We start from the raw sequence: 941,118 nt of genomic DNA, 5'->3' as shown, positions 1-941,118 counted from the left end.
AATCTCCTCTGGGTCCTGTTTATGCAGAGACTGCAGGAGAGGTGGTTGCTCAGCTCAGGAGAGAACAGCTCCCAGCCCAGGCCATGAAGCAAAAACCCAATCAGCGGCGTAGGTTATGCCTACACAATAGCAAAACAGTGTGTTGAAAAGTGCAACATTCACTCGTCTTGAATGCCCACTTGTTCTAAGCACATGTGGCTCAGCCCACCTGACAGACCCTTTTATGGAATTGATGATACATCACTTACTAACCAGCACAGGAGTACGCTGTCGCCACAACTCACATTGACAGCATCTTTTAATCCACCGTCCTATTTCCCACATCCTGACAATAACCCCATGAGGATACGATGAATTCTCCATTTGACAGCTGAGAAACATTGAGGCTCAGAGAGGTTGGATGGCTTGCCCAAAGCCACACAGCAAGTAAACAGCAGAACCGGATAGGCAGGTCTTCTGACCAGAGTTGCTTGAGCACAGCTACTTGGGAAGGTGCCCTGTCCTGCCCCTGCCCTCTCCGGTGAGTTCTTAGCAGGCTCATCGCCATGCCTCCCAAAGGCTCTGCTTGGAACTTCTTACCCCACCTCTCCCAGGCCAGCTCCCAGCGTCCCTGCAATGTCTCCCAGCCTCCCAAATTGGAGGCCCAGGTGGAAGATGTCTTGATTGGTTGGAACAGTGAGTCAGCAAGAGGCAAGAAGAGCATGTTTTCACTTCGTTTTTAGTTTTGTTTTTGTGTTATTTTTTCCTTCCCTCTTCAAGTCAAACATAGGAACTCATCCTGGGTAACTTTTCAACTGAATGAATTCTGAACAGTTGGGAAAAGCAGCCGCGCTTTTCTTAATAGACATCCCTAGAAATCTTAAAAACTCCATGTGACAAGATTTTAGACCTTAACATTGAAAAGCTCAACTAGAACAAAGACCCTAGAAATGGACTCAGAGTGGTGTCACCTCTGGAATTGACGGGTTCATCTCTCTGGGATGGCAGAGAGCAGGATGGTGTGACCCAGAGGGAGAATGTACCCAAGGGATGGACTTTGGTCATTGAATGTGACTGCAACTCTGTTCTGTGAGTGCTCATTAAAGATCATCTTCCAAGTTGCATGCTGGAAAATGGTCTGTCTTTAAAGAAAATACCTGCTTTGCAAGAATATTCCATCTCATCTCTTGCAACTTTTTCTCAAAAACATCCTTTATTTCTGAAGGGATGAAGGTTGGGGGCCACACACGACTTCCCCACCCATTGGCTGGTTGCCCTCTAGCAATGGAACTTAGTAAGGCCTCTTCCCTTGAGACTAGACACCCCACCAGGCCAGTGAAAGCACAGGACACAGGTGCCCAGACTCGGCCAGCGGCAAAGTACAGATGGAGTGATATTAACCCAGTATCACTGTCTAGCCCAGGCACATAGATTCCAGATTCTGTCTGGGGGGTATTCAGGAGGTGTCTAACACATCATCAAGAGCCTGTGTGTTTTCAGGATGCTCTGCAGAATCTTCTGCCCTCACACCTTCATCAGTGTCCTCTGCCCGAGGAGTTCCTTAAAAATCTTCAGCATCACTGCTCCTGCCAGTGCCCCGTTCAGTGAGGGCCTGAGCGATGGTGCCCAGGGTTCTGTCTTCTAGCATCTGCGGCCCCTAGCCTCAGAACCCTGCAGCCAAGTGGGATACATGCTGCCCTCCCCATTCTGCACAGCACCTCGGCCCTGAGGCAGCCTGCCTGTGCCTCGCATCACCCAGCATCCCTGGAACAAGCATCTGTTTTCCGTAGTCCTTCTCTACATAGGGCTGGACAAGAAACAGGCCTATGAAGTCCTTGGGATTCCCTGATTCCGGAATCCAACACTAAGGACCTGCTCCATGCAAAAGGCAATGGTGAGGCTGTCTCACCAAGACAGCCACCCAAACAGCCCCTGGTCTCCCATCAAAACCAGCACCCTCCACAACAGCCAAAAGGTGGAAGAAACCCAGGTGTCTGAATAGATGAACAAAATGCGATCCAATAAACACAGGGAATATTATTCTGCCTTGAAAAAGGAAGGACATTCTGACACATGCTACAACATGCATGAAGCTTGAGGACATTATGCTAAGTGAAGTAAGCAAGTCACAAAGGGACGGATACTGTATGAGTGCACTTACAGGAGGCACCTAGAGCAGTCAAATTCATAGAAACAGAGAGAAGAATGGTGGCTGCCAAGCAGAGGAGGAAGGGCAATGGGAGTTGTGTGATGGGTACAGATGATGAAAGATGAAAAGAATTCTGGAGGTGGATGGTGGTGATGGTTGCACAACACTGTGAGCGTAGTTAATGCCACTAAACTTTGCACTTAAAAATGGTTGAGATGCCAGCCTGACCAACATGGTGAAACCCCGCCTCTACTAAAAACACAAAAATTAGCCAGGTGTGGTGATGTGCGCCTGTAATCCCAGCTACTCTAGAGGGTGAGGCAGGAGAATCAGGAGAATCACTTGAACCCGGGAGGCGGAGGTTGCAGTGAGCCGAGATTATGCCACTGCACCCCAGCCTGGGCGACGGAGCGAGACTCCATATCAAAAAAAAAAAAAAAAAGATTGAGATGGCCAAGTGTGTTGGCTCATGCCGGTAATCCTACACTCTGGGAGGCCGAGGCAGGTGGATCACCTGAGGTCAGGAGTTTGAGAACAGCCTGGCCAACATGGTGAAACCCCATCTCTACTAAAAATACAAAAATTAGCCGGGCATGGTGGCGGGCACCTGTAATCCCAACTACTTGGGAGGCTGAGGTAGAAGAATCACTTGAACCCAGGAAGTGGAGGTTGCAGTGAGCCAAGACGGTGCCACTGCACTCCAGCCTGGGCGACAGAGTGAAACTCTGTCTCAAAAAAAGAAAAAAAAAAGGTTGAGATGGTTAATTTCATGTTATGTGTGTTTTACCACAATTTAAAAACAATGCCCTCTGGCTGGGCGCGGTGGCTCACGCCTGTAGTCCCAGCACTTTGGGAGGCCGAGACAGGTGGATCACGAGGTCAGGAGATCGAGACCATCCTGGGCATCATGGTGAAACTTTCTCTCCACTAAAATACAAAAAATTATCCCAGCATGGTGGCATGCACCTGTGGTCCCAGCTACTTAGCAGGCTGAGGCAGTGGAATCGGTTGAACCCAGGAGGCAGAGGTTGAGGTGAGCCAAGATCATGCCACTGCACTCCAGCCTGGGCAACAAGAGAGAAACTCCATCTCAAAAAAACAAACAAAGAAAAAAAAAAAAAAACAATGCCCTCCCGCACACCTGCCTCCTGGGGAGAATGGCAGGGCCAGCACCCTTGACAGGAACGTGCCCCAGCTCTGTGCCTCTGGATGTGGTGTGGCAGCACATGCAATTCCCCAGGGGGACGTGAGAGGAGGCTGTGTGAGGATGCCAGATGGCAGAGCTGAGGGGCAGGTACCGTGACGAGGCAGGAGGAGGGGGCCCCACAGCTCATCCTGCCCCACGCACCTCACTCAGCCATGGACAGAGCCAAGCAGCAGCAGGCGCTGCTCCTCCTCCCCATCTGCCTCGCCCTCACCTTCTCCCTCACCGCCGTGGTCAGCAGCCACTGGTGTGAGGGGACCCGACGGGTGGTGAAGCCACTGTGCCAGGACCAGCCGGGAGGGCAGCACTGCATTCACTTCAAACGGGACAACAGCAGCAATGGCAGGATGGACAACAATAGCCAGGCTGTCCTGTACATTTGGGAGCTGGGTGATGACAAGTTCATTCAGCGGGGGTTCCATGTGGGGCTCTGGCAGTCCTGCGAGGAGAGCCTCAACGGTGAAGGTGAGCAAAGACTGTAGATTCTGGGGAAGACAGGTGCGGGATGGGGCAGGGGCTCTGGAGCCAGGCTGTCTGGGTTTGAATCCTGCAGATTCTGGGGGTAACAGGTGCGGGATGATGCAGGGGCTCTGGAGCCAGGCTGTCTGGGTTTGAATCCTTCATCTCCACTGATTGTCTAGGTATCCTTGAATAAGTCCCTTCACCTCTCTGAGCCTCAGTTTTCTCATCTGTAAAATGGGAATGATAGCAGTACTTACCTCCAAGAGTGATTGTAAAGATGAAATGACCAGATTCACATACAGAGCTTGCAACAGGGCCTGACACATTGCAAGTGTTTATTAAAATTAGTTTTTCTCGTTTGTTCTTGTCACTGAATCCCTGGTATTTAAAATCCTTTGGGAATGAAAGTTGGCCCTGACCCAACTCGAAGGTGCATCCCTGTTATTTCTCCTGCACTTGGAATGATCTTGGAGTGAATCTTTAAAAACAGAAGTGTTTTTACCTCTCAAAGAATTGAGGAGGGAGGAATTTGACTCTTCCATATTAGGCAGCCTGGCTGTAAGCCCACGTTCAGGGACAGAGTACTCTTCCCTTTCTGCTTGGGACGCAAAACCTCCAAGGCGGAAAAAGGAGGAATCCTCCCATCCCCATTTCTCTCCTGACCTCAGCTTATTACAGTCAATTTCTTGCACAGTTTTTTAACTTTTTCCAGAGTTTCTAATTGCCTTTCCTTTTTCCATTCTCATAGCATTTGATTTTTGTTCCTGAGGCCTAAGTAAAAGGCAACAAGAATGAATCCCCTGAGGCCCAGCCTGGTGGCTCATTCCTGTAATCCTAGCACTTTGGGAAGCTGAGACAGGAGAATCACTTGAGACCAGGAGTTAGAGACCAGCCTGGCAACATAGGCAACATAGTGAGACCTCTCTTTACAAAAGGGTTTTTAAAAAAATTAGCTGGGCATGGTGGGGTGTGCCTGTGGTCCCAGCTACTCTGGGAGGATCACTTGAGCCTGGGAGATTGAGGCTGCAGTGAGTCATCATCGTGTGACTGCCCTCCAGCCTGAATGATAGAGCGAGACCTGTCTCAAAGTAAAAAAAAAAAAAAAAAAAAGGAACACTCAGAGGTGCTGTATGTCCCTCCCCACCACCCTCTCTCCCAGTGGTGGCCACTGTGGGGCAGTACCCAGCCTGACTGACCCTCCCATGTCTCCAGGCCAGTGCCTGTGTCTTGTGCTTTAAGTGTGGTACAGACACTGCAATAGTGCCTGGAGCTAAGGCTATTTAGGGACCTCCCCAGTTCCTCGCTTCTCAGGGAGTGCTATCTTCCTATGAGTCTCTTCCCCACCTTCATGGACAGAGGCAAAAGTCTCAGGACCCTGCATCCTGGAGGATTTCCAAAACACTTCCAGAATTTTGGTTTGGAAACTGTATTCACCATACTTATAGGCAAATCGCTTGGGAAATTCCATCTCCTTTCCAAGTTCTCATATGAGGACTGCCTATAGTACTTCTGTTTCCACAGCTCTATATAGGCGTCACACCAGTTATCAAATGTATCACCCGAGGAACTTGTAAAAGAAATAGCCAGGTGCCCAGTCCTGGAGGTTCTAATTTAAGAGATCCGGGGTGGAGTCTAGAGGTCTGTATTCTTATTTTATTTTATTTTTTATTTTGAGACGGAATTTCCCTCTTGTTGCCCAGGCTGGATTGCAATGGCGCAATCTCAGCTCACTGCAACTTCCACCTCCTGGGTTTTAAGTGATTATCCTGCCTCAGCTTCCCCAGTAGCTGGGATTACAGGCATGAGCCACTGTGCCTGGCCAAAATTTTTTTTTAAAGAAAAAGAATACAGGCCAGGCGTGGTGGCTCACACCTGTAATCCCAGCATTTTGGAAGGCTGAGGCGGGCAGATCACCTGAGGTCAGGAGTTGGTGAAATACCATCTCTACTAAAAATACAAAAAAATAGCTGGGCATGGTGATGTGTGCCTGTAATCCCAGCTACTAGGGAGGCTGAGGCAGGAGAATCGCCTGATCCCGGGAGGCAGAGGTTGCAGTGAGCCGAGATGGTACCATTGCACTCCAGCCTGGGCAGCAAGAGCAAAACTCTGTCTCAAAAAACAAGCAAACAAAAAAAAGTTTTAACCAAGGTGATATTTACTCATAGACAAGAGATGAACTCATTTTGAAAAGCTACTAAGAAAAATCAACACTCCCTTGCCCCTTTCTTCTCCATAACTTAGTCCCACCCTTCAGGAGAAACCACAGTTAACTTAATTGTTTCTTCTAGTATTTTCTTCCATGTTCTCAAAAACTATGGTTACATAGCCATGGCTTCATCTTAGACATTACCTATTAACTTCCTGTTATAATAAATAGGATTTAACTCTCTCACACCACAACATCCCAGATACCCTCTGTCATCTTCCTAATAAAGTTATATCGCTGCCTTATTGAAATCAGTAAGCCAATAATATATTTTGACTCTATCAATATTGTTCATTATAGCATCAAAGTAGGTGCTGTGGTGATGTTTATTGCTGTGTTCAGCTTTTTGCTTTTTCTGGAGTTGCCCATTGCCTCTTCATTTCTGATTCTTATGGCACTGGTGTTTTATTCCACTCAACTCTATTTTATCTGGTGTTATTCATGTTTCTAATAAGCCCCCCTGGTGATTATGACACACACTAGAGTCAGAGGAGCCCACCTCAGTGTACATCAAAGACCTCTGGAAAGAAGGGAGTCAGCACAGTGCAGAGTGAATTCACTGACAGTCATTTCCTTGTCAGGCACAAGGCCAGGAGGATGGGAGGAGAGAAAGGTGAGTAAGCCCCAGTGCTGAGAGCAAGGATCCAGTGGGAGAGACCCACCTAAGGTACAAACGAACAAGGAAAAATATAATGGTTATAACAAGGATGCACCTATGATATGGAAATGGAAACGGGGGTGATAGAGTTTGGATAAAAAGTCATCCCCATTGTTAGAGGTGGAGGCTGGTGGGAGGTGATTGGATTGTGGAGGTGGATTTACCACGAATAGTTTAGCCCTGTTCTTTCGGTGCTGTCCTTGCAATAGTGAATGATTTCTCGTGGGATCTGGTCGTTGGAAAGGGCGTGGTGGCTCACACCTGTAATCCCAGCACTTTGGGAGGCCAAGGTGGGTGGATTGCCTGAGGTCAGGAGTTCGAGACCAGCCTGGCCAACCCGGTGAAACCCTGTCTCTACTAAAATACAAAAAAAAAAAAAAAATTTAGCTGTGTGTGGTGGTGTGCACCTGTAAACCCAGCTACTCGGAAGGCTGAGGCAGGAGAATCGCTAGAACTCAGGAGGCGGAGGTTGCAGTGAGCCGAGATCGCACCATTACACTCCAGCTTGGGCAACAAGAGCGAAACTCCATCTCAAAAACAAAACAAAACAAAACTAAAACTAAAACAAGAAAAGTGTGTGCCACCTTCCCCCTTCTTCTCTCTTGCTCCCACTCCCACTGTGTGATTGGCAGATTCCCCCTCTGCCCTCTGCTATGATTGGAAGTTTCCCCAGGCCTCACCAGAAGCTGAGCAGATGCCAGTGCTATGCTTCCCGAACAGCCTGCAGAACGGTGAGCCAATTAAAAGTTTTTTCTTTATAAACTACCCAGCCTCAGGTATTCCTTTATAGCAATGCAAGAACTGAGTTACACAGAAGGAGAGGTTATTTATAGCTCTAGGCATAGGGAGGACCTCATAAAGGAGGTGGCCACTGTGCCAGGCCCATAAGGCTATGATTTTAATAGATGGAGATTGGGGATGAGAACGTTCCAGGCAGGCAGAACTGAGTGAGCCAATGTCTGAGGCAGCATAACCCAGGTATTTGCATCAGAACACAAGGCAGGGGAGAGAAGGAATCCTTAAGTTCTTACAGAAGAACTTAGCTCACATGGCTTTTCCATGTCACCTGAGACAGCTTCTCCTTCCCTGCAACATAAGGTCTCTGTCACCCAAGCAGGAGGAACTGAGCAGACATTTCCTAAACAGAAAAGGCCTCATTGGGCCAGGTATGGTGGCTCACGCCTGTAATCTCAGCACTTTGTGAGGCTAAGGAGGGCAGGTCACTTGAGGTCGGGAGTTCAAGACCGGCCTGGCCAACATGGTGAAACCCCATGTCTACTAAAAATACAAAAATTAGCCGAGTGTGGTGGTGGGTGCCTGTAATTCCAGCTACTCAGGAGGCTGAGGCAGCAGACTCGCTTGAACCTGGGAGGCGGGGGTTGCAGTGATCCAAGATCGCACCACTGTACTCCAGCCTGGGCGACAGAGTGAGACTTCGAGGAAAAAAAAAAAAAAAGCCTCGTTGGAGAGAACTGGAAGCTTGCTAGTCATGATGTCAGGAGGAGCTAGGGCCAGAGTAGAACCTGAACTTGAAGACAGAGTTGGAAAATTAGACCAATGGGAGGGAGCTGCTTCATCAGTAACCAGGCAGCTGGCAGGGAAAATCCGCATGGGCTGGGCTTGAGGAAAGTGAGGAACTGGATATTCCGGCAGGAGTGGGAGCAGCTGCAACCTGGCTACCTGCATATGGCATGAGCCGTAGTCACACAAACACTACACAGGTAGATGGTAAAAATGTCCCAAGATTTCTGATAAAAAATTGTCACTCAGTTCGCGTGTGTACGTGTGTGTGTGTAACTCAGCGTGTGTGTGGTGGTGGTGGTGGCATCTTCTCAGCCTAAAACGAGCTGAAAGCGGGAGTGAGAGATGTGTGAGGCTCTTTCAGGTTCCTTCCTCTAGAGGAAGTCCCCTTGGCACTTCTGCAAACCCATAGAGTGTTTACTTCACACACACACACACAGAGACACACACACAGAGACACACACACAGATACACACACACAGATACACACACAGAGACACACACACACAGAGACACACACACAGATACACACACACACAGAGACACACACACAGATACACACACACACAGATACACACACAGATACACACAGACACACACACAGATACACACAGATACACACACACAGAGACACACACAGATACACACACACAGAGACACACACAGATACACACACACAGAGACACACACAGAGACACACACAGATACACACACACAGAGACACACACAGAGACACACACAGATACACACACACAGAGACACACACAGAGACACACACAGATACACACACAGAGACACACAGATACACACACACAGAGACACACACACAGATACACACACAGATACACACACAGAGACACACACAGAGACACACACAGATACACACACACATACACACACAGAGACACACACAGATACACACACACAGATACACACACACAGAGACACACAGAGACACACACACACAGAGACACACACACAGAGACACACACACAGAGACACACACAGAGACACACAGATACACACACAGACACACACAGATACACACACAGAGACACACACACAGAGACACACAGATACACACACAGACACACACAGATACACACACAGAGACACACACAGAGACACACAGATACACACACACAGATACACACACACAGATACACACACAGATACACACACACAGACACACACAGAGAGACACACACAGATACACACACACAGAGACACACACAGAGACACACACAGAGACACACAGATACACACACAGACACACACAGATACACACACAGAGACACACACACAGAGACACACAGATACACACACACAGATACACACACACAGATACACACACAGATACACACACACAGACACACACAGAGAGACACACACAGATACACACACACAGAGACACACACACAGATGCACACACAGACACACACAGAGACACACAGATACACACACAGATACACACACAGAGACACACACACAGATACACACAGAGACACACACACAGATACACAGACACACAGACACACATACACAGATACGCACACACACAGACACACACGCACACACACAGATACACACGCACACAGATACACACACAGACACACAGACACACACAGATACACAGACACACACACAGATACACACAGGCACACATACACAGATACGCACACACAGACACACACGCACACACAGACAGATACACACGCACACACACAGACACAGATACACACAGACACACATGCACACATACACAGACACGCACACACACACGCACCCACAGACACACACAGACACGCACACACAGACATGCAAAACAGACACACACAGACACACAGACACGCACACACACAGACACACACAGACACACAGACACGCACACACAGACACAGACATGCATGCACACACAGACACACACACGTGCACACAGAGACACGCACACACAAACACACAGACATGCACACACAGACAGGCACACACACAGACACACGCACACACACACATGCACATGCACACACACAGACACGGACGCAGACACAGACACACACGCACACAGAGACACATGCACACACACAGACACACACGCACACACACACAGACACAGACACACACGCACACACACACAGACACACACGCTTACGCGTGCACGTGCACATTTTTCTGGATCACACCACGGAAGGGTTTTTCCCATACTGTCAGGAGCACACACTGAATATAAAGAGAGTTAGTGTTCTCCATGATTCATGGACAACAGCAAGGAGAAACAAAGGATGTATTTCTTGACTTCTGTCGTTGTCCATTCTCTGTTGCTTAAAACAGAATACCAGAAACTAGGTAATTTATAAAGAAAAGAACTGTATTACTTACCATTACGGAGGCTGGGAAATCCACGGTCGAGGGAGCACATCTGGTGAGAGGCTTCTGGCTGGGGAGGACTCTTCACAGAGCCCCAGGGAGGTGCAGGGCAGCCCATGGCTGAGGGTGCTGAGCGTGCTAACATTCTAGCTCGGCCCTGTCCTCCTCTTCCTACAAAACCACTAGTCCAACTCCCCACGAGAACCCATTAATTCATGAATGGATTAATCCATTCACGAGAGCACAGCCTTCATGACTCGAGCATCTCTTAAAGCTCCCACCTCTCAATTCTGCCTCACTAGGGATTAAATTTCAACATGAGTTTGGGAGGGGACATTCAAACCATAGCAACCTCTTTCTGACTTCTATGCAACTATATTCTTGTATCAGGACAGAAAGAGCTCTTAATAAGTACCTCACTGGATGTCCTCAAATATTACTCCTCAGAGATGCCTTTTGAGATGCTCTTTGTAAAAGTAAAGAAAAAGTATCTTGAAGTCCAACAAACTGGAAAAGATTCCGTAATATGTTACACTTTCTTCTTAAAAATTAACAACGCACATTAGCACATCAAAATCTCTAAGAAGTCCCCCGATACAGGAATTTGTTTAACATTACATAGTCCAGTGTTTCCCCAAATTTATGGAGCATAGAAGAGATTTTTTTAATAAGGATTAATATTCTATAAGACTATTGTTTGGTGGAACGTGCTTTGGGAAAGGCTGACCTAGAACAATAGAGACATTTTACAGACGAGAAAACTGAGTTCCAGAGATGTAAGTGACCCATGACCCATGGAATCTCGCCTCACTGCAACCCCTGCCTCCGGGGTTCAAGCGATTCTCCTGCCTCAGCCTCCTGAGTAGTTGGGATTACAGGCGCATGCCACCACACCCAGCTATTTTTTTCTGTATTTTTAGTAGAGACGGGGTCTCACCATGTTGGCCAAGTATGGTCTCGATCTCCTGACTTCGTGATCCGCCCACCTCGGCCTCCCAAAGTGCTGGGATTACAGGCGCGAGCCACCGCACCCAGCCACCTGAAGTGCTATTTTAAGACATCCTCTGCCCAAGCCACCTCCAAGAACTCTATCCTTTCTCCCCAGTGCCTAGGATGTCTTTAAAGGGAACCCACACCTTTGATCCCACAATCTGAAATGACAGTTCCTGGCCCAGGCAGCACTTACACGAAATGTTCTTTTCCTTAGGTGAGTTTGTGAATCCACAAAATGTGTGGATTTTAGATTCTATGCTGTTCTGCTAAACTAAAAAAGTTCAGGACAGAGGGACCCAGGCACCCCATAAAGGATAGGGGCGGAGTGGGGGCCGGTGGAGAACAAAATGACAGAGGATGTCAGAGTCAGGCACGGAGGGATCGGACGCCACTTCCTCGGGCTGGCTTGCTGTCCTGCTTGGCTGCTGAAGCACACACGCTATGTAACACCTGCCTCCTTGGCTTCATGGGATTTATAAAGATTTTTTCTTTTAATCCTTCTGGCTTTATTCAAAAGGAACACCATTTCTAAGGATTCGTATTCATCAAAGGGGTCACTAGGCTCTGACTCTGGGCCCAAGCTGAACTCACCCGTCTAAGCTATTCTGAATTCTCTTAATCTCCTTGGCTGGCCTCCACCTTCTCTTTGCCCAGCCCTGGCTCTGTGCTGGCCTCATCTCTATTCCTGGTGGGAAAGGCAGTTCTCTTTAGAAGACAAGTTAGACCTTCACTTCTCCGTGCATTAGGTAGAAAGACAAGAAGCGATTCAGAAAAGGCCTCTGAGTCTTAGGTAAGAAACTCCGGTTTTTAATTCTTGACTCTACCAATTCATGTGAGCCTGGTCTCCTCCAGGTCCGTAAAATTGAGATCATTGTACTTGTCTTTATTAATAACTCAACACTCAAAACAGTGGAAAGGCCAGGCGTGGTGTCTCACGCTTGTAATCCCAGCACTTTGGGAGGCCGAGGCGGGCAGATCACGAGGTCAGGAGTTTGAGATCAGCCTGGCCAACATGGTGAAACCCTGTCTCTACTAAAAATACAAAAATTAGCTGGGCATAGTGGCGGGTGCCTGTAATCCCAGCTACTCGGGAGGCTGAGGCAGGAGAATCGCTTGAACCCGGGAGGCAGAGGTTGCAGTGAGCCAAGATCATGCCGTTGCACTCCAGCCCTGGTGACAGAGCGAGTCTCCGTCAAAAAAAAAGAAAACACTGTGGAATGCAGTTCACAAAATACTTTCACAACTTTCTCACTGGAGACTTTTCATTAGACCCATTTTGCAGATGAGGAAAGTGAGGCTCAGAGAGGCCAGGAAACTTGCGATGATGACTGACCGTGGCAGAAACAGGCAGAGATGCCAGGCGTTGTGGATGTAAATGCCACACATTGCCCATGGTATTCATCTGCTGCCAACATGCTGGCCTGACTCGCCAGGGTATGGTTGGGATCGGATGAGGCGACGTGAGAGAAGGCTCTGCATCAGCCCCCAAGTTCTCCGAGAGAGAGCAGGGTGTGAGGACTGAGGTGTTTCCAGTGCTTTGGGGACATCCTTGGTAGAACCGGCGAGGCTCAGATGAATTGTTTCCTCTGTGACCGTGATACTGCTGCTGACATCAGGAGAAGTGTCCAATCACATTAATCCAAAGTGACTTAATTCAAAGGCTGCAGAGGCCGCTGTGGCTGCCCATGGACTGACAGGTCCCTGATCCTGTTGCCCTCAGCCCCAGGCTGTGTAAATATTCTCCTTCGGGCCCTCTGAGATGGACAATCATGTGACGCACGAATCCCTGGCTGCGCATTCGAGTCAGAAAACTTCCCAGTGGAGAAGCTCCAGGAAATGGTTACATCATCACCCCAACCTGAGTTTCTCTTCTCCCTATAGCTCAGTAGAGGGGTGATGCAGAAGTGTGAAGGAATGAGGCCCACGGGCACTTGGAATTTCACGAGGATGGGCATGGCAAATGTTAAGGTTTATAAGCATTAGACATGCACTGCCAGAAGCGTATGCTTGCACACATATCATCCTTCCCATGTGCTGTGACTGGATATTTGTGTCCCCTCCCCAGGTTCATATGCTGAAACCCTAACCCCAGTGTAATGGTATTAGGAGGTGGGGGCCTTTGCGTGGTGATTAGGTCATGAGGGTGGAGCCCTCACGTATGGAATTAGTGCCCTTATAAGAAGAGGCTAGAGACCAAGCCAGATCTCTTTCTGCCGTGCGAGGTTACTACAAAAAGCTGTCTGCTGGCCAGGCATGGTGGCCCATGCCTCTTATCCTAACACTTTGGGAGGCTGAGGTGGGCAGATTGCTTGAGCCCAGGAGTTATAGTGAGACTCCACCTCTACCAAAAAAAAAAAAAAAGTTAGCCAGGTGTGGTGGCGTGCACCTCTAGTCCCAGCTACTTGGGAAATTGAGATGGGAGGATCACTTGAGCCCAGGAGATTTTGGCTGCAGTGAGCCGTGATCCACTGCACTCCAGCCTGGGTGACAGAGCAAGACCCTGTCTCAAAAAATAAAAAAAATAAAAGAAGCTCTCTGCACCTGGAAGAGGGCCCTCACCAGAACCCCACCATGCAGGCATCTCAGACTTCCAGGCTCCAGATCTGAAAAGCTGTTCCTGTTGTTGATAAACCACCCCATCTATGGTAATTTGTTACAGAAGTCTACAGATGCTCCCTAAACTCCCTCTGTTCCTGGAATCTTCCAGCAATGGTAGGTGGCATGAACCTTGCCCTTGGGGTTGCTTAGAGTCTGGAAATAAATAATAGTTCATGCTAACCACTGCAAAAATGCTCTAATAGAACTCATTATATTCTAATAAGATTTAAATGTGTATGAACTGTGATAGAAGTTTCCTAAGTATTGTTTCATGTAATCTTCAAAGCAAGGCTAAGGTGGGGACTATTGGATAAGTGATAAGTGATAAGTGATAAGTGACTATTGGATGGTGATAAGAATGCCATTCCTTTGAAGAGTCAATGGGAAAAAAACATGCTCTGCTTCAGCTCCCACCAGGATCAGACTGGGGGCGGCTCCCTTGTCTCAGGCATCTTTGCACCCCCGGCACCTTTCCTTGATTGCATTAAGTCAGTGATGTAGCGGGACAGCGCTGGGCCCGGGTTCTGCAGCCCTGAGCTCTAACACGGAAACTGCCTCTACCTACGCTGTCTTGAGCAAGTCACTTTCCCTCAGAGGCCCTTGAACGCACTCCTGTAAACTGCGTGGGGATGAACCAGATGATTTCCCAGGCTCCTCCCACTCGACAGTCTATGATTCTATTTTGGGCTGACGTGTTAGTAGAGAGAGTGCAGGACACTCAGCTGGGACAGGACCCCAGAGGGTGACTTGCCATTGTCTCAATCTTCCATCTGTCACCCACTAAACCAGAATTTGGTTACATCTTCACACCAAGTGGATATCCATGGACTTAGAATTTTAAATGGAACTGCATATGTAAGGCTGTGGCTCAAGATTTTTCACCTGATGTGTGCAACCTGACAGATGACACTCACATACAAAGAGTATCTATCCCCCTGGAGCACATAAATGAGTCTGGTGGCGGCTTCTGCCCAATACCTGGTACACACACAACGATTCCTCCCTTTCATAGTCAAGAAATCATGATGGAATGCAAGCGAATGCGTGACTCACCTGCTGAGTCTTAGTAACAGACATGGCTCTGAATCTGCTCTCACTCATTTAAAAATAAATTGCGAACTTTGATCATTTCCCTTCAACAAGAAGCCAATTATTTTAGATTCATACCATAATGAATGCTATTTCCAAAGCTGAGAATCCCTGGTCTAAGACTTGCAGTATTAGTCCAGATAGGATAGGTTAGGCTGCAATAACAAACAACCCCCCAAATTCCAGTGCTTTAAACCGACACATTTATTTTTAGCTCATTCTGTATAGACTTTTCAGGTTGGCAAGGGGTCTGTCCTCATTGTAGCTATTCAGGGACCCAGGCTGATGGAGACTCCCTCTTGACATGGGCCTCTGGGATTACAGAGCAAGGGAACAAGAACCAAGGGAAAAGACACTGGCTCTTAAAGCTGCTCAGATCCATCTCATTTTTGCTCCCAGTTCATTGGTCAAAGAGTGTTACGTGGCCAAGCCAGAGTCCAATAGGGTGGATTATATCAGGCTCCCACACAGAGGAGCAGCTCATGTCCCTGAGCAGTAAAGCAGTCTGCACACTCCCCATTCCTCATCCAGTTAAGGGGCTAGAAATTCACCATTTGCCCTCTGGTTGTGAAGTGTAACCCACTTCTGGATGCATTCTCTTTATCTTTCAGATGAAAAGTGTAGGAGTTTCTGGAGTGTAGTGCCAGCTGAAGAACAAGGTAAATACCTTACTCACACTCTGCCCACTAGCACTCCTCATAGCTTGGACTATTTTTATAGTTTTATTGGAAATAGGGGAAATGATGAGGGAGTCATTGATGATTTTTCCATGAAGTCCAGCCCAAAAGCTAGAACCACAGGCTCTCTTCCTGTGCCCTATAGCCAGTGGTGTGCTGGCAAATGTTTAACAGCCAACTTTGTAGGGTGGATGGGAAGCCCTGATTGGCAGCACTGGCCGGGTTCCATGGTGTAAATATTCCCACCATAGCCAATTTCAATTGCAAGATGAATGCAGCTCTCAGTTGCAAGATGAACACAGAGCTGTGAGATAAGCTTCAGCACACCACTGCCTAGAGCAGTTTTTTCTTCTCTCTAAAGCTCCCTAACACTCAGTATCTTTGTAATTACTTTCTTAGTGTCTGTTCTCCCAGCTGGAGTAGAGGTTTTGTGAAGGCATGGATCATGTCTATTCATTGCTGTGTCTCCATTACCTAACTTGCCTTAGAGGAGTCCTTTCGCAAAGATGAATTTCCTTTTCTGTCCCTTTTCTCCATTGCTCTCCACTGGCAACAGAGTTCCTTGAAGCCACAGGTGGGATCCTCTCCAGGAAGTAAACAAGTGGCTTCCACAGAAACAAATGAGGTTTTGGTACCTGCAGACAGGACTCTCCAACTCACAGACCCTCCACCCCCATGTTTGTGTAACTTTTTCTTGCAAAAGGCAAAGATGATATCTTCTGGTAAAATCAAAACATCATGGTGAGAGGCGAGGCTAGCTGGACTTCCTGGGTCAAGTGGGGAGTTGGGGAACTTTTCTGTCTTACAAGAGGTTTGTAAAACGCACCAATCAGGAACTTTTCTGTCTTAAAGAGGTTTGTAAAACACACCAATCAGCACTCTGTAAAGCGCGCCAATCAGCGCTCTGTAAAACGCACCAATCAGCACTCTGTAAAATGCACCAATCAGCAGAATTCTAAAAGTAGCCAATAGCAGGGAGGATTGGAAAAAGGGCACTCTGATAGGACAGAAACGGAACATGGGAGGGGCCAATAAGGGGATAAAAGCTGGCCACCCCAGCCCGCCACAGCCACCCTCTCAGGTCCCCTTCCGTGGTTTGGAGGCTTCGTCCTTTCGCTCTTCACAATAAAGCTTGCTACCACTCGCTCTTTGGGTCTGTGCCACTTTTAAGAGCTGTAACACTCACCACGAAGGTCTGTGGCTTGGTTCTTGAAGTCAGCCAGACCATGAACCCACCAGCAGGAACCAACTCCAGACACAATGGTAGTTTTTGAGCTAGGGCATGGAGACCCCCAGCACCACTCATATCCTCACAGCAGGGTTTTGCTTAGTTTCCCCACCCCCACCCCACCGCCCGTTCAGCTACGGGCAATCCCTACGACCGTCTCTTTCAGCCCTGAGGAGTGCCTTTCCATTGCCAGCTAAGATTCATCAGAGGCATCTGTGATTTTCACTCCAGCGTGTCTGTTTTTCATGTTTTGTTTAGAAGTGAACTAAATCAAAGGATTGAACATTTTAGTATTTCTGAATTAGAAATGTCCAGCGTTTCCAACATCCTGTTCTTTGGCAGGTGTTTTGTGGCTGTCCATCGGGGGCGAGGTCCTGGATATCGTTCTGATACTGACAAGCGCCATCCTCCTGGGCTCCAGAGTGAGTTGTCGCAGCCCTGGGTTCGACTGGCTCAGGGTAGATGCCTTGGTAGCCATCTTCATGGTGCTGGCAGGTACTTTCCAACAGCATCCTTGGAACAGGCTGCCCCAGAGGGAAAGCAGAGTGTCAGACTGGACATGCTCATTACCAAAGAACAGGCTGGCTCTTTCCCATCAATGGCCATTTGAGCAGGGCAGGTGGTCCCCTGGATAAGTCACCAATGAATTCCATTGGCTGGAGACAATATTCTTAGGGTGACAGATGAAAAGGAGCTAGGCACAGATAGAAAGTGAAATGTATCCGTTTGTATTTGTCACAACCAGGGAAGAGGGTGCCCTGGCTCTGACAGCTGACATCACTTCACTGAAAGCAGTACTTAGGCATGAGTCTGTGGAGGGATCCTGCTCAGGTGCAGACGTCTCCTTAATGGGTGTATGACCTCAGGCAAGTTACTGCTCTAAGACAGAACACTATAATGTATCTCAAGACACTTTGGCGATGACTAAATAAGAGTGCACCTAGTATAGAAGAAGTAATACATGGTAGTTTTAAAAAAAGTATCAACATTTGGTACAAATATTCCATAAAAATAAAGAACTCCTTTTTTTTTAGATCTACTTCTGTGTTCTCCAAGCAACTTTTAAAGCCACTTAATCGGGTCTCCTAAGTGGGCCTTTCCAGGGAGAAAGAACCCTGAACAAATGACTTCCTTTAGTCCTCAAACTGGATATGAAAAGTTACTCATGTTAAGTTCATCATGTAGCAGGCCAATTTGTACATCATTGTTGTGCTTGATAAGTGTAATGCATCTTTCCTAAGTCCTTTTTTTAAAGTCCCTTTTAATTATTTTATTTTACTTATTTTGGGACGTATTTATTTACTTGGAACCTCTCAATCAGAGGTCCCCCCAGGGTGGTCTCAAACCCCTGAGCTTAAGCAATCCTCCCTCCTCAGCCTCCCGAGTACCTGGGATTACAGGTGCATGCCACCATGCCTACCTCCCTCAAGTCTTATCCTCAGTGAATGGGATGATAAAATCCAATTTCTGATCTTCTTAGGAAGGAACCAGGCCATGGAGACTCCTACCCAGGTTCTGACAGGTCCTCCCTGATTGTGTCTTTCCGGATGTCTCTTCAGTTTCAATTGTGGGAAAGAGATGTCCGGCGGAATGTTTAAGGATGAATACATGCAGATACATCAAAAGGACTTTATGAATGCTAGAGAGCTCCTTACAGCCAACTCACACCGCGTAGAGTTCTTCCATCATGTGTCTTCTTAGCTGTGACTCACAGAGCTTTCCTTGCGCAGGGCTTCTAGGCATGGTGGCCCACATGATGTACACAACCATTTTTCAAATCACTGTGAACCTTGGACCAGAAGATTGGAAGCCTCAGACCTGGGACTATGGCTGGTCATATTGGTAAGTTGCTTGGTCATGGTGCTGAAGTCCTGGAGGATCAGGAGAGATGCACATAAACATACACATGTTTTGTAGGATGACCAACCTTGGTCATAGTGCTGGCATCTACCAGTATTGTGACTTTGGGTTAATTCTGTGACCCATCTGTAGCCCAATTCCCTCATCGATAAAGTGAGGATACCTGCCTCAAATGTTTGTATAGGGATTTAAAGAGATTATGTTTATAAAACTCTTTGCACATAGTAAAGTCCCCGAGAAATTGAGACATTGTTGATGATCAGTTCTTAAACACAGTGTGGGAGGAAGTGTCTTGATCTATAACTCCTAATAAATACTTCAACTGGGGGAGACCCAGCCCCTGTTTCTAATGCAAAGACAAGGTCATGACATGGGAGTTCTGTCTCTAACTGACTCCACCATATTATCCAAGACCACAGGGGTTCTCTTTGATGTGGACCTCTGAAGCATATCGTATCTTAAAAATAGATATACATAACTTACATTTTCATCTTATATAACAACCTCTTATGTTACTTTCCTCTTTGTAAAACACATAACACGTTCAGGGCTCACTCCCTCATCCTACTATTCTAGGATTCAGTGAACGCATGTGTGTTACTGTGAGCCATATGCTTCGTGAGTTGTTAGAGTCTGAACTTTTCTTAGTCTTCGTCTTCCCAGTCTGAAGATGTTAATTTTTACAAATGTTTCTCTGGGCACCTGTCCCTCCACCTGATTGTCACTTAGCTACCCCCCTTTGAATTAGTGCTATTGGTTCTGAGGGGCTATCACTGGCACCTTACACAGTTGAGAGTGTAGTTGCAGCAGGGCTCAGATGAATTGTAGGTGGGTTCTCAACCGTGGCCAATTTGTACTGCCCTCCTTTTGCTATGGATAGAAGCAAATTCCAAACACTAAAGGAGCCTGAAGAATGGTCTGTTTGTTTCCAATATCATTTTGTTTTGTTTTTGTTTTCTATGACTTTCAATTACTTAATTTTTAGCAAAAGAAGTATATGTAAACGGTTGTTAAAAATCAAATAGTACTAAGCGTAACAATCTATCAATTCCATTCTCTCCCTGTGCCACCCTTCTGATACCCACCAAGTTCATTCTGTTTGTGCTTAGTAAACCGGTTACTGTGATGATGGGTCTTACAAAAGATTTATTCACAGGGCAGATAAAACATTTATTCACAGGGCAGCCCAATAAGGAGGTGGGAGAACAGCTCTCAAAGCCTGCCTGAAGATAAGACTTAGGGATATTTATGGGTTAGAGAAGCAGGGTGCTCTAAGGCAAGAGGAAAGGTGATTGGCAATGGGGAAAAATAAAGTCACTAGTGATCTGTGCAAGCATAGTCAGGGTTCATGGCTCTTCACAGGATGCATATTCAGAAAATGGTAGCATTAGCATGTTCTAAGGGTAGAGTTTTTGGCTTTCTGACATCAAAAGGCCACCTCTCAGGCACTTGCACAGGATCAGCTGAAGGATCAGTGGTCTCAACCAGTTTGAACTGGATAGGAGCTGCCCCAAGTTCCTGAAAAACAAGCAGCCATTACCATGGTGACGTGTACATCAGAAATGTCATCTGTAAGGAAGCCAGGAGTTTAGTGGCGTGGCTTTTAGCTATATGGGGACGAAAGAAAGCAAGCAACCAAAAGCAAGCAGGGCAGGTTAGGTTTGGTGGACCTAACCAGATTAGCTTCTCAGTTTCACTTCCAAACCCCCAAAGCCCTCGGTCTTCCTGCCCTGTTCCAGGCTCGTTGCAGTCTAGAGCTATCATCATGAGACTTCCCTGAGCCACTCCCTTATCCTGGAATGCTATTTCTTAGGTCCCATTGAATTATCTTATTTAGTTTACCTTTTCTGGGAGTACATCCTTCAGCAGCTTCCTAAGAAAGGATCCAATGAGAGATAAATTATTTTACTCCTTTCATGCCTGGAAATTCAATACTCCATACTTGATCGATCGTTTGGCACAGTGCAGAATTCTCTGCCGGAAATCATTTTCCCAAAGAATTTTGATGGCTGTACTCCATCCTCTTCCAGCATTCATAGTTTCTGTCAAGAGTCCAGCACGATTCTGATTCATGTGCCTTTGTAGGTGGCCTGTTATTTTCTTCTCTTTATGACCAATGTTCTGAAATGCCATAATGATGTCCTTTGGCGAGGATCCTCTTTTCTCCACATTCATCCTTCATCTATGTGCTTGGGGTGGGGGTGGGGAGCCTTTAATCTGAATATTCATGTCCTGGAATTATGGTGATTTTTGTATTTGTATTATTTCTTTGATTATTTCCTTTTGTCAGTTTTTTGTTCTCCTTTTAGAAAACACTTGTTAGTTAGATATTAGGTCTTTTGGGTTTATTATTCAAGGATCTTATTACTTTCTTTATATTTTGTTTCCCTTTTTATTATATTTTCTGAAAATTTTTCTCTACTTGTCTTCCAGCCTTTCTACTGAATTCTTATTTTGGACTTATTTTAATTTTCCAAGCTCTTCCTTGTTTTCCAGCTGTTCCTTTTTCATAATATCCTGATCTTGCTTTATTGATACAGCATCTTCTTTTCTCATATTCCTCTGAGGATATTAATCGAAGGGTTTGGTTTTTGTTGCTGTTTTCTTTTGTTCCTTGTGTTATCTCTTTCCTTTAGAATTCTTTCCCCTCCCTGCTTTGTTGTTGGACCTTTCCCCCAAACGTTGGCATCTTTGATTGTCAAGGATAATTGGAAGCTCTGGAGCAGGGTTGGTATTTATCTACTGGTAGGCTCTTTTGTTGTTGTTTTGGCATGTGATTGGGTATGGCACCATCTATTTTATCTTGGAATTCCACTCCACAAAAACACACACAAATATCGGTTTGTAGAGGTTCTTTCCACAACCTGTCAGTGTCTTCAGAAGGGAATCATCCAATATCCGCAGGAAGTGGAGTTAAGCTCACATGCCTGGCTGATAATTTCTGAGGTTAGGCATAGGAAAGGGCTGGACAGCTTCCCACTCCTGTGTAGATTTCCATACAATCCCATTTTCAGACCAGCCCCCTTCCCTGCCTTCCAGTGGGCCTGCTGTCTCTGAATCCGGAGCCTTTCCTTCCGTTCACCTTCTCCAGAGAATAAAACTTTGCTCTTCTGGGGGAAAGGGAGGTGGGATGGAGTGTTTGTGGTAAGGAGGAGACTGGGGAAAGGGCTGCATTTTTTGTGCCGTATTTGTGCCTCAAGGTTCTGCACCTCTCAAGGATTCAGCAGTGCTGATATAACAGGCATCCTTCTTGTCTTGTGGGTGGCCCTCATTGCAGACACTTTCTGTGTCGCATCCCTCACTCCATAAATTAGTCATCCCTCTCCCAGCCGTTTCCGTACTCTCATGTCTCCTCTCCAATTCTCCTTGTCCTTGTGTGTTCACACTAGTACACATCCCTTTACTCTCGTTTCAGTGGGGGTGTGGAGAGATGCAATGAGTTTCTGCCCTCATTTAAACCAAAATAATCACCTACTTAATGAAAACACGAAGCAAGACCAGGCCCAATCCAGAACCTTGACATGTGTCCTTGGTTAACCGAGTCCACAGCATCAGGAGGCAGCAAAGTATCGCAAGTCAGCCAGCAGTACCTGGACTCACAGGGTTTGCAGCCGCATCCAGGATGTCCCACTTTCTAAATGGTGGTCGTGGACAAGTTGCTTAACTTCTGTGTCTCAGTTTCCTCATCTGTAAAATGGAGATAATTATAGTGCCTCCATCAGGGGGTCGCTGTGAGGTGTTCAGTTAGATAATCTGGTGCCCATCACAGCACGTGGCATACATACAAGACTGTTTATTATTGTTAATCTTATTATTATCCATTGGGAAGTGTCTCTGGTTAACCCTACATTTTGCTTTTCTTCTCTAGGTTGTTCTTTGTCCACCACACAGCCCTTCTCTTTATCTCATAATAATGCAAACATTTGAACACCCTTTGGTATAAAGCAGATGCTAATTACCATATTCCCAACACAGTGCTGGGTTCTGTGAAGGATGAAAAGTGTAGCCCATCATCTCAGTATGCAACAGGCTTACAGCCTGGGTGGGGATATAAGAATAATGATGCTGGCCGGGCGCGGTGGCTCATGTCTGTGATCCCAGCACTGTGGAAGGCCAAGGCGGGCGGATCACCTGAGGTCAGGAGGTCAAGACCAGCCTGGCCAACATGGTGAAGCCCTGTCTCTACTAAAAATACAAAAATTAGCCGGGTGTGGTAGCGCATGCCTGTGGTCCCAGCTACTTGGGAGGCTGAGGCAGGAGAATTGCTTGAACCGGGAGGCAGAGGTTGCAGTGAGCCAAGATCATGCCATTGCACTCCACCCTGGGTGACAGAGAGGGACTCTGTCTCAAAAAAAAAAAAAAAAAAAAGTAATGACACCAATGCCACTGTCCTGGGTTAGAGCCAACAGCAGCAATAATCTGTAAACTTCTATGCAGCAGATGCTATACTAAGTATTAATACTTCCCACACATTCACTCATTGAATTCCTCACAGCCACCCTGGTGGCAGCATTAATATTATTCCAGCTTTGCAGATGAGGGAACTGATTCAAAGAGGTAAAGCAACCAGCTCAAGGTCACATGGTTAATACAAGGTGGGGCCACGATGCAAAGCCAGCACAGTGACTCCAGAATCCATTCTCTTAACCCTTGGGCTAAACAATACGTTGACTAGACTCTGGGATTTGTGATCCAAAATGCAGGTCCAAATTGAGTAGAACGAGGAGCTGTTGTTTTCTCCAGATTGACCCCCAATCTGGAGAAAACAGGAAGTCCTGGAATCACAGCCCTCAGCCCTTTCCTAATGGTGCCTTCTGTTGACAGCCTTGCCTGGGGTTCTTTCGCCCTCTGCCTGGCTGTGTCGGTCACGGCCATGAGCAGGTTCACGGCAGCCCGCCTGGAATTCACCGAGAAGCAGCAGGCACAGAACGGCAGTCGGCACTCTCAACACAGCTTCCTGGAACCCGAGGCTTCGGAGAGCATTTGGAAAACAGGAGCTGCTCCTTGCCCTGCTGAACAAGCCTTCAGGAATGTTTCTGGACACCTCCCACCAGGCGCCCCAGGCAAGGTGTCCATATGCTAGCCAGTGTCCATGGCTGCCACATCTGCACAGGCAAACAAGCCAGGCACTGACACTCACAATGTACACCCTGCCTCTGGGTTGGACTTCAGGAGATTGTTGTCCAGGGAAAGCTTCCATCCCCACCCCTCCACATCTCACTTTTTACTAAACACCTTTGGCTTTAGCCTTTGATTCCTGTTAAAATGCCAGTACCTTGAAGTGAGATAATGCTTACTGAAGATATCAACCATTGACACTCTAGTATGAAAGAGAGCTTCTTAATGACAGTGAATTTGATAAGGATACCAAAGAAACAGGGAGGATGCCAGTACTAAGTGAAGAGAAGTTGAAGAAAGAGGAAAGCAAGTCTTTTTAACTACAAGGTAGGCAAAACGTGTTGTCCGCATAGGTTTGTTGACAGAAAAATCCGGAAAATGTTTTCTCCTAATTGACACACACAATAAAGTATGTGTGGCTACGTCATACTTTCTTTTTCATTTGAATCAAGAAGACAGAAATTTCAAAATATGTTTCCTGTTATTTTTTAAAATATTTTTTCTTGGAAATTTTGTGTTTCTACTCATAGTAAAATCAGTTTGGAAGGACGGTCGAATGATAGAAATGAAAACACAGTCAAATGGAATGACATCTTATCTTAGTTTAAGTGGAACACATGTTTGAGTTGTTCTGCTTAAATTAAATCGCCAGCCACTTTTACTTCTAAAAATAAACGTTACCAAACATGCAGGTCTTGTTGGAGGCAGTGGTGGACTGCAGGATTCCTAATACAGTCATCTGCAATATTGTATCAATTCATCCCATGTCCAGCTACCGTGTTATTCAGGCCACAGGTTGTTCCACACATAATTTGATTTTTTGAAAAAAGAAAGGGGGTGGGCGTAGTGGCTCATGCCTGTAATCCCAGCACTTTGTGAGGCCGAGGTAGACAGATCACTTGAGGTCGGGAGTTCGAGACCAGCCTGGCCAACATGGTGAAACCCTGTCTCTACTAAAAAAAAAAAAAACATCAAAAATAGCCAAGCATGGTGGCATATGTCTGTAATCCCAGCTACTCAGGAGGCTGAGGCAGGGAAATCGCTTGAACCTGGGAGGTGGAGGTTGCAGTGAGCAGAGATCGCGCCATTGCACTCCAGCCTGGGCAATAGAGTGAGACCCTGTCTCAAAAAAAAGAAAAAGAAAAAGAAAAGAAAGGGACTGCAAACTCTAACAACCTTCAATATGTCCTTGCTCAGATCCATTTTAAAAATTATATTCATGTGTTTTGTAAACATGTCATTTCTGGGAAAAAATCCAATAAAAATCTGTTTATGCTGAACTGTAACACTTATACTGTCATAAAAAAAATGAAAAACAAAATGCAGCTACCTTCGTGTTTGCGGCTCAAGGTGAGCACCTGCCTGACAAACGCTGCTTCTGGAATTTTGTGTTTCATTGCGCTAAGCATATATGAAGAGATAGACAATGGATTCTTGCTGGAATAAGCCCAACCCAGAGAATGTCTGCTGGGGTTCCCTGGACCATGTGCTCACCTAGAGCAGAAGAGTTTGTACCCACAAGCCTCTGCCCTTTGCAGTGTGCAGGTTCTTTCATGTGGTTTTTCATCCCAATGTATTCATGTAGGCAGGTCCTGTGTGACTGTCACAATATCAAGTCAAAGTCTCATCTTACAGGGAATGAAATACACTGGAGAGAGACTTCACTGAATTCGCTGTTGTGAAAAACACCTGTGAACACTGTGGCTGAGGATGCCAAGGAAGAAATAAACTTTTAAAAACTATTTGGACAGGTTTTTACTTTTATTTATTTATTTTCTTTATCAATTTTTATTTTAGGTTCAGAGTGGGGGTACATGTGCAGGTTTGTTACATGGGTAAATAAATAAATTTTTTGCTGGGCATTGTGGCTCACACCTGTAGTCGCAGCACTTTGGGAGGCCCAGGCAGGTGGATCACTCGAGGTCAGGAGTTCGAGACCAGCCTGGCCAACATGGTGAAACCCCATCTCTACTAAAAATACAAAAAATCAGCCAGGTGTGGTGGCAGATACCTGTAATTCCACCTACTCGGGAGGCTGAGGCAGGAGAATAGGTTAAACCCGGGAGGCGGAGGTTGCATGGAGTCAAGATCGCGCCCCTGCACTCTAGCCTAGGCAACAAAAGGAAAACTGTGGAAAAAAAAAAAAGAGAGGGAGAGAGGAAGGAAGGAAGGATGGAAGGAAGGAAGGAAGGAAAGAAAAGGAATTTTTGGAGCCATGTGAGGGCAGCTGGCATCATCAGATGATACACTTGGCCTCTGGAGAAGAAAGCCAGTGGTCAGTCAGACACCAGGGCAGGACAGAAGGCAACTGGTCACTGAGGCTCAAGTCAAAAACCATTCTTTGCTACATCCTCTGAGCTCACAAGGCACTTTGCTTCCTTATAAATGTTTTAAATGTCAATTTTATCGAAGTATAACACACGGAGAGAAAAGTACACAAATCACAAGTGTACAGCTTCATAAATGTTTAGAAAGTGAACACGCCCAGGTATCCGCGCTCCACCTCAAGAAACAGAAGCAAGGCGCCTCATTTCATCTATCTGTGCTGCAATACACACCCAGTTGGATCTTCATCTGGTATAATGAAATCATCTCTTTTCATCTTTCTCCCCCTCATACATGCTACATTTTTCTATGCAAGAACTGTTCTCTGTACCCTCAGCATCTAGAACAACGGTTGGCAAATGGAAAATGTTATATTTGTATATACTCATATGTATATGTAAACATATGAATATGCATGTGTGTATACACACACACACACAGACACTGTCAAATAGACTCCTTTTTAGCTTTCTATGGGAAGTAATATAGCTCATGATTGAGAGCATGGACTCTGGAGTCAGACAATCTGCATATACATCCTGGTTCCTCACTTTGACCTTGAGCAAGCCACTGAATCTCTCTACACCTCAGTTTTGTTACCTGTAAAAACAATCCTCCTATTTTTTTTTGTTTTTCTGAGATGGAGTCTCGCTCTGTTGCCCAGGCTGGAGTGCAGTGGTGTGACCTCGGCTCACCGCAACCTCCATCTCCCAGGTTCAAGTGATTCTCCTGCCTCAGCCTCCTGAGTAGCTAGGATTACAGGTGCCTGCCACCACATCCAGCTAATTTTTGTATTTTTAGTAAAAATGGGGTTTCACCATGTTGGCCAGGTTTGTCTTGAACTCCTGACCTCAGGTGATCTGCCTGCCTCAGCCTCCCAAAGTGCTGGGATTACAGGTGTAAGCCACTCCACCTGGCCCTCCTTCCTATTTTGAGAGCTGTGAGGACTAAGTGTGTTAGTGTATGTGAAGATCTGAGAACGATGCCTGGCACTTAGCACAATGGAAAGATTCACTGCTAGCATCTGCCGAGTGCAAGCCCTGTTAGGTCCTGTGGGTGACAAAGAGATGCTGCGGAGATGAGTCTTTGTCAATGAGTTGGGGAAGCACTGGTGAAAGGTTCAGTGACCGTGTCTGAGAGAAAGGCAGGATCAAGTGAATGCAAACCCGCCAATCATTTTTAGCCTGAAAGTCATCAGTCCTTAGATAATCAGCCAGTGAATTTTATCAGGTGTTTACAATGTTCTGGGAACTGTGCCATTTCTCCTGGAAGGAAGGAATCAAAACTCCTTTCATTTCTGGGAAAGAGAATGCCCGTTGAGGTCAGTTGTCCAGGTCTACTGTCTACTTAATACGCCCACAGACAAGGCAGTCTCCTGGGGGTCCATTGTTCTAAACAACAAACCCATCATTAAATGGAGCCAGCGCTGGTCCTGAGAGATCTTCCCCAGCCAGGTTTGGGGAACTCAGGAGCAAGAGTCCATGTTCCCTCTTACGAGGCAGCAAAGAAAGATGGCCGCTGACTCAAGGTGGTTGGGCAGGAATTGAACAAGGTGTTTACAGAGGAAGAACTGAGAATGCGGTAGTCTGACTCCAGGAAGCCAACTATTTTTCCAGAATTCGTGAATTCAGCCCTAAACTTATTAGACTGGCCCAGAGTCTGCATGACACTGACAGCTTAACTGCCTTTCTGGTGAACCCCCTTGGAACCATCTGGGCTGATAGGGACTTCTCCGAAGACCAGGAAAACATCAGTTGGCCTATTTAATGAGACAGGAATTAGGTTTGCTCATGTAAATATTTTTGACTCATTAAACGTCTCTGAAGAATATGTGTATATAAAGCATGGTGTGGGAGGCATGGGAGACACAAGGCTCTGCCCTGCCCTAAAGGGGTCAGCTATAGAAACAAGTTAGTGTTGTGTGGCAGGTGGAGTGAGGTGGAGGGTTGTGGGAAGATTGGAAAATTGCTAAATTATCTGAAGGTTAAAGGACATTTCAATCATGTAGATGCTGACCAATATCGCCAGTTACTCGTGTTAAGTCTGCATTGCATCTGAAAGACAGAATATAAAAGTGGGGCATGAGGAACTCAGGGTTTTTGAGTTGCCACGTGACACAAGAGTGAGACAACATCTGCACAATGAAAATTTGGGAGAAAAGAAAAAGAGCAATTTGACTGATCAACTTGGTGAAACCCCATCTCTACTAAAAATACAAAAATTAGCTAGGCGTGGTGGCCCACGCCTATAATCCCAGCACTTTTGGAGGCTGAGGCAGGCAGAACACCTGAGGTCAGGAGTTCAAGACCAGCCTGGCCAACATGGTGAAACCCAGTCTCTACTAAAAATACAAACATTAGCCGAGCATGGTGGCACGCGCCCATAGTCCCAGCTACTCAGGAGGCTGAGGCAGGAGAATCACTTGAACCCGGCAAGCGGAGGTTGCAGTGAGCCGAGATCGTGCCACTGCACTCCAACCTGGGCAATAGAGCAAGACTATGTCTCAAAAAAAAAAAAAAAAAGAAAAAAGAAAAAAAAAGAGCAATTTAAAAACATGAGCATTTGGGAGGACAGGTAAGTAGGAAGAATGCCAGGATCCATCTGTTTCTAATTTTCTCTCCCTATTTTAAGTTTTCTTTTCAATTATGAAATATTTCAATATATAGAAAACTATTTAATATAAGGAAACTATGACAGAAGTAAATACTGTCATCGTTGCCGCAGATCTCTCTTTTTAAAAAGAAAAGAGACCAGGTGCAGTGGCTCACGCCTATAATCCCAGCATTTCGGGAGGATGCAGTGGGAGAATGCCTTGAACCCAGGAGTTCACGACCAGCCTGGGCAACACAGGGAGACCCCCCTCTCTACAAAAAATAGGGAGTTGAACAATGAGAACACATGGACACAGGGAGGGGAACATCACACACCAGGGCCAGTCGCAGGGTGGAGGGCAAGGAGAGGGAGAGCATTAGGACAAATACCTAATGCATGAGGGGCTTAAAACCTAGATGACGGGTCGATAGGTGCAGCAAACCACCATGGCACACGTATATATACCTATGTAACAAACCTGCACATTCTGCACATGTATCCCAGAACTTAAAGTAAAATAAATAAATAGATAAATAAATAAATAAGAAAAAAAGAAAAGGAGAGAAATGTATGAAATAGCACTAATGCCTCACATAAGTCCTCCTCACCGTCCCTTCCTCCTCACTCTCTTCCAGGAAGTAACCACCATCCAGGAATTGTGTGCACCATTCCTTTGCATAGTTGTACATATTTGTTAAATGTAGATGTAGACATTAACTACATATGAAGTTGTCTTGTATGATTTCAATTTGAATCACGTGGACAGCATCGTCTTATACCGGGATTGTCTCTTCAAAGGAGGTAAGACCGTCTTTTCCATTTTTTTTAATTGTAGTAAAATACACAAAACATAAAATTTACCACCTTAATCATTTTTGTGCAACCATCACCATCATCCATCCACAAAACTTCTCATCTTGCAAAACTGAAACTCCATACGAATTTCACATCCTTCCTTCCTTCAGCACCTGGCACCCACCATTCTACTTTCTGTCTCTATGGTTGTGACTACTCTGGGTACCTCGCAGAAGTAGATTCATAGAGTGCTTGTCTTTTTGTGGCTGGCTTATTTCACTCAGCATAATGTCCTCAAGGTTCATCCATGCTGTAGTGTATGTCAGAATCTCCTTCTTTTCAAGGCTAAATAATATCTGAGACACATCAGACACATATTTTTTTTTGAGACGGATTCTTGCTGTGTCACCCAGGCTGGAGAGCAGTGGCGCAATCTCAGCTCACTGCAACCTCCACCTCCTGGGTTCAAATGATTCTCCTGCCTCAGCCCCCTGAGTAGCTGGAACTGCAGGCGCGTGCCACCACATCTGGCTAATTTTTTGTATTTTTAGTAGAGACGGGGTTTCACCATTTTAGCCAGGATGGTCTCGATCTCCTGACCTCGTGATCTGCCCACCTCAGCCTCCCAAAGTGCCAAGATTACAAGCGTGAGCCACCGCTCCTGGCCCTCAGACATGTTTTTAAGAAGTCAGGCTAGTCCAACAACCCACCATCTCATGTCATCCTCACTTCCTCCTCTACAAGCCCCCTGCCACCTATACACAAACACCGTCAAAGATGGAGAGTGCCCACTCTTCCAAAAGGAGGTAAGGAGTAGAAGCAGCTTCATGCAGCAAAGCAAGTGCTGGTCCTGATGGAAAGAAGACACCGCTAACAGGACCTGCATTTCACCTGGGGAACATGCAGGGTGGAGACAAGGGATGATACTGACCCAACGATTTACTGTTTATAAAAGCATGTGTAGGGTCGGGCACGGTGGCTCATATCTGTCTGTAATCTGAGTACTTTAAGAGGCTGAAGTAGGAGGATCCCTTGAGCCCAGGAGCTCCAGACCAGCCTGGGCAACAATGCAAAACACTGTATCTACAAAAAATAAAAATAAAAACACCAGGGGCCAGGTGCTGTGGCTCATACCTCTAATCCCAGCACTTTGGGAGGCCGAGGCAGATGGATCATTTGAGGTCAGGAGTTCAAGACCAGCCTGCCCAACATGGTAAAACTCCATGTCTACTAAAAAATAAAAAATAATAAAAAATAAAAAACACAAAGGTTAGCCAGTCATGGTGGCGCATGCGTGTAATCCCAGCTACTCAGGAGGCTGAGGCAGGAGAATCACTTGAACCTGGGAGGAGGAGGTTGCAGTGAGCCAAGATCGTGCCATTGCACCCCAGCCTGGGCCACAGAGTGAGATGCCATCTCATAAAATAAAATAAAATCAGCAGCCAGGTGTGGTGGCATCCCTGTAGTCTCAGCTACTCTGGAGGCTGAGGTGGGAGGATCGCTTAAGTCCATGAAGTCGAGGCTGCAGTGAGCTATGATTGTACCACTGCACTCTAGCCTAGGCACAGAGTGAGACCCCATCTCTAAAAGAAGAAAAAGCATGTGCACACATTACCTTATTTAGCCCTTGCATCCTTTACCTACGCATTCCAGGAATATTACTGCACCTCGAAGACCCCCAGGGGATGGTATAGTGATGTCATTTTTCTATATTCTGTGAGAGTAGCCTCCAAAACTGTTGACCAATCCTTCCCCAAACCTGTCTGGTGTCCTAAGGAGTGGAGCTTGACTTTCAATAAGGAAAGGCAATGAGAAGAACCAACACAGACTAGGAATAAAAGGGCCAGGAAGAAAGAAGAAACAGAAGCTATCAGCCCCAGCAATGGGCCAGGCCTACGCAGGGTGATGTACACATCACCTGTTACATTCTTTTTTTTTTTTTTTTTTTTTGAGACGGAGTCTTGCTTTGTCCCCCAGGCTGGAGTGCAGTGGCACGATCTCGGCTCACTGCAAGCTCCACCTCCCGGGTTCACGCCATTCTCCTGCCTCAGCCTCCCGAGTAGCTGGGACTACAGGCGCCCACTACCACGCCCGGCTAATTTTTTGTATTTTTAGTAGAGACAGGGTTTCACCGTGTTAGCCAGGATGGTCTCGATCTCCTGACCTCATGATCCACCCGCCTTGGCCTCCCAAAGTGCTGGGATTACAGGCGTGAGCCACCGCGCCCGGCCCACCTGTTACATTCTAATTCTACACAGTGGTGTGAGGAGGGTAATAATATGAGTGTTCCCACTTCCATTCAATGGCCATCAGATTCAGAAGGTTTAGGTGCATGCCTGAGGCCACACACAAGTCAGAAGCAGCACTGAGATTCAGAATCAGGGCCATCCAACTCCAGACTTTCAAAGCATAAAGTCTAGGGAATTTGGGTGGGTCATAAAGTCTAGGGAGTTTGAGTGGGTCAGGAAACACCTTGCAGGGTTGGCTCATGACACAGCCACATTTGTCAGAGTGGGAGACAAATCTTTCCCCCCTCTCCTCCCTAGGTGAAGCTGTCACAGGGCAGGGGCCTGGGGCATTTTATGGGGAGAAGGAAAGCTGGAAAGAGTCCATTGAGGGTGGATTTTTCTCTGATGCAGAGATGAGCATGTGCCGAGCCTTCAAGATCTGCAATTTGAAGCTAGGAGTGGTTCTGCTTGGGACCAAGGAGATTGAAGAGGCCCCAGAGGAGAAGATGGGCTGGGACTAACTCTGATCTAGAGTTCAGCTTTCACATCCCAGGGTTTCTAGGATGGCCTCCAACTCCAAATATGCATTCATCCTGGTCAGTCTTAGCTCTCAATTCTTGAATTAGAAAATACTGTAATTTGGCCGGGCACAGTGGTTCACACCTGTAATCCCAGCACTTTGGGAGACCGAGGTGGGTGGATCACGACGTCAAGAGTTCGAGACCAGCCTGGCCAAGATGGTGAAACCCCCGTCTCTACTAAAAATACAAAAATTAGCCGGGCGTGGTGGGGGGAGCCTGTAATCCCAGCTACTCAGAAGGCTGAGGCAAGAGAATCGCTTGAACCCAGGAGGCGGAGGTTGCAGTGAGCCGAGATCGCACTCTAGCCTGGGCAATGAGAGTGAAACTCCGTCTCAAAAAAAAAAAAAAAAAGAAAAGAAAAGTAAAAAGAAAGAGAGAAAGGAAGAGAAGAAAGAAAGCAAAGAAAAGAAAGAAAAGAAGAAAGAAAATACCATAATTTCAGAGTTAGGCAAAACTTCAGGATTCTTTCCTACATAGAATAGTAAAGCAGACAGGTATTTGGAGAAAGAATCTCTTTGTGGACGACAAAGTATGTTTTGGTTGGAATATTCCTTATCTGCCCTGTGGCAATTCAATTGAAAAAAAAAGAAAAATCTAAAGCCTCATGCCCCTGAGTAGATCTGAGTTTTCATTAGCTCAACTAAAGCTCCCAGGGAACTTTGTCCAAATTCAAACATAATTCCATGACAAAGAACCCACCATCCTGTCCTGCCTCTTCTCCATCATCAGGGACATGAGGCAAAATCGAAGTTGTCTAGTGTTATTCAACCAAGTTCTGAGGAACTTGTAGGCTAAAAACTTGCAGCATCTTTTAGGCTTGTCGAGACCATCATCCAAATAGCCAGGTAGGCAGATGCTTTCAAAGCATCAAGTCCAGGGGGTTTGGATGAGTCAGGAACCATCTTGCAGGGTTGGCTCATGACAGAGCCAGTGACAGTAAGTCTGAGGGAGAGCAGAAACCACACAATAGTCCTCACACAGAGGTGCCCGTCAATGTCACCAATGACTCCACATCACTAAAGCTGACGGACACTTCTCAGACCCTACGTTACTTGACCAATCAGCAGCATTGAACACAGATAATAATTTATTAAAAAAAAAACTTGGCCGGGCACGGTGGCTCATGCCTGTAATTCCAGCACTTTGGGAGGCCAAGGTGGCCGGATCACAAGGTCAGGAGATTGAGACCATCCTGGCCAATATGGTGAAACCTCGTCTCTACTAAAATACAAAAATTAGCCAGGCGTGGTGGTGGGGGCTTGTAGTCCCAGGTACTCGGGGGGCTGAGGCAGGGGAATTGCTTGAACCCAGGAGCTGGAGGTTGCGGTGAGTTGAGATCGTGCCACTGCACCTCAGCCTGGTGACAGAGCAAGACTCTGTCTCAAAAAAAAAAAAAAAGAAAAACTTTAGACAAGAGTTTGTTTGAGCAAAGAAAATACACATACAGGTAAAACTGTATATACGCTTTTAAAAGTTAGGAAGTAGCTACCCTCAGGGCTGGAGAGAGACATGATGAGGCATGTTGGCAATGTTTTGTTTCTTGATCTGCATGCTGGTCACGTGAATATGTTCAGTCTATGAAGATTCATCAAGCTCTACATTTACGTGTGTGTTTCTAATATGTACATTAAATGTCAATAAAATTATGGGACTTTTTTAATCTTCCTTGTTATTTCTAATTTCCAAGAAAGAAATACAGTCTTCTTTACCCCCCCACACACGCACACACACACACGTGCACACACACAGGTGTGCACACACACATGCACGCACACACGCACACACACATGCACACACGCGCGTGCACACACATGCACAGACATGCACACACACATGCACACACACATGCACAGACATGCACACACACATGCGCGCACACACATGCACACACACACACATGCACACACACACACATGCACACACACTGCTCTTAGTTCTACTCCTGATTGGCTCAATGCTGTTTACCGCACAAATTAGGACCTGATTGTGATTGGCCTTCTGGTTTGGGATGGCTCCAGTACTTGAACTGGGTTTCTGTCTCTCCAGTTCTAATCCTACTGAGTTTCCTTATGTAATGAAAATATTTCACATTTGGGATAAATTCTTAGTATCCTTAACCACTAAAGATAACAGTAGTTACCTTCCTACGGCCCGGGATCTATGCTAGGCCAACACTATGCAGTATGGTTTGTCCTCCCATTGGTCCTGCCCATTTTACAGACAGGGAAGCTAAGGCTCAGAGAGGTGAGAAACACTCTCAAAAGTGTGCTCTTTCTGATATTTCCTGTCGCACCTCCAAGTGGCTCTTTCTGCAGAAGGCTTCATTCTGTTTAGCAGTTTTCTATGCTTTTCATCTCCAATTAGAAAGCAAAGGCCAGATGGTCTTCTGCCACATGCATCCAAACTACCTGGAAGCTACCTGATTACGAGGGTTACCGGAAGTGAGGGCAAGGATGTTTGTGCTGAAAATCCCAGGTTTGGATCCCTCGTGCTCAGTCCCAAACCGCAGAGGAAACCTGTAATACTCAGGCAAGCCAGGAGAGCTTTGGCAAGAGCCCTGAAATCAGACCCGGCCAGCATGTGTTCCTGAATATCAGAATAGACACTATATTTACCCTGACAGCCTTTTAGTGCAACTGAAAGCTATAAATAACCATTAGGGCCCAAGCAAGTGGCCTTAACACATGGATTTTCTTCCAAAAATGCAGACCCATTTTAATTAAGTTTGTAATTAACCACTGGGGAGGGCAGGCCCCCTGGATGCGGTCTGCTTTCCGAGACACTGTGAGTAATTTCCTATTTGTTGAACATTTGGGGATTAGCACGCCCACTGGGTGTTCAGCTTGGAGGCTTGCACAGAGCTGAGCTCCCTGCAGCCTTGGGCCTCCCCCTGCCCTGGGAGTCCTGATCAGCGTCTCTTTGCAAAGCCAATCCCCTTTTACTCCGTTGTCCCCCAGAACAAGATGGGAGTCATGGCCATGCTGATGCTCCCCCTGCTGCTGCTGGGAATCAGCGGCCTCCTCTTCATTTACCAAGAGGTGTCCAGGCTGTGGTCAAAGTCAGCTGTGCAGAACAAAGTGGTGGTGATCACCGATGCCATCTCAGGACTGGGCAAGGGTAAGCTGGCTTTGCTCCCACCTGTGCCCATTTCTGCCCCCAGGGACTGGCAGGATGGCAGGGTGGCAGGGCGGCAGGGCGCTGTGTGGGCAAACCTGCTCGGTGGGAGGGGATCGATCCTGTGTTCTCTCCCAGCTTCTATCATTAACCAGCAAGTTTCCCATCTTTTGGAGGCTGCAGATTCCTGATAAATGAGGGTGGTGGAATATCTAGGGTTGCAAACTCACAGCCTAAGGGCTAAAATTGGTCTGCAGATGTGATTTGTTTTGCCTTCATGGGGTTTCCAGAAATTTTGAAAATGCAAAGCCTTTAGCTGGGGCAATGTACTGGTTGTGAGCCCAGACTCAGGAGTTGGGTTCAGTTCCTGGCTCCAGCAATGACTAGCTGGTTACTTCACTTCTCTGCCTTAAACTTCTCATCTGTAAGGCGAGGATAACAGCAGTCTCTACCTCATGCTGCCATTGTGAGGAATAAACGAGTTCATAGATGGATAGCACTTAGAACAGTACCTGGAGCTACAGTGGATATCACTCAAGGGTTAGTAATGATGATCATGAACACATATAGGCAAAACATGCCCACGCTAGTGGGCCACACACCCCACCCAACCCTATTGCATCACACTTGGCCTGATTCTTTCAATCATTACACTTTCTGGCATTGAAGGCATTTGCATTTGCAACCCCTGAATTATATCACCTCAGAGAGGCCCTTCTGCTGGTAACATCTATGACATGAGGGGCCGTAATTGTCCTTAAGTTTTGCAAGATTCTGACTCTATCCTTCCAGACAATGGTAGTACAACTTTATATGTTACATAGTTAGTGCAACTTTTGCTGTTGTTTTTATTATTTTTAATAGAGCATAGATCCCACAGAGCCAAACATTCATTAGAAACTCAGTAAGTGTCCACTGAGTCCACTATGTCCTGAGCATTGCCCCGAGAGTCCCTCTGGGGGGCTGGGCACTTACTCTCATAGTGCTGCCATCGTGAGAACGTTTGTAACCTCCCTGAGAATTTTCTCAGAGCCTGCTGCTTAGCCTCTTCGGCATCCCAATGGGAGCCAATCCGCACGCTTTGAGGATGGCTTAGTTTTCAGTGGGTGATCGACCCAGGTCCATCTTGTAAGATAAAAAACAAAGCATAAGGCAGATAGACTAGGCTCTCTAAGTGGCCCCTAGATGAGTCTCACAAACAATTCCCAGAGAGGATATCCTGTATCAAAAGGGAGCGAGGTACACAAACTCAAACTCCTTCTTCAAGGGCAAGCCAGGGCACACACATCTGTCAGTCAGACCAGACAAAAGACAACAGGGAGTGTGCCGCCCTGGAGAGCTGGAAAAGAGATGCCCACCTAAAGCTATTCAGAATAGAAGGCTTTGCGAAAAATTTGCTCTCCAAATAGTGCACCTTTGTCTGGCATTGCACCAGGCTGCTAATATGCGATCCCTGATACGGCCTCTACCCTGGAGCCTGTCCTGACACCTTAATTGCTCCTTCCTCTTGAATGGTCCTTGTGGACCAGCTTCTTAACTGGCCCCTTGTAAGTGCATACCACATTAGTGTATTTCTCATGCTGTATCTGTGTGTTTCTCAGTGGGTCCACTAGATACAGGCTTCCTGGTGCTGGAGCCTGTGTTTTGTTCACCCAGGCAGCCTCAGCACCTAGCTCAATGCTTGGTTGACATACTCAGAAAATGTGTATTTAATGAATAACCTCTAAAAGTGACATGTGATCAGGGAAGGCCCTCATCTGGATAAGTGTGTTCTTGCAAATTTGTTTTATTGCTTTCCAGCTTGATTCCAACGTGGTTGGAGAATACGCTCTGTATGATTTCAATTCTTTGAAATGTGCTGAGGTTTGTCTCATGACCTATCTCGATATGGGTTCTGCGAGTGCTTGACAAGAATGTACGTTCTGCCGTTGTCCTACAAATGTGGATTCGATCCTGTTTGTTGGGGAGGTTGCTCAGTTCTTCTGTAGCCTTGCTAGTTTTGTGTCTTATTAGGTACAAATACAGTTTTACTGATCGTTGAGAGATGTGTATTTGTTTTAATCATCTCATTCATTTTTAAAACACCTCATTCAGTTGTAGTCACACGTGATGCAAATCAGGCACCCAGGAAATAAATCTCATGAGGGAAACAGCCTTTGCAGGACCTCATGGCCTAGCTTGTCATGTCTACTGTCACAGTTCTTTTTTTACTATATCTCATTGACCCACCCTGGAAAGAAATGCAAAGAAGAAAAAAATAAAGTCCCAGTACTTAGCAGTAACTTGAGATGCTGGACGTGTGTGACCTTAAATAAATGCCTAGCTCCCCACGCTGCTGACGGCAGTGATTCCAGGCTCCCATTGCTGCATGTCTCAAGTCCAGGGCACCGAGTGGATGATGCAGGCTGTGCACAGCCACTGCACACCCTGGTGCCATGGAACCTGCACGAACCCCATGGGTGCCATCGGGAGCAGCAGGGAGTGCCGCACCAAGTTGTTTACTAGGGAAATCAAACAGACAGACAAAGACTGGGGCATCTAGCCCTCGCTCCAAACCTCCAGGATTTGGCCAAGCGGGGAATCCTGTCACCTTGTACCCACTGTGTCTGCAGCAAGAGTGACAATCAAGGCCAGGCACGGTGGCTCACGCCTGTAATCCCAGCACTTTGGGAGGCTGAGGCGGGTGGATCACTTGAGGTCAGGAGTTCGAGACCAGCCTGGCCAACATGGTAAAACCCTGTCTCTACTGAAAATACAAAAATTAGCTGGGCGTGGGGGCTCTTGCCTGTAATCCCAGCTACTTGGGAGGCTGAGGCAGGAGGATTGCTTGAACCCAAAAGGTGGAGGTTGCAGTGAGCCGAGATCATGCCACTGCACTCTAGCCTGGGTGGCAGAGTGAGAATCCATCTCAAAAAATTAATTAATTTATTTATTTTAAAAAAAGAATGGCTATCAGAATAGCCAACCCCTGCACTTGAGCTGCTTCAGAGGATACAGCTGAACGTCAGCCCTGCCTGTGTGTTATCACCTCAAAGGTGCAGTTTCTGTCCTTTAAACATTTCTGAAATCAGACTGATTGTCTTTCCATCCATAGCATCTTACAATCCCCATAGGCCACCCCTTAAAATGTCGCTGTGGCTGACGCCTGTAATCCCAACACTTTTGGTAGGCCGAGGTAGGTGAATCGCTTGAACTCAGGAGTTCGAGACCAGCCTGGGCAACATAGTAAGACCCCCGTATATCTACAGAAAATGTAAAACTTAGCCGGGTGTGGTGGCATGTGCCTGCATTCCCAGCTACTCAGGAGGCTGAGGTGGGAGGATCGTTTGAGCCCGGGAGGCGGAGGTTGCAGGGAGCTGAAATCACACCACTGCACTCCAGTCTGGGCGACAGAGTGAGACCCTGTCCCAAAAAAATTAAAATTAAAAGTCATTTATTATCTCTGAAATCAGGCAACAGCTCATCATCGATGGCATCTTACATTGATGAAATACAGAAAGAAGGGCTAATTTATGCTTATTGAATGAAAAAGAAAAGCCTGGTACCAAAGTGCTCGCTGCGAGATACCTGCCGAGCTGATAAAAGAATAGAAATAAGGACACCTGGGTATACCAAAGGCCTGGTTTCAGCAGAAATGACTTCTTCAGGAGCAGCCCCTCTAGGCTTGGCTGCAGTAGCACCGAGGCACTGAGCACGCCACTGGGCTCCAGCCTCCAGGCACACCTGGGCAAGGCAAGGTGTCAGTGGAGAAGGGAAATGGAGTGATGGGGAAGAATGCTCCTAGCTGTCTGTTCTAACAAGGCCAAGGCCAGAGGTTTGATCTGGCTCCTGCTCACAGGCCGCTCACCTACTCCAGTGCCCTGCTGCAAATAGATGCTCTGGCCAGGTGCAGTGGCTCATGCCTGTAATCCCAGCACTTTGGGAGACCGAAGTAGGGGGATGACCTGAGGTCAGGAGTACGAGACTACCCTGGCCAACATGGTGAAACCCCGTCTCTACTAAAAATACAAAAATTAGCTGGGCATGATGGTGGATGCCTGTAATCCCAGCTACTTGGGAGGCTGAGGCGGGAGAATCACTTGAACCTGGGAGGCAGAGATTGCAGTGAGCTGAGATCACGCCACTGCACTCCAGCCTGGGCAACAAGAATGAAACTCCATCTCAAAAAAAAATAGGTGCTCATCATCAAGAGAGGGAGGGAGCGAGGAGTGAAAATGCACCCTCAACGTGTCCCTTTCTCAGCAGTGGGCATTGGCCAAGGGGAGCCTAGTGTGGAGAATGCGTTACTCCCCATCTGGATGTCAGACTCCTGGGGTTCACATCCTGGCTTCCCCGCTGGCCAGGTGTGGGACTCCGGGTGATTCATTTCAACCCACTGAACCTCACTTCTCTCATTTATAATATCCAACCATCATTCTGCTCCAGAATGACAGCTGAAATGCAGAAAGACTAGACTTTCTGCTGCCCACGGAAGTTTCTTTTAGTGAATTCTGTTATAAAAGCCATATATATTTAAAAGAATTTTTTTTAAGTAAAAAGAACACAAAACACACCTAGAACCCCACGTGCTTGGGGACATCCTGTGTGAACACATCCTTCATTTCCTTTCAGGGGGATGCTTATGTGAGTAACCAGTCATGAGCGAGCATGAATCAAGGGTGTTGTGAGACAGTACACCTCAAATTTATTCAGAGGGGAGAGTCCTTCCTCTGAAGCTTGAGAAAAAAAAAAAAACAGGCGGTTCCTGACTTTTCTGATTAATTATTATTATTATTATTATTATTTGAGACGGAGTTTTGCTCTTGTTGCCCAAGCTGGAGTGCAGTGGCACGATCTCAGCTCACTGCAACCTCAGCCTCCCGGGTTCAAGCGATTCCCCTGCCTCAGCCTCCGGAATAGCTGGGATTACAGGCACCTGCCACCATGCCCGGCTAATATTTTTTTGTATTTTTAGTAGAAACGGGGTTTCACCATGTTAGCCAGGGTGGTCTCAAACTCCTAACCTCAGGTAATCCACTCGCCTCGGCCTCCCAAAGTGCTGGGATTACAGGCGTGAGCCACCGCACCCGGCCTCTGATTACTATTAGATTATGCAAAATCCTTCCGTCACGGTGGGTCCTGAAACCGAGCATTGATTCTGGAATTGGGATGCCCAGTCTAATACCTGATAACATGTCCATTTTCATTAATTCGAACTTTCTTTCCCCCTCTCTGCTCCTCCCCACAGCTAGTGCAAGTTGGAGGGAAGCTTCCTGCTGTTTCTGAGGCTTCTAGGGCCTCAGGGACTGGAAGGAGACAAGATAGGAGAGCGAGAAAAACTCTCACCCGACTGACAGTGCTATAAGATGGCTTCAAGGTCCATGGGCCTGGCACATGTCTAAAACTCGGTCTGAATCTTTCTCTCGTGGGCACTTTCATGTGCCTTTCAGAGGCCTCCCTAGGATTATTCATTTCTGTGAAATGGGAGATGTGGGTTTTTTCTCCACTCACTCAATCCCTCCTTAGCCCCTGGTTCCCGGGCAGTCTACTCCCCACCAACCCTGTCCTTTGGAGTTCCACTGCCCTTCTGAGAGGTCCTCTTGGGCAGTCTTCAGACGAGCTCTCAACCAACTCATGACCTACCTTGGCCATTGGTGGCTGTGACTTCTTTGGCTCTGCAGGCCACCCCCAATGAAGAGATCCCAGTTTTCCTTTTCTCTGCCCTCAGGGCATTGGCTGAGCCCAGGATCTTGCCCGTAAGACACGAAGCTGGGCTCCTGGCTGCGGGGAACTGTGCTGTTCTGTTGATTCCTCCTGTGCCCTTCATTCTGGGATGGAGGCAATGGAAAACAATCCCAGTCTGGGCCCATGGGCGAAAACTCACCTAACATTCTTTCCAGGCGATCCTCCTTCGAAGTCCCCGCTATTCCTCCTCTTCTTTGATTCATTCGTGTCCTATTTGTGGGTAAAGGGAACTGAACTTCATATGACATGTTTTTAAAATTTCCTTTGAAAGTCAGCATCTTGGACTGGCATCTAACTTAGGAATTTATATCTATTTGATCTCAGTGCCTCACTTAAACTTCTAATGTAATCTATTTTTACATATAGATATGTAGATTTATTATTCTATTACATACATAAACACACAACCCAGCGTTATGGCATCGTATTCAACACACTGTTTTGAATCTTTTTTAAAATTATTTTTAAACTTACTCTATTGCGAACTTCGTTCCATGTCAACAGACCAATTTCTGCAACATCAATTGTTAGGGCTTCAAAATTGTTATTCACAGTGGCCAAGAATGTGGCCAAGACTATTTCCAATTTTGTTTTTGATTATCTGATAGATTAAAATTAGCCCCATGTTTTAGTTTGCACTTATGTATTACTGGTATTGACTCATCTTCTGTATCTTGATACTTTTTTTGTGAGTTGCTTACTCATCTCCTTAACCAATTTCTTTATTAGCAACTTTATCTTTTTTCTAATTGATTTGTAAGAGTTCTTCACATATCAAATTAACCCTTTTCTGACATATAGATTATAAACACTTTTTCTAAATTTGTCTTGTCCTTTACTTATGGGTGTTTTTTGTTTTCGTTTTTGTTTTGCTGTAAGATTTTTTGTTTTGTTTTGTTTTGTTTTTTTGAGATGGAGTCTCACTCTGTTCCCCAGGCTGGAGTGCAGTGGCGCAATCTCAGCTCACTGCAAGCTCCGCCTCCTGGGTTCACGCCATTCTCCTGCCTCAGCCTCACAAGTAGCTGGGACTACAGTCACCTGCCACCATGCCTGGCTAATTTTTTTTAGTTTTAGTAGAGACGGGGTTTCACCGTGTTAGCCAGGATGTTCTTGATCTCCTGACCTCGTGATCCACCCACCGTGGCCTCCCAAAGCGCTGGGATTACAGGTGTGAGCCACCACACCCAGCCAAGAAGGTTTTTTTTTTAAAGGGTAAAATCTATAAATCATTTCTATTAGGATTTTTTTTCTTTCAATGGATGCTCAGGAGTCCTCCCCAATGCAAGGGTATATATTCATCTCTATCTTCTTCTATTTCTGTTTTGGTTATGTTTTTATATTTCACTATTTAGTATATTTTGGTGTAACGCATCCAGCTTTTTTTCCCTCCCAGATAGGTATTCAAATACCATTTAAAAAAAAAAAAACAGAGTCTCACTCTGTTGCCCAGGCTGGAGTGCAGTGGCATGATCTCCACTTACTGCAGTCTCCATCTCCTGAGTTCAAGAGATTCTTCTTCCTCAGCCACCCAAGCAGCTGGGATTAAATTTTTGAATTTTTAGTAGAGACGGGGTTTCATCATGTTGGCCAGGCTGGTCTCCAACTCCTGACCTCAAGTGATCTGCTCACCTTGGCCTCCCAAAGTGCTGGAATTGCAGGCATGAGCCACCGCGCCTGGCTCCCACTTTTTACGTAATACATTCTTTTCCCATTGGCTCAACATGTTAACTTTATCACACACTAAATTCTCCTCAATACCTGACTCTATTTATTATCAATATTTCTATCTAGACTTGAACTGCTAACTCTTTAATTTCTGTAGTTTTACAATATATTTTAACAACTGTTTTTCAACATGTTCTTTGCTTTCCTTCATATTGAGTATTCCAATTAAAGTGTGCAAAATATGCCATATAAAGTGTAGGATCTTTCTGTCATTTCCCAAGACCCGTTGGGATCCTGATTTACTGGATCAATTTAACTTGGAGACAAATTGACATCTTTATTGAATTTTGTCATCCAGACTCATCACAGACAGCCTCTTTCTCAATAAAACACTTGCATTGAGAGGAATCTTCCCTTCTCTGCAGCCCTAACAATTCAAGGTGACATTGTTAACCCAGTTACTTCTGGATTCGGGTTTCCCTCTGTCAGCAGACTGAGCTCTCCTGGAGCCCTCCTCCCAGCTCTCTCAGGGATGCCCAGTACACCTGTTTTCAGGCCTCATGGAGACCTCTTATCCCCACAACTCTCTGCTTGGGTCCTCTCTTGGCTTCTTCTGCCTTCACTCCTGCTCCCACCTGATTTAGACTTCATAGTCCAGCATCTCAATTCCTCCATCTCTCCAATACCACAGTTTCCCTGTCCATGATGCCCACTTACCAAACCCCGGCCAACTGTCCTGTGCAGCAGGTCCCTTCTCTCCACCTGCAGCAGGCTTCTTGGCCCTGCTGGAGAAAATCACACAACCCTGAGTTCACTTGGAGGCCACAACACTCGGGATATTCAGCCTCCACTGGGCACCAGGCGGCCAGGCTGTCCTTCCGTGTTCCCAGCCAGTCTGAGTCCACTACTTCATGGTGTAAATGAGACAATGATAGGTTCTTCCCTGCAGTAGGTGCTGTTGGTGCCTCTTCCAGATCCCTGTATTTGGTCAGTTCATCCATTTCCCAGGCACTGTAAGAGTTGGCTGCAAATGGCATGCAGATTGCAAATGGCGTGCAGATGCCTCCTTTCCCAAAGACTTGTCCTCTGCCAGTGGACACTGCCCTACCTAGGAGTTACACAGCCTATGCACGCACCCCCAGAGAGGGCAGCCCACATCAGTGACTGATTGACACTGGTGTACAAAGGCCGATCCTCTTGCCTCCAGCTCTGCAATGGAGTTTAGACTCCAGAGTCTTTCCTGGATCAAACCAAAGCTAGACTTTCCTGAGACCACATCCTCTCCTGGCCCCTATTCCATGACCTCACTCCCCGATAGGCTGTCTCTGAAGAGCAAGCCCTCAGTAAATCCTGGCCACCCGAATCCTTGTCTCAGAGTCTGCTTCCTAGGAACCCAACCTAAAGATACTGTCTCATAAGTTTATTGTGAGTATTAAATGAACTAGAGAGATATGTAAGAGATATGTACATATCTTTCAACAGTTCCTACAGCAAGCAAACTCTCCAAATCTGTGAGCTTCTATTGCTTTTAAGTATCATCGGTATTGCTACACAAGAATTCTGTATGTCTACCAGGTAACGCTTAGTTGAGAAAATGCTATATTGGGTGAGTCAGGAATCAGTCCAGAGGAAAATTAATTAGACAGAAAGTAGGTTTACTTTTTAAATAAAAAGAACCCTGGCTGAGGTGTCTATCCCCAGAGAAAATGTGGAGGAAACTGGTGACATTTGATTTGAAAAAACATGGTGGTTTGTCTCCATTATCTTTAGATTGAGATATCTCTAGGGCTGCGGTCCTGGGGGACCAGGTGGGCAGGTTCATCCTTCTGTTCACTGTAAGGAAGAATTTCCAATAATCAGAACTTTCTAACAAAGGAGGAGTCGTCTCACTCCACTATGAGCTCACTTTCACGGAAGCAACTAAGCGGAGGCTGGAAATGACAAAAATTCCAGCCCGGGGAGGGAGTTCAATGAAGTGACCCCTAAAGGACCTCGTGGTGCTAAGACTTCTGAGTTTTTTGAATTCATGAGTTCCCAAGAGAGGGGGTTCACTGTCAGTGGCTCCGTCCACACAGTGTGCCCTGCCCTGTTTCCTTCTTCCCCACAGAGTGTGCTCGGGTGTTCCACACAGGTGGGGCAAGGCTGGTGCTGTGTGGAAAGAACTGGGAGAGGCTAGAGAACCTATATGATGCCTTGATCAGCGTGGCTGACCCCAGCAAGGTAAGGTCTTCTAGCAGTAGGCGTGGGTAACTCCTGGGAACTCCCAGCCTCCATTGATCGTTCAGGACCAGCTCTTGGACCAAGTGGAGGAAACTTGGTGATTGCTCTGGGGAATGTGAGGCAATGAACCCAATGACCTTGACATAGGCATGTTTGCCATTCATAAAGGGTTGACTTGTTTTGACCATCCACCATGACAAAATCGTGTTCTGTAGCCACAGCTCCTTGCCCTGACCCTATGTAACTCAAACTCAACAAGGATCCAGAAGACAGAGGATGTTACAGGTATGGACTGTGATTACAAACACAGTCATTTTTTTTTAATACCTGAACTGATATCTCCATCAAAGAAACCAGATAAATGAGATCCGTTCCCAAGAACTCTCCCAGGAAGTGAACACTTATTTCAAAAAGGCTGCAGTTTCCAAAGGTTTTTCTGGAGCACTGGTCAGGGGACTGTCTTTGGAGCTCCCTTCAGGATATATTTTTCTAATCTTTATCTTTGAGGTTGCATTTGCTGGCTCAAAGTAATTCGGAGGTAAGTCTAATATTTGATGAGATGAATCAAACAGGAAAACACAGAATGCCCCAAAGTGTGTTTCTAGGGATGTGATTAGGCACTGGGTAAAAGCAAGGGTTTGCGGTCAGTTGTGTGAGAAACACTGAGTTAAGCTAAGCTTGTCCAGTTTCTTCACTGCAGGACTTTTCAGAGCCTTTAATATGCCAATGTGCACTGTGTATCTCCAAGAAGAACTTGGAGAACAGCCTATGTTTCCCAAACAAATTTGACTATGGAACCCTCTCTTCAAGGGCATATCTCAGGACTAGTCTTTGTCAAACACTGGGATTGCATTTACCCCTTGGTGTCAACAATTTTCCCATCCATCCACCCTCCTACACATCCCTAGATCAATAGAGTCTTGATGCAGCAAGTATCTGGCTAAACACAGTGCCTGGCACATAGTAGGTGCTTCAGAAATATTGTGTTGAGTGTATGATTTTAGTTTTTTAAAATATGGCTATTAAGTACTGTGATAGATTTTTTTTTTTTTTTTCAACTTGCAAGCCAGGTTGAAAAGCAATTTCCACAAAGGAGCTCAGAAATGTTAAAAGTAATGATGTCACCACCGGATTCAGTGCAATCCTGCAAAGGGACTGCTGTGAAGGGCAATATTCATTTATCATTTCTGGAACCCTGGCCAAGAGTTTAGACTTATCGCTGCATATTTATGTCAAGATTTGTTGTTGTTTTTGCCCTGGTCCCCAAGTATGAATTATCTGGCAATATCCTCCATCCCAGAATCATCTCTGCTTCTTTGTCTTTTTTTTTTTTCGTTTCAGTCATTTCATTATCTTTGAATTTCAAAATGGGTGGCTTTTAGATCGAGGGCTCCCAAGGTCTGCAAGAGGGTGGAGATCTCACACATACCCTGACTCTCTCATTGGTTCAGCAGACATTCACCCCAAAGCTGGTCCTGTTGGACCTCTCAGACATCAGCTGTGTCCCAGATGTGGCAAAAGAAGTCCTGGATTGCTATGGCTGTGTGGACATCCTCATCAACAATGCCAGTGTGAAGGTGAAGGGGCCTGCCCATAAGATTTCTCTGGAGCTCGACAAAAAGATCATGGATGCCAATTACTTTGGCCCCATCACATTGACGAAAGGTCTCGTGAGTTTGACTTTCCCATGGGTATCTGGGCCACCAGATTCTACAGAGGGCTCTGTTAATTAGCCAGACAGTCATCCTATTCTATATGGAATTCCCCATTCCCCTCAGAAAATTCCCTACCTATTGGGTGAAAGCTTTCACCATTCCCATTGTAAGTGTTTATGAAGGAAAAGGAACTCAGGAAGTATCTGATTGGTATATTTCAACCACCATCTCTGTGAAACCCCTCTCCCCACCCAAGCTTTGCCCTTTTACTTCTCTCTCCTTACATCCATGGCTTCCCTCCAATTCGACGTCTCTGAAAAATTGTCTCATCCTCCAACAATTGTCTCAACAATCGTGTACATTCTGCTATATCAACCTTGTGGTTGATCTGCTTCTAACCATTACAGTTGGTCAAAGGTAAAGATTCTGTCCTCAGAAATGAAGAAGAAAAAGGGCTTATCACCAGACTACAAGAGACCCAGTATTCTGTCAACCCCTTCAGAGAAACAGGGAAGACAGGAGGCTGTCTCCCTTTAATGAGTAAGATGGTGATTCCTATGTGAACCTGTCTGAGGGGCCTAGGAGATACCCAGGTGCAGATTTCTCACCATCAAGTTCAAACGCAGGTCTGAAGCCTGGGAAGTGGGGCTGGAAATGACCATAGAGTAGAATGGAAAGTTGACAGATCATGAAGGCAGGAGTTCGAGACCAGCCTGGCCAACATGGTGAAACCCCGTCTCTACTAAAAATACGAAACTTAGCCAGGCATAGTGGTGGGTGCCTGTAATCCCAGCTACTCAGGAGGCTGAGGCGGGAGGATCGTCTGAACCCAGGAGGCTGATGTTGCAGTGAGCCGAGATCGCACCATTGCACTCCAGCTTTAGACAGGGCGAGACTGTCTAAAAAAAAGAAAAGTTAAAGCCCCTGCTCTCCAAAAAAATAAAAGTTTATCAAAGCAGAAGCTCAGGGGGAATGTAATGTGGAGAACGCCTCCATTTAGGGAGTGGGGTGTCCTGGCAAGGTCTGAGATCTAGCCTGATCTTGCAACTACCTTCTCTACAACCAGCTCCCATGCTGGGTACCTCTAACAATAGGATTCTGAGTACTAAGACAGATGAAGAGAAAGACGTATTTGGGGCAGAAAGATGACTTTCCAGAGCTTCTAGGATGGTGTCCCAGAGATAACAGCTTCCTCCAGTCCAGTCCCTGTGGACACAGCAAACAGGCCAGCACCGGTGTGTCAGCTACCAACCTTTAACGGAGACTTCACTGGCATCAAAGCAACGAACCAAGAAAGTGGAGTGGAACTGGGCCAGAACTGGTTTCTCCTCCTGGTTAGCCCTCTAACTCACTAAGGACCCTGGGTCTAGTCCCTAGCGCTGGACTTCAGTTTGTCCATCTTGGTTTTTTTCCTTTCTTTCTTTCTATTTTTTTTTTTGAGACGGAGTCTCGCCTCTATTGCCCAGGTTGGAATGCAGTGGTGCTATCTTGGCTCACTGCAACCTCCACCTCCCAGGTTCAAGCAATTCTCCTGCCTCAGCCTCCTGAGTAGCTGGGACTACAGGCGCCCGCCACCAAGCCCGGGTAATTTTTTGTATTTTTTTAGTAGAGACAGGGTTTCACCGTGTTAGCCAGGATGGTCTCGATCTCCTGACCTCGTTATCCACCCGCCTCGGCCTCCCAAAGTGCTGGGATTACAGGCATGAGCCACTGCACCCGGCTCAGTTTGTCCATTTTAACATGGAGGTGTTGGGTTTCCCAGATCATTCTGAAAGTTGACCCTTTGAGTATTGTCTTTTCATTTTTTGCCATATCCCCATTCCGCCTATACTATTATTAATTTAATACCTTTCTCTGAATTTTCTCATTTTTAAATTAAATTCACTTTAGGAGGAAATCTGTATAAAACCAACATAAATTTAAAAACTCTTTCATTCTCAGTAAATAAAGGGCAACCTGAAAATTAAGCAAATTAAGTTCTCCCAAGGTAGCCTGAGAACGTCAGAATCTTCCCTCTCTTTGTTAAAAGATTAGCATATGCAAGAGAGGCGTTAAAGACACACTAGAACCATTGTGAGACTTCCTTCTTCCTTCCATACTAGGAGAATTGAAACGGGAATGACGTTCTTACTACCGAGATGAGCGTCTGTTCTATTCTACTGGGTACCGTACTCACTACTTGAGTGCAATATGCCCATGTAACAAATCTGCACGTGTTCCCCCTGCATCTAAACAAAATTTGAGAGGAAAGTAAAATAAATATAAATATGCATTTAAAAAAAAAAAAGAAATCAGTGTCACTAAATGCACATTGGTGAGAAAGCACCAATTTAAAATCACCCAGCAATTCGCCGGCCCACGCTTTGGGAACACTGGATAAATGATTGCAGGACTCATTCCATCTCTGCCCTGCTGCAATCTAATTACTGCGGAGGTAGCGGAGCCCTGTGATTGAGGGTACCAGGGGCAGGGGTCTGCCTGCTGCTGCCTAACTCAGTCTCAAAGTTTTAACCATGATGCATTGTCCTGTGTTTTCCAGCCCTGCTTCCCAACATGATCTCCCGGAGAACAGGCCAAATCGTGTTAGTGAATAATATCCAAGGGAAGTTTGGAATCCCATTCCGTACGACTTGTAAGTTGCTAAGATAAAAATATGATATCTTCTGTTGTATGTCTTATGGTATAAGGCAGGAGCTGTTATGTCTAAGACTAGGCAGATGGTCACAGGGGAAAGGGTCCAAGGATGACACCATCTGCTGGATTTTCTTTCATCCCTATGGTTCCTATTTTTTTGAGCACCTACAGCATGCAAGTGGCTATGGGAGATGCTGAGATATTAAAGATAAGCTCCTTCTGTCCGCGAAGCTCACAGTCTCCCATGGGGGCAGGACATGCACTAGGCGAACCTGACAATGCCAGGTGAAGGTCACGCTCCTGACAAAGATGCACAGTCGTAGCTCCAATGCCCCTTCCTCCACAAAGATGCCCTTGAAAGTCAAGGAAGGTTACCATTGGGAAAGAGAAGGGTGGGTGCACATCACAAAATGGGAGGGCAGCGGAGACCTTCTGAGGAAGAAACCAGGAAAAACAGAAAGGGGCAGAATTCAGGATGGGGGCAGCTCCAAATATGAGCGTCCTTTCAAAAGTTCAAGGGGGAGAAGGACTCCTAGGTGTATGTTCCTGGGATCTAGCTGGAAAAATTCTGGAGCCATTTCCACATCTGATGAGCTAGTTCTAAGAGGTGGGGAACATGCCATATACATTTATTCATGGCCCACACTACCATGTGCAAATTAGGGGCTCAGTAAATGTTTGATGGGTACAAGGGTGGAAGGGAAGAAGGGAGGGAAAAAAATAGTAGGTTCCTATATGAATTTGCTCAGGCTGCCGTACCAAAATACCAAGGCTGGGGCTTACACAACAGAAATTTGTTTTTTTTATTCTGGAGGCTGGAAGTCCATGATCAAAGTGTCGGCAGGGCTGGTTTCCTCTGGGACCCCTCTCCCTGGCTTGCAGACAGCTGCCTTCTTGCTGTGTCCCCACACAGTCTTTCCTCTGTGCACGTGCATGTCTGTTGCCTCCCTATATGTCCAAATTTCCTCTTCTTTTCTTTTTCTTTTTTTGAGACAGAATCTCACTCTGTTGCCCAGGCTGGAGTGCAACGGCAAGGTCTTGGCTCACTGCAACCTCCACCTCCCAGGATCAAGAGATTCTCCTGCCTCAGCCTCCTGAGTAGCTGGGACTACAGGCACACGCCACCACACCCAGCTAATTTTTGTATTTTTTAGTAGGGACGGGGTTTCACCATATTGGCCAGGCTGATCTCGAACTCCTGACCTCTGGTGATTCACCTGCCTTGACCTCCCAAAGTGCTGGGATTACAGGCGTGAGCCACCACGCCCGGCCCCAAATTTCCTCTTCTTACAATAGCACCAGTCAGATTAGAGTAGGAGCCAGCCTGATGCCCTCATTTTATATTAATCACCTCTTTTAATATCTCTAAATACCGTCACATTCTGAGTACTGGGTATTGGGTTTCAGCATATAAATTTTTGGAGGCTGATAACAGAATTCAGCCCATAACACTCCCTCTAGTAGTGTTTTACCTTCCTTTTTCCATATGCCTTAGTTAGTTTAAGCCTGTGGTGCCGTGAGCCTGTGATGTGGGAAAACTTGATTACTCCTCCATGTAGTAACCTTCAATGGGAATGGCTCAGGCAAGCAGGTGCCACCATGCCACAGGGTCACTGAGGGGCCCAGGGTCATGCTAAGTCATTCCATCAACAACATCTTCCGTGTGGTCACCACTGGTTCCCTGCTGGCAAGAAGAGGAAAGAGACTGTGGAGGAGCCGTGCTCAATGTCCAAAGCCCCAGGCTGGCATTGGACATCCCATTGTCCCCAGGCTGGCATCACCGCTGCTCACATCCTATTGGGAGAACTCAGTCGCACCTAAGTGCAAGGGACGCTGGGAAGTGCAGTCCACCTGGGGGCCCAGGAAGAAGGGCAGAGTGAATGGGCCACATACAGCAGTCTTTGCCACATCCTGCCTTTTCCTCTCTTCCCCAGTCCACTTAGGAATCTCCCCACTGCTCCTTGTATTTTTAAACTTTCTGTCTGTTATTTTCAGCAGCTGGGTGACTTTTCATCTTCCTTGCTTCATGCCTTCATTCATTCAACAAAGTGTTTGAATGCCTAAAGCCAAGTGATGGGAACACAGAGGTGACATAATATAATGAGGCACGGGCATGACAATGGGCGCTTTGGCCACTGACCCGTATAGGACGAATGCACGGGTTTCCTGGGAACATTTGCAAAACACAGTATTGGGGACTCAGAATTCTCTCAAGGCTGTCTCCACCCCCATTAGTCATGGTCTGGCTTCTCTGCAGCTGAGGAATTGAGGGGCACAGAGTTTCCCATGTAAATGTCAGAACTGAAGCCATGCCACCCTGGACTGGCCCCAAATTATCTTCTTCCTCTGAATCCGGCTTTGGAAAGACACAAGGAGCTGGCGTGGGAGTGACCTGGGGTCTGCCGACTCAGAGGTTTCTTTTGACCACCCAAAAGGAATTCAGTGTCCCTGAGCACCCCAGCACAGTTCCCTTACCATCCACCCAGGCAAGGAGATGGGGGCTCTGAGGCTCAGAACCTGGCACACAGACTTGAAAGGGAAGGCAGCCTGCCATGTGTCCCTCCTGCTGCAGGCACACACCTCTCTCCTGCATTAACCATGCCACATGGGGCCGGGCACAGTGGCTCATACCTGCAATCCCAGCACTTTGGAAGGCCGAGGTGGGTAGATCACTTGAGGTCAGGAGTTTGAGACCAGCCTGGCCAACATGGTGAAACCCATCTCTACTAAAAATACAAAAATTAGCCAGGCATGATGGTGTGTACCCATAATCTCAGTTACTCGGGAGGCTAAGGCAGGAGAATTGCTTGAGCCTGGGAGGCAGAGATTGCAGTGAGCTGAGATTGAGCCACTGTACTCCAGCCCGGACAACAGAGCAAGACTCCCTCTCAAAACGAAACAAAAAACACCACATGGAAAGTTACCTGTCCACGTGTCTGCCCCACTGATGAACTGAGGACTCCATGAGGCCAGAGCTACCTCTGTTCACCTCTGGGTCCCCAGCTTCTCACCCACCAGAGCAGGGACTTCACTGTTGAATGACTGAAGGAATCAAGGAGATGGTGGATGAATGAAAAACAAGCTGGTAGACCTTTTTTTGGTAACACTTGTATTGGCTGTGTAATTCACATACCGCACAATGTATCCATTTAAAGTGCATGGTTTTGCTGGGCGTGGTGGCTCACGCCTGTAATCCCAGCACTTTGGGAGGCCAAGACGGGCAGATCACCTGAGGTCAGGAGTTCGAGACCAGCCTGGCCAACGTGGTGAAGCCCCATTTCTACTAAAAATACAAAAATTGGCTGGGCATGGTGGCGTGCCTGTAAACCCAGCTACTCAGGAGTCTGAGGCAGGAGAACTGCTTGAAACTGGGAGGTGGAGCTTGCAGTGAGCCGAGATCGCACCACTGCACTCCAGCCTGGGCAACAGAGTGAGACCCTGTCTCAAAAAAAAAAAAAAAAAAAAAGGCCTCATTGGAGAGAACTAGAAGCTTGCTAGTCATGATGTCAGGGGAACCAGGAAAGGGTTCTGGTTGAAGGCATCTGGGCACAGTGGCAGGAACCACAGTACATCCACCTTCTGCCCCTTCTGCCTCTAACTGACACCCCTAAAATGTGAAGTTGGGGTGCATCACACCCCAGATGTGGCTCTAACTTCCCAAAGCTCTAAGCAATGTCCACTCTATTCTTTTTGGAGCTCCTGGAATGATCCTTTTTTCCCCAACCCATGGCTTCTACGATTTGAACTGGATTTGGTGAGTGGATTACCTGGACGGGCTCTCCGAGGAAAAGGGAAACAGGAAGGGAGAGGGGATATCTGTGATTCAGGCTCACTGCAGCCACCAGCTGGCCCCAGACCTTGGACAAGTTTCTTAGGCATCAGCCTTCCCAGGAAGGAAGGGGAATTCATGTTTTTGCCAGCATTCTGTATGTTTTCTCATTTGATCTTCACAGTAATTTGCCAAGGGAAATAGCGCCCCCATTTTAAAGATAAGAAAACTGAGCCTCAGAGAGGCAAAGTGATTTGCCCACAATCACATCACACCACCAGCAAGTGGCTAAGCTGCATTCAGTTCCAGCTCTATGTCCACCACTCCCGAGGGCTCTCTGTCCTCATTTGTAAAGTGAGGGGCAGATTCTTGAGGATCTTCCCAGCTCTGCGCCTGTAGGAAATGTGTCTGTCGGCCCTCCTGCCTCCAATGCGCCCACCAGGAAGCAGGGCCGGGAGTGTCCTGCGCCCACCTCCGGATGGTTTGTCTCGCAGACGCTGCCTCCAAGCACGCAGCCCTGGGCTTCTTTGACTGCCTCCGAGCCGAAGTGGAGGAATACGATGTTGTCATCAGCACCGTGAGCCCGACTTTCATCCGGTCGTACCACGTGTATCCAGAGCAAGGAAACTGGGAAGCTTCCATTTGGAAATGTGAGACTTCAGAGGGAAGCTGGGGCCCCTGGGGGCCTCGGGAACAGTCCGGTGTCACTGGGGGGAATGAATGACCTTCAGATGGGTACTCCTGAAACATGAGTCTGGGGATGGGGGTGGAGGAGGCTCAGCAACCCCCAACAGCAGGGTGGGGTCCCCAAACCTTTAGGCCTGAGGCACCCGGTAGACAGAATCCTCACTGCAGCCTACAGCCCATGCGCCCGCTAAGCTCAGCCACTCAGCTTCCTCTGCCACCTCGGCAAGCAACTGCCTATCTCTGGGCCTGTTTCCCAGATGTCATGGCCTGGATTCAGGGTTAAAGAACTTTCCCGCTCCCCTTTTCCCTTGCACAGAGTGGAGGCCGAGAGTCTAAAGCCAGGCCACCTGCACTGGAAGCCGGCCTCTGCCATGTATTTGAGGGTTGGATATGAGCAAATCCCTTAATCACTTCGTGCCTCCCTAAGAGATAGGTATTGCTATTATTATTATTTTCATTTTAGAAAATGAGGGATAATAGCAATACCTATCTCTTAGGGTTGTTGGAAGGACTGAAGGTTCTGGAATAGCAACCAGCCCCTCTATCAATCAGTGCACCTTATTATGGCCACTGCTCTAGGATGCTCTAAGCGTAGAGGTGCTACACCTTGCCCAAGGCTCTAGGCCCACCTTGAGGAACCGAGATGATCCAAGATGGGGGGCAGACCAGGGGTTCCAGGATGCTCCTGACAAGCACAGCTGCACGACAGCTACAAACAACAGTCCCTTAATCCACCTGGCACCTTCTTAGATCCTAACCTCTTTTGCATCCCTTCCCCCACACGTAACCGCCCTCCGAAATTATCAGGGCAGGAAACCAGGTCCATCCTATAGACGAAGACGCAGAAGGAAGCGCAGAGAGTGGAGTGTCTCCTGCTGGTCGCCGCGGTCCGCGGGTGGCCGAGGGGGCCTGGAACCTGTGACTCCGGGGACAGCCCACGCTTCCCGCCCCTCAGCCTTTGTGCACGTGCAGGGCTCTGACCAGCCGGGTCCCCACCGAGGTCATAACCCCCGCCCCCAACTGGGGCCTTTCAGTCTTTTTCAGGAAGCTGACCTACGGCGTGCACCCAGTGGAGGTGGCGGAGGAGGTGATGCGCACCGTGCGGAGGAAGAAGCAAGAGGTGTTCATGGCCAACCCCATCCCCAAGGCCGCCGTGTACGTCCGCACCTTCTTCCCGGAGTTCTTTTTCGCCGTGGTGGCCTGTGGGGTGAAGGAGAAGCTCAATGTCCCGGAGGAGGGGTAACTGCAGGAGGCCAAATGGGCCACCCCTTGGAAATAAAGGTTTTTCTGGCAGGTGCTGGCGCTTCTGTCCTATGCTCCACACTGGGGCGCCCTGCAGCCACACCCCTCACCTGTCTGAGGTCTTCCCGTGACAGTGAGGATAGCCTGGAGCCAGCCCAGAAGCTACGGAGCCTGGGGTTCTCCACATTCCCAGGACACACTTCCAGAAGCTTCCCTGCTCTGTAGGGTGACTACTCAGCAGGAAACAGGAGCTGCAATGCCTCTAACCCCCACATACACACACTCACACTGTATGCATATGTGCTCAGGAACTCAGTCTGAAAACCACCTCCACTGTATACAAGGGTGATCTGGCCACGTCACCTCCACCCACGAGAGCAGGACTTGACGACCCTTTAGAACAGTGCTGCAAGGATGGAAATATTCTATAATATGCATTGTCCAACATGGCAGCACTGGCCACATGTGGCTGCCGGGCACTTGAAACACGGCCCCCTGTGTCTGAGACACTGAATTTTTAATGCTATTTAATTATAATTAATTTAAATTTAAACAGCCATGTGTGGCTAGCAGCTCTAGAGTAGGGAGTGTGTGAGAATCAGCCCGTCTTCCAGACTGATTTCATTGGCCTCAGACCCCTCCCAACCCCACCCCCAGCTCTCCCCTGCACCTCCACCCCCACCATCCCCACCCACACAGCTAAGCTGGAATTTTAGCTTCCACGTTGCTTCTAACAAATGCTGAGAACCTCTGCCCAAGTATCCACGTCATTTCAGCCTTTCCTTCAATTCTCAAAGCAAAAAGCATTTAAAACGCCATCCTCTCCTTGGAGGTGGGCACTTCGTGTAGTCTCCTTTTTCTTATACAAAACAGTAAATGAGGCCGGGTGCGGTGGCTCACGCCTGTAACCCCAGCACTTTGGGAGGCCAAGACGAGCAGATCACCTGAGGTCAGGGGTTCGAGACCAGCCTGGCCAACATAAGGAAACCCCGTCTCTACTAAAAATACAAAAATTCACTGAGTGTGGTGGCATGCACCTATAATCCCAGTTACTCGGGAGGCTGAGGCAGGAGAATCTCTTGAACCTAGGAGGTGGAGGTTGCAGTGAGCCAGGATCACACCACTGCCACTGCACTGCAGCCTGGGCGACGGAGCGAGACTCTGTCTCAAAAAAAGAAAAAACAAACAACAAACAAAAAACAGTAAATGAATCTTGGGCACTCAGAAAGCGTAGGGTACCTTTTTGCACTAATATTGTAACCACTCAAGCTTTTCTAATATTTATAGATGAAAGAGGGCAAAAATTTCTTCCCTGAATCTAAATCATTTACAAAATGACATATATAGGGTACACATATGCACATCTATAAATCTTTTTTTTTAGACGGAGTCTCCCTCTGTCCCCCAGGCTGGAGTGCAGTGGCGCGGTCTCGGCTCACTGCAACCTCCGCCTCCTGGGTTCACGCCATTCTTCTACCTCAGACTCCCAAGTAGCTGGGACTACAGGTGCCCGCCACCACGCCTGGCTAATTTTTGTATTTTTAGTAGAGACAGGGTTTCACCATGTTGGCCAGGATGATCTCGATCTCTTGACCTCACGATCCGCCTGCCTCAGCCTCCCAAAGTGCTGGGATTACAGGCATGATCCACTGCGCCTGGCCTGCACATCTATAAATCTTAATTTAAAAAGAAAAATGTCCAGGGTCACTGATCACCTGGAGCTCAGCCTACTCCAGGACCAGGCTGGTGGTCCCGTCCTGCTACTGTGGAGGCAGGATGTCGGGTCAGAACTTAGGGGCTCACCGAAGCAGCAGGCAAGGCAGGCCTGGAGCCTGCAAGGGAACTGTCTTGTGAGAGGTTGTTGTTAGTGGGGGGAGGGCATACTGGGGTGCTCAGGCTGAAGCCAACAGAGGGTGGGTAGGAGCCGCAATTGCGAAGGGAGAGGGCTGAAACTTGACTGGTGACCAGAGAGTAGGGATGGCAGCTTGGGGACAGGAGCAGCTGGAGCCAAGGTCACAGCAGCCAATCCTGGGACCCACCAAGGGTGGGCTGCCAGCAGAATGTGGCCACGACCCAGATCCACGCTGTAGGGTCCTTACCTGTTCCCTTTAGGGCTCTGCCTGGTCACAGGTGAGTTCCAGGCCAAGAACCCCCCAAGGGGATGGGGGGCAGGAAGGGATTGTGTCTGGAATCGTCCACACTGGCGCTGAGAGCCACATTCTGGGAGAGTGAGGACTCTGAGGCAGGGTGACAGCAGACACCTGAGATTCCCCAAAAGAAGCCACGTGGAGCAACGGCCCACGAAGGACTCTCCGGTTTAAGTGGCTCTGCTCCACTGTTCCCCTGCCAACTGGCGGAGCATACCCCAGAGCAGAGGGAGGTCAGAGACTTGCGGGTGGACCTGGCCAGTCTACCTGGTGGGCAGCTTAAGTGCCCTGCCATGAAATTTCCCGTCCATGGGCCTTGGCCTCCCTCTGACTAAATGCTCCCTAGTGATTTCAGATGTCCCTGTGCCCACTCAGGCCCTGACGTGCTCTCAGGATGGGGTGTCTCATTGGCCTATGAATGAAAACCCACAATGTTTATCTTGAAACATAGTAGGGGTAAAAATAAATAAATAAATAAATAAATAAATAAATAAATAAATAAATAAATAAATAAGTGTCATGCAATATGAAAAATAGCCACAAGGGGGCACTGTATCTCCAAACCAATTTTATAGCTCATCTCTCCAGGAAACCCTTCGCGCAGCAGTAGTAACTCACCTAATTATATTCACAATTTCCAATGGGCCTCCCGTTGCGAGATTCCATTAGATCTTCACATCAGCCTTAATTCATTGGAAGGGCTGACAGACCCATTTCACAGATGAGAAAACTGAAGGTGATTATGTTCTATGAGCCACAGCTGCTCTGGGCAGAACAAAGGCAGTTAGCTCCTGGGACGCAGGAGGAGTGGCATCTAGGCCCCAGTAACTGCCCCAGACCTCAAAGGGACAGCCCCAAGACACTGCAAGGCGTGAAGCAGTCCTCACACTCCACATAGAGAGAAATACAGGTGGTTTTCTCCTCCCACCCCCAACCACACGTATCTACAAAATGTTTAAAATTAAAAAATGTGGGTAACCTAAAGAAGCAGAGAGACAAAGCAATTAGACGCCCTGACAACCACTGTTAACATCTGGGCTCTTCTCTGAGGAGACCACAACTTTTTTTTTTTTTTTTTTTTTTTTTGAGACAGAGTTTCACTCTTGTTGCCCAGGCTGGAGTGCAGTGGCACGATCTCGGCTCACTGCAACCTCTGCCTCCTGGGTTCAAGTGATTGTCCTGCCTCAGCCTCCCAAGTAGCTGGGATTACAGGTGCCCACCACCACACCCGGCTAATTTTTTTTATTTAGTTGAGACGGGGTTTCTCCATGTTGGCCAGGCTGGTCTCAATCTCCTGGCCTCAGGTGATCCACCCGCCTCGGCCTCCCAAAGTGCTGGGATTACAGTCATGAGCCACTGCCCCCGGCTGGATACCAGAATCTTTACAGAGAGAACACTTCTTGGAGCCTCAGGGGCCATCCTAGGTGTGGTTGCAAGAAGACCACACAGATAAAGACACACAGCTGGGCATAGCCACAGCCAGCGCCTGGGACAGTCTCTGCCCCTCCAGATGCTGTGAGTGCTCCATCTCAGTGCTGGCACTTGTGGCTGCTGCAATAGGTGCCCTTGTCTGTTGGCTGCTGACTGGGCTCAGCCACTGGGGACTGGCTGGCAGGGAGAGACTGAAGTTACAGTGTTTAGCACCCCAGCTGTCTCCTGCCAGGCTGCAGTGTCTTGATTGCAACCTGCCACTGAACCACTGGTTACCCTCGGGAGCCAATCCTGCCCTTTGCCCCTTGGAGCCTAGGTGCATTCATCGCTCCTGGCTGCTGCTGGACCTGGGAGCTTCTTCGTCCTTTGTTGGAATTCTTAAATCCTGACCACACCTCTGTGATGTCCCTTCATTAAATGATCCCTAATCACCTCATGTTATAGGTTGAATTCTGTCTCTCCTATAAAAAGTATGATTTTCTAACCCCCAGTACCTTAGAATGTGACCTTATCTGGAAATAGGGTCTTTGCAGATGTAACTAGTTAACATGGGGCAATACTGGAGTAAGGTACATCCCTATAAGAAGGTGGCTGTGTGGAGACAGAGTCACCCAGGGAATGTGTCCTGTGATGATGGAGGCAGAGATAGGAGTGATGCAGCTGTGACCTCAGGAACACCAAAGCCTGCCGGGAAAACACCAGGCACTGGGAAGGAAGGGGTCAGGAAGTGATCTTCCTACAGGTTCCAGAGGGGGGCCCTGCTGACATCTGGATTTCAGACTTCCAGCCTCCAGGGCTGTGAGGCAATAGGTTTCTGTTATTTCAAGCAACCCAATTTGTGGCAATTTGTTACAGTAGCCCTAGAACACTAATAGACGCCATCAAATTCTAGCCTGGGCCTTGACTGACACAGCTAATCCCCAGAATAAATTTGTGAGACTCCCTTGGGGAAACTCAGGAACCACAGGAAATGACCCATTCCTTCAAGGAGGCATAAGCATCATTCAGCGTGCTCTTAGCCCAGAGAAATGACTGGCTCTGTAAGTTATCAGGGAACTGAGCAGCTCTAATTGAAGGACCTTACTGTTCTCAAATTGCTAGTAGGAATTTCAGGCACCAAAATGGAACCCCCCCACCAGGGTTAAACTATTATCTCCAGAATATTCCAAGCACCTCTGTGCAGGGACGTGTGTCTGACAACACATGAGCAGAAGATTTGGCTCTCAGGGCAGGGCTCACGGGACAAAAACGTTTTCTGCAGTAAAAGGGTCAGACACTCCAAGAGCCTGGTATACTGAGGGAGAATAGTCTAATCAGTGTGGTGGACCAGACCCGTGCAGGAAAATGGACCCTGAACCCAGTGGCCCAGCACCAACTGCCCAGCTAAGAAAGATCCCACCAACGCATGCCTGTAATCCCAGCTACTAGGGAAGCTGAGGCAGGAGAATCACTTGAACCCAGGAGGCAGAGTTTGCAGTGAGCTGAGATCGTCCCACTGCACTCCAGCCTGGATGACAGAGTGAGACTCTGTCAAAAGAAAGAAAGAAAGAGAGAGAGAGAGGGAGGAAGGAAGGAAGGAAGGAAGGAAAAAAGGAAGGAAGGAAGGAAGGCCCCATCAACTGCCAACCCTACCTCCCCACCCCTTCCTGGAAGTGGCTGGTCTTCCCTGACTTGGGATCCCTTCCAAGAGGAAATCAATAGGTTGGTGGAAACACACCAAGACCCAACAGAAGTGGACTGTGGGCCACCTGCTTGTCCCTGGCCTCACACTTGCTACCTCCCCAGCTCCTGCAGCTGAGCATATAGTCCTCAGAAAGTCAAATGCTATATCGGCTATGACTTTGGAGGTTATAGGCAACAGAAACCCAACTCAAGCATTTATTCACCCAAGTAACCAGAAATTCTTATTTTGGTCAGAGTCAGGCCTCCAAGAGGTGCCACGAGGATTCGGTCATTTTTTGCCATCTTTCAGCAATATATTCCACCACGTGGGCTTCACGCTCAGCAGATATTTCCATCATCATGATGAGATGGACTGCACAGCTCCAGGTGCATGTTCCAGCTACTTAGAAGCTACGTAGAAAGAGATTTCTCTTTCCCAATAGTTTATACTAAAGTCCTGACACCTTTGGGTATGTGGCCCTTTTTAAACAACCACCACGTGTCTGATTGCCCAGGTGCTCCACTCCTAGGGAAGGAGGGGTGGGGCAGCCACGTCTGAACAAGAACAGAGTGGAGAAGTGGTGGTTTCCCAAGAGAAAATGAAGATGCTCTTCCAAGAAGAAAAGGAGAGCATATATTTTGCAGGCAAAGCAATCTTTCTTCCAAAATGCATATCCCTGGAGAAGGCAAGAGCTAACACACACTGATACAACCCATCTGCTCCCTTACTAGAGTCTCTCACTCATTGCCTTATGCAAGGCTCCCAGCAAGCCTCCAAGATAAATATGAGCTCCATTTCTACCTATCAGGAAAACAGAGGCAAAGAAAGCTGAGTAGGTCATTCAAACTGCATAGCTGGTCAAGCGCAGAGCTGAGACTTGTGGGTGGTAATGGCTGGACCACTTGCAGACAGAGAAGATCAATAACCTGCCAGTGTTTTCCATGTTAGAACTGGGTGGGGTTTCCAAGGGTAGGGTCAGATCAGGCATCCCCTTCCTGGTGTGCCCTGGTTGACAGTGGTAACTGGGGAAGCCTTAGGTTGCTTAAAGTTAACATTAGTTGCAAAAATAAGTCAAGGAGCTTCCATCAGGAAGGCTGAGCTGGGGCAGGTGAGTTTGGTCTGGACTAGAGAGTGTTCTGTTGGCATCAAGGGGAATGCCCAGGTATATAAACAATAGAGGAGTCTGTAAGACTTTGCAGATGCTTTTGGTGCCTGGTGATACAATCCCCTCTCCATTCACAATTTCAGCTGCAGTGATGGTGGAAGGAAGGCTCCCATGCATGCTGACAGCATTCTACCTCATCTCCCCACTTTTCTGTCTTGGGGCTTTCTCTAAAGCAGGAGAATGCCTGCAGTCCTTACAGGTGCCGTCCAACGTTGCAGAACAGTTCACATCCCCAGGGACTACCTTCAACCAACAAGGGACAGAAGTTGGTAGACAATGCCCAACCCTCCCACCCTTTAAAAGGACAAGTCTGAGCCACATTCAATATGGCACCTCAAGGGTCTGCAGCAGCTTTGAGCCCAGCTGGGTGACCAGCCCACTAAAGCACACTTGATTGGCTTTTTTCCTTCCCTGCCTCATTCTTCCAGCTCCCTTGCTTCTCTTTCCTGGACGCCACCTTCCCCATAACTACCTCCTCCCAGTCCTTGTCTCAGGTTCTGCTTTCAGGGAACCCCCAACTAAGATTGAAGACTTTTTGGAGGTGGCCTCATTTGAGATGGACGAGCAGCATGTTAGGGATCCATAGTTTGCAAGAAACAGAAATTTATTCAAACTCATTAATGTAAAAAGGTAGTTTGTTAAAAGAATGAAGGAAAGTATCTCAAAAAATAAAGCATTGGGGTTCCTGGAAATTGGAATATTTTGGGGGAGCACTTCTCCATCCTCCCCGCTTCTCTCTCACCTTCTACAGGGTCCGTTTTCTGATTCTCTACATATCTGCTTCATTTTTCTCTTCCCTTTGCAGGCTGTCATTCTTAGTTTACTCAGGATTTCTGTCCCCAAACAGCTACGGCTTGCACATGGCCTTGACTTGCTGAGATGTCAAGTCTAACCCTAAGTCTATGGAATCTCAGAGCTTGATTCCCAGAGCAAGCTTGCTCAGTCTCTCAAATGGCCCTCCTCAACCCCAACCCATTCCAAATTTCTGGGGCGGGGGGGGAAGTGGCCCAATTTGAATTAAAGTTCCTCTCCCCCCACCAGTTCAATCACCTCTCAGGCTGCCCCCTTTTGAGTCATGTGGGTGAGGCTGGACCCCTAAGGGCTGAAAGGAGAGAAAACAATGAATAGCCAAGGAAGTGGACAGAGCCAAGCTTCGGAGACTCACGTGTGTGAGAGCAATCAGAAGGGCAAGAGCTGAGCTGAGAGAGGTGTCAGGAGGCTGTTGCAAAATAATTCAGGCGACTGACAGAGCATCAAGTGGAGCGAAAGGGAGAGACAGATGGAAGTGACGCAGGGAGAGTGTAACCGACAAGATTTGGCAACTGATAGGAGTGAGGAGTCAGAAAGAAAGGTCAGAGATGACTGGAAGGTTTTACTGGGAAGATGAGAGGGTCAGCCATGGAGGAGAAGATGCAGAAGTTTGTGATACACTGAGTTTGAGGCAGGCTATCAAAACACTCTGTGTTCACCTGAATCAAATCCATCTGCATCGCTAGGTGAAAGATGTTTGGGTCATTCTTTTGTTCTGCATAATGAGGCATGGTTGTTTATCTGGGATTAAATTTGGATCAAATTGAATTGAATTTCACATCCAAATTTACCTAGGCATCTAAGGCTTTGTAGAAGCAAAGTGAAATGTAACAATAGACTGCAGTGATGACAAAAGACAATTTAATTAAACAGAAAATTATCTCCAGCTTAGCTGTAGCCATTCATAAAGGAAAGGAGAATAGATTAATAACTCTTGGACACAAATAAATGGCCCCAAATTAAAACTTGCAAAATTAAAGATACAGACAGAACAGAGCAAATTTAAAGTATGTGAGGTTCAAAAATAAGCACATTTAATCAATATACTATTTTGGGATAAACAGATATGTGATGAAACTCTAAAGAAAAACAAGAGAGGGATTAACAGAAACCAGGAAAACGGTTACCTCTGTGATGGACGGGAGTGGGGAGGTGACTGAGGAGAGCCACTGGCTCTGGGTCTTGTTAAGTGGGTAAAATTGGTGTTTGCCTTTGGGAGGCCGACGGGGGCGGATCACGAAGTCAAGAGATTGAGACTGGCCAACATGGTGAAACCCCGTCTCTATTAAAAATACAAAAATTAGCTGGGTGTGGTGGCGTGCCCCTGTAGTCCCAGCTTCCCAGGAGGCTGAGGCAGGAGAATTGTTTGAACCCGGGAGGCGGAGGTTGCAGTGAGCTGAGATCACACCACTGCACTCCAGCCTGGTGACAGAGCAAGACTCTGTCTCAAAACACAACAACAACAACAACAACAACAACAACAACAACAAAAACCTGGTATTCCTTTAGTAGTGGGTTCACAAGTGATCTTTCATTATTCTTTAAGCCATTTGCACACATGATGTACACTTTCATATTTATGACATATTTATAATTTCCTAGGGGCTCCATCAGGTCTGCCTCATCCTATGTATCTTCAGTAAGGACATGCTCATTTTAGATATTGATATATTTCAAGGGGTTACCTACGAAATAACCTGAGGTGTGCATAAATATCCTCCACCTTTGATCTGTCTACAATGTAGACCGTTTAGTCATGCCAGGCCAGCTACGTGTTCTTGCTCCACTGAGACTGTTTCAAAAGCTTTGAAAGAAAGCTGTTAAAAAACTTGATTTGGCTAAAAATTTACACTAATCTCTAGCAACTAAAAGGCCATGCCTCCCTACAGGTTCTAGAACCTTCTTTCAGATCAGCCACAAAATTTCACCCTTTCTCCCTTCAGAGTCAGCTCTTCACCCACCAGTTCTGTCTACTAAGTCCTTCCTGCTTCTCTGAACTCCCCAGAGACTCAACACGTTCCTGGAAATTTAAACTGAAGGCCAGTAAGGCAAAATCTAGCCACTCATGTGTCACATCCTGAGTGCACACGGACTGTTTTAAGGGCTTGGTCTGTATTTTCAGCATTTTCTGGAGGAAATGGAAAGTGAAGGGCAGGGTGGTCTGTGCCAACGTCCCCACTGGCCTCTCCTCGGTCAGAACTCCTGCTGCCATGCTTCTGCGACACCCCAGAATGACATGCTCAACTCTCCTTGACTCCTTCCATGAAAATATAAAAACTGTCCACCTAGGAAAATTATGCCTTTCCATTTCTCTGCTGTATATAATAGGACTCTCTCTCTCTACATTATATATATATATGTGTGTGTATGTGTATATATACTTACTTAATAAAGAATATATTATATATAAAATATATAAATATAATATATAAGCATATCTATATATTATTTAATTAATATTATTTTTATATTAAGTAAATAAATAATATAAATATATTATATAAAAATATATATTATATATAATATAAATAAATGCATATTATTTAAAATATATATTATATAATATGTAAATATATTGATATATTATATACTTATATATAATATATCGATATATTATATACTTATATATAATATATCGATATATTATATACTTATATATAATATATCGATATATTATATATTTATGTATAATATACAAATATGTTGATATATTATATATTTATGTATAATATACAAATATGTTGATATATTATATATTTATGTATAATATATAAATATATTGATATATTATATATTTATGTATAATATATAAATATATTGATATATATTTATGTATAATATACAAATATATTGATATATGTTTATGTATAATATACAAATATATTGATATATGTTTATGTATAATATACAAATATATTGATATATATTTATGTATAATATACAAATATATTGATATATATTTATGTATAATATACAAATATATTGATATATATTTATGTATAATATACAAATATATTGATATATTATATATTTATGTATAATATATAAATATATTTATATATTATATATTTATGTATAATATACAAATATATTGATATATTATATTTATGTATAATATATAAATATATTTATATATTATATATTTATGTAAAATATATTTAATTAATATTAAATATATAAATGTGTATATAAATAAATAAATATAGATATAGATATTTGATGACTTCAAAACTTTTAGATCACATCTTGCCAAAGTCTTCCAGGGTCCCTAGGCTCTGCTTCCACATCTCAGCGCTTCTGCAGAGGTGTGCTCACCCACCAGAAAGCCAGGGTCCCAGCTGTCTTCCTCCAGACCCCAGGGTAGGTGCTCCCCAAAGGAGACCTGACTCCTCTCATGTCCAGCTCTGCAACTCATGGTATGTATTCTGCAGCTTCCTGAGACCATTCAGGTTCCTTCCCTGTTGACAAACTTTCCAGCATCCATAGAGGCAACTGAGGACACTGAGGGGCCTTCCTTCCAGCTTGGGAAAAAGGAGGAGGAGTAAATAACAGACATCACATCAGGGGGAAAAATGCCATCGTTGGTATTTTTTTAAATTGAGCTATTTCTTATATACAGTAAAGCGCACAAACTGTACATATAGAGCTCAGTGGAATTGTACATGTGTATGCACCCATGTAACCACCATGCAGATCAAGTGATGGAACTTTCTGCCACCTCAGAATGTTTCCTCATACCTAGTCAACCTCTACCCTCAGAAGTAACCACCAGTTTGACATCAATCACCCATAGGTCATTTTTAGCTGTTCTTGGATTTTGTGTAAGTGGAATCATAGAGTACATGCTTTTTTAGTGCTTGGCTTTTGTCACTTACCCAATTTCTACATGAGTCATTCAGGTTGTACCAATGGTTTGTATTTTTTTGTTTTTTGTTTTTCTGAGAGGTATTCCATGATATGAATATTTCACAACTTGTTTACTTCTAGGGATATTTTCTATTGACCTGTAGTTGTATTCATTCATCGTGTCTTCTGCCGTGTCCATTCTACTGTTAAAAACTATCTCCTCAGTTCCTTAATGTTTTTTTTTTTTTGAGATGGGGTCTCGCTCTGTCGCCCAGGCTGCAGTGCAATGGAGCAATCTCAGCTCACTGCAACCTCTGCCTCCTGGGTTCAAGCCACCACACCCAGCTAATTTTTTTTGTATTTTTAGTAGAGACGGGGTTTCACCGTGTTAGCCAGGATGGTCTCGATCTCCTGACCTTGTGATCTGCACGCCTCAGCCTCCCAAAGTCCTGGGATTACAGGCGTGAGCCACCGCGCCCGGCCCATCTTCGTAGAAATTTCTAATAGTCAGTGCTGGTCTAGACTGAAGGAAAAATAATCAAAACTAAAATGATCATTGTTACATCACCCTAAGGGTAGACTAGGTTGGTTTGCTACCTTAATCTGACAAATGTTAGCCCCTTTGATAGATGCAGCAATCACTTATTTTTAAAACACAAACTTTTGTATTATATAAGTAATATGTGGCTCAATATAGAATCATATGAAAAAGCGAGAAAGCATAAAGAAGAAAAAAATTCCCTTAGCCTGCCTACCCATTCTTAACATTTTTTAGTCAATCCTTCCAATCTGGTCTTTCAAAAAATTTATATTTCAATAATAATAGAAATCATATTCTACCTACTATTTTGTAACCTGCTTTTGTTTACCTGAAATTATATCATAAACATTTTTCCAATTATTAGCTCATCACTGTCCTAGATGAATTCCTAGATGTATAAATTCTGGGCCATGAATATATTAAAGCCTTTTGCCACATAATACAAATTTATTGTATAGCAAAATTCATTTATTTTCACTCCCACTAGTAAATGTATTAAAACGCTGGTCATGCCCTGAACTTTCCCAGCGTTAGATAATTTCATTACTTTTAAGCTTAACCAGTTTGAAATGTTATCACTCATTCTGAACTTTTTTGTGGGCTGGGCGCGGTGGCTCACGCCTATAATCCCAACAGTTTGGGAGGCTGAGGCGGGCAGATGACTTGAAATCAGAAGTTCGAGACCAGCCTGGGCAATATGGTGAAACCCCGTCTCCACTAAAAATACAAAAATTAGCCGGGTGTGGTGGCTCATGCTTGTAACCCCAGCTACTTGAGAGGCTGAGGCGGGAGAATCGCTTGAACCCAGGAGGCAGAGGTTGCAGTGAGCCAAGATCGCACCACTGCACTCCAGTCTGGGCAACAGAGAGAAACTCTTTCTTAAAAAAAAGAAAACTTTTTTGTGTTTCTGCTGTTTATATTTCTTCTATGAATTTTCTGTTCATGCTCTTTTCTATTTTACTATTTACCTTTTATCTGTAAACTACAGTTCATACGTTAAGTGCTTATTAGCTATATATGTCATAAATATCTTCCTTAGCTTGCTTCTGATGTAGAGAAAATTTAAAATTTGTATGCAATCCAAACTTGGCTGTTCTTATTATAGTTCTTCCTTTGCTTTTTTTTTTTTTGAGACAGAGTCTCGCTTTGTCGACCAGGCTGGACTGCAGTGGCGAGATCTCGGCTCACTGCAAGCTCTGCCTCCTGGGTTCATACCATTCTCTTGCCTCAGCCTCCCGAGTAGCTGGGACTACAGGCGTCCACCACCACGCCCGGCTAATTTTTTTGTATTTTTAGTGGAGACGAGGTTTCACCGTGTTAGCCAGGATGGTCTCCATCTCCTGACCTCGTGATCCGCCCACCTCGGCCTCCCAAAGTGCTGGGATTACAGGCGTGAGCCACCGCGCCCAGCTGCTTTTTCTGTTAAAAAGACTTCCCCAGTTATTTAAGTCACTATATTTTTTGCAGTTCTTTTATGATTTCAATTTTTAGAAACAATTATTTTGACATAAGTTATTTGGTCTCCAATCTATCTTAGCATGTTTTTGAAGATGAATTAATTTGAGAAAATCTCATTAAAACATTATTTGTCCAAGTAGAGTCTTCTTACCACCTAATTAGCGCTCCTTTGATGGGCAATTCATGTGCAAATAAAAGCATGTCTGTAATTTCGGGCTGTAGGCTAGCAAGGCAGCTACTGAGGATTAGAAGAGATTAAATAAAGAAATTATAAGAGGCAGACCACAATGGCTGGGTGCAGTGGCTCATGCATGTAATCCCAGCACTTTGGGAGGCCGAGGTGGGTGGACCACCTGAGGTCAGGAGTTTGAGACTAGCCTGGCCAACATGGTGAAACCCCATCTCTACTAAAAATACAACAAGTTAGACGGGTGTGGTGGCACCCGCCTGTCATCCCAGCTGCTGGGGAGGCTGAAACAGGAGAATCACTAGAAAGCAGGAGGCGGAGATTGCAGTGAGCTGACATCGCGCCACTGCAATCCAGCCTGGGCGACAGAGCAAGACTCCATCTCAAAAAAAAAAAAAAAAAATGCAGATCACAAAAGCAGTAAGAATTACTGCAAATGTTTCATTAGCCCTTTCTTCTGGTATATGTTGTATATATGATATATGCTGGATGCTAAAATGTTACATACCCCTTCTCTCTGCTGAAGCTCCTACCTTCCTTCTGTAGGGCATCACAAAAAGTAAGACCCCAATATGCCTCAGGCACTCTCCAAAGATGAGTGAGAAGTGGAGGCAGCTAGCTGGCCAATGAGGTTCTGATGGGAGGCGCTGTTAATAATCAGCCCTTTGACCGGGCGTGGTGGCTTACGCCTGTAATCTCAGCACTTTGGGAGGCCGAGGTGGGCGAATCACGAGATCAGGAGTTTGAGATCAGCCTGACCAACATGGTGAAAACCCATCTCTATTAAAAATACCAAAAAATTAGCTGGGCATGGTGGCGGGCGCCTGTAATCCCAACTACCTGGGAGGCTGAGGCAGGAGAATCTCTTGAACCTCGGAGGCAGAGGTTGTAGTGAGCTGAGATCGCGCCACTGCACTCCAGCCCAGGCGACAGTGCGAGACTCCATCTCAAAAATAAAACAAAATAAAATAAAATAAATAATCGGCCCTTTGATTCTGGAACAAGAAAAGATGCAAAGCTATGACTCAGTTAAAGAAAATAACATACACCACATGGCATCCTTATCTCTGAGCACCTTCAGAGAAAGCAAAGACCACATAGTCTCCCAAATGGTCATGGTCCTATAGAGGTGGGGACTCGGCTGGGCGCAGTGGCTCATGCCTGTAATTCCAGCACTTTGGGAGGCCAAGGCGGGCAGATCACCTGAGGTCAGGAGTTTGAGACTTGCCTGGCCAACATGACCAAACTCTGTCTCTACTAAAAATACAAAAAAATTAGCCGGACATGGTGGGTGCCTGTAATTCCAGCTAGTAGGAAGGCTGAGGCAGGAGAATTGCTTGAACCCACGAGGTGGAGGTTGCAGTGAGTCGAGATCACACCACTGCACCCCAGCCTGGGTGACACAGTGAGACACTCCGTCAAAAAAATAAAAAATAAAAAAATAAGGGGTGGAGACTCAAGCTCAGCCCTGACATAGATCTTTTCATCCAAGTTCCAGCCAAGTTCCTATGGCTAGAATTGTATGTCACATCATTTGTTTGTATTACAAATATAATTGAGAGATTATTTCAGTATGAAATATTCATCATCTCTTATGCTGATAAAGAACCTCATTCTTTTGGAAAGATTTTATACACACTGTGAGAAGACCACTGAACTAGCTAAATGTCCAGAAGTCTGAAGCTGGGGCTATCGAGCTATTGCTGGAGGAGACTGTAGGAGATCATTTAATTCCTATCTCCTAGTCCCTTTTATGCCACAGCATGCTGCCTGAACATAAGTCACTCCGTGCTCTGGGCCGCAGTCTACCCATCTATCTGTGTTATAGTGCTATGCCCCCTTTTATTCTCCCTTCACTTCTCCCATGCCCGTCATTATTACCACTTGGTTTGAAGAGGATCGCATCTGCTGAGAGCACAAAGGTGGAAACTCAAACCACCCAATATGACAATTGCGGTACTGGAAGTATGGATCCCCCAACGCAGGGGCACTGCTGAGTCTATGTCAAGGTCTAGGGAGGCAAACACAGAGGATGAAGCAGTGAAGGATGAGCAAATACACTTCAAAGAGTACCAGATATCAAAATAACAGAGTACTTGGTTCCGTGTAGAATAAGGAAGTGGTGGCCCGGTGCGGTGGCTCATGCCTGTAATCCCAGCACTTTGGAAGGCTGAGGAGGGAGGATCACGAGGTCAGGAGTTCGAGACCGGCCTGACCAACACGGTGAAACCCCATCTCTACTAAAAAAATACAAAAATTCCCTGGGTGTGGTGGCAGGCCCCTGTAGTCCCAGCTACTCAGGAGGCTAAGGCAGGAGAATCACTTGAACCTGGGACACAGAGGTTGCAGTGAGCCAAGATCGCACCACCGCACTCCAGCCTAGGCAACAGAGTGAGATACCGTCTCAAAAAAAAAAAAAGGAATAAGGAAGTGACTGAAAGATGATTATGTTCTCCACATTTAGACAGATCTAGTCCAGTTTAGAGGGTGTCTCAAATGAGAGCCTATTTTCACAGGAAATGAGGACATGAATAGCGAAAGAAAAAGTTGTAGAGAGATGATGTGTTTGACTTTTGCTGGGGTTTTTAAAACACATATTTGGAGATCATTATAAACAGGAGAGGTATGGACGGCAGATAAATAATTCTCAAATCATATGAAACTTGCTTAAGTAACTAATTTACAACACTGAGAAAGGCTTAGTCATCCACTTAAAAAATTAATTAAGTTAATCAGTGAGCACATATCCTGGACTTGGCAGGCCAAGCTTTGTTCAAAGGCAACTAATGGCACAGAGAGCACCTGAAGTCCAAATGAGTACAAGCTGCAGGAGAGCATTTACGAGGTGTTATGGATTAAATGGTGTTTCCCTACAATGTTTATATGTTGAAGGCATAAGCCCTAGTTCCTCAGAATGTGATCTATTTGGAGATACGGCCTTTAAAGAGATGAGTAATTTAAAATGCAGTCACTAGGGTGGGCTCTAATCCAACCTGACTGGTGTCCTATAAGAAGAGGAGGAAACAGCAAGGATGAGCGAGCACAGAGGAAAGGCCACATAAGGACATAGCAAGAAGGCTGCCATCTGCAAGCCAAGGAGAGAGGCCTCCAGAGAAGCTGAACCTGCTGACACCTTGATCTTGGACTTCCAGCCTCCAGAACTGTGAGAAAAATTCATTTCTGTTGCTTAAGCCACTCCAGTCTGTGGCATTTTGCTATGGCAGCCCTAGCACACTAATGCAGAGGGTAGAACTGACCCGGGCTTGGAGCATCCTGAGAAGAGACCATCCAGCTAAAACCACTCGGATAAAGGTGTTGGTTAAGAAGTCCAGTAGCTATTCAACCCTTGCTTTATTTGGTGTTCTTTATGAAAGGTTTAATTTTTTAAAGTGGATGACTAAGCCTTTCTCAGCATTGTAAATTAGTTACTTAAGCAAGTTTCGTATGATTTAAGAATTGTTTATCTGCCATCCATACATCTCCTGTTTATAATGATCTCCAAATATTTAATTCTTTTAATTCATTTATCTTTGTTAAGGGGTGTGTGTGTGTGTGTGTGTGTGTGTGTGTGTTTAACAATCAGAATTCTGACTCAAAGGACTGTGGAGCTTGTCCGTAAGCATCCACCATAGTTTTGTTGTCATAAAATGTCAGGTAAGGCAAGAACCTTGTGAGGAAATAAAAAGCTTCTTTAGAACTGGTCTGATGCTTAAGAACGTAAAATTTATAACCCAACAATACATTCTCACATCTTGATGCTAACGGTAACTCTGCAATTGTGTTTCTCTCACCCTGAAGAATTTTCGACAGCATTTGTGTTAACAAAATAAAACATTCTTCCATCTCTATCCTTTCCCACTCCTTAATGGATGGATGGATGGATGGATGGATGGATGGATGGATGGATGGATGGATAGATAGGCAGATAGACAGATATACAGGTGGATGGATGGATAGATAGATAGATAGATAGATAGATAGATAGATAGATAGATAGATAGATGTTAGATAGATGATAGGTAGAACCCAGGTCCTCTCTTGTCCTCGCGTCCATATCTTTGGGTAAAAGCACCTGTTTTTTGCCGAATGAGTCCTGGATGCCAAAGTGGGTGTTGTTCAGAATGTTTCCACTTACCTTTCCCTTAGGCCCAGTAAGAATCTTCAGTCTAAAGAATGAAAAGAAAAGACCCATAAGAACAGGTCTTCCAAGGAAACGAGGCAGCTCTGGGAACACCTTTTCTCTCAGGATCCTAAGGCAAGACCTATTCAGCCCTCAGCAAGCCTGTCTACCTCTAGCTCTCCGTCTGCAAAAATGCCCCCTGCCCCTGAGCTATGAGAGAAAGGACTCCTTCAAGATGTTGTTGAGAGGGGAGGGCAGGGATATGGAACTGGGACGGATTCCACATGCAGATGTGCTGGGAAAGACAGCAGATCCAGTTGCTTCAGGAAGAAAATCAAGACTTTGTCCAGGTGCCCCTTGGCCAAGACAGAAACTCCCCTCAATCAGGGGACCCACTTACCTCCAAGGAATGGTGAGGCCATTCCTGTCCCCTGAGTCAAACCTGTATTGCCTCTCCACTGGACAATCCAAAAACAAGAAACAAACAGACAAATTCATCCCTGTGCGCTCTCTGAAAGAAGAAATATGAGCCCAGAGGAGGGTAAAAATAAATACCCACTTGAGGAAAATATTCCCTAAATTCGAGCATTCAGAAGCATGCCCCAAACACTGGGACGCCTAAGGTAAACTTACTTAAAACAGAATGTTAGTGACTTTTTAAAATAAAATGTGCAATACGCTTTTCTTCAAACTTCAAGTATCTTTCTAGCTAAATGAGGTAACTCTATGTTTAAAGTCAGGAGGGGCATCTGTTAAGACACTACTGACTGTTACCGAAGGAAAAGTTCTGTATTTTATTATACTCGTGTGTATATTTATTATCTATTTTTTAAATTTTTTTATTATACTTTAAGTTCTAGGGTACATGTTCACAATGTGCAGGTTTGTTACATATGCATACATGTGCCATGTTGGTGTGCTGCACCCATCAACTTGACATTTTAAATAATACTTGATTATATATTTATTACTTTTTTTTTTTTTTGAGACAGAGTGTGGCTCTGTCACCCAGGCTGGAGTGCAGCTGCACGATCTTGGCTCACTGCAACCTCTGCCTCCAAGGTTCAAGCAATTCTCCTGCATCAGCCTCCCTAGTAACTGGGGCTACAGGCGCCCACCACCAAGCCCAGCTAATTTTTTGGTATTTTTAGTAGAGATGTGGTTTCACCGTGTTAGCCAGGATGGTCTCGATCTCCTGACCTCGTGATCCACCCACCTCAGCCTCCCTAAGTGCTAGGATTACAGGCGTGAGCCATCGTGCCTGGCCATATAGTTATTACTTTTATGAAGAGTCCTGTATTTATTGTACTGTTTCCATATTAATAATTGGACCCTTTGATGGTCTAATGAGATCGTCATGACCTTCACCTTTACCCGAACCCTTATCCTGCTTAATTATTCACCTCCTGACATAATCAAATGTGAAGAGGTTTGGCAAGGCATGTGACAATATATAAGCAAGATTCATAATTCCATTAATGGTTCTTACTACCGTAGCAGTGATGCCAGCTACATACAACTGTTCAGGAGCACTGATGGGGATGATGCACCTGCAAGAATTTGCATAGAGATGAGGCCCTTCCATGCAGGAGGAAGTATATGGGGGCAGCCACCAACAAGGGCAGTCTTGCTCATGGGCACCTGTGAGGCCTCTCCCTAGAGACCACCAGAAATACTTTAGAAGCACACTGTAGAAATTTTCAGCATTGTGAGAGCCGCTGGAATTTGGGTGATTTTCATTGATGTTGCATTTCTGCCCACAGGTCAGTAAGGCCTTGAGAAGGTTGAGTTATGCTATCAATTCATTTTTACTTCTGTTACTGTGGAGCTATATCATCCATGCCTTTAATGTGTACACATAAAATTTATGAGAAATCAATTATAGTGGATTGGCAAAATATATCATAAAATGATAAAACAATGGGTGTGTGCTGATAAAGCCTGTCGGAATACTTTGTGGGATATTTGAAGGGTTTTCCAACTTTGAGAAAGAACCAAAAGACGTTTTTCATGTGGCCGAACTCATAGGTAATACTAGCTAAAAAGATATCCTTACAGGTGAAATGGAATTAAATAAAGGCTGTTGAGAAACTCTGACTAAAGATGCCTTAGAGGAACGAATATAAGCATCTTAGTTTTGGATGGAACACATTTAATGTTCCATAGTAACACAACATAGGGTATCCTGCCCTTCATGTGTGATCTAAAGTCACTTCCAGGGCAGTTTTGACTGATTTGCAAACATAATCCCCATATAACATGCAATGCCGGCTGGGCACGGTGGCTCATGCCTGTAATCCCAGCACTTTGGGAGGCTGAGGCGGGCAGGTCATGCGTTCAGGAGATCGAGACCATCCTGGCCAACGTGGTGAAACCAGGTCTCTACTAAAAATACAAAAATTCGCCAGGCGTGGTGGCACATGCCTGTAATCCCAACTACTCGGGAGGCTGAGGCAGGAGAATCGCTTGAACCCGGGAGGCAGAAGTTGCAGTGAGCCGGGATCACGCCACCACATTCCAGCCTGGGCGACAGAGCGAGACTCCGTCTCAAAAAAAAAAAAAGAATAGCTCTGAGAGCTCTGGCTGTACTTTACTCCCTGATTCCACTTGGCACTCAAACATGGTGCCCATTATGAATCTAATAAGCTTGTTGCCCTGCCTCACACTGATACAGGACTTCTCATATGAAAAGGTAGATTGGTCTATTTTCACATTCACTTCTCTGCATCATGGGGAGGCAAAGAAATCAAACATTAATCCAGCCTAAAGAGTTTAAAAGTCACTTAACTAGTAAATAGCCCACTCAAGAGCTCTGATTTCTAATCTAGGCTCTCTTCTCCCCAATTAATACACTGTCTATATAGAAAATTCCAATAAGCATACTTTTCATGGCACCGTGATAATTTAGCCCATGTTGATGAGGAGCTTACAGTCCAAGGTTAAAACAAGTTAGATAAACATCTCAATATATTTTAACTGTACGAGGCTGCATGCTGGATATACCAGATATACATAGAAACCTAAATGTATAACAGTATGTAGGCTTTCACCAGTTAAAAGGAAATGACCAGAAGGGGACTTGGTTAGGTCATGGAAGAAGATCAGAAGGGGTGGGAGAGATGGATGGGGCACTGGAGGATTCAGAGAACAGTAGAACTGGAAGGGAATGTAGCAAGAGGGCAGTTCTGTTTTATAGATGAACAACTCAAGGGCTAAAGAGGAAAAAAATGACATGCTGAGCTAAATCTGTCGAGTAGATGAAAGGGAAGTGGTTGGGCTGGAAAAAGCAGGATGCAAGCCATCGAATGAATGGTTCTGTCTAAACCCGCGTGGGAAACAAGGAGGACTAGAGAAAAAAATGAGTCTAGAAGTGAATGAGATAAGGGGGGATGGGTGGGAAAATGGCAGACTCACTGAGGGTGATGGTCACTGTTTCTGTGTTGATGGCTGCCAGCAACTGTGTCCTTCCACGGGAGTCAGGAGCATCCAGTGGACATCTGTTTCTGGCGTGACCTCTGGAACCAGAGTCTTCTCCTCCTCCGCTGTCTGACAGTCCCCAGTTTCTGCTTCCTGTCCACTCCTTTGATTGAGTTGTTTTTATCCTGACCCCCATTAATCAGCCTGTTGCCTTGGATCCTTCCCTTGCGTATCCTATCTTTATCGTTTGTCTTTCCTTCCTGCCTGAAAAGCCTGGAGGAGTCGAAACTTATAAAAAAAATTTGAATTAGAGGCTCTTCATGGTTGCCAAATAAGGTCCCAATGCCTTAGCTAAGCGCTTGGCCATTCACTGGCCCAAATACACCAGCTTTGTTCCATTCCACTGCCCAGTACATATTCTACACCCTTATCAAAAGACACGATTTCCCCTAAACAATCCCACCCTTTCATAGCTTCATGTCTTCACTCCACCCAGAGTGTCCTCTGCTATAATCCTCATCTGTTGGAATCCAGGATTTTAGAGATAAGCACAAATAGTAGATATCCATTTTGCTCTTGCCTGCCCAGCATTCATTTCCCTCTGACTTTTCTACAGGAAACACATCTTTCTTCCTCTTAGTTATATTGTCTGCATGTCACTGATCCTACTCCTAAATCCAGTAGTGAACCCATCACTCAGACCCAGCATTTCAGCATATTACTCTTGGTCACAGTGTTGAAAACAAAAAGGGGGGGTGGGGGTCATAGGAACTGTCTCAGGCTCATCAATGCCAATCTCAGGACTTTGACTAAAATTTTAAGAAAAATAACCACAACTTTTTCCTTTGGGGTGGCTAATTTGGCAGGAGTAAGTCTAAGCAAAAGGAGAAATTTAAAGATGTAACTAGGGCATTGGACTTGCTTTTGCCCTGAGAATATGTGCTGATCCTAGGTCTTCAGTTTTCATGACTTTCGGAGCATGAGAAGCAGAAAACAAACCCCAGAAACCCCCAAATAGGCAGGCATATTGTGGTAGACTAGACTATGCAGTCATATTGTGATAGACTAAATTATTATTCACAAACATTAACTTTCTCCCTGTAGTAGTGTTGTAAATCCATGCCCTTTGCCGTGGAACTTTGGGATGCCATCTAGTAAATGAATGGGGGTAAACAACTCTGTCTTTCTGATTTGAGCTTTGGGCAACTGATTTGCTTGGATCAATGTCCGGTGCAGCCTGCTGTGGCTGACCTGTAGATCCATGAACAAGAAATAAATGACAACTTCACAATCAAAAATAAGCCCACAATAAAAAATATAACAAGTCATGGTAAGTGAGAAACAATAGACAATAGAAACACAAAGTAGAAAACAATGGTGCTTAGTATGTTTTAAAAAGTAAAAGATAAGTCTAACAATGTCTTTAGTGGATAATAAACTATAAGTGACTATTATAACTAAAAAACAAAAACTTCTAGTAATAAAATAAAACAACAAAGAAAACCCACAATAGGCTTAAGCAGAAAATATTACATAGCTAATTAGCAGACTATTAGATAGGTTATAAGAAATTATCCAGAAAATAGCCCAGAAAGGCAAGGAGATGGAAAATATAAAAGAGAATTTAAGAGGCATTGTGTAAGTTCCAACATATTTCTTTCTTTCTTTTTTTTTTTTAGATGGAGTCTAGGTCTGTCGCCCAGCCTGAAGTGCAGTGGCATGATCTCAGCTCACTGCAACCTCTGCCTCCCAGGTTCAAGCAGTTCTCCTGCCACAGCCTCCCGAGTAGCTGGGATTACAGGCATGCACCATCATGCCCGGCTGATTTTTGTATTTTTAGTAAAGATGGGGTTTCACCATGTTGGCCAGGCTGGTATCGAACTCCTGACCTTGCGTTATCTGCCTACCTCAGCCTCCCAAATTGCTGGGATTACAGATGTGAGCCACCACACCTAGCCTCCAAAATATTTCTAATTGGCGTTCCAAAAAAGAGAATAGATAGACACAATGGGGCAGAGGCAATATTGGAAAACGTAAATCCTGAAGAATGAGCAATTCTAGATGTTCCATCAAATAGCAAATAACTAAGAATAAACACAATAAAATAAAAGGGCTCTATACAGTAAACTACAAATGTTATTGAGAGAAATTTTTAAAGACCTAAATAGCTGGAAGGCTATGTTTGTGGATTAGAAGACTGAATATTATAATGATGTCAACTCTCCCCAAACCAATCTATAGATCAAATAAAATCCCAATCAATATCCTAGCAAGTGTACGTGTATGTGTGTATAAATTAACTAACTAATTCTAAAATGTATTTAGAATTAGAAAGATCCAGGAGTAGCCAAAATAATTTTTTTACAAAAGGAAGTAGTTTGTTAAGATTTGTGTCCTGCACCAGTTAAATCTAACCTCTGATAGAAAAATATAATATGTAAAATAAAATGTTAAAGTAAACACTAGGATATAAATAAGACATAAATTTTTAAACTATTATTGAAGAAAAAACAAAGGAAATTTGATCTGATCAATAATAAAAGCAGAAAGGAGCAAAAATAAGTCCAAATTATCAGTAATCACAATAAATGAGATGGCGTTAAATTTCCCATTAAAAGATGGAGATCATCTGATTTACGTTTAAGAAAAAATTCATCTGTATGGTATCTACAAAAGACACACCTTAAAAAATGGAATATTGAAAGATACGCTTGTCAAATGCTAACAAGAAGAACACAGATGTAACAAAATAATGAGCAAAATAAAAATTTAAGTAAAATGAAGATATTTTATAGTGACAAAATACAAACAAAATAGACAAATCAGGCATCTGATAGTGTTTTTAAACATATAAAGCAAAAACATAACGAAATACAGTGGAGAAATCATAATAATATAGAATAATAGTCTTCTCAAAAATCAATAGATCAAGTAAAAAATAGTAAAGTGTTATGAGTTTTTGATTAATCAATAAATTTGATCTAATAGTTATTTATAAAACTTGTGCCCACAGAATACACATTTAAACATACTTTAAACATAAAAAATAACATGATCATTTCATTATAAAAAAATGGAAAAATTAACATTTATTCCTAATTTAAGAAAATATTAGCCAAAGGTCTCAATTTCTTAAAGGAACATAAAGGAAGGATATTTACAACAAATATCATTCCTAAAAGGTAAAACACTAAAGTCACAAACTAGACATGGATGTTAGCTTTCATCACCACAAATGAGTCAATACTCTTGGTCATAACTAGTGTAGAGAAACAAGAAAATTAGAAGTACGGTCACTTAAAAGGAAGAGACAAAGTTAGTATTAATAAGAGAATCAATTATTTCTAAAAAATGAATAACAAAGTCAAGTTGACCAGACACAAGATCCAATTAAAACAACAACAACAATAAAAAACAGCCGGACATGGTGACTCACACCTGTAATCCCAGCACTTTGGGAGGCCAAGGCAGGTGGATCACTTGAGCTCTGGAGTTTGAGACCAGCCTGGGCAACATGGGGAAACCCCATCTCTATGAAAAATACAAAAATTAGCCAGGTGTGGTGGCTCATGACTGTAGTCCCAGCTACATGGGAGACTGAGGTAGGAAAATCGCTTGAGCCCAGGAGTGGGAGGTTGCAGTGAGCCAAGATCGTGCCACCGCATTCCAGCCTGGGAGACAGAGTGAGACTCTGTCACGCACATACAAAAAAAGCCATTTGAAAATGTAATAGAGAAAAAGATTCCATTTCCAATGGCAATGAAAACTATCAAATATGTGGGAATAAATAATAAAAGTCATGTGCAAGACCTAGGTGAAGAAAAGAAATACAGAAGGACATAAATAATTTGCTCATTCATGAAAACTTGAATTAAAGAAGAGCAGAACCATTTCTGTTGCTCTCATGTTCAAAACCAAAAAATGGGATAAAATGAAATGCCCATCAATGGGGTTAAGTAATCCTTGCTACCTGTAGTACTATAGAATACGAAGCATCAGTTTTTCTTAAAATTTTAAAGTCCAAGATTGGCACTGATGAACCTGAGACAATTCCGATGACCTCCCACCTCCCCCCACTGTTTTTTTCAACACTGTGGCCAAGAGCAATATACTGAAATGCTGGGTCTGAGTGATGGGTTCACTGCTGGATTCAGGAGTAGCATCAGTGACATGCAGACATATGACTAAAAGGAAGAAAGATGTGCTTCCTGTAGAAATATCAGAGGGAAAAGGATGAGGTATATCCATAAAAGACTATATGAAAACATCTCCAAGTTATAAAAGCAAATTGTAAAAAAAAATGCATCATGTTCTCATTTATGTATAAACATACATACAAATGAAAATTACATTTTTCTTTATTCAAGAGGAATGCACAAAGAAAATATGGAAATTTGGAAGGAAACACTCCAAACTGGTAATAGTGACTTCTGGGAAGGGTATTGGGATTCTGACTATATTGTGCACATGGCATTATTTCTTCTTTCAACTCTTCCATATATTTGAAATTTTTTACTATGGTCATACATTGGTTAATAGTTAATAAAAAGCAGTAAACATTTCATATAGAATATAGGGCATTTTCTCTTCTTTTGCAAGGATATTCACTTGTTTAGGAAACCAAGAGGACATTTCAGACTCAAAATTTATCTGGTCTATGAGGAAAATACTAAGAGGTGGTCCCGTTTGTTTTTGTGTTTACAAAACCACATCATGACTTTGCATACCAACATGTAAGATATTCTTTCCCCCATCTCTGTGTCTATGTTCGTTTTCTTTGTTGCCCACTACTTCTGAGTCAACTTTCAGCCAATATGGCAGCCTGAATTCAATTAAAGGACTTCTTCCTCTGATTCCAGAAATAAAATAAAACAACAAAATTTTTAAGATATAGGAAAGCTCAAAATTAAGAAAGGGATCTCTTCAGGTGTCAGTAAAAAAGGAGAATTTCAGTCAGACCAGTGAACAGATGCCAAACAGCACAAAGGACTATTGGAACTGTACACTGGTTGGGCGTTTGGTCCCTGCAGAGTTAAAGGAGTATTATCTCTGGAAGACTGGAGGACGGGGCACAGAAGTTGAGCTACCTACAGAAAGATGAGACCCCGTAAGAGATGCCCATTCATCTACAAAGTAAGAATGAGAAAAATTTACTTGTGCCAGGTATCAATGTATTGCCTTCTAATTTATGCTTCACTGTCGGCTCTATGAAAATTGATCTGGGCCCTGGCCGGGCTTGGTGGCTCACGCCTGTAATCCCAGCACTTTGGGAGGCCGAGGTGGGCGGATCACAGGGTCAGGAGTTCAAGACCAGCCTGGCCAACATAGTGAAACCCCATCTCTACTAAAAAAAATACAAAAAATAAACCAGGCGTGGTGGCGGGTGCCTGTAATCACAGCTACTTGGGAGGCTGAGGCAGGAGAATCGCTTGAACTCGGGAGGTGGAGGTTGCAGTGAGCCAAGATTATGCCATTGCACTCCAGCCCAGGCAATAGTGTGAGACTCTGTCAAAAAAAAAAAAAAAGAAAAGAAAAGAAAATTGATCTGAGCCCTTTAGATATTTTTCCATTTCCAGATAGTATGATGTCAAGTTTTGTCAGTAGAGGGCGCCGGAGAGGGATTTCAGCCTGGGTGCTGGGGTGCTTCTCTCAGCAAGCCCCTGCCGCACAGACAGGGCTTCCCCAGTGCCCAGCTCCTGCAGCAGAGGCAGCATGTCCAACAGCAGGCTCCCTTAATGCAGTGGCTTTTCCAATATCCAGCTTGTGCGGTGCATAGCAGCCAGCAGCTTCCCCAGCAACCCCCTTGGAGTACTGTATTGGAGTGCCTCCTGGGAGAAACCTCCTTTGAATAGCTTCCCCTACAACATCCTGGAAGGCAGATTTCCCGCCTTCCAGGGTGCAGTACCACTCAACTCGTCTCCAACCAGTGGACCATAGATTGGCACCCCAGTCGTGGGGATGTAGGGTCTCATCCCTGAATACTCTATCTGAGCCCCTAGAGGTATATCTGCTATTCCCACGTTCTTTTTTTTTTTTTTTTTAAGAGATGGAGTTTCACTCTTTTCGCCCTGGCTGGAGTGCAATGGTGCAATCTCGGCTCACTGCAACCTCCACCTCCAGGGTTCAAGTGATTCTCCTGCCTCAGCCTCCCGAGTAGCTGGGATTACAGGTGCGTGCCACTACTACGGGGTTTTACCATGTTGGCCAGGCTGATCTTGAACGCCTGACCTCAAATGATCCACCCACCTCAGCCTCCCAAAGTGCTGGGATTACAAGTGTGTGCCACTGCCTCCGACCCTCCCACATTGTTTAGAATTCTCTTTACTTATTATGAGCCAATTCCTCAATAATCTGTTATAGTGTTGTTATGCTGTAACATCTTGTAATTAATCAGGTATATTTATATTAAGCTTTTCAAATTACTGTGTGATTTCTGTCTCCTAATTGGACTCTGACTGCTACTTATAGCACCAAGATCAGGGACTGAGTAAAGGAGTGGAAAGAAAACAGTCTCACCTTCCTCTGTGCCAGTCTGGTTCCCAGCAGAAAATCCAACATCCACACAAACAGGAGAAAGTCAAAGAGTGTTCTTCTTTCCTTCCTCTTTGAGATCCAGGGTCCTGGCAAGGAAAACACATCATAGCTGAATTGAAGAGCTCTCTGGGTTTTAAGATAAAATTAAGTTCTTCCCAAGTTCTGCTCATCATAGAAGAATTTCCTCTGCAGGTGCCTTATGTCCCAACCGAAACACTCACTTTTGTTCTACATTCTTCCTGAGTCTTCCCTTAAGATTTACAATGCTCTCTTTGATTAGAAGGTTATAGACATAATAAAAATGAACATTTATTGAACATTTTTATACGTTTGGCACTATTGTGAATATTCCCAATGAGTGTAATCCTCATCACAGTTCAGCGAGGTAGGTTGCCTCATCAAGCTCATTTTATTGATGAGCAATTTTCCAAATCCTGCATTTAGTAAACAGTGGATCTTGTCATCAAATCCAGCAAGTGTGACTCCAGAGCCTTAACCACTTCCCAATACAATCAAACAATTGTCCGAGCTAGAAGATCCTCTTTCTACATATGCCATGTAATGAAAATAAGACACAGGGGGATGAGGTGACTTGCTCAAAGTCACTGCAATGAGCACGTGTCTGGGACAAAAACTCACCTCCCAGTCCTTGGTTGATCTCTCTCGAGTAGCCGCCCAGTCCCCTCAGTGCTGTTCTAAGCCCTGTAACTTTGTTTAACCTCTCACATGAGGTTATCATAAGCCCTTTACCTAATAGAAGCCCTACTCCGAGATTCCTTATCTTTAGAAGAATCCTGAAGGAATGCTTCTTGTGTTTCATGGGGCTTTCGTCAGGAGGCGGCTTGCCCTGTTTCAGGTGTGGATGCGGATGTCTGGTTTTCCCCCAGGCTGGTGAAGAGCCTTGTGTTGACGGTGTCTTGCCCAGCGTCCTCAGTCCCTGAAAGGAAAATGAAGATACCAGGTCACCTATAAGAGATTGTCAGCCGGGCGTGGTGGCTCATGCCTGTAATCCTAGCACTTTGGGAGGCCAAGGTGGGCGGATCACAAGGTCAGGAGTTTGAGACCAGCCTGGCCAATATGGTGAAACCCCATCTCTACTAAAAATACAAAAACTAGCCGGGCGTGGTGGCACGTGCCTGTAATCTCAGCTACTCTGGAGGCTGAGGCAGGAGAATCACTTGAACCTGGGAGGTGGAGTTTGCAGTGAGCCGAGATTGCGCCATTCCACTCCAGCCTGGGCAACAGAGCGAGACTCCATCTCAAAAAAAAAAAAAAAAAGGTTAACGTGGAGAATATGTTGTCTAAGGGACAGCACATGAGAGAATGGGGATGTCAAACCCAAGGAGACACATGCCATTCTGAAAACGTTATCATTGACACTCAGCTCAAGTGGTTCATTCATGGCAAACATTGGAGAAAATTACAAGGCTAATAACACACTCCAGTAGTCGGCATCTGCAAAAGGGCAGGCCACATCCTGAGGAAGCTCCCTCTACATTCGCCCACTAGCCACTCTCTTTCTCCAATAAAAGATATCTTTAAATATGTAAATTCCTTCACACCAGAACATAATTTAATGTAACAAGACAAAGTTTTTCTCCTAGAAGATATATAAAGAATGATGTTCAGGACACTGTTTCTTTTTAGGACATTTTTGTTTTCAATGGCAAAAGCTTAGAAACAATCTATGGCCAGGCACAGTGACTCACGCCTGTAATCCCAGCATTTTGGAAGGCCAAAGTGAGAGGATCCCTTGAGACCTGGGGTTCAAGACCAGCCTGGGCAACAAAGTGAGACCCCCCATCCCTACAAAAATTTTTTTTTTAATTAGCCAGGTATGGTGGTGCATGCCTATAGTCTCAGCTACTCAGGAGGCTGAAGTGGGAGGATTGCTTGAGCCTGGGACGTCAAGGTTGCAATGAGTCGAGATCATGCCACCGCACTCCAGCCTGGGCAACAGAGTTCAACCCTGTGTCCGAAAAAAAAAAAATCTACATGCTCCTGAATTGGGGGATAAACTATGGTTCATTTGCATTAAGAAGTTATAAACAACATTTGAAAAGAATCTATAGGGCCGATCTATAGAGATCTGAGAAAAGCTCCAAAATTTTAAGTTGGAAAAGAAAGCAAGTAGCAAAACAATAACTTTAGTAACCAATTAGGCCAGGCGCGGTGGCTCACACCTGTAATCCCAGCACTTTGGGAAGCCAAGGAGTTCAAGGAAGGTCAGGAGATCGAGACCATCCTGGCTAACACGGTGAAACCCCGTCTCTACTAAAAATACAAAAAATTAGCCGGGCGTGGTAGTGGGCGCCTGTAGTCCCAGCTACTCGGGAGGCTGAGGCAGGAGAATGGCGTGAACCCGGGAGGTGGAGCTTGCGGTGAGCCGAGATCGCGCCACTGCACTCCAGCCTGGGCGACAAAGCAAGACTCCGTCTCAAAAAAAAAAAAAAAAAAAAAAAAAAAAAGAAAAGAAAACAGAAATTTCTTAAAATGGGGAAATTTTTTCAGGGGATGAATTTTTTGAGTAGTCAGCCAAGACAGACAAAATATAATTTGGGATATGACTCAATGTATTAATATGAATACATTCACCTACAGATCTAGTTTGAAAATCAGCCTACTATGATTCTAAGGGCTTGCTGGTCTGGCTAACACAATTCAGACCTAATTGTGGCCATAAAGAAATGAAATCAAAAGACACCAATTAAAAGGCAGGAATTCAAAAGCTTCAGCAGGCAGGGAGGGTGGTGTGGCTTTCCCTTGTGTTGTGCCCCCCCACCCCCCACCACTTCTCACATCCCCCAGTGCTTCATCCTTGCCAGGAGTGACAGATAAAATGAAGTAAGCAAAGAGGTCCTTAAAAAGTACTTCATGGGCTGGGCACAGTGGCTCACATCTGTCATCCCAGCACTTTGGGAGGCCAAGGCAGGTGGATTGCTTGAGCTCAGGAGTTCAAGACCAGCCTAGGCAACATGGGGAGACCCAGTGTCTACAAAAATACCAAAAAATTAACTGGGTACAGTGGTGTGTGCCTGTAGTCCCAGCTACTTGGGAGGTTGAGGTGGGCAGATTGCTTGAGCCCAGGAGGTTGATGTTGCAGTGAGCTATGGTTGCACCACTGCACTCTCTAGCCTGGGTGACAACGGAGCAAGACCCTGTCTCTAAATAAATAAATAAATAAATAAATAAATATATAGCTCTTCATGTCTGTACTCAAGTTAAATAGGAATTCTGCTGGATAGGGATGCTGTTCAAATAGGGTCTTGATCTTGGGAGCAACAGGAGAAGCCCAAAGTAGCCAAGCCCAGATCATGGCAATTAACCATTAGAGGTAAGGTGGACAGTCATGGAATTAGATCTCCAGGGATGGTATGACATGCAGAGAATGCTGGCGGTGACTTGGTGCTCCAGAAGTTAAATTCACAGCCAGGCTACTCAGTTCTTTTTTTTTTTTTTTTTTTTTTTTGATACAGAGTTTTGCTCTTGTTGCCCAGGCTGGAATGCAATGGAGCCATCTCAGCTCACCACAACCTCTGCCTCCCAAGTTCAAGCGATTCTCCTGCCTTAGCCTCCCAAGTGGCTGGGATTACAGGGATGTGCCACCACGCCCAGCTAATTTTTGTATTTTTAGTGGAGACGGTGTTTCTCCATGTTGATCAGGCTGGTCTTGAACTCCTGACCTCAGGTGATCCCCCTACCTTGGCCTCCCAAAGTTCTGGGATTACAGGCATGAGTCACCACACCCAGCTGCTACTCAGTTCTTAATTATTTCAAAGCAAAAATGCTCACGCATAGAAAACTAGATATCTAACCTGCGTTGAAGAGTCTTAACTTTTCATCTAATTCCCTGACCTGATTCAGTTCATGAATCCAGACTCCCTTAAATGACAGGATGGCTGGGTACTATCGAGGAAGAATTCTCTGTGACTCCACATCTGCCCCATAAAGCTTTCTCCCAGCCATTCCCAAAAGAAATGACAGCCATTTGCTTGTACTGACACTAAGCCCCAGGAAGGCAGAACACCACCGAGTTTTGTTAGTCTCAACAGGTGCTTATGGTGGCCAGGTGATAAATGGATTCCTAACCTAAGTTTGCATCTTGGCAGGCCCGGTGGAAACGAGGCTCTTTCTTAGGATATTTCAATATTCTGAGTGTTTAGTTGACTGATCTCAGCAAGTAACCAAATGCCCACATTGGTTTCCCCAATGTGGCCATTCCCCAATGTGGCCAAGTTGCATGTGATCCCATTAAATTTCATAATACTTATAGTACCTAAAATTACCTTAGTTATGTTTACTGTTTCTTTGTCTCTTCCAACTAGAATAGAAATTGATTTAGGCCGGGCACGGTGGCTCACGCCTGTAATCCCAGCACTTTGGGAGGCCAAGGCAAGAGGATCATGAGGTCAGGAGATCGAGACCTTACTGGCCAACACGGTGAAACCCCATCTCTACTGAAAATACAAAAAAAAAAAAATTAGCCGGGCGTGGTGGCGGGCACCTGTAGTCCCAGCTACTCAGGAGGCTGAGGCAGGAGAATGGCGTGAACCCGGGAGGCGGAGCTTGCAGTGAGCCGAGATTGTGCCACTGCATTCCAGCCTGGGTGACAGAGTAAGACTCTGTCTCAAAAAAAAAAAAAAAAAAAAAAGATAGAAATTGCTTTAAAGGCAAGGACCATTTCTCTAATTTACTACTACATTCCCAGAGCCTAATAGTGAACTCTCAAATGTTTATAGAATAAATTATGCTAGGACCAAGCCCATGTCACTGGAGAAATCTTTCCCAATCACTGAAGTGAATCAAAAGCAAAGTGCACCCTTAGAAAAATCAGCAATCAGCTCACAAAGACTTAAAACCTGCTGTGTCCTGATTCCTATCACATCTCTACCCAGCTCACCCATTTGGTACAAAAGGTTAATGGGACTTAGAGAATAACTGTATCTATCAAAGACTTAATCAAGTAGTGGGACCGGATGTGGTCTCCTTGCTGGAATTAGTAAATACAGCTCCTGGCATTTGAGAATAAGCTATTGATCTGGAAAATGCATCTTTCTCCATGTTGATAAACAGAGAATACCAGAAGCAACTTGGTTTAACTGACAGAGTTAGTAGTACACCTTCAGAGGGGCAGCATGGTTTTTTCCAGTAATTCAGAGAAGGAACTCCAGAGCCAGGATTACCCGGGTTCAAGTCCTGGCTCTGCTACTAACTAGTTGTGTGACCTTTGGCAGATTGATCTCTCTGTGCCTCAGTTTCTTCACCTGTAAAACAGAGATAATAGTACCTGCCTCAAAAGTTTATTATGAATTAAATGAGTTAATATTGTAAAGTGCTTAGAAGAGTGTCTTGCCCACAGTTAAGTACTGTATAAATGCTCATCAGTGGTAATTATTTTTTATTTTATTTTATTATTATTAAAGTTTTAGGGTACATGTGCACAATGTGCAGGTTAGTTACATATGTATACATGTGCCATGCTGGTGTGCTACACCCATTAACTCATCATTTAGCATTAGGTATATCTCCTAATGCTGTCCCTCCCCCCCTCCCCCCACCCCACAACAGTCCCCAGAGTGTGATGTTCCCCTTCCTGTGTCCATGTGTTCTCATTGTTCAATTCCCACCTATGAGTGAGAACATGCAGTGTTTGGTTTTTTGTCCTTGCGATAGTTTACTGAGAATGATGATTTCCAATTTCATCCATGTCCCTACAAAGGACATGAGCTCATCATTTTTTATGGCTGCATAGTATTCCATGGTGTATATGTGCCACATTTTCTTAATCCAGTCTATCATTGTTGGACATTTGGGTTGGTTCCAGGTCTTTGCTATTGTGAATAGTGCCGCAGTAAACATACGTGTGCATGTGTCTTTATAGCGCACATCATTGTTAACTGCGATCTCTGCAGCTCTAGGATGAAATCAAGTCAGCACATGCTTGATTAGCTCACCATTCCTCAGGACATCATGCTGGTGCTGCCTCACTGCAGATGATATCCTACCGATAAGATGTAGCTAGAACTGTAATTATATACTCCTATGGGCTATGGCCTCTCCTCCTCTAGACTTCCTGGCTTTCTTCTCTGATCCTGTGGGCCCTTGGAGCTTTTGGCGCTACCTGTATGACTGCCCAGCCCGACTCTGGACTTGCAAGACCTTCCTTCCACTAGTGGAAAAGAGCAGGAGTGGAGGATAAAGGAGGGGGGGGCCTCAAACCTGGGAGACTCTTTAGGAGTCAGGAATGGGCTGTGACCATCAGACCAGTGACCAAGTGTAGGAGATCGGGCAGGGTGATGGGAAAAATGGTAGAAAGATGCAAACCTTCTTGGAAGGCCGAGAGGTTTTGCAAAGCTTCAGAAAAGGATTTGGCTGAAAGCAGCCAGATTCTCTTATCTGGTGCCTGAAAGCTTAGGTTAGATAACAAGGGGATGTAAAGAAACTGATCTAGGTAAGTCCATTTACTTAGGCCTTGGAACCTGGCCTTTTAAAAATTTTATTATTATTCTTTAAGTTCTAGGGTACATGCACACAGTGTGCAGGTTTGTTACATAGGTATACATGTGCCATGTTGGTTTGCTGCACCCGTCATTTACATTAGGTATTTCTTCTAACGCTATCCCTCTTCCAGGCCCCCACCCCCCAACAGGTCCCAGTGTGTGATATTCTCCTCCCTGTGTCCATGTATTCTCATTGTTCAACTCCCACTTATGAGTGAGAACTTGCAGTGTTTGGTTTTCTGTCACAAGGAACCTGGCCTTTAGTCATCCGCACAGGACTGCTCTCTCTGGGGAGGGCGACCATGCTGATTACCCACAAGTGTGTTGACTCAAAGCCTTTGTCATTAAACCTGTGCTGAATAAATGCCTACAGGGCTGGCTTGTTGAGGCCGCGGCTGCTGACTCTTCACAGCACCCTCCTCGGGGTCTGTAAGTGGCCCATCACCTAGCCTGCTCTTTCACTGGATACCTGTGTCTGAGTGCCTTCCTTCATCTGTCATTCAGCCAGGGTCTGCAGGTTGGACCTGGCAACCAAGCCTCGGACAGCAGGAACAGATCCAGGCAGAGGATCTGAGCTTCCAGAGGAAGAATGGGAGGCCCCTTTGGCCATCCTGAGCCAGCTCCATCTCTGGCTATGCTCCTCTCTGGCTCAGTGGCTTTCAACTCTTCTCTAACACCCAGGATCTTTGTGGTAGGAAAAAAGCATCCAATGGTTCTCTTATGCTTTCTCCTCAAGGATCACTTGACCAGAAGCCTGCAGCCTATCATCAGATGCATGGCCAAGGTTGGAACCATGACCCTATTGCCTCCATTCCAGGCAGAAATTGGACTCAACCATTTCCCATGCTCTGTTCTCACAGCCTTCTACTGGGTCCTTCTAGAGGGAGAAGCGACCTCAGGGAAGGGGATGCAAGGGTGCCTCAGGCATCCTTGTTGCCGACCCCAGATGGATATATATCCACCAGGGGTCAAGTGTAATTGCCTCTTCCTGAACCTCCACAGTTCAGAGCCTGGAGTAAATGTGTTACAGAGAACACTGCTAAGGCCTGGGACCCTCTCATGATATCCCAACAACCCAAGAGTATTCTAAAGGTTGAGTCCTTAGAAGAGAGAAGCCAGGGAGGTGCATGTCTGAGTTCCAACCCAATCTCTTGGAGGAGGAAGAAAGGGAGACTGAGCTTAGGAAGAGCATGGAAACTAAATGTGACAAATTCCTCTGAAGAGTCAACAGAGGAGAAAGAACTTGATAAAGCAGGAAGACTTCTAGACTCCTATTTACCCAAGAGGACTTGGACAACCATGTCTTCCACAGTGCCTAAGCATACATCAGTGTAAGACTTGAAGAGAACATGGACTTCTTTTGCAATGCAAACACACAGGTTTACTGGTATACACATTGTCCTCTGGGGTCAGGTGGCTGGGTCTTCCTCCTTTCTCTGTTATCTCAGTTCTACCTTCTAACTGTTGCTCTGATCAAAGGCAAGTCGTCTTTTTCACTGGGGTAAAAAATGGACTCCATTCCTCCTTTTTTTTTTTTTTTTTTTTTTTGAGATGGAATCTCGGTCTGTCGCCCAGGCTGGAGTGCAATGGCTCGATCTTGGCTTGCTGCAACCTCCACTTCCTGGGTTCAAGCAATTCTGCTGCCTCAGCCTCCCGAGTAGCTGAGATTACAGGTGCACACCACCACATCCAGCTAATTTTTGTTATTTTTAGTAGAGCAGGGTTTCGCCATGTTGGCCAGGCTGGTCTCAAACTCCTGACCTCAGGTGATCTGCCTTCCTCCGCCTGCCAAAGTGCTAGGATTACAGGCATGAGCCACCATGCCCAGCCCATTCTCCTTCTTAAGAGAAAAAAAAATGTAGCAGAGACATGTCAATGAGTCATGCTATATGTATGAAGGAAGACTTAATTCTTGGGATCAGGTGTCTTTTTTTTTTTTTCTTTTTTTTTTTTTTTTTGAGAACAAATGTTTCCCGTCAAAAAAGGAAGTATTTGCAGAAGAAGGACTGTTTAAGTACAGGTGACCTCAACTGTTGAGCCCCAGGCCTGGGGTCAGGCTTAGCAGCTTCTAAGTAAGAAATGATAGGATATTTGTAAGAGTCGCTACTGAAGAGTGTGCAGAGCTTTAGGAAACGGGACAGTCAACTAAGAGTCTGTCAGGCAGATGTGGAACTCACGTCTTTTCAAGTACAAGCCCTCCGGAGAGTGGCCTGAGGAGGTTTCCACTTCTTTAGAAAACAGCAAGTCGTTGGAACGAAAAGCACTTTTAGATTTTAGAAAGAACTCAAGTAACTACTTTCTGATAGCAATAGCAACGAACCAAGTTTACTCAGCAGAAATGAAACAAGGTCATTTATCAGACTTGAATAATTCAGACAGCCATGCGTGTTTCATGGACAGGATTTTATTAAAATTGTACATAGATCTCATATTTAAATTAAAAAATGGACTTTTTTTCTAGTATCAAAATAGTTATTTTTAAAATACCTTGAAAAACTTTAATACAATTTTTAATATATTAAATATTCACCTGAACTCTCAGCCATTTAACTCCCATCTCTCTTTGCTAGAATCTTGCCTTACCGTCACTATCATTCTTTTGGTTTTTTTTTTCTTTTTGGCATCTTTAATGCTTATCCCAGAAAAGCATTAAAAATAAAATATTTTTCTTTAAGTCCACAATTTAAAAAAAAAAAGAAAGAAAAAGGAAAAGCCAATGACAGTATTTGACATGACATTGAAGATTCTTATTAACCAGCCTCATCTTGTTTGCCCACATCCAAAACTCTAGTAAATATCAGTTCTTGCCCTGAAACTGGTAATACTGACCCAATAGCATCCTCTAGTGGCCAAACTGTAGCAAAGCACCCAATGATGCAGGAAGGTTTTCCACCTTGGGTTATGTGGACCTTGGGTGTTGGAAGTCTAGATATGGAGACCCCCCACCACAAAAAAAAAATTTTTTTTTTTTTTTTTGTTAGAGATTACAAGACAACGGGTTTCCTGGAAACCCATTCTCAACACGAGCTGCCTACAGTTGCTTGGCAAAGTCCCAAGAATGCCAGCGTCACACAATACTGACACGCTCCATCAAAAGCTGGACTCCGGTAAGGTTTTCTTTCGACCTAAAGAAAGAGTGTGATATTTGACCCTCTGAAAGGTGCCATAAGAAGCCTGCTCCCCTGGAACAGTCCTTTGTGACATGCCCAGTGCACTGCCTCTCGGGGCCCTGCTGGCTTTACGAGGGAGGCGGAGAGAGCTGGGGGCTGACCAGACATCCCTCTCGAGCCGGCTGCCCAGGCCCCTGGCCAGGCCCTCTGGGATCCTGAGGGCAGGAGGTGAGCCTGGAGCCTGCCCGTCCATGGCAGGGCTCAGCCCGCCACTCACCAGGGAGACGGGGGGCACCTGTGGAGAGACCTCTGCCCTCTCATTCCTCCTGTTCTCCTTCTTCCGAAACACGGACCTCAGAAGGGTGAGTGTCCCCTGCAGGGGTCTGTCTAGCTCAGAGGTGCCTCGGCGACTGTCTTTGCTGTTTCCAGAGAATCCCATATAGGGGGAGGGTGGGCTGCTTTTGCTTCCCATCTGGAAGCTCTCCTTCCAGTTCATGGCCTTCTGGCCCTCCGGTCGAGCTGGTTTCTCATGCTCCACTGAAGGCATCACAGTGAGAGGCAGGTCAAACTTTCTGGGAAGCTTGATGTCCTGCCCTGCATTTTCCTTGAGTTTCCTTGCTGTGTTTGGACCATCTGAGTTTCCAGGGGCCAGACAGTGGTTGGGTTGAGCCGAGGGACAGGGCACCCCGGCTGGACCTCTTTCAATGGCCCGCCCACCATCTTCACTGTTAGCAGGAAGGGCGACGTGGGACCTCGGCGATGCTGACTTCTCATCCTCACCCGCAGTGCCCGTCAACAGCGACACAATGGACTGGCTCGTGGACCGAGGTCTTCGTCTGGATTCCAAGTACTCCACCAACTCGACGGAGGCACCTGGTGGTTTCTCCTTGGATCCAAAGGACCACCGCAGAGGCATGGTCTTGAATGGTCCCTGCTTGGCTCGGGAAGTGGTGGGTGCCTTCATGCTAATGCTTCTGCCTTTCACGCCCCGTACCAAACGCCTGGGCTCCAACCCTCCTGAAAGGGACAGAGAGACTGTCAGTGTACAAGCCACCCTACAGCTGAAATGCCAGTCATCTAACATTCACTGAGAACCTCTGATGTGGGAGGCACCGTGCTGGGCACTGGAGACACAGCAGTGAAGAAGCCACATAGGGTTCCTGCCTTTGGGGAACAGCAATGGTTTCACCCACTCTTCCTCAATATCCACTTACACGTTTGAAGCCACAGGGTAAGCCAGTGCCAAAGAAGGTATCTACATGCTGGGCAGCACAGACACCTGGCAAAGCTCAGTCTCACGGGCATCTAGCCCTAAGAATGAACATCAGTTTCATCTATCTTTAAATATTCCTATGAAACGGAATGCCCAGCAAAAGTTCCTGCTTTTCTAGGTCGTATTAGGTCCTTGTACCTTTCAAATGCAAGAATCTCAGATATCCTACCCTGGGCTAAAAAAGAAAAAAAAAATGGAATTAAAAAAAATGGTGAAAACCACAATTACTTTTGCACCAACCTATACAACTTGTAAAAATATATACACGTGCATGTATTATGCATGCATGTGAAAACATACAAATAAGAATAGAGAAATAGATGCCAAAAACAAGGTGTGGATAGGGCCATGGCAGTGCTGTTTGTGATGGATTTTTTTTCTTAATTCTTTCCTATATCTCAACATTTCTAAAAGGAACATATGTACAACCAAGGTTGTGTATTTTTGCTTAAGAAATTCTCAGTCTTGGGAGGCTGAGGCAGGTGGGTCACAAGGTCAGGAGTTTGAGACCAGCCTGACCAACATGGTGAAACCCCATCTCTACTAAAATACAAAAATTAGCTGGGCGTGGTGGCACATGCCTATAATCCCAGCTACTCAGGAGGCTGAGGCAGGAGAATCACTTGAACCCGGGAGGTGGAGGTGGAGGTTGCAGTGAGCTGAGATCATGCCACTGCACTCCAGCCTGGGTGACAGAGCAAGACTCCGTCTCCAAAAAAAAAAAGAAAGAAATTCTCAGTCATCAGTCACTGTACCATTAAAATGCCTTGTTTTACATGATGTCTGCAATCATTGAGAAAGAAATCTTCAGCTAAAACACACAATCCACCTGGCGCAACTGAAACACACAACCTACATGGCGCAAGGACAGTCACACACATTTGGAGAAAGGTTGCAGGGTGACCTCTGAAGTCTGCCCCACGGGTGGCCACTCTCACTGTGTCACTTCATCATAGTGTTTGAGGGTGCTATGGACTGAAGGTTTGTGTCCCCTGAGATTCATACATTGAAGCTCTAGTCCCCAAGGTGATGGTATAAGGGGGTGATGCCGCTGGGTGGTAATTCGGTCTTGAGGGTAGAGCCCTCGTGAATGGGATTAGTGCCCTTCTAAGAAGAGGTTGAAGAGCTACCCAGCTCTCTTCCTGCCATGTGAGGACACATGAAGCTGTCTGCAGCCGGGAAGAACCTCTCCAGGGCCCCATCATGCTGGCACCCTGATCTCAGACTTCCAGCCTGCAGGACTGTGGGGAAGAAATGTCTGTTGTGGATAAGCTGCCCAGGCGTGGTATTCTGTTCTAACAGCCTGAACGAACAATGAAACAGAGAAGCTCCAAAAGGGAGCAGAACTCCTGCCATAAAAAGCCCCCTGTCAGCGGCACAGCCAACACGATGTGTGACACAGAGAAGGGCCAGAGATTGTCAGGCGCACGGGTGAGAGCTCAGGAAAGGCAAAGGAATGAGGTGCAGGGGAGTGAATGCTGCAGGAACGCGGGGGAGGCAAGGTGCACATCGACCAAGCACCCCTGGAGAAATGGCTGGAGCAGGAAGAAGCAGAAAGCCCATGACCTCCAAAAGGAGTTAGAAAGCATCTCAAGGATGTGACTTTCCAGGTTTCTCATAAAGAATGTTTGATTTTTTCTTTCCTCAAAGCATTTCTTTAGATTAGCCAGTCATAGACACAATTTTACCCAAAATACTCTGTAATTTTGGTTTAGATTGACCTTATTAAATTCCCAGCCCTCGGGGGGTGGGGAAGAAATGTTCTGAGGTCTGAGATGTGTGTGAAGTTTATTTCTTTTTTTCTCTTCCACAGCCCTGGGAAGGGCAGAAAGGGATGCTTTGTATTAGTAGGACAAAGCTGTGACTTTTAGCCTTTCAAAATGAGAGCATGTTGCCTGGAGCCCCGGCAGGTGGCGAGAGGAGTTGGCAGCTGCCCGAAATAGCAGTTCTTCCTTTCTTCCTGGTAGGAAAGGCTCTGAGGTCAGAGCTGACATCAACGCCTGAGCTACATTTCATGGGAACCACAGATGCCCACGGAACTCGTGTCTCCTCTTTCTCGAGACGGCAGTAAAAAAGCACCCCTGTTATCTTTATTCTCCTTCCACTTATTGGGCTAGGATAACAGGATCTGAGACAGTGATGGCTTTAATAAAATTGAGAAATAAACAGCATAAGAACAGAAGGGAATAAGAGGCCCCCACGCTCACATCACACTTCCTCTCTACTAAGTCACTTCCCGTCTAGGGTGGGTGCAAGTCCTGGTACCCCTCCCCCGGGGAGATGGACGAACCTTCTGGGATGCTGGGAGACAGATGCTGAACACAGTGGTGTTCAGAGACCCCTGGGCACTAACTCTGGTTCAACTCCCACCCCACCCCACCCCAAGAGGATTCTGTTTCCAGCCAGTCTGAGCCTAGAGCCTTACACTGCATTAAAGACACAGGCCGTTAGGTTCTTCCTGAAGGTTATATAAGCCCCACAGCATTCATAATGTGCTTTTTGGACCCCACAAGAGCCCCCTCCATGCAGATGGCACCAGTGCAGCTGACAGGCTCAGTCCCCTGACACCCCCTCCACACCGCAGCTCTGGAGCCAGCAGATGCTGCTTTGAGAACGGCCACATCTGTTCCTGTCCCTGTGTGGCCACCTTGATTTCTACATGACTTTTTTATTTTTGGCCAATGAAATATGCATCAATCCATACTCAGGTGTTTTGTGAACAGGGCTGGGGACCTCTTGGTGCCATGCTTAGTGCCCCCCCGCCCCCCGCCACAGAATAAGACTTTTCCTAGTTGAGCACCTTCTGTCTCTTCAAGGGCTTCCATCATGCTTCATACATCTACCCGCTTACTCCTTCAAAAAATATTTAATAAGCACATATCATGTGCCAAGGACTGTCTTCAACGCTTGGGATACAGTTGAAGGAAAAAGAATATGGTGCACCTGTCTTTATGAGGTTTGGCAAAAGCAAGAATACATGATACCATACAATGCTTCTTTTCTTTCTTTCTTGAGACAGAGTCTCGCTCTTGTCCCCCAGGCTGCAGTCCAGTGATGTGATCTTGGCTCACTGCAACCTCCACCTCCCGGGTTCAAGTGATTCTCCTGCCTCAGCCTCCCCAGTAGCTGGGATTACAGGCGTCCACCACCACGCCCAGCTAATTTTTGTATTTTTAGCAGAGACTGGGTTTCACCACGTTGGCCAGACTGGTCTTGAACTCCTGACCTCAGGTGATCCACCCGCCTCGACCTCCCAAAGTGCTGGGATTACAGGCGTGAGCCACCATGCTGGGCCCCATATGATGTTTCTTGAGCCGTGTACAATTACTTCACAGCCTGATGACCATTTCTGCGTGGAGGTCAGAGTGCAGCCTGGGACAAGCCTACCCCCCAACTTTCCTCTGGTCCCCGTTAAGGTAAGAAAAAGTTACACCGATGAGTTGAAGCTTCTCCATCTCCAAGACTGAACCAGCAGGACGAAGCGGGGAAGAAAAAGGCTGGCTGTCACACCACCAGCCCCTGGGAGCCAAAGCTGCCGCCCTTTTCATCACTCCAAGAGCCACTGCCATACAAGAGAGGGTGGGACAGAAAAGAAAACAGCAACACGCATGAGGGGGTCTGGCGGTCAGAGAAGAAGAATCACCAGAACCATCAGAGCAGGCTGCTGATGAAACAGATGAAACGTGACAGCTTAAAATGATCAACAAACTTGCATCTCAAGGAAGATAATGAAAAAACAGGGACTGAAAAACGTGACTGACCAAGAGATAGAAACTATAAGGGAGGCCGGGCGCGGTGGCTCATGCCTGTAATCCCAGCACTTTGGGAGGCCGAGGCGGGCAGATCACGAGGTCAGGAGTTCAAGACCAGCCTGACCAACATGGTGAAACCCCATCTCTACTAAAAATATAAAACCCCGTCTCTACTAAAAATACAAAAATTAGCCAGGTGTGGTGGTGTGCACCTGTAATCCCAGCTATTCATGAGGCTGAGGCAGGAAAATCAACCCGGGAAGGGGAGGTTGCAGTGAGCCAAGATCGTATCACTGCACTCCAGCCTGGGCCACAGAGCAAAACTCCATCTCAAAAAAAAAAAAAAAGAAAAGAAAAGAAAGAGAGGGAGGGAAGGGAAGGGAAGGGAAGGGAAGGGAAGGGAAGGGAAAAGAGAAGAGAAAGAAACTACAAGGGAAAAGGCAGGAGACTCAGAAGATAGATCCAGGAGACTCAACGGCAAATCACAAAAACGTCAAAAGCAGGAGAGACAATCATTAAACAAAAACCAAAAGACATATCTCTAAAGACAGGCCTGAGTCTGTAGAACAAAAGGCACCCCCAAGTTCTAGGTAAGGTTGAAGAACAAAAACCCGCACCTAGGCATATTCTGGGAGAATTTCTAAACTCCAAGGTCAAGGGGAGCATCTTAAAAGCTTCCCACCAGAAAAAAACAAGTGACTCTCCTGTAAACAAAAAAAGCCTGGGCTTCTCACCTGCAACCCTGGGGCCTGGGAGGCTGTGGGAAAACAGCTTCAGATGCCTGAGAGAAAAGGACTGCGACTCAAGAGTCGTGCAACCAGCCAAGCTGCCATTCACTCCCAAGTGAAAGGAAATATTTGTGGCTAGGCAAAGATTTTGAGAACATATCACACACACTCGAATGAACCAGACCCACCACCTCAAGATGAGGGGTGACAAAGAGGAGAAAAATAGTGGTGCACAGTGGACACTGCAATCCATGTACTGTCCACCACCCTACATGCAGGACAGACGGCTCAGAATGTGTCACATAAAGCTAAGTGCTGCGAGGGGAATTTTGATAAGTCTGGAATAGAAAGTACTAGGCCCTGTCAGCAAAATCTAAGAATTTGCAAAAGAGACCAGAAGGGGCACATGAAAGTCTTTCAAAGCTCTCATTTTGGGGGGAATGACAGGGAAAACAGTGACAACAGATGTGTTATATATTTCTCATCTGATCGGGGGAAGGAGAGAAGACAGTGGTGAAAGACAGCACCTTGCAGGAAGTAACTGGCTTCTAAATACTGGGATAGAGAAAGTAGCAATTAACAAATTGCTACTTTGTGACCTGGGCGGCAAAACTTCCCAATGAACCAGGAAACAAAGCGCGACTCGCTCGCATCAGCAACGATAAGGAAAGGAAAAGAAGAAACAGTCACATAAAATCTTTAAAAACGAAATGAACAAAATCAAGTTTCGCAGCTGTTACATTAAGTCGGTATGGACTGAAGGCTCCAATTATAAGACGGCCTCTGAATTTTTGGTAAAAAGAAAACAAAAAACCCAACACCAGGCTGTTTACCAGAAACCACTTAAAACTAACTCAAAAGGAAAGGTTCCTAAAGCCCAAGAGAGGGGCAAAACGATAGCAGGCAAATGCGAAAGAGAGAAGGCAAAAAGAAAGAAGAAAAGGGTGGGATTATTAAACTTGGACAAAGTAGAATTTAAGGCTGAAAACATTAAGCAGGGATAAAGAGCCACATTATAATAATAAAAAGCACAATTTATAAAACAGATCTAACAGTCATAAACCCGTAGACACCTAGTAACAAAGCAGCTAACAAGATAAAGCGAAAATTATTAAAATGCAAGGATTACTTGATTAAAGATACAGCTAGACTGGGCGCAGTGGCTCACGCCTGTAATCCCAGCACTGTGGGAGGCCGAGGCAGGTGGATCACCTGAGGTCAGGAGTTTGAGACCAGCTTGGCCAACATGGTGAAACCCTATCTGTACTAAAAATACAAAAAAAAAAAAAAAAAAAAAAAAAAAAAAAATTAGCTGGGTGTGGTGGCGGGCACCTGTAATCCCAGCTACTGGGGAGGCTGAGGCAGGACAATCGCTTGAACCTGGGAGGTGGAGATTGCAGCGAGCCGAGATCGCACCATTGCACTCCAGCCTGGGCAACAAGAGCGAAACTCGGTCTCAAAAAAAAAAAAAAAAAAAAAAGATACGGCTATACAGGAAGGTTTCATTATATTTCCTTCCTACCAGGAGTCCCAGAGAAGGTACATTTAAAGACATAGGGGACTTGAATAGCCAATGAACTCACCTAATTTAATAGTTATGATATAAAGCTCACATCCCTCAAATAGACAATATACATTAGTTTATACATGCACAGAGCATTTACAAAATAGTAATCATGTACTTGACCACAAAAAGGGACTAATGTGTGACCTTGTGGTGCAATGGTAGCACGTCTGACTCCATAAAGGGAATAATTTTTGAAAACCACATTCTTGGATCACAATCCACAAAAATCAAAGAAGAAAGTTGACCAAAATAATCCGAAAGAGTTGAGACTTCCAGATAACTTCTAGATCAAAGAAGAAATCAAAACCAAAATGAAATACTACCTGGAAAGTGCTAAAAAAGAGAAAAACAAAACCTTTGAGGCCCAATAAAAGCCATAGAGGAAACTTATCATCAGAAGCGCCCATACTGAGAAGCTGTGAAAGCTTAACTTTCAGGGCACCTTATTACCAAGGGGTCTCTGGGAAGGACTCCTAGCCATTTTTTTTCACATGGTCATGGTTGTATAAAAATTGCAAAAGTAAGATGTTTTAAGATTCTTTTTCTTCTGGAACCTTCCCCCACACCCAACTCAATTATATAACTTGCAGTCTCCAAAACACTTGATTCCGTTCATTTTGGTTTAAGATTCCTTCATTATTATGATGATCATAACCAGGGCTACCAGAAAGCTGGTGTTGTCAAGCTGTCAGCATTTCTATACAGAGAGCTGCTGGCGCTTTGCAGTGGTGACTTTTTACTGAGCGGGACTGCTCCTGGGCATTGCAGGACACTTAGCATCCTTGCGCCCCACCCGGGGAATAAATGCCAGTAGTCACCTCTATTAATTTTGACAGTCAAAAAAACCCGGCTGGGCGTGGTGGCTCACACCTGTAATCCCAGCACTGTGGGAGGCCGAGGTGGGCAGATCACCTGAGGTTGGGAGTTCAAGACCAGCCTGACCAACACAGAGAAACCCTGTCTCTACTAAAAATACAAAATTAGCCGGGCGTGGTGGTGCATGCCTGTAATCCCAGCTACTTCGAAGGCTGAGGCAGGAGAATTGCTTGAACCTGGGAGGCAGAGGTTGCAGTGAGCAGAGATTGCACCACTGCACTTCAGCCTGGGCAACAAGAGTGAAACACCATCTCAAAAAACAAAAAACACCCTCTCCTACGTATTTGCAAACTCATGATAGTGGGAAGGAGAGGTGGTACCAACCACTATTTGAAAACTGATATGCTAGATTTTCATCTTGCCCAGGTTTAGTAAGAATTAAAAAAAAAAAAAAAAAAAAAAAAAAGCTGGATTTTTCTTTTCTTTCTTTTTTTTTTTTTTTTTTTTTGAGATGGAGTCTCTGTCGCCCAGGCTGGAGTGCAGTGGCGCAATCTCGGCTCACTGCAACCTCCACCTTGCAGGTTTAAGTGATTCTCCTGCCTCAGCCTCCCAGGTAGCTGGGACTACAGGCACACACCACCATGCCCAGCTAATTTATATTTTTAGTAGAGACGGGGTTTCACCACATTGGCCAAGCTATTGAGAAACTCCTGACCTCAAGTGATCTGCCTGCCTTGGCTTCCTAGTCTTTCTTTTTTTTGAGACAGGGTCTCACTCTGTCACCCAGGCTAGAGCACAGTGGTGCGATCAAGGCTCAGTGCAACCTCCACTTCTTGGGCTCAAGTGATTCTCCAGCCTCAGCCTCCTGAGTAGCTGGGATCACAGTCATGTCCCATCATGCCCAGCTAATTTTTGTATTTTTAGTAGAGACAGGGTTTTGCCATGTGGACCAGGCTGGTCTCGAACTCCTAGCCTCAGGTGATCCACCTGCCTCGGCCTCCCAAAGTGCTGGGATTACAGGCATGAGCCACCACGTCCAGCAAACGCTGGATTTTTCAACCGTCTCAGAACTTCTAAAACAGCTTTCAAAATCTGTCACTATTTTAGTCAAACCCCAAGAGGGAAAGCTCCCTTAGGAAGCAAGGCTCTTGCAGTCTCTCTCCATGTGAAAGCGACTCTAATCTGGAATGTATGTCTACAGAGCCTGAGAGCCAAGACCTGGCACCCAGAGGGAACGGGTCTATTTCAGCCCCACCACTTTCTAGGGGTGAGCTTTACAACTAGGTGTGACTGGTTGCTTCACACCGAATCTCAGATATCCCCTTGGTAGGGCTATAAGGTCACCTCTCCCAAGGGTTTTGAGGACTGAATTAGAGAATGTGAGTAAAATGCCTGCAAGGGTCTGCAGGACAGTTATCATCCCTCCCCCAGCCCTCTCAGGGGTCTCTGAGGAGTTTTTCTAGAGCTGTGCCTCACATCTGTCTGAATACCATGTGAAAAACTTGGGCCATCCTTTGAAATCGCCTCCTCCTGGGAGGATATCAAGCACATTTCTCCTTGGGAGAACTGAGAAATGGCCTGCGGTACTTTGCTGTTAAACAGAGCTGGGATGAACTTTTGAGCTTATCATAGGCAATGCTGACAGGGATGAATGAGCTTGAGAAAGAACATCTTTTTTGTTGTAGAGACTTTCTTTTGGACACGGAGTTTCACTCTTGTTGCCCAGGCTGGAGCGCAATGGTGCGATCTCAGCTTACTGCAACCTCCACCTACTGGGTTCAAGTGATTCTCCTGCCTCAGCCTCCTGAGTAGCTGGGATTACAGGCATGAGCCACGGTGCCCGGCCATAGACACTATTTTAAATGTGCAATCATGAAAATATAAGGGGAAAAGAAATGTCCAGCCAAGACAAGTCAAAACATACTGCATGAAATAGTATGCCTGCACAGAAATGGATTCTTTTTTTCTTTTTCTTTTTTTTTTTGAGATGGAGTTTTGCTCTTGTTGCCCAGACTGGAGTGCAATGGCACGATCTCAGCTCACCACAACCTCCATCTCCCGGGTTCAAGCAATTCTCCTGCCTCAGCCTCCTGAGTAGCTGGGATTACAGGCATGCACCACCATGCCCAGCTAATTTTGTATTTTTAGTAGAGATGGAGTTTCTCTATGTTGGTCAGGCTTGTCTCGAACTCCTGACCTCAGATGATCTGCCCACCTTGGCCTCCCAAAGTGCTGGGATTACAGGCATGAGCCACTGCTCCCGGCCCAGAAACGTATTCTAAGGAAATCAGACAACTCCAAGATGCACAGACATGCTATGAGTGTCATGTCTACTCATGAAATTTTGGCAGCCCAAATGCCACACGCTGGGGAAGGAATTAACTGAACTCTGACACATAAATCACTGTAAACCAGAGGGGTGGACTCAACGAGAATCTAAAACCACTTGTAGCTTTAAGATCCTATCATCGTCTCTATTCACTCACAAATATGTAACCAGAGTCTGGTACATGCCTGGTATAGTAAGTCTTTGCAGCATCACAGATAGGCTCTTAATAACCTGAACTTGAACTTGAAGCAAAACAACATATAACTAAACCAATTTTCCCACAGACTAATTGATATAAATAATAGTTAAGCTCCCACAGCATATTTCTCGTCCCAAAAGCATCGCCAAACTTCTAAATAAAGACCCAAACACTTCTACTATTAAACATTAAAATAAATGTGAGCTACAGCTGGGCACGGTGGCTCACACCTGTAATCCCAGCACTTTGGGAGGCCGAGGTGGGCAGATCACGAGATGAAGAGATCGAGACCATCCTGGCCAACATGGTGAAACCCCCATCTCTACTAAAAATACAAAAATTAGCTGGGTGTGGTGGTGCGCGCCTGTAGTCCCAGCTACTCGGGAGTCTGAGGCAGGAGAATCGCTTGAACCCGGAGGCGGAGGTTGCAGTGAGCTGAGATCGCGCCATTGCACTTCAGCCTGGCAACAGAACAAGACTCCGCCTCAAAAAAAAAAAAAATGTGAGCTATACATACATTTAACAAAAGTAACGAGTAAGATAATTATTTGCCCACTTATTCCAGCTCAGGATCATGAATGGCAGGAACCAGCCCTGGATAGGCCCCCTCCCATTTCAGGGAGACTCGCACTCACACTGAGACCGTGCAGACAATCAGATCACCTAATGGTATATCTTTAGGATGTGGGAGGAAACTGGAGCACCCGGAGAAAACCCACGCAGACATGAGGAGAATGAGAAAACTGCATTCTCCAGTAGTCCCAGCCAGGAATCAACTATTTTTTCTCATCAACATTATAGCAAAATGACCGCTGAACAAAATGACATTTTTAAAGGCCTGCTATATTGCATTGGGTACTTGGATACAAATGATGACATAAAGTATAAAGAAATAAGCAGCTGATGAATACACACACACACACACACACACACACTGTGCCCAAGCAATTCCACTCCTAGGTATACACCCAACAGAAATGCAGACGTGCGGACACCAAGGACAGGATCAAAAATGTTCATAACAGGATTACTGGTAATGGCTGCAAACCAGAAACAACTCTGAAACTGAACCGCAATACAAAATGTAAACATGTAAACTATTCTGACAATGTAAGGACTTTTTTTTTTTTTTTTTTTGAGAGGGAGTCTCGCTCTGTTGCCCAGGCTGGAGTGCAGTGGCACCATCTTAGCTCATTGCAACCTCCACCTCCTGGGTTCAAGTGATTCTCCTGCCTCAGCCTCCTGAGTAGCTCAGATTACAGGTGCCTGCCACCATGTCCAGCTAATTTTTGTATTTTTAGTAGAGACGGGGTTTCACCATGTTGGTCAGGCTGGTCTCAAACTCCTGACCTCAGGTGATCCGCCCACCTCAGCCTCCCAAAGTGCTGGGATTACAGGCGTGTGCCACCGCACCTGGCTCAATGTAAGAAATTTTAATAAGGGAAATGGAGAGATTTGTCAAGTAGCAGACATTGCAGACAGCTTCATGACAAAACTTGCATTGGATTTTTGGAGAATCCATAAATAACTCAAGAAACCATAAATCTGTAACAACTCAGGGTGCTCCCCTTGATGACCAGGCCAGATTTCTCCAGGTCAGACCACAAGGCTAGCCTCCGCAACAGATTCCAGCCCATGAATGAACCTGCAGAAAAGAAGAGGTAGTTCCCCCACCTCACCCTGCACCCCCTCTTCTTCAAACCCCTGTGTTTGCTTTTTTATTGACAATTGTCAACAGACAACAGTTCGCTCTCTCTCTCATAAGTAAATTTCTGTGCAGAGAACTATGTATCTCCAAGCTGTTTTTTATTTAAAACAGTCATGATTGAGAGAGATACAAGGGAGCAGGGTGCTAGAATATTCTATTTTTTAATCTGGTATATGAGGATGTTCATTTTATGAAAATTTATCAGCTGTATACTTAATATACTTTAAGTATTTAAGGATTAATATACTTTACTTACATATACTTATATATATATAATTGTATGCAATATGTAAAGTATAGTAGTCACAAGTATATATAATATTTCTATTAAAATTGTATTTAAAAAACTAAGTTAGGACCTAACAAGAAATAAGGAACTAAAAAAATAATTTGAACATGTTACCACTTTCTGGCTGAAGGAACACAAAGGCTAAATAAAGATCACACACTCACACAAAGACACACAGAAACACACACACAGACATACAGGCACAAACAATACACACACAAGCACACTCATACACACATACACACTCTCACATACACAGACACATACACACACAGACATACACACAGATACACAAACACAGACACACACACATATACACAGATACATACACATAGACACACAGAAACACACACACAGACACATATACACAGATACATATACATAGACACACAGAGACACACACACAGATACACAGAGACACACACAGACACATATACACAGATACATACACACAGACACAGACACACAGATACACAGACACACACACACAGAGACACACACATAGACACAAACACGCAGACACATACCTACACAGAGACACACACACACACACATACACACAGAGACACACACAGACACACACATACATACAGACACACACACAGGCACATACACATAGAGACACACACACAAGAAACACACACACAGACATACACAGAGACACTCACAGAGACACACACACAAAGACACACACAGACACACACACAGAGACACACACACACAAAGACACAGACACACACACAGACATACACACAGGCACAAACACACATACACAGACATACAGTTCTTACATAGTAATGCTGGTTTTTTTGTTTGTTTTTTTGAGACAAGGTCTCACTCTGTCACCCAGGCCAGAGTGCAGTGGTGTGCTCACAGCTCACTGCAGCCCTAACTTCCCAAGCTCAAGAGATCCTCCCACCTCAGCCTCTTGAGTAGCTGGGACAAGAGGCACCATGCCTGGCTAATTTTTTATAGAGATGGGGTCTCACTATGTTGCCAGGGCTAGTCTTAACTTCTTGGACTCACGCGATCCTCCCACCTTGGCCTCCCAAAATGCTAGGGTTCCAGGTGTGATCTGACAACGCTCAGCCTTAAGGACTTTGTTTCTGGTTACCCCCTTGTTCCCAGCACTGTCATCAACATCTCCCTGTAGACCTGATCATCTGAATGCGTCTCTACTATCTCCTACTTAGCTGTCAACCCACCTTGACACCTTCAGTCACCTTGCCTGGTGGAGTGTGTACACACTGCCACTTCCTCCACCCCAGCCTCTGGTCCACCTGCTGCAGGCAGGCCTCCCTTCTCTCCAGCCATGGCAGATGCTCCTGGCAAGTCACCAGTGGCCTTCCAGCCTGATGGAATCTACCCATCCTCACCTTACTCAGCCTCTCAGCAGCATCCAGTACAGTTGGCTGCTTCCTTAAGATTCTCTTTTTTTATCTGTCAACCACACTCACCTGGTTTTCTTCCCCTCACTGGCTGCTCCTTCTCAGTTCTTTTCTTGGCCTCTCCACCTTTGCTCAACCCTTAGATGTTGGAGAACCCCCAGGTTTGGTCTCGGGTCTTCATTTTTTTTTTTTTTTGAGATGGAGTCTTGCTCTGTTGCCCAGGCTGGAGTGCAGTGGTGTGATCTAAGCTCACTGCAACCTCCAACTCCCAGGTTCAAGCGATTCCCCTGCCTCAGCCTCCTGAGTAGCTGGGATTACAGGCATGTGCCACCATACCCAGCTAATTTTTTTGTATTTTTAGTAGAGACGGGGTTTCACCATGTTGGTCAGGCTGGTCTTGAACTCCTGACCCCATGATCTGCCCACCTCGGCCTCCCAAAGTGCTGGGATTACAGGCGTGAGCCACTGTGCCCAGCCTTCATTCTTTTTCATCTGTACTATTTCCCCAGGGGAGCTCAGCCAGCACTATTCCATCCATGTGCTGATGACTCTCAAATATTTATCTCCACTCCCCAGTTATCACATTGATGTGATGTCTTAGCAGGGTCCCCCAACCCCTGGGCTGTGGACAAGCACTGATCCACGGCCTGTTAGGAATTGGGCCACAGAGCAGGAAGTGAGTGGTGGGCAAGTGAGCGAAGCTTCATCTGTATTTACAGCTGCTCCCCATCACTCGCATTACCGCCTGAGCTCCGCTTCCTGTCAGATCAGCAGGTGTATTAGATTCTCATAGGAACACAAAGCCTACTGTGAACTCTGCACGTGAGGGATGTAGGTTGCATGCTCCTTATGAGAATCTCATGCCTGATGATCTGAGGTGGAACAGTTTCATCCCAAACCATCCTCATCCCAAGTGTGTGTAAAAATTGTCTTCCATGAAACTGGTCCCTGGTGCCAAAAAGGCTGGGGACTGGTGTCTTACAGGATTTTCAAAATTACTGTGTCAAAAAATTCTTGACTTCCCTCCAGAATGGACTGTTCCTACCCAACTTTCTCCCACCTCATTAACTGTGCAGCTCTTCCCCTCGTTATTTAGACCTTAAGCAAGGAGTTATCCTTGACTATTCTCTTTCCTTCACACTGCACACCCCACATCAGCAAATCTTAGCAGCTCTATCTTCAGTATACATCCAGTTTGACCATCTCTTATCTAACATGCTAGTTCAAACCACCACTCTCTCCCACCTGGATATAACCATGTTAGTCTCCTGAATGATCTTCCTACGTCCCCACTCTTGCCCCCTGTGATGTCTTCTCCACACAGTAGGCAGAGTAGACTGTCTAAAAACTATAAATCAGATCAACCACTTCCCTGCTCAAAACTCTAAGCTAAAAAAGTTGATTTTATGGAGGTAGGGAGTAGAATGATGGTTGCCAGAGGCTGGGAATGGGGGCAGATGAAGAGAGGTGGGTTGATAGCTACAAATAGGCCAGGTGCGGTGGCTCATGCCTGTAATCCCAGCACTTTCGGAGGCCGAGGCAGGCAGATCACATGAGGTCAGGAGTTTGAGATCAGCCTGACCAACATGATGAAACCCTGTCTCTACGAAAAGTACAAAAATTAGCCAGGCGTAGTGGCAGGTGCCTGTAATCCCAGCTACTCTAGAGGCTGAGGCAGGAGTATTGCTCGAACCCGGGAGGCAGAGGTTGCAGTGAGCCGAGATCGTGCCACTGGACTCCAGCCTGTGACAGAGTGAGACTCTGTCTCAAAAAAAAAGTACAAATATACAGTTAGATAAAATAAGTTCTCATGTTTAATAGCACAGGAAGGTGACTACAGTTACCAACAATATATTGTATATTTCAAAACAGCTAGAGAGATTTGAAATGTTCCCGTCACAAAGAAATGATAAATGTTTGAGGTGATGGATATTCTAAATACCCTAGTTTGTATGTAATGAACACATTGTACACATGTATCAAACTATCATATGTACCCCAAATATATGTACAATTATTACGTGTCAATTTTTTAAAAACAATGATTAAAGCAGAAGCATTAAAAAACAAACAAACAAACAAACAAAAACACCTCTCCACTCGCTATCCACTACACTTAGAATAGAGTCCAAACTTTATACCTCTAGCTCAGAAAGGTAGGTTCTAACATGGCCCCTGTCCACTCCTGCTCTCTCTACTCCTGGGTGTCTCTGCTCCGGCCACAGCTCTGGTTTCTTCTGCCCCTCACACATCCAATGCTCACTCCCAGCCTTCACCCTGGAGGGCTCCTCTCCTGGAACATAGCCCTATGCTTCTACACAAGTCACTCTCTCTCACTCAGAGCTCTGCTCAGTGTCACCCCCTAGAAAGATGTTTCCCGCCCGTCCTATCTCCCGGGCCCTGTGCACCCTCCCTCCTCCACCCCGGGCCTGAATACCCTCTTCCCTGATTCTCTTTGCCATTCTCCCTTCTTTAAGTACCATGTTCCCAGGTTTACTTGCTTATGACAATAAGCTACATGGGGGCAGAGAAAAGGTACCTGTGGCTGGAGGGTAGAGGATGGGGAGAAGCGGGCAAGGAAGGGCAGGTCATAGAAGAACCCATTTAAGAGATGAACAAACCTCTCGTAATGATGGACCCTTTCCATTCAAGGCTACGAAGTGACAGCGCTTTCATACTGAGCAATAACAACAGACATTACAGACAATGAAAATCAACCAAGCACATTTAACCAACATACCCTTTTCCTGACTGCAGAGGCTGTTGGTGAAGATGGGAGAGTCAGGAACCTGGGGCAGGGAGGGGCAGGGGGCAGAGCTCCAGGACAGCAGGCTTCCCCTTGTGCTGCCAGCGTGGCTCCCGAGCCGTAGGAGCCAGTGATCAGACAGGGAGGAGCTGGTAGAGCCTGTGGAGGAAACACAGAGAGGGAGGCTGAGCCCAACCCCAGCACTTCAGAGTCCAAGCGGAGCATCTCACAACCAGATCCCCATTCCGGCCCCATCCTTCAGCCCCGGAACTACAGAACCAGAGCAGAACTGCAGAAACCTGTCAACGAGGAGAGGGGAAACCTGTGATCGGGTTTCCCATGTGACTAAGCTTAAAAGTGTAGGGAGAGGCATTTGAGCACACAAAGGAAAGCATGGGCTGGGCGCGGTGGCTCACGCCTGTAATCCCAGCACTTACGGAGGCCGAGGCGAGTGGATCACCTGAGGTCAGGAGTTCAAGACCAGCCTGACCAACATGGTGAAATCCCATCTCTACTAAAAATACAAAAAATTAGCTGGGCGTGGTGGTGGGCGCCTGTAAATCCTAGTTACTCAGGAGGCTGAGGCAGGAGAATTGTGTGAACCTGGGAGGTGCAGGTTGCAGTGAGCCGAAATCGCGCTACTGTACTCCAGCCGGGGCAACAAGAGCGAAACTCCGTCTCAAAAAATAAAAAACAAAACAACAACAACAACAACAAAGGAAAGTATGTTGACAAGTTTTGAAATGCTTTCCATGAAATTACTTGTCACCAGCTTTGGCATTCTAAATATGTTTTTTGTTTCTTTTTCCAGAGCCAAAGGACTGTATTACTCAGAGCTGTAGTCAGAGGCAGAGTAACAGTATTTTATTACCAGTACCAGGGCCCCAGCACGCACAGTTCAACAGGTAATAAGCCATGTTACAGGAGTGTATCCCAAGTTTAGGGAAACCAAATCTTTTACAGTGGGCATTAAGGATGCCTACACTTTGCACCATAAAGATACATTATCTTTATTATACTGGACAGTAAGAAAAACTTCTTTTCTCTAATAGGACAGGTTTTTCATTCTTTTTTCAACATCTTCTTCTATAAATGGAAGCTAGACTTATGTTAGGATTGGTTTAGACCTGCTGAGGACTCTTGGATTTATTTGGCTATTTTCTGATAACTGTTAGGAGAAAATCTGCTTAATTTTTTTTTTAATGCTCTCTTGTCCCAAAGATAAGGACAGTTGGTTTGCAGCATGAAACAAATCACGTGAAAGGGTCAGCTTTGGCACTTTCTTTCTTTAGACTTCCAAGCAAGTTTGAGGCTAATAAATGAATTGCTTGAGTGCCGCAGTGTTTAAACAGCTACCTTAGAGAGGCTGAGATGGGTGGAGAGAGGTCAAGAGATCGAGACCATCCTCCTGGCCAACATGGTGAAACCCCGTCTCTGCTAAAAATACAAAAATTAGCTGGGCATGGTGGTGGCACGTGCCTGTAGTCCCAGCTACTCGGGAGGCTGAGTCAGGAGAATCGCTTGAACCCAAGAGGCAGAGGTTGCAGTGAGCCAAGATCATGCCACTGCACTCCAGCCTGGTGACAGAGCGAGACTCCATCTAGAAAAGTCCTGCATCCTTTATAACTGCCCTGCCTTTCCAACAGGACTGACATCAGTTTATATTACATACACCTCAAAAAACCTGCTGTGATATGAGTGAGACTAGGAATATGGAATTCCACACTGCCAAGCATCGCCTGCCCTGAATACAAACAATTATTCTTTTCCCCTTTCCTGAATTATAATCCATCCATCCCACACCCTGGTAAATGAGCAACCAGTCTATGCTGCTCAGGTTTCTACGGCAGCATCCCAGGCTTCCTCTTTCAGATCCTTGCCAACCTCTCCTGGTCCTCGATGTTCAACTGAGCCTCTTCCCAGTTCTTAAAGTGACTTCCCCACACCCCCCTCCTGTCATGGGCAGCAGCACCTACCTCTCATGGAGCTGCTGGCTGACCAGGGAGGGATGCTGTTCCGCTTCTGATAGAACAGGATATAAGCCCCTCTGGTGTTGACCTCATCTTCTCGAAGCGGTTCCACCGTGCTGTCATCATAACTGTACCACTGGCCATCCAGAGAGTTCCGGCAGTAGGCTGCAAAGGTCCCATCCCCAAGTCTGAGTTATTGGAGCCCCAAAAGGTAGGAAGACATTTCCCACTGGCATAGCTGAAAAAGCGGTATGTTTAAACCAGAATGAGAAAAAAACAGTCCATTTTTGGCCAGAAATGAATTTTTTTTGGAATCAGAAAAGATCGGTAAGTTATACCCTCGGATTCTTACTATAACAAGTGCTGTTATTATTTTTATTTTTATTTATTTATTTATTTATTTATTTATTTTTGAGACAGAGTTTCGCTCTGTCACCCAGGCTGGAGTGAAGTGGCGCGATCTCGGCTCACCGCAACCTCCACCCCCCGGGTTCCAGTGATTCTCCTGCCTCAGCCTCCTGGGTAGCTAGGATTACAGTTGCCTGCCACCACACCCGGCTAATATTTATATTTTTATTAGAGATGGGGTTTCACCATGTTGACCAGGCTGGTCTCGAACTCCTGACCTAAGATGATCCACCCACCTCGGCTTCCCAAAGTGCTGGGATTACAGGGGTGAGCCACCATGCCCAGCCAAGAGTGCTGTTATTTTAAGTTGAATATTCTACCCCTTCCTCAGGCAAAATCTCAAATAAAAGGGAGCTCCCAAGTTAGGTAGCCAAACAATAATGTCAGCGTTCACCCCATTTCTTCTGAGAAGCTTCAAAATGCATATCTCTGATTAAGCATGCAATAAAAGTGAAGATGAGAATCACAATTGGGCTTACGGCATACCTCTTTCTAAGAACTGAAGTCAAACGTCTAAGGAAAATTCATAAATATTCTCACCATTTCTCAAGTAACGACAACAAAATATCCGTTTCCTTGCCCTCTACGTGTCAGCAAATGACAGCATAACCCAGTAATCTGGAAGTTTGCAAACTTTTCCCATAAGGGACCAGATGACAAATATTGAGACTTTGCAGGTCACATATGGCCACATATGTTCTCTGTCACATATTCTGCGTGTCTTTCTCCCACTTTTAAAATTGTAAAAACCATTTTTAACCCATAGATTATTAATAAACGGGGGAAAAAAACAGGCTGGGCGTGGTGGTTCACGCCTTTAATCCCAGCACTTTGGAAGGCCGAGATGGGCAAATCACAAGGTCAGGAGTTCGAGACCAACCTGGCCAACATGGTGAAACCCCGTCTCTACTAAAAATACAAAAAATTAGCTGGGCGTAGTGGTGCACGCCTGTAATCCCAGCTACTTGGGAGGCTGAGGCAGGATAATCGCTTGAACCCGGGAGGCAGAGGTTGCAGCGAGCCGGGATCACGCCACTGCACTCCAACCCGGGCAACAGAGTGAGACTCCGTCTCAAAAAACAACAACAACAACAACAAAAACCAGGCCCTAGATTGGATCCGGCCCGTGGGCCACAGTTTGCTGACCTCCACACTAATCCAAGCCAGCCACCTGGGAGTTCATCTTTGCTCTTGCTTTTCCGTTCCGCCCCACACCTAATCCAAAAGCCAGACCTACTGATTCTACTTCCAAACTATGTCTCGAATATCTTGATTGTCAACACCAACATCTCAGCCAGTGGTGCCTCTCACTCGGCCCCTGAAGCACCCTCCTAACTGGAATTCCAACTTCCACTCTAGATCCCTTCTACACATTCTCCATACAGCAGAGCAACTAGTTTGATTTGTACACTAGATTATGTCTTCACTCCTCTGCTTAGAACCTTTAAATGATTTATCACCCCTTTGGAAAAAATGCAAACTCCCATCCGTGGCCTAGAGTGTCCTGCCCACTTCTCCAGCCCCACCCTTCATCAATTACCCCTGAACGGCTGCACTTCATCCAGGCTGTCATCATGTCTTAAACACACCGAATGCTTTCTGCCTCGGGGCCTTTGCACATGCTACGAGCTCTGCTCATAATGCAATTCGTCCCATTATTCACATAGCTAGTTCTATCTCATCCTCAGCTCTGAGCCTACATGTGACATCCTTGCAGAGGCCTTATGTCTATCACAGACACAGTCAATCAGTCGCCCTTTCAAAATGTCAGGTAGTGAAAGTGCTAAAATGATAAGCACATTTTATTGTCTGTCTCCAAAGTGAGACTGAAGTCCCATGAGGGCAGGCCTTGTATGTGTCTTGTTCATCACTGAAGCTCCAGGACCTGGCATAGAACAGGTACTTAATATACATTTGTGCAATGAATTAATGAGCAAAGATCCTGGGTTTCTATATAGTTCGGTGTCTTCCAAATTGCCAGTCATCAGCCCATCGGGACACTGGTAATCAGTGCATTAAAAAAAAAGTTTAATAAATAAAAAATGAAATATTTTAAAGCTTTTTTTTTTTTTTTTTTTTGAGACAGAGTCTCGGTCTGTCGCCCAGGCTGGAGTACAGTGGCATGATCTCGGCTCATTGCAAGCTCCACCTCCTGGGTTCACGCCATTCTCCTGCCTCAGCCTCCCGAGTAGTTGGGACTACAGGCGCCTGCCACCACACCCGGCTAATTGTTTTGTATTTTTATTAGAGACGGGGTTTCACCATGTTAGCCAGGATGGACTTGATCTCCTGACCTTGTGGTCCGCCCACCTCGGCCTCCCAAAGTGCTGGGATTACAGGCGTGAGCCACCGCGCCTGGCCAAAGCATTTTTAAAATTAAGTAATATGTTACTCTGGAATAGAATGGACCAAGGTATATCACATGTAGTAAATTTAATTATTGACTCATGAAATTCTGTTTAGTCTTAATCTATGTATGTACACATAAACACACATATGCGCGTATGTAAATGGATGCGCACATCAGGAGGTCATGATGGAACCCAGGGTTTCATTTTGCCATTTAGTCAAGTGCCTCATCATCATGTTTTATTTCATTTAACATCTTTTAAGTTTATTTTGATATGTAAAATGGCAAACAAAAATCCACTAAAAACAAAAAATACATCTATGGTATGATAGCATTTACGTAAAAGTATATGGCAGCTTGAAAGCTACCAATTGTTGGGGCCTACAATATGAGAAGCATCTTACATATGTTAGTTCTAGTCATAAAAATCCCAGGCTGGGCACGGAGACTCACGCCTGTAATCCCAGCACTTTGGGAGGCTGAGGCAGGCAGATCATGAGGTCAGGAGTTCAAGACCAGCCTGGCTAACACGGTGAAACCCCGTCTCTACTAAAAATACAAAAAATTAGCTGGGTGTGGTGGCACCTGCCTGTAGTCCCAGCTACTCAGGAGGCTGAGGCAGGAGAAACACTAGAACCCAGGAGGCAGAGGTTGCAGTGAGCCGATATCGTGCAATTGCACTCCAGCCTGGGCCACAGAGCGAGACTCTGTCTCAAAATAAAAAATAAAAAAAAATTAATATCTGATAGGGCAGATGGCATCTCAAGGAACAAGACTGGCTTTTCCATTAGTAGTGATCTCGGGACAAATTGGCAACTCCCGGAGGATAAAGTTGGATCTCTTTCTCTCAAGAACATTAAGAAACTCCAAATCAAGGATTTAAATGTGATAAGCTAAAACCAAGTAGAAAACTCAAGAAAAACACTTTTTAATCTTAGAGTGAAAAAGGCTTTCTAATCGTGACTCAAAATCCAGAAGACTTAAAAGAAATGATTGATAATTTTACCTAGAAAAGCAAAAATAAAAACTTTCTGCATGGCAAAAAATTTCCACAGGAAGAGCCAACTGACAGATGTTACACAGGGAACACATACTTGCAATTTATATTACAGAAAAGAGGTGAATCTCACAGTACATTAAGAATTAGAGCATCTAGAAATTGATGGGAAAAAGACTAATAATTCATTTGAAAAACAGTCAAGGATATGGATAGACAGTTCACAGGAAAGGAACCATAATGGCTCAAACATGCGAAAAGATGCTCAAGCTCACACTATTAAGAAGCTAAATATTCAACTTACACTGAGATACCATTTTCCTACTATTAGATGGGCAAAAATCCAAAAGTGTGATCACACACTCTACTGGAGAGGCTATAGAGAACCAGGTGTTCTCTTGCTCTTAACAGAGTGCAAACTGCTATGACCCTTTGTGCAGGACATCTTGTTTGTGCTTATTACAACACAGACACAGCTATTCCAATTCTGAGAATTTATCCTGCCAGTAAACTTCCATATGTAGAAAATGACATACCTAAAGGGTTATGACAGCAATATTTGTGTTTTTTTGTTTTTGTTTTTTTGCCATTTTTTGTGTTTTTGTTTCTGTTTTTGTTTTTGTTTTTGTTTTGAGACAGAGTCTCACTCTGTCACCCAGGCTGGAGTGCAGTGGTGTGATCTCGGCTCACTGTAATCTCTACCTCTGGGTTCAAGCAGTTCTCCTGCCTCAGCCCCCTGAGTAGCTGGAACTACAGGCACACGCCACCACGCCTGGCTGATTTTTGTATTTTTAGTAGAGACAGGGTTTCACCATGTTGGCCAGGCTGGTCTTGAACTCCTAACCTCAAGTGATCTGCCTGCCTCAGCCTCCCAAAGTGCTGGGATTACAGGCGTGAGCCACCACGCCCGGCCGACAGCAACATTTGTAATAGTAAAAGAATGAGTCAGTCCAATGTCCATCTACAGAGTATTTAATAAATTGTTATATTTAGTGCATTTACATTTATAAAAGAAGATGGAGAAGCTGTCTAGAAATGAGGACATGAAAAGATTTCCAAGACAGATTTTCAGAGAGAAAAAAAAAAAAAAGCCAGGTGCAACACAGTAAATAGTACTTTTACTTAAACTAGGGGGTGGGAAGGAAATACATAAAATCAACACATATATATGTATATAGAAAAATATACTCACAATTGCTTGTATTTACATAAAGAAATTGTGGAAGAATAGTACACAAGAAACTACTAAAAATGGTTACCTAGAAATGAGGAGGGGGTAGATGAGGAACAAACATAGAATCAAGACTTGTCACTGTCCATCTTTTTTAGGCTGTGTGAATTTTGAAATATAGGCATGCATTACCTATATTTAAAATGAAATTTTACCACATTACCACATTTAAAATGAAACAAAAGGCATTTGAGATTTCTAAAAATCTGAAATGTGGTAGAATTATCACACTTCCAAGAAGCAAATAACTAAAAAGGAATAAATATGTCAAAAGACGTGAGATACAAAGCAACAGCTCAGCTTTGAGGGCCCAGCAAGCAGATGGAGCGGAGGTCACACACTCGCCTCTGCAAGGAAGGGGTTCAACACAGAGTGCCTGGGGGAGGTGGGGAGGTTGCAGGGGGGTAGGAAGAGGGCCACCCACCAGCTACAGCCCCAGAGGCTCAGTACTGGGCGTGTCAGAAACCACAAGAAGCCAAGCCAGGTGAGGACCCAAAACAAAACCAGGATGATCTGAAAAAGAAACCTAAGACTAGGCCAGGCGCAGTGGCTCACGCCTGTAATCCCAGCACTTTGGGAGGCCATGGAAGGCAGATCATTTGAGGCCAGGAGTTCAAGACCAGCCTGTCCAACATGGTGAAACCCTGTCTCTACTAAAAAATACAAAAATTAGCCAGGCGTGGTGGCGAGCACCACCGTGGCCAGCCCTGAGTCCCAAGTACTCAGGAGGCTGGGGCAGGAGAATCACTTGAACCCAGGAGGCAGAGATTGCAGTGAGCTGAGATCACACCACTGCACTCTAGCCTGGGTGACAGAGCGAAATTCCATCTCACAAACAAAACAAAAAAAAGCACAAAGATATTTCCCAGACCTGAAGATCACATGTCTGCAGACACACAGGTCCCCTGAATGCAGGTCCCAATACAAGCAATGAAAAAGACCTACAGGTAAGCACACTCTATGAAATTCCAGAGCACCTGTGAAAAAGAACCTGAAAGCTTCCAGAGAGAAAAATATATCCTATCCTAGACAAAGGAACAGAAATCAAACTGGCCTGACCCATTCTCAACAGCAAAACCCTACTCCAGACCCCATTCCACATGGAGCAACATTGCTGATTTTCAATCAAGGACTTTATGTCCCACCAGGCTATCAATCAGGTGTGGAAATAAAGGCATTTCCTGACACGTAAGCACTCCAAAGTTCAAGCTCCCATCACCCTTTCCTAGGAAGCCACCGAAGGTGTGCTTCACCTAAACGAGGGAGTTGACACTCATCTACAATACCCTACATGGCTTGGGGACTTGTTCATATCAGGAATCACTCATCTCGGCAGGGCAGAAGCTACTGACCCTGGAGCCAGGGTGGCCCAGGTTTGAAGCCCAGACTCTGCCATTTAACGGGCAGCGCAAATTGTTTTCAGGGAAAAGATTGTGTATGTTGGCACTGATGAGAGCAAGTGGCCCAGGTCTTACCCAGGGCTGTGTTGGCTGCACACACTGCCCTGCCTACCGCCTCGCCAGTCCCCTCTTCCCCTTGGGCTCCTCTCCCTTTGCTTTTAGTATTAAACAGGCTCTTTCCTGGCAGGTGGTGGCACACTGTGTGTGCAAACACAGACCCAGGAGATCTCTGCAAGGGGAACCTTCCAGGAACTGCATCCCTTCTGCTGCCATACCACCACCTCCCAAATCTGGCATTCTGCTCTTTAATGTTCACCCCAGGAGGGGTCTGGATCTCGCTTTTGATAAGGCAGATGCCAACGCTTCTCACGCCTATGCTACTTCTAACTCCCTGCTGTGGTTTTACATCACTGCCCTTAATTTATGTGGGGCCACCCTGTGAGTTTATAGCTGGGGAGGCAGCACGTTCAGCATGGGAAATGACAAGGCCCAGGTTCCAGCTGTCCTTATTTTCACCACTCATGTGTGCACGGGGACTCATTCAGCCATAACGCTCTTAGTAAAAAAAAAAAAAATCTGAGTAACAAAGATGCCTCCCAAGATATATATGGGCCTCAAGGGATTCCTGCTGAGCTATTTTAGGCCCAGAGAAGTGAGACAGGGGAAGTGGCTGGACAGAATGGTCCCAGCAGTTACAAAGGTGGCAAGCCCTCATCTGGAGCAGGACAGCTGTGGAAGAACAGGCTGGCACCGCACAGCAGCATAAGGCGGCCACTGTCAGCTGAAAGCGGCTTTGGTGGCTCCCATAACCTTCACCGTGACCAGCCTAGGCTGGCCCAGTGTAACCCCACCACCCAGCGCATCCTCCGTCCACTCAGGTGGTCCCCAGCCTGTAACTGCATCCTCATTTCTCTTTCTCTATGGGGGCCTGTTCCATCCATTCTCCGATGGCGGAAATCATGCCCTAAACCCCCTGGACTCCTAAGGCTCACCCCGATGACCCTCCACACTATCCGCACAGTGGAGACACTCAATTGCTGCAGCTACCAATAGGCTTCTCACCGTCACTGAGAGGCCCTGGTGGGGGAGAAGCAAACAACGACATAATCGAGAAAAATCATCCCTCATGACACTCTCTGAAAACACTCAAAGGGATGATTATGAACGATTGAGAAAATCTGGCCATTTGTTTCTGCCCTTCCCTTCATCCACTGCTCTGAAATTCCCCAGAGGAATAAACATGAAAAGTACCCAATAGAATAAAAGGATACCAAATCCGATAAGTAAGATTCCTCATGCTGAATCACAGATGAGAATGAATGTCACTCTCTCGGTTCCAATAATGACCTCCCGTATTTAATATGGTTGAAAATTTGGGCAGTAACTAACCTCTGTTTGTTGGTTTATTTGTTTTGGAGACACGGTCTCGCTCTGTTGCCCAGGCTGGAGTACAGTGGTGCAATCATGGTTCACCACGGCCTCAGCCTCCTATCTCAGCCTCCTGAGCAACTAGGACTACAAGTGTAAGCTACAATGCCTAGCTCTTTTTTTTTTTTTTCATTTTTTTTTTTTGTAGAGACGGGGGTCTCACTTTGTTGCCTAGGCTGGTCTTGAACCCCTGGCCTCAAGTGATTCTTCCACCTCAGCCTCCCAAAGTGCTGGGATTACAGGCATGAGCTACTGCATCAGGCCTAACTTTACATATTCCAACCTCCAACCTAACTCAACGTCAGCTCTATAGCTGGGACAAGGTCCCTTCTGCTCTCGCACATGGTGCGAGACAGCCACACTACCGTGCCCTGCCTATGGGTTCCTGGAGAGCTGCAGGCATCCTTCTGACTCAGCACTATATTTTACTGGAATTCTCTCTCCCCCACCAGCTCCTACAGGGCAGGTCCTTGGCTTATTCATCTTTGTTTTCCTCATCCTCATCTCCCTGGTGTGCGGTGGGTGAGGGGTCGGATCTCAATAAGTGCCCCAGGGAGCTCAGCATCTGAGCAACACCCATTCCAGGGACATCTGGAGGCTGTGGCCACAGCTGCATTTGCAGAAAGGCAAGGCAAGGCTCACCTGTGTAATGCCCACCTTGCAGGTTGCCGTGGTGGTTGCAGACGGCATACAGGTCGTACAGGAAGTCCAGCGGGTAACTGGTGGGCAGACAGTCCGGCTGCTTCCAGGAAGGCCAGGGGCCCAGTCCTGCCTCGGGGCTGGTGCTTCTCTGGGCCACATGGGGAGCCATGTTGAGTCCAGAGAGCGGAAATTTCACCAGCGTGGAGAGCTTGTTTCTTCTCTCGCCCACCTGGCAGAACCTTTTGAGGTGGATGATGAGGATGTCAGGCAGCGTCCACAAACTCAGCTTCACCATCCCCTGCTGCAGGACTTGGCAGTGAGGACACTTCCAGGCATCATCCTGGGCCAGCTGGAAAGCAAACCACCCGGACTGTGAGGCCCCCGCAGCACGTGGCCAACCCACCAAAGGCAGCCAGCCCCCTTCCCGGCCGGGGCATGGACCCCCAGGGCGGGACCTGCTCCTCCTTGGTGTAGAACTGAAAACATTCATCCAAGGTACAGCTGTGCTGCTGATGCGCCTGCTGCTGCTGCCACACACTGTCGGCATCCTGCGCTCGCTCCTCCTGGAGGCTCCCGAACAGGCTGCACGGAGAGGACACCCACGGCATTCAGGACTTTCCTGCTCCCAGACAGGTTTCGTCTATGTCTCTACTCACAGCAAAGCCGTCAGCAGACATTGGCCAGGCCACACTACCGTGCCCTGCCTATGGGTTCCTGGAGAGCTGCAGGCATCCTTCTGACTCAGCACTGTATTTTACTGGAATTCTCTCTCCCCCACCAGCTCCTACAGGGCAGGTCCTTGGCTTATTCATCTTTGTTTTCCTCATCCTAGCACAGGGCCTGGCACCTAGAAGTTGATCAATAAATACTTGCTGGACTGAACGACATCCTTTCTTAAAGTAAGGCTGATGCCCTCAGTGTTACAGAGGTAGCCAAGTATGGTGATGAGGAGCATGGACTCCAGTCAGAGGGTCTGGGTTCAAATCCCAGCTCTGCCAATGTACAAGCTGTGTGCCCTCCAGCAACTGCTTACCCTCTCTGTGCCTCAGTTTCCACCTCTGAGAAATGTGGATTACAGGAGTATCCACCCCAGACCACCCACACATACGGTGTGATTAAGATTAAATAAATCCCCTATACACACAGGAAGTGTGCAGAGCAGTGACTGGCACGGGGTGAGTGGGTGGGTGCTACGTAACCGTCTACTATGACTGCAGTGACTACTTCTGACATCACCCACCACCACCACCATCACTCCATTCCTCCATTCCTGTCACTGTTATTTACATACAGAAAATTCTCACTCAGGCATCTCGCAGGAACGGGTTACACTGGCTCAAAGATGTGTGCACACTTCCTGCAGCCATGCTGGGGGAAGCTGCGTCCAGGGAAACCTGGGCACACACAGGCCCTGTCTCAGCTCTGCAGGTGGCAAATTCCCTTGAACTCACCGCTCCTTGACAGAGCTATCCCACTCCACCGCCAGCTTGACATGTGGAGGGCCTCCTGGCCTCCTGAGATGCAAAACCCTGAGAAGAGAACAAGGGAGCCCATCAGAAAACACGGGGCCTCCTTCCCACAGCTCTTCAGGGCTCAGCAGTCTCCCCCACAACCCAAGGACTGATGTTCCAAACAGAAATACCCAAAACTGCCGGTAAGCCAAGGTCAGCTATCCTCGGAGGCTGCTAAGTCTGCTGAAGGCTCCGTCTCAGACCTCCAGACCTACCTCACAGTGCCTCCCCTCATTCCCATGGGAGCTTGTGAGCTCTGTAGATTTGGGGTTACTTTGAGGAAATAGATCAGCTGTTCCATTGCAGCCCCAGCTACCATCTCAATGTCTATAGGGCACTTCCACTTGACCATCCTACACAAATACCCAATACTGATGATGCCCAAAGAGAGCTGCTACCTTTCCCCCCACTGCAATGCAGAAGGAGCACCTTTAAGCCCCCTCCACAACCTAAGAAGTCTTCTCCTTCCACAACCTCCAGTGCATAGAAAATCCCAGTGCCTGTCAACCTGTAGCTCTTTCCAACTACTTGGGCCCAGCCCATTTCAGAAAAGGTGGATCAGCCTCAATACAGAAGAGATGGGAAGAGAGCAAAGTGGAGCACATGAGGTTTTATCCTGAAATCAATAGGAACAGATACAAGTGATGGCAACGTCCACACCCAAAGGAGTGTTTCAAATGTGTTGCAAGAAAAGGGGGGATGTCAGATGAGTCCCAAACTATCACTAAGATGATCTGATAAAAGGTTTTGAGCTCATGGAAGGCACAAAGTCCTGTGGCTGAGCATGGACAGGTCTGAGCTGGAGTTGTGGCTCCTTCCTGCATGAGCCAGGAGGGAGTGAGGAACAAGGCGTGTCTGGGAGAAGTTCTCCCAGCCCAGGGAGCCCTGATGCATTGGGAAAAACACTGATTGCCCCCTCAATTTCCTGTAGACGGGGAGAACCATGCTGCCTCCTTATCCTCACTCCTTCCAAAGGAGGAGAAGCGCCTTATCTGATTGGTGGGATTGTAGAAGAAGGTGGGCTCTACTTCCTGTCATTAGGCCTACCTATGTCCTACAAGCTAGCCACCTGCCATTCTCCCCCACCCATGCCTTGCGTTTCCTGGAAGCAGCTCTGCCTTGTAGGTGGAAGACTGGAAGTATGTGACAAATATTCTATTCTGAGGAGACAGACTGAGGACCCCTAGATCTAAGCTTCTTTCTTTAGGTCCCCCAAATTCTCCATTTCCACAATGAGGGAGACCTGCCATTGGGGAGATCTGCCTTGGCAGAGGTCCGCGGGTGCGTAATTTAATTCTGGGGAAACACATTTGAAAGCCCAAATTGGACTCACATCTAAGCTGCATCCTTAATCAGTCTTATGAATCAACCTAAAATTTACATCTCTTTCTGCCTCAATCCACAGTCTACTTTTCAACTGGAATTTAAACATGGGAGTGGAAAATGAAAACTGGTACCTTCATGCTCCAAGTTTATTGTACAAAACTCCTTAGGTCCCAGAAAGAAAGAGGTGTGGCTGTCACCCAACTTCCTTCTTTACATGGAAATCAGATTGTCACTAGACGGTGAGATTATCTGCCCAGACCACAGCTCTGATACAAAAAGAAAGAGGGCCTTATTCAATGTTTATGGAGCGATGCTACTCCAAGAAATGTATGTACCTAACAATCCCCACCCTTAAGGGACTGATAGGCTAATGGGAGGAGCATACAAAGAGATCATTCTGATGCACTCAGGTGTCTGGGGACACACACCCCAGGATGCTCTGGAGGACAGATGGGGCAGGACTTGGCCAGAGGAATGACTGAGACCTCGAAAGCAAATGCAACATAAATAAACATTGAAAAATGGGACTTAATTAAACTAAAGAGGTCTGCACAGCAAAAGAAGCTATCAACAGAATAAAGAGGCAGCCTACAGGATGGGAGAAAATTTTTGCAAACTATGCATCTGACAAAGGACTAATATCCAGAATATATAAGGAACTTAGGTCAACAAAAACAAATAATCCTATTAAAAAGTGGGCAAAGACATGAAAGACATCTCTCCAAAGAAGACATACAAGTGGCCAACAAACATATTAAAAACTGCTCAACAGCACTAATCATCAGAGAAATGCAAATTAAAGCCACAGTGAAATACCATCTCACATCAGCAGATGGCTATTATTAGAAGGTCAGAAAATAACAGATATTGGCAAGGATGAAGAGAAAAGAGAATGCTTAGACACTGTTGGTTGGAATGTAAATTAGTTCAACTCCTATGGAAAAAAGTATGACGATTTCTCAAAGAACTAAAAATAGAACTACCATTCAACTCAGCAATTCTGCTCCTGGGTATCAACCCAAAGGAAAATAAATCATTGTATCAAAAAGACACCTGCACTCACACGTTTGTCACATCACTAGTCATAATAGTAAGGCCATGGAGTCAACCCGGGTATCCATCAATGGTGGATTGGATAAAGAAAATGCAGTACATGTACACCACAGAACACTACACAGCCAAAAAAAAAAAAAAAGAATTCCTGTTTCTTTGCAGCAACATGGATGAAAATGGAGGCCATTATCCTAAGTGAATGAATGCAGAAACAGAAAATCAAATACCACATGTCCTCATTTATAAGTGAGAGCTAAACCGTGGGTACACATGGACATAAAGACGGGAACAATAGACATTGAGCACTGCAAAACGGGGGAGGGAAGAAGGGAGAGAGGGTTGAAAAGCTACTTATTGAGTACTATGCTCACTATTTGAGTGCTGGGTTATATAGAAACGCAAACTCCAGCGTTACATAATATATCCATGTAAAAACCTGCACTTGTACCCATGAATCTTAAAAAAAAATTATATAAGTGAGAAGACAACATTCACCCAAGAAAGTTATAGAAATAAAAATAAATGAATAATAAACAAAACTTTAAGAAATTTTTATCTTTTTTTATTTTATTTATTTATTTATTTATTTTTGAGACAAAGTCTCGCTCTGTTGCCCAGGCTGGAGTGCAGTGGAACAATCTCAGCTCACTGCAAGCTCCACATTCTGGGTTCAAGCGATTCTCCTGCTTCAGCCTCCCAAGTAGCTGGGATTACAGGTGTGCGCCACCATGCCTGGCTAATTTTTGTATTTTCAGTAGAAATGCGGTTTCACCATGTTGGCCAGGCTGGGCCTGAACTTTTGGCCTCAAGTGATCCACCCGCCTTGGCCTCCCGAAGTGCTGGGATTATAGGCGTGAGCCACCGTGCCTGGCCCAAAAATTTAATGAATTTTTTTAAAAAGTCAGCCAGGGGAACCAGAGGGGAAAGGGACACACAGGTAGAGGGCTCAGCAGTAGAGGGCAGGGTGTGCCCCCTCTAATGGAAAGTCCCAGCACAGTGAGGGAGGGGCCACATGGGAGAGGCAGGGCCTTGTAGGCCACCTTCACAAGTGTGGACTTTATCCCGCGGGCACTGGGAGGCCACCCAGTGGTTTATAACACGTAGCAGATTAGATGGGGTCAGGGATGATGCCAGGTTCCTAGCTTGAGGTCCTGAGTAGATGGTGGTGTCACCATTTAAACACAAAGATGGGAAATGAAAAGCTTTAAGCAAGAAGAGTTCAGACTGGCAAGTGCTTAGTTACCAGTGTCTATGAGGCATTTAAGTAGGACAGGCAGGTCTGCAATCCAGAGAAAAATCTGGGCAGGAGATATGGATCTAGGAGACTTTGGCCTAAAGGCAGTAGACAGAACCAAGAGTAGGATCACCCAGGGATGGGGCCAGGCACGGTGGCTCACGCCTGTAATCCCAGCACTTTGGGAGGCAGAGGCAGGCGGATTGCCTGAGCTCAGGAGTTCACAACCAGCCTGGGCAACACGGTGAAACCCCGTTTATACTAAAATACAAGAAATTAGCCAGGGGTGGCAGTGTGCACCTGTAGTCCCAGCTGCTCGGGAGGCTGAGGCAGGAGAATTTCTTGAATCCGGGAGGCGGGGGTTGCAGTGAGCCGAGATTGTGCCACTGCACTCCAGTCTGGGCGACAGAGTGAGACTCTGTCTAAAAAAAAAACAAAACAAAACATAAAAAACACCCATAAATGGAACCCAGAGGGCCAGGGGTTGAATGCTGAGACCCAATAATATTTGAGCATCCCAGAGAGGGAGAGGAAGATTTCAAGCAGACAAAAAAAATTCTAGGAGATATATTTCTAAGTGGTGTATACATACAATGGAATATTATTCAGCCTTCAAAAGAAAGGAAATTCTAATGCGTGCTACAACATGGGTGAACCTTCAAAACATGGTGCTTAGTGAATTAAGCCAAACACAAAAGGATAAACACTATGATTCCTGTTACCTGAGGCATCTACAGTTGTCAAATTCACAGTGACAGACAGTGGAGTGGTGGTTTCCAGAGACTGAGGAAGAGGAAGGGGAGGGATATTGTGTGATGGGTACGGAGTTTCCATTTTGCAAGAAGAAAGATTTTTGGAGATGGATGGTGGCAATGGATGTATAACAAGGTAATGTAACAATTCCACTGAACTGTACACTTTCAAGTGGTTAAAATGTAATTTTGGCCCTAAGTGGTGGCTCATGCCTGTAATCCCAGCACTTTGGGAGGCTGAGGTGGGTGGATCACGAGCTCAGGAGATCAAGCCCATCCTGGCTAACATGGTGAAACCCTGTCTCTACTAAAAATAAAAAAAATTAGCTGGGCCTGGTGGCACGCACCTGTAGTACCATATACTTGGAAGGCTGAGGCAGGAGAATTGCTTGAACCCAGGAGGCGGAGGTTGCAGTGAGCCAAGATTGCACCATTGCACTCCAGCCTAGGTAACAGAGTGAGACTCCATCTCAAAAAAAAGTAATTTTATGTTCTATGTATTTTACCAAAAAGAAAAAAAAGAATTTCCTATAGAACAAGGAGATGTTGGGATAGGCATGGAAGAGGCAGGGCAAGGGCTAAATAGAGAGCCCTGTGAAAGAGGTAAGGTCACATTAGATGCCAGAGAGAGCTGTACCAGCAGGGCTGGGACTGGGATTGTGGGGTGGGGTGGGGATGGGAGTGGGGTGAACAGGGGCCAGACTGAGGTAAGATGTCCAGTGAATGGAAGGTGCGGGCCAGGAGGGGTGTGACCTCAAGAGAATATCCTTTAGGATGGTCAGCTTACTGTAGAACTCTACTCAATTCTAGCGCTTCTCAAACTACCTATGGTAAAAGACCAGTTTGATGGTTTGTTTCCAAACCACTGCAGACCAATACTTTTATAAAAGAAATAATACGCCGGGTGCGGTGGCTCACACCTGTAATCCCACCACTTTGGGAGGCAGAGGCAGGTGGATCACTTGAGGTCAGGAGTTCGAGACCAGCCTGACCAACATGATGAAACCCTGTCTCTACTAAAAATACAAAAATTAGCCAGGCGTGATGGCGTGTGCCTATAATCCCAGCTACTTGGGAGGCTGAGGCAGGAAAATCGCTCGAACCCAGAAAGGCAGAGGGTGCAGGGAGCCGAGATGACGCCACTGCACTTGAGCCTGGAAGACAAAGCGAGACTCCATCTCAAAAATGAATAAATAAATAAATAATAAATAATAAAAAAGTAATGGGGGGTGAGGAAAGACATATAAAATATAAGTTCCATTTTTAAAAGAAATTATCATATCCATCATATTATAGATTGCTCTGTCATATTGCTTTAACATTCGTAAGTGCTTCCTCTCAAGTTCTTGTCACGGGCTGGTGACAATTAGCTCACAGGCTGGCAGTCTACAGAACCACTTTGGGTTATCTCCAAGACTGAGTGTGGGAAGGGGCTTCCTCTCCCTGGGAGACCCAAGCAGGCCCTTGATGACCCTTCTCCTGCCTTCCTAACTCTGTAAAGCAAAAGCATCTGCCAGCCAAGGAGGATATGGATGGGGTGTAGGTCACAGAACCTTCTGGCTCACCTGCTACCCTGGTTCCTGGTCTCTTTACAAGGGGAAAGGCCCATCTCAGTCAGGCTGAATTTGGCTGACCAAGTCAGGAAATCAGAGGACCTTACTGAGAACCTGGGGGTCTATGGGAAAATAAAGAGAAGTGCCAGACAGTTCGTTTATAGAGTAGAACTGCCCCATAGATGTTGCAATGACCTGGGGATTGCTTTGCAAGGGCACACGCACCAGAAGGCTATCAAGGTAGCTACCAGAGACACAGCCACACTGGCTTTAAGCCTCAGGCACAGTCCACAATCTCTTACAGTTTTGGACCAATGAATCAGCTGTAGAATCTTCACATACTCTAGGGAGATATTCCTGTTGAATTCAGGAGCATGACCTAATTGAACGAATTTCGTGTTTTGGTTTGTTTTTGTTTTTTGAGATGGAGTCTTGCTCTGTCGCCCAGGCTGGAGTGCAGTGGCACGATCTCGGCTCACTGCAACCTCCATCTCCTTGGTTCAAGCAATTCCCCTGCCTCAGCCTCCTGAGTAGCTAGGATTATAGGCGCGTGCTACCACGACGGGCTAATTTTTTTGTATTTTTAGTAGAGATAGGGTTTCACCATGTTGGCCAGACTGGTCTCAAAATCCTGACCCCAGGCAATCCACCCACCTCAGCCTCCAAAAGTGCTGGGATTACAGGCGTGAACCACCATGCCTGGCTGAATTTGGGTTTTAGTTAGATCAATCTGGGTTCAAATTTAGGCTTGCCTATTAACTAGCTTTTTAAGTGTGATCAAGTTAACTAACCTCTGAGAACATTGGTGTCCCCCCATCTTTGAAGAGGACATAATAGTGCCTCTCCAGACATATGGGTTCAAAGCACAGAACATGCCCAATGATCTAACATAGCGGCTGGTACTGGAGAGGTAAGTGATCAAGAATAACAAATACTATGAGCAATCTCATTGACATATACCCTCAAAGGACTCTGGTAAAATAAGAAAGGGTTCATTAACTGACTGAACCTGGACCTTCCCCCTTACCTGTCAACTGCCCAGTGACAGAGGGGCCGACTGTCCTTCGGAGACAAATAGCTGCAGGCCACAGAGAGTCCCACAACACGGATGGAGAATAGAGATCCCAGATTCTGCGAAGACAAAAACAGACATGGATCATTATGTAGCCCCTATATTGATTTAAATTAGACTCTAAAGTGGCGCATACATTAAAAAATATAATCATTATTTTCCATAGTGTATTTTGAATATTCCCGTAATAATTAGAATTCAAAATTAAGAGACAACCAACTTCATTTTTTTCAGATTCACACTATACCCTGTAATGCAGTGATCTAATACTGTGTTTAATATGTTACATCTTCCCCCCAAAAATGAACACAGTGTGTTTAAATAGTAAATGCTTAACTGGAGCAGATACTGGTACATGTAATGGAACATAAATCTATCATGTTAATTAATTTTTAATAGGTAACTTAACCTACTTTATTAAGATGATTATCATCCCCACAATGAGGCAATTTTCTAAAAGCCAGTTCATGTATATTTTACAGACATAGTAAATATTTATACATTTTAAAATAAGCCACATAAAGAGATAGCACATTAGTTATTATTCTAAGATATGTGTTTATTATATTCTAACTTTTCTGAAATTGAAATGAGGCTTACAATGACATATTTAACGCAAGATGCCTCTTAAAAATTCAATGGAATGAACAACTCAATTAAAAAATGGGCAAACATTTGTGTAGGTATTTCTCCAAAGATGTACAGATGGCCAAGAAGCCCATGAAAAGATCAGCAACATCATTAGTCGTTAGAGAAATGCAAATCAGGACAACGCTGAGGTACCACTTCACACCCACTGGGATGGCTATAATTAAATTTTTTTTTGAGATGACAAAGTCTCACTCTGTCGCCCAGGCTGAAGTGCAGTGGCACAATCTCGGCTCACTACAACCTCCGCCTCCTGAGTTCAGGTGATTCTCCTGCCTCAGCCTCCTCAGTAGTTGGAATTACAGGTGCCTGCCACCACACCTGGCTAATTTTTGTATTTTTAGTAGAGATGGGGTTTCACCATGTTGGCCAGGCTGCTCTTGAACTCCTGACCTCACGTGATCCGCCCACATCGGCCTCCCAAAATGCTGGGATTACAGGCATGAGCCACCACGTCCAGCCTACAATTAAATTTGTTTTAATTTTCTTTTTTTTCGAGATGGAGTCTCGTTCTGTCACCCACGCTGGAGTGCAGTTGTGCGATCTCAGCTCACTGCAAGCTCTGCCTCCCGGGTTCATGCCATTCTCTGCCTCGGCCTCCTGAGTAGCTGGGACTACAGGTGCCCGCCACCACACCCGGCTAATTTTTTTTGTATTTTTAGTAAAGACGGGGTTTCACCATGTTAGCCAGGATGGTCTCGATCTCCTGACCTCATCCGCCTTGGCCTCCCAAAGTGCTGGGATTACAGGCATGAGCCACCGCACCTGGCCTAATTTTTTTTTTAATGGAAAATAACAAGCATTGGCAAGAATTTGGAGAAACTGGAACCCTTATGCATTGCTGGTGGGAACATAAAATGGATGGTACAGCTGCTTTAGAAAACAGTTCAGCAGTTTCTCAAAAGGTTAAATATTGAACTACCATATAACCTTTAATTCTCTTAGGTGTATATCTAAGAGTCACAAGGAGGGGCTTGAACAGATATTTATACACCAATGTTCACGGCAGCATGGTTCACAAGTCAAAAGAAAGAAACAACCTGAGTGTCCACCAGCAATGGATAAACAAAATGTGGGATATATACACAACAGAATAATATTTAGCCTTAAAAATGAAGGCAGCCCAGCGCGGTGGCTCACGCCTGTAATCCCAGCACTCTGGGAGGCTGAGGCAGGTGGATCACCTGAGGTCAGGAGTTCAAGATCAGCCTGACCAACATGGAGAAGCTCCGTCTCTACTAAAAATACAAAAAAATTAGCCGGGTGTGGTGGCGGGTGCCTGTAATCCCAGCTACTCGGGAGGCTGAGGCAGGAGAATCAGTTGAATCTGGGAGGTGGAGGTTGCAGTGAGCTGAGATCATGCCATTGCACTCTAGCCTGGGCAACAAGAGTGAAGCTCCATCTCAAAAAAAGAAAAAAAAAAAAAATGAAGGAAATTCTGAGATATGCTACAACACAGATGACCCTTGAAAACATGAAATTGAGTGAAATAAGCCAGATGTAAAAAGATAAATATTATATTATTCTAGTTATATAAGGTACCTAAAACAGGAAAATTCATACAGATAGAAAGTAGAATGGTAGCTACAAGGAGCTAGGCAGAGGAGAAAACGTGGAATTGTTGTTTAATAGGTATAGTTTGTTAGTTTGTTTGTTTGTTTGAGACAGTCTTGCTCTGTCACCCAGGCTGGAATGCAGTGGTGCGATCTCGGCTCACTACAAACTCCTCCTCTCCAGTTCAAGCGATTCTCTTGCCTCAGCCTCCCGAGTAGCTGGGATTACAGGCGCCTGCCACCACACCTGGCTAATTTTTGTATTTTTAGTAAAGATGGGGTTTCACCATGTTGGCCAGGTTGGTCTTGAGCTCCTGACCTCAGGTGATCCACCTGCCTCGACCTCCCAAAGTGCTGGGAGTACAGGCGTGAGCCACCACGTCTGGCAACATTTTAGTTTTTTAATAGGTATAAGGTTTTTGTTTTAATCAGTATAATGTTTAATAAAGTTTTTGTTGATGATGAAAAAATCGGGAGTATACATAGTAGTGATGGTGATACAACATTGTAAATGTAATTAATATACACTTATGAGTGGTTAAAATAAATAAATGTATAGATCTTTTACCAAAATTTTTTAAAAAATCAATGGGGTCTTCATTCAAATAAAAGAAATAGGTGGTTAAATTTGTCACTGATGATCTTGACAACCAGAAATAAAATAAAATTTTCTTCCAAACTCTGACAAAGGTAAAAGGCAGACATGTTTTCTTAAAAACCATGGAGGAAATCTAGGTTGAATTATGAGAGGAAAACAAGAGAAAAGCATCATAATTCCAGGAAAGAGGAATGACACATGGTAGGACAGAATGACCCGAAACAGATGCAGAGAGTTGTGAGCCGACCCCTTTGGCTGTGGGAGCTGACATGTGCAGGGAGCATCGGCCACAAGGCTGGTGGGTAAACTGGAACTGGGCTGCAGGGGGTCTTGAGTGTGAAGGGCAGGGAGCTCATACGTCTAGCCAGACTCTAACCACGTTCCAGTTCGTCTACGGCTTCAACAAAGACGAAATCAACGTCTGGAAGTAAGATGACTTCAGGGGCTTTGATTGAGGGTTGGCCACGGAAGGGTATTCTCCCTAAGGAGAATGTTAACTTAAATCTGGGGGGAGAAAAGTCTTTTTCCTCCGCCCCTAATGGAGCCTTGTTGTTTGGACAGCAAAAGTCAGCCATCATTACGGCACCAACATCTGCACAGAGGCAGCCTACTCTGCCTGCACACAAATAGTGCTGGCCTCACACACCCCCGTTTACAAAATACCATAAAAGTGTTTGGGTAGCCAGGCATGGTGGCTCATGCCTGTAATCCCAGCACTTTGGGAGGCCAATGTGGGAGGACTTCTTGAGGCCAGGAGTTCAAGACCAACCTGGGCAACACAGTGAGACCCTATCACTGCAAAAAATTTAAAATAATTAACCAGGCATGATGGCAGGTGCTTGTAGTCCCAGCTACTTGGAAGGATGAGGTGGGAGGATCACTTGAGCCCAGGAGTTCAAGGCTGCAGTGAGCTATGATCACGCCACCACACTCCAGCCTGGCCAACAGAGTGGGACTCTATCTCTTTAAAAAAAAAAAAAATTGGCAATGATAGCTTTTATTTTTTTCATAATACATGCAAATTAATCTTATCCAGTAAACTGGTCATTTTTGTAAGAAACTTTCCTGTTCTCAATTCTTGGCTAGGGAAGTTCATGTCCAAACCTTCAATACAATATGTTTAATCTCTTCAGTTCAATGTTGAGACTCCTGAATATATTCTCTTCAAATGACTATATTTGAACCAGTATTTAATATAGTATTAAAAGAATTATGGGTTAAATGGGTGGGCTAGCCTGGAAGCCTCACAACCATCTAGAACACATCACTCCTACAGAAAAGCATGTCTGACCATACGTTCACCCGTGAATCTGTGGAAAAGCATCTGTGGCTGAGTCAAAGGTTGCCCGTATTAGTATTTTGCTGGCCCCATTGATTGCTTGATCCATTTCTAAAATTGAAATTGGGCTGGGCACGGTGGCTCACACCTGTAATCCCAACACTTTGGGAGGCTGAGGCAGATGGATCAACTGAGCCTGGGCGTTCAAGATCACTCTAGGCAAAATGGTGAAACTGTCTCTAACAAACAAACAAAAAAAAGTTAGCTGGGTACGGTACCATACACCTGCAGTCCCAGCTACTCAGGAGGCGGAGGCAGGAGGATCACTTGAGCCTGGGAGGTCAAAGATGCAGTGAGCTATTACCGCACCACGGCACTCCAGCCTGGGTGTCAGAGTGAGACCCTGCCTCGAAAATAAAATAAAGCTAAAATGACTGCAAAGGTAGGGAGGCGAAAGTACAGGTGTGGCTGGGTGCGGTGGCTCACGCCTGTAATCCCAGCACTTTGGGAGGTTGAAGTGGGAGGATCATGAGGCCAAGAGATTGAGACCATCCTGGCCAACATGGTGAAACCCCGTGTCTACTAAATATACAAAAATTAGCTGGGTGTGGTGGCGCTCGCCTGTAGTCCTAGCTACTTGGGAGGCTGAGGCAGGAGAATCGCTTGAACCTGGGAGGTGAAGGTTGCAGTAAGCCGAGATCACGCCACTGCACTCCAGCCTGGTGACAGAGCGAGACTCCATCTCAAAAAAAAAAACAGGACAGGAGTGTGAGCAGGTAAGAGTAAGGATGGCTGAGTTAAATGCTCACATGAAATTAGTTTCATCTGGCCGGGCACGGTGGCTCACACCTGTAATCCCAGCACTCTGGGAGGCTGAGGCCGGTGGATCACGAGGTCAAGAGATCGAGACCATCCTGGCTAACACAGTGAAACCCCGTCTCTACTAAAAAATACAAAAAAGTTAGCTGGGCGTAGTGGCGGGCGCCTGTAGTCCCAGCTACTTGGGAGGCTGAGGCAGGAGAATGGCGTGAACCCGGGAGGCGGAGCTTGCAGTGAGCTGAGATTGTGCCACTGCACTCCAGCCTGGGCGACAGAGTGAGACTCCGTCTCAAAAAACAAACAAACAAACAAACAAAAAAGCATAGTTTCATCCATTGCGATAATCAGTAGCTCAAGGTTTGGGAGAAGGCAAAACTCTCACCGGATAGACTGACCTACTTGCAGAGGAGTTTCTAATTTGGGCACTTTGGTGGATCTGATCTACAGTACATTGAACAAAATCCTTTAGAGATAAAAGTTGGGACAAATGTAGTGAAGGTTTTTAACAAAATGTTATTTGGTATAAATCCTAAATCAAACATATGGTTTTTGCTGAGCAGGAAGGAACATGAATTATGAGGAATTATCTCTGAGATAAGATCTGTGTGTGCCCCAAATAAAAAGCGTTTACTATGGGAATAGTTAGGGGACAACAGGAATCTGACACAACTGACCTGTCCCTAAAAATTTCAACATCTTCTGTGTCAAGCAACCATCAGAATAGTTTCTGATATTATAGGAGCTAAAAACAAAAAATCAATAGTTTTTAAACATGCTGTTTTTGTTTGGAAACTACCAATCTGAGAATAAATAAATAAGGCAAATGTTGTTTTCCTTTGAGTTATCTTAGTTTTTAAAAAACTGGACAAACTTATTTTAACATTTAGATTTTCATATTTGGACATAATCATCCATTTTAATTTTCCACAGAAATTCTATCTCAAGTCCCTTGAAATTGTTGATTTAAACATAAAAGTTACAATTTATTATAATATGCTATCTTCTAGGAAAAACTATGGTAAGCCATAAACATACAAAATTGGGAATAATAATGTAAATGCTTAGGGAGTGATGGAAAATGTGAAAAAAAAAATTTCGTTTTAATGTAAATGCCATTTTCCCAATGGTGTTTTGAAAGAGTTAATAAGAAAAAGCTCTGTCCATGAAAGGTATTTCGTAATGGCACAAAAGTAAAACACTACAGACTATAAGATGGTTACTTCCTTGCAAATAAATCTAAGTCATTTTATAAAACAGTATGAGCACTCTTTAACAGCAAATTCTCCTCTCCTGGGCTACCCTAAATTCCACCCTTCCCAATACACACACCCACACACACGCATGCACATGTGTGTGCACGCACACACACACACACACACGCATGCACACCACTGACCTGTACAGGGGCCTCACTCTTCATAAGATGGCGGACCTTGCTGAGGATAGACTGCTGGAGCTGGGCCCAGGAAACAGCTCTGTCTTCCCTTATCAGGAAGGGTGGCCCAAACCTGAAAATCCAAGGAAATTGGGTTATCCCAGCAAAGGAAAAACCAGCAACATCCACCAGTCATGAGTGGTTGTTCTAACCCTGGCTTCCTGTCAATAGGATAAGTGACAAGAGCTAAGCACAAAAACTCAACAGCAAAAAAAAACCAAAGAATCCCATTTAAAAATGGGCAAAGGGTCTGAACAGACATTCCTCAAAAAGACACACGTAGCCAACAGGCATATGAAAAAATGCCCAACATCACCAATTATCAGGGAAATGCAAGTCAAAACCCCAATGAAATATCATCTTACCCCAGTTAGGATGGCTATTATCAAAAAGACAAGAAATAACAAATGCTGGTGAGGATATGGAGAAAAGGGAACTCTTATACACTGTTGGTGAGAATGGAGACACCGTAGAGAAAAGCATGGAGGTTCTTCAAAAAACTAAAAATAGAACCACCATGTGACCCAGCCATCCCACTACTGGGTATTTATCCAAAGGAAAGATCATCATGTCAAACAGATCTCTGCACTCCTGTGTTTATTGCAGGACTATTCACAATAGCCAAGATTCCAAATCAACCTAAGTGTACATCGGTGGATGAATGGAAAAGAAATGAAAAAGAAAATGTGGTCTATATACACAATGGAATACTATGCACCCATAAAAAAGAAATGAAATCCTGTTGTTTGCGGCAAGATGGATGAGGCTGGAGGACATTATGTTAAGTGAAATAAGTCAGGCACAGAAAGATAAATACTGCATGTACTCCCTCATGTGGAATCTAAAAAAGTTAATGTCACAGAAGTAGAATAGAATAGTGGTTCTACTAGAGGCTGGGAGGGGCCGGTGGGGGCTAGGAAAAGGTTAGGTAATGAATAAAAATTATAGCTAGATAGGAGAAATAAGCTCTAGTGTTCTACAGCAATATAGAGTGACTATTGTTAACAATAATTTATTGTATGCTTTCAATAGCTAGAGGATAGGATTTTGAATCTTCCCAGCCCAAAGAAATGATAAATGTTTGAGGTGACGGTTATGCCAATTACCCTGATTTGATCATTACACACTATGTACATGCATCAAAATATCACTCCGTACCCCATAAATATGTACAATTATGTGTCGATTAAAAATAATGTAAATGCTTTTTAAAGCCAAACACAATACAAAATTGCCCATCAGAGAACCTTGTAACAAATGGAGACACTGCAATGTAAGCAGAGGCCCAGTGACACAAAGCCAGGTAGATGCTGCTGTGTAAACAGATGACTCCAAATGACCAGCTAGCTGGCAAAATCTCTTACCCACAGCAGGGAATAGAGTAAGACAAGCTTGGAGCCAGGGGAAGGGAAGGCAGAGACATAAATCCAGATGACACAACTTTGGTTGGGGTATCGAGAATATTCTCATCACTGGGGATGGTATCCATGTCCCAACATAGTAAGTGCACAGCAGTGAGCTCATGGTGTACAGAATGCTGGGTGAGCCTGCGCCTATGGGCCCTAACTCTGCCATGGGTACTCCTGGACAAATCACTAGCGACTCACTGCTTCCTGGCCTCGCTGCAGCCTGTGTGAAGACCCAGTGAGGTAAGAATGTGAAATTGTTGAATAAAATTGGCTAAAGCAGAACACAAATATGAGGTGATCTGTCTGGACAGGCAAGGGCACTGTGCGTCCATTGTTGTATGGACAGATCGGTTTACTTAATCCATCCTGTACTGTGAGGCATTCCAAGTTTTTATTTAAACAATGCTTGCTTATCGCAGGAACTAGATATAACCTTGGACATAACCTTTGAGCACACAATTATTCCCTTAGGGTAAAGTTCCAGAAGTAGAAAGGCAAGACTAAAGCTCTTTCTTCCCAAACTGTCCTCCAAAAAAGCCATACCAATTTACCTGATTCCCCGGACTCTGGCCCAGAATGAGTATTATCAATTTCTAAAAATCATTTAACAATCTAAGAGGTTAAGAATAGTATCTTGCAATTGCAACCAGAATTTCTCCCACTACAAATGATGCTGATTTTTTTTTTTTTTTTTTTTCTGAGATGGAGTTTCACTCTTGTTGCCCAGGCTGGAGTGCAGTGGCACAATCTCGGCTCACCGCAACCTCCGCCTCCCGGGTTCAAGCAGTTCTCCTGCCTCAGCCTCCCGAGTAGCTGGGATTACAGGCATGAGCCACCATGCCCGGCTACTTTTGTATTTTTAGTAGGGATGGGGTTTCTCCATTTTGGTCAGGCTGGTCTCAAACTCCTGAACTCAGGTGATCCGCCCGCCTCGGCCTCTCAAAGTGCTGGGATTACAGGCGTGAGCCACCGTGCCGAGCTGATGCTGAATATTTTAACCTATGCTTGTATTTCTTCTGTGAACTAATGTTCATCTCTGTGGGTTCATTTCACCAACGGTATTTATCTCCTTAGTTTTCAAGAGCTGGAAAATTCGAGGATGGACATAAATCCTTCACCTCTCACATGGCATAAATATCTTTCCTCATTTGCCCTTTGCCTTTCAAATTTGCTTTTAGTTTAAATTCTTAAATATATTTAAAACATCAGCCTTTTCCTTTACAGCCTCCTGACTTTGATGTTAAACTAGCCCCCACCCAAGGACATAAATATTCTCCCATGTTGTCTTTATTAATTTATTTTTTATTTTTTATTTATTAATTTTTTTTTGAGACAGTCTCGATCTGTCGCCCAGGCTGGAGTGCAGTGGTGCAATCTCGGCCGACTGCAACATTTGCCTCCTGGGTTCAAGCGATTCTCCTGTCATAGCCTCCCAAGTAGCTGGAACTACAGGTGCGTGCCACCACACCTGGATAGTTTTTTGTACTTTTAGTAGAGATGGGGTTTCACCGTTTTAGCCAGGATGGTCTCGAACTCCTGACCTCATGATCCACCCACCTCGGCCATCTTTAAGTTATTTCATGGCTTCCTTTTCTATAGTTACCTCTCTAGTCAACCTGAAATTTATACGTGTGAATTCATAGCAGGAGTAAAAAGTTGACTATTTAAAATAAAAAGCAACAAAGAAATCAATTAGCCCAGCCTTACTTTTGAACAATTCACTCACTCTGTAGTAATATGAAATATACCATAATTCTGAAATTATTAAAATATTGTAATACAGGCAGAAGAATATGCAATTAAATCAAACAAAATAGACCAACTATCTGTAAGTATTTATTATATGATAAAAATGATGTATTTCATATTACTAAGAGTTAATGAATTATTCAATAAGTAAGGCTGGGCTAATTGATTTTTAAAAGCTGAGCTAATTAATAATAGTTTAATTATTATTAAATAATCTCTTTTTGTTTTTACCAGTTTATTATTCAAGATACATTTTTAGAAACATTTTATCCATCTAAATATATCTTAATGTAATTCTGTCTTTTAAACACTTTATTTGGGCTATATAAGAAAGCTATCTGTTTTTGTATATTTGTTATATAACCCATCAATTTCCTGAACCCTTTCCTTACTGCCAATCACTTTCCAGTTCTTGGTTTTCTGGACAGACAACCAAATTATCACCTCTTTTCTTATAGCCAGTTTCTTTTAGCACTGCACTGCCTAGGTTTTACAATATAAAATAACAGTGGTGAGGGCAGTAAAAATTGTTCCTCCGATTAATAGGAAGGCCTCTCATGTCTGATGGTTAGGAATGATGACGTTAGCCAAATGCTTAAGGCAGATATTTCTAATCCTCTTAATCAGAAAGGACCCTACTTCTGGCTCCTAGTTTATTAACCTTGGGAATAAATGTTTAATTTTACTCTAGACAGGCTCCCACATACAGGTCTACAAATCCCAGACACCACATGAAAAAAGAATAAAGTGAAACATACCTGCTAGCCTGCTGCCCTGACCCCACCAAGTTACAGAAGAGGATTAGCACCTTGCTCTCACTGTGGAGAGAGAGGGAGAATCGCTGGCCCTCACGGGCTGCCAGGCGTGGGGAGGCCGACAGACCCAGTGGATGAGCTAGAAGGGAGAGAATGACATTTGTTCATATTCCTAAAGGAGCTGCTTTCCTGGGTCAGAGCCTTAGCTTCTCTAGTCCCTCTTTCTCTTTGAGCATCTATTAACCACCAATGGGGGACCACTAGAGGGCTTTAGGGGAGGAGATAATGAGGTTCATGGCATTTGTGCCATCTGACGCCTGGCATACGAACATCAAGAATATGGTAGTGAATTTGCAATTGTGTTCACCCAATAGGTTTTTGTTTGTTTAAGACAGAGTCTCGCTCTGTCCCCCAGGCTGGATGGAGTACAGTGGCACAATCTTGGCTCACTGCAAACTCTACCTTCCAGGTTCAAATGATTCTCCTGTCTCAGCCTCTCCAGTAGCTGGGATTGTGGATGTGCACCACCACGCCCAGCTAATTTTTTTGTATTTTTAGTAGAGATGGGGTTTCACCATGTTGGCCAAGCTGGTCTTGAACTCCTGACCTCAAGTGATCCTCCTGCCTTGGCCTCCCAAAGTGTTGGGATTTCAGGCGTGAGCCACTGCACCTGGCCATCACCCTATAGTTTTAAAACAGGAACAAGAATTTAACTAATATATTTCAAGTCACCTGAAAAATACTCCAAAATAATTTTGGTTGCTTTTATGACTTCATTACAGAGTCCCCAGTTTATCTACTCTCTTAGAAAGCCAACATAAGAAGTATACAGAGATGGGTGAGAATCTTTACCAGTGAGGAAGTAGAGGAATTGGACTAGCCTCCATTTGCAATCAGTTCTGAAATGTTGACTTTCAAGGAAAAGATGTGTCCACCATGATTGAATTTGAAAGGAGAACTTGTTTCACTGGGTTGTAATATAGTCAGTGTCAGTTAATGTCTTGTTCTAGATTCCAATGCCCAGCATCTCCCTGTCAACTCAGAGAACTGCAAACATCCAGTTCCCATAGCCTGCTACCTAGGCTGGCCAAAATGTGGGGCCAGGGCATAGGAATCATCTGTGGTATAAAGTAACACTGGCACAGGGTCCTTTAAATATGAGCCTTCTGGCCGGGTGTGGCGGCTCACACCTGTAATCCCAGGACTTTCGGAGGCTGAGGCAGGTGGATCACCTGAGGTTAGGAGTTCGAGACCAGCCTGGCCAACATGGTGAAGCCCCATCTCTACTAAAAATACAAAAACTAGCCAAGTGTGGTGGCAGACACCTGTAGTCCCAGCTACTTGGGAGGCTGAGGCAGGAGAATCACTTGAACCCAGGAGGCGGAGGTTGCAGTGAGCCAAGATCGCGCCACTGCACTCCAGCCTGGGTGACAGAGCGAGAAACCATCTCAAATATATATATATATATATAATATATTATATATATTTATCTATATATATTTATTATATATATTTATCTATATATATTTATTATATATACATTTATCTATATATAATATATTATGTATATAATATATTATATAGATATTTATCTATATAATATATTATATAGATACTATCTATATAATATATTATATAGATAAATATCTATATAACATATTATATAGATAGTATCTATATATTATATATTTATCTATATATAATATATTATATATATTTATCTATATATAATATATTATATATATTATATATAATATATTATATATATTATATATAATATATTATATATATTTATCTATATAATATATTATATATTTATCTATATAATATATAATATATTATATTATATAATTATTAAATATATATTAAATATATTAAATAATACATATTAAATATATATTAAATATATTAAATAATACATATTAAATATATATTATATAATATATATTATATAGTATATATTATATATAATATATAGTATATGTCATATAGTATATATTATATATGACATATAATATACATTTTTATATATTATATATTATATGTAATAGATAACATATATTTTATATATTACATATAATATATAATATATAATATATATATGGGTCTTCTTCACTAACTTGGCCAAAATGTATCCTGACCTACAAATAAAAAGGACTGTTAGAAATTGACCATGTTAGCCAGTCTATGGAATAGGAAAAGCAAGCATTAAGAAGTGGAACTATTTTGTTAAAAAGTCATTTAATAAACCTTTAACCATGTACTGCTCAAATTTGTAGACATTTTACTTCACACACAAATCTTGACCCATAGGAATCCTGATGGCAAAGATGACTCCAGCATCTATACCAAATAGTGGTTCTCAAAGTGTGGTTCCTGGACCAGCAGCATCGGCATCACCTGGGAACTTGGTTAGATGTGCAAACTCTTAGGCCCCACCCCAGGCCACCCAAATCATAAACTCTGTGGGTAGGGTCCAGAAATCTGCTTTCACATGCCCTCCAGGTGATTCTAATATTCACTAAGCTTAGTTTTGAGAATACCTGTATTAGGTGAATAATTTTTAATATCAACCATCTGCACACAACGAATGCCAGGGATAATAAGTCTGACTGTTCCAAGTGCTAAAACTGGATGTTTTATGCCTTTGCACCCAAGGAGTATCCTCTGAAACCTGTAACTCATCATAGCCAAATAAAATTGTGCAAAGCACCTGTTATACCTGAGAGAGTCCCCTGGCTGGGTGAGGGAGGAACTTGAAAGGCATACACATTATCTCCCTCTGCGATAGTATTCAGGTCCTCTTCATCAAAGAAAGACCGCTGGAATCCACTGGGATACAGTTCAACCAAGATCACCTGAAATGAGAAAGATCATTTCCCCTCTTGATTTCTGAAAGAGAAATCAACAGATAAGAAATCTAAAAGTGACTGATAGTCAACACCCATTTTTCACCCTTTCCTTCCTTCTAATTGGCTACTTATTTTTAGTAATAAGGCAGCATAGTAGATATAAGAATTAGATTGTCCTCAGACATCTCAAGTGCAACAAAAAAAGAAATTGAAAAAAAAAAAAAAATCTAAGTTTTATACCCAGCTAAACAAGCATAGAAAAATGACAACAAAATAAAGCCCTCTTCATGTGAACAAAAAGTGAGTGTTTACTACAGAGTGAAAGAATTTCTGAATAGGTTTACTAACCTTTTTCACGTGATTGCATACATTAAAAAAATTTTTACCAAACATTGAAGTAAATAGGAGATGGTTTTGTAGCAGAGTAGAGGGGTGACTAGTGTGGGGGCCCTGACTGCCCTAGACCCAACTCTGTTACCCTGATGCTGAAGAAATCAATATCTCAGCACACATAACCTATTCAAGGTACACTGCCTGGGAAGTTCTCGTTAAAAAGATGCATTTCGGGTGCCTGTAGTCCCAGCTACTACGGAGGCTGAGGCAGGAGAATGGTGTGAACCTGGGAGGCGGAGCTTGCAGTGAGCTGAGATCATGCCACTGCACTCCAGCCTGGGCGACAGAGCGAGACTCCGTCATAAAAAAAAAAAAAAAAAAAAAAAGATGCATTTCAGGGCTGGGCACCGTGGCTCATGCCTATAATCCCAACACTTTGGGAGGCTGAGGAGGGAGGGTCACTTGAGCCCAGGAGTTCAAGACCAGCCCGAACAATACAGCAAGACCACATCTCTACACAATTTTTTTTAAAAATTAGCCAGGCATGGTGGCATGAGCCTGTAGTCCCAGCTACTCAGGAGGCTGAGGTGGGAGGATCCCTTGAGCCCAGGAGTTCAAGGCTGCAGTAAGCTATGATCACACCCCTGCACTCCAGCCTGGGCAACAGAGGAAAACCCTGTCATTCATTCATTCATTCATTCATAAATACATAGATTTCAGGATTTAAAAACCTGAATCAAAGAGAAAACTTGAGTTGTAGGAAGAAATGATGAACCAAAGAAAATGGTAAACATTGGCAAAGGTAAATATTATCGACTATATAAAGCTAAAATAATAACTATTATTACTATTACAGTTGGAGGTGGAGAAGGGATTAAAATACTGGACAATAATATCTAAATCAAAAAGGTATAAGGGGATTTAATGCATACCAAGATCCTTGTGTTACATGGGAAGATTGGCTTTAGACTCGTAATTATGCAAGTTGACATTTTAGTAACCACTGAAAGAATGGAAATATAATGTATATATTATATTTACATATACATATTGACATGTACATGAAGTACATCTTCTGGATGTACTTCATCCCAGAAAAGATGAAATAAAGAAAAATTGCTCAATCTAAAAGAATCATCTTCTAAAAGAAAAAGACTGTTCAATCTAAAAATTGGGGGGGGGAGGGGCGGTACAAAATAGGAAAACAGGGTAAATAGCATAAGATGACATAAATAAATAAGATGACATAAATAAATCCAAATACAGGCCAGGTGCGGTGGCTCACGCCTGTAATCCCAACCCTTTGGGAAGTTGAGGCGGGCAGATCACAAGGTCAAGAGATCGAGATCATCCTGGCCAACATGGTGAAACCCCGTCTCTACTAAAAATACAAAAAATTAGCTGGGTGTGGTGATGCATACTCAGGAGGATGAGGCAGGAGAATCGCTTGAACCTGGGAGGCGGAGGTTGCAGTGAGCCGAGATCATGCCACTGCACTCCAGCCTGGCGACAGAGGGAGACTCTGTCAAAAAATAAATAAATAAAATAGAAAAATAAATCCAAGTACATATATCTATGATTTTAGATAATATAAATATAATACACTTGCCAGTTAAAGAAAACAAAGCATCAAAATAGATGACTTTCAGTTTCAGTGGAAATGCCGGTCCCACACTGGCATCCCCAACTGACTCCCATCTCCCTGAACCAACACATCACACCTCTCAAATTCCTGCCAGATTTTTCACACTCTTAATTATTCAAACGCTCCCTCTCATAGACTTCTCCCTTTTGATCTTTTCTTACTGTCACTTTCTCCCCAGGACTCTCACCCACTGTCCCCCTCTCTCTCCATCTCTTTCAGTAACTCCCCATAGTGCACTTTAGAGTTTACAAAGCAAGATACACACATTTCCCCTGCTATTTGAGAGAGTCATAAATATTCTATGAGGTAGCGATAGAGGTCAGAGGGATTGATTGGGCAGGGGCAGAAAGGAGCCCACTGGGGTGGTGGGGAGGCTCTGGAAGCGTGGAGGTTATAGGACTGTAGCTATGAACGTAGAGAAAGCCAGCAAACCACAATCTTCAGATAGGTAGACGTTATTGTATGTGTGGCATGCCTTTCCAACAAGGCTAAAAATATTTTTTGATTTGAAAAAATCCCATGAGATAGTCAGGGAAATGTCAATTTCCATGTCACAGTTAAGGACACAGAGCCAATCACATACTGTGTCCAGGGTCAGAAACCTAGGGAGCTACTGAATCACCCTGAGGGCCGCTCCCATCCTGCCATGTGGCTTGGCGCCACCACGGCCTCCTCCCTATTCCTCATGAGGGCCCCTCCAGGCACTGTGAATCCAATCGCTTTACCAAGACTCGTTTGAAAAGAAAACAGGTAGAACACAGCCATCCCAGTTTCCCCCAGATGTTCTCTCTCATGTTATACAACCTCAGTTCTCTCAGCAGGTCCTCCTGCTTCATTTACTCTTCCTTTACTGTCCTGGTTTATATTGCCAAGACTGAAAATATACAATGGTGACTTGGGCTATGAAGTCAAACCATCGAAATCCAAATCCTGGCTCAGCCACTTACTAGCTAGTGACGTTGGGCAAGTCACTTAACCTCTCAGGGCTTCTTTATTCCCCATTAGTAAGATGAGGATAATTGTAATGTCTACTTCACAGGACACCTGTGATTAAATCAGGCATGAATAGAAAGTTCACAGAATAGTGCCTCACACTTAGTAAGCACTACCTAGGGGTAGCTATTGCTGGAATTATTATGATCATAATTGTCATTGCCTTCTTGGAAGGCAAAGGTGTTCTTTTCTCGTCATTCTGTGTCAATGCAGGGAAAAGTCAAGGCCCAGTCATCCCAGACAGCAGGCACTAGTAATCAACCAGAAACCCATGAGTCATGCTGGAGTCACCTGGGAACCACAAATTGGCCTAAACAGCCTAGACAGCTGGCTCAGTTAGCATTCTGTCATCCAATGACCAGGCCCCAGTGCAATTCTATCACACCTCATCTGCAGGGACGCCTCCTTCCTCTGCAACCATCTTCCTCAGGGCTGCCACTGTGCTGAGGATCGGCACGGCCAGGCCAACCCGCAGGAACCGCTGGCTCTTAGAGGGGAAGACCAAGGTGACACTCAAGAACCTGGAAAATAGGAAGGGGCAACACCCTTAAAGGACTGACATGAACTGTGAATGAATGACATTGTTGATAATGGATCAAGGCCAGGCGCAGTGGCTCACACCTGTAATCCTAGCATTTTGAGAGGCCGAAGGAGGTGGATCACCTGCAGTCAAGAGTTCGAGACTAGCCTGGCCAGCATGGTGAAACCCCATCTCTACTAAAAGTACAAAAAAATTAGCTGAGTGTGGTGGCGGATGCCTGTAATCCCAGCTACTTGGGAGGCTGAGGCAGGAGAATTGCTTGAACCTGAGAGGCGGAGCTTGCAGTGAGCAGAGATGGCACCACTGCACTCCAGCCTGGGTGACACAGGGAGACTCCATCTCAAAAAGAAAGAAAGAAAGAAAGATAATGGATCAAGTTCAGCACATAGTTAATCTCCGCTTCCTGGTTGTGTCCCTATACTTGGTACATTGTCACCAGGTGGCAGGGTAGAGCCAAATCTTCTAAATTACTTTTCCAGAGAATTGGGGGGAAAAGTATTTGATTAAGAATCACCATAGAGATGTCCGATCTCAAGGCTGTAGTTGTTAAATAGATAAGCTTAAACAAAAACAAACTCCAAAGTTTGAAAATTACAGCAGTCAAGGTGTTTTTTTCAGTACAAATCAACATTACTGATGACATTCTCCTTAATGAGAGTCTCCTTTGGAAATCTCTGCTTCCCCTTCCCACCAGCATATGAAGGCCTACTCTTGCAGCTACTGTTTCTCTTGATCTGTACTCCAACAACTGCCCAAGTCACACAGATAATTAATTAATAGAGCTGGGATTCGAACCTGGGCCGTCTGGCTCCAGAGTCAGTGGTCTTGACCACTGTGCTGTGCTGTGTCAGGCTGGGAGTCTTAGATCATCACATCTATAAGCTGACATTATCTGATGGTGTCACTGATGATAGACAGCATAAGCCATGTTATAGCATAAGCCAGTAGTTATATTTGTAGTGCAGAAGATCAGCAGCACACAATTTTAGAGCAGAAAGGGAGATTGAGTTGCCAAGCAAGGCCTTCTGAAGATGTTATGTCTTCAGCTGCATCCTAAAGGCAGGGGATGTCAATAGGAAGAGGGTAAGAGAAATGGCACTTAAGGAGGTGGGGAACATAAAGAGGAAATACCTCTCTTCCAATGCCAGAGAAGACACCCCACATAGGAGCTCACCCACATACCAGGACACTGACATTGGCCATTTGCCTTCCTGGTCACTGCTAAGATTTGGGCTCATTTTTATAGAACTCGGACCATGGTGCCTGTTACCCAGCCCTACCTCCACTTTTCTTTTTTTTTCTCATCTTCCCCAAACAACCCTTTTCCTCTTTCTTTGCTCCTTAAAGAAATCTTTTTCCTGCACCTTCTCAAAGAAGAAAATAGATTTTTGAAATTGAAATAAAGCTGGGGAAAAAAAAGCAGGTGGCCACGGATTTTCTCTAGTTTGCCCCTGTCTCACTAAGTGAGACCAATGGGTCCATGCCAGCTTCTGAATGGGCCACAGATCTAAGTCTGGCAATTGTGCCAAACATTCATAATTCCTTCCTCAGCTTGAGAAGGAACACAGTAACCTTTCACTCTGTCAATTTCAATAGTTGAATGTCATCCAGCTATAAGGCTGGTTTCCAGAGAAATGCTGGCTGAGAAGCAAAGGAGAGAAAATGGCAGGTGTGAGGCCAGAAGGTTCCCCGTAATGAGTAAGGATGGAAGTCAAGTTCACCGGGCAAGCCACGACACTCACGTACCTCGTCTGGCGCAAGGGGATAGGTAGGGACACACACAGGAAAGGATCAAAGGTGTTGCTCTGTTTCAGGCAGTGGGGACAAGTCAAGGAAGATCTGTGAGGGTGAAGAACAGAGGTGAACGTTTAATCACACATAAACAATTTGGTGGTAAAATTCAATACAGAATTATCCTTGCATTTCCACTCCCTGTGATTCCACTCATAGGTACATACCCAGAAGAATTGAAAACAGGTGTTCAAATACTTGTACACAAGTGTTCATAGCTGCTCTATTCACAATAGTTAAGGTGGGAACAACCCAACCGTCCATCAACAGACAAATGGGTAAACAGAATATGATACATCCACATAGTAGAGTACAACTCAGCCATAGAAAGGAATGAACCCCTGGTCCATACTACAACATGGATGAACCTTGAAAACAGCACGCTAAGTGAAAGAAGCCAGACATGAAAGCCCACATATTGTAGGATCCTGTTTATATGAAGTATCCAGAACAGGTAATGCCAGAGACACAGAAAGCAAATTGGTGGTTGCCAGGAGCTGAGGGAAGGGAGGATGAGGCTGACTGCTTACTGGGTACCAGGTTTTATTTTGGGGTGATGAAATGTTTAGGAACTAGGAGGTGGTAGCTGCACAACACTGTGAGTGTACATGTCACTGAATTGTATGCTTTAGAATGCTTAACTTTATGTTACAGGACTTTCACCTCCGTTTTTTTAAAAGGGAAAAGAATGTTTAGTGACACATATAAATGCACTGAGTATGAGAAGGGAAGCTATAACCCGCCCCTGCCATACAAACCCAGCATGCCAACTTCCAAGCTGAAGGGATCTCAGGACCATCTCTTCCCCTGCTTCTCAGCCTCACTGTGCCCCAGAACCACAGGAAGGCTTTTTTACAAATTCCAATGTCCAGGCCCCACTCCCAGAGATTCTGTTTCAAGATGGGTAGAGAGGGGTACAGACATCAAAATCTTTCTAAAATCCTGAGCTTTTAAGCTCCCCAGATGACCCTAGTGTTCACCCATAGTAGAGAATTACTGACACTGCCCACCCTTCTTATTGTACAGAAGAAGAAACAATAAGAAATAGCTCCTTAAAGTAATAACTAACATGGAAATAGCACGTACTAAGAACCAAGCATCATTCTGAGCACTTAGCATAGATGAACCCATTTACCACCCATAGCAACTGATATTATACACATTTTACGGAAGAGACATCTGAAGCACACAGAGGTTAAGCAATTTGCTGAAGAACACACAGCTCTTAAGTAAGAAAGCTAGGCTCAGTTTCCAGACTCCGTGCTCATATCATTCCTGCGTTCTTTAGTAGAAGTCGGTGAGGTGTCAATTGGTTCAGAGTAGATATATATAATGTTCATTTATATTCTTTCAACTCTTTTAAACTTAATACTCCTTTACTTTAGAATGGATCTCTGAAAGTGAAATGCAACTTTTTTTTTTTGTTTTTGGAGACGGAGTCTCGCACTGTCACCCGGACTAGAGTGCAATGGCGCGATCTCGACTCACTGCAACCTCTGCCTCCCAGATTCAAGCGATTCTCCTGCCTCAGCCTCCTGAGTAGCTGGAATTACAGGTGCCTGCCACCACGCCCGGCTAATTTTTGTATTTTTTTCAGTAGAGACGGGCGATTCACTATGTTGGCCAGGCTGGTCTCGAACTCCTGACCTTGTGATCCACCCACTTCGGCCTCCCAAAGTGTTGGGATTACAGGCGTGAGTCACTGCGCCCGGCTGAAATGCAACTTTTATATTCCACATGTACATACCAATTTTCTTTCTCTTATCATATAATGCACCATATTCTTCCAAGACACAAGGGATTTCTGCATGCTATGTTACTAATCCTAAAATCTACATTAACTTCGCTGAGGACACAGAACAAGACCGCCCAGGCAGTCTGACTCTGAAGTCCATACTCTTAGCACTGTATGACATTACCGGGATAAGTCAGCAAGTAAGCCAAAGCTGGTATCAGAACAGGTTTCCTGAGTCCTTGTGGAAAGTGCCCGTCTCGTTTGATTGGTTTTCCACTGAGCAGACAAATAGGAAAATTCAGGGACAAACAGGAACATAAACAGGAGAGTGTCGCCCGAGGCAGTCCTGGGTGATCTGCCCATTTAAGTCAGTTATCTTGGATACAACTTATCAGACCATCAACCTGATTATAGGAAACAGGCCCCAGTACTGGACATTCCATCACTCCTGCTGCCTCAGGTCATTTCCCGTTGGGAGACCCATGGTAGTGTTTCTGTTGAAAGCATTGTATCAGACAGTGAGCACCAGCCAGCCAGAAATCCAACATTTCTGGGGTCTCCTCTGCCACTGCGTCTCTCCTCCAATCCTTCTCCACCTCTGTCCACCACGTACCTAGGCAAAAAATTGGCCTGAAGGATATACTTGGGTCATTGGGAAATTCCCAAATTCCCATTTCACAAGTATATAAACCAATGAGAGAGAATGTTTTTCATTGACGTCTTCATGCTTTTCAGCCTACCAAAACTATGCTGGGTTGCATTTTTCTTGAAGCATTGCAACATATTAAACTGGTTCAGGAATATGACTTTTACATTGAGCCACCAACTCCTATCAGCTAGCAAGCGATGAATGGTTTGTAGAAAAAAAATAGAATGGGCAAATTTTATATTGAAAGAATGAAAATGAAGGCCAGGCGCAGTGGTTCACGCCTGTAATTCCAGCATTTCGGGAGGCCGAGGTGGGCAATCACCTGAGGTCAGAAGTTCGAGACCAACCTGGTCAACATGGTGAAACCCCATCTCTACTAAAAATACAAAAATTAGCCGGGCGTGGTGGCAGGTGCCTGTAATCCCAGCTACTTGGGAAGCTGAGGCAGAAGAATCGCTTGCACCCGGGAGGCGGAGGTTGCAGTGAGCTGAGATCGCGCCATTGCACTCCAGCATGGGTGACGAGCAAAACTCCATCTCAAAAAAATAAAAATAAATTAAAGAATGAAAAAGTATAATGTTTTCATAATAAACTATAGGAAAAATGTCAAATACATCCATGTGTCAAAGGTTCAGAAATCAGGACAGACTGATGTGACAAACAGATCTGAAGAAGATGGAGAGGCAGCTTCACTTTTACAAAAAGTTCTGGCCATGTTACCAGGCTAGAGCAATACCCCTATGTGGCCTGATGGATGCCTCCATTCTCCCCATTCCCTCCAGGACATTCACAGTCCTGCCCTGTTGTCTCACAAGTGCACTCAAGGGGAAAAGGAACAGAAAATCACCCCACTGCCTTTCAATGTTCACAGGCCCATTTCCCTAAGGTATTCATTCTCCTTGTCAAATTGCTTCTGTTAACAAAGCTAATCCCGTCAGTGCTATTAAAACTCAGGGCTGCGGTTTGCTTTTCCACCTGCTACAAACGCCCACCAAAGAGCCCCAGGCTTTGCCCCTGAATTTCTTGTCACTCTGCCCTTTAACTGCTGCCAAATACACACACAGCTTTCACCTCAAATCCAGTCCACTTTACCTGCTCACTGAACAGTGGATCTGACGTCTATGCAAACAACAGTAATTATGCCAATACGTAAGCAAGATCTCACCTTTCCAAGATCTGTTCTGAGGAAGCCTTCAAAAACATCCTTAGACTTTCTGTGGATAAAGGCTATGAAGGAAATGAAGAATTTGTGTGCGCACACACACACACACACACACACACACACACACTCCCTCCTCCAGCCAAAACTCCAACATAGCCACAATCGTTGGTCGTTAGACTTGCAGACATTTTTAGACTGTGATGATAATCACATAGAATAACTAAATATCTTTGCTATAGTCCAGGATCTTCGGTACTCTAGTACTGGAGGTTCCTTTTCTCTCCCCCAGCCAAAGTCAAAAACTCAGCCCCTTAAAAGGGGTTTAAGGGAAGATGCCTCTGAATTAATCCATAATAACATCCATCTCTCAATTACATCAAGAAGGCTGATGCCATCCCAGGCAAGCCCTCCCCAGGGAGAGGAAGCCAGGAGAGAGTCAGGGACAGCAGGAGATGCCAGCCGGGCACTTCCCCCACTGACCACTGCAGAAAACCACCCCTCAGACCTCAAGGCATCCCTGACGACACCTTGTCTTTATCAGCAGGCACAAAGCTGGCATTTTTAGCCATTGCCAGTTCATCCTTAGCGTGAACGCCTCACCTCTTACTCATCATGCTATAGGAAAAAATACCCAAAGGGCATTGATGGTCCTTAATATCCAATCAGCTCAAATGTCACTTCCTCGGAAGTCCTCCCCACCCCCGATTCATCCCACGCCAAGTCAGGCATGTACTTCAGAGCACCCTCGATTTTTCCTCCAAAGCACTCACCAGTTATAATCATAGAAAAACCCAAGAGTCACCCTAGAGTCTCACCTCTCCCTTAGTTCCTCTACCCCTCACCCTGTTAGCAAGACTGGGGTGAGGGTTGTGGGGTGGAAGGACTAATGGAAAGATGCTGACTCTCCATCCAAAAACATACTCCAAACCCCTCCACTTCCCTCCATCTCTACTGCCACGTCTGCAGTTCCAACCACCATTGCTCTCCCAGTGGGACCACAGTGGCACCAACTGTTGCTCCTGCCTCCTCTCGCCTCCCTGCATTGCTCATAAAAAGCAGTTGCCTCTGGGCCGGGTGCAGTGGCTCACGCCTGTAATCCCAACACTTTGGGAGGCCGAGGCAGGTGGATCACTAGAGGTCAGGAGTTCAAGACCAGCCTGGCCAGCATGATGAAACCCCATCTCTACTAAAAATACAAAAATTTGCTGGGCATGGTGGCGCACGCCTGTAGTCCCAGCTACTTGGGAGGCCAAGGCAGGAGAATGGCTTGAACCTGGGAAGCAGAGGTTGCAGTGAGCCGAGATCGCACCACTGCACTCCAGCCTGGGTGATAGCATGAGACTCCGTCTCAAAAAAAAAAAAAAAAAAAAAAAAGCAGTCACCTCTGAAACTAATGAACTAGATCACTCCCTCCTTTAACTCTGCAGTGTCTTCCTGTGCCCTTGAGACTAAAACCCGCACACTTGGACTGAAAACCTGCCCTACCAGGTCCCCACCCACCTCTCCAGCCATCTCCAGCGCATGCCTGTAATCCCAGCTGCTCTACTCACTCCTTGGCAGCTACCTTGGGCTTTCCATTCCTTGAACCTGCCAGGATTATTCCCACTTCTGGCCCTTTGCCTGTGCTGTGTCCTCTGCCTGGAATACTCTGTGCCCAGTTATTAAAATGGCAGACTCCTTGTCACTCTGTTTTCAGCTCCGAAAAGAAGCCTAGTCCCTGCCCGCCTTATGGAATGTGGGCCACTTCCCCGCCTCCCAAGTGCTTCCTTATCTTTCTGCTGATGGCTATCACAGGTTGTTGTTTACTTGTACATTATCTAGCATTCCCCCAGGTAGAATGTGAGCTCCCTGAGAACAGGGGCTGAGTCTTGTTCACAGCACCTACAAGACAACCCAGCACGCAGTAGGGCATGAATGAAATATCTAAAGAATCAACAAGGATTCAGCCAGGAGTTCTACTCCTCATGGTAACTATTGGACCAAGCACATTAGCAGGCACTTGAATATTTGAAAGAAGGAAGAAGAGTATGTGGACGAGAGGGGAAATGAATAGAGAAATAGGTGAATTAATTGTACAAGGACACAGATGAATTCGACCTGCTGGCGATGATCAGTGATTTCTCCCCTCTCTCTAACATGCCTTCACCTTGTACTCCCCTTTCCCTTGTTCTAAATGTTCTTCTTTCTCTTTCTCTATGCTTTTCCTCTGTCTCCTTATTTTTGGTTCTAGCACCCTCTGCGTTGGGCACCTGAAGAGGAGACAGATGCCCGGCCGGGTGTGGTGGCTCAGGTCTGTAATCCCAACACTTTGGGAGGCCGAGGCAGGTGGATCACAAGATCCACCTGGATCTTGTGATCCAGGAGTTCGAGACCAGCCTGACCAACATGGCAAAACCCCGTCTCTACTAAAAATTAAAAAAAAAAAAAAAAAAAATTAGCCAGGCATGGTGGCACGCACCTGTAATCCCAGCTACTTAGGAGGCTGAGGCAGGAAAATCACTTGAACCCGGGAAGTGGAGGTTGCAGTGAACCAAGATCGTGCCATTGCACTCTAGCCTGGGCAACAGAGGGAGACTCTGTCTCAATAAATAAATAAATAAATAAATAAGACAGATGCCCTACAAGCGGCTTTCATGGCCAGTAGCTTTCAAGGCTGGTGACCACAAAATCTAGGTTTCCTCTCTGCATACCTCCTGGAGAGTTACCACATCCCTCAGGAAACGAGCAAGGCTTTCTTCAGGCATGACAGAGAAATCTGAGCTCATAGAGGTGAGATCCTCTTCACCCTGTATACTAAACAACCTCAAGCAAGCAGGAATGAAGAGCCCACAGTCATCCCGGCTGTTTCTTCAGGGTCCCTGTCCCTGGTGAGGCAGAGCGTGAGAGAACTTGTCAAGTGCTGTAGATTTTTCTTCACCAGTGGAAAGCAGCTTAGTTTCAAAGACTATTTGGTCTTCCTAAATAAACAATCAGCCTCTAAAGACAGTAATTATATCCTATTTATCTTTTCAGTGGTTATTGAATATAACACGAATCCTAAATCAGGATAGTTTCCGGGCAGTTTTAAGTGACCTCTTGCTGTGCAAACACAAAGAATACAAATCCCCAAAAAGTATGGAAGTAAATGGCTATAAGCAAGGAAATTCTAGAAGACTGAATAATTATTTCCTTGTTTGAAGAGAAGTCAATAAGAGAAGAAAACCACCTGGAGACCTCCAAAAAACCACTGCAGAGAAATGCAAAGGAAATATTATCCAGACGACTCGGAGAAAAGCATGGCTTTGAAATGATTTAGTGCAACATCCAGAAGAAAAATACAAAAAACTTGTTTTGGTATCCATAATAGAGAACAGAGTTTCTGTGAAATTGAAGGAGCAGCAGAGAATCACAATGAATGAACAAGGTTAGCTGGAAAAACAACAGAAAAATTGCAAAGAAAGCAAAAAGGCAGGACTTGTGCTTTAGACATATTTCAGGGGACAAATCCTGGTTCTGCCACTTATCATGTGTCCGTAGAAAAAGCCCAACTTCCCAAATTTTAATACTCATCCCCTGAGACTTTTGTAAGGCTTAAAATATATATAGACACACGCACACATATAAACGCATGAATATATATATTGGCAACACACAGACACACGCGCACACGTGCACGCACACATGCACACACACATATACACACACAGGCAAGCATCTTAGAGGAGGCTCTCTGTAACCAATGGCTTCCTCATCTAAATCCTGACCACTGTGCTCATTCCCACCTTTAAGCTTGCATTTGTTCTTGTTGACTATCTTCCTACCCATTCGTACTTCTATTCATCCTGCAGAGGCCAACAAAAGGCACACTTCCTCTGAGAAGCCCATGGGGTTTTCTCCCCTCTCTGACCTTTCACTGCTGTCAGTGCTTTCACTGAACATTATAATATTGAAACAATTCTGCCTTGTATGAATCTCTGCACTTTCACATATAAAAGCTCAAAGAGAACACATACTTTCTGAAGTCAAAGGCTGTATAACTTTTTTTAGTGTTTGTTTATTTATTTATTTACTTCTTTTTTGAGATAGGGTTTCACTCTGTTGCCCAGGCTGGAGTACAGTGGTGCGATCACGGCTCACTGTATGCCAGCCTCGATCACAGCCTTGACCTCCTGGGCCCAAGCAATCCTCCTATCTCAGCCTCCCGAGTAGCTGGGACCACAGGCACGTGCCACACCCGGCTAGGTTTTGTTTTGTTTTGTTTTTTTTTGGTACAGAAGGGGTCTCCCTATGTTGCCCAGGCTGTACATACATTTTTATATCCTCCATAATGCTTGGAACTCTTGAGCTCAGAATGACTTGTTAAGTTGGGCTCTCTGGAGAGAGAACAAACAGGAAGGGTCTCTCCAACTTCAGAGTGACTGCTTGCTAGTGAGATCCCACCTCACATTTACCTTCTGTGGAATCAACGTCTTATCACCCCTCCTTCAAGTAAGGTGGAGAGCTCAGAAGCCAAGAAGAAGGAAAAGAAGGAATACTAAAGGTCAGAGACAACAGGAGTGTGTGCTTAATCAGGATTTATAATGGGAGAGAGAAGGGTGTTTGTGGTTTTGTTGTTTTGAAATCTCAGGGTAAATCTGGCAATGGGAGACTGGTTACCAGGAATTGAGTCTGTGGAGCCCTCGGGTGATACATTCTCAACACATCCCCATCTTACCTATATTGTGCTTGAAAGTGGCTTTGCACAAAGCTTTGACCTAGAGGAAGCTGAGCTGATGGTGACAGGCAGTTCTCAGAGGTTTTAGTGGCTTCAGGCGGAAGCTGCAAAGAAATGAGGAAAGGAAGCCAGATTAGATACACCTCTCATCACTCAACTGCTTCCAGACCACCGAGCCCATGCTTCCTCCTGGGCCCGCATCATCCCTTTCTGGGCCTCTGTAGAGTCTCAACCTTCAGTGCTGCCTTTACCATAACTCAAGGCTCTTTCAATCCCCTGACCTCCCAAATTCTCTGCGACAAGAAGTGTGTGTGCATTAAAAGAGCAAACCTGAGCCTGAACCTTGGCGGATGCTCGCTCATTCTCACCAGCCTCACCCGTTCCCCCTGGATGGACGGCCCAGTGCGTTATTTCTGTCCCACTCGGCTTCAATGTCTAGATGCCTCTTGTATATTTATTGGGTGGGCTTGCCATCACCTCAAACGCATCCACACCAAATCTCTCCACCTTCCACCTGCCTGCTAAATCACTCCTGTCCACATTTTCTCAGGAGTCAGTTTCACATGAGTATTCTCTTTTGCAGGCAAATGAGGCTTTTCATTTTTCAATTTGGTACACAAGCTTCCTTCACTCCGTCCATCAGTCCTGCTGTCCTTTGCATTCCCCTTGCATTTCCTCTTTTCCTGTGGCTGTGACAGCAAATTATCACAAACTGGGGGCTGTAAACAATAGCTTACTCTCTCACAGTTCTCACGAGCAGACATCCAAAATCAGCATCACTGCACTGAAATCAAGGTGTTGGCAGGGCCGCACTCCCTCCGGAGGCTCTAGATGAGAGTCTGTTCCTTGACTCTTTCAACTCTGGTGGCTGCCGGCATTCCTTGACTTGTGACCACATCACTCCAGTTTTCAAGCCTAGCATCTTTAACTCTCTCTCTGCTCTGTCTTCACATAGCTTTCTCCTGTGTGTGTCTCAAATCTCCCCCAGCTTCTCTTTCACAAGAACACTGGTAGTGCATTTAGGGCCCACTGGGATAATCCAGGTTAATGACCCCATCTCAAGATTCTTAATCACATCTCCAAAGTCTTTACCATAGAAGGTAATGATATAATTTGGCTGTGTCCCTACCCAAATCTCATCTTCAATTGTAATCCCCACAATCCCCACATGTCTAGAGAGAGACCTGGTGGGAGGTGATTGGATCATGGGGGCGGTTCCCCCATGCTGTTCTCGTGTTAGTGAGTGAGTTCTCATGAGATCTGATGGTTTTATAAGGGGTGCTTCCCCCTTTGCTGCTCACTCCTCTCTCTCCTGACACCTTGTGAAGATGGTGCCTGCTTCCCCTTCCACCATGACTGTAAGTTTCCTGAGGCCTCCCCAGTCATGTGGAACTGTGAGTCAATTAAACCTCTTTCTTTTGTAAGTTACCCAGTCTCAGGTATTCCTTTATAGCAGTGTGAAAACAGACTAATAGAGACAACATCTACAAGATGCAGCAATTAGGACCTCATATCTTTGGGGGTCATTTTTTAGCCTATCTCACCTCAGGGCTTCTCTGTGCCCTGATGCCACCAACCTCCTCTGGACCCCTACCCCTTCCAAAATGAGTTATATGACCTTTCTAGTTTCCCTAAATTTATTCTTCACCCTCTGCCCATTCCCTACCACACATGGGACACAATATTTTGATTAAGGCCCTGTTATGCCAAAATTTCTGCCCTGGAAGAGGTCTGTCCCTAAGGGCAATACCAGAATCAAAGCCACTCATAATATAACGCTATTTAGTAAAATATAAACGTACCTATATAAATATTGACTGGGCGGGTGCGGTGGCTCACGCCTGTAATCCCAGCACTTTGGGAGGCCGAGGCGGGCGGATCACGAGGTCAGGAGATCAAGACCATCCTGGCTAACACAGTGAAACCCCACCTCTACTAAAAATATAAAAAATCAGCTGGGTGTGGTGGCGGGCACCTGTAGTCCCAGCTACTCGGGAGGCTGAGGCAGGAGAATGACGTGACCCTGGGAGGCGGAGCTTGCAGTGAGCCGAGATCGCGCCACTGCACTCCAGCCTGGGTGACAGAGTGAGACTCCGTCTCAAAAAAAAAAAAAAATCTATGCAAGGCCCCACATAAAATATGCCCTAGAGCAGCACCTCTCAACTTTTTCATCATCACTCCCCCCATGGAGTCTTTTTAGACAATTTTTCCTGACATTTCCACCATGAAACTTGAATACCATAGATACATCGTGCATGTGTCTATATATACCTTTAGAAGAACAGGCAGGCAGTGAGGTGTACGTAAAGACCTGGGTGACATTAGAGGTAAATGTTGAAGGATTTTAGAAAGCAGACGACAGAACCAGGCAAAAGGAACATATGTGAAGCGTCTGGGGTAAGGTGTGCAATTTACTTCAAAGTACATCCAAAAAAATAAGATGAGGGGAAAAAAAGATATGAGTAATGAGTGGATAGAGAGACAGATGGGTAAATGTGTGATAAAGCAAATTTAGTACAACGTAAGTTGTAGAATCTAGGTGATGGGGAGGAGTGTTTACTGCATAATTAATTCAACTTTTCCATATGTTTGAAATTTTTCATAATAAAATATTGAGACAAGTTATGAGTGCTCAAAATGGTCATTCTTATATGTCCTAATATTTTATGACACCCAGTTTCCCTAGAATACAGGAAGTGCAAAGGGAAGTAGAAAACAGGGCTGGAAAGTGAGTCTGGTGCCACAGTGCGTGGGGGCTTCTATGTCCTAAGAGAGACTACCTGGCTCAGTGAACAGCATGGTACCTGGATCAAGAATGTCCAAATCAGGCTGGGCACAGTGGCTGACACCTCTAATCCCAGCACTTTTGGAGGCCGAGGTGGGTGGATCACCTGAGGTCAGAAGTTCAAGACCAACCTGGCCAACATGGCGAAACCGCGTCTCTACCAAAAATACAAAAAATTAGCCAAGCGTGATGGCAGGCACCTGTAATCCCACATACTCAGGAGGCTGAGGCAGGAGAATCACTTGAACCCTGGAGGCAGAAGTTGCAGTGAGCCGAGATTGCGACACTATACTCCAGCCTGGGCAACAAGAGCAAAACTCCATCTCAAAAATACAAACAAACAAAAACAAACAAACAAAAAGAATGTCTGGGCGGGCGCAGTGGCTCACGCCTGTAATTCCAGCACTTCAGGAGGCTGAGGCGGGTGGATCACCTGAGGTCAGGAGTTCAAGACCAGCCCGGCCAACATGGTGAAACCCTGTCTCTACCAAAAATACATAAATTAGCCAGGCATGGTGGCGCATATCTGTAATCCCAGCTACTTGGGAGGCTGAGACAGGAGAATCGCTTTAACCTGGGAGGCAGAGTTTTCAGTGAGCTGAGATCACACCACTGCATTCCAGCCTGGGTGACAGAGCAAGACTCCATCTCAAAAAAAAAAAAAAAAAAAAAAAAAAAAGAACATCCAAATCCCCACACCGGTACTTGACTACAAGTTACTCGACTGCTCTGATCCAGCTAAAAAAAGGTACTTAATCTCTTTGCTCCATGATTTCTCAACTATAATAAAGGGATAATGACAGTACCTGTCTTATAGGGATGCTCTGAGTATTTAAAGAGTTTATATATATAAAACACAAGGCTGGATACGGTGGCTCACGCCTGTAATCTCAGCACTTTGGGAGGCCAAGGTGAGTGGATTACTTGAGGTCAGGAGTTCAAGACCAGCCTGGCCAACATGGCAAAATCCCATCTCTACTAAAAATACAAAAATTAGCCGGGTGTGGTGGTGCACACCTGTAATCCCAGCTACTCAGGAAGCTGAGGCAGGAGAATTGCTTGAGCCCAGGAGGCGGAGGTTGCAGTGAGCTGAGATCGCACCACTGCACTCCAGCCTGGGCAACAGATCAAGATTCTGCCTCAAAACAAAAAAAAAGAGATCATATATACAAAACACTTAGAACCATGTCTGGTACAAAGCACAGTGTAGGTGGCAGTTGTTATTACACAAGGAGGAGTACCTGATGAGTTTTGAACTCAGATGGTAGCAACATGCTCGGAGAGATGCTTTAACTTGGCAGCTACTGACTCCCAGATGAGGAAGCATAAGTTTGGAGGTTAGGACACAGATTAGGAGGCTCAAGGGTTCAGGAAACAACAGGATAAGGTAGAACAGGAGACATGAAGATGAAAAGCAGGGATGGATTCAGGACACCTGTGGACGTAGCTCACCACTCAGCCCCTGACTGTGGGAGTGGAGGAACATGATCAACTCCAAGGATCCAGTCTGGTGCCTGGAGAACCCCTGTTCCATTCACAGAGAGGTAAAGTCAAAAGGAGACGTGGGTTTGGGATGGGCATGCTGGGTTTGAGGTGACTCAATATCCAGGCAGAGACATTCATGACAAATAGGGGAAGGGCACTTGGAGGAGGTAACTTGGATGCATAGCGGACCCTAGCATATTTTGACTGCCCCGTATCTACTACTCCTCCTTTGGTAGTAGCAACCCCTGTTTTGGAACCCTGAATCCAGTCCATGCATGGGGAGGGCTCTTTAATCAGGGGTCCTGCCCTCACCTACCAAGGGATAGGCCCATGACCCAAGCAAGCCACACTGAGATGTTCCTACTCTGAACGTGAATCATGAACAGAGTGGCCAAAGGCTGAAAACATTTTTGTGGGCTGTGCTGTCCAGGGAAGAGAATGGAGCAGTTCCTGCTGCTGAGATACCCTCACAGCTGCCTGATTCTTGACAGTTCCAAGCTGGTCCTTCAGCTTTCCCTGTCATTGAGCGTGGGGCTCCTTGGCCTTCTCCTAAGTTCCCTTCTTGTTTGAGTCAGCTCAGGTCGGTTGCTGTTGCTTGCAACCCAAGAATTCAATGGGTTCAATGACACTGAACAGCTCTGGGAGAGGCTATGGACAGGATCACCCAGGGAAGGGCATGGAGAAAGAAAATCCTGAAAGAGGCTGGAGTGAGGGGCAGCAGGGGGTCATTCACAAAGCATGGACAACGAGGTCAAACACGCTGGCTCTGCTCTGTTAGCTGAATGACAGCCTCTCTCTCTGAGTCTCACTCTACATCTAACACATCAATTTCATGGAACTACCATTAAAATCACAAAGGATGACCTGCACGGTGGCTCACACCTGTAATCCCAGCACTTTGGGAGGCCAAGGTGGGAGGATTGCTTGAATCCAGGAGTTTGAAACCAGCCTGGACAACATAGTGAGACCTTGTCTCCACAAAACTAAAAAATTAACCAGGTGTGGTGGTGCAATCCTGTAGTTACAGCTACTTAGTTGGGGGCTGAGGCAGGAGGATTGCTGGAGCCCAGGAGGTCAAGACTGCAGTGAGCTATGATCACTCCACTGCACTCCAGCCTGGGCAACAGAGTGAGGCCCTGTCTCAAAAAAATAAATAAATAAAAATAAACAAAATCCCAAGAGATGACATGTATTGTGTATCTTCCCTGCACATAGTCAGTGTTTAATATATGTCAACTTCCTTATCTTCTCCCCAGCCTCATCCCCTACTTAATTCTGCAAAAGCGGCATTTTCTGGAAAGCCAACTGACAAAAAGATTGTGTTAGGGTTTCTAACAGGGTAATAAAAATGTGCCCTCTTTGCAGGATGAAAACATTTGAGGATCAGTAAATTAACAGAAAAGAAAGCGGCCCTTATGGTTTTTATTCCAGTTTCAAATAAATCTAGCTACATAGCTTTCCTATGTCTTAAAAACAGAAATAACCTCAAAGAGAAAAAAAATCAGAGTTTCACAGAGGACAGTGGCTTTCCTTCTAGGAAAGGGAAAATGAAGTTTCACGCCGGATAATCCCAACAGCTCTGTTCTCTACCTTCAAGCGTACACAGCCGGGCCTCTGCAGGCAGCCCAATTTTCTGAGAGCAAATTTGAGGAGAGGCTTTGACCCCAGACAGAGAAAGATATCTTTTCTGGTTTCAATCAGGTCAAACCAAGGGCGGGGTAAGCTTCTCTCTCTAGCCAATAGCCACCCCCTGGTCTTGCCTGGCTGGTCTACTCCTAACATGCCTGGCCCCTTAAGGAACAGGAAGCAGCTAGAGAGATCAAGGCCAGGGAGCGAGGGGCGGAGGGGTCTGGAATCAGGCTGGGCCCTGTCAGTCACACAGGAGTCTGAATTTTGTTCTACGTGCTATTGGAATCCAGTGGGGGAATTTAAACAGAAGAGGGACAAGCTCTTATTTCCTTTCTATCTAGTGGTGGTGTGGAGTATATTGCAATGGGACATATTCAAAATTGGAAAACCAATTATGGCTGCTCTTACTTGTGTCTTGAAGTTGTTAAAAAGAATTATTGGTCGGGCATGGTGGCTACGCTTGTAATCTCAGCACTTTGGGAGGCCAAGGCAGGCGGATCACAAGGTCAGGAGTTCGAGGCCAGCCTGGCCAACATAGCAAAACCCTGTCTCTACTAAAAATACAAAAATTAGCCAGGCATGGTGGCACACGCCTGTAGTTCCAGCTACTCAGGAGGCTGAGGCAGGAGAATCTCTTGAACTCGGGAGGTGGAAGCTGTGGTGAGCCAAGATCACGCCACTGCACTCCAACCTGGGCAACAGAGCAAGACTCCATCTCAAAAAAAAAGAATTATTGCCAGGCCTTCTTGGCTTAAATAAACACAATATTATCTTAAAGAAAGGTCTGGGGGTGGTGCACCACAGCTAGAAACAAAGGTTCTAGAACAGTAGCTCTCAACTGGGTTAGGGGAATGGTGATTTTGTCACCATCCCCATTCCCATCCCAGGGGACATTTGGTAATCTCTGAAGACATTTTTGGCTATCACAAATAGTCAAATGCCTAGTCTAGATGCCTACTAGACTGGCATCTAGACTGGCATCTACTAATGCTACCATGAACAGGACAGCCGTTCTCAGAAAAGAATCAAAAGGCCACAAACATCCAACAGTGTTGAAGTTAAGGAACCCTGTTACAGAGTTGAGTTTGCTGGATTTGGGTCCTAGTTCTCTCACTTAATAACTGTGTGACTTGGGGCAAGTTACTTAACTTCTCTGGGATCTTCTCCACCCTTAAGCCCAATCAATGCCTTTTCCTGCTACCAAGAGATAGAAAAGGAAAATTGAAAGGCTATCTATCCCACCTACCTTACAAGTAGGAAGACCTGCCTGGTACAGCCACGGAGAGGAGAGGGTAAAAAAACAGGATAAGAGGGCTTTTCCTATGCAGCCAGCAGAAAGAGGCACCACCTATTTCTAAGTCTCCTCTCTCCCGCCATGGGAAATTGAGAAAGCATGAGGAAAGCTTTAGGAAAAGGAATCCAGCACCCTGGCTTTGAAATAGACAGAGCCAGGTTCAATTCTATCTCCACCAAGTAGAAGTTGAGTGACCTTGAGCAACTTAACCTAAATTTCCATTAACTGTAAAATAGGAGTTATCCTTATAATAGTAAAGCATGATAACTAATTTAGTCAATCACTTCAAGAGTTTATTGTCTACTCTGTGTCAGGTAGAGAAATAAATTGTGCAAAGCATCAAGTTACACCCCTGGCACATAACAAACATTCGACAAACAGTATCTTTTTAAAAAATATATCCTTCTGATTTCAAAATGTGTTCACTATAAACTTGTGGAATACACAGTATAGTAGACATATGTTTATCTGCTCAGCATTCCTTTCTTTGGGGAAGCAAACTGTTCCATTTCTATAAAAGCTCTCCTTGGCCCACGTTCACCCCCACAGGCATGCAACCCAGCTGCACCCAATTAGAATATTCCATTCTTCTGGCCACATGCCCAGGAATGGACATGTGAACCAAGCTGAGACAATCGGACTCTTCCCTGGGCTTTTTCTGGAATCCCAAGCTCTAAAGACTACATGAGCATTGCAGAAGGCCATCTTGTTACCATCTGGGCAGAGACAGTCTGAAAATGGAGCCAGAGACAAGGGATAGAGACATAGTCAAAGACCTGTTGACGTGATCTGAGTCCCTGGATCCAGCCCTACCTGAAGCTGGTTTGACCCTTGGACTCACAAGTTATAAAAGTCAATAAATGCCCTTTCCTTAAGGGAGACTAAGTTAAATTTCTGTCACAACGAAAAGGGGTCAGAATAAGATAAACAGGAAATCATGGTAAGTAAAAGAAATCACCCCTAATCTCAAAACCCAGAGAAACCACCATGACTTTTGAATGTGTGGTCCTCCCAGGTTTTACTGTGGTGATTGTTTGCTTCATTTCATTTGTATGTTTTGGGAATGACTGGGGTGATTATTTTTAAAATATGAAAATAGGTTTTCAAACCAGACCCCCCTGGGCTTGAATCCTGAGTCTGTCCTTTACTTAGCTGTGCGGCTTTAGAAGGTTACCCAATCTCTCTGATACATGGAACATATATAGTTATGTTCTCCTTTTCTTAAAGTTGTAAGTTGACATTTTAAGTGAGAAAAAAATAGAAAGGTAACAGTTGGAAAACATAAAGGAAACAGACAAATTTAAGGAAAAAAAAGACTAAGCTTCCTGCACCGTTCATTCTTTATTACGCTAGAATGACGGGCTCCAAGCAAACACTTGAAGGGATGGGAAGGTGATGGTTGAAAGATCTAAGCACTTTCCAAGGGTTTTTTTATTTGATTAATGAAAAGGATGAGAATAATGTTTCCAGATTTAAAACAAAACCAAAAAACTGGTATAACAGTTCTCACGGCTGCAACTGGATCAGCCATGTGATACATCAAAAGGTATGTGTTATTGATTAATTATCAAAGCTCATGAAACTTTATTTCTATTACAGCAGATTATTCGTGGATGTTGTTAAAATAACTTTGCTTACTCATCGATATGGAATTATCAAAGGTCATGAAACTTTTCTTCTATTACAGCAGATTATTTGTGGATGTTGTTAAAATAACTTTGCTCACTCATTGATATGGAATTATCAAAGCTCATGAAACTTCTCTTCTATTACAGCAGATTATTCACAGATGTTATTAAAATAACTTTGCTCACTCATTGACATGGTTTGGCTCTGTGTCCCCACCCAAATCTCATCTCAAATTATAATCCCCATAATCCCCACATGTGGAGGGAGGGCCTGGTGGGAGGTGATAGGATCATGGAGGCAGTTTTCCCCATGCTGTTCTTATGATTGTGAGTGAGTTCTCCTGAGATCTGATGGTTTTATAAGGGCTGTTCCCCCTCACTCTCTCTCTTTCCTGCCACCTTGTGAAGGAGGTACGTACTTCTCCTTCCACCATGATTGTAAGTTTCCTGAGGCCTCCCCAGCCATGTGGAACTGTAAGTCAATTAAATCTCTTTCCTTTATAAATTACCCAGTCTCAGGTATGTCTCCTTTTTTTTGCTTTTCTTTTTTTTTTGAGACAGAGTTTCACTATGTCACCCAGGCTGGAGTGCAACGGTGCGTTCTCAGCTCACTCCACCTCCCACATTCAAAGGATTCTCCTGCCTCAGCCTCCCGAGTAGCTGAGATTACAGGAGCATGCCACCACACCTGGCTCATTTTTATATTATTAATAGAGATGGGGTTTCGCCATCTTTGCCAGGCTGGTCTTGAACTCCTGACCTCAAGTGATCTACCTGCCTCAGCCTCCCAAAGTGCTGGGATTACAGGCGTGAGTCACCGCACCCGGCCTCAGGTATTTCTTTATAGCAGTGTGAGAATGGATGAATACTTTCATAATATAGTAACTTCATTCACTTTCACTTTCTTAAGTACAAGATAAAGGACTAGCATTAGAGCATAAGCCATCATTGAGCAAAGTCCATAAAGACTGCACCTGATGTATCAATTAGCTGTGCTTATGACAAATGATTGTAGTGCTTTCCTCCTCTGAAAGGTTTGGGGTTCCATCAAAACCTGGGGATGCTAAATGCACATGTGTAAAAATCATCCATCCTGTGTCGTGAGAGGAAAAGTTTAACAGTTGGTACTCTGTAGAATACATAACTGAGAAAGCAATGGTAGAGTTCAAATGGTACCATCTGCAAATAATAACGAACGGTACTCATGGCCTTGGATGACCACACTAATGTACGGAATACAAACCAAAGAAAAGACTTTTCTTATTTTGAGCCAAAATGAAACTCTATTCATTATATCACTGGGACAAAGAGAATGAGAAATACTGGAATGGAAGGAAACGCCTTGTGTAAAACAAACACAGCTAAGAGAAGGAAGCAGGGAACAGACTGTGGATATAGTAGCCAGACTACATAGGAATCTAAGAATCTCAATTTCAAGATTCAGTTTTGAGGAGCTGAGTCAATATTTAAAAGAAAAAAAGAAAACCCAGTACATTGTGTTGTTTTGAGAGTGACCGACCTTCTCCGACACCGGCCCTCGGGATGAACCCTCCAGGTCCTCATGTACACGATCCAGCAACCAGAGCAGGAATTCCAGGGCGTCGTGCTGGGAATTGCCTTGGAACTGAGAGCCGTACTTGGAAACTGCATTCTGAAAGGAAAAAAGGAAATCCAGAGGTGAATTTGGCCCCTTATACAACCAAATGAAGGCTCTATGAGCACCAGGTCTACCAAGTGGTCATTATTCAGCCCTGACCTGGGATGACAGCACACAAACAGCCGGGGTAGAAATGTTCTTTCACGCCAAAGCCCGTCCTTTTGGGGCAATGTCCCCAAATGGTATGAGGGTCTCTGTATATGGGAGAAGACATTTTCTTCCCAGAGGACTGCTGATGTGTATCCTATCATTTGAAAACCCACAGAGTGGTCTCTGTTGAATATTTTGATACTGCTGACCATCTGACCCACCGAAGCTCTCTTCCTGTGACTGCTGGGGTATGATGCTCCACTAATCTTCCCTCCATTGGTCTATTCTCATGCCGTCTCTCTCTGTTCACCTAGACGGTGAACAGCCTTCTAGCCCTACTTGCTCTCCCTCGCTGATTTCATTCATTCTCATAGCTTCAACTCTTTCTTCTTTCAGAATACCCACATTTGTAGTGAAGTTGATTTCCTTAAACACCATGCATGTAGCTCCTCTACTGCCTCTTTCTAATATGTATGAAATTTAAGGATACAAACTTGTTTCTGTGGTTAGGGCATCAAATGGCTGAGCCAGCCCTTCACTCCTTTGATAAATATGCATTGAGTGCCAACCACACGCCAGGCACTATTCTAGGGACCGGGGATACAACGGTGAACAAAACGGATGAAGACTCACTGCCCTCGTTGTGTTTGCATTCCTGGTACCCCTTGCGCTGTCCTTCTATTAAATTGTGTAGCACCTTTGTCATTTTCTGCATAAATGCACATTCCAACTTTTTAAAAGTTTATTGCAAAGAGTAATATATGCACATACTAAAAAACAATAATTCAATAAAAAAGGATGTTAATGAAGTCTTCCTTCTACCTGGCCTTCATCCCATGGTACCCCTTCTCAGGGGACAGCCACTTTTAGCAGTTCCTTCAGCATCTTTCCAGGGACTTTTGCTATACATGTGTGAGCATGTGGGCATCTGGGTGTAAGCAAATCACTTGTCTGTGTGTCCACACATGCACATGCACACAGCACGTGATGGCTGTGGGACCCACTCTTAGACTGCAGAGCCAAGCCTCCAGTCTCGTCCCACACAGGTCTGTTCTCTGTTCACGCCTGCCAAAGGGACTGGTCTTAATAAGACTGAGGACCAGGACAATCCTTACCACTGCCAATCAAATCAGGCAGTCTGGGCTTTTTTTTTTTTTTTTTCCTTTCTTTCTTTTAATTTTCCCTTGAGATTTAAAGGAGACTTTAGAGGCCAGGTGCAGTGGCTCATGCCTGTAATCCCAACAACTTGGGAGGCCGAGGCGGATGGATCACTTTAAGTCAGGAGTTCGACACCAGCCAAGCCAATATAGTGAAACCCTATCTATACTACAAATACAAAAATTAGCTGGGCGTGGTGGTGCACATCTGAAACCCCAGCTACTTGGGAGACTGAGGCAGGAGAATCACTTGAACCCGGGAGGTAGAGGTTGCAGTGAGGAGAGATTGCACCACTGTACTCCAGCCTGGGTGACACAGTGAGACTCTGTCTCAAAAAAATAAAACTAAAAATAAAGGAGATTTTAGGATGAGACAAAGCAAAAATGTACGATTTAATTAACTGAAATGCTGGTTCTGAGTCTTTTTTTTTTTTTTTAAGACAGTGTTTCACTCTTGTTGCCCAGGCTAGAGTGCAATGGCACGATCTCAGCTCACTGCAACCTCCACCTATGGGTTCAAGTGATTCTCCTGCCTCAGCCTCCCAAGTAGCTGGGATTACAGGCACCTGCCACCACACCCAGCTAATGTTTGTATTTTCAGTAGAGATGAGGTTTCACCATGTTGTCCAGGCTGATCTCGAACTCCTGATTTCAGGTGGTCCCACCCGCCTCGGCCTCCCCAAGTGTGGCTCTGAGTCTTTACGTCAATCACATTAGTTTGGATTCTTCCCCCAGGCTTCTCTGCATGTTGATTCCCAAGTAGGGCTACCAGATTTAGTAAATAAAAATACAAGATGCTCAGATAGATTTGAATTTCACATAAACAATGAATATGTTTTTAGTAGAAATATGTCCCATGCAATATTTGGGACGTATTTACACTAAAAAGTTATTCATTTTTTATCTGCAATTAAAAGTCAGCTGGGCATGGTAAATATTTTTCATCTGGCAACCCTACCCCCAAACAACCCTCAAACCTATCTTCTTGTACCAACATTCTCTTCTGGGTGAGCAGCCGGCCCTTCCAACTCAAAATCTCTAAAACCAGCTCATCCTTTTAATGTAGGTGTCATCTTTCAGGTTCTCCTTCATATCGGTCAGCTGTTAAGCATTCTGGATGCTGGTTCCCAAATGTCTCCACCCTTCCCCTATAGAAGAGTCTCATTCCAACTGTTGACTTTCACCTACAGCTGACCCGGACAACAATATCTACCTAAGGAGGGACCCAGCCCCTAGGTTCTCCCCTTGCCAACCCACTGCCTTCATGGTAGACCAGACCAATTTTCCTATAGCTCAGCTGAATATTGTCATGCTCTGACTCCAAATCGTTCCTTACTCTCCTGCTCACCACCAAATAGTCCAAGCACTCTCTGTCGTTCAGCCCCAAACCATATCATTCCATGTTTCAAAGCTCCTGGTAAGTAATCCACCTGGCTGCCCCAAACACGCTTTCCTACTTCTACAGTCTAGACCTTTACTTTTTTGTTTTTTCTTTTTTTGAAATGGAGTTTTGCTCTTGTTGCCCAGCTGGAGTGCAATGGCACGACATTGGCTCACTGCAACCTTGGTCTCCTGGGTTCAAACGATTCTCCTGCCTCAGCCCCCTGAGTAGCTGGGATTACAGGGGCCTGCCACCACACCTGGCTAATTTTTGAATTTTTAGTAAAGATGGGGTTTCGCCACTTTGGCCAGGCTGGTCTTGAACTCCTGACCTCAGGTGATCCACCCGCCTCGGCCTCCCAAATTGCTGGGATTACAGGTGTAAGCCACTGCACTTGGCTTAGACCTTTGCTTTTGTTCTTCCTTCCATGTGAAATCCATTCCTCTCCAGTTAATCATGATGATCTTTTAAGCCTGACACTCTTCATCTTAGCCTGGCTATAGTACCTGACAACCTTTTCAGAAAGGAGGTGACAACTTCAAGAAGCAAGACAAGATAGGGCCTTAAAAATGTCCCTCTCCATAAACAGCAATTCCACTGTTGGCGATTTTGCCTTAGGAAATGAGAGATACAAGCAGAGATGTCTGTATATATCAAAGTTATCTGGGTGAAAACTTATGACATACTCAGATGGCCTTAAAATTTATGACGGATGAAATACAAATGATAAAGAAAACAATAATCTGGTCATAGAAGAAAAAATGCAAAAATACATATTTGAGATTGTTTTATGTATATATTTATAGATAGAAAAATAAAAGAGCAGAAAATACATGGCAAAATAGTAGCAAATGGTTATCATAGAATAATGGGATCATGAGCAATTGTTTTATTTTTATTTGTAAATGACAGTTTTTAAACAGTGAACATTGTTCTTTGTCTTTTTCCAGTTATAAAGTATTTGGCAGGTATTTCTCGGAATTTTTTTTTAATAACCTATTGATGAATACAGAAGACATTCCCCTAGAAAGTCTATGGAAACAGGCCAGGGGTGGTGGCTCACACCTATAATCCCAGCATTGTGGGGAGCCAAGGCAGGCAGGAAACGAGGTCAGGAGATTGAACCCATCCTGGCTACCAAGGTGAAACCCTGTCTCTACTAAAAATACAAAAAATTAGCCGGGCGTGGTGGCAGGCACCTGTAGTCCCATCTACTCGGGAGGCTGAGGCAGGAGAATCACTTGAACCCGGGAGGTGGAGCTTGCAGTGAGCCGAGATCGTGCCACTGCACTCCAGCCTGGGCAACAGAGCTAGACTCCATCTCAAAAATAGAAGGAAAAAAAAAAAAAGAAAGTCTATGGAAACGTAACTAGAACTGCACAAAGCAGTTCCCAAACAGTTAACTAGCTTGGGAGGAATGAACTGCAATATTTGGTTACTTATCTCACTTCTTTTTTTTCTTTCTTTTCTTTTCTTTTCTTTTTTTTTTTTTTTTTGCGCTAAGGGCTTGCTGTGTTGACCAGGCTGGTCTTGAACTGGCCTCAAGCGGTCCTCCCATCTCGGCCTCTCAAAGTGCTAGGATTACAGGCATGAGCCACTGTGCTCAGCCCTAGATTTGGTTATTTCTCTCCTTCAACATGGCATAACTCTATCTGTATGTATGTTTTATTTCCCAAACATTGATAATTTTTAACATTTCTTATTAAAATTATTCCTAGTTATTTCATATTTCTGGCTGTTTTCTGAATACAAATCTAATTTTATATGTTCTAAATGATTATTCCTTTGATTTTCTACCTTCTATCTGGTATCATTAATGACAGTAATAAAGCTAAAATAAGGATTTCTAGCATATTTTAGCAATTTTCTTTCTAATATTTTTTACTCCATTTCCATTTTATGTCTTACTATTTTGTCCAGAACTTCCAAAACACAAGAGTGGTGAAGAAGGCATCCTTGTTTTTAAAAAGCCATGTCTCCAGTATATCACTATAGATCTAAAATTGATGCTTAAGCACATAAGCTAATATAAATTCCAGATGGCTAAAATTTTTAATATAACCATAGAAAAGCTGGTACACAAAATCAAATATTTATCATAATGTCTGATATAAATAAATCTAAATCTTCCAATATTGGGGTGGGAGAAGGAGACAGTTTTGAGAAAATATTTGTAGCAAATATGACAAGAACTAAGGAACTTACAGAAACATAAAAACATTGAGACCAAAGCAGAATAGATAGATGCATAAGAACATTGAGCAGATGGGCTGGGTAAAGTGGCTCACAGGTCAGGAGTTCAAGACAAGCCTGGCCAACATGGTGAAACCCTGTCTCTACTACAAATACAAAAATCAGCCAGGCATGGTGGCGCACGCCTGTAGTCCCAGCTACTCGGAAGGCTGAGACAGGAGAATTGCTTGAACTCGGGAGGCAGAGGTTGCAGTGAGCCAAGATTGCACCACTGCCACACTCCAGCCTGGGTGACAGACTGAGACTCTGTCTCAAATAAAAAACAAAAAAAACAAAAAAAACAAACAAAAAAAACATTGAACAGCTGATTCCAAGAGGAGACTTGCAACTAGTAAAGAAACATGGAAAAATCGTCCACCTCGCTCCTAATCAAAGAAATAAAAATAAAAAACTATTTTTAGAAGTTTAGAAGATGATGTTATTTCTTAGGATGCAAAGGCACAAGAGCAATATAATGAACTTTGGTGACTCGAGGGGAAGGATAGGAGACGGGTGAAGGATGAAAGACTGCACACTGGGTCCAGTGTCCATTGCTCGGGTGCACCAAAGTCTCTGAAATCACCACTAAAGAACTTATCCATGTAACCAAATACTGCCTGTTCCCCAAAAACCTATTAAAATTTTTAAAAATATGATATTTCTTTTTGTTCAATAAATTAATAATAAGGGATGAAGATTTATTATACAGCCTGGTGATTACAGTTAATATATTATATACTTGAAAATTGCCAAGGGAATAGATCGTAAATGTTCTAACCACAAAAACGTAGGTATGTTGGCCGGGCGTGGTGGCTCATACCTGTAATGAGAGGCCGAGGCAGGTGGATCACTTGGGGTCAGGAGTTTGAGACCAGCATGGCCAACATGGAGAAACCCCATGTCTACTAAAAATACAAAAAATAGCTGGGCATGGTGGTGCATGTCTGTAATCCCAGCTACTTGGGAGGCTGAGGCAGGAGAATCGCCTGAACCCAGAAAGTGGAGGTTGCAGTGAGCCGAGATAGCGCCCCTGCACTCCAGCCTGGGTGACAGAGTGAGACTCTGTCTCAACCACAACAGCAACAACAAAAACTCAATATTTAAAAGTAAGATGGTGACTACACAGGTTCACACATTTGTTAAAACTTCCTAAATTTTATGCTTATAATGGGTACATTTCACTGTATATAGTTTAGACCTCAATAAAGTTTATTTAAAAAGTAAAAATAGAAAGATAATAAAACAGTCATACTTTTGCTTTGACTATGTAATTCCATTTGTAGGAATTAAGCTTATGGGAATAATCACAGCTGAGGACAATGATTTAAATACAAGAAACTTCAATACAGTATAATACTGAAAACTGGAAACTCCATTTCCATTTTATGTCTTACTGTTTTGTCCAGAACTTACAAAACACAAGAGTGGTGAAGAAGGCATCCTTGTTTTTCAAAAGCCATGTCTCCAGTATATCACTGTAGATCTAAAATTGATGCTTAAGCACATAAGCTAATATAAATTCCGGATGGCTAAAATGTTTAATATAACCATAGATCTCCATAAAGAATTGGTTAATTTAATAATATATTAATTGTTAAAGACTTAATTATTAATGATTGTTGTGTATTATTAAGACTAGGAAAATGTCTTGTAACAATGCTTAAATGAGAAAAGCAGGATATAAAACTAAAATTTTCAATTGTTTGTATATACCTTGAAACATATCAGTATATTTACAATGGTTATCTCTAGGGGTTAAAATTACAGATCTCTTTTTTTTTCTACATTTTAACTTTTTTTTTTTTTTACAATGTACAACATTTAATTACATCATTAGAAAAGCATAGAAAATCAAATATTGCATATTCTCACTTATAAGCAGGAGCTAAATCTTGGGTACACATGGACATAAGGAAGGGAACAATAGACACTGAGGACTGCAAAAGGAAGGAGGGAGGCAGGGGGACAAGGGCTGAAAAACTTCCTGTTGAGCACTATGTTCACTATCTGGGTGACAGGGTCAAGAGAAGCTCAAACCTCAGAACACACAATACACCCTTATAACAAACCTGCACATGTACCCACTGAATCTAAAATAAAAATATAAAATTTAAAAAAAGAAAGAGAAGAAAAGAATTCTAGATAATACCACGGACAGGACTTTTCTTTCTGTTTTTCAGAGGGAGTCTCGCTCTGTCACCCAGGCCAGAGTACAGTGGCACAATCGGCTCACTGCAACCTCCGCCTCCCAGGTTCAAGCAATTCGCCTGTCTCAGCCTCCTGAGTAGCTGGGACTACAGGCACACGCCACCACGCCCGGCTAATTTTTGTATTTTTAGTAGAGACAGGGTTTCACCATATTGGTCAGAAGGCTGAGGTAGGAGGATTGCTTGAGCCCAGGAATTGAAAACTGTAGTGAGCTATGATGACACCACTATACTCCAGCCTGGGTGACAGAGTGACTCTCTCTCTTAAAGAGAGAGAGAGGGCAAGGAAGGAAGGAAGGAAAGAAGGGAGGGAGGCAGAGAGAGAGAAAGAGAGGGAGAGAGAGAGAAAGAGTGGGAGAGAGAGAGAGAAAGAAAAAGAAAGAAAGAGGAAGGAAGAAAGGAAAAGAGAGAGAGAAAGAGAAAGGAAAATACAAGACAAGACTCCTTAAGAAAACCTTGTGTGGTGTGTCTGCAACTAATTCTCCAGCCTTTCCTCCCCAGCCAAGTGGGCTTTTATTCATTTATTGAACTGAAGGTCTCTCGGCCCCACCTCCTTCCCTGGTTGGCATTCCAGTTCCCAGGTCCTGGAACGCACTCTCCCATCTTCCCAAGCCCTTCATTGACACCTAATCCTTCAAAATTCAACTCGGCGGTTGGTTACCTCTCCAGGGAAGCTTTCCCTGCCTACCCCACAGGATCTCCCCCAATCCAATCACATTTTCCTGCTGTAACTGTCATAGCACCTTGTATTTGTCCTTTCTAACATGTTTCTGTTCCAATCATGTGCCTGTGTGATTATTTCATTAACATCCATTTCTACCTCTAGACCATAAGCTCCTGGAGAGCAGCCCCAGGATCTGGGTTTGTACTCATCACTCACCATGCATTCCATGCATTCCTAGTCTACTCTCTGGACATTCAAATAATATTTGTTGAACGAATGTTTCCCCATCTGTAAAATAAGAAGAGCTCACCTAGATTTCAATCCATAATATTTAAAGCCTGGATTCTGGGATCCTCCACTCCTCCCTCCAAAGCTGACTACCCAAAAATCCCAGGAAATTCCAGATTGTATCTCCCTCATTAACATATTACAAACTTGATTATCCTTCAATTCCCTGAGGCTTACTGGGAGCTCCCAGGCCCTGGGGATTTGACAGCGGGAGAGAGATAGGAAATTCTGGTGAGTCATTGAGGGTGATTACTAATTTCGGAGTTTTTTGTTTTGTTTTGTTTTGCTTTTTTGAGACGGAGTCTCGCTCTGTTGCCCAGGCTGGAGTGCAGTGGCGCAATCTCGGCTCACTGCAAGCTCCGCCTCCCGGGTTCACGCCATTCTCCTGCCCCAGCCTCCCCAATAACTGGGACTACAGGCGCCCGCCACCACGCCCAGCTAATTTTTTTTTTTTTTTGTATTTTTAGTAAAGACGGGGTTTCACCGTGTTAGCCAGGATGGTCTCGATCTCCTGACCTCGTGATCCACCCGCCTCGGCCTCCCAAAGTGCTGGGATTAAAGGCGTGAGCCACCGCGCACGGCCAATTTCGAAGTGTTTTCAAACTACTGCAGCCCTCTCCCATTGCTGTGGTAACTGGATGGAAATGCATCTAGCAAGAGAAAATGTACATAAAGATTACCTCCCTCCCTCCTCTAGGTTTCTGCAGGTGAGAAGGTGTCGTGATAGAATAATGAACATTTCCTGTGGGGCTGGCACTGTGTTCTACATAGAACTCATTTAATACAACAACCCTATAACGAGGTAAGTACCATTATGGTTCTATATTAAAGATGAAGAAAGTTGCGGCACAGAGAGATCTGGTAACTTGCTCAAGGTCACAAAACTCCAGAGACCTTGCTCTTAACCACTATACTATACTGCCTCTTTCTTAAAAAGCAAATGTCACCAAAAAGAGACATTTAGTGACAACCATTTGACCCACTGGCTGCTGCAGAACAGTGCTTCACTAATGGAGGCAGGAGGGAGGAAGGTGGGGGTTGGCATCTCATGGGTCACATGGCAAACACTGCTTTCTCGGGCTGAAACTCAAGAGCGGTGATGCTTGTGGAATGAACACTGACAGGTTTCCCCCTCCCCCAAGAACAACAATCACTAGTCTGTAGGGAGCTTCAGTTCTCTGCCCAGAGCTGCGGGTTTCTTCTTCTTTTTTTTCTTTTTTTTTTTTGCAGGAAGCAAGCCATGTGCATCAATTATCAGGAACGCTTTAATCCAACTGGGACCCCAAACAAACACCCCGTTTTAATCCCGGGTGAAGTGATACAAACAATTTACAAAGCCTCACGACCCGGCAGCAACCCGAGTAAGTAGACCGTGATCTTGCAGACAATAAAATGCAAGCCCGTGCTCATACATTGTAGGGGATTGAATGCGCCTTAAACAAAAGGATGCTATCTCCAAAATAGCACGCTCACTGCCTTTGCTGGGCACTCAGCACGGTACCTGGCCTGTAGGTTGTCAGATTCCACTGGGCTTAGAATAAAATCCAAACTCTTTACCGTTGCCTCCTAGGTCTTACGTGATCTGGCGAAACTCATCTGCCTCCTAAGCTCCAACGCCACTGGTTTTCTTTCCATGTCTCCAGTACTCAGCTCCTTCGGGTCTATGGCAATTGTACTTGCTGTTCTCCCTGCCTGGATTAGTCCTACAGCTTTCCCTGACTGCATCCTTCTCATCATTCAGATCTCAACGCAAGCATCACCTCCTTCCTCTGAGGCCTTGGCCTTCAACATCCCATTCCCTACCCCACATCATTCCAGACTGGAAGCTCTAGAGCTGGCATTAGAACACTGTCTGGCCCACAAGCCTTCAATACTTCAACAAATGCTTGTTGAATCCAAAAACGCTGATTACCCTTCAATCTGCCAGCTCACCCCACTCCCTCTCAAAATACCTAGGAGAATTAATTTATAAAGAAAACATAAGCAAGCGACAGCGTAACACATCGACTCAAAACAAAGCCGGTAATCCGGGGCTGAACTGGTCAACGGCATTTAAAGAAGGCCCCAAGAAAACCCTTTCCTGATCGTGCACACACTTTTAAGAGGCGAAACCAGGGGGACAGGGCGGTCGGCGGCGCAGCGCTGCCTACCTTGAACTCCGCGGAAAGTTGGGGCGTGTATTCGCGAGTCCAGAGCGCGCGCACCAGCGCCGCCAGCTGCTCGGTGACCTCGGCGCGGCCCGGCGCCGCCCGGTAGCGCCCCAGCGCCAGGAACTCGGCCAGCAGGTCGGTGTTGCTGAGACACTGCACCACCGCGTTCATGAAACAGGTGTTGCCGTGGTTCTTCAAGCCCTGAGCGCCCGGCGGCCGCGCCCCATCGCCGGCGGGGAGCTGGGGCTGGGGTCCGGGCGGGCGTTCCTCCCCGGGGCTCCCGGGGGCCGCTGGAACTGGGCCCGGGGCGCAGGCGAAGCCCCCCTCACCGTCGCCATCACAGTGTCCCGGCTGGGGCCGGGGCGGTGAGTCCCCGGGGCGTGAGCGGCTGCCCAGCGCCAGCAGGAAGCGGCTGAACAGGCGGCGCAGGGAGCGGCGGCGGCGGGGCCGGGGCGCGAGCGGTCCCCCTCCTGCCGCGTCCCCGGGGCCCAGGTCCATGGCTGCCGCCGGCGCAGCTCCAGGCGCGGAGCCCCCGGGCCCGAGGCGGACGAGCGGCCAGCAGGCCCTACAGCTTCTCTAAGGCTCCTGGTGCCGGCTACCTGCGGGCCAGGTGTGCGGGGACGGGGCGGAGGCGGAGCCAAGGGCGGGGCAGCCCCGCCCCGCGCGGGAATCTGGCGGCACGACCAGCCCCCTCCAGGGCAGCGCCGGGCCACCCCTACCCGTGCCTGGTGCCGCCCCCGCGGCGCTGACTGGGAGTCTTCGTGGTCGGATTCCCCACCCTTCCTTACCTCGTAAACCGACAGACCTGGGTTTCGCCGCTGCTCCTGTTCCTCGAGCAGCCTTCAAGCAGTAGAAATTACGGAGAAATGAACATTCTGAAAGCGCCTAGTAAGTGGCAAAGGCCTGGCTACTGCAGGAAGAAAAGGGCAAGGCAGGCATCTCCAGAGCACAGCCTCGGGCGTGGTGAGAGGCGCGCGCTGGGTGCTGTGTGGGGGTGGGGAGCGCTTTTGTGCACCGCTGGTTCCTCCGCAGGCTCAGGTGTGTGCAGACAGGTGTCGCCACCTCCTTCCAGACCGTCTGCCCCTTGGGGGAGGCAGAGCCTGTGCCTGCACCCGCCAACCCGGGACCTGAACTGGGAGCCACGTGTTGCCCTGTGAAAAAAGCCCCCGAGTGGTTGTGGTTTGCTTTTTTACACCACAGATTGGGTTAGAATCATTTTCCAAAAACTTGCAAGACTTGATCACCCTTGCTTTAATCGGCAAGGAAGGGGGCTCAGAGAGGTTATCGCAACGTAGGGAGGCCGCCCGATCCGTAAGCAGGGAAACCGGAATTCGACCTGGATCTATGGACTGCCAAGTTCAGGCCCTTTCCAACCTCAGTATTTGCTAACCAGGAAGTTTTCAGGCTCTCAGGCGCGCCCCCTACGCGGTTTCTGGTTCACTCCTTAACGCACGATCCTTGTTGAATGATTGCCCAATCAGAATTAGTTTGGCCTTGCCCCGCCCTTGATTCCCTGGGTAACCCTGGGCCCCTCCCCCACCCCTCACTTTATCCCATGCAACTGTCAGGTTTATAATTAATCAGGCAAGGTCTTGCAAAATGAGTTTCTCGTCAATTTCTAGCTCAGAAAGAGATCAGCACCATGTGAGATGCAGTATTCTAACGCTCTGAAATGTTACTTGTTGTTTAATAAGTGATCATCATTTATTAAATATTCTTGATCCTGGCCGGGCGCGGTGGCTCACGCCTGTAATCCCAGCACCTTGGGAGGCCGAGACGGGCGGATCACCTGAGGTCAGGAGTTCAAGACCAGCCTGGCCAACATGGTGAAACCCCGTCTCGACTAAAAATACAAAATTAGCCAGGCGTGGTGGCTCATGCCTGTAATCCTAGCTACTCAGGAGGCTGAGGCAGGAGAATCGCTTGATTCAGTGAGCCGAGATCGCGCCATTGCACTCCAGTCGGGCGACAAGAGCTAAATTCCGTCTCAAAAAACAAACAAACAAACAAAAAACTTGATCTTTCAAACCGGGTTGCAGCAGTTACCTCATGCAAAAAAGCAGCCTTACTTAAAGGATAAATAACATGCTTAAAACATCAGACGGTACTCTGAATCGGAGACTTGTGTTGTGGAAAATGCCATTATTTACCCCTCTCTGGAAAAAGATACCCGGTTGGGTGATTAATACACAAGGACACAAGGTCCATTTCATCATCCTTCTGGTGGAAAGCACAGAAGAAAGATGTAATGGCCAACTCCAATAAAGCATCTCTGAAATTTCATCTTTCTTTGGTAATTGTCCTGAGATCCCCAACACCACACATTTTCTTTGAGAAAGCATGCATATTTCTCTCTACCCTGTCAGGAATTCTGCCGATGCTTTAGTACGTTAGTCACTTAATTCTCACAATAACCTTTTGAGCAGGAACTTACTCTTGCTTGACAAAAGAGAAAATTGTGGCTCAGAGAATTTTTAAGAAGCCTGCCCAAGATCTGGATTTAAATCTGAGTCTAGTCCCATATAGCTTGACCAATGAAATGGCAATTAAGAAGGAAATTCACCTCACCTTATTTTTAGAGGATAATAGCAATGCTGTCTGTGCACAGATCATGAGGAAGGTCTGTGGGTTTTGCAGAGTTGCAGAAAACAAATTATAACAGAAAACCTACAACTAAGAATTTATTCAAAATGTAAAAAGTTCTAATTAGAGTCTGCACAAATTATTCTTGAACATACTTCAATTTTAATATGCAATTTAAGAATATAAAATGCATTCTATAAAGAAAAAGAAAAAAATTGACTCGAACAAAAACAGAGCTGTGAGAAATGAAGACTAGTGTTGGAGTTATCTCAACTCAGTCTTCAACAGGACTGTGTGCAACACCAAGGCTCAGAGACATCTCAGCTTCAGGAGGTATATGGGTACTTCCATCGCAAAATGGCTCCATCGGCACTTACACTAACAATATATTGATTTCCTGGACTTATGCGGATGCGTGTGATGTTGCCACTGTGTCCCACCCCAACGTGAGTCACTTCACACTCATTATAATCCCAAACTTTGACCAGATGGTCATTTCCACCTGAAAAAGATAAACACGTATATGGCATTGCTGCAATAGGAGAGAGAGAAACAGCCCTGATTTCAAATAACTGGATCATTTTCAACATGGTCCCCATGTATCTGTCTTTATAATGACACTTTTACTTGATTATAAAAATCTATCTGTTGCAGTAAATTTGAAGAGGAGGGGGAAATACAAAGAGGTAAAATCACATTTCATCCCACTACCCAGAAATAACCACTAGTAATATCTTGGCTTAGTTCCTTCCAGTCTTTTCTCTATAAGTATACTGGTATACATATACATCATATATATGATTGGGATCACACTGTGTCTAGTTTGATATCTGCTTTATAGTCAATGTACTTGTGAAACTTAATTCATTTCATGCATGTATTTATTTTTTACTTATTTATTTATTGAGACGGACTGTCTGTCACTCAGGCTAGAGTGGAGTGGCATGATCTCAGCTCACTGCAGCCTCCGCCTCCCAGGCTCAAGCAATTCTCCTGTCTCAGCCTCCCAAGTAGCTGGGATTATAGGCGCGCACCACCATGCCCGGCTAATTTTTGTGTTTTTAGTAGACACAGGGTTTCACCATGTTGGCCAGGCTGGTCTCGAACTCCTGACCCCAGGTGATCCACCTGCCTTGGCCTCCCAAAGTGCTAGGATTACAGGCATGAGCCACCACACCTGGCCGCATTTATTTGTTAATATCCTGATGAATCAAAGCGCTTGGCAGGAAATGATAATGATGTTCCAAGCGGCATGTTGTGTGGTAAATGCCCCTTTGAAATATTGGTTAATTCATTTGTTTTGGTGGGAAGGGCATAGCATCATGCAATAATAAAGTGGAATTAAAAGACTGGCTTTTAAGACTTTAGAAGTATGCTGGACAGCCCAGGCCATTTAAAGGCCCCATTTCTATTATCAATGCCCACCAAAAAAAGCAAGCCTAGCAATCTAAGTCTTGGCTTTTATTTGTGCTCTTAAGGCTCTTGTGCAAATGTTTCCTCTCATTGAAATGTGACTTCTGGATTTTTCTTTCTCAGCCACATTGGCTGCAGTATTGGTTGGAATCTGATTCTAACCAAGTTGCCTTGAGACCCTTTTGTTGTCTTTTCCAATTGCCTCTAGCCTGGGAGTTCCTTCCATGTCCTCGTCTAAATAAGCCAGGCTTGGCTTTTTCCTATCCCAGGACTAACCTGTGACAAAGTGCACCCCTTCCTGTGTGATATCCATGCCATTTATCGACCCAGACAGGGAACCTTCCAATTCTCTGATTACTGTCCCATCAAATACTTCCCAGTAAGCAATCTGGAATTCAGGAAAGAAGCATTAAGCAGGACTCAGCTCAGGAGAGTCATCCATGCACATGCTAACAAAAGATGGCTCTACTTTATATAGAAGGGAGCAAAAATACACCACGGGATGATACTGGCTGAAATTATAAATAGGCTACAGCAGGGGGTGGCAAAACCATTTTAATATTTTTAGTATTGGTTTTAAATTTGCATTCTATTTAAAGAGATGTTGATGTGCTGATAAACCTGGATTAAGACAGAAAGGGCTTTTGATAAGACTAAGAAGATTCAGCCTGAAGCAAGCTGTAAAAGAAAGAACAGCCTCTGCATCCACAGCTAAGCTTCAGGCCTGGAGGGAGGAAAAGCATTTTCTTCCTTCTCACTGGGGGATGAGCACTCCCCACTCCCCAGAGTTTTAGAGACTGGGCTGTACAGGCACCCTCCCACTGGGACTGCGCCCTCCCTTTTCCTCACCCCACCCTTATTCCCAACTTTCCCTTCTGCTCCAAAGCACTGAAATATTCCACAGGATAGAGTTTAAAGAGGAACTGGTAACCTTGGTTCCCTGTTGGGGAGCAGAACTACCTTAGGGATGGAGAGACAGGTGCCTAAAGGAGGGTGATTTTTTTCCTGAATATACTGCCTTTGTACCTTAAACTTTGTGAATGCACAATCTATTCAAAATTTAAATTTCCTTCTTAGGAAAGAATGCTTCTGTTTATGATAGCAAAGACAGGGAATCAACCTAAATGCCCATCAATGATAGACTGCATAAAGAAAATGTGATACGGCCAGCTGGGTGCAGCGGCTCACACCTATAATCCCAGCACTTTGGGAAGCCGAGTTGGGCCCATTGCTTGAGGTCAGGAATGCGAGACCAGCCTGGGCAATATGGTGAAACCCTGTCTGTACTAAAAATACAAAAATTAGCTGGATGTGGTGGCACACACCTGTAGTGCCAGCTACTTGGGAGGGTGAGTCATGAGAATCACTTGTACCCAGGAGGTGAAAGTTGTAGGAGGTTGCAGTGAGCTGAGATTGTGCCACTGCACTCCAGGCTGGGTGACAAAGTGAGACTCTGTCTCCAAAAAAAAACAGAATAAACTTAAGAAAATGGGGCAGATATATACCACGGAATACTATGCAGCCATGAAAAGGAACAAGATCATGTCCTTTGCCGGGACATGGATGGAGTTGGGAGCCATTATCCTCAGCAAACTAACGCAGGAACAGAAAACCAAACACCACATGTTCTCACTTACAAGTGGAAGCTGAAGGATGAAAAGAGATGGACACATGTGGGGAAACAACACACTCTGGGCACCTGTCGGGGGGTGATGGGTGCGGGGAGGAAGAGCATCAGGAAGAATAGCTAATGCATGCAGGGCTTAATACCGAGGTGATGGGATGATCCGTACAGCAAACCACCACGGCACATGTTTACCTATGGAACAAACCTGCACATCCTGCACATGTACCCCTGAACTTAAAATAAAGTTGAAGAAAAAAAAAAAGAGTGCTTGACCAGGAATCAGGAGTGCAAACCTGCACGTGCATTTCATTTGTTTCTCATTGTTTCATGTCGGAAACGTGCTGTGTTCCAGTCACTATGCCAGGAGTCTGTATTCCTCTGAATCTAGCTAGACATTATGCATACTATTTCTTGTTAACTTTTTTCTTTTGCTTTGTAATGTCTGTTGATGCTTGATCATGTTAACAAAAAAGTTCTGATTTCATAGTAAACGCCTAAAGAGATAGAAAACCATGCCAGAACCCATGTTTCTCAGGAATCACACCCACAGAAGTAGTTGGAACTTGACTGCCTGCCTTCCCAGCCAAAGAAGCCAAACTGACACTCTCCTGGGCAGCCCCAGTAGGGCTCCATCTTACTGGAGTGTCCTCTGCCAGAGATGCCCTTCCTTGAGGTCTAGGCATTGACTGAGTCCTTCTGTCATTCAGGCCTCACTCAGATGCTGCTCCTTAAGGAGGCCTTCACCCACCACCCCAGCTGAAGGAGCTTTCCCCCGCCCGCCAGTATCATGTCACCTGTTCTATCTCCTTTCTCATTCCTTTCACCATCTCATCTCTTGTTCACTTGTTATTCATTGTCCATTCATGGATTGGTTCATGTGTGTATTAGCCAATTCCATCCCCTCCTACCCAAAATAAATTAGGGAAGTAAGGTTCATGAGAGCAGGGACCCCTTGCTTGCTCCAAGGGTGAACATTCCCCCAAACAGAAGGATGAACCTTCACCTTCCTCTTTAGCTGGGAAATCTGTACCATATGTAGAATTTTTTTTTTTTTTTTAAGAGAGAGTCTTGCTCTGTCACCCAGACTGGAGTGCAGTGGTGCAATCTTGGCTCGCCGCAACCTCCACTTCCCGGGTTCAAGCAATTCTCATGCCTCAGCCTCTTGAGTAGCTGAGATTACAGGCACCCGCTACCACACCCTACTAATTTTTTGTAGAGATGGGGTTTCACCATGTTGGCTAGGCTGGTCTTGAACTCCTGACCTCAGGTGATCCACCCGCCTCAGTCTCACAAAGTGCTGGAATTACAGGCATCAGCCACCACGCTTGGCTCCGTGTGTAGATTTTTAATGTATTGATGAAGTACAGTGCTGAGAGATGAGGAGCTCTATTGCCTTTCTGTCTGAATTTAGTCAAAGTGATAACTGGTTTGGGCACAGCAATTCTACTCCAGTCTCAGAAATTCGCTAATAATAAAAACCAATCTATTGAGTACCTACTATGTGCCAGACCCCCTGCTATAAGCACCATGGGCGAGCATGACTTTAATCCTCACTCTATGAGGTCAGTGGTACCATTTCCACTTAACAGGTGGGGAAGTGAAGACACTGGAAGGTGATATGGCCTTTCCAAAGTGGCATGGCTGATTGATGACAGACCACCATTGGAAACAAGGTGGTTTGACTCCAGAGCCCGCACCCTCCACCACAACGCCTCACTGCTTTTCTCTTGCGCTGGAAAGATCTCATCTCTCACTGGGAGGACTCACCTTTCTGTCTGTTCCGCTGGTGATGATCTGGAACTCCTCAGGGTGATAGCACACACACTGAAATAAGGTGTTGGCTAGTATCATCTGATTCCTCCTGAGACGCCTGGAAAGTAGATTCAAAAGCTGTGAAAGTCGACTTTCTCTTCCCTAGGAAATTTATTCACTATTCAAGCTGGATTTGGTGCAAGCTGGGATTTGGGTTGGTTTATCTCTATGCCAAACATCTCATACTGCTCAGCACAGTGGTGCTTGTATTTCTTCAAAACAGACTTCAGGTCACCCTGTCCTCTCTACTTCTGTGTACTCCGGTTGGCCTATCAGTGACCACCAGAGGACAATGGGAAGGGCCCTTTCCTAAAGACAGAGCACGAAACTCAATGAGAACCCTTAAGTTCCAGGGAAGAGGAAGCAGAAGAGGCTGAACTCACAGCCAACCTGCTGCCTCCCACACAATGTACTTGAGTCTTGAGGCCACCATTTGGAAGTGGAGCTCCCTACAGTCTGAGAAGCAGAATGTGGGGAAGGGTATTTTATTTTGTTTATGTTTTAATCATCGATGTATCTTTAATTCACAAATAAAAGCTGTAGCAAGATGTCATGTACACATTTGTACACAGGTTTGGACGTACCATATCATGCACAACCCTCGGAAAGCACGAGCCTGTCACGTGGGGATGTCCCAAAAGCTGGCAGGCTCAACCCTTGTCTGCATATGGTAAGAAGTCCCTCCCAAGACCCACCCCTTACCCTGCCCAGGGTGCCCCCAAGAAGGAGCTGGCCTCCCGCAACTGAAGACAGCCCGGCCTGGGAAGGGTATTTTTAAAATGGGTATTATGGGCCGAGTGCAGCAGCTCACGCCTACAATCCCAGCACTTGTGGGAGGCCAAGGCGGGCAGATCACCTGAGGTCAGGAGATTGAGACCAGCCTGGCCAACATGGTGAAACCCCGTCTCTACTAAAAATACAGAAATTAGCCAGGCGTGGTGGCGCATGCCTGTAATCCCAGCTATTTGGGAGGTTGAGGCTAGAGAAGCACTTGAACCCGGGAGGCAGAAGCTGCAGTGAGCCAAGATCATGCCACTGCACCACGCCTGGCCAGGATCTGCATTTTAAACCAGCGTTTCAGTTGATTTTTATGTGCGTAATAGAACCCCTGCCTTAGATACTGTACCAAGAAATATGTAAATATCGCTTCTCCTTCCACAGACAATGTGGTGGGTGGCCATCTCACAGGCCAGGCTTTCCTGGCTAAAAAATGCACCTTCTGCACAGTTTCTTCTCATTATGGAAGTTTTCAAACGTGGTATCTGAGCTGAGCATTTTTAAAGATTTTGGCACAAGAATTCCTGCTACACAACGGAACAGCTTTAAGGATTTGAGGCAGTCACAAACCATCCATAGAAATAAGTTCAGACATGTCCTTCTAGTTCTATATTTTCCCAGGAGGAAGGTCAGGTATAGCCTAACACTTCCTACAAGTGTGGTCCTTGAACCAGCACTCTCAGTTGGGAGCTTCTTAGAAATGCAGAATCTCAGGTACCATGCTAAATTTAATGAATCAAAATCGACATTTGTAACAAGATCCCCAGGAGACACACAGGGCTAGAAGACAAAAGCTTGCTTTGTCGGGTTTGTTTGTTTGTTTGTTTGTTTGCTTTTTTGATACGAAGTCTTACTCTGTTGCCCAGGCTGGAGTGCAGTGGTGTGATCTCAGCTCACTACAACCTCCGCCTCCCGGGTTCAAGCGATTCTCCTGCCTCAGCCTCCTGAGTAGCTGGGATAACAGGCATGCGCCACCACGCCCGGCTACTTTTTGTATTTTTAGTAGAGACGGGGTTTCACCATGTTGGTCAGGCTGGTCTCAAACTCCTGACCTCTTGATCCTCCCACCTCGGCCTCCCAAAGTGCTGGGATTACAGGCGTGAGCCACCGCGCCCAGCAGTGCTTTGTGTTTTTTAATGTATTAAGTACACATTGAGTTCTCATTCCTATCAAGTGTATCTCATATTCTTTGTCGTGCATGCCTCCTTCCTCCCATCTTTGCACTTATCCTCGTCTCTCTTATGCAGTGATATAAAGGCAGTGCCTCGTAGGAGTGGTAGAGGGGTGATAGGTGGGTGGGGAGAGGGGTTGGAGGAATAGGGTCTGATTCTAAAATAAAAACACAGCAAAAATGCTTATAGTCAAAAATTCAAAAAGCCACTTTTCAAAAATCCTTTGAGTTACTCCTACAATAAAGTTCACAGGCTTTGGTCTAGTTAGTTTGAAGTTAGTCATTCTATGGGGGTGTGATATGCTCGGAGCATAAGAGGTCCCTGGGAATGCAGCCAACCGAGGGGAAAGGCAAATGTATGTCCCACCAGCATCCCTCCCCTCCATGGGAAGTTCATTCTGGGCTTCACCTGACTAACTGGAATGATAAGAGGCACTGCCTGCATTAGTTATTTTTCTTTTTCTTTCTTTCTTTCTTTTTTTTTTTTTTGAGACAGAGTTTCACTCTTGTTGCCCAGGCCAGAGTGCAATGGAATGATCTCAGTTCACTGCAACCTCTGCGTCCTGGGTTCAAGCGATTCTCCTGCCTCAGCCTCCCTAGTAGCTGGGATTACAGGCACCTGCCACCACTCCCAGCTAACTTTTTTTATTTTTAGTAGAGAAGGGGTTTCACCATGTTGGCCAGGCTGGTCTTGAACTCCTGACCTCAGGTGATCCGCCCACCTCAGCCTCCCAAAGTGCTGGGATTACAGGCAGGAGTCACCACGCCCGACCTTGCATTCATTATTTTTCTTGCGCCCTTTCATTTGGGACACTTAAGGTTGAATTCGTGTAAGTTAAACCATGCTTCACTGTGTGGACACAGAAAGCTATTTCCCTATCTGCCCAGAAACTTCTAACATTCAGTTCTTCGTGGAAATTGTAACCCTTCCCACTAGCATCGATAAACCATGGACCGTCATGAACGGCTTCTGATGAACATCCCTTTACTGTGTTGCCTTAAATAAGATTTCTACCCTCCATGTGAATCTTCTCTCATGTTCAATAAACTGTTGGCATGATTGGATTTTGCAGGTATCACTGCATCCTCCCCATCACAGGTACCTACACAAGGTCCCAAATGATACAAGTCCCATCGGTGCTGGCGGTGACACACTCCTCGTTGTTCCTCTTCACCCTAATGCAGGACACTGATGACTTGTGTTCCTTCAGGGCCTCCTCCAGCTTCTGGGTCTGACAGCCTATCTGCCATACCCTCACCTGAAAGCCACAGAGCACAGGATCTTGATCCACACTTGGGACTTCTGAAGGGATAGGAAAAGATTCCAAGAGCTTTTTCCCCTTTGCTATGCTTGATTTGTGTTTTTTAATTCCCTGTCTTTGTCTCGGTTGGGTGGGGTGTGAATGCTAAGTTGAAGGGCTGGCATATTCATGTATAAGATGTGATCATCTTCAACAGAGCTTCAAAAATGCTACTTACAATCCTGTACCTGCTTGTACATACAGGCTGAGAAATTTAATGAGACACCTGCTATGCAAATCGATAATGCAAGGGCCAACGCAAAACCAAGTGAAATAATGTCTATTCACTTTTGCTGATCACTGCTCTCAAATTTCTGGTACTATCAGGAAAGTTCGTGAGTACCCAGAGCTATATTTAAACTTTCACAATCAGCTGTTCAATTTTGATCATTTAAAAGCAATGGTTCCCAACTCTACTGAATCCAATACCTATTTTATATCACAAATATTTCCAAATACCTGTGTATTATCCTGGAGTGAAATTCATAGGTAATACAACTACCTACACACAAAATTTAAAATCATTAATATGATGCTTTAATAAAAAGGATAGATAAAAGGGAAGTTGTTTAGTTAGTATGGTATTCCTTTATTTTTTGAGATGGAGTCTTGGTCCATCTCCCAGGCTGGCGTGCAATGGCGCAATCTCGGCTCACTGCGACCTCTGCCTCACGGATTCAAGCAATTCTCCTGTCTCAGCCTTCCAAGTAGCTGGGACTACAGGAGTGCACCACCACACCTGGCTAATTTTTGTATTTTTTTTTCTTTTTTTGAGACAAAATGTCGCTCTGTCACCCAGGCTAGAGTGCAATGGCGTGATCTCGGCTCACTGCAACTTCCAACTCACCGCGCCTGGCCTAATTTTTGTATTTTCAGTAGAGACAGGGTTTGGCCATGTTGGCCAGGCTGGTCTCAAACTCCTGAGCTCAGGTGATCCACCTGCCTCAGCCTCCCAAAGTGCTGAGATTACAGGCGTGAGCCACCAGGCCCAGCCAGTATTCCTTTAATGGACAAAGGATCTGTCACAACTACACCAGAAAACATAGTAGTCAGATGCTTACACCTTCTTATAGTGACTATGTTGGATTTATGAAAAATAAGATGAGCACAGACTATTCTGTTCTTCCTATGACAGGGGATTAAGGAAAGGAAAAGAAAATATCTCAAAGAGAAAGGGAAGGCTTTGGGATAGCAAAGAATCTGGGGCACAGAGGAGGAGAGAACCAGAGAAAAATGTGTGAGCAAAAGGTGTTACAGCCTCCTCAAAATAATGGGAAGAAAAGGTTGAGCATGATCATTTAAAAATAATGGTCAAAACGTCTGGGTGTATTAAATAATTGATGCTAAAACCATCACCTGCTTTAAAAGATAAGATGGGCCGGGCGTGGTGGCTCACGCCTGTAATCCCAGCACTTTGGGAGGCCGAGGCAGGCGGATCACGAGGTCAGGAGATCGAGACCATCCTGGCTAACACGGTGAAATCCCGTCTCTACTAAAAAAATACAAAAAAAATTAGCTGGGCGTGGTGGCAGGCACCTGTAGTCCCAGCTACTCGGGAGGCTGAGGCAGGCGAATGGCGTGAACCCAGGAGGCGGAGCTTGCAGTGAGCTAAGATTGTGCCACTGCACTCCAGCCTGGGTGACAGAGGGAGACTCCGTCCGTCTAAAAAAAAAAAAAAAAAAAGATAAGATGACAATTTATACAACCACGATCCTCAGAGGAAAAGAGCAAGCAAGCCAAAACACTGGCAAAACACTCGCATGAATTCTTTAACTCTAGTCCACATAGAACACTTTCATGTCTGTATTGTAAATGTCCTTTCTGTGTACAAATGTACTTAGATATATATTTATAGGCCGGGCATGGTTGCTCACACCTGTAATCCCAGCACTTTGGGAGGCCAAGGCAGGTGGATCATCTGAGGTCAGGAGTTTGAGACCAGCCTGGCCAACATGGTGAAACCCCATCTCTACTAAAAATAGAAAAATTAGCTGGGCGTGATGGAGTGCGCCTGTAATCCCAGCTGCTCAGGAGGCTAAGGCAGGAGAATCGCTTGAACCCGGAAGGCGGAGGTTGTAACGAGCCAAGATTGAGCCACTGCACTCTCCAGACTGGGTGACAGAGTGAGACTCCATTTCAAAAAAAGTATACATTTATAATATTAGAACTTTTATTTATGACATATTTTCAGATCTCATCAAAATGTCAATTTGGTCCTGCTTGAATACTAGCAAAGCTGTGTATTTTTAAAAGCAAATAGATGGCTTCCTATAGGGCAGTTGTTCTAAATAGAGCGTTATTTTTTCAAATTTCTGCTTTCAATACCTCCCCTTCCCCACCGCCACTGACGACCCTTTTACAGTCACTGGTGGTGGCGATGGCAGTGACGCCGATCCTGTGAGCATTGTTAATGACATACATCAGTCGGCCTGTCTCTGGGGCGAAGGCTCGGATTTTACCGTCGTTCCATGCTGGCATGAAAGGGAAACAAAAGGCAGGCAGGATCAGTATATGCACCCTCTCTCCACAGGCTGCTGGCCTCACTAAGGAGAGGCAGGCCTGGCGAGTGGCGCTGTGCTGGAGGAAAGAGACCAGCTCAGCTGAATGCTGGTCACCATAGGCCCCTTTCCCTTCTACAGGTGCATCCCATGCCAAGTGAGGGAGGACGGGGAGAGGAGAAAGGAGGGAGGCCCACTCCCACCTCTCCCATGAACCACAAGACTTGTACACCCAACTAGCTAGATGATATCGTGCCTGAAATATATAATTGAACATTTCCAAATAATTGTTGTTATCCCACGTACCCCAATCTTTCAATGGAATGCTCCTCCTCCACCTTCCACTATCTTTCCCATCTCAGTAAAGTTGCCTCCACCCATCCAGTTGACTAAGCCGACAGCCTGAGTCTTCCTTGATTACCCTCAATTCCATCTACCCAACCCAATCCAACATCCAATCCATCAACAAGTTCCACCAGCTTTACTGTTAAAAAACATTCAAATCTGAGCGCCTCTCAACAGTTCCACTGGTACCTCCTTCATCCAAGGCACCACCATCTTTCTCCTGGATTGTGATAACAGCTTATGCTTGCTTCCACTCTTGCTTACAACCACTTATTTATGCAGGGATCAGTGTGGCCTTTTAAAAAAGTATGTCATCTGCTTGATCAAGAACTTCCTTTTTTATTTTAAAAAAAAAGGCTTACATCTATAATCTCAACACTTTGCACTTTGGGAGGCCAAGGTGGGTGGATTGCTTGAGTCTAGGAGCACAAGACCAGCCTGGAAACATGGCAAGACCCAGTCTCTACAAAAAATACAAAAAAAAAAAAAAAAACTTGCCTCGCATGGTGGCATGCCCATTTAGTCCTAGCTACTCGGGAGGCTGAAGTAGGAGGATCACTTAAACCTGGGAGATGGAGGTTGCAGTGAGCCAAGAGTCTGCCACTGTACTTCAGCCTGGGCAACAGAGCAAGACCCTGTCTCAAAAAAAGAAAAAAAAAGTGGAGGCTGTGCGCAGTGGCTCATACCTGTAATCCCAGCGCTTTGGGAGGCCAAGGCGGGTGGATCACTTGAGGACAGGAGGTGGAGACCAGCCTGGTCAACATGGCAAGACCCCACCTCTACTAAAAAAAATTACAAAAATTAGCTGGGCATGGTGGCAGCATGCCTGTAATCCCAGCTACTCAGGAGGCTGAGGCAGGAGAATCGCTTGAACCCGGGAGGCGGAGGTTGCAGTGAACCGAGATCACACCACTGCACTCCCAGCCTGGGCAACAGAGCACAACTCCATCTCAAAAAAAAAAAAAAACTTTCCAAAACATTTTCCCACTGCACTTAGAATTAAAATCCAATCCAAACTCCTTTATCCTCCATGGTAACTAGTATTTGTGCCCGCCCCCCGACCCCCGCCATCTCTTTTAACTTCTTTTACTGGCTGTCCCTGCACCCCCTAGCCCAACTACCCACTAAGCCCCAGACACACTGGCCCTCTTGCTATTCCTCAAATCCACCAAACGATCTCCCTCCTCAGGGCCTTTGCACTTGCTATTCCCTCTGCCTGGAATGTTTTCTCCCCAGGTCTTCATATGGCTGGCACCCTCTCATAAGCTTTAATGTCACCTCTTGACCTTAGCAGTTTAAAATAGAATGCTAAAGGTAGATCCCATTTCAGCAAAGATTTGAGGAGGTGAGGGGGTGAGGGAGTGAGCCATGGAGGTATCTAGGGAAAGAATATTTCAGGCAGACATAAGAGTCAGAGCAAAGGCTCTATCTATGCCCAGTGTGTTTGAGGAACAGCAAGAAGAAAGTATGGCTAGAAGGGGTGAGTAGTAAGAGGAAGAGCTCCAGGTAAGAAGGTGAAGGAGGACAGAAAGTCACATGGAGCCTTGTAGGTGATGGGGGGATCTTTGTCATTTACTCTTAGAGGGTAAAAGACTTTTGAGCCCTAAATATGGCAAATTCTGACTTATGTTTTTCTTTCTTTCTTTCTTTCTTTCTTTCTTTCTTTCTTTCTTTCTTTCTTTCTTTCTTTCTTTCTTTCTTTCTTTTTTTTTTTTTTGAGATGGAGTCTGGCTCTGTTACCCAGGCTGCAGTGCAGTGGTGCGATCTTGGCTCACTGCAACCTCCACCTCCTGGGTTCAAGAAACTCTCCTGTCTCAGCCTTCCGGGTAGCTGGGACTACAGGCTCCCGCCACCACGCCCGGCTAATTTTTGTATTTTTAGTAGAGATGGGGTTTCACCATATTGGTCAGGCTGTTCTCAAACTCCTGACCTCAGGCGAAACCCCATCTCTACTCAAAAAATTACAAAAATCGGTCAGGGCGCAGTGGCTCACGCCTGTAATCCCAGCACTTTGGGAGACCGAGGCGGGCGGATCACGAGGTCAGGAGATCCAGACCATCCTGGCTAACACGGTGAAACCCCGTCTCTACTAAACATACAGAAAAATTAGCCGGGCGTGGTGGCGGGCGCCTGTAGTCCCAGTTACACGGGAGGCTGAGGCAGTAGAATGGCGTGAACCAGGGAGGCAGAGCTTGCAGTGAGCCGAGATCGCGCCACTGCACTCCAGCCTGGGCGACAGAGCAAGACTCCGTCTCTAAAAAAAAAAAAAAAAAAAATTACAAAAATTAGCTGGGCATGGTGGCGCATGCTTGTAATCACAGCTATGTAAATCAGGTCCAGGTGCGGTGGCTCACGCCTCGGCCTCCAAAGTGCTGGGATTACAGGCGTGAGCCACCGCACCTGGCCCTGACTTACATTTTAAAACAGACCTCTGGCTTCTGGCTTCTGTGTCGAAAACAGACTGCGGGAAAGTATCCTGTGTGAGAAGAGAAGCAAGGAGACCTGGTAGGAAGGTACGAGGGCAATCTAGGGGAGAGATGCTGGTGGCTAGGATAAGGGGGAAGATAATGAGGGGTGAGGGACCTTGGATGTACTTTGAAATGAGCATCATCAGGGGATGTGGATGTGGGCATAAGAGAAAAAGGGGAGGCAGTGAGGACTCCAAGATTTCTGTCCTGAGCCGTGTTCGCTCTAGATGTAAGGTAAGCCCAGAGCTCCTGGCAGCCCTATGTGGAGAAGACATGCGCAGGGTGGGGTAGGGACGCTAACAAGGAGGAGAAGACAGGGCCAAGAAAAGAGGAGTGAGGACCGGGTGCAGTGGCTCACTCCTGTAATCCCATCACTTTGGGAGGCTGAGGCGGGTGGATTGCCTGAGGTCAGGAGTTCAAGACCAGCTTGGCCAACATGGTGAAAACCCGTTTTTACTAAAAATACAAAAAATTAGCCCATCCTGATGGCACACGCCTGTAGTCCCAGCTACTTGGGAGGCTGAGGCGGGAGCGTGTCTGTAATCCCAGCTACTCTGGAGGCTGAGACAGGAGAATTGCTTGAACCCGGGAGGCAGAGGTTGCAGTGAGCCTAGATCGCGCCATTGCACTCCAGCTTGGGCAACAAGAGTGAAACTCCATCTGAGAAAAAAAAAAAAAAAGCAAGCAAGCAAGGAAGAAAAAAGAAAGAAGAAAGAAAGAAAGAAAAAAAAAGAAAGAAAGGGAAAGAAAGAAAAGAGGGGTGAGATGGTTTCCTGGTGTCACCATTTTAATAGCTGTCCCTAAAAATCCACTGAACTTTTCATTGATGTGAAGCAGTATATGTACTTTCTGAGCACTGGGGAGATTTACAGATAGATTTAGCATAAGACAATACTGAGAAATTACTGTTTTAAAGGAAAACATTTTTAGAGATACATGCTGAAGTCTTTAGAGGTGGAATATCATGCTGCCTATAATTTATGCTAAATGGCATAAAATAATAAATTGAGTTAAAAATAAATTCCCTTTGAGACATCACTTCGTTTGAGTCAGGTTTTTATCTCTTACACAACAAAAAGGGTCCTCACATGGGGGACCTGTCCTTTTCAAAATCCTTTTCAAAATTGAACTTCTAAATTTTCCTACTAGAGAGAAAGATACACGCTATATGCAGCAATGTGGGAGAGGAGAAATTGCTATTTGGTCCTTCCTAGCTCAGAAAGTCTCCCAGCTGGAAGGAAACTCCAAAGAGAGGCTAGATTAGAAGCAAGAAGGGGGTGGACAGTGGGAGGCTGTTCTAGGTTATCCACGTGTAGAGACTAGTATGGGAGGAGAGTGACAAGAATCAAAACCGCAGCTAGAGCCCCAAGCCAGATCTTGACATGTGGACGTTACCTGAAATGATGCTCTTGCCGTCCCTCATGAAGTCGATGCCGTGGCAGGTCATGTTGGGCACGGTGATCCGCAGCAGCTCCCTGTTGGATGATGTGTGCCACACCCTGATGTCCTTCTTGGCACAGGTTGCAAATAGCTCAGCAGTGCCACTGCAAGGAAGCCATCAAGAGATGCAACCATAAAAGATGCAGTTTCCCAGATGCATATTTGACACCAAAATGTGTTTCACAAAAATATAGGGAAAGGCTGGGCGCGGTGGCTCAAACCTGTAATCCCAGCACTTTGGGAGGCCAGGGGGGTGGATCACGAGGTCAGGAGTTTGAGACCAGCCTGACCAACATGGTGAAACCCCGTTTCTACTAAAAATACAAAAATTAGCCGGGTATGGTGGTGCATGCCTGTAATCCCAGCTACTCAGGAGGCTGAGGCAGGAGAATCGCTTGAACCTGGAAGGCAGAGGTTGCAATGAGCCAAGATGGGGCCACTGCACTCCAGCCTGGGTGACAGAGCTAGGCTCCATCGCAAAAAAAAAAAAAAAGAATATAGGGAAGGATGCCTTTTATTATCTGAAGGCTTGATGATTATCTTACAGACCATTTGAAACATCTTGTGTAAACGGTATTTAATGCCCTCTAATCATCTGTGGACCATCTTTTGTAGTCCTTTCTCTTTAGGAAGGATTGGGACAAAGTTGCTCAAAAAGAATAAGCCAATTTAAAATTCTCACAAAGTCTTGGTAGACTGGAGGATAGTAAGTAACATTTGTCTTTTCTATAAAACTACTTTATTGAGGCCCGATGTGGTGGCTGACACCTGTAATCCCAGCACTTTGGGAGGCCAAGAAAGGAGGATCCCATGACTTGAGGCCAGGAGTTCAAGACCAGCCTGGGCAACATAGTGAGACCCTGCCTCCCCAAAAAATAAAAATATATAAAAATTAGCTGGGTGTAGTGATGCATGCCTGTGGCCCTAGCTTCTTAGGAGGCTGAGGAAGGAAGATCTCTTGAGCCTAGGGGTTGGAGACTGCATTGAGCTATGATCGTGCCACTGCACTCCAGCCTGGATGACAGAGTGAGACAAGAGAATTTGCCTCTAAAAATAAAATGAAATAAAATAAAAACCACTTTATTGAGGTATGATTGACAAACAAAAAGCTGAACATATTTAATGTATATTACCTGAGTTTGAAGATAAGTCGACACCTATAACATTTCTTGAGATAAATACAGCCTTGGATTGCTTGTATTAAGAGAGAATAAACAAACCCTTTCCTGTAAAGTAGACAATATTTATTTATTTATTCCTTTATTTATTTATTTTTGAGATGGAGTCTCACTCTGTTGCCTGGGCTGGAGTGCAATGGTCCGATCTCGGCTTACTCCACCTCCTGTGTTCAAGCGATTCTCCTGCCTCAGCCTCCCGAGTAGCTGGGATTACAGGCATGTGCCACCATGTCTGGCTAATTTTTTGTATTTTTAGTAGAGACGGGCTTTCACCATGTTGGCCAGGCTAGTCTCAAACTCCTGACCTCGGGTGATCCACCCACGTCGGCCTCCCAAAGTGCTGGGATTACAGGTATGAGCCACTGTGCCCAGCCAAGCAGACAATCTTATTAAAATTTTCAAAAAGGAAAAGACAATGGTGCCAGAATTCAAGTTTGCAGATAACCCAAAACCCTTCTTTTGTCTGTCAAGCTCAAAAAAAAAAAAAAAAAAAAGGCAACCTCTAAATACAATGTAAATTACCAATGTGTCAAAAGATTACAGATTATTCCAATTCGAATAATAAGAAGAAGTAATATTGGGGTACAGTAAAGACCATTTGGTTCATAAGTATAAATTTCTAGCTTGTCTCTGTGGAGATTAAAGCTAATTTTTAGATTTCAGTACATCTCAAGCAATGTCTACATTTTTTCATGAACACATTTCAAAAAAGAGTCCTTTTCTCTTAAGACCTACTCACTTTAGAATTAAAACAAAAAATAAGTGGATCCCTTCCACACATTTAATGCTTGGGGCTTAGTGTTACAGTTATAATAATGGACTACTTAGTTAGAAAGAGTAATTACTGGAATGAGACAACAGATGTGATGGCGCTTCTTGCCAGACAGTGTTGATTAACGTAAATCAAGTCAACACTAGAATGTTAATATTTATTTAAAATTAGAGATATTTATATTAGATAATGCCTTTGGTGAATGAGCTCCTCCTCTGAGGGAAGTAAGCTCTTAAAGAGGTGTATTCATGGACCACTCATGAAAATCAAATATCATGAAATCAATGCCCCCAAAGAACTTTCCAGGTCAGGAGCAGTGGCTCATGCCTGTAATCCCAGCGCTTTGGGAGGCCAAGGTGAGTGGATCACCTGAGGTCAGGAGTTTGAGACCAGCCTGGCCAACATGGCAAAACCCTGTGTCTACTAAAAATACAAAAATTAGTTGGGTATGGTGGTGTGCGCCTGTAGTCCCAGCTACTTGGGAGGCTGAGGAAGGAGAATCACTTGAATCCAGAAGGCAGAGGTTGCAGTGAGCTGAGATCATGCCATTGCACTCCAGCCTGGGCAACAAGAACAAAACTCCATCTCAAAAAAAAAAAAAAAGAACTTTCTTCCAAACTCTCTACCCTTGATGGCCTATCCACTTCCTTGGCAGTCAAGTCTAGTTCAAAACTGAACCATTCAAATGGTAGATTGTTCTTAGTTTAGGGTCTGAGAGGTTAAGTTCCAGAAAGAACCCAATTGATTGGATCATGATGAGGTACCAAGCCCATGTGCTCCCTCTCTCCCACCTAAAATCCCATGAAATGAAGATATTTATAGATATAGATGTAGCTATAGATGTACATAATTTTGCCCTTAACAATACAGGAAAGCAGGAAAGAGTATCATCACATAGGTCAGAAACATTATGGATAAATAGAAATCAGCCAGATAAGAGCTGTAGAGAAAAACTGGGCTCAAAAGTATAAGTAGAGAGTACATCTTGTAAGGCTGGAGCACTGAACTGGTTCACACACATTTTCTCACAAATAACAATTAGAAAAACTGGATGAATTAACAACAATAACAAAAATCTTAATGACACCAAAAACCTCTAAAAGTAGATAGAAATCAGGAAGAGTTTGCTCTTCTAAGAGTGCAACTGGAAAGGGTTGAGAATTGTTAGCATGTGGCTTTCTCACATGTGGGAGCCTCCAACTCCCACAGCTATGGTGGCTGTAGAAAAAGGTGGCAGAAAAACCATAGCGTTACCAGCTAACAATGCTAGAGATCAGAGTTGAGGGCTAGAAAATCAGCTGGAATTTAAAGGGAGAATATCCTAGTGGCAAGAGAACCACAAGAATAAGATGGAAATTCTGGTTATAAACACTGCACAAATCTCTGTTGGGTAGCTAAATTATACATGTATCTCTAGCTAACAATGCTAGAAATCAGAGTTGAGGGCTAGAAAATCAGCTGGAATTTAAAGGGGGAATATCCTAGTGGCAAGAGAACCACAAGAATAAGATGTAAATTCTGGTTATAAACACTGCCCAAGTCTCTGCTGGGTAGCTAAATTATATATGTATGGGGGGAATACCAAGAGGAAGAGCAAGCAGGCAGAGACCAGGGAGGATTCTACTGTTTTTTTTTTAATTGATTTTTTTTAAGGATTCTACTGCTAAAGACAGCTACATGGGGTCAATCTGAGAGGTTTTTTGTTTGTTTGTTTTTTGTTTGCTTGCCTTTTTAAGTAAATACATTCCCCAACTGAGCTCAGCTTGGATGGCAGGAAGCTGAACCTCACAGGCTTCAAGTGTCAGAGCTTGAGATTAACAGAATATTTGGAAAATAGGGAGAAGTCACTAAAAGAAAGGAAATCATGGAAAGGATGAGCTTCATCTCTGCATAAACCCTTGGTTGACAGCTAAATAATGCAAGCACACAGAAGAACCCAAGGCCAGGCTAAAAAAGCAGCAGTGGGAAGTCATGAGAATAACAGCTGATGCATACTATGGGGAGGCAAAATTTGCAGTTTGAGTCCATGCCAACAATCCTCAGAGAACAGAGTTGCTATAGTGTATTCTATATAATACTGAGTTTTCAACAACAACAAAAAATTATCAAACATGCAAAGAAATAGGAAAATATGACTCAAAAAAAGGCAGAGTCAGAAGCAACTGATTCCAAGTAGACCCAGGTACTAGATTAGCAGACAAAAACTTTAAAGCAGCTATTTTAAAATACATTCAAAATATTAAAGGAAATTATCACATCAATAAGTGAACAGATAGGTAATCTGAACAGAGAACTAGAAACTATATATGTAATATTATAATTATATACCTTATAGCAGTTATATATTCTTCTATAGGTAAGAAGTACAATAACTAAAATAAATTTACTAGGTGGACTCAATGACAGATTGGAGATGGTGAAAAATCTGTAAACTGGAAGGTAGATTTAATAGAGATTACATAATTTTAAAAAGATTTTAAAAATTGAAGAAAAATGAACAGCCTAAAGATCTGTGGGAAAATCTCAAATTACTAAACACAGATAATTCGAATCTCAGGGGAACAGAAGTGAGAAAAGGTGAAAATTCTTAAGGAACAATGGCTGAAAAACTTCTCAATTTGGTGGAAAATATCAGCTTATAGATTCAAAAAGTTTAACAAATGCTAAGAAAGGATAAACACAAAGAGAAAGACAAATCACAGTCAAACTGGTGAAAGACAAAAGCAAAGAAAAAATGTTGAAATATAAACAGAAAAATGACATATTATAAAGAAGAAAATCATAAGAATACAGAATGACTTCTCAATAGAAAGTCTGGAATGATGTATTCAAACTAATGAATAAATAGAAAATAATCGGGCAAGAATTCTGTAACCAGTGAAACTTTCTTCAAAAATAAAGGCTAAAAAAATGTTTCCAGATAAATAAAAACTGAAATAATTATTCAGTAGAGGCTTATACTTTTAAAAAGATGTTAAATGAACCAGGCAAAATGGCATGCACCTCTAGTCCCAGCTACTCAGGAGGCTGAGGCAGGAGGCTCACTTGAGACCAGGTGTTTAGGCTGCAGTGTGCTATGATCATGCCTGTGAATAGATACTTGACTCCATCCTGGGCAACAGAGTGAAACCCTGTCTCTTAAAAAAACAAACAAACAAACAAACAAACAAAAGCTAAGCAAAGTTCTTTAGAGAGGGAAAAGGTAACAGATGACAACTTAGATATATAAGAAAGAATGAAGACCATCAGAAATAGTCAAATATATAAGTAAGCACACAAGACATTTTAAATTTTTTCTTCTCTTAATTTCTTGAAAATGTTTATGACTCTTTAAAGCAAAAATTATAATATTGCATTGATGGAGTTTGATGGAGTTTGTATAAAGATTTCATACAAACATATGAAAGATTATATTAAATGTAAATGGATTAAACATTCCAAATAAAAGCAGAGATTATCAGAATGGATAGAGAAGTAAAAACCAAGTATATGCTGTTTCAAGAGATGTACTTTGAATATAAAGACACGTGGAAAAATAAAAGGGTTAAAAAAAGATATATCATGCTAAGAGTAAGCATAAGAAAGCTGTAATGAGTACATTAAAATTATACAGTTACTTCAAATCAAAGAGAATTACTAGAGACAAAGAGGAATACTTTAATAAAAATGTCAATACAGCAAAAAGATATAACAAATAATTAACAGCACCTAATAACAGAGCTTTAAGATATGCAAAACAAAAACTGTGAGAAATAAAGGTGGAACTCTACATTCATTGCTTGTGACCTTAACATTTTTCTCAGTAAATGATAATACAAGTGGACTAAAAATCAATAAGGAGAAGAAGATCTGTATGACACTAACTACATTAAAAGCTTCCACAAAGAAGAAAAAAGATCTCCAAAGTACATACTGAAATATTCTATTTACATAAAGTTCAAAAGCAGGTAAAACTAATCTATGAGACTAGTTCCGGTAGTAAGTAGGAGGGTGAGGGTAGTGATTGGAAGAGGTGTTTGGGGGATGATAAAAATGTTCTATTGCTTTACCAGGGTGGTAGTCATACAGGTGTGATAAGTCACTGAGGTGCTTATTTATGATTTATGTATTTTGCATATATGTTATACTTCAATACAAACTCCATTAAAATTCTTTTTATACTGCACCAAACTGTTATTCAAGTCTGAGGGTAAAACAAACATATTTTCAGGTAAGCTGGGACCAAATTTTCTTTTTTTCTTTTTTCTTATCATCATCATCATCTTCTTCTTCTTCTTCTTTTTTTTTTTAATAGAAACAGGGTCTTACTCTGTCACCCAGGCTGGCGTGCGCTGGTGTGATTGTAGCTCATGGTAGCCTCAAACTTCCTCCCACCTTAGCCTCCCGAGTAGCTGGGACTAGAGGCAGTGCCACCAACATGTCCAGTTTATTTATTTAGTTTTGTAAAGATGAGGAAGGGGTGTCTCACCATCTTGCCCAGCTAGTCTCAAACTCCTGGGCTTTAGTTATCCTCCCACCTCAGTCTCCCAAAGTGCTGTGATTACAGGCAAGAGCCACTGCACCTGGCTGAGACCATATTTTCTGTATATAGATTGTTTCTGAAAGAATTCCAAAACAAAAAGAATCTAAGGGGATTGATGTGTTAAAAAGAGAGAGAGAGACTGATAAAAGCAAAGATCTAGAATTCCAAATAATTTCAACATAAGACATGGTGGAGGAAAGGTGAAAATAAAAATATGCTGAGACTCTTGCCTTTTTGGCAGATTAGATACAAACATTGGTTAACTGGAGTCTTTGATGAAAAACTATACTTAAATATGTATATTAAAAATTTAGAGGTTGACTGCAGTGGCTCATGCCTATAATCTGAGAGGCCTGTGCTCTGGGAGGCCGAGGTAGGAGGATTGCATGAGGATGGCAGTTGAAAACCAGCTTGGGCAACATAGTGAGACCCTGTTTCTGAAAAAAAAAAAAAAAAAGAAAGAAAAATTTTTTTTTTTGTTTTAATTAGCTGGGCATGGTGGTACATGCCTGCATCCCAGCTACTCCAGAGGTTAAGGCAGGAGGATTGCTTAACCCCAGGAGTTCTGAGCTGTGATTGCATCACTGTGCTCTAGCCTGGGTGACAGAGGAAGACCTTATGTCCTAAAAGAAAAAAAAACAATTCAAGGGTAACCACTAAATGAATACAAATAAAGTAGATAGTTTCCAAGTTGTATGCAGCAAAGGTTAAAACAGAACCAAATAAAACATGACGGCTACAAGAAAAGACAAAAAGAGTAAACATGTTAAACAGAAAAATATATAAACTTATCAGATAGTAATACGTATGAATGAATTAAATTCTATTAAAAGACTAAGACTTACCTAAAACTAAACACTTATAGGTTGAAAATAAAGAGTTGAAAAAAGACAATACACTCTCTTTTGCTGCAATGCACATCTCTATAATGAATATTAGCTCATATGCAATTGGTAAAACTGCAATTATTTTTGCACCAACCTAACAGAATATTACACAAGTTTCATTGGTTCATGCATGATTTATCTTAGTATAATAATGCTTTGGTATATAAAGTAATAGCAATTGAAAACAAAGAACATTAACACAACTAAATTAGCAAGTAAATGAAGAATGCAGTACCATACATTTATTCTATGTTCTTCCTCTTAGTTTAGTTCATATTCACAACTCAGCAGCCTCAAGTCTTCTTAAATCTCCTTTTAGAAAGTTACCCTTACTTATTAAAAGGCGAAGTCCTATATTTACTGCAGTATTTCTTTGTTATTAGGAATTTAATAAACTCTTTCTAACTGTGCTAATAGTTTATTAAAATTGTGACTGGTTTGTTAGCGCTCTGATTACAAAATTGCATCAGTAGTAAGAGGTCTGGCCTAACCCCAGTGATTCTCAGCTAGGGGTAATTTTGCCACCAGGGGAAGTTTGGCAAGGTCTGGGGACATTTTTTGGTCGTCATAATTGCAGGGAAGGAGCTGCTACTTGCATCTGATGGGTAGAGCCCAGGGATGCTGCCAAACATCCTTTACTGCACAGACTAGCATCCACAATATCAAGTTATCTAACTCAAAATGTCAATAGTGCCGAGGTTGAGAAATCCTGGCCTAATTCAATTTTTCCCAGAAGTCCTTTTTTTAATAAATAAATGAATTTTTTAATAAACAAATGAATTTTTATAATAAATGAATTCATGTATTACATTATAGCAAAAATTCCTAATTAGTAAATGTTATTTTAAAGGAATGAAGATGTGGTAATCTTAATATCAGACTAAGTAAAATTGATGGCAAGAGAAATATTTTGAGAGGCCAGGCGTGGTGGCTCATGCCTGTAATCCCAGCACTTTGGGAGGCCAAGGCGGGTGGATCACCTGAGGTCAGGAGCTCGCGACCAGCCTGGCCAACATAGTGAAATCCCATCTCTACTAAAAATATAAAAATTAGCTGGGCGTGGTGGCACATGCCTGTAATCCCAGCTACTCAGGAGGCTGAGGTGGGAGAATTGCTTGAACCCGGGAGGCAGAGGTTGCAGTGAGCCAAGATCGTGCCACTGCACTCCAGCATGGCAACAGAACGAGACTCAGTCTCAAAAAAAAAAAAAAAAAAAAAAGAAAGAAAAGAAAAAGAAAAAGGAAAGGAAAAGGAAAAGAAAGAGATGCAAAACCCAAACAGATCAATAACTATATAAGCAATTGAAAAGATAGTTTAAAATCTACCCTTAAAAAAAGCACCAGGGCCAAACAGTTTTACAGATTAATTCTACTAAAGTGCTTATTTAAAAAAAAGGGGGGAAAAGGTGAGACCAAAAGAAAATGACCAACTTGCAAATAAAGATTCACCTAGTGGGAAAGCAGCAGCCATTTTCACTGTTGGAAATAACGCGGAAAGAAAGACCTAATCACAGGGATTCAGGGAACTGAAACTACAGCCCAAGATCTCAAAAACTGAGGTCTGAGGCCGGGTGCAGTGGCTCACGCCTGTAATCCCAGCACCTTGGGAGGCTGAGGCGGGTGGATCACTTGAAGTCGGGAGTTCAAGACCAGCCTGGCCAACAAGGTGAAACCCCATCTCTACCAAAAATATAAAAAATTAGCTGGGCATGGTGGCGCATGCCTGTAATCCTAGCTACTCAGGAGGCTGAGGCAGGAGAATCACTTGAATCGAGGAGTCAGAGGTTGCAGTGAGTCGAAATCCCACCACTGCACTCCAGCCTGGGTGACAGAGCAAGACTCCGCTTCAAAAACAAACAAACAAACAAACAAAAACCCCCAAAAAACAAAGAACAAAACAAAAACTGAGGTCTGAATATAAGTCTTGCTGAAAGTTGAGTATTATAAATTAAGCTAAGTACTGAGGAATTTCAGAGCAAAAACTGACCAACTTCATGAAATGAATCTCACCAAAGACAAAATGTGTTACAAAATCAAATACCAGAACATCTGACTGAAGCTCCTTTTGATATCAAAACTGCTGGTAGTTATTTGTTTTACTTGTGCTGGGTGAGATTTACCAAGAAATACAGCAACTAGATCCAGAAGCCCTCGTAATACCCACCACCATGAAGCCTGCGAAATCTAGAAGACCTCAAGAGGTACAAATGACAGGAAAGAAGTTTGAAAACAGGTACCACAGATACTTCTTGTCTTAAGATGGGGCTATATGCCTGATAAACCCAGTGTAATTGAAAATATCCTAAGTCGAAAATGCACTTAATACACTTAACCTACTGCACATCCTAGCTTAGCCCAGCCTGCCTTAAACATACCCAGAACACTTCCATTAGCCTATAGCTGGGCAAAATCATCTAACACAAATCCTATTTTATAATAAAGTGTTGAATATCTCATGTACTTTACTGAATACTGTACTGAAAGGGAAAAACAAAATAGTTGTATGTGTACTTGAAATATAGTTTCTACTGAATACATTTTGCTTTTACACCATCATAAAATAAAAAAATCATAAGTCAGGGACTGTCTGTACTAAGCTTTCTCCGGATGGGATTAAGAAAACAGAAAGGTTTTGTCAGGTACTTACCCTTTCTATGAGGGGTTTATTAGAAAAGTCAATATTCTAAAGAAACTCAAATTTGAATTGGAAAGCTAATATAATTGCACGGCAAAGACAATGGAAAGTCTCTTAAAATAATTCACCACACTAGAAAAATTTAAGGAGAAAAATCATAACTATGTTCATTGATATTGAAAATGCATTCATAAAGTTAAATGCCCTGGCACACTGCATCAAATCTCCACATTCTTGTTTTTCTCTTCTACTCACAATGGAAAGACAATATCCTCGACAGCATCAAAGTGACAAGTCGCTATGAGCGTCTCTTTGAAATCCGTGAAGCTGACACGATAAATGTGCGATTCTTCCGTTCCTACGAGAAACTGGTGTCCTTCTCCTCGAAGTGTGATAGAAGTGATGCGGCCTTGTAACTGAATCTTCCTTTAGGGAGAAGCACAAAAGTGAAGTAGATTCACTCAACCAGTAAGTAGTTACGAATCATGTGAAGCATGGCAGAGGATACAAATCAGGCATATAATTTCAGACACGCCCTCACAGAAGTGACACAGTTGAAAAGGCAGGAGTTACTCACAAGTTGGTGTACCCACGAACAGCAAAGCCAGAGGTCAGCATAGGTTAAAGTAGTCAGGGAAGCTTCTTCAGTGAGATAACATTTTGACATGGGTTGTGCAATGCAGGCAGGATTTGGGTAGAGGGAATATTCCAAGCAGGCATATGGGTACAAATGACCACAGCAACTAACCCCTTTATTAATTCCACTTCTGAAAAATAATCCTAAAATCAGGGGGAAGATGCTTTACATCAAAGGATGCTATGATAACCCTATCTGAAAGAGTAAAAGGTTGGAAACAACCTAAATACCCAGTTGTAATGGAATAGTTAAATGATCTGTGGAACATCAGCTTCATAGAATATTTGCCTAAAAAAAGTTTAAAAGATTATGTAGTATGTGTATATGTTACCATAATAAAAAGATTACATCATAATACTGAAAATGTTTATGATGCTTGCATTAAGTAAAAAATTAGAATACAAAATTTTATTTATAAGTAAAATCATTTCAGAGCTTGTACAGTTGTTCATGCCTGTAATCCCAGCACTTTGGATGGCCTAGGCAAGGAGGACCACTTGAGGCCAGGAGTTTGAGACTAGCCTGGGCAACATGGCAAGACCCTGTCTCTAAAAATAAAAAATAAAATAAAATAAATTAGCCAGGTGTGGTGGTGCGCACCTATAGTCCCAGCTACTTGGGAGTCTGAGGTAGAAGGGTCACTTGAGCCCAGGAGTTGGAGGCTGCAGTGAGTCACAATCTCATCCCTGCCCTCCATCCTGGATGACAGAGTGAGACTCTGTCTCAAAAAAAGAAAAAAGAGAAAAACTAGGGGTTGTCTTTGCCAGAACCTTAAGGAGTTGGTTTTTCCTATTCTACATTTCAGATTTCTCCCTCTTCCCTTTATAATGAGTATGAACTTAAAAAAAAAAAAAAAAGTATATACATGAATGAGGCCCTAGGATAGACTCTCTCTGTAACTAGTTTAGTTTAGACAATGAAGAATTCAACGCAGGTTCTTGTGCAAGAAGCCAGCATGGGAAATACAGCGTTTTAGAGGTTTATTGGTGGGACACAGAACAGTTAATGACGAAAGGAAGATGACAAGTTAAACCTCAGTTCTTGCACTAACTAGAGGTTTGTGACTCTGGACAAGTTGTCAGAAACCTCTGGCCTCAGTTTACTCAACCACAGAATAATTCCTCTTTTACAAGTGTTGCAGTGAAGATAAGGTACGCTAGCCCACAGATGACAACCAAGAAATACTGGCTATTGGCATCTGGGAACTTCAGAAGACAAAATGAAGCCTAGGGATAAAAGGGGAAGAACAGGCTGGGCATGGTGGCTCACACTTGTAATCCTAGCACTTTGGGAGGCCAAGGCGGGTGGATCACCTGAGGTCAGGAGTTTGAGACCAGCCTGGCCAACAGGGTGAAACCCCATCTCTACTAAAAATACAAAAAAAAAAATTAGCTGGGCTTGGTGGCGGGCACATGTAATCCCAGTTACTCGGGAGCCTGAGGCAGGAGAATCTCTTGAACCCGGGAGGCGGAGGTTGCAGTGAGCCAAGATGACGTCACTGCACTCCAGCCTGGGCGACAGAGCGAGACTCCATCTCAAAACAAAAACAAAAAAAAAAAAAACGGGGAAAGGAAAGATCTTGGCACTGGAGCTGTCCATTTTGATCATACATCTTCCCTTTCCAGTCTCCATGACTTTTCATGTGAGCGGCCTTTTCAGTCTACAAAAAGCCCAGCAGGTGGAAACCACCGCATCTGATTTAATTCTGCACTGTCACACAGGGTTATTTTGGAAACAGTGATAGCACAAACCTGGTAATAATTACTTTGAGTTTATCTTCATCATAATGGGAATGTACACACACTAAAAACAAAGAGTTAAAAAATTAGAAGGTTAATTTACTATATTCACTTCATACATCCAGAGATAACCCAACATAGTTTTTTTTTACTTGATTTTATTTCTTGCATCTTGTACTATCGATAATACTTGGATGTTATTTCTTTCCTCTCCTGATTTTTGCTATTTTAAGGTTAAGTTTCTCATCATTCTTCTCCCCCACCTCACCTGTATTAGGATTCAGGTTCGGTTGTAAATTAAGAGAGGAGCTTCTCTCTCTCTCTGTCTCTCTCTGTCTCTGTCTCTCTCTGTCTCTGTCTCTCTCTGTCTCTGTCTCTCTCTGTTTTTGTCTCTCTCTCTCTCTCTCTCTCCAGAAATCAGATTCCAGGTTTTATAAGTGTCTATTCCATGAGGTTGTCCAGGCACCAGGCTCCTGATGAATGCTGCTCCCAGCATTCTCTGGGGCTGTGGCTTTCAAACTTGAGCATGTATAATAACCTGGAAGGCTTCCAATATTGTTCTAAAGACTCCTCCCTCCCTCATTTCCCTTCATACAAGCATGAAACTGGTCCAAAACATTCTCAATAAGCCCAATCTTGGCCACTGAATTTAAAATGGCAATGTATACACTGCTTTTTTATTTAAAAAAAAAATTGAGACGAGGTCTCGTTCTGTCACCCAGGCTGAGTTCAGTGCCATGATCATGGCTCACTCCAGCCTCAACCTTGAGGTTGACTGATCAGCCTCAATCAATCCTCCCGCTTCAGCCTCCTGAGTAGCTGGGACTACAGGTATGTGCCACCACATCTGGCTAATTTTTGTATTTTTTTGTAGAGATGAGGCTTCACTGTGTTGCCCAGGCTGGGCTGGAACTCCCGGGCTCAAGGGATCCACTTGCCTCGACCTCCCAAAGTGATGGGATTGCAGGCGTGAGCCACTGCACCTGGCCTCCCTGCTTCTATTCAAACCATAATCCCCTTACTCTACATCCTACTTCATTTTTCTCCATTGTACTTATCACCCTCTAATACTATGTACTTTCCTTGTTTATTTTGTTGCTTATTTATTGCCTTTTCCTTCCTGCTAGAATGTAAGCTCCATGAGGGCAGGGATTTTTTTTTCTTCATCTTTTATGTTTTATTCACTGAGATATCCTAAGCACCTAGAATGATGCCTGGTACCCCGTGAATGTTCAACACGGATTTCTTGGAATGAAGACAGCTGGTGCTCATTTCTACAACATGTGTGCAACTACCCCTGGCTTCCTGGGAGGTAGCAGAGGCCATACAGCACATGTGTGGGGTATCTGGTTTTTGTTTAAGCCCATCCCTCTGTGAACTGTCCTCCCTGATCTTTCCATCCCGAGAAGGTCATCCTCTTCTCTGATCTCTACAACATTCATAATATATTTTACTTTATCTGGACCATGTGCTAATATCCTATCTTGTCTGGTAGTGACTTCTTTCGTGTGTACATACCTTAGCCCCAAACGAGTCTGTAAGTTCTGGGAGGAAAAAGACCATAGCTTATTTTTCTTTATTTTATTAATAGTATCTAATACATTGGTTTGGTTGGAGGAGGTGCTGAATAAGCACATTGTTATGGCAATAAATAAAGTTTTGTTTCATTTTATTTTAATTAAATGAGCCAAGAAACATACATAGCAGAGTATCTGGTATACAGAAATGGCTGGTGAATGTTGGCTATTTCTATTATAAATTGTATTCAAATGCATGATTAACACAATGCTTTGCACATAATAGGTACCCATTGCATAATAAATTTCATTGAGTTAACCAATTTTGAACATTTAACATTGGGGGTTATTTCTTGGATAAGTTTATAACATCCCATTCCCTTCATCATGGCTCAATGTGTTAGCTAAATACAAACTTATGTATTTATTAAATGGGCAGTGTCCGTCTGGGTAACAGTGGACTACTTTGGTTTGATTCAACATAAGCTTTTGTCTTTTCATTGGCAAAGAAGCCACCATCTATTGTGATTCCAACTACTCATTCTAACAGCAAGATGAAATTTTTTAACCAAATATCACTTTGCCGATATCATCGACTTGCTGGCTTTAAGCAAACCTCCCTTTAGTGGGTCTCTACCCAGCCCCACTGTGTGAGACCCGGAACTTACTTGATGGGTTTGTAGCCAGGGCTTTTACAGAAGACCAGCAGTCCGGCTCCAGAGCCCACCAACAAACCCCCCATCTTCAGGCACCTGATAGCTGACACTCCCTAGGGGGAAAAACTGTGTTAAGAAAAAGCACAAAAATCTCACAAATCACCACTAAAGAATGTACTCATGTAACCAAATACCACCTGTTCCCCAAAAACATATGGCAATAAAAAAAAATTTAAATATTAATGAAAAAAAGAAAAAAGCTGAATGAAAGATGAATTAAAGACAGCCAAAGTCATGCCAGTGCTGCACAGATTGCCTGGAGGATGTTCATGAAGGTTCTGCTCGCGATGCACCCCCAGGCAGACCAAGGGGATTCAATGCCAACAACAAGCTCACTTGCCAGGAAGTAACCCTCCTGGGCCTACAGGATGCAAACAGGCTTCACCATCCTTCCTCCCTAAAACCACGGGTGCATTTGGAATATTTTAAAAATTAACACTTTTACATCCACTCAAATGCAGCCAAGAGAAGGTATAAGCATAACCTCAGCAATGCTAGTCTCTCAGCTGCCACTGTTTTCACTAGAACTTAATTCTTACAAATGCAAAGGGACCATATTTAATATCCCAAGAAAGCACAATAGACTTCTTATTGTTTGGCGACTGTATTATCTGAACTACAACATGTACTACATAAGAGTGGGAAATATATTTAAAATTTAAAGTGCTCTTCAAAGGTTGGGGTGACCCCCACCACTCTCTCCAAAGAAAAAAAGGCTTGACGATGTATGATGGTTGTTTTATAGTATCCACTGTGAAGTTCTAATTTTAAAATGTGCATGAGCAATATTTTATTTTATTTATTTGTTACTACTATTGTTTTTTTGAGACAGAGTCTCTCTCTGTCACTCAGACTGGAGTGCAGTGGCATGATCTCAACTCACTGCACCCTCTGCCTCCCAAGTTCAAGCGATTCTTGTGACTCAGCCACCGGAGTAGCTGGGATTACAGGCATGCGCCATCATGCCTGGTTAATTTTTGTATTTTCAGTAGAGATGGGGTTTCGCCATGTTGGCCAGGCTGGTCTCAAACTCCTCACCTGAAGTGATCCTCCTGCCTCAGCCTCCCAAAGTGATGGGATTACAGGTGTGAGCCACCGCACTCAGCCACAACATTTGATTTTAAAACATTCAGTATAGCTAGTGACTGTATAGGTTTGTGTCTTAATGAATTTTGAATACGATAAAACAAATATCCTGCCCTTTCAAGTTACTTTACACTGAATTTAGCCTGTTGTGGCTCAAAAGACATTTTGTGATTGAGGAGAGAAACCAAGGCTCAAGAATGTGAAGGCAAGGACCAGAATTACATGCTCCCCAGCTTCCACCCCTCACCCCTAACTTCCTAAGTGCCTCAGCAGGACAACAGGATGAAGGCTCAGCCTATGAGGAGACAAAACATGGAGTGAATTTTTTAGCATTTATCTGGGGACTTGGGGATGCAAGTGGTAAAGAGTTCAACAGCGCCTCGAAGCTACATATGTGTGATTTCTAAATAAACTTTTTAAAACTGTAGATGACGTCATTCAAGTGCACAGGTTCTGCAGCCAGTCGGCCTGGGTTGAAATCTCAGCTCCACTACTTGCAAGCCAGGAGATTTCCAATGTTAAGAGCCTCAGTTTTCTCATCTGTAAAGCAGGGATGAAAATGGTACCTATCTCATTAGGCATTTATGAAGATCGAATGAGATCATTTAAGGAAGGGGTTTTGCACCATGTCTCTGACACATCAGCATTTATTGACAAATACCATTTTTGTGTTTGCATGTTCGTGTGTGTGTGTGTGTATTTTGGAGACAGGGTCTCTGCCACCCAGGCTGGAGTGCAGTGGCACAACCACAGCTCACTGTAACCACGAACTCCTGGGATGAAGCAATTCTCCTGCCTCAGCCTCCCCAGTAGCCAGGACTATAGATGCATGCCACCACGCCGGCTAATTTTTAAAAACTTTTCATAGAGATAGAGTCTTTCTATGCTGCCCAGGCTGGTCTCAAACCCCAGCCTCAAGTGATCCTCCTGCCTTGGCCTCCCAAAGCGCTAAGATTACAGGCATGATCCACCTTGCCTGGCCTATTTTTGTTTTTACTAGGCTATTTTTTTTAGAGCAGTTTTAGGTTTGCAGCAAAATTAAACAGAAGATACAAGTATTTGAGATTTCCCCAATACTTCTTTCCCCCACAGTTAAAGAGCCTCTCCCATTATCAATATCTTCCAGCAGAGTAGATGTATGACAGCTAATAAACCTATGTGGACACATCATTATCACCCAAAATCCATTGTGTACATTAGGGTTCCCTCTTGGCATTGTATACTCTCTGGGTTTGGACAAATTAATAGCAACATATATTTACCATTATAGTGTCATACAGAATAGTTTCACTGCCCAAAACATCCTCTGTGCTTTACCCATTCACTCCTCCCTCTCTGCTAACCCATGGCAAGCACTGATTTTTTTTTTTTTTTTTTTTTCAGATGGAGTCTCACTCTGTCGCCAGGCTGAAGTGCAGGGGCGCGATCTCGGCTCAATGCAACCTCCACCTCCTGAGTTGAAGCAATTCTCCTGCCTCAGCCTCCCGAGTAGCTGGAACTACAGGCATGTACCACCACGCCCAGCTAATTTTTGTATTTTTAGTAGAGATGGCCAGGATGGTCTTGGTCTCTTGACCTCATGATCTGCTCGTCTCAGCTCCCCACAAAGTGCTGGGATTAGTGGTGTCAGCCACCGTGCCCGGCCTGATCTTTTTACTGTCTCCATAATTTTGCCTTTTCCAGAATGTCATATAGTTAGAATCAAATGGTGTGCAGTCTTTCAGACTGGCATCTTCCACTCAGTAATGTGCATCTCAGTTTCCTTCTTTTCCTATAAAGCCTTTTCCTGACTTTATAGCTCATTTCTTTTTAGTACTGATTAATATTCCATTGTTTGGATGTATCACAGTTTACGTATCCCTTTACTTACTGAAGGACATCTTGGTTGCTTCCAAGTTTTGGCAATTATGGATAAAGCTTCTGTAAACATCTGTGTGCAGGTTCTCGTGTGAACATAAGTTTTCAGCTCCTTTGGGTAAATAGCAAGGAGTGCAACTGCTGCATTACATGGTAAGAGTAAGTTTAATTTTGCAAGAAACCACCAAACTATCTTCCAAAGTGGCCGTACTATTTTGCATTCCCATCAGCAATGAACAATAGTACTCACTGCTCTCCATCTCTGTCAATATTAGGTGTTGTTAGTGTTCTGGATTTTGGCCATTTGAAAAGGTATGTAGTCGTGCCTCATTGCTGTTTTAATTACATTTCCTGGCTGATATAAGACATAGAGTATCTTTCCATATGCTTACTTGCCATCTGTGTATCTTCTTTTATTTATTTATTTATTTATTTATTTATTTATTTATTTATTTATTTTGAGACAGAGTCTTGCTGTGTCCCCCAGGCTGAAGTGCAATGGCGTGATCTCACTGCCGGGTTCAAGTGATTCTCCTGCCTCAGCCTCCCTAGTAGCTGGGATTACAGGCTCACACCACCACACTTGGCTAACTTTTGTATTTTTAGTAGAGACAGGGTTTCACCATGTTGGCCCCGCTGGTCTTAAACTCCTGACCTCAGGTGATCCGCCCGCCTCAGCCTCCCAAAGTGCTGGGATTACAGGCACAAGCCACTGCGCCTGGCCGCCATCTGTATATCTTCTTTAGGGGAGGTGGCAGTTAAGGTCTTTGGCCCATTTCTTATTGTTGAGTTTTAAAAGTTCTCTGTATATTTTGGGTAACAGTCCTTATTCAGGTATGTCTTTTGCCAATATTTCCTCTCACTCTGTATCTTTATTTTTCATTCTCTTGACAGTGTCTTTCATGGAGCAGAATTTTTGATTTTAAGGAAGTCCAGCTTTTCAATTCTTTCTTTCATGGGTATTATAGCTAAAAGTTATCACCACACCTTAGGTCTTCTGGATTTTATCTTTCAGGAGTTCTACTGTTTTGTGTTTTAGGTCTGTAATCCATTTTGAGTTAATTTTTGTGAAAGGTATAAGGTCTGTGTCTAGGCTTTTTTATTTTTATTTTTTGGTTTTCCAGTTGTTTAGCATTATTTATTAAAAAGACGATTTTTTTTCCATTGTATTTCCTTTGCTCCTTCACCAATGATCAGTTGACTATGTGAATTCATATTTGGGCTCTCTATTCTGTCCCATTGATCCATTTATCTATTCTTTCACCAACCCTACACTGTCTTGATTACTGTAGTTTTATGGTAAGTCTTGAAATCTGGTAGTGTCACTCCTCCAACTGTGTTCTTCTTCAATATTGTGCTTTCTTTTTTAAAAAAATTATACTTTAAGTTCTGGGATACATGTGCAGAACATGCGGGTTTGTTACATAGGTATACATGTGCCATAGTGGTTTGCTGCACCCATCAACCCGTCATCTACATCATCTACATTACCCGTCATCTACATTAGGTATCAATATTGTGCTTTCTACTCAGAGTCTTTTGCCCCTCTGTGTAAACTGTAGAATCAGTTTGTCTACAGACACAAAATAACTTGCTGGGATGTTTATTGGGATTGCAGTAAATCTATAGTTCAAATTAAGAAGAACTCATATCGTGACAATACTGAGTCTTCCTATCCATGAACATGAAATATCTACTTAGGGCCGGGTGTGGTGACTCACGCCTGTAATCCCGGTATGTTGGGAGGCCGAGGCGGGTGGATCACGGGGTCAGGAGATCGAGACCAGCCTAGCTAACACGGTGAAACCCCATCTCTACTAAAAATACAAAAAAATTAGCCGGGCATGGTGGTGGGCACCTGTAGTGCCAACTACTCGGGAGGCTGAGGCAGGAGAATGGCGTGAACCCGGGAGGCGGAGCTTGCAGTGAGCCGAGAACGCGCCACTGCACTCCAGCCTGGGCGACAGAGCAAGACTCTGTCTCAAAAAAACAAAAGAAAGAAATATCTATTTAGTTCTATTTCATTTATTTTATCACAGTTTTATAGTTTTCCTCACACGGATCTTATACAGCATGTACTTTTATTATTATTATCATTGTCATCATCGTCTTCGTTTTAGTACTGTATGCCTAATGGGTCAATTTTAGTTTAAGGTTTTTGCTTTTGTTTTTGAGACAGGGTCTCACTCTGTTGCCCAGGCTGGAGTGCAGTAACGTGATCTTGGCTACTGCAGGCTCCACCTCCCAGACTCAAGTGATTCTCATGCCTCAGCCTTCCGAGTAGCTGGGATTACAGGCACACGCCACCATACCTGGCTAATTTTTGCATTTTTAGTAGAGACAGGGTTTCACCGTGTTGGCCAGGATGGTCTCGAACTCCTCACCTCAAGTGATCTGCCCACCTTGGCTTCCCAAAGTGCTGGGATTACAGGCATGAGCCACCATACCTGGCCAATAGGTCAGTTTTAAACCATTCCAATTCTTTACCTTTCTAACCATGAAGCAATATTTGTATATTTATTTATTTATTTATTTATTGAGACAGGGTCTCACTCTGTCACACAGGCTAGAGTGCAGTGGCTTAATCTCAGTTCACCGCATCCTCTGCCCCAGCCTCCTGAGACTACAGGCATGCTCTACCACGCCCAGCTAATTTTCATATTTTTTGTAGAGATGGGGTTTCACCATGTCACCTAGGCTGGACTTGAACTCCTGGACTCAAGCAATCTGCCCACCTCGACCTCCCAGAGTGCTGGGATTACACGTGTGAGCCACCGGCCTGGCCTGAACAAATATTTAAGTAGAGTTTCAAAGTGGGTAAGATCACTTGATACTGAAACCAAACATCTTCAATGACACCTCCTAGCCCTTCATCCTGCAGGAATTATTTTCTTTTCACCCATGGAAAAGGTGTCTTGGAACCATTGCCTTGTGGACTTGACCATCAGACCTGAATGCTTAAGAATTTCAGGCCGGGCGCAGTGGCTCATGCCTGTAATCCCAGCACTTTGAGAGGCCGAGACAGGCAGATTACGAGGTCAGGAGATTGAGACCATCCTGGCTAACGCGGTGAAACCCCGTCTCTACTAAAAATAGAAAAAATTAGCTGGGCGTGGTGGTAGGCGCCTGTAGTCCCAGCTACTCTGGAGGCTGAGTCAGGAGAATGGCGTAAACTCTGGAGGCAGAGCTTGCAGTGAGCCGAGATAGCGCCACTGCACTCCAGCCTGGGTGACAGAGCGAGACTCTGTATCAAAAAATAATAACAATAATAAAAAAGAATTTCAGCATCCACAGGTGACTTAAGTGCCAAAGGTTTGAGAAACCCTAAGATAGCCAGCATCTTTGCTGGACAGATATTTAGTTCCCAAGTGCTAGGAAAACAAAACAAAACAAAAAATCCAGTAGTTTTCAGGTAGTGTTACATGGAGCTCTTTGGAGGCATCTCAGGAGTTGGCACTGGCAGGGCTCTAAGACTTGCTCTCCTTAACCTGATGTGCTTTGTTTTTATTTGTTTAATATATTAGAATTCCTATCCTATATGAACATACACTTCTCAAAAGAAGATATTTATGCGGCCAACAAACATATGAGAAAAAGCTCATTATTACTGGTCATTAGAGAAATGTAAATCAAAACTGCAATGCAATACCATCTCACGTTAGTTAGAATGGCGATCATTAAAAAGTCAGGAAACAACAGATGCTGGGGAGGATGCGGAGAAATAGGAACACTTTTACACTGTTGGTGGGAGTGTAAATTAGTTCAGCCATTGTGGAAGACAGTGTGGTGATTCTTCAAGGATCTAGAACCAGAAATACCATTTGACCCAGCAATCCCATTACTGCGTATATACTCAAAGGATTATAAATCATTCTACATGCACATGTATGTTTATTGTGGCACTATTCACAGTAGCAAAGACTTGGAACCAACCCAAATGTCCATCAATGATAGACTGGATAGAAAGAAAATGTGGCACATATACACCATGGAATACTATGCAGCCATAAAAAAGAATGAGTTCATGTCCTTTGCAGGGACATGGATGAAGCTGGAAACCATCATTCTCAGCAAACTAACACAGGAACAGAAAACCAAACACCACACGTTCTTACTCATAAGTGAGAGTTGAACAATGAGAACACATGGACACAGGGAGGGGAACATCACACGCCGGGGCCCGTCAGGGGTGGGGGCTAGAAAAGGGATAGCATTAAGAGAAATACTTAATGTAGACGACGGGTTAATGGGTGCAGCAAACCACCATGGCACGTGTATACCTATGTAACAAACCTGCACGGTCTGCACATGTATCCCACATGTATGAAGTATAATAATAAAAAAAAAAGAATTCCTATCCTAAAAAGAATTAGAAAAACCACACTTGAAAAGCTATACTTCAATCTCTTGTAGCATTATTTCTAAACTCTTCCCTACTTATACTATAGTTTTTCCCTCTTTTTATGCATCTCCTTGAACGCTTGAATATTAAATGATTATGTGACTAAGAAAACTGTGACATTTTCCCAGGAACACAGTGCAGTATTTCAAAGTTTCTTGAGAATATCTGCTACGTGGAAAAGTATCTAAGCTTAGTTAGAACCATCTGTTCTGTTATCAGAAACGAGATAGGCAGGTGCAGAACATAGTACAAGCTTTCAAATTCAAAGTTTAGTAGAAACAGCCCTAGTAAGTTACTGGGGTGCTGGAAACAGCAGCATTTGTTATATAAAATTATCCTTTGATGGTAGCTTTTTATTTTGGTGTAAATATCAAAGTCTCTAACTATCCTTTTAACTAGAATTGCTAGGAAGTCTGTAAATATAAACAGTTGACTATTTCTAGGTCTTGTTCACGACTTATAATGTCAGCTGAGGCTAAAATCTAAGATCTAGTTAGTAAAGTAGACAAAAATTATATATATAGTTTTATAGATCAAAGAGCACACTTCTCTTATGTATGGCAATGGGGCTGGAACCAACGCAGTTTAAAATCACAAAGCAATAGGCCCTATGCTTTGAACAGGTGAACATAAATGTGGTTCTTTTTTTTTAATTTTATTATTATTATACTTTAAGTTTTAGGGTACATGTGCACAACGTGCAGGTTTGTTACATATGTATACATGTGCCATGTTGGTGTGCTGCACCCATTAACTCGTCATTTACATTAGGTATATCTCATAATGCTATCCCTCCCCCCCGCCCCACCCCACAGCAGTCCCCAGTGTGTGATGTTCCCTTTCCTGGGTCCATGTGTTCTCATTGTTCAATTCCCACCTATGAGTGAGAACATGTGGTGTTTGGTTTTTTGTCCTTGGAATAGTTTGCTGAGAATGATGGTATCCAGCTTCATCCATGTCCCTACAAAGGACATGAACTCATCCTTTTTTATGGCTGCATAGTATTCCATGGTGTATATGTGCCACATTTTCTTAATCCAGTCTATCATTGTTGGACATTTGGGTTGGTTCCAAGTCTTTGCTATTGTGAATAGTGCCGCCAATGACTTTCTTCACAGAATTGGAAATGTGGTTCTGATTCCCTAATTCAGGACACCTAGAAATGTCTTTACCCAGAATAAAAACCAGAGACGAGGGCATAGAGAACTGGCCAATGTACCGTGCAAATTGAGATGTGGCTTTGGGTCCATCACTGACTTTTAATGTTTTCCCACAAACTCTTTCTTCGTTAAGAAAGTATGTGCTCAGTGAAACCCCGTCTCTATTAAAAAATACAAAAAAATTAGCTGGGCGTGGTGGCGGGCGCCTGTAGTCCCAGCTACTTGGGAGGCTGAGGCAGGAGAATGGCGTGAACCCAGGAGGCGGAGCTTGCTGTGAGCCGAGATCTCGCCACTGCACTTCAGCCTGGGCGACAGAGCGAGACTCCGTCTCAAAAACAAACAAACAAACAAACAAACAAACAAAGTGTGTGCTTTGGCCGCGCATGGTGGCTCACACCTGTAATCCCAGCACTTTGAGAGGCCAAGGTGGGCAGATCACTTGAGGTCAGGAGTTCAAGATTAGCCTAGCCAACATGATGAAACCCTGTCTCTACTAAAAAATACAAAAATTAGTCAGGTGTGGTGGGGCACACCTGTAGTCCCAGCTACTTGAGAGGCTGAGGTGGGACAATCGCTTGAACCTGGGAGGCGGAAGTTGCAGTGAGCCAAGATCACGTCACTGTACTCCAGGTTGAGTGACAGAACAAGACTGCATCTCAAAAAGAAAAAAAAAAAAGTACATGCTGCCAGTGAAGGGAGAAAAATGGCAGGGCAGTGGCGATGGTCTCTACTCACCAAACTGAATTTGTCCTTCGCAGGCCCAGCATCTGTCAGCAGTTTAGTCCTGGGGTTCATTTTTAGAATATCTCCAGTCGTGGTGCCAAGGTAGAAAAAGCTATCATCATCGTCCACCTGAAGAAGCAAGAAAAAGAAATCTTGGCCAGCCTCGGTGGGTCACGCCTGTAATACCAGCACTTTGGGAGGCCGAGGTGGGTGGATCACCTGAGGTCAGGAGTTCAAGACCAGCCTGACCAACATGGAGAAACCCTGTCTCTACTGAAAATACAAAATTAGCTGGGTGTCGTGGTGCATGCCTATAATCCCAGCTACTAGGGAGGCTGAGGTAGGAGAATCGCTTGAACCCAGGAGGCAGAGGTTGCAGTGAGTCAAGATTGCACCATTGCACTCCAGCCTGGGCAACAAGAGCAAAACTCTGTCTCAGGAAAAAAAAAAAAAAAAAAAAGAAGAAGAAATCTTGAAGACCTGGATGCCCTGAGTAATGTCCATGAACACCTGTTCAGGAATGGGATGAGGTTCCTCTGGCACCCCATGAAGACTTACAAAGATGCTCAGGGCTGCTTCTATTTCCCCAGGCTCAAAGATGGGTCAGAACAGCTCTGAGGGGAGCAGGGTTAGGGCTACACATAGAATGGGAGGAAATATTCGACCCCAATTAGCCTGTGCCTTTCACTTGAAGTCTATCTGGTTCTGATGTTAATAGGCATCCTCTGCCAGTTCAGACTTTTGAGACATCTCTTAAGGGCTCCTAGGATAAAGGTGTGCCCCTCCAAAGAGGATGTACATTTGCTTTATCTCATATTTTCCAAAGCTTATATCCATAAAATGACTATGCATTAAACAAGAGGAATCAGTCCATGGAGAATGAAGTTATACAGGTTGAGTATCCTTAATCCCAAAATCTAAAATCTGAAATGCTCCAAAATCGGAAATTTTTGAGTGCTGATGTGACACTCCAAGGAAATGCTCATTGGCACATCTCAAATTTTGAATTTTCAGATTAGAGATGCTGAACTTGGAAGTATAATGCAAATACTCCAAAATCTGAAGAAAATCCAAAATTCAAAACACTTCTGGCTATATGCATATCAGATAAGGAATACGCAACCAGATTATATAAATCCACATTTAAAATATATTAATAAATTTCTCTTTATGGATGAGATTGCATTTCAACAATAGATTTCATGGTCAGAAACTTTATTTTCAGTGGCAGAAATAGCATCAGTGGCATAGGAATGTGCTGTGGGCTCTGAGTGCCACGGGCTGCATTGCTTTCATCCAGGTGAGGCAGGCTTTCGGTGTTTGATGACAGCCTAGATTCCAGCAAAACAAGGTTTACCTGTGCTGTGTCTAGGTGACTCTTCCCTGACTCCTAAAGGGAGTGGCAGAGGTGAACTTTTTCTTCTTTTTTTTTTGAAACAGAGTGTCACTCTGTTGTCCAGGCTGGAGTGCAGTGGCACGATGCCAGCTCACCGCAACTTCCGCCTCCCAGGTTCAAGCAATTCTCCTGCCTCAACCTCCCAAGTAGCTGGGATTACAGGCACCTACCACCACACCTGGCTACTTGTGTATTTTTAGTAGAGACAAGGTTTCACCATGTTGGCCAGGCTGGTCTCGAACTCATGACCTCAAGTGATTCACCCACCTCTGCCTCCCAAAGTGCTGGGATTACAGGCGTGAGCCACTGCACCTGGCCAAAGTGAGCTTCTTCAATCAACATCCGCTATGTCTATACCCCACTTTCCTATCCCCAGCCCCATGTACACACACACAAACACCTTGGTCAGCACTGCTAACAGGAACATGTGCTAATTGTTACTTAATACTTAAATTAATACTTACTCCAATACTCATGACTATTCTTTTCAACTGTCCTGTTTGGCACTCAGTTGGCCAGATTTTTCTATTTGGAAGATCCAGTTCCCATACTCGAATTGTCCCACTATGTAAAAAAAAAAAAAAAAAAAAACCACAATCAAATGGACACCCATTTAATAATCACTTCATCCCTGAAACTGAAGGGAAGAGATCTAAACATTTTTGAGGCTTCGTTATGGCCTAGTGCACTATGAAAGATCTTTTATTCGATCCTCATAACAACACCGCGAGGCAGGTTTTATGATCCCCCCTCCCAAATTAGAAAGTGCGGAGCTTGAACACAGCTGAGCAGGGATTCACACCCGGCTCCGTCTCACTCTGAAGTGCACGCTACCCACTCTGCTGAAAACAAACACACAAGTAAGCAGGGAACACGGGCAGAGCAAATCAGAGCTTATTAAATGTCTTCCTCTTTTTCTTTTCTTTCTTTCTTTCTCTCTCTCTCTTTCTCTCTCTCTCTCTCTCTCTTTCTGACAGAGTCCCACTCTATTGCCAGGCTGGAGTGCAGTGGTGCGATCTCTGCTCACTGCAACCTCCACCTCCTAGGTTCAAGCCATTCTCCTGCCTCAGCCTACCAAGTAGCTGGGACTGCAGGTGCCCGCCACCACGCCCAGCTAATTTTTGTGTTTTTAGTAGAGACGGGGTTTCACAATGTTGGCCAGGATGGTCTCCATCTCTTGACCTCGTGATCCATCCGCTTCAGCCTCCCAAAGTGCTGGGATTACAGGCATAAGCTACAACGCCTGGCCTTCTTTTCTTTCTAATTGACAAGTAAAAATAATATATATTTATGGTGTACATCATGATGTTTATATACATATATACATTGTAGAATAGCAAAATCAAGCTATTGAACATATGCATTATCTCATATACTTAACGTTTTTTTGGTGGTGAGAATACTTAAAATTGTGTTAGCAATTTTCAAGTATACAATATATTATGAACTATACTCACCATGATGTACATAACCTGTGTGCATCAAAAGATGGATGGACTTTAAAAATGTGGTATATGTACGCAATGGAAAGAAATTCTGTCATTTGTGACAACATGGACAAACCTGATGGACATTATGTTAAGTGAAATAGGCAAGCACAGAAAAACAAACACTGCATGACTTTACTCAGCTGTGGAGTGTGAAAAAGCCTAACACACGAGACAGTAGAATGGTGGTTATCAGAGACTGGGGGTGGGAGAGTAGGGAGATGTTGGTCAAAGGACACCAAATTTCAGTTCAACAGGAGGAGGAGGGCCAGGCACAGTGGCTCACACCTGTAATCCCAGCACTTTGGGAGGCAAAGGTGGGTGGATCACCTGAGGTCAGGAGTTCGAGACCAGCCTGGCCAACATGGTGAAAACCCCGTCTCTACTAAAAATATAAAAAATTAACCAGGCGTGGTGGTGGGCACCTGTAATCCCAGCTACTCGGGAGGCTGAGGCAGGAGAATCGCTTGTACCTGGGAGGTGGAGGTTGCAGTGAGCCGAGATCGTGCCACTGCACTCCAGCCTTGGCAACAAGAGCAAAACTCCATCTCAAAAAAAAAAACACACACACACACAACAACCATGAGGAGGAGTAAGTTTAAATGTGTTTTTTTCAAGGTATTGAGTTGCAAGGAAAATTTTAAAGGGAAGACCTGTGGTGTGGAGTCTTGTCTTCAAGGAAAGAGAAATGAGACCAAGCAACTAAAAGCTAAACCAAATTAGCATCTAACACAAGACTTGATACATGGTCGGTATTTACTCATTATATGTTGAATTAATCTGAATTAATAATTGTATAAAAATTTCAAGGCCAACATCACAAAGACTTCAGCTAATATTTTAAGGCAGAAAAGATTAATCTAAAAATATATCAAGTTTTGGGCCAGGCATGGTGGCTGATGCCTATAAATCCTAGCCCTTTGGGAGGCCGAGGCAGGTGGATTGCCTGAGCTCAGGAGTTCAAGATCAGCCTGGACAACACAGTGAAATCCCATCTCTACTAAAATACAAAAAAATTAGCCGGGCGTGGCAGCATGCACCTGTAATCCCAGCTACGTGGGAGGCTGAGGCAGGAGAATCATTTGAACCCGGGAGGCAGAGGTTGCAGTGAGCTGAGATTGCGCCATTGCACTCCAGCCTGGGCAACAGTGTGAGAGTCTGTCTCTCTCTATATGTGTACATATATATATATATACACACACACACACATATATCTACACACATATACATATGTAACTATATAAACATATATATAACTATGTACGTATATATATAGTTTTTCTTTTGTTTTTTTTAGCTCCCAGAGTTATATATATAGTAAGTACTCAGACATATTTTAAACGTACTGAACTTTTTTTTTTTAAACAAACAGCTTTTTCATGGTATTCCTGGTAGATATTATTTGGATTCTGAAATACTTAAACTTGCAGGACATCTCATGGGGACAATATAGTGGAATACATGGCATTGGGACCAAGTTAGAGAACTCAGCATACATAGGTGCCATGTCAAAAATTTTACTTACGAATGATCACTTTCTCAGTTCTCAGTGTCACATGAAATCAAACCAGACATAGAATGCAGATTGTCCTAAAAAAAACTTTTTTTTTTAATATAAAATTCAAGTATTGAGTCCTGAAGAAATGTTGCTCATGGACATCAGAATGGACCAATGCCTGCTGCTTAAGGGGCTGCGAAGGAGCAGAAAGAACCCTACAAAACCCTGGCTTAGTCAAATCACTCTGCAAATCTGAAAAAAGTTGAAGAGCGTCGCCACAGCCCGTGGTCAGTTGCTTTAGGTTGCTTGGTAGGGCTGGCTTTCGTGCCGGTCAATTAGCTTCATGGCCTCTGAATGAATCGTTCCTCATAATTAGCCATGGAGCAAATGTAAGTTGCATATCATAAAGCGGGGACAGGAAACAATATAGTTGTAGACCTGCACAAATTCTCTTCTCTGGCTGGAAGAGTAACCAACCATGTGTACCTTTCCAAGATGGGTTGAAAAAAATAGTTCTACTGAACACATACTTCAACTCTGTATTTTCTGATTTCTTGCCCTTTGAACTGGTATATAACATTAAAAAAGGATTTGTAAAATTCATATTTAACCTTCCCTTCAAACTCCAAACAGGCACCTGAGGTCAGGAGTTGGAGACCAACCTGGCCAATATGGTGAAACCCTGTCTCTATTAAAAATACAAAAATTAGCCGGGTGTGTTGGCGGGCACCTGTAATCCCAGGTACTTGGGAGGCTGAGGCAGGAGAATTGCTTGGACCCTGGAGGTGGAGGTTGCAGTGAGCTGAGATCATGCCACCGCACTACAGCCTGGGTGACACAGCAAAACGCTGTCAAAAAAAAAAAAACCCTCCCTAATTTGCTAATTTAAACAAGGTTCTAATTAGTGAATCTGTAAATTAATTTATTCCCTCCCTTAGGCAGATACTGGCCTCTGTTCAAACTTTCAGCTAGGTCACCATTAGCTGGTTAAAGCTGATCCTGCCCGTAATTATTTTACATGGCTAACAGTCTAACCATTTGAAACTTCCTGGCAGAATTGATTTGCAAACTATCAGATCATGAGACCCCAATCAAGAGCAGGTGGGAAGAAACATCAATCAGTAGGTGAATCTGTGCAATTGTGCAAATTGTTTCTGTGAGCATGGATTGGAGATAATTCTGTCACAAACAAGAACCTGAGAACGGTTAAGCAGGTAAGCAAAATCTTTTCAGCAGCAATCACAGAATTTTAAAATAACTATAGTGAAAATACTTCCAGCGAAGAGAACTTTTAATGAGTACAGAATCACAAAAACTATGATGTAAGGTATTTATCCAGGACTAAAGACGTGTTCCCCCAGATCAGAATGACCATGTTTTCTGTGCAAGAAAATATAGCAATTTATGAGTTCTGAAAACTCCGAACGCAGACACGTACTTTCCAGCAGTCATAAACATCTCATCCCGGCACCTGGAGAAGATCACATTGGTGGCATTGCCAACATTGAGGCCGGCTGCAGGGCTGCCACAGATGGCATCTCTCTTGGCTATGCTCCACACCACCACACTGCCAAAATTAGAGGGACCAAAAAAAAAAGTCAAAGAGAAAACAGGCTTTTAAAATAAGAAACAACCATCTTAGTGGTTCTAGAAAGAAAAAAACACAACAGGTTACTTAAAAACGAACAACAAAATTACCCCACCCCTGACATCTCCTCAACTACACTAGGTATTAGAAGACACAACGGTGACACATTAAAAGTTTTTTGTTGTTGTTGTTATTGTTTCTTTTTGAGATGGAGTTTCACTCTTGTTGCCCAGGCTGGAGTGCAATGGCGCGATCTCTGCTCATTGCAACCTCCGCCTCCTGGATTCAAGCGATTCTCCTGCCTCGGCCTCCTGAGTAGCTGGGACTACAGACGCACACCACCACGTCCGGGTAATTCTTGTATTTTTAGTAGAGACGGGGTTTCACCATGTTGGCCAGGATGGTTTCGAGTGTTGGCTGGGAGCGATGGCTCACATCTGTAATCCCAGCACTTTGGGAGGCCAAGGCGGGTGGATCATCTGAGGTCAGGAGTTTGAGACCAACTTGGCCAACACGGTGAAAACCCATCTTTACTGAAAATAAAAAAATTAGCCGGATGTGGTGGCACGCGCCTGTAGTCCCAGCTACTCAGGAGGCTGAGGCAGGAGAATCGCTTGAATCCGGGAGGTGGAGGTCACAGTGAGCCAAGATTGCACCATTGCACTCCAGCCTGGGCAAAAGAGCGAGACTGTGTCTCAAAAACAAAAAACAAAAACAAAAACACAAACAAAAGAATTATTAAAACAGAGACTGCTAGGCCACAGCACCACAGTTTCTGATTCAGTACGTGGGATCTGAGAATTTGCTTTTCTTGTAAGTTCCAGGTGATGTGTGTGCTGCTGGTCTGGGGACCACATTGTGAGAACTGCAGCTATAGGGTTACACTTCCTTCTTCTGGGTGCAATCATACAGCTTTATCCTACACTGAATAGGGTGTGGATCATAATACAAAAAAATGCTGGGGAGGGGGCGTTATGTTAAATGTTCGAATCAAAGTGTTTAAAGAAAAAGAATGAAAATGTTACAAATCTTGTTCATGTAAAACATACCTAACTATATTTCCCAACTTTTCTACATATGGAATGTATTATCACATTGGTCTGAAATCAAGGTATAACCAAGATCACCAGGAATAGGGAGGTAGAAAGTCATATAAGAGCCATAAATTCTCCCTTTTCCATAGTGGGACATTAACAGATACCATCAAAAGTGGAAAAATTGGGAGGTAAACTACTTAAAAAGTTTAAATGATAACTAGATGATGAACCAAAAATCAAAGACTATTCAAAAGAAGTGCCTCGTATCCAAGAGAAATGAAGACCTGTCCACACAAAATCTTGTACATGAATGTTCATAGCGCCACTATTAATAATAGTTTAGAAGTGGAAATGACTCAAAGTCCATCAGCTGATGCATAGATGAAGATAATGTAGGCTGTCTACACAATGGAATACTATTTGATGATAAAAAATGAAATACTGTGCATGCCACAAATGGATAAACTTTGAAAACATTATGCTAAGTGAAAGAAGCCAGTCACAAAAGACCACATATTGTATGATTCTACTTATGAGAAATGTTTTAGAATAGGCAAAGCTAGAGACAGGTGGTCGATTAGTGGTTGCCTGGGGCTTGGAGGAGGAGGGATGGAGAGTGATTGCTAATGGGTACAGGGTTTCTTTTTATTTTTTAATTTTTTTGAGACGGAGTTTTGCTCTTGTTGCCTAGGCTGGAGTGCAATGGGGCAATCTTGGCTCACTGCAACCTCTGCCTCCTGGGTTCAAGCGATTCTCCTGCCTCAGCCTCCCTAGTAGCTGGGGTTACAGGGGCCCACCACCACGCCCAGCTAATTTTTTTGCATTTTTAGTAGAGACGGGGTTTCACTATGTTGGCCAGGCTGTTCTCGAACTCCTGACCTCAGGCGATCCACCTGCCTCAGCCTCCCAAATTGCTGGGAATACAGGCGTGAGCCACCGTGCCTAGCTGGATATGGGGTTTCTTTTTGGGGTGTTGAAAACATTCTAAAATTGTGGATGATGATTGCAAACCTTGTGAACACATTAAAAACCACTCAACTGTACACCTTAACACGGGTCAATTTTATGATATGTGAAATGTATTTCAATTAAAAAAATCCAAGTGCCTCTGGGTAGTAGAATCTTCAAGGTGAGGGGGATATAAGAGTCATGCTTTTGAATTTTGGATCCTTTTGCATAGTAGGACAGCACAGTTTCTTTATAAGCCATGGCCGGAAATAGCTTTAATTTTTCAAAAACAATTTTTTTTTTTGAGACAAGGTCTCTCTCTGTTGCCCCAGCTGGAGTGCAGTGGCACGATCACCACTCACTGCAGCCTCAAACTCCTGGGCTCAAGCAATCCTCCCACTTCAGCCTCCCAAGTAGCTGGACTACAGGCACACACCACCATGCCTGGCTCATTTTTCAGTTTTTGTGGAAACAGGGGTCTCCCTATGTTGCCCAGGCTAGTCTTGAACTTCTAGGCTCAAGTGATCCTTTCCGCCTTGGCCTCCCAGAGTGCTTGGATTACAGGTGTAAGCCACTGCACCCCGCACAAACACAAATTTGTTTTAAAAATAGATAAAACAAAGGGCAACAACATAGAGATCTGGCCAAATAGATTCCAGCACATCTGTACAATGGAATACTATGCTATTATGGCAAAGAATGAGATCTATATCTACGTGTGTGGACATAGATGTCCTTCATATAAAGTTAGTAAAAAAGCAGGTTGCATTACAACATGAATACCATGATGACATCAATGGAAAAAGTTTCATAAATAGGTCACAAAATTTAAAAGATACATGCAGGCTGGGAGCGGCGACTCACGCCTATAATCTCAGCACTTTGGGAGGCCGAGGAGGGTGGATCACCTGAGGTCGGGAGTTCGAGACCAGCCTGACCAACATGAAGAGACCCCATCTCTACTAAAAATACAAAATTAGCCAGGCATGGTGGTGCACGCCTGTAATCCCAGCTGTTTGGGAGGCTGAGGCAGGAGAATCGCTTGAACCTGGGAGGCAGAGGTTGTGGTGAGCTGAGATCATGCCGTTGCACTCCAGCCTGGGAAACAAGAGTGAAACTCCATCTCAAGAAAAAAAAAAAAAGATGCATGCAAACTATAGGATGTCCACTATAATTGGCAGCTTCCCTTTTGTTTCTTTTCCTCTGCGTAGAAGGTAGATGGGTTGGGTAGAATAAACCCCTGCCACACATTCAGGGTTGACCCCTGACTCTCCAAACCAATCAGCAGAACTCCACCCTTCTCACCACAGAGACTATCCAGGGATGGGCATATTGCATTTTTTTAGTACAGCAAGGTTTGTTTTCCTTTCTTTCTTTTGGCTTTTCAACATTCTTGAATGTTCTGCAAGCAAATTTTAGGCAGCTTAAAATTACAGCAGAGATTAACAGTTTTGCCAGATTAACCTTGGTTAAGGGGCCATTTTCTCCCCAAGACCTAGTCTCTTTGACAAGCGGTGGGATGGGGGTGGCCTAATGGCCTAGCTCCAAGAATCTCCGGGGGTGGGACCCAGGCGTCAGTGTTTTTTAAATCTTCCTAGGTAATATCAGTGTGCACCAAAGGTTGAGAATAACTGCTTTAAGTTGAACGAAGGATGTTGGAACTCTTTTCTTTCGCTGCAGTGGCCAAAGCCATGAGGATGTTTGGGCTTCAGAAGGGGCTTGCCTCTAGTGCCCTCTGCTGTGGCAAAAAGAAGGTCTGGTTGGACCCCAATGAGACCAATGAAATTGCCAAGGCCACCTCCCACCAGCAGATCTGGAAGCTGATCAAAGATGGGCTAATTATCCATAAGCCTGTGACTGTCCATTCCCTGGCTGGATGATGGGAAAACACCTTGGCCCGCCAGAAGGGCAGGCACATGGGCATAGGTAAGCCAAAGGGTGCAGCTCTTTGCCAGAGAAAGTAACCTGGATGAGGAGAATGAGGATTCTGCGCCACCTGCTCTGAAGATACCATGGATCCAAGAAGATTGATCACCACACGTATCACAGCTTGTACCTGAAGGTGGAGGGGAATGTATTCAAAAAACAACTGGATTCTCATGGAACATATCCATGAGCTGACGGCAGATAAAGCCTGTGAAAAGCTCCCAGCTGAACAGGCTCAGGCCCACAGATCCAAGACCAAGGAAGCACACAAGCACCGTGAAGAGCATCTCCGGGCCAAGAAGGAGAAGATCAAGACTTGCCCAAGGAGGAAGAAACTAAGAAATAGAAGCTCCCCATTTCTTGTCTGTAGATAGCACTCTCGGTGATTACATAGATCAGTCATTAAAATAAAACAAGCCTTTTTCTGCTTGCAAAAAAAAAAAAAAAAGTTGAGCTAAGAATGTTAACAGGGGATTTCTGGATACATTTCTTTTCTTTTCTTTTCTTTTTTTTTTTTTTGAGGCGGAGTCTCGCTCTTGTCCCCAGGCTGGAGTGCAATGGCACAACCTTGGCTCACTGCAACCTCCGCCTCCCAGGTTCAAGCAATTCTCCTGCCTCAGCCTCCTGAGTAGCTGGGATTACAGGCGCCTGCCACCATGCCCGGCTAATTTTTGTATTTTTAGTAGAGATGGGGTCTCGCCATGTTGGCTAGGCTGGTCTCAAACTCCTAACTTCAGGTAATCCACCTGCCTCGTCCTCCCAAAGTGCTGGGATTTCAGGTGTGAGCCGCCACACCCGGCCAATACATTTATTATCAGAAACAGTCAAGTGGTAATGAGCCAGGGAAGGGGTGACCACTTGTGAATGACAAGAAAAAGAGGAAATCTCATGAAAATGTTGTTGACTTGCTATATAGTAAGAGAAGAACTATCGTTATATAACTATACACAAATATAAATTTCCTTTGTAATAAACCTATGAAGCTCAAATAAGAAAATATACATAGAAGTGTACTGAAGTATTAAATCCCACACAAACCTCAGGTGTTACTATTTTTCTTCTACAGATTGTGTTCCTTTGACATTTACATAGGAATATGTCTTGCATTGATTGTTCTTCCTAATATATTTTGTTTGTTTGTTTATTTATTTATTTTTAGCTGGAGTCTTGCTCTGTTGCCTAGGCTGGAGTGCAGTGGTGCGATCTTCGCTCACTGCAACCTCTGCCTCCCAGGTTCAAGCGATTCTCCTGCCTCAGCCTCCCAAGTAGCTGGGATTACAGGCCCTGGCACTATGCCTGGCTAATTTTTGTGTTTTTAGTAGAGACAGCATTTCACTAGGTTGGCCAGGTTGGTCTCAAACTCCTGACCTCAGGTGATCTGCCTGCTTGAACCTGGGAGGCAGAGATTGCAGTGAGCCGAGATTGCGCCATTGCACTCCAGCCTGGGCAACAAGAGTGAAACTCCATCTCAAAAAAAAAAAAATTCTTTTATGTGGCTAAAAAATATTCTATTGGGTATGGAAGGAGCATACCTCAACATGATAAAGACCTTATATGATAAACCCACAGCAAATTATCACACTGAATGGGGTGAAATTGAAAGCCTTTCCACTAAGGCCTGAAACAAGATATGGATGCTGTCAGATCCCAGGGTCTGGGTCCAGCCCATGCTGAAGTCCGAGGTGAGTGGGTGGATGAGCAGAAAGAACACTCGGGGGCTGTAGGCAGGTGGAAGATGATTTTATTCAGCAGCAGCTCTCATCAACAGCTTTCTCACACTGTCTGCCCTGCCTCCGTTGCTTGAGCTGGCATCTCCCACATACAGCTGCGCAGCCAGCTCTACCCTGCCTTCAGGGTCAGCAGCTTAACTCTTTGTCTCTCTGGGCACAAGCGGGCTGAGCTGTGTCCTGGCTCCCCCTTGTCCATCTGCAAAGATGGACAGCTCTGGCTCTCTCTCTCTTTCTCTGGGTGCCAGGGCACCTGCACAGTGTCCACAGGGCAATTATACCTTTAACAGACAATAGTGGTGTAGAGCCAAGTGATGGCCTTTCCCATGCTATGGCAACATGGCTGTGTTAATAGTGGAATTATACGCCTGCACTCTAAACTTGCTGAGTCACGCAGGATGTAAACATCCTACCTTGGCCTATCCTTGACCAAAGCACAGCCATGTTCCTTACAGATGCTCACTCTGGCCACTTGTGTTCAACACAGTACTGGGAAGCTTGTATAACTCTTAGAGCTCAGGCCAATCAAATCGGACTCTTGGAAGGTACACCCAGGCACCAGTGATTCCCTAAAGCTGCCCAGGTGATTTCAACATGCAGCCAACTTTGCAAACCACTTTTATGGTATTTTTCTCAGAGGCTTTTCAGACAATGCATACTGAAATATAGACGGGCCAAGAGAGAACATTAGAGGGGACAGGGCCCTTGTCACTTCTGGAAATACACCTTGCAGAAAATAAGCAAATATTGCAAACTTGGCATCTGAAAAAGTATCTTGTACCTATACAGAACTTAAATAAATTTATAAGATAAAACAAAAACTTCATTGAAAAGCAGGCAAAGGACATGAACACTTGGCAAAAGAAGACATACATGCAGCCAACAAGCATATGAAAAAAGGCTCAATATCACCGGTCATTAGAGAAATGCAAAGCAAAACCACAATGAGATAACCATCTCATATCAGTCAGAACAACTATTATTAAAAAGTCAAAAAATAACAGATGCTGGTGAGTTTGCAAAGAAAAGGGAATGCTTATGTACTGTTGGTGGGAGTGTAGATTAGTTGAACCATTGTGGAAAGCAGGGTGGTGATTCCTCAAACAGCTAAAAACAGAACTATCATTCCACCCAGCAATCCCATTACTGGCTACATACTCAAAGGAATATAAATCGTTCTACCATAAAGACACATATGATTGTATGTGCATCACAGCACTATTCACAATAGCAAAGACATGGAATCAACCCAAATGCTCATCAATGGTAGACTGGATAAAGAAAATGTGGTACATATACATCATGGACTACTATGCAGCCATAAAAAAGAATGAGATCATGAGAATTACAGGAACATGGATGGAGCTGGAGGCCATTATCCTTAGCAACCTAATGCAGGAGTAGAAAACCAAATATAACATGTTCTTACTTATAAGTGGGAGCTAAATGATGAGAACACATGAACACATAGAAGGGAACACAGACACTGGGGCCTGCTTGAGGGTGGAGGGTGGGAGGAGGGAGAGGATCAGAAAAAATAACTACTGGGTACTAGGCTGAGCACCTGGTTGATGAAATAATCTGTACAACAAACCCGTGACATAAGTTTACCTATATAACAAACCTGCACATGTACGTCTGAACCTGAAATAAAAGTTAAAAAAAATAAAGAAAATGAGTAACTATGTTTAGTTCATTACCTTCCGTCATCTGGGCCTCCTAGTGATACCAAGTACAAATCATTTGGAGAAAAGGCCAGAGCTTCAATTTTGCCTTTGTGAAGGGACAGCCGAGCAAGCAGCTCTCTTTTCTTATAATCCCACAAAATGATGTCTGCCTGGGGGCAAGAACACACCGTCAGATCATAGGGAGGCATTAAAAGCATCTGAGGAGATAGCTACCCTTCTTGGTGAAAAACAATTAGTACTGTCACTTTTCTTTTTTATTTTTTTTTTTTATTTTTTTTTTTGTTGAGACGGAGTCTCGCTCTTTTTTGCCCAGGCTGGAGTGCAATGGCGCGATCTCTGCTCACTGCAACCTCCACCTCCTGGGTTCAAGCAATTCTCCCTGTCTCAGCCTCCCGAGTAGCTGGGATTACAGGCATGCACCACCACGCCCGGCTAATTTTGTATTTTTAGTAGAGATGGGGTTTCACCATGTTGGCTAGGCTGGCCTCGAACTCCTGACCTCAGGGGATCCAACCGTCTAGGCCTCCCAAAGTGCTGGGATTACAGGCATGAGCCACCACGCCCAGCCCGCTCTATCACTTTTCTAGAAATCAGATCAGGTTCTACAAACATGACAGCAACACAATGGAAACAGCTTTAAGCGGGAACTTTTGTTTGTGAGCATCATCAGTCACAAGCTGCAACCTCGGGTATAAAATCATCAGTCCTTCACTCCCGGTCTGACGGAATGAAAACGAGTTAAAAGAGAAGTCAAAAGGAAGAAGAAGGAAGAATAAAGCACATTGCCACATAGAACTAACAACTTGAAGTGGGGCAGTTCTTCTAGGGAGGCACCTCTAGATAAACTGACAATGAGTCGTTTTCACTGTATTCACCTTGAACCCCATGAATGTGACTTGTCCGGAGGCGATGTACTCTCCAGACCTGGAGATGGCCAAGCAGGAGACGTTGTTGCCGTGACCCTGTAGGAAGTTCTGCTCTTTAGTATTTATTGCCTGAATGAGGACTGTGCAACCAAGAGGATAAATCATATGCTCCTGGTCAGGATGGCATTTGAGACCAGTGGGCACATGTCCTAAAAGAGAGAGATTCACAGTAATAATAATCAGGTGCAGAAGTGGCCAGGAATTTTCTACTTGAGTACAAAACACAACACTTTTTTTGTGTGTGTGTGACAGAGTCTTGCACTTGTCACCCAGCCTGGGGTGCAATGGTGCAGTCTTGGCTCACTGCAACCTTCACCTCCTGGGTTCAAGTGATTCTCCTGCTTCAGCCTCCCGAGTAGCTGGGATTACAGGCACCCGCCACCACACCTGACTGATTTTTTTTTTGTATTTTTAGTAGAGACGGGGTTTCACCATGTTGGTCAGGCTGGTCTTGAACTCCTGACCTCGTGATCCGCCCACCTTAGCCTCCCAAAGTGCTGGGATTACAGGTGTGAGCCACCGCACACAGCCAACACTTTAAAAATATGCCTTAGTTCAGCTAAAAGAAGTTGGGGAAATAGGTAATTTTATTTCACTGACAAAACGTTCATCTAGTAATCACATCTTAAACTTTGATGTTTATAAAAATCCCTGAGGGATCCTGTTAAAATGCAGATTCTGATTTCAGGTCTGAGAAGGGGTTGAGATTCTGTATTTCTCATAAGCTCCTAAGTGATGCTGATGCTGGTCCAGCAAGTCCTACGGCCAATTCTCGTAATCCTAAAAAGCACGAATGCATGGAGTGTGAGCAGCCTGCTTGGGTGAGTGCACAGGCATAGGGAGAATGGGAGTCAACTACCTCAGGCAAAGGTTTGGTAAATATAAAAATTTGGCCTATTTTACTTCACAAAGCATAATATTCTCCAGGTTCATCCATGTCTTTACAAATGGCATGATTTCCTTCTTTTTAAAGGCTAAGTAATATTACATTGTGTGGCCAGGCACGGTTGCTCACCCCTGTAATCCCAGCACTTGGGAGGCTGAGGCGGGCAGATCATGAGGTCAGGAGTTTGAGACCAGCCTGAGCAATATGGTGAAACCCCGTCTCTACTAAAAATACAAAAATTAGCCGGGTGTGGTGGTGGATGCCTGTAGTCCCAGCTACTTGGGAGGCTGAGGCAGAAGAATCGCTTGAACCCGGGAGGAGGAGGTTGCAGTGAGCCGAGACCATGCCACTGCACTCCAGCCTGGGCAACAGAGTGAGACTCCATCTCAAAAATAAGTAAATAAATAAATAAATAAATAAATAAGGCTGGTCGCGGTGGCTCATGCCTGTAATCCCAGCACTCTGGGAGGCCGAGGTGGGCGGATCACGAGGTCAGGAGATCGAGACCATCCTGGCTAACACGGTGAGACCCTGTCTCTACTAAAAATACAAAAAATTAACTGGGCGTGGTGGCAGGCGCCTGTAGTCCCAGCTACTCGGGAGGCTGAGGCAGGAGAATGGTGTGAACCCAGGAGGCGGAGCTTGCAGTGAGCCAATATTGCGCCACTGCACTCCAGCCTGGGTGACAGAGTGAGACTCCATCTCAAAATAAAATAAAATCAAATAAATAAGTAAATGAATAAACTAGAACGAGGGTCCATCTGTCTCTCCCTCCCTCCCTCCCTCTCTCTCTCTCTGTCTCTCTCTCTCTCTCTCTCTCTATATATATATATAAAAAACATTGTGTGTGCCTGTGTGTGTGTGTGTGACATTTTCTTTATCCATTCATCTGTTGATGGACATTTAGGTTGTTTCCACATCTTGGCTATTGCAAATAGTGCTGAACATAGCGCTGAACAGAACATAGAGGTGCAAATATTTCTTCCATATACTGATTTCATTTCCTTATACCCATAAGTGGGATTGCTAGATCATCTGGTAGTTTTCTTTTTAATTTTTTGAGGAAACTCTATACTGTTTTCTGTAATGGCTGCACCAATTTGCATTCCCACCAACAGTGGACAGGGCATCCCTTTCTCCACATTCTCGCCAGCTTGTTACCTTTTGTCTGCGTGATAATAGCCATTCTAACAGGTGTGAGGTGATATCTCATTCGGGCTTTGATTTGCATTTCCCCGACGACTAGTGATGCTGAGTACCTTTTTATATACCCGTTGCCCATTTGTATGTCTTCTTCTGAGGAATATCTATTCAGGATCTTAATTCACTTTTTTTTAAATGAACCTGGAGGACATTATGCTAAGTGAAGCCAGACACAGAAAGACAAATACTGCATGGTGATCTCACTTAGATGTGGAACCTGAAAAAGCCAAATGTATAAAAGCAGAGAGTAGAATGGTGTTCGCTAGGGGTAGGGGAATGAAGAGATGTTGGTCAAAGGGTGAAAAGGTCTGCTGTGCAGGATAAAGAAGTTCTAGAGACCTAATGTACAGCATGGTCACAGTTAATAATACTGCACTGTGGCCAGGTGTGGTGGCTCACTCCTGGAATCCCAGCACTTTGGGAGGTCAAGGCAGGCGGATCACCTGAGGTCAGGAGTTCAAGACCAGCCTGGCCAACATGGTGAAACCCCGTCTCTACTAAAAATACAAAAAATTAGCTGGGCTTGGTGGCGGGCGCCTGTAATCCCAGCTACTCAGGAGGCTGAGGCAGGAGAATCACTGGAACCCGCGAGGCGGAGGTTGCAGTGAGCCGAGATCACACTATTGCACTCCAGCCTGGGTGACAAGAGCAAAATTCCATCTCAAAAAATGAACAAATAAATAAAAAAAAAATACTGCATTGTATATTTGAAATCTGCTAAAAGAGTTGATCTTAAGTGTTTTCATCACACACAAAAAGTAACTATGTGAGGTGAATATGTTAATTAGTTTGATCGTAGACATCATTTCACAATGTATATGTCTATCAACACATTATGTTATACACTTTAAATTGATGCAACCTTAATATGTCAAGTATGCCTCAATATAACCAGGAAAATAATTTTTTTAACTTTCGGTTTCAGTTCTGAGTGCCCACCAGGTGCTCTGAAGAGCCTGGGAGCTTTCATGGTGACACCTCTTTCCACAGGCAACTCCCGTACTCCAAATATCTGCCAAGGTAACACTACTGCTTCCATGTTAGAGAAAAGTTTGTATGCTTGAATGTAATTATTGTTTTGCTTGAGTTGGTAGTTTATTCACTAAGAACAGTTTCAGGAGAACAGGACCTTCAGCAAAAATAAAAGAAAACACAATGACCAACAACTCTGGGAATGGGCTGACCAGCCTGGTAAGAACAGGGCAGATGGCATCTGCAGAAGGCCCCAAAATATTGACTAACTGCCTACCTGAGACTGCACATGTTTCACAAAAATGCTTTGATCATTATTCCTCTAATTTCCCTGATCCAGAGACTCAACTCGGTGAGGTGGTCTCTGAACGCTAGTTTATTGTCTCCCCTGGGTTGCTGGCTTCTCCAATAAAGCTAACCTTCCTTTCACCAAAGCTCATCTCTTGAGTTTTTAGCTTTCAAGTGACAAGTGGCCCAAACTTGATTTTGGTTACACCAAGAACCATCTCAACAATTATAAACCCTTGTAATATGTTTTAATATGAAACAGACCCAGGTCCTCCATTATTGCTCACCTATGGTCAGAATTTTTTTGATTGCTGCTCGTGTTTATTTTACAATACAAACTTGCATGTCACCTTGGCTATTTAAAATTCATGATTGTGTTTTTAGTGAGATAATATTAAATGTATAGATTAACTTAAGGGAAAATGATTTTTATAATAATATAAAATACCTCTATTTTAAAAACAGGATCTGTTTCTTCATAAGTCTCCTTTTATGCCTTCTAGTAGCATTTTCCATTTTTTTCATAAAGATCTCACTCATTTCTTATTACATTTATTCTTGGGTTTTTAAAAAACTTTTTTGTTGCTATCTCCTTCTCCATCGAAAGACTCATAAATATTTATTAATATAATCTTCTTGTTCTTAAATGAATGCTTCTTTTATATTTAACTCCCTCTGGAATTTATTTTGGTGCTTTATGTGATTCCTGCAGCTAAATGGATTATTTTTGCTCAAATGGCCAAATGTAATTATTGAATAAATGATTCTTTTCATTTTAATTGAGTGTTCCTTTTTTATGCAGTATGTTCTTATAATACCAAGGTTTATGTCTTTAGGGTGATCTATTCCTACTAAAAAATTTTTATTTTTTTCTAATTGCAGGTTCTTTATAAACAATCATATGGCTATCCATATGGAAAAATTAAACTTAGATTCATAATTCACACCTTACACAAACGATATCTTCCAGGTAGATTAAAGACCTAAATGTGAAAAAGAAGATAATGTGTACAAAAGGTATAAGAAATGACTTTCCAACTATGACACAAAAAGAGCAAATCATAAAAGAAAAGGCTGAAATATTTACCCAGTTATGTTAAAAATGAAAAACATCTAGGCTGGGCTGGGTGGCTCATGCCTGTAATCCCAGCACTTTGGGAGGCCGAGGCAGGCAGATCACTTGAGGCTGGGAGTTTGAGACCAGCCTGGCCAATATGGCGAAACCCTGTCTCTACTAAAAATACAAAAATTAGCTGGGCGTGGTGGTGGACACTTATAATCCCAGCTACTTGAGAGGCTGAGGCAGGAGAATCGCTTAAACCTGGGAGGTGGATGTTGCAGTGAGCTGAGATTGTGCCACTGCACTCCAGCCTGGGTGACAGAGTGAGACTCTTTCTCAAAAAATCAAAAAATTTAATGACTAAAGACATTGTTATTGGAAGGATGAAGAGAAAAACACAAACAAGAAGATATTTTCAATGTATACAATAGACAAAGGATCATCTCCATAATATACGAAGAACTCCTACAAGGCAATAAGGAAAACATATGCTTCTCAATAGAAAAATGAGCAAAGGATATGGATAGCCAGTTTATGCTGAAGGAAATTCAAAACCCAATAAACCTACAAAAAGAGATGCAACCTCATAAGTAACCAGGAAAATGTAAATTATGTCCGAAATGAGATACCATGTCATATCCACCAAAATGGCTAAAATTAAGATGGCTGACAGTACCAGGCATCCGTGTTGATGTGGAACAAAGCCAACACTCATAAAATGCTTGGTGGGAGAGTAAATCGGTCTAATCGTTTTGGAAAACAATGTGTCTTTATTGATGATGCTTGAATGCGCACATGCCCCAGGACCCAGCTACTCTACTCTTAGGTGTGTAACCTGCCCAGAGATAACCTTGTAACATGCAGGTGTGTATTTCTTCAGATTTATTTTTGTTTTTGCATTTAAAAATTATGGTTCTTGGTTGCAAACTAGAAGAGTCAACTCTGGCTAAATGTAGCAGAAAAAGAATTATATGGAAGGAATACATATTGCTCACACAACTGGCAGGAAGTTTGGGTCACACTTGAAAAATGGGCAGAACTAATAGCAAGGCGAAACCAAGTGACACGAACTAAAGACCTCTCATGGCCACACTGCTCAACGCTCAATGCTCCTTTGCATCACTCCTATAAGAGTGGAACTGCTGAGTGGGAATGTCTGATTGGCTGAGCCAATTATGTTACATCTCTCAATTGGCTGCCAAGGAATTAGGAGAGAAAATATGTGTCCCTTTTAGGCTCTCACTAAAGCAATAGAACCAGCTCCTACCTATCCTGGGACACTTCTCAAATATAATAGTATTCAGATATGAGTAACCAAAACTACGCATGTCCACTACAATTCACATTCTTTGCTCTCTTCTCCAGACATACTCACACACACTCCATTTTCTCTCTCTCTTGCCTTCTCTCCCTCCCTCTCTGTCTCCCTCTGTCCCTCCCTCCCTCTCCTCTCTCTCTATCCCCTCTCTCTCTCTCAAACATACGTACACTTTAAACTGTAATAGGCTCATATCATATACACTGTATGGCAAATTGCATTTTATACTTAATATATCTTTGACATCTTTCCTCGTTAGTTTATATACATCTATTCCATTTTTCTTAAGGATTGTACAGTATCGAATTGCACAAAAGGAATATAATTTTAAAAATTATTGGAGTGAAATTCACATAACATAAAATTAACTATTTTAACGTGAACAATTCAGTGGCATTTAGTACATTCACAATGCTGTGCAACCACCACTTCTGGGTTCACGCCATTCTCCTGCCTCAGCCTCCCGAGTAGCTGGGACTACAGGTGCCCGCCACCGTGCCCGGCTAATTTTTTGGTATTTTTAGTACAGACAGGGTTTCACCGTGTTAGCCAGGATGGTCTCAATCTCCTGACCTCGTGATCCACCCGCCTTGGCCTTCCAAAGTGCTGGGATTACAGGCGTGAGCCACCACGCCTGGCCACGTAATTTTTTAAAACTTCTTACCAATGGATATTTGGGTTGTTTCTTCCAATGTTTCAGCTATTATAGACAATATCATAGTGAACTTCATTGCACATAAATTTTTTGAAAACTTGAATAAGTGATTCAAGTTCTTAAAAGCTCAAAGATTATCCTCATTAAAAATTGTAATAGATACTATAAAACTGGCCTTCAAAAAGGTTGTAAAATTAATACTGGCAGTAGTAATTGAGAACCATTTCTTATTCTCACCTTATTATATTACCCTTTTTTTTTCTTTTTTTGCCTTTGCCAGTTTGAGAAGCAAAAAACATCACTGCTTTAACAGCATTTTTTTTTTTTTTTTGAGACCAGGTCTCACTCTGTTGCCCAGGCAGGAGTGCAGTGGTACAGTGATGGCTCACTGCAGCCTCTACCTCCTGGGCTCAGGTGATCCTCCCACCTCAGCCTCTCGAATAGCTGGGACTACAGGCATGCATCGCCATGCCTGGCTATTTTTTGGTATTTTTTATAGAGATAGGGTTTCACCATGTTGCCCAGGCTGGTCTCAAACTCCTGGCCTCAAGGAATCTTCCTGCCTCAACCTCCCAAAGTGCTGGGATTACAGGTGTGAGCCACCGCACATGACCTTTAATAGCATTTTTAAGTTTTTTGAGCTAATAGCCATTTATATTTATTTACCTATTCACAGGGTCTGGCTTTTTTTTTTTTTTTTTTTAAGAAAGGTCCAGAGAGTAAATATTTTAGGCTTCGTAGGCAATATGGTCTCTTGAGACTACTCATCTCTGCTAGTGTGGTATAAAAGCAGCCATAGACAATACATAAACAAATGGGCATAGCTACATTCCAATAAAACTTTATTTACAAAAACAGGCAGTGGGCCAGATTTGGCCCATGGGCTATAGTTTGTAGACTCCTGATCTATTTTGTTGTTGTTGCTGTTTTTAGTTTACAAGAACTCTTTGTATACCATAATAGGAAAATCATGGGCTACCTACTCCAGTCAATGGATGAATGTGACCAAACCCTTAATAACTATAACTTTATTAAATGTTTTTAACACAAGTATATTTGGTTTGCTTAAATAATTAATTCCTGCCAAAATGCAATACCTACAAGTGTCAAGTACAGTTACATATTGATACCATAAAGTTAAAATTCAAGTTTAAGGCCAGTCGCGGTGGCTCATGTCTGTAATCCCAACACTTTGGGAGGCCGAGGCGGGTGGATCACCTGAGGTCAGGAGTTCAAGACCAGCCTGGCCAATGTGGCGAAACACCGTGTCTATTAAAAATACAAAAATTAGCCAGGCGTGGTGGTGGATACCTGTAATCCCAGCTACTTGGGAGGCTGAGGCAGGAGAATCACTTGAACCCATGAGGCAGAGGTTGCAGTGAGCCGAGATCGCACCACTGCACTCCAGCCTGGGCGACAGGGTGAGACTCCATCTCAAAAAAAAAAAAATTCAAGTTGAATAATGTAACACTATAGTGAGTTTCAGTGTTGCAGTGAAAAAAAAGGGCCTTGCTTTTGTTTCTAATTTGTTTCCATCTGAAATCTAAACTCAATCACTTGGCATCTAAGGCCTCTGAAATCTAATTCCAGCTTCTCTTTCCTGTGTTATCCTGCCAGTCCCTGATACTGAAGCCACACCAAGCTATTTGCCGTTCTGCAACCAGGCCCTGCACTCTCCACTTTTCCTCCTCTGCCCCCACTATTGCTGTAACCCGAAATATTCTGCCTTCAATCTTTACCCGCTGACTCCTAGTCAAAATCTTTTCTCCCGAGCCTTATGAAAGTTCTGTCTTTTCTCTCTCTCCCTCTTTTTTTTAGAGCTAGTATAGCTTTTTAAAATAAACATTTTTCAGTGAAGATAAAATACAGAAAACTCAATCACTTTTGTAAACTAAAAATAAAATCATAAGCTCCCCAATCCCCACGATGCCCCACTCCAGCCACTGACTGAACAGATCCCCTTTTGGACAAAAGGACCCCCAAAACACCTTAAAGCAGAGTTCCCAGCCTTGACGGAATGGGAGGTCAGACATGCCTCATTATACCCCCTCTCTTTTGTGGTTTAGACACAACTGATCAGCATTAATGTTAAAATAGAGATCATAAGATTGACAGAAACAGACTCTGTGGCAATAAGATATCAAATTATAAACAGGACCTAAGGCCATGCACCCCTCCACCCTGTGGCTGGGTGTGGTGGCTCAAGCCTGTAATCCCAGCACTTTGGGAGGCCAAGGCGGGTGGATGACCTGAGATCAGGAATTGGAGACTAGCCTGGCCAACACGGTGAAACCCCGTCTCTACTAAGAATACAAAAATTAGCCAGGTGTGGTGGTGGGTGCTTATAATCCCAGCTACTCTGGAGGCTGAGGCAGGAGAATAGCTTGAATCCAGGAGGTGGAGGTTGCAGTGAGCCGAGATTGTGCCATTACACTCCAGAGCGAGACTCCACCGTCTCAAAATAAATAAATAAAATAAACTATGCACTGCCACAAGGTTTTTCTTTTTCTCTGGCAGCTAAACAAGCACTTATCTTGAGATAAGCAGTATGAAAACAACTGTAACCTGTCCAGTTCATAGGCACTTACTAACTGAAGCCCTGTTCAACCCGCCATAAGAACAATTTTGATTGGACAACAGACTGATTTCAGTAATGTTCTCCTGGCAAGAAGACCACTCACCACGGACTACCTCTGGCCAGTTTACTGAGGCTTCCCACTTAACGTGCCGTCATGTCCTGAAAAGGCCTTTTGACATATAGGATCTAATTGTAATACATTTAAATGTTAGGTCTCCATCCCAAGGTGAATATGGGTGATATATTACATCAATGTTTGTTCAATACACATGTGTCGGGACCACCTTCATGAGTATTCATAGCTCCTCCTATAACCTGTTGAATATGTATGTTTGTTTATTTATTTATTTATTTATTTATTTTTTGAGATGGAGTCTCGCTCTGTCCCCCAGGCTGGAGTGCAGTGGCGTGACCTTGGCTCACTGCAACCTCTGCCTCCCAAGTTCAAGTGATTCTCCTCCCTCAGCCTCTCAAGTAGCTGGGATTACAGGCACCTACCACCACGCCCGGATAATTTTTGTATTTTTAGTATAGATGGGGTTTCACCATGTTGGACAGCATGGTCTCGAACTCCTGACCTCAGGTGATCTACCTGCCTTGGCCTCCCAAAGCGCTGGGATTACAGGCATGAGCCACTGCCGCCGGCCTCAGTTGCAGAGTTCTATGTGTGTGGTTCTACATTGGCTCAACAAGTGACATTATGCAACCCACTGTAGGCTGCTCAATTGTTTCTCAATGATCTTGTAACCAACTCTCAAGATATCTGATATCCGAAATGTATAAAGCACTCACTTTCTATTGGAGACTGTTAAAGTTAAACCAAGAGTCAAGAGCTAAGTCCTAGAGTATGCTTAAAACTTTAGACAGTGATTGTTCTGCATCCACATTCTTAAAGCTTTCAGGCATCACAACACACATTTTTGAAAAGTTTTGCTTCTCCTAAAATCTAATTCATTGTTTTCTCATCCCTCAAAAAACCAAAACCCCTCAAAACGAACAATAAAACCCCACAGCTTTTTCTTCCCAGAATCTTCAAAACAATAGGCAGTCACAAATAAGATTTCAGCGGAGCGGCCCAGTCCCTTTTTCTCTCCGCTTTAGCTCCCCCTGGCGTCCCCTTCCCCTTCTGTCCTGGTCTGAAATCCTCATCATTTAGAAACCTTCCTTAGAATTAGAGGACCAAGAACATCCCCTCAGGGGGTTGCTCAAACACACGTTCCCTCCCAGCCCTTTCTCACTGGTACGCCAGTTGGGATTTTAGCAGATTTCCTAGCTGGTCCCAGGGGCCGACACAGACAGCATCCTTCTGTGTGGTTACGAAGGAGCCTAGGGCTTTGCGAGCGGCGTGGGGTTCAGAGCCAGGAAGGGCTGACCTAGTGGGAGAAGGGTTACCACCACCCGTACTCATCCGGCCCGCCTGAGGAGGAGGCATTTGGTCCCTTTTAGGTGCTGGCGCTTGTCCGAGCTGGTAAAAACCATCCCACTCCCTGAGGCTTGGATCGAGGAAGTGACTCTCCAAGGCCTTGGGGCAGGTCAGGCTGTGCGGGTTCTCCTGTGCGTGTCCCTGGCCAGGGCTCCTGCCGTTGTCCCACACTGCCTTTCAAGTGTCCCCGGTGTCTCACTATTCCTGTTTGCACTACACGTCCTCCGAATTCCTAAACCAGCCAGCCCAAAGATGCTGGAGGCCTCACCATTGAAGCCGATCACGGCGTCAAGTTCCAGCTCCGCCACTTGGGCCTCCGGCGAAATTTTGTTATCCATCCTTGGGAGGTTCTGATTACTTTGCTCTCCTCCCAAGTGGGTGCAGCGTCTTCTGGTCGTTATGGTAACGGACGGGCGCATGCGCTCCAGCTCCACGCCCGCGCAGAAACCCAGCCTGCCGAGTTCGAGTCATTAGCATTCTTGGAAATGAAGGGGTATGGGGACTGGAAGAGAGATGGGGTGGGACTCCTCTTCTTTTTTTTTGTGCTATTTCTCTGGAAATTTAGGGGACGGCACTAACTGCGCAGAACTAATTCCTCCATCCCCTCGTGTAGAGTCTGTGACTTCTTAGTAACTCTAAAATCAAACACCGAATGAATGGCATTTAAAAAATATGTAATCAAGCATACAGGACTGATGGGAAGGCTGCTATAAAAAATATGTATAATTGATACTTCTTTGGGCCTCTGAAGCAGCGTGAAAAAAATTTTAAAGATTTTTTAAAAAGCGTTATTGAGGTATAATTTACATATCATAAAGTTAAAGTAGGTTGTAGTGAGTTTACGCAGCGTGCAAGTCTCACCGCAATCTAGTGTTTTGTTTATTGTTTTGTTTTTGAAGCAGGATAAATTTTTAAGTAACTGCTACAGAGAGGTCTTGCAGCGCTCCCACCTTCCGGGGAAAATGCTTTGTTTCTATTTAACAATTTTAACTGAGCTCAGCAGTTCGCGTCTCTTGGTGGGAGTAGATTGCTCCAGTGTACTGTCCCCAGGGGAGCGCTTTGCTTTCTCTCATTATAGTTCTGAGGCCCTAGCTACTCACTTTGCAAACTCCAGGCTCCGGTCGCGCACGGGACGAACTGCGGGGAGTGAGCCGCGCGGGCCGCCGTAGTCAGCTGCTAAGAGCAGGAAGAGTCCGAGCGGTGGGCGGAGTCTGCAGGATGGCACCGGACCCCTGGTGAGTCCCGGGTGAGGGCGGCGGTGCGTGGAGGGACCTTCGGGGAGGCCGGGCTTCCGGGGAGCAGGCGATCACTTCGCATTGCCGCTGGTGGCCTTTCGGGGTGAGGGGAGGGGCAGCGAGACCTTTCCTTTACTGAGGGGGCTCAGCCACATCCCGCCACACTTGGTCCTTGCAAGGGTGGCCCGGGAAGGAGACCAGGTGGTCCGCTGGAGAGCTGAGGACTTAAGCCAAATCTCTGAGTATTCCTTTAGCTTTTCTGGGCTGCATCTCGTTGCGGGGATTTCCCGCCCATCCTGGTTGTGGAGCTGGCCGGTGCAGGCTTCCCTGGACTCCTATAAAAGTGAAGTCGAAATAACGTTTTTGTAGCATGACAGTCCATCCCGGTAAACCCCCTTATTTCACAGGTGGAGAAACCGAGGTTCAGAATCCATGGCCACCAGCCAGTTAGTAACCAGCTGGGGCTAAGACCTAGATCTTGGGGGCCCTTCCAGATACAGGAACCTGGGAGGGAAATTGTGCACTTGTTTATAAGGCATTTTGCACTTTCTTGAGTTAATATCATGAGGTCTTTTCCTTTAGCAGTAGCTTCTGCAGTAAAACAATAGCTGATAAGGGTGATTTATTTAGCAGTTAATCCCGAAGACTGCATGATGAAAGATGCAACTTTTGATCCCAAGGAACATATTGTTATTGAACATAGACTTGACCTTTCTGCTTAATAATTAAAAACATATTACAGCTCTATAACGTTCTTGTTGGAATATGTGTCTTACGTTGTTATATCTAATATAGTTTATAATTGTTTAAGTTGCCCACATCCTGGATATTAGAAGAATGGATTCCAAGAACAAAGTTGAGTTACCTGGAATCTAGGTTATTTGGGCCAATTATTTAATTTAGCATTTACTTTTTTAAACCTAATTTTAGGCCGGACGCGGTGGTGGCTCACGCCTGTAATCCCAGTACTTTGGGAGGCCGAGGCAGGCGGATCACCTGAGGTCGGGAGTTCGAGACCAGCCTGACCAACATGGAGAAACCCCGTCTCTACTAAAAATACAAAATTAGCCGGGCATGGTGGTACATGCCTGTAATCCCAGCTACTCGGGAGACTGAGGCAGGAGAATCGCTTGAACCCGGGAGGTGTAGGTTGTGTTCAGCTGAGATCGTGCCATTGCACTCCAGCCTGGGCAACACTAGCGAAACTCCGTCTCAAAAAAAAATAAAAAACCCCAAAATCCCTAATTTTAACAGTTATATACACCCCTTGATAGAGAATATTCAATTTAGAGAATATTGAAAATTTGCAAAAAGGAAAATAAATAGCATCTTTAACTCTATAATTTGGAAATAGCCATTAATGATTTTTTTACAATGAATTTGTTATTTTAATCTATATTTTATATATATATATATAATATAAACAGCATTTCTCTATGTCATTGGACATTCTTTGAAAGCATAACTTTCTTTTCTTCTTTTTTTTTTTTTGAGACGGAGTCTTGCTCTGTCTGTCACCCAGGCTGGAGTGCAATGGCGCGATCATGGCTCACTGCAACCTCCACCTCCTGGGCTTAAGCAACTCTCCTGCCTCAGCCTCTGGAGTAGCTGGGACTACAGGCGCATGCAGCCACGCCCAGCTAATTTTTTGTATTTTAGTAGAGACAGGGTTTTACCGTGTTGCCTAGGCTGATCTTGAACTCCTGAGCTCAGGCAATCTGCCCGCCTTGGCCTCCCAAAGTGCTGGGATTACAGGTGTGAGCCACCGCACCCGGCCTCATAATTGTCTTATGTTGCAAAATAATGCATCACATGAATGACCATAATTTATTTTTCTCCTATTAGTTTTTTGTTTTTCTGATGTTTTGTTTTGTTTTATCATTGCAAAGGCAGTCCCTTTGTTCCATCTCTTATTTCCTTGGGCTCCCTGTCTGGAAGTAGGAATTAGAACTGTTGAAAGTGAAGCATTTATACTTTTTTTGTTATTCTCAATCAGTTTGACTAAGTGGCTTTCTCATTAGACTGTTGAAAGTGAAATAGAACTGTTGGGCTCAAGGGTATGAACATTTTTAAGGCCCTTGATAATGTGAACCCCAAAGTATCTGAGACAGGTCTCAGTCAATTTAGAAAGTTTATTTTGCCAAGGTTAAGAATGCACCCATGACACAGCCTCAGGAGGTTCTGAAGACCTGTGCCCAAGGTGGTTGGGGAACAGCTTGCTTTTATACAATTTAGGGAGAATAATACATGAATTAATACATGTAAGATTTATGATGGCTCAATCCAGAAGGGAGGGACACCTCGAAGGGCGTGGGGGGCTTCCAGATCATAAGTAGATTGAAAAATTTTCTGATTGGCAATTGGTTGAGTTATTATCAATAGAAACGAATGTCTGGGTTATGATAAGGGGTAGTAGAGACCAAGATTTTATTATGCAAATGAAGCCTCTGGGTAGCAGGCTTTAGAGAGAATACATTGTAAGTGTTTCTTATCAGACTTAAGGTCTGTATTGATGTTAATGCTGGTTGGCTTTTCCTGAATTCCAAAAAGGAGGAGAGGATATATAATGAGGCATGTCTGATCCCCTCTTCCCATCATGGCCTGAACCAGTGTTTCAGGTTAACTTTGGAATGCCCTTGCCTTAGGGTAGGGGTCCATTCAGATGGTTGCGGGGGTGGGGGGTGTGTTGGGGGTGGGCTTAGAATTTTATTTTGGTTTACAATACATATTCCTAAGTTGCCCTCCACCTTCTGGAACCTAAATCCCTCAGTTTACAAATCAAGTAGGAAATAAAGGTCAAAGATAAGGGACAGGCCCCCAGTTATCTATTTAGATTGGTGGAAGCTATCACTGGACCCCAAGCTTCTTCCGCAGTTAATGTTGATAAAGCATTGAGACTTTTTCTGTTATACTTCATTAGTTTGATGAAGTGGCTTTCTCATTGGACTATTGAGAGTGAAACAGTGAGACACTCAGCTGTGCTCCCAAAGCACAAAACGGGTCGCTGATTAGGTGGGTAGAAAGGAGTATGGGAAGGGATTTTAAAAACCTATAAAAGGCCAGGTGTGGTGGCTCACACCTGTAATCCTAGCACTTTGAGAGGCTGAGGCAGGCGGATCATAAGGTCAGGAGTTCGAGACCAGCCTGACCAACATGGTGAAACCCCGTCTCTACTACAAACGCAAAAATTGTCTGGGCATGGTGGTGCGTGCCTGTAATCCCAGCTACTCAGGAGTCTGAGGCAGGAGAATCACTTGAACCCAGGAGGTGGAGGTTGCAGTGAGCCGAGACTGCGCCACTGCACTTCAGCCTGGGCGACAGAGCGAGACTCCATGTCAAAACAAAACAAAACAAACAAACAAAAACAACCTATAAAAACAGATTCAACTACAGCTTTACCTTTGTGTTGCTAAAATCATAGGTCATTGGCACCTCCCTCAGTGTCTAGCAATGGAATATAGCAGTTACTATTTTAATGGCCTATCAAAGCAAGTAGTAAGCTTGCTGTTTAACAGAAGGAGCCCATGATCACTGTCTCTGAACTGGCTCTTTGCTAATGTTAATTAGCTTTACCTCCAGGGTAACTAATTTGTTGATGATGTACCATTTCCAGAAAAATTACAGTTAAACTTTAATAGTTTTATATCCTGATTGGACTTTTTATGTTGGTAGCATGGTCTTCTTTTTGTTGAATTGCTTTTTAAAAACTTTATTTTGGAAGGTAAAAGATACACAAACTAGAATAGTATAATGGGCCCCTTTCATACTCACCACCCAATTTCTGTGATTATCAATATTCTGCCATTCTTGTTTCATCTCTACCCTCCACACCTTTTTTTTTTTTTCTTTTGAGATGGAGTCTTGCTCCGTCGCCCAGGCTGGAGTGCAGTGGCATGATCTTGGCTCACCGCAACCTCTGCCTCCTGAGTTCAAGTGATTCTCCTATCTCAGCCTCCCGAGTAGCTGGGATTACAAGCACCCGCCACCATGCCCGGCTAATTTTTGTATTTTTAGTAGAGATGGGGTTTTGCCATGTTGGCCAGGCTGGTCTTGAACTCCTGACCTCAGGTGATCACCCGTCTTGGCCTCCCAAAGTGCTGGGATTACAGGTGTGAGCCACTACGCCTATGCCCGGCCCAGATTACTTTTTTTTTTTTTTTTTTGAGACAAAGTCTTGCTCTTGTCCCCCAGGCTGGAGTGCGATGGCACGATCTCGGCTAACTGCAACCTCTGCCTCCCGGGTTCCGGGTTCCGGCGATTCTCCTGCCTCAGCCACGCCCCCCACCCAATTACTTTTTCTAAACTAGTACTTCAGGCACCTGTGTGCTTGATAGTGTAATGAGGTTGTCTATTGCCCCAGGCCAAGGGTTCCCGCCCGGACTTTACCGCAGATTGGAATCACTTGGAGAGCTTTTAAAGCTCCCCACGCTCGCCCAGGACAAACCCCATACCAGTTCAGTCAGAATGCTGAGGTTGGGACCAGGCATTGTTATTTTTTTAAAGATTCCCCAGTGATTCCAACTTGTTTTAGAACTACTGCTCTTTAGGGCTAAAATAACAACACAAGGACTGGAGTCAGGACACCTGGGAGTTTGTGCTAGCTGTGTGCATTTCTCATAACCGCTTTAGGGCCACTCTCTGTATGTAAAAGTGTTCTCTATGGCTCTAAAATTCTCCTTTAAGTCTAACCTTGTTAGACGGGTGTTCAAGGATCTGCAGAAACTAGCTTTACTCATCTCTACCATTTTATACTTACCAGGCTTCCAGGGCCACCACGCAGCCAAATGTGCCGGGCACGTTTCCTTCCATTCATCTTTGCTCGCCCTGTCTTTCACTAAGTCTAGAATGTGCTCCTCCCTCCTGTCTGAATAAGAGACCTGCTTTAACTTCGTGGTCATCCAGATGTAACCTCATGGACCCTCTCCATCTGAGTGCCTTGGTCAGCAGTAATCTCTTCCACCTCTGAACTCCAGACGTACTTACCACTTAGATCCCACATTTGGCAGGAGGCAAAACTTACCATATGTGGATGATTTTTATATGTATGGTCTGGACCCCAGAGCCAGACCTAGGCTCCTCTTTTCATGATAATATGGAGGAAAAAAAAGTGAAATGTGGCAAAGTTTGGACCAGGACCCAATTTTCCTTATTAGCCTCCTATTTTCTTAATTCTGTGTTTTCTTGTATCACTGCTATTTTTCCATACACACACAAATACATGAATATATATATATGAATGATATACATGTGACATATACGAATATATAGTATATATGATATAACCGATAGGTATGTGATATATAAGAATATATGTATCAGTGATATATATAATATATGTGAATGTGTGTGATATATATATGATATATACATGAATGGTGCTGCTTTACAGTATAGTGGTTAGTGGTTCAGGATCCTCTCTCAGGATCCTTATGAAGTTTACAGTGTAAAGCTCTTAGTATAGGACCTGGCTCAGGTCAGGTACTCAGCTGTCACTATTGCTATAATTATTCTGGTAAGATTCCTAAGGGAATTGATGGGCGCATTTTCCTTCATTAAAACAAAAACACTTATCAAGTTCCCTCAGTGTTCAAATGATATGTGGGAATTGAAAGATTTTAAAAAATATATTGTTTACTCAAGCAAAAATTAGGACATTAGGGGCAACAGGAGTTTCCGATATTTTGTGATGGACTGGTCCTGGAAGATAATGCTGGTCATGTTAGTCCACAGAGTCTCAGCTTTTCAGGAGCAGACTGTCTGATAGGAGAAATGAAATGTGTATGCATGCTCAAGTATTTTTGTTTTTTTGTTTGTTTGTTTTTTTGAGATGGAGTCTCACAGTGTCGCCGGGCTGGAGTGCAATGGTGCGATCTCAGCTCACTGCAACCTTCACCTCCTGGGTTCAAGGGATTCTCCTGCCTCAGCCTCCCAAGTAGCTGGGATTACAGGCACCCACCACCATGCCTGGCTAATTTTTTGTATTTTTAGTTGAGACGGGGTTTCACTATGTTGGCCAGGCTGGTCTCGAACTTCTGACCTCATGATCTGCCCGCCTCGGCCTCCCAAAGTGCTGGGATTACAAGCGTGAGCTACCGCGTCCGGTCTGCTTAAGTATTTTCTATATGATAGAAGGTAAAAATGCTTTGAGAGAAGCAAAACATAAGGGGCTGTTGGGAGTTCACTGTGAACCCTTCAAAGCCTCCAACGCTGCTGAATGACAACTAGAAGCTTATTAAATGTTTTGAGAGAATTCTGGCAAGCTCAGATGTCAGGTGGGTGTGTGGCCTTTGTCCCCAGAGCATTTGGTTTTAGGCTAGACAATACTTGCTGTTCCTGCACCCTAGAGCCGCCCCCAGGCATCTGCGAGCCCAGCTTCTTCACCTTGCCTCCGTGTCACCTGATCCTAAGTAGCAGCTCCTTATCACTCTGTGTCCCTTTATCCTGCTGCGTTTTTCTTCTTAGCACCTATCAACACCTGACATACTATGTATTTATTTGTTTTATGACTTTCTTTCCTTAAAATATGAGCTCCTTGAAAGAGGGACTGTGTTCATTCTGTTCACTGCCATCTTCTCCAGTGCCCAGAACAGTGCCCAGTGCAGCGGAGACCCCCCACATGCTTTCTCATTGGCAGAACAGCACAGTTGTTAAGAGCCCCGGCTCTGGAGCCAGACGGCCTTGGTTTGCAGCAGGCAGAACCACTTGGGCAAGTCACTCTAACTCTTTGTGCCTCCTTTTCTCATGTGTGAGTTGGAGATGGTAATGGTACCCACTTCATAGCGTTCCTGTTTTGATTAAGTGAGTTATTACTAACGAAGCCTTCAAAATAGTGCCTGGCACATGGTAAATAACGCTCAGTCCATGTTGCTTTTACTGGTCATATTATTATTCTTCCCCTCTGTTTGAATTCTTTGGCTAGAATGAAAATGTCAAACTTAGACAATGCAAAAATTTCTTTTAAAGAAACTTAAGGCTAGGTGCAGGGGCTCACGCCTGTAATCCCAGCACTTTGGGAGGCCGAGGGGGCAGATCACGAGGTCAGGAGATCGAGACCATCTTGGCTAACACGGTGAAACCTCATCTCTACTAAAAATACAAAAAATTAGCCAGGCATGATAGCGGGCGCCTGTAGTCCCAGCTACTGGGGAGGCTGAGGCAGGAGAATGGTGCGAACCCGGGAGGCAGAGCTTGCAGTGAGCTGAGATCGTGCCACTGCACTCCAGCCTGGGTGACAGAGCGAGACTCCGTCTCAAAAAAAAAGAACCTTAAACATTTTCTCTTTTTACGACTTTGGTGCAGGTTCTCCACATACGATTCTACTTGTCAAATTGCCCAAGAAATTGCTGAGAAAATTCAACAACGAAATCAGTATGAAAGAAAAGGTGAAAAGGCACCAAAGGTAATACCACGAAGGAATTAGTACCCAATGATTTGTTTGAGTTTTGAGGCCTGAAAACCCTCCTATCTTTCTTTGAGGCTGTCTGTGCGCATGTGTGTATGATGATCTATCTGCTTACATATGTTGAATTGACATAACACCCAACCAGTTAGTAGTTATTTAATCATTGAGACTAAATGAGGCATAACACATTTAAGTTCTCCTGTTTTACTTTAAATATTTCTAACAATTTTATAGTCTAGTTCAGGGGTTAGTAAACTTCCTACAGATAATAAATCTTTTAGTCTTTGCAGGCCAAGAGACAATGTCTTCAAGTCTTTGAGTTTCTATTCTCACCACAAGGATAGTTACAGTTTTTACATTTTACATTAAAAATGTAAAAACAGGCCAGGCGCAGTGGCTCACACCTGTAATCCCAGCACTTTGGGAGGCTGAGGCGGGCAGATTGCTTGAGGTCAAGAATTCGAGACCAGCCTGGGCAACATGGGGAAACCCCATCTCTACTAAAAATATAAAACCTAGCCAGGCGTGATGGCACACACCTGTAGTCCCAGCTACTCAGGAGGCTGAGGCAGGAGAATTGCTTGAACCTGGGAGGTGGAGGCTGCAGTGAGCTAAGATCGTGCCACTGCACTCCCGCCTGGGCAACAGAGTGAGACCCTGTCTCAAAAAAGAAAAAAAATATAAAAACCATCTTTAGTTTTGGGCTGTATAAAAACAGTGGTGGGATTTGGCTAAGAAATAGATTTTTGTGAAATCACAAGTTTATACTTGTGATTATGATTGAAAATAGAAGCCTCTGATTCAAATCTAACACCACACCTTTCTTCCTTATTTTCCACATTCCAAATTTGTATTTTCTTTCTCTCACACTGAGAATCCTAGTTTCCAAAAGCATCAGTATGTTTTTACTCATTTGGTCTATTTTACAGTTTACAGAAAATGGTTTCAAAATTGCTATAAGGTACCACGACAAACACTAAGTTCAAAATTGGAGTCTTTTTAAGTGTAGACTAATCTACTAAGAATGCTGAGGTTATTATGTTCCAAAGTTATTAGAATTATTTTTTAACTTTCAAGTTCAGGGGTACATATGTGGGTTTGTCGTATAGGTAAGCTTGTGTTATGGGGATTTGTTGTACACATTATTTTGTCACCCAGGTATGAAGCCTAGCACTTACTATTTTTCCTAATCCTCTTCCTCTTTCCAGCTTCCTCCCTCTGCTAGGCCCCAGTGTGTGTCATGTCCCCCTATGTATCCATATGTTCTCACCATTTAGCTCTCTCTTATATCAACAGAGTGAACAAACAACCTACAGAATGTGAGAACATGCGGTATTTGGTTTTCTGTTCCTGCATTAGTTTGCTAAGGATAATGGCCTTCAGCTCCATTCATGTTCCTGCAAAGGACATGATCTTGATCTTTTTTATGGCGGCATAATATTCCATAGTGTATATGTACCACATTTTCTCTGTCTGGTCTACCATTGGTGGGCATTAGGTTGATTCTATGTCTTTTGTTATTGTGAATAGTGCTGCAGTGAACATACACATGCATGTGTCTCTTTTTTTCTCTTTTTTTTTCGAGACGGAGTTTTGCTCTTGTTGCCCAGGCTGGAGTGCAGTGGTGCAATCTCGGCTCACTGCATCCTCTGCCTCCCAGGTTCAAGCCATTCTCCTGCCCCAGCCTCCAGAGTAGCTGGGATTTCAAGTGCCTGCCACCATGCCTGGCTAATTTTTGTATTTTTAGTAGAGATGGGGTTTCGCCATGTTGGTCAGGCTTGTCTCGAACACCTGACCTCAGGTGATCCACCTACCTCGGCCTCCCGAAGTGCTGAGATTACAGGTGTGAGCCACCCCACCCGGCCACGTGCATGTGTCTTTATGGAAGAATGATTTCTATTCCTTCGGGGATATACCCAATAACGGGATTGCTGAATCAAATAGTATTTCTGTTTTTAGTACTTTGAGGAATTGCCACACCGTCTTCCACAATGACTGAACTGATTTACACTCCCACTAACAGTGTATAAGTGTTCCTTTTGCTCTGCAACCTCCTGAGCATCTGTTATTTTTTGACTTTTTAGTAATAACCATGCTGACTGGTGTGAGATGGTATCTCATTGTGGTTTTGATTTGCACCTCTCTAATGATCAGTGATGTTGAGCTTTTTTTCCTGTTTTTTTGGCAGCATGCCTGTCTTCCTTTGAAAAGTGTCTATTCGTGTCCTTTGTCTGCTTTTTAATGGGGTGGATTTTTCTTGTAAATTTGCTTAAGTTCCTTATAGATACTGGCTATTAGATCTTTGTCAGATGGATAGCTTGCAAATATTTTCTCCCAATGTGTAGATTGTTTGTTCACTCTGTGGATAGTTTCCTTTTCTGTGCAGAAGCTCTTTAGTTGATTAGATCCTATTTGTCAATTTTTGCTTTTGTTGCAATTGCTTTTGGTGTCTTTGTCCTGAAATCTTTGCCTGTTCTTAAGTCCAGAATAGTATTGCCTAGGTTGTCTTGCAGGGTTTTTATAGATTTAGGTTTTACAGTTAAGTCTTTAATCCATCTGAAGTTAATTTTTGCATATGGTGTAAGGAAGGAGTTCAGTTTCTATCTTCTGCACGTGGTAGCCAGTTATCCCAGCACCACTTATTGAATAGGGAATCCTTCCCCCATTGCTTGTTTTTGTCAGCTTTGTCAAAGCTCGGATAGTTGTACGTGTGGCCTTATTTCTGGGTACTCTATTTTTTTTTTTTTTTTTTTTTGAGACAGTGTTTCTTCATCACCTAGGCTGGAGTGCAGTGACATGATCTCAGCTCACTGCAACCTCTCCCTTCTGGCTTCAAGTGATTCTTGCATCTCAGCTACCCGAGTAGCTGGGATTACAGGTGTGTGCCACCATGCCCAGCTAATTTTTGTATTTTTATTAGAGAGAGGGTTTCGCCATGTTGGCCAGGCTGGTCTCGAAATCCTGACCTCAAGTGATCTGCCCGCCTCGGCCTCCCAAAGTGCTGGGATTATAGGCATGAGCCACTGTGCCTGGTCAACTGAGTTCTCTATTCTGTTCCATTGGTCTATGTCTGTTTTGGTTACTGTAGCCCTATAGTATAGTTTGAAGTTGGGTAGCATGATGTTTCCAGCTATGTTATTTTTATTTTATTATTTCTTTTTGAGACAGAGTCTTGCTCTGTCGCCCATGCTGGAGTGCAGTGGCACGATCTTGGCTCACTGCAACCTCTGCCTCTCGGGTTCAAGTGATTCCCGTGCCTCAGCCTCCCAGGTAGCTGGGATTACAGGCATGAGCCACCACTTCCAGCTAATTTTTGTAGTTTTAGTAGAGATGGGCTCTTGTCATGTTGGCCAGGTTGATCTCGAACTGACCTCAGATGATCCTCCCGCCTTGGCTTCCCAAAGTCCTGGGATTACAGGCATGAGCCACTGCACCCGGCCCAGCTTTGTTCTTTTTGCTTAGGATTGCCTTGGCTATTTGGGCTCTTTTTTGGTTCCATATGAATTTTAAAATACTTTTTTCTAGTTCTGTGAAGAATGTCAATGGTAGTTTAATAGGAATGGCATTGAATCTATAAATTGCTTTGGGCAGTATGGCCATTTTAACGATATTGCTTCTTGCTGTCCATGAGCATGGAATGTTTTTCCATTTGTTTGTGTCATCTCTGATTTCTTTGAGCAGTGTTTTGTAGTTCTTCTTGTAGAGATCTTTACCTCATGGTTAGCTGTCTTCCTAGGTATTTTATTTTCTGTTGGCAATTGTAAATAGGAGTGCATTCCTGATTTGGCCCTTGGCTTGACTGTTGGTGTACAGGAATGTTAGTGATGTTTTGCACTTTGATTTTGTATCCTGAGACTTTGCTGAAGTTGTTTATAAGCTTAATGAGCTTTTGGACTGGGAGTATGAGATTTTCTAGATATAGGATCATGTTGTCTGCAAATAGGAATAGTTTGATTTCCTCTCTTCCTATTTGGATGCCTTTTCTTTTCCTTCTTTCCTTCCTCTCTCTCTTTCTTTTCTTTCTTTTCCTTCCTTTCTCTCTTTCTCTCCCTTCCCTTTCCTTTTTCCTTTCCTTTCTCACCTCTTTTCTCCTCTCCTCTCCTCTTTTTCTCTTGCCTAATTGCCCTGGTCAGGACTTCCAATACTATGTTGAATAGGAGTGGTAGCAGAGGGCATCCTTGTCTTGTGCCAGTTTTCAAGTGGAATGCTGCCAGATTTTGCCCATTCAGTATGATGTTGGCTGTGGGTTTGTCATAGATGGCTCTTATTATTTTGAGGTATGTTCCTTGAATACCTAGTTTATTGAGTGTTTTTAACGTGAAGTGGTGTTGAATTTTATCAAAAGCCTTTCCTGCTTCTGTTGAGATAATCATGTAAGTTTTGTCTTATTTCAGTTTGTGTGATGAATCACATTTTTTGATTTGCATATGTTGAACCAACCTTGCATCCCAGGGATAAAGCCTACTTGATCGTGGTGGATAAGCTTTTTGATGTGCTGCTGGATTCGGTTTGCCAGTATTTTTTTGAGGACTTTTGCAATAATTGATTCTTTTTTTTTCTGTCTTATGTTATCCTTTGTTTCTGTTTTTATTCATTTTCAGGAGTTGCTTTTCCCAACTTTTTAATTTAATTTTAAATAAGTAAAACATTTACATTGTTCAGAAGTCAAAATTATATAAAAGTGACACTCAAAGTCTTGTTCCCATTCCTCTCTTTTCTACCTTTTCTTAACCTACTTCTTCTAAATAACCATTTTCATTAATTTCTGTTTTATTCTTCCTGTGTTACTTTCTGCAGAAATAAGCCTCTATGCGTGTGTATGTGTGTGTCTCTGTGTGTCTGTGTGTATGTTTTTCCTTTTATATAAAAGATACTCTTTCGGGCCAGGCGCGGTGACTCACGCCTGTAATCCCAGCACTTTGGGAGGCCTAGGCCGGTGGATCACCTGAGGTCAGGAGTTTGGGACAAGCCTGGCCAACATGGTGAAACCCTGTCTCTACTAAAAATACAAAACATTAGCCGGGTGTGGTGGCGAGCACCTATAATCCCAGCTACTCGGGAGGCTGAGGCAGGAGAATCACTTGAACTCAGGAGGCGGAGGTTACAGCGAGCCGAGATTGTGCCACTGCACTTCATCCTGGGTGACAAGAGTGAAACTCCGTCTCAATAAATAAATAAATAAATAAATAAATAAATAAATAAAAGGATGAATGAATGAATGACAGATACTCTTTTGTATCTTGGTCTTTTCCCTTAATAATATAGAAACCTCTACATTTCATTTCATATTCCTTGTTCTTCTTTAGTGCTGTATGGGTACTCTATTGCATAGATGTAACATTCTTTATTTAACCTGTCTCCTAAGGAAAGGCAATTAAATTGCTTCCAGTCTTGAGTTGTGAATAACACCGCAGTAAATAACCTTGTCCTTTAAAAAAATTATGTGCATAGGTGTCTTTTAAAGGTGAGTTCTCAGAACCAGGGCATATGTAATTTTTTTTTTAACCTGATGTGAAATCCCCCCTCAAAGGGGTTGTCACCCTTGCCACCCCACCAGCAATGTGTGAGCACTTCTGTTTCTTCACAGCCTGGCCAACAGAGGGTGTGTGAATCTTCTGAATTTTTGTTAACCTCATAAGTGAGAAATGGTATTTCAGGGTCGTTTTAAATTTGTATTTCTCATATAATGAGTCAAGTGGAGTGTGTTTTCATATGCTTAAGGGCCATATGTATATATTTTTTTTTTCTGTGAACTGTTTTGTCTTTTGCCCATTTTTCTACCGGATTATTAGCCTTTTTAGTCTTGATCTTTTAAGAGCTCCTCACGTATTATGGAGATTAGCTCCTCGTGATAAATTGCAGTTATTTCCTTTCCTTTATCATTTGACATTTGACTTGCTTGTGGTAGTTTTGTCGTGTGAAAGTTTTTTTTTTTTTTTTTCCTGAGACGGAGTCTCGCTCTGTCGCCCAGGCTGGAGAGCAGTGGCGCGATCTCGGCTCACTTCAAGCTCCGCCTCCCGGGTTCACGCCATTCTCCTGCCTCAGCCTCCCAAGTAGCTGGGACTACAGGCACCCGCCACCATGCCCGGCTAATTTTTTTTTTGTATTTTTAGTAGAGATGGGGTTTCACCGTATTAGCCAGGATGATCTCGATCTCCTCACCTTGTGATCCGCCTGCCTCAGCCTCCCAAAGTGCTGGGATTACAGGCGTGAGCCACCGCCCCCGGCCGAAAGTTTTTTTTTTTTTTTAATGAAGTTGGCTGTCAATGTAATTGCTTCCATATATTTAGTCATATCTAAGTTTTTGCTGTTTCCAGGTTATAAAAAATTTATTCCTGCTTTCTTCTAGTAAATATATGGTTTCATCTTTTACACGAAGGGCTGCTATCTATTTAACTAGTGTCATCTTCTTGGACAGTTAGATTCTTTCTAATTACAAATAATTTTTCAGTATAGCCAAATTATTGCCCATCTTGAAATAAATTCTTCAATGTAGACTTTCCGGATTTGGGTTGTATAACATTTTAAGCCTTTTGAACACATATATTGCAGAATAACATTTCTACACCAATTTTGATTATCTTTTAAAAATCTCTACTAGGTAAAAATACTATGTTACAGTAGTTTAATATGCATTTTTTATTATGTCTTGAATATCTATTCTTTTTTTTTTTTTTTTTTGGCCAGATGGAGTTTTGCTTTTGTTGCCTAGGCTGGAGTGCAATGGCACAATCTCGGCTCACTGCAACCTCCGAGCCTCCCAGGTTCAAGCGATTCTCCTGCCACAGCCTCCCAAGTAGCTGGGATTACAGGCACCCGCCACCACGCCTGGCTAATTATTGTATTTTTAGTAGAGATGAGGTTTCACCATGTTGGCTAGGCTGGTCTCAAACTCTTGGTCTCAAGAGATCCTTCTGCCTTGGCCTCCCAAAGTGCTGGGATTACAAGCATGACCCACCGTGCTCAGCCTTGTTTCTTAATTTCAAAGTTTTCTTTTTATATATGTTAACTATATTAAGCTTTGATCTGGTATATTTAGTATAAATGCTTTCTCTATTAACTTGATTTTGTAAGTGACATTGTAAAACATGTACTGGTTTTTAAATTTTATTTGAAATTATCAGCATGTTTGTTGGTGATCTTTTCTAACGGGGGAGGGGATATCATGCTTAAAAAGGCCTTTTACATGCAGAGGTTTTATAAATACTTAATTATGTAAATTTTCCTTAAGCTTTTTTTCTGTTATTTTGTTTTGTGTGTGTAAATCTTTGAAATACTTGGTGTTTACTTTGGTGTGTCGTAGCTATCTAATTTTATTTTTTCCCCATTTGCTAAATTATGAATTTCTTTCCCTCATATGAAATAGTTCATATTTAATTCACTGCTTTTATACAGCTACATTGTTTCTGGGCCATTTGTTATGTTGCACTACTGAAGCTGTTGGTAATTGCCAGCATCAGCTATTGTAGTTTTTTGTAATCACTTTATATCTGATTAAGGCCCCTATGAACATTATACATATTCATCGTTTTTATTTTCCTTCATTTATCCTTCTGTCAGAGTAATTTTCTAAAACTTCATTTAAAAAAAAAAACCAAACTGTGCTGTGCCTTAATTATCACCTCTTCTGCAATAAAAGAATTCCAAATGGAATTTCAAGTAGACATGTATGTTTATAGATTTAAATTGGGGAAAACTTACATTTTCACAATATTGAGAGTTTCCTTTTGTTTCTTCAGCAGTATTTATTGCACAGTTAACTATGTGCCAGGCACTGTGCTAGATATTTTTTAGATTTTGTTGGTATTGTTAATGAAGTTTTAAAATAACAATTTAAAAAACTCTCCCTAGGTATTACTTAAATTTAGGAATGCCCTTGATTTTTTTTCACTTTATGACTAATGACCATATTGAATTCTTCTACCGTTTTTTTGTTTTTTTTTTTTTTTTTTTTAGATGGAGTCTTGCTCTGTCGCCCAGGCTGGAATACAGTGGCATCATCTTGGCTCACTGCAACCTCCGCTTCCTGGGTTCAAGCCATTCTCCTGCCTCAGCCTCCCCAGTAACTGGGATTACAGGTGTGCACCACCATGCCCAGCTAATTTTTGTATTTTTAGTAGCGACAGGGTTTCACCATGTTGGCCAGGCTGGTTTTGAACTCCTAACCTCGTGATCCTCCCACCTCTGCCTCCCAAAGTGCTGTGATTACAAGTGTGAGTCACCGCACCTGGCCTCTACTGTTTTTAATAGTCTTTCAGCCCAGCCTCTACTGTTTTTAATAATCTTTCAGTCTGGGTGCGGTGGCTCATGCCTGTAATCCCAGCACTTTGGGAGGCTGAGGTGGGTGGATCACCTGAGGTCAGGAGTTCGAGACCAGCCTGACCAATATGGTGAAACTCTGTCTCTACTAAAAATACAAAAATTAGCTGGGCATGGTGGCAGGCGCCTGTAGTCCCAGTTACTGAGGAGGCTGAGGCAGGAGACTCGCTTAAACACGGGAGGCGGAGGTTGTAGTGAGCTGAGATCACTCCATTGCACTCCAGCCTGGGCAACAGAGCAAGACTCTGTCTCAAAAAAAAAAAAAAAAAAAAAATATATATATATATATATATATATATAAAATAATAATAATAATCTTTCAGTTGATTCTCTTAACTCTTCCAAGTAGACTGTTATCAATCTGCAAATAATAATAATCTCATCTTTCCTTGTAGTCCTTGTATTTTTCTTTAATTTTTCTTATTGTATTGGTTAGAACTTCTAGAGCAAAGTTAAATAATATTGTAGTTAAGGCAGTAGTGTTCTATTCTTAGTTTTTCTTTCTTTTTTGTGTGAGTTTCTTTTGTTTATAATTTCCCCTATACTGTACTAATCATGTTTATTCTGTTTTTAATTATTAACACCATGAGCTTTATTACTAGATTTTTCTAACATCAAACTGTTCTTAAATTACTAGAATAATTTCTACTTGTTGATAGTATATGGTCCTTTTTAATGTAATTCTGAATTTGCTTTGCTAATATTTTTTGAAAAGATTTTTACATTTATAATTCCTAAGTAAGATTGACATGTGGTTATCTCTGTCAGTGCTTGTTACCAAGGTTATGGTAGCTGAAAATGTGAATTAGGCTTTCCATCTTTTTTTGTGCTCTAGAAAGTGTCTTTAATTATGATAATGACATTTTTTCCTGATTACAAAAGTGATCATTTTCTTATAAAATATTAGAAAATCCCACTACTTAGATAGAACCATGGTGCTTTCATGGTTTCAATGTTTGTATTTAGTTCCTGGGTTGTTTTTTCTCTGTTTGGGTGATATTTTATTTTATGACTTGATGTTTTCCTTTTCATAAGCTGTGATGGATATCTTTCTATGTGAACAAATTGAGATTTGAGCCATAATTTTTAATGGCTACATACTCCGTCTTTCATCTCCCGAATGCTTTTGGTCTTTGATTTTGTGGACTCCTCTTCGTAGGCCTGGTGTGTGTGGCGCCTTTTTGTTGGCTTGTTTTGCCCTTTTATCTTTTTTTTTTTTTTTTTTTGAGACGGAGTCTCACTCTGTCGCCCAGGCTGGAGTGCAGTGGCGCAATCTCGGCTCACTGCAAGCTCCGCCTCCCGGGTTCACGCCATTCTCCTGCCTCAGCCTCCCGCGTAGCTGGGACTACAGGCGCCTGCCACCGCGCCCAGCTAATTTTTTGTATTTTTAGTAGAGACGGGGTTTCACCGTCGTCTGGATCTCCTGACCTTGTGATCCACCCTCCTCGGCCTCCCAAAGTGCTGGGATTACAGGCGTGAGCCACCGCGCCCGGCCGCTCTTTTCTCTTTGAGTGTAGAGAGATCTGCTTTCCTTGGTGTTTCCCCACAACATTGTAGGTGATTCTTCCTTGGTTCCCAGGGGTATGGGGATAGTTCAGGTTATACTTTTCTTGGCTGCTGGTGCCTTGGAGGGCTGCTGGATGTGTGCAGTCTGGGCCAGTCTCTGACACACTAGCTGGTTTTCCTTGGTGTGATTCTGCAAATCCAAGGAGGGAGTCCGCTTGAGTTATATAATTGCTGCTTTTGACAAGGTAGCAAAGGAAACCTGTGGTATTCTGTGTTTTTAACATATGTCTGATTTCATCCGTGGTTGAATATGTTTTAACTTACACAGGCAGTTTTTTCACATTTCCAAATTCCTGAGAGACTCTTCTCGCCCTCTTCTCCATCCTTTAATGTAACAGGTTAGAGTCACGGACAAAAATTTCCTGTAGGATGATTGGAGAAAATGCACACACTCCTGGGAAAAGAGTCATGTGTGGTTAGCATTCCTCTTGCATAAAAAGAACACATTGCCGTAAAACATTTCATTGGGTTATAAATTTTACCAGTTGTTCAGAGAGCCTGGTGGGGATGGTAATGGGACTCCACACTTTGTCGTTTGAAGCCTGGTTCAGAGAACTGTGGGTTTTTGCTCTCAAATGAAGACTCGGGGAACACAATTTCCTGCGTGGTTCTAAGGTAGACACATAGGATCAATGGGGTAGAAGCTCAGATGACAGGATTCAGCTGATGGTGAGAGCACACTGAGTTTCTAGTCAGTATCGGGGTTCCAGTCTGGCTTGGCTCACCACTTGGCCAGGTTGTGGAGCGGGTACAAGCTGTAAGTTGGCAGCTGGGCCAGGGCACCACTGAGCCTCCTTCCAGCCCTGAGTTTGTCGTGAGGGGCTGAGTATCTATCTCTTCCAGCCCTTGCTTGGTTGCATCATAGCCCGTGAAGTAGTGTTTACGTGATGTAATTTTGTGGATTCTACACTCCGGACTAGAATACTTAGGATGTGTTCTTTTCTTTTCAGCTTACCGTGACAATCAGAGCTTTGTTGCAGAACCTGAAGGAAAAGATCGCCCTTTTGAAGGACTTATTGCTAAGAGCTGTGTCAACACATCAGATGTATCCATGTAAACATTTCCACCTCTTTTCTAGAGTGGGAGGAAAAGCAGTCGTATTTTAAGAAAGGAAGGAATCTGGGCCACCCAGATTTTCCCACAGCTTGAGGAAGACCTGGTTTCCAAAATATTGCCTGTAATCTTGATTTCTATTTTAAGTGTCTGTTACATGTTTTACAGTGAATATGCTGGCAAAGCAAGACGTACCGAGGGAATTAACTTATTTGGGTATAACCTGTACAGTTCAGGAAGCTAATGTTTTCCGTCGGTGCGGTATTTACGGAGCCCCACACTGCTCTCTGTCTAGACCGCCTTGACCATGGCTAGCTACTGCTCCAACAGGAAAACTTCCATGATCATCCTAAGCTGTGATTCCGCTTCTGGGAGTTTCCAGAGTTTTTAATGATCCGTTTATTTTCGGAGTGGCCAATACCAGTAGAAACCATACATCTCTCCTCTCACCACCTGCCCCATGTTTATGTAGATTTGAGATGTGCCTTATTTTTCCTCCAGAGGCACAGACACTGCCTCTAGTATGGGAGTGTGAGGGGAAGGGGTGGGATGGGACTTCTTGAAGCAAGTTATGCCATCATCTTAATCTCCTACCAAGTGTTAAAAAATATATATATATATATATATTTTTTTTTTTAGAAATTCATAATCTGGGCCAGGTGCAATGGTTCACGCCTATAATCCCAGCACTTTGGGAGGCCAAGCACTTGAGGCCAGGAGTTCGAGACCAGCCTGGTCAACATGGTGAAACCCCATCTCTACTGAAAATATAAAAATTAGCTGGGCGTGGTGGTGCACACCTGTACTCCCAGCTACTCAGGAGGTTGAGGCAGGAGAATCACTTGAACCTGGGAGGCGGAGGTTGCAGTGAGCCGAGATTGCGCCAAAGCACTCCAGCTTGGGCAACGGAGTGTGACCCTGTCTCAAATAATAAAAAAAAGAGAAATTCATAATCTGATCAATTTAGGAAAATATACATGACTTGTTACCTACACTAACTTTTTACACCCGAGTGTATATTGGTTTGAAAACTTACCTCAAACTGGTCTTCTCTCATCATTTCTCTAAATTGTCAGTAGTTCATGCCGAAGACCCAATTTTTGGTATTTCAGGGAATGGATATTGCCAGATTTTAAATATAGGGAAATACAGGAATACAGCTTTTTAGATAAAAAAATGGAAAGTGTTCTAAAAAATATTTTCCCCCATTGTAACACCTTTATATCACCAGGAAAGTTGGCTTAGTTGCATGATTTTCTAGATATTCAATTACTGATCCACTAAGGTTTCAAATAAAAATTTAATTTCAAACAATTACAGCCTTATTTTTAACACAATTGGAATATTCTGAGATACTTTACCTTCCATCTGGTGTAATTTGTTACAGCACAGTTGGTCTATCATATAAAGGGTTTTTATTTTACCCAAATCAACAAGTCCTAATATACTCACTGCACCATTGTGCCCAGCTAATTTTTTTTTTTTTTGAGACGGAGTCTTGCTCTGTTGCCCAGGCTGGAGTGCAGCGGTGCAATCTCGGCTCACTGCAAGCTCTGCCTCCCAGGTTCATGCCATTCTCCTGCCTCCATCTCCCAAGTAGCTGGGACTACAGGTGGCAGTTGCCACCTCGCCCGGCTAATTTTTTGTATTTTTAGTAGAGACGGGGTTTCACCATGTTAGCTAGGATGGTCTCAATCTCCTGACCTCGTGATCTGCCCGCCTCGGCCTCCCAAAGTGGTGGGATTACAGGCGTGAGCCACCGCGCCTGGCCCAATTTTTGTATTTTTAGTAGTTTCAGATGGGCAGGACTGTTTCCTCTGCTTTCGGTACTAAGCACTGGGAAGTCTACACATGGCAAGGTGTGTAAATTCATGTTAGTGTTACCTAAAACACGTATATTAGAAAGGTAACTACATATTGTTTCACGATATAATATGCATTCGCTTCCATTAAGGTAACATTATTAGTCACCTTATTTATGTGCTAACCCTATAGGGCAAGAAAAATATACAAATTAAGAGCTTTTACTTTTTTCTATTAATAATAATTTCTGCTAGTTATTAGAGAGTACTAAGCATACCACAGTTATAATTGACTTTGTTCTTCTAAATGCTTACAGTCTGACCATCTGTTGAAATCTCGCAGATTTTTGGTTTTGTGTTCGTCCCAGAATTACTTCCCAAATTATTGAATTAAGCAGTAAGCATCAAAAACACTGAACAAGAGTTATTTAAAACATTACAAAAATATTTAGGGCCCTTAATGTGGATAATTTAGAATTTACTAGGAGACATCAAAAATTCAACTGGAATACAACAACTTTCTTTAAAATTCTATTTATTTTTTCAAATAATTGATCTATTTCTACTGTAACAACTGCAGCCAGTACTAGGGATGGCATTTAGCTAATCCACCCCATGAGGGCGCTCATAAACCTGTTTATTTTCAGGGAGGCCAACTTTTTTTTTTTTTTTTTTTTGAGATGGAGTGTTGCTCTGTCGCCCAGACTGGAGTGCAGTGGCACGATCTCAGCTCACTGCAACCTCCACCTCCTGGGTTCAAGCGATTTTCCTGCCTCGACCTCCTGAGTAGCTGGGATTACAGGCGCGCACCACTGCGCCCAGATAATTTTTGTATTTTTAGTAGAGACAGGGTTTCACTATGTTGGCCAGGCTGGTCTTGAACTCCTGACCTCAGGTGATCCACCCGCCTCAGCCTCCCAAAGTGCTGGGATTACAGGCGTAAGCCACTGCGCCTGGCCACGGAGGCCACTTTTGATGTAAGGGAAAGGAGGTAGCTTCTATATTATGAAGGCCTCTTTTTAATTCTCCTTCTGTTCCTCCCATCTTCCCTTCCCCTAACCTCCTTCTTCTTCCCAAACATTTAAAATAATTCTCTGGCAGTTATCTTCCAGATTTAAGATAGATAGCAATCTATGAGTCCTAATAATCTCATATTATTAGATTTTTTTGGTGCTTCCTTCTCTTCTTTACAAAGAAAGATACTGAGGCCAAGTTAAACTTTACACCGAAAGTCACTGATGAAGTCGGAGAGATAACCCGGAATTCCAGCAGAGGAGGTTTGTTTGTTTGTTTGTTTTTTGTTTTTGTTTGTTTGTTTGTTTGTTTTAGACAGAGTCTCACTCTGTCACCCAGGCTAGAGTTCAGTGGCACAATCTCGGCTCACTGCAACCTCCGCTTCCCAAGTTCAAGTGATTCTCCTGCCTCAGCCTCCCGAGTAGCTGGGATTACAGGCATGTGCCACCATGCCTGGCTAATTTTTATATTTTTAGTAGAGACGGGGTTTCATCATGTTGTCCAGGCTGGTCTCGAACTCCTGACCTCATGATGCACCTGCTTTGGTCTCCCAAAGTGCTGAGATTACAGGCATGAGCCACTGTGCCCGGCCCCAGCAGAGGAGTTTTCTACACTGAGGAGAGGATTCTTGGAGAGCTTTAGTCATTACCCAGGACCCCACAACTAGGCAATGGAAGAGCCAGGTTCAAACACAGGCTGTGTGGCCCCAACGTGAATTGTTTAAAAGCTGAATTATACTTTAGTAGAAATAATACAGTCAGCTGTCACCTGGCATGTCTTCAACTAGAATTCTCTGTGAATTGTTGTGTTACTGGACTGCCAAGACAAATCTTGTTTATAATACAAATCTTCAAGAACCGTCTTAACCATCCGAAGATTAAACAGTGTTCATTGTGGTTTATTAGGTATACTTTATGATGTTGAGAAAAATGTTTGTTCATAAATCACCAATGGAGTGACTTTTTAATCCTTTTTTTGAGGCATAATTAATGTTTGGTGACTTTTTTAATGTGAATATTTGAATACCACATTTCCTTAACTGTGCTGGGTAGTTGAGAATTTATGATACTTAATAAATTGATGCCTTTCTACACTTGTGAACTTGTCCAGAGAACACTAGGAGTTGCCAGAAAGATAAGTCCTGTGCAAATGCTTTCTAAACAATGAAATTCATGGAATTAAGGCATGAGATGTTATGCTCTCTCCTGAAAAAGTATTTTTCTCCTGGCAAGAATAAAAGTCAAGTTAAAATGGAAGTTCTGTGCTTTTGAATCCATTAGTGTGCAATTAATAAACCGAAGTCTTGCAGTCAGAGAGTTTAAATTTCTGAAAGACCTTAACATCTGTTCACAGTGTTTCTTTGAGATAGGAACTATAATTGTCTTACCAGCTGAGAAGAGGGTTATGCCGTGGGAGGCTGCATATGAAATTCCAGATAGTACTAAAGATACTTAGTACCATCTTCTTAGAGTTGGCTTCACATGAAACTTATCCTTTTGTTGGCATTTCACAGGAGGCAGCACCTTTACTTATTTTAAAGAGAATAAAGAAAATCTCTTTACAGAGGGGTTTGATGTCAAAAAGTACTTTGGTGTCTTGGGAGAAGGCCTTTGGAAATAAATTTTAAAAATCTATAAATAAATTTTCTCATCCCAGGCACTTTGGGAGGCCGAGGCGTGCGGATCACGAGGTCAGGAGATCGAGACCATCCTGGCTAACACGGTGAAACCCCGTCTCTACTAAAAATACAAAAAAAATTAGCCGGGCATGGTGGCGGGCGCCTGTAGTCCCAGCTACTCGGGAGGCTGAGGCAGGAGAATGGTGTGAACCCGGGAGGCGGAGCTTGCAGTGAGCCGAGATCGCGCCACTGCACTCCAGTCTGGGCGAAAGAGCAAGACTCCGTCTCAAAAAAAAAAAAAAAAAGAAAAATCTATAAATAAATTTTCTCTACTCTATTTTTTGGAAAAACAAAGATAGGTAAGTAGATAGATAAGTGCATAGACAGATGTGGTGATTACTACATAACAAACCCCAATGGATGTGGTTGTGGAGAGGCTGACTGAACAGATTTTACAGGTATCCCCTGGTAGCTACAGTGGAGGTGAAGTGGTTTTCAAACACTGTCCCTGTCTATCGGTTTTCACTGATACTTGGTAACATGAGAAAAATAAGAAGAAGATAGTGTTTGTGTAGCAGAAGTTTTTTGATTTATAAGAACTTTTTTCTGACTTTTTAAAGACAGGATCTCACTGTGTTGCCTAGGATGGAGGGCAGTGGCAAAATCCTAGCTCAGTGCAGCCTCAAATTCCTGGCCTCAAGAGATCCTCCTGCCTCAGCCTCCCAAGTAGCTAGGACTCCAGGTGTATGCCACCATGCCCAGCTAATTTTTTGTAGAGATGGGGTCTCGCCATGTTGCCCAGGCTGGTCTCGAACTTCTAGTCTCAAGCGATCCTCCACCTTGGCCTGCAAAATGTTTGGATTACTGGTGTGAGCCACCATATCAAGCCTGTTTTCTGATTTATACAGAACTGTTACATGGTTCTTTCTAGTTTTTGGTGTTAAAATCTCCTTGCTTTTTCACCATGATAGTAAAAGTAGATAGTTTTGTTTCTTTTTTTTTTTCTTGAACATCCATACCTGGCAAAATGTATAATTGGTAATTCTATATAAGTTACACCCCCCACCTAGTTTTTTTGGACATATTACTGGTCCATGAAACCTGAATGTCTAGGTGCCATTGGTATAGTGGGAACAACATTGGCTTTGAAAGCAGACAGAGCTGAGATTGAAGACCAGCTCTGCCACTTACCAAGGCCAAACAGCAGTTCAGCCTTTCTGGACCTTAGTTTCATTATCTGTAATGTAGGAATAATCATACTTTGCCAGGTTATTGTACAAGTTGAAGAAAATCTTTTTTCTTCACAGGACTAGCCCCCCATAATGGTGGGTGTTGAATAAAAGGTGGTTACCAACACCCTTGGGGAAGTTACTTAACCTCTTTGTGCCTCATTTGTGGAAAGGGATGCTAGAAGTCCACCTGGCGTAAAGGATTGTTGTGTAAGGATGAGATTATATGCATACAGGGTGCTTCACATATACTAAGTCCTCCTTGAGGATTAGCTGCTATTGATTATTGTATCATTATTATAAAGTTTTCAGCTACCATTGAGAATTTACAGGTCATCCTTTCTTTGTTTTTAATCATGCATGATGGTTATATCAAAACTCACAAACAATGATGGTATTAAAATAGTACTTGCAAAATGTGATCAGTGCTTTGAGGAAGGTAAGGACTTGGCCTGGTACATCATAAATATTTATTAGAGTTTGTTGACTTAAAAAAAGAAAGCCAGAAAAGTCTTTTGACCTCTAGAACCTTAAACTGTTCCCTTGCAGTTCTTCTTTTTTGGCATGGAGAAGTAATTATCTGCAAACTTCTTCCTTTGCCAGAGCAGCTCTTTCACAAAATAAGGCTTACCTAAATTCTATTTTTTTTGAGACGGAGTTTCACTCTTGTTGTCCGGTCTGGAGCACAATGGTGCGATCTCAGCTCGCTGCAACCACCGCCTCCCAGGTTCAAGCGATTCTCCTACCTCAGCCTCCCAAGTAGCTGGGATTACAGGTGTGCACCACTACACCTGGCTAATTTTTGTGTTTTTGGTAGAGATGGGGTTTTGCCATGTTGGCCAGGCTGGTCTCAAACTCCTGACCTCAGGTGATTCACCCACCTCAACATCCCAAAGTGCTGGGATTACAGGTGTGAGCCACTGTGCCCAGCCTAAATTCTTAAGCCTTCTACCAAATATAAGAGAAAATCCAGGAGCTGGAGTGGGATTGGGTGACCTGTGGATCCAGTTGCATATTTACCCCACTCCATCTGTGGTTCAAATGCTTACCAGGCTACAGCAGAGAAGCTGGACTTATGCATGCTGGTAGTAAGTATCAGTAATATGAAATCAGGATCCAGTTTTATTTTAATTTTTATTTATTTATTTTTTGAGATGGAGTCTCGCTGTGTCACCCAGGCTTGAGTGCAGTGGCACGATATTGGCTCACTGCAAGCTCCACCTCCTGGGTTCACGCCATTCTCCTGCCTTAGCCTCCTGAGTAGCTGGGACTACAGGGGATCCAGTTTTATTTATAACCTTACATATCCATGAATTGGCTATAATTACATGTACAATCAGCATAGCCAAGGACAAAGTACTATGATAGTCAGCTCTTCTCTTCCTTTTCTTTATCTGTCTGTTCTCTTATCTTCTTCCTTGGCTATTCACCAGGTTGGTGGAAGAGGGGGTTCCCCAGCACTGGCCACTGACTGTGTGCTGTACTACTTTTTTTTTTTTTTTGAGATGGAGTCTCACTTTGTTGCCCAGGCTGGAGTGCAGTGGCACGATCTTGGCTCACTGCAACCTCTGCCTCCCGGGTTCCAGCGATTCTCCTGCCTCAGCCTCCTGAGTAGCTGGGACTACAGGCGTGTGCCACCACACCCAGCTAATTTTTGTATTTTTTTTAGTACAGATGGGGTTTCACCGTGTTGTCCAGGCTGGTCTCGAACTCCTGACCTCATGATCCGCCTGCCTCAGCCTTACAAAGTGCTGGGATTACAGGCGTGAGCCACCGCGCTTGGCCTGTGTGCCCTACTTTCTACTTGTCCTTAGCATCACTCAGGCACACTGTTTCCCCACTACCCTACTTTACCCAACTGCTACGCACCTGTCCACATACATGCTGTATAGATTGTTTCCTGGATGATCCTTTGACCTCTTACTAATAACAACCCTTACATAGCAAGGGTGCTACGCAGATGGTCCATTAATCAATTTATTCTGATTCCATCTCCCTCCTCCCCATCTCCTTATGCTCTGTTCTCTCCGCAGATTAAAATATAAAACAAAGAGGCAGCATGTTCCTAATTGGATTGTTTTCCAGATTTACAGAGTCTCTGGGAATATTCTGAATTCGTACTCCCAGTATTGTTTTTATCAGGATTCTAAGAAGTGGCAAAGTCAGCATCTCAAGGTGGAGAAGTCCGCAGAATGTTTGGTGGAAAAGCCGTGAGCTAGGGTAGAAAGAGCTGTCACCTGGCATGGCTGTTAACCCAGGCAAGTGACTTAGCCATGCTCACCCTTAATTTCTGGTCAGCAAAACAAAGAGAATTGGGATCTTTAAGGCCTCTTCTAGCATCAACTGTGTGGGTTTCTGTTCTTTGGTTACTCGTCTACAAAACATAGTCATCAAGTTTTACTGTTTCTCAAAGTGATGTTCTTTGTTAGCTCTTTCTTGACGTAAGTTTAAATCTGTAACTAGTATCTGCTGATTTTAAAATATACCTTTATTTTTATTACAAAAAATATACTTTCTACTGATACATTTCTCATTAGTTATTACCAATGACTCCTCTTTCTCTTCCTTATTCTATCCTGTCTCATCTCATTCTTCATAGTTAAGTGTTGATGGTTGGTAGCTAGTATCTCAGACTTTTCTAGGCTTGAAATATGTGCATATGTAAATATAAAATTCTTTTGACTATAAAGGGATTATATTATACATATGGTTCTGAAGCTTGTGTTTTTATTAATTAGCAGATGATAGAGACAAACGTTAGGAAACAATATTCAGTGAAACATCAGTCTCTCTTATACCCTTAATCCCCAGTTGTCCTTCCTTAGAGGCAATGTTTATATATCAGAAATTTTCTGTGTGTATATACACACATATATAGTTAGGATTTTTTTTTAACAAAGTGGGAGCACACTACTCACTGTTTAGCTCCTTGCTGCTGCTGTTTTTTTTCCCTCCTTTGGTTTAATGTTATATTTTGTAGATTATTCCATGTCAAATAATTCATGTAAACACTTAGTAAGTGCTCAAAAATGTGAATTATCATTATCAGCCCCCTAAACAGCTTTCCTATTCTTTTTTTAAGACTGCAAAACATTCCATTGTTTACATACACTAGTTACTTATTGATATTTCCAATGTGGCTATTATAAATAATGGTTCAGTGGAACATCCTTGCTTCTAAGTCCTTGTAGGACTGTATCTGAGGAAGAAATGTCTGTTGAAAGACTGTACCTTTTATATTTTATTAGGTATTTAGAAGGCAGTCTAGCAGTTGGTTGAACCTGTTTGCATTCCTATCAAGAATGTATGAGGTGGCCGGGTATGGTGGCTCATGCCTGTAATCCCAGCACTTTGGGAGGCCGAGGTGGGTGGATCACTTGAGGTCAGGAGTTCGAGACCAGCCTGGACAACATGGTGAAACCCCATCTCTACTGAAAATACAAAAATTAGCTGGGCATGGTGGCATGTGCATGTAATCCCAGCTACTTGGGAGGCTGAGGCAGGAGAATCGCTTAAACTCTGGAGCCGGAGGTTGCAGTGAGCCAAGATCATGCCACTGCACTCCAGGCTGGGCGACAGAGGGAGACACTGTCTCAAAAAAAAATAATAATAATAAAGAAAGAATGTATAAGGTCAGGTGAAGTGGCTCATGCTTGTAATCCCAGCACTTTGGGAGGCAGGAGGGTCACTTTAGATTAGGAGTTTGAGACCAGCCTGGCCAACATGGTGAAATCCTGTCTCTCAGAAAAACCCACAAAAATTAGCTGGGTGTGGTGGTGGACACCTGTAATCCCTGCTACTTGGGGAGCTGAGAGGAGAATTGCTTGAACCCAGGTAGTGGAGGTTGCAGTGAGCCAAGGTTGCAACACTGCATTTCAGCCTGGGATGATAGAGCAAGACTCCATCTTAACAAAACAAAACAAAAAAGAAAAGAAAAGAAAAGAAAAGAATGTATGAGAGTGTCCGCTTCCTTGTCCCTTTCCAAAACTGTCTTCTCAGTTTCCTAATCTGATAGGTGGAAGTGGTATCTTGTTTTAGTGTGTATTTCTTTTCTTTTCTTTTCTTTTTTTTTGAGACGGAGTCTTGCTCTGTCACCCAGGCTGGAGTGCAGTGGCACAGTCTCGGCTCACTGCAACCTCCGCCTCCTGGGTTCAAGTGATTCTCCTGCCTCAGCCTCCTGAGTAGCTGCGATTGTGCGCCACCATGCCCAGCTAATTTTTGTGTTTTTAGTAGAGATGGGGTTTCACCATATTGGTCAGGCTGGTCTCGAACTCCTGACCTCGTGATCCACCTGCCTTGACCTGCTGGGATTACAGGCCTAAGCCACCACACCTGGCCAGATATATTTTAAAAGTGTTTGTTAGCTTTCTCCACTCATTCATTTTATGGCAGAAGTTGTTTCCAAACATATCCTTTACTGTGTTTCTTTTTTTTTTTTTTTTTTTTTTTTTGAGACAGAGTCTCGCTCTTTCACCAGGCTGGAGCGCAGTGGCGCGATCTCGGCTCACTGCAACCTCCGCCTCCCGGGTTCAAGCGATTTTCCTGCCTCAGCCTCCCGAGTAGCTGGGACTACAGGCGCACGCCACCACGCCCAGCTAGTTTTTGTATTTTTAGTAGAGACGGGGTTTTACCGTGTTTGCCAGGATGGTTTCCATCTCTTGACCTCGTGATCCGCCCACCTCAGCCTCCCAGAGTGCTGGGATTACAGGCGTTGAGCCACCGCGTCCAGCCCTTCTGTGTTTCTTAACATACCACACACATAGACACAGTTCAGCCTAAAAACAAACAAACAAAAAACTTGTGGCTGGGCGCACTGGCTCACACCTGTAATCCCAGCACTTTGGGAGGCTGAGGTGAGCGGATCATGAGGTCAAGAGATCGAGACCATCCTGGCCAACATGGTGAAAACCTGTCTCTACCAAAAATACAAAAAATTAGCTGCGCGTGGTGGCACGTGCCTGTAGTCCCAGTTACTCAGGAGGCTGAGGCAGGAGAATCGCTTGAACCCGGGTGGCGGAGGTTGCAGTGAGCCGAGATCGCGCCACTGCACTCCAGCCTGTAGACAGAACAAGGCTCCGTCTCCAAAAAAAAAAAAAAAACAAAACAAAACAAAAAACACTTTTGTAGTTTGCATCAAGAAAGCTAGTATATAAAACTTTGTACTTAGTCCAAGGAAAGTGGCGCCGGTTGTTGACAGACGCCACTTCCCTTTTTGCTTCATGCGCGCCCATGCGCACGCGCCGCATTCTCGTCCGCCTATTGGTGAATTGTAGGTTTCTTTCCAAAGACTACATTTCCCAGAAGGATGGTTTTTTGGGTTTTTTTTTTAACCATCACTTATGAATTGTTGTGGAAAAGATGTTAGAGACTATCTAGTGTTACATATAAAGAAAGAGAGATCCCAAAAGATGAAATAACTGGTTCAAGAGCATAGATAGTGAAATAGGGCTACAACTCTGCCTCTGGGGCTCCTAGTCTAGCGTGTTTGCTAGATTCACACATTAAAATGATTCTCTTTGTAATTTTCTTTACAAATCACGCAATGTATTTAAATAGTGAACTGATGGTAACAATTTATAGAGCAAATCTGTTGCATAAAGTAGCACTTTATAAATATTCTAGGTGTGTTAATAGATATTAACATGGAAGAAAGAGAGCAATATAGAGAACTTCTCTCCCCCAGCGCCCCCACTTTTTTAAACAGAGCATCTTAGGGTATTAATATGTAGGAAAATGCCCTGGAACACTGACACACACATATAACTCAAAACCTAAGGAATCACTGAGCCAGGTTGCACCATTGGCAGGAAAAGTCATTTAAATTTGGTCACTGGGGCTGGGCGTGGTGACTCACGCCTGTAATTCCAGCACTTTGGGAGGCCAAGGCAGGCAGATCACCTGAGGTCATGAGTTCGAGACCAGCCTGGCCAGCATGGCAAAAACCCGTCTCTAATAAAAATACAAAAGTTAGCCGGTTGTGGTGGTGCACGTCTGTAAGCCCAACTACTCGGGAGGCTGAGGCAGGAGAACTGCTTGAACCTGGGAGGCAGAGGTTGCAGTGGGCCGAGATCGCGCCATTGCACTCCAGCCTGGGCGACAGAGCGAGACTCTGTCTCAGAAATAAGTAAATAAGTTTGGTCACGGGGAGGAAAGTAATATTTACCTGGTATATTTCTCAATGAAAAACTTGTGTCATGATCCACGTCAGTGTTTATAAGTGCCTCTGCGATGGTCCTGCCAAGGTCCTTTACCTGACGGCCTGGTGAAGGTGAAGGTCAGAGCAGGAAAAACGCAAGAGTGGTGCGCATCCCTTCTGGGTAGTAGTGATTACAATCTGTAAAAGCCACAACTGACTTGAAGAGCTAACTTAATAATGTAATAGTTAAAACGAGGTCATTTATTCACCATTGAACCTTAACAAGATATCTGCAGAACACAGCTTGAAGGGGACCGAAGACAGAACCTCTTGGATGATCTTGTAACTCGAGAGAGACTACTTCTGGCATCCTTTAAGAATGAGGGTGCCGAACCAGATCTAATCAGGTAGGATGTTTTTATTTACAGGGATTACTTGGTGGGCGAAGACTTCTTTGCAGATACTACAGCTGTTTCCTGAATGGCTTACTTTAGGAATTAATCAAAATCTATTCTATTCATTTATGGTGTTTGACTATAATTTTCTACTCAATTTAGTTTTCGTTAATTTTTGTTTGTTTGTTTGAGACAGAGTCTCGCTCTGTCACCCAGGCTGGAGTGCAGTGGCGTGATCTTGGCTCTCTGCAAGCTCCACCTCCCAGGTTTCCACCATTCTACTGCCTCAGCCTCCCAAGTAGTTGGGACTACAGGCGCCCACCGCCACCGTGCCCGACTAATTTTTTGTATTTTTAGTAGAGATGGGGTTTCACCATATTAGTCAGGATGGTCTCGATCTCCTGACCTTGTGATCCGCCCGCCTTGGCCTCCCAAAGTGCTGGGATTACAGGTGTGAGCCACTGTGCCCGGCCTGTTTTCGTTAATTTTCTGGGTTTAGTAAACCAGGTATATTCAGCTGAATCCCATCTTGGGTGGAACATACTAAGGGAGACTGTGGGTGAAGTCAGAACATTTCTTTGGCATTCTTTGGTTGAGTTTTCTGCTTTGTTAACTGCCTTCTAAACTCCTGAAGTCACTACTTCTCTGTGTGGGCAAGGCAGTTTTTTTTGTTTTTTTTTTTTAATTGGCATTTTGAAAACATGAGTCCTAATAAGACTGGTCCGGGGCTCACAGAGGCAAAGGAGTTGGATCCTCCTCCCCATTCTTCGCCAGTGAGTGATTCACACTTCAAAGAGCTGACAGCTGCTCTGATCCCGGCTCTGCTGGAAGACCTGGAGGACGGGTCGGGCTTTCCAAGGCTGAGGTTGATGAACCGTAAATTGCTACATCTTTAGAATTGGCCTCCCCCTGTTTCCAGAACTTCCCTAGCTTCATCGTGGGAACCATCACAGAAGGCAATGAGCTTGGGTGGAAACCCGCCTCTCCTCATCTTCCACGCTAGGGTTGATGCATTTATCGTGGAGAGGAGCTTGTTTCTAGTTGGTTTCCAGTTAGGAATAGTGTGGCTTCCCAAGGGCAGTGGTTTTGGACCCTAGCCGTGCGTGGTCAGACTCCACCTCTGACAGGTGAACCAGAGTGGGATTGCGGTGGAGGGGCAGAGGGGCAGGGAGGTCCCAGGTGATTCTAATATACAACCCAGATTGCAAACAACTGCCTAGAACAAGCTGAAGAAAATGAAACTGATTTTCCTGTGGGTTGCAGTCTTCTCAGGAGCGGCGATCCAAGGTTCCATGAAGAAACTGTGAAATACAGGAAGGTAGATGAAATGTTAAGTTGCTTCTGTGAAGAAATGAACCTAAGAGTCAGTTAGGGAGGGGTGATACTCTGTTGGCAGTCTCCTGGGCAGGGTTTAAATGAAGACAGAAGCCTGTGCTGGGCCAATCTACTGTGGTTCCCAATATTTCCCTGGCATATTCAGTCCCAGGGTACAGGGGTGAAGTATGTGGATGAAGGTGGTGGTCCAGGTTGGTCAAAGAGAACAGGTGAGCAAAGGAATCAAAGGTGAAAAGAAAGTACTGTCGCCTGGGTGCAGTGGCTCACGCCTGTAAGCCTAGCACTGGGAGGCCGAGGTGGGTGGATTGCCTGAGCTCAGGAGTTTGAGACCAGCCTGGGCAACAAGGTGAAATGCCATCTCTACTAAAATACAACAACAACAACAAAAAAGTAGCCATTGCGGTGGTGGGCACCTGTAGTCCCAGCTACTCGGGAGGCTGAGGCAGGAGAATTGCTTGAACCTGGGAGGTGGAGGTTGCAGTGAGCCGAGATCACGCCACTGCACTCCAGCCTGGGCGACAGAGCAAGACTCCGTCTCAAAAAAAAAAAAAAAAAAAAAAAAAAAACGGCACCGTCTTCTAGAAGGGGCTTTACACTGAAGGTAGAGTCTTTTTAGTCAAGAAATTAATAAGGACATAGGTAGGACAGGGAGCTTGTTTCATGGAGGAATAGGGGTCATGTAGACAGATGATGGTCAGAAAGAGGACAAAACATTCAGACTATTCTGCTTGGTAGTGATGAGGCAGTCGTGATAAATAGTCATGGTTCCCATTTGAGAAGAGCATGTTTTGCACTAGACTCTGCTCTTTGCTTCTCATTAATTGTGCCACTTAATGATGCTGAAGGGGCCAACCTAGGAATTTAGGCTGAGGACCTCTGAAGTCTTCCCACCAGGTCCTTGTTTGTTTTGTTAGTTTTTGGTCCCCGCTTGCCTGCCTTTGTCACCCCTCTTCTCTGATCATCTCTGTGTCCTTTACAGTGTGACTTGCTGATAAGCAGCATCAGCATCACCTGGCAGCATGTTACAAACTCAGAATTTTCCAACCCGAACCCCAAACTACAGAATTAAAACTTGCATTTTAACAAGATCATCAGGTGATTTGAATGCACATTACAATTTAAGAAATAACTGCTTTGTATCATTTATTCCTTCTTTATTTATTTATTTATTTATTTATTTATTTTTTGAGATGGAGTCTTGCTCTGTCGCCCAGGCTGGAGTGCAGTGGCGCAATCTTGGCTCACTGCAAGCTCCGCCTCCCAGGTTCATGCCATTCTCCTGCCTCAGCCTCCCGAGTAGCTGGGACTACAGGCGCCCGCCACCATGCCCGGCTAATTTTTTGTATTTTTAGTAGAGACAGGGTTTCACCGTGTTAGCTAGGATGGTCTCGATTTCCTGACCTCGTGATCTGCCCGCCTCGGCCTCCCAAAGTGCTGGGATTACAGGCGTGAGCCACAGCTCCCGGCCCTTGTTTTTTTTTTTTGTTTTGTTTTGTTTTGTTTTGTTTTTGTTTTTGAGACGGAGTTTTGTTCTGTCACCCAGGCTTGAGTGCAGTGGCACAATTTCAGCTCGCTGCAACCTCCGCCTCCCGAGTTCAAGTGATTCTCCTGCCTCAGCCTCCGAGTAGCTGGGATCACAGGCGCGCACTACCACGCCTGGCTAATTTTGTATGTTTGGTAAAGATGAGGTTTTACCATGTTGGCCAGGCTGGTCTTGAACTCCTGACCTCAGGTGATCTGCCCGCCTCAGCCTCCCAAAACGCTGGGATTACAGCCATGAGCCACTACGCCTGGCCTGTGTCATTTATTCTTAATCGTGGCACTTTGCATCAGAATCACCCAAGAGAGAATGGAAGAAAAAAAAAAAAAAGAAATACAAATGTTTAGACCATGTACTTGCAGAGTCTGATTCATAGTCTTGGGTGAGGCCTGGGCAGCAGTAAGGCTGGGGAGACTGCCGGGTGGTTTTAGTAGGTGGCAGGGTTAGAACGACTGCTCTATGTCACAGTGTACTAGTCATGAGACCTATAGCTTATGTCTGCTATTTGTTTTTTATATGGTAGGCACTGTGCTAAGCTCTTTATGTGCATTGCTCAGGAGCTCTTTATAATACCCCATTTTGCAGAAGAGAAACAGGCTCAGAGGGTTCGAGATTCTAAAGCTAATCAGTCATAGAACTTGGATTTTAGCTCTGAACTTGTAACCATTGCACCATAAAAAGAGCTGGACGAGGTGTTAGAAGGACCCAGTTCTGTAGCTTTCTAGTCCGTCAGTCATCTGGGCTTTGAAGTCATTGACCTTAGACTGGGGATACATGTGCTGCCCATTTTTCGTTGTTGTTAGGACCAGATGAAGCAATTGCTGTGAGATAGGCTTTGTAAACTCTAAGACCTTTATAAATACAAGATGTTATTACTGGAGCATTGTGTCTCCATCAGGCTAGGAGGGAGCTCAGGCTGCCTCATTGCTTTGGAGATCTTCTGTCCCTCGTGCCATGCCCCGTGATTGCTCTAGAAGGACGTGGTCTGTTTGACCCCATCATACGCTGCACCTGGTCCTCTGCCCTCCATTCTCCTCTTCCACATCTCATTTGTTCCATGTCTGCTTCCCTCCGTGCCCAGCTTGCTGCCTATTGTCTTATTAGTGAACAATCTCATGTTAATTCTAGCAGTGGAATCAATGGCTGGCAATGTCTTTCTTCTGGAGGTATTTTAACCGAAACCTCCTTAAACCCTAGGATTGAAAGCACAGTGAATTAGTTGATGGGAATGTTTAGGGAATTTGGCAGGTTAGTGTCAGGTGGTTTTTTTGGATGGAGGCCTTCTGAGGACCTCTTGGGTCCTGCCACTGGGACTGCCTTCTGCTCTTCATGCCTATAAGGCTGATCCATGTGGTGGACTAAAGCTGTTGCTTGTTGGTGTGTTGGTGAATGGCTGAGTGGCATGGGGACAGAGATCATACTGGGGAGACACTGTCAAGCAAAGGTAACCGAATCCCTGAGGGTTGAAATAAAGTTACTGGCCAGACTTATTTACATGCTCTCAAGATGAAACCAAGGGCAACATAGAGATTGGTGTATCTTTTCTGTTCAGGACCAGAAGTCTAGGATAGTTCAGAATAAGCTTCTAGAAGAATTCTGTTTAAAAATAATGTAAGTACTGTCAAGGAGAAATGACTCCTGTGGAGTGATTTGAAGAAGGTGGACGTGGACATAACACACAGCGATGGTCCGTTCCGGATGACATGGAGTCGGGCCAAGAGCGGGGAACCAATGTGGCGACTGGGCATTGAGCACCATGAAGAAAGAAAATCATTGCAGATACAGAGAGGAAGGAGAATGATGTCGGTGGCCTGGAAGGTGAATTTCTCATTCACTTCCATTGGTGATTCCTTGTTGGGCTAGGATTGCTTTAGACCCAACACCGTAACAGGAACGTGTCCACATATGCTTGTCCAAAAAGTGCAAGTCCTGTAGACATTCCAGAGAAGTCTGATCAATAAGAAAATTCATACTAGACAAAACCACTCTCATAAGCTATGTAGAAAAGTCCCCGGGAAATCTGCTCAAGGGCCATGAGAACAAATACCCAGCTAGCTAGCGTTGCTCCAACTAGTCAGGGAAGATGGCACCATGTGGACTTATTGAGGACCAGCAAGAAGTGTATGGAGGAGTGAACGCTAAAGCTGAAGTGGACTGCCGGAAGTGGATTTTCTTAGATTTGAGGTCAGAGTTGCTGGTGTTTGATTTCCTTCACCTGCCTATGTAAGAGTATTATTTTTGCCTTCTTTACTCCTAATCCCCATCCTTGAGACCTCCCCTTCTTTCCCCAACTTCTCATACCTGATAGCTCTCTTGTTGGACCTAGCCTTCCAAGGACTTTAATTCAGTTGTAAACATGACTTGTTCATTATATGACATGTTCAATTACAATTCAATTGTATCCCCTTCCCTCCTGATTGTCAGTTGCCTAGTCATTTCTAATACCAACTCTTAGGGAACGCTCAGCTCTATCTATCTTTGGAGAAACTCATTCCTTTCTCTGCCAGTTGGTTTCTGTAGTATCTCCAATGACTTACAGAGATTTCCTTAGTCCTCTCCACAGTTAATTCCTAGTTCTAGGCTCCTCCAACATTTTCGTTTGCTTCTCTAATCTCTGGATTCCTCCAGCATTTTTCTTTGCTTCTGTAGTTCTTGGTTTTGGGGTGGGGGGGTCAGTTGGGTTGCTTTGTCACTTTGTGAGTGGAGGGTAGGTGTCTTTCCCTTAATTCATGACTTCCAGAAGCATGGTGGCCAGAAAGCCTTGTCAGAACTTTGAAATGTTATAGACGTGCTCACTATGGCACATTTTGTCAGGAATGCTAGACCATGACCACAACACATTTACTGTTAGAGAACTGGGGTTAGTCTGCTAATCAACATTTCCCTAGTAACTGACAGCAATGCCACAAGATCTGTTTACCCTACCAGGACTCGCTTGGAACCTGGTGAGCCTCCCTTCCTAGAGCCCCTACCTCTGTTTCCCTCTTTTTCATTTACTTTGCACAACGCTCTTTTCCTCTCTTTCTTCCCCATCTCTCATTCCCGAGGGCCTTTCCATCCCTCTTTTCCCTCCTCTTTTCTCTTCTTCCTCATATGTGGCCTTATTAAGGAGAGTCAAGAATGGTCAAACTTCAGTTTGGATTAGCATTTCCTTTAAACAGACATTAATGTGGCAATCACATAATTGAGTGTATAGCTGTCATGTGACAGAATCTTAGTTTTACCTTACGGATTACTGGTCATTATTCTAAAGCAGTAAGCCTTGGTCTAAATAAGCAATGGTTGACTAATTTAGGGTATTTGGAAACTTGTTAAAGAAGTCTCTGTGCAACAGTGTCTCTTAGAAGAAGATAAGCCCTGTCTCATAAAGCAGTGACACAGCTTCTGATTTAAAACCCTCCCGCCCTTTATATTCGAGAGCATTGCTAAATCTCACAATTAGTTAAATCTTTGCCTGTAAAGAGAAAAAAAAAAACAAAACCATTGCATACTCCACTGCTCTGTGACCATCTCAGAGATTATGTGATTAACTCAGCTGCAGTGGGTGGCTAATTGGCTAAGCTTTAATCTTCACACCACCAACTATCTAGAGGATTATAGGGAATAGGAAGTTGTTCAGAGTTTGAGGTGGTAGTTGTATGTCAAGAAAGATATATTAACAAGGAGACCAATTGCTAAAATCAAAAGAAGATGATAATGAAATGTCTACGTTTTCTCAGAGTGCAGATTTTTAAATTTAATTTTAGAGATAGGCTTTTCTCTTGCACTACTGACAAAACATGATATTTCCAATGTGTATTTCATATCACTATATCGGTAGCCAAGATGGGCAAAAGAAAAACTTACATTAAATTCTAACATTAAAAATGCTTCTCCCCATTTTAAACCGTTGAATGTTTTATTTCAATTTAAATGTTGATTTATAAGAAGGATGATTTATGTCCCATAGTACTTAGATTTCCTAAAGAATCATTGATTTATACTTCACATTGCTTAATGTTGTTACCACGTGACCAACCTACTCTTCTAGAAGAAGGAAGTTGCTAAGGAATATACATCCATATCATAAACCCCCTTCTCTCTTTTATTTATGTCCCTGAAATACAGTGACTTCCTAGCTTTTCTGATGTGCAAGGGTGTGCTGAAATCAGTACAGATTTGCTTTGTCCTCTACGTGAGTGTAGGGGCAGTTGAACCCCAAGGAGTTACTAAGTACAGTCAAGAATATTACAGTTTCCTGCTAGTTTAATGAAAAATAGGTAAGGAAGTAAAAATGTGGTAAAGCAAACCTTCCTTCATTAAGTAGATCTTTATTGAGTGCCTACTATGTGCTATACACTGATACTGGAAGTGTGGTGGTAAAACCAAAACTACAAAAGCACCTACTTTTTGCAGTTGAGCCATGTACAGTCCAGGGAGAGAGACAGACATGAAATAAAGAATCATACAATCAGTAAAATAAATTCAAAAAAATAGATTGTATTTTGAGAGCATATTAATAGGAAGCTGATTTAGCTAGGGAGACTGTATGGTTAATACTTAACTGCTTTTCTCTTTTGCAAGTGTATATTTTGTCTCTTGATCTATATTTTAAATACCTCAAGGACAGAGACCAAAGCCTAGCACAATTTTTAATAAATAATTGCTCAATGAATGAGCGTCTTCATGCACTTTTCTGTATCTTCCGTAACATCCAGCCCAGAGTTGGGTATACAGCAGGTGTGTTGTTGATTCAGCACATGTTTGTTGACAGAAAGATTGACTGAGCCAGGACGTGATAGACTGTGTTAACAAACCTGCGAATGTCACACTTTTAATACATGAAAGCTTTTTTGCCTGCCTCGTGTAAAGTCTGTCATGTAAAGGTGACTCCGAGGTTCAGGTTGCTTCCATCTCTGGGCTGTGCTCTCATGACACAAGGCGTGCGTGTTCCCTGTGACTGGAGAAGAATGAGGGTGTGGAGAACTCACATCCGTCTTCTATGCCTTGGCCTGCAAGTTTCACACACTCAGCCCCTTGGCCGTAACTAGTCATGTGGCTCCAACCTAGCTGTGAGGGCGGCTGGGGGATGTAGTCTTCCTGTATACTCAAGAGGAGGGCCTGGTGAAGCATGCAGCTTTGTCTCTGCCTCGCTGATTATTTTGGGTAGTTTGACGGAAAGACAAATAGCTTTGGTACAGCCTTGCTGCTTTCTTCTTGAGCAACGATTAGAATCAGAAGTTACTGAAGCCGTGCAAGGTGGGCTAAGAGGTGCCCATGGGGGGATTAGTTTGTCATTTATAATGCCCGTTCTTGGCTGGATGCGGTGGCTCGTGCCTGTAATCCCAGCACTTTGGGATGCCAGGGCGGGGATGGATCATGAGGTCAGGGGTTTGAGACCAGCCTGGCCAACATGGTGAAACCCCGTCTCTACTAAAAATAATAAAAAAAAATTAGCCGGGCATGGTGGCGGGTGCTTGTAATCCCAGCTATTCGGGAGGCTGAGGCAGGAGAATCTCTTGAAACCAGAAGGTGGAGGTTGCGGTGAGCTGAGATCGTGCCACTGCACTCCAGCTTGGGCAACAAGAGTGAAACCCCATCTCAAAAAAAAAAAAAAAATAATAAGCCCATTCTTGCAGAGTTCAGAGTTTACTCAGGAAGGGGAAATGTATACAAAGACAGATCATAGCACAGTGGAATTAGTGCAGATGGGTGTGTAGAAGTGTGATGAAGACCAGAAGGGAAGGTTGTTTCTTCAGCATTCAGGGAGGAGGACAAAGGAGTCTGGAAAAGCAGGTTGTGCTTATTGTCCTGACCCACTCTGACTGACGATTGTTAAGGGGGTGCCTGGGTTTAGCTCTCTAGACTAGTATAGCAGTTGGCTGCTCTCAACCACATATAACAGATTACCCTGCTCAAAATGGCTTAAATAGGGAAAAACGTCCCGTGAAGTAAGTTGCAAGTTAGAGAAGTGAGAGGGTTGATTGACAGCCCAGTGATGCCGTCAGGGCTTCGGGTAGTTGCTGTCTCTTCATTTCCCTTCATCTCCCAGTACTCGATGTCGGCTTTCCCTTCCGAGTCTCGTGGTCTCAGAATAGCTACAGCAGTTCCCAGCCACGCTCCAAGCATAACAATAGAAGAGAAAGGAGAATGTGTTTTGCATAAGTAATATAATTCATATGGCTAAGAAATCTGCAAAGCATTGAACAGGATTCAGTGAAAAATCTTCCCACTATGTCTCCTCCTCCTCAACATAAGTAATTACTCTCAATAATTTTTGGCATATCCTTCTAGGGTTCTCTTAAGCACATACCAGCAAGTAGGAATATATTATCTCCCTCCATCTTTTACACACATGGTAACATATCATACATAGCATTCTGCAACATTCTTTTGTCACCTGATTGAATATCTTGGAGATTTTCCCCATCGTGACGTAAGGTTTTGTCATTAGTTTTTGTAGCCTTATAATATTTCATTGTGTGCATTTACTGTCATTTAACTAGTCTCTTATATATATGTGAGTATTGTTTTCAGTCTTTTTCTATTACAAAAATATAGTAGTGAGGGATTTTGCATATGTGAAAGTATATCTCTAGGTGAGTTCTTAGAAGTAGGATGGCTGGAGGATGGGCACGATGGCTCACTCCTGTAATCCCAGCACTTTGGGAGGCCAAGGCGGGCAGATCATGAGGTCAGGAGATTGAGACCATCCTGGCTAACACGGTGAAACCCCGTCTCTACTAAAAATACAAAAAATTAGCCAGGCATGGTGGCGCTTGCCTGTAGTCCCAGCTACTCGCGAGGCTGAGGCAGGAGAATGGTGTGAACCCGGGAGGCGGAGCTTGCAGTGAGCCGAGATTGCGCCACTGCACTCCAGCCTGGGCGACAGAGCAAGACTCCGTCTCAAAAATAAAAAAAATAAAAAAAAATAAGTAGGATGGCTGGGTCAGAGGGTATGTGCGTTTGTAATTTCAATAGCATTTCACAAGTTATTTTCTAGTGGGGTAGAACCAGTCTAGACTTGTGCCAGCAATTTAGGTGAGTGCCTGTTTTCCAACAGTCTTTCCCAAAAAAAGTTGTTAAACTTTTGTTTCCTACTCCAGACTAACATATAAAGAGAGTTTTATATAGTAATATCTTAGTAGAGTTTTATGTAATTATTATATATAACTATAGTGAACCAAGGTTATAAAGAAATTCTCCTGTGCTTTTTTCTGGTACTTTTGTGGTTTTATAACTGTTAAATCTTTGATCCATTTGGAATTTAATTGGTGAAGAGTATGAATCCTACGTTTTTCCTACTTGGCTCTGTTCTATTTTTGTGACTGACGATATTTTTTACTTAGTAGTTCATCTTCTCATCTTCAGATGTAAGATGCTGCATTATCATAGAGTACGTTCCCATATGTATTTTGATCTATTTCTGGACTTCGTAATGTCTTCCATTGGTCCTTCTGTCTACTTATGTGCTAGTACCACATTTTCTAAAATATGGATACTTTAAGTTTTAATATGTGATAGGACAAATCTGCCATTAAACTTCTTTTTAAGAGTTTTGCCTTTTTTTTTTTTTTTTTTTTTTGAGACAGAATCTCACTGTGTCACCAGGCTGGAGTGCAGTGGCGCAATCTCGGCTGACTGCAACCTCCGCCTCCTGGGTTCAAGCAATTTTCCTGCCTCAGCCTCCCAAGTAGCTGGGATTACAGGTGCGCACCACCATGCCCAGCTAATTTTGTATTTTTAGAAGAGACGGAGTTTCACCATGTAGGCAGGATGGTCTCGATCTCTTGACCTCATGATCCGCCCAGCTCGGCCTCCCAAAGTGCTGGGATTACAGGCGTGAGCCACCACGCCCGGCCGAGTTTTGCTTATTTTTTAACATGAATTCTAGAATCAGCTAATGTAATTCCAAAAGAGAGAACAACTTTTAAAAACAATTGGGATTGTGTTAAATCTTGAAATCCTTTACAATGTTGAATTTTCTCATCCAAGATTGTGGGATTTGTTTGTTTGTTTGTTTGTTTCTCCAAGGCATTTTTCAGGTCTTTCAGTAACGTCTTCTTCACAAAAGTGTAACATGTTTTTGGTCAAATTTATTTGTTTTTTTTTTAAATCTTTTTGGTTGCTGTTTTAAATCCAGGTTTTTTAAATTGTACTTTTCTATTGTTTATATGAAAACTGTCAATAATTAATGTCCGCTATTAATATTAAAGCCATTTTCTTAATCCTCTAATAGCTTTTAGCATTTTGTTATCTTGGCTTTTTTTGTATTTTTCAGTTATTTCTTTTTAAAGAGCAATGAAACGCTTCCTGGAAGCTGCCTAATTGACTCTGGCTCAAAATAGAAATAGACTATTGTATCACATGATCATGTTATACCAAAAACGATGGGAGAATGGGGTTGCTGTGGTTGACTAGGTTAGTTCAGGAGGGAGATATTCTTGAGCCGAAAATGAGGATGAGGTTATGGTCTCTGAGCAGTGGAGCCCTTAACAAAATTGAGGTTCTGATAACAAGGAAGATGAGACATACTGATGTTGGGTAGGCAAGTTGTAGTGTCTGTATCAACTCTTCTCTGCAACTCCCTAAGCAATAGCAATGCTGTGCTTGAAGTTTCTTGAAGAACCAGAGACTCAAGGTTCAATTCTTTGACCTCATTAAGAACCTTCTTTCTTGTCACTTCTCCTTTTATTGAAATCCCAGAGAGTTAGTCACTCGCTGGCCTTTTGGGTTGTTTTATTTAGGCTCAAGTGAACCTTAGTCATTACTTTAAGTCTTCAATTCACTTTTTAAAGAAGCTGGGATGTTTACACCTATCACTTGTCTTCCTGAAGAGGCTTAGGAGAAGTACTTTTGAAGTGCAAGCAGTTTTTTTGTTTTGTTTTGTTTTGTTTTGTTTTGTTTTGAGATGGAGTCTCACTCTATCACCCAGGCTGGAGCAGTGGCACGATCTTGGCTCACTGCAGCCTCTGCCTCCGAGGTTCTAGTGATTCTCCTGCCTCAGCTCCCAAGTAGCTGGGATTACGGTACATATCACCCTGCCCAGCTCATTTTTGTATTTTTATTAGAGACGGGGTTTGACCATGTTGGCCAGGCTGGTCTTGTACTCCTGAACTCAGGTGATCCACCTGCCTCGGCCACCGAAAGCGCTGGCATTACAAGGCGTGAGCCATCGTGACCAGCCTGCAAGCAGTTTTAACGTGACACATTGATAGTTTCATAGAGCTGGTTTCTTCTGCAGACAGATAATCTTGTATATATTTTGTTAATTTTTGTTTAATTCTATTTTGAGAAGTAGTAGCTTCTGACTTTTTCTACACATTCTGGTGAAATGTTAATAGATAATTTGGTGCAAGGACTGATAGAATGACAAAGGGAGTATTTGAAGTAGGAACTGATAAAAAAAATTTGGAATCTATGTTGCCTTAGCACATTTTTTCCAGTCTTTATGCTGCATCATCTTTTTTTGCTTCACAGTGTATATTACAGATGATGAAGCAAAATGTTTAGGGTAATACGCTTAACTAATGGTCTGATACCAGCCATATAATGTGTACAGTGACCATGTTTTTCTTGGAGAGAGAAACTAGATACATCATATGATGAAGTATTTTTTGGGACTCTTCTTGGTGGAAGAGTCGGTTTGGTTGATAGTGTTAGGTCAAAATGTTGACCATTCCAGTGGTTTATGGGAATGAATATTTGTTTTTGAAGAATGTTTTTTAAATATAAATTTATTTTTAAAGTAATTTGTTACATTGTTAAACTGTACAAAATTGTAATCAATGAAAATTCAGGCTCTTTCTACTTCTCACCTACAGTTTCCCATTTTCTTCCCCAGAAGCAGCCACTTTTAACAGTTTTCTGTGTGTGTGCCCTTCCAGAAGGATTCTACATGTATCCAAGGATACATGCACGGGCCCATATCCCCAGTCTCTATTCCAACTTGTTTGTGTTTTTTTAAAACAACAGGAATTATAATATAATATGCATTCTTTACTGCACGTCATCTTTTTTTGCTTAACAGTGTATCTTGGAGATGACGAAGTAGAAGGCTTAAAGTAATACTCTTAAGTATCTTGAAACTACCTTCGAACTTGACAGTGTAGCTATTTGAAGTTTTTAGGTTATGTATGTTCTCACAAGACTGATTATCGCCGGAAGAGATCTCTGTAGCTACTTAGTCCGGATTTTTTTTTTTTTTTTTCCCCTCACCATGGGATAGGAAAGGAAGCTCTATTAACAGCCTGACTTCCAAATAGAGACTAAATGTAAAGAAAGATTATCTCTTTGGATGACTGATGGAGCAAATAAAACCAGAGACCTTGAGATCTGAACAAATGGTCATTGCAACTCCATGTCATTGATCAAGTCAAGAAAGGTATCCAGCCATTACCATGTGAAAGAGAATGAAGCACAGCCTGTCCACACGTGGTTAGCAGCAGCAACCTGGTAGTTTCTCTCCTCAGAAGGTTTTAAAAGCTAGACAACAAAGAAAAATCAAATGAAAAAATTTTAAGGCTGCTATCATAGTACTTTTAAAAAAAAAAATGAAATCTGTAGAAATAAGTAAAATGAAAGATGTATGAGACTTCTACACTGAAAACTATAAAACATTACTTAGGGAAATTAAGTAAAGCTGAAGAGATAAATATAGAGTAGTCCCCTGCTTAAGGGCAGAGGACACATTCTAAGACCCTCAGTGGATTCCTGAAAGCTTGGGTAGTACTGAGCCCTGTATATGCTATATTTTTACTTGTGAATATATACCCATGGTAAAGTTTAATACTGTAATGGAAGTTATGAGAATGTGGTCTCTCTCTCTCTCTCAAAATATCTTATTGTCTGTAATGTTTTCGGAGTGTGGGTAACTGAAACTCTGGAAAGTGAAACTGAGTAAGTCGGGGTGGGGTCTTACCATGCTCACATCTCTTCAGTCTCTGTGCCTTGTTCAGAGATTGGGAGACTCAATATTGTAAAGTCATCAGTTCCGTCAAGATTGATTTATAGATTTAGAGCAAACCCACTTACAGTCCCCAGCCAGATTTTTGTTTCCGTTTTGCCACTTGAGAAGCTGATTACAGCCACTGTTTATATGGTTGATGCAAAGAGATAAGAAGAGCTGAGACAATTTTTAGGAACCAAAAGGCCAGAGGACTCACATGACCAGTTATCCAGACTCACCACAAAGCTGTAGTGTGGTGTTAGCACAAGGATAGGCAGATAAACCCGTGGAACAAAAGAGAGGGTTCAGAAGCAGTCTCACACATATATTGTCACCTGATTTATGACAGAGGTAGTCTTTTCAATAAATGGCATGTCAACTGGATATCCACATGGAAAAAAATGAATCTTGGCCTCTGCTATCACCCTACATAAGAAATAATTCCAAAAGGATTATAGATCTAAATGTGAAGGGTTGAACCAGAGAGCTTTTAGAAGAAAACAGGAGAACATTTTTATGATCTTGGGATAGCCAAAGATTTCTTAAACAGGCCACAAAACATACTAACCATAAAGGAAACAAGTGATAAGTTGGATTTCGTTAAAACAAAAAATTCTTTTTATCAAAAGATACCACAAAGATTGAAAGACAAGTCACAGAATGAAAATCTGTATTTGCAGGGCATATATTAATATTTGACATAGGAAATGTATCTTGGATATATGAAGAATCCCTATAAGTCAAGAAAAAGGCAAGCAACCTGTTAGAAAAACATAGGCAAAAGACTTGAATTTCACAAGAGCATATTCAATGGTTGATGAATGTAAGAAAACGTGTTCAACTTCACTAGTCATCAGGTAAATGCAAAGTCAAGTCACAATGTCATTATACTACAAGAATGGCTAAAATTAAAATGACGGACATGTCAAGTGTTGCTAGGATGTGGAGCAGCTATAGTTCTCATATACTACTGCTGGGACTGTAAATTGTACAACCTCTTTGGAAAACCATATTTGCTGAAATGGGAAACTGTATTTGCTGAAACGGAACTATACAAAAGGCACGTACAAGAACGTTTATAGCAGTGCTTTTTTTTTTTTTTTTTTTTTTTTTTTGAGACGGAGTCTCACTCTGTCTCCCAGGCTGGAGTGCAGTGGCGCGATCTCGGCTCACTGCAAGCCCCACCTCCCACCTCCCGGGTTCCCACCATTCTCCTGCCTCAGCCTCCCGAGTTGCTGGGACTACAGGCGCCCGTCACTGCACCTGGCTAATTTTTTTTGTATTTTTTTTAGTAGAAACGGGGTTTCACTGTGTTAGCCAGTATGGTCTCGATCTCCTGACCTCATGAACCGCCTGCCTTAGCCTCCCAAAGTGCTGGGATTACAGGCGTGAGCCACTGCGCCCAGCCTAGCAGTGCTATTTTTTGTTTTGTTTTGTGTTGTTTTGTTTTTTAGAGACAGGGTCTTGCTATGTTGCCCAGGCTGGAGTAGAGTGGCTATTCACTGACGGAATCATAGTACACTGTAACCTCAAGGCCCTGGGCTCACACGATTCTCCCACCTCAGTCTCCAGAGTAGTTGAGACTACAGGGGTCTCTGTTTACAGTGCTTTTCTTAGTAGTCTCACCTGGAAATAACCCAATGAACATCTATAGTATAATGAATAAATACGTGATGGCATATTCATACAATGATGTCACACAGCAAATGAGAATTAACGATCTACGACTGTACACCACACTATGGATGGATCTCAGACATCATGTCAGACAGAAGAGTTCACACAGTTCATACTGTATGATGCCACTCCTATAAAGGTGAGACTTACAGTGTTACAAATCACAAAAGCGGTTCCCTTTGGGGGAAGTAGTGACTAGAAGGGTATATGACAGGGCCTCTGGGGTTCTGGTAATACTCTTTTTCTTGCTGTGGGTAGTGGTTAACTGTGGGTATTCACTTTGTGAATCATCTTTGAGCTGTACACTGGGGATTTTTCTGTTTGTAAGTTCTACTTGAATTAAAGAATAAGTGCAAATATGTGCATTTATATACTACATGTACATGTATTACACATGTGAGTAGATATGGTTATATTTGTATACATAGATATTTTTGCATATATTTGCATGCATATGCATACAGATACACACACATGCACGTGCGCACCCGCACACTCTCTCTCTCTCTCTCTCTAAGAGCTATGTCCTGAACAGACCACAAGATGGAGATGTAAGTCAACAGAAGGGCAAACTTAGCCCATCCCAGTTGCTAGATTTTGAAAAGTTAGGGTTTTTCTCCCTATAAAGTTAAGACAGAATGTTAAGATTGCTTGTATTAATACTGCTTAACTTTAGGAAAGGAATTATATCACCCTCCAGTTCTTTCTGTAACCGTTTCCCTCTTCCCTCCATGTCCCTGTAAGCCTGTTTGTCATTTTTATATTTCCCCCGTAATGACTCTGTAGATTCTGCCCGATCCCCACTTCATTTATTCTTGTTTCTTTCTCTCTCTTTCGCCTTCTTTTCTTGCCTTTTTCTTTCATATTTTTCTCTTGTATTTCTCTTTCCCTCTGGAAAAATATGCTTGATTTTGGCATTTCTTGATTTTAGTTTTTATCTCCTATTCTTAATTTTTTTTTTAACGAAGAGGGATGCTTTTAATACCTCTTTCTAATAGTTTCTACTTAAGTTGTCATTTATTTTGTAGATCTTTGTTTTCCTATTGTCTTCCCTTTCCGTATTCCCTCCCTGCTTCCATCATGGGGAAATGACCCTGTAATTGGGTTTAAAATAGGCAATCCACATGATACATGCTCATTATAACAAGTCAAAAAAGCCAGGCGCAGTGGCTCACCCCTGTAATCCCAGCACTTTGGGAGGTTGAGGCAGGCGGATCACGAGGTCAGGAGATCGAGACCAGCCTGGACAACATGGCCTCTACTCTATACTAAATACATCTCTACTAAAAATATAAAAATTAGCCGGGCATGGTGGCACGCGCCTGTAATCCCAGCTACTCAGGAGGCTGAGGCCGGAGAATCGCTTGAACTCAGGAGGCGGAGGTGGCTGTGAGCCAAGATTGCGCCACTGCACGCCAACCTGGCGACAGAGCGAGAGTCCGTGTCAAAAAAGTCAAAACATACCAATGTGTAACTCAAAAGTTCATACTCTCTCTCCCTTTCTGCCCCTCCAGTGCCTTTCTCCTCAAGTAACCAGGATTGGCTGTTTGGAGTTTCCCTTCCCCACATTTATCTATGCTTATACAACTATAAATTTACAAACATACATACCTAAAAAGAGTTTTCCTTTCCTATTTTTAAAGAAAACAGAACTGTACTATACATTTTCCTCTGTAATTTTACTTTTTTTCACTTAAATTTGGACATTCCTCCAAGTTGATGTGTCTGACAAATTCGTCAGTTGTATTCCACAATATAAATATGCAGGCATTTTTCCAGCCACTCGCCATTTGATGGACGTTGGGTTGTTTAGTTTTTTGCCATTACAACGAGTGCTGCAGTAAATATTCTTAAAGACCATGGCTTCTATTTCTTTAGCAATAGAGTCCTCAAAATGGGGTTACTGGGACAAAAGGTATGAGTGTTAAAGATGTAATAGGTACCACCATGTCTTTTTCTTAAAAGTTGTGGCATTTACATTCCCTTCAGCAATCTGTGTGAGGGCCCCTTTCCTTAAACCTTAGCTGTCAGTGGGCGTTACAGAACTTGATGGATTTTGTTTTGTTGCTCTGATGGGTAAAAAATGGTATCTTCTTTTGAATTGCAGCCCTTAACTACTGGTATAGTTGTGACTTTTGGTATGGAAAATAAAAACATTCTTTGCCCCTGCATGTATTAATTTTAAGTCATTAAAAAAAATTTGAGAATTGAAAAAGAAGGAAAATTCCAGTTTCTGAATAAGCGGGAAGAAGAAAGTAGAATTACCTAATCATGCTGTATTTTAGTTCATTATGTTAATTTTAATTTTAATTTTTTTGAGACAGGGTCTCGCTCTGTCACCCAGGCTGGAGTGCAGTGGTGAGATCACAGCTCACTGCAGCCTGCAACTCCTGGGCTCAAGTGATCCTCACAACTCAGCCTCTCAAGTAGCTGGGACCACAGGCACATGCCACCATGCCTGGCTAATATATTTTTATTTTGTAGAGACAGGGTCTCTCTCTGTTGCCCAGGCTGGATTCTAACTCCTGGGCTCAAGCAATCCTCCTGCCTCAGCCTCTTGAAGTGCTGGGATTACAGATGTGTGAACTATGCTTGGCCTCATTATGTTACTTTTTTTTTGTTTTTGTTTTTTTGAGATGGAGTTTTGCTCTTGTTGCCCAGGCCAGAGTACAATGGCGTGATGTCAGCTCACCGCAACCTCCACCTCCCAGCGATTCTACTGCCTCAGCCTCCCGAGTAGCTGGGATTACAGGCACGCACCACCACGCCTGGCTAATTTTTGTATTTTTAGTAGACACAGGGTTTCACCATGTTGGCCAGGCTGTTCTTGATTTCCTGACCTCTTGATCAGCCCATATCGGCCCCCCAAAGTGCTGGGATTACAGGCGTGAGCCTGTTAATTTTAAAAAATGTTTCCAACTTGTGTTTTCTTTAAGTAAAAATTTTTAAGAAATTAAAAAACCTGTTCTTGTTTGTTGAAAATAAAAGAGTTATTTCTCCCTCTTTCTCTTCTCTATTTACCAAGCAATTTTTGATATATTACAGTCATCCCTAAGCATACATGAGTGTTGGTTCCAGGACGTGCATGTAGGATGCATGTGGGGGGGGGGGGGTCTTAGGCCTCAACACTCCCATGTGTGTTTGACTTTTTTCTTTCTGATATGGTGTTATAACTCAAGGGATTACTTTTTTGGTTTACAAATGAGGAGACTGATTCTTAGAGAAGTCGTTGTGCCCACGGTGAATCAATGGAAGAGAGAGAACTAGAACTCAGGTCCTCTCATCCTTTGCCCTGGGTTTTGTCCCTTGGGGTTTGTCTCTCGTACTTTTGAAATCTTACCATGATTCCCTTTCAGGGGCCCTCATGTATTCCTTTCCCACTGGCTTTGAATACTTCGTCTTTCACACTTGCAGGTACAGTATTACCCTGTTCGTAGGGACAGTATTCCATCAGGTGTTCAAGTGGCATATTGCTAAGTTTGCCTTGTGTCATTCTGTGGAAGGAGCAAAGGATTTGGTATTAGACAACCAGGGTTTGAGTTTTAACTACACATCATCGTCAGGAAAATGAAGGTAACCATGATTCCTCAAACTGTTGTGAAGTTCAAATGAGATAAATCTATGTGGAGGCTCTTTGTAAACTGGAAAGTGTTCTATAGACATTAATGAACGATAGCACTCACCGTCTTAGCAGAAGGGAGTACAGAGATAGCAGGCCATGTGGGGATGTCTTTCTATCTTGCACAAAACAACTGTGGACCATACATGATAGTGTATAGTGAAATGCCACTTTGTGTGATATGAGCCATAAATGATCTGGGAGATTAGAAAATGGAGAAATCTGGGCCGGGCACTTTGGCTCATGCTTGTAATCCCAGCACTTTGGGAGGCTGAGGCGGGTAGATCATGAGGTCAGGAGATCAAGACCATCCTGGCTAACATGGTGAAACCCCATCTCTACTAAAAATACAAAAAATTAGCTGGGTGTGGTGGCGGGCGCCTGTAGTCCCAGCTACTCAGGAGGCTGAGGCAGGAGAATGGTGTGAACCCAGGAGGTGGAGCTTGCAGTGAGCCGAGATCATGCCATTGCACTCCAGCCTGGGCAACGGAGTGAGCCTCTGTCTCAAAAAAAAAAAAAAGGAAAAAAGAAAATGGAGAAATCAATGTGGGCAGCGGGGGGGAGGCTGAGAAGACCATGTATTTATACCATGTATTTTCTGTCTTGCGTACTTTCTTGAATCCTGCTTTTTCAAGGGTGGTAGTTTCTATACCAGTCTGCACATTGGTGCCCAGCTGATTGCATAAAAGTCACCTGAGGGAGCTTATACATTCCTGGGCCCTGCTCACAGAGGGAAAGGATGACGTAGTTAAAAGTGTGGGTGTTGGCCAGGCACAGTGGCTCACGCCTGTAATCCCAGTGCTTTAGGAGGCCAAGGTGGGTGGATCACTTGAGGTCAGGAGTTCGAAACCAGCTTGGGCAACATGGTGAAACCCCACCTCTACCCAAAATACAAAAAATTAGCCAGACATGGTGGTGCATGCCTGTAGTCCTAGCTACTAAGGAGGCTGAAGTGGGAGAATTGCTTGAGCCCAGGAGGCTGAGGTTGCAGTAAGTCAAGATTGTGCCACTGCACTCCAGCCTGGGTGACAGAGTGAGACCCCATCTCAAAAAAAAAAACAGAGTGAGACCCCATCTCAAACAAACAAAAACAAAACAAAAAAAAATAGGTGTCCATCTCGATAATTTGCTTTCTTAGATATGAAGTAGATGAATTGGTGTAATAATAGCAAATCAAGGTTATTGAGGTGGAAATGATGGCTATGTCGGCGGTCCTTGACTTGTATGTCTTGAATGGTATACATTATTCATTGACACCCTTTGCCATGGTCTGAATAGTAGTGTCCTCCCAAGATTCATATGTTAGAACCTAATCCCCAATGTGATAGTATTAAGAGGTGGGACCTTTGGGGAAGTAAGTCATGAGGACTCTGCCCTCAAGAATGGGATTAGTGCCCTTATAAAAAAAAGATTGAAGGGAGCTTCCTTGCCCCTTTGGACATATGAGAACATGTAGAAGGCACCACCCATGGAGCAGAGAAAAAGTCCTCACCAGACACCATATCTGCTTATGCCGTGCTCTTGGACTTCCTGGCCTCCAGAACTGTGAGCAGTAAATTTCTGTTGTTTATAAATTGCCCAGTCTGAGGTATTTGGTTATAGCAGCCTGAAAGGACTGAGACAGAAATTGATACCGCAAGTGGGTAGAAATTTGTACATCATGTGTTGTTTTTCCTCCTTGTGTATCTTCTTGAATCCTGTCTTTTTAGAACAGTAATTTCCATATCAGTCCGCACATTGGCACCCAACTGGTTGCATAAAAGTTACCCGAGGGAGCTTACACATTCTAGAGGGAAAAGATGCCAGAATTGAAAATGTGGGTGTCCATCTCAAAATTTGTTGTCTTTAGACATGAGTTAGATGAATTGGTATAATAAACAGTAAGGTCACTGAGGTGAAAAATGGACCATGTAGGTGGTCCTTGGCTTTTGTGCATCTTGAATGCATAAGCATTATTCATTGACACTCTTAAATGGCCTTTTAATGCCTAATTTGGATTTTTGTATATCAGCTGCCAAACATACATTTCTATTAATATTATTGATGGTGGCACTGCCTGCCAGCTGATAATTTTGTTTCACTGAACTCACATCTTTGTTCATAGAACAGTATTGATTTGCACAATTGGTTGAATATTTTATTGCATTTTACCTTTACTTTATAAAATGAGTGAGAATGGAAACAAGTACAGTAAAGTGAAAACAGTAATGTTAGACAAAGATGGAAATCATTAGGCATGCCAAATGCCTAAAGCAAATGTAGATTGCTCATCTTGACTGGACATTCAACGGATTTATCATAACTGTGTTTGGTTGTGAAGAACCAACTGGAAGAAGATGGAGAGTTGCTATTGCAGATGGTGTCAAAAAGGCATGGCTCTAGGAACACCAACTCCCCCATATTATATAAGTTCTGTTGACTTTTGCACATTTGTTTCGCTTTAAATATATATATATGTGTGTGTATATATATATATGTACATATATATTTAATTGACATATAAGTGTACATATTTATGGGGTACAGTGTGATTTTTTTTTTTTTTGAGATGGAGTCTCGCTCTGTTGCCCAGGCTGGAGTGCAGTGGTGCAATCTCGGCTCACTGCAACCTCTGCCTCCCAGGTTCGAGTGATTCTCCTGCCTCAGCCTCCCAAGTAGCTGGGACTACAGGCACACACCACCATGCCTGGCTAATTTTTTGTATTTTTAGTAGAGATGGCGTTTCACTGTGTTAGTCAGGATGGTCTCGATCTCTTGACCTTGTGGTCCACCTGCCTCGGCCTCCCAAAGTGCTGGGATTACAGGCGAGAGCCACCGAGCCTGGCTTACAGTGTGATATTTTGATACATGTATATAATGTGTAATGATCAAATCCGGATAATTAGCATACCCATAACCTCAAACCTGTATCATTTCTTTGTGTTGATAACATTCATAATCCTCTCTTCTAGCTATTCAAAAAACTGTAAATTATCATTTGCTATATTCACCTTAGTATGCCACAGAACACCAGAACTCACTTCTGCCATCCAGCTGTTCCCTGTCTCCCTTAACCAGCCTTTCCTTCCCCCAACCTCTTGCCCTTCCCAGCCTCTGGTAACCACTATCCTACTCACTGCTTGTATGATATCAACTTTTTTTTTTTGAGATGGAGTCTCGCTCTTTCGCCCAGGCTGGAGTGCAGTGGCGCTATCTCGGCTCACTGCAAGCTCCGCCTCCTGGGTTCACACCATTCTCCTGCCTCAGCCTCCTGAGTAGCTGGGACTACAGGCACCCGCCACCATGCCCAGATAATTTTTTTTTTTTTTTTTTTTTTGTATTTTTAGTAGAGACGGAGTTTCACTGTGTTAGCGAGGATGGTCTCTATCTCCTGACCTCGTGATCCACCTGCCTCAGCCTCCCGAAGTGCTGGGATTATAGGCGTGAGCCACCGTGCCCGGCCGATATAAACTTTTTTAAGCTTCCTCACAGGAGTGAGAACCTGTGCATTGTGTTTCTAAGCATGTTGTATGCATCATGTAATAGAGAAGCTGCCTGCAATAGTTGGCCCTCCTGGACTGTTGTAACTAAACTGTAACCAGCAGATGGCTCTCAGTCACCATAAATATGGTAGAGCAGCTCATTCCTCTTTTACTTGGAATTCTTGTTTTTTGTGTATCACCCCTTTTTGCCCCTCTTCTGCTTTTAAGGTACCATGATTTGCAAACATTTAAGGTACAGAAGTGTTCCTTTTGGTTTTGTTTTTTGCTTAAGATGGCCTGTGTGACTCTCAGGAGCAGTGCCCTGGGGTTTCTGAAATTTGAGTTGGAGACCCAAAAAAATGATGGCCTTTTCCACCCTGTATTTCTATTCTTCTGTGAACTGTTTCATCAAGGTTTTCATTTAGTGTTAAAACTTTTTATTGGTAAATTTGGTAAGCAATGAATAGGAAAAAATAGGATTGCTTTTAAATTAGAACAATATTTGATTGTAATAGATTTTAAAGGTGCTATAGTGAAATTTCCTTGGATATTATGTAAGGAAGATATTTTCCTTGTTCTGATTCTTATTTGTTCTGGACTAATACTCAATGGAGATTATTCAATTTGAACAAAAAATATTTTGAGTATCAACTTTGCAGTCGGCACAATGTTAGGCATTTATTGTCCCTTGAGTATTAGCTCCATGAGGTCAGGTATTTATGTCTCTCTTGTTCACTTACAAGTCACTAGATTAGTGCCTGATACATAGAAGATACTCAGTATTTGTCAGATGGATGGATGGATGGAAGGGTGGATGGGATACAGAAAAGAGTAGGACAGAGTATTGGACTGAAAGACATTAACAGTTTAGTAAATATGGCTACAAATATTCCTACATAATCATGATCTCTTGAAGGACCAGTTTAACTCTGGGGTTGTTATTAAGTGCTGTGTTGAAAATTGAAAGGTAATGAAAAACTTTCCTTTTCCTGAAGTCGTGTCAATTTCTTCAAGTCACATAGGTTTGGCAATCTTTATTCCCTATATCCAGTCTATTCACCAACACTTGTGGAATTTCCCTTGAGCCACTATGTTAATTGTCCCTTTCTTTCTGTTCCCTCTTGTCACTTCCCTTGTCCAGACTCCTGTTACCTCCCACCTAAATTACCACACTGGCCTTTTGGCCTGCCTCTCTGACTGCAGCCTCTCTTCCGTGTAATCCAGTCTGCGTATTGTTGGCCAGACTTCGTCTCTAAAGAATTTCTGTCAAAGAATCTATTTCTAATTGAAATTTGAGCCTCTGTGCATCTTTATATTCACAGAAAGGAGCTACCAAAAAAAGTTCTGAAAAAGGAATTACCCTTTTATATCATAGGAGTGTTTTCAAATCTATAGGCAAGTCTAGTTACGAAGCTTTGCAGACTCAGCTCACTCACACCCCAGAAATATCTTCCCTCATCCTAACTGCAAACCTCCCTGTGGTCTGTGAATGCTCAAACACTGATATTTTTTCCAGACAAAACAAACATTTTATATAGTCACTTTGACATCTTTTTGAAACGCTAAGAAAGGCTAAAGAAAGCTACTTCTTGGAATTCACTGCTATTTCAATTCTGTATTCAGTTGATAAGAACGCCCTTCCTATGAACTCTAACAAGCTTCAACTTCATTTGTCTGTAGAAAGACATGGATTGTCTGTGCACCCCCCCGATATTATCATAATTTAAATAATGTACATCATTTTCTTTGGGGGATGAAAATGAAATCATTTTATGTCTTTAGAAGTGATTGTGAAACTTTTTGGTTAAATCTTGATAAGACAAGATATCTAACGTATTTACTGATGTGGCATTTATTTGATAAGTTTCATTTATTTGAAAAGTTTCATCTTGAAATAATATGGATAGAAATCATTTATTAAAAAAAATTCAAGTCTGTTCTAAACTCAGAAGCATAGTATTTAGCATTTCCTTTCTTTAATTTCCTTTGCAGAGGAAAAATGCCTCTTACTTGTCATTTCCAAAAGTGAGGCTGAGCTACAAGGTGTTTTACTGACCAAATTCCCTTTCAAGTAATTCTCTCCATCTGCTCGAACAGTATCAGTCTTTGCTGCTGAAGTCTTGAAGGCAGGTAGCAGTTGATTAAGTTTTGCTTTGCTTGATTTTTAAAAAACATTTCAAGATAAAAATGTTAAATGCTTCTCTCATTTTGTTTTTAAGCAAGAGAGCTTAAAAACCTCAATGGTTTTCCTAGTTCTGGTTCATAAACATTTACTGAATGCTTATGCTCTGGCATATTCTGAGGCTCTGTGTTTTGGTCCTGGGGATATAAACATAACTGTCATGTGGCCTCTTCCCTCACAGAGCTCATAATTTAGGAAGGGAGACAGATGAGTAAATAACTAACTACAATCCCGCTTGATAAATGCCACGTTAGAGGTTGTGAACGTAGCACCATGGGAATACCAGCGAGTGATTGATTCAAGGGAAGGGGGATGGGGCTAGGGATCAGGAAAGCCTAAGCAGCAGAATTGACATTTGAGTTGAACCTTAGGGGAATGAATAGAATTTTGCCAGATGGACAAAGAGGGTGGGGGTGGGGACACTCCAGACTCATGCAAAAACATGAGAGTGTGAAAGTTTGTGCCTTTGTCTGAGCGGTGGGGAGCAGTCTGGAGGGCTGAAGAAGTAGGGTGTGGAAGGGGGCATGTTGAGGAGATGATGTCGTAGAGAAATCGTAGCCATATTGTAGCTTCAGGGGAGTCAGGGAAGTTTTTGAATAGGGAAGTGATAGGGTGAGATCTCTGTTTTAAGAACAATAATTCTTGCAGCAGAGTGTAGGATGATTTGAATGAGGGTAACTGGGGACAAGGAGACCAATCAGAAGGCTGTAACCATGTTGTACATGAGAGGTGATGGGTGTCTGAGCCAAGGCAGTACCAATGGGGAAGGCAGTCAGGGCTTGGATATGAGAACCATCTCTGAGGGAGGCCTTGTTTGTTGATGAGATGTGGTTAGAAGGGAGACCAAAAAAAAAAAATGGCTTGGATGACTTGGGAATACAGTGATGCTGCTCACCAAAATAGAGAGCGTACGAGAAGAAGCAGCTTATGGGGTGGGAGTCATGAATTTGATTTTGGATATGTTGAGTTTGGGGAGGAATACCCAGTTGGAGATTTTTAAATGAAAAGACACAAATGCAGATAAAGAACCTATAGGGCGATATTATGGGTAGAGACAAATTTGTAAGTCTCTTTAGCACCGTGATTTTCAATCAGGTAAGGGGTGGAGGACGTGCTTTGCCTGAATGTTTTTATATGTGGGGTTTCTTTTTAACTAATTGTGTGCTACTCCCCCCAACCCCTCCAGATTCTGGTATTGTCCTGCTGGGAAGGAGAGCACGTCCCTCCCCACCCCTAGTTCAGAATTCACCACCATAATGACTCAAGGGAATATGTCTGATTTCATATGTGCTGGGCATAGAATGAATGTCTTTAAGCATTGCTAGCATCTATTCTTTTTTTTTTTTTTTTGAGATGGAGTCTCGCTCTGCCACCCAGGCTGGAGTGCAGTGGCACGATCTCGGCTCACTGTAACCTCCGCCTCCCGGGTTCAGGCGATTCTCCTGCCTCAGCCTCCCGAGTAGCTGGGATTACAGGCGCCCACCACTACGCCCAGCTAATTTTTTGTATTTTTAGTAGAGACGGGGTTTCACCATGTTGGCCAGGCTGGTCTTGAACTCCTAACCTCGTGATCTACCCGCCTCGGCCTCCCAAAGTGCTGGGATTACAGGCATGAGCCACCACGCCTGGCCGCTAGCATCTGTTCTTACAGCCTGAAGCCCCTAGCACAGATAGACTTGCCCAGAGAAACACAATACAGTGAGAGGAGCAGATCTAAGTCGAATTCCCAAGGAACCCACATTTCAGGGGCAGATGGGGGAAGAGGTACCTGCAAATTATAGAGAAGGAGCTGTCAGTGGGAGAGAGTGGTGTGGAGGAAGCCAAGAGAGGAGAGGATTCATGGAAAGGGGAATAATAAGCTTAGCTGTGACACATGAGGCCTGGAAGAGGGGTCTGGTAAGACCTGGGAAGAGTGTTTGGCAGTGAGGAGGCTGTGAGTGAGAAGATTTTGGTCGTGCAGGGGTAGAAGTTGGCTTGCAGTGGGTTGAGGAGTGAATGGGTGTCAGAAAGTGGAGTTGGTGAGCATAGGTTATTCTTCATGGAAGTTTGGCTACAAATAGGAGAGAAAGTCATTGCTTGAGGATTTATAGGATGGAGAAGAACTAGCAGAGAGTTAAAATTATGAGATCCTGGGATAATAGGAGGATAAGTTATTAGAACAAATGGAGGGTCGCTGTAGCTACCTACCTCGGAATTAATTCTTAATCTAAGCCCCCCCAAATTTTGGCCACTCTCCACTCTTACGTCACGCATTTTTATGTGGTACACATTCCTGGTCCTGGAGACTCATTCGTGTTTTTGCCTTTTCTTGGAATGCCTTACCATCTCTTCCTTTCTTCGCTAAACCTCACGCATTCTTCAAGGCTGCCTTAAGTCTCTTTGCCTTTTTTTTTTTTTTTTTTTTTAAATAGTGGTCTTGCTTTGTTGCCCAGGCTGGTCTTGAACTCTTGGGCTCAAACAGTCCTCCTGCCTTGGCCTTCCAAAGTGCTGGGATTACAGGTGTGAACTACTGTGCTCAACCTCCTTACCTTTATGAAACCTCTGAAGTGGTAGAAAGGAAATGCCTTGGGTTAAGAATCGCAAGATGTGGGCTGAACCCTTAGCTCTGCCACTAGGTGGGTGGCCCTGAGGAAGCCGCTGGATGTCTCTTTGCCTTAGTTTTCTTGTCAGTAATACCTGTGCTGACTTACACACAGGGCTGTGTGCGATTCACATGAGATAATGTTTGTGAAATGCCTTTGAAATCACAAAACATATTATAGCACCAATGTGTGATACTGTAATTTCCTGACAACTCTCCTTATTGATTTCATTCATTTATTTATGGGTTTTGCTGAAAAAATAATTAATTCCATGTTTTTCTTTCAGTGTCCATTATGCCAGCCATAATGTGATAAAGGATGGAGTGATAAGACCTAGTCCCTGCCCTTGTGGAGCTTATAGTCTAGCGTGGGAGACAGAAAACAAACAAATGCATAATGGCTGGTGACTTCAGTGCTATAAAGAAAAATTAAGCAAGATAAGGAGGAGTGGGGTGAAGGAGTGACAGAGACAGATGTTATTTTAGATGGAGGAGTCAGGGAAACCTCTCTGAGGAGACAACATTTGAGAGGAGATTGAAAAAATCTAATTCACAATTTGCAACAATAGGAAATCATCTTTTGCAGGATTAAAAAGAATATCTGCTTTCTCCCACCAAGATGAGTCTTCCCCACTTACTCCCCAATGTCACTATTAACAAGGGTATCATATCCTCAAGTGTTGGGCCAGAAAGAAGGTTGAAAAACATTGGCCCACTTAGTTTGCTTGTTTTATGGGTGAGAAAACCAGAGCTGAAGAGGTTTTTGGAATTGCCCAAGAGGGATACAAAGCTAGATGCTCTCTTATTTTAACTAGTGTGCTTCATGTTGGTGAGTTTCTCATTTCAATTTGATTATAAACTCCTTGAAAGCAAGAATTATGTTTTCATATTATTTTTCGTATTTTCCTAGTACCTAGAACAGTAATAATAGGCACCACCCCAAATGTTAAATTGAACATAAAACCAAATGAAAAGAGAATCAGGTGTACATCCAGGGATACCTATGATCTCATGATCTTACCTGCTTTTCTGAGTGAAGGTCAGTGAGTGAAATTGCTGGATTTCCTCATAGGTTTGGGGCATCAGGAAAGTAGAAACACCAAACAAACCAGAGAGAAGTGGAGTTAGATAGTTCAGCCTTGGGAATCAGATAACCCTGGGAAATCCTTTCTATATATGTCTGTGGTGATGTATGTTTGATATTAGTATTAAATTGTGCCCATATTGTCACTTTTATTTTCTAATGGGTGTTTATTTTCTAACAGGTGTCTATATATATATATATATGACTGTGGTTCTAATGTGTCATTTTTGAGATTGTGAAAAAAATATTTTTACATTTTTTCCCCTTGAATAACAGCTTTTTAAAAGTATGCACTAGGGCTCACAGGAGCTACCAGTGACTGGTTCCAACATTAAGTTCAGAGGAGCAATAACACCTCAGGGGCAATATACTCATTTTGATGGTCATAGCTGGTTACTAATGCACTTTCAAAGTATCTTTACATACCTCTGACCCACTTGCATTTGCAGTAAACCATGGACAAATCCTGTGTAATTCCTGATTTGAAAAGTGGCTCTTGCAAGATGATATAAGAGGTGGGATAGGCTTTGAATGTGAATTTTCTTCTTTCCTTCCCTTTCCTATTGCATTCTTCCCCCTTCTTCGAAGGTACGTGAAATTGAATAATTATTATAGAGAAGAAATCCAAAATCTTGACATCTTGGATATTTGGTGCCAATGGCATAAAGTAAGGCTTCCAGATGGGCACAGTGGCTCATGCCTGTAATCCCAGAATTTTGGGAGGCCAAGGTGGGAGGCTTGTTTGAGCCCTGGAGTTCAAGACTAACTTGGGCAACATAGCGAGACCCCATCTCTACAAATAATAAAAATAATTAGCCAGGTGCAGAGGCACGCACCTGTAGTCCCAGCTACTCAGGAGGCTGAGGTGGGAGGATCCCTTGAGCTCTGGAGGTCAAGGGTGTGGTGAGAGATGATTGTACCACTGCACTCCCGCCTGGGTGACAGAGTGAGACCCTGTTTCAAATAAATGAATGGATGAATGAATGAATGAGAGAGGGAGAGAGAAAGACTTCAAAGAAACACACCTGTCGTTTTAGTAAAGTGGAAGAAAGTCATACTTATGTTTGGCATGCTAATTAGTATACTTGAGACCAACTCTGTGCTTAAAATCTTAGTCTAAGGAATCAAAAATTTTCTTCCAGTTTTGCCTGGGTTTGTCTCTTGCTACATGAAATAGTCTTCCAAAGGCTTTAAAGTTCTAAACTAAAAGTGAAATTAATATAACTTTTGTGATATACAGATTTATTTAAAATTTTTTAGTGCCTTCTGTGTAAAAAATGCAATAATTGGTATTATGATAGTAGTTAACATCTTCCAAGTACGACATTAGACAATTTGCACACATTTTATACATTGTTTCATCCCACCAGAATGCAAACAGCACCGATAACAAGAATCTATGCTTTGTATGGGTGGAGATTTTGGTCCATTTGTCTATATTCTATTTTTTCTTCATGCCCATTAATGAGAGCAATGCCGACTATATAATAACTACGAAGTAAATGTTTTTGGAATGAAAAATTATTGAATCCTCCAGCTACTTTCTGTTCATATGTTGCCAGTAGGTGATATGCTATTAGCTGTTCACTCCATATTGTGGGACAGCGTGTGTACAGCGAAGGGTGATTTTCAGTTTCTGCCTTCTGTCTAGTGGATATGCACCTTATCTATATAAAAGGTTAAATAATAGGGTAGCAATTGTTTCTGGATGATATGGGAGGTGTGAACAAGGCTAGAAGAATTATAAATAATGGAGATATGAGCGAATATATATAAATCACCTGGAGCCGTGTCTGTACAGGGCAAATGCTTACTGCATGTTAACTGTTGTTATTGCTACTGTAACATCATTGTCATCATTTTGTTTTTTGTTTGTTTTTGTTTTGTTTTTGAGATGGAGCCTCACTTTGCTGCCCAGGTTGGAGTGCAGTGGCGCAATCTCGGCTCACTGCAACATCCACCTCTGAGTTCAAGCAATTCTTCCTGCCTCAGCCTCCCAAGTAGCTGGGATTACAGACACCTGCCACCATGCCTAGCTAATTTTTGTGTTTTTAGTAGAGACAGCGTTTTACCATGTTGGCCGGGCTGGTCTCGAACTCCTGACCTCAGGTGATCCACCTGCGTTGGCCTCCCAAAGTGCTGGGATTACAGGTGTGAGCCACCGCACCCAGCCTATCATTTTGTTTTAATTGACATATAATAATTATACATATTTATGGGGTACATAGTGATGTTTTCATACATGTGATATATAATGAGCCAGTCAGGATAATTAGCACATTCATAATCTCAAACATTTTTCATTTCTTCGTGTTGGGAACATTCTATATCGTCCTTCTAGCTACTTGAGACTTTATTGTTAACTGTAGTCATCCTACAGTGGTGAATAGAACACTCAAACTTATTCCTCCTGTCCAACTATAATTTTGTGTCCCTTAACAAATCTCTTGCTCTCCCCCTTCTCCCTACTCTCCCCAGTTTCTGGTGTGCTCTGTTCTACTTTTTACTTCTATGAGATCAATTTTTGTTTTTAGCTTCTGCGTATGAGTAAGAACATGCAGTGTTTAGCTTTCTGTTCCTGGCTTATTTTACTTAACGTAATGTCCTCCAGCTCCATCCATGTTGCTGTGAATGACAGGATTTTATTCTTTTTTATGGCTAAATTGTATTCCATTGTGTATGTATACCACACTTTCTTTATCCATTCATCTGTTGTTGGATAGGTTGATTTCATATTTTGCCTACTGTGAATAGTGCTGCAGTAACCATGTGGGTGTGGATATCTCTTCAAAATACTGATTTTCTTTCCTTTGGATAAGTGCCCAGTAGGGGGATTGCTGGATCATATGGTAGCTCTAGTTATAGTTTTTTGGGGAACCCCCATACTGTTGTCCATAGTGGCTATACTAGTTTACATTTCCACCATCTGTGTATAAGAGTTCCTGTTTCACAACATCCTCACACGCATTTATTTTGTTTTTGATGATAGCCATTCTAAGTGGAATGAGATGATACCTCATTGTGATTTGGATTTGCAGTTCCCTGACGATTAGTAATGCTGAGCAATTTGTATATATTTGTTGGCGCATTTGTATGTCATTTTTTGAGAAATGTCTGGTCAGATCATTTGTCTTTCTTTCACATATTTTGTGTATCTTTTTTTTTTTTTTTTTTTTTTGAAATAGAGTCTCACTATGTTATCCAGGCTCAAGTAATCCTCCCACCTCAGCCTGAATAGCTGGGACTATAGGTGCATGCCACCATGCCTAGCTCATTTGCCCATTTTTCCATCCAATTATTATTATGATTTTTGCCATTGAGATATTTTGAGTTCCTTACATATTTTGCATATTAATCCTCTGTTGGATAAACAGTTTGCAAATATTTTCTCCTGTAGATTGTCTTTTCACTCTATTGACTGTTTCCTTTGCTGTGCAGAAGCTTTTTGGTTTGATATAATCTCATTCGTTTCTTTTTGCTTTTGTTGCCTGTGCTTGTGAGGTCTGACTCATAAAATCTTTTCCCAGATCAACATCCTGAAGTGTTTTCCTTGTTTTTGCCTGGTACTTTTATGGTTTTGGGTTTTACATTTAGGTCTTTGAATCATTTTGAGTTGATTTTTTCCTTAGGGTGATAGATGGGTGTCCAGGTTCATTCTTATGCATGTGCATATTCAGTTTCCCAACACCATTTATTGAAGAGACTGTCTTCCCACAGTGAGTATTCTTGGCACCTCTGTTAAAAATGAGTAGGCTTGGCTGGGTTCACACCTGTGATCCCAGCATTTTGGGAGGCTGAGGCGGGCAGATTGGAGTTTGAGGCCAGCCTGGGCAACATGATGAAACCCCGTCTCTACAAAAATTATCTGAGTGTGGTGGCGTGTGCCTGTAATCCCAACTACTCAGGAGACTGAGGTGGGAGGCTCATTTGAGCCTGGGAGGCACAGGTTCCAGTGACTCAAGATTGCATCACTGCACTCCAGCTGGGTTATAGAGTGAGACTCTGCCTCGGAAAAAAAAAAAAAGATCAGTTGGCTCTAGATACATGGATTAATTTCTGGGTTCTCTATTCTGTTCCATTGGTCTGTGTGTTTGTTTTTATGTCAGTATCATAAAAACAGCATTGTAGTACATTACTACAGCTTTGTGGTATATTTTGGAGTCTGGTAGTGTGATGCCTCCAGCTTTGTTCTTTTTGCTTAGGATAGCTTGTCTCTTCAGGGTCTTTTGTGGTTCCATGCAGATTTTTAAGATTTTTTTCTATTGCTGTGAAGAATGTTATTGGTATTTTGATAGAGATTGCATTGAATCTGTAGATTGCTTTGGGTAGTATAGTCATTTTAACAATATTAATTCTTCCAATCCATGAGCATGAAATAACTTTGCCTTTGTCTGTATCCTCTTCAATTTCTTTCATCAGTGTTTTGTAGTTTTTCTTTTAGAGATCTTTCATCTCCTTGGTTAAGTTTATTCCTAGGTAATTTTAGCGGGGGATTGCTATTGTAAATGAGATTGTCTTCTTGATTTCTTTTTCAACTAGTTCATTATTTATAGAAACACCACTTACTGATTTTCGTATGTTGATTTTGTATTCTGCAACTTTACTAAATTTGTTTATCAGTTCTGAGAGGTTTTTTTTTTTTTTGGTAGTCTTTAGGCTTTTCTCTCTATAAGATCATGTTTTCTGCAAACAGAAACAATTTGACTTTCTCCTTTCCAATTTTAATGCCATTTATTACTTTCTCTTGTCTGATTACCATGGCTAAGACTTCCAGTACTGTGTGGAGTAAGAGTGATGAGAGTGGGCATCCTTGTCTTCTAGTTCTCAGAGGCAAAGCTTTCACCTTTTCTGTATGATGTTAGCTGTGGGTTTGTCATATATGGCCTTTATTGTGTTGAGGTACTTTCCTTCTATACCTAGTTTATTGAGAGTTTTTAATTGAGATGTTGAATTTTATCAAATTTTTTTTCTGCATCTATTGAGATTATCATGTGGGTTTTGTCCTTTATAGTTGATGTGATGTATCACATTTATTGATTTGTGTATGTTGAACCATTCCTGCATTCCTGGGATAAATTCCACTTGATCATGGTATATTATCTTTTTTATGTATTGTTGGATTTGATTTGCTAGTATTGAGGATTTTTGTGTGTATATTTATCAGGGATATTGGCCTGAACTTTTCTTTTTCTGTTGTATTCTTGTCTGCTTTTGATATCAGGGTTATTCTGGCCTCTTAGCATGAGTTAGGTAGAATACCCTCCACTTCAATTTTTTGGAATAGTTTGAGAAGAATTGGTATGCATTTTTCTTTAAAGGTTTGGTAGAATTCAGTATGAAAGCCATTCAGTCCTGGACTTTTCTTTGTTGGCATATTATTTTATTGATTCAATCTCATTACTTGTTATTGGTCTGTTCAGGTTTTAAAAAAATTTCTTCTTGGTTCAATCTTGATAGGTTGTATGTGTCCAGGAATTTATCCATTTCCTCTAGGTTTTTTAATTTATTGGTGTAGAGTTGTTTGTAGTATCCTGTAATGATTCTTTGTATTTCTGTGGCATCCATTGTGATGTCTCCTTTTTCTTGCCTGATTTTATTTGTTTGAGTCATCTCTCTTTTTTTCTTAGTCTAGCTAATGGTATCTCAATTTTATCTTTACACAAAACCAACTTTTATTTTGTTGATTTTTTTAAATACATTTTTTATTTCAATTTCATTTATTTCTCCTCTGATCTTTATTATTTCTTTCCTTTACTAATTTTGGGTTTGCTTTATTCTTGTTTTCCTAGTTTCCTTGAGATACATTGTTAGGGTATTTGAAATCTTTCTAGTTTTTTATTGTAGGCATTTATTGTTATACACTTGCCTCATAGTACTACTTTTGCTGTGTCCCATAGGTTTCGGTATGTTGTGCCTCTATTTTCATTTACTTCAAGGAATTTTAAAATTCCATTCTTAATTTTGTCCTTCACTCACTGGCTGTTCAAGAGCATGTTGTTTAATTTCCATGTGTTTGTATCATTTTGCATGTTCCTCATGTTATTGATATTTTCCACTGTGGTTAAATAGGATACTTGGTATGATTTCAATTTCTAAAAAAATTTTTGAGACTTGTTTTGTGTCCTAACATATGGTCAGTCCATGTTCTATGTGCTGTTGACAAGAATGTATATTCTGTAGCTGTTGGGTGAAATGTTCTGTAAATATCTGTTAGGTCTGTTTGTTCTGTGGTGTAGTTTAAATATGATTTTTCTTTGTTGATTTTCTGTCTGAATGATCTGTCCAATGCGGAGAGTGAGATGTTAGAATCTCCAGCTATTACTCTATTTGAGTCTATCTCTCCCTTTAGAGCTAATAATGTTTGCTTTATATATCTGAGTGCTCTGGTATTGAATGTGTATATATTTACAGTTGTTATATTCTCTTGTTGAATTGATCCCTTTATTATTATGTAATGTCCTTCTTTGTCTAATTTCACAACTTTTGACTTGAAGTCTGTTTTGTCTGATATAAGTACAGCTACTCCTGCTTGCTTTTGGTTTTTGTTTGCATAGAATAACTTTTTCCATACCTTTGCTTTCAGTCTATGTGTGTCTGTAGGTCAGGTGAGTTTCTTCTAGGCAGCATATAGTTGAGTCTAGTCTTTTTTTTTTTTAATCTAGTTATCCAGTCTATGTCTTTTAATGAGATATTTAATTCACTTACATTCAAGGTTATTATTAATAGGTGAGGACTTATCTTGTCATTTTATTGTTTTCTGGCTGTTTTCTGTATCCTTTGTTCCTTACTTCCTCTTACTGTTTATTTTTGTGGTTGGGTAGTGTTCTGAAGTGATAAGGCTTGATTTCTTTCTTTCTCTTTTTCCTTTGTATATTGGCTCTACCAGTGAGTTTTATAGTGTCACATGTTTTTATAATGGCTGTTACGATCTTTTCACTTCCAGACGTAATACTCCCTTGAGCACTTCTTGTAAGACTGGTCTAGTGGTGATGGATTACCTTCGTTTTTGCTTGTCTGTGAAAGATTTTATTTCTCTTTCATTTCTGGAGGATATCTTTGCTGCATGTAATATTCTTGGTTGGCAGATTTTTTTTTTCTTTTAGTACTTTGAACATAAAATCCTATTCTCTCTTGATTGGTAAGATTTCTGCTGAGAAATCTGCTATTAGTCTAATGGGAACTCCCTCATAGGTGATTTGATGCTTTTCTCTTGCTGGTTTCTTTTTGTCATTGTTGTTTGTTTGTTTTTGAGATGGAGTCTTGCTCTGTTGCCCAGGCTGGAGTGCAGTGGCATGGTCTTGGCTCACTGCAACCTCCGCCTCCCGGGTTCAAGTGATTCTCCTGCCTCGGCCTCCTGAGTAGCTGGGATTACAGGCACCTGCCACCATGCCCAGCTAATTTTTTTATATTTTTAGTAGAGACAGAGTTTCACCATGTTGGCCAGGCTGGTCTTGAACTCCTGACATCGTGATCTGCCCGCCTCGGCCTCCCAAAGTACTGGGATAACAGGCATGAGCCACCGCACCCAGTCCTTCTCTTGCTGTTTTTAGAATTCTTTGTCTTTGACTTTTGATAATTTGACTCTAATGTGCCTAACAGGGGTCCTGTTTGAATGGAATCTATTTGGGATTCTTTTAGCTTCCTAGATCTGGAAGCTCCCAAGACTTGGGAAGTTTCAGCTACTATTTCATTCAATGTTTTCTGTACATTTCCCCTTCTTTTCTCTTTCTGGAACACCTACAGTGTGAATATTTGTTCACTTAATAGTGTCCCATGAATTCTGTAGGCTTTCTTCATTCCATTTTACTTTTTCTTCCCCCCATCTTTCTGTGTTATTTCACAAGATCTGTCTTCAAGTTCAAAAATTCGGCCACGCATGGTGGCTCACGCCTGTAATCCTGGCACTTTGGGAGGCCAAGGTGGGCAGATCACTTGAGGTTAGGAGTTCGATACCAACCTGGCTAACATGGTGAAACCCCATCTCTACCAAAAAATACAAAAACTAGCTGGATGTGATTGCATGCCCCTGTAGTCCCAGCTACTCAGGAGGGCTGAGTGGGGAGAATCACTTGAACCCAGGAGGTGGAGGTTGCAGTGAGCTGAGATAATGCCACTGCACTCCAGCCTGGGTGACAGAATAAGAACCTGTCTCCAAAAAAATAAATAAATAAAATTCTGCTTGGTCTAGTCTTTTGGTAAAGCTCTAGCTTGTATTTATTTACTTATTCATTGAATTCTTCCACTCCAGGATACCTGTTTCGTTCTTTTTTATGGTATTTATCTTCTTGTTGAATTTCTTGTTCAAGTCATGAATTGTTTTCCTGATTTCATCAAATTGTCTAGCTCTATTATCTTGTATCTCACTGTAAGATTACTATTTTGAATTCTTTTTCTGTCATTTTGTATATTTCTCTATCATTGGGGTCTGTTACACAGGAATTATTGTATTCCTTTGGAGGTGTCATGTTTCCTTGCTTTTTCATGTTCGATGTATCCCTATGTTGATGTCTATGCATCTGGTGGAATAATTGCCTCTTCCAATTTTATGCAGTAGGTTTTTCAGGGAAAGAAATATTTGTATGAATGGATCTTGGGGTGTTGGTTCAGTGGGATGCATTGGCTTTGGTTCCAGGTGGTCATAGTAGTGTAGTTTTTGTGTAGTTTCTTTAACTGTAATCCATGCCAGTGACATTTGTGAGTGTCTCAGTGGCCTCAGCTGAGAGGCTTTGTGGTGGTGGTGGCATGACGTTGCCAGGGATGTGTTCACCAGGCTATTTGTCAGGTCAGCGATGCATGCGTTCACATGGTGGGTTGTCCAACTTGGGGTCTCACTTGCTGGGGTTGGGGTTGGTGCCCTTACTCTGGCTGAGGGCACAGTTGCTTGGTTGCTTGGCCAGTCTGGGAGTATGCCTGCCAGAGGTGGCCTGTTGGGCTGTTTCTCAGGTTCGGGACGTGGGCACACTGCTGCTTAGCTCTCCTGTGGGGAATGCCTGCTGGGGACAGCCTACAGGGCTATTTCTCAGGCATGAGAGGTGGGCATAAGTCTGCTTGATGGCCCCGGGGGCATGTCTGCCAGGAGTGGCCTGAGGAGTTGCTTCTCAGACCCGGGATATGAACACAAGGCTGCTCGGCTGGCCTAGGGGAGTTGCCGCTAGGGGTGACCCATCGGCTGTTTTTCAGGCCTGAGATATGGACACATGGCTACTTGGCTGGCCTGGGGGTATGTCTGCCAGGGGCAGCCTGCAGGGTTGTTTCTCAGGCCCTGATTGAGGTGTGGGGCCTTTGGGCAGGCCGGGGGCATGTCTGTAGGGGGCTGCACTGCCCGACTGTTTCATAGATCTGGGATGCAGGAGCGTAGTCACTCTGCTAGCCTGTCAGTTGCTCAGGGCCTTCTGCTTGCAGGAGGGTATGCAGCAGTTTGGTTGGCTCAAGAGTGGGTTTGCCCTGGGTGGGACTGTTTCTGTGGCTGAAAGTGCAGAGGGTGGTTTCCCTTCATTGCAGGACCAGAGTCACAGCCATTCCTGAGCCCTGGGTTGTGGAGTTCAGCCACCTGTGTAGGTTTGGTGGCATGAAGATGGAGTCCCAGTGCTGGAAAGGTGCAGTGGCTACTGGCCCCAAGAGGAAGGCACACTCCAGAGGGAGCTATGGTCTAAAGATGGCGCCATGCTGTAGTAACTTGGCTCATGGAGTGGGTGGGGAGTGGGGAATGCTCCTAATCTGGGGCAGTGCAACTGTACGAATTCCCAGCAGCTCTCCAAACTGGGCTCAGAACTTGCAAGGACTGGGGGATCCTCCTGTAGTAAGGACTGTAGGTGTTTGCAGTGGCAGTGGGGGCAGGTGGGAATCTCCCGCTTACCTTTTCCTCACAGGGAGAAGGCCTTCATATGTCCAGGCCTCCCCAGTCCTGGTGGAAGAGATGGGGCCACAGAGGCTGGGGGCCTTCATGCTGCCCTCCTAGACTTTCAATCACCACAGGGGCCTCTCCACTTCCCCACTGCAGTTCAGCGCTTTCCCACACTGAAGTCAAATCTTAGCTGTTTATTCATTGCCTTAGTCCTTTCATAAGAAAGCAGGGGAGGGGGTTGGGGGGGGCGGGGGGGCGGGTGAGCACCAGCTGACTCTAATCAGTCATCATCTTGCTGATGTCCCACCCATCATTTATTGTATGATTTTTCATGAATCTGTTGAGAGCTCTAAAGATGAGTCTAATGTTCATCTCTTTGTTGAATTGGTCAGAAGGTCGTGTCCTGGACAAGATGATCTTCTCAGCTTGGACAGAATGTAGACAGGTAGGGAGAGGAGAGGAGCTACTTGAGAGGAGAAAAATCCTGAAAACATGGGGACTGAGGTGGAAATCATGTGTTTCCTGTTCCTTAGACAGCGAGACCAACTGGTCTCGTGCAGAAAGGGCACATGGATTATTAGAGGGAGTAAGGTTAAGATTGACAAATCAGAATGTGTTTATTCTGTTATGAATGCTACATTATAGTCACAAAATTGGTATTGAAACCCTGCATGTGTTTCTGTCTCTGAGCAACCAAATACTCCTTTTTTTTTTTTTTTTTTAAGACAGAGTCTCGCTCCGCTACCCAGGCTGCAGTGCAGTGGCGCCATCTTGGCTCACTGCAGCCTCCGCCTCTCAGGTTCAAGCGATTTTCCTGCCTCAGCTTCCCAAGTAGCTAGGATTACAGATGTCTGCCGCCAAGCCCGGCTAATTTTTTTTGTGTTTATTAGAGACAGGGTTTCATCATGTTGGACGGGCTGGTCTGGAACTCCTGACTTCAGGTGATCTGCCCGCCTCGGCCTCCCAGAGGGCTGGGATTACACACATGAGCCACTGCGCCCGGCTCCAAATACCCTTTAATGGGAAATTATATGGTCTTTTTTTAAAATAACAACAACATTGTAATCTGTAGTTGCAACATTGTGTCTGCTTGAGAAATAATATTTGTACCTTTGGGTTCACGTAGCCTCTGAGACAAACTTTGTCCTAATAAAAAGGCCACTGTTCGGCCTTCTGTTTTTGAAATTTAAGAACCTCATTTATTACCAACTTCTTTTAGGATTATTAACTCAAACATCTCTTGGAGGATTAGTACAAATATTATGTTCTCCCATCATCTCTGTAACAGGCTGTAATTCTGAGGACCAAGCTTGTGCCTTATTCATCCTTGTATCTCTTCCAGCACTGAATACAGTTCCTGGCATAAACTAATGATGCAATAAATTGTGTTTGAATTGAATTTTCAAAGCATTCAAGGCTGGCCACCTCTGCACTTGTGGGAGTAATTTGCATTTGAGCTGCATGTTTTGAGATATATCATGCATTTAATATTGTTCTTTAGGTCCAGCCTGATGAGTGAAGAGGCTAAGCGAGGAGCACCCAACCCTTGGCTCTTTGAGGAGCCAGAGGAGACCAGAGGCTTGGGTTTTGATGAAATCCGGCAACAGCAGCAGAAAATTATCCAAGGTACTAAATATCCTGAGGAGTGTGGGCTCAGAAACCTTGCCAGAATTTTTTTTTTTTTTTTTTTTTTTTTTTTTTTTTTTTTGAGACGGAGTCTTGCTGTGTCGCCCAGGCTGGAGTGCAGTGGCGTGATCTTGGCTCACTGCAACCTCCACCTCCCGAGTTCAAACGATTCTCCTGCCTCAGCCTCCCAAGAAGCTGGGACTACAGGTGCGTGCCACCATGCCCGGCTAATTTTTTGTATTTTTAGTACAGACAGCGTTTCACCCTGTTAGCCAGGATGGTCTTGATCTCCTGACCTCATGATCCTCCCACCTTGGCCTCCCAAAGTGCTGGGATTACAGGTGTGAGCCACCGTGCCCGGCCACCAGATTTTCTACTGGAGCCTTGATTGTTCCTCATCCCCATTGAAAATTGGAGTGAAAACTGCTGGTCTTTTAAAGCTTTTGGCGTGTGCCTCAGGATACCTGAGGAATAGACAGTTGCTGTCACTCATCTCGGTGGCTCATGGAAGTGGTGATTTTCCACTGGGCAAGAGCAGAGACAGCAGATCTGAATCTAAGTCCAAGCGAATTTGATGCTTATGCTCTTTACTTTAGCTTCACGACTGGGAATTAGTCTCCAAACACAAGACTCCATTTTATTTTTTAAATTATAAAATATGTCAGTTTGGCTTTTCTTTTTTATCTTTTGCCCTGTGGCTTTTTAACTTTTTTTTTTAAACTTTCTTATATTTTTAAAATTTCAGAAGTATGCATGATTGTTATACAAAGTGTAAACAACATAGGAATGTATAAGATGAAAGCCCTCCATATTGTTTCTCCAATCTCAAACTGGAAATGGATTAATATGTATTTCCTTAGACCTTTTGTATACATTCACATACATATATTCAATATAAATATACTTATTTTACATAAATGGAATCATGAGATATTTAGCTCTCTCCATATATATATAATTCCACACCTTTTTAAAACTTAGTATGTGTCGGCTGGGTGTGGTGGCTCACGCCTGTACTCCCAGCACTTTGGGAGGCTGAGGCTGGCGGATCACCTGAGATCAGGAGTTCGAGACCAGCCTGGCCAACATGGTGAAACGCCGTCTCTACTAAAAACAAAAAATTAGCCGGGTGTGGTGGCACGCACCTGTAGTCCTAGCTACTCGGGAGGCTGAGGCAGGAGAATCGCTTGAACCCAGGAGGCAGAGGTTGCAGTGAGCCGATATAGCATGCCACTGCACTCCAGCCTGGGCAACAGAGTGAGACTCTATCTCAAAGGAAAAAAAAAAAAACCACTTAGTACGTGTTATGGACTTTTTAAAATGTCAGTATGTACAGATACATTATTCTTTCTAATTCTGCTTTTTAAAATCAGCTTTATTGCCAGGCCTGGTGGCACATGCCTGTACTCCTGACACTTTGGGAGGCCAAGGCAGCAGGATGGCTTGAGTGTAGGAGTTTGACACCAGCCTAGGCAACATAGTAAAATCCCATCTTTAAAAAAATTAATGAATAAAAAGGAAGAGGGAGGAGGAGGAGGAGGAGAAAATAAATCTAAAGTCAGCTTTATTGAGATATAGTTGATATGATCATAAATGGCCCATGTTTGAAGTATATGATTTGATAAGCTTTGACATATGTATATGCCTGTGAAACCATCACTGCAATAAAAATAATGAACCTAATTGTTACTCCCAAAAGTTTTCTTCATGCCTCTTTGTAATTCTTCCTATTGTTCCTCCCCGCCATGCCCAGACAACTGTGCTGAACTTCCTTCTGTCACTATAAATTAGTTTCCATTTTCTATAATTTTATATAAATAGAACTATACAGTATGTACCTTTTGGGGAAGAAGGGGCTCTGGCTTCTTTGTCTAAGCATAATTATTTTAAGATTCATTGAACTGGTTATGTTTATCAGTATTTCACTCTTTTTTTTTTTTTTTTTTTTTGAGACAGAGTCTGGCTTTGCTGCCTAGACTGGAGTGCAGTGGTACGATCTCAGCTCACCACAACCTCCACCTCCTGGGTTCAAGCAATTCTCCTGCCTCAGCTTCCCGAGTGGCTGGGATTACAGGCGCCCGCCATCATGCCCAGCTAATTTTTTTTGTATTTTTAGTAGAGATGGGGTTTCACCATGCTGGCCAGGCTGGTCTCGAACTCCTGACCTCAAGCGATCCACTGGACTCGGCCTCCCAAAGTGCTGGGATTACAGGCATGAGCCACCGCGCCAAGCCTGCATTTCACTCTTATATTATAGATTTGTATTCCATTGTATGGATTTACCACAATCTGTGTATCCATTCATCTGTTGATTAATATTTGGGTGGTTTTCAGTTTTTGACTGTTACAAAGAAAGCTGCTATTAGCATTCATGTATAAGACTTTGTATGGATGTAAATTTGCATTTTTTCTGGGGTAAATACCTACAAGTGGAATGAGTGAGTCATATAGTAGCTGTTTGACTTTTTAAATTTAAAACAATTTTTAATTTGCAAGTAAAAATTATATTTATGGTTTGCAATGTGTTGCTTCAAAATATGTATACATAGTAGAATGGGCAAATCAATCTAATTAACTTATGTATAAGCTCACATGCATATTTATTTATGGTGAGAACACTTAAAATCTACTCTCTTAGCAGTTTTTAAGTATATTAGTTTCCCTGTTGTACAGTCGATCTTTTGAGCTTATTCTTTCTGTCTAACTGAAATTTTGTATTCTGTGACCCACATCTCCTCATCTCTCCCCCAAACCCCAGGGCTTGGTAACCACTCCTCTGCTCTCTGCTTCTCTGTTCATCTTTTTCAGATTCTGCATTTAAGTGAGATCATATGGTATTTGCCTGGCTTTCTTTGCCTACAAATCCTAGCAGTGGGATTGCTAGTATCACTTTTAATTTTTTGAAGAACCTCCATACTGTTTTCCATAATGGCTGCAGTAAATTTACATCCCCACCAACAGTGTGCAGGGATTCGCTTTTCTCCACATTCTTGCCAACACTTGTTATCTTTTTTCTTTTTATCATCGCCATTCTGACAGGTGTGAGGTGACAGCTCATCATGTTTGGTTTGTTTGTTTGTTTTTTGAGACAGAGTCTCGCTCTGTCGCCCAGGCTGGAGTGCAGTGACGCAATCTCTGCTCACTGCAAGCTCCGCCTCCCAGGTTCACGCCATTCTCCTGCCTCAGCCTCCTGAGTAGCTGGGACTACAAGCGCCCACCACCATGCCTGGCTAATTTTTTGTATTTTTAGTAGAGATGGGGTTTCACCGTGTTAGCCATGCTGGTCTCGATCTCCTGACCTCGTCATCCACCTGCCTCGGCCTCCCAAAGTGCTGGGATTACAGGCGTGAGCCACCGCGCCCGGCCTGTTTGTTTTTTTGAGACTGTTGACCAGGCTGGAGTGCAGTGGCGTGATCTTGGCTTACTGCAACCTCCGTCTCCCGGGTTCAAGTGATTCTCCTGCCTCAGCCTCCTGAGTAGCTGGGATTACAGGCATGTACCACCATGCCCAGCTAATTTTTGTATTTTTAGTAGAGATGGGGTTTCTCCATGTTGGCCAGGCTGGTTTCAAACTCCTGACCTCAGGTGACCCGCCCACCTCGGCCTCCCAAAGTGCTGGGATTACAGATGTGAGCTGCTGCGCGTATGGGCCTATTTCTGTTGTACTCTGTGTTCTTTTCCATTGGTCTATTTGTTTATCTTTATACCAATGCCTCACTGTATTAATTATTTTACCTTTATGATGGGTCATTAAGTAAGATAGTACAGGTCATCCAGCTTCGTTTATTTTTACAATTTTATTGGATATTCTAGGTCTTTTGGATTTCCATGTGAATTTTAGAATCTGTTTTTAATTTTACAAAAGAAAGCTTCCTGGGCATTTGATTGGGATTACATTGAATTTTTAGATTAGTTTGAGGAGAATTGATATTTTAACACTATTGAGTCTCAAATTCTCTCAGCAATGCCTTTTAGTTTTTGCTATACATGTATTATATATCTTTTATCCTATTTATCCCTAAATAGTTCATATCTTTTATTTTATTTTATTTTTTTGAGACAGTCTCGCTCTGTCACCCAGGCTGGAGTGCAGTAGCGAGATCTTGGCTCCCTGCAGCTCTGCCTCCTGGGTTCATGACATTCTCCTGCCTCAGCCTCCCAAGTGGCTGGGACTACAGGTGCCCGCTACCACGCGCGGCTAATTTTTTTAAATAGAGACGGGGTTTCACCGTGTTAGCCAGGATGGTCTCGATCTCCTGACCTCATGATCTGCCCGCCTCGGCCTCCCAAAGTGCTGGTATTACAGGCGTGAGCCACCACGCCTGGCCTTCATGTCTTTTATTCTAAGTAGCATTTTTTAAATATCAATTTCTAATTGTTGCTTGTATATCAAAATACAGTTGATCTTTGTATATTGATCTTGGATCATGCAGCCTTGCCAAAGTCACTAATTTCTGAATGACACTCAGCTCGAGACTCAAAGTGGCCCCTGTGCAGATCTACAGAGTACCCCCTCTGCAGTCCTCTCTGGTCCTGTGCCCTACATCCTCTAACCACCATGGCCTCTTGGGACTTTTCTCAACTCAAGGAAAATGCTGGGTTCCACCTGCGTTCTCCCATCCCCACACCATGGCTTGGGAACTCTTATGAGGTAGTAATCCGGGGCAGTCTTAGAACTCACCTCATTTGTTTCCCGTCTCTCAGGGATCACTGCCCTTCATTTCCTGATGTCCATGTCTTAAAACTGTTGTTTCGTATGTTTACCCTGTTTTGTTTTGTTTTTCCAGTTGTTTCAGGCCAGAAGGAAGTCTGGTGCCTGTCAGTCCATCTTGGGCAGAAGCAGAAATCTGATTCTATTTTGAATTCCCTTTTCACAGTGAAATTATCGAGTCAGTGAAACACCGTGACTCTCTTACATCTTCAGTTTTACATACTTCACCCATTACCATATTTGGAGGAAAGTGAAAAAAATGAAAAGCAGCACAGTTTTACATGCAGCACAACCATTCGCTCTTCAGGACTCACAGTTCCTGAATGGAGCACCTTATAGCTAATACTCATGCATTTTCTGGCATTGTTGCATTTTGCCAAGAAAAGCTGTTTTCAGTCGGGAAGAGTATGCTTGTCCCGGAGAAGGTGCTATTTTCAGGGGTTGCTTTAGGTCAGTGTGAGAGGATGCTCCTCAAAGTGTTTGTCACAGTCTCCAAAACAGAGCTTCCTTATGAAGATTCTCACCCTTGGGAAGCCTGCTGGCCTCTGGGGTGTGGGTGGAGTTTGCGGGGAGCGGCAGCGCACGTTGCAGGTCAGTTTCTCTCCACTGCTCTTACCTTTGTGTTTTGAAATGCTATCTTCCCGCCGGGCGCGGTGGCTCACGCCGGTAATCCCAGCACTTTGGGAGGCAGAGGCAAGCACATCACAAGGTCAAGAGATCGAGACCATCCTGGCCAACATGGTGAAACCCCATCTCTACTAAAAATACAAAAATTAGCTGGGCGTCCGTGGCGGGCGCCTGTAGTCCCAGCTACTCGGGAGGCTGAGGCAGGAGAATGGCTTGAACTCGGGAGGCCGAGGTTGCAGTGAGCCGAGATTGCGCTACTACACTCCAGCCTGGCGACAGGGCAAGACTGCTTCAAGAAAAAGAGAGAAAGAAATGCCATATTCCTCTTTGCTAGCGAGCTGTTTTTCAAGGACAAATACAAAAAATGGAAGTAATCTTCACACAGAACCCTTATTAGCCTTTTCTCTGCCTCAAGAATCTTGACGATGTGCTGAAGTTGCTATGGCTTTGTTTGCGTCCTTGCCAGGTCCTGCATTAAATGAAAATAAAGAGCCACAAAAGGTCATTTCTGACTTCCTTTAGCCCATGGAATCCCTTAGCCATTCTGCACTCTAGCTGACCCTTAGAAACTTTGAAAATCATCCCAAAATTACAGTTTACTGGTAGAACATAGACTGAAGGGCATGGAATGCCTTCCTTGCCTAACCTAGAAGTGAAGCCTCATTGTAACAAATTAGCCAATTTGGCTTCTGTGCCCCTTCAGCTGTAATTTGAAGCATGAAATGGGCATTAGGCAGAAGATGGGTGGGTGATGACAATCACTTAATTGCCTCAAAGATCCCTGAGATAGAAGGAACAAGGGTACTTGTTTCTTGTTTCAAAATGCTTTGGTTATTATAGACCCTTGTCCCTGAGTCGGATCGCAGACCTTGGAGAAGTATGAAGTGTCATTCCGCCTTCACCCAGGAGGTCTCTCTTGATGGGGTTTCTTCATCAGCTCCATCTAGTCTTATGAGTTTTCTATAGATGTTCTTTCCAGACTCTAGCAGGAAATTGTGCAATCGTTCTAGATTTCTGCGTTCTTAGGTCTCTTCGTGTTTGCATGTGAAATGGGGCTGTAGAAGGTGGCTAGGCAGACTCTATTTCACACCGGGGAATCTTCGTAGCTAACCTTTGAACCCTTGCAGTCACAGCTTCACAGACAACTTTCTTTGAAGATACCCTTTCTTGTAGCTGTCACCTAGACTAGAAGGATTCTTTTCCTAAAATCTCAAAACAAAAATAAAAACATCTATTCTTAAACTTGCTCTGAGTCTTCTAACATAGTAATTAACTTTTTATCTAGCTTGACCTAATTTTTCTTTTTTCTTTTTTTTTTTTTTTTTTTTTGAGATGGTGTCTCACTCTGTCACCCAGGCTGGAGTGCAGTGGTGCGATCTCAACTCACTACAACCTCCATCTCCTGGGTTCAAGTGATTCTCCAGCCTCAGCCTCCCAAGTAGCTGGGACTACAGGTGCATGCCACTGCATCTGGCTAATATTTGTATTTTTAGTAGAGACAGGATTTTGCCATGTTGGCCAGGCTGGTCTCGAACTCCTGACTTCAGATGATCCCCCGATCTCAGGCTCCCAAAGTGCTAGGATTACAGGCGTGAGCCACCGCACCTGGGTGACCTGATTTTCTTCTCTTTCATTCCTACCTCCCTTTATTGAGGGAGAGCTCCTTCTGTATGTTAAATGTGAAAGGTTCATTGCTTCTCTGTGGGCACTGGACAACACAACATCAACTACTTTTTTGACTGTGTAAACTCAGAGGGCTCTCTAGTATTGGCCAGGAGTGTTTCTGTCTAGCAGAGACTGTATTCCTTTCTTTTGTAAACCTAGAGGGCCCTCCCTCTGTGGTCATTCATTGATTTAAACAAGTGTTGTACATTTCAGTCCTTGATTTAAATATGTTGGTGCTCCGTGCCACTAGCTGGGCTCAGATCTGGGGCAAAGACATAGAAAAAGAAGAAGTCTCATGTATGTCAAAGACATAGGAAAAGAAGACAGTCATTGGGGTCTGGATCTTGTACTCAATCCAGGGACTGTAGTTGCAGCTCTTAGGGATGTCCCTCTGTTGTATTGTTAAAATATTGATAACTTTTTACTATGGAAAATTTCAAACATGTATAATAGTAGAGAGTGTCAGATAATGACTTTGTCCTACTCATCCTCCAGCCTCAGTGATTGTCAACCCATAGCCAATCTGTTCACATGTGTATGCCATCCCGTAACCTACCCATCCTACCCAGCCCCTAGGTTATTTTGGAAGCAAATCCCAGACATCGTATCATTTCATCAGTGGATATTTGAGAATATATATCTGAAATATGTTTGGAAAAGATAAATACTGTTTTGGAAAACTATAGTCACATGCCATTATCATCCTTAAGAAGTTAACAATATTTCCTGAATCTAATCAAATACTCAGCATTCAAGTTTCCCTGATTGTGCTGTGATGTTTTCTTTTAGATAGTTCAATTCAGGATCTAAATATGGCCCATACATTGCAACTAGTTATGTCTCTTAAGTTTCTTTAATATACAGGTTCTTTTTCCAACTCTTCCTTTTTCTTCTGTGCAGCTTCTTCATTGAAACTGCATTTGCCCTTTAGTTTCCCACTATCCAGATCTTGCATTTCTGAATGTCTACAGATAGGAAATATCCAAACACCTAATGGTTTCAAGGGGATTTTAAAAAAATGATTGTATTAGTTTTCTATTGCTGCTTTAACAAATTAGCACAAACTTAGTGACTTAATACACATTTATGATCTTACAGTTCTGTAGGTGAGAAGTCCAATGCAGGTCCCACAGGGCTCAGATCAAGCAGTTAGCTTGATTTTTTTCTGGAGGCTCATTCTGGAGAATTCGTTCCCTTACTTTTTCTAGCTTCTAGAGGGCTCCCACATCTCTTCTTTCATCTTCAAAGCCAGCAAGTTCTCTCTCTCTGACCCTTCTTCATACTCCCTCTGACAGCAGCTGGGAAAGGTTCTCTGCTTTTCAGGACTCATATGATTATACTGGATCCACCTGGATAATCCAGGCTAATCCCCCGTCTCAGATTTTTAACCTTAATCACATGTGCAAAGTCCCTTTTGCCATGTAAGGGAACATATTCATAGTTTCTGGGGATTAGGATATGGACATCTTAAACATGGGGGATATTATTCTATCTGTAACAATGATCCATCCATTTTTAAAAATTCAAATCATTGTAAAATAGAATAATGACTAATAGAGTGTGGTATGTTACAATTGCCCTCTTGTGATATCATCATGACTTGGGTTATGTGAAAGAGTAGGGCAGATTTTGGCAGTTATGACATGATGGTAGTTTTGTTGGTAAGAAAGTACATGGTGGCTGGGTGTGGTGGCTCACGCCTATAATCCCAGCACTTTGGGAGGCCGAGGCAGCTGGATCACCTGAGGTCAGGAGTTCGAGACCAGCCTGGCCAACATGGCAAAACCTCGTCTCTACTAAAAATACAAAAATTAGCTGGGCGTTGTGGTGGATGCCTGTAATCCCAGCCACCGGGGAGGCGGAGACAGGAGAATTGCTTGAACTTAGAAGGTGGAGGTTACAGTGAGCCGAGATCATGCCATTGTACTCCAGCCTGGGCGACAAGAGCAAAACTCTGTCTCAAAAAAAAAAAGAAGAAGAAAAAGAAACTGCGTGGTATGGTTTCCTCTTCTTTTTTTCTTTTTGAGACAGGAGTCTTGCTATATTGCCCCCGGATGGACTTGAACTTCAGGGCTCAAGCAGTCTTCCTGCCTTAGCCTCCTGAATAGCTGAGACTACAGGTGCACACCACCATGCCCATGCATGGTTCTTGATTATTTATATTTTTGCAGTCAGCAGCAAAAATATTTTTGCAGTCAGCAGTTTTGATCATTGTCTCTAAGATAGCCATACCACCTTCCCCTTAGAAATGCCTCTTCAGGACTTGGGGAAGCCCAGGTTATGAATGTGATTATTATTACCTCTACAGCATCTCGATTATCTGAATCTTCTGTGTCTTTGGATTGTGAAATGAAAATTTACTGCAGCACTTAAAGATGTGGAGAGAATTGCTAAGCTTATAAAAATTATTAGAGTGGAACAGAACTTTTAGTTCTCTTTCTCTTGTGCATTAGATGATCATCAGGTTGCTAAATCAGATAATGAGTCAAGTTTGGGATTAAAGAGTGTAATTAGTGTATTTTTCATTCATAATCTATGTCTCTACTAGATAAAGCAATTTTAGGAGTTTAATGACTCTTTTCCTAATGGAAACTGTGGAGGAATCGCCTTTCCTCTTTTTAAATGGTTTTATCTTTTAATCGACATTGACACTCAACCCTCAGTCCTATATATATAGATTATTCATCAGATGCATTTAGAATTTTACTATAACATCAGTCATCCTATAGGAGCACTTGGTTGAGGATGGATTTATCTTGGAGGCCATCCAAGAGGTTGTTATTAAAGACCAAGAGGACCTCATTATAAAGTGATTTTACTATAAAATGGTCCTTGTGAATGATCCCTAAAGACGGCAGGTCATTTATATAGTTAAAAAAAGTACAGTGTGTCAAACAATGTCACAAAGGGGTTCTTACCTCACACCGTTAGTTTAAATAAATTCCAGATGAATTAAAGAGCTAAGTTTGATGATTTAATTCCATAAAAAGACTTGGAAAAAATATAAGTAAATGTTAATGCGACCTCGAATAAGACCTTTGTGATTTTTGCTTTTGTAGATATGCCTTTATGTGAAACAGTCATTTCAAAAATCCTGTAGACAAATGAAGCTGCGAGGGGTATAATGTTACCTTCATGCGGCGTGTTCCGTGGTGAACAAGAGTCATTACACTCAGCTTCACAGTGTTCTCAAAGCACCTGAAATTAGAGGAAGAAAATTTTTACAAAGACATGACCGAGACCCCCAGTTCAAAATATACATATTAAATTTTAAAGAAAGGATCGTGAGTAACTTGAGTTTAACTCACCTTTTTCTTTAAATTTTCAAAAACTAACTTTGCTCTTTAAATTTGCAAAAAGTTTCAAAGTAATACATTTTCATTTTTAAAACAAAAGCTGTTTTACTATACTTTGTTTTGTATCTTTTTTTTTTTTTTTTTGAGACAGGTTCTCACTCTGTTACCCAGGCTGGAGTGCAGTGGCGCGATCTCGGCTCACTGTGACCTCTGCCTCCCACGCTCAAGTGATCCATCCACCTCCGAGTAGCTGGGACTACAGGCATGCGCCACCACACCCAGATAATGTTTGTATTTTTAGTAGAGACAGACAGTGTTGCCCAGTCTGGTCTCAAACTCCCGGGCTTAAGTGATATGCCCGCTTCAGCCCCCTAAAGTGCTGGGATTACAGGCGTGAGCCACTGCGCCCAGCTTCCTGCTTTTTTACTTAAGAACGTATCATGGGGGCCGGGGGCGGTGGCTCACGCCTGTAATCCCAGCACTTTGGGAGGCCGAGGCGGGCTGATCACGAGGTCAGGAGCTCGAGACCATCCTGGCTAACACGGTGAAACCCCGTCTCTATTAAAAACACAAAAAATTACCCGGGCGCGGTGGCGGGCGCCTGTAGTCCCAGCTACTCGGGAGGCTGAGGCAGGAGAGTGGCGTGAACCCGGGAGGCGGAGCTTGCAGTGAGCCGAGATAGCGCCACTGGACTCCAGCCTGGGCGACAGAGTGAGACTCCGTCTCAAAAACAACAACAACAACAAAAACAAAACAAACAAACGAAACAAAACATGAACTTCTTTCAACATCAAAATATAGATAAACGATGTGATTTTCAGTGGCTATACAGTGTTTTACTATATGGATATACTATAAATTTATAAACAAATCTCTGGGCATTTAGGTACTTTCTAATTTTTCACTATTATAAATATATCACTATGGGTCTGATCAGGAGAGAGAAATTTGACAGGGAAAGTTGAATGTAAATTATTAATTTTAACAGGGATTAGAGTAACGAGGGATTAGCTAACAAGAGGTCAAAAGAACTCTCAAGAAAACAGAACTAGCAGGGATAAGGTGCAATCACCAAGTCTCAGGCTGAGACAGAATGTCCAGGGAGGAGCCCACGCCCCTAGGGCTAAGAGAATGCTCAGCTGAGGGTCCCTGAATTTCACAGAAGCCCCTGTGGTGCCCTGCTGTCAGAACCTCCTGGAGATCTGCCCTCTGGGATGCTGGGGGAAACTCTTCATGGGGAAGAACCTCCCTGGAGGCGCTCTTGTTATAAACCTGCCCGAGGAGGGGGTGTGCTGGGAGAAGTTGCTGGTTCTGGGTATTGCTGGCCACTGTGCACTGAAGGGGCCAGGCACTGAAGGAGCTGCAGTTGCTAAAGGAGCCTGCCAAGACTGCAGGCTGGAGCCAGGAAGCAAAAACTCTGACAAAGGAAAAAGTATTCAAGCAGCCTTGGTTCATTTTCTTTTTAAAAAATATTTCAAATTATTTTTTATTTAGAGACAGAGCCTCTCTCTATCACCCAGGCTGGGGTGCAGTGGCGTGATCATGGCTCACTGCAGCCTCAAACTCCTGGATGATCAACCAATCCTCTCATCTCAGCCTCCCAAGTAGCTGACACTACAGGTACATGCCATTGTGCCTAGCTAATTTTTTTTTTTTTTGAGATGGAGTCTCACTCTGTCACCCAGGCTGGAGTGCATTGGCGCAATCTCAGCTCACTGCAAGCTCTGCTTCCCGGGTTCACACCATTCTCCTGCCTCAGCCTCCCCAGTAGCTGGGACTACAGGTGTCCGCCACCAGGCCCGGCTAATTTTTTTTTGTATTTTTAGTAGAGACGGGGTTTCACTTTGTTAGCCAGGATGGTCTCGATCTCCTGACCTCGTGATCCACCCGCCTTGGCCTCTCAAAGTGCTGGGATTACAGGCGTGAGCCACCGCGACTGGCTGCCTGGCTAATTTTTTAAAGAAAATTTTCTAGAGGTGAGGTCTTACTTTTTGACGCAGGATAGTTTTGAACTCCTGGCTTCAAGTGAACCTCCTGCCTTGGCTTCCCAAAGTGGCTGGGATAACAGGCATGAGCCACTGTGCCCAGCTGGTTCATTTTCATAGAGCAGCCAAAAAGAGTGAATTTGGAGCTGAGAGGCACTAAGTTGATATCTGGCACAAGAAACAAATGTTTCAGGGAATATCCTTGTATATCCATCATTGCATGATATCTGAATATTTTCTTACATACATTCCTAGACTTAGAATTGGCAGGTAAAAAGGTGGGCACAGTCTACACTTGAGAAATACGGCCATCAGTAAAACTTATTCACCTATTACACAGTACTTGGGAGCTTCTAGATCGTCACAATTTAATTAACCTTAGGTATTGTCATTCTTTTTAATCCTTATAAATCTGATAAGCCAAAAAAAGTAGTTTTTTATTTGTTTTTAAAAAATTAGTAGCGATTTCAAAACTTTATTTTCTTTTTTATTGTGAAGTTCTTGCCTGTATCCTCTGCTGATTTAAAAAATTGGGATATTCAGTTTTTCTTATTGATTTGTACATGCTCTTTATATATTAAGTATCAGAAAGTTTAAATGTTCATGTTTCCAAATCTTACTTTGTTTTTCATATTTAAAATCTTAATTCTTTTGGAAATCATTTTAGTTTAAGGTGTCAGGTAGGTGTTTAATTTTTAAATTTTGTTCCAATATGTTAACTCTTTTCTCTTTTTTTTCCTGACTGATTTATATGTCAACCTGTGTTACATGCCTGGGTATACTTGTGGACTTTAAGTTGTTTTCTTCTAGTTTCTAGTTAATTATTTTTCTTTTTTCTTTCAGAACAGGACGCAGGCCTTGATGCCCTTTCCTCTATCATAAGTCGCCAAAAACAAATGGGGCAGGAAATTGGGAATGAATTGGATGAACAAAATGGTAAGAATAAGTCTGGGATTGACCAGATTTGCCATTGACATAAATACTAAAGGCTTGAGCATTTGTTGAATGAGTTGAATATTATACAACATGTAAAGTGGTTTAATGTCAATGATTGTTACAGTTTAATGCATTGGAGTGGGGGTTGTGGCAGATTTAGGTGATAGTTGTTAAATACTATGCCAAGAAATTTGGTGAAAAATTTTTCAGTTCTCAGTAGCTGCTTTTAACAATACTGTGTTTTATGATCCATTCATCCCAAGAGCTTTTCTTCTATGTGGCAGTGATATGAAATTGCTCAGCACTTTGTACACTGAGGCTGTGTGGGCCTCATGTCATCCCCACACCCGGTGGAGTTTGCTCTTCTTCAATCCTATGTACCAGGCTTCAGGGCAAAAAAGGGTTTGAAGATCTTTGTTCAGGGTTTGATGTGACAAGTCTGGTTGGAAAAAGATGAATTTGCAAACTGCAAGCAGGGTGGATTGGGGAGTGTTTAAGACGTGTAAGCATCTGCAAGGCTCTTGTGCTTGAGGAGGGCCTAGATGGGTTTTAGGAGTGGAAAGGGGGAAGAAATAACGGGTGCACGGGATTGCCAGTGATTTTACGTTAAGGATGAAGTTGGGAAACTTGAGAGGAGACACTGGTTTTTGGGTGAGATGGTAAGTCCAGTTTGCATGTGTCTAATTAGAGATGCCGGCGGGAGATGTCCAGTTGGCAGTGGGAGACAGGGTACCAGAGCTCAGGGAGAGGGCGGAGCCAAAGAGAAGAGATGGGAGCAGCTGCAGTGTAGAGGTGACGTGTGACAGCGTGGAGTCGTTGAGTGGCAGTGAAGCTGGCATTTATGGAAAGCCCCCACTATGTGCTAAGCCCTTTCATCTATGTCATTTCATTTCATCTCCACACAACATCATGAAGGCGGCACCCTCCTCGTGTGAGAGGCAAAACTCAGAGTGGCTGCAGGGCCCCCTGAGGCCACATCGCTTATGAGTGACAGAGCTAAACTCTAGCTCAGGTCTTCTGATTCTAACGTGACTGCTTTTGCTGCTAAACTGGCTTCCTCTCTAAAGAAGACAAAGTAGGAAGAGAAAAAGAAAATGTAAAGTATTCTATCTAAGGTATTAGCTTTTAGTAATACCACGATGGAATGGCTTTCAAGAAAAGTTATCAGGTGGGTGCGGTGGCTCACACCTGTAATTCCAACACTTTGGGAGGCTAAGGCAGGTGGATTACAAGGTCAGGAGTTTGAGACCAGCCTGGCCAACATGATGAGACCGCATCTCTACTAAAAATACAAAAAATTAGCTGGGCGTGGTGGCCCACACCTGTAATCACAGCTACTCGGGAGGCTGAGGCAGGAGAATTGCTAGAACCCAGGAGGCGGAGGTTGTGGTGAGCCGAGATTGTACCATTGCACTCCAGCCTGGGCGACAGAGCAAGACTCCGTCTCAAAAAAAAGAAAAGTTATCATGTATGAGCAGGCATCGAAGCCCTGGGGATAGACGAACACCCACTTTGAAGAGAGGGCTGCACTTCTCAGAATCCTACAGCAGACACTTCTATTCTCCATCCTTGGGAAGAATGAGTTAATTTGTTCCTGCAGTGCTGTTCCATTTATCTCTCATAAATCAATTCCATCTGTTTATCATCTATCATAAATAAATAGATTACTAAATCCAATGGAGAAGCCTTCTCTCTTTACAATTCTAATAGTTTCAGCACAGAGAGGACAACTTAGTTCTTTTCCTGATGGTACCAACACGAACAGGCTAATTTATGTATTTGCATATAATTCAGTTATTGGTCAGTTCCTTCCTTAAGTGATAGTATTGATAAGAAAGTAAGCTTTATAGGCCGGGCGCGGTGGCTCATTCCTGTAATCCCAGCACTTTGGCAGGCTGAGGCGGGTGGATCACGAGGTCAGGAGTTTGAAACCAGCCTGGCCAGCATGGTGAAACCCTGTCTCTACTAAAGATACAAAAAATTAGCCAGGGATGGTGTTGTATGCGTGTAATCCCAGCTATGCGGGAGGCTGAGGCAGGAGAATCGCTTCAACCTGGGAGGCAGACGTTGCAGTGAGCCGAGATCGTGCCACTGCACTCCAGCCTGGGCGATAGAGTGACAATCCATCTCAAAAAAAAAAAAAAAAAAAAAAAGGAAAGTAAGCTTTATAGAAAATCTGCCTATCTGGTGTACAATTGTTCCTCATCCTAAGGAAATTTAGCCTATTCAATGGGTGAGACTAGAAAGGACTCTAGCCACCAAACTGATGATCATGTGTTGTGATATACGTGCAGGTAAGCTGCAGTGTCTGTGGGTGGATGGCTAACAAGTGATGGTGCTTTACATGCATAATTTGGTGGGATGATTTACTAAGTTCCCATATGAAAGCACCATTTCTTTGTCCAGCATAAGGCAATCAAGCCGCACGTCTTTATCTTGTCTTTCGTCTGGTTTAGTGGTTATCATACTTTGCTGCATATTAGAATCACCTGGGCTGCTTTTAAAACTCCAAGAGCCCAGGCCATACCTGTGTTAGTTTTCTTTTTTGTTGTTGTTTTCATTTTTTTTAATTTGATTTTTAAAATTAGCTTCCTCAGGTTGAAGTGTGTTAGTTTTCTATTGCTGTTGTAACAAATTACCACCAATTTAGTGGCTTAAAACAACACAAGGCTGGGTGCAGTGGCTCACGCCTGTAATCCCAGCACTTTGGGAGGCCGAGGTGGATGGATCATTTGAGGTCAGGAGTTCGAGACCAGCCTGGCCAACGTGGTGAAACCCCACCTGTACTAAACATACAAAAATTAGCCGGGCATGGTGGCAGGCGCCTGTAGTCCCAGCTACTCGGGAGGCTGAGGCAGGAGAATCGCTTGAACCCAGGAGGCAGGGGTTGCAGTGAGCTGAGATTGCACCACTGCACTCCAGCTTGGGTGACTGAGCGAGACTCTGTCTCAAAACACACACACACACACGAGCGAGAGACTGTCTCAAAACACACATACACACACACACACACTCTCTCTCTCTCTCTCTCTCAATGTCTTACAGTTCTGTGGGCTAGAAGTTTGATGTGAGTCACACTGGGCTAAAACTAAGGCATGGACAGGGTGGCTGTTCCTTCTGGAAGATGTAGGGGAGAATTCACATCTTTGATTTTCCAGCTTTGAGAGGTCCAGCTACATTCCTTGGCCCATGACCCCTTCCTCCGTCTTCAAAGACAACAACAGTAGGTTGAGTGCCTCTCATATGGCATCACTTGTACCTCTGACTGCTGCCTCCCTCTTCTACTTTTAAGGACCCTTGTCATGACATTGGGCCCACTCAGATAATCCAGGATCACCTCCTCATGTCGAGGTCAGCTGATGAGCAACCCATATTCCATCTACAAGCTTAATGGCTCGTTTGCCATTTAACCTAACATATTCACAGACACCAGGGACTACGAGCTGGACATCTTTAGGGAGCCACTGTTCTGTCTACCACAGTAATTTTTTTTTTTTTTAAGACGGAGTTTCGCCCTTGTTGCCCAGGCTGGAGTGCAGTGGTGCAATCTCGGCTCACTGCAACCTCCACCTCCTGGGTTCAAGCGATTCTCCTGATTCAGCCTCCCAAGTAGCTGGGATTACAGGCGCCTGCCACCATGCCCAGCTAATTTTGTATTTTTGGTGGAGACGAGGTTTCACCCTGTTGGCCAGGCTGTTTTCAAACTCCTGACCTCAGGTGATCTACCCGCCTCGGCCTCCCAAAATGCTGGGATTACAGGCATGAGCCACTGCGCCCAGCCTACCACAGTAATTTTATACCAAGTGAATCACAACCTCCAGGGGTGGGGCCCAAGCATCAGTAGTTTTTGAAGCCCCCCCTGATGATTTCAAGGTGCTGCCAAATTTGAGAACCAGTGCCCTTGTTGAATATGCAGACAATGTATTTAGCGCTGTACTTTGTATTGGTTCTTATATGCTCACGTTACAGGTCTAAATCCCCCACATGCACAGAAGCGCATCCACGTGGCGACGTGTATATACACAGCATCACAGTCACAGTCAGAGGTCCTTCGATTCACACATTTTGCCCCCATCCCTTTTGCTGCTTCCCCCACACCTCCCCTGTCCTCATCTCCATCTCATACCCGGGTGGCTACATGTGTACATATACAAATAGGAGGTATTTTTCCATTCGTTGCCAATGCAAACTTGGTTTTCTCTGTGGTGGCCTCCCGGAGAGAAGGCAGCTATGCTGGTGGTTTTCTAATGTGAACATTTGCTCCTCGGAGATAGGGCAGAGTCAGCCATTTTCAGTCACAGGAAAAGAGACTCTCTGAGGATAAAAAAGTATATCCCTGCCAAGACCATCATCAGCTTTTATTCCTTTTGTTAAAGCGAAAAAAGGCCGTGATAGCTGTAGGTGTTAAGAATGGGGCTGCAGCCCCATCTGGATTTTTATTGTGATCTGAGTGATAGGGAGTCAGGGGCGCTGGAAAAGGGCAGCACATTGGCTGCAAGTATCTGCATGTGATTTACCGGCCTGCTGAATTTTGGTTTTCATTAAATGAGGAAAACAATAGGCTAGGTCATTTTGGAATCAAGTATCAAAATCTTACTAACAAAATACGTTGTACTTAGAGCATAACCACAAAGCTGAAAGGTTGAATTATCTTCAGTTTTAGAATTCAGTTTCTAATTTTCTCATAGAGAATTAAAAAGGGCCTGACCAACCCCAGTAATTACCCTGTTCCTATGCCAGTGACCAAGCCAAGTGAGGAAATGGATCAGCAGTTAAGTGAAAATCCCAGTGATGACAGACCCTAATGGCCACTGACTAGGGGCGTTGGCAAGTGGAACACTGAGTGGATGACGTCCCCTCATGCAGCCACAAATTCTAGTGCTCTTCAGTTCCAGGTGGCCTCTATGGGTGGGAGGGCACAAAGGGCTCATGACAGACCACCAGCACTTCTCCAGAACCCAGAGTTGTGGTTCTGGTCTCACTCTGTTGCCCAAGCTGGAGTGTAGTGGCACAGTCACGTCTCACTGCATCCTCCATCTCCCAGGCTCAAGTGATCCTCCCACCTCAGCCTCCTGAGTATCTGGGACTACAGGCCTGCACTACAGCACCTGGCTAATTTTAACTTATTTTTTGTAGAGATGGGGGTCTGGTCACCCTGTGTTGCCCAGAGTGGTCTTGAATTCCTGAGCTCAAGCAATCCTCCCACCTCAGCCTCCCAAAGTATTGGGACTACAGGCTTGAGCCACCACCTGCAGCAGAGCTTTTTAAAAAGAACACCAAAACAAGAAAATGAACAGAATTGATGTTCTGAGACCTTTTGGCATGAGCCACCACAAAGAATCACATCACAAAGATCAGCACCACAAAGAATCATAGAGGCATGATTTGATGGATGACATCACACCAAGAACAAATCTCTGCTGGTGTATGCAGGTCTTCGCCATTCTTTTGATGCTCAAATATCCCAAATTGGCCAATCCTTTTGGATGTTTCCCTGACAATCTATGAGCAATTCCTTGCTTTCTGGAAGCATAAAATGTCCCAGGCTCTCCTTTTTCTCTATCCTAGCCCTGGAATCTGCTGTTTCTTCAAGGATCCCTGGTTCCTTTTATTGGGAAATGCTGTTTGGAATCTAAGATCTTGGTGCATACTGTACTGTACCCATTGCCACTGGAGTGTTGTTACTTTTAGGCCGTTCATTATCACGATTCTTGATTTTTTATAGGTGAGTTATTTCCTTCTCTTTGGAACATGTTAGGATCTTTTATTTATGAGCATGCCTTAAAGTAGGTACATTTTCATTCACTGTTTGGGATGCTTGGCATCCCTTACAATCTAGAGATTCCATTCTGGGAAATTCTTTTGTCATTTCCTTCCTTCTGTTTTTCTGTATTTTCTCTTGCTGCAACTCCTACTGGTCAGATTTAGAACTCCCGGATTGTCCGAGCATGGTGGCTTATGCCTGTAATCCCAGTACTTTGGGAGGCCAAGGTAGGTGGATCATTTGAGGTCAGGAGTTTGAGACCAGCCTGGCCAATATGGTGAAACCCCGTCTCTACTAAAAATAAAAAAATTAGCTGGGTGTGGTGGCACATGCCTGTAGTCCCAGCTACTCGGGAGGCTGAGGCAGGGAATCACTTGAACCCAGGAGGTGGAGGTTGCAGTGAGCTGAGATCACGCCACTGCACTCCAGCCTGGGTGACAGAGCAAGGCTCTGTCTCAAAAAAAAAACCAAAAAACAAAAACAAAAAACTCCTGGATCAATCCTCTAAGTTTCCTATTTTTTCCTCTGTGATACTGTCTAGTTTACTTATTGTTTTTCTTTCTGATTTGAACAACAGCAGGCATACATTTTTTTACCCTTTGAGGGTTATTTCCGTTTTATTTATGAAGCAGAATAGGTATGTGTATATATGTCATAGAAGCCAGGCCCTATGCTTTCCTCTCCATGAATGCCTTCTTCATCTGCCCAGTTACTCCTTCCTCATGAGGTGAGTCCTGTCCTGTCCTGTCCTGTCAGCTGTGCTTCCTAAAGATCACTAGAGTCTGTTCATACCTCTGGGTCACTGTCATCCTTGGCCTCGATTACTGCAATAGCCTGATACCTTGCCTCGTGTCTCATTTCCTTCTCAGCCTTTCTCTGCCTTGTATCAGTGTTGTCTTCAGAACACAGATCTTATTACATTATTAATTTTTTTTCTAAGTGACAAGGTCTTGGCATGTTGCTCAGGCTGGACTTGAATTCCTGGGCTTAAGCAGTCTTCCTGCTTCAGCCTCCTCAGTAGCCGGGACCACAGGCATGTGCCATCATACCCAGCTACATTATTAATTTTAAGTGGCTCTCCCAATGCCTTCCTGATAAAGTCCAGACTGGTTTTCAATGATCTAGTCATTGCATTCCCTGTCACTAAAATTACACACCCCACCATACTGACTCACTTCAAGTTCATCAGTTGCACCAGAATGCTGGGCCTGGCCTCTGACACTTTCTCTTTTTTTGAGACAGAATCTTGCTCTGTCACCCAGGCTGGAGTGTAATGGCACGATCTCGCATCATGGCAACCTCCACCTCTTGGGTTCAAGCGATTCTCGTGCCTCAGCCTCCCGAGTAGCTGGGATTACGGGCACGCACCACCATGCCCAGCTAATTTTTTTTTTTTTTTGTATTTTTAGTAGAGACAGGGTTTCACCGTGTCGCCCAGGCTGGTCTCGAACTCCTGAGCTCAGGCAATCTACCTACCTCAGCCTCCCAAAGTGCTAGGATTACAGGCGTGAGCCACCATGCCCGGCCCTCTGATACTTTCATTAAACTTTTCCCAGTGGCTGGAATACCCTCCTGCCAATTACTGTTCTTCCCTCTCTGCTTCCTCCTCCAACCCCCACCTCAGCATACATCTTGCTTTAGCTACTGCTGACTTTTTTTTTTTTTTTCTGAGCTTAGGTTGGGCATCCTTTTCTCTTAAGAAATCTTCCCTTCTTTCATGCTCCCCTAGGATCCTGTATTTCCCTAGTCATAGCATCCGTCGCTGACTAATTGACATTTACTTGTCTGTATTCTCCACCGCACTGGAACCCCCTTGAAGGGAGGCACTCTATTCTGTTCATTGTTGGATCACTAGTGCTAACTCACATGGCAAATAGTGACTGATGATATTTGTTAAATTAATGAATATGAATAAGGCTTCAGAAACTGTTATTTTACATGTTTTTCCAGAAATCAAGATCACTGCAGCTACCTGAAGTGAACATGTACAAAATGTTTACTACAGGGTTGCTAAATTGAATGAGAGCATTTTGTTTGTTTGGCATTGATGAAGATGACACTATTGCTCATGAAATAGCAATTCAGCCCCACTGTAGGAGCTGGCAGACATACAGAGATATTTTACCAAAGGGGGCCAGACTCTTATTTTTGCCTAAAAGTACTTGCCATTCCCACTCTGCCTGTGCCCAAGATGCTGGATTATTGAGATCTGACAGTGTAGGCACAAGGGACCAGGCGTTGCATCTCCTCTCTGCTTTGTGTGACACACCGGGAACCAGAGTGATAAGGAAAACCACTTGTCTCCAAAGAGTCAGTCCTGGAATTGAGGAGACCAGCGTGTCCTTTGAACGTGCTAGAAAATATGACTGTGCTCCTTAAAGGATAAAATACGACTCTGCACCTCCAAAAAAGGATCAGATAAAGATTTCACATACACATCAGTGAATTACCATGGTAAGGGGCTGTTAGAACTGCTCAGCTGAATTTTCATGTTAAAAGTTTAGAAGAACAGCGTGGTAGGCTGAATAATGACCCCCAAAGATAGCCTAGTCCTGATCCCTGGAATCTGTGAATGTTACCTTAAATGGCAAAAGGGACTTTGCAGATGTGCAAAGTCCAGATTGCCACGATGGGTAGATTATCCTGGATTATCCCAGTGAACCCTAAATGCGATCCCAAATGTCCTTACAAAGGGGAGGCAGAGGGAGTTTGAAACGGAAGATTGAGGCAGTGCAGTGACTGAAGCAGGATGCTGTGCTGCTGACTCTGAACGTGGAGAACGGAGCCATGAGCCAAGGGTACAAGGAATGAAGCTCTAAAAGCTGGAATAAAGCCAGGAAATGGATTCTTCCTGAGAGCTTCTGCGGGGGTCGCCTCAATTTCAGTCCAGTGAAACTGGTTTCAGACTTCTGATCTCTGGAACTAAAGGGAGTGAATGCCTATTGTTCCAGGCTACTCAGTGTGATAATTTGTTAGAGTAGCAACAGGAATCGAATAGAAGTAATCATGGTGTCTTTTTGTGAATTGTCATTGAATTGAGGTTAGCCACCCTTTTGCTAAGAAATGTTTATAGTCATTTGTGTCTACAGCTCCTCTGAACTCTTGAAGAGATTTCTTTTTTGTTTTGTTTTGTTTTTTGAGACGGAGTTTCGCTCTTGTTACCCAGGCTGGAGTGCAGTGGCGCGATCTCGGCTCACCATAACCTCCGCCTCCCGGGTTCAACCCGTTCTTCTGCCTCAGCCTCCCAAGTAGCTGCAATTACAGGTGCATGCCACCACACCCAGCTAATTTTTGTATTTTTAGTAGAGATGGGGTTTCTCCATGTTGGTCAGGCTGGTCTCGAACTCCGGGCCTCAGGTGATCTGCCTGCCATGGCCTCCCAAAGTGCTGGGATTACAGGCGTGAGAGATTTCTTAAAAGCAGACTTTACAGAAAGAAGTTTTCGTTGATGGTGCACAAGTCACTATCAGAAGCCTCTCAAATGCCTCTCAAACTGTTTATTTAGCACTTTGATAATGGAATTAATCATGTACTGGTGAAATGTGAGGAAAGTTTGGTGAAGGAATTTCTTCATGTATTATCTGATACCAGAATTCCCCAAAGTATGCTAGGCAAATTTATTTTACATAATATACAGGGAAATATCTTGTATTTTAATAGTTGTATATTTCATTGTGTGATAGAAATAAAAATGGCTAGCATCTGAAAACTGATTTCTCGGCGATATAAAATTTCTTTATTCATTTAGCTTGTATAAGCCAGAAAAATAGTACAGATGAAATATGAACGAGGCAAAAAAAAAATTCTGTAGGTGGTATTTGAAATGCTGAAGTTTGAGAAACATTGCTCTAAGATGATTAAAAAAAAATAGGGACAGGGTCTTGCTGTGTTGCTCAGGCTGGAATGCAGTGTCTATTCACAGGCTCGATCATGGTACACTGTGGCCTGGAGCTCCTGGGATGAAGCCATCCTCCTGCCTGAGCCTCCCAACTAGCTGGGACTACGGGCGTGTCCCACCACGCCTGGCTTAGAAGATTCTTTTTGTTAAAGTCTAGGTTGCCATAGAACAGCGGTCCCCAACCTTTTTGGCACCAGGGACCAGTTTTGTGGAAGACAGTTTTTCCATGGACCAGGATGGGGGTAGTTTCAGGATGAAACTGTTATACCTCAGATCACCAGGCATCAGATTGTCGTAAGGAGTGTGCAACCTAGATCCCTCGCATGCACAGTTCACAATAGGGTTTATCCTCCTATGAGAATCTAATGCCGCTGCTGATCTGATGGGAGGTGGAGCTCAGGCAGTAATGCTCGCTCGCCTGCTGCTCACCTCCTGCTGTGTGGCTCGGTTCCTAACGGGCCATGGACTGGTGTTGGTCTGCGGCTTGGGGTGGGGGACCCCTGCTATAGCATACTTCATTTTTGGTTCCATCCTAGTATGATGCCATGTGGTTTAATATGTGACCCATTCCCACTTGACCCTCCTGGTGATGAGAGCACATGTTAGACCAGGGGAGGGGTTGGAAGATCTATTGAAACAGTGCCCTCCAGCCTGTGAGCTCAGAGCTGTGTAAGGTAGTGGCTATGGCAGGAGTGATGTTGTCTGATGCTACACCCCTAGAATTTAAGTACATTTGCCTTTTGAAGGAAGCAAGACAGTTAGAAACCGCTGTCCTTTAAAGGAAATATGGAATGATTTGAAGTGGAAGGAGTTCCTGTTACTGTTTGGCAGGTGGAACGTGAGCAGGAAGACACGCTCATCCACAGCCCAGAGCTGTAACCCGGAAGAACTATGCTGAGGACTTTGGGTGCATTTCCTGGTGGCATGAGGCACTTTATGGGTCAAGCAGTCTTTCAGAAATTGGCATAGGAGGCCGGGCACGGTGGCTCACGCCTGTAATCCCAGCACTTTGGGAGGCCAAGGCAGATGGATCACGAGGTCAGGAGATAGAGACCATCTTGGCTAACATGGTGAAACCCCATCTCTACTAAAAATACAAAAAAATTAGCTGGGTGTGGTGGCGGGCGCCTGTAGTTCCAGCTACTTGGGAGGCTGAGGCAGGAGAATGGCATGAACCCAGGAGGCGGAGCTTGCAGTGAGCTGAGATCACGCCACTACACTCCAGCCTGGGAGACAGAGCAAGGCTCCACCTCAAAAAAAAAAAAAAAAAAAAAGAAAGAAAGAAAGTGGCATAGGAACCTAACACCTGCCCCCTCCAAATGTGGAGTATAGACACACATTGATGTCAGATGCGGAAAGGGTTTTCTCTACGTGGCCGTGTTGGTCTGAATTCAGGTTTTCTTTATTGAGATTTCATTCAGTGGACTTTGGCTGGCTGCTAGGATTCATGGAGTGGCTTCTCAAGTCTGCATTTCATTCATAAATAAACTTGCAAGTTGCTTCGTCTCAGAGAATTTTGGACCGCAATGAGTTTATGAGGTCATCCTTCTCCCCCACCCCATGCCATCTTTCCATCTTTTGGAAGGAATTCCATTTAGTGATCTGTGACCTAGAGAGTCACCTGTACTTTCTAAGATCTTCCCGGAAGTTGATGTGCAAAATCAGCAGCAGTGGCAGCAACTCACCTTTCTGCTGTCCACATTTGTACACATCTGTTTGAACATTTTACTGACTAGCTCCGTAGCTATCCTTTATCTAGATTAAATAAACTTTTTCTTTTCCTAATAAGAAAAAGCTTTATTAAACGTAGTAAGGTATTTTTTCCTAAATCCAAAATAATATATTTCCTTCCTTAGTACATTCTCCAAATTGTTTATTCGTTAAACAAATGTTGAACTCCTATTACGTGCTAAGCACTGTGCCAGAATCCACATATACATGTCATGTCTGTTGTCACGGCTCTTTCCCCTCCTGGAGTATTTGTTCTCATCAGGGAGGCAGCTGCTGGACAGATACTGCACAGATACACAGTTAGAGACGGTGATAACACAGGGACCTATTCGAATGTGAAACAGAAGAACTGGCATGGTTTGAGGGTTAGAAAAGCCTTTCCTGGGAAAATGATATTTGAACAGATTGAAAAGGATAAACAGCAGTTACCTGTATGAAAAGCAAAGGGAAGACCCTTGCAAACAGAGGGAAGGGCATAGGCAAAGGGCCTTTACGCAAATGAGTGTAACATGGTTGAGAACCTTGAGAGAAGGCCAGTCAGTCAGTGTACCCAGGGTCTAGAGAGCATGGGCAGGAGGGGGCCAGGAGAGCTGGCAGGAGGCGGGGTTAGGGCTTGTGGTGTCGGTGTGACCATCACCCTATGCTATAAAGTAGAGTCAGTGGTTTCAATGTAAAATTACTTAATTTGCTACTTATGGATTCTGTAATTTTGTCTATATAATTTACTGAAAATCAGGGAGACATAAAATTCTCCCATGCATATAATTTATATATATTATATATAATTTATAAAATACATCTATACTTAAATTTAAAATACATGAATATATACTTAATATATATTTATATATATAATACATGTATATTATGCATACTTTATCTATAACATGTATTCCCAGGCTGGAGTGCAGTGGCACGATCTCAGCTCACTGCAACCTCTGCTTCCTGGGTTCAAGCGATTCTCCTACCTCAGCCTCCCAAGTAGCTGGGATCACAGGCGTGTGCCACCATGCCCAGCTAATTTTTGTATTTTTAGTAGAGATGGGTTTTCGCCATGTTGGCCAGGCTGATCTCAAACTCCTGACCTCAGGTGATCCACCCACCTCAGCCTCCCAAAGGGCTGGGATTGCAGGAGTGAGCCACCGTGCCTGGCCTATATATAGTATACCATATATTAAGTATATATATTTTTTCATTGTCCCACAGCCAATAGCATATCTAAACTGAGAGAGTTTAGCCACTTTTGGGGAGAAGAAATAGCCATATTGGCAAGGGGGTGTTTATCCATTCAACAGGTGTTTACCAAGTACCAGCTGCATGTGTGACTGGTCCCCTAGATAGTGAAAAACAGCAATAACAACTAAAAGTCCCTTCCTTTATCATTCCTACACTCTAGTGTCGGGAGGGAGACAGTCAACAAATACATCTCAAAATAAGGTATTTTATCAGATTTTAATAAGTACTGTCAAGGAAAAGGACAGGAGGCTGTGGAAGGGATGGTGAGGAGGCAGCAGCTGCAGCTTCAGGAATGGGCCGAAGGGAGCTGGTGAGGAGGTGGCCAGTGAAGAGTCGCAGGGAAAAAGGGGATATCTCCTGTGAGATCTCAGAGGCTACAGAGAACTTTGCAAGCTGGAGAAATCAAAAGGCTTTATATTTCTGCATAAATGTATAATGTGGCTGGAAAACAGCAAGTGACAAGAATCATGTACCCAGATGAAGTTGTGGAGGGGTCATGAGACAGGATGCAGAGGGCTTCACAGTGTGAAAACCTCACAGGCCCTGAAAACTATAAGGTATTTATATTTTCCTAGGAAGGACTTTGTTTTTTTAGTCACAATCAATAGTCTCAGTCAGGAAACATTTATGCTAATAGTAATTTGGGACAGGACTAGGGCTCCATGCTTATTTATACCGTTTCTCCTTTGCATGTATACAAAAGACCGTAAGTCGGCCTTCAAATAGCATTTCAGGGCTGGGCGCAGTGGCTGGAGCCTGTAATCCCAGCACTTTGGGAGGCCAAGGAGGGCAGATCACCTGAGGTCAGGAGTTCGAGACCAGCCTGGCCAACATGGCGAAACCCCGTCTCTACTAAAAATACAAAAATTAGCTGGATGTGATGGTGCACGCCTGTAATCCCAGCTACTCAGGAGGCTGAGGTAGGAGAATCACTTGAACCCGGGAAGCAGAGGTTGTAGTGAGGCAAGATTGCACCACTGCACTCCAGCCTGGGCGACAGAGCTAGACTCTGTCTCAAAAAAATAAAACTGTTCTCATATTCTTAGCTGAGCTTGAAAGCAACAAAGGGAGTTCTCCAGGTGCCAGAAATGAAGAAACTTACCTACACCAGTGAGTGATTGAAGCCTCATGGCCCTCAGAGATAACCAAAGCAGATATGTAGCTTAGGGACCTGCATTTCCACACCCGTGTGGATATGGGAGTTGAGGTTATAGGGCCTACGCATTGCAGGCAGCTGAAAGTGGGCTTTCCAAATAAAGCTAGAAGCTGGGAAATGACAGCTTTATGGGAAAATTTCCCCCTTCCCCACCCAAGAATGGGATACTCAGGCCACCCACCTTGGGCCACAGCCACCCCCACATATTTAACATGCATACCTAAGTTTACATTTTTCTAACAAAGTCTAAAGCAAATAAATATCTTGGAATAAATCAAGTTTAGAATTCTTAAACTTCCCTTTAAACTCTTCATCTTCTGTTTTGTTTTCAACTGCAGCCCCCTTTTATTTCTATAGTCAGTATTTTATTTACGTTTACCAACATGTTTTACTGACTGCTGTTATAATTGCTGTATCCATTTTATTACTCAGCTCTTCTCATTGATTTTTAAAATTTTGAGAATGATAGTTTTAAACACCAAGAGGTTTTAATGTTCATGATTGCTTTTTTTTTCCACACAAGTGTGTATATAAGGTTGTAAATTTTTTAATCCTTTGAATGGTACTAGTTAGAACTTTAAAAAATGGTGAGTGTTTTTGCTCCTTTTGTTATTTCTGTTTCTTCTCTAGGTAAGTTTTGGTTTATTCATCTTAGTCTTTCTCTTTTATGCTGCTATGGGCTGAATTATATGTCACCCCCCAAATTCAAATGTTGAAGTACTAACCCCCTACTACTTCAGATTGTGACTTTATTTAGAGATAGGGTCTTCAGAGATAATTAGGTTTAAATGGGGCCACTGTGGTGGGCCCTAATCCAATATGCCTGGTATCCTTTTAAGCAGAGGAACCTGAAGCTGGGCACGGTGCCTTGTGCCTGTAATCCTAGCACTTTGAGAAGTCGAGGTAGGTGGATTACTTAGGCCCAGGAGTTTGAGACCAGCCTGGGAAATACAGGGAGACCCCATCTCTACAAGAAATAATAATAATAATAAAAAATTAGCCTAATGTGGTGGTGTACACCTGTAGTACCAGCTACTCAGGAGGCTGAGGTCGGAAGATCACTTGAGCCCGGGAGGTCAAGACTGCAGTAAGCCATGATTGCACCACTGTGCTCCAGCCTGGGCAACAGAGTGAGACCCTGTCTCACAAAAAAAAGAAAAAGAGGCACGTGGGACACAGACACATGCAGAGGGCAGGCCACGTGAGGACACGGAGAAGACAAGCCAAGGAAAGAGGCCTCAGAAGAAATGACCTCTGGCTGGGTGCGGTGGCTCACACCTGTAATCCCAGCACTTTGGGAGGCCGAGGCAGGCGGATCACCTGAGGTCAGGAGTTCAAGACCAGCCTAGCCAGCATGGTGAAACCCCATCTCTACTAAAAATATAAAAATTAGCTGGGTGTGGTAGCATGTGCCTCTAATCCCAGCTACTTGGGAGGCTGAGCCAGGAGAATAGCTTGAACCCGGGAGGTGGAGGTTGCAGTGAGCCAAGATTGTGCCACTGCAATCCAGCCTGAGTGACAGAACGAGACTCTATCTCAAAAAAAAGAAAAAAAGAAAAGAAGAAACGACCTCTGCTCACATCTATACCTTGGACTTCTAGCCTCAAGAATTGTGAGAAAGTTTATGTTATTTAGGCTCCCTAGTCTGTAGTACTTTGTTATGGCAACCTTTACAAACTAATACACATGCTATGGGCTTTTCCTCACGTCTGCTAATTCTTCATTGATTCTTCATATTTATGAATAAAGGACCATATTGATTTGTATAGGTAGCTGCAATAGGCTTTCTTTGTATTTGGGTAGGTTTCGTTTTGTTTTGTTTTCTGAGACGGAGTCTCGCTCTGTCGCCCATGCTGGAGTGCAGTGGCGCGATCTCGCCTCACTGCAACCTCCGCCCCCCGGCTTCAAACGATTCTTCTGTCTCAGCCTCCTGAGTAGTTGGGATTACAAGCATGCGCCACCATACCCGGCTGATTTTTGTATTTTTAGTAGAGACGGGGTTTCACCATGTTGGTCAGGCTGGTCTCGAACTCCTGACCTCGTGATCCGCCGACCTTGACCTCCCGAAGTGCTGGGATTACAGGCGTGAGCCACCACGGGCGGCCCTTTAGGCAAGTTTATTTACCCGAAAGGCTTCTTTCTTGAGTGGGAAGACAGGCTGTGATGTGTACTCTGTGTAAATGGACAAGATGTGCCAGTCGGCAGGTTTCTTTCTAGGATATATGGTTAGGTAAAAGAGGGCACAAGCCGATTCGGGACCATTTGCTATAACAAAACTAATAACATAAGGAGAACTCCAATCTTGGGGTGACATCTTTTATATGTTTTATTTCTTTTTACCCCTGTGTCTATCCTAGAGGCTCTTCTTTGACTCATTCTCTAGCCTGGACACCAACACCATGCGCACTCCCAGGCAAACTTTCCTCTCCAGAGAAGGCTGTTCCGGGGGCTCCAGCTGGGGGCAAGTACTGCAGACTGCAGTCTACACAGGGCAGGGCTGTGGGCAGACTGGCTCAGCTGTTCTGTAGACAGCTCTCCACTCAGATGCCCTGATTCCTGCCTTATAACCACTTCTTTGTAGGCCATTCTGTGGCTGCCAATAGCCATTGACTCTAAGCTTGGAGCCTCTCCAGGGTTCTGTCGAAAAGAAAGAGCTTCTTATCTGCAGCCTGATGTGTTTCCAGCTGTATTTCACTCATTCCCCACCCCCAGTTTTGGTTTATTGGTCAATACAGTCCCAACTCTATTCTTTAAGAGAATCTCCAAAATGATGTCTTCATTGATAACACTTCTTCGTGTCTTCAGTGCCACCATGGATTTATTCTTTCAAAAATAACTTGACTGCCATTTCATTGTGCTCTTTGGAATGAAGGAGGCAACCATGTGTGCTTTCTCTACTGTTTGGAGCTCAAAGTCTCTCTCTTTTGCATTTTTTACCAGGTCATAGTATCTATAGAAATCATTTTGCTGAAACAGCTGGTGTTCTGGAGGCTTCAGTAAAACAAGTTTTTTTGGTTTGTTTTTGTTTTTTGCTACAGAGTCTCGCTCTGTCGCCCAGGCTGGAGTGCAGTGGCATGATATCAGCTCACTGCAACCTCTGCCTCCTGGATTCAAGCAATTCTCCTGCCTCAGCCTCCCGAGTAGCTGGGATTACCGGCATGCACCACCACGCCCAGCTAATTTTTTGTATTTTTAGTAGAGACGGGGTTTCACCCTGTTAGCCAGGATGGTCTCGATCTCCTGATCTCATGGTCTGCCTGCTTCAGCCTCCCAAAGTGCTGGGATTACAGGCGTGAGCCACTGTGCCTGGCCGGGAACCCTTCGCTTTATAGCCAGTTGGACTAAAGTACTTGGGGATACCCAGGACTAATGGCTGGTATCTGAAGTTAGAACAGTCTTGTGGGATCAAGCCCTTAAACCTGTGGAGTCTGATGCTAACTCTGGGTAATGTCAGAATTGAATTGTTGGCTACCCAGTTAGTGGCACCTGTAGTCCCAGCTACTCGGGAGGCTGAGGCAGGAGAATCACTTGAACCCGGGAGGCGGAGGTTGCAGTGAGCCAAGATTGCGCCATTGCACTCCAGTCTGGGTGACAGAGTGAGACTCCATCTCAAAAAAAAAAAAAGAAAAAAACTGAGGGGTTCCCATGACCCCCCTTCAGGATTTGATAACTTACTAGAATGACTCACTGAACTCAGGAAAGCACTGTACTTACTATTACAGTTTTATTAAAAGGATCCAACTCGGGGACAGTCAAATGGAAAAGGCACAGTATATAGGGCAAGGTATAGAGGTTGGGGTAGTGGTACAGAGCTCCCATGCCCTCTCCATGTATCACCCTCTCCATGTATCACCCTCTCCATGTATTACCCTCTCCATGTATCACCCTCTCCATGTATCACCCTCTCCATGTATCACCCTCTCCTTGTCCCCCAACTCCTGCCCCAGCACACTGATGTGTTCACCAATCCAGCAGCTCCCTGAACCTTGTTCAAGGGTTTTTATGGAGACTTCTTTACATAGGCACGATCGATGACATCATCAGCCACTTGACTGACCTTGATCTCCAGCCTCCCTCCCCTCCCTGGGGGTTGGGAGTTGGCCTGAAAGTTCCAGCCCTCTAGCCACTGGTATGGCTAGCCCTTTCTTTGAAATTGTCTAAGAACCTACCATGAGTTATTATCTGATGTGTTCATAGATGAATTTCCCCAAAGAAATTAGCAGGAGTCCAAAAAGACTCATCATGAATAACAAAAGACACGTCTAGCACTCAGGAAATTCCAAAGGTTTTTGAAGCTCTGTGCCAGGAACCTGGGGTAAAGACCAAACATATGTATACTTGGCCCTCTGTATCTGTGGGTTCCGCATCCATGAATCCAACCAACTGAGAATCAAATTTTTTTTTAAAAAAATGGATGGTTGAATCTGCACTGAACATGTGCAGACTTTTTTCTTGTCACGATTCTCTAAACCATATAGCGTAACATCTATTACATAGCATTTGCATTGTATTAGGGATTATGAGTAATCTAGAGATGACTTAAAGTTATATGGGAGGATGTGTGTAGGTTATATGTAAATGCTACACCATTTTATATATGGGACTTGAGCATCCATGGATTTTGTATATGGAAGGGGTGGTCCTGGAACCAATCCCGCAAGATACCAAGGGATGACTATATTTTTATTATATTCCAGCAAGGAAACCAGAGTCTTTGAATCTGCTAACTGTGCAGAAAAGATCCTGAGACATGGCTGGGCACGGTGGCTCATGCCTGTAATCCCAGCACTTTGGGAGGCCAAGACAGGCAGATCACTGGAGGTCAGGAGTTCGAGACCAGCCTGGCCAACATGGTGAAACCCTGTCTCTACTAAAAAAATACAAAAATTAGCCAGGTGTGGTGGTGGGCACCTGTAGTCCCAGCTACTCAGGATGCTGAGGCAGAGGTTGCAGTGAGCTGAGATTGTGCCACTGCACTCCAGCCTGGGCGACAAGAGCAAAACTCCATCTCAAAAAAAAAAAAAAAAAAAAAAAGATCCTGAGACACATGCATGGTATTTGTCCTATGACTTTGCTGCTGGCTTTAGCTCTGGTGATGGGTTTGGCCAGCTTTGAGTCACAAGGACCTTTTGCTGCTTCTGCCCTAGTTCCTCCCTGACTTTTTTCTTCTAGGCCCATATACTGGTCTTGACCCTGGCCATGCAGCCAGGCTGAGAGGCCATCTAACTAGAAAGGGATGAGGGTTTTCCAAGGAAAAGGCCATCTCTCCTCAGGCCCTGGGACAGCTGGCCTGGGTGACTCACCCGGCTTCCTTTCCCCTGAACTTCATTCACCGCTGTTCCTATTTGACCTCCAAGAGGGAGGCTACCACAGGCCCATCCAACTGTAGCAGCTGAATTGGAGAAGGGACTTCAAAAAAGCAAGCCAAAAAGAGAGGCCAAAGAGAACCTCAAAGGAACAGCCAAAGTAATCACAGATGCAAAGAGCAGGTTGCTCTGGAAGCTCTACCTCTTGCCACTTTGGCCCTAGTCATACTGTTTCTCCTCCTCAGTGCCTCTGCAGGAAGGGGAATCTTGGTCTCTCCTTGGAGGCTATGGTGGGGGTCCCCAAGACAACCTCCAGGTTTAGTGGTTTGCTAGGAGGACTCAAAGGATTCAGCTTATACTCACCTACCCACTAAAATGTACTTAAAACCCCCAAGTGAATACTAGCAGTACTCTCGCATTTACTCATGTATGTGGATAAAGTGGCAAAAGGTTTGACTCACCCCACAAGCACATTCCCAGGCAAGGTTGAACAAGGTGATGCCCTGCCTTTTGTTTCGGCCTCAGAGAGGGATGACCAGTGGACACTCTGGCTCTGGGGCCAGACAGACAGGCTTAAATCCCAGCTCTGGTTCCTCTTAGTGGAGCAGCCTCAGGCAAGTTATGTAACACTTCAGAACCTTGTTTTTTCTTTTGAAAAAAAAAAAAAAATAGAATCTACCAGGATGAGTTGTTTTTAGGATTTAATATTATGATCTGTATGGGGTATGTACAGATAGAGGTACCTGTCTCCCTCAGGAACATCAGTTGAGTATTTGCTAATTCAGTGTTCATGGTGACTTTATGGAACATAATTACTGTGAATAGCGGGAATGGACTGTAGTTATCCTCATGATTATGATTTATCATAGCAAAAGGATACAAAGCAAAATCAGCAAAGGGAAAAGGCTCCTGGTTGAAGTGCTGGGGAAACCAGGTGCAAGATTCCAAGCATCCTCTCCCAGTGGAATCCCACAGGGTGCACAGAATTACCCCAACAATGAGTTGTGACAGCACATGCGACATATTACCAACCAGGAAGGCTCATTAGAGACTCAGTGCCCGGGGTTTTTTGAGGGTCTTGAGCACATAGGCACCCTGTCTGGCATGTACCCACATTCCAGACTCCCAGAAGGAAACCAGGTGTTAATGAAACAGAGCATTGATACAGCTTAGGCACAGATTGCCACTCTTACCAGTTAATGGTGGGTCCTTCCCAAAATCCAAGCTCCAGGATGCCAGCCAGGGAAGGGCCAACCTTGGCAGCAGTGCCTTGTTAAGAAAAGCAGTTAGGGCCGGGCACGGTGGCTCATGCCTGTTATCCCAGCACTTTGGGAGGCCGAGGTGGGTGGATCATGAGGTCAGGAGTTCGAGACCAGCCTGGCCAAGATAGTGAAACCCTGTCTCTAATAAAAAATATAAAAATTAGCCGGGTGTGATGGCGGGCGCCTGTAATCCCAGCTACTCGGGAAGCTGAGGCAGGAGAATTGCTTGAACCCGGGAGGCGGAGGTTGCAGTGAGCCAAGATCACGCCACTGCATTCCAGCCTAGGTGACAGAGTAAGACTCTGTCTCAAAAAAAAAAAAAAAAAAAAAAAAGAGGCAGGGCGCAGTGGCTCACGCCTGTAATCCCAGCACTTTGGGAGGCCGAGGCAGGCGGATCACGAGGTCAGGAGATTGAGACCATCCTGGCTAACACAGTGAAACCCCATCTCTACTAAAAAAAAATACAAAAAATTAGCCAGGCATGGTGGCGGGCACCTGTAGTCCCAGGTACTCAGGAGGCTGAGGCGGGAGAATGGTGTGAACCTGGGAGGCGGAGCTTGCAGTGAGCCGAGATCGTGCCACTGCACTCCAGTCTGGGAGACAGAGTGAGACTCTGTCTCAAAAAAAGAAAAAAGAAAAAAGCAGTTAGGCCTGCTGTGTTAGCTTTTTCTGCATAGAGGCCTACACCAAATATGACTTATTTATCATGTTACTTTTCCTGTTTGGAGAATCAGTGAAAGAATGAGAATGCTTAATTCCTGAGAAAAGTAGATGCATGCTCTTTAGAAGGAAAAAGATACAGAAAGAAGGTGAAAGCCGCTTAAGACAAATTGTAGCTCTTCACAGTTTCATTCATTATTGAAGACCTTTAGCTGAGCTTGGCTTATCCTCAGAGTTCTCTGAGAATGTGCTTCTCAAAGTGGAAATTGTTTAGCATATGGGGTGGTGAAAAGGACTGAAGAACTTTGGTAATAAAAACCAAAGCAGCAGGAAGGAAGTGGTCTGATTAGAACCAAGTGCTTGAGCAGGGAAAGACAGCGTAAGAAAGAGACTGAAGCTGCTGAGTAGTTGTTTCAAGTTAATTTCAAATCCTTAAAGGAGCTTGAACTGGAAGGTAATGTGGTCTCAACGGTTTATTCTGGGAAGAGACACGACATTCTCTTTCCATCTAGACAGTCCTGCCAGGAGGGTGAAATCTTTGAGAAAACATTTTGAATGCAGTGATAAGGACTCTTTATTATTTTTGTTGTTGTTTTTATTTTAACCATTTCAAACAGTAGTTGGGGAACTGAATTGACATCAAAGGTAGAACAGTTCTGTCAACCAATTTGGTTAGTTTGAAATCCACAAGCACAATTTAAAAAAATTTATTATGTCCTAAAGAATTAACAGCTAGTGGTTTAGAGTAAGTTTCAGTGATAAGCGTCTTGTATCTATGAACAAGTGAATTTAGGAGGTCCTCCAAGGTGTTTCTGTACTCCCTTGGGTCATTTGAACAGGATAATTTGAGGTCCTGTGTCCAAGAGTGACCCTCCTCTCTGCTTCTGGATTCACTCCTAGCTCGTGTAGGATTCATGTTGCTAAACTCATTCCAAACTTGGCCATCTCTAGGGGTGACGATAAGGTGAAGACTCATTTTACCATTTTCTTTCGTCAGCCAATCAAAGAGCCCAAGAGTAGCCAGTTTTTGTTTTGCTTTGTTTTATAAACAGGATTTTCTCTGGTACTTTTTTCTTGCCAGAAATGGACAGAGAGCTTTAGGAAGAAGAACTGGTTGTGTTTATGGGAGATATATTTAGGATGGACTCACGGAGAGTTTGTCCTTGAAGCAACGACTTGGGATGTACATTAATAAGGTGATCCTATTTCTTCTTAATCTTTTATCACTTATGAACATGTAACTGACTAATAGCACTGTAATCAGGCCTCAGTTTTCTATGGAAAGGAAGAGAAAGAGACATGGAACATCTTTAGGGGTAGATGTGTGTATGTGTGTGTGTGTGTGTGTGTGTGTGTGTGTATGAGAGAGAGAGATGAAACAGACCGATGAGAGACAGACATGAACTTAGACTTAGATTTGAGTGGGAATATAATGAGCTGGCTTTAAAGTGGGTCAGGACAGCACTCACCTTGGTCAAAGGAGATTGGAGGCTGACCACGTAGCTCAGTGTGCCTCCCTGAGAGTTCTTCTGTGCTCCTTTATCTGATTGGAACCACGCAAATGACCACCTTGGCTGAGCTGCCCAGCCTTCTCCTAGGTTGAGCTTTAACCTGTTGGAGGAGGAAAATTCCCAAGATAACAATGAAAGCAATTTTTCTAACCATCTGGCTTAACCTGTACCACTTCCCTTGTAAATTGAATTTCTTTTTCTTCTCCATAGAGGCATTGAGGCACGGGTTGGATACTCTGGGGAGCAGCCTTGGAGGGGCTTTTGTATGCGGGATGCATATGAGGAACACTGATGGGATCAACATTTGTGGGAGGGAGCTGGGCAGCAGGATTAGCAGAGGGAGCGGCTGGCTTTGACGACAGCCCCCTGGGAAGCCCGGGTGCCGAAATGGCCTTCAGGATTGTCCCACGTTGAATTCACATTGCTGGGCTTATATGCCCCAGCCTTGATCAGTCATTAGATGGGGAACACCCTGGGAAGGCCGGGTCCTTGGGCAGGGCAGCTCTGTGCCCTTGAGAGGCTGGCAGTTGAAGACCGTCTGCCAAGAGCACTCCCAGCAGCTGAGGCAAAAAGGCCTTGCTTGAAAGAGGAACTGTGTGGTGCGTCTCTGTGCCTGCCACACGTGGGATATTGATCTGCCAGTTTTAAGCATTTGAAAATTGTTAGGTAGGGAGTATTAAATCACCTGGGTCAGATGGGGACTGAGTTAACTAGAATACAAGTCTCTGGATGTTATCACCCCATTCCTAACATTTTCGTAAGATGTTTATTAATCCTTGAGATAAAACCACTATATTGCTGGGCGCAGTGGCTCACACCTGTAATCCCAGCACTTTGGGAGGTCGAGGCGGCTGGATCACTTGAGGTCAGGAGTTTGAGACCAGCCTGGCCAACATGGTGAAACCCCGTCTTTACTAAAAATACAAAAATTAGCCGGGTGCGGTGGTGCACGCCTGTAATCCCAGCTACTTGGGAGGCTGAGGCAGGAGAATTGCTTGAACCTGGGAGGCAGAGGTTGCAGTGAGCCGAGATGGTGCCACTGCACTCCAGCCTGGGTGACAAGAGCGAAACTCCATCTCAAAAAAAAACCAAAAACAAAATAAAACAAACCTCGCTGTATTGTTTCTACGCTATTTCTAACCATAGCTGTGTTACATTTAAAATGTGTAATATTGTGTCTTTTCTCCTTTGCCTTTTAGAGTTACATGTGTATTATTATGGCAGCTGTATATTTTAGGACCTTCTGTATTAAAAACTGTTACTCAGTTACAGCTTGTTTGAAAACAACTGGAATCTGTCCTATAGCTCCCACTACTTCCAGATCCATTTTGAACTAACATTTGTAAAAATAGTGGGAGATGGTAGTTGCTGTGCTGGATAAAAGGCCCTGGACATGACTGGAACAACTGGGAGGGTCAGAGCAGGCAACCCTGGTCCCCTGCCACCTGGAGTTGCTCCTTGCTTCTCTTCCATGCCCCGAGCCACTCCGGAGAGTGGATTAAGCAGCACAACGCCCTCTTCAGGGGAAAGGGTGTCCCCTGCACTTTGGTGAAGCAAGAGTGCATGGAAGCCATGGTTTGGTCACCTTCATGGTGTTCTTTTCTTCCCCGTTTCCTCTTCCTTTTCCAAAGCGAGCCTTTCTCCAGGATGCTCTTCTCTCGATTAATCAAGCATGCTTCCCAGTCCTTAAGGGGAAGAGAGAGGTCTTCCTAGCTTGTTTTCTGCAGTCATTGTTGTCAGGGAGGGGAGTGGATGGATATTCATTCTGTTCCTTAACCCAGGGGAGACTGGAGCCTCTGCGACACTGTTGCCGTCCTGAAGCTGGGTACTGCTTTCACCCTCCAGACCCTACAGCATAGCCTTAGTGATTAAGACAGAGAGCTCTGGAAGCCTCTAGGATTTGGCAAATTACTTAACTTCTGTACGCCTCAGTTATCACATTTATAAAGTAGGAAAAATAAGAACCCACCTCACAGAGTTTGTTGTGAGGATTAAATGAGTTAAAAGCATGTAAAAGGCCGGGCACGGTGGCTCACACCTATAATCCCAGCACTTTGGGAAGCTGAGGTGGGTGAATCACCTGAGATCAGGAGTTCGAGACCAGCCTGGCCAACATGGTGTAACCCCGTCTCTACTAAAAATACAAAAATTAGCCGGGCGTGGTGACAGGCGCCTGTAATCCCAGCTACTCAGGAGGCTAAGGCAGGAGAATCACTTGAACCTGGGAGGTAGAGGTTGAAGTGAGCCAAGATGGTGCCACTGCACTCCAGCCTGGGGAACAAGAGCCAGACTTCATCTCAAAAGAAAAAAAGGCTGTAAAGGACTTAGCACACCACCTAGCATATAGTAAATGCTCAGTAAGTGTGCATTGTTATTGTCATAAGAATGCCTCATGCTTCGGAGGTGGTTGGTGAAGGTTGGTTGAATTGAGATTCCCCAGGTTCTCATGGAGCTGCCTGGCCACACCACTGTCCTGGTAACCCTGCCAGGCCAAGTTTGATGAGAAGAGGGCATATTGGACACAGGCCTGTGTCACTTTTGATATTGGAAATGAATCTGGCGATTTAATATCACTATATCTGTTAAGATGAAACTGGCTAGAAATCTGTAGCACTCTTCCTGAGTTTTTGCAGTTTGTGTGGATTCTGAAGAGCTAGCAAATGTCTCTCCAGTGCTTATTTCCATGCCTGCGTTAAAATGTGTAAATGTTGGGCCTTCTCAAGAGCCAAAAATGCCTTTCATCTTGGAAGTAGCACTTCTCTCCCAGGGCGATTAATGAATTTAGTCCACTCTTTGGAAACAGTCCACCATGTTTTCCGAGGCATCCCACACAGCCAGTACCTATTTATGTTTTAATGTTTCTTCCATCTAATTTACAAGCTTTTTACCTTTCCTATGAATATCAGGGCATGAGAAAGAAGGAAAGAATACTAAAATAGCTGGGCGTGATGGCTCAAGCCTGTAATCCCAGCACTTTGGGAGGCCAAGGCAGGCGGATCACAAGGTCAGGAGATCGAGACCATCCTGGTTAACATGGTGAAACCCCTTCTCTATTAAACATACAAAAAAATTAGCCGGGTGTGGTGGCATGCACCTGTAATCCCTGCTACTCGGGAGGCTGAGGCAGGAGAATCACTTGAACCCAGGAGGCAGAGGTTGCAATGAGCCGAGATTGCGCCACTGCACTCCAGCCTGGGCAACAAGAGCGAGACTCCATCTGAAAAAAAAAAGAATACTAAAATAGTATGGTGGCTAAAAACAAGGGCTTTGGAATCAGAGATACCCACTTCCTCCATTTTCTAGGTGTGCAAGCAAGAGCAATTCACTTAATCTTCTCAAACCTCATCCCTTGTATGTAGACCAGAGGTGATTGTACCTACCTTACAGTTTGTGAGGATTAAACTAAATGGGATCGCGTATATGCAGGGCTCAGTGCAGTGGCTGCCCCGGCTTCAGTCCCGGAAGTCCTCCCTAAAGGCAGCTATTGTTGTCGTCGTTGTTCGAGTGATCAGATACCGCATAGCGCTGTTCAGTTTTTCATACTCTGTGATGACAGGCGTGCTGCTTGAAGAAATGTTTGAACTCGCCTTTTCTCAAGTTCATTTTCTCCAGGTGATCCTGCACACCTGTGATATGGCTGATCTCAGGGTATAAATTTCTCCGGCACACAAAATTTCCTTTTCACCACGCACAATTCATCCCTGATATTAGTCACTGAACTTGGAACCGTCTGGTTTTGATTGGCTAGTCAGGGTTCACTGAGGCAAATTCCTTCCTGAGATTGCTCCATATGTTCAGGAAAGGGAGTGTTTGTGAGCTGCACAGGCAGTAACGTAGACACGAAGCCAGGAGACAGCAGCACGTTGCCATTTTCAGCTACTCCCAGTGGGCAGCTGGGCAGGATGATTAATATTTTAGCATCTTTGTTCTTTCTGTTTAGCTATAACACTAGAGCTGTTTAAATCACTCTGAAAATAACATGCCTGACATTTCCTCAGTTAAAAAAAAAAAAGCAACTTCAAGTAATAATCCTCTGCCTATTACTGAGGAAGTGTTTTTGGTGAGAAAGGAGGGAAAATTAGATGACTTAGGGGAGAAGGATAATTCTGAATAGCTTCATGGTGGAGAATACATTGAAACCTAAAAAGCTCAAAGGTGTGACCCAAAGTGTGTGTATAAGAGGATGAGGCCGGGCATGGTGGCTCACACCTATGATCCCAGCACTTTGGGAGGCCGAGGCCGAGGCGGGCAGATCATGAGGTCAGGAGTTCGAGACCAGCCTGGCCAACATGGTGAAACCCTGTCTCTACTAAAAATACAAAATTTAGCCAGGCCTGGTGGCAGGTGCCTGTAATCCCAGCTACTCGGGAGGCTGAGGCAGGAGAATTTCTTGAATCCAGGAGGCAGAGATTGCGGTGAGCTGAGATTGCTCCACTGCACTCCAGCATCCGCGATAGAGTGAGACTCTGTCACAAAAAAAAAAAAAAAAAAAAAAGAGAATGAGATTGGCATCAGAGGGCACCGTATATTCCGGATGTAGTCCCTGCATCTAGGTCCCTCCCACACTTGTTTTGAACATTTATGATCTGCTCACTTCTGACACTCTTCATTTATGACACACTCATGAGATACTTGAGATTTTTCAGCACATAGAGCCCTGCAGAAATCTCAGTGTTTAAGTACTAGAGACCCGTGATCATGGTTGGATCTCCTGTTTCAGTACTTTTCTTCCCTTCTTGTGCTATTTTGCTAAAGTTGCTAAGCAATCATTTATTCAGCCTACTCTGTGTAATGCATGGAGCTAATTTTGAGACTTTAAGGATTATACCTAGCGGCAGATTTGTGATATAGGTGTAAACATTTGCCTGGTATCGTAGCTGAATTTCTAAGATAATTGCATGTCATAATTGAAAGATCACAATTGCAGATCATAATTTACATCCCTCACCACACCTTTCTATTTATAGAAGTGCCTGAGAAAAATCTTTCTTTCTAAAGCAACTGCTCTTTACAATAATTGCCTCTTTCAGCTGCTGCTGTTTCAGAATCAGATTTAGGAAGATGTGGAGCATATATGGTAATTGTCTCAAGAATATTTCAATCTCATGATAAATATTTGACTTTTGTTTTTGTTTTTTGAGACACAGTCTTGCTCTGTCACCCAGGTTGGAGTGCAGTGGCCCTATCACGGCTCACTGCAACCCCTGCCTCCCAGGTTTAAGCAATTCTCTTGCCTCAGCCTCCTGAGTAGCTGGGACTACAGGTGCACACCACCACACCCAGCTAAATTTTTTTTTTTTTTGAGACGGAGTTTCACTCTTGTTGCTCAGGCTGGAGTACAATGGTGCAATCTCAGCTCACCGCAACCTCTGCCTCCCAGGTTCAAGCAATTCTCCTGCCTCAGCCTCCCGAGTAGTTGGTATTACAGGCATGCACCACCACACCCTGCTAATTTTGTATTTTTAAGTAGAGATGGGGTTTCTCCATGTTGGTCAGGCTGGTCTCAAACTCCCAACCTCAGGTGATCCGCCCAGCTCGGCCTCCCAAAGTGCGGGGATTACAGGCATCAGCCATCGCGCCCGGCCTAAATTTTGTATTTTTAGTAGAGACGGAGTTTCACCATGTTGGCCAGGCTGGTCTCCAACTCCTGACCTCAAGTGATCCACCTGCCTCAGCCTCCCAAAGTGCAGGCGTGAGCCACTGCACCCAGCCTGTAAATATTTGACTTTGAATAGGTGAAATAAAAGTATTTTGATTTGGAGGAAGGAACTTAATACTAAAAATAGTCTCAATGGAATAGATTGCAGGGATACCTGTTATTATCAGTAATTCTGTGATAGGGAAACAAACATAATTGTTACTGTGTATTGGGTGCTCACTCTGTTCCAGGAAAGTACTATAAAGTATTGTATTTACGTAAATTATTGTATTTAATACTCATAGTGTCCCTGTGAGTGGTAATACCATTACCATTTTACAGATGGGAAAACTGAGACTCAGAGAATTAAATACCAGCCTCAAATCACATAGCTAATAAAGAGGTGAATCTGCTCAAGCTGTAAACCATTAGGCCAGCTAGGCATAGGGATGTGTTCTGGGATGAGGATTGTTTTACATTCTTCCTCAGTGAGACTCCCCTCCCCTCTTCTTAGAAGACCAGGGAGCTCTTGCTTTACTTTTTACCTTTCCTGCCAGGGTGGATGAATATTATTCCTTGGACTTTATAAGGCTGTGGCCTAGATGCTGAGTCCCTGTCTTCCGGTGTCTGGGAAGTGTGGCGGGCCCCTTGGCCAGTCCATTTCTTTAGTCGTTCTGTCACTCTTCCTCAATGGATACTGCCCCAGTGTAGAGGAATCCAGAACATACCCCAAGCAGTCCCTCCCTGTACAGTTTCACTTTATTAAAAGGATTATAATTAGGGTTTCATTGGATGTTTTATTATTCCCCATGCTTTTTTCCTGATGGAAACTATTTCGTTGTTGAGACAGAGCCTCGCTCTGTTGCCCAGGCTGGAGTGCAGTGGTGTGATCTCAGCTCACTGCAACCTCCACCTTCCAGGTTCAAGCAATTCTTATGCCTCAGCCTCCTGAGTAGCTGGGATTACAGGCACCTGCCACAACGCTCAGCGAATATTTTGTACTTTTAGTAGAGACAGGGTTTCACCACGTTGGCCAGGCTGGTCTCAAACTCCTGTTTTCAAGTGATCCTCCCACCTCGGCCTCCCAAAGTGCTTGGATTACAGGCGTGAGCCACTGCACCCGGCCTCCTGATGGAAATTTTTGAGAGAGAAAAGAACTCAGGGTTGAAATGAGATTTTCTTCTCAGGTTAGTCACAAATGATCTCTGCCTTGGTTTGCTTAGAACTTATAAAGCCACAAAGTGAGTTTGTCTTCATTAGATCACTCCAGGGGCTCCTTTCTGCCTTTCTTGTCAGCCTCAGGTTTCCTTAGGTGAAGGTCTCATGCGCTTGGCCTCTGTGTGACTTAGCAAGAGACTTATTTGTGCTTCTCCTCCAATAGAACCAGCCACTGTCATGTTTGTTCCCCTGATTCTCTAACCCAGGGGTCCCCAACTCCTGGCCATGGACCAGTACCGGTACGTGGCCTGCTAGGAACCAGGTTGCACAGCAGGAGGTGAGCGGCGGGCAACTGACTGAAGCTTCATCTGTATTTATAGCCCCTCCACATTGCTTGCATTACCGCCTGAGCTCTCCCTCCTGTCAGATGAGTGGCAGCATTAGATTCTCATAGGAGCGTGAACCCTATTGTGAACTGCACATACAAGGGAAATCTAGGTTGCATGCTCCTTATGAGAATCTAATGCCTGATGATCTGTCAGTGTCTCCCATCACCCCCAGATGGGACCATCTAGATGTAGGAAAACAAGCTCAGGGCTCCCACTGAGTCTACATGATGGTGAGTTGTAGAATTATTTCATTATATATTATAATAATAATAATAGAAATAAAGTGCATGATAAATGTAATATGCTTGAATCATCTTGAAATCACCCCCCACCCACTAGTCCATGTAAAAATTGTCTTCCATGAAACTGGTCCCTGGTGCCAAAAAGGCTGGGGACCGCTGCTCTAACCCACCACAAGCACCAGCTTTCTCTGTGCAAATTCACACTTTCTCCTGGCAGCTAAGCCTGAATAGTTTAGCCTCCCTTTGGGCTTACTGTGAATCCACACTTCCTGGAAAGTCAAGACTATCTCTTCTTGACTTTATATTGGCTTCTGTCTCTATCTCTAGCACCCAAAGGAACAATGTATTCATAATTTTCTAAGGAAGCTGAGCTAGAATCTAGGGTGGTGGTAGGTGGAGGGTGTGCACCCTTGGAAAAAGGTAATTCTGTTGCCCACTCTCTCACTTTCCTACCCTCCACTGGAAACCACTCCTCTCCATGTTGACCTCCTGGATTGCCTCCATCCCCTCCCGCTGTGGGGTTCTGTGTATCTGCTTGTGTTTTGGATTGGTTCACTGTCTGGATCTGTCAAGGAAGATAACCATTTTTTCAGGAGCTGTGTACATGGTGAAAAATATACAGTTCTGGTTGTAAGGAACTCTCACTTGGGAATATTATTATTTAAAAACTTATACATTGAGCTCAGTGCTGTCACAGAGGTAAGAATACTGTGGAAAGGCTATAAATATTTTTCCCCAAAGCAGGGGTTGGAAACATTTTTCTTTCCTAGGCTGTTGAGACTCACAGGAAAAAAAAAAAAAAAAAAGCAGTGATGGCCAAGTTAAGTTTTATAGTGGTAATTAATTTAATCTTCCCAACCACCTTATGAAGTTAGTATTATTATTATTCCCATATAACAGCTGGGGAAAGTGAGGCTGAGGCAATCTAAGTAACTTGGCGAAAGGCACACAGCTACCAAGTGTCAAAGCCAGAATTTGAACCTAGATCAGTCTGATGACAAAATATGTTCTTTTAACCACCATATACATATTTACTGTCTTTCTACATGATAAAGATATGTTGTTGTTGTGAATTTAGTAGTTTTTTTTTTTTGTTTTATTTTTTTGAGACAGAGTCTCACTCTTGTCTCCCAGGCTGGAGTGCAGTGGCACGATCTCGGCTCACTGCAACCTCCACCTCCCGGATTCAAGCTATTCTCCTGCCTCAGCCTCCTGAGTAGCTGGGACTACAGGTGCCCGCCACCAGGCCCAGCTAATTTTTATACTTTTAGTAGAGATGGGGTTTTGCCATGTTGGCCAAGCTGGTCTCGAATTCCTGACCTCAGGTTATCCACCTGCCTCGGACTCCCAAAGTGCTGGGCTTACAAGCGTGAGCCACTGCGCCTGGCTGAATTTAGTAATTTTTTAAAAAGATATTCAAAATACAAATATGACTGTGCTTATCTACCTCCTTCCCCCAGAAAGGAATGGGAGTGATAGTAACATCCAAGAGTTACTAGTGAATATTGTGATATGATTGTGGAGTGAGGGAACAGTTGCATTCCCAGAAGCTAAATAAGCATTTCCTAACTATGAAAGTTTTTTTTAACCCTTTCATACACTCTGAAGCCCGTTCATCTCCTTTATCATTCCCAAAGATGTATACTCAACTGCAAAAGAAGGAGACTTTGCTACTGGTATCACAGGATAGTTTCTTGTTGTGCCGTTTATGAAGCCATTGTCTGTCAACCCCAAACATGGCCTTCTGTGCCCTCCTGTGTGATGCTGGAGCTCGGCCTCTGCAAGCCACATTTCTGTCTTGCCAGCTGCCTCTGTATTCGGCTCTGCCAGTAGCGAGTTCTAGATGCTGCAAAGCTGCAGCATCCTTCTAGATGCCAAAAAAACTTATTTGATGTGTTTTTGAAGAATGTGGTAGAAAGCAACAGATTTCAACTCAACTCTTCTGTGCTTAAGAGCCAGCATACTGGCCAGGCGTGGTGGCTCACTCTTGTAATCCGAGCACTTCGGGAGGCCGAGGCAGGTGGATCACAAGGTCAGGAAATGGAGACCATCCTGGCTGATATGGTGAAACCCCATCTCTACTGAAAATACAAAAAATTAGCTGGACGTCGTGGTGGGCGCCTGTAGTCCCAGCTACTCGGGAGGTTAAAGCAGGAGAGTGGAGTGAACCTGGGAGACAGAGCTTGCAGTGAGCCGAGATCATGCCACTGCACTCCAGCCTGGATGACAGAGTGAGGCTCCATACAAGGAAGTGACGTGTACTTCTCATTTGCTTCCTGTGCGCTTCCTGTCTGTGGTACACAAGATACGCTTCTTCACCCTGGCAGCAGCAGTTCTTTCCCTGAGGCAGCAGCTGGCTGAATTCAGTCCACAGGTTTTTCAACACTTGCACAATCAGCCTCTTCAGGTACCCTGGAGACACTTGTGTCACCTGAGCAGCACCTCCTCCTCCTCAGAAGTTCCAGTTCGCTTCCATGGGGGCCCTCCTCCAGGCTCTTTATTTTAATAATTTTCACCTCTTGCCTTTATCTCTTCTGCTCCCATGATACCTTAGAGTTCTGTTTTTACCCTCTCACCTAGTTAACAACTTTATGTCTTGTTAATGGCTCTCTCTGCATTAAATTCTTTCTGTTAAAATAACTGGAGTGGGCCGGGCGTGGTGGCTCACGCCTGTAATTCCAGCACTTTGGGAGGCCAAGGCAGGCAGATCACGAGGTCAGGAGATCGAGACCATCCTGCCTAACACGGTGAAACCCTATCTCTACTAAAAAATACAAAAAAAATTAGCCGGGCGTGGTGGCAGGCACCTGTAGTCCCAGCTACTCAGGAGGCTGAGGCAGGAGAATGGCGTGAACCCGGGAGGTGGAGCTTGCAGTGAGCCAAGATTGCACCACTGCACTCCAGCCTGGGCAACAGAGCGAGACTCCATCTCAAAAAAAAAAAATAATAACTGGAGTGATTTCTGTCTCCTGATCAGACCCTGGCCGATACGCCTATATAATTCAGGCCTCTGCTGTTTGGCTTCAGTTTCGTTCATCATATGACACTGTCATCTGGAAGAGCAGTCAGTCCTCTAAGCAGCCTCTCTGATCCATACTTCATATTGCATTGGGAGTGCTGGATTTCTTTGAGGAACAAGAGCACGAGAGCAAACTCGAAGTTAGAACCTCTTGTATATTTTCTAGCAAGTCATGCATTGGTCTTCTCAAAGTCATGATTACTTTTGAATTATTTTAAAAACTTATTTGATGTGTTTTTGAAGAATGTGGTAGAAAACAACAGATTTCAACTCAACTCTCCTGTGCTTAAGAGCCAGCATATTGGCAGGGCACGGTGGCTCACGCCTGTAATCCCAGCACTTTGGGAGGCCAAGGCGGGCAGATCACGAGGTCAGGAGATCGACACCATCCTGGCTGACATGGTGAAACCCCATCTCTACTAAAAATACAAAAAATTAGCCAGGCGTGGCGGTGGTCGCCTGTAGTCCCAGCTACTTGGGAGGTTAAGGCAGGAGAATGGCGTGAACCCAGGAGGCGGAGCTTGCAGTGAGCCAAGATGGCGCCACTGCACTCCAGCCTGGATGACAGAGCGAGACTCCATCTCAAAAAAATAAAATAAAATAAAAGCCAGCATATTTACTCCTCCATATATAATAGTATATGCAGAGGTAACCATAACTAGAATACATAGTAAAATTCAAACGAGCCTTGGTTTTCTTAGCAAGATTGGTTTAAGTACTGGACCTTTAGTTATAAATATTCCGTAAATAGTAACTTTCTGCCCTTCTTGGTATTTGCTACATTATAGTGAATATGATGGCTGACTCTCCAACATCCATTCCAAATTCTTATCCTATGCCAATCACAGTGAACCTATTCTCCTTGTCAAAAATTGGATTGACAATGGGCAGGTAACCCGTTTCAGCCAATTAAACATGAAGGAAAATCTGCTCTAGGGCCTCTGGCTAAAGTTTTCTTCCTAGAAAGAAAGAGACCAGAAAGAGATGTCTCACCTTTTTTATTCCTCTACAAAGTATGTCTGGATGTGGCATCTGAAACTTCTCTAATTAGTACCTTATGATCATGAGAACAGCCAGCCTGAGGGCAAAGCCCTCACTGAGGCTGGAAGAGCACAGAGATTATGGTAGGCAGAATTATAGCCCCCACTAGAGATATCCATGTCCTAGTCCCTGTAATCTGAAGATGTGTTACTTTACGTGGCCAGAGACTTTGCAGATGTGCTAAGGAAGGATATGGCCTTGAGATGGAGAGAGAGTTTTGGATTATCTGATGGGCCCAGTGTAACCACCAGAGTTCTTAAACATGGAAGAGGGAGCAAGAGAGTCAGTGTTAGAGTGATGTGACGTGAGAGACTCGTGCAGTCATTGCTGGCTTAGAAGATAGAAGGGGCCACAAGCCAAGGAGTGTGGGCAGCCCCTAGAAGCTGGAAAGGCAAGGAAATGGATTCTCCTGGAGCCTCCAGAAAGGAAGACAGCTTTTCTGACACATTGATTTTAACCCACGGAGACCTGCATCAGACATCTGACCTCTGGACCTATAAGATGATAACTTTGTATTGTTTTAAGGCACTAGGTGTGTGGGAATCGGTTATAGCAGCAGTAGGAAACTAGTAACGAGATGGAAAGAATGATGGCTGCTTGATGACTTTGTAGAACCTCAGCATTAGCCAACTCTAGAGCAACCCTGCATTTCTTACCATGAGAGACACATTTCTGTGATGTTTTAATCCAGTTCGAGTCTCATTTTCTGCTACTTGCAGCCACAGCTGTCCTAAGCAAGATGCATACGTACTTAGCAGAGTTCTGTGTCTAAGGCGGACTCTAAATGAGTGTTTGCTGAATAGTGAAAAAATGCAGGAGAAAAAACCCCAGAATCCACATCTAAAGAAGCAGGGCTGTTTTCCGACTCATAGTAAGTGTAATAACTTAGAACTTTTTGTTTTTTAAAAATAAAAGACACAAAAGATGTTTGGAAAGATGGATAAATTATTTGAATGCTGAGATGGCCTAGAACTTCAGCAGGTGCACTTTCAAATTGCCAGATTCATTTCCTATAGTGACCTCCAGGCATTCAGAGTCTCTTTTCTGAAATAACATTTCAGCAGATTCTGTGAACATGCCAAGAAGTGATTATTTTTACAAATCCAGATGATTTCCTAATTTAGGATAGCTCAAGCAGAGGAAGAAATGAAGGGAAACATAGACTCTTTTTCCATCTCCACAGAGTGGGAACAGCCCTGGTACTGGCTTGAAGCAAATGTTGCTGACAACTGTGAAAGTGGTTATCGCTGGACAGCTGTTCAGTGGCCTCGGTGAACTCAGCTGGAGGCCCAGCCCAGTTTCAGATCGGAGAGGCCAAAGATCAAATGGTATTTCATTTGGTTTCCATGCCTTTTCTTCACTGCCTCTGGGTTTCAAATTATTTTTTGTAATTTCTGTTCCAAAGACTGTCCTGAGACCCACAAGTCTCGCTTCATCTGCCACCCCCCAAATACACTTGCTTAGCCTCACTTCCTCCCTCTCCTCCCTCTCACCAGCAAATGGGTTTTTTTAAAAAGTAATTCATTTCCGTGGGAAAATAGGAATTCTCTTATCATGACACCCAGCCCCTGCCCATCTAGTGAGGGCCTTCTCTGAGGGTTGCCTATTTAAAAGCTTAACAGCCCTGATAGTTAGGATTCCTCCCAGGATCTGAATCCTGGGTGAAACACAGTTGGATCATCAGGGTAGGGAGGGAGGGTGTGCTGGGAGAGTAAATTGTGCCCCCAGATCCCAGATGAGGATGAGCTGTACACTGCAGATGGGTTTGTTGATATGCCTTTGCATATGAGAAATGGTCAGAATCCTAATTAGACTTTTGGTTGCATATCTCCCCCTTATAGTAGCAAGTTGTAAAGTTTTAGAAATAATTTTCAGAGACTCTTGGCTGGAAGACTGTTACAGAGTTAGCCCACTTTGTGAATAATATTGTATGTACTGTCTGCAGAGGACATTGACTGTTGCTGAAGTGTCTGTATTCCTGTCCGTATTTTAAGTTTCTCCTTTTCTTCCCTTCCTGATACCATAGTCAAAATCTTACTGTTTTTATTCAGTTTTTTAAAAATTCTTATTGCATTGTCATATTTTCATTTGTGCTTTTTTTTTACACCAAGATACCAAAATATTTTCTTTGCTGTGCCTTTTCTTGTAGCCACCAAAGCCTTCACTATTTTTCTTTTATTTTGTTTTGTTTTTATTTATTGATTGATTTTTGAGACAGAGTCTTGCTCTGTCGCCCAGGCTGGAGTGCAGTGGCGTGATCTCGGCTCACTGCAACCTCCGCCTCCTGGGTTCAAGCGATTTTCCTGCCTCAGTGTCCCGAGTAGCTGGGATTACAGGCGCATGCCACCATGCCTGGCTAATTTTTTGTATTTTTAGTAGAGACGGGGTTTCACCATGTTAGGCAGGATGGTTTCAATCTCCTGACCTCATGATCCGCCCACCTCGGCCTCCCAAATTGCTAGGATTACAGGCGTGAGCCACCGCACCCAGCCTTGGTTTGTTTTTTAAGAGACAGGGTCTTGCTCTGTCACCCAGGATGGAGTGCAGTGGTGTCATCATGGCTTACTGCAACCTCAAGCAATCCTCCCACCTGAGCCTTCCAAGTAGTTGGGACTACAAATGCACACCACCACACCTGGCTAATTTTTTAATTTTTTGTAGAGACGGGGTTTTGCTGTCCTGCCCAGGCTGGTCTCAAACTCCTGACCTCAAGTGATGCTCCCGCCTTGACCTTCCATAGTGCTGGGATTACAGGCATGAGCCACTGTGCCCACCTTAAACTGTTTAATCTACTGTTGTAAAAACATTGTACCTGAATATATTCCTGAGTGTAAGATAATTTTTTTTGTCTCCAAAGAGATGATCCATCCTCCGCCCCCTAGAACAGTTTCTTTCCCAAATCAATAGTTCCCCCTTATCTGCGGTTTCGCTTTCTGTGGTTTCAGTTACCCATGGTCCGCTGCAGTCCCAATATATTAAATGGAAAATAGCAGGAAAAACAATTCATAAGTTTTTTTTTTTTTTTTTTTTTTGAGACAGAGTCTCGCTCTGTCGCCCAGGCTGGAGTGCAGTGGCGCGATCTTGGCTCACTGCAAGCTCCGCCTCCCGGGTTTGCGCCATTCTCCTGCCTCAGCCTCCTGAGTAGCTGGGACTACAGGCGCCTGCCACCATGCCTGGCTAATTTTTTGTATTTTTTAAGTAGAGATGGGGTTTCACTGTGTTAGCCAGGATGGTCTCGATCTCCTGACCTCGTGATCTGCCCGCCTCCGCCTCCCAGAGTGCTGGGATTACAGGCGTGAGCCACCGCGCCCGGCCAGCCCGGCCCATAAGTTTTAAATTATGCCCTGTTCTAAGTAGCATGATGAAATCTCGTGCCATCCTGCTCTGTTCCACCTGGGACACGAATCATCCCTGTGTCCAGCATCTCCATGCCATACGTGCTCCCGTCCTACAAGTCATTTGGTAGCCCTCTTGGTTATCAGATTGAGAAAGGGTTTGGTACTATCTGAGGTTTCAGGCATCCACTGGGGACCTTAGAATGTATCCCTGAGGACAAGCGGGGACTACTGTATATACTTTTAGGACTATAGTTGAAATAATCAAATATGATATTCAATTTATTTAATGATGTATATATAATGTAGAAAACATATTTAGAATATAGTCATTCCACTTTAACTTTATGACATAGTTTCTTATAAACACCTCCTTTGCACCAGTGTCTGAAGCCATGTGAGAGCGGTTTCCCAGAGCCTCGCCTTCCCTCTTCTTCAATTGCCATCCATGCTTCCCCATCCAGACTGGTGAGTTTTACAGACTCTTACCCATAAGTCCCCTTTGGAGAGCAAGAGACTCATGGCACAATTTATTTATTAACTCAACACATAGTTATTAAAAATCCTCCATAAGAAAGACAAGTAGCCAGGCGCGGTGGCTCACACCTGTAATTCCAGCACTTTTGGAGGCTGAGGTGGGTGGATCACCTGAGGTCAGGAGTTTGAGACCAGCCTGGCCAACATGGTGAAACCCTGCCTCTACTAAAAATACAAAAATTAGCTGGGCATGGTGGCACATGCCTGTGATCCCAGCTACTCGGGAGGCTGAGGCAGGAGAATCGCTTGAACCCGGGAGGCAGAGGTTGCAGTGAGCCGAGATCACACCACTGCACTCCAGCCTGGGCAACAGAGTGAGACCCCATCTCAAAAAAAAAAAAAAAAAGATGAGTAGTGACGGAGGTATAAAGTGCTCTTGAAGGTTGTATACAGTTCATACCTTCCTGTCTAATTCAGATCTGAACATGGTGGGTGTCCTTCACCATCTGTCCCACAATTAGATTATAAATTGGTGTTAATTACAATAGTGTTTTCTCCATGGGGTAAACATAATGATGGTGAGATTACTATCACAGTAGCAGCTGAGCTGATTCATAATGATCTTTCTTGATTTTCTTGGAGTCTTACAGTGGATTGGATGAACCTACCCTATAAACCAGGGTCAGTGAGTTTCTAGTCATAGGAAATTAACCTTTAGGATCCCCACACCATTTTCTAGCCATACTGAGTACTAAAGATGAGAAACATCTAAAAGAGGGCCCATCCTGGCCAGGCGCGGTGGCTCACACCTGTAATCCCAGCACTTTGGGAGGCCGAGGCGGGCAGATCAGTTGAGGTCAGGAGTTCAAGACCAGCTTGGCCAACATGATGAAACCCCGTCTCTACTAAAAATACAAAAATTAGCTGGGCATGGTGGTAGGCACCTGTAATCCCAGCTACTGGGGAGGTTGAGGCAAGAGAATAGCTTGAACCCGGGAGGCAGGGTTGCAGTGAGCCAAGATCACGCCACTGCACTATAGCACTGCAGCCTGGCAACAGAGCGAGACTCTGTCTAAAAAAAAACAAGGCCCATCCTACTGGGATACTTTGTTATCCAACTTCCCAAGTAGATTTTTAATCTTAAAATCATCAACAACCGAGGCAGTGTAGAAGTTTATACATTGAGAACACCCGTCATGTGACAACCTTTCAAGGGTTTCAGGTGCTCGCCTACACCTGAGAACCCCTAGCTGTTCTGCTTTGTCACACCGAGAGCCAAAGCTACTGCCAGGCTGGGGGACCATTTGCCCCAGGTGTTCATTTGGCTTCTGTGGCATCGGGTTCAGCACCATCCCCAAAGCTGGGCACTTCCTACCACCTACCTGAACCTTTCAGAGTGGCAGTGTGTTGTAGAAGACTAATTCCTTCTCACAGGCTGTATCATAGTTGAGTAAGAACTAGTGTTCGGAAATAGAAACACACATTTAACTTCTAGTTGAGCAAAGATTTTTTTTTTCTATTTTTGGTAACTAATTTCATTAAAGATAGAAGAGATTTTTCTCTCATCCTACCTTTCTCCGATGTCAATTTTCTTTCTCATAAGTGCTCTTGTGTTTGAAAGCGGGGAAAATAAAGCTAATTGTTTCAGGTATTTTTAGATAAGAGATGGGCTCCACCAAGAAGCTGTCAGGTACTTGGAGTGTCCAGGGTGAAAACATGATCAGAAAAAAAAATGTCAAAGAAGTTACTAAATTAAGTTATAGTTACTAAGTAACTAGAGTTTGAGTCATATCTCAGGTCATAATGGTGAAATTGCCATTGGAATGTATGTCATAGTTACACATTATTATTTGACTCCAGTAGGACAATTCATGCACTTTATATTAAGAGAGATTGCAATAAATCCTTCCATGTTTTAACGCAAACCATCAAGATAATTTAATTGGATTAAGAGAAAAACATAAATCAGATGCAGCTCAAATTAAACCAAATAAGAAAGCGGAAGCAAAATATCAAACTCAAATTTTCTAAGCTGTGAAACTTTTGTTCCGTTTTCTAAGAATTCATGGTGTCCATCTCTCTCTCTCTCTCTCTGTGTATATATGTGTATTTTTGTGTATATATGAATATACTTAAATTGCACATTTGTTTATGAAGTATTCAAAAATAATCATTTTTGGAAAAATCTAGCAACTTGGGTATTTTTGTATTTTTCTTTAAATATTTTTTATTGAAAGGAGAACTTAGAGATGGGTTTATTTATAAAGTTATAAAAATAATTTGGACATATGTATCATAGGAGTTAAATTATATCTCTTGGAATAGGAACTTTTACTGAATGCAAAGTATATAATATTTTCACTTCATTAGACATCATGAACCCTAGCAGGGGTCATAGCTACATCAGAGGTACCATTTTATTTAGAAAAATTTTAAAACTATGGTTTCCAAAGGGAATTAGTGCTTACTTTGGAAAGTTACATTAAACGTGGAGATGATGCCTTGTGTAAGTTCTCGAACTGAGATGTCTGTCGCCATAGATCACACACTTAGTAACAAAGTGTGACATGGAAAGATGAGACGAAATGGCATTGACTTATGGGATCCTGTTTTTTCTCCACAGAGAGATACATATATGTGGAATCAAGTTCTGACCACTCCAAGTCTAGCTTGAAGAAGTTGTTAATGGGATTATGGTGTGGATTAGATCTGGAAAAAGTGAATAATTCCCAAGATAAATGCTGGAAGGGAGGGACGGTATAAACAAAGGAGATAATTTTAACATATATGCCAGAAGATTTGAGGGCTTAAGTTTGTGTAAGCACCATTGCTTTAAGATAGAGTGAGGAAGTGATATAAGTAAGGCTGTCTTATTCATTTTTGTGTTCCTGGTGCTGAGCACAGGGCCCAGAACACAGTCCATGCTTGGCAAATCTTTTTTGTGTTACTGGAAGAAAAGGTAGGACCTCTTATGGAGGAAGGCTGCAAAAGAGGCCTTGTTTCAGGATGTCATTTGGACTTCCTGCATTGCTGGTTAAGAGCAGGTATGTCTACAAAATACTGAGAATACCACCGAGAAATAAAATTCCTTCTTAAGAAATACTGCTGTGTGAATGGGGAAAAAAGTGCCGACTTGAAATTGATCGATGAGTCCTACCGTACCAGATTATCATGCTGGTCTTTGCTAGAATGGCAGAATTAATTAGATTTTTATAAAATAAAACAAATCATCAATTTATATTATAGCTAGATAAAAATGTGCCAATGAACATCGGTAAAAAATAGAGGAAGTCAGGCGCAGCTGCATGCTTCGCAGCTACTAGGGAGGCTGAAGCTGGAAGATCGTTTGAGGCTAGTCTGAGTAAGATAGGGAGATTCTATCTCTAACACACACACACCCCTATATATGGGTCTTGGAGAATTTGAAGGAATGTCTATCATTAAAGCATTATTATTTTTTACTACCTTTTTTAGTGTTAGGTTTATTTAGTTAAATTTACATGTAAGGTCAGGCGTGGTGGCTCACACCTGTAATCCCAGCACTTTGGGAGGCCGAGGCAGGCAGATTACTTGAGGTCAGGAGTTTGAGACCAGCCTGACCAACATGGTGAAACCCCATCTCTACTAAAAATACAAAAATTAGCCGGGCGTGGTGGCGCATACCTGTTATCCCAGCTACTAGGGAGGCTGAGGCAGAATCACTTGAGCCTGGGAGGCAGAGGTTGCTGTAAGCCAAGATCGCACCACTGCACTCTAGCCTGGATGACAGAGCGAGACTCCATCTAAAAAAAAAGTTACATGTAGCAAATTACATCTTTTTTTATGAACAATTTAATGAGTTTTGATATATATACTTGAGATATAGAACAAGTCCATCACCTTCAAAGGTTCTTTCATTCTCCTTTATTTATTTTTTAATTAATTTTTGAGACGGGGTCTCACTATGTTTCCCAGGCTGGCCTCAAACTCCTGGGCTCAAGAGATTCTCCAGCCTCAGCCTCCCAAGTTACTGGGACTACAGGTGTGTGCCACCTGTGCTTGGCTCATTCAACCCCTTTACAGGCAGACCCTCTTCTCACTCCCAGCCCCTGGGCATCACTGATTTGTTTGCTGTCCCTCAAGTTTTGCCTTTTCCAAAATGGAATATAAATAGAATTGTGAAGTTTGTAGCTTTTTGTATCTGGCTGCTTTCACTAAGCATAATGCATTTAAGATTTACTCACATTGTTGCATACATCCGTAGTTTGTACCTTTTTATTGTGGTGGAATAGCTTATTGTCTAGCTGTACCACAATTTGTTTGTTTGTTTATTTATTTATTTTTGAGACGGAGTCTCGCTCTGTCGCCCAGGCTGGAGTGCAGTGGCGCGATCTCGGCTCACTGCAAGCTCCGCCTTCCGGGTTCACGCCATTCTCCTGCCTCAGCCGCCCGAGTAGCTGGGACTATAGGCGCCCACCACCACGCCCGGCTAATTTTTTGTATTTTTAGTGGAGACGGGGTTTCGCCGTGTTAGCCAGGGTGGTCTCGATCTCCTGACCTCGTGATCCGCCCGCCTTGGCCTCCCAAAGTGCTGGGATTATAGGTGTGAGCCACCGCACCCGGCAATTTGTTTATTTACCAGTGGAAGGACATTGAGTTGTTTTCAGTTTGTGGCAGTTTTGACTAAAGCCACTACAGATGGGTATGTTTGGATTTTTGTGTGAACAATTGTTTTTATTTCTCTTGGGTAATCCTGCCTAGGAGTAGGATTGCTGGTTTATATAAGCATACGTTGAGTTTTCTAAGAAACTGATCAACTGTTTCTAAGGTGGCTGGACCATTTGCATTTCCATCAGCGGTGTATGAGAGTTGCAATTGCACCTTATTCTTGCCAGCACTTGGTATTGTCATTTTAGAAATTTTTGAAATCTATGTATCTTTTTTAAAAAGACTGCAGTAATATATATATTTTTAATAATGTAGAGAACTGACCCTTACCTTTCAAAAGCAAAATCATCTGTCTTTCTCTGAGAAGCAAAAATTTTGTATTAAGGTCATTTCTGAAAATAATTAGAGTCAATCCTCATTCATTTGTGGCGCTCATGTTCTGTAAAGTCACCGTGAACACCAAGTTAGTGCATACTGAACCACTGTTCTTAGGGGAAATACGTTAGGGTCCCTCAAGCTCACAGCATTTTCATCAACCAATTAATGAAACCCTGCTTCTAAGTGTTTCTGTTAAGGACATATTATTTTATATACATAGATAGGTATAGATAGATAGTGGGTTAACATTGAACTCCTGGGCAACAGCTTGAATGAAACTTACCGAATACATGTATTTTCTCCGTAAGGCACATTGCAGCCTTCTTGTGCTTAGGAACACCAAACGGCACTTTAGCAGTACACTTAGGGGCCATTTTAAACGGCAGAATCACCAACAAGCAACAACAGAAATGTGAAAGACTAAACACACCGCCGAAAGGACACTTGTTTGCAGTATGTGGAGCTGAAACGAGAAGGCAGGGCGTTGCCTTGCTCAGCCTCGGTTAGGAGTGTGCGGGTTGGGCGACTCAGACTTTTTGCCTCTCTGTGCATGTTCATGAATGACTCTGAAAGTTCCTCAAATATTGTCTTGGGGGTTACAAATAAGTTTTAGCAAGTAGGCAAATTCATAAGTATGCAATCCATGAATAATGAGGATCAAACTTTTTTTTTTTTTTTTTTGAGATGGAGTCTCATTCTGTTGCCCAGGCTGGAGTGCAATGGCACAATCTTGGCTCACTGCAACCTCTGCCTCCTGGGTTCAAACAGTTCTCCTGTCTCAGCCTTCCAAGTAGGTGGGACTACAGGCGCACGCCGCCATGCCCAGCTAATTTTTGTATTTTTAGTAGAGACAGTTTGATCATGCTGGCCAAGCTGGTCTCGAACTCCTGACCTCGTGATCTGCCTCGGCCTCCCAAAGTGCTGGGATTACAGGCTTAAGCCACGGCACCTGGCCAACCATATTGTTCTATTTTAGAAAATGCATAAACTTAGTTCAGCTGAAATGATCTGTAATGATTTGGTTTAATGCTAAACATCATTCAATTTTTTTATTCCAATAAATTGATGAGAACATTAATTTGCCAAACCAGGACCATTTGGTATGAAGATTGCTTTAAAAACTTCTCAAGGCCGGGTGTGGTGGCTCATGCCTGTAATCCCAGCACTTTGGGAGACTGAGGCTGGTGGATCACTTGAGGTCAGGAGTTCGAGACCAGCCTGGCCATCATGATGAAACCCCATCTCTACCAAAAATACAGAAATTAGCTGGGTATGGTGGCAGGTGCCTGTGATCCCAGCTACTGGGGCAGCTGAAGCAGAAGAATTGCTTGAACTCGGGAGGCCGAGGTTGCAGTGAGCTGAGATTGCGTCACTGCACTGCAGCCTGGGCGACAGAGCAAGACTCTGTCTCAAAAAAGAAAAAACAAAAGAAGAACAACTCAAAATCTTCCTAAGATTTTATCCCCAGGCAAGTGCAAAGACATGTTCTTGATTTTATATTAAAAACTCTTGTGCACCATTCTAACGTATTGTGCACACACTTCATTCTTATAATTTAAAATGTTGAACTCTGAAGTTTTGTCATAGTAATAGCTAAAGGGTGTGTGTTTAAATTCAGGAACAGATAAACGCACTTACCAAACCTCCATTGCTTAAAAGTAATTATAAGTTTTCTAGATTGACTGCCAATATAATATAGGCCCCAAAGAAATCACCCCTCTTTACTGAGACAGAACAATAAATTGGTTTTCCTGAATACGGTGGGTAAAGAATCCAAGTTCTTGACCTTGAATATTTCACTGATCGTGTTCTATGCAGTAGGGAACAATCAGGATGACATTTGCTGAAATGTTTGAGATTTATAACATAATAGCTTGAGCATATGTGCCAAAAAATAGAAATCTTAAATCCTATCAAATCAAGATTAATTACCTATTAAAATACTAACAAATAGTGCAGTACAGGTGGCGTAATAAGCTGTCTCTCTTCATATATTGTTACAGAACAAACTGTTTTGGCGGTGACATGAAACATCACTGATCTTCTATCTCACTCTCAGTGGGAAAATGGAAAAAAACTGCTACTCAGTCATTCTTGGTGTGGATTTTGGCATTTCATTAGGAAGTGCTATCTCAAACCTTTTCACTGAAAAGCACATGCAACTCTCTGGAAACTGCTATGTTTCCTGGCTTTGTACTACTGCCAAAAAAACTGTTGCTTCTCCTCATCATTAACTACTACATATTTATTCCTTTCTATCTTTGTGGATAGTAACCCGTGTAGCACTCCCGTGAAAAGGAAAACAGTAGTTTGCTTCCTCCTCCTCACCAGCCTTGAAGAAATTAATCCCCTGGGCTAAATTTCTTCTTTATATTCAGCTTTCACTTCACACTAATAGTTTCAACTGTGGACGTGGTGGTAATAGCAGAAATGGTGCAATTATGTTTGTATTTCTTCATTAAAATAATTTTCGAAAGTTGTGGGAAAATGCTCATGAAATTTTATCATTAAGTCTGAGCTAGAATAATAAAGCACAGTGTTGCTAAGTTGGCTTCCAATGAATAGTCAGTCAGCAAATATTTAGTGAGGATCTACTATGTGCCAGGCATTCTTCTAGGCTTTAGTGACACCATGGTGAATAAAATAGTCCCTGGCCCCCATGTAATTATTCTGTTTTCTTGTGCTAAATGTCTTTGTTTAAAATATTTTTTAAGGAGGCCAGGCACAGTGGCTCATGCCTGTAATCCCAGCACTTTGGGAGGCTGAGGAGGGCAGATCACAAGGCCAGGAGATCGAGACCATCCTGGCTAACATGGTGAAACCCCGTCTCTACTAAAAATACAAAAAAATCAGCCGGGCATGGTGGCAGGCACCTGTAGTCCCAGCTACTCGTGAGGCTGAGTCAGGGGAATGGCGTGAACCCGGGAGGCAGAGCTTGCAGTGAGCTGAGATCACGCCACTGCACTCCAGCCTGGGAGACAGAGCAAGACTCTGTCTCAAAAAAAGAAAAAAAAAAAAAAAGAAAAAAAAATATTCTTTAAGGAAAGATGATAGAAAAGATGTGCAAAAAAACTGCTATTCAAAAAGTAGTGTGCTTAATGTATCTTCATGGTTTAAAAAGTGGGTAATAGTTTGGAAGTGGGTCTTTTATGGTTTAAAAAGCATGCAGAATCTTGGAAAATTTAATGACTCAAACTTATAAAACATGGTACCTGATTGATCTGTTATTCCGATTTACAACTTAGGTACCAGTTTTCTTAAGTAAATATGCCTTCCCCGCTTGCGTGGTGTTTTAAAGCTTTTCATTTCGTCAGCCCTCACCCCCCACCCCCCAACCCCTCCCCCACCAGCCCCCCCTCCTCGGCCACCACTCTTCGCATTCTAAAAGAAACCCAGCGGCATGCCATTCTTCCTTCTGAGACCCTGGACTGTCTACCTCTGAGTGGCGTTAACAAGCTGTACCTTTTCATTTGTTTTTTACCAAACAAACTCTTTAGCAGTGACATGAAATATCATGTCTCTTCTTTCTCACTCGCAGTGGGAAAAGGAAAAAAGAAATGTTCCTTGGTCGTTCTCTTTGTGGATTTTGGCATTTCATTGGAAAGTGCCAATAGGTATTCATTTTTTATGTTGCTCTGGAAAGCTGTAAGCAGCCTTCAAAGTCACAAAGCAAACTCAGTCCCTAACGGTTCTCCAAACTTAGGTCAGAAAGGTGGGGAACTTTATTTTTCTGGGCAGAGAGTGCATGAATAATACTCTTGCAACCTGCTCAGCTTCCCTAAGTTCTCTTTAGCCAGCTTCTCCACTCAAAGAACTACACATCAATCTGTCACCAGTGGTCAGCAGCTCAGCAGAGAGCCAGTGTTATTGTGAACCTATGGTGGAATGACTTGCTTCCCAGCTGGTGATCAATCTGTGTTAGACGGCAACATGTTTGCTTCTACAAATGAGCTGGACCCCTCTGTAACATATCTCTGCCAACTTTTGAAAGAAAGAGTCTGTTTCAATTCTTTTCCGGGGTAAAGACAAAAAGCCTGTCTCCCTTTGCACAACCAGCTATTGAACAATCCGTGCAAATATTTACAGCCAGTATCCTAAGGAAATTGTTTTCAGAGGTCAGGAAGTTGCACTAAAAAAAGGAAGAAAAAATACATGTTTGTGTGCATACATAGAAGATAAATATATTTTGCTTTTCTTTAGTAAAGATGATGTGCTCATGGATGCACCATCTCTGGAGACTTCTCCCTTATGTATAAAAAGATCTTGAGGTTTAGGACTTTAGCTGACTTCTCCAAGCTCAAGATGAAATTAACATTGTGTTACTGCTATGGAAAATGCTACACAACTTTAATTGAGGTTTATTATTATTAATTAAGGAAGGACCAGATCTAAACTGGAAATAATTCCACCAAATCAGCGCTAGTCAGGACACACATGATTTGTCTTACTGATTGTGAACTTTCTTAAGATTCACTAGGGCAGAGAGGGGCAGGATAATCCAGAAACCAAGGGCTAGCAGATGCGCTTTGCGTTGTTAGAGCTGAAGAAGTAATTAAGAGAAGAACAGACAGGGAGGGGTGGCTCATGCCTGTAATCCCAATGCTTTGGGAGGCCAAAGTGGGAGGACCGCTCGAGGCAGGAGTTTGAGACCAGCCTGGGACAACATAGCAAGACTCTGTCTCTATAAAGGAGAGAGAGAGAGAAAGAGAGAAGAATGTGCGAAAGTGTGTGTGAATGAAGAATGGGATGAGGACTGGTGGACAGGAAATAGAAGTGTGAGGGAGGTCTTTGTGTCAAACTAGGTATGATACAGTGCTATGGTATGTTCTGGATAGGTATGAATGAACACGATGACAGAAATCATTCGTCGTGTCACATGATGACACAGGAAGTTATTCATGAAAAGGGCAAGGCAAAGTGGAAAACTTTGAGGAAAGGCCAAAAAGGAAGGGTGTATACTGGGTATTTGGTAATAAGAGTTGATGGTCCGCCTTGCCTATGATCATGTCAGCCCACCAGACAAACAGCTTCTGTTTAGTTGTCATTTAGTAGAGAAATACAAAGGAACATTGGAATGTTTTGCACCTATGGTAGGTGGGGTTCCTCATTTCTCCTTAGAGAAGAGTAGGGGTTCCAGACCCACAGAGGAGCCAGTAGAAATAATATAAATGAGTTAGGAAGAAGAGAACTCTGGAAAAGGAGGGTTGGAAATTACCTTGGCCTCAGATTATTGCACAGTTGGACAATGACTGTGGTTCTGTGGCTCAAGGGAGTGGCTCTGTGTGGCTCTATGGCTCAAGGGGAATGGCTCTGTGGCTCGGGGGAGCCCTAGAAGGGATTTCTTTGTTAAGAAGCAGTTATTAGATGAGCTTAATGGTACCCTCCAATATCATACCACATGAACTCGCAACAGACTGTCCCACATTGCTTAATTTAAATTTCCTTGGGGATGCGGACTGTGTGTGGTCTATCTTTGTGCTCTCCCTTACATATAGTAGGTACATGGTAGATACTTAATGAATGAGTGACTCTAGTTCTGTTCTGGGAAAGAGAAAAGAGTTGAAGGCCCTATAGCTGCTTTCAGTAGTTGATTTAATCATTCAGCTCCAAACGTGAAGATTAGCAACTCCTAAGAATAGTGGTGGTTGCCCTTTTGGATATATGATCCTCCACATTCCCAAGCCTGTGTTTGAAGGTAACCTGCAAGGAGGACACATTACAGAAGGGCATGATTATCTTCTTTGATGTTAACTGCCATGATGACTAGTATCTTCCAAACATCTGAGCAACTCTCCATAGCACCCTGTAGCCCTTTTATCTGTGAGATTATCTTAGTTCAATCTATAACCAGAGTGTCTCCACATTTCATCAGCTTTTGACTATAAATGCATTACATTGACGCCTCTGAGGCCATATTAACATTATCGTCCATACCTGACTGACTCCCCTCTCTAAATGTTTTAATGAGTCCCAAGAGGATATCTCACACGTTCTTAGGAGTCTGGCTGCTAATAATATACCGCACCACTGCTACTCATCTATACCACCTGGAGACAATGCTTGCCCCTCAGTGCTGTAATTTGGCACCTCCACTATTCACTTCTTTTGCTCCAAGGTGACCACTAAAGTTTCAATAAAGAAGATACAGGCCAGGCACAGTGGCTTGTGCCTGTAATCCCAGCGCTTTGGGAGGTCGAGTTGGGCAAATCCCATGAGGTCAGGAGTTTGAGACCAGCCTGGCCAACATGGTGAAACTCTGTCTCTACAAAAAATACAAAAAATTAGCCAGGCGTGGTGGCACATGCCTATAATCCCAGCTACTTGAGAGGCTGAGGCAGGAGAATCACTTGAACCCAGGAGGCGGAGGTTGCGGTGAGCTGAGATCACCGAGACTGCAACACTGCACTCCAGCCTGGGTGACAGAGCAAGACTCCGTCTTAAAAGAAAGAAACTGTGGCTTGGGAGTAATGTGGATGATGGATAGGAGGGGAGTTGGGATGGTAGGCAGGGAAACCAGTCAGGAGGTGGCTTGAAGTAGTTCAGTCATGATATGATGTTGGCCTAGACTGGAGTGGTTAGGATGAGAAGATAGGGAGAGAAGTGGATGGATGGAGGGGAGGTTTTAAAAGTAGTAGGACCAGTGATTGATTGGGTTCTGCCTCAGGCAGCTGCATAGATGTCAATGGCCTTGACTGCTATAGGGCACACAGGAAGAAAAACGTGTGTGGCGGTAAAGTGAGAAGACACTGAGTTTGAAGACACGTGGGGTGCTCTCAGCTTAGGTGTGTCAGAAATAGTATGCTGCTTTTGAATCTGGAGCTCAGGGGAGAGCTATAAACTGGAAATTTAGATCTGAGAGTCAGCCTGTGGATGGTAATCAAAGCCATGGTGCTGGGCACGGTAGGTAATCCCAGCACTTCGGGAGGCCGAGGTGGGCGGATCACGAGGTCAGGAGATTGAGACCATCCTGGCTAACACGGTGAAACCCCATCTCTACTAAAAATACAAAAAATTAGCTGGGCGCGGTGGCAGGCGCCTGTAGTCCCAGCTACTCGGGAGGCTGAGGCAGGAGAATGGTGTGAACCAGGGATGCGGAGCTTGCCGTGAGCTGAGATCGTGCCACTGAACTCCAGCCTTGGCACAGAGCGAGACTCCATCTCAAAAAAAAAAAAAAAAAAAAAGCCATGGTGCTGAGCATAGATGGAGAAGAGCTCAGTGTCTTAGGGCAGCGCCCTGGGGAGCCCCATTATTTACAGGAAGGGTGTTGTGAAGTAGCAGTCAGAAAGGAATGAGGACAATCAGGAGAGTGTGATTAACAAGGTCAAAGGATATAAGGATATTTGACTCAGTTTCTTTTTTTTTTTTTAGATGGAGTCTCGCTCTGTCGCCAGGTTGGAGTGCAGTGGTGCAACCTCGGCTCACTGCCACCTCTGCCTCCTGGGTTCAAGTGATTCTCCAGCCTCAGCCTCCCAAGCAGCTGGGACTACAGGTGCATGCCACCACACACGGCTAATTTTTGTATTTTTAGTAGAGACAGGGTTTCATCATGTTGGCCAGGATGGTTTTGATCTCCCAGCCTCGTGATCCGCCTGCCTCCACCTCCCAAAGTGCTGGGATTACAGGTGTGAGCCACCGTGCCCAGCTGTATTTGACTACATTTCTAAAGGTCCTGTCTCATTTTAATCTTTTTGCATTATGTTGTATTCATCGTAGCATTTGCCCCTTCATACTCAGGATTAGTAATTATTTGAGTACATCTTCATGCATCTCGTTTGGCCTGGGTTTGAAATGTTAACTCCAGTTTGGAGGTGATGAGGGAAGCATGTGAGAAAGGATGAGGCACAGGAGTGGAATCAACCCCTGGGAGCTAGAGATGGAGAGGAGGCCAGCCATGGTGAAGCGAAGGAGGAGTGGGTGATAGCTTTGGGGAAACTGAAATGCTTGTAGGATATGGAGCCAGCATTTCAAGTGTTGGGAAATTACTGAAGACTGTTCAAAATGACAGTAACTGTGGTTTAAAAAAAAATCAGGCTGGATGCGGTGGCTTATGCCTGTAATCCCAGCACTTTGGGAGGCCGAGGCGGGTGGATCACCTGAGGTCAGGAGTTTGAGACCAGCCTGGCCAACGTGGCAAAACCCTGTCTCTACTAAAAATACAAAAATTAGCCGAGCGTGGTGGTTCACGCCTGCAATCCCAGCTACTCAGGAGGCTGAGGTGGGAGAATCCCTTGAACCCAGGAGGCGGAGGTTGCAGTGAGTCGAGATCGCACCACTGCACTCCACCCTGGGTGACAGAGCGAGACTCCGTCTCAAAAAAAAAAAAAAAAGTGATTCACTATGATTGTATTGGGCAATAATGTGAAACATCATGGACGTCATTGACCAATGGAGATAATTGCAGTAAATTGGGGGTGAAGTGTTAACTAAGATGGTGACAATGAGAATGAAAAGCAGGGGACACGTTTGAGAGGGATTATAAAGGAGGAATCGGCAGGTTTGGGGGATGGATCTGAAGGGAAATCCAAGGGGAAGGGATGAATCAGAGATGACTCCCAGCCTTTGAGCACATATAACTAGGTAGGCAATGGTGCTAATAACAAATCTCCAAATTTTAGAGTTAGGAAATATGTTTCAAATCATCCGATTCCATGTTTCTTAAATAGGCTGTAAGGGAGTATCCAGATTGGAAACCATTATAGAAATAATCGTCAACTCTTCTTTATGACTTCCCTTCCTTTTGCCCTTTTCCCGGTGGTATTTTCCATGGTTCTGGAAATGACCTACTTTATGCCACCACTATATTTAGGCTGCACATTTCCCCTGTCCATCCTGACCAAGATTTGAAAAATCCCATGTGGAGAGGAACTTAATTACAGAATACCCTTTGCCATGTGTCTTTTTATTTTCCCTATATGCCGGGGGTACTTTTGGGGTGAGAATTGAAAAGGAAAAAATGGTAATGTGTGGGAATGTGTTCCAGCTCCAGACTTCCTCCTCACCCCACCAGGAAGCAGTATTGATGGTGCTTTCCTGATTAAAAAATTGCAAAATTTGGCCAGGTGCAGTGGCTCACGCCTGTAATCCCAGCACTTTGAGAGGCCAAGGCAGGCAGATCACAAGGTCAGGAGATTGAGACCATCCTGGCCAACATGGTGAAACCCCATCTCTACTAAAAAGACAAAAATTAGCTGGGCATGGTGGCACGCACCTGTAGTCCCAGCTGCTCGGGAGGCTGAGGCAGGAGAATCACTTGAACCTGGGAGGCAGAGGTTGCAGTGAGCCGAGATCGCACCACCACAAAAAAAAAAAAAAAAAATTGCAGTAAGTACAGTAGTGATCATAACAATTAGTTATTACAGTGTGGAGAAGATATGACTATTGAAGATATAAGTAAATTTTGCAAACTGATATCAATTTTTTAATTGTTTACAAATGTCCAGCCACATTGTATGCTGCTACATTAAAATAAGTGTTTTGTTAGGCATTGGTCTTCACCAGAACAAGTGCTATGTTCAGATCATGAGAAATAATGGTCTTGCTCTGCTCAGTACTGTTAAAAATTCATCTGTTTTGTTCGATTCAGTTATGCATGCCGCATTAATGAACTAGAATACCTTATCTAGAATTGGGACCAGGCCCGGGTGAAACCAGCAAATGATATCATGTGAAGTGCCAGAGTATAGAGCTAGGATCAGCAAGCTATGGTTTATCCCGTTTTTGTACAGGTCATGAGCCAAGAATGGCATTTATATTTTTAAATGGTTGAAAAAAAATCAAAAGCTATTTTGTGACACATGAAAATGATATGAAATCCAAACCTTAGTGTCCATAAAACTTTTTGTAAAAACAAAACAAACAAAAAAAAACCAGCCATGTTTGTTTGACTATGGTTTTTTTTGTTGTTGTTTTTTGTTTTTTTGAGATGGAGTCTCGCTCTGTCACGCAGGCTGGAGGGCAGTGGCGTGATCTCAGCTCACTGCAAGCTCCGCCTCCCGGGTTCATGCCGTTCTCCTGCCTCAGCTTCCTGAGTAGCTGGGACTACAGGCGCCACCACCACCGCCCGGCTAATTTTTTGTATTTTTAGTAGAGACGGGGTTTCACCGTGTTAGCCAGGATGGTCTCGATCTCCTGACCTTGTGATCCACCTGCCTCGGCCTCCCAAAGTGCTGGAATTACAGACGTGAGCCACCGCGCCCGGCTGTTTGACTATGTGTTATGTATGGTTGCTTTTGCACCGCAACAGCAGTTTTGAGTAGTTGCAACAGAGACGTACGGCCTACAAAACCTAAAATATTTACCACCTGGCCCATTGCAGAAAATGTTTACCAACCACTGGTCTAAAGCCGCGTTTCCCAAACCTTAGTGTGCCAATGAATTACCTGGGGATCTTGTTAAAAGACAGATACTGGTTCAGGAGGGCCAAGGTGGGACCTGAGAGTCAGCACTTCTGACCAGCTCTCAGACGATGCCAGAGTTGCTGGTCCTTGGCGCACACTTGCATTTATACGATATTTAAGAGGTGGGTGGGGGAGGGAGGGTAGTGTGTTGTAGAGGAGAGATGATCAAATTTTTTACAGTAGAAATGGGCTTTTTTTTTTTTTTTCTTTTTTTGAGATGGAGTCTCACTCTCACCCAGGCTGGAGTACAGTGGCACAATCTCGGCTCACTGCAACCTCCGCCTCTCGGGTTCAAGCAATTCTTCTGCCTCAGCCTTCTGAGTAGCTGGGACTACAGGTGTACGCCACCATGCCCAGCTAATTTTTTGTATTTTTAGAGTTGGGGTTTCACCATGTTGGCCAGGCTGGTCTCAAACTCCTGACCTCGTGATCTGCCCACCTTGGCCTCCCAAAGTACTGGGATTACAGGCATGAGCCCACCGCACCCAGAGAGAAATGGCCTTTTTATACCTTATTTCAAAGGCCAGAATAAGTACCAGTTGATTCCAGCTCTGCTTTTTACCTTGGGAAGAACTTTCTCATGATTGAAATTCATCATAGAATCACTGCAATGGCCACAAACAGAGGCGTCTAAGAGACTGGGAAAGTGGCCGGCCTGGTGAGATCTCCAGCTTAATTTCTTTGACTGACAAAGAAAAGGCAAAGTGAGAGTATGAATTAGCAAGCCAGACACTGAATTGCTTATAGATATAAGGCCTAGCCTAGCAGGGACAGTATTAATTGAACTAATCTCTTAAATGGCACAACTGCTGGTTTACCTTTGTACCAGGAATAAGTAACTATTGAGGCCTAACATTAAATCAGCTCATAAAGAGTAAATGTGTAGCTGTGGGTTTACAATTTAATTTGTACTGACTGAAAAAGCTACAGTTGTCAGACGTCTGCAATTTCATTTTTTCACTCATGAGCCAGTTAAAAGATAATCCCTGCCATTGTTACTCTTCGCTTGTGTCCATTTCATGCACATCCCCTCCCTGAAAGCTGTTGTATCAGCCTTATGAATGGATGTATATTTGTAGCTGGATCTTCCAGCTGCAAGTCATTGTAGCCCTGACGAGTGAATCCTCTTGTTAATGGCTCCTTTAAGCAGTACTTTTGGTGGGGAAAGAAAAGAGAGAAAGAAACTAGCCATTTTGAGCAGGCCAATCAATGTTGGAGACCAGAGCGCATTTAGACAGATGATCGAGTAATGGAATATTTAAGCAACGTGATATTTGCTATTGATGAATACTTTTAAAACCATAAAACTCATTAAATTAATAGTACAACTGTCTGCTCAAAATTCAGTGAGTGCTTATAGTCGTGGTTTCATTGTATTTCTCCACTTTGAACGCTTTTCATTTCAGCTTGTCACAGGCCTTTAAAGGCATGATTTATGCTTCATAATACCCTAAGGAGGTTAAGTATTTTCATATTTATTGCACAGAAGAGTATTTTGTGATTGCTTGCCTGTCCTAAAATCAGTTTGGCTGGAAAAGGACCTAAGAATTCTGACCTCAGCTCTGTATCCAAACCAGGAGTCAGCGTTTGAAAAATGTGAGTCAATATCTTGCCCAGAGAGTTTGTTTCATTCCACTAACCTGGGGCAAGAACAGATGGTGGGAGGCAGCAGACAAACAATGCTGCTTTTTCTTTTGTAAATCTGCCTAGATCCCTACATCCCAGAGCTGGGCCACATTGATACAGGCCAAACATCTTTCAGCTTTCAGATGTTTTCAGCCAGCTCTTCATCATCCACCATGTTATGTTGATCGTGGTCATAATTGTTATCCTGAATGATTAAAACCCGAGTAGGTCAAAGTGTCTGTGATCTGTCCAAAGCGTGTTGGCCATCTTACCCTCACCAGTATTTTTGTGTATTGATATTTTTCAAAATCAGAATCATTTTAGATGCCCAGAGACCCTACTGTACTTTCCCCATTCTCCGTGCCCACTTCTGACTTGCCTTTCATGGAGTCTTTGGGTTTATTATGGTTATCTCTCTTTTGGCAAGTCAAAGGTAGGGTACTTTTTTTTTTTTTTTGCGATGGAGGCTTGCTCTGTTGCACCCAAGCTAGAGCGCAGTGGCACGATCTCAACTCACTGCAAGCTCCGCCTCCCAGGTTCATGCCATTCTCCTGCCTCAGCCCCCCAAGTAGCTGGGACTACAGGCGCCCGTCACCACTCCCAGCTAATTTTTTTTTTGTATTTTTAGTAGAGACGGGGTTTCACCGTGTTAGTCAGGATGGTCTCGATCACCTGACCTCGTGATCCACCTGCCTCGGCCTCCCAAAGTGCTGGGATTACAGGCGTGAGCCACGGCACCCGGCCGAGGTGGGATACATTTTAAGAAAAACATTTCAGGACCCACGTATGTTGTTTCATTCATTTAGCTAGATGGATTATATCCCTTTTGGCTGTAGCTTGCCTGAGAACCAGTGGCTTGATTCCCACAGTCAAACCCTAACGCATTCCTTCCCTACAGAGTCTGTTTTTCTTTCATCCCTCCATATACCACTCTCTTTTGTTTTTAAAATTTTTTAAATTGACAAAAATTATTAGGTAAAATATATTGTTTGAAATATGTATACATTGTAGAATGAATAAATGGAGATAGTTAACATATATGTTACCTCATATATTTAAACCTTTGAAAATACTGTTCTTGTGACATGATTTGATGCTCAAAAAACTCTGGTTGTTTTCTTATTATCTAAAGGATGAAATTAAAATTCCTTAGGCTGTTACTAAAGGCCCTCTTTAATCCAACCCTCGTTTTCTTCTACGCCACGTAAATTTCCTCTATTTCAATTCCACATATATCTTCTATTTACCTATTATGATTCTAGGTGCTCTTTAAGCAGTGGGTATAAAGCCTTATGTTTTTAATTTGTCTGGGGAAACAGGGCATGTTTTCACAATCCAGATAAGTAATGATGAAAGGCAGCATGCATATCGTTAAGCAGAAACTGACGTATATGGGTGAACATCACTTGAATCCTGGTCTCTTCAGGGCTCTGTCTTTGGGTCCCTCTCACTCTGCATGCTCTTATTGGGGTCCTCTCCTGTTCCTAATGGCTAATGCTTATCCTAATCTCCTGTGCTCTAGCCTTTTTTAGATGTTAACGTTTCAATCTGTACTTTTCTCCATTCCTAGATCCATATTTCCAACTTTACTCAGCATCTTCACCTGAACGGTCCTTCAAATGCAACATGTCTAAAACACAGCTCAATATCTTTCCCTACAAACCTGTTCCATTCCTTTTGTTCTTTATCTTGGTTATTAGTGTCACCCTCCAACTTATTTTCAAGGTTATGAGGTAGGAGATCAGCAGGACTTGTTTTCTGAGCACCAGTCACAACCCACTGATTGGAGAAAGATGTGGTCAAAACAGGGCGTGCAGTGAAGAAGCCAGCTGAAACCAGCAAACGGTGATGAAAGTGACCTCCAGTTGCCCTCCCTGCTCATTAACATAAAGGCACTCCCAGCAGTGCCATGGCAGTTTACAAATGCCTTGGCAACATGCCATGGGAATGACCTGAAAGTTATCTTCTATGCATCTAGAAACGCCCCACCCCTTTTCTAAAAGGTCTAAATAACCCACCTCTTAATTTGCATGCAACTAGAAGTAGATATAAATACAGCTAGCCAACAGCCCATATGCTGCTGCTCTGGACACGCTGCCTATGAGTTAGCCCTGCTCTACAAGGAACAGTACCTCTGCTGCACACTGCCGCTCACCTCTGGCTCACCCTTGAATTTTTTCCTGGGTGAAGCTAAGAACCCTCCCGGGCTAAGCCTGCCTGCCCTATATCAGTTAGACATCTGCAGCCAGTCACTGAATTCAGTTGATTTCACCTCTGAAACTGTCTCTCACATTTTTCTTCCCACCTCTGCTGCCTTAATTTGCTTTGATCCCAGACCCTGTCTTCTCCGCCTTGGAACTATGGCTATACCTAGCTGGGTTTCCTGCCACAAGTCCTTTAGTGCTCCACTCTGTCTTCCCCTCTGCTAACGCAATTAGTTTCTTAAAAACAAATCTGATTGTGTTGTCTTCATGCTAAAATCCTCTAGTGGCTTCTTGTCACATTGAGGATGAAATAGCAACTTTAAGATCCTGACATACTGGCTGGGCGCAGTGGCTCACGCCTGTAATCCCAGCACTTTGGGAGGCTGAGGCCGGCGGATCACGAGGTCCGGAGATCGAGACCATCCTGGCTGATATGGTGAAACCCTGTCTGTACTAAAAATACAAAAAATTAGCCGGGCATGGTAGCACCTGCCTGTAATCCCAGCTACTCAGGAGGCTGAGGCAGGAGAATTGCTTGAACCTGGGAGGCGGAGGTTGCAGTGAGCCGAGATTGCGCCAGTGCACTCCAGCCTAGACGATAGAGTGAGCCTCCGTCTCAAAAAAAAAAAAAAAAAAAAAAAAAATCCTGACATACTAAAGCCCGTTTTACCCCCTAGGCAGCATCATCTCTTCTGTAGCCACACTGACTACAGCAATCCATCTCACCACTCCTTACCTTCTTCTGTGCTGTTCTCCTTGCTTATGATGCTCAAGAAGAGCATCTTTCTTACCTAAAAGACACACAGCCGTAGTTCAAATATCTTCCCCATTAAACTCTTCCTCACTTTCCTAGGAAGAGTTGGCCCATTTCTCTGGGTCCTCACAATACTCTGTGGAGCAGCTAAAGTTTTCACTATTTTGGATTCCCACCCTCCCTTCCCCCGTTTTAATATCTGTGACCCCCTGAAGTACTTTGTGTATTCCTTAAGAGAAGGGGCTACATTTTTTCCCATTCTTTTTTCCCCCACATACAAAAAATGGTACATATTTAATGCCTACAACATGATGAGTTTGGAGATAGGTGTACATCCATGAAACCATCATCACAATCTATGGAGGAGGAACTTCTTCAGTAGGGCCAATAGGTAGTTTTTGACTGAGTGAAAGAATGAATGAATGCTTTTCATGAGTGATATGGTGGGCCGAAGAGATTGAGAAAGGCTTATAGTGATGAAGGATCTTTGATTTCATCCCAAACCACTAATTGAGCATCTGTGCAATGCAAGTGCTCACGACAAAGCTATGAAGTGGAAATTACTATTTCCGTTTTGCTGATTTTGAAACTAAAGACTTGGGTTATTTGGTTAAGACCGTCTAGCTCATAAGTGAAGGAGATGTGATTTGAACCCACACTGGCCTGGGGTCCAGGCGTATGCCTTGTCTTCCACATCAAAACGCTAGTGTCAAAGAATAAATCTTAGGAGTGCATTATGAGGATGGTGATTTCGAGATTATAAAGCATTTGGGAGCTCACAAAGGAAGCCTGTGGTTTTGTAGACGACTAGAACTATTTTCACAACTGGTTTCCCTGACTGCATCCATATCTGTGTGGCCTTAATATTGTTTGACTCACAAAGGAAACTTGTTGATCCAGAGTGAACCAGTTCAACTTTCTTCTCCTCAATCTCAAGAGTATTCCATGGAGGAAAATGTTCTAAACTGCACCTGAGCTATAAACAATTTACTCTGAAGGTAACAGTGTTAGTATTCCAGTACGTAAACCTTTAGCTAATAAAAATCAAAGTAGCCTAATTTGGAAAGTACACAGAAGGTTAGAGGGAAAGCTTGTAAATGTTTTCAAAGACTCTGCATTTAATTCTATCACCAGCTAGCAAAATAAATAGGCCAGCTGCTAGCTCTGAAACAGACACGTGGTGGAAATGAAATGTTAATAGTTGAAATGCGTTGCTCATTCGAAATCAAAAGGAACATGAAGTACACTTTCTAGTTTATGGGAGACAAGGTGAAAGTTCCCAAAACACATTTGTGGTGACTGCATTTAAAATTGCTTCCTCATCTTTTATTTTAGTGGCTAATACTTTAGTATGGCATATGTGTGACTAGGAGGGCATTTTTTTTTTCTTCCAATTTAGATGGAAGGTTTGGAAATAAATGGAGAGTGGAAATCGGGAGATGTTAAATTCTACTTTTCCATGTGTCTAAGTTGTTTGCTCTAGTTTGTAAGCTGCAGGCCAGACTTTTCTGAGGAATGGGAGGTTACTTTCAATAATGTGCTAAGATTGACCTGAGATATTTAGCCAGCACATCTGCTTGCAAGCCCTGGCCGTATGTGAGGAGGTTATACTGGAATTAATTAACTCTGTTTGGTATTCTGAAATGTTTGCTCCACATCTTGTTTTACCATAACAAAACTTACAAAATCAATTGGAACTTTTTTATTTTTACTTAAGAACTTAAAAAAAAAAAAAGCCAGGTGAAAAAGAGAATCTGAAAAGCAGTTGTTTTCCTGCTTGAAGCAAACTTTCAAGAACGAGCATTAGAATTAGAATTTATTTTTTCAAATACTTCTTTTTAACTTAAAATGATGGTGAAGTGTAACTCTTTCATCCATTACATTAATGCCATTTTTGAAATGTTTGATTTTATTAGAAAACAAGGACATTGAAGTGAGAGGGGTATCCTGTATGCTGAGATAGTCACAGCATTACAAAATGTTTTATGAACCAAAATGTTGTCCTGGGAACACTCTGACTTCAGAAAGGAAAAGGAAGGGAGGTTTCTGGGAAAGCTTTGCAAGCATAGCCTAGACCTGTATCTGGAGACAGTACAGCACTCGTGGTCTTAACACCATGATGTTAATGTCAGAACCTTTGGCACTATGTTGTTGCTAACCTGCTATTCTTAAACAAGTGAGCCTTACCTTGTTACTTTTCTCAGTTAGTAAAATTGGGAAGAGGACTACCTTCTAGAATTCAGCCACAGCACCAGTGTCATGACTGTGTTCTCTCTTCCTTTAAACCTGCTGCCCTTGGCCAGCCGCGGTGGCTCACGCCTGTAATCCCAGCACTTTCAGAGGCCGAGGCAGGTGGATCACAAGGTCAAGAGATCGAGACCATCCTGGCCAACATGGTGAAACCCCATCTCTACTAAAAAACAAAAAAACAAACAACAACAACAAAAACCCTGCTACTCAATGAGATGCTCAGCAACTCATAATTTATTTAAAAATGAGCCAAAGGCCAGGCGCAGTGGCTCACACCTGTAATCCCAGCACTTTGGGAGGCCGAGGCAGGTGGATCACGAGGTCAGGAGATGGAGACCATCCTGGCCAACATGGTGAAACCTCATCTCTACTAAAAAAAAAAAAAAACAGAAAAATAAAACAACAACAACAAAAATGTTACTACCCAATGAGATGCTCAGCAACTCATGATTTATTAAAAAACAAGCCAAAGGCTGGGCGCAGTGGCTCACGCCTGTAATCCCAGCACTTTGGGAGATCAAGGCAGGTGGATCACGAGGTCAGGAGATGGAGACCATCCTGGCCAACATGGTGAAACCCCATCTCTACTAAAAAAAAAACAAAACAACAACAACAAAAAAACCCCTGCTACCCAATGAGATGCTCAGCAACTCATGATTTATTAAAAAACAAGCCAAAGGCCGGAGGCAGTGGCTCACGCCTGTAATCCCAGCACTTTGGGAGGCCAAGGCGGGTGGATCACGAGGTCAGGAGATTGAGACCATCCTGGCTAACATGGTGAAATCCCGTCTCTACTAAAAATACAAAAAATTAGCCAGGCATGGTGGCGGGCGCCTGTAGTCCCAGCTACTTGGGAGGTTGAGGCAGGAGAATCACTTGAGCCTGGGAGGCAGAGGTTGCAGTGAGCCAAGATCATGCCACTGCACTCCATCCTGGGCAACAGAGCGAGACTCTGTCTCAAAGAAAAAAAAAAAAAAAGCCAAAACCACTGAGCCCAACTGTCCATCAACAGATGAATGTGTAAACAAGTTGTAGTATGTACTTAAAATGGTCTATTACTCAGCCATAAAAAGAATGAAGTTTTGATATATGTGATTACATATATGAACCTGGAAGACATTCAGTGAAATAAGCCAGATACAAAAAGACAAATATTGTATGATTTCACTTATATGGAATATCTAGGATAGGCAAATTCATAGAGAAAGAAAGTAGATTAGAGGTTACCAGAGGCTAGGGGCAGGGGGAAATGGGGAATTATTACATAATGGTTAGAGTTGCTGTTTGAGATAATTTTAAAGTTTTGGAAATAGATAAGTGGTGATGGTTATACCACACTGTTAGTGTAATTAATGCCACAGAATTATATACTTTAAAATGGTAAAATGGCAAATTGTTTTATATATAATATATATTTTATTTATATATAAATTATATATAATTTATATTTTATTTATATATAAATTATATATAATTTATATTTTATTTATATATAAATTATATATAATTTATATTTTATTTATATATAAATTATATATAATTTATATTTTATTTATATATAAATTATATATAATTTATATTTTATTTATATATAAATTATATATAATTTATATTTATATTTGTTTTATTTATAAATATATATTATATAAAATATATATTATATAAAAATATATAAAATATATATAATATATAAATATATAAAATATATATGTTATATATTTATATATAATATATAACATATATATGTTATATATAATATATAACATATATAATATATAAATATATAAAATAATATATATTATATATAATATATAAAATATATAATATAATATATATAATATAATATATATAATATATAAAATATATATTATATATAATATATTATATATAAATATATAAAATATATATATAATATATAAATATATAAAATATATATATAATATATAAATATATAAAATATATATATAATATATAAATATAATATATAAATATATAAAATATATATATAATATATAAATATAATATATATATAATATATATAAATATATATATTTTTTTGAGGTGGAGTCTTGCACTGTCGCCCAGGCTGGAGTGCAGTGACGTGATCTCAGCTCACTGCAAGCTCCGCCTCCTGGGTTCACACCATTCTCCTGCCTCAGCCTCCCGAGTAGCTGGGACTACAGGTGCCCGCCACCATGCCTGGCTAATTTTTTGTACCTTTAGTAGAGATGGGGTTTCACTGTGTTAGCCAGGATGGTCTTGATCTCCTGACCTCGTGATCTGCCTGCCTAGGCCTCCCAAAGTGCTGGGATTACAGGTGTGAGCCACCGTGCCCGGCCTATTTACATATATTTATATATTTATAATATATTGAATATATGTTATATATATTATATATTATATATAAATGTATGTATATAAATAAAATATATAATAAAAATATATAAATAATATATTTATTTTATATATAATATATAAAACAAAATGTGCCATTTTGCCATTTTAGATATATATATATATCTGGAAACAATTTTAAAAAATTAATAGTATAACGTTCCAAAAACTATGTAATTATACAATTTAAATGGGTAAATTTGTGGCATGTGAATTATGTCTCAATAAAGCTGTTTTAAAAACCCCACTGAGTATATAGTAAGGGATTGGGATGTTCTGGTTAACTGAATCTTCTGAGTAATTAAGGATTAATATGTTTGCACTGAAACTGACCAAGTCAAAGGTACCCTTTCATGAAATATGGGGCTGTGAACTTGAAAAACATGTTTTGTGCCTCATTGGTTGCATTTTCTTTCAATTATGTGTCTCTAGAAATATGACACTTTGCTATCAACAGAGCTTCTGAATAGACTGGTGTTGTCCACTATAGTAGCCACAGGCCACTTGTAGCTGTTAAGCACTTATAATATGGCTAGTCTGAATTAAGATGTACTGTAAGTACAAGGTAACACTGAACTTGGAAGATATGGTGCCAGAAAAAAAGATTCAAAATATCTTGCCAATAGTTTCTATATTGATTACATATTGAAATGGTAATATTTGGCTATATTGGGTTAAATGAAATATGCCATGGTTCCTTTTTACTTTTTCATAATTACAGACATGGTTCACATTACATTTCTATCAGACAGGGCTTGTCCAGAAATAAGACTGATCCACTCAGGGTGAGCACACCTCAAGAGAGATTAAGAATCATTTCTTTGCCGGACGTGGTGGCTCATGCCTGTAATCCCAGCACTTTGGGAGGCCAAGGCAGGTGGATCACAAGGTCAGGAGATCAAGACCATCCTGGCTAACACGGTGAAACCCCGTCTCTACTAAAAATACAAAAAATTAGCCAGGTGTGGTGGCGGGCGCCTGTAGTCCCAGCTACTTGGGAGGCTGAGGCAGGAGAATGGCATGAACTCGGGAGGCGGAGCTTGCAGTGAGCCGAGATCGCGCCACTGCACTCCAGGCTGGAGACAGAGTGAGACTCCGTCTCAAAACAAAACAAAACAAAACAAAAATCATTTCTGGTGACTAAGTAGAATACAAAAGAATTGCCTGAATTGGCATGGATGTCAAGAGAATTTACCTCTCACAGGATGCCTGCCCCCTCTTCTCTGATCCAGAGTTTTTAGAAATGGGAGACTTGGAAAGGGCCTTCTCTAACCAGGTGAGAACTCTGAGGAGTCAGCAGCCACTGGTCCTAGGAGTGCAGTTCTATGTGCTACAGCCCTTGCGTCCATAGCACGAGTCAGCTCAACTGAAAAGCAGAGGAATGATGTCAGTATATCCTGGAGGTTAGATTGATCCAGAAGCGGTTTTTCTTTGGCCAGAGGAGCAGGAATTGCCGGAGTAGAGTTACAGCCTTCAGCAAGAAAGGAAAGAACCTCACAGGCAGCAGACACGCTTTTCAACTCTATTTTAAGAAAATTAAAAATGAGCGCCTGCACCCAGCGCTTTCTCTCCAGGGCAGGCACCCCCTAGCCTTCTAGGACTCTGGGCTCCCAGCAGGCATCTTCCCTCTGTGTCCACCTTAACATGGCTCCTGGCTCAGAACTCCACTCTGTCTGTGAGCCAACAGTTGCCACTCTGTCGTTATTTGTGTGTTTAATATCCCTCGAGGCAGCCGCAGCCACAGCCAAGCTGCTTGCCTAGGCTGTCCAAGTCATCTCCCTAGGTATTAATTATTCTTTTGGTTAGTGCTCTGGTTACAGAGTTACGGAGGGATTTAGTGGTCTACCCCAACAGCCTTTTTCATCCTGTTATTTTTCAAGTGTGATTTTGTAGGGTGTGAGATTTTTCAGGAATGTATATATCACATTATAACAGAAATACCAACATGGATTTTTGTCCTGCTCCTTCAACAGACAAGTCTCAGGATGCCCAGGTGACTGCCTGCCACACTGGGGAGGCGTGTTCCTGGCATCACACAGCAGACTCGGGTTCAGACTGTTGTGCATAGTGATCAGGTGTGGCTGGATCAAGACTGCTACTCCTGTGACATGGTGTGATAGATCTCATGGGCCACCTGGGAACGGGTCTGCCACATATACAACGTTATTTCTATGGGAATATGTATTTGGGCATCCTTGAGTTCTGAACAACTAAGCCACGAATACACTTTTGGAATTCATTCTCTTTGCAAATTGGGGAATACCCAGAAGCCTCTAGATAGCAACTCTCTTACTTCCACCCGAGCAAATAGGAAATGTGAACTTTGGGAAGCTGAAAGTAGTTATAAAAATCACAGAAATTCAAAGGTAATTAGTGGTAAAATGGGAATTTCAGACTATCTTTCTCTCTCTTAACTAGTAAGAGATACACTGGTAATACTAGGTAATATAAGTTATATCTAGTAAGAGATAGACTGGTAATACTAGGTGTGTCTCTTACAAGATATAACTTATTGAATTATTTTGTTTGCTCAGTGTAAAACCTCTGAAAATCTTCAGAGGATAAATTTTACCACCATCATTCTTTATTTTACTTTATTTTTTGAGACAGTCTCGCACTGTCACCCAGGCTGGAGTGCAGTCGTTCAATCATAAGGTCACTGCACCCTCTACCTCCCAGGCTCAAGCGATCCTCCCACCTCAGCCTCCTGAGTAGCTAAGACCACAGGCGTGTGCCACCATGCCTGGCTAATTTTTTAAATTTTTACTAGAGACAAGGTCTCACTATGTTGCCCAGGCAGGTCTTTAGTTTTTAGTTTTATTTATTTATTGTTTTCAAGATGGAGTTTTGCTTTGTGACCCAGGCTGGAGTGCAGTGGCATGATCTTGGCTCACTGCAACCTCTGCCTCCTAGGTTCAAGCAATTCTCCTGCCTCAGCCTCCCAGGTAGCTAGGACCACAGGTGCCAACCACCACGCCCAGCTAATTTTTGTATTTTTAGTAGAGACAGGGTTTTGCCATATCGGTCAGATTGGTCTCAAACTCCTGACCTCAGGTGATCCACCCACCTTGGCATCCCGAAGTGTTGGGATTACAGGTGTGAGCCATCGTGCCTGGCCTTGGGCAGGTCTTGAGCTCTTACACTTAAGCAATCCTCCTGCCTCAGCTTCCCCAAGTGCTAAGATTACAGGTGTGAGCCCCCACGCTTGGCCCCCAGTTCTTTATTAGCATAGAATAAATCCTTCAAAACGTTGAAATTCAGCATTTTTGGGCTACTTAGGCATTGTATCAGATTAAAAGACAGATCGTCTAAGTTCTAATTAACAGGGTGCTTTTTAGTGGTTGGCTGATCCTACTTGAGAAGAGAGAGACAGTTATAGGATGAAGGATGAGACTTTGGAGCCATGTTTCAGCTGTGTGCATGTGCGCGTGCATACGTGCGTGCAAGAGAGAGATTGAGACTGGCTCATCTGTAGACGTCCAAGCCTTTAGATGTATGTACTGAGCTTTTCTCTGGCCTGGGCTGAAGTCCCTAACTCCAATATGTGCTAGGGATCTGAGCTTGGAGGGACATTAGTGGACTATTTCAGATTGTCGTCCATGCTTAGTAGAACCTGTGAAGCTGTACAGTTTGCCTGTCATTTAACTGGAAGCAAGAACTAAATGCTGTACCGCAATTATTTTGCAACTATTACTGAAGATAACATCTTAACACATTGAAATTTTGATCATGATGGATTGTAATGAACATTTTTTACATGGTTTGCTTTTCACCATGAAAACCTTTTGAGTGATAACATTTAAAGTCCGTGTCGTGCTCAGTAGCTCAATAGCTGGTAGCGATTATCATTAAGTGCAATTATTAAGTGGAGTGCCCCCACCTTGCTTCAGGTGTACCTCTTTATTTTAATGACAAACAAAAGAATCATGTCATTTACCGTTCAGATATTAATAGTATACATAATTTATAAATACAAATAAATCATCATGTATTATATGATTAAAACGAATGAACCTGGACAGGAGCATGTGTGATAAGTTATTGATATTTTTGTAAATCTGAAGTATTGAGATTTCTGTGACGTTACTGAGATTTTGTTGAATGATGACTACCTAGAAGGCATTCTTTCTCTGTGCAGTGTTGGGTGATATAATGTAGTGTTTCAGACAAAAAGCCAGCTGATTAGAAAGAACATATTGACAAGAGGCCAGATTTAATATTTAATATAGAAGATTTGAAAAATATATTTTTTCTTAGAAACTGTGGCCTCCGTCCTACCCCATAAAAATCCTGGTCATTCATCAGTATCAGCCACAGGTGCTGCCTCATTCATGAATCTTTTCCTGATTTTCCCCAATTGGAGATGATCTCTTCATCCTCTGCACTCTGGCACTTTTAACCTCTCTTGTGTTACATGGTATTCTTTGCTTTGGATGATTTATAGTTATTTCTGAATTTGTTTTTTCTCTACTAAATTTCAAACTCCTTAAGGGAAGGGGACTGTTAGATCTTTGCATCCTCGGAAGATATACAAAGTGCTTTGTACCTAGGCAGCACCAAGAAAGATGATATTCTCGATTTTGGATTGATTCCTCAGTTAAATCTGTTTGTAACTTTTTGAAGAAAATATACTACAAGTATCTACCATACCCCAGTGACCTGTTCAGAATGCTTGTATGAGAGAGCTGATTCTGTAACTCGAAGTTGATCAAGAATGGGCCAGGGCATGACCTGGAGGGAAGAGGAATAAGGATCTGGAAACCAGAGTGTCACAGTGGAAGAAGAGGGTATTGAGGGAGAATGGAGATCCTAACCAGAGGCAGGGGGAGGAAGGCCAGGCGCTGCACTTCAGGCAGGTGTAACACGAGGCCCCAGGCAGAGAGAGGGCCTGGAGGCAGGGTGAGTGAGTGTCTGTAGTGGGTTAACTGTTTGCCTGTTGACAGGGACCTTCAGCAGCAAGTTTTGGGGCCTGAGGGAGAGGGTTGAAGGATAAACTGGTTGAGAAAGTAGTCAGGGCCCCAATCTTGCAGGGACCCAAAACCAAGCAGAACCTTAGGCCCCAGGGAATGAAGAATGCATCAGTTCCCAGCACTGGGCGGATGCAAAAATGCCTGGCTGCCCGGCCACCCTGCTGTTATTCTCTTGTCAATGCTCAGGACTGACAGCCAACCCAGCTTCATATCTTAGGGGGTCGCCCAGCCAGGGAACCCAAGGTGTTGCTAGAGTTGAGGGGTGGGAAAAATACGGTCTTGGAACAGTTCTTTCACAGCCTGGGGTAGGTGGCAGTTTTATGAGGTCAACACATCTGGAAAATGTTTAGGGACCATCAGAATGCCTAGATAAACCCTACAAACCAACCTGTCATGGCTGACTTGTGTGCCGAAGCCTAAGTCACTGCCATACTGAACTCTGTGGCAGTAGAAGATTTGCAGTGTCCTGTGGCTGACAGATGTGGTATGCTTCTCAGTAATAATCAGCGGAAAACTAGGATTGCAACTCAGCCCGTGACTGACATGGACGGCGTCTTTAAAGATGGTCTGGTGCAGTGTCTAGCTTTCTGGCAGAAAAAATTCTAACCTGTGGCACAGTGTTTTTCTTTTATCTTTGGAGGATCACTGACCTGCAAGGGTAAAAAAGTAATTGAAAGCTCATAAAAAGACATAACTCATGTCAGGTTTCAACATAGCATTTTGCTTTGAATTTTCTTCCTTTAACATTTGGCCGGGCACGGTGGTTCTCACCTGTAATCCCAGCACTTTGGGAGGCTGAAGCGGGCAGATCACAAGGTCAGGAGGTTGAGACCAGCCTTAACAACATGGTGAAACGCCATCTCTACTAAAAATACAAAAATTAGCTGGGCATGGTGGCGCGTGCCTGTAATCCCAGCTACTCAGGAGGCTGAGGCAGGAGGATTGCTTGAACCCGGGAGGTGGAGGTTGCAGTGAGCTGAGAGCGTGCCACTGCATTCCAGCCTGGGCAACAGAGAGAGACTCTGTCTCAAAAAACAACAACAACAACAAAAAATAACGTTTATTAGATTGCTTCCTCATTATTACTTCTAAAAACAGACTTATAAAGAAGAAAACAGACCATAGTTTCCTCATTTAGCTAACACTTATTGACAGTGCTAATAAGGAAATGCATATTTAAGGTTAGGAATTACAGATAGTGCAGAAAGGTACAAAATGAAAAGTGAATGTTTCTTTTGATTCTGGGGAAAGTTTTACCCAGATATGTATATATGCACTTATTTATGGGTTATTTTTTAAGGGGAAAGGAATATATACTACATCCATTGTATGCCTTTGCTTTTTTAGCCTAATTAATCCCAGAGGTGCTTCTTTATCGAACCTTGTCACCAAAGGGCCAGATAGCAAGCTTTGCGGGCCAGGCTGTGTGATCTGTGTTGCAGCTATTCACCATTGCAGTTATAGTGCAAAAGCAGCCATTGCTGCAGAAACAGAATGTGGCATATCCATACAATGGAATGTTATTCAGCCATAAATAGGAATGAATACTGACACATGGAACAACACGGATGAACCTTGAAAACATCCTGCCAAGTGAAAGAAGCCGGACACAAAAGGCCACATATTGTATGATTCCATTTATATGAAATATCTAGAACGGGCGAATCCATGGAGCCGTAACTCAGATTGGTGATGCCAGGAGCTAGGGAGAGGGGTATATTAGTCCGTTCTCACATGCTGTAAAGAACTACCTGAGACGGCCTTGGCCAGGCATGGTGGCTCACACCTGTAATCCCAGTACTTTGGGAGGCCTAGGTGGGCGAATCACCTGAGGTCGGAAGTTCAAGACCAGCCTGGCCAAAACAGTGAAACCCTGTCTCTACTAAAAAAATACAAAAATTAGTCGGGTGTGGTGGCGCACGCCTGTAATCCCAGTTACTGGGGAGGCTGAGGCAGGAGAATTGCTTGAACCCAGGAGGCGGAGGTTGCAGTAAGCCAAGATCGCGCCATTGCACTCCAGCCTGGGCAACAAGAGTGAAACTCTGTCTCAAAAAAAAAAAAAAACAAAAAACAAACTACTACCCGAGACTGGGTAAATTATAAAGAAAAGGGGTTTGATTGGGTCATGGTTCCACAGGCTCTACAGGAAGCATGGCTCGGCAAGGCCTCAGGAAGCTTAGAATTGTGGCAGAAGACAAAGGGAAAGCTGGCACGTCCTACATGGCCGGAGCAGGAGGAAGAGAGAACAAAGGGGGAGGTGCTCCGCTTTCAGACCACCAGATCTTGTGAGAACTCGATTGGAACAGCATGGGGGAAGTTCACCCCCATGATTCAGTCACCTCCCAACAGGCCCCTCCTTCAACATGTGGGGATTACAATTCGACATGAGATTTGGGTGAGGACACAGAGCCAAACCATGTCATGCGGCCATGGGGAGCAGCTGCTTAAGGGGTATGGGTTTCCTTCTGGAGTGAGGAAAGAAGAGTTTGAAACTAGATGGGGGTGGTGATTGTTCAGTGTTGCAGATGTACTAAATGCCACTGACTTGTTCAGTTTAAATTGGCCAATTTTATGTTATCTGAATTTCACCTCAATAAAAGAACACCTAGTTCACACCCAGGAGCAGGGGAAAGAATAAAGCAGCCAGGGTCACCATGTAAAGGCATAAGCATGGCTGTATTCTGCTACATTGTATTATAAACCTTATTTACAGCAAGAGAAGGCATGCCAGCTCTGGCCTATATAATTTGCAAAAAAAAAAAAAAATTTTTTTTTTTTTTTTTTTTTTTTGAGATGGAGTTTCGCTCTTGTCACCCAGGCTGGAGTGCAGTGGCTCCATCTCGGCTCACTGCAACCTCTGCCTTCTGGGTTCAAGCGATTCTCCTGCCTCAGCCTCCCGAGTAGCTGGGATTACAGGCACGCGCCACCATGCCTGGCTAATTTTGTATATTTAGTAGAGACAGGATTTCTCCATGTTGGTCAGGCTGGTCTCAAACACCCGACCTCAGGTGATCCGCCCGCCTTGGCCTCCCAAAGTGCTGGGATTACAGGTGTGAGCCACAGTGCCCAGCCAAAAAAAATTCTATAGTAATGCAAAGGTTAGATTAGGGATAGGTATAGGATTGAGATCCAAGGACTCAAGTTGGGGAAACGAATTTGGAGGCTATTGAAATAGTCCAGTTGCGTTTCTTCATTTCAGGGGAGGTCAGATAGCCCGCTGAGAAACTGGTGGAACAGTGGGACTCGTCTCCATTTCCACCCCCAATGTACTTAAAGGCACATGCACGTAAATGTTGCCTATGAAAATGACCGTCCAGAATTCTAAGTTGAGAGACTCTTCTGGTTGGATAAAACGAGAGTGCAAACTCTCATCAATAGACGAAAGACTGAAAATAAGCCATTGGAATTTTCCAGTAAGTCACTGATGACTTCGGCAGGAACACTGTCCCCGTAATAATCGCACCTCAAGCTCAGTTGTAGTGGGTTGTGAGTGTATGAGGATTCAAGTTGTGGGGGCAGAATTGTAGACTTAACCTCTCAAGAAGGTTGGTGTTGAAAGGAAGAAGGAGGCTTAGTAAGCATGAGCATGAAGGCTGGTTTAATAGACGGGAGGGGTTGGAGCATGTCTATGGACTGAGAAAGAGGCCAGAACCGAGAAGGTGAAGATGCGGGAAAGTGCTGTGGGTGGGCCACGGTGGCAGCAGATAGGTGAGGGTCCTCCCTGGAGAAGGAGAGGGGACATTTAGAATGGAACTGATAGGCACCTATAGGTAAGGTTACTGGTAGAAGGAAGAGAGCTAACTTGGCGGAGTCTTGCCCTTTAGGAAATAATTGATGAGAACACCTGCTGAGAAAAAGGGAGGTGGCTGTGGAGTCACGGGCTTAAGAGAACTGCAGAGGTTCAGGGCAGCTGCTGTGGGCAAGGATTTCTGAGTCCCTGGCGGCCGATGTTGAATATGATTGATGAGTTCTCAGGACTCCTTCAGTCAACGAATATTTCCTGAGTGCGGTCCCTGTGCCATGGGGTTACCCATCTAAGAATACACGTTGAGCTCATGCTTTTCTAATTTTTCACCAAGAATGTTGTAAGAGAGACTGTGAGAAGTGTGACTAATTCATCTAAACAGCCCAACACTAATATTACAGAATGGATTTAAGTGGGTTCAGCAGATTGATTCTTGATAGTTTAACGCCACTGCACGATAAACCACAGTAGTTTAGTCAAATGAACAATGAGGGTAACTTTTACACAATTACTGAAAAGTTAGCCTATGCCAAAAGAAAAGGTTTCTACACAGATAATTTCCTATTTCCTCTGAAGTTTCCGTGAATCTTATGGGATTTTGCAGTTAGACTGGATATGTATTTCTGCTCACTCTTCTCACCACCTGTTTTGTTTAAGTAAAATTCAGGTCCGTAAGAGCAAAATAGAGCTCTATGGGCTCAGGAAACACAGTCTTGTCAGTGGAGGTTAAGTTTGGGGCCTCATCCTGAGGCCGTGACCGTTTATGGACCCAGTGACCAACTCTGCTAACAGAAAGGTTTTCACCATGCAATGTAAGAAGCTGTTGGAATTCCTAGATAGAGCATTCTCGATACTTAATATCTACCTCCCATTTGTTGTCCTTTTTGCTGTTGAAATTCAACTTCCACCCTTCTCTTGTGAATGATCCAACTGGTTCCATGTATTTTCTGGGATCTGTAGTTCACTCCCCAAAACACACCTTGTTAAAAAGGTGATTGATTTTAATTGGCCTCTTATAAGGTAAATTAAAAACCATTAATTCTAAATCAAAGCAATTAATGGTGGCTTATGCCTATACAGTCCCAGCTTACTTGGGAGGCTGAGGTGGGAGGATCACTTGAGGCCAGGAGTTTGAGATCACCTTGGGCGATCTCAACATAGTGAGACCCTGTGTCTAAGAAAAAATTTTTAAATAAAATAATGAACTGGGCATGGTGATACACACCTCTACTCCCAGGACTTTGGGAGGCTGAGGCAGGAGGCTCACTCGGGGCCAAGAGTTCTGGACCAGCCTGAACAACATAGTGAGACCCCTATTTCTACAAAACAATTTTTGAAAAAAATTAGGGATGATGGCACAGGTCTGTAGTCCCAGCTACTAAGGAGGCTGAAGTGGGAGGATTGCTTGAGCCCAGGAGGTTGAGGCTGTAGTGGACTGTGATGGTGCCACTGCACTCCAGCCTGGGTGACAGGGAGAGAGCCCATCTCTTTAAAAAAAAAAAAAAGAAAAAAAAAAGAGGGGGGGTGTGGGCAAAAAATGAAAGCATTCATTCTCAAATGTTCCTCCCCCTCCCCCTTCCCCCCCCCCTTTTTTTTTTTTGAGACGGAGTCTCGCTCTGTCGCCCAGGCTAGAGTGCAGTGGCGTGATCTCAGCTCACTGCAAGCTCCACCTCCCACGTTCATGCCATTCTCCTGCCTCAGCCTCCCAAGTAGCTGAGACTACAGGCGCCCACCACCACGCCCGGCTAATTTTTTGTATTTTTAGTAGAGACGGGGTTTCACGTGTTAGCCAGGATGGTCTTGATCTCCTGATCTCATGATTCGCCCGCCTCAGCCTCCTAAAGTGCTGGGATTACAGGCGTGAGCCACTGCACCCAGCCTTGTTTTTTTTTTTTTTTTTTTTTTTTTTTTTTTTTTTAGAAAAACGGAAAGAACATGGTAAAAGGGCATTCTCTGAGGAGAAAGTCCTTTGCCTTTAATTTCTTGAATAAATCCTCTTAGATTGTCTCTGCTGGCATGTTGTTAGAACCATCTCCTAATGGGGATGTATCCCGCACTTACTGTTAGTTTTTGACTTTCACTGCCTATTAGAATCACCTTGAGAGTTTTAAAATCCTGATGCCTGGTGTCTGGGCTGCACCCTATACCAATCACAGGTTTTCCCCTCCTGACAACAAATATACGGGGACTTTTCCAATACCACGTCTCTGATTCCTTGCCACCACTTGGCTGTGCTACAGTCTGGTTCAATTCTGGCTCTAATTAGCATCAGACTCCACAGTTTGAAGGGCTCCGTCTCACAAGGCTACCCTTACTTCAGATACCAGCTGCAAGCACTGGGTCTCCAGTTTACCCACACTTCTGTCCAACGTGGCTACAAACTGGAGGTTCCCACAACCTTCTACCAAGTTTGATGATTTGCTGGAACAACTCACTGAGCTCAGGAAAATGCTATACTATTTTGTTACCAGGGATGCAAGGAACAGCCTGATGAAGAGGCACTTAGGGCAAGGTCCAGAAGTGTCCCCAGCACAGGAGCTCCTGTCCCCGTGGAGTCAGCATGCAACCCCCTTCTGGCACAGGGCTGCATTTGCCTACTCAGAAGCTCTCTGAGTCCCATCATTTAGGGGTGTTCGTGGAGGTTCCATTACATAGGCATGATTGATTACATCGTTGGCCATTTGTGATTGACATCAGTCTCCAGTTTGTCTCACCACCTCAGAGGTTGGGTTTGGGGGCTAAGAGTTCCAACTCTGTAATCACATGGTTGGTTCCTTCTGGAGACCAGTCCCCATCCTGAAGCTATCTAGGGCCCCACTGAGGGTCACCTCATTAGCATAAACTTAGATATGTTTATGCTAGGGGCTTAACAAGGGGTTTTTTATGAATAACAAAAGACACTCCTATTAGTAAGGAAATCACAAGAGTTTTAGGAGCTTTGTGCCAGGAACTGGGGACAAAGACAAACAGATTTTTTATTATACCCCAACTAACTAAATCAGAATTTCTGGGAGTAGGAAATGGGCATCTGTAATTTTAAAGCTCCTCTAGGTGATTCCAGGGTGCATCTAACTTTGAGAAGCATCGTTCCTTGGCAATGGTTTTATAGGCTTAGCATTAAAGGAAAAAAAAGTATACTAAAGCTTTGGCCCTACCTCTGTAATCATCTAATGTGTTCTTTTTGCCCACTACACAGACAAAACCAATTCACTGAGACAGCGTTATTGCAGTAGAGAAAGAGTTTAATGCAGAGCTAACCAAGCAGAAGGACAGAAGTTGATTACTCAAATCAGCTTCCCAGAAAGCTTGGTTTTTCAAGGGTAGTTTGGTGGGCAGGGGCCTAAGTAATGGGTGCTGCTGATTGGCTGGAGAGGAACCCATAGGGGTATGGAAAACAGTCCGTGTGCACTGAGTCAGCCTCTGGGTAGGGGGCCACAGGACCCGCTGAGTCATGAGTCACAGGTCTGGGTCAAGGCAGTTGGTTGCCAGAATGGAAAAATCTGAAAAAACATCTCAAAAGATCAATCTTGACTTCTACAATAATGATGTTATCTATAGGAACAATTGGGGTAGTTACAAATCTTGTGACCTCCAAAACACTGGCTGGTTATCCTCTAACTATTTGTACATTTTAGCAGAATTCAAGCCCCTCGCATAATCCTAATCTCATGGGATTTCATTAGTTTTTTTTCAAAGGTGGTTTCAGTCCCTGAGCAAGGAGGGGGTTTGTTTTAGGGAAAAACTATTATTCTGGCTTAAAAATTAAACTGCAGGCCGGGCGTGGTGGCTCACATCTGTAATCCCAGCACTTTGGGAGGCCAAGGTGGGCAGATCACGAGGTCAGGAGTTCAAGGCCAGCCTGGCCAAGATGGTGAAATCCCGTCTCTACTAAAAATACAAAAATTAGCTGGGCGTGGTGGCATGTGCCTGTAATCCCAGCTACTCGGGAGGCCGAGGCAGAGAATTGCTTGAACCTGGGAGATGGAAGTTTCAGTGAACCGTGCTACTGTACTCCAGCCTGGGCGACAGAGCGAGACTCCGTCTAAAAAAAAAAAAAATTAAACTACAAACTAAATTCCTCCCATAGTTAATTTGGCCTGTGTCTAGGACTGAGCAAGGACAGCCAGCCTGAGAGTCTAGAAGCAGGATGGAGTCAGCCATGCTACATTTCTCTCGATGTCATCATCTTTGCAAGGCAGTTTCACCCTAGTCCAATTAAGTTGGGATCTCTGAGAATGAAGCCTAGGTAAGGTATGACTTAAAATAACCCACATGCTTTTAATGTGCAACCAGGGCTGAGAAGCAGGTGTAAGGTAACAGGAAACCTTCACGTCAGCACAGCTCTGGAGACACTTGGAGATAGGGAATGAGAACTCAAGGGAAATGACTGCCTGGAGTGGCCCAAGTGGGGTTCATTATAAAGTTGTAAATAAATCCAGGAGAACTCATTACTGTTACAAGCAAGAGCAGCCAGGGCAAAGACGTGAGAAAACTCCAAAAGAAGAAGGGACGCCAGCATAGAAGCTGGAAATGGGTTAGTATGTTATTTTGGGATTTGTAGATGAGAGTTTCAAAGGCTGGGTGAACAGCCTATTTCAAAAGCCATGAAGAAGCTGGATAAGATGATACAGAAGAAAAGCCATTGCTTTTTTTTGTTGTTATTGAGACGGAGTCTCGCCCTGTCAGTCAGGCTGGAGTGCAGTGGCACAATCTTGGCTCACTGCAAGCTCCACCTACCGGGTTCATGCCATTCTCTTGCCTCAGCCTCCTGAGTAGCTGGGACTACAGGCGCCTGCCACCACGCCCGGCTAATTTTTTGTGTTTTTAGTAGAGATGGCGTTTCACTGTGTTAACCAGGATGCTCGATCTCCTGACCTTGTGATCCTCCCACCTTGGCCTCCCAAAGTGCTGGGATTACAGGCGTGAGCCACCGCACCCGCTGAAAAGCCATTGCTTTTGTAACAGTCATGTCCCAGGGTCATTGATGGGTTCACTAGAGTATATAGAGTAGAAGCCAGGTTCTAGGACCTTATTTGAGGCTACAGATACCAGGAACTTGTTAATGAAAGAAAGGTGCAAACTAACACAGGAGAGAACTAGGGAGGGCATAAACATCAAGTGAAGGATCTTGAGGTTTTGTTTTATAATTAGGTTATGACACAAGGAGAGGACCCCAGGCTGATGTGTTTAAAGGCAGAAGGAAAGGTGCCTGGAGAAAGGAAAAGAGGTTTGAAGAGGCTAGAAAAAGAGGCTGTTGTCCACCAACCTTGTTACAACTATGTGTTGAGGCCTATTGTCCTTCTTCAGGCTGTGGGATGGGGTGGAATGCAGAAATCAGGCAGGCCGGGCGTGGTGGCTCATGCCTATAATCCCAGCACTTTGGGAGGCCGAGGCGGGTGGATCACCTGAGGTCAGGAGTTCAAGACCAGCCTGGCCAACATGGTGAAACCCCATCTCTACTAAAAATACAAAAATTAGCTGAGCGTGGTGGCATTCGCCTGTAATCCCAGCTACTCGGGAGGCTGAGGCAGGAGAATCGCTTGAACCCAGGAGGTGGAGGTTGCAGTGAGCCAAGATGGTGCCACTGCACTCCAGTCTGGATGACAAGAGAGAAACTCCAACTCAAAAAAAAAAAAAAAAAAAAAGCAGAACTCAGGTATCAGTTTCCAAACAAAGCAAGTATCAAAAGCTGTGTTTTGTGACTGGGTGAGAAAGAAGACCCAAAACAGACACAAACAGATTTGTGCCTGACTCATTCTTGTGGTTGACCCTGGGTAGAGCGGTCTCACCCTGTGACACCTGGGTGTCAGCTTTAGTTTTCACTGAGTACCTCAGACAGTTTACTCTGTCAACTCGCCTTCACACAAGTCCCCTAGCCCAAAGCATGGTTATGAGACAAGTGCCTGTCCTTGAGCTGTTTGTTACCAGTTTGCAATGAGGTAAGTATGACATTGAGAATAAGAATTCAGACTTTTATAACATTTGGCGTTGCCATGACGTCCAATTATACTGTTAATGGGCTTAAAAATTTAATTTTCCTAGTAAATCATTTTTGTTGTATTTTGCGAAAGCTTTTGTCTGTGACACATTGAAAATGAAAAAAAAAAGTTCTGCACCACAGAGAGTTTGAGAAGCAGTGTTCCAACCCTTTCCCTCCAATTTGACTGATGCTCTGTGCCTTTCTTAGGGAAATTCTGTAGCTACCACTTACCTTCACTCAGGAGTCTGTGCTGGATTTTCGCCACCTCTTGGATGCTGGCATTTGCTTTCACGGATGGATGGATGGATGGTTGGATGGATGGATGGATGGATGGGTGGATGGATGGATGGATGGACAGATGGGTAGGTGGGTGGATAGCTGATTGGCTGGATAGATGGGTGGATGGTTGAGTGGATAGGTAGGTGGGTGGATGGGTGGGTGGACAGATGGACGGATGGATGGATTGATGGATGGACAGATGGGTATGTGGGTGGATAGATGATTAGCTAGACAGACAGGTGGATGGTTGAGTGGATAGGTGGGTGGGCGGGTGGGTAGATGGACAGATGGGTGGATGGATGGATGGATGGATGGATGGATGGATGGATGGATGGACGAACGGACAGACGGACAGACGGACAGATGGGTAGGTGGGTGGATGGATGATTGGCTGGATAGATGGGTGGATGGTTGAGTTGATAGGTGGGTTGGGCGGGTGGGTGGATGGACAGATGGGTGGATGGATGGATGGACGGACGGACGGGCAGATAGATGGTTGGATGGATGGATGGATGGATGGACAGATGGGTAGGTGGGTGGATGGATGATTGGTTGGATAGATAGGTGGATGGTTGAGTGGATAGGTGAGTGGGCGGATGGGTGGATGGACGGTTAGATGGACGGATGGATGGATGGATCGATGGATGGATCAATAGATGCATACATACTTACATACATACATATATTCATGGCTGTCCCTGCAAGTTTTTTTTCCGTTGAGGTATACACGAGCACAGCCCTCCATCTGTGTTGGCAGTCGGCTTCTCACAGTTACACTTGGCCCCACTTTCACTCAGAAGCCCTTGTTCTCTGGCTTCTTTGTATTCACCTATTTATTCTGTGGATATACATGGTGTTGGGGTAGTGGAAACACTGGAAGCTTGGTAGTAGTTTCTCAAGGATTGAAGCTTGTTTCTTTAGATCTGAGGTAGATATGACTAGGGGGAAAAACAATGGAGAGATAAAGGCTACCATTGAAAACCCTTAGCTCCTATCTGTGCAATTACAATCTGATGCTCAGGAAGCCCTTTTCTGGGTGCACAAATGTAAATAACCTACAAGTCTTGAGAAACAGGTCTCCTTTACGTTCACAGCTGTGTTCCTAAGAATTCCCAAGAATCACAGCTCCATGTCCCCCAGCTACCAGCCTAGGTTGTTGGCCTCTCTGTCCACATTTTACCTTTGGGCAGTGCTTGCCAGTTGATGTGCAATAACAGAGTAGGAGTGTTGAACTGCCATTCTCTCTGTCTCCAGTGAAAAGACCCACTTAGCCCTGGTCAGTCTGCCTGTGAGCAAAGAATTTCCTACTCATAACAGATTGGGTGAGTTCCGCTCCCTGGTGTTGCTCCTGGCCGGTCTTCCACCACTGGCCTAGTTCAGCTCCCTGTTACATCTCGGTGCTATTGCACAGCCTCCTTTCTGGTATTTTTTTCTCTAGTAAGCTTCTTGAGGGTCAGGGTTGTATCTCCATCAGTCATTCTTATACATCTAGGACTTAGCCCAATGCCTGACACATAGTGTCCAGTTACTATTAAATAGGCACCCTTTGTCCTATTGCAACTTTTCTTCCTAAAGCAAACATCTAATCATGTTCGGAAATTCTCATGATTTTTTTCTTTGATTACGTCCTTTCTCTACTTCCTGTACACCCCTCACTCTATAGTTCAGCAGTTCTCAACCTATTTTTATCATCTTCTATCAGAACTCTAAAGACAAATTATATTTACATGCAGAGAGCACTCTGTGAACAAATATGTATTTTGACAGAAACTCTCAAATGCTGAAGGGAATGAGGGCTCTGAGATAATGTCGAGGGCACATCAGTTATGGTGATCTATGGCATAGGACAGAGAGCCTGGGTGTGGGGGAATGCACATGAGTAACTTCCCTTTTAGGGTAACTTCCACTCTGCTTTATTTAAAATAATTTTCAAAATTTGCTCCTGTGAGGCCGGGTGTGGTGGCTCACGCGTGTAATCCCTGCACTTTGGGAGGCCGAGGCGGGCGGATCACCTGAGGTCGGGAGTTTGAGACCAGCCTGACCAACATGGAGAAAACCTGTCTCTACTAAAAATACAAAATTAGCTGGGTGTGGTGGTGCATGCCTGTAATCCCAGCTACTCGGGAGGCTGAGGCAGGAGAATCACTTGAACCTGGGAGACAGAGGTTGCAGTGAGCTGAGATCGTGCCATTGCACTCCAGCCTGGGCAACAAGAGCAAAACTCCGTCTCAAAAAAAAAAAAAATTGCTGCTGTGATTAGTTATAAGTCACTTTAAGTGTTGATTTTGAACCAATTTTAGATTTATAGAAAAGTTTCAAAAATAATGCAAAGAGCTTTCTTATTTCCCTCACCCTAGTTTCCCTAATATTAACATCTTACCACTGTGTTCCTTGGACTATGTATTTGTGTATTTTTTAATCCTCCGTCAACTCAAGTTGACTGAATACTCACTTTTTACTATTAGGACTTTAATATTTAATTGAATAATGACAAAGATATTTAACTTTTGACACTTTTGAGTTCCATGTACTTGTATTCTTTTATAGCTTGTCTATACCACTTTTAGTACAGTGACTTCCAACATTTTTAGATCATGCATCCCATTAGTAGGAATTATGAGCAACCCTCTCGAATATTTTTATAATTGTATCTGAAAAATTATATATACTACTGTTCTATATATTAGGTTGCTTCTAAAAAGGCTGAGAGATTAAGAAGTAAATGCAGCATATTAATGGAAATTTTAGCATTTTCTTTCCACATTCCAGTGAATCATCTTGTACACCCAAGTTTGCAGATTATTGGCTTGAATTACTATTTTGGCTTAAAATTCTCCCTCCTTTCCTGACAGAAATGGAACCTAGTGAGGAAACGATCCTGTTATGTATATTGTTTTAACATTGATTATCCCAGACTATGTAACATAGGAATTTTCCGATGTGCAATTTGGAAACAGCTGAACTGCTTTTGAGAATTTTACAAACCAAGTTTACTTGAAAACTTTGTGATTAATTAGGCAAAACAGTTTCTCTTAAAGCAAAGCTATGGACTGTGTTTTTCCTGGTGTTGAGAACATTCGTTTTATAGCCAGGGATTTTAGTGTCTTCATGTTACAACAAAGGCTTTTTTCAGATCTAAGCACAGTATGAAAAATAAGACACTTTGCAAGGTGCTTGGGAAAGTTCTAAGCAGCTCCCAAGTGGGGAAGCCTTTGTTCTGGAGGAAGAGGCCTGAATTCAAGGGTTAATCAGAGAGACATTGAGAACATCATTCACTGCTAGTATAGGTCAGAGAGAAAAGTTCACATCTGGGTGTTACTGACCACCAAGCCCTTTCTTGTGGTCCTTTCAGAAGTGATATATTGTTAAGTATCCCAAGAGTACAAACCTCTAGGGTAGATTTATTGGAGGAAAATGCTCCTTGTCCACATGATAAAGTATATATTTGTTTGCCTTGAAACTCAGGTAGGTAAGAATTATGGACTTTGCAGTGGTTGTTATTTGAGCAAATAATGCTAACAAGTAATACTTCCTAAATGTTCAAATTAGCACCTAACACAGTGCCTGGTGTATTGTAAATGTTTGTTGATTGCCCATTGAGTAAATGAGTTGAGATTTTTTGAGACTACGTGGTTTTGCTTTGTAATCATTTGTTAAACTGTACACATAAGTTTTGCTTTTCTCTTCGTATGTTACATTTCATGATAATGTTTTTAAACATTTTAGGAAAAAAATGTAATGAAGTTAATACATGGAGTTTGTTTCTTTTAGAAGTTTATGGATAATATGCTTACATTTCTTTTGTCAAGTTGAAACATAAACATTAGAGTGTTTGCTTGTCAACACATGGAATTTGGTAATTAATTTACATTTGGAAACCCATTCCAATTTTGAACATTTTAAAGATCAAGGTTTCCAAGTTTATCTTGCTAACAGCCAAGAACAGCTGCACTATGCGTAGCTTTTCAGATGGCTTCTCTGTGACATCTGTGAAAATAGACAACTCCAGTAACTGAGCGTGCTTGATTGCATGGCACGTTACCGCGTTTTATGACGTGTGGGAGCCAGTCTCCACTGTAATGGAAGAGAAATGCCGATTTGTACAAAAACACTTATTTGACTTAAATTTAAACTCTATTAGATAATGAATGTTAAGGAAGGAAACGTACAATTTTAGCAAAAAGTGTAAAATTTGCTATTTAATTTTTACTTATACATGCTTTGAGAATAAACAGATGATTCTTTATCAGCAGATATAATTTGAAATAGAAATGAAGAACTCAATCATAAGCAATGATGACTTATCTGGTAGTGATGTTATGACCATTATTAGTCAGGAATAAAAGAGAAATTCAGAATCCATGCCATTCATGCAAGCATGAAACAGAATGGAAGATATTTGGGTGGGATGAAGGTGGAGGGAGCAACACCTGCACAGCCATCGCATTTGTCTGTTCTCTTGCCAAAGCAGTTTTTGGATTTCTTGCCCTTGCATTCCATTTCTCCCTCCCCCACCCCCAATCCTTTCGTACTTACGATTCATAGGAAAAGACAAGATCAATCTTTTAAAAATCAGCTGGCTAATTAGAGGTGACCATAGGGCAGTTTCTAAGTTTATAGATGTTCCGATGATTAACTGTGGCAAAGGAGATTTCTCTTACTTTTGTACAGACTGTTTTAGTTTTCACTAATAAAAGCATTCACAAGGGAGGAACCACTGACCTGGCTTTTTTTCCCCCCAGTGCTTCCAATTAGGGATCTATTATCTCATTCCAGATAATTGGAAAAGGATATTCAAAACACGACTTCATGTAAATATGGTTTTCGCCTGCATTACATTACTAGGAGTTCTGAACACATCTGGAGCGAAGGCGGCCTCAGGGACATTAAAGTGTGCTGTTTTGGTTGGCACAGTGACATAATAGTATATGCCAATTTGTAATGGCTTTTGGAAACAGGCAGTTTTAAACTCTCCCTGAACTATTCCCCTGAGAAATTATTCAATTAAGTACAACTAAAATTAATGTTTAGCATTTTTTGTTTAAATAAAATAGGCGGCTATAAAGGGAAATCCGTGATTCATGGTGTATTCTTCTCATTTAACTCCAGAATCAAGCTCCTAAGACATAATTGAGTGTCCTGGAATCAGTGCCTTTTCCAGAAGATACATAGTTGCCAGATTCTCCTTAGCACTTTCATAGTATACAAATGATTCTGTTACTACCTAGACAGCTTTAAACACCAGGTGTCTGCCTAGTTTCTACGCCTGCAGGCACCATGGGGGAAGGCAGAAACCGGAAAGACTCGTTTCTCTCCTAAGTTGGTGCTTCCCAAACTTAATGGGCATAGGTATCACCCCCAGGTGATATCTTGTTAAAATGAATATTTGATTTGTTAGATTTGAGGTGTGGAGCCTGAGATTCTGCATGTCTAACCAGCTCCGGTGGGGGCGGGGGCAGGGGGTTGGGCAGTGGCTGCTGCTGGCTGAGGACCATACTTGGAACAGAGAGGTTCTGAGCAGTAGTGGGGGTAGGGAGAACCTGGGCTTAACTCTGGTTTCCAGTTTGTGGCTTGGCCTGAGTGCATTCCAGTAGGTATGATTCTTTCTTCTGTTCCTAGTGCACGTCTGTCCTAATTTCTCAGAATCCCCAGTTCTCCTGGACCTGCATAGGACCCTCACGTAGACTTTTCTGGAAGAGGATGTTTCTGATTTATTAATCACAGGTGTAATGGCTTCCGTTCTTTTGTTACATGTCTTCCTGAAATCCAGATACATTGTCTACCCCATTTTCTCTGTTCCATCTTTTTGTAGCTGTGTTATAAAGAAAAAAGTTAACCTGTCATTCCTTAGTCTATGTTACTAAACACGTAGGCCAGAGCCCTGGTGAGTGAAAGGATGTATGAGTAAGCGTGGCTTTGTGGTTTTTAATCCAAGCATCATTACTTCCAAGGTTTGGCTTCTCAGCTCTTAGGTCCAGAACTTTGATGGTCAGTTTACTCAAGGGTGGTCTGATTGAGACATGGCTAAAAATCCACACTAGGTGAAAGCTCTTGAAAGACTGATTCATAACCCAGAGTGGTTTTTATCCATATATGAGATGGTATTCTACAAGAAAGACTATGATGTTCATGACTCCCTCACTGGCTGTCCCTTTCCTGGGGATAACTAATTTATAATTGGAGAATTACTAGATGGATAAAGATTGAGACATCCTTATAGTGACCAACGCTTACACCCTTCTGATCTTCCCGCCACAAATGGAGTCCAAAGCGCTGTTTCCTCCATTCAGTATGGTGTTCGCCAGACATTTGAGAACTAAACTCTGATTTTTTTATCTTGCCCAAATTCCTATATAAGGGGTCTGGGGAGTCATGCCCCATAAATCATAAATTCTCATCAGACGGGTTTTATTTTTATATATATCGTGACTTAACTTTCCAACCTGCCTCTGGCATAACATTACAAGACAAGGAAGAAAATCAAAATATTTTACCCCAAAACATGTTTCTTTGCCATATTTTGAAATGGCCCTGCAAAGCTGTTCCTTGTGGGGGGAACATTTGCATCTGTAAAAATCTCCATTAACATAGCTAGACCTTTTTTTTCCAGACCCTCCCAATCCTAAAGAGATTAACTAAGATCTGAATAGGAAACATTTGTCATCTCTTGTCTCTAAGGGCAGCTACTGTAAGACTTCAGAAGAACTTTGGTCTCCACAGTCTTTATCTTAACCTGAACACTTGCTGTCTATCAATCCCAGGTCTTTAGACAAACTCAACCAATTGTCAACCAGAAAATGTTTAAATTCACCCATAGCCTGGAAGCTGCCCCGCCCCCTCCAACCCCACCCCCTGCTTTGAGTTGTCCCGCCTTTCTGGACCAAACCAATGTATTTCTTAAATGTGTTTGATTGATGTTTTATGCCTCTCTAAAATGTATAAAACCAAGCTGCACCCCAACCACCTTGGGCACATGTTCCCAGGATCTCCTGAGGGCTGTGACACGGCCATGGTCACTCATATTTGGCTCAGAATAAATCCCTTCAAATATTTTACAGAGTTTGACTCTTTTTGTCAACACATTTCTGTTGTTTGGTTGTGGTTTTTGTTGTTGTTTTTAATTCAAGCTCTCCTTTTTGTCTATGGTTTGTTTTTTCTATCTCCTTCCTATTCTTTGTAAAATACAGTGCTGGGGCCAGGTGGGGTGGCTCATGCCTTTAATCCCAGCACTTTGGGAGGCCAAGGCAGGGGGGATCACTTGAGATTAGGAGTTCGACACCAGCTTGGGCAACATAGCAAGACCCCGTCTCTATTTTTAAAATTACATATATTAAAAATATAGTTCTGATCATGGCATTTGCTTGCAAAAACTTTCCAGTGCTTCTTCATTGCCGAAGCAGTGCTTCTGAGGCCTTCGTGATTTCTTTCATATTGACCTGTTTATTATTCAGTTAACATTCTTCTTTGGACTTAATTTTTTTTAATTTAATTTTCACTTTTATCAGAATAATACCTCTGAATAGTATGAACAATCAGAATTAGGCAGCTTAGGAGAAGCAGCTCTCTTCATCAGCCCTCCTTGCCTCCAAGTCTTACCCCTCAGAACCAGTGCTTCTGATTATTTTAGTGGTTTATGGTAAAGTGTCTATAGTCCAATATACACTTGACCCGGGAGCTATGCAGCTCCACTTATACATGGATCTTTTTCAATAAACATATTGGAAAAATTTTTTGGAGATTTGTGACAATTTGAAAAAACTCTCAGATGAATTGTATAGTCTAGAAACACTGAAAATTTTTAAGAAAAAGTTAGCTACGTAAAAATGCTAAAAATATATGCAGATGCTCATCTATTTTATCATTTGCTACTATAAAATATACACAGATCTACTTGCAAAGTTAAAATTTATCAAAACAGATGCACACAAACACAGATCATGTATGGCATCCTTCACAGTGGACAGAAATGTAAACAAATGGAAAGATGCAGTATTAAGTCATGCTGCACAAAATGAACTGTAGAGCATACTGTGATAATGTAGTAATTTCATAGTCACCTCCTGTTGCTATTGAGGCGAGCTCAGATGCTGTGAGTATCCACTTAAAATGCTGCTGTATGATGTTAATCATCTCTGCCTGAGCAGTTATCGCTCCAGTAAATTGTATACCACAGTACAAAAAAAGTGGCCCCTTGAACTTCTCTCTTATTTTTTGTGTTTAGTGCAATAATATAAACACTGAACAACACCATGGGACCCATACAATGTGATACTAGTGATTCACCCTGGAAATGCTCCCAGGAAGTAAAGTTATGACATTACAAGGAAAAGTTGAATTGCTTGCCATGTACTGCAGACTAAGGTCTGCAGCTACAATTGCCCACAATTTCAAGATAAATAAATCCATCATAAGGATAATTATAAGAAAAGGAAATACATGAAGCTGTCACTGCAGCTATGCCAGCAGGTGCAAAATCCTTGCACTTATACCTTTTAATCTCATATTGAAAATGCAGCTATTCTGTAGTGCAGGATTGCTATAAGAAAGGCATATCTATACACGCTAATGTGATCTGAGAAAAAGCAGTGTCATTCTATGACAACTTAAAGCAAAAGGAAAGTGAAGGATCTGATCTAAAGCTGGAGAATTTAATGCCAGCAACGGATGGTTTGATGATTTCAGAAAGAGGTTTTGTTTGAATCATGTCAAGATAGTAGGTGAAGCAACTTCCATCAACCAAGAGGCAGCAGACAAGTTCCAAGATGTCATTAAGAAAATTATCGAGGAGAAAGTATATCTGCCTGACAGATTTTCATTGCAAGTGAGTGACCAATTCTGGTGGGGGGAAAAGCCAAACATGACATTTATTAGTAAGGAAAAGAATCAAGCATCAGAATTTAAGGCAGGAAGGGTTAAGCTAACTCTACAGTTTTGTGCAAATGCATTTGGGCTTATGATCAGGACTGCCCTTATATCTAAAGCTGCTAACCTCCAAGCCTTGAAGCAAAAAGTTGCTCATCTTTTGGTTGTACAAGAAGGCCTAGAAAACAAGAGCCCCTTTTCCAGATCGATTTCACTGATGCTTTGTCCCTGAAGTCAGGGAGTACCTTACCAGTAGGGGACTGCCTTTTAAAGTTCTTTTGATACTGGACAATGCCCATGGCCACTCAGAACCCCAAAGGTTCAACACTGAAGGCACCAATGTGTTCTACTTGCTTCCAAACCCAAGGTCTCTAATTCAGACTCTAGATCAGGGAGTCACAAGGACCTTTAAGTCTCATTACACGTGGTACTCTACAGAAAGGATTGCCAATGCTATGGAAGAGAACCCTGATAGAACATCTTGAAAGTCTAGAATAATGACACCATTGAAGATGCTATTGTTATGATAGAAAAAGCTATGGAAGCCATCAAGCCCAAAACAATAATTTCCTGCTGGAGAAAACTGTGTCCAGATGTTGTACATGACTTCACAAGATTTACAACAGAGCCAAACAAAAAAATCATGAGAGAGACTGTGGAGAGGCCAAGAAAAAAAAAAAAAAAAAAAAAATTGGGGATGGGGGTGGAGGTTGAAGGGTTTCAAGATAGGGATCTTGGAGAAAATCAAGAGCTAACAGACACCACACCAGAGGAATTAACATAAGTTGACCTGATGGAGATGTCTGCTTCCAAACAAGTGCCAGACAACGAGGAAGAAGACATAAAAGCAGCACTGCCAGAAAACAAACTGGCTAAACGATCTGGCAGAAGGGTTCCAGGGATTCAAGATGGCATTTGACAGGCCAGGCGCAGTGGCTCACACCTGTAATCCCAGCACTTTGGGAGGCCAAGGCAGGCGGATCACGAGGTCAGGAGATCGAAACCATCCTGGCCAACATGGTGAAACCCCATCTCTGCTGAAAATACAAAAATTAGCTGGGTGTGGTGGTGTGTGCCTGTAATCCCAGCCACTCGGGAGGCTGAGGCAGGAGAATCACTTGAACCTGGGAGTCAGAGGTTGCAGTGAGCTGAGATCACGCCACTGCACTCCAGCGTGGTGACAGAGCGAGACTCCATCCAAAAAAAAGACTACTTTTGACTTCTTTTATGACATGGACCCTTCTGTGATAATGTGCATTGAAACTGAAGCAAACAGTGGAAGAAGGATTGGTATCATATAGAAACATTTTTAGAGAAATGAAAAAGCAAAGAAGTCAGGCAAATTACAATGTATTTCCATAAAATTACACCAAGTGTGCCTCCCTTTCCTGCCTCCCCTTCTACCTTCTTCACTTCCTCCACCTCTGCCACCTGAGACAGCAAGACCAACCCCTTTTCTTCCTCCTCCTCAGCCTACTCAATGTGAAGATAACGAGGATGAAGACTTTTATTATGATCCACTTAATAAATTGGCAATATATTTCTCTTCCTTATGATTTTCTGAATATTTCCTTTTCTCTAGCTTACTTTATTGTAAGAATATAATGTATAATACATATAACATATACAAAATATGTGTTAATTGACTGTTTATGTTATCAGTAAGGCTTTCAGTTAACAGTAGACTGTTAGTTAAGTTTTGGGGGAGTCAAAAGAGTTGTATGTGGGCCGGATGTGGTGGCTCATGCCCGTAATCCCAGCACTTTGGGAGGCCGAGGCGGGCAGATCATGAGGTCAGGAGTTCGAGACCAGCCTGGCCAACATGGTGAAACCCCGTCTCTACTAAAAATACAAAGAATTAGCCAGGCGTGGTTGCAGACTCCTGTAGTCCCAGCTAGTCAGGAGGCTGAGGCAGGAGAATTGCTTGAACCCGGGAGGCAGAGGTTGCAGTGAGCCGAGATCGTGCCACTGGACTCCAGCCTGGGCGACAGAGCGAGACTCCATCTCAGGGGGGAAAAAAAAAAAAAAAAGTGATGTTCAACTTTGCAGGGTGTCGGCACCGTAACCTCCAAGTTGTTTAAGGGTCAAATGTAGTTGAATGTCTATTTCTAAATAATATGCTGCTATTTCTTAAATGTTTTCAGTCTTCGACATCTGTTGACTTCCTCCTAAGGAAGATGTTAATCTAACTTGAAGTAAGTGTACACACACACACATTTCCCACTTACGCCATCACACACACATGTCAGTGTTTTCAGTGTTGAATCAGTGTTTATTGTTCTATGACTACGTAAATGTCATTCACAACTGAGCCATGGTATGTACTGCAATTAGATTTTATTTCTTTATGCCCTTTTCTCTAAAGTAATTGCTTCTGTTTAAAACTTTGCTTAGTTGTCTTTATCGATACTTTCACCACCAGTCCCCCATACCTCTGATAGAATTGTGAAATTCCTCTCTAGATTGATATAGTGTTTGTAGGTAGCCTGTCAGTTTCGTCTTTTGATTGGAGACTCCTCCCTCCCCTGATTCCTTTATCTCCTTGGTCCAGTCTGGACAGACTCTTATGGAGTGTCCCTGTACCACCAAATCCCCTTATCCCTACAATGCCCTTTGTCTCTTTTGGATGTCAGTCCTCTATATGATGGGTTTGTGATGTTCATGTCAGGAGGGCTGTGGCGAGGCAGTCACCAGAGCGAGGCTATGAATTCGTGAAGCTCTGCTCGTTGTCTGCTATGAGCTCACAGTTGGGATGGAGCACCCTTGGATATTCTCCGTATCCATAGTCACTGATACAGCCTCGCATTAGCAGGAAGAAGAAAAACACACAAGCACCCAGGATTCTGGAGCAACTTTCCTCTTGCATTTTCCCTCTATCGCCCTCTGCTGCTAAAGTTAAGTTTAGCATCATGCTCACTGCAAAGGAGGAATTCTTAGAGTTCAGCCAGTTAGTGCAGAGTAGGTATTGAAGGGTGAATTTGGAGCTGAGAGGTAATTAATTGTTAACTGACATAGAGGAATAAAATACAATGCAAAGTGTCGGTCTCTTGATACATTTTATAAAATTGGGACATTTTCAAGTCAGCAATTGTTTAATGAGTGGGACGCCCCTACCTCATTTTTGTTGCACTGTATTATGTGTAGTACTTTGTATTTGGATTTCTTCTCTATGCTTGGAAAGAAATGCAAGAAGCAGTGTTGGAATAAAATGAGATATATTAGTAAATGATTTAAAAATATTAAAAAGGCTGGGTGCGGTGACTCACGCCTGTAATCCCAGCACTTTGGGAGGCCGAGGCGGGCAGATCACCTGAGGTCAAGAGTTCGAGACCAGCCTGACTAACATGGCAAAACCCCATCTCTACTAAAAATACAAAAATTAGCTGGGTGTGGTGGTGCGTGCCTGTAATCCCAGCTACTCGGGAGGCTGAGGCAGGAGAATCACTTGAACCCGGGAGGCAGAGGTTGCAGTGAGCCAAGATCATGCCATTGCACTCCCGTCTGGGCAACAGGGAGAGACTCTGTCTCAAAAAAAAAAAAAAGAAAGATGAGATCATTCAAGTTTACTCCATAAGTGTCTTCCAAAATATTAAGAAAACATTTAATGAATAGTTACTAAAATGAACATGTTAGCTTATTAGGCCAAATTTATGATCCAGTTGAGTGTGCCTGTATGTTATATATACATTTTATAATAACTTGGGGGCTTCTGCATAGGCAGTGGAATTATATATTTATTTATTTAATTTGTTGTTGTTTTTTTTTTTTTTTTTGAGATGGAGTCTCACTCTGTTGCCCAGGCTGGAGTGCAGTGGCGCGATCTTGGCTAACTGCAAGCTCCGCCTCCCGGGTTCATGCCATTCTCCTGCCTCAGCCTGCCGAGTAGCTGAGACTACAGGCGCCCGCCACCACGCTCAGCTAATTTTTTGTATTTTTAATAGAGATGGGATTCACCGTGTTAGCCAGGATGGTCTCGATCTCCTGACCTTGTGATACGCCTGCCTCAGCCTCCAAAGTGCTGGGGTTACAGGTGTGAGCCACCGCACCAGGCTTATTTATTTTTTTGAGATGGAGTCTCGTGCTGTCACCCAGGCTGGAGTGCAATGGTGCAATCTCGGCTCACTGCAACCTCCACCTCCCAGGTTCAAGCGATTCTCCTGCCTCAGCCTCCCGAGTAGCTGTTATTACAGGCACACACCACCACGCCTGGCTAATTTTTGTATTTTTAGTAGAGACAGGGTTTCACCATGTTGGTCAGGCTGGTCTCAAACTTCCAACTTCAGGTGATCCGCCTGCCTTGGCCTCCCAAAGTGCTGGGATTACAGGCATGAGCCACCCGCGCCCGGCCGAGTCAGTGGAATTATTTAAATGCTATTAAAGTAAAACTATGTTATTTCAATTGTTATAAAAATGTACAGTGGTTACTTTTGCTCTGTTGTATCTTGTTGGTTACAATCATGGATTATCTAACTTCAAGTCTTGGATCAGAATACAACCTCCAACTGTGAGCCAAGGTCATTTGCTAACGTTTCCCCCCTCACAATTATAGAAAATGCTTTACAGTTTTTATATCTCTATTTTATCATTCCAGCTTCTAGAGAATCTCTCATGAAATATCTAGACCCGAACTAGTAGAACTCTGCTCTCTTTGAAAAATAGCCTACATTTCAAATCCAGATCTTAGGATATGTCAGCCTGAGAAACTTCCTTTCCTTCTGGACTCAGAAATGCTAACAGGATCACAGCCTTACATTGCCATATCTGCCCCTGCTATTGAATATTTAGAGCAAATTCTAATTTCAAATTCTTTTAGTTAGAACAAAGTATTTAAATCTAAAAATAATTAGAGATTGAGAAAGTCTAGAATGTTATTTCTGGTTTCTTCCTCTTGTATCTCAACAAAACAGACTAGCTTTTTATGAAATTCATAAAACTTATGTCATTTCTAAGTTAGGTCTTATACTCTGTTTTCAGTCGATTTCATATAAATGAATAGTTTTAGAAATAGTTATGATGATGGTAATACAATTTTGAAGCACTCTAACCATTTTACAAATCGTTTAGTGTCTCATCTGATCCTCCTGTCAATCCGGAAAAATATACAGGGAGCTGTTAGAATATTTTATAGATGTCAAAACAGGCCCACACGGATTACGTAACTTGTCCAAGTTACCTCACTAATAAGTGCTAGGGCAGGAGAAGACGGGTCTCTGGATTTCAGTCTGAATGCTTTACTCAGAAGCTCATGCCTCTCCTGTCTCAAATTTCAGGTCTAACTCCAGACTAAATATAGTCTGCATTCTTCTCATTCCATAGGAACATCACCTTGGTTTCTCCATATTTCTCTTTCTTATAGGAGATCTCTGACGAAGCCCAGATAGTTGGGTAAGACTGAGATGCTGAGAGATTGAGTTCCATGACATCTGTCAGTTAGAAAGCCGAAGTTAACCATGTACTCTTGTTTTAAAAAAACAAGTAACTTGAAGAGGTTTTCTCTACTTTACAAGAGAGCATTCCTCCTTTGTGGAAAAGTTATCTACCATTTTCCACCTAGTCTTCACACTTAAGACATATTTTTTTAGGTGCGTTTCACCCTTCTAAAGGGGGGATGTGAAGGAAAGAGCTCTGTACCAGCACTTTCCAGAGGCAGGGATTTACAGGCAGGTCTCTTAGAGCCACAGTTGGCCCATGTATCTTTGATTTTCTGATTATATGTACGTTTTCAATAGCCCTTGTATTTTGTTTATTTATTTATTTATTTATTTATTTATTTTATTTTTTTTTTTTTAGACAGCGTTTTGCTCTTGTTCCCCAGGCTGGAGTGCAATGGCACGATCTTGGCTCACTGCAACCTCCGCCTCCTGAGTTCAAGGGATTCTCCTGCCTGAGCCTCCTGAGTAGCTGGAATTACAGGCATGCACCACCATGTCTGGCTAATTTTTTGTATTTTTAGTAGAGACGGGGTTTCTCCATGTTGGTCAGGCTGATCTCGAACTCCTGATCTCAGGTGATCTGCCCGCCTCGGCCTCCCAAAGTGCTGGGATTACAGACGTGAGTCACCACACCCAGCGTTTTAAATATATTTTTAAATCATTTACTAATATATCTCATTTTATTCCAACACTGCTTCTTGCATTTCTTTCCAAGCATAGAGAAGAAATCCAAATACAAAGTACTACACATAATGCAGTGCTGGGACTACAGGTGTGAGCCACCGCGCCCGGCCTAATCTCATCTTTCGAACAAAGCAAAACAAAACAGGACAAACAGGGCAGGCTTGGGATGTTTGAGCTGACGCCCACTTTTTCTTTCTTCGACATTTCTTTCTGAATGTTGTGAGAAAGCTGCCAGAATCAGACAGGTTGCACTGCAGACCCAGCTTTGCCACTCCTCAGCTCTGTCACTTTGTGCAAACCACTTAAGCTTGTTGAGCTTCACCTTTAGTAACACTTGCCTCACATGCCAGCCTAAGGATGAATGGAAACAGTACCTTGCTCACAGGAGCCACTCGGGAATTGTTATGATCCCTTAGTATGTTCTCACTCTTCCATGTAAATAGGGATGCTGTGAGAATGGAAGAAATGGGCCTGCTGAGATTTTTTGGAACCTGAGGTTCATATGGATATATATATATAGTGGAAAAATCAGTTGGTGATATTCCTGAATCTATTGCTGCACCCTTTCCTGTTCCATTTATCATTTTCTCTGTCCATATGTGAATACTGTACTGTCTCGATTACTGTAGCTTTTTTTTTTTTTTTTTGAGCTGGAGTCTCACTCTGTCACCCAGGCTGGAGTGCAGGGGTACCATCTTGGCTCACTGCAACCTCCACTTCCCAGGTTCAAGTGATTCTCATGCCTCCACCTCCCCAGTAGCTGAGATTACAGGTGCACACCAGCATGACCAACTAATATTTGTACTTTTAGTAGAGACAGGATTTCACAATGTAGGCCAGGCTGGTCTCAAACTCCTGACCCTAAGTGATCCACCAGCCTCGGCCTCCCAAATTACTGGAGGTTCCTTAAGTGAGCACCGCACCCAACCAGATGACTGTAGCTTTATAGGAAGTCTTGAAATCAGATAGTATGACTTTATTTTTTAGAACAGTTTTAGATTTACAGAGAAATTGAATAGATAGTACAGAGGGTTCCTGTATACTCCACATCCATTTTCCCCTGTAGTTAATGTCTTACATTAGCATGATATATTTGTGCAATTAATGAGCCAATATTGATATATTATCATTAAAGTAAGTTTATTAATATTTTCTTAATTTTGACCCAATGTCCTTTTCCTGTTCTAGGATACGGCATTATATTTAGTTGCTCCATCTCCTTAGTTTCCTCTGAGCTGTGGCGGTGTCTCAGACTTCCCTTGTTTTTGATGTTGACAATTTTGTGGGGTACTGCTCAGGTATTTTGTAGGATACTACACAGCTAGAATTTGCCCGATGTTTTTCTTATGATAACACTGGGGTTATGAGTTGTTGGGTGGAAGACCACAGATAAAGTGTATTTTCATCATATGGTATCAAGATATGTCACATACTGTGAATGTGATTTGTAACTAATGTTGACCTCGATCACCTGGCTAAGGTGGTGTTCGTTAGGCTTCTCCGCCTCGAAGTTACTCCTTCCCCATTTCCACACTGTTCTTTGAAAGGAGTCACTACATGCAGCCTACACCTAAGAAAGAGAGAGTTACACTCCTTCTTCCTTGACAGTGGAGTATTTACATAAACTAGCTGGAGATTTGTCTCTTCGCCTTCATGTATTATTCAATCATGTTATTTTGTTTGTTCTTTTTTTTTTTTTTTTTTTTTTTGGAGACAGAATCTCACTCCGTCCCCCAGGCTGGAGTGCAGTGGCGTGATCTCAGCTCACTGCAACCTCTGCCTCCCGGGTTCAAGCGATTCTCCTGCCTCAGCTTCCTGAGTACCTGATATTACAGGCAACTGCCACCATGCCTGGCTAATTTTTTTTTCTTTGTACTTTTTGTACCTTTAGTAGAAACAGGGTTTCACCATGTTGACCAGGCTGGTCTTGAACTCCTGACCTCAAGTGATCACCCCTCTTGACCTCCCAAGGTGCTGGAATTACAGGTGTGAGCTACCGTGCCCGGCCTCAATCATGTATTTTTATCAATATGGACTCATGGATATTTATTTTATACTTTGGGTTATAATTCAAAACTATTTTGTTGTTCAGAATCTTCCACCTTTGGTTATCGAGAACTCTTCCAGTTGGCTTCTGTGCTCCTCTGACATATAATGTGGGTTTGTTCTCAAATCCATCACCACATGGATTGTTGTAGCCTCATCCTCTTGCTTATCTGTAGACTATCATTCCAACAGTGAGAGTTTGGCTCCCACTATCTGCTATTCATGTCCTTAATTGGTTTTGTTGTTGTTGTTATTTTTCAACACGGAGTCTTGCTCTTGTCACCCAGGCTGGAGTGCAGTGGCACGATCTCGGCTTACTGCAACCTCTCCCTCCCGGGTTCAAGCAATTCTCCTGCCTCAGCCTCCTGAGTAGCTGAGATTACAGGCACCCACCACGACGCCCAGCTAATTTTTGTATTTTTAGTAGAGACATGGTTTCACCATGTCGGCCAGGCCAGGCCAGGCTGGTCTCAAACTCCTTACCTCGTGATTCACCTGCCTCGGCCTCCCAAAGTGCTGGGATTACAGACATGAGCCACTGTGCCTGGCCAAACTTTTTTAAACTTCATAACTGTTTGTGCCTCCAGATTGAGAAACAATGGCTTAGCATCTGGCAATTTTTACTAAATATTGGCAGTTGTTGTTATGGTTTTAAATAATATGAGCTTTTCGGCCAGGCGCGGTGGCTCACGCCTGTAATCCCAGCACTTTGGGAGGCTGAGACAGGCTGATCACTTGAGGTCAGGAGTTCAAGATGAGTATGGCCAACATAGTGAAACCCCATCTCTATTAAACTGTCAAAAGTTAGCTGGGCATGGTGGCGGGCGCCTGTAATCCCAGCTACTCGGGAGAATCACTTGAACCCGGGAGGCAGAGGTTGCAGTGAGCCAAGATCGTGTCACTGCACTCCAGCCTGGGCAATAGAGTGAGACTTAGTCTCAAAAAAATAATTAATTTAAATAAATAAATAAATACATAAATACATAAATAATATGAGCTTTTGGTAATACAGTAGTCCAGACTTGGCTGTTTTCCCATTCCCACACTTTGACATGTATACATTCCTGCAATTCAGACACTTTGCTCTCTCTCCCCATCCCTCCCACATCCAAAGCCACGCTTAGCATGGTTGACACTGACTGCCCAGTAGCCCATCCAGGAGACATGGCAAATTCCACACTCCCTTCCTTGCGGTGCTGCCCTCTGTGACAACAGTGTGGGTTTTTTCTTTGTTTTGTTTTTGTTTTTGTTTTTGCCACTTGCTTTGCTCCTATTGTTTTTGCTCCTCTTGTTCTTTACATACTATGTTCTCTTAGATTCTACCTTTACCCGTATCTCTGTTGTATATTTTTAAATTTTAATTCTTAAATTAACACAAAACAAAATTGACTGTGTTTGTTGTTCTGTGAATTTTTACACGTGTAGGTTTGTTTAGCCACTACACAAATGGGACCCAGAACCATTCCATTGCTCCAGAAACTTCCTTGTGTTTCTTTTGTAAACCGACCATACTCTCACCCATTCCTAACTCCTGACAACCACTGACTGACCTGTCCTCTGTCACTAAACTTTTGTCTTTGGGATAATGTCATATAAATTGTATCATATGTATGAACTTCTTAGTACCGCATTTGTATTTTTCTATTTTGTTATTTACTGTAGCTTTTTGTATAGATTGTTTTACTGGTAACTAGGGATGACAATATACATACTTAAAAATTTACAGTCTACTTAGTATCTAATCTCTTCACATGGAGTGTATCAACCTTACACCCTATAGGCCCATTTGCCTACCCTGCTTTATGGTATATAATTGTCTTATGTATTATACTTACGTGCATTGAAGATCAGACAGTATGAGTTTGGTTTTCATCCACCAAACAGAGAAGTCAGCTGGAGAATATTTATCCAAATGTTTACCATTTCTGCTGTTCATCTTTCATTTCAGGTTTCCTACTGGTATCGGTTTTCTTCTGTCTGAAGAACTTCCTTTAGCTGTTCTCTTAGAGTAGATCTGTTGACAACATATTTTCTTAGTACTTCTTCGTCTAGAGTATCTTTATTTCACCTTGGTGCTGAAGGATAGTTTTGCTGGTTATAGAATTTTGTGTTGATAGCTCTTTTCTTTCAGCACTTTAAAAGTGGTGGTATACTTCCTTCTGGCCTCTGATTTTTGAGGAGAAATCCAGTCTTTGAAATCTTTGTTCCCCTATAAAGCAATGTGTTGTTTTTCTCTGGTTGTGTTCAATTATTTTTTTCTTTGTCTTTAGTGTTCAGCAGTTTGGATATGATGTGTTGTGGCCTGGACTTCTTTGTGTTTATCTTGTTTGGGGTTTGCTGAGCTTCTCAAATATGTAGGTGTATGTTTTTTGCCAAATTTAGAAAACTTTCAACCATTATTTTTTCATGTATTTTTTCTGGCCCACACTCTTTTTCCTCTCTTCTGAGACTCCAGTGGCATGAATGTTTGACTTTTTCCCATTATCCCATAGGTCCTTGAGGCTTTATTCATTTTTATTAGAACTATCTTCCAGTTCACCGCCTCTTTCCTGTATCATGTTCATTCTGCTATTGATCCCATCCAGTGAGTTTTCAAATTTGGTTATTCTGTTTTTCAGTTTCAAAAGTTGCATTTGGTTCTTCTCTATATTTTTTGTTTCTTTGCTGAGACTATATTTCAAGAGTGTTCACCATTACTTCTTGGAGCATTTTTATTTTTATTTACTTTGTATTTTTGAAACAGGGTCTCACTCTGTCATCCAGGCTGAAGTGCAGTAGTGCAGTCACAGCTCACTGCAGCCTCAACCTCCTGGGCTCAAGTGATTCTCCTTTCTTAGCCTGCTGAGGAGCTGAAACTACAGATGCATGCCACTATGCCCAGCTAATTTTTTATTTTTTGTAGAGACAGGTTCTCACTATGTTGTCCAGACTGGTCTTGAACTCCTGGGCTTAAACAATCATCACGCTTCAGCTCCCAAAAATGCCTGGCCCAGCATTTTTATTATGGCTGCTTTAAAGTCTTTGTCAGATAACTCCAACAACTATGCTTCTTAGCAATGGCATCTTGTTGTCTTTTCCCAGGTTTCTTACGCAACTTGAAATTTTCTGGATGTTCATATGCTGCAAAATTTTGCGTTGTATCCTGGACATCTTGATTATCATTTTATGAGACTCTGGCTGTTGGTTTAGATCCTACAGAGATGTTGATATTTTTTATTTTAGCAGGCAATTGCCCTGGTTGAGTTGAGGCCACAGGTTCCAACTACCTTTGAAGAAGTTTTCAAAGTCTTTCCAGTACTGTTTGGGTCTGTCCCACAGGTGCAGTAGCCAGTGGCCAGACTGGGAGTTGGGTGGTTTTCTGTCCTGTAGCTCAGCTCTCAATGTCTACGTATACTATTTGGGGTCAGCTCCGTGCATGCACTTCTCAAAGGAGAATCCAGGACTTCATGAACAACTTTAAGGGGTTGCTTTTCTAAGCTCCTCCCAGTCTGTGATCTTCCTGGTGCATTTTGGCTCCTGAGGCTCCCTTTTTATTTCTCCAGCGTGAAATCTAGGACTTTAGTTACCCTACTCTGCCATATGCTTCCCATCTATATAGCAATATGGTTTCCTTTTTTCTTTTTTTTCTCTTTTTCTGTAACCCAATCTAAGTCTGTGGCTTTTTTTTTCTCTCATCTTTTTATTTTAAAGGTTTTTCTAAAGCTACAGAAAAGTTAACAGTATATTCTTCAGGCATATCTGGTCACCCTTCATTTACTAGATTCACCAGTTGTTAACGTTTAGCCACATTTGTTTTGCTTTTTTGTTGCTGCATGAGTGTGTGTGTGTGTATTTATGTACCTTTTCCCCCCAGAGCGAATTATTATTATTTAATATTTTTAAATTCTTTTGAGATGGAGTCTTGCTGTGACGTCCAGGCTGGAGTGCAATGGCATGATCTCGGCTCACTGCAACCTCCGCTTCCCAGGTTCAAGCAATTCTCCTGCCTCAGCCTCCCAAGTAACTGGGACTACAGGCATGCACCACCATGTCTGGCTAATTTTTGTGTTTTTAGTAGAGACAGGGTTTCACCATGTTGGCCGGGCTGGTCTCGAACTCCTGACCTCAAGTGATCCACCCGCCTGTACCACCCAAAGTGCTGAGATTACAAGTTGTGAACCACCAAGCCCAGCCTGTGAATTGTTTGAAGTAAGGTGAGGGTGTCTTGTAATGCTTCTATATACTTTGGCATCTGTCTCCTAATCTATCTCCTAATATTCTTCTGTGTAGGATGTTTTCCTATACAACTGCAGTGTCATTAGCATATCCGAGAAACTTAACTTTGATATGGTAATAATGACTAATATGGAGTTTCTATTTAAATTGCTTCCATTGCCCCAATAAAGTTTTGTCACTTTTTTTTGAGGGGGTGCTCCAGCAATGAGATTACAGATTGCATTTAACTGTTTTGCCTCTTTAATGTCTTTTAATTTAAAATACCTCCCCCACTTTTTTTTTTTTTTTTTTTTTGAGACAGAGTCTCGCTCTGTCGCCCAGGCTGGAGTGCAATGGCGCGATCTCGGCTCACTGCAACCTCCACCTCCCCGGTTCAAGTGATTCTCCTGCCTCAGCCTCCCGAGTAGCTGGGACTACAGGTGCCCGCCACCATGCCCAGCTGCCCAGCTAATTTTTTTTTTTGTATTTTTAGTAGAGACAAGGTTTCACTATGTTGGCCAGGCTGGTCTCAAACTCCTGACCTCGTGATCCACCTGCCACAGCCTCCCGAAGTGCTGGGATTACAGGCGTGAGCCACCGCACCCACCCTGTGTTACACTTTTTTTTTTTTTTTTTTTGAGACGGAGTTTCGCTCTTGCTGTCCAGGCCGTAGTGCAATGGCGCGATTTCAGCTCACTGCAACCTCTGCCTCCCGGCTTCAAGTGATTCTTCTGTCTCAGCCTCCTGAGTAGCTGGGATTACAGACACCCACCACCACGCCCAGGTAATTTTTGTATTTTTAGTAGAGACAGGGTTTCATCAGATTGGTCAGGCTGGTCTTCAACTCCTGATCTCAGGTGATCCGCCCACCTCAGCCTCCCAAAGTGCTGGGATTACAGGCCTGAGCCACTGCATCCAGACTCCTGTTACACATTTTTAAGCCTAGATGAGACCTTGGTTTATGGTCAAGAGGAAGTCGGAAAGGAGCCTGTGTTTTTTGCCTAACCTGGCCCATCTGGCTGTGTATAAGGTGTGAGCGAGTGTGGCCAAGGGGAATTTCTGCCAGGCAAAGGAGCTTTCCCTGTGTCCCCAAAGCCTGGGTGGTTCCCAGAGGCTCCACTTTGATCTTGCGGGAGTTCCTTGCAGCTCCCTGCCATAGGATGCCATAGGCAAAGCATTACCTTTCCTTTAAGAAGTCACAGATTGGTTTTTCCTTGTGTCCCTGTTCTCTGGAATGTATCTTTTCCTAGTGTACAGTATTATCAGAGGTCACCACCACCCCCCATTTTTGGTTTCCACTGATAAATTTGAGTATGATATCAATTATAGGGAACGGAGGGAATTAAACTAATACCCTCAAGAAAAACTCTGTCTTCACTATAGATTTTTTTAAACATTTGTCTTCAAATATTATTAAGAACATAAGCAAAAAGCATAATAACATAATGACTTTACTACTGCCATTATGAGTCCGTTATGAGTATAAAAAGGCACCAAATGCATCTGAAAATATATAGCAAACTCTCTCCCTATATATAGAATGTATCGAGGCTGTAATTGAGAGTAGAAAAATGATGAAGTATTGTTGGAGTCGGGTATTTTGACACCATATAATATTTCTTAATCCTTGTGATGCTGTCATTTTGTGGTATACTTTACGTTGTTCCGTTTTGTCCATTCTGTGCTGGAATGTCACTCGATATCTCAGATTAACATGTGATTGAAATATAAGCTCCTTCATGAAACCAATTGCAAGTACTGACCAGGAAGCAAGGTATCAGTTTCTCTTTGGAGGCTCTACAGTCAGGAATCTCAACTAGTCAGCTGGTTGTTTCACAACCTATACTCTGAAACCTGTATTTAATTTGCTCTTAATAGACTGTGGTTAGGGAAATTCCCACCTTGGTAGTGCCTGGTCTGCAGAGTGGGAATTCCCCAAGGCTCTCTGGCCTAGGAAATCTTCTGAGGTCATGATAACTGACAAGTGGAATGAATCCCATCAAACCAACAGTGGCAGTATAAGTCTATTAAAAAGTAATTTGGCAATCTGTTTCAAAGTTTATGAGGCAGTCATAATCACACTTTGTTAAGGAAATGATTAAAAAGAACCAATGATAATGGAGGAAAGAATTTATAGACTCGTTATTTAGAAATATAGAAACATTCTAAGTATCCAACAATGGGCTATTATTTAAGGAATGGTTATTTTATGGAATGAATATTTTGTTACCATTAGAAATTATAACTGAAGACTATGTAGCTACATGAAAAAATACAAATGATATCATTAGATGGGGGAGGCTTATATATTGCAATTAAATGAAAATGTATGGTTTTTTTTTCCTTCTTTTTTTTGAGACGGAGTTTTGCTCTTGTTGCCCAGGCTGGAGTGCAATGGCACTGTTTTGGCTCACTGTAACCTCCGCCTCCTGGGTTCAAGCAATTCTCCTGCCTCAGCCTCCTAAGTAGGTGGGATTACAGGCATGCACCACCACGCCCAGCTGATTTTGTATTTTTAGTACAGATGGCATTTCTCCATGTTGGTCAGGCTGGTTTTGAACTCCCGACCTCAGGTGATCCGCCCACCTCGGCCTCCCAAAGTGCTGGGATTACAGGCATGAGCCACCACACCCGGCAAAAATGTTTATGTTTATGTCAAATTGTAGTGAACACATGGGGGAATTACACTGTTGTTATACTGGGGTATTTGGATAATGTTTACTTTTCCCCCTCACATTTATAAACTGCTATTAAATAATTTTTATAACTTAAAAAGTAGAGTTGTTTAGGCCGGGCATGGTGGCTCACGCCTGTAATCCCAGCACTTTGGGAGACAGAGGTGAGTGGATCACCTGAGGTCAGGAGTTCGAGACCAGCCTGGCCAACATTATGAAACCCTGTCTCTACTAAAAATATAAAAAATTAGCTGGTGTGGTGGCAGGCACCTGTAATCCCAGCTACTCAGGAGGCTGAGGCATGAGAATCACTTGAACCTGGGAGGCGGAGGTTGCAGTGAGCCGAGATCACACCACTGCACTCCAGCCTGGGCAACAAGAGCGAAATAATGTCTCAAAAAAAAAAAAAAAAAATAGTTGTTTAGAAACAACAACTAATAAAGAGAAGAGGTTTACCAACCAAAATGAAAAACTTCGTTTTCGGTCTAGATTAAAACATTAATCCTTACAAGTGTTGACTACTGGTTTTCATTGATCTAATCTGCTACAGATTTATTGATTTACCTCTAAGTCATATTATGAATATTTATAAACTTACAAAGAAATCTATCTAGAAACCCAGTTAACATATAACATCTGACATACTGTATTTCTTGTCAGACAAGGAATATTTTGCACTTGATTTTCTATAAGTAACAGAGGCTATTAGCCCTAAATTTTGTATTATGTATTGTGGCGTTGATGCATCACACAATACTGATTGTATTCGGTTGCGTGAGAACAGTGTACCAAGCTCAGAGTCAAGTACAAGGCCAAGTACAAAGCATGATTGTTACTGTGGACTGTCTTGATAGAGAATGAGGCACAGATCATAAAAATGCCCACTTTTTGGCCGGGCGTGGTGGCTCACGCCTGTAATCCCAGCACTTTGGAAGGCCAAGGCGGGCGGATCATGAGGTCAGGAGATCGAGACCATCTTGGCTAACACGGTGAAACCCGTGTCTACTAAAAATACAAAAAACTAGCCGGGTGTGGTGGCGGGCGCCTGTAGTCCCATTACTCGGGAGGCTGAGGCAGGAGAATGGCGTGAACCCGGGAGGCGGAGCTTGCAGTGAGCCGAGATCGCGCCACTGCACTCCAGCCTGAGTGACAGAGCAAGACTCCCTCTCAAAAAGAAAAAAAAGCCCACCTTTACATATGCTACTATATATAAACTCAGCTGTGTTCAATGCTGATGAGACAAAGACTGAAGCTATGTGTCCAAGTCCTCCCATCACGTTTTTAGGAAGAATACTATGCCCAGAGCATCAGGATGTCACAAGATCTCGAAATCACTTCCTTTGAGGGTTTGCTGAAGTTTGGATCTAAGTATCTTTAACCTAGAGGAGAAGACCAAGGTGATATATGAGGAAAATTATGAAGGAAAGAACACTGATATTGTGTTGGTCTAGAAATACTTAAGGGGTGCCTGTAATTTCAGCTACTTGGGAGGCTGAGGCAGGAGACTTGTTTGAACCCGGGAGGTGGAGGTTGCAGTGAGCTGAGATCGCGCCACTGCACTCCAGCCTGGGCAACAAGAGTGAAACTCTGTCTCAAAAAAAGAAGAGGAAAAAAGAAAGAAAAAGAAATACCTAAGGTAGAAGTTGAGAGCAGGCAGAATTTTAGCTCAGAATAAAGGACTTTATAATTATCAAAGTCACCCTCTAACTCAGCCATGGAACTGATTTTCTCATGAGTTTCCATGTTACCAGTCTCTGGGAGTGTTTAGTGAAAGATTAACCATCCCACTGCCAGGGATGTTATGAGAGGGGAAGGAACTACAAGGTGATTGCATGACTCTTGCAGGTCTGAAATTTTGTTATTCTAAGGCATTTGTTTTGTCTTGCCTGCCTGCCTGCCTGCCCGCCTGCCGGCTCCCTCCCTCCCTGCTTCCCTCCCTCCTGACTTCCCTTCCTCCCTTCTGTGTGTTTTGACAGCTGTACCCATTTGCGTGAATTTGTATGACCTTTAGAACATTTCCATCCTCCCAGAAAGTTTCCTCATGTCCCTTTCTAGTCAAGCACCCCAGAGGCAACCACTTTCTGATGTCTATTTTGTAGGCTAGGTTTATCCTTGTATTTCTTATAAATGGAATCACAAAGCATATAATGATTGTTTTCTTATTTTTAGCCAACAAAACTTTTTGAGATTTAGGCAGTTGTGGCATGCATGAGTAGCTCATGCTTTCTATTGCTGAATAGTATTCCATTAACAGATATACCCCAATTTGCTTTTCTGTTCTCCTAATGATGGATATTTGGGTTGTTTCTAGTTTGGGGCCCTCATGAATAAGGTTGCTATGTATATTTTTGTACAGGTTTTTTTTTTTTTTTTTTTTTTTGAGAAATAGGCTTTTATTTCTGTTTGGTAAATACCTAGGAGTGAGCCAGGCATGGTGGCTCATGCCTGTAATCCCAGCCGAGGCAGGTGGATCACCTGAGGTCAGGAGTTCAAGACCAGCCTGGCCAACATGGTGAAACCCCGTCTCTACTAAAAATTCAAAAATTAGACAGGCGCAGTGGCGCGTGCCTGTAAATCCCAGCTACTCAAGAGGGCGAGGCTGGAGAATTGCTTGAACTCGGAAGCGGAGGTTGCAGTGAGCGGAGATCGTGTCACTGCACTCCAGCTCCAGGGTGGTAATAGAGCAAGATGCCACCTCAAAAAACAAAAAACAAAAAACCTAGGAGTAAAGTTTCTGGGTAAGATGGTAGATATATGGTTAACTTGATGAGAATTGACAAATACTTGTACAGCGCCCTTTGTGCCATATTTTCCCCCAACAATTAGTATTGTAAGTCTTTAGTTTGCACACTGTAGTGAATGTGAAGCAGTATCTTATTTTGGTTGAAATTTGCATTTCCCTAATGACTTAACAATATTTGAGCTGTTTTTCATGTGTTTATTGGCCATTTGTATATCTTCTTCTGTAAAACATCTGTTCAGATCTTTTGCCTATTTTAAAGTTAGTTTTTCTTTATTGTTAATATGTAGGAGATCTTTATATACTCTAGATACAAATACTATGTCAGATATATGTTCTACAAATATTTTCTACCATTCTGTGGCTTATTTATTAATTTTTGTAATAGTATCTTTGGATGAACAGAAAATTTCTCTTGATAGAGAATGAGGCATGGATCATAAAAATGTCCACTTTTACATATGCTACTATATATAAACAGAACTGTGTTCAACGCTGATGAGACAAAGACTGAAGCCATGTGTCCAAGTCCTCCCATTACATTTTAGGAAGAATACTATGCCCAGATCATCAGGATGTCACAAAATCTGGAAATCACTTCCTTTGAGGATTTGCTAAATCAGATTGACCAATTTCTTTTCTTTTGTGGATAGTCTTTTTATGTCCTGTCCAAGAAATTTTTGCCTACCTACTCCAGGCTATAAAAATTTTCTCTCTTCTTTTTTTTTTTCTTTTAGAAGCTTTACAGTTCTAGGTTTTACAGTTAAGTCTATGAACCATCACAATTTTTTTTTTTTTTTTTTTTTGGTATGGAGAGAAAAAAGGGTTGAGGGGTTTTTTATTTCCTCATACATATATCCAGTTTTTCCAGCACCATATGTTGAAAAGAATTTTCTTTCCTTTGTTGAGAATTGAGCACGTGCGTGTGTGCACGTACACACACACACACACACACACACACACACACAAGTCTATCTGGACTCTGTTTTGTTCCATTGATGTGTTTGTCCTTATTCTAATATCAGACTGTCTTGATTAGTATATATGTATAATAGTGAATTTTGGTAACATAATACCTCCAACTTGTTTTGTTCTGTTTTGTTTTGTTTTGTTTTGTTTGAGATGGAGTCTCACTCTGTTGCTCAGGCTGGAGTGCAGTGGGTGCCTTCTTGGCTCTCTGCAAGCTCCGCCTCCCGGGTTCATGCCATTCTCCTGCCTCAGCCTCCCGAGTAGCTGGGACTACAGGTGCCCACCACCACGCCTGGCTAATTTTTTGTATTTTTAGTAGAGACGGGGTTTCACCATGTTAGCCAGGATGGTCTCGATCTTCTGACCTCGTGATCCACCCGCCTAGGCCTCCCAAAGTGCTGGGATTACAGGCGTGAGCCACTGCATCCAGCCTGTTTTTCTTTGTTAAGATTATCTTGGTTATTCTAAATAATTTTCTTTGTAAATTTTAGAATTGGCTTGCAGGTTTCATTTTAAAAGCCTGCTAGAATTTTGATTAAGATTGCATTCAATGTATAAAATTCTGTATGATATCTGTCAATTGAAAAAAAAATGAACCAGTATCTTTAAAATATCGTGTTCTCTCTTATAAATGAGCAACCAATATATGAAAAAAAAAACAAAAAACAAAAATAACAAATGAGGGTGAGGATATGTGGAGAAAAAAAGGAACTCTTTTATACTGTAGGTGGGAATGTGAACTAGTACAGCTATGATGGAGAACAGCATGGGGGTTCCTCAGAAAACCACAGATAGAACTACCATATGGGTCAGGCCAGTTCTCCTTTTTTTAGGCCTTCTTTCATTTCTCCCAGCAATGTTTTATAGTTTTTATTATAGATGTCTTACACATCTTCAGTTAGATTTATTTGTAAGTATGTAATATGGCTTTTGATGCCGTTATAATGGATTTTTTTACTTTTATTTTTTCTCCATTCTTTATCACTGGTATATAGAAATATATTGCCTTTTACTATTGACTGTATGTGCAAATTTATTAGATTTACTTACTAGTTCTAGTAGTTTTTAAATAGACTTTATCATTTTCTGGGTGTACAATCATGTCATCTGCCAATGCAGCTTTACAGCTCCCTTTCATACCTTTTTGCTTTTTTTCCCCCCTGCCTTATTGAACAATGTGGGACTTCTAATAAAATGTTCAACAGATGCTGTCAGAATAGACGTCATTGCCTTGTTCCTGATCTTAGAGAAAAAATGTTCCATGTTCTACCTGTAAGTATGATGTTAGCTCTGAGAGTTTTAAAAATAGATATCCTTCCTCAGGCTGAAGAAGTTCCCTTTCGTTTCTGTTTTGCTGATAATTTGTATCATGGATGGACACTGAATTTCGTCATACCCTTTTTCTGCATTTATTGAGATGATCATACTATTAGCTCCTTGAGTCTGATCATTGATTTCACATCTTTCTTCTTTACTAATATATGCATTTAGAGCACTAAACTTCCATAAGTCGTGCTTTAGTAGCATCCTAAAAACTTTTGTGCTAGGTTGTTGTCTTGTTCAATTCAAGCTGCTATATTAAAATGCCATCAACTGGCTGGCTTATAAACAATAGAAATTCTCACCGTTGTGGAGGCTGGGGAGTCGAGATCAAGGTGCCTACAGATCTGGTGTCTGGTGAGGATCTGTTTCCTGGTTCATAGACAGCTATCTTCATTGTAACTTCACATGGTGGAAGAAATGAGGCCGCTCTCTAGGAACTCTTTTATAAGGTCATAAATCTCATGCATGGAACAGGATTCGTTCATTCATACGGGCTTTACTCTCATCACCATTCACCTCCCAAAGGCCCCACATCCAAATATCATCACACTGGTGATGAGGCTTCAACATAATTTTGAAGGCACACCGACATCCAGTCTATAGCAGTTGTCCTTCTTACTTATTTCAGTATATTTTCTGCTTTCTCTTGTGGTTTCATCTTTGCCCTGTGGGGAAATCAGAAGTGTTTTCCTTAATTTTCAAATATGACAGAATTTCCCATTTTTGACATGTGTCCTTTCATCATGATGAAAAGTTCCTTTTTATGTCTAATAATACTCCTTTTCAAGAAGTCTGTCTGGTCTGATATTAATATAGCTTTGCCAACTTTCTCATACAAACACTATGCTTTATAGTGAGTTTCATAGCAAAGTATATAGTTGTGTCATCTTTTTTTTAAAAATCTTGCTGGGGGAGGGATAGCATTAGGAGAAATACCTAATGTAAATGACGAGTTGATGGGTGCAGCAAACCAACATGGCGCATGTATACCTATGTAACAAACCTGCACGTTGTGTACATGTACCTAGAACTTAAAGTATAATTTAAAAAAGAAAAAAATCTTGCTTGATACCCTTTGTCTTTTAATTGAAAAGTTTAGTCTGTTTACATTAATGTGACTATTGATATAGTTGAATTTAAGCATGCCAGATAGATATTGTATTTCTGTTCTTTTCATCCCATCTATCCTTTGTTCCTCTTTACCCCTTTCCTGAATCATACATTTTTAGTATGTAATTTTATTTCTTCTGTTAATTTTTATTTTAAAACTATACCTCCTGGCAGGACATGTGTGTGTGTGTGTGTAAGTGTGTGTGTGTGTGTGTGTGTGTGTGTGTGAGTGTTTTCTTGGTTTCTTTTTTAAGTTATTGCTTTAGAGCTGAGTTGTTCAATACATGTGGCTATTTATATTTTAATTCATTGAAATATGAGAGAATTAAAATATGTTCTGAGTATTGTATAGAAAATGAATTAAAATGAATCAGGACTAGAAACAAGGATAAGTTAGGACATTGCTTGTTTGTTTGTTTGTTTTTTCCCCCAAGACAGAGTCTTGCTCTGTCACCCAGGCTGGAGTACAGTGATGCGATTTCACCTCACTGCAGCCTCCACCTCCTGGGTTCAAGCAATTCTCCTGCCTCAGCCTCCCAAGTATCTGGAATTACAGGCGCACGCCACCATGCCCAGCTAATTTTGGTATTTTTAGCAGAGAAGGGTTTTCACCATGTTGGCCAGGCTGGTCTCAAACTCCTGACCTTGTGATCCGCCCGCCTCGGCCTCCCAAGTATCTGGAATTACAGGCGCACGCCACCATGCCCAGCTAATTTTGGTATTTTTAGCAGAGAAGGGGTTTCACCATGTTGGCCAGGCTGGTCTCAAACTCCTGACCTTGTGATCCGCCCGCCTCGGCCTCCCAAAGTGCTGGGATTACAGGCGTGAGCCACCAGCCCATTCATTGTCTTTATCTTTTCATATTTATTTTATCTTGCTGTATACAAGGCATTCTCCTAGGGGTGGGAGGTATAAGGATGAATAAAAATTAGTTTGTATCATAATCTTCCTGTTAAAGACATGTAAACAAATCGATAGAATATAACTATACGGTCTATAAATAAGAGGTTTGTAGGAAGTGCTGCAGGAGGCAAGAAGCAGGAGCGCCCAACTCCTTTGTGCCTTTCAGATACTATTCTTTTTGCATGGGTTGCCTTTTTCCTGCTTTTTTACCCATGTAGCCTTCAGAATTTAGCTCACACATCATTCTGGAAACTTTATTTGATTTCCTTGTTTGCTTTACTTAATGCTTTAAGAAAAATGGTGACTGGTATTGAACAGCACATCTCCAAAGCAGTCACTATAAAAACAGGAAGGAGGGAGAAGGAGGGAGGAAAAAAAAAACAAAATGAAAAATATAATAGTCATAAATCCCTTGACAGGGATGTGTTCTGAGAAATGTGTTGTTAGGTAGTTTTCTCATTGTGCGAACATCATGGAGTGTACTCACACAAAACTAGATGGTAAAGCCTGCTGCATGCCTAGGCTATAGGTATGGTATGGCCTATTGCCCCTAGGCTGAAAACCTGTACAGCATATTATTATTGCATGTAAGCAGTTGTAACAAGATGGTAAATATGGCCGGGCGCAGTGGCTCACGCCTGTAATTCCAGCCCTTTGGGAGGTCGAGGTGGGTGGATCATTTGAGGTCAGGAGTTCGAGACCAGCCTGGCCAACATGGTGAAATCCCATCTCTACTAAAAATACAAAAATACAAAAATTACGGGTGGTGCGCACCCGTAATCCCACTTACTTGGAAGGCTGATGTGGAAGAATCGCTTGAACTTGAGAGGCAGAGGTTGTGGTGAGCTGCTATGACACCACTCCACTCCAGCCTGGGCGACAAGAGTGAGACTCCATCTAAAAAAAAAAAAAAAAAACTTCTGTATCCAAACATAGAAAAGGTACAGTAAAAATATGGTATTATAACATTATAATACTGTACCACTTATGGTACTACTGTCGTAGATGTGGTCGGTCATCGACTGAAATGTCATTATGTGGCACATGACTATATAGGCTCACTGTAAGAAATTCAGGCCAGGCGCAGTGACTCATGGTTGTAATCCTAACACTTTGAGAGGCTGACGCAAGAGGATCTCTTGAGGCCAGGAGTTTGAGACCAGCCTGGGTGACATAGCAGGGCCTGGCCTCTACAAAAAATTTAAACAATTACCTGGGAGTGGTGGCACATGCTTACAGTCTCAGCTACTCAGGAGGTTGAGATGGGAGGATTGCTAGAGCCTTGAAGACTGCAGTGAGCCTGTATCCAGTCTGGGTGACAGAGCAAGACCCTCTCTCTCTTAAAAAAAAAAAAAAAAAAAAAAAAACAGAAATTCAAACAACACAGAAAAATGCAAGGAAGAAGGCAGCAGTCATACAGGATCCCACCATCTAGAAATAATCATTATTAGCATTAGATTAATATTATCCACATATACCCCTATAGGTTTGTAAATATAAAAAGATGGATACAAATAATTTTACATAGTTAAGATCGTACTATACTATATATGCTATTTTAAATGTTGTGAAGGGCTCAATTTCACTTAAAAAGATTAGAGTTAAAAAAGAAATGAATTTCACATCAAGGATTCTTTTTTTTTTTTTTTTTTTTGAGACAGAGTCTCTCTCTGTCGCCCAAACTGGAGTGCAGTGGTGCGATCTCGGCTCACTGCAACCTCCACCTCCCTGGTTCAGCGATTCTCCTGCCTCAGCCTCCCGAGTAGGTAGGATTACAGGCATGCGCCACCATGACCGATTAATTTTGTATTTTTGGTAGAGATGGGGTTTCACCATGTTGGTCAGGCTGGTCTCGAACTCCCAACCTCAGGTGATCCTCCTGCCTCGGCCTCCCAAAGTGCTGGGATTATAGGTGTGAGCCACCGTGCCCAGCCCACATCAAGGATTCTTTATAAGAGATAGTAATTACTAAAAGATCCCTCAAGCTTAACAAAAAACATTAAAGTTTTGGTGATTTTAAAAGGCTACAAGTTTCTGTATGATTAACTTTTCAACTGCTCGATATGCCTCGTTGCGAGAGATGAAGAAATTAGCACTTTCAATTTCTTTTCACCTTCCTTCCCCACTTGCAACCACTGACTAATTTTTCAGTTGGAATTACATTGTACTGTTGTGACCTTTCTGTACCTTTCTGTTATCTAATCCACGTATTTGTTTACTCTTAGTTCAGTATTTAAATGGATTTGGTTCTCTCCATCATCTCTTTATTTATCTTTTGATTGGCTAGATTTCTTCATCATGTAGTTTTCTCAAGAAGGGCCCAGGTAGTCCCTGAGGTCTACTGTGCCGTCTGTTCCTTTTTTTTTTTTTTTTTTGAGATGGAGTCTTGTTCTGTTGCCCAGGCTGGAATGCAGTGGCATGATCTTGGCTCAGTGCAACCTCTGCCTCCCGGGTTCAAGTGATTCTCCTACCTCAGCCTCCCGAGTAGCTGGGATTACAGGTGCACACCACCACACCCGGCTAATTTTTGTATTTTTAGTAGAGAAAAGGTTTCACTATGTTGGCCAGGCTGGTCTCGAACTCCTGACCTCAGGCAATCCTCCCTCCTCAGCCTTCCAAAGTGCTGGGATTATAGGCGTGAGCCACCGTGCCTGGCCTGTCTGTTCCTTTATACTTGAATGACAGCTTGGCTAGGCATAAATTCGGCGGGTCATGCTTTCTTTCCTCTGAATGTGGCATTTCTCCTGTCTGCTGGAATTGTGTTAAATCAGTTTTCTTCTTTACTACTGCTTTTTTTTTTCCTTTTACAATCAGAATTGCAGTTTTCAAAGAATCGACATGAGTTCTGTACCTTTTCAGTTACTGCACTCGAGATCATTATTGCTAGGACGAACAACCACAGCTGTGATACTGTGATGTGAACCGGGGTATTTCAGGAATAGTAATCATGTATGTTTCCTTTCTAGAGATAATTGACGACCTTGCCAACCTAGTGGAGAACACAGATGAAAAACTTCACAATGAAACCAGGCGGGTAAACATGGTGGACAGAAAGTCAGCCTCTTGTGGTAAGAGATAGCTACGTTATGGCTCTGTTTCTGTCATAGCTTGTGGATTTACTCTGCTCTGAGTTTCCTGTTTGTCTAATTACTGCGGGGATTTGGTTGCTCTCCTGATACAGGCAGTGCCATCTGATGGAGCACTGAAATTGCTAAACGATGATTAAATCTGGTCAAAATGAAATGGAGTTCAAAGGGCATATCATTCATTGTTTTTGTTGTTGTTGTTTTTGTTTTTAATTTAAAAGTCCTTTCTGTGTGTTTACAGAGATTAATGGTTTGGGAAATTGTATAACATTATACTGGTTGGCGGGTTTTAAAGAGGATCTCACTTGCTTTTGTGCCGTCTTAAAATAACCACAAACTTAATTGAGTTCAAATCCTATGTTTAGTGATGGTATCTTTGTCAAGTCACCTTACCTCTTGATACCTTGTATGTAAAATGGGGATTCATATGCCAAGATAAGAATCGCTTGAAGGGCTTGCTTAAAATACTGATCCTGAGGCCCTCCCCTAGGGATTCTGATTGAGTAGATCTAGGGTGGAGTTCAAGAGTGTTCATTATTTAACAAGTGTACCAAGCAGTTCTGCTGCAGGTGCTTGTTCTGCAGAAATTCTGATGCAGACTTTTGTGAGGTTTAAATTGTGTATTGCCGGTGCACAGTGCCTTGCCCAAAGGTACGTGATGATAAATGATGGGAATAGCAGTAGTAATCACAGTAATTGTTTTTGGGTGCTTCGTCTCACAAGGGTGCACCAAGATTATAAAGCTGACATATTTATGAAAACTAGAATCACAGGCCGCCTGCAGTGGCTCAGGAGTTTGAGACCAGCCTGGGCAACATAGCAAGACCTCTGTCTCTATAAAAAATTTAAAAATTAGCAGCCTGGGCAACATGGCGAGACCCTGTCTCTACTAAAGATACAAAAAAATAGCCAGACATTGTGGTACACACCTGTAGTAGTCCCAGCTACTCAGGAGGCTGAAGAGGGAGAACTGCTTGAAGGTTGCAGTGAACTGAGATTGTGCCATTGCACTCCAGCCTGGGTGACAGAGTGAGACCCTGTCTCAAAATTAATTAATTTTAAAAATTAGCCAGACATGGTGGTATGTGCCTGTAGTCCTAGCTACTTGGGAGGCTGAGACAGGAGAATCACTTGAGCCCAGGAGGTTGAGGCTGCAGTGAGCCATGATTGTCTTACTGTACTTCCACCTGGGTGACAGAGTGAAACCTTGTGTCTTTAAAAAAAAAAAAGAATTACAATAGCAATTAAAAAAAAAACCTAGAGATCTGAGCACATACTTTGCCAAACTTTCAGCCTTTTTAATATGAAAAATGTAATGGATCCTCTCGATCTGTCCACTTTGGAAGCTCTGGGCAAGGGTCCCTGAGATGTGCAGCTTCAGAAGCATCACCTTCCCTGGCTGTGTTTGCTCAGTAAGAAAGAAGGCTAGAACAACGGGGTGAGAGAGGGTCAGGCACATAGAGACTCTGGAAGCTCAGAGGTAGTGGAGCCCCATGGGGTCTCCTTGAGACCCTTTATCACCACTGTCCTGCCCGACCATCCCGCCCTGTGCTTCTGGTCCTCAATTTTGCTTTATCAATCTTCTCCCATAACTTCTGGCCACAGGGACTTTGTTATCTATGATAGATCCTGAAACTTTAAAGATGAGAGATACTGTGTCCGGAATTGGTTCCTTCAGGTGGGTTCTTGGTCTCGCTGACTTCAAGAATGAAGCTGTGGACCCTTGCGGTGAATGTTACAGTTCTTGAAGATGGTGTGTCCGGAGTTTGTTCCTTCAGATGTTCAGATGTGTCCGGAATTTCTTCCTTCCGGTGGGTTCGTGGTCTCGCTGACTTCAGGAGTGAAGCCGCAGACTGTTGCAGCCAGTGTTACTGCTCATAAAGGTGGTGCGGACCGAAAGAGTGAGCAGCAGCAAGATTTACTGGGAACAGTGAAAGAACAAAGCTTCCACAGCATGGAAGGGGACCCGAGCGGGTCAGGGTTGCTGCCTCGGGTGGCCTGATTTTATTCCTCTCTTTGGCCACGCCCATGTCCTGCTGATTGGTCTATTTTACAGAGTGCTGATTGGTCCATTTTACAGAGTGCTGATTGGTCCGTTTTTACAGAGTGCTGATTGGTGCATTTACAAACCTTTAGCTAGACACAGAGCACTGATTGGTGCATTTTTACAGCGTGCTGGTTGGTGTGTTTTTACAGCGTGCTGGTTGGTGTGTTTTTACAGCCTTTGTCTAGACACAGAGCGCTGATTGGGGCATGTTTTACAGAGTGCTGATTGGTGCGTTTTCAAACCTTTAGCGAGACACAGAGCGCTGATTGGTGTGTTTATAATCCTTTAGTGAGACAGAAAAGTTCTCCAAGTCCCCACCCGACCCAGAAGTCCAGTCGGCTTCACCTCTCAATATGAGTTCACTTCCACCTCTCTCTTAATCTGGGCCTCAGTTTCCTCATTATAAGAAAGCAGAGAATTTGGTTATCAAAATTCAGTTTTATGGACTATGTAAAGTGTCTAGTGCTGGCCACCTCCCCCAGCTTTCCATACGTATGTGAGAGGTGCCAGAGCATAGATGTCATGAGAGTGGGCTCTAGAGCCTGGCCTCACACCCGAGCTTCACGAACTCTCTCTAGCTGCGTGACCTCAGGAAAGCCTAAACTCCCTTTTGCCACGATTTTCCCGTCTTTGAAATGGGGATAATAGAGATATAGACCTCAAAGGATTGTTATGAGAAATAAATGAGTGCGTGTATGTAATATATATATGTATGTATGTGTATGTGGGTATATATGTATATGGTTGGTGCAAAAGTAAACATGGTTTTTGCCATTACTGCAATGACTTTGGCACCAACCTAACATATATATATATCACTTAAAACCATCTTTGGTACATTGTGTGCGGTGAGCAAGTACTGGTATTAGCTCTTGTTACTATATGTCTAGAGCAGGAAGACATACAATGTTATACATGTTGTTTTTGTTGTTCTCAGCAATTATGTTGCTAGTTTGGAATGAATATATTCATAGACATGTTGGTAAGTTTTTGTGTTTGCAACATAGTAACTCAGCACATGCCACTCATGAAGTCATAATGAATGTGAAATATTTCTTACACTGTTGCCAGTTTTTAATTTGATGTTAATATCTGGTGTGTAGTATTTTTACCCAGAAGTGTCATAATGTCTTCTGAGCTGGACTCTTAAGTGTTGTTTTTTGAAAATAGAAAAGAATTTAAGGAATCCCAGAAGTACTAAAATACGTTTTGAAAACTTGCGTCCATATTTTAAAATAACTATACATTTATCTCATGCCTCATTTTATTTAATTATATATGTATGTATTATCTGCCACAGAATTATATGTAATGATTCAAAAGGGAGAAGTTCATCAGTATAGCAGTGTTAAGTAGATACTGAAAAAGGAAAATTATTTATTTATTTATTTATTTTTTTGAGACGGAGTCTCACTCTGTCACCCTGGCTGGAGTGCAGTGGCACAATCTCAGCTCACTGCAACCTCTGCCTCCCAGGTTCAAGTGATTTCTCCTGCCTCAGCCTCCTGAGTAGCTGGGATTAAGGCGTGCACCACCACACCCAGCTAATTTTTGTATTTTTAGTAGAGATGGAGTTTCACCATGTTGCCCAGGCTGGTCTCAAACTCCTGACCTCAGGTGATCTGCCCACCTTAGCCTCCCAAAGTGCTGGGATTACGGGTGTGAGCCACCGCGCCCAACCTCTTTATTCTTTTAATGGAAATACTTTAGAGATCATTATTTCTGTTATTTCTTCAATTCTTTTTGTAATATTTACTTAATAATTTTATCAGTATTATGGATCAACAACCAAATAACTGTACTTATTTCCTACGCCTGATACCTTTACAGGACAATTTTTGCATTTTATATATGCATTTGTTGACATGCAGTGCTAGTTTTTGCATGTCGATGAAGGTCAGCATGTGGTCTCTAAAGCTGTATGGGGGTCAGTCAAGTATTTAAGCCTCTCAGCAATTTCCTTTTAAGCCTTCAACTGATCAATATTATGCCTGTGAACACAAAGCATATTGTGGAACTTACTGAGTAGGTCTAGCAACTCTTGGCAAAATTAACCTGACCTGTTTAAAAAAATTTTTTTTTGGCTGGGCATGGTGGCTCACGCCTGTAATCCCAGCACTTTGGAAGGCTGAGGCATGTGGATCACCTGAGGTCAAGAGTTCAAGACCAACCTGGCCAACATGGTGAAACCCCGTCTCTACTACAAATACAAAAATTAGCCAGGCGTGGTGGTACACACCTGTAGTCCCAGTTACTTGGGAGGCTGAGGCAGGAGAATCGCTTGAACCTGGGAGGCAGAGGTTGCAGTGAGCCGCGATCGTGCCACTGCACTCCAGCCTGGGTGACACAGTGAGACTCCATCAAAAAAAAAAAAAATTAATTGTGGTAAAATATATATAGCATAAAATTTACCATCTTAACTACATTTAAATGTACAGCTCAGTGGCATTAAAAAAAAGAAATTCTAGAGATAGAGTCTCACTTCGTGGCCGAGGCTGTCCGGAACTTTTTTTTTTTTTTTTTTTAGATAGAGTTCTGCTCTTGTTGCCCAGACTGGAATGCAATGGTGCAATCTCAGCTCACTGCAACCTCTGCCTTCTGGGTTCGAGTGATTCTCCTGCCTCAGCCTCCTGAGTAGCTGGGATTACAGGCATGCGCCACCACGTCTGGCTAATTTTGTATTTTTAGTAGAGACAGGGTTTCTCCATGTTAATCAGGCTGGTCTCAAACTCCCAGCCTCGGGTGATCCACCCTCCTCGGCCTTCCAAAGTGCTGGGATTACAGGTGTGAGCCACTGCGCCCAGCCACTTTTTTTAACATCCCAAACTGAAATTTATCCAAGACAATAATTCCCTATTCCTCCCTCTTTCAGCCCTTGGTAACTACTTTTCTACTTTCTGTCTCGGTAGATATGATTATTCTAGGTACCTATTGTAAGCGGGATCATATGTATACTTTTGTATCTGGCTTATTTAGGGTGATGTCTTCAAGATTCTTCCATGTTGTAGTGTGTATCAGAATTTCATTGCTTTATAAGGCTGAATAATAATTCCATTTTATGTATATATCACATTTTGTTTATCCATTTGTCAGTGGACACAGGTTGTTCCACCTTTTGGCTATTGTGAATAATGCCACCATAAATGTTGCCGTACAAATAGCTGCTCAAGTCTTTCCTTTTTTGTGTACATATGCAGAAGTGGAGTTGTTGGATAAAATGGTAATTCAGTTTTTAAATGTTTGAGGAACCTTCATATTAGCCTGGCTTGGTTTTGCTTTCAGCCTCTAAACTCTTAGGTACTTTCCAGTATTTTTCTTTTTCTTTTCTTTTCTTTTCTTTTTTTTTTTTTTTTTTTTTTTTTTGAGATGGAGTCTTCTTGCTCTTGTTTCCCAGGCTGGAGTGTAATGGCATGACCTCAGCTCACTGCAACCTCCGTCTCCCAGGTTCAAGCGATTCTCCTGCCTCAGCCTCCTGAGTAGCTGGGATTACAGGCATGCGCCACCACGCTGGGCTAATTTTTGTATTTTTATTAAAAACAGAGTTTCTCCGTGTTGGTCAGGCTGGTCTCGATCTCCTGACCTCAGGTGATCTGCCCACGTCAGCCTACCAAAGTTTTGGGATTACAGGCGTGAGCCACCATGCCTGGCCCACTTTCCAGTATTTTCTTTAAAAAAAAAAAAAAAAAAAAGTGAGGGCTGGGCGTGGTGGCTCATACCTGTAATCCCAGCACTTTGGGAGGCCGAGGCGGGTGGATCACAAGGTCAAGAGTTCGAGACCAGCCTGGCCAACATGTTGAAACCCCGTCTCTACTAAGAATACAAAAATTAGCCAGGCGTGGTGGTGCGTGCCTATAATCCCAGCTACTTGGGAGGCTGAGGCAGGAGAATCGCTTGAACCTGGGAGGCAGAGATTGCAGTTAGCCGAGATCATGCCGCTGCACTCCAGCCTGGGCAAAAAAGCATGACTCCATCTCAGAAAAAAAATTAATAAATAAATAAAAATAAAAATAATTTTTTTTAATCTGATAAAGCCAGAGACTTCTGTAGCCTGAGAGGGGCAGGCAAGTGGGGTGGAAATTTAGCCCCTGGGCACCCACTCTAATTAGGAAATGTCATGGGAGACCCTTCCCACAAGAAACTGGGACCCCAAAGAGCTACACCCTCAGAGTAAAAGTGAACCAGAACTAAACTTACCATGGGGGGTTGTGGAAAGGGCAGCACTGGCACTGAGCAGAATAGGAGAAGAAAAAGACAGGAGGGAAAATACAGTATTGACAACTTGTGGTCACAGAAAGGCCCACATGTGAATTTGCCCCCTGGACATACATACTCAGGGTAGACCAGGAAACATCATACCATGAATTTGGTTTGAGGCAGACTCACCTGTTATAGCTCAAGGTGCCTGGCAAAAACAAATGAAATGCCTCTGGAGGAAAGCATATTCTAGGATGCTAGGAGCCAACTAAAAATAAATTTCTAAGGGCAATGACCAGCACGTAGTCAAATATATTCTAGCATACCCGGAAACAGCACAGCATGAGTGAGGACCAGCAATAGACCATGGACATGAATCTGAACAGAATTGCAGTAGTAGAATTATCAGACGTTGATTATAAATTCAATTCCACTTTTTAAAATATATTTAAAGAATGACAAGCTTGAAAGCATCTTAAGAAACCTGAAAACTATAATAAGTAACATAGAAATTTTGAAAAGGGACCAGATAGAACTTCTAGAAATAACAGGTAACTGAAATTAAAAAATCTAGTGAACATATTTGGTATCAGCAGAAGAGAGAATCAACCAGAGGACAAACCAGAAGAAAGAAAAAAAAAAGCATAATCCATTTGATAAATGTTAGCATCTTGAAGAGAATGCCCAAATGCTAGGCAGTTAAATTATGATCTTAATAAGAAAGGCGTTTGAGGGGCAAAGGGTTGGTGCAAGAGCTTCGAGATACAGCGAAGAGTTAACCACCTGCTCTTCTCAAGTGCAAAGCCACATTGGCTGTTTTATATATGAACACATACAAATGCATAATCAAACTGCAAGCAAGGTGTACTTTAACTATAGGGGGTGGGAATTAAGCAGCGCAGTGGAGTGTAACTCAATTACCGTTCACAGGGCAATTCTATCACTGTTGAAGAGGACTTGGGTGCAGTGTGGATAGCAGCCGCCACGTCATCATTTTACACAAAGGAGTGTAAAAATAGGTTGTGAATCATGAAATGGCCTTTTGTTTCGCTACCCTTGGCATATCTTCCTTGATGGGCCGATATATCAGTCATAGATGCTTGAGCAGTGAGAGAATTTCTAGTTATGAATACAGACTGAACTGCAAGGGGCCACACAGGAGAGAGGCCCGATGATGAATTTGTTTGTTCAGTTCTTAACAAGGGATTCAAGTACCTCTTTGTGAACCTTTCACTCAGGAGCACAGGCTTTAAAATTTTTACCGAGATCTTTGTGTGGATTTTCCTCCCTTTTCCTCCCACAACCCCACCCCAATGATAGCATCAAGTAGAAAACAATACTGTTTTTTTTTTCTAGCTTCTAAATGCAAATTAGACTGATATTTTTCCACTGGTACCTCTATGTATTTTCAGATCTGTTACTTCCATTAAGGACATTTACATAAAAGTAGGATCTTTGTAATTGCAGTTTAAATATTCAGTGTGCCTGGTCCTCATTAGAATTCAAAATAGAGCCTTGTCTGAGTCTGACAGAGGGCACCAATTGTGAAAGACCAGACTAAGAATTCTGAATGACTCGGGTGGATGGACAGTCTTGCTTCTCAGCACATTGACTATTACGTAATGTTGTCTAAGCACGTTTATTGTGATTTTAGTAGCGTTTCAGTGATGTGGTTAGAAATCAACCCAACTGACATTGCATTAATGCTGTCTCAATCGACGACCATTGGATCTGCCTTCAGCTCATCTGAATGTGATCTTCTTAGGGAGGTGGGGCAGGACCCTGGTTAAGAGTAGTAGCATGCAGCACAGGTGTGGCGTCCGACAGTCCTGGTTCACAATTTGGGATCTGCCACTTACAGCCTGGGTGACTTAGAGAGCTGCTTGCCCTCTCTAAGTCTCAGTTCCCTTCACTCTAAAAGGAGGATAGCAATTACTAGTACATGTGATTGCTCTGTAGACTAAGTGAGAACAGTTAGGTGGCACAATGACTAGTACTAGTGAGTCCTTTATAAATGCCAGCTATGATAAGATGTGGGGTTTAATTCATTTTTGTTTTTTGAGACGGAGTCTTGCTCTTTCGCCCAGGCTGGAGTGCAATGGTGTGATCTCGGCTCATTGCAACCTCCGCCTCCTGAGTTCAAGTGATTCTCCTGCCTCAGCCTCCCAATTAGCTGGGATTACAGGTGTCTATCACCATGCCTGGCTAATTTTAGTATTTTTTAGTAGAGACGAGGTTTCACCATGTTGCTTAGGCTGGCCTCAACCCCCCAGCCTCAAGTGATTGCCTGCCTCAGCCTCCCAAAGTGTTGGGATTACAGGTGTGAGCCACCGCACCTGGCTTCCTTTTTTTCTTTTTTCTTTCTTTTCTTTTTCTTTCTTTTTTTTTTTTTTTTTTTTGGTATAGGGTCTGTCTGGTCTGTCACCCTGGCTGGAGTGCAGTGGCACTCACTGCAATCTCCACCTCCCAGGCTTAAGTGAGCCTCCCACCTGAGCCTGCTGAGTACCTGGGACTACAGGCACTCGCCGTCATGCCTGGCTAATTTTTATTTTATTTTTTATAGACAGGATTTCACCATGTTGCCCAGGCTGGTCTCAAACTCCTGGACTCAAGCGATCTGCCTGCCTCAGCCTCCCAAAGTGCTGGGATTACAGATGTATGACACTGTGCCTGACCAACATGCTTTTTATCATATTAGCTCCTTTGAACCTTATAAAACATAGGTAAGAAACTGAGTTCTAAGTAGTCTTGTTTATTTAACAGACTTTAGAGCTACTTTTGTCTCTCAGAGAATTATTTTTAACGTTTTACCACAAGCATAAGCAATTAATCTGGAACAAAGAAGGAACTATGCCAGTTCCTTTATTTATCATATTGTTTATCAAGAATATTTCTATCTGGCTATTGTTTTTACTTTTTCTTCTTTCCCTTATCATGGTTCATTGAGGTAAGCTAGTTAAATCTCTTGGCCCCTTTTTCTTTACATTCTTGTGTGTCTGTCTCTGTACCCGCTGTGTCATCCTTAATTCAGTATCAATGGAGAAATGCCTTGTCCTTCATCAGTGCCTATCTGCCTTCAAAACCATCTTGTCCTCAAGTTTTCCCATTCATCTGTTGTATTCTTCATCCATGCCAGCACAGGTAGTGGATATCATCTGTGTGCCAGGTACTGGGTTAGGAACTGGAGCTAAAAATGTAGATAGGACTGGGCACAGTGGCTCACGCCTATAGTCCCAGCTACTTGGGAGGCTGGGATGGGAGGATCCCTTGAACCTAGGAGTTCAACGTTGCGGTGAGCTATGATTGTGCCGCTGCATTTCAGCCTGGGCAGCGATGAGATCCTGTTTCTTAAAAAAAAAAAAAAAAGGAGTAAAAGGTAGATAGGACTTAAGAGTATAGGAGAGAGGGGGACACATGCTGTAAATCACTAATGACTGCAGGTAGTACAGACGGGTCTGAGTCAGCCAAGGGCTCAGAGGTTTCCAAGAGGCTGCAACACAGGAGCAGAGGTCTGAAGAATTAGTAAGACAAGCTGCTTCTGAGTTTGGTAACTGAAAAGCCAAACCAAAATGAGCAGGGAGTATATATACTATGGTCCCACTTAAGGAAAAGGACGGAGGGAGGGTGGAAAGAAAAGGAGGAGAGAGACCTGCATGTGCAGTGTTGGTTAGAGTCTGAAGAGAGGTGTGGAGGGGCACGCGGTCACCATTGGTGATGTGGGAATGGCAGGGCATGGGTAAGGCAGGGGGCTGGGTGTTGGGATCATCAATGTTTTCTTTTGTTTGTTTGTTTGTTTGTTTTTGAGATGGAGTCTCGCTCTGTCACCCAGGCTGGAGTAGAGTGGCTCAGTGCAAGCTTTGCCTCCTGGGTTCATGCCATTCTCCTGCCTCAACCTTCCGAGTAGCTGGGACTGCAGGCACCCCCCACCAGGCTTGGCTAATATTTTGTATTTTTAGTAGAGACGGAGTTTCACTGTGTTAGCCAGGATGGTCTCGATCTCCTGACCTCGTGATTTGCCCGCCTCGGCCTCCCAAAGTGCTGGGATTACAGGCGTGAGCCACCATGCCCGGCCCATCAATGTTTTCTTTCTATGTCTTCAGAATGTATTACAGTAAGCCTGTCTTACTTTTGTAATTTAAAAGTTAAGTAGAATTTTTAGGGAAAGACACTTATTTGCCTAATGTTTTATTACTCCCAGTCATCTTTTCTGCAAGTAATTTTTTACAAGATTATGATAATACTGTATTTTTAAATCCTTCTTTTGGCTGGGCATGGTGGCTCACACCTATAATCCCAACTCTTTGGGAAGCTGAGGCAGGTGGATCACCTGAAGTCAGGAGTTCGAGACCAGCCTGACCAACATGGCAAAAACCCCGTCTGTACTAAAAATACAAAAATTAGCCAGGCCTAATGGCAGGCGCCTGTAATCCCAGCTATTAGGGAGGCTGAGGCAGGAGAATTGCTTGAACCCAGAAGGTGGAGGTTGCAGTGAGCTGAGATCCTACCACTGCACTCCAGCCTGGGCGACAGAGCAAGACTGTGTCTCAACAACAACAGACCTTCTGTTTTTTAACATTATGCTGTATTTTACTTCTAATGGTGAGTACCATTTTATCAAGTAGCAATACCATCATTTACTTCTGTATTCCTGGTTTGGGGGCCTTCGTTTATTCCCACATTTTGCTGTGTAAATTATGCTACATGAATGCGTAGCGCTTTTTTCGATATTTAGGATCTTTTTCTCTCAGGTAGGATTTCCATTAGGATACTCCCAGGAACCAGAATCAGAGGCAGACTCTGGCTGCCTTATAACCATGGGGCCCTGACTGGAGGGTTATTTGAGGCCCAGGTAAGTGACAGCTGCAGGGCCAGAGGACAGAGCAGCTGTCCTTGGCAAGAAGGTCCTGGTCTGGATGGTGAGGCCAGAGTTGCTGAACACGTGGGTGTCTCTGCCTCTCTTAAGGGAGTCTGAGGAAGAATCTGGTGGCTTTGACATCCTCAATGGGAAGTGAGAAGCTGCCCCCTACCAAGAGGTCATGTAACAGGAGCACCTTCAAAACAGAAACAAAACTTGGATCTGGACAGGGAAAAAAAGCAAAACAAAAAAAAACTCACATTGTCCACTACAGATGTGTTTCCCAAGTAGATTTATTCAGCCTCAGGGTGCGAACAGTGTTAAGCCTTTTGATATATATTTCCAAATTATTTTCCAGTAAAGTATCAGAAACCATCCCCCACCCCAACCTTATTAGCGGCAGATTCTTGCTGAAATCCAGTGCTTCTCATCAGCCCTCATTCTCCTGGAATAACTTCTCATATTTGAGATGGTTCTCTCTGGCAGAAATAGCTCTTCTTCCTTGACTTCTGTGACCCAGCATTATGTCAAGATTTATCCCGCCACATCAGTTGCTCATTCCTTCCCTTCCTTTTTTCTGTTATCATTTATTGAACACCACTGAGGATAAAATGAAGGAGTCCTGGTCCCTGACCTCATGGAGGGCTCAATCAAATGGGAAGGCAGCAGACTTGGGGCGATGTGATAGTGGTGCAGGGGACACTGTGACAGGCATCTCTTGGGCATTTGGGGCAACTCTTGGGCTTATTTTTTGGCTTTTTAAAAGATTTTTGTTTGTATATAGTTACAGACTGCAAGTGCAGACTTCTTGCATACGTATATAGCATAGTGGTGAAGCATGGGCCCGAGCTCATTCGAGAAAGGTGAATAGAAATGTAACGCAGGCCGGGTGCAATGGCTCACACTTGTAATCCCAGTACTTTGGAAGGCCAAGGTGGGTAGATCACGAGGTCAGGAGTTCAAGACCAGCCTGGCCAACATGGTGAAACCCTATCTCTACTAAAAATACACAAATTAGCCAGGCGTGGCGGTACATGCCTGTAGTCCCAGCTACCCAGGAGGCTGAGGCAGGAGAGTCACTTGAACCCGGGAGGCGGAGGTTGCAGTGAGCTGAGATCATGCCACTGCACTCCCGCCTGGGGAACAAAGCGAGACTCTGTTTCAAAAAACAAACAAAAACGTAACACAGGCAGAGAGGAGAAAATAGCATTCCAGGCAGTGGGAAATAGATTTGAAGAAGGCATTGACAGCACCAGGTTTCTCTAAGACATAGCCTGTCTGGCTGGGATCAAAGCTGCTTGCCGAGAGGCGTGGAAAATGAAGCTAGACAGGCTGGGACCAGATCATGGAACCTATGGTGATTGTTTTGTTCTCCATGGCCTCTCATTTTTTCCCTCTTCCTCTGTCTCTCTCTCTCTCTTTTTTTTTTTTTTTTTCCCAAGACAGAGTCTCGCTCTGTTGCCCAGGCTGGAGATCAATGGCGTGATCTCAGCTCACTGCAACCTCCATCTCCTGGGTTCAAACGATTCTCCTGCCTCAGCCTCCTGAGTAGCTGGGGTTACAGGTGCACACCACCATGCCTGGCTACTTTTTTGTATTTTTAGTAGAGACAGGGTTTCACCCTGTTGGTCAGGCTGGTCTCGAACTCCTAACCTCATGTTCCGCCCACCTCGGCCTCCCAAAGTGCTGGGATTACAGGCGTGAGCCACCACACGTGGCCCCCCTGTCTTTTGAGGACAATACTTAAGGCTCAGTCCTCTGCTCTCTTTTCCTTGATACCTTTTCTTTAAACCACTTCATCTGCTTTTTTTTATTTAACTTCATGGGTAACTCACAGTTCCGCATCTCAGACCCAGACCTCACTTGAATCCCAAGTCTGTGTCTTCATTAGCTACCAGCTAGCTAGTTTCTCTCGATTGCCTGCAACACCTTTTCCATGTCTACATGTTCTTTATCCCAAAATAAGCTTCCTCTTCCATGCTTCCTATTTTTTCAGGCCCCAGACTTCCTTCATCTCTTCAAATGCCTTCAAGGGCCAGACAGGGAAGCCTTCATGCATTAAGTGGGCAGCTGGGATTATCTCCAGTGGCAAACTAGAGCCATCAACGGCAGATTTTTACTAAGTGGGAATGCAAGCTGAGAATTCCTACATCATCTGTTTATTTGTTTTAAGAGAAGCCTGAAATCTGGATCTCTAAGTGAAATGTCCCAATATTTTAATGTCGACAATAAATTCACATTAAAAAAAAAATACCATGTGGGCCAAATAAAACATGTCACAATATACTACTTTGGGATCTCTCTTTCTCATATCTATCTAGGCAGACGCCAGGCCTGTTTGTTCTAACTCTGAACTCTCTTTTCCCTTCATTACTTTCTCTTCTCCTCATCACTTTCTCTTCTCCTCATCCTATTTCTGGTTCTTTGTCCCAATTAGGTAGTCATTTAAAATAATAATGAAATCTATTTATTAGTACAGAAAAATGTATAAGGCTGTAACTTTGACCATATTTATATAAACTGCAACTCCCAGAGGGTTATAGTATAATAATATATCAAATACCGGCCAGGCGCGGTAGCTCATGCCTGTAATCTCAGCTCTTTGGGAGGCCGAGGCGGGTGGATCACCTGAGGTCAAGAGTTCGAGACCAGCCTGTCCACCATGGTGAAACCCCATCTCTACTAAAAATACAAAAAAAATTAGCTGAGTGTAGTAGTGGGCACCTGTAATCCCAGCTACTCAGGAGGCTGAGGCAGGAGAATCGCTTGAACCCAGGAGGCAGAGGTTGCAGTGAGCCAAGATCGCGCTGCTGCCCTCCAGCCTGGGCAACAAGAGCAAAACTCTGTCTCAAAAAAAAATATAAACAACAATAATAACATAGCAAATATCTACCTAGCTACCATTATTACAAAGATAAATAAGGCGGGTCCCTCTTCTTAAGTTGTTCTTATTATTTTTTTTAAACATGTCTTCTTCAATCAGTTTAAACTGTTCCCCTCCCCAGACATACCTGGAGTATTTTCGATAAATGACTTCTCCATCATGAAGATAATATATACTAAGTAGTGAAATGGTATAGTATAAAGCTCTTAGGAGACCTGCTTCTGTAATCTAAGAGAATACTGTGGCACTTTGATGAATATATTGGCATTGCTGGATATTCATTTCAGGAGCTAAAATGTATGACTCGCTGACCTTTCTTTCTCTTGGCGCCCTGAAAGATTCACTCTATCCTGTACCCTGCGATTGCTCATGGGGTTTGGATAATGCGCGTGTTAAGTGTTTGTGGTCAGAATATCGTTTATATGTGACCACATCACTGTTGTCTGCTTTGATTTTGAGTTCCTACTGTGGAAAAGCCTGTTTTTCTGCTAACAGCATTTATTTGGGGAGTGGGAATAGGAGCAGTCAGTTCAAATGTTGACGCTTCAGCTTAATCCAGGCAAATTGAAGCCTTTGAGAGAAGTGCAAAACTGGAAAACCTTTATTTATAATAGAAGGTGATTGATAGGGACTGACAGGCTCAGAGCTATCACCGTGACCACCTCAGAGACCTCCATGCTCTTTGTAATCTGTTAGAAGGCAGTGATTTTTGCAATCATCAAGGGGTCAGAAATGATCACAGAGGATAATCTTTTTTTGATTATTGTTTTTGCTTGGTGTGGTTTGGAAAGATAAGGTATGATTTCTAAGAGTGGTTTCTGTTCTTATTGAGTAATAATTACACCGTGTGGGCCTTGATTGATGATATGACTGATGTACGTGTACATGTTTGTACGTGTTTTCTGGTAGTGTTTGCTTACCAATTAATTCATCTGTTTTCACCCACCTGCTGGGACCAGCAAATGAGGGCTGGGTTTAGAAGTACAGTCAGTTGTCCTGGGACAGACTTAGTTTTGCATACTCAAAGTATGCTTTCCCGACACTATTTGTCTACCTACTTGTGGGAGAAATAGAATCCCAATACCTGCTGAATATATTTTGTGAACCGAGCCTAACTCATCAGTTCTCATTACACTCAAGTGCTCACTATTTATATATAGATTTTTCTTTTATATCCGTAAATTGAAATGAAATGAAGAATTGGATTCTAGTTGGGACTGAATTTACCAAAGCTGGCTAAGCCTGGGTCGGGAGAGAAGAGGCAGAATCACTTTATGTCTTTTCATATGTAAAATCAATGATCCCTGGCCTCAGATGGTTAATTTTACATTATATGTATTTTGCCACTGGATGGTCTTTGAGGTTCCATCCAACTCTGTCATCCTCTTTCCATACTCCTTCGAAGAGAATTCACCACCACACTGTATACACACGTGCACACACACTCAATCAGTTATGAGCTAGGGGAATAGGCAAGACCTTTGCTGATCCTCTCCTATCATACAGGGTAGCCGCAAAAGTTAAATACATGCAGAGTTAAATCATACCTGAATAGAGACTTTTATCTTCAGTGTGTTTTTATTATTTGAATTTTTTTGCAAACATATAGTTTTTCTCATTGGAACAAAACAAGAAAGAGAGAATTTATTTATTTTTATTTTTATTTTTTTTGAGACGGAGTCTCGCCCTGTCGCCCAGGCTCCAGGCTGGAGTGCAGTGGCACAATCTCAGCTCACTGCAAGCTCCGCCTCCCGAGTTCACGCCATTCTCCTGCCTCAACCTCCCAAGTAGCTGGGACTACAGGCGCCCGCCACCACGCCCGGCTAATTTTTTTGTGTTGTGTTTTGTTTAGTAGAGACGGGGTTTCACCATGTTAGCCAGGCTGGTCTCAAACTCCTGTCCTCGTGATACGCCCACCTCGGCCTCCCAAAGTACTGGGATTACAGGTGTGAGCCACTGTGCCCAGCCAGAAAGAGGGAATTTTTAATGGAAGATAAGGAGAAGATTTGGCAGGTTTTTGTATGTATTAGGGCAGGAAAATAAAGGAATAGAATTACAGAGAATCTTTACTTCTAGGTTCTGTGTTCAAAAGTAATTGGTAGATAGAGATTCCTTATGTTTTTCTCCCAAGTTGGCGTTATAGCTCTAGGGCTGTTTTTAGTTATATGTTTGTTTGTTTGTTGAGACAGAGTCTCACGCTGTCATGCAGGCCCAAGTACAGTGGTGCGATCTCACTGCAACCTCCACCTCCCTGGTTCAAGCGATTCTCATGCTTCAGCCTCCTGAGAAGCTGGGATTACAGGCATGGGCCAACACCCCGGCTAATTTTTGTATTTTTAGTAGAGACGGGGTTTCACCATGGTGGCCAGGCTGATCTTGAGCTCCTGACCTCAAGTGATCTGCCCACTTCAGCCTCCCAAGGTGCTGGGATTACAGGCATAAGCCACTGCGTCCAGCCTAGTTACATGTTTAAAAGTGAGCTGGTAGACACTTTACATTTTTTGAACAAGTTCCCTAAAATTGATGTTTTGGGTACAGATTTTATGCCTTTCCTTTCTTTAAAATTGTAACTATAAAATGAATCAAATGGAGGCGTGCGTGGTTTGTAGGGTTATTAAAGTCACAGTTAATCACACATGGATTATCTTCTTTGGATATTGTCTAAATGGAAATTCAAATATCAGATTACCTTCCTGACTTTCTAGTGCTTGCCACTGTGTTTAAGAGGCATCCAGCTCCTGCCAGTTGCTGGTGCGTGCTCAGAGAATGAGACACAGTTTTGCTTTCATGTTAGCTGTGACATCTAACGTTGCTTACAAGAAACAATCACTGTTAAAAGTTGAATAGAACTAAACAAAATTAAAGATGGAATTGTAATATTTTTAGAAATTATAATAATTAATACCTGGCTGCACTAATTAGTAACTCTGTACAAAGCATCTCTGTTGGCCACATTGATTGTTCTGTCCGTGAGTAAATCTCTACTCCTGCTGCTCTTCACCCTGGAGCATACATTATGGTGGTACCCATGTTAAGAGAGCAGCTCAACTGCAGAGCAACGCCTGCAGTCCAGAGACTCTGCCCTTGTGACTTATTTAATCTAATGCAGTAGACGCCCACTTGAAGCTGCACCTGTTTGAATGAAGCAAGAGGGGTTGGGTAATTTAAGGGAATCTGTGGTATTCAGAAAATAAATAGATAATTCTCCTTTGCCAAGTCCCTTGGAAATTCAGTGGCATAAGCCCTGGTATTAGCTTTTAAATAACTTAACTCCAGATGTTGCATTAATAATTTTTTTTTCTTTAATCAGCTCTAGGGATCCATTAATTGACTCCACCAGAACCTTACCAATGACTCGGTATTTATTTTTTGGCTCACCTTTCCTTTCTATTTCAGAGCCAGGCAATGACAATTTTCAGTCATTGAACCAGCGTTAAATTCCTTAGAATAATTGATTTGGGGTTCATTTTTAAATCACTGTTGACTTTTTCTGCCCATGAGTCTGAACACGAAGGTCAATTTCTCTGGACTAGCAGCAAATTGATCTTTGTATTGAAGTTGGGTATCAGCTGTCTGGGACCTGTAGCCGGCACCGCGGGTCTCACTGGGTTACTTTCTGCAGCTCTGGAGCTGACTGCCGAGCGCTGGGTGCTCAGCCGTGACTCAGTCAGGCATGCATCTCAGTTGTCCTTGAGAGAGTGCGTGTCTACCGAGCAGCCTCCAAATGTTCTTTGACACTTTGATTCACGCTTGAAACAGCCCGTATTTCTCTTTTGGCCCTTAAAACGGTCGTTGCTTTCAAAATCACTTTTGGAGTTCTACGGTCTTTTTTTTTTTTTTTTTTTTTTTTAACACTAATAAATATTTTTTTTCTTGCAGACAGGGAATTAAGATTTTTCACCATTTTGTTGATATTTTGGCTGGTATAACTTATCTGGAAGGAAAACAGAAAAGGGTTCTTTTGAAAGTGACTAAATATAGTAGAGATGGTAGCTCAACACTGTAATCCCAGCACTTTGGGAGGCCGAGGCAGGCGGATCACCTGAGGTCAGGAGTTCGAGACCAGCCTGGCCAACATGGTGAAACCTCGTCTCTACTAAAAATAACAAAAATGAGCTGGGCGTGGTGGTGCACGACTGTAATCCCAGCTACTCGGGAGGCTGAGGCAGGAGAGTCGCTTGAACCTGGGAGGCAGAGGTTGCAGTGAGCTGCGATGGCACCACTGCACTCCAGCCTGGGCTACAAGAGTGAGACTCTGACTCAAAAAAAAAAAAAAAAAAAAAGATGGTTAATTTTACATTATATGTATTTTGCCCACCGTAGAATGCTTTTAATTTAAAAAATGAAGAAATACTTGGTGTTCCCCCTTTCCATTAAATTATGGCAAGGTTAAAATAGTGTAATTTCAAAATTCCTTGGCATCTTCAAAATATTGTGCCATCCTGTTCCGTATGTCAGGCTCAGGAAACAATACCTCAAAAAATGGCCCTTTGACATGCGGAACTAAAGACACCTCAGGGGCTCTTTCACCTTCTCCCCACTCCTGTCCCTCAATCCTCTGTCCCTCCCAAAGCACAGAATGAGGCTCTTCTCTGAAGTTCCCTTATCTGCCCGGAAACAGCACCCACCAAAGAGAAATAAAATCGCCTTTGATCCCTTCCCTGAAATTTCATTAACCAGAGAAAATTAAAACTCCTATCACAGCCCAGGCACGGTCGCTCACACCTGTAATCCCAGCACTTCGGGAGGCCAAGGCAGGCGGATCACGAGCTCAGGAGATCGAGACCATCCTGGCTAACACGGTGAAACCCTGTCTCTACTAAAAATACAAAAATATTAGCCGGGCATGGTGGTCGGCGCTTGTAGTCCCAGCTATTTGGGAGGCTGAGGTGGGAGAATGGCATGAACCTGGGAGGCGGAGCTTGCAGTGGGCCGAGATTGCACCACTGCACTCCAGCCCTGGGCAACAGAGCAAGACTCTGTCCCCCACCCCAAAAAAAAAATATGTCTCAGCATTGTGGAATACCAGGAAAACTCTTAAGTTTGTGGGTGATGGGAGTTCAGAGGAGCCCTTCAAGGGATTTCTCTTTGGGGATTTCAGGCTCTCTATTCAACCTTTCTTCCCAGGGCCAGTGTGTTTATCTTGAAGGTGATAACTTCCACAGAGAGTAATACCTCTTTTCCTGCGTATTAACGCCCAAAGTCAGGCTCAAGAGCCTTAGTTCCACCTGAGGTCAGGAGTTCAATATCAGCCTGGCCAACATGTTGAAACCCCATCTCTACTAAAATTACAAAAATTAGCCAGGCATGGTGGCAGGCGCCTGTATTCCCAGCTATTTGGGAGGCTGAGGCAGAAGAATCTCTTGAACCTGGGAGATGGAGGTTGCAGTGAGCCGAGATTGCGCCATTGCACTCCAGCCTGGGCAACAAGAGCAAAACTCCATGTCAAAAAAAAAAAGAAAAAAAAAAGCCTTAGTTCCACTGAGAGGATGCTGGATATAATCCCACCCAGGTTTCCCTGTAGCACTGGTGACCCCCAAGGGGCTGGGGACTATTACATGTAAGCCAATCAAATACAGCCATAATGTTCCCGTCCTTAAATCACATCTCCTGCCCTGGGGTATTGGGTGCTCCCGGAGTTCCCTGTACTCATCCTCACTTCTCTCTTCGTAATCTTTTCCCCCCACTCTCTCCTTTCCTGTTTTCTCTCAGTTCCAGTCTTCCTCCCTTAATTACTGTCCTCTCTATTCATCATCTTGGTCAAGAATATGCCTTTTAAAGGCCTCATGCCCAAGCTGCACCCCACCCTTCAGCCAGCATTCCTAGCACCCTGCCATCCTCCGGTTTCTTTTGTGTGGCCTCACCAGCCGCTTTCTCTCCTCAATGTGTCACCGAACATGGGGCCATCTGGAAGTGTGTTTAGAAGATAACGGAGCACAGGAATAGTCCCAAGAAGTGCATTTAAAAACTGTTATTGTGTAATAACTTTATGATACATTCTGCCGCATCCTCTTAAAAATACCTTTTGTATCTGTTTTCTTGTCATTTCCATTATGCCTTTTAAAGTGGGTTGAAGACCGTGAATGAACAACTGAGTGGTGTAGCATGGCTGCCCTTTTGCAAAATTGAAGACCTTTTTTTTCCCTTCTGTTTAGAGACAGGGTCTCGCTCAGTTGCCCAGGCTGGAGTGCAGTGGCATGGTCATACCTCTCTGCTAAGCTATCAGGAGGATCACTTGAGCCCTGGAGTTCGTCCCCTGTAGCTGAAACTACAGGTGTGCACCACCATGCCCAGCTAATTTTTTTGTTTGTTTGTTTTTTTGGTAGAGATGAAGTCTCGCTTTCTTACCTAGGCTTGTCTTGAACTCCTGGTTTCAAACGATCTACCTTGGCCTCCCGAAGTGCTGGGATTTACAGGTGTGAGCCACTGCCCCTAAAAATTGAAGACTAAAGCAGCCTTCTCCCAACTCGGTTTCAGCTCCTTATTAAAAGATGTTTTTGTGTTCGGTCGTCTTAGCAGCATGCAAACCAGTTTTCTTATTTTTGGAGCAGTCAAACTTTACAGAGAGGGCTGTTGTACACTTAGCTACTTATTCTGGAAACTAATGGAAATCCTCTTGAATTTGGGACTTCACATTAGAGAAACTGTCATCTTCTAGAGATGTATGACTTTATCAATAAAACAATTGAAATCAGTTTGTACTTTTGCAATCATAACCATAGATGAGGCATTGTGCCCTTCACTCTTTCTGAAAATTAAGACTTCTGGAGTATTTAAAAAAATTTTTTTTAATTTTTTATATTTTATTTTATTTTATTTTTTTGAGACAGAGTCTCACTCTGTTGTCCAGCTGGAATGAAATGACATGATCACGGCTCCCTGCAGCCTCAACCTCCTGGGCACAAGAGATCCTCCGGCTTCAGCCCCCTAAGTAGCTGGGACTACAGGTGCATACCACCATACTCAGCTACTTTTTGTATTTTTTGTAGAGATGGAGTTTTCTACAAAACCGTAGGCTAGGCTGTTCTCAAACTCCTGAGCTCAGGTGATCCACCTTGCCTTGGCCTCCCAAAGTGCTGGGATTACAGGCGTGAGCCACTGTGCCTGGCCAGTCTTTTTTTCTTCTTATTTTTTAAATCCCTCAGAGTGGTTCTGTCAGTTGGGAGCCAATCAGGAAAAAGAGTAACCATACTAGGTATTTCAATCAGAGGAGACAGAATGCAAACAACTTGTTAGAATACTGTTAGAAGGGCCGGGCGCGGTGGCTCACGCCTATAATCCCAACATTTGGGGAGGCCAAGGCAGGCAGATCACCTGAGATCAGGAGTTTGAGACCGCCAGCCTGGCCAACATGGCGAAACCCCGTCTCTAAAAATACAAAAATTAGCCAGGCATGGTGGCACATGCCTGTAATCCCAGCTACTCAGGAGGCTGAGGCAGGAGAATTGCTTGAACCTGGGAGGCGGAGGTTGCAGTGAGTTGAGATCGTGCCACTGCACTTCAGCCGGAGTGACAGAGCAAGACTTTGCCTAAAAAAAAAAAAAAAAAAAAAAACTGTTAAAAGGATGGAGAGAATGAAAAGGGGAAGGTGCAGTAATCCAGAAATTAGTCCTTGTATGAAGCAGCTGCCACCCTTAAGCCTAGGAGAACAAAGATGCAAATGCCCTGCTGCACACCACAGTACTCCTGGGATTGCCGCTCAGCCAGTGCTAGAGATGCCTAGGACCTGGCCCCTGGGCTGCAGCAGAAGCAGGCCTGCCTTGCTCGTTCTGGGACTGCCAAAGAGAGGCTGCCACTGCCATGGGGAACACTGTTAGAATACAGACACTTGCAGAGATGCTGCCAGAAGCAGATGGGGAAAGAGAGGAAGAAGAACAGCTTCACCCCTCTTCTTGCTTTCTGAACTCCTGACAGTGCCTTATTTTGGCAGAACATAACAGGAAGCCAGCTGGCAGGGGAGCCTGGGAAGGGTAGTTCACAGACTCCAAGCCCCAGCATGACTGAGCAGAGAAGGGCAGGTGTGGAGCTGACAGACACCAGGTCATACCTGGCATATAGGCAGCTTACGTGGGCACCACCGAGATGTGCTACATATATTCTCCTGACAATCATCTGACATGTTTTTCCAGCCTTCGATGTTTCTTTCAGAATTATTGGGTTCTTCGTGGACCTGTTGAACTGAAAAAGGTTTTTATGTATTCTCATGGACCATTTGATTAGAGCCATTCTTAAAGTCGTGCCAAACAGTGAATTTCTGCAAACCCCAAAATGCAGACATTGTTTTAATAGAAGAAACAGTATTGTCACACTGAGCTACTGGAAGGAATGATGCTATTTCTACTGCTTGACAAATGGACCTACCACCTACATATTAAGTAATTTTAGATGTGAACAAATGTAGAACAACTGAACTTAATGTCTTCTAGTTAAGTTGGCTTACATCCCTCAGCTACTTCCTTTCTTTCTCTCTGTAAAAGAAGGAACTGAGAGGTGGCCTGTGGAAAAAAGCAATGAATGGGAAGGATCAGTGGTCACTCCTGGCAGTTTCAAAGTTGAAGAGATGGGCTGGGCCTGGTGGCTTTTGCCTGTAATCCCAGCACTTTGGAGGGCTGAAGTGAGCGGATTGCTGGACCCCAGGAGTTCAAGACCAGCCTGGTCAAAATAGCGAGACCCTGTCTCTACAAAAGTTTTTAAAAATTAGCTAGGTGGCCGGGTGCAGTGGCTCACGCCTGTAATCCCAGCACTTTGGGAGGCTGAGGCGGGCAGATCACGAGGTCAGAAGTTCGAGACCAGCCTGACCAACATGGTGAAATCCCATCTCTACTAAAAATACAAAAATTAGCCGGGAGTGGTGGAGCGCGCCTGTAATCCCAGCTACTCGGGAGGCGAGAGGCTGAGGCAGGAGAATCACTTGAACTCGGGAGGCGGAGGTTGCAGTGAGCCGAGATTGCGCCATCGCACTCCAGCCTGGGTGACAGAATGAGACTACGTCTCAAAAAAAAAAAAAAAAAAAAATTGCTAGGTGTGGTGGTACATGCCTGTAGTCCCAGCTATTCAGGAGACAGGCGAGAGGAGATTGCTTGAGCCCAGGAGGTCAAGGCTGCAGTGAGCTGTGATTGTGCCACTGCATTCCAGCCTGGGTGACAGGGTGAGACCATGTCTCAAAAAAAAAAAAAAAAAAAGTTCCACAAAGTAGAACCAAAAGACACAGGAAGATATCAAAATTAGAGGATCCATCCAAGATTGAAAGAGTAGGAATGCCACAATGAGAAAACAACAGTCAAGAAATTACCAAAGGAAATAATGCCAGAAATTTCCCAAGAACTGACAGACAGGAGTAACCATATTTTTTGAAAACAGTCCATTATCAATATCCAGCTTAAGAAATGAAATAAACAAAAAAAAGACCCATGTCAAAGCACAACATAATGAAATTTCAGAGCACCCAGTTAAAGAGAAGTTTCTGCCTCCCTAGGGGTGGGAGGTAGGGGACAACAGATTACTTTCAAAGGATCTGAACTTAGAATGGCATCCAGTATCTCAGCAAAAACAGGGGTGGTAGTATTGCAGGAAGCTACTGACAAATATTAACCCCAGAAAGAAGATCTGGGAGGACAGAAACAAGGGAGAGAAGTAAAGACAACTCCCAGGATGACAGCAGTGGAAGGCTGCACAACAGACCAAGAGAACAGCTGTTCTAGAATAGAGAGCTAGAGCTAAGAGGGAAAATAGATGGTATGTTTTCCTGCGTGAAAAATTACACTGAGTGATTGCTGAAGGTTATGAGATTTAGTAGGAGGGATTTCAAGCAATTGAAAAAGAGAGGCAATTATTAATCCCAGGAAAACAAAATACAGAAATGGAAGCACGATTATAGTATGTTAAGAGTAAATATGGGCCAAGCACAGTGGCTCCTGCCTGTAATCCCAGCACTTTGGGAGGCCGAGGCGGGCGGATCAGGAGATCAGGAGATCGAGACCAGCCTGACCAACATGGTGAAACCCCGTCTCTACTAAAAATACAAAAATTAGCCAGGCGTGTTGGCACGGGCCTGTAATCCCAACCACTCGGGAAGCCGAGGCAGGAGAATCACTTGAGCCCAGAAAGTGGAGGTTGCAGTGAGCCTAGATCTCACCACCGCACTCCAGCCTGGGTGACAGAGTGAGACTCCATCTCAAAAAAAAAAAAAAGTGAGGCAATTATTAATTCCAGGAAAACAAAAAGTAATACAGAAATGGAAGCACGATTATAGTATGTTAAGAGTAAATATGGGCCAGGCACGGTGGCTTCTGCCTGTAATCCCAGCACTTTGGGAGGCCGAGGCGGGCGGATCACGAGATCAGGAGATCGAGACCAGCCTGACCAACATGGTGAAACCCCGTCTCTACTAAAAATACAAAAATTAGCCAGGCGTGTTGGCACGGGCCTGTAATCCCAACCACTCGGGAAGCCGAGGCAGGAGAATCACTTGAACCCAGAAGGTGGAGGTTGCAGTGAGCCGAGATCTCACCACCGCACTCCAGCCTGGGTGACAGAGTGAGACTCCATCTCAAAAAAAAAAAAAAAAAAAAAAAAGTGAGGCAATTATTAATTCCAGGAAAACAAAAAGTAATACAGAAATGGAAGCATGATTATAGTATGTTAAGAATAAATACATACATAGCCATAATAACGTAATTGTTAGATGTTTGATTTAATCAAAATATATGATTCAACTATAGGGTAGATGGGAGATTGAAGAGGTGGAGTACAAGAGAGCTAAATACTCCTATAATGAAAGAGAAAGTGACTATGTAATATTTAAAATTGATGGAATTTAAAGATTATGGTATGGGCATATAGTTTAAAAGTGTGGAGATAAGTAACAGAAGAAACAGCCAAAATAAGTGAAAAGTGAATGCTTTTGATGAGGAGGAAAGTCAGAAGGAGCAGGTAGAAATCACTGGTTTTTATTATAACCTTTTTTTTAGGATTACTTGACTTTTTAGCTTATACATTAATCATTTTGATAAAATAGTTTTTAAAATTTTGAAGCTCTTTACATTTGTAGGTTCTGTTATATCTTGAGGAGTAAACTTACAAATAGGAAAGAAAAATCTGTTAATTTAAAATACAGAGAATGTATTCAGTAAAGAAGAATTTAAATGACTTAAATATACTTTACGCACCCTTAGTTGGATATTTTTAAGGACACTGAATTGCAGAAATCTTGAATTCTACTAAGTAGATTTATTGTTTAGAGTGATATTAGAGTAATTCTGGATCTGCTTTGTGTATTAGTTGGGGAGAGTAAGTGAGTAAATATATTGATGTTATTGGGAACTAGGGAGATAAATAGTGAATGTGAATGAGAAAAGTAATAATGATCTTTATGGTGTTTGGTTTGAATTGGAAGTATCATGGTGGGCTGCTAGTTTAAGTAAATAAATACATTGCCCACTTTAACCACTGAAAGCATGTAGAAGCAGTGATACTCCTGTAGTAATGAGCACAGTTTACACCCAGTTCTTGGTTTCTAAATACTGTTCACCCCCAAAAGAAACTAAGACTCTTTGCAGGAACAACTGAGTCTAAATCTGGGACAGGAAGATAAAAGGCAAGCCTAGAATATCTTGGGTCTGAGATCAAGGGAGTGCACAAACAATGATGGGGCTGTGTAAAAGAACACAGGAGCTGACTTATAGGGACTCCCACAGGTCACATTTGGGGCAGTCATGCCTGTAATCCCAGCACTTTGGGAAGCCAAAGTGTGAGGATTGCTTCAGGCCAGGAGTTTAAGGCCAGTCTGGTCAACATAGTCAGACCCCGTCTCTACCAAAGAAAAATTTAAAAACCAGCCTGGTGTAGTGGTGCATACCAGTAGTCCCAGCTACCAGGGAGGCTGAGGCAGGAGGATCACTTGAGCCCAGGAGTTAAAGGCTGCAGTGAGCTTTGATCACACCACTGCACTGTTGCCTGGGCAACAGAGTAAGACCCTGAAAAAAGGGTCTGAAAAAAAAATGGAGGCAATTGGAGCAATAAAAAGAATAACAATGATAATGGATTATAGATACTGAACTTGAAAAATGCATCCATGAGTCCATGAGTTTGCGTATCCACAGTGATACTTAAAAAAAAGTGGGAGTAAGGATGGGGTGAGGCTCTTTCTCCCAGCTAAGATATATTTAAAAAAAGATAAAATTAGAAAAACAGCTTTTGCAACCACCAGTATATTGTTTCAGGATTGACCATCAATGCCAAAACTATTGGGTGAAAAGATATGGGAAGCAGGATAACCACAGTCTGAAAGTATCACCACACAGATTATTTATTAATTATTAAGGAGGAAAGATACTTGAAAAAAGTGATCAAACTTAGCATCACCAGGAGTATGACAACCTGGATTATGAAGCCCCAAGTTTTTGTTTGTTTGTTTTTCTTTTCTTTTTTTTTTTTAGACAGGATCTTGCTCTGTCACCCAGGCTGGAGTGCAGTGGCACAATCGTAGCTCACCGAAGCCTCCATCTTCCAGGCTCAAACAATCCTCCTGCCTCAGCCTCCCAAGTAGCTGGGACTATAGGCGCACACCACCATACCCAGCTAATTTTTTGTATTTTTTGTAGAGATGGGGGTCTCACCATGTTGCCCAGGCTGGTCTTGAAATCCTGGGCTCAAGTGATCCTCCCAAGTCGGCCTCCCAAAGCGCTAGGATTACAGGACACAATACACTGCTCCAAATTTGATGCGGTGTAATTAACACAACATCACCTACTACATTTATGCCAAAAATGTTAACTTGAATGACATCGACAGACACTATAAGAGTAGTTCAGATTGATGGGTGTTCTGTGAGACAAGGAAAATATCAGTGTCATGAAGGATAGACAAAGGATAGAAGAATTGTAGATTAAAGGAAACTAAAGAAATATGACAAGTAAATACAGTTTCTGATTTTGATCGGATTCCAGATTTTAAAAACATACCCAGCTACAAGGACATTATTGAGTAAACGAGGGACATTTGAATATGGACTGTGCATTAGATAATGTTGTATCAGTGTTAAAATTGTTAAGATTAACAATGATATGATTCTGTTGGAGAATATTCTTGTTCTTAAGAGATGCATGTTTAAGTTTTTAGAAATGAATAGGCCGGGCGCCGTGGCTCACGCCTGTAATCCCAGCAGTTTGGGAGGCCGAGGCGGGCAGATCACGAGGTCAGGAGTTCGAGACCAGTCAGGCCAACATAGTGAAACCCTGTCTCTACTAAAAATACAAAAAATTAGCCAGGTGTGGTGGTGCGTGCCTGTAATCCCAGCTACTTGGGAGGCTGAGGCAGGAGAATCACTTGAACCTGGGAGGCAGAGATTGCAATCCAGCCTGGGTGACAGTGCGAGACTCCGTCTCAAAAAAAAAAAAAAAAAAAAAAAAAAACCAAGGAAATCACTACACTTTTATGACATTATTACATATAACCACATTAAAAACATTCATTATTCACCATTTAACGTTGGCCTATATAGATGTTCATTATACTATCTTTTTGGGTTTTCTGTCAGGTTGAAATCTTTCAACATAAACAGTTGGAGAGAAAGGTGGAAAGTATAGACGATGAAGCTGCCCATGGGTTAGTGCCTTAGTTCCCATGTTAATATTTTTAATATGTCTAAGGAGTGAAGGAATGCCTGATGAAATTTCTTTCTAGGTCTGCTACTAATCAGCACTTTTATATCTCATCCTGAAAGACAGGAAGATTTTAAAAGATAAAAACGTTTTAGGCTGGGCATGGTGGCTCACGCCTGTAATCCCAGCACTTTGGGAGGCCAAGGCGGGTGGATCACCCGAGGTCAGTCATTCGAGACCAGCCTGGCCAACATGGTAAAGCCCTGTCTCTACTAAAAATACAAAAATTAGCCAGGTGTGGTGGCGGGCACCTGTAATCCCAGGTACTCAGGAGGATGAGGCAGGAGAATCACTTGAACCTGGGAGGCAGAGGTTGCAGTGAGCCGAGATCGTGCCACTGCACTCCAGCCTGGGCAACAGAGACTCCGTCTCAAAAAAAGAAACAAAAACAAAAACAAAAACAAAAACACTTTAGTGTGAGCAAGATGTTGCATTAGGCAAATATGATAGATGCTAACTTCTAGGGTCAATCAGAAGAGCCCAGCTACTCAGGAAAGCAACACCAACTGCTCTCATTACAGTAGTTCCCCCTTGGTCTTGCTTTCCACAGTTTCAGTTACCTGTGGTCAACCACAGTGAGTCCTAAAATATTAAATGGAAAATTCCAGAAGTAAACAATTCATAAGTTTTAAATTGCATGCTGTTCTGAGAAGTGTGATGAAATCTCACGCCATCCCACTCCATCCCACCCTGGATATGAATCATCCCCTTGTCCAGCGTATCCACGCTGTATACGCGGCCCAATCATTAGTCATTACCATGATCTGCTCCTCACATCCAGCTATGGCCATCATCAGGGCTCAGTGATTCAGGATTACTTGAACCAGATGATCTTGCTTCTGACATATTGCCAGGAGGTCAATAGTAGCCTAACGCAGTGTCACACTGCTGACATTTGGGGCAATCACGCCTGTAATCCCAGCACTTTGGGAAGCCAAAGTGTGAGGATTGCTTCAGGCCAGGAGTTTGAGGGCCAGTCTGGTCAACATAGTCAGACCCCATCTCTACAAAAGAAAAATTTAAAAACTAGCCCGGTGTGGTGGTGCATGCCAGTAGTTCCAGCTACCAGGGAGGCTGAGGCAGGAGGATCACTTCCTCTCATCCCGTAGGCATTTATTTCATCCTCTCACATTATCACAAGAAGGAGGAGGAGTACAGTACAGTCAGATCTGTTGAGAGAGAGACCACATTCACATAGCTTTTATTACAGTATATTGTTATAATTGTTCTATTTTGTTATTAGTTATGGTTGTTAATCTCTTACTGTGCCTAACTCAGAAATTAACTTTATCAGCCCGGCATGGTGGCTAATGCCTGTAATCCCAGCACTTTGGGAGGCCAAGGCAGGTGGATCGCCTTAAGTGAGGAGTTCGAGACCAGCCTGGCCGACATGGTAAAACTCCATCTCTACTAAAAATACAAAAAATTAGCCAGGCGTAGTGGTGGGTACTTCTAATTCCAGCTACTCAGGAGACTGAGGCAGGAGAATCACTTGAACCCAGGAGGCGGAGGTTACCGTGAGGTGAGATCGCGCCACTGCACTCTAGCCTGGACAACAAGAGCAAAACTCTGTCTCAAAAAAAAAAAAAAAAGAAAAGAAAAGAAAAGAAATTTATCGGCCGGGTGCAGTGGCTTACCTTATGTCTGTAATCTAAGCACTTTAGCAGGCCGAGGTAGGCAGATCACCCAAGGTCAGGAGTTTGAGACCGGCCTGGCCAACATGGTGAAACGCTGTCCCTACAAAAATATAAAAATTAGCTGGGCATGGAAGTGGACGCCTATAATCCCAGCTACTCGGGAGGCTGAGGCAGGAGAATCACTTGAACCTGGAAGGCGGAGGTTGCAGTGAGCCGAGATCGTGCCATTATACTCCAGCCTGGGCAACAAGAGCAAAACTCCATCTCAAAAAGTTAACTTTATCGTAGGTATGTATGTATAGGAAAAAAGATAGTATTTGTAGAGTCAGTCCTATCCCTGGTTTCAGGCATCCATTGGGGGTCTTGGAACGCGTCCTCCATGCATAAGGGACGATTAATGTATAAGCTTTTCTCTGAAGACCTTGGCCATCAGGAAGGTAGGAAGCCAAACCAAAGCATTTCTGACCCACATATTAAGCTTGCATAAGCTCCCTCAGCTGGAAAACTTCGTGAACTTGAGTCCTTACAGTTTAGATTTACATCCCAAAAGTTATCACAGTGTGGTGAAATTGTTCGGATGTTTATCTTCTCACTAGACCTTGAGCTTCCTGAGTGCAGGGACTGTGTCTTGCAATTCTGATTCCCAGCAACTAGCACAAATGACTGCCTTTGAATTGGATTCATTGAAAGGCAACTGAAATAATGTGGATGAGGATTTTTTGAGCCTTCAAATTTTTTTAAAGGACTTCTCAGTCTGGAAAGATGAAATTTGAATAGGGATAGAAAGTTTATTAGATTATGAATGGTTTGGATAGGCTATACATTGGTTCCCATATTCTTTTTTTTTTTTTTTTTTTTTTTGAGACAGAGTCTTGCTCTGTTGCCCAGGCTGGAGTGCAGTGGAGCGATCTTGGCTCACTGCAAGCTCCACCTCCCAGATTCATGCCATTCTCCTGCCTCAGCCTTCCGAGTAGCTGGGATTACAGGCGTCCGCCACCACGCCTGGCTAATTTTTTGTATTTTTAGTAGAGATGGGGTTTCAACGTCAGGATGGTTTCGATCCCCTGACCTTGTGATCTGCCCACCTCGGCTTCCCAAAGTGCTGGGATTACAGGCGGGAGCCACCGCGCCCGGCAGATTCCCATATTCTACAATGTTCATAAGTAAAAGAAATACCACCTGTCACACAGGATAAATTCCTTCAGTTTAGTAGCTTGCAGTTACATACTATCCAACCACCATTATTTATTTCACAAAAGCCTTCACACACACCATACAATGGAATATTACTCAACCACAAATAAGGAATGAAGTAGTAATCCGTGCTAAAATATAAATGAACCTTGAAACATTATGCCAAGTGAAAGAAGCCAGAAACAAAAAGCTATATATTATATGATTTAATTTATATAAATGTCTAGAATAGGCAAATCTATAGAGACAGAAAGCTGATTAGTGATTGCCAGGGACTGGGGAGTTGGGAGAAATGGAGAGAGACTGCTTAATGGGTATGAGGTTTCCTTTTGGGCTGATGAAAAGTTCTAGAATCAGCCTGGCCAACATAGTGAAACCCAGTTTCTACTAAAAATACAAAAATTAGCTGGGCATGGTGGCAGGTGCCTGTAATCCCAGCTACTTGGGAGGCTGAGGCAGGAGAATCGCTTGAACCCGGGAGGCAGAGTTTTGCAATGAGCTGACGTCGTGCCACTGCACTCCAGTCTGGGGAACAGAGTGAGACCCTGTCTCAAAAAAAAGAAAAAGAAAGTTCTGGAATAAGTAGTAGTGATAGTTGCACAACATTGGGAGTGTATTTTGCCAATGAATTTATACTTTTGTTAAAATAGTCATTTTTGTTATGTATTTTACAATTTATTTTTAAAAAGGAAAAAAGCTTCCATATATAGCTGCTCCATTAGAAACAAGTACTACTTTTCATAAAGAGTCATTTCTCTAGGAGCTTTATGGTATTGAGCAGCCCAGGCAATTTGGGAAGGCTGAGGGCTTCCTGGTGTAAAAGATTCAAAACAGTTTTATGTAGAGTGGCAATGGGTTATTAAAGTGAACTAGGAGATGTTGGGGATACATCTAACTTCTGAAGGTGCTGAAAAGGAGAGGTATTTCTTTTTTTTTTTTTATTTTTTTATTTTTTTGAGATGGAGTTTCTCTCTTGTTGCCCAGGCTGTGGAGCACAATGGCGTGATCTCAGCTCACTGCAACCTCTGCCTCCTGGGTTCAAGCGATTCTCCTGCCTCAGCCTCCCGAGTAACTGTGATTAGAGGCACCCACTACCATGCCCGGCTAATTGTATATTTTTAGCAGAGACGGGGTTTCTCCATGTTGATCAGGTTGGTCTCGAACTCCCAACCTCAGCTGATCTGCCCACCTCAGCCTCCCAGAGTGCTGGGATTACAGGTGGGAGCCACCGTGCCCAGCAAGGAGAGGCATTTCTTTGAGTATATCTCTTCATGTCACTGTCATAAAACTGGCACAGCCATAAAACTGGCAAGAACATCAGGCCAGATTCAATGTAGCCATCCCTATGGTGTCACTGTGGCCAGTCAGCAAGTTAGAAGCTCTAGGGAGTCTCTTTGCTTCCTGGCCTCCTGGCTTGTGAGTTTGTTTTCTTTTTCCTAAAATACTTTATTTGGATGCATGTGAAATCAACCCTCAGACCTGCATGCATAAGCTAGAGGGGGCCCCCCATTGAGTATTGGATAAAGTTTTTGAGTTTTGTCAAGAACAGTGACCAGATGTGACCAGGGTTAGTGGTTTGTGGTCATTGCTTGCTAAACTTTTTCTTTCCGTGGTACTTCTCAAACGTTCTTAATTTTCCATGACACACCAGAGTGCTGAGGATTGAGGTTAAGTGGGATGGACAGGCAGAGTGCTGTAAGATGTGTGCTCCCGTGGTAATATTTGGTTTAGTCAAGGAAAGAGAAGTGGGGAGGGATAGACAGAGAGATGAAAGAGAGGAAATATAAAAGTTGAGAGAGGAGGAAAAGGAGCCAAGAGTGATACTGAAAGGCAAAGCAACAGATATCTCCTGTTGAAAATGCCCTCAGTGTTACTGTATAGGATCTGCTTTCCTGTACCATGATTACTCTTCCTGGTCTTAATAGTCAGGGGCCAGCCGGGCATGGTGGCTCACGCCTGTAATCCCAGCACTTTGGGAGGCCGAGGCAGGTAGATCACTTGAGGTCAGGGGTCCGAGACCAGCCTGGCCAACATGGTGAAACCCCATCTGTACTAAAAATACAAAAATGAGCCGGGTGTGGTGGCGTGTGCCTGTAATTCCAGCTACTCAGGAGGCTGAGGCAGGAGAATCACTTGAACCCAGGAGGCGGAGGTAGCAGTGAGCTGAGACCGTGCCACTGCACTCCAGTCTGGGCAACAAGAGTGAAACTCCATCTCAAAAAAAAAAAAAAAGGAATGCATAACCCGGAGGTATAATGCAAATATTCCAAGATCCAAAGTTCGAAACATTTCTGGTCTCAAGCATTTTGGATAAGGGATACTCAACTGTATTTCAAAGTAGCTGAAAGAACAAATTTTAAATGTTGTCACTACAAAAAAAAAAAAAGTATGTGAGATAAGGGATATGTTAACTAACTTGATATAATCATTCCACAGTGTGTGTAGATACTAAAACATTACTTTGTACCCCATAAATATATACATTCTTTGTCATCTAAAAATACAAATTTTTAAAAATATATCTTTGTCCCTACTTCTGTGAAATTATTTAATTGTGCTCTCATTTAGAGAGTCATTTAAGCCAGAAGTCACAAATTCAAATGGCAACCAGGTAAAGAAAATGAGATATGTGGCCAGGCATGGTGGCTCACGCCTGTAATCCCAGCACTTTGGGAGGCCGAGGCAGGCGGATTACCTGGGGTCAGGAGTTTGGGACCAGCCTGGCCATTGTGGTGAAACCCTGTCTCTAATAAAAATACAAAAATTAGCCGGGTGTGGTGGCGCATGCTTGTAATCCCAGCTACTGAGAAGGCTGAGGCAGAAGAATCACTTGAACCCTGGAGCAGAGGTTTCAGTAAGCTGAGATTGCACCATGGCACTCCAGCCTGGGTGACGAGCAAAACTCCATCTAAAAAAAAAAAAAGAAAGAAAGAAAATGAGAGCTGTGTGTATATGACAGTCAGGAGTGGCAGGTGTCCCTGTGAACTAGAGCCCACAGAGAGCTTGCTCTTCAGCCCCTCGTCTGCTGCCCCGTGGAACTGTGGCCCCAGGATGCCATATCACCTGTCTCCTGAGAGAGAAAGAGAGAGAGCGATGATTTTGTGTAAACTTTGCCGATTTTTAAAACACTGACCAGGTTAAAACACAACTGCAAATCGGACTTGGCTCCCTGGCTGCCAAGTTGTGACCAAGGATGTAAGCCAGCAAGTCACTAAACCAGATGCAAAGGCTGGGTGTGTTGTGTGTGAGACAGTGGGAAGTCAATGAGTTTGTTATTCACCTTTTAGAGTCGCTTAGTTTGATTTTAAAAATATCACCAGGAAATCATCCATAGTAGGGAAACTGGAGCTTTGATGGGAAAGTGATGTTATGACCTGAGTTGGGGGTGTGGGTGGGGCAGGCAAGCAGGCCTACATGAGGTGGCACTGTGCATCTTTGCAGGCCAGAGACGGCAGTGTGGGGTCTCAGTGCGCCTGGGCACTGAACAGAGGAGGGCTGGGTGGTGGGAGGAGAGCAAAGAAAGAAAGAGGTTTGGTGGCTCATGCCTGTAATCCCAGCACTTTGGGAGGCTGAGGTGGGCAGATCACCTGAGGTCAGGAGTTTGAGACCAGCCTGACCAACATGGCGAAACCCCGTCTCTACTAAAAATACAAAAATTAGCTGGGTGTGGTGGCGGACGCCTGTAATCCCAACTACTCGGGAGGCTGAGGCAGGAGAATTGCTTGAACCCAGGAAGCAGAAGTTGCAGTGAGACAAGATCACGACATTGCATGACAGCCTGGGCAACAGAGCGAGACTCTATCTCAAAAAAAAAAAAAAAAGTTTAGTATCAAAGGCAGACTGCCCACCTACAGCATTTTACCTGGAGCCTCCGTGGTCTTGACCCCTTCCTCCTTCCCAAATCAATTGAAAAACATCTCCTTAGCCTAAAAGGTGAAATTTGCAAGTACATGCAAGGAAGCATCCTGTACTTAGGCAGCAAAAGTCCTGGGCTGTTGAGCAAACTAGATTAACTTTGCTTTAAGTGGTTGTTGTTATATTTTGTAACTTTTTTCATTGTGCCACTAATCAATTCCTGGTACTTGGGCCTCCTCACGTAACCTATTTACTCTTTTTTACAAAAAGAACATTTTTTAAAAGTTAAGGGAAACTGGGTGAAAATTAACTTGAATTTTTAATTAGGTCGGGCTTTTATTTTTTAACATCAGTATTAACCTGGAATTAATATTTCTCATCAAAGAACGCAAACCAGAACACTACAGGAGTGGAAGCTTCGCAGCAGAAGGGAGGCCCTATCCGGCAGATGGGGAGGGCCAAGGGAGCAGGAGGAGGGGGTGGGGTTGGCTGAGTTGGTAACAGGAGCAGTCTGTGAGAAGTCTGCTGGCTTATCTGTTCCCAGTAGGGAACTGCTCTTCACTTTCCCCATCGCAGGTTTGACATCCATCACCACCATGCCTGCCTCCCTGATCTGATGGCAGGATTTATATAGTGAGGCTCTGAAAAAGTGGAAAGGGAGGTGCATGGGAACCAGCTATGAAATGATAAATCAAGACCTCTTTAAGGTCCAGGATTATTTTGGCATCTTTCACATGAGAGGCTTTAAGAAGCAGGAATATGGCTAAAAGCATGAGGTTTATTTTAAGAGAGAAAACAGTTACAATGATCAGTTTGGCTGTTTAAATAGATGTAGCTTCATCATGGCTCCAATGTGGCAGTAGAGAGAACAGTTCTAATTAACCCCTTTCATCTGATTTTACTGTCTCTGGGTAAACTGAGCCCCATCCATCATTCCAAAGGCTCTATAAAAACTTGGAGTTGTTGAGAGTACCCGGGGCAACAGTGTGGTTTGGTTTCTAAGGCTACGTATCGAAGAATCACATCTCCACTGTTTCTTGAACTGGAGCAGAAGCATTTCTGGGTTTTGTGGTCCGGATCCTCTTGGGGCATGTTTTTCTTAGAAACCTTCTCCATCTCCTGGCTCCAGCTGTCCTTACCACTCAGTGCATCCTCACATTTGCAGCTTTTTTTTTTTTTTTTTTTTGAGACAGTTTCACTCTTGTCACCAGGCTGGAGTGCAATGGCACAATCTTGGCTCACTGCAACCTCCGCCTCCTGGGTTCAGGCGATTCTCCTGCCTCAGCCTCCCAAGTAGCTGGGACTACAGGCACGCACCACCACACCTGGCTAATTTTTGTATTTTTAGTACAGACGGGGTTTCACCATATTGGTCAGGCTAGTCTTGAACTCCTGACCTCATGATCTCCCCGCCTCAGTGTCCCAAAGTGCTGGGATTACAGGCGTGAGCCACCGCGCCCGGCCATTTGTACTTTTATCTGCACATCTGTCTCTTGATCTCCCTGTCATTTCCTGGCACTCAAAAAGTTTAAACCAAATTCATCATTTGCAACCCCTCACCCCACTATCATAAACACACGCGCCACACACACTTGAAACCCAGACAAGAAGCCAGCCCACACCAGTATTTGTGTTTGGCACCACTGTTCTTCCCGTAGCTCTAGCTGGACAATTCCTTTCCTATGTGGAGCTCTTTCTCCTCCTCCAGTGCCTACTGCCCCTCAGGCCATAGCATGTCTTGCACACTCAGGGCTCTCCCTTTGCATTTTCTCTGTCACCATTCTCTGAAGGGCCCCCCACTGGATCATCCTGAAACACTACTCTTACCTTGCCAGGCCCTTGTTAGTGTAAACCTTGGAGAGCTCCAACCTGGCTCTGGAGCAGGGGTCCCCAACCCCTGGGCCAGGACTGGTACCGGTCTGTGGCCTTTTAGGAACTGGGCCGCACAGCAGCAGGTGAGCGGTGGTTGAGCGAGCATTACCACCTGAGCTCCACCTCCTGTCAAATCAGTGGCAGCATTAGATATAGGAGCGCAAACCCTATTGTGAACTGCACATCCGAGGGATGTAGGTTGTGTGCTTCTTATGAGACTGTAATGCCCGATGATCTGAGATGAAACAGTTTCATCCCGAAAACCATCTCCCCCTTCCCCTCCAGGCCGTGGAAAAATTGTCTTCCGTGAAACTAGTCCCTGGTGCCAAAAAGGTTGGGGATGGCTGCCCTAGAGTGCACAGCCCACAGTCCTTGGCTCTGGATCTGAGGCTCTCCACGGTCTCTCTACAGGGTCTCCTCCGCCACCTTGTTCCTCTACCCCTATGGAAACCTACCACTATAGCCAAACCAGTTATTTCTTCTCCCCTAAACCTAGCTTGTCCATTTCTGCTTCTCAGCATTTGCTCCCACAGTGGGCTCCCCTCAGTTGCTGTTCAACTTCAAATCTTGCTTCAGCTGCACTTGAGTCATGTCTTGGCCGGGCGCGGTGGCTCATGCCTGTAATCCCAGCACTTTGGGAGGCCGAAGCGGGCAGATTACCTGAGGTCAGGAGTTCGAGACCAGCCTGGCCTACATGGTGAAACCCCGTCTCTACTAAAAATACAAAAATTAGCCAGGCCTGGTGGCACATGCCTGTAATCCCAGCTACTCGGGAGGCTGAGGCAGGAGAATTGCTTGAGCTCAGGAGACAGAGGTTGCAGTGAGCCGAGATCATGCCATTGCACTCCAGCCTGGCAATATAGTGAGACTCTGTCTCAAAAAACAAACAAACAAAAAAGTCATGTCTTGTGGCGACTACTCTACTTTCCCTCTATGCCAATTACGTATTTTCACTCTTTCGTTTATTAGAGATCCATGAATATATGTATCTTTGGAAGAGAAGCCATGCCTCCTTCTCTTTATTCATTGTGGAGGCCAGGCAGGCATAGAAAGGAGTGAGGCTGCAGTAGAGAAGCAAAACCAGAGAGCATCCCTCTCAAGAGGTCAGCCCCAGGTGATTGTTGCCAGGTAGCAATGTGGGCCCAATATCGCAGTCTCTTCTGATTTTTCAAGGAAAGCCAAAACCTCCATTTCCATGTGAAATTGCTTAATTTCGACTTTCCACGTGATACTTTAAAGGTGGTATCTCCTAGAGAAAAGAGTCCCTTATAATTTACAATTTTAAATTTTACAATTTATAATTTATATATGTTATATATTTATATATATAATTTATAATTTAAAATTTAAATTTTACAATTTAAAATTTAAATTTTACAATTTAAAATTTAAATTTTACAATTTAAAATTTAAATTTTACAATTTAAAATTTAAATTTTACAATTTAAAATTTAAATTTTACAATTTAAAATTTAAATTTTACAATTTAAAATTTAAATTTTACAATTTAAAATTTAAATTTTACAATTTAAAATTTAAATTTTACAATTTAAAATTTAAATTTTACAATTTAAAAATCATTTCGGCCGGGTGCGGTGGCCCACGCCTGTAATCCCAGCACTTTGAGAGGCCGAGGCAGGCAGATCACCTGAGGTCGGGAGTTTGAGACCAGCCTGACCAACATGGAGAAACCTGTCTCTACTAAAAATACAAAATTAGCCAGGCATGGTCGCACATGCCTGTCATCCCAGCTACTCAGGAGGCTGAGGCAGGAGAATCGCTTGAACCCGGGAGGCAGAGGTTGCGGTGAGCACAGATTGTGCCATTGCACTCCAGCCTGGGCAACAAGAGCAAAACTCCATCTCAAAAAAAAAAAAAAAAAAAAAAAAAAAATCAAGTGCAACATTGATAAGAAACAGCAATATATTCACTGGAAAAATACAAAGCCTGCCTTTCAAGATAGCTTTAGAATTCATAAGAGTAGATTTTCTGGAAAATCAGGAGTTGAATGTTCCATCCTGTGAATTTAGGATTTAAATGATAGAAAACCATGCTAGTGTTTATCATGTTTTCCTTTTGCAGATAAATTTAAGTACTATAAATTCCCGTTAATTAACATAGCCAGATGCCTTTAATATCTTCTCATTTTCATTTTGTGAAAATGTTCAGTGAAACAAATTTTTAAATGGCATTTTCCCAGATTGACATTAGAGGACAAGTCTGTTTGAGAGGGCTATTAATTGCTCAGAGAGTCGGCATGTTGGGGAAAATCACAGCCCTTTCCAGCTTCGATAAATAAGAGAAGGTCACCTGAGGGAAAGGAGCAGCTGCCCTCTTTGATAGGCTGAGAAAACAGGAGTTACTGGCCTCGGCAGGTGTTTGGAGAATTCCCAGGCAGGTGCACATTCCAAATGAACTATTTATTACACCTGGGCTTCTGTGACATGGTCATCTTTCACCCATTCATCACATTTTTATTGAATCCCTTCAGCAATGCTGTGCTATGGGGGGATCCCGCGGTGGCGTCAGCCTTAGAGTCCTACCTTCAAGTTGCTTAAAGTCCAGCAGGAGAGAGAAAGAAACACCACAGTCACGCTCATACAAGACAGAATCTCATCAATGTTTCTTAGCTCCTAAATGACCAACTTAAAGCATTCATAATAATAGTCACAGTAAGCAGTATCCATGGTGCTTTCAAAGATACATAATGTCTCTTTTGGTCCTTACGCCAATTCTGTGGGAAAGTTTGATTTCAGTCTTGTCTGTCTTATATACGTGATGACAGAAACCGGGCACATTCCTGTCTCATAAAGAAAAAGCCCTTTCTGAGCATAGGCCAATAGACAGAGCACACAGCAGGAATGAGGAGTCCTTTTCTTTTTAGATGGTGTCTCACTCTGTCGCCCAGGCTGGAGTACAGTGGCGCAGTGGCGCGATCTCGGCTCACTGCAACCTCCACCTCCTGGGTTCAAGGAATTCCCCTGCCTCAGCCTCCCAAGTAGCTGGGATTACAGGCACCTGCCATGACGCCTGGCTAATTTTTTGTATTTTTAGCAGACACAGGGTTTCACCATATTAGCCAGGATGTTCTCGATCTCCTGACCTCGTGATCCACCTGCCTCGGCCTCCCAAAGTGCTGGGATTACAGGCATGAGCCACTGCACCCGGCCTGAGGAGTCCTTTTATACTGGAGTTAATTAAGTTCCTAGAAGTTTTCTTGATTGGTTGGTTGGTTTTTGGAAGCATTTTGATTAGTTATGTAATCAAGAATGAGTAGAGAGAGGAATTTAAAACACTTCGTTTACTCGTCTCCCTGAGCAGCCGCATGCCAAGGTTGTAGACAGAGGTGCGGTGTCTGATTCTAGGGTTTCTGGGATGGCTCTGGGTCTCAGGATGCTGTAGTCTTATACTGTGATTCTCTGGCTTTCTTATTTAAGAGCTTCACCTGGAATTTTTTTTTTTTTTTTTTTTTTTTTGAGACGGAGTCTCGCTTTGTCACCCAGGCTGGAGTGCAGTGGCATGATCTCTGTTCACTGCAAGCTCCGCTTCCCGGGTTTACGCCATTCTCCTGCCTCAGCCTCCGGAGTAGCTGGGATTACAGGCACCCGCCACCACAACCAGCTAATTTTTTGTATTTTCAGTAGAGACAGGGTTTCACTGTGTTAGCCAGGATGGTCTCGATCTCCTGACCTTGTAATCCACCCGCCTCAGCCTCCCAAAGTGCTGGGATTACAGGCGTAAGCCACGTCACCTGACTGGAATGTTTTTTAAAATGCAAACATCTGTTCCCCACACACAGAGATACCGATTCAGGGGGTCTTGGGCCTTGGAAACTGATTTTATCAAGTACCCTCAGATGATCCTGAAACAGGTGGTCCTTGGAAACTGTTCTTTGAAAAGCTATGCTGTAGCAGTAGAAGAGAGTAGACAAAACTCTGACTGCAGAAATGGAGTGGCCATGACAAAGACCATGTGAGTGGTCCATCCACAGTGCTGCAGGAGTTGAGGGTTGAGAAACAGATCAGTTCCAGCCACCACGACTGGAAGAGACTTGAGTTAGCACAGACAAAATGGGTGGACTCTTGGTAATTTGAAATGAGTAAGGAATTACTCAGGAGTGGAATGAGCTGAAGCACCGTGTGTCTTCAGGGGATCTGATCAAGTCACTCCTCAGTTTAAAAACCCTTCAGAAGAGCTGGACGCTGTGGCTCACGCCTGTAATCCCAGCACTTTGGGAGGCTGACGTGGGCGGAACACCTGAGGTCAGGAGTTCGAGACCAGCCTGGCTAACATGGTGAAAACCCATCTCTACTAAAAATACACAAGTTAGCCGGGCGTGGTGGCGGGCACCTGTAATCCCAGCTACTCTGGAGGCTGAGGCAAGAGAATCATTTGAACCCGGGAGGCGGAGGTTGCAATGAGCCAAGATCACACCATTGCACTCCAGCCTGGGCGACAAGAGTGAGACTTCATCTCAAAAAAAAAAAAAAAAAAAAAAAATCCTTCAGAGGTGCCCCAAAGCCCTCAGAATAAAGTCCAAACTCCTCAGCACTGGTTTCCGTAGCCTAGCAGGATCTAGTCTTAGGCCGAATCTTCCTTCACTTCCCTCCCCGTTGGCCATACTGCACCCTTTCTCAATACACACTTTCTTTTTCTCTTCCATGGACTAGGATCCAGCCACCCTGAACAGTTGGCATCCCTGGCTTTCCTTTATTTTGGTGGCCTTGTACACATTCCCGCCTCTACCCGGAATACCTGCCCTCTTTTCTATCCCGCATTTCCCTTCGCTAACTTTTCAGTCCTTCAGGGTTGATTTGGGATGGTATGTCCTCCAGAACAGCACAGACGCAGTATCTGGGGATCTTGTTAATACACAGGTTCTGGCCGGGCGCCGTGGCTCACACCTGTAATCCCAGCACTTTGGGAGGCCAAGGCGGGCAGATCACCTGAGGTCAGGAATTCGAGATCAGCCCGCCCAACATGGTGAAACCCCGTCTCTACTAAAAATACAAAAATTAGCGGGGCATGGTGGCGTGTGCCTGTAATCCCAGCTGAGGCAAGATAATCGCTTGAACCCAGGAGGTGGAGGTTGCAGTGAGCTGAGATTACACCACTACACTGTAGCCTGGGCAACAGAATGAGACTCCATCTCAAAAAAAGAAATAAAATAAGAGATGGGAGAGGAGAGTAAGTGGTACCTAGGATTTTGAGGAGTATACTACTTGGCTCATCCTCTATCCCAGTATGGACATTGAAATAAGTTATCAACCTCCTTTGAAATACTAATGAGCTCTTTTTCTTCCACAACTCAAGCAGTGTTTTGTATTCTGTGAAAAAAAGCCTTTTCTCTTTAATTTTTGTGCTTCAAAGTTTCTTTTTTAAATGGATGTATATTTTCCTGTGGAATTCTCAAGATAGTTTTTCATGTGTGTTTGTAGGGACGACATGTTTTAGAAATTTCTTTCCAATCCTCTTAGGCATTGTCTGACGTGTAAAGCTCTCAGTTCCCTTTTATTGTTTCCTGAGCTGTTAGGACTACCTCATTCCATTTTACTTTAAACTTAACATTTTCCAGGGAATGATTGGAATTGAAATAGGCATTCATTCAAATGTTCAGAACTTCATTTCTCCTGCACCCACTTCTGGCTGTGGCCTTGTAGGAATAAGAATGGAAACTAACAAAAAGTGATAATAAAAGGGGAAAACCTTGATGAGTAAATATCAAACATACCATTTCACCCTGAAGCTTTTTTTTTTCTAGCCATATTTACTACCCCTCTAAATACCCAGTTAGAAATTGAAAGTAGGCTGGGCACGGTGGCTTACACCTGTTATCCCAGCCCTTTGGGAGGCCGAGGTGGGTGGATCACAAGATCAGGAGTTCGACACCAGCCTGGCCAATATGGTGAAACTCCATCTCTACTAAAAACACAAAAATTAGCTGGATGTGGTGGCGGGCGCCTGTAGTCCCAGCAACTCGGGAGGCTGAGGCAGGAGAATTGCTTTAACCCGGGAAGCGGAGGTTGCAGTGAGCTGAGATTGTGCCACTGCACTCCAGCCTGGGACACAGAGTGAGACTCCATCTCAAGAAAGAAAGAAGGAAGGAAGGAAGGGGAAGGAAGGGAGGAAGGGGAAGGGGAGAAAGAAAGGAAGGAAAGGAAAGAAAGGAAAGAAATCTAAAGTATTGTCTATTTTCCTAATTCCTGGCATGGTAATTTTGCACCTATCCACCTGTGAAGTTGTTCTTGGCAGATGGATCTTGATCATTCCTTTAGGCTTCTACTCCCTAGCAGAAAGCATTTTCACCCTGGTTTGCATTCAGCACTTGCTTTTCTACAAGGTGTTGAATCCTCATACCGATAAAGTTCATAAGTCACATTAGAAGGGGTTTGAAATGCTAATTCACAGCTGTTAACAGGTATGAATTCCCATCAGCCTGGAATGTTTCGCCTATTCAAAGTAATAGAGCATCCTTGAATATAATCTCTTTTAAAACCCAGAAATGTGATACCTGGTTGCTTCAAGCTAAGAAAGAGAAAACTTCTCTGAGATGTCCAGAGCAGTTTTGTCTCAAGAAATCAATAAACACATAGCCATATAACCCCCCAGAAATGTTCCTATAGAGCTTTATGTATAGCTTTAGGTATTTATGTTCATGTGAGTATATTTACGTGAGTGTGTGTGTGTGTGTGTGTCTACGTGTGTGTGTGTGAGAGAGAGACCATCTTGAATGCCATGGTTGTATTAGTGTAACTATAATTTATTTTTCAAAATTCTTGAGGTAAAGATCTAGCTCATATATTATCTTTTTTTAAAAAAACTTATTGAAGGTTATTTCTGATTTTAAAAAATAATCCATTTACTGTAGAAAAATGGTACCATAAAGAACAATAAACAAAATAAAAATTCACTTCCTACAAATCATGACTATGAACAGTTTGGGTGTATCTTTCCAGTTTTTTTTCGAAGAATGCATATAGCGTGTCTACATGTGCTGTGGTTTGAATGTCTCTGCCAAAACTCACATTGACATTTCATTGCCATTATGATGGTCTTAAGAGGTGAGACCTTTAAGAGGTGATTAGATCATGAGGGCCCTGCCCTCATCAGTGGATTAGTGCTGTTATCACCAAGTGGGTTACTTATGTTAGAAATAAATTTTCAGTGCCGCAAAAGAAATAGCACTCAAACATAAATTTAATTTTCTCAGCAAGGCAATTTTACTTCTGTAGAAGAGTGTGACTCACGGATGGAGCAATGGTGAGAGCACACCTGAACAAGAGAGGGGAAGGGGTTTTTATTCCTGACGCAGGTAGCCCCTGCTGCTGTGTTGTTCCCCTATTGGCTAGGGTTGGATCACACAGTCTAAGCTAATTCCGATTGGCTATTTTAAAGAGAGCAGGGGTATGAGTCAGAGTGGTGGGGTGAATAGTTTGATGGGAAGAACAGTTAGGAACAGGTGACTCAGGTCAGAGCAGGTGACCAGGGGTGACTCAGATCGAAGCGGTGACCAGGGAAATAGATGTGAACTACTGATTAGAAATGGTGGAAAAGGTTGTTTACTGAAACTAGGGGCAAGGAGATGAGGAGAATGAGAAAGTTAAACTTTAAAATGGAGAACAAAGAACTGAACATACTGACATACTGATTCTTTGACGAGAAATTTAGAACTCACTGTATTTAACACTTATCAAGGGAATTCTGCCCCCTTTTCCTGTCTGTCTTATGTGCTCATTTATGCCTTCCACCCTTCCACCTGGTTTGACCCTCATCAGAGTGCCATGTTCTTGTACTTCCCAGCCTTCAGAACCATGAGCCAAATAAATTCTTCCATTGATAGATGCCTAGTCTGTGATATTCTGTTATAGCAGCAACAAAACTAAGCAAACATGTATTGTCTTTTTTATTCCTTTCAACCATTTTGGGATCATATCCTGCATACTTCGAGACTTACTTTTCTCACTTCCCAAGCCGAAACCGCCTTTGCAAAATTATGACTGAGACAGTGAAAGAGGTCCAATTTAAACAACTCCATCTTGCCTCTAACCTCCAAGCTGTCCTTGTTCATTCCTGGGTCTAGGCTGAACTAACTTTGGGAGAAACTTAGTTTATAGTTTTAAAAGTTTAAAACAAAGATGATAGTAGCTCTTTTCCAGAAAAAATTTCCTTCTTGCCTGGGGACTAGACTACTAACATTAACCACAAGATTAGAAGTTATGCTTTAGGAGTCATGTAGCTGGAGACTACAAGATTCTGGCCCTCCCTAAACTGCTCCTACAATCAGGACTTGAGATGGTTTCCAGACTCTACCCTTGATGGATCAACTGGCACCACCCAGATCGAGAAACCAGCCCATCTGATCTTGTGACTGCCCCACCCCTCTCCCACACCCCCCTGCACCCAGGAACTGACTCAGTGCAAGAAGACAGGGACGACCCATGATTTTGCCTTCGACCCAACCAATCAGCACTCCCCAGCTCACTGCCCCTCCCCTCCCACCAAATTGTTTTTTAAAACCTTGATCCCCAAATGTTCAGGGAGACTGGCTTGAGTAATAATAAAACTCCAGTCTCCTGCTCAGCCGGTTCTGTGTTAATTACTGTTTCTCTATTGCCATTCCCCTGTCTAGAGAAATCGGCTCTGTCTAGGCAGCAGGTAAGGTGAACCCATTGGGCAGTTACAAATTGGGTAAGGTGAACCCATTGAGCAGTTAGGCAGTCTGAAAAATTTCTATGTCTTCCATGTTTTCCAACAAAATGACTGTGTAACTTTTAAAAAACATGTGTGTGTTATATCTATTTACATGACCTCCTGCTTGAAGCAAGTGTTTATTATAAGTTATTTTAGGCCAGGCGCCGTGGCTCACGCCTGTAATCCCAGCACTTTGGGAGGCCGAGGTGGGCGGATCACAAGGCCAGGAGATCGAGACCATCCTGGCTAACACAGTGAAACCCCATCTCTACTAAAAAAATACAAAATATTAGCTGGGCATGGTGGCGGGCACCTATAGTCCCAGCTACTCGGGAGGCTGAGGCAGGAGAATGGCGTGAACCTGGGAGGCGGAGCTTACAGTGAGCCGAGATCGTGCCACTGCACTCCAGCCTGGGTGACAGAGCACGACTCTGTTTCAAAAAAAATAAAATAAGTTATTTTAATTTGAAAGCTGGAGGAACAGAAAACCAAATACCATGTGTTCTCACTTATAAGTGGGAGATACACATTGAATACACATGGACATAAAGATGGGAACAAAAGACATTGGGGACTATTGTGGGGGAGAGAGGGAGGGGAGCAAAGGCTGAAAAACCACCTATTGGATACTGTGCTCACTACCTCACTGAGGGGATCATTCGTACCTTAAACCTCAGTGTCACACAATATACCCATGTGACAAATCTGTATATGTACCTCCTGAATCTAAAAATTGAGATTATTATTTTTTAATCCCAGAAGAAAGCACAGTTAAAAAAGAATTGAAAGCTGGAAGCGACAGGAAACTTGGACGCATATCTTCATTCTCGGTAGGGGAATACTCTGCTTTAAGAAGTATTGTGTCTCATTCTCATCTTGAAGCCCTTGGGCGTGGCAGCTGAAAGCTTTTAAAGATGGGATGCATTTCCCCAAAGGTAGCCAAAAATATCATTACCTCCCTAGGCAAATACGTCTTGGGTGCTAGGCACTGTGTTGGGTGAGGTAGGATACAATGGTGGTCCCTGCCCTCAGGGAGCTTATATTGCAGTTGGGGGAGGGAAGCGAGATAGTAAACAGTAAGCAGGCACACATAACCAATTGTGATACAGTCTAGACAGCCAGAAGGCCCTCTGGATGTAGAGACTCTGAAAAAGGATCCAGTTCTGCATTACTGATTTTATTAACATCGTTAAGATTGTCACTAGACAATGGTTTGGATAACATAAGAATGTTTAAGCACTTATGACAGATGAATGAAACATTGCACCATTAGCTCCATTTGGATGCATTATAAAATAGTCTCCAGTTCCTTGGAACCTTGGGAGAAGTGAAATGTCATTACAGATCTAGGTCTCTAGAAGAAGAAAGCCGCTATTTTTGTCCCTTCCTTTTGTGAATCTTGTCTTCCTTACTTGGTGGATGATGTTGGTTAAGTTAACCAAAGGCAGCACGTCGATCTGATGATTTGTTAACTCCGTCCGCATTGTTCATGGGTGTTTTGGATGAGGGGGAAATGATGAGATCTCTGCCTCTGAGTCATTCTCCCTGACTCCAACTCAACCCTCGTTCCAATTTGCCCATTTCCCATTATGGAGCAGAAAAGACTGCTTAAGGCCTGGTTTATTTACCTAATAAACTGGCTCTTGTATTGCCTGGGAAATGCTAAAATTTTTCAGCCAAGAAATCCTAGTAACAAGCAAACAGAGGTCCAGCAGTCAGGTCTGAAGAAACAACAAAATGAAGGTCAGCTAATATCGCCATTATTCTCCTTCCTGGTGGCCATGACAGCGCTGGGGTTTATTTGAAGATCCCAGACTCGGAGTCATTGCCCGCATTGTTAGCCGCCCGAGTATTTTAGGCTGTGCCAACAGTTTCAGATATTAATGTATTCTAGAGATCAGTGAATGAAGAATTCCTCTGCACTTTTTTCCTTTTTAATTTTTTTTTTCCTTTCCATACACTTTGTTTGCAGTGTCTTTGTCTGCCAGACGTTGCTGGGCATTTCTAATGAGAAAGCAAAGAATTGCAGAAGGAAAAAGGCAGAGAGGGGGGAGGGAGAGAGAGAACAGGCGGAGGAAAAACAGGGCGTGTTTAGCACTTTAACAGTAAGGTGACATTTTTACAAGCTAGTCAGGTGCACAGGACTCATTGGGGAAAGCAGCATTGGCGATGCAAATTGAGAGCGGAAAGCACATTTTTTGGAAACGTCCAATTCATTGATTAGCTTCTCCCAACAAAAACGCACTTTTATTTTTGAACATCATTTTCCCTGCAGGGCACCCGGCCTCGGTCCTGCTTTAGTATTCATCCCAGCTTCATTACTGCAGCCACCTCGCAACCCACCCTGGGCAGCTGCTAAAAGGGGGAAAAATTAAAGCAATTCATACTCCTGGTGACTTACTGCTGCAGAATAATTGGTTTCTGTTTGCAAGGAACATTATCACAGCAAAGCCCAGAAAACAGAAAGGTCTGTCTGAGAGAGGGTTTCTGGGGCTAGGGTGGAGGGGGAGGGGAGGGAGGGATGTGAAAAATCACATTTCTGAAAAGGCAATTAGCTAATAATTAATTTTTTAATATCGTTGCGTAACAGGATGTGTCCTTATGTGATATATGTACATATGCTGGTTTCGTAGCGTATCCTTTGATACCTCATGGAAATGGTAATGAGACTAAAACAGTTAAAGAGCTCTTTAGACAGCACAGTGCTTTGGGGAAGGCCGGAATGAAATGCAGACCCTCTGAGGGCTTCTCCGACACACAAGAAGTCCCTTTGTTTCCTGTTTTATAAACCAGAGGCATGTCTAAAATTGCAGGGAAAGTGAGAGGGGGTTGAAGAGTTGGCGCCGGAGGCCTGGCTTTCTATATTTAAAAAGAGAAAAAATTGCTAGCTAGTTATTCGTGCCTGGATTTGATAGGCAGTCTAGGCTGTTTTTGAAGTTCTGAAGGAAGGTTCTCTGAAGATGTAAGCGGGATCTGTCTTTCACTTAGACTTAATTAAGAAACTTGCTGGCTTTGTCTGTAGGGGGCCCATTACGCGCAAGCTGCAGCCCCCTCTGAATAGGGGCTCAGCCTGGAAAGTGTATACAAGCCATACCGCCTTTGTGTCGTGTTGCCAAACTGGAGGCAGGAGCGAGTGCGAACGAGGCTCTGCCAGGGGCCATCCCTTGTTGTTCGTAAACGTGAACCCACGTCCCAAACAGAAGGTCGAAGCCAGTGCACGGGCATTCCTGAGGGACCTAGAACTAATAAACCTTTTAGAAAATGATGATCATCAACAAAAAAGTGGTAGGGGGCAGAAGAGTGTGTATCTTGTTCCCCAGAGCCCTGTTCATACATCGCAAGGATGGACTAACACCAGGGTAACCAGCATCCTCGGAGGCTTTGTGTGTAGACCGGGTTGGGGGGTGGGGGTGGTTAGAGCCTGGCTCCAGGCACAACCTCACTCCCAACTTGATTCCATCCAGGCCAGGGCCTAATTTTGCCTTGGTCGCTGTTCTTGTAACCTTGAGAATAATTTCCCCCTGGTGGGCCACTGTGGCCTACCCTATTTAGAACAAAGTTGCTGAATGCTGGAGAATAAAGAACAGTTGGAAGGCTGTGAGCAGTGGTTAATCAGCTAATTCGCATTTCAAAAGACACTAATAAGAGGTGATAAATTCAAATAAAGCCCTGGGTATGAGTACTTTACTCACTTGGGAAAGCTTACGGAGGGACTCTGCCTCCTGTTTCTCTCTCCCTGCCCATCCTCTCCCTTTCCCTTTGAAGCCGCGGGACCTCCCAGGGTATCGCACCTCTGCCCTCTGCTCCCCTCTGAGCAAGGGGCCTGCACACCTTCACCTTCCTCTTAGCTATGACCAGCTGCACCCTCTGCCTCAGGATCAGCATGCTTCGGGGTCTGCTGCTTCCAATCACTCTGACCCTAGGCCCTCTGAGCCCTCTCCCTCCCCTCCACCCTATTGCCCTTACAGGATCCAACCTCTTCCCTCCCAAATAAATGACAGCTGCCTTATTCCCTCATCTCTGCCTCTTTCCCTGCTCTGTCATGTCTGGCAGCCCTTGGCCAACTCTGTCCAGTTGCCATTTGCTTGGCTGTGACGGGCCCCTACCGCTCGCTTTGGCATTACTTTGCCTCAGGCAGGCAGCTCCAACTGCAACGGCCTGAGTGGTCCGATGGGACTCTGCATCCTCCCCGATTTGGCACCGAAGCTTTTCTGCCTCTGCTCACATGCCTGCCATTCAGACCCAGATGGGTGGGCTACATTGTGGGCTTTCCAGGGGATTCTTCATAATTGGGTCTTTCTGCTCTTAACAGGCTCATGGCCCTGTCCTGGATCCAGTGTCCCTCACCCAGTGACTGGAAAATCCCCCAGCCAGCCAAGTGGCACTGTAGAAATAGCCGTGATGCCAGAGAGCGAGTGATTTAGTTTCAGCCAGGAGTTCATTTCAAGTGTTGGAAAATGAGCTTGTCGTGACTCTCTTTTCTCTTCCTTCAGCCCTTAGCAAAATGTAGAATATTGTTGCCATTGATTGAACATGCCTATAAAAGGAGGTGAAAGTAATTTCCTGGAGCATCCTCAATCCAGATGTTTGGCACTTTGGTTGTTTTTGTTTTTCGTGTTTTGTTTTCGCTATGGCCATAATATTTCTGTGGGAACTTTTCTAGGTAGTCTGTAGATTTCAGAATCCCAGAGCACCTTAGTCCCATCATGCTCTGGAAATTCATTAGGGACTCAGACACCATCTTTTTTTTTTTTTTTTTTTTTTTTTTTGAGACGGAATCTCGCTCTTGTCGCCCATGCTCAAGTGCAGTGGCGCGATCTCAGCTCACTGCAACCTCACCTCCTGGGTTCAAGTGATTCTTCTGCCTCAGACTCCTGACTAGCTGGGACTACAGGTACCTGTCACCACAGCCGGCTAATTTTTGTACTTTTAGTAGAGATGGAGTTGCACCATGTTGGCCAGGCTGGTCTTGAACTCCTGTCCTCAGGTGATCCACCCGTCTCAGCCTCCCAAAGTGCTGGGATTACAGGCGTGAGCCACCGCATCCGGCCTCAGCCACCATCTTAATTACATGTCTGAAGGAATGACATTTTATATTTGGCCATGAGTGAGGTGGATTTCCCTGAACTTCAGCCTTGACAATTTGATGACAGTTAGGGATATCCTTACAGCCCTAAGAGGGCCATTGACCCTGAACAGTACAACTGGGAGCTGGCCAACCTCAGCGTTTGTCACCCATGATCAAGTCTTTCTGCTTAGCACACACTGTGGTTTTCAGTAGCATCTTTCGTTGAATGCTATTCAGATCCTGAATTATTCATAAAGGATTCCCACGTTCAGAAGGAGTGTGGACCAGATGACCTTGTTGGGGCTCGGAAAACGATGCCCCAAAGTGTAGCACTTTGGCATGCTGAGTACTTTGAACTGAAGGACTTTGGAAGGGCCTCAAAGGCTGTCTCTTTCTGACCTTCTCCTGCTCTTCTTTTTCTTCCTTCCCTTTTCCCCAAGACAGGCCACAGAAAGTAGAATCCCTCTTCCTCAAGGCAGGCCATAGAAACTAGAACCCAACTTCTCCAATACCAGCCACAAAAACCTAGGTATATAACTCTAACCTATCACCACCTTTCTGTGTAAGAGCTGGTTATAAATAAATTCTCTGGAGGTGGAGGATCAGTTGAGGCCAAGAGTTCAAGACCAGCCTGGGCAACATAGTGAGATCTAGCTCTGAAAGAAAGAAAGAAAGGAAAAGAAAGAAAGAGAGAGGGGGTGGGAGGAGAGGAGAGAAAGGAGGAAAGAGAAAGAATGAGAGAGAAGGAAAGAGAGAGACAAAAGAAGGAAGGAGGGAGAAAGAAGGAAGGGGAGGGAGGAAGGAAGGAAGGATGGAAGGAAGAAAGGAAGGAAAGGGAGGGAGGGAAGAAGGGAAGGAAGGAAAAAAGAGAGGAAGGGAGGAAAGAAGGAGAAAAATTAGCTGGGTGTGGTGGTGCACACCTGTAGTCCCAGTATTCAGGAGGCTGAGGCAGGGGGATCACCCGGGCCCAGGAGGTGGAGGCTGCAGTGAGCTGTGATTGCACCACTGCACTGCAGCTTGGGTGACAGAGTGAGACTCCATCTCAGAAATAGAAAAAAATTCTCTGCCCTACCTTGTCTAAAAGTAGGACATAAGACCCCTGTTTCCAGAGCGGTCCTGCCCTATACCCAGGTGGAAGGAATGCCACACACAGATACCAGGAAGAATCCAAACAGACGGGCCTTACTGTGCTTCCCCTCTCTGTCCATCAACATTAGATCATACCCCTTGTCCAGTCACATTTCTACATAGCTGTCCATTCACATCCAACCTAAGCGTAGAAACAGACAGTTTTCCCTGAGTCTTTGAGTCTTCTTCTTCTTCTCCTTCTCCTTCTCCCTCTCCCCCTCCTTCTCCTCCTTCTCCCTCTCCTTCTTCTCCTTCTCCTCCTCCTCCTCCTTCTCCTTCTTCTTCTTCCTTCCTTCTTCTTTCTTCTTTCTTCTTCTTTCTTCCTTCTTCCTCCTTCCTCCTCCTTCTTCCTCCTTACTCCTCCTTCCTCCTTCTTCCTCCTTCTTCCTTCTTCCTTCTTCTTCCTTCTTCTTCTTCTTCTTTTTTTTTTTTTGAGACAGAGTTTAGCTCTTGTTGCCCAGGCTGGAGTGCAATGGCGTGATCTTGGCTCACTGCAACCTCCGCCTCCCAGGTTCAAGTGATTCTCCTGCCTCAGCCTCCCGAATAGCTGGGATTACAGGCATGCACCATCATGCCTGGCTAATTTTGTATTTTTAATAGACATGAGGTTTCTCTGTTGGTCAGGCTGGTCTTGAACTCCCAACATCAGGTGATCTGCCCGCCTCAGCCTCCCAAACTGCTGGGATTACAGGTGTGAGCCACCATGCCCAGCCATTGGATCTTCATTTTTGAAGGCTCCTGTGTCAAGTAAAACACTGATTAAATAAATCTGTTATGCCTCTGTCTTCTTAACCCATCCTTGTTATAGGAATGTCGGCCATGACCCTGCTAATGGGTGAGGAAAGATATTGTGCCTTTCCACCCATGCAGTCTCCCATGTCCCTTCTGTGTTGGAATGCATAAGCACTAGTGTCTTATCACCAGGGACATGTGGCCGACAAGTCTGCCTCAGGACACAGGACCCATTTTCTGCCTCTCAGCCAAAGGATGATCAGGGTCGTAACTCCACCAAAGTCCAACTTTATATCAGAAAAAGCTCGTAGCTATGAGCAACAGAAACCATCTCTGACCACATAAGTGCAAAAGGAATTTATTGAAAGAACACTGAGTAATTTGAAAAGCAAATCACCAAGAAGACTAGATGAACAGGCTAGAAAACAGGGAAGGAAGCTGGGCACAGTGGCTCACACCTGTCATCCTGGCGCTTTGGGAGGCTGAGGCAAGCAGATCACTTGAGCCCAGGAGTTTGAGACCAGGCTGGGCAACACGGTGAAACCCTATCTCTACAAAAATTATCCAGGTATGGTGACGGGCACCTGTAGTCCTAGCTACTCGGCAGTCTGAGGTGGGAGAATCACCTGAGCCCAGGAGGTCAAGGCTGCAGTGAGCCATGATCGTGTGCCACTGCACTCTAGCCTGGATGACAGAGTGAGACCCTGTCTCAAAAAGAAAAAAGAAAAAGGAAACAGGGAAGAACCAAAGGTGGCTAAAACCAAGACTGCAACCTCATCACAGACCCATCTAATGGAGGATCTCATTGACACACTGTTGGATGCCTCCTGACCCCCAACCTTTTCCCAGTAGATAGCATGGCTAGCGCTGGACACCAGAGACCATAGCTGGGGGCTGCCATTCATGTCCCTAGATAATTGATGCCGCTGCTGCCATCACCAAAGTGAATTTTCCACTCTCCTTTCATACTTTAAGCATTGCACACTCCAGAGTCATTGCACCTGGCTGGCCACGCTCTAGCTGGTAGGAAGGCTGAGGAATGCCAGTATCTGGCGCATGTGGCCCTGCCTCTTGCCAAGACCCGTATGGTGAAGCATTCCTCAAATGTAAGAAATGGGTTCAGCTGGAAAGCAAACACATGTTCACTGCAAACTTCCAGTCTACTGGGAAGTATTTGCCAAAGATGGAAACCTTCCTGAGCTCTTCCCACTGAACCAAGTGACTTTACCCAGGACCAACTATGTAATTCGTGCAGCCCATCGCAAAATGAAAATGCAGGGCCCCTTGTTCGGAAATTATCAAGAATGTCAAGATGGCAACAGCAGAGCGTTGAATCAAGCATGGGCCCCCTTTAACATGGGAACCCTGTGTCATCTCTGAGGGTCACACACCCATAAAGCTGGCCCTAGCTTTACCTTAACAGGGCCACAAGTCCATAGGTGGGTCTTGGGGATTTCCTGATATAGATAGGGTTTCATTCATACGCTATACACACCTTATAAGCCCTTATGAATAGTTTGGTTTATCACCATAGGAATAAACTATGGTTGGTTTGTTCCTATTCACAACTTGAGGTATAACTATAATTACAGATGCTCTTTGACTTATGAGGGGGTTATGTTCTAATAAACCCATCTTAAGTTGAAAATATCGTTAAGTTGAAAACGCTTTTAATACCCTTAATCTATTGAACATCATAGCTCGGCCTAGCCTATCTTCAAGGTGCTCAGAACACTTACATTAGCCCACAGTTGTGCAAGATCATCTGGCAACACAGTACATCACAGAGTACAATGCTGGTTGTTTACTCCCATGATCACGTGGCTGGCTGGGAGCTGTACTTGCTGCTGCCACCTGGCATCACAAGAGAGTACTGTACCACATATCACTAGCCCAGGAAAATAGCAAAATTCAAAATTCAGTTTCTATTGAATGCATATTGCCTTTGCATCATCGCAAAGTCAAAAATTTGTAAGTCGAACCATGGTCAGGGACCATTCGTATCCCTATGTTATAGTCAGAGCAACTGAGGCCAAATAAGAGTGGAGCTGTGATGCTGACCCAGCTCTTCTCTCTTTTTTTTTTTTTTTTTTTTTTTTTTCAGATGGAGTTTTGCTCTTGTCACCCATGCTGGAGTGCAATGGTACGATCATGGCTCACTGCAACTTTCACCTCCTGGGTTCAAGCAGTTCTCCTGCCTCAGCCCCCCGAGTAGCTGGGATTACAGGTGCCTGCCACCACGCCCAGCTAATTTTTTTGTATTTTTAGTAGAGACAGGGTTTCACCATGTTGCCCAGGCTGGTCTCGAACTCCTGACCTCAGGTGATCCTCCTACCTCAGCCCCCCAAAGTGCAGGGATTACAGGCAGGAGCCACCGCACCTGGCCTCTTCTGACTCTTAGGTTTCCCTTTCTTTACACCCCATCGCACTGCGCACCAGGAGCTCACAGAGTGGAGAACTGTCAGCATCCCCTGGAATGTGCGGCATGTTCTCTAGGTATCACCCTCCAGAGTTGTTAATGTGGAAAAAAGACAACTCACTCAATTTCAAATGAGACTTTGCTTTTCACTTGCAAGAACTGCACTGCAGGAAGGAAGAGCAGCGTTTGTGGGCTGGTACCTGGATGACCATCATGCTCTAGTTCCTTAATTAAAAACAAAGCACAGACTTTCTTGTACATACACATACAGCTGGAGTGTGTGTTTGTGTGTGTGTGTGTGTGTGTGTGAGAGAGAGAGAGAGAGAGAGAGAGAGGGATGGCCTGAGACCCTGAGCAAGTCTTTTACTGAAATTCCCATTGCTTCAGTTTTCTCATCTGTTAAAATCTTTGGCCATAATGTCAGATCCACAAATAGGACCAATGCCTCTCCGCCCCACTGCACCTGCGCCCCATTCCCCCAGCAGGTACCACCTCATTCTTGGGATCAGGGCTCACCTCCAGCACCTGCGTGCATTCCCATTCTTCTCGTTCCCTTTCTGCCACCTGCTCTGGCCCTCATTGTCCCGTTTGGGCCTAACTCCTTGAATGCCCAGCATATGGACTCTGCCAACTCCTGCTAATCTCCACTTCTATCAGCAAGACGCTCAGGACAGGCCTCCTCTCTTCACAGTGTTGTCTAGAGCATTCTGGAGTAACACAATCTCCCTTCCTTTCTCTCTTCTCTTCATTTCTTCTCCAGTGCTGTGTGCGTATGTCTTTTTCTCTTTCTGGTGCCCTGAGAGTCTACCACGGTGCCTTATACAGAGAGGCATTCGGTGATCCCACCGTTCTTCTGATTGCCTTCTGCAAGGTCCATCTCTGTCTCCTTTTCTGTTTTTCTAGCCTTTCTCACTTTCCTTTGCCTGGACACAATATGAATTAAAGACATGTTTTCAGAATATTTGTGGTGTTTATAAAATACAGAGTTATTTGACGTGTTTTTAATTTAAAAATCATAGCTCTTGAAGAAAATATAGCTCTCTTTAAAAAGTTATAATGAGTTTAATTGATTCTTATTGCTATGTAGTCTTTAATTGATTTTTTTCCCCCTAAGATTTTCTTTTTTTCTATTTTAAACCCAAGGAAGGAGAAATTTCCAAGGGTTATTAGTTCATTAGCTGTTAGAAAGAATAATTGATCTGTCAACTCAAAGGATTTATAAGGATTTAGCTCACAAAATTCATGAAAGCATTGGCATCTGTTTAAGTTCTGCCTCAAAAGAAAACATTTTCTGAAGGGGCTTCCCTTTACTTTTTGCAAGATAAAAATTAGCATCTCTCTAGTGATGAAAAGACCCCCTATTTTTTAAGATCTTCCCAATCTTAAGGAGCTACAGTGTTTGTACCTACACCTGAAAAAATCGGATATGTATTTTGACCACTGAAAGAATGGATCATAAATATTATAAAGTTTTTGGTTTCTTCCAGTGTGTGTGTTTGTGTTTTTTTTTTTTTCTCATAAAAGGAATGGAATACAACTAACATTTCTTCAACTTCAAATGAGGGTTTTGCCTCTTTTTTTTTTTTTTTAGCAAATGCACCCAAATTGGGTTTGGTTCACAAAGGAAAGACTGACTGCAGGGCTAACAGACCCATCATTAGCCATCCCTGCCCTCTTAAATGGCCTGTCCATTCCACTGCTCACAATATAAGACTAAGGCCGTAAACAAGGGATCCAAGAGAACTCTGGACAAGAAGCATACAATGCAGTGGGATAAATTTCTTTAGCATAAATAGCAGTCTCCAAGGGTGACTGGTGTGAATGGATCCCTGCTGTGAGGGTCTCTGTGCCTGCAGAGGAGATCTGTGGCTTTAAGAGCTCTGGTCCCACCCCCTGGGCTGTGGAAGTGCTCAGCGTCCCCTGCTGGGCTTGGTCCTCAGGCCCCCTGTGGGCCTCCTCCTTCCTTTCAAGCTGTGAGTCCTAAGGAACTCAGTGACAGCTCCTCTTTCATTCTGCTGTGCAAATCCTTGAGCTGTTCCTAGTGCTTTCAAAAGGAAAATATCAGACATTTTACTTATTCTGTCCAGAAGGACCATGGAAGTCTGGTGAGACCCAGGGTTATTCCGGCAGTGAGCCCAGGGGAGATCTTCCTCTTTGTAATGACCTAGAGTTGAAATTCCCTGAGATGACCGCTAACCCGCCGTTTATACTTCCTCCATCCTTCACATCATGCCCTGTGGCATGTCATCTGGGTACTGCTGAGGACTTGTGTACTGCTGGCTGGGGTCTGGATAGCCCTGGGACAGAACGTATTCTGATAGAAATAAGTGAATCCAATAGTACTTGTCAAAGGTTAGTTTCTTAGCAGTCATGAGCCAAAAAGTTCAGGTTCCAGAGTACATGTTTACTCTGTGAAAATCTTTTAACACACTTAAATAATGCATCTACACAGTTTTAAAAAAATCAGCTGGCCCCTGCCCCATCTCTTCTTATCCCCCGTCCTGATCTTCAGAGTCAATCAGTTTGAACCATTTTTCCTTTTCCTGTTTTTTGGCGATTATTTGCATATTAATAAATGGTATATTTATGCTGGGCATGGCGGCTCATGCCTGTAGTTCCAGCACTTTGGGAGGCCAAGGCAGGCAGATCACAAGGTCAGGAGTTTGAGAACAGCCTGGCCAACATGGTGAAACCCTGTCTCTACTAAATATATAAAAAATTAGCCAGGGTGGTGGTGTGCACCTGTAATCCCAGCTACTCAGGAGGCTGAGGCAGGAGAACCGCTTGAACCTGGGAGGCGGAAGTTGCAGTGAGCTGGGATTGCGCCAGTGTACTCCAGCCTGGGCGACACGGGGAGACTCTATCTCAATAAATAAATAAATAAATAGTATATTTATATGTGTTATTTTTTTCTTTTTTTTTTCTTTCTTTTTTTTTTTTTTTTCTATCTCAGCTCACTGCAAACTCCACCTCCTGGGTTCAAGCAATTCTCCTGCCTCAGCCTCCCAAGTAGCTGGGATTACAGGCATCTGCCACCATGCCCGGCTAATTTTTGTGGTTTTAGCAGAGACAGGGTTTTACCATGTTGGCCAGGCTGATCTCGAACTCCTGACTTCAGGTGATCTGCCCATCTTGGCCTCCCAAAGTGCTGGGATTACAGGCGTCAGCCACTGCGCCTGGCCTATTTTTGATTTTTCAACTTTAGACATTACCTATTGATTTCCTGATATAGATAGGGTTTCATTCATATGCTCTACATACCTCTCCCCTTTCCCATGTCATTATTTTTATTCCTCTGTGTATTGCTATTGTAACTTTAAGTAATACACTTAAAGCTCTATTTCCTTTTCCTGTATCACTGATTATAGACAGTATGCCATCTCACCTTTCTTCTACCTCTTCTCTCATCTCTCTGCCCTTCATTTCTATCAGCTGTTGATAACGTTTGCACTCCAATTTAACTAGAGTTAAGTTTTTTTTTTTTTTTTTTGGAGGCCCCGCTGGGATCACAATTAAGATTTCTTTCTTTTCTTTTTTTTTGGAAAATAGTCTTGCTCTGTCCCAGGCTGGAGTGCAGTGGCACAATCTTGGCTCACTGCAACCTCCGCCTCCTGGGTTCAAGTGATTCTCCTGCCTCAGCCTCTTGACTAGCTGGGACTACAGGTGCACGCCACCACACCCAGCTAACTTTTGTATTTTTCTTTTTAATAGAGATGAGGTTTCACCATGTTAGCCAGGCTAGTCTCGAACTCCTGATCTCAGGTGATCCACCCACTTTAGCATCCCAAAGTGCTGGGATTACTGGTGTGAGCCACCATGCCCGGCCACAAGGAAGATTTCTATACTGTACCTTTAAGTTGGTTCCAGAAGTTAAGAGCCAGTAAATAACTTTCATATTATTATGTGTATATGAATATTATACACTGTAATACCAAGAAATGAGCTATGGTTAATGATATTTCCCTCCCTGTAATTCCCAAATCATAATCCTTGTGGTAATCAAAGGAGAATATTAACATTTATTGTCTTTTCTTCCCATCATTGGTTTCAAACCATGCCATGTTTTAATTTGCTAGGTTTTTTTGTTTTCTTTTTTTTTTTTTGAGATGGAGTCTTGCTCTGTCACCCAGGCTGGAGTGCGGTGGCACAATCTAGGCTGACCGTAACCTCCACCTCCCGGGTTCAAGCGATTCTCCTGCCTCAGCCTCCCCAGTAGCTGGTATTACAGGTGCGTGCCATCATGCCCAGTTATTTTTTGTATTTTTAGTAGAGACGGGATTTCACCATGTTGGTCAGGCTGATCTTGAACTCCTGACCTCGTGATCTGCCCGCCTCAGGCTTCCAAAGTGCTGGAATTACAGGTGTGAGCCACACAGCACCCGGCCAGTAAAATTTTTATTTTTTATTTTTTAAACATCGCCTTTAGTATTTCCTAGAGTTTCCAATTTGCTTTTATTTTGTTTTATTTTATTTTATTTTTTTATTTATTTTTTGAGACAGACTCTCACTATGTTGCCCAGGCTAGAGTGCAATGGCACGATCTCAGCTCCTGCAACCTCTGCCCCCTGGGTTCAAGTGATTCTCCTGTCTCAGCCTCCCGAGTAGCTCGGATTACAAGTGTGTGACACCAGGCCTGGCTAATTTTTGTATTTTTAGTAGAGACAGGGTTTCACCATGTTGGTCAGGCTGGTCTCAAACTCCTGACCTCGTGATCTACCCACCTCGGCCTCCCAAAGTGCTGGATTACAGGTGTGAGCCACTGTGCCTGGCCGGCTTTCTTTTTATTTTGAAATTTTTTTCTGAACTGAATCTTCCTTTTTCCCTGGAGACCAAGATCCTCAAACCCTCTGGCTTCTTGTTCCAGTCTGGATGGGATATGACTGTAAATCTTGTTTCCTGTTGAATCAAATGATGTGCTGCTGTTGCATTTTCTATATTGTATAACTTAAATTTTCCAGGTATCGATAATGCAGTTTTTTCTTTTCCTTAGTGTCTGTTTTGTTTTGTTTTTGTTTTTGTTTTTGAGACAGTCTTGCTCTGTCGCCCAGGCTGGAATGCAGTGGCACAATCTCGGCTCACTGCAACCTCCGCCTCCCAGGTTCACGCCATTCTTCTGCCTCAGCCTCCTGAGTAGCTGGGACTACAGGCACCCGCCACCACACCCGGCTAATTTTTTGTATTTTTAGTAGAGACGGGGTTTCACTGTGTTAGCCAGGACGGTCTCGATCTCCTGACCTTGTGATCTGCCCGCCTCGGCCTCCCAAAGTCCTGGGATTTTCTTTAGTTTTTAATGCACTTGTGGGTAATTTTTTAATATATCAACATCTCTTAAAATGCTTCACAGTACTAATTTCCACGTGGAAAAATTCATCAGATAATCTCTAGGGAAATGTATTTATTCATTTATTTCTTTGGTTGTTTGCTAGTTTGTCATTTACTGTTTATTGATTTTCCTGGAGAGCTCCCTTCTACATGCTATCTTCTGCTCCAATCCGCACTGGCTCTGCACCCCTGTTTTGAGAACTGCTTGTCATTCTGGCATTTCTATTCATTGTTATCCTGTGTGATTATTCTGTTTCTCTGATCTCATTTTTTCCCTTTTATCACAGTTTTCACATTTTGTTGAACTATATTCTCAACCTTCTAAAACGGGGGCAAGAGTGGTATGCCTTATGAATTCTCACATGTGGAAAAATGCTTTATACCATCCTCATGCTTGATAGTTTTACTGGATATAGAATTCTAAATAATAGTTTATCTTCAGAGCTTTAATGTCTGATCATCTCCAATACTGATGAGAACTCTGACACCAGTCCAATTTGTTTGTGACCTGTTTTTATTTATCTTGTTACTGCCGTATTGTTCGTTTTTCACTCTGGAAGCTTTTAGGGCCTTTCTTTTGTTGCTGTTCTGAAATGTCAAAACATGGTTAGGGTGTGGGTCATTTACTTTCCAAGTGCTCTTTCTTATTCTAGATTATTCCTTCTCCATTGGATTCTGTAATTATTTTTATGGGTACAATTTTTTTTCTAGTTTCTTCAGGAATACTAACAAGAGTCTTCGACATGTTGTATTTTGTTTTCAAGTTCTCTTCTGTTATCAGAATTACTTCTGTGTCCTGGGTGGGGAACATCACACATTGGGGCCTGTTGGTGGGTGGGGGGCTGGGGGAGGGATAGCATTAGGAGAAATATCTAATGTAAATGATGAGTTGATGGGTGCAGCAAACCAACATGGCACATATATACCTATGTAACATACCTGCACGTTGTGCACATGGACCCTAGAACTTGAAGTATTTAAAAAAAAATTATTTCTGTGTCCTCTAGAGTCAGTTTTTCTATTTGCTTATTCTGTGCCTTCTATAGCATGCCATAGACTTTGCTCAAGTGTGTGATGTATCTTCAGAGCGAGTTCATATGTAAGAATTTGGAAGTAGAAAGGCCAATGGGAAGCTCTATGTAAATGTGGATGGAGCTGGCTGATTGATGGGCCTCGCATCCAGGTCACTGGGGAAACCCCCTGCCCCGACCCTGACATGGTCCAGAAAGCAGAGGACTCTGTTCTAGGACAGCAACACCTACCTACACTAGCAGCTCCAGTCTCCCAGAGATAGTTTGCTCGATTTGTGTAGAGAAAACAGCCCCGCTTTTTTTTTTTTTTTTTTTTTCTGAGACAGAGTCTCGCTGTCACCCAGGCTGGAGTGCAGTGGTGCAATCTCGGCTCACTGCAAGCTCCACCTCCCGGGTTCACGACATTCTCCTGCCTCAGCCTCCCAAGTAGCTGGGACTACAGGCGCCTGCCACCATGCCCAGCTAATTTTTTTGTATTTTTAGTAGAGACAGGGTTTCACTGTGTTAGCCAGGATGGTCTCAATCTCCTGCCCTTGTGATCTGCCCACCTCGGCCTCCCAAAGTGCTGGGATTCCAGGCGTGAGCCACCGCGCCCGGCCAACAGCCCTGCTTTTTGTGGATAGATAAGACACTTATTTGCCTGGCGCGGTTTTATCACTTGGTAAGCGGGAGGGTCTGTGTAAAGATCTTCAGTGAGTCCTGTTTTCAGCCCCATTTCTCACTCATGCTTTGCCATCTCTACATCTCAAGGGTGTGCTTGGCAGGTTGGTGCCCTCTTCAGTGCCGGCTCTTCCTCATGTGTTTTCTAGGCCATACTACTTCCTTGATTTGAGTAGTCAGCCCTATCCCATTTACGTTCTGTCTTCCAGAAATGTATAGAGCTCTTTCTTTCACCACTGGTTCTTGTTCAGTTCTCTTCATTGTTACAGAGCTATGGCTCTTTTATGCCTCTTGTCCTCTCTTGTGTTAGATCATATCTTTTCCAGAGTAAATCCCGTCTAATGTCCCTTATTCCTTTCATCTACACAAATATATCATACAGAAATCTTATAGACACCTTAGTGTGTGAGATAGGAAAAAAGAACCGACTGTCTTTTCCTACTCCACTCTCCTCACCTGCAATGCTTCACTTCTGACACCAGGTGTGAATGATTTTCCTTGCTCATCAGTTCTCTGGCGGATACCAATTAGATGTCCTGTAATTTAATGTAATGGACACTACCTGGAATTAGAGTTAAATCTCACAGGGCCCCTAAGACTGTCCCCTACTTCAAATGTCAATCACAAGTCAAAGTGTCCGGAATTTCTCAATGACCAGCTATAAATTGGGGGTTCCCAGGACCCCTTCCTTGGGTTTGATTATTTGCTTAAAATGGGTCACAGAACTCCAAGAAACACTTCATTTACTTTACTCATTTATTGTAAAAGGATACAATGAACAGGCAGATATAAGAGATGCACAGGGTAAGGTATGGGTAGGGGCACAGAGCTTCCATGCACTCTCTGGGCATGCCACCCTCGCAGTACCGCCACATGGTCAGCAGCCTGGAAGCTGTCCAAACCCTGTACGTTTGGGTTTTTGTGGAGGCTTCATTACATAAATATGGTAGATTAAATTATTGACCATTGGTGATCAACTCAACCTTCAGCCGCTCTCCTCTTCCCGGAGGTCATGGGATGGGGCTGAAAGTTCAAACCTCCTAATCATACAGTTGCTTCCTCTGTTCCCCCATCCTGATGCTATCTAGGAGCCCCCAGTCAGCCATCATCTCATTAACATTCAGAAAGACACTTATCACTTTAGAGATTCCAAAGGTTTTAGGATCAGCTGCCAGGAAATTAAACAAGGCCAAATATATATTTCTCATTATAAATTACAGTATCATACTTAGACAAAGTTCAGGGCCCATCCACATGTCCCAGATAACATCTGAACTTAGACAAGTCATCATGCGTCCTTTGAGCATGTCCTACAGTAGACATTATAGGGCTGTCAACTGATGAATCACGAGGTTCATATACTTGGAAAGGAGAGCTTTATTACTTTTTTTTTTTTTTTAATTGGAGACGGAGTCTCACTCTGTCACCCAGGCTGGAGTGCAGTGGCGTGATCTCGGCTCACTGCAACCTCTACCGCCCGGGTTCAAGCAGTTCTCCTGCCTCAGCCTCCCAAGTAGCTGGGACTACAGGTACACGCCACCACACCCAGCTAATGTTTTTTGTATTTTAGTAGAGACAGTGTTTCACCATGTTACCCAGGCTGGTCTCAAACTCCTGAGCTCAGGCAGTCTGCCTACCTCAGCCTCTCAAAGTGCTAGGATTACAGGCGTGAGCCACCATGCCCACCAGCTTTATTTTTGTAGGCTGGCCATCCTGCAGGCTGGGAAGCATAGCCTCCGACAGAAACCAAAAGCAGGCACTTTGAGAGAGGGAAGCATGAGACAGGAATTTATGCTGAACAGGTTGGCTAAATATACATACTCAACATGTTATAGGAGTTATGAATATTTATGAAAAGGGTTGTGCATGTGTAGTAAACAAATGCATGTGACATGCATCCCACATTTTCCCTCTGGGGTGGAGACTTAGCATTTAAATGCATTAGAATTGGGCTCTTTACATCAAAGGGTGAGATGGAAGACTCAGAAGCATGCTGCGTGCAGCTTCTGTAAACTGGCCAGAACCTGTCCATGGTCCATGGTCTCTTACCAGGAAGGAATGCTGGTCAGTTGGGTAAATCAGCAGTGGAGCAAGTCTCTCAAAAGGGCTGTTTTGTTTTTGTTTTGTTTTTGTTTTTTTTAACTCTTAGGAAAGAAAGCCATATGGTGGTTAGTGAGGGAGGGGGTATAATGAGGTGTCTGACTTCCTATCCTGTCATGGCCAGGAACTCAGGTTTTTTTTGTTTTTTGTTTTTGTTTTTTTCTTGTTTTTGTTGTTGTTGTTGTTGTTGGTTTTTTTTTTTTTGAGACAGAGTCTCACGTTGTCGCCAGGCTGGAGTGCAGTGGCACGATCTCGGCTGACTGCAAACTCCACCTCCCAGATTCAAGCGATTCTCCTGCCTCAGCCTCCCAAGTAGCTGGGACTACAGGTGCATGCCACCACGACTGGCTAACGTTCGTGTTTTTAGTAGAGACGGGGTTTCACCATGTTGGCCAGGATGGTCTCGGTCTCTTGACCTCGTGATCTGCCTGCCTTGGCCTCCCAAAGTGCTGGGATTACAGGTGTAAGCCACCGTGCCCAGCCAGGAACTCAGTTTTTTAAGGCTTCTCTGGGCTACCCTTGGCCAAGGGGAATCCATTCAGTCAGTTGGGGGGCTTAGGATATTCCTCAGGGTATATACAGATATAAAAGATAAGCGGCCGGGCATGGTGGCTCATGCCTGTAATCCCAGCACTTCGGGAGGCCAAGGCAGGTGGATCACGAGGTCAGGAGATCGAGACCATCCTGGCCAACACGGTGAAACCCCGTCTCTACTAAAAAAAAAAAAAATACAAAAAATTAGCCGGGCATGGGGGAGGGGGCGCCTGTACTCCCAGTTACTCGGGAGGCTGAGGCAGAAGAATGGTGTGAACCTGGGAGGTGGAGCTTGCAGTGAGCCGAGATTATATCACTGCACTCCAGACTGGGAGAGAGAGCGAGACTCCGTCTCAAAAACAAAACAAAACAAAAAAACAGATATAAAATATATACTCCCAATCTCATGATCTAATGAGAAGTCTGTAGTATAAGTATAGCAAGACCCAGAATTATGAGCATTTTTAGAAGTTTAGCATTTTGGTTAGAATAAACCTCAAAACAAATTGGCTAACTACCTGGCAATTCTATTCCTCACGGACATTGGAAATCACCAAATGATATAATAGAGGGCATGAAAGTGTTAATTCATCTTTCACTCATCAAACATTTTTAGAGAGCAAGGACTTAACACTGGTTGCTGGGAAAAAAATACAGAAGTCAGTAGATCATATACACTGCCTTAGGAAGCTTAGTTCAGTAGGGGAGTTAAGACGTGTATATAAATAACTGTTAAACCAAATGAGATCAGTGATGTCAGAGAAATGTAGGTAAACTCTTATGAGAACTTAAAGTAAATGGAGAGACCTATAAGTAAACTGTTACGGGAATTTAAAGTAAAGGGAGAGGCTGGGCACGGTGGCTCATGCCTGTAATCCCAGCACTTTAGGAGGCCGAGGCAGGTGGATCACGAGGTCAGGAGATCGAGACCATCCTGGCTAACACAGTGAAACCCCGTCTCTACTAAAAATACAAAATATTAGCTGGGTGTGGTGGCACGTGCCTGTAGTCCCAGCTACTCAGGAGGCTGAGGCATAAGAATCGCTTGAACCCAGGAGGTAGAGGTTGCATGCAGTGAGCTGAGATCACACCACTGCCCTCCAGCCTGGGCGACAGAAGTGAGACTCTGTCTCAAAAAAAAAAAGACTTAGAGATAGAAGTGACCCTTACAGGGTGTTAGCTGTGCACAGGGGATCAGATCTTGTGATGGGCATGGCAGCTGGGGACATTTGGCTCTTTGTGTTCAGCAGATTCTGGCACCTAGTTCCTACTGTTCTCTGTAACCCTTGGCAGGCAGCTGCAGCAGTGGCATTTCTGTAGGAACTGTCCTGTTGGATTATTGGATCTATTGGTGCTGATTGTGAATCCTCAAAACTTGGTTGGGTTTTCTGCTTGTCCTGAAGGTTTTATAAGCTCCTAATTCCCTTTTTTAAAAAGCCCTCTTTTGCTAAACCAGCTGCAGTGGATGTCGACATCTTCAACGAAAACTCCTCACTGATATGTTTTGACTTTCTAATCACCCACCCACGTTCCTTGAGGATTTTGACACTCAATTCACAGTGACCTCTTATTTTTATTTATTTATTTATTTATTTTTAGACAGAGTTTCACTCTTGTTGCCCAAACTGGAATGCAATGGCGTGATCTCGGCTCACCATAACCTCCGCCTCCCAGATTGAAGTGATTCTCCTGTCTCAGTCTCCTGAATAGCTGGGATTACAGGCATGCGCCACCATGCCTGGCTAATTTTGTATTTTTCAGTAGGGACGGGGTTTCACCATGTTGGTCAGGTTGGTCTCAAACTCCCAACCTCAGGTGATCCACCTACCTCAGCCTCCCAAAGTGCTGGGATTACAGGCCTGAGCCACCACGCCTGGCCCACAGTGACCTCTTTAACCCATTTCCCTGGAGGATGCCTGGGGACGCAAGATTCTACCTTGACGATCTATCCAACACTCTAGGTCATAATTTCTCCATCTCCGTGACTACAGAGTGGAGTTAGTACATCTGGAACTGTTCTACCTCTAACTCTAAAAATTCCTCTCTGTAATGTAACCACCTGTCATTTCCACTTTCTAACTCCACTCAGACCTGCTCTTTAACCCAAGTGACCTTCCGTCTCATAATTCTGCCTTGCTCTCCTAACAAATCAGTCCAGCTTGCATGATTTCTGTATAAGCCTCAACTCAGTGAGTATTCAACAGCCTTCCCACCAGCACTGAATTCCCTTACTCTTTTAACCTGTGCATTTACTATCTTTTATGATATCCCTTAAAATGTCTCATGCTTGCCAGACGCGGTGGCTCATGCCTGTAATCCCAGCACTTTGGGAGGCCGAGGCAGGTGGATCACCTGAGGTTGGGAGTTTGAGACCAGCCTGACCAACATGGAGAAACTCCATCTCTACTAAAAATACAAAATTAGCTGGGCGTGGTGGTGCATGCCTGTAATCCCAGCTACTCAAGAGGCCGAGGCAGGAGAAACACTTGAAGCCAGGAGGTGGAGGTTGCGGTGAGCCAAGATCACGCCACTGCACTCCAGCCTGGACAATAAGAGCGAAACTCCATCTCAAAAAAAAAGAGTCTCATGCTTATATAGGTTTTTTTATGTGTTTAATAAGAATTTAACGAAGCTGGGCGCGGTGGCTCACACCTGTAATCCCAGCACTTTAGGAGGCTGAGGTAGGCAAATCACAAGGTCAGGAGTTCGGACCAGCCTGGCCAACAGGTGAAACCCCGTCTCTACTAAAAATACAAAAAATTAGCCGGGCATAATGGCGGGCACCTGTAATCTCAGCTACTCGGGAGGCTGAGGCAGGAGAACAGCTTGAACCTGGGATGGGGAGGTTGCAGTGAGCCGAGATCACGCTGCTGCACTCCAGCCTGGGCAACAGAGCAAGACTCCGTCTCAGAAAAAAAAAAGAGAATTTAACACTAACACTTATAAAGTACTTACCATGTTATCAGGCACTGTTTCAAGTACTTTGATGTATGAATTCATTGAATCCTCACAACCATCCAATGAGATAGGGACATGAAATATCCACATTCGCAGATGAAGAAACTGAAGCACAGAAAGGTTCCGTGATTTACCTAAGGCCACACAGCTAGTAAGTGGTTGAACTGGGCTTCAGACTGACTGTGTTCTTAATAACTAGACTCTGTTTATATTCCATCAGTCTATTTTAATCACAGTTCAAATAGGGATGCCAAGATATATGTGCCTCATTTCATGGATATTAAAAACATTTCTTTCTATTTAACTATAAATGTGATTATTATCTCACTGTTAATATTACATATTGCAGTTTCTAAAAGCAGTTCTTCATTAATATATACACCAAGTTTTTTTTAGTGAAAATTGTTTCTTTCTGTCTTACTTTCTTGCTGTGCATTCTCATTTGAATCTCAATTCTGTTGCGAAATACGTATCATTCCATTGCAGATACATATTTCAGGCAGCTGCGAATAGCTAGGGGGATGGGTTTTCTGTATTACCCCACTGACTTCTCCTCTTTTTTTTTTTTTTTGAGACGGAGTCTTGCTCTGTCTCCCAGGCTGGAGTGCAGTGGCGCAATCTCAGCTCACTGCAACCTTCGCCTCCTGGGTTCAAGCAATTCTCCTGCCTCGGCCTCCTGAGTAGCTGGGATTACAGGTGCACACCACCACACCTGGCTAATTTTTGTATTTTTAGTAGAGATGCGGTTTCACCATGTGGGTCAGGCTGGTCTCGAACTCCTGACCTTGGGATCCGCCCACCTCGGCCTCCCAAAGTGCTAGGATTACAGGCATGAGCCATTGCACCCGGCCGACTCCTCCTCTTTCAAAATCTTCAATTCTTTTCCATCCAGGAATGTCTACTCCCATAAGTGAAGTATAGCAATTTGAGATATCAACTAGGATTGTGTTCTCTACTGTCTTCCAAGATAAGTCTAGTATAGTATTTAGACTTTGGGTTCCAAAATCAGTGTAGATTTGAATCCCAGCTCTAACATCGAGACCTTGGGTAAGTTACTTAACCTCTCCAAGCTTCAGGTATTTCATTTATAAAAATTGGAATAGCCATACTATAAATCAAATGAGAACAGATAGCCGTGGACCACCCCTCCCCAACCCCACAAGATTCATCTCAGCCCATCCTGTCCCACTCTCCTCCCAAAACAGGTGCACACTCTTTGCTCACATACAAAAGCAGCTCCAAGAATTTTGATAAATTATAGCCTTTACTGAAGGTTTTGTATTGAGACAAGAGCAGGTTACACTGTACCTCACAAAGCAGATCTTCACTTTAAGCAGACAGGTGGGGGCAAGACTGAATTCCTCCAGGTAGTGAATAGTCTATTTATTTATAAGGAAGAAGCAGATGTGTTTTATTCTATCAAAAAAGCTCAGCTTTACTTAGAGAGTTAGCAATTCCTCGCGTATTTCCAAGAGCGATTTTAAGTGAGTGCACTGCTGTGTTTTGGAATGCCTGAGGTTGCAATCTGAATCTGCAATTCAGTAGCTGGGAGTAGAAAGTCAACGCTGATACTAACAGTCTTCACCACGAAGTTCTCTTATTAGGATTTTGGTTATCAGGGTGCCTGTTTTTTTGTGTGTGTGTTTGTATGTTGTTGTTTTTTTTTCCCCCTTTTGCCAGAAAAATGAGGGTTCATTTTCTGTCTCCAGCTCATGGTTACATTCATTTAAGTTACTTTCCTAGACGTTTTCTTTCCGAAACATCATTTCAGGCTGTTCATCAACTTGACTAGTAAGAGTCAACTTGACTATTGACAAATATTTGCTATAGGAAATACTTCTTAGAGAATATATATTTTGTCATAATAGATTTGAACATGGCTGTTAATCAAATATGAAATGGTTTCTGTTGGTATGGAGTTTATGAAGTTAATCCAAGGAGGTCAGTAAGACCCTATTTTCCTAGAGTTATATGTTATTGGTTTTAATATTTGTGCTTTTCCTATTTTAGCAAAACAGTACAGTATTTAAAAATCTTACAAGTCTCATGACCCCTTCCCTTTCCTTTAATTTGCTTCATATATGATGACTCTCACTCATCAAAACTACAGAACTCACTGTTTAAAAAGTTAAGTGAAAATTCAGCGGAGTGGGAGTATTTATTGCTTCTAAAGGAGGTTCTTCATTGTACATTACCCAGGATCCAGTAATGAATGTGTACTATCAGGGGCCAGGGATTTAGGGGGATGAATTTCCCAGAGTTTAATCATTTCATAAGGCCTCCGAGTGTGACTTTTTCCCCAATAATCTACTTATCTCCGTAATTTACCCCTCCCACCGCATTGCAAGGAAAATGAGTCTCCCAGGTTGTTTGCATGATAAGTAGCTGGGAATTGTGTGAGCCTTTCAAGAAGAAGCCCTGAGTTAATTGTAGCAGCCTGAGCTAATGGTTTCCCATGTTAGCTGGCAGGTTAAGTGAAGAAGAGGGCTTGAAAACACCCTTTATCACAAGTACCGTGCATTTGAAAGCTGAAATCTCAAAAATGTTTGCTTCGTGGAAGATATTTTCCGTTACAATATAAATGGGTGAGAAAAATGTCCTTCTAGAGATAGGACTAACAGTTTTGCAAAGAGCTCTGGATATTGGCTCTTTGGAAGAATGGGGAAGGTTGTTGTTTTCTTTTTTTCAAAGGATCCCCCTAATTTGCCACCCCTCACCCCCCCTTATTAGTCAAGTCAGAATTTAAAGAATAAGCTGCTTATTGGAAGCAAACAACTAGAAAAATCACTTTAGAAAAAAAAAAAAAAACTAGGCTTCCTGAAAATTTCTGATTGTATTTTTTTAGGTTCCTTTTATGTTTATCCTTGGGGTTTTTAACACCATGTCAATTATGTTGGGGCTTTGCAAACGATACCCCAAAATATGGTGCTTTGACATTCTGTGTACTTTGAACTGAAGGACATTGGAAGGGCTTCAGAAGCAAAGTCTGTTTCTGACCTTCTCCTGCTTCCCTTTCTCCGCAAGGCAGGCCATAGAAACTAGAATTCCTTTTTTTTTTTTTTTGACGGAGTTTCGCTCTTGTCCTCCAGGCTAGAGTGCTATGGCACGATCTCGGCTCACTGCAACCTCCGCCTCCCAGTTCAAGCAATTCTCCCGCCTCAGCCTCCCAAGTAGCTGGGACCACAGGCGCCCGCCACCACGCCCAGCTAATTTTTGTATTTTTAGTAGAGATGAGGTTTCACCATCTTGGCCAGGCTGGTCTCGAACTCCTGACCTCATGATCCACCCACCTCGGCCTCCCAAAGTGCTGAGATTACAGGTGTGAGCCACCACGCCTGGCTGTAATTCCTTTTCACCAAGGTGAGTCATAGGAACTAGAACCTTTCTCCCTCAGAGCCAGCCATAAAACGTAGAAATAATCCTCTAATTCTACTCTGCCTTTCTGTGTAGGAGCTGGCCATAAAGAAATTCCCTGACCTACCTTGTCTGAAAGTAGATCATAAGACCTTCATTCCAAAGGGGTCCTGCCCTATCCCCAGGAGGAAGGAATGTCACACAGAGAGGCCAAGAAGAATCTGAGCAGACAGGTCCTGCGGGGTTTCCCCACTCAGTCTATTACTATTAGATCACACTGTCTTTGTTTGATCAGATTTCTACATGGCTGTCCACTCTTCATTGAATCTAAGCATAAAAATGGACATTTTCCCCTTGGGTCTTTGGGTCTTCATTGCTGAAGGCCCCCATGTCATATACAACTTTGATTAAATAAATCTGTTGTGCTTTTCTCTCGCTAACCTCCCTCTTCTTGGCCTCTCTGTGTAGCTTTCCTTTCTCCCAGGTATGGGGCAGAAACCCTTTGGAATGAGGGTCTTCAAGGGAGAAGGGAGAGAGTGACCTTTCTAGGTTTTATAGCTTGCTTTTGGGGGAGAAGAGTTCTAGCTTCTAAGACCAGCCTCTGGAAAGAGGAATTCTGGCTTCTGTGACTCAGAGGACAAAGAGGGGCAGGAAACAGGAGGATGGGAGAAGGTCAGAAAGGCCCTGCTTTTCTGATGCCTCCCAGTCTCCCTCAGTTCAAAGTACTCAGCATGCCAAAGTGCCGTACTCTGGGGTATCGCGTTCTGATCCCTGACGGGCACCTAAGAATAAACAATAGTGGGAAACTGTTAATTCCACCCCGCTTCCAGGCCCTAAGGAGTAAGAGGGAGAAAGTAGTGTTACTAGAACTCAGTAGGAGATCACAGCAGACAGGAAATTTGCTTAAAAGGGGATGCAGCCATTGCCAGAACCACTGCTGATGCAAGAAGAGAACAGGAGAAGCAACTCCAATCCCCCAGCTTTAGCCTTTTGACCTCTGACCTCCAGCCAGTGCCTCCGTTGGCTGACCCGAGAGGAAGACCGAAGGCAGGAGAGCCCAGGTGTTGCCCCATGTGGGGGTCAGCCCTCCCTGAAGCAGGACATAGAAAAGGTGGAGAAACTGGCCAGGGAGGCAGTCAGGATCGTCAGCCTAGTGATGGAATTCACATTTATGGTTTTTTATTTGTTTTGGTGGGGGGATGGCAAAAAATAGTTGTAAGTACATAAATTATGCAGCACAGTGGCACTGATGATTTATAAGACCTTGGTAAACGAGTCATTTTATTTATTTATTTATTTACTTACTTACTTTATTTATTTATTTTTTGAGACGGAGTCTTGCTCTGTCCCAGTCTGGAGTGCAGTGGCAGGATCTCGGCTCACTGCAACCTCTGCCTCCCAGGTTCCAGGTATTCTCCTACCTCAGCCTCCCAAGTAGCAGGGATTACAGGCATGCACCACCACGCCCAGCTAATTTTTGTATTTTTAGTAGAGATGGGGTTTCACCATGTTGGCCAGGCTGGTCTCAAACTGCTGACCTCGTGATCCTCCCTCCTCAGCCTCCCAAAGTGCTGGGATTACAGGCGTGAGCCACCATGCCCGGCGTAAATGATTCATTTTAATTGTCAAAACCTGCAGTTTTACTTCTTAAATTCCTTATTTGTTTTTGTTTGTTTGTTTGTTTGTTTGAGACAGAGTCTCGTTTGGTTGCCCAGGCGTGAGTGTAGTGCTGCTATCTGGGCTCACTGCACCCTCGGCCTTCTGGGTTCACGTGATTCTCCCACCTCAGCCTCCCAAGTAGCTGGGATTACAGGCATGCACCACCACGCACGGCTAATTTTTTTTTTTTTTTTTTTTTTTGTATTTTTAGTAGAGACGGGTTTTCACCAGGTTGGCCAGGCTGGTCTTGAACTCCTGACCTTAGTTGATCCACCCACCTCAGTCTCCCAAAGTGCTGGGATTACAGGTGTGAGGTACCGTACCTGGCCCTTAATTTGTTTTTTATTTTGAGTATATACTTTAATCACCAATACGATGAACAACATCTACGCTGAGGAATTTGATTCCCCGCTCCCTGTCTTCTCCACTCCCTCTCCTTCCCTATGTGAGTAACTGCTTTAAGAAAGTTTTCAGGTCTGTTTCACTTAACAGCAGGGGTGTGTTCTGAGAAATGAGTCATTAAGTGATTTTGTTGTGTGAGCATCACAGAGTGTACTGACACAAACCTAGATGACAAAGCCTACTACACACTTTGGCTATATGGTATGGCCTGTTGCTCCTTGGCTCCTGAACACTGTATTACTATGCAGAATATTGCAGACAGTTGTAACACAATGATAAATATTTATGTATCTAGACGTATAAATAGTATAATAAAAGTACAATATAAAGGATTTTAAAATGGTGCACCTGTGGCCAGGCACAGTGGCTCATGGCTGTCATCCCAGCACTTTGGGAGGCTGAGGTGGGAGGATCACAAGGTCAGGAGTTCAAGACCAGCCTGACCAACATGGTGAAACCCCGTCTCTACTAAAAATACAAAAATTAGCCGGGAATGGTGGTGCGCATCTGTAATCTCAGCTACTCAGGAGGCTGCGGCAGGAGAATCGCTTGAACCTGGGAGGCGGAGATTGCAGTGAGCCAGAATCATGCCACTGCACTCCAGCTTGAGTGACAGAGCAAGACTCCATCTCAAAAAAAAAAAAAAAAAGATGCACCTGTATAGGGCAGTTCCATTGTAATCTTATGAGACCACCATGATATATGCTGTCCATTGTTGACCACAGCATCACTATGCATACATCACCGTACAAGCAAATCAAATGCATATAGAGGTGCTCCTCAACTTACAATGCAGTTACATCCCAATAAATCCATCATGGGTTGAAAATACCATTAATTGAGAATGCATTTAATACACTTAACCTACGCAACATCATATTTTAGCCTAGCTTACCTTAAATGTACTCAGGACACTGACAGTAGCCTACAATTGGGCAAAATCATCAAGCACAAGTCTTTTTTACAATATTTAATATCTCATGTAATTTGGCTGGGAGCGGTGGCTCACACCTGTAATCCCAGCACTTTGGGAGGCTGAGGCAGGTGGACCACGAGGTCAGGAGTTCAAGACCAGCCTGGCCAACATGGTGCAACCCCATCTCTACTAAAAATACAAAAATTAGCCAGGCGTGGTGGAGCATGCCTGTAATCCCAGCTACTTGGGAGGCTAAGGCAGGAGAATCGCTTGAACCCAGGAGGTGGAGGTTGCAGTGAGCCAAGACCGCGCCGCTGCGCTCCAGCCTGGCAACAGAGCGAGACTCCATCTCAAAAAAAAATAATAATAATAATAATATTTAATATCTCATGTAATTTATTGAATACTATACCGAAAGTGAAAAACAGGATGGTTCTGTGAGACCTCACTGTATACAGCTGAAATCACCATACTAAAGTCAAAAAGTCGTTAAGCCAAACCATCGTAAGTCAGGGACTGTATATATATATATATATATATTTTTTTTTTCGCCCATATATGAAAGGTAGCATATTGTGAACACTCATCTGTACCTAGCACATACATTCTTTTATATGTGTAGAGGTATAGCTAAAGGATGGTTCCCAGAGTGGAAATTTTGATCAATTTTACCAGATTGCCCTCCAAAGTGGTTTTATACTCCCAAAAGCATTGTATAAGACTATCGCCTCACAGTCTTGTGGAAAGATTATGGCACTCAGCTTGTGGGATTTTGCCAGTCTGATAGAGGAAAACATATTATTTCATTGTATTAAGTTGAACCACATGAAATTACCATTTGTGTAGGTCAGAAATCGTAGAACATTGGTAATTCATATGATTAAACCTAAGAGCTTTATTTTGTATTTTTCTTTTTCTTTTTTTTTCTTTTTCCTTTTTTTTTTTTTTTTTTTTTTTTTTTGAGACAGTTTCGCTCTTTTTGCCCAGGCTGGAGTGCAATGGCATGATCTTGGCTCGCTGCAACAAGAGATTCTTCTGCCTCAGCCTCCCGAGTAGCTGGGATTACAGGCATGCGCCACTACGCCAGACTAATTATTTGTATTAATTTATTTTTATTTTTTTGTAGAGACGAGGTTTCTCCATGTTGGTCTGGCTGGTCTCAAACTCCCGACCTCAGGTGATCTGCCCACCTCGGCCTCCCAAAGTGCTGGGATTACAGGCGTGAGCCACAGCACCCGGCTACTGTTTTGTATTTTTCTTATGAGTGAAATAGAATACCTTTGGATACATTTTAATAACCATTTGTATTTCCTTTTTTTTCTTAACAGTCTATTGATGTTCTTAGTGCTGGTTTTCTCTGGATTGCTGGTCTTTTTCTTACCAAGTTGAGGGACTTTTTATAAATTTGGGAGATGGATCCTGTGTGATAATGAATTTCAAATATTTTTTTCCTAATTTGTTATTTGGCCTTTGATATTGCTTATGATGATTTTTTTTTTGTCATGAAAAGTTTCTAATTTTTATGTAGTCGTAATTATCAATCTGTTCTTTTATGACATCCAGATTTTAAGTCACGGTGAGAAAGGTTATCTCCACATAACATAAAGGAATTATTTCATGGATTTTTTTTCTAGACCTTTAATGGTTTTGTTTGCTGCATTTAAGTTTTTGATCCATTTGGAGTTTATCCTGGTGTGAAGTATATGTTTTTACAGATGGCTACTCAGTTGTTCCATTAGCATTTATTTTAAAAGTTCATCCCTATTTCTACTGATTTTGAAAGCCACCTTAATCGTGTACTAATTTTAGAGATTAATTTTAAGCCCTAGTAATTTAACTTTTTGGCTGGATATGGATCTAAAATATGCAACATTTCTTATATTTTCTTTTATGTGTGGCGAAATCACATTTACTGAAGAAAATATAGATGAACAAAACTTAGAAAATGAACTAACTCCAATTCTACTGTTTATCAGTGTTAATACTTTTGTGTAACACATATACACACACACACTAGGGTAAAGGTACTACAACAGAGAGACACAACCATATTATAACAGTATTGTGGCTTATAGAATGTAGAACTGTATTTGTGTTTCATGGAACAGCTCTGGAGTGAGCAGTCTAGGTTGGAGGGAGAAGTCTCTTCTTCCTAGGGTTATTTATTTATTTATTTGAGACAGAGTCTTGCTCTGTCGCCAGGCCGGAGTGCAGTGGCACGATCTCAGCTCACTGCAACCTCCGCCTCCTGGGTTCAAGCGATTCTCCTGCCTCAGCCTCCTGAGTAGCTGGGACTACAGGAATGCACCACCACGCCCAGCTAATTTTTGTATTTTTAGTAGAGACGGGGTTCACCATGTTGGCCAGGATGGTCTCAATCTCTTGACCTTGTGATCCACCCACCTCGGCCTCCCAAAGTGCTGGGATTACAGGTGTGACCCACTGTGCCTGTCTCTTCCTTTTTTTTTTTTTTTTAATCTATATTAGATCTAATTCACGTATAAAATTCACCATTTTTCGATGACCAATTCTGTGAGTTCTGAGAAACATAAATAGTTCTACAACCACTACTACAATCAAAATACTGAATCTTTCCACCACCCCGAATATGAGTTCCCTTGTGCTCCTTTGTGGCCAGTGCCTTCTCCTCATCCTCTGAACCCCCAGACCCTGGAAACAACTGATCTGACTTCTATCCCTGTGGTTTTGCCTTTTCATGGAGTCATTCTCAGCCCACTTTCTCTCTGTCTTGTCTCCACCAGTGCTCTGTGGATCCTCATCTCCTTGGTCAAAGCTAGGTCATGGGCACCTTGTAGCTACACTTCAGAAGCGGAAAAGAGCATGAAGTGTGTGCTGCTTATGTGTCCATGCCTGGAAGTGGGCCACGCCGCTTCTGCTCACTCTTAGACCTTTTAGAGCAGGGTGGCTATTTAAGCACAGTTATGAATTCAAACCATCCAGGGAACATATAAATAGAAAAAAATAAGAATAGGTAACTTAAGGATACCATTTAGGACTTTAGATTAAGCCAACTTAAGGAATGCAGGACAAAATAAGAGGTCAGTGCATTTGAAAGCATATAAACAGTAGGTTTAGTAATAAATATAAAAGCTATCTATTTGAAAAGGCAGATTAAATAGGCAAATGTATGCCAAGTATTATGGCAAAAAAGAAAAAAAACAAAACCACCATATTAAGGATGAGAACGGGGATATAAACACAGATGCTGAGTTAAAAATTAGAGAATACTATTTATAAATTTATACTAATTAACGGTTCAATGATCTTCTAGAAAACTTGAAGTTCCCAAAATAGTTTAAAGAGTAATTAGAGAACATAAATGGAACAGTAACTGAGAAAGAAACAGGAGGAGTGTACAAAGAATTATCCTCCCCAAAATACTCTGGTACTAGGCAGTTTTATGGGCAAATTATTTCAAACTTTCCAGGAAAAATAATTTCTATGTTATATAAACTGTTTCAGAATACAGAAAAGAAGGAAGGCATCCTATTTCACTATATGAATTTAGAATAACTCTAATAACCATACCCAACAAAGATAACATTTACTTACAAATCTGGATGCCAGTCTAACTTATGAATATAGTTACCCTAAAATGCCCTACATAAAACAATAGCAAAATAAATCTAGTTTTCTATTTAAAAAGTAAAGCCCTGGCCGGGCGCCGTGGCTCATGCCTGTAATCCCAACACTTTGGGAGGCCGAGATGGACAGATCACGAGGTCAGATCAAGACCATCCTGGCTACCACGGTGAAACCCTGTCTCTACTAAAAATACAAAAAAAAAATGGCCGGACATAGTGGCAGGCGCCTGTAGTCCCACCTACTCGGGAGGCTGAAGCAGGAGAATGGCGTGAACCTGGGAGGTGGAGCTTGCAGTGAGCCGAGATCGTGCCACTGCACTCCAGCCTGGGCGACAGAGTGAGACTCCATCTCAAAAATAAATATAAATAAATAAATAAAATAAAAATTAAAAAAAAGTAAAGCACTGTGCCCAAGCCAAATTAATCTCAAGTGTACAAAGAGAGGTTAATATTAGGAAACATATTAACATGATTGATCTCATTAATAAATGGAGTAAAGCCTCGTAATCACCTTAGTAGATACTAAAAAGGCATTTAATAGAACTCAGTATCTGTTCTTAGTTGTTGTTTTTTAAAAACTACTCTTCAGAAACTAGGAATTAAAGGACACTGTATTATCATGCTAAATAATAACTATCGCAAACTAAACATTACTAATCATTTTGCCTAATGGTGAAAAACTAGAGGAGCAGATCAAGAACAAAATAAGGGGCCAGGAGTGGTGGCTCACGTCTATAATCCTAGCACTTTGGGAGGCCGAGGCGGGTGGATCACGAGGTCAGGAGATTGAGACCATTGTGGCTAACACAGTGAAACTAAAAATACAAAAAATTAGCCGGGCGTGGTGGCAGGCTCCTGTAGTCCCAGCTACTCAGGAGGCTGAGGCAGGAGAATGGTGTGAACCCGGGAGGTGGAGTTTGCAGTGAGCCGAGATCGCATCACTGCACTCCAGCCTGGGTGACAGAGCGAGACTCCGTCTCAAAAAAAAAAGTAAGAATGTCCCATCTCATAACTAATACATATCATTAATTTGGAAGGCACAACCTCTGCAATATGCAAAATAAATAAATAAAAGAGGAAAAGCCAAAATTAACATCATACTTGCAAATATTTCCAGTTGTCTACTTGGAAATTTCAAGAGAATCAACTGAAAAACTAAGAACGCCAAGTCCTTTGCCAGATATAAAATAAATATACAAAAATTGTATTCTCATATAACACTCATAACCAGGTAGAAAACATCACAGATGGAGAACAGATTGCATTCACGATAGCTATAAAAGCTCAACAAGAAGTAGATCTACGAAGAAAACTACAAAACATTTCTAAGGTTCAAAACCCAACTCAAACTAGCTGAAGCAAAATAAAAGGAGGAGGGGAGTTTACCATAATTGTGATTTGGGGAGGTCATGACTCACAGGTTTTTTAAATAATTGGGGAATTTTCTTTTTCTTTTTCTTTCTTTCTTTTTTTTTTTTTTTTTTTTTTTTTTTTTTTTGAGATGGAGTTTCGCTCTTGTTGCCCAGGCTGGAGTGCAATGGCACCACCGCGGCTCACCGCAACCTCCGCCTCCCAGGTTCAAGTGATTCTCCTGCCTCAGCCTCCCAAGTAGCTGGGATTACAGGCATGCGCCACCATGCCCGGCTAATTTTGTATTTTTAGTAGAGACGAGGTTTCACCATGTTGGTCAGGCTGGTCTCGAACCCCCAACCTCAGGTGATCCGCCCGCCTCTGTCTCCCAAAGTGCTGGGATTACAGGCATGAGCCACTGCACCCTGCCTAACTGGGGAATTTTCAACCCCAGAAATTTATAAACACTGGTGAAACAAATGTTTATCTTGGGTGATTGATGTTCATGCCCTGCCTAGGTTCCACGACCTTGACGAGATAACCACTTAAAGCTCTCTAGATCTCCAAGTGTTGGCAAATGTAGTTGATTGAGGCAAACCCAAACTGAAAGGAAAGGAGTTTACATTACATTTAGAGTAACAAATAGCCTAAAGCGGTAGCTTCTAGACACAGCGGTAAGTCTACTTCACTGACTGGAAGCAGGAAGTGGTATGACCAGTATTAAATAATGTAAGAATGGCCCGAGCACGGTGGCTCACACCTGTAATCCCTGCACTTTGGGAGGCTGAGGCAGTAGATCACGAGGTCAGGAGATTGAGACCATCCTGGCTAACACGGTGAAACCCTGTCTGCACTAAAAATACAAAAAATTAGCCGGGTGTGGTGGCGGGCGCCTGTAGTCCCAGCTACTCAGGAGGCTGAGGCAGGAGAATGGTGTGAACCTGGGAGGCAGAGCTTGCAGTGAGCCGAGATCACGCCACTGCACTCTAGCCTGGGCGACAGAGTGAGACTCTTGTCTCAAAAAAAAAAAAAAAAAAAGCATAAGAATGAAGACGGACGCAGGCAATCCCCTCTTTTCCTTCCAAATCATCGAGGTTTTATAGCTGAAATACAGTTCCTCAGTTTGCTTGGGAAATGACACTCAGACACAGTAAGACTCAGCATTCTGTATAGCATAGATTGGGAATTAACCATGTGACCACATTTGCACCATCTGAAGTTGGAATTCACAAAAATGTGGAAAACTATGATGAGCTATGCATCCGGGAGAAAAGGTCACTGTGCCTGCGTGAGTGTGTGTTGGAGAAGGCTTGTGTTGGTCACCAGTGCCATCTGAAGTCCAGAAGCAGATGTGAACCCAAGATGGCCTCAGACTGCAAACTCCTAGGCCAAAGGGAAATGACCTTCTACCAACAGAGAATCAAGGAAAGTGAGAGAGGGTTCGCAAAACACCGACAAGAGAAAAACCAGGTGGGAAGGTGAGTGCATCTGGCTAACTGGTCACAGACTGTAAATTCCCCTCAAGCATCTTGTTTTAAGCCACATCTGCTGCTGCTACTTAGAAGAGCCTGGATCTTCTGGGGAGTTGCAAAGGAATGCTTGCAAGGACAGATGCTACTTAGGTTTGGTTTTTTTTGTTTTGTTTTGTTTTGTTTGTTTTTGAGACGGAGTTTCGCTCTTGTTGCCTAGGCTGGAGTGCAGTGGCATGATCTCGGCTCACTGCAACCTCCGCCTTCTGGTTTCAAGCAATTCTTCTGCCTCAGTCTCCTGAGTAGCTGGGATTACAGATGTCCGCCACCACACCCGGCTAATTTTTGTATTTTTAGTAGAGACGGGGTTTCACCATGTTGGCCAGGATGGTCTCAATCTCCTGACCTCAGGTGATCTACCCACCTTGGCCTCCCAAAGTACTGGGATTACAGGTGTGAGCCACCATGCCTGGCCCGGTTTTTTTGGTTTTTAAAGTGGAATAACAGAAGTACATTTGCTCACAGAGAGTTACTTGGAAGAGGGAAAGACAAAGCAGGAGTGCACGTGGCAGTAGAAGGAAGATGTTGGAAGAGCACTTAGGAAAACCTGAGCTGATTTCCTCATCAGCCTTTCCATTGCCAGGAACTCTCCTGTGCCTGTGTGTGCCAGGGCTGGGCTGGCCAAAGTACAGAGGTCAGAAAGTTCCACCTCCGCCAACTCACGCTCCACATGCGCTCACATCCATGCTTCCTTCAGTCACTGACACTTTTACTGTCCACCTTCTTCTGCTCAAGAGGAAAGGACTCCCATCAGTTCATCCATGCTCCCACGTCAGAAACAGAGTGTGCTTTCCCAGCCAGTGACATTTCCATTTTAAATGGGAACAGAGGAGGAGGCTGACTGTGACAAACAGGAATCTACCAGCAGTGGAATTTTGGGTATCCTGAAGCTGTTTGGGGAAGACACTTGGGAAAAGAAAGGACTTCTTTTTACCCATCAGGTCATCTCTATTTAGGTAACCACTTGGTCCACCCTTGCTAGGTACATGGAATAACTTTGTTTATAGTAATACCGCTTAAGATACAGTGGGGTCCCGACTTGCCCTTCTTTCAGAAGATGCTTCTGTTGCATCCCCAGCTAACAAACATTCATTTATTAAGAGACAGACACTCACTATATCACCTAGGCTGGTCTTGACCTCCTGGGCTCAAGTGATTCTCCTGCCTCAACCTCCCAGGTAGCTGGGACTACAGGTGTGTGGCACCATGCCTGGCTAATTTTACTGTTATTTTTATTTCTTTAGAGATAGGGTCTTGCCGTGTTGCCCAGGGTGGTTTTGAACTCTTGGGCTCAAGCGGTCCTCCTGCTTCAGCCTCCCAGGTAATGGGAACCATAGGCGTGGGCTACTGTATCCGGCTAACAAACATTTATTGAGTACTTGCTGTTGCCTAGCCCTGGAATGATGACCTCTATTCAGCTTGTATGAGAAGTCACAAATGCTGAAATAAAAGATGTCTTTCTCTCTTTCATGTACCAACCAAGGAAGCATTTCCACATCCATTTTGTTGCCACCTCTGGCCCTGACTCTAAGCTTCCTTGGCATTTTAAGTAGATGAAGAATCATTCCATTAAGTGGGAGTGGCAGGAAGGGTGACAGTGATGAGATTCTCATACTCAGTTCTAAAGATGAGTTTCTATACTCACTAAACCACATTAGGAGCAGGATTCACTTTTTTTTTTTTTTTTTTTTTTTGCAAACCCTGGGCATATGCTATCAGACTGTATGCAAAATGATACAAGGTTTGAACATCTCTACATCACGTTAAGATTGCAGTTTAATGAGGTAAACATAAATGAGAGCTGACGTTTCTGGAGGTTCACTGTGCATTGGACACCGCGCCAAATGCTTCAAAAGCATCATGTCATGAAGTCCTCATACCTGTCCTGTATGAACAGGTGCTGTTATTCTTCCCATTTACAAGATAAGGCACCTGTAAATTCATTGAGCTTGTCTCTTGACAGCTTATGTAATTTTCTGTATATGTATTATACTTGAGTAAGATTTATGTTGAAAAAAATAATGAGGCGCCCAGAGAAGTTTAGTAACTTGTCTAAAATCACCCAACTAGTATTAGCAGAGGCAGGATTCAGCCACCACCTTTGTCTCACTTTGCAGCTCACACAGCCCCTACTCTGTACAGCTATCCTTTACATTTAAGTATAATTAAAATCATACTGCATGGCAAGCGGTTACTACAAATAACTGCTTTATATTCACTTACACAGCTAATCCAGCTAATCCTTCATTTTGTCATGTCTTCACTATCTAGAAATGCCCTTGTTTTTTTTTTGTCTTTCGTTTCAACAATTTACTTCTTTTTTTCTTTCCAGCCATTTACAAGTTTATTGTTGAATGAATAAATTCATTAATTAATCATGTCATAACATTTACATTTACACTAATATACATTTTTTTTTTTTTTTGAGATGGAGTTTCACTCTCGTTGCCTAGGCTGGAGTGCAGTAGTGTGATCTTGGTTCACTGCAACCTCCACCTCCCGGGTTCAAGCTATTCTCCTGCCTCCGCCTCCCAAGTAGCTGGGATTACAGGCACGCACCACCACGCCTGGCTAATTTTTTTGAGACAGAGTCTCACTCTGTCACCCAGGCTGGAGTGCAGTGGCACGATCTCAGCTCACTGCAAGCTCTGCCTCCCGGGTTCGCGCCATTCTCCTGCCTCAGCCTCCCGAGTAGCTGGGATTACAGGCATGCACCACCATGCCTGGCTAATTTTTTTGAGACAGAGTCTCACTCTGTCGCCCAGGCTGGAGTGCAGTAGCACGATCTCGGCTCACTGCAATCTCCGCCTCCCGGGTTCGCACCATTCTCCTGCCTCAGCCTCCTGAGTAGCTGGGACTACAGGCACCCGCCACCGCGCCCGGCTAATTTTTTGTATTTTTAGTAGAGACAGGGTTTCACCGTGTTAGCCAGGATGGTCTCGATCTCCTGACCTTGTGATCCGCCCGCCTTGGCCTCCCAAAGTGCTGGGATTACAGGCGTGAGCCACTGCGCCTGGCCACACCTGGCTAATTTTTTTGTATTTTTGGTAGAGATGGGGTTTCACCATGTTGGCCAGGCTGGTCTCGAACTGCTGACCTCAGGTGATCCACCTGTCTTGGCCTCCCAAAGTGCTGGGATTACAGGCATGAGCCACTGCACCCAGCCTCCTTTTTTTGGGGGGGGGCGGGGGGATGGAATCTCATTCTGTCGTCACGCTGGAGTGCGGTGGCGTGATCTTGGCTCACTGCAACCTCTGCCTCCTGGTTTCAAGTGATTCTCCTGCCTCAGCCTCCCGAGTAACTGGAATTACAGGGGCCTGCCACCACACCCAGCTAATTTTTTGTATTTTTAGTAGAGACAGGATTTCACCTGTTGGCCAGGCTGGTCTCGAACTCCTGACCTCGTGATTTGCCCGCCTCAGCCCCCGAAAGTGCTGGGATTACTGGCGTGAGCCACCGTGCCTGGCCCCAGCCTACATTTTCAAGATAATATCCTAGATTTGTTCATTTCTTTAATTTGTCCATAAACAATTATTGAATGTCTGCTACATGCTAGGGACCAGGACTATAAAGTTGACTAAGGTGGTCTCTTCTTTCAAGGGGCTCAGAGTCTAATAGGAACAGTTAGGCTTGTTTTAAAAAAGACTAAGTCAATAAAGTGTTATGGGTTCTAAGATAAGATCCCTTCACATAGAGAGGAGGCATCAAGGAAGAAATGGCTCGGGTGAATGAGAAAGACCTCATAGAAGAGGTGACTCTGAGTTTTCAAATATAAATTAGTGTTGGCCAAGAGCCAGGCAGGTGGCAGGGCCAACAAGGCTCACTCCATTAGTCTGCTCAAGCTGCCATAACAAAATACGGCGGGGTTGCTTAGCCAACAGAAGTTTATTCTCTCAGAATTCTGGAGATTAGAAATCCAAGATCAGGGTGCCAGCAGGGTTGGTTTCTGCTGAGGCTTCTGTCCTTGGGTTGCAGACAGCTGCCTTCTTGCTCTGTGCTCATGTGGCCTTTCCTCTGTACATGCTCAGAGTATGCAAGTTCAGAGAAAGAAAGAGCCCTCTGGTGTCTCTTCCGCTTCTTATAATGACATCAGTCCTGTTGGACTAGTACCCCACTCTTATGACCTCATTTTTACTTTCATTACATTTTCAAAGTTCCTGTCTCCAAATACAGTTACATCGAGGATTTGGGCTTCAACATATGAATGTTGGGGTGATATGATTCAGTCCATAATGCTTACCAACACTAGAGTTTCCCTGGCCCCCAGTTCTTCCTTATGTTTCATCAATGAAGTACCCTCCTCTGCACACACCTTCTTAAGAATCCTTTCCCATGCATTCTTCCCATCCCTGGAAGTCTCTAAGGAGCGATTCCTGATTCCTGTCTGCTCCTTGTTGTCTGCTCTAAAGAGTGTAAGACTGCCAAAGCTCCTGTTTATGAAACGCCTGGCTTCAGATGTTCCACCATCACTCAGAGCTGATCCTGATGGAGAAGCAACAGTTGCCTTCCATGCAGGAATCTTCTCTTTCAGTGATTCTGTTGTATTTCCAGCTTTCCTAAGCCATTGAGGCCCACCATAGGGTTTTGCACATAGTAAGGGCTCAGAAAATACGAGTTCTCTTCCTCTTTCACTTTATCACCATTAGGCCTTCCAGCCAGACTTCGTTTCTTTCCTTTCCTTCCTATTTTGTGTTACGCCATCTCTCTCACTAAGAGTTCTTTGCTGACCCTGGGGCCAAATTAGCAAGATGTGACCAACAGCACTGCAATAGACATCAGAAGACCCAAACCCTAGGCCACCTCTAGGCTAACCATGGAATCTTCATCATTTGCTTCATCTATAAGATGGAGAAAATAAGACTTGGGCCGGGGGCAGTGGCTCACGCCTGTAATCTCAGCACTTTGGGAGGCCGAGACAGGCAGATCACGAGGTCAGGAGATCGAGACCATCCTGGCTAACACAGTGAAACCCCGTCTCTACTAAAAATACAAAAAAAAAATTAGCCAGGCGTGGTGGCAGGCGCCTGTAGTCCCAGGTACTTGGGAGGCTGAGACAGCAGAATGGCGTGAACCCAGGAGGCGGAGCTTGCAGTGAGCCAAGATCGTGCCGCTGCACTCCAGCCTGGGCGACAGACAGAGACTCCATCTCAAAAAAAAAAAAAAGTACTATAAATGGTGACCACATAAAACGTTAAACATGACATCTGGGGTTACTGCAAAGCTCAAAATGGATAACATATATGTCACGGTTCTTTGCAAAGTACAAAGTGTCGTATTCACTTCAAAATTAATGACAGTATTCTATTTTTATGGTAACATTTTCTGGGTAGACCGCTGGACCTTCTTACACCTCCTATCTCACTGTCATCACATATCCAAGGACCTTAATCAGGTCTTTGAGAATTCTTCAAAGCTACCTCATGCCCAAGTTATAATGTTCTCATTTAAAAAAAAAAGTCTCTAAAATTCCACATCTTCTGTGAAGTCCTCATAAGCTGATTACAGGTAGGGGATGACTTCCCCGGGAAGCCGTGTAAGGCAGTGGCTGCAGACGCTGTTTTGAGGGGTCTACAGTCTGACTTTCTGGATTGGAATCCAGCTCCATTGGTTACCAGCTGTGAGATCTTGAGCATCCCTTAGATACTCCTAGAATACTACCTAGAAACTAGAAGTATTCACGGGATCTACCCAACATTGGGAGATTTGTGAGGGTTAAATGAATTATAGCATGTGTATTCTTCAAAACAATGCTTGGCACTTTGTAAATGCTCTCAGTATTCATTATTATTTTTCTTTATCTACCTAGGAGACATGGAGGTCCCTGGCTGCTGTGTCCCAGTGGTTATTTAGTGATTGTACCCAATTCAATAATATTGGTGAAATGATTTTAAATTTGCTTAACCAACCAGTATCCATGATGATACCGGATATTCATGTTTTGTTCCATTTTCTGTCAGGTTACTTTAATCTGTCTTGAAAATAATCTTCCTAGAGTTGCTTGCTGGTTGGGTGTAAGGCCTTGTGTTTGGAGAGAAGATGGGAGGCATGAGAGCTGAATAGCTAGTGGCATCTGAGGACTTGGGGCACGGGAACTGGAGAGCACATTCTTAGAAACAGCCAGAGAGCATTCAGCGAGGGGAAGACTTGTTGGCTCAAGAGGAAATTCTGCTGCTTCCAAACCAGCTTGGTGAAGCAAGATGATTCTGCAAGCCCTAGTAAGCCAGGGCCAGGACTGTGAGCTGTGCTGCTGAAGGGGTTCAATGCCAAAGTAAAGAAAGGGGATTCTTTTTAGTTGGAGGTGAGAGGAGGAAACTCCTTCCTGTAGGCCTCAGAATAAAGCATGCTCGAGATTAGCCATTAGCAGGTAGCTGGAGAAATATGAGTGCCTCCTCTTTATTTTGTCTGCTGTAAAGTTATCTTTCTGAAGTCTGTGTTGTGTTATGAAAGAGACAAGTTTAATAAACAGATTCTATTTTTGTTCAAGCTGTGGCTTAGAAAAGCACCATAAATCTCTGAACTGGGAACCCACTGGGCTCTGTGTGCCTGTCACTCTCCCTTCCACCACACGGTGGTGACACACCTAAGCTGCAGGTCTCCCACGCCAGTGAATGCTGAAGCCCCACGGACAGGCCCCACGGTGGAGACCGTGACACTGACTTCCAGGATGCCTTTGCTCTACCCTTATATCGTTCATATGTTTAGTACCCATTTATTTGTCTGAGGTTCTTCTTTGTGTAAAGGAATTGCCCTGTGGGCGGGGACTCCGTCCATCCACCTCTGGGCCAGTCCTGTACCTCCTGGATTCCCAGTGCCTCTGCCCCAGCTCCAGCAGCTTCTTCCTTAGCTCTAGTCCTGGTCTGGTTAGCTGGCAGCACCCCATCCAACACTCAGGAACACATCAACACAGGAGAAAATCCCACTTCTCCTTAGTTCAACTAAGGCAAGGCGGGAGGATTTGAAAGAGAACTTTTCCTTGGAAACAACACCAAAATATACACAAAAGCATAAATAAATGAATACGTTCACAGAGTTTAGCCTGCAGAACCAGACTTAAGATAAAACGGCAAGCAATAAAGACTGGCTAGCGGAGCCTTTGGACTGTTCAAAGCCGAGTTTCTTCCCCAACCTCAGTCTCTAGGAATCTTGTAGGGCAGTTTAGCAAAGATAGCTCAAATCCTATCCCAAGATAGATTTTATTTATAATTTGTGACCTATGTATTCCAAAGAGGACATGGGTGGTTTACAATAAAAGATGTATGTATATATAAAATCTCAAAGCTGTTAAAGAATAGAAAATGTTTACATGTAGAAAAGAACATAAATAAAATATGTCCAATTCCTAAACTAATACCATATTTGAGCATTAAATTTAGCACTGAGGATAGAATCTTGGAAAACCAACACAGAAAGGGAAATATGATGTGTACCACAATGGAAGTATTTAATAGAAAAGGAAAGAAACATACTTTTTTTTTTTTTTTTTGAGACCGAGTCTCACTCCCATCGCCCATGCTGGAGTGCAGTGGCGTGATCATGGCTCACTGCAGCTTCAAATTCCCAGGCTTAGGTGATCCTCCCTCCCTCCTGAGTAGCTGGGACTACAGGTACCCACCACCACACCAAGCTAATGTTTTGTGTTTTTAGTAGACACGAGGTTTCACCATGTTGCCCAGGTTAGTCGTGAACTCCTCGGCTCGGGTGACTTTCCTGCTTCGGCCTCCCAAAGTGCTGGGAGGTGTGAGCCACTGCGCCCAGCCAAAACGTACTTTTTAAGAAAGGCAAGCTTTTTCCTGGTGCTGAATATTTAATCTCAGTAATTGAAGCATATAATTCTACACTGATTTTATACAACACACACAAACTCTATTTGGTTGACAGTAATATTTGTTCGGGTTGATTCTACTTCTGGATCCTCATTTCTTCCTAGAACTTGTTCCATGTTTACCATGGCTATGCAACATTCCCTTTTTGAAGCTGACCTTAGGTAGTGCGGAAACCCCCAAAGGGTTGTCTTTTTCAGCAGAGGACATTAGACAAGAATGAGCCTCCCAGGGAACAGGGTTACTGCACCCTAATAAGAAGCATGTACGTCCTGGACTGGGTGGCAATGTGTGCCTTTCCCCTTTTCCAAATAGGAGCTTTTGGTAGCATCATCAGGGCATTTGTCTACAGGTATATATCGGATATATTGGAAATAACTAAATTACTTGGTCATAATATGGAGAACTATTTATGAACTGGGTTGAGAAGATGACCATTAACCAGAGATCTGGGACTTGTACCACAGAGGCCCCTCTTTCCCTCGCTATACTGTACAAGATGTGATTTGAGATTTTTCTCCCGTTGGGAAGGAAGTGAATGCAGTTTTGGTTGTGCTTGGGATAATTATATTTTGATAAATGTATGTTTGCTTGAAATTGTATATACCTGTGTGTGTGTTTGTGCATATACGCACACACGTGCTTGCTGAGCAGCCAAGAGGAGAGTGTAATGAATGTGTGTTCTCTTCTGTCTCTAACACCCAATACCTGCGTGTTCCATGGCGTTCAGATGCAGGTGGCACTCACCCCCATCCTGCCCTACACCTGCCCTCAATCCACACACTAAGGCACAGTGGCATGCATTTGACATAGACTTTCACCTGGTGATGAGTCAAAATAATGGCATAATTTAAAAAGACAAATACTGCAGGGTGTATTTCAAAAGAGAAAACAGAAAGCAAGAGTTACCTGTTTCACCTTCCTTCCTCTACACCCCACTCTCCAAAGGAAGGTACTTTCAACTCTTTCACACTCTCTTCTGGGTTTTGCTTTCTTATTTCTAAATAATGTACTTGTACTGACATGACTCGATTTGCTTGCAATTCTAGAAGCTGTCTCTTAACTTCCTCCTGTGGGAAATGATTAGTTCTTTCATTGTCCGCCCACACACATGCTCAGGCACTCACACTTCTTTCTCTCTGCTACCAACAGAGTTAAACTACAATTGTTAGTTATCACTCATTGTTTTCATTTTGACCATATCAATATCATTAACAGAGCTACGTAGTTTATTGTAATTAGATCTCCTTTCTCATGCAATATTTTGTGTTTTTTTGGAACTTATTGTCATTTTTCCCTTTGTGTGTTTTGTTTTGTTTTTGTTTTTTTGAGACGGAGTCTTGCTCTGTCACCCAGGCTGGACTGCAGTGGCGGGATCCCGACTCACTGCAAGCTCCGCCTCCCGGGTTCATGCCATTCTCCTGCCTCAGCCTCCCGAGTAGCTGGGACTACAGGCACCCGCCACCACACCCAGCTGATTTTTTGGTTTTTTTTTAGTAGAGATGGGGTTTCACCATGTTAGCCAGGATAGATTTTCCCCTTTGTTTATTATAATTCTTGCCCTAAATTACTACCAAACTAAAAAAAAAAAAAAATGTGTGGGTATCGTCAGATGCACATCAAATAATCTATCTTTTTTATATTTTCCTTGGGGTCAGCTCTCCTGGAGTCCTCGTTCTTCTAAACCAGTCCAAACTGGTAGCTGTCTAGGACAGCACTCCTCTGCTAGGCCTTCTTAATATCTTCTTGAGACTTTCCATCAACTCTTTCTTCTTTTGGAGCCCTTCATTCCTGGAACTCATTTTCTTCCTTGATTTACCCCCTCAAGCCTCCCCTAGCTTTCTAAGAAAGAGTACTTGGGAAATAAATTTTCTTGAGATAGTACTTGTCCAAAACTATCTTTATTATCTCCCTTGTCGTTGATTGATTGACTGCATATAAAATTTTAGGCCGGAAACAATTTGCACTCCAAATTTTGGAGGCATCTCGCCTTGACTACTAGCTTCCGGTACTGCCATAGAGAAGTCCAGTGCCTGTCTGATTCCAGAACCTTGTTGTACATCCTATTTTGCTCTTAGAAGCATCTCTTTAGTCCTAGCATCCTAAATTTCACACAGAAGGCCTTAGCATAACTTCCCCGCTTACTCCCGTTATTGTGTTGGGTATTTTATGAACCCTTCAGTTTGAAAATTCGTGTCCTTCAGTTCTCAAAACATTTTCTTATAGCTTTCATGATTACCTCCTGTGTTTTCTCTTTTCTTTCCTTCTGCTGCACCCCTTAATTGGATATTGGGTTTCATAGTTTAATCCTTGAATTTCCTTATTTTCTCTTCTGTCTTTCATTTTTTGGTTTTGTTCATTTCTTCAAGTGAGTCTTAAAATTCTTCCATTGAAATTCTTTTATTTATTTATTTATTTATTTTATTTATTTCGAGACGGAGTCTCACTCTGTCACCCAGGCTGGAGTGCAGTGGCGCGATCTCGGCTCACTGCAAGCTCCACCTCCCGGGTTCACGGCATTCTCCTGCCTCAGCCTCCCGAGTAGCTGGGACTACAGGCGCCCGCCACCACGCCCGGCTAATTTTTTTGTCTTTTTAGTAGAGACGGGGTTTCACCGCGTTAGCCAGGATGGTCTCGATCTCTTGATCTCGTGATCCACCCGTCTCGGCTTCCCAAAGTGCTGGGATTACAGGCGTCAGCCACCGCGCCTGGCCCACTGAAATTCTTTATAGCTGCTGTCTTCCTTTTTCACTCCAAGGCTTTCTGATTTTTTAATTTATTCTGTTCTAATTTCATAGATATTACATATTTTATCTCTATGATAATTGTAATTATTGTTTCTTTCACATTTTCTTCTGTTCTTTGCATTGTATCTTGTCATTGGATTCCTTTTTCTGTTTTTTGTTTTTTTTTTTTCAGGGAGAAGGTCGGTTTTTTGTTTTTGGTTTTTTGTTTGTTTGTTTTGCTTTTCTCCCTCCCCCCCCCCCCCCGTCAAATGTCTAGTGATGCTTGGCTACCCATTAATGTTAAAGAATGTAGGCCAGGCATGGTGGCTGACACCTGTAATCCCAGCACTTTGGGAGGCAGAGGCGGGTGGATCACAAGGTCAAGAGATCGAAACCATCCTGGCCAACATGGTGAAACCCTGTCTCTACCAAAAATACCAAATTAGCTGGGCGTGGTGGTGCTCACCTGTAATCCCAGCTACTTGGGAGGCTGAGGCAGGACAGTCACTTGAACCCAGAAGGCAGAGGTTGCAGTGAGCCGAGATGTGCCACTTCACTCCAGTCTGGCGACCGAGTGAGACTCCGTCTCAAAACAAAAAAAAAGAATGTAAAAAGACATATGAAAGTTCTATAGGCATGGGTGGGATCTGTTGAATTGTAGATTTCACAGAAGCATTATCAGGCAGGGGAGGACCTAGTCATTGATTGGGGATCCCAAACAGGACTATCTGCATTTCTTTTATCTTTGTTTAGTCCATCACTGCTGAGAGGAGCCCTGTAGTCTCCCCTAATGAGTGGAAACTTGGCTGTTAAGTGTCTGGGAGCCCAACAGGAAGAGGGGACAGCCAGCTTCTCATGCCCTATGAAAACCAGGATTTCATCTTCCTATTTCCAGCATCTCGTCATATCCCTTTCTTCTTCTGTGCCTGTTGCCCCCATGTTTCAAGCTCCCCAGTCCAGTTTCACCTGTGAACATCTCTCCTGAGAAGATAGGAGAGAGGTAGTTTGCCTGATTGTGTGCGGTGGTGGCGGGGACCTGGGGTGCATCTGGCCCTCATATAGTCTTTAACTAGTCCCCCTGTTTTTAGCCTCACCTGCAGAAGAACCTGATGGGGCCAGCCCCACCCCAAATCTGCTGTTTCGGTTTCATCATCATCTACTGTAAGGCACTGATGACTTATCCATCTGCTTTCCATCTCCTAACATTTTGTTGCTGTGTCTGATGGGATATCATTTTCTCTCCTGTTCTTTTGGTTTATATATTTATACCATTCCCCACTAGTAGAGTTTGGGGAGCGGGGAGAGATAACCAAGGGCGTTCAGTTTGCCCACGTGAAATCAACACATGACATACATCATCCTTCCAGGCCTCCTTTACAGCCCCGTGAGATAGGTAATGTCATTCCCATATCACAGACAAGAGGCGAAGACCCTGAGAGGTGAGGGCCAGTGCTCAAGGTCACGTAGCTGGTCAGTGGCATAGCCTTAGCTCGAACCCAGGTACACCTCTGAAGCCCACTGTTTCTACCACATCACCCTTTTTCTGAGTCTCTGGGGTTTTGCAGGGATTCCTTTACCACACCGAACAATATTCATCAGGAATACACACCACACACCGTCCCAAGGGGCCACGTAGTTCAGCTAACAGGGCTTTTTTTTTTTTTTTTTTTTTTTTTGCTTCCCTTTGTTCCCTGAAGCAATTATTTCTTTATTTCATTTAAAGACTCAGCCTCTGCAGCTGCTGTAGCCAGCTTAGAGTTGTCTGAAGGTTGAAGACAAGAACCAAAGCCGTGAGCTTACAAGCTATCAAACTTGAAAGATGTATTGAGGTGAAATATCGCTGCAGAGCCTCCCTACCAAACCTTTTTTAAGTGCTTTTTCTTTCCAAAATGAAAAAGAACCGTTTGTACTACACATGCATAAAATCGTCAGCTCTGGCAGTGTTCAAGACAATATTTTTTTGTAACTACCCACCCCAACATAACAGACAGCGTTGTCTCCCAAAGCCAAAATAATTGTGTGTGTTGCGCCCTGATATTTAGAAGTCAAAGATCGGCGTATGTGTGTGGGCCGAAACATATGCCCTTCCTAGTCTCTTTTGGAGAAGAGAGCCTGTGCTAACAGTTAAATAACTTTCGTTTTCATACCGAATATTTAAGTTGCAAATTTGAGCCATGTGGGCAGGGGTTTGAAATCAAGAGAGCTGAACTGCTGAGGTGCTTTTGGAGTTCAACCATTTGGATCAAACGTAGACTGACTTCATGGGGAAGCATTCAAGTTGAGTTTTTCATCCCATCTATGATCTTGCCTTATTTTTTTTTTAAGCCTTACCAAGTCTGCTATTTCCCTTGGCGTTTCCAAAGTGCTCCATATAGTTATTGGCAAGTGTGCGATGCGGTAATATGGGGATTCCAGAAGAAGTTCGTTACAATTTTTCAGAAGTATTGAGTAAATTAGTCACTTTTGAAGGGAAAATGTGAAGGTATTGTTTGTCTTTAAAGTATTTGTTTTTCTAAGCACAAGTGCCTTAGCAACTGTATGTGAAGACAGGTTTATTTCAGCAGAATTTGTAGTAAACAATGTGTTCATTTATGACCAGGCGTTGGTACATGTACTAGTTTCATTTGCAATTTCCAGGCACGATATAACCAGCACATAACAATTCCAAAAGATGTTTTGCCTTTTTGTATTTATTTAACCAGGGTGATCACTGTTTGGGACTACCAGGCTTGGATCAATAGGCACCCTCGATCTGCCCCATGCAGGAACAGATGGGCATCTCATTGTCCGTAATGTTCTGGGCTTCACCCTGGCTTCTGGAGGCCGGCCTTAGAGAAAAGGCCCATCTAGGTCAAACCAGGAAATGTGGTATTGAAGACACCCAGCAGTCCAGGGCCTCAGGTAGATGGAGATGTCCCAGATGTTTCTCCTTTTTTTTTTTTTTTTTTAAATCACTACTTTGGACCTCTACACTGGTTTCTGCTGATTCTGGTTGTTTTATATCCAACACCTGCAGAATAGAGTTTGGTGGCTCAGCACCAAAGACAGTGTTTCCGTCCACCAGATGTTGCCTGAGGTGTTTGTTAGAAATGCAGATTCCTGAGTCTGAGCCCAGGCTTCCTGAAGCTGATTCCCTGAGCCTTGGGGCCTGGGAATCTGTTTTTCTCTCTAAGCCCTACCCACAACCTGTGATTCGTGGGCAAATTGTTATTATCCATAGTGTCCAGATTTCCCTGATGATAAGAATCACATGATGCTCTTACTAAAAATACAAATTCCTGGGCCCTCTCCCGGAACCGCTGAATCAGAATCTCCAGGGGGTGGGGCCTGGGAAGCTGGGAGAATGGAACCTAGTATTCCAGAAAACTTAAGATCCTAAGGCCAAGGTTCCCTGCTGGAAACCATCAGAGGAAATAAAGCAAGCCCCACCCATGACTTTGAAAAACTTTGCCTCTGTTAATTAAAACATAAGACTAGGGGAGAGAACTGAGAAGGATCTTGCGTGTTTCGGCCCCAAGAAAGTCAAGTCAGAAACTTTTTGAGGTTAATTTTACCCATTTACCTGTGATATTTCTAGCACTTTTGAAGTTTTCTAATTCTGCTAAGTCGAAGTCTAGATATAAAGTCAGTCCTTATTATTCTGCTGATTAAAAGATCTAGAGGAAACTTTAAACTTATTTTTTTCCCTGATTATTTCAAAAAGTATGTTTCATTTGCCTTGACTTCAAAAACAAGAGTAGCTTTATATGCTTTTAAAGAAAAAAATTTTTTTAAACAACTGTCATTGCTCATATCTTCTGAACTCTCCTACTTTATCCATATGTAAACTGTGAGCTTTCTGAGGTCCAAAAAAACATTTATTGTTTATCTCCGTATCTCCAGGGTACAGGCCATTGCCTTAAGTGAATGCTGTATGAATTGAGAAGAAAATATTTTATTTTCTCTGTAGTTTATTTTCTTTAGCTAAGACGATCAGAGTTAAACCTAACCTTTTTTGCTTATTTGTTTTGGTGAGCCGTCTTGTAGTTGATCATTGGTTTATTAATTTGAAGATTTACACAAGGCAAGATGCTGATTTTTTAAAAAAGGAAAACTTAGAGACAAACCATACAATTGTACATATCTGAAAAGAGCTGTGCAGATCCCCTGTATCCTGCTGAGGAAATTTCATTGCATAAATGGGTTACTATTAGTTGATGGAAAAATTAAGTTAACTGGAATCCCCAGTTCACTGACCATGCCAGTTCACTGAGGTATTAGTGTCCTGTTTAAACTCTCAGAGCTATTAAATTAAACGGTCATGACATGAAACCTCAGAAAAGTCTTATTGTTGTCTAGAAAGATTGTGTACAGGTGTTGCTAGCCTACTTTAGAATAAAAAAGGCTTCAGTATTCTCAAAAATCATTTCCTCTCCCGAGGAAATACACCACAGTAAAACAGCCTTTTCCAGTACTGTAATTGCTGGCTTTCTGCTTCAAAAGAAAATCCTCGAATATGATTCAGGTTACAATTTCCATCAGACTTTTCTGAGTAGACTATAATAATTTTGTGTTTGATTAATAAAATAATTCCAGAAATGAAAAGAACTAGAATTTAATCCATAGAGACCAAGGTTGTTGGAAACATGTAGTTATTGAAAACATTGCTTTTAATTTTGAAAGATGCATACAGTTCAACCTTATTAAATGAAAAGAATGTCGTTCTATCCATTGCGAAAGCTCCACATTCCAAGTTCTCATGGTACTTTTCTTGAGTTTATACTTTAACCCCAGTGACTTTCACTGAGAATTCTATTTCTTTTATTTGTTTGTTTGTTTGAGATGGAGTCTCGCTCTGTCACCCAGGCTGGAGTGCAATGGCATGGTCTTGGCTCACTGCAACCTCTGCCTCCCAGGTTCAGTGATTCTCCTGCCTCAGCCTCCTGAGTAACTGGGATTACAGGCGCGCACCACCACACCCGGCTAATTTTTGTAGTTTTAGTAGAGACAGGGTTTCACCATGTTGACCAGGCTGGTCTCGAACTCCTAACCTTGTGATCCGCCCACCTCAGCCTCCTAAAGTGCTGGAATTACAGGTGCGAGCCACCTCTCCTTGCCTGAGAATTCTATTTCAAACACAGAAGGTTGAATATTTATAGAAAGGAAAAAACCCTTTAGTTTAAGAAAAGTAATTTCTAATTGTCCACAGCTTTTTGTCAGAGTAAAGATATTATTTGGACCAGGGTCACTCAACATCTGTAATTGTGAGTGCTCTGTTTTTCCTATCAAGAATACCTGTCAGGTGTCCTCGGCTGTCTTGTCCCCTGGAATCCCTATCTAGGTTCTACAGCAAATACGTAAACTCTCTTGCTTCTTGACTTTCTACCCAACCTATGCTGGTGTCTTTAGATGTCTACTTGTTAGAGGACATACATGTGCAGTTCTGCAGTTTTGGTAAAGAAAGAAAAAAAAAAAAGATTCATCTCCATAAAGTGACTGTCTCATTTCAAGTATTCAGATTTGCAAGTTAGCTCTTGCCTGGATATTTTCTCTCAGAAATTTTCTTTAGGCTGGTTATGCATGCGGCCACCAGGTGAGCAGGAGAATCTCAATTCTGCCCTTTGTGGCCATATAGGTTGGCCAGAGGAGTGTCTCGTAGGGAAGAAGGCTTATGTTCCATTGGCTGACTTTTTCTTTCCACCGTGATGAATAGCTAAGTCTGAGTTATAAAATGATGCCAGCAGTTTTAAGCGAAGAAAACGGACACCTGGAGACACTAACGTTTCATTCATAAAAAGGATAGCTTCCAGTTGCACCAACTGCGTGCCTTTCTGTTGAACCCTGTCTTACCATACTTTCAAACAATGTAATGTTGGAAGGGATAATGAATGAAGAAATGTACTCTACCAAGGCAAAGAGGAGGGATTATAGTAAGAAAATGTCATCAGGCCGGGTGCGGTGGCTCATGCCTGTAATCCCAGCACTTTGGGAGGCTGAGGCGGGTGAGTCACTTGAGGTCAGGAGTTTGAGACCAGCCTGGCTAACACAGTGAAACCCCGTCTCTACTAAAAATACAAAAAATTAGCTGGGCGTGATGGCAGGTGCCTGTAGTCCCAGCTCCTCGGGGGGCTGAGGCAGGAGAACGGCATGAACCCGGGAAGCCAAAATTGCAGTGAGCCAAGATCGCGCCACTGCACTCCAGCCTGGGCGACAGAGCCAGACTCCATCTCAAAACAAAACAAAACAAAACAAAACATGTCATCAGTACCAAACAAAAATTTATCAAATGTACAAAAACATAAAATGTCCATCTGGAAATCTCAGATAGAGGGGGGAAATGGAGAAGTGGCATCTGAGGAGGCCTCCAACAGGAGAGTGGGGAGAAGGCCCCAGGAGGGCCCTGGTGGAGAGGCCTCCAGCAGCTATCGATGCTAGACCCATACCTGAGCTCTTAGATGGAGTCTCACTCTGTAGCCCAAGCTGGAGTGCAGTGTTGCAATCTCAGCTCACTGCAACCTCCACTTCCCAGGTTCAAGCGATTCTCCTGCCTCAGCCTCCCGAGTAGCTGGGACTACAGGTGTGTGCCAGCACACCTGGCTGATTTTTGTATTTTTAATAGAGATGGGGTTTCACCATGTTGGCCAGGCTGGTCTCAAACTCCTGACCTCAGGTAATCCACCTGCCTCGGCCTCCCAAAGTGCTGGGATTATAGGCGTGAGCCACTGCGCCCAGCCTTTTAATATTTTTATAGTCACTCCAAGGGACTGTGTCTGCTTCACAGTTAGGATACTCATAGTAGAGGTGGGTCTGCACCCAGCCCCCGACCAAAATAGGAAAATTTCCCCTGTGGCTCACTACCCAAAAGACAAGTTCTCTGTAATCCCAGTAGAAGAAAACCAAATATCGTGCTGTCAAAACTTGCTCGCAGCAATTCCAAGATTTCTAGAACTAGGCTCACGATCTTCTCCAGCCCTGCTTTTCTTCTGTTTTCTATCTCAATGAGCAAGACCACCAACCACTCCGTTTCTCAAGCCAAATACCCAGGAATCATCCCTGCTTCTGCTCAGCCCCTACATCTTGTCCGATGCCAGTTTTCACCAGTTCCACCTCCTGAGTGTCTATGAAATCCACAACACTGCTTTTCCTTCCCACAGCCTCACCTTGACTTCAGCCTCTGTCATCTTCTGGATCACTCCTGTCGCTTCCTGCATCGCCTTCCTGTTCCAGTTCTGCCCCCTCTAGTCCATTCTCCACGTTGAAGTTAGGAGGAGCTTTGGAAAATGCAGATTTGCGTCTGTGAACCCTTCCCCTCCACCATTACTTCTTCCCACTGAAACCTCTCGGAGCCTCTCTATTGCCCAGATTCCTTGTCACATCTAGGGCCCTGCGCAATCCACTCTCCTGCTTATCTGTGGCCCACACACATAGACACACAACTCTGCATCCAACATCTTTGTAATTGTTACTGAGTTGTGCCTTACTGTGCCTCCACACCAATTTCCTTAGGACAGATTGTGCTTTCTTAACCTGTCTAAGCCTTAGTTTCCTTGCCTGCAGAATGAGAATAGTCCTAGTTTCCTCACAGTAATTTGGCAGGTTCCTGAAAGATCCTGTTGCTATTTGAGTTAAATGTTTATATTAACATGGAGAGAACTGACAGGCACACAGCTCTGAGTCTTCCCATCCAGAAATATGGTATGGATCTGCCTTTGTTCATATTTTCCTTTATGGTTCCTCAGTAAACCTGTGGAATTTTCAAAAAGTCGTTCTGTCCATTTTTGTTCATTCCTTTGTTCTCCGTTCATTAGTTTTTTAAATTTTGTTTCTTTTTTGAGATGGAGTTTTGCTCTTGTTTCCCCAGCTGGAGTGCAATGGTGCGATCTTGGCTCACTGCAACCTCAGCCTTCCAGGTTCAAGTGATTCTCCTGTCTCAGCCTCCCAAGTAGCTGGGACTACAGGCGCCCGCCACCACACCCGGCTAATTTTGTAGTTTTAATAGCAACGGGGTTTGACGATGTTAGTCAGGCTGGTCTCCTGACTTTAAGTGATCCACCCGCCTTGGTCTCCCAAAGATCTGGGATTACAGGCATGAGCCACTGTGCCCAGCCATTCATTAGTTATTAATACATTTTTTTCATTGATTTTCTTTTTTTCTTTCTTCTTTTTTTTTTTTTTTTTTTCTTTTTTTGAGATAGGATCTTACTCACTGCGTCTCCTACGCTGGAGTGCAGTGGCATGATCTCAGCTCACTGCTGCCTCGACCAGCCAGGCTCGAGCAATTCTCCCACCCCTGCCTCCGCAGTAGCTGGGACTAGAGGCGTGCACCACCACGCCTGGCTGATTTTTGTATTTTTTATAGAAATGAGGTTTCACTGTGTTGCCCAGGCTGGTCTCAAATGCCTGGGCTCAAGCGATCCACCGAAGTGCTGGGATTACAGATGTAAGCCATCACACCCTGTTATATTTTCTGATTGATTTTAACTGCCTTATGAGAAAGGAGTTGGAATCTATTGATGTATTTTAAACTATCCTTTTTTCTTTAGTTCAAAAGGGTTTTCTGTGGATTATTTTGTTATTTCCACATTAGGTATTCTCATTATCTGCAAATAATAATTTTGTCTCCTGCAGTTCTTGAAGAGGAAAACCAAAAAGCAGATGGGGTCAGGCTTGTCACAGTGACAACACAGGGTTGTTGTTGGCAGCATGAGGGAGACCTGTTGCTTCTGGGGATGTTCTGTAGCAGGGAAGACAGTAAGAAGTCCATCATAGTCTAGTCTAGAGCTGGGCACCTGGCTGTGAAAGCAGAGAAGATGGTTTGGAAGCTGCGTTACTGGTATCTTAGGTCTTTTTCTACTTCCGTACAACCTTAACTTTATTGTTATGACTGTATGTTCGAGTTAGTCAACTCTGATGATAAACTTAGTCAAAGCTGGGTTCAAATCCCAGGCCCAACACTGAAAAGCTCTGAAACCTTAGGTAAATTGCTTAATGCTTCTGAGCGTCAGGTTCATTAATAATAATGATGATGGCCCGCTGTAGTGGCTCACGCCTATAATCCCAACACTGGGAGGCTAAGGTGGGTGGATCACCTGAGGTCAGGAGTTCGAGACCAGCCTGGCCAACATGGTGAAACCCTGTCTCTACTAAAAATACAAAATTAGCCAGGCGTGGTGGCGGGTGCCTGTAATCCCAGCTACTTGGGAGGCTGAGGCAGGAAAATTGCTTGAACCCGGGAGGTTGCAATGAGCCGAGATTGTGCCATTGAACTCCAGCCTGGGCAACAAGAGTGAAACCCCATCTCAAAAAAAAAAAAAAAAAAAAAAACCACACACACACAGAATAATAATGACAATAATAGTAACACCAGTTTACAGTGTGATGATGGGGATTAGAGAGGGGTATGGAAGATCAAGAGTACAGTGCTTGATGTGCAATAGACCCTCTGTAAATGCTTGCTGTAGTCACTCTGCTGCTGTCCTCATCAGATAGTGACAGAGCCAGAGTCCTCCCTTCCAGTGTCCCTTTAGAAGCTCTGGGCCCAAGTCTTAGAAGCCCCCATACTCGCGGTACCCCCTGCACCCACCCTGCCCGATCTCCCTCCCCTGCTCTCCGCCTCCCCGTGATCTTTCCTCTCTCCTCTCTTCTTTGGGCTCTCAACCTGTCACCATCACCGCCACCACCCAAGATCTCTCTTCTGAGCTCCATTATACTGCATATCCAAGAACTTTTTGATATGTCAGCTTAAATCCCTCTGCAGCATATCCAGAACGCCACCTACCCCTAGTTTTCTGTCTCAATAAATAGCATGCCATTGACCCAGTTATTCAAGGTAGAAATTTTGTTTCCTCCTCTCCTCTCACTATAGCCCCCCTTGCTTATCCAAAAAGAAGCTGTGGCATTCTAAAGTATGTTTCTACTTTTTTTTTTTTCCGAGATGGAATTTCACTCTTGTTGCCCAGGCAGGAGTGAAATGGCATGATCTCAGCTCATCGCAACCTCCGCCTCCCGGGTTCAAGCGATTCTTCTGTCTCAGCCTCCCAAGTAGCTGGGATTAACAGGCATGTGCCACCATACCCAGCTAATTTTGTATTTTTAGTAGAGACGGGGTTTTCTCTATGTTGGTCAGGCTGGTTTCAAACTCGCGACCTCAGGTGATCCACCTGCCTTGGCCTCCCAAAGTGCTGGGATTACAGGCGTAAGCCACTGCATCCGGCCCTAAAGTATGTTTCAATCCCTCTATCTCCACTGCCACCACCCCATTTCATGTCACCCTCTTACCCAGATGCTGGGATAGTTCTCTCAAAGAGGTTTTGTTGGTTTTACTTGTACCTGGACACCATACCCTCCAGTCCAGTCTCCACACTGTGACATAAATGACTGTCTAACCTAAAGGAGATATTGCCGCTCCCTGCTTAAACCCTTCACTTGCTTCCCTTGTACTTATGATAAATCCAACTCCTTACCATGGCTTCTAGGGCCCTGCAGGACTTAGCCCTGACACTCTCACCAAATTTACCTTGATTTCTCTCCTCACTGGCCAGTTCTAACCACAGTGGGTTTCTTTCCATTCCATGAATCCCTAGCTGCTCTGTGCTTCCCACTCTGCCTGGCTTTGGCTGGCATGGTCTTCACCCAGCTTTATTTACTTTTAGATCTCAACAGATCACCTCATCAGAAGGCCATATCTGACCACCTCATTAAAGTAACTGTTGTCATAACATCTTGTTTATTTCCTTCTTAATGCTTCTCTATGATTTGTAATCATTTTATTGTGTGGTTGTTTGAATGTCTGACTCCCCCATTAGCCTGTCAATTCCTCAGGCACAGGTATCATGTCTATCTTGACCCTTGTTGTATTCCCAGAACCTAACATGGTACCTGGTACAGAGTTGGGTAGAAGCAGATGGAGGCTGACTGGCTTCTGTGTATTCAGCCTAGATGCCTTCGTGAGCCATTGAGACCCTGCCTTCACTCATTGAGACCCTGCCCTCACTCATTGAGACCCTGCCCTGACTAACCTTCACCCACTATCATTTCCAGCTATCCCTTCTCTTATACCTCCATCCACACCCTGTGCTCCAGAGAACTTCAGGTCCTCTCATTTGAGAAATAGCGGTAGGGACATTCTCCAGAGTGACAAGGAAGTTAACCAGAAAAGGATGTGCTCCTTACTCATTTTTAAGTCATGAAGATGTTCATCTGCATTAAACCTACTGACACTGTAAACTCTAGATTTGAAATAGCCATGGATGTTAAAAGGTGATTCTGGCTAGGCACAGTGGTACGCACCTGTAGTCCCAGCTACTCCAGAGGCTGAGGCAGGAGGATCGTTTGAGCCCAAGAGTTCAAGGTTGTAGTGTGTTATGATCACACTTGTGAATAGCCACTGCACTCCAGCCTGGGCAACATAGCAAGATCTCATCTCTTTAAAAAAAGAAAAGGTGGCTGAGTGCAGTGGCTCACACCTGTAATCCCAGCACTTTGGGAGGCCGAGGCGGGCGGATCACGAGATCAGGAGTTCGAGACCAGCCTGCCCAACATAGTGAAACCCCGTCTCTACTAAAAACACAAAAAAATTAGCCAGGCGTGGTGGTGGGCACCTGTAATCCCAGCTACTCAGGAGGCTGAGGCAGGAGAATGGCTTGAATCCAGGAGGTAGAGGTTGCAGTGAGCTGAGATCGCGCCACTGCACTCCAGCCTGGGTAACAGAGCGAGACTCCATCTCAAAAACAACAACCAAAAAAAAACAAATAAACAAACAAACAAAAAAAAAAAACAAGAAAAGCTGACAAAAACTAATTTTGTTGATGTCTTAGATATCTCAACAGTGGCCTAAAAGTTCTAATTTCGGAAGTGATGGAGATCCTTTCAGTCATCTTGCTGATGACCCAAAATTTTACAATTAGAAATGTATTCCTTGAGTCAAAATCTGTCCCTCGTTTAAAGCACATACATCTGTAGCCTGGGATATATATTAATTAAACTGTTGTTCTTTGGGACATCTTTTGGTTGGGGAAAAAATGAAACAGAATCACTCACATTTCCACAAAAAAAGGTGGGGTTACTTTAAAGAAACATGTTCCCTTTGTTAGGAACCAAGGCAGACTTGGTAAGCCTGCATCACTCCTTATTTCCTAGTCCAACTTCAGAGAAAATAATCCTTATCCAGCTCAGTTGCATGTACTGGACCAAAATCACTCAGAGGCTGCTGGCCAGCCTGTGGATCGGCTGAACTTGCCCTGCATGCCCAGGGCCCTATGGCTTGATGGGTGGGATCAGGGGGTAGATAGAAACCGCAGCCACCTTGACTCACACCTCAGCCAGAGCTCTGATCTAAAAAGATCCCATTTGAAGGGGCTGTAGGCACACCATGAAGCATGACTGGAAAAGCCTTAATAATAAGATAAGTGAGTGTTTATTGAGCATTTACTGTGTCATTGACATTATTGCAGCACATTATATATACTACTGTTATCCCCCGCCCTTTTTTTTTCTTTTTTTTATTTTTTTGAGGCAGAGTCTCACTCTGTTGACCAGGCTGGAGTGCAGTGGCACGATCTTGGCTCACTACATCCTCTGCTTCCCGGGTTCAAATGATTCTCCTGCCTCAGCCTCCCGAGTAGCTGGGATTACAGGCATGAGCCACCATGCCCGGCTAATTTTTGTATTTTTACTAGAGACGGGGTTTCTCCATGTTGGTCAGGCTGATCTCAAACTCTTGACCTCATGATCCACCCACCTTGGCCTCTCAAAGTGCTGGGATCACAGGCATGAGCCACCGCGCCCAACCTGTTATCCCCATCTTATAGGTGAGGTCCAGATGGGTTAAGTGGCTGGCTCATGATCACACAGATGGGAAGTTCAGTAGCCAGACAGTCTGCTCTCCAGCAGACTTACACCTCTAAGTAAAGAGAAGTTGCTAGTGTATGTAAATAGGTAAGGGTGGGAACAGTGGAACTCCATTGACCAGGGAGAAGGCACTAAAGGAGAGACAGAGAGCAGCGATGTCTCCCTGCGTCAGTGAAGCCAGCCCTTTACTTAGAGGCGATAGGGGAAAATAGGAAGGCAGAAGAGCTCCACCTAGGAAGTAATAGACAAAGGAAAGAAGTTCCCATGGACGCTTGGAGTGAAAGTGGAAATATACCAGGGAAGGGACCCCAGAAGTCTGGGTGAACCACTCAGCCCTGGGAGGCCGGAGCTCAAGAGGATGGTTGCGTCATCAGAAGCAAAAGAAGTGGAAGTTGTAAAGAGACCCTTAACTTGAACAGTCAAGTAATGATGATTTTGTTGGTTTTTGTGACTTAGGGACATCATAAAGAAATTGTTGGGCCAGGCGCGGTGGCTCACGCCTGTAATCCCTGCACTTTGGGAGGCCAAGGCGGGCGGATTACTTGAGGTCAGGAGTCTGAGACCAGCTTGGCCAACATGGTGAAACCCCATCTCTACTAAAAATACAAAAATTAGCCAGGCATGGTGGTGCATGCCTGTAGTCCTAGCTACTTGGGAGGCTGAAGCAGGAGAATTGCTTGAACCTGGGAGGTGGAGGTTGCAGTGAGCTGAGATCACGCCACTGCACTCCAGCCTGGTGACAGAGCGAGACTCCGTCTCAAAAAAAAAAAAGAAAGAAATTGTTGTATTTTTGAAGACTTTGTTTATTATTATTATTATTTTTTTTTTTTTTGAGCCAGAGTCTCACACTGTTGCCCAGGCTGGAGTGCAGTGGTGCGATCTCGGCTCACTGCAAGCTCTGCCTCCGGGGTTCACACCATTCTCCTGCCTTAGCCTCCCAAGTAGCTGGGACTACAGGTGCCCACCAACACGCCCGGTTAATTTTTTGTTTTTTTAGTAGAGACAGGGTCTCACCGTGTTAGCCAGGATGGTCTCGATCTCCTGACCTTGTGATCCGCCCGCCTCAGCCTCCCAAAGTGCTGGGATTACAGGTGTGAGCCACCGTGCCTGGCCTGAAGACTTTGTTTAAACAAATGTCTATATCACTCATGAATTTGGGTTTTTTTAAGACTTTTTTTTACTGCAGGAAGTTATGAACAAAGCCAAGCTGATGATCAAATCCTTTCCAGAACAGTGGTTGAGATCTAACCTCCACCCAAGCCAGCAAGGAGGTAACAGATCTGGGCGGGAAGGCATTATTTGTACCTTAAGAAGACCAAGTGAGGTTAACATGCAGAGGGGAGGGATGGCAAAGCCAGAGTAGATGGCACATTTGACACTTTTCATAAGAAAATGACTTTCTTGTCTGACTTTTTGGTAGAAAATTCTCATGAGTAAGTGCCGGTTATGGTCATTTCCCCAGAGCTAACATGAGACTGTAATGATTAAAATGTGGATTGTGATTCAGTTATTCTAATCTTATATTCAGTACCATTCAACAAGACTGGAAAAGAAGCACCCCTTTATATCCAGGAAACTGTCAGAAGGGACCGCTGAGAGCAGACGGCAGAGCGTGTTAGACTAGACAGCAACAGAGCCGCTACATTGAGGCCTGCCACGCAAACACACGCCCACTCCCAAACAGCTTGGATTTCCAACGTGAGACGGGAATGCGTGGGAAATCGCCAAGGCAGAAAGGCCTCAAGCCAATTCTGCAATTAGCCAATAGCCTGTACTGGCCTCCACATTCATTTAGATAAATTTTGAAATCATCAGCAAACTGTTTAGCCAGATTCTTTCTTTGCGAAGACAAAGTCAGACAGTGTTAACCTGCGTAGCGCCACGAGGAAAGGATGTGGGACGAGCTCTGCTTCCCACCCCCGGCAGGAGCTGAATCATTCTGCAGGGACACCCCTGGCTGTGTGTGGCCTGGCGTGGTCCTCGCTGGCAGTGGGGAGAGGGGTCCCTGCTGGAGGTGGAGACTGGGTCCAGGACCTAGCAGCCCTACCTCGAGGCCCTGCTTCCAGGCTCACCCCCATCTTAGTTAAACCTGCAGAGGGGATGTTAATTAGCAAAGACTGGCGCTCAGGGAGTTGGGGGAGCTCTTAGCCCTCTCCCTTCCAAGAAAGATGACCTTTTGGACCCAAAAAGGAGGATTGGGCTCCAGTTGCTCTCGTTCGAGGCACTCGGAGTGCTTCCCACGTATCTCATTTATCCTCATGACACCCCAGAGAGGTAAGTTTGTTTGAGGTTTATACAAAGTTATGATTATGCCTATAGATTCCAGTTCCTGCCTCTATGTCATTCTAAACCTCGGGTCTCATCCCCATCTCACTTTTCCTAACATAACTAAACCCTTCGGGGAATGAAACGTCTCAGGCTTTCGCCTCGCCAAAGGGCGGTTTTCCCCCTTCCTTCTTTGTTGTTGTTAAGTTTGATTTATTGCTTCGCATTCTAGCCAGGCTTGATGGATGTTCGGAATATTATAAATAATGTGGATTGAAAAGATTGTGCTGAAATGTTTATTGCATTCTTAGAAAGAGAACAGGGAATGGCGCGGAGAGTGTGGCAGTGGGGAAAGAGGGGCGTGAGGAAGGTGGGAAGACCCATCCTGCTCCTAGGATATTTTAGTGTGTCAATAAAAGACAGTGCTCAGAAGGGAAAGAACTTATATTGCAATCATGCTATCAAGAATGCAGAAGTGTTCCAGCGGGCGTAAAGAATATACTTCAAGAATGTAAGGACCATAAGGAACTAATCATTAGACATTCTCTGTCTCATTTCCTCACCCACGGTGTTCGAAGAAAGCCAGCAATGGAGAGGTTGTCTGTGCTTTAAAACTAGCTCGCTGGCACGCTAGCTTCGGGGTACGCTCTGGGATGGCAGACAGCTGTGGCTAGCTGTGTGTGAGTGAGAAGGCACCCCCTTGTGACTTATTTTGCACCTTACAATCTGGAATCTTTGTTCTTCAGGTGCTCTAGAAATATAAATGTTATCCAAGGTTGGGACCCCTGATGCGGTGGAAATAAATGCCACACTGGCTCATGGGCATCCAGAGATCACATTTCAAGCTGAAATCCTACCAGCCACTCCCTGCCGGGTAGTTATCTGGTCCTTGTTCCTTCTCAGGGCATTTCCTCGGGCTTCTGTGAGGAAGAAGGCAGTGTCCTTAGTGGCCAAGGCCATCTGTGTCAGCCTGATGCGACACAGCAAAGCCCGGCAATCTGGCGGAGATCATTCTTTGAATCCCTCTCTATTCTAAGCAAGAGCGGTCATTTGGCCACCCCAGCTGCTGCTGTTGGTCCCGCACACCCCCTCAGAACAGAACCGTCTTTGTCAAGAGGAAATGAGGCTGAGGGATATTGGCGTGGGTGTGGATTAGGACAGCGAGAGGGCTTTGTGTCAAACACATCCCAGCCTGCTCCACTTCTCAGGGTGCATCATCAGCAGGGACAGTCACTGGGTACCTGCTTTGCCCCCAGGACAGTGACTTTCCTTCCAGCTAGGGAGCCCTGGCCCTTTATCCGTATTTATAGTAGCCAGAGAAAACCACGGTTTCTTCTATCATGGTAACAGATGATATTTTATTGTATGGTGTGAAGAATTTCTTCAGCACCAGAGGAGTCACATGGAGGGCTTGTTAAAACAGGTTTCTAGGTAGGACCCTTGAAGTTGAATTTCTTTCTTTCTTTTTTTTTTTTTTTTTTGAGATGGAGTCTTGCTCTATAGCCAGGCTGGAGTGCAGTGGCGCAATCTTGGCTCACTGCAACCTCTGCCTCCCCAGTTCAAGTGATTCTCCTGCCTCAGCCTCCTGAGTAGCTGGGACTACAGGTGCATGCTACCACGCCCAGCTAATTTTTGTATTTTTAGTACAGATGGGGTTTCACCCTGTTGGCCAGGATGGTCTCGATCTCTTGACTTCATGATCCACCCACCTCGGCCTCCCAAAGTGCTGGGATTACAGGCGTGAGCCACCACGCCCGGCCGCATTTCTTTCTTTTTTGAGACAGGGTCTCACTCTGTCACCCAGGCTACAGTGCAAAGGCGCATCTCGGCTCACTGCAACATCCGCTTCCTGGGTTCAAGCGATTCTCATCCTTCAGCCACCTGAGTAATTGGGATTACAGGCACATGCCATCACGCCCAGCTAATTTTTGTATTTTTAGTAGAGACGAAGTTTCACCATGTTGGCCAGGCTGGTCTCAAACTCATGACCTCAAGTGATCCGCCCGCTTCGGCCTCCCAAAGTTTTGGGATTACAGGCATGAGCCACCAAGCCCAGCCTGAAGTTGCATTTCTAACAGTCTCTTCAGTGATCTGTGCTCCTGGTCCCAGGTCACACTGTGAGTTGCCATGCTGTAAACACAAACATTTCTGTCGTTAGGTGATTTTTGGTAATGTCTTGAGAATGTCTCCCAATAGAGGGTGATAAAAAGTTACAAGGAATGAATGAAACATGAACTGAGGCGGTTTGATTCAATACAAAATGGGCCTAGTTGTCTGAATTTGTGAGTCTAAAATCATCTGTGATAGGAACCCATGAGCATCTGGTAAAATCCCATCATTTCACTACAGTGCAACTCTGTTCATTTAATTGCAAAGTAAATACAGAACATCTTCTCCTAGAATTTTAAATTCATATCACTAATGGAGAATATATTGATTTTGAATTTAGCAATACCAACTGGACTTACTTTACTTGAATGCTTTATAGTTCTTTAAAACCACTACTCCTTGGTTACCTATTCTATTGATAGTTTGTATGCTTTCATTCGTTCATTTCTTCACTCATTCATTCATTTCTTTAACACATATTTACTGAGCACTTACTATGTGCCAAGTACTGTTCTAGCTGCTGGAATATTCCCATGTTAACTACCATCAAGTAAGAAAGTCCTTTGAGGCTGAGCACAGTGGCTCACGCCTGTAATCCCAGCACTTTGGGAGGCCGAGGCGGGCAGATCACAAGGTCAGGAGATCAGACCATCCTGGCTAACATGGTGAGACCCTGTCTCTACTAAAAAATACAAAAAAAAAAAATTAGCCGGGCGTGGTGGCGGGCACCTGTAGTCCCACCTACTCGGGAGGCTGAGGCAGGAGAATGGCGTGAACCCAGGAGACGGTGGTGCTTGCAGTGAGCTGAGATCGCGCCACTGCACTCCAGCCTTGGCGACAGAGCGAGACTCCGTCTCAAAAAGAAAAGAAAAAAGAAAGTTCTTTGAAATTCCTACTGCTGACTGCTCATATTCCAGGTATTAAGGTATTTGAGTCTAAGCTATGAGCTGCTATCCAATCAACAAAAACATAAATACATGTTGCATATGTATTATGTAACCTCTGTGCTAGGCACGAGAGGAGACACAGACATTGGAAACACATGGCCTGTTATTTAACCCCAAAGAATTTATGGGCCATCGGGGAAGGTAAATCATGAATCCAATTAATTGTTAGTTTAACCAAATAACATGTTAATTTCTGTACCGCATGTGTTTAGTATACAGAAGCAGCATAGAAAAGCAATCCTAGGATTACCCTGGGCATGGGGGAGGAGGTGTCCCTGAGGAGCGGGTGTTTTCAAGCTGAGGCCTAAAGCTGGTGCTGGTGTGCTGGGTGCAGAGAAGCTGGCAGAGGGCCCCAAAGCAGTGTGAACGATCCCTGCCAAGGCACAGAGGTGTGAGAGAGTGTGGCATGCTCGGAGTGGGAGGCCAAGGTGGGAAAACTGGATCGTTTCGTTAGGAATGTGTCATAATTCAACTTTTTAATGTTGCTTTGAAATGACTTCTGAAATCTCTGACAGACCATGTTTAATATAAGCCAGCCAATATTGCAAAGCCAAATCTGACCTTTTGGGTTGTCTATCTTACTTTTTTCCAGAAGAGTGGATAAGCAGAAGGTGATGACATCATTTTAATATTATCCTCAAACACCTTTTATTATTTGCACTAGCAGCAGACATTGGAAGGGCAGATATTTTGTGTTCTTTGCATGGCATGTGATACACACGTCCCTGGTATGGGCTTGAATATGCTAATATGTAACCTCTGACACTCAGCTGTGGCCATCAATCTGCCTCTTTCCAGGACGGTGTCTTGAGGGTCTATTTAAGCCCTTACGCTGGAGCATCTTAAGGGAAAGGGGGAGGAGAAGGACGTGTACCCCAATCACCTTATCCTCAGAAGTGACGCTCCAGATGCAGTCATTTCCCAGTCTTTCCACTCTGCCACAGTGACTCCTTGGGCCTCAAATACTTTTTTTTTTTTTTTTTTTTTTTGAGACGGAGTCTTGCTCTATCGCCCAGGCTGGAGTGCAGTGGCGCAATCTCGGCTCACTGCAAGCTCTGCCTCCCGGGTTCACGCCATTCTCCTGCCTCAGCCTCCCGAGTAGCTGGGACTACAGGCACCCGCCACCATGCCTGGCTAATTTTTTGTATTTTTAGTAGAGATGGGGTTTCACCGTTTTAGCCAGGATGGTCTCGATCTGCTGACTTCGTGATCCGCCCGCCTCAGCCTCCCAAAGTGCTGGGATTACAGGCGTGAGCCACCGCGCCCGGCCCGGCCTCAAATACTTCTACTGATCCTTCTTGCTGATAGAATCCATGCACAACAGCTTTTATGCCAACCATGTTCTAGAATTGATGGCTTGGGATCTTGTCCACTTGTTTTCAGTAGGCCCAGTAGTGGCATTGTTGAATCTGCCCACATTGCCTGCAGGTCTGTGTCTCAGAGCTGAGTAGGGGTTGAAGAGCACCAGTTCTGGCTCTGAGTTTTTACTTAGGAACGCCAACTGTTTGCTGCCACACTAACAGCCAACTCCGAAAATGGCAGCCTCCCTATGTGAAGGACCACTTTTAGGGATCCTCAGATAATCTGCTGTTCACAGGAGGACATCTTTAGGGTGGTGAATTGTTTGGGGATAGTACTGAATCGGGGGGACATTACTGCGGCCTCATCCCCCAGGATGAAGGACAGGCTCTTGCACTGCAGAGTGTGAATACTCCTGTTTTCATACCATGTGCTTGGGGTCAGAGCTCTGCAGCCTGACTGCCCCTTTGCTCTTGTGTATTTCCTAGATCAAACTCTAAGCCCCGATGCCACTTTTGGTAAGAGGCACCTTTTCCACGATCCAGTGTAGAGCAACTTTGAAGTCTCTCTCTCTCTTTTTTTTTTTTTTTGTTCTTACTCCACCAATCTTCATGGTGCCCACAGGGCTCACAACTCTGAGGCTCTCGTGCTGCTCCTAGTGAAAGGTTAGCAGTTGACCCGTGTGCTGGGTTGGTTGCGCCCTAGTTCTGCCATTAAGCATCTCACTGCAGCAATATCCTTAAATTAGGGTTCCAAGGCCTAGAGAGGAGAGCATATGGGAGGGTCTGGGTAGAAGATGCATATCCCTTCCATGAGAACAAATCTGAATGGGCTTTCATTGAAATGCTCTTAATTGAAGCTTCTTTTTTTTTTTTTTTTCTTTTTAGGCAGAGTTTCACTCTTGTTCCCCAGGCTGGAGTGCAATGGCACGATCTCAGCTCACTGCAACCTCTGCCTCCCGGGTTCAAGTGATTCTCCTGCCTCAGCTTCCTGAGCAGCTGAGATTACAGGCACCCGCCACCACGCCCAGCTAATTCTTTTGTATTTTTAGTAGAGATGGGATTTCACCATGTTGGCCATGCTGGTCTTGAACTCCTGACCTCAGATGATCCACCTGCCTCTGGCTCCCAAAGTGCTGGGATTACAGGCATGAGCCACTGTGCCTGGTGAATTTAAGCATTTTTATACATATAGGTATACAGGCTGTTGGAGGATTTTTTGAGTGCATAAATCTCAAAGTCTGTTTTCATGATAGAGTCTGTAGAGTGAGGTAGAGAAGGTTTTCAAGAAAAGCCTGGCAGCCATGTTTGGTTGCACTGAGAGTAGTCGTGCCCAATGGCAGGAGGCTGCTGCGTTCAGCTCAGAGGTCTCGCTCGTGCTGTGGTGTCACACAACACGGGGGATATGGGCAGCATTGAGCACTGAAGGCCATCACACATGGGGAAAGGTCATAGCGCTTTCTATCCAAAGACTGGAGATCAGGAATGCCACGTTGGTAGCAAGAACAATTTCCAGCAGGTGAGACTAGTAGGTAATCTCAGTTGAGAAGGTACCATGAGCCGGGTAGTATGCTTGACACTCAGCATTTTCTCTCTTTTTGTCTCCATGATGGCTCTGAGAGTGGAGGGTTATTATTCTCCCACTTTTCGGAATAGAGGATTGGGTGCCTTACTCAAATGACAGTGCCATGGTCTGAACACGTGCAGTGTGCCCTCGCAGCCCATGATGTTTCAGCTCTTATGCCATACAGCTTCCAAAGAGGGAAACCCTGAACTCACACACGCGTTCACCCATTCACACACTCTTGTCATTTTGCCGCATACGTGGGAAGTGACACACAGTACTGGAAGCTAGTGGGCCAGGGAGCTTCAGACTGCGGAATGTTGACCACTTGAAAGTAGAGATGACCTTTTGAATACAGGAGAGCCCATTTTTTCTGCCCCGACAAAGGGGACAGGCTTCAGAGCCACACTGAATAACTATGACAAATGTTGTGGTTACTTGGGAAAAGACTCGGCTGAAAGCAAAAGGCCCACGTCTGGCCACTCTCTCGTCAGCCCCTTATTTTTCTTTTCTCCCACTGCCTTTAAACAGTCATATTTCTTCTGCCCTCCCCACCGTGGCCCTTGGTTGTATATAGTCCATGTCACCTTGGAGGCCGGAGGAATGTGGAGATGAGCTGGGGGCCAAAGTAGCCTCCAGGATGACAGAGTGGCTCTCCACCCAGAGCACCAGAAGTGGCACTAGTGATCCCACCTTACTGGAAATGCATTTACCCGAATTCTTCTACACTCTTGGTGACATCGCGTGTCTACTATTTCATCCTACTTCCACCACCGTGACCTGGCTTCCTCTTGATTTCAGCCACCAGCTGGTGGCCAACACTTTGCAGCTCTCAGCCAGCACGGCGCTGAAGTAAAACGGCCGCTAATACAGGCAAGCGTCATCAGTTTCAGAAGCACACTTCTCATCTGGGCATAGAATAGTCCAGAAGGGCCATCTGAGGAAGAGCTGCTGTCCAGGAGGTGGCTCACTGCTTCTCACTTCAGAAAGGACCCCATGTCCTCACAGACCAAGCAGGCTCCAGTGCGCTGGCTGGGGCACCCCTGTTCTGGAAAGTGCTGGCACCCACTGCCAACTTCTTCCTCTCCAATCTCCTTTTTCTCCACTCCATAATAACACCCCTCTGTGTTTCCAGTTGTCATTACGTCACCCTTCATTCCAACCAACTTTTGTAATGTGTTATTTCTAAGCCTACATCTTATTAACGTTTAAGGATGGCAGTTTCCTGATGGCGTGTAGGAAGGCACCCTAGTCTTACCTGCAATGTTTCCAAATCCCACTCTAGGATGTCTGGTTTCTGGACCATATCAGCACTCCCTCCCTGGTACCCCTAGGACTCGAGGGAAAGGGGGTGTGTGCCTTTCAGCCACCCCATGTGATAAGCAATAGGGGAAGAGGAGCTGGATTTTCTTTCTAGCACTTACCACCTTCTAGTCCACTACATTAGTTACTGATCTGGGTTTTTGTCTGTCTTCACCCACTGAAGCCCCACTCCAGCGCCCCCAACAAACACACACTAGGACGTCAATTTGGTGAGGGCAGAGCTTTTTGTCTGTTTGGTTCATTGTTGCAGCCCCAGTGCCTAGAACAGTGCCTGGCAGGTGCTCAGGCAACATGTGTTAAATCAAAAGCCACAACAGAGATGCAGGACACAGAGGATACCAGTGTTATTTCTGCTTTCCCAACCACGTCAGGAGTGAGGACCTTCTGTTTCATTTGTTGAGTAAACGTGTATTGAGCTGCTCAATGTGTAATGTATATAATGTATACAAAGTGGATAGCAAGTGCCTAGCGCCAGTAATGGTGCCGGGCATGGCTCTTGTTAGAAGCACTGTGGTGGCAGGGACAATGTGCATTTGCCCGGGACCTGCCTGAGCCAGGCCCCCAGTGGGCCCGTACACAGTGTGCCCAGGAAAGGAGGGATCCCCAGTGGAAAGGCTCTAAGCGACTAGCGTGCCCCATCCAGAGTGTTCTTGTTAGCTTCGTTTCAAGAGGGTGAGCTCTCCTGCCCCAATCTGGGCCCCAGAAACCTCTTGCCCTGGAACTGGAGCCCATCTCGTATTCACTTTGACTCTTTAGGACATCTATAGTATTAATCAAAGATTGCTTGTAAAATAATAGGATATGTGACCGTGAAAGAGAAAAGTTTGGAATTTGGGAAGGTGACAGCTTTTTTTTTTTTTTTTTTTTTTTTCTTTTCAGACTGGGCCTTGTTCTCTCACCCAGGCTGGAGTGCAGTGGCACAATCATGGCTCACTGTAACCTCTACCTCCGAGCTCAAGTGATCCTCCCACCTTAGCCTCCTGAGTACCTGGGACCACAGGTGTGTGCCACCACACCTAGGTAATTTTACTCTTATTTTTTTGTAGAGATGAGGTCTCCCTATGGAGCCTAGGCTGGTCTCAAACTCCTGGGCCCAAGAGATCCTCCCACCTCAGCCTCCCAAAGTGCTGGGATTACAGGCGTGAGCCACCGCACCTGGCCTTTCTTTTCTCATCTTCTTTACTTTCCGAAGTTACTATGATATATGCATATTGTTTTAAATGCTTTTTCTACTTGAAAATTTAAAACCACGTGAAGCACTACTAGTTCACTAGAAATGCCCAGAAAAGGATTTGCCTTCTTGTTCTTATATTACTACTGAGAATTGTTGTTTGCAATTTGGCAGAACCTACCCATTCTGGTTATCTATTGCTGTGTTTTAAAAATCAGGCTGGGTGCAGTGGCTCATGCCTGTAATCACAGAACCTTGGGAGTTCGAGGAGGGAGGATTGCTTGAGCCCAGGAGTTTGAGACCAGCCCTGGGAACACAGGGAGACCTCATCTCTACACAAAATTTAAAAATTATCCAAGTATGGTGGCATGCACATGTGGTCCCATCTTCTCAGGAGGCTGACGTGGGGGGATCACTTGAGCTCAGAAGGTGGAGGCTACAGTGAGCCGTGACCATGCCACTGCACTCCAGCCTGGGCAACAGAGTAAGACCCTGTCTCAAAAAAGGTAAAAGATCACCCCAAATTTGGCAATGTAAAACAATTGTTTTGCTACACTTCACAATTCTGTGGATTAGGAATTTGAAAAGGGCTCTGCTGCCTGGCTCTGGCTGAAGATTTTCATGCAGTTGTAATATAGTCAGTATAGTGGTGAAGCTGGAACCCAGTGGGGCTGGCTGGGCTGGCTGGGCATCTCTTTTCTCTGTCTTCTCATGATCTCAGGGTCCTTCCATGTGGTCTCTCCATTTGGACTAATTGGGCTTCCTTGCAGCATGGCAGCCTTCTAGCAGTTGAACTACTCACATGGTGACTATCCCAAAGGAGCAAGGTGGAAGGGTGTGTAATCTTTATGACCCAGAGTCGAAAGTCACAGAGTGTCACTTCTGCCATATTCTATTGGTGAGGTAGTCACAAAGGGCTTATCAGGTTCAAGGGGAGGGGACCCAGGTCCTACCTCTTGTTGAGAGCAATGTCAAAGTCACATCGTATGAAGAGTATGTGGTTTGGGAGAGATAAATGCCGTCAGAAAATACAATTAGCGAGACTATCAAAATAAAAAATGCACATACTCTTTGCCCCAGAATTCCATATGTAGGAATCTATCCTACAGAAATTCGTGTGCACGTGCACAAAGGTTTATGTTCAAAGATGCTTACTGCAGCATTCCTTTTCATAGCAAAAATTTTGAAATAACCTCAAAGTCTAGTAACAGGGTATCTTTTGAACAAATTAAGGTATAAAATAGTCTGCAGCCACTAAAAAAGATTGAAGGTAGGTCTCTGTGAAAGACATTTAAGACAAATTAAGTGAAAAAAGCTAGTCATTAGATACTACTTATATTAGAATTCCATATGAGACGGAGTTTCATTCTTGTTACCCAGGCTGGAGTACAATGGCGCGATCTCGGCTCACTGCAACCTCCACCTCCCAGGTTCAAGCGATCTCCTGCCTCAGCCTCCCAAGTAGCTGGGATTACAGGCATGTGCCACCATGCCCGGCTAATTTTTTTGTATTTTTAGTAGAGGATGGGGTTTCTCCATTTTGGTCAGGCTGGTCTCGAACTCCCGAGCTCAGGTAATCCACCCGCCTCGGCCTCCCAAAGTGCTGGGATTACAGGTGTGAGCCACCACACCCGGCCCTTTTTGCTTATTTTTTAGAGACAGGATCTCACTCTGTCACCCAGGCTGGAGTGCAGTCAACAGATATTTCTGTTGGGACTTTAGCCCCTTCAGAGTAAGGAGATGCAACCCAGACGGGGTGTCCTCAGAGGCAACATCTTGGGACTATCCTTTCAAGACTAAAGTAGTAAAGCAAAAGCATGCTAATATGACTTTTATGTTTTTCCAATTAACTAGACACAACTGGTGATTTTTGCTGATCACTCTGCTAAAAGATCTTGGTTGCAAATAAGCAGAGATGACTTTGGCTCATTTAGGTTAAAAAACATGTAATTTGTGGCCGAGTGTGGTGGCTCATGCCTGTAATCCTACCACTTTGGGAGGCCAAGGCAGGTGGATCACAAGATCTGGAGATCAAGACCATCCTGGCCAACATGGTGAAACCCTGTATCTACTAAAAATACAAAAATTAGCCGGGCATGTTGGCATGCACCTGTAGTCCCAGCTACTCGGGAGGCTGAGGCAGGAGAATTGCTTGAACCTGGGAGGCGGAGGCTGCAGTGAGCCGAGATCTCGCCACTGCACTCTAGCCTGGCGACAGAGCAAGACTCTGTCTCAAAAAACAAACAAACAAAAAAAAAAACACCAAAAAACAAACAAAGAAACAAAAAACATGTAATTTATTTGAGTGATGTTGAGTTATTTGCAGGAACCCGAGGGATGATTGAGCCAACCAAATATAAAGACAAGTCTGAGCAAAGGCAGGGCCTGGGACCTCCCGAGCTAAATTTGTGGCCCACCCCTCGAGTGTTACCATTACTGTGACTGAGCCCCAATTGTGCTCAGTTCAAAATCCAAAATCCCTGGAGAAGAGAACCTTGTTGGCCTCACTTGAGGTCTGTTGCATCAGCTGTGCATATGGAGGCAGGGTTAAGTTGAACAGACACGGCTACTGGGCCACCCCAGGAATATGTTGTTTCCATGTATGGAACGCAGGGCTCAATTCAGATCTACCCCATAGTCTTTTGCATCTTGGTCAAATGATTTCCTTTTAACAAATGAGATAAGCATTTGGTATATTGACAAAGCCTTATCGTAGCAGCGATGCCTCTCTGCCCTGCCTTTGTAGAACTTTGGTAGTAATACCCTGGTGTCGCCCTGCCAGGTGTCCCTAATTGGTGCCAGGTAAAGTATCCAAATAGGACAAACGGAGGGGTTTGTAATGCCGAATCCACAGCCTGACTGGAACCTTGCAGGAATCTTCCAACAGTCAAGAGGGAATTGTCAAAACAAGATATCCGTAACAGAGTTCCTGACTGTCTTTTCAAAGACACTTGAATTTCTGCCAGACTCCAGACAGATTCACATTCCCAGGGGTAACACACAGCACAATGAAGGGATATTTCTTAGCAAATATTGACGTGCCAGAGAATTGGCATTAAATTATTGGCTTGACAACTCCTAATCTGCTGCTCTTGGTGGCTGATATGAAGGATTATCTATTTACAATTGAATTCTGCCCTTGACTTGTGGCAGTTGCTGAGCTGAGCTTATTTCAGGGAAGGGAAATGAATAACACCTTAAGAACACAGATGGGGCCTACAAACTATTCAGCACTTTCTGTGCAGGAAGCGACAATAGTGGCAGAGTTTTTACACACTCCCTCTAAGGAACGGCTATCATCTGCAGAGTTTCGTGTTTGTGTTGGGCGTGGGTAGAGATAGGGTTGATTTTTCTGCCTTTCTCATGAGACCCGCAGACCCAGGAAGAGCCAGGTATACGTCTTTGCACCCACTGGACCCGACACACAGTAGGCACTCAACAGATAAGAGATCAGTTCTAGTGTGGGTGAGTCTAAGTCTCTTGGGTAAATCTTACCAGGGCAGTGCTGCTATTCAGCACTGGGACAGCCTCACCAGCCACTCTGACCTGACTCGCCCTGGCCGGACCGTGAGGTCTCACATGCGGTCTCCACTGACCAAGCGGCGGCCTCACCAGAGTCCTGCGGCCGTGACTGCTGCTCCACGGCCACCTGACGCCTGGCCAGGTGCTCATGCCTGGAGCCCAGACCCCAGATCCCAGGAACCTGCCTTTCACTCGGCTGCCGTCCAGCTCTCTGCCCCGTCACCTGCAGTCTTAATTCCTTTTAATTTCCTGTTTCTAGACCAGTCCTTTTTTTCTCTCATCCCAACCCCCACCCCTTTCAGGTCACCTTCTCCTGATTCTCTTGCTCCCTCTGGCCCCCAGATGTCTCTCTTCACACCGTTCTCTTTTCCGACAGTTGCTGCCTTCTTTCCAGTTGATTCTTTCCACGTTTCTGTGTTCCTGCAGAGCAGTGCCTCATCAGCCCTGTGCTGGGCACCAGCTCAGGCTGGGAGTGAATTCTCTCCAGGTAGGGGCCTGGCCTTCTGGGGAGAGGGCTGAGTTTCCAGGGTGAGGAGGATGCCAGGTGCCTCTCTCTTCCCAGTGTCACCTCAGCACAAACCCACCCAGGCACATGGGGGACACTGGCCTGGCCACTCTAAAGAGCCACCCCAAAAGACCACAGTTCTTTTTTTTTTTTTTTCTGAGACGGAGTCTCACTCTGTTGCCCAGGCTAGAGTGCAGTGGCATGATCTCGGCTTACTGCAACTTCCGCCTCCCGAGTTGAAGCAATTTTCCTGCCTCAGCCTCCTGAGTAGGTGGGATTACAGGCGTGCACCACCACGCCTGGCTAATTTTTGTATTTTTAGTAGAGACAGGGTTTCACCATGTTGGCCATGCTGGTCTCGAACTCCTGGCCTCAGGGGATCCACCTGCCTCGGCCTCCCAAAGTGCTGGGATCACAGGCGTGAGCCACCATGCCAAGCCTAAAGGACCACAGTTCTGACCTTCAGGAAGCTGGTACTTTTCAGAAGAATTTAGCCAGCCTACATTTAGCCAGCACCGGCCGTGTGCCGGGCCCTGGGCCGTTACAGACATCATGCCATCCTCTTGCAGCTTTGGGAAATGTGTGCGTTGTCCCACGTGGCCCCTGAGGGGGCCCAAAAGCAGAGATATTGGGTAACTTGCTCACAGAGGCTAGAAGGGGCGGGCTGGACTCTGCAGGCCCTTCCTCAGCCCACTGTCCTGTGTTCCTCCACCGCAATCTTGTCTAAAGGCACAGACTGTTACATTCAGTCAGCGTGATACAGAACTGAGATCCAGCTAAGATTCTATTTGGGGGCTGATTGTTTTGCCCTGTAGCATGTTTCTTTGAGGAGTCACAGGCACGTGTCATAGTTTGTGGCTTGCAGGACGTCCGGGGCCCACCCAGGTTGCCTCTTCCCATCCTAACCTCCCAGTTCCCCCAGTCAGGCCGAGCACCCTGATGCTCCCTCCCAGAGAACATGGCCATTCACCCAACGCCAGTCCTGCCGCCAGCCTCTGCCTTCCTGGGCTCACTGGAGGGAGTGTGGGATGGTCAAGCCTTAGAGGTCTCGGCTCTTCTTTTCACTCTGCTTAACTTCAGAGTCCCTGTTTTCTCACTTATAAATTGGGGGAAATTGTTGCCCTGCTAGCCTCATTGTCTGATGATGAAAATAATATGGGACTTGAGTCCTATAAACTTTCTGAGCCCACGTTCCTAATGGCATAACAGTACGTTGATTCTTTACTTTTCTTTTGTTGTTGTTGTTTTTCCTTTTTTTTTTTTTTTTTTTCTTTTTTTAAGACAGGGTCTTGCTCTGTTGCCCAGGCTGGAGTGCAATGGCGCGATCTCAGCTCACTGCAACCTCTGCCTCCCGGGTTCAAGTGATTCTCCTGCCTCAGCCTCCCAAACAGCTGAGACTACAGGCGCCCGCCACCACACCCGGCTAATTTTTGTATTTTTAGTAGAGACGGGGTTTTACCATGTTGGCCAGGCTGGTCTCAAACTCCCAGCCTCAGGCGATCTGCCCGCCTTGGCCTCCCAAAGTGCTGGGATTACAGGTGTGAGCCACCGTGCCCGGCCTTCTTGACTTTTCTTTTAAGAGACAGGGTCTCACTCTGTCACCCAGGCTGAGGTGCAGTGGTGCAATCACAGCTCACTGCAGCCTCGAACTCCTGGGCTCCAGCAGTCCTCCCACCACAGCCTCCCGAGTAGCTGGGATTACAGCCACACATCACCACAGCCAGCTAATTTAAAAATACTCTTTGTAGAGGTGGGATCTCGCATTGTTGCCCAGGCTTTATTCTTGACTTCTGTTCTTGTGACACTACTACTATTAATATTATTCTTTTTCTTTTTTAAAATTTAAATTAGAGACAGGTTTCCACCATGTTGCCCGGCCTAGTCTTGAACTCCTGGGCTCATGCAATCCACCCGCCGTGACCTCCCAAAGTGCTGGGATTACAGGCGTTAGCCACCATGCCCGGACACTATGACTATTATTTTCATCGTCATTATTATTATTGTTATTTATGCAGCATGGCCAGACACACAGGCTCCCCTGCCCCTGGGTTCCTCTCCACCTTTTCTCCCGCGTAGCTGAATGTGTTATAAAGCTGGGTGCTCCTTGTGGTTTGCTTTAACCTTCTCCTCCTCCTGCCTGTGACCCCGTCCTGTGACCCCTGCTCTGACCTCCACTTCCTCACTGGCTTTTAAAAAGTCTGGGCCTTTCACAGTTCCTCTCACCTGGTGTCCACTTGGCTGTGTTCTGCCTGCCTGCTGACCGCCGCCAGCATTCCGCCCAGCACAGCTGCCCTTCCTGTAGCTAATAACTGACACAGAGGCTGCCAGACATTCCACCCTGAACTTCCAACCTTTCCCGGATGCCCTCATCACCGCCGGGCCTTGGAGAGAATTGCTCCCTCTGTTTCTACACTAAATGCCACCCAGGTGTTCCTCTGTTTTTGCTACTCTTCCTTCTCTTTTGGAGAGAGTGACATTTGATTTCTGTTGTTAAGCTGAGAGACTGACTCTGTTGCAGGACATTTACGGAGCACCTGCCACCACTAGGCACCCGTTTCAGGCAGGGTGTAATTATTACGAGGAGTAATAATTATTGTTGGGAGAGTTACCATTTATTGAGTGCCAGTTATGTTCTAGAAGTTTCATGTACTGTATCTTCCGAAATCCTCACAACAAGCCTGTGAAGTCAGGATTTTTCAGTCTTGTTTCAGAGATGGTAGAACTGAGCTCCAGAGTTAAACTTTCCCAACGTGTCATCGTATACCAGTGGCAGATTAGAAGTCAGGTCTTCTTGACTGTAAAATCAGTACCCCTTCTACCGCACCAGACTGCATTGATCTGTTTTTGGAGATTCTATGGCCTAAGGAAGGAATTATTAATAAAAAAAGAACCAAAGGTGGAAGGGAGTCATTTAAGAGCAATGGCCTTGCTGCAGATACCCTCGGATTCCAGGACAGGCTGGCTGTGTACGGGCTGAGCAGTCTTCATGGAGGACATGAAATACAGAGGATGAGCCTTCAAGGCTTCGGCCCCACCCTGGGGCGGGTGGAAAATGGGCTGAGGCTACACTCAGAGGGGAGCGGGCAGAGACTCCATTGATGAGTCAGATGCAACCCCCTGGAGCCGCAGAGGAAGGCTGGCCCACAATACAGAGAAAGAAAAACCTGCAGAGTTGAGTTGGATGCCAGGCTAAGAACAAAACAAACTCAGAAAACCAGAGATGACTTTTGCCCAGTGTTTTAATGAAAGCATTATTCGGGGGAAATTAAAATGTAGAACTGTGGGGTAAGATAGATTCAAGAGGGGTGTGATCAGAGGCAGGTAGGTCCTCCTCTCCACACCCCCAGTGCCTGGTTTCCCCTAGCGCTGTAGGAAGGCTGCTAGTGTCACACCCCTGGGTCCCCCAGCAGAGCACACACAGCCCCTGGAGTGGGCAGGTCTGGGCAGAGACCTCAAGCATAGCCGCCATTCTCCAGCCTCTCAATCTGGAAATCAGAATGTAAATACGCTCACCTTCTCTGCACGGCGTCTACTCTTTTCTTCGTGTATTTGCCCAGTCGTGGGATTAAAGGGAACATTTACATGAACTTTTGAAGATAAATATTCCAGTTTTGTCTCTTCTCCTGCTTATTCCCCACCTCAGCTCAGGAGTCTGCCGTGAAAAGTCTGTTGGATCAGTGACACTGATCACTGGTTAATACATAAGCAAATGTCACCTACTGACAGGCACAACTGCCAAAAAAATAAAACAAACTTTAGGAGTTGTCCCTAAGAAGTGTCCTCTGTTCATCTTTAAGTTTAGTAGCTACATGGGGGTTGCCAGTTGGCCTAACTCTTCTGGTGTGAAAAGCGAGGCAAACAAAAAGAATATGCTTTTTTTGTTTTTGTTTTTGTTTTAAACAAAATCTCGCTCTGTCACCCAGGTTGGAGTGCAGTGGCGCAATCTCAGCTCACCGCAACCTCCGCCTCCCGGGTTCAAGCGATTCTTCAGCCTCAGCCTTCCAAGTAGCTGGGATTACAGGCACCTGCCATCACGCCCAGCTAATTTTTGCATTTTTTAGTAGAGACGGGGTTTTGCCATGCTGGCCAGGCTGGTCTCAATCTCCTGACCTCAGGTGATCCACTCGCCTTGGCCTCCCGAAGTGCTGGGGTTACAGGCATAAGTCACCACGTCTGGCCAGAATATGTGTTTTGGTTCAAGACAACCAAAATAGTTAGTAGGCAGCTAAGGCGGCTTTCCTTACAACAAAACCAGATAAAAAGACTCCTGGATAAAGCGCCCTTCACCCCTCCCTGCCTCTTGCTTTCCCATCAGCCTACCTGCCACGTTCCCCTGCAGCTACAGGGCAGAAGTGGCCAACACAGAGATCCGCTCTCTCTCAAAAAGTCAGCCTCCAGATTCTTTCCCCTCCTTCCCCTCCTCCTCCATGTCAGTAAGCACTGAGAGCTGTTACCTACACCCAACTTGTGGCAGGGGCGTTGGCAGCACAAGCTCCGTATTTTGCTGGTTTCCAGTGTTTCACTGGAAAAAAGTATGGACCATGACTCCAGATGAAAAATCTTCAGAAAACACCATTCCTGAGAGACTGTGTTTAATATCCTCTCCCAGTTTGAAAAGGAGTTTGTTTTCTTACGTCTTTTTTTAATTGCCATGAGCTGGACTTGTAAATATTGTAAGTGGTTGAGTAATACTCATCTGGTAAACTGACCAAAGGAAATGGACATTTTTTTCCACTCTTGTAACCCTGGCATCCCATGCCTGCCCCTGAAAGGGACTCTTGAGTATTGGAAGGGAAAATCTGCCTCGCCAGGTGCCAGCGGGCCCAGGGCAGGAGCTGAGTGAAGCGCAGAGAAACGATCCCGAAGTCAGGAGCCGCAGCAGGTGTTCTGTGCTAGGGTTGGGGGCAGAGAGCATTCATTGTTTAAGAAGTTGGCAGCCTCCCAGAAGTTCAACTGTCTTTCCTTGTTCTGAAATGTCAAACATTTCCTTAGCTGGGGGAATGGATGAGTAGACCCCCCTGAGGTTTAAGAACTATTCTGAGGCAGAAGAAGAAGTTCTGCCTTTCACACGTGACCGAGTACGATGTGAGGTCCCATGTCCCTCCGGCAGGGGGGTCGGCTGCGCCCCTGAAACTGGGGCCACCTTCCTACATCAGAAGAGTTGCCAGCTCTTCCCTGCCTCTGCCTTTAGGAACCGTTACACCCTCTGTGGTTATGTGGGTAGTGGGGGAGTGTGTGTGTCTTTTTTTAATGGTGCCTTTTAGTGATACTTACTGAAATATTTGTAGATGACCTATGTCTGGAATTTGCTTCAAAATAATATGCAGGAGACAGGGAGCAGGTGAGGGTTTGCATAAAGCCAGACAGGCCATGAATGGATCCTTGTGAAAGCTGACGGATGGGCTCATCACTGTTCTGCGTGCCCTTCGGTCTGCTTTTGTATATGTTTAAAATTTTCCATCATAAAACGTTAAGGAAGGGAAGGAGGGAGGGAGTAAGAGAAGAGGATGAAAAGAGAAGAAACTCTTTATCCCAGTGTTTCAACCCCAGTGAGTCTGAGCCTCTCTTCCCGAGGGACCCCCACACTGTCTCGAGTCAGGATGCCTCCACTCAAGCTCCACTGGTGTAGACAAGGGTGAGCGTGTGGGCAGAGGGGTCCTACCCACCTGGATTCCAATTCTCGTTCTTCCTCTTACCCGCCAGAGGGCCTTAGGTAGGAGAGTTCACCTTCCAGAACCCCAGCTTCCTCAGATATAAAACAGAGATGAGGGTTACTTACTGTGCAGAATTAAACCAAGTAATATACCCATAGCACTTAGTGCCAAACCTGGCACGCATGACTGTTTCATGAACGGTGTGGCTCAGCTTTCCCTGGCTTCAAAAAGATCCCTGCTTACTCATTCCGAAACATCCTTCAGAGGAGAGAAACTCCATTCAGAAAGGTGCCAGAGCGGGGATCACATTCGAAGAAAGCCAAACTTCTTAAAGAAAAAGGATTGCCGTGATAAGGTAGATAAACACCTTCTCTTTGACCCAAAGAATCCAAAAGACAGCAGTTGGCTTTTGCTTATCGCTGTCACCTGCCATCTTAAAACGACCTCCTCAGTTGACCCTCAGTATATACCAGTTTACTTAAGCCTGTTTAAAGTCTCCCCCTGTTTGCTCTGAAAGGGTTTAAAATATAAAAGCCTTATTTGTCATGGCTCCTAAAATCCCCCTTTTCATCTTGGGACAAGAACCCAGTTTATCACATCTTATCGGCTTACTGTCCAAGATATCCATCACTCAAGTTCATTTTCATTTATTTATTTATTCATTTATTTATTTATTTTGAGATGGAGTCTCACTCTGTTGCCCAGGCTGGAGTGCAGTGGCACAATCTCAGTTCACCACAACCTCCGCCTCCCGAGTTCAAGTGATTCTCCTGCCTCAGCCTCCCAAGTAGCTGGGACTACAAGCGTGCACCACCATGCCCGGTTAATTTTTGTATTTTTAGTAGAGACATGGTTTCTCTGTGTTGGCCAGGCTGGTCTCAAACTCCTGACCTCGTGATCCACCCGCCTTGGCCTCCCAAAGTGCTGGGATTACAGGCGTGAGCCACAGCGCCTGGCCCATTTTCATTTTTTATAGATAATGTGTGTCCTGTCATGCCTTTCCTGGGGCACAATTTGTCTAATTCACAGCATCTGTGGTAGAAAAATTAGCAGCTTAGGCACCACTGTATTAATAATAGTTCCAATAGACCCACCCACCATGCGCTCAAACTGTACTATGAAAGGTCTCTGCAGCTCTTCTGTGGAAGAGCATTCTTCTGTCTTGTCTCTGTAGTATTGTGGGTTGGCACTGGCCACTTTTTGAATTTTCTTACTCATTGGCCTTCTTGCCACATTTTCTCAGCTTCTCCTTCTCTGCTGACCACTCCTTCTATGCCTGTCTTGACTCTTCTTATCCCTTCCAAAAATTCAATACATTTACTCATTTGTTTTATACACACACGCGCGCGCATGTGTGTGCGTGTGTGTGTGCCTCTTTCCTGTGCCAGGCTCTGTTCTAGGTACGGGGGATATGGCGGTGAACGAGAACCCACAGTCCCTGGTGTAGATGTTCATGTGTCCAGGAGAGACAGACAGTAACTGAGTACCTAAATAATGATTCAAGGCCGGGCGCGGTGGCTCACGCCTGTAATCCCAGCACTTTGGGAGGCCCAGGAGGGCAAATCACTTGAGGTCAGGAGTTCAAGACCAGCCTGGCCAACATGGTGAAACCCTGTCTCTACTAAAAATACAAAAATTAGCCGGGCATAGTGGTGGGCACCTGTAATCCCCGCTACTTGGGAGGCTAAAGCAGGAGAATTGCTTGAACCCGGGAGGCGGAGGCTGCAGTGAGCCAAGATCACGTCACCGCACTCTAGCCTGGGCGCAAGACTCCATCTCAAAAAAAAAAAAAAAAAAGATTTAATAAGAGTTACCATGGAAACTTAGGGGGGCAAAGAGGGCACAGGTAACTGGAGGATGACAAAGAGTTCCTTGGGAAAATGCCACTGAGTTTGAGGAATTAACTAGACCACGAGTGGGGAGCTCCCGGATGGAAAGGATAGCGCGTGTCGAAGCTGGGAGGCAGGGCCCCTACCTTCTGCATCAGCCCGTTGGGGGCACCGGAGACAGCCAGGATGGCTCAAACAACAGCGCGCAGAGTGCGGCTGCAGGGTCGCTGGGTCAGACTGTGCAAGACCCCCTTGGCCACTGTAAAGTTTGGATCTCAGTTTCAGCCACTGGAGGATTTAAGCAAGGAGGTGACCTGATCTGCTTTACATTCTGAAAAGCTTGCTGTAGTTCCATCGTGGAGCAGGGACCGAGGAAAGCAGTCCCTCACTGCAGGGAGCCAAATCAGGGATGGCAGTGACTGCGCATGCCTTCAGGCCTCTTCCCTTGGACTTCACGCTCCGGGTGTATGAACCAAAACCAGATGTGTGTTTTCCTCTTCCCAATCAGTTGTTGTTCTTGATTTCTTTGTTCTTGTCACTTGCTCCGCTCTTCTCATAATCACCCTGATTTGACAATTCACGGTCATTCATACTGGCTTCTGCTCCAGGCCATCAGAGCCTCAGTGTGGAGCCCTGCCTTGCTGCACAGAGCTTCTGGGCCCAAGTGTCCTCCCAACTGTGATCCCACTGGAGCTTCAGGAGCAGTGCCTCTTCCTAAAACACCTCTCATCCTCTCCCTCATCTCCTCAGCTGCCAGCCCCTCCCTGTCATCTTAGGGTGAGCCCAGGCCCTGGAGTGCCAGGGATTGCCCCTTCGCCCCATCCCAGCCTGTGCCTGCCTCCTCATTCTCGTTATCTTCCCCTGATGTTGCGCAACATAAACCTTCACCCAGCCAGGACCAAGTCTTCAGCTGGTCACCACACAGGCACCAGAATAACCAAGAACTAGTGAAGCTCCTGCCCAGGGGAGATTTTGGTCAACCTGAAGATGTTTCTGGAGCAGAAATCAGTGAAAAGATTTGTTCTTCTGCTTCTGGCAAGAAGATGGACTAAGATATTCTCACATACACACACATACGCATACACACACACACCCGTATCCCTACCTTCTCACTGCAGATGGACTAAGATATTCACACACACACACACACACACACACACACACACCCCTACCCCTGCCTTCTCGCTGCAAGCATCTTGAAATGTTAGGTAAAATAGTGTAACTCCACCCGCCCACAAATGTTAATGCAGGGCTGAATTTACAAGGAAGAAAGGAAATCCCTAGATGAAAGAAATGAAGAGCGCATTGAAGGCCAGCGCCTAAGTGGGCGAACTGATGCTGCAGATGGGTCATTATCATGATGATGGAGAGCAGGAGCTAGCAAGCCTCTGGAAGAGGCCAGGTCGTAAACGGTTTAGGCTGTGCAGACCACAGACGGTGTCACATCTCCTCCTTTTACCTTTTTGACAACCCTCTACAAATATAAAAACCATTGTTAGCTCATGGGTTGCACAAAAACAGAGCACAGCTAGATTTGGCCCATGAACCAAAGTTGGCGGAGCCTTGAGGTAGACTAGGATGAGGTTTTTATCTACAGGAAGACGGGGGAGAAAGCTTGGGGCCCCAAGAGAAGCGTCTCTCAAAAGATTGGATCATCAGAGAAAGAGCCCATATTAGAAAAATGCAACCACAGTCACAGGTAGATGACAAAGAAGCTTGCCCTACTTTTTTTTTCTTTTCTTTTTCTTTTTTTTTTTTGAGACAGAGTTTCACTGTTGTTGCACAGGCTGTATTGCAGTGGTGTGATCTCAGCTCACTGCAACCTCCGCCTCCCGTGTTCAAACGATTCTCTTGCCTTAGCCTCCCAAGTAGCTGGGATTACAGGTGCCCACCACCACACCTGGCTAATATTTTTTAAACATATATATATATATTTTTTAAAATATATATATATATATATATTTTTTAAAATATATATATATATATATTTTTTTTTTGAGACAGAGTCTTGCTCTGTTGCCCAGTTTGGAGTGCAGTGGCGCAATCTCGGCTCACTGCAAGCTCCGCCTCCCGGGTTCACACCATTCTCCTGCCTCAGCCTCCGAAGTAGTTGGGACTACAGGTGCCTGCCACCACGCCAGGCTAATTTTTTGTACTTTTAGTAGAGATGGGGTTTCACCATGTTAGCCAGGATGGTCTCGATCTCCTGACCTCATGATCCGCCTGCATCGGCCTCCCAAAGTGCTGGGATTACAGGCGTGAGCCACTGCGCCCGGCCTATTTTTTAAATATATTTTTAGTAGAGACGGGGTTTCACCATGTTAGCCAGGCTGGTCTCGAACTCCTAACCTCAGATGATCTGCCCGCCTCGGCCTCCCAAAGTGCTGGGATTACAGGCGTGAGCCACCGTGCCTGGCCTATTTTTTTAATATATTTTTAATAGAGATGGGGTTTCACCATGTTGGTCAGGCTGGTCTCGAACTCCTGACCTCAGATGATCCGCCTGCCTTGGCCTCCCAAAGTGCTGGGATTACAGGTGTGAGCCACCACACCTAGCCACTTGCCATACATTTTTAAGTCTCTTCAATATTCAAAACCATGGTGCAGTGCCCACATGGGTTGAGCTTAAGATTGGTATGGCCTGATCCACATTGAACCCTGAGGATCTGTGGAGGGGATTCAGGAAGTCTGTGAACTTGGACCGGAAAGCAAATTGGACTCTTATGTTCACAAATGTCTAATTGAAATTTAGCATTTTCTTTGCTCACGAACATATGCCACAGACTACCGTGGTGTTCAGCAGTCCTGATGGCTGTGCAACCATGTGACCCTGCACACGTGGCTCTCCCTGTTACTTTCTGAAGCATTTTCATGGACCTCTCCTCCTCTGCTACCCACCTCCCTCGTGGGGCCTTGGCAGCTCAAGGACTCTTCAGTGAGCAAACCTTTCTTGAGTGCTTACTTTGTAGTAGGGCGCCCCTTCTCTGTTATGCTATACCTTGTCACTGCTGGTACCTGGCACGTGGTAAACACTCGTTAAATACTGGGCAAGCGAACATGGGAGACAGTGAGCTCATTGCACTAAGTGAGGGCTGCATTCTGTGGGGCCCACTTCATCAGCATCAGGTGAAGGAACAGGCAATGGTCAGTGCAGACACACGACCCAGAGGAGGCAGGGCGGGCCTGGAAGGCAGAGTGGCACCCAGCATGGGCTGGCTAGGAGGGCCCGTGCTCTCCAGCCAAAAACGTCAGGAAATGAAATTAGCAAATACTAGCAGAAAAAGTATATATCAAAACAAGCACCTCTATCGGTGAATATTTTTACAAATGGGTGACTTAAGGATCTTGGACTCAAGAAGACAAAGTGAAGCCATGTGGAGAATGGAGAAATGGGTTCTAGAATGCTCTCCTAAGCCCTTTGCTTTATCAACGCGTCATCAATGCATAATCTGATTGGGTAGTGAGGGTGGCTGTCGTCAGCAGCTTCCGCCCTCCCTTGTGGTCCAAGGTGTACACAGATGCTAGAGTTAGGGGCATAGCAGGCACCCCCTCCTGGCTTGAGTGCTGCCTGGGGGGGCCTGGCCACACCCAGGCCCCTGCCTTCTGCACTCACCATCCTGCAAAGCCAGAGCTGTGTAGCAGCAGCGGCGCCCCAGGCCGCCGACCACCCCTCTCCACCTCGTACAAACTGAAGGCTCAGAGGGAACTACATCCCTCTGACTCTCTGCAGACACTCAGAATGTGTGACGCTTTTCTGGTAGGAATCATTAAAAGTAGTATTTTCTGCTGCTTTTTTCCAGGGATGATCATGGTGATTTTACTGCTGCTCGTGGCTATCGTGGTTGTTGCAGTCTGGCCGACCAACTGATGGCAGTAAAGAGACCACCAGCAGTGACACCTGCCAATGACAGATGCAAGCCCAACACCCTTTTGGTACGCAAAACCTGCTCTCAATAAATTCCCCCAAAGCTCTGACCTCTTGTGCATTGCTTCAGTAAAGACTTAAAGCTCCGGCCGGGTGCGGTGGCTCACGCCTGTAATCCCAGCACTTTGGGAGGCCAAGGCGGGCGGATCACCTGAGGTCAGGAGTTCAAGACCAGCCTGACCAACATGGAGAAACCCCGTCTCTACTAAAAATACAAAAAAAAGTAGCTGGGCATGGTGGTGGGTGCCTGTAATTGCAGCTACTCAGGAGGGTGAGGCAGGAGAATTGCTTGAACCCAGGAGACGGAGGTTGCAGTGAGCCAAGATTGTGCCACTGCACTCCAGCCTGGGTACCAGAGCAAGACTCCATCTCAAAGAAAAAAAAAAAAAAAAAAGACTCAGAGCTCTGGAGAGCTGCCTAGAGCACGGGGCCCAGTTGTGGCCCTTTGAGTTTTGACTTTGGTCATTTTCGTGCTGGCCGGAGGTCCCTCGGGGTCCCCTACCTCATGGTGGCCAGTGGGTTCTGGCCACCCCACAGTACTCTGGGCATCCTGGGGACACTGGATTAATAGGCAGTTTGAAACCTTGACGTCTGGCCTGCTTGTGGAAGCCATGTGTCTGTAGGAAATGGGTGTATATTCAAGGCCACGTGTGTCCAGGTAGTGGGGAAGGAGTGAGGTGAGGGCTGTGCGGAGGAGCCACACAGGCCTGTGTCTGAGTGTGTAACCACCACCGTGCCGCTCTGCCCCACCCGAGTCACCCCGCCAGGCTCAGCACTCCTCCTAGGGGTGCCAGCCTCCACTTCACAAAAATATTCCTGTGGGAACTGCTATTAGCCCTGGAAGCACATTCTTTTTCATTTCCTTGGTGACAGTCAACTCTCATCTTTCAGGGCTGACACATCTTTATAAGCAGCCAGAATCAAGTCTGTGGAATAAGGCAGGTGGGGCAGGAGGTGGTCGGGCTGGAAAGCACTGTGGAGGGTTCAGAGGGATGAGATTACCATGGTGCCTCACCTGGCTCCGACAGCCCTGTGTGTTGAGTGTGCGCAGCGCATGTGTACGTGTGTGTGTCTCAGAAAGGGCAGACGGATGGGGCAGGCCTGCGGAGGACGCCAGGCCCATGGATGGCTGAGTTCGTGTTAGCAGGGGTCAGGGGGCCAAGCACCATGTGCTCTCTCTTATACGTGTGGAAAGCAGGCTGGGCCAGCTGGCCTTGCTCTGCCCTCCAGGACGAAAGGGGAAAGAAAGAATTAGGGTTGATGATGGGTGATTTCCAAAGCACAAGATTTCACTGAGAAGAAGGTAGGGGATTCACAGCAGGCGAGTTTCTGGTGGATTTGCTCAAGAGGGCATGACCTGAAACCCCCTGTGGACAGAGACACCAGAGAGAGAGCCGCGTGTAGCCTGGTGTAATGTCATTTCCTAGGGACTGAGGGCTCCAGGGGTCCCGGGAAGACCTGGGGTCTAGGAGCCCAGACACCTGCCCAGCTCTGACCCAGGCAGATGGGAAAGCCACCGTGGTCTCTCTGGCAAAGGACAAGGGAGCTCTGGAAGCTCTCATGCCAGCAGTGGCACGTGCAGCCCAGGAGCACACCCATTGCCTCTGCTCCCAGCTCACTGGCCAGAGCTCATCACCTGGCCTGCTTCACCACGAGGGGACCAGGAAGCATCTGGAAGGCCAAGAGCCTGAAATATGCAGTGAACGGCCCTAATGACAGCCACACCACTTACCAGCTCAGAGACCGTGGGCAAGTTACCTTCGTCTGCCTCTGCTTCCTTGTCTAGGGCGTGGAGATGAGGTGTCCTTCTATTCACAGGGTTGCTGCGAGGACAGAGTGAGTTGGCACACACAAGCACAGAGCACCCTGCTTGGCTCCGCTGAAAGAAAGTTCCTTCTGGCTGAGGTGGGCAGATCACCTGCGGTCAGGCATTCAAGACCAGCCTGACCAACGTGGAGAAACCCCGTCTCTACTAAAAATACAAAATTAGCTGGGCATGGTGGCGCATGCCTGTAATCCTAGCTACTCAGGAGGCTGAGGCAGGAGAATCGCTTGAACCCAGGAGGCGGAGGTTGCGGTGAGCCGAGGTCGCGCCATTGCGCTCCAGCCTGGGCAACAAGAGCAAAACTCCGTCTCAAAGAAAAAAAGAAGTTTATTCCCCAACCCAAGTCTAGGCCCAGTGGGCCAGATGCCTCCAAGTCCACATCTTGGGGATCCTGTCACATGCTTCCACCTAGTGCAATAGGACAGACTGTTGTGAGGATGTGAGCGTGAACCAGGGCCCAGGACAAGGGCTCTCCTGTCTCTATGGAGCCTGATCCCTGCTTCCAAAGAAGCTGCCAACACATGCAGACCCAGGCTAGCCTTGGGATGTCAAGGCCCTTGAAGCAGAGGTAGAAGAATGAAACGGGCTGCGTCGATACAGGAGGTGCAAAGGGCTGAGAGGATGAAGAGCAGGGGCAGCAGTGAGGATGAGCCATACTGCCGAGGACCTGGATTGTCACAGGAAGGAGAAAGAAAGGAAGAGGGCTTGTTGTAGGTGCGTGTGTTCCTGAAGGAGAGGAGCCACGCTGGACAGGGGACCAAGGGCTTTCTGGTAAGGCGCCCTGGGATGCGCCTCCTCGTCGGGGTGGGGTGGTTGCTAACGGATCATCCAACGGACGATCAAGAATCTGCAGAGCCTCATCTTCCAGTCTTGTGCGAAACCCCAAATCTCTACAAACAGTGTCTCCTTGGAGGGAGCCCCCCACTTTGGGGCTCGGGGGAGGCGGCATTGACAGTCTGTTTGACTTTCTCACCTCCTCTCGACTTGCTCAGCACGGAGCCCCGGCAACTCGTGGGGCGTCTTTGAACCACAGCCACGGAGTCCTGGCTCAGTCAGACTGAAAGGCCTTTTCAAGCAAAACACTGAGCCGATGTCTGCACACAGCGGCTTCTGTTCTTTTGGCTGAATGGGCTCTAGGCCCGACCCCAGCACTGCTAGCTGTGTGACCCTGGACAAGTTACTTCATTTCTGTGGACCCACAGGCAGGGCAGGGTGGATAAAAAGCTACCCAGGAGGTTAGAATGCAGGGACCTGCCGTCTAGGCTTGGGGCAGCGCAGGCCACACAGGGTGGGGACGGGCCAGGTAGGAAAACCCCGGCTCCCCTTTGCCTTCCTCAAGGGGTGGGTGACATATGAGACCCCCACCCCAACCAGGCCAGAAGTGGCAAGCATTACCCAAGTGGCTGGGATGTGTCCCTTTTGGGGATTTGCTGCCTCAAGAGCCACCCTAGAGAGTGTGGCTAATGTAAAGGTGGCATTTTCCAGCATGGTTTGAAAGGCTTGGCTGTCCCCCCTCAAAGCTGCCAGGACCACAGTCCTGGGTGACCCACAGTGAGTGCTTTGGAGTTGGCTGGGCAAGCCTAAAGCCCTCACCCCAAGCATAAAGAAGAGAGGCAAGGCAGGGCCTTAGTAGCCACCATGTTGGGTGCTTTTTCAATGAAAATAAACCGTGATTAAAATAACAGTGTAAGTACTGTTTAACCTAACCGATTATTAATTATAAGCATTTTAACTCTGGATACCATATAAAGAAATCCAGATACCTGGGTACAGCTGGTACTTTTGTTCCATTTAAACTTCATTTTTATTAGTAACTGTAACTAAACCTTAGCTATCATTAGCCCCAAGACGATCAGCTCCTTTCAAAACCCGCAGGGCCCCAGCCTAGACACGGCCTCCACCAGTCATTTGTGACTTTCATAGGGAAAATTCTTTCTCTGCTGCCTGCAGCCTTCGGCCTGGCTGGGATTGGGCTTTTTCCGTGAGCTAGATCCCTGAAACTCTCCTTCTACGTGGCTGATGCAGGTTGCCGACGGCCCCTCTCCAAAAACTGCCAGCAGTTCGAGACCAGCCTGGCCAACATGGTGAAAACCCGTGTCTACTAAAAATATAAAAAATTAGCTGGGCATAGTGGCAGGCGCCTGTAATCCCAGCTACTCGGGAGGCTGAGGCAGGAGAATCGCTTGAACCCGGGAGGCGGAGGTTGCACTGAGCCAAGATCGTGCCACTACACTCCAGCCTGGGCGACAGTGGGAGACTCCGTTTCAAAAAAACAAAACAAAACAAAAACCTGCGAGGCTCCCTCCTGACTAGTCAGAGAGAACTGCTGGCTGGCCAAACAGCTGCATTGTTCCTCCTGGTCAGGAAAGAGTACCTTAGCCTCCTTAGAATCGTATGCCCTGCTTCTTGAGGTTCACAGTGACACTGGCATCTTAAGCAGAGACTAGTTAAGGATCATCTCTTAGTTGGATTTTCTAACTCAGCCCTGTTGAAATTAAGTGTGTTTTTGCCCCTTATTTTAAAAAGGGGGCCAAGACCCATCTTTCCTCCGATTGCTTCCTACAGTTTCACAGACTTCCTCCCAACTACATGTCAATAACAAAAGACATTGATCTCTTTCCAGAAATGACTTGCCGTCCCGCTGAGGCTCCAGTCTGATAAGGCAGGTGTGTAATCCGTCCATATCTTCTATTTCTTACTGGCTCCGTTGTTCTTTTCATTCCCCATTTTTCTTGGCCTATTTCTTATATGTCTTTATTTAGTTTTAAGAAGAGTGGAGAAAGAGATGTCTGTTCAACAAAATCTGAAAAGGGTGTGTCTGCTACAAGTGGGCATCCCATGCCACTTGTCTCTGCCATCACTGTCTCTGAGAGGCAGAGGGGAATGGGCAGGGGAGAGCCTTATGAATGACTGAGCCTCCCTGGTGGCAGGTCAGGTGGCCGGGCAGGCCCCACGAAGCTCTGACACCCACAGGGCTCTGACGTCCCTGCCTACCCACCATCAGGCATTTCTTACTGGATAGCACTGGCTTCTGGGTCCCTGATAGTGATCACCCAGCTTCCTTGTGACTCTGCATTCCCGTCTCTAAAATGGGCTTTTCCCACTACCTTGGGCCAGTCCTTAGCAGCAACCCAGCTTATTTCCTGCATTGAGTTTGGCAGATGCCCTCTCTCCCCAACTACAGCATAAGGTCCTGGGAGGCAGAGGGGCCGTTGACAGTACATGTTCTAATGTGTGTCTGAGCAACAGTGTGCTTCCTTCTGGCCTTGGGCCTGGGGCTGCAGCCACCCTCACAGGGCCTGACTGTGGTGGCGTCCCAAGGAAACGCGGCCCTCTCAGACATGCACTTGTTTTGTTTTTAAATGGACAGAAAAAAAGCCACATCATGAAAGTCCTTAAGAACTGGACCCTTGACCTAAAATGACCAAAGCTGAGAATGAAACTGCCTCAAGTGCATCACAGGCCTCTTAGCCCAGTCTCTCAGCGGGTCTTAAATGCTACCAGTGGCCCCGCTGGCCCTGGGGAGCACCTGAGACCCCAGAATAGGCTTGCTTTCTCCTTAGCCTGTCTGGCCAACTGAGACCTGGATGTCATCCCTGCCCACCCACTGTCAGGCGTTGTCATTTCAGCAGAGACTTACACCTGAGACTGATTGGGACACCCGGAGACCACTCACGTATGTACCTGCCCTGGCTTTGACCCCAGGCTCTGAGAGCCTAGCTCCCATCCGCAGAGCCAGACCCCCAAGGCAGCAGGGCTGGCCCTGTTTCTTCCTGAGCAGAAGCTAATGGCATCTCCAGTCAGCTCTCCACACAGCAGGGAAGGGGCTTTCCATACCTTCGAAGGAAGGGCCTATTGAGCCTGCGTTGCTGAGGGGCTAGACCGGGCCCATGGCTGAGGGTTGCCTTCAAAACAGCTGGGTGCAGAAATTATAGCTTCCTAGTGACGATCGGCCCCACTTTGCGTGGCAACACAATATGTTCCTAATGACTGAATTGTTTATTTAATAAAGAAATCACAACCATTTGGAGGTTTAAATATAGCCTCTCAGAAACCAAGTGAGCTCAGCTCTTGGTGGCTGCGTGGTGCTGGCACTGGCCCAGTCTCTGCACCGCACGAAGCCTTTAGCAATCGCTTGAAAAAAAATATTTTGCAAGCTCTCTTGAGTTTCACTAACCCTGCTGTAGTTTCTTGAGTCTCTACTTGGCTTTCATAGAAGAAGCCAGTTATGTAAAAGTCAGAAACTACCTGCAGGTTCTGAATCAAATTGGGAGGGTCAAAGGTGGCTCTCCGCCCACCCGGGGGTTGCAGGTAAGGCAAAGTGGGAGGGGACCCCTTTCCCCCCACTCTGTCTTGGAACTCCAGGGAATGGCAAGGATGGGTCCCTGGAGTGGTTTCCTGCAGCCTGCAATACAGACGACTGTCCCATTTGAGAACCTTTTAGCTCAAAACAGCACGGCCAGCAAGGCCCTAGGACATTCCAAGCAAAACTGCTCTTTTCCTGCCTTCTCGGGGGAGTTAGGGCTCTGTCTCTGAGGCTCTGGGTAAAACCCAGGCTCTGACTTGCAGGGGAGTTCTTCGGCCTGAAGCCATATTCCTCAAACTCCCCGAAAACTCCATCCTTCCCTTGCCTCCCCACACGCCCACCTCCCACAGCCCAGGCCACCAATCAAGACTGCGAGACGGCATAGTGTACAAGAGTTTATTTAATGATATCTGAATTTAGTTCTATCATGTGGGGCCCACGTTACAAGTTCCATCTGGGTCCATTACAACTCTAACCAACCCCCCCCCCCCCCCAAAAAAAAAAGGAAAGAAAGAAAATCCACAACTTTTTCCATGTCATTAAATATATTCATATATAATAACCATAATATATTAGTATGCATTGGAAAGGGACATTGACCCAAACAATACGTCATGGTCACAACTAAACATTTACAATTCTGAGTGAACAGAAATCCAAAACACAGGAGGGGGCAGAGGGAGGAGGGAATGGGAAGAAACGTCCAATGACAGGAGTGGGACTGGTTTGGCTTTTGGCAAGGGGCGAGACCCCACAAGTACACATTTTGATCCCCCTGGGTGTGCCGTGGCCCACAGGAATGTCTTGTCCACGGACCATGGCCAGTGGCCCCATCAATGGGTCTAGTCTGTCCACTCTGGGCTTCAAGGGGACTTCCTTTAAGTGTTGACAGCCTAAGCGTCTTTCACTTTCCTGAAGGCAGGAACCATTCCCCAGTCCCTTAGGGTCTCTTCTTGAGTTCAGTCTCATTCCAACCTGGGACAACTCCAAACAACTCCAAGAAAGTCTGTACCCCTCTCCAGCATGCCGCGACTGAGGCAGAGTTCCAGGGCCTTGGAGCAGCTCCCAGCCTCCCTGGGCTGTGACCCTCCCTCCCACATAGAGGCCCCTGGGGATGCTGCCTCCTGCCCTGCTTTCCAAGGACAGAAGCAGTGGGCAGAGACCACAGCCAGCAGGTGAATCCCGGGGACAGCCCTATGTCCTCCCCCGCAAATCTTCGGCATTACTGTGTGTCCGTAAAGCAGGCACTCAGCTGTCAGGGGCACCAGACCACCCAGCTGGTAAGAAAAAGGACAACTGGGGAAGCTGTTTCAAAAACAAAGACTAATCTGGTATGTTTTTCTTCAAACACCTACATAACACAATTCTGGTTAATACACTCTTCAAAATCAAAATCTAGTTCCGTTTTACATCCCTTCCTAACTGTACAAACCGGAACACCTCAATTCCCATTTCCCTCTGCTCCTTGGAGTGGGGCACCGGAGTGGAGGAGGGGTGCTTTCCCAAGGATGGTACTCACCGCAGAGGCCGGGGGCTGCAGTCAGGAGTGGTGGGCTGTGTCCTGGCTGGGTGTGTGGATAGGAAAGGCAGCTCGTGATGACCGTGCAATCCCAACAGTGACCTGGCCGCTAGCCTGGTGGATCTGGTCACCCTGACGCATTCCCCAAGGGCCAGACCACCGGGTGGACAGCCTGTGCCCTGCGGGGTGCTGAGCCAAAGGGAGGGGCAGGACACTGGCTGAATTTTCCGCAAGATGCCTTGTTGCTTGGCGTGTCGCCAGCTCCGTTGCTGAGGGGGCCTCAGAGACCACAAGTGCAAACCCCTCACAGGACACCCGTGAAACCCAGACCCAGGGTGGGATATTGTGGGGCTGCCACGGCCCTTCTGGGCAGGGTGAAGAAACCACACTGGCATAGACAGAAATAGGACAACCGCCCCAGCAGCATAGTGCCTTGTGATGCTGATGGCGCCCAGCACACCACACTGGGCATCCGAGGGGCGCTGACAGCTTGGAGAGGGGCCCTGTCTTCCAGCCTTGAGGGAAGCCAAATGCCCCTTCCCAGGGCAGGTCTGTCTGCTCCCCGCCCCTGAGGCACCTCTGCCAGTCTCTCCTGGAGTCTCTCCAACCACCCTGAGGCAGCCAAAACACCTTTCTACCACCTCTTCGGAGCATCCAAGGCCTGCCTTCCTGGAACCTGGAGCTGCCATCTGGCAAGTCCGTCCCTGCATCCCCCACCACTTTGCTGCCTCCTCTGAAGATGTGATTGTCCCCATGCCCCACCCCACCCCGGGCTCCTGTTCTCCAGCCCAGATGCCAGTGTCCTCAAGAGGCAGTAACCAGGGCCAGGGGCTCGGTGGCCACTCCCCCAAGAGCACCCTCCCAGCCTGCACAGGGATTGGGCGGGTGGGCTGCAGAGCTGGAGTGCAGTGAGGGCCAGCGTGGCCCCTGGTCAGAAAGTCGGGCTCTGGAGTCTGAGCCCCAGTCCTGCCACCAATTTGCAGCATGACCTTGGGCACGTGTACTCCAGTCTCCTTGCTGGTGATAATGAGTCCCTGTCCCACAGGGCTGTCATGAGTACACGCTGGGAGCATGTGGGTAAAGTGCCTGGCACACAGCAGGTGCTCAATAAATGGCAGCCGTGATGCGGGCAAATGTGGGGAAGGCGGAGGGAAGCCAGACCACCGGGGGCCATGCTTCATACTTGGTATGACCCTTTTGAGCAGCCAAACTCTGGCCGGGAAAGTGAAACCAATTTCCTGACTGTGAGGGGAGCCAGGCCTCTTAATTCAGTGCGCCGGGTGTGAGGATGTGGGCCAGAGGCCGGGGCAGTGCGGAGAGCCCAGGAAGGCAGGGAGCCAGGAGGCCCCAGGGCACAGGAATGGACCCTGTGTGAGGAGGTCAGAAGAAAAGGGGCTGCCTGCTTGAGGACAGTGTCTCTAGGAGATTTTGGAAGGAGGGCTGGGGCACAGTGGAGGGCACGGGCAGACTCCACAAAGACCGTCTGGAAAGGCACGGTCGTCAAGGTGTGGCCCAGGCCAGACCCAAGACAGCTGTAGGGGGCAGGCCGGCAGCCTCTGTGCCTTCCCTTGGAGAAGCCAGCATGGCCTCCTTGGCCCCCAGGAACCTGGTCATTCCTGCGCCCCTGCCCACCCATGGCTCAGGCACTCTGGTACTTCGCTGAGCCAGCAAACCCCATCCCAGCTCAAGCAAGCCCCCTGCCCCAAGCCAGGCCCAGGTGCCTTCGCAGCCTGCAGACTCCAAGCCCGTTCAGGCCCTTTCCAGCTGTTGACATTGCTGAGGGGCCTTGCGGGAGCTGATGTCATTACATAAATAGTGTCACTGCCGTAAACCCAGCCAGTGCCCCTTCCCCCTCCCCCTGGAAAATGTCATAAAAAGGGCTGGTTCCAAGTTTCCAAAAGGAAACACTCTGGGAGGTTTTGCGTTTGCCATGCCTCCTCCAACAGGCAGCTCCAGCATGAGGCGGTGACCACCCGGCTTGGGCTTCTCAGGGGTGTCCCTGGGCCCACTGCCTTCCGGATGGGCCAGCCCCACGCTGGGCAGGGGCAGGGACAGGCAGCAGCAGGGGCTTCCTCTCCTCTCTCCACAGGTGAACCACCCACCGACCCCAAGCCCCCAGCCAGTAGGACCCACTCAGCAGGTAGCAGTGGAGACAGAGGCCGCCTGGGGCATGCTGGCTGGACAGGAGCTGTCCACTCCCCAAATGCTGCCAGGCCCCTTCAGATGGAGGAGCCCAGGCTGTGACAGCCAGGTGGCCCGCGGGGAACTGCTAGAAGGGGCCGGGGAGAAAGGGGGGATCCCGTCTGCTGCGTGTCGGGTGGTGGTTTGGTGGGTGCTCCGCGCCCCGCCCACACTACGGGCTTGAGAATTCACAGTTCTCCTCCCGTCCACGTCTCCGCGCCATCCACGCCCCGCGCCTGGGGCCCCAGTTGTGCGATTCTGCGCCCGCCCCCGGGCCCCAGGGCAGGCTGCCCCCAGCCCCTCCACGGCGGCCGCGCCCAGCCCCAGGGAAGCGCGTCTCTGCTCTGGAAGGAGCCCCGTGAGGTAGCTACGTCTCGTCATTTCTCCAGGGCCCGGCCGGCGGCGCACCCCGCCCCGCGTGCACGCGGCTCCCGCCCAGAGCGCGCAGGGTGGGGGTAGGGGGAGGGGCCGCCGAGGGTCCCGCCCCCCGCGCCGTGCGGCCCCGCCCCCTCCCTCCCCCCACCTGGGAAAGCCCTCGCGGGCCAAGTCCGCGGCGGCCGGGCCAAGGCGCCCGCTCTCGCTCGGCCCCGCCCTGGCGCCCGCCCGCCCGCCCGCTGCCTCGGCGCTAGGCCTTCTTGCACTTGCCCTTCTTCTCACGCTGCTGGAACTTGCGCAGCCGCCGCGCCCACGTGTCCCGCCACTGGATCACCAGGCTGCTTTTATCGGCCACGATGCCGCTCTGGTCCGGAGAATCCTCCGCGTTGCCCAGCAGCAGGTACTTCTTGAGGGGCTTGATTTTGGGACACTTGCAGGCGATGTCCCGCGAGCGGATCCACAGGCTCTGGTCACCGCGGCGGATGCGGCTCGTGCCCTGCTTATACACGGAGATGATGTTCACCGTGAACTTCCACCAGTCCCCCGCCTTGTCCGCCTTCAGGATGTGGATCTGGACGGCTGCAAGGAAGCACAGGCAGACGGGTGGGCTCCCAGCTGCTGTGGCTAGGTCCGCCCTGCCTGAGCCTGGGGAGAAGGGAAAGGAGACCCAGCCCCAGGAAGTGACTGCAGAGAGTGGCCCATACAGGAGCGCGTGGGTGGTGGCAAGCTGATCGTAGACCCCCACCTGCTAACAACAGGGCCAAGAAGCCTTGCCTCCCACGCTTTGAGGGTGCCACCCAGCACTGCCGTCGGGACAAGCCATCTCCTGGCCTTGTCAAGGCCCACTTTGTCCAGGAAGCCTACAGGTGCTGACCACGCCCCCAGCACTCTGGGCAAGCTGTCTGCCCAGGGCAGGCGCTCAGGTGAGAGCAGTGCTGGTGGGGAGAGGGAGGTTCCTCAGGGGTGCGCTTCTCCAAAGGCCCAAGTCACTTTACACCAGACCTCATGACACTCCACACACAGCCTTGGCCCTCCAACCAGCCTCAGAAAACCATAATGGGTCCTCAATGCTCAGGGGCAGAAGATGAGAACCCACCCTTTGGGGTGGCCGTAGTGCCTTTTCCAGAGCCCCGGGGACCTTGGACTGCCGCTTCCCACGCCTAAGCCATCCCTACCAGGTGGCCTCCCTTCCTGCGTGCTGCCCAAGGTCCCCAGACCATTCCTCTTACTCCAAATTCTCTGCCAGTATTTTCCCTAGTAGAGGACTTCCCCAAATGGAGCATGCATCAGAATCCCCTGGCCGGCTTGTGAAAATACACTGCTGGGCCCCGCCCCAGAGCTTCAGCTTCAACAGATCTGGGTGAGGCCCTAGAATATGCATTTCTCACAAGTGGTGCCGATGTCGTTGACTCAGAGGACAAATGTTACCAGATGTCATTTCTGCAAGATAGTAAGGGAGATTTCAAAAATAAGAGATGCTAAATGAGAAACTTTGCTCTAGTAAGTTTGTGAAATACTAGGTTAAACAAAGTCAAGAGGTTCCTTACTGCAAGACTTTTCAGAGCCTTTAACCTAAGAATCCTGTATACGTGTGTTGGTTTCTCAAACAACTCTGAGTGCAGAACCCTTTGGTTGGTGCATCTCAGGTCACCAGAGCCTCATGGGGCCTTCTTGGGGACCTGCTGGGGGTGGACACATGATCATTGCCCCCAGACCAGGGGGTACCTGGAGGGGCCTCTGCTGTACTCACCTCTGTTCAAGAGAAACAGCCATCCACTCACTCCCCTGCCCCACACTGTCTTCCCCTCACTGATCCCACCCTCACACCCTGTAGCCTTCACTGGGCGAAACACCTTTATTCCCCAGGCTGGGCCATGGAGTAGACTTGCCCTCCTGAGAAAGGAGCAGCAGCTTGAAGAAACCAACACACAGGCAAGCTCTGTGGCTTCAGCAGCCACAAGGACACCTCCCCAGGGAACGTCCAGCAGTCATCACTTCCCCACTTACCACTCCAGACAATGGAACCACCCCAGCTGAGCCTGCCCTCCTATGCTGGCTGGCTTCTGTCAACGTCTCTGGGGGCCACTCTGCTCCTGCACTCCGAGGGCACCCCCCTGCACCCACACATGGACCAGGGGATGGGGAGGGCAGGGACAGCCGAGTGCAGGGGAGCACTGAATGTCAATCGAGTCATCCTTCCAGGGTGAGGGAAGCGGATTTTCCCGTATTTTCATTTCAGCTGTTCCTGGGCATCCTGAACTTTGCACTCCAGTCTGAGGGCTCCAAAGAATGGCTGCCATGGCAACCGTTTCCATGTTTTTGTCACCAAGGGACTCAACACTCAGTGTGAACTCTGGGTGGGGGGAGCCCTCCAGCCCAGAGAAGTGGCTGGGCCGAGTGTATCTGACTGTGCAGACAGAGGTCACCGTGGCAACTGAGTGCCCCTTAGCTAAGCAATGGGGGAGCCACCCCCAGCATCCCTGAGAGCCCCGCTTTCCTCTCCCCAGGACTGAGCTGAATACGAATGAGCTCGGGATATGGCTGTTTCTGCCGTGCTGGACACCTCGGACCCCTTGTACAGCCGTGGTGTCCCCAGCCAGCATGGGCTGGAGCAGCCCAACAAGGATGCTGCAGAAGGCACCCTGGGCTGGGGCTCCAGGAGAGCTCAGCTTTGATCCCAGGCTCCGGGCATCTGTTGGTGCTGTGTGCTGAATGGTGTCCCAACAAATTCCTCTGTTGAAACCTTACACCTTAACCCCCTGGACTTCACAGGGTGACTTTACTTGGAGATAGGGTCTTTAAAGTATAATTAACTACCCATTAAAATTTTAAAAAATGTAAGTATAATTAAGATGAGGTCATTAGGGTGGGCCCTATGACCTGTGTCCTTGTAAGAGGAGATGAGGACACAGACACACAGAGGGAAGAACCTGTAAAGGACACGAGAAGGTGGCCATCTACAAGCCAGGAGAGGACTTGGAGGAAAGCAACCCTACCGACACCTTGATCTTGGACTTCCAGATTCCAGAGCTGTGAGAAATACATTTCTGTGGTTTCAGCCACTCAGTCTGTGGTACTTTGTTCTGGCAGCCCTAGAAGCTAATACAATTCATCTTGAAGATTTTGGGGATGTTGGGCCTCTGCTCAGGGCCAGGCAGAAGGGCAGAGCTGGCAGAGTCTCAAGTTTGCTGAGAAGAGGCTAGAGAAAGAGCTGGCTGGAGAAGGCCTAGCCTTAGACTTCCTGCAGAGGCCTCCCAGGGGGCCTTCTCACTCCCTGGGGTCATAGCAGAAGGGCCAGTGAGCCCTGCCCAACCCTCTCTGGTCTCTGAGCTTTCCCCCATCAGTGAATGCCCTGGAAACCAGGCATGGAATCCAAAGCAGCCCCCTGTGCTTCTCCAGGCACCGCCACACAGTCCTGAAGGGGACCTGCTTAACTGCATAACACCAAGGGCAAAGCCCTGAAAGGTACCTTCCTCTGGACACCTTGCTGCCGGGAGTCCAGAGGGATAAAGCAATGGACACTGGTCAGTCAGGACAAAGCAACCAGCCCTTGTCCTTCCACCCCCAGCAGATCTCAGCAACTCCAGGGGTGGGAGCTGTCCTGGCCGCAGGGGCAGGGGCAGGTAGTGGTAGGACTCATGATTACGCTGGAAAAAGGCCACATTTCCGCTGCCCTTGGCAACACCTCTACACATTACACAGCTCACCAAGTATGAGCTACATATGCAGTGCATGGGCCAAGCCCCTGCCGTGCACATACAGCTGAAAATATTCAAAATGTGCATTGCAACAGTGACCTCAAACAGACCTGCCCTGCAGGTCTGGGAGCACGAGCATCAGCACCCACACGGCACTCCACCAGGCTGCTGTCACCTCCGACCAACCTCTGGCTTGAAGCAAGGAATGATGGGGATCTCTGGGCTACATGGAACCTGGGGCCCCTCTCAACCCAGATGTACCTGTGATGTCACCCAACCAGGGGGCTTGGCACAGTGGGCTATGGGCAGCTCTGCCCATCCTAGGACCATGGCCTCGAGGACGGGCCTCTTAGACCCTATCAAGGTTTTAATGTTAGTACCCCCCCCACACACAAATTCTTATGTTGGAACTTGATATCCAGTGTGAGAATATTAAGAAGTAGGGTCTTTGGGACATGATCAAATCATGAGGATCTCACCCTGTGGATGGGATTAGTGCCCTTACATAAGAGGCTGACCGGTTATGGTGGCTCACGCCTGTAATCCCACCACTTTGGGAGGCCGAGGCAGGAAGATTGTCTCTACTAAAATACAAAAAATTAGCTGGGCGTGGCGGTGGACGCCTGTAGTCCCAGCTACTCGGGAGGCTGAGGCAGAATTGCTTGAGCCCAAGAGGCAGAGGTTGCAGTGAGCCAAGATCACGTCACTGCACTCCAGCCTGGGTGACAGGGGACAGGGCGAGACTCTGTCTCCAAAAAGAAAAAAAAAGAAGAAAGAAGAAGAGGCTGCAGCTAGTTCCCATGCCCTTTCCACTGTGTGAGGACACAGCAAGAAGGCAGCATTTCTGAAGCAGAGAGCAAGCCCTCACCAGACTCTGAATCTGTTGGCACCTTGAACTTGGACTTCGCAGCCTCCAGAACTATGAGCAATAAGTTTCTGTTGTTTATCAATCACCCAATCTAAGGGGTTTTGTTGCAGCAGCCCAGAACTGACTAAGACACACCCACACGATGAAACTCACCCCAAGCTAATTAGCCTCGGCCCTTAGCATGCCTGAACTCCCACTGTCCCTGCACTGATGTCCTAAAAGTTGTCTTCAACAACGCTGGAACAGGGGGGCTCTGCTGAGGATCCCCCACCATGTATTCAGAAAGGAGATTGCTCTCAGAAAGGCAGACGGTGAGGTCAGACCAGGGAGATGAGCAGTGTGCTGACAGCCCTTAAATTAGGGACTGCTGGCTGGGCACGGTGACTTACACCTGTAATCCCAGCACTTTGGGAGGCTGAGGTGGGTGGATCACCTGAGGTCAGGAGTTCGAGACCATCCTAGCCAACATGGTGAAATCCTGTCTCTACTACAAATAAAAAAAAATTAGCCAGGCATGGTGGTGGACACCTGTAATCCCAGCTACTGGGGAGGCTGAGGCAGGAGAATCGCTTGAACCTGGGAGGCGGAGTTTGCAGTGAGCCGAGATCGCACCACTGCACTCCAGCCTGGGCAACAGGAGCGAAACTCCATCTCAAAAAAAAAAACCAAAAAACAAAAAACAAACAAAAAAAACCCAACAAATTAGGGACTGCTGGTATACAGGAAGAGGTCACTGCCTTAAGCCAGAATGGCCATTCTCTAAAGTGGAGACAAGGAAGTCAATGAGGCAGATGTTAGCAGAGCCCCTCAACCCTGCCTGGGGAGGGAAGCCTGGCCTCCGCCTGCTGGTGCTTCTGGTTTTATCATAAGTGCTCAACGGCTGCATCCCAGAGTCCACAGCTCAACTTCATCCTCCCTTCCTGAGCCCTTGCTGCCCCCAGAGCTGACTGCTGCAAGTGAGCGGGTGTGCTCTTCCCAGGGGGCTCTGCTCAGGGCAGGGCTCTGCTGTCAGTGCAGACAAAACCAGGGTTCAGATGTGGGAACTGGAACCCTGGAGGCTGAATGGGTTGGGCTGACTGGAAGCCTAAGTGAGCCCTGGTGCTCCACCATGGGGAGGAGGCGGGTGCCTAGAAAAGATGCCCAAGGGAAAGCAAGAAGAGAGTGCAGTTCCAGGGTGGCCAGGAGTGGCCTCCGCTGTCCAGGTCCTAGGCACCTGGCTGAGCTTTGTGTCCTGCCCTTGCAGCCCATGGGTCACCCCTCATCTGTGCAGTAAACCCTCCTTTCCTGCAACCAGCCACAGAGCTCGGTGAACAAGGCTGCAGGTGGGGTGGGGCAGCAGCAGCCCTCCCTCTCAGCAATTCTGGGGTTCACAGGAAGGTCTTTCATTCCAAGAACTCTCTCAGCCACCAGGACAGTGCGAGCTAAGAGGACTGGCTTCCCTTGCCCTAACCCACACCTGCCGCCCTGCCTACAGGGGCACACACCTTCCTCCGCCCCACAGGAGACGCCCACATGGGGCTCTGGAGGGCTGGCCATGGCTCCGAGGAGGCAAGAAAGGGGCTCAGGGCCAGGTCCATGGGGGCCAGAGTCAACAAGGGCAGCCTGCCGCAGTGTGGAGTTGGTTACAGCCAACGGGGCAGGTGGCTAGGAGGCAGGCCCAGGGCAGGCTGGGTGCCTTGAGCACTTCCCTTGGGCAAGGAGGGCAGAAGTAGAATCAGAGAGCCAGACCCTGGGGAGGAGACCAGCCCTATCCCCTGGGAGGTGGGCACAGTCAGGCCTGGCCTGTCCAGCCCTGGGTGTCTTTTCAGCTGCTGCTTCCCATGTCCCTGGCTGCAGTGAAAGGCACCAGAGTGAGCATCTGGTCTTCCTTCCTGGGGTACCTCAACTTCCCCAGAGTCCCAGTGTTGACCCATTACCAGGCCGTCAAAGGCAACCTGAAGACTGGGGAACTCCAGGTCACAGCCTATGCTTAGATTCCTCCAGAGGGGGACTTGGAGCATCCCTGTCCTCTGTCCAGACCCCAGTCCATCCAAAACCTCCCTCCCTCCCCAGTTCCAGTCCGGGCCCAGGAGCCACCATAGCCTGTGAGCTCTAGGCCTTCTGAGGACCCTGCATTGTCACCACCCCAGAAAGTTGGTGGCAGGAGTAGATGGGAACTGACGGATGCCCCTCCTTGCAGATTTGGTGGACCTCCTGCTGGGATCAAAGCTCCCCGCCCGGGCCAGGTTGTAGGAAAGCTGTCCGGCCGGTGCAGAAGTTATAGATGCTGCCCATTCATCTGCCTGTTGGGAACTGACACATGGCAGGAAAGGCCCAGCCCCGAATAAACAACTTGCAGGCTGGGCCCTGGGGGAGTGGCCGCAGCACAGACTCTGGGGGCTGCTGGCCCTTCTCCTTTCCCTGGCAAGGCCTAAGTGTGTGGGACACCTCCGCGGGGAGGCTTCCTACCTCCTGGAGGTCTCGCAGATTTATGGGCTGCTCAAGGTGGGCCCCCAGTGGCTCCCAGCAGCTTCCCCCTCCGAGGGAGGCTGAGGTGGACAGCCTCTCCCCTCCCCCACAAAGCCATACCTTCCTGTTGGGCCGGTCCAGCTAGGGGAGGCTTGTCACCCATCTGCCTCGGAGACAGCGGCCAGGACAAATGAGGGGGAGAATAGGAACCCCACAGAAACCATGAAAGCCGCGCAGCCCCATAAATCTCCCGCTGTGGAAAGCGTGTCACGAGCTGCAGCTGCTTTCCTGAAATGCAGCTCTGAGCACATGCTTCCCAGGCCCTGCGAAGGGAGGAAGGGCCGCCAGAGCCAAGGCTTGGTCTTAGTGATGCTCATCTGCCCTCTCCTGACTCCTTGCCGGGGAGTGTGGGAGAGGGGGCCGCCACACCTGGGATGGGGGGGTCACCGTGGCCCCTGCCCAGTCTACGTCAAACAAGGCAGAGGGCTGGAGGCTCACTGTGGCCAGGCCTGGCAACTGCCACCGCTGCCCTCAGGAGTCCTCAGGGATCTCCTGCCATGTGCCTGCCACCGGGGCCCTGCCCCAGGACTTAGACAAGATGAGGACACCCAACGTAGAGCTGGCTGAAGGTTTCCCCTCAACCAAAGACAGAACAGGATGACCCTCTCTCTCAGAACTGAAAGCAGTGTGGATGCTGCCTCAGTTTCCCCTGCTACGTCTTGGAGGTCTTAGAATCAGAGAGCCAGACCCCTGGGGAGGAGACCAGCCCTGTCCCCTGGGAGGTGGGCACAGTCAGGCCTGGCCTGTCCAGCTCTGCACCATGAGGCTCAGCAGTGAGAAGAGATCGGGGACTGGCACCCTTCTTAGCAAGAGGCTTAAGTAGGGAGTGGATCTGGGCCCTGCCCTGCCCCAGCTGGGGTGCCCTTCGGATGCAGGCTGCTGCCTCCAGCACAGCAGCCTGGGGGAGAGCCTGCTGCCCAAGGAGGAAGCCGCAGCCGCCTCCTTCTCCTGCCTCCGAATTCCACACTTGTCCCCCCGACCCTTTAAGGGGCTGGGCCCACCAGAGGCAGGGACATGGCTGTCAGAGTCATCCTGGAGGGTGGACAGTGCTCCCCTCCCCCGAGGCCCTCCCACCTCTGGCTCAGCCCCAGTGCTCCGAGGCTGGCTGGAGCAGCCAACCAGCTCCCTGAACAAAGGCATCGGTGAGGGCTGGGCCCACGGGACATGCCATCGAGAACCACCCAGTAGGAGGGTAGAGCAGTGAGCGTCCCCCCAACCGCCCCGAGGCCAGCGCCCTCAGCAGCAATGGGGGCCCAGCCTCTGGAGGAGGGAAAGTGAGAAAGCCAGCCTCCCTTGGCGTGGGCTCAATTCAGTCCACCTTCAGCTCCCTCTGGGGCTCCCAGAAGGCTTGGTGTGGAGGGTGTTTCAGCCAGAGCCCCACCAGGCCTGCAGATGTATATTAATACCACTCCACAGAGTGGGAGTGGCCCGGCTGAGAACCTCTCAAACACCGCCCATTTCTCCACCAAGGTGCCACCTCCAGCGAGCCCCTTTGCCTGACAGCCAAGAGCATCCCCTCACCGCAAGCCGGGCTGGCATTTCCAGGCCGCTCCCAGGGCACCCTGGTGTGGAGCCCTGTCCCGTGTGGGGTTAGCATCCATGCACTCTCTACACACAGGACTTGGCTCGGAACTCATCAGCTCCTAAAAGTCAAGCCATCTTCAAAATCTGCTTCCCTGAGGAGACCTGAAGGAAGTAGCTGAGACCCGGGGGCCACAGCAGGGTGGGGGCAGAGCTGAGCGCTGCTGGATGAATTGACTCCGGGGCCGGGGCTTGCAAAGATGCCTCCCAAAGCTCCTGTAGACTACTTGGGAGGCTGGGGTCCCCCCCCCCCGCTCCGGGTACCCCATGGTATCTCAGAGGCCTGAGCCCAGCACAGGCAGAACTGAGCTGATAGGTTTGTGAAGACTTTGAGACAGGCCTCAGGAAGGAAACCTAGGAACAATGGCGGGGGTGCTGAGGTCCTCAGTGCCAAAGGCACTCATCCCAGGGGAGAGCCAGTGAGTACACCTCACGAAATGCCCACCCGCGCTCTGCGTCGGGAGAAGAGCTCTGTGGTCACAGAGACACAGGGCACGGCTGAGCCAGGAGAAGACTAGTGTTTCCTGCCTGGTGTCCCCAGCCCCACATTCCGGGCACCTTGGACAGATCCCCACCCCACCCCTACTCTGAGCTTTGGTGTCCCCATCTGTAAAAGGGCAGGAGATACTGTTCATCAGATGCCTCTGTGGCCCCTTAGAGCCCTGTCTCCCCACCCCTCCTTCCTAAAAACAGGATGCTCAGAGGAGAGGAAAACAGCATCAGGAGAGACAAGAGGAAGCTCCAGGGAGGGGGCAGATGAGAGCCAGAAAGCTGCCCAGATCCCAGGAAGGGCCCTTCTGGGGCCCATCTCTCCCCTCAGGGCTCCTGCTCTGCAGGATGGCAAGTCGCTGTGCTGGGAAGGGCCGCATCCCCCCAGAGCCTCCTGGGCCTGGAGACCCCAGCATCACAGCACCCTGCCCCCACCGGGCTCTCACCAGAACAAGCTTCCTGTGGGCTCTGGGGCTTTTCTGTCGAGCTGTCATGGGGACCGACTGGCCCTCCCTGGCCAACCTGGTGGTCACCCGCATTCCACGACCTCGGACTGACTCACGCGGGCCCAGCTCCACATCTGGCCTCCATATGGGGCTGGCACTCAGGAAGGGGGGGTCACATCTGGTGGGGGAAATCAGAGGATTCCCCAGGGGCCGGTGACCCCAGAGAAGGGTCAGCAAGTCTCCGAAACACCATGCCACGTGCTGCTGGCTGGTCTGCGTCCTGTCCCTGGACAGGGGGGCAAGCTTGGGAGAGGTGGCCTTCCGCAGCCATCACATCAGCTGCCTCTGGGCCCACAGCAGGGGCCCTGACCTTGGGGGACAGCCCCCAGGGTGCTCCTCTAACATCTCTGCCCACATCCAAGACATAGTAACTTCATCCCTAAAAAGGGGCTGATAACCTGTCCAGCTTTCCACACTTGAAGGGATTGAGCCCGATCAGGAATAGCCATTGACTCCAAGGTCAAGAAAAGGAGAGAGGGTGCTGCTGAGGGGGAGAGTCCGTCATTTGCTGAGAGGCCCCGTGTCCCTGAGGCTAGCTGGAGACAAGAGGCGGGAGTGGTGAGACCCTCCCCACCCCGGCTCATCTGATTCCCAGCCTGAGCGACTGGACAAGGGCTGAGCCAGGACCGGGATCCATCCACCACCGCCCACCACACTCTGACCCACATCAGCTCCATAGTGAGCTACGGTCATTCCCACCACTGCCTCTTCTCTATGCCTGCCTCCATTGCCAACTAGGTCTCCCCCCTCACCATCAGGGGTCTTCCTGGAAGCTTCCTCGAACACACAGCCATGCCCATCACCAATCCACCTCTGGACCACCACCCGCTACCACCAACATCCCTGCCACTATGCCCAGTGCCCCTGCTCCATCATCTCGGACATCCCCAGCACCACGGTGCCCGATCCCGCCTGTTTGCCCATGAAGATGTCTCTGTGGTCTCTCCTCCAAGGCTCATCCAGAGTCAGTGGCCCCGATGGGGTCCCAGTTCTTGAGTGTTCTAAAGGATTGCCGCGCCTACTCCTGCTGCCAAAGCCTGGCCTCCCGGGTGTGGGAGAGAATCAAGGTCTCAGCCGTGGAGTACCTAATCCCGCGCAGGGTATTTTATCTTGTTGAGTCTCAGCGTCCTATTGACAGGAATGAAAATCCCTCCCTCGCAAGGTGTGTGTGGAGATTAAATAAGGATGAGCATCAAGGCTGTGATGTGCCCAGTCCGGGTCCCAGCAGCGGGAGGGAATAGTTGTTGGCTGGGCAAGCCCTCTAGTTGGTTTCCACTGGTTCTGGAGGTACCGGGGCACGCAGACGGTATGGTGATGCAAATCAGAATTCTGCTCAGGTCCGCAGGCCCACTGCTTCCACGGACTCCCAAGAGAGCACACAGTCACACACACACAGTCTCACACAGTCACAAACAGCCACAGTCACACACACACAGTAAAACAGTCACACACTCACAGTCACACACAGTCTCAGTCACACAGTCACGAACACAATCACACACACATAGTCACACAGCCACACAGTCTCACACCCAGTCACACACACACACAGTCACACAGTCTCAGTCACAGTCAAACACACACACGCATAGTCACACAGCCACACACCCACACACAGTCACACACACACTCTCATACACAGTCTCACACACACACACACACACACACACACACACACACAGCTGAACAGACCTGGCTTCTCCCCACAGATGCCAACAGAACATCCTCCTTGAGTTGTATCCTCAGAAATCATCCTTGTGGGATGTTAGGCGGAATACTTGAGACAAATCGTCCTGTGAGAAGCATTTTGATTTTTCCATCTGGTGGTGCCAAAATGTCTTTCAACAAAAGGGGTGACTAATAAACATTTCTGGGAACGAATAACTTTTCCAAGAACTGGCAGAAGTGAGATGATCTCACCTTTCAGAATGTGAGCTCTCTGTCTCCCCCTCTTTCTGAGTCCCAGGGAGTAGGAAGAAGCCAGCGGTAGCACCCAGGCCACCTGAGGCAGGGGATCGGGGCGTGGGTGGGAGCCCCCGCGTGTCCACGTGAGCTGGAGGGGTCAGAGTGGCTTCGGCACACAGATGCAACTGATGAGGCCAACACCAGCCTCTCTCCAGCCTCCCTGGGCCCCACACTGCACTGAACGCCCCCGCTCTTACTCTTCTCCCATTTCCTCGTGCTATGCCTAGCTTCTTGCTTAGAGACCTTCCTCCCTCCACCTAGGTAGGAGCCCTGCTTTGCCCAGTGAGCACTGGCTACTCAGGCTCCCTCCTCCAGGAAGCCTTCCCACCCTTGCCCCCTCTAAAGAATGGGCCACACCGTGTGTGTGCCCACCTCAGGCTGCAACCCGGCCACACCCCCTCCTTCTGTGGCCCTTGTCTGTATGTCGGTCTCCCCTCCTAGACTGTAAGCTCTCTGAGGGTCAGGACTGAGCCTCACACAGATCTGCAAGCTCAGCACCCAGGGCAGGATGGGGCCCACGGCAGGTGCTCAATGAACGGGTGTGGAGGGGAGGCTGGGCCAGGACTTCTCGGGATGTGCATTGCTGTGGTGGTGTGTGTGTAATGGTGTGTGCATGTGTGTGATGGGGTGTGCATGTGTGATGCTGTGTGTGGTGGTATGCGTGTAGTGATGGGGTGCGTATGTGATAGTGTATGTGATGGGGTGTGCATGTGTGATGCTGTGTGTGGTGGTATGCGTGTAGTGATGGGGTGTGTGTGTGACGGGGTGTGCATGTGTGTGATAATGTGGGTGGTATGTGTGTGGTGTGTGTGTAATGGTGTGGGATAGTGTGTGAATGTGTGTGATATGTGTGGTATGTGTGCCTGTATGATAAATGTGTGAGTCTGTGTGTGATAGTGTATCTGATGTGTATGGTGTGTGTGTGATGGTGTATGTGTGCATGTGTGGTATGTGTGCTTGTGTGATAAAGTGTGTGTGATGGTGTCTGATGTGTGTGGTGTGTGTGCGTGTGTGATACGTGTGTCTGTATAAGTGTGCTGTGTATATCTGATGTGTGTGGTGTGTGATGGTGTGTTTGATGTGATGGTGTGTTTGATGTGTGTGCGTGATAGTCTGTGTATCTGATGTGTGATGGTGTGTGTATGCATGCGTGTGTGATGTGTGTGTGATAGTGTGTGTGCCTGTGTGTGATGGTGTGTATGTGCATGTGTGTGTGCTATGTGTGCTTGTGTGCTAAAGTATGTGTGTGACTGTGTGTGACAGTCTGTGTATCTGATGTGTGGTGTGATGGTGTATGTATGTGTGCATGTGGTGTGTGTGCCTGTGTGATAGTGTGTGGTGTGTGATGGTGAGTGTATGATGTGTGTGTGACTGATAGTCTGTGTATCTGTGTTTGATGTGTGTGGTGTGTTTGTGATTGTGTGTGTATGCGTGCATGTGGTATATGTGCCTGTGTGATAGTGTGTATGTGTTTGATGTGATGGTGTGTGCATGCATGTGGTATGTGTGCATGCGTGTGTGGTATGTGTGCCTGTGAGTGGTGTGGACGTGAGCACAGCGGTTGTGTGAGACGTGGGAGGCAGCACAGACAGGAGGAGGTGAGGACGGAACAGTGGAGCTTCTTCCCAGGAGGAAGGGATGGGAGGAAGAGGTTGGAAGGGAGATGGGAAGGGAACAGGAGGAGGCAGAGGGGCTCCACCAAGGAAGCCTCTTGGCTTGGTGGGGTGTGAGGCCGGGCCTCGTGGGGCGGGGCCTTGGGGAGCAGGGCTGGGATGCTCCAGTGCCGTGGCGGTGGTTTCCGGGGCTGTGGTTTCAGGTGTGTGCTGTGTGACCGCAGGGCAGGTGCCTCCAGCAGGGCCTTGCTCCGCCTGTATCTGAGCTGCCCCACAGGATGCCAACTGTGTGGTGAGCACGCACACACTCACACCCACGCCGCTCACTCGCCGCCTCCTCGCAGAGGAAGGGTCCCTCCAAGGTTGGGCTTTCCTGAGAAGCTGGCAGGAATCGCGAATATGCTTGAAAATAATAAAACCTGTCTTCTGGAAACAACTGCTCCCCACTCAGCCTCCCCGGCGGCTCTCCTCCAAGCATTTGCAAGAAGAGCCGGATCCCCTAGAGGGCAACAGAGGACTGAGTGCCCCAGGAGAGGGCGGCCAGGTGACCTGAGACAGCCTCCCCACGAGACAGCCTCCCCACGAGACAGCCTCCCCACAGCCCCCACCCCTTAGACACGGTGCCTGCTGTGGGCGGGGGGCACAGCCAGGGTCTCACTTAGAAGGATATCATGTGCCCTCGACTACACCTCCATGTGACAGATGAGGAAACCGAGGCCCCGGCGGTGAAGCTCCCTGTCCACAGTCACACAGCAAATTAGGAACCTGCGTCTCCAGAGCTCCCTTCGGTCCTGGGGTCCCTCCGATATGAGTGGCATGGCAGGGCCTTGGCACTCAGGCCCCCCCCACCCCAAATCCCTTTGCCTTGCTTCATGCCCTTAAGCCTACCGGAGCTGGGCTCTGGCTCTCTGTAAGTGTGTGCCCGAGAGAACACGGGACAGGGCCGGCGCCCCGAGCCCACAGGCCCCTTCTCATGGGCCCCCACCGCCCCAGCCTTCCACCCTCTGGCCGCTGCCCAGGTCCGCGGAGCCCCAGACCCGCGCTCTTCAGCCACACAAGGGCAAGGCCCGCGAGGCCTGGAGGAGGAAGGAGGTCCGCGGCTGCTGGCAGCCGGGCCTGCTCTTCACCCAGCAGGGGCAGCAAACCCCAGGTTCTAATTAGCGGCTTCTGGAACATCCAAGTGCCCTGGGTGAAGGAAATGTGTTTCCTAATTGGCCCCCTGCCGGGTGTCAGTCAGAGAGCGGGGATTACGCAGCCTCCGAGGGAGCCCCTGCCCAGCCTGCCCTGGCCCGCCCGGCCTGGCGGCCTCCCCTGCTCTCTCATTCCCAGGCCAGCTCCCTCCTGCCCTCCCGCTACTGGTCACCTTCTCCCTGGGCTGGCCCAAGTCTGTGTGGGAGGGACACCCCCTTACACACCTTCTCAGGGGGGCCAGGGGCCCAACACAGGACACATGGGAGATTCCCCATAGACGCCAGCAGAGCCCACTGGAGGCCTTGCCCCAGCCTCAGAGAAACCCGTGGGCCTGGCATTGTCCTCAGGGCCCCCCGCCAGCCCCTGTGGGGGCACTCACTCCTCTATGACCAAGCACACTCCCCGAGGCCCTGCCACCCCACCCTACAGGGCTCCTCTGAGCCCTCCGCAGAGGCCTGTGAAATCCCTTTCCAGACACTGTTCTTGGCCTGCCTCCTGCCTGAACACACAGGCTGAGCTGAGGATGGGGAGGACTCCCCAACTTTTTATTTTTTGTTTTTTTTTGAGACAGAGTCTCACTCTGTTGCTCAGGCTGGAGTGCAACGGCACGATCTCAGCTCACTGCAACCTCCACCTTCCAGGTTCAAACAATTCTCCTGCCTCAGCCTCCCTGGGTTTACAGGTGCACACCACCACACCCAGCTAATTTTTTGTATTTTTAATAGAGACGGGGTTTCACTATGTTGGCCAGACTGGTTTCAAACTCCTGACCTCGTGATCCGCCCACCTCGGCCTCCTGAAGTGCCCCCAACTTTTAAGTGACCACAAGAGTCCCAGGAACAGTCCTGGAACCAGAAACACCACACCACCCCCAGGACTGAGGAATCACAGGGAGAGCGTCAGTCCTGGCTGTGGAGTCACAGGCTTGGAGTGTGGTGAGGACATGAAGGCTAGTGGTGCCAGAGCCCCAGCCCCCATCAGCTCCCTGGGGGGATCCCACTGTGCCCCTCCACCCCACCCCCGCCTGCTGTTCCTCCAGCCTTGTCTTGCAGCAGAAATGTGGACAGCTGGGTGACGCACCTGGGCCGTGGGTGTGGGGGCAGGAGCCGGGTGACCACCATTAGGTCTAGAAAGGTGAGCACACAGGGCTGGCCCGCAGCCCTCTGGAGGAATTGTGATGGGAAGGAAAAGCTCAAGGAAGGCTGCTGTGGAAGGGGCGGGAGGCCGGGCCACTCCCTGGCTGGGTAACTGGGCAAGTCATCTCACCCAGCCAGGCCCGTGTCACTGCCTATGACCCAAGCAACCTGAAGCCCGCCGTCCCTGCCACCTGCTTCGCTGATAACCCATGAGGGAGTCGGGTGTCGGGCAAAGGGAAGGCTGAGTCAGGGAACAGAGGGTCCGATGGCACCCTGAGGCTCTGCCCCACCCTTCCCCGCCCCAAGAGAGATGCCCCCCCCATTGCCCAGGGCAGCCACAACAGGGCAGGGCGCAGGGAAGGCCTAAGGGGCTCCTTCGAGTCTACGAAAGGAGGGTGTCAGGTTCGGCAGACAGAGAGGGGCTGCCTGAAGAGAAGAGGTGAGGGGCCAGGAGAGCTCTGAGGGGCCAAGGTGCCCCCTGGAATATTGTTGGGGAGGCAGAATTCACTGGAAGGAACAAAGTCAGAGGACAAGAAAACCAGGTTGAGTCAAGTAGAATCCAGTGGAACACAGGATCAGTTTTGGGCCCTTTTACAAGCCCTATTTTCATGATTTCATGATTAAAGAACAGAGCAGAGGCTGTGGGTCAGTGCCTTCCTCCTTGCTCCTAGCTGCCTCTCCACAGTGTAGCTGCTTAAAGAGTTCTTCAAGACTAAAACCAAACCAAATAGGCGATCAAAACAATCCATCCCCCAAGCAAGCCCACCTATTCCTCTCCCTTCCCCTCCTACCTCCTTGCCGAGGTTACCCCTAGGCCTTGTGCAGGGAAGGATGGGGAGAGGAGAAGCACAGGGCTTTCCCTCTGCGACCCGTTAACTCCTCCGGGCCCGCCGCTTTGCTAGGAGGACAGTGCTGCGGTGCCCAGGTCCAAAGCCTAGGAAAGCTGCAAGAGCCTTGGGCGTCCTGCTCAAGTCCTCATCTCACAAGAGGGCTGCCTAGGGGAGTGGAGAGAGGCCTGCCCCATGGCCCACCTAACAGTCCCCAGGGGACACTGAAGACCCAGGGCTGGGAGGATGCAGTCCCTGCAGCTCAGGGGCCATATGAGCTCCTTTCTTTCTTTTTTTTGAGACAGAGTCTCACTCTGTCGCCCAGGCCAGTCTGGAGTGCAGTCATGTGATCTCAGCTCACTGCAACCTCTGCTTCCCAGATTCAAGGGATTCTCCTGCCTCAGCCTCCCGAGTAGCTGAGATTACAGGTGTGCATCACCACGCCCAGCTAATTTTTGTATTTTTAGTAGAGACCAGGTTTCATCATGTTGGCCAGGCTGGTCTCAAATATTCACCCTCAGGTGATCTGCCCACCTCGGCCTCCCAAAGTGCTGGGATTACAGGCGTGAGCCACCACACCCAGCCCTGAGCGCCTTTCAAAACAACCCAGGGCCCCTACTTTCCTGGCTTGGAGACGCATTTCCTTTATCTTAAAGTAATTGCAAGTTTCATTTCTAAATCTAGGTTTATTTTCCCGTGGGAGGTGGAAGTTTCCGCACTGCCCTGGGATGTATACAGCTTAACGCAGCTTTTAGGAACTGACTGTAGACCCCTGAAGGGCCTTGAACTTTGATGCCCATAGCCTGGCAGCTTCTGAATTGATGCATAATACCTGCCAGCTGCTCTTCTTCACCCTGTAGGAGGCCAGAAGGCCTGTGGGGAATGGGGCTGAATTACTGGGGTCTTACCCTGGCTTCAGTGTGTGTGTAGGGAGTGTGCGTATGAACTCTCACTCACATACACACACACACACAATAAACGAGAACATTTTAGAAGTTCTCCAGATTCCTTTAGATACCTTTGGGCCTCGTCATTCATTTCACTGTGCTAAAAGGTCCTGACCACTGTCCTTATTAAAGAAGAAAGCCTTGTTCAAGCAGCTGGCCCAGTTAGGATCTCCATGAGGTCTGGGTCCCAGGGTAGGGCTGCCGGACCCCCACGGGGTCAGGGAAGGGACGGAGCTCAGATTCTGGATAGTGAGGCCTCCTCCACAGGTGGCCTTTGCTTCTCACCCCTCTTCTTCCACCGCCGTTTCCTCCCTCTTCCTCTTTCCTCACCAGCTTCCTTTGGACGCAGAGGTCACTGTTTGCTGGGAGCCTGTTAGGCACCCGTGCTCTGTCCTCCCCGTATACACTCAGCAAGTGGCATCATCTCCATCTTACATATAAGGAAACTGAGGCTCAGGTAAGCAATGGGACTCATCCCAGATCCCCTGAGAAGCATATGATTAGGACAGCCTTGGGAAGCTGAGCAGAACAGAGAGGTCGTTCTGCCTTCCCAGAGGTGGCCAGGAGGTGCTGGGGCTGGCAGGGCCACTGAGGGGATAGAGGCTGCACCTCCTGGGGTCAGTTAAAGATGGGACAGGAAAGATGGACTATGTCCAGCTGGAGTGAGGAGGAGGATGGAGGGAGGTGGGCAGATGTAGACTTCCGTGGGCCCAGAACTGGGGGGGCCAGCCCCAGGCTCAATCCCTGGCCCACCAGGTCAAGGAGAGGCCCCGTGCTAGAAAGAACCAGGCCTGGATTCAGGAGTCCTGGGCCTGGGGCTCCTTCCCGGCCTATGGTGGGGGCCTCAGCCACCCACATGGATGCCCTGGCTGTATGCGGGGGCCTTGCCAGTGGTCAGCTGGACAATGCTTTCAGGGTTTCTGTTTGCGTCCCCCATTCTGAAGAGCCCCTACCACCAGCCCCAGCTCTTCACACACACCTGCCCGCTGGCCACTGCGGGGCCCTCCTCCTGCAGGCTCCCAGACTATCTCCACTCTCCACGACCACTGTGAGAGCAAGGGGACAGGACACACCCTTCCCGGGAAGGGAGCCTGAGGTCACAGGTGACAAGCAATCTCTGCAGGTGGCCCCCAGGACTGTCTGCCCCATAGGTCTGGGCAGTGGAACTCCCGGTGCATGGGAATGAGTGGTGAGCCGTTTACAGCGCCGACTCCCGGTCCCGCTACAGCCTGGCGGAACACTGGAAATGCACCGGGGAGCTCCCAGCCCTTGTCTGATGCCCAGAGAGCTTCCCTTTGAGCCACGTGGAATCGGGTCAAATCCCCGCAGTATGATGCAGACACAGAAGACCACAGAGGTAAAGCCACTGGTCTGTGGCCACACAGCCCATCAGCGGCAGAGTCAAAGCCAGAGGCCAGCCTGGGTGTCCCAGCCTCAGGAGGGTGAAGGGGAGAAACCAGGCCGCTGGGCTCCTCATGCCCCCGTCTCTGAGGGCCAAGGAGGAAAAGATGAGAAATTCCCAGGATGAGAAATTCCCAGGCGTGGGATCTGTCCGGCTAGTTCCCATCAGTCACAGGGTCTTCACGACCAACACCCATCGGGGGCCAGCTGCACCCCAGCCCCAGCGCCTCGCTGGTCACGTGGCCCCCTCCCATCCTCCCCAGACAAGGGGACTCTCACTCACCATAGTCCTTCTTGCAGTACTTTTTCATGTTAATCTTCAGCTTCCCCTTGGAGGCCTTGCAGTAGGAATCGCAGTCTGCAGGGGGGTGGCGGGGGGAGCACAGACAAAAACTAATTAGGCTGGCGATGAATAGGCTGGCGGGCAGAGTAGGAGGCCGCCTCCCTAAATAGCCAGAGGCCTGTGATACCCATGGGCCAGGCCGGGCGGGCAGGCGGCCATTCAGGAAAGGCCTGGGCTTCTAAAGAGGCCTGAGGGACAAAGAGCCCCCGTCTGACCCACCCACCCCCTCCCTGGCCTGACGAATCCTTTAGCCACCGCCTGCAACCACCCTGGCCTCCGTGAGAGTCTCGGGGGGCTCCTGCCACCCAGGGCTTCTGAGCACCACACAGATTCTCCCTATTCTTAAGACTCAACTGGAGCCTGATTAAAGCCGATAGAGGCCTCATTGTCACCCCGCGCCCTGGGTCTGTGTCAGGCGCTGGCTTTCATGGTGCAGAGCCTCTGGCTGGGGTCAGGCCTCAACAAAAGAGGTCACAGGGGAAATTAGCAGCCCATGAAGCATTAGGAAACCCCTTTGGTGTCCACTCTACTGCAGTGTGCAAATAAAATGCCCCACGAAGACGAGTTCAGTTCTAATGGGCCCTACTGCTGAGAGGCAGGGCTGCTGGGCCTGCGTCCACTGGGTATCACTGGGGGATTCCAGGGCCCAACCGAGAGCCAAGCAGGATGTGGAGGGCACCAGGGCCTGCCAGCCCTTGGGCCTGTGTCAACCCCCAAATGCAGCTTCCCACTTCAGCCCAACCATGGCTTTTCCCTGCCAGCCATCGCTATTCTTTGAACAAGGAGACACAACTCCTTCGCCAAGTCTGTGTGTGACAGCTTCACGTGATGGCACAGCCCACCACAGAGGCTCAGCAAATCTCCCCCAGTCTGCCCTGCCCCCAGCACTCAGCAGGCAGGATCTCATTCAATTCTCACAACCCTTCTTTGATGTGTAGGTATCATTCCCATTCCACAGACAAGAAGACTGAGGCTCAAAGAGGGTAAGCCACCTGCCCAGTGCACTCTGGGTAGCTACTGCCAAGGCTGGCCTGAGATGCCAAGATCCCTGCACTCTTGGTTAGGCGATACTCTGACAGATTCCCCCTCAGTGTGAGCAGAGGTGAGCTCAGAGCCAGGGATGAGGAATGCCCTGTATTTTAGCAATTCCCAGACTGCCTGGGGGAAGACCAGCCAGGCTGGCCAGCGGGGAGGAGCGGGGAGCTGCAGGGGGCCCAGCCTGTTCTAGAAGCAGTGGTGGCATGGGTTGATGGAAGTTGGCTGGGTGTGTGTCCCAGTGAGGGATTAGGAAAAGAGGACCAGGAGGGGAAAGATTCAACACACACATGCACACACACGGGCGGCTGCTCCAGGGGCAGGTGGCAGCATCCTATCCCGCAGAAGGGAAAACGAAGGTCAAGGTAGGGGAGGAGTGATTTGTGTGGGAGCACAAGGGGAAGCCCAAGCAGGAAAGCAGAGGCCTCCCAGTGCCACCTGCACCCCAACCCAGGACTTAGATCTGCAGGGAGTGTTCAGGGAGACCTCTCCAGGGCTGGCCTCTGGCCTGTGAAGGCCGCTGACTCCATCGAGGTCCTGAGATACATTGACTGGTGCCTCAATGAAGATCAATGCAGCTCCATCCCACTACCTTGGGGACCATGGGTGTGGTAGCCTCCCACTGCTTCCTGTGCCAGCCTCTTAGGGGCCCCAGTTAGGAACCAGTCTCAGGAAATGGGAGAAAAACAGCCCTGCTTCCTGCTCCCTATGATCTGAGCCCTCGGAGCCCCTTCACGACACCCCTGCTCCATGGCACTGGTGGCCACAGTCCCCATCCCTCCTGCCATCTGGATAGCAGCTTGGTTACTACAGTAGGGATTTCTTGGGGTGCAGGGACTGGGCTGTCCAGAGAGAGTGGCCCTCACTCTACTGTGGCCAAGCCTGAGAGGTTGGGATGAAAGTGACGGCAGCCCAAACACTCAAGTCAACGGCACCATCAGCACCATCAACACCGCGGCCGCGCTTCCCTGTGGGGAACAGCCGCTCTGGGCCACATCTTTGCCAGCTCAGGGATAGATGACGCTCACAATAAAGCCACTGCTGGGGCTGAACCCAGGTTGTGCATAAGTCCTGGCGATTCTGCGTGAGCTGGCTGAAATCCCTTCCTGCTTTCTCCACTTAGGGAAGCGAATTGGAATGCAAGTGGTGCCGAGTGACGTTCTTGCAGGGGTGGCCTTCAATCCACTCTCCTTGCAATTTTTTTTTTTTTTACAAAAGCCATCATCCCACACCAGCACTTTCATTTCCAATCAGGAGGAAATCCCTTTCACCGGCCTCCTCACCATGGGCCAAGGTGCACCTCTCCATCTCAGCCTTGTAGATAGCATAGGCTGTGGCAGAGGGGGTGCCTTTGAGCATGTCAGCTCTTCTGAGCCTCATCGCATGCTTTGAGGGAGGGACTGCGGTGCCTAGCTTAGAACTGAGAGCTCAGAAAGGTTCCAGAGCAGCCCGCCCAAGGTAAGCCCCACCCCGGGGGGGCGGGGCAGGAAGAAGGCAGATGAGTCCTGGGACAGCCTGCCCCTGTCCCTTCAGCGTCACTGTCCCAGCCTAGAAACCTCTACAGCGCTTCTCTCCAGAGCCAAGTGTCTACCTGGGACAGAGACTGCCCTAGAATGTGTGGCATCCATCACTGCCTAATTAGATCGCACTCACAGGCCCTGCTTGACAAATCCCAGTCATCACCATGAATATCCAGTCTGTACCTCACTAATGGCAGCTACTCTCACGATCCTAATGAGGCGCTGGGCACTGTTCTCACGGTTGATGAACTCGTCTTGGCCCTTCAATCAGGCCCCATTTTATAGATGAGACTCTAAGGCACAGAGACATTGGTGACTCACCGGCTCAAGGTCGTGTGCCCAATGAGGCAGTCTGGCAGCCCAGTCCCTGCTCTTAACCTCCTGCTCCCAGTCCTGGCTATGCAGTGGCATCACGATGCCTGGGTCCCACTCCCAGGACTTTCTGATTTCTTTGTCTTAGGGAATGGCCAGAGTGTCTGAATTTTTAATGTTCCCCAGATGGTTCTAAAGCACAGCCAGGGTTAGAACCACAGTCTGAACCAACTGTGAGAGATGGGGACAGTCTCCACACCCATGATTTGCACAGAGCACCCAGTGTGGCAGAGGAAAGATCCAGAGAAGGTGGCTGCTGAGTCAAACTGGAGAGTGCTCACAGGGAGAACCTCAGGCTGCTTGCCCTTACAGAAAATGACATCAACCTCTGAGCATTTGGAGTTGCGTTTGCTTTTTTTTTTTTTTTTTTTTGGTGTCTTTCCTTTCTGTCAGCTGGAAATTCTTGTCAGATCAGTGTGCTTGTTGCAAAATGTCCCCTATGCCCTTCAGATTTGCTAGGAAAACAAAGACCAAGCTTGCTAGAATTGTATGTAAAATACAGGTAACTTGGCTTGGAAGGAGAGGCTGAAATGTTCTCCTTTGGGTAAAGTGAATAACCTTCAGAACATGGACACTGTGACAGCTATTTGGCTGTTTGTGGACTCTTTGTTTAGGTTGTATTCCAGATAGCTGAGGTCACTGGACAATGCCCCCGAATAAGGAAAATGTTACTGTACGTTCTCTCTCTATGGTACACACAAAGCTACAGAGAGTGCTTCAAGATGGACAAACCACAGCTTTAAAATGCAGCTTTGACTCCTTCTTCAAACTGGCATCTATTTGGCAGCATCTCATGTAGCTCCTCCTTGTTTTGTTCCAAAACAGCCATAAAGACAATGAGAAAACCTGAACATTCACACTAGTGCCAAAAACGAAACTGATGATGACCCAACGCTGGGATCTGGGAGCAATCTCTAGTAATTAAAGGCAGATGGTGGTGGACTAAGCAAAACCTGTTCAGGTTTTACCTCAGGACACAGCTCTTTGTCTGATGAGCAGAAAGGTCCAGAAAAAAGGGAGGAGGACACAGTGACAAAGACCAGAGAACAAATAAGCAGGAAGTGAGTGGGGGCAGTGGGGACGATCCCTCCTCCAGGGAGGGGAAGTTTCAGGACCACTAGGGACCAGAAGGACAGCAGTACAGCAAAGATGACACCTTATATTTCCTTTTTTTTTTTTTTTTTGAGACGGAGTCACGCCCTGTCTGTCATCCAGACTGGAGTGCAATGGCATGATCTTGGCTCACTGCAACCTTCGCCTCCTGGGTTCAAGCGATTCTCCTGCCCCAGCCTCCCAAGTAGCTAGGACTATAGGCACACACCAGCTCGTCCACCTAATTTTTTGTATCTTTAGTGGAGACAGGGTTTCACCAAGTTGGCCAGGCTGGTCTCGAACTCCTGACCTCATGATCCACCCGCCTTAGCCTCCCAAAGTGCCAGAATTACAGGCGTGAGCCACCGCACCCAGTCTCACCTTGTATTTCTATCTAAATCATTGCAGAGAATCAGAAAATCAGGCAACGCAGAGAAAGGAAGAGCACTACCTCCACAGAGCAGAAGGAAATCCAGGGAAAGGATGGTAGGAACCAGGAGCTGAAGACAGAGCTGTGCGCCTTCCTGGCCATCCTCCTTAAATCTGAGATGGGAATGCAGCCATTGCACCAGTACATGGATCTGCAATTTTTTTCTTCTTCAAAGGACCAAACAGTGAATACTTTAGGCATAGGGGACCATACAGTTGCTGTCACAACTATTCATCTTTGTCACTGTAGCTTAAAAACAGCCATACACAATAGGTGTACATGCCAAATGGGCATGGCAGACTAAAAAGACTAAAATGACAAAGCCTCTATGAACTAGGAGAAGAAAGGCAGTAAGGGAGATGAAACTGAGCTGAAACAAAAAGGGCGATGCATAAAAGAAAGAGTTGGAAAAAGATGAAACCCCTGTAGCACAATTAAAATCCCCTTCAGAAAGGCTGGGTGTGCTCTCACACCTGTAATCCCAGCACTTGGGAGGCCGAGGCAGGAAGATCACTTGAGGCTAGGAGTTCAAGACCAGCCTGGGCAATGCTGCAAAATTCCGTCCCTTAAAAAAATGAAATAAAACAAACAAAAAGACCATAGCCGGGCGTGATGGTTACTTGGGAGGATGAGGTGGGAGTATCGCTTGAGCCCAGGAGTTTGAGATTATAGTGAGCTGTGACTGCACCACTGCACTTTAGCCTGAGTGACAGAGTAAAACCCTGTCTCTAAAAATAAATAAGTAATCCACTTTGAAAGCAGCAAAGATTCATGATACTGTAGAAAACTGATCCAGAAACATGGAGAATAAATTGGAGAAACTCTTACAAAATTTAGAGGAAAAAGACAACCTACATATTTAGAAGGAAAGGGCTCACTGAAGTTTTCCAAAAATCAACAAAAGGGGACCAACATCCAGACACATCTTTGCAAAACATATGAAATACCAGGACAAGAAAACAATATATACAGATTAAACAACAACAACAACAACAACAAGCCAGTGAGATGATCATGGAGCAATGTCTATAAGGTCTTAAAGGGAAAAATTTGTGACCTAAGATTTTTATACCTAGCTAGACTGTCTTATACTATATAGGCCACAATAAAGCAAAGACATTCTCAAATGTGCAAGGGCTCAGAAAATGTTCCAATTATGCATCCTTTTTGAAATAAATACTTGAGAATGTTTTCCAACCAACTATGAAATGAGTCAAAAGTAAGAGTTTACAGGGGAAAGTGATGGCATAAACACAAGGTGATGTGATTGACATCTCTGTGCTTACTGGTGATGAAAACTGAAACCAGTAAACATAGAGATGCCAAATTTGGTTCTTAAACATAATGCAAATATCAAAATTATTTTTAACTGTTTGAAAGGGAACATCAGTGGCTCTGTCTCCTTCTCTGTCCCCATGTGTGTATGTATGTGTGTGTGTGTGTGTGTATCTATCTAGCTATGTATATATAAAATATTTAAATTTAGTTTGAAACTTCAGATCATATTAAAAACTATGAAGTAGAATGAGGTGGGGAATAAAACCCTTTGTCTTAAGTATAGACAATGTAAAAAATGCTATTTCATGCTCGATTCTGACAAGTAAGAGCTATTAGATCAACTAATGCTTCTGAAAAACCCAAAGATAATCACAGAACTCTGGAGAAAACGATATAAGTTATAGGTAATATGCCAAAAGATAAAACAGAAAAAATGAAAAATATAAAAAGCAATTATGATAAATTAAGATCACAGAAGAGCAACCACTAAAGACAAAACAATGAAGGTAAATGGATCCAACTGCTCTACTGAAAAACTGAATTTAAAACAGAGTACTGTTTAAGGGGAATATAACCAAATAAAATGATTTTCTTTTTGAGATGGAGTCTCACTGTGTTGCCCAGGCTGGAGTGCAGTGGCGTGATCTCAGCTCACTGCAGCCTCCACCTCCTGGGTTCAAGCGATTCTCCTGCCTCAGCCTCCTGAGTAGCTGGGACTACAGGCGCTTGTCACCACACCCAGCTAATTTTTTGTATTTTTAGTAGAGACGTGGTTTCACCGTGTTAGCCAGGATGGTCTCGATCTCCTGACCTTGGGATCCACCTGCTTCAGCCTCCCCAAGTGCTGGGATTACAGGTGTGAGCCACCGCGCCTGGCCTAAAGTGATTTTTTTTTTTAGATGGAGTCTCACACTGTCGCCTAGGCTGGAGTGCAGTGGCACGATCTCAGCTCACTGCAAACTCCACCTCCCAGGTTCACGCCATTCTCCTGCCTTAGCCTCCCGAGTAGCTGGGACTACAGGCGCCTGCCACCATGCCTAGTTAATTTTTTGTATTTTTAGTAGAGACGGGGTTTCACCGTGTTAGCCAGGATGGTCTCGATCTCCTAACCTCGTGATCCGCCTGCCTCAGCCTCCCAAAGTGCTGGGATTACAGGCGTGAGCCACTGCACCCAGCCTAAAGTGATTTTTTTTAAGAGCTCACAACTTAAGCAGCAGCAAGGGTGTATCAGCAAATGAAAACAAGAAACGAACCAAGAGTGGAAATGTTAGTATCAGCAAAGTAGAATTCAAGGCAAGCATGTTTATAGTGGAAAAAGAACATCACCTAGTAATTAAACAAGGATTTTTTGACGTAGAATAACATCTCATTGAAATATATTAAGCAAAAATCAATAGTAATACAAAATGAAACAGACAGAAATCCTTAGTGAAAGAATGCTAAATTAATCCCAAGAAGCGAAAACTATACAAGCCACATTTCCTGACCACAATGATATTATTTGTTATTAAAGAAGAAATAATGAAAATAAATGAAATGCATTCAATTCTAGAAGCTAGAAAATGAGCAAAACAAAACCGAAAGAAAGCAAAAGGAATGAATTAATAACAACAGAAGTAGAAATATAGTAGAATACAGAAAAAATACATAAATACATCCAGGAACTGATTCTTTGAAAAGCCCAAATACAAACTAAAAGAAAAAAAAAAAGACAAAACACTGTCATGTTTAACTACAAATAAAAGAAAGAAAACGGAACTTTAAGAAGTAACAAGAAATAAATTACAAGGCTAGTATATACAACTTTAGCCTAAAAATCTTGGAAATCTGAATGAAATGCAAAATGTTAGGAAAACATAAAGAAGCAAGTTAAACTGAGTAAGAGACATGGAATCTGAACAGATAAATAGTCATGAGAGATGTCTGGATAGAGATGGTTTCAGAAATAGGTCCATGTAAACATTTAAAGGACAAATCAATTTCATGCTATTTGATCTGTTCAGAAACACAGAAAAAGATGGACAGCTATTAAGATGAAACAGATGACAGTGCTAAAAACGGACCATTTTGCAACTTTAAAAAAGCAGTTTTATATGATTCAGCCTTGATATAAAAGCTGGCATAACCATATATACACACAGACTATATGGGCCAATTGATCAGCCTCATTTACCAGGAGACCCAACGTTTTATGCCCCACAGTTTCCCATCCTACCCCCACCCAGCCGCTGGGACCCCATCCACCCTGCCAGGACACACTTGCTCCATGCAGGAGTAACAAGTAAAGAGTAGGCAGAACGCCCTGCTGCCCTGCTCTCTCAGGGGAGCCTCTGGAGCTAGGATTGAAGGCACAGGTAAATACTGGCAGCTCTGCAGGAGGTCCTGCACCAGGGCTGCCCTTCTATCTCACTCTACTACCCAAAAAGAGACAGAAGCTGCCAGGGCTGGACACAGGCACTGCCTGGCCCCCTACTCGGACGTGCTCTGTCCCAGGGAGAGCCACTGAGACCTGGAGGCCACCATCTGCCTGGCTCGCAGCAGGCCCATCCTGGCTGGCTGGCTGGCATCCTGGCTCCTCCTGGGAGCAGCCTACCCTCCCTTTTATTCCTCCCACCTGCTCCCCTGACCGACCCACAGCCAAGAGCCAAGAGGTGGCCTGCAGGCCCAATCCCAGCGGCCGAGACCGTCGTGCCTCTTCCTCCACCTTGGGTAGCTGGCCCCTCTGGTCTGCCTCCTGTGCCCCAGGTGCCAAAATCCTGCTGAGCCGGCCTGCTCGCCGGATCGAGGCTCATCTCTGAGCATATGGCAGGCAGAGCCCGGCGGCCACGGTTGAAGCCAGGGGCACCGCATCTGGCACCTCCCCTTGGAGCAGGGCGGGGAGCTGGCAAAGGTCTCGCTCTCAGCAGCCCTGGCCCACTCGCTCACAACACCTCTGCCGCTCTGCTTCTGGGCTGTCGGGCTTGGGAAGGTGGGGCAGGGGGTGTAATGAGTGAGGGACACCCAGCCAACATGGTCTGTCCTCCCAGGGCAGAGAAACCTGGAAGGGTTGGGTAAGTTGCAGACGCCAAGGGCTGGGCGTAGGGGAGGAGCCCCTGGTTCTCCCTGGTCCAGGGTGAAAGAGTTTAAGGGGAGAAGGGCTGGGGCTAACAGGGGCGCCCAGCCAGCTCTGTCCATTTCGGCTGGGCCATTCTGCCCACCAGCAAGTGACAAAAGGCAAATGAGGCCAGTCTGCCCAGAAAGTATGTTTGGTGTTGCCTGATCTAGAACCAGAAAGCTGCATGGAATCTCCGTGGCCAGAGAGTCCAGGTTTCCATGTGTTCGGTTTTCAAGGTGCCGCAGGCATCCGTGGGTTTCATAAGGGCCATCATGCGCGAGGCATGATGAGAATGGAGGACACACTCCCCAGGAAGCTGGCTCTCACCTCTTGGTCCTAGGCTGCAGGTGACTTCGTGACTTGCCCCACCCTGCCCCAGGTAAGACCACCTTCTTACCACCCTCACCAACAGCACCTCATCCAGGGGTAGAGCCACCTGTCAGGGAGAGCTGGGCCCACAGGCAGATCTCTAGCGCCCACCCATCTCTCTAAGCCTGTACTAGTCTCGCTGACCCAATCCATCACCCTCAAGCCCTACTTGCCTCAAAAGCAAAATGCTCATTTGACTTTGGGCCTTGGGGGCAGAAAGGCTAACGATGCCCCCAAATGAAGCATCTTCTAGCAATGGGCTGGCCAAGGAGCTTAGCAACCTATGGAAGTAAGGGCCTAGAAGAAAGCCCAAAATGTTTGTAACACAGGAAGCCAAGGACTGGTGTCTTTCACATATAAAGAACTCTTCTGAATCACTAAGAAAAAGACAGCAACCAAAAATTCAAAGGGAAGGAACAGGCCATTCACAAAAGAGGAAATAAAAAGGTAACAAAGAGATGCACCCATGTTCAATCTCAAATTATCAAAGAAACAAAACATAAACCAACAAGAATATAGCGCTTCTGCCTAGCAAACTGGTGAAGGCAAGCATACACACACTCACACGATATGGCTGGGGCACAGATTAAAATATGAACTTTCCCGAGCGTGGCTGGCATTGAGTGTCAAAACCCTGAGAACATACACATGCATACTCCAACACAGCAACCGCACTTCTAGGAATTTATCATCCACTCATTCAAAAGTTTGACGAAGCACTTCCCACATGAACAGCTCTGGGAGGCACTGGGTGTTCCCCAAGGCTAATGGAGCAGTGGGTGGCATCACAGCAGGAGGGGAGAGGCCAACAGCACGAGTGTCATCACTCCCATTCCTCACGGTGACACTCAGGAAATGATGACAGTGAGCCGAGCACACTGGGAGAGAATGCGTGGGGGCAGGGGGCACAGGTGGAGACCTACTTAGACCCATCCCAGGAGGTGACACTCAGATGACAAGGGATCAGCCCCAGGAAGTGCAGGGAGGAGCATCCCAGCACTCGGCAGGTGCAAAGGCCCCAGGGCAGGAAGGTGTGAGAAACCAAAAGGAGGGGAGACTGGAGCTGGCAAAAGCTGGGGTTTGCCCAGCCAGAGATGAGGCTTACAGTTTGCAGGGAGTCCCTAGGGCCTTTTCAACAATGGCAGGGGTTTGGATTTTATTCTAGAAGAATAGCATGTGCCAGAAATGTTGGGTGGTGGGCCTGTGGCTGGTTTTTATACTCTTGCTTTATTGTCTTAGGTATATTTTAAAATTTACTGCAATGAGGATACAATTCTTGTGTTAGAAAGAAAGAAACACTAAAAATAGTCTAAGGTGAGGCTTTTTTTTTTTTTTTTTTTTTTTTTTCAGATGGAGCCTCACTCTGTAGCCCAAGCTGGAGTGCAGTAGTGTGATCTTGGCTCACTGCAACCTCCACCTCCCAGGTTCAAGCAATTCTCCCGCCTCAACCTCCCAAGTAGCTGGGATTACAGGCACCTGCCATCATGCACAGCTAATTTTTGTATTTTTGTAGAGATGGGGTTTCACCATGTTGGCCAAGTTGGTCTTGAACTCCTGACCTCAGGTGATCCGCTTGCCTCAGCCTCCCGAAGTGTTGGGATTACAGATGTGAGCGACCAGCCGAGGTGAGGCTCTTCTTAGTGAGAATGAGGACCATTTACTTACAAGGGGTGGGAATCCTATAGTAAATGACATCTGTATTCAACAAAGTGACATTTCTATTCCCAATCTATAGAGCTTCTGCTGCGGAGAAGTGCTACCCCCTCCCCAGGAGACAGCAGAAGAGTGTGTGTGTGTGTGTGTGAGTGTGTGTGTGTGTGTGTGTACACGCATGTGTCTGTGTGTGTGAGGTTTCATCCTCTCCCTGAATGCCAACTGTGTGCATGGTAAGGTGGCTGGGAGTGAGGACAGTGCCATAGCCATGGTGGCTGTAGACAGCTCCCTGAGGGGTAGCCCATGAACGAGACCTAAACGGTGCAAAGGAGGCGGGGCAGGAAGGTCTGAGGGAAGAGGATTCCAAGCAGGAGGAGCAGCCTGTGCAAAGGCCCTGAAGCAGGACCCAGCTCGGCATGGTTCAGGGACTGGATGAAAATTGGAGTTCCTTGCACGGACGGAAGGACAGGGGCAGCAGCTGAGAGATGAGTCCCAGAGCTTGAGGGGCCATGTGAGCTGGATAGGGTTTGACTTCTTTTTTAAATGTCATGCAAAGCCACCCCAGGGGCCTGGCCTGGCCCAGGTCACCTAGGGCTGCTGGGTTTCATCACATAGGGCAGAGGCTGGCTTTTGCTCTCACCCTCTCAGGGACGGTGCCCTGACTGCCCAGGCCCCACCTCATGCCCAAGGTTACCAGAACGCGCTCTCCACTCCGTACCACAGTTACAAAGAGCCAGGGTCTGGCTCTCAGGAGCCTAGACTGTCATTCTGCTGCCTGAGCTACATTCTGTCTCAGGGACTGCAAATACGTATTCAGGTGAGGAAGCATGGATGTGAGTTTTTTATACCGGCAAACTGAAGCACTGGGTCCTCTTCCTGCACCAAGCTGGGGTCCTCGGGGCTTCGCTGGTCAGAGGGGGCCCTGGTGCCCTGGCCCCCACCAAGTGCTGCCCAGGGAAGCCCTGCCCTTTCTTTCTGCTGCCTCCCTAGTTGTGGCCACCTTCTCAGATGGTTCCCTTTGGTGCACCAACAGGGGCAGAGGCAGGCTCCTGGAGGTGCACACAGCTGTGCAATGCACACCCAGGGCCAAGGCCTTCCTTCCTGTATACTGTCTGCTAGAGAGCCACCCACTGGGACAGCCTCAAACACCAGGCCTGGGTCTGACAGGTCCGCTCTGGCCCCCTGCAATATCGATTTTCCTTTCCTCCTCAAGAGCAAACCCTAATGTCTCCAATCTAGAATACTCTTCTTCAAAGATTCCCTTGCAGCTCACCGTGGCCATGAATCTACTTCTGGCCCCAGGACATAAGTGGAAATCTACTGAGCAGGGCTGCAGGGAAAGGGTTCACATCATCCAACCTACGATCTGGGGTCATTCACCATTCCAAGTTCTTCATCAGTAAAATGTGGTAGTGATGATGGTCTTAACTGCTACCCATTCACAGGATTTAGGAGGAAATGACTATGGTGCCGTGAGATGGGTAAGGGGAGGTCAGAGATGGTCTCAGCTGTGTCCTGAAGGATGAGAAGGTGCTGCCAACTGCATGTGATGGGCTCCAGGTGGCCTCCGACTCTGCAGCTGAGAGTGGAGGGTGAATGATGGCGGGCCAGTGGAAAAGGCAGGGCCAGATTCTGGGGCCTCTTGAGGCCAGGAGGAGAGCTGAGATCTGAGATGCAGTGTCATGGGTCCAGTCTTTAGCAGATACAGGAAAATGGGTTGGTGTGGTGGGATCTGGGTGATGCAGCCCTGTCTCCGGACAGGAGCAAGGTCCCTTTCTTGGCTGTGCCACAGGCCTAGAGCCAGGCAGGGCTGGGGATGAAGAGTACATCAGGCCCACAGGGGCGTCTACTACTCCCCTGGAGTGCACGGTGGTAGAATCCTATTATTTGCAAAATAATATCTGGAAAAAATAGGACCTAAGCTCTTGGGTATTAGGAGAAGCCGGAGGCCAGGAATGCCTTTCCCCTTGGCACTTGTGCTTGGAATCTGTTCCTGTGCCACTTCCCTGTGTAGCCTTCCTCTCAGCCCCAGGCACAAGAAAACCTCCAGGTTCTTAGCGCCCATTTCCTGGTCTGGGATTTTCTGTCTGCCTCCTCCCCTGGCAAATTGGACCTTGGTGTCCCAGCACCTAGCACAGTGCAGGTCACCGCTGACTGCTCAGCGAACCCACTGGCACATACATTCTGGACAATAAGCTGACTGCGGTTGTCTCTGTGAGATACCAAAGCTGCCTGGACCAACGAACCCACAAACACAGGCTCCCCAAACAAAAGACGTCAGCCAGCACCCTTTGCAATTATTCTGATGATACCCCTGAGACAGCCTGGGTAAAGGGCTTAGGCTTTATTTATTTAGAGATGGAGTCTCGATCTGTTGCCTAGGGTGGAGTGCAATGGCATGATCTCAGCTCACTGCAACCTCCGCCTTCCAGGTTCAAGCGATTCTTCTGCCTCAGCCTCCCGAGTAGCTAGGATTACAGGCACACACCACTACGCCTGGCTAATTTTTGTATTTTTGGTAGAGATGGGGTTTCACCATATTGGCCAGGCTGGTCTCGAACTCCTGACCTCATGATCCACCTGCCTCGGCCTCCCAAAGTGCCGGGATTACAGGCGTAAGCCACCGCACCCAGCTGGTTTAGGCATCTTTTAAACCTGCCAAACTCTCTGACAACAAAGAGGGCACGAGTTGGGCTGGAGAGGGTTTGAGTGGCACCAGAAATCAGAAGGCCATGACACCTTTAACAGATGCACAGCTAATATCTGAAAAATAGGACCCTTGAGCTCTGAATCAGAAGGCTTTTCTGCAGGCCTCAGCCTGCTGTCTATGGGGTGTGGGGTGTTAGTTGGACAAGAACATCTCTTCCTGGACCCCAGGATACAATCCGCGGCTCCAGTGGCAATGGTCTCAGACTACTGATGAGCTTCAGGGCTGCAGGATGCTGGGAAGTGGAAAGGATCTAGCAGGACAGAGGGGGTGGCAGACAGGCGACCAAGGAACTCAAAATGCTGGCTCTGTGACTTACAAAGCTGTGTGTCCTTGGACACATTGCTGCACTTCTCTGAACCTCCGATTCCTCATTTATTAAGCGGGGGTGAGCGTTTATAACAATCTTTTAAAGTTCCAGCGAGATGAAGCCCGACATGACAGGCACTAAAAAATGTTGGCTCTCATTATCTTTACTCTAGTTTAGGAGCCATGGCAGAAAACCAATTTTATTGTATTACTGGCACATCCAATTATTTTAAACCCAAAGATATTTCTCACTCAAGTATGTCCTTGATGCACTGAATAATGGCTGACCTCTGGCTGTTCTGAAAAGCAACTCCATCTGTAGCGGATGTGGTTCCTTCACGGCACTTGTCACCCTGTGCAGTGATACATTTTTCAGTTTGGTTTGTTTATTGTATCTCTTCCTCCCCAAAGTGAAGTCTTCACTGCTGTATCCCCAGGGCCCGGGACACATAACAAACCCTCAATAAATATCTGTTGAGCAAGTTCAATAAAAACGGGCGCAGCTGCCACCACTGTGCGGCAGACAAAGTGACCCTCAGCCGAGCAATTCCGGCACTCCCCTACTCCAAAGGTGGAAGTCACCAGGCTTGAGTCTCTGTAAACAGCCGAAAAGTAAAGGCTCCAAGCAGGATTCGGAAGGGCAGAAAAAGGCAATTTTGGAAAATGCCGCAAAACTTAAAAAGCGAAGCTTGGAGAGTGTGGCTCCGTGCCTGGGGAGGAGAGCAGGAGCCGATAAATCTTCCCTCTCCAGGGAGGTTTGAAGGGCTTTGGTGTTTTGTTTGGACTTTAATAACACAGATCCTAAATCCACTGCCTTATGATGAAAATATATTTGCAGATTTAAAAATATGGGGCATTGGATTCTGAGGGCAGCTCTCACAGGAGGAGCCAGGAAGGTTCCGAGGCTGGGTGACCGCCTGAGGATGAAATCCCCTCCCAGGCTGCCTGGCCTGGAAGCCCATCCCGTGTCATTCCTGCCTAGTGCACCGGGACCCCCAAAGGGAAGGCACGGAGAGGCACGCTGGGGTGGACTTCTGGGAGGGGGCAAGCCTGCCAGGCTTTTTCTACCTGAGCCGCCCCAGCCCCCTCCCCCTGAGGGCAGAGCAGTCTGCAGCCTGGCTCAGGGGTGGGGTGGCCGGGCTGGGAGAGGTTGGGGGCTGCACTGACCGTGTGAGATGGGAGCTCAACCCCTCTTCTCCACTTGGAACAAGAGGGTGCAAATGAGTCCCCAGCAGGCTCTTTCTTTTTGCTGAACAAGATGGATTGGAAAACAAATTGGCTCAAATAAAGCATGTAATTAGATTAAAGCCTCTTGCCCAGAGCATTTGGGACTGCAAAAAGCCCTCCTGACTGGAGGCAGACCTCAGCTGGCTGAACCAGCTCCTGGACATCCAGAATTTTCTCTTGACCCTCAGCTGCTCAGCCCCAGTCCTCCCCAGCCAGTGTCAACTCTGCTGAGGAAATTGCTTCTACCGCGAAGTCACTCCAGACCCTGCTCTGCCACCAGTCCCAGACCTAGGGGTCACCCTGTTCCCAGCCTGCAGATGCTGCCTCAGCCTCAGAGGCATGCCCCAGTTGGAGCTCAGCCCGTCTGCAGCAGGAGCAACCGGAATGGTGATGAGTCTACACCTGCCAAGCCCTCACCAAAGTGCTTTCCACCCAATGTCCCGAGTAAGCTGCACAGCCACATAGGAAGAGGCAGTTCGGGTGGTATTAGGACGGCCATGGCCATTACACACAGGAGAAAACAGAGGTACAAGTGTTCAGCATCCAAAGTCACTGGCCGGTGGGGGCCCATTCCCTAACACAGCTGCCTTCCACTCCAGCACAGGACAGACGGGTCTCTTTCCATACACAGAGCCATGGCAACCTGTTGACTAGTGAGTACTGACCCTTAACCTCCCCCCATCGCAATGCAGGAGCTGCCCCTTCTCTCTCTCTCTTTGAGACAGGGTCTCCCTCTGTCACCCCAGCTGGAGCGCAGAGGCACAATCATAGCTCACTGCAGCCTCGAACCCGTGGGCTCCAATGATCCTACTTAGCCTCCCACGTAGCTGGGACTACAGGTGCACACAACCAAACACAGTTAATTTATTATTTTTTGTAGAGATGAGGTCTCACTATGTTGCCCAGGCTGGTCTCGAAGTCTCAGGTTTAAGTGATCCTCCTGCTCTGGCCTCCCAAAGTGTTAGGATTACAGGCATGAGCCACTGCACCCGGCTGCCCCTTTTCAAGGGACCATCCTTTTGGCTTCCCAGCCCTCAGGCAGAACCTCCGTGTAGCATCCTCTACCCCCATCTATTCTTGCCACCATACCCTTCCCCAAATAGTGCCCTCATGTCCATGAGGCTTCCTGCCCCTCCTCCCACCAGCCAAGCCTTTAGGAGATAAAGTGGTGTTCACAGCCTTCCAGGGGAAGTGGGCCACATTCAAGAAGTTGCTGCACTGAGAGAGCAAGTTTCTCTTCCTGCACCTGTTTCTGAAGTTCCTCATCCAAATGGCAGATAAGTTCTGGCTCTTAATGGTAATGAAAGCCCAGGCAGGGAAGAAGAGAAAGAAAAGAAGAAAGTGTGAAACCTGGAGTTCCTATTTTGAAAGGCCCGATAATGAGCAACATATCTTCAGGAAAAAAAAAAAAATGAGGGTTGACGGAAGAAGCACTGATTGAGAGCAAGTGAACAGGCAGCACACAGACCACCGGTTACTCTACCCAACCTCATGGCAGGCATCACTAATCAACCACAGCACCCTAATGGGGCCCAGAACTCAGTAAGGTATTCCTCACTGACGTCCTTCAACTTCCAAGCTCTGCATCCTACAGTGGCTATTTGGGAGGGTAGCTGTGTCTCTGCCTGGTATGTGAAGGGTAGGGAGTTGCTTAGTGGGGAAGCTGACGCATCCTTGCTATCCCCGATTCACTGTCATTTGCCACCGACTGATAGACTGGACGCAGGCCACAGAATCCACCCCCTTGGAACTGAAAGGGTTGCTTGGCTCACGCCTGTAATCCCGACACTTTGGGAGGCCGAGGCAGGCAGATCACATGAGGCCAGGAGTTTGAGACCAGCCTGGCCAGTGTGGCGAAACCCTGTCTCTACTAAAAATACAAAACTTAGCAGGGTGTGATGGTGGGCGCCTGTAGTCCCAGCTACTCAGAAGGCTGAGGCAGGAGAATCACTTGAACCCAGGAGGTGGAGGCTGCAGTGAGCTGAGATGGCACCACTGCACTCTAGCCTGGGCAACAGAGTGAGACTCTGTCAGAAAGCAAGAGAGAAAGAGAGAGAGAGAAAGAGAGAGATAGAGAAAGAGAGAGAGAAGGAGAGAGAGAGAGAGAGAGGAAGAGAAGAGAAAGAAAAGGAAGGAAGGAAGGAACGGTTACTAAGGGTGGTCTATCCTTGCACTCCTGTTGCCATTCCCATTCTCTTAATCTCCCTGAATCTCCCTCATCACCGATCCTAGGACAGGACAGGACTGCCATCAGCTGAGCCTCAACTGACTTCCGTCACCCCACAGATGGCCTTACCTCCACTTTCTGGCACAGCCCAGCACAAGCCTTCCATCTGTTTCACCCTCAGAACAGCCTTCAAAACTTTTGAAGAAGGAGACCCTCCCCTTCCAAGGCTTCCTGGTTCCTTCAAACTTAGAGGGCATGGTTTTTAGAAACCCCATTATGCTGCTTCCTCTTCCTAGACTCTCTGGTCCTCAGTTCTTTTTCTTTTCTTCCTTTTTTCTTTTCCTTTTTTTATGAGACAGAGTCTCACTCTGATGCCCAGGCTGGAGTGCGGTGGCGTGATCTCAGCTCACTGCAACCTCCGCCTCCCGGGTTCAAGTGATTCTCCTGCCTCATCCTCCCGAGTAGCTGGGATTACAGGCGCCCACCACCACGCCCAGCTAATTTTTTTTGTATTTTTAGTAGAGACGGGGTTTCACCATGTTGGCCAGGCTGTTCTCAAGCTCCTGACCTCAAGTGATCTGCCCGCCCCAGCCTCCCAAAGTGCTGGGATTACAGGGGTTAGCCACTGCGCCCAACCAGTCCTCAGTTCTTGATATGAGAATTGAAGAGACCAGCCATTTCCTCCCTACTTTACAGACATCTATGTTGAGCCTGAAAGTGCTTCAGATTCTTTGGAAGGTATGATAGAAACCTCCAAGTGTTTGTAAACTGGAGCCACTTATCTGTTTATCTTCATTCTCTGGAATACAGGTGAGAACTAGGCAGTAAGAGGTTCAAACAGTCAAACTACTATCACAAAGGAATCGACACATTGGCAGGAGGGGGGAACAGCTGGCAAACAGAGGGCAAAGAAGAGGCAGAACATTATGAAACCAGCCGGGCGTGGTGTCTCACACCTATAATCCCAGCACTTTGGGAGGCCAAGGCGGGCGGATCACGAGGTCAGGAGATCGAGATCATCCTGGCTAACATGGTGAAACCCCATCTCTAGTAAAAATAAAAAAAAATTAGCCAGGCTTGGTGGCCGGCGCCTGTAGTCCCAGCTACCAGGGAGGCTGAGGCAGGAGAATGGTGTGAACCCGGGAGGCGGAGCTTGCAGTGAGCGGAGATCGCACCACTGCACTCCAGCCTGGGCGACACAGTGAGACTCCGTCTCAAAAAAAATTAAAAATAAAAAATAAAAAAATAAAAATTAAGAAAAAAAGAAAATTATGAAACCATGAAACACAGACGCAGAATATTGCAATATCATTTTGAACAGAGGCAAACAGTCCCAACAGTTGAATAAGATTTGTAACTATGACTGTTCAGACAGCACGATTCCTTCTGCCGTGGCTGAATCATCCTGAAAAGTAAAATTATGTTTGTTGTGCATTGCTTAATAAGGCAAAAAAGTTGGTGATACATTTGGAAAAGATTTCCACTCCAAATGTTTTCTTTACAGTTTTGTGGCATTTCAATGAATAATGTGTCTCAGGTTTCTGGGAACCCTATTTATGGGGAACCACTCAACCCACAACAATGTCACACCATGGTAGATACTGAAGTCCCCCCACCGGCAAGACCAAACTCTGCTACCTTCTCACATGGAGAATAAAGGTATCGGGTTTGCTTTAGGAAAGTAGTGAATTCTCAATACACTCCAGGTACCCACAGACTCAAATGACCCTGTGTGGAAGGTGCTAGCAGAAACACAGCCAGGGACACAGCTGCCCTCACAAAGAGCCCACTGTAGGGTGTGGAACCTAGAGGCTGAGGGGCATCAAGAGGCCAGTGGATAGCCTGGACTTCATCCCTGCTCTGCCCATCTCAGCAGGACATGTCTCAGGCTTTAACAAGTTGCCAAGTTCATCTTTTATATCTCTTTTTCTGAGATGGAGTCTCACTCTGTCATCCAGGGTGGAGTTCAATGGTGCGATCTCAGATCACTGCAACCTCTGCTTCCCTGGTTCAAGCGATTCTCCCGCCTCAGCCTCCTGAGTAGCTGGGACTACAGGTGCATACCACCATACCTGGCTAAGTTTTTTTTTTTTTTTTGTATTTTTAGTAGAGACGGGGTTTCACCATATTGACCAGGCTGCTCTTGAACTTCTGACATTGTGATTCGCCCGCCTTGGCCTCCCAAAGTGCTAGGATTACAAGCGTGAGCCACCACTCCCGGCCCGGTCTTTTATTTCTTAACCATCTCTTCTCCCTCCAAGAACTCCCCAGACACGGGATTTCTAACTGCTGCTCCATATTTGCTTCCCAGTTTTAGAGGGCATCCTCTGAGTCTGTTTCCCTGACTCCCTGTCATCCACAGACCAATGGGAACTGGCGTGAGAGGATCACAGCCCAGGAGTTCAGGCCTGGCTGTGGATCCCACAGATCTCCAAGTACTGCATCTGATCTGTTGCTAGGAAGTTTACCTATAGGCCTCCCAAGAGACTTGCAAAACAATTCTGGTGGACAAAGGACTAACCAGCTTTCTCCTACAAGGGAGGCCATAGGTGTGAGAGGCACCATTGAGCTCTATTCCTGGAAGCCAACATGCACCAGCTCCTGCTAGAGCTGGGGAACAGTCGCCTGAGTCCCCTTGGGACAAGTTAACAAGGTTAATTCAGAGCCCTCTGGTCTCATGTTCCTCTTCCCTTGGAAATCAGGCCTTATGGTAGCCCTGAGGTCCAAATCACCCACTCCATGCTCTTCCTCATGGTAATATGCTCACCAAAACCTTGAGCCACACAGTAAGTTCAGAACTCTTACAGCAGAGATGAGCTCTGTAAGCCCAGGAGGAGAGCACAGAGATTTCTGCCTGCTAAAATGAGCTACCTCCCTGGATGAGGGGTGTCTGACCGAGGGAGTTCCCATCTCTACGAGGAAAAGACATAGAGACCAAATCTGCATTCGAGCCAGAGAAACACCTGCCAGCAGCCTCCTACGCCTTCTTCAAGATGCAAATTCTGCCTCATAAGATGAACTTTCTAGAGTTTTTGCTAGAGGAACTCAAGTTTCCAGCTATGCCACTAGTTCTAAGTATCGTCCTCTATGATCTGCCATCTGTGCCATTAAAAAAAACAGCAGCCCATCCAGAGAGGCAATAAGACACCTTGTTGGACTTGAGGCTTCATTCACTTGGGCTGCAGAAGACTTAGCAGTCTCTTAGTGACGCCTGCCACTGGCTCAGGCCCACGGAAGGTTATGTTGGTATCTGCTGACGTGTGGATTTAGTTAACAATTAACAATCTGAATTAGAATATTCTATTTCTGTGTCTTTCTCACACAGTACACCAGTCCCTTGAGGATAAAACTCCATGTTCTACTCAGCTCTGTAACCCCAGCACCTAGCCCAGGCTCTTGGTAAATGCATCAGTGATGAATGAATGAAGAGAAAATGAATAAATGGACACATGCATAAATCCTCTTATCAAAATTCCCAGGGAATTCTAGGAGTTGGCAGGGAGCAGGGAAAATACTAAAAGCTACTATCAAGCCTGGCTGAACAAGAAATCCCCCATTTTCAGCCTGTAGCCCAGATGAGGTCAAGGGAAGGATTTATAGAGCACAGGATCAGTATTTCATAAACCCTTCCAAATTGCAGAAAAGGCTGCACCTGCCTCCATCCGTCTGCGGCTGCTAATCCGCTGTAACAGCTCTGTGCCCTCCATTCTATCTCCCACTCGGCGGGCAGAGTTATCCTGTGTATTCGCCTTTAATAAGCTGAAGCCATTCGGGCGCTGCATTCATTGGTATCTGCTCCCACCGGGCCAGCCCCATGGGGTCTCCTTGTCAGCTCTCCCAGTGAACAGGGGATTTTGTGTTCAGCAGGGAAAACAAAGCTGTCCCAATAGGGAACCAGTTGGCTCTCTATAGGCTTCTCCAGCGAGAGCCAACAGTGGACACAGACTGGAACTGCTGTCAGCACTAAAGGGTGATTCAGCTGAGCTGAGCAGGGCTCCCTGGGAAGGTCATGAAAGAAGGATGCTTGTAGTCCTGTAACGTCCATCCGGCTGGTTGGCTAGCCGGTTAGCTTGGCTGGTTAAGCCAATGCCAATGAGGTCATGCCTTGGAACCCGATGTTGCCTTTGCTTAGCTTGCCTACAACCCAAATCTAGGCAGCTGTTGGGCAGAATGCACACCCTGGGGCTAAGACTGGGCTAAACTACTTCCTACAAACACACACAAAGCTCCTCAAAGCTCACCACCACTTCCTGATGCCAAAATGGCAACACCGTGATGACAGGTGGCCGCAGATGTCCCTGAAGTCAGCAGAGTGATCAAAGAAGATCTACAGTGAAGACTATATGTTGTTACCAAACACTACTCCATTCCCCGCCCAACCAGGCATATAGACTACATTACCCAGCGACCCCCTTGTAGTTGGGGTGGTCATGTGACTGAGTCTTGGCCAATGGGACACATGTACAAGTGATCCTCAACACTTTCAGGCCCAGTCCATAGGTTTCCCAAGAGCTCCCAGTGTTCCCTTTCGCTGACTGTGGCTGGATGCAGAGAAACCCACAATGACAGGCCCTAGAAGATGGCAGAGCCATGTGATGAAAGGGGCCTGGGCCCCTGACTCACTGCTTGGAAGGGACCCACCCATCCAGGGCTGTGATGGACTGTGGTATAAAGTAAGAAATAGCAGGGCCAGGTGCAATGGCTCATGCCTGTAATCCCAGCACTTTGGGAGGCTGAGGTGGGTGGATCATTTGAGGTCAGGACTTCAAGACCAGCCTGGCCAACATGTTGAAACTCCATCTCTTCTAAAAATACAAAATTAGCTGGGCGTGGTGGTGGGTGCCTGTAATCCCAGCTACTTGGGAGGCTGAGGCAGGAGAATTGCTTGAACCCAGGAGGCGGAGGTTGCAGTGAGCCGAGATTGTTCCACTGCACTCCAGCCTGGGCAACAAGAGCGAAACACTGTCTCAAACAAACAAACAAACAAAAAGAAAGAAAGAAAAAGAAATAGCTGGACTATACTATCTGAGCTGTTTGTTACAGCACATAATCTTCCCTGACCAATACAGGGTTGTGAGAAGTAGAGAACGAGTTTGAATTAGGACAATAGTGGGTGCAGCCATGATGGTATGCCTGTTATCTTGTCCCAAGGGGCCCAAGTCACTGTTCCCCAGCTTCTAACAGGAGCTGGTAGTGGGTACCAGGAATGGAGCTCAATGGTGCCTCCCACACATATGGCCTCCCTTGTAGGTGAAAGCGGTTAGTCCTTTGTCTGTCAGAACTGTTTTGGAAGTCTCTCTGGGAGGTCTACATGGGATCTTTCCAGCAAAAGGTCAGATACAGTACTTAGGGATCTGTAGGATCCACAGCTGAGCCTGAACTCCTGGGCTGTGATTCTCTCGCTCCAGTCCCCCTTGGTCTCTGGTCTTCTAGAGAAGAGATGTGAGAGATATCAGTAAGACTGTCATTACTGAGACCAGCTGGACACAGGAGGGAGGACATGGGACCTCAGAGAATAAACACCAGGTTTTTCTACAGTGTAGGGCTCTTGGAGAGTGGACAAAACAGAATCCCACAGATGGTCCCCAGATTCCAGTAAAACTTCCTTTCCCACCAAATCACTTACCAAGTATAGCAGAGGTGGCTGGAGCCCCGCCCAGAGCCCCTTGACTGGACCTGTGCACCCAGCTGCACGCAGCTCACACTTGCACCCTTCTCTGAATGTTTGCCCTTGACGGATGGACACTGCTTTCCCTGGAGATATCCGGGAGGTTATATGTGCCCTTCCCCATGTAACATAGCCAATGGCTGACTGACTTGGGCAGGTATCACTGCCCAGCCCTTTTGCCTGTAAATATGACAACTTCTTGGATATGATTCCCAAGCTCCCACGTGATCAGGCTGAGGCTAGACTTCCACTGCAGCCTTGTGTTTTCCCAGTTTCTTCCCGTGCACTCTCCTGCTTCCCTCATGCCCTTACTGGTTTCTCCTGAAAGCATCCCCTCAATAAATCACCCACACAAGAATCCCTGTCTCAAGCCCCCTGGGGTTCTGGGGAGAATTAAAGCCAAAGACAGCAGGGCCCCGATAACCTGCGTGGATGGCTGGCATCCCATCCACAGCCATCAACTAGCCTCACAGAAGAAGAGGGAAGGGTAAGTCCAGGACAATCCCAAAAGGTGACCACCTTCTTGGAGGCTTCTCTGGTGAAGATAGAAGCTACTATGAAGGTATCTTGGACCATGGGAAGATTTTTAGATGCTGAAGTGCAACTTCCTAATCCTTGGGCTGAAGGAGGTGGCCTCGTAGGGCAGAAGGAAGGCTGGTCCAGGAGACTAGGGCGGGGGAAGAGGGAGGCTGGTAGATGCCTAGCCCAGCTTCAGCCTCAAGAAAATCTTGAAGCAGTCTTCTCTAAAACCCATTTCCCCTTCCATGAATTTCTTTTCTTTTTCTTCCTTCTTTTTTTTTTTTGGACAGAGTCTTGCTCTGTCACCCAGGCTGGAGTGCAGTGCTGTGATCTCAGCTCACTGCAACCTCTGCCTCCTCTGTTCAAGTGTTTCTCGTGCCTCAGCCTCCCAAGTAGCTGGGAGTACAGGTGCCCTCCACCACGCCTGGCTAATTTTTTATATTTTTAGTAGAGACAGGGTTTCGCCATGTTGGCCAGGCTGGTCTCGAACTCCTGACCTCAGATGATCGTCCCACCTTGGCCTCCCAAAGTGCTGGGATTACAGGTGTGAGCCACCACGCCTTGCCCATGCCATGAATTTCTAATCCCTCTTCAGGAGGAGGAAGCTTTGCTAAGCCTCTGTGTCACTCCATAGCTTCCTGCTTGAAAGGATGGTCTGCTTGAAGGACCATGGTAAAGTGGAAATACCGGTTCTGCCATTGACTCACTGCATGACCTAAGACAAGCCACTGTCCTCCTCTGGGCCTCAGTCTCCCCATCTGTCAGATGTGCAGGCCCGATCGGATGACCTATCTCTAGGTTCCTTCTGGTATTGAGAGCCTGAATTTCACTCTCAGGATGCCTTTTGGACAATGCTGTGCTGAGGAATGTCTGACAACTGGCTCTCTGGGGAACTAAAAAAAAAAAAAAGCTTTGATTTTACCATTTGTCAACTTCCGAAGTGTAAATATTCCCACCATGGCCAATTTCAAACTCCCAGCAGGACACCCTGAACGCAGAATTGGGAAGAGATGCACAGTCGGCCCTCGTGAGCCAGTGGGAGCAGGTGTGAACAGGTGTGAGCCGGCTTCACATGCCTCTCTGTGCAAATAATTTCAGATCCCTGCTTCATTCCTGAGCTCTACAAACAGAAGGCTTTCTCCTTTCCTTAATCCCACAATACATTGTACTCTTGAGCAGAGACCACAAAACTGTGCAAATGACACTTGTCACAGTCTTCTCTAGGAAGGCACTGACCTCTCTGGAGGGGGTAATGGGGAGGGGCAATGCCCCACTGGCCGCCTCCCTCCTAGACACCAATCTACTGCCCTTACTGAAGCCTGAAGCCCTGCCCTGGATGGCAAAGACAAGGTCCATGAACCATGCCCCAGGGCACAGGCAGGAGACTTGTATCGTGTGGCCGCACAAACAGCTTTAGGAGCAGAGGGAGAGAGCTGCCGAGAGGAAAATCCTGCTCAGCAGGAGGTGGGGCTGGGGACAGTCTGAGCATAATCATGACAGCCACAGGAGGCGGCAGCTGGTAGCCTCCCTGCCACACCACCACTGTGCTGCTCCTTCCAACTCTGAGGGTCTATGTCCACAAGAGCAAGGCTGCCTGGCGACTGGCTAAACAATGTCCCCACCAATCCATTCTCCTCTTTTCTTTCCTACCCTAGGGTTGAGCACCCTCCTTGGTGCAAATTCCCCACAATTTCTTCAACACAGCCCTGAAAGAACCTCCCAGGCAGCCCCCCATTGCCCAGGTGCTGTGCCCAAGAACATGAGGCTGACTCTGCACCCCAGGCCCTGCCCAGCTGCTGGCAGCACAGGGGAGGACAGCAGATGGGGTCTGGTGGCCGCGGTGGCCTCCAAAGCAGGCCTTCCCAGGCCCCAGCGAGTTTGAGCTGAGAAGGGGCCAAATTTATCCTTTAGCCCAGCTCCTTCGTTTCACCGAGAAGACTGGCTCCAGGACTAACACATGGCTTGCAGAATGCTTTAGCTAGAGTGGGGTGAAATACTCAAAACCCATGATCTCCAGTAAAGGATTGCAGTGATGGTTGTTATTATTTCTTTAAGTCTGGAGCAGTTTTAGATCTGGCAGGCTATTTAAGTAATTAAGAGGGACCACTGTGGGTCCTGCTCAACCCCCTGCTTCTGGGGCTGGAGGGGGGCTTTACTCACCCCAGTTCAGTGGCTGTGAAGATTCTGCCAGGCGAGCCCGCTGCAATAGGGGCAGGAGAGTCTGTACGCTGAGGGCCTCAGGCCAGGTGTGACCCAGTTGCTACAAGTCCCCTCCCACCACAGCCCAGGACCTGTACAGGAATCTGCAAGGGGTTTCAGGCCGAGCTCTGAGCCTGGGCCACCTGGGGGGTCTCTGCACCCACCCCTGCCTCAGCCTAGCTCCACAGCCTGCACTGCCCCACCCCTGCCAGCCTCTGCCAGCAAGGTCGCTGTGACAGCTGTGTGACATGGAGGTGGGTCCAAGGACTCCCATCCTCTCTCTCCCTGACACCTGTCACTTGTCCCGTTCCCATCAGCCATGCTCCTTGATCCCACAGTGGGAAGAGCTCCCAAGAAGGGCTAAATATTCCACCCCCACTTGCTCCTCTGGCCTCCCAGCTCATCCCTTTATCCTCCTCGAGGCTGGTGGCAGCTCCACCTGCAAAGGCCCAGAGACAGGGGAACAATGGGGGCTCCTGAAACCCACCATGCAAATGGCTTCTCTGTGCTCCTTGGGGTGATGGAGGCCCAGGGTGGAGGGGTGGGGGGCGGTAGAGCTCGCCTGGCCCTGTTCACCCCCAGCCTGACCTCTGCCCCAGCCCTTTGTGCAGGTCCCAAAAAGGAGAAAGAGGGGAAAAGGACGAGGGGGTGGGGAGGAGGCCAGGGAAAGTGAGGGAATGAGGAAGGTGGGGGTAGGGGGTGTAGGAGAGAGAGAGGGAGACAGACAGATAGCAGAGAGCGAGAAAGAAGAGAGGGGAAACTGACTTGTGCAGGCTGCTCAGAAGCAGGTTCTCCTGGCCAAGGGGAAGTAAATGTTAAGCTGAACTCTAGGAAATTGCCATTTATGTGGCTCTGAAATGGTCACATACAGCAGCAATTCCGCAGTTTGACCTAATACACACGGGATGTCTGATCTCGAGGCGGAGGGGCAATGAGCAGGTCCCCCCACTAGAAGAGTCCCACGGCCCCTTGGCTTGGGCTCTGGCTTTCTTTCCTGGACCAGAGTTCTAGCAACCTGGGCTGATGTCAGAAAATCTGGGTTTGATCCACTGGTTCTTAGCCAGAGGCTCCTCTGTCCCCCAAGGGACACTTAATTATCACAACTGGCCAGAGGGCAGGTGCTGGCATCCAGTAGGAAGAGGCCAGGGATGCTGCTTCACATCCTACAGTGCACAGGGCAGCTGCCACCTCAAAGAGATCTCCAGCCCCCAGGTCGACAGTGCTGAGATTGAGAATCCCACGGTTTAAACACCTGAAATAACCGCTGAATGTCTTTCCGTTTCCACACCCTCTGACCCCACCACTCACTCCACGAAGCCACAGGACTGGACGTGGCAGTGCCTCTTCTTTAAGGGTAGGTGAAGTTAACAGTGACAGCACGTACCACACAGGGAACACTTTCCATCTTACATGCCACTTTGCATCCTCGAAAGCAGCCCAGGAATGGCACCCAGATGCATTTCTAAATAGAGTCCTTCATATATCACAACATTGCATAATTTTTTTTTTTTCAGACAGAGTCTGGCTCTATTGCCCAGGCTGGAGTGCAGTGGCACAATCTTGGCTCACTGCAACCTCCACCTCCTGGGTTCAAGCGATTCTCCTGCCTCAGCCTCCCAAGTAGCTATGATTACAGGTGCCTGCCACCATGTCCAGCTGATTTTTGTATTTTTAGTAGAGATGGGGTTTCACTATGTTGGCCAGGCTGGTCTCAAACTCCTGACCTCCAGTGATCTGCCTACCTTGGCCTCCCAAAGTGCTGGGATTACAGGCGTGAGTCTCTGCGCCCAACCTGCATGATGTTTTTGTTTGTTTGTTTGTTTGTTTTTTTAGTTGGAGTTTCATTCTTGTCACCCAGGCTGGAGTACAATGGCACCATCTTGGCTCACTGCAACCTCTACCTCCAGGTTCAAGTGATTCTCCTGCCTCAGCCTCCCGAGTAGCTGGGGTTACAGGCATGCGCCACCATGCCCAGCTAATTTTGTATTTTTACTAGAGACAGGGTTTCTCCATGTTGGTCAGGCTGGTCTCAAACTCCCGACCTCAGGTGATCCACCTGCCTCAGCCTCCCAAAGTGCTGGGATTACAGGTGTGAGCCACCGTGCCCAGCCGCATAATGTTTTAATAATTAAACCAGCAAGCAAAACAGCTGTGAGGAGACATTTGGGGGAGAACCAAGAAATGCTGAATATGGACTATGTATCAAATGATATTAAGAAACGCATTGTCAATTTTGTGAGGTATAATAATGACATTGAGATGTTCTCAGTTTTTGGAGGTGTATTCCAAAATATTTAGGGCTGAAATGTCATAACGTCTAAACTTCTTTAAAAATATTTTAACAGAAAAGGTAGTTGAAACAAATACCGCAAAATGTGAATTCCTAAGTCTGGGTGATGAGAATGTAACTGTCCCCCATGCTTTTCTCCCTACTTCTCAACATTTTTCAAAATAAAAAGTTTATAATGAGTTGAATCACATTAATTCAGAATATACTAATGTATAGTACAAATTGGAATTTGGGGTACATTTCATTTTAGGTTGTGCTAAGTTTTACCATGGAAAAACGACCAGGCACATAAAAGCTCAGTCCTTTTTTAACATGGTCACATGGGAAATGTGGCTGACTTGAGGAAACGGCTTTTTTTTTTTTTTTTTTTTGAGACAGAGTCTCACTCTGTTGCCCAGGCTGGAGTGCAGTGGCGTGATCCTGGCTCACTGCAACCTCCGCCTCCAGGGTTCAAGTGATTCTCCTGCCTCAGCCTCCTGCGTAGCTGGGACTACAGGCGCTTGCCACCATGCCCAGCTAATTTTGTATTTTTAGTAGAGACAGGGTTTCACCATGTTGGCCAGGCTGGTCTTGAACTCCTGACCTCAGGTGATCTGCCTGCCTCGGCCTCCCAAAGCGCTGGGATTACAGGCGTGAGCCACCGCGCCCGGCCGAGGAAACGGCTTTCTAAACTGTCAGCTGCATCCAGTTCAACAGGATGCATAACTAATAAAAGAGCCGGGTTTGTCTCCCGGTGCTGCCCCAGCTCTCCTTAATGCTTTTGGAGAGAATGTGTGGGTTTTATTCTGTATAACAGGAGTTCTCACCCTTGGCACCATCACCATTTGGGGCCAGGTACTTCTCTGTTGCGTGAGCTGTCCTGCGTAACACAAGATATTTGGCTGCATCCCTGGCCTCTACCCACTAGATGCCAGTGACACCCTCCCCAACCCAAAATATCTCCAGACATACAATAGCCCCTGATTGAGAACCACTGAAATCTACGAACAGAAAGAAACTAAGCGAAATGCTCCTGTACAGCAGTCTTTCCACCGATATGGCTAATTCTTCAGGTGTAATGTGTTGTGTCACTTGTTTTTGTCACCTGGCACTATATTTTATCTCTCCATTTAGATATTCTCCCCACATCATTCTATGGCTATCCCATTGCTGAGTAACTCAAGCTCTACTCAAAGACACGTAGGTTGTGTCTCTCTTTTGTTATTATAAGCAATGCTGCAATATTCATCTCTGTAGCTAAATTTTGGCACACATTGCTATTTCCTTTGGCTAAATTCCTAGAATTGAACTGATGGGGTCATGGATACCTTTTGATACACAATGCCAAATTACCCTTCATAAAAGTGGCACCAGGTTACCCTCCCACCACCAGAGTAGGTGGGTACCTGCTTCCCCAACCCTTTTCAACACAGAGAATAATTACTTTTTATTTTCCAAACAGTGTCACCCTAATCTCTAATACTTTTTTTTGAGACAGGGTCTCGCTCTGTCACCCACGCTGCCGTGCAGTGGCATGATAGCTGGGACTACAGGCATGTGCCAACACCCCTGGCTTTTTTTTTTTTTTTTTTAGTAGAGATAAGGTCTCATTATGTTGCCCAGACTGGTCTTGAACTTCTGGACTCAAGAGATCCTCCCACCTTGGCCTCCCAAAGTGCTGGGATCACAGGCATGAGCCACATGCTCCATCCCTAATAAGCTTTAAAAAGAGTATTCTTGTTAATGTTATTTTTTATTACTAGTAAGTTTAATGCTTCCTATGCATATTGCCATTTGTACAAATTCTCTAAATTTCTAGTTCACTTTTTTAGCCTGATTTCATATTAGGGTATCTCTCTTATTGAACTGTAAAAGTTCTTTATTACTGAGGACTTTAATCTTTTTGGTCAACCATGTCACATATATTTTTCTCAGCTTTTAGTTTGCCTTTTATTTTGCTTATAGAGATTTCTGAGATACAGAAGTTTTCCACTTATTATTTTTTGAGATGGAGTTTTGCTCTTGTTGCCCAGGCTGCAGTGCAATGGCACCATCTCGGCTCACCGCAACCTCCGCCTCCCAGGTTCAAGCGATTCTCCTGCCTCAGCCTCCAGAGTAACTGGGATTACGGGCACGCACCACCACGCCCAGCTAATTTTGTATTTTTAGTAGTGACGGGGTTTCACTATGTTGGTCAGGCTGGTCTTGAACTCCTGACCTCAGATGATCCACCTGCCTTGGCCTCCCAAAGTGCTGGGATTAAAGGCGTGAGCCACCATGCCCGGCTCCGCTTATTATTTATTCAAAATCTTTCCTTTTATGCTTTTTGATATTTGTGTCATGTCTAAAAGGCCTTCCTCACATCAATATTACATTGATATTCATATATATTTTATTCTAGAACATTTAAGGACATATGCTGAAGGTATATACATCTTTAATCCATTGGTGATATACAGCATATTTTGTTATTATTTTAAAATAAATAGCCGGTTTTCCCAGGACCATTTACTGATTCATTCTTTTCTGCACTGACTCACAGTCACAGCTTTACCATATGCTAAGTTCTTATGTTTACATTTGAGTATGTTTCTAGAGTTTTTCTTTTTTTTTTTTTCCAGACACAGTCCTGCTCTGTTGCCCAGGCTGGAGTGCAGTGGCACGATCTCAGCTCACTGCAACCTCCGCTTCCAAGGTTCAAGTGATTCTCGTGCCTCAGCCTCCCAAGTAGCTGGGACTACAGGCGCTCACTACCATGTCCAGCTCATTTTTGTATTTTTAGTAGAGATGGGGTTTCACCATTTTGGCCAGGCTGGTCTCGAAGTCCTGGCCTCAAGTGATCTGCCTACCTCGGCCTCCCAAAGTGCTGGGATTATAGGCGTGAGCCACTGCACCTGGCCTCTCTAGACTTTCTACTCAGCATTAGTGATCTCTCTATTCCTACACCAGTACCACACTCATTTAAATAATCCTGTTTACAATATCTTTAAATATCTGGTAGGGCAAATCACCCTCCATTAATCTCTTTTAAAAAAATTATTGGCAATCCTCACCCATTTATTTTTCTGGCTGAATTTAGGAATCGTGTTTCATGTAATTGGGATTTTGACTAGAATTATGCTAATATACAGATTATTTCTGGGAGAACTGATAGCTTTACAATTTTGGGTCTTGTCTTCTCAGAACGTGGCAAGACCCTCCTTTTCTTCTGTTCTTCATGTTCCTTGGAAAAGTCTTGTTCTTTTCTTTACATATGTGCTGTACTTTATTGCTACATTTATTTCTGTGTTTCATATTTTTACTGGTATTCTAGTTGAGATTTTGTTTCCATTATCATAAAACTGATATGCATTCACTGAGTACTTACTACAGGCCATGCTGACCTTTGTACGTTGTTTAACGGCTCCTTGTAGAATTCTCTTATTAGTTCTAACAGTCTTCAGCTGATTCTTTGCCAGTGGGGGTTTTGGGTTTCTTTATGCTCACCCATTCTGGGATTAGCTGATTTGTCTGCCCTGTCTAACCCTGGCTACCTTGTGACCCAAGGGTTGGAGCTCTGCTAACTGTTCTCTAGTGCTCACCACCCGTGGCCCTGGTCATGCCAGCTCCATAAGCCAAACAACCACACTCACCAGAACCCCTTTAACTGGCACCTGTAAAAGGCAGTGGCTTTTGACTGGCTGCCCCTCCATGTCTCTTTGGTTTCAGGTCACCCCTCAGTGGATACTTGAGTTTATCTTCTTTCCTAGTAGGATGTTACTACATAAGATTTTTTTTTTTTAATTATCTAAAATTGACCAAACAACATAACTTTGGCTGGGCATGGTGGCTCACCCCTGTAATCCCAGCACTTTGAGAGGCTGAGGTGGGCAGATCATGAGGTCAGGAGTTCGAGACCAGCCTGGCCAACATGGTGAAACCCCGTCTCTACTAAAAATACAAAAATTAGCCAGGCATAGTGGCACGTGCCTATAATCCCAGCTACTCAGGAAGCTGAGGCAGGAGAATTGCTTGAAACAGGAAGGCGGAGGTTGCAGTGAGCTGAGATTGTGCCACTGCACTACAGCCTGGGCGAAAGAGCAAAACTTCGTCTCAAAGAAACAAACAAAAACATAACTTCTGTGGGAATGGCATGGTGGCCAACACCACTCACAGACTCTGCGCCCTGGCAACCACGGCCGGGATCCCAGTGATGCTGCTTGCTAGGGCTCACCCATCTCTCTGTGCCTCAGTTTACTCCTCTGTAAAACAGGGGTGGGGGGAGATGACAGTACCTAGCTCCATGAGTGGAAGAGATGATTAAATAATTAATAATGTAGAGCATTTGAAACAGTGCCTAGCACAGAGCAAGCATCTTATGTATATAAATGCTGTCTCCTCCTTCCCTGAGCCAGAATCCATTTATCTTTTATTCTGGGTCTGGTCTAATCTTCTCTCGGGATAACAGTAATCTGATGGTGTGTTAATGACTTCACTGGTCATTTATCTAATGGCTAACCTGGGACAGCCTAACATCCCGCTTCATACCACCCTTTGAAACCAGTGCCTTGGTCAATTACTGGGCCTGTTTACCAGTGGCCTGGGCTGTCCGCACGGTCTCCAGTGATCCCCCCTCCTGCCAGTGGTCTCCTCTGTGGACCCCACAGCTCCCTTTCTCCTATACCAAGAGCACTGAAGCCTCCCTACCTGGGACTCAAGGAACCAGATCCTTCTAAGATGACTCCAAAAGGGGAGAGAGGGTCAGGCTGTGCAGCCAGAACTCGAAGCCATACACCCACAGCTAAAGGGCTGGAAGACGACAGACGACTTCCGCCATCCCCTCCAAAGATTCCCAGTGAGGCAACAGGAAGACAAGCATGTCCCCCATTGCTGCCTATGCTCCAGTGCCTTGTCTCCAGGACACTCACCCCAGCCCCAGACAAATCAGACTCACTTCACCCTTGGACTCTGACCCAAAGCACTTGACCTTTTTTTTTTTTTTTTTTTAATTGTGGCAAAATATATATAAGATTTAGCACTTTTTTTTTTTTGAGATGGAGTTTTACTCTTATTGCCCAGGCTGGAGTCCAGTGGTGTGATCTCAGCTCACTGCAACCTCCACCTCCCAGGTTCAAGCAATTCTCCTGCCTCAGCCTCCCAAGTAGCTGGGATTACAGGCATGCACCACCACATCCAGCTAATTTTGTACTATTAGTAGAGATGGGGTTTTACCATGTTGGTAAGGCTGGTCTCGAATTCCTGACCTCAGGTGATCCGTCCACCTTGGCCTCCCATAGTGCTGGCATTACAGGCGTGAGCCACTGCACCCAGCCAGATTTAGCATTTTTAAGTGTACAATTCAATGGCATTAAGTCCCTTCACAACATTGTACAACTCATCACCACTATCAAGTTCCAGGACTTTTTCATCACCCAAAAAGGAAAACCTGTACCTATTAAACAGCCGCTCCCCAGCCCCTAGCAACCCCTAATCTGCTTTCTGTCTCTGCATTTGCTTATGCTGGACATTTCAGATAAATGGAATCATATGATATGCAGCCTTTGGGTCTGGCTTCTTTCAATCAGCATGATGTTTTCAAGGTTCTTCTGTGTTGTAGCACATGTCAGAACTTCTTTTCTTTTTTTTTTTTTTTGAGACTTGGTCTTAATCTGTCACCCAGGCTTGAGTACAGTGGTGCAATCACGGCTCACTGCAGCCTCAACCTCCTGGGCTCAGGTGACCCTCCCACCTCAGCCTCCTGAGTAGCTGGGACTACAGGCGTGCATCACCATGCCTGGCTAATTTTTTTTTTTTTTTTTTTTTTTTTTTGAGAGATGAGGTTTCACTATTTTGCCCAGGCTGGTCTCAAACTCAAACTCCTGGGCTCAAGCAATACATCCACCTCAGCCTCCCGAGGTGGTTGGATTATGGGCGTGAGCCACCGCACCTGGCCATTCATTTCCTCTTATGGCTAAATAATAGTCCCTGTATAGATATGCCACATTCTGTGTATCTGTTCATCCGATGATAGACAGGTGAGCTGTTTCCACCTTTTGGCTATCATGAAGTCAAGCTCTTGACCTTTAACTGGTTTCTAGTTCTTACCTCTCTGCTTGGTTCAGGCTCTACCATGAGCTGCTGGAAGGCTGTGACAAGCCCACCATGCAGTTGCCTCAGTTGCTCCCTGCCTTGGGCAGTCCAACTTGTGACTTCCCAAGGTCTTCAAAAGCCCAATCAAGCTGACTCTCCACGCCTGTCCTCACGCCAGCAACTCCCACCCCAATCCCGCCTTTCTGGATGGAGAAGCTGGCTCAACCTCTCATTATACCATGGCATTTGTATTTTTCATGTCAATGTATTGTTTTTTTAATCAAGCACTTTCAACAGTCCCTCCACTGAGTCACAGGCTTTACTGAGATCATCCCATTTAATCCTCACAACAGCCCTAGTGGCAGGGTTGCGATTACCCCATTTCACAAATGAAGAATCCGAGAGAGGGATCAAGCAGCCCTCAGGTCTCGGCCTCCCATTTTAGTGCCCTTTTCTCCCTCTTCTCCCTCCCCACAACCCCTCGCTAATGCCGCATTCAAGTCCCATCAACTCATTTTCCTGTATTCACCCAACCTATTCCCTATCTTGGCAAACAAAAGCCTAAACAAGAGAATAACCCATGCTTATCCAGGCTACAGGTCTACATAAACCCAACTTCCTTCCGTGAAAAAGTGGAGGTGCCGAGAGGCCACCAGAAGTGACTTCTCTAAGGTCAACCCCCACCCCCACCACACAGGCCTGGTAGCACCTGAGTGTGGAGCTTCTCGGAGAGGTTCAGCTGCCGGGCTCTGCGGAGTTTTCCTTTCAGACTACCATCAAGGTAATGTGCAAGGGTGCCCTTGGCAGCCACTCCCACCGCAGGCTGGGGCTGCTGGGTCAGTTAGCCAAAGGTACCAGGTAAGGCCCCGATGGGGTGAGTGCCTCGTGAAGACAGAGTTAGGAGAGAGGACCCGGGATCCCTGTTGGGAGGTGGAGGGAGCCCAGAAGTTGGCCGGCTCCATGCTCCTGTACCCCCAGAGCCCTGGGTCCAGCTTCCACGCAAAGGCAGCTGCGATCCCTCAAACCAAGGAGGCCATCAAAGGCAGCCTTTCTTGCCTCTGGACCTCTTTGCTCTGTTTCTGCTGGAAAGCCCATGGGCAGTGGTGAGGTGGAATCAGCTGCCATGGGCTCTGAGGGCCAGTCATGCACCTCTCCCAACTTCACATTCAATGACATCTCATTGGGTAGCCAGAAACCAGCCAGGGAGGGAGTATTGACACCAAGGGAAGTGGCAGATGCTACACATTGGCCCCACCTCCTGCCCCAGGCAGTTGCTAAATACTTACCAGCACCTCCGCCCACAGGCCTCTGCCTGGGATGTGGGAGAAGTGGACCCTCAGGGGCAGACCGAGAACAAGCAGGCGCTTCTGAAGAGGAAACCCCAGCAGGAGGAGCTCACTCCTGCCATAGACACCCAGGGAGGGAAGGGCCTGTGGAGCACTGGGTCCACCCCTTCATTCTTCCAGAAGGCAGAAAGGAGACGCCATTGCATTGTCCAAGTCCTCAGAGTCAGTGCAGGGCAAACTCCAGGTCTCCTGGCTCCATACCAGGCTCCTCCCACCAAACCAAATGGCCACCACAAAACCAAACAAACAATTTGCAAATCAAGAACTCCCCTTGAGTTGATAGGTGGGGAAGGGGTGGTACAGGGAGGGAAGGCAGGTGTCTTTTATCCTTGAGTGCTGAGGTCTCTACAACCAATAAGTAGGTGAGTGCCGGGGGAGCCTTGGGCACCATGCCCTTTTTGAGTGGGTGGTCCCTCTCTCCTTTCCTCCCTGTTTCCCTCCTGGCCTCCCCGGCCCCAGACCCCCCACAGACACTACGTTCCTTGCCTCCCTGTGCCCCATGACGGCTTACCAGCTAGCTCTGTGAGCAGGTAAAGAACATTCCCGGAGTGAGCTGGCCCTTCAAGGGGATGAGTTCAGGGGAAGGTTATGTCCATCAGCTTTCAGAACAAATTCTCAGCTTATTAATTCTCCTCTGGTACGCAGGCAAAAGTAAACAAGCTTTTCTCAGGCAGCCTGGCACAGAGGCCTCCCCTATTCAAACACGGCAAGAGTGGACAGGTTTGGGAGCGCTGAGCTCCCGGGCCCCGCTTCCCAGGGGGCCTTCCTGGCCTCCTGCCTGCAATGCCTCAGACGCTGAGACAAGGCATGCCCAGCCTCCCTGTGGTAGGAGGCCCCACGGTCCAGCACTTGTGTCCCAGAGATGGCTCCGGTTCTCTGGGGAGAGCATCAGACACCCTGGGCATCCAAGGACCCCCAGAGTAGGGCAGCGCAGGTCTGGTCAAAGCTACAAACATTGCTACAGGCTTCCAACCTGCTCACTCAGCCTCTCTCTGAGGAAGATATTTTATAAGGGTGTTTATTTACTGCTCGCTTCGGTTTAAACCATGCTTTTAAAGGTTCAGAATGAGGAAAGGAAATAAACAGTAACAAAATCAAAAGCAGCCCGAAAAGTTAAACAACTCAAAGAAGACATTTCAGAAAAGGAGGCTGCAAGTGTTTATAAGCGGCTGCTTCGGAATCTTTTGTCTGGCGGAGCCAAGAACCTCGGAAGTTTTATACCAGCTTCTTGTAGCCTATGTAGAAACCTCATGAGATCCCTCCCCTCCACATTTTTCCCCATTTGCCCATTTCTGACTTGGAAGGGGAAAAATTCAAAATCAAGGGTTTGTGGGTTTGTGAGAAACTCAAAGTCAAGCTACAAGGACTAGAGAAATGGGGGAGTGAGAGACAAAGACAGAGATGGAGAGAGAGATCATTGAGGTCTGTCTTGCCCTTCCATGAGCTGTGCACACAGCCCCTGCTCGGAAGCCTCAGCCCCCCGCGGTGTGCACAGCCTTAAGATCTTGTCCAGGTGAGTCTCAGGCAAGGACAAATGTCACATCAAGGAGAGCAAGAATCGAAGTTTCATTTAAGTGTCTTCTACCTTCAGAACTGCTCTCCCCTAGAGCTGAACTAATTTAGGATGTTCCTTTGAATTGTGCTGTGACAGAGAGAGCTTCCTCATCTCCTACCTTAGCTCTGTCATCCAGTCTCCCTGTCATGCCGCTTCCTTCAATCCCTTCTCTTCACCATTTCCCCTGCATGGGCTCAACCAAAAGCCCCTGAAGGCTCTGCAAACAACCCAAGACTCAACTGTCTTTGGCTTTCCCAGAGCTGCCTCTGGCACTCCCTGAAACGCATTTCTGTCCTTTCCTGTTTGCTGGCTGTGGACCATGCCTGTGCAAGTGCCGAATCTGTCTTCCCTCAAGTTTCCAGTGCACTGCCAATACTCTCCAAAATCCAGTCCGTATCCTAAAATATTCAGGTGGCCACATGGGTTTGTAAGCTCCCCCATCCCTCGCTACAGTCCTTTCTGGGGGAGACAAAGGGTCCCCAGCACCAGCATGAATGTCCATGCTGGGGTGCCCCACTGTCACTTTCTGCCCTCTTCTACCCCAAGTACCAGTACACAAAAGTCCTGTGTGATCCCAGGACCAGGACTCTGGGTGCAGGCCTGAGATGCTCTCAGCAGGGCATCTGGCAGGGCTCTGTGCCCTCTGAGTGCCGATAGCCAGAGCTATGCAACATTTCTTGTGCCAAGGACTGGTGAAGCCTGTGGACCCTTCCTCAGAAAAACATTTCCCCATGCTAAAATAAAATATACAGGTCTACAAAGGAAATTAATAATACTGAAACGCTGCTGCCCAAATATCTTTAAAGACCCAGATTGATGGTATGGTTACGTTATGCGAGTGCTTCTTTATTAATGATTATAAATCAGGATCTAGCAGCAGGTCTAGTAACTTCTGTCGTTTTGAGAAGCAATAACCAGCATGAACGATATTTATGATATCTGCACCAGCTAGAATGTGATGTGTAAACCGCTGTGACTTCTGCCAGTGACCACGGTGCAGGCTCGGCCGCATGCGGCGGTCTGCGGCCTCTCTTTGCCATGGAGGAAATGCTAAATTTTCAGTTAGAGGCGAATGGAAATGAAGATGTGATTCTCCCCCACGCCCAGCTCCCGGGCCCCCTGCATTCTGCTTGTGCGCCCCTGTGCCCAAGCCTCCTTCTGTATCCCCAGCATCTGGCTCCTTCCTTCTCTGCAGCCCCAGGAAGGAGTGACAACCCCTCAGCCTCGAAGGTGTTGGGCTGGCGGGCAGCTGGTGGACAAGTAGAAGGAGCTCAGTTTTCAGGGTTCCAGGCTTGGGAGAGAGGCATCATTAAAATCTCCTCCATTTGATTCTCAGGGGGAAAGCCACAAAATAGTGTCCTATAGCTCCAGCTTCTTCAATGCAACCCAGGATACCACTCATACGGAGCAGAGCCCGGACAGCGGTTAGAGGAGTCTGGGCTTTCCAATGCCCCTTCCCCATTAACCCACCCCACCACCCCACCACCCAGCAAAAGCGGGAAATGAGAAGCGAAGGGGGCGGTTTACCTTCAGGCTCCTCCACGCTGCTGGCTGCAGTCGTCGGCGGCGCTACAGGGATCTCTTTGTGAGGTTCAAGACGGGGGCGAGGGGAGGAGAGTGGTGGAGAGAAAACAAGGTAAGACGACATGATTTTTTGACTTTAGAATGAGCCCAGCACAGACTCCTCCCAACTTCCTGGGACCCTCCCCTCCGTTTCCCACTCCTTGGCTCAAGAGGAGAAAAGTCAGAAGAGCAGAAGCTGGCAGCGGCATCCTGGGCACGTGGCGTTTTTCTCCTTTCATCTGGCAGGGGGATGTGGAGAGAAGGCAGGAGTGAGGCGGCAACACAGAGCCTGGCCTTGCCCCCACCCCCTGGGCCTGGCATCAACTCAGCTCCACCCTTGGGGGTATGGAGAGAGGCTTCCCCAGGCCACTCTGCTCATCGTGATGTGGCTACCTGGGCCCTGCTCATCTCTAAGCTCAACTCACAGGTGGAGAAGGATCCATGGCAGGGTAGCACGCAAAGGGCTGGAAACCTGCCCAAAGGGAAAGGTTTCTCCCACATGCAGAGAAGTGTTGGCAGCACGGCCCAGGTTCCTACAGCCTCACATCTCAAGCGCTAAGGCATTTTCTTAATGGGCAGAATGGGACTGAGAGTGCGGATCCAAGGGCCTCATAAAAGCATGTGATCGTTTTGATTATTCTCTATCTAATACAGCACTTTGGCCAGGTGCAGGGGCTCACATCTGTCGTCCCAACACGTTTGGGGCCCAAGGTGGGAGGATGGCTTGAGGCCAGGAGTTTGCAACCAGCCTGGCCAACAAAGCAAGACCTTGCCTCTACAAGAAATAAAACAAATCAGCCAGGCGTGGTGGCACGCACCTGTAGTCCCAGCCACTCAGGAGGCTGAGGCAGGGGGATTCCTTGAGCCCAGGAGTTTGAGGTTGCAGTGAGCTATGATGGTACCACTGCACTCCAGCCTGGGCAACAGAGCAAGATCCTGTCTCAAAAAGTATATATAATAATAAATATTTAAAAAGCAGTTGGTTCCTACTACTTCCCGGACCCCACCCTGTGCTCAAGAAAAGAGAGGCAGTTCAGCCAGTCCCCACTGCTCATCGGTTCAGCAGCTTGGCACTGAAGCTCAGGCTTCCTCTTTCTGAACAAGGCCAAACCATGGACCAGGAGTCCCTAAGAGGAAGGGACTCACTTCCCCTGGTGAGTGACCATGAACCCCACTGACTCTAGCCACCATCTGATTCTTTGCAGTAAAACTGACTCCCTAGATTCTAGATGAGCTAGGACTTGAGGCTTGGTGGATGGACATGGGCTACTCAGGCCGGGGGCAAATCTGAGAGGCACCGGAGGCATCCTCTGCTCCTTTAGGAAGAACAAGTGGGGGACACAGCCCTCAATTTGGGGTCAAATCTTGCTCCCAGGCAACTGTATTAGCAACAACAAACCATAGGTGCCCTATCACAATGGGTTATTAGGAAGCTGGCCCTAAAAAGCCACCTGGTCCCAGCAGGAACATCCTGGAGGCAACATCTGAATGGTCCAGTCTAATCCTGCAAGTCCACAAATGGAGCCGAAGCCAATGGCCACAGAGTCATTGCGACCACCCAACCTCAGTGCCTGAGGTCAGCCTGGCTCTGGGATGCACACGCAGGGCCCATGGCTGCCCAAGCTGGGACAAAACAGGGCACGAGTCCCCCAGGCACTGTCTGGGCACCTGTAGCTCTTCCATTGGGAAGAGCAAGCGAAAATTCCAGGATGGAGCCCCAGGCTGTCCAAGGAGGGACAATGCTCTCGCCAGGCATCAGCCCACCCTTTGTGAGAGGAGGAGAGAAGGCACAGGCTGGGAAATGAGAGTTCCCAAGGCTTCAGCCTCTGATTCAGAAACACCAGCTCTCGTGTCTAGGCTTGATTTTTCCACCTGGGGATTTGAAATGTTGGTTCCAACCATTTCTGAGCAACCTGAGAACTCCTAATTCCCTGAAGAAGGGAGACCTCAGTTTTCCCCCCATGTTTTCCGAACCCCAGCTGTCTAAAAATGTTCACCTTGCAGAATCTGGATGGACAGAAGGATTTTGACAAACTGTGAGGCTGACCATTGGAGGTTGTTGTGAAGCTATTTCAACCTGCTCTGCCCTGGATGGGTGCTGAGCCCCCTCTACCAAGGCTTGGACCCTGGTCATTTGCTATTAGCGAGCCCCTGCGAACAGCTGTACGGAACGCCTCAGGGTTGCTATCATCCTTCATTAGGGACACAGGTGCCGTGCATGGAAGCCCTGCCCAGCTCCTCTCGAAGGCCCTGGGCTGTCCGTCCTTTCTGTTCTGAACCCACCAGTGGCAGAGGGAATGCCGGCATTCCGGCAATAGTGACAACAGCACTCCTGGAATGGGCCCACCCAGATCCAGGGTCCAGGTGGACAGTGAGAATAGGGCCAGTGCTGAGGAGAGGGGCTTGCTTTTCCCCAGAAACAGGAGACTCAGTGTTTGTCAGGATAGACAGCCTCAGACAGGCTGGCTCTGCTGAGCCCCCAGTGGCTTCTGCAAGAACTCTATGAGCTTGGGGGGTCTCCCACGTGGACTCACTGAGCATGAGGCCTTGAATGCAGGAATGCACATTGAAGACAGAACCCACTGAATGGGCCAGGCGCGGTGGCTCATGCCTGTAATCCCAGCGCTTTGGGAGGCCAAGGTGGGTGGATCACCTGAGGTCAGGAGTTCAAGACCAGCCTGGCCAACATAGCGAAATCCCATCTCTATTAAAAAGACAAAAACCAGCAGGGCATGAAGGCTTGCGCCTGTAATTCCAGCTACTTGGAAGGCTGAGGCAGGAGAATCACTTAAACCTGGGAGGCAGAGGTTGCAGTGAGCTGAGATCGTGCCACTGCACTCCAGCCTGGGCGACACAGTGAGACTCAAACAAACAACCAAAAAAGGAACCCACTGAACATCAGTGACTAGCATCCTCAAAAGCTCACTGTCCCCCACAAAGCCAGAGACTTGAAAAGCAGGGTGCCCCACACATACTTATGCAGGGGGCGATGGGAGAGCGGCTCTGCTGGTAGCCTTTGGCGCAGCGGTTGCAGGTGATACCCGTCACGCCGTCCTTGCAGGGACACTGGCCGGTGGTTTGGTTGCAGGTTTTGCCAGCAGCACCCACAGGGTGGCAATCACAGGCTGCAGAGAACACAAAATGGGAGGGTCAGACAAGGGGGAAGCGGCCAGTGCATCCCCGCAGAGCCTTCCCTACCCAGGGCTGCCTCCATGGACCCTGCCCTGGAGGAAGAGCAGCGATGGGGAGCAGGCCCAGCCAAGCCCAAACGCACTCCGGAAGCTCTGACACTGGCCACCCACCTACCTGGAAACGGAGAATAAAAACCAAAATGGACCGACCTGAAGAGACTGCTTTGGCAGCAGGAAAGTGAAGTGCAGGAGCCCTTTGGAAGCCCAGGAGGAAGGCTTTCAAATACCTTCTCGGGAAGGCAGAGCCCGTAGCCCTCATCACGCCTGGGTGGAGGAGTCAGGATGGGGGGATAAACCTTCCCTTGATAGGGTCAGCTTATGCGTTTTCACTCTGTCCTCAACCAGCTCCCTGCCCCCAAGTTTTCTTGCCAACCCAGGGCATGGGAGGAGTGGGGTTTGAGGCCTGGTGAAGCTCTGGGGTTTGCCAGGTTAGAGGGAGTCACAGGGAGGGGTGGCTCCCCCAGCTGCTGCCCCCCAACACCTGACCCTACTTTGCAGCCAGGCAGCCTTCTGAATCACAAAACCCATAAACTGTAGCACTAGAGAGGGTCACGGTGATCATTTAGCTTAAAGCCCTGATTAAATGTGCAAACAAAGACGGGAGAGGTAAAGGAAACTCCCAGAGCCTCACAGGAAGGGAACGGCCAGGCTGGGAGCTGAAGCAAGGCCAGGATTCTCAAGCCAGCAACTACGGCTCCACAGAGCAGGCCCCCCACCCTCCTCCTGGGCTTGAAAGGGTGGAGAGGTGGGGTTGCCCACCCTGTCATGCTTCACGGAGGCTCTGTCGCTGTGTCCCAAGAAGCCAATTCTGGTAAGAGAGTAGCCACAGGACCTCAGGAGGATGTCCCGCCAACACAGATGCTCAGGGCAAGAACAGCTATACCTGTAGGCAGAGGACACCAGCGTTCCCCGCTAAGTCCTGCCTCCCTGAAGCTAGGCGGTGGCCTCAGAGCGTGGTGGGGAAGGGGAACACCGAAGGAAGAAGGCAAATGTCCTGCCCATGCCCCATCCCGGAGGCTGGAGGTGGGGAGTCGTCTGCAGCAAGGCGTCCGGCAGCAATTCCAGGTGTCCCCTCGTGGCTGCTAATCTGTTCCTCCTCCAAAAGGACCAAAAAACCCAAGAATGCAAGTGAGAGCAGAGGCTCTGAAGGAGCCAGAATAGAACTTCCCAGCAAGCACTGCTGGGCGTGAGCACGGGAGTCTGTGGCTCAAAACACGACCTCTCCCAGCCCAGCCGGCCTCGGGCCCAGGAGTGGCCAATGAGGAGAATTAGGAAGAGGAGGGAGGGAGGAAGGTGGAGAAGAGAAGAATGTGAGGAATTGTTGAAGTTGTGTCTGGACATGCAAAACCTCCTGGAATCACTCAGAGTGAAGGTCCCAGGGGTGCCCCCATCAGGTGGGAGGAGGGTGGGGGCACAGGCCCTGGCACGGGGGCAGCCTACAGGGCTCCCTGCCTGTAGGCTGATGGAACTGCTCCAGTCTTGCTGCTGCTTCTTATAAATAGAAGTAATGCTGGGGTTTTTTTGTTTTCTTTTGAGATGGAATTTTCTTGTTGCCCAGGCTAGAGTGCAATGGCGTAATCTCGGCTCACTGCAACCTCCGCCTCCCGGGTTCAAACGATTCTCCTGCCTCAGCTTCTCGAGTAGCTGGGATTACAGGTGCCCACCATCACACCCAGCTAATTTTGTTGTATTTTTAGTAGAGATGGGGTTTTAACACGTCAGCCAGGCTGGTCTCGAACTCCTGACCTCAGGTATCTGCCCACCTTGGCCTCCCAAAGTGCTGGGATTACAGGCGTGAGCCACTGCGACCAGCCAGAAGCAATGCCTTTTGTTAGGAAATTGTCTTCTTAGATGTACCCTAAATTCAAGTTCATTCTCTGTTGTTTGTCTCTCTCGACAGTAAGAAAAGATCCAGCCTTGACGGCCCATGGAGACGTGCAGAAGAGGCGGCGGCGAGGAGGGGAGGCTGGAGAGGGTCTCTGACCTTTCCCTATAGTCTCTTAAATTCCTCCGTGGTAGGAAGGGAGATGGAGCATGGGCAGTGCCTCTAAGTCGGCCGTGCGAATGCAAAGGGCCACAGCACAGGCTCCTACTGTCTTCGAAGCCCCTGATGCAAGTGTGAGCATCAGGGCCTCAGGCCGGCTGACCTCCCTTAGCCAGCTGGTAATCCTAAGATTCGTGCCAAGACATTCTCCCCTCCGAGCTGATGGAACACAGCTGTGCACCAGTAACTTCTGGATCCTTGGATTTGGCTGAAGGGAGGTCACCGAAGGTTGCTCGGTCACTGCACGTTCAGAGCCAAGTCACACGTGGACACCCTCATTGGCCCAGGTTGTCTTTATCTTGGCAGCGGCCGACCCAGAGCAGACTCTGGGTGGAGTCAGGATGGTGCATTGTTCTCCCCCACAGCCCCTCACAGCCAGTGACCTGCTTAGCTGCCTGGGCTGGCACCAGCTGAGGTCTGGCGGAGTGAGGGCCGTCCTCGGTAATGGCAGGGCCACTGTGTCTGCTGGGTGCGGGAGACACTTCCTAAGGGCCCACTCTTTGGTTCAACATGAGCTGATGCTTGCTCCTGGGTTTCCAAATCTTTCTAAGATTCTGCAAGAATCTGACCTATTCCTCTGGTTTATGGAGGCAGCAGGCTGACTTATGTTTCCCCACCAGCAGATCATTGTTCTAGGAAGGGAGGCAATCAGGGTCCCAAAGGGGCTACCCAAGGCAGAGTATTCTTCAGCAGTAGCTGCCCCGTGCCAACTCCTGCAAACTCCTTAGCACATTCACACTCTCTCATACGTGTCGAATCCCTTGGTCCTTGCAACAGCCCTCTGAAATGTGCATGACAGCACAGAGGAGACCACGGACCAGAAAAGACAACTGCAGGAGAAGGCTGGGGGCTGTGTGGAGAGGTGGAAAGGGCCTGGATCTCTGAGGGAACTACCCTTTCTAAATGGCCCCCTTTGTATTTCTTGTTCTGCAAGGAGAAATAAGCTCCTATCTTATAATATGAAGTGGGTTTTCTGTTACCTGTACCCAGTGCAATCCTAACAGACTTGCCTGGAATTCATTCTCAATCTCCAGCCAAAGGAGATTACCCAAAGAACTTTTCCTAAAAATTCACAAATCGAGATGGCCCCCATTATACCTGTGCAAAGTCTGAGTTTCAAGGTGTAGGGAGAGTTGACAGATGGCAATGCCATACTATGGCCTGGAAAGGGAGAATGTGACTGGCAGTGCCAAAGGAAGAGAGGCTGAGCCCAAGGGAAGACTCAGGCCCTGGCCTTGAGGAAGAGGAAGTCAAAAGCATCCTGCTGTAGTCCCTTGCTGAAATATACACAGACACAGACACATCAAAGTTCCTTACTAACACACAGAGACTCACACATATTCCCAGAAACACACAGATACAAGCAGACTCCTACTAATTCTCTCTCCCTCGCTCTCATCTACATACATTGACTCACAAACACACGGATTCTTATCTACAAACTCACCCACACACAGACATATACTCAGATCCACAAAGCCACACACACAGACACAGACACACAGGGCCACAGGGGGCAGGGGACGGGAGGTGTGGAGTGAGCTGGGGAGAAGGTGGCAGTTAGGTGAGTGGAGGTCTTTTCCTTTGCAGGGGAGGTGGTGGGGGGGTCCGGTGAGGGAGACAAAGAGAGAGCCTCCCTAATTCCTCTGAGAACGTGGTCTGGGTCAGAACATCTTCCGCCATAGGAAGCCGCTGGGTGGCTCCCATGTCCCTGGAAGTCAGCCACTTTTTTCAGAGGGAGGTCAATCCCTTCCATGGCAGGTCACCCCGTGTGCAAGGTGCAGGCAGCACCTGGCCATGGGAAACAATCTACCCGGGGATTTTTTCCATAAAGAGAAAGGTGAGGCCAGACGGAAGCCCAGGTCCCTGAGAACACGGCAGGATCAGGTTTCCCATGAAACCGCAGGCTGGAGAGCCTCCCAGTGAGGCAGAGAACCCACGCGGTCCTTGCTCTGGGTCATGAGACAGGGACAGACAGCTCAGGTGACCCATGCGCTTTCAGACAGGTAAGAAGGGATCCAGGTCTGGCCCCCCACCCTCCCAGTGACCCTGGGTTAGTGCCTTTCTCTCTCTGGACCACCGGTGGCTCACCTGTAAGGACAGAGGTCTCCCTCTAAAGTCCCACTGAAGTGACTTACAACTTAACAGGCTAAGGTTTTTGTCTCCCTGCTGGGTCCAAAGGAACCAGGGCAGCAGCCCCCACCCTTTGACCATCGCCCCTTCTGCTGCCGTTCCTCAGCGTCTTGGCAAGAGGGCAGGGGAAAGGGCTCCTGTTGCAGGGCACACCGGGCCTTCCGTACACCCTTACTGCTGGCCCTGCCTGCACCAGCACCCACCTGCATGGTGCCAGAATCTTGTTGAGACTTGGTTTGTCGGTGAAGAGAGGGAGTATCCAGGGACTTCCGAGAGCCCTGGCAAAGCTGACCTGGATGGCAGGTGGTTCTCATCCTCAGTTTCTTGTGCCCAAGTAGCTGCCTTTTCCCACTCCCTCTGACACTCTCTGAAGGGATCCCTGAAGGCTCCTGGGCTCTGCCAGGGAGGAGACACACTCCTGAGCCTGGCACCCTCTCCACTGAAGCACATACTAAGGCTTTCCAGAAGTCTGTCCTGGGCTCCTATCCAGAGGTCTGGCTACTTTTCCTGAGGACTTTGGCTCCAGGGGCTCTTGAGGTCAGGCAGGACCTTCAAATGGCAGTGATCCAAGGCCACGTGCCCATAGAGGACAGGAAAGCCAGCTTGGCATGAGCTCCTCTGGAGCAGCTTCAGGTAGGACAGGGGAGACAGGACAGCCACAGCCCCACCCTCACTTCAGACACCACCACAGCCACCACCCAGGCCTCTGGCCAGTCCTGAAGTTCAGCTTCTGGCCTGACCTTGTGCTATGGGCTAAACTGTGTACTCCCTGCCACACACAATGCTGATGAGGAAACTCTAATCCCCAGTACCTCAAAGTTGGATGTATTTGGACATAGGGGCTTCAAAGAGCTGATTAATTTAAAGTGAGGTCACTGGGGTGGAACCCGATCCAACATGACCGGTGTCCTTATTAGAAGAGGGCATCGGGATACAGATGCCCAGTGGAAAGACCCTGTGAAGACACAGGGAGAAGACAGTTATCTGCAAGCCAAGGAAAGAGGCCTGGAGCAGATGTTTCTTGGAACAAAACCAGCCCTGCTGACACCTTGATCTTGGACTTCCAGCCTCCAGAACTATGAGACATAAACTTCTGTTGTTTAAGCCAATCAGTCTGAGGCACTTTGCAGCCTGCACTGACTAACACACCTGTGTGGAGCCTCAGGTAAGCATCTTCTTCTCCAGGAGACCCTCCTAGGCCTGTCGTGTACTCATGGGAAGGAAGACTGCCCCACCACGCCACCAATCAGCTCTTTCATCCCCTGGCTCCCTGTGGAAGTCACCACCTTTGCTGGAAGAGGAAAACCTTCTCCATGGCAGGCCATGTCTCTGAGGGTCCCCAAAACCCCCACAGGCCAGCAGAGCAGCTCTCGGCTTCCATGATCTCTAGAACCCCCGCTGGCTCTGATTCCCAACAGGTCTCACAGCTCACAGACCATCTGAGGGCTGTTCTCAAAAGGGCACTGGCAGAGGCCTTGAGCAGGAAGTGCTGCAGGTCCTAAGAGCCCTCGGAAGGCTGGCACGAGGTCAGAGAAGGGAGGCCGGCCCCATCAGCAGCCCCCTCCTCACCTGTACAGCAATGAAGGAGGTGCCCTCTGTTCCAGTCCAGAAGAAGAAAGGGCTCACACAGCAAGTGCTGAAGGCATCCCTCCCAAAGTCTGATGGGAAACTCCCTTCCTAGTCCTCACAAGACTTCCAAGGGACAGAGGAACGCAACAGACAGAGAAACCACCCTGCCCTGAATCCCGGGACATTACCCCAGCAGTGAATGTGGAAATCTTGCCAAGTTTCCCCAGGGAGGGCTGATCCCTGGAGCCAATTGTGAGACACCATGTGACTCCAAGGCCTACAGCTCATGCCAAAGGGCTGCATCTGCCTGTGGCCCTCCTGGGCTGGGGGAGCCAGTCTTCTCTGCTTTGAGTAGGATCAGTCTGCATAGGTGGACGCCATCCACAAAGAACGTAGGGGTAGACAAGGCCCTGTGGACAGGCCCCACGGCGTGGGCCAGGCTGCTCCCTGGCTGCTGTGGAGGTCAGGGAGGGTGACTGCAGCAGCTTGCTTGGTGCAGTGAGGACAGTCCAAAGAGTCAGCAAGGGCCAGCATCTTCAGAAAAAAGCAGGATCCAGAGGCTCCCCAGATCCCCATATCTCTGGTGGGTGTCAGGCCTCTTGGGGCAAGCCTGGTGGGACCCTCACTAGAGGTGACACTGGAGAGAAGATGATGTCAGGCACAAAGAGGTGTCCAAGCACCCATTTCTTCCCCACTCCCCAAAACAGGAGTGAAGGATCAGCAACCAAAAGAAGTAACACAGGAAAACCAGCAGGGCATTCTGGAATGGAGCGGACCTAATGTAAGGTGGCGGCGAAGACACCAGGCAGGCAGGGCTTTTGGGGGCAGGGCAGACAGAGAGGCCAGGGGAGGGGAGGGAGTGCTGACCCAGGGAGACTGGTCTCTAAGTGAGTTCAGAGCTTTGAGGTATGGGAGATGGGGAACAAGGAGGCCCAAAGACGCAGTGTCAGAGAGCCCTAGGGAAGGAGTTTCTTCTTATTGCTATTATCATTTAATTTGCATAGAGTAAAATTCACTTTTTTTGGTGTAGTCTTATGGGTTTTTATCATGTGCATACATTTTTTTTTTTTTTTTTGAGATGTAGTTTCACTCTTGTTGCCCAGGCTGGATGCAATCTTGGCTCACTGCAACCTCCGCCTCCCAGGTTCAAGTGATTCTCCTGCCTCAGCCTCCTGACCTCAGGTGATCTACCCGCCTTGGCCTCCCAAAGTGCTGGGATTACAGGCATGAGCCACCGCGCCCAGCCCTCATGGTAGTTTTAACCTGCAGTTCTCTAATGACTAAGGACGTTCCATGTATTTATTTGTGATCTGCCCATCTTTGATGATGTTTCCATTCAAGTGTTTTGCCCATGTTTAATTGGGTTGTTTGTTTCCTTGCTGTTGAATTTTGAGAGTCGTTTACATCTTTGGGATTCAAGTCCTCCATCAGATGTGGGATGTGCAAGTATCTTCTCTTCATCTGTGGCTTGTCTTACAGAAGGAGCTTCTTCTTTTTTTTTTTGAGACGGAGTCTCGCTCTGTCACCCAGGCTGGAGTGCAGTGGTGTGATCTCGGCTCACTGCAAGCTCCGCCTCTCGGGTCATGCCATTCTCCTGCCTCAGCCTCCCGAGTAGCTGGGACTACAGGCACCCACTACCACGCCCAGCTAATTTTTTGTATTTTCACCATGTTTCCCAGGATGGTCTCAATCTCCTGACCTCATGATCTGCCCTCCTTGGCCTCCCAAAGTGCTGGGATTACAGGCGTGAGCCACCGCACCCCGCCCAGAAAGTGCTTCTTAAAAGGTTAGCCTGGCCGGGTGCAGTGGCTCACACCTGCAATCCCAGCACTTTGGGATTACCAGGTGGGCGGATCACCTGAGGTTGGGAGTTCGAGACCAGCCTGACTAACATGGTGAAACTGCGTTTCTACTAAAAATACAAAATTAGCCAGGTGTGGTGGTGCATGCCTGTAATCCCAGCTACTCAGGAGGCTTAGGCAGGAGAATCACTTGAACCCGTGAGGCAGAGGTTGTGGTGAGCCGAGGTCACGCCATTGCACTCCAGCCTGGGCAACAAGAGCGAAACTCCGTCTCAAAAAAAAAAAAAAAAAAAAAGTGAGCCTGATACATTACTCAGTTAACTCTTCTCCTTCCAGCCTTCCAGTGCTCTGAGAATGGGACCCACCTCCTCTCCAGACACCAAGGAGCTGACTCTTCCCACCCCTTCCTCTCTCTCTTCCCTTCTGACCAAGGGCCCACCAAGCCCTTTCCTGCTTCCAGACTTTGGTTCTTCCTGGAATGTTCTTCCCTCAGCTTCCTTGTGGTTGTTTCCTCCCCACACCCCAGGTCTCATCTCAGATGTCCTGTCCGCGAGAAGCCCCTCCAGGGCCACCTTGTAGCGCAGCTTGCCCAGTTACTCTCTCCTTCCGCCCTGCTGCTTTCCTCCATGTAACTCACCACAATCCATCATTATCTTCCTTTTTCTTCTTTGTTTATTGTCAACCTCCCATCAGAAAGCAAGCTCCAAGGGCCCATGTCTAGCATGCAATAAGCGTTACACAAACATGTGGTGAATCAAATGAACAAACAATCTTGTTACCAATCTGGATGTAACTCAGGCCAATCTGCCGTCCTTTCCTGGTGGGGAGAGGGGGGCATGTTGCTGCCCCTGCACATCTGGAGGAAAGAATGAGGGGGCAGGTGGGATGACGGTCCCCTCACATCCTAGGTCATCCGCAATCCAATGCCCCTGCACTCTCCACTCTTACATTCTCTGTGTTAACAAGGGAGGGAGGATCACTGAAATCTGAAGATAATCCCCAAAAGTCATTTCAGCTGTCTGTGTCAACCTCCTCTGAAGCTATGCTTTCCTTTGCCCCAGCAGTTGCTAACGAGGCACAAAAGAATAAATGTTTCAAGTTGCACAACCTATCCTTTCCCTGCCACTTTCGGATCAAGGTGCAGACGGCAGGAAGTTGGGGGGAGGGGAGCCCCGTAATCCCAAACTGGGTTATTTGACACTCCGTGATCTAGTTAACTATAGTCTTCCTGCACCTGTTTTACAGCCAAGGAGAAAAGCACAGGTCTTGCAAATGATTCCCAGTGTGTGTGTGTGAGTGTGTGTGTGTGTGTGTGTGTGTCACAAGAGCTGGGGGCAGGAATAGGGCTGTATGACACAGTGGGGGAGGAGCAGGAACCTGGGTCCTCTGTCTGTGCCGCAGGTGAGGCAGCTCAGGCCAGCTCAGGCCTCCCAACAGCCCTAAGTCCCAGTCCAGTCAAGGAGTCCCTCAGATGCTGCCTGGTCTTCCTTGGCACTTCCAGAGCCAAATCTGGATGTGCACAGCCTGTCCCCACCTCTCTGTGCTGGGTCTCCACAAGCAGCTGCTGGGCACATCTCTGCCCTTCGACTTGTCATCTTTGCTCCCAAAGCATGGAAATCCTTTATTGAGAGTGTGCAACAGCATTAGGGCCAACCCTTGGGGCCCTGCCCAGTCCTGTGGGAATTGGCTGCCAAGTCCACACTGGGGCTGAGCCCTTCAAGCAAGAGGGGCCGGTTCTCCCGAGGGCCACCACTCACCGAAAGAACCAAAGCAACCAGAGGGTCAAAGGAAGTGTCTCTGCTTTGTGTGTGTGCTGACAATGGCAGAGGGTTCTAGTGTTTCTGTTTTCTCTGACTTGCACAAATAATCATAATAGCTGCCATACATGGAACGCATGCTACATGCCCGGACATCCTCCACATCATCTCATTTAATCTGCACCATAGCCCTAGGAGAGAGGAGGGACTATTCTCCCCATTTGCAGATAAGAAAGCTGAGGCTACTGAGAGTAAATGTCTTGCCTCCAGAGGTGGAGCCTGAACTCTGGTCTGAATAACACCAAGTTCCATGCTTTTCAAAGCTCTGCATCCCAAACCTGTTTACTACCCCCGTGCCACCCGCCCCCGGCCCCATAAGTGCTCTCCTGGCAACAAAAAGCCCAAAAGACACTATTTCCTCAAGTAAAATGCCCTTAACGCTCTGGCCAAACCCAGAACTTCCGTTAACTTGGGGAGCTCAATGATCAGGAGTCTTTTCTGCTCAAGCACAGGAACCCCTGGAGATCCTCCAGGAATTTCTTTTTCTTTTTTTTGAGACGGAGTCTCGCCCTGTCGCCCAGGCTGGAGTGCAATGGTGCGATCTCGGCTCACTGTAACCTCTGCCTCCCAGGCTCAAGCGATTCTCCTGCCTCAGCCTCCCGAGTAGCTGGGATTACAGGCATGTGCCACCACACCTGGCTAATTCTTGTATTTTTAGTAGAGACAGGGTTTCACCATGTTGCCCAGGCTGGTCTCGAAATCCTGACCTCAGGTGATCCACCCGCCTCAGCCTCCCAAAGTGCTGGGATTACAGGCGTGAGCCACCGCACCCAGCCAATCCTCCAGGAATTTCTATGTGGCCTTTGGGGACAACAGTGGTCCTGAGAGATCAGAGAACTCACATCCAGGGAGGTGAAAACGTGGATGGGCCAAGGGTGCCCAGGGAATGAGCACAGCTGGGCCAGGAAGACCCCGTTTGGCACAGTGCGCCACATGCGCCGAGTCACAAGATCAGGGACTCTTTTCATCTGTAAAGACTGCAATCAAACCACCTCCACCTAATTTCCTGGCTCTACCAGCTTTTCTGAGTCACCAGATCACAAACTTCACTGCTACAAAGAATTGTCCTATTATATCAGGTTCTCCTAAGAGGCTGACTACTTAAGAAGCATGTGGAATGTGGAATGTCAAAGCTGGAAGGGATTCAGAGGCCAGCAGCCCGAACATAATCCCACAGACGAGGAGACTGAGGTCTAGAGAGGTCACCAGACTTATCTGATACCCTATAGACTTTGAACATGGAGCCAAATACGTAGGTAAGGTTTTTGATGCTCATGTCTCCCAAGAGAAAAGATGCATCCACATAGACCACAGTTGGAGTGAAACTCTTCCACTGGGAATTCTCTCTCCCAAATGCAGTATCTAAGGTGTCAGTTTCTCCCAGTAGCTACTAACCTTACCTGGCCGTAATGAAGCCCACTCCTTGCCTTGGGGTCTCTGTCCTCAAAGCTGGAGCCGCTCCAGCCACTAAGTACCTTCCTGCCTCAGATGACCAACCCTTTTCCCTGCACCCCCCACAAAAAAACATGAAAGTGTAAATACAGGTAATGGAAATGTGACAGGGGACCCACATATTAAAGGGTGCCCCTGAGGCTTTTATAGGGTGGGTGGATAATGCCTTAGAGTCAGGAAGACCAAGAAGGGTGGGGGCCCGGGAACTTTGCTGTGCTGTGAATAAATCCACAAATGATCAGATCTAAATACACATATTCACACACACACACGTGCAAGCACTATCTATCTGGCACCGATGACTGTCTGATCTTGTGCCTTAATCAGGCTACACTAGCTAAGCTCCCAGCCTTGCCCAGTAAGATTTTTTTTTTTTTTTTGAGATGGAGTTTCACTCTCGTTGCCCAGGCTGGAGTGCAATGGCGCAATCTCGGCTCACTGCAACCTCTGCCTCCTGGGTTCAAGCGATTCTCCTGCCTCAGCCTCCCAAGTAGCTGGGATTACAGGCATGCGCCACCACGCCCAGCTAATTTTGTATTTTTAGTAGAGACAGGGTTTCTCCATGTTGGTCAGGCTAGTCTCAAACTCCTGACCTCAGGTGATCCGCCCGCCGTGGCCTCCCAAAGTGTTGGGATTACAGGCAGGAGCCACCGTGCCCGGCCAGGATTTTTAAATTTAAAAAATTTAAATGCCCTACCTCCCAGTTTTCATCAAGATAATCATAAAAAACATTTAAATTCATTGATGATCAATCTATCTCCTCAAAAGAATAAACCTGGGGTCTAGGCTGCCTACAAGTCTTCCCTTAATGCTACAAAGAGCAACTCACCATCCTCATTTCTTATTCTCTGTGGTTCTCAGTGTTGGTTACACATTAGAATCTCCAGGGGAGCTTTTCCAATTCCAAATGCCCAGATCGCATCTGGACCCATTAATTAAACCAGAATTTCTGGGGGTGGGATCCAGGCGGCAGTAGTTTCAAATCTCCCTAAATGGTTCCAATGCGCAGCCAAGGGTGAGACTCACAGCATAAGTTACAGACAAATAATGCTGATGACGCCATACAGTGAAGGTGGAGAATCACGAATGAGAAAGTCATGGGGAGTCCCCTGCACACAGTGACCCAAGGAAACACAGGGGGCAAGACTGTGGTGTTCATTTCCTCCCCATCCAGCAACTCTCGGCTGAGCTGCCGAAAGAAATAAGGGGTGGACGGAAGTAGCAAGAACGTCCTAGCAAAGATGTGAGCACGATTGCATGCTTTTGCCCTGGCTAATTATTGCATCTTCTTGCTTGGGACTCAAGCACCTTCCTAGCCTTCATTCAACCACACGAACTGTGGGCTTGAAAGGGGGAAAGACAATGAGAGAAGGAAACAGGCAGCTCAGTGAGATGGAAATGCAAGCCCTTTGTATGGGGATGCTGGATGCAGTGGTTAATTTCTTAATTCTCATCACAATTCGGTTCACGGGAGACTCCTGGAATGTCTTTATCCATCACAGATGGTTTGGGAAAATGATAAATTAATATTGTTATCAATGGGGGCAGGGCTGAAATGGTTAAATAGCAACGTCGTCTTTGGTCGTCTTTGCCCGCTCTAAAGAGAAAGAGCCCCCAAAGTCCACAAAGAAGACAAATGGTAAACAAAACCTCCTGTCTTTTGACAGACTCCAAGACGAGTATCATTCACAGACCATTCAGCGGAGAAAAGGGAGAAATTTATCTCATCTGACTTTGTATAGGACAACAGCTTGCACCATAACGAGGCCGTCCCAGTGCTGTGAAATCGCACTGAATAGCTGGAGAGTGCAGCCGCCTGTTCCCCGGGTATGTTTATTACAGTCCTTTGTACGCACCAACCCTGCCAGCTCTGGTTTGCTTCTAAACCAGGGGAGGGGAGAAAGAACCCAACAAATTTGTTGCTACGAAACTTCCCAAATGGGTCAACTACATAGTAATGTTTGGAATCTGATGCCCTTACTCCAGGCTGTTCTTGTCTGGGTCCACCCCTGCTCTACACTGGACAAGGTCCAGAGTCAGCCAATCACCAGCAGCATATGGGTGGCCTCGGCCCCCTGCCCAGGCCCTGAAAAGTCTGGGGTAAAGAGGCCCCAGAGGCGGTTCCCAAGCCAATTTGGGAGTCAAGAACCCCTGCCCTTTGTCCCTGTTCCCCTGTGAAATTCATCTGAAACAAAGCAAAGAAGTGCAGCCCTCACCTGAAGGCCTATGATAGGGCTCCCGGAAGTCAATCTCAAAAGATGGGGCCTAACCGGCCAAGCACAGTGGCTCATACCTGTAATCCCAGCACTTTGGGAGGCTGAGGCAGACAGATCACCTGAAGTCAGGAGTTCGAGACCAGCCTGGCCAACATGATGAAACCCCATCTCTACTAAAAATACAAAAATTAGCTGGTTGTGGTGGCATGCACCTATAATCCCAGCTACTCTGGAGGCTGAGGCAGGAGAATTGCTTGAACCCGGGAGACAGAGGTTGCAGTGAGCCGAGATTGCACCACTGCACTCCAGCCTGGACAACAGAGCGAGACTCCATCTCAAAAAAAAAAAAAAAAAAGCCGGAGCCTGGGGGCAGCACCACATCTACAAAATTTCAGAAGCCTCTGAGAGCAAACTGTCAAAGATCAAACCTCGCAAGGAACCATTTCCTTGAACCATCTGGCCCTGGGAATACAAGGCAGGAGGTGCTGGTGGTGGTGGTGGTGGTCATGGTGGTGGTAGTGGTGGTAGTGGAAGGGGGTTGACCAGGAGACCCCTGTGTGAAGATCTCAAGGGTACGCATCCCGCCGGCATCTGAACTTCTCCTAACGATGGTTCCCACTAAGATCTCAGGGTCTCTTTTTGGTGGGAAGTGTCCCATATCCCATAAGAGCATGATACCAGGAAAGGAAAGAGCTGAGGGGAAAGATCTGGACTTTCCAGAGATGTCTTTCCTCACCAATCAGATGGCTGGACTTCTTGGGTCAAATTTTTGCTCACCAATCAGAGAGTAGATATTTTCTTGCCAATCATGAAGCAGAGATCTCTGGGCAATGCTTTTTCTCACCAATCAGAAAGCAGAAACCTCAAAGCACTGTCTTTCCTCACCAATCAGGTGGCAAATATTTTTAAGTGTAGTCTTCTGTCACCAATCAGGTGACAAGTTCCTTGAAGCACTGTCTTTCTTCACCAATCTGATGGCAGTTTCCTTGAAACACTGTCATTCCTCCCCAGTCAAGAGGCACTAAGAGTCCCACCCTTTCCTGCCACATTTCTTCAGTAGAATTTGCCTGTGTCTTTCTGAGTAGAATCCATCCTTAGGTTTTCCCGTCCTGTGAGATATTTTCCCAGGGTTCCCACCAAGGCCGGGGCAGCTGCTGTCCAGGGCTGGGAATGAAAACACAGCCACCTAGGCTGGCCACAATGTGGTAACTCATAAAACAAGAACACATCCTCATTTATTTGCATCTGACCCTCCTAGAAACCAGTAAAGGAAGGTGGGCAATATCATGCCATTCAGCCAGAGTGGCAGACCCCTGGAGAATGGCCTGTGGGTTCCCGGGACCCTGTGGCTTCCTGATGTCTCTACTCTGAGTGGTGAGAGGCTGCAAATGGCTCTTGTCCCTGCCCACAGCAACAGGGGGTAGGTGGAGGTGACCAGGGCCCTGCCACTTCTTGCCTCTCTGGGAAACATACATTTCTAATCGGACAGCAGAAACTGGCATGACAGGAAGTGACCAGTGCCCTTTCTCACCCAGACCTTCTCACTCTCAGGCACAGGACTGCCCACCTGAGTGGCCGCTGTTGGGTAAAATTTCTTGGCTGAACTCCCAAGAAATCTATGTGCAAGCCAGCTGTTTACAAGAGCCCTGGCCTCAATTTCTTCTGTAAAAGAGAGACAACAAACACTGGGCACAGGCAAAGGAGCTGGATACCTTCCAACTATGCTCTCTGGAAGCCCAAAGCCATCTCTCCCGGGGCTTGTCCTGGTCACACCTTTCTGGCATTGCAGATGTTTCTCGGGTCCCTTTGCCTGGGCCACCTTCCCATTCATTCTCTGCTCAGTCTTCTGGGGGATTCTCACCTGAAACCGTGATTTTTTTAAAAATGTGGAAACAGCCCAGCTACCTTTCTGTTCATGTTTCTCTTGGCAACCACCAGAGGCAGCCGTAAGTCCGCAGACACAGAAGGACACCTTGCTTGACCGAGGGAGCCATTCTACTTATGCCTGTGCATTTGGAATCAAAGGGATTTCTCCTGGAGGAGACAGATTGGGAACCTGTTTATTTTATTTTGAGAAAAGTGTTCCACACAAGCAGGGCTGGGTTGGATTCATGGGCCCCGTGCTCAGAAGGGCACCAGCTTGGTTGAAACTCTGCTGTCCTTGTTTCAAAATTCTTAATATCTTTGGAATAAGAAGCCCCCTACTTTGTTTGTTACTTTCTTTTTTTTTTTTTTTCCCAAGATGTTCTTTCTTTTTTTTTTTTTTTTCGAGACAGAGTTTTGCTCTGTCACCCAGGCTGGAGTGCGGTGGCGCGATCTTGGCTCACTACAACCTCCGCCTCCCAGGCTCAAGCTATTCTCCTGCCTCAGCCTCCCAAGTAGCTGGGATTACAGGTGCCCGCCACCACGCCCAGTTAATTTTTGTATTTTTAGTGGAGATGGGGTTTCACCATGTTAGGCAGGCTGGTCTTGAAGTCCTGACCTAGGGTGATCCACCCGTCTTGGCCTCCCAAAGTGCTGGAAGCCCCCTATTTTCATTTTGCACTGGGCCCTGCAAATTATGCAGTCAGTCCTGCACACAAGTGCCCAACATCTGGTGGACTTCCTGTTAAGAAGATGATACTTTTGCTTCATCCACATGCTGAGCAGTGGCCACAGAAGGGTTTCTCTCCTGCAGGACACCACCTGGGCCTGTCTGCCGTGGCTTGGGACCCTGGTGTGTTCGGGTCTACACAAGTCCAGGTCAGGACCCCACCCATGCCGAGGTGTTGCCCATGAGCCCTCAGAGGTAAATATTTTCTTGGGAAGCCATGTTCATGGCAGGCCCTGGCCTTAGGCCACAAGTTTTGCAGCAGGAAAGCCCTGGTTCCTGGAATTCCCAAAAGATTTTGCGGGGTGGGGGGGCCCCGCTTCTCACCCTCCAGCATCACTGAATTCTCTGGCATTTCATCAACTTCTCTGAATCATCTGACCATTGCTTCATTTTTGTTGGTACGAGAAAAACAAACAGCAGAAAGTTAAAACATTAGTGCTTGCTTCAGTGGACGAAAATAGTCTCCCGTCTCCTTTTAATTTTTTTTTGTCCTGAGAAGTAAAGCTATTTGCAGATGGATTAAATGTTCCTTCTGAGACCCTGCCCCTGAAACTGCCGACTTCGCTGTGACTGTACGTGTGTGTGTGTGTGTGTGTGCGTGTGTGTGTGTGTGTGTGTGTGTGCGCGCGTGTTTCGGGGGGGAGTGAGGGGCGGTGCGCACATATCCAAAGAAGTGAGTCTGCGTGCATTTGGTGAAAGAGAGTCCTTTGTCCCAACGGTAAGCCTGGCGAACATGACTCGCAGCCCTCTGGTATGCAGCACACCTGTGCAGAGGAGAAGCCCAGGAGGGGGAGGGGAGGGAGAGGTGTTGGCGGCCGCAGCCCTGCACCCTTGTAGGGGATCACACCTTCTCCTTTCTTCTCCTTTCAGCCATGTCTCCATCACCCCTTTGTTTTGGCTTACACCTCCAAATACCAGGGAGGCCTTTGTGCGTGTGTGTGTGTGTGTGTGTGTGTGTGTGTGTGTGTCACAGAAAGAGAAAGAGAGAGAGATGACCACAGACAATGCCAATTTGTACAGACTGGAAGAAAATAGAAAAGGAAGCGAGGAGGGAGCGGGAGGACTGATGTTCCCCGGGTCTCCCCAGCCCCCCACCCCGCCACGTGTAGCCCACCTTTGCAGGCCTTCCGGTGGGTGATGGGCTTGCCCATGTCGCGGTAGTAGCCCTCCTTGCAGTAGTGGCAGTGGCGGCCGGCGGTGTTGTGGCGACAGTTGAGGCAGACACCTCCGCTCTTGCGCCCCGAAAGCTTGTAGAGCTCCATGTTGAAGCGGCAGCGCCGGGCATGCAGGTTGCAGTTACAGGCTGCAGGGGGAGACAGAGAGAGGTGTCAGCCGCAGGAGCGCGGGGAGGACAGGCACCCATGAGCGTCAAAAGAAACCCCACCCCTCAACTCCTCCCTTCTCCACTAGCAGAGCCAGGCAGGCAGACTTGTGCTCCAGGAGCTCCTCCTTGGCTCCTCCTGTTTGTACCCGTAAGCATTTATTGGGCACGTAACAGTACATGGCTAAGGTTCTCCCAAAATTCTTATGTTGAAGCCATGACCCCCAGTACCTCAGAATGTGACCGTATTTGGAGATAGAGTCTTAAAACAAGGCCCTCAGAGTGAGCCCTATGCCAGTATGACTGCGTCGTTGTAGGAAGAGGAGATGAGGACACAGAGAGACGCAGGGACGCATGTGCACGAAGGAGAGATCCCGTGAGGATGTTGCCAGAGGGCGGCCATCTGCAAGCCACGCAGAAGGGCCTCCAGAGCAACCAACCCTGCCAACACCTTGATCTTGGACTTCCAGGCTCCAGAACTGTGAGAAGTAAACGTCTAGCGTTTCAGCCCCTAGCCCGTGGCACTTTGTTGTAGCAGCTGAGCAAACTACTGAGGCCCCTGCTGCCAGCCTGGCCTCCCCTTCTCCCCTTCCTCCTCATCCACCGAGGACTCTGGGGCCTGCACACCATTGTTCTTCCCACCTCAACCTGTCCAGCTTCCGGAGGCTGCCCAGCCCTGCTCTGGGGAGAGGACCCCCACATTGTCAGCTATGGCTCTGCTCCACCTGTTCCCTCCCCATGAGCATTGCTCAGGACTCAGCTCCCTTTCCCTGCCCACCTCCACACCCTCCCCATCTGTCTCCTTCACCACTCATCATTTCTGTGCTCCCAACTCCCAAATCAGTATTTCCAGCTTCAGGTCTGGGGTCTCCACTTGAACCCAGAGTCACCTGCCCGACATCATTCACTCCTTACCATCCTGCCCTCAGGTTCCCTGTGGCTTGAGCTGAGCCCCGCAGGCTCCCCTCAGCATGATCAGCAGAAGCACGATTTCTTTTTGTTTGTTTGTTGTTTTTGAGACGGGAGTCTTTCTCTGTCGCCCAGGCTGGAGTGCAGTGGCCTGATCTTGGCTCACTGCAACCTCCGCCTCCAGGGTTCAAGCGATTCTCCTGCCTCACCCTCCTAAGTAGCTGGGATTACAGGTGCATGCCACCACGCCAGGCTAATTTTTGTCTTTTTAGTAGAGATGGGGTTTCAACATGTTGGTCAGGCTGGTCTTGAACTCCTGACCTTGTGACCTTCCCACCTCAGCCTCCCAAAGTGCTGGGATGATAGCCGTAAGCCACCGCACTCAGCCCAGAGCAGGATTTCTAAGGACCAATCTGAGGGCGCCCATCAGGATCAAGTCGAAAGCACTCAGCATGGCCTTCAGGGCTCCAAATAAGCTGGTCCTGCCTCGTCCTTCAGCCTCTCACTCTTTATGCTCCAGTGATTCCAAACTTTGGTCTGTTTCTAGAGCCATGTGCAAGGACCCCTCGCCTGCCCCTCTGGGGCTCTGGACATGCTGTTCCCTTCCTCCCAGGACACTCCCGTTTTATCTGGCTGCCTCCTTCTCATCCCCCAGGTCTTGGTTCCAATGTTACTTCCCAGCCCCGCTCCACCCCACCAGCCTGACGTGGGCACCCAGCATGGCCTCACACAGCTTTCCTTGTGCCACATCAGGATTGCCTGTCACCTGCCTTTTTCTTTAGGCTTCCAACCCCAGGCTTACTCCAGCACAGGTCTGGCCTCTTCTCGTTCACTCCACAACATGGTTTCGTGCTCAGTGTGTTCTAAATCACATTTTATGGAATTTCTAAAGAAATATATGCTGGGTTTTGTTTTGTTTTGTTTTGTTCGAGGCAGGGTCTCACTCTGTTGCCCAGGCTGGAGTGCAATGGCACGGATCTTGGCTCACTGAGACCTCTGTCTCCCGGGCTTGTCAGATCCTCCCACCTCAGCCTCCCAAGTAGCTAGGACCACAGACATGTGCCACCATGCCCAGCGAATTTTTTGTATTTTTTTGTAGAAACAGGGTTTCACCATGTTGCCCAGGCTGGTCTCAAACTCCTGGGCTCAAGATATCTGCCTGTTTTGGTCTCCCAAAGTGCTGGGATTACAGGTGTGAGCCACCACACCCAACCTAAGAAATATATATTTAATTCATGCACTCAAAAAACAAAAGCAGGAAGAGAAAGGAACACACTCTTATTTCTACCAACCACAGTTGCTACAGAGATCTTTCCTTTCAGGCTTTAATTAACATTTGTTCAGTTGTGGAGCTATTTAATTCTTTCCTACAAACACGGATCATACTTTTATACATCTAGTTTTGTGGGGTTTTTTTTTCATAATAATGAACATTTTCTTGTGTCAAATACTGATCTTCACAATGTTTAAAAGTTGTCCGGGCTGGGCATGGTGGCTCACAGCTATAATCCCAGCACTTTGAGAGGCCAAGGTGGGCAGATCTCTTGGAGCCAGGAGTTTGAGACCAGCCTGGCCAATATGGTGAAACTCCGTCTCTACTAAAAAATGCAAAAATTAGTCAGGCATGGTGGTTTGCGCCTGTAATCCCAACAACTTGGAAGGCTGAGGCAGGAGAATCTCTTGAACCTGGGAGGTGGAGGTTGCCATGAGCCACCACTGTACTCCAGCCTGAGCCACAGAGCGAGACCCTACTTCACAAAAATTAAAAACTAAAAAATAAAATTCCTCTGGCACTGTGTTGCATGGCTATGCATAGTGGGCCTCTTGGAGTTGGAAGTGGAGGCATTTAAAAGAAGGACCTCCCAGGGTTGGGCAGCTATAGGTCGTTTCCCATTTTTCACTATTATAAATGTTAACTACCTTTGAACATAAAGGTAACCACCTTGAACCACCTTTGAACATATATATTTGTGCTCTGCTCCAATGACTGTTGTAGTGCAAATATCTCTAGATGGAATTACTGGGTTGAATTTTGAATCTACATGTTTTTATATTTTTATTTATATTTATTTATTTATTTATTTGAGATGGAGTCTCGTTCTGTAGCCCAGGCTGGAGTGCAGTGGCGTGATCTTGGCTCACTGCAACCTCTGCCTCCCAGGTTCACGCGATTCTCCTGCCTCAGCCTCCCGAGTAGCTGCTATTACAGGCGCCTGCCACCACACCCGGCTAATTTTTTGTATTTTTAGTAGAGACGGGGTTTCACTATGTTGGCCAGACTGGTCTCGAACTCCTGACCTCGTGATCCACCCACCTCGGTCTCCCAAAGTGCTGTGATTACAGACACGAGCCACTGCGCCCAGCCCTTCTGCATGTTTTTAACATTGGCTCCAAATTGCCAAACTGCCCTCAAGAAAGGCTGTACTGGCTTATACACCTACCAGCAGGATATGAGAGCTCCTATTTCACCACGTGCTTAAAAATAATAATATGCATTTGGTATCGGCATTCTTTTTAAAAAATCTTGGCCACTCTGTCTGAGAGAAAACACACACACACACACGATTTTAATTTGCATGTCTCTGATTATTAGGAAGGTTGGGCATTTCCCCATGTATTGTTTTTCTATTTATATTTCTTTTTTGCGCATTGCCTGTTCATGCCATTTGCCCAGTTTTCAAATAAGGTGGACTTTTTTCATGCTGTCTAGTGATTAGGAGGATTAAACATCGTTTGTCTTTTCTGCCATATAAGCTGTAAATATTTTTAAGTTTCTCATTCACATGTTACTTTAATTTGTGATCTTTAGAAAAACATGTGCCTCTTTAATTTTTCTCTCTGATGTTATGACAAGCTTCTTTAAGTGCTCTTCCTAGAGTCACTGCCAAGTCACTCACCCATTAGTCATTTCATTTACAAATCGAGGTGGACAGGGCCCTAGAGAAAGCAGTGTGGGATGCAGGAGAAAAGACAGCTCCTGCCCTGAAGTCTGAAAGCAGCCAGAAGCCAAATTAGACCAGGGGATGAGTCCCAGAACCTTGCTAACCGTCCTCCGGCAAGTGTTCCCAGGGCTGAGTTCAACCAAGTGCAAAGAAAGAGGCTGCAGCTGCACCTTGCCCTCCCGCAGACGACTGTCACGCCTGCACACACTCACTCTCTTTGGACTCACTCTGCCAGACAAGGGTGACAGGGGCCTGCTCAGAGAGGTGAAATGACCAACCAGCCCAGGACCACAGAGCCAGTAAATGGGGGGCCCAGGATGGGAACCCTGCCCTTCTGGCTCCTGGTCCACTGGCTCAGAGGAAAAGACCCCTATCACTGCAAGTAACAGCTGGCCTAGACTACAGTCAGAATCTACATCTTTCTTACAAGCACAGAAATCACAGGACCTGGAACACCTGCCTGGGGACAGGGATCTGGAAGGATCACCCAGGCCTCACTTCCTCAGGCCTCCCTTGTACCAGGAAAGGCCTGATAACAGCATCATCCTGTCCTTCTTGGAGGCAAATGTCCTTCTCCTGCATTTCCCAAAGGGGCCTGCCCTAACCTCTGAGCCCCTTCTGGGAGCTCAGCCTCCACTTTTCCCACCCCAGGAGGAAGCTGGGGGCTGGTAGCTCTCTTCCATATGCACCTTACGCCAACAAAAGGTCCTTCCTAAACAACTGGTCACACAAAAGAAAACTCTGAGGCAAACATCAAAAGGCAGGGCTCCCTTCCCTCCCCTGCTTCTTGGAGCTGTCAGGGGACATCAAGTGGCAAATGCCCATGCTCAGACTTCTGCAAAGTATTTTACAGCTTGTTTTCTTTTCTCTTTGTTTTATTTTCTCTGCACAGATGGAAAAATGCATTGGGCAAAGCAGCTCACATCTGGATCCCTCGGCTCCACACAGAGGCGTCACCCAACTCCCGGCCTGTCCCCAGCCCCTTCCTCGGAGAGACACCTTAATCCTTCGCGCCTTCCTGTTTATCTCCTGCATCTCTTGGAGGCAAAAATATTGGGTATTAGTTTCATTATCAGATTTCAAGACAGGGAGGAAAGGGCAGCTTTGTGAGAACAGAGAGGTCAGCCCAGAGAAAAGGGGGTTGGGGGTGGCAGAGACACTCTTGAGGGACCAGCAGGGGCAAGAACAGAAGCACTGCCTAGGCCATTGAGGCTCTGCCTCTTATCCAGGGGTACCCCAGACACCCACAGACACCCCAAGCTTTGTGCCCCTCTTTGGCTATCATGTGAGGATCACCAAGGATGCATCACATGTGGCTGCATTTCAGACCCAGGGCATAACGAGGGTAAGGAAGGTAGGAGGGCGAGAGGCCCCACTTTCCAACCAGAAACCCAGTAGGGAAAGAGGCCCAAGAGGTGGGTTCCTATTTTCTTCCCCCATCAAAAAGTCCTCTAAGTCCTATTTCAACACATGCCTGTGGCCACTCCTTACCTCTCAACATTCCTGCCTTTCTGCCCCTCTCCCTCTCCCACCAACCTGGAACTGCTCAACCCCTTCCCACTCCCCAGGTCAGATCAGTTCAGTGCATACTCACAGTGTTCTAGCTATGTTCCCAGCTCTGTGCTACAGGCTATGTGAGATACACAGATGGACAATGCACTCTCAACTATCCATGGGTTCCCCATCTAATGGAGGGAACAAACTCATGTCAGAAAATTCTCTGATCAAGTGGGACTAATCTCTCATTAACTGTGTTGGTTTGTTGAGGATAGGGACAGCGTTTGCTCTTATATCCTCCAGCCCACAGAAAGCCTTCATACATTTTTGTTGTGCAAATAAGAGACAGAAAGCAAACAAGAGAGAAGATAGATGGATGGATGAATGAATGGAAGGATGAAAAGGTGGATGGATGGACGGATGGATAGATGGAGAGAGGGATGGATGGATGGATGGGGTTGATAGGTGGGTGGAGGGAGGGAGGGAGGGACGCATGGATGGATGGATGGACGCATGCATGGATGGATGGATGGACGCATGGATGGATGGATGGATGGATGGATAGGTAGGTGGGCAGGTAGACAGGCAAGCGGGTATGCATAGAGACAGTTAGATAGTTAGACAGGTAGGGCAGATAGAGGATTTACTGCCTGAACCACTCCCTGACAAGGCATAGCCTTGTGACATCTGATTGTTGCTTTCAACTGCTTTAACTCATCAATTTAACTTCTGTCTGCTCAAGTAGACTGCTGTGCTTTAGAGAGAAAAACCCACATCTAAGTCCCCTGGACTCTTCCTGGAACTCTAAGTAGTGCCCTTGCACACAGAGACTGAATCTGCATCCATTGCTTTTGATGAATTTACCAAACCATAGGTGTTGGCCCACCCCAAAAGACCCTGGCGAACTTACTCTCAATCCCATCAGGACTACCCCAGGCCCAGAAAGCATCCAGCAGACATTGGTGAGCAGTTTCCAGACCATGTCTCTCAGGGACTCTGGTCCTGGCTCCCCCAGACTTCACATGGCCCAGGGGCTTCTCACTGGAGCAGGAAGGCCATTTGGTGATGGGTCTCCTCAGAGGCTCTAGTCTGGGGCCCAGTACCCCACAGCAGCCCTCCAGCACACAGGATCACCATGTCCTCTCCTTCCAGAGCAGTTCTTTTGAGAAGACTGACCATGTTATCTCTGTAGCATAACAGCTGAATTCTCCAAAAAAAAAAAAACCAACTCACACAGGCACCATTGCAGGCTGCAGGCCCCAGCCATTGGCTGCCTGTGCACTGGGACAGGCACTGCTCTCAGATCTGTCATGATTGTTGACACATTTCCACATGTCCAGGCCACATGGGCAGGTTGGGGCATGGCAAAAATTTGCAGGTTGGTGGGGGGCGCTTCTTCCCTCACCAGCTCCTCTGCTAGGTAAGTCCATGGCTCATGGGTAAGGACCAGGAGACCTACTCAGCATGTGCAACTCACAAATTCCCTGAGGGAGAGGGGGCAGTGTTCTCAACCGGTGGCGATTTTGTCCCCCAGTGGACATCTGGCAGTGTCTACAGACATTTTTGGTTATCACGACTGGGGAGGAAGGTGCTGTTTGCATCCAGGGGATAGAAACCAGAGAGGTCGCTAAACTTCCTACAATGCACAGGACAGTTCCCCCAAACAGAGCCTGCCAAATGTCCATAGTGCTGAGTTTGAGAATTCCTGGGTTAGGGAGATCATGACGCCCACCGCCTCCAGGGTATGTAAATGTTTAATCCCCTTTGCCTAAGATGCTGTTCTCTAAGTGCAAACTCTGAGGCTTAGAAAGCTGCTCCAGGAGTGCCGGGTGCAGTGGCTCATGCCTGTAATCCCAGCACTTTGGGAGGCCGAGACGGGTGGATCACCTGAGGTCAGGAGTTCGAAACCAGCCTGACCAACATGGAGAAACCCCGTCTCTACTAAAAAATACAAAATTAGTGGGCATGGTGGCACATGCCTGTAATCCCAGCTACTCGGGAGGATGAGGCAGGAGAATCGCTTGAACCCGGGAGGCAAAGGTTGCAGTGAGCTGAGATCACGCCATTGCACTCCAGCCTGGGCGACAAGAGCAAAACTCCATCTCAAAAAAAAAAAAAAAAAAAAAAAAAAAAGAAAAAGAAAGCTGCTCCAGGAGGTGACTGTCATTAACTCCTTCAACAAAGCTTTGACTGACGCCTTTAAAAGGGCCAGGTGCTGGTGTGACAGCAGCAGGCAAGATGGAGTCCTGTCCCAGGGTGCTTCCTGGCTCAGAGGAAGGTGGACAGTGGTCTAGTAATTGCACTGTTTTCAACGGTGACCAGAGCTGTCAAGACTAACACTCAAGGAGGCCGTTCTTCTGGACCTCTCTGGAACAACGGGGAGAGGACAGGGCCTGAGAAGAGAGTCGGAGCACAGACGGGATATTCTGCCAGCGCTGCCCCAACTGTAACGTACATATGGTCACCGGGGGATCCTGTGCAAATGCAGGCTCTGATGGGGAGGGATGGAACTGGAACTCAATGGAAAAGAACCCAGTTGGGACATGACCCACTGTGTGGACAGAGAGCCTTTCCAGGGAGGTAAAGGGAGGTTCAACCGCAGGGGTCTGTGATGGGGCAGTGGGCAGATGCCTGGTTTCAAGAAAAACTTCTCCTTAAATGACTGGTTCAGAATCATAAAAATACTTGAGAGTTATTTTTAAGAGTTTGAGGTAGTCTGTATTTCCTTTATTACTTTGCTGCTCCATTTGGTATGCTATTTATTTAGAAACTGTTCAGCTCCTGTTTATAAATTTTAGGTATTCCGCCCCCAGTGTGTTTTTCTGAGCCCCCTTTTCAGCGTCTCCTGAAATGGCTGGGTTGAGCAACTCCAGCTGCCCACACACCTAACTCCCGCCCACACCTGGGGATCATTCTGAGCCAACCTCTTAAAGGGCTCCTTTTGGGAAAGGGGCCGAGGCAGGACTGGCCCAAGAATTTCTGGGACTCACAGCCTTTTGTGTCTACAGGTGAGCTGGACATAAGAGAAACGATCATACATGTACATACATTTATAAAACAATCCAAGCCCAGACTTAGGTTTTACTTCACTATTAGCAAATCTGGTAGGGCATGAATTTATCGAAGCATTCAACAAGTATTTACTGAGCCCCTACCTGGTGCATTCTGGGCACCATGCAAGGTGCTGGGGACGTCACAGTGAGCAGGACAACCATGGTCCCTGCCCTGGCAGGGTCGGTGGAAATACCTGGGCATGCTAAGGTCTGGTTAATGCTGCTGCCACTGTGGCCTCACTCCCAGGTCCACCACTATCCCCCAAACATAGGCTTAAGGCTCGTCACTGGAGACATCAGCCAGCCAGATAAAATGCAGCAGTGACCAGCCAGAGGGAGTCACGAGACTGGATGACCCCTACGGGGACCGTGAGGACATCACACAGGAGTAGTTGGTGTGGTTCATGGCTCTGGGGTTTGCACTCATTGAGGATGCCTCGTTTCAACCATTTTAAAAACCACTGACAAACAGTCTCCTAGACATGGCCAGGAGAACTGGACAACTCACTTGTCTGAAAGAAAAGAGTCAACAGGTAGAGTCAGTCCACGCAGGGCATGAGAGCCAGGCGAGGTAAGGATGTCCCATGGGACTCTCTGGAGTTCCAGAGACCATGTGAGGGAAGATGTGGCACTTCGAGATGCCACAAGGACACCAAAACAGGACCCGCTTCTACCTGACTGCCCGTTTGTTGCTTCATTCAACAAACATGAACGGAGACCTTGGAAGTGCCCAGCTCTGAGTGGGAAGCACGCCTGCCATAGGGCTGACGTTGCTGCATTTTGCTCTCTCAACAGACCATGGCCCCCTCTTCCTTCTCTTGAGCTGTGGTTTTTAATTCAAGCAGCTACCAAACAAACCCCTCTCAAGGCCCCAACCTGTGATGATGCTCCAGCTTGGGTGCACAGATTCACCAGCATTCCCTCCTAAGACACACGGAGCTGAGTCAACCCCCAGAGTTTCTTTTCATTTTGAGACAGAGTCTTGTTCTGTTGCCCAGGCTGGAGTGCAGTGGCAGGATCTCGGCTCACCGCAAGCTCTGCCTCCCAGGTTCAAGCAATTCTCCTGCCTCAGGCTCCCAAGTAGCTGGGATTACAGGCACCCGCCACCACGCCCAGCTAATGTTTTTGTATTTTTAATAGAGACGGGGTTTCACCATGTTGCCCAGAATGATCTCGAACTCCTGACCTCAGGTGATCTGCCCACCTAACTGCAACCTCTGCCTCCCGGGTTCAAGCAATTCTCCTGCCTCAGCCTCCCGAGTAGCTGGGATTACAGGTGAGTGCCACCACACCTGGCTCATTTTTGTATTTTTAGTAAAGACGGGGTTTCACCATGTGGGCCAGGCTGGTCTCGAACTCCTGATCTCAGGTGATCCACCCTCCTAGGCCTCCCAAAGTGCTTGGATTACAGGCATGAACCACCGCGCCTGGCCGCCCCCTGGAGTGTCACTATTACTAACCAAGATCAAACACAATGGCTACAACCTCACAGGCAAGCAAGAGGAAAGAAAGCTGGGGCCTGATGTGGGAAGCCTGGACTCTAGCTCCGGCTCCACGACTCCCCCAGGTATGTGACCCTGGAAAGCCCACTTGGCCCCTCTGAACCCATTCTCCCATCTGAAAAATAAAGACATCTGCGTCTGATGAGTTCTAAGTTCTTTTCTGGCCCTAAAAGTCTAACTCATGATACCCAAACTCCTGCAGGGTAGGGGACAGATCAGCAGACTCACATCAGCATGGAGGCCTTTGGGAGGGGACCCTGGAATTCAGAAGTGGGGTGCTCCGGGCTAGGTAATGACGCTGTGAAGAAGCCTCAGGGTGGGACAGGATCAAGCCAGTGACAGGGCTGTGGAAAGGGCTCTAAGATCACCTCCAGGCCCCGGGTGGATCACAGCTGGGAATTGCCATGGCCCTGGGGTGGTGGCGGGAGGACCCTGCAGGCTGCCCCCTTGCTGAAAGTGGAGGTATGGGAGCCTTCCCAGGGAAACCATCAGAGGGGCGTGGCCAACAGGACTGATGACCACCTGGGTCTTTCAGAGAGAATGGGTGTGCAGGATCCTCTCCGGGGAACTGGGCAGAGGAAACTATTTTGGGGGAGAAAAAAGGAGTTTACCTTTGGGCATGCGGTGGCATAGCAGGGGGATTTAGCAGAGGGCAGTGAGCCATAGTGTGTCCAGAGTTGGTTCCTGCCAGTGGGTTCCTGGTCTCGCTCACTTCAAGAATGAAGCCGTGGATCTTGGCGGTGAGTGTTACAGCTCTTAAAGGTGGCACGGACCCAAAGAGTGAGCGGCAGCAAGATTTATTGTGAAGCGCAAAAGAACAAAGCTTCCACAGCGTGGAAGGTGACCGGAGTGGGTTGCCACTCATGGCCCACGGGGGGCCAGCTTTTATTCCCTTATTTGTCCCTGCCCATGTTCCATTTCTGTCCTATCAAAGTGCCCTTTTTTCAATCCTCCCCGCGATTGGCTACTTTTAGACTCAGGCTGATTGATGCGTTTTACAGAGTGCTGATTGGTGCATTTTACAGAGTGCTGATTGGTGTGTTTTACAGAGCGCTGATTGGTGCACTTTACAATCCTCTTGCTAGCTACAGAGTGCTGATTGGTGCGTTTTACAATCCTCTTGTAAGACAGACAATTTTTCCAATTCCCCAGCCGACCCAGGAAGTCCAGCTGGCTTCAGCTCTCCACAGGGACCCTCCGTGGTCAGCCTTAGAGGCCCCTGAAGCCAAGTTCTCCCAGAGAGGAGCCCATGCACCTCTCTTAAGTCTCTCTTTCAGAAACAGGCCTGCAGGGCCACTCCATTTAGTTTTTAGGGTCCAATTTGAAAACAGAATTTCTGTCCACCCTCCCTTCCCCCTCCCCACCACCACCTGTGCTTTATCTCTGATACCAGAAATGCCGTGGAAGAGGGGTGGATCAAGGTGGTAGGAAAAATGAAAGAAAGTGGGAAGTGTTTTGGGACCTCAGTGCCCGGAGTCACAGTCAGAGTGGGACGGGAGGCTGGAGTTGCCGGCTTGCCAAAGACAGGCTTTAGATGGTTTCTGATAAAGTCCCCGGAGATAAGTGGCCTGTGTTTGTCGAGGGCTTAGGGAGCTTTAGCCAAGTCTGAACACAAAGGGGCCTTCTGTCAACAGTCCTTCAGGCCACTAATAGGGCTGAATAAACACTACAGTAACAAGTTCTTCACACCTGTGGGGCTTGGGAAAGGCCCCAGCCCCTTTGTCAAGATGTCAGACAAAAGGGCTGCTAGGAGTTGGCCTCCCACCCCGCAGCCAGACCCTCTTAGGCTTCTGGGGGAAGGGACAGGGGTGGGGGGCAGGTAAGTCTTAAGTTTGGTGAGTCCTGTCTCCTTCTTCAAGCAGAAATGTCCAGGGGGGACCAACTGATGGACATGGTCCCTGCAAACAGGCTGGCGGCAAACAGACCGAGAGGGCATTTCGTGGGGTTTGGGATCAGGACCACGGGCAGGATTAAGGATACCGGGGTCACGGGCTCGGCTCTCCAAAAAGCACAGCCCAGGCCCTGTGGTTCTTTCTCCCGCTGTGCCGGGCACCCGGCCCCTCCCCAGTGGAGAGCGGGGGCCATTCCCCAAATCTGCTTGACCTCGCCGTCATTTTTTCCACTGACTTTTTTTTTTTCTCTGTAAACATCTTAGCCTTTTCTCTTCCCTGCCCTTTTTTGGCTGCTATGCCTCCCCCTAAGGCTTTGAAACAATCCCCTCCTAACGAATATGTCCCAGGCCCTTGCTGCAAAAGAATCACTCAGGGTTCCTGCTGCACAAACATCCTTCTCTCCGCCTGCCCGGCGGGCCGGCCCCTCTCTTGGAGGAAATGCCGAGCAGGCTTTGGTAAGCCCTGAGCAGTCATCAGTTCTTTGTCTGCTGCGTTCCTCAGATCCTCCCTCCACGTTCCAGTCCGGAGCCTCTGCCCCAGGCAGAGGGTGAGTGCTCTCTCTGCCACCTCCTTCGGGGACTTTAGCCCTGGCCCTCTATGTGCCATGCACAACTCTACGCCTTCTCCACTTCCAACCAGCCCGCCACCCCAAATCCCTCTTCAGACATTCCTCTCATTTGTCACTGCCCTGTTCTGGAACCTTCCATGGCTGCCCACTGTCTATGAGATGCAAACTTTCTTGCCTTTCAGGACAAAAACAGTTTCACAATGGGGGTCCAGAGACTGGAGGTCTTGCTCCTTCCTTCCTTATTTATTTATTATGTATTTTTTGAGATGGGGTTGCACTCTTGTCACCCAGGCTGGAGTGCAGTGGCGTGATCTTGGCTCACCGCAACCTCTGCCTCCTGGGTTCAAGTGGTTCTCCTGCCCCAGCCTCCCAAGTAGCTGAGGATTACAGGCGCCCGCCACCATGCTGAGCTAATTTTTGTATTTTTAGTAGAGACAGAGTTTCGCCATGTTGGCCAGGGTGGTCTCAAACTCCTGACCTCAAATGATTCACCCTCCTCGACCTCCCAAAGTGCTGGGATTGCAGGTGTGCGCCACCACGCCTGGCTAATTTTTGCATTTTTAGTAGAGATGGGGTTTCACCATGTTGGCCAGGCTGTTCTCGAACTCCTGGCCTCAAATGATCCTCCTACCTCGATCTCCCAAAGTGCTGGGATTGCAGGTGCTCACCACAGTGCCTTGCCCTGCTCCTTCCTTATAATAGGACCCTATATGAAACCTCACCCCATCCCACCCACTCCTCTCCAAGCTCCAGATCTATCAGCAAAAGAAGGAAGGGGGACATTGTTCTAAGGACAAATCCAGGGTCTTGGGGCTGGTGCAGCCTTCCAGGGTTTCCCAGTTTACCCTCTTGTAGAAGAGATGAGAAAAACAAGGTCCCAAGAAGCAAAGAGATGTTGCCAGGGACCTGGCAATAGTGAATGGTGACTAACACTTCACCAGACTAATTCAGAGCTCTTTCCAGACCGCCAGCAGCATGGTGAGGGTGACATGGTCTCAGGCAGAAAGAAGCCTGATAAAACCCTGTGGCTGCTGGAATTCATTCCTGAAGGCAGAGAATTTTCAAACTGGAAGAGATTGTCTGAGCAAAGTTCTCCCGGAAGCTTTTGTTGCCATGAAATTCTCTTTGCTCTGTGACTTGTCCCCCCTGCCCAGATGTCTGGTTAGCAGCTCGGGGGGTGGCAGCAGGGTGTGTGTGTGGGGGGTGGGGGGTTCCTTCCAATCTCTTTTCCCTAGAGGTGGTGCATACACTCCCTGTGCTTTATGAAATGCACATATGAGGACTGATTTGCCAGCCAAGCCGGCCAAGCCTGGCTCCTGGCTCCCTGGAGTCATTTCCCATCTGTAATGGCTCCCGTCACTAAGCCAGGCACTTGCCAGGCTGGAGATTCAAGGCGGGACTCCAGGGCAGTGGGAGAGGCTGGTGCAAGGGAGGCTTAATGACTTGAAGTTGATTCTGTTCTCCAGACACCAGGCAGGAAAACATGCAATTCCCAGGACACCTTCCCCAGCCCTTTGTTCCCCTCTACCCCCATGGGCTGTATCCCTCCCTGCTTGACCTTTATTTAATTCATCTCTTTAGTTAACTTTGACTTGGGTTGTAAACTCTAGAGACCAGCCCAGACTGCAGCCGAAACTACTGCAGGGTTCAATATTGCACACCAGACCCCTGTGTGACCAGCAGATCAAGATTCCTGCTCGTGGACAGGGACAGGGTGAAACCAGGGTCCCAATCTGCACGCCGGACCCCCGTGTGCCCAACAGAAACCAGTGTCCCATTGGGCCACTCCAGGACAACACCAAAACACCTTCTCAGTTTCCTAATTCACTCTCCGACTAAACTCGGGTTGCCAGGTTTAGCAAATAAAAATACAGAACACCCAGTTAAATTTGAATGGCACAAATCATTTTTAGTAAAAGTATGCCCCAAGACTGGCATGTCAGTGCTACCTCCAGCACACACCAGATCCCTATCCAGCTTGGGCTGTGCCTAAGATGTACGATTTCACGCAACGGTTTTTTATCAACAGCCACTTTAATTTCCTCAGTCTCCACAAGTCCCAGAAGAGGTTAAAAGGGCCCCTCAACTCAACAGGTCCAGGAGAGAAGAGTCCTGTTTGGGTTTTTCTTAACTCAAAGGGTTGTCTGCTTCTTCAGTTCCTATTTGCTTAGCACCAGCTTGTCATTCCCTTATTTCCCTCTCTCAATCTGCTAAACAAGAACAGATATCCTGTGCCCAGGAGCACGTGGAGATTCGTGAGAAGGGAAAAGACCCTGCCCACTGGATGACCCACAAACTGCTTTCCAGTTGCAGGGCACTGTCTGCAGGGCCGTCAATGCCAAGCAGACAGACCACGCCCCTCTGCCCCTACCCAGCCTCTCAAAAGGCCCTGTCACTAGTTAGCATGCCCCCACTTCACATGCAAAGATCCCCATGTGGAACCAATCACACTCCAGTTCCAGGAGACACAAGGGGGAGGAAGGCAAGTATGGCCAGAGTGGCCCCAAATCTGTACCCAAACAAAGCCATTTTCATCATGATATGCTTCGTGGTGAAAATGATCAAAATCCGAACCCCAATTCTGAATCCAGTTATTTTAATCAAACCACTAGGTACAATTCATTTAGAGGTCAGTAAAGTGTCTATGAGATTTAATGAAAGATTTTAGGTGGCCTACCATCAAACAGAGGATAAGACAGGGGATGGCAGATTCCAGCTGGCCAAAGGAGCTAGAATGGGCCACCCCTGGGGGAGAGTGACTTTGCCATCCCTGGAGACATTCAAGTAGAAAAATACGGTACAGGAGACTCCGGCTCTGGGGAGGAGGTGGAACTAGACTGATCGAGACCCTTCCAACTCAGAGAGCCCTAGAAGACACATTTCCTGCCTCTGGGATGTCAGATCCTTACAGGTTTGAGGCTGCATTGGCCTTGCTAATATTTTGAGACGGAGTCTCTCTCTGTCGCCCAGGCTGGAGTGCAGCGGCTCGATCTCAGCTCACTGCAAGCTCTGCCCACAGGTTCATGCCATTCTCCTACCTCAGCCTTCCTAGTAGCTGGGACTACAGGTGCCCGCCACTATGCCTGGCTAATTTATTTATTTATTTATTTTGTATTTTTAGTAGAGACGGGGTTTCACCGTGTTAGCCAGGATGGTCTCGATCTCCTGACCTCGTGATCTGCCCACCTCGGCCTCCCAAATGGCCTTGCTAATATTCTTACACATGAGCTAGTGGAAGGGATTTCCAGTCTGCAAATGACCCTGAGTCCTTATGGGGAGGGACTGTGCACGTGGAAAGGAGAAGCGCAGCAGAGCTTCCCTGTGGGCAAATGCGGGAAGAATCCAAATGGTCCTTCTGCAATGACGTCCTGAGTTATCTGGTACAGCCAGGGAAAACAGCCTGGGGAAAACGACAAGCTCTTCCTCGTGGAGAGATGGTGGCTCCATAGCTGAACATCCTCTGAACAGGCCTTTGGGGGTTCAAAAGCTTTAGGGCAGACTGATCTTCCACAGAGAGGTAGCAAGGCAGCTGTCTATGGCCAGCATCTCCACACCGATGCCAGGGTATTACCCAGAAGCACCAGCTACTGAGTATTTTGGACATCTCCTCCACATATGGGGAATGTAAGCAACCCCAGTGCCTCGCTGGCTCTGAAACTCCCAGGCAAGAATCCAACAAGCGACTGACCAGGAAAGGAGAGTCCTGCGGCGAGTTAGCCCCTCGCTTTCCTCCTCCAAATTGTTTTGAGAGCCAATAGCACGGGCCAAATCCCTAGCTCACTAGCAATCAGAGACATTGTCCCGCCTCGCTCTGTCTCAGCACCTACAGGGCATGGCTGCCAGGAGCCCCAGGGTGTGTCTAAAGACCCATAGGTCCCCTCCAGCCCTGCTAACCAGCAGAAGGCGAATGGGAGGTAGGAGTGCATTGGCTGCTTGTTTCAGGACTGAGGACCAAGGTATGCGTAAGCAAGGTGGTCCCCTCCTTGAGGACTCACCCCCAAAATGGGCAGGAAGTCTGTGCCCAGAAGGAGTGAGGGGCCTCTGAGAGCTCTAAGAAAATGCAGAGAACAATGAGATGAGCTCAGGGCAGGAGGTGGGAGCTGAGGGCAGCCTTCAAAGCTGGGGCAGTTCACACCTGCCACTTCCACTCAGCCACCGTAACAGTGACACATGACTCACCTGGAGCAGTCTCTGTGCACCAGGCACCCCTGGGTCATTATGCTTCAAGCCTCCTCATGAGCCCTGGATCCTAGTGTCTCCTCCCTGCACCTTACTCAGCTGTTTGCCTCCTGTCTCTGTCCATACATGCCTGCACCACTGCTGAAGGTACGGCAGGAAGAGAACTGAGGAATGTGCTTGAAAGGGCACAAGGGCCTCGCAGGGGTCTCCCAAACCCTAGACAGCTCAAGCTGCCCAACTTGTGACTTCAGAAACAGTCTCCTTATCTTCTTCCAGCCCGCAGAGGCTTGGATGGAAAATGAATACAAACACATCTGTTCTTCTAAACACCCCACAATTTTTTTTTTTTTTTTTGAGATGGAGTCTTGCTCTGTCGCCCAGGCTGGAGTGCAGTGGCCGATCTCAGCTCACTGCAACCCCTGCCTCCTGGGTTCAAGTGATTCTTCTGGCTCAGCCTCCCAAGTAGCTGGGACTACAGGTGCCTGCCACCACGCCCGGCTAATTTTTTGTATTTTTAGTAGAGACAGGGTTTTGCCATGTTGGCCAGGCTGGTCTCGAACTCCTGGCCTCAGGTGATCCACCCACCTCGGCCTCCCAAAGTGCTGGGATTACAGGTGTGAGCCACCGTGCCTGGCCAACACCCCACACTTTACAACTTTACTTTCATCCAATTAAGCCAGAAAATAATGTCGAGACCCTGGCTGGGCTCACACAGCTCACAGGAGCGACAGGGACTGGACGCCTGGCCCACTCTGCTCAGAAGCCTGGCCCTTTCTTCTCCCCCAGCTGCAAATGGGGTGGTAGGGGGTTAGTCCTTCCCAGACTTCCACCCTGTGACTCAGTTGGTTTTGTGACCAGAATAGATCTATTTAAGATACACACTGGGCCCGGTGGCGTTGTTTTATGACATTAGTTCCCCTCAGGTAGTCTTTGAAAATGTTTTTTCTTACCCTAAAATTAGGGGGCTTGGGAACAAGACAGGTTCCTAGTACAAGTCAGGGTTGTAGGGAACCCACATGTGAACGCCCCACATTTCTTGGCCCTGGTGCTCCTGGCTGCTGTGGATGTGGCTAATTCCCCAGGAGTCCTCTGTAATTCCACAGTAATGTGGATTTAATTGTCCCCAAAGCAGGCCATTCTTCCTTTATTATGCAGTAAATTTCCCTCCAGAGTTCGGATTTCATGCGCCTGCCTCAGCTGGGGAGCCGGCCAGCCTCGGGGGGTGGCGCACTGTCCTCGCCACTGACCCCCGGCTCCACCTTCTGGCCCTCCCTGGACCTGGAGCTGGAGACAGCTGTGGGGTACAGACCACAGACCGGTGTGTCTGCCTCCTCAAGTGTGCCTCTCCAGGGGGTCCTGGGGTCCCTCCCACCCTCGAGGAGGCAGGGACACTGGTCTGTGGTTCTGTCTGGACAGCAAATTAACTTGACAAATGCAAACAGGCTGAAACAGCGGGATTCATTAGGCAGAAGCTGGACCGCATTTCCTCCATGTGCTCGCTTGTTTCGTCAGCAAACCCCACTGAGGCTGGGAGGCAGGGGAGCGAGGTGCTAAGAGGAGGCCTGTTCCAGCCTTCCATCCACCTATGCGGCCTGCGCCAGTCACCTGATCTCTCTTTGTCCACTTTGCTATTCAGTGAAAGAAGAGTAATTACAAGCACCCTCTTATCAGATGAGATAAGGCCCATAAAACACTTAGCCCAGGGCCCACACCCTCTGGGAGCCTAAGCCTCAACTTCAGTACAACTTGGAGGTGACAAAGGGGAGTCAAGAGCCGATGCAGGAGTTCAAATCCTGTGTGTCTCAGGCTAGCACTGTGCACTTGACCTTGGGTGTGTTTGATCACCTCTATGCCTCAGTTTCCTTATCTAGGAATGAGGACAGTAATGGTGCCCAGCTGTCAACAGTGGCTGACCCAGGGGAACAGTAGTTGATGTTACGATGATCACTCCTGACAGCAGGTCCAGGCAGCTATGGGAGACCTACTAGATGCTGGACACATGGCTCTACAGGAGGGTTTGTGCACTGGATGAGTTCATTATGGGGAGATCGATATAAAAGACGGTTAACGGCCGGGCGCAGTGGCTCATGTCTGTAATCCTAGAACTTTAGGAGGCCGAGATGGGTGGATCACCTGAGGTCAGGAGTTCTAGATCAGCCTGGCCAACATGGCGAAATCCTGTCTCTACTAAAAATACAATAATTAGCCGGACATGGTGGTGCGTGCCTGTAATTCTAGCTACTCAGGAGGCTGAGGCAGGAGAATCGCTTGAACCCAGGAGGTGGACTTGCAGTGGGCCGAGATTGTGCCACTGCACTCCAGCCTGGGCAACAAGAGTGAAATTCCATCTCAAAAAAAAAAAAAAAGCAGGTAACGGTGTATTTAGGATTCCATGTCAGGGGAACATCACAAACAGGGTGACCCAGGGGAGACCCTTGGCCTCTGCAGACCTCAGTCCCTTAGGAAGTAAAGCTAGCTCATCGCAAAGGGACCTCCCAGTTAAGACAGACTGTTCCAGCATTGGCGTGACATGGTTTTGCTCATACCCACCATTTTAAGAGATTCTCATTGTGACAACCTCTCCTTTCCAGAACGGAGACCATCTAGAACACAGTCAAGAACAACAGAGAAAGAAAGACACCTCTCTGAGCAGCCAAAACAGTTGTCACCAGGAGAGTCCCATCCCTAGATCGTCTTTACTCTCCATTTACATGGAATTCAGGAGAGAGAGCCACAGTTTGACGATGAGGTAGAAGACAGAGCAGGCAATGTAAAAACCAAAAAGAGCACGGCAAAGTGAGGATGCTGGAGAAGGGGCAGGCTGCCTGGCCTGCCTCAATATTCCCCTGTTCCAGGCAAATAAAACGGCGGAGATAGCAAAATGCACCCCCGTGAGCTCCCAGGGGATCCCTTTCCCCACCCAGGGCTCAGGCCGGTCCCCCTCCTCCCAGGCTCATGCCTCCCAGCTTCCTGGCCATGCTGCTGCTTTCTCTCCACTCCTCCCCCTGCTGCCATCCGACAGCATCCAGGCCAAGGCCCCGGGTTCTGGAGTCTGTGGCCCTTTATCGCTACCTTCTTCTCATCCTCTACTCCCGTCCAGACAGACAGCCCTTCTGGACAAAGCCACACAGGGCAGATGGATACTTTCAGAAAACCATGACCACCAGTCTCCCCTGACAGCCGCCCTTCATCCCTCATCACCTCCAGGTCTTAGCCCATTTGTCACTTCCCAGCGAGGCCTGCCCTGACCATGCCACTTAAAATACCAAACCCACACCCTCCTCTGCTTCCCTTTTCTTCACTGCACATAACCTTTTAGAGTGTATGTGTACTTTAAATATTGATTTTATTACGTCATCTAACAGCAGACACAGACTTTACATATTGATTTCATTACATCAACTTATAGCATCTACATACTTTACATACTGATTTTGTTGGTTATATTATAGCACATGCATACTTCATATACTAATTCATCTACTATGCTTCTCTCATGTAGAATGTAAGCTCCATAAGGGCAGACTTTTTGGTTGGTTGGTTGGTTCACAGATTAACCCCAGGGCCTAGAGACATGTCTGGCACATAGTACACGGTGATATCTATTAAGTCCATGAATGAATAAATCAGTCCTTGAGATTTGTCACTTTCACCCACCTCCCTATTTCAAGCCTTCCCCGCCCTCTTCAAACCTCCACCCACCTCCCATCATCTTCCTTCTCCAGGTTCACACTCCACAGGTGTATCCTTACCTCCTATTCTCAAAAGAAAAGGAAGCTGACAGAGAAGAACCTCTGCTACCTGCTGCTGGCTAAGCCTGAGCCTCCTGGTGAAGGCAGGGCCAGCAGCAGGTTGCACACCTCCGCTGTGTATGATGTGCAGGAGGTTGTACATCTTGTCTGGCAGTTCACCTTCCTTCCCCGATCTAGGCCCATTCCCCCAACTGTTTGGTTTTTTTCTTTTTTTTTTTTTTTCTTTTTGAGATGAAATCTTATTCTATTGTCCAGGCTGGAGTACAATGGCACAATCTCAACTCACTGCAACCTCCGCCTCCCAGGTTCAAGCGATTCTCCCACCTCAGCCTCTCGAGTAGCTGGGATTACAGGGGCCCGCCACCATGCCCAGCTAATTTTACTTTTTTTGAGATGGAATCTCACTCTGTCGCCCAGCCTGGAGTGCAGTGGCATGATCTCGGCTCACTGCAAGCTCCGCCTCCCGGGTTCATGCCATTCTCCTGCCTCAGCCTCCTGAGTAGCTGGGATTACAGGCGCCTGCTAATTTTTTGTATTTTTAGTAGAGACAGGGTTTCACCATGTTGGCCAGGCTGGTCTTGAACTCCTGAGTATGCCCAGCTAATTTTTGTAGTTTTAGTAGAGACAGGGTTTCACCATGTTGGCCAGGCTGGTCTTGAACTCCTGAGTACGCCCAGCTAATTTTTGTAGTTTTAGTAGAGACAGGGTTTCACCATGTTGGCCAGGCTGATCTCCAACTCCTGACCTCAAGTGATCCACCCGCCTCAGCTTCCCAAAGTGCTGGGATTACAAGCATGAGCCACTGTGCCCAGCCCCAACTGTGTTTTGGATCCGACTCCCTCTTGCCTCTTCAGGAAACATAAACCGTCACCTTTCCCTTCTCTCTCACACACACAGCCTCTTCCTCTTGTCCCCTTTCATCCCAACTCCTATCCTAGTTAACATGCTCAGACTGCTCCCCTCTCTGCAAGCCCTCCTCCAACCCCACATCTCCCTAGGTCCTGTCTCTCCCCAGCTTCCATGGTGCTGCCCCCCACTCACTTTTCCGTCCACTCTGCTGCGTCTTCTTTGCCCTGTTATCCCACCAGGACGCCCGCGCTAAGGCCACCTAAGTCTGCCATATTGCAAATCCAACTCATGTTGGATCCACCTCTCTCACTAGGCCCCTCGGCAGGCTTGACGGAGTTCACCGCATCTCTTTCACAGCCCTCTCTTCCTTTGACTTTCCTGGCAGCACATATGCCTGGTTTTCCTCCTCCAGGGCTGCCTCCCTTTCATGCTTGCCCTTCTCTCCCCCCTCATTAAAGCTGGCGTTCTTCCAGCTGCACTTGGGCCTTCTCTCCTCTTACTTCGCTATCTCCCTTGGTAATCTCCCCCAATTCAATGATCTGTCTTCTCAGGGGGAAATGACTCCCAAATATATATCTCTAGTCCCCACATCTTCTCTGAGCTTCTGACGTGTCTATCCAACCGCCCACCCCACATCTCAGATTGCTCAAAAGCACTTCAAACTTAATGGTGTCTAAGATCAAAGCCATGATATTCCCTCCCAAATCCAGTTGTCTTCCAGGAAATGATGCTTTCATCTACCCACACGTGCAAGCTGGAAATCCAGAGTCACCACTGTCACCGCCCACTCCCCTGACCCCATTACCTAATCAATCCATCACCAAGTGCTGCTTACTTTTAATTCTCTCCCAAATCTTGCTACTTCTTTCCCTAGTCCAAGTCACCATCATCTTCGACTGGCACAGGGGTCACAAATGTGAGTTTTCAGCCTGCCTGAGAGCTGGCCGGTGGTAATGAATTCTAGGGAGAGATGACCTTTTCCCTCCTGTGCAGGACAAAGGTCAGAACACACTAGTCTCTTCACTCTCCCCTCCTACATGACAGGTTCATTTCTCACTGGCCCTTACACTGAGAGTGCAGTCCTTTAGGGTTTACATTTTGCGTGGCCAACTCCTGTTGGACTTTTCACTGGGGATGGGGGAAGCCCTGCCTTTATCTCTGGCCTCCTGAGTCCCACAAGCTGTCAAACAGGGGCTCACTGTCATAGGGGTCTGACCCGCACCTGCACACACACATCTGGCTCTGGTGCTTGTTCACCTCCATGAACACTGCTTTCACTCTGGGGAACTCAACAAATGCCAGCTCAGAGATGCATTTTTTTATTTCAAGTTTATGTTTTTGTTTATTTTTCAACGAGTTCAGCCTGTGCTTTCCTTCTGTTGTTTTCAGAGGCAAAGCACCCGTTCTGCCACAGCACCAGGGCAGGGGGTGCAGAGACTGCACTGCAGGTAACACCATTCTTACTTCGGAGCTCCTGCTCTGCGCCACAGTCCTCACAATGACCTCCACCTTTCCTGGTGGCCCAGAGCACACACAGCTCACACCACCCGACGGTCTTTCAGGAGCACACAGCTCTCCTAGACAATCTGACAACGAGTGTATGTATGCTGGCTTCAACTCTTCAGAGTGGCCATCACTTATTAAACTGCAGCTAACAACTCATTAGCAGGTCATGAGACCAGTTTAGTGAATCGTGGACAGCATTAAAAAAAAAATAGAAGCAAACTGAAAGTATAAGAGTGGACCACAGAGTAAGGGTTGATTAAACTTTTATTTTGGATAGATGGATGAATGAATGGATGATGGACAGATGGATGGATGGATGAATGGATGAGTGGATGATGGATGATTGAATGGATGAATAAAGGATGGATGGATGGATAGATAGCTGAATGAATGGATGGATGGATGAACAGATGGATGGATGGATGATGGATGAATGGATGGATGATGGATGAATGGATGGATGAATGAATAAATGATGGAGGAATCGATGGATAGATGGCTGAATGGATGGATGAATAGATGATGAAAGGATGGATAGATGTAGATGGATAAGTGAGTAGGTAGGTAGGTAGATGGATGTACTAGATAATAATTCATAATGGTAAATACATTTTTACTGTGAGTCACAGCCCAAAAATGTTTAATGTAAATTCCACTGCATATAGTTATGGTTAGTCCCTGAGGACGAGGGCGATGTCTTCTTTCTCTCCTATTCTCTCACTGAACTTAAAAGCAAGCTTGGCTCACAGAAGGCTCTCAGTAAACACTGAGAGGCGTTATATTAACTGAGTTTCTGGAGATGATGAGGAAATCATTGGAAAACTGGAGCCTGAGAGGGCAGCGTGGACTCCTTCTCTTGGAACTGAAGCCTGTGGGTCCCAGCAAGCTCTGTCCCTGGACCATGCCAGGATTCAGTGATATATGGTTTTGCTTGGTGCACTGCCTCAGAAGGAGCCAATGAAGGTGAGGGAAGGTGCCAGGTATGACTTCCTGTTAGGGTCTCCCTCTGCCCTCATTCTGCCCACTTTACACCCCCATGGCATCAGGCCTGGCCCTCCGGTACCTGCTCCACAGCGGGTCAACAGGCCTAAAGCACCTCATTTATTGTCTGATCAGAAAGCTGCCCTAGCTCCACAGAGCCTAAAGGACATGTCTAGATTCCTAAGCTCAGCATTCAAGGCCCCCACAACCTTCCCAATCCCTTGACTGGCATCACCCCCATGAGCCCCTCCACGAAAGACTATGCTTGGGCCTTGCCTACTTAGTCCCTTTGCCCCGAAGACCTTTTAACTAAATCCCCTCCTCCATGGTGTCCACAGACTTGCCCCAGGGTGGCCTTCCCAGCCTCCACCACACGCCACACTGGAAAATGGTCCTAGGTGAATAGCACATTCAGGGATGTCGGAGGGGACTTGAGCCCTGGATGCATCTGCTCACTGCCCCAACCACCCAGGCCCCACCCAGCAGCCAGAGGACCAAGGGGACTGGTGACCCTGAGCCACCTTGTGGGAAGGTCAGCCCTAGAGGGGTCCTGACCAACCAAGACTCTCTTCAAGCCCCCATTTTCAGCCCACAGGTCCCAGGTTCACCAATCCCCCACTCCCCAGCCCTGACAGCTCTGCCCCTCCCTGGTACCTAACACAGCTGCCTGGCCTTATCTCCTCCAGTCTTTGACTCCCCTGTCTGCCCCACCCCTGCCTCATCGCGGCACCCGGCATGCGGCTGTCAGCACACCCAATAAGTAGGTGCAGACGGATTGATGGACAAGGAGATGCCAGAGCCCAGCTGGGAATGAGGCTCTGTCTGGCTTCCATCTCCCATCCACGCAGGGCACTTGGTGACAGCGTGCGGAGAGTGGGGGGACAGGTTGAGGTCAGGGAGAGGCAGCGTCTGGGGTCCAGCCACCGAGCCCCGCAGGACACCTACCCCCTGGAAGTAGCACATTGTCGTCCTCCTTCCAAGCCTGCTCCTGCCAGGACACAGCCTGAGAACATCGCAGACACGTGATCTGGCCAGACGGAGCCCCCACCACTTGTCTCTGATGCCCCATTATGAGGTCTATTTGAGCTTCCTAGGCCTGGGGCGGTATCTCACCACTAAAATTTATGCAAATGAAATAATGAGCAATTTGGGGAAAGGAATGAAATGCTGCGCAATGATCCAAACCACCCCAGACACCCGCCCAGGGGGTTTTCAAGTTGAGCAATCATTCTAAAGACAACTTAAAAGTCACTTGCTGGAAAAAAGACACGCCGGGGATTCTTGCAAACCAGCAGGCCCTGTGGCTTCAGAGGCCCGCTCTCACCTCATGGTGGGACAGGGGAGGCTGGGCTGGGGAGGGAGGCGGAGCACATCTGGTTGCCCACTGCGCTTCAGGACTGGACCAGCGGGACTTTGATAGAGCCCGCCCTGAGCTCACTGCAGGCACGTGGGCCCTGGCCTGGCCATCCCAAAACATCCACCTCATTCCTGAAATCAGGCACAGGGAAAACACCAAGTCTAGCCAGGAAGGCCAGAAATGCCGGAAGTGCCCAAAATGCCCGTCCACTGTTTATTTTTTTATTTTTTTGAGATGGAGTCTCGCTCTGTCACCCAGACTGGAGTGCAGTGGCGCGATCTCGGCTCACTGCAACCTCCACCTCCCAGGTTCAAGCGATTCTCCTGCCTCAGCCTCCCAAGTAGCTGGGATTACAGGCGCCTGCCATCACACTCAGCTAATTTTTTGTATTTTTAGTAGAGACAGGGTTTCACCATGTTGGCCAGGCTGGTCTCGAACTCCTGACCTCAGGTGATCCACCCGCCTTGGCCTCCCAAAGTGCTGGGATTACAGGCGTGAGCCATTGTGCCAGGCCGCCGGTCAACTCTTACAGGTAGAGACACATGCCCCCCTCCACGGATAGGGCACTCTGTGCCTCTGTTCATTGGTTCATTCATTCACGCCACAATCTTCACTGAGTGTCCACCCCATGCCAGTTCTGTTCTAGGTACTGGGGACACCTCAGGAATCAAATATTCGCTCAGCAAACAGTCACTGCCCACCAGCTTCGCATCATTACTGGCATGGGGTGGGGGTGGGAATACAGAACAAACAGGAGACATGGTCACTAGTCCCCGGGAGTTTGCAGCCTGGTAGGAGCGGGAGACGATGCATGAACAAAACTCAAATTCCAGGCACTGACAACATAGGACAAAATGCAGAGACTATTTCTAACCCAGCCATCAGAGAGGTCTTCATGGAGGAGGGGTCATTTGAGCCAGGTCTTAAAGCATAGATAGGAGCAGGGTGTGTGGAGGAGGGGAGAAAATGAAATTCCAGGCCAAGAAAATGGCATAGGAAAAATGGAGACCACCACCAGGAATCCTGAGAGAGGAGTCAACTTCTGTATTTTTCTCAACAATCCACACACACCCCTTTTTGTGCACTGAAGTGATGGGGGCTGACTGTCAAGGCCTTCCCTCCTTCTGCCACGAGGAAGGAGCGGGCAGGAGTGAGGAAGGAAAGGTCTGAACAGGCTCCGACTGCGAAGAGCCTGAAACTGTGGCAGGAGGAGAGGTGAGGGCTTGACCTCTGGTCCTCTCCACAGTGTGTGTTCCCAGCTTGCAAGGCTAGGGCAGGGAGGAGGAATTCATAAAGACCAATTTCTTCAAAAAAATAATAAAAGGATGAAGCACACACACACAGAGAAAGTATCATGTTACAATCTGATAAAGCTAGGAGCTGGCACACAGGCGTTTGTTACACTATGCTCTTTTTTCTTTTTTTTCTTTTTTTGTTTGTTTCTTTTTGAGACAGTCTCACTCTGTTGCCCAGGCTGGAGTGCAGTGGTGCATCTTGGCTCACTGCAGCCTCTGCCTCCCGGGTTCAAGCAATTCTCCTCCCTCAGCCTCCTGAGTAGCTGGGATTACAGGCGCATGCCACTATGCCTGGCTAATTTTTGTATTTTTTTTAGTAGAGACGGGGTTTCACCATGTTGGCCAGGCTGGTCTAGAACTCCTGACCTCAGGTGATCCACCTGCCTTGGCCTCCCAAAATGCTGGGATTACAGGCATGAGCCACCACACTCAGCCACACTATACTCTTTTCTTAACAGTGTTATTATCCTCTACTCTGAACCATTTCAGAATAAAGCAAAGCTAGGCTCCGTTTGGTTTGGTTTTGTAAAGACTGAGGTGTGCAGGGCAGCATTTGCTCTGCTGCCCCTAGCTGCTGGTCTGTTGCTGGAGCATTTCCTGCCCACTCTTGTCAAGCTGTGACTCAGTTTCCCCTGAGTGGGGACTGACTCTAGGAAGGTTCCAGAAAGCAGCCTGAGTCATCGCACCAGGGGGACATGAGGAAATGGGCTTAGAGCTTCCCAGGCGGGAGTGAGGAGGATGGGTGTCGAGTGTGAGTAGGCACGTGCACACAGACACGTTTGGGGTGGCAGTGTTCATGCTGCCCTCTGAGTATGGGCTGTGCTCAGTCGACATGTGTGAAGAGGAGCTCAGGGAGTGAATGGTGGACTCAGGGCTAGAACCCTGGTCTCCTAAATGCCCCTTCCAATGCCCTGGAATGCTGGAAGCCAGAACAGATAGCCAGGAAAGGGCTCTAAGGACAAGTGCCCCACCATGCCTACTCCAGGGAGCCCTAGAACCTCAACCTGGAGATGAGACAACAGCTTAGAAGAAGTAAGGGTCCAGTCTCTACAGAAAAAGCAGAGGCTCCACACACCAGCTGAACCCAACAGTGCTGGGCCATTGTGACAATTCAAGGGGAAGCCAATGGGCTCCAAGAAGCATGGATCTCAGCCAATCCTCTGCATTCAGAACTTAGGAGAGTCTCATGGTCAAGAGGACTAAGCGGTTGACCCCGACAGTGGCGAATGAACTATTGCTGGGAACAGGAGACAACCCGAGAATAGGGGGAAGGACGTCCAAAGGCTCAGAGGCCAGAGGAAGCCGTGCATGAGAACAACGTTAGTGTGGTCTGGTTGGCAGGACGGCTGCAGGGGAAGCAGCAGCCAGACACAGGTTCAGGACTGTGCAAAGAGGTGTTGGGTCTGGGGGACACATTCAGACCCAGGTGGCAGCTGCTCTCAGACACTTTCCAGCAGAACAGTGACCCTCCTGTAGCCAGTAAAGGGCAGCCCAGACAGGAGATGGGAGTGGAGTTGGGAAGAACTGGCAAGGTGAGCAAAGACAAAGGAATGGGGTAGAGAAGGGAGGATGGGCCGGGAGCATCAGGGGTTGGGGAAAATGTGCCTTACCGGGCCCTCGGTGTGGATGGGGACACCAGTGTCCAGGTACAGCACTCGGAGAATTTGGTCTGGGTATGGGGGTTGGAGGTGTCAGGCTGCATGACAATGGGGGTGTCCATTCAGGAGGCAGCACCCCCTGGGTCTGGAACTCAGGGACAGGCCTCCCAAACAAGACTATTGAGTTCTGGAATAAGCTTTCTCACCTTTCTCAGGACCCAGAATCAAAAGCAGGGCAGGAGGAAGACGCTTTATTGAGAAGTCCTGGTAGGTTCATTTCCAGTCTGCAAATACCTAGAAAACAACAGCCATGGAAAGACCCCAGGCCTGAGGCTTAAACTCAGCAGGCTCTGTGATGCACTGACTGTCTCTGCATGTTCACTTCGCACCTAGAAGGGTCCCACAGGGCAATAAGCAGCCAGCATCTGGGCCCTGAACATTTGGAACCCCTGAAAGCTCAGGGCCGCCCAGAGCAGAAAGACTGTCTATTCTCATGGTTCTCTGCCCCGGCTGCATGTTAGACTTACTTGGAAAGCTTTTTAAAAAGTGTGGTCCCCACCCCAGAGACTCTGATTAATTAGTGTGGAGAGAGGCCCTGACGTGAGTAGTTCTGTTAAAGTTCCAGGTGATTCTAATATACAAGGACCATGCTCCCAATCTAGTCAATCCCTGATTTTCCAGTGAGGTCCAGAGAGAGGCAGCTGCAACCTCAGCCGGGCACAGACACTGGAGGGAGTGCTCTGAGGGGAGAGAGGGTGAGCACCCAGTTATCACTAAGAGGGGCTGGCAAGAAATCAGTCATCTGGGGGAAAGAGGAGAGCTATTATTGGCCCCAGGAACAAAGGGGTCCTGGCAAACATATTCTACGGGGATCCTGTTTATGAGATGAGTGGGGCTTTTAAACATTCAATGAGGGCCAGGTGCGGTGGCTCACGCCTGTAATCCCAGCACTTTGGGAGGCTGAGGCAGGCAGATCACAAGGTCAGGAGTTCAAGACCAGCCGGCCAACATGGTGAAACCTCGTCTCTACTAAAAATAGAAAAAATTAGCTGTGCGTAGTGGCAGGCGCCTGTAATCCCAGCTACTTGGGAGGCTGAGGCAGGAGAATTGCTTGAACTCGGGAGGCAGAGGTTGCAGTGAGCTGAGATCGCATCACTGCACTTCAGCCCGGGCGACAGAGTGAGACTCTGTCTCAAAAAAAAAAAAAAAAAAAAAAAAGGCTAGGCCCAGTGGCTCATGCCTGTAATCTCAGCACTTTGGGAGGCCAAGGCAGGCAAATCACAAGGTTAGGAAATCAAGACCATCCTGGCCAACATGGTGAAACCCTGTCTCTACTAAAATACAAAAAAAAAAAAAAATTAGCTGGGCATGGTGTTGTGCACCTGTAATCCCAGCTACTCGAGAGGCTGAGGCAGGAGAATCGCTTGAACCCGGGAGGTGGAGGTTGCAGTGAGCCGAGATTGTGCCACTACACTCCAGCCTGGCGACAGAGCAAGACTCTGTCTCAAAAAAAAAAAAAAAAAAAAATTCAATGAGAAGGTCCCTGCACAGAATGGAAGACCACGGCCAACTTGCTTTCCAGCCAGGACAAGAATTAAGCATGCGCCCTGGCTCCCAGCCCTGCATGGTCGTTACAGATGTAGACACCACCTGCTGAGTAAACCTAAGGCCCCAGCTCAAACACAGCAAGTCGCCTGGGAGCAAGGAGGAGAGATGGCCCTGCTCCTGCTGGGCTGCCCAGATCCTTCCTCAGCAAGCCCTTAGGCGAACACCTGACCTCCTGGTCTTGGCACAACAGGTCCTGTGAGTGAGAACCACAGCCAAACTACCTCTCCGGAAGCCTGGAGCTGCTTTCCCTGAGGCCTCCAGTAGATTCTTAACAGGCCAAGGCAGTGGTGGCATCCCTCAGACTCCCCCAGGAGCAGCTGGCAACATGCAGTGTCAGAGATCCCTGACAGGGAAAGGAGAAGGACTAGATAGTTGCCCAGGCTTAGGAGAAGCTGGCAGGGCTCTCGGTGGCTCGCACTGGGTGAAGGTGTGGTCAGCCGTTAAGGTGGAGGGGAGCAGACCTCATCCCAGGTTGTGAGCGTCTACAATCCGTGCAAGGTTTTGGCCAGAATGCTTAACCAACAGCATTTCAGATATTCCTGGAGTCAGGCTGGGCCACACTCAGCTCATTTTGACCCTCAGTTAAAGGGAATTTGGTATTATCAGTGTGGATGTGTCATTCTTTTTCTTTTTTGAAACAGTTTCTCTCTTGTTGCCCAGGCTAGAGTGCAGTGGTGCAATCTGGGCTCACCACAATCTCCACCTCCTGGGTTCAAGTGAATCTCCTGCCTCAGCCTCCTGAGTAACTGGGATTACAGGCACGTGTCACTGCACCTGGCTAATTTTGTGTTTTTAGTTGAGACAGGGTTTCTCCATGTTGGTCAGGCTGGTCTTGAACTCCCAACCTCAGGTGATCCGCCTGCCTCAGCCCCCCAAAGTGCTGGGGTTACAGGCGTAAGCCACTGCGCCTGGCCGGATGTGTCATTCTTTTCCTTGCTGATTTATTAAACATCCAGGACAGCCTCATGCCAGACACAGTGCTAGGATTAAAGGGCACAAAGATGAACAGGGTGTGGCAGCTGCACGTGAAAAGTTCATATTCTAGCAAAGCAGTAGGCATGAGAAAGGGAGTAGGTCCCTGCTAGAGAAGACGGATGTACAAGGTGTGCGCTGGGTAGAAGGTTCAAAGCTAGTGTGAGATGCATGGGAGTTTTCCAGGATGTCAGGAGTGAGGACATTCCTGGCAGGTGGAACAGCAAGAACAAAGGTTTGGAGGTGGAAATGTGTAATGTTCATGAAAGTACATGGCTTGTTAGTGGACAGAGTGACGGGAGAATGAGCCCAGAGTGTGAGTGTGATGGGTAGAGGAGAAGGTGCTCAGGCCACGGCCAGGTGACGAGGGACTGGATGAGTGCTCTGGAGAAACCACCCAGGAATCTAGCCTTTCAGAGGCCAAAGTGACATGGTCTAACTCCTGCGCGGACAGAGTATTGAAATGGAGGCTGAGACCATCAGTCATTCATCAAACGGGCATCAAGGGGCCTGGCTAACACAGTGAAACCCAGTTTCTACCAAAAAAATATATATATATACAAAAAATTAGCCAGGCGTGGTGGCGGGCGCCTGTAGTCCCGGCTATTAGGGAGGCTGAGGCAGAGAATTGCTTGAACCCAGGAGGTGGAGGTTGCAGTGAGCCGAGATCATGCTACTGCACTCCAGCCTGGGCAACAGAGCAAGACTCCATCTTAAAAATAATAATAATAAAAAAAAGCATCAAGGGCCAGCATGGCGAAACCCCGTCTCTACTAAAAATACAAAAAATTAGCCAGGCGTGGTGGTGCATGTCTGTAATCCCAGTTACTTGGGAGGCTGAGGCAGAAGAATCGCTTGAGCCCGGAAGGCAGAGGTTGCAGTGAGCTAAGATCACACCATTGCATAGTAGCCTGGGCAACAGAGCAAGACTTCACCTCAAAAAAAAAAAAAAGCATCAAGGGAATACCACGGCCGAAACACAGACAAACCGAGCACAGCCCAGCCCTCAAGCAGGGCAGAGGCTAGTGGAGGAGAGGCCAAAATGGACCATTTAAGAATAGGATACATAGGATGCACTTCATTCATTCATTCATTCAGCAAATATTTCTCAAAAGCCTATGCACCAGGCACAGGGGATGTGGCAATGAACAAAACAGACAAAAATCCCTGTTTCTCGTGATTGAAGAGAAACAATGAACACAGCGCATTAGGAGACCATAGAGTATATAAGAGGATGCTAAGTGTCATGAAGAAAAATCAGGCAGGAGGGAGGAAAGGGTATGCTGAGTGTTGGAAAAGGTGTTGTGGTTTTCTACAGGGTGATCACGGAGGCCTTGTTGAGTCAATGACATGAAGGTAAAGAACTTAAAGAAGTTAAGATATGAGCCGTGTAGACACAGGGAGGAGTAGAATGCTTGTCAGGAGAGGAAACGGCCAGTGCAAAGGCCCTGAGGTAAGAGTGTGCCTGGCAGAGTGGAGAAAGAGCAAGGAGGCCATCATTGGAACACACACAGAGAATTAAGGAAAGTGCAGACGAGGGGTGTACACAACCCAGACTTAGGCAGAGGGGGAACAGAGCAAACTCCCTGGTGGAGGAGAGTCTGGCCTCAACAGCAACTTGAGAATAAAGCACTCGAGACTCAAAGAGAATCAAGAGAGAATGCATGTGATAGGTAAGGACAACCATCATGCCACCAGGCTTTGCAAGGTGGGGAGATGGTGTGGAGCTTGGGAGACCATTTAGATGTGGGCTGAGGGCCTGAATCAGGGTAGGGTAATGACAGAGGAGGAAGAAACCACTGGAGGGGTTCAGACCTGGGGCTGAACACCAGCACGTGAGGAAGAAGGAATTGTCTGGGATGACCCTGGGGTGTTTAGGGTGTCCAAGAGACGTCAAGGACCAAGGAAGAAACCCCGAGTGAGGGCAGGTCTGGAAGAACAGACAGATCTGGCTCTGAGTGGATGAGTTTAAGGGGTGCCCAGGGGAAGGCTGCCCAGGAGGCAGCTGGCCACCCCAGGTGAGGCTTTGGAGAACAAAGAGGTCGCCAAAGAAGACTGTGAACTCCTGCAGGACAGTCACGGGGCCTCTCACACCTGATCTTTAATCACCTCCCCCAGTACTCAGGAAAGGGAGGGAACAGGTGCATCGTTCTCTGAGCAGTTATCACCTGTGAGCCAGGCACGGGACTCCTGCCGCCTCCCTTAGTCCTCAGGATGATTTCCACCTGACAGCAGAGGGGCAGGGACACAGAGAGCTGGCCTGAGGACCCATGGTGCTGGGGTGAAACCCATACCAGCCTCCTGCAAAGATTCTGCCCTGCTCCCTTCACCATCTGCCTCAGGAAGGTGAGAAACCCACACCTATGAGATGACTGCTGTCAACAGGTAGAAAACAGCGAGACAGCCACTGACTACCCTGACCCAGGTGTCACCAGACTCCCCTGCACGTGTCCCAGCAAGCCCTCAATGGCTTTCAGGCACCAAGACATAACTTCACAGGGTCCCTTATCACCAACATGCCAACAAGAAGCCACTCACAGATAAGGCCCCTTCCTCCAGATCCAATGCCTGGGAGGCTGGAAGAGGCCTACACACCATCACTGGCCTGGTGAACTCGCAGCTTTCAGACTCTGTTGGGCTGAGATTTTCTGTATTTCATCAATCCCGAGTTGCACACGTTCCCACACCTTGCCAGGTCTGGGACCACCAAACAGGAAGGATGGCTCGGGAGTCACTGGCTGCACACGCATGTTCACACCTGCAGAAGGGGAGACGGCAGCCGGGAGGTCCAGAGAGAGTGTGGAACTCTCTTACATGCCTAGTTATCCACATTCCAAATGGCACGGGAGGTGACAGTATGGAAAACACGGCATCCATAACTGAGAAGCAATCGGAGATTCAGGGGAGGCAGACGCCGAGGGTGACATGCTTTTGGGGGAGATTCCTGATTTCATTTATACTTTCCTTATGACATACACAGAAGCTTTAGCCTGAACAGAACTTTTGATGGGATGAAACTCAGTCTGTCACTCAGAATGCTGGGGCTCAAAAGGACCATCTCCTCCCCAAGAGGAAAAACAATCAGGCAAACAAGAAGGACCAGTGAGCAGAGGCACTCAGACCAGAAGCCAGACGAAGACTCACGATTCAGCAGCTCGGCCGCTCCAGCTCCACCACCTCCCCTCAGCTGTTCCTTCTGCTTGGACCCAGGCTCTGGGGCCTTCCAGGTAAAGTACCTTTTAATGAGGCTGGAGGAGGCCCAGCCTCCCCAGCCACTCAGGAGCCTTGGAAAGAGCAATTCCCTGAATGGCGTCCCCAGCAGACCCCCTCTAAACCCAGTCCCACGCTGGCTTGAGTGTTTTTCAATTTCCTCAGGTCTGAGTTCTGCAAAGACGTAATTGGGGGTGTTAATCTCGCCCTCTCTTTTTGCTGGCCGAGGCAACGAAAGTGAGCGCTGCCTTGGATAGTGTTACCACGGAGAGGGACTCGGGGATCACAGAGCCAAGCCCCAATGCTGCAAGCAAAGAAACGCAGGCCCAGCCTTGGGTTACACAGGGCAGCATTGGGGAAAGAGCTGCAGGCCCCTTGGTTCATTTTTAAAATGCTCTTTCTTCTGTTCCACAGCACTCGGGATAAACGGCAAATGGGCTTTTTGCTTCACTCCAGGGACCATTTCTTTTTGTTCTCTCAATGCATGGAAATCCTATGAAGATTCTGATTTTTGCCGCACTCTGCACTCGGGTTGGGTGAACACTGGCCAGGCGGCCCTGAGAATGGAGCCAGGAGGGAGCATTCCAGAGGAACCCCTCAGAATTGGCATCGGTACACCACAGGGACCCAGTATACCGAGGATCCTGGAGTTGTCTTCCTCTCACAGTTTGAATCCAAGGAAAACGACCAGGTGCAGCCTTCAGTTTAGACAGAAAAAATGAGTCCAAAAATGGTAGTGTGAGGCAACGGGGCACGCTGGAGAAGATGAGGGCCAGTCTCGCTGCTTTGCACCGGGACAAGGAGAAGTGCATGGGCCAAGCACAGCTGTGGGCTAGGGAAGCCCCATTTCTGTCCCTCCAGCTGGCTCCCTTGGCCCAGGGCTGGTTGCCAGAAGCATCATCATCATTACCCACCTCTCAACACCTCTCCCTGCTTCACAGGTGGAACACAGGAACAGCAGAGGTCGGGGCAGCCTGGGATACTTTTTTTTTTTTTTTTTTTTTTGAGACAGAGTCTCACTGTGTTGCCTAGGGTGGAATGCAGTGGCATGATCTCAGCTCACTGCAACCTCCGCCTCCTGGGTTCAAGAGATTCTCCTGCCTCAGCCTCCCAAGTAGCTGGGATTACAGGCATGCATCACCACACCCAGCTCATTTTATTATTTATTTATTTTTTTATTTATTTTTCGAGACGGAGTCTTGCTGTGTCACCCAGGCTGGAGTGCAGTGGCGCAATCTCGGCTCACTGCAACTTCTGCCTCCCAGGTTCAAGGGATTCTCCTGCCTCAGCTTCCTGAGTAGCTGGGATTACAGGCGTGTGCCACCACGCCAAGCTAATTTTTCTATTTTTAGTAGAGACGGGGTTTCACCATGTTGGCCAGCCTGGTCTCGAACTCCCGACCTCAGGTGATCCACCCACCTCAGCCTCCCAAAGTGCTGGGATTACAGGCGTGCATCACCGTGCCCGACCAACCTAGAATACTTTTAGAGGAACTTGAGTTCTCTCTTCCTGCATCCTAGAATTAGCTCCAACCCAAGCCGCTCATGTCTGGTCCATCAGTAGAATCATTGGTGGTGGCACATGTTTTCTCAGAGGACTTTCTAGTTCCCCCGTCTGAGCTGCAGGAAGCCTGGGGTACCTGGTCACTTGCCTCTCCAGCCCCCTGTGCCCACTGTGGCTTTTAACACCAAGTGTGCCCAGTAGACGCTGAGTGTGTCCAGGGGTCCCCAGCAGCAAAGCCTGGCCTCTTCTCCTCTGCACCTGCCACCACTCCAGCCGTCCTTCACTCCAGCCTGCACCACGCTCCCCAGTGCTACAAAGAGGGACCAGGCAGCCATCGTGCCAGCCTACATCACAGGACCTATGTCCTCTAATGAGTGGCACCAAGCTCCTCAGTCACACAAACCCTTGAGAAGGACTCACGGGTCATTGCTTTCCTTCTTTTCGCTCCCACAGACAACCCACCTAGTTCTGGTGACACTGCCTTCCACACGGGTCCCACAGGGGGCCACTTCTCACCACCACCTCTCCTCCAGCCAAGCCCCCGTCATCTCCCACCTGAAAACTTCCAAGGCCTCCTGGCTGTTCCCAGCTTCTACCCCTGCCTCCTACAGAGCAACCGGGATAATCTTATTAAAACATAGCAGGTTCATGCCACCACCCAGCTCAACACACACCCCCTTAGCTTCCCTTTACACCTGGAATAAAATCCTAACTCCCTGTCCTGCCCCCCCACCCTACCACAATCTCAGTCCTGCCCACTGCTCTGATCCCATGTCCCTAGGGCCTCCCTCCGCCTCCCTGATCCATGCACGGCTGCCCTATCTCAGGCCTTCTCCAGGATATGCATGAGACACGTGGTACCCTGCTACCAGCCTCCCTTCTCCCCTTGAAGTGAAAATGAGCCCATGAGTCCTTCATTCAAACACCATCCTGGTTCCCCATTGCCAAGTCAGCCAAATACAGCCCCCTCCACCTGATATCTGCAACTTTCCACAGTGGGGTCCCCTCAAGGCCACGACTCCCAGTATACCTGGTTTGTTCCCTCTATCTGTGCTTGACTCCGCTGATTCCCACCTGTTCCTCTTTAGCCACAGCCCTCCTACCCATCATCAGAGCTGAATGCAAAGCCCTAATTTTTCCAGAACCTTCCCCAACAGCCACACTGAGCCAGAGCAGAAGGGGCCAGACAGGAGCATCAGCCTGGGGAGACCAAATGCAGCATTCAAACTCCTTTGATGTGCCCAGCACTTACCATACTCTTTATCTCTCTCTCTCTCTCTCTCTCTCTTCTTGAGATGGAGTTTTGCTCTTGTCACCCAGGCTAGAGTGCAATGGCACGATCTCGGCTCACTGCAACCTCCGCCTCCCAGGTTCAAGCGATTCTCCTGCCTCAGCCTCCCGAGTAGCTGGGATTACAGGCATGCGCCACCACGCCCGGCTAATTTTTTGTATTTTTTGTAGAGACAGGGTTTCTTTATGTTGGTCAGGCTGGTCTCGAACTCCTGACCTCAGGTGATCTACCCACCTTGGCCTCCCAAAGTGCTGGGATTACAGGCGTGAGCCATCACGCCCAGCCCTATCTCTCTTTTTATTTCCTTAGCAAACCAAATGATAATGAGGTAGGTCTGGGTCACCCACTGCTCATGATCCCATTCAATTCATTAAGTGCTATGTTGTTCTCTAATTCTTTCTTAAGGATTTCTCTTGTCTCCACCCCATGCGTCCTTCATTCGGCCATCCTGACTCTGCTTCTGCAATCAGGCTGGCTGGGGACGATGCCTGGCCCTGCCCCTTGTCAGCTAGACAACCTTTGACAAGTCCCTCAGGCTCCCTCAGCTTCAGGTTTCTCATCTGTAAAACAGACAAAACATTTAATGTAAAGACTGCGAAGATTAAATCAGATAATGTGATAAAGAGCCCAGCACAGTAAGTGATGGTAATAACCCGTATCAGTATCATCAGTTAATACACACTTATGGAGCATCCACCCTGCAGAAGGTCACGTGATCATGAATATAAAAAAAGACGAAAGAGCCGGGCATGGTGGCTCACGCCTGTAATCTCAGCACTTTGGGAGGCTGAGGTGGAGGGATTGCTTCAGCCCAGGAGTTTGAAGCTGCAGTGAGCTATGATTGCACCACTGCACTACAGCCTGGGTGACAGAGTGAGACCTCCTCTCTTAAATAAATAAATAAATAAATAACCCTCAAATAGGTTCCAGCCTGGGCAACATGGTGAGATCCCATCTCTACAAAAAGATTTTTAAAAATTAGCCAATCAGCCAGGTGCAGTGGCTCACACCTGTAATCCCAGCACTTTGGGAGGCCTAGGCAGACGGATCATCTGAGGTCAGGAGTTCGAGACCAGCCTGCCTAACATGGTGAAACCCCGTCTCTACTGAAAATACAAAAAATTACCTGGGCATGGTGGCAAGCACCTGTAATCCCACCTATTTGGGAGGCTGAGGCAGGAGAGTTGCTTGAACCCGGGAGGCGGAGGTTACGGTCAGCCTAGATTGTGCCACTGCACTCCAGCCTGAGCGACAAGAGTGAAACTACGTCTCAAAAAAAAAAAAAAAAAAAAAATTAGCCAAGCATGGTGGCATGCACCTGTAGTCCCAGCTACTCAGGAGACTGGGATGGGAGGATTGCTTGAGCCCACGTGGTTGAGGCTACGGTGAGCCATGATTGTGCCACTGCACTCCAGCCTGGGTGACAGAGTGAGACTCTGTCTCAAAAAAATAAAAGGTGGATAAAAGGCCCTCATGGAGCTCCCTGCATGCTAGAAGTATACAAAAGAAACACACATACACACTAACAACAACAAAGAGTCACTGCTAACATGTAGCATGTGCCAGGCTCTGTAAAATGCACACACATGCCGACTCCTTTAATCCTCACATCAACTCTATGAAGCATTATCCCCATATTACAGATGAGGAAACTGAGGCACACAGAAGCTAAGCAATCCATCCAAGTGTCATAGCAGAGGCAGATCGGTGTGTAAACCGATGCCGTCATGTCCCAGGGTTTAGGGAGCTCAATCCCTTGACTCTGCCGCCGTGGCTGACCAGGCAAGGACAAGCACTGCAAAACCAGTTCCTTTTACCTCCCCACAGCAACTGTCATCCTCTATGACATGGCATGAGGTAGATAGGTGCTCGGTAAATTAAGCTGTGACTTCTCACTAGGAGGCCTATGCAGGATTCCCAGTTCACCATCAGAGCCCCCCATCCTCGTCACTGTCATCATTGTCATCACTGTCGGAAAGGAAAGCACAGCTGAGTGTGGTCTGAGTGTGGCCCAAGCCCATATTAGGCCCTGCACAAGGTGTGGCCAAGCATCTCTTGGAAGTCTGGGCAGACCACCCAGCCGGCTTCCCACCCACAGGCCTGCTCAGAGTTCAGGAAGTGGAATCCGGAGAGAAGCCGGAGGGAGGAGGGCACACCACGACATGTCTGTCCAACCGACTGTCATGGCAACAGCTCAGGGACAGAGCGAGGAAGCCCCACGTCCTCTGCCACATTTCCACCCTGAATTCCCCACCTCGGGAAGGAAAAAACAAGGATTGTGCCCGGCACACCCAATTATGGAAGAAAAGCGTCTAGAAGTCAGAGAACATGAGTCAGAAGAGTGAGGCTGCTGATTTTTAAGAAAAATGGATGTGATTATGAGATGTGGTCATGGAACAGAGGGACCTGGTGACGCAGACCCAGCCTTTCCTAGGTGGCAGGCACTGCGTGATGGTTGGGGTCAGGGGACAGGCCAAAGGTTGCTAAGAAGACCTGAGCATTTGCTGGTTCAGAAGACAGCACCACTTCAGGATCCCTGAAGAAAAACTCTAAAAAAAACAGGTGACTTACTCTCACCAGCGAGTACAGTAAGCGCTCCCGGTGTTTTCAAAGATCTGGTACAACAACATGAATAACCCTTCACATTTTTCATGGTGTTTTACCACTTACAAAGCCTCCAGACATCCTAAAATGTATCATGAGACTACAAGAATCGGAACTGTGATAGGAACCAAGAGAAAACTTAATCAAACAGAAACTCCACAATGAGAACCCCCAAAATGGGGGGTGGGAAGTGGAGAGAAAATGACACACTGGGTAGTAAGTGGTGCTGCAGCAACTGGCTAACCATCCGAGAAGAACAATAGTTACACTTGACTTTCATAGCATGTACTGAGATATTTACATGTAAAAAGTGAAACCGTAAAGATTACTGGAAGAAAATGTAAGTGAACATTTATGGAATCTTCGGATCAAGAAGGCCTTTCTGAAGTATGATACTGAAAGTAAAAACTGTAAAATATGTATCTGATAGACGGCAACTTTAACTTTTATATGTCAAAAAGCACCATACATTTTAAAAAGTCAATTACAACCTGGGAGAAATACCTGTAGGACAAAAGATGGATGAAAAGTTACTATCTTTCATATAGAAAGGAGTTCATCTTTTTGGAAAACTTATTAACGCCCCCATAGGTGATTCACAAAATATAAACTTGTGAAAAATGTTCAACCTGTCTTGTTAATTATCAAAGACAAATCAATGAAAACAATCAAATATCACTTTTTGTCTTCCAAGTTGGCCAACAGTTTTTTTTAGAGTAATTAATATGCAATATACCTGAGGAAACAAAGAAAAAAAATTCACACTCTATAAACTGGTATGACTTGGGGGAGAGTAAGATACAACACGCGTCAAAAGTCTTAAACGTGCTTATTCCTTGAAGATGTACAGTTGCACATCTAGGAATTTATCCTAAGGGGACACTGAGAATGGCACAAAGATCAGCTTAAAAGAGCACTCAGCCCAACAAAGCTTAGAGTGGAAAAAATCTGAAAAACAGCAAAATGTCCAAATTTAAATGCCTGATTAACGGAGTCATGGTACACCCACAAAATGCAATACAAATACTATGCAACCATGCAAAACTACAAAGCCGACTATTTAATAAAGTGGAAAGATGGAAACAATGTATTAAGTAAAAAGAAGTATGACTGCATATAGTGGAAACATATGCAAATAGAAAAAGGTCCACCAGGCAATAGACACACCACAGGGTATTAACATCGTCACTCTGGCTGGTGGGATAAACTGTTACTTGCGTTTTCTTCTTTTTGTCCTAATCTATATCTTATAATTTTTCTACACCAAATAGATATTGCCTTTGCAACATGAAAAATACAATAAGAACATAGTTTAAGCAGAAACAAAAGCACAAGATGAGGGGCTGGGCGATGCCTAACAAACCAACCACTGCTTGGTGTTTAATGCTTTCCGAGACCCATCCCTCCACTAGGTCAAACTTCACAGCACCCCCTTTAATCTGGTTAAGAGGAGCACTGGGAAATAAAGACATTGCCCCAATCCCAAAGCCTCTCATTCAAGTCACCATTTGCTAGTTATGAACCAAATTGTAGAGGATTCTAGAGTTTAGGAGAGTGTTGCTGCTTTCAAAAAATGTAACTCAGAGGGCTGGGTGCGGTGGCTCATGCCTGTAATCCCAGCACTTTGGGAGGCCGAGGCTGGCGGATCATGAGGTCAGGAGATCGAGACCATCCTGGCTAACACGGTGAAACCCCGTCTTTACAAATACAAAAAATTAGCTGGGTGTGGTGGCGGGCACCTGTAGTCCCAGCTACTTGGGAGGCTGAGGCAGGAGAATGGCGTGAACCCGGGAAGCGGAGCTTGCAGTGAGCCGAGATTGCGCCGCTGCACTCCAGCCTGGGCGACAGAACGAGACTCCGTCTCAAAAAAAAAAAAAAAAAAATGTAACTCAGAAACGAACTCCCTAGAACCCCAAATGCATACAGAGAAAGATAATATCCCCTCTGCACTGACCAGATCATATTCCAGCTCTCCTGTATCAAGAAGGGCACTGGCAGATTGGAGGGTACCGGGGGAGGTGGCTGAGATAACGAGGTCTGAAAAGGTGACAGGAGGACTGATTTGAGGAAGTAGGTGTGGGATTGCCTGGGGAAGAAAAGGACGTGTGTGGGGAGGCTCTTTTTTGGAAATGGGAGGGCAGCTGTGGCATCCAAGGAGTCAGTTCAACTCCACTCAGGGACAAACATGTTACTGACCACAGCTGCCACTCCTGGGCTGGGGCCTTAGTGCAGCTGACCAGCTGAGCAGGTGGGCTACCCTCCAGGCCACATTCCTATGGAGTAGGGTACGGATGGCTGCATGGCTCACAGGCACAAAAAATGTGGGGAGAGGCAGCGGGGCCTCTGCAGAGAGCATGTGAGCGAGCGCCAGTGATCACAGTGCCAGAATAATAATAATCCTACGTATGCACAGAACTGCCAAGAGGTCACAGAGAAAAGGAGCACCAGGGCTGAGTGGGGAAAATCACCAAGGAAGCACGCATTGGGCAGGCACGGATGAACAGAGAAGATGGGGGAGGAGAGCAAAAATAGGATGAGGTGCAATTGCCAGATATTATTCTGTGGAAGGAAAAATCAGCTACCCCCGCACATCAAGGAGAGGGAGCGGCCAGGGACGTGCTGGTTCACCGGGAAAAGAAGTGAAAGTCACAAGAAACTTGAACCTGAATGTACACGGCCTCTAGGAAAAGAAGGAGAAAACTATCCTTTGGGAGGAAATGGGAGTTTCATCCCCAGTGAGGGGTTTCATGAACAAGCGGCTGCAGGGATTTTTAATGATGACATCCAGCTCTCCCCCCGACAGGGCCATCCGCTTCCTTCTTTTTCCTCGCACCACATAGCCCTGTATTGAGACAGGGGCAGCCCTCCATCCTGGTCCCACCACTTGGGATAATGTTCACCCTGAGGCTTAATCCTTGCGGTCCCTGATGGTTTTCTCTCTCCAGAAGAGCCAAAAATGTACCTGAAATGCTGAGGTCAAATCAGAGCTGAGTTCAATCACCAAGAACTGAAGTGACTCTTGTGAAAACCTGAGTATTTTTAAGCAAAAAGAAAATGGAAAGGAGACCTTAATATGAAGTCGAATGGCCACCTGGGTAGCAAGCAGCTTCCTGCTGTACAAAAACAACATGGGGGTGATGTAAGCCCCAGACCATGTCGCTATGACGCTGGGAAGGGGCTGGGGAGACTCCCTGGGGCCCCCACCAACTCTGCCCACATCAACCCACACTGCCACCAGCAGCCTCTTGGGGGCGCTTGCAGATGAACAGAATCCAGATACTAAGCAGCACTGAATTCATCACCAAAGGCAGTCAGATGTAGGCAGCAGGTGTACCCCACCATAGGGACTTGGGGGAAATCAAATCAGAAGGGGTCAGGTGGGAACATGACCTGTGTGGGGGAGAAACCATCGCAGTCTCTCCCCAAGTAGGGGACTATTTGAAGAAAACTAAAGAAAATGTGAAGTCACCATGTTCCCTCACACTTGGACATTTATGCAGGGCCCCCAAAATCCTTAACGTGGGGGAGAGAAGCCCAATGTGCCAAGTCTTGGGTACTCTCCCTAATAGTAAGTTGCACAGCATTTCCCATGGGCAAGGCACTCCTTCCAGGCACTTTTTTTTGAGACGGAGTTTTGCTCCATCACCCAGGCTGGAGTGCAGTGGCATGATCTCGGCTCACTGCAAGCTCTGCCTCCCGGGTTCATGCCATTCTCCTGCCTTAGCCTCCTGAGTAACTGGGACTACAGGCGCCCGCCACCATGCCCGGCTAATTTTTTAAAAAATATTTTTAATAGAGATGGGGTTTCACCATGTTAGCTAGGATGGTCTCGAACTCCTGACCTCGTGATCCACCCGCCTCGGTCTCCCAAAGTGCTGGGATTACAGGTGTGAGCCACCGCGCCCGGCCAGATAAGCACTTCTAAGAACTTGTCAATTAAAACTGGGCAAAACATCTGTATAGTTACATCTCAAAAGAACATATACGAATAGCCAGGAAGCCTGTGAAAAGACGCTCAACATCATTAGCCATCAGGGAAATGCAAACCAAAACCACAATGAGCACCACACCACACTCAGTAGGACGGCTAAAATAAAAAAGGCCAGGCCAGGCACAGCGGCTCATGCCTTTAATCCCAATACTTTAGGAGACCAGAGCAGAAAGATTGCTTGAGGCCAGGAGCTCGAGAAGCCTGGGCAATATAGTGAGACTGTCTCTACAAAAAAATTTAAAACCTAGCCAGGTGTGGTGTAGCATGCTTATAGTCTGAACAACTTGAGAGGCTGAAGCAGGAGGATCATTTATGCCCAGGAGTTTGAGGCTGCAGTGAGCCATGACTGCACCACTGCACTCCAGTCTGGGTGACAGAGACCTTGTTTCTAATAAATAAATAAATAAATAAATAAATAAATAAGCCAGGCACGGTGGCTCACGCCTGTAATCCCAGCACTTTGGGAGGCCGAGGCAGGTGGATTACCCGAGGTCAGGAGTTCAAGACCAGCCTGGCCAACATGGTGAAACTCTGTCTCTACTTAAAATACAAAAATTAGCTGGGAGTGGTGGTGTGTGCCTGTAATCCCAGCTACTCAGGAGGCTGAGGCAGGAGAACTGCTTGAACCCAGGAGGCAGAGGTTGCAGTGAGCCGAGATCGCACCATTGCACTCCAGCCTGAGGAACAAGAGTGAGGCTTTGTCTGAAAAATAAATAAATAAATAAATACATTTTTAAAAAGACAAATAATAACAAGTGTTGGCAAGGATGTGGAGAAACCAGAACCCGCATACATTGCTGGTGGGAACATAAGATGGTTACAGCCACTTTGAAAAACAGTCCAGCAGTTCCTCAGAAAGTTAAACAAAGTTATGTAGGACCTGGCTATTCCATTTCTAGGCATATACCCAAGAGAAATGAAAACACATGTCCACACACAAATACTCATAGCAAGTATTATTCTTAATGGCAAAGAAATGGAAACAACTAAAATGTCCCTTATCCAGTGAATGAATACACAAAATGCAATATATCTCTACAATGGAATATTACTCAGCAATGAAAAGGAATAAAGTACTGATACATGCTACAACCTTGAGACTGGATAGACCTAGAGAATATTATGTCACGGGAAAGAAGCCACACATAAAAGGTCACATATTATATGATTTCATTTCTATGAAATGCCTAAAATAGGCAAATCCAGGCAGACCGAAAGTAGAGGAGTGGTTGTTCAGCACTGGAAAGGGGGTGGGTGGGAGGAAATGGGGACTGAGTGCTGATGGGTATGGGTTTTATTTTGGGGTCATAAAATCTATTATGGTGATGGTTGTACAACTCTGAATATACTGAAAACCACTGAACCGGTTTTTGTTTTTGTTTTTGTTTTTAGACAGAGTTTTACCCTTGTTGCCCAGGCTGGAGTGCAATGGCGCCATCTCAGCTCACTGCAACCTCCTGGGTTCAAGTGATTCTCCTGCCTCAGCCTCCCGGATAGCTGGGACTACAGGTGCGCACCACCACACCCGGTTAATTTTTTGTATTTTTAGTAGAGACAGGGTTTTACCATGGCCAGGCTGGTCTTGAACTCCTGACCTCAGTTGATCCACCCACCTCGGCCTCACAGAGTGCTGGGATTACAGGCATGAGCCACCGCGCCCGGCCTGAACTGTATATTTTAAATGGGGGAATTATGAGGCATGTGGATTATATCTCAATAAAGCTGTTAAAAACACACACACTTAATCCTCACATTGCTTGGAGGTAGACACTGACATTATACCCCTTTTACAGGTGACGAAACTGAGGCACAGAGGGAGTCAGTAGCATGCCCAAGGTCACACATACCTGGAAAATGGGAGAGCCTGGATTTGAGGCCAGGTGGCATGGCCCCATGAGCTACGCTCTTGAGCGTTTCTAGAAATTGCTTGCAGCCCTGAGATAGGGCACCTGTCCCTTTTCACTTCCAACATGAGGGGGACAAAAAGGTGGCAGATGGTACCTCTCAGCCCTTTCCAACAGGCAGAGACTCTTTTTCCCACTGTGGAATCTGTCCTCCACCCACCAATTGGGTGGTGGAGGCAGGGGATGACACGCCGTGCACATGGAAGCTTGTTTTTTTTTTTGTTTTTGTGTTTGTTTGTTTGTTTTTTGAGATGGAGTCTTGCTCTGTCTCCCAGGCTGGAGTGCAATGGCACAATCTCGCCTCACTGCAACCTCCGCCTCCTGAGTTCAAGTGATTCTCCTGCCTCAGCCTCCCAAGTAGCTGGGACTACAGGTGTGCACCACCACACCTGGCTAATTTTTGTATTTTTAGTAGAGACGGGGTTTCACCATATTGACCAGGCTGGTCTCGAACTCCTGACCTTGTGATCCACCCTCCTCGGCCTCCCAAAGTACTGCGTGAGCCACCGCACCCGGCCCACATGAAAGCTTCTTGAGGTAATGCTTTACTTGGTCCAGGTGCAGACCCAGGGCCAGTGACACTGTGAACCACCTGTCCTCATGCTTCTGAGGAGAGCAAGCCCAACTACTGGTGTCATCAGCCATTCTGCAAGTTTCCGCCCCAGGCTGGGCCCTTCCCCGGGAAGCAGAGTGTCCTCTGCCATCCTCCCTCCAGTCTGTGGCCCCTGCCACCAGGCAGCTCCTTCCCCTGGCTGCCAATGCCAATCTGCTTTATGTCCTCTCTGCCTCCCTGCCCTGTCTCTCGGCTTTCTCTCTATTCACGCGCTGTTTCCTTAGACGCTGCATTTTTTCCTATAACATCATGTCTGATCCAGACTTTCCTAAAAGCACCCTTTCACGCCTCACAGCTTCCCCGGGTGTCTCTCCCAGAGGCTCCTCTCCCCGCCCAGTGGGGCCATCCCAGCCCTCTCCCACCCCCCTCATTCAGGGAGCCACAATGCACATTTTCATATCAAAAGCCACCCCTTGTACCTCGGCCACAAATCCTTCCTGAAAGCAGACAAGATATCCGACATCAACTGTTAATAGGATGTGCCCCATGCTTACAAATATTTCAATCCCATACTCGTCCTTTCACAGAGTGGAATATGCCTCCACCTTTCTCCTTCCTGTCTACCTTCTAAATAATACCTTTCTCATCACCTTTTCTGGAGAAGAGAAGAGGTATTTTCCCACAAGTTCTGTGAAAGGACAGTCAGTCCCCAAGCAACACAAACGCGCTCTGTACTGAGAGGCAATTGGAAGCTGACCTTCTGGGGCCTTCCTAGGTGACAATGAGAACGTGATGGATGGCAGTGTTTTCTGGGCCTGGTTTTCAAGCTGAGGCAGGCACCGTCTTCCGCAGCCCCACTATCTACAGAAAGGCCTGGGATTTTAAGCTTTGTCAGTGAAATAAGGGGAAATCAGAGAGATGTGGGGAGAGAAAGAGGGCAGGGAGAGGAGGGGGCCTCAGAAGGGTGCCCTCCACCATCACAGCTGCCGCTCCCCGGGTCACAAGAACAAACAGCGAGTAGAGACTCTAGAAATCACCCAGCTCGACTTCTGGAGCAAAAGATGGGGAGGCTAAGGCCCAGGGATGAGAAAGACGTGGTGAAGGCCACACAGCAAGCTGGTGGGTGGGTGGGTGGGTGGCTCAAAACTCTGTGGCTGCTTCCTGACCCTCCCGGGGGCTCTGCCTACCCCACCATGCCGCCTGCCCATGCCAAGAGGCACCTGTTCTGCGACCCCCGTGGAATGTTCTGCAGAGCCACTCGCCTGTGTGGACAAGGGTCTAGCTGGCCCACAGCCGCTCCTCCAGGAACAACAGAGCCCTGGCTAGGACCAAGAGGCAATGTGTTCGGTTAACCAAACAAGATGACGACACCCACAGGCGGCTTTCTGGGGCTCTGAGAAGCTGCCACAATCTGCCCCCGGAGAAACAAATGCAGAGAGGTTGAAGGAAAGGGCCACCCAGCCTGCCCCTGGGGCCTCCGCCCCTTCGGCTCATGTTTGTTTTGTTTATGGGAGGAAAATTCTCCGAGTGTTCATAGAGGGAGAAAGACGAAGTCCCTTCCTCCACGGCCTCGGAGACGGCGAGTACACGGCTGCTGCTGCCTCACCAGCCCTCCTCCACCGCGCACGGCCGGCCAAGAGCAGCAAGCCCCATCCAAGGCTGCCCCGGCGCCTCCAGAGACTCCGCCACGGCCCATCCGTTCGTTTGTCTCTGGGGGCTGCTGCCCCGGGAAATGTCAGAGCCGTTTGTCCCCGCCCCGGGGGGGAAGGATGAGTCAGGGCACAGACCTCGGCTCTTGCCTGCCCTCTGCTTTCCTTCTGAGGCCTCTGAGTGTGTTTGTGAAGCTGGTTTTTAAATTAACTCCAGTGCACACAGTGGGAGGGTTTAGAGCATTTATCAAATCCCTCTCCAGATTTCAGCCGGGATCTGTCCAGCTCCAGGAACCTCACGTGGATGAGGACACTGGTCCAGCCAGGAGCCCGGTTTTCTCTTCCCGACAATGAGCTCTGAGAAGGAAAGCCTTTAACTGGTGAGCAGGAGACCCCCGGGAGACCCTGGGGAACGCATGCAAGGCTGACGCCAGCATTGTGGGTCTTTGGCGAACACCTCAAAACCACCTCCATTGCCTATTTGCTCACCCCAAAGAGCTGAACATCCTTGAACTCAAAAGTCTCTCTCAAAGGCTTGAACTTACTGAATCGGTATTAAGGTGCTGTCTGGCCCACCCAAATGAATGAGCTCAAGTTCATTAGTTTTTCAGTCACCCACTTACACAGTCCTTTCTCTCAAGGAGCTGAGGCAGAAGGAGAGGGGAGCTGTCACAGAACTGACGAACAGGAGTTTGCACAGAGCAGAATTTTCTACTGCACCCCCGGCCTGGCGCCCCAGCATCCTGCCCCATCTTCCAAGCCTACCACTCATCCACCCAAGAAAAATGCAGGTAGCATCTTCTCTCACAGAAGCCTCCCACCATGTCAGGTTCTAGAAATACAGACTGCCCTTGGGTGGTTCACAATCCAAAGACAGACATGAACAGACAGATGGGAACAGCAGTTTCATAAACTCTGCAGGTCAGTAGAAACCAGGAGCTATGACAGAAAAGAGGAAGAAGTGCTGCCCAACAGTTTATACTGGTAACATCTTTCATCCCACTTTTATTTATTTATTTATGGTTATTATTTTTTTGAGACACAGTCTCGCTCTGTTGCCTAGGCTGGAGTGCAGTGGCACAATCTCGGCTCGCTGCGACCTCCTCTTCCCGGGTTCAAGCGATTCTCCATGCCTTAGCCTCCCAAGTAGCTGGGATTATAGGCACCCGCCACCACACCCGGCTAATGTTTGTATTTTTAGCAGAGACAGGGTTTCACTATGTTGGCCAGGCTGGTCTTGAACTCCTGACCTCAGGAGATCTGCCTGCCTCGGCCTCCCAAAGTGTGGGATTACAGGCGTGAGCCACAGTGCCCGGCCTCCATGTTTATCTTTTTTTTTTTTTAACTCAAGTAAAACATCAATATATTTTTTTGCAAAAAATTCAAACACTACAGAAATAGATGCATTTTGTAATTAAAAGTAACTTTTATATACCTTATACACCCTAAATATGTTAATAGAATCATGCAAAGCTTTTTCTAAGTAAGCATATGCACATTTTTTAAAAGTATCAGACTGGTCATACTTACACTTGAATCTTCCTTTTTTTCCCTTACTCCTTTTAAGTCAATAAATAATACACAATATCTGAATACCTAAATCATATATATATATATATATATATTTTTTTTTTTTTGAGATGGGGTCTCGCTCTGTCACCCAGGCTAGAGTGCAGTGGCGTGATCTCAGCTCACTGCAACCTCCGCCTTCCAGGTTCAAGCAATTCTCCTGCCTCAGCCTCCCAAGTAGCTGGGATTACAGGCACACACCACCATGCCCGGCTAATTTCTGTATTTTCAGTAGACATGGGTTTCACTATGTTGGCCAGGCTGGTCTCAAACTCCTGACCTCAAGTGATCCGCCCACCTCGGCCTCCCAAAGTGCTGGGATTACAGGCGTGAGCCACCGCGCCTGGCCTGAATCATATATATTTCATTTTATGTCTACATTAGAGTTTATTTAGCTCATCTCCCATCGTTGGACATCTTTTTTTGCTGTTATAAACAACATTGCAGTGAACATCCTTGAACAAAATCTGCCTCTTACTCTGTACCATATGGATTTTGATTCTGCAGTTGGCTTTTTCCTATACTCTCTCCCTATATGACATCTCTATTTCCATCTCATTCTGCTGCCTTCTAGTCTCGGACTGTCCTCTCCTGAGCAAAGTCTGCTTGGATTGCACAAAGAAAGTGTCTTCCTGCAATAAGAGGGTGCCAATCTCCTGACATGTTCTCCTAGAGCTTGCTGTATAATCATTTTCAGAAGTGGGCTCCTTCAGATACAGTTGATGCTCATTAGCTGTGGTGTTCACATTCTATCAAGTTGCCATGAATAGTCAGCAAATAATGAACCATTGCTCCCAGGGAAAAGACACGGTTAAGTTCCTGTGAGCTTTTAGTCACAACATTTTCGCAAACTGGTCAGTATATACCCTTGTTTTATATGTATTTCTGCTTTAAAAATACCGTATACAGGCCCAGCGTGGTGGCTCATGCCTGTAATCCCAGCATTTTGGGAGGCTGAGGTGGGTGGATCACGAGGTCAGGAGTTCAAGACCAGCCTGGCCAAGATAGTGAAACCCCATCTCTATTAAAAACACAAAAATTAGCCAGGCGTGGTGGCGGGCACCTGTAATCCCAGCTACTCGGGAGGCTGAGGCAGGAGAATCACTTGAACCCGAGAGGCAGAGGTTGCAGTGAACCAAGATTGTGCCACTGCACTCCAGCCTGGGCGACAGAGTGAGACTCTGTCTCAAAAAAAAAAAAAAAAAATTCTGTATACAAAACATATCGCTGATTCACCAGCACTGAACTTACAGCCAAAAGCAATACAACTTCTTACCTGAACGAATCATATCTAACACGTTTTCTCCATAAAGCAAATCACAGTCTTCTTGAGCTTGGGGATGCTAGACAGCACTTTAGTACTGTGGAAGGGGGTGGGGTGCATTTTTTTTTTTTTTTTTTTTTGAGACGGAGTCTCGCTGTCACCCAGGCTGGAGTGCAGCGGCGCGATCTCGGCTCACTGCAGGCTCCACCCCCTAGCGTTCACACCATTCTCCTGCCTCGGCCTCCCGAGTAGCTGGGACTACAGGCGCCTGCCACCACGCCCTGCTAATTTTTTGTATTTTTAGTAAAGACGGGGTTTCACCATGTTAGCCAGGATGGTCTCGATCTCCTGACCTCGTGATCCGCCTGCCTCAGCCTCTCAAAGTGCTGGTATTACAGGCGTGAGGGGTGGGGTGCATTTTAAACAGCAAAATCACCAAAAAAGAAGCATCAAAATGTGAAAATCGTGGCACCGAGCAGACAACGAAAAGACACTTGTTTACAGTATGAGAGCTGAAATAATCTCGCTGGGAACATGCACACCAGGTAACTCAAATTTTTCACCTCTCTGTGCCCATCATGAATGACCATGAAAGGGACCTGAATATTTATTTTGGGGTTACACAAATTGTAACTAATAGGTGAAGGAAAGGAATAGTATTGCTGAACCTCATTATTTGTGGATTCCATACTTGTAGAAATGTACTTGGTTTCTCTTTACTTATCTTCAAAAAGGCAGGATCTACAGCAGCTATTCACAGAGTGTCCTGTCCTTGGCCCCACTGAGGCTCCCTTGCAGGGGATACAGCCACAGGCGCACCTTCACAGCAGTGGGGCAGATCGATGGGCACAGCTAGGTTTTGCCTGGCTTGTACCTGTTCACCCAAGAGGCATCTTCCTTGAACACCCGTTATCTATTTTCTGGGGACTCTAAATAGATGTAAAATGTGAAAATCCACAATGGCCGTTGACCACTGAATTTTAGTTCAATAGACAACTAAAATGTTCAGTTAACCATTGAACAACATGGATTTGAATTGTGTGGGTCCACTTACAGGTGCCTCTGCCACCCCTGAGACAGTGAGAACAACCCCTCTTCTTCCTCCTCCCCCTCAGCCTATTCAACATGAAGGCAATGAGGATGAAGAACTTCATGATGACACACTTCCACTTAATGAATAGTAAATATATTTTCTTTACGATTTTCTCAATAACATTTTCTTTTCTCTAGTTTACTTTATTGTAAGAATACAGTATATAATACATATAACATGCAAAATATGTGTTAATTGACTGTCGATGTTATCAGTAAGCCTTCCTGTCAACAGGCTATTAGTAGTTACGTTTTGGGGGAGTCAAAAATATCCAGATTTTTTATTGCAGAGGGGCAGTCAGTGCCTCTAAACCCCCTAAGTTGTTTAAGAATCAGCTGCATTGCCTCTCCTCTCTGGGGGAACTGTGCCTCCCAGAAGAACCTGCCTCTCCCAGATGCATTTTTCTTCCTTGACACCCCCTTTACCTCTCCTACCACCACCACCACACACACCTACACTTCACTTTTAGGCTAGCTATTCTCTGAAATTCATAGCATTTGCCTAGTCTAGTGGGTCAAATAATGACCCCAAAAAGATATGTCCATGACCTAATTGCCTGTAAACGTGACCTTATTTGGACATAGGATCTTTGCAGATGTAATTAAGTCAAGGATCTTGATAAAAGATCATGCTGGGCAGGGCGCAGTGGCTCACGCCTGTAATCCCAGCACTTTGGGAGGCCGAGGCAGGCAGATCACGAGATCAGGAGATCGAGACCATCCTGGCCAACATGGTGAAACCTCATCTCTACTAAAAATACAAAAATTAGCCAGGCATGGTGGCGTGTGCCTGTAATCCTCCCAGCTACTCGGGAGGCTGAAGCAGGAGAATCGCTCGAACCAGGGAGTTGGAGGTTGCAGTAAGCCGAGATCGCGCCACAGCACTCCTGCCTGAGCAACAGAGTAAGAATCCATCTCCAGAAAAAAAAAAAAAAAGATCCTGAATTTAGGGTGGTCCCTAAACCCAATAATGGGTGGCAGAAAAGGGAAAGACACATGCAGAGGAGAAGATCGTGTAAGACAGAGGCAGAGAGGCAGAGGCCGGAATGATGCGGCTACAAGTAAAGAATGCCACGGGTTGCCAGCAGCCACCAGAAACTGGGAGACAGGCATGTAGCAGATTCTCCCTCAGGGCCTCCAGAGCAAACCAGCTCTGCTGAGACCCTGACTGTGGACTTCTGGCCTCCTGAAATAGGAGAAAACACCTTTCTGCATTATTAAGCCACCCAGTTTGTGGTAACTCGTTAGAACGGCCCTAGGAAGCTAGCACAACTAGATAGAAAAGAGGCAGGAGGGGCTGGGTGCGGTGGCTCAGGCCTGTAATCCCAGCACTTTGGGAGGCCAAGGCAGGTGGATCACCTGAGATCAGGAGCTCAAGACCAGCCTGACCAACATGGTGAAACCCTGTTTCTACTAAAAACACAAAAAGTAGCCAGGCATGGTGGCAGGTGCCTGTAATCCCAGCTACTCGGGAGGCTGAGGCAGGAGAATTGTTTAAACCTGGGAGGCAGAGGTTGCAGTGAGCCGAGATCGCACCACTGCACTCCAGCCTAGACAACAGAGTGAGACTCTGTCTCAAAAAAAAAAAAAAAAGAGGCAGGAGGTAGGGGAAGGAGATGAAATTCTGCTCACCCCACCTCACCAGGCAGCACCTCAAGGGATGTCCTCAAGTTTTCTCACGGATACACACCCTGGGTTTTGAGTCAGGTTGTACCTGGTGGGGAAGCATCATTCTGCACTCGTTTAAGCATTTGATGAAGCAAAAATCAGGTCAGAGGATACAAAGGACAGCAGGGGAAAAGGACAGGAACAGACTGGGAGAAAATAATGGCACCACGTACAACAAAGGACTTGTATCCAGAATATACAAAGAACTCCAACAAATAAATAAGAAAAAGACAACCCAAGAGAAAAGACACACACTAGCTATGAATATGCATGTCACAGCAAAGGAAACCTAAATAGCCAATAAACATATGAAAAGATGCTTAACCTCACAATAATCAGACATATGCAAATTAAATCAACAATGCAAATGCAAATTTAAACCACACACCATCGGAATGGCAAAAATACACAAGTCTGACAATACCAAGTGTTAGCCAGAATATAGGCAGATGAAAATTTCCATGTAGAGCTGGTGGGAATTGCTGCAATCACCTCGGAAAGCAATTTGACAATATCTAGTAAAGCTGAAAATGACCAATTTATGCCTCTTGGTATCTACCCTTGAGAAATCTCATTCATAACCCCAGGAGATATGGACAAGGCTGCTTATTGCAACAATGTTTATAATAGGAAAAAACTGGTGAAAAGCTGACTGGCCATTGATAGAAAATGGATACATTGTAGCTTGTTTATACAATGGCATGGCAACCATATATTGCTTATAATGAATGAAACGGAATTCTATGTAGTAACATGGATCTATCTAATAACACAGTAAGTCAGGGACTGGAACATCCACTAAAATATCACTTAGATAAAGTAACACAGACAACACTCTGTATTGTGCAAAGATGCATACATGTAATAAAAGTGAAAAACAGAGAAAGATAACAAACTGACTATACTATTTGTTTCTGGGAAGAAAGAAATTGAATAGAACTAAAAAGGAAAATGAGAAGTATTTCAAACTTGGCAATGTTCTCTTATTATTTTAAAAAAAGGTCAAAAAGAAAAACATTTCAGGCCAGGCACTGTGCCTCACGCCTGTAATCCTTGCACTTTGGGAGGCCAAGTTGGGAGGATCATGAGGTCAGGAGTTCGAGACCAGCCTGATCAACATGGTGAAACCCCGTCTCTACTAAAAATACAAAAATTAGCCGGGGGTGGTGGTGCACACCTAGTCCCAGCTACTTGGTAGGCTGAGGCAGGAGAATCCCTTGAACCCAGGAGGCAGAGGTTGCAGTGAGCCAAGATCACGCCACTGCACTCCAGCCTGGGCAACAGAGGGAGACTCCGTCTCAAAAAAAGAAAGAAAAGAAAAGAAAGAAAAAGAAAAAGAAAAACATTGAAGAGAAAGATATAACTATCCTGTGAAGGAGAATATTGTAACTTCCTAGAGAGTGGGCAGATAAGACAAAGTGTTCTAACAATGCTGAGGTCAGAAAGGACCACCAGCCGGCCTTGGGACACCTTCCTGAAGGAGGTGGCGCCAGAGCCTTGAAGGATGAGTGGGCAGGATTTGGAGATGGACCTGAGGATGCCTTCTATACCACCCCAGATCTGCTTTCCTGGGCATTCTGGACCAGTCTCACTTGCTATGTCTACTGAATAATGTTTTAAGTTCTCAAATTTTAATACAAACCATAAATGAGTTAAACACTCTATCTTTCAGGATATAATGACCTGTACCATGGGGTGTCTGTGGATTATTTGATCAGCATCCAAAGGCTGGAAAGTCGAAAACCCTCCCCAAACTTCCTCACAGTAGCCTCTGCGTGTGACTCCGGCTCTGCTGATTAGACTTTGATGTGAAGCAGTAGGGAGAGGGCCAGGGTACGAGGCACCCCTTCCTGGGGTGGATTGTGCCAGAGCTATGGTTCTGTGGCTGGCTACATGATAACATCCCCACCGCCTGCTTCTGTAACTTCCTGATTGTAGCAGCCTTGGTGATCTGTTTGGGGAGCGGGTTGGGGAGTTTGTTCCTGAAAGCTCAGCCTAGAGTCTTTTCTTCAGCCTTCCCAACAATTCTGAGAGTTATCCCAATTCGCATGAATCCCTTCCTCCTCGAATTAGTGGATTCAGTTATTTGTAGAACCCTAACTTACACAAGTTCACTGAATGTTTCTTTGTGCCAAGCCTATAATCTTTGATTACATTCTTTTTTGTCATGAGCCCACAGCCCCTGAGCTAAGCAAGATTTCTTACCACTGTGATCAAACTACGTTTGATGAATGAGGGAGCCAGTGAATAGATGGGTTTCAAGCATTTATGATAAACAGCAGAAAGAAAATTTAGGAAATGTTGTCCAAAAAGGTATCAGGCCAGGGTTTGGCAAACTCTTTTCTGCAAAGGACCAGATAGTAAATATGTTGGGCTTTTCGGCCCATGCAGTTTTTGTCACAGTGACTCAACACCGACATTGCAGTGCGAAAGCAGCTATAACAGTACTTAAACAAAGGGGTGTGGCTGTGTGCCAATAAAACTTTATTTACAAAAGTAGGTGGCCAGCCAGATTCTGTCCATGGACCATGGTTTGCCGACCACCACCCACTGTAGGCTACAAATACGATAAAACAATTACCAGAATGTCCCCAGCCTGTGGAGAAGTTCAAAGAAGTCAGCCACAACCTGGGCTTCCACATCCCATTTCCAGCTGAATGAGCCAGGGGTCTAAGTCAGTGGTTCCACATTCACACAGCGTTTCTCCCGCACCCCCAAACTTTTTTTCTTTCTAACAATGTATAATCTGGAAACAATCATAACTGGGGAGTAAGTGCCCACATGTCTTTCACATTTTTTGCAACAGCATAAATCACATTTTATCTGAGCAGCTAAGATTCTTTTCTGTCAACTGACTGACGTGCACAGAATTTCCATTTCAGTCTTTAATTAAAATACAGTTAAAACACAAAACGCATATGGAAATTAAATTGGTACAGACATTAGTGTTGGGATTACAAAATGTCTCCAAACAGTTTCACATATGGTAATAATAGCTAAACAAATTTGGCGCTTAAAGGATAACTTCTGCCTCAGAATCATAGAGTTGGAGAGTGTCACAAATACAAAATGTACTACAGTCTTACCTAATACCCCAAGTGTAAATAAGTGTGCTGCTGGGGTCACATGGGGCTTTGACCCAAATTCCACCCCTTCTTTTATCTAGATGAGGGACCACGAGTACGTTATCTTTCTGCTGCTCGGCTTCCTCAGCTTTAAATGTGATCGGTATGTGGTTGGTGTGACAAAGGAAATAACCTAAGTGTTTAGCACGGGGTATGGATCCCAGTAAGTGCAAAATAAAGGATCTGTGCTGTGATGATGATGATGACGGTGACGGCGAAGATACAACAAAAGGTTCTGAAATGCCATTTTGGGGCCCAGTGCGGTGGCTAATACCTGTACTCCCAGCTACTTGGGAGGCTGAGGCAGGAGAATTGCTTGAACCCAGGAGGCGGAGTTTGCAGTGAGCCGAGAGTGCACCACTGCATTCCAGCCTGGGTGACAGAGCGAGACTCTGTCAGGAAGGAAGGAAGGAAGGAAGGAAGGAAGGAAGGAGGGAGGGAGGGAGGGAGGGAGGGAGGGAAGGAAGGAAGGAAGGAAGGAAGGAAGGAAGGAAGGAAGGAAGGAAGGAAGGAAGGAAGGAAATGCCATTTTGCCAGATGGCAAATCAGTGGTCAGAACCAAAACTACATGTAGGATATTCCGTTCCATGTGCTAACTCCGAGGCAGGCCTACAGCTTCACACTTCAACCATCTTTGGTTGATAATAACTCACACAAAAATTCTGCCCCCAAGATACAAAACACAACCAGATTCGCCAAGGCACAAACCCTGAGTGCCAAGAGTCAGGTACGACTGCTCCATCTCACCCGCAAGGCAGGTGAGGCAGTGGGCTGGAAGTCCTTCTCTGAATTAACCACCTGTGTGATCATAGACAAGTCACTTCCCATCTCCGGACCAGGGAGTGTGGTTTCTTTAGCGCTTCTCCAACTTTGATGTGCAGATTCTGATTCAGCAGGTCTGGGATGGGGCCCAGGAGTTTGCATCACTAAGAAGTTCCCAGGAGATATTGTTGACGCTGCTGGTTGGGGGGCCACGCTTTGGGAGTAGCTGGCCCAGATGGTCTCTTGGTTTCCCCACTCCCCACCCCCACCCAACTAGCATTTCTTTTTTTTTTTAATCAGAATACCAGGGTGTGTCTGCTCACCATTCATTTCCTCTTCCTTCCCTTCAACCCACCTCCCTCTGTCTTTAGGCTGCCTACTTATCCAGCTCACCTGCACATTTGGGGGACTTGGGGGAGGGGGAGGAGTCCCACAGTTCTAAAGAACCAGTGACAAATTGGCTGTACTCTACCAACTGCGTGAGGTCAAGGAGGAGAGAAAGAGAGAGAGACAGAGAGACAGAGACAGAGAGAGAGAGAGAGAGAGAAAGAGAGAGAGACAGAACAGATCTCAAGGAACCAAACATCTTTTAGGAGAAAATTCTGTTTCTCAGCTAGGCGCCCTTACTCCCACCCCTCTCCCCACAGGAGCCAGGGATAATATCATGAACACTGAAGAACGCCCACATTTTGATAGATTTATAACAAAGCCGTCTCCACAGGAAAAATGATTCTGGATTAATGCCTCCTACATCCACCTGCCAGCTGGGAGCATTCTTTTCTCAGCCCCCAAATGTTCCTAAGCCTTTTAAGGCCACCATTCACACACACACACCAGGCTCCAGATACCTTCAGAAAAGGCCCGGAGAGGTGACAGGCCACCTAATGAATAAGCCTGGGGTGGGGCAATGCAAAGGGAAGAAAAGCTGGATTTCCTAGGACTGGGCAGATAGAGCAGACCAAGCTGACCCAAGGGGGCTGGCCCTGGAAATCCGGCCCAGGTGTGATGTCTTCCTGGGGGCTCTTCCTAAAGGCCAGGTGTCAGAGGGCAGCTTCTTTGGGAATGTCCCTGCTGGTAAAGGGGCTAACACCATGTCTTTTCATTCTGAAATGGATGCTCAAAACAAAACACCTGTCCTTGGACTGCCGGGTCTCTCACGGGCCCCACATGGCCAGCAGCCTGCTCCCACGGTGAGACCCAGCCACGGGTCACCCCACCCCTGCCCCACTCAGAGGCACTCACCATCACAGGGGCCTCGGCCTGGTACAGGAACACCTCGTAAGTGTTGAGGAATCTGGCTCTGACTCTGTAATCTCCTATGAGCAGCAGGCCCCTGGCTGTCAGGTCAGGACTGTGGCCAACCTCGCACTCCCTAGAATAAAGCCCACGTGGGAAATCCTGCCCTTCCGTGGGCCAAATCGCCCCGCCTAAAGTCTCCCTGTCTCCAGGACCTGACGGGAAAGCTGTGCAAGTTCAGAAAAAGGCCAGACCAGGGTGTCATGGTGTTGGACATTCAGCTTTTACGTGCCAGCAAGAGAGAGCGGCTTCATGCCAGCTGGCCCGAGCACCCTCAAATGTGTCGAGCCTGCAGGTCAGCCTTGTGCCCAGCAGGGCTGACCCTATTGCTACCTCCAAGGTCAGGCTGGGTCCTTTCCCAGTTTTCCAGACCCCCTCTGCTCTGCCCTCACAGCTCCCCTGCCGGGCTCCTTCCCAGGCCCCGAAGCACAGGAAGCTTTGTACGGCCCATTGCTTCTGCTCGTGTGTCTTTGTCTGTATGTTGTGTTATTATTTGCAATCATCTATTGCAATCACCTATCTTTGTATTATGGTAAAATGCACAAGAAATTTACCACCTTAACCATTTTTAAGTATACAGTTCTATGGCGTTAAGTACATTCACATTGTTGCGCAATCATCACCACCTCCATCTCCAGAACTTTTTCATCTTCCCAACTTGAAACTCTGTACCCATTAAACACTAACTCCCCATTGCCACTCCCCTAACCTCGGGCAACCACCATTCTGCTTTCTGTCTGTATGAACTGGACTACTCTAGGTGCGTCCTATAAGTGGAATCATACGGTACTTGTCTTTTTTTTTTTTTTTTTTTTGAGATGGAGTCTCTCTCTGTTGCCCAGGCTGGAGTACAGTGGCACCATCTTAGCTCACTGCAACCTCTGGCTCCTGGGTTCAAGCGATTCTCGTGCCTCAGCCTCCCGAGTCTCTGGGACTACAGGCATCCACCACCACACCTGGCTAATTTTTTTGTATTTTTTAGTAGAGATGGAGTTTCGCCAAGTTGGTCAGGCTGGTCTTGAACTCCTGACCTCAGGTGATCCACCCACCTCGACCTCCCAAAGTGCTGGGATTACAGGCTTGAGCCACAGCACCCAGCCTAGTACTTGTTCTTTTGTGTCTAGCTTTTTTCACCAAGCATAACAGCTTCAAGGTTTATCCAAGTTGTAGCATGTGTGAGAATTTCCTACCATTTTAAGGCTGAGTAATATCCCATTGTATGTTGTATTAGTCCATTCTCATGCTGCTAATAAAGACATACCCGAAACTGGGTAATTTATAAAGGAAAGACGCTTAATTGACTCACAGTTCACCACGGCTGGCGAGGCCTCAGGAAACTTACAATCATGGCAGAAGGGGAAGCAAACACATGGTGGCAGCAAGCAGAAGTATAGACTGAAGGGAGAGAAAAGCCCCTATAAAACCATCAGATCTCATGAGAACTCACTCACTATCATGAGAACAGCATGGAGGCAACCTCCCCCATGATTCAATTACCTCCCACTGGGTCCCTCCCACCACACATGGGGATTATGGGAACTACAATTCAAGATGAAACTTGGGTGGGGACACAGCCAAACCATATCACATGTATAAACCACATTTAGTTCATTCATTCATCAATCCATGGACATTTAGGTTGTTTCTACCTCTCGGCTCCTGTGAATCATGCTGCTATGAACATGGGTGGTACAAATATCCGTTCCAGTCCGTGCTTTCAATTCTTCTGAGTATATACCCTGTCAATCACTTTTTAGCTTTTTATTGACATATAAAATTGGTCAGAAAATTTTTTGCTCACAAAGCATACTGCTCATGGAATTTTCACAAACTGAACACATCCATGTGAATCAGCCTCAGGCCAAGAACCAGAACACTATCCCCCCACACTCACCATCAGAAGCCACCTCCTGCCACCTCCTCCACAGTCACTACCCTCCATCCAGCCAGGGTAGCCAATATCGTAACTGCCAACAGCATACATTAGCTTTGCCTGGCTTTGCACTTGACATAAATGGAATCGTAGAGTATGCATCTGGCTTCTTTTAGTCAACATTATGTTTCTGAGTTTTGACTACTTGTTGCATGTAGTTACAGGCTATTCATACTCATTCCTGTATAGCATTCCACTGTATGACATATCACAAGCTACTTTTCTATTCTATTGTTGATGGGCATTCATGGACAGTGTCCAGTTTGGGGCCATTATAGGAGTGTTACAATGAACATCCTAACACATGTCTCTTGGTAAATATATGGACACATTACCAATGGGTATAAACCCAAGAGTGGAATTGCTGCGTTATAAGATGGGCACATGTCAGCTTTAGTAGATGCAGCTGATATGGTTTGGCTGTGTCCACACTCAAATCTCATCTTGAATTGTCGTTCCCATAATCCCCATGTGTTATGGGGATATGGGAAGGACTAGGTAGAGATAATTGAATCATGGGGGCAGTTTCCCCAATCCTGTTCCTGTGATAGTGAGTTAGTTCTCATGAGATCTAATGGTTTTTTAAGGGGCTTCCCCTTCACTAAGCACTCATTCTTCTTCCTGCCACCATGTGAAGAAGGACATGTTTGCTCCCCCTTCTGCCATGATTGTAAGTTTCCTGAGGCCTCTCTAGCCATGCTGAACTGTGAGTCAATTAAGCCTCTTTCCTTCATAAATTACCCAGTCTCGGGTATGTCTTTATTAGCAATGTGAGAATGGACTAATACAGCCACAAAACTGTTATTTGATATGTTTATACTCCTGCCAGCAAAGTATTTTATCAACACCTGATATTCTTCGTCTTTTCCCATTTTAGGCACTCTGATAGTGCCTTGTGGCTCTAATTTGCATTTTCCTGATGATTAATGGAGCACCAGATCATGTTTATTATTTCCTCTTATGTTTTGTTTTGTTGATACAGTCTCTCTCGTTGCCCAGGCTGGCGTGCAGTGATGGGTGCAATCATAGCTCACTGCAGCTTCCAACTCCTGGGCTCAAGCAATCTTCCTGCCTCAGCCTCCCAGCAGCTGGGACTACAGGCATACAGCACCATACCTGGCTAAATTTCTTATTTTTTGTAGAGATGGGGTCTCCCTCTATCACTCAGGCTGCTCTCAAACTCCTGGCCTCAAGCAATCCTCCTGCCTCAGCCTCCCAAAGTGCTGGTGTGAGCCACCACACTGGGCCACCCCTTATGTTTTAGGTGCAGTTCACAATCCCCCAATAAGAAGGCAAGGCAGGGATTAGGAAGAAATCCTGGCTTGTGCTGTGTTGTATAAGACAAGGCTAAAATCTCCACTCACCTGGCCAGGTTGCTGTTATGGGCCCTGGGCTGGATTAGTCTCAGCTGGTCTGCTTCTCAATCACTGTGTTTGCTCATAACAGGGTCCCAAGGACCAGGACTTCTGCCAAAAGTGCCAGATGTCACAAGGTTGGCAGTGGCAGATACAAAAAGCCAACAATACCATAAATACAAGTGTGCAATTCTTCAGAACAACAAGTTTCTCTTTGGGACACACATCTCAAACAACACGGGGAATTCCAGTCAGTAGAGGAACAAAGAGTAACCCACGTCTGGTCTTGTTTAAGAGTCTCACGAATCAACTCCCTGAAATAGACTGGATGCTTTGGTCCACCCAAATCTAATTTGATTCAATCCAGCAAATGTTTATTGAGGCCCTACTGTATGACAAGCATTGAATTAGAGAATCTTAGGGTCACAGACATGGAAGATGGGTCTAGCCCTCAGAAAGCTTACAGTCTACATGAACATAACTACAAGATGAAATGTGATAAACTCCACAAATAAGGTATTAACATAATCCAGGCAGAACATAATGAATTTAATAAAGAGAAAATGTCGGGTGATACAGAATCAAGGCGACTTCATGGGGAAAGAGGAGTTTCAGATACTCTGAACTACAGGCAGGAGATCTCAATGGTAGGAAACTGGTAGGGAAGGCCCTCCAGGAAGGGAGGAACAGCATGAACTAAAACAAAGAGGTCAGGAATGTGAAGATTGGCTGGAGAAAGTTTCAGTTTGGCAGCAGAACGACAAATGCAAACCCCATGAAGAAAGATACTAACTGACAGGATGACATAAAAACTAACCATCTGATTAAAACAAAAAAAAAACTCTATAAATAGAAATAAAAGGCAAACATCATATTGGAAAAAATGATTTGCATCAAAAGGTAGACAAAGAAGATTGTTTACATGAATTCTAGCAATCCTCAAAAAGATGAGGTAGTGCTATACCCATGATATAGTTCTTACTGACCAGATAAGATAAGCATATGCAGATAAGGCCAGGCGCAGTGGCTCATGCCTGGAATCCCAGCACTTTGGGAGGCCGAGGCAGGCACATCACGAGGTCAAGCAATCGAGACCATCCTGGCCAACACGGTGAAACCCCGTCTCTACTAAAAAAAAAGACAAAATTTGGCTGGGCACGGTGGCACATGCTTGTAGTCCCAGCTGCTCGGAAGGCTGAGGAAGGAGAATCACTTGAACCTGGGAGGCGGAGCTTGGAGTGAGCCGAGATCGTGCCACTGCACTCCAGCCTGGGCAACAGAGCGAGACTCTGTCTCAAAAAATAAATAAATAAATATATGCATGACATATTGCTGAGCAGAAAAAGCAGGTTACCAAATAACACAGAGTAAAATGCATGCAAAATTATACAAAAATTATGCATATATATGTAAATATATATATACACACATATACACATAGCATATACAAGACATCAAACAAGATGTTTTGAATAACTTCCATCAAAATGTTAATGAGGCTGGGGGTGGTGGCTCATGTCTGTATTCCCGGCACTTTGGGAGGCCAAGGTGGGAGGATCACTTGAGCTCAGAAGTTCAAGACCAGCCTGGGCAACACAAGTCAGACCTTGTCTCTATTTAAAAATAAAATAAAATAAAATAAAAACATTTTTTAAAATGTTAATTATCATTGTTCCTAGGTGGAAAGGATTACTCAATACATTTTTCTTCTATATTTTGTCACATTGTTTATTTAAAATAATGTATATTATTTTAAATTCAGAAAAAGGTAATTTAATTTTTTGAAATAACATGTGCAGCAACTATTTTGCCTATTACATAGGTAAAGATTTTTTAAAACAATAATAGCTATTGTAAGAAAGAGTTCAAGACATTCTCATAATATTTCTGGTAGAAACATAAATGCTTTAATCTTTTTGGAGAACAAATTTAAATTTAAAATATCTTTTGAACAGACATTTTACCTCCAGGAATTTATTATGAGGAAATTATAAAACTATACAAACATGTATCTGTGATGTTCACTGTAGAATTTTTTAGGTAGGAAGGAAGGAAGGTAGGTAGGTATATAGGTAGGTAGGAAGGAAGAGAGGGAGGGAAGGAAGGAAAAAAACTGGAAATAGCTAAAGTTTCTAACAACATGTTTGGTCAAATAAATTACTCTATATTCATAAAGTGAGAGTCAATGAGATTTTTTTTTTTGTTTTAGACGGAGTTTCGCTCTTGTTGCCTAGGTTGGAGTGCAATGGCGCAAACTCGGCTCACTGCAACCTCCGTCTCCTGGGTTCAAGTGATTCTCCTGCCTCAGCCTCCGGAGTTGCTGGGATTACAGGCGTACACCACCACACCCAGCTATTTTTTTTTGTATTTAGTAGAGACAGGGTTTCAACATGTTGGTCAGGCTGGTCTCGAAATCCTGACCTCAGGTGATCCACCCGCCTCAGCCTCCCAAAGTGCTGGGATTACAAGCGTGCGCCACTGCGCCTGGCCAATGAGACTATTAAAACAATGTTACAGAATATTTAACAACATGGACAAAGTGTTTCCCATATAGCAAATGAAAAGCCCAGGTTACAAAACAATATGCAAAGCATACTTCCATTTCATTAAAAAAATTCATGTACAAAGGAAAACGAAAATGGAAATATACCAGAAGAATATGCTCAATGTTACCAGTGTGTTCCCTAGAAGGAAAGATTTCAGGTTATTATTTTTCTATTTTTCTATATTTTCTTAAATTTCTAAAATTAATACACATTGCTTTTGGAGTCAGAAAGAAAATGAGTATTAGAGGTTGAAAACAAAAGTTGTCCTGGCCAGTGGAGAAGTGAGAGAAAAATCGCTTCTCTCCCTAAAAACCATCATCTCCCCTACGATTTACATTCCCAGCAGCATCTCACTAACCTCTCTCTTCTCCACACCCCAGCTACTGGGGGTGCTTGTTTTCTTCATATGCAGGTGTGGCTGGAAACACCCAGCATCCTCCCATAGCCTGCTCCAGTCCAGATCATATGAAAACAGCTTCTGGCTGTGTCTGACGCCACAGGAACCTCACAGATGAGGTTCTCGCCAGTGCCATGGTTTCAGCAGTCTCTGTTTCCACCTGCTGCATCAGACAGGCCAGATATGCTGCAATGACCCTTCCCAGCCATCCTGCAAGACCTGCTCCACAGGCTCCTTAAGGCATTCACCTGTCCCCTTAGCTCCCAGGGCCTGCAGTTCAGCTCACTGTGAACAGCGCTCTCCAGACTGCACAGGTACCTCCCAGGACACCTGGCCGCAGGCACTGCTGGAGACCCTGCACTGCCAGGTGAGGCCAATAAGCCTGTATGGGATGCTGATAATGAAACTGAGAATAAATAGGTAACAAATATGGTGCATCAGGGTCACACGAACAGGTGGCGTCAACCTTATGTCTGGGAATGGGCATGGGAGGGATCATTTATCCAGCAAACTTGGAAGTAAACGATGCCAGGTGACAATAAAGAACTGAGCAAAATGTCCACTCTACAGTCACGGTAACGGTAGGAAGTCCTTGACTAAAACCCATTCACTCTGCTCAATAGAATCATCTGACCTTCATTCAGAACCTATTTATTCTTAGTTTACATTCAGTTTTGAATAGTTCATCTATTTCTCTTTCTCGGGGGGAAGTCAGAGTAAGTCAATTAGGAGCAGAAAATTCGCAAAGGAGAACAAAGACTTATATTTACATGGATGTTCACTGCAGCTGGAACATCTAGAGAAACCTAGGTACATAGGGGACTGTTTCAATAAATTATGTTACATGCATTCAATGGCATACTAAGGAATCCACACTGCTGATTTAGAAAGATTGCCACGATATATTAAGTGATAAAAGCACTTAACTGCATGAATAGTGTGCTTTCTATTTGTGTTCTGGTACAGGACAGATATGAATATATACCTTCATTTTTTTGTTGTTTGTCTGTTTGGGGTTTTTTTGTTTTTCTTTTTTTGTTTTTTGAGGCAGTCTCCCTCTGTCGCCCAGGCTAGAGTACAGTGGCATGATCTTGGCTCAATGCAACCTCCACCTCCTAGGTTCAAGCGATTATCCTGCCTCGGCCTCCTAAATAGCTGGGATTACAGGCACATGCCAATACACCCGGCTAACTTTTTTGTATTTTTAGTAGAGATGAGGTTTCACCATGTTGGCCAGGCTAGTCTTGAACTCCCGACCTCGTGATTTGCCCACCTCAGCCTCCCAAAGTGCTGGGATTATAGGCTTGAGCCACCGCTCCCAGAATATCTTCGTATTTTTTAACATAAATAGAAGCACACTGCATTTAATAGGTCTGGAAGGACACAAAATGTTACATTTTCCAGGGTGAACAAGCGTCGGCATAGGAGGGAAACACATCTTACAGCAGCGTTTGGATTTCTGACTTCTGACTTATTTTTGTACTATTTGAAATGTTTTCCACGTCCTCAAATTATGGCCTCAATTAAAACAATGGTTTATAAAATGAAAAAGGAGAAAAATAACAGAAATTACCAACAATAGACAGCTTGGGAGCAAGAGAAGAGAAACAAGGAAAGTCTCAGGGAGTCAGCAATGCAAAAGAGAGAGCATGAATGAGAAAAATAAAACTTGGAACCTGCAAGTAAAACACATAAGTAAGCTCCACTGATTGCTGATGGTATGACTGTAGGACAGAATGTTTTTCAATTACGTATTACCAATGACTCTCAAACATCAAAATAAGATTCAGTTGCATTTAACACTCCTTAAGCAGAGAAATGTGAAACACTAAAGACATTCCCATTTAAGTCAGAATTAAGACAAAGACGCCTGCTATTATCATCCCTACTAGTTAGAATTGTTCTGAATGGTGTAGCCAATGCAAGAAGACAAGAAAAGAGAATGAATGGCAGAAAAGAAAAAGGCAGAATTATTATTATTAAAGATGCTATCATGGGCCGGGCGCTGTGGCTCACACCTGTAATCCCAGCACTTTGGGAAGTGGAGGCGGGTGGATCACAAGGTCAGGAGATGGAGACCATCCTGGCTAACACGGTGAAACCCCGTCTCTACTAAAAATACAAAAAAATTAGTTGGGTGTGGTGGCGGGCGCCTGTAGTCCCAGCTACTCGGGAGGCTGAGGCAGGAGAATGGCGTGAACCCGGGAGGCAGAGTTTGCAGTGAGCCGAGATTGTGCCACTGCACTCCAGCCTGGGCGACAGAGCAAGACTCCATCTCAAAAAAAAAAAAAAAAAAAAAATGGCCTACCCATAAAACCCAGGAAGACAGCCCCTATTCAGTGACCAGGCCAGTCACTGAATAAATACATAAAAGCCAGTTTCTTTCATATATACCAATAGCAAACAATTGGAAAATATACTGGAAAATGACACCATTCACCATGCTACAAACAATTCAAAATGCCCACATATAAACTTAAGAAACATTCAGGGAACCTAGATGAGGAAACCATGTGGATACCTGATGGACATATCAAAGTTTCATACGAGAAGATTCAATATTATAAAGATTTGGCTGGAAGCAGTTGCTCACGCCTGTAATCCCAGCATTTTGGGAGGCCGAGGTGGGTAGATCACCTGAGGTCAGGCGTTCAAGACCAGCGTGGCCAACATGGTAAAACCCCATCTCTACTAAAAAATACAAAAATCAGGTGTGGTGACACACACCTGTAATCCTAGCTACTCGGGAGGCTGAGGAAGGAGAATTGCTTGAACCCGGGAGGCGGAGGTTGAAGTGCACTGAGATCACGCCATTGCACTCCAGCCTGGGCGACAGAATGAGACTCCATCTCAAAAAAAAAAAAAAAAGAAAAAAATATAAAGATTCTCATTCCCTCCACATTTATCTATAAAGTTAATGTCATTTCAATCAGAAACACAGAGGAATTATTTTTTAAGTTGATCAAATCAGTCTAAAGTTCACCTGGAAACAAAATGCAAAAGACCAGCCAAGGGATTTTGTAATCATGGGATTCATGCCCTAAAATAATTAAAATATTAAAACAGTGTGGCACTGGCAAAAGAACACAGATGTGTATCATTGGACAGAAAGAACTCCAGAAACAGACCAAAGAGAATTAACAAACAGACCAATGAGAATTAACACATGGCAAAGGAGCATTTCGAATGTGTTAGGGAAAGGGCCACATGGACAAAGTGAAAGGCTGGATTCTTTACCTTACATCAGATCATTTTAGGAATGGATTCAAGATTTAAATATAAAAAATTAAGCTATAAAAGTGCTAGAATACACTAAAAAGTACATGAATACCTTATAACCTCTTACAGAAATGACACCAAAGGCAGAAGTTAAAAATAAAATACTTATATAAAAGTAAAAAGCATTTTTCTACATGAACGAGCACCAGAAGCAAAACTGAGAGGCAAGGGACAAACTTGGGAAAACTGTTTGCAATTGAAATAACAAATAATTTACATCCTCAATATTCAAAGAATGCTCACAAATAAGTAACAAAATATTCATCCTTCAATGGAAAAAAATACACAAAGGTCCTGAATAAGCAATTCCCAAAAAAAGGAACACAAGTGGCTAACAGACATGTTATTTTAAATGTTCAAAGAAATGCATACTTTTAAAACTTAATATGCTATTTCTTTTTTTTTTTTTTTTTTTTTTTTGAGATGGAGTCTCGCTCTGTTGCGCAGGCTGAAGTGCAGTGGCATGATCTCAGCTCACTGCAACCTCTGCCTCCTGCATTCAAGCGATTCTCCTGCCTCAGCCTCCTGAGTAGCTGGGATTACAGGCATGCGCCACCATGCCTGGCTAATTTTTGTATTTGTAGTAGAGACGGGGTTTCACCATGTTGGCCAGGCCAGTCTCAAACTCCTGACCTCGTGATCCGCCTGCCTCAGGCTTCCAAAGTGCTGGGATTACAGGTGTGAGCCACCGCACCTGGCTTCAATATGCTATTTCTTACCATTCAATTTAGCAAAGATTTCATAAAGGACAATACACAGCCTCAGTGAGGTTACAGAGAAACTGCCACTCTTTGATGCTGCTGATGGAAACACAAATAAGTAAAACTTATCTGACAAGCAATTTGCCAATACGTATAGAAGACTTAAAGGATTTTAAAATGTGTATATATACACACATTTTAATATAGCTACATTTAATATGTATATACACATTTATATGTACATATTATATTCACACATACATATATGTGTGTGTACATATATATGTATATGCACACACCCTCTGACTCACCAAATGTGGTTCTAAGACTCTATCCTCCAAAAAGAACTAAACAGACACACAGAGGTTTAGCTCCAAGAATGTACCTCACTGTGCTATGAGTAATAGAAAAAAACTGTAAACAACCTTCAGACCCTACAGTGAGAAACTCATCAGAATCTGTGGTACATTCATGTACTAAGATGCCAAGCAGTCCTGAAAATTAGGTTTCAGCAAGAGAGTCAAGATATCAGTAAGTTTTAAAAAGCAGGTTATAAAATAGTATATGTTTGAATATAAAATCCTGTTTGTAGAAACTGAATGTTTGTATGCATTAAAAGGTAAAACAGAAGTGTATATAACAAAATGTAAATAGTATGTATACTAGAAGTTTCTCTGGACAATGGGATAATGAGTGATTTTTTTCTTTTAACTTGTCCACATTTTCTTTTTTGAGACAGGGTCTCACTCTGTCACCCAGGCTGGAGTGCAGTGCCGCAATCTCGTCTCACTGCAACCTCTGCCTCCCAAGTTCAAGTGATTCTCCTGCCTCAGCCTCCTAAGTAGCTGGGACTACAGGCGCCCGCCACCACGCCCAGCTAATTTTTGTATTTTTAGAAGAGACAGGGTTTCACCATGTTGGCCAGGCTGGTGTCAAACTCCTGACCTCAAGTGATCCACCTGCCTCGGCTTCCCAAAGTGCTGGGATTACAGGCGTGAGCCACCGCGGCCGGCCAACTTGTCCACATTTTCTAAATGTTTTAAAATTTACCAGGTACAATGGCTGACTCCTGTAATCCTACACTTTGAGAGGCTGCGGCAGGAGGACCACTTGAGCCCAGGAGTTCATCAGCCTAGGCAACATAGCAAGACATCATCTCTACAAAAATTAAGAAAATTAGCCAAGTGTGGAGGCTCTCGTCTGTGGTCTCAGCTACTCAGGAGACTGAGGTGGATGGATCACCTGAGTCTGGTAGGTCAAAACTATAGTGAACTGTGATCGTGCCACTGCACTCCAGCCTGGGCAACAGAGTGAGACCTTGTCTCTAAAATAAATAAATAAATAAAATTTAGAATAAGAAAAATATTTCTAATAAGTTATTTGTTACTTAAGCTTACTCAACAAAGCTTGGGTAATACCTATGTTCATAGCAGTATTATTCACAATAGCAAATAGCTGGAAGCAATCCAAATGTCCATGGATGGATGAATGGATACAGAAAATGCGGTTTATCAGGCCGGTATGGTGGCTCACGCCTGTAATCGCAACACTTTGGGAGGCCGAGACGGGCAGATCACTTGAGGCCAGGAGTTCAAGACCGGCCTGGCCAACATGGCAAAACCCCATCTCTACTAAAAATACAAAAATTGGCTGGGCCCAGTGGCTCACGCCTGTAATCTCAGCACTTTGGGAGGCCGAGGCGGGCGGATCACAAGGGCAGGAGATCGAGACCATCCTGGCTAACACAGTGAAACCCCATCTCTACTAAAAATACAAAAAATTAGCTGGGCGTGGTGGCGGGCAGCCGTAGTCCCAGCTACTCAGGAGGCTGAGGCAGGAGAATGGCGTGAACCTGGGAGGCGGAGCTTGCAGTGAGCTGAGATTGCACCATTGCACTCCAGCCTGGGCGACAGAGCGAGACTCTGTCTCAAAAAAAAAAATACAAAAATTAGCCAAACATAGTGGTGTGCACCTGTAATCCCAGCTATGGGTGGCTGAGGCATGAGAATCACTTGAACCCAGGACACAAAGGTTGCAATGAGCTGACATCGCACCACTGCACTCCAGCCTGGGCCACAGAGTGATACCCTGTCTCAAAAAAAAATTTGACCTATCCAGGCTGGGCACCATGGCTCACACCTGTAATCCCAACATTTTGGGAGGCCAAAGCTGGCGGATCACTGGATGCCAGGAGTTTGAGACCAGCCTGGCCAACATCATGAAACCCCGTCTCTACTAAAAAAATACAAAAATTAGCCAGGCATGGTGGTTTGCGCCTATAATACCAGCTACTCGGGAGGCTGAGACATGAGAATCGCTTGAATCTGGGAGGGAGAGGTTGCAGATGGAGTGAGACCCCGTCTCAAAAAAAAAAAAAAAAGAGAAGAAAAGAAAATGTGGCCTCTCCATACAATGGAGTATTACTCAGTCTTAAAAAGGAAGGAGATTCTGACACATTTACACAACTTGGGTGAACCATGGTGACATGATACTAAATGAAATAAGCCAGTCGCCAGGTGCGGTGGCTCACACCTGTAATCTCAGCACTTTGGGAGGCCGAGGCAGGAGGATCACTTGAGGTCGGGAGTTTGAGACCAGCCTGGCCAACATGGTGAAACCCCATCTCTACTAAAAATACAAAAATTAGCCGGACGTGGTGGTGCATGCCTGTAATCCAGGTACTCAGGAGGCTGAGGCAGGAGAATCGCTTGAACCCGGGAGTCACCGAAGGACAAATACTGTATGATTCCACTGATAGGAGGTAGCTAGAGTAGTCAGATTCCTAGAGACAAAGTAGATTAGAGGTTTCCAGAGTCTGGGGCAGGAAGAAGTTGTTTGAGGGGTATAGAGTTTCAATTTAGGAAGATGAAAAAGTTCTGGAGACGGATGGTGATGATGGTGAATGTACTTCATGACACTGAACTGTACACATAAAAGTGGTTAAACGGGCCGGGCGCGGTGGCTCACGCTTGTAATCCCAGCACTTTGGGAGGCCGAGGCAGGCAGATCACCTGAGGTCGGGAGTTCGAGACCAGCCTGACCAACATGGAGAAACCCTGTCTCTACTAAAAATACAAAATCAGCTGGGCGTGGTGGCGCGTGCCTGTAATCCCAACTACTCAGGAGGCTGAGGCAGGAGAATCACTCGAACCCATGAGGCAAATATTGCGGTGAGCCGAGATCGTGCCATTGCACTCCAGCCTGGGCAATAAGAGAGAAACTCCGTCTCAAAAAAAAAAAAAAAAGGCGGGGATTAAACGTAGGATCCAGTTTAACTTTGGTCAGGCACTGTGGCTTGAGCCTCTAGTTCCAGCTACTGGGGAGGCTGAAGCAGAAGGATCCCTTGAACCTAGGAGTTTAGAGGCTGCAGTGGGCTATGATCCTACCACTACACTCCAGTCTGGGGGAGAGGGCGAGACCCTGTCTCTAAAACATAGAGAAAAATGGTTTAGATGGTACATTTTATGTTATGTATATTTTACCACAATTAAATCATAATAAAAAGTTTGACACATAAAATGTTTCCATTTTTAAAGTTTGGGGGAGGAAAAGTCACTTAAGGGAAACAGCTCATTCTCTGATAATGCCAAATAAATGAGGTGTTATTGTAGGCAGTGAGACATAAGCAGCTCTCCAGAAACCTTGCACTTGGCACTGCCGAGTCCTCCGCCTGGCAGCCAGTGCCCTCCTCAGCTGGCTGTTTTTCAATCCATCTCCCTTTGGTCGGCTTCACACGCCCTGGGCTTCCCTGCTGGGCCCAGGCTGAGGGTCCCGATGGAGGGGAGGACATGGAAAGGAGAAGCGGGGCCGCCCGGCTCTTGCCCACCCAGCTCCAGGCTTGCCTTAAATGGGCACCCACCCTCAGAGTGGCCAAGCCTCCTCAAGACCCTGCCAGCCTCCCTGCCCCCTTCTCTTGGCTCCCAGTCCATAGGAGCATTTGACTTTCTAATTCTTCCCTTCTCACAACAAAAAGCTAAATGTTCCCCAGGCACTTGGCCTGGTTTCTGTACCCAAGCAGAGAAATGGCCAGAGAAGACAAGCAGCAGGAAGCCAGCCTTAGCAAGGTCTCCTGAGTGGCTGCCTCCTGCACTCTCAGCCTTTATAAACCGGCATCGGTATCCCCCTCTTTCTGCTCCTAAATGACCAGAAACATCCATGACTTTCTTGCTTAGTGAGTCACAGAGAGTCCTTACCTGCTTTGGTAAGTAAGAAAGATGAGGAGTTAGGCCAGGCGCGGTGGCTCACACCTGTAATCCCAGCACTCTGGGAGGCCGAGGCAGGCGGATCACAAGGTCAAGAGATCGAGACTGTTCTGGCCAACATGGTGAAACCCCATTTCTACTAAAAATACAAAAATCAGCCAGGCGTGGTGGTGCATGCCTGTAGTCCCAGCTACTCGGAAGGCTGAGGCAGGAGAATCGCTTGAACCCAGGAGGCAGAGGTTGCAGTGAGCTGAGGTCATGCCACTGCACTCCAGCCTGGTGACAGAGTGAGACTCCATCTCAAAAAAAAAAAAGAAAAAGAAAAAAAAAAAGATGAAGAGTTTGGTAGCCCGGCTCCTACCAAAAGATGATCAATGCCATAAGTTGGGAGGAGACAGGCGTCAACACCATTCCCCACTCACATACCCACAGCCCATCCTCCAGCCTCAGCCTCTCCCGCCATGTCCTCAAATGCCCATCTCTCCCTTTGGCCTCAAAGGATAGACGGGCATGTGGGCTTCAGGACTTCTGGGGCATAGAAGGGAGCAGTGATAATTTTGCTTAGTAACTACCCTACTGGGTCCAGATAGCTTGTTGGTGTTTAAAAAAAAAGTTTGGCCACTCTAACAAGTCCCCGTCAGAAACTGCAGGAGGTTGGCAGCAGGAGCCAGGTTGTAAAAGAGAGATGAAACCCCCAACTGGAAAAAGATGATCACAGGCAAGCGGCTGCAACTGCGAACGAAAAGCTTTGTCTCCAGTGCCGTGGTGTTTGGGGTGAGCAGAGGTAGAAGGGCCCTGAGAGTCCGAAAGCACCCATCACGTTCAAGGTGGTTTTTGCAGGCGGGGGAAGCACACAGCAGGTGTTCTCAGAAGGGACAATGAACATTTAGGTTCCACCCAGCAGTGAAAAACCTACCAGGGGTAGAGAACAGGGAACATCTGAGACAGTCTTCTGGCAAAACTTGTGCGTTATCAACAAGAAATTGTCACCCAGGACACTGCTCTAATGTGTTTATCAAGGTATAAAAAGTAGAAATTGGAGAATAGCCAAAACATATGTCCTTAATTTTTTTTTTTTTTTTTTTTTAAGATGGAATCTTGCTCTGCCGCCCAGGCTGGAGTACAGTGGCACAATCTCGGCTCACTGCAACCTCCGCCTCCCAGGTTCAAGCGATTCTCCTGTCTCAGCCTCCCGAGTAGCTGGGACTACAAGTGCCCGCCACCACACCTGGCTAACTTTTTTGTATTTTTAGTAGAGACGGGGTTTCACCATGTTGGTCAGTCTGGTCTCGAACTCCTGAACTCGGGTGATCCACCAGCCTCGGCCTCCCAAAGTGCTGGGATTACAGGTGTAAGCCACCACGCCTGGCGCCCTTAACTTAATAATAAAGCTAGAGCACAAATGAGGCTCCTCATACCTGGTCTTCTCAGCTCTCCACAACACAGGAGACTCTGTACCCTAAGCTGGGGGTCCTGCCTCCACATCAGTCACCAGCACTCCGATGGCGGACACCCAAGATCCAGGCATGAGGCTGAGGAGAAATTAATCAGTAAACCCAACCGTTTAAATAGTTCAGACATATCACGCTTTGCAGGGTGAACAGGTGCGAGGGTTTCGTGATGGCTGGCCACATGGAACCCGGAGAGAGGTTGTTTCTCTGTATTTGGAATCGTTCAGACTCTTGATACTGGAAGGAGAACAACAGATTGAACTCTGAGGTCCTCCATGCATGCTTCCAGCCAGCTCGGAAATGGTTACTGTGGCTCAGTCAAGCTGCCAGCCCTGTCTGAAAACCCAAAACCTGCAAAGAAGATAATTGAAGCGGAAAAATCCTCCATCTGTGGCATGTGAACGTGTTCCAGGCTTCCGGGTCTGCCCTGGGGTCTCAGTCCTCAAATGAACAACCCACCCAGGAGCGGGTGCAGGTGGGACTCAGAGCCCATCCACCCATCCGTCTGTGGCAACTATTTGGTGTGTGTCATTGGCGTGCTAGGAGCTCCAGAGAACATAGAGCGGCTCGCTTTGGAGGGACCTCAGAGGACACCTAAGGCCAATCCCTTGTTTCATAAGAAGGAGTCTGAAGCCCAGAGAGGAGAAAGGACTGGCCCAACCCTGCCCAGTGAGCTGGTAGTAAAGCCACACCCAGAACCCAGAACTCCTGATCCCCACTTACTAGGGATCCCCAAAATCTTTAAGAGCAGGAAAATAAGAAATTCCAAGTCACGGAAGAGGTGGCCAAAAGACCCTTGAAGCCAACTTGCAGATGGACACCCACTGGGCACCCACAGAAGTCCCTCGGCACGGCCGTCAGGAGCTGGTCCCCTGCCTCCCGCCTCCTGCCCCCTGCCTGTCCCCACTGGGTGGCTCGTGCACCAGCAATGCCAGCTTGGTGAGCTGGGGTTCTGGCCTTCTCCTTCCAGCACAGCAGTATGCTCCTCAGCTCTGGATGAGGCAGCCTCGTTCCTGCCTCTGGGGAGGAAGGACAGCAGTGGGGAGCATGGGACAAAGTGGCTCCATTCAGCCTCCTCGTCGAATTGGGGTTTCTACATCTGCTCTTGGGTAGACCACAGCCTCCCTGGGGGCAGGATGCCCCAGGAGCACTCGGGGAGGACTTAGATCTAACCTCTCCTGTTTTGTATTCTGCAAGGTCACGGCCCTCACACAGGGTCAACTGTTTAGAAAGCACAAGTCTGGCTTCATGTGAAAGCCGTTCGTGAAAGCTACTGGGCAAATCGGCACAGGCCCAGGGTTCCAAACAAAGGATGAGCAGCTGTCTCGAGAAAAGAGAGCTGAGAACTCTCAACTTGATTCAATCCTCTGGGTAATTGTGGAGAAGAGCACCTGGAGGGAGCTCTGAGGATGTCTAAGGATCCCAGGACTCTGGTATGTGGGAGCAATGAATGCTTCAAACTCCTCCACCAAATGATGTCTCCCTGCCTCAGTCTCCCCCTTCTCAGCTCCACTGCCCACTGGGTGACCAGAGTGATCTTCCTACAGCACAAGCCAATCATGGTCCCCTCCCACTTAAAACCTTTCAATACGGTCTTCCTGTTGTCATCGAGATGAAGTCCAAAACTAGAAAAGGCCAATCAGGGCTTGCAGGATCAGACCTTGCCCTACCCTCAAGCTTCATCTCTCACCTCTTACACGCAGCACTCTGGCCACACAGCCTGTTTGGGTCTCGATTGCCCCCAGCTCTCTGTCTCTCTGTGGCCCTGTGCCTGCATCTCCCTCTCCCCGGAATGCTCCCGGCTCCTTGTCAGATCCCAGCCCATCTAGCCACCTCCCACTCATCCTTCTAGGGTGGTTGGCAAACTAAGGTTCCAGAACAGGCAGCCTGAACTTGAATGCTGAGTCTAACACTGAGAAACTCACTCTGTGACCTTGGTCAAACTGTGTAACCTTTAGGATCCTCATTTTCTTCACCTCTAAAATGAGAATAACAACTTGGCTTCATAGGGTCACGGTGGAAATTAAATGAGACAATGTGTGCAAAGAGCTTTGCATGGTGCCAGGCACACAGAAGGTGCTCAAGCATGCTAGCTGCCATGATGCTAGTGGTGGTACTGATGACAACGGTGCTGATGCTGATGGTGATGGTGAAGCTGATGGTGATATTGAGAAGGAGGTGGGAAGTGATGATGATGGTGACAATAATGGTGATGATGACAGCAACGATGATGGTGATGATGGTGATGGTGCAGGTGGTGATGGTAATGAGGACAGTGAAAATGACAGGACAGTCATGATGACAGCATGATGATGGCAATGATGGTAAAGGAGATAGTGATATTGATGACAGTGAGCATGATGATGACATCAATGGTGAAGATGGTGATCATGAAGGTAGGTGGTCACAGTGATGATCTGTTTGGTGATAATTTCATTTCCTCCAGGAAGCGTTCCCTGATCCTGCCCCGCAAGTGGCTCTGGTACCTCTTCCTCCTGCTTCCATAGCACCCGTTCTAACCTCTCACAGCCCTGTATTGTAATTGCTGGTGTACATTCCCCTCTAGAGTGAGTGCCTTGAGGTCAGGAACCCTATGGTTCTCTCCACTGTATTTCAATCATTTAGCATTCAAACTAGCATGAGACAGAGGCTTCAGAAATACCCACTGAATGATCTCAATGTTTGTTTTTTTTATTTTTATTTTTAGAGATGAGGGTCTCACTATGTTACCCAGACTGCTGGACTCGAACTCCTGGGCTCAAGTAATCCTCCTGCCTCAGGCTCCCCAGCAGCTAGGACAACAGGCAAGGACCACTGCACTCGGCTTATTTGTTAGTTTTTATTTTTGAAGGCACCATAACAACTTATCTCCCTACACCTACTTCCACTTGCTACAATCAATAAGAAAAACCCTCATAAAAAGAATGGAGGAAATAATAATCTTCTTAAATGAGTAACAAATGGGACACTACCTGGTGTTTATGAAGTTGCTTTCATAAATTATCAATTAGGGCAGAAACGAATCTCACTTAAGCTCTCTGGCTTCCTACAAGAGACCATCTGGGCAATTCCTGCAAAGAGCCCTGACTTGGAAATCCCATGTGTAGTAGCAGTGAGAGCCAGGCAAGAGGAGAGGAGACAGTTCTCCCCATGTGCGCCCCTCTGTCACCCCACGAGAAGCTGAGCTCCGAGAACTGGAGCTTTGGTCTGGTTTGATCTCTGCTGAATCCCCAGCACCTTGAATGCTCCTGGCACATAGCAGGTGCTCAAAACCTATTCGCTGATTGGCTGAATGAAAACGGCCATAAGAGCAGCTGCCATTTGAGTACCCAACTGTGTGTGGGCCCCATGCAAAGTCCTCTCTTGTGTGTCACTGAGGTTGGTATTTTTGTTATTTCCACTTCACAGACGAAGTCACTGAGGCTAGAGCTCCCAGGATGGTTGGTGATCCTGTGGACGTTGATCTGTAGATGGAAGAACTGAGGCACAGTAGCAGAGAAGCTAACTGTTGCCAATATCCATCCTCCACTTCCTTTTAGTTAAGGGACGCATGGTCACCCAGCGAGAGACCATACTTCCCAGGATACCTTGCAGCCAGGTGTGGCCACATGATGAAGTCTGAGGCGATGGAATATGAGTGGAAATGATACGTGTGACTTCCACTTCACTTCCTTAAAGGAAATTGCTCTCCCTCCCCTTCCTCTTTCCCTCTTCCAGCAGGCTGGAATGAAGACAGGGTGCTGGAGGACCAGCTTCCATCGGGAAGCTGAGGATAGCCCCCCAGAGGGTGGCAGAGCAGCCGGACAGGGGGCTGGGTCCTGCCCTGGATGACAATCATGGGACAGCACTGCCTACTTACCCCACGCATCCCCACCACCCAGCCACGAAGTGAGGGAAAGAGGTATCCACCTCGCTTGAGCCAGTGTGTTCTGAGGTCTCTGTAAATGAGCCTACAGCTAACCAGGAGGTCCTTGCCCAAGTCACACAGCTCACTTCTTTTGCTTATTTCTGTAGCATCCTGGTACAAATGCATGAAGCTGCTGGCTCTACTCTCATTGCTCCAAGTATCAGAAAAAAGTGTTAGAAACTGCAAAGAACGGGGTCAGGTGCGGTGGCTCACGCCTGTAATCCAGCACTTTGGGAGGCCGAGGCAGGCAGATCACGAGGTCAGGAGATCGAGACCATCCTGGCTAACACGGTGAAACCCCATCTCTACTAAAAATACAAAAAAATAGCCAGGCATGGTGGCGGGTGCCTGTAGTCCCAGCTCCTTGGGAGGGTGAGGCAGGAGAATCACTTGAACCCAGGAGGCGGAGGTTGCAGTGAGCCGAGATCACGCCACTGCACTCCAGCCTGGGCAACAGAGTGAGACTCCATCTCAAAAAAAAAAAAAAAAAAACCAAAAAAAAAAAAAAAACTGCAAAGAACAAAGCCAAAGCTGAAGAGGCCCACAGGAAGGCTGTGGAATGTCCAGAGGTCTCCCTCCACCAATGCTCTGGAGTGGAGCAGGGAAAAGGAACCAGGACTTAGGGTGTTGCCCCCCCCAGATGGAAATCTCTGCAACGAGTCACCCACACTTCCCAAAGTGCCACCCAGTGACAGTGTCCTGTGAAAACAACACTCTAGTGGCTGTTTCTACACTGGAATGAGGACACTTTGGGGTTTGGGTTTCCCTCCCACACAATGACTAGACAAAGCAGCCTCTTTTTATTTAAATCATCCTGCACGTTCATGGAATTTTTCTCTGGCCATCCCCAGCACGTTAGTGAAAGCCACAGGAATATCTTATCTCATGCAGGCGTAGTGGCACATGCCTGTAATCCCAGCTACTCAGGAGGCTGAGGCAGGAGAATCACTTAAACCCGGGAGGCAGAGCTTGCAGTGAGCTTAGATCAAGCCACTGCACTCCAGCCTGGGCAACTACACGTGCTTCTGAAAAGTTAACAATTCTGCATTTCTACAAACTGTATCCTTTTGGAAATATATTTCGGAAGCTTTCCATCTAAAAGAATGCTAACATGATCTACACCCAAAAGTGGATCACCACCCCCATGATAGACGCTTTTTCAATCCCCTTCCCCAGCCCGGTGGCTCTCATCAGCCACTCTGCACCTCCTCAATGTGCCTCTCAAAGGCCAGAGCCCAGAAGCAAATGCAATATTCTAAGCATATCTGTCTCTCCCCAAGGAAGCAAAGACTCATCTCTGTGCTAACTAACAGAAAACTCGACCCAAAATGGCTTGAATTACATGGGTTTGTGTAACTGAAGGTCCGGAGATAGAACCGGGTTCGTTCAGGGATGTGATCCAGGACTTGGTGTCTTCTACCTGTCCTTCTATGTCCTCTATGCCTTCGTGGTCTCAATATCATCTTTTGGTGGGTGTTCCCTGTGATAGCAAAGGGGATGCAGCAGTTCCAGGCTTCGTATCCACACACCACAGCATCCAAGGTGAGCAAGAAGGCTAGTTTCCAGAATCCCCCACAGAAGAGCTAGGTACCTTATTTACAAAAGCCTTCAGCCAATGTCCCTTCATGCTTCATTAGACCAAACCAGGTCACATGACCATTCCTGAACCAATTCCTGTAGCCAGGAAAATGCTGTGTATTGATCAATCACGTGGCAAGGAGCATGGAATCATCCTGACTGGATTACAAAACCACAGACAATCAGCTGGGTGTAGTGGCTCACGCCCATAACCCCAGCACTGTGGGAGGCTGAGGCAGGCCAATCACCTGAGGTCAGGAGTTCGAGACCAGCCTGGCCAACATGGTGAAACCCTTCCTCTAAAAATTCAAAAATTAGCCAGGTGTGGTGGCGCATGCCTGTAATCCCAGCTACTCAGGAGGCTGAGGCAGGAGAATCACTTAAACCTGGGAGGCGGAGCTTGCAGTGAGCTGAGCTCAAGCCACTGCACTCTAGCCTGGGCAACAGAGCAAGACTTGATCTCAGAAGAAGAAAAAAAAAAAAACCCACGGACAATCCCCCCAAGGCCAATGGCAGAACACGGAGAATGAGGGGTGGGAAGGGTATTGAGGAGATGGTCAGTGTCCCCTACAACCTCCTGTCTCTAGACACTACAGAGCTATGATGCTCGAAGCTTACATTAGCTTCCTTTGGCAACCACATCCATGGTTGACTCAAATAAATCCTCCCCTCAGCTAAAACCCTTGAGTCTCACTGATAATATAAGTATCTATGACATGGTAATGGTGCAATTCATTCTTTAGACCTAAGGAAGACTTCAGATTTATCCTCCCGATGTTTCATCTGATTTGGTTGGTTCCATCATCTTAGCCAATCAAGATCATTTCATAAACTGATTCTGTCATCCAAAATTAAAAAAAAAAAAAGGCAAGAAACTCTCATGGCCAATCTCTACTCTATGCACTCGTAGAGTAACGCAGACCTCCTATCCTCTCTGTGAAGCCCCCTGCCCGGCGTCTGCAGCAGGCAGTGTGGGTGTGCGGCTCATGGCCCCACACTCTGCCTCATGCCTGAGTGCAGCTGCCCTCACCAGCCAGTTGTGTATGTTCTCAGCCCATTTAAAACAGTGTGAAAAGTGTGGTTGTTTCTATGAAAACTCAACTGCAAAGACTCAACAAAACCAGTCACTACATTTACAAAATGCAGCTGTCAAATGAGGTGTAGAGGAGATATCCAGAAAAGATTGAGGCAAAATTATTTTTAAAAATACAAGATGCTGGCCAGGCGTGGAGGCTCATGCCTGTAATCCCAGCACTTTGGGAGGCTGAGGCAGGAGGATCACCTGAGGTCAGGAGTTTGAGACCAGCCTAGCCAACGTGGCAAAACCCCATCTCTACTAAAAATACAAAAAATTAGCCGGATGTGGTGGTGGGTGTCTCTAATCCCAGTTACTCAGGAGGCTGAGGCAGGAGAATCTCTTGAACCCAGGAGGCAGAGGTTGCAGTGAGCCAAGATCACACCACTGTACTCCAGCCTGGGGGACAGAGCAAGACTCAGTATCAAAAACAAACAAACAAAAAACAAGATTTTGAACTCAGATAACTTCAGGCTTGTCTGAGGAATCACATCACTTTCATGAAACCAACTGCAGACTGGAGACAAGGTTTGTGCAAGAGACAACACAGAACCCACCCAGCAGACCCAAACTCGGAGAAAACATCTTGGCCCTGCAGCAAGTTGGCAAATGGAAGTGCTCTTCCAGGCCTTATGTAAGGTTAAAAGTGAATTTTTAAATATTTATCTGACTTTCTTCAATGTGCAGCCAACTATTAACCTAAGGTTGAAGGCAACCTTAAGGCATGAAAGTGCTTCCTCTATGGCTATCCCACCCCTGACCCCCAGCCTCCTGCCATTCATATCTGCAAGGGGCTGTCATCAATCTTCTCCTCCCGGGAGTGAAGATATTGAGAAAGGCCCACCTGAGGCCAGAGCTCTCTCTGCGACAGCAGTCGGCTTCCTCGTTAACCTGCTGTGATGAAAGGTGGCATTTCACGGCAGGATGTGTGGACGGGTGGGGCAGGTGGGTTTGGGGGTGGAGGACGAGAGGTGAGGAGACTATCTGGGTGGGTATGAAGGTCTCCATGTGAACAGAGCTTGGGTGTTGGTGATAAATGGAATGAAACAGGTGCAAATGGAACATCACATGGGGAAAATCAACAAGATTAGGTGACTGGTTGAGACGTCAAAGATTAAGATGGGCTCCTGGGTGATCTTCTTTGGCATAGAGATAACCACAGAGGAAGTACGTTTCAGTCATTAAGATGAGTCTGTACAAAAAACAGCTTCTCCTCACACTCACCCCACAACAATCAACACCTCTGGTCACCAAGAAGTGTGAGGGAATTTTTTTCTCCAACAACCAAGCAAACAATTGTGCAACGGACACCAGCTGGGTGTCCTCCAATTTAATTCTGACACTATGTATCTGGATATAGTGTCAAATCCCATCTGTTGAGGGCTCAGTCCCATAAGACTGCTCCCAGCACTTCTGATGCCAATCACAAGCCCCAGGTTGTTTTACTTGTGCTTCTGACCAACCAGCTATAAGTCAAGGTTCCCTAGAGCCCCTCCTCAGGTTCAATTAATTTGCTAGAGTGGCTCAGGGAAACACATTTGCCGGTTAATTATAAAGGATATTACAGAGAATACACGTGAAGAGATACACAGGGCGAGACATGTGGGAAGGGTGTGGAGCTTCCATGCCCTCCCTGGGACCATCACCCTCCAGGAACCTCCACATTATCAGCTATCAGAAGCTCTCCAAACCCTGTCCTTCTGAGTTTTTATGGAGGCTTCATTACACAGGCATGACTGATTAAATCACTGGCCACGGGTGATCAGCCCAACCTTCAACCTTCAACCCCTCTTGCTTCACCAGAGGTGGGGCAGGGAGTGGGAAAGTCCAAGCCCTCTCACCCTGCCATGGTCTTTCTGGTAACCATCCTCCATCCTGAAGCTACCTGGAGACTGCCAGCCACCAACCAATCCTTAGCACACAAAAGACATCTGATCGCTTTGAAGATTCCAAGGATTTTAGGAGTTGTATGCCAAGAAACAGGGACCAAGACCAAATATACATTTCGCAATATTACAATGAGATTTCAAATGTTCTAAGTTAGAGATAACACTACTGGATGCTTCTAGAGAGACTGGAACAGAGATGGATAACTGGAACCATCCACCTCTTAACTCTAACAGTGAATGGGATCGCTGAGACCTGAAGTGTAGAGGGCTCCAGGGAAGGCAGCAAGGAGGACCAGTCAAGGAGGGAGACAGATGAGGCCTGAGCAGCAATGAGGAGAGAATTCCAGAGGGGACAGAGAGGTCCATGTGTGCAGTGCTTCAGAGGTCACGCAGGGGGCTGCATTTAGCTACCAAGGTCATTGGTCACCTCAGTTACAAATTTCAACGATGTGCTGAAGACACTGGGGAGACTGCAAGGAGCCTGGAAACAGGACTGCTAGAGAATCACTTCCTCAGGGAGCCAGGAAACAGGCCCACTGGGGAACCACTTCCTCAGGGGAACCACTTCCTCCAGGGCCAGGAAACAGGCCTGCTGGGGAAACACGTCCTCATGGGAACCACCTCCTCGGGGGCCAGGAAACAGGCCTGCTGGGGAACCACTTCCTTGGTGGTCAGGAAACAGGCCACTGGGGAACCACTTCCTTAGGGGCCAGTAAACAAGCCTGCTGAGGAACCACTTCCCAGGGGGAACCACCTCCTTGGGGGCCAGGAAACAGGCCCATTGGGGAACCACTTCCTCCAGGGCCAGGAAACAGGCCCGCTGAGGAACCACTTCCCAGGGGGAACCAGGAAACAGGTCCACTGGGGAACCACTTCCTCCAGGGCCAGGAAACAGGCCCGCTGAGGAACCACTTCCCAGGGGGAACCAGGAAACAGGTCCACTGGGGAACCACTTCCTCCAGGGCCAGGAAACAGGCCCGCTGAGGAACCACTTCCCAGGGGGAACCAGGAAACAGGTCCACTGGGGAACCACTTCCTCCAAGGCCAGGAAACAGGCCTGCTGGGGAACCACTTCCTGGGAGGCCAGGAACTAGACCCACTGGGCTACCACTTCCTCTGGGGAACCACTTCCTCAAGGGCCAGAAAATAGGTCTGCTGGGGAAACACTTCCTCAGGGGTGGGGACCAGCTAGAAGGGGTGCTAGAGGAAAGAATAGTGTTAACGAAAAAAGAGACACTGCTCACTATCAAAGCCATCAATACAGATGGGGTGGAGAAGATAAGCTCCCCAACCTATCCCATTGTACAGACACATTTTTAAGGGGACTAGAAAAAAGTCCAAAGCTGAGGAAGAAGTGTTTCAGACATTGAAAAACCTTCCAGAATGCACAAGAGATTATGCACAAGTTGCTGCAGCTCACCCCCTGGGTATCTCCTACCCCCCAAGAATGGTGACCCCACCACCCTGGAGCAGGGTTCTACTCCCTCGGCACAGCAACAGGGGGTCTACAGAAGGGGTCCTTCCATCACAACCTCAGCTCTGGGCTGCACAAAAGATCTGGGGCCCTGTACTATCAAGCTTCTGCTTCTTTGCCATCTCAGGCCCTCTTCCTGCCCATGGGTCTTCTCCCCCAGAACCCAAGGCTGGATGTGGAGTAGAGGGAGAGGCTGAGGAGCCATTAGGATTGTAGAAGCCTTGGGGGCATCCCTGGATGTTCTATTTCTTTCCAGATGTATGCACTCCAGAGCTCCTAAATCAGCTTCTATGTTCTTCAAAGAATGGGTTCAAAGTAAAAGAGAAGCGTAGAAAGGGGGCTGAACTCTGTCTCCTGGAGCAAACCGCATCATTTCTCCAGAATATCAGCTCCAGGAAGACTTTTTGTCTGCCTGACTCACTAATACTTGTTTGAGAAGTTCAGAGGGGTGACTCCAGAGATCAAGTTTTCCTTGGGGACATTCCAGGGACGGTTTCTCTATCCCAGAAGCCCACAGATTCTCACTTTTCTATCTTATTTGCCATTGCAGGTTGCCCAGAGGTTAGGCCCAGGTACCCTGGTTGACTCCTTCTAGAAAAGACACTGAGCAAGTCGTGTTCTGGAACATAAAACCTCAGCCATAAAGAAGATCTAAGAAGAGAAGCTACCCTGAAATGTGGTAAGGCTGAAGCTATTTCTGCCAGAATTCATGCAGACTCTCAGGTACTCATCTTTAAAATGCAGTCGGGAGCCAGAGATTCCGGGGGACAGGATGCTCACGCTCCATCCCTCACCTGCTCCCAGATGTACCAGCCTTTGTGCCACGTCCATTTTCTCTCTGGCCCCCTTTCATCTGGCTAACTCCTCCCTGTCCTTCCTTCCAGAAGTTGTTCCTAATGATCCCACTGCCCCCACCCAGGGAACTGCTGCCTGGTATTGGATAGCAACCTGTGCCTCCCCATTGCTTAACCACAGCTTATGATACTTACCTGTCTAACTCTAGACTGGACTGTGAGAGCCTCATGAAAGCAAGGGATCACCATTCTTCTGCTCACCACTTTCCCATCACCAAGCACACTGCCTGATGCAGAACAAGGCTCAGTAAATCTTAGTTCACTGGGTGGGTGGATGGATGGATGGATGGATGGATGGATGGATGGATGGATGGATAGATGGATGGGCAGGGAAATTAACAAACAATACTGAGTGGTGACAAGGAGTGCTTAACCACCATCTGGGAATGGGAACACAGGAGTGGAGTAATGATAATTAAACTTGTTATGGCAAACATCTTCCTTGGGATGACCTCCACACTCCCCACACAGAGCCCAGGACCCCCATAAGCCTCCACAAATACTGATGACCAACAGACATTCATTGAACACCAGTCCTGCCTCATCCGCTTAGAGGGATTCTTAACTCTCCTGCATGGCTGAAGTTGTGGAGACCCTGTTTAAGACTAGAGAAATGGGTGGTTTATACATTTCTTCTGTCTGAAGTTTCTTCCAATGACCTCTCCATCAACTTTCCAATTTTCCTGGATATTTTATTAGCAGTAAAGTTCATCTTTATCGACTTTTCCCACTTTGTTTCTAACAGAAGTGTACTTTATTTGTTGTTATTATTATTCATATAGCACTTAAAGCATGTCCTCTTTGCCTTAGCTGATTTGGTCTTCACAACTACTTTGTAAGGGAATTGGGGATTATTATCTCCATTTTATAGGTGAGGACACTGAGGCTCAGAAAAGCGACATGAATGGTTCAGAGCGCTAAAATGAGCTGATGGTATATGGCCTGGATTGGTAGCCAAGGCTTTTGATTCTCAGCCACTGCCCCACCTCCAATATCCTGTTGCCTCTGGATGCCTTCCCTCTCACCTCTGATTTATCTGAACTTCTGTTCTCCTGGGGCCGTTCCTCAAACAACATGTAGCCCCAAACCCTGTTCCTCTTCCTGGCCAAAATCTACATCATTACTTCCATTTCTTTTTGTTCCTTTCTTCTTTTTTTTTTTCTTTTGAATCTTTCCATTCCCAACTGGAGAATTGGGGCTGGACATCCATGTTTTAGAGACATTGTATCTCCAACTGTTATCAGTTCTTTCCTCTGTCTCCTGCTTTGTTAATTCCAAGATGCCCCAAACAGGAGAAAACATGAGACCACAGCCAATCTTCTGCTCACCCACCTGTCTGACGATTACCTGCTATAGAACGGGGTGGGAAACATTTCCAGGAAGGAGAGGGCCAGGCAGCAGCTGGGTCTACACTGGGCTTCCTAGAATAACTGCAGGGGAACCCGTCTAGCAAGAAGACACCTCTGACAGTGTGGAGCCAGGAGGCAGGGGCTGAGTCCTCAGGGACACCCCATCCTGGGTGGAGGCATGTGGTTGATAAAGTCACACAGGAGTTAAAAATAACTGACTGTCAAAATACCCTGGAAAGTCACTTAAATCAATAATTATGCAAAGTGTATGGTTTTATGTATTCACGTTGAATTCTAATTGTTAGACATGCTGAAGGCTGAGAAACTGTGAGCTAATCTAAAGTAGGGAACCTAGGCAGGGCACAATGGCTCATGCCTATAATCCCAGCACTTTGGGAGACTGAGGTGAGAAGATCACTTGAGCCCAGGAGTTCAAGTCCAGCCTGAGCAACATAGAGAGACCCCTATCTCCACAAAAAAATTTGAAAAATTCACTGAGCATGCTGGTGCGTGCCTGTGGTCCCAGCTACTCGGGATGCTGAGGTGGGAGGATTGCTTGACCCCAGGAGCTCACAGCTGTAGTGAGCTATGATTGCACCACTACACTCCAGCCTGGATGACAGGGTGAGACTGTCTCTAACAAAAAAACTAAAAAATAGAAATAAAATAAAACAAATAGAGAACCTAAAGGGGACATGTCCAGGCATTCCCATCCCTCTGCCTTTAAGAAATTCCCAGCTGTGGTCAGTGTGCAGGCTGGTGTGGATGGAGGATGGAGGACTCTGCAGACCCTCCCCACCTGGGTGGATTCCACTGCACTTGGACTTTGGGCCTCCCTCATGTTAACAAAGGTAGTGGCTGTCATGAGGCTTAAAAGGCACACAGTAGGGTCGTGCGTCTTCCACAGGGGTCAGGTTCTCAAATCAGCTCTCACGAGCGCAGTCAGCTGAGGGACCATGGGGAATCACCTCCTCTCTCTGACCAGCAGTTTTTAAAAATGACCTCAAGGAGCCCCAGGATTCAGTGGCCTCACCTCAAGGGTGACCCTGAGGTTGAGGGGTGGGCCAGCCCATGGGGCCTCCCTAACGTCAACCCAGGCAACTCTGCTTTCTTCTGCTCTATCTCATTAGATTCCATGGAGGATTCTGTCAGCTAAATGAAAGTTTGCCAACCACTGACCCATTCCAGGCGGGGTTTTTTCCCCCCTGGGGAAACATGTCTTCCCCTCACTTCTGTCCTGCCTCTTCCCTGCAGCACTGGGACTGGCACAAGGCCACACCTCCGGGGGCTGCAGGGCCACACACACATCCCTAGTCTGAGGCCATAGGACTGAAGTCCCTGAGGGTCTCAAAGCTTCCCCCTCCCAAAGAAGCTAGGAGGGGCAATGACGATGAGCTTGGAGAGGCTGACAGGCCGTCCCCTTTCATTCCTGTGACACACCAAGGCCAACTCATCCTAATACCAACCAGACGGGACTCTCATAGAGCCCCGTTTTATTTAAGTTTTTTATTTATTTATTTTTTGTTTGCTTGTTTTGTTTTTGTTTTTGTTTGAGATGGAGTCTCCCTCTGTCACCCAGCTGGAGTGCAGTGGCGTGATCTTGGCTCACTACAACCTCCACCTTCCAGGTTCAAGCGATTCTCCTGCCTCAGTCTCCTGAGTAGCTGGGATTACAGGTGCCCACTGCCATGCCCAGCTAATTTTTTGTATTTTTACTAGAGACAGGGTTTCACCATGTTGGCCAGGCTGGTCTCGAACTCCTGGGCTCAAGTATTCCACCCGCCTCGGCCTCCCAAAGTGCTGAGATTACAGGCGTGAGCCACCGTGCCCAGCTGAACCCCATTTTATAGATGGAAGAACCGGGAGAGGAGGTCATTTGACCAAGACTATCCCATCTCTAAGTGGTGGGCCTGGGATTTGAACTCTGGTAGCCTGGCTCCAGAGACCCTGCTGTTACTCACTGTGCCTCTCAAAGAGACTTGGTAAACAAACCAACTAGGCCCGACCACAACATGTTGAGGCTGACTTTCTAACAAGCTAGAATATTCCACATCCACACTCACATGCACACATCCCGTTGGGTAAGACCCGTGTGTGTTGGGAAATGCAGAGTGAGGACGGCTCACTTATTCCAGCAGTATTCCAATGGGCCCAACACATTCCTGAGACTTGCCTTTGAGAGTTGCCCTTGGGGACTCCTGAATTTCCCAGATAGTGGCAGCTCCTCAGCCCCTGGACCTGCATAGGACTTTTGCATCCAGCCTCAACCCTTGGGTGTCAAATCTGGTGAACAGGCTCAGTGATCATGACTGGGTGATGTTGTCTTTGGATAAAAACTGAGGCCGTAAAGTAACAAGACTGGCTTCCCCACGGGGCTGGTAAAAGGGCCCTCCAGGCCAGTGGAAGAAGTGTTTCACCTCCCCAGGTGGCTCCTAAAGTGGACAGGAGAGTCATCTGGATCTGTCCACTTGGGCGTGTTGAGTGAAAAACAAAAATGTCAGCTCCATTCTTCACAGTCACGCCTCTGAAGCCAACAAGTCATGAACTTGCAGTTGTTTTTCCAGTGGTGCAGATGAATTTCCACTGATTTGCACACTCACTCACCCGCTCCACGGCTCTGCCTCACAAGGAATGACACACATTTTCGAGAAGGCTGGCCAGGTGAGGAGTTCAGCCCAAGGCCACGCGCAGAGAGACGCTCAGTGACCCTTGATGAGAATGAGTCACAGCACCAAGCTCCAACCAGAGCGGGCTGGCCGCGTCCCATCCCTAATTCCTCAGAAAAATGCAGTTGCTGAGCTTACACGCCGTCTTGCAGGAAGCCACCTCGCCCCTGTCAGGCTTCCCTCCCGCACTGGTTCGCGAGCAGCCGGTACCACTGCCTTCTCTCGAATGGTCCCTCTGCTGCCTAACTGGTGCCCTCTTGGCGCCAAAAGACTAATCCCCTAAAGTCTTCACTCAACATAGCCACTGATTCCTGGGCCTCCCAGGCTGGTCACTGGCCCCAAACAAAGAGCTCAAGGTACCGGGACACCAGCAACAAGAATCGAGCATCTTCCAGATCCTGCTTCCACATGGTTTCCCACTCCTCTGATTCCCTTGATTGAAAAACGGTAGGAAACAGCCCAGGAAAACAGCCACAAAGAGGGAGTGCTGAACTTACTGCGCGAAAGAGGGCCAAGAATCCCCAACAGGCTGCCCATGATGAAGAGAATACCACATTCACTTCGTGTCATTTTCCGAGCCAGGTACCCACCAAGTGGGACCATGGATCTCCACATCTCTGGAACGCACAACCTGGATCAACAGGTGCAATTCCCATATTCTGTCTTCAAAAACTGACCTTGTAAGAGGGCAAATGTTTGCCCTGGAGGGAAGGAAGCAGAGGCTGAGCATTATTTGCTGGGGTCAAGTATACAGGAGACTCCTGCACTCAGCGGGAGGGCAGATGCTGGAGGATCTCTATGGTCCTCTCAACCTCTAAAATCAAATGAGTTCAGGAAGACCCGGCACAAGGAAAGACACAAACAAACATCCCTCCAGCTACCACTGAAGTTAGGCTTTGAAGACAGATTTCCATCCCAGGCTATTCTGGTGGCAAAGTTGCCTTGAAATTTGTGCCCTGAGTCAATGAACTCCCAGGGTGGGAGGTGATGGAGAACTCTCGTGGGGACTTGTTTGATAAGTTCAATTTCTTCCCAGAAGACTCATGTTCAGGTTCAACTCTCTGAATCACCTTGCACCCACCTTCACCCGCGGCTTTGATTCCCACCTTCCACCCCCAAGTCTCGGCGCTCAGGAGACAGGTGTCTGGGGCCCAGGTGGGATACGCGACTCCTCCCAGCCACTGTTTGCAAATGCGGCCCCTGTGCATGGCTGCTTGGGCCTTGCCGGGCCTCCGCTGCGCAAAGTGAATCACAGCTGCCAGGCTGCTTTCAATATCCGCTCGTCCTCGCTGGCCTACCAGCCAGACGGTCCCCCCACCCCTTTCTCTTTGAAGAAAAGTGATTTAATTTCAGGAGACTTTGGGGTAATCATGTTATGATCTTCAACATTAACCAGAACCAACTCCCTGCTACAGGAGGGTGGGGAAGGAAAGAGGAAGAAAAAAGTAAACAGTCCCGTTCCGGATTGCCAGAAATGAGAGGAAAAAGAAAATCACAGCAGCTGCTTTGCTGGTTCCCCGACTAGGACAGGCCTCTGCCAGAAACGGGGCCTCCGTGCCAAGGTTTCTGGAAACAAGGAAGTTGGGCTTGGCAGGGCCTCCCTTTCTACAGGTTAATCAACTCAATTCTGGGGGGAGAGATATTGGTTTTCATTCTTTAGCCTATCTTCTCCTCCCACTTATTCCCACCCCTGCCTCCCACTCACTTCCCATCACCGCTGCATTCCCCAACTTAGGTTACCCGACAGCCTCCTCTCCCAGAATGCAGGGGGCCTCCCTGCCTCCTCTCCGAGGCGGGCACGCAAAGCTACTCCGGAGACCAGGTCAAACAGCCACTTTCAATTTTCCTGAAGAGCTTCACCTCCACATCCCTGCCCACCTCGCAAAGCTTTTTGGGCAACAAAATGAGGTTTGATGAGAAGGCCGGGTTGAGAGAAGGCAAGAATAAGTTGGGGGGTAGGGGTAGAAGTGAGGCTTAAGAAAATAATAATTCAAGCCCACAAAATCAGAATAGTGCATCTAAGGGTTAGCTGGAGCCAGGGAGGAATTCTCACGAACAATGGTCCTTCTTGGCAGACAGTCCAAGGGTGTGGTGCTCACTTGAAAAAAAAAAAAACAGCAAATAACCCAGGCTCCAGGGCCACCCGGGAGGGGGCTGGTGTGAAGCTGGAAAGCTGGGGCTAAGGACTCATGAAGACCCCCAGGAAATGATGGATCACGTTGAGAAAGTGCTCCCCTTGGGGTTCCTGCCCGAGAAGCATCTTGCCAGACCTCAGCTGTGCAAAGGGCAGAGATCCTACTCCCAGCCCCGGCTTCCCTCCCAACTCTCGGGGCTGCGTGTGTGCTCAGATCCCACAAAGGCATCTACAGCATCTCTCACCCCTCCCCAGGGATGTGGAAACTGCAGCATCTGCCAGGGGCTGTGAAATGTAGGGGCCACCATATAAGGCAACTTCTCACACCCTCATCACCTGGTCAGACCCCAGCCTCCATTCATACTGCAAGCTGGGACTCAGAGCGTCTTTAGGAATTCTGGAGGGAAAGAAACCCTGGGCATGACTTTGGAGACATATGTTTGCCATTTGAGTCACTTTCCAAGGTGTAGGGAAAACAATACAAGTGTCATTGGCCACCACTTGACAAGCTCATCACCCCCAGCCTCCATTTGATGCTGCTGGCGAAAGGGCATGCGGGCAGGGTCTCCCGCCCATGGGCAGGCAGGTGGGCATAACTTACCTGCAGCTGTAGGACTGGCCCCAGGGGTGGGTCTGAGCCAAGTCCTTTGGCTTCCACCAGGCATGACAGCCTAGGGCTTAGAAACTATAATTCATTTTAGTACATTTTTTGCAAACATTGTTTTATGGTTTTTTTTTTAATTTTTAAACTTCATATTTAAAAAATGTCATTTAAGATAAAGGTCACACAGAGTAGAATGGAGGGATTACAGAGTCTAATTACTGAGAATGTGAAACGATATCATTATATTAGAAAAGTGATCAAAACAGGCTTAGAGCAAGCTGTGGACCGTGTCAGGAGCTTAACACGGTGGTTCCAGAGGCTGCCCTTTAAATGCTTGAGAAACATGGAAGAAAATCACTCTGTCTGAGGTTATCAGTGTTCACACGATCCGTGTTACACCAAAAATAGATCTGTCCCCAGAGAGAGCAGGCTCCCTCATGACCGCTGACAGAGGTGAAAAAGAGCTGGACTCCTCAGTGCTCCGGCCTCAGTGGTTTGTGGTTATTCTCTCAATCTGGAAAGTTCCAAGAAGTTGGAGGAAGTGAGGTCTGCGGGGAATGGGAAGAGCCATGGACCACAGAGAGGCTCTGTGGAAGCAACGTGGCGGACACGCAGCATGGGAATGGTCTGAAACAGTCCCCAAAAGTCTTGGGAAGACCGAACTATGGGTCCAGCCCCCACCAAATGATGACTTTGCTCCACAAAGCACATGTAGCTTAAAAGTGAGCTCCAGGACCGGGTGCGGTGGCTCATGCCTGTAATCCCAGCACTTTGGGAGGCAGAGGCGGGCAGATCACCTGAGGTCAGGAATTCGAGACCAGCCTGGCCAACATGGTGAAACCCCATCTCTACTAAAAATACAAAAATTAGCCTGGCATGGTGGCAGGCACTTGTAATCCCAGCTACTCAGGAGGCTGAGGCAGGAGAATCATTTGAACCCGGGAGGCGGAGGTTGCAGTGAGCAGAGATCGCGACATTGCACTCCAGCCTGGCAGACAAGAATGAGACTTTGTCTCAAAAAAAATAAAAATGTGAGCTCCAAACCAGTGGCAGCTTAGATGAGTGGCAACAGCACCCGACAAGTAGGGCAGGAGACTAAGGTCCTAATTCCATCTTTTCATCACTCTTCACTTTTCCAAAGTCTCGGGGGTTTAGGCTCAAAGAGCCATGACTGCTCTCAGTCATTTCTTGTGCCTCTATGACCTCTAAATAGTGAAGACAGTTTGGACAAGAGTAAAATAATTTCCTTTCTGGGGAGAAGCAAGCACGCATGACATTTTCTGAGTTGTCCTAACCAGTGGCTGAAGTGAGATCCACCCGGAAGGCTCATGGCTGACATTTACTGAGCACTTGCTTTGAACCAAACACTGTTCTAAGCCCCTGAATTAACTCATTTAACAACAATCACACGAAGAGGGCAATAATAATAGACAGAAAGAGAAACTGAGTCACAGTGCACCTAAGACATTTGCCCAAGGTCACAGAGTTGATATGTGGTAGAACTAGAGTTTGAACCCACTCAGTGTGGTACAGGGTCCAACCTCTTAATCCACTAGCCTACACAACCTACGAAGAAGAAGGTGGGTATGTGCTCCAGCCATGACCGTCCCCAGCCACGTGCTGGGGAACATTACCAGACTAGCTCACCCTTTTCTCCCGAAGGCTACCCACTGGTATCCGGGTTACCCACCAAACTCTTCCCAGGAGGATGAGCCACAGGTGGTTCATTTGGCCTGTGTTGTGACACGGGGTCTTGGTACCCTCACCAAGCGGGCAAAGGTAGAACACATCAAGGTCACAAATAGGAAATGAAACCTTTAAATGTGTTGTTAATGCGGGGTCAACCTCACTAGCCTTATCCTAAGGAGGAACTGGAAGCCCCTGCCACCTTGTCCTCAGGCACTTCACACTCCTTACTTTGAGATGCTCCCACCTACTGGTCCTTCTGTCCCCAAATCCCAGTTGGTGACAAGAAGCAGAGTCCCAAGAAGCAGGCAGGGCGAGGCCTCCAAGGTGAAGACTCTGAGAAGTTTGAGGGAGAAAGCTGCTCAGAAAACTCAACCTCCTCTTGAAAAGGAAATAACCTCCTTAGCTTCATTATTTTTTTTTTGTTTTTGTTTTTGTTTTTTTTTTGAGACGGAGTCTTGCTCTGTCGCCCAGGCTGGAGTGCAGTGGCGCCATCTCGGCTCACTGCAAGCTCCGCCTCCCGGGTTCACGCCATTCTCCTGCCTCAGCCTCCTGAGTAGCTGGGACTGCAGGCGCCCGCCACCACGCCTGGCTAATTTTTTGTATTTTTTAGTAGAGACGGGGTTTCACCGTGTTAGCCAGGATGGTCTCGAGCTCCTGACCTCGTGATCCGCCCGCCTCAGCCTCCCAAAGTGCTGGGATTACAGGCGTGAGCCACCGCGCCCGGCCAATTTTGTTTTTAACACAGTGAAAGTGATTAATCCATAGTCAAACCAAAATAGCTTATACACAGGGTCTGCTAAGGGTTTCCTCATTACGAAATACGAAACGAGAAAATGTTCATTCTTCTGCTTTGAAATAACAAAAAGCCAATGAAGTGGAAATTAGACTGATTCTTAAAGAAGACCAAAAAGACATGTCCCTAGAACTTAATTTCCATTCTTTTTTTTTTTAATTCCCATAGCTATAAACTAGTTGAATAGACCTTTAAAATGTTTTAATAGGAAAATTCCTAGGAGGGGAAGTGAGATCTCGGTGTCTAAAAGGTTCCAATTTAACAGTTGGGAAAAGTGTTTTAGCAGCTTATTATCCCCACGGGATTGTGAAATTCATCAACACGGTGCTCCTGGTACTGAAGTCTTGATGAACGGTGGAGGAAGCCAGGCTAGGAGGCAAGAGGCTATTTGCAAGGATAGGAAAATTCAGCTCCACACTTTGAAGAGCAGATGAGCTGATTCCTGTACTCATGGAGGGGTGGATGCATGTTGAGTGCAAGGCACCAGCTGGGAAGAGAGCCGTGGGTCAGTCTGTACTGCCGCCATATGGTGTGGACACCAGCCACCAGCCACTCTCTTTCCTGCATCTTAGAGCCCCTTTTGGAAATTTGAGGATGACACACTGTTCCCTCCCAAGGGTCTAACATAAGAAAAGGCCTATTTTTTAAAAAATCGGGCCAGGCACGGTGGCTCACGCCTGTAATCCCAGCACTTTGGGAGGCCGAGGTAGGCGGATCACCTAAGGTCAGGAGTTTGAGACCAGCCTGACCAACATGGAGAAACCTCGTCTCTACTAAAAATACAAAATTAGCTGGGTGTGGTGGCACATGCCTGTAATCCCAGCTACTCGGGAGGCTGAGGCAAGAGAATCGCTTCAACCCAGAGGGCAGAGGTTGTGGTGAGCCGAGATCGCACCATTGCACTCCAGCCTGGGCAACAAGAGAGAAACTCCATCTCAAAAAAAAAAAAAAAAATTCACGCATACACACACACATAATCTGGCCAGGTGCAGCGGCTCACACCTGTAATCCCAGCACTTTGGGGGGCCAATACAGGAGGATCCCTTGAGCCTAGGAGTTCGAGACCAGTCTGGGCAACATAGTAGGACCTCGTCTCTACAAAAATTTGTTTTAAAAATTAGCCAGCTGTGGTGCACATGCCTTTGGTTCTAGCTCCTCAGGAGGCTGAGGAGGGAGGATCACTTAAGCCTGGGAGGTCAAGGCTGCAGTGAGCTGTGATCACACCACTGTACTCCAACTCCAACCTGGGTGACAAAGCAAGACTCTCTCAGAAAAAAAAGAACATAATCTGATTCCAGTCACACCAAACAGACGTTTCCCTCAACTCATCAATCCCTTCTAGCCTGGTAGTTTATTCATTCATCCAATGAACATTTATTAATTGTCTGCCATGAGTTAGACATTCTGGGAGGCCCTAAGGCACTGTGCTTGGAGACTGCTCTATGTTGCTCAGGCTGGACTCAAACTCCTCAACTCAAGCGATCCTCCCACCTCGGCTGGGTTTACAGGCGCACACCAGCATGCCCGGTTTATATCTTCAATACAATCTGAACTCTATGGAGGCAGAGGCTAATGTGTGAGTTTGCACCAGAGGCTTCTAGCACCTGAGCCCGGGGCCTCCTGGCTGCCGAGGGATGGACCTAGCTCCCATCCCCCAAGCCCAGAGCCCTCACCCTGAGTCACCTGTTGAGGGGCTAGATGGGCAGAGATGCCTGGAAGAACTAACTCCCGATCCAGGCCTGAAGATGCTTGCACAGCATAAACACGATGGGGCATGGGAGGCGACTGAAGAAGTGAGGAAGATGAGTGGGTTGGGACAGACCAAGAAGGGCCTCAAATTCCACGTAAAGGAGTTTGGACTTAATTCTGTAAGAGACAGGAGTGGAGAATGGAGTCATAAAGGAAGGCAGCTCTGGTGGCTGTGTGAATGGCTGTGTAAATTAATGTATCCCGGGTGCATTTAAGTCAAATGGACCTTATTCCACTGACAAATGCATTTAATACAGTGAAAACTGTTATCTTATTGTAACAGGAGGCTCAAAGAAACAGAGATCCAAAACATTTATTATCTTCTATGGCTCACCCAGAACACATATCCCTGCTTCATACTCAACTTCCACACTTGAAGCTGCATTTAATAGCCTTAGGAGACATTATCATGTCCACATCCCTACCAACATGCCATTTTTTTTTTTTTTTTTTGAGACAGGGTCTTGCTCTGTCGCCCAGGCTGGAGTACAGTGGCACAATCTTGGCTCACTGCAACCTCCGCCTCCTGGGTTCAAGCAATTCTCATGCCTCAGCCTCCCAGGTAGCTGAGACTACAGGTGTGCACCACCATGCCTGGCTAATTTTTGTATTTTTTACAGAGACGGGGTCTTGCCATGTTGGCCCAGCCTCATGTGATCCGCCCACCTCAGCCTCCTAAAGTGCCGACTCCGGCTCAATATGCCTTTTTTTTTTTTTTTTTTTTTTTGAGATGGAGTCACTCTGTCGCCCAGGCTGGAGTACAATGGTGCAGTCTCGGCTCACTGCAACCTCCACTTCCTGGGTTCAAGTGATCCTCCTGCCTCAGCCTCCCAAGTAGCTGGGATTGCAGGCATGTGCCAACATGCCCAGTTAATTTTTGTTATTTTTAGTTGAGACAGGGTTTCACCATTTTGGCCAGGCTGGTCTGGAACTCCTAACCTCAGGTGATCTGCCTGCCTTGGCCTCCCAAAGTGCTGGGATTAAAGGCGTGAACCACTGCAACCGGCCACAACGTGCCATTTTTAATATTGCTTACTAACATGATCCATGGTTAAGTTCTACCATTCTGTATATCTGCTATTGAATTTTTTTTTTCTTTGAGATGGAGACTCGCTCTGTCGCCCAGGCTGGAGTGCAGTGGCACAATCTCAGCTCACTGCAACCTCTGCCCCCAAGGTTCAAGCGATTCTCCTGCCTCAGCCTCCTGAGTAGCTGGGATTACAGGTGCCCGCCACCACACCTGGCAAATTTTTTGTATTTTTAGTAGAGACAGGGTTTCACCATATTGGCCAGGCTGGTCTCAGACTCCTGACCTTGTGATCCGCCCACCTCAGCCTCCCAAAGTGCTGGGATTACAGGTGTGAGCCACCACGCCCAGCTCTGCTATTGAATTTTCTACTTGATCCATACTAAAAGTAACTAATGGAAGCCTATGATGTCTTTATGATATCTTTTTTATTTTTATTTTTTTGGAGACGAAGTCCTGCTATGTTGCTCAGGCTGGACTCAAACTCCTCAGCTCAAGTGATCCTCCTGCCTCAGCTTCCTGAGTAGCTGGGATTACAGGTGCACACCATCATGCCCAGGCTTATGACATCTTTAATACAACTAGTGATCTTCTTGACCAGACAATAACATACATAATTGCATTTAACTATATTTTTAATGCCTTAATACAATTACATTGCAGTGTCCATCCTACTGCTTTTCTCTACACATATTTATTGTATATATATTTTATACTTTCTGCAGACACATATGAATGGATTTAATCTCTGGCTAAAGGTAGATATTCTAGTGGGGAAGCCAGGATTAGCAAAATGATAAATGAGGGTTTTGTTCATTTTATGGTCAACTCTGTTAATGATAATAATTTATTTAAATTAAGCTTTCCTTCTTTTCTTGGATCAGTAGATGGTAAAGTGATTAAGTTTCTACATACTTCCCTAACACTTGAGCATAGTCCACAATCTGAGAGGCCACAGAGCCCAGCACAGGATCCTGCTTGGGGTCATTCATGCCTTCCTTCATCCACTGCCGTTTTACTGAGCTCACGGGCTATACCCAGGCCTGGTCTGGAGGCTGGGGCACAGCATCGCAAAGCAGACTTGGTGCTTGCCCTGGTGGCGTTCACAGTTCAATGTCAGGAGACAGGCATTCAGTGAGTGGACAAGTACAAGATCATTTCAGATTGTGAAAGCAAGAGAGTGTGGCGATATGGGTGTGTGGGGTCAGTACTTCAGACCGGGTGTCAGGAAAAGCCTGTCTCAGCAAGGCAATTTGAGCCCAAACCTGAGGGATGAGAAAGAACCAGCCAAGAGCAGACAGAAGAGTGGGAAGAACAGGAGGGCAATGTGGCCACAGTGTGGGCAGGAAACCAGGAGAGGCAGGCTGGGGTCAGACTGGCAGGGAAGGAATCTGTGCCACCGTCCGACGGAGCCACTCTGGGTTTATAGCAAGGGTATTGCTTTTTAACAAGATCACATAAGGCTGGGCACAGTGGCTCACACCTGTAATCCCTGCACTTCGGGAGGTGGAGGCGGGCAGATCACCTGAGGTCAGGAGTTCGAGACCAGCCTGGTCAACATAGTAAAACACTGTCTCTACTAAAAATACAAAAATTAGCCGGTTGTGGTGGTGCACACCTGTAATCCCAAATACTCAGGAGGCTGAGGCAGAAGAATTGTTTGAACCCGGGAGGTGGAGGTTGCAGTGAGCCGAGTTTGCGCCACTGCACTCCAGCCTGGGCGACAGAGTGAGGCACCGTCTCAATAAATAAATTAATTAATAAAAATAAAATGAATGGGGCATGGTGGTGCACACCTGTAGTGCCAGCTACTTGGGCAGCTGAGGTGTGAGGATTGCTTGAGCCTGCGAGGTCAAGGCTGCAGTGAGCTGTGATCAGCACTCCTGCCTGAGTAACAAAGCAAGACCCTGTCTCAAAAAAAAAGAGATCACACTGCTGTTGTGTAGAAATGGATCAAACTGAGGAGCTAGTGGAAGCAGGAAACCAAGGAAGGAACTACCAGAGCCATCCAGGGGGATGGTGACTCGGCAGTGTGAATGATGTGAATGATGTCATGAAATACACTATGAACGATGTGTGAATGATGACAGTGTGAAGGATGACATGAAATACACCGAGTAGGGGATGGTACTCATCAGACTCAGGGAGGAACTGATTGGGGATGGGGGAGTGAAAGAAAAAGAGGGATTTGGGACAACCCTCCTAGGTATCTGGCCTGAGCAGCTTGAGGTGCCCATGAGGCATCCACGCAGAAGTGAGAAATGGGGAGCTGTGGGGTCTGAAGCTCAAAAGAGAAGTCAGGGCCAGAGAGGTAAAATGGAGAGGCTTGGCATCGCTTTATGGAAAGCCATGAAAATGGCAGCGGTCATTTACAGAGAGAATGTGTACAGGGAACAGAGAACCCTGGGGCGAGCTCCTGGATGTGGAAGTCAGTTAGAGGAGAAGGCTGGCCAGGAAGTGGGTGGATGGATGGAAGCATGGATAGAGCATGGACCGATGAATGAATGGATGCAAGGATTTACATACAAACGACCCTAAACAACGACTCACTTTCCTCCCCTTGGAATGTTTGGTTTCCACTTACCTACAAACAATATAACCCCTTTCCTGTTCCTCCAAGGAGCGCAATAAACTACAACTACCCACCAGACCTTGAAGAAGCTATAGTAAAAAAAGGGACCATTACAGTTAGGATGCTTGTATTTCTTACTTAGTAATTGAAAAAATAAATAAATCATACTGGAAAACCCAGTAAGGAAAAGCGAATGAGATGGGTTTCCCTCATTCTCATAAGCAGTTGGTAGTGACAACAGCTCCTTCCTCAAGGCATGCATCTGCCTTGGCTAAAAAAAAAATCTTTGTGGCTCACGCCTGTAATCCTAGCACTTTGGGAGGCCGAGGCGGGCGAATCACGAGGTCAGGAGATCGAGACCATCCTGGCTAACACGGTGAAACCCCGTCTCTACTAAAAATACAAAAAAATTAGCCAGGCGTGGTGGCGGGCGCCTGCAGTCCCAGCTACTCGGGAGGCTGAGGCAGGAGAATGGCATGAACCCGGGAGGCAGAGCTTGCAGTGAGCCGAGATTGCGCCACTGCACTCCAGCCTGGGAGACAGCAAGACTCCGTCTCCAAAAAAAAAAAACTTTGCTCTGCTAACCACCTGCACTTACCTCTTTCATAGCTCAATGTGGAACTTTTGGATTATGGACTGAATCCTGACTTTGAGCTTGGACCATGGAGAAACACCATTTTGTGCTTATTGTGGCAAAATACAACAAAGCTTTAAAAGTCATTAATGGGCTGGGAGCGGTGGCTCACGCCTGTAATCCCTGCACTTTGGGGGGCCGAGGCAGGCGGATCACCTGAGGCCAGGAGTTCGAGACCAGCCTGGCCAACATGATGAAACCCTGTCTCTACTAAAAATACAAAAAATTAGCTGAGCATGGTGGCCAGTACCTGTAATCCCAGCTACTCAGGAGGCTGAGGCAGGAGAATCGCTTGACCAGGAGGTGGAGGTTGCAGTGAGCCGAGATTGTGCCACTGCACTCCAGCCTAGGCAACAAGAGCAAAACTCCGTCAAAAAAAAAAAAAAAGTCATTAATGATAATAACTATAAAAGACTATAGGATAAATAAAAAATAGTCTTTCCCTTTGGGAAAAAAAAAGAAAAGATAGTCTCATCTCTGGGACAGGATTTCTCAGTGGAAAATAGGAAAAGTAGAAGCTCAAAAAAGATGTACTTTCAGATTTTAGATAGGCATACAACACATTCTGAAAATGTTTCCCACAATCCTCTATTATTATTATTATTTTTTACTTCAGGGCGACGCTGGCAAATGCTGTTACATTTCTACTACGAGCTGACGTTGTGACACCTACAGACACGCTGGGTGTCAGAGCACCCCATCACACGATACATGAAGTGTAATCCCCGAACATAATTTTATGTGCTATTTTTCTGAGCTTTCTCTTGAAAAGCTGGGTGACTTCTTGGGTAGCAGCAATTTACCTTTCACACTTCTGTAATAATCAAGGTGCCTGATTGCCCTGAATAACATTCCAGGCTGTCAGAATACTTCATGGTTGTGAATTAGCATTTCAAAACCTTTTGAAACCAAGGGTAGGAGGGCTTTTCTTTCCTTAGCTAAAGGTTCCCCCGGCTGCAAAGAAGCGAGTGTTAAGTGCACACCTGGAGGGGCCATATTTCTGTATGAGAATACTGGATGGGGGGGGTCTCAAAAAATGTGTCAAAAAGCTCGAGTAACATTCTGGCTCAATTATCATACAGCCTGACATTTGCAGAAAGGGTCTAAGTTCACGCATGCTGCTCCGTGTGTCTGTAACTCATGAAAACAATCTGAAAATCCCAACACTTTAGGTACAGAAACAGCATTTTCCTAGATGGCTTCTCCAGCCCAGAAAGGGGAATGAAAACCTTTTATGAGGCCGTGGCCCCTCATTTGGAATTGGGACAACTTCGTTCCAAGGAAGTCTGTGGTCATCAAAATATTACAATGCCCTGAAAGATTTTTTGTTGGCAGTCTGAGCCTCGGGGACTAAAAATCTACTGAGATGCAAGATTGACTCAGGAACAAAACCACCTGATTTAATGAGTGATTGCTCTCACAGCCATATCCAGTGGCCATCGTTTACGCCATTTCATCAGGCTTGTCCCCTGCTAAAGACTGCTCCTGGCTGGCTGTGGTGGCTCACACCTGTAATCCCAGCACTTTGGGAGGCCGAGGCAGGCACATCACGAGGTCAGGAGTTCAAGACCAGCCTGGCCAACATGGTGAAACACCGTCTTTACTAAAAATACAAACAATTAGCTCAGTGTGGTGGCAGGCACCTGTAATCCCAGCCACTTGGGAGGCTGAGGCAGGAGAATTACTTGAACCCGGGAGGTGGAGGTTTCAGTGAGCCAAGACCACGCTACTGGACTCTGGTCTGGGCGACAGAGCGAGACTCCGTCTCAAAAAAACAAAACAAAACAAAATAAAACAAAAACAACAACAACAAAAAAAAAACTGCTCCTGGATGCCCATCGCTTACCAGTGGTTCTCCAAATGTGGACAGACTAGCAATATCAACACCACCTGGGCACTTGTTAGATATCAAATCCTAGGGCCCCACTCCAAACCTATCTTTGAGGAAGGGCCCAGTAATCTGTGACTCTGAAGCAGGCCAAAATGTGACAACCACTTGTCTAGATAAACCTCACCTTCCTTAGCCTGGCCACCACCTTGCCCACACCCGGTCTCTGCTCCATCTCCTCCTATGCTCCTACTGGGAGCCAAGGTTCCAGCCAACTGTCTCATTGACACATGTTCTCTAGAAAGGCCAGACCCCCCCTTACCCTTTGGGCCACTGTCACTCATTCCACTCACCTGCCTAGAATCAGCCACCTTCCTCACTCTATTTTCAACTGCCACCTTCCTCACTCTATTTTCAACTGCCACTCAAGTTCTAGAAAGGAACTGAGCCCTCCCCTTCCTCCTCCACCAGGCCTTCTCCACCTCCCTAGAAACCATGGGGCTCTGTTGGTTGGATCAGAATGCTCTACCACTACAAAAGAACATGATGATCTTTCCCCTGTGCAAAGCAAACAACCTAAGGTGATTCAACCGAGGTCACTGTGGTTGAGTAATTTTTTCAACTTCATGCTTTTTAAATTATACCTTCATCCTAAACCTTTGTTGCCTACTTTTTTGTTTTGTTTTGTTTTTTGAGACAGAGTCTTGCTCTGTCACCAGGCTGGAATGCAATGGTACAATCTCGGCTCACTGCAACCTCCGCCTCCCAGGTTCAAGTGATTCTCCTGCCTCAGCCTCCCGAGTAGCTTGGGCTACAGGCACGCGCCACCACGCCCAGTTAATTTTTGTATTTTTAGTAGAGATGGCGTTTCACCATGTTGGCCAGGATGGTCTCGATCTCTTAACCTCGTGATCTGCCTGCCTTGGCCTCCCAAAGTGCTGGGATTACAGGCATGAGCCACTGCACCCGGGCTGCCTACTCCTTTTTATCCCACTTGAGAGCTAGCTGGCTAATGGCAAAACAGATATTATGAGTCCCCGTGCTGTTTGCTACACACCTCCTGAAGCCCAATGTTAAAACCATTCATTTGACAGTTACCATGGCCGTACTCAACTGCTGGTTATCTTCTGTTATAAAATTCACAGTTGACCTCTGAACAACACAGGAGTTAGGGACACCAATGCCCCACACAGTAAAAAAACCCGCGTATAACTTTTAACTCCTCAAAAACTGAACTGCTAGTAGCCTACTGTTGACTGGAAGCCTTATAGATAACATAAACAGTTAATAATACATATTGTATATGTTTTATGTATTACATACTGTATTCTTAACAATAAAACATGTTAGAAAAAAGAAACTGTTATGAAGAAAACCATAAGGAAGAGAAAATATATTTACTATTCATTAAGTGGAAGTGGATCATCATAAACGTCTTCATCCTTGTCATCTTCACACTGAGTAGGCTGAGGAGGAGAGGAGGGGTGGGTCTTGCTGACTCTGGGGTAGCAGAGGAGGAAGAAAATCCATGTATAAATGGATCCTCAAAGTTCAAGCCTGTGTTGTTCGAGGGCCAACTGTACGCTCATCATTATGTATCCTACTCTAATGATAATGGCTAGTATTTTGCATAGATATGTACACTCCCATTTGCATACATACACCCCGTATGCAGTAAGTGCAGTTTCTTCTGACAGGTGCCATTTTTGCCACTGTGACCCTCCCCTCCCTGGGCCCCAGTGCTCCGAAACATGCTCACTTAGCCATACGTGGCCCTGGTGGTTTAGACTTGCCCTCTTGAGTCTTCCCATCTGCAAGGGTCTTTTTTTTTTTTTTTTTTTTTTTGTAATTGAGGTGAAATTCACAAAATATAAAATGAGTCATTTAAAATAGACAATCCAGTGGCATTTAGTACATTCCCAATGCTGTACAACCATCACCTCTGTCTAGTTTCAAAATGTTTTCATCTTCCCTAAAGGAGATTCCATAACTTACTAGGCAGTCACTCCCCATTTCCCCTTCCTCCCGCCCCTGGCAATCACTAATCTGCTTTGCCTCTTCTGGACATTTCACATAAATGTAACCATATCATATGTGACCTTTTGTGTCTGGCTTCTTTCACTTGGCATACTGTTTCTGTGGTTCCTCCACACTGTAGCATATATAAGTTGTACTTCATTCCCTTTTATGGCTGAGTGATATTACGTAGGGTGGATAGACCATATTTTATTTATCCATTCATTTGTTCACGGACATGTGGGTTGTTTCCACCTTTTGGCTATTGTGAATAATGTTGCCATGAGCATTCATATACAAGTAGTTGTCTGAATACCTGTTTTCAGTTCTAAATACCTGTTTTCAGTGTAAATACCTAGGAGAGGCATTGCTGGGTCACACTGCAATTCTAGGTTCAGATTTTTGAGGATTTGCGTAAGTTCCTTCATCTGTACCTGCTGCATTTTCCCCAGGGTTATTTGTGGGCAGGAACCACACCTCAGTCACCGTCATATTAAACCCAGGATTCAGCATGTGCCGGCCACGTAGCAGGTAGGCATCACCATGAATGATAATATAGAGGGCTTAGTGTGTACCAGGTGCTATTCTATGCACTTTACGTGTACGAAATTATTTAATGCTCCTAACAGCCCTCTGAGACAGGTACTATCATTATCTCCATTGTTGAAAGGAGGACTCTGAAATGCACAGACATTAAAGAACTTGCTCAGAGTCACAGCCAGGAAGTGGCCGAGTCTGGATTTGAACCCAGGTAGTCTAACTCCAGAATGTGGGCTCTTAAACCACTCTACTATCTGCCTCTCTCAGGTTTGGCTCCCTTCAACTCCTTAAAGACAAATTCTAGGTGGGGGCAAGCTTCCCGTTACCTGGGGCTCAAAAAATATAAACGGTCAAACCCAGGAAAAGAATTCATGATGGAAAATATCTAGCTTCTAAGAATCTACTGCTGTTTTCCATTCTTTTCTCTAAGCTATTTTTTTCTTTTTTCTTTTTTTTTTTTTTCTTTGAGTGCCTACCATGGGCCAAGGATCTTACATGGACACTAAGCCTTGCAAAAATCCTATAAGGTATCCTACAAGGTCGGTATAATAATCCCCATTTTATGGATAAGAAAAGTGAGGCTTTTAACACACAATGCTAACTCTTAAGACTTGGCCATGTGGGGCCACTTAGGGCCAGAACACAGAAACATACATAATTCCCTACACGGCATTCAATAGGATGCACTAACTAATGTTCATATGAATGACCTGAGACATTAAGAAAGGCCTAGATGATGTTTGAGCTCTGTTTAAAAAGGCAGGTAAGTACAAAAATGCATTTCGGAAAGATTGTTATTCAAAAATGATTCAGATGATGCACTAAAATCTCAGAACTCACCACAACAGAATTCATCCATGTAACCAAAAACCACTTGTACCCCAACAGCTATTGAAATAAAAAATAAATAAATAGGACGAACATGGTGGCTCATGCCTGTAATCCCAGCACTTTGGGAGGCCGAGGCAGGCGTATTTTCCTGAGCTCAGGAGTTTGTGATCAGCCTGGGCAACATGGCAAATCCCCGTCTCTACTAAAAATACAAAAAATTAGCCAGGCATGGTGGCATGTGCCTGTACTCCCAGCTACTCGGGAGGCTGAGGCAGGAGAATCGCTAGAATCCAGGAGGCGGAGGTTGCAGTGAGCTAAGATCGTGCCACTGCACTCCAGCCTGGACAACACAGCGAGACTCTGTCTCCAAAAATAAATAAATAAATAGATGATGGGAGAAACATTTAAAAATTTTAAAAATGAATTGGCAATGTTTTTCCCTGGCCAAACAAGTCTATAATATTGGACCTGTAAAAATACGATTGTCATGAAATTAAAAGTGTTGCACTTAAAGGAGCCACATGTCATTTTCTGGAAAATGTCCTTACGTGGAACCTGATCATGGGGCCGGCTTCGCAGTGGGGCAGCAATCCCGCCTTCGTGCCTGATGGTTTAAAGGAGATGTTTTGTAAACAGCAACCAGCAGATGAATTTTATAAAAACAAGGAAGAAACAGCAGCCAAAGTATTACAGAATGGAAAATACCTGAGAAATCAATGAAAACGGGGAGATGAAGGAGTGTTCACCAGAGTGAAAAGGAGGTCACCAAGAGGCAGGCAGGTCACACAACTGCCCCTGGAAAGCAAACCCCGGGGAAGAGCAGAAAGCAAACAATACAGTGATAAGCCCGGGCAATCACTAGGAAACAGACTCAGGGGTCACAGGATCTGTGTGCAATCAACCAGTCACACGTAAAACTGAGGATTAAGTGATGAAATTATTTCAGCCAACATACCCCAATTGCCAGTTGTTTATACAGCAAATTCAGTGGGAGCAAAAATAATGCTGTATATGTTGGTCCCAGGCCTCTCTTGAGAAACTGTGTCCCTGGGGACCACAGGGGTCCTTTGGTCATGCTGAGGGTGAAGTGGGGGTGGGGGGCAAAAAGAAGAGGACAGGGCTCTGCGGGGTGAGGGGGAGAAGAGGGTACACTCCAGCCCCCACCTCAACAACACCTTCTTCAGCCAAAGCAGCCCAAGTTTTGCCTGTTTTCCACACTGAGTTTCCACATAAGATTTTGCATGGAGAAAGAATCCTAAGGATGAAAAGCGCCTGCCCTGATAACATCACAGAGGGGCCTCTGTTGAAGGGACGAGACGGGGGGCACACAGCAAGCACGCAGGCACGAAAGGCATTGTCTTTACTATCTCATCTCTCCAGCGTCTTTTCATCCTTCATGCTGGACCAGTCCCACTCCCCATCAGTTCTTCCTTCAAAAAGCCATTGCCACATCTCACAGGGTGGAGCCCCTGCTTCTGGACTCTGAGCAGAGCCTGGGTTAAGTGCTCACGTCACAACCCAGGCCATCACACTCCAGGGCACGTTTCCAGTGAGCTGGGCTGTGGCCTCATTCTGGACGGTGCTCATAGAACACGAGTGCCCTTCCTTGGCCCCAAACTACCCCAGGCCATCACTCAGCACCCCACACACTCTACCTGAGGATGACCAGCTACTGGATCAGAGCTGTTGAGCCAGACCTACTTGGTGGTCTCTAACTCAGGACTCTCCAGCCCAGGGTCCTTCCCTGCTTCTGCTTTGTACCCATTAGCCACCAACAAACAGAAAGACAGACCACCATCTTGTCTAAAATTCTCTCATGGCTTCCCATAGACCTCAAAATTAAATCTAACTCCTCACCGTGCCCACAAGATGGCGGCTCCCCATCAAAACCATCAAGATGGAGGCACTCAGCCGGGCACAGCGGCTCACACTAGTAATCCCAACACTTTGGGAGGCCGAGGCAGGCAGATCACTTGAGGTCAGGAGTTTGAGACCAGTCTGACCAACATGGTGAAACCTCGTCTCTAATAAAAATACAAAAATTAGCCAGGTGTGGTGGCACATGCCTGTAATCCCAGCTAGTCGGGAGGCTGAGGCAGGAGAATTGCTTGAACCCGGGAGGCAGAGGTTGCAGTGAGCAGAGGTCACACCATTGTACTCCAGCCTGGGCAACAAGAGGGAAACTCTGTCAAAAAAAAAAATTAGCCAGGCATAACGGTGTGCACCTGTAGTCCCAGCTTCTCTAGAGGCTGAGGCAGGAGGATCACCTGAGTCTGGGAGGTTGAGGCTGCAGTGAGCACAGATTGCGCCATTGCACTCCAGCCTGGGCAACAAGAGCGAAACTCGGTCTCAAAAACAAAAAAACAAAAAATAAAAATTAGCCAGGCGTAATGGCATGCACCTGTAGTCCCAGCTACTCTGGAGGCTGAGGCAGGAGGATCACCTGAGCCTGGGAGGTTGAGGCTGCAGTGAGCCATGACTGCACCACCGCACTCTAGTGTGGGCAACAGAGTGAGACCCTGTCTCAAAAAAATAAAAATTAAAAAAAAGATGTCTGCCTTCCCATCAAGCCCATCAAGACGGTATCCATCCTGCCTTCCTCTCCTCTTCCCACCTTCCTCCACACTGGCCTTTGCTCTGTTGCTCAAACGTGGCAAGCTCCTTCCTGCACCAGGACCTCCCCACGTCTTCTCTTGACCTGAAATGGTCTTACCCCCAGTCTCTGCAGGGTTGGCTCCTTCTCCTCATTCAGGTCTCAGGTCAAATGGCCCCTCCTCAGATAGGCCTCACCTGGTGCCTTGTCTAAATGCTGCCCTCCAGTCACTACCTGATGTTAGTTCCCATCACTTCTTTTACTTCTGCTGCTCAACCCCAATAGAACATCAGCTTTTTGAGAGCAGAGATGGCCTGTCCATCTCTGGACAGCATTGTCCAGTGGTGCAGTGGTGCAGGCAGCAGTTAGCATTCTGCCTGGATGCAGTGGGTGTTCAATAACCAGTTGTTGTTTGAGTGAGTGAATGGATGAGTCATGAATGAAGGAGAGAATGAATAAGTGAATGAATGGACTGAATGAATGAGTGCATGAATCAATACAGCAAGATGTGCAGAAGTGTCTCTGATCAGATGGGACCCACACAGCAGTCCTCAAATCAACATTGTTGCCCTTCGCTCAGAGAGGCTGAAACCCAGCAAATTCCAGTCCAGCCTCTACTGAGGCGCTCTGTTCGCCATTTAACCCAACCAAGGAGCTGCCAAGAGGGCATGTGTACCCTATTCCTCTTTTTCATAACGCAGATAAAACTTTTACACTGTCCATTTAAACCGCTATTGTTTAGCCCTCCCCTAAGGAAACTTCAAAACTAAAATTCCTTTCTCCCCTCATTTTGCCCCTTTGTTGCGACAGAAATGCTCCATTTAGCATTCCTAAAGGGCCATTAGCATCCCAAAGCTTTCGCTGTGCTGCCCGGCTGGGGACTTGTGTTCCTGATGGACGGACTCCGGCTCCGGGCCCACCGAGAGGCTCAGGCTGAAACATAGCCCCTCATCGTCCCCTGCCACTTGGCGTAATCTCCCTGCGAGCTCGCCAAACTCACGGTGCTCTCTCATTTCAGACATTTAGCATGTCTTCTCATTCTCCCAGTCTTGTTCTGAATGATTTCTCTCCCTCCTCCTTTCTTTCTGCCTCATAAGGGCACCTTTTGATGGATACTGTATGGGGGAAACTTTTTCATTCCAGTAAAAGACCCCCCTCTACAAGGCAAGATGAATATCCCCATTATAGAACAAACAGGGGGGTTTAATCCTTCCCTCGCTGCCCCGCCTTCCATTCACCCTCCATCCTTGTTCAAAGAGAAAGTGGAAGCCAATTTCCCCGTGAGGCAGGTCGGGCCGACCTGGGCAGGCGGCTTCTCCCAAGGCGGGCTCTCGTGTTTCCATGCCTCGGGCAGGCCTGAATAAGTGATTCCTCCTGAAGTTAACATCTCGGCTCTTCGGGGATCCACTCTGTGTGGCACATTGTTCTAGATAATCACTCTGCTGCTGAAATTAGCTTGTGAATCAGACAAAAAGCCTTCTGGAAATGCTAACCCAGTTGCTAGGTTCTTTCTCTGGGAGAGAGAATCGTGTTCACTGTCCGCCCTTCGTTCCCATCAGGCTGGAGTCTCCTTTTTCATGGCAGCCTCGCATTTACTATCACAGTATCTAAAAAAAAAATCAGATGTCAGGCACCCAACGGGGATCCCTGCCAAGGCAAACGTGAGACCACCCAGTGCCTGGGAAAGGCAACTTGGTAGCCCAAGGCACTCAAGCACATGTCCTTGAGTGAGGGGGACTACGTGCCTGACCTGGTGTGGCTGAAGCATGGCCCACCTTCATGAGCCCTGGTTAAGGGAGGCTAGACACTCCCTTTTCACCCGTGAAGCCACTAGCTCCATGAGCCATTTGCTGGCCCTTCGTACAACTGGTCATTTCATCTGGGTTCACAGATTTCCTTCATTTCTTATTCATGCTCTCTAAATAGGCTGCCCCCAAAAGCAAGAAGCTGAAGGTGGCTGTCTCTTTTTTCATATTTTCCACTGATGTATTTATCCACTGTGTATGTATTAAGCATCTGCAATGTGCCAGCATCCTGCTAGACCCTGAGGACAGAAAGATAACAGTCGGAATCCTTGTCCTCCAGGGAATCCGAATCTGCTGGAAGTGAGAGGGAGGGGAGAAGTACTCATTTTCAGAAGTTCTACAGCAACGTCCACAGGGGACCTGCTTTAGATAGAACTTCTGCTGCAGGACTTAAATTTGTGTGTTGGAGAGGCAAGGGAATGCAGTGATTTTCTTAATTGGTTAATTTCTAATAAAGTAATCATTAGTCCAGAGCTTTTACAACAGCTCTCCCAAACCCCCTGAGTAACACAGTAGCAACAGGAAGGGCTGATTCCTTTCCATTTTCGCCAGCATTGGAAGAAAGAGAGCGGGTCTAGGAGAAAGGCTTAGGAGAAGGGTCAACAAATTTTTCTGTAAAGAGGCAGATAATAAGTATTTTAGCCTCTGCAGGCCACATGGTCTCTGTTGCAACAACTCAATCCTGCTGTTGTATGGAAAGCGGCCATAGACAATACATAAACAAATGGGCGTGGCTGTGTTCCAATAAGAGTTTATTTACAAAAACAGGCAACAGACAGAATTTGGCCCACGGGCTACAGTTTGCCAATTACATCGTCATCCAAGTTCAACAATGGGAAAGAATCAACTTTGGGCCTGGTTCTTAATCCACATAATAACAGCAAAGTCAGTTAAGTCATAAATTCCCTGAAACCAATGCTATTTCAGAAGCAGCTATTGAGAGGCCAGAGCTGCCACAGGGATAGAGAGGTGGTAAGGATATGGCCCCTCTGCCCGGTTGCTCTGTGTCAGTCATGGATTAGGTAGGATTTTGTATGGATACACAAGTGGTACCACACTCTGTATATCATGCAGTCCTGTCTATGAGCATACAGATGGATTTATGTTTATTTGTCTTGGAGACAGGGTCTTGCTATGTTGCCCAGGCTGGCCTTGAACTCCTGGGCTCAAGCTATCTTCCTACCTCAGGCTCCTGCGTAGCTGGGACTACTGACATGCACCACTACACCCAGCTCTAGACTTATATTTTTACCTGCAGCATTATATTCTAAAGCATGAATACACTGATTTAGTGTATAACCATTTCCTTATTGGTAGATGTTAAGGTTTTTCTCTCCTTCTCTCTCGTATATATGTGCAAGTGTGTTTGTCCCAGACTTATTGATGTTCGATTGATGTATCTATTACCAACAAGTCTGAGACCAACACACTTGCACATGCCTTTTTGTGCACATATGTGTTTCTCTAGGGTGGGTACTGAGAGGTGGACCTGCCGGGGTCATAGGGAAAGCACATATAACATGCCCTCCGTCATTCCAATGTTCAATGATTATGCCCTTAACTCAGGCTCACCCTCTTACAAATGTGTCTTTGGGGCCGGGAGTGGTGGCTCATGCCTGTAATCCCAGCACTTTGGGAGGCCGGGGCAGGCAGATCACCTGAGGTCAGAAGTTCAGGACCAGCCTGACCAACATGGAGAACCCCGTCTCTACTAAAAATACAAAATTAGCCAGGCATGGTGGCGCATGCCTGTAATCCCAGCAACTTGAGAGACTGAGGCAGGAGAATCGCTTGAACCCAGAAGGCAGAGGTTGCAGTGAGCTGAGCTCGCATCACTGCATACCAGCCTAGGCAGCAAGAGCGAAACTCCGTGTCAAAAAACAAAAAACAAAAACCCAAACGTGTCTTTGGTCACATGGGAGACTCAACTGGCAGAACATGGAGGGGCCTATACAAAAACATAGATGAAAAAACTACCCATTTTGCTTTACTTTAAAATAATCAATTAAGCGGGGGATGGATAGACACTGGTCAAAGGGTACAAAATCACCTCTCAGTTAGACAGGATGAATAAGTTAGAAAGATCTATTGTACAGTCTGGTGACTATAACTAACAAGAATGTACTGTATACTTCAAAATTGCTGGGAGTAGACCTTAAATGTTCTCACTCAAAAAAAAATAATTACTTGAGGTGATGGCTATATTAATTAGCTTGATTGTGGTCATGATTTCACAATGCATATGTATGGCAAAACTCCATGTTACATATTGTAAATACATACAATTTTTGTCAATTATACCTCAATAAAGCTGGAGGAAAAATAATCCACTAAGAAAACCAGCCCGGCACATACACCCACATACTGCAAAGTGGGGAGGGGTTGGAATTGAAGACAGGTACAAGGAGCCCCACCCTTGGCCTGTTGCACAGTCCCCGCTCTGGGAGCACTGGCTCTTATTTACCTCTAACGAATCCGGACCCAGGTTCAGCAACAGAAGCAATCCCGGGAGGGGAGCTCTAAGGCAGGTTCTTGGCATTCCTGGAGTGTTTACCGGGATGGTGGGGCCTGTCTGCGAGCTCCAAGGAGTTGGATTTCTGAACTCAAATACCAAGCCAGGCCTGGCACTGGCCAGGTTGAGCCTTCTTTTGTGTCTGCAAACCCTTTTTGTTTGAAGTCGGTGTAACTTTAAGTGGCCTGCCAAGGAGAGCCTGTGAGAAAGCTCCCAGGCCAGGCTGCCTTCCCGAGGGCCCCCAGGGTGTCTTCTGCCTGCCAGAGCCACCTCCCATCTCAACCTGGGTCAAAATCCTCTCTCTCCCAGGACACACCTTTTCTCAGCTAACAGGACAGGGGGCTTCGATGGCTCCTTGCCAAGCTGAAACAGCCTAGTGGACAGGATTGGTTCTCTTGCTCCAGGGCAAGAGGGAGACTGGGAGCTGACTCATGGAGAAAATATCTCTGGGTGCTTGAACCACAGGGGAGGGCCAGCATTTCCTGAGCACCTGGTAAGGCAGGCACTGCACTTAGCATCTCACATACATCATTTCATTTACCCTTCCAGTGATCCTAGGACATAGACATGGTCATCCCCGTTTCACAGATGAAAACGAGGCTGAGAGGCTCTGGATTTAGCTGGTACATGACAGAGCTGGGAGTCCAGCTAGGGTTTTTTTTTTTTTTTTTTTGAGATGGAGTCTCGCTCTGTCGCCCAGGCTGGAGTGCAGTGGTGCAATCTCAGCTCACTGCAGCCTCTGCCTCCCAGGTTCAAGCGATTCTCTGTCTCAGCCTCCCGAGTGGCTGGGATTACAGGCGTGCATCGCCATGCCCGGCTAATTTTTGTATTTTTAGTAGAGATGGGGTTTCGTCCTGTTGGCCAGGCTGGTCTCAAACTCCTGGCCTCAAGTGATCCACCCACTTCAGCCTCCCATAGTGCTGGGATTACAGGTGTGAGCCATCACGCCTGGCCCCAGCTAGGGTTTGTATGATTCCAAAGCCCAGGTTCCTTCTACACCAATAGCTTTCAAAGCAGGACTCACGATGCTCAAGGGCAGTGACATTTATTGTTATTATTTATTTTAATTTCATTTTTATTTTTTTTTATTTTTTTGAAACAGAGTCTCACTCTGTCGCCCAGGCTGGAGTGCAGTGGCGCAATCTCAGCTCACTGCAAGCTCTGCCTCCCGGGTTCATGCCATTCTCCTGCCTCAGCTTCCCAAGAAGCTGGGACTACAGGCGCCCACCACCACACCCGGCTAATTTTTTTGTATTTTTAGTAGAGACGGGGTTTCACCATGTTAGCCAGGATGGTCTCAATCTCCTGACCTCATAATCCACCCACCTCGGCCTCCCAAAGTGCTGGGATTACAGGCGTGAGCCACTGCGCCTGGCCGACATTTATTATTTTTTAATATGAAATAATTTTAGGCTTATAAAAAGTTGCAGAATGGTACAACAAATTTCTGTGAACTCTTCATTCAGTTTCCCCCAGATATTACTCTCCTACATACCCATCCTACAATGATCAAAACCCGAAAATCGAAATGGGTGCAATACTATTACCTAATCTACAAACCTTATTCAAATCTCGCCAACTGTCCCGCACATGTCTTTGTCTAGATCCAATTCAGAATCTTACACTACCTTTTGGTCTCACGTCTCCTCAGTCTCCTCCAGTCTATGACAATTCCTCAGTCTCTTTTTGTCTTTAATGACCTTCATAGTCCTAAAGAGTAATGGCCAGTTATTTTCTAGAATGTCTCTCATTTGGCATCATCTCATATTTCCTCAAAATTAAATTCAGCTTAGCAAGAATCCTGCAGAAGCAAAGTATTCTTCCTGGTCCATCATATCACATATCAGGTGGCACATGATGTCACTATGTCCATTACTGGTGATGTTAATTCTGATCAGTTGGTTCAGGTGGCATCTTTAGGTTTCTTCGCTGTAAGTTATTCTTTTTCCTTCTGTGGTTGCGGGAAGGTACTCTGACTAGTATTATACAAATATTCTATTTCTCATCATATTTTTACCCACTAACTTTAGCAGACCTTGTGATTCTTGCCTCCAACTATTACCACGAACTTTTTGTCAAATGGTGATTTTCTATTTTCACCATTCTTTCTTTCATTTCATTTTTTACAATTATTATTTGGAATTCTGAAATCAGTGGACAGTGATTCTTAAAACTCTGTGTACACTTGTTTCATCTAATGCATTCACCAAAGTGCAGATTTCTAGGCTCCATCCCAGAGATTTTACTTCATTAAGCCAGGAAAAGGCTAAGAAATGCTTATTTTAAGAAGAATTTTCCGCTGGGCACGGTGGCTCATGCCTGTAATCCCAACACTTTGGGAGGCCAAGGCAGATGGATCACCTGAGGTCAGGAGTTTGAGACCGGCCTGAACAACATGGCAAAACCCCGTCTCTACTAAAAATACAAAATCAGCTGGGCGCGGTGGTGGGCACCCACAATCTCAGCTACTTGGAAGGCTGAGGCAGGAGAATTGCTTGAACCCGGGAGACAGAAGTTACAATGAGCCAAGACTGCGCCACTGCACTCCAGCCTGGGCGACAGAGCAAGACTTTGTCTCAAAAAAAGGAAAAAAAAAAGTGGCTACACTACACAACAGATTTTCAGTGTAGACAAAACAGCTTTCTACTGGACGAAGATGCCATTTCATAGCTACAGAGGAGAAGTCAATGCCTAGCTTCAAAGGACAGGCTGATTATGTAGGGGCTAATACAGCAGGTGAGTTTAAGTTAAAGCCAATGTTCATTTACTATTCTGAAAATCCTAGGGCCCTTAAAAATTTGGCTAAAACCACTCTGCCTGTGCCCTATAAATGGAACAACAAAGCCTGGAGGACAGCAAATCTGTTTACAGCATGGTGTACTTAATATTTTAAGCCCACTGTTGAGACCTACTGCTCAGAAAAAAAAAAAGATTCCTTTCAAAATATTACTGCTCATTGACAATGCATCTCATCACCCAAGAGCTCTGATGGAGACGTCCAAGGAGATGAATGTTGTTTTCATGCCTGCTAACACAACATCCATTCTGCAGCCCATGGACCAAGGAGTAATTTCTACTTTCAAGCCTTTATTTGTTTTTATTGTTTTTATTGGCTTTATTTAAGAAACACATTTTGTAAGGCTATAGCTGCACAGATGGTGATTCCTCTGATGAATCTTGGCAAAGTAAATTGAAAACCTTCTGAAAAGGATTCACCATTCTAGATGCCAGTAACAAAACTTGTGATTCAGCCGAGCACAGTGGCTGATGCCTGTAATCCCAGCACTTTGGGAGGCCGAGGCAGGTGGATCACCTGAGGTCAGGAGTTCAAGACCATCCTGGCCAATATAGTGAAACCCCTCCTCTACTAAAAATACAAAAAATTAGCCAGGCGTGGTGGCAGGCGCCTGTAATCCCAGCTACTTGGGAGGCCCAGGCAGGAGAATCCCTTGAACCCAGGAGGCAGAGGATGCAGTGAGCCGAGATCGCGCCATTGCACTCCAGTCTGGGCAACAAGAGTGAAACTCCATCTCAAAAAAAAAAAAAAAGAAAATTCGTGATTCATGAGAGAAGGTCAAAATATCAACATTAACAGGAGTTTGGAAGTAATTTCAACCCTCATAAATAACATTAAGGAGTTCAAAACTTCAGTGGGGGAAGTAATTACAGATGTGGTAAAAACAGCAAAAGAACTAGAAATAGAAGTGGAGCCTGAAGATGTGACTGAATCACTCCAATCTCATGATAAAACCTGAACAGATGACGAGTCGCTTCTTATGGATGACAAAGAAAGTGGTTTCTTGAGATGGACTGTACTCCTGGTGAAGATGCTATGAGCATTGTTGAAATGACAACAAAGGATTTAGAATATTCCATCAACTTATTTGATATAGCAGCAGCAGGGTTTGAGAGGATTGACTCCAATTAGGAAAAAAGTTCTACTGTGGGTAAAATACTATCACGCAGCTACAGCAAAATCTTTCATGAAAGGAAGAGTGAGTTGATGTGGCAAACTGCACTGCTGTCTTACTTTAAGAAATTACCACCCAGCCTTTAGCAACCACCACCCTGATTAGTCAGTAGCCCTCAACAGCGAGGAAAAGCCCTCCAACAGTGACAAGATTATGACTTGCTGAAGGCTCAGGTGATCGTTAGCATTTTTTAGCAATAAAGTATTTTAAAATTAAGATATGTATATGTTTCAGATATAATGCTACTGTACACTTAACAGACTACAGTATAGCGTAAACATAACTTTTATATGCACTGGGAGACCAAAAAATTTGTATGACTTGCTTTATTGAGATACTCCCTTTATTGCAGTGGTCTGGAACTGAACCTATAATATCTGTAAGGTGTGTTTGTGTATCTAGGAATGGAAGTGCTGGATCGTATCACAACTCATTTCAGAGGGATTATTTTCTTTTGTTTTTTCTCTTTTTTATTTATTTATTTTTTTGGAGACAGGGTCTTTCTCTGCCAACCAGGCTGGAGTGCAGTAGCACAATCTCAGCTTACTGTAACTCGACCTCCTGGGCTCAAGCGATCCTCCTGCCTGAGCCTCTCTAGTAGCTGAGACTACAAGCACATACCACCGTGCCCAGCTAATTTTCATCTTTCTGGTAGAGACAGGATTTTGCCATGTTGCCCAGGCTGGTCTTGAACTCCTGGGCTCAAGCAATCCTTCCACCTTGGCCTCCCGAAGTACCGGGATCGTAGGCATGAGCCACCATGCCTGGACTCTTATTTGGGGGGTTTCGGAAGGGATTATTTTCAAAAGTAGCCATATCATTTTACATTCCCACCAGCAGTACATGAGGGTTTCAATTTCTCCATGGCCTTACCAACACTTGTTATTACCTTTCTTTTCGAGTATAGCCATCCTAGTGAATGTAAAGTGGTATCTCATTGTGGTTTTGATTTATAGTTCCCTGATGGCTAATGATTTAGTGCATCTTTTAATGTGCTTACTGGCCATTTGTGTATCTTCTGTGGAAAAACATCCACTGAAGTTCTTTGCCTGTTTTGAAACTGGGTTGTCTTTTGTTGTTGAGTTCTAAGATTTATTACATATTCCTTATACATTCTACACCTTCATCACACATGATTTACAAATATTTTCCCCCATCCCATGGGTTGTCTTTTCATTTTCTTGATTGTATCTTTGAAGCACAAGTTTTAAATTTTGATAAAATCCAATTTATGTTTTTTCTTTGATTCCACATAAGAATTTGATTCAAGTGGTCTATGGACCACTCTGTTGAAATTCTCCAAGGGTTTGCTAAAGATGATACAGAAATGACACTTATAAAATTTAGTAGCATAAAGTTGTTTACCATATTACCTTACTTTTTTTAAGTCTCTGCTGGATCTCTAGTTATGTCTCTTTTTCATTCCTAATGTTATTTATTTGTGCCTCCTCTTTTTCTTGACCAATCTTTCCAGATATTTGTTTATTTTATTAGTCCTTCCAAACAATCAACTTTTGGCTTGGGTTGATCTTATCTGCTGAATATTTGTTTTCTGGCTCATTGACTTCTGCTCTTATTTTTATCTCTCCTTCCCTGCCCCCATCTCCTTTTCTGGCTTATTCTATTAATTTTTTTCTAACTTCTTAAATTAGATACTTAGCTCATTAATTTTCAGCCTTTCTCATGGTTCTGGTATTCTGTGAAACACACTCCTCTCTTTAGCATCCCATCTTTCTTCCATGAATTAATCACCCCTTGGCAGAAGGATGAGGAGAAATGGAGGCAGGCGTGAAGCTGGGTCGCCTGCCCGTTTCTGTAGGAAGCTGCCTATGGAAATGCTCTTCCACAGAGCTGAGAGCTCCCGGGGGTGGTGTTGGCATATCCCACAGCCAAACCAAGCCATTTGGGGTCATATTTCATGACGGGAGGTGGCACCCCATGTCAGTGAGTCGCTGTGGCCTCACCATCCTTCCCTTGCAGACTGATTTCTATTTCAGCAAATCCCCTTTGCCAGGCCAAAAGGCAATGAGGCAGATGCTCATGTACAGACGGGAGTGAGCCAAAGCAATAAACTCAGCCCCAGCTGTCGGCTCAAACTGCTCCAGCTTCAGGCTAGGAATCATTCTGGCCTCTTCTTTGCTTCTAATCCTATTCCCAGTTAATTCCATCCCTGGCAGCACTTAGTAGTGAACCCCAAAACCACCATCCTAGAGTGTGAGCACGGGAAGGAACTGAGAGGCCAACTTCCCCTGTGTACCAAGGAGGAGTCCGAGGCCGGGGTCATAATCCATTCAAGTTAATGACAGTGCATTTTTTTCTTGTATCTGTACAAAATAACCTAGCTTTGTGTATAATGTACTCTGCTCTGAATTCTACTTTTCGCATACTGTTTTGTGACCCCCCGCTTTTACTCTGTGCTAATTTGCCTTATGTACTTTTGCACGTTAATATTTAAGAAGTTGAATGACTTTGTCACTTAATCTGTCAAAGATCGAGTTACATGTTAAAGACTTCCATGAATACTTTTTTTGCCCCAAGCAGGCAAAAAGGAAAACAAGAATATAGAGCATCTGGAGAATAAAATCACAATTAAATTGAGTCAATAAATATAAACATTGTGCCCTACAAACAGGATTCCTCTTCAATTCCTGCAGAACACTGACAAGAGGTGATCTTACATACACATGAGATTATTCTAAAAAACAAACAAACAAAAACCAAACTAAAAAACATGCCAGAGGCTGGGGTGTGGTGGCTCATGTCTATAATTCCAGCACTTTGGGAGGCTGAGGCAGGTGGGATCACCTGAGGTCAGGAGTTCGAGACCAGCCTGGCCAACACGGTGAAACCCCGTCTCTACTAAAAATACAAAAACTAGCCAGGCATGGTGGCACACACCTGTAGTCCCAGCTATTTGGGAGGCTGAGGCAGGAGAATAGCTTGAACTTGGGAGGCGGAGGTTGCAGTGAGCCGAGATCGCGCCATTGCACTCCAGCCTGGGCCACAGAGTGAGACTCCGTCCCAAAAAGGAAAAAAAAAAAGTACCGGAAACAGCAAAAAAAATTGGACATTTAAAAAAATATTTTAAAGGATATAACCTCCTGGAGATGAAAACCCAATTCATAAATAACTCCAGGAACAAAAGGAATATCAAAACTACAATGACACAGTCATTGTAAAAACAGTGACAATGAGAGCAGCACAAATCAAAACCTATGGGAAGTGGTCAACGCTACTCTAGAGAGGAAAAGTCATTATCTTAGTTTTAATGCTCAACAGGAATAAGAAAATAATGTTAGTTGAACTGAGCATTCAACTCAAAAAATTAGGATAACCACAGAGAAGCCTAGGTAAGAAATTAATAAAGATAAAAAAATTAAGAGAATTACAAGATGATGCCAGGTGCAGTGGTTCACGCCTGTAATCCCAGCACTTTCAGAAGCCGAGGCGGGTGGATCACCTGAGGTCCGGAGTTTGAGACCAGCCTGACCAACATGGTGAAACCCCGTCTCTACTAAAAACACAAAATTAGCCAGGCGTGGTGACACATGCCTGTAATCCCAGCTATTTAGGAGGCTGAGGCAGCAGAATTGCTTGAACCCGGGAGGTGGAGGTTGTGGTGAGCCAAGATCGCGCCATTGCATTCCAGCCTGGGCAACAAGAGGGAAACTCCGTCTCAACCAAAAAAAAAAAAAAAGAGAGAGAGATTAGAGAGACAATTAGGAGATGATAAAAAAGCATTTAAAAATAAGCAGCAGTCTGGAATAGTGGATAAAAGAACCCGCTTTGAAAACTGACAGATCCTTTTTAATTCCAGCCCTGGGTTTTGCAGCTCTGTGACTCTGGGCAAGCTAAATTTCTTAACTACTCAACTATATGTAAAATGGGAATAATTTTGCTCAATTCACAGTATTATAGATTTTTTAAATTAGAAAGTGCATCCGAAGTATTTAGCATAGGGTCTAGGACACAGTGAGTGTTCATTAAATATGATCAAATGTTATTATTATAACTTTCACAAATGTACAAAAAGCAAACAAACCTAGGCAAAGAGAGAGTGAGAAAAAATGTTTGCTATTAGCAACTAGAAAGGTGATATAGCCATATATGAACATTAAAAAATATTTTAGTGATTATTGTATAGAATCCTATGCTTGAAAAATGAAAATCTGGGTAAATGATTTTTTAAAAAAAACAAATTACCAGATTTGACTCAAAAAGCAGTTGAAAAATTTCTGAATAAACACATAAGTATGGAAGAAATTGAAATGGTTGTCAAATAACTACTTTCAAAAATGACACAGGGCTCAGATGGGCTAATTCTAACAAACCTTCAAGGACCAGCTATTTCTCATGTTACTTAAACTATTCCAGAGCATAAAATAGAATGGAAACTTCCCACTTCATTTTATAAGGTTAAAACAGCCTTGATACAAAAGGCAATATAAAGTGACAAAAGGTCAGACAAATCTCACTTTTTTTTTTTTTTTTTTTGAGATGGAGTCTCGCACTATCGCCCAGTCTGGAGTGCAGTGGCGCAATCTTGGCTCACTGCAACCTCTGCCTCCTGGGTTCAAGTGATTCTTCTGCCTCAGCCTCCTGAGTAGCTGGGACTGCAGGCGCACGCTACCACACCCAGCTAATTTTTGTATTTTTAGTGGAGACGGGGTTTCACCATGTTGGTCAGGCTGGTCTTGAATTCCTGACCTCATGATCTGCCCGCCTCGGCCTCCCAAAGTGCTGGGATTACAGGCGTGAGCCACCGCGCCCAGCCTCACAGTTTTTTTTTTTTTTTTAAGGGACAGAGTCTCACTATGTTGTGGAGTACAGTGGCTATTCACAGGTGCAGTCATAGCGCATTACACCCTCAAACCCCTCGCTCGTGCAATCTTCCTGCCTCAGCCTCTCGAGAACTGAGACTAGAGAGGCACGCCATCACACCCAGCTCAAATCTCACTTTTGAATATAGGCATAAAAATCTAAAATAAAATGTTAGTAAAGAATAACACATCACCAAACAGATACATTCCAAGAATGCTGGAATATTTCAAACTTAGGAAATCACACAACCACAACAAGATATCCCTTCACACCCACCAGAATGGCTATAATCAAAATGATAGATAGTTTAAGTGTTTTCAAGGGTATGGAGAAACTAGGATCCCCATATGTTGCTGGTGGGTTCTAGGGTCCTAGGAACAGTATAACTGCCTGAAAACCAATCTGGCATTCCTCAAAAAGTTAAACAGAGAGTTAGTTGTCTTTTTTTTTTTTTCTTTCTGACAGAGTCCCACTCTGTCGCCCAGGCTGGAGTGCAATGGCCCAATCTCAGCTCACAGCAACCTCCACCTCCCGGGTTCAAGCAATTCTCAATCCTCAGCCTCCCGAGTGGCTGGGACTACAGATGTGTACCACCACACCCAGCTAATTTTTATATTTTTAGTAGAGACGAAGTTTCACCACGTTGGCCAGGCTGGTCTCGAACTCCTGACCTCAAGTGATCCACCCGCCTCCGCCTCCCAAAGTGCTGGGATTACAGGCATGAGCCACCGCACCTGGATGAGATAGTTGTCCTATAACCCAACAATTCCACTGCTAGGTAGATACCCCAGAGAAAGCAGATGTCCACACAAAAACCTGTAAACCAATGCTCATAGCAGCATTATTCATAAGAGCCAAAAAATGGACACAACTCAAATGTCCATCAACTGATGAATGAATCAAAATTTGATATGTTTACATAATGGAATTCAGCCATTAAAAGGAAATGAAGTACTGCTATAACATGGATGAACCATGAAAACATTATGCTAATTGAAAGACGTCAGTCACAAAAGGCCATATGTTACCTGATTCTATTTATATGAAATGTCCAGAATAGGCAAATCTGTAAAGATCAAAAGCCTACTTAGGGTGTGGGTGCAGATCAGGGTGAAGGATGGAAAGTGACTGCTAATTGGTAGAAAGCTCCTTTTGGGGATGACAAAAATGTTATAGGATTAGTTTCAGTTATGGTTGTACCAATCGACGAACATACTAAAAACCACTTTCCATGGGTGAATTGTATGACATGTGAATTATACCTCAGAAATCAATTAAAGAAATGCATTACATTAATAGTCAAAGCAGAAAAATGATATGATCATTTTGATTAATATCTAAAGGATTAACATTCTACATATTCTTGAATATTTTTTTAAAAAACAGCACAGTTTGGGAGGCTCAGGCAGGAGGATCACTTGAACCCAGGAATTTAAGATCAGCTTGGGCAACACAGCAAGACCTCATCTCTACAAAAATTTCTTTAAAAAATTAGCTGGGCATGGTGCACACCCATAGTCTCAGCTACTCAAGAGTCTGAGGTAGGAGGATTGCTTTAGCCCAGGAGGTTGAGGCTGCAATGAGCTATGATTGATCATGCTACTGCACTCCAGCCTGGGCAACCAATCAAGACCCTATCTCTGCAAAAAAAAAAAACAAAAAAAAAAAGTAAGAAAGAGCAACCCTCCCAGTAAGTCAGGAATGGAGGTCTCTCCATTGAGTACAATAAAGAACATCCATATGAAACTAGCAACAAACAACATATTTAACAATGAAACTCTAGAAATGTGCTCACTTAAATCAGTAGTAATACAAGAGTACATTACCATTATTACATATACCATTACTTTGAAGTTCTATCCAATGCAGTAAGACAAGAAAAATAAATAGTACAAGTATTGGAAAAGAAGGGCTAAAATATTCATATATATAGTTGAAGTCCAGAGAAACTGAAACACTGTGAGAACGAATTAAAAAGGGTTTAGTAAAGCTGAAGGTTGCAAAATACTTACATAAAAATGTATATATAGTTCATAGCTTTTCTATACATTGTAATACCCACTTAGAAAATAAAATGAGAAGGAAAAATCCCTTTCATAATAGTAATCAAAATTATAAATACATAGAAGTAAACTCCTCTGAAAAAATGTGTGATGCTAGTATAAAGAAATTTATGAACCTTACTGAATAGCATAAAAGAAGACATAAATAAATGTAGATGTTCTATACTTCCAAATTGTAAGACTTAAAATTGGAAGGGTATCTACCACACATCTATTGGAATGGCTAAAATTTCTAAAAGATTGGCCATATCAAATGCTGATGAGGAAATGGACTGGAGAAACTAGAACTTTCATACACTGCAGATATAAATGTAAAGTGGTACTACCATTTTGGAAAACAGTTTGACAGTTTATTAAAAGTTAGACCTACACCTACTGTATCATCCAGCCAATCCACTCTTAGGTAATTTGCCCAAGAGAGATGAAAGTGTATGTCCATGCAAAGACTTCTAAAAGAATGTTCATAGCTGCTTTACCTGTAATAGCCAAAAACTAGAAACAAGCTAAATGCCCATCAGCAGGTGAATGGAAAAATTGTGGTATAGCAATACAATGAATACCCCCCCAGAAATAAAAAGGATTGAACTATTAATGCACTTAACATGATGGATGAATAAATAATCCAACTAAGCATGGAAGGTGAAAGAAACCAGACCACACGTACCGTATGATTTCATTTATACAAAACTCTAGAAAAGGCAAACAGATATATAATGACAGAAGGCACCATGGTGGAAAGGGGCAGGAGGGATTACCAAGACAGCAGGAACATTTTGGGCTGATGGATATGTTATTTATCTTGATTGTGGTGATGGTTTCACAGGTGTATACATAAGTCAAACTTACCAAGTTATACTTTTTATATATGTGCAATTTACTGAACAATTATATCTCAATAAATCTGTAAAAAAAAATCATCTGGAAGAATCAAAGAGAAAACACATAAGTACAATTCATGATTTTGACCAGACTTAAAACCTACTTTTCTGATATCCTAAAAGCCCTATTGGGTACATTTAAATAATCAAATCATTACATACGACAGACATGTTGATACAATGTTTTCAACTATCACCAAGTTCATTTTAACAACACTGCTGTCAAATTACTAATGGCATTTGTAATGAAACTTGACAAACTCATCTAAAGCCAATAAATAAATATATAAAGAAACAAGCAAGCAAGAATAGCAATGAGAATAAGTGAAAATGAACAGATGAATAATGAGTGAATACTGAACCTACCAGATACTGAAATATCCAAACAGATAGAAAGTGGCAGGAAAACAGATTTGTGAAACAAAATGGAAAAATCCAGAGAACAGATCCAAGTTTATATAATACTTAAGCATTTAATAAATATGGCATCTCAAATCAGTGACAAAAAATGATGTTTCTCAATAGTTGTCACTGAATAACTGGCTAAATATTTGATGAAAAAATGGATATCCTTACCTCACACCATATGTCACAATTAATTCCAGATGTGTGAAAGATTAAAATATATTACTTCGAGTTCTGGCAACAAGGTGGACTGAGGTAATGCAGAACCCCTACCACTGCAAGCATCTAGAAATACCAGATGAAATGTAAGTTTAAAAAAATTTAATGAATAGCAGATCTCATAAGAAATAAAAGGAAATCCCCAGGTGCTAGAGGAAAGAAAAATCTGAAAGCCAAAGTGTTAAGAGAAACCCTGAGACCCCAGTGATCATGAGGTGTGTGGGAGGAGGGAGGGAACAGCGGGGAGGATAGAGAAAGGGGAAAGACTGACTGATTATTAGACCTGGAAACAGGCTTTAATGCCTTGAGCTTAGGTTTTAGCACCCACACACAGACCGGAGATGAGGCCTCAGGTCTTGCAAGCCCAGGAGTTGCAAATGGGACCCCTGCTTTCTTTATCAAATATTTAATAAGCACCTACTTATGCCAGGCCCCCTGTGAATAAAAGAGAATTCCTGACCTTATGTACCTTAACATTCCAACAAATGATAGAAAGGAACAAATGGGAGGAGGGGAAAACAATTAAGAACATAATAAATAAGTAAATTAAATAGTGTCTTAGGTGGTATGAGTGTTATGGGGAAAAGGAGTTAGTAGGGGAGGATAAGGGTGATCTCAGGTGTGTGTGTGTGTGAGAGAGAGAGAGAGAAAGAGAGGAGAAGACAGAGAAAGAGAGAGAGACACAGAGAGAGTCCGATAGACACAAATAGGGGAGCTGTTTGCAGTATAAATAGAATAGTCCGGGTAAGCCTCACAGAAGTGATATTTGACCAAAGACTTGAAGGAACCTAGGGAGTCATTTATTTGCATATTTGGGCCTATCTCAAGCCCAAAGTCAGCTGCTGTACCAGGGCTATAAGCTGTGTACCCACTAACAGCAAGGAGGCCTGGGAGCTGGAAGTTGACTGAGTGAGCAGCAAAGTGCCAGGAAATGAGAATAGAGAGGAAGCAGGGGCCAGACCACACAGGGCTTTGCAACCATTGTAAGTGTTCTGGGTGTTCCTCTGAGTGAACAGGGAACTAACACACAGGCAGTTACCTCTGGCTGCTGTGTTAAGAAGAGACCAGGGAGGCTGAGGGACAAAGATAAAGGAAGGGAGACCAGCTAGGAAACTGCAGCTGTAATTGCAGTAGCAAAAAAACCTGGACCTTCCAAATGCCCCCTGGGTCAAAAGGGGACGAAGAATCTTTGTCCATCGGGCTAAGGTGACAGCAAAAATTTATCTCTACCCAGAGTTCTGGGTAAAGGCAGAAAAAGTCCTCAGTGAGGGAGAAAAATAAACCCCAGGCCTGGGAAGGTTTAGAGGCCAAGTACATACTCCTCATTTGATATAATAATTTTCAAGACGATTAATTAATGGAAAATTTGGTCCTAGTCCAGTGATACCTCTAGAATGTCTGGCAGAATTAATGCAAAATCATATGGATAGGGGCATTTCCATAACTAACAGCAGTGGGATTTCCACGAAATCCCAAATAAAGATAAGCTCACAGTCAGAAAGTACAAAACACATAAGGAAATCATTCACCATGAGCAAAGGTCAGCAGACAAAATAAGCGAGAGGATCAGTATCCCCAAGAAGTTGAGATCATCCATCAAACTAACAAAGACTATAGGAAAAGTTATGTTTAAGACTATTTACAAGGAAATAAGGCTGAGCAAAAGAAACCAGATATTGAAGAGAACATACAGTATGATTTCAATTACATAAAGTTCAAAAATAGGCAAATTAAATCTATTGTGTTGGAAGTCAAAATGGTGGTTACCCTGGGGGGGTTGGGAGGAGCCTTCTGGAAATACTGTATTTCCTCATGTTAGTGGTAGACACAGAGGTGAGCTCACTTTGTGAAAATTCATACACCTGAACACTCATGATTTAAAGAGAGAAGACCAGCTAGCGAACACACTGGAAGGCAAAGAGGGAGAGTCCCATGTCCCCACCCCTGCAAGTGGAAGAGCTGGAGAGTGGGAGGTGGGGAAATTGTCAGTAGGGTTGGAGGGTAGGCCCAAGTGAGGTCCTCCAGTTAGGGCCTGAGCAGTCTTTTGAGGGAACCCCAGTGGAGGGGTAGGGTTGGAAAATGTATCATTCAAGTTATAGAGCTGCTTCTGGTTGAGCAGGGAATGGGGTGAGTTCGTTAAGGAAGACTGAAGAAGTCCTCAGGAAGGCAGTATATTCCACTGGACCTACAGAATATCATTACATGACCTTTGTGACCCAACCCCTCGTTTTACAGGAGAGAACTGAGGCCCAGAGAAGTAAAGACACTTGTACAAAGTCACCTTTGCTTCCCAGTATTACTAGTTTTCCTGTCAGGGAGTATGCAGATTAAAGATAAGTGGCAGGCCAAGCAGGTGACTCATGCCTGTAATCTAAGCACTCTGAGAGGCTGAGGCAGGAGGATTGCTTGAACCCAGAAGTTCAAGGCTGCAGTGAGACGTGATCGCACCACTGTACTCTAGGCTGGATGACAGAGCGAGACCCTGTCTCTACAAAAAAAAAAAAAAAAAAAAAAAAAAAGATAAGAGACGACTTGGCCCAGTGGTGAAAAGCAAGCCTCCAGAGCTGCACTGCCTGGATTCCAATTCCAGTTCTGCCACCTGCTAGCTGTGTGACCTCAGGCACCTTAACTAACCTCCATGTGCCTCAGTTTCTTTGCCTGTAAAACTGTATACAGATATAAATTTGTACAACCACTTTCCACTAAATAGAGAGTTTAACCACTGTCTATTAAAGCTGAACAGGCCAGCCATGGTGGCTCACGCCTGTAATCCCAGCACCCTGGGAGTCTGAGAGGGAAGGATCCCTTGAGCCCAAGAATTCAAGACCAGCCTGGGTAACACAGTGAGACCCCCGTCTCTACAAATAATTTTTTCTTTTTTGAGATAGAGCCTTGCTCTATTGCTCAGGCTGGAGTGCAGTGGCACCATCTTGGCTCACTGCAACCTCTGCCTCCCAGGTTCAGGCAATTCTCATGCCTCAGCTTCCCAAGTAGCTAGGATTACAGGCATGCACCACCATATCCGGCTAATTTTTGTATTTTTAGTAGAGATGGGGTTTCAACATGTTGGCCAGGCTGGTTTTGAACTCCTGACCTCAAGTGATCTGCCTGCCTCAGCCTCCCAAAGTGCTGGGATGATAGGCACGATCCACCATGCCCAACCCTCTACAAATAATTTTTTTTAAATACCCAAGTGTGGTGATGTGCACCTGTGATCCCAGCTACTCAGGAGGCTGAAGCAGGAGGATTGCCTGAGCTCAGGAAGCTGGATGACAGGAGGCTGGGTGACAGAGACCTTGTCTCAAAAAATGTTAAAAATAAAAGTGAAATTGAACAGATGCCCAAACCCTAGGACCCAGCAATTCCCCTTCTTGATACACACCCAGCAGAAGTGCATTCAGATGTGCATCAAAAGACATGGACAAGTATGGTCACAGCAGTGCTACTGTTAATAGCCAAAACCTGGGAACAGCCCAAATGCCTGCCATAAGTGGAGTGGAGAAATACCCTGTGATACATTTATATCACACAATACTGGCCAGCAATGGAAACTAAGAAACTACTACTATACGTGGATGAAGACCACAAATGTAACATGGAGCAAAAGAAGCCAGAATATGATTCCATTTATACCAAGTTCAAAAATAATCAAAACCCGTCTGGGCACGGTGGCTCACGCCTGTAATCCCAGCACTTTGGGAGGCTGAGGCAGGCAGATCACAAGGTCAGGAGATCGAGACCATCCTGGCTAACACAGTGAAACCCCGTCTCTACTAAAAATACAAAAAATTAGCCAGGTGTGGTGGCGGGCGCCTGTAGTCCCAGCTACTCGGGAGGCTGAGGCAGGAGAATGGCATGAACCTGGGAGGCGGAGCTTCCAGTGAGCCGAGATCACGCCACTGCACTCCAGCCTGGGCGACAGAGCGAAACTCTGTCCCAAAAAATAAAAAATAAATAAAAAATAAAAAATAAAAATAAATAAAAAATAAACAAAAATAATCAAAACCCATGTATGGTGGGTAGGGGGCATGGTAACTGAGTGGATGCACAGGTCAGCTTCTGGGTTGCTGGTATGTTCTTGATGCGGGTGCTGGTTATACAAGCGTGTGCATATCATGAATAGTCTTTGCACTGGACACATAATTCATGGGATTTTCTCTACATGTGTTACACTACAATAAAGAAGTTTACTTAAGAATAACAAGGCCAGGCGCGGTGGCTCACCCCTGTAATCCCAGCACTTTGGGAGGCTGAGGTGGGTGGATCACCTGAGGTCAGGAGTTCGAGACCAGCCTGGCCAGCATGGTGAAACCCCGTCTCCACTAAAAATACAAAAATTAGCTGGGCATGGTGGTGCACGCCTGTAATCTCAGCTACTCGGGAGGCTGAGGTAGGAGAATATCTTGAATCTGAGAGGTGGAGGCTGTAGTGAGCTGAGATCGTACCACTGCACTCCAGCCTGGGTGACAGAGCAAGACTCTATCTTAAAAAAAAGAAAAAGAAAAAAAAAAAAAACAAGCCCTGATAGGGCTGCTATGAGGATTAAATGAGGCAATACTTATAAAGGGCTTAGAATAGTACACGGTGATAATAAAGGCTATAGAAATGTGTGCTGATAAAATCCCAAGGTCTAGGATCAGAACCCTACCTCTGGGTCTCCTTCCTGTACCCCTCCTCTGAGCCCTCTTTCAAGGCAGAACACAGGGCTTCTCACACTCCCCACCCTATCCAATCTATCAAGGTGGTCTTGAGCTGGGCCCCCAGGACACCAAGGCATCAAAGGCACAGACAGCTTAATTTACCCAAGTCCACACTCCTGGTGGAACTGGAATTTAAACCAGCCAGTCTGAAGTCAAAGACGGGTGTTCTCTCACCATTGCCCCTAATACATGTATCTTGGTATTTCACACTTTAGTAGATAGAATGTTGTGCTCTCTGATCTTGACTTAAAACTAAGTAACTAAGTACTTTCTTTCTTTTCTTTTTTGAGATGGAGTTTCGCTCTTGTTGCCTAGGCTGGAATGCAATGGTGTGATCTCTGCTCACTGCAACCTCCGCCTCCCAGATTCAAGTAATTCTCCTGCCTCAGCCTCCCAAGTAGCTGGGATTACAGGCATGTGCCACCACGCCTGGCTAATTTTGTATTTTTAGTAGAGATGGGGTTTCTCCATGTTGGTCCGGCTGGTCTCGAACTCCCAACCTCAGGTGATCCGCCTGCCTCGGCCTCCCGAAGTGCTAGGATTACAGGCATGAGCCACCATGCCCAGCCAACTAAGTACTTTCTTTTTTTATTTTTGTAGAGACAGCAGTCTCGCTATGCTGCCCAGTCTGATCTCAAACTCCCAGGCTCAAGCAATCCTCCCTTCTCAGCCTCCCAAAGTGCTGGGATTACTGGTGTGAGCTGCTGTGCCTGGCCAGAACTAAGTACTTTCTACCGATCAGGAAAATCGCAACTTGATTCTCACTTACATATGCCTCACTTCTTCTGCAGACATCTTCGATTAAAACAAACAAACAAACAACCTCTCTACCCCTGGTTCAAACAATAAACCGGGGTAAGAAATAGGACTGTTCAGCCCCACTCTTCTCTAGCATTTCTGGGTACCAGCATGGCAAGTCTGCCCAAAAACATGGTTTAAAAAGGATTGGGCCGGGTGTGGTGGCTCACACCTATAATCCCAGCACTTTTGGAGGCCAAGGAGGGTGGATCACCTAAGGTCAGGAGTTCGAGACCAGCCTGGCCAACATGGTGAAACCCTGTCTCTACTAAAAATATAAAAACTAGCTGGGCGTGATGGTGGGTGCCTGTAATCCCAGCTACTCAGGAGGCTGAGACAGAAGAATCACTTGAACCCAGGAAACAGAGGTTGCAGTGAGCTGACACGGTGCCATTGCACTCCAGCCTCGATGACAGAGTGAGATTCTGTCAAAAAAAAAAAAAAAAAAAAAGGATTGATTTCTGTGGATTGGAGCAAGAAGCAGTTTCCTTCCTCATGGCAGCTCAGAAGGCCAAGCACTTTCTCACCGTGAATTCTCTCCCGGTTCTGAGCCATAGAGTGAGACAGGGCTGGGTGTGGGAATAAAGAGTTGGCTGAGATCGACCTGCCCACCTCTGAGGTCTGGCTTCAGGGAGAGGAAAACGAGCTGGCCAAAGGGCTGAGGGTGGGGGCTGGGGGGGGGCCGTGTCCAACAGCTCTGCCCTGGGGCCGCCCAACCCAAAGGTACTTTCACGTTTCAGATGCCAAATTCTGTATCTGTAAACACAATGTGTTTTCTTTTTCATGCTGGGATTGGAACTATTCTTGTTCGGCACTTTCTGCACCAGCCCAAACGTAAGCAGAGCACTGAGGGCAGTGGTTTGTGACGGAGATGAGTCCTTGTCCCTCAATACCACACAGATGTGGTTCTGAGTGGAAGGAATGACCTTCAGGTGGGAGAAGCCCCAGGAAGCCTCAGGCACCAGGGTCCTGGCCCAGGTTGGGGCATAATTTCTTTCGAGCGTAGGGACAGTGATAAGCTTTTGTTTCAAAATCCAAGGCAGTTCTGGAGGACCTGCCCAGAAATGTCGGGGCGGACATTCCTGGGGGGACCACTCTTTTCAGGGAACCATGGTCTCTCAAATTCTTGGCATGGGAGAAAACAAATACACTACAACAGAACCAATGCAGCAGGAAAATGTGATGTGGACTAAAATCCAATCCTTCCGTGGTACAGGAGCCAAATCCAAAATGCTCTTCCTCTCAAGACCCTCGGCCCCTCCCTGCACCCCAGACACTCAGCAAAGTGCCTCATTGGGGGCACCTATCCCCGTTCAGGGTTAGTGCAAGTGGACACGTCTGCACCTTCTCACGTGCACAGCCTCCTTGATGGAAACATATTTCACCTGCAGGGAGGGCATCCACTTTACATTTCTTTTCTTTTTTTTTAATCTTTTTTTGTTTGTTTTTGAGACACCATCTCTATCACCCAGGCTGGAGTGCAGTGGCACGATCTCAACTCACTGCAATCTCGGCCTCCCGGGTTCAAGAGATTCTCCTGCCTCAGCCTCTGAGTAGTTAGGATTACAGGTGTGGGCCACCATGCCAGGCTAGTTTTTTTTGTTTGTTTGTTTTTGTATTTTTAGTAGAGATGAGGTTTCGCCATGTTGGCCAGGCTGGTGTCGAACTCCCGACCTCAAATAATCTGCCTGCCTCAACCTCCCAAAGTGCTAGGATTACAGGTGTGAGCCACCGCGCCTGGTCTACTTTACATTTCTTTACATGCCCAGACCAAACAGAGTCACCTGAACAGTAAATGCTCCAGAAATGTCCATGTATACAAAGTACTTCTCTGTCTGCAGGTTGGGGAAGGGGAAGGTCTTCAGAAGGGGACCAAAAATGGCAGATAGTTTTCATCTCATGGGCTAATTCTGCCTAAGGAGTTATATTGAGGAGTCTAATATTATAAGATCATTTCTGGACTTAGGAGGAAAGCATGCTGCCGTTGATTGCCAATGTCTGCCCTGGTTTTAGAATGCGGGAGTGGTGGTACATTTATTTGCTGGGTACTCACCACGGCCGCCCCAAAGCAGAAACAGATGAAATCAGAAGCCCTGACAATGGCAATCAAGCAGGCAGGAAGTGTCCCTCACTTGGGGACTTCAAATATGGAATGCAGCACAGCATACAGGCCCTCAGGAAACTCAGAGATCTACCTCATTTCCTTACATAGGACTCAGTTATTTAAAGCCAGCCCCTTTACAGGTCCCTGTAGTCCTACAGATCGTCTCAATTAAGTGTGGAGTCTCTGGGATGTGTGAAAATTGGACACAACAACCAATAATCTCTCATCTTCAGGCAGAAAAAGGTGCGGGAAAAATCTAGAAAATCTAGCAATAGCACCAGCCAGGAGGGGGCACAGATGGGTTCCCAACTAAAATATGACCACGTGTGCAGCGAGCTGAGACCTTACACAGGCCAATTCCTGAATCCTCCAGGGAGACAGACTTCTAGCACCTTCCTCAGCAAGGCACTAGCTGAGTTGAGAAGTGAACTGGAGTGTTACTTTCTGCTTTTAAAGGTCTCACCCAACAAATTTACTTGAACCCTTTAAATAATCCGGAGGTCTACCACACTTACAGAACCAACTCTCTTTTCTTTTTTTTTTTCTTTTCTTTTTTTTCTGAGTCTTGCTCTGTCACCCAGGCTGGAGTGCAGTGGCGTGATCTTGGCTCACTGCAACCTCTGCCTCTCGGGTTCAAGCAATTCTCCTGCCTCAGCCTCCCAAGTAGCTGGGATTACAGGCACGTGCCACCACGCCTGACTAATTTTTGTATTTTTAGTAGAGAAGGGGTTTCACTGTGTTGGCCAGACTGGTTTCGAACTCCTGACCTCGTGATCCAGCTGCCTCAGCCTCCCAAAGTGCTGGGATTACAGGCGTGAGCCACTGCGTCCAGCCACAGAATCATCTTTCTTCTAGGTCTTCTTCACATGCACCAATGCACTGCAGTGTGAATTCATTTCACCCTAACTGTAGTTAGTACACTAATCCCAATGACAGAAGGTCCAGGGATTGCTGGGGGTGGCCCTGACACAGGCAAGAGCGGAGCACAGCTTTCCATTCCTTGGCGGTACTCCTGAACCATAGGTACCCCTTTCTCCTCGGAGAGTATCTTCCTTTGTGCTCTGAGTGCCAGCAGCTGCCTCTGATAGAACTGTGCTTGGGGCAGGAACTTAAGCTCTGGGAGAAAAAGAAAAGGGTCTGATCGGAGACATTCTGTATCTCATCAATCACATGGCCACAGTCCCTTCTCTCCATCAGAGGGGAGAACTGGCACAAAATAATGTATTTGAGGCTGAATACACACCTAGCCAAGGCCTTTTGATGTGGGGGGAAATTCACATAAATTATGTAACTTTTTCTTTTTTTTTTTGAGACAGAGTTTCGCTCTGTTGCCAGGCTAGAGTGCAGTGGGGCAATCTCAGCTCATCGCAACCTCCGAGTCCCTGGTTCAAGCAATTCTCCTGCCTTGGCCTCCCAAGTAGCTGGGATTACAGGCACACACCACCACGCCCAGCTAATTTTTGTATTTTTAGTAGACACGGGGTTTCACCATGTTGGCCAGGATGGTCTCCATCTCCTGACCTCATGATCTGCCCGCCTCAACCTCCCCAAGTGCTGCGATTACAGGCATGAGCCACCGCGCCTGGCCAATGATATAACTTTTAAAAGGCAAATTAAAATCTACTTCTTAGTTTACAACAGAAATCCATTTTTGGAGTAAGGAGACAGGAATGCAATACTGAGCTCACTAAGTTGTGCTACGCAAGTCAAACCTCATGAGAGCAGATAGCTTTGAGGTGAACGTCTGTATCTACAGGACTGGCCCAGGCAGCTCACTTCTTTCAAGTACTATTCAGAACAACCGTCCCTCCGAGTTGGCTATAATAGGACACGGCTTTTATGTGATCAGTCTTCCAAGCAAACGCTCCTGATACCCCCTGCTCTCTCTGCATGCAACAGTGTCACAGAATAAGCCGAGACGTGCCCTGCAGACTTATCCACACTTAGTCCCGTTTGTGTAAAAGCTGCCCTTTGATGGCCAGGACATCTGTCTTTGAAAAGCTTCCGTTCCTTGTGGCAATCTGATTAATTGAAACAAAGCACATATAAAGCACCTAGGACAATGCCTGGCACTCAATAGGAGTTTGTGGTCTGTCTTCAGGATGCAACCCCACAACTACCATGGACAGACGTTTTAAAGTCCACAGCTCCCAGGCCACCCAGACCAACACCATGCCTTCTGAGCCTGCAGAGACCACAAGGGCTTCCAGACGACAGGCAAAATGCTGTGGGCCTGCTCTACAAGTATTAGGCTTAAGTCCTGAGCATTTCAAAAGCCCTCCGAGACCTCCCGTCTCCCTATAATGAAAGGCACTACAGAAACCCCAGGTATGATTAACACCTTCTGAAAGGATGAAAAAAAAAACATTGGCTCACAAAATATCCGTATTTGTGCATCCACAGATAAGGCTGTTTTATAATCCAGTTAGTTCCCTAGAGAGCCATTTATTTTGGTAAAGGCAGTGTGCATTGCAGACACTGTAGAAGCCATCAAGATAACACGAGTAACAATCCACTGGACTTTTGAAGTGTAAACATAAAAGTCTATTAAGAATACAATGTTGGTTTAATCCCAAGACAAAAAATTTACTTAATGAAAAGTACAACTCATCTCAAGAAGGAAATATCGACACCAGCTGTGAGCAGAAAATGAGGGGATTCCTTCCAGGGAACATCTGAATTTCAACCCACTGCCTTTCCAATATTTACTCTGGACATAAAGTCTCAAATAGTTTTCTGAGGATCTCATTTTTCTACAGGAGGAGGAGGTCAGAGAGAAAACTGGGCAGGGCTAATAGAGAGCACGGCAGAGCCTGGAAACACGCAGACCCACCCCAGAAGGTTTCCCCTGACGAACCTGCCTCCCTGCTCTGGGTGGACGGCCTCCTTGCCTCGAGGTTCCTGATCACCAGGTGCTAAAGAGGACCCCAGCAGAGAACCTCACTCCAGCTGCCATGGGGCCAGTAGAGATGAATGACAGCCCTGTGCTGCTGACTTATGTCAACTGTACCTAGCAGCACCACACCAGTGGCCGGGACATACCATCCCCCATCCACCTCCTCTCTTTGTCAACAATAGTTTCAGCCACTTTCTGGATTTTTTCAATACGTTCCGGTGAAGCAAAGGGATAGTGAACACTAGGGTGAAAAGAGAAGGCCTTCTTTTTTTTTGGAGACAGAGTGTCACTCTGTCACTAGGGCTGGAGTACAGTGGCGTGATCTCGGCTCACTGCAACCTCCGCCTCCCAGGTTCAAGCGATTCTCCTGCCTCAGCCTCCCTAGTAGCTGGGATTACAGGCACCCGCCACTATGCCCAGCTAATTTTTTGTATCTTTAGTAGAGACGGGGTTTCACCATGTTGGCCAGGCTGGAGGAAGGCCTTCTTAAAGAGGGGTTCTGACTACCCACAGCTCACCTTCGCCACCTTCGAAAGAGACCACAGGCCCTGAAATCAAGAAAGACTTGGCCAAGAAAGCAACACCTGTGGACGCCAAGAACCCCCAGGAAAGTATCTAAACCCCCTTAATTCATAGTCCCAACTCCCAGCTCCCAGCAGGCCTGATGGCTAAGATAAAAGAAAACTTCTTATATACAACTTCATGTTAAGTATGTACGAATATAATAAAATATAATAATATGATGTAAAATACATAATGCAACACAACCAGGGAACCACGCCCAGTTCTAGCAAGAAGCAATAGGTTGTTCCAGCTTTTCTCCTACACATGGATATATCACTGCCATTCATTCATTCATCCATTCTTCCATCCACCCATCCATTCATTCTATGGAAAAGCAGCACAGTGGATACAACAAAACAAAGCACAAACGTCAGGCTGGAGTCCCAGCTTCACCACCCAGTAGCTATGTGACTTAGGGTAAACCATCTAATGTCTCTAGGCCATGGTTTCCTCATCTCTAAAAGAAGTACAATTACAGTCCCTATTATTAGCATAGTCACGGTGATTAAATGTCTAAATTAATGTGAGTGCTTGGCAAAGAGTAAGTCCTCCAGGGTTAATCATCATAATGACAATAATCATAATAATTATTATGACTATTAAAAACATTCACTCATCTATAGCTATGTGCCAGGCTCTGAACTAAGCAGCAAATAATTTCAGCTTTCTGATTTTTGCAAGAATCTTTAGTGGGGCATTGGATTTCTCATGGCAACACCTCCAATATAACCTCCCTCTCTTGCCAGGGATGAATGAGGGTGGACCCAAGCACCAGAGCTATTGACAGCATGAGGACATCCCCCTGACCCCCAACCCACAGCCACATTTAAACAATTACAAGCATTATGTTGCAGGTACCTATGACCATAAGAGGCCAACCCAGCACGGTGCTCATCTTGCAGAGACACCTTTTGTGTGGGTTTTGGGTTACAGCTGAGCAATGCAAAGCCATAGAGTGAGTCGCAAAACAAGTTTTCATAAGCTCGACCTGTCACAAGCCAGGCAGGGGCTCATGCTGACAACTCCACAGTAAGATTAAACAGCATGCTTCGTCAGGCACTAAATACTAACACAGCTCCGACGTCAGGGGGACAATGATTAAAACTGATGTCAATAATTTATGAAACACAATATGGTCTTCAGATGCTCTTTTGAAAAAAGGGAAGGGCAGGGAGGGGGAAAGGGGCCTAGCAACCCAGGTGGTTTAAAACTGTTCATGCATTTTGCCTTGAATGTACACACACCCCCACCATGCATGGGTACTTCTTTACACAATGAATGTGGATGCACATGTGTATAAAAGCATGTGAACACTGCTGATACATATGGGCGGAAGAAAGTATTTAGTTATTCCACTGAGAGCCGTCAAGGCCGTAACGTTATACATCGTCTTGTCTTTCATATTGTTTAGAGGGTTGTTTTTCCCCCCCCGGAAGAAATCCAAAATTGCATTTAAAGTATAACTGGGCTTTACGAACGTTCACATTTTATTCCATAGAGAGCTTGACCTCGAAACAACACCGAAAAGAAAACTGGACCAAAGAAAACATATAGGATATGTGCATTTCTTAGTCATCTATAAGGACCATGGCCCTATGTCGAAGGACTGTTCAGTCAAATGATAATATTGGTAAATTGGTAAATTTTAGGGGGTTTTCTTTGCGGGAGGGTGGGGCACAGGGTTAACCTAGGGAAGGGTACCATTTCAATTTATTATAAATCACGTATCATTATTTTATAAAAGCAGAGACCAAACAGCACAGTAATAGGCTCATTGTTATTAAGACTGATTATGGGAATTAAAAAATATATACTTCTTGACTTTGCCGTAGTTGTAAATACTCTGGGTAGCTTGACTTTATATGTCAACAGTGTGAAATTCACAAGAAGAGATTATGTTGGGAGGAAAATCTGAGTCTCTGATAGTCCAAAGTTACTTTTGAAGGATTTATTAATGCTTTTTCCTAACACAGTGCCCTTTAGTATCTCAGAACACCTGTCAAGTACTAATTCATTCACATATCTCCACTACAGGGCCTTTTCATAAAAAGCTCAACCTTTAATTGTAAATCACCCCTAAATTGTCCTTGCTGTCTTTCTCTTTTACAGAATGATGGGAAAATCACTAAGACTTCAATTAAGACTTTATGGGAACTTCAATCTGATGTTCCCAGCTATATCTACAAGGTATCAGAACATCTATTCAAAAAGGAAACTATAAATAACTTTAACATAGTTGAATTGGCTTTGCTTTTATGAGATGACTGAATAATTGGCAAGATTTAAAGATACTTTAACTACTGGGAATTAAAATAACTTCAGTAAAACCCAGAAAAATATTGTTAGCCAATCATTTGTCATGTAGATTATGTACTTATTAAGCCTAATTAAACTTTTTGAACAAAAACGGTTACTAATTACATTCGTTAATATGTTGATTGCTCAATTTAGCCAATAAAAAAAAGGTCAATCCAATTTGTGTGCATAGTTAGTGCTTTGGTCAAGAGACAAAATCCCAAACTATAGAGATTATTTCAAGTGCATGACCATCATTATAACAAACGCAGGTTACGTGTCCACATCCAAACTGACAGCAAGACCTGGGGGTGGGTGGTGAATCTGAACAATACCAACGCTAAGGCAAATCTTCAAGCCAGAGAAATTTCACCACCACATCAAGTTTATTCGCCTAAATGTATTCACTTGCATTTGTCCAATTAGACCCTGCTGGTGACAAGACAAAGTTATCTTTCATATGCACATACAAACTAAAACTGATAGCAAAACCCTGGGAATCCCTTTAAATGTCAATAAAGGGCTTTTACGCACAAAGGGAAGAAAAGAAAAGAGGAAGGAGGGGGAAAAGAAGAGATGGGAAAAACCAACATTTCCGAGGGAACTGAGCAGATCAAAGGAATTTTATTCTAGAAGACTACTAAGTCGGAGTGTAACTACACTCTCTCTCTCTCTGCGAAATCTTGAAAAGTGTCTTCAGACTGGAAACTAGTTCTGATCCTTAAAAGAAAGGGGACAAACAATTATGTCTGCAAGAGCGGGACACGAGTGTAAAAATGGAGGCCTCCCTTGCAACAGGAGGCGGGAGGCCCGGCGTCTTCAGACCAGGACGCCTGACTGGGCCTCTGCGGCGATCCGGCCCTCCAAGACATGTTTTCCATTCCCTTGCTCAAAACTCTGCATCCACAGTCATGAGGCACAAACTATTCGACAACAACATGACACAATTAATCAGAACCAGACCTCAAAACGTGTGTTTGTGGGGACCAGCAAACTTTGATATGTGCCTAAGAGGGGCAAAGCAATTGAAGAGCCTCACACTGGCTGTTTGAGATGGGGAGATGGAGAGGAAAAATCTGTACGTTCATAAAGGATGCACACCAAATGGGACATTTACAGACTAAATAATTTTCGCTCAAATAAATGTGGGCTTTGGAGCTTTACTTCCCATACTGAAAAAGTAAGGTGTAGTCTTGCTACCTCCCCTCACCCTTTTTCTTTTTCTTTTTTTTTTTTTTATGGGGAGAAACTGATTTCTGAGAGCTTCTGCAGCAGCAAAGTCGTCCAATTCAGAAGCAGAACGTATCCTTTTTTAGCTTCATTTCTGACCCAGCCGTATTCACCCGGTTTTGTCAGATTTCTCTTTCAGGAAATGAAACCCTATTTAAAAAGCGAGAAGCTGGACCCTTAGTTAATTCAAAACTGTTTAATTTCACCAAAGCCTGAAGCTAATAAAAAAAATCTGGTATACTTTTTTAGACCAGAATTGAATTCGTTTAAAATAATTACTGAACGCTCCGTTGTAATCAGCAGATAGTAATTAATTGAAATCACATCTTTCTTCTTTTGCTAACACAAACACGCTGTTCAAAAGAGAGACAAAAATAGTTTCAAATCATGAAAAGACAAATGGAGGGCAGGAGTGATACTCGTCGGGTACCGAACTGACCCCAAATTGCAAATAGTTCTTTGCCATCTCCCAAGGGATTTGTAGGTGTGGAGTTGGAACTTCCCGGGAACTGGGCCGGGGTCCCCAACCGCGAGCCCAGCTGCAGCCTTGGGAAAGGGGGGTGGGTGCAGGTGAATCCCAGCGTCCAACCCAACGAGGGGGAAGGCAATGAATGTTTGCGTTTGGATCCAGGGTTAGCGGAGACCTATCTGCAAATGTTCTGCCAAACCCCCTCCCGGGAACATTTCTCCTGCTGCTTCTTGGCTTCGCAGAGAGCACTGGGCGCAAATTCGGGCGTCCACCATGAGCGCCACGCGAGCGAGTGGACCTGCTCTGAGCCCTCCCGGGTCCCGGGCATCCGCGAACGCGCCTCCCGCCGTTCCCGCGACCCGCGCTCCTATGAACTCTCCGCTGCGAGGCCCAGCAGCTCCCGCCCGCGGCCCCACCCGCCGCCGGCTCCGCCGCCGCACCCCACTCACCCACGCACTCGTTGGCTTCGCGGGCCGTGGCGCGCTGCCAGGGCCGGTCGTAGTGGAAGGGCTTGCAGCGGTCGCACTCCGGGCCGGCCGTGTTGTGCCTGCAGTCGCACACCAGGCTGTCGTCGCGGTCGCGCACGCAGCGGGCCGCGTGGCCGTTGCACTTGCACCGACCGCCCACCTGCAGGTCGGACACCGCGTAGAAGTACGAGTCGCGCGCCAGCTCCGAGTCGTCCTCGTTCTCGTCGCCGAACGTGTGCAGGCGGCTGAAGGCCACGCGGATGTCTGTGGCCGTGACCCAGTCCTGCAGCACGGGCGAGTTGTCGAAGTCGTGCGCCGAGGGCCGCCCGTCCAGCGTGCTGAAGGCGATGAGGCCGCCCGAGAGCGGACGCATGTCGGTGTGCGAGTCGGTGCACACGGCCTCCTGCTCGTTCTGCTTGGTGATGGGCGCGCGGTGCGGCCGGTTGTACATCTTGCGGCACTGCGTGGAGTAGAACTGGAAGGGCACCCACGTGCGCCCGTAGTCCATGGACTTGTAGATGGCCATGGACTCGGGCCGCGGCGAGCAGAACTGCAGGCTCACGTACGTCACTTCGAACTTCTTGCCGAGGGACAGTGTGAGCGTGACGTTGTGCGGGAACTGCAGGTAGTTCTCGGACTGCCAGCACGTCAGGTTGTGCGGGTTGTTGAGGTCGGTGAGGAAGGCGGGCGGGTGCGCCTTCTTGGGGTCGGACGCGTTGCAGAGGTGGCACGAGCGCAGCCGCTCCTCGCCGCGCTCGCTCACCACGCAGTAGCGCGCCGGGGGCCGGCCGCAGGTGCTGGACACGCGCACGTCCTTGCCGAAGGCCGCATTGACAAAGTCCGGGATGCAGCGGCGCGGGTGGCCGTTCTCGTCCGAGCAGGGGTCGGGCTGCGCCGCCTGGCCCGCGAACATGCTGAGCCCGGGCCCGCCGCGCACCGCGCCCACCAGGCACGCCACCGCCGCCAGCGCCGCCAGCGCCTCCCACACTGCGCGCATCATGCTGCGTCCAGCTTGCCCCGGCCCTGCCGCGCCGAGGATCTGTCCGCCTGCCGCAGAAGGCGCCTGCGGAGAGAAGGGAGCTGCGCTCAGCCAGCCCGCCCCGCGCCCTCCAGCTCTCGGCGTGGTGGCGAGCGGGGATGCGGGAGAACGCCCGGCTTCTTGGGCACCCACCCCGCAGCCGACTGCCCGCCTCTCTCCCCCAAAGTCCCGCGGGCGGCGAAGCCGGGGCCCTCCAAGTCCGCACCGCTCGCGCCCCTTCTTCCCCGCCCGGCGGGAGAACGCTCTGCTTCCCCGCCACCGCCGCCCCCACGCCGCCCGAGGGGCATGCCTGAGCCGGTCTCCCCGTCCGCGGCCAGCCCCCCTCGCACCCCAAGTTTCGGGCGCAGGAGAGCTGGGGGACCCCGACTCCGCACGGCCCGCGCCCCTTCGTCTCGCAGCCTGGGGTCCCTCTCAGATGCCCCCCGATCGCGTCCCCGCCGGAAAGTCCGCGTTCGGGACTTTACCTCTGGAGGGGGCAAAAGAGAAAGAAAAGTTTTCCTGGCCCCTCCGGGGAGCCCGCGCGCTGGTCGCCGGAGAGCCTCTCGCTCGCTGCTAGCAGGAGCGTCCCGCCTCAGCGCGGGCTTGCCAGCTCCATGCCCGGCGCGGCCGCCGCTGCCCCAGCCCCGGCCCCGGCCCCGCCGCCGCCTCTCTCGCCCGAGTGACTACGCGGCCGCCCGGCTCCCGCCGCTCCCGCCGAGTTCGGAGTGCTGCCCTGCCCGCGCCCGGGGCGCACACACTCACGCTGGCCGGCGCGCACTCACACACACGCGCGCTCGCCCCCGAAGGCTCCGCCGCCGCCGCCGCCACTCGCGCTGGGAGTGAGGGGCGGAGGGGAGCGCGGGGGCGGGGGGCGGGGCCGCCGGGCGGGGCGCCGGCCAATAACGTCCGCGAGCTGCCGCCAGCTCCGAGCAAAGTTTTCACCCCGGGAAAGAAGAAAGTTAAAGGGAACCGGCCCGGGACGCCCGAGAGGGAGAGCACAGGCGGGTGGGAACCCGGGAGCCCGAGAAAGAACAGCAGAGACAAAGAGAAAGCGAGGAGAGCGCCCGGGGAAACCCCGGAGAGGGGGCTGGGCCGGGCCAGGCGCGCACCCCGTGGGGGAGGAGGGGCCGCCGGGGACTGTCAGCCTCGCCCGCGGCCCGCGCCGCCCGGAGAGCCTCACGCCCGGGGGAGCGCGCGGGCGGGGGAAGGGGGCCACTTTCTCCCTCCCGGTCCCAGCCAAACACATCTGTGTTTGTTTTCTTTGCTGCGCAGAGGTCGGGCCTTCCTCTAACCCAGCCTGATGGCCCCCGGTGGCACCGCGCACAGGGCTGTGCCCCTGTGGGCACGCAGCCCGGGAGCGTGAGGAAGAGGAGGAGGATGTGACCTCTGCCTGCTCTCCATTCTTGCCCGAAGCCCCCGGGGTCCGGCGAGGAGGGGCTGCTCGCCCGCACTCCCACGGATATCACCGTGCGTGAGCCTGTCTGTCGGGAACGCGGCTTCGTTCTAGCCAAGGGAGCAGTGGTGGGCAGGAGGCTGAAGGGGTAGGAAGCTGGCAGCACCTGGACGCTGGCCACCACCCCTCCAAGACGGGCCTGCCTGGTCTCAGGCATGGGGACAGCCCAGCCCTCCCCAGATCCTCTGAGGCAGGCGTATCGGTACTTCCTCAACAGCATTTTTAAGGGTGCAAAGCCCTGTAATAGCTCATGGGACCTCCACAGCAGCTTTGCTGTTGTATTAACTCCATTTTGCAGATGAGGAAACTGAGGGTCCCGGGAGCTGAAGAAGCTCGCACAAGATCAACCCCCAAGTAAACATCAAACCCAGGAAGAGAAGCCTGGGCTCCTTCCACTGCAGGGCATTCGTCAAATGCATAACCTTGCCGAATGATAGTGTCATGGGGCATCTGCGGGACCACCCAGCCCCTCCTTGCCTCATTCTCCATCGCCCCAATAAAAAGACTGAGGACAGTGACAGCATCCTTTGGTCATCTTGCAACAGCAGCCAGAGAGCTCTGGGAAAGGAATACACTGGGCCGAGAGTTTGGAACGGAATCTCTGCTCGTTTATTTGTTACTTGTAGATGTGTGGTCCAGTAATAGACCCGGATGAAAAGCCCCAGGTCCTGGTTCTGGCCCAAGGGCTGCCTTCATGCATTAGCTCCATTAAGTGCCTCAGTTTGTCTTATTGGCATTTTTCGTAAACCCTGAGAATCTAAGAAGGGGCCTCGGGGCTCGTCTGGCCCAGCTCCGTCTCCTTGGAAGAAGGCCTTCCCCAGCCTCCCAGAGAGACGGCCACCCAAGCCAGCTCTTCCAGGGGTGGGAGCTCACCACAGCTCAAGAAAATAAATCCATTCCATTGCAGGACAGCCTGGATTCATCTTCTCACCCCAGGGTAGCAATTTAGCTTTGCCTTCTTGTGCCGTTTACCACACTCTGCACTGTTTATTTATGCCTTACCTCACCTTGTGGCAGAAAGGATTTCAGGTAACTTACAAGGGTACATAAAGTATGACACAATAACAAATTAAAAGTGAGGTCAAAGGAAATAAATGAAATGGTTAACCATGGTGACCTGTGAAATCGCAATGGTATACTGAAAGGCAGCATAGCTCTTAGGAGGAAACGCTTCGGAGCCAGGGTACCTGGGTTCAAATTCTGCCTCTGCTGTGTGACTATGGCAAGTCTATGCCTCGGTTTCCTCCATCTGTACAAGGGAGATAATACTTTCTACCCCACTGGGTTGTGAGCATCACGTGAGTTGACACATTTGAATATTATAGCTGATGAGATATAGACATACATATTGCAGGTCTGTAACACATATAAATATGCTTTCTCATGTATGCAAATGTAAATATGCATAAAACCAGGCGCATAGTACATGCATATAGAAATGTTAGCTGTTAGTATGAGATCGCTTGATCTATACAGAAATTTTAAATCATTTAGAGAACACTTAATTACAGGGAAAGATGTTCATGACATATTATAATATGAAAAAAGCAAATTAAAAACACACAGTATAATGTCATTTTAATTTTTTAAAAAGTATGCATAAAAAGACAACACAGTTAATAGTGGTTATCTCGGAATAATGAGATTACAGGTGATTTTTATTTATCTTTGCTTGTATGCTCTCAGTTTTGCACAGTAAAATATGAAGTAAGAGAACAAAGAAAAGCTAAGAAGGGAGACAAAGTCGAGATGAGGATACAGGTCCAATGTACCCTGGAGTTCCAACCTCTACACCTCTTCTGAGTGGGCCACAAATTTGTCCCTAAGCTTTCCTGCAGCTAAAATGAGGAGACCATGTTCATTACACAATTCCCAGTGTCCATGAGATAAAAACAGACCTACTGCTCAAAGGAATTACAACTATTCTTGGTACTAAAATCAGATAGGAATTTCTTGTGGGGGCGTGGCCCAGAAAGGGAACACAGTATGGGGTAATGAGCAAACGTCCCTGACAACATCCCCAAAACAGTCACAACAGTGAGCTCGGTTGGACAGTTTCTGTGATCCCCCTGAATGTAAGCTGATGGCATCGCATCAAAACCCAAGTCAGGAAAAGACATTCCAGCAAAGAGGAATGGAAAAGAAGCAAATTGGGGTGCTCAGCTGACTGGGGTATATTTTGGAGCATCTACAAGACTGGATTGCGAGGTGCTTTCCAAGCCTTCCTCCTGAATGTTGTTTCTGTCCACAGAGCCTTTTTTTTTTTTTTTTTTTGAGATGGAGTCTTGCTCTATTGCCCAGGCTGGAGTGCAATGGCGCATTCTCAACCTCCGCCTCCCGGGTTCAAGTGATTCTCCTGCCTCAGCCTCCCGAGTAGCTGGGATTACAGGCACCCACCACCACACCTGGCTAATTTTTTTGTATTTTTAGTAGAGACGGGGTTTCACCATGTTGGCCAGACTGGTCTCAAACTCCTGACCTCAAGTGATCTGCCCGCCTCGGCCTCCCAAAGTGCTGGGATTACAGGAGTGAGCCACCGCGCCCAGCCTATGTCCACAGAGCTTTTGATGGCCCTTGCATGGCAGTAAGTTTGAAATGGCTCTTGGTAGAGTGTGGCTTTTCTACATTGCCAGCTGAGCTTAGGCCAGGGGTCTTCAGGAGAGGATGAGCGGGGTCACCTTCTAGTTTTATTGTGGTCACTTAGGTCTACGCTTATCATCTTTAGTAGTTCCTGGTGAGCAGGACTGTCTTACTCACCTTGTATCCAGGAGGTCTAGAACCTCCTGTAATACGGTGGAACTCCTCTACGTCCATTCCAAACCCCCCTCTCTGTTAAGTCTGCAGGTGGCCCAAACCCTACGCTACACAGCAGCCCAGATCAAGGTTCTCTGCCTCTTCAGATTCTTGAAACCAGTCCTCTATCATCCCTCAGTTTTATCTCTTCTGGGCAAAATGTTCCCAGTTATCTTAATGATTTCCCATAGGACATTATTTTCTGACCACTCTGCAGCCTCTTCCATCCCCTCTAATTCATCAGTGTCCTTTCCTAACGCAGCCTGTCTGTTGAGGGGACAAATGAAAAAAACAGATGTCCAAGTGTTGTGAGAAGTTCTTAAAGTGGCGGTGATAAATACACCCCCGCGAAGGCATGTCAGGCTCTAAGCAGCGGGATCCACAGAGCAAACTGGAGTTCAAAACGCAACAGTGCAGATTTTGGGTGAGAAAGCAAATCACCAGGTGTTTCTGCAAGGAATGCGTTGAGAGGCGGAAACACCGTTCCTGGCACACTGTCTTACCTGTGAAGCCAGACGGATCACCCTAGGAGGGGGAGAATGCGGCAGTTTCAAGAAAACTTTTAAGTAGCCAGAGGAGGAGGAGGAAAACCAGGAGACTCGGGTGTTATAGAAACCAATGGGTAAGAGTGTTGCAAGGAAGGAGGGGTGCTGAGCAGTGTTGAGTCACATGCCTTAAAGGTCAAGATAAGATCTGAAACAAGTCCTTTGGATCAAACTACAAGGAAGTCATTGGTGACCTTGACTAGTGGTTGCAGGGAGTGGTAGGGAGAGAAGCCAGGCTGTCTGGGGTTGTGGAGTGAACGGGAGGTGAGAAAGTGGAGATAGCAGGTGTAGACAACTTTCAAGAAAGTGTGAATATAAGTGGCAGGAAAGATAGAGGGTCACAGCAGGAAGGTGACATAGGATTGAGGGAAGGTTGGGATTTTTTATTGTTGTTTGTAAGATAAGGCTATTTGACCATGCCTAAATGTTGATAGGAACTGGAGCCAGCAGGAGGAGAGAGGTGGAAGACAGATAAAACTATGCTTGTAAAACTGGTGGTCAGGTGGTCTCCAAGTGTCTCTTGTTTCAATGAAATAGGAAGTGACACCATCTGCTGAGGATGGGGGAGGAGCTGGGAGCACTGTAGGCTTGAGGTCATTAGAGAGAAGAGGATAATGCTTGCTGGGCAGAATTAAAGGGCCTATTGAAGTTTGTGACTATCTATGAGAAAGAATGGCAGCCAGCAAGGCCATGGGACACACATGCCCCCTCCCCCAGCAGAGCCCAGCAGCCTTTGGATAGACCTAGAGAAAGAGACAGTTGGATTAATCTCAAGTTGAGAGTGTTTTCCAGGAGGTGGGACAGAAGGAAAGGGGAGTGGGTGGCTGATGTGATGGGCCAGGGTGACAATGCCAAAGAAAGAAGGAAAACAGGACAGGATGGAAGAGGAAACAGAGAGGTCAGGGGCTAGAGCTGTGCTGTTCAATATGGTAGCCAGTCGCCACATGTAGCTACTTCAATTTCAACTTGAATTAATTAAAAATGAGTAACATGGAGAGCTTAGTTGCCTAGTTGCCCAGTTGCCCCTAATTTGGACAGCACCAATAAATAAAAATTCCCTTATCACAGGAAATTCTGTTGGATAGCTAAAGGATTCAGGAAGAGAGAAGACATGAGGTGGGGAATAACTGAGGAGGTTGTGGTCCAAAACTAGAGGATTCCAGAGGTGGAACAGCTCTGGGGGATGACAAGGCCTTCCGAGGACAATAAGAGGGGGACTTCTGCTGTGAGGCAGAATGGAGGGTGATTAGAGACAAGACGGCCACGGTGCTGGACGGGCTGTCCACCTGGGCTCTAAAGACCTTTGGAACCAGCATCAGAGTTTGGGGCAGAGACGAAGACTGACCAGTGCTGGTGTCTTCAAAGAAAGAAAAGAGTGAAATTGACTGGGAGGTCATTCTAAGGATGAGATGTAGAAGGTGGGACGGCCGTGTGGTTCTGGCCTTAAAGGAACAGGAGTTTTGTGGGGTTTTTTTTGGTTTTGCTTTTTTTTTAGATAAATTTTGCTCTTGTCGCCCAGGCTGGAGTGCAATGGCACTATCTCGGCTCACTGCAACCTCCGCCTCCTGGGTTCAAGCAATTCTCCTACCTCAGCCTCCCAAGTAGCTGGGATTACAGGCGCCCACCACCATGCCTGGCTAATTTTTTTTTTGTATTTTTAGTAGAGACAGCGTTTCATTACATTGGCCAGGCTGGTCTTGAGCTTCTGACCTCAGGTGATTCGCCCGCCTCGGCCTCCCAAAGTGCTGGGATTACAGGTGTGAGCCACCACGCTCGGCCCGGAGTTTTGTTCTGTTTTGTTGTTGTTTTAATGAAGAGGGAAGGAGCATTGGGAATGGAGGAGGACAACAGCGCCCCACTCCTGGGTGTTAGGGATGTGTGGTTTGGAAGAAGGACAGCACCTCTGAGGAGGACTTCAGTGCAACTGGGGTGAGCATGAGGGTGGGAGGAGCAATCAGTGAGGAGGACGAGGATACAGGGGAGGGTATACTCCAGGGATGGGGGCACCAGATGGCACAGGCTAATGTTTGTGAGGAGGGAGGACAAGAAGAGAACAAAGGCTTAGGAGAAAAGGGATGGCCAGGGGTGCCTTTGTCTTGGGTGTGACCAAGGGTTTTCCTTTTAATTTTTTAATTGTATTTATTATTGTTATTATTTGAGACAGTCTCACTCTGATGCCCAGGCTGGAGTGCAGTGGCACGATCTTGGCTCACTGCAGCCTCTGCCTCCTGGGTTCAAGCAGTTCTCCTGCCTCAGCCTCCCAAGTAGCTGGGATGACAGGCGCCCGCCTCCACACCCATCTAATATTTATATTTTCAGTAGAGATGGGGTTTCACCATATTGGCCAGGTTGGTCTTGAACTCCTGACCTCAAGTGATCCACCTGCCTCGGCCTCCCAAAGTGCTAGGATTACAGGCGTGAACCACCGTGCCTGGCTGAGTTTTCCTTTTTAAATCAAGCATTACGTGTAACATTTACTGTGTGCCAAGCATCTACTAAGCACTTTGATATTCCTGAGTTCACAATCTTCATAAACACCATGTAAGATAGGTATATTATTGTGTCCATTTTACTGGAGGAGGAAACTGAGACACAGAGAAATAATTTGCTGAAGATCACATCACTGGTAGGTAGAGAAGCAGGGTGTGAACTGAAAAATTCTAGGTCCAGAGTTTGGAGCTCTTAGTCAGAACCTGTGGGTGAGATGGGCTTGACTGGGTCTCAATCATCCCTGAGAGGAAGGATGGGCTTCTGGTCTACCAAGAGTATGAGCTGTGTGGTCTGGATGGACTGTGCTTCTTAATACCTCTGGTCCAGTTAAGAGGACAGACCCTAGATGACTCAGTTCCCAGTACTCCCAGTACAGCCTGGGAATTGCAGCAGGCAGAGGCGACCAGGAGCATTTGGCCTCTCCAGGAGGGTGAGCAGTGGCCTGGATTCATAGTGTTTCCTTCCCAAATTGAAAGAACTTGACTTGGACAGGCCTTGGTTCCAGTGTGCCACTTCCTAATGGTGTGACTCTGGGCAAGTTGCTTGCCCATCTGAGCATCCATTTTTTTCATGGTGAAATGGGGTCACTGCATTCACCTTTATAGGGTTGGTCGGCGATTTAAAAACTTGGATCTGAAAAGAAAGACCCTGGCAGAGAGTAGATGGATGTTCAATGTATAGTAGGTTTTGAGTTGTTTTGTTTTTGCTTTTTTTCATATGTATAATTCTCAGGTCTGCCTACCAGATCTCTTACCCTAGAAGAACGATGGACATTCTTTCATTTCAAGGCATCTAGAGCCCAGCTCACCTGATAGGCTGCATGGAGGATTACTCAGGGAATCCCAGGTCCCTGGACAGGATTTCAGGAGATTGACTGTCCTGGAAAAGGCTTTAGAACATGGGGAGCAGGCCAATCTAGTGGGAAGGGTTCCTGGAGATATCCATTTCCCCAATGTCGTTTATCTGTATCTTCAGCTCAGGCCTCCCCCTTTGCAGGTGTCTTGGCTGAGAACTCAGGAGCTGGGCATAGAAGCCCATACAAACCCCAAATCCTCCAAATCCTTTAATCTACCAGGGCTCTTTGAAGGGGTGAAAATGCCTGTGGATGGGGGAACCAGCAGATGTAATTTATTTTCATTTGCAAAAAGCTTTTGACAAGGTTCCACCCCAAATGCTATTAAAATAAAGAAAATGGGTCACTGTGTGGGGAGGTTTTGTCATGGATGGAAGACAGGCCTTAAGGAAGGAACAAAGGGTGCAAAGAAAAGGATGTTGCTCCAGATGGAGAAAATAGTGGGGGGCCTCTGAGCCAGAGTTGGGGCTCAGCTTGTTTACCGGTTACACAGACTCTGAAGAAGGGAATCCCCTCGTGAAACCTCAAGGTTTAGAGATGACACTGGACTGATGGCAACAGCAAGAGGATGAACTGGAGAATCTCAAGACCTCGTGTGAATGGGCCAGGGAACAGGTTAGCAGGTGATGGATCTGGGAGACATCATTTAAAATACTCTTAGAGAATGAAAGGTTATCAGTGAAGATGATAGAAAAATATTACTGGCTGGGCGAGGCGGCTCACACCTGTAATCCCAGCACTTTGGGAGGCCGAGGAGGGCAGATCACCTGAAGTCGGGAGTTCAAGACCAGCCTGACCAACATGGAGAAACCCTATCTCTACTAAAAATACAAAATAAGCTGGGTGTGGTGGCGCACGCCTGTAATCCTAGCTACTTGGGAGGCTGAGGCAGGAGAATCGCTTGAACCTGGGAGGCGGAGGTTGCAGTGAGCCGAGATTGCACCATTGCACTCCAGCCTGGGTGACAAGGGTGAAACTCTGTCTCAAAAAAAAAAAAAAGAAAAAAGAAAAAAAGAGTGTTTCTCTGTAGAGGTGGTATTGGCATTTGGGGTAGGAAGATTCTTCCCTGGGCAGAACAGACCTGGCTACCACAGGACACTTAGCATCCCTGACCCCTGTCCACTAAATGCCAGCAGGTTCCACCCACCCCTCACACACACACCACACACACCATACACCAGTCATTATGACAACCAAAAAATGGCTCCTAGAATGTATACATCCCCCTTTAAAGAGCCATCCCACCCCCATTCTGATTTACTTGAAATTAAGCCCAATGTGCTACTAAGAAAAGTAAAAGAAAATAAAAAGCAAACTACATTCTCAGGAAGAGAATTGGAAATGAAACAGGATGCGTTTAGGATCTTCTGACAACTTCTAGTTATCACATCTCAACATCCTTGTGGTGGCTGAGCTGACCCAGACAATAGCAACTCCACTGTGGTACATCAGAAGCACAAACAAAGCAGGGGAGGGAACAGGACGTGCCAGGAGGGGAGGTGGATTTTAAGCAGGTACTTGGGGAAGGACTCCCTAAGAAGGATCCAGTAGAGCAGAATGAGTGAAGTGAGGAAGGAAGCTCTGGGGACAGATGTTATTTGGGGGAAGGGTACATTCAGGCAGAGGGAACGGCACATGCAAAAGTCCCAAGACAGAGCTTGTTTTTTTTGTTTTTGTTTTTGTTTTGTTTTGTTTTGAGATGGAGTCTTACTCTGTCACCCTGGCTGGAGTGCAGTGGTGCGATCTCAGCTCACTGCAACCTCCGCCTCCCAGGTTCAAGTGATTCTCCTGCCTCAGCCTCCCAAGTAGCTGGGACTACAGGCATCCGCCACCACGCCCAGCTAATTTTTGTACTTTTAGTAGAGATGGGTTTTACCATGTTGGCCAGGCTGGTCTCGAACTCCTGACCTCAGGTGATCCACCCGCCTCGGCCTCCCAAAGTGCTGGGATTACAGGCGTGAGCTGCTGTGCCTGGCCCAGAGCTTGTTTAAGTAACGAGATGGGGAGTGGTAGGGATGAGCTCAGAGGGGAGGCTGAGAGCTAGACCAAGCAGGGCCTTGCAGACTTTGATGGGGAATTTGAGCTCATCAAGATCCATCTTAGATACCTTTAAGGCCCAGATTCCTTCTTTTCCACATAGCTCTGATTTTCATAGCGTCTGAGGAAGGAACTATTCTTTTCCCTCAGAATCCCCAGGGTTTAACAGACTGCCTGGCACAAAATAGGAGTGCACTACAAATTAATCGACTAAAGACCACAGAATTATGGACAGTTAAAGTGGTGACCAGCTCTGTGCAGTGAGCTAAAAAAGCCCCCCAGGGCCAGGCGCGGTGTCTCACACCTGTAATCTTAGCACTCTGGGGGGCCGAGGTGGGTGGATCACGAGGTCAAGAGATTGAGGCCATCCCGGCCAACATGGTGAAACCCCATCTCTACCAAAAATACAAAAATTAGCTGGGCATGGTGGTGCGCACCTGTATTCGCAACTACTCAGGAGGCTGAGGCAGGAGAATCACTTGAACCCGGGAGGCAGAGGTTGCAGTGAACTGAGATCGTGCCACTGCACTCCAGCCTGGCTACAGAGCCAGGCTCCGTCTCAAAAAAATGCCCCCCCAAAAGATATCCATATCTGTAATCCCTGGAACCAGTGAATGTTACCTTATATGGGTGTAAAAGGGTCTTTGCTGACGTGATTAAGGGTCTTGAGATGGAGAAATTGTTATGGCATATCGGGATGGACTCTAAATGTAATCATAGTTATCCTTACAAGAGACAGGCAGAGGGAAATCTGACAAGACAGAAGAGGATAAAGCTGTGTGAGACAGAGGCAGAGATTGGAGCCATGCAGCCACAAGCCAAGGGATACCAGCAGCCATGAGAAGCTGAAGGGCAAGGAAAGGATCCTTCCCTACAGCGGGGGTCCCTAACCCCCAGACCAGGAACTACCACTAGTCTGTGGCCTGTTAGGAACCAGGCCACACAGCAGGACATGAGCAGCTTGAGCAAGGGCAAGGCAGCTAAGCTTCGTCTGTATTTACAACCACTCCCCATCGCTCGCATTACCACCTGAGCTCTGCCTCCTGTCAGATCTTCAGCTGCGTTAGATTCTCACAGAAGCAAGGACGCTGTTGAGAACTGCACATGAGAGGGATCTAGGCTGCACATTCCTTATGAGGCCCTAAGTCTTGATGATCTGTCACTGTCTCCCATCACCCCCAGATAGGACCATCTAGTTGCAAGAAAACAAGCTGAAGCCTCACACTGATTCTACATGATGGTGAGTTGTATAATTATCTCATTACACATTACCATGTAATAATAATAGAAATAAAGTGCACAATAAATGTAATGCGCTTGAATCATCCCAAAACTATCCCCTACCCCCACGCCCATGGAAAAACTGTCTTCCACAAAACTGGTCCTTGGTCCCAAAAAGGTTGAGGACCGCTGCCCTACAGCCCTTAATTGCAACCCATTGATACCAATTTCAGACTTCTGGCCTCCAGAACTGTGAGAGAATAAATTTCTGTTGTTTTAAGCAACCATTTGTGGGAATTTGTTACAGCAGCCGCAGGAAACTAATATCCCAGCAAATCTCAGAAATGCCAGAATTAAGAGACTTCTTCAAATCTTAAAAGACATGCTTGGGGCAAATGAAAGGAACAAAATGAGAGACCACTAACACGCTGGTCTTAAAACATTCATGAAGTCTTCCTTTGGGTTTTCTTCTTACGGGAAGTGACCACATCTCACTGCTCCTTCCCTCCCCACAACACTGAGTTCAGAGCAGTCAACAGAAGCTTGCCAAGTGCTTGCTGTTTGTATTAAGGTATTGTAAACCTCTTCTCTAGAGGCCAGGGTTGCAGCACCCTTTACAACCCAGATCACAGTCCAGAAGTAAGTGAATAGCCTCCTGGGCATTTGAGAGAACAGTAGCCAAGACACAGGGGACTTCAGTCTGCAGGGACCCCAGGAGTTCTTAATTTACAAGACTTTATAACCTTAGGTCAGACATCTTCTGTTCTTCCAGGGGACTGGAGAGCCACAGCTTAAGATCCTTGGAGACATGGTGACTGCTGAACATGGATGCACTGAGAAGTGACAGCTGACAGTAGAATCCTATCCCAGCCAGCACTCAGGGAGGCAAGACTGGTCCTGCAACCACCAAAAATTCCCAAGGGCTTTACTGTATGAGAGCCCAGCAGAGTTAGAGAAGGACAGAGGCGGCCCTTAGAGAGTATCTCGTCCAAAGTTCCCCAGATTACGAGTGAGGAAACTGACGTCAGGGAGGTTGAGCAAATTGCCCAGGAGCTGATGTTTCCAGAGATGGCTGTGAGTCATCAAAACGGGTTGTGGGCCACTCATTCAGCCACACCTAGGGAACACCTGCTGTATTCAATTCCGCTAACTTAGGCGGGGGAAGAAAGTCATGGTTTTGATGGAAAAATGTTTTTCATGAAATATGATTCCATAAAAAGTTTCTATGCTTCAAGGAGTAAGCTACTGTTAACTGCAAAAACCAATTATGTAGAACAGCTTATTTTCCCCAAATGTCAGTAAAATGAGGTATTGCTGGTTTATACATCACACAGAAAGAAAATTTAGAGGATTTAGCTCCAAGGATGAAAACAGACACGGATCATTGATTCCAAACAGAATGGGTAAGTGCATGGATTATTCAACCATAATAAGATGGCAAAGGAAACTAAGATTTGGTGGGAAAGGAAGGAATGTCTCCCTCACCCGTGGATGCTGACATCAGGCAGGAACATCACCATGCCAGCCCCCAGAATAATGCCAGAAACTACGCAGAAGGTGGGAAGGACATGACCTCGCCCAGGGAGCCACTTCCTAGCCTCTGGCCAAGCACCTGCTTTATGGGGTCGCCCAGAGAGCGCTGGTTTCCAGCTCTGCTTGCAGGGAGCTCCATGGGTGGTCAGCAGGGTGATGCAGGCCCAAGAGGACTGTTTGGATTTCAAGCAGGTACTTGGGGAAGGACTCCCTAAGAAGGATCCAGTAGAGCAGAATGAGTGAAGTGAGGAAGGAAGCTCTGGGGACAGATGTTATTTGGGGGAAGGGTACATTCAGGCAGAGGGAATGGCATGTGCAAAAGTCCCAAGACAGAGCTTTTTTTGTTTTGTTTTGTTTTTCTTTTGTTTTGTTTTGAGATGGAGTCTTACTCTGTCACCCTGGCTGGAGTGCAGTGGTGCGATCTCAGCTCACTGCAACCTCCGCCTCCTGGGTTCAAGTGATTCTCCTGCCTCAGCCTCCCAGGTAGCTGGGACTACAGGCATCCGCCACCACGCCCAGCTAATTTTTGTATTTTTAGTAGAGCTGGGGTTTGGATCGTACCCTAGTCAGACATAGTCCCCTCCATTAACATCTCCGTGATGCTGGGCAAATCACTTCACCTCTGTAAGTATCAACTTCCTCTTCTGAAAAATGTGGATAGTAATCTTCCTTCCTTTTTCTCCCGCCCTCTCTTCCTTCCATGGATATCAGGAGTATTGAGTAAAAAACCATATGCAGAAGACCCTAAAGTGTCCAAAGCCCTAAACAATTTTCATAAAGTTGCATAGACTGCTGGGCGCACAGTGGCTCATGCCTGTAATCCCAGCACTTTGGGAGGCTGAGGTGGGCCAATCATTTGAGGTCAGGAGTTCGAGACCAGCCTGGCCAACACAGTGAAACCCTGTCTCTACTGAAAATACAAAAAAAATCAGCTGGGCATGGTGACACGTGCCTGTAACCCCAGCTACTGGGGGAGGCTGAGGCAGGAGAATCACTTGAACCCAGGAGGCCGAGGTTGCAGTGAGCTGAAATCGCACCACTGCACTCCAGCCTGGGCGACAGAGTGAGACTCCGTCTCAAAAATAAATAAATAAATAAATAAACTAATTAATTAATTAACTTAAATTAAAAAGTTGCATAGAACCAGCAAATCCAATGATACTGCCATCACCAAGCTTACTACAGGGCAAACAGAGATCATGTACAGGACAGTGATGACTGGCACCACAGAGACACTGGGCTTTAGTGTTAATGAGCATCAATAATGTATTGTTAATAAGCCATTAATAATAAGACAATGAGAATGAATAGTAAATATCAATACAAAGTATCCACTTCAGCTCAGGGTCAGATAGATCACTCAAGAACAGAGTCTAAGTCAAGTGCATTGGCTCACACCTGCCATTCCAGCACTTTGGGAAGCCGAGGTGGGAGGACACTTGAGGCCAGGAGTTTGAGACCAGCCTGGGCAACACAGCAAAACCCTATCTCTACAAAAATAATAATAATAATAAATTGTTTGCCAGGCATTGTGGCTTGCACCTGTGGTCCCTGCTACTTGGAAGGCTGAGGTGGGACGATTGCTTGAGCCCAGGAGTTGGAGGTTACAATGAGGCATGATCATGCCACTGTACTCCAGCCTGGGTGACAGAAGGAGACCCCATCTCTAAAAGCAAGCAAGCAAGAAAGAAAGAAAGAAAGGAGGGAAGAAAGGAAGAAAGGAAGGAAGGAAGAAAGGAGAAGGAGGGAAGGAAGGAAGGGAGGGAAGGAAGAAAGGAAAGAAAGGAAGGAAGGAGAAGGAAGGAAGGTAGGAAGGGAGGGAAGGAAGAAAGAAAAGAAATAAAAGAAAAGAAAGGAAGGGAGGGAGGGAGGGAAGAAAGAAAAAAGAAAGAAAGAGAGATAAAGAGAAAGAAAGAACGAATGAATGAAAGAAAGAAAGAGAAGGAAGGAAGGGAAGAAAGAAAAAGAAAGAAAGAGAGAAGAAAAGAAGAAAGACAGAGAGAGAAAGAGAGAAAGAGAAGGAAGGAAGGAAAGAAAGAAAAGAAAGAAAGAGAAAGAGAAAGAAAGAAAAAAGGAAGAAAGAAAGGAAAAGAAAGAAAGAAAGAAGGAAGGAAGGACGGGAAGAAAGAAAAGAAAGAAAGAGAAGGAAGGAAGGGAAGAAAGAAAAGAAAGAAAGAGAAGGAAGGAAGGGAAGAAAGAAAAGAAAAGAAAGAGAAAGAAAGGAAGAAAAAAGGAAGGAAGAAAGAAAGGGAAGAGAGGGAAGGAAGGAAAGAAAGGAAGGGAAGAAAGAAAAAAAGAGAAAGAAAGAAAGAGAGAAAAAAGAAAAGAAAAGAATGGAGTCTCATAATCACAATTGTACTCGTAATTATAACCATGGCGGCTAGCATTTCTTGAGCACTTACTGTCAGGCCCCGTGGAGGGAGCTGGTATGCTGGGTCTTGGCCAGGGGGCTTGGTGAGGCGATGATGGCAATGGAGAAGCTGGAAGTGAAATTGTGAACAGCTTCTCTTCTTAGGGAAGACAGGGAAGGAGAGGATAACCCAGAACTATAGGCCCCAAGAGTGGGTGCTACTAATATATCTTTCTTGTTCCCTACTGTAACCCTGAGTACCCAGCACAAAACTTGACACATTGTGATCACTCAAAAATGTTTGCTAAATGAACACAGAAGGGCCCTACCAGGGCATCCATATGCAAGGAACATGGATTTCTTGGTGTCCAGGGCCATATCTGGGCATAGCATTAGTTGGGTTAATTTGGCTCTGCATCCATGAACCTTCATTTCCCATCAATTCTTCTTCCACATAAAGAAGATTCATGTTGCACGTCATGTTGGCTTGGCCGTAGAACGTGGATGACGTCCTTGCCATCATCAAAATCTCACAATCTGTGATGTGCACACACACACCTCACATCTCCTGGCTCCAGACTGGGAGTCCAGCCTTTTCAACAGAGCCAAGGCCCCTCCCTGCACTGGGTGTCCTCGCTCAGCATCCAAAGGGCTCAGGAGTCCACCACCTCCTGCCTGGGCCCCCTCAGCGAAGATCTGATTTTCTCATCATCTGGATAGTCTCAGCGACTCGCAGCAAAGGGATGAACCAAGCTGACCTTTCTGGAGGTTTGTTTAAAGCAGAACAATGTTTGTCTTGTCCAAACACTATGAATTACTCCAGAGAAGCCTGCCCAGTTTTACAATTCGCAGCTACAAACGGCTTACATAAATAGGGACTTGTCCCCCCCACTACCCACCACCCCCGTACCTGATGGCTTCTCCTCCCCCTACCCACTTTCTTCCACTTTTCCAGGCCTTCTCTTTGCCCCTCAACCGCCCACTTCACACCTCCAAACCCCAGCATGCTGAAGGGGCAGGTGCTGGCATTCTGGGCCACAGCTCGCACCTGGGTTATTGCTGGCATGGGTCCCCCTATGGCCGACTGCTCTGTCCCTGGCGTGGGCAGATTTGCCTTGCCAAGGGGGGCCTCTGGGCACATTTGTACTGTCTGTGTGGGGCCTGCGGTGTGCAGTGTTAGGTCCAGCTGTGAAAGCACATTGGTAAGAGAAGGCCCCCGGGTTTGGGGGCTCAACATCCAGGCAGCCTGCAGTGCACTCTGGCCTCTCCTCATCTGGCTGGGTGCACAGTTCCCCCCCTGCCACTCCCTCATTGGCCGCACATTCTGGAGGATACTGGAGCATCTCCTAGAAATAGACCTCACTCACTATGGCCTCCAGTCTGGAAGGACACCGAAGAGACTGTTCTGCAGATCACATGTGACACACATAGAACAAGCAAAGCCCATGGTCCTGGGAGAGAAGGGGCTGCTAAGTAAAGAACCTGATTTGGGCTGCATTCCCCTAAATATGGTCCTTATACCACCTGCATCAACATGCTTCAGGATGCTCGTTTAAAATGCAGCCTTCTGGGCCCCTCCCCAGACGTAGGGAAGCTGTGGGGCAGCGGTGGGGAGGAGGAGGGAGGGTGTGTGTGTGTATGTGTGTGTGTGTTGGGACGGGGGGGCGGGGGTTGGAAGTCTGATGCCCACTGTTTGCCATGAAATCCATTCTGTCTCAAGCCCTCTAATTAGCTGGGTGACAACTGCAAGTCACTTTAGGCCTCAATATCACTATCTGTATAATGGCTCTAGAATCTGTGGAAGGATGTTTCCAACTCTTAGAAAGCATGATTTCAAGGACAGCTGGATATCAGAACCCGAAAGCCACAAGGGGTGGGTGGAGGCAGCCTGAGAGAAAATCTGGGAGTCGCTAAAGCTCCCAGGAGAGATGTTGGTGAAGACGTGGAGAGATGCGGGGGAGGTGCAGCAAGGTTGGTGGTCAGTGGTGGGAGCGGTGCCTGGGATCCTGCTACTGAGAGCCCCCTTACTTGGGGCCACATGTGATCTCATTTTATCCTTGTTTTGCAAATGAAGAAACAGACACAGAGGGGAGGGATGACTTCCACTCAGAAGTTGATGAGTAGTACGGGGATTCCATCTCCCCTACACACCTGGGACACGCATCTGGCCATTCCAGAAACTCCCCTTCGTCCCAGCTGTGTCGGGTGCCAGTTCTGCCTCTCAACCGAGCTAAGATTTCGCCATAGAGCCACAGCTCTTTCTCTTCTCCCAGTGGCAGGATTCCACTGGGTGAAAGGGCCCAGGGCCAAGTCGGCCGGGTGAGGTGGATACACGCTGAACCCCGAAGACGGGAAAATCCAGAGTCTGGAGCTTCACCTGGCTAGAGCCGAGCCAGCCCTACCCACTGGAGGCGCCACAGCCTGGCTGGAGGCGCTGGCGCGGCGCGGTCCTCTGGATTAGGGCTGCGGCGGGAGCGCACGATCCCGCTGCACCAGTGGGCTGGGGGTGCCGCAACAGGAAGGCCCCAGCATTCAAACTCCGTAGGCCGTACGTGCCCAACACTCAGAGCGTCACCGGATCCAGAAGGGATCAAAGGATAAAGCCTCCGTCACCCGCTCAGCAGATGTCCCCAGGCGGACCCGAGGGTCCCAACAGGGGTGGCGAGCAGGAGGCCGGGGAAGACACCGTGTCACCTTCCAGGCCGCGAGGGCGAAGGGGCTGATAGCACAAGGAACTCGGAATAAAAAGTCTGTGCAGGTCGACCCTGTTTCTACTATCTATGCTTGTGCATTGAACTCCATTCACAATTTGGGAGCCCCAGAAGCTTGCCGTGTCGCCTCGGGCACGCTCCGGAGGGTCTGGGCCGCGGGCCCTCCTCTTTGGCGAACCTCGGGGGTTTTGGACGGACGCTCCCGAGCCCCAGCTCCGCCGTCCGCGCCTTGAGCAGTCGCCTGCGCCTCCTTCTAGATGCGCGTTTGATTTTCTAATCAATCTCTTTGTCCCCTGCGGCCTTCACCCGAGTCTCCAGTTTCCCCGTTTCCCTCGGCCCCCGCCTGGGTCCAGCTCTCGCCCGACTTTCCCGTCGAAGGCACTCGAGTGAGTGATTCCCGGGAGCCGAGGCCGAGGCCGGCGGGTCCGCGGCGCGGGCCGGAGCTGTATGGAAATGGCCAGAGGAGCCGGCGGGCGCGGCGGCGATTTATTCTGGGAGTGACAGCCCCTTTGAGCGCTCGGCGAATGGCATTTTCTGTCTGTGAAAGCCTTTCTTCCCACCTCTGTTCAGATTAGCCCGGGGGATGAATGCACCCATTATCCAGCCCGCTGACCATTCTGAAACGCCAAATTAATTACTAAGCACTGAATCAGGCGCCGGGGCCGGGGCACCGGGAGGTGTGAAAATAGCGAGCGGCTGGAGATGGGGAAAGCGAGGGGTGCAGCGCCGAGGGGGCCGGGCGGGGTGGCCCGGGGCGCGGGCGCGGCGGGGCCGGGGCTGGCTTGGCCGGCCGCCGAGCGCGACCTGCCGGCGTGACCGTGCGCGACCGCGGGGCGAGCGGGCTACAAAGGACCCGGGCGGGCAGGAAGGCGCGGAGCCGGGGTCGCGGCCCGGAGCAGGCTGGGGCTCGCCGGGACTGCGGCCAGAGCGCGCCAAGTGCGCAGGACGCGGGGCTGGGGCTCTGGCGTGCGCCCCTCGCCGCGCACCAGTGCCTACTTTTCCACGCACCGCCCGGGATGGCCGCCCCCAGACGGCCCGGGCCCGCGGCCACCCCCGCCATCCCCGCGCAGGCTCTACGCCGCTCCAGCTGCCCTCCGAGGCCTTCAAGAAAACTTGGGCGCCGCCCTCCGACCGCAGCCCCAGCCAGAGCTTCCCGAGCGCGGGGCAGCCGCCGGCCGCCCCCACCCGGCCGCGACTCGGGATCCGCGGGTGGCACTTACCTCCCCGAGGCGCCGGCGGCAGCGGGAGGCGAGCTCTCCGCGGCTCCCGCTCGAGTGCGCGGGGCACGGAGGAGCGCGCGCCTTTAAGACTCTTCCCCGAGACTCCGCCAGGTGGTGTCACGCCGGCCCGGCCCTCGCGGCTCCTCGCCCCGCGGCCACCCGGCTCCCCTGCCCATCGCGGGCAGAACACCAGCCTCCCGCTCGCACCCTGCGCCCCGCCGCGCGGGCTCCAGTGGAGCTGGGCCAAGATAGGATGCGTGTGACTTGGGACACACAACTATCCAACAGAAAGCCACCCAACCTACACACTCTAGCTTTGGCTTGTCTGGGGGTTGCGGGGGTCTTTTTGTTTGTTTGTTTGTTTGACCGAGTGCTGGGGGTAAAAATGGGGAGGAGAGAGCTGAGAAATCTGACCCAAGGACGTGCGATCATGTCCCCACTGCCATCACCAGCGACAAACCTCAATTCCATGCTAACTGGTCTTTTTGCCCTTCATCCAAGATGGTCCGCTGACATGCCTCCCCCAATTACCATTAAAATGACTGAAGAGATAAAATAGAGGGAGAACTGTCGCCACTTAACACTAGGGGAATGCGTCATTCACACTCCTGAAACTTAGAAAAGTTTAAGAGGACCCGAGGGATGGCTGAAGGAACTCCACATTCATCAGGCGAGAAGCAGGAGCCGGCCTGGGAATCCCCAGCACAACACTCCCCCGGAGCGCCTCCTCCAAGCTCTGGGTACGTGTGACAGTTCACCCGCGAGGCCGGCGCCTGGGAAGCTCTGCCAAGCTTAAGGCTGCTGGAGGACACAGGTTTGCCGGCATAAACTAGGATCCTAGCTTCAGGCCATTATTAAAATTTTACATCATATGCTTGCTCTTTGAAGAATCATTTTTTGACATTGGCATTGTGATTTCAAACTACGTTCATAATTAACTCAGTTTTTCTCTTTTTTTGGTAGTGGGTTTGTGTGTGGGGGGGTGGGGGGGGCCGTGGGGGCGCAGGGTCCTGCTCAGTCATCCTGGCTGGAGTGCAATACAGTGGCGGGATCATGGCTCACTGCAGCCTTGACCTCCCAGGCTCAAGAGATCCTCCCATCTCAGTCTCCTGAGTAGCTGAAACCACAGGTGCATGCCACCACGCCCAGCTAATTTTTAAAACATTTTTTATTTTGTAGAGACAAGGTCTCAATGAGTTGCCCAGGCTGGTTTGGAACTTCTGGCCTCAAGTGATCCTTCCATCTTGGCCTCTCAAAGTGTTGGGAATACAGGTGTAAGCCACTGCACCCAGCCTTCTAACTCAGTTTTTCTGCCTACATTGTTTATTGTCATTTCATTTACGTAAATGACTTCCTCATTCCTGAGTTCCTTATTTTGATTAATTTCTCACACCACTGAAATACTACTTTGAGTAACCCTTGGGGGAAGGGTGGATGGACGGTGGATTTTTTGAGTCTTCGCATGTCTCAGAATGTCTGTTACTTTATACACAGACACTAGTTAGATATAAGAGTCTAGGGTCATAATCCTTTATTTACACTTCAACTCTCTAAAATAGGCATGTTGCTAGCATCAAACAGGGAAGCAAATGTAAAGCACTTACCGTACTCTGCAGCTAAGACATAGTACAGGATCCATGACTGTAACTATTTATGACTATGACTATCCTTTATTAGTTATTGATTCATTGTCTGTCTTGTGCCTTTTTTTTTTTTTTTTTTTTTTGACAGGGCCTTGCTCTGTCCCCAGGCTGGAGCTCAGTGGTGCGATCACAGTTCACTGAAGCCTTGAACTCTTGGGCCCAAGGGATCCAAACCTTGGTCCAAGATGGTCCACTGACACACCTCCCCCAATAACCATTAAAATGACTGAAGGGATAAATAGAGAACCGTCGCCTCCTGTGTAGCTGGGACCACTGTCATGCCTGGCTAATTTTTCGATTTTTTTGTAGAATCAAAAAATCTTTTTGATTCTTTCTTTTCTTTTCTGACGGAGTCTCGCTCTGTTGCACAGGCTAGAGTGCAGTGGTGCGATCTTGGCTCACTGCAAGCTCCCCTTCCTGAATTCATGCCATTCTCCGGCCTCAGCCTCCCAAGTAGCTGGGACTACAGGTGCCTGCCACCATGCCCAGCTAATTTTTTGTATTTTTTTTTTTTTTAGTAGAGACGGGGTTTCACCGTGTTAGCCAGGATGGTCTCGATCTCCTGACCTCATGATCCGCCCGCCTCAGCCTCCCAAAGTGCTGGGATTACAGGTGTGAGCCACCGCGCCCAGCCTTGATTCTTTCTTTGTTGCCCAGGCTGGTCTCAAACTCCTGGGCTCAAGTGGTCCTCCTGCCTCAGCCTACCAAAATGTTGGGATTACAGGCATGAGCTGCTGCACCCAGCATCTTCTGGTTTTATAGTTAAAGAAATTTCTTCTAGGTTTTATAGAAGACTCTCTTTCTCTATCTCTCTTTTTATGCCATCTGGCTTTAATTTCCTTTCTTTCTTAAAAGAAAAAAAATCTACAGGTTCTGTTACTGCCTCCTTTACTAATTGTGACCTTGAGATAGTTTCTTATTCTCTTAACACGTTCGTTGCTTCTCCTATAAAATGAACAAATTGGACCACATGGTTGTTGTGGTACCATCCAGCTTTAATAGGCTGGGTGTTTATTTGCCTATGATTAAAAAGCAACAGCCCTGCCACAATGAAAAACCAATTCACAATGATTAGGATGGCTATAATAAAAAAGACAGATAATAACAAGTGTTGGCGAGGATATAGAGAAATTGGAACCCTTATACCTCGTTGGTAAGAATGTAGACCGGTGCAGCCATTGGAAATACTCTGGCAGTTCCTCAAAGGTTAAATGTAAAGTTACATATTTACATATGACCCAGCAACTGCAATGCTAGGAATACATCCAAAAGAAATGAAAACACATGTCCACACAAAAACTTATACACAAATGTTCATAACAGAATTATTCACAATAGCCGTAAACTGGAAACAACCCAAATGTCCATCAACTAATGATTGGATAAACAAAATGCAATATATCCATACGATGGAATATTATTCAGCCATTAAGAAGAATAAAGAATTGATACATGCTGCAAAGTGGATGAACCTTGAAAACATTATGCTAAGTGAAAGGAGCCAGTCAAAAAATACGACTGTGGGCCGGGTGCAGTGGCTCACGCCTGTAATCCCAGCACTTTGGGAGGCCGAGGTGGGTGGATCACGAGGTCAAGAGATCGAGACCATCCTGGTCAATATGGTTAAACCCCACCTCTACTAAAAAATACAAAGATTAGCTGGGCACGGTGGTGCGTGCCTGTAGTCCCAGCTACTCAGGAGGCTGGGGCAGGAGAATCTCTTCAACCTGGGAGGCGGAGGTTGCAGTGAGCCGAGATCACGCCATTGCACTGCAGCCTGGCGACACAGCGAGACTCCATCTCAAACAAACAAACAAACAAACAACAACAACAACAAAAAATTGTATGGTTCCAGTTATAATGAAATGTCCAAAATAGGCAAATCCATAAAGACACAAAGTAGATTTGTGGTTGCCAGGGCTAGAGATAGGAGTTGGGGGTAACGGGGAATGAATTCTAATAGTAACCTGGTTTCCTTTAGGGGTGACAAAATTGATTACAGTGATGGTTGCAGAACTCTGTGAATATACTAAAAACAATTGAATTGTAAATTTTAAATGGAGGAATTGTATGGTATATGAATATCTCAACACAGATGTTATATAAATAAAAATACTTTTTGAACATTCAATACCTGTCAGGTCCTGGGGTGAATACTGGTGACACAGAAGTGAACAGGGAATGTGTACTTTTCCTTCACGAAGCTTGCAACATAATTAGGGATTCAGCCATTCTAGAGCCCTTCGTTGCCAAAAGAATGAAACACCCTCCTCACACGGTAGGCACAAAGATTCCCATGGTCCATACAGTGGCAAGACTCTTCCAGATCTTACCATGTCCTAATACTAGGTACTCTCTTTCTAGTCCTCTTCTTCTTCTTCTTCTTTTTTTTTTTTTTTTTTTTTTGAGATGGAGTTTCGCTCTTGTTGCCCAGGCTGGAGTGCAATGGAGCAATCTTGGCTCACTGAAATCTCTGCCTCCTGGGTTCGAGCGATTCATCTGCCTCGGCCTCCCGAGTAGCTAGGATTACAGGCATGCGCCACCACGCCCAGCTAATTTTGTATTTTTGGTAGAGACAGGGTTTCTCCATGTTGGTCAGGCTGGTCTCGAACTCCCGACCTCAGGTGATCTGCCCACCTTGGCCTCCCAAAGTGTTGGAATTACAGGTGTGAGCCACCGAGCACACCATTCTTTCTCTCTGTCTTTGTAACCCTACTGCCCTGAAAGAGATGGCTGAAGGTAGCCCTATGTTCACAGTACAGCCTTTGACTCTCAGAATAGTGTCTCCCAAGAGAGCAGCTACTTGCAGGTCCATAGCAGACTGATTAATTTTTTAATTGTATTATTATTACTTTTTGAGACAGAGTCTCACTCTGTTACCCAGGCTGGAGTGCAGTGCTGCAATCTCAGCTCACTGCAACTTCCATCTCAGGGCCCAAGTGATCCTCCCACCTCAGCCTCCAAAGTAGCTGGGACTACAGCTGTGTGCCACCATGCCCAGCTTATAGCAGGGTGATTAAAAGCAGCAATTGTGGAGCCAGTCCACTAGGCTTCAAATCCCAAAAGCAGCAATTGTGGAGCCAGTCCACTAGGCTTCAAATCCCAGCTCTGCCTCTCTACTCACTACTTGCCTCAGTTTCCTCATGGGCAAAAAGGAGATAACAGTGACTATATGTCATAAAGATTTTGTGAGTTCTGCAGGAGTTAATGCACTTATAGGCACCCTATAAGTGCATTAGCTGATAATATTCATGTTATTATTGCCTACCCATCTGCAAATGAAGGTGCCTCAACTCATCTCACCGATCTGCTACTTTGCCGTAGTCCACCAGGTGGCGCAGGCGCACCACCTCGGGCAACAAAAATGGCCCCCAGGTGGCTCGCACAGTAAATGCTGGGCTTGGAGAAACGATGCAAATAGTTTGCTAGTGCTGTGGGTCCATCTGTGAGTTATATATAACGATATCAACTATAATGGAACAAATTTTTTCTAATCAGCTCCACTCACTAAAAAAAAGTTTTCTTCTATTTAGAGAAAATAGTGGATGTCTACAAATAAAGGGCATGGTTTGGGTAAAGCGTTAGCTCCATGTGGACTCATGTACTGCCATCCAACCAAGACAGTGATGCACCTGTCCGAGTTTTCCCACAGCATCATCCTCTTTTTTTGTAACAAATATTCTATAACACACCCTTGGCTGGGCGCGGTGGCTCACGCCTGTAATCTCAGCACTTTGGGAGGCCGAGGCAGGCAGATGACTTCAGGTCAGGAGTTTGAGAACAGCCTGGCCAACTTGGTGAAACCCCATCTCTACTAAAAATACAAAAATTAGCCAGGCGTGGTGGCGGGCACCTGTAATCCCAGCTACTTGGGGGCTGAGGCAGGAGAATCGCTTGAACCCGGGAGACAGAGGTTGCAGTGAGCCAAGATTGCGCCACTGCACTCCAGCCTGGACAACAGGGCGAGACTCCATCTCAAAAAAAAAATAATTAAAAACAATAAAATATATAACACACCCCTTTATCATATTGCCTTCCAACATCCATAATTTCCTCCACTATATCAACATAATATAAAGAAGAAGAAGCCATGTATAATAAAATAACATGGGCTGGGCACAGTGGCTCACACCTGTAATCCCGTCACTTTGGGAGGCCGAGGCAGGTGGATTGCTTGAGGTCAGGAGTTCGAGATCAGCCTGGACAACATGGTGAAACCCTGTCCCTACTAAAAATACAAAAAATTAGCCGGATGTGGTGGCACACACCTATAGTCCTAGCTACTCAAGAGGCTGAGGCAGGAGAATCACTTGAACAAGGGAGGCAGAGGTTGCAGGGAGCCGAGATTGTGCCACTGCACTCCAGCCTGGGTGATAAAGTGAGGCTCCATCTCAAAAATAAATAAATAAAATAAAATAACACGCATTCCAATATGTAAATGCTTGGGCACAACTATGTTAGATGACATACTGAAGTAGTCAGCTGCTTGCATCTAGGTGTAGCATTACCAAGAACACCATAGTAACAAATAAGGTCTGATAGAGATGTGTTGCTCTGGTAATTCCAACACCTAGAGCACCTAGAGTGGCATTGCCCCAGGTAACGTGATTTTCCAAAGTAGGCAACGGCACTTGGTAAAGTTGCCTTCCTGGAAACTGCAGTATATGTTAAAATTGTGAAAACCTAACCAAACCAAACCTTTGTGTACATAGACAAAATAAAGTTAGGCTCTGAGCACAGATTATATTTTATCTACATGAATATCCAGTGGGGTATCTAAAAGTTGTAGCGGAAGGCTGACAACCCTTTCCTGTGCACAATGGTTGCTTACATGCATTGATGACATATAGCACCTCTGGTCCCTGACAACTAAATGGTAGTAGTGACTGCCAATCACTATGACAGCCAAAGCCACGACCCCCCAAATCTCTAAATGAACAATAGCATCTCCATTGAGAACCACTAGTCCAGGGTCAAAATCCCTTTGGACATGTCTACCAAAGCTGGCACTTGGTCTGCTTGAGGCTAAACTTGTAAAAGACATTTGATTTGTTCTAGCTGTCACAAATACACTTGCCAAGACTCAAAGGGGGCTATAGAGAGAGGGAGGCTGTGGGATGGGGCCTTTTCCTCTGAGAATCTCCCTTCGTATTAGCTTTTTGTCCAGAAAGCAGAGACCCAAGGGAAGCTGGCCTCATGTGCCAATCTGAGGCACAACCCTGTGGTCTTTTTGAGGCTTTTCCTGAAACCCAGCTGGGAAGTAAATCAGTACAGACATAATCCTGATTTTAGCCACAGGGGCCAGGGCCTCTGACCAAACCCCTGGCTTAGGAGAATTTCCTGCTATACATTTGCTTGGCATGTCAATCTCAAACTATTCTTGCTCTGCCCTCTCAGGGATGGGGTTAGTGAGACCATGGCTCCTTGGGATGAGGTTTTGACGTTGGCATGTGCAGACTTGCTCACTGGGCTCCATTAATTATATTCACCTCCACCTGCTACAGGGCTTTTTCCGGTCCGTACATCTGGCCCTTCCTTTCTCTCTGCAGTTCTAGCACCTCCCTGCCCCCTTCAGCTTTCGGCTTGCTTGTCTCGAGAGGCAGGTATGACATGACCCAATCCCCTCGCTGGTATTCCTGGAATTCAGCTGGTTTAGCAAAGCAAGGATGAAGTCCCTCCTGAGCAGGGCAGCTGCATCTTTCTGTACACATTCCATCACTTCTGCCAATTGATGTCTCCGGGCCAGCTGGTCATCTGCAACATGGATTTTGATGCCTTGAGAATTCCCTCCCAGACTCCCTGGCCTGAAAAGGGCAGCTGAAGGGCCCAGAAGCCCTTCATCAGAAGCCCATCATCAAACAAAGGGGTCAGAAGCCTGTGACTTTGGATTTCTGCCATTAGACAAGCATCCAGATGGCCTCTGACCCAGGCATCCATGCACCTGCAGCTGTAAACCTATGTGGTTTATCCAGTGCACAGACATTTATTGACCACCTTTGGTATGCCAGGCACTATGGACACAGCAGGAACCAGACAGACACAGTCCCTGCTCTCCTAAGGTTTACGGTCTACAGGGAAAGGCAGGCAGATGTCCGATAAACTGTAACACAAACAGCTGTGCAATTGCAACTATGATGAGCATTACGAGGAAGTGCATGGGGCCATGTGACAGAGTATAACAAAGGCTGGGTAGGCTAGGGGCCTGGGACGTGGGGGCATCGCTGAGGAAGTGACATTTAAGTTGAAACATGAGGGAAGAGAAGGTGTTACCCAGGTGAAGAGAGTGGGAAAGAGCCTTCCCAGTGCGGGGAACAACAGAGGTGAAAACTCTAATCTGGAAGGCAGCTTGACATGATCAAGAAATCATAATAGTTGTCATGTATTGATTGCTCACTATATGCCCAGCCTGTTCTAAGAGCTTTCTTTACAAGTATAGTTTTTCTAATGGCCACCGTGCTACGAAATAAGGAACTAGCATCCTCATTTTACAAATGAGGAAACTGAGGCACAGAGAGGTTAAGTAATTGCCCCCAAATCCCACAGCTACAAAATGAGGGAGCTACAAATTGAGGCACAGAGAGGTTAAGAAATTGTCCCCAAATCCCACAGACTACCATTGGATCCAGGTAGTCTGACTCCAGAGACGGTATCCTTAACCCCTATGTCAGAATCCCCTGTGAAGATAAAAAGTCATGATGTCATAGCAGCAATATGTATTGTTGGACATGTATAAAGTGGCTGATGAAACCACATTCATAGTAGAAGGGTATATTAACCACATCTTCTTATTTTCTGTATTCTTGATGCTTTGGGGTCTGGGGTTTGCTGATCCTGGAGGGACTGTCCCTTCCAGGGTTAGCTAATCCCTAGAGATGGCAAAGACTACGCTGTGAGCACACCTTTGATATGCAAACCAACCAATCCAGAGCCCACACCCAAACTCTCACAACTTGAGCTGCCATCCTCTTGTCCTAGTCACCCCAGGGCCAGGTGTCAGACAACTAGAGACATCCCCTATACCTCACAGCCTGCTAAAATTACTCACACTTGCCAATCCTAAACCTTGCCTTGCCTGCCTTTCCCTCCGAAACCATAGTTAAGGCCCCTGCTCTGATTTCCTCTTGCTCCTTCTGCCTCTTGCCCAACCCTGGGCTCCCCCGTGTGGCCCTGTGTGGCATGGCATGTCCCTTCCACTCCGGAACTGTGAGTAGCAAACTCTTTTTTCAATGGTAGTTGTCTCCTGATCTGCTGTCCTCGGCATTACCTGAATAATAAGACAACCTACATTTTTTTTTTTTTTTTTTGAGACAGAGTCTTGGTCTTATTGCTGAGGCTGGAGTGCAATAGCAAGATCTCGGCTCACTGCAACCTCCACCACCTGGGTTCAAGCAATTCTCCTGCCTCAGCCTTCCGAATGGCTGGGGTTACAGGCGCCCACCACCACACGTGGCTAATTTTTTTGTATTTTTAGTGGAGACGGGGTTTCATCATGTTGGCCAAGCTGGTCTCGAACTCCTGACCTCAGGTGATCCGCCCACCTCAGCCTCCCAAAGTGCTGGGATTACAGGCATGAGCCACTGCACCCAGCCAACACAACCTACATTTTAAAACAAAGGGACCCTTGGATGTTTAGCTGAGGCTCAGGGAGGGGAAGCCCAGAAGTGGAATTAAACCCCAGGTCTCCAGGCTCCTGCCCTGATGCATGTTTTACTATGCTTCCCAGGAAGGTCATGAGGGAGGGACAGGGACAAGTTTGGGGTGAAAAGGAATAAACCTTGTTTTTTGAGACAGGGTTTCACTCTATCACTCAGGCTGGAATACAGTGGCTCAATCACAGCTCTCTGCGGCCTCCCCTTCCTGGACTCAGGCCATCCTCCCACCTCAGCCTTCCAAGTAGCTGGGCTAAATGTGTGTGCCACCACACCTGGCTTTTTTTTTTTTTTTTTTTTGTAGCAATGAGGTCTTGCTATGTTGCCAAGGCTGGGAAATCAGACTCTTTCTTTAAAAAGGGAAAAAGAATCTGATTTGTAGGAGCAAACAGAGTCATGATGGGAGAAAGAAAGTGGAGTTGGTGTTTGGGTAAGTGGAGGCAAGGAGAGAAAGAATTTTATTCATTTTATCAATTTCATACCAATTATTAATAATAGCAAAATCTTACTTGGTACTTACTATGGGCTGGGTACTCTTCTAGGTGCTTTCTGTGTAGCATGTCATTTAACCCAAATAACAACCTTATAAGGTCAGGGCTATTATCTCCACTTGGGAGATGAGGAAACTGAGGCATGGATTCTAAATGACTCACCTAAAGTTAAACGGAACCTAAGTAAGTGGCAGGGGTGGGTTTTCTTTTCTTTGAGACAGAGTCTTGCTCTGTCACCCAGGCTGGAGTGCAGTGGCATGATCTCGGCTCACTGCAACCTCCGCCTCCTGGGTTCAAGCAATTCTCCTGCCTCAGCCTCCCGAGTAGCTGGGACTACCAGCTCATGCCACCACGCCTAGTTAATTTTTGTACTTTTTTTTAGTAGGGATGGGATTTCAACATGTTGGCTGGGATGGTCTCAATCTCCTGACCTCGTGATCAAGGTCTCCCAAAGTGCCAGGATTACAGGTGTGAGCCACTGTGCCTGGTCGGGTCTGTCTTTCTTTCTCTTTTCTTTCTTTTGTTTCTTTCTTTCTTTCTTTCTTTCTTTCTTTCTTCTTTCTTTCTTTCTCTTTCTTTCTTCTTTCTTTCTTTTCTTTTCTTTCTTTCTTTCTTTCTTCCTCTTTCTTTCTTCTTTCTTTCTTTTCTTTTCTTTCTTTCTTTCTTTTTTCTTCCTCCTTTCCTTTCCTTTCCTTTTTTTTTTGAGACGGAGTCTCACTCTGTCACCCAGGCTGGAGCTCACTGCAACCTCCACCTCCTGGGTTCAAGCAATTCTCCTGCCTCAGCCTCCCCAGTAGCTGAGATTACAAGCATGCGCCACCACGCCTGGCAAATTTTTGTATTTTTAGTAGAGATGGGGTTTCACCATGTTGGCCAGGCTGGTCTCAAACTCCTGGCCTCACGCGATCCGCCCCCCTGAACCTCCCAAAGTGCTGGGATTACAGGCGTGAGCCACCGCGCCCGGCCTCAGGGGTGGGTTTTCTGATTCAAGTTGTCTGGAGTCTCCTTTGTCACTCTGTCACACTGCCCCTCGAGTGGTTTCAAAGCTGGCTCTCCTACCAGCGGAAGCACAAGCTGGGAATAGCAGACTCTTGCTGTTTTGCCTACAGAGGATGATGTAGCAATATCATCAAACTCTGCCCGGAAAGAAAGTTATTTCTACTCTCATCCTGAGAGGAATCAGGCAGGACATCTGTGAACGCTCGGCAGCTCTGACTACCACGGTGTCTCAGCCCAAGATGCAGGTAACTTGCAGACCATTATCCAATTCTGCTGGGCCCCCAATTATGGAGGGGAGAAAGGCTGGTGGCCCTCCTCAGGTTTCATCAGGACCTGCCTGGCTGCCCACCAACCGCAGAAGGAAGCCGGGCAGGGCCTGAGGAGTCTGCTCAGAACCAGAGCCTGCAGTGTCTTGTGGGTTCTTGCTGGCCCCGATGGCCTAGAGTCAGAACTGTGGTTACCACAAGGACCTAGGCTCAGGTGCTGTGAGTGGTACCCATGGGGTCGTACACCCCTCTGAGTGCTGGTGGGCAGAGGATTCACCGAGGAGGCCTCTGCGTGAGTTATAGATGGTCACACCAAGAGTTGCACCTCCACTGTCAACAGGATGTGCGTGTGAGGGTTTGGAGGTGGCTGGGAGGCCAGGAGGAGATGTTCCAGGGCTGTGAGTTCTGAAGCCCGCCAGAGAAAAGGGCAAAGAGACTCAAGGAGTTCACCCTCTCTCCTCTGGAGGAGCAAACGCCTCTTCCTAAAATACCAGCACACCCTAGTGGCAGTCGGTGTCCATTTACACCTCAGGGTTCTAAACCCGGAGTCCCTGAACTTTGAGAGGAAAAAGATATGCATCTAATTTTTCACTCATCTTCAACTGAAATTTAGCATTTCCATGAATAATCAATGTAGGCAACACATCACAGTAGTGTCAACAAACAGTACTTGTGATTTTGTCACCAATAAATTTACAGGTATTTTTTACATCACATTACAGCAGTTGGAGGTAACTCAAAATGTCATTTGCATCTGTCGCTATTTGGAAATTATGCCAGTTATTAGTTCCGCCACGAGATCGTGTTATTTAATGCATTAATAAAGAAGCACATTTATTACTAGATTTCCAATTTGTTTTTATTTATGTTAAAGCTGTAATATAATTGTTACGGTATAATTGGTTTCCTTTATAATCCTGTTTAATTTGTTTTACAGATTTAAAACATTAATCTGGCCGGGTGCGGTGGCTCACGCCTGTAATCCCAGCACTTTGGGAGGCCGAAGTGGGCGGATCACGAGGTCAGGAGGTCGAGACCATCCTGACTAACATGGTGAAACGCTGTCTCTACTAAAAATACAAAAAATTAGCCGGGGGTGGTGGCGGGTGCCTGTAGTCCCAGCTACTCGGGAGGCTGAGGCAGGAGAATGGCGTGAACCCGGGAGGCGGAGCTTGCAGTGAGCTGAGATCCCGCCACTGCACTCCAGCCTGGGCAAACAAAACAAAACAAAAAAAATAAAACATGATCCTGAAATGAGGTCCATGGGCTTTACTGGGCTGCCAAAGGGGTCCATGACTTAAAAATGGTGAAAGACCCTGCCTCAGAAGGAGCAGGTTTAATCAAATCCTCTTCTGCCACCAAGGCAGGCTCTGCAGTTGTGGGATTCAGAACAGCCCAGAACCAAGGAAAGTTGGGCTGGGGGTGGGTGACAACGACAACGTTTTACCTTAGACTGATTCTCTGTTGACCCAGTGGTTTGAATTGAGAGGCATCCTTATTCAGAACCCCTAAATCCTGCTGATGTTGGTGCACAGGGGAGGCAGCGGGACTTCTCCCAACAGGCAACAAATGTTGTCAGTGAGTTTGCCTTTTGAAAAAAATCGTAAAATACTATGGTGAGCTAGAGTGGAGTCTACTAGAACTAGGCAGTATCACCTTCAGGAGACAAAATGGTTTCTAGGTCAAAGAGGCGTATAACGTTGTGTATGTTGATATAAAGAAAAAAGATGCCTACTTTTTTTTTTTTTTTTTGAGACGGAGTCTTGCTCTGTCACCCAGGCTGGAGTGCAGTGGTGAAATCTTGGCTCACCGCAACTTCAGTCTCCTGGGTTCAAGCGATTCTCCTGCCTCAGCCTCCCCAGTAGCTGGAACTATAGGCTCGTGCCACCATGCCCAGCTAATTTTTTGTATTTTTAGTGGAGACGGGGCTTCACCGTGTCAGCCAGGCTGGTCTCCATCTCCTGACCTCGTGATCCGCCTGCCCCCGCTTCCCAAAGTGCTGGAATTACAGGTGTGAGCCACCGCGTCTGGCCAAAAGATGCCTACTTTTAAAGAACATTAAAAATTCTTTTTACTGTAGACTGCAAATACATTTAGAAAGGGCACATAGCATGCATGTATGGTTTAATAAATAATTATAAAATTTGGAATGACCACCAGGAAATAAAATGCCACTCCCTCTCCCAACAAGCTTGCCATGGACTTCTCCCTGATCATAATGCTACCCCTTTCCAAGAGACTGCCACTCTCTGAACTTTTGTGGTTTCAACTTGTTGATTGCTAATGAGATTGTGCATCTTTTTATAAGTTGATTGGCTATGAATTTTTTTTCTGTGAAATGCAAGTTTATGTCTTTTGCCTATTTTCTACTCAGATGTTTTCCTTAAGTTATTGATTTATAAGAGTATCTTATCTATTTGGGGTGTTAAATGTCAGTTATATGTGTTGGAAACATATTCTCCAAGTTTAGGGTTTGTGGTTTTTTTTTTTTTTTTTTTTTTGAGATGGAGTCTTGGTCTGTTGCCCAGGCTGGAGTGCAGTGGCGTGATCTCGGCTCACTGCAAGCTCCACCTCCCGGGTTCACGCCATTCTCCTGCCTCAGCCTCCTGAGTAGCTGGGACTATAGGCACCCACCACCATGCCTGGCTAATTTTTTTGTATTTTTAGTAGAGACAGGGTTTCACCATGTTAGCCAGGATGGTCTTGATCTCCTGACCTGGTGATCCGCCCGCCTCGGCCTCCCAAGGTGCTGGGATTACAGGCGTGAGCCACTGCGCCCGGCCCTATGGGGTTTGTGGTTTTACATTTTGTTGTCGTTGGTGTTGTTGCCCAGGCTGGAGTGCAATGGCGTGATCTTGGCTCACTGTAACCTCCGCCTCACGGGTTCAAGTGATTCTCCTACCTCAGCCTCCCAAGTAGCTGGGATTACAGGCATGTACCACCATGCCCGGCTAACTTTGCATTTTTAGTAGAGAAAAGGTTTCTCCATGTTGGTCAGGCTGGTCTTGAACTCCCGACCTCAGGTGATCTGCCCACCTCAGCCTCCCAAAGTGCTGGGATTATGAGCATGAGCCACCGCACCCGGCCTTTTCATCTGTATTTTCTTTCAATGTTTTAAAGTTTTGTTTTTCACATTTAAGTATTTAGTCCATCTGAGGAACTTCTGCTTTAAAGTAGAATGCAAGAAACTAGTGATAAGTTTCTGTTGTAACAGCTTGAAACACTAGATAAATTATAATAATTGTATTAGTCTGTTCTCACACTGCTAATAAAGACATAACTGAGACTGGGTAATTTATAAAGGAAAGAGGTTTAATGGACTCACAGTTCCACATGGCTGGGGAGGCCTCACAATCATGGCAGGAGGCAAAGGAGGAGCAAAGTCACATCTTACATGGATAGTGGCAGGCAAGAAAAGAGAATTTGTGCAGGGAAACTCCCCTTTATAAAACCATCAGATTTCATGAGACTTATTCACTATCATAAGAGCAGCATGAGAAAGACCTGCCCCCATGATTCATTATCTCCAACTGGGTCCCTCCCACAACACATGAGAATTATGGGAGCTACAATTCAAGATGAGATTTTGGTGGGGACACAGCCAAACCATATCAATAATCATATTTTTAAATGCATCAATGATCTGGGAAAGCAAATAAAATTAGATTAACTAAAAAAAGGAAGAATGTTGCTTAGGTGAGCCAAGATCAACAGCCTCTTTGGTCCAAAGGACATTTGCTGAATCTAAGCACAAAGTTAGGGTCAGGATTGCCATAGGGAGAGGTTTCTAATAGGGGAATGAAAAATCAGCAAAGTCAGATTTTTCTGACTTTCTCAAATCTGAAACATATTTGGACAGACATTTCACCAAAGAGTATCTACAATGGCAAATAAGCACATGAAAAGATGTTCGGTACCATTAGTCACTGGGGAAATGCAAAGTAAATCCACATTAAGTACCAATAGCAAATGTTAGTGAGAAGGTGGAACACTTGGAACCCAGACCTATTGGTAAGAATGTAAAACAATACAACTGGTTTGGAAAACAGTTTGGCAGTTTCTTAAAGTGTTAAACATACATCTACCACATAATCAGCCATTTTTCTTGTAGATATTCGCCAAAGGAAGATGAAAGCATGTGTTCGTGCCAAGACTTATATATGAATATTCATAGCAGATTTATTTGTAATAGACAAAAACTGAAAAAAAAACCAACTAAATGTCCATCGAAGGTAAATAGATAAATTAGGGTAAATCTATACAACAAAATATTATTTAGCCATAAAAAGGATGGAGTTATTTTATTTTATTTTGGAGAGGGCCTCGCCCTGTTGCCTAGGCTGGAGTGCAGTGGGGTGATCATGGCTCACTGCAGCCTCCACCTCCTCAGCTGGCTCAAGTGATCCTCCTGCCTCAGCCTCCTGAGTAGCTGGGACTATAGGTGCACACCACCACACCCAGCTAATTTTTAATTTTTTTTTGTAGAGGCAAGGTCTTACTATGTTGCCTAGGTTGGTCTTGAACTCCTGGGCTAAAGCCATCCTCCTGCCTCGGACTCCCAAACTGTTGGGATTACAGGCGTGGTCCGCCACACCCAGCCAGGATGGATTTTTGACACATTCAACAGCATGGTGAATCTCAAAACAATTAAGATGAATGAAGGCATCTAGACAAAGAAGAGTACATACTATATGATTCCATTTATTTAAAATTCTAAAATTCTAGAAAATGAAAACTAATCTATAGTAACAGAAAGCAGGTCAGTGGTTGCCTAGAGGCAGTGGATGGATGGGAGGAAGGGACTAGAAAGGGCCACAAGAAACCTTCTGGGAGTAATGGACGTTCATTATCTTGATTGTGGAGATGTATTTTCATGGGTCTATATGTATGGCCGAAGTTCTCAAATTGCACTGTTTACATATGTGCACTTTACTGTATATCAATTATATCTCGATAAAGCTGTAAAAAAATTTTTAATCCTACAAAGAAAACTCTAGGCCCAGATGATGTTACTGATAAATTATTTCAAACATCTAAGGAAGAAACAGTACTAATATTACATAAACTCTTTAATAGCATAGAGGAAGAGGAAACACTTTAAAAAATAATAATAATAATGGAGATAGGCTCTTGCTATGTTGGCCAGGCTGGTCTTGAACTCCTGGGCTCAAACCATACTCTCACCTTGGCCTCCCAAAGTCCTGGGATTACAGGTGTGAGCCACTATGCCCAGCTGGAAACACATTCTAAGTCTTTTTGTGAGGCTAGTATAACTGGATACTAGAACCTGACAAAGACGTTACAGAAAGAGAGAATAACATGACAAATTCTGTCATGAATATAGATGCAAAGTTCTAAACAAAGTATTAACAAATTCAACCCACAGTGTACAAGTAAGATAATGCATATGACAAAGTGGAGTATTTTCTAGGATTGGAAAATTGGTTTAATATTAAAAGATCAATCAATGAAATTCACCATAAAACAATACAAAGGATAAAAAGACATATGATCATCTCAATAGATGCAGAAAAAGCACTGGATAAAATTCAACACTTGTTCAGAATAAAAATTCATCAAACTAGAAAATTTCTGTTAGCTGATAAAGTGTAATTCATATGGAACTAATTTTGTGTTATGTACAAGATAGAAAGGATTCTATTTTATTTTTGTATATGAATTATCAACTATGCCAGCAACATGTATTGAAAGGGCTCCCCCTTTCTCCTCTGACCTGTAATGCCATCTAGGTCTTAAATCATACTTCCACATATGTGCAGATCTATTTCCACTGACCTGCCTATACCTGCACCAGTACCACCCAGTCATAGCTTTAGGACGCGTTTTGATCCTTCATAAGGAAAAACCACACCACCACCTCTGCCCACCCACTTCCTTTTTTTTGAGACAGGGTCTCGCTCTGTTGCCCAGGCTGGAGTTCAGTGGTGCAATCTTGGCTCACTGCAGCCTCAACCTCCTACCTCAGCCTTCCGAGTAGCTGGGACTACAGGCGTGAGCCACTGTGCCTGGCCACACTTCTTCCTAGGAGTATCTTGTATGTTCTCAGTCCCTTGCTCTTCCATATACAGTACTGAAACACCTGAGCAAATTCCACTTACAACTTTGTTGGGATTTTTTCTTGGGGTTGGTCGCATCAGATTTGGTGAGACTTCATTCTTATACTTTGCTATGAGACATGTTTTTCTTTTAACATGTTTATAAAGACTGATTTAGTCTTTATTTAGTATGTCCAACATCTGGCTTCCTCTGAGACAATTTCTATTGACTTTTATTTCCTGTGTGTGGGATATACTGTTTCTTTGAGTGCCTCATAATTTGTAGTTGAAAACAGGACATTTTACATTTGGAAATCAGATTCACACCCCCTTCCCAGCGTTTGTTGTTGCTGCTGTTTGTTGATATTGTTGTTGCTGCCACTGTTTAGTTTGTTTAGTGGCTTTCCTGTACTAATTCTATGAAGTCTGTATTATTTGTTTTGTGTGGCCAAGGAAGTCTGTGCTCCTTTAGCTTAGTGATCAGCTAATGTTTAAATAGAGGTTCTTTAAATGCCCAAACCAGTTGATCTCCCTGCACTTTGCCAGGGAACTGTGCGTGTGTGTTGACAAACACTCTGATTGCCCTAGTTAGTTTACATCTCTGCCTTAACTTTCACTTCCTGCTTGAGCACATGCCGAAGGTCAGCCTGAGGTGAGAGACTGGGGCCTTGTCAGGTCTTTCATGGGCATGAACATGTGCCTACCCTTCTAGATCTCCAGGACTATGTCAGAGCTTTCCAAAGACCCTAGCTCATTTCCCAGATTTTGCCAGAGGCAGCTGCACTGTTAAACAATTGCTGTTGATTGCTTTCAACAAATACTCCAGTAGTAGGGCAAGCTCTGAGTCGGGTCAAATAAAAACATCTGTGAATGGGGCTTTTCCAGGGAATTGCCAGCGCAGTCAAATAGTGACAGTTCTCTGGGATGGGACCTTTGGGGGTGCCCCAAAACCACCTGCCTCCTCCAGTGGCTGCAACATTGCTGCTTTGCACAGCTACCATGGTTGTAAGATTTTCAAGTCTACCTCAGAGCTGGGGAGAGGGAGATGAGAACAGGGGAAGTTAAAAATGCTGCAGAACTCACTGTTCTTACTGAGAGTCAGCATTTTTCCTTGAATAAATGCTCCTGAGACTGTTGCAAGTTTTTGGTTAATTTACAGAGTTCTAAAAAGGTTTTTATTTTATTTATTTTTTATTTTTTTTGCCAGTGTTCTCACTGCTTTTATGGAGGAATGAATTTTGGGGGGTCTCCACTCTGCCGTTTTGGAAGTGCTTCTCCAGGATTGCATTGAATCTTATAGGTCAGTTTGAAGAGAGTTGATATTTTTATAATACATTTTGTCCATAAAATGGGATAACTTGCCAATTATTTGTATGTTTTTCAGTGAAGTTTTACAGTATTCTGTATATTGTCTTGTAAATGTTTTATGTTTACTGTCCTAGCTTATGTTGCAACAATTATCTTGTAATTTAAAAAAAATATGTATTTTGTTAGTTGCTGGTGTACAGCAACGGAATCCATTTTTTTGTACAGTGATTCTAGAGCCAGTTATCTTGTTAACTTCCAATCTTATTTCTAATAATTTCTTTCTTTCTTTCTTTCGCTCGCTCACTCTTTCTTTCTTCTTTCTTTCTCTCTCTGTCTGTCTCTCTCCCTCCCCCTTTCCTTTCCTTTCCTTTCCTTTCCTTTCCTTTCCTTTCCTTTCCTTTCCTTTCCTTCTAGATGGAGTTTTGCTCTTGTTGCCCAGGCTGGAGTTCAATGGCGCAGTCTCAGCTCACTGCAATCTCCACCTCCCGGGTTCAAGCGATTCTCCTGCCTAAGCCTTCGTAGTAGCTGGGATTACAGGCATCAGCCACCACACCTAGCTAATTTTTGTATTTTTAGTAGAGACGGGGTTTCACCTTGTTGGCCAGGCTGGTCTCGAACTCCTGACCTCAGACAATCCACCTGCCTCAGCCTCCCAAGGTGCTAGGATTTCAGGCATGAGCCACCGTGCTTGGCCTATTTTTAATAATTTCTTTGTGTCTTCTTTTCAGTTTTCTGTATAGACAAGCATATACTCTTTGAATAATGGCCTTTTCTTCTTCCTTTACAATGTTTTTAAATTGTGTTGTTATCTTAATATTCTGGCTGGGGTATCTGATATAATGGTGAATAGAAGTGGTAACAAGGCACATCCTTGTCTTGTGCCTGATCTTCTTTTTTTGAATCCATATGTGTTTATTTAAAATTAACTGCTCTTGGAAACACCCTGCTCTTCACATGCTTTTTCAAAAATACCTTTATTGAGAAAAAAGTTACATCCCAAGCAAATCACTCATTTAAAGTGGTTTTTAGGATATTCAGAGTTGTGCAACCATCACCCCAATCAGCATTTTCATCACCCCAAAAACAAACCCCATGCCCATCAGCAGTCACTTAACTATTTCTTTCCAACCATCCCTAAGCAGCCACCAGTTGACTTTCTGTCTTTATGAATTTGACTGTTCCAAACATTTCATACAAATGCAATCACACAATACAGGGGTGATTTGCAACTGGCTTATTTGTTTCACTTAGAATAAAGTTTACAAGGTTCATCTATGTTGTAGCTTATGCCTGATATTAAAAAGGATGCTTCCGCCGAGCGTGGTGGCTCATGCCTGTAATCCCTACACTTTGGGAGGCCGAGGTGGGCCGATCACGAAGTCAGGAGATGGAGACCTCCTGGCTAACATGGTGAAACCCCATCTCTACTAAAAATACAAAAAATTAGCCGGGCGTGGTGGCACGTGCCTGTAATCCCAGCTACTCGGGAAGCTGAGGCAGGAGAATCGCATGAACCTGGGAGGTGAGGTTGCAATGAGCTGAGATCTCGCCATTGCACCCCAACCTGGGGGACAGAGCGAGACTGTCTCAAAATAAATAAATAAACGAATAAATAGGATTCTTCCTAGTATTTCTTTGTTAAAATTAAGTGTTTATTATAGGCATTTACTAAATACTCTATTTCAGGTTAGGGAAATTCTACTCTTAGTTTTCTAAGAGATTTCCCCCCCCCGCCCCCAAACACTGATAATTTTATGAAATGCCTTTTAAGCGTCCTATCGGACGTTTCGCCTCTTACACGGTTAATATGATGAATGACACCATAGAATTTTCTGCTGCCAAATTACCCTTGCATTCCTGGGATAAACCCAAGTGGTCATAATGTATAATCATTTTTGGTTTCCTATCTTTGCATCTAGCGTCACAAATAAAATCGGCCTGTAATTTTTATTTCTTCTATCTTTATCTAGTTTGGATATCAAGGTTATGATGCCCTCATAAAATGAGTTGGGGACTATTCTTTCTTCTTCAGTTATCTGAAAGGGTTTGTACATAATTGGAATGAGCTGGTTTTGTTATTTTTTTCCAGGAAAAAAATCGCCATTTCATCTAAGTTTTAAAATTTATGAGCCTAGTATTATTCACAGTATTATATGTTATTTTCATAATCTCTACTGCATCTGTAGTTATGTCTCTTTTTTGACCCTAATATTATTTACTTGTACTTTCTATTTCTTATCTATCTTGCCAGATATGTGTTTATGCTGTCAACCATTTTTTGGCTTTATTTGGTTCTGACAAATATTTATTATTTCATTAATCATGGCTCTTATTTTTATTATCTCCTTTTTTTAGGAGGTAGGGACTAATCTATTGCCCTTTTTTTTTTCTTTTTTGAGACAATCTTGCTCTGTCACCCAGGCTGGAGTGCAGTGGCGCAATCTCCGCTCACTGCAACCTCCACCTCCCAGGTTCAAGCAATTCTCCTGCCTCAGCCTTCTGAGTAGCTGAGGTTATAGTAGGTGCCCACTATCACACCCAGCTAATTTTTTGTATTTTTAGTAGAGTCGGGGTTTCACCATTTTGGCCAGGCTGGTCTCAAACTCCTGACCTCAGGTGATCCACCCGCCTCGGCCTCCCAAAGTGCTGAGATTACAGGTGTGAACCACTGTGCCCAGCCCCTACTGTCCTTTTTCTAACTTCTTAAATTAGACAGTTTATTAATTTTCAGCCTTCTTTTCTCAGATTAGCATTTAAGAGGCCACAAATTTCCCTCTATGTATGGCTTTTACTTGTGTCCCATGAGTTTTGATATGTAATATTTTCATCGTCATTCAGTTCTAAGTATTTATTTAACTTATTTTTAGGGATAGGATCTTGCTATGTTGCCCAGGCTGGAGTACAGTGGCTATTCAGAGGTACCAACATATAGTGCACTACAGCCTTAAACTCCTGGGCTCAAGCAATCCTCCTGCCTCAGCCTCCAGAGTAGCTGGGACTACAGGCATGCACCAATGTGCCCAGCTTCAGTTCTAAGTATTTTTAAAACATTTCCAGTGTGATTATTTTTCTTTGACCTAGAGGCAATTTAGAAGTGTCCAGTTTTATAATTTAAAACTTTTTTTGTTATGGCACTGTGGTCAGAGAATGTGGTCCGTATGACATCAGTTCTCTGAAATTTGTTGAGACTTGATTTGTGGCCTTGCCCATGATTTATTTCAGTAACTGTTCCAGCTGGGCTTGAGAAGAATATGATTGTTTCTCAATAATTGGGTGTAGGGTTATATATATGATTATCAAATCCAGTTTAACTGTTTTTGAAGAAATCTATAGCTTTACTACACTTTATCTTTTGAGGGCTTTTTGTTTGTTTGTTTGTTTGTTTTGTTTTGAGACAGATTCTCACTGTGTCACCCAGGCTGGAGTACAGTGGCCTGATCTTGGCTCACTGAAACCTCTACCTCCTGGATTCAAGTGATTCTCATGCCTCAGCCTCCAAAGTAGCTGGGATTACAGGCTTGCACCTCCATGCCTGGCTAATTTTTGTATTTTTTAGTAGAGACGAGGTTTCACCATGTTGGCCAGGCTTTTCTCGTGGACACAAGTGATCCACCCACCTTGGCCTCCCAAAGTGCTGAGATTACAGGTGTGAGCCACTGCCCCTGGCCTCTTTTGAGGCATTAATATTTCACAGAGGCTTGTCAAAACCTCACAATGATGATTAATTTCTCAATTTCTCCATGTGGTTCTATTAATTCTTGCTTTATGTAATATTTAGATTTTTAAAATTAGTTTTGTATAGGTTTAAATTTGTTTTATCTGTTGATGAGTTAAAACTGTATCACTATATCATATCTCTACTTCTAATAATACTTGTCTATTTTAATCTGAAATTGACACAACTAACCACCTTTATTTTAGTTAGTTTTCGCTTGGTATTTCTTTTGCCATCCTTTGGCTTTCAGCACTTTCGTGTCTTCATACCTTAGAAATACCTCTTAGAAACTGCAACTGGCTGGGTGCAGTGGCTCACGCCTGTAATCCCAGCACTTTGGGAGGCTGAGGCGGGCAGATCACTTGAGGTCAGAAGTTCGAGACCAGCCTGGCCAACATGGCGAAACCCCGTCTCTACTAAAAATACAAAAAAAGTAGCTGGGTGTGGTGGCAGGCACCTGTGATCTCAGCTACTCGGGAGGCTGAGGCAGGAGAATCGCTTGAACCCGAGAGGCGGAGGTTGTGGTGAGCCGAGATATCGCACCACTGTACTCCACCAGCCTGGGCGACAGTGAGACTCTATCTCAAAAAAAAAAAAAAAAAAAAAAGAAAGAAAAGAAAAAAAGAAAAAGAAAGAAAGAAACGCAACTAATTGTGTTTTGTACGTTTTCTTCAATCTAACAATCTCTGACTGTTAATGGGTCACTTTATTTCATTATGATTATTGATATATTTTGGCTAGTTCCCAGACTTTTGGCTTCATTTCTATTTGCCCCACTTTTTCTGTTTCTTTTTTCCTCCTTTCTTTCTGTTTTTTTTTGTAGTATGTGTGTGTATTAGCTTGTTTTTTTCGTTTTGTTTTGTTTTTGTATGTTTGCTCATTAGGGGAATTTCATTTTCTTGGTTTTCAGTTTGGTTTTGTATTTAACTTTTTAAAATTTTTTTACTGTTGCAGTGAGCTGAGATCGCGCCATTGCACTCCAGCCTGAGCAATAGAGCGAGACTCCATCTCAAAAAAAAAAAAAAAAAAAAAAAGATTTGAAGTAGAAAACACACTTATTTTTTCCCCAATGATTAGTTAGTTGCCCCTAATGGTCAGTCGTCCTAACCCATTATTGAGTAATTGATCCTATCTTCTTTAATCTATGTTAAATTCATTCAGATATTTGTGTTTGTTTCTGACAGGTCAATTTAGTTCCATTGATCTGTTACACTTCCTCCATCAGCACCACAGCCCTGTAACTCTGTGGCTTTACAGAACATCTTCATATCTCAGATGGAAAGTCCTCCCTCATCACTCAACCTTTGAAAAAGTTTCTTGGTTAAATTCACACAATTATTTTTTATGATGAAATATAAAATCATTTTGTCAATCTCCTTCCTTGCCCACAACCCCCCTAAAAGCCTTATTTGGCTTTGGTTGAAACTATATTACATTTTTAAACTCAACTGGGGGAAAATGGACATCTTTTACAATATGATTATATTTTCCAATCCAGATATATGAAATATCTTACCATTTATGCAAGTCTTCTTTTGTGTCCCATAGTACAATTGATAAATTTTTAATAACAATGTTATTGAGATATAATTCACATACCCTGTAATTCACCCATTTAAAGGGCACAGTTCAATGGATTTTAGTATATTTAGTCATGCAACCATCATCACAGTCAACTTTTGAATATTTTATTTCCCCCACATAAATCCCATCCCCATTAGCATTCACTCCCCATTTTCTCCCTACCACCCCAGTCTTTGGCAACACGAATCTACTCTCTGTTTCTATGGTATTGCCTACTCTGAATGTTTCTTTTTCTTTTTCTTTCTTTTTTTTTTTTTTTTTTGAGACAGAGTCTTTCTCTGTTGCCCAGGCTGGAGTGCAGTGGCACAATCTCGGCTCACTGCAACCTCTGCCTCCCAGGTTCAAGCAATTCTCCTGCCTCAGCCTCCTGAGTAGCTGGGATTACGGGCATGCGCCACCATGCCTGGCTAATTTTCTTTTTTGTATTTTTAGTAGAGATGGGGTTCACCATGTTGATCAGGCTGGTCTCGAACTCCTGACCTCGTGATCCACCCACCTCGGTCTCCCAAAGTGCTGGAATTACAGGCGTGAACCACCGCGCCCGGCCTGAACATTTCATATAAATAAAATCATATAATATGCGGTTCTTTGTAATTGGCCTCTTTCACTTAGCATAGTTTTTTTTGTTTCGTTTTTTTTTTTTGAGACGGAGTCTCGCTCTGTCGCCCAGGCTGGAGTGCACTGGTGTGATCTCAGCTCACTGCAAGCTCCACCTCCTGGGTGCACTCCATTCTCCTGCCTCAGCCTCCCGAGTAGCTGGGACTACAGGCGCCTGCCACCGCGCCCGCCACCACGCCCGCCACCGTGCCCAGCTAATTTTTTGTATTTTTAGTAGAGACGGGATTTCACCGTGTTAGCCAGGATGATCTTGATCTCCTGACCTCGTGATCCACCTGCCTCAGCCTCCCAAAGTGCTGGGATTACAGGCATGAGCCACCCCACCCGGCCCACTTAGCATACTATTTTTAAGGTTCATTCACATTGCTGTATGTATCAGTACTTCATTTCTCTTTACGACCAAGTAATATCGCATTGCATGGATATACTACATTGTATTTATCCATTAATCAGTTGAAGGACATGTGTGTTTTTTCAGTTTTGGGCTATTATGAATAATGCTGCTATAAATATTCATGTACAAGTTTTTGTGTGGACATATGTTCTCATTTATCTTGGGTATATACCTAAGAGAATTGCTGGGTCCTATGGTAACTGTATGTTTAACCTTTTCAAGAAATTGACAGAGTATTGTCCAAAGTGATTGTGCCATTTTACATTCCCACAAGGAAATAGGTATGAGGGTTCCAAATTCCCAACATCGTTGTCAACACTTGTTATTATCTGTTTTTTTTTTTTTGATAGTGTATGGTATTTCATGGTGGTTTTGACTCGCATTTCTCTGATGATGTTGAGCATTTTTGCACATGCTTGTTGGCTATTTCTATATTTTCTTTGGAGAAGTGTCAATTCAGATCCTTTGCTCATTTTTTAATTAGGTATTTGCCTTTTTATTATTGAGTTATAGTAGTTCTTTACATATTCTAGATTCAGATCCCTTATCGTATATAAGATTTGCAGTATTTTTCTACTATTCTGTGGGCAATCTTTTCAGTTTCTTGGTGGTGTCCTTGAAGAACAAAATTTTACTTTTCATGGTGTCCACTTTATTTATTTTTTATTTTATTTTTTTTTTAGATGGACTCTCGCTCTGTCGCCCAGGCTGGAGTGCAGTGGCGCGATGTTGGCTCACTGCAATCTCTGCCTCTCAGGCTCAAGCAATTCTCCTGCCTTAGCCTCCTGAGTAATTGGGACTACAGGCATGCGTGTGTCACTACACCTGACTAATTTTTGTATTTTTAATAGAGATGAGGTTTCACATGTTGGCGAGGCTAGTCTCAAACTCCTGACCTCACGTGATCCACCCACCTCAGCCTCCCAAAGTGCTGGGATTACAGACGTAAGCCACTGCGCCTGACTGATGATACCCACTTTATTTTTCTTTTGTTTCTTGGGCTTTTGATGTCATATCTAAGAAACTATTGACTAATCCAAGGACATGAAGATTTACACTTATGTTTTCTTCTATGAGTTTTATAGTTTCAGCTCTGAGCTTTAGGTCTTTGATCCATTTTTGAGTTAATTTTTGTGTGTGCTATGTCCTAGGGACCCAATTTTACAATATTGCATATGGATATTCAGTTGTCTCAGCACTATTTACTGGGATGAATGAGCTCATTTTCTATCTGGTCATTGGTGGTATGTAGAAAATTATTGAATTTCATCTTTTTGTGTCTCCAGCTACTTTGTTGAACTCTCTTATTAGTTCTAGACATTTCTCAGTCCCTTATCTAAGGTTTCTCAGGTAGACAACCATATCACTTACAAATAATGATGAACTTGACTTTTGCTTCCCAAATTTCTGACTCTCTTATCTTTTTGCTTAGAATTTCACAATATTGTTGAAACTATTCAAGTTGTGGTCACCCTTGTTTTATAGGAATTCTTCTGTTATTAAGGACCGTATCTGTCCCTTCATTCCAAGTCATCATTAGCTATCACATTGTCTGCTGGATTGAGATAGATATCATTTATCATGTTGACAAAGTCTCCTTTTATTCCTAACCAAAGAGAATTTGCATTGCGGGCATTTTCTCAGGATAATTATATAGTTTTTCTCCCATGTCCTATTCATGTGATGAACAACATGAATACACTTTTACAGTAATCGCTGTTTGTATAAATGAAGTGTCTTCCAGCCAGTGGGAAGATTACCTCATGTGAACAGAAAGAACTCAGGTTTCACTGGTGCATGCTCCCACCTGTGTAATAGAAAACAGATGTCACAAACTGAAAGCCAGTAGGTCATGTGTAGTTTGGCCTGTAAGACATTTTGGAATACTGTTTTGAGTTAGTTGCTAACATTTAAAAATCAGAAGATTTCTCTTATGAATTCCAATTTCTAGTTTCTCTTTTAAAATCATAAGATCTAGCCACACCAATCCTGCATTTCCACATGGCCACCATGGGTTGGAGCTGAGCCCCAGGGGCTCCTTTTAGTGGTCTCTTCATTTACCTCATTAGCATCCCATCATACCGTATTGTCACCATACCCTATTGTTTCCCACACATCAGAGTCAAGGTTCAGTTGCCAATTTTTGCATTTGTGCAATTTTTTAAAATAATGAAATATTTTTTGCAATCATGTCCAGCAAATGTAGAAAAAAATGAAAGAGGCCAAGAGGGCCAGGTGCTTCTAAGAGAAAAGGGGGAAAGCATATTTCTAGGTAGAAGTAAAGAATATTGCTATATGTTTAATATGCAAAATGTGTCTGCTGAAAGAATAAGACATAAGGGGCTACCAGAAATGAAATCTAAGACTATGGAAAAGCTGTGTCGGGAAAGAGAACCTTGTTGCACTGGGGGGAGAAAAGGACTGACCTTTTAACAGGGTTTATTTCAGAAGGCACAGAGTATAAACAATGCTGTTATGGAATGTCAGAATATATTAAGTGAACACCATCTCACCCCTTCTATCGCTGAGTTTGACCTGCCTGGCCCTTGGGGGTGTTTGAATTTCTGATCCCTGCTCCAGGTCCTCCAGCTTCCTTCAAAGCCTCCTCAGTTATCCCTGGGGTTCCCCAGGTCTGTCTTACAGTGGTGACTGTGCTGGGGTCAGTCTCCTTGTGTTCCCTAAGGTACAAGGCTTAGTGATTTCAAAGCAATGCTTTTCCACAGGCCTACAGGGGCCAGAGCCATGGCATGTTCTTGCCCCTTTCACTTGGTTTCTCGGCCCTTAATGAAAAGGTCTTTTTGCTTCTTCCTGAAGCTCTTTCTCCATAAAGTTCAACCTGTGAGGGGGACCTGGGATAGAGATCACACTCCCATTGGTAGCAACAGCAAGGGACTGGCTTGGGAGAGATGTGGGTGCAGGTTGGCCCTATCTCCTTCAGCTCCTCCCCAAACATCCAATCTAAATTTTGCAATGGTGACCCATCAGTCAGACTCTACCCATCTCCTACGGTGACATGCTGGAATTTCCACTAGAGGTCACTCCCCATCTCACACCCCAGGGCCCACCCATAAACGCCTCCGTGCAGGCCCCTGACTTTTAACCAGGTCAATGTACACAGTGGATTCTTGTGGGCGACCAGTCCAGTCTGCATTCCTTTGGGCTCATCCAGGATGTTGGCATTCCTTGAACAAACCTTACTTTGTCACAGTATATTGCTATTTTAATTAAAGGCTGGATATAACTTGCATTTACTTTTAAAAATTATTTTATTTATTTATTTATTTTTGAGATGGAGTTTTGCTCTTTCACTCAGGCTGGAGTGAAGTGGCACGATCTCGGGTCACTGCAACCTCCACCTCCCCGGGTTCAAGTGATTATCCTGCCTCAGCCTTCCAAGTAGCTGAGATTATAGGCACCTGCCACCACATCCGGCTAATTTTTGTATTTTTAGTAGAGATGGGGTTTCACCATGTTGGCCAGGCTAGTCTTGAACTCCTGACCTCAGGCAATCCACCCGCCTCGGCCTACCAAAGTGCTAGGATTACAGGCATGAGCCACTGCGCCCAGCCAAACTTGCACTTATTCTATTTCAGATTTTATATCTGTATCATAGAGAAGAATTCACCTGTAGTTTTCTTTTTGTGTTTTAGTATCAGGTGAAAACAAAATGGGAAGTTTTTCCAAAGTTTGTAAGATTTGCAACTTTTAAGTTTTGCTTTTTTAAGTTTGTATTTTGAAATAATTTTGGATTTACAAACAAAGGTGCAAACGTAAGAGTTCCCATAGACCTTTGACCCAGCTTCCCTAAATATTAGCATTGTATATAACATAGTATGATGCTTGAAATCAAAAAATTAACATTGATACAAAACTATTAACTAGTCTACAGACCTTATTCAAATTTTGCCGATAGTACAACTAAATGTACTTTTTCTGGCCCAGGATCCAAGTTCAAATCCCTCATTGCATTTAAGTGTTGTGTGACAATCTGTGACAGCCCTTTAGCCTTTGTTTCCTGAGCTTGACACTGTTGAAGATTTTGTAGAATGTCCCTCAATTTGAGTGAGTCTGATGTTTTCCTTTTTCTTTCTTTTCTTTTTAGAGACAGGTTGTCATCTAGGCTCTGTCACCTAGGCTAGACTGCACTGCAACCTCAACCTCCTGGACTCAAGCGATCTTCCCACCTCAGCCTTCTTAGTAGTTGGGACTACAGGCCCATGCCACTGCACCCAGCTAATATATGTATTTATTTTTTGGTAGAAATGGGTCTTGCTATGTTGCCCAGGCTGGTCTTGAAATCCTGGTCTCAAGCAATTCTCCCACCTTAGCTTCCCAACGTACTGGCATTACAGGTGTGAGCAACCAACACCAAGCCCTGATGTTTTCTCTGATGAGATTGATGTAAGACATTTTTGGCAAGAATACCACAGAAATGATGTGCCTGTCTCAGCATCAAATCATGAGATGAATGTTATTGCTGTGTCTCCTTATGATAATGTTAACTTTGTTCACTTGGTTAAGGGGGTGTCCGTCTGGCTTCTTTGCTGTAAGGTTTCTATTTTCCCTTTGTAACTAGAAAGTATCTTGCTGTGCATGGTGGCTCATGCCTGTAATCCCAGCACTTTGGGAGGCTGAGGTGGGCAGATCACTTGAGGCCAGGAGATTGAGATCAGCCTAGCCAACATGGTGAAATCTCATCTCTACTAAAAATATAAAAATTAGCCGGATATGGTGGCACAAGCCTGTAGTCCCAGCTACTCAGGAGGCTGAGGCAGGAGAATCACTTGAACCTGGGAGGCAGACGTTGCCGTGAGTCGAGATTGTGCCACTGCACTCCAGCCTGGGTGACAGAGCAAGACTCTGTCTGAAAAAAAAAACCAAAAAACCTTGTTGGGTGCTACTTTAAGCAAATGTCTCATTTGTCTTAGTCTGATCAGGCTGCTATAAACAAAAAACCATACACTGGGTGGCTTATAAACAACAAACATTTATGTCTCACAGTTCTGGAAGCTGGGAAGTCCAAGATCAAGTTACTGGCAGATTTGATGTCTGACAAGGTCCCGTTCCTCACAGGTAGCACCTTCTGACTGTGTCCTCACGTGGTGTAACACACGGTAAGGGGCAGTTCCCTTAGGCTTTTTTTTTTTTTTTTTGAGACGGAGTCTTGCTCTGTCACCCAAGCTGGAGTGCAGCAGCGTGATCTCGGCTCACTGCAACCTCCGCCTCCCAAGTTCAAGCAATTCCCCTGCCTCAGCCTCCCAAGTAGCTGGGACTACAGGCACGTGCCACCATACCCGGCTAATTTTTTGTATTTTAGTAGGGACGGGGTTTCACCATGTTGGCCAGGATGGTCTCAATCTCCTGACCTCACGATCCACCTGCCTCAGCCTCCCAAAGTGCTGGGATTACAGGCATAAGCCACCGCACCTGGCCCCTTAGGCTTCTTTTTTTGGAGCACTAATTCTAATCATGAGGGCTCCACCCTCATCACCTAGACCTAATCACCTCCCCAAATGCCACACCTTCTAATGCCATCACCTTGGGGGTTAGGCTTCAATGTATGAATAGGTAGGGGGACACATTCAGACCACTGCACCATTTATCATCATATTTTTGCTCACTGCATTTAGCATCCATTGATGATTCTTTTTTTTTTTTTTTTTTTTTGAAACAGAGTCTTGTTCTGTCACCCAGGCTGGAGTGCAATGGCATGGTTGGCTCACTGCAACCTCTGCTTCCCAGGTTCAAGAGATTCTCCTGCCTCAGTCTCCCAAGTAGCTGGGATTACAGGCACGTGCCACCACACCCGGCTAATTTTTGTATTTTTAGTAGAGACGGGGTTTCACCATGTTGGGCAGGCTGGTCTCGAACTCCTGACCTCAGGTGATCCACCTGCCTTGGCCTCACAAAGTGCTGGGATTACAGGCGTGAGCCACTGTGCCCAACCCATTGATGATCCTCGCCTGCAAAAATTATTACTGTGATGTTTACCAAATGGTGATTTTTCTGCTTCCATCTTCCTTCTACATGTACTCACTGGCATTCCACTGTAAGAAAGGGTTGTCAATTCTCCCCCATGTATTTATCCAATTTTTTATGTCATTATGGACTCTTGGCTACTTATTTTATTCTATAAGCTATAACCCATAACTATCGTTATTGTGTTACTCAGCTTGTTCTGGATTTGGTCACTGGGAGCCCCTTCAAGTTGGTTATTGCATTCTTTTGACAAACATTAATCATTTTTTGAGCACTTTATTATTTTCTAGTACCACAAGATGTTCTAGATTCATCTTGTTCTTTCCCTGTCATGGCCCTTCAATCAGACATTCCTCCAAGGAGCTCTGGTTCCTTTTATTGGAGAATGATATTTAGAAACCAAGATCTGGAAGCTAGGTGTGCTCATCCCTAGTGGGAGATCATTACCTCCAGGCTCCATCATCAGAGCTGGGAAATATACATACATCTATATCTCTTTATCTATATATTTATCTATGTATCTAACTATTAAAAACCATGAGTATATACTGATACCTCCAATTCTCATCTAACACCACCACATTCATTCTAGCCTTCCACCTTTCCTTGTTTGTAACTTCCTTCCTCAACACCGAAAAACTTGGCTCTCATTATTCACAACATATTTACTTATTTGTTCAATCTTCCCATATATATATAAAAGAGTTTCAGAATTTCTAACCCATATACCTGTGAGATATAGATTTGCTCATCAGAAAACAGACCCCTTAAGCAGCAATACCAACACAATGTGGTACAAGTTGTGTCTTTTTGTTGTTTTTTTTTTCATCTTTAGCCTTTGTATTAGTCTGTTCTCACATTGCTATAGAGAAACACCTGAGACTGGGTAATTTTTATAAAGAAAAGAGGTTTAATTGGCTCATGGTTTTGCAGGCTGTGTAGGAAGCGTAGTGGCTTCTGCTTCTGGGGAGGCGTCTGGAAGCTCACAATTGTGGTGGAATGCAAAGTTGGGGCTTGCATGTCACATGGCCAGAGAAGGAGCAAGAGAGACCAAGGTGGGAGGTACTACACAATTTTTTTTTTTTTTTTTAGATGGAGTCTCACTCTGTCACCAGGCTGGAGTGCAGTGGTGCGATCTTGGCTCATTGCCACCTCTGACTCCCTGGTTCAAGCGATTCTCCTGCCTCAGCCTCCAAAGTAGCTGGGATTACAGGCAGGTACCACCACACCCAGCTAATTTTTGTATTTTTAGTTGAGACGGAATTTCACCATGTTGGCCAAGATGGTCTCAATCTCCTGACCTCATGATCCGCCCGCCTTGGCCTCCCAAAGTGCTGGGATTACAGGCATGAGCCACTGCGCCTGCCCAGTACTGCACACTTTTAAATAACCAGATCTCATGAGAACTCACTCTCAAGAGGACAGTACCAAGAGGGATGGTGAAAACCATTTATGAGAAATCTGCCCCCATGATCCAATCACCTTCCAACAGGCCCCACCTCCAGCACTGGGGATTACATTTCAATATGAGATTTGGACAGGGCACATACTTATAGTATGTAGTCAAAATATGGTTTTCTATGTTACTTGGTTAGTTCCTTTTGTCTTCTCCTTCCTCAGTATGGTTATATCATTCATTTGTAATGGGTTCATTTGTTACTGTTCATATTCAGTTTTGGGTTCCCATCACACCCTGATTGATGTAAACTTACTACTTTAGGGTGAGATGAGGATATGTGTAGCATTATCATGGTCCTCAAAGTAATAACTGTACAAACAGCATACTCAGAGAATTGTCATTTCTCCCATCCCTTCTATCCTTACCCCCAATCTCCCATTCTTTCCAGACTATCCCCACCTATCCACTGTAGGTAACCAATCTCATCAGTTTCTGGTTGATCCTTCCTATACTTGTTTTTCTACAAATGAGAAGATACATGCATATTTTCTTATTTCTCTTTCTTTTTTACATGAAAGGTTAGCATACTACATTTTTCATGGTAGTATTTTTTAAAAGCATGGTAGAATTCTGTCCTTTAAAATTTGATAGAAGTCATCTATGTAACTACCAAGACATGGAGACTTTCAAGAGAGATGTTCTTTGATAATTTATACAATTCCATGGTTATTGGTCTATTCAGAGTGTATCTCTTCTCAAGTCAATTTTTGGTAATTTATGTCTTACCAGGAAAGTTAAGATATTGAGTAGAAGATGCAAATCTTTCTTTAGTTCAGAGAAAATTTCTTCTGCCATATATTTTATTTTCTCCTCTCTCTTCTTGTGGAATTACTGTTATACACATATTAGACCTCTATAGTCTAGCTATCACAGATCATCTTTTCTCTTCTGAATTCCAGGATAAATTTTCAAGCTTGTGTTCTGGGTCACACATTCAGCTTTCTTCTTCGGTTCCCAATCTTCTGTTCATTGTTTCCACTGAGGTTTAAATTTAGCAAGCTAAAAATGTTTCCTAATTTCAGTTTGTAATTTCTTAATGATTCCTTGTAATTTCAGTTTGTAATTTCATAATCCACTACACTTGCAAATACAATATCCTCCCAAATATTATTAAAAACATAAAAGAGAAAGATGTTTAAATTTTTTTTCCTCTTCTTCTTGTGGAAATTTCATTTCAAAGGAAACTAATTTTCTCTGACCATGTTCCTTTCTGTTGAAAGTCTGAATCTTTTTGTGTTTTCATATCATTACTTTTTCTCTCTTTGTTTATTTTTACCAGGAGGGAGTCTATATTTATTCTGGAATAGAAGTTGAGGTGGTTCTCCTGATTATCATGAATAGTCAGTAAGCATTCAGTCAAATAAATAAGTGGAGAGAGGTATTTTAAGCAGAGAGGACAGAGAGAGGAAGGGCATGAAGATATAAAAGCCCAATGTCAGCCAGGCACAGTGGCTTGCACCTGTAATCCCAGGATTTTGGGAGGCCCGGGTGGGAGGATTGTTTAAGCCCAGGAATTTGAGACCTACCTGGGCAACATAGCAAGACTCCATTTCTACCAAATTAATAATAATAATAATAATAATAATAATTAGCTAGGCATGCCTGAGGCAGGAGGATGGCTTGAGCCCAGGAATTTGAGGCTGCAGTGATCACTGATCATGCCACTGCACTGGGTGACAGGAAGACCAATGTGGATTTTCTTTTCTCACATATTTTATGTACTGGGATATAATTTACAAAGAGCAGAATATGTAACTTTTAAGTGAAGATCTCACTAACTTGTGCATATGCAGAAACCATTTAACCACCATCAAGATAAAAACACCACCCCAGAAAGTTCACTCATGTCCACTTTCTGGCTAAATTGTTCCCTTCCCCCAAGATAACCATCATTCTGACTCCTATCACTATAAGTTAGTTTGCTGGTTCTTGAACTTCATATAAATGGAATCATGCACTATATTTTCTTTTGTGTCTGGCTTCTTTTGCTCAATATAATTTTTGTGAGATTCACCTATGTTGACAAATGCATCAGTCATTTATTCCTTTTTACTGCTGAGTAGCATTCCAGTGTACGAATATCCCACAATTTAACAAAAAATGCATTCTACTATTAATGATATTTGGGGTGTTTCCAGTTTGGGGCTATTATAAATAAAGTTGCTACAATCATTCATATATGTGTTCCTGTGGGGATATATACATTCATTTACCTTGGATATATACCTAGGAGTGGAATTTCTAGGTCACAAGTAGATGTATATTTAACTTTATTAGATACTGCCAATCAGTTTCCCAAACTTGTTGTGCCGTGTTACACTCCTACAAGCAATATATGAGTGTTTCGGTTGCTCCACATCCTTGCTAACATTTGGTGTTTTCAGTATGAATTTTAGCTATTCTAATGACTGTAAAGTGGTAACTCATGGTTTAAGTTTGCATTTCCCCAAAGACTCATCATGTTAGCACCTTTTCGTGTGCTTATTGGCCATGCGCATATCTTTTTTTTGTTGAAGTGTCTGTTCAAGTCTTTTGCCCATTTTTAAATTGGATTCTTTGTCTTTACTACTTTTGAGTTGTGGGAGTTCTTTATATATTCTGGCTATAAGTTACTAGAAACCTTACTATCCACTGGTGGATAGTAATGATGTCAACTGAGATAGGGAAGGCAGGAGAAGGAGTTTGGGAGAAGATGAGGAATTTATTTTAGGTCATGGAGTAATTCAAAGGCTTTTGGATTGATTATCTAGGTATGGGTGTACAGAAAACACTTGGAATTACAGATCTGGAGCTCAAGAGAGAAGTCTGGGCGACAGTTTGGGAGGGATCAGTATGATGGGAATGGATGAGATTGCCCAGGGAGAAGAGAAGCAGCCTTATCTGAAATCTCAAGCATTGTAATGTTTAAGAGATGATGAAGAAATGAAGCCAGAAGAAGAAAACAGAAATCATGGTGAGAGGTGGAGGAGAAGCCAAGGAGGGGATTTTCAAGAAGGAGTGGTGCCAAATGCTGTAGTGAGGTAAGAAAATGAAACCACTGGAGTTGACATTTGGGGTTTCCCTGGTGGTCTCTATTCAGAGAATTGAGGAATAAATGTAAGATGAGGAAGTGGAGGCAGGGGTAGACTCCTCTTTGAAAACATTAGGCAGTGAAAGGAAGGAGAGTGATTTCAAAGAGCCATAGATTTTAAAACAAAGCAACAAAGGAGTTGTAGAAAGAGGTACATAATCAGATGCTTAATGAGTGACAGAGGTACCTTTCAGAGTTTTTCCAGCAGCTTTGGGGAGGTGGGAAATGGAGGATGGATAGGTGTCAGGTGCTGATCAGATCTGGGACAGGGAGACGCAGACAGAACTCAGTGTTGACGGCGTGGCATAACATGCAGGCTCCACATCTGGGTCACAGCTGTAGGTGGAGAGGAGAATGTCTACTTCTGAGGGGATGTACGATGGGACCAAGTTGGCTTCTTGGGATGCTCAGAGCCCTAGGAGTGAGCACCAATGAGCCACTCTTTGGCAGTTTTCCTCCATCTTCAGAAGGCAGGCATCCCATAATTTCTCTGGCAGATTATTTGCCTTTCCAAGTGCTCTCCTAATCCAACATTTCCATCTGGCACACAGTGTCATTCTTGCTCCTGAATTCCTGAGTCCAGAGCAGTTCTGCCATTTTCTTCCTTTGCACAGTGTGTACCTTCCCTCTTCTCCTCTTTTTCCAAATGTCCATATTTTTGTGGTGGAAAAGGTGGGGACAGGGGAGACAGAAGACTGGAATCCTTATCAAGTCCTCTCTCAGCCCTTGGTGGCTCTGGTTCCTTCTCTGTGAAAGGGTGACGTGTGGGGAAGGGGTTGGGGATGAGGTAGGAGAGGGGGTCTGAGTTCCTTCCCACTTCTAACGATGGCTGGAACCAGGCCTCTGTGTTCAACCAAGGGTACTTTCTGTTTCTGTCCATTTGGGGAAGTTGCTTTTTCTTGGTATTTCGGGAGTCAGGAAAAGAAAAGTCATTGGTGTTCATATCTCTCAAAGCCTCAGGTAGGACTGCGGCTTTTGACCAACAATAACGTATGACCATGACCTTGTGGCCGAGTTTGCACGCCTCTAACAGATATTATGACACAGTTCCATTCAATAGTGGAAGTGGAGATTTCAGCGTTGCCCTTTGTTAACCCACAAATGAAGTGCTACTCTTCCATTGCGAGGGCTGTCGGAGCAGTAGCCAACCTTCTTATCCCCATTTTTTAAACGAGGGAAAGGAGGCATAGGAAGCGCAGTGTCTTGTGGGATTCCCTGGGGAGTCCTTCCAACTCTTGGTAGAGCATCATCTGCAACGTCTTCTGGGGGAGAAAAGGGGGAGGCAAGAAGAGGGCCTTGACCCTGGAGGCAGGAACTCCCGCACACCCTCACTCCCTTCCCCAGGGGCTGGGGAAACCACTCAGGTGACAGTAGCCTTGGTGCCGGCCAGGGAGGGCGGGAAGTCCAGCCAGAGGCTGGAACAGCAGTGCTGAACGCCGGGACTGGCTGGTATTTCTATGAAGGTTCCTGCAGAAGGATGCGGGTCAAGGTGCCCGTCTGCACAGCAGTAGTGCAGGCATTTTAAGGGTTAACGGCACCCAAAGAAAATAGAAGTAGGGGCCGGGCGCAGTGGCTCACGCCTGTAATCCCAGCACTTTGGGAGGCCGAGGCGGGCGGATCACGAGGTCAAGAGATCGAGACCATCCTGGCCAACATGGTGAAACCCCGTCTCTAGTAAAAATACAAAAAATTGGGCGTGGTGGCGCGCGCCTGTAGTCCCAGCTACCCGGGAGGCTGAGGCAGGAGAATCGCTTGAACCCGGGAGGCGGAGGTTGTGGGGAGTCAAGATCGTGCCACTGCACTCCAGCCTGGCGACAGAGCGAGACCCCGTCTCAAAAAAAAAAAAAAAAAAAAAAAGAAAGAAAATAGAAGTAGGAAGAGGAAGTCGGTCGCAGTGAGAGAAGGAAGCAGCTCGTCGGAGCTTCCTCTTTCTCGTCTTTCCCCGAAGCCCCTACCCCAGACCTGCCCCCCTGCTCCGCCCAGCCCTCCTGCGGGGCCAAAGCCGCGCTTCCGACGCGGGGGCCTAACCTCACCTTACTCCTCGGGGGTCGCTGGTGCTCCGCGCTGGTGCCCCTCGGGCCACTGCCATGGACCGGCCAGGGTCTGCTTCTTCCGAGGGCTGGTGGGTCAGAGCCGGGGCTGCTTCTCAGACGCTTTGCGGCCTCGGGGGCGTGTGGGGCCGGGCACGCACCTGGCTGACGCGGCCCGGCCGCCAGGTGGCTGGAGAGGCCGGCTCCGCGGTCAGCCCCGCCCCATTAGGCCCCGCCCCCTGACAGGCCCCGCCCCGCCCGCCGGAGGAGCCCAGGCTGGGCAGATGCTGCGGCTCGCCGCGCGGCTCCAGCTGGGGCGCGGTGGTCCTGACGGTCACCCGAATCGCAGGGAGTCGCCGCTGGAGAGGGGCTCGGCGCCCGGCGGGGACTGCAGGTGTGTGACTGGGCGGCCAGGGCGGATGCGGAGGGCACGCATGGGAGCTCCAGGCAGAGCTGGAGCAAGCTGGGGGACCGTCGGGGGGAGTGGGCTCCGCGAGCAGCCGCCGCAGCCCGAGGGCTGGACAGATCCTGCTATCTTCCGGACCCGTGGACCGGGCCCACCGCGGGGGCAGCGGGTCTGCAAACCTGCGCTCCAGATAACCCCAGAGACTTAAGGGGTGTCGCGGGGACCACTTATCGTTATCCGGGTAACCTCTGCTGGGCGGCTCTGTGCAGCTGTGTCCTCAGCCTCCTGCCTCCGACACAGGTCGCCCTGTGTCGTAGGGTCAGGTCCCCTGCCCGCTCCAGCGGGGAACTGTCCGTGAGCGTGGGCATCAGGGCTCTTGTGCCGTCAGAACCTGGGAGTCATGGAAGTGCCCGCGTAAGACGCCCTCCGTCGAGCCTCACTCAGCCTGCTAGTTAGCCAGCCTTGGCCCCAGACGCGGCTGCTGTCCTAGAGAATTGCACGCTTTCTGCTCTCAGAGGATCTGTGTTTACACACTGGACATCCCCGCGTGACTCGTGTGTGTGTGTGTGTGTGTGTGGGTGTGGGTGTGGGCATGCGCATGTGCGCGTGCTGGCCCATCCCGGCCTGGGGTAAATACACAAAAAGTTCAGGTCAGTAGGAGGAAGGAGATTGTTCAGAAGGAAAAGGAAGGCGAGGTTAAAGCAGCAGGATGTGGTATAAAGCGAGTTAACAAGACTCGGAGTAGAGAGGAGGGGTGGGTTTAGGCAGAATGAGGGCTAAAAGTAGGCCAAGCCTGCCTCCAAGGTCCTCTCTGGACTGACACCCTCGTTTTCCTTCTGTGTCTTCTCATCCACCCCACACTTTCCTTCCTGCCCTCAGGACCACCTGTAAGGCACTGGCTCCCAGAGCTGACTGCAGGTAGGGCTCTCTTGCAGCCAACCCTACAACGTGGCTTTCCAGGGATGGGATCTGGAATCTGTAGTTTTTAAAAATTTGAATGAGCTCCTTAAGTGATGATGCTGAAGCCGTTGCTTGGGAACCATGCATGATGTGGAAAAGAGACCCAAGTTCCAACCAGATCCAGCTGTGTGACCTGCAGTATCACACTGTCCCCCAACCCAGCCTCAGTCTCCTGATTTGTAAAATGGGCTGTCATACTGACCCATAGAGCTGTGTGGAATTATTATTATTATTATTATTATTATTATTATTATTATTATTGAGACAGGGTCTTGCTCTGTCACTCAGGCTGGAGTGCAGTGGCGTGATCATGGCTCACTGCAGCCTTAAACTCCCAGGCTCAAGCAATCCTCCGCCTCCGCCTCCCAAGTAGCTGGGATTACAGGTCAGCACCACGGTGCCCAGCTAATTTTTGTATTTTTTGTAGAGGCAGGGTTTTGCCATGTTGCCCAGGTTGGTCCCAAATTCCTTGAGCTCAAGCGATCCGTCTACCTTGGCCTTCCAAAGTGCTGGGATTATAGACATGAGCCACTGTGCCTGGCCCAGTGTGGAAAATTAAGCGAGGCATGTATGATGAGAACGGCTGCACATGGGAGATGCTCCGTGGATGTTTGTAGAACGCTGGCTTCCGTGTTTCCTCGGTGTGGCTGTGGTGGTGTGGGTCTTTGCCTGTGGACCCGTGGAAGACAAAGAAGACAGTTTTGGATGGTCAAGCTGTTTTCTTGCTTCAGGGCTCCCTCCCCTGCTTTTTGAAGCCTCACAAACCAGGACTGTGGGGGCAGGAAGGCTTGGGATCTTTGTGTGCTGAGCCTCATTGGGGTTTTAAGAACCTCCCTCCTTTCATCTCTAGCTTACGAGAGGGATGATTCATTATCTTCCCTCCTCAGGCTGCAGTAGAAGCAGTCTCTGCCTCCCTGCTTGCCTTTCCTCCCTCCCATTCACTGTTGATTGTTGCCCTCAAGAATAACAGGTTGCCCAGCTACTCGAGAAGCTTAAGTGGGAGGATTGCTTGAGCCCAGGAGTTCGAGGCTGCAGTGAGCTATGATCGCTTCACTGCGCTATAGCCTGGCAGACACAGAGAGACCTTATCTCAAGCAAACAGACAAACAAAAAAAAAAAAAAGAAGAAGAAGAAGAAGAATAGGTTGGATGCTAACTGGTGGCACTGGGTGACAAGAGCATTTGGGGTTGATGTTGGCATGAGGATGAGAAGGCAGGGGTGCAGGCTACTCCATACCCCTGTGTTAGCCATCCATCAGGGGCCTGCTGGCTGAGGAGTGGGAGAGGAGGAGAGCCAGGATCCTTTCTGCCTGGGTAGCCTAGAGTTTGGAAGCCCCAGCTTGGGTTCCGCTGAGCACTCAAGCTGTGCTGACTTGGCCTTTCTTCAAAGATACTCATCCCAAGGGACTGAGCTGCGTGGCCCTGTGGGACCTCTGAGAACCAGAATGCCTGTTTGGCCTCAGCTGGTGAGCTAAAAGCCTGAACCAATGTGTTAAGAAAGAAAGCTGGCCAGGCATAGTGGTTCATGCCTATAATCCCAGCACTTTGGGAAGCCAAGGCTTTGAGGCCAGGAGTTCGAGGCTGCAGTGAGCTATGATCGTGTCACTGCATTCCAGCCTGGGCAACAGAGTGAGACCCTGTCTTTACGAAAACAAAAAATAAAATTTAAAAAACAGAGAAAGCTCCTGGAAGAACAAGATAGAGTGATCCTTAACAAGTCAAGGGAGAGGTGTTTAATTTGATTTTTGAGCCTCAGATATAGATGGGGTGGGAGGAGAGAAAGGAAAGAGTACATCTGACTTCTGCCCAAAGGGAAGATGATACCCTCCCATAGCAAACATATATTACATAGTAGAATATTTCATCAATTTGAATATGTACATATTTTCACATTTTAGCACTGAATGTGCTAATTTGTATGAATTTCACTGAAATCAAGGTGCATTTTACTGTTTATGGCATCTTCCAATTATAATAGGCAACAATATTTCTTCCTTATTGCCACACAAAATAACGGTGCATCTTACAATTGATGGCATCTTAGATTCTGTTAAGTACAATGTACTTTTTATAGATTTGGGGGATGTGTTAGCAATACACAGGTCCACACAGAATTATGTTGTTCTCATAGCTTTCATACATTAATTTTTCCAGTAGCTCTGCCTTCTAAGTATCAGAACTTTTCATTGTATTATGTTTTAAAAGAAATCTTTGTAAAGTATGTTGCTTGCATTTATAAATGTAGCATGTTGGATATGATTGAATAATTTCTTGAAATTTTCATCAAATGGTTCTGGCCTGCCATTCTCTTTTGTACCCTGTGTCTTTTTGTACATTCATGCTTCTTTCTCTTTCATCTTTCTCCCTGTCCTTTTCTCCTTTGGCTATGACTTCATGGTGTTGGGCACTGTGCTGAGTATGTCATGTCCTTTAATCTTCACAGTCACACTCTGAGGTAGCTACAATTATTGCCCCCATTTCACATATGAGAAAACCGAGGGCCAAGGCCACACATTTAGGTGGTGCCAGAGCTGGGCTGACTCTGGCGTCTGCTCTTAACCAGAAATGACCAAGCCTAAGTGGTGGCCTAGGTGTTCCTGTGGGTGTCAAGCGCATGCCCCATACAACACAATTTTGGGGCATGAATTGTGGCCACGAGGTGCTTTTGTTTGGTTGCTTGCTTGTAGGATAGCAGCTAGGTTCTGGATAGTTGAGGTTATCGGTTAAGTGACTTCCAGATAAGTGAGTCACAGCTACAGCAAGTTACACCCAAAAGGGGGTTGGGGGCTGATGAATGGGAAGAAATGGATGACTTTCATGGCACAGAGAAGATCCTGGGTCCTTCTTGAGTCTTCTGAGTCTATCAAGTGGCTTGCTAGACTTTGGGCCCTAGAGTTCGGCATCCACGGGAGACTCCTGCTTCCATGGAGCTTCTCTCCTGCTGCCATGGTGATGTAAGATTACACATCTGCGTGAGTCACTTTTCTTTTTCATTTTTTTTTTAATTATTATTTTTTAGACAGAGTTTCGCTCTTGTCACCCAGGACGGAATGCAGTGCCGTGATCTCGGCTCACTGCAACCTCCGCCTCCTGGGTTCAAGCGATTCTCCTGCCTCAGCCTCCCGAGTAGCTGGAGTTACAGGCGCCCGCCTCCACGCCCGGCTAATTTTTGTATTTTTAGTAGAGATGGGGTTTCGCCAAGTTGGCCAGGCTGGTCTCGAACTCCTGACCTCAGGTGTTCTGCCCGCCTTGGCCTCCCAAAGTGCTGGGATTACAGGCGTGAGCGACCGCGCCCGGCCTGCGTGAGTCACTTTTCAGCTGAAAATGCTGCAGAGCTGCATGACTTTCCAGAGACGGTCCACACCCACCACCCATCCCAGGTCCACCCCTCCTTCTTCCTCTCCTGTAGCCTGAGCAGACCTCTGCACCTTTGCGTGTGCTGTTGCTTCTCCCCAGATTGCCCTTCCCCGCCTCTGCCTGCCTGGTGAACTGCCGGTTCCTCCTAGAAGCCTAGCTCAAGCCTCATCTTCTGAATCCTTCCCTGATGCTCTTCCTTTGCCCTTCAGCACTGACCGCCCCCTCCTTCTTCATTGTGCTTTCTATGTCTTCGCACCATAGCACTGACCGCCCAGGCCTACAGGGGGACCAGTGACCTGGCACAGCTATGGCCTGCTCACCCTAGCCACTTGATGTTCAGCATGGCGTCAAGCTGTCACTCTGAAACTCCCTGGGATCTCACAGGCAAGGCGTCCATGCACAGCAACAGCAGAAGTTGCCAGATCACAGGATGGGGTCGGGGGCTGGGGGTGGGGCCCGGAGGGAGTGGTGTGCTTTTCATTTTCATGTCCTCGGGAGTCTTGTTGTTGTTGTTGACCTAGGCAAATGAGCTTGTGTGGTTTCCTTGTTAGAGTGCAGGGCTGGGGTGTGAGGGCTGAAGGTGGCCTCACATGGAGCCCAGTTCCTGCCAGGCTCCCCCACTCCTAGCCACGTGATCTTTGCTAAGTCCATGTACCTCTCTGCATGTCAGTTTCCCCATCTGTGGGATGGAAATCTGGCACTCAATGCTTTATGTGGCCCCTGCCTAATCGCTAACATTTCACTTCTTCATTCAACACTTCTGCATGGAGCTCACCTTCTGTGAGCCAGGCATGTGCCAAGCTCTGAGGACGCTGAGCAAGACAGGCAATGTTCCTGCCCCATGGGACTCACAGTCTCATAGACAAGATATGCAACACACATATTGTTCAATTACAATTGTGAGAATTATGGGATACTATGAGATTATGGAAAGGGAACTCAATATAGTTGAGGGGTTAAGGAAAGGTTTCTCTGAAGAAGTCATATTTGAGTTGAGACTTGAAAGATCTAAAGTAAAAGAGAATCATAACAATGATAATACTAATACCTACCATGTAGTGAATACTTGCTAAGGGCTTTTTGGGTGCATTCTCTCCAGCATTCTTCTCAACATCTCGTGTGTGGGGTATGTGGGCTCCCTCTCCTGTGAGGATCAGATGATAGCACTACTGGCAAGCACCCTTCTCAGTGTCTGACACAGACCAGGGACTCGTTCCCACCTTCCTCACCCCTCCCCGTATTCCAAGGTCCAGCTTATGTATGCTGAGGTCATCAATACTAATGGGGGGGCCTCTCTTCTCCTTTCCACTGACCATCACCAGATAGTGTGTCCTGCTCAGGAGCCCTCTGCATTTCTGCATCTCCATCAACAGCTCAGGGAGTTGAGTCCCCAACCACAGAAAACTCCACCGTATTTTTTGCCAGGCCTTCATTCTGTTCCTCTTAGGAGCCGCTGTTCTGGGAGGGTTCAGAAGCCCTGATCCGGATTGTCTGTCTCATCTAGGAAGTCACTTGTCCAGCTCCCATATCCTTCTTCCACCAAAGCTGTCTCCCCAGAACCATGAAGTCTGTGCAGACGTATCACTGGGTTTTTGGTCTGAGCATTTGTTCCTGCATGGCTTGGTGGTTTGGCCCTTTTCAGGCAAATCTCCATACAGCCACTTCCACCCAACTTGGCCGAGCCAGCCAGCCTCCTGGGGGAGCGTTCTGCAACCATATCGCATCTACACTGACAACTCTTCGAGGAGAGTCTCAAACTCTCTCTAGATAATTGGCCCCTTTGAAAAACTGATGAAAGCGAAAGATCATCTCCTCTCTCGTCACCCATAAGCACACATGTACATGTGAATGCATGTGCACACACACACACACACACACACACAGTCTCTCTCACTCAAAGTTTTGCATAAAATTCTAAGGTCTTCTTGGATCTCTGCAGTTCACCAAGGGACCCAGGTTAATAACTCCTGTTCTAGAAAACTCCTGTTCTAGACTTTCTGTGTGCTGATTTCTTTGGATTATCCCCAGCACAGCTCCCTGTGGGAGGAAGCTGTTGTCAGAAGCAAGCTGGGGGTAGTGATGGATAATGAAAACTGTGTAGAGGACACCGGTAGCGACTCACTAGTGAGAACCCTGAAGCGGCGTGCTGGGGGCCATCTCGTGACCGCACACTGGGCCACTGCTCTGTTGTTGGATTTCTCACCAAGTTTTGAATTCAGCCCATTTCCAAGATGATTAAAGAGTGAAAAAGAAGGCCCGGCGTGGTGGCTCACACCTGTAATCCCAGCACTTTGGGAGGCCGAGGCGGGCAGATCACCTGAGGTCAGGAGTTCAAGACCAGCCTGACCAACATGGAGATACCTCATCTCTACTAAAAATACAAATATTAGCCGGGCGTGATGGCACATGCCTGTAATCCCAGCTACTTGGGAGGCTGAGGCAAGAGAATCGATTGAACACGGAGGCGGAGGTTGCGGTGAGCCGAGATCGCGCCATTGCACTCCAGCCCAAGCAACAAGAGGGAAACTTGATCTCAGAAAAAAAAAAAAAAGAGAGAGAGAGAGAGAGAGAGAAAAAAAGGTGTCTGTGGCCACACACATGAATATAAACAGTCTACGGATCAGAGAGGCAGGCATGACTGTTCCTTTGCAACGAAAGTCTGCAACCTCCCAGGTTCCCAGGGACAGGCATGAGCTTGGGGCTTTGTTTCTCTGATGTGGTCATAGTTCTTTAGAACCAGTGCCTTGATGTAAAGTGCCATGTGTGAAGGACGTTTTCTTCAATTCCTCCTTTGTAAGGATTTTTAAAAGCATGAATGGATGTTACATTTGTCCAATACTTTTTTAAAGCATCTGCAAGGAAACTCTTGTATTCTTTCACCTTGTGATAGATTTGTGTGACACATTAGATCATTAGCTTCCACATATTGAGCCCTCTGCATTTCTGGAATAAACTCAATTGGGTCAAAGTGCTTTATTCTTTCAGTACTGTGCTAGGTTTGATTTGCTGTGATTTTCTTTAGGATTTTTTTTTTTTTTTTTTTTTTTGAGACAGTCTCACTCTGGAGTGCAGTGGTGCGAACCTCCACCTGCCAGGTTCAAACAATTCTCGTGCCTTAGCCCCTGAGTACCTGGGATTACAGGCACCCACTACCACAGCTGGCTAATTTTTTTATTTTTAGTAGAGACGGGGATTCACCATGTTGGCCAGGCTGCTCTTGAACTCCTGGCCTCAAGTGATCCACCAGCCTTGGCCTCCCAAAGTGCTGGGATTATAGGAGTGAGCCACCGCATCCCGCCTTTCTTTAGGATTTTTGCATGAAATGAATTTGGCCTCTATTTTCCTTTTCTGTGCTGCCGTTGTCAGTTTTTGATATACTGACTTTGCAAATGATTTTGGAAGCACGTTACCTTCTCCCACGCCCTGTGACAGCTTATAGAGCGGGGAATGAGCTGCTCCTTGGAAGCTGGGAGAACGGCTCCAGTCTTGAGGTCTTCCACTGTGGGATTCTTGGCTTCCCACTCCCCAAGCTTCCTTCTCTTCTCTCTTCCTCAGTCCTCCCAGGTACACACCTGTAAACCTCAGAGCTCCCAGGCTCATGCCCGAGAGCCATCTTTGATTCTTGGCTTCCAATGTTCAGTCACTAGGTCCCATGGGTCCTTACTTTATATGCCCTTCAGCTAACAAGCATGCCTATTTCCACACTGAACTGGGCATATCCACCTTGAGTGCATTCCAGGTGCTGCATCTGGAGGATGCTGAGCAACCACTTCATATCCAGAGACAGGTGACCAGGATAGCGATGACAGAATATGAAGTAATTAAGAAGTAGCGAGGTTCTTCTCCAAGAAGAGAAGACAGAGGAGAAGTAGTATCTGTCTTCAGATGTCTGACGAGCAGTGTCCTTTGAAAAAGGTGAAGACTTCTCAACTGGGGGTCATTCTCTGGAATGGAAAAGGGATGACAGAAGGAAAATTGTAAGAAAATAGACTCCAGCTCACTAGAAGGAAGATCTCAGAGAAATTCAGAGCAGGTCAACAGTGGAATGGGAGGCTTCGTGGTGGTGAGTTTCCCGTTGGGAGAAGTATGCAGGGAAAATACATGTTATATATTATAGAAATGATAGCTGTGAGAAAGGAGACCAATATAGCTCATTTTTAAAGAGCCTGTAGTTCTCTAAATCATGGTGGCCATGTCTGACTGGTTGTGTAAACGCTGGTTGTTCTGAGAACATGATTTGAGTTTGAGTAGTTCAGTGACCTTGAATAAACACGTCCCAAAGCTGGGCAGTTTGCTCAGAAACCCCACAGCCCTGCTTCACAGCCCGTTCTCCGCAGCAGAAGCACCTTGGCCGTTAGAAAACCATAGCCATTCATGGATACTGGGATCCTCTCCCACATCCTCTGCTGGGAGCATGGGCTTTTCTTGAGGTCTCTTGTTCTTGGCTCCTTCTGATACTTGGTAAAATAAACTAATTGAACCCCATTTCAAAATCTCCTTCCTCCGTGAGTGTCCCAGATAAGATCTTGGGGCCAACCTATCTCACCTCCAGGTTGAGCTGGGAATTGATGTCCTCTTGTTCTTGGGGTTTTCACGTCAATGTTTCATAGGTCTTTGCACTGTGCATTCACTTCTGTACCATGTTGAGAGTTTCATTTTGAGAAAATGAAAAGCTCTGCGCTCTCCTTGGCCTGTTATTGTGCTTAAGAGAACACAGGGGGCTGTGATGTGATGTATGGGCTACAGGATGGGAATAGAAGATGTAATCTCTAGTCCTGGCCCCTAATTACTTCCTCATCTTGCTGAGTCTGTTTCCTCCTGGACCAACTGGACTCTATGATTCTGACCACCTGTGAGTTTTCAAAACCTGCTCTCCAAGAGTTTTCTTGTGGGAGCTGCTCTGATGGGCTGAGCAGAGAGGGGACCTGCTCCTTCCCTCATGGTGCCACCTTATGACAGGACTCCCAGTGACTATGAGTCCCTCTTCAGACCTCAATGGCAGAAACCCACCCTCTAGCCCATGCTTCTGCTGGAAGGCTTCCTTTCAGGTCACTGGTGGCTCTGGAATGGCAAGTTCCAATAGTCTCTTCCCAACGTGCATCTTTTTTTTTTTTTTGAAGTCTCCATAAAGTCTGATGCCTGACAAATTTTTGTTTTATTTTTTATTTTTGAGAAAGGGTCTCACTCTGTCACCCAGGCTGGAGTACAGTGGCACGATCACAGATCACTGTAGTGTCAACCTCCCCAGGCTCAGATGATCCTCCTGCCTCAGTCTCCTGAGTAGCTGGGACTACAGGTGCATGCCACCACGCCCAGCTAATTTTTCGTGTGTGTTTTTTGTAGAGACAGGGTCTCACTGTGTTGCCCAGGCTGTTCTCAAACTCCTGGGCTCAAGTGATCTACCTGCTTCGGCCTCCAAGTACATGCGGGTTATTTTCCCTTGATGCCCTATTTCAACTTAAGCAATATCCAGAGCCCAACTCTGCATCCACAAAGCAGGCTTCCTGTGCAGACTTCCCCATTTCTGTCTCTGCTGAAACCAGACTCCCAGCCTTGAAACCTTGGACTCATCTCCGAGTCCTCCATCCATCTTCCTTGTTCCCCACTCCCCAGCCCGTTTTGATGGTGCTTCCTTTCTCCATGGCTCTTGTTTCTCTCACTTCCCCATTGTTCTCTCTCCTACCCAATTTGGCTTTATTTACCATATGCCTCTGGTGGGCCTGTTGGACCACAGGCTCTTCCTCTCTTCACCAGGAGATTCTTCTTATGAAAACTTCTATGTCACTGTGTTCAGATACTTTGATGGCACCCCACTGCTTAGGGAGAGTCCAGAGTCCTTAGTCTTCTGTTCAGGTTTCGAAGTTGAGTCCCACTCCTTTCTCCACGAATCGTCACGCTCTCCTCCAGCCAGACTGCCTGACTCAGTTTTCCCAAGACCTAACGTGTGTTCTTGCCTCACTCATCCCCTTCCCAATGAGGGAAGCTTTCCAATCATTTTGTTCAGTGCTGACTCTCCAGTGCCTTGCAGGGGCCAGCACTTGTCATTCAATCAGTGCTTGCTGAATGAGTGATTGCCTGGTCGAGCAGCCAGCATGGAAGAGGCCCGGGCCTCAGCCTTGGATGACTGATGATCGGGCAGGCTGGGCTGCTCCCCATCTGAGACCTCTGTGGGGTTCGGTCATCCTCCCCTCAAGGACCCTCCAGACATATCACTGGTCTTCTGTGCACAACTGCAAGGGCTTCAGACACCAGTGGCTTTGTGATCCACTGTGGGACAAGGCAGGTGTCCTCCTCTGGGCTGCTTCAGACCCCTGAGCCTCTAGCAAATTCCAGGTGCAAACTCCAGGTGCTGAGAACCCTCTGTTTGGGAATCTTTTTTTTTCCTTTTTTTTTTTTTTTTGACACAGAGTTTTGCTCCTGTTGCCCAGACTGGAGTGCAGTGGCACAATCTTAGTTCACTGCAACCTCCGCTTCCCGGGTTCAAGCAATTCTCCTGCCTCAGTCTCCTGAGTAGCTGGAGTTACAGGTGCCCGCCACTACACCAGGCTAATTTTTGTACTTTTAGTAGACATGGGAGTTTCCCCATGTTGGCCAGGCTGGTCTTGAACTCCTGACCTCAGGTGTTCTACCCGCCTCGGCCTCCCGAAGTGCTGGGATTAAAGGCATGAGCCACCGCTCCCAGCAGGGAATCTTCTTACCACCCTCCCATTTAGTCAGATTTAAGATGAGCAGTTAGCTAAGTCTGAGAGCAGGGGAAGCCCTGGGGAACCTTCCCCCAACAAGCCACTCCCAGTCTGGTGACAGCTTCTGCATAAGAGCCTGGGGAAGTGTCTGTTTGCAACACGGTGTTTACAAGGCAGAGGGGCTTCCTGTCCCGCCCGTGCCAGGCTGTGGGGCAATCAGGGCAATCAGGAGCTGTGTTTTCAGAGGGAGTAAGGCAAAGAAACTGTTGAGGGATTTCTGGAGATTCTTCGAACATCACCAGGGGGTGTCTGGCCTACTTGACCCTGGAGGACAAGGGAGATGTAAAATTCAGGTTTAAAAATTGGGAGCAAATTAAAGTATTACTAACTGATTAATTTGCATATGGTCCTTTGCGCCTTGCAAAAATACAAAGCATTTTTCACAAAAGTAGCCCTCCCTCTGAGTCTAATGTGGAAATCTCTAGAACAAAAAACTTCCTTTTCTCACTCCCAAGCCAGGGGAGCTTGGGTCAGAGTAAGCAAGGACGAAGTTATTTCTTTTTCTTTTTTCTTTTTTTTCTTTTTTTTGCAGAGGAAAGAGCGCTTTCTGGGGGAAGGGGAGAGTTGTGGAAATTACTCCCCAGGAGCGATAACTCCCCCATTCCAATTCACAGCTCATGCATGATGGAGAGTGACACTCTCTCCGTGCATATCTGAGAAATGGGCTGAGGAGGCTGATACTGGACCCTCTGCCTCCTCCAAGGACTGTGGCAGCCCTAGGGCACACACCTGCCAACCTGGAACCATTGCCATGGCTCTCACAGAAACACGAGCTTGTGTCCAGAGCCCTTGTTGTCTCTTGGGCCTCAGTAAAAGTATCTGGAAAGGTCTTGGAAGGTGGGTTGGGCTTTCTTGGCCCTGGGGACAGGAATATAGTCCACTTCCCCTCTTCAGTGGGTGGGTAACCCAAGAGTGGGTGATCAAAAGATGGGGCTCACTCTTACCACCTGACTTCTGAAGACCTGAGGTTGTTTTTAGTGGTGAATCCATCCTCTGAACCCATTTGATGCCAAATGTGAGCTGGCCAGCGGTAGGGCCAAGGTGCAAAGGCTCCTGTGAGTTCAACACATTAGCCTGTGGGTCACGGTGCTATGATAGCTCTTGGTGTGAGGGGATTTGCTTTACTGTGCAAAACAAGAGAAAAATAAGGGTGTGGCCCTTTAAAGAACTTGCTAATAAAAACCTCCCACTTGAGAGAGGCAGAGCTTGGCCTGAAGGGTGGGGTTGAGGAGGGAGATGATGGGTGGAGTTGAACAAGGACTAGCCTTGTGTAAGCATCAAGAAAACACATTTCTGAACTAGTGAGGCTAAGTAGCTCAGGTCCAAGGCATGTGAGATATTTGGGAGTTGGTTCAGAAGGCTGTTCTAGAAGGTACTTGAGTTGCCTAGCAGAATAGATGGTGGGGACTTGTGGAAGTTGATGGAAGCAAGCCCTCAATGCTGGACCATGTAATGGGTGCAATGAATAAAGAAGGAGGCGTCCAACTTCCCATTCCCTCATTCTCCCAACTGTGGTCCAAGGCACTGTGCTATTACAGTCCAGCACTCTCCTCTGAGATAGATGTAGCTGGTCAAGAATGCTCCTTCTTGGACCGTGGCTCAACTCTGCCAGGTTCCCATCAAGGCTCCTGTCCAGGGGCTGTTGAAGGGATTGGGTTGCAGCCATGGTAATCATATGATAATGGCCACAGTTGCACCTTGGGTCCAGAGCTCAGTGGCCTCAGAGGGTCCCATCTCCCCTCCTCCCCCTACCTTTCCTGCATTTTCAAAGCTGCAGGCTTACTTCTCATTGGCTGTGTTACTCCGAAGATCTGCTCAGTAGATGGAGGTGAAAATGTTATTTTTCACTAAAATGTCTGACCTTGTTTAAGGAGAAAAAATTTTATAATAATGCCCATAATTTATTCTCATGGTACTTTATTGACCAGTAAGAGATTACCCCTAATTCATTTATAAAAATATTACTCTCTCGACTTAAGTCGCTTCAATACTAACTGGCCAGCCCAGTTTGCTCCAATGAGTGTCTGGCCTTTAAATAGCTCAATCCCTGCTGCTCTCCCTAGAGTAGGACACACAGAGGTGGGGACTCCATGTAGAAAACCTGTGCTCCAGAAGTCATGTCTGTAGGATGACTTCACCTTTTATGAGGTGTCTCTATCAAGGAAATTTTGGGTATACCATGTGGTCTTTAAGTCAGACCATAAACCATATTCTACAAATTCAGGGGAAATCCACCAGCTGTAACTAAATGGTATAGTAACAGAAAAACAAAAACATCATTTCCTTATTAGGTAACTCAGCATTCACTGAAATAATAGTTGGTCTACTGGTTTCTCTGTTGGATTGGAGAGACCCAAAATAATAGTGGCTTAAACAAGATAGAGGTTTATTTCTGTCTCATGTAGCAAGCTGGGCATAAGTGATCCAGACTTCACATGACAGCTTTATAGGTTGGGAACCAAGGTTCCTTTTGTATCGTTGCTCTGCCTTCTTCAACATGTAGCTCTCATCTCATGGTCCATAATGGCTGCTCTAGCAATTGCCATCGCATCTGCATTCCAGCTAGCAAGAGGGGGAAAGGGGGAAGGGAAGTGCATGCCTCTTCCTTCTAAAAGCATGACTTGGAAATTGCACTTATCAACGTCTATTCATATTCCAGTAGACAGAATGTAGTCATATGGTCATACTTAGTTACAAGAGTCTGGGAAACGTGATCTAAAATTCCTAAAAGTTATATTCCCATAGAAGGAAGCAGAATAGATATGGAAGAACAATTTTGAGTCTCATCCACATTTGAACTTTGTGAATCTTCACTGTTACATAGATGTTCTTTATCCCTTCTGTTGTGGAGTAAGCTTGCCTCCTAAGCCCTGCTGAAAACTATCAATAAAAAACAGCATGCTACACCAAAAGGTCAAACTAACCCAAATGTCCATTAATGGATAAATGGATAAACAAAATGTGTATATACATTCAATTGAATATTATTGATCCTTAAAAAGGAGTGAGGTTCAAACACATGCTACGATATGCATGAACCTTGAAGACCTTATGCTAAGTGAAGTAAGCCAGACACAAAAGGACAAATACTGTGTGATTCCACCCAAATGAGGTAGCTAGAGTAAACTCATGGAAACAGAAAGTAGATTAGAGGTTACCAGAGGCTGGGGGGAGAAGTGGTGGGGAGTTAGTGTTTATTGGGTATGGAGTTTTAGTTTAGGAAGACAAAAAAGTTCTGTGAATGGATGGTGGGGATGGTTGCACAACATTGTGAATGTACTTAATGTCACTGAACTGTACACTTAGAACTGTATGCACAAAACTGTACACACACAACCTACAGAATGGGATAAAATATTTGCAGACTATGCATCTGTCAAAGGTCTAATATCCAGAGTCTGTAAGGAACTTAAACAAACCAACAAGCCAAAACCAAATAACTCCATTTAAAAACAGGCAAAGGACATGAACAGACACTTCTCAAAAGAAGACGTACAAATGGTCAACGCACATATGAAAGATAATGCTCATCATCACTGATTATGAGGGAAATGCAAATCAAAACCTTAACAAGATACCATCTCGCACCAGTCAGAATGGCCACTATTAAAAAGCCAAAAAACAACAGATGCTGGAGAGGCTGTGGAGAGAAGGGAACACTTACACATTGTTGGTGGGAACGTAAATTAGTTCAACCACCGTAGAAAGCAGTTTGGAGATTTCTCAAAGAACTTAAAACAGAGCTACCATTTGACCCAGTGATCTCATTACTGGGTATATTCCCAAAGGAAAATAGCTCATTATACCAACAAGACACATGTACTCACATGTGTTCATCACCCCACTATTCACAATAGCAAAGACATGGAATCAACCTAGGTGTCCATTGATGGTAGATTGGATAAAGAAAATGTTCTACATATAAACCATGAAATACTATGCAGTCATAAAAAAGAATGAAGTCATGTCCTTTGCAGCAACATGGATGGAGCTGGAGGCCATAATCCTAAGCAAATTAATGTAGGAATGGAAAACCAAATACCATATGTTCTCTCTTACAAGTAGGAGCTAAACACTGAGCACAAGTAGACATAAACATGGGAGCAATAGACATTGTGGACTCTCAGAGTGGGGAGAGAGGGAAGGGTGAGGATTGAAAAACCTCCTATTGAGTACTGTGCTCACTACCTGGATGCAATATACCCATATAACAAACCTGCACCTGTATCTAACATAAAAGTTGGAATTAAAAAAATACTTACAATCGTAAATTTTATATTGCATATATTTTACCACAGTCATGCTATAAAGGACCAAAGGCAGGGTTCTCTGGCATTTTAGGAGCAATGTCCCTACAGATGAAGCTACCCAACACACTTTGGGTGAGGTTATGAAGCCAGTAATGAATCCATCTGTCTGTGTTATCATTCGTATTTTTTACATCATCATGAGACTATATAGCAAGACTTGCTCAAATTCAGATATGCTGTTATTGTGGCTGTTCTTCTATTACCTCTTTAGTCAGTGAATCCATTGATCCCTATTGGCTGCTGGTGGTTCCTGGATCCTTCCCTTAGCATTCACAAACTGTCTTTTAATAATGTATAGAGAATGTTGCCAGGGGACTGGTGGACTCAGACATGTACTTTAAAAAATTCCACTTAAAAAAATTGTTTTTAAATTTTTATTTTCATAGGTTTTTGGGGAACAGGTAGTATTTGGTTACATGAGTAAGTTCTTTAGTGGTGACTTGTGAGATTTTGGTGCAGTGTACATTGTACCTAATGTGTAGCCTTTTGTCCCTCACCCCCTTCCCACCTTTCCCCTGCTAAGTCCCCAAAATCCATTGTATCATTCTTATACCTTTGCATTCGTATAGCTTAGCTCCCACTTATGAGTCAGAACATACGATGTTCGGTTTTCCATTCCTGAGTTACTTCACTTAGAATAATAGTGTCCAATCCCATTCAGGTTGCTGCAAATGCCATTACAGAATTCTCCCTTTTTTTTCTGTTCCTCAAGATGAAGACAACATTTTCTAATCTGTCTCTGTCTTTCTCTGTCTCTGTCTCTTATACATCTTTCATTTTCTCTGATTCTTCAAAGATAATCGGTAGCAGCTCCCTTTCACAACCTCAAGTTTCTTTATGACTCTGAGATGCCTTTATTCTCTTCTGCAATCCTAAACTCATTTTCAGCAGCAAGCCTCCCTATTTGGCATCAGATGTTTCAATATCGGACCCTTTCCCCGCAATCTACCTTTCACCATGTGGCTGGTACAACCTTCCAAATCCAAACGCTGATGTGTCATTCACCAGCTCGAAATTTAGCAGTGGCTCCACATGGCGCTTGAGTAAACCCTTAAGCACTTAGCTTGGCAGATAAGGCTGTTCACAGTCTACCATGCCAGCCCATACAGCATCATCTCCCAGCGTGCCCCATGTCATGCTTACCCTTCAGTAGGGCTGAACTGCCAGCAGTTCCCTAAAGGAACCATGCTGTCTCCCGCCTCTTGCCTCGGTTTGTTTTCCTACCACCATGCCTGAATCTCACCCAGGGCAGCTCCTCCTTCCTGAAATGTTATCTCGGGAGTCACCTTTTTGGAGAAGCTTTGCTAATAGACATTCTCCCTCCTCCAAGTTCCTATGGCACCTGTCCCATATTAGCCTCCACTGGGATACCTAACCCACTGGGTAATTTCTAGTTTGAGAGTTATTTTGGATGGTGCTGCTCTGAACTTCCTGTTGCATGTCCACTGGGCATGTAGCTAGAAGGCATATACCTGGGGCCTGGAGCATGCTGAAGTTGAGCTTTTTTAGGGTCTGCTAGAGCATCTTCCATTGGGTATGTTGTCGTACCAACATACATTCCCCGCAGCAGCCACGAGGGTTTGCGTGGCTTCACATCCTCACAACAGTGTTTTTTACCTTTTTCATTTTGGCCCTTCTGCTGGGTGTGTAGTGGTATTGCCTTGTGGTGGGAATGTGCACTTCCCTTCTGACTAATGAAGCGGAGCACCTTTCCACATGTTTAGTGGCCATTTGGACACCCTCTTCTGTGAAGCGTCTATTCAAGCCTTTTGTCCAGCTTTCTATTGGGTTGTCTTTTTCATATTTTTCTGTTGCTCCTTCACATTGTGTAGTGACCTCTCCATCCTCCTCCTGACCACAAGCTCTGTGAGATTTCTGGACCCCCAGTGCCTAGTGAAGTCCCTCAAATAGTAGACCCTCAATACATATTTTCTGCTGACTAAATAAAACATCTGTGATTCATGCTTTTCAGTGGGTTAACCATTCTCCTTACAATGGTAAAGCTTATCATGGTAAAGCTGTAGCTCCTACTTATAAGTGGAGGAGAAGATGGAGGCAGCATAGGAGTGCATTTCGGCTTTCTCTCATGCGTCGGCCACTGTCTTGAGTTACTGGCCTGATTTCTTCTGGTTTGGACTCTGAAAATAGCTTTATGGGTCCTTTTTGATGTATGCTGCATTTTTCTTTTTCTTTTCTTTTCTTTTCTTTTTTTTTTTTTTTTTTTAAGACGGAGTCTCGCTCTGTCACCCAGGCTGCAGTGCAGTGGCTCAATCTTTGCTCACTGCAAGCTCCGCCTCCCGGGTTCACACCATTCTCTTGCTTCAGCCTCCCAAGTAGCTGGGACTACAGGCGCCTGCCACCACACCTGGCTAATTTTTTGTATTTTTAGTAGAGATGGGGTTTCACCGTGTTAGCCAGGATGGTCTGGATCTCCTGACCTTGTGATCCACTGGCCTCGGCCTCCCGAAGTGCTGGGATTACAGGCATGAGCCACCGCACCCAGCTGCTGCATTTTTCTTAAGACTTGCTTTCATGATACGCTCACTCTCTCTCTTTCGTATCATCTTAACTTGGGGACCTCGATTCCATCTTGACGTATGCCCCAGGAAGTCACACTGGCTCCTTCACATTTCTGCCTCTTTTCTCCCTTGTGACACTCTCTGACTTGCCTTCAGAGCTTAATTTTCCATTTTCTTTCCCTGTTAAGCCACCCTCTCTGACTTCCAGCCTCTTGTTGTTGTTGTTGTTTTAATAGACTAGATATGCACGGAAACAATTCCCAGCCCCTTGGATAGCTGCTTTCATAAAGTCTATGACTTGCATCTGACTATGTCTAGCATTTTCTTCCGTGATTACTACAAACCCCAAAGTCATGGGTCCCTTTCTCCCCATTTTCCTCTCACTGCTATTTTACAAAGCTTTCATTGTTCTTGGTGAGAATTAAAGGCAGAAGATAGGACAGTAATCTTCCTCATCACTAACTTGACCTTCCAACAGATGAGATGACCGAGGAGCAGGGATTCATTTAAGAGCCCGGCTCCAACCTAATCAGCCACCCAGCTGCTGTCCGGGCAAAGATTCTGCCAGTCCTAAACCTTGGCTCTAGGTTCATTTTTTGATGCACGCGAGAAAAGCCGCATCTGTATCTCAGTCAGGCGGGGTGTGTGATCCCATGTGCTTCTCTCTCATCTTCCTTCAAACCTCTTCATCTTTCATTCATTCATTCATTCAGCAAATTATGTGCCAGGCACTCAGCTGGGCCCTCATGGAGCTCACATTCTAATGGGGCTGGGAGTTACAGAAATATAATGAGAACTGTACAAAAGCAAAATGTATCGTATGTCCATGGGTGAGGGAGATGTGGGAAAAAGTAAGGCAGGAGGCAGCAGAGATGGGGCTTGTCAGGAGTCCTCCTTGAGAACAGAAGAAGGGAAACAAGTGAAGGAGTGAGCCAGGCAGACACCTAGGAGAAGAGCACTCAGGCAGAGAGAACGGCAGGCGCGAAGGTCCCGAGGCAGGAGAGGCAGGAGTGGGCTGCTGTGCTGCTGTGGTCATTCGAGTCCTCAGAACATGGCGGGGCACATGCTGGCATGTGAGCAGCTCAGCATTTGAAATGAAGGACAGTGTATTAGTCATCTTTGCAGCTACCACAACACGCAGCAAAGCATCTTGTGCTCATATTCACTTGGTAAGAAAGATTTTTATTTGAGTAAACACACTTAGGTTGGACAGCCTCTGAGGGCCCTTCTGCCTCTGAATTGCTGTGATTATCTTGGATGCCTTGTGGATGGTGCTGTCTCCTAGTAGTTTTCTTAGGTGCCTGGCAGACGGCGCCATCTCCTAGTAGTTTTCGTAGGTGCCTGGTGGATGGCACCATCTCCTAGTAGTTTTCTTAGGTGCCTGGTGGATGGCGCCACAGTAATTTTCTTTCTAGTAGTTTTGTTTCTAGCTTTTCCATCTGGACTTTTCTGAACACATGGTCTAGTGGCTTCTGGGCATGTGACCTGATCTCGGTAAGGGGCTGGCAGTCACACCAGATGTGTATGTTCCAGATACTATTGCTGTGTAACTACCTACCTATCCCAAAATGCAGCAGTGTAAGATTGCAACCGTTTTATTATGCGTGTGGATTCTGTGGGCCAGCAATTTGGACTGGGCACAATAGGGATGACTTGCCTGTGTTCAATGATGTCTGGGGTCTCAGCTGGGAAGATCAAACGGCTGGTAACTGAAACTGTAAATGAGAATGCCTACAAGGGGCCTCTCCATGTGGTTTGGGCTTCCTTACATCATGGCAACGTCCAGATGGATAATCTAATTTCTCACTTGACGGCTCAGAGCTCCAAGTTCAAACCTTCTAGCAAACAAGACAGTAGCTGCATGGTCTTTAGTGACCTAGCCTTGGAAGCCACACAGCATCACTTCCGCTATAATCTATTTTGATTGTGGCAGTCACAAGCCAACCCAAGTTTAAGGGGATGGGAATAGATTCCACCTCTTGATGGAGAAGTGGCAAGGCTGAAATGTAAAGGAGAGGTGGGATGGGAGCTATTGTTGGGATCATCTTTGGGACGTAAAATCTTATAAGTACTTTCTATTTTTCTGGGGAGGAGTTCTCATTTTCTGTTGTTTCTGGACTATGGTGGATTTGAGATGTCTGCTTTGCCTCCCGTCTAGCAGAAACTCCCAGTGCGAGGTGGTTGCTGTGATGCCCAGCCCTCCTCTTCCCACTGCTGCTAGCAGTCCTGTCCCAGGCTCTCTCTGGGTCACCAGTGAAGCCTCGCTTATGAAGGAGTAGCCAAGGGGCCGCCAGGTGGAGGGAATACAGCCCTGGGACCAGTTTCTCATTCCCTGAAGGGTGTGAGTGTGTGTGTGTGTGTGGCTGGGATGGGAGGCAGACCTACTGATTGTAAGGGAAGAATCTCTTGGAGCTAGTAGCAATCAAATGCCCCACCCCAGTGGCTGGTTTCCTGGCACAACTCCTAGGCCTTAGCTGTGCCTCTTGAGTGTATAGGAAGCCAGGGCCTGCCAGGGAGTGAGTGTTCCTGCAGCTGGGGAGGACGCAGATCCTCCCTTCGAAGTAGGGTGAGGGGCCGAGCCAGGGTTTGGCTAGAAGCCTGCCACAGCTGAAACAATGAGAAAGCTTTGCCAGGTCACTGGGCTGCTCCACAGCAGGGCTTCCTGGACCCCCAAGCACCAGCATCGTCCTGGAGAGGAAGAACCTCTTCCACACCCTGACTTTCTCAAGTGTATTCATTTGCTGTGGACTTGCCAGACGTTCATCTGCTAACCTCAGCAGGAAATTGCGGAACTAACACGTTAGGGCGTAAGTGTAGGCCACTTTTCCCCAGTCACGTGTCTCAGTGCCTAGGTGTAGGTCCCTGGATGTAGTTACCTGTGTGCCACTATCATAAAGTTCCAGGATGGCTAGATATAGGAGGGTTCCAAGAATTGCACTTGAGAAGGCTGAGGAACTCTCCAGCTCCGTGTCCTGGTACTTCCGTTAGGATCACCCGTGTTCCTGCCCTAGCCAGGTGCCTTTGAAGGCTGAAGACAGGTCTGGAGAGTAAAGATGGATATAGGAGTGATCCCATGTTCCCATTTCACCAGAGGGTGTGTTCCCACTCTTCATTCCCCAGGGAAGGAAAAACACAACCTCATCATTCCAGAATAAAATCATGGAATGCTAGTGCCTGAAGGAACTTTATTCATAAATTAATTCATCTTGCTCACTTTACAGAGGATGTGCCTCTGATGATGGGCACACAACAGATGCTCAGCAAGTATGTTCCCTGTTTGAGAAATCACCACAATGCATCATTCTGCATGAAGACACATGCACGCATATGTTCATTGCAGCACTATTCACACAGCAAAGACATGGAATCAACCTAAATGCCCATCAACAGTAGACTGGATAAAGGAAATGTGGTACATATACACCATGGAATATTATGTAGCCATGAAAAAGAACAAGATCATGTGTTTTGCAGAAATCTGGGTGGAGCTATTATTCTCAGCATAATAGATAACATAATAGAATAACAGGATGTCTGTTATTCTTAGCAAACTAATGCAGGAACAGAAAACAAAATACATGCTCTCACTTATAAGTGGGAACTAAATGATGAGAACTCATGGACACAAAGAGAGGACCAACAGACACTGGGGCTTACTTGAGAGCAGAGGGTGGGAAGAGGGAGAAGATCAGAAAAAAATAACTATTGGGTACTAAGCTTAGTACCTGGGTGACTAAGTAATCTGTCCAAAAAACCCCCGTGACACGAGTTTACCATAACAAAACTGCACATGTACCCCCGCACCTAAAATAAAAGTTAAAAAAAAAAAGAGTATATTCCCTAGGGTACAGCAGACAATGTTTCAGAATTATTGTCAATTTGCTAGGTGTGGTCAGGTTGGAAGGTTGGAGAATGTTTCTTTTCCTTTTTTTTTTCTTTTTTTAGATGGAGTCTTGCTCTGTCACTCAGGCTGGAGTGCAGTGGCACAATCTCGGCTCACTGAAACCTCTGCCTCCTGGGTTCCAGCGATTCTCCTGCCTCAGCCTCCTGAACAGCTGGGACTGCAGGTGCGCACCACCACACCCGGCTAATTTTTGTACTTTTTAGTAGAGACGGGGTTTCACCATATTGGCCAGGCTGGTCTCGAACTCCTGACCTGGTGATGCATCCGCCTCAGCCTCCCAAAGTGCTGGGATTACAGGCGTGAGCCACTGCGCCCAGCCAAGAATGTCTCTTTTCTTGAGAGATGTGTGCTCAAGTATTAGATTGAACCCCATGAAATTGCTAATAACTTCTCATGTTTAATATGATTCAATCAAGGCCAGGCATGGTGGCTCACACCTATAATCCCAGCACTTTGGGAGGCCAAGGCAAGGCAGGAGGATTGCTTGAGGCCAGGAGTTTGAGACCAGCCTGGACAACGTATTGAGACTCCATCTCTACAAAAACAAACAAACAAAAAAAATTAAAAATTAGCCGGGCTTTGTAGTGCACACCTGTAGCCCCAGCTACTCAGGAGGCTGAGGTGGGAGGATCATTTGAGCCTGGGAGTTCAAGGTTGCAGTGAGATGTGATTGTGTCACTGCACTCCAGCCTGCGCAACAGAGCGAGACCCTGTCTCCTGACAAAAAAAAAAGAAAAAGAAAAAGGTTCAAGCTGATGTTTAGAAGTGATGTGCTATGATGTCCACAGCCTGCAACTCACTTTCAAATGTTTTAGCAAAGTGTGTGTGTGTGTGTGTGTGTGTGTGTATGACATGATCTGCTTTGTCCAGCTGGGGCAGCAGCCAAATAAGAATAAGGCTGACAGGGTCGGGTGCAGTGGTTCACACCTGTAATCCCAGCACTTTGGGAGGCCGAGGCGGGTGGATCATGAGGTCAGGAGATCGAGACCATCCTGGCTAACACGGTGAAACCCCTTCTCTACTAAAAAATACAAAAAATTAGCCAGGCGTGGTGGCGGATGCCTGTAGTCCCAGCTACTCAGGAGGCTGAGGCAGGAGAATGGCGTGAACCCGGGAGGCGGAGCTTGCAGTGAGCTGAGATTGCGCCACTGCACTCCAGCCTGGGCGACAGAGCAAGACTCTGTCTCAAAAAAAAAAAAAGAAAGAAAGAAAAAGAATAAGGCTGACAGGAGATGAAGGCTGCATAGCTTCCCTCTGTCTTCCTTCCTCCCACCCAAAACACCCCACCCCCTCCTGCAGACTGTCTTTTGACCCTGCCCCTGTCAGGGTGTTGGTGGGGCTGAGCAGGGCTCCTGCAGATGGGGGGTTGTGGCATGGGTGAGGTGGCAGGAATGGGTGAGGCAGCAGTGGGGGCAGGAGCTGCAAGGAGGCTCCGACTATGGGTGGAACAGAGAAGAGGCTGCAGGGTGGGGGCAGGGAGGGGCTCTCCAGGGGCAGCTGTGTATTTCTGGATGGGGTCGGGCCGACAGAGGTCAGGTGTGGTTTCCTGGGAGGTGGCCAAGATAGGAAGGGGCACAGGTCCTGGGGTCACTAGACTGATTTCAGCCCCAGCTCGAGGGTCTGCCCTTCCCTCCAGGGGCTTTTGAAAGACCCCAGGACCCTGTGAGACCCTCTGCAATGGAAGGGAGAGAGGCTGGAGATGGGATGGGAGATGAGGGCCCCGTTGTGAGGAGCTGGCAGGGTGACCTCGCCTCTACCTGAGCTATCAGCTCCTTGTCTCCAAGGAAACCCGGCCCCCTGAGCCTCCCTGAAGCCCCCACGCCCATCTAACGGGAAATTCTCAGAGAATTCAGATGGTCATGGGAAAGCCCATACACGTAAATCCTCCCGAAGGGTCCTCTGAGTAAATAGGGGGATCTTTCTGTTTTCCCCTGTCCTACTGCCTGCATCTGGATGCCTGCATTAATGCAGCAGGCAGGATTGAGGGAGGCCGTAGGATGAACTGGCTGACAGGTGGTGACAGGTTGATATCCACAGGCCGCAAGCAGCAGGGACAACCACGGCACGTGTTCCCTAGAGGGTTCCTGGCCACACTCCTCTCGGGATCATAGCGCTGCAGACCCTGCCGCCTGCCCCGCCACATCCTGTGCCCCGGTGCCGCGTGGGCCACTCTCGAAGCACAGGCCAGATGTGCAAATTCTGCGGCTGTGCCTGGGGGCAAGCGCAGCACAGCTTGCTTTTCTTGGAAATCATTGGTGATTTGTTAGAAAAACAGGAAACATTGGGGCTGCTGGTGTACATTTTGACTTTTTTGTTTTTGTTTTTGAACTCCTTTCATCTCTCTCAGAATCAGGGTGTTTTAAGTGTATTATTTCTGCTCAACTTAGTCCTTGAAGCCGTCTCTGGTCACTCTTCCCTCTCTGCACATCCCTTTTTTTTCTTTCTCCTTCTTGTCTTCTGCTGCCTTCTTCCCCCAACCCGAATCACTGCATGGGGAGGGGGCCAGATCCAGAGAACCATGGAAACATGCTGGTGAGTCACCTTGGCCACGTGCCTCTGTGGAGCCTGGCCTCCCTGCACCTGCCTCCCTACTCTCTGCCTCCCCACCAACCCCATATCTATCCCCCTACACCCCTCAGTCATGGTGGTTAGACAGGAAGCAAAGTGGTCTCTGCACAGTAGGACCTGCTGCAACTGGGACAGCTGGAGTGGCTCCCATTGTCCTGCTGCTGACACACAGGGATGATGTGGCTGTGATCACAAGTTGTTCTTCCCTGCTGGGTCACAGTGGAGCTGGAGGGGCCCTCATTTCTTTACCCACTGGAACACTGAGGCTGAGAGAGGAGCGGGGATGCCTTGAATAAAGAAGAGGAAGGGGTGAGGAGGTCTGGGTCCACACTCTGGCTGTGTCCCAACTCAGCTCCTCCCTGCCTCTCTCTCAAAAACACAGCAGGGGCCGGGCACAGTGGCTCACACCTGTAATCCCAACACTTTGGGAGGACGAGGCAGGCAGATCACCTGAGGTTAGGAGTTTGAGACCAGCCTGGCCAACATGGTGAAACCCTGTCTCTACTAAAAATACAAAAATTAGCCAGGCATGATGGCTCATGCCTGTAATCCCAGCTACTCGGAAGGCTGAGGCAGGAGAATCACTTGAACCTGGGAGGCGGAGGTTGCAGAGCCGAGATTGCACCACTGCACTCCAGCCTGGGCAACAAGAGCAAAACTTTGTCTCTAAAAACAAAAACAAAAAACAAACAAACAAAAAAACCTCAGCAGGCAAGAGGCTGGGAACTGTGGTCGTTTTGTGTGTGGGATCTTCAGGAAAGTGTTACAAGGCTGCTGTTTGCTGGCGTCCCTTCGTGAGTTTTCCTGGGTCCCATCTTGTCAGGGATGAGCTCTGAGGATGGCCGGTGGTTGCTTTGGGATTGTTCTTAAGCCTTCTTGCAGCGGCTCTGAACTTCATAATGTACCACGGTGGAGAGACTCCTCTCCCATTTTATGGTCGAGTAAACAGGTCCAGAGAGGTTCTCCATTCCCTAAACAGGCCCCAGTGAGGTGAGAAGGGCAGGGCCTCCCACGTGGCCAGCTGCTTGCCCCAGGTTGGGGGCTCTTCCCTGCTGGGCTCTGCCCCTGGGTTTTCATCAATGCAGGGGGCTCTGACACCAAACCTTCAGCCAGGCCCCCATCTCCCAGGGGAAGCAGGCTTAGGGGCTGCCCTTGTGAAGTCATACAAGAAGCCTGATATGAGAGATTAGAAACTCCCCGCAGCTCTCTGGGGGTTGTTTTTAAAAGGAATTAAACTGTCCTGAGAGAGATGTGTAAGACTAAGCTGAGATGGGGACCACCATGAGAACTGAAACACTCTATTTGGAGCTTTCCAGAAATATGCAGATTTGAGGAATTCTGGAGTAGGGAAGGACATTGGGGCAGGAAGGTGACCCCTTCTCACACCAGGACTCCAGAATACGTGAATATCAAAAGGCAATGACAGTCCCTGGGAGAGGGAGGGGCCACGTTCCCATTCCTCTTGGCTGCACAGCTTCTGGGGAGCAGAGATTCTCAGCCAGGCATCCGTGAACTTGGATGGGGAACACGTGGCATCGTTATTTCCACTCACCTGTAACTGAAGTTCGCATTTGAACGTAGGCAAAAACCACAGTCATATCAGTAGCACCTGTGACTTTGTCACCAACAGAAATCCAGATGTTTTCGTGTCACTTTGAGGTTGCAGATACCTCAAATGTCATTCATGCTCTTTACTACGTTCAGGTGATCACAGGGATTAGACTCACTGCTGGGCTTTTATTATTTCATGTGTTAATGAGAAGAACGTATACTCCCATTTCATAAATCTGATGATTTAAAAATAGTTTGACCATTGTATTTCAGTGTAACTCATTTCCTTTGCAATTCTGTGTATTTTATTTCATGCATTTAAAGCATTATTCTGAAGAGGGGTCTGTAGATGTCAGACTGCAAAAAAGTTTAGGAATTCCTACTGCTGGAGCAATTGGGTAGAGAATTCGAGGTGTTACCTGACAGCTGGGGAGGGCTTTGGTGTTCGGCAGGCCTGAGTTAGCATCATTGCTCTCACTTGCTGCAGATCCTGAGAAAGTGACTTTATCTCTCAGAGCCATCGTTTCCTTACGTGTAAAACAGAGATGAAGAATGACCACCTGGAAGGATTGTCCCACGTGAAAGTGCCTGCCTCTTCCAGCAGCTGACAGGTAGTAGGAACTCACTGTGGGTAGTAGCTGATGGCGGTGGCACCAGCTTATGTAAGCCCACAAGACTCAAGCAGGATTCTCTCTTTTTACAGAGGAAACTCCAGGCTACGTTCATTTCTTACTGTCCCTCATGTAGAAAGGTAAACCTGGGTCATACCTGGATACTGTCTCTCATCTTTTTCTTTTGCTCTGAGCAAGTAGCTCCTATGTATCCAATATGAATCTTGGTCCATAAATTCAAGCATTTGAGAAATAAAATTTCAAATATATACTTGAAATGCTTCAAGTGTATCTGAGAAATACTTGGTATGTCCACACAGTGAAATATTACTCAGTCATAAAAAGGAGTGAGTACTGTTACATAATACAACATGGATGAACCTAGAAAACATGCACTAAGTGAAACAAACCAGATGCAAAAGACCACATATCATAAGACTTCATTTATATGAAATGTCCAGAATAAGCAAACCCATAAAGACAAAAAGTAGATGACTGGTTGCCAGAGGATAAGGGGAGGGAGAATGGAGAGTGATTGCTAATAGGTATAGGGTTTCTTTTTGGAGCGATGAAAATGTTCTGGGATCAGATAGTTGTGATGGTTACATACTTAGTGAGTATACTAAAAGCCGCTGAAGGGTATGCTTTAAAATGTTGAGTTTATGTTACATGAATTACAGCTCAAGAAAAAAAGTAAAAATCACTGCCAAACCTATGGACATCGAAAAGATAATAAAGGAATATTATGAACAACTCTATGCCCACCAATTTGCTAACTTAGATGAAATGGAATAATTTCTTATTTCTATTAAAACTGATACAAATAGAAGTAGATTATCTGAATAGGCCTATATCTATTAAATAAATTGAATCAATAATCTTCCAAAACAAAAAAGTTTCAGGCCCAGATGGTTTCACTGGTGAATTCTGCCAAACATTTAAAGAAAAAATGAGCGGGTGCGGTGGCTCACATGTGGAAGCCCAGCACTTTAGGAGACTGAGGCAGGCAGATCACCTGAGGTCAGGAGTTCAAGACCAGCCTGGCCAACATGGTGAAACCCCGTTTCTACTAAAAATACAAAAAATTAGCTGGGCGTGGTGGCAGGTGCCTGTAATCCCAGCTACTCAGGAGGCTGAGGCAGGAGAATCACTTGAACCCAAGAGGTGGAGGTTGCAATGAGCCGAGATTGTGCCATTGCACTCCAGCCTGGGCAACAAGAGTGAAACACACACACACACAAAAGAAAAAATGATGGCAACTCTCTACAGTCCATTCCAGAAAATAGAAGAAGAGGGAGTGCTTCCTAACTCATTCTATGAGGCCAGCATTACCTAATACCAAAACCGGACAAAAATATTACAAAAAACGAAAACTACAGATCAATATCTTTCATTAATATAGGTGTAAAAATCCTCAACAAAACATTAGCAAATTGAATCCAACAATACATGAAAAGAATTATAGATCACAGCTAAGAGGGATTTATTCTGGATATGCAAGGCTGATTCAATATTTGAAAGTCAACTAACGTAGTTAATTACATCAACAGGCTGAAGAAGAAAAATCATAAAACTAGATACAGAAGAAACATTTGACAAAATCCAATGCCCATTTATGATAAAAATTCTCAGCACACTAGAAATAGAGAGGAACTTCTTCAGCTTGATAAATACTTATACAGAAAACCTACAGCTAACATTATGGTGAGAAACTAGATGTTTTCCCCCTAAGACTGGGACCAAGGCAAAGATGTCTTCACTTACCACTCATATTTAACATCGTACTGGAAGTCCTACGTAAAGCAAAAATATAAGAAAAGGAGATGAAAGGTATACAGATTGGGAAGGAAGTTTCTGTTCACCAAATAACATGATTGTCTATGTATAAAATCCCAAAGAATCAACAATGACAAAAAACAACATTCCTGGAACTAAGCAATTATAGTAAGGTTTCAGAGTGCAAGATAAATACACAAAAGTCAAGTGCTTGCCTATATACCAGCAATGAACAATTGGAATTTGAATTAAAAATACAATACCATTTACACTAGCACCAAAAAATGAAATCATCAGATATGAATCTAACAAAATATATACAAGATTTATATGAGAAAACAATAAAATGGATGAAAAAAATCTACAGAAATCTAAATAAATGGAGAGGTATTCCATGTTCATGTATAGGAAGACTCACTATTGTTAAGCTGTCAGTTCTTCTAGTTTTATCTCTAGACTCGATGCAATCTCTATCAAGACTCCAATAAATTACTTTGTGAATATTGACAAACTCATTCTAACACTTATATGAAAAGAAAAAGACCTAGAATAAACAACACAACATTGAAGAAGAACAAAGTCAGAAGACTGACATTACTAACTTACTAAGACCTGCTATAGAGACTTATAAGACTTACTATAAAGGTGCATCCATACAATGGAATATTATTCAGTGGGAAAAAGAAAAGAGCTATCAAGCCATGAAAAAACATGAGAGAATCTTAAGTGCATGCATATTGCTAAATGAAAGAAGCCAATCTGAAAAAAACTACATACTGTATAATCCCAACTATGTGATGTCCTGGAAAAGGCCAAACTATGGAAGCAGTAAAAAAGAATGGCTACCAGATGCTGGAGGGAGTAGGATGAATAGATGGAGTATAGGGGATTTTCTGGGCAGTGAAAATATTCTGTGATACTGTAATGTGTATTGACATTATATATTTGGAGAAACTCATAGAATTGTACAACACAAAGAGTGCACCCTAACGCAGACTGTGGACTTCAGTGACTACTCTTGTATCAATACTCGTTTATTAATTTTAACGAATGAACCGCATTAATGGAAGATATTAATAATAGAGGAAACTGTGGGTGGGAGGAGGAAGGAGAGGGAGTATATAGGAACTCTCTGTACTTTAATATTTCTATAAACCTAAAACTACTTTAAGAATTAAAGTCTATAAAAGAAAAAGAAACACTGTCTCCTTTTTTTTTTTTTTTTGAGACGGAGCCTCGGTCTGTCACCCAGGCTGGAGTGCAGTGGCGCAATCTCAGCTCACTGCAATCTCCGCCTCCCGGGTTCACGCCATTCTCCTGCCTCAGCCTCCCGAGTAGCTGGGACTACAGGTGCCCGCCACCACGCCCGGCTAATTTTTTGTATTTTTAGTAGAGATCGGGTTTCACTGCGTTAGCCAGGATAGTCTCGATCTCCTGACCTCGTGATCCGCCCGCCTCAGCCTCCCAAAGTGCTGGGATTACAGGCGTGAGCCACCATGCGTGGCCTTGTCTTCTTACGTTGACTGAAATCCGATGCCAAGCCCCATCCTGCCAGGAGCTGTCCGGGAGCTCAGAGCTGTTCACTTTCCTGCCACAAACCTTCCTCAGGATGGTTGCCTTCTTATTTAGCATGGGGATAGGGTGAGGGGAGAGCACAATGTACAGAAAGAAATGAATTAGTAGAAATATAAATTATCCTGTATTTGTACTCTGAGGTCTTAGGAACAGCTCCGGGGAAGCTTGGGTTCTGACCTGAATCTCTTCCTTTGGCCTCTGGCAGAGGAAACAAGGAAGGAAGCAGGTCTCCCAGGCAACCTGCCCACACTGTGGGTGGCCAAAAACGACTCGTTCAACACCTCTGAAGACTGACTCACTGGGACGTTGCAATAGACGTGATTTCCCCTTGAAGCCAGAGGAATATCCCCTATTGCTCATATGGTCATAACATCATGGGCCTATATTTGGGCAGGGCTTTCGTTTGCACACTCATGTAACTTTCCAGGGAGAATCTGCCCAGACCCTGTGCCAGGCACTGGGGTTAGAACCATTATGTTAGATGGGACACTGACGTCAGAGTTGAAAGCCCGCTAGAGAAATAGGCAGTTATAACGCAGGCACAGTGGAAGCAGAGATGCTCTGGGAGCTGAAAGGGTGGGGGTGGACATCCAGCCAAGCCTGGAGGTCAGAAGGTCTCCCCTGAAGAAGTGACCTGGAAATGGAAGACAGAAGAATGCATGTTAAGATCCACATCAGAAGCAGGGGAACATGGTGGAAATGTTTCAGGCAGAGGCAGCACATGCAGGAAGAAGTTTTATGGAGAGGAAAGGTAGAGGTTTGAGACTGACTAGAGAAGAAGGGCACAGAACTCTTGGGGTCCAGTGAGCCATGTTGTGGGCTTGAGTTTTGATTCAAGGCAATGAAAACCCAAACGAAAGGTTTCAGAGGGCTGGGAGAGAATGATGTAATCAGATATGCTTTCTCAGGGACAACCGTGCATAGAACAACATGTATACTGTGGTTCTATTTATGTTTAAAAACCCATGATACGACTTATTATGTTGATCTACGTGTGCTTAAATCATCAGTACCAGATTGTCTTGATTACTGTAGCCCTAGAGCAAATCTTGAAGTCAGATAGGATGAGTCGTCCAACTTTGTCCTTTTCCCAAACTGTGTTAGCTATTTTAAGTCTTTGGTATTTCCATATACCGAAGGCATGTTATTCATTTCTATTTTTTAAAGTTTGCTGAGATATTGACGGGGATTGCATTGAATCCATAGATGAACTTGGAGGAAAACTGACATAATATCAATATTGAGTCTTCTGACTCATAAATGTGGCATATCTCTCCACGTATTCATTGATTTATCTTAGCAATGTCTTGTAGTTTTAATGGTGGGGGTTTTCCACATTCTTTGGTAAATTCCCTAAGAATTTTGGCTTTTTGATGCTATTATGAATGGTGTTTCTAAAAACTTCACTTTCAAATTGGTAGTTATTAACATGTAGAAGTACAATTGACTTTTAAATACTGACTTTGTGTTCTGTAACCTTGATAAATTCGCTAATGGTAGTTTTTAATGGATTCCTTAGGATTTTCTAAGTATGCAGTCATGTCATCTCAGAGTAAAGACAGCATTACTTCTTCCTCCCTGATATATCTGTGTTTTTTCCTTGCCTCATGGCAATGGCTATGACCTCCAGAACAATGTTGAGTAGGTAAGAACAGACATCCTTGCTTTGCTCCCAATAGTAGGTGAAAAGCGTTCAGTTTTCACCTTTAAGTATGATGTTAACTGTAGATTTTTCATAGATGCTCTTTATAAGTTTGAGCAGGTCCCTCTTACTGAGGGTTCTTATAAACAGGGGTTGAGTTTTTTCAAAGGCTTTTTATGCATTCATGAAGTAGTTATGTGATTTTTTTCACTCTTCTTTATTAATGTGGTGAATTACATTAATTTTTGAAAGTTGACTTTCAGTACAATGACTTTCAGTACAACAACTTTCCAAGTACAGCATTCCAAGTGGGTAAGTCCCATTTGGTCTTTTTATATATTTTTACTTATTTCAGAAGTGATTATATTTATATATTTCTAGACTTCATTTTTAATTGTTTTGATAAGAATTTTTGCATCTTGAAATGTAAAATGAGAGATATTGATCTGTAATATTCTTTGTTTGGTAGTGTTCTTGTCTGGTTTTGACATCAGGATTATGCTGGTTTCATCAATGAATTGGGAAGTGTTTCCTCTTCCTCTATTTTATGAATGAATTTGAGTAAGATTGATATTATTTCTTTCTTAAAGGTTTGATACAATAGCTTTTTAAAAAGCATTTTTAGTAATACATGTCTGCTGGTGACCATCTTTTCAGCATCTTTTTGTCTTCAAATGTCTTTATCTTCATTATTTAAAAATATTGTTTTACCTATAACTTTCTTCACTTCCCAACCCTTTGATTATTTTTATAGTTCTTTTCATGAAAAATTTACAACATTAAAATGTAAAAAATTTAACTGTACAATTTCGACAAATGTATACATCCATGTCATCCACAGACCTAACAATATATAAAACATTTCAATCACACCATTAATTTTCCTAACTTTTGTTTTTGAAGAATATTTCCACTGGATATAGAATTTTAGGTTGAAAGTCCTTTTTTTGTTTTGTTTTTCTTTAAGCACTATAAAGATGTATATCACTCTATCCTAGTTTGTGTTGTTTCTAAGAAGTCAGTAGTTTTTCTCGTTGTTTTCTACATACAATGTGTCTTTTTCTTCTGGCTGCTTTTTGAGATTTTCTCTTTATCTTTGATTTTCAGCAATTAGCTATGATATACCTAGGTCTGGTTTTCTTTGCACGTATCCTTCTTGGGTTTTTAGAGCTTCCCAGATCTATGGGTTCATATTTTTTATTAAATTTGGGAACATTTTGGCCATTATTTCTTAAAATATTTTTTCTGCCCCCATTTTCTTTCTTCTCTCTTTTTGAGACATCAATTACATATCTATTAGAACTTTTGGTTGTGCTCAGAAGTCACTGAGGCTCTGTTCACATTTTGAAAACCTTTTTTATTTTCTATATTTTAGTTTGAATGGTTTCTATCGTTTAAGTTCACTGATCTTATTCTTGCAGTGTCCGGTCTTTTATTCAGTCCATCCAATGAACTTTTCTTTTCAGAGATTGTGTTTCCTTCTGGTAATAGATTTCCATTTGGTTCTTTTAAAAATAGCTTCCAGGCCGGGTGCGGTGGCTCACACCTGTAATCCCAGCACTTTGGGAGGCCAAGGTGGGCAGATCACCTGAGGTCAGGAGTTCTAGACCAGCCTAACCCACATGGTGAAACCCTGTCTCTATTAAAAATACAAAAATTAGCTGGGCATGGTGGTGCATGCCTGTAATCCCAGCTTCTTGGGAGGCTGAGGCCAGGAGAATTGCTTAAACCTGGGAGGCAGAGGTTGCAGTGAGCCGAGATCACGCCACTACACTCCAGCCTGGGCAACAGAATGAGACTCTGTCTCAAAAATAAAAAAAAAAAAAGGTTTCCAATTCCCTTCTGAGATTTCTCCATCTGTTTACTTGCTCTCTCCATTTTTCCTTGAAATCTCTGAACATATTTATAATAGATGTTTTAAAGTCTTTGCCTCCCAATTTCAACATACCTACTGTCTTTGTTTTTTTTTCATTGAATTACTTCCCTAGTAATGAATTGCATTTTTCTTCATCTTCATCTGTCTAGTAATTTTTTCAATGTATTCTAGGCATTATGGATGCCACACTGTTGAGCGTCTGGATTTTCTTGTTTTTCTTTAAAGAATTGTAGTCTGCCAGGCAGTTAATTTATAGGTGGATAAGCAGGATCCTTTCAAGTGTTTCTTAAAATTTAATGGATGTCTAGATGTCAAGCATTACCTTCCTAGGATCTCAGATGAATGACTGAGGTATCCAGTGAAGTTCCTCCACCCTGGCTGATTGGAAATCCAATGTCTCCCAGCACTGTGCAACTTCTAGAACCTCTGTTCAACTCCAGGCTTTCCAGTAGCTGTTTCTGCCAGGCTTCATGAGGTCTTACCCTGCACAGCTTAGTATTCAGCTGACGTCTTCTTGAGCTCTTCTTTTTCACGTTTCCCTCTTTTCCAGTTCCTTGCCCCACACAGTCCAGCCGTTTGTAGAGTTCCAAACTCCAATTTCTGTCTCCTCAACTCGGAAAGCCCCCTGTACTCTGCTTGCATTCTACATCTATGCTTCAAACAACGGAAGTGTCTTCCAGCAGAAACCCAGCGAAATCAAGAGGCTCCCTTTGTGTGTTTCCCTTCCCTGAGGGATTACAGTCCTGTGCTTGCCTGTTGCCCAGTGTCTATAAACAGTTGCTTCAACTGTTTTGGGTAGTCTTATAATTGTTCATGGAGGGAGGCTTAGTCCAGTGCCAATTATCCCTTCTCATCTGATGGTGAAAGCACCCCTTCTTTTGGGTGGACTCTCGAATATCACCTCTTTTATGAGATAAATCTATTTGAGTATGATCTGTGGGATTTTAAAAAATAAAGTTTTTAGAAGGATAAAGATCAGACTATTGGTAGTGGTTATTCTAGGTAGTTTTAAAGCTTATATTTTAACATTTTAAACTTATCTGTACCAGGCTTTTAAGTTTTGTTTTTTAATTAGACTTTTACATCTTGAGATAAATCGTAGATTCATATGTCATTCTATGAAATAATGAAGAGAGATCCTTTGTACTCTTTTCTTACTTTGCTCCAATGGTAACATCTTGCAAAACAAATACGACAATATCACAACCAGGATATTGACCTTGATACAGTCAAGATATAGAATACTGCTGTCACCATGAGGATCCCTCATGTTGCCCTTTTTTAGCCACACCCACTTCCCTCCTGCACCTGCCCTAATGCTAACCCTAGCAACCACCAATATATTCTCCATTTCTATAATTTTGTCACTTCAAAAGTATTATGCAATGAAATAGTATATTACACATTCTTTTGGCATTGACTTTGTTTTTATTCAGCATAATTTTCTGGAAGTTAACCCAGGTTGTTGTGTGTATCAATAGTTATTTCCTTTCAATTGCTGAATAATATTCCATAGTATAGATGGACCATAGTCTGTCGAACCATATTCTAAATTGAAAGACATTTAGTTTGTTTTCAGTTTTTGGCCGTTTTGAACAAAGCTGTTATAAACATTCATGTACAGGTTTTCGTATGAACACAAGTTTTCCTTTCTTTGAGATAAATGCTCAGGAGCGCAATTGCTGGGCCATACAGCAGTTTTAATGTATGTTATTTTGTGATATAAATTTCTCTCTCCGAACTACTTTAACTGTATCCCACCAATTTTGATACATTGTACATTCATTTTCATTCCTTCAGTGAATTTTTGGATTTCTCTTGAGACTTCCTCTTTGGCCCATGAATTATTTAGAAGTTTGTTTAGTTTTTGAGTATTTGGAGATTTTTCTGTGATCTTTCTATTATTGATTGCTAGTTTGATTCCATTGTGGTCATAGAATGCACTCTGTATGACTTCAGTTATTTTTAAGTAATTGAAATTTTGGTTGTTTTAAGGCCCAAGATATGATCTATCTTAGTTTATGTTCCGTAAGTACTTGAAAAAAAATGTGTATTCTGCTGTTGTTAGGTGGAGTGCTCTAACATGTTTATTAGATCCTGTTGACTGATAGTGTTGTTGAATTCTTATGCATCCTTGCTGATTTTCTTTATAGTTGTTCTATCAGTGGTTGAGAGAAGGATGCTGAAGTCTACGATTATTTCTTGTTTTTTACTGTTTTTAAATTCGATCGCTTTTGGGGTACAGGTGGTTTTTGGTTACATGAATGAATTGTATAGTTGTTAAGTCTGGGATTTTAGTGGATCCACCATCTGAGTAGTGTACATTGTACCCAGTAGTTGGTTTTTCATCCCTCACCCCCTTCCATGTCTCCCCCATTCTGAGTCTCCAATGTCCATTATACAACTCTGTATTTCTTTGCAAACCCATAGCCTAGCTCCCACTTATAAGTGAGAACATGTGGTATTCAGTTTTCTGTTTCTGCCTTAATTTCCTTGAGATAATGGCCTCCAGCTTCATCCATGCTGCTGCAAAGGACATGATTTTGTTCTCTTTTTTTTGGCTGTATAGCATTCCATTGTGGCAGTCCCCACTTATAATTATGAGTTTGTCTATTTTTTCTTTCTGTTCTCTCAGTTTTTGCTTCACATATCTTTTTGGTGTGAACACATTTAGGTTTGCTGTGTCTTTTAGTGAATTGACTTTATGTCATTATATAATGTCCCTCTCTGCTTCTGGTAATTCTCTTTGCTCTGAACTCCACTTTATCTGATATTAATATAGCCATTGCTGCTTTCTTTTAATTAATGCTTGCACGATATATATTTTCCCACCCTTTTACTTTTAATTTGTCTATATATTTATATATAAAGTGAGTTTCTTGTAGACAGCAAATGGTTGGGTTATGTTTTATAATTCACTACAAATCTCTGTCTTTTAATTGGCTTATTTAGTCCATTTAAATATAATGTAATTACTGATATGTTAGGGCTCAAGTCTGCTATTTTATTATTGGTTTTGCATTTTTTCCTATGGACTAACTGAACATTCTTTAGAATTCATTTTTTATTTTATCTGTAATGCTTTTATATATATCTATTTGTATAGCTTTTTGAATGGTCACTCTATATATTGTTACTTATCACAGTCCACTGTTATCATTTTACCGGTCCTAGTGAACTGTACCTCCCTTTATTTCCCTTTACCTGCCCCCATTTATAATATGATTGTCTTAAATATTTACTCAGCATGCATTTAATGCTACATCAGACTGTGTTATTTTTTATTCAGCCATCTAAGATAACTTAGAAAACTCAAGAGGAGAAGGAAAATCTATTGTATTTACCCAGATTTTTCCCTTTCTTATTATTTCTTCCTGATGTTCCAAGATTTCTTTCTTTTATCATCCTTTTTTCTGTTTAGAGAATTTCCTTTGGCCATTCTTCTAGAGTAGGGATGCTGGTGACAAATTATTTCAGTTTTTCTCCCTCTGAGAGTATCTTGATTTCCTCTTCATTCCTGAAGGATGTTTTTGCTGGATATTGGACTCTAGGCTGACAGTGCTTGTCCTTCAGCAATTAGAATATGTTATTCCACTTCCTTCTAGCCTTCATAATTTTTGATGAAAAGTACACTGTCATTCAAATTATATTTCATTTAAGATAAGGTGTTGTTTCTCTCTTGATCCTTTCAAGATTTTTTCTTTGTCTTTAGTTTTCAGAATTTTGACTATGAGATGTCTTGGTGTGTATTTCTTGGCTTTATCCTGTTTATGGTTCACACAGCCTCTTAAAACTGTAGTTGTATATATTTTGCCAAATTTGACAAGTTTTATGTGATTATTTATTCAAGTACTTTTTCAGCCCTGCCTTCTTTCTCCTCTCCCAGGAGGTTCTCCTCTTCAGGTTCCACACTCAGCCTCCATTGCCAAGTTTTAAGTGATTATTTCTTCAAGTACTTTTTCAGCCCGGCCTTCTTTCTCCTCTCCCACTGGGACTCCAATCACATGAATGTTAGACCTTTTGTCTGACATTACTAAGGGGTAGAGTGGGAGTTCCAGCTACCTATTAGGTTTTGTCTTTGTTTGTGCTGCTATAAAGGATACCCAAGGCTGAGTCATTTATAAATAAAAGAGGTTTATTTGGCTCACAGTTCCGCAGGCTGTACAAGAAGCATGGCATCAACATCTGCATCTGGTGAGAGCCTCAAGCCACATGCAGTCATGGTGGAAGGTTAAAAGGAGCTGGTGTGAAGAAATCACATGGTGGGAAACTGGGTGCAGGGGGAAGGTGCCAGGCTCTCAGAGGAACTAAGCTGGTTCCCAACCAGTTCTCAGGAATGAAGAGTGAGTACTCACTCACTCCCATGAGAATGACACAAAGCCATTCAGACAGATTGCCTTCAACCATCCAAAGACCTCTCACCAGGCACCACCTCCAACACTGGAGATCAGATTTCAACATGAGACTTGGTGGGGCCAAAAAAAACATATCTAAGTTCTAACAGGCCTCCACTGATACGTCTCTGGCTAGAAACGGTAGGAGTGCCTCCTTACTGCTACAATGCCACCACAGCAGAGGAGACGACCTCATTACTTCTGGGCAGTGGTAAAAGTCTTGACTCCCTCCTAGGCTTCCTCTGACATCATCTTATCATGGAGGTGTCTCTTTACTGTCTGTTGGGGGTGGTAGTCCAGGCTCCTCACTGGTGTCCACTAACACTGTGGAGTGGGAGGGGGCTCATTACCACTAATGGAGATAAAAGACCTGGCTATCTACTTGGCTTCTTCAGACAGTGTCCATGGCAGGGGATTTGGGGAACCTCATTACGGCCTGGCCAGGGTGGAAGTCTAAGCCGATTAACTGGCTTTTGCTGGTGGAGGCGGCACCACAATTTTCCCTGTGGAGTTTGGCTGGAATAGAGCAGGTATTGTCTAAAAGTGTCTGTCTTGCTAAGTTGCCTCTTTCGTCAGGCTTTGGCTAGAGAGAGCAGGCTTTTGTGAGGGCTTTATTTTAAATCTGCACCCATTTTTTCAGATTGCTGGCTGTTCAGCTCCAAGTCTGGAATCTATAAGGCAAAAAGAGAAGCCAGGGAACTCACCCATGCCATTCCTTGTCCCCAGGGTCCCTAGCCTGTGTGCCTTCTCTCTCTCTTTCAGGGTCTCTTATGTTAGTTTTATATATATTGTTCAGGGCTTGTAGTTGTATTTCAAATGTAATAGGGAAAAGCATATCTACTCCACTTACCCAGCACCATTTTTTAATTTTTATATATATAACCTCTGCTATCTATGTGATAAAAAACAAGGCATAAAATATGTATTATGAAAAATGTTTAATAAAAAATAAAAATTATTCCTACTTTTACCTCCCAGATATAATTGCTGTTAGCATTTGGACGTGTAACCATGTCGGGTAGTGACATGGTTTGGCTCCGTGTCCCCACCCAAATCTCATCTCGAATTGTACTCCCATAATTCCCATGTGTTGTGGGAGGTACCTGGTGGGAGATAATCTGAATCATGGGGGCAGTTTCCCCCATAATGTTCTTGTGGTAGTGAATAAGTCTCACGTGATTTGATGGTTCTATCAGGGGTTTTACTTTTGCATCTTCCTCATTTTTCTCTGGCCGCTGCCATGTAAGACATGCCTTTTGCCTCCTGCTATGATTCTGAGGCCTCCCTAGCCGTGTGGAACTGTAAGTCCAATTAAACCTCTTTTTCTTCCCAGTCTCAGGTATGTCTTTATCTGCAGCATGAAAATGGACTAATACAGGTAGTTTTTCTTTTGACATCGATATAGACATTTTTTTTCAAACTGGAAGAACCCTAAGGTTCTTTTGGATCCTGGGGCATTTCATAAACCCAGCTCTTCTGAGCAAAGCTTCCCAAAGCAGTTGCCTCTCTGTCACTTCTCTCTCCTTAGCCCATTCCATTTGGTCTTTTCTTCCTGCACTTGTTCTTTCATGGTCACTCAAACCCTCCATGTCACCAGATCCAGTGGCCACTTCTCTGCCCTCATGCTGTAGACCTTGCAGTGGCATTCCTCACTCCCTCCTTGAAACATGCTTGTGTTGGATCCTGTCACATCGTGTTCTCCTCCTGCTCATGAGCTGCATCTTCTCAGTGTCTTTTTGTGATACTTCCGGTGCCACCTCTTAACACTGGAGGTGTTCTCCTCACTCTTCTCGCTTCACATGGTTCACAGCCTCAGTGACCACAGTACCATGTGAACTCCCAAATAGAGAGCTGTAGCCCAGACCTCTCCATTGGGGTCTGAAGGGGATAGAACTCGGACAAAGCAGGACTCTTGTTTTCCTCTCCCAAATTGTCCTCTCCCCAAACTTCTCCATCTCAGTGAATGTGATGCATCTATCTGCATTAAAGGAAAAGACAAAGGGGGATGAAGCATCCAAGGAAAAAGTGCACAGCCACTTGGGGACCAAAATGTACTCAGCCATGATGCAAGCTGTACCCACTTATTATAGAGATTTTGGCCTGAACCTAAGCCTGGATTTTCTTAATCCATTCCATCTGATTTAGACATAATGTCAATCCCTCATTCTGGCTTGTCAGTGTTGGTTTCAGTTTGGATTGTATGCATGTATGTTCCTTTTTCCTCTATCTATCTATCTATCCATCTACTATCTATCTACTATCTATCTATCTACTATCTATCCATCTACTATCTATCTATCTATCCGTCTACTATCTATCCATCTACTATCTATCTATCCATCCATCCATCTACTATCTATCCGTCTACTATCTATCTATCCATCTACTATCTATCAATCTACTATCTATCTCTCCATCTACTATCTATCTATCCATCTACTATCTCTCCATCTACTATCTATCTATCCATCTACTATCTATCTATCCATCCATCTACTATCTATCCGTCTACTATCTATCTATCCATCTACTATCTATCCATCTACTATCTATCTATCAATCTACTATCTCTCCATCTACTATCTATCTATCCATCTACTATCTATCCATCTACTATCTATCTACTATCTATCTATCTACTATCTATCCATCTACTATCTATCTATCTATCCGTCTACTATCTATCCATCTACTATCTATCTATCCATCCATCCATCTACTATCTATCCATCTACTATCTATCTATCCATCTACTATCTATCAATCTACTATCTATCTCTCCATCTACTATCTATCTATCCATCTACTATCTCTCCATCTACTATCTATCTATCCATCTACTATCTATCTATCTATCCATCCATCTACTATCTATCCGTCTACTATCTATCTATCCATCTACTATCTATCCGTCTACTATCTATCTATCCATCTACTATCTATCCATCTACTATCTATCTATCAATCTACTATCTCTCCATCTACTATCTATCTATCCATCTACTATCTATCCATCTACTATCTATCCATCCATCTACTACCTATCTATCTATCCATCTACTATCTATCAATCCATCTATCTATCTACTGTCTATCCATCTACTATCTATCTATCCATCTACTATCTATCATCTACTAGCTAACCATCTACCTATCTACCCATCTACTATCTATCTATCCATCTACTATCTATCTATCTATGCATCTACTTTCTATCTATCTATCTACCCATCTATCCATCTACTATCTAGCTATCTATTCATCTACTATCTATCCATCTACTATCTATCCATCTACTTTCTATCTATCCACTATCTATCTATCCATCTATCCATCTACTATCTATCTATCTATTCATCTACTATCTATCTATCTATCCATCTACTATCTAACTATCTATCTGGTATATTTGGTGAGAAGTTGGGAGAGACTGCATCAGTGCCTGATGCCCTAATGTCATAGTAAATTGTCCTTTAGAGTTCTAGAGAGTTCTAGACTGGGCTAAACGGGACTCTTGACATCAGTGTTTGTTTCATAAAAAGTTGTAAAAACCACACCTGGCCAAGTATCGGGAGGAGTGTCTGATTTCAGTTCTGTCCACAAACCTGATGAGTATCTGTTTTCTTGTTAGAGAGGTTTCGCTCTAAAGCATATTCATGAATGGGATGGAGGGGGAGAAGTTGAGAGATTTTTCTTGCATAATTGGGCAGGAGTTCAAAGAGAGTAAAAAGGAGACTAAAGAGGATGTGCCCATGTCTGAGAACAATGACCTGCTGTTGGATTAATGGAGAGAAGACGGGGTGGTAAATGGTTTATCACTCTAGAAGAGAAGAAAAGCTGTGCAAGGGAAAAGATAATGGATTGGACCAGTCTACTCCAAACTTATTCTGATAGTAAAGCATCTAGAAGTCACAGTGCTCTGGAAGGAGAAAAATCTTCCTTGCCCAAAACTATGAAATATTCATATCAGTCTTACAAACTAGAAATGATTCTATCTGTAGAAAGTGAGCAGCCTGTGTCAGGCTGCAGGTGGCTCATGCCTGTAATCCCAGCACTTTGGGAGGCTGAAGCCAGCAGATTGCTTGAGCTCAGGAGTTCAAGATCAGCCTGGCAACATGGTGAAACCCCACCTCTACAAAAAAAAAAAGTAAAAAATTAGCCAGGCATTGTGACATGTGCCTGTAGTTCCAGCTACTTGAGAGGCTGAGGCAGGAGGATCGCTTGAGCCCAGGAGGTCAAGGCTGCAGTGAGGTATGATCACACCACTGCACTCCAGCCTGGGAGGCAGAGCAAGACCCTGTCTTGAAAAGGAAAGGGAAGGGAAGGGGAAAGGAGCAGGGGGGAGGGGAGGGGAGGGAAGGGAAGGGAAGGCTGCAATGTCACAACTGCAATCTTTTTCCACATCCAGAAGGCTGCAGTGGGGTATGATCACATCACTGCACTATGGCCTGGGAGGCAGAGCAAGACCCTGTCTTGAAAAGGGAAGGGAAGGGGAGGGAAGGGGAGGGGAGGGGAGGGAAGGGGAGGGGAGGGGAAGGGAAGGGAAGGGTGCAATGTCACAACTGCAATCTTTTTCCACATCCAGAAAAACCAGAAAGCTGCCAATATATGTGTAATTGGCCTTTCTTGAGTTTTTACATTTACATTCATTTGCTGCTTTATTCTCCTGTGCACATTGTCTAACCATTAAGATGGGCTCCATATTTAAAGGTGGTAGGATTAAACAGTCTCCAGTGTAAGTGCCCATGGTTTAGCCTGGGTGCCCAAAGAATTCAGTTGCTACCTGGAGCTTATTCCTTGTTTTATTGTTATAGTCTTCCTCTGGTTTCCCAGCTTGGCAGTAATTTCAGTTTGCCCACCCCTGGCTCCAGTATAGCTGCTCTTACTTGCATGGGGAAGCTAAATTGCCTACAGCATACTTCATTTACCAGCTGAGAGAATACTCTGTACCGCAGTCTCCTCATCTGTAAAATGGGGGTAAGGAGTGTCTACCTCACATGGATTTAATGACTCAATTCATAGAAACACCTAGAATGGTGCCTGCCACATAGTAAGCTTTCAATTCCTATTAGCTGCTATTATTAAAATTATTATATGAAAAGGTGACATTGTACATCCTATTGTCTTTTCGGTACTGTACCTGGGTAGAGTGGACCAGAGAGACCTTAGTTCGAATCCTCTCTGTGCTATCTGTATGTCCTTGGGAAAGTCTTTTAGCCAACAGGAGCTGAACTTCCTCATCTCTGCAAGTTCAGAGTGTTCTAGAGTGGCTCAAAATAAATGAGATCATGTGCTTCAAGCCCTAAGCATGCTATCTGGCCCAGGGTCAGTGCTGTGTACACGTTAGCATCTTTCTCCTTCCCCTCCTTCATCCTCATCCCATTTCTTCTTGGTCTTGACCACAACTGTGGTCTTCCCAAGCATTCCTGTGCCCCTTCCTTGATAAAGAAGGGCTTGAGCAAAGATGGGGGGAAGTGGGCAGTCTTGCCTCTGCTTCTTCAGTGTTTCTTTCTTTTGGTACATCTCTACTTCATCTTCTGCCTTCCCTGGACCTCCACACCATGTCCACCTACCTTTTCACATTTCCTCCCTATCCTGGCCCCAGAGTCCTTCTCCTGCCCACTAGCTACCGTCACTGCTGTAACAGACTCATCTGGTGGCTAAATCATCCTCCAAGAATCTTACGTCTTGAAAAATAAGCTAGGACAGAGGAAGTGAACAGCCCTAACCCAAGGAGAATGAATCACTAACAATGGAAACTCAGCCAATTTTTATGCAAGACGTCTTCCCTGGAAGCCTCAAATTACAACACTGAGACGAAACAGTACACTCAGCCCTTTAGGTGTCTAGAAACCAGTAGAAATGACTTCCTATGAACACGACATAGGAAAGAACATGGGCTTTGAGAGTCACGCCAACTTTGCACAGACTTCAAGCTCGGGCCATAGGAATTGTGACCATAGGAACTTGAGTGAATAAATGGCTTACCCTCCCTGAGCTGCAGGAAATGTGAATAATCATGATAATGTCACAGGGTGATTATGATTATCAAACTAAGTAATCAATGTCTTGGGGATTAACCGAATGTTAATCCCCAAGACAATGGGGATTGATAATTTGATAATCAATTTGATAATCAATTATGATTATCAAACTAAGTGAAAGCGCCCAACATAGTACCTGACACAGATCAGCCACTCAATAATTACCTTCCTCCTTTTCTTCCTCCCTCCCTCACTCCTTCTCTCCCACCCTCCCACCTTCCCTCCTTCCCTCCTTCCTTCCTATTCTCCAGGCTGAAACTCATGGAGAATGAACAAATCGGGTGGTTTGTTTTTGTTGTTGAGTTATACAGGAGTTCTTTATATATTCAAGATGGTAGCCCTTAATCAGATATACGATTTGCAAATATTTTCTTCCATTCCATGGCTTGCCTTTTCACTCTGTTGATTGTATCCTTTAATGCACAGAGTTTTAAATTTTGATATTTAACTATTTTTTCTTTTGTTGCCTGTGCTTTTTGTGTTATATCCAAGAAATCTTTGACAAATCCAATGTGATGAAGCTTCCCCCAATTTTTCTTCTAAGAGTTTTATAGTTTTAGCACCTTACATTTAGATCTTTGATCCTTTTTGAATTAATTTTTTATGGTATTGAATCTTCCTAACAACAGAATATGTATTTCCATTTACTTTTGCTTTTTCGTGTCCCTCAAACATTTTCTTTATAAAAATCTTGCATATTTTTAAAGTTTTTAAAAAATTTTGTATTACTTTTGTTGCTGTTAGAAGTGGAATCTTGTTTCCCCAACATAATTTATTTGCATAGTTAGATAATATTGATTTCTGTATTAATTTGTGCCTAACCACTTTACCTAAATCTGTTCTTTGGTATGACCATTTTTCAGTTGATTTTCTTGGGTTTCTATGAACATTTCGAGGGTGAAAAATTATGAATTATGCCAATTCTATAATTGGCAAAGCTATAATTCATGAGCCAGAATGAATTACACATGACATGTAAAGTCTCAGAAAGTACCTCACCCACATATCTGTCCTGAAATTACTCAAAATACTTGAGTGAGCAAGACGTGAACCAAAATAAAGGACTTATAAGTAGGAATGGTAGGGTACAAAACAAAACAGTGAGTAATAAAATAAATGAAACTTAAAGCCACTGTCCAAAAATACTGCTGTTATCACAGTTATTACATTTAATGTAAATGTCAAAAACATTTAAAGAACTATGAAGTAGTATAAAATATTTAATACAGGCCGGGTGCAGTGGCTCATGCCTGTAATCCCAGCACTTTGGGAGGCTGAGGCGGGTGGATCACCTGAGGTCAGGAGTTTGAGACCAACCTGACCAACATGGTGAAACCCCGTCTCTACTAAAAGTACAAAAATTAGCCAGCCGTGGTGATGCATGCCTGTAATCCCAGCTACTCAGGAGGCTGAGGCAGGAGGATAGCTTGAACCTGGGAGGCAGAGGTTGCAGTGAGCCAAGATTGCGCCATTGCACTCCAGCCTGGGCAACTAGAGCGAAACTCCGTCTCCAAAAAAAAAAAAAGAAAACGAAAAAAGAAAAAAGAAAAAAAAATACTTAATACACATATGGACCTGTATTTTAAAAGAAAACATGTTACATTAAAAGAAGGGCTAAAATTACAGAAGTAATAGTAAAAATTATATAGGAATTTCTGATTCTTGCTAATTAACTTTAAAATCTTGATTAAAGTGAATGATATTGTCAGAAAACCTAAATTTGCAAAGTTGACACATAAAGTTCAATACCGGAACTGATGAATAACTCTGGAAGAAATTTGAAAAGGGATTCCAAAAATAGCCTTGAGGAGAGCAGCTGAAGTCACTCACTGCTGGGCAGCAAGGAGAGTGAGATCCTCATCTAAGCAGAAGGATGCATGATTATCCTTCGTTCCAGGCTCAGATTCTACTTACAGATTTACTGCTGTCTGATCTGGGCAAGTCCCTTCACCACTCAGAGCCTTTGTTTTCCTATCTGTAGAGTGGGAATGTTGTGCTAAATGGTACCTAAGGTGCCTTCCCAGTCTTAGGGTCAAATGTGTGTGTGTGTGCATGTGTGTGTAAAATAAAAAGCATGACTTTCCAAGTCTAACTGTGCATCAGAATCATGCAGGAGGTGTTTTATTTCTTGGCCTAGTTCTGAAGACATCAAGAGTTGGGCAGGTGAGATGTGTGTGTTAAGAAAGCACTCTGGGCCGGGCATGGTGGCTCACGCCTGTAATCCCAGCACTTTGGGAGGCCGAGGCAGGTGGATCACTTGAGGTCAGGAGTTCGAGATCAACCTGGCCACCATGGTGAAACCCTGTCTCTACTAAAAATAGAATAATTAGCCTGGTATGGTGGTGCATGCCTGTAATCTCAGCTACTCGGGAGGCAAGAGAATCCCTTGAACCTCGGAGGCTGAGGTTGCAGTGAGCCGAGATCACGCCACTGCACTCCAGCTGGGGCAAAAGAGCAAGATTCCGTCCAAAAAAAAAAAAAGAAAGAAAAAGAAAAAAAGAGAAAGAAAGAGAGAGAGAGAGAGAAGGAGAGGAGAGGAGAGGAGAGGAGAGGAGAGGAAGGAAACTCTGATAGCTAACAGAGAACATATATTGAATGTTTGTTATGCACCAGGAATGTTTCCACACATTTGTCTATGTTAACTCATTGTGCTTAACCTCGAGCTCTTGCAGATCCCAAGCACACACATGGTGTGCCCTGTCCTTTTAGGTGACACCAACATGGTATGACACAAATGCAAACTGGGCACGGAGATCTGGTAACATTTGGTCATGAGGTGGTCATCAAGATGTTCCAGAATATATGAACTATGAACTGTATCTAGACTGACATTAAAATGAAAACATAACTTGAACATTCTCAAAGACAGCCCTTAAATCCCCCACAGAGCCCCAGAAATTCTCAGCCCCAGTTTAGGAACTTCAGGTTGGGGGATTTTGAGGCAGCCAGCCTTGCACTAGTCCACTGTGACTACAGAAGAAATAGCAATGTTCAAGAAGCTCATGTAAGGTAGGGAATCATTTGGTAACTGCCTGGAAAGATACTGAAAGGGCATAAGGCGATGTAAATATATAAAAGGTCTTAGAGCCATGTCTACCATTCACTCAGCTTCCTCTAATTAACAACTTACATAAACATGGTGCAGTTATCAAAACCAGGAAATGGTCACTAACAGAGTACTATTAACTAAACGACAGACCTCATTTGAATCTTAGCATATTTTCCCCCTACTGTTCTCTTTCTGTTCTACAATTCAGTACAGGATCCCACATTGCATTTAGCCCTTGTGTCTCCTTAGTCTCTACCAATCTGTGATAGTCCTCTATCTTTCCTTATCTTTGATGACCTGAGCACTTTGGTGAGGACTCACCATAGTGAATGTCTATGTGGTGAATAATCACCATATAGAATGTCTCCAAACTGGGTTTTGAATGGTGTTTTCTCATGATTGTAGTTATGTGTTTTTGGCAAAAAAACAAAAACAAAAAAACACAAAGAAGTGACGTGTCCTTCCCTTCTCAGTGCATTACAGCAGGGGATACATGATGCTGATATATATAGCTTATTGCTGGTCATGTTAACCTTGATCATATGGTTAATGTGCTGTCTGCTGGGTTTCTCCACTGAGAAGTTCTTGTTTCCCCCTTTATAAGTGGTAATTATTTGGGGGGAAATACTTTGAGGCTATACAAATATCCTATTTCTCCACAGATTTTCACTAACAGATTTTTAGCATTCATCAGTGGATCTACAATTATTACCACGGTGTTTGCCTAGTGACAATTTTCTATTTCTCTCATTCCTCTCACATTATTAATTGGAATTCTTTTGTAAAGAAGACCTGTCATTTCTCCTCCATTTATGTTTTTATTCAATTATCTATAACATTTAATTATCTATAATTATCTATAGACTTGTAGGTATTTATTTTATTCTATGAGTTATAATTCATCTCTTTCTTTGTTCATTCAAATTGTCCTAGCTGTGGCCATTGGAAGCTCTTTCAGGTTAGACCCTATGTCCTTTTGACACTCCCCATGGTTTTTCAAATATTGACTTATTTTCTGGCACTACAAGATGTGCTGGGTTTATTTTGTATATTTCCTGTTTCAATCCTAGGATCAGCCATGTCTCCAAGGAGCTCTGTTTCCTTTTATTGGAAAATGGTATTTAGAAACCAAGATCTGGGCACTAGGTGTGCTTGTTGCTACTGGGATGTCATTGCCTCTGGGCTTTCTCTGTAGACAGAACTAGAAAATGTACGTATGTGTATTAATCCAAGCACATACATCTTTTTAAAATTTTTCTATATGTATCTATCTGTATATACATTAAAAACCATGAGTTCATACTGATTCTTTCAAGTCTGGTCCAACTCCACAAGGTTCATTCCAGCCTTCCCCCTTCTTTATTTGTCACATCTTTCTTTAGCTCTTATTATCTATGGTTTATTCACTTATTTGTCTAATGCTAGTGTACACATAAAGAACTTTCAGATTTTTTTCTTTTTTTTTCTTTTTTTGACATGGAGACTTGCTGTGTCACCTAGGCTGGAGTGCAGTGGCACAATCTCAGCTCACTGCAACCTCCGCCTCCTGGGTACAAGCAATTCTTTTGTCTCAGCCACCTGAGTAGCTAGGACTACAGGCGCACACCACCACACCCGGCTAATTTTTGTATTTTTAATAGAGACAGGGTTTCACCATATTGGTCAGGCCGGTCTTGAACTCCTGAACTCAGGTGATCCACCCGCCTTGGCCTCCCAAAGTGCTGGGATTACAGGCATGAGTCACCATGCCCGGCCCCGAACTTTTAGAATTTTTAACTCACATTCATATGAGAAACATATTTAATAACTGGAAAACAGTATTTGTCTATAGTTTTTATTTTTGACTTTGACCAGTATCCAGTCAAAGTACCATTTTACAAAGTTACTGAGGTTAGTGCTTTCATTCCCTATCCCCGTCAGTGTGGTTATGTTAGTAATTGATTATACAGTTAGGTTAATTTGTTATTGCTTGTCTCCCACTTTTGGTCCCCTGCCCCCATATCCTGGTTGATTTCGATTATTTATTTAATTTTGAGTATGTAAAATATCGCCATGGTTCTAAGCGTTAAAGCTATACACACAGATAATCCTCAGAGAAGTGCTGCTCCTCCCTCATCTCCAGTTTCATACCTTGATCCTATCCACCCTTTTCTCACCTCCACCTCCCATAGTAACTAACCAATCTCCTTAATTTCTGGTGTATCCTTCCTGTGTTGGGAAGAATTCTTTTACTTAGGTCACGGTGGAGATTCTGCCTTATGAAGGCATGAGGAAGGGACTGGGGCAGAGAAGGGAGAGTCAAGCCTCGGAAGGTAAGAAGCAGGAGAGGGAGGAGTCATCCAGGACGGAAGCAGGCTGGGTCAGCCCAGGACTGCATGGGCCTAGAATATTCTAGAACACCAGGAAAGCAGTGTGGAGAGCCAGCCAGAACCTGGAGGCCCCCTCCATATGAGATGCAGGCCCTCAAACTCCTCCTTTCATTACTATTTAGAAACCCCCAAGAGGCTCTCCTCCCTGCCCCATCGTGGGCTGCCTTGGGAAGCTGGACCCAGGCAGACCCTACACCTCCTCTGACCAGCCCTGCACCAGAGGGAAGATGAGCCCTCCACATCATGGCATCCTGTCAACATAGGAAGAAAAAGTGGAAGCAGGACTGGCTCTCTCTGTGCCCTCTGGGGTCCCACCAACCCACCCCGACTCCAGGCCTTTCTGCCCCATGCAGGGTCCCCAGCAAGGACTATGAGTCCTATTTGCTGGCTCAGAAGAGGAACTTGGAGATGGGGGAAGGCCCTGTTGTTGGATATTTCAACACCACCTCACCACTGGCAGGGGAATTGGTGGCGGGTGCGGGGGGGCGGGGGGCGGCATTCCCGGCAGCAGCTGGAATTTTACAATGGGAGCTCCTCTCAACAAGATAGGGAGGGGGCTTGGGAGGGTGATGCCAGGAAAGCCAGGCCCTGCTTGCCCAGCTTTTGAAAAAAGGCGTCATGCTGGGAGAGCGGGTGCCACTGTCTTCCCCCCTCACCTCTGCCCCAAAGCCGTGAGGTTCTGCTGACAAGTCATAAGAAACAGCTGATGACTGACTCAGACGGAAATGAGCGTGTCAAAGGGCTGGGTGGTGAGCCCGGTGTGCTGGGTTAACCCCCAGGGCAGCTCAGCTGAGGGTCCCCTGGCTGGGTTCCCTCTCCCCATCTCTCAGGCTCCCAGGGGCTAGTGGCTCAGGCAAGTCCTGCCTCTGAGAAGAACTTGGGGCGAGCTCGAGAAAGCCTTGGAATGCCGGGGAGGCTGGCACACCGGAATTCCACCAGTGCCTGAGGATATCCTGCCCTTCCGTGGAGAAGGCTTTGATGTGTCCCTTGAGCAGGGCGGGGTTGGGGGGAAGGGGCACACTGAGGCCAGGAGATGGGAAAGTCACAGGCGGCCCCAGAATGAGAAAGAGAAGCCATGGGCAGTCAGGCATTGGGTGGGGTGTGCTAGCAGCAGCCCCATGGCACTGTGTTCTGCCCCCTTAAGGACAGGAGTGTGCAGAAGTGGTGTTGGCTGAGAACATTCATTTGCATCTTGTGTTTGCATCCATTACAGTGTGGGACACGTAATGAGTGAGCAGGATGACTCACTCCTGCTTCATGGCATAACCAGCTTGGCCATCGCAGCAGGGGCTGGGCAGAGGGGTCTTAAAACCCAGATCACACGGTTCAGGACATGCTCCAGGCTAGAGACGCCTGGGCCCCGTGAGCCACCACGGTCATCACCGGTGGAGTCCGAGAGAGTGTTGCTCGGTATCCCCTCTGGCACACACTCCTGTGAGCCTTGGCCTTTTCTCTGGAGGATGCAGGGCTGTGCGGGGCAGCTGGTATAGATAGATGTGGTGGGGCTCACAATCCCCAGCAACTGAGAGTCTAGATTTTTTTTTTTTTTTTGAGACAGAGTCTTGCTCTGTCACCCAGGCTGGCATGATCTTGGCTCACCGCAACCTCCACCTCCCGGGTTCAAGCCATTCTCATGCCTCAGCCTCCCGAGTAGCTGTGATTACAGGTGTGCACCACCACACCCAGCTAATTTTTTGTATTTTTAGTAGAGACAGGGTTTCCCCATATTGGCCAGGCTGGTCTCAAACTCCTGACCTCAGGTGATCCACCCGCCTCAGCCTCCCAAACTGCTGGGATTACAGACATGCCCAGCCTACCTCTTAAAGCAAAATCAAGTCTTCACTTGTTGAAGCAGAAACATGAATTGGTTTTAATTTTCTTCCAGTAACTGCCTCCGACTGTGCTGAGGGGCAATGTATTCTAGTGGTTGAAACCCCAGACTCCCTGGGTTTATACCCTGGCTTTGCCATCTCCTAGCTGTGTGACTTTAGGCAAGCTGTTTAACCTCTGTGCCACCAATTTCCCATCTTTAACCTGCCCCATCCAGCTTCCTACAAAATTGGTCCAGCCTTCAGCCTCCTTCTCATAGGTTTCCCTCATGCTGCTGGCAGCCCTCTAGAAAAGTAACAACAAACCGGCTCAAGCCCCACGTTTGTTCCACCCCTCACCCCAATCTGGAGCTGTTGACTTGTCCAACAGTGGGTCTGCAAGATGCCCCCTCTGCCCCTTGTCTCAGCCCTGCCATGGCTCACAGGCAGCACTGGAGCAGGCGAGCGAGTTTGCCGGCTGAGTAGATAGTGACCCGAGGAACAAAGGGCAGCATCCTCAGCTTTGGGCATCCCAGTCTGTGTCAGGACTTCTCTGAAAGCCCTCTGCCCTCGGCTTTGTGGAGAGAAGGAAGGATCTTCCAGAAGGGTTGACAACCCTTTTTCTCTTCCCAATCTTATGACAGGGATTGGCGGGTCACTGTGCTGGTTCTGGACTGACACCTCCCAGCAAGCCCACCAGAGTGGTTGTGCCCACGTCCTTGACAATACTCCTTGGCTCTTAGAACTTTAGAATGCAGAGCATTTAGCACCTTTTGTCCCTAGAATTGGGTCTCAGCCACAATTTGAAAATAAAAAGTCCTCCCTGATCCCCTTGTCTGTTTATACCACTGTCAACTCTCTCCCAGCTGCCTTGAACAAGCCCCTTATCCTTATTGGACCTCAGCCTCCCCTTCTGTAAAATGAGGGACTTGCTGGGGAGGCCTCTGAGCTCCCTCCAAGAACCTGCCCTGGGGGTAACCTGGGAGAAATCAGCCTGTGAGAACAAAGGGTCGCTGATGACATCTGCGCCAGCTGTTTATGCCCCAGGCTCATCCATGTGAAGGTGTCTGGTGTTCTACCTCCTCCAGCAGGTGCCGTTAGCCCTGAGCTGGAATAGGACCCACCTCCAGAGGGTCTTGTGGTCAGGCTGCCATGGGAGGCAGAAAGATGAGGCCTCATCACAGGTGTCAATCCCCACAGATGCTCATCCATGCCAGGTGCCAGCACAATCCCAGGTCAGGGAGGGGTCTGCCCGGTCTGGCTCAGGGTCAGTGGACTCATGACCTGAGCTACCTGTGGAGGTGTTAAACAGAAGATCCAAAGGCAACTGTAAAAGTCACATGGAAGGGCCTCAGGATGTCTTTGGGCATCCAGGTGCTGCTAATGGACACACCCAAGGTCTTGAGTCACCAATGAAAGGTTTTCTTCTTTTTTTTTTCTTTTTGAGATGGAATCTCGCTCTGTCACCCAGGCTGGGGTGCAGTGGTGTGATCTCGACTTACTGCAACCTCCGCCTCCCAGGTTCAAGCGATTCTCCTGCCTCAGCCTCCCGGGTAACTGGGATTACAGGCGCCTGCCACCACGCCTGGCTAATTTTTTAAAATATTTTTTAGTAGAGATGGGGTTTCAAGATGTTGGCCAGGCTGGATTCGAAATCCTGACCTCAAGTAATCCACCCACCTTGGCCTCCCAAAGTGCTGGGATTACAGGCATGAGCCACCGCACCCAGCCACCCGTGAAAGGTTTTCTGAACTCAGCTCTTCACCTCCACAGCCAGAAGGCATGGGACCTAATGGGTTAGTCTGTGTCCTGGGCCAGCCCAGCACCCTGGCATATACTCCTGGGTCCAGGTTCTCAGCAAGCTAATTCCTGCACCCAGACCGTGGCATGGGCTGGCTCCCCTTTCTCCAATACTCTTCCCCCTCACTTGCCCTGGCTTCCTCATCCAGCTTAAATGTCCCTTCTTCAGAGAGGCCTCCCTGACCCCCCAACACCCTGGAGGGGTGTCCCCACTTGTCCCACTCCCAGCACCATCCTTTACAGTATGTTTCACTTCTTGGAATCACGTCTTTGTTTGCTCCATTGCTCAGTGTCTGTGTCTCCCGCCAAGGAGCACAGCTGCTTGGTTCACTGCTGTCTCCTCTAGTCTCCACTAGTGCCTGGCACATGGCAGACAGTCAGTGAACCCGTGATGGAACCAAGGTGCGTGTGCCGCTTCCTGCGTGCCCACTGCTGCACTGTCCGGCTTTGGAATGCATAGCCTACCACAGACACTGTGAGAGGATGCTGGAGAGCTCACAAAGGGCTTAGTTTTCACTCGGCGAGTGGTGCCTCCCAGGCTGGGGAGGCAGGAGGATTTGCCTGTGTGGGGCCTCCGTAAGCTGAATACTCTAGCCGCGCAGCTGAACCCAGGTTAGGATTTTATCCCTCTTTGTATGTCATTTGCATGGCTCAGCTCTGAGCTCTGTGCTTCCTCTTCTGGCTTCCAGAGCTGAACTGCAGCTTTCTCAGCATCCCTCTATGGCCTGGCCTGACTGGCCAGTGAAGGGGTCTGCCCGGAAGGAGTGCAGTGGCATCCCCTGAGGCCAGGGCGATGATGGCAATGACTGTAGCAGGGCAGCTCTCGCGTGTTGCAAGCTTACTCAGCGCATCTGCTACAGCATTTTATCTTCCCAAGAGCCCCATGAGGTTAGCACCATTGTCATCCCATTTTACAGATAAGTCAACAGAAGTTTGGAAAAGTTAAAGTATTTGCCCAAAGTCACATAGCTAGCAAATATCAGAGTCCAGGTTTGAGTGTAAGTCTGTCGGATGCCAGAGCCAAGCTTAATCACTGGGCCAAATCACCTTCCGTGGCTTCCCCAGAGACCCAGGAGCCGTCATACATAACTAAGAAGCTGGGCTGGCCCTGCTGGGGGCTCTCAGTTCCCCATACAGGGCTAAAACCCTCCTGAAATTCCCTCTTCAGTGACTTTCCAGCTCAGCTAAGCACCCCTTGGATTCTCCTCAGTAGGATGAGGAAGGAGGGCAGGGAAGGTCTTTGAATGACAGGTAACATTGCCAAGCCCCAGGGGAAGGAAAGAAAAATGGCAAAAGTGGAGGTTAGGGCAGAAAGGAAACAGATGCCTGTGACCTGGGCACCCAATCAGAGGGAGCTCCCTCCAAGCATATTGAGGGAGTTGCTGTGGCCTTCTCATCAGGAACACGCTCTCTGCCCCATCCCTGGAGGTTTGGAAAACACAGCCTGGAAATTCAGAAAAAGTCCTCCGAGTGATTCTGATTTTCCCCTCAGGATCTTCCTGCCCAGCCCACTGGGGTCTGACCACTCCCTGGGTACTTGGGGACACTCCCCACTGCCCAGTGGGTAAGGCAGGTCCCTTTCCACCTCTCTGCTCCCATTCCTGACCCCTTACTTCCCACACCTCTGTCCCGTTCTGCTGCAGGGGTGCTCTGTCCTGCCACTCAGATGTGGCCCTCCAGATGCCATTCCTACCCTGGAGGCAGCTGTAAGGCCCCTGGTCCTGTTTCCACAGCACCTGAGCTATAGCTGGGCTGGGCTGATTGCGCTGCACTGTGAGCACCTGTTGTCTTTACTGGACCAGGTACTCTCTGGGAAAGGAGCTCGACAAGCTGACCGGTGTCTGTCCCCCATGCAGGCGATGACCCAGGATGCAGCCAGGGGCCACGACATGCACGGAGGACCGCATCCAGCATGCCCTGGAACGCTGCCTGCATGGACTCAGCCTCAGCCGCCGCTCCACCTCCTGGTCAGGTAGGTCCAAGGGAGCCAGGGAGGTGTTTGAGGGCTCAAGGAAGCCTCAGGGGCCACGGTGGGCACTGGACCAGGCATGGAAACTGGCAAATTCTAGGTCAAACCCTGTCTGTGTGACTTGGGCAAGCCCCAGCCTTCTCCTGGGCAGGTGCCCGGCACAGCACTTGATGTAGTCAGACCTCAGTATCTGGCACTTTCTCCCTTCTCCCACGGCATCTTCCTCATCCTACTCAGGGCTGGCTGCCTTTTGCTTCTGGAAGAATCCATCGAATCTGCTTAGAAAACCACAACTGCTGATTCTGAAAAAGCAGCTGGGAATTCACAGGCAGCTCTCCCCAGAATTCTCCTGTTTGTTTGTTTCTAGTTCCCTCATAGTCCTATCCTCCTCTTCCCTATAGAATAAGGGAAAACTCAGCAGAGCTGCAGAGAGCAGGAGGCCTCTATGTTTCCCACCTCCCAGGACTAAAAAACAGGGTGTCCGCAGTCCCGGGCAGTTGCGTCTCTGAAGGCTGGCGCCTGGCTGTAATAATTCTTATGCTTGTAGAGCTTTCTCATGCCCCATATCTCACTGACCTCCCTAACTTCTCCGTGAGTAGCCACCCAGTGCTCCTTGAACACACCTGGTCCCTCCGTACCTCAGCACCTTTGCACCTGCTGCCTGGAACTCTTCCCTGGGAACTACACATAGCTGGCTCCTTCTCATCCAGGTCTCAGCTCAAATGTTGCTTCCTCTGAGAGGCTGTCCTTGGCCTTTGGAATGAGATAGACCTGGATTAAAGCTATCTCCCATTGGCTTTACAACCCTGCGCAGGCCACTTATCCTCCCAGGACCCTGGCCCTACTTGCCTTGTCTGCAAAATGGGAATAATAACAATGGAACCACATTTCTGAAGGGACAGTGGGAGCCTCAATGAAGATAATGTATTCAGAGGCCTAGCACTGTATTGGCACATAGTAGGTGGTCAATAAATGGTAGTTTTCTCTCTTGCCTGCTACCCAGGTTTTGATGGAGGCTAAGCTCATAGGGCTGGGGAGAGGGCTATCGTTAAGCAAAAGAATATAAAAATATCTGACCTTTGCAAATTTTCTGACAACCTGTGACCACATGGACCCATTGTTAGAAGCCTCCAGAACTTTGGAAGGAGCCTGTACATGTGAGAAGTCCTGGAGCTTGAGCTCCACAAAGTTCAAGTTCAATCCATTTCCACTCCTGCGGCTCTCACTCCCCACTCCACACACACATACACACAGCCCCTCCCTGCTCCTCCGTCCCAGGCCGTCCCTTTAATTTTTAGGGGTTTACCCTTGCTGACTGCAGGGAAACAGAGACTGACAAAATAAGAAAGTCTGGGGAAGTTACAGAGTGACAAAGTGCTCATGGCAGCTTTTAAAATAGAACTCGTTTAGCTTCCCCTTCCTGGGCTCCATTGCCATTCCTGGGAAGCTCCATGGCTGCTGTAGACTCAGTCTTGCGTCTTGGGGTGGAACTCACCATGGCTCCTCTCTATATTCTTCCAGCAATTTCTGCCTCTGTTCTAACCTCCCTGCAACTCATAGGTACCAGAACCCACTGTAGGAAACCAGGGCAGGAGAGGTTGTGGGAGAACTGGTGCTTCCACAGGGAGCGGAGTTGTGGTGAGCTCATTGTCCTCTAAAGGGGTTCCCAGCCTGCATCTCCAATCCCCGTGTCTCTTGCATATGCAGGAACAGGGAATTTGTCATTATGTCTTGATGGGGCATGGTAGGGTTGAGTGTTGATCCAGCATCTTCTAGATTCACTTACTTTAGAAAGGAGTGTTCCAGGCCGGGTGCAGTGGCTCACGCCTATAATCCCAGCACTTTGGGAGTCCGAGGTGGGCGGATCATGAGGTCAGGAGATCAAGACCATCTTGGCCAACATGGTGAAACCCCATCTCTACTAAAATACAAAAATTAGCTGGGTGCGGTGGCACGTGCCTGTAATCCCAGCTACTTGGGAGGCTGAGGCAGGGGAATCGCTTGAACCCAGGAGGCAGAGGTTGCGGTGAGCTGAGATTGCACCACTGCACTCCAGCCTGGCGACAGAGCAAGACTCTGTCTCAAAAAAAAAAGAGTGTTCCAGTGCAATACCACAGAAGAATGTTCCAGCATAAATGCCCCTTCTTTACAGCCCCTGCCTGAGTGTGGCTGGAAGACACCAGAAGTGACCCCTTGCCTCTCTCTCCTTTTCCAGCTGGGCTGTGTCTGAACTGCTGGAGCCTGCAGGAGCTGGTCAGCAGGGACCCGGGCCACTTCCTTATCCTCCTTGAGCAGATCCTGCAGAAGACCCGAGAGGTGAGGGCGAGTCAGGAATTGAAGGGCAGATCTGGGGTCGGCCTCGTAGAGTGGAGGAATAGGTCCCAGAGAACATCATTCCTGGGTGCCTGGACCTCCAGAGGGGCTGGGCAAAGGCCCTGGGAACCTGTGAGTTTTGTGTTTCGGTAGCGCTTGCATATGAGAGGTTTCTAAGAAGGGGGTGCATTCAGTAAGAACACATCATACGCGAGCTAGGGTCCTGAGTTCAGCTACAGACATGGCTTATAAGTCCAGATATAGACTAGGAAGGGAGAAGACACTTTACCCAATTCCTTTCCTCAAAAAGATCCATAAAAACAAAGACAGGAAAGAGAAAACTGATCGGAAAGGTAAACTGAGGCCTCCTCTCATAGTTCAGTCAATGGCTTCATGACAAAGAAGAGGAATGTGTTTAGTGCTGAGCTGGGCTTGGGTTCCAGAATAGCTGTGAGTCCCAAAAGAGGATTTGGGCTCTTTTGTAAAGAATTCTCTTTTATGGTGTGTGTGTGTGTGTGTGTGTGTGTGTGTGTAATTATTTTAAATACATGTGATTTGGAAAACATGTCACTTTCACTCTCGGCTACCTATCCCTGTAAGAAGATGCCCAAGGTTACAGTTCTGACCCCACTATTTACCTGGTAGTTTTTTCCCTCATCATAAGCCAACCAGCTCAGAAGAGCTGAACCACCTCTGGAGTGCATAACATATAAACCCAAATGGAAAGTCTGGATCACCGTGTAGCAATAGAGGAGGGTTTCATAGAAAGGTCCGATCTGCAAGGCTTGGTAGACACATTGTCTATTAAGGATAAAGAGAAGGAAGATTCTAAATTTGAGCCTACTGAGCTCATCTAGCAGAGAAGACATGATGGGGCTTTCTCTGTATCTCCAACCCCCATGAGTTCCAAAATGGACCGAGAAACCTTCTGACCAATGAATTCTAAATCATGTGGTGTGCACATGTGTGCATGTGGTGTGGTAGGTTGTATCAGAGAGGCAGTTCACAAAAGGAGAAATAGAAGTTGTAAACAAATATGAAAAAGCGATACTAAAATAAATGCAAATTAAAACCATAATGAGACAAACTTTGCCTAACAAATTAGCTAAAAAACAAAAGGGAAGGCCAGGTACAGTGGCTTGTGCCTGTAATCTAAGCACTTTGAGAGACTCAGGTGGGAGAAATCCTTGAGCCCAGGAGTTCAAAACCAGCCTGGGCAACATAGCAAGACCTCGTCTCTACAAAAAAATACAAAAAGTAGCCGATTGTGGTGGTGCACACCTGTAATCTCAGCTACTTGGGAGGCTGAGGCAGGATTGCTTGAGCCTAGGAGGTCAAGGCTGCAGTGAGCTAAGATCGTGCCACTGCACTCCAGCCTGTGCGACAGAGCAAGACCCTATTTGTCTCTCTCTCTCTTTTTTTTTTTTTTTTGTTAAAAAAAGATAAAAACCAATGCAGGAAAAGCATGGTGAAAATCGTACTTTTATATATATAGATAGTATAAATGGCAAAATCCTTTTGGAAAGCAATATGACAATATGTCTCTAAGGTCATAAAAGTCTATAAACATGTTGATAATCTTTGATCTGTCGACTCCACTTCTTGAACTCCTTTCTAGATTAATAATCCAAATTATGGAAAAAGGAATGTGCTGCATAGTAGTGTTCATTGCAAAATATGTAAAATACCAAGAAAATAATCTTGAATGTCCACAATGAAACTAATAAGATGCCAGGCATGGTGGCTCACGCCTGTAATCCCAGCACTTTGGGAAGCCAAGGCGGGTGGATCATGAGGTCTGGAGATCAAGACCATCCTGGCCAACATGGTGAGACCCCATCTCTACTAAAAAAAAAATACAAAAATTAGCTGGGTATGGTGGCATGTGCTTGTAATCCCACCTACTTGGGAGGCTGAGGCACAAGAATTGGTTGAACCCAGGAGGCGGAGGTTGCAGTGAGCCGATATTGCACCACTGCACTCCAGCCTGGCGACAGAGCGAGACTCCATCTCAAAAAAGAAAAAGAAACTAATAAGTTATGGAGGTCTACCAGAAGGAGTATAATGCAGCTAAAAATGATGGATATTATCCAAGGGCATAAATAAAATTTAATATATGATACAATTACATCATAAGATTTATTAAATGGCTTAGGGAAAATTGACTAAACATTTGGAAAAAGATAGAGTGAGATCCCCAACTGACACCATATAGCAGGTGAAATTCTAGTTGCATTAAATATTTCTCCTTTTTTTTTTTTTTGAGACAGAGTCTCAGCCTCCCGAGTAGTTGGGATTACAGGTGTGCGCCACTGTGCCCAGCTAATTTTTGTATTTTTAGTACAGATGGGGTTTTGCCATGTTGGTCAGACTGGTCTCGAACTCCTGGCCTCAAGTGATCCACCTGCCTCGGCCTCCCAAAGTGTTGAGATTACAGGCATGAGCCACTGGGCCCAGACTAAATATTTCAATTTCAGAAAACGAAGCTTCAAAGAAGATAAGAAAGTATATATGTATATTTACATGATTCTTGCATGCAAAAGCGAAAATCCACGAAGGAAAAATCAACACCTGTAATTTCTGTACATCAAAAATATTTATAAAATTAAAAGGCAAACAACCAACTGGAAAAAAATATTTACAACACAAATAACAGGTAAATGTATAACCAGAAGGGAAAAAAGGTGGTCTTAGAGACCGTATAGTAAAACAGAAATTTACTTATAATACTACATGTAAAATACGTTAGGAGTAAAAATATACACACAGCTTATAGCTTCGCAGACACAGGAACAGAAAACCAAACACCGCATGTTCTCACTCATAAGTGGGATTTGAACAATGAAAACACATGGACACAGGGAGGGGACATCACACACCGGGGCCTGTCAGGGATGGGGGACAAGGGGAGGGAGAGCATTAGGACAAATACCTAATGCATGTGGGGCTTAAAACCTAGATGACAGGTAGATGGGTGCAGCAAACCACCATGGCACATGTATACCTATGTAACAAACCTGCACGTTCTGCACATGTATCCCAGAACTTAAAATAAAATTTAAAAACAAAGAAAAGAAAATACATAGGGCAAAAATGGCATCAGAAGAGGGACATTGAAACAGCTATGGTTGGGTTTGGGAGGGGAAATTGTGAGTGTTTTCGTTTACATCCATTTTCCAAATGTTTGTCATGTGATTGCACTATTTTCCCCTAAAAAAAAAAAGAAAGGCTAGAATGAGGAAGAACCACTGTATTCTGCCTCAGGGAGCCCTGGACCCCGTGAATGAGTCTCATTCCCCTTCTCCTCCTCTCCACAGGTCCAGGAGAAGGGCACCTATGACCTGCTCACCCCACTGGCCCTGCTCTTCTATTCCACTGTTCTTTGTGTAAGTCCACGTGGGCCAGGATGCTGGAGGTGAGGGAGGAGGGAGAGGAGCGACCTCTATCTGGGGCAGAGCCCTCACACCTCTGGAGATAAGCAGAGAGAGAAACTGTCAAGCAGCGGCATGTGAAATGGGTTTCAACCCTTAGATGGCTTCAGAGCAGCCACCGTGAGAGGCTTCCAGTGACTCCATGTGGCCGCCATGGTGCCTGGCATCTCTGGGCTCCCATGTTGGAACTGCTGTCACTGTCTGTTCACAGGCCACAAGAGATATTCTATGTCCACCTCATTTTTCACCCCAGTAGTCGGTTTCACCCAATGTGATCACCCCCTGTATTCACCAGACAGGGGGCATCAAATGTGTACACTGACTGAATCCATCCTCAAAAAATAAACATTTACCTGTAATGAGGCTATTTAAGTAAAGATGGTTTAGGCATTGAAGACCATTATCCATAACATAACACTGAAGACCATTGAATCCACCCTCAAAAAATAAACATTTACCTGTAATGAGGCTATTTAAGTAAAGGTGGTTTAGGCATTGAAGACCATTATCCATAACAAGTGTCAGCAATGGCACCATTTACCAGTAAGGGGACAGCCTTTCAGAGAGGCTCACTCAAGCATTGGGTAAAGCAAGTCCCTCCCAGTAGAGACACCCTGGGTGCCATCTTGCCCATCTGTAACCCACTCCCTGTGAGTAACTTCCAGTTCCACCTGACCTTGTCCTAGGACACGCTGCTGCCAGGAAATGTGTGTCTTTTGTGGAATATTCCAGAAAGGCAGCAGAAGCTGTCTGGGACTATCTGAGCCTTTTCTCACCTAGATCTCTTTGCTTGTTGCCTGCCTCCATCCTAGACACCACACTTCCCACCAGACTCGGATCTCCTTCTGAAGGCAGCCAGCACCTACCACCGGTTCCTGACCTGGCCTGTTCCTTACTGCAGCATCTGCCAGGAGCTGCTCACCTTCATTGATGCTGAACTCAAGGCCCCAGGTAAGCACTGAGGCAGCTGGCACGGGGGGCAGGGCTCAGAAGGTCAGAATGCCTCCACCTCCTCTGAAACTGTTTTTTGTGACCCTCCTTACCTTGCATCCTTTGACTCATCTCTGCCGACGCCTTGGTTCACAAACACGGAGTCTCCTCTTCACAGCACCATCAAGCATCTGATGGTTGAATCCACACAGGATGAAAGTAAATATGGGAGGTAACTCGAGGAGGGATTGTTAGGGGAAGTAGGAGCAGGCACTCAGGGCAAGGAGACCTCACCTTGGCCTGTGCCTCTGATCTGGTTAGTCAAGGGGTCTCCAAGGCTACCCAGGTCAGACAGAGAAGCCCTCAGGATGCTGACAAGAGGGCTTTGCATGTTCTCTGTGCCCCAGGAACAAGTAGGTAATTGTGTGTGTGGGTTGATGCAGTTTGGGTCGGGGAAGGTGGCTGGTACTAGGAACAATGACCACTGTGACAAATGTGGACAAGACCCGGGACTCAGTTTTCATGCGTGGGGTCTGAAAAGTAAGAATTCTTCAGAAATTGCAGGTGCTGTCATAGACATGCAAATCAGGTCTAAGGAAGCTACAATAGTGCAGGAGAAAACTTATCAAGTGTGATTGACTGAGAAGTGGCTCAGCGAATCAGTACTCAAAGGAATAAATTCGCAAAAGCATCTCAATAGATGCCTCTAAAATATTTCATAAAATTCATCATCATTCCTGATATTCAAAACCCCTCAATATATGGAAACGATCACTCTAGAAGTGCTTTTAATATGGCAACAGCCCAAGGTAAAATACTAGAGGCATGTTCTTTAGAGCCAACAATCTTCCTCTTTTGGCTTATAGGTATTTGCCTATGCAAAAAGACAAAAATAAAGAATGCTTTCTCTTCTGAAGAAGAGAAATTTTAATTAGTTGGAGCTCAAACAATTGGTTTTCTGTCAAGACTGAGAGAATCCCCTGAACAAAGAATTGTCAGAACTAGAAAACAGGTAGCTAAGAGCTTTTTTTATAAACCAGCATTAACCAGTGAGAAAACATAATTTTAAAAAATTTACAATAGCAATTAAAAATAAAAAATAAAAGAAATTTTAATAACCTATATAGAGAAAACAAACTTTGCTGAAGAATGAATAATTGAAGAATCGTATTGCTGGGTTGAATCAATATTGTAACGAGACCAGGTGTTAGGAAAGTAAACGTAACCACAATAAAAATACCAAGATATTTTTAAAATTTATAAAATATATGTAAATTAAAAAACATAATATATAAATATTTTACAAATAAATAAATTTATATATAAAGAAAATAAAAAAATCTATTTGAAAGATTTATTTATGCACTTAGTATATATTCATTCATGTATTTTTAAAGGAGAGTAAGAAGGAAATATTTCCATTTTTTGAAGGTACTATAGGGCTATAGTTATTAAAGTAGTACACTATGGGTATAAGAATAGATAGATAATGGAAGAAGATGTAATATCTAGAAATAGATTAAATATACAAAATTATATTATATGACAAAGTGGCATCCTCAAATTACTGATGAAAAAATCAGTCATTTCATAGATGATATCAGGATAATTGGTAGACCATAAAAAATATTGAGTTAGAAGACTATCTAAAAAGGCCAGGTGTGGTGGCTCATGCCTGTAATCCCAGCACTTTGGGAGGCCAAGGCGGGAAGATCACCTGAGGTCAGGAGTTCGAGACCAGCCTGAACAATATGGTAAAACCCCATCTCTACTAAAAATAGAAAATTAGCTGAGTGTGGTGGCATGAGCCTGTAATCCCAGCTACTCAGGAGGCTGAGGCAGGAGAATCACTTGAACCCGGGAAGTGGAGGTTCAAGTACCTCCGAGATCACACCATTGCACTCCAGCCTGGGCAACAAGAGTGAAACTCTGTCTCAAAAAAAAAAAGAATTCTATCTAAAAAATAAAATTAAGAGTTCTAATGCAAACATAAAAATAACTTTTAGATACATTAAAGGTTTAGGTGTAGAAGACAAGACCACAAAAACTACAGAAGAAAAATAGGTTGTATTAGCCTGGAGTGGAGAAGAGCTGCCAAACATATTCCCTAGGGCAAAAATTATAAAGGAAAAGACTAACAGATATGAAAGCATAAAATTTAAAGCTTTTCATATGGCTAGCCCACTTTGGGTGAAAGGTAAATGACAAACTGAGAAAAATATTTGCAATAAAAATTGATATATCAGGCCAAGTGCTGTGGCTCAGACCTGTAATCCCAGCATTTTGGGAGGCCGAGGTGGGCGGATCATGAGGTCCGGAGATCGAGACCATCCTGGCCAACATGGTGAAACCCGTCTCTACTAAAAATACAAAAATTATTTGGGCGTGGTGGCATACACCTGTAGTCCCAGCTACTCGGGAGGCTGAGGCAGAGAATCGCTTGAACCTGGGAGGCAGAGGTTGCAGTGAGTCGAGATCGTGCCATTGCACTCCAGCCTGGTGACAAAGCGAGACTCCATCTAAAAAAATAAATAAATAATAATAATATATCAAACCCATGAAGAGGTTTTTTTTTTAGTCCATTAAGAAATAGGCAAATACACTTATGGAAATATGAATAAATATGATTCAAGTACATCAAAAAGAACCCCCCAAAATATTCACCCTCACTACTCATAAAGAAAATGCAGAACTAAAGAGCAAGACTCTTTTTTCCCCCCTATCAAATTGGCAAAAATTAAAAAGAAAGAACAAAAATGCCAGCGCTGGTGAGGAATGGGAGGGCTGTGTTTGCTAAAGCATCAGAAAGCATACCCTTTCACCCAGCAATTCCATTCCTGAATTTTATCCTGATGAATCCCTATGGATGTACAAAGATGTAGCTACAAAGATGTTCATCAACGCATCCTTGCTAATAATCAACCAACGCCAAAAAACCTAAATATTGAACATGGTTGAGTATACTGCGGCAAAGTCATTTGGTGGAATGATATTCAATTATTAAAAATGATATTGTAGAAATAGTTACTGAGCTCAAAAGATGTTGAATAACTAGTTGAGCGAAAAAGCAGTCCCCCCAATACTAAGTATGTTATAATCCCATTTTTGTTTTCTCTCTTTCTAATGTATACATGCACCAGGTCCTGTTTAGTACTGGCAGCGTTTAATTCTCACCTTACACATTAAACACACACAGAATAGAAGTACCAAATCTTATTCCCCAACAACTTATGGACCCTAGAAAGCTCAAGACTGGCTTGTAAATTTCTTTGGAAGTGTTCATAACTTTCCTACCCAACCAGTTACCTGATCTGTCTGCGCCCCACCCAGTCAGCTGACCTGTCTGTGCCTCGCCCAATCAGCTGATCTACCTGCCCCCAATCAGTCAGCTGTCTGTCATTACAAAGAGCAGAGCAAGTACAGCCAGGGATGGCCAACCCCCAAGTCTACCTATAACAAGGTCCTCACCTCATGGTAGAGACTTGGGTGGAGATTTAGGACATCAGGAAGACCCTTAGGAGGTGCTGGACTCTGAAAGGTAAAAGCTGGGTCTGCCAACCCAGCTTCCCAAGGAAAGGAACAAACCAGTTAAAGGAACAAACCCTAAAGGAACACGCCAGTTTAAGGTCAAACTCCTTCATTCCCTCCCTCACTCCCTCCCACTGTCCCCCAAAACAAACAGATCAGAATGCCTTCTGAGCTTCTGGCTGGTGACTGAAGTTCCTTTGCTAGGAGGCAATGCCTTTCTTCCTTTCAACTGCGCTCAGAGAAAGAATTTAAAATGCAAATGTCTTGGCAGGGCGTTGGGTTTCCACCAAAGACCGAAATGATTCTTTTTTATTTTGAAAAGGATAAGGGAGTTGTGGGGTTGGGGGAAGGGATTACCTGTGGGGAGACCACTTCCCAATTTCAAGTAGAACCAGCTGTCCCTCCTCAGCTCAATGCACGCTATGCCTTGAGATATTTTTGCAGGCGGCTGGGTAGAAACTCCGTTCTGGGCAGCACAGAAAGCAGATGTGCCATGGAGGGGCTGGCGGTGGTGAGGCCCTGGCCCTGGAATGATAACATGTGAAGCCTGCAGCACAAGGGCCAGGCAGGGCAGCAACTGGAGCCGGAAGTAGAATGAGGGTCCTTTGGCCTCAGAGCAGGGGGGACCCTTGGAACCATCACTCACTGCTGACGGCCTTTTCCTCCACATCCTTCCCGGGACCACGTGAAGCTTCAGATATCCTGGTGACCAAGGAGAAGTCAGATGCCCCAAGAGGGCAGCTCAAGCCAAGTACCCATGGCAGGAACCTCTCCTCTTCCAGGGAAAGCAGAACCAAAATAGGAAACCATCAACTCTCCCTCGTTTCGGGGAATCATTTTCAAACAGTTCCAAAACCTCACACATACGTAAATATACAGTGAGCCTGTGCCCGCTCATTAATGAGGAAACCAGCACGATGATAGAGCTGGCTTAAAGGAGGATCCAAGAAACTGAGATGAGCTCCTCATGGAAGCTAGAGTAAGACTCAAAGATAGATACCAAATAGTATCTAGTATCACAGAGGGGAATAAAACCATAACCTTTGAGGTTATCTTTTCTATTGAACAAAAATCTCTTGCAACTTATCTCACATCCACCAGTTAACCTTCAATTTTAAAGAACCTAAGCCCTAATTAATGACAGATAGTTAAACAAAATTACCTTCTACATGACCCTTAAATGAGCTTGTTGAAAAATACTTTCGCACGATTTTTTTTTTTTTAAGATGGAATCTCGCTCTGTCACCCAGGCTGGAATGCAGTGGCACGACCTCAGCTCACTGCAACCTCTGCCTCCTGGGTTCAAGCGATTCTTCTGCCTCAGCTTCCCGAGTAGCTGGGACCACAGGCGTGCGCCACCATGCCTGGCTAATTTTTGTATTTTTAGTAGAGACGGGGTTTCACCATATTGGCCAGGCTGGTCTCGAACTCCTAACCTTGTGAGCCGCCCACCTCGGCCTCCCAAAGTGCTGGGATTACAGGCATGAGCCACTGCGCCCGGCCTTTCCTATGATTTTTAACAGGCCTGCTGCCCAATTCCTGAGTCCCTCCCACCCCCAGTTAAGTGGAGAGAGAGCTAGGATGGAGGCCGGGGAACTTGAACGCTTGAAGGAGAGGCTGAATAACTTAGTGGCTTCTAGTCCTTGGGACCAGACCATTGTACTTGCAAATCCTGGGTCTGCTACTCACTAACTGTGGGCCTTCAGCAAGACGTTTAGCTTGTGAGCTTCCGTTTCCTCATCTGTAAAATGGGTGTATAGCAATGCCTCCCTGTCAATGCAGTTAGTGAGGATTAATGTTGGCCTAATTGATTTCACAGTGCTGGGGACAGTAAGGGTTGCAGTGGTGTTAGCTTAGAAGGTAGGTCCTGGTAAAGTCACAGGGAGAAATGAGAAGGGACGTGGGGAGGTGGGCCCTCCCCCCGTGAAGTCTTAGGGACCCAGTTGCCATGGAAGTGAATGAAACAGTTTATCCTGCTTTGATGCGGCTGGGTGGCAGAGGAAGTGGGCCTGTTATCAAGGCTGGGGGCCTCCCCCTGCTTCCTGACTCCACCCCCGTATGATCGCCCAGTGCCTCGATTCTGGAGGTAGCAGGAAACCTCACGTCAGTGCCACTGGGTCCTGCCCACCACAGCCCTCTTGGGCTCAGCCCACATGTTTATTGAGTATTTACTCTATGCCTGCATAGCTTTGCCGACCACAATACTTTCCTGCAAAGAATTTACCTGTAAACCTGGGGGATGACAATAGGGCATCTTACATGCAAACCGCTCTGCAATTTTCAAAGCACACAGACCTCAAGGATTGCACCTTGCCTGTAGGGGAAGACGGAAAAGTCATATTCTTCTCATTATAAAATGGGAAATGATTTTGAGAAGACCAAGTTCAGTATTTCTTGTTTAAGCTACAAAGTGAAGTATGAAAGAGGGAACACGAACCCTCGTATGACAAAGACCTACACTTCGTCACTTATTAGTTAATGACCTTGGACAAGTTCCTTAGAGTCTCTGAGTCTCCTGGTGAAAAGCAGGATTATAATTATCGTTGATGATGATGACGAGGAGGACAGCAATGATGCCAGGGTTGCTTATGGCATATGAAGCACCGTCATAGGTTGGTCCCATCTAACCCTCAGAACACCCCCCTGGGTAGTTACTATTATTCCCATTTTTCAGATGCTGAAACTGAAGGCTCGACATTTATGTAACTTGCCCCAGGTCACATAGCTGACAAGAGCTCTACCACTTGAACCCATATCTCTTTGATACCAAAAGTCATATCCTATCCTTTTCACATTTGCATAAAGCTGTGTTTCTACCAAGAGGCACTGACAGATGGCTGCATGACCCTGGGTTGCCCAGGCTGTCTTTTTATAAACGCTCTCCCCCTTGGGGAATTTCTCCTGCCCTTTCCCTTTGGGTTGCTTAATATGGCTTCATACCCTTTGACCTCCTATCAAATGAGGAACAAACCTGGGTTAGGTCAGTTTTGCTTATCCGCGGGTGGCAGGTGAATTCAGAATATTCTTCAGTGGTGATACATTTCTCTGGGGACATTACTGATCACAGACATTTGCATTTTATACTTTTTGTCTCTGGTTATGGAATGAAAGGTTAGACCTCTTGAAGGATGTCAAACATCATTGACTAGTAGGTGGGGGAGGTTTAGGGAAAAGAGTAGAGGCAGGTGTTCCAGAAACCACAGGGTGTGATCAGTTAGGACTGAGCTGGCTGCCTATAGCAGAAAGCCCCAAACAACAATGCCTTAAACTCTCAGGGGCTATTTTTCTCTTACACACAGACACACAGACAGACAGACACACACACACACCACACACACACACATACACACACACAATCTGTATGAAGGCAGGCCAGCATTGGCATGGTGGCCCCATGAACATCCTGGACCAGCCTTCTCTCATCTTTCCACTCCACCATCCTTGGCAAAAGGCACCATCTTCAAAGTTGCTTCATGGTCTAGGATGGCTGCTGGAGTGCTGGCCATCATGTCCACATTCCAGTTAACAGAAAGAAGGAGGTGACGGGGGTTGCACCTAACACATTCTGCAAGGGAGGTTGAGAAATTGACTCATCAACTGGGTACAATGCCCAGTGTCCCACTCGTAAAAAAACGAGGAATGGATATTGAGTAGATGCCTAGAAGTCTCTGCCGCATATGACTTACTTGTAAGAGTAGCCCATAAGGCCTGGATTGGTCCTGTTAGGGTGACTCTCACCAGGGTGGTGAAAGGGTGTTATGAAAGGTCTCATCTCACTTCGCCCCCACAAGCCCGGTGGCTCTGCAAAGCTGGAGACCTCATCCCACAGGCGTTTCCGTGGGGTCACTGCACCTGTTCAGAGCAGCATATGTCTTGTGGTGGCACTGGCCTTTCATTCCAAGAACTCACATCTCCTCTGCCTGCATGAAGGCCTGCCCAGTGGGTTCCTTCCCCCCAGTATTTTCCTCTTGGCTTTCTAGCCACATTCCTTCTCACCTTCCCCCTCTCTGCTCCTGGACTCCCGGTGGCCAGAGATTCCAAGCCTCCCTTGTTATGTCCTCTCCTTTGTTTATTCACCTGAAATCCGTGCTTCACCTTCCTGCCCAGGCCCTGCTGAGGCCCACAGCCATGAGTCCCCAGTTCCTCCAGCCTCTCTGGAGCCCAGGACCCTGGGGATGGGGAGCAGGAAGGCGCTGTACATGGGACCCCCAGTGAGGAGGGAAGTGTAAGAGAAACCCTGCTGTGGGGAGTGGTGTGCCTGGTGTTTGCTTCAGGGTATGATGTAGGTCAAACTGTCCACCATGAGTTGATATTAATCATAGATGCTGGAGAACCAAACCTGATCTAGTCTCATTTGGAGATTGCAATGCCGTTGGGGCCGGGCACTGCTTCCATCCTGTTGATTCCGTGGAATCTTGGTGTTCCCCTTGTAGGAGGAAACTGAGTCAGATGTGGTTGCTGCCTGCCTCCCCCAGGCTCAAGTACCCACATCACCCTCAGCATGGACCTGTCTATCCGTGTGTCATTAATACCAGTGCTTGCTTGATGGCAGATGTAGTGATTTTCCTGTGTCCTGGATCTTCACAGTCAGCTGTTCTGTGCAGGATCCCCATCTATTTGCAACTTTGAAAAAGAGTGGAAGCTTTGATGGGTGAACAAGGCTTAATGGCGAAGGGTCTTGGACACCTGGGCCAGGAGTTTGAACTTCACTATGAGTGTGTTCTGCCCACTCACCCCGTTCTTTGCCTGTATGGGGTGACTCCTCTCAATTTCTTACTTGCTAGGGCCTGACGTAGGAACAACCCAGGCAAGATTTTTGTTTAGCCCTTGCACCAATCTTGATTAAGAAGCTAAACTCAGAAAGTTGTTTCCATCTGCTAAGGTGACCAAGAAAGGGTGTGATCTAAGATCAAAGGGAGAGAGGTGTCTGTGGATCTGAGGCTCCCCAGTGCAGCCTCCCTGTCTGGGGAGTGGAGGCTGGAGTTAAGGGTGGTCTCGAAACTGACACTGCACACCCCACTTCACTGCACACCCCACTTAGCATTCATGGCCTCCCTGGCGTCACCAGGTAACATTGTGAAAACCAAGCCCATGGAGGATGCTGGGAGATATTTCCAACCTCACAGCATACACCAGCAAATGGGGACTCGGCAGTACAATCTCTAAGCCAGGCTCAAAGGAGTCAGTCTGTACAAAAGCTTATATTATCAAAGCCTCCTCCACATTGCACAGTCTTTTCTAATTTGTTCCCAGCTCAGGCCCCAGCCCACCAGTTAATTACCCCAAAACCCCACACCCCATGCTAAGCAGGGGGGTCCATTACCAAGAGAGGCCAAGGAAGGGGGTTGACGGTGTTTTGGGGGTGAGGGCGGGAGTTTATCTGATGATCATAGGTTCTGCTTGGGAACTGTTGGTACCTTGGGTATTCAGCACCAGCCAAACAACTCTGAAAATCACTCTCTCTGGGTCAGGGTGTGCCAAGAGGCACAGGTATCCTCCTAAATATCCCCCATTAAAGCAACAGGACACATAGAGCAACAGTCGCGTGGAGTCCACGTAGCTCATACGAAGCAGCTTCTGATTCTAACTGTAGCACAATCCTACAATGAGACTAAGGCACACGAATATAGATGTTAGAGACTGCTCCTCATCCTAGAGACAAGAGGAGATGAAGGAGCTTCAAGGAGAAGGTTGTCAACAGTACCAAGCACTCCAAAACAAAAGTTCAAGCAGCGTGAGGATGAGGTTGGGCCGTTGGGTATGGGGACGGGGAAAATGTTGCCAAGCTTCAGGAGAGCAGGGTCAGGAGGGCAGAGGGGTTGGAAGCCAATGGCTGGGCGTGTTGGAAGAAAGCTGATGTGGAGGGAGAGCGACGTCACAGTCTACTGCTTCCTGGAGTATGACCGCCTGGATGTCCTTGGGCAACAGAGGCAGAAGTGGCGATGAAGAAATGGGGTCAGCGGGGTGTGGGTTACCTGTTAAAAGCATTAAATAGTAAAAGAAAAGAGAAATAAGGTCAAGAGAAGATTTTGCATATCTATGTGTTTTATGGTCAGGGAGATGGGGAATATCTGTTTGTCTCCGCTATGGTAACTATGGTATTATGTAGAGGTGGTTGGAGAGCGGGTGAGGATCTCTTCTCTGTAATGCACGTGAGTGGCCACCAGATGGTGTCCCAAGTCCTGATGTAATAGCCACTGTGTCAAGGACTTATCTGGCAAAATGGACCAAACGTTAACTTCTAAATATGCGATGATTACATAAAGTAAACATCACGCAAAAGGCCAAAAATCAAAGCAATTAGGTCCCAAGTTAGAAGAGCATTATATGGTAATTTTCTGCCTTTTACTAAAGGAACCTCACAGCCTATTTATAGCTGTCTTTAAACCCCAACCCCCGCCCTGCCCCGCCCCCCAGACTTGCACTTCTGAGGGGACGTCCTGCAGGTTCCCAGCTCAGTCCCAGTTCAGAGTGGCCCTGCTCTCAATGGGGACTGCCCCGGGCCTATTTCCAAGCTATGACAAGAAGGCGACCCACCCCGCTGGGTCCCCAGCCCTTGCTCTGTGAGGGAGTGAACTCCGGCTTTCTGTTTCATCTCCTTGTCGTGGTGGAAGCAGAACTGAATGCACACTGTAAAGCGACTACTGTGCAGAACGGAGTCAAGTTGCAGAAACAAAAGGAAAACCTTTGGTGTGTTTCTTCTCAGCATTTGGAAGTCAGAGGAGACAGAGAGGGGGAAGGGCCAGGGAGAAAGGGGATGCGGGCTGGGAGCGGAGCCTGGGATGCAGATGCCTCAGAGCACGGAGGACGCCAGGCCAGACCACAGTCCTTCCCGATCCCCGGACTCCAGGCAGAGATGGGGAGGTGCAGGTGGGGAAACTCGAAACCCGCTGCCTGGCTGGAGCTGAGGCAAAGTGGATGGGCTGAGAGGTGCCTGGCATAGTGGGAAGGCACCCTGGACCAGGAGAGGGGGCAGCGGCAGGGACCGAGGAGTAGCCCGGCGGCACAAGACTCGGCAGCCTCCTGGGCCCAGGTTCTGCCTCCTGCGATGCTCTGCCTCCCAGTCTCTGAAGAGAGAAACTTTAAGTTGGTCAAGCCATGGTGGGGCCTGGGAATCATAGACTGTTAAAGGCCTCAGAGGCCACTGATCTAATCTGGCCCTTCCCAGGAGAAACTGAGGCCCAGGGCTAAAGTGACCTGGCCAAGGCCACGCAGAAGAGCTGGAATAGAACTCAGGCTTCCGACACAGGCTCTCACCCTGGATCTCTTTCTCTCCAGCTAGGCTGCCTCCAAGCCTGGAGCCGGGACCTGAGCCACAAGGGGAGTGGAAAGCTCTTAGGAAGGGAGGGCAGTCAGAGAGGCCACGGGAATCCAGAGGACAGCGAGGCCCAGGACCGAGTTTTGATGTTGGAGGTGGAGGTGGGGATATGACTCGTGAGGTGTAAAAGGACGCATAGAAGCAAACTGCTAGGCACCCTGGAGGGCCCACAGAACAGCTCCTCTGCAGGTTCGTCTGAGCTCCATCCGGGAATTTCCAACCTGATTGTCCAGTGCTTGGCTCCCCACGAGGCACACGGACGATGCTGAAGGAACTGACCAGCCCATGAACTCTTTTCTTCTTGACCCACAGGGATCTCCTACCAGAGACTGGTGAGGGCTGAGCAGGGCCTGCCCATCAGGAGTCACCGCAGCTCCACCGTGTGAGTGCTCTTGGGGGACGGATAAACAGTGGGGAGAGAGTTTGGGACCCCTGCACTGTTCCACCTTCACCCTCCTCCCCCACTCAAACATCCAGTGCCCCCACCCCCTGTCCACCCCAGCCAACAACAAACAGGCTTCCAGGGAACTGGGAACCCCCTGGCACTGCTGGTGATATTTTGCGTCCAGGTGTGTTTTTCTAGGCTGAGGGTCTTTCACCAGATTCTTAAAGAGGTCTGCATCAATTATGCCAGGTGTTAGGCACACAGTTCCCCCACTTTCATTATTTTCAGATGAGGAACTGGAGGTCAGAGAGGTCAAGCAACTTCCCCAAGGTCACACAGCGAGCAAGGGTACGAGCCAGAATTTAACCCTCAGGCTTATTCAGAAGCCCGTGATATTTCCACAATCTCCTTCTGTCTGTTACTAAAACAGTGTTTCCAAACTTTTTTGACCAGGACCTATAAGAAAAATCCATTTTATATGACAGCCTGGTACACACACACACACACACACACACACACACACACACACACACACAGCTGAAATGAAATGTATCCTGGTTACATAGGATGAGCTCTGTTCTATTCTATTTCATTTAAGAAACAAATTTGGCTCCCCAGATGATTTCATTACCCACTCCTGTGTCCTGACCTGCAGTTTGAAAAGCACTAGAGAGGGGGTGCCCATTAGGAGGACCCTCTGCAGGCCTTGAAGAGTTGGGTCCTGTCTCGCCTTGACATGTTGGGAGCCCAGGGACCCCGGCCTTCACCACCTCAGAAATTATAGGCCCCCGGCCCTCCCCATTCCCAGCCCCAGGGGTTCACTTCCCACTCATTCCCTGAGCAACACTTCTTGACTTCCCTCTGGGTAAAAACAAACACAAACAAAATGATAGATGTTGAGACAGAGGAAAAGGATGCTAAAATGTTGTAGTTTAGTAAGTAAATAAGATTCCTCTGGGGGAGCTGGGGCAGGTGGGCTGATGAAGAATCATCAAAGCCTTTTAGACCCTTATTCGGACTCCAGGCACCATCCTAAGCATGGTTACATGTGCTGACTCATTTAATCCTCACGTTAACCCCGTGAGAAAGGGATTTTTCACATAAGGGAAGTGAGGCACCGAGAGATTTGTAGAAAGAGCTTACAGTTGGGAGATGGTCTCACTTTCATTATCTGTAAATTGAGAATGATGATAAATTCTTCGGGAGAGAAATTATGCAAGCTGGTGAGGGCAGGGGCTCGGCTGGGCTCATTACAAGGTTGTAAGGGGCTGCTTATGCAAGCCCACCTCCTTTTTCTTACAGATAGAGAAATCAAAGTTAGTTTCTTCCCAAATGATGGGGACTTTGACAGAGACTAGTCCTGTCTCTGCCCTGTCCCCGGGCACCGATGTCCCCAGAGCCTGGAGGGAATGCTGCCCTGCGTGGTGCTCCTTTGCACTGGGTTTAAACGCAGTGTGGAATTGAGAGAGCAAGAGCTCTCATCACATGCAGCTCATACTAAAGCATTTATGGATACAAAGCCGCGATGGCTCGAATTTGCTTCGAGGTCATGCAGTGATGGAGGGGTTGGCATGGGGGAAGTGAGAACAGCTGTGCGTTGTTAACTGTAAACAGAGTGATCAGCGCCTCAGAGCCCACGATTCTTTTAATTTGGGGTATGTTTGAAAGTTTCCATAGTAGCCGGGCGCGGTGGCTCACGCCTGTAATCCCAGCACTTTGGGAGGCCGAGGCGGGTGGATCACGAGGTCAGGAGTTCAAGACCAGCCTGGCTAACACAGTGAAACCCCGTCTCTACTAAAAATACAAAAAAAAAAAAAAAGTTAGCCGGGCATGGTGGCGGGTGCCTGTAGTCCCAGCTATTTGGGAGGCTGAGGCAGGAGAATGGTGTGAACCCGGGAGGCGGGGCTTGCAGTGAGCTGAGATCATGCCACTGCACTCCAGCCTGGGCGACAAGAGCAAGACTCCGTCTCAAAAAAAAAAAAAAAAAGAGAAAGGTTCCATAATAAAGAAATGTAAACACTGGCACCAAGAGGGAATCTGGGTATCCATCAGGAAGGGAGGTAGCAGTGGCCAGGCACACACTCCCCTCCCAGCCAATGAAAGCCTGTATCATGGCTTTGGGCTGATTAGAAAAGGTGTCCCTCATAAGCTCAGGAAGAAGATGCACTCTGACTTGGCATCCCCTCCTCTGGGCAGATGCAGCCCCACGCCACGAGGAATTTCATGCCCCGCTCGCCCCAGACCACACTGCACAGCACCACGTTGCTGTCCGGCTCCCCCTGAAAACTGGTCGCTTGGCTTCAAGTCACCTTGCCTAAAATATGATCCTCATTTGAGTAATCTTGCATCTACTCAGCTGTCTCATAGGAAAAAATGTTTATATAAAAATTAAGTAAATTTAGTTTTAAAGCATTAAGTTCAATTTTGAAAAGATCTTTCAAAACAACAGCTGAAAAATGCTCAGCAGTGAACCCCACACTTTCCCCTGGAAACCTGGGCCCTGGAGCTGTTGCTTCTGTCCTGGCCTCCTGTGGTCACCTCCTGGAGCTCTGCCTGGGCTTCAGGAGGCCCTGGCCTCAGTGGAGCTGAGCACCAGCAGGCACGAGGGGGGTGGCTGCACTGTGGCATGCTGCCCACCCCTGGGTGCCATAGCCGGTCCCCTGTGTCCCCAGCACCGTGCTGCTGCTGAACCCAGTGGAAGTGCAGGCCGAGTTCCTTGCTGTAGCCAATAAGCTGAGCACGCCCGGACACTCGCCTCACAGTGCCTACACCACCCTGCTCCTGCACGCCTTCCAGGCCACCTTTGGGGCCCACTGTGACGTCCCGGGCCTGCACTGCAGGCTGCAGGTATGTACCTGGGGCCTGGGGCTCTGGTGGAGCACCTCTCCGAGGAGGTAGCACCCTCTCCCTGCTTCATCTCAGCCATGGTCTCCAGGGTACACTTAGTCTTCTGCACCCAGGTGACATGGCAGGGTGGTGGCTGGAGGGCTGGCCTCATAGAGGATGTTTCTGGCGTGCTGGATCCTAACCAGCTGGGTGGCAGCCTGGGCAGTAGGACTGGGTGCTGATAACTGGTGCCTTAGAAGATGGCATATGCCATAAGAACGAGAATGACCTTTGGGCTGAAGACCTGGCATCTAGGCCTGGCTCTGTCACAAGTGTCACAGGTCGGCTGTGTCACCCCACACAGCTCCTTCCCCTCTATGGGGTACAGTGAGAAGTGCTGAAGTCCCTCCTAACTGCAGTGCCGTGGCTCTGGTCCTTTCTCTCCTGACCATTTCCTGAGAATGGAAGGGCAGGGAGAGGCCTGGCTGCCTGGCCAGCTGTGGGTAGGAGATGGGTGATGAGGCTGGGAGGGGACAGATCACTGCCTCCCTCAGTAAGAAGCTAGGAACTGGAACAGGTGGACAGCTAGCTCACGGTCCAGGAGCAAAGCCCATCTCCTCCTGGGGTTTCAGGCCAAGACCCTGGCAGAGCTTGAGGACATCTTCACGGAGACCGCAGAGGCACAGGAGCTGGCATCTGGCATCGGGGATGCTGCAGAGGCCCGGCGGTGGCTCAGGACAAAGCTGCAGGCGGTGGGAGAAAAAGCTGGCTTCCCTGGGGTGTTAGGTGAGGCTCTTGGGAGAATGGGGTTCTCCCACATTCCCCATGGCCTATTCTAGGTCCCAAGGTGCACGGTCCAGGCGGGCCTGGTAGCTCTGCTCCACACAGTCACTCAGGGACTCAGCTTCTTCAGCATCTCGCTGCTCCGCCATCCCCTAGGGTGTCTCATTCCTGTCTATAGGGGCAGGGTGGGGGGGCTATCATGATGGCAGCTTGTGGGAAGAGGAAAAGAGAGTGCTTACGAGGGCAAAGGCTGGGCTTTTCTGTTGAAGGTGATGCAGAAGCTGGGCACATCACTTCCGCTCATGTTCCTTTGAGCCCGCCTTGGTCACGTGGCCACATCTTGTCCCAAAGGAGCCTGGGAAACATCGTCTCTACAACTCCAGTACCATAGAAGGGAGCACAGATTTTGAGGAACCATTAGCATTCCCTGTTACAATATTCCTCATAAAAACCTTCTGGGCTAGTACTATTATTCTCCCATGGGCACATTGTAAAATGAGGCTCAGAGGTTGTGGTTTGGCTACATTCACACAGCTCATAAAGGGCATGCCATCTACATGGTGTGCTTGAAAGAAGGGCCTCTGGCTTGGAGCCTGGCACCCTGGCTGTAACTCAGCCTCAGCCTATCCAGCTATGCATCCTTGTGCCGATCCTGTCCCATCTCTGGTCTCTTCTCCAAGGCAAGGGGACTGGACTGGCCAATCTCCAAGGCCTCTTCCCAGCCCTCTTCTCCTATCCTCCCTGTTCTTACAGACACTGCAAAACCAGGGAAGCTCCATACCATCCCCATCCCTGTCGCCCGGTGCTACACCTACAGCTGGAGCCAGGACAGCTTTGGTAAGGAGCCGGGGCCCTGGTGACACCCATGCCCCACACTGCCTGAGCTGTGTTTCTGGTCCTGGGTCCGTGCAGCTCCCACCCCGTCCCCAAAGCTCTCCCACATGAGCAGGCTCTAAGCAGAGCAGGGGGCAGTGCTAGGAGTCCTGGGCTGGCCCTGAGTCCTTCTGCTGTCTCCCCTCCAAAGGGAATATAGAAGGGGATCCGGGGCCCAGACACCCAGACAGTGCTGGCCTTGCTTCCCTGCAGACATCCTGCAGGAAATCCTGCTCAAGGAACAGGAGCTGCTCCAGCCAGGGATCCTGGGAGATGATGAAGAGGAGGAAGAGGAGGAGGAGGAGGAGGTGGAGGAGGACTTGGAAACTGACGGGCACTGTGCCGAGAGAGATTCCCTGCTCTCCACCAGCTCTTTGGCGTCCCACGACTCCACCCTGTCCCTTGCATCCTCCCAGGCCTCAGGGCCGGCCCTCTCGCGCCATCTGCTGACTTCCTTTGTCTCAGGCCTCTCTGATGGCATGGACAGCGGCTACGTGGAGGACAGCGAGGAGAGCTCCTCCGAGTGGCCTTGGAGGCGTGGCAGCCAGGAACGTCGAGGCCACCGCAGGCCTGGGCAGAAGTTCATCAGGATCTATAAACTCTTCAAGAGCACCAGCCAGCTGGTACTGCGGAGGGACTCTCGGAGCCTGGAGGGCAGCTCGGACACGGCCCTGCCCCTGAGGCGGGCAGGGAGCCTCTGCAGCCCCCTGGACGAACCAGTATCACCCCCTTCCCGGGCCCAGCGCTCCCGCTCCCTGCCCCAGCCCAAACTCGGTACCCAGCTGCCCAGCTGGCTTCTGGCCCCTGCTTCACGCCCCCAGCGCCGCCGCCCCTTCCTGAGTGGAGATGAGGATCCCAAGGCTTCCACGCTACGTGTTGTGGTCTTTGGCTCCGATCGGATTTCAGGGAAGGTGGCTCGGGCGTACAGCAACCTTCGGTAAGAGCCGTAATGCGGAGCATCCCTCTGCCCTGGGTAACAGGGTTGTTGTGCTGGTGGAATCTGGGGCCTGAGGCTTAGGGCCCCAGAGGAACCAAAAGTTCCCTTATTTATTTTTATTATTGTTATTATTATTATTTTGAGACAGAGTCTTGCTCTGTTGCCCGGGCTGGAGTGCAGTGGCATGATCTCGGCTCACTGCAACCTCTGGCTCTCCAGTTCAAGCGATTCTCGTGCCTCAGCCTCCTGAGTAGCTGAGATTACAGGTGCACACCACCACACCTAATTTTTTTTTTTTTTTTGTCTTAGTAGAGATGGGGTTTCCCTCTGTTGGCCAGGCTGGTCTTGAAGTCCTGGCCTCGGGTGATCCACCCACCTCGGCCTCCCAAAGTGCTGGGATTACAGGCGTGAGCCACCATGCCCAGCCCCCTTCTCACCATCTTCTTCTTGCCAGGCGGCTGGAGAACAATCGCCCACTCCTCACACGGTTCTTCAAACTTCAGTTCTTCTATGTGCCTGTGAAGCGAAGTCATGGGACCAGCCCTGGTGCCTGTCCACCCCCTCGGAGCCAGATGCCCTCACCCCCGACAGACTCCCCTAGGCACGCCAGCCCTGGAGTATGTCCCCAGCCTGGGCCAATGGGGCGGGAAAGTAGAGTTCTGGCTACCTGAAGGAAGCTGATTGGAAGTCATGGAAAGCAAGCACCTGTGTTGACAGGGCACCTCCCCCTGCCTGGCCCTCACTCCCTGCAGTTGGACATGACATTTTGCCATATGACAAAGATTGAAAGTTGTCATACTTCCCCAAGGGCAGGGAGAAGCTCAGCTTGGGGCTGCAGGTGCCATCCAAGGCCCTGGAGCTAGGATGGGCAGGCCTCCTGGGGAGCTGGGAATGACTCTTGTTCTTTGCCCTAGGAGCTGGGCACCGCCCCATGGGAGGAGAGCACCAATGACATCTCCCACTACCTCGGCATGCTGGACCCCTGGTATGAGCGCAATGTACTGGGCCTCATGCACCTGCCCGCTGAAGTCCTGTGCCAGGTAAGTGGCCCCGTGGTTGCGGAACAGGGCCCACTGGCTGCAGTCACCCAGCCTCACTTAGAAGGCCCTGGATTTAGGGAATCAGGCTTGAGGCCCCCATGGAGGACCTGGGCCCTCTTGGAAAAGATCAGGGAGTGTGGGTGAGAAGCAGGACTGAGCCTGAACTCAGGACACTGAGGGCGAGAGCTGGGGTCACTGCAGTGATGGAGGAGGGCCCTCAGAAGGGTCCGGGGGACCTCAGATTTCAGCCCCCTTCCTCAATTCCCGCCTTTGTCTGGCTAAGCCAGAAGCCTCCCTGGAGGCCAGTGGGTCAGGTGAGGGGCATGGAGGCTGGGTGCCGGCCCTCCCCTGCTTCCTGCTTCCACCTCACCAGCTCCCCCTGGCTGGCTGCCTCTATGTCTCTCTTCTCTCTTCCTCTCTAATTCTTGCTCCTTCTTACCATCTATCCACCCACCCATCTGGCTTGGCTGCCCCTTCCCTCTGGCCACAGCAGTCCCTGAAGGCTGAAGCCCAGGCCCTGGAGGGCTCCCCGACCCAGCTGCCCATCCTGGCCGACATGCTACTCTACTACTGCCGCTTTGCCGCCAGACCGGTGCTGCTGCAAGTCTATCAGACCGAGGTAAGGCCTCCCTGCCCCGCACCGCCTCTTCCCCACCTGCCGGGCCTGCAAGCCCCCACCCCTGCCCCGGGACAGCCAGCAGGTCTATGCTGGAGGAGCCAAATGGGCCCCTCCAGGAGGTTCACACTGATGTACATGCTCCTGCCCTCTCCAGCTGACCTTCATCACTGGGGAGAAGACGACAGAGATCTTCATCCACTCCTTGGAGCTGGGTCACTCCGCTGCCACACGTGCCATCAAGGCGTCAGGTGGGAACTGCCTGAGCAGAGACAGACGGGGAGGCGGGGCCTGGGACGCGAAACGTGGAGCTCTGTGGAGGTGGGGTTACCTGGGAGGTGGGGCCATGGGAAGGTGGGGTTGCACAGGAGGTAGGCCCCTGGGGAGACGGGGTTACCGGGAGGTGGGGCCATGGGGTGGCTGGGTGACCCGGTAGGCGGGGCCCTGGGGAGGCAGGGATACGGGAGGTGGGGCCACGGGAAAGCAGGGTTACCCAGGAGGCAGGGCCATGAGAGGGCGGGGTTACCTAGGAGGTAGGGCCATGGGGAGGCGGGGTTGTCCGGTAGGTGGGGCCTTGGGGAGGCAGGTTACCGGGAGGCAGGGCCATGGGAAGATGGAGTTACCCAGGAGGCGGGGCCCTGGGGAGACGGGGTTACCCAGGAGGTGGGGCCATGGGTGGGCGGGGTTACCCAGGAGGCGGGGCCATGGGGAGGCGGGGTTGCCTGGTAGGTGGGGCCCTGGGGAGGCAGGGGTACCGGGAGGCAGGGCCATGGGAAGGTGGAGTTACCCACGAGGCAGGGCCCTGGGGAGGCGGTGTTACCCAGGAGGCGAGGCCATGGGGAGGCGGGGTTGCCTGGAAGGCAGGGCCCTGGGGAGGCAGGGTTACCGGGAGGCGGGACCATGGGAAAGGGGGTTACATGGGAGGTCGGGCCAGGTGGAGGCAGGCTTACCCAGCAGGTGGGCCCTGGGGAGGCAGGGTTACCCAGGAGGTGGGGCCCTGGAGAGGCAGGACCCTGGGAAGGTGTGATCACAGCGGAGATGGGGCCCTGGAGAGGCAGGACCCTGGGAAGGTGTGATCACAGCGGAGATGGGGCCCTGGAGTGATGGGGTCACTGAGGAGGTGGAGATCCCCGGAACGTGGAGCCAGAGAGAGAGGCAGGGCCTTGGTGAGACAGATCCCTAGGGAGTCACGGCCCATGTGGTAGGGGATGGGGAGGTAAGGCCCAGGGAGGCAAGGCCACTGCGTTCATGAGGAACCGGGGAAGCCAGGGGTAGTGAAGGGTCTGTCTGTGTGTGGCACAGGTCCTGGCAGCAAGCGGCTGGGCATCGATGGCGACCGGGAGGCTGTTCCTCTAACACTACAGATTATTTACAGCAAGGTAAGACCCATGCTGGGGCTCCTTCCCCTCCAGGATCTGCTGCTGATACTTCCTCCGCCAGAGCTTGGGCCCAGAGCTGGACTCGTGTGTTCCTGGGCCCCAGTCTTTACGCTGGAAGGCTGCAGCAGGCTCCCCTGGATGCTGAGAGAAGCAGAGAAGGGAGGGAGTGGATATCTCTGTGCTTCTTGGCCTCCAAAGCCTCTCTCCCACCATGTTCTCTGCCCCCACCTGAATGCGCTCAGCAGCAGCCCAGGGGTAGGGGTCTGCTGGGCCTGGCTACAGGGCTGGGGCTGAAAGGGGGCAAGGGAAGCCTTCCAGAGGCACCTCAGGGAGAAGCCAGGGTCTCGGGGGGCCAGTGTGCCTGGCAGGCTGCATGCAAGGTGGGATTGGCGTGAGAAAGGAGTGAGGAGAGCTATGGGGAGGTGGAGGGCTGTCCATGACATGCCAGAAGACATGAGTTCTCTGAGCAGGTCGCATCCCAAGGTCCAGGCTGAGGGAAGCTTGGCCTCACAGGTGGGCTTCTTCCTTCTTTCCTGCCTCCTTCCCTTTCTTCCTTCGGCCATTCCAAAGATATCCTCTTAGCACCTGCCCATGCTGCCTCTGTGCTGGGCAGAGGAAAAGAGGGGTTGAGCAGGGAAGCCTAGGCCTCACTTTAGCTTGTCTAGAGGAGGGAGACAGACAAGAAACGAGGAAACAAAGAAATAGCCAAGATAATTCCAGAGAGCGGCAAGTGATGACAAAGCAATAAAACAGCAGATGGATGGTGGTGTTGGGGCTGCAGTGCGTTTGGCAGTGAAGGAGGTGGGCAGGAGGCACCGACACTCACTGTAGCCACATGCCAGGTGCTTGCTAGACGTCTTCCACAGCCCAGGCACTGTTCTAGGCCCTGGAGCCTTCCTAAGAGTGAACAAAAGACAGACGTGGTCCCAGGAGACCTGCTGACCCCCTGGAGTGGGTGGTAGGCATTGGTTCAATGATGCACACCATGTAAAATTACAACCGTGACGCATGGATGAGGAGAGGGACACAGGATGTTCCTAAGTGGCAAACTGAACCCAGTCAGGAGAGTTAGTAGTGAAGGCTTCCTTGAGAAGGCACCTGAGTTAATACTGGAGGGAAAACCAGGAGTTAATTAGGCTGAGAAGAGAGGTGAGTACTCTCACGGCAGCAGGAACTGCATGTGCAAAGGCCCTGTGGTGGGAGGCAGTGTGAACACCTCGAAGCACTCTGAAAGAAGACCCCCAGGCTGGAGCAGAGACAGCCGGTGGGAACATGATGCCGAGGTGAGGCTAAAGAAATGGGGGACCAGCATACCAAGAGCCTTGATTGCAATGAAAGGAGTTTTTTTGTTTGTTTGTTTGTTTTTTTGAGACATAGTCTCACCCTGTTTCTCAGGCTAGAGTGCAATGGCTCAATCTTGGCTCACTGCAACGTCCGCCTCCCTGGTTCAAGCAATTCTTCTGCCTCAGCCTCCTGAGTAGCTGGGTAGCAGGTGCCCGCCACCACACCCGGCTAATTTTTTGTATCTTTAGTAGAGACGGGGTTTCACCATGTTGGCCAGGCTGGTCTCGAACTCCTGACCTCATGATCCACCTGCCTTGGCTTCCCAAAGTGCTGGGGTTACAGGCGTGAGCCACCACGCCCGACCCAATGAAAGGAATTTTATCCTAGTCCTAAGAGCGGTGGATATCCATTAAGGGGGCTTATGTTTGTGGTGGGGCTGGGAATGCCTGTGACATGATTATATCTGAGGCTTGGAAGTTCCCTCTGGCAACTCTGTGGAGGACAGATAGGAAGGGTCCACAAGTGATGCAGGAAGGCCAGTTAGGAGGCTGTTGCCATGGTCCAGAAGAGAAATTAGGGCAACAGCCTGCACTAGGGTAGTGGTGGCAGAGCTGGAAAGGAATGGGAGACAGATGTGAGTGATGTAATCAGCAGGGCTCATGGATGGGTTAGGAAAGGAGAGGCCAGACTCCTGGAGTCACTCCTCTGTGACTGGCAGCACCATCTTCTCTGGGGGGACCACAGGAAGAGGCCCGGGTCCAGTCGGGGAAGATCTTGAGTTTGGGTCGGGACATATTATTGAGGTTGAGAGGCCTTGAGAGGTATAAGGAGACAGTGAGAATAGACGGCTGGCTGAACGGGCCTGACTTTGTGGTGAATACGAAGATGGGTGGACAGCTGCTAATGGAAAAAGTTCACAGAGGAGACTCCTGAAGGGGGGAAGCAGGGAATACAAAGAGCAGAGGACCAAGGGGAGAACCTTGAGCCCTTCATGATGTAATGGTGGGCAGAGGGCGGCGATCCAGCAAAGCAGAGAGGCACCAGCCAGAGAGGCGCTAGGAAAACCAGGAAGGTGCCATCACGAAAGCCCAGGAGAGGTTTTCAAGGAGGGGAGAGCAGTGAACTGTAAGGTCAAGTAAGCTGAGGACCAAGAAGTGTTCTTGGGTTTAACAACATGGAGGTCCCTGATGACAGAGACATTCACACAAAGACTTGAAGAGGGGGTTCGGGTCTGGCTCTGCCAGAAACAACATGCCTGTGGGCCCAACCCTTCTTCACTCTGGGCCCGGCAGGAGAGCTTCAGGACCACCCCTGCAGGTGCTCTCAGCTCTTGTACCTTTCAACCTGGTCACAGAGGCTGCTGACCCCTAGACCAAGCCAGTGATGTGAGCTCTTCCCTGGAGTCATCCAGGTCTATCCAGGGTGGTACAGGGGCCCTGGTGAATAAGAGAGGGCTTTCTGGGGATATGCTAACTAGAGGCAACCCCCTGTCACTGATGGGCCTTCAAAGAGAAGGCGGCAGGCACCGGGGCCTCTGGACTCAGAGGGTCTGGCTACGCTGCATTTCCAGGGGGCCATCAGTGGACGAAGTCGCTGGAGCAACCTGGAGAAGGTCTGTACCTCCGTGAACCTCAACAAGGCCTGCCGGAAGCAGGAGGAGCTGGGTGAGTGGGGTGGCCAGGGTGGGGTGTGCAGTAGGGAGGTGCTCTGAGCCTGGCCTGAGTGTCCTTGCCCTTCAGATTCCAGCATGGAGGCCCTGACGCTAAACCTGACAGAAGTGGTGAAAAGGCAGAACTCCAAATCCAAGAAGGGCTTTAACCAGGTATGGGCTTCCCTCTCCTTCCAGCCATACCCTCAAGAGACTTACTGGAGCATGCATGTGCGTATGTGTGTACGTGTGTGTGCACATGTATGTGTGTGCATGTGTGCACCTACACACCCATGTGTGTACATACTTGTGTGTGTGTGAGAGAGAGAGGAGAGGTGGGGGAGGAGAGGCAGGGTGAGGGGTGTGATTTGGGGATGCACACAGGTGTGGAGTGTTGTGGGGTGTCGGGGAGGTAGGGGTGCCCTGTGAGAGGACGCGTGTATGTGGAAAAGTTGTGGGGTGGGTGCCAGGAGAGTCTTAAGACTCCGAGACCAAAGAAAGCAGGCTCTGGATCAGGGGACCTGGGGCTGCTCCGGTGAGGGCAGCAGGCAGGGCAATGTCTCCTCAGGGGGCAATTGCTTCTTCCAGATGCTGGAGAGGAGGCAGGGGCTGATGGAGGCCTCAGGCTCCCTCCTGTGACCTGGCCATTAACCCTGGAGCGCGGTCAGACAAACCCCTGCCCTCCCACACCCCTAGAAGTGGATGGGCAGTTCTGAGATAAGGAACTGCCAGGGGCTGGCAGTGTTGGATGGCCGGGGATTCGGGGCTGACCTGGGCCTTCCTTCCAGATTAGCACATCGCAGATCAAAGTGGACAAGGTGCAGATCATCGGCTCCAACAGCTGCCCCTTTGCTGTGTGCCTGGACCAGGATGAGAGAAAGATCCTGCAGAGTGTAGTCAGGTAGGAAAGGGGGGTCCTAGGGAGGGGAGCAGTTTCTGCTTCCACCAACCCAGAGGCCTGGAAGGAGCTGGAGGGATGGGGGCCTGCTCTGATCCCTGGCCCCTGCCCTGCTGCACAGATGTGAGGTCTCACCGTGCTACAAGCCGGAGAAGAGCGACCTCTCCTCGCCACCCCAGACGCCTCCTGACCTGCCGGCCCAGGCTGCACCTGATCTCTGCTCCCTTCTCTGCCTGCCCATCATGACTTTCAGTGGAGCTCTGCCCTAGTGTGGGCCCAGCGCCAGACTGGACAGAAGCCCTGGGGCAACCTCCTCAGCGACCCCTCCAGGACAGTCCCTCTCTGTGGAGAACTGAATGGCCCTGTGCAGAGCCAGAGTCCCACTGTGGGTCCTGCAATGAGCAGGGGCTGGGAGTAGAGGATTTCTGGGGCCTCAGGGTTCTGGGAAAGCAACAGCTATCAGGGAGAGAAGGGCCAGACCCCATAGCCTCTTAGATTCCTCGCAGTAGAAGGAGAAGGATGGGTAAATTGACCTCTGAAGTCCCTGACCATTAGCATGGTCTAGGATCCTTTCTAGAAGGAAGATCTGAGGCTCTGGTGCTCAGGGGGATGGCTTGGGCCTTTTCTCTCAACCTTGGCTGAGCCTACCCCTTACTTTGCCAAAGACTTGAGGACCCCGTATGTCTGGAGTTCAGTCCCCTCCTCTGTGGGGCTCAGGTGATTGAAATGCGGATGAAACATTTCTCTACTTCAAGACCACCTCTCCCTGCAAACACCACACACACATGCATGCATGTACGCACATACGCACACACACACACCTCAATAATTTCTCTCAAGTTTCCTGAGTCTCCAGAAAAACAGCACTAACGCTGGACCTGTCTACTCTCAGAACCCGGCACAGATTCTCTCTTGATCTCCTTTTGGAATCTGAGATTCTTAGAAGACGGGATAGGCTTAAATTTAGTAGCAGCTCAGTTCTAGCTAAATCACTAGAGGAAGTTAATTAACTTTAAGCCTTCATTTCCCCAGCACTAAAATGGAGTGGAGAGTTGGGGTGGAAATAAGACATCCTTAAAAGGTTAAATTGTCTGCAAAGCACCTAGCCCAGTGCCGAGCTCCCAGTAGGTGTTCAGTAAAGCTTAGTGCCTGACTTTCTGAACACCGATTCCTCCTGTTTGGAGTCACTGGGATACTCTCATTGCCGTTGGGATGTTCCTCACTCCTTCCCAGTTCCTGGCTGAGGCAGAACCCAGACTGAAGAGGGAAGAGACATTCCAGAGGAGGATTGCCTTCGTCAGGGTAAGGGGTGGGCTGCTCAGGGGCCCTACCCTTCACCCGCTTCTGTATCAGATTGGCCCTCCCACTCCCGTCTCACTCTGTGTGTACAATCTTCCATATCTGCAAGTTCACTGGCACTCTTCTGGCACCTGGGCAAGATCCCAGAACAGAGGATGGAGTGACTGGCCTCACAGAGCTTAGTACCCGACTCAGGGGAAATGGGACTGGTGCATGGGAAATGGTCAGCCTAGGATAGGACACGAGAGTCTGAAATTCAAAGCAACCAGCTTGAGGCGGTTTGAGAAGCTGGAAGCAAACATGGACTAGAGAGATAGGGCAGAAGTCAAGACGAGGATCTGGACTGATAGATGTGGAGAAAGTAGCCACGGAAGCATGAACTGTATCCTGCACAAAGTCCCTCTTCCCTGCCTCCTAATTCATTATGCCCAAAAGGCCTTATGTGAAATTCCAGCCCAGAGTACTCATGACTTGAGAGACGTGGACAGAGCCAGCTTCTACCTTGCCTGGCCGTCTCTCCCCTGTCTTAATGTCTGCTCTTGCTCTAAGCTCCAGAAGAGTGGCGGGCCATGTATCTTCAATACTTTTTTGCTGTATGGGCAGGTTGTCTTATTACGTGATCAACAGATGTCCAGGAACTAATGAGTGGAATTTAATATTATTGTCAAATAAAACTTGATTTGTCCTATATTTAATGACCAGTAGTTACTTTGCTGCATGACACCTGCTAGTTGGACAGTTTATATAAATCATTTTATTTATACCAGAAAGAAGCTTCATAGGGGATTGTTTTATTTCTCTTTTTGTAATTTTCCACCCTATAGAAAATATGTTTGGGTGAAAATTTTCCCCAATACTGTTCTGCTTAAGCCTCATCATACTCACCAACCCACAGAACAAAAATTCCTACACCTAAGGACTCAGCATTTGGGGTTTCCTGTGCCACTTCACTTGAGAAATATATACCCACATATCCATCTATTTCCTGTACCCCAAGCTCCAGGGAGGGGACGGGCCTGAGGCCGTTGCTGCGGATGGGTGGCACAGTGGATCCCGGACCTACCATGCAGCTGAGAGGAGGGGAAGAGAGCTCAATAATGGCCCTTTGGATCTGGGACTGCCTTTAGACTTGGGTGATAAGGAAAGAGAGAAGAAGAAGGGGAGGGATGGTAGAGGACACCTGTGGCTTGGGAGAGGGAGGTAAGTACCAGGTTGCCAGAACACTATTCAGGATGGAGGGAGAAAGAACTGTGAGCTGTTCCAGCTCTGCATCAGCTGGCTATTGCAAACAATGAAGCATACCTTCAATTCAGGGGACTAAGTCTCCGATCATTTGTTCTTGCTCATGCATCTGGAGGACATCAAGGGACCACCTGATCTAGGCTGGGCTCAGAGTGGCTTGGCTCCAAGCTGCAGGATGGGTGCAGATCTGCTTCGTTGGTCTTTCAGACACATTGGACCAGCGTGACAGGCAAGCAGAGACACGTGATGCCTCCTAGGAATGGAGCCTGGAACAAGAACAATATTCCTTCTGCCAATAATTGGCTAACATTGATGAAGCACATCAACCCACAGACTTAATAAACCCAGCAAATTTCGCACAGGAATTTTGACACAGGCATCTCCACACAAGAAAAAAACAAAATCACATGAGAAGTGCACTTTACCTTTGATGTTCTTTCCATAACTCCAGTCTAATCAAGAGTAAAAAAGATCATATAAACCCAGACTATGGGACCAGATAACCTGACCAGTACTCTCTTACTGTCACAAAAAATAAGGAAAGACTGAGAAACAAAAAGAGATGGAGTAAACCTGAAAACTAAGCCGTGGACACTGGCTTGCATCCTGAAACATTAATCCAAAAACTGGTAAAATCCCAATACAATCTGGAGTTCAGTTTTTTCTTAAACACACACACACACACACACACACACACACCCCTTACTGTCAAACTTCTAAAGAAAAAAAGGTAATAAGAAAATACTAAAGACAGAGGAAAATAATACACTTTATCTTCAAAGTAGCAACAATTAAACTGAGAACTCTCTCTTTCAATAGAAACAATGGAAGCCAGAGATGATGAAATGATATCTTTAAAGTATGAGGGGAAAAAACAAACCTACTAACCTGGAATCACACACCCAGAATTGTCTGATAATACTTTTTTTAAAAACACTTATAAACTGCAGCAGCCGGGCGCAGTGGCTCACACCTGTAATCCCAGCACTTTGGGAGGCCGAGGCAGGCAGATCATGAGTTCAGGAGATCGAGACCATCCTGGGTAACATGGTGAAACCCCGTTTCTACTAAAAATACAAAAAATTAGCCGGGCGCGGTGGCGGGCACCTGTAGTCCCAGCTACTCGGGAGGCTGAGGCAGGAGACTGGCGTGAACCCGGGAGGCGGAGCTTGCAGTGAGCCGAGATCGCACCACTGCACTCCAGCCTGGGTGACAGAGCGAGACTCCATCTCAAAAACAAAACAAAACAAAACAAAAAACTTATAAACTGCTCACAAGGGACACACTTTAAATATAACATCACAGAAAGGTTGAAAGCAAAAGGATGGAAAGAATCACACCATGCAAAACCAACCAGATCAAAAAAGCTGGTGTTAACACACTAATATC

At 45.7% G+C, this 941,118-nt stretch overlaps 7 protein-coding genes, 3 long non-coding RNA genes and 1 pseudogene across 25 annotated transcripts; 7 read left to right on the top strand and 4 right to left on the bottom strand.

The window, feature by feature from the left end:
• The first annotated feature begins 3,479 nt into the window (after positions 1–3,479).
• GSG1L2 (GSG1 like 2) lies at positions 3,480–25,848 on the top strand. The gene is made up of 5 exons (XM_019013041.4): positions 3,480–3,797; positions 15,835–15,882; positions 17,471–17,623; positions 18,859–18,970; positions 23,813–25,848. Exons 1-5 carry the CDS (start codon positions 3,488–3,490, stop codon positions 24,069–24,071), a joined length of 882 nt encoding a protein of 293 aa, XP_018868586.3. The 5' UTR covers positions 3,480–3,487; the 3' UTR covers positions 24,072–25,848.
• A 9,434-nt stretch (positions 25,849–35,282) lies between these two features.
• DHRS7C (dehydrogenase/reductase 7C) lies at positions 35,283–55,388 on the top strand. The gene is made up of 6 exons (XM_063700440.1): positions 35,283–35,744; positions 45,238–45,350; positions 46,805–47,015; positions 49,545–49,637; positions 53,903–54,058; positions 55,130–55,388. Exons 1-6 carry the CDS (start codon positions 35,591–35,593, stop codon positions 55,336–55,338), a joined length of 936 nt encoding a protein of 311 aa, XP_063556510.1. The 5' UTR covers positions 35,283–35,590; the 3' UTR covers positions 55,339–55,388.
• Positions 55,389–91,540: 36,152 nt separating this feature from the next.
• Positions 91,541–176,737, bottom strand: USP43 (ubiquitin specific peptidase 43). 7 transcript variants are annotated; one of them, XM_055367483.2, is made up of 15 exons: positions 175,275–176,737; positions 164,968–165,099; positions 154,628–154,731; positions 146,344–146,436; positions 144,442–144,577; positions 140,947–141,091; positions 138,237–138,372; positions 134,282–134,393; positions 127,944–128,047; positions 120,939–121,016; positions 119,943–120,069; positions 119,503–119,836; positions 111,038–111,196; positions 109,056–109,220; positions 91,541–93,283 (listed from the first exon to the last, which is right to left on the bottom strand). In XM_055367483.2, exons 1-15 carry the CDS (start codon positions 175,770–175,772, stop codon positions 92,247–92,249), a joined length of 3,360 nt encoding a protein of 1,119 aa, XP_055223458.1. In that variant the 5' UTR covers positions 175,773–176,737; the 3' UTR covers positions 91,541–92,246. The 7 variants fall into 7 exon arrangements, with proteins under 7 accessions (XP_055223458.1, XP_055223457.1, XP_018869216.2 ...); XM_055367482.2 differs by having other exon boundaries at positions 119,488–119,836; positions 175,275–176,736; XM_019013671.4 differs by having other exon boundaries at positions 119,488–119,836; positions 140,956–141,091; positions 175,275–176,735.
• Positions 173,839–175,281, top strand: LOC129528026 (uncharacterized). Its single transcript, XR_008673161.2, has 3 exons — positions 173,839–173,926; positions 174,355–174,485; positions 174,695–175,281. It is a non-coding gene; the product is annotated as an uncharacterized lncRNA (long non-coding RNA).
• Positions 176,738–177,939: 1,202 nt separating the features above from the next.
• On the bottom strand, positions 177,940–241,648 carry CFAP52 (cilia and flagella associated protein 52). Of its 5 annotated transcripts, XM_019013668.4 has the most exons (14): positions 241,412–241,648; positions 230,710–230,909; positions 229,847–229,983; positions 222,359–222,487; positions 218,400–218,499; positions 216,552–216,668; positions 207,264–207,364; positions 202,958–203,128; positions 192,665–192,813; positions 188,284–188,429; positions 185,765–185,916; positions 182,665–182,767; positions 179,547–179,658; positions 177,940–178,359 (listed from the first exon to the last, which is right to left on the bottom strand). In XM_019013668.4, the coding sequence occupies exons 1-14, from the start codon at positions 241,560–241,562 to the stop codon at positions 178,184–178,186; spliced, it is 1,944 nt and encodes a 647-aa protein (XP_018869213.3). In that variant the 5' UTR covers positions 241,563–241,648; the 3' UTR covers positions 177,940–178,183. The 5 variants fall into 5 exon arrangements, with proteins under 5 accessions (XP_018869213.3, XP_063556695.1, XP_018869214.3 ...); XM_063700625.1 differs by lacking the exon at positions 216,552–216,668; XM_019013669.3 differs by lacking the exon at positions 222,359–222,487.
• Positions 226,185–226,765, top strand: LOC101131930 (large ribosomal subunit protein eL19-like; annotated as a pseudogene).
• On the top strand, positions 241,570–576,449 carry STX8 (syntaxin 8). Of its 4 annotated transcripts, XR_008673159.2 has the most exons (11): positions 242,145–242,378; positions 249,678–249,777; positions 260,616–260,710; positions 272,814–272,924; positions 312,664–312,788; positions 325,916–326,008; positions 437,360–437,461; positions 566,498–566,630; positions 571,071–571,113; positions 572,011–572,123; positions 576,362–576,449. XR_008673159.2 is itself a non-coding variant. In XM_004058575.4 (9 exons), exons 2-9 carry the CDS (start codon positions 242,362–242,364, stop codon positions 566,563–566,565), a joined length of 711 nt encoding a protein of 236 aa, XP_004058623.2. In that variant the 5' UTR covers positions 241,570–241,636; positions 242,222–242,361; the 3' UTR covers positions 566,566–566,672. The 4 variants fall into 4 exon arrangements, 1 of the variants encoding a protein (XP_004058623.2); XR_008673158.2 differs by lacking the exon at positions 576,362–576,449 and having other exon boundaries at positions 572,011–573,139; XR_008673160.2 differs by lacking the exon at positions 576,362–576,449 and having other exon boundaries at positions 571,994–572,465.
• A 629-nt stretch (positions 576,450–577,078) lies between these two features.
• Positions 577,079–796,286, bottom strand: NTN1 (netrin 1). Of its 2 annotated transcripts, none has more exons than XM_031003171.3 (7): positions 796,065–796,286; positions 794,267–795,347; positions 654,274–654,462; positions 637,318–637,467; positions 634,307–634,360; positions 595,842–595,916; positions 577,079–577,407 (listed from the first exon to the last, which is right to left on the bottom strand). In XM_031003171.3, exons 2-7 carry the CDS (start codon positions 795,282–795,284, stop codon positions 577,079–577,081), a joined length of 1,815 nt encoding a protein of 604 aa, XP_030859031.1. In that variant the 5' UTR covers positions 795,285–795,347; positions 796,065–796,286. The 2 variants fall into 2 exon arrangements, with proteins under 2 accessions (XP_030859031.1, XP_055223461.1); XM_055367486.2 differs by lacking the exon at positions 796,065–796,286 and adding an exon at positions 795,788–795,995.
• On the top strand, positions 737,746–791,453 carry LOC129528027 (uncharacterized). The gene is made up of 3 exons (XR_008673162.2): positions 737,746–737,884; positions 738,759–738,887; positions 791,322–791,453. It is a non-coding gene; the product is annotated as an uncharacterized lncRNA (long non-coding RNA).
• A 53,064-nt stretch (positions 796,287–849,350) lies between the features above and the next one.
• Positions 849,351–852,010, bottom strand: LOC134757584 (uncharacterized). The gene is made up of 2 exons (XR_010131710.1): positions 851,773–852,010; positions 849,351–851,001 (listed from the first exon to the last, which is right to left on the bottom strand). It is a non-coding gene; the product is annotated as an uncharacterized lncRNA (long non-coding RNA).
• PIK3R5 (phosphoinositide-3-kinase regulatory subunit 5) lies at positions 851,984–939,177 on the top strand. 2 transcript variants are annotated; one of them, XM_055367481.2, is made up of 19 exons: positions 851,984–852,163; positions 906,887–907,002; positions 909,215–909,315; positions 912,630–912,698; positions 913,556–913,694; positions 924,832–924,901; positions 927,577–927,751; positions 928,363–928,516; positions 929,267–929,350; positions 929,600–930,323; positions 930,778–930,940; positions 931,238–931,363; positions 931,857–931,982; positions 932,137–932,230; positions 933,282–933,358; positions 936,213–936,306; positions 936,382–936,464; positions 937,079–937,191; positions 937,310–939,177. In XM_055367481.2, the coding sequence occupies exons 2-19, from the start codon at positions 906,900–906,902 to the stop codon at positions 937,455–937,457; spliced, it is 2,643 nt and encodes an 880-aa protein (XP_055223456.1). In that variant the 5' UTR covers positions 851,984–852,163; positions 906,887–906,899; the 3' UTR covers positions 937,458–939,177. The 2 variants fall into 2 exon arrangements, with proteins under 2 accessions (XP_055223456.1, XP_018869194.1); XM_019013649.4 differs by having other exon boundaries at positions 851,985–852,163; positions 931,854–931,982.
• The last annotated feature ends 1,941 nt before the right edge of the window (positions 939,178–941,118 follow it).

This window comes from Gorilla gorilla, chromosome 19 (genome assembly GCF_029281585.2).
Source record: "Gorilla gorilla gorilla isolate KB3781 chromosome 19, NHGRI_mGorGor1-v2.1_pri, whole genome shotgun sequence".
NCBI lineage: Eukaryota > Metazoa > Chordata > Mammalia > Primates > Hominidae > Gorilla > Gorilla gorilla.
The sequence above is the reverse complement of the archived record's forward strand: the minus strand, read 5'-3'. Positions and strand labels throughout refer to the sequence as shown.

What these genes read in the sequence shown, in the direction of transcription:
- NTN1 (XM_031003171.3), bottom strand. Translation starts at nt 795,284, where the DNA reads ATGATGCGCGCAGTGTGGGAGGCGCTGGCGGCGCTGGCGGCGGTGGCG. An exon ending in CCACCGGAAGGCCTGCAAAG is followed by an intron (nt 637,468 to 654,273) that starts GTGGGCTACACG and finishes TGTTCTCTGCAG; the next exon opens with CCTGTGATTGCCACCCTGTG. An exon ending in CAGCGTGGAGGAGCCTGAAG is followed by an intron (nt 595,917 to 634,306) that starts GTAAACCGCCCC and finishes ACCCCCCTGCAG; the next exon opens with ACTGCGATTCCTACTGCAAG.
- CFAP52 (XM_019013668.4), bottom strand. Translation starts at nt 241,562, where the DNA reads ATGCGCCCGTCCGTTACCATAACGACCAGAAGACGCTGCACCCACTTG. An exon ending in CGCCGTGATCGGCTTCAATG is followed by an intron (nt 230,910 to 241,411) that starts GTGAGGCCTCCA and finishes TCTCTCTTTTAG; the next exon opens with GACATGTGCCCACTGGTCTC. An exon ending in GGAGGCCCAGATGACGGAAG is followed by an intron (nt 222,488 to 229,846) that starts GTAATGAACTAA and finishes TAATTTTGGCAG; the next exon opens with TGTGGTGGTGTGGAGCATAG.
- DHRS7C (XM_063700440.1), top strand. Translation starts at nt 35,591, where the DNA reads ATGGGAGTCATGGCCATGCTGATGCTCCCCCTGCTGCTGCTGGGAATC. An exon ending in GCGTGGCTGACCCCAGCAAG is followed by an intron (nt 45,351 to 46,804) that starts GTAAGGTCTTCT and finishes TTGGTTCAGCAG; the next exon opens with ACATTCACCCCAAAGCTGGT. An exon ending in GGAAGCTTCCATTTGGAAAT is followed by an intron (nt 54,059 to 55,129) that starts GTGAGACTTCAG and finishes GGGGCCTTTCAG; the next exon opens with TCTTTTTCAGGAAGCTGACC.
- STX8 (XM_004058575.4), top strand. An exon ending in AAGGTGAAAAGGCACCAAAG is followed by an intron (nt 249,778 to 260,615) that starts GTAATACCACGA and finishes TTTTCTTTTCAG; the next exon opens with CTTACCGTGACAATCAGAGC. An exon ending in CAGAAAGTCAGCCTCTTGTG is followed by an intron (nt 437,462 to 566,497) that starts GTAAGAGATAGC and finishes GCTTTTTTCCAG; the next exon opens with GGATGATCATGGTGATTTTA.
- PIK3R5 (XM_019013649.4), top strand. Translation starts at nt 906,900, where the DNA reads ATGCAGCCAGGGGCCACGACATGCACGGAGGACCGCATCCAGCATGCC. An exon ending in AGTCACCGCAGCTCCACCGT is followed by an intron (nt 924,902 to 927,576) that starts GTGAGTGCTCTT and finishes CTGTGTCCCCAG; the next exon opens with CACCGTGCTGCTGCTGAACC. An exon ending in CCGCTGAAGTCCTGTGCCAG is followed by an intron (nt 931,364 to 931,853) that starts GTAAGTGGCCCC and finishes CTCTGGCCACAG; the next exon opens with CAGTCCCTGAAGGCTGAAGC.
- USP43 (XM_055367482.2), bottom strand. Translation starts at nt 175,772, where the DNA reads ATGGACCTGGGCCCCGGGGACGCGGCAGGAGGGGGACCGCTCGCGCCC. An exon ending in GAGGCGTCCCTGCAGATGAG is followed by an intron (nt 141,092 to 144,441) that starts GTGTGATAGAAT and finishes TTCTCATTTCAG; the next exon opens with GTGATCTTGGTTGAACTGTA. An exon ending in GATAGCTCTGTCAAGGAGCG is followed by an intron (nt 120,070 to 120,938) that starts GTGAGTTCAAGG and finishes CTCTCCGTGCAG; the next exon opens with CCTGTTCGGGAGCCTCCAGG.
- GSG1L2 (XM_019013041.4), top strand. Translation starts at nt 3,488, where the DNA reads ATGGACAGAGCCAAGCAGCAGCAGGCGCTGCTCCTCCTCCCCATCTGC. An exon ending in GGAGAGCCTCAACGGTGAAG is followed by an intron (nt 3,798 to 15,834) that starts GTGAGCAAAGAC and finishes TTTATCTTTCAG; the next exon opens with ATGAAAAGTGTAGGAGTTTC. An exon ending in GACTATGGCTGGTCATATTG is followed by an intron (nt 18,971 to 23,812) that starts GTAAGTTGCTTG and finishes TTCTGTTGACAG; the next exon opens with CCTTGCCTGGGGTTCTTTCG.